Source organism: Rhineura floridana, chromosome 16, assembly GCF_030035675.1.
Source record: "Rhineura floridana isolate rRhiFlo1 chromosome 16, rRhiFlo1.hap2, whole genome shotgun sequence".
NCBI lineage: Eukaryota > Metazoa > Chordata > Lepidosauria > Squamata > Rhineuridae > Rhineura > Rhineura floridana.
Genome location: NC_084495.1, coordinates 11,482,870 through 12,636,302, shown reverse-complemented (window position 1 = coordinate 12,636,302; position 1,153,433 = coordinate 11,482,870). Strand labels below are relative to the sequence as shown.

Below are 1,153,433 nucleotides of genomic sequence, written 5' to 3'. Positions count from 1 at the left end.
GTCTCTACAACGTCACACACTGGCTTTCAGGAACATAGGAAGCTGCCTTAGACTGACTCAGACCATTGCTCCATCTAGCTCAGTATTGTCTGCATTGACTGGCAGCAGCTCTGCAGAGTTTCAGGCTGGTGATATTCCCAGTCCTGCCTGGAAATGGCAGGGATTGAATTTGAGACATTCAGCATGTAAGGCAGATGCTCTACCACTGAGCTGCGGCCCTTACCCTTTACACATAGATGTGTTAGGTATTTATATGTCACTTTTCAGGCAAACCTCACAAAGCACTTTACAGAGAAATAGTAAACCATAATAGTAAAACAGCAAGGGTGGGAGAAGAACCCATTTTGAAAACTATCCTCTTCTCCCTCAGAGAAAGGTGTTTCTTGAGTGGTCCTGCAGTGGCAGCTGAGGGAGGGAGAAGACAGCCGGGGCTTAGAAAGCAAAGCTTCATATGCTTTTTAGAAAAATAAAAATATCTGCTGTGGATTTTACTTTATTTTATTGTGCTAATGAGAATATTTTGGAACGTAGATTATGCCAAGTGGAAATACAGTCAGTCTTCCTCTGCAAAGAGAGCAACCCTGTATCCAAGGCGTAAGGCACATTTAATTCACTGGGATTTTTATTTAGTTATCACAAATATTTATAAGTTCCCTTTATAACTCAAGGCAGCTCACAAAGTAAGAAATAAAAATAACAGATTCCAATAACTGTCGAATTCTGAGTAGCTATTTAATGTGAGACTGTGGCTGTGTGTACACAACATGTTTTTAAAGCACATGACTTCCCCCAAAGAATTCTGGGAACTGTATTCTATACAGGGTGCTGGGAATTATAGCTATGTGAGGAGTAAACTACAGTTACCAGGATTCATGGGGGAAAGTCATGTACTTTAAATGTTTTGAACAGGTATATCTAGCCAGAAGCAAGCCCTGTTGAGTTCAATGGGATTTACTCCCAGGTAAGTACATAGAGCATTTCAGCCGGAGGCTTTTATCTTTAATTCTTTGACATGCACTCAACTCTTTATCATCCATTCCCTTTTGCCATGTTGAAATTGCTTAGTTACTTACTGCATATGTTAATTATCAGCTGTTATTATAATGCATGATCACTGCATAAATGAACCATTGCATAGTGTAAAACATATGTGATAAAAGGTTTTATAACCTCATAAATGTATATGAAAGCATGTCACTAAGCCAAGTTCCAGCAATCAGAAAAAATTTTATAGTTATTTTATCAGCATTACATTCTAATCATTCTTCCACTCTGGAAGCTACTGCCCAAGCAAGCCTGCTCAGACCTTGTGATTTAGAAACCTTGTGATTTAGCAAAACAAAAAGTAGCAAAATTATAACTTACAGCCTACAGGCCAGCTTCATGTTGACCAGCCTAGCCTGAGCATGTAGCATACTCATTTTGGTGCTGCAACTCTCTACCCCAACGGGGCCCACCACTGGTATCTGCTCAGGGGGCCCTCTTAAAGTTCCTGCGCTCCCAGCGCACTGATCAGTCCTATGCAGCCGAGTCTGGGAACTGCCATGATTTCCTACAATGCCCTGGAGGCACGCTACATCAAAGAAAATTAAAATGTGTTCCAGACCCAGCTGCTTAGGCCTGGAGTGGAGCCCCACTGCTGCTGTGACATAAGTCTGCCAGAAGGGGCCCACTTGAGGTCCCCCCTCAAACCTGGAACCAGATCTGTTAAGATCAGCGAGAGTATGCACCATGGAGCAGATAATTGGGATGTGTACACACCATACATTTAAAGCACATCCACCACCACAAAGAATTCTGGGAACTATAGTTTGCCTGACAGAGCTAAATTACCAGCACCCTTGACAAACCTCAATTTCTAGGATTTTTTTTGAGGGGTAAGAGTGCTTTAAATGTATGGGGTTGTATTCAACAAAGTCCTGTTCAGAGCAGACACATTGAAATTAATGAACTGAAAGTTAGTCATGCCTATTAACTTCAATGGGTCTACCCTGAGTAGGACTAGCATTAAATGCCACCCATGGTGTGTCCACAGCTTCAAATACTTAAATCTAATCCACTTCTTATTTTGAGCCAAGGAGGAAGCAGAGGGTGGGGAATGCATCATGTTCAAAAACACATAGTATTAACCAGCTTCTCCCATGTATGAAATCAAGTTCTTCCCTCACACATCCACTCTGGTTGGATAGGAATCTCGAGTACATGATTTGCCTACCATAAATTTGAAGCTAAAAAAATGCTATGAACTTTTACTATTAACAGTTCACAGCTTAGGCCCTGCTCTGGGTGCCCCCACCAAACCACGTGAAGTGAGTAACCACCGCCTTTTCAGTAGCAGTGACATGGAAAATTCTACTGCCATGATGGGCGAAAGCAACCACATGTATAAAGGAGGGTGAAGGAAATGATATGTTTGTCTGGTCCAAGTCCCGCCTTATGTAAACTGACAGAAGGAAAGCAGTAGCTGATTGTGCGCATCTATACCAGCGCATGTCGCAGCTAGAAATTCTGGCATTGGGTGGAAATGATCATGTGTTATAAGGTCTACTGACAATATATAAAGAGGGGTTTGACGGGAAGTAGACATGCTTGTGTGATCGCTGTCTCCTTACGCAAGTAATAAAACTCAGCTTGCTGATTGAGAAGTCTCGTGTGCACTCATTCCTGAGTTGAAACCTAAGTGTTGTGGTAAGAATTCCATGACAGTAGCATCCCAGTTATGGAATAGCCTTCCCAGGAAGGCTTGTATGGCACCATCTTTATGGTCTCTTCAGAAACAGGAAAAGAGCTTTCTAGTTACCCAGAGTTTTTAAAATCATTCAGGTAATCTGAGTCCCTAAATTTTGAATCTTTTGAGGGTGCTAAGAGTTTTGTTTGGTTGTATTTGTTTTGGGCTTTTTTACATGTATTGTTAAGTTGCCCAGAGAACTTTGTTACAGGCAGCAGACAAATAAGATAAAGAAGTTTCTGTGCTGCAAAACTGATTCCCATAGGAATGCAATCATGGAGTACTGCACACTGTACACAAAAACAAGCCAAATAAAAAGATAGTTTTATACCTCATGATGTTTTATTTAGATTGCAATGAGCCATCAAAAAGTGGAAAGGTGCTGTAGATTTTTTAAAAATCTGTGGTTTTTATCACCAAACAAGTGATGGACTGATTAAAACACTTGGCACTTCTGTGTATTTTTCTGCCTAAAGTCTCAATTTGTATATGGATGTATGGTCCTTGAATGAGCTTGAGTATCTTGTAAATAGGTATAGGTTCCAGATGACAAAAGCTAAACTTGTGAACCAAACACTAACATAGTCCTTAAGACAAATTTCCAGGTGGTTCCAATGCAAGTAATGCGGGGATAAACTCTTGTTGCTGTAACGCAGGATTAGGAGACACATCAAGTTGTATGAGCGAGGATGGAAAAATGTAGCCTGGCACTTCAGTGGCGAAGGTGTGTTCACTCACCTGCTTGTGTTGGGAGAGGTGAGACATGAATTTTGGTTCATTATATGCAAAACTTGCAGCAGGGTTTCCTACTTCTCATGCCCTTTTGTAACACAGCCTCAAACTAAGCCTATGTTATCGCAACCCTTTTTACCCTTTTCTCCTGTGACAAATGCTGTCTTGTTAAGCTGCTTGTACTCTGTAAAGCACCACGACCACTGACGAAGCCATATAAATAATAATGAAAAAGGGCAAGGCAGCTTTTAAGTAGAAGAAAAATATGAGGAACTTACCAGAACAGTCAAACATGGACATTAGTTTAGCAACTTAAGTCCAAATATGACAGTACAGTAATACATTGGTTAGGTCCCACTGAAAGGTTACAGAAACCCTCAGCCCACTGACTTCTTTGTGGCCTTTCAACTAGCCCTACTAAAAGACATCAACCCTACTGATGTTTTTTGAATGTTTCTTCTAATGATTCAGCACAGCTACTTGAACTTTTTTTTTTAAAAAAAGTGTCTTCCTTTTCAAAAAGCCCTTCCAAGCTCTGAGAACAAGCTTTTCATCCTTAAATCCACAGTGCCAATGAATAAAACTGTAAATATTTTCAAGTGTTGCTGGTTGACCTGTTTTTAAACACGATTGGCCAAAATTAAACACTGCCTTTTGAACAGATATTAAACACACACCCAGAACACTTTGTGCCAGTTTATTTTCCAAAACCTGTTTCATTAACAAAATGGAGGACTCTCAACCACCTCCCTGGTTTATATACTGTCAAAGATCATTCAAATGTTAACACAGCAAGCCCTGTGCTTCAGCAGAGTAACAATTCTGTTTGGGGGGGGGTGGAGAGATGGGGGGAGGGAAGAGACAGAAATTTGTTTACTGTTTTGATGGCTAGATGCACCATGTTAACATTCTGTAACTTTTTGAAGTAGAAATAAATAAATGTCAATGAAAATAAGCAGAGCTGGGCAACATACAGTTTTTGAATAGCTTAAATTTTAAAGAACACTATACGCTCAAACTATAGTTCAAATATGAAATAAGCATTTGAAATACAAAATATGAGAACATTTGCAGAAATCCATACTGCATTTCCAATATGAAATATTAAATACATTCATTCAATAATGTCTTGTTAATGCTGAGACAACTTGCAACTGTACTTTTTAACAGTTTTACAAAGACTTTAAAACTGAAGTCTAACATTATCTTGGTGCTTTGTAGCCTTCACTGTAACAAAGATCTCAACATTTTTGGTTGATTAATCATAGTGGTTTATCAAAAGAATTTCCCCAAAGGTGCAAAGGCTCAGAAATGTATATTATACTGGCTGAACAAATCTGTGGCTACTAGGTATCCGTGCAGCATTCAAAGATTTTTATTTATTTATTTATTATTTGATTTATATCCCACCCTTCCTCCCAGCAGGAGCCCAGGGCGGCAAACAGAAGCGCTATTTGTCATTCAATTAATGTGGCAGATATTGCTGCCCTCTGAATTTTAAGAACTTAGAACAATTGTTCTCAAAACTGATGAAATCATATTTACAGAAATACTTTCTTTTAAAAAAATCAACTCTGCAGCTACATTCAACATTATTTTTCTCAATACAGTCTGTCTCTACTACAGCTAGGCAGCAGTGATTACAGCTTTAAATGCTGGATGTGATGTGTCAACAAGGCCTTGCTGAACTGAAGATTCAATTCAAAATGTGATGTAATGCTCACAATTAACACTTCCAGAGATTAAGGTGCTGTAGATGTAAAAAATCTAACATCTTGACTTGCAGAGGGAAAAATATTGGCAATACCACATTGGCAACCAAATATTTGTCTCAGGAACTTTATCCTGTTACTTCCACCAATTATCTGGGAATGGCACTAGTGTATACAAAACTCCCTGTGTTTGTTGGAGGGACAGAAAGACTCGCCTTACCTGCTCTAGTACTACTGATGTAGCATAGGTGCTCTCCAACTACAAAGATTGTAGGACTCACTTAGCAGCTCTTTGCCTTCAATTGACCACTTGGGACCAAATTAGACAATGAAAGAAATGGATAATCACATTTCATTTGTCTGTAAACAAAAAAGATATATGAAAGTCTTTGGAAATCAGGATCAGGACCATAGTGTTCAAGAAGTAGGATTTACCCCTTCTCCCAACACTGCAGCATTGATGACCCCACCCAATCTTCTATTTGGTCTGGGCAGGAAACTGTTATTGGCATATGCCCTAGTAACAGTTTTCAGAGGGGGGGTGTCACCGGTGCTGCAAGATGGCACCCCACCTTCCACATGCCACAGTTCTGATTCTGATCTGCCCTTCTGCCACTAATGTTTTTAAAGAAAAACAATACATGTGAAATGTGATGACACCTATTTTTATTTATCATCAAGTTCGGCCCTCTAGCTCTATTCTCACTGATTAGCTGTCTAGCTAGACAGCTCAGCTATATTTAGCTGACTGCCTGTGACCTCTGTTCTGCAGGACAGCAAGGACTGGACTTGTACCAGCCCCCCCACCCAGAAAGTGGAAGATTGTTGGGGGGAAATGAATGGTTACTGTTCTATGAGCTTGGTTGCAAGAGGATTTGCGTAAGTCAACACCATAGGCTGAACCCAGACTAACTTAGTTGCAGTAGGTTGAATCCAACTAAGTTCTGTGCAGAGTAGACCTAATAAAATAAATGGAGCCAAGTCAATCAAGTCCATACATTCGATTGGATATAACCAACTTGGTTTCTATCAAAATTAAATCATGACTAACTTGTCCCATTAATTTCAGGAGGACCTATGTGCTATTGACCACCTGGATCCAAGCCTGTATGTTGTTTAGTGAGCACACGGGGATTAAAATCATCTTGAAAACCAAACTAAACCTCCAGCCTACTATGGCTTGTAGGGTTTCTCCATCAACAAAAAGTTTTTCCTTGCTTGTCTTACCTGCACAATAGAAAAAGGCCAAGTACCGGGGGGGGGGGATCCAATATATTTTCTATTTCAGATACAAGATGCCATTTAAACAATATTTGAAATACAAATTTCAATATATGGATTTTCAATTCTGCTCAGCTCTGAGAACAAGTATACAAGAATTTAAAGAGTTATCCTGCAAGAAGGAAGGGTCTGCCAAATAAATATCTATTAAAAATGGTCCATATCTATTACATTTGGGTGGGGCATGGAAGAAAATATTTGGACCAATTACCAATAAGAACAAACCCAGAGCAACAGATGTGTTTAACAACTCCCCCTGCCACTTCCAGTTCCCAGAGGAAATTCTAGCCAATTATCTGATAAAAGAATACAATTGCATCAAAATATTTACCAATTTGGAGAATACTAAAGAAACGTAGTTAAAAGAGTAGGGTAGGGAGAGCAGAAGAGAGACTACATTAGCGATTACAATCTTTTAAAATAAAGCTGGGGGCTGAGCTACACAATGCATACTAAAGCAGTACACGGACAGTTCAAGAAGTCAAATTACATGTTCAGAGTCGAAAGCAACATTTCTAAGCAATTTCTAGAAACTGTAGTGATAGCATGTACAGTTCTCCATTACTCAAAAATATAATCTGTAAAATGGAAATAAGTGGCCAGTACACAGTGCATTTCAATGTTGTCCTCAAAATGCAGGCTACTTAAAAAGAAAACAAGTTTTCCCTTTTATGTACAAATAAAAGCACTGATCCACAGTGCATTCTATTCTAAAATGTTAGTCCATTTTCTTTACCACACATCAATAAACCCCAAGCAGACCCAGGTACACCCTGTACTTAATTGTAAAGTCAAAGACAACATTTTACAAAAAAACAAAAAGTATACTTGCTTTTTAAAAAAACTCTACACATTCTTATCATATGCAGAGAATGAAAATGTCTTTATTACATTTTTTTAAATGAATGTATAAGTAGAAAAAGGAACAACAGCGTTAGAAGAGACATTTTCAAGTATGACAAATTACCCATTAACATCACATGATTTTTCTTCTCACGGTCAACTAAATGTGACCACTGCAGCCATGTTTGTTTATTCCTGTGTCTCACATAACATGGGAGGGAGCAGAGTCTGATTTTTTAACTGTAAAAGGTTTGCACTAATAAAGTGGACTGAACCTCTGCAGCCTTAACTACATATGGCTCATTGCCCCATCATTTTATTCCCCATCTAGCTCATTTAATTTCCTGGCATGCAGCAGAGCTGGGGAAGGGCGGGGAGACACCCATCTGGGAAATGGACTATGGGGAGGGAACAGGCTCAGCTCCCCATACCTCTGTACACTTTTCAGTATTAAGAACAGACCCCACCACCCATTCTATATGAAAGTGGGGCACATCTAATTTGGCCCATAGAAAGAGCACTCTGTACAACGGAACCTTTCACCTAACTCCAAGGGTTTGGAATCTCGCACCCCTTCCTAGAAGCCATATGATGAAACTGCCACCCCTCTCTTCCTGTTTAAGAATGCACAAAATCATAATGTTAATAATAAAACTTTCATTGTTTCCTAAAGCATTCAAGACAGGATTCTTGTAAATATCCAGCATTTTATCTTTTTTAAAAACAAAAAATCCCAAATCAAAGTCGTAAGAGGGAAATGCAGAAAATGGTGTGGACATAGAAGTATGCGCACGTTTTGTGTGTGTTTTCGTCCTCATAAAATTTCTCTGAATACCTGTGGGAATTGTAACCCATTCCAGTTATATCAAACTATAAAAATATCAAACAGCTAAAGCCAGGACATTCCCATCATAAGGTTTAGGCTACAGTCCTATAAACAGTTACCTGGGAGTAGACCCCATTAAACTAAATGCTAAGTGGGCATGTATAGCATTGCACTTTAGTCTCACTGGAAACAATGGAACTAAAAACAGACAAAATAAATCTGCCTATGTTTTGTGGTTTTTATTATGGCAGCTTTCCAGCGGAGCCCCATGGATAATCTTGTGACAAGGCCACCACAACATTGCTCCACCAGCAAGTATTTCAGGACCACGGACACACATCTGTGGGCAACCTGTTAATGGTCAGAAACCTTACAGCAACCTTCCCCAGCCTAGTGCCCTCCAGATGTGTCGGACTACAACTCCAATCAGACCCAGTCAGCTTGGGAAGGTTGCCCTACAATAATGAAACAGAAATGGCACCAAAGCATCTTAATGTTCCCAGTATGTTCAGAAGGAAAGAGATGTTCAAAAGTTGGTATCTTTGAGAAGGCAGGAGGTCAGTCAGCATCTTTTTCTCAAACAAATTTACTCAGGGATGTCATATGTAGTGCAGTCTTGTCCTGGATTTAGCTGAATTGCTGCTTTTATAGTTTGCCTTAACACGCTAATATATTAAACTGTCAAGTAAGTATTATGGATGCCTTATTGGCTTTTTGTTTAACCTTTAGATACATATAATCTGACATCTCCAGACAGTTCAATTATGAACACCACTAACATCACTGTAAACAACCTTTACCGAACTGGAAGTTGAAAGTAGTACAGCTACCTGTACTTCTAGCTTTTCTGACAAAAAGAATACAAGTGTAATTTTGGCCGCAGCAACTCCAAACGCACATCCACCACCTATCGGCTAGGTTGAACTATAACAATGATGCTTTGCAATCTTGCAACAAGGAAATGTGTGATGCACCCACCTCTGCAGAGATAGGAGAGTTCCAATTCTCCAGATGTTGCACAGAGAGAGAGGTGCTAGCACTTACAAACAAACTGCTCTGGTGGTACAATTCCCTAAGAACAGGCAGCTACCCAGTTTGATCTCAAGAAGCACTAGCAATGACTGGATTCTGCTCTTCCCAACTCTGCTTCTTCCAGTCTCACACCCTGACACTGATCTCTCTTGTACCAGCCTGAATGTGAGGCAAAGGCAGAATTGGAATGAAACTCATAACCATCCCACCCCTCCTACATGAAAGAGTAAATGATAGATGAGTGAGATTTATATATTATTTTGAGAACTACAGACTAAGTACAGGCATATCCCACTTTAACGTTTGCAATGGGACCGGAGAGTATACTTTAAACGAAAATAAACTTTAAGTGAAGCAATTGTCTTCACTTGTACTGCACGCAATCACCACTAGATGGCAGCGGCGTCATGACAATAAAGTGTATGTTATTGCGAAGCGCGCAAACGTTAAGCGGGGTATGGGGACGTATGGAGCATGTACGTTATACCGAGGCAACGTTAAGTGAAGCGACGTTAAGCGGGGTATGCCTGTATTACCTCCAGAGTTTCACTGCTAATATCAACAGCCAGAATACACCTACTGACATAATTATTGTGGACAAGATGCCATTGTTCTATCGAAAAAACAGATAACTGCTTATTGTCTAAAAAGTTCATGTAGTATAAAATCCAACTCCTTGGTTATATGATGAAAACACAACACCCAGATTTAGGCTTTTTAGAGATAAAATGGGACACTGAGGCTGACAGAGAGTTTACACTTTCATGTCTATTTAAGCGGGAAGCTTGTCACACTGTTGAATGGTGTGGAGAGCATGGGGCACATTTCATTCATGTTGTGGGAAAGAAGTTATTGCGGGTTGTGCAAGTATCACTGCTTACAAAGACTGCAAGCTTATGAAAAATACTCCAGAAAATTGTGCATGCTGAATGCAGGCCACTGAGCTGTCAAGTTAAAGGATAGGGGACAGAGAAATTACAATGAAATCTGGTCTACCTTTATGGATTCTATTACATATTAAATAGAAGCAAGAATCTGTAATTATTTGGGGCTTAAGTTACAATGGGAACATTACTATGCTTTGCATCTGATCTTAATGGATACATCAATGATTAATGCATATTGTAGGAAGCACATAAAACAACACACACAAAGTCTTTCATCTGGAGAACTGAAGCTGCCCTCTCTGAGGAGATGGGTACAGCATGACGTTCCCTGCTATAAGATTGTAGCCAGTAAATGTAATAAATTAAACACAGCTAAACTGAATTATTAGAAAACAATCTCTGGGGGTTAAAAAAACTTGCTGCTTATTTTACAGTCCCAAACTTTACATGGTCATAGCCTCTGAAATCAAACATTTCCAGCTAGTTATTATAAAATACATGTTGTATTTAAATACATGTACTGGTCCAAACTGGACTTGAAAGACTGAACATTGGTTGGAAGCATAATCCTAAATGAGGATTAGTTGAATCAACTCATTAGAATATCAACTAAAACAAGGCCCATAAGTAAGCTGCTCCAGCTTACACAGGACTAAAATAAATATTGGTTTTGGACAAACCTGGAGAGTACATTAAAGCCCAAAGCCCTTGAAAATTCACTTTCCACGTTTAATTACTGTACATGCATTCATTTTATGTCTTTGCCAGTACATGTCCAAGATTTGGTCTGAAACATTTTTTCTCACTTGCAACATTTAATCCATACAAAGTTAGTGGTTACAAATTGCAAACACGTATGTAAAAAAAATGTTTCTTCTTTTAAAAAAATCATGTTTAGTTTGACAAAACAAGTATATCCTTTCTGAAGCAAGCAATTTTTTTTTACATTCTTGGCACAATATTAACAAACACAAAAGACACAGAGAAAAGACTGGTTTTCTAGAATTTGACAGCCTGATCCACAAAAGTACTTTCCTCCCCTGCAAATCCCTTCCCAAGGGCCATAACTTTGCAAAAAAACACTTGGAAGGTTGAGCTCAGGTGCTGCATCTCAAAATGTTTTTAACGACAAAAAGGGCATTAATAGACAAACGTTTTTGCTGTTATTGCTACTGTAATGAGCTCAAGACAAGAAAATCATCACAGCAGTGATATAAAGGAAACAACTGGTCTCTGGGCTGTTCTTCATTAAAAAGCTGCTTTTTTAAAAAATAATTTCTCGCCATCTCCCCTCACAGATATGCCCTGAGCTCCACCTGTCAAATTACATAGTAATTTTTAATGTAATCCTTTCATTGTTTTGGGGGGAGGTATTGAAAATCAAGGACCATCAGGCTATATTATCACACATCTTACATTATCCTACTCCGCAATAATATCTTATGTATCTTGAAATAGTCAACTTTTCAATATAAAAGACATTTGAGCTAAATTTCTTAAAGCAGTACAATATTTGCATTTTGAATGTGTTACAAAGAAGAAAAGATTCTGCAGCACTTGAGAAATTTTGTACTTCGAGGTTTACAAATATTTACACTTCCCTCCCCTACCCCCAAAAAAGTTCATTTTATGTAGTGACTGGGCTGTTTTCCTTTTTTATTTCTTACCTGCTCCCTTACCTGAAACAAGGGTCACAAGCTATGCACAAGGGATGGAGGGGCTCAGGAATACAATTTTCCAGTTCTTAAAGTGCAGCACTGTAATTGATGAATGGCTAAGAAAATGCTGGCGCCCTGCATCTTAAATAAAGGGCAAAAAGCTTCCCAGACTCACTGCTGCTGGCTGCCTGTGGACTTGTTCTGGGACATGAAGGCAACTTTAGCTAGAATCCAAAACGATGCTGCTAGCTGTACGTACGAGGCTTTAAGAGGAAGTGCAGCTATTGCAATCAATGCTGGGACTGCACACTCTACACTGTAACATACTACGTTCTTCAGACTAGGTCAAATGGCCAAGTCTCTGCCAAAGCGCAGCTCTATCACTTGGCCGGGCAACACTCTGCTGAAATGCCAATCAGCTAGTTTTCTGTTAATGGCCTACATTTAATTAAAAGTTGATTCACAGCATTTAGAACTCACAGTACAAAATTTGTGAATTAGAAGCTAGTCTAACATGAGAAAAAGCGGTCAGGTTTCACACAATATTGGCATTTATGATAATGCAAGATTCTTATCAGAGTATGTATTGTATCGGGTACTCCTTAAAAGTATCTGAAAGGTTTATTGCTCAACTTCATTAAGTGGTGCCATGATTACAACAGCCAAAGAGTTCAGGGAGAAAATAGACGAATTATGCCCTCCACTAGCTTACCAGAGGCTAGCTGTTGAATGGAAATGTTGCAAAGGATTTCCAAGTAAGCTCTTGTTTAAAAAGGGAAAGTCAGGATTTTCTTTTCATGCTCTGCTGACCTTCAGCTTCAAAATACTTCAGCTTTCCAGTGAAAACATTATCCAAAACCAAACATGATTTCATACCACAGTGACTGTTATAACAAGAATTCAATTCAGCAATTCAATGTAATTTATATTGTATGGGAAGCAAGTATGTGCCCTGGTGAAGACTGCAGCTTAAAAGTTCTGTCTTCTTTCTACCAATATTTGGTTATCAAAGTGTCTTGCTGTTTTGGCAGGTCTACATAAATTGTATCTGTAAGATAAAAAAAAAACGCAGGTTGAATTAAAGCCATTAATACAACAAGTATTTTCTTTCTATTTAAGAATTTCTCAAGAATATCTCTAAAAAAAGTTATCCTGATTGTCTGATCGGCAGTGTGAATGAAGTCCTTAAGCTTTTTGGGACCTTAGGATGAAAGACAGGTAATAAAACAAATTAATCAATCAATCAATCTTTACAGTTGAACTGCAAGCTCTCAAGTCTTAACACCTGAACTTTCATCACAATAAAAATTCCACTGCCCTACTAACGCCAATAAAATACAACTTAAGCACAAACAAAATCAGAAGCTCACATTTAATAAAAGATACAGAGTTAGTTTGTTTGCTACTAGCAACCATCAAGGCACAGTCAGTTGCCTACAGACCTTATCGCCAAAGGGCCAATAACTGCTGTTTTAATAGACATTTTTTAATAAACATATATTCAATTCATTCTGCATATATCTTTCAAACCGTACACAAAAGTATTCCACTGCAAGTTTTGAAAGGCTGGCCTACACCTTTCATGATCTGATGTCCCCCCTTTAGCCTTCAGAATGTCCTTTTACCCCATCTCCTCCCAACTGCTATCTCTTGCACCAAAATTTCTAGTCTCATCAGCCTAATCCTTTCCTCTGGCTCCTTCCTAACACAAATACATCATGATCCCCTCATTCTCAAAAACAGTATCTTATAACCCATCCTGCTTCTCTCCCTACCATGCACGTCCTCTTTGCTTTCAAGCCTTGGAATGTTCTGTTCACTTGGAATGCTCTGTTCACTCAACCTTCCAGCTCCTCTCCATCCAGTGCTATTATATCCCTGCTCATAATCTTCATTCGTCCAGCTCCACCACCCTCCGCTGTCCAACAATCTGGTCTCAAGTTATTCTACCCATTCTCCCTTGATGCTCCGTACGCCTCGAATTCCCTCCAATTCCTACATGGAGTCCCTGGCCTCTCCCCTCCTTCCTTCCAATTCTAAAACCCTTAAAGCCCAACTGAAACATTGCCCAAGTATGTTTAATTGCATTTGCTCACATGCCTTCCTTTTTTTATCCCTCCTGACCCAACTCTACCTTTTCCCTCACTTTATTATCCTTGCTTCTCCATTTCTCCCTGCCCACTTCATTGTGGAAATTTAGACCATCACAGTCTTTCACTGTGGAAATTTAGACTATCAAGCAAATTTAGACTGTCAAGGTCCTTGAGGCATGCACATTGTTTAGGAGTCTGGACCTGGAATAAGGAAGTGAAATTGCTTGATGAGAAACAAACATTTCCTCAGAAAAAAACATTCTCACTTTGCTGCTGATAGGATTAATAAGGACAGTTAGGCAAGATGCTGCCCTCAAATTTTAAACTGGTTTATTTTAAAGATGGTTTGATCAATATCGGGTGTGGACACTTCTTGCTGAAAAGTTTTCTTGACTGCTAACCATTGTTCTCCAGTTTGATAACTGCAAGCTCACACATGCAGTTCCAATATATTACCTGAAAGCTAACTGGTGTACACTAAACCCAGGATATAAGCTGGGACCAGAAATGTGAAAAAATGTGAATTCTCTTTCTCTCCAGTGTAACTGTTCGAATATAGCTGACCAAGCTTTATCTGCAACCAACTGAATAGTCACTGCCTGCCTAACTTTCGTACGGAATGTCTCAATGCTGAGAGACCTTAGGATCCGAGACTGGAAAAGAACTTATCACCATCCTTTCCAGCACTCTAAAGGCAACCCAAAGTGACTTATAACAGTAAAATTAAAACCAATTATAACAAACAAACCCATTAAAACAACAAACACATAATATAAATAGCAATATAAATATAAACACTATATAAATAGTAATGATGATGATGCAATGGACTGGTGCCTCAAGAACTAATCATGGGCAGTATATAAATATTTTAAATAATAAATAAATGAAATCTAAACACATGGAGTCAGCCAACTAAGGAACCAGTTAGAATGGCATTCATAGCTTATGACAAGTGCCGATACCAGTACAGTAGGGCCCCACTCATATGGTGGGTTATGTTCCGGACCCCCGCTGTAAAGCAAAAACTGCTGTAAAGCAGAACCCATTGAATAGAATGGTGCGCAATGCCCGAAAACCATCATAAAAGCAGAACAAGCGCCGTATGAGTGGGGCTTTAGTCTAATTGTGTCTAATTGAGACCACTGTATTAGCGGACCACTGTATTAGCGAATCGCTGTAAAGCGAATTGCTGTAAAACGGCGCCCTACTGTATGCAGAAATTCTAAAGTGTTTCATCTTTACGTTAAAGAAAAACACTAACCTGCGTTCCAGAGATAGGTGCAAAAGGATTTGTTGGCCTTAGACCTGTTTGGGTATATATCATAGGCTGGGGTGCCATAATAGGAGTAGCTCCAATCTGAGTAGGTACCTGAACGTTAGACAAAAATAGGCATGCATAAAATCTTTTCTTGCTCCTCTGAGCTTCAACACAGTGGGTCATATGAACTAGTGGTAAGACGCAGAGTTGAATATAGTATCCTTACTGCTGGATGGTCACTTTCCGCACTCTTCAGATAGTGGTCTGCAGATTACATGAACATATGAAGCTGCTGCCTTATAACCCATCTAGGCCAGTACTTATAGGAAGCAGCTTTCCAAGGACTCAGGCAGAGAAGATAACTTTCCTGCCTGAAACCAGAGAGGCAACGGACTGAACCAGGAACCTTCCGTTTACAAAGCTGGTTCTCTACCCCCGAGTTGGAGTGCCTCAGAAGTGTAGTGGCCACATAAATTCTGCCTCCCCGCTCCCCCGAAGGGGTGTTTATATAATAAAATGCCATTAAGCAACAAGAGCACAATTATGAATACAGCAGCTCAGATACAGCCTAGATATTACACCTCTCTTTGTACATAAATGGTGAGTGTGGATTATGTCACAACTTGAAAGCATTTTTAATTTTCATGTGTATATGCTGCTTTTCAATGGGTGTTTATAAGGTGGTTTACAGTGCATCATCATAAATAATCAACAACACCAAGCCAATGAAATTAGTTGTCAAACATGACTAAAATTCAGTTTTAGCCTCAAACCCCCTACCTCAGTTATTGAGGGCATGATCCTCAAAAGCTTGATGGAGAAAGTATGTTTTTGTCCATTTCCAGAAAGAGAGGAAGTGGCTAACAGAACTTCCTGGGGAAATGCAAACTACTGAAAAGGTTCTGCTCTAAGCAGATGTTAACCTTACTTCCACAAGAGGGTGCAGAGATCCCATTGGGAGACCTTAAAGCTTGGGGAGAGGGGGATCATATGGAAGATGTTTCTTACCACACCCAAGTAGAAAAGTGGACAAAACTTTATTCTTGATGAAAACTTTGGTAAGGCCACGGGGGGGGGCACTAAAAATACTTCAGAGATGGCCCTTGTGCATGTATGTATTGCAATGTCAAGGCACAGCAGAGGCTTTTCAAACCACACTGCAGTGTAACAGAATGACCAAAGAATTAGTGCTGCTTTGAACTTTCAGGCTTATTAGACTTCTGCAAATCAAGACGTATGAAATTCAAAATAGAACATCTTTTCACTGTAATATACAAATATAAACAGTGAATAGTCTTACCATTCCATACACAGGCACTTGAGGTGTATTCACTGGGTAAGTTACTGGAGCAGGTACCTTTGATGGTAGGAAGGGGAAAAAAACTTGCCTATAAAATTTGACTACAAATTCCACTGTTAACACTGAAGAAACTGTATAAAATGTATCTTGTTTTGGTAGACTATAAGATGCCAAGCTTATAGGAAAACAACTTGCATGTCCAGGATAAGGAGACTCTGGCATAGCAAAAGCAGCAGGACAGTAAATTGTTGGGAGTGGCAGGATACCAAAATTAGAATGACTTTAGCCAGAAACTAGAGAGGCTAGTTTTGAAATGCTCAGTCTCACCCACCATGAATAGAATTACACATTCACAAAAAAAAACTAAAGCAATGTGGCTTAATGAAACTATGGGGCAGCTACTGTATATTACTTGACTGCTCTTTTGTAGAGAGAGCATTCTCTTTCCATACCAGGAAGGAATGATGCTGTGCTAAAGAGAACATTTTCATTAATTTGATTCATGCTAAAGCCCTTTTCAGCTCACTTTTGATGCCGCTGGGAAGTATAGGAAGAGTTGTCATTCATACATGTAAGATCAACTGATGCCAAAAGAGTAAAACTGAAATCCTGTGCTATTACACATGTCAGAAGGCATCAGGCACCTGTAACTGGCTGCAGGGATCCAGCCTAAAGCATTCTTGCCCATATTTTTTCTGCCTGGACCCTATTTAAAATGCACACAACACCAATCCACAAAAACTGCATGACTAGTTAGGCTGCAGTCCAGAGGTGCATTTGTACCAGGGTTTAGAAGGCCATTTGTCTTCAGCTGCTTCTCCAAAGGCCTTTTAGGTTTCTTTCTTTCTTTCTTTCTTTGTTTATTAAACAAAAACACTAAAACACACTTTAAAACATAATAAAAACAGACTTTGAAATAGATTAAAATAAAAACATTTAAAAACATTTTTTTAAAAAAGCTTTAAAAATATCTTTAAAAAAAGCATGAAAAAGCAATTTAGTACTTTTGTTAGCCACCATTCAAAATGCATTTTTCTCCACAGCAGCTTCCTATATTAAAACAATTTCATACCATAAAATATGAACAAAAACATCACAATTGTAACAGTAGTAAAAACATTTCAAATCAATTATGTCACAGCCAGCCATACAAACAGAGGCTGTTGAAGCCCCTCATAAAGGCAATCATGAACAAAAATGTTTAGAGAGTCTGCCTAAACACTACCAAGGTAGTGTTTACTCCAAAAACCATTCTATGAAACCAAGTATTAAGGGGAAACACTATGGAAGCCTTGCAAATAAGTTCACATAAGATGCTAGCTTACAAAACATTGTACTAGCCTGCTTCTTGCTCCTAAGAAGGGCTGTCAGAGCAGGGACAAAGCCTCTTGTGACCACATGAGTGGCTAAATACAAACATGCGGTATAATTCAGTTCACACATAGCACCTCCCCTGCTTTCCTCTCTTTGCACACACTCCTTCATGGCAAGCTCTGGTTTGCACTCATCACTCATATCAGACTCACAAACCATATTCTCATTGTCGGTTACAATTATGTTTGGAGAGTATGTGCAAACCACAGTGTGCCAGGTCAGATGCAATGGCAAACTATGCATGACGGGGAGGAGAGTGCCTGTGAACCTGAGCCTCATTCACGGAATGCCAACCATTAATACCAAACCATTAAGAATTAATTAGCCTACAAAACAGGCCACAATGAGAATATTTTTACAGAAAGTTTAATGGAGTTGACCATGACTGAAAGAAACAGAAAAACACAACTGTCAAAAGAAGAGGCTATAAGAACTTGCAGGAAATATACCCATATCCATGAGCTACTTTCTCTTCACAGCAATCATGACAAGCACCTTGAATATGAGATCAAAGTCTATCTATTCTAGAATCCTGTTTCCAGTCATGGCCATTTAGATGCTTTGAGCAGCTCACAAACAGAACACAAAGTCAACAGCCTAATCTCTCTCCCTTGCTTGTCCCAAGCATCTGGTACTCAACAGAATACTGCTTCTGAATAAGGAGGTTTCTTTTTTGCTTGTGGCCCTTGATAGATTCCTGGAGAAGAGAGGTCTAATTTAAAGCCATCTAAGTCAACTGCCATCACAGCAAGTTGTGGCAGAAAATTCAAAAAAATAATTACGCATTGTGTGAAGTGCCCACAGCTTGGAAGTAATTTGTTAAGAAAAAAGAATTACTTGTAATTTATTACTTTTGTGATGAACGAGTGGGTAATTTCTTTACATTTTGATTGTAACAGAACAAGGAGTAATTTCATTGCTTTTAAGCTGTGATTGTAATGTTTCCAGCATTACTTTTGGGCAGTACTTGGGGGGGGGGAGCAGGGGAAACGTTCTGCTCCTCCAATTTGTGGATAAAAATGTGCTTCTGCACAGCGTCAATCTTCTCTTGTCCTCTATGGGTGTTTAGTGCCTGCAAGGGAAGAGGACCATCACTGCCCAGGGAGGGAGAGCCATCTGCCTGCTTTGCTGCTGCTGCTGCTTGGCCAACATCTCTGCTCTCTCCTTCTTGGGCTCCTGCTCTGCACGTGGGCACCTTGCAGGACCAGGCCCCAGGTACTCAGCCAGCTGTGCCTGATACTGTTCCACCTGTCCCTTCTCTAGAGGGGATATATAAGCCGGCTGGCTGAGGGGGCTTGGGAGATCCAGTGCCATGACAACCATGGGGCTGTCTCAATATGTTAGTGGCCCAACACATACATCGGGGCATACTCTTGACCTGGTCTTTGCTACCGGACATGGGGATAGTGATCTGGATGTGGTGAGTTTTACATCTCTCCCGTTGTCATGGACAGATCATTGCTTGCTGAAGTTTAGACTTTCAGTAGCCTTTTCCCTCTGCAAGGGTGGGGGACCTATTAAATTGGTCCGCCCCCAGAGACTAATGAATTCTGAAGGTTTTCAAAAGGCTCTGGGGGGTTTTCCGGCTGATAAGACTGGCGCTCCTGTCGAAGCCCTGGCCGATCTGTGGAATACAGAGATGACCCGGGCTGTTGACACGATCGCTCCTGCGCGCCCTCTCCTATGTAGAGCTCATACAGCTCCTTGGTATACTCCGGAGCTGAGAGCGATGAAACAAGACAGGAGGCGGCTTGAGCGGAGATGGAGACAAACTCCCGACGAATGCAATTATGAGCTGGTTCATGCTTCTACTAAGCTCTATGTAGGAGCGGTGAGGGCGGCAAAAAAACAACATTTCGCCGCCACTATTCAGTCATCTCTCTCACGCCCACGGGAGCTTTTTAAAGTGGTTCGTGGCCTACTTCATCCAGGCCTACAAGATACGGCAGATACATCGGTAGCTCGATGTAATAAATTTGCTGAACACTTCCAGCATAAGATCTCATGCATTCGCCGGGACTTAGACTCCTATTTAATAGCAGTTAATCCTACTGAGGTGTCCGGAGCACAGTCTTGTCATGTTTTGTTGGATGAGTTTCAGTTGGTTCAGTTCGAGGACGTGGACAAGGTGCTTGGACAGGTTCGTGCGACCACTTCGGTACTGGATCCTTGCCCCTCTTGGCTAATTAAAACTAGCAAGGAAGGAACAGTTGGTTGGGCCAAGGAAGTGATTAATGCCTCTTTACGAGAGGGAGTGGTCCCTGGCTGTCTGAAAAAGGCGGCAGTGAGACCACTCCTGAAAAAACCTTCTTTGGACCCAGAGGATGTCAGCAGCTACAGACCAGTAGCCAATGTTCCGTTCCTGGGCAAGATCCTGGAACATGTGGTTGCTGACCAGCTCCAGGCGCTATTGGATGAAACCGATTATCTAGATCCATTTCAATCGGGGTTCAGGCCTGGTTTTGGCACTGAGACAGCCTTGGTCGCCCTGTTTGATGACCTATGTCGGGAGAGAGACAGAGGGAGTGTAACTCTGTTGATTCTCCTTGACCTCTCAGCGGCTTTTGATACCATCGACCATGGTATCCTTCTGGAGAGACTTGCGGAATTGGGAGTTGGAGGCACTGCTTGGCAGTGGTTCCGCTCCTACTTAGCGGGTCGTCTCCAGAAGATAGTGCTTGGGGAACATTGCTCGACACCATGGGTTCTCCAATGTGGGGTCCCGCAGGGTTCGGTTCTGTCTCCCATGCTTTTTAACATTTATATGAAGCCGCTGGGGGCGGTCATCAGGAGTTTTGGAATGCGTTATCATCAGTATGCTGATGACACGCAGCTCTACTTCTCCTTTACATCTTCTTCAGGTGAGGCAGTCGACGAGCTGAACCGTTGCCTGGCTGCGACAATGGACTGGATGAGAACTAACAAACTGAGACTCAATCCTGACAAGACTGAGATGCTGTTGGTGGATGGTTTCTCTGATTGGATGGTGGATATATACCTTGTCCTGGATGGGGTTACACTCCCCCTAAAGGAACAGGTGCGTAGTCTGGGAGTCATCTTAGACTCTTCCCTCACACTTGAGGCTCATGTAGCCTCGGTGGCCCGGAATGCGTTCTACCAACTTCGGTTGGTAGCCCAGCTACATCCCTATCTGAGTAAGGAGGACCTCTCATCAGTGGTACATGCTATGGTAACCTCGCGTCTGGACTACTGCAATGCGCTTTACGTAGGGCTACCTTTGAAGAAGATTCGGAAGCTACAGCTAGTGCAAAATGCAGCGGCCAGACTGCTAACAAGAACTAAGCGGTCTGAGCATATAACACCTGTGCTAGCCCGTTTGCACTAGCTTCCAATATGCTTCCGGGCCAGATTCAAAGTGTTGGTACTTACCTATAAAGCCTTATACGGCGCGGGACCACGGTATCTGTCGGAACGCCTCTCCCGATATGAACCGGCCCGTACACTACGGTCTACTACGAAGGCCCTCCTCCGGGTTCTGACTCATAGGGAAGCCCGGAGAGTGGTGACAAGATCTAGGGCCTTCTCAGTGGTGGCCCCCGAACTATGGAATGGTCTCCCTGAGGAGGTGCGCCTGGCGCCGACACTATCATCTTTTCGGCGCCAGGTTAAAACCTTTCTCTTCTCTGAGGCATTTTAATTCCTGTTAATTCTAAATTATTATATTTTGATTTTAGACTGTACAGTTTTGTGTACAGTTTTGTGTTATTTTTATTGTATTTTTAATGTTCACCGCCCAGAGAGCTGTTGCTAGTCGGGCGGTATATAAGCTTAATTAAATAAATAAATAAATTTAGAAGGTGACAAGGGAGGAGGCGGAGAGCAAGATGGGGTGGAGAAAAATGGTTAAAAAATAGACGGTGGTGAAGAATGGAGGGAGAAAGGAGCTGGAGGGCAAGGAGGCAGCAGCAGAATTGACATGAAGAACCGTGGAGGTGAGAGACAACGGGGTGTGTGTGTTAATACTGTGTTTGCACTTGGTGCAAGAGAGTAGCCCTCTCTTGCTATTTTGCTGTATTTGCAGTGTTTTAACTTTTTTGCACCCCAAGGGAAAATCTTTGCTTTGTGGCAGGGCAGGGTCCGGGAGGTGGTTGAGTGAGAGAGACTATGCTTGCTGGCTGAGAGAGAGTGGGGAGGGGGGGAGGTTGCACATGGTTTGGTGTGTAAAGCTCTGAGCAGTGGCCTCTGCCTCCCTCTCCACCTCCCCTCTCTTACTAGCAGAAAGACAAGAGACCTCCACTGCTAGCTAGCTAGGGCTGCAGAGACAGCAAGGAGCTGCGGCTTCGGGGTGAGTGAGGGGCAGGCAGAAGTTGCAGCAGCGAGCAGCCACAGTTCTAAAGAGCTGCTGCTTCCAGTTTTCTTTCCCGCCCTTCCTTTCTTCCTAACAAGCAGGATGCATCTTCATCTTCTGAGGAAGGTACTCCCTGGAAGTTCTTTTGTGCAAATTAAAAAATCCCCCTCCCCATGGCCAACACAAAGAGTTCCAAACAGGCACTTGTTAAAAATCATTGTATAGCTAACTTACAGTGCAATATATACAAGTCTACTTAGAAGTCTCTTTATGTTTAATGGAGCTTACTCCCAAGTAAATCAAATTGGGTATAGGATAGGCAAGATAAAGACTGGTTGAAGCCTTGATGCTGTACTAATTTGTGGGGGGAGGAGAGAAAAATATGACACTTTATAGTACAAAGATGCATCAATCTGGTTAAGGCAAGTAAAATTTGATGCCTATAATACAAGGACTAACCTGGAATCCAATACATGTCACCTCAGAATTAAGTTCAGCTGGATTTAATGGAACTTACTCCCAGGCAAGCATGTATTGGACACACTTACCTGGGAGTAAGTCCCATTAAACCCAATAGAGCTTACTTCTAAGTAGACATGATTGGATTGCATCCTTAGTTTCCTTTTGCAGCCATTTTAATTCTGCCTTCTGTATCTTCACAGCAGCCACGTGAAGTAGGTTACACTGAGAGTTAGGGACTGGCCCAAGGCAGTAAATAAGCAAAAACAATGATGAGTAAAAATGTAAAATGTGAAAATGCTCGTGCTCAGAGTATTTTTGTTGCTCTTTGTCAAGGGTGTGTGTGAGGTTTTTTTAATGTCTACTGTCTCATAACTTCTGTTTGTCTGCAAACGTCATATTTCATACAGTTACAGATGTTCTTTTCTAAAAAAACAAATCCCCCAAATTCTGTGATTATTTTTTTTTTCTTGAGTTCTTCACATGGTTGAAGGTTGGCATTGCAGGAGATCAGGCTCTTGTGCGTTTAATAGCTGTGGGGCAGGTAAAAATTAAATGGAGTAAGCCTTTTCTACTATGGAAATACAATTACAGTAGGGCCCCGCTTTAAGGCGTTCCGCTGATGAAGTGGCTTTCATTTTTAATTTAAAAGCTATTTTTTTCTCTTTTGCAACATTTTGCACCATTTTCGCACGACGCAGCCCATTAAAGTCAATAGGGTTCCGCTTTACGGCGGAGGTCTGGAACTGAACCCGCCATATAAGCAGGGCCCTACTGTATGGGGAAAGCGTCACCTGTTAACATCCTGTCTCGTAGACATCTTATTATTTGTGTGTGCCTCCCTCCCCAGATTTACTTTTGATTTGTGAATGCCATGACCATTGCCATTTCCTTCCTGCCATTTATCTTTGCAACAACCCTGTGAGGTAGCTTAGGCTGAGACGCTATATACATATAAGCAGCAATTGGTAGCTGTAGTTGGTACAGCATTAATAAAGTATAGCCCCTGAAATGCTGAAATGAATTCTGGTTGAGTCCAGTTCTATATATGTCTGCTCCAAATTAAGCCTCATTGAGTTAAATGGAAGAGTATATACGATCGCAGATTAATTTTTACCTCTGAAAGGAATGTGCTGTCAGACACAGAATTTAAGAGACATACTTTTCTGGACATGTTTGAAACAGGTGGGTAGGTGGGAAGAGAGTTGTGTTAATCTATTTGGGTCATCAACATAGTGCCCTCCAGATGCTGTTGGACTAAAACTCCCATCAGACTCAGACAACATAACCAATTATGATGGAATTATGATGGAAATTGTAGTCCTATAACATCTGGAGGGCACCACATTGTCTATTCCTGGTCTGTAAGGTCCCACAAGTAACTTTTGTTGTTTGTTGCAATACATACAAGAACACAGTAAGAGCCTCCTGGATCCAAGTGGTGGCCCATCTAGTTCAGCATCCTGTTCTCACAGAGGCCAACCAGATGCCCTAAAGGGAAACCCACAAGCAGAACCTGAGTGCACAAGCAGCACTCTCCTCACTTGTATTTCCAGCAACTGATATGCAGAAGCATAATGTCTCTGAAAGTAGAAGCAGAATATAGCCTCCATGAATTTGTCTAATCCTCCATGAATTTGTGTAATCCTTTTTTGAAGCCATCCAAGTTGGTGCTCATCACTGCTTCTTGTGGTAGCAAATTCCATAGTTTCACTATATGCTGTGCACGACTACATTTTTAATTGCAGGAGAAGGGATAACGTTTACTCTGGTGGATTACTTTTGATATGTGCATTTTCTGCTTACCTACGTTATGTCTCTTAAGTTCTACCTCTGAGAGTTCAATCGTGCATACATATCTACTCAATGAGTTCAATGGGACTTACTCCCAGGTAAGTACGTACAGGATTAAGTTACCTCTATATACTGTTGACCAAAAAAAATTACAAAGACAACTAGTAAAGTACTAAAGTTTGCATTTTTCTTTGAAGATAGGGGATAGCCATATTGATAAAAATGTGTTTTAGTTGAAAGGGGTGCTGAGGTGTCTTTTGCAGCACAACACAGGCATGCCTTCAAGCGCCGCAGCAGAACGCCTGTTCAGTATTGGTGACAACGTAATGACTTTAAAAAGACATCTTTGCTCAAAGAGCACAACAGACATGTATTGTAAAAGCAGCATTTCAAGTGTAAAATTTGATTTTGAGTGTAAAAGTATACATATGTTGGCATATCACCGCTGCTGGGGTGGATGTGAGGTTCTATTATGCCATTCTGTTAATCTTATGGATAAAAAAAAATATTCTACTACCCTGTGTGTGTTTATTTTTAATGTTGTTTTAGGCTACTTAGATGTGCAGCAGCCAAGGCCAGCACTTTGTAGGCACTCAATTTTTTTAAAAAAAGTAACTTAAGTATAACTGTAATGATTACTTTTGAGTAATAGTAATCAGTTACTTTCAGAGCAATTGTAATGGTGATGTTTGGGGCCATGTAACAGTAACTTATTACTTTTTAAAAGTAATCTTCCAAGCTCTGGAAGTGGCATCTTATTCTGTCTGTCCCCCAACCTACTGCCAATGAATGTCATGGTTTTAGTATTATGAGAGGGAAAAACCTTCCCCTCCATAATAATAAACTTTAATTTATAGGCCGCCTATCTGGCCAATGGCCACTCTAGGCGGCTTACAGTAAAATATGATAAAATACAATAAATAAGATATAGTCAATACATTACATACAAGTTCAGTATAATAAATTATCAGCATTTCAATACAAGGCTAATTTACCCTAGAAGTCTCAGAGGTTGTAAAGGCCTGGTTAAAGAGCCAAGTCTTCAGGCCCCGGCAAAATATTTCTAGGGAAGGGGCATGTCGAAGATCTATTGGGAGTTCCAGATCGAGGGGGCCGCCACAGAGAAAGCTCTCTCCCGAGTCTTCACCAACCTAGCCACTTTAGTTGGCGGGACTGAGAGCAGGTCCTGTGTGGCAGATCTCGTAGGGCGGCACAATTTATGACGGTAGAGGCGCTCCGTCAGATATGCTGGGCCCAAACCGTATAGGGCTTTAAAGGTTAATACCAACACCTTGAACTGAGCCCGGAAAATAACTGGAAGCCAGTGGAGATTGTAAAGCCCACAACCCACACCACTAATTTAAGGCTCTAATATCCCATTCCCATCATCTTTTTTTCTAAACTAAAAAGCCACCAAAACACTTCATCTGACTTTATAGGTGCTCCAACCCTAAATCATGTCACTTGCTCTTTTCTATAAGTATTCCTCCTCTCCCATAACTTTCACAAAATGGTAACAACATGCAACCAGAACTGGGGCAACAGAACAAGGGCATCACAGATTTATGTAAAATAGTGGTAGGGAACCACCAGCCTACTGGCCCAATTTGGCCCATCAGGCCATTTCCAGTGTACCCCACCCACCCATCATGTGACATTGTTTGATGCCACGTGTCTATGATTTCGATCTGCCCTGCAATTTTTACACCCTATCAAAGTTACAGACTTAAAATGTACATGCTGCTGCTGCTGCTGTACTGCCTTCAAGTCGATCCCGACTTATGGCTACCCTATGAATAGGATTTTCATGGTAAGCGGTATTCAGAGGGGGTTACCATTGCCCCCCTCTGAGGCTGAGAGGCAGTGACTGGCCCAAGGTCACCCAGAAAGCTTCATGACTGTGTGGGGATTCGAACTCTGGTCTCCCAGGTTGTAGTCCAACACCTTAACCACTATACCACATTAAAATATATAAAATATATATAATTATGTTAAAATAAGTAAAAAAATACATTAATGTTTTTAGTTGTTTTCCTTTTGCATTGATGGCCTTTGGCCATGCCCACTTTTTGCTCACCCCTTTTTGCCTCTGTTCCTGCATGCCATCAGAATGGAGCCCCTAGGAAGTTGGCCAGGTTTGAATGCGGCCCTCGGGTTGAAAATAGTTCCCCACTCCTCTTGTAAAGACATTTTCTATCCCTTTCCTAAAAATCACCAGCACAGACTTTTTTTTTCCGCTGCCACTGCACACCAAGCTGATGTTTTCAATGAGATCTCTTTTCCTGGATAGTTACTGAGAGGAGTCTCAAAACTAGTTTATGCACTGCTGTGAGATGCTCAGAGAAAAACAAGTTAACAATTCCACTATGCTTGCATAAACTCCTAGTGTGAAATTAAGCATCCTGGAACCTGGCCAACATTTTTTATCACACAAATGACTTAAAAGTTATACAGTGAATTTCATCCAGAAGGCACTAAAGCAGCTATCCGGAAGTTTATTTTAACTGCTAACTACTAATTATTATACGTTATAACAAGATGCAACATAACTTCCAATGTACTGTGTATCCAATTCCTCTCTTGGGCTTCTGTAATTTCATGCCAAAGCCTTAATTATAAATTCTTTTCTGAAACTGGAATTTTGACAAGAATGTTTTATGAACTACAGCGGAAAAGGCAAACACACACACACACACACACACACGGAGAAAGTCTTAAAACACTGAAGGAGTTACCATCTGTGGAGCAGGAGGAATAGGGACAGTATTCCATGTAGTTGAGGTGCTTGTTTTTGCTTGCCAGTTGGTTCCACCAGTAAGTTTCTTCTCTGTAGGCTGATTCCACTGCATATCAGATCTAAAAGTGAATTGAACAACTGAGCTGCTATGTATGGAGAACAGCTAAAATGGTATTGCAGTACAATGAACTAGTCTGTTAATCACTATTTACTTTTAGCTGCTACTGTAATCACATTTCATGGTCCCAGATCATATCATTTGGCGTATGTAACATGTTTGACACCATGTCTAACTTTATTTAATTCACTAACTGTACCATGCATTACTTCCCCAGTTGTTTCAAGAAGCAGTGCAGTAAATTAACATAATTAAAATGAGCCTGGCAAGCAGGTGAGCCAAACTTCCAGCAAACTTTATGAGTTACACTGGTGCTGTGGTTGCTGCTAAGGCAACAGACAGAGCAGCTGACTTTTCACATCGGAAGCCATTCTCATAAAGCAGCTCTCAGATGGCTCAGGCATCGACCATGCCAGCCAGCCCACCACCTGGTCAAAACAAGGTTTTTATGAGCATGGTTAAAAAATCCCCTGCACCAAAACCCCTCCATGAGTTAAGCAACCACACCTTTTGTTTTCTTAATGGCCACCCTATACCCCAAGTGAGAAGCAGCCCCCGGAACAAGCTGTATCAAGTTTGTTTTAAAGAAAACACGGATGTCACAGTGCTAATAAGCAAATCCTATGTGTGATTTATTCTTAAACACAGATTACATTGTTCATTCAATAAAATTATATTTTAAACATCATTTACTTTGGAGCTTCTTCTATACATCATTTAGTTACTGATTATACCATGAAATACATGCTGATTTTTGAATCTATAGCATTCCAATAGGAACATATGGATTTCCCCCCCCCCTTAATCAAGAGAGACTGGCAGCATGGCAACAGTTTTGCAAACCTTTTTTTTTTCAATACTTGAATGATAATGCTATTCCTGAAATCAGTTGTGTCACATTTTTTGGCAGTGGGATTTGGGCCCTAACCCTGACCTGGAAATGCCTGCCAGAGCAGCCAGATATTATTCTGGGAGATTGGATTTGTTTTTAATCTTTGCTTCATTTTTGTATTTTGAATTGGCTGTTTTGTTATTTTTATTGTGCACTGCCTCAGAACTGGTCGGAAGGCAGGATGTAAGTCTTCCTAACAAAACAATACAATTTTAAACAGCTGTGGCTAAATGTCTGCCCTTTGAAAGTAAATGATGTTATAAGAATTCCCAAGCAAGTTCCTCCCGAGTTGGAATTTTTTAAGATGTGCCATACAGATCTCAGTTAAAAGAACAATATTATTTTTGCTGGTGTGTAAGAAGAGGGTTTGTTACACTATAATCAAGATTCAAGAAACACACAAGTAGGGGGCGTGGCTTGCTAGCAAGCAGAATGGCTGCTTAAACCAGAGTCTCCAAGAACTATGGGACAACTTAAGGCAAGGAGCGACATAAAAGTGTTAATTTTAAGACATCGATCACCACATCTAAGAGGTAATTCTGCAGGGACTGCATGGCCCAAAAACAAAAGTGGCGAGACTAGATCTTAGGAGCGAAATCAAAGCCGGGTTAACAGAGCTGTCAGATGAAGCTGAAACTGACAGTATGGCACAGGGCAGTTCAAAGGCCCTAAAAAGCAGGAAACTCATAGGGGCCTCCCTCCAGGGACATGGGAGACTTTGATGAATTCATTGGTAAGATTAGGAAGGCCCTTACAGCAGATTGGGCATCCGCTTTACAACCACTTGAGACAAAAATAGGAGCCTTATCTGATCAAATCACTCCTATTTCTGAGACAGCTAATACAGCACTGAAGCTAAGTCACGATAACCAGACAGAACTGCAGTTGTTAAAGATGGCGACAGATGATCTAGAATTAAAAATGGAGGAATATTCCAATAGAGAACACTGCAAAGATGTTCGTATCAGAGGGATCCCTGAACAAGGAGTGGGGAGATGCCCCCCCTATTTTTGATAAATTGGTTGAATAACATACAGCTTGATATCATGGTGTCAGCTAACGACATTGAGAGAGCTCATAGGATCCCAAGTTCAGGCTCCAAACCTCGTGACTTTGTTATTCGTTTCAAACATTACTGCATGAAGGAGAAAATCTTTAAAGCACTGAGCTAAAATATGGGGAGCATCCACTTGAAATCTTTCAAAATATAAGTCCTGAAACCCTGCATAGATGCAGGGCTTTTCACCCATTCACTGCAATCTTAAAAAAAGCAGGAATTGCTTGGGCTTCCCCTTTTAAGTAGGTAGTCCAAAGTAATGGCAGGTTTCTAAGCGCTGGAGAAGAACAGCAAGCCAAGAACCTGCTGCAAGAATCGAAATTGATGCTGATGGAAGGAAGCGACGAAGAGCGGGGGGGCTCCCCCAATTGCAGTTCAGAGCAACCACGGATTACAAATCAAAAGAAGGGAAACAAAAGGAAACCACGCACCACCTTGTCATTAGGAACACTGGAAGATAATGAGAGTTTATTGTGATTATAAATCGCTCCACATGAATCTGCTTATAATTTTGCGCTTATACTTTCCGTGGGAAGGAGATGGACATGTGTTCTCGCATTCTATGTGGCCTCCTGCCACCCTGAATGAATCTGAGACATTTTGATGCATGGTCTCAGGCCCTGCTTGCAGGCCATTGGCATCACCTTGGGCTACAGTTACAGTTAGTTTCTGCTACAAATTTCAAATTTGTTTTATGTCGTACTACAGGCTGTCACACCATATACTCTCCAGCAACTCCCCTTCATACCGGGCAACAAATAGTGCTTTCATCAAGGAGGGATAAATGTTGAAAAATGGGTCCTGTATAGGAATCATTTCACTCAATGTGAGAGGACTAGGATCAGTAGTGAAAAGGGCACGAGTGGAATCGGCTTTGAAAAGAGAACATCCAGATATCATCTTTTTACAAGAAAGCACGAAAAGAAAAACCCCAAGTTTCACCGACTAAAAAGTTCTTGGCTGGGTGAGCAATACTGCGCTCAAGGCTCCTCTAAATCATGGGGAGTTGCTAGGCATGCCCGTTTGTTGTAGACGATCATTTATCTGACCCAGAAGGAAGGTATGTATTTGTGAAAGGCTCATTGGGATTGCAGAAACTAACCTTAGGCTGTATCTACGTGCCTAACAAGAGGCAACACAGCTTCCTCAACTCAACACTAACCACTTTCCAACATTTCCGTGAAGGTGAAGCTATAATAGGGGGTGACCTTAATTTATGCTTGGATGCCACACTAGACAGGTCTTCAAATTTTTCCAGTCCTGGGAAGGGGAAAAACAAAAGACCTCATTTACAGACATGGCTTGAGAGAGACATGGAGGGAGAGACATCCCACTGAGAAGAAGCACATATTCCATTCTTCAAGGTTTAACTCTAAGTCACACACAGACTATGCACTGGTGACTGTCTCTCTATGGCAGAGAATAATGAAGGCAGAGATTGGAATTATAACTGTGTCTGATCATGCCCCTGTAGTAATTGAACTAGCTGTAGGAGAGGTTATGCATTAAACTTACCCATGGTTGTTTCGCAATGGATTACTCGCTGATGCAGTGGCCTGATCCCATTTGAAGGAAATGTTAGATTTCTACTTCAAAGAAAATGATACCCTTGATGTTTCTATGCAAATGCTATGGGATGCAATGAAGCCGGTTAGTAGGGGCCATTGCATCAGTGAGATGTGCAGATGTAAAAGGAACGAGAGGCTGTCACTAAAACAATACTGCAGGAAATTGCCTCTCTGCAGCGGGCTTATCAAGATACTGGTTCAATTCACACTTTCAAGGCTTTAACTGCCAAGCGAGTGGAGCTACAGGTGGTAGAAACAGAATCAATAAACATAGCTCTAGCACATATGCAGAGTAAATATTACGAATTTGGCAACAAAGCTTCAAGCCTGTTAGTGCAGGCCCTTAGAAAAAAGAAAACAAGGAACCTAATAGCTAGCCTACAAGATGACAGGGGACTACCGGTTTATGATACCAAGACAATTGGGGATATCTTTGTAAAATTCTTTTCTAACCTGTACTCCTCCGACAGCCCCTCCCAACTTTCCACTGAGGAATATTTAGCCTGGTGGATCTGGATTGACTGTATGATGCATACAGAGACTTTTTGGATAATGCAATAACGGAAAAGGAGGTGGATGAAGCAATTAAAAAAATAAAAAGAGACAAAGCTCCAGGCCCTGATGGTTTTACCAGGGACTTTTATAAAGTATTTAAGGATAGTCTAACACCTCGGATGACTAAACTTTACAATGGGATTCTCCAGGGGAATCCTGTACCTGAGTCCTGGAAACTCTCAAAAATGGTATTAATTCCTAAGCCTGGGAAGGACCCAATACAAGTTGGATCCTACAGGCCAACTGCACAAATTAATGTTGATGCAAAACTATTATCGAGCATCATGGTTGCCAGACTAAACACCTTTATATACAAATACATTGCTTCAGACCAAACTGGCTTCACCCCAAACCGCAGCATTTCTGATTCTATAAGAAGGGTCTTGAATGTCATCCATGAGGTTTGCCATTCTGGATCTCCGGTAGCATTAATGTCCTTGGATGCGTTCAAGGCCTTTGATAGAATTGAATGGGACTTTTTGAAGGCATTGTTGTAAAAAATGAACTTTGGGGGGAAATTTAGATAATTAGCCAGATTTACTCCAAGTCGGTGGCAAAGTTGGTAGTAAATGGAACAGAAACAACAAAGATACACCTTGCCAGAGGCACTAAGCAGGGGTGTCCTTTATCCCCTCTGCTTTTTGCCTTGGTGGTGGATGTGCTGGCGAAACAGTAGACAATTGTGCAATTCAAGGTGTACAGGGTTCGGGGTACTGAACACAAGTTGAATTTGTTTGCTGACGATAATTTACTAATGGTCACAAATCCTAGGGCAGCTCTCTTCCCTTTAAAACAAATCTTATCGCAATTCCATAGTGTGGCTAGATTGAAAATTAATCATACTAAATCAACAATCCTTCCTATTAACTTACCTTTAGAAGAACAGAAATGGGTTTTATCAGCTTCCGGATATGTTCCTTGTTATAATGGGTTTAAATACCTTGCGGTCATTATCCCAAAAGACCTTCAACAATTTAGGAATAGAAATTATGGGCCTATATTTCAGTCGATTCGGAAGGAACTAAATAGCTGGTCATCTAAATCTAACTTGGATAGGAAGAATTCCTCTATCTATTCCAAACCTTACCGGTACATATTCCTGAAAAAAGCCTATCTAAATGGCAGAAATGGTTAAACGACTTTGTGCACAAAGGTAAGCGAAGTAGACTGATACACAACAAGTTATATAGACCTCATCAAATGAGGTCTTGGCATGCCAAATTTAAAATTGTATTATGAAGCTTTTCAATTAAAACAGCTTCTACCCATTATACAAGGGACAGAATCTATCCCATGGGCACGATTGGAACTCACTCCATCTTCTCCAGCCATTAGAGCCATACCTTTTCTGAAGCTCACATGGGAAAGTATTCGCAAACTAACCAATTCATTCCTTAAGGTGACTTTGTCAGTTTGGAAGAGATGGCGTGACAAACTAGCCCCAGAAACATCCTCATTTACCCCCATATTAGACCACCCTGGTTTTTGTCATGAAGGTAAGTATAGCCAATTCAAAGCATGGGAATCCAAAGGAATATATTATATTATGGAAATCATAGTAAGAGGTCACCCCATTACAGGTCAAGAGTTGACTAAAGCCTTGCAAGAAGTTAAAGCCACTTGGTTTCAAACCCTACGAATTCATTCTTTTGCATCTAAATTATTAAAAAAAGGAGACGGACAACAATCTTTAACAATGTTCGAGGCTTTATGCTCCAATCCCACACATCATCAGAAAGGGGTAGCATCTAAACTTTATACAATGCTCATTGACAAAAAAATGGGGAATACCCAAGGTCTGCAAATAATTTGGGAAGAGGAATTGGGAGCTAGTATAGATGAAGGTCGATGGGATGCAATATGGACCAAACCCCCATTTAAAACCATCTCCGCTAAGATTCAGGAGGCATCAATTAAAACAGTACATAGATGGCACTGGACTCCAGTCCGACTATCTAGGATAACTAAATCCTTCCCCCCTACATGTTGGCAAGGTTATGGGGAAATGGGATCCTTTCTACATATGTGGTGGGATTGTAGTGTAGTGAAACAGTTTTGGATAAAAATATTTCATGAATAATCTGCAATAATGAGATAAAACCAGACAATACCTTATTCCTGAGACAGGCTTAGCACTATTAATGCTGGAAAGTGATCAAAATCCTAAACTAAGCCATAAGGAACTACTCTCATTCCTATTAGCTGCAGCCAGACTGATTATAGCAAGGCACTGGAAGTCTTCAAACTGCCCTGCTAGAGCAGAATGGTGGAAAGCAATTTGAGAAATAGCACTGTCTGAACAAGTGACCCAACACAGTAAAGTTCTTAGAGGAGAATCAGAAAACTATCATTTTGATGCAGTATGGTTCCCCTTCTTCAGCTATATGAATGGTTCTCAGAGGTTAGATATCCCCTCTTACTCAGATAACCATTTGGAAAGGCTATGTAAAAGTACCACTGTAGAATGAAATGTGTTACAACGTCGTGAACTAGTATACCCTGTAAGTGGGAAATTAAACAACGTATTTATGTACGACTGGCAGTTAAATAACTGTTAAGTGTTCAATGTTTAATGTATTTGTTGAAAATAATAAAAACATTTTAAAAAAAGAATCACACAAATATTTCTGGATGCTCAAAGAAGCTTTGTGTTCAACAGCCTTCTTTCATTCTACATCACAAGCCACTTCTGAAATGCGGAGGGGGGGGGGAATCTTTCAAAAGCAGTTTTGTGATATGCTACAGAGGGAGATGTACAGTTCAAAGAAAAAAGGTGGCAGGAAAATGGTCATATCCAAGCCCTGGGTGCACTTCTCTTTGGATCTTTATTTTTATAGTTCAGTAATATGAAATATTAGAAAAATTCCTTTATAGCTTAGCAACCAAAATGCAAGTCAAGGACCTTTTTATCAATATATAACTAGTAATTTAAAAAAAACCAATGTCTCTCACTTTTTGGATGGTGTTCCTCCAAAGCCGAGATCTGTAATAAAACACACCAGAAGCATTACATTAATATTTAGAATTCCTCTTATAATAAATATGGGGAAACTTTTTTTTTAATGAAAGCACTGCACTTACTTCCAACTAGATTAGCGAGTGAAGAATCAAGGTCATTGGCCAAAATCTTCCCACTCTGCTGACCAATTAAAGCCACTCTCTGATTTTGTGTTTGTACTGTTGGTTGTAATACATCATCTGCAAAATTAAAGCCTGAGTTCAAAGGAGAGAATAGAAAAATATTTAGAATAGTATTGCTTCTCAACTATTATTTCACCATAATCCAGAAATCACCTACTCTTAATAAAATGCTGCTACCATTCCCGCCTAGATGTATGCGCAGAAACTTGCCTAGATCCATAGATGTAGGTATAAAGCTACATTTACACTGTGATGCTCACTGAAATGTCTGAATGCATCTTTTGTGAAGCTGGAGATATGCATTTCTGCCTAAACCCACTATTGAGAACAATGTACAGTTTCATTCCAAAAGAGATTATGGATTAGACAAGAGACGTTAAACCCCACATTATTCTTGAAAAAAATGTTTCTAGACACTGCTGGAATGCATGATTTCCACTTAACTAGGAATTCTGAAGTTATCTTTAAACCCTTGATTGTTAAACTATCTTAAAGTGTATAGATCTTTTAAAATACACACACACAAATAATTCTCAATTTTTCCTATGCGCATGACAATTTGACAAATGCTCTTCCTTGGAGATATAAAATTAGAAAGCAAAAAACAAAACCCACAGCCAAACGTAAGGGTTCTGGAAGACAGACTTCCTTTACCCCAAGCCAAAAAAGAGGAAATGTACAAACGGGGGGGGGGGAAGAGGGAAGGCCATTTTTCATCAGAATGATCAGTAAAAGGAAATTAAATGGCAATGTTTTATTTCTGACCTTCAGGCTTCTTAATTATTGTATAGCCAGTGTGGTGCAGTGGTCTGAATGCTGGACAATCAGACCCTCAATCACCAAGCTTACTTGTTGATCTTAGGCCAGTCACCATCTCCCAATCCAATCTACCTTACAGGGAGGTTGTGAGGAAAAAGGAAGGGATGCCATGTACATTGACCTGAGCTCTCTGGAACAAGGGCAGTATAAAGATCAATAAAAGTTATTTAAGGTGACAATGATGTTCTCAGTGTTTGGCAAATACAATAGCTATAAACTGCAAGCATGTTAAAACGCCATGATGGCCCTAGAGACCTGCTGCTTGCCTTCTTCTGGAAACGTTTGACTTGGAAGTGGTGGTTCCTATGGAGAAGTACCCAGTGTTGGCAGGCAGTATACCAGTTGCTGGGGATCACAAGTGGGGAGAGTGCTCTTGCACTCAGGTCCTGCTTGCAATCCTTCCAAAGGCATCTGGTTGGCCACTCTGAGAACAGGATGCTAGACTAGATGGGCCTCTGATCTGATCCAGCAGGGCTCATCTAACGTTCCAGTATGTTTCAAGACGATATTCACATGGTCAAAGGAGCTGAGATATGTACTCTACTATCTAATTGGGCTTCCACATCCATTTCAATGGAGGGCTCCAACCTGAGCAGGCATTCTTGTGCACTCAGTCTCTCCTTTTAAATAAATGTACAAGAACACAAGAATGATCACCCAGGAAACTCTGGAAGCAAGCACACACAACAAATATTTTTTACAAATGCTCACTGAGTAACAGCTTCCTGCAGGCAACCTGAAATTGCCCAGCTGGCCTTTTTATGTAAAACTGTTGCCATGAGTAACAAGAACCTTGCCTTTCAAAAAGGAATCTTAGAGCCCTGGGTTTTATCTCCTGGGCTATGGAGCAGGGGTGGGGAACTTTTTCAGCCTAAGGGCCATATTCCCTTGCGGGCAGCCTCCCTGGGACTGCATGCCAGAGGTGAGAAGGACCAGAGGCAAAAGTGGGTGGGAGCAGGGGATGAGACTGTCACCTTTGTACAAAAGGCTACATCAGCCATGCCAAAGCAAAAGGCTTCCACACAAATACATACACACACACACACATATACCTTGTGTCCTCCATTCAACCTAGCAAGAAGCATTATCACAGTTCAAGGACACATTCCAGCCAGGCAAAAGTACCTGAGGAAGTAATGGAGCAGTACTAATGGGGTGTGGAATGGGGAGGGCGCCTGGCAGAACAGAGACCTGATAGCCAAAGAGAGATGCCTGGAGGGCTGCATTCAACCTCTGGGTCCAAGGTCCTCACCAAAATTTACAGGTATATTTTATCATGATAGTATGAGAATGAAATAATGAATGCTATCATATATTACTCAATACAGAATTAATATAGGAATTGCTATAGGGTATAAACAAACAACCCCATAAATTTAAACACAGTTATTGCATTTATTTTTTTCAATGCATCTCCACATTTAAAAGTAAAAACAATTGTGCCTTCAACATTTGCAGAAACTGGCACCACTCCTCTGCCTTCCAACCATTCTCAAGGGATGAAATTAGCCTATATAAAAATAGCTCCACTGCAAATGTTTTGAAATTAGGTTTGCAGGAAATACACACAGTAACTATTTTTCCCAAAGACATGATGCCATTCTAACAAGAAACGTTAGGATTCACATAATCCACAATTATACAATTTACACCACAACCCTATGCATGTTAACTGAGAACTGAATTCCAAGCAATTCAGTGGGGCTTACTCCCAAGTGAGGACGTACAGGATTGCAGCCCTAAGCTTTTTTAAACTTACCCATTGAAATCCATGATCCAGAAGGCCATATTGGAAAATTATACCCAAAAGATAAGAGAGAAGAACAATCATAATGTGTATTAGGTTAATAGGAAATAGAACTAAATCGTTGTTCTTTGGGGTAGGTAACACTTTTTAATCAGATTCATTCTACACAGCTCAGAACATCCAGACTTAAAATTATAAAAATGCATCAGTTTAAAACAGACACACTACATTGAATAAAACCGTTGGACACCTTAACTAAGCAAAATTAAAGTACAACCATCTCCGTGTGTAGACAGCAATTGATGGTGGAGCAACAAGCAAGCAGAAAAGAGACAAGACTGGCCTATTCCATTCTCTACTCCTATTGTGGCTTAGCCTCAATATCTAATACACCAGTGGGAAGCCTGTGACCTCAAGGCTGATGGACTCATCTCCCATCAGCCCCATCCAGAATGGCCAATCTCCAGGGATGGTGGAAGTTGTAGACTACCAATATCTGGAGGGCCACTGGTTCCTTATCCCTAGGCTAATAGATACACTCCCAAGAACATTTAGCAGCCCGGGACACTGATCATACTCATGCCCCGTGATGCTCTGCACATGTGCCTGGATTTATGTCCAAGGGAAGCATGGGGAGAAAAGCCATGGCTGAGCAGCAAATGTCAGAGGGAGGGGGAAATTGGCCAGGCAACCTTATCCTTCTGCTCCCACTCCTCAACTTACTAGATGCCCGTATATGTGGAACAGTGGCACTGTGTCTTCCACGTACAGATAGGAAGGATCATAACTGTAGTTTGTGAAGTAATGAGGGCTAGGCAGCAAGCAAGCTCAAGGACGACTTCTAAGTGCCTGTTTTTTAAAGGCACACAAGCCTGGCTTGCATAAAGTGTAAAAACACAATGCATTTCAAATCATGGCGGAGGGCCATACTGCCTTTAGATTATAGGGAAATAGCAACTCAGTCTCAAGGTCAGTGACAAAAATATTCATTAGGAAACTATTTTTTTGTGCAATAGACGTATAAAGTGCACATATTCCATAAAATTTGTTTTTTCTCTTCCTCTATCAGTGTCTGTGCAGCACAAGTCCAGTAAAGAGACACACTTTAGTTCCTAGACTGGCCTAGGGACTAAAGTGTGTCTCTTTACCGGACTTGTGTTGCACAGGCACTGATAGAGAAAAAAACAAATTTCATGGGATTTCAGGCACTCTTCGTAGTTTCTTTTGGTTTTTGAGTCTTCAGAAGTCATGCTGCTTTAACATTTGAAAATTCTTGCAACAACTCTTCAAGTGCTATAAAATATATTTTCTTTTTAAAGGAAACAGAACAAGAATTCAAAATACTTAGTTCTGAAACAGGCCTACAAAGTTTTAGATAAGTATTCACTTCCACAAGATGGAATAATGACCATTACTTTTAATTAGACACGTTCAGAGAGGATATCACCAACTATCAGAAATGCTATGTTCACAGGCATTGTCCCCCTGTAAGGGACAGTGACAACCTTTATACCTTGCTGGTGAGAATCTGGCTGACTGAGATAGGTCTTTTTCATCCTATGAGGACCAGCGTCAAGGGCCAACATGGTCAGGAATCTGCTAATGGCCCATACTCAAGTAGGGAGCCCACTGACAAGAGCCCCCTGAACCAGTGAGGAGGCCATGGAGGGTGTTTTGCTCAATGGCCTTCCAAATCCCGAAGCTGACACTGCATCCAGTAAAGCAGTGTTTTATAGATTCACAGTATATAAAATTATCTGATAAAAAGGCAAATACTAGATACACTGAACAGTTTACCCGTTGAAGTTCTAAATTCGTGTGCTGCTGACTTTCCACCAAATACAGCATCAAAATCAACATTGATTGTTGAAAAGGCAGTTTTCTGTGGTGCTGAATGAAGAGGATATCCTGCAAAATATTGATAAAAATTATTAGAATTGTCATCATTAAACAATTCTGCAATGATAAGAGATTGATGTTAACGAAAGAATGTATATATATATTGAAAGAAAAATGTATGGCAGCATGTACAGCTTTATGGCCACTAAATAAATCATCAAAGAAACAAACACAGCAAAGACTAGATTTAAAGAGGGGCATCCAGCGTCTAGTGAATTATGGAACTTAAGAAACCCAATCATATGCACCCTACTTCTTTAAAAAATGGTCATAAATATGTCAAATGCAAAGCATGCATTTTTGCATATTTAAAGTACACCACTTTCATTCTGAATTAAAGTTGCCAGTAATCTGCCAAATTAAGAAGGAACTGCAATGTAGTTTCGAGTTGAAACTAAAAAAACTATGGCAGAAATTTAGTATTAGTAAAACTAGAAATATTAGACTCGTCATCAAAGTGTCTATTTGGAAAGAAATTAGAGGAAGTTTTACCACTAAACAGTTCCACTGTTTGTTTGGAGGTAAAGGTGGATGTCACAAAAGGGGTGGTATTTTTTACAGCTTCTTCAACTGGCTTCATATCGAAGAGGTCCAAGTGGGGTGGAGACCCAACACAACCATTTGTGGATGAGAAAGGTCCTTTCAGATACAGCATTAGGTGGTAAGAAAGGGAAAGAAGAAAAACCAGAACACAAGTAATATTCAAGAGAGAAAACAGGCACAATTTAGGAGTTCAAAGAAGCAGGGTTACAAGGATTCAATACACTTTTGTGTAAGGCCGTTTCTCACTGGTCTACTCACCCTAGTTTTACTGAATAAAATTCATACCAGTTCTGTCTTTGTACAAAAGGCACACATTTTTGAAATGGCATGGAGGACACACGGACTTCTAACATCAGAATATATTTCTGGGTCTTTAAACTGAGGCAGTGTCTAGAAAGTGCATATATTTCTGCTTGAGCCTCACTGACTTGCTCACAAAGTGATTATGTCCCCAAGACTTAGAAGGTTTGTTTATGGTATTGATACAGCCTCACCTCAAGGCACAGTAAGATCAGGACAGAGCCTCAGGCTCACAAACTTCCTCCCTCACACATCATATGGGAAAATAAAAGCCGAAACTGAAAATTCTGCATTCAAAAATCAGATTGCGCTTTTAGTTCTGGGATTGAATAATCTGAATCAGAGGTCTTCTCTGTATATCTCAATGTTCAAACAACTTGGGAGGCAGGGAGGAAAATGTAGTGCCTGAACAGCTTGTAGACATGCTGCTTATAAGAACAGTCAAGAAGTGGATATCTTAACCACCTGCCCCTGGAAACTAGGCACATGTCTGCGAGGCAACAATGGCTAGCATTCCAGTGCAGAGCAAGCAAAGGTTCAGATGCAACAGAGAGCTGGGTTTTGAGAATTCCATTCCCACTTTATACCTGAAGAAGGCTCAGATTAGCAGCCACGGATGAATCTGTGTTGGTAGAATGTAAGATGTATTTACTCCTGCACATCTGTATTGATTATATATAGTACCATTATTTAATCACATCACTAACTAGAGTGCTAATGATATGCAGCCATTCAAGTCATAATTACGGGCAGAGGCCAGCTGCTTGTAGACCAAATTTCCTTCCTCAATTAGTTCTGAAGACAATGATGCACTTGAATACAGACCTCAGTAGGAAAGTAGGACAGTTACACATTTACAGACCACACATGACCTCTTACCTTCCCCACTCCCATTTATACAATCTTCATTTGTCATGGAAAATAAGTTTATAACTAACAGTTCAGAATGCACACCAGAAGCTGCAAAGATGTTATGCCCATCTACCTCATGTACCCTCAGCGAACACAATTTACTGACGTTTATACATCTAATCAAACTAGTCAGAAGAATATAAATATTGTACATGTCTGGGGTATATGAACAAACATGGAAGAAAGGAAAGATAATCTGACGTATTACTGGAAAGAAGAACAACTTTGGAGTACATAACTGCTATTATATACTTGAAGGTTCTATTAATAAAGGGAATAGATATCTGGTTTTCATGGCAAGAGAAGATAAGTTGTGCATTCAGTTAAGTATGACAATTTGAAAAGGTAAAGATAATTTCCAGAATTCCAAGGGCTGTAGAAGTTTTGCTTAGCCACAACAGTGAACTTACCTCCCCAGGCATTGCTTGCTGATGTTGCTATGGCTGGAGTACTCTGTACCGTTGGGACAAATGCAGGTTGGAGATCAAACAGATCAGTAGAAAGGTTGGGCATGCTGAAAGTTCCAAGAAGGATGTCAGCTATATAAAGGCATACTTAGGCAAGATGAGGTCTATAATCCTGGTGTGAACATCTGAAGGAGCTGAAGCTCAAACTTAGGCCAACAACTTCTAGAAATGTCTGCATATATATCCACTGACATGAGAAAATAATTTGAACTTTCACTTTAAAACACAAATTTGGTTTGATGAGATCCTCCAAGGATTATATCCGCCCAGATAGATTTTGATCCCAACAATAATTCAAGTATTTAAAACCCAGCTCCACCCCAACAATACTGTTAATGCATTTTGAAGCCCCAACAAACTTTTTAGGAAGGCCTTCAGCATTTGACCATCCATTTTACTGATGCTTTTTTAGTAACTGATTTTATTGGATTGTTTTGCTCTGCGATTAGTTTTAATGTTTGTTCTCTTGCTGCTGTTTTATAGCATTCAAGGTGGATATTTTAATGTAGTTTTTATATTTGTTTTATTTACTGTTTTTAGGCAGAGGTGTGTTCGGGGGTTTTTTTGGATGACTGTCAGCTGCCTGGAACTGCCGGATAAGCAGGATATAAATGTTAAATAAATTGTAAAAAGTTACACAAGCCTAAACTAGCAACCACATGCAAAACACGCACAGCATACACTCCATTATCCAGCTGTTGAATGAGTGGGATTATTATACATGCATGAAGGAATGTCTCCTTAATCTGAGGCTAGAAGGCTGGGCAGTTCCATGTTCAAGCTTTGGTCCCCAATCTCAAATATTCATTTCTCACTGCAATTTCATATTTGAGCAACTTCCTCCTTGTACAATTCTTTCCTGGTGGCATATTCAACGTCTGTGGCGCATACTCTACCTAAAAATGACTATATAGATCTTGACATTTAGTGCTAACTGAATTACAAAGCTGACTGTAAAGGGGATGAGAAAGGATACATTAACTTTTTTTTTTGTAAAGAAACTTGGTCAAGTTTCACTTCAGTACAAGAAGAAGAATCGAGAGGGTAGCACTCTATGCTAGTTCTACTCAGAGGAGACTCATTGACATTTCTAGACTAATTTAGGTTTATTAATTCAATGGGTCTTCTCTGAGTAGGACTTAGTTGGATACAACTCAGAGTCTCCAGTGCTTAAGCAGAGGAAGTGCCTCCTCCGCTCCCCAATTCCCACAAATTGTCCTGAGGTTCCACTGGTAAATCCATAAATCTAGAATGTGTTTCTATTTCACTTTTGCAAACAAACTTCTGTTGAACTTTTGGTCTGAAAAAGCATACTCAGTTGGTAGCTTTTAAACTAGTATGCTTTCCAGCGCCATAAAGTGCAGTATTAAGCTTCTGACCGTAGGTTCTTTGTACCTGCTCTGGTATTGAAATAGCCCTCACCTATTGGTGGTCGGTGCGGGTGTTGCAAAGAGGTCAACAGCAGCAGCATTGGTGTTCACACTCTTCCCTGATAAAGTGCTTGGAGAGGCAGATGTAGAAGTAGAATTTGACACCACAGAAATCTCTCTTAATCGCTGTTCCTACAAAATAGGTGTTCAAGATAGCATTTACCAAGAAATTCAAAGTTTACACTACTTTGCGCTTTTCCGCATGCAGAATGCAAGTACACCAGAAAGGAAACTTAACTATCTTGTGAAATTATGCCTCATGTACATTTTATAGTGTGTTACAGTGTAATTCAACCGAATCTTACTGTCAACGGAATCAGTGGGACTGGGCTGTTCCTGACTTTAGGTCGTGATCCAGCCAAAGCTAATCACTTTCAAGTTCCACTGGTTTCATGAAGAATTTGCTTGGCACTTTCCCCATGAAGAACAGCAAGACATGGAAGTACTCATCTTTGGCTTGACCTGTGAATCCAAGCTTTACAGAATAGGACACAAATTCAATGCTGTGATAGAAATGAAGACTAAGGCTGCACCGTAGGGTCAATGATTTCAGCCATTTTCAAACACACACACACAACTCACCTAAAGAAGATAAAATGCACTTTTAAAAGTTAAAAGGCGAAACCCACACCAGCACAATCAGGCATAAAAGTTAAAGCCAAATTACTTATCACACGGATGTATGAATGGTTGCTGCTAAACCAGCTTCCACGTTTTTAGAACTGCTCATGTCCAAGAAACGCAGCTGCAGTACCTTCAGTGCTTGCAGTCTAGCCTGCTCCTCCTCCAACGCCTGCTGTTTTTCTCTCTCATCCATTCTACTGAAGGACATTCCTGTGTTAGCAAGTGTGGAAACTGCACTGGATAGGGTGCTTGCTCTGAAATTTAAAAGGAAACCCCCCTACACATTTAATATCTTTGACCCTGAAGGAAACCTAGGAATATCCTAACAAAGGGTGTGGGTAGGGAAAGAGGAGAGAATTTGAAACTCCACAACTTTAATCTTGTCCAAATTAACATGGCAAAGAAAGAGATGGAAAGGCAATAAGGCTGCAACCCTATGTACACTCACCTGGGAAGAAGTCCCACTGAACAGAGAGGGACTTCAATCCAAGTAAACATGCATAGGATCGTGTTTTAAGAGTGGGAAACATGGTATCTCAAAGTATCCATGCTTGCAGTGCACATTTTTTTAATGCGCTTAAATTCATAAGCTAAGACAGCCTTTCCCAACCAGTGTGCCTCCAGATGTTGTTGGACCACAACTCCCATCAGCCTCAGCTAGCATTGCCAATGGTCAGGAAGATGGGAGTTGTAGTCCAACAACATCTGGAGGTACACTGGTTGGGAAAGGCTGAGCTAAGACAACCACCACCACCACCAGACAATTATTTGGGGAAAGGGAAAAGAAGGGCATTTTGATACTTCTTGTAACATGAGGCATTGTAGTAAAGAACATGTTTATGACTAGATTTACAGCAAGGGTAGCCAACACGGAGCCCTCCAGATGTTGTAGGACTTCAATTCCCATCATCCCTAACTGTGCTGGCTGGATCTGATGGGAGATGTAGTCCAACAACATCTGGAGGGCACCACATTTAGAACATCTACTCTGGTTTAGAGTATCCACTTTGCAATGCAAAATGATCGACCCACTTTGTCTTGGTTACCCAAAGTTAACCCAAATAAAGATTTTTTTAGAGTGCCTCTAAGAGATAAGACAGATCTCAAAGAGAGGGTAATTCCACACGTGTTGGATAGCTACCAAGATGACCATGTGCATGTAGATAGCATTAAGACATCCCAGCGGGAACCAAGGAATTCACTAGATTTCTGTTTACTGTAGTGGCTTGGATGAAAAGTTCAGACTAAACCCAGACCAGAATCTACTGCCAATGACATGGAGCCACCTGCCGCCACTGCTTGTTTATCTCGTGTGTGTGTGTGTGTGTGTGTGTATGTATGTGTGTGTGTGTCTTTTTCCCACCTCAGTCCATAATTCTACTCCCCCTGCCACTCCTTGATGAGAGATGGTAGCAGCAGATGCTTTGGCCTAATTCTACATTTCAATAAAACTTCTGCGCAACTTTGCATCGCTGCTTGGTGCCATCACCTTCTTTTCCCACATGGAAGGACACAGTTAGGGTTTAGGCTTCTGGGTATAGTCCTTACTATTTGAGAAGAAACAATTCTGCTATGTTACCTCAGCATAACAAAACACAAGCCTATAAAAGAGATGGGAACATCCTATGCCCCAATACTGATTGCAGTCAACCTGCCTATTACCTGCTGGCAGCTGAAACCTCCTTTGTCTTCTTCCCTTCCAGAGAAGCCAGATGCTGCTCCAACGCTTCAAGCAGACTGCTGGGAGCCTAAAGTTAAAATGTATGCTAGATGTATGCTGGATTACATCAAATGTATGCTGGATTACAAACAATTTTTTAAAGAAAAGGTTTTGGTGTTTCCCCCCTCCCCATTTTTCTGCTCCAAATGCCAGCGGCATCACTTCTACATAAAGGATCATAGCAAGATGCCCAGACAGAGAGAGAAGACAATGTCCACAGAGCCTCCACATATCCATCCCATCACAATCTTACAACTGAGTTAAACAAATACTGGCTGCCTTACGTCAGGTCAGACTACTGTGCCTTCCATTCCAATATTGTTTATTCTGACTGGCAGCAGCTTCCCAGCATCTCAGAAATCTTTCCCATCATCTGCTACGTGGTCCTTTAAAATTAGAGGTGCCAGAGACTGCACTTGGGTCATTCTGGATGCAAAGTATTGCTCTACTGCTGAGCTAGCCTCTCTCCCCTAGTTCCTTCTTAATTTAGGCAGTTGACTTGTTAAAACATTTCTATCACCGTCTTCTAGACAAGTTCTTTTCAAGAATTATCCCAGAACACCCTAGGAGTTCATCAGTGAGGTCAGCCCTCCAGGTGAACTTTATTAGCTCTGCCAATCCCACAGTGAAGTTTTCAGGTTGCTATGCTGGTATTTTAGAATCTACACCTCAGTGAAACGTTGCTTACATTTACTTGTAAAAAAAAAAGTCATCAGCTCACAGCTCATTAACTCCTGGCAATAGAGGAAATAACCACAAAAAAGAACACATGACATGCACAGCAGAAGAACGTCAAATTCATTTTTAAAGTGTTTGATTCCCTGACACTATCTGACTGGCATTTCATTTTACTCCCATATCTAAACACAGGTACATGGAATGGATTGCATTACCCCAATATATGGTACATATTTCCAGAGAAGTGTAGCTGCTCTGGCTGGCCAGTTTATATTTTGAGAGAGAGGAATTCTGACGTTTTGCCATGCTTCATGCAAGGGATCAAACTAAGCCTCTGAAAGTCAAAAGAAAAATAAGTACTATGATCTCTAAGCTTTGGTAAGCATTAGAAGTACAGTAGGGCCCCGCTTGTCGGCGTTCCGCTAATACAGCAGCACCAGCGGGGCAATCAGCTGTAGTGTGGGGAGCTGCATCCACCACGCTCCATCTGACAGTGATCATCTGGAGAGCGCAAGCTCCCCACGCGCCAGCTGATCCCTGTCAGCTGGAGTGCGGGGAGCTCACATGCTCCAGCTGATCGCTGTCAGCTGTAACGTGGCAGATGGAGCTCCCCACGCTACAGCTGATTGTGCGCTACAGCTGATCAGCTGTAGCGTGCAGTCAGCTGTAGAGCGGGGAGCTCCTGCACTACAGCTGAGCAGGGCCCCACTTTCCGGCAGTTTTCGCTTTTCGGCAGGGGCCTGGAACGGAACCTGCCATATGAGTGGGTCCCTACTGTAAGATCAAGACAAAACAAGCAACTAAGTTGTCGAGTTCACTCTTACTACTGACAAACATCTCCTTATGTCAGTCTTACTTTTCTTATTGACAATATATGAGGTGGCTAAAAATTGCCTGCCCTACTGAATAGAGCTGGTGTTTGACTTTTCTGCCACCCCTCATAAGACGAAAACTGCTACCCCAGGGCTACCCAACTTCACAAGGTTGTTGCAAGGATAAAATGAGAGAACTCCATGTATGACAGTGTGAGTTTTTTGAAGGAAATGTGGGATAATTGTGTGACTACTGTTTTTGTTACTTCTCAACTCTTTCATTTGAGCACCTTTATTTACCATTAACACTTCCCTCCAACGTAACATATATTCCTGACAAGCTCAGTTAACACAAAGAGAGACGTTTAACTGAGCTTGCCAAGAACATATTAGAAACACTATATCTATAATAGATTATCTAATTAAGACCTCACTGAGGGTTTGATGTCTATAGTACATAGCAATGCCAATACTCCTATGATACTAGACTGTACAAGCAAGGAGGAGAGACTTGAAAGTCGTATTATATAGCTAGCAAAACAGATAAACAATGAAACAGATGAAGATATACATTAGATTCCAATATATAACATAGAGGGGAATCATCTGATGCTCAAGTTATACTTTCTAGGTGGGGAAGCGCTATCAAAACAAAAATCAAGAGACAACCATAGGAAATACATATGTACATTATAAACTCAAAGGAGGATATGCTTGGGTCATACTGATAATGGTTTATACTGATAATGCCAAAGTGTTGGTTCATATCCCACAGAGCTCTAACTTGCAAAACTTGTTCCAAGGGCATTAGATAATTATTAAGAAAGGTTCCTGTAATGTGCACCACTGTAGCCTTGATTCATAAGGGGCAACATGTTTTGGGTGGGTGAACATCTTTTAAAAGGCCCTACTCCCTTGCTATGTGGCCAAAGGACTACCTTGTCTCTACCAGGCACCCTAGTCTGTAGCATGGACAAGGAGCTAGAGGGACTAGCAAGGCAATCTGCAGCTAGTGGGGGCTGCTTGGTCCAATTGGATGACTCAGACAGAGGCAGAAAATGGAGGGAGTTAAGCAATTATAGAGGCTAGGAGCAACAGTGACATCAAGAGGACAGAGAGGTTGACATGGGCAGGTGGTACAAGAGACTAAGCCTATTTAGAAAAGAAACAGAAAAGCTTGGCATGGTGCCAGCATATGGACAGATCCAGAAAAATTAGAGGGATCTATAGAATCATTTGATGTAACATCGCAACACCTGCAACCACCTCTCCTTTCTTTCAGGCATCTCATGAAAACTGAACTTTTTAGACAAGCCTTTGTAACATTAATTTCTCTCCAACTAATGCAGTAATTACTGATGCCTTTATTATTGCTTTTAATGATTTTTTAAAAGTTTTATTGTGCCTTTGTATGTTGTGAGCCACCTTGATGTACTTCTATGAAGAGCGTGGCTTATAAATACTCAGATAAATAAACAAACATGTGAACTATCAGAGTTCTGAGGTGGCTAACAAGAAGAATTTGTTACTCTGTCTGTGGAGCTGTCCTAGATGAATTAGTTCTGTACAACTCTTTATATACACATGTGGAGCTGTCTTATTGAATTAGACCATTGCTTTATTTAGCCCAGTATCATCTACGATAACTGGCAATGGCTTTCCAAGATCTTAAGTTAAGTTCTTATCTAGCTCTGTTAACAAGATCCTGTAACTGGAGGTCCTGCGGATTGAATCTTGGACCTTTTTATGCAAAACGTGTGCTCTGCCCTGAGCGATGGACCATCATCAAGCTTCATGGCTGTGGCTACACTTTTTGCATACTTCAGTAAGCTTCACAGAAGAAGCTGTATACAAATTTCATAAGCAACCATTTACACTTATGTCAGGATGAAAAGGGCAAATTTAGATGTCCCCACTACTTTTCCTTTGAGTAGCTGACCCCCAGCCCCATGAAATTCTGATGAAAAATTCTTCAAAAAGCACAGGAAGCTGCCTTATACCACGTCAGACTATTTATCCACACAGCCCAGTACTGACTACTCTAACAGAGGCGTCCCATGCAGAGAGATCTTTCCCATCACTTGTTACCTGATTCTTTTTTAAAACGAGAGATTGAGACAAGCCATGCTGTACCACTGAGCCATGGTCCCTCCCTGAGCAAGGGGAGGAGAGGGAGTTGCATTACTCCGACTGATTAATTTGTGGAAAATGCTGATTAAAACAAAGCAACAGGACTCTCACTTTCAGGTACACGTTACCCGCCATGCATTCCAGGGAAAGAGTCTGTGGTAGCGGTGGTGATGTTTCTAAAACTAAATTCCCAAAATCTTTAACAATATTATTCTCTAAAACAGCCCAGGGAAAAAATGATTACTTGTTATTGAACACATTATTTAAGTAAACAAAAAACAGGTCACGGAAAAATGATATGTATTTCCATATATAATATATATGGAAGAAAATGAATTCTCAGAATGTATAGAATGGAATACTAACAGTTAATCACAAAAGGACAAAAGACTTGGGTTAAATTAATATGAAATGTACACTGACCTGAGTAAGATCTGGAATGTCACCCTGATCAATTCCAACTTGCTGGGTTCACAAAAAAGGGAAAAAATGTACATTACTACATGCAGTGGCAATGAAAAGAAAGAACTGTGGATTTGAATGTCTACATAAAAGCTAAGGGAACAGGGAGGACATGGAGAGCTTTCTGAACTGGTACAACTCTAAATGCCACTTCTAAACTGAATTTCATATGGAGATCCTAAAAGATATTTATTAAGCATTTATCTATTTCAGATACCAGAAATAGCTTGTTGGAACTTTGGCACTATTTGGAGAAGTAAAATTCAATAGATACTTAAAAAAAAAAAACTTTGCTCAATGTAGACATTTCTTAGTTAATGAAAAATCAATAGAAACTAGACTTTTAAAAATATCCCTTTAAATGTACATAGTTTAGGTGATGTTTACATTCAGCAACTATCACATTAAACCTATGTTTGCATGAAATTATGAGGTGAGAATTGTGATCAAATGCACTTATTACTGTACCAGTACAGAGAGCTGAATGAAATACTATTCATGCTACCAGATTTATTTACCTCTGCCACTTTGAGAAATTCTGACAATTTGGTCATTCTGGCTAAGAATTTTTTGTAAATATCCAGACCTTCTTTGCACTGGTTCTTCTTCATATCGAAATACTTCTCTGAAGCATGAAATTCAAAGAAAAAATAATTTGTAAATAAAAGGACTGTAATATAATATTCATAACATGGCACACTGGAAAGATAATTACAGAAAAGCATTTAAGCATCAAAACTTAATAGGATGAAAAAAATCTACTATTTCTGATATGTTTCACCCCAGGGCTGGCATAGGTCTGTTCCGCTATTTTTTTTTGGGGGGGGGGGAGTGGAGAAACAAATGGATGGGCATTTTCACATCTGCCTCCAATATGCTGTGGTCCCGTCCCCCCCCTTGCTGTGGAACATGTACAGCGGTGGAGCCTTCTACCTACACGGCAGGGGACCTCTGGCAATACACATATCACTGTACTCACAGTCCTTCCTCGCTACTACCAGACGGGCACCTTCCCTGCCTCCTAAGGTCCCTCAACTGGCCTCAAAGTAGAGATATGATTGTCCCCTTAGTTAATTAAGACTTGCTGGATGTCCATACAGCTGGGATTTATTCATAACATTTTAAAGTTTAGTCATCTGCAAATATAGGACTTTTAAAGAAAGCAACTTATAACATTACTTTCAAGAAATAACAGTAACTTGCAGATGAACAAGTATTTTAAAATGCTTGATTATTTCTTCAATAGTGATTATACTTTTCAATAGTGTGCCTATAAAAAGGTATTGTTAAAAGCAATCACCTGCTCCAGCAATTGCAAACTAGGAGATCCAGAGAACATAAACTGGTGTGGGCGCTGCATAACAACCATAAGAACCAGTGCAGATACGGAAGTAGTCTGCTACTAACAGATTATGGCTATCTGCTTCTGGATTTGAAGGCATATCCACATAAACTAACCATGTGTAGTGGTGGTATCTCTGAACGATTCTAAGGAAAATTAAGGTCCAGATTTTCAATAATCCTTTAAACCAGCATTGTCCAACCTGGTACCCTCCAGATGATCCTGGACTACAACTCCATCATTCCCTGGAACAATGGCCATGCTGGCTAGGGATGATGAGAGTTGTAGTCCAAAGCATCTGGAGGCACTAAGCTGGGGAAGGCTACCTTAAACATATCTAACTGAACTCAATTTTCAACTATGTCTGTAGGTTTTTACAGATCAGCTTAAGTTGCTATTATAATGCAAGCCATAAAAGTGGAAACAAGTTCTATTTAAATCCCAAGGATTTCAACATAATGTGTTTAGGGTCAGGGTGACAGCATGGGGGGAAAAATCAGAGCCAAAACCTTCTATTGCCCAATCTGTTTTGATTTGCCATTCCTTTATTATAGGCAGCTACTTGCCTTTTCACCTGATGTGAGTAAAATTGCCTATAGGTTGGAAGCTTTTCAAAGGGTCTGTGTTTTTGGCTACAAATTACTAATAGGGACACCACAAAAGACTAAGAGCTAGTAAGATTGTTGGATTTTATTTGAAAGTCTACTTTTTTATGCTGCTGGTAACTTAAAATTACAACCTACTTTAGGATATTTTACCCCAAAACAGGAGATGTCTATATAGAAATATTAAAGCATCAAAAGTTTAAAAGCTTTTGATTATTTGTAAACCTAAGTATTTAGCAAACTGCTAAAAATAGAATATGATGTTGTTGCTCTCGCTCAACCAGACTGAAACTTGATTCGATTATAGGCAAGTTATCTTCCATTTCCATTAATTCAATCTACCCTTTGAAGATGCCACTAACGGATTTAAACTTTACTTGACAACAGTTTCAGCCAAGACCATGAAATGAATCCACCAAAATAATAGCTCAGTTTATTCTACAAAAGGCCTTCACAGGAACCTCATTGACAGAAGGACTGAATGTCTGAAGAAGCACTGAACGTCAGTTGAAAAGATATACCCCCAGCTATGAATGAACACACAAATCTGTAAGTCTCAGAATACACGATTCTGGTTAACTGAACACACATCAAACAACTGTGAGGTTAGAATATTTTAAAAACCTAAATAGCAAGCCAATCATATATAAACACTGACAAACAAGCTTCCATACGTTCCAAACAATTAGAACCTTAAGCTAGCAAAATCTTAATTTCATTAAAACTACAGTAGGGCCCTGCTTTGCAGCATTCCACCGAAACAGCGGTTGTCAATTGCAGAAAGGCCCCGCTCCTACGGCGCTTGTTCCACTTTTACGGCATTTTTTGGGCATCGGGCACCATTTTAGACAATATTAGTCAATGCGTTCCGGTTTACAGCAGATTTTGCTTTACGGCAGCGGTCCGGAACAGAACCTGCCTTATGAGCGGGGCCCTACTGTAATGAAAACAGATATAAAGCACTTTCTGAGCCCAAGCATATACTCTTGCTGTCATCTCACCCAAGAATTTTGTGAAGTTGAACTTAGTTCAGGATAATCATTTAAATGTTGCTATGGTCATAATTGGAGCATAAAATTAGAGAACAAAAAAACCTTTGTTCTTTTTGCCAATTTATCCCTGCCCCCCTCCAAAATCAGATAAAAAAAAGAAAAGAAAAATGACAGTAGAGAACTTTGCAGCTCTTGACTTTTGCAGATTGAAATGAGTCTTTCCTAGACATTGGCTTAATGTAGAAGAGTTATAGAATGTTTATGAACATTCCAGCTGGCCAGTAGTTTAAAACTAAAATAAACTTCTGGCACAGTAGGGTGAAGGATAGAAAGGGCTGTGTACTGTTGATGGAAAAGAATACAACAGAAGAGATAATAGGCAAGACTATCAAAGTGTTGGTCATCTGTTAAATATGTGCACATGTGTGAGAAGAAATATTTGTGTATGGTACATGTGTGAAAGCAGAGGATGGGCCGGCATGCATGTCAAGGTAAGCCACAGTAAAAAATAAACCGTGGCTAGTACTGTGAATGAACAGCATTGCTAGTACACATTGCTCAACCGCTCCCACTTTGTTACGCCCTGCCTGGAGCCAGGAGAAACAAACAAGGCTTGGCTTACCATGATGTGTGAAACAGCTCAATGAAGGAGTATTACGTGCAACTACTATGAATGGGGGTGGGAGTGTGCGAGGGAGAGAGAGCGCAAGGGAAAGAGAGAAACACCTGGGGGAGACTATTAGAGAGTAAAGGAAGAAATAAACATAGCAGAACCACATATGTATATTTCCACAGGTCTCTGCTTGTAAATGTTTAAACAATTTTCATTTATTGTTTCACATACCTAACAAGTTAATAATCCCCTCATTATAGGCTGCAAAAAGCCTAATGGAATCTTTAAAGAGGAGCATGAAGGCAGCATTTATTACACCATTCGTTAGTTCATTTGGGTTTGCCTGTGTAGAAAGCAAAAAAGATTTTTAAAAGTCAAAGCACCAGAAAGTGAAATCACATTTGTTCTTCCTTAAAAAACATACTATGGATTATAGAAATAAAGAACAAGTTGAGTGCTTACATCAAAATCGAGAAGTGCATCTAGTTGATTCTGAATAATTGGAAGTGTTTTCAGAATTTTTTCAGTATTCATCATTCTCATCACACCATCAATCCTTCAAAACACAATAGAAAATAAACAAGTATACAAGCATAGAACACCTGACTATGGCATGCAATGACAGCACTGCAAATTAGTTCAAACTAAGAGGACTCCATCTCTGCACACTTAAGAGTAGGACCATTGAAACCAGTGGTACTTATGAGTAAATATACACAGAACAGTATTTTTCAAAGTTGCATATCTGATTATTCAATATAAATTCTTTTAAGGAACATTTTAATCTCCTAAAAGGTTCCAACGTCTTATTAATTTTTTATGCAAGGTGTTGCAATAGGAACAGTGCCAATGACCACATTACGTAGTGTCAGCACCACAAAAGTTATATTTTCCAAATTAATGGAACTATATACACCATTCCATACTTCAAATTTCACATCAGAACTTGTGGGGGGGGGCTGCACACAACACAGGAAACAAAACACAGGAAATTCTTACCCTCTTTTCATTTTGGTGAAATCAACTGCTACAAGTCTGTAAGAAAGTGCTTTTTCATTCAAGTATCTGCTATACCGTCTGATGAAGGTAGACATATCATAGCCTGAAAATGAAATATTTTTCAATCTGACTTTTCATTCTTGTATTATCCCTTTTTATTCAGTGTGAATCATGCTCCAAATTAATTTTAGTTCCCTAGGTACCTTCTTCCCACCTTTTCCATTACTACACACATTTGACTCTAATAGTATAGTTCTCATGCTTCTAGGCACCAATACATTTGGTAGAATTTCTTTGAATATTGCCTCATTAAATTAAGAAAAGCCACCACTTTTTGAACCAACAAGGCTCTCTCACAGCCTTTGCTTAAAAATAAGTTTATTTTACACTGGATTTTAAGAAAGCATGTTTTGTAGATTACCAATAAACAAAATTTTAGCAACTGGCACCACCAGAAAGCCATTTTGGAAGGGTTGATAAAATTTCAATAAGATTTTCCTTTTTTTTTTTTAAAGAGAGAGGCACTTACTATTATTGAATTTTTCAGAAACCATATAAAACCAAAAAAACCCACCTTAAAATGAAATCCAAGTTTACTATAAACATGCTTAAACTATACTTATCTCTTTACAATGAATCATGAACATCTTATGCAGCATCTGGGGTCAGGTATTAATTCATCCCATTTCTCTCTTTCAGAGACACAGAAATCACATACTGATCTGATTTAGATGACCATTAGGGGCTTCAAAAACCAAGGGCATAATACTAGAAATGAGCGGCAAGGCCAAGGGCTCTTCCCTCATGCCTGCCCTTCTCTTGTCATGTATCACCTCTGAGGCAAAAGGCTTGCATTAGTCAGAATTTCCCATTACTTCCAAACTAGTGAACTCTAGCTTCACATCGGTTTCCAACCAGGATGTGATCATAGACTGCCTTACCCCATGTGTGCCCACTTGACCGCTTCAGTCTGTGGAACTGGACCTGTAAACAAGTGTCACATAATACTTGTTCCACACTTGTAAGAAATTGATCTTTTAGTGTGGCAGCACCTACACTTTGGAACTCCCTGCCTACTGACATCAGGCAGACACCTTCCCTGAACTCTTTTTGGCCCTTGCTTAAAACATTTTTATTTAGGCAACCCTATCCAGACATGTAGAAGCTGACACATGTTTTAATCTCAGTGTTGATTTCAATTATCTTTTGAATGTTTTAAAATACGTTTTTAACTGTCTTTTATTGATAATTTTAATGGTTTTTTTGTGCAAAGCGCTGAGAGGTTTTACTACAATCAAATGGTATATAAATTTGGTTATATAAATATAAAACAAACCATGGTTTATGAAGCCTCAAACAATTGTCTGAACCAGGTTACTATATTATTGTGGGCTTTCTGCCCCTGGGACTAATAAGTCATCAGAGCTGCTATGATCCAGGAAAGAACCATTCCGTATATCATCAGGATCAACCTCAGAACCCCTATCAGTGATCTTGTACTCTTATGTCATATACTCAAGCTATCCAAGCTCTGCAGTGTGTTCAATTTTTCGGTTATGAATGCTTAGGGATCTAACTAACCAGCCCAAAAAAATGTAGAGGTTTATATTCCATCTAATGGAGAAACACTGGTGAAGTTTGCACTCAACACCAAACTATGGTGTGTGTTTTTAAGCTCAGGAATGGGGAACTGTGGCCCTCCAGATGGTGCAGTTCTCCCATCAACCAAGTCAGCATGGCCAATTGTCAGGGATGATGGGAGTAGTCCAATGACACCTGGAGGGCCACAGGTGTTTAGCTGAAATACGGTTTGCTTCAGTGTACAAACCCACCCTGTGAACTAACAATGTTTTGCTTGTTGCCAACAAGCTGGGATATGAATTCCAGTGTGCATTTAGCAGAGTTGCTGACTGTGTCCAGACCTAGAATCCTGGCTTATTCCCAGTTTGTTTCAGGGCCGCACTTGGCCACTTACCAGGCTACAGAGGCTCAAGGCAAGAGCTTTTCTGCTTTCCCATAACTCGCTCTCTATCTACACTCTGCTTGGCAGGATGTTCCCTTCCCTGCCCAATTTCTCCATGGCAAGTTCCCCCTCTCAAACCAGCCCACTTAGCTTTGCAGCAACTTCAAAATTTCAGTTTCAGGGGACTTCTGGGAAGGGTGACTTCGCTTGTGCCTGCTTTTGAGACGGGCTCCCGCCTCAAAAGAAGCTTATTCAGATATAAATCAGTCAGAACATTTTTTTTTTGACTGATGAAATTTCTCCCGGGCAGGGAGAAACGTAGAGATCAACCTCAAAAGCCTGTTTTTGTTGGGAGGACTGGATTTCATTAATTTATGAGAAAAGGTCCAGCCAGCAATGCCGGACGGACTTCCGAACAAGCTCTATCTGATTAATGCGATACGTTTATCTTTTCTTCAAAGAGAAAATGGACTAACAGGCAAGCACCCTTCTTTCTATTCTTTTTTTTACTTGGTTTAAATTGTTGCAGCAAAAAGAGATTTGTCAAATGAATCAGCTTTAAAGAACTTCTGGGTGAGCTATAACTCTTCTCTGTTATTCACGAAATTAACAGCTTATCTCTGTTTCTATTGCAAAAAGCTGTCCTGGAAGTGCATTCTAAAGATATAAACAGAAGAGGGATTTCTATTCCGAGGAACATTATATTGTCTGGGACTATTCTCTTTTTGGTCTATTTTATTTTGACGAATCTGCTTCTTCACGACGCCACTAACTGTTTTGATGCTGGGAACTAAATTTGTTTTGTATTCTTGAACATAGAGAGATAAGGCAGGCTGCTCTGTTTATACTGTGATGTCATCAAGCCTGGAATATTAACTCAATTGTTGCTGAAATAAGAAGTGGTTCTTCTTTATTTTTGTTTTGTTTTGTTTTCGTGGTTTTAAAAATGGCAATCAAGAAAGTGGCTGAGAATCTGGAAGTAATTATGCTTCAGAAAATAATGGATGAGATTGAGATAACGAAACAAACCCTGCGACAGGGCAGTAAAGAGCTGAAAATTGAACTGAGCAAAATGACGCAGGAGCTTAAAGAAATAGGGGATCCTGTGAGAGAGGAGAATGAGATCAGAGATGAGAAAAGAAAAAATAAAGGGAAGATACAAGCCCTGGAGATTGGAACAAATGTGGAATTGGAAAAAGATCTGGAGTTTATGGATATTAGAAATAAAATCTACTGTTTGGAATTTAACGTTATCTCTGAAGAAATTAATGAAGATATTAGAGATAAAGTTATCAATGGCTTGGATAATCTTCTGGACTGGAATGACGTGATGGAGCTTGATATAGAGAAAATCTATGGAATTAACTGCAGCCATGTGACAATGGAAAAACTCTCAAGAGATGAGCCAGTGCATTTTGTAAAAAAGAAGAACACAGATATGACTTTACAACAATATTTCAGCAACTTATTCAGAATTGATGGCAAGAAAATATTTGGGATAGAGGAAATTCCCATCAGACTCTTATTATATGACTATGGCTATGACAGCAAGATTATTATGGAATACTGATAATGGAAGATTGGACACTGAAATTACTGGACTTAACAGGACTATTGAAGATGGAAGATGGAATTAATAGGGATAATGGAATAATGGCTATTGAAATTATTGGACCTAACAGATTTTGATGAGATGGATTAATCGATATGTTTATTTGGACTATGGTTATGACAATAAGATTATTATAATTATTAACGAGATGGATTAATTGACATGTTTATTTGGAGAAAAATTGATAGATATATTTCTTAAAGAATTGAAACCTCTCTTTGACTTTTTGTGGAAAGAATAAAGTAATGTTTATGAGATTTGATGATTAATTAAGATAACTACTGGAGGAAAGTGATCCTATAATATAATTTAAGAGACAGGATTGTTATATATTGTAGACCTATAACTGATTTGATCTGCGACAAATGGGAAGTCAACATTTTATTTTTTTGTTTAATCATTTTTGTTTTGTTTTGTTTTTTGTCTTTGAATGTTTTATGATTTTGTTTTGTATGTTTTATGAAAATTTGAATAAAAATTATTGTTAAAAAAAAAAAATTCAGTTTCAAACATCTGTCCTTGAGTACATGCTAAAAGCACAACTTAGGAATGGCCGCTAACGTTCATCAATGGCAGATGCCTCCGCCAATTTGTTGTTGTTATGTGCCTTAAAGTCGATTACAACTTATGGCGACCCTATGAATCAGTGACCTCCAAGAGCATCTGTCATGAACCACCCTGTTCAGATCTTGTAAGTTCAGGTCTGTGGCTTCCTTTATAGAATCAACCCATTTCTTGTTTGGCCTTCCTCTTTTTCTACTCCCTTCTGTTTTTCCCAGCATTATGGTCTTTTCTAGTGAATCATGTCTTTCCACTATGTGTCCAAAGTAGGATAACCTCAGTTTCATCATTTTAGCTTCTAGTGATAGTTCTGGTTTAATTTGTTCTAACACCCAATTATTTGTCTTTCTCGCAGTCCATGGTACCCGCAAAGTTCTTCTCCAACACCACATTTCAAACGAGTTGATTTTTCTCTTATCCGCTTTTTTCACTGTCCAACTTTCACATCCATATATAGAGATTGGGAATACTATGGTCTGAATCATCCTGACTTTAATGTTCAGTGATACATCTTTGATTTGAGGACCTTTTCTAGTTCTTTCTTAGCTACCAATTAAAACATTTAAATAGCTATAAAGGTTTGGAAAATGCATTTATTCATGAAGACAATAGAAGAAGTGTTTGGGAAGAAATTCCCTGGAGCAGTTGCTGGGTGGAGTCGATGGGATAAATATCAATGTCCCTTCTCCTCTCATAAGGCATATTTTCAAAGAGCTTATTAAAAAAAATCAAGAGGGGTGGTGGAAGTATGAGTCTTTTGCCCAAACCTTCTTCCCCAGCTTGGATGTGGAAATACACTAATCTAGACAGCTTTGGGTGCACCAATCAAGAAGGGGAAAGTAGGGAATCATGCTTTGCTTATGGTGCACTGGGAGCAGCCCAAGACCTCTGAGTGGAGTCCCCTGCCCTATTGCTGAAGTTGACATGGTGAGGCTATGACACTCCTACAGCACCACAGAGACATTTGGATTATCAACTAAGAGCTTGCAGAGGAGTCGGGGGCAGAGAAAACAAGCTGTGGTTTGACCAGTTGCAAGACAAATCCTGGCTTATTCAATAAAACATGGTTTAGTGTTACATGCAAGTATGGTCAATATTTTACCCAGCAAGTACAATCTCTTGCTTTCTGGAAAACTATGGATGCTTACAAACTGATTTTAGCCATGTTTTTGTTGTTGTTATGTGCCTTCAAGTCGATTACAACTTATGGCGGCCCTATGAATCAGTGACCTCCAAGAGCATCTGTCATGAACCACCCTGTTCAGATCTTGTAAGTTCAGGTCTGTGGCTTCCTTTATGGAATCAATCCATCTCTTGTCTGGCCTTCCTCTCTTTCTACTCCCTGCTGCTTTTCCCAGCATTATTGTCTATGCCATGTTTACTTAGGAACAAGTCCGACTTTGTTCCACAATGGATAGGTTCATAGCCTCAGTCTTCACTTAAGTGATCTTACTTAGTAACCTTGAAGATGTATGCATCTTGTCTCTAACCAGATATAATTGGGCAGTGAATGTCAGCTTCCTAATGAAATGTTACTAGTTTGTATAAAGGCTCCATTACAAACCAAAGTTTTGACTGCTGTAGCAACTAGTTAGGATGCATCCTCAGGAACTAATTCAAAATGAGAAACTTGACTCAAATCAATGATTTAATATCAATCCCCTTTTTACAGGACTCTGTTGTCATCATCACCTGAGAGCAGTTATTGTCATCATTGCCGTATTATTCATCTGATTTATTTGTTGTCTATTACGGAACATATTCCCAATAGTCTAAGGCTACACTCCTCGATACACTTACTTTGGAATAAGGTCCATTGAAGTCAGTGGGCCTTACTACCAAACCTACATATCTTGGACTGGTCTACCAGTCTACTAGATCTAATGAATGAAACTGCAGGGTACACCTGAATGTAAACATAATATTCCCTTAAAACTTCAACAAATAGAAGAGCTTGCCATTTCAATACAATGTGGAGCAGCTTAACAGACACATTTAATAATTCCCAACATTCCCAACATAGCAATTATACAGATTGCAACTGCCTCTTAGCAGAACAGCGAAAAATCCTTACCCTGCATAGCACTTTTATCCAGATAGTTGTTGAGATTAAACAGCGTATTTCGAGATGCCAAGTATTGGATAAAGCGCTATTTGAGAGAGAATTAGATTCCAGATTACTTTAATTATTTTCTTTCCATAGACATAACCATATTAGAGAAGCTAATTTCGAAACAGCTATATAAATGATATCTATCAGATAAAAAAATCTAATATTAAGATAAGCAAATTAGATCTACTATCAGGTATGATTTTGCAGTCACTGCTCAGGAGAGCCAGAATTAGAACTGAGTTAATGTATCAAACAGGCCACAGCTACCGTGTTTTACAAAACGCTGGTGTGAAGAAAGGGAAATGGCAGAACTTGTTACACTTTTGCATAATACTCATTTAGGCATGGCCCCCATCATATAATGGTTGTGAAAAAAATACAAACATGATTCTGAGGCTATTCTCAGCCACATTCAAGCAAGATCTCTACCCACATGGAATAAGGAAACGGAGCTAATATAAACTTCAGGCAAATACATTCTTCCTCATCACCAACACTTCCATTGTTCATCACATGCACAGTAAGGTGACGCAACTATGGAACTATTCACTCTTGGGATTCTTCCAGTAGTGAGATAAAAAATGGTCTTTGAACTTGCATACTCTCTCTACTCCTCCCAGCTCTCTCTTATCACTTATAGAAGTTATCAACTATACTAGGAAGGTTTGTGTTTATTTGACTGCTGCATCTCCCCAATCTCATGAGACTAACTCCACTAGAAAGCAAATTATACCGTGCAATTTCAAGAAAATCCTCTTTTTAAAGTCAAAATGGGATCTACTTATGCACTTCTTTTATTGCACAAAGAAATATAGGGGAGTGGATAGGAGCACATGAGACCAAAGCCTGCTCCTCATCTCCCTATGAGTAGAATCTCAAGGGCTAAATAATGAATGTAACAGCTCCAAGTGTATCCTCTACAAATAGTCCATATATAATTCTGCAAAGAATCATATGTTAGTGGAAAAGCTGATTGTTTAAATTCACCTCCAAGTACATAGGTAACTGTGTGGTTCAAATGGGGTGTGTATTAAGCTCATTTCCAGGGCAGACTCCTGTAAAGTATATTTCTAACTGGGGCAAATGCAATCTGACTACACTGGTACTACAATTATTAGATACAAAACAATGTTCCTGTGCCTTTGAGCATATGTATAAAATTTCTCCTACAAAGTACAGAAGTGAAAAGCTGTACCAGCATCACAGTGTTGACAATTCATTCACTTGATACGCTCACTAATTTGGCAATCTGAAGGTTTTAAAGGGGGGGGACTGCTAAGCTTAGACTTATATTACTTGTTTTCGAACGGGTGAGGGGGCTGAATATTCAATTCCTTTTTTAAATTGTTTTTTACTGCTTCCACCACATCATTGTTTCAGAGATCACCAACACTTCATCTGAATCTTTTCCTACCATTAAATGTTCTATGGCAAATCACTACTGTCTTACCTCATTTCCATACATCATGAGGTGGTGTGTTGTAATTAGAGCTTTGAACACTACAACCCAGCTACTGTTTGCTGTCCTCTCGAAAAGCGTGTCTGCCAGCTGTGGAATATTCACATTCATCTCATTTGTGCACTGAATGAGATCTAAAACACAAGAAAACAACATACTTCAATTAAAACAAATATGGGGAACTGTGATGGAAACAAGGCAAATATTTTTATTTAATTCCTTAAGTATTTTGTAGGCATTACACGTAAGTTGTGAATACACTTATGAAGCCTCTAATTAGGAACCTAGCTTGCAAGCAATCTGGTTCCCAGTCCACTCTTTCAACCCCACTTCCTGCAGGTTTCAGCCATTGCTTCTTTAACAATACCTATGCACTAGGGAGGGGCTCTCTTAAACAAGTCCCATACACTGCTTTCCTATTGCACATCTTTTGCTTTGTTACCTAATTTGTTTGTTTATTTATTGCACTGGTAAAGACAATACTGAAAGCTTGCCAAAACCAGTCTCTAATAAGTTCAACTCTGTACTTTTCTGACATCTATCCTTTGGTTAAAAATAGGCTCGTACAGTCACAGCAAATAATCCTGAGAGAGTCTGAAGCATGCACATAGGTACCTGAAAGAGGGTTAGCAACTTAGGCTGCAATCCAATATACACTTTCCTGGGAGTAAGTCCCAATGAACCCAAGGAAGCTTACTTCTGACTAGGCATGTACTGGACTGTAGCCTTAATAGAGGAAAATAAAGTATATTATCTTGAGAAAAATAAGTGTGCTCCGTGCAATTAAGATGAAGGATGAGAGATGCTCACACCATCTAAAGAAAAGGTAGTCTTGTTTAGCATTGGCAAAGAGCCAATGAGAAACAAGGGGTTTGTCTCTTCCACATCTCAAAGCGAGGATTAAAACTTCAGGCTGTCAGATGTACCTGGAGAACTTGCAACAAGCAGAAAGACGATCAGAGAACTCTTAATATGGGAAACACTTGGCACAGGCTGGAAACAATTGTACAGGGACATGGCATTACACCAAAGCTTTGGCGGTAAGGCCACGAGCAGTACGGAGCTGTTTACATTTATTGACATCATTTTCACCGTTACAAAGTATTATTTATGCTACAGTTAAATCGATTTACTCTGGAGTAATTCTCAGTAGAACACCTCACAGCAAAACAGGAGAAGTGGCCTGGAGGACAACAGAGCATAAGTAGTACGGGGGAAGAAGAGTCTCTGCAAATGCTAGAAGGCCAACTGAGAAAATTAATAGAAAATGAGTTAAGGGCAATTCACAGGGCAAGGATACAACCCTAATGTCCAGAAGGTGCAATTCTATGCAGGCACAGAAACAGAAAAGGTGAAGTAAACATCAGCAGGCAGGAAGTATAGCAGTGGGCAAACTTCCCAGAAGTGGGCACTGAGAGAGATGAGTTTCCGGGGAACCTAGAAACAATTACAGGAAACCCAAAGTCTAGAGTGCATTGGTTTACAACCAATGATTTAAATCAGAAAAAAAAGACTAATATAAGTCAAGTTTCCCACTAATACATCCTCATGGATTCCCTAAGCAATAGTACAAATCATGTTAATTAACAACTAAATATGGGTATTATTTATAGTTCCATTTTTATACATTTTTTAAAAAAATATTCCCACATATAGGGTCTTTCTTATGACCAGTACTTATTGACAGTTTGAGAGACTAACTGTATAATTCAGTACATGTCTACTCAAAAGAAAGTCCCATTGAGTCCCAGGCAGTTGGGTATGGGACTGCAGCCTAATTACGGGAATATAGGAACCTGTACACTGGACAATGTTGTATTTTCTTCTTTCCAATGTTGTTCCTTCACTCTGCCTTGGCACAGCCCATTCTTTCAACAGCAAAGTAACAACACAAAAATAAAATGGACCATTGGTCTCACCTGAAGGGTGATTTTCATAGGAGAATGCCATCATGCTGGATTATAGCTCGTCCTATCGTCCAAAGGCAAGAATGTTTCTGAAGTCAAGACTAGGGCGTCAGGCCCCTCCCACTCTCCAGTTCATTCGCAGCGAGTCCAAAGAGATATATCTAAACATGCAGGAAAAAAGGCCAACGGGCCTAGCAGCAAGAACATAACATAATAATAGTAACATTAATAATATCTGACTCTAACCTAGCGAAAACAGTAATAGAAGTCTTGACTTCACTAGAGAATTAAAATTTAATGTAATATAATATAATATAATGACGAACTGTAATATATAAACCATCCCAAAAATTATGTAGTTATCCTCCAACTGGGAGGGTCATGATGGCATTCTCCTATGAAAATCACCCTTCAGGTGAGACCAATGGTCCATTTTCCATAGGAGGAATGCCATCATGCTGGATGTACCAAAGCAGCCCATAACCGGGAGGGACCACCCACATACTAGTCATCATTAAGAACCTGTTGCAAAACTCGTCTGCCAAATGAGGCATCGGCAGAGGCATAACGATCTATTTTATAATGCCTTATGAACGAGTGTGGAGTAGACCAAACAGCAGCTCTACAAATATCGGCAACAGGAGCGTTAGTAGCAAAAGCAGCCGAAGTGGCTGCTGATCTAGTGGAATGAACTGTTATACTAGGCGGAACCGGAATCTTAAGGGACTCATAGGCTAAGGTAATACATGCACGCAACCAGCGGGATAAGGTGGAATTAGTTACTTTATGCCCCATAGACCTTGGATGAAAGGATACAAACAAAGACTCAGTCTGTCGTATATCCTGGGTCCTGGACAGGTAGGTCTTGAGAGCCCTCCGAACATCCAACGAATGCCAAGCCTTCTTGAGCGGATGAGTAGGATTCGGACAAAATGAAGGTAGAACAATGTCCTGGTTGCAATGGAAAACTGAATTGACCTTGGGACGGAATGAAGGATCAGTTTTCAGCACAACAGAATCCTTGTGAAAGACACAGAGGTGGCGAGCAGAAGACAATGCGCCCAGTTCCGAGACTCTTCTCGCCGATGTAATCACAATCAGGAACAGGACCTTGAAAGACAACAGACGTAAAGGCACAATCCTGAGTGGCTCAAACGGAGGACGTTGTAAGGCCTGTAGAACCTTTGACAAACTCCATGATGGAAAACAGTGAGCTACAGCCGGCGAGCGTAGAGCAGTGCCTCTAAGGAAGCGTTTGATAAACAGATGTGAGGCAATAGGGGTGTCAGTGGAAGATACTGAAAGAATGGACGACAGGGTGGACGCATGTCGACGTAATGTGTTGGGTCTAAGTCCCAACATGAGGCCCCTATGAAGATATTGCAGCACTTGTTGTACTGTAGCCTTGGAAGGATCAATGTGTTGAGACTGACACCACCTGGAGAACGCTACCCAAGTATGCTGATATATACGAGTGGTGGATGGTCTTCTCGAGGCCAAAATAATGTCAATAACAGTGTCTGACAGGCCGGCCGATCTCAAATGTCCCCGTTCAAATGCCACGCTGTTAGGTTGAGCCACTTGGGGTCCTGATGCCATACTGGGCCTTGTGATAAGAGATCTGGCCTGACTGGGAGTGGCCAGGGATCCGTCACCGACAGTGCCAGGAGATCCGAGAACCACGGTCGACGGGGCCAATATGGTGCTATCAGAACCAGCTGTGCCCTCTCGCGACGTACCTTCCGCAAGGTTTTGGCTAATAGTGGTATTGGAGGGAAGGCGTATAATAGTCCCTCCGGCCACAGCAATGACAGAGCATCCACCGCTTCCGCTGTCATGTCCAGGTATCGAGCGAAGTACCTGGGTAGCTGGCAATTGCGACTGGAAGCAAAGAGGTCGACTGAGAAGGGGCCGAATCGACGCTGGAGAAGATGGAACACAGTTGGATGAAGTTTCCATTCTCCCGGAAAGACTTGTTGTCTGCTGAGCCAGTCTGCTGTGAAATTCCAAATTCCTCTGAGATGTTCTGCTTTGAGGGATTGCAGATGTTGTTCTGCCCAGTCGAATATGATGGAAGCTAGGCTCTGTAGAGGTCTGGACCTGGTGCCTCCCTGTCTGTTTAAATGAGATTTGGCACACGTGTTGTCCGTTCGAATGAGAACATGGTCCAAGTGGAAGAGAGACTGAAAATGAAGCAGAGCTAAGTGGACAGCCTTTAGTTCCAGCCAGTTGATGTTTTGAGTTTGTTCTGCTGTGTTCCAAACTCCCTGAACAAACTGGGAGTTGCAGTGGGCTCCCCAACCCAGGAGACTGGCATCGGTGGTAATGACAGTCCGGTGGGGTTCCCTGAACAGAGTGCCTTGGGTGAGATGTTGTACCCTTGTCCACCAGCGGAAAGACAAGCGCAGTGTGGGACTCAGGGGGATTGCTCGATGGTTTGAGTTGGCAATGTCGTGTTGGAATGGCAACAGGGCCCACTGTAGCTGGCGCGTATGTGCCCGAGCCCATGGCACAATATGGATGGTGGATACCAACATTCCGAGAGCCCTGGCTAGAAGCATGACATCTGCAGAAGATTTGTGCATCAGAGACCTTGCGATGTCTGTGATAGCGGTGATGCGATCTGGGGACAGGAATACAGTCGCTTGCAGTGTGTCTAACATTGCCCCTAGATGCTGCAGGCGTTGGGTTGGTTGTAGATGGCTTTTGTCGAAGTTGACTAGCCAGCCGTGGGCCTGTAAGATATGGAGCGTGAGTGTTAGATGACGATGAGTAAGCTCCCTAGACCTTGCGCGTATTAGGAGATCATCCAGATAGGGGTAGATATGGACCCCTTGAAGCCTGAGGTAAGCCACTAGGGTAAGTAGCACCTTGGTAAATACTCTCGGGGCAGACGAGAGTCCGAACGGCATTGCTCGATATTGGAAGTGCTGGGAGCCAAAGGCAAAACGAAGGAATTTCCTGTGGGCTGTGCAAATAGGGACATGGAGATACGCTTCCTTTAGGTCGATAGAGACAAGGAAGTCACCTTCTTGCAGGCTGTCTGTAATGGAGTGGAGGGATTCCATTTTGAACCTGCGATACTTTACGAAACGGTTAATGAACTTGAGATTCAAAACCGCCCTCCATGAGAGATCGCGTTTGGGCACAGCAAATAGGAGGGAGTACACCCCTTCCGACCTCTCTGCATTGGGGACTGGCTCTATCGCCTCTATGTCCAAAAGGTGCTGTATCGCAGTCTGCATGATGCAGCGCCTGTCTAGTGCCCTGCGACAAGGGGAAGGATGAAAATTGTTTGGAGGTATTGCCCAAAACTCAATTGCATATCCATAACAAAAGAGGTCTCTGATCCATGGGACCTGAGTCAGAGGTAGCCAAAGTTCGGCAAATAGAATCAATCTGCCCCCAACGGGTATTGCCTTAGTATTGTCTGCGTTGGCGAGACGCTCCCCTGTATGAGGACGTTGAGTAGCCTCTGCGGCCCCGGTATTGACCTCTACTGGGGAAACGTCTATTCCAGCCTCCTCTGGTGGAGCGGAAGTCAAATGCTGGGAAGTCATGGCCTCGTCCCCCGGGCCGGGTTCCCCGAAAGGGCTGAGACGTGCGATATGAAGCGAAACGCCTAAAGGGTCTGCGCTCGACGTTTTTGACGGTGGCCAAGACAGGCTTTCGAGTGTCCTTAGGGTCGACAAGCACTGCCCTTAATGCCTCTTCCCCGAAAAGTAATGAGCCTGCATAAGGTGCTCGTGAAAGATTAACTCTGGCAGTAGAGTCAGCCTGCCAGTGACGAAGCCAGAGGGTCCGTCTGGCAACGATCTGAGCCACCAGGGCGCGTGCTGCTAGTTGATTCGCGTCCAAGGTGGCGTCGGCCACGAAAGCAGCTGTTTTACGCAGTTTTAGTAGCGATCTGCGCAGGGAGGCAGGATCTGGATTGTGGTCCTCGATGAGGTCGTCTAACCACATCATCGCTGCCCTGGTGAAAATAGAGGCAGATGTGGATGCACGCATGGAAAAGGCGATGGCCTCATGGGTCTTGCGTAAAGCAAAGTCCAGTCTCCGTTCAGTGGCATCCTTTAGATGAGAGTCCCCTTCCCTCGGCAAGAGGGACCTGGAAACTAAACTGGAAATAGGCTCGTCGATGTTAGGGACAGCCAGTCTGGTAGAAAAGTCCGGGGCCAAAGGATAAAGTCTGTCCGCAATGTTATTAAATCGGCGTGCCTGTAAGGGGTGGGACCATTCGTCCTTGGCCAGTTTAGCGATGGGGTCTGGGACAGGGAGGAAGTTTTCAGCTGGCGTAGGGGATTTCAAGACCCTGGCCCCTTTTAAAGCGGGAGTGGAAGCTGCAGTTGGAGTGGATTGAAGACCAAGGGCTTTCAAGACTCTGCGCGCCAGGGGCTGGTAATCTGAAGAGTCGAAGAGGCGATAGGAGGTTTCTGGCTCTGGTTCCGAATGGTCACTCCACTCGTCCGCTTGGTCTTGCAGCGCGAATGCGGACTCTGCATCAAAAGAGGCGTCATCAATGAACCTGCCCCTGGTAACGTCAAATGGGTCTGGAGAACCTGATGGGTTTGTCTCACTGTGGTCATCTGGTTTGTCACAGGCTGTTGTATCGGCTTGGTTGCCTGGGTTGTCTCTGGCTGTTCTGCCATCATATAGATAATAAGGGTAGCTGTACACGGCACACGACTGGGGCAGAATGCACAGTCCCGGGCAGGCACAGTACACGGCACACGACTGGGGCAGAATGCACTGGCAGATGGCAAAGTACACTGCCACAATGGGGCAGAATGTACGCTATGAACAGTCTTAGAACATGCACAGTACACGGCACACGACTGGGGCAGAATGCACTGGCTGATGGTAGGTACACTGTCACGATGGGGCAGAATGTACACTTGGAGGAAAGGTGATATTGCACAACTTGCACAGTATAGTCCAAATAGCTTTGTATATTTTCAATAGTCTTGCGCACTAACAGGTGGCCTGGTGCACTGTTATGGCAGTATTAGTAAATTTGATGAAAAGTCACATGTGCACAGTAGTTGCAGTGATTGTAGAAAGCCACAGTAACCCAGTGGTTGCCAGGGTCAGCCTCAGAGATGGGGTTGGTAAAGGAACTTATGTAGAGGTAAAAATCCTATCTGCAGCACATAAACAGGGAGCAGATCACACAGAGGGAGCTGACAAGAACCTGCGCTCTGCAAACCCCAACCCGTGAAGGAAAAAATCCCCTTTTGTAATACTAGTGGGTTCTCAAAAGGAACGGGAAAAAATGGCCACTAAAATGGCGCGCGTAAAAAGAGCGGGAAAATTCGAACAAAAATGACGGATACTTTGCCCAGCAACAACCGTTGTATGAAGAAATGAGCAAGGTGGGAAAAATGTTTAACTGTAAAAATGGAACCGCCCACGGTAGAAATACAGCCGCGGGACTAAGAAGGTAATCGCGGCTGAAAAAATTAGCCTGGAAAAAGACTTCGTGAAGGAGGCAGGACAGCTAGCGGACTTCCCGAAGCCGAAGAGAATCGGCCAACAGGCAAGCCGCAGCCGCAGGCTGAAGGGACTGACTCCGCGAGGAACCAAGCGCCGCAGATGATCGAGAGAGACAAGGCAGCCCAAACAAGAGAAGTCGCTAAAAAGGGGAAGGCAAAGAGCCGCAGACACCGGCTCCTGACGGGCGAATGAAGCGCCGCCCGTAAAAATGAACGACGAAGGGAGCCGCAGCCACAGGCTCCCGATCGTCAAGGCACAAGGGGAAATGGCAAAAAGGACCGGAGAAAATAAAGTACGAAAGAAGCCGCAGCCGCGGGCTCCTAATTGTCAGGGCACAAAAGGAGGATCGGTAGAACAAAAAAGGGGGGGCGGAGACTGCCGCCGCAGCTCCTGGCCCCGCTGAGGAAAGAGACCGCAGCCGCGGTCTCTGTAGTTTGGGAGTAAAAAACACACCCCCGGGAAAACAAGAAATTGACAAGGAAATTGACACACAACACACAAACCGTGGTAAGGGATGAGACAAAGGGAAGGAACGAGACGAAACAACGTACACAAAACTCCACCCTCTATCACACAAAGACAAAAAACTTATCTAGTCACTAGCTAAAGATCTTGCAGGGACGAAAGGCAAGAATGAACTGGAGAGTGGGAGGGGCCTGACGCCCTAGTCTTGACTTCAGAAACATTCTTGCCTTTGGACGATAGGACGAGCTATAATCCAGCATGATGGCATTCCTCCTATGGAAAATGTCCATGACTGATAGTAACTCTGACCTTGCCACGAGCTGAGTAAACTAGAAAATAAACTGCTCTAGTCTACTCAGGAATTCTCAGACCTTATCACTACCAGGTGACTCTCAAACCTTGAAAATAAACTCTCAGGTGAAAATAAAATGCCTGTTTGGTCGGTAAAGTATAAATATTAATATTTGCAAAATTATCAATCTAGTTCTATATTTACTATGTGAATATACGCTTTACTGTGTAGTGTCCTTTCAATAGTATATCTGGTAGAGGCAATGATTCAATCTGGAGCAGGGCAGGAGAACCACAAGCCCAGGGGACAAATATGGCCCTTCAGGCCTCTCTATCCACCCCTTAGGACTCTGCTCAGGCCTCATCCCACTCTGGGCCCTCCACAGGTGTTTACGTCTGGCTAGAATGTGTTCTTAAATGTGATAGTGCCTCTTGCTTTAAGGGATGGAGAGACGTATGTGGAGAGTTTGTGTAGAAACCTCAGACTTCTGCATGGGTAGAATGTAGCCTTCTGTACACAGGCAAGCATCTCATCCTTCACTCCTCCCACTTTTGCTTCTGGTCCTGCCCACCACAAGCATGCAGTCCCTAGGAGGTTTGCCCATGTGGAAATGTGACCCTTGGGCTGAAAAAGATTCCCCACCACTACCTTAGCAATAAACTGTAGGGCAAATATGTTTATATTTGTGCTTATTTAATATTAACCTACCCATTATTTAAAATAAAATTAATATCTACATTTTTTAAAAAAATTAAGATACTATTAAAAATGGATTTTTCTTCAATCTGGCAGAGTCAGAAGAAACCAATGAGAAGAGCAATGGTGGAGAAGATGGAGCTCAAAGAAGGCAGGTAAAAAGGGGGGAAGAGTATCCTACTGGTCTACTTCTAAGGAGAGACTGTTGTGTGGAAGAAGTGCTCTGACCACAAGCTGCACTGGTCTCCTACTGGGAGGAAGGGTGGGATATAAATCTAATAATAATATAAACAAACAAACTTTAATTTCTATGGCCAAAAGTAGACATTAAAGAAGATGGCTTTTGCATGCGGCACACAGAAAGCCCGTATGTCTCCTTACCTTATCCATCCACAACGTTTAGTAATACAAAATGTGTGACATGGTATTATTGGTGCTGCACTACAGATTTCCCCACCCTGCAAACAAGCACCAATGAGGCAGGGAAGGGGAACTTATAGTATGGTGACAGTAATGATGAATAGCTATTATTTCTACCCTGCTTTTCCGCTGACATACTCAGGGCAACTAGCAGCAAAGTTCAAATAGTAATCATTAAATACAAATAAGCAATTAACTATAACAAGAGTAATCATCAAGATTCATAGAACAGAGTTGCATGGGAAGACTGCAGTTGCATGAAAGACCATGGAGTTTTTAAAGAATAGGGCACATATTATTACTTAGCCTGCTGTAAAATTTACACACACACAAAAAACTTGGTCCAAATGTGGACCACTTTCTTTCAATACAAAATTAACATTTTAAATGGCCTTATTCCAGTCTGCATCTGTGCTGGAATTGCTTTTAAATATATTTTTAAGTTGTTTTTTAAAGATTTTTAAGATGTTTGGTTTTAATAAGTTTTAAAAGATTTTGTTTCAATATGTTTTAAAGTCTTTTGTTTTTAAGATGTTTTAAAGTGCTTTTAGTGTTTTTGTTTGACGCCCTGGGTTCCTTCCAGGAAGAAGGGTGGGATTATATATATATATATATATATATATAAACAAACAAACAAAAACAAACTGTAAATTCATAAGCCACCTGATTTTACCAAAATCCTATCTGCATTGTAATTCATCCAAATTAACCACGATTTTTTTATTTCCAAATACATGGCATTAACTGCCTAGTTACATATTATCCTGATCAACGGCCTTCAAATGATCTGTCTAAGCGTAGAAGTGAGAGCCAGTGTGGCGTAGTGGAAATACTTTTTCAGTTTGTAAAGAAAGGAATCCTGATCTACAACAAAGTAACTCCAAAATCTACAACTGGACAATACCAACAAAAATTTCACAATAATGCTGAGAAGCATTATTTTGCTGCTACTATCAAGTCATCTCTCTGCCGTCCAGCAGAGCTTTTTAAAGTTGTCCGAGGGCTATTACATCTTGGTCCTCGGGACATTATAGAGCCATCGGAAATCCGCTGTAATGAGTTTGCTAGGCACTTCCAGGACAAGATTTTATGCATCCGCCGGGACTTGGACTCCAATATTGTAGCAGATGAACCTAATGAGGCATCCAGAGCACAGTCCTGTCCTCATTTATTGGATGAGTTTCAGTTGGTGCAGCTTGAGGAAGTTGACAAGGTGCTTGGACTGGTGCGTGCGACCACAGCCGGCTGGGCCAGGGAAGTGATAAATGCCTCTTTACGAGAGGGAGTGGTCCCCAGCTGCCTGAAAGAGGCGACGGTGAGACCACTTCTGAAGAAGTCTTCCTTGGACCCGGAAAACTTGAATAACTATAGGCCGGTAGCGAATGTTCCATTCCTGGGCAAGGTCTTAGAGTGGGTGGTTGCTAGCCAGCTCCAAACACTCTTGGATGAAACCGATTATCTAGATCCATTTCAATCCGGTTTCAGGCCCGGTTTTGGTACAGAGACAGCCTTGGTCGCCCTGTATGATGACCTATGTCGGGAGAGGGACAGGGGGAGTGTAACTCTGTTGATTCTCCTTGATCTCTCAGAGGCTTTTGATACCATCAACCATGGTATCCTTCTGGAGAGACTTAGGGAGTTGGGAGTTGGAGGTACTGCTTGGCAGTGGCTTCGCTCCTACTTGGTGGGTCGGCTCCAAAAGGTAGTGCTTGGGGAGCATTGCTCGATTCCATGGGTTCTCCAGTATGGGGTCCCGCAGGGGTCAGTTCTGTCCCCCATGCTTTTTAACATCTACATGAAGCCACTGGGGGCGGTCATCAGGAGTTTTGGAGTGCGTAGTCTTCAGTATGCTGATGACACGCAGCTCTACTTCTCCTTTTCATCTTCTTCAGGTGAGGCTGTCAATGTCCTAAACTGTTGCCTGGCCGCGATAATGGACTGGATGAGAGCTAATAAACTGAGACTCAATCCTGACAAGACTGAGATGCTGTTAGTGAGTGGCTTCTCTGATCAGATGGTGGATACTCAACCTGTTCTGGACGGGGTTACACTTCCCCTGAAGGAGCAGGTTCGTAGTCTGGGAGTTCTTTTAGATCCTTCATTGTCACTTGAGGCCCAGGTAGCCTCGGTGGCACGAAGTGCGTTCTACCAACTTCGGTTGGTAGCCCAGCTACGTCCCTATCTGGGCAGTGACGACCTCGCCTCAGTTATCCATGCTCTGGTAACCTCAAGATTGGACTACTGCAATGCGCTTTACGTGGGGCTGCCTTTGAAGACGGTTCAGAAACTACAACTAGTGCAAAACACAGCGGCTCGACTGTTAACAAGGACCAAACGATCAGAACATATAACACCTGTTCTGGCCCGTTTGCACTGGTTGCCTATACGTTTCCGGGCAAGATTCAAAGTGTTGGTTTTGACCTATAAAGCCTTACACGGCGTGGGTCCGCAATACCTGGTGGAACGCCTCTCCCGATATGAACCTACCCGTACACTACGTGCAACATCGAAGGCTCTCCTCTGGGTACCAACTCATAAAGAGGCCCGGAGGATGACAACAAGAACTAGGGCCTTCTCAGTGGTGGCCCCCGAACTATGGAATAGTCTTCCCGACAAGGTGTGCCTGGCGCCAACATTGTTATCCTTTCGGTGCCAGGTTAAAACCTTCCTCTTTTCCCAGGCATTTTAACATATTTTAGCATATTTAGCACATTCTGGTATTCTAAATTTAAATTGTGTAATATGTTTTTAGCTCTGGGGAATTTTTGTGGTATGTTTGTATTTACTATGTGATTTTATTATATTACTGTATTTTTATATTTATGTTGTACACCGCCCAGAGAGCCATTGGCTGTGGGCGGTACAGAAATTGAATAAAATAAAATAAATAAATAAAATAAATAAAAATTGTGTAAGCTTTCACGTTTTTCACAATTCTTCATCAGGCATGATGTTACACAAAGCAAGTTGGGAGAAGGGGGGAAGAAGAGAAACAGATGAGGAAAAATATGTTGGATTGTTATGAAGACTCATAGTCTTCCTTTCCTTACAATAAAGTTTTAACAGAAATCATAAAGGATATTTTAACCAATTGAACATGAAACAATTAACTTGATAAACACAACCATCTCCTTTGCAAACATTTTTCTGCCTTCTTTTCTTTACAGCTCTTTGGATTTCCTAGTAAATCACACTGATTTGTACACACTCCTTCCATCAACAGCACAAGTTACATTTCAGAAGGAAATACAGTGTTCCTATTGTAATAATGTCCAGAACAATTCAGCTTGTTCACCTCAGATTCCATCATAGTTTTTTCCAAGGATCACAATGATCATTTTATCCAGCCTCATGCACAAAGGCAAGATGCATCAAAACACTGTTCCTTAAGAATAATGTCTCTTCCTAATGGTTTCAAACACACTGAAAAAGAATCCACAACTTTTCTTAGAAAACATACTACTGCCAATAGTGAGGAGTGTGCCTTTATTTTTCTAGTTTTGTTTCCATGGGTGCTTCTCACACACAAGCCTTCTGCAACCACATAATATCTTGCCATGGGAAGGGCCCATAATTACAAGAACCCACATTTTGGATTGAAACTAAAAGGAAACTCCTCTACTACGAGCTAAGACAGCGTGCAGCAGCAAATGTTTAGTAAAGAATGAGCTTTCCTATCCTGATCTGTGAATGTGCTTGCAAAATGGCATGGGATAAAAATGAACAAGATCTAGAAAGCATATTTTCTCATTTCACTCTATTGGCAAGCCGCTCCGAGCAATGCAAATGCAATAGGATATAAATCTTTCAAATAAATGAATAAAATATAGAGATCCATTAGTGGGCAGAGTAATTAATTAAATTGCAAGAGAAGGTGTATACAGATCTGTATCACAAGTTAAATGACAGTGTCCCTTGCACTCATAGATCACATATGGGGTAGTTCACACAAACATTTTCTCTTCCCAACTGCTCACAAACACCCCTTGGGTACGAAATGCAATTATATGAACCTCCACCACTGCTTGCTAGTTCACATGCTGTGTTCTCTATATGATCATATGCACAAGAGCATATTCAGGAGCAATCAAATGAAGAACAGCACCTAGCAGGATACATGCATGAACCAGGTTAGATGCAAATATCTCAACATTTTTCCTGAACCAGCTGGAGAACAGACATTTTCTTAAGTCCAGGATACTGAAACTAGGTGCAAACTCCCATTTATTGATGAATTCAGTCCTGGGGAACAAAATCATTACAACCCAATTCACAGGCTGATTATGAAGGTGACAAAAATAAAATTTATGAAGTAAAGCAAAGGGCACTTGTAACATTCCCTCAAATGCATCAGTGGTACCTAAGTACATATAAGGTATTGCTACAGAAGTTGTGCAGCTGGACAATTGCTCAAATTTTCAGATACACAAGAACAAACAAGACTGAAACCAGCATACAAGATCGCAACACTGAGTTTTAGTGAATGAAGGGAAGGGAAAATTGTGTTCCAGTATCAAACTCCATTATGAAATCTCATTATAGTATAATATTCAATAGTAACAATATCCAAGATAACAAACTCCATACAGAGATGAACATTTGGCTAAATGTGGTCTTAGCAAAGGTTATGTTATTGATTCTGAGAATTTTGACACAATGGCCAAAATCAGAATCAGGTTGTGTGCTGCTCTATTATAACAAAATTTCAGAATTTCACTGACACCAACCTCATGGAGAAAAAGCAGTACAAGTTTTTCCTCCCTCAGTACTGCTTTTCTTTCTCCTGACACATTCCTACCCTGCTCTTTGCAGATGTGCAGACCATGTGCGCAAAAAGCAGGAATTGCTTACATGTATACCCAGTGGCAACTGTGCAGGCAGGCTTAAACTCATCCTTGACGTTTCTCACTCTCTCACTCTCTCTCTCTCTCTCTCTCACAGACACACACACACACACACACCTTATTTTGTTAGGAGTTATTTAATAAAAAATGGCTTCAAAGATAAGCTGCTGCCATTTCTCAGAAATGACCAACTGGAAAGAGACAGGTGGAACAGCCCTGTCCCATTTCTGTGGACTTCAAGGCCACTTGGCTTTGCCGCAATCCTCCTCCTCTGTTGATGGGAAAGGGGTGGGATGCAGTTTCAACCACCAGGCAAACAAGGGCATAAAACCCTTTTGCCTGTTTGAAGAGAAAGAAGCTTTTGCATTACACAACCAAGAAATGAAAGCAATGGGTGATGGCTCACTGGACGAGGTACTAAAAATTGCCTGCCCTATCCCTGCAAATGCCAGTAGATGAGTATGTGAAAAGCTGATGGATGAGTAGATTTTCCAAAGCAGAAAAGCTATGAACCAAGTTTTATTATAATTACTACTACATCATGAATATGCATGGAGTTTTAAAGAAAAGCTTAACAAAAGCACAGGTCTCTCCCTTGAGGAGCTTTCAGTCTATACATTTCTACAAGGGAGAGCAATGCAGAGGAGGAAAGGAAAAGGTCCAGGCAACAGGGAGCGAACAGGAGAAAGGTTAGTTAGAGACCTTCACTTTAAGCTTCATATGTGAATTAGTGGATTCAGCTAAAAAAGGGAAAGGTGGACTCCTGAGGAGGGATCCAAAAGCAGAAAGTAAGGTGGAACCATATGGTCATTCCAGGTAGGAGTTCAGGGCCTAAGAGGCAGTTGAGAATGGGTGGAGTCATTAAAGAGAACTCTTCCAGAAGTATAAAATAATGGAGAATATGTCATCCACACCTTCCTTCACCTATAGAGGTGGCCTTTTAACAAAGGGCACACAACATTCAGAAATCAGAAATGTTAAGTAATTCCACCCAATTAGGTTTCTATCCTCTTGCATGCATGTGTTTTATATAACAATTCTTTTTTATTAATACAAGGAGTGCTATGTTTCTTTTAGCCTATATCTTATTGACAAACTTTGTGAATATACAATATATGCTTAAACATTATAATAAATTTACAACTATTTTCTATATTTTGAACAAGAGCTCCTTACCCTTATGTTCCTTATTCCACCATGTCTCCAAGATTAAGACAGTCCGATTTCCTCCATTACCATACAAGAGCCCAAAATTCAGAACTCTTCTGTGCCATGCAACACTGTAGGGTAGTCTGCTGTAAATCCCTGATCCTGTACCCTGACAAACCCCAGGCATATCTTGTGTTCAGAGTCTGGTTCGGCTGCTGTGCAACACCAAGAAAGATGTTATTGTGAATGATGCCCATTCTGATTAAGAACCCATGAAGAAGCCACAACTCCACTGCGTCCTATCCACAATGGCTAAGAAATGTTGCAACTGTGCCAACCAGCTTCAGTAGGGCAGGTGATCATTTCATAACAGATGGCTTGCGCCATCCCCAACCCCTGGTTCACCTGAGATTTACTAGTCTTGGCTCCTGCACTAGCATAGGAAAGGAAGAGGGTTTTAACAGACAACTGGAAATGTTTGTAGTTCTCACACTCACACCTGAAACAATATGCAGAAAAGGGTTTAAAAACCACATCCTCACCGAGAAACATTTGTTTTCAATTGTTTAAAAATATTACTTGAACATCCACCCTGAGGAAAAAGGTCTGTGTAACTCGAAATGTCTACTGGTTGGTCCAAACAAACTGACCCCCCAATTGTTGTTATACGGACCAGCACAGCTAACTCAGTTTTGATCCATTTGGCTAAACATACCAAACACTGGCTTGGTTTGCATGTAGTAATGCAGGGTTCCTTCAATATAGTCACAGCCACCACCACCCTTTTTTTGCTGCTGGATTGATAATGAGATCCCTGTTAATGCCTTCTCTCATAACAACAGATGTCCCTAGGAGCCAGTATGCATGAAAGGGGAGAGTGTTAGCTACTGAGAAGAGTCTTCTCAGTGGCTGACTCATCTCCTTTCACTCTCATTGGCTCCAATCAGCAGGAAAGGACAAACAAAGCATGTAAGAAGACTCTTCTCCATGGCTGACGCACTCCCCTTCATGCTGATTGGCTCATAGGATGCTAGAAACAAAAGAATCCTGCTGGGATCCTCTTCCAAAAAAAGTAAGAGGTCTAAGACACACACACCCGGACACCCTGGACAATTACACCCGTTTGCATGTCACACTAAACCAGTTATAACAGCTATAGGTTAATGTGAATGAGCACCGTCCTGGTGCACATTACTCAAAAGGTTCCCAGCACACTCCAACTCCTGCTTCACCATGGAAAAAACAAGCCAGCATCTGGCTCATCATGTTGCCTAAACCTGGGCTTGTAGTTTGTTTCCTTCAAACAAACTGCAAGCAATAGCCAAGGTTTGTTGTTGATTTACTGCTCATGGTTTGCCTGGGAGAAACTAACGACGTGACCAGGTTCAGGCAACACAACCAGACTCTGACTTGCTTCATCTTCTCCGCAGCAGCAGCAGCAGCAGAAGAGCATCAGCAAGCTGCTTGTGAACATTAAATCATAAGAACTGAGAATTTTGTGAGTATGAAAACCAAATTATGGTTATTGAGTAGCATTACTTCTAGCAGTTAAGAAAGTGCTAAATAGTTTACCTAGTACTCAGGACTCCAACAGTTGCCTAGGAATGCATTATTTCAACCCTGGGTCAACTATTGTCAGAACTATCATTTTCAGGCAATATTATTATTATTATTATTATTATTATTATTATTATTATTATATTTATACCCCGCCTTTCGGCCAAAGGCCCTCAAGGTGTGTGTGAATTAACTTGAAGAAAATACAGAGTCCCATCTCTACCGCGATGAAATTTTCACCAGCAGGTTCATATGAGGTAGAGGACATTCCCCATTCAGGCATACATAACAGACTTGAATGACTACTTGCACCTTTGAAGCCAAGGCAGCCCACATCTACTGTAGCTCACCATGGCTCAATATACTTCCTGTTCCTGGTGCCAGCCTGGGACTGCACAAAGAAGCAGACTACAAAATGTTTCTGATGGAGAGACAGCGCTTTGGTGGGACAAGTTGTGCAGGCATGATACTGGTATTTATTGAAATTCAGATTATCTGGATATAATTGAGAGCATTCAACATAAAGGCATGCTACACTGCTTTAGTTTTGCTACCAAAAACCCCAAGTATTTGAATTTAAAGGGGGAAACCCACCAAAACAAGAAACCAAACCTTCTTTGACAATTAGATCAAGTCAAGGTAAGAATAACAAGCTGATCTATTCCACATTAACTAAAGGTCTTCACAGGAAAAAACCAAACGTTTTTGAATCTATTATTATGCATTCTGTTATTTAGTCAATATCCAACCATATCTTCATGCATGCTTTTCTAGGTTTTCCTTCCCTGACGTACCTGAATTTCTATGCCATTCATTATGGGGCATCACCACAGACAGGCTTTCCTAACTGCCCTATAAGATTCAGCCATTTCTCAGGGGCAGGCTTCTTGGTTCCATGAAAAAGTGTACATTGATTATTCTGCGCTCAGCTGCTGTGGACTGTCAAGCCCAAACAGGAGTATGAGAACATTTTTCTTCTTAAAAAACGACATGAGATGGGTTTCAAATACCTGCCCCAAACCCATGAGACCTTTCTGTAGTAAAGGAACTTCAGTTGTGACAGCTGGATAAGGGAAGAACAAATCCCATGTTCTCACACACATGCTGTAGCATCACAGTGAAGAAACCAAAGGAATGTTAAATCAAGTAACCTCTTTGGCCTGGAGAGAAGGGTGAACCCACCCTGGTCAAGGAGGGAGCCCCTACAGCAATGACATCAAAGTAAAGACATGAGCATAAGAGCAGCAGTGCTGGATCAGACCAAAGGCTTATATAGTCCAGCATCCTTTTTCCACACAGCAGCCAGCCAGATGCCTAAGGGAAGCCCACAAGTAGGACACTGTGTAAAAGCTGACCACACACTGGGCAGATACTACTTCCTTTGCAAAACTGAGAAAATACCATAATAGTGACCTCTTATATCATGCAGAAAGAGACGCAGCTGCTGGTTCACATGCAATGTGCAAGTCTCAAATGCCGCTTCCAGCTTATTCAGACTTCCCCAACCTGATGCCCTCTCTGTTTTAGAGTGCAACTCCTATCAGCCCCAGCCAATATTGCCAGTGGTTATCCCTAAGGGCTGGACGGAAAGCATTGTGATTCCGATTCACAAAAAGGGTCCCAAAGCTGATCCTAAAAACTATAGACCCGTTAGCCTTATTGATATCGCTGCAAAATTGTATGCTAGATATTTACTAGGGAAACTACAGCATTGGGCCTGTGAAAATAAGAGCATTGCAGAGGAGCAAGCGGGTTTTGAGAAGGGTAAGTCTACTCTAGATCATTGTTTTACTCTTGCTCATTTAGTCCAGAAATATGCTCTCCATAAGAGAAGAGAGCTATTTGTAACGTTTTGAAAAATATTGCCAGTGGTCAGGGATGGCAGTGCTGGCTAGAGCTGATAGGAGTTGTAGTCCAAAACATCAGAAAGGCACCAGGTTGGTAAAGGCTGCATCAAACCCTGCACAAAAAGAGAGGGCACTTCAAAGGCAGAAGCTAAAAATAACATGATGTCGGAAGCGAAAAATGACATGCAAATCTCTTTAAACCAAAAGCAGCATGAGAAGCAAGGAGGGGACGTTGAGCCTGACAGACACTTCTTTCTACACTAACTAAGCACATCCCAAAGATATCTGCAAAGTTAAAAGGAGTGTGTCTAGATGGGAGCAGAGAAAAGGTGTAGGGGCTGAATTTGACCATGAACCACCAATTGGCCATTGCTGGCCTTGATGCAATATTGTAACATCTGATAAAAGATGCGCCTGCTATGCCAGTTTCAATTTGTAAAATATCACAAAGTATTTCCCAAAGGACTACTATAACAGTACAATTTCAACTGTTAACACTAACATGTTAGAAAATGTTGGAATGTGATTGAAACAAACCTTGCCTGAAAGTTACCATTCAATAAAAAGCTCAGAAACAAACCATACTCATAATCTAATTTCACCCTTACATCCCTAGCCTGAATTCTTCATTGTTCCTCTGAAAAGGCTCATTTTTAACAAACATGAAAAAATGATGGCATTTTTTCATAATTTAAACTTAACTGTCAAATTGAAAGCGACTAGCAATAACACACATTGCTCTCCTTCACATCCATCATATGCTTGATCTCAAACAGTTTGAGGGTCACAGATATGTTTAGTAGTACTTCAGTGTACATCATCTTTCTGCCAGACAAAATATAAATAGAACATTGACTGAGAAAACCTTGTAATGTATAATCCCTCCAGTAGCATATATACAGGATCCTTGAATCACCCCAAAATAAAGCATATATACTCAGGAACCCACTGAGTATGTAAGTTCGCACATTAAAAGAAAATATGTATTTTAAAATGAGCAACAAACAAAAATCCTAGAGCAACATCTCATTATTTGGAGCAAGAACTTCCAAGTCCACACTGATCACCATTTTGTGATCTTACGAACATAAGGGAAGCCCAGCTGGATCAAACCAAAGGCCTATCTAGTTTAGCATCCTATTCTCGTAGTGGCTAACCAGATGCCTGTGAGAAGCCAGTATGCAACAGCAGTTCACCAATTATGATTCTTAATAATTGGGCATCAGCATGTCCCCACCCCCAATAAAACGGAATATATAGGAAGAGAGAGAGAATATAAATATAACACTAAATATATATATGTATCATTTATTTAATTTTTTTATTAAATTCATATCCCATCTTTCCTCCCAGAAGGAGCCTAGGGTGACGAACAAAAACACTAAAAGCACTTTAAAGCATCTTAAAACAAAAGACTTTAAAACATATTAAAACATCTTTTTTAAAAAATCATCTTAAAAAGCAATTCCAACACAAATGCAGACTGGGATAAAGTCACTACTTAAAGGGCTTGTTGAAAGAGGAAGATCTTCAGCAGGCGCTGAAAAGACAACAGAGATGGTGCCTGTCTAATATTAAGGGGAGGGAATGCCAAAGTGTTGATGCCACAAAACTAAAGGTCCTCTTCCTATTTTGTGTGGAACAGGCCTCTTGATAAGATAGTATCTGCAGAAGGCCCTCACCTGCAGCACACAGTGATCAACTGGGTATATAAGGAGTAAGACAATCTTTCAAGGATATGTACGTGTGAGTGCGCTGTCAATGCCAGTACAGTGTATTATCTCCATACAGGGATAGCAACAGCTCTGCATTGCAGTGCACTATTTTATTGTAGGTTAGAGACGAGGCCAAGAAGGTATCTAAAGGAACCTAACATCTCTCACAGTTGCTGATCTAACAATGAAGTCCATGGTTAAGGGCAGCTGAGCAATGGGATACTGAATGTGTTAATTTAAGAAAACAAATAGACAGGAAGTGACCTACTTGAAACTTTAACGGTTTATAGTATCCTGAGAGTAAGCATTAGAGTGGGGAGAGGGGGAATTCATACCATGAGGTTAAAAAAATCACATATAACCTTTTCTCCTCATGCAACACTCCACTTCCCCCCAACCCGGGTAGCAATAAAACAGGTTCAAGGCTGGAAGCTAGTCCCAAAACTGGCCCTTTGGCACTATAAAGCTGGGCCCTTTAGCACAAAGTTGGGCCCTTTAGCATTATATGGCACAAGGAGAAAGAAAAATGTGTCCTCTATGAACCCCAGGCAACACTACAAGGCTCCTGTTCTAGACTGGCTGGAGCCCAAGACAAGAACAATTCCATTAGGGTCTGGTACTTAACACTGCAGCAATTTGTTGTGAATCCTCACTCACACCTTCTATTATCCAGTTCAGGAGCAAAACTAGAGATCTCCTAGTATAGCGATTCCAAAAGGACACACTAAAACTGCTCTGTAAGTCCAAATATAGAAACCTGCCTTCTCAAATGGTAATATAATAAAACGGAAGCCTGCCTTCTCAAAAGATAGTAAATTAAAATTGAACACAAGAGGACCCCTAGAACAGGGGTCACCAACCCATCACACACGGGTGACATGGCACCTGCGATGGTCTTCAGTGACACCTCCAGCAGGTAGCCCAGAATCTGAGCTTTCATTTTTTAAAAAAAGTAAGATTTCTGTGAAATGAGCCAGCCTAGCTAGTCCTGCGCATCAGTGTTATTAGTCAACAAGAGAAATCAGAACTGTGATTGGTAAGTGAATTGTTTAGACACCAGGCAAGAGAAATCTCTGGGGTCCTAAGCTGCTGTTTTGCCCTCCCTTTTAGTGCACTTTTCCTGCTTCAGACTTTTTTTCTAGTTCTTGGAATCTCCATAGTTTGCCCTTTCTTTTCCCCTAGCAACCAGGATGCATTTTTTCTGTGCTGAGTTCTCCTGAGGTCAGTTATTTTCTGCAAAAAACTACCACACAACAAGTGTGTGTGAATGTTAAAGAATCATCTTCCCTAAAAGGCAATGTAAAAACTTTGCAAAGAGGTTTAGGCATGTCTCCTGCTTTGCAGGGCCTCATTATGAATTTACTGTTTAGTTAACTTACATTACAATGGTATACATGTCTACTCAGGCGTCATTCTATTTAATGAGGCTTACTTCCAGGTAAGGGCTGGTTTAGGGGTGACATTGGGGGAAAACAGGGTTCTTGTGCCTTTAACAGCTCTATGGCAAAAATTCAACAGGTCAAGTCTTTTCTAGTATGAAAACACAATTATGGAAAAACCTTCACCATGACCTACTGTCTAATATTGTGTTATGCCACACACCCATGGCGGCCTTTTGTGACTGGTACCCCCCCCCCGCACTCACTCAAAATTTGAAATGTGCCCTCTGGTCCAAAAAGGTTGGTGAGCCCTACCCTAGAGTTTCTCCAGTATCACTGCATTGGCCTTCTCTGGACAATTAAGATGAAAGCACATGAACAGGCTAAAGGTTCATTTTTAAAGTGTATAATTGCATATGCAGAATTCACACAAAAAATGACCTGGAAGCACAAGAGTCTCTTAATCATTTTTACCAATTATCTTTAATTCTCAGCCAGCCAGGAGATAGGGCCACTGGGAGACTGCACCCCTCGCTTCCCAGGAATAACATCCAGACAAAGGGGAGACCAACCGGCTCCATTGGCGATCACTTGTGGCCGAGTAAGATTGTCTTCCAGGGTAAGGTCTTTAACAGTGGGTCCATAAGTGACTGTGGAGGCCAATTCTGGATCCACACAGCCTCCCACAGTGAGGACATAGGTTTCCAGATGGAAGATGGTCGCAATGAGGATTTGCCTGATGTGCCTTCCGCTTATCTCGTTTGTCCCTTTCGCCCTGTTCTCATGCTTCTTCAAAGTCCATAGCACCGCACCCCTCGCTTTCCACGAATAACATCCAGGCAAAGAGGAGACCAACTGGCTCCATCATCTCCTAGCAATAGTGCAGTTGCTCCAGTGGTAGCTTCTCTCTCTTCCGGCATTCTTTCATTTTTCTTTTTCTATTGTGCCTGTTAGGCTGTGAAGCTGTGGGCAGGAACTGCCTTATCTTTAATATCTGCAGTGCACTTAGAACATTTTATGTCCTTTTCAAGTGTTCAATTATAATAATAATTTGATAGATACGGGCATTTTTTGGTCTGTTGCTTGTATCACATTACTCTAGGATTTGAGACACTAATATTAGAATCAAAACTGATGACAGAGATTTCACAATGGTCTAGCCATGCACAGTCCATAATGCTACCATATCCTGAAAATGGGCTTTGATTTCATGTTCATACAGATCTTAGTATATTTTCTTAATGCTCATACTATTATCCACTCAAGAACAACACAATGGTAAACCACCTCTGAATGCCTCTTACCATACAAAACCTATGAACGGAGTATCCAAAATGCAACATGAGATAGTGCTGGTCAGAGGGCAGGTCAGATGGCACTCAGCAAGCTACTGGGGAAGAACAATGGACAAGTACGAGTAGCGCTTTGACTAATGCCACCAATGGATCAAAGCTAAATGGAAGCCCAGAGGCTGATGCACACAGATCCAAAAGAGACTCCGGAGTTGTACAACATACATAATAGGAACATGGAATGTGAGAAGCATGAACCAGGGAAAGTTAGAAATTGTCAAGCAAGAAATGGAACACATCAACATTACAATATTTGGCATGACTGAATTAAAATGGATGGGAATGGGACATTATCAATCAGGCAACTACAAAACATTTTATGCAGGAAATGAGAAATTAAGAAGAAATGGGGTTACTTTAAAAGTGAGAAGTGATGTAGCAAAGGCAATTAAGAGCTATAATGCAAGGTCTGAGTGAGTGATATCAATGAGATTAAACAGGAAACCTATTAATATAACCATCATCCAAGTCTACGCTCAAACGGCAAATGCAGAAGAAGAGGAATTGGAGAGATTTTACACAGCAGTACTGGAATTGATTACACACCAAAACAAGATGTTCCGATAATCATGGGGGACTGGAATGCAAAAGTAGGGAACAAAGAACTAGAAATTGTGGAGAAATGGGGCTTAGGAGATAGAAATGAAGCAGGAGAAAGACTTATTGAATTCTGTGAAGCCAATAATAAGTTTCTTGCAAACACATATTTTGAGCAACTGAAAAGATTACTGTACATGTGGACATCACCAAGTGGTCAATATAGGAATCAAATTGATTATATAATTGGTAGCAGAAGATGGAGAAGTTCCATACTTTCTGCGAAAACAAGACCAAGAGCAGGCTGCGGTACAGATCATGAACTGGTCATATCAAAAATCAGAGTAAAGCTAAAGAACAACAACAAAGCAATCATAATGCCAAAATACAATTTAAATAACATCCCAGAAGAATATAAAGATCAAATAAGGAACAGATTTGAGGCTTCAAACTTAGTTGACAGAGAACCAGAAGAACTATGGATTGAAGTCAGAGACATTATCAGGGAAAAATGCAAAAAGACAATACCTTTAGTTAAAAAGAAAGACCTCAGTGGATGACTGAAGAAACTCTTAAAATGGGTAAAAAGAGAAGGAAAGCAAAAGCAAAACGAGAATCACGGTCAAAAATGCAATAATACAGTGACTAGTACGTAGGGACAAAGAGAACTATTACAATAGCTACTGTATAGAAATAGGACAACCAAAAAGGTAGAACTAGAGCCCTATTCCAAAAGATTAGAGAAATTAAAGCAAAATTTAAACCAAGAGTAGGGATGATGAATAATCAACAGGGGAACACACTGACTGACCAAACTGAAATAAAAGGAAGATGGAAGCAATACACTGAAGAGCTCTATAAAAGAGATGCCAGGATGACAGATTCATTCACGGAGGAACCATATGATGAAGAATCAGAAATTTTAGAACGTGAGGTGAAAGCTGCTCTTAAAATACTTGGAAGAAACAAATCACCAGAAACAGATGGCATACTAATAGAGTTGCTACAAGCTACTGAGACTGAAGTTGTCCAAATTTTGACAAAAATCTGTCAGCAAATATGGAAAACTAAACAATGGCCCACAAACCGGAAGCGTTCAATATACATCCCAATTCCAAAGAAAGGGGATCCCAGGGAATGCAGTAATTATTGAACTATTGCCTTAATATCCCAAGTGAAGTAAAGCTCAAGATTCTACAACAAAGGCTCTTACTATATACGGAGTGAGAAATGCCAGATGTCCAAACTGGATTTAGAAAAGGAAGAGGTACCGGAGATCATATCGCAAACATATGTTGGATAATGGAACGGAGCAAGGAATTTCAGAAGAAAATCACCCTGTTCTTTATTAAAAGACTATACCAAAGCCTTTGTCTGTGTCGATCATGAAAAACTACGGAATGCTTTAAAAAAAATGGAGGTGTCACAGCATCTGATTGTCCTCATGCACAACCTATACTCTGGACAAGAGGCTACTGCAAGGACAGAATATGGAAAAACTGATTGGTTCCCAATCGGAAAGGGTGTGAGGCAGGGGTGTATTTTATCACCCTATTTGTTTAACATATCATTTGCAGAACATATCATACAGAAAGCAGGATTGGACCAAGATGGAGGTGTGAAAATTGCAGGGAGAAATAGCAATAATTTAAGATATGCACATGATACCATACTACTAGCAGAAACCAGTGATGATTTACAACGAATGCTGATGAAAGTTAAAGAGGAAAGCACAAAAGTTAGGACTACAGCTGAAAGTCAAAAAGACTAAAGTAATGACAGCAGAAGATTTATGTAACTTTAAAGATTTAAAGATAATGAGGACATTGAACTTGTCAAGGATTATCAATACCTCAGCACAGTCATTAACCAAAATGAAGACAATAGTCAAGAAATCAGAAGAAGGCTAGGACTGGGGAGGGCAGCTATGACAGAACTAGAAAAGGTCCTCAATGCAAAGATGTATCACTGAACACTAAAGTCAGGATCATCTAGACCATGGTATTTCCAATTTCTATGTATGGATGTGACAGTTGGACAGTGAAAAAAGTGGGCAAGAGAAAAGTCAACTCATTTGAAATGTGGTGTTGGAGGAGAGCTTTGCACATACCATTGACTGCAAAAAAGACAAATTTGGGTGTTAGAACAAATTAAACCAGAACTATCATTAAAAGCTAAAATGATGAAACTGAGGTTATCATACTTTGGACACATAATGAGAAGATATGATTCACTAGAAAAGATAATAGTGCTGGGAAAAACAGAAGGGAGTAGAAAAAGAGAAAGACCAAACAAGAGATGGATTGATTCCATAAAGAAAGCCAAAGACTGAATTTACAAGATCTGAACAGGGTGGTTTATAACAGATGCTATTGGAGGCCGCTGATTCATAGGGTCGCCATAAGCCATAATCGACTTGAAAGCACTTAACGACAAATTATCTTATCAAGAAAATATACTACTATATCCTTGCAGGATATAATTCTTTGCAGTTGCATAGCTAGATTAAATAATCTAGCTTTAAGTTAATTCTGCTTCATCTTGAAATGCCTATTATTTGGGTACAATTTAAGGGCCATGCCTGCTTCCTCCAAGGAGCCCAAGGCACTATACATGCAATTATCTAATTCTATAACAACCTTTGACTGAGACAAAGTGGCCTGGTTTACCCATCACTTTAAGCTATAGTCTACTATGGTTTAAAGGTGAACACACAACATGCTGATACACGGGGCTAAAATCGCTGCCACTGTGCTTCTTCCATACTCCTGCTTCCAGGAGCTAAGCCATCATTTGTATTAGTCTTGCATCAAAAGCCAGGCTTGTGGTTTGTCTCTCTCCAAATAGATCACAAGCTGTAAGCCCCATGCACCAGATGCTGCATATTCACCTTTAAACCATAGTAGTTGAGGTTAACTGTGTAAAGTGACATGCAACTGGGCCCAAGGCCTCTCAGTAAATTTTATTATTGTTGTTGTTATTGTTATTTATTACATTTATACCCCACCTTTCTTTTCATGATAGAAACCCAAGGTGACTTACATATGGTTCCCAGGTAGGAATTCAACCCCAAGTTATTTTCAATCCAGGTTCATCATTCTGTCCACTACACCACATTGACAAATAAAATAACACCTCAAAATTATTAATCTCTCTACTACATCTGTAAAGCACCACCATTGCCAATTATCTTTGCTCAGCAAGATGCAAATGCCTAGGCATTTTTCCAAGCATATTCAGAAGTTTAAAAAAATGAGTAAACCATGCTGCCAAGATAGCCTTCTCACAATCAGAAGATAGGTTGCTAGCAAATACCATTTCTGGACATAGGGGGCTATCCACCTTTCCTTATATAGCCAGCATTAACTAAAAGCCGTTTTCCAAACAAGAAGTCACAGCAGCACTTCTGTCTCTCTTGAACTTCATGATGACTAGCAACTAACTAAAAAATGGGTAAGTGGTTGGGAAGAAGAGAACATCAAGCAGCTACAAAGAGGATACCTGCAGCCTCTCACATACGCACATGAACAAACAAGAGCACCTAAGTTTTCTCCAAGATCCTTTGTATTATTTGATTCAGCAGGTGATCTGTTCTTCACATAAATTTAAACTGATTCAGCACAGGCATGCTGTGTAACATTCTACCACACTGGACACAAATGGTGAATCAATCGACACTATTAATGTAGATGCACTTATTTCTGAATATAAAAAAGATAATTGTTATCATTCACATTCCGATTTCATTAACTTTGTGCTCAGCACAGGTAATGGTTGTCAACCGATCACTTCTTTCTGCGTAGAGAAACTTCCCAAAAAATCATTTAAAAGCATACAACCCAGGAATCTTGCCATGTTCAAAGTATCTGTTATAGCACACAGTATGAAGGTTTCATGATATGTCAAACAGAATCTGAGCTGGAAGACTTTGGAAGTTTGGGAAAGACTTCACATCAATTTTTCTGATCAGGCCCTCTCTCTACACACAAATTAGACTACTTTTCACTTATGGCCCAGGTATCAATCTATTTCCTTTTTAATGCAAGTGGTTTACTCCTGCTTTGTAGACATTAAAGAGATGATCACACATTCTAGTCACTGCTATGTACAGGAAATAGACATGGGGAAAGCTCTGAATTAGTGCAATACTAATTATGTACATTAAATATCAGCTGGAAGTTTTTCTTACCCATACCCACCCTGTACTGACAACCCTAAGAAATAGCTAGAGATTGTACAGCTTCTATAGGAGGTTAGTGCTTGCTAACTTCTTTAACACAAAAAAATGTATTTCAGCTTCAGATAATTCCAAACAATTCACCTTTCCTTACATAGCCAGCATTATATAAAAGCCATTTTCCAAACAAGAAATCACAGAAGCACCTCACAGTCCCTCTAGAATTTCATCATGGCATGTTGTAGAAAGAATGCTTAGCACTTGGCTTTCCCAATGCAGTGAAATTAACGTTACAGACTCATTTTAACAGATGCGTGTAAAGTACACTCAATGTTTTTACTACAATTGATGCTTTCAAAACTCTTGAGTAACATCATAGTGCCACCACTTCCCAATTTCCAGACACATTCTCATTTATTGATTTTAAGTTTGCATCTAAACTTCAACCTATCAGAGGCAATAGAAGCCACAAGGGAAAACAATTATTCTGGTGTCACAGATGGAAAATATCTTTGGGCTATGGTTATTTAAGATATAACACCCAAGCAAATCTTAAATACCCAGGCATCAATAAATCTAAGTCCTCCAAGTGCCATAACACTATTTGTCGTTGCTTCAACAGATGCACACACTACCCTTCCGGGATCAAGAAATTCTGATATTCCAATTAACTTACACTTTCTTTCATTCTGAAAATTATTATGACCATCATTTTTCAAAAGCACATGAGAGTAATCTTCCTCTAAGTCATAATGTAGTTTCACAAATACACCAACCGATGATCCAGACAACAGAATGCTGTGGTATTATAAAGGATTCTAAGAGCAATCCCATGCTAGCATATTAGTGATGACTACATAATTCTTCAAACTTAGAATCCTGTTGCTTTTTGGAAATATCCACCTTTTGAACATGAGAAGTGCTAATAATCTGTTGGGGTAGAATGCAGGCTTGTAGCCACAAATACTGGAGCAGGGGACACCAAGGATGCACTATGAGAACTATCACAGGTCAAGCAAAATATAAAAACCCTAAATACAAGTATTTTAAATACATTTTAATAACATGTAAATGCATGCTTTAATTCCTATTGATCCCTACAGTGACTTTGCAATCACTGGACACAGGTAATTCCTATTGTGAAGCTAAGTACAACGCTTCCTGCTTCTTTTTCATATAGCTTTGTACATAAAGCCTAAATACTTGCTTTTTAAATAAAATTTGGAAATACAGAAAGGGCTCTAAGGGGCTATTGCCTTGCAAAACAAAGTTTACACAGTTGCAGAAACAGGATTCAAAGACTACATCACAAACAGAGTAGTCACATAGTAATATTTAACTGCAGAAGAAGACAACATGAGAGTGCATGTTGTCACTGCACTACATAGTAGCTAAGTCCCCTGAAAGCCAGAGGGGTGCAATCCTAATGCTTAGTTGGAGTTTCCCCCAAAAATATCAGGAAACACACACCAGGAAACAGGAAAGAGCCAAAGAGCCAATAAGCATTTTGCAATACAGTATACACCATTTCATGTCAACACAGTTCCTCCATATCAAAAGGCAGTTAGGAGATTCCTAGGTAGTCAATATATTTTATGCATGTTGTTGAATAAATTATGAAATATACTGCATTAATGAAACAGTATTTTTCATTACTTTGAACACCCCAAAGTAGTGTATATATTTTCAACAAATAATGTATTTGTTGAAAATATATACACCACTTTGGGGTGTTCAGAGTTCTTCTGACACATTATCTCAGTAATCCTTGCAACATCTACATAAAGTAGGCTAGTATTAGCACCATACTGCAGATAAAGATTGAGACTAAGAGATAGTGCTTTCTCCAGAGAACTTGTGACTGAGGCGAGACAAACAGGAATTTCTCAACTGAAACGCTACTCCAACTTTGGAATGAAAACTTTCATCTTTCAAGACTGCAGGTTTTAACCATACGTGTAAAACAAGGTTGACTGACCAAGATTATTTTAGCTGCTAAGCTTCGAGTAACCAGACTACAATATCTTATCTGGTCAAAGTGTTAACAGAAGACTTCAGACCTCTGAGGCATCAGGTCAAGAATGTTCTTTATTTGGAGGCAGATTCCATTAGGATGAGAGTCACTTGACAATGCTCATTCACTGACCTCTTAAAGGAAACCTATTTTAATTTCAATTATTTGGAAGAGGCAATTTCAATTTTGTACATCCAAAAGATGGGAAGAAAGGTTCTCAGAGCTACTGACCTTACTAACAAAAGCAACAGCAGCACCATTGCTTTATTTGGGGATTGGGGGGTTAAACAGCACAGCAGCAGGTAGATCCTACTGGAGAACAATAGGCAAATATACTAATCTTGTTTGATAAAAGTGTTTTACCTCTATCCCACCTTTCCTTTAACCTCCTATAAAATATATGCCTTCAACTAGTAGGTCGGGACTCATTTGTTGTTTGTTGTTATGTGCCTTCAAGTCAATTACGACTTATGGCGACCCCATGAATCAGAGACCTCCAAGTGAGTGCTAAACCGGCTTTTTTTGTTTAATCATTAGAAGAAAGAGGAATTACCAAGTCAGAGGACAGGGCTCCTAGTTTTACAGCAAAGGTAGTTTCAGCAGGCTCAGCTTCAATCACCTCTGCACGGCAAGCTGCGTCTCCTGAAAATGGGAAGGCCACAGCTCAGTGGTAGAGCATCTGCCTTGCATGCAGACGGGCCTATGTTCAATCTTCTCCAAGTAGGGCTGGGAGAGACCCCTGCTTGAAACCCTGGAGAGCTGCTGCCAGTCAGTGTAGACAATACTAAGCTAGATGGACCAGTGGTTTGACTCAATGAAAAAGAGCCCTGCTGTTCTCCTTTGCACGTGCTCAAACTATAACAGAAAAAAACCCAGAACATTGGAAGCTGGCTTCTATCACATAATTTCTACTCTGACTGGCAGTGACCCTCCAGGGTCTAGGGCAGAGGTCTTTCCCATCAGTTGATACCTGTTTCCACCCACCACTGCCTTTTTTTAAAAACCTGGACATGCCAGGGATTAAACCTAGGACCTTCTATGTGCAAATAATCCCTACCAATGAACTACGGGTTCCTCCCCAAGCCAGCTCACACACAAGAAATAATTTAAACGGGGTACAGGCTGCAATTACAAAGTGGGTCCTCACTTTGGTAAGGGTCTGAAAAGGCAAGTCCTTGGTCTGCAAAAAAAGTCGGCTATCAACATCTCACTCTGAGTCTCCATCCCATCCCCGCTAATTTTGACAACTGTTGCGATGTTTGCAGTAGAAGCAAGATAACAAACCTGCACCCTCACCAAGAACACCATGGATGGTGGGTAAGCGACTCCACAATCAAGGAGCCAATATGCCACCGCAAATTATCATGGTTTCCAATTCCTGCAACTGCAAAAGGAGGATTTACCAGTGGGGTTAAAAGGGAGGGAGAAAATAAATTTAAGAAAAATAACACTTCACTACTTTCTAATCATGCTTTAACACTCCGTCATTCCACCCACCCATGAATGTATCCTGTCCAGTTTGATAGTTGTGTTTTTACCACAAAATGAATCTATTATGCCCAGTTGGCCTTATGCGTTTCTAGCCCACAACTGAATTTTACCTGCCTGTCTTGCTGTATCAACCCTGCTTTGTTTAGCAGCACACACATTTCTGAACCAGTCACTGCCCAACTTGATAGTTATATTTCAACACCAAAAACTGAAGATATATTCTGCCCAGGAAGCAATGTGTTTTGAGCAGCCCATTCCTAAGTCTGTCAACTGAGAAGAAAGTTAGATGGGACTTCCTTCCAGCTAAGCAAGTACAAAACTGCAGCCTTAAGCACCACAAATAAACCTATCAAACCTGGCTTCCTAGTCATGCTTTAGGCTTCTAGATCGATCCATAGATAGATCAAAGCATCAAACAACACTTCACACAAAGCTTGCTCTAGATTCCTTTCGGTCAAACACCAAAATCATATATACACGCACATTGCTTTGCTTGACAGTGGAGCGCTCAAGCCCTTCAAAACTGAATCGCTGCCTAGCTAGTTTTAGAGTTTTGACCCTCAAACGAGATGAGGTTAGCTTCTACAGTGTGCTTTTTAAGCTGCAATCCTTAAAAACACAGAGAAACCAGGGAGTAACCCCCATTGAACATAGCGGGGCTTCACTTCTAAGTAAACATACATAGGACTGCGCTGCTGGTCAAGCCCAATAACGACCCTTCCCTGCTCGGCTGGTCATTCACCCCCGGGCTGCGGCCAGGCAGGTAGAGCCCGATCCGAGGCAGCCCCTACTCTGCCTGTCTCTCTTTCCAGCCAGGGCTTGTCCCCACCACCCGCACCCAAGCTCTGAAAAGCCCTTCGCCCTCCGGGCCCGGCGGCGGCCCTACTCACAGTCGAGGTGCTTCTTTTTGGGGCCCATGACTTCGTGGGTCGTGGCCTTGCAGACGGCTTTGGCGATGGCCGAGCCGGTGACACTGTGCTGCGCCGCCGTGATCCGGTCCGTGATCGACTGGCCCGACATGTCGACGGCGAGGAGGAGCAGGAGGAGGAGGTGGTGGTCGCGGCGGCCTCGAGCCTTCCCTTTTTCCAGCTCGGCTTTGGCCCCCAAACGAAGAAGCAGCAGTAGCAGCAGGGCGAGGAATCCCCCGACGCCCAAAGCCCCCTTAGCAGTGGCAGCGGCGGCACCAGCCCGGAGGAGGGAGGCGGAGAGGGCAACAGGAGGGCGGGCAGTGGGGAGGGCCGGTCACCGCCCCACCGAGGGGAAGCCCAGCCCAGCTCAGCTCTACCCAGACCCAGCGCACCGCCCTTGCTGGAGCCCGCCGCTGCCGCTGCTTGCTCCTGAGATGGTCAGCCGAGGCCCGGCGGAGGGAAGCTCCCTCCTTCCCTCAGGGGGACCTGCGCGCTCTGGTGGTGGGCAGCGCCGCCACCGCTTCGCTTCCTCGACCAGAGACCGCCCCCTCCTCGTCCGTCTGTCTGTCTGTCTGTGTTCACCCGCCGTCCCGTCCCGGCTCTGTCTCTCTCTGTCCTTCTTCCCTCGCCTGCGGCCTTCCGCTCCCCCCTCCTTCTCCTCTTCCTACACGCCTCCCTCCTCCTCTCGTAGCCGCTCTTTTCCCCCCTTTCGCTTTCCCACTCCCAGACAAAATGGCGGCGGAGCTGCGGTGGCGTCAGGTGACCTGGCGGCTACCACGGCTCGTTCGCTCTCTGCCGCCCCCCGCAGCGCTCGCTCCCCTCGGCGCCGAGGCCCTCCCCGCCCGCCAGTCACGCAAGAACCCGCCCGCCCGTGCGTGCGTGCCTGGAGGTGAACGCTCCAGCTCTCCTTTGCTGGCAGACACTCTCATAAATATACACACGCATTTCTCTCACACATACACACACACCATCTGTCTATCCATCTCTCTCTCACACGTGCACGCTTCATCTCACAGACACACACTCACACCATGTCTCACGCACTCGCTCCATTTCTGTCTGTCATACGCACGCACACACCATCTGTGTATCCATCTCTCTCACACAAGCGCACACTCCCATCTCACAGACAGACTCACTCCAACCATCTCTCACACCCACTCTCACACACACACCATCTGTCTATCCATCTCTGTCACACATGTGCACACTCCATCTCACAGATACACACTCCATCCATCTCTCACACACTCTTGTTTCATTTCTCTCTCTCTCACACACACACAGTCACATACTTTCTCACATACACACACACACCATCTGTCTATCCATCTGTCGCACACGTGCACACTCCATCTCACAGACACTCTTTCTTTCACACACAAATATAAGAAGACCCCTGCTGGACCAGACCAGTGGCCCATCTAGGCCAGCATCCTGTTCTCGCAGTAGCCAACCAGATGCCCACAGTCAGGACCTGAGCACAAGCACACTCTCCCCTCCTGCAGCTTCCGGCAACTGATACCACCTCTGACTATAGCGGCAGAGCATAGTCATCATGGCTAGTAGCCATTGATAGCCGTATCCTCCATGAATTTGGCTAATCCTCTTTTAAAGCCATCCAAGCTGGTGGCCGTCACTACCTCGTGTGGGGGCGAATTCTGTAGTTTAACTATTTATTTATTTTATTCATTTATATCCTGCCTTTTCCCCAGAACTGAGACTCAAGAGGGCTTACAAAAATTAAAACAAATACAGTTAAGAACATATAAAACATACAGAAAGTTATAATTAAAATGTAATTAAACTATAGAATTTAAACAAAATAAATAAAAACCAGTACAACAGCACCCTATTTAATAGCCCTTGCAGTCAGTTCCCAAAAGCCTGTTAGAATAGAAAAGTTTTCCCCTGCCCACAGACGGACAGCAGGGAGGGAGCCAGTGTAACCTCCCTAGGAAGGGAGTTCCAGAGCCTGGGGGCAGCCACTGAGAAGGCCTCCTGTGTTCCCACAACACATGCCTGCGAGGGTGGTGGGACCGAGAGACAGGCCTCCCCCGACAATCTCGGAGCTCGGACAGACTCATATGGGAAGACTGCGCTGTGTGGAGAAGTACCAGCTTCATTGGATGCCCCCAGTTCTAGTGTTATGAGAGAGGGAGAAAAGCGTTTCTCAATCCGCTTTCTCTATGCCGTGCATAATTTTATACACTTCTGTCGTGCCGTACACACACTCTTGCCATCCATCTCTCACACACACTTACTCCATCTCTCAGACATATTCTCAGTCTGTCACACACATTCGGATGCCTCTGGGAAGTTCACAAGCACATCATCATTATTTATATATCACTCTTCCTCTCAATGGAGCCCTTGAGAGCAACAGCAACACTCTTCTGTTTTCTCTTTTACCAGCCAAGCTGCTGCTGCCTCTAAAGATGGAGGCTTCCAACAGAGCCATCACGTCTAGTAGACATTAATAAAACTGATTCTCTATGAATGTAGGGACCTTGTACCAAATTCACTGACTAGCCAGCCCTACCATTAGGCAAAGTGAAGCAGCCACCTCAGGCACCTCCCCTGGTGGGGGGTAGGGTTAAGGGGAGCAGTACTCCCCATTCCCCCAAGACAAACCTAGCCTACCCAGTGCACCCTAAACTGTATGCTGCCCCTGGGATAACTGGAGGATCCTGTTACATCAGCAGTGCTGAAGTAAGATTCAACTGTCAGTCAAGATGGAATCTATACAAAGTGGGATGGCGCCATCTTATCCTTTGCCTCCAGCAGCAAAATGTCTTGGGCCAGCCCTGCAGTGGTTCTCCAGCATTTCAGATAAGGGTCTTTTCCAGCTCTGCCCGAAAATGCTGGGGATTGAACCTGGGATCCCTTGCATGCAAAGCATGTGCCTACCACTAAGCTATGGCCTTCCCATGCAGGAAGCAGCCTTACCAGCTCAGACCATTGGTCCATCTAACCCAATGTTGTCTGCACTGACTGACAGCGGCATTTCAGGGTTAAAGGCAGGGGTCTTTGCCAGAACGACCTAGAGATGCCAGCATTGAACCTGGGACCTTTGGCAGTTAAAGGTGCTGTACCGCTTTTCCCCAAATCTGCCTACTTCCCAAACTATCTAAATTAGTGGCCATAACTACTTCTCTTGATAGCAAATTCCATATATTAATATTATTGCGCTTCCCCAATCTCCGAGTGGTGAGATTTCAGGGATCCCTGCGCTCATCCAGGGTTTGGTTTCCTTTAGGAAGACGGTCAGCAGAGACTGCGGTGTCTTTATGAAAGATGGTTTATTTATTTACACACATTCCAACCTGAGCTTAGGATGGAGAGGTTCAAGGCATCAGCAGTCCAATATCCAGCTTTTCCATCAGGGTTACAGGCGGCACCCCAAATGCCATGGTGCAGAGAGCCAGTCTCTCTGCCTGCCTCCAGTTCCCAGCAATTCTTCCTCACAACTCCACACAAGCCTGTCCTAGCAGCCCGGAGGCGGGGGGGGGAGGCTCTCCTGAAGAGTTTCAATGACAAAAGGGTCTTCCTGGCCCATTTTCCAGTTGCTGGGCAACTGATAGACCCATTATCCTACCTGGCCACTCTATTAGCTTAACAAAAGAGACTCATCTGACCAGCAGAGCGAGTTCCTCATTCCAAGGCACAGGATTCCAAATCAGAGGCTAGGAAAGGGATCCGCAGGAATCATCCATTCCAACCCCCACATTCACAACAATATGTTTTACTTTTGTTTAAACCAGGAGTTCCCAAACTGTAGTCCAAGGACCACCAGTGGTCCACAAGCTTCATTAGGTGGTCCAAGGCATGTCTGTGGATTTGTGGTAGAAGAGAGGAGATGGCACGTCCATCTCATTAAATAGTCATATTAATCAGTTTGCAATTCCACTAAAATTGTGGGAATAAAGTGATGAAATTTGGGATGGTATATTGACATACAGTTCTTTCCCACCATTTTCATGGAGGAATCATGGGGGAACAGAAGTGCACATGTGTGGAAAGGGTGGGGGAGTAGCTGCATGTCCAATGACATGCATTGGGGTTTTTTTCCCTAATTTTATTTTGAAATTACCAAGTGGCAAAAAAAAGGCAATTTCAAAAAGCTATCCTAAGTTTACAAATCATTTTGCTCTAAGAAATATATATACCTACTACAATACACTAGCATAACATATAAAGTGGATAAGCAAAACATATAATACAATTAAAATGTTATGAATGTTATGTTATGAAAAATAAAAATAAAAAATATGTGTTATTAAAAATACATTTTAAAAATGTGGGGAATTGGAGAGTTGATGAGAATAATTAAAGATTTGAAAAGCATAACATCCATTACATATCTAAATAACAGTCGTTTCGCTATCATCTTGAAGTACTATTTTTTTATAGGTGCACATATTAAACCTCATCAAAGTATTTACAGTCAAAGTAGAGGTTTAGAAATTCACTCTTGGTAGAAGAGTTTAGCCATAGCAAATTCAAGAAACTACCAGGAACATCCCTCCATTGTAGTGTTTCACCATGCTCACTGGTGTAAATGAAATTTAGCCCAACATGGCTGTATATTGGTCAAAAAGCCTCAGTTCCATAAGGCAACAGGTGCTGCCGTGTGAAAGGAATGTTAGAAATCAGGACAGAAGTACTTCCATTATAATCAGTAAAACTAATGCAACAAACCCCATGTCTAAATGCAACCTAGTGCAGTCCCTAGAAGGATGTGTGTAGTCTGAAGGCCACCTTGCTGAAGCTAAGCAAGTATGGGTCTGGTCACTGCCTGGATGGGTGACACTTTGGGAACCACACGTATGCTACCTTGGGTTCCATGATAGAAGAAGGGTGGGATATAAATGTAAGAAAATAAATGTGATGCTGTGCATTCGCTCACAAGAGTGCAAGCAAAGAGCAGAGCCGCCCCAACTCCCTGCCAGACAAGTGAATCATCCCTTCTTCTATTCAACACACACTATACCCAAAAAATCTGAAAACCACAGGTTGCTTGCCTCTAGTTGATGAAGCTTGAGGCGCTTGTCATTGCTGATCCATAAGCGTTTGCAGCAGTATGGTGAAATCATTGTCTATTGTAAGTCGGCCAATTGAGTGTTTATTCCAGTCAACTGACCAATAGGCAAAATACAAAAAATAAAATACAAAATAGAACAAATTTTTAAAAATGAGAAGCTGGCAATCACAGCATGTATAAGATACACATTCAGATATTTTGCCTCCTGTTTGATAATTAATTTATTGGTTCTCCCCCCCCCAATTCCCAAGAAATATACTCAGACCAGGGAACCGTCTCAGAAAGATACATTATGCATTCTCTAACCCCTTAAAATAATTTAGTATCTTGCCACCATTATTTGCCTCGGTTCCACAGGATCTGCCCTGCATTCCTGTACTAAAGATAGACGCAAATAATTCATTCAGCTGCTCTGAAATCTCCTTTTCCTCCTTTATGCAGTCTCTTTCTCCTTCAAAGGTCCAACCACCTCCCTAACCTGTTTCCTGCTTCTAATATATTTTATTTATTTTTTAAAAATGTTGATTTTAAATGTGTTTGCAAGAAGACTTCTTGCCTCTAATAACTTCCTTCCTAATGATTGTTAACCATGCTGATATCATCTTGGCCTTGGTGGCATCTGAGTGTATATTGTTGTAGTTTTGAACAACCCTCAAGCATGTTGGAGAGATTTGACCTTCTTAACTTTCCTTTTTACCAATCCTCTCATTTTTTAGAAGTTTATTCTTTTGAATCAAATGTGACTATGTTGAACTGTCTTGGCAATTGTCTATATACATATAAGCTGAACATTCAACTTGATACATATATGTTGAACTATCACTGTTTCTATTTAGTTCAACATTACTTCCATCGCACACCAGGTCCTAGGTGCCATTTAAGATTAAATCCAGGGTTGCCTCCCCTCTGGTTGGTTCCATTACTAATTGGTATTACTATTAGAATTCTTTGAGAGTGTCAACAAGCATATAGATAGAGGTGATCCAGTGGACATAGTGTACTTAGACTTTCAAAAAGCGTTTGACAAGGTACCTCACCAAAGGCTTCTGAGGAAGCTTAGCAGTCATGGAATAAGAGGAGAGGTCCCCTTGTGGATAAGAAATTGGTTAAGAAGCAGAAAGCAGAGAGTAGGAATAAACGAACAGTTCTCCCAATGGAGGGCTGTAGAAAGTGGAGTCCCTCAAGGATCGGTATTGGGACCTGTACTTTTCAACTTGTTCATTAATGACCTAGAATTAGGAGTGAGCAGTGAAGTGGCCAGGTTTGATGATGACACTAAATTGTTCAGGGTTGTTAAAACAAAAAGGGATTGCGAAGAGCTCCAAAAAGACCTCTCCAAACTGAGTGAATGGGCAGAAAAATGGCAAATGCAATTCAATATAAACAAGTGTAAAATTATGCATATTGGAGCAAAAAATCTTAATTTCACATATATGCTCATGGGGTCTGAACTGGCGGTGACCGACCAGGAGAGAGACCTCGGGGTTGTAGTGGACAGCACAATGAAAATGTTGACCCAGTGTGCGGCAGCTGTGAAAAAGGCAAATTCCATGCTAGCGATAATTAGGAAAGGTATTGAAAATAAAACAGCCGATATCATAATGTCATTGTATAAATCTATGGTGCGGCCGCATTTGGAATACTGTGTACAGTTCTGGTCGCCTCATCTCAAAAAGGATATTATAGAGTTGGAAAAGGTTCAGAAGAGGGCAACCAGAATGATCAAGGGGATGGAGCGACTCCCTTACGAGGAAAGGTTGCAGCATTTGGGGCTTTTTAGTTTAGAGAAAAGGCAGGTCAGAGGAGACATGATAGAAGTGTATAAAATTATGCATGGCATTGAGAAAGTGGATAGAGAAAAGTTCTTCTCCCTCTCTCATAATACTAGAACTCGTGGACATTCAAAGAAGCTGAATGTTGGAAGATTCAGGACAGACAAAAGGAAGTACTTCTTTACTCAGCGCATAGTTAAACTATGGAATTTGCTCCCACAAGATGCAGTAATGGCCACCAGCTTGGACGGCTTTAAAAGAAGATTAGACAAATTCATGGAGGACAGGGCTCTCAATGGCTACTAGCCATGATGGCTGTGCTCTGCCACCCTAGTCAGAGGCAGCATGCTTCTGAAAACCAGTTGCCGGAAGCCTCAGGAGGGGAGAGTGTTCTTGCACTCGGGTCCTGCTTGCGGGCTTCCCCCAGGCCCCTGGTTGGCCACTGTGAGAACAGGATGCTGGACTAGATGGGCCACTGGCCTGATCCAGCAGGCTCTTTTTATGTTCTTATGTTCTTATGGTGGCACAGTCATTTAGTGTATCTAGAAACCGTTCATTGTTGTGACCAGAATATGTATTTACCCAAGTCAATAAGTGAGGGTAATTGAAGTCACCTATTACTATCATTTATCTTTCAGATTCCTCCTTGATTTCATTTTCCATGTCAAGATCACCCTGGGCATTTTGGTCAGGGGGTGATAGTATGTTCCTAATACTAAAATTTTGGGGGGGCTGGTGTTATTACAGCGATTCTACAGAGGACAAGTCTGCCCCTTTATGAATTTCAAGCTTGTTTGACTCTGTGGGCCCCTCCAGACATCTTTTTTTATTATGCATTCCTGATTATTTGTGCTCGTGATGGTATTGGGGCAATTGTACACAATCCCACTTTCAGCACTTTGCACCTGAAAAAAAATTGGGGCAGATGTACAGGGGTGTATCTAGGTAAGTCCTACTCAGAATAGACCCATTGAAATTAATAGGCCTAAGGTAGTCATCATGTCCACTAATTTCAGTGGGTCTACTCTAAGTAGTACTAGCACTGGGTACGACCCTTGACTTTGTTTCCAGTTGGTACATGTCCCATAGCTTCCTGCTGAAATCCTGCACCTTTTCATATCACAAATGTTCCCGGGTATCTTTTCTTCTGTTTCTGTTGCACTATATAGCACAAGAGCACCGCTCCAGACAGCAATAATGCAATGACATTAGAGAAGCATGACAAAACAACCAATAAAACAGAATGATGTCCGGATGCGCCAATACAAATACACCGCTAATGCATTATATTGAGTCAATTATGTTACAGAATTCACCTGTCCCCCCAAAAAAACACAATTCTGGAGGGGGCCTTGATCCTTTTCTATGTATAAAGCAATACCAGCTTCAGTATGCCCTTCTGAAAAACAGTGTCCCAGAAGCTTAAGGTGTATAGGGTTGTTTTCATAAGACTTTTCATCCAACATGTCTGAAAAGTCACTGGAAAAGAGGGAGCATATGTTCATATGTGAATTGTTGTGAATCAGCAGGTGTCATTCTCAATCCCTGTAACAATTCTCTTCTCTACCCTTCGATACTCACTGCAAAAAGCATGTGAGGTCCCGCAGGTAACAGGTGATAGATTTCATTCAGTTCTAACAAGGCTATTTCCAGATACAAGATCAGAGAGGAAGAGGATTGAGAGATGCAAATGAGGCATTAAAGGGCCCAGACTGAACAACGTTGCTATAGGATTTCATCTGTGTTTCATTCATTCAGAGCAACCGTTTCCACACTTCTTTTCCCTTTTTGACAGGATGTTTTGTAATTTCCACAAAATATAGCCTTGAAATTGAGGGCTGGTTCTGAAGACAGGTTTTGCTCCCATTTAACCCCATTTGTTGTAATGACTTGTTAATGTGCGTTCAGGTAAGCAAATTTCAGAATTATCCACTAGAAGGGTGGCATAGATTTAGCAACCACTCTTTCTTAAAAGTGTTAAAATCATGTGTCCTCAGATGGCACCTAGCACATACCCTGTAACCACTCTTTCAGATCAACATGAAAGCAAGGAATTACATGTTAAAACATGAGAAATGGAAACCCCTGGTGATTTCTGCTACTCCTACTCCTGTAATCATTCTGCTGGACATGACCAAAAGTGGACACATTGGTGGCAAATCTAAAGCTGAAAAGAAACTGATAATCAGAGACTAGAGTTGGGTGAGAATTTTGATTCCATCCACGTTTTAAAGCTGACTCTATCAAATTCACACTTACCGAAACAATATGAGCACCAAAACGCAGCTATCTTTCAAAATTCCCACTTACTCAAATGTTGTGATACAGTTCACCAACCAACCAATTATTACAAAAATGCACATATTAGAGGAAAGTGTGCGTAAAAAGGAATATATGGGTGAAAATAAAATGAAAAAATGCATTATGTGATGAGAAAGTGGCTTGCAACAATATACACATTTGTCAAAACTGCCATAAAATGTGTTTATTAGGAGAAATTCACACCAAAATGCTGGAGAATTTTCATGAGGACTTTAAAAAAAAAACTTTGCAAATTGCCACAGAAATGTGGTGAAATGAATTTTAGACTGGAAAAAATGAGCAAATGAGGGAACTGAAACTGGCAGATCTTTCCATCCCTGTCAGAAAGAGGTGAGTAGGCTCTTGCTTAACAAAAGATCATGCCACAATGGTTCAATTCCTAAAGTAACATCATACCTTTGGCAGTGGAGGCTGATTCATTAGGGCTGACTAAGGCATTGCCCCACCAGACTCCCTCTGCCCTCAGCCAGCTCCCATTTATCTTCTTATAACCGGTCTAAGGGGCGGCCTTGCCTGTCTCCTTAGCTTCAGTGTAGCCCTGAAGAACTCATCAGAGATGAGGATGGGAACAAAACTAACATGGTTGACTGTGCCTGCCATTGGCTCTGGTCCCACCTACTGAATGGACTCCCCACCTTCTGCCCTACCAGTCACAGTGAGCGCCAGCCAGCACTGACCTTTGGGTCATCTGGCTCCTCCTCTTTGTTATCCTTTACTATGAAGAGAACTCTGACTTAAAACAGCCAGTTCTGTAATTTGCTGAGAAAAGAAAGCAAATAGTTGAATGTATGCCATACAATAAATAGCTGGGGAGGGGGGGGGATACTGAGCTACCCAGAGAGAGAGAACAGTTCCCGTCAAGTGTGATGGTGGTTTTTTGTGATATGGACACCTGTCCATTAGTACCTAGATTGTAACCAGCAGCAGGCCATCAAACAATTGCAAATCTGATGGTAATTATATTTACATAAGAACATAAGAACAGCCTGCTGGATCAGGCCAGTGGCCCATCTAGTCCAGCATCCTGTTCTCACAGTGGCCAACCAGGTGCCCGGGGGAAGCCGGCAAGCAGGACCCGAGTGCAAGAACACTCTCCCCTCCTGAGGCTTCTGGCAACTGGTTTTCGGAAGCATGCTGCCTCTGACTAGGGTGGCAGAGCACAGCCATCATGGCTAGTAGCCATTGATAGCCCTGTCCTCCATGAATTTCTCTAATCCAAGCTGGTGGCCATTACTGCGTCTTGTGGGAGCAATATCTGGGGCAACAAAACTGGATTTCAACAGCTTATCTAGAAATGATAAGCTCTCCAGTGCACAATTGGTCTAGAAACAATAAGGTGTCACACGTTATCGGTTTCTTTGGTAGGCATAAGAGCCTGGATATCAACTAATCAAATTAAATCCTTCCAAAACTCATTTGGAATGTAAAGAATGCAACTTGCAATGGCATCTCATTCCTTCCCTTACCCCTTTCTGTCATCCTTACATTAGCCCACCTCTCCTTAAGTCAGGGATAGCCAACGTGGTATCCTCCAGATGTTGTTGGACTACAACCCCCATAGTCTAGGAGTAGGGTTGGCCTGGAATGACAAAAAATTGAGCTGTATCTCCAGGAGAATTGCCAACCTTCCGGGTATGGCCTGGAGTCCAGGAATTGACCTAGATCTCCAACTCCCTGCCCCCTGGCCATGTTGTCTGGGGCTGATGGAAGTTGGAGTCCAACAACAATGGGGCAAGGAGGGCTTCATGTATACAGCCATCACATCCAAGTTCCCTTCACAACAGATCTGGGACAGCTCCAGATTTGGGGGCCCTCGCAGCAAAGTAGGGACCCCTTTCCTATATTTGTAGTTTGCCCTTGTATGCTTACATGGTGGTGGCAGGCGGCAGCAGCCACGCCCTGATCAGCACCAGGCAGGCTACCATTTGAAATTTCCCACAATGCCCCTGACACAGGGTTGCTCTGGGGCATAGTGGGAAATAAAAATGGTGGATTCCGGACCCAGATGTTTGGCACTGGGAGCACAGCAGTTGCCTGAGGATGTGTCTCATGCTGACACTGGGCCTGAAATAGAGTCTTTTTGTTCTCGATCAATTGTCCTGGGTAACAATTCAGTTAGTGCTTTCTATGGCTGGATGTCATCACCATGATTATTGTCATTTATTTTGTAAAAATACCTACCCTTTGCTAGGCATGATCCAAGCAAAGTTAAGAGCTTTTAAAGCCCCATCACTTTCAGGGGAAGAGCTCAGCACCCGCCTAAATCTCCCCTGTTGAAATCAATGGGATTTTAAAAATGTGTAATATTGGCTGGATTGTGCCCATAGAGGGATTTGCATCTCTACCAGCAGGCTCACAGTCAAAACCATAGCTCAGAAGCATGTGTTTTGCATGCAGAAGGTCCCAGATTCAATCCCAGGATTTCCAGGTAGAGCTGGCAAAACCTCCTGTCTGAAACCCTGGTGAGCTGCTGCTGGTCTGTGTAGGCAATCCTGAACGGGATAGGAGTGGGAATTGGAGCAGCAGTGGGCTGAGGAGTGAGGGAGAAACAGTGGACCAACAGTCCCCTGTGTGAAATTTCACAAACCTTTCCCTAGGAGTATGCCAGCGATGGGAAACCTTTGGCCCTCAAGATTCCCTCCTCAAATCCATCGCTGCCTCTCAAAGCCAAAGCTGATGCTGTTCAAATATTGAAAACGACAATATTTGTGTCACATGGTCCTATGCATATTTACCCAGAAGTAAGTGGCACATTATTCAATGCAACTCATGTCTTGGTACAGGCATTTTTAAAGCAATAGTTGTGTGTCCAAATGGACATCCAGTCCTAGCCTTTGGACATCCAGTGGACCCAACTGGACACCTAAAATTTAATCAATGAACCAAGAACACAAATTCAGATTGAAAGCCATTGAAACACTGGCAACGAGGTATGAAATTTTAGTGAAACTTAATAGAAACAGTAGAACATAGGGGCACATTACAAAATAATTCTTAAGGTTATTACAGACCGTTCTGAACAAAGTCTTTCTGAAGAACTTCTTAACAAAATCTCTCTCCCTGTACACTAATGTCTGGTTCTCTGTGTCTTTTTTCTTCTTCTTCAAAAGACTTCTGCTACAACAAGGAATCCATTTTTAATTTTATTTTGCTTTTTAATTCATGTATTTACTGGTGGGTGGGTGGGCAGGCTAGTAAGGGTTTAGCTAGGCTAGTAACTTGTGTAAATGCATTTGCAAGCTGCATCTATTTGTTGTTGTTCAATTTAAACCACCTTCACGTCAGTCCAAATGTCAGGGCTTCTACATGGTAGAGAGGCGTCCATGTGCAAGCCATTTCAATGAAGAAATGGACACCCAGTAACAATTCCTTTAAAAATGCACCGTCTTGGTGTTATATTGATCAGGATGAGACTGAGGATAAAATAAGAGCTTCTTTATTTAATAATTCTTAAACAGCAAAACATCTTAGCTTGTTCTGTGCTAGGCCTCACCCCGCACACACAACACTGACCAACTCCAGTAACTAAATCAGTCTAGCTCCCCCTAGGGTGTGTAAAGCTCCCCCTAGGCTCTAGAAAAAAAGTAACTCTTTCTTTGCTGTGCATCTAACCTAAAGACACATTTCACTACAGTTAAGTGTGCATAGGATGGTCTTTTCAGCTCCACCGTTGTGTACCAACGAAAGGCTGTTATTGTAGGCCATCAAGATTTTACCCCAGTACAGCTAAGAGGCGTTCTTCTGAATGAAAAGCCACTCCCTGCCTTTATCTCCTTTAAACACTCAAACTCTATCATATGTGCAAGTATAAACCTCCACCCTTCAATGACACCCTTCAATGACAATGAGTTCATCGAACAAAAGTGTTCCTTTCTGTTTAGTTCAACCTTCCTGAATGTAGAAAGGACTACAGGACTACATACTGAGTCAGATCCATTGGTCCATCTAGCTCAGTACTGTCTTCACAGGCAGGCAGTGGCTTTCCCGGGTTTCAGGTCTCCCAGCCCTACGTGAAGGACTGAACTTGGGACCTTCTGCAAGCAAAGGAGATGCTTCACTACTAAGCTATAGCCCTTTCCTGACCTGGTGCCCTCCAGCTAATTTTCACTACAACTCTCATCAGCTCCAGCCCGCACATGCATGTTCAATCAGGAGTAGGGATGGGTGAGAAATTTGATTCAGTTCGCATTTCAAGCCGAATCTATCACATTTGCACTTTCTGAAACAATCTAAGAAGTGAAACACAGCCATCTTTCTAAATTTGCCCTTATTTGAATTTTGCAATGAAGTTCACCAACCAACGTTTACAAAAATGCATACGTTAGCGGAAAGTGTGCATAAAAATGAGTATATGAGTGAGAATAATATACAGAAATGCATTATTTGAGAAATTGCTTGCAATAATGTGTGCATTAGTCAAATCTGCTTGAAAAATGTGTTTATTAGGAGGAATTCACACTAAAATGCTGGAGAATTTTCATGAGGATTTTTTTTTAAATCACAGATATATGGAGAACTGAATTTAAGACTGGAAAAATTAGAAACTGAGAGAACCAAAATTGACAGATCTTTCCATCCCTAACCAGGAGTATCTGCATCTTATTCCATGACACAGAATCTAGGATAAGAGCATCAGAACAGCCCTGCTGGATCAGTGCAAAGATCCATCAGCATCCTGTTCTCACAGTGGCCAGCAAGATGTTCCAATGGGAAATCCACAAGCAGGATCTGAGTGCAAGAGCACTTTCCGCACTTGTGATTCCCAGCAACTATTATTCAGAGGTATATTGCCTCCCTGGAGGCAATATATGGCTGTCTTGGCTAATAGCCATTGATAGCCTCAACCTTCATGAATTTGTCTAAGACTCTTTTAGAGCCATTCAAGTTGGTGGTCATCATTGCATCTTATATAGTGATGGACAGGGGGACTTCACTGAAGTGAAACCAACCTGGTCCAGTTGACTCTGTTTCCAAAGATGTGTAATTGGTGACAACGCTGAAGACTCTCTCTCCCTCTCCCTCTCTCCCTCTCCCTCTCTCTCTCTCCCTCCCTCCCTCCCTCCCTCCCTCCCTCTCTCTCCCTCCCTCCCTCTCTCCCTCTCCCTCTCCCTCTCTCCCTCTCTCCCTCTCTCTCTCTCTGACATGACCATGAAGGCTTTGACAAGGTTTCCAAAGTCAGACTGCATCTTGAACGGGTTTCTTGGCAGAACATCATTACAATGAAAAGAGGATATTTTCCCTTGTCAGATTAGCAGCTGATCAGGATCCTCAGCATTAAAATAAATGAATAAATAACTCAGACGAAAACAGGGAAGAATCTGACAGGTGCCATACTAGAAAAAAATAATGGCTTGAAACACAAATCTTTAAGGGAGGGAGCATTCCATTTAACCAGTAGATTTAGAAACCAAAGTTTTCATTACCAGTCTAAATGTGCTAGTCATTTCTGAATGGATGCCAGCCTATTTCCATTTAGAGATCTACATCGGAAGCCAGCGAGTAGAGAGGCTGGCTCTCATTTCATTTTTTGTTTACATCTCATTGGCAATGACAGCTCTGAGGAAATAAGTCTACACAGTAGGCATGGATGAATCTGTCAGTTTTGCTTTCTCTCAGTTTCTCATTTTTCCAGTCATAAGTTCAGTTCTCCACATGTCTGCATCAGTTGGAGATTTTTTTTAAGAAGTCCACATGAAGATTCACCAGTGTTTTAGTGAGCATTTCTCCTAATACCCATTTTGTATGCAATTATTTCCTATTATACACATTTTTGCAAAGCACTTTTCCCTAATAGAATGCATTATTGTATATTTCCCCTAATATATGCATTTATATGCACATTTTACCCTAGTATGTGCATTTTTGACAACATTACTTGACTGGTAAACTCTACTGCAAAATTTGGAGAAGTGCACATTTCAAAGGATGGGTGTTTCAATTTGTGTATTGCTTCAGAAAGTGAAAATTAACAGTAACTTTGCCTTTAAATGTGAACTGAAACAAATTTCTCCTCCATCTCTACTATAGACAGTTTGTCATTTTGTTAGTTACAGCCCCAAAACTATTATGGAATGCTGAGGGGCTATAGCAGCAACCTCATTTGGGTAAAAAATGAACAAAATATATCTTCCCACACCTTAGTGGCAGGTTACTAGAGCCAGTTGTGGTGAATTGGCTTAGATGGGGAACCTTTGGACTTCCAGATGTTGTCAGACTACAACTTCAATAATTCCAGATCATTGGCTATACTGTTTAGGGCTGATGAATGTTGGATCCAACAACTTCAGGAGAGCCAAAGGTTCCCCATCCCTGGGCTAGAGCGATAGACCAGGACCAGGGAAACCCAGGTGCAAATCTCCTCTCATCTACAAAGCTTCCTGGGTAACTTTGGAACAGTCACTAACTCTCAGTCTAGTGTGACACCTCACTGGAGTGTTGCATGGATGGGGCAGGGAGGGAATACACTACTTTGAGTTCCTTGGAGGAAAGATGGGACCTTATGGTGAAGGGCAAGGAGGTAACAAAAGTAACAAAGATAATAAACAGTTGTTATGCACCTTCTTTTTGCATTCTGTTTCATTTTTGAAGGAAATTATAACTAGCAGCCTGTTACATTTTATGGAAGACAGCCAGGATGGTATAGTGGTTAGGCTGTTGGAACTAGGACTGGAGCATCAAGGGTCCCAATTCCCAATCAGCCATGAACCTCCCTGGGTGGCCTTGAGCCATTCACTAGCTCTCAGCCAAACCTGCCTCACAAGATTGTTGTGAGGATAAAATAGGGGGGGGGAACCATATAAGCCACCTTGAGCTCCTTGGAGGAAAAGTGTGACATGAATGTAGCAAATAAATGAACACTTTGGGATTGGCAGAACGATTGCTGGTAGCAACAGAGACAGAGAAGGAAGGAAAAGAATGAGTTCTTGCAGGGCATGTTACATACAAAGTCTGGAAATGCTCAATTTCCTCTGGAAATGGCCAAATGATAGAGTATTTTGCACAATATGGGACTAGTTGGACGAGGGGGGGAAACCATGGAGGCTGTTCCGTGTTTACATTGTCTACCGAGATCCAGAGTTTGGAAAGTTAACTTTTAAAAGGAAGTTGTTCTAGTTCAAGTTCAACTTGTCCAAAACAGAACTCCTTCCACTTCCTGTTCGTCCCTTTACAAAATGAACCAGTTTGGTTTCCATTCAATTCACAGTTCAGTTCAAGTTCATCCAAATGATCCTCTGCCAATTGTTCCCCAGCATTCAGAGTGTTATAAGCAGCTGTGCGGAAGTGAAAAATATACTTAAGACATCAAAACACACACACACATCACGGAATTTGAATTGTTTAATTTGTTTTCCCCAACACTTACAATCTTGAAGCTTAAAGGCTCAATGGGTCTATAAAGTGTAAAAACACATGTAAGGGAATGAAGCTGAAGATGAACTAGAAATTATTCAAAGTTCAACCCCCAAATAAACTTAATTCACCTTCAGTTCACCCAGCAATTATGGGAGCTACTTTCAGGTGCAGTTCAGGGATTTTTGAACTAATTCGTGGGACTTGGTTAAACCAAACAAGTTCATTCCAAGCACTGCCCAGACCTGGATCAAAAGGCGGGTATGTTAACATGTTTAAACACTGCTTCTCTGACAGTTGCACTCGAAAGGTTAGCTCACATATATATGTACATCACTTGATTTACTCTACTGTATAATGGCTACCTGGCAGCTGACTGTATGAACTGACTAACTCTGTTGAAAGGCATTGTGTTTGAGATGATGCAACATGGTACGGACGTTCCAATTGTGGTGTTAACAACTATGAGGTTCCATCCGTCATAGGTTGTTGGTTTATCCATGTCCTACCCAAAGTCGAGGGATGCAGACTCAGACTCGGCTGTGGCTTTTTCTATTTTTATAAAAGTAATAGATACATCCAATGCAGTTCGCCTCATTAACCTAGCGTCTTTCTAGGAACTCAGCTGTGCTCTAGCACTAAGCATAACTTTGCGACTCTAAGACATTGACTCAGCAACCGGGTCCCCCCCCCTCCGTCAGCTTAAGTAGGCTTGGATCGTGTGCGCAGACAAAGACTCCACCTCAGCTCTGTCTGTTGAACTTCCTGCCTCAAGCACCTCTGAGTGCAGGGCAAAGGTGGTTTGATCTCAGCATCCCCCTCCAATGAGGGGGGGCTGTCAGTTTGGGTGTGGGAAGCTGGGCAGCTCTCAGCTGGGAAATGTCTGATGTGCAAGGCTAAGTCTCTGGCATGGGAGGCAGGGATGTGTCCAACTGAAGAGCATCCGACAGGCCACGTTGTGTTTCTACAGGGGGATCAGGAGCTGAGGGTCTGTAGCCGTCAAAGATGGGGGTTGGGGCACCCTGTGAGTCCACCCCACTGCATGCCCCCTCTCCAGGTTCCCAGTCCAAGTCCTCATCATCTGTTTTGCCCTCATCTGTTTTGCCCTCATCCGCCCCCTCCCTGCATGGCTCACGACAATCCAACAAGTACAATGGATGAGACATGTCAGTTGTCACTTGATTGTGAACTGGGCCAGTCATCACTTGATGTGTGTTTCACTCAGCCAATTGAAATTTAAGCTCCTCTGAGCATTATCTATGGAGGATGTTCAACAGGTGGTATATCAATAGCCCCACAAATTGGCCCTGTTCTGAAGCTGTGTTCAGGGAGATTATGATAGGGGTCTTATCTTTCCAGACTCATGTATACAAGAAAGAAATAAAAAGTTGCTAGTGGAAAGATCTGAGCCAAGTACAGTACACAGTTGCTCCCTCTCCCCAGCAAATGGAGAGACAGCGCTTCAAGGAATACATACAGTACTTGCTAATTTGAGTGTATGATGCACATTTTGCACAGCATTGCCAGATCCTGCTTGTGGGCTTCCCATAGGCATCTGGTTGGCCACTGTGAAAACAGGATGCTGGACTAGATGGGCCACTGGCCTGATCCGGCAGGGGGCTTCTTATGTTATGCTTAAATTGCAGGTTTGAGGAGCCTGGCCCTGGTGTGGTAGGTTGCGGGGCACAACCCTTTGACCCCTGATATAGCCCCAGTCCAGATTGGGAAGTCCTATGTTTGCTATTTCCATTGCTGGGGCTGGTGGAAGTTGTAGTTCAGCAACATTAGAGAGCCAAAGGATCCCCATGCTTGGTCTACACGGACTGGCAGCATCTCTCCAGGGTTGCCAGCAGGGAACACTCTCAACAGGCCCACAGCTGTGGTGGTGGTGAGGGTGAGGGGCCCTAGCCTCCCTATAGGGTTTCTGCCCCCCGTATTTTTTCATAAATAAATATTTAAATTTATTACAGAAACATGCTCTGGCCCGGCTACTTTTTGTGTGTGTTCTCCTGAACTTTTAGGCTGGCTACAGGCCTGATTCTCAGCCCCACATGGAGGTGTCTGTGATCGAACCTGGGACCTTTTGGCTGCAAAACAGATGCGCTACAAGCTGAGGAATGCCATAGCTCAGTGGCAGAGCATCTATTTCACATGCAGAAGGTCCCAGGTTCAATCCGTGGCATCTTCAGGTAGACCAAGGAGTGGCCTCTGTCTGAAACCCTGTATAGCCACTGCCAGTCAGAGTAGACAATACTGAGTTAGATGGACCAATGGTCTGACTCAATGTAAGGCAGCTTCTGATATTCCTTGCCCCGGATTTTAGACAGCCAGTGTGGTGCAGTGGTTAGAGTGTCAGACTGGGATCTGGGAGACCAGGGTCCAAATCCCTGCTCAGCCTTGAAGCTCACTGAGCAATCTTGGGCCAGTCACCATCTCTCAGCCTAACCTACCTCACAGGGTTCTTGTGAGGATAAAATCAGGATGGGGAGAACCATGTTTGGATGTCACCTTGAGCTCCTCAGAGGAAAGGTGGGATAAAAAATATAATAAACAAACCTTGTCTGGGTGTGCTGCCATGAGTTCTATTGATGAAACTGAAGTTTAAATAATTTTATCTTTATTTATTTATTTATTTATTTATTCAATTTATATACCACCCCATAGCTGAAGCTCTCTGGGCGGTTTACAACAAGTAAACATCACATCCTCTTATTCTTAAAAAAAGGCTATAGTCCACAGTTCTTTCTGCCCCCTTTGAATAGTATGCATGATTTGCATGCGGATCTCCTCATTCTCTTCTTGTACCCAATTAGCACCTGCGTAGCAAAATGCATCTCTTTCCTCCAACGTAGAAGTGAAATATATCCCCACCTCCACTCTACATTTTACACTGAAATGCTACACTTAAAATGCTCTCAGTCTCTCTCCTTTTCTGTGGACGCAGCATCTGGAAGAAAAACAGGAAACAAATCAGCAGTTTATATGGAGAGGCAGCGCTAAAAAAGAATCACATTGCTGTAAAGCAGCCTTTCCCAACCAGGTGCCCTTTAGACGTTTTGGACAACAACTCCATCAGCCAGCACCTTCCTACACCTGAGTATGAAAAAAAGATGACCCAATGAAATGTCCAACATTCCCAAACGGAGAGCTGCTCACAGCCTCGAAATGTACAGTACCTGAAACTGCACCATTGTGCCAAATTTCACTTGTTAACAAGTGCAAGCACCAATTCCATCTTTATGCACTGCCATCAGGGATGGGGTCCGTCAGCAATAGCATTGAATCAAAACACAGACTTGGTGTGTGTTTGTCAACCTGGTGGAACTGGGGCCTAGGGCTATGCATCCTAGTAGTTAGATCAGTCCACAATTTTAGGGACAGGCAGACTTCAGAACTGCAGGATCTGTTTTGCTTTTTACTAGAATCCTGAGTTCCATTAACCAGTCAGGTGTAAACAAGCATACACTTAGAACTAAATAATGCTGAACTCAGGATGATGATATTTATTTCCTGCCCTCCACCACAAGGTCCCAGGGCAGGAAAGTAAAAAACAACATTGAAAACAATTTAAAACAAGTTACAATCACAACTAAAGTGAGTTATAAAAATATGTCTCTCAAGTGTCAAATGCGCGAATAAAGAGGTGTGACTTCTGCATACTACAAACCTGCCTGGCATGGAGTATAAGGAAATCCAAGTGGCAAAGGCACCCACATCCCCAAAGCGCTTCATCCTATCCCAGGACAACAAAAGGCACACTCTTACTGTTTATGCCCCCAGTCTGGAGGCTTCATACTGCCTGCCAATCAGATGGGCCGATGCAGCATGCTTTTGCTTCTTCCTGGCCTGGACAACTCCGTCATCCTACCATCCTGTTCTCACAAGGCTGCTGAGGAAGCAAGAGACTTGCCAGCAACAACAACAACATGGGCAGCAACCAAAGCAGTATCCAGGGCCAGTCCAGAGTCAGGGTCCAAATAAGCAGAGTCCATAACAAAGGGCCAAGCAAGAGCAGTCCAAGGTCAGATTCCAGTCAGTCCATGGGCAAAGCAAGGGCAAGTTCAAGACAAGCCCAGGATAATCTGCAGGGGATCTGCTAACAAGTCAAGTACAAGGCTGGGATGCAGATGTTGTTCCAGCAGCTTGTCTCGCCTAGCACTGGTGTTTTTGAGCTGTAGCTGCTGGAACCACACCCTCAACCTCAGCTGACTCCTATCAAGTATTTCAGCCAGAACTTTACTCCCAAGGAGACCTCACCTATAATCCGGCACTTCTCTGGATGGGCTGGGTTTCTAACTGGCATTTAAGGTGATGCCCCTCTCTTGGGCTTGGGACCTGTTTAGCCTCAATGTCAGAGGCCAAACTCACCCTGGGTGCAGACAGCCATTTCTCAGCTTCATTGCAGGAGCCTGGCTCCTCACCCCAACGGAGCCTAACCCAGGGCTGGGTCTAAGGCTGGAGCCTCCTGGTCCTCTTCTGATGAGGGCTTCCGCAATGGGGGCTCTCCAGGCAGAGACCTGACAGCTGCACAAGAACTAGAGAGAGGGCCTCTTCCCATCATATCTGCTAGCCTAGCACCAATCACAAGAGCAAAAAGAGCCCTTTTGCTATTAGCATAGCTCCTGTTAGAATCCACTGACTCACCCCCCTGCACTATTGCAGGCCTTTTCCTACCTGGGAAGGAAGGTCTTAAACTGGACCCTCCATCAGCACCTTCACCTCCTACGCCACCTGCACTCTGGATCTTCCACCAAGCCCTCAGACCAGGCTGTATAGGACAAGAGTACCCTCTAAGCAGCAGTACTGACCTAAGTGCTGTCAGCTGACCTCTATGGTCTGCCTGAAGGTGGTCAGCTGACCTGGAAAACCAATGAGGAGGCACCGGGCCTTATAAAACTCTTCCTTTGGGGCTAGTCTGGATGTGTGAGACACTCATCGTAACAGGTTGTTATGCAGACAAAGGCCATACCCACACAATAAATGTAATGCACATTTAATGTACATGGCCTCTCCCAAGGAATCCTGAGAACTCTAGTTTACCCCTTACAGAGCTACAATTCCCAGCACATTTAACAAACTACAGATTATTTGGGGGAAATATTGTGCTTCAAATGTATGGTGTAGATGTGACCTCGCTCACTCAATTCAGTGGGACTTGCTTTTGAGTAGACATGTATAGGATTGTGCCGTAAGGCATAGAAGTCTAGTCTAAGGAGTTCCAGCAGATTTTTTTTAAAAAAGGTGCTTGCCCTTTCAGAAGCGTTTTGCTGGGCTCTCCAAGTTTAACTCTCATGGACATGCCAAATGTTTTAAGGTTTTTTCCCCCCTGTACTAGGAAAAAAGGAAGTGAATATCAGATCAGGAAGTGGTGAAGCAATTGTATTACTAAACAGCTAACTGGAGCAGAAGTCAACAGAAAACATCTTGGGCTGATGAACTGGCTCCTGTTCTGAAACATTGTTTGCATGAACCAATTTTTATTTTATTTTTTGTCCCAAACTCGGTGCACAGCCAATCTGAGGCATAACATATTTTGCAGCTAACCTGCAGTGAGTGCAGTCCATATTCTCAATCCGTACATATGAGCAAACATCGGTCTGTTTCTTAATTTGGATCAGATCTACACAGAGCAAATAATTTTGGTTCTTCAAAGTGCTGGTTCTGACCTTTAAAGCCCTAAACGGCATTGGACCAATGTACCTGAAGGACCGCTTATACCCATATGTACCTGCCAGGAATTTAAGATCAGAGCTTGGAAAAGTTACTTTTTTGAACTACAACTCCCATCAGCCCAATCCAGTGGCCATGCTGGCTGGGGCTGATGGGAATTGTAGTTTTAAAAAAGTAACTTTTCCAAGCTCTGTTTAAGATCATCTGCCTCTGGTCTCCTCTGCGTGCCTGGAATGAAAGGCTATGGCCTGAAGGCACATAAGAGGTAGGTAGAGAGTGGATGTCATTCAATGAAACAGTTGAAACCCATTTATGTAAATTAAAATTGTAAAAAAAGCCCAACGCGTTTCAGCTAATCTTATATAGCCTTCATCAGGGGATGCTTATTTCAAATTCTTCATTCAAAGTAACGATGGTTCAGATTCTATTCAAAAGATTGTTGATTATCAGCAGCATGTTTGTCAGGCCAAATCTAGTGAGTTTTTTACAATTTTAATTTACATAAATGGAATAAAACTGTGACTTTTTACTTACGCTTTTTCATCATTCTGGGCTACCCCCCTCCATTCAACTGAAGGCACATAAGGCCAGCTCCCTACTGAAGCTAAGCAGGGTCAGGTCTGGATGGGAGACTGTGACGCCCTTCCCTGGCTCTCCCTGTCAGGTTCCTACCTGCTCGTGGTTACTGCCTGTCACTAGGCACCACCAGGGACTCCACCAGTCCAGACTGTCCTTTTTTATGGTTTCTCTCCCCGCTCTAGCATAGACCTCACCAGATCCCCCTGCTAGGCAGCACCACCAGTCACGTCCTATAACCAGTATTCCCAGAGACTCTGCCTGAGTCTCTCTCAATCAGGTTACCTCTGTGACTGCGTGCTTAAGCTATCCCAATCCCTTTGTATCAATGCAGATAATTCTGGTTTGCTCTGAATACTTGTGGTGTTATTCTTCCCTTTCCCGCTGCCACCTTTTGTCACTCTTCAGCCTTGGTATTTACCTTACCCTCTCTTCTGGTCTGTGAAACCCCAGCCAAGGATCAGGCCTTCGGTAAACCAAATATAGTTTTTATTAAATAACAGAGATAACAAGATTATTTTATAAAGGCACATAAGCATATGGTTTCATCTATTTCTGGTACTTGTCTTAGTATTAATCCGAACTCCACACTCTCCTCACATCCACCAACTCTCCACACAATCTCCTCTCAAAAACCCACCAAAACAACCCTCTCACGTCCACCAAGATTTAACTGTCATCCTTCCATTTATACTCTCAGCCATTCTAAACACTCAGCCAATCATCCAGCATTCTACTGCCCATTCACTCCCCCCTCCTCTTTCATTCCACTTACCATGTATCTCCTATACAAACAGCACTTACCATATATACACTAATACAGAAACATCACAGAGACCACTTGGGAAACATATGTAAGCTGCCTTGGGTTTCTGTCTTGAAAAAAAAGGCGTAATAAATAAATAAATAGACTGACAGGGACATGGGAGGGAGCCTTTTCAGCTGTGGCCCCAAGCTTTGGAATACCCTACCCCAAGAAGCCCGCTCTGCTCCCTCCCTGGTGGTTTTCCAGAGACTTCTGAAAACCATCTTGTTCCAGAGAGCCCTTGGGTGGGACTGAAGGTACAACCTGAACTGATTTTAGCCTTCTATTTTAATTTTACCTCTTTAGTCCCTTCAGTACCACTCCCCCCTCTGTCTGTCTGTCTGTCTGTACATGTGTATGTGTGTGTATATGTATATATATATTGTATTTTATGTATTTTAATTTTATTTTATGTATTTTAATTTATTTTAATGTTTTTGTGATCTTTATTGTGTACAATGTTATTATGTATGTGTTCGAGTGCCCTATTATAGGGTAGAAGGGTGGGACAGAAATATTTTAAATAAATAAATAATACAAATAAAAACAATAGAAAAAAAATTCCAGAACCCTTTTGGACTTTTTTTTCTGTCAGTGGTCTCATAATATGTTGAAATTAATTAAAAATCAGTCGTGTTCACAGAATACCTGTAATCCTATTACTAAACTTGCCCCATACTCTGACCTTCATCATCTGCAGTTTAAAAGTTAAAAAAAAATGCCTGGCTGATTTTTAATTAATTTAAGAAATTTAGCATTGAAGTCAATGATAAACCTGGGCATGCTCAGTAAGAACCAACTATCAGTGTTCTAAAAGGCAGACTCACGTCTGCTTGGCTTGGCTAATCAGGGGGCCACACCAGACCTTCATTTCAGTTTAGACAGTCATGGCTTCCCCCAACGCATCCACGGAAGTGTAGTTTGTGAAGGGTGCTAAGAGGAGACTCCTATTCCCCTGACAGAGCTCCAGTGGCCAGAGTGGTTTAACAGTCAGTCGCTCTGACTGAAGGTCTATGAGGGGAACAGGGCATCTCCTAGCAACTCTCAGCACCCTTCACTAACTACACTTCCCAGGATTCTTTGGGAGAAGTCATGACTGTCTAAACTGAAATGAAGGTCTGGTGTGGATGTGGCCAGGAACAGTTTTAGTTTAAATATGGGTGGGAGGCTACATGTGCCTGCTGAAGAATAAAAAGGTGAAGGAAAAACGATGATACTCTTCACAAAAGGGCTTTACCTCTGCCCAGTGCCCACCCACCCAATCTGCTCCCCTCCTTTCACCTCCCCTTCCCCTTCCTCCCTACCCTACCTTTCTTCCCCTTCTCTCCCCCTTCCCCCTCCTCCCTCCTCCCTGCCCCCCCCGGTCAGTTTCACCTATCCTAAGCATGATTGTATGGGACTAAATCCCACTGAACTCAAAAAGCATGCAAATGATCAAGCTACCATTCCCTCCCCCTCCCTCCTGAACTGTCACTCCTGCCCTCCCTTCCCTTCCCTTCCTTGCTCCTGCCCACTCCCCTTCCAATCCCCTCCCCTCACCTTCCCCTTCCTCCTGCTTCCCCTCCCTTCCTCCTTCCTTCTCCTGTCCTCTCCCCCTCCTCCTCCTCCATGGTCAGTTTATCTATTCTAAGCATGATTGTACTGGAGGTAAATCCCATTGAAAATAAGCATGCAAATGATCAGACCTGCTTTTCCTCTTCTCCCTCTCCTCTCCTTCCCCCTCTCTCCTTCCCCTCCCCTGCTTCCTGTCTCATCTCCCTTCCTCCTCCTTTCTCCTTCCCCTCCCCTCTTCCTTCTTCCTCCTCCCATGCCCACTTCTGCCCTCCCTCCCTCTCCATCCATCCCTCGTTGTCACTTTCACCTATCCTAAGCATGATTGCAAAAGAGTAAATCCCATTGAACTCAATAAGCATGAAATGATCATCCATTCTCAGCAAACTTGCACAGGATCCAATTTCTTACCTCCTGGATTAAAAAGCAGAGAAATTCACTAATAGGCAAAAAAAAAAACTCTTGCAGTTTAACAACGTACCTAGGTTGTTATGTGCCTTCAAGTCGATCACAACTTATGGCGACCATATGAATCAGCGACCTCCAAGAGCATCTCTCCTGAACCACCCTGTTCAGATCTTGTAAGTTTAGGTCTGTGGCTTCCTTTATGGAATCAATCCATCTCTTGTTTGGCCTTCCTCTTTTTCTACTCCCCTCTGTTTTTCCTAGCATCACTGTCTTTTCTAGTGAATCATGTCTTCTCATTATGTGTCCAAAGTATGATAACCTCAGTTTCATCATTTTAGCTTCTAGTGGCAGTTCTGGTTTAATTTGTTCTAACACTCAATTATTTGTCTTTTTTGCAGTCCATGGTATCTGTAAAGCTCTCCTCCAACAGTACATTTCAAATGAGTTGATTTTTCTCTTACCTGCTTTTTTCACTGTCCAACTTTCACATCCATACATAGAGATCGGGAATACCATGGTCTGAATGATCCTGACTTTAGTGTTCAGTGATACATCTTTGCATTTGAGGATCTTTCCTAGTTCTCTCATAGCTGCCCTCCCCAGTCCTAGCCTCCTTCTGATTTCTTGACTATTGTCTCCATTTTAGTTAATGACTGTGCCAAGGTATTGGTAATCCTTGACAAGTTCAATGTCCTCGTTGTCAACTTTAAAGTTACTTAAATCTTCTGTTGTCATTACTTTAGTCTTCTTGACGTTCAGCTGTAGTCTGCTTTTGTACTTTCCTCTAACTTTTATCAGCATTCTTTACTGGTTTCTGCTAAGAGTATGGTACTGTCTGCATATCTTAAATTATTGATATTTCTCCCTCCAGTTTCACACCTCCTTCATCTTGGTCCAATCCTGCTTTCCGTATGATATGTTCAGCATATAGATTAAACAAATAGGGTGATAAAATACACCCTTGTCTCACACCCTTTCCAGTTGGGAACCAATCGGTTTCTCCATATTCTGTCCTTACAGTAGCCTCTTGTCCAGAGTATAGGTTGTGCATCAGGACAATCAGATGCTGTGGCACCCCCATTTCTTTTAAAGCATTCCATAGTTTTTCATTATCTACACAATCAAAGGCTTTGCTGTAATCTATAAAGCGCAGGGTGAGTTCCTTCTGAAATTCCTTGGTCTGTTCCATTATCCAACATATGTTTGTGATATGATCTCTAGTACCTCTTCCCTTTCTAAATCCAGCTTGGACGTCTGGCATTTCTTGTTCCATATATGGTAAGAGCCTTTGTTGTAGAATCTTGAGCATTACTTTACTTACATGGGATATTAAGGCAATAGTTTGATAACTACTGCATTCCCTGGGATCCCCTTTCTTTTGAATTGGGATGTATATTGAACGCTTCCAGTCTGAGGGCCATTGTTCAGTTTTCCATTTTTCTTGACAAATGTTTGAAGCTCAGTGTTGGAAGACTCAGGACCGACAAAAGAAAGTCCTTCTTCACACAGCACATAGTTGAACAACGGAATTCGCTCCCACAAGAGGCAGCGAGGGCCAGCAACTTGGAGGGCTTTGAAGAAGACTAGACTAATACATGGAGGATAAGGCTATTAATGACTACTAGCCATGACAGCTATGCTCTGCCTCCATGGAGGTGGTATGCTTCTGAATACCAGCTGCTGGAGGGGAGAGTGCTCTTGCGCTCAGGTCCCGCTTGTGGTCCTCCCATGGGCGCCTGGTTCTATCGCTATGATAGTGAAACAGATAGGCCTTTGGTTTGATCCAGCAGGGCTTGTCTTATGTTCTTAATCAAGAAGCCCTAAATGCAGAGGCAAAAGCACTCACTCAGACTGGCTGTGAGCATATATACACCATACGTTTGAAGCAGAAGGCACATGGCTTCTCCTGATGAATCCTGAGGACTGTGGTTTGCCCCTCACAGAGCAACTTCCCCTAAAGACTCCTGGGAACTGTAGTTTGTTCAGATGTTGCTGAAGTACAACTCCCTTCATGCTTAACTACTAGCCACCCTGCCTGGGGCTACCGGGAGATGTAGTCCTGCAACATCTGGAGAGCTACAGGTTCCCCCACCCTCCCTTCTAGCTATAAAGTTGGGCATATCATCCCTATCTTCTTAAACCTTTATTCTCTCTGAGCCAGGGGTGTACAACTGAAACAGAGCCAGCATGGTGGTATAGTGGTTAGGGTGTAGGGCTAGGACCTGAGAGACATGGGTTCAAATCCCTGCTCAGCAATGAAGCTGCCTGGGTGGCTTTGGGCCTGTCACTGTTTCTCAGCCTAACCTACCTCACAGGGTTATTTGAGGAGCTGAGACAGGGGGGAAGAACTATGTCTGCCACCTTAAGCTCCTTGGAGGAAAGCCCTGAGAACCATGTCTTATGCTGAGTGTCAAAGAGGGACCATTGTTTCTAAGCTCACGGAAAATGTAGAATGCACCTGCAGGAAAAGGTCATAGCTCTGTGGGCAGAACATTTGCTTTGCATGCAGAAGGTGCCAGGTCCAATCCCCAGCATCTCCAGGCGGGGCTGGGAATGTTCCTCTGCCTGAACCCTGGAGAAGTGTAGAACTGTCTTTCCGAACATTTGGGTCTCCCAAATGTTGCTGGACTACAGTTCCCATCATTCCTGACCATTGGCCATGCTGGCTGGAGCTGATGGGAGCTGTAGTCCAACAGCATCTGGCAACCCAAACATTGGGAAAGGCTGGTGTCGCTTATGCGGAGCTAGATAGACCAATGGCCTGATTTAGTATCGGCCAGCTTCCTAGGTTCTTCCTCATGCAAGTGCTATGCTGGGCGCCAAGGAGGATAACCTTCCTCGGAGACCAGCCTGTCGTGCGATGTACTACCTTTTTCCTGCCTCCGGGCTCCATGTTTACGCTTGGCATCAAGAAAAAGAGAGCTGGGCCCGCAGATGCCTCAGGGTTCAGCTGCAACTAGGGTTACCATCATTTTGTCATTTCAAAAAGAGTACATTTGGCTTCAATACGTGAAAAGTAATAGTATGCTGTTGCACCATCTCAAAAAGAGTACATGTACACTCTTAAAAGACTACAGTTGGTAACCCTAGCTGTGACGAGGGATGCACAAAGAGTGCCGCTGGGCCACATGTGGCCTATGCAGTGTGCAGCCCTGTTCTAACGTCAAGTTCAAACGAAGCTGCTGGAGTCACAGAAACCTCACAGCATTTCCCCACTTCTTTTTATCAGCACTTTTACCTCTTACCTCGAGAGAGAGAGAGAGAGAGAGACTCGACCTCTACAGAACATTGTTCAGAACATCAGGACTAGACTTTGCTCCATCAACTGGATGTCAGGCTCTGTTTGCTTGATCTTGCCTGTTTTTCTTTTAAATTGCTCTGACTAGCATTGAATGTCACCCTATGTACCTCGGGTGTGGGAAATGTTCAATGGCAGCTTGCAGTGGTCCACTGTGAGGGCCCCTGGGCAGGCATCAGCACCACAGGGTGTTGCTGGGCCCCAGAAGCTGACCAAGGATGCCAGGGTCTGACAGCAGCCCTGTAGTCAACTCCTAAAGGCAAAAAAGGAGCACAGAAGATTCCCTCAAAGTGTGCGTCAAGAGAACCCTTTCTCAAACAAACAAACCAAGCATTTACTGTGTTGTGCAGAGGAAGACATCTTCTGAAGGCTCCTTTCTTGGTTCGTGATGGGGCGGTGACAGGGAGTTGGGGCATTTTTAAAGCTGGCAATCCTTTTACTTTTTAAAGAAGTCTCTTTCAATCCCCCAACCCCTCCCCCCGAAAGAGCAAGCACAGATGGCAACATTGTACAACAGGAATCATTTGGACTCATTTCCCCAGTTTCTGGTGCCCCCCTTGTTTCCTGGCCAAAGTTTGGACTGCTGTGTAAGAGCTGTCACTGTATCCCCATGGCGAGGAAAACAGCACCTGTGGTATCTCTGGCTTTCGAGCAGCTGATAAACAGAAGCAGACAAGTTCGATGAACAATGGTATCGCTTTATTGTTTTTGTTAGTCAAAGTGATGGGGCTTGCAAGCCTCCAGCCTCGCATGGGCAGATTTGGCGGTCTACACTGGGATAATTATCTGGCAAACAATATGGGACAATAACCATTTAATTGATGCTTATCTCCCTAGAGCTTATAGGTACAATAATTCCTATTGTTAACTGTACTATTTTCTCTCATTGTTGTATAAGTTATATTTGTTTTGTATTCTGTTCTACCCAAAACCAATAAAAACATTATGAAAAAACAGATGGCAACTCTAAGAATGATGTTTAACAAAAGATGCATGGCCAGAGCAATCTTCTGAAAAATGATAAAATGGTAATCCATTTTAAGGTGGAATGCTAAAGATACTTATTAAGGAATAGGGGTGGAAAGGTCTGACAGTTTTGATTCTCTCAGTTTCTCATTTTTCCAGTCTTAAATTCAGTACTCCTGGTTACTGTGTCAATTGCAAGTTAAAAAAAAATACAATCCTCATGAAGATCCTTCAACATTTTAGTGTGAATTTCTCCTAATTATGTTTGTCTGCAGTTTTGACTATTGTACACATTTTTGCAAGCAGTTTTCCCTAATAAAATGCAATTTTGTGTGATTCTCACCATTATATCCATCTTTATGCACATTTTCCTCCTAATAGATGGATTGTTACAGAAATTGTTTAGCTGGAGAACTGCACCCCAAAATTTGGATATGAGTTTCAGTTTTCATACCGTTTTGGAAAGTGCAGGCTTTAGCTGCAAACTGAATTTCTTCTCCATCTCTACTAGGGAGTAAGTTCCATTAAACACAGTAGGACTTCCTTCTGAGTAAACATCAATAGCATTGCACTCTTAAGATGCCAAGAGCCATCTGCAACAATAGTATGCATGACCAGGAATGTTTTTGGACTCCCTTTGCAAAAATAGTTCCAAATTATAGTATTTGATTAGTACAAGTATCATTTTAGTTGACTTCAAAAAACATGCCTTGACACATCCCTTTTAATTATTTATTTAAATGTGTTAACCCCACCTTTGATTATGCACTCAAGCTATTTTACTTGCTTACATTTATATCTTATTTTTCTTCCATCTAGGCACATGGGGTTGCCAGGCAGGCACCCATCCAGATACTAACCAGACCTGATCAGCTTCAGTAGAGTGGTGGCCTCATGTGCCTTGAACACAAACCTGCAGAGTGAGATGATTTGGGACTCAGACTTATTGCTGAGCTGCTAGGCCTGTGTCTAGGGCTAGGGCGGCCAGATGTGAAATAGGAGAGGCCTCTTGAACCTTTCACAGTTGTGTGAAAGAGGGAATTTCAGCAGCTTGCATGACATCAGTATGTCCATGGCTATTCTTAGGAAGGACTTATAGTGTAATTCTTTGCATGTCTGCTCAGAAGTACGTCTCAGCTCAGTGAGAAAGGGTCGCAGCTCAGGGCTTAAGCATCAGTTTTGCATGCAGAAGTTCCCAGGTTCAATCCCCAGCATCTCCAGATAGGGCTGGGAGAGACTCCTTCCTGAAATTGTGGAGAGCTGCTGCCAGTCAGTGTAGACAGTACTAAGCTAGATGGACCAATGGTCTGACTCAGTATAAGGCAGCTTCCTATATTCCTAATGGGACTTACTCCCAGGTAAGAGTGTATCAGACAGCCCAAGTTCACACGCTAGGGCATAAACTCCATTAAACACAGTGGGACTAAATTCTGAATAAATGATTGTGCTGATAGAATACTTTGGTGCCATGCAGTCTGTATGGAGGATCTGTAGCCCTCCAGGTGCTGTTGGCTCTCATCATCCATGACCATTGGCTCTGTCGGTTGGGGCTGATGGGATCTGGAGTCCAACAACATCTAGACGACCACACATCCCCCATCCCTCATAAAAAAATAATTGGCATATCAATGGACTCAGAGCTAGCATGGAAGAGCACGGGTGTAGTCGTCCAGGGGCTTGAGGGGTCTTAGACCCCTTACTTTTTTGGGAGCAGGGTCCCTATGTCTCCAGCATCCTATGAGCCAATCAGCATAAAAGAGGGGAGTGTTAGCCACTGAGAAGAGTCTTCCAACATGCTTCCTTGTCCTTTCCTGCTGATTGGAGCCAATGAGTCAGCCAATGAGAAGATGCTTCACAGTAGCTATCATGCTCCTCTTTCATGCTGATTGGCTCCTAGGGATGTCTGTTGTTGTGGGAGGAGGAGCTCATTCTCCACCCAGCAGCCAAAAAGGGGGCAGGGGATGTGGCTACGACTAACATGAAGGGACCCTGAACTTCTGAATTTGCCACTACACTACTGCGAAGAGACAAATAAACAAGAGCAAGGGCATTGTCTGAGAGTCAAGACATCCTTGCTTGCAAGCCAGTTCCTCAAATTTGAGAAAGAGGAAGATTTACTTTTATCTTGATTCATCGGAAAGAGGAAGATGACTCCAGGGACACACCCTGTGTAATGCACACGCTGCATGATGTTCCAGGAGTGGAGAAATTCTCAGGATTTTTTAGGGAAGCCATGTGCTTAAAAATATATGATGTGTATTAGGGATGGAAAGACTGGACAGTTTTGGTTGTCTCCATTTCTTATTTTTCCAATCTTAAATTTGGTTCTCCACAGTTTTGCAGCAATCTGCAATTTTTTAAAAAAAATTCTCATAAAAATTCTCCAGCATTCTAGTGCGAATTTCTCCTAATAAAATACATTTTTGTATGCCGTTTTGACTAATATACACTTTTTTTTGCAAGCAGTTTCTGATCATATAATGCATTTTTGTATGTTATTTTCATTCATGTATTCATTTTTATGCACACTTTCCCCTAATATATGCCTTTTTGTAAACATTGATTGGCTGGAAAACTGCATCACAAAATTTGAGTAAGTGTGAATTGTGAAGGATGGCTGTGTTTCGATTCACACATTGTTTCAGAAAGTGCAGACTTGATAGAGTTGGCTTGAAATGCAAACTGAATCTAATTTCTCCCCCATCCCTAGTGTGTATGCAGCCCAAATATAACATCATTCTCAGACATTACTGAAAAATAAAAATAGTGGGGTACTGCAAGAATGTTGGTGAATGTTCCCCAGGGGTGTAGTCATCCAGGGTCTTGGGGAGTCTTAGACTCCTTACTTTTTTGGGGAACAGGGTCCTTGCAGGGTCCCTCTGTCTCCAGCATCCTATGAGCCAATCAGCATGAAAGGGGAGTGTGTTAATCACTAAGAAGAATTTTCTAACATGTTTCCTTGCCTTTCCTGCTGTTTGGAGCCAGAGTGAAAGGAGCTGAATCAGCCACTGAGAAGACTCTTCTCAGTAGCTAACACTCTCCCCTTGGATGCTAGGGATGTCTGTTGTTGTGGGAAAAGGCATTAACAAGGATCTCATTCTCAACCCAGCAGCAAAAAAAGGGGGGCTGTGACTATCATGAAGGGACCCTGCACTTCTGAATTTGCCACTACAGTACTGGTGCTGCCCCAGGAAGTTTGAGAAAAGGAATATTTGGCTTTAACTTTTCAAGAGTAATGTTAAAGCCTGCTGAAACAAAGCTCTGGGTCAACACAGTTACCTTACATGATACAGATTCCAAAACACAAGCACAACTTTCTTGTTCTGTCAGTTGCTTTATTGAACTGGTTTAACAGGTATAAAGATGGCGACAACGCAACTACTGTCAATAGCGGCCAAATCAATAGGACATAATACTTTTCCCAAGAGGAGCAGGATCTGTGTGACGTGTATTTTTCAATCAAGGGCAACAGTAGTGGCTAGTCATTAGCAGAGCTAACTCCAAAGAAAAATAGTCTGGTTTTTAGCTTCAGATGGAACTGCACGGATTAGGAGGTGATTTCTTTCATGCCGTGGAAATAAGCAGTGTCACCTGGGGATGAAGGGCAGGAGCTAAAGAGTCAGGATTCTCCAAGTGGAAGACACCTTTCTGTATGTTGTATGTTTTTTGCTGAAATATGTTTGCTGAAATATGTCAAATTGGCTTGTATTTTTCATATGCCTTTGTTGCATTTTGTATTTCTATGTGGGCTGAATCGTGGCAGCCTGTAGCTCTGAGCGATAAAGATTCTGTTTCTCACCATCAGAGCAACATTATACATTTTAATAGCGAACTCAGGTGCTGCAGTGCCTGTGGAAACCCAAGGTTTGCAAAAATAGAAAAAATACAGAGGGGGAGGAGAGGACTTAAGGACTTCAGTTCCCATCAACCCCAGAAGCATGGCCAACAACCAGGGTGAATGGGAGTTGGGCACCAGCAACATACAGCGGGGCGCAGATTTCTAATCCCTGATCTAGTCCATCTAGGCATTAGAAGGGCCCTAGCTCAGTGACAGGACATCTGCTTTGCATACAGAAGGTCCCAGCTTCAACTCCTGGCATCTCCAGACAGGGCTAGGAAAGACCCCTGCCTAAAACCCTGGAGAACCTCAGTGAGATTCCTCTGTTCCCAGCATTCCAGCTCCGTAACGTTCTCCCTGCCTGTCCTCCATGCAGAAAAATCTAGCCGATCAACTGGACATTCTGTTGATGAGCAATCCAATTGCATCGAACTCACACAATATCCTCATTGACGGAAATGACAAAACCCGGCGATCACCTAGATTGAGTAGGGCTGTGCAGCTGCCCCACATGAATCCCGAAATGAACTGGGCCCAGTCTGGAACAGCTCAGAGCAACCCGGAGCTCCTACATCGATAGCTCCTTCTTCATTTGCACAGCGTCTCTTTTGTTCGTCCTTCAGTTCATACCAGTAGCCTTTCTTATACACCTGTTGGTTTTCCAGACCTTTCTCAATCAGTCCCAGTTGTATCTTTAATCTAAAAAAAAGAAATGCTTGCGGTCTGCGTCTTAAGTTACTTAGGCAGTTCTTGTCCTTTATTCCTCTTCCACACACCCAATTTTAGTCCTAGTTTTTTAGGTTAGGCTTGCATTACATGACAGCTGCATTCCGTTTTCTGTGTTTGTCTTGATTAATACTTTGTCTTGTGCCTGTGTCAGTAAGTCTGCAGAGGACATTGTACACAACACAGTCCAGGAGAGGACACTGTGCACATACCATGCACAAGCTGTGCACATACAGCAGGGGTATGGCGCTAGCATGAAGCAGCTGTGGTCCCACCCGAGGCAGAGGTGCTGGCAGGAGCAGCAGCACCACTGGCCAGACTGGTCTACCCCCGAGTCAGATTAGCCCATCCTAGGACTGTGCGTGGTGGACGGTGGCAGCAGCCATACCCATGCAGATGCCTCTCTGTCCCAAGTCTGCTGGTGGAGGGAGAAAGCCTGCTCCCTCTGCCAGGGAGTTATTTGTGGAGGCACTTGCAGGGGCCACTGGGTGGGATAACAGAGGGAGCCCAGCTCATTGGTAGGCATCCGCCATCTCTGAGACAGCGCCTGTGTCTGATGTCCTCAGGTGGGATTTCTTAGCTGGCTCTCTGCTAGGTACCAACACTTCTGTCCAGAGCACTGGGGAGGAGGTGGCACTCTCTACCAGTGCCATCAGGAGATACTTCCTCCTGATGCCCCCATTGCTTCAATGGTGGTGATGGTTGATGCCCCAGACTGAAGGCAGCCAGTCTGATTCACCACAGAAGCAGCAGAGACTTGTGTGGGACCACTTTAAGAACATAAGAACAGCCTGCTGGATTAGGCCCATAGCCAATCTAGTCTGGGATGCTGTTCTTGCAGTGGCCAAGCAGATGCAGATGGGAATCCCAAAAGCAAGACTTGAGCGCAAGGGCACTCTCCTCTCCTGTGCTTTCCAGCAGCTGGTATTCGGAAGCGTACTGCCTCCAACCATGGAAGCAGACCATAGCCATCATGGCTAGTAGCCACTGATACCCTTATCCTCTGTGTATTTGTCTAATCCCCCATTAAAGCTATCCAGGTTGGTGGCCATCATTGTCTCTAGTAGGAAAGAATTTGAATTTAACTATGTGCTATGTGAAGAAGTCCTTTATTTTGTCTGAGTTCTAGTGTTGGAAAATGAAATGGACTGCCTTCAAGTCGATTCCAACTTATGGCAACCCTATGAATGGGTTTTCATGGCAAGCAGTATTCAGAGGGGGTTTACCATTGCCTTCCTCGAGGCTGAGAGGCAGTGACTGGCCCAAGGTCACCCAGTGAGCTTCATGGCTGTGTGGAGATTCGAACCCTGGTCTCCCAGGTCGTAGTCCAACCCTCAAACCACTACGCCACGCTGGCTCTCAGTTCTAATAATAATAATAATACTAATAAAATTTAATTTATGTGTCGCCTATCTGGCCATTGGCCACTCTAGGTGACGTACATGTAAACAATTAAAACACAATACAATAAAATACAATAATACAATGTGAAAACAATACTGCAGCGAGAACAATACTAGTACAGGGTTAGAGGCATTTCAGTCATAACAGTTAACCCTCCCCGGAAATCCCAAAGGCCTGTTGAAAGAGCCAGGTCTTTAAGGCTTTACGGAATACATTTAGGGAAGAGGCGTGCCGTAGATCTTGTGGGAGGGAGTTCCATAAGGCGGGATTGAGAAAAGGCCCTGTGTGGCTGATCATGTCGGGCGGCATAATTGGTGGCGTTGAAGGCGCTCCTTTAGATAAACTGGGCCGATACCGTATAGGGATTTAAAGGTTAATACCAACACCTTGAATTGGGCCCGGAAAGCAATTGGAAGCCAGTGTAGATCGAACAACACTGGTGTGATGTGATGCCGGCGGCGACTATTCGTAAGTAGTTGAGCCGCCGCGTTTTGTATAAGTTGTAATTTCCAGACCGTTTTCAAGGGTAACCCCACATAGAGCGCATTATAGTAATCCAATCGAGAGGTGACCAGGGCGTGTACTACCAGTGGGAGCTGATGAACAGGAAGGTAGGGTTGCAGCCTTTGTATGAGGTGTAGTTGATACCAGGCTGCCCGGCTCACTGCCGAAATCTGAGCCTCCATGGACAGCCTGGAATCAAGTACAACCCCAAGGCTGCGGACCTGTCCTTCAGGGGTAAACTCACCCCATTGAACTTCAGGTCAACATCTCCCAACCTTCTCTTGTCCCCCATGAGTAGCACCTCGGTCTTATCGGGGTTCAACTTCAGCTTGTTCCTTCCCATCCATCCACTCACGGATTCCAGGCACTTGGACAAGGTCTCCACAGCCAACTCGGGTGAAGATTTAAACGAAAGATAGAGCTGAGTGTCATCTGCATATTGGTGACACTGCAGCCCAAATCTCCTAATGATTGTCCCCAGCGGCTTCATATAAATATTAAATAGCATGGGAGAGAGGATAGAACCCTGTGGCACACCACAATTGAGAGGCCAAGGGTCTGAAACCTCCTCCCCCAATGCTACCTGTTGATACCTATCGGAGAGAAAGGAACGGAACCACCGTAATACAGTGCCTCCAATTCCCAATCCCTCCAGGCGATGTAAAAGGATACTGTGGTCGACAGTATCAAAAGCCGCTGAGAGATCGAGGAGGACAAGAAAGGTGAATTCTCCCCTATCTAATGCCCTCCTCATATCATCTACCAGAGCGACCAAGGCTGTTTCAGTTCTGTGACCAGTCCTGAAACCCGATTGGTATGGATCCAAGTAATCCGTTTCATCCAAGTGTGTTGTCAACTGGTTGGCCACCACTCGCTCAATGACCTTGCCCAAGAATGGTAGGTTCGAAATTGGGCGAAAGTTATTAAAAACTTGGGGATCCAAGGAGGGCTTCTTTAAGATGGGCTTTACAATTGCCTCCTTGAAGGCTAATGGCATCACACCCTCTTGCAAGGATGCATTTACCACCGCTTTAATCCCCATGCCCAGTTTCTCTCTGCAGCTCACAAGGAGCCACAATGGGCAAGGGTCAGTTAGGCAAGTGGTAGGCTTCACAGTCGAGAGCACCTTGTCCACATCCTCAGAAGGGAGAAGCCGAAACCGATCCCAACTTACCGGCATGCAAGTGTTACGAGAGACAAAATCTTTTCTCTAGCCACTTTCTCCATGCCATGCATAATTCTGTACACTTCCATCATGTCGCCTCTGACTCGCCTTTAAACTAAAAAGCCCCAAATGCTGCAACCTTTCCTCACAGGCGAGTCGCTCCATCCAACTTGACCATTATGTTGCCCCTTTTTGAACCATTTCAAGCTCTACAATATCCTTTTAGAGGTGAAGCGACAAAAACTGTACACAGTATTCCAAATGTGGCCGCACCATAGATTTGTATAATTGCATTAAGATATCGGCACTTTTCTTTGCAATACGTTTCCTAATGACCCCTACCATGGAATTGCCTTTTGCACAGCTGCCACAGACTCAGTTGCCCTGCACTAAGAGGTGGGAGTGGATCCCAGCATTGCTATTATCATCACTGCGGGCGGGCAATGAACAGGGCAAAAATGGCAGGGCATCATAGACATTACAGAGGCTTTGGCAAGCAACAATGGAGGAGATGGGATGGGGCACGAGATGGTTTCCAACGCCAGACCAGATCACCACATACATTGGTGGGATGGTGGCATTGGACAACCAGCCATCCAGGTCCTCAAGCCATGCCTGGAAGCCAACAAGACTCTCAGCACCAGCACTACACTCCTCGGTCAGGTGAGCCCAATGGTCAGGCATCTCAGGAGACTGATGAGCTTCTGGATGCCTGGGATCCCCAAGTCAGACAGGCACTTCCTGCCAGAAGTCTGGGAAGTTACTGGTAGACTGAGGAATGGCCTTACCATGCAGGTACAGCCATTATGCCAAGACAGGGCAGACATGTTGGCCACCATCCACAGGTGAAGGACAAGCTTTGTGTGGAGAATACCAGGAGGAAATGGCAGGACCTTCGCAAGGCAGGCACAGACCAAGAAATGGGCCAACTGAGGAGGAGGGAGAGGGACCCACCCCTCCTCCCAGCAGAACAGGAGACATCTGGGCTGACCTCTCCACCTGGATTACGCTGCCACAGCAGTGGCATGTGACCTGGTGGAGTCCATGGAAGACATTGCCACTGGCCTCCTGGTCAGCCTGCAGCCAGATTTGGCAGGACCTGGCCTGGGTTGTCGTGGCAAAGACTTGCTTGCCCAGCAACCAGCATCCCAAGGTTTTTTTTCCTATGGTGGGTGACACTGTTACACCCACCGCACCAGCTTGGATGGTAAAATTGGCAGACCAGTTAGTCTTCCTAAAGGTAAACCTCCTCCTGCCGGGATACCCCAACCGACCACTACATGCACGTGGCCGTCTCATGCTGCTGCTTCTGCCTGCCCACCTCTGTTGCCCTTCAGGACAGTACTTGAACTTTGAAATCGGGAGACCTTCCATGCCTCACACAAGCATGGTGTCCCCATCATTAAGGAGACTATTGTGCTTGCCTGACAAGACTGTCTTCCTAGGACTCAGTTGCCTGCTGCTGCTCTGCCTGCCCACCTCGCCATCTTTCAATATAGTAATTCAACTCTGCACTTAAGAAATGCTCTTAACGCCTGCCCGGGTAGTGTGTGTCTGGCTTTCTTTGACTTGGTTTATTTATTTATTTTATTTATTTGGTTGCATTTATATACCGCCCTTAGCAAATAGCTCTCAGTGGTTGCCCACAAGATGGGAGTTTCACCCTTCAGTTGATTTGTTTTTTAAATGTTCAGGCAGCAGGCCAATCGGGAACATCAGAACTGGCAGGATCAAGTATTCAACTGCACAGTCTTAAATTTTTTTATTTTTTTACAAAAGCAAACTTTAAAGGTGGCTAGCAAAAAAAACCCCAAACCCTGGACCTACCTAACCTCTCTAAATGGCTACCATGCCTCCCAGGTTACATGCACTTATGTGAAAACAACAACAAAGTTATGGCCGTTTTACTTGTTTTTAATCTTTTTTTATTTTTTGAAAAAAACTTTAAGGTGGCTATCACAAACAGCTCTGGATCTACCTAGCTAACATCTGGCATGATTAATCCCCTCTTGCAGGTCTACCTTATCTCCAAATTTTGTACATCTATGTGAAAAAAAGATTATGGCCATTTTAGTTTCCCAAGTTGGGCTCCCAATCAACCTGAACTGGGGTCCAATCTGAATCGGCGAATCGGGGCGGGGAGCGAGCTCGCACAGCCCTAATATCAGGGATGGGGAACCTGTGGCCCTCCAGATGTTGTTGGATTCCAACTTCCATCTGTTCCAACCAGCATGGCCAATGGTTAGAGATGATGGACACTGTAGTCCAACAACATCCGGAGTCCCAAAGGTTCCCCACCCCTGGCTCACACCCAATTGACCAATTGAAATGGAACTAGTTTGCAAGACCTCATCACTGGCACCACTACTTGTTTCTTTTCTGGCAGAGCGTTTGTCTATGTAACAACAGTGTGGCATGCCCCCCTCAAAAAAGACATTCAACCAGCACAGCTCTCCGAGGCATGGAGGAGCAGCGATTATGAAAGCTTCATCGGGTCAATTTCAGCCATTCACTAAACTGCGGGGAAGGGCCATAGCTCAGTGGCTGAGCATCTGCTTAGGATGAAGAAGGTCCCAGGTTTAATCTGCGGCACCTCCACGTTGAGCTAAGAGAGACCTCTGCCTGAAACCCTGGAGTGTTGACAATACTGAGCTAGATGGACTGGTTGGTCTGACTCAGTATAAGGCAGCTTCCTATCTGGTTAGAGAGAGACGTGCATGGGGGGCGGGGGAGACGGCACCCAAACTTCAGACCATGGGGGTCAACAGCTCCACTTTGAAAAGGAGGGAGGGGCTGTTGAAGCAAAGCAGTTTGAGAGTCCTGGAGGTGCAGCCCCAACCCTCAAAATAGCCCCAACTGAGCAAACAACTTCCCCTAACCAAAGACTGCAGTGGTTAGATCCTCATTTATGATTATTATTAAAAGAAGGCTAAATGTGACGTTAAAGATCTTAGTGCTATTTCACAGCATCGACCGTTCTGTGCTTCGGAGCAAAATCCTCGTTCTTTCGTCCGGGGCGATCCCACTGGTCAAGATTAAGAAGCCAGGCGACTGTCCCTGTGCATCCCGAGGGCATTTTCTTCATTTGCTGTGCAGGTGATGCTTGGCTATCCATGTGCCAAGGCTTTGCAAAAATAAACTCTGCTGCTTCCCTTCATTTCGTCTGAAAAGACGTGGGGAGGGGGGAGTGAGCGGCTGCATAGGAGGGCTTCCGCTACATTCAAAGCAACTCCTCGCAGCACAGATCATCAAAAACAAAAACCAAACCCCCAGAGGCATCACGAGCACTTTAGGCAGGAAGGTGGCCATTAAAGAAGAGCCACGTAATTGTGATGGACGCCAGTTCGCCACGACAACGATGATGATGAAGGGGAATGATTATTTCCATTCTCAACAGTGCAAAATCCTATTTACACTCTCCAATACGATGAATGACAGCCAAGAATATTATATCAAGGAAAATACTGCCTTCCCACTCCTCCCCAATTTGTTTTTTAAAAAATATTGTTTTCAATATTTAGCCCTTATTCCCAAATACCTGTCAGATACAGCATCTGTTAAATAGGTAGGAATATATACATACATTGGGGGGGGGGGGAACAGTAATAAGTAATTGCAGTGTTTGTTTAATGTGACCTAGCAAGGATTTTATCTCCCGCTAAGTGTTGGAGAGGAACAAGTTTGGATCCTAAAATGGTACCATAGATCCTTATCAGAAGGGGCAACCAAGAACATGAGAGTGACTGTGTAATTTGGATACACGACTACTCAATCCTCCTGCTTGGACACGCACATTCCACACTGAAAAGGCGCTGCTTCCTCCAGAATGTTCAACGCTGCCTGAGGCTTTCAGCTTCTCACCACGGATCATTCAAACAACCTGGATTTTTATGTGCAAATTCAAGCCAGCCAAGGAACCTCTTCAAACTTTGGATTGCCTTTCATCTGTCCATTCCTGTTTAGTGTTCTGGAGAGCCTGAGTTCTCTGCTCATCTACCTGGACATAATCCACTCTTTGTTCTTCAGAGAGGAACGGTTTCTGCCAAGGGGAAGGCGATCAAACCAAAAATCAAAACAGAATCAAATAAAAATTGAGGATATGTGCATAACATTAACAGGGATACATGTCAGTTCCCCTCTCCATTCTTAGCTGGGGTTTCTTTTTTCACCTTGAAGCTGAGGGTGACATCACCAGGCAAGAGTGCCTGTTGCCTTGCTACCAGTTTCAGACATAATTCCCCATCTGTTACCTTGTCACCCAGCCCAGAACAGGCCATGCAGACATAGGCAGCACAGGGATATGTTCGCCTTTAGATGAAGGGAACATGTTTTTCTCTGTGTTGAATCTCTTGATCGGTCAAGACAAGAGTAGCTTTTGACCCCAGGGAGTTTCATTTAAAGCCGGGGGAATCTTTTTTTAGACCAAGGGCTGCATTCCCTTCTGAGCCACTTTCCAGGGGCCACATGCCTGCCGTGGATCAGAAGCAAAAGTGGGCCGAGCAGTATCTTTGTACAGGAGGCCACTTTCTACCCACACTCACACACCCCTCTCTGTCCTCCATCCAGGGGAGCAAGAGGCATTATCAAGTGTTCAAGGGCCCATCCCAGCCAGGCAAACACGCTTGGGGTGCAAAGTGGGGCCAGTGAGGAGTGTGGCCTGGATGGCCGGATAGAGAAGGCTGGAGGGCCACACCCAGCCCCTGGGCCAGAGGTTCCCCACCCCTAATTCTGAGACACCAACAATGCTCTGTCTACATTCAAACGAAATAAAAAAGGTAGCCGCTGGCAGACGTTAGCTATTCAGTGCTACCATCGTTTTAGTGATGACGGAGAGTGGCAGTGGAAGTTGTCAAGAGCAAGGCCTACCTTTTGGACAGGAGATGGAGAAGCAGAATTAAAATCCAGTGCCAAGTAATCAAGGCTAAAGTTCTTTGGCCACTGGAATGCTCCATTGCATGGAGAGGTTGCTTGCTTCTGTTGAGAAATAAGCATAATTGTGACAAGAAGAAGCGGGCAGGTAGAAAGCAAATTTTAAAAGTTGAAACACTTTTCTACAAAAAATGTTTCCCACATCCTCAGCTCTGCAACATAGACCATGCTTTAGCAAGGCAGCTTCCACATCTTCCTGGCTTCATTGTGGTCCCCAACCCTCCTCACCCCTGCTCCTCTCCTGCAAAGCTATTTGAGACCGCCTCTGCTGTACATAGAGGGTGGTATTCAGTGCTAGTCCTACTCAGAGTAGACCCACTGAAGTTAATAGGCATGACTAACTTAGGTTCATTCATTTCAATGGGTCGACTCTGAGCAGGACTTGGCTGAACATAAACCCAGTGCGTTCAGGGGTAGCGTACGCTTCTGATGCAGCCGTTGCCAACCTGATGATTTGCATCACAGCTGTGCCGGCTGGAGCTGGCGGGAGTTGAAGCGCAAAACATCTGGAGGGTGCCAGGCTGGCAAAGGCTGATCTAGCGCAATGCAGGAGCGAGAAGACAACAAAATGTTAGGAACGCAGGAAGGTGCCCAATACTGAGACAGACCATTGGTCCATCTAGTTCACCAGGAATAGCCAATGTGGTGTCCCCCAGCACAAACGCCCGCCAGCTCCAGCCAGCCTGGTCAATGGTCAGGGATGATGGGGGCTGTAGTCCAGCATCACATCGGGTGTCCCTGGTCTACACTGGCAGCAGCTATCTAGAGATTTAGGCCACCTTCATACCATGCATTCCTTCCGCTAAGCAATCATGGCTTCCACCAAAGAATCCTGGGAAGTGTCATTTGTGAAGGGTGCTGAGGGTTGTTAGAAGAGCCCTCTTCCCCTCACAGAGCTACCATTGCAGAGTGGTTTAAGTGTCAGTCTCTCTTCCCAGAGAACACTGGGAATTGTAGCTCTGTGACGACAGGGGTCTCTTAACAACTCTCAGCACTCTTGTCAAACTATAGCACCCAGGATTATTTGGAGGAAGCCATGACTGTTTAAAGTGGAATAATAGAATAAATGTATGGTCTGAATGTGATCTCAGACAGGGGTCTCTGCCAAACCTATCTGAAGATGCCAGGACTTGAATCTGGACCTGCTGCATGCAAAGCAGGTGTTTTGTCACTACCTTACAATCCTTCCCTTGGCTAGGAAGATAACCTTATACAGAGTTAGGCCACTGTCCTATCTAGCTTAGTGTTCTCCACACCAACCTTCCCCAATCTCCAGATGTTGTGGACTACAACTCCCATCATCCCTGACAATTATCCACACAGTAGTCCAAAATATCTGGAGGAGGGCAACAGGGTTGAGGTAGGGTGAGCTACACTTACTGTAGATGCAGGGATTAAACCTGCGGCCTTTTGTACCACCGGGCTGCAATCTTTCTCCCAACACATTTCCCTGTCTTAAGGGATTTCACAGAGGCCCTGCCTAAAAATGGTAGTTGAAAGATTTGAGGTCCTCTCTCTGCTTCCAGCAAATCACCATGTATATCTCTGCCTGACGTTTGTGATCGCTTGGAGGGGCGCCACTAACACTTGTGGGCACAACAAAGATCTGTAGGAACAAGGGAGAAAGGCTCCCCTTATCCCTGTGTCAATCGGCCCTTGTATTTCTGCGCTGAATTTCTTTAGTAGGGCAAAGGGGAACCCCTGACACATGTTTTGCCAAAAAAATGGACTTCTCTGAGCTTTTCCGTTCACGGGATTTGTCAAAGGGGAGTAGAGAAGAGCTGCATGAAAATGATTACCATTTGAATGTAACTGTCTTCTTCCTCTCCGGAAACTGAACTGGGAAAAACTCTCGCTGAATTAATGCAGTCTCTTTCTGGAGAGATAAAACTTGTTCGATTGCTAGTCCGGGGAGGGGGGGGGGAGAGAAACACAAAACACAAACAAAAGAGAAGTCAAGGAAGAGTTTTCACAGATGCTCTGAGACTTAGCCAAAACCTGACGTTGCCCTGTGTGCAGAATTAACCCACCCAAAGCCAACAACATCAGGGAGGTTAAGTTAGCTTACAAAGTAGGTTACAGTCTCATCAATGTCATATTGGTAGATGAAGTCATTTCTGCAACTGAATCTGCCAGTATTTAACAATAGCCAGCCAAGGCATTAGAGGAAAGTGACAGACATCAAAGAAGCTTGCGTCCAGTTCTGCACACCACACCTTAAGAAGGATGCAGATAAACTGGAACAGGTTCAGAGGAGGGCAACAAGGATGATCAGGGGGGTGGAAACAAAGCCATATGAGGAGAGACTGAAAGAACTGGGCTTATGATAGCACTCTTCAAGTACTTGAAAGGCTGCCACACAGAGGAGGGCCAGGATCTCTTCTCGATTGTCCCAGAGTGCAGGACACAGAATAAAGGGCTCAAGTTACAGGGAGCCAGATTTCGGCTGAACATAAGAAAAAAAACTTCCTGTGGTATGACAATGGTACCAATGTCCTAGGGAGGTGGTGGGCTCTCCAACACTGGAGGCATTCAAGAGACAGCTAGACAGCCACCTGTATACTTTAAGTTGGATTCCTGCACTGAGCAGGGGGTTGGACTTGATGGACTTACAGGCCCCTTCCAACTAGTCTATGATTCTAAGTGTCAAGAGTAAGGAGCATAAATAGAGGCAACAGCCCATCACATTTGTGCTTTCCTTGCTGTACTGCCAATGCCATTATTGGTGGCAGGAACAAATTAATCAGCTACTGTAGCTGTATGCAGAGGAACTTCAGTTTGAATGGCCTGCAAAAGATATGTATTTGTGCATGGAAAATGTCTGCCACTCAGCCCTTTAAAAAAGATTTTTTTAAATGCTGCCAAATCCATTGCCTCGTCTGTGTAATGTTTTTTAAACCCGCTCTAACTCCTCAAGACACTGGGTCCAGAAAAAAACTTACTAGCTAGGTATTTCCAATGTTCGTCAGTGACCTTTGCACTCTATTTTTACCGGCTGAAGTAGCCAGTATCCCTGGTTTTTAAAGCAGTAAATCCAAATGGAAGCATCCTCACAATGCTGCTCAAGGGCTCCAATGCAGACCTCTGAGGGTGCAACTGTAGCGCTCATCCGCCTGTGGCTAGGAGTGCCTTTCACCAGCTCTTGCTTGGAGCGCACACCGAAACCTCCCTTGCACACCCAAACTCAGTGCTAAGCATGATTCCGCTCCCCCTTGCATTGACTGGGGCGAACGGAGAGTGATCCAAGCACATGCTGTTTGCAGCAGCCTCCCCCCTTTAAAGATTGATTCATCGGTCTTTAAAGGGGGGAAGAGACCGCTTCGAAGCGTGCTGCAAAACTAGCACCTGTTCCTCCATCGATGCAAGACAGAGCAGTTCCTGCTAGAGCTGATGTCGGCAAGCGGGCATTGGCTCTGTCAGGGACTGCACCAGCCCGCAGCAGTGAAGAACAACCAGGTCTGCTGGCTTTGGAAAGCCTGTTCCGCCCTGCTCCTTTTCGGAGGTTGAAGTCATCCGTGCGGAGCGGGCTTTCTTAGCCTCCCTGCCCCCCCCTTTCAAGCTCTGATTGCCAAGTTTGAAAAGAGGGGTGCAGAACAGGCTTTGCAAGGGCAAGAGATGTTGGCAGATGGGCGGGGCAACCCACCTGTCAATCGCATGGCAGCACAGCGGTGTCATGTGGTTGACAGGAGTGTTGCCCCACCCACTTTTCAAAGTTGGCCTGTGGGGTAGGGCCACATAAAGATCTGGCCCCTAGAGCAAAAAAGGTTCCCTATTCCTGCTCTGTCTAAAGACTCAGGGGTAATCCGTTGCTGAAGCCGGTCTGGGCTCCTGGGAGGAAGGGTGGGATATAATAATAACAATAAATAAAGCAATATTCACAATGAACGCGGAGAGCGCTGCTGTGCTCAGGTCCTGCTTGTGGGCTTCCCTTGGGCATCTGGTGGGCCATGATGAGATCAGGATGTTGGACTAGATGGGCCACTGGCCTGATCCAGCAATGCTCTTCATAAGTTTGCTCTAGCTGGAGCTCCACATGGAGCTGTCCATCCTGAACTTGCCTTGCCTTAATTAGCCCTGTTGGCAGGAATATGAACTCTTGCCATGAGCATCCTGCTTGGGTCAGAAGCCATCTTCCGTTAGACCCATCCCCTTGAACAGAACAGCAGTAAGGTTGGAGCAACTAGATACCCACCTAATCTGGTTTACCAAGGAACTTCCCTGGGGTGCCGGAAGTAGAGGAGAATGGCATGGACTCCCCAAAGCAGGGATTGACAAAGTGGTGCCCTCCAAATGTTAGGAACATAGGAAGCTGCCTTATACTGAGTTGGACCATTGGTCCCTCTAGCACAGCAGTGTCTACACTAACTGGCAGCAGCTCTCTGGAGTTTCAGGCAGTGTTCCCTCCCAGCCCTACCTGGAGATGGCGGGGACTGAACCTGGGACCTTCTGGGTGCAGAGCCCTCAGCTACAGCCCTTTGCCTATTTGGTTGGAATCTCAGTCCCTTTAGCCCAAGTCAGCATGGCCAAAGATCAGGGTTGATGGGAGTCATAGTCCAGCAACTTCTGGAGGGCACCATGTTGGCTACCCCTGCTTCAAAAGACACCAGGGATGTCACTGGAGCCATTTTTGCAACAAATCTCACACTCTGGAAACGTAACTACCATTTGAAAAAACACTTTTAAAAATGGCTTTTCAAGTTGTCAGGTACCTGCCATTTGCAAGACACCTGAAATGAGGAAATTGTGACATACTCTGTCTCAAAGCAAACATGATACTGAATCTCTCTTTAAGGGAAGCCCATTTAATTCTTGGAATATAGGAAACACATTTTCTTGTCTTTTTAAAGGCTGGGATGAGATCCATGGGATTTGTATTGAAAGTTTGTTTGTAGACTTTGCTTACAGACTCCTTGCAGAATGAGAATAGTTATAAATACTTTTCCTGCTAGGAATGCTAATGTTTAAAAAGAATTGTCATCATAACTAAACAAGGTTGGATCCACACTATACATGATGCACAATTTATTTGCCGGTATCTTAAAAAAAATAGTTCAACAGAATCAGTACATCAAATGATGTCTGATGAGTGATGTTTTCTTCACAATTAGAAGGTTACAAAGTCTGAAATGACATCTTCTGGCAATGCTTGTGAGCTTCATAAAAAAAACCCTTGCTATCCTCAGCAGAAATACAAAAAGTGCAAATATTCAGAGCAAGGATTGATTTCCTAAAAACTGAAATTATAAAATGGATTGAAAAATCTAAGTAGGATTTTAAAAATTAAGTTCTAATTAAATGTCAAAAACTAAACTTTAAATAAACCTGGTTTCAAATGATATTTAAATGTAATACAAGCATATTAAAGTTGGCATTCTTAAGTTCTTAATAACAGAATCTATAGCCTTCGATTAAACACAATCTGCTTTTCTAAGCAAACAAATTATATGCAAAAATCAGACTCATGTTCTATGAGCCAGGGGCAAAAATGTGACTTCTGAATTGAGGTCCACCATTAAAAATATGATAAGTAGTCATATGTTGCATTGGTTATTGTGTACATCAGTGGTTCCCAAACTTTTTTCCCCACGGACAATTTGAAATTTGCTGAAGGTCTTGGCAGACCACTTGATGATTTTTCTTCCTGTTGTAATATGCTATGTTAGATTTGTTGTTGTTATGTGCCTTCCAGTCAATTTCGACTTATGGCGACCCTATGAATCAGTGACTTCCAGTAGCATTTGTTGTAAACCACCCTGTTCAGATCTTGTAAGTTCAGGTCTGAGGCTTCCTTTATGGAATCAATCCATCTTGTTTGGTCTTCCTCTTTTTCTACTCCCTTCTGTTTTTCCTAGCATTATTGTCTTTTCTAGTGAATCATGTCTTCTCATTATGTGTCCAAAGTATGATAACCTCAGTTTCATCATTTTAGCTTCTAATGATAGTTCTGGTTTAATTTGTTCTAACACCCAATTATTTGTCTTTTTTTGCGGCCCATGGTATCTGCAAAGCTCTCCTCTAACACCACATTTCAAAGGGGATGATTTTTCTCTTATCCGCTTTTTTCACTGTCCACCTTTCATATCCATACACAGAGATCGGGAATACCATGGTCTGAATGATCCTGACTTTGGTGTTCAGTGATACATCTTTGCATTTGAGGACCTTTTCTAGTTCTCTCACAGCTGCCCTCCCCAGTCCTAGCCTTCTTCTGATTTCTTGACTATTGTCTCCAGTTTGGTTAATGACTGTGCCAAGGTATTGATAATCCTTGACAAGTTCAATGTCCTCAATGTCAACTTTAAAGTTACATAAATCTTCTGCTGTCATTACTTTAGTCTTCTTGACATTCAGCTGTAGTCCTCCTTTTGTGCTTTCCTCTTTAACTTTCATCAACATTCATTTGCTGTATGATTTTTAATTGTATTTTTACTGACAGACCATGGACCACCCAACTGAAGCTCATGGACCAGTAGTGGTCTATGAATCACAGCTTATGAGTATTTGGATTCTGTCCAATAAATGGCATGGACATTCCTTTCCATGTACCGAGGGAACACCATTCTTCCCTGCAATTACTATCCTTTGCTTCTAAAAAAGTTTTATCTTCAAGTGAATGATCTTGCTCAGTCTCCTTACACGTGTATAGAAATGGAAATACTTCATTTCACAGTTGCTCCTCTAACCAGATATTAATTATTTTGTGCCACAGGCATGCAGACTAAGTGATCAAAGTTTTGGATTTATGCCCCCAGACGGTATAAGAACTCTATTTAATTGCAAACAGATGAATTATTTATTTGTTATAGTAGTGAAGCTTGTTCAGGAAATACGTTAGAAAGCTAGAAGATAGCTATAAATTGGCAATTTAAACTTGCCCTCTTTTTCAGTGCTCAAATTACTGTTTGGCTTAAATCAGGGGTGGCTAACCCTTTTCAGCCGGACGGCTGCTTTCTTCTTCAGTCAACCTTCTGGGGACCACATGTCAGTGCACCCAACACTCTCTCACGTACACGCTTGCATGCACAGACACATACAGAGCCCCCCTCAGCTGGTTCGTGCAGATCACTCCATGCCTCCCATCCCAGCACTGTATCTGATTGATTCCCCCCACTGTTTGTGCCACTGTTGCCAAAAGAGGTGGGCTCTTGGAGCACTAGAAAAATGTGCTTGGGGGAGCTGGCTCCCAGGTGGGGATTGTCCACCCCTGATTTAAATTAGTTTCCCTTGAGTGCAAGACACATGTACAAGTTCTTTGCTTTGGTAAGCCTCTCTAAACATTAGTGATATAGCTCAGTAAGATGCTGGCTAAGGACATAAGAACAGCTTGTTGGATCAGGCCAGCAGCCCATCTAGTCCAAGATCCTATTCTCACTATGGCCAACCAGATGCCTCTGGGAATCCCACAAGTAGGACCTGAGCACAACAGCATACCTCCCTCCCACCTGAGGTTTCCAGCGACTGGTATTCATGGCCTCCGACTGTGCAGGTAGACTTATAAAAGTCCTCTGTACTGAGATCCAGTGATGCTCTTGTAACCGTTCCTGCAATCATCTTCCCTTCCCAAGACCAATTTGTCAGGGCAGGTCTCACACCCACTTACTAAGGCACGGTCCACGTCCTGGTTAAGGCAGCATGTTCTCGGATGGTGGAAAGGTTTCGCAGGTCCAGGGGAGGCGGTCGGACTGAAGATCAAAACAGAGAGAATACTTCTGATTGCTACAGAGCTGGCTGAGGAAAGGGGTAAGTGGAAGCTTTTCTGTGTGGGTGGCTGGCTACTTGATGGAGGTAGTTCCAATAAAAGGCAGTTTAAGACATACTGAGGACTCACAGAGCAAAGCCCTGGTGCCACCAAGGCAGGTCACAGGCTGAAGGAGTTACTGGACTGATTTTTCCTGCGCTACCACCCTTAAAATTGCCAGAGAAGGTCCTGCAGCTCATCAGCTCAGACAACTTGAGGGAACCAATGGGGACCTGGTTAGCAATTTTGGGGTAGCCTCAAAGATGGCTGCCTGTGTGTGGACTGCAGAACATGTGGGCGCTGAAGATTCCTTGAGCCTGTCAAGATGTGCCATGGATGTACAGCTTACAGATCTTCACAGGCAAAAACTCAGTGTGACTGCCGCCTGAAGGCTACTTCACTGACTGCAAAACTCCTACACAGAAGGCACTTCTATGCAGGAAATCATGTGAAATCTGCACATAACTCTTGCAATTCTCACGGTTAGTCCATTTCTCACTGAGAAGAGAAACCTGTGTCTGGGATGTACCACTTCAGATTGCACGTGAGGGGAATCACACAGCATAACACGTCTTCATAAAAATAGTCCCTGGACACAGAATACTAAATGTCAGAGGAACAAGTGCTAACTTAGGCTTCTCCTAAAGATGCTAGTTTTCTACACGCAGGGATTTGTTTTGGTACAGAGGACCATTGGGTTATGTGAGCCTCCGCAACACCACCACCTGTGGTTTGAAGTGGTACAATTCAGACAGGGTTTCCCATTTCGGGAAGAACTGGGCCTTAATCAACTAATATGTCAGAAAGAAATGCTTAGCATGACCCTCACCATGATGTGCTAGATGACTATGAGCAGAGGATTCAGTTACATACAGTAGGGCCCCGCTTTACAGTGCTTCGCTTTACGGCTCTTCGCTAATGCAGTGGTCTCAATTAGAAGCAATTAGACTAAAGCCCCACTCATACGGAGCTTGTTCTGCTTTTACGGCGGTTTTCGGGTGTCGCACACCATTCTATTCAATGAGTTCCGCTTTTCAGCGGTTTTTGCTTTGTGGGGCCCTACTGTATATTCAAAACCAAGGGCGCCTTCTCCCCCAGTCTGCAATCTGATTTTGTACAGTCCACAGACACGTTTACAGAATCTGGAAAGTCAGCTGACATCCCTGGCTTCCTGACTGCATTCCTAAGACTGCTGTCCCAAACACATTCACTTCCTGAGTGGCTTCTGAGACAGTGACTAGCAAAAATGTGGCTCAAACCTGTCATTAAAAGACACCCCGCAGCGAGTGTCATTTTTGTTCAGAGGTCATCTGTTTGTTCTGCCCCTTGCAGGGTCTGCTTCATGCCTGAGCAAAGAAGCCTCTGGTGGGGTGCCCTTATACGTCAGTTGGCCCTCAGGCATGGGCTTACCTCAGGGGTGTTGTGCTTGATCCGGTTGGCAGGCCTTATCTCCCCACACTCCCTGAGGGCCAATTTTGACAGGTGGGTGGGGCTGCCCATCTGTCAATCACCTTGTGTCACAGTAACGTCAGGGACTTGCTTCTGCCCGTGCACTTTGAAATCAAATTGTGCAGGCAAAACCACAGCCTACAAAGTGCTGTCAATCAGCTGATTGCTGAGACTTCCGAAGCCCAGGGCACAATGCTTTGCAGACATCCTCAATCAGCTGATCAGCAGCCCCCGTCAGCCCAGTCCTGTCTGTGCCTGCCTCACGCCTGATATCATACGAAGGGCAGGTGGGCATAACTTGGACAAAAGGCCTTGTAACCCTGTTAGGGAGACATGGATGGCCTAATTAGGCCTGTGGGCTACAGGTTTCTCGCCACTAGCTTACTGGGGGTGGCACCATTTAAATTTCCCACAATGCCTAGAAGCAATGCTACAACGGAGGCACTGTGGAAAATTAAAATAGGAGCTGGCAGGCCCAGTCACCAGGTCCAGGATAGGACTCCAGGCTGATGTTGGGCCTGGCCTGTTGCCCTGGAAGGGAAATCTCTTAGCTCCTTTTGCTCGTTGTCCTCAATAAACACTTGCTGGAATCCAAAAAATCAACTCCAACTCTGGGCCAAGTTCAAGGCTCTGGTTTTGGTGTACAAAGCCCTATGCAGCTTAGGACCAGGATACCTGAAAGATGATCTCACCTCTTATATACAGTATCCAGTCAGTCTCTGCGCCCTGCAAGTGAGGGCCTCCTGCAGATACCATCTCATCAGGAGGTTCATTCCGTACAACAAAGGAAGATGACCTTTAGTGTTGTGGCACCAACACTTTGGAATTCCCTCCCCTTAAATTTCAGACAGGCACCATCTGTTCTATTTTTGATGCCTACTGAAGGCCTTCCTCTTTCAACAAGACTTTTAAGTAGGGACCTTATTCCAGTCTGCATCTGTGTTGGAATTGCTTTTTAATATATTTTCAAAGCTTTTTTTGGTTTAAAGATTTTTTAAAGAGGTTTTAATATATTTTAAAGTCTGTTTTTAAGATGTTTTAGAGTTTTTCTTTGCCACCCTGGGCTCCTACTGGGAGGAAGGGTGAGATATAAATAAATAAATAAATAAATAAATAAATAAACTCCCAGAGCTCCCCAGACCTACTCCAGGGGCTGCTCAAAAACAGCTTGCAGGGTGAGGGCTTACATTTCCGACGAGGCTTAAGGTCCCGGTACACCGGAGGTGGTTCCAGGTCTGTGGGGAGCTCGGGCAGTGGGCTGGAGAGCTTTTCAGTGCTGACAGCAGGAAGAGTGAAGGTAGCGGAGCCTGGACTCATGGGAATGTAGCCGTCGGGCATGCAGTCGGATCCCGGGATGGGCGGGGAGGCGCTGGGATGCATTGGCACGTAACTGTCCTCGGAGCTGTTCGATGTGCAAGAGTACAGCGGGCTAAAGCGGCACGGCTTCAGAAACAAGGAGAGGGAATGTTGGTCAACAGGAGGCTCCAGATAGGAAGACAGGGGCCAAGGGCCGGACCTTTCCATGTATTCAGGCCCCCTCCCACTTGTCCCTGCTTTCTCCAAGATTCTCTCAGGCTCAGCCTTCCAACTGGCTTGGAGTCCTGTATCTGGGTGGGGAACCGCACCCATCCAGGCCTCTCTTATGGGACCCTTGGGACTCTGCCCAGGCCGCTCCCCTCACTGGCCTTGTTTCACACTCTCCTTGTTTTTGCCTGGCTGGAATATGTCCTTGTTCAGATTTGGGCTCCTTTGGGAGGAAGGATGGGATATACATTTAATTAATAATACTAGGGGCTTCCACCCCCATCATGTTCTGCGCACCAACCACAGCACCTAACCCCAGGAACCCCAAGCACCCCCTAGCCACCACCCCCTCACCAAACCCCCCAGTGCCTTCAGGCATTGGTGAGCGGCAACCATCGTCAGCACACTAATGCTCCTCAGGCGGTCGCCTCACCTGCCTGCCTGGCCTGTTTCTCCACAGCTCGCCCAGGCCACCACTGCCACCCCATGACCTCACCTAGCCCAGCCCCCCACCGCCTCACCTGTCTGCCTCCCCCACTTGCCGGCCTGCCACTGCCATGACCCCACAGCGTTTAGAAGGCTGTTGTCATGTGAGTACAGCGCAAGGGCAGCCTAAAAAAAAATTACATGTATGGAAATGATAATAATAAAAGCAGATACTCTACCATTGAATTATGGCCCTTTCCCTTATACCTGAAATGTGGAATTATTATTAGTATTATTATAATTATTATTATAATTATAATTATTATCAGCAGCAGCAGCAGCATTGGCTGGTTTTGAATGTGGATTTTCTATTGCATTTCTCATATTGATTCCTTATTGTTGGGTTTTGTAAACCGTTTAGTCATTTCTTTTGAAAGATGGAGTGGAATATAAATTAACTAAGAATGCTAAATATTATGGACAAATGAGACCTGCAACAAAATCTTGCAGCAGTGTGCCAGGCAGGCAGGCTTTCTTTCAGGATACTCCATTCCATTCCTCCTATCACAAAGAGCAGGTGCGGGTCCTATTCAGACTGTGACGAACGCTTAAAGTCCATTCCTCCCCAGGTCACAGTCCCAATCTGTATTCCTCCTGACCTACCGTCGAGATCCTTTTTAAAAAGAGCCAGCTACAAAAGGGCAAGCTATCTGACAAATGCGACTTCTAGGTTGGGCCTTAGAAACACGCAAACAGGCACCAATGGCAAAGGGAGAGAGAGGAGAAAATGGACCCGCCCACTTTGAGCAGTTGCTGTAGAATCAGTGTTGGACTAGGACCTGGGAGCCCCCAATTCAAATACCACTCCTGCCTCCCTGCAGGTCCTTCTTCCTTCTTTGCCGCAGGCAAACACCCGAACAGCTTGTAAAACTTACAGCTCCGGCCTGCTTAGCATCTAGAACAAGTAGGGTGTAGTGGTTAGAGTGTCAGACTAGGACCTGGGAGACCAGGGTTCAAATCCCCACCCCGCCATGAAGCTCCCTCAGCCTAACCTACCTCACAGGGTTGTTGTTAAGGATAAAATGGGGAGGGGAAGGATGCCACATATGTCACCTTAAGCTTCTTGGAGGAAGGGTGGGACAGTAACCTAATAAATAATAATCAGATATTGCTGAATTACAACTTTATGGAAGAAGGACCGTAGCTCAGTGGAAGAGCGTCTGCCTTGCATGCAGAAGGTCCCAGGTTCAATCCCTGGCATCTCCAGGCAGGGCTGGGAGAGAACCCTGACTCAAAATCCTGGAGAGCCGCTGCCAATCAGTGCAGACGGTACTGAGCTAGATCGACCAATGGTCTGACTCAATATAAGGCAGCTTGCTATATAGCGAGAAAAGTGAGTGCTTGTTGTTTTTATTGCTGCACTTTGGATTCATTTTCTCATTTGTATTTGAAGACTCTTTCATAGGGAAGAAAATCTCTTTGAAGGAGGATAAATACAAAGAAAAGAAAGAAAGAATCAGCCTTCCCTTCCTTTATGCATGTATACATGGCCACACCTATATATACACACACTGTTTCCATGCTTTCTCCCTCTCTCGTGACACCAGAACTCATGGGCATCCAAGGAAGCTGAATGTTGGAAGGTTCAGGACAGACAAAAGGAAGTGCTTCTTCAAGCAGGGCATAGTTACACTATGGAATTTGCTCCCACAGGAGGCAGCGATGGCCACCAACTCGGACAGCTTTCAAAAAGGGCAAGACAAATCCATGGAGGATAAGACTATCAGTGGCTGTTAACTAGGGATGGAAAGGTCTGTCAGTTGTGGTTCTCTCAGTTTCTCATTTTTCCGATGTTAAATTGAGTACATTTCTGCAGCAATCTGCGATTTTTTTTTTTAAATCCTCATGAAAATTGTCCACAATTTTAGTGCAAATTTCTCCAAATAAACACATTTTTGTAGGCAGCTGTGACCAAGGTACACATTTTTGCAAGCCATTTCTCATCACATCATGCCTTTTTGCATGTTATTTTGACTCATATATGCATTTTATGCACACTTTCCCCTAATACATGCATTTTTGTAAATGTTGTTTAGTTGGCAAACTGCATCACAAAATTCGGATCCGTTCGAATTTCAAAGGATGGCTGTGTTTCAGCTCTCATATTGTTTTGGAAAGTGCGAATTTGCTAAGCTCTGCTTGGAATGCAAACTGAGTCGAAATTCTCAGTATGCCTCTGGATACCAGTTGCTGGAAACCGCAGGAGGGGAGAGTGCTCTTGAGCTCAGGTGCATCTTGCAGGCTTCCCTTCGGCATCTGGTTGGCCACTGTGAGAACGGGATGCTGGACTATGGCTGCTGGATCAGGCCAGTGGCCCATCTAGTCCAGCATCCTGTTCTCACAGTGGCCAACCAGGTGCCTGGGGGAAGCCCGCAAGCAGGACCCAAGGACAAGAACACTCTCCCCTCCTGCGGCTTCCAGCAACTGGTATTCAGAAACGTACTGCCTCTGACTAGGGTAATGGGAGCTGTCATCCAACTACATCTGGGGATGCAAGGCTGAAGATCACTGCTGCAGATTTCTCTTAGATTTATGCAATAGAGTCTTTCTCTCTGTTATTATCTTTGAGTTGAATTTGGAGCATTCTGACTGTGCCATCCCAGGCAGTAGGATGCAGCCCTTGTGTCCCTTCCTCAGTGTTTCTCTACATGGTCCTCAGTCTCAGCTCCATTGCATCTAAGTCTGCAATGTGAAATGAATCCCTTTCTTTCCCCTGCCCTGCCCCATTTATTCCAGCCCGATCCAAAGTCCCCAGGTCTGCAAATATCCCAAAGTCTACATTTTGCAATTGGTATACATGAGCCAAAACAAGTGTGTTAAGGCAAATGTTTCCAGATTGGGTTTTAGTGTATCTATTAATAGGCGCATTATTGCCATACAGTATTTGAGGATTATTATTTGGCACCATAGTTTAGTGGGCTTTTCTGTTTATATGAAATGTGAGATGGTGAATTAACTTTCATTAACTTGATTTATTAATTTGTTTGTGGTTTGTTTGGGTGTCTTGGTTAAGGATATTCCCTTTTGTATCTCTGTGAGGTTTTCTCTTGGGGAAGAGCCATAATTCAGGGGAAGAGCACCTGCTTTGAAAGGTCAATCCCTGGCATCACCAGATAGTGTTGGGAAAGCCCCCTATACAAAACCGTGGAGACCCATTGTCACTCTACTCAGAAATAAGGCCCATCTGGGTCAAAGGGGCTTACTCCCAGATATGTAGGTACAGAACTACAGACCGAAAGTGTGAAAAAAATGATTATTATTTTTTATTTATTGGGTTGGACAGCCATTTTTTATACTGATTTGCTGATATAGGCTGGTTACTTTCTTTTTAACATTCCCTTCTAAAACGATGCTAAATGATGTGTCTGTGTTTGGGATGTGTGGACAAGATAGCACTTACCAAATTCAAGCTAAGCCTCTTATCCCTGCGCCTTAAGGAATTTCCTTCCATGTCAGCTGCAAAAGAAAAACAAACAAACTCTTAACAGTTTAAGAAATTGTTTAACAAAAAGGCGGAAATTCTTGGAGGACACAATGAGAGCCAGTGTGGTGTTGTGGCTAGAGCGTTGGACTAGTACCTGGAGACCAGGGTTCAAATCCCCACCCAGCCATGAAGCTTGCTAGGTTATCTTGGGCCAGTCACCATCTTTCAACCTAACCTACCTCACAGGGTTGTTGTGATGATAAGGAGAGGGGAAGAGCCATATACAACACCTTCAGCTGCTTAGAGGAAAGGTAAGTGCAATAACAAATAAAAATAAATACAATCCTAGCCTGTCATGCAACTTGCAGGTAATTAATTCTATTTTTGTCAAACATGCCAGAGTTAAGTGGAAACTATGCCAGAAGTGGACACAAAGCTTGATTTCACATTAGCAGTGCAAATCTGATTCAGATATGTTATTGAGCTCATTATTATTATTATTATTATTATTATTATTATTATTATTTGTCATCGTCGTCGTCGTAGTAGTACTAGTATTTGAATAGTTGCTGGCTACACAGAAAAAGGTCTCAAAATTTGATGGAGTTTAAGGCATAACCCATAATCAGCAACAGCCAACAACAAATGTCATCTTAGTCCTTCAAATGCTGTGAAAAGAGGTATGCTTTCATCTGGCACAAAAAAGATGTTAGTGAAAAACCTTCATTTTAGCAGCACCTTGCAAGGTGCTTCGAAGCTGACTTTGGGACCTCAAAGCACCTTCCACCTGATGTTGCGGGCCACTGGCTTGCAAGGCTAATCCTGATAAGGATCTGGTTTGTGGAGCTGAAAAGGTTACCCTCCCTTGTTTGGGAGGCAGGGTCACATGACCCCTTCCGTGTCCTGGAAGAAGATATGGAAGGGCTTATAAGGATGCATGGGCAATTCTCACTCCCTGCCACGGTCCTCCAAAGTGTGTTCAAACTACATGAGAGGAGTTCTACTCACATACCAGCATATGGATGGACAGTTCTTCCATGTGAGAAAGGACCATGGCCGGCTCCAGACATGCCGGGGCCTTTGGGCACACACACACATGCGTGCACGCGCCTACCTGTCTCTTGCAGGGAGGGAGCTTCTTCCTCCCGCCCGTTCGCTGGCTTCGTCTCTCCTGTCCTTTGCGGCTCCGTGGGCTGCTACGCATGTGCATTGCTGTCATTAATCAAGATAGCGCCGGAGGCTTCAGCCCCTTAGGGAAACCTCGGCCACCATCTTGGTTAATGGCAGTCCTGTGCGCGCAAGCCCATGCAGCCTCAAAAGACAGGAGAGGCGGGCGGGCGGAAGAAGCTCCCTCTCACATGCCGCAGACCACAGAAAAGGAGTGCTACTCCTCCCTCGTCCCACTGAGAGGCCCCTCAGGGGCCTCAGGGGCTCCAGGGGCCCTTGGCTAGGGCCCAATCTGGCCGCCCTTTGCGACTGGCCCTGGAAAGGACCCTGGTGCCCTGCACACTGATGGATCCATAGACATTCACTGCAGTAACTGGGGCCAGAGGGTAGCAAGGCTGGGTATTTGCCTAGGCCTGAAGAGCAAGAGGGGCCCCACTGTACTCACAATGCTACCAATTCCACTTTATACAATGTATCCAAGAAGATCATATACAGCCAAGGAAAATTTGGCTACCAGCTACCGGGCTAAGTTCAAGGTTCTAGTTTTGGTGTACAAAGCCCTATACAGCTTGGGACCAGGATACCTGAAAGACCGTCTTACCCCTTATATACCCAGTCGATCAGTGCGCTCTGCAGGGGAGCGCTGTGATGTTCCTGCTTATATTGTAAATATGGTAAGTGCTGGTTAAATAGAAGATATATGGTAAGTGGAGTGAAAGAGGAGGGGGAGTACATGAGTAGTAGAATGCTGGATGATTGGCTGAGCGTTTGAATGGCTGGGAGTATAAATGGAAGAATGACAGTTGAATCTGTGAGGTGGATGGTGAAGGTTTGGTGGTGAATTGAGGTGGTGGCTGTGAGGTGGTGTTTGGAGGTTGGTGTTGTGGTTGAGAGTGAGTCGGAGTTCTGAGGCAATTCATAAGAAGTCAAGTACATAACAGAATATAGATGAAACCATACGCTTGTGAAACATTCCTTAAGTAATCTTGTTATTTCTAATTCTTAATAAATATTTCTTGGTTAAATAAAAGCCTGATTCCTTCAGCTGGGATACACATACCAGGGGGAATAGCAAAGTAACCAAGGCTGAACAGTTTGTATCGAATGGTGGCAGCGGTGGATCGGAAGATATTGTATCCAGTACCACAGAGAAACCCAGGGCTGTAAGCTTCCGTGCAAGAGGCTGCAGGGGGGGGTGGGAATTACCTATACCCATAGACACAAGGTATCGAGATAGCCTGGCAGAGACTAAGGCACAGTCTAAAGGTTATAAGAGATACAGAGTGTTGGGTAGTAAGGCCTAGCAGGGGGATCTTCTGAGAACTGTGCTAGAGCTGTAAAGGGTAAGAAGAAAACCTGACGTTCCTGTCTGCTGGTAGCCACAAGTGAGAGCTTCACAGGTGGTGCCAAGGAAGGACGTCACAAGCGCCTCCTGCAGATACCATCTTATCAGGAGGTTTGGTCTGTCCAATATAGGAAACGGACCTTTAGTGTGGCGGCACCTACCCTGTGGAATTCCCTCCCCTTAAATATTAGGCAGGTGCCATCTCCGCTATCTTTTCGGCACCTTTTGAAGACTTTCCTCTTCCAACAAGCCTTTTAAGTTGAGACCTATCCCAGTCTGCATCTGTTAGAATTGCTTTTCATATATCTTTTATTATCTTCAACCCTTTTTTTAAAAAAAGATGTTTTAAAGTTTTTTTTTAATGTTTTTACCGTTGTTTTGTTTTAATGTATTTTAAGGTCTTTTTATGATGTTTTAAAGTGTTTTTAGTGTTTCTGTTTGCCGCCCTGGGCTCCTGCTGGAAGGAAGGGCAGGGTATAAATAAAATAATAAATAAATAAAATAATTCTCAAGTTTGCATGTCTGGCTGTTCCTGGTTAGAGTGGCCGACTGGGGGATGCTGTGCCTGCAGGACCCTAAAATCCTGGTACCAACCCAATCAGAGTTGTGATGTTTAGTTAACAAATGAGCTGAACAGCAAATAAATTAATTTATCCTCCCTCTCCCATGCACTGAGTTTGGATTGGACTTAGACAAAAATAAACAGTCATGGTTGACCCTTCCTCTCCTCATCTGGAAAAGTGTATGCTGAATGTGTGCATGTTTACGTCTTAAGTAGCCCACACCCTTTGAGCGAGTCTGCTTCCCAGGCAACTCGGGGCTGTTAGTGAGAATAACATTTCCAGGGATGATGGGTGTTTCTCTTAAAAGTTCCAAGAACTGCCCAGGACACTGATAAAAGGAGCTGGTAGAACTATTCTTAAGCATTTGAGAGTCAAGAAAATGATCTGAAGGCGTTACAGAGTGCCTTGATTCAAGACGGAAAGATGAGATACAAATTGGTTAATAACAAATTGGTTAATAAATAAAACAGGTTCAGTATAATGCAAAGTGCTTAGAGAGGTATTAAAAAACAAACAGGAGTTGTAGGCACCCAGTGTGGAGGTCCCCACTTCCTCTAGCTGTCTAAACGCCAATAACAGACACACACTGCTTAAATGCTATTATGGTCCATTGTCTTTTCCAGCGTTTGCAAGCTCAGTGTCCTCTAGATGTTTTGGACTACAGCTCCCATCCATCACCACAGACTCCTCATCCCATCAATTCAGCTCTGGTTGTCTGTTCCTCCCCCCCCTTTTCTCCTCATTAAGCACCACATGTATATTCGTTAAACTGAACATTAATTTCCTGCCGTATTTAAAAGAAAAACACAATCCCATTTTTTAAACAGGTTGAAAACCTGCCCTGGAAAGGGAGTGGGGAGTGGCCTTGTAACATCCCAGGGAGCCAGCCAATCAAGGTGGCGCATGGCCAGCCACAGCTGCCATTTTATTTAATTTCAGCTGAGAGACTGATATCCCATCCTTCTATCAAATCCCCAGGGTACAGGGGTGCCCCCTCCCCACATTCCGCCGCGACCACCACAAGCAGCTGGATTGCTTATGCGGCAGCAGCTCTACCACGCCACAAAGCTCTGTGGGAGGGAAGTGGGGATTAGAATTGCAGCCTTAGGTCCCATCTGCACTATACATTTAAAGCAGTATCATACCACTTCAAACAGCCATGGCGTCCTCCTAAAAGAATCCTGGGAACTGTTGCTTGGTAAGAGTGTTGAGAGTTTTTAGGAGACCTCTATTCCCCCTATTGGGGAAGCTGTGACTGTTTGTAAAGTGGGATCATAGTGCTTTAAATATATAGCACAGATGGGGTCTTATGTCAGTATAGAAACTCCCCAGATTTTCTTTCACCATTCTGTTATATCAGGCAGTTCAGGTTACTTGCAGTGCTGGGCAATGCATAGCCTAGCTGCTATTAACCAATTTGATACTGACTGCCAATCTACCTGTTCTATTTCATTTTCTCTCCCCCTCCATCTCATTTGTATAGTTTCAACAGATTTCAACTTAATTCCGTGTTTACAAAAACACACCACAAAACATTCCCTGCATTTCCAGTGTTGTTAAATTGCTGGGGAGCTTTTTTTGTAGGAGGAGGAAAACAGGTAAGTTTGCCTGCGGAGGTTGATTAATTAATTGGAAAGGCAACGTACCACAGCCCAGTATCGTATTCTAATTGTGTGTAACCTGTGGTTGCTGGGTTTGTTTATAAACAGAGCCAGACTGGTGTAGTGGTCTCCTGTAGTGCAGGGGTTCCCAAACTGTGGCCCACAAGCTTCATTCAGGTGGTTCATTCAGATGGATTTGTGTTTGAAGCAGGGCTGTGGAGTCAGTATGTCAAACCTTCGACTCTGACTCTCCTATTTTTCTACTGTCCGACTCCGACTCCTTCATAAATGGCAAATGTATATTAATTTTTCTACTGTCTGACTCCGACTCTGACTCCTTCATAAATGGCAAATGTATATTAATGTATTAATATTAATACATTAATATTAATATTAATATTAAAATATTAATTTTATTTTGAAGTCGGAGTCAGTACATTTCTACCGACTCCGACTCCACCCAAAATTGCTTCCGGCTCCGACTCCACGACTCCGACTCCACAGCCCTGGTTTGAAGATGGCACATCCATCACACTGAACATTCATATTTATTTTTAATTGTATTTTTGTGGCTTCTTTCATTTCTTATCTATTGAATTGCAGTTTGAAAACATACGGCATCTAGCATGGTGCACTACAGTTGCTACAACAGGCAGAAAAGTTATTATGTGGTCCACCATGACCCTTGGCAATTTTCAAGTGGTCCATGGTGTGTGTGTGTGTGAGCTGGGGAACCACCGGGGCAATGGTTTGGGTGTAGAACAGCCTGACTCCAGGAGCCTCCCAGATGCTGCTAGACTCCAACTCCCCTCAGCCCCAGCCAGCGGCCAATGGTTGAGATGATGGGAATTGTAGACCAATAGCATCTTGTTCAGCTTGGTGCCCACCATGTAGAGACAATTATAATTAAGCAGTATATATATTGTTGAAATAAATATGTAAACAAACACCTGGAGGGTACCTGGTCGAGGGAGCCTGCTGTAGGACCAGGGCTCATGAAACCTGGCTCCAAATCTTCACTCATGAGTTATCTTGGAACAACCAGTATCTTTCAGCCTAGCCTACCTCACAAGGTTGTTATGAGGATAAATTTGGGGTGGGGGAACCATGTATGCTACCCTGAGCCTTGTGGAAGAGTAGTCTTCAACTTTTTCAGATCAGAGATCCACCTGTATACTAAACATGCAAGTGGGGAACCCATTTCCTTTTTTCTTACCATATATTTGTATGAGGTAATGCTGCTATTGTGACCCATCTTCAGCCATGACCTGGGTCCCAACTAGTGATGGGCAAATCTGTCAATTTCAGCTTCTCTCCACGTCTTATTTTGCCAACCTTAAGTTCAGTCTTCCACATTTTTGCATCAGTTCACAATTTTTTTAAAAAAATAAGTGCTTATGAAAATTCATCAGCATTTCAGCGTGAATTCCTCTCATCACACACACACTTGTAAGCAATCTTTCCAAACATGCACATTTCTGCAAAGCAGTTTCCCTAATATAAAGCATATTTTTTGTTATGTACTTTTCATCAACATATGCTTTTTTATGCACACTTGACCTTAGTATATGTACTTTTTGTATACATCACTCGGCTGGAGAAAGGCATTGCAAAATTCAGAGAAGTGCAATTGTTCATAGCGTTTCGGAAAAGAATGAGGTAGATTCAGCCTTTAAATGCCAACTGAATCAAATTTCTCCCTGCAATCCACCAGTTGAAGAACAATGCTATGGAGGAAAGAAATAATAATAAAATAATAATAATGAAATAATAAAAACTAGGAATTTCCAAGCTAGCCCACTGAGGCCAACTCTAACATACAGGGTAAAGGAAAATCCTTACCTCTCCAACTCCTCATGCTGTCCAAGCTAGACAAGGAGATTCTCCTTGGCACCAAGGCACCTTGAGCACAGGAGATCCCAACATGTCCATTCAGAAGGGCCCCACTGGACAGCTCTTCGGTCCGTTTGTCTGAGAAGTGGGTGGGCTTAGGAGGCCTTGGGGGTGGTGTATTGGCCAGAACGTTGTGTTCAGTAACCCCATAGGAAAGAGCGCTTGGGCTTTTATCAACTGCGAAGGTTGGTGTTAAGGGGGGTCCTGACAGCGGAGAGGAAGAGGAGAAATCGCTGGAAGGGGGCCCGCTCGAGTCCGTGTTCCTGAGAAGAACCCCGTAACTTGTTGGCTGGGGCATCTCTTGCAAAAGGCCGCCGGAAGGCTGTAGATAAAGTGAGGGCTGAGACGCCACAAAGTCAACAAAGACATCGTCTGATGATGTGTGCTCCAGGGATCGGTCGGAATTGGACCAGCTGTGGCACCTGGAAGGAAGAACATGAGTGCCATTTTTGTTGTTATTGGGCAGGGGCGGGGAATCTGTGGCCCTCCAGATGCAACTCCCATAGTCCCTGACTCTAAATTTAAAATGCAATCTTTTAACTTTTTAATGTTTGCTGTCCTGGGTTCCTCTGCGAGGAAGGACAGAATAGAAATTTGGCTGGAACTGATGTGAGCCGGGGTCCAACAACATGTGAATGGTCACAGGTTGGGGAAGACTGGCACGGCACTAGAGAGCTCTGACTTGGGGATGACAACCCCAAAACTCAGCATTTTACAATTTCATAGCTAGGTGGGCGATAGGGAGTTCTGGAAAGCGGAAACCCCTCCCTAGAGAGGAGCATCGAGCACCCTCACTATCTACTTTTCATTGTTTATTGAAAACACACCTCTTTACCCTTGGCCTTTGACATTAAGGTTCAAAGAGCAGCACAGGAGGTTTGAAAGCTAACAGCCCTGTGCTGCTGTTTAAACCTCCCCCCCCCAAAAAAAAGTGGCAGTCCAGGGATAGGAAGATAAGGATGTGGCCCACCAGCCAGAAAAGGCTGATGCAAATTATTTTGGGGTAACCCTGTGTCACCCCAAACTGAGATGCACTCAGCAATCCAAATTAGAGCAGCCTTCGTAAACTTAGTGGCTTCCAGATGTTGTGGACTTCAACTCCCATCAGCCCTGCCAGAAGAGGCCACTAGGTTGGGGCAAGGCGGTATTAAGTGCGTTATGATGATACCTGACATGACTGAGCTTCCCGGTCTCACAGTTCGACAAGAAGAGATAATCAGGAAGGAAGACAGACTCTGACTCGCTTGCCGTCTCCTCAGCGGCAGAAGTGTCCGCAGCGGCCTGATCAGCCAAAAAAGAGGGGTCTCCAATCCTCAAGGCATGGGCAGACGCGGCTGGCGAAGGTTGCGGGGAGGCGGTCGTGTGAGAGAGGCTGTCTCCTGAATCTGCAATGAAGCAAAGCAAAGCAAAGTTTATGACTTGACGGTACTCTTTGGGAACTATTTTGGCCCTGATCCTGAAAAGACCCGATTCTTTTGAAGGGATACAGTGGGGATTTGTGGCTTATGTGCGATTCTTCATTGTTTACCATCCATCTGTTTGGAGCTGTTGGAACAAAGAGCAAATCGACAGCACTGAGAAGTATGAGGTCAGCGTTGGAAGGATGCCTATCCGTTCAGGCCAAAAGTGGGTTGAAACAATCAGTACCGGGGTGTATCTGTGTTTGTGTTGTTTTCTTTAGGGCCAACATTGAAAAAGAGTTTATAAATAATCTCCGCTGACTTAAAAAGAAAACTTCTTTAAAGGACATGTTTCAGTGGCATTTGACTCCTTTTACAATCAACCCATGCCCTCTATGGTCATAGCATTTGGAAAACCATGCAGAATCTCTACACATTTTTATTCATTCATTCATACATTATATTTCACCTTTCCACCCAGAGGAGCCCAGGGTGGCAAACACGCAAATGATAAAACAATAAAACATCTAAAAACAATTCCAATACAGATGCAGGCTGGGAAAGATCTGTGCTTAAAAGGCTTTTCTGGGATGTGCCCTATGGTGCTGGACTACGACCTGGGAGGCCAGGGTTTGAATCCCCACATAGCCATGAAGCTCACTGGGTGACCTTGGGCCGGTCACTGCCTCTCAGCCTCATGAAAACCCTATTCATAGGTTGCCATAAGTCGGAATCGACTTGAAGACAGCACATTTACATTTTACTTATAATACAAGCTTTCTGGTGTTTGTTATTATCTCTGGCAATTCTATTATGTTACCTGCAGGACTGTAATGACATGGAGTTTGGACTGATGGGGATTTCATTAATGCCAAAAAGAGATTATAGTGAACAGCTAGAAGAAAAGCAGTGGTCACATCCCTTTTAGGCTAGTGATTAAGAATATGGCATATTGTTAATATATCAATGTTGATCTATTATACGAGGAACAGTACTGAAGGGCACCTGGATAAGTTTAATGAGAAATGGATATTGTTTGCACTGTTTCAGTGGGTATGTTTCAGAACTTCAGCTGAACTGTCAGAGACTCCATTTTGCATTTCATCACGGTGTAAGAACATAAGAAGAACCTGCTGGATCAAGCCAATGGCCCATTGAGTCCAGCATCCTGTTCTCACAGTGGCCAACCACAACAAACAAGCCCACAAACAAGACCTGAGTGCAAGTGCACTCCATCCTCCTGTGGTTTCCAGCCACTGGTATTTCAGAAGCATACTGCCTCCGACAGTGGAGGTAGTTGACTCCATGATACTTTTTTACTACTTCTGCTACTACTACTACGTCTTGTTTTTATGCCTCTGCACCCGTGTCCAGCTTGTCGCAGAGTGGCAAAATTGGGAATGGAGAGTCTTGAGTGAGCTTTTGTGTGTTTGAATCTTTGCTAAAGATTACACTTTCCCTGCAAATTAGTCAGAGAGAAACTTTAAGCTTCAAAATAAGAAACAACTACTTCATTCTGGAAGTACATACTTGATAGGAAAGAGTTCTACATCTAGCTAACTAGCTAAGTTGGAGATGCAAACACTAAGCCTAGTGTTTGCCCTCATGCTTGGAGGACAGGGAGAGACAAAGAGAAGATGTCTGCTCTCACTCTCAAGAGAAAGAAGAAGGAAGGAGACAAAGATGTGGTCAACATCCTAAGCATATCAGTCTAGCAGGAAGGGAGAGCAGGAGCAGGAGATCAAAGGATAGGTATTAGCCTAGTAATCAGGAGGTCTCCTCTCTAGCTACCCTTTTAAACCCCATGCAGCCTCAACCCACAAGTTGGAGCTGAACCACATATTCCAACACAAGTGAGGATAAGACTCCATTTATCTGATGACGTGGATGGTAACCTACAAAAACATTTGCAGTACTAAATCTGTTGAGCAATTGAGGCAGGGATGGGGGCCGAATGCAGCCCTCCAGGCCCTTCTATCTAGTCCTTGGGACTCTTCACAGGCCGCGTCCTTCACCAGCCCTGGTCTATACCCTTGTCAGGTGCTTATGCCTGGCTGGAATGCTTCCTAGAACTCTGCGAAGGCCTCTTGCTTACCCAGATGGAAGATAAAGAGAGAGAGAGAGAGTGTGTGTGTGTGTGCGTGCGTGCGCGCGCGAGCGAGCGAGTGAGCAGGATATTCAGACTTTTGTGTGGCTGGAATGCAGCCTCCTGGGCAGAGTTAAGAGTCGCACCCATTACTCTGCCACTTCTGCCTCTGGCCCCGCCTACCACTGGCATGTGGCCCTTCGAAGGTTCCCCACAAGGGAATGTGGCCCTCGGGCTGAAAAATAGGTTCGTCCTCCCTGCTTTAAAGCACGACAAGACTCTTTTTGCTGCAACAGACTAACATGGCTATCCCTTTGGAAAGGCTTCGGCAGTTCTAAAAATATCAGAAGCCCGATCCGCAGCAACTCCAAACAGGGCTTTCACCGTGGCTGCCCCTGTTCTGTGGAATAGCATCCCTGTTGAGATGCAAGAGGCGCCCACTATCTGTACTTTCCAGAAACAACTGAAGACATTTGTGTTTCGACAGGCTTTTCCAGCTGGATTCAGCCTTAGATGCTCATTTTGCATTGTTTTTAAACTTATCTTGGGGGGGGGGATTGTTCGGATTGATTTAAAAAATGTTTTAGCTGTTTTTGTTACATGCCTGTAAATTGCCTTGAGACATACATATAAACGGCAATTCATAAATTAAACCATCATCATCCCCATCAATTTTTCTCAATGCCATGAATTTGCTCTTTCTAAATACCTTCTGTAACTTGTTTAACTTTTTCTATTTTCCTAACAATTAAAAAAAAGTTATAAAAACGCCGTTCCTCACCTCCACCCGTGCTTACATTGAGAATAAACGGACAAATTCCACCAAGCCCCGATACGATCATTCCACCCCAACCGCTTTAATAGCAATCTGCAACCGTTATTTTTTAAAAAAAATAAATAAATGAATTTAAGAAGTCCCATTTTTGTTATGGACAAGCCACCAGGTGTTTACATTAAAGAGAAGCTCGACTTCCCTAACCCATAAACAATATCTGGGAAAGGAGGCCAAGATATTAAGCCAGATTTCCAAGAAGCAAAGTGTTTATACTGTGGGAAGACAAACTGTAGACTACAAAATGTACAGCCAAACACTTCCCCCCCCCAGGTGTTCTGTAAGGTCCTTTTCAAACCGTCTCAGAAACACTAAGGCTGTAAGATAAGCCAGCCTCTTCCAGTCTCCGTGTAGATAAATGGGCTTTAAAAGTTAAAGCAGGGGGAATGGGATGGGGAAAAAACACCATACTATCAACTCACAGGGAAGAACCATAGCTCAATGGCAGGAGGACCATAGCTCAGTGGTAGAGCAACTGCTTCACATGCAGAAGGTCCCAAATTCAACCCCTGGCATCTCCAGGTAGGGCTGGGAGGGACTCCCTGCCTGAAAATCCTGGAGAGCTACTGCCAGTCAGTGTAAACAATACTGAGCTAGATGGATCAATGGTCTGACTCAGTGTAAGGCAGCTTCCTATGTTTTATAAGGGGGGGGCACACCAACGTTTTGTACTAGGTAGCAAAATCAGATTGTCCTGCTTCAATATGACCAGTAGATGGCAGCATTTTTGTTCCGCAGCCAAATGATTTGGTCAAGACTGTTCTGTTCTCTCCAATATTGCTCTCTCCCAATATCTACTACCCACAAGGTGTGAACTTAAAGCCATTACAATATCTACATCCATTTCAATAAACACACACACACAAAGAAAACCCATGCATGCATTCACATTACTGTTACATTTAAAGCCTACACACTTTAGACAAGCCACTTATATATCTTACTGTTAAATGAGTCATGGACCAATTTGAAACGCAAAAGGCTTTTTAAACTCAGAGTTCAGCTGATGCATGAAAATGGTCCCTGCTGCTGCCGCCAGCAGACCTGCTGATTCCAGAAGGTTGCAACACTGACATTCCAAACTATCAGGGATGCTGCATGGAAGTGCCTCCTAGCCTGGCAATGACACTTAAGCAGTATACAATTTTTCTTTTTGTAAAAGTCAATAATGAGGGTGACAGACACACCTCACTGGGGAGGGCATTCCGTGTAGAGTGAGCCACCACTGAAAAGGCCCTGTCATGGGTGAACACCAACTGGGCAGCCCCCAGTGATGGCATCACCACCACCAAGGCCTCACCGGCCAATCGTAGGGTCCAAGCAGGGTTGAGTATGTGAAAAAATGCATGGCCCCAACTGGGGTGTAAGTCTTAGCCCTCTGGCTAAAATGCCCTCTGTTCTGCAGCAGGCCCCATCTTCCTGCCCTCATCCCAGGCCAAATCTGTCACGAAGGGCCAAATCTTCTGAGACAAGAACTCATACCACCAGACACCGGTGCAGTGAGTTGGACTATGAGCCCCAAGTGCCCCTCTCCCCCAACAGCCAGACGCTAGGGAGCTGGCACAGCAAACGGCAGTGCACTGTACCAGCTGATCCCTTCACTAAGGCTCCAGCTGCCCGCCACTTCAACCTGAATCATTTTCATCCCAGGGCAAGATGGAAGGCAAGCTCAGCCCATCAGACACCGCCTGTGGGGGCACGGGGTCAAGGAGCAAAGTGGAGCCACTAGGGGGCGGAGGGAGTGTCTTAATGCCTCTGTGCTTCTGAAGTGGTTTTTAAAGGAAGTGTGCTCTGCAGCCCCCCCTTTTTTTAATGCCGACAAGCCCATGCAGCTGTTTAAATTTTCTTGATTAGCCAATCATTTTAATGATTATTTTCGTAGAATCATAGAGTTGGAAGGAGCCTGTAAGGCCATCAAGTCCAACCCCCCGCTCAATGTAGGAATCCAGCTTAAAGCATCCCCGACAGGTGGCTGTCCAGCTGCCTCTTATTTCAGCAGCAATTGGGTTAATATTCCAGGCTTGATGACATCACAATATAAACAGAGCAGCCTGCCTTATCTCTCTATGTTCAAGAATACAAAACAAATTTGGTTCCCAGCATCAAAACAGTTAGTGGCGTCGTGAAGAAGCAGATTCGTCAAAATAAAATAGACCAAAAAGAGAATAGTCCCAGACAATATAACATTCCTCGGAATAGAAATCCCTCTTCTGTTTATATCTTTAGAATGCACTTCCAGGACAGCTTTTTGCAACAGAAACAGAGATAAGCTGTTAATTTCGTGAATAACAGAGAAGAGTTATAGCTCACCCAGAAGTACTTCAAAGCCGATCAATCTGACAAATCTCCTTTTGCTGCAACAATTTAAACCAAGTAAGAAAAATAATAGAAAGAAGGGTGCTTGCCTGTTAGTCGGTTTTCTCTTTGAAGAAAAGATAAACGTATCGCATTAAACAGATAGAGCAAAAGTTGGAAGTCCATCCGGCATTGTTGGCTGGACCTTTTCTCATAAATTAATGAAATCCAGTCCTCCCAACAAAAACAGGCTTTTGAGGTTGATCTCTACGTTTCTCCCTGCCCGGGAGAAATTTCATCAGTCAAAAAAAAAATGTTCTGACTGATTTATATCTGAATAAGCTTCTTTTGAGGCGGGAGCCCGTCCCAAAAGCAGGCACAAGCGAAGTCACCCTTCCCGGAAGTCGGCTGTCCAGCTGCCTCTTGAAGGCCTCCGGGGTTGGAGAGTCCACCCACCTGCTGAGGTATTTTGTATTGTTTTTACGGTGCTTTCTGTTTTATCATACCTGTATGCTTTGTTGTACACTGCCTGGATATTTTACACGAATGGTGTGTGTGTATGTGTTATCTGGGCTGCCTCTCTCAGTGACGCTGGAGTCTGATGTGGGCAAGTGGATTTGCTGCTTCTGGAAGTGTGATGCCATCTGTCCTTGCCCAGTAGTGTCTGCCAGTAATGTAGTAGCAAATTCAGAAGTGCAGGGTTCCTTCATGATAAACACACCCCTCCCCCTCCCTTGCTTGCTTGCTCTCCGTCATCATCTCCACTCTCCTTAGTCCTTCCCACTACGACAACCCTATTGCCTCCACTGTCACTACCTATGGTCCCCCATGTGTACCTGTATATTAACCCAAATATTACCAACCACCACCACCACAGGAACATAGGAAATTGCCCTATACTCAGTTAAACCATTGGGCTATGTAGCTTAGTATTGTCTACACTGACTGGCAGCGGCTCTCCTGGGCTTCATACAGGGGTCTCTCCCAGCCCTACCTGGAGATGCCAGGGATTGAACATGGGACCTTTTGCACACAAAGCAGATGCCCTACTACTAAACAACAGCTCATCCCCTGGGAGACCACCAATACATTCCCAGTAAATTTTTATCCAAAGGAAACCAATCCAAGGTAAGCACAACCCCTGGAAAGTCAAGGGGTTGTTCAAGAAAGTGGGGAGCACATAACAGTATGAATGACATCCCACTGCTGGGCATTTTGTGCATTGCAAGCTGGGTTGTTGTTTTTTTAGTGTAATTATGGTAGGGGGGAAAAGGAGAACATCAATTCAACATCTCTCTAATCTGTGGAGTGCTGTCTCCAGGTACTGGCCATTTGTGGAGTGCCAGCGGTAAGACAGATTTCATCCACCTGTCACAACTGTCCTGGAGTCCTCGTTGCTAGTGACAGGGTTTCTAATGGGCGGCCTGATTCTTGAAGAGAACCCACAGTGACATTCAGATGAAACAAGCAAAGCTGGAATCTAAATCTCTGGAGAGAACTTGGACTCAGCGGAATGAAGGTGTCTGCGGAAAGGAATAAACACTAAGCAGAGAACTACTAAGGCATTAGCCGACATCGGAAGCCCCCAATTTCCATAATTTATTGTAAAGCCACTTTGCATCTCTGAGGAAAGCAGGGTAGAAAAACTGAACTCCCCAAACTGAACTCTCCAGGTGCTTGGGATTACAATTCCCATCAGCCATGCTGGCTGGGGATGATGGGAGTTGTAGTCCAAAGGAGGATAGCATGCTGGCTGGGTGAGTTTGTAGCATTCTTACATTTTTTAAAAAAAATGTTACGCCTACTGTGCAATTCCTGTTTTGTTTTCTGCAACCAGCTCTGAACACAGGGGCATTTGTGGAAAACGCGGCATATAAACTGACAATGAAAACGACAAATGCTAGTTTGGGGGTTGCATTTAGAGGGGTGGGGGAGAGGAGATGGTTTGGATTTGCCTTCCTCGACCATTTGATACTTTCCAAATGTTTTAGACTACAACTGTCCCAGACAGATAAGAGTTGCCAGCTTGAGGAAGGCTGACTTGGACTATGATATGAAGGAAAGGGGTCACTGAAGGCACCTTGGGGATAACAGGTAAAAGAGGGTGGTGGCAGAGGGGATTTCCTGGGAGGGTTTAGGACAATATGAGTTCTAATTGCATCAGTTCCAGATTCCAAATAAGCATGGATTCGTGTAAATGGGCCCTCAAATAAACCTTGGATTTATTTAGTATGAGGGCCGTAGCTCAGTGGCAGAGCATCTGTTTTGCGTGCAGAAGGTCCCAGGTACAATCGCTGGCATCTCCAGGTAGGGCTGGGAGAGACCCCTCTGTGAAGCCCTGGAGAGCCGCTGCCAGTCAGTGTAGACAGTACTGCGCTAGACAGATCAATGGTCTGACTTGGGATAAGGCAACTTCCTATGTTCCTAATGCAGTTCAGAAAAAGATGACAAAATGCCCCCAGGATAAAGGGTAAGAGGCTGTGGGAGAAAGTTGATCTCCAAGGCTCAGAACTGTCAAGTCCCGATTTCTCCTGGGGCACCCTCTATGTCATTAGCAAATGCTCTTTGCGAGGGACAGCTAGCGAGAAGGCAAAAGTGTCCCTTTGGGCACTGCCAACATCTGAGGCCAGGCGGCAAGGACAGGAGCTGGTGGCCGCCTGCATATCTTCCTGAGAGCCTCGTAATAGAACTGAGGCCCATTAAAGGCTCAGGGCAGCATCTGCGGACAATAAATTATGTATGTCCATTTTCTGTGGGAGCCAAGAGGTTTCATGTTTGTTTTCTCTCTTTCTCTCTCCCCCCATCCCCTTCCCTCCTCCTCTTCCCAGCTCCCCAGTCATCTGCTTTCCCCATGAGAACAAAGTTTTATTTGAAAAATTAATGCTGTATAAGCTGTATCGCTAATTGGCAAAAGAGAAATCCTTGAAGCTAGGGATGGAAAGATCTGTCAGTTTCGGTTTCCTCCGTTCCTCACTTTTCTAATGGTAAATTCAGTTCTCTACATTTCTGCAGCAATCTGTGATTTTTTTTTTAAATCCTCTTTAAAATTCTCCACCATTTTAGTGCGAATTTCTCCAAATAAACACATTTTTGCAGGCAGTTTTGACAAAGGTACACATTTTTGCAGGCAGTTTTGACAAAGGTACACATTTTTGCAAGCCATTTCTCATCACATCATGCCTTTTTACATGTTATTTTGACTCATATATGCATTTTATGCACACTTTCCCCTAATATATGCATTTTTATAAATATTTAGTTGGTGAACTGCATCCTAAAATTCTGGGACTGCCTTCAAGTCAATTCCGAGTTATGGGCGACCCTATGAATAGGGTTTTCATGGTAAGTGGTATTCAGAGGAGGTTTACCATTGCCTTCCTCTGAGGCTGAAAGGCAATGACTGGCCGAAGGTCACCCAGTGAGCTTCATGGCTGTGTGGGGATTCGAACCCTAGTCTCCCAGGTCCAGCACTCCAACCATTACACCACACTGGCTCTCTAATAAATGCGAATTTCAAAGGATGGTTGTGTTTTGGTTCTCATGTTGTTTCAGAAAGTGTGAATTTGATAAATTCTGCTTGAAATTCGAACGGAATCAACATCCTCACCCATCCCTACTTGAAGCTCACGCCTATGACCAAAGAGCAAGATGGGAGAGGGCATGATCCAGAGACCAGGGGTCCTTCAAACACTTCTGGTTTCATCATGCGTAGGATGATCCTTGGAAGCTAACTGACTCAGACCACTGGTCTATCTCGCTTGTTACTGACTTACAGGGGTTGCCAACCTGGTGCCCACGGGTGCCAGTTCAGCCTCCTGTACCTTCTATGGTTCCTGCAAAAGTTCTCAAACGTATCCCCTCAAAAATCTATAATGCGTGAGATTAGAGTGGGGAGGGGTGGCTGCACCATTTTGTGTCTCTTTTCAACTTTTTCAGATGTGGCAGCCAATTTGTGTTATGTCACACCCACCCACGCACCAGCCATCTTGAGATTGGTGCCCATGGCACTCTCAACATCCCAAAATGTGGTCCAAAAAGGTCAGGGACCCGTGATCTACACTAACTGGCAGCGGCTCTCCAGGGTTTGGGGCAGGAGCCTCTTCCAGCCCTACCTAGAGATGCTGAGGATCACACCTGGCACCTTCTGCATGCAAAGCTTGTGCTCACCACTGAGCTACGACCTGTCTTCCCCTCTCCCAATCCTTTGGCAAAGCCTCGCAATCCCCACACCCAAGGTAACTAAACCTGAGTAAATAACTGCCATAAATGTGTATTCTTTCCAATTTTACTGCAGCCTCCATTTCTCTCCCCTTTTTGTGTTGTATCCTTGGTTTCCAATTTTAGGTTTTAAGTTCCTGAGGGAAGGGACTGATCCTCTTACACTTTGAAAAGAGCCATGGCCGCAATGGCACTACATAAAGAACGAAAGACAATGGAATAAAACTGATGCGCACCTGGACCTTCCAACACTCAGCTTCATTGGATGTCCACGAATTCTAGTGTTGCGAAAAAGGAAGAAAAAGCTTTTCTCTATCCAGTTTCTCCACGCAATGCATAATTTTATACACTTCTATCACGTCACCTCTTACTGAACTAAAACGACCCAAATGCTGCAACCTTTCTTCATAGGAAAGTTGCTTTCTGTCTCTGGCATAGTGTGATCAGAATTGTGCAAAATTGATCTAGAGGCTACTGCTAGATGCGCAAGGCTTCAGGGAAAGTGAAAATCAATGTTTTAAAATTAAAAAGATTGTATTTAAATTTTATTGTTAATGTCAGCTATATAAGTGTCTCTTAAAACACATACAAGAGAGCACACCTGACTTTATATATAAAAAAGTTTGTCAGGTCCCTGCCCCAAGGAGATTCCAATCTAAGAAAAATGTTATGCTCAGTAACATCTGGCCCTTGATCCTTGAAGGTTCCGGTCACAAAAGGCTGGGATTCAGGGTACATCCACGCAATACATTAAACACAGTATTATAGCATTTCAAACTGTCATGGCTTTCTCCAAAGGATCCTGGGAACTGTAGTCTGCTCAGGATGCGGAGAGTTGTTCGGAGACCCCGATTCCCCTCACAGAGCTACAATTCCCAGAGTTTCCTGAGAAGAGGAATTGACTGCTAAACCACTCCTGAGAATTTGTAAGAAACAAAGGTCAAGGACAGGAGAGAACAGGCTTGAAGGGCGGGCACACGTGTTCATGCATCCATGCGCAGAGCCAGTGAGGCATGACTAAGTTGAATTTCATAATCTTCCCAATTATAGCTCATGCTCTCAACCGCCATGGGATGGGGCTGTAGCTGAATGGTAGAGCATCTGCTTTGTATGTAGAAGGTTCTTGGTTCAATCCCTGGCATCTCTAGGTAGGGCTAGGAGAGACCCCTGCTTGGAACTCTAGTTAGCCACTGCCAGCCGTTGTGGACAATGCTGATGAGCTACATGGGCCGTTGGTTTGATTTGTTATCAAGCAGTTTTGTATGTTCCACAACTATATCAGCTTATCACATAAACTTAATACTCTAACAAGCCATCCCCTCAAGAAATAAATACACTAGGCTAAATGCATTTGACATGAAGCTGTGTCCTCAAAATCTAAAAGGAAATTAAAGTGGTATGTAGATTTGGTATGATCTGATGATAATGTCAGAAAATTGGCTTTTAGATTCTTCTTTTTTTTTAGGGCATTGAACCATTTCTCATAACCACAAAGCCATCTGCAAGATGATTCATCCCCAGACATGCGGCATAAAAAAAAAGTGCATGGTGCAAATCTCTTCATTATTTTAATTGGAAAATGTGCCTATTTAAAGCAGTCCTTCCTCGAGCTCGTGCTTTCCAGATGCTTTGAACTGGGGCTGCTGAGAACTGTAGTCCAAAATATCTGGAATGCACCAGGTTAAGGAAGGCTGTTTTAAAACCATACACTCTTTCGAGATTTGGGTGCTTCTCCGCAATGCAGAAAGAATCAGGAGATGTTTTAAAAGTGGCTTTGGTTGAGGAAACTTTTATAAACACGTTCCCCTTCATAATTATGCAAATGTTTCCAAACGGTAACAGACCTTTTCCGATCATACCGTGGTCTGAGCAAGATCTTAACGGTGACACACGTCTTAAAGAATTTGATCCGGCCTTTTCATTCCTACCTGTTCCGTCTTCCAAATGTCCAAAGTTGCAGATCTGGGTGATGTGATGTACCCATGCCTGCATTTCCTCCTCCGATTTGGCCACCAGGTAGAAGCTGCGGTAAGTCGTTTTCACAATGAAGACAAAGTTCTTCTGGAATTCCTTCTTGATGAAGCTTGACCCCGAGTGCTTTACTACCTCGCATTCGTTAAGGTCTATCGCCCGTATGGGCTTCTTGGAGTGGCTGTTTCTGTAGTACTCCAGGACATCAGGGTTTCCACTCATTCGGCCTTGGCGCAACACAAACCATCGCTTTCGCCAAGCCTGAGAAAACAGTGAGAGAAACTTTATCGGTGGTAAACAGTGATGTGGGTTTTTCTGTAAAATTTTAAATGGGAACATTTTCTAGGGAAAACATTCCTATGCAGATTAGGGAAATGTGCAGAAAGCAACTGGGATCAGAAAAGGTTCAGCTGCATTGGAAATGTTTCCGATGTTGTACAGCAGGTGTGGGGAACCTTTGGCCCTCCAGAACTATAACTCCCATCAGCCCCTGCAAGCAGGGCCAGTGGCCTGAGAAGATGGGAGTTGGAGTTCAGCAACATCTGGAGGACCAAAGGTTCCTCCTGTCCTATAGGTGGGGAACCTCAGCGGGCAAGCGTGAAAGAAAATTGCCATTTGGTACCCAGATCCCAAGATAAGCAACAACACTTGGAATTGTCCTTGGAAATGGACCGTCAGTTAAGGACAAAAGAGAAATGCATCTTATGTTGGTCCTGGTTATTTCTTTCTTTCAAACTCATCTACCATGACTTTCCATAAAATGTTCAAAGTAGCTAGTAATATTGAATGAAAAACAATTCACTAATAGGCAAAAAACCTTGCAGTTTAGAATGTACCTATTCCCCCTTCAGGTGTGGCTCACGGAAACGCATTGTTCTGGTGACTAGTGTGTTTACAGCTGAAGAGTCTCCATTGATGATCTTAGTAGGGAGGCTGGCTTGCTGCTTTACAAGTGAGCAGGGAGTTAGCAGCTTAGCTCGCCACCCAAAAATTGAGAGCGGCCTTTGCCAAAGAATCCCTGCTCGATATAGCTAATTGATGTTTCTTATTATGTTATGAATATCTGCATTAATATAGCTAATTGTTGTCTCTCTTATACTATTTAATATGTGCGTAAGGCCTATGGCTAAAAGTCACAATAAAGATACTACTACTACTACTTTGTAAACTTTGTACAAAGAAATCAGGATGAATGATCAATAAACAGGTTGTCTGAAAGTCACCCTTGTTTGCAAAAGCTTCCATTCCCCGTTTGTCAAGGGGTGATCCTCAATCCTTACAGGCGATCAAGAGAAGGGGCTTTCCGCAAGCCTAAATTTATTTATTTATTACGTTTATATCCCCCCTTTCCTCCAAGGAGCTCAAGGAGGCATACATGGTTCTCCTCTCCCCATTTGATCCACACAACCTTGTGAGGTGGGTTAGGCTGAGAGGCCATGACTGGCCCAAGGTCACCCAGTGAGCTCCATGGCTGAGTGCAAATCCAAACCCTGGTCTTCCATGTCATAATGCAACACCTATTACACCAAACTGGCTCTTAATTTAGCAACTAAGCACCTCACCAATAGCATTTCTTAAACAAACAAAAGCAAAGCTAAACAGAGGTAAGGCGCCGCTAAGCACCAAGGCCTCTCTTCTCTCCAGTGACACTATGAAGTTTGAGCAAACGGTAAAGATGGAGATTCTGTCACCTACAGCAGGTGCTTACAGTCATCAATGTGGCCCAGGGGCTAGTACAAGCCCATGAAGTGAAGGGCACCGTGATCATCACTATTGCACAAGTTGCTGAGAGAGATAAGGGGTGCATCTATGTTCTGTATCCAGCCAAAAAAGAGGGATCTTCTCTCTCACTCACCACATGTCCTCTGTGATGTGTGAAAAAACTGAAGGGGTGCTTGAACTTCACAACAGGGTGCCCGGGGAGGCTCAAATATGGACAATCCTGAGCAGGGCCAGTTTTAGGTTTGATGGGGCTCTTAGCAAAAATGGCCTCTGGGTTTGCATCAATGAGCTCGGCCCTATGTGGATTACCATGCAGCAGGGATGCTGTGGTTGGTGCTGGGTGGTAATTTCCCACAATGCCCTGGAGCAAAGTGACATTGGTGGCATCATGGGAAATTTAAATGGTGTTACCTACCTGCTGGATGCTGATCAGAGCACTACAAAAAGCCCACAAACTGAACATCAGCAGTGGGTGACCCACTCAGAGCCCAGGCATCTGCCTGAGGATGCCAAGGGCTGATGCCTGTTCCAAAATGAGAGATCCTATCCCTTTTGCAAATTTCCCTGTGATGAATGGAAAAGTTGGGGAAGAGAGCAAGCCTAGGAAGATTGGATGTATTGGGGGGCTGTAGCTCTTTGCATGCAGAAGGTTCAATCCCCAACATCTTCAGGCAGGGCTGCAAAAGAGCCCTACGTGAAACTCTGGAGAGAATTAGGAACATGGGAATCAGCCTTATACTGAGTTAGACCATTGGTCTATCTAGCTCAGTATTGTGGCTCTCCAGGGTTTCAGGGAGGGGTTCTCTCCCAGCCCTATCTGGAGATGTTGGGGGGTTGAACTAGGGACCTTCTGCACGCAAAGCAGATGTTGCACCACTGAGCCACAGCTGCTGTCAGTCAGTATAGAGACAACACTGAGCTCCATGGACCAATGGTCTGATGAGGCCTAAGGCAGCTTCTTATCTCGACTCAAAACACTTCCAATTTTCTGGGACACCCAGATTGACTCTTTGCTTGTCTTTGTGTATATTGCTCCATTCCTTCCTCTGGTGGGTTAAGGGACCTGCCCAAATCTTGATGGTTGCCCTGAGATCACTTGCTGAGGATCTGGTGGGTGGGAGCAAAAAAGGGGCAGGAGTGAACAAAGCAAATGAATGATTAAGCTTCGGGTTCCTGCCAATCCCTGTCCTGCCAGTCAAAAGAGATTACTAAATTCATAATGCACACTAATGGTGCATTTGCAGTAAATGATGGGAGCAGAAGGCTGCTATTAGGACCTCAAAATGGATTTTCTTCTGCAATCATTTCTGTCTTAGTAAGAAGCCCCATGGATCCAGCTGGTGAATAAATTTAATTTATGTGGTGCACACCCACCCACCCCACACAAAGGCAGATAGCAATGTTATTCCTACCATTGTATCTTTCCAGGCATTTTTTGAAGTGGAAAGTATCATTCAATTCACGCTTCTCCTTCTTGAAGCCTCTCCTTCCAGAATGAAGTGTCAGAATGGGCTGTAAAACTTCAGACTTCAGGTGGTGGTGGTGGGGAATCATATTTTATTTTATATTTGTTTTTTTAAATTTATGATCATATTTATATCCCAACCTTTCTTTTATGGAGCTCAAGGTGGCATACAGGATTATCCCTATCCCCACTTGATCCTCACAACAACTCTGTAAGGTTAGACTGAGAGAGAGAACTCATCCACATGGCCATTTAGTGTGTGTCTGGTGCTACTGGCATCCCTTTGTAATTTGCATGGTTCCCATGACGTTGCAGGCAAGCAGAAGCTAGAACGCAGTTTTCCCCTTTAAATCCATATCAACCCAATCCAATTATAATGCAAAAAGAAAGGGAAAAACCATCTCAGCTTTGCTGTGCTCCTCTGTGTAGGTACTTTGCTTCAATTTTTTTTAGTAGGCAGGCTCTCTTATGCCCCAATGCCCGCTCCCTCTCTCTTTGTCACCAGCAAAAGCTGCTGCAGTCGCTACCTACTTTGCCTTTCACTCACTCCTGCCTCTAATCAGTTTCATAGCTGTGAGAGGCGTGCAATTGACAAGAAACAATGAAACTGACAAAAAAAAACACCTTCCCCTTCTCCATTAGCAATATCAACACTCCAGAGGGAGTAAACAGGTAAAATTGGGGACCTTGACGTGTAAGAACACAGAGGCGGGGAAAGCGGAGGAAGATTTGATTCATCTGATTCAAATCAGGAAGCTAGAATCCATTGGGCAAAATGACAAAGATTTCAAATCTTATCTTCTGTGCAGTGGGGGAAGGGACCTACCCAGTCTTGCCCTTAACAGCATCTTTCTTTTCAAAAGAGTGTGAATCACTGTCAAAGCAGACCTGATAGACATATCAATTTGATCTTTCTTTAGCTGTCTGGGGAGAGAAGCATCACATTTATTTTTGGGTTCCTGGAAATGAGTTCCTTACTGCTCAGAGGCTCTGATGCACATTTTATGTTTATATGCTTTCTGACCCTTGCTTTTATAAGTATGGGAGACCAGACTTTCATAAACGATTGCAGCCTTGATAAAGAGTCACCATAAATCTTTATTAATTTGCATCCTTCACGGATGAAGAAATCCATTGCTAAAGAACCAGTGATTTTATTCCTGGTCTGATGCCCAGGGTGTAACTTGATATCTTGCTGTTTGCTTGTCATCCCCACATTTTTTTTTCATTTATGGGGCCATCTACCATTATCCAAACAAGAGAGTTCTTACTAAAACCACTAAATGATCTCAATATCCACTGAGTAACGATTAATTGTGAGGACGGGGTTGGCAGCTTTTTTGGGGTCACTGGGCACACTTGGAATTTTGAGAAGAGGAAGTGGGTGCATGCCAGATGGCTGCTGTGGGGCGTGGCATAACACAAAATGGCTGCCTTGGGGGAGTGGCATAGCACACAGCGGCTATCGCATTTAAAAGAGCAGAAAGAGAGACAGGATCACAACATGGTGCAGGCATTCCTCCCTCTACCAATCAATGAGAAAAAGGCCTACATTGGCCACTGCCACACTAGTTCACAGAGAGAAGCTCTTTGCACCTTTTCTCTCTTTACAGTGGAAGGGTGTGAGTGGGTATCAATCCTGGTGTCCCATAAAATGTGGATATGTTTAAGGGGGGGTGTTCAATGCTGGAGAGGTAAAGTCTATGTAAATAAGAACTGAGCAGGAAGAACAAATAGTCTTTCTTGCATTGTAGTTTTTTTTGGGGGGAAGGGATATTTACTAAGACCTTTCGCAAGCACCATAGGAGGTACTAGTAGTCACTCTGATACTCATAGACACCCTGCTGGCGACCACTGGAATAGCAAGCCAAGGCTTCCTGGTTTATTATCCCTCTTGTGCCAGGGGAGTAGCAATTAGGCAGAGTAACAAACCAGGATAAGCAGCAAACCCAGGTTGTTGCAATGAATAAACTTGGTCTAGGAATGGGGGAGAAATTTGATTCAGTTTGCATTTTAAAGCCAAATGTATCACTTTCTGAAACAATATGAGAAGCCATCCTTTGAAATTTGTACCTACCCAAATCTTGCAACGCAGTTCTCCAACTAGCCAATGTTTACAAAAATGCATATATTAGGGGAAAGTGTGCACAAAAATGAATATATTAGTGAAAATAATATACATACGTGCATTATATTAGAAAAAATTTCTTGCAAAAATTTGTACATTAGTCAAAACTATATACAATGTTTTTATTAGGAGAAATTTACATTTAAAAGCTTAAGAGTTTTCATGAGGATTTTTTTTTAAAAAAAAATGCAAATTGCTGCAGAAATGTGGAGGAAGTAAGAGAATTGTAATTGACAGATCCTATCCCTAATGAGGCCACTGGCATCTTTCCAGCATCCACACCAAACATTTTAGGCATTATACCACACTGGTCTTGGAAACACTGTCTATCCTCTGTCAGCGACATCATTCGAGGGTGACTATTTCAAACCGGCTAGAAAAGGCATGACTGGTTTTTTTGTTTTGCTTTTCCAAAGGCTTATTGTTGATGGGGATTTTTTTGGGGGGGGTGCTTATAAGCATTTCAGATATATGATTGAAAAAGGAGGAAGTGGAAAATGACATTGTATTTAAAAGCAACTGATATGTCAGCAAAGAAATTAAAAGTCACTCTTTCCCCCCAAGTTTTAATGTTCCAGAACACAACGCTTTTGGAAATAAGGAAACAAGCAATGGGTTTTGCTTCAGGCCACAGAAAACCTCAAAGTTCAAGGCCTATAACAGTGGTAAAGAACACCTCAGGCCTGGGGCCTAGGTGTCGCTACTTGGACCTTGGGATTCTCCCTAAGCCGTACCCTCCTTCAGTGCTTTTGCCTGGCTGGAATAATAATAATAATAATAGTAATAGTAATAATAATAGTAATAATAATAGTAGTAGTAGTAGTAGTAGGTTGCTTTTCTCACCAATGTGACACAAGCAATTTTCATTAGCAAAACCTAAAAACACTTCTGACAATTAAAAACCTGTTAAACACAATCAATACAGGGCAGGTATACAGGTCCTGCTCGACTAGAAAACGTCATCAATAGCCAATAGCTAGCACAAGGGCCAAAGGCCTGGGAAAAATAGGAAGGTCTTTGTCTGGCACCTAAACATGGATCAAAATGGCACCAAGCGTGCCTCCCTGGAATGCGCCCTTCAACTCTGATGGTGGCTTTTGCTTGCCTGGATGGAGGATATAGAAACAGGTGTGCATCGAAATTAAAGGTAAAGGTAACATTTACATTCATAATGTTTTTAATTGTTGTAAACCACCCAGAGAGCTTCGGCTATGGGGCGGTACACAAATGCAATAAATAAATAAATAATAAAACTAATTCAGTGGTCTGCCCACTTTTGCCATTGGCCCTCCCCACCACTGGCATGTGGCCCCTGGAAGGTAGCCCAGAAGGGAACGTGGCCCTTAGCTGCAAAAGGTTCCCGGCCCCTAGCGTATAAGGACGCTATGCCTACATTCGATTCCGATCCCCTATGCCTCTCGAAGTATTTTTACTGTTTTCCTGTCATTTATTATTTTATTTACTTTCTAACATTTATATCCCACCTTTTCCTTCATCCTTGAACCCCAAGTGGCATACAGGTGGCTCCCATTTGTTCACTTTTCCAAATATTGACTAGATCCAATTTCAGCAAGGTGGTGGCCTCATGAGCCTCAGGTCCATATCATGGGACTGTGAAGTTAGTGATGACTAATGTAAGTCCTGTTGATTCCATTGAGTCTACTCTAAGCGTGACTACATCTAGATCCAACCCTCATCAATTAATTTTCTTATGAGGCAGAAAATCTTCTATTTCTCTGGCATCAGAGACATTCCTGGGAAAACACCTCCCTCTTCCATTCAACTGACACCCATCCATTATTAGCTAAGAGCATTGGCCTCGAACAGTCCTGTGATAGTTATGTGATGAATGTTTTGGAAAAAAGCACAGCGAGACCAATATTTTCAAGAACAGCAGGGTAGCTGCTCCCATTTCTCTTTGCACACACACAAAAAGAAAAGATACCATCCATCTGAGGGTGGGGAAGAGGAGGAGGAGGAGGAAAAGAAGAGAAAATGCCACATGCTCGGAATAAAACTGGAGCTGAACGAAATCTGTTTCCCAAAAATGATGCTCCCGTCCCAAATTGCACACCCTTATCTATAGTGTCTATGTATATTTATGCACCCAGGAACAGCTGCAAGCGGGTGAGTCATTGCTGCTATTTAATCAACTTGCAAATTGGCTGTCAGGAGAATGGATTCCTTTCAGCACATCTTAGTCAAATAGGTTTGAAAGCTATGGAGTCTTTGTTTTTTTTTTGAAAAGACTATTTGGAAGGGAAAACACACACACACCAAGCTCCGTCAGTTAAGGAAATGTGTTTGTGTACACACACACACACACACACACACACACACGCACACACACGGGACTGCCACCTCTGATCTCTGCTTCACATATTCGCCCACCCTATCACCTAAACCCTTCACCCAAACCACCTCCATCCCCTTAGAGGTCACCAAAAGCCTTTTACAATTCTTCCCCCTCTTCTCCTTTGCCAACCCCAATGTCGGAGATGCAAAGAAGGGAAAGGAGGATCACTAAAGGCTTAGACCATCTCATTTCCACCTCATGCCGCCACTGCCCCACCAATCAGGATGAAGAGTCTGTCTGGCAGGAGGGAAGAGCATGGCAAGGAGGAAGTTGGCCAGAAACAGTAGTAGCTGCAGCAGATTACCAGGCTGCAGCTTCTGGCTGCCTTCCTTTGCTGCTCCTCCTGCCAGAATGACTCCTCATCCTAATCCGCTGGGCAGTGGCAGGAGAAGCAGTGGATCCCCCAGCTGTCAGGGAAGGAGGAAGATGGTCAGTAATGGTGCCAGCTGGCCTGGGCATTTGGATCATGGAGGCAGGAGCCCAAGTCTGGCAGACTGAGGAGCCAGTTGAGCTAGGGAGCTGCTCCAGCCTGTTCTGGCTGCCCCTCTGCGGCTCGCCCAGGCCATTAATCCTTCTTGTCTTTCTGTAGTTAGCAGTGCCACCTGTCTGTGGCCAAGTGAACTGCAGCGCGATGACATTCTTTGATTTTTATGTAATATGGAATACATACACAGAGGTATGTGCATAGGTACACATTCAAAACATTAATGAATTTGCTTAATTAACTAATCATGATTTTAAAATATAAGTGACAACTGCAACAAAATGTTATAGTGTGGCATAATCCAGTTCACTGTTCCAAGTCAGTCAAGCTATACTTCCTCTATGATATAGCATTCCAATTCCATTCCCATTCCCACTCCCACTTTGCTAGTCAGTCAGCATTCTGTGGCTGCTGAGCACACTTAGTAAACATCAGGCAATTTGGGGGTGAGGGTTGTGAACCCCAAGAACTCCACAACATTTCTCTTTTTTTAAAAAACAATGGCTGCCTATGCTTTTACACTTTGGCCACACAACCAAAGGAAAGGAAAGCATTGTTAATATTATTTTGGGGGGAGGATGGGGAAACGGAACAGTAAAAGCAAAAGATAGTGGAAAAATAACCAGAAATGGAACCGCCTGACAACTGGACAGAATGCAATCGAACAGGAACCAGCAAGTGAATCCCATCCCTGTCCATAGCCAATCACTCTGGCAGAGTGCCCCTGCCTTGGGACTGCCCTCCCAGGGCTGGTCTGCTGGCAGCGATGCACCAACAGCAGTGACCTTCCCCCTGCAACAAGTCTTTTAAGTACAGACCTTATTCCAGTCTGCGTCTCCGTTTGAATTGCTTTTTGAGATTTCTTAAAGCTGGTTTTAAAGAGATGTTTTTAAGATATTTTGTTTTAATAAGTTTTTAAATATGTTTTATTTTAATACGCTTTCAAAGATGTTTTGTTTTAATATGTTTTAAAAATCTTTTGTTTTTAAGATGTTTTAGAGTGCTTTTAGTATTTTTGTTTGCTACCCTGGCCTCCTTCTGGGAGGAATGGTGGGATATTAAATAAATAAACAAATAAAATAGGCTTCCCACCTGGAAACCTGCTTCAGCGGTGCCATAGTTCTTGCTCTTCATGGGCAGAACTAGCTGGCCAAACCTGGCTACTCCAACAGGCTGCTGTTCTCCAGGTGCAGCAAAAAAGAACTGGGGAGGCTAATGATCCACCGCCCATCTAGTTACAAAGTGGAAGTGGGCCTTTCCCACAGTGGCACCAACCATCCAGTGCACCTTCCCCTATGCAGTCCAAGAGGCATCAGCCTGTTTCAGATGCCTTTTAAAATGTATTGATTTGTGGGGGGTTTTAAAATTGCATTTTATTAAGTTTTTAAAGCACACAACAAAAACAGGGCAGAAACCCTTGCCCCTGTAAGGAAACAATAAAGTCACAAGTTGGTCTCTTTGCAATCTGAAGAATGAGTTCTCAAATCGCCATTCAGAAGGAACAACACAAGCTAAACAAAAAAGGAGGGAGGGGGGAGAATTGTCATTGGGATTTGGGTACCACCTCGTGTGTAATTTCTGAGAGGTAATCAAAAACAGCATCCCAGAATCTGTCAATGCATTGGTATTGCCACCACATATGCAAAAAGGTGCCCAATGTCCCACACCCCTTCCAGCAATTGGGAGACACAGATGGATTCATATAGTTCAGCCTGGCCAGTGTTAGGTGCCATCTATGGACCACCTCGAAGGTGGCTTCCCTTACCATTGCTGAAACAGTCTTGAAAGGTTGTCACAACCATAGACCGTCCCAGGATGTCATTGGTATCTTTTCGCCCAGGTCTCTTTCCCATATTGTGCGCAAGCCCTCAAATGATCCAGAAGCAAGTAAAACAGTGAAATAGTTCCCTGACTCTGATAGTTTGAACTTACTGATTTGTTCCAATTTGTTTTCCCAACTGTTAATTTTTAAATTGCACAGCTCAGTATTTTGTTTCAGTATTTTGATTATTCTGGTTGTGGATGTTTATTGTGATATTGACAGTATGTATTTTGTTTTATTTGCATTTTAGCTTTGTGGATGTTATGGGCTTTTACTTTGTAAACTGCTTAGATACATATTTTTATATGAGGCAGTCTAGAGATTAAATAGACATGGTTCATTGTTGTGGGAAACAGGATGCTAGATTGATCAAGCAGTTTTCCTTCACTTCTAATCTTGTGACAAAAGGGTTTGCAATGCTAAGAATTCCCACCTCTCTCTCCCTTCCACATTTTTTTGGAAATAGTAAATATGACTGATACAGAAAATAACGTGAGAACCAGACATTTTTTAAATCAAGGGTGGGGAACCTCAGGACTGGGAGCTGAAAGTGGCCCTTTGGGTCTCTCTATTTGGCCCTCGGACCTTTCCCCAGGCCATGCCCCTCACGAGCCCTGCTTCACATCCTTGAGTCTTTTTGCCCGGCTAGAATGTGTTCTTGAATTCTGATGATACCTCTCGCTTGTCTGGATGGAGGTCGGAGATGGGAGTGCAAGCAAGTGTAGAAACTACCCTACGGTACAAAGGTAACATTCATATTTGCTGCTTCACTTGCTTTTGCTTCCCCTTCTACCACTGGCATAGGGCCCCAGGGAATATGGTCCGCAGGCTGAAAAAGCTCCTCACCTGTTTTAAATCACAGTCTCTGTCTGCAAATTTTTAAGGATTATCCAGATGCAATTTTTAAGGGTTATCCAGATCATAATTCCTACCCTTCGTTTGTCTCGCAGTGTTTGGAACGAACTTTTGTGTGTTTCCTATATACGCATGCTTCAGAAATGTAGGCTTCCATATATATCAGTAACTGCTAAACTTATTGCAGTTATACACCCTGGAAAAATGTGGTTTAACTTGATGTAAATGAGAAGGGAAATCTTGACGCACGATTGTGAGGCAGGCTAATTTAACTTCTGTGAAAAAGGAATTAACAGTCAAACGTTGACATCCAAATAACTACTTTGAAGGCCCCAGGGATCACTGCTGGGATCCTTTTATGGGATCACAGATCCCCCCCTCCCTGAACATCAGGAATGTAGTGGCCAAGGGACTAAGCTCTGAATTGGGAAGCCCCCAGTTCGACTCTTGCTTCAGCTACAAACCCATTAGGAGGCCTTAACCAAGCCAGTCTGTCTCAGCCGAGCCCTAATAACAACTGCCCTACTTAGGGTCATAGGAAGCTGCCTCATACAAAGTCCATCTAGCTCGGTACTGTTGACACTGGCTGGCAGTGGCTCTCCAGGGTTTCAGACAGAAGACATTCCCAGCCCTAACTGAAGATGCTGAGGATTGAATTTGGGACCTTCTGCATGCAAAGCAGATGTTCTACCACTGAGCTACAACACTCTTCCTCCTTAAAAAGGGTACTGTGAACGAATGCCTTCCCTAAAGAGGCAAGTCTGGTGCAAATACTACAAAACCTTTTGGGCCCAGGTACGGCTGGAAGGATCTGTCAATTTCAGTTATCTCAGTTTCTCAATTTTCCACTCTTAATTCTTCAACTTTCTCCAGGAATTTGCAGGTCCTCATGAAAACTCTTCAGCATTTCAGTACAAATTTCTCCTAACACATTTTTGTATGCAGTTTTGACAAATGTACACATTTTTGTATGCAGTTTTTCCTATAATGCATTTTATATATTCATTTTTATGCACACTTTCCCCCCAATATAAGCATTTTTATAAACATTGCTTTGCAATCTGCATTGCAAAATCCGGATAAGTGCCAATTTAAAAGGATGGCTGTGTTTCAGTTCTCTAATTGTTTCGGAAAGTGTGAATTTGATAGATTTGGCTTTAAATGCAAACTGAATCAAATTCTCCCCTCTTCTTAGCCCCAGGTTAGGACCTCCCTACTTGCCCAGGTATTTTAGATGTTCTTCTGTTTGGAATTTTGCTCTTTCATTTTTACAGAGCAATCCAACTCAGGGGAAGCCAGCACAAGCAATGCTGGAGCAAGAGAAGCTGGTGTAAAGTTCTGCTGCATCCAGTTATCATTCAGGAGCCCCTCGGTTGGCTGAATGCCAGCTCAGCTGGGAGCTGCATGCAAGGACAAAAAGTAAAAGCCTGCTCTCCCAAATACCCCTACCAAGGAGTAAGCCCTCTCCATTGACTTCTATTGTAATTATTTTCTGACTTAGGCCAACCTTTTTCCCGGCCTAACTTTTACCTGAATTGGGACCTGCAGGAGCACACCAAACATGAGCTGGATGTGACCTAAGTTCCCTCACCTCAGCCCCTTCCCCTGACACGCCCCCAACATCCCCCCAAAATGCCCCTTTTGGGGGGACTTACAAGGGCTTCACTTATGGCGGTCTCAGCGGAGCCGGCTAAGGAACTTACACTGGCATAGTCCGGCTGAGCTGGAGATCCGTCGCATCCAACTCCCCTCAGCCTGGCATAAATGAGAGTTGGATTGTGCCCTTAGTCTGCACATTGTCCCGCTTAATCGTTGCTTCGTATATCACATTTATATGCTTCATGCAAATAGGGTTATTCACACCTTTGCACAACACTTGCCTTGGAATCTTTTCAGTGAAGGAAGGCTTTGACATAAATAAATAAATAAAATAAGAGATTACAACAAAAGAATGAATGCAATGCCCTTTGAACAGTGAGAGAGCTATATAAATCACTATAATAACAAATGGCTTTCAAAAAAAATTCCAGCTGGGGTGCTGTTTACTTGTTTGTTTCAAATATAACTTTTAACCTCAACGTCCCATATTTACTCAAGGTCAAGACAGATTCCATGCAAATAAAACAACAATGTAAGTGTACAATAAAAGAATCCAGTTGTAGTTGATCAAAGAAATGCAAGAATGCAGTAATCCAGTAACATAGTTCTTTTTCCAAAACATCATGTAGGTCTTATGAAAGTTAGTAAACGCCAATGGATTGGGACATCATTGTGTTCCTCAGGGAGAACATTCCAGATACCACCAAAAGCCAGTGGACTTGTATGGGGAGGGTCATTTTTTAAAACAGCTATAGGGAGCCAGTGGCCTTTCAGATGTTGCTGGATAACAATTCCCATCATCCCTATGCTATCTGGGGCTGATAAGAATTGGAGTCTAACAACATCAGGAGAGACACAGGTTGCCCACCCATGCTTGAAGAGGTATGTTGGTTCTAAACTGTTGGCTTTAAAGATAAGAATGAGCCCTTTACATTTATTGGGCTCAGAAGCTTACCTGCCTACGCACATCAGCAGACAGGTTGCAGCATCAGCTTCCAAACCATCATAGCAGAAGTACCATAGCACAGTGGTAAGAACATAAAACATAAGAAGACCTGCTAGTAGAGTATCTGCTTTGCATGCAGAAGGTCCCAGTTTCAATCCCCAGCACTTTCAGGTAGGGCTGGGAGAGAATCCTGTCAAAACCCTGGAGAGCCACTGCCAGTCAGTGTAGACAATACTGAGTTAGATGGACCAATGGTCTGACTCAGTGTAAGTCAGCTTCATAACTTTCTATGTTCCCAAGTGTAGCTCCGTATAGATCACATTACAGTAGTCAATCCAAGAGGTTACAATGGCATGGTTATCGCTAAAAAGCTCTTTCTGGCAGGAAGGGCAGGATATAAATTTAATAAATAAATAAAGGGACACAGTATCAGCTGAAGTTACCCAGGAAATGCAGTGCATCCAACATGGCAGTACAATCCCCATCAACAAAAGGTAAATCACACTACCTTTGGCTCTCAGCAAACATTGCTTCTATCTTCTCTGGATTCAGCTTCAGCTTGTTAACTCTCATTCAGCTGCCTACAACTTCTAGGAACTGATTAAGAGTTGCGACAGATAGTCCCTAGTTCAGCTGTGGGGAACCTTTGGCTCTCTCCAGATGTTGCTGAACTACAACTTCCATCATCCCTGGCCATTGGCCATGCTTGTTAGGGCTGATGGGAGTTTAAGTTCAGCAACATCTGGAGGGCCAAAGGTTCCCCACCCTTGCCCTAGTTGCTTAAAGGAATAAAGGCGTATGGATGACACCTAGCCCAAGAGTTCCAGATAATCTCTTCCAGTAGCTTCATGTAAATATTGAGTAACATTAAGTGACAGAACCAACTTCTACGGAACACCAAACCAGGTCCCTAAACCACACTGGGATCTTAACCAATGTACAGTGGTACAAAAATTGAACACATTAAATAAATAATCTCCAACACTTTATGAAGCCAAGCAGAACTTTTTTTGCATTTCTTTGAGTCTTTGTATTAGGGAATTGTCTAACAGGTCCAGAGAATCTATGGGTGATCTCCAATTGTTGTGCCTTGCTTGCACAATGAACTTCTGCTTCCACAAACATTGCTTTCCCTTCTTATCCTCCCCCCTCCAGCTCCCAGGGTGCCCTAAAAATCTCTTTCAGAGGGTTGGAGTGATGTTTGCAGAAATTTTTTCTAGAGCTTTATTTTTCCAAAGAAAACTTTCTGTTTGTGAGTTCATTAGTAACAATGAATGGATGCCATTTGCAAATACAGTACTAGACAAACCTGGTAGTTTCAAATTTTTTAGCTTTGTTTACTAAATCCAAGCAAAATAAACATGCTAAATTAGACCACTCCCTAAAGTGTCAGAACATTTCCCAAGGCAAATTACCCTTTGCAAATTTGCATAGGAAAATCTTCCAATTCAAAATTTCCCCTGGGCCACACTGGTTCAACACATATGCCCCCCCAACCCAGGCATGTTAAGCACAACTACACCTATCCAACTCCAAAGTAACTGCAGCTTCAGTAAATTTTTGAAAAGCATTGAGTAGGTTTATTAAACTAATAGCTTATATGGAGAGACTCCAACCAGTTCCTCCACACATACTTTTGCAAAAACAAAACAGTCTATGTGGACTAATCCCTTTTCTTGCAGTTTATGTGTGATCATAAACACAGATGTGGGCTGCATACTAAGAGATTGTGAAGCAATGTAGGTGGTTAAAATATATATATTTCTCCCCTTTGGCTATCTGGTCCCCTGGTTTGAGTTTTACTTCATTCCGACGAAGAGAGCCAATGTGGTGTAGTGGTTAAGGTTTTGGACTGCGACCTGGGAGACCTGGGTTCAAATCCCCACATAGCCATGAAGCTCACTGGGTGACCTTGGGCCAGTCACTGTCTCTCAGCCTCAGAGGGAGGCAATGGTAAACCCCCTCTGAATACCGCTTACCATGAAAACCCTATTTGTAGGGTTGCCCATAAGTCGGAATCGACTTGAAGGCAATACATTTTACATCATTCTGTCTCTCACAACATTCTGTGCAGAGTAGGGATGGGTGAGAATTTCTATTCTGTTCGTATTCCAAGCCCTATCTAGCAAATTTGCACTTTCTGAAACAATATGAGAACCACAACACTGCCATCCTTCAAAACCCACACTTATTCAAATAATGTGATGCAGTTCTCTAACCAACGTTTACAAAAATGCATATAAAGGGAAAGCGTGTGTAAAAATGAATATATGAGTGAAAGTAACGTGCAAATATGTGTACATTAGTCAAAACAGCCTATAAAATGTGTTTATTAAGAGAAATTCACAGCAAAATGCTGGAGAATTTTTAAAAATCCACAAATTGCTGCACAAATATGGAGAACTGAATTTGAGACTGGAAAAATGAGAAACTGAGGAGAGCCGATCTTTCCATCCCTAGTGCAGAGGGTTTTTTGTTTTGTTTTGTTTTTTGCTGTCTCACCTTCTTAACTGAGCGTGCAGCCGTACAACCCATCTTTAACTGTCTAATCTCACATGATGGTAAAGCGCAGAACTAAAAGGAACATAAACAGGAAATTGGGCAAAGAGAATCTGTCCGCGGCAGCCCCCAAAAATACTGTTCTTAATAAAGAAAAACGGTAGTAGAACTGCCGTCTTAATGAAGCCTATGGCACTCCTACTGGCAAATCAATTGCTTATGCCATCGTCCCACCCCCTTCCAGGGTCCTCTGGAGTCCTCTATGGATCCTAGTAAGAGAATGTTTGATTGGTGGCAGTGAGATAATCTTTCCTTCTCCATCCTATGGAACAGCTGCTTGTAAACCCACCACATCAGAACAAGTTTCCTTACTGCAAACAATGGGAACCCGTTGCACTTCTGGTGTAATGGATTCCAACTCCCACCAGCCCCAGCCAGCATAGCCAATGGTCAGGGATGATGTGCATTGGGAGTCCAATAATATCTGGATGGCCGCAGCTTCCCCATCCCTGCCTTATTGGTGACCGCGGTCCAGAAACGTTATTACTAGAGTAGACAAGAGTCCCACTCTGGGAGCATAAGAAGAGCCCTAGTGGATAAGGCCAGTGGCCCATCCAGTCCAGCATCCTGTTCCCACAGTGGCCAACCAGATGCCCCAATAGGAAGCCCACAAGCAGGGCCTGAGCACAAGAGCAACTGGTATTCAGAAGCATGTTGCCTACGGCCATGGAGGCAGAGCATAGCCATCATGACTAGTAGCTATTGATAGTGTTATCTTCCATGAATTTGTCTAATCCTTTTTAAAAATCATCCAAGTTGGTGGCTATCACTGCTTCTTGTGGGAGTGAATTCCATAGTTTAACTATACACATTCTTTAAATCATCTGTAATTTAAAGGGATGCCAGAGGACTATTTAAAGGCATTCTGTACTTGAAGGGCCGGCCGGTTTAAAGATTAAGTACCATTAGGAAAGCAGGAGCCTTGAATCTGCCCATCAACTGTTTGCACCTGGACAGCAGATTGAACAGTCGGGCCAAATGCCACAGTCTCCCCACTGTAGTGAGATGTATTATATTATACCTCTGAGATACAAGTGTCTTAACTAGACTCTAGAATCTAGACTCTACTAACTCTTATTTCAGAGCCAAGCACTCCTTGCAAATCCATACAAAGGAAGTAAACTTCCTTTATCTCTTTATTTAAATACTTTTAAGTAAAGAAATGCTAAAACAAATAGGTCTATAACTGAGCAGCAAAAGCACATAAAAATGAGATCTGACACTGAACATGTAAATGGTTTAGTGTGCTGCAGATTATTTGTTTTTTAATTATTTTACAGTCATTATGACTTCCGATTCTGACAAATAAATTACTTGGGGTGCTATCCAACATTAGCTGTAGTGAGAATATACTCACTGAGATCAATGAACTTAAATAGTTTGCATCCAATGGGTTTATTCTAGAGTTGGATACAACTCTAAATCAATAAAAATATTATTGCATGAAAACAGAATTCAATAGATATACACATACATACATTTTCCAACTGAAACTTTGCTCCCTACTTATAAAAATGTGATTGTTCTCTTGTAAAATGCCTGTGTGAAATATCTTACTCTTTTGTGAAAAATATATACCAGGTGTGAAATTCCATATATATGAGGGCTGCTTATTTCAATGAGGTGCTCCATAAAGTCTTGCTGTTCCTCATGAGAAGCAACACATCACCTGCCAGTTTCTTCAGGCTCTTTCATTAAGTGACACCTATTGAAGACTGCCAAAGAACCTCTGTCCACTCAGGCCCATGCCCATCAGGTATGGCATGCTGCTTTTTATTATGGATGGGAACCAACTTGCTTCCTGTGATGGGAAAGGGATATAGTTCCGTGGTAAAACATCTGCTTTGCATGCAGAAGGTCCCAGGTTCAGTAAAAGCAGTGTATTTATTTGCGGGAGGGCCATAGCTCATTGGTAGAACATCTGCTTTGCATGCAGAAGATCCCAGGTTCAGTCCCTGGCCTCTTTGGTTACAGCTGAGAAAGCCTGAAACCCTAGACTGTGGCTGCCAGTCAGTGTAAACAATACCAAGCTAGACAGACCAATGGTTTGACTTAGAAAAAAGCAGTGTAATAATTTGGGGAAGGACTGCATCTCATTGGTAGAAAATCTGCTTTGCATGCAGAAGGTTCTACATTCAGCCCCCCCGCCTGTTTGGTTAGGGCCGGGAAAGACTCCTGCCTGAAACTCTGGAGTGCTGCGGCCAGTCAGTGTAGACGATACTAAGCTAGACGGGCCAACAGCCTGGCTTGGTATAAGGCAACTTCCTCTGTTTCAATGGCTTGGGAAAGAACTCTGACTGTCATCCCTGCCCCCCGCCCCCCCGGTTGCATCCTTCCCTCCAGCACCAGCAAAACTCAAACCCAAAAGGCTAATATGCAAGTCAGAATTTCATCACTGAGTTACAGAATGAGAGAGATAAAACGGGTGAGATGGCACGCAATTGGACCAGCTAGCTGTTTGAACACATTTCAAGCTCTCAAAATCTGAAATGGAAAATATACTACAGGCTGGTCTGTTCAAGCAGCTTCTTTTTTGCCACACTAGCATAAGTTGAGGCACAGAGCCAAATGGAAACTCTTCAGTGTGAACTGACAGCTGTAACAGTTTCCATGATCACAACTGCCCTTTCCTCAAGTTGAAACATCCACCAAAGTAATGACTGCGGCTGTCCCTGGCCACATCCACACCATACATTTAAAGCACTTTGATACCACTTTAACCGTCATAGTTCCCCCCAAAGAATCCTGGGAAGGGTGGTTTCTTAAGGGTGCTGACTCCTCTTCCCCTCACAGAGCTACAATTCCCAGAATGGCTTAACAATCAGTCCTTCTTACCAGGGAACTCTGGGAACTGGAGCTCTGTGAGGAGAACTGGAGCGTCTCCTAACAACACTCAGCACTCTCCACAAACTACAGTTCCCAGGATTCTTTGGTGGAAGCCATGACTGTTAAAGAGGTATCATAGTGCTTTGAATGTATGGCATGGATGTGGCCACCTGTGAGCACTTCTGGTTGCAGGGACAGCCCATGACATTTCACTGCTTCAAGGGAAAAACAAGATGGTGCCTCCCGCCCATTCCATGTACAAAAGCTGACTAAGCTAGTAGTTGAATCTTACAGCTGAATTTTGTTTCCAACAATGGGGATGACAGAGTCCTGCCACACCTGAGGGCATTAAGATAGCCTCAGAGGCACAGGCCAGGGTGCATGGCACATGGCTCTGTCCACTCTCTGCCCCTCAGCATTTGAGGCCTGAGGAAGATAGCTGCCTCACTCTGCTTAATGGTAGGGCCAGACCTGTCTGGTTGATGCAAACATTTTCCCCCAGGTTTGCAGAACTGACTATTTTCATGGGTTGATGGGTCAGACACACAGTGCACGATGTTCATCTTACACGTTGAGAGAGTGGCGGAATCCTTCTCGTGTGTCAGCATCACACCGGGCCCGTCTTTTTTTTTTCATATATAATTATAGGAAACTGTCTTGCATCAAGTCAGACAATTGGTCAGGGCCGGATTATCCATTAGGCTTAGTAGGCTGAAGCCTAGGGGCCCAGAGCTCTTGGGGGCCCGTGCAAGAGCTTCCAAACTGCCCACCATCCCCCCACTTCACTTACCTTTTTCTCTGCTGTTTTTTGCAGTTTGCCATAAATCAACATGGCGGCCGAGGTTTCCCTAAGGGGCTGAAGCCTCTGCCGCCATCTTGGTTGAAGGCACGCATGCGTGCTACATGCGCGCATTGCTGCCATCAACCAAGATGGCAGCAGAGGCTTCAACCCCTTAGGGAAACCTCGGCTGCCATCTTGATTGATGGCAAACCTGTGCGTGCAGTGCGCACAACCACAAAAAAAGAGGAAAGGTAGGTGAAGCGGGGGGGATGGGATGGGACATGACGGTGGGCGGCTCAGAAGCTCCTGTCGTGCGATCCCTCCTGTGGCTGTTTCCGCGGATCTGCCTAAGAGGAGCAGGGCCCCCCAAACACCAATCAGCCTAGGGGCCCTCCTCAGCTTAATCTGGCCCTGCAATTGGTCCATCTAACTCAGGAAATATTCCAGCCAGTAAACACACCCCTGCAGGGCCTGAGGTTCCCCATCCCTGGTGTAAATCTTCTCTAGCAGAAAGGATGATCTTATCCTCCCAGATCTGTCTTGACGTGGGGTTCTCCCATCACATTCTGTTCTTGATTTTGGGAGAGTTTCCCATGCTTCCACTGAAACTGGAATGCAGGAAGCCTTAGAAGCCAACCTGACCTATAATTCCTGAATTCCTTCCTAGTGCTTAAAAAGGCAATCAGATCCTGAACATTTTGAAACACAACAACAAAACCCTCTCAAGAGATCTTTTCAAGTCAAAATGCATTTTGTTTTGACCACTGGCTGTAACAATAACATCAATACCACACAAGCATCCACAGCAGAACACCATAACACAGCCTATAAAGAAAATTATTTATCTGTATTGTAGTCAACTAATGTTCTCCTCAACAGCTTGCCCTAAAAGCTTTCCTGGAAAAGCACGGCAGAAATAAACAAAATAACAACAAAAAAATAATCTATGACACAAATCAGCCTAAGATAAGCACTTTGGGGTCCCATGTATTTCAATGATAGCAAGAGTTAATCAATGGCAGATGATGCCTTAGTTTTAGCACCCAGGTGAGTATTTTGTTATCGGCTATAACTATCTCTGATATTTTAGAGCAGTGCTTCCCCCATTTTCCCCCATGGACCACTTGAAATCTGCTGATGGTCTTGGCAGACCACTTAATGATTTTTCTGCCCCTTGTAGCAATTGCAATGCACTGTGCTACAAACCAGAACTATCATTAGAAGCTAAAATGATGAAACTGAGGTTATCATACTTTGAATACATCATGAAAAGACAGGATTCACTAGAAAAGACAATAATGCTGGAAAAAAATAGAAGGGAGTAGAAAAAGAGGAAGGCCAAACAAGAGGTGGATTGATTCCATAAAGGAAGCCTCAGACCTGAACTTAGAAGATCTGAACAGGGTGGTTCACGACAGATGCTACTGGAGGTCATTGATTCATAGGGTCGCCATTAGTCATAATCGACTTGAAGGTACATAATAACAAAACATGTAGCACAATCCTTAATTGCATTTCTATTGCTTCTTTTATTTCTTATATTGTATTTTATGGTACTATGATTTGCATTCCATAGAATTAAAACTGTAACACAGTAAAATACAGTACAAGAAATAAGAAACAATAATAATAGAATCAAAAATTGAGGGGAATATTTCACACAGACATGCTGTAGACCACCTGAATGAAGCTCAAGGGCCAATGAAGGTCCATGGACCATAGTTTGTGAACTCCTGTTTTAGAGGAAAGGCAAAGACTTGTGGGACAAAAACCAAATCCTTCCACTCCCCACTAGGCAATTCTTAAAGCACCGGATTAAAATGGTTCATACTGTACTTTTCATACATGCATCCAGAAAAGTCTGGAAACTAAAAAGGTTTGTTATTTCCATCACTGACCTATAATTTCCCCCCTAAGCTAAGCAGAACGCAGAGCTTTCCAGCAGAGGGAAGGAGATATTTTAAGCAATGTTTGAACATTTTGGCAAGATAAGAATGTGCATCCCACATGTCCATCTGGACTTCAAGGATATTTTAAAAACACATAACACAGTCAACAACAGGACCTAATATATATTTTTAATCAATGTCAACAGTGCCTTCCATAATCAATGGCTAAACAAGAATCACAATGAGCACAGAACTTGCTACCTGTGAAGACATGTCAACACCATAATTTTCAATTTGCTTGATGAATTCTCAAAGCAATTCTCTATCTTGTTCATTCCAGAGGGGTCATCATACCTGTCTGTCAGAGCAAAACCACCAAACAGCCTTGTGGCAACTTGAAGATCAACAAATTGTCAGTACAGTCTTGTACATGACTACTCAGAAGTAAGTCGCACTGAATTGCTGATTGGGACTGACAGGAGTCCAAAAACACATGCAATCTGACTTCAAAGAGGCTTTTGCAAAGGCTTTAAAACAGCTCCTGCACTCCCGTTTTTGAAAACAGAAGTACGGGGGCTGTCTTAAGTCTTTTCCAAGTCTCCCTGAACTACCCTCAAGTCTCTGTGATCATGGAGTTAAGGGCAGGGGGAGACTTGCAAAAGCATTTTCCAAGTCTCCCCCCTCATTTCCCTTTTAATTCTCCACGACTGAGGACTTAAAGGGGGAATGGGGGGGGAGATTTGAAAGTGCCTCGTTTGGTAGGTCACAAATCACACAGCCATCCTCAGAGATCAACCATCATAACAACCAATTGTGAGAAAGGAACAGATACCTTATTTTGCGCTGACATTTTTCAGCAACAGAATCACCAGAATTACTTTTTGCTCTCTAGAAGGTACTCCATAGTCCAGGGGACAATACCCTGCAGTGTAGTTGGTATAATGGTTTGCCCCAACATGGGTCAATACCCCATTACCCACAAGACTTTACTAGGGGTCAGAGACAATCCTAGATCAAGCAAAGAGTATTCTTCTGCACTCCCTTAACTGGTTTGATCCTACAAAATTTGCAGGGGCAGAGCTGAGCAGAATCACTCACATGCAGTGTTTGCTGAACACCGATGCTGTAAATTTTCCTGCAGATGATGATGATAATGAATGTCAGTGCAACACTGACTAGTGGTGTCAACTTTATAAGCGAAGATCAACTGCTAGTATATTTGCTTTAGCTACTGAGTAGACAGCCTATGACAGACACTCCAAATTCATGCAGATAAGGCTATCAACAGCTATAAGCCATGACAGTTATATGGAATCTCAGAGCATTGGCATCTGCAGGAATTTTTTTTTTGAGGGGGGAGTAAAACACTGAAGGGGGGGAGCAGTCTAGTTTCTGATTTAAAAAATGAGAATAGTCCCTGAAGAGCTCTGCTGCATCAGGCCAAAGGCCCATCTAGTCCGGCATCCTCACTGTGGCTAACCAGATGCCTATGGGAAGCCCACAAGCAGGACCTGAGCATAACAGCATTCAGGTTCTACAAATACACTTTTAAAAAAATGGAATCTGGGAATTACAGTTCATCCAGAGGAGGAACTGCCCTCCTCTCCTGCCCACCAGTAAAGGACGCCTATTTCTTCGAGACATTATGTCACTGAATGCCAGTTTCTGAGAAGCAAAACTGGAAGAGGTCACGCTTGCTTGTGAGCTTTCTGGAGATATCTGCCTGCGGGAAACGCGACTACCGACTAAACCATGGCTGTGATCCAGCAGGGCTCTTCTTACGTTCTGATGCCTCTCCCAGCCCAGCACTCTGGGCAGTTTCTTCGGTCACCTGCTCCTCAATCTGAACCCACTCAGGGTAATCCAGTTCCAAAATCTAGCCTGAATTATTCATATCTGCCTTTGTTTCCACACACGGATGCTGGAACTCAAGGCGTGTCGATGCGCGAGAGAGCATAACACTGCAGGGAGGGGGCCAGGGAGGGCAGAGAGTTGCTTACCACATACTCTCCCTGTTGAGCTCTGTGTAACTGCCCATGTTGCTATTGCTGGCAAAGTGACAGCCTGCTGTTTTCTGACCTTTTGCTCTTCTAGAGATAGAAATGGGAATTGTCTGAGACGTGGAATAACTTCCTGCCATTGTGTTAGCGAGGGCTGGTCTGACTTGATAGATAGCTGTCTCTGTTAGGCCAGCTTTTGAGAGGAGAAAGTACTTGGTGGTGACTAATTGGGGAAAAAACATTTAGGTGGCCTGCAGAAGACAAAATGTAGCAGAGCCTGTCGATAAAAGTTGCACAGGAGGGGTCTCCATTACGGCCCACGTCTCAAATTAGCTGAAGATACGTCAAGAAATTGGGGCTATGTACACGCAGCATCAGCTGACACTGAACTCCTGAATTTAGAGACCGTAAACTTTTTTTTTTTTTTTGCAGACTGTCTTTTGGCTGTTTCCTAGTAAACCTAAGAGATTGTTCTTTCTTTAAAAAGGCAGGGATAAAGAGAATATCAGAGAACAAATTAAGCAAATGATATTCTACTACTACTCTCTCCTGCAGAGTGGATATGGTTCCTTGTAAACTCTCTGCAGGGACAGCTGCAACCACACTGAGGAGCTGTAGTATGGGCAATCCCAGTGTGGGGCCATGATTCTGGGGAGAGGGTGTGCATTTTGGGGGGTGGGGGAAAATCCTGACAGAGAGTATGGGGAAGGGTGTTTCTGAAACAGAGAGTGTGTTCGGGTGATGATCCTTACAGAGACAGTGGATGTTGTTTTTAGGGGGGGTGATCCTGAGATGATGAGGCAGCCATTTTATGAAAGGCTGTACCCCATGGCAGCCGTTTTGTGGCAGTGCCCTCTTCACTTTTTCAGAACTCCAAATGTCCCCAGGGGCTCCAATAGGTTGGAAGCCCCTGTTAGGTATAGTATGGCTATGTGGTGAGGAATATTTTACCCCAACTCTGCTAACTCTACTATTTCCAGTTTCTCATGGGACATGGTAAAATTCACTGCTCTGAAACCAAGCTCTCGCAGTGGTTGTAGATGCACTGCGATGAGTTTGCAAGTAGCCTCCTTATGGTAAATGGTCCTCTGCATTCACCCAAAATCGCTTCACCATATTCTGTACTTCATAAGCACAATCACAGGCTTAACCTTTGGCCCCAAGTTATTTAGGGCTTTGAGAATTAACACAGTTGCCACCCTGGGCTCCTACTGGAAGGAAGGGCGGGATATAAATCTAATAAATGAACAGAGCTTGGAAAAGTTACTTTTTTGAACTACAACTCCCATCAGCCCCAGCCAGATGCTGGCTGGGGCTGATGGGAGTTGTAGTTCAAAAAAGTAACTTTTCCAAGCTCTGTAAATGAAATAGATAAATACAGGGCAGGCCATGTGGCACACAGCTGTCATTCCCTCAGATCTTTCACCTGGGGCAGCTCCCTCACTATGCCCAACATTAGGGCCAGCCTTGCCTGGAAATGATGCATTATGCCCCAGGAACACAACCAGAGAAGCTAGTTGATTTTTTAAAAACAGAAATAATCTCTCAGCCATCTCATATTTAAGGCAAGATGATTCTCCCATGCACTGAAAGTGGTCAAGTATCATCTCCACTTTTACAGTGGACAAATGGTCCTGAGAGAGAGGGGGGAGGAGGGAGAGAGAGAGAGAGAGAGAGAGAGAGAGAGAGAGATTGGTCCCAGTCCTACTAAGAACATTTTAAAAATGTATGCATGCATTTATAGCCCACATTTCCATCAACCCATCATGCCTAAGGCAGCTTCCATAAAAAAGCAGAACAGTTAAGAATAGGGTTGCCAGATTCAGGGCCAGAGACTGATCCTGTATCTTTAGGAGAAGAGAAAGTCAGCCAGACTTCCCAGGAGGATCCCTCCGCCTGTGCTGCCTCTGAGACGGGCTCCCGTCTTGGATGAAACTTATCCAGTTTTAAATTCAGTCAGAAGGGTTTTTTCTGACTGGGGATGATTTCTTCCGGATAAGGAAGAAGCGTGAGATCTGCCACATAGTTTTGTTTCGATTGTTGGAGCCTGGAATTCATCAGAATTGTCTGTCTTCCAGCAGTTCAGACAGAGCGAGGATTTTATGCTAGCTCAGTTGGATAAGTGACCCGTTTTTTTTTAACGGACTAGCAGGCAAACCTCCTGTCTACATTTATCATTTTCTTATCTATATAGCTAAAGAGATTTGTCAAAGTAACAGCAATTAAGATAACCTAGATGAGGTAAGACTTTCCTTCTTTATTTACGGAACTAAGGGGGAAGAAAATATAAATAGCTTATCTTTTTTTTTTATTGCAAAAAGCTGACATGGAAAATTGCGTTTTAAAGATTACAACGGATGAGAGCTTTCTGATTGGGAGAGATAAGAAATCTTTTTGATTTACAAGACTTTTGTGTAATATATATAAGGGACTATTTTTTCTGATCTACTTTTTTGTTGTTGTTGTTGACGAATCTGCTCATTCTCTCTGCTACTAGTTATTTGAATGCTGTGAACTAAAAGCTGTTTTTGCACTTCTGGACATTTAAGAGATAAGGACTGTCTAGCGTGTGACGTTAGTTGGTTGGAAAGATTAACTCCTTTGTAACTGGATAAAGAAATAAACTGCTCTTTGCTTGGGACATTGAAAATTGAAGGAGTTTTGTTCTTTTGGTTTTAAGAATGGCAATTAAGAAGATCATGGATGTACAAGAAGGGACTTTATTTCTAGACATGCTTCAGAAAATAATGGATGGGATTAACTCAATAAAACAAGAACTGAGAAATAATAGACAAGCGTGGAGAACTGAATTTCATGAAATGAGACAGGAGCTGAAAGAAACTCAGGATTCTATGAGAAAGGAGAATAAAGATAGATCTGGAAAACAAAAAAAGGATGAAAGAGAAATTAAAGGCAAGGTTCAATCTATGGAGATTGGCTTAAATATGGACATGAAAAAAGATTTGGATTTCCTGGTTGTGACGGATCCTGGAGATAAATATTACAGTTTGGAATACATCGCTGTCTCTGAAGGAATTGAAGAGATTGGAGATAAAGATATTATCGGTTCAAAAAAATTCCTGGACTGGAAGGATTTGATGGAACTTGAAATGGAGAAAGTTAATAGAATTAATCCCTGTTTTGTGTCAATGGAAAAACCTTCAAGAAATGTACTAGTGTATCATGTGGAAAAGAGGAGCAGAGATGCGGCTTTGAAACAATACTTCAGTGTTACGTTTGGATTTGATGGTAAGAAAATATCTGTGATGGAGGAAATTCCTATCAGACTTTTATTATATGACTATGACAGCAAGATTTTTGGGTGCGTAAAGATGGAAGATGGACCCAATATGGATAATGACAGAAGAGCAATTTGAAACTACTGGACTCAGTAGATTTGATGAGTTGGATTAATTGACATGTTTATTTAGAAAAAAAATTGATTGACATATATCTCAAGGATTGGAAACTTCTCTGACTTTTTGTGGAAGATTAAAATGGTATGTTGTTAATGAGATTTGAAACCAACTAAGATAACTGCTGGAGGAAGGTGATTTTATAATCTATTAAGAGATAGGTCTGTTATATACTATAGATTTATAGTTGAATTATAGTGTTTTGAAATTACTGGATTTAGTAGATTTGATGAGCTGGATTAATTGGCATGTTTATTTAGAAAAAAAATTGATTGATATATATCTCAAGGATTGGAAACTTCTCTTTGACTTTTTGTGGAATATTAAAATGATATGATGTTAATGAGATTTGAAACCAACTAAGATAACCGCTGGAGGAAGGTGATTTTATAATCTATTAAGAGATAGGTTTGTTATATATTATAGATTTATAGCTGAACTATGACAAATCGGAAGTCAATATTTTTATATATATGTATTTTTTTTGTATTGTATTAGTTATTGATTTGTGTTGTTTTCTTTTTGTATTATTTTGGTTTTGAAAATTAGAATAAAAATTAATTGAAAAAAAAAAAGGAGAAGAGAAAGTCAGCCAAGTGCAGGTGTTCTTGCAACACTATAATGGGAAAACCCACAAGGTGGAATTCTCCCTTCCCCCTCCACAACTTTTAAAGATACAGAAGACCTCTTGGAGGCTGGGCCTGGCAACGAAGAGGTCTTCTGTATCTTTAAAATTGTTCAGGGGGAAGGGAGAATTCCACGTTTTATGATCAATTTCTTCCTGTACTTCTGCATAAAATCTCTCCAATTCCTCTTCTGTGTTTGCCGTTGGAGCATAGATTTGGATGATGGTTATGTTGATAGGTTTCCCGTTTAATCTCATTGATATCACCCGCTCAGACCTTGCGTTGTAGCTCCTAATTACTTTTGCTACATCACTTCTCACTATTAAAGCAACCCCGTTTCTTCTTAATTTCTTATTTCCTGCATAAAATACTTTGTAGTTGCCTGATTGAAAGTGTCTCATTCCCATCCATTTTAATTGACTCACACCAAGTATTGTAACATTGATGCGTTCCATTTCTTGCTTGACAATTTCAAACTTTCCCTGGTTCATGCTTCTCACATTCCATGTTCCTATTGTGTATGTTGCACAACTCTGGACTCTCCTTTCGCATCTGTGCACATCAGCCTCTAGGCTTCCATTTGGCTTTGACCCAGTGACGTCATTAGTCACAGCCCTACTCGTACTTGTCTGTTGTTCTTTCCCAGTAGTTCATTGAGTGCCATCTGACCTGGGGGGTCTCATCTTCCAGCACTATCTCGTGTTGTAATAATAGTGCTTTAAATGGATGGTATGGATGTGATCTATATTTCTCATTCATGTCATTTTGATGATGTAACCCATCTTGTAATCTTAGGGTGATGGACGGGATATAAGTTAAATAAATAAATGCTAATGATTTTAGAAACTAAGATCAGTCACTCAGCCATTATGACCCAGTGTTAATATAACAAAAACTACCATTAGTATCTTTATTTATTTATCATTACCTTTGTACACGGCCCTTCATCCCAAAGGGATCTCAGGGCAATGCAAAACATACCAGTAAAAGCCAGTATTTCAACATAATAACAGCTTTTACAAAACAATAATTTAAAGCTGCTTGCACAAACTAGGCCAACAGGAAAAACAACAACTCATCTTTCTACAGCTGCCTGGCAAAACAAGAATCCCTTTACCTGATGGCAGAATATAGATAACAAGGAAGACAACTGGATTTCTAACAGAAGGGAGTTATACATCCAGGGTGCCACACTAGAGAAGACCCTGTCTTGAGTCACTGTACATCAGAGTTTATTTATTTATTTATTATTTGATTTATATCCTGCCCTTTCTCCTGGCAGGAGCCCAGGGCAGCAAACAAAAGCATTAAAAATTTTAAAACATCATAAAAACAAACTTTAAAAGACATTAAAACAAAACATCTTTAAAAATGTTTCTTAAACAAAGCTTTCAAAACATCATCTAAGTTTAAAAACATTTTTTAAAAGGTTTAAGAACATATTACAAAGCAATTCCAACACAGACACAGACTGGGATAGGACTCAACTTAAAAGGCTTGTTGAAAGAGGAAGAGGTGGGGAACTTTACCAGCCCCAAGGGTTGCATTCTCCTCTGGACAACATTCCAAAGGTCATATGCCAATGGTGTGTGGGCAGAGCCGGCTCCAGGCATGCTGGGGCCCTTGGGCATCAGCTTGCTCTGGGTCCTGGTGTGTGCACACGAGCGCTAACATGTGCGGCTCACACGCAGCCCCCCACGCCCCACCTACCTGTTTCCTGTCTTTTACCATTGCCCTTAATGAAGATGGCGGCCGCGGTTTCCCTAAGGGGATGAAGCCTCCACTGCCATCTTTGTTGATGGCACATGTGTGTGCTACGCGCACGCATCTCTGCCATCAACTAAGATGGCAGCTGCAGCTTCAGTACCTTAGGGAAGCCGCAGCCGCCATCTTCATTAAGGGCAAAGCTAAAAGGCAGGAGACAGGTAGGTGAGGCAAGGGAATGGCGGGCAGGCGGATGGTGCCGCAGATCACAGATCGTGGAAGGGGACTGGAGGGCCCCACAGGGGCTCCTGTAGCTCCGGGGCCCTCAGGCCAGTGCCCCACCTGGCCACCCTTTAGAACCGGCCCGGTGTGTGGGGCAAGAGGTAAAAATGATTAGAGCAATGAATGTACATGTTACCTTTATACCATAGGCTGGTTTCTAAATACACTCACACACCCCTCTCTATCCTGCATCCAGACAAGCAGGACTTCAAGGACACATTCCAGCCAGCAAAACACCAATCGGAGTTTAAAGCAGGGCCAGTGAGGGCTGTGGCCTATGGAGAGTTCTGAGAGCCAGACAGAGCCTGGAGGGCCACATTCACACACACCCTGGGTCTGAAGTCCCCCACCCCTGCTGTACGGCATGCTGTCATTGTCAGGGGGACCACAAACTGGGCCTTCCTGCAGAGCTTGCAGGCCTGGGTGGCAGATAATGGGTGGTTCTGCACAATGACTGATCTTGTGAAGGCTAAATTATGACTCACTCGTCTCAACTCACAGTTCGGAAGATTTTCTAGGAGGTTTTTAACCCTGAACTTGACATGTGTCAGAAACACATAGAAGTGCTCATAAGACAAAGCACCACAAACCAACAGCACCACCATATAATCATGGCAGTCCCATTTTTAGTGCTATCCATAAAATAGGAGGATTCGCTCACTGAAAAATACAGACGATTGTAGTTTCATTCTCTGTAAGGTCTTGGGAATCAGCAACCCCTAAGAACCTCCAACGCAGCCAGCAACAGCCACCCCCACAGAGGAACAAGAAGAACAGACTTTATAAACAAGTAATATTGAATCAAGTGCTGGTTTTCTACAACTAAATCAACAGAAAATGGAAGTAAACAAAGAGGTATTTTGAGTAAAGAATACAATTCAAAAGAGTCTTTGGATCATTAACCTTTAGAACAGTTACTGACATTTAACAGATCCTCTAGCACAGGTTTCAATTCTTTAAAAAGAACATCACAAATTATGCAGTTAAATATCCGCCCACAACTCTAGGTTGAAGCTACTCCATTTCGACAAAAGAAATTCTCCTTCAGCATTAAGGTGACTTTTTAACAAAAGCATCTGGGCAGGCTTTTGCTTATTTGAGCCGCACTTCAAGCCCATAACATCGGTGACACCACAATACAGATTCACTCATGTTACTCACAGCTCACTGACATAGGAAGGAGCCATATGCCATAGGTCCATCTAGTTCAGCATTGCCTGCAGTAGCCTTCCCCAGCTAGGGTCCCCAGATATTGTGACTCACAGCTCCCATCATTCCTGATCACTGGCAGTAGAAGCAGCTGCCCACGAATGGGAATTGTAGTCCGAAATATCTGGAGGGCACCACCTAGAGAAAGCGAACAAATAGACAGTAGCAATGGCAATAAAGAGGAGGTGGATCCACTCAGACAGGGACCCACTAACAGCATCTTGCCCAAGGCCCTGGACCAGGCACTGTAAAGTTCCAATTAAGATGTCAGCCATTAAACTGCGGTTGTATCACTAAGACCAAGTCGCACAGGAGCACCCATTTCAAAATGATACTCTATTATGCTGGGATGAGTAGCTTCCTTGGCACACAATCTTAGCCATGATGACCAACCCTGGCTGCAAATCCCAACACAAAAGTCATCATCATCATCACCACTTTTCCATGATTAACTGCGCCCAGCAGTAAGAGAGAATTGTAAAGACAAGAAAACATAACAACATTACAAAAGTATTCATTCGTTAACAAATTCAAACGTTAACTGTCAGCCAAAATTGAAAAGTGTTAACACTTCAACAGGGCCCATCAGAAGAGCCCACATCCATCCACTAGCAATAAAAAATACTAAGGCGTAATTCAAATGAACAGCAAAATAAATGCGTCCAACCCAGGAAGTCAATGACAGTAAATATGAAACACCAGATAGGCTCAGGCTTCCTAACAATTCATTTCAAAACAAGCCAGCAAAATTTAGTAGCTCTGCAACTGACGTTCCAGCAGACCTGAATTTATGGGTTGAAAACCGCTTCCAAAACGTGTTGTATTTTCCCACTGCCAATTCTTAAAAAACTTTACAGAACTATAAACGAACAGCACCACATTTTTTTTCCTTTCCTTTTTTTCTCTTTTGACAGCAGAAGACCCTTTTTCAGTCCCTCCCTGCCAACACCAAGAATTGCAAATTACAAGATCTGTATGTTTGTTGGAAGTAAAGCTCCAAACTCCAATAAATTTAAGTCTCATCTTCATAATTTCTATTTGTTACCTTGACTGCTATTAATTTCCCCCCCAAACTGGAATGTACTTTTGAGGAGAGTATTTCACTGTATTATTTTCCATAGTATAAGAAGTAAAGTCACCCCAAACAATAAAAAATATTGTGGTTTAGTGGGTCCTTCAATCACACATTATCTGATGAGGAAGCTTCTTTGCAACTGTTATCTTGCAAAACTTACTATACCAGCGATCTATGGACAACTCTATATAAGTTTTCCAATTTTGTCTAACAACAAGTCTAGCTGCAACCAACATAACGCACATAAAGATATCAGAAGTGTGCTGATTTTCAAACAAAGAAAGCAACATTGGTTTTGGAGTTTTCACAATAATTTGCCTTATCATTTAAGACAATTCTTATAGCCATCTATTTCAGAACCTCCCTAACTCCTGACATTCCCCACCAAAAGTTGCATACAAATCCCTTGGGTTAAACCTTGGGTTTCTGAACTGTAGCTTGGTTCTTGAGGGAAAGCTTCAAAGCCTAATCCTGGCAACACTTTTTTCCTCCACCTGAGGCCTGCCTGCCCTCCAAACAGGGCAAACCGAGACCTGTCATCTGGTTTCAGACTGCAGCTGGGGAAGAGGAAAAACTAATTTGACTCAAAGGCTGGCAAAAAGAAGGGTCTTTGGACTAAAATCAAACTGTGTCCATGTTAATTCCAAGTCCACAATGACCTCCTAGCCTCTCCATAAATTGCAATTGTTATAAAATTAGTCCAGGATGCCTCCTGTAATTGAGGGAAAGTCTCCAGAGGAGTTGTTTCTCCACAGTCATTTTACCTCATTTCTAATCTGGGCCCAATCTGCACTATACATTTAAAGCAATATTATACCATTTTAAACATTCATGGATTCCCCCCAAGAGTCCTGGAAAGCATAGTTTGTGCAGGGTACTGAGAGCTGTTAGGAGACTCCTATTCCCCTCGCAGGGCTACAATACCTGAAGTTCCCTGGGAAAAGGGATTGATTGTTAAACGACTCCGGAGACTGTCCCTCTGTGAGGAGAATAACACCAGTTCTCAGGATTCTTTAGGGGAAGCGATGACTGTTTAAAGTGGTATAATGCTGCTATAAATATATAGTGCAGATGGCACTCAAGTTTGCTTCCCAAGAGAACATTAATTCACATAATCAAACAGAGGAGAATCATTCAGCTTCATGGAAAAAGTTCCCAGGATTCTTTGGGGGAAGCCATTACTGTTTAAAGTGGTGGGATACTGCTTTACATGTGTAGCGCACATGAGGCTCTGTTTTTCTACAGAACTGGCCATGGAGTTTACACTTTAATGTGCCTACAATTGCTAAGTGGCTTAAGAGGTAAAAATCTCTAGAAAGCAGGATAGCACTTCTGGCCACTGTTTCTCAAGACTAGCTTACCTCACAGGATTGCTGTGAGGATATACCTCCACCCCTGATACATGTGTGCTTCTCCCCTCCCACCTCAGCCTACCCCCATTGGCCATCGCTTGCGAGCTGTTGTCCAGCCACCTGCATGCCTCAACCTCCATCAGACCACAGAGATCTTCTAGCACCTAACAAGGTTGGGCAACTGGTGTTGAAAGATTAAAGATACACTCTGGAGTGTTGTCATTGCCATCTTCCCACTACTGTCACAGCCACCATGGTTGTGACTCATGTCTAGAGCCAGCAGCTATTAACACTTTGCTCTATCTCGCTATTTCTGGGATTGAGGGGCCTGTATGCGAAAGGCGGCATATTTCTGCCTGGGTAACTATAGAAATGACATCAACAAACAACAGCATGCTGATCTTGAGGGTCAAGGAAATAACAAGCTTGAAATAGCTGATTGTTTTAAAAACAAAAACAAAAAAAACCCTCCTTCATTGCGTGAATGATCTGAGGAAAAAAGAAATCCCACAACACCAGGTACAAGGAAGTTACTTCTACCACCTAAAACGTGTAATATGGTGCAGTCATCGTTTTTGGTCTAGACTTGAGGCCCCCTGCCCACACCCTCCCTTCAGATTCCATGGCCACAAATATCTTTCCTCCTGTGCTTATCCCTGACCAAACTGGGCTCAAGAATCTGCAGGAGGCACCACCATTTGTAACCATCTTTAAACAAACAATGCTAATATGCCATGCATGTGTCACTGATTTCAATCCATAATACTGGCATTTATTTATGTGTTTCATTATTACATTTATAGTCTCACCCTTTTTTTTCCCTCCAAGGAGCTCAAGGTGGCGTACATGCTTCTCCCTGCCTCCGTTTTGTCCTTGCAACAACCCTATGAGGTAGGCTAGGCTTGAGAGACAGTGGCTGGCCTACGGTCACCCAGAGAGCTTCATGGTTGAGTGGGGATTTGAACCCTGGTCTCCCAAGGCCCTAGTCCAAAATTCTAACGACTATCCCACACTGGCTGTGTGGCTAGGATCATACACATTAGTGTTAGTGTTTTTCAAGTCATTTGAAGCAATTCTGTATGTTTCTATAACAGCAGCAGAATGCTTAGTTTGTGGGCTTGTCTCATTACCAGACTTGTGTTCCTGGCTGTCACAACACTGAAGAAAGGAATGGAAATTAAAGGGGAGATTTAGGGCTAGTTTATACAGTAAAAATAGCATGCAGAAGCACAACTGAAACAACTTCAGCGGAACTCCCATAATGTGTGGAGTAGCTTGTCATATAGACTACTACAATGCATGGACAGTTTTCATTCCATTACCATACACTCCTAGCGACAATCCTTCAGGAGTGGCATCAGCACAGGAGACCACAACACTCCAGGAGTGCCCACTTTGATTTGGATTCCTGCACTGAGCAGGGGGTTGGACTTGATGGCCTTATAGGACCCTTCCAACTCTACTATTCTATGATTCTATGACTGCCTGGACCTCCCTTTAAAACCACCACTTTGATCAGCACCTGGGTCTGGGAGCTGCCATTTAAGTTTCCCACAACACCCATGATGTATCAATGCTCCAGAGCATTGTGGGAAGTTAAACTGGCAACTGTCCATTACTGATTGATGTCACTGCAGTTCCTACTACCTGCCACTAGATAAGGCCACTGGAGAACCCCAGACATGGGAGGGGGTAGGGACTAGAGGACATTTTACCAAGGATGCTGAACTCTTGCACCCTTCCCATTCCACCACATGCTTTGCTTAGCTTAGGCTCTGCTTAGGGTTAGGCAAGAAATTAGATTCCATTCTCAATTCAAGCTGAATCTATTATATTCGCACTTTCCAAAACAATATGAGAAACGAAACACAGTCATCCTTCAAAAATCACACTTAATTTAATTTTGCAATGCAGTTTACCAACCAAACAATGTTTACAAAAATGCCTATGTCTGGGGAAAGAGTGCATAAAAATGAATATATCAGTGAAATTAACACTAAAACTGTGTTCTGATGAGAAATTGCTTACAAAAATGTATATGTTGTCAGAACTGCCTAGAAAAATGTGTTTATTCAGAAAAATTCGCACTAAAATGCTGGAGAGAAAAATATTACAAATTGCTGGAGAAATGTGGAGCACTGAATTTAAAATTGGAGAAACGAGAAACTGAAAGAACCGAAATGGACAGATCTTTCCATTCATAGCTCTGCTAGATCCTTGCGGTCGCTGATGAAGAATGCGGACGCCTGATTGCTATAGGAGTGAGATCCTGCCAGCCTATTATACCTCTGCTCAAAGATCTGCAGTGGATGTCGATTTGCTGTTTAGCCAAGTTCAGGATCTTTGTATTAATATGTAAAGCTCTTAACCAGTGTGCTTGAGGGATTGCATTGTTCCCTATATGCCTACTTAACTGCAGAACCTCTTGCAAGGACCATACGATGTTTGCAAGGACCATACGATGTTCGCTCCACACCTCCAAGGAGCGTGGCAGACCCTGACTTCTGGAACTTCCTGCCTACTGACATTAGGCAGGCATCCTCATTGTGCTGTTTTAGATATCCCTAAAACAAAAAAACTTCTTTCAGAAAGCCTATCCAGAAACATAAATAAGTTGTGTACACCTGCTTTGAAATTTTGCTGATCTTATTTGTATATTGATTGATAATTGTTTTGGATTATTCTAGGTACACTACTTAGGTATTATTTTATTAAGTGGTTTATACTTCATTTTAAATGAAATAAAATTAAAACACTGAGCAGTGCAGAGTTGGTTGTTGGAAGTAAACATGTCCCATTTTCAAACTCTTGCAGTAATCGGGGCATTTTGGATTATGCATTTAGCAACTTTAAATGTTCTATCTGTTGTGGAAATAATGCAACAATTTTCATCCCCTCAACAGAGAGTGAGGCTTACACATTTCTGATAGGTTTAAAGCTGTTCTGCAGATATAGGGCTTATCCAAACGGAGCGGGATAATCCACGGTTTCCATATTTGGTTTGTCATCTGATAGTCCTCACTTCGCCTTTTAGTTCGCTCTTTCCCAATTAAAAAAAAAGGTTTTTTGCACACGCACACACAGCGGTAAGACTCCTACATTCTTTTCGCTTTTTCTAAGCTCCGCCTCTAAAACCTCCCCCTATCAACCAATTGGTCAGCAAAAAAATTACATATGCTCCTCTCCCCCTTTGCAACGAAGCACAATACGGCTGTAAAGGAGGTGTTGCCTGGGAAGGAAAGGCTGCTGGTCGGTTTCACGCCTGCCTTCCCAGGAGAATGAAATTGACAAAGCTTTCGGAGCAAGCTTGAAACCACCAGAAGCCCTTTTCTTGTTTGCATTTGCGATATTACACTTAAACGAAGGTATGCTTTTCTGCCTTTATTGATATTTAAGGAGATACACACGCTGGCAATGCACTTATTTCTCCACAAAAGCAAGAAATGTGTCACACACCCCTCCTTCTCCCTTTCCTTCCCACTGAGAATGAAATTGACAAAGCTTTCCCAGCAGGCTTGAAACGGACCAGAAGCCTTTTCTCTTGGATTTGTGATATTACACTTAAACTAATGAATGCTTTTCTGATTTGAAGCAAAACCCCAGCAAGCAGAATGAAATTGACAAAGCTTTCGGAGGCAGGCTGAAACCGACCTCCCCCCCCTCCTTTCTCGCTTGCCGTGCACTGCAGATCTCACCCAGAGCGGCCGCCCAGTTTGCAGGCTGGCAAAAAATAAAATGCATCTGTGCAGTAGTTGCAGACACACCCCCAACACCCCACCATTGCGATGATTGGTTCAATTTCCCCGGGCTTATTCTCGCACATGCGCAAAAGTGCAGATACGTGATTGGCTGGAATGACGAGAAGGGGCAAGGGGAAATGCCCAAGAACTGCCCATCAGCTGTAAAGTCTGCGGTATTGCATCCTAACTCCTGAAGGCACAGCGGATGATTCCCGATTTTAAACAGCAAATCGCATTTTTGCCGGTATTGCAACGAGCGGATTTAACCTGTGAAAATGCATAACAGCACAAGACGTCATTTGGATGATCGAAAAATAATGAACACACATAGCGGGCATGTCACACATTTTGCAGTCGTCTGGATGAGCCCATAGTTAACTGTTTAGAGCAGGGATAGCGAACCATTGGCCCTCCAGATCTGGTTGGACTACAACTCCCATCAGCCTTAGCCGTTTACCATGCTGGCTGGGGCTGATGGGAGTTAAGAGCCCAACAACATCTGGAGGGCCACAGGTTCCCCATTCCTGGTTTAGAGCCTTAAGCATCATATGTGATATAAAGAAAATAAATGTTGCTTTATTTCTGCTTACTCACACTAGGGTCCTATCTATTCTACCACTTTAAGCAGTCATGGCTTCCCCCAAAGAATCCTAGGAATCGTAGTTTGTTAAGGATGCTGAAAGTTGTTAGGAGACCCCTAGTCGTCTCACAGAGCTACAATTTTCAGAGAAGAGGGGTTGATTGTTAAACCACTCTGGGAACTGTAGCTCTGTGAGAGTAACAGAGGCCTCCTTTCAGCGCCCTTAACACATAACAGTTCCCAGAATTCTTTGGGGGAAGGCATGACTGTTTAAAGTGGTATAATGCTACTTTAAATGTATAATGCAGATGGGGCCCAAGTACGCTTCCCAAGAGAACACTAATTCACACAATCATACAGAAAAGAAACATTCAGCTTCATGAAAAATCCCTCCTGTTGCTTTCAAAAAACGTGTCGGGTTACACAGCGGGGGGACGACGACCACGAAGAACCAACTGGTGCAAATGTTAACAGTCAAGACAAACTCTCCATCTCTCATTACTTAAATAATATAAGTATTTGGAATCGAAGCTTAATAATTTTTTTAAAAAGGGGGGGGGGAATGCATAGGTCTGTGAAGAGTTTTGGTATGCAATAGCTTCCTGCTAAGAAACTAGCTATTCGGAAGCTTACTTCACAATATTTCATATTGTAATATCTAGGGTTGTTTATTTTAAAAATGTAAGCTTGTGAAGGGATTGTGTAGCGCGCGCACACACCTTATATAAGTAGAAAACCCACAGGCAAAGCTTCCCTTCCCACCTCTACATCTGAGAAAGAGCTTTGCTTCTTGAGTATCTGTCTCACACACGATTAAAGGGACAGGGGGAGAGTGCTATGAGGGAACACAATGTCTATTGCACCCTGGCCTGCTGTAGGTAGACTAGACTGTGTTCTACACAATCCTAACTGTGATCTGGGCCCGCTGGCTTGGACCCTCCCAACAGCCCCTGCCTCAGGATGCAGGCACGTCAACAAGCACTTCTTGGAACTGTTAACGCCGACTTCCAAGGAAGTGTTTTCACTGCAACAATTGATAAAATGACGCTTAAGAAAAAGGAGAGGTTTGTTTGCTCAAACTCCTCCTTCTAAAGGTCAGTGCTTCCAAATAATTTACTCTTGAAATTGCTGTCTCATTCAGATTTGTTTCTGATAAAACTTTCCTGCAGCCCCCTCAGCAATTCTCCACATCAGCACAGACTGCATTACTCTGCTACAGAATCGCAAAGAGTTCCCTTCTGGACACAGTGATGACTATAAACAGAATATCTGACATCACAGCTTATTTGTTTAAACAAACCTAGCACAACATACTGCATCAGACTGGATTTTAACCAGATCAGTACTATACATTGGGGAAGAGCCGCAGCTTAGTGGCAGAGCACATCCTTTTCATGCAAAAAGGTCCCAGGTAGGCATCTTCAGGTTGGAACCTGGAGAACAGCTGGCAGTCAGTATCAAGAACACTGGGCTAGATGGGCCTAAGGTCTGCCCAACGTCATAGGGCATTTTCCAATGTTCCTAGAAATAAAAAATTAAGAACTAACAGGAAAAGGGAGGACATCCACCACCTAGGCCGCATCTGCACTATATATTTAAAGCAGAATCATACCACTTCAAACAGTCATGGCTTCCTCCAAAGAGTCCTGAGAATTTTGGTTTGAGAGTTGTTAGGAGACGTCCATTTCCCTCACAGAGCTACTATTCCCAGAGTTCCCTGGGAAGAGGGATTGCTTGTTAAATTAGTCTGGTGATTTGTAGCTCTGTGAGGGGAATAGGCATCTCTGAACAACTCTCAGCACCCTCAACCCTCCCAGGCTATGGTCTGAAGGCACATGAGGCCAGCTCCCTGCTGAAGCTAAGCAGGGTCAGGTCTGGTCAGTGCCTGGATGGGAGACCGTCTGGGAACCATATGTAAGCCGCCTTGGGTTTCTATCATGAAAAGAAAGGCGGGGTATAAATGTAATAAATAAATAAAATAAATAAATAAACAAACTACAGTTTCCAGGATTCTTTGGGGGAAGTCATGGCTGAACATCAGGAAAAACCTCCTGTTAGAGCGGTACGACAGTGGGACCCATGACCTAGGGAGGTGGTGGGCTCTATAACACTGGAGGCCTTCAAGAGGCAGCTGGACAGCCACCTGTTGGGGATGCTCTAAGTTGGATTCCTGCACTGAGCAGGGGGTTGGACTCAATGGCCTTGTAGGCCCCTTCCAACTCTACTATTCTATGATGCTCTGGCTGTTTAGTTGTGGCTTCCTCCCAAGACTGGTATAACACTGCTTTAAATGTACAGTGCAGATGGGGTGATACTCTCAGGTTTTAAGCTAATTTGACAATAGACATCACTTTGGCCATGAATGGTTATTTCTGTTATTGGATTTTCCATCCAAGAATCTCTGTTTCTGGATATTATCAAAAGGGATGGAGGGTGGCGGAGGAGAGAAACAATGGCTAATATCCAATATTAGTCATACTCAGAATATACCCAATGGGTCTGTTATAAGTATGACTCAGCTGGCTATCACCCAATGCTCCAGTAATTATTTTGTGGGGTTTAAAAAACAAAACACATAGCATCCTACGCTGGATATGAATTTAGATGTGAACAATGACGCTCTCCTAATTTTATTTTTACATGCATACGTGCTTTCTTGTTATGCAGCTTGGTTTTTCTTTTTTTTCCTTTTGTTAAGCAAATGCCAATGGTGCATGTTGGCAATACCACATTGAAACACAACACCACACCAAACCCACAAGAAGATACTTGTTGTGTGCAAGCAACCACAACCATTAAAAGGAAACAAGCTGCAGTTTTCAACACCTGTGGTTGGAAAACAAAATGACCAGCTGCATTAAAAAATGTTTTTTTAAAAGCATACAGATTTGGGGACGAACTTGAAGTCGGTTGAGTGATGCAGGGAAGGTTTCTCATCACCAAAAAGGAATTGCTTTGGAGATGATGGTAGCGAAAGATTCAGAATAAGAAAACAAGGCACAACTCAGTTTGGTTCTCTTTTCAGTAAATGTGAATGCAAATATCTCAGCTGATTCTAGCTCCTCAGTCTGAGAAAAAACTGAGCAAAGGCTGAGCTGTTCTTGGGAGTGTGAATGCTCAGGAGGAGTGAGAAATTTGATTCAGTTTGCATTTAAAACTAAATTTGTTCCGAAACATGTGAACCGAAACACAGCCACCCTTCAAAATTCACACTTATCCAAATTTTGTGAAGCAGTTCTCCAACTAAGCAATGTTTGCAAAAATGCACATGTTAAAGGAACATGTTCATAAAAATGAATACATTAGTGAAAATAACATACAAAATGGCATTACATTAGGAGAAATTGCTTGCAAAAATGTGTACATCAATTAAAACTGCTTACAAAAATGTGTTTAGTAGGAGAAATTTGTACTAAAATGCTGGAGAGTTTTCGTGATAATTTTTTTTAAAATTGCACATTGCTGCAGAAATGCAGAGAACCAAATTTAAGAAAAATGAGAAACTGAGAGAACCAAACTCACAAATCCTTCCATCCCTACTGAACACTGATCAACAGCCTGACTGTATGCAGTAATTTTTTTCCTATTATTATTTAGCCCTGATGTGGCAACAGGGATCCATGCAGAGAAACAAGCGTTTGCACAAGGATTTTTCTAAAAAAGCAACATATGGACTGCAATAGAAGGAGGGAATCAAGCATCAGAGAGGCTCGCTTGTAGTGCATATATCAATAATGATAGCTCTGACAGTGCTGGTCATGTCAGGACAGGGGTGGGGCACAGTCCACTATTCTTTCTCTGAGTAAGGCCCCATCTGCATCATATATTTAAAGCAGTATGACACCACTTTAAACAGTCACGGTTTTCCCCAAAGAATCCTGAGAACTGTAGTTTGTTATGGCTGCTAACAGTTGTTCGGAGACCCCTGTTCCCTCACAGAGCTATAATTCTCAGAGTTCCCTGGGAAGAGGGACTGAATGTTAAACCAATCTGGGAACTATAGCTCTGTGAGAGGAACAGAGGACTCCTAACAACTCTCAGCATCCTTAACAAACTACAGTTCCTGGGATTCTTTGGGGGAACCCATGACAGGTAAAGTGGTATAATAGTGCTTTAAATGTATAGTGCAGATGGTCAACATCATTACAGCTGACAGTGCTGATGTCTACAGCGGCAGGGAACAGGGTCCAAGACTTCTAGACCCTGGATATGATAAAAACCTAATTAAAATCTTAATATTGAAGATATATGGATTGAGGGCCTTTACAGAGCTGGCATCAGAGGCAGGCATCATTGGGTACCTGTTGAGGTCCAAAACCCATCCAGGAGAGGGCTCCAATCTCAGGGGGGGGAAGCTCTGTTCTCTTCCCCTTTGCCATCACTGCCTCTTCGCTTTGTACTTTCTGATCATGCAAGTGGTTATACAGTTTGGGCAAGTGAAAGGATTGCAGTGATAGGAAGTGGGTTCATTCAGGGAGAGGGCCCAAAAAGTGCACCTTGCCCAAAGGACCCCACAAAACCTGGAGCTGACACTGGGCTCCCCCTCTTCTCCCCTCCCCTCATGTTTGCTCTTTAAATTGACAATCAAAACCAAAGTATTATCACCAAGCTGGGCCAAAAGAAATACGCAAGAACAGCTTGCTGGATCAGGCCAGTGGCCTAGTCTAGTTCTACATCCTGTGCTCACAGTGGCTGGCCAGATGCCCGTGGGAGGCTCGCAAGCAGGACCTGAGGGCTAGAGCACCCTCCCCTCCTGTGGTTTCCAGCAACTGGGATTCAGAGGTTTACAGTGAAGGTGGCCCATAGCCATCATGGCTGGTAGCCATCAACAGACTTATCCTTCATGAGTTTGTCTAATTCCCCCTTAACGCTGTGCAAGTTGGTGGCTGTGATGCCCCTGTATTTATAATACTGTAAATATGGTAAGTGTGGGTTTATTAGAGTAAATGAGGTAAGTGGACTGAGCGAGTGAGTGATACGTGTTGTATGATTGGCTGAGCGCTTGAGAGTCTGAAGGTATAAAAGAGAGGATGACAGTTGAGAGTTGGTTGGTTTTAGTTGGTGGGTTTAGGAGTTCGTTGGCTGGTTCTGGGTTTTGGAGGGTGGATTGAATTAGGCGGGTAGTAAGGCAGGTTATTGATGACTAGAAACATAAAGAGTAATGCATCTTATGAAACCACATGCTTGTTGACTAAACCTTTAAGTAATCTTGTTATTCCGTGTGTACATAAATAAATAGCTCTTGGTTTACCAAAACGCCTGATCCTTGGCTGGGTTTCACAGACCAGAAGGGTGAGCAGGGCATATACCAAGGTTGGGAAACAGTATCAATGGTGCGGTGAAGAGATAGTGTAACATCAGGTGTCCAGAGCAACCCAGGGCTGTATTCTTTATAGGCACAAAGATACAGGGGGGTTGTGGCCTGTAAGTGCACCCAGACACAAAGTAGCAAGAAGCCAGGAGGAGACTAAGGCACAGTCTCAAGGCAATATTGTTTTACAGGGAGTGTCTGGTGGTGCTGTCTAGCAGTGGGATCTTGAGAGATCTGTGCTAGAGCTGGTGAGAGAACTGTTTAAAGACCAGGACCCTGAGGTGGAACCGTGACAAGGCGGTGACCACAGGCGGGATACTAGCAGGTGGCGCCTGAGGTGGGATCCTGACAGGAAGGGTCCTCACAGTGGCTATCACGACATCCTGAGGCAGCAAATTCCATATTATAACTATGCGTTGCATGAAGAAGTACCTCCTTTTGTACTGTACTGAATGTTCCAATATTCAGCTTGATTAGATAGTCCCCAATTCTTGTATTGTATGAGAGAAACTTCTCGATCTTTCTCCACATCATGCACTATTTTCCTGCATTGCTCTGAGTTCTACTCTGAGAACATTTTAGAAAGCTTCATGCTGGTAGAATCACGATCACAGTCTTCTGCTTAGAATTTTACCACATACAATGGTTTCAGTTTGCTCACCACTCACTTTAGGTGACAATATACGTCAGGGCTGGGTATATTAAATGACTGTGGTTGCGTGTGTGGGGGTGTTACTTTCAAAAATGGGAAGCTAGGACTGCTTTCACACTGCACTTTATTCCATTATTCTGATGAGTATTCTGACCTGGTAATTTGCACATTATATTTGATCTTTCACATGACATACAAGCTAGTTCTGAAAATCTTGTGGAATATAGTGCAAGTTTAGCGCTAATTTTTGTGATAAATAATACCAGAAATAATCCATTTGCAAGCCTGGGAACCTGGGAAATCGTAGGAGTTTTTCGCTAGCGGCAGCTGCTCACATGATAGGCATCCAAAAAGCAGTGCATTCCCCACCCTTAAGGTGTACGGGGGGGGGATTGCCTGATGAAAATTGTACTGGTATTCTGGCATAGGCACAGATAGCAGCAGCATTTCCCCCCACACCCATGTCTATACAACTAAAAGAATTTCAAAAGTCGGATGCTAAAGGGAGAGGGCGTGCATGGGGATGGGACCTGTACTTTTCAACTTGTTCATTAATGACCCAGAATTAGGAGTGAGCAGTGAAGTGGCCAAGTTTGCTGACGACACTAAATTGTTCAGGGTTGTTAAAACAAAAAGGGATTGCGAAGAGCTCCAAAAAGACCTCTCCAAACGGAGTGAATGGGTGGAAAAATGGCAAATGCAATTCAATATAAACAAGTGTAAAATTATGCATATTGGAGCAAACAATCTTAATTTCACATATACGTTCATGGGGTCTGAACTGGCGGTGACCGACCAGGAGAGAGACCTCGGGGTTGTAGTGGACAGCACAATGAAAATGTCGACCCAGTGTGCGGCAGCTGTGAAAAAGGCAAATTCCATGCTAGCGATAATTAGGAAAGGTATTGAAAATAAAACAGCCGATATCATAATGCCGTTGTATAAATCTATGGTGCGGCCGCATTTGGAATACTGTGTACAGTTCTGGTCGCCTCCTCTCAAAAAGGATATTCTAGAGTTGGAAAAGGTTCAGAAGAGGGCAACCAGAATGATCAAGGGGATGGAGCGACTCCCTTATCAGGAAAGGTTGCAGCATTTGGGGCTTTTTAGTTTAGAGAAAAGGCGGGTCAGAGGAGACATGATAGAAGTGTATAAAATTATGCATGGCATTGAGAAAGTGGATAGAGAAAAGTTCTTCTCCCTCTCTCATAATACTAGAACTCGTGGACATTCAAAGAAGCTGAATGTTGGAAGATTCAGGACAGACAAAAGGAAGTACTTCTTTACTCAGCGCATAGTTAAACTATGGAATTTGCTCCCACAAGATGCAGTAATGGCCACCAGCTTGGACGGCTTTAAAAGAAGATTAGACAAATTCATGGAGGACAGGGCTATCAGTGGCTACTAGCCGTGATGGCTGTGCTGTGCCACCCTAGTCAGAGGCAGCATGCTTCTGAAAACCAGTTGCCGGAAGCCTCAGGAGGGGAGAGTGTTCTTGCACTCGGGTCCTGCTTGCTGGCTTCCCCCAGGCACCTGGTTGGCCACTGTGAGAACAGGATGCTGGACTAGATGGGCCACTGGCCTGATCCAGCAGGCTCTTCTTATGTTCTTATGTTCTTATGATCTTAGACCTCCTACACAGTGAGGAACAGTGCGCATGTGTCTAATGGGTGAGGGACGAAAACAAGATGTTCATTCCAGCCGTGTGAGAGACAGTTGAGCGAAATGCAGGTATATTGGCTGGAAAAACTACTGTTCCTTAGCACAACCGGCACTGCAGTGTGAAAGGAATTTCAGAAATTGGGACAAAAGCGCTACCATTTAAATCCATTAATTAATACAATAAACTCCATGTCTGAAAGCAGCCTAGGGGAGAAAAATGCTACTTGAGAGTCATTAATGTTAAAGATGAATGTACTTGCGTCTTTCAAAAGGCAACTGTTTTTGTCTCTCACTTTTTACCCAACTAACGGACTGACCTGATAGATGACTCAAGAACACCAAATACTTGGAAATGTTTCCACCCGTCCTATCTGATTTACTAGAAAATGAAAAGCCACGAGATAGTTCATATATTATTATTCACTTGACTGCTTTCAGAGCATCTGGCCTTACTGATACTTTCATCCAAAAGTTTTTCACCCCGGGGGGAAACACCAAATATACCATCCTGTATTACTTACACAGAGGAAAGTAACTGGAATATCTACACCGTCGCCTACTCCAGGAAGATTACATTTGTTTCTTTCTTTGTTTATTAAATTTATATCCCGCCCTTCCTCCCAGAAGGAGCCCAGGGCAGCAACACTAAAAACACTCTAAAACATCTTAAAAACAGACTTTAAAATATATTAAAACGGAACATCTTTTAAAAATATTAAAACAAAACATCTTAAAAGAAAAAGCTTTAAAAACATCTTAAAAAGCAATCCCAACACAGACGCAGACTGGGATAAAACTTTTACTTCAAAGGCTTGTTGAAAAAGGAAGGTCTTCAGTTTTCTCTCTCTCCAAATAGGCTTTCTCTGACCTTCTCTCCTTCGTCCGCAATTATGACAGGCTGCAGGAGGCGGAGAGATGGGAAGGAGGGCCCAGCCCGCAACTCAAGGCCAGCCCTTGTCAGGCTTTCCCTGACCTGGAGCTATTTCCATTCCAGCTGGTCCTTAGAAGAATGACTGTTTAACTGCTGGTATAGCACAGTGGGGAGGAGAGCCTGGCTGGGAGTCCAGAGTCTGTGAGTTCAAATCCCCGCTCGTGTCTCCTGGGTGTGAAGGGCCAGCTAAAGATCACCCTCACAGTGAGTGGCTCAGGGGTTACGTGCCCTGCCACCTGTGCAGCTGTGGGCAAGCTGCATAGTCCCAAGGAGCCCAGTTGCCCCCCAGTTGGCAGTTGCAGACAAGGAAGGGGCTGGCTTGTGCAGCTGTGGCAAGCTGAGCAGGCCCTAGCCAACTGAGGAGGACCAGCCTCAGAGGGAGGCAATGGGAAACCCCCTCTGAATACCGCTTACCATGAACACCCTATTCATAGGGTCACCATAAGTCGGGATCGACTTGAAGGCAGTCCATTTCCATTTTACCCCTGCCCTACACAAACTGGCTGTAGCTCTCCAGATTTCAGACAGAGGACTTTCCTAACGCTACCTGGAGATGCCAAGGATTGAACCTGGAACCTTCTCATTGCACAGCTGATGTCCTGCCTCTGAGCTATGCCCTGTTTCTTTCCCAAAGCCTCATGCATTCAGAACAGAGAACTAATTCAGAGAACTAATCCAATAGAGAACTCGTCTGGCAACCTGCACACCTTAACAGCATGAATTCCTTTGTGCCTCCGTTTCAACAAAGCAGCCTTGCTGATTTATTTCCAGGCATTATCCATGCCTTAATAGTCAAAACAAAGAAATGAGCTAGTAAATATCAAAAGTGGGGATATATAACGTACATGCCAATATGCCTGCATTATATATGCAGTGCCTGCTATTTTTGCAATTATGTAACTTTTAGATAGAGACTGAAAATTTAAATGGTGTAAGTCAATAACAGGGAGAAATCTACAGGACCAAAGAATAGCAGCAGCAACACTAGTCAAAAATATTTTCTTGTTCATGAATAAAATAGTAACATTATGAGAAAGCATGTTTAAAACGATAGTTGCCAATTATCTTGCTCCTAAAGTCTAAAGCTGCATCATCAGATCTGAAGAGAGGACATGAATGCCCTTGTTTACCCAAGATTATCTGGTCCAGGTCTCCATTTCTTTACATCATATATGCCAGAGTAACCTCTTTAAGCCTGCGGGTTGGATTCGAACATGGTCAATTGGGGAGGGGAGTGGGTGGAGCCCAAAAAATGTAAGCAAACAAATTTCCCATCTCTCTGAGGATTTAGTTGTGGCAGAATGGAACAGCAGGCACAGCGCCAGCGGGTGACCAGGTCGGACACTGGCTGATGACTCCTGCTGCTAGCTGAGGACCCCTGCAGCTGGAAGAGTGGGGCTCCCACTCCGCGATCCCCACCAGCATTGAGTCATGGGCCGTGACTGGACGTGACACAGATGGTGGAGCAGGAGCTCCACTCTCCCAGCCAACATCACCCCCTGCACATGTGAGCAGCAGTCGGGCACTTAAGCACCCGATTGTTTCACCTCACATGTCAGCACATCAACGCACATGCCTGCCATCATCCAAGATGGCAGCGGGGGCGTCAATACCCCCCCCACCATCTTAGGTGATGGCAGGCATGTGCAATGACATGAGAGGTGGCACACCCAGGGCGTATTTAGTACTGTGCGCACAAGTATGTGCAAGCACACACACTGAGGGGAGGCAGGGGCCTGTGGCAGGCTGGTCCCGGCCCTGTGGAACAGTCACACACCCAAACTCACAGCTGAGAAGGCAGCACCAGTCCACCTATCGTGAGCCCTGCTGGAGGGGGGTGGACTGACGAGAAAGAAGCGGAGGAGGACGAGGACTTAGAGTGGGATGCTCAAGCCGGGCTAGCAACATCAGTGGGCTTGTTTACAAGGCTGTACTAATGCAACGAGGATTCATTACTCTTTCTCAAGGCAATTCTGGGCATTGATGCTATCACACAGTTTCTGTGCTACAGATGGGGGCAGAGACTGGAACTTTACCAGGGGCCACCCTCAGGCTGAGGTAGGGTAGGGGCTGACCCCCGTTAGGACTGCCTTGCTTTTGAATGCTTGAGTGAAGACAAAATGCCCCTCACATATACCACCAAACTTTCAAAGACCTGCCTGCAAAAGCAATTATTTCTAATGGGTTTGTTTGAAGAACAAAGGAGACTGTAGTTGGTGGGGCAGTGCCCCATTCACCCTGCTGGACCAATCCCCACTGGATCGCTCGGCTCAACCAATCTCCATTGGATCGCACCCACAATGAGAGGCACAAATTGTATTGAGAAGATAGAGCATTTGATCCTTTAACTCCTCTCTGCTGCCACCAGCTCCTGCCTAGCCAATGGAACGATTCTACTAGGAGTAGGTGGAAACATCCTATCCCTTCCATAAGTTTGCAGCATCTTCCAACAGTTTGCCAAAGCTTGCCAACTGGAAATTAATCACAAGCAATGCTGAAAAAGGTGGAAAGCCCCCAATTTCAAGCAGAACTTCTAAGACACAGTTGATACCAGTGATGGGAGTTGTCACATTCATGTGGCAGATTGAAACAATGGCAGAAATCTGTCCCAGCAAGTCCAATGTGATATTCATGATTGACAGATGGGCAGGGCACGTCTGGACAAGCAATTCTCCCTTATCTTTGATGGGCCAAATTGAAAGGCCTGGCTGTCTGGGTTAGGCCCGGAGGCCAGAGGTTCCCCACCACATCTATAAGTTTTAGGAAAAACCCTAAAGGGCAAGAAAAGACACATACAACCCCAACAGTCCAATAAGGACTGAGCATGCTCAGTGGCCATAGAATGCTGGTGGATGCTTCACTCTGCCTAATGGTAGGGCCGGCCCTGGATACAAAGCTATAAATGCCAAGTCATGTTATGAGATTCTGTTTCAGATTAATGGCCCAATCCAGCCCAGGGCTAGGCACACTTTTGCCTGTTGTTTTACCGTGCCTAAGTCTGTACTGCATCAAGGCCTGTGAGTTTACTTCAGAGGAGGAGATATTAATGAGGGGCAGGATTTGCTGACATGTATCAAAGACGCCAGAAGTGGGAACTCACTCAGATGGCCTTTCAGTTGAGGAAAAAAACTCAAATGTTTTAGGAAACATTTGGATAACAGAACTACTGCTTTGACATACTAGCAGGATTTTTCTCCATCCAAAAGAGACTCATTGATATTATCAAATCTGAATCAAGACAAGACAGAGATGATAATCGTTGAGGGTGGCTGTGGTTTACACCAGATTTGCCTGCTTGTGATTTATGAAGTTTGCCACAACCCCTTCTGATCAGGGATCTACAAATATCATCTTGGCTTACTAGCCAAACCTTGCTATCCCCTTGTACCAGTTCATCTGAGGCTCAGTGTTTCTCCTTCTAGTTCACTAGGCAAGGTTGAGAAGGGAGAAGTGGCGCCTTCCCTGACTTGAGTTGAGGCTTGGATAAAGAAAGAAAGAGGGGCAAAAACACATGCTGTCTCTAGCTCAAGGGACAGCCTATCTGAGACTCTCTGATCTGAGACAGGGCAAAAGATACTCGCCCTTGGCGAGCAGGCCAATAGAGCTGCGGATGCTTAGTTAAGACACTTTTTCTCCTAGACCTGGTGCTGCTTTTTGGAGAAGCAGGTCAGAGTTGTTGCCTCGAGTGCCATTTCCCATCATCTGCTCATTAGGAAGCTTGTGCCTCTTCTGGAGAGGTCAGCCTTCACCACACTGATCCATGCTTCGTAAGTCCCAGGCTTCATTATTGCAAAACACTGCTCTTGAAAATGACTCAAAGGCCTCAGCTAGTGGAGAACACACCAGGGCACTGCCTCTTCTGCAGTGGCGTCACTAGGGTTGGTGTCACCTGGTGCGGTAACTCATGGTGTCACCCCCATGGACCTCCTACTGTACCAGACCATACAGAATCCTTAGTAATGTTTTTTGTACTAATGTTACTCGTAAATTGTAATTCCCGTATATCACTGAATGTAATAGCACACACACACGGAGCCAGCTGTGGGATTGTCACACAAACAACCTAGAACATTTTTTCCCTTTCACAAGGACATGCAAAAGATTGAACCCAGGACCTTCTGCATGCAAAGCACATGCTCAGCCTACCACTGAGATATAGGGTAGAAAAGCACTCACTGTTCTACTGGCCTGGGGATAATTCTGAGGGCCAGTGGGAACCACAGATGTGATGGGAGGCAGGGAGAAGTGAGTGAGCAAAGAGTGCAGGTGCAATGCCGAGGTGCCGTCTCAGCAAAACTGACGCCAGTCCTAGTGGGTAAGCCCCATTCAACAGGGTGGGATTTACTTCTGAGTAAACATGCACAGGATTGCAAGGTGGAGGGGAGCAACAAATCCCCCTCCCTCAACCCCAGCTTAGCCCTTCCCTACTTTAAAGTTGACAATGAGGACACTGAATTTATCAAGGATTATCAATACCTTGGCACAGTCATTAACCAAAATGGAGACAATAGTCAAGAAATTAGGCTAGGACTAGGGAGGGCAGCTACTGGAGAACTCACATGCAAATATGTATCACTGAACACTAAAGTCAGGATCATTCAGACCATGGTATTCCCCATCTCTATGTATGGATGTGAAAGTTGAACAGTGAAAAAAGCGGATAAGAGAAAAATCAACTCATTTGAAATGTGGTGTTGGAGGAGAGCTTTGCGCATACCATGGACTGCGAAAAAGACAAATAATTGGGTGGTAGAACAAATAAACCAGAACTATCATTAGAAGCTAAAATGATGAAACTGAGGTTATCATACTTTGGACACATCATGAGAAGACATGATTCATTAGAAAATATAATAATGCTTGGAAAAACAGAAGTAGAAAAAGAGGAAGGCCAAACAAGAGATGGATTGATTCCATCAAGGAAGCCACAGACCTGAACTTACAAGATCTGAACAGGGTGGTTCATGACAGATGCTGTTGGAGGTCACTGATTCATAGGGTCGCCATAAGTCGTAGTCGACTTGGAGGCACATAACAACAACAGCAAAATACTGTGAAATACAATCAAATGAGAGCAGAAGAGTCCCCAGCCCCTTCAAAGGGGGAAAAATGCCATTCTAAATCCCCAGGAGCAACATGTGGCACCCAGGCAGCAAGATACACTGCCCCTGCCGTGGGAAGCTCTCCTAGGCCATGATGAACCTCAATGCCCTTCCTGGGCCTGCCGTGGAGAAGGTTAAGGAAGGGGAGGCAGCATCCCTCTTTCCTTTCTTCCCCCACGCAGGCAGGCAGGCCTTGGATGCCCTCCACCAGCTCTGCCGCCCAGAGCCCCGCGTTCCCACTCCTCCTCACCCATCTCTCCCTTGGCTCAGCAGCGGCGGCGGCAGCGTCTCTGCCTGGGGGCCCCTGTTGCGGCCACTCCCGCCCAGCGGCGCCCACAGCATGAGGGGTGAAGCAGGGCGTCCTTTCCAGAGCAGGGGAACCGGCTCCGGGGCTAAGGAGGAGCCGGCCCGGCCCGGCCCGGCCCGGCCCGGCCTGGCCTCCACCACCACCGCCTCTTCGCAGCTCCTGCTGAGGCTGCCAGGCCACTCGGGCGCCGTCTCCTAGCAACCGCGCCTGGCCCCGCCTGCTCCCGAGACGGCACCCAAGCATCCTGGCAGCCTCAGCAGGAGCTGCGAAGAGCGGTGGTGGTGGAGGCCAGGCCAGGCCAGGCAGGCTCCTCCTTAGCCCCGGACTCCCCTCGGGCCCCAGGAGCTGGAGCACCAACGAGCTAAGCGGCTGGATTGGGGAGGAATCGGCCACTCGGCTGACCCACTTCCCGGTGCCTAGGGGCGGGGCGGCTCTGGGTGTCACCCCTCTCTTGGTGTCACCCGGGTGTGGGCCGCACCGCCCGCACCCCCATAGTGACGGCCCTGCTCTTCTGTCTTCCAGAAAACCCACATCAGTGATGAGTGCGTGCAGTCGAGCAACCCAGCATTAAGCCTAGAAAGTGTCCAAACTATTCAGTGATGGTGGTAGAGATTGCATGGGAAGGGCCATAGCTCAGTGGGAAAGCATCAGCTTTGCATGAAGAAGATCCCAGGTTCAATCCCTGGCATCTGCAAGTAGGGCTGAGAATGTCTTCTGTTTGGAACCCTGGAGTCAATGCCAAGCAACATAGACAATACTGAGTTAGCTGGACCGACAGTCTGACTCCATATAAGGCAGTGTTCTGTGTTCCATCTCCCCATCGGGGACATCACAACTTCTGCCCAATCTCACTAGACCTTCCACAAAGCAATCCAATGGCACTGGGAAAGGGCCGTAGCTCAGTGGGAGAGCATCTGCTTTGCATGCAGAAGGTCCCAGGCTCAATCTCCTGCATCTCCAAGTAGGGCTGGGAGTGACCCCATCTGAACACCTGGAGAGCTGCTGCCAGTCAGCGCAGACAATGCTAAGCTATACGGACCAACGGTATGACTCGGTATAAGGCAGCTCCCTACGTCCCAACGGTGGCATTTGCTGGAGAGAGAGCTGTAGTTCACCAGCAACTTCCAACTGTGATACTAGCACTGGGAAAAACAAAGACAAAGAAGTAGCAACAGAGGTACACTCTGGATGAAAGACCAAAGTGTATCCTGCAATGAAATCTCATTTCTCAAACCGGCAGCACCCTTCCTCCATATCAGCAGAAGTTCCGTGTTCTCACACAAATGCCTGATATATGCCGCTCCTCCTCTGTCAGACCATCTGGCAAGCTGGAGACATTTAAGAAACAGGAGTGCAACATTTCTCTTTCCGATCATGCTACTTTCATTTCTCGCCACTCCTTTAATCCAGCCCCTAAAATGTTAACATTTTTAAAAGATGGGGGGATTGCATGGGAAGGGCCGTAGCTCAGTGGTAGAGCATCTGCCTCGCATGTAGAAGGTCTCAGGTTCAATACCTGACATCTCCAGGTAGGGCTTGGAGAGAAGCCTGCCTGGAACCCTGGAGAGCTGCTACCCGTGTAGGCAATACTGAGCTAGATGGACCAATGCTCTAACTCAGTAGAAGGCAGCTTCCTATGTTCGTAATCTGTCTTTCAGGACACACTGTCCTCACAAGGCAGCTTATGAGACTCTAAAACCCATGAAAACAGAATTACAAACATCAAATGCACAAAAGTTCCCCCCGCCCCAAGAATCACACAATTCAGACAAGACTGAATAAATGTGTCTTCAGAATGGGTTTAAAAAAAAAAAAAAAAGACCACTAGCAACGAGGCCATATGTATCTCCTTACAGAGGAAATTCCAAAGGTGTGGAGCCACCACTGAGAAAGCCCTACTCGTTTCCCACAAACACAGGGTTGGTGAATTCTTTCAGTTTCTTTCTAGGCAACTTTCCAGGGGCCAAATGCCGGTGTTACACAGGGCCAAAAGCAAAAGTGGGCCATGCAGTGAATGTAACTTGTTACCTTTGTATAATAGGCTGGTTTTTCACATTCTCACACACACACTCTATCCTCTATCTAAGCAAGAGGCATACATTCCAGCCAGGCAAAAACACTCAAGGATGGTGCAAAGCCGGGCCAGTGATGGGTGTGGCCTGGAAACAAAGAGTGTGGCTGGGCAGGGTGTGTGGTCTGGCAACACTCCGTAACAGATCTCACCGGTGAGCAGAGAGCAGGACCTCCGACACAGATTCCTCGGGCAAGCTCATATAGGCGGAGGTGGTCTTTCATATAATGCAGTTCCAAACCATTCAGGACTTGTAAACCTTTGTATTTGTACTTTTTTATAGTTGCAAGTTGCTTTGAGTCATTTTAGGTAGTAAGTGATGAATAACGGTAATGAATAACAATAATCCAGAAGCATCCTAGTCCATCTTTGGCCACAGCTCCATGATGTGACCTCTCACCTCAGCATCTCGAATTGAGCCTCCTGAACTCCCTTGCCCAGCCACATTCAGACGCTGCAGATCCACTGTGGTGACTCAGCACACCATCTAGGTCAGCCTTTCAAAACCAGTGTGCCTCCAGATGTTGTTGGACCACAATTCCCATCTTTCCTGACCATTGGCAATGCTGGCTGAGGCTGATGGGAGTTGTGGTCCAACAACATCTGGAGGCACACTGGTTGGGAAAGGCTGATCTAGATCCTGGCACAGCCCTACCATGTCTAGAGCCCCCCAGCTGAGCAACCAAGGAGGAGGATGTATGCAGTTCATCACCGTTCATAGATCCTTTCCCCCGTATCTGACAAACTGCACCTTACCCGATCATCTCATTCATCCAGATTTGGAATGCAACTGCATGCAAAAGGGATTCAGAAGCAGGCCCAGAAGCAATGAAAAGTTCCGCTCCTTCTGGTTCCCCTTTTATCTATTCCGTGCTCACAATTCAAAGTAAAGACATTTCAAAGAAGTTGGAGGTGGAAGTAGCCCATTATGGGGGACTTTGTGGGGAACGTGTGGTGCGATAACCTCGTTCTCTTAAAAGAAGAAAGAGAAATAGCAGCTGTTCCCTGAAGTGCCTTTATAAGTCAAGGGTAAAATTAATCCCTTTGCAAGGCAAGGCAAATTTGTCCTGGATCCTCTTTCATTTCCAGCGGGTGAAGGGGTTGTGCTGGTTTTGTTAAAGTGAACTAAAAACTGTTCTGATTCATGCAATGAGAAAGAAGGAAAATAGAAAAAGAAGTACTACGTTACTTGGGTTTTTTAAAAAAAAAAAATTATGAATCCTGGGCTCCTGCTAGGAGGAAGGATGGGATATAAATCAAAGAATTAGATTAGACTAGATAGACTAGATAGACTAGACAGACAGACAGACAGACAGACAGACAGATAGATAGATACTTCAAAAGTACCTTAAACCTTGCCACAAGCCATTTCTCCTCATAGCCATTAATTTCCAGGGAACCAATGCATCATCTGCTACCCCAGGGATGTGGAGCCTGTGCCCCCCCAACTCCCATCAGCCCCAGCCAGCATGGCTAATGGTCAAGGCCAATGGGAGTTGTAGACTAACAATATTGGGAGGGCTACAGGTTCCCCATCGCTGTACTACAGTATGAACAGGCTTTGTAGTCATTGGCTCTCTTCCAGAGATCCTTGGGAATTGTCAGCCCCTCCCAATACCAGGATAAGAGACAGCTCTACTCCTGGCAGGAACTACCAAAAGTCTGCGTGGAAGCCCCTGACTCTTAAGAGTATTATTGTTAATTTTATTGCCCATCCTTCGCCAGCAGGTCCCAGGGCAGGTGACAACAATTTAAAATCCAGTATTAAAAGCAGTTAAAACCAAGCACACGTGTACAAGTACAAGTACACGCGTTCCTGGACATTACTTCTTTAACAGAAACTTGGATACCAGAGGCAGGAATAACATAGGTTCCTTCACCACAAAAAAGAAGAGCAGTTCAACATATTTCAGCAAACTTTTGATTCAAAATGAACAATATGCATGTCTGAAATGAAACGACCAGGTCAAGAAAGCTTTGCATACAGACCACTTGAAGGCTTCTTCCAAACTGCATCCAGGGATGCCTGCCTTGCCTTTTTTCTTTTATCATGCAGTATCCTGCTACAGCAATCTAAAGCTCTGAGCACAGTTCTCCTCTCTGTACACTCAACAGACAAGGGGCAGCCGCCACCCCCCCTCTCTCTCTCTCTGCCGTCCTCCCCCACACTTCAGCAGACACATCTGCAGTAAACAGTGCTTGTGGGGCACCTACACCACCTGGAAAATTGTTGTGCATCAACCTTCAGAGACAGCAGACTGGCAACTTTGGGGGCATGGCATAAAAGGTAGTGTGGTGCAGTAGTTGGAGACTAGGGCCTTCACTGAGGTGACCTTACACCTGTCACCTTCTTTCAGCCTAACCTACCTCACAGAGTTGTTGTAAAGAGAAAATGAGGAGAGGATAAATACATACACCACCATGAGTAACTTGGAGGAAAGGTGAGATGTAATAATATCTTTAAAATATTATTCATTCATCTCTCTCAGGGCACTAGCTGGATTTAACTGCATTTAACCAGTAATTTACAACTGCGATTATAATACTGGTAAAACAGCAGCAGATGCAGAACCTATAGGAAAGGCCTATGTGGCTCCCTACAACCAAACTTCCATTTCTCAAACAACTAATCAGTCATCTATACGCAGTCATAGCACTGTTTCCTTGTGTCACTGAAAAGAAAAGGGGAGGGGAATTGGCCAGCTTGAGCCTCTAATAGTATTCCAGGAGAAGGCATGGTTGACTGGCTGGCACTCTAAACAGGAGTACTCTTGTTTGGGTGTGTGTGTGTGAAAGATATACCGCAACACTTTGTTGCAGATCCCATTGGTAACTGCACTATTAGCATTTTCCAATGGCAACAGCTCACACCATCATTTTATTACCATGAATCTCACCTGGACTCTCAGCACCGATTATAATAAATAGAATGACACATTAATACATAAATGTCTAAATCAAGAACAGGAAACCTGCTGCCCTCCAAATCAGCCTTTCCCAAGCTTTGGGTCCCCAGATGTTGCTGAACTACAGTTCCCATAATTCCTGACCATTGACCATGCTGGATGGGGCTGATTGGAATTGTAATCCAGCAACATCTGGGGACCCAAAGGTTGGGAAAGGCTGCTCTAGATGTTGCTGGACTCCCATCAGCCCCAGCCAGCAGGGCCAATGTTTAGGAACACAGGAAGCTGCCTTATTCAGAGTCAGACCATTGGTCCAGCTAGCTCCGTACTGTCTACACGGACTGGCAGCGACTCCCCGGCGTTTTCAGGCAGGAGTTTCTCAGCGCCCTCCGTGGAGATGCTGGGGATTGAACTTGGGACCTTCCACATACAAGGCAGATGCTCTAACACTGAGCCACGGCCCTTCCCCAAGGGATGGCTGGCGAGGAAAAGGGCTATGGATCAGTGGCTGAACATCTGCTTTGCATGCAAAAGGTCTCAGATTCAATCTCCAGCACCTCCAGGTGGAGCCGGGAACAGCTGCAAGTCAACGTAGACAATCCTGAGCTAGATGGACCAACGGCCTGACTCAGTGTAAGGCAGCTTTCTATGTAAAGTCTGGAAGATTCCCCACCCCTGGTCTAAGTAAACCTCACTGGTTTTGCTCTGGAATGTATACAGCAGATAGTCACCATCTAAGCACCATCTCACTGACTCTGTGTAACTCCATCAGCTTCTGTTAAACAGAGCTTGGAAAAGTTACTTTTTTGAACTACAACTCCCATCAGCCCAATCCAGTGGCTATGCTGGCTGGGGCTGATGGGAGCTGTAGTTCAAAAAAAGTAACTTTTCCAAGCTCTGCTTCTGTACTATAGGTTAATGTTGCCTACAGGGTTTACAGTTGTAGCTTTTAATATAAGCCCTGCTGTTGAACTTCTCAGCGGATTTTAAGGTTGTGGGAAAAAGAGAGGTTGCAACCCCATCAACTGTCGATTAGCATTTGCCATTGCTGTCATCCTGGCAATAGATCTTCGCAACTGCAAACTCCTCTAAACTCTAGAATTTGCAACAGTTTTTTTGAATGTGCAAACAGCTGTTTTATGAGCCATGTAGATCCTACAGTTTACACTAATTGTGATTCTAGACTGGGTTTGTTTATAACTTCATCTAATCCACAGGAGTTTATATAAGACTCGAGCAATGAAATATGGGTCATTCACACAATTTACATTGTTTGCTGCATATAGAGTTTACTTTAAGAATCACAAGATATGAAAGGCAATTTCCTTACAGCAAAGATTCTCAAGGCACTTTTTATAAGCAAAGGACTGTACATTTTCCCCTGCCTAGCAATCTTGTGTGGTCAGTTGTTTCCATCCTGTTTTTACAGATGCGAAGCTGGAGTCACAGCCAAGCAAGGATTTGAATCCAGCTCCACCAGAACAGCCAATCTTAACATTGATTGGCTATGTAATCACATAAGGAGCACTTGTCTCTTTTTTAATTAATTAATTCTTTTTTAATTAATTAATTAACAAGATGTACATATCGCTTGATTGTAATAAAACCTCTAAGTGCTTTACAAAAAACAAAACATGAAAATGATCAGTGAAAAACAGGTGTTTAAAAACACCCCAAAACTAATTAAAATGAACAATAAGCTAAAAACAGATTTAAACGCATGTAGCTTCTACATATCTGGAAAGGCTTGCCTAAACAAAAATGTTTTAAACAGGTGCTGGAAAGAGTGCAGCATAATCTACCTGATGTCAACAGGCAGGGAGTTCCAAAGCGTAGGTCATTTTGCAAGGAGATTTGAAGTTCACAAACATAAGGTTCCTAAGTAGTAGGTGGGCCTTAGGAATTGTTTAACACTGTATCATACTCTTTCATCGGCTTTAATTTGGAAGCCCAGCTTTCCCTTTAATGTCTGATTGCATTATTAGATTAATTATTAACATATCTACATGTCTTTCTCTGTTTCACCTTCTATGACTAGTGGCTATATCAACTATAGTCCTTCCTGAGTTGATGAATAGACAGAGCTAGTATCTGGTTTTGTTTTCCTTTGAAAAGGGACCAGTAATGAGGTATTCCTGAACACCGAAAACATATTGTCAGCAATTAAACGGGGGCTTCAGGGCTCCTGCAGCACCACCCAAATTAATTGTCCAAGGGAAATGACTTCGCTGAACATTTTTGTACTCAAGATGCCAAGAACAGCAATGTTCTTTACACAAATATTTTCCCCGTTAAAAAAGAAACGTCATCTCAGATTAATAAACACTACAGAACTGTCTTGAGATATAAAATAACTAAAGGTAGCACCTTACAGTGAGTCAGACCATCTAGCTCAGTGTTGTCTTCACTAACCGGCAGAGGCTCTCCAAGTTTCCAAGCAAGAGGCTCTCGTGGAGATGCCAGGGATTGAATTTAGGACCTTCTACATGCAAGGCAGACGCTCTACCACTGAGCTACAGCACCAACTCGCCAACTAAACTGGGCCAGAACTTAGACAAAAAGAGAGCACAATCCACAGTTCCTTATGTCTTAAGGGCTCAAACGGGACCTTGCGTTGGAAAATGCATGGCTCCAACCCGAGATGTGCTGAAATGATGGGGAATGGGGGTGGGGGAAGGAATTCTTAACACATTTTGTACCAATTTTGCCCTGCAAGTGACCCAATGCCATTTTCCTTCAAGACAGACTCATTTTTATGATGTGTATTTGTTTTTAAACTCCTGATTTTATCTATGGGCTTATCCAAACGGAGCAGGATAATCCACGGTTTCCATATTCGGTTTGTCATCTGATAGTCCTCACTTTGCCTTTTAGTTCTCTTTCCCAATTAAAAAAAAAAGCTTTTTTGCACACGCACACGCAGCAGTAAGACTCCTACATTCTTTTCGCTTTTTCCAAGCTCCGCCTCTAAAACCTCCCCCTATCAACCAATTGGTCAGCAAAAAAATTACATATGCTCCTCTCCCCCTTTGCAACGAAGCACAATATGGCTGTAAAGGAGTTCTCGCCTGGGAAGGAAAGGCTGCTGGTCGGTTTCACGCCTGCCTTGTTTGTAATTGCGATATTATGCTTAAATGAATGTATGCTTTTCTGCCTTTATTGATATTTAAGGAGATACACACTCTGGCAATGCACTTATTTCTCCAAAAAAGCAAGAAACGTGTCACACACACCCTCCTTCTCCCTTTCCTTCCCACCAGAATGAAATTGACAAAGCTTTCCAGAGCAGGCTTGAAACCGACCAGAAGCCCTTTTCTGGTTTGTATTGCTATATTACACTTAAACGAATGTATGCTTTCCTGCCTTTATTGATATTTAAGGAGATACACAGGCTGGCAATTGCACTTATTTCTCCAAAGAAGCAAGAAACGTGTTCCCCCCCTTCTCCCTTTCCTTCCCACTGAGAATGAAATTGACAAAGCTTTCCAGAGCAGGCTTGAAACCGACCAGAAGCCCTTTTCTGGTTTGTATTTGCGATATTACACTTAAACTAATGAATGCTTTTCTGATTTGAAGCAAAACCCCAGCAAGCAGAATGAAATTGACAAAGCTTTCGGAGGCAGGCTGAAACCGACCTCCCCCCCTTTCTCACTTGCTGTGCATTGCAGATCTCGCCCAGTTTGCAGGCTGGCAAAAAATAAAATGCATCTGTGCAGTAGTTGCAGACACACCCCCAACACCCCACCATTGCGATGATTGGTTCAATTTTCCCGGGCTTATTCTCGCACATGTGCAAAAGTGCAGATACGTGATTGGCTGGAATGAGGAGAAAGGGCAAGGAGAAACGCCCAAGAACTGCCCATCAGCTGTAAAGTCTGCAGTATTGCATCCTAACTACTGAAGGCACAGCGGATGATTCCCAATTTTAAACAGCAAATCGCATTTTTGCCGGTATTGCAACGAGCGGATTTAACCCGTGAAAATGCATAACAGCACAAGACGTCATTTGGACGACCGAAAAATAATGAACACACATAGCGGGCATGTCACACATTTTGCAGTCGTCTGGATGAGCCCTATATTTTGATAAAGTTTATGTCTCCTTATCCCCTCCCCTCCTTCCCCTTTCCCTATTTGACCCCTTCTCCCTCGATTTATTTATTTATATTTATTCTCTCTTTTACCTTTCTTTTTTTTAAAAAAATAGTCCGATTTTCTTGATGGTATTATGAACTGACATGTTTTGCTGCTGTTTAGTTTTTCCTTCTATTCTTCATGCTGGTTACTTGTATTGCTACAGAAAAAACTGAAAAACAACAATAAGCCATGCATTAAAGAAAGTTCTATTTCATCAATATTTCCTTAGGCATATTTTATATTGTTTTATGTAAACCGCGTAGAGGTTTTTGTCGATTAAAAGGTATATAAATTTTGTCAAATAAACTAAATATTACTTATTTCCCAGCCCACTTCGGGTTTTTTAGTTTGTGCCGAGAGTTGTTAGAAGACTCCTATTCCCCTCAGAGAGCTATAATTGTCAGAGTGGTTTAACAGTCTGCTCCTCTTTCACAGGTCTGTGAGGGGCTCTCCTAAGAACTCTCAGCACCCTTCACAAACTACACTTCCCAGGATTCTTTCAAAGAAGCCATGACTGTTTAAAGTGGAATAAATGTTTGGTGTGGATGTGGCCCTACTCAGAGTACACTCATTTAAGGCAGTAGACATGACTAACTTAGGTTCGTTAATTTAATTGGATCTATTCTGAGTAAGAGTTGGTTGAATACAACCCTAAGCTGTAAGCGCAGTGATGTGCATTAACTGAGGCGGGGTAAGGTCCTTCAAGCTAATTTCAGCCCTGATCTTCCTAAATGCTCATGATCCTCCTGCCTTCTCCTCGTAAAGAATACAGGTTGGTGTCAGTTTTTACAGTGTTTTCATACTGACTTTCTTGTTTACTTTTAGGACTAGATGTGCTCCAGTAGCCAGTAACAATGATCAGCAAATTACAGCAGAAGCACAGAAAGCAGAAGAAGATCAAGTGACCTGAACTTCTGCTTTTGGAACTGCTGCTGCAACGTATGAAGCAAGGACTCAAGTTGATTTAAACATGCAGGTAGAGCAGAGGGTACACCCTTCTTGCAGCTCTGTACCATCTCAGCATCAACTTGTCTAAAAGTTCCCTGATCTCAAAGCCTTCCCATACATTCAAAAGTGTCACCTGCTAGTTTTCCATGAGCAGGGAGATTTTAACATGCTAGTTTTCTACAAGCATGGTGATTTTAGTCTTGGAGTGCTATCAAACTAGCAATCCCCCATATGCACTCTAAGGGGGCACCGTTGCGGGCGTGGAGATCGGTAGTACTTAGGGTTCCAGGTTCAATCCCTGAGACTGCTCCTGTATCTTTAGGAGAAGAGAAAGTCAGCCAAGTGCAGGTGTTCTTGCAACCCTGTAATAGGAAAAACCACAAAGTGGAATTCTCCTTCTCCCCCCACCCTGCACAATTTTTAAAGATACAAAAGACCTCTTGGTTTCCAGGCCCAGCCTCCAAGAGGTCTTTTGTATCTTTAAAAGTTGTGCAGAGGGGAGGGAGAATTCCACCTTGTAGTTTTTCCCATTACAGGGTTGCAAGAACACCTGCACTTGGCTGACTTTCTTTTCTCCTAAAGATACAGGAGCAGTCTCAGGGATTGAACCTGGCAACCCTAGTAGCACTTAAATTCACAGGTATCCCTGTAAGGAAAAGCAGATTCACTCGACTACGGCCTTATCCACACGGGAGCCTAACTTCGTACTAAAGAAGCTACTTTTACCATCGCAATAGCTTTTCAAGGTCCACACTTCTTGCACAATGGTAGCTTCCAATCCACTGTTTTCCTTTCACTCAAGTAGGCATTCCTCTGGAAGGTTTAGTATTGCTTTTTCCTTGTGGTCCCACCCCCAATTTTACATGTTTACTCCCTCCTGAGTATTGATATTGCTAATGGAGAAGGGGAGGGTTTTTTGTCAGTTCCATTGTTTCTTGTCAATTGCACGCCTCTGGCAGCTGAAGCCTGGAGAGCATTGGGTGAAACTATACAAAACTGACTGGGGGGGTGGAGTGAGTGAAAGGCAAAGTAGGCAGCGGCTGCCACAGCTTTTGCAGGCACCAAAGAGAGAGGGAACTGGCGTTGTGGAATAAGAGAGCCTGCCCACTAAACAAAAAAGCAAAGCACCTACATGGAGGAGTGCAGCTAAGCTGAGATGGTTCTTCCCTTTCTTTTCACATTATAATTGGATTGGGTTGATACGGATTTAAAGGGGAAAACTGCATTCTAGCTTCTGCTTGCCTGCAACATCATGGGAAACATGCAAATTACAAAGGGATGCCAGTAGCACCAGACACACACTAAATTGCCATGTGGATGAGCCCTATCTGCCATCACTGGTTCTGTGTAACCAGAACTAAGGACCAATTCCCACTTTGCAAGGAAGTCTGTAACCCATTCTTTTTTTTTGTCTCCCAGGGAATGCTGTTCTGTTTGAAGGGGTGACACAAACCTGTCATCAAGACAAGGGAGCTGCCGGCTACTCCACTGCATGTTTACAAGCAGCTGTCCGCAGAATTAGAGGTACTCACTGGAAGACACAGCAGGCACGTGAGAATATGTTGGCCATGTAGAGTGTAAATAAGCTTTGACTGTTTAACACTTATTAATTAGGTCTTCTTTGTGGTCCTTCTTCAGCTCCAATGACACTAACAATCTGGTAGACAAATCTTGTCAGTTTTACTAATGTCGTTATCAATTTATTTTATCACTGAAGTTTTATTGGGCGCACAAGCGTTTTTGAAGGAGGAGGAAAAAAGTGTTTTAACTATAAGGCCGGAAAGTCCATAATGGATTAGATAGGCTTTACTCATCCCACCACTGCGCCAGTACTGAAAAACTGGTATGGACCAATTCATCCAGTCGGTTAGGCAAAAAAAAAAAAAAAATGCATGGATGGAAAATCCTTTTAAGCATCAATAATTTTGCATGACTTGCCAAGCATTTTACAAGGTACCACAAACTCTCAAAAGAGCCCCATGAAGTAGGATTAAGTAGATCGATCACAACTTATCAAAGCAATAAAACCTCTTTGTAAATTTCGTTTTGCGTTCGGGTATCTCTATAAACAAACCACACCATTTATGAATGTCAGGTACCTGCGTAATTTCTGCTGGGTGGAAAACATTTGGAGTGGAGGCCTGATACTTATGAGGCTACATCCCTTCATATATTTTACCAGCAAAAATGAAATCTGTGTATGTGTGCCCAGTTAATAAATGACATTACTGTGTACTCAGTACCCAGGAAAGGGATCTCACATAACAGTTATATACTGTATTAGAAAGAGCGTAATGCTTTCCTTGAGTGTTCCAAGCCCTTCACATTCATTATCAGCAAAGGTGCAAGAGTATGAATGTATTAACAGCACAAAAGTGAACAGGCTTGCACAGAACTCAACTGCACACCGGTAGTTATGTATCCAAGAGATATGCATAAATGCATCCAGTTGTCATTTCATAGAATCACCGTGGTCCAAAGTGGCTTTGGGACACTACAGCTACACTGACACTCTGGACTAGAATGTGTTTTCACAGAGTTACACGTGAGCAATCTTGTGTGTGCACCCTTCATTTTCTAAGCTAGCTCTCTTTGTTCAAAATTGATAAGATTCTCAGAAACAAACTGCTACAACCATCAGCCTGTTTGGATGTACAGACTGAAAGGAAATGTTCTACCACTGCAATTCTGTTCCCAAAGACTTCTAAATGCAAATATGGAGTTGTAGCCAGCTAAGTCCTACTCAGAGCAGACCCACTGAAATTAATAGATATGACTAAGTCCCATGGATACAGCCCATGAATGTGGTGCTAAATTCAGCCTCTATTTGCACCTCATTGGCTTTTCTAAGATAGAAGTACAATCAAGGGCAAGGAGTTAACTGTGGCAGCATAAAAAAAATTGTGCAACCCCCTTATCTCAGAAGCATTTCTGCTTTCATGGAAGCCACTGAGAATGTCCTCCAATGACTGTTGTTACAAGTTAACCACAAGGGAATGTACATCAGCGCAGAAAATGAACAGATGCCCCATTTTATATTCTAATGTGAGCCAGGAGTAATGGAGCTAGAACCATATACATTCCACTAGTAAAAGCACAAAATCAGGGGTATATTGTGAGATATTTGCAAGAAAATGCATCCAAAATTCCAACCAGGCTCTCATACACAATTCCTAGCAATGCAGGCTTGCATTGCAAGCTTCCTATCTGTTTGCCCCAGAGAAATCTTACAGAAGGTCACTGGACAATATATCATAATTGCTACCACTAAGGAGCCTTAGATATAGGTACTCACCTGGTCACCATAGGCGACAAGGAATTCCATGCAGGTGAGTGAGCAAGCTGGTAGAAGGACTGATTACTCTATCCCTTCCCTGCCAGCCAGTAGCTTCTGTGCTGGCCACAGCACAGAAACATAGCAGGCTGGCAGATGAAGGACCGATTGCTCCATCACTCCTCCACCAGCCCATGTGAAGGAAGGCACTTTTAGTACAGACTTGTCTGCTAAGAGGCTAATGCTGTGCATTTCCATGCTGGTTGTGGATGTGGCAGCTTTCCCTCCTCCGAGTCCAGCATGGCAACACAATGGAGCGGGATCTGCCTCCCCAGCCAACGCTACAGCATTCTCCACCCTTTCCAACACTGTGGAGGTAGTTGGGGGGAACTGGGATTTGGAATAGCCTACACTACCCAGTGGAGCCAGCGGTAAAGTGGGAACATGAGGAAGGGGAAGACATTGAGTCCCAGCCCTCCACTCCCTCACAAGTTCAGAATGCATAACTTCTAGATCCTGGTTCTATATCGAACCGGAACAAAGCAGAGGTTTGCAGGAAAAAGGCAAACAGAAATGGAATTTCATTCCAATTTTACAGAATGCAAGCAGATCAGGCCTGGTAGCAGATCCCAGCCTAGCTGAGAGGCAGTATCACCCCGTGGACTGACTGCAAGCTGGAAGGCAGGCAGGTGGGGGCTGGCTGAGCACAGACTGAGGTTGGTGGGGCAGTGTCCCATTCTCCCTAATAAACCAGCCTCCACCACTCTTAACAGGCTACCAACATTAGTGGGCCTATTTACAAGGCTGCATCCATGCAATTGATTTCATTACTCTTCTTCAAGGCAATCCTGTATATTGATGCTATTACAGTTCCTATTCTACAAATGGGGGTTGAGAGACTGGGGCTGGGAACACACTAGTCACCAGAGCAAAGCATTTCCATGAGCCACACCTGGAGGGGGAATGGGTTGATCTGCCGATCAGTTGCAAAATCTCTTTGAAGCTGAATTGAATTGGGGGGGGGACACACCCAAGATGCTCCCACCAGGTTTTATAGTAAAAAAGGGGGGAGGTTTGATTAGCATTGTGTGCCCCCGTTTTCAGAAGAGAGAGGGGGAGATGCACTGGAATCGGCAAAACAGTGGGGGCAGCATCAGGCTAAGGTGCGTGTAGGGGATAGGAATGGGTGAGAATTTCTATTCAGTTGGCATTTCAAGCAGAATTTATCAAATTCGTACTTTCTGAAACAATACAAGAACAAGAACAATACAAGAACAGAAACGCAGCCATCCTTCGAAATTTGCATTTATTAGAATTTTGGGATGCAGTTCACCAACTAAACAATATTTACAAAAATGCATGTATTAAGGGAAAGTGTGCATAAAAATGAATATATGAGTGAAAATAACAGGCAAAAAGAGATTATGTGATGAGAAATGGGTTGCACAAACGTGTACCTTTGTCAACAGTGCCTACAAAAATGTGTTTATTTGCAGAAATTCACACCAAAATGGTGAATTTTCTTGAGGATTTAAAAAAAAAAATCACAGATTGCTGCAGAAATGTAGAGTACTTAATTTAACATTGGAAAAAGGAGCAACTGAGAGAACCGAAATTGACAGATCTTTCCATCTCTAGTAGGGAGTTGCTTGAATGAAGACAAATGCCCCCAAGGAGCAGCTAAACCTTCCAAGATAAGATCAGTCTGCAAAAGGGATTATTTCGAAAGGGTTTGTTTGCAGAGAAGGAAGCACCACCTCATTCTCCGAAATTTTATTATGAAATTCTGCCCACCCTCTCTCTCTTTTGGGAGGCATTTTCCTGTCACGCCACCCACACTCTCTTAAAGGTCGAGTTGGGAATGACATGTAAAGGTTCAGCACAGCATTATTCAGTACTGAACTATCCCCATAGACCACACACAAAAAAGGACATATTAATCAGGCTTCCTCAAGCTGGTGCCCTCCACATATTTTGCAGAACAAGGCCCATCAGCCCCAGCCAGTGGGAATTAGTTCAACATGGTCTGTTTAGGGCAGCCTTTCCCAACCAGTGTGCCTCCAGATGTTGTTGGACCACAACTCCCATTTTTCCTGACCATTGGCAATGCTGGCTGATGCTGATGGGAGTTGTGGTCCAACAACATCTGGAGCCACACTGGTTGGGAAAAGATGTGTTAGAGTGTCGGACTCTGAGCTAAGAGACCAGGGTTCAAATCCCCACTGAGCCATGAAGCTTGCTAGGTGACCTCAAGCCAGTCACTGTCTCTTAGCCTAACCTACTTCTCAGCGTTGTTGTGAGGGTAAAATGGAGAGGGAGGAGAACATGTACGCCACCTTGAGTTCCTTGGAGGAAAGGTGGGATATAAATGTAATAATACATAAAAAAGGTAAATAAGATTTTGCACTAAGGCAACAAACTTGTTGTATCTGATCACTGCATTTTCATGACACAGCCTTCTGTGGTGTAGCACAGAAATGGACACAAGATAGACCTGAATGTCTAAATTGTAAGGCCCATTGAAGACAATGGTCACAGCCACACCATACCTTTAAAACACATTTTAAACACATTTAAAGCACATAGCTTCCCCCAAAGAACCCTGGGAACCATAGTTTGTTAAGCGTCCTGAGAATAGTAACTCTGTTGATGGATAGACAACAGTTCCCAGGATTCTTGGGGCGGTATGTTGTGGATGTGACCTAGTGTGACTTTCTAAGCATACGTAGGCTTGCGAGTCACCCAAACTGTTTGAGTTTCAAGAGTTGCTAAAGATGTCAGCCAGGAAACTTATACATTTAGCAGATGCATTTATACCTGCCTATATAGATCTGAGAGCCAGTGTGGTATAGTGGTTAAGGTGTTGGACTACGACCTGGGAGACCAGGGTTCGAATCCCCACACAGCCATGAAGCTGACTAGGTGACCTTGGGCCAGCCACTGCCTCTCAGCCTCAGAGGGGGGCAATGGTAAACCCCCTCTGAATACCGCTTACCATGACAACTCTATTCATAGGGTCGCCCATAAGTCGGAATTGACTTGAAGGCAGTCCTTTAATATAGATCTGTATGCTGCTTGTGCTCTTGTTACTCCATTACAGGCCCACAGATGACAATGCCAGCGATGAAACAAAATCCACAGATACTACAGATTTGCTATTTATATGCAAGTCCCTAGAGACTGGCTGCAATGGTTATTTAAAGTTTTTTAGAGGGGAGGGAGGGGGAATTTAACAGAGTAAAAGCAAGGAAATATACAGCCATTGGATCAGATTTTTAAAAGGGGGGGGATGCTTAGAAAGAAATAAGCATTTTTAGATTCTACCCAATTATTTTGCTTTCATTTTCCAGATATGTGGAGAAGAAGAGGGAGGGGAAAAACAAATGCAGAGAAAAGAAGGTGCTTCAGTTCAATGCTTTTGAAGGGCAAGGACCAGGAATCCAGGGAAAAGGAAGGAAACAGAGAAGAAGGGACGCCAGCAGGAGTGTAGTGGCTTTTTTTTTTTTTTTGCTGTTGGGTTGAGAATGAGATTCTTGTTCATGCCTTCTCCCACAACAACAGATGTCCCTAGGAGCCAATAAGCATGAAAGGGGAGAGTATTAGCTACTAAGAAGAGTCTTCTCAGAGGCCAACTCACCTCCTTTCACTCTGATAGGCTCCAATCAGCAGGAATGGGCAAGGGAAGATGTTAGAATACACTCTTCTCAGTTGCTAACACACTCCCCTTTCATGCTGATTGGCTCATAAGATGCTGGAGACATAGGATGCTGGAGACATAGGGACCCTGCTCCCAAAAATATAAGGCATCTAAGACCCCCCTTCCCTGGGATCCCAAATGACTACACCCCTGGCTGCCAGGCTGCCGAAGAGCAAGAGACACATACCAGGGTGCCGTCCTTTCCTCCTCTTGGGACAAGTGGATTCCTTTCTAACCAGTCAACAAACCTGACAGTCACAAAAGGTGGACCAAAACACACACACACACACTGGGAAGAATCAGGAAATGTGTTGTTTTCGTTGCAGTCCAGAGTCATTCTACCTCCCGTGGCATGTCTACTGAGCACTCACGCCAGGTACTTGCTGGGCACTGTGCAAAAAGAAGAAACTGGGTGTGCCAGGGATCTCACCACCCAGCATCAATGAAGATGGACTGGACTAACAGGGGAGGAGGAGGAGGAAAGCAGCAGAGCTCAGATGAAGGGAAGAGGACCAGCTGAGTCATTAAACGGAGGGCGCCAGAGCAGGCAGACAAGGAAGCCAGCGGTGGGTCCACCACCAGGAAGGTCTGCACAGGTTACAGGCCAGCAAAACGGAGGAAAAACACACTATCTTTCTTATGGTTATCCTTTTAACTGTGCGCTATGGTCCTGATCGCTTTGCAAAAGCGCTTTCGAAAAGCAACACCACCACATAGGGTGGTACTGAATGCTAGTCCTACTCAAGAGTAGAGCCACTGAAGGTCACAGACGCGTCTAACTCGGGTTCGTTCATCTGCATGGATCTACTCTGAGTTGGACTTAGTGGAATGCAACCTAGAGAGGCAGACATTCTAGAGCCGGGGAAATGTAAAAGTTGGGGGGTAGGTTGCGAAACGGTTCCTTGCAGTCTGAGTAACACTCCCCGGGAGCACAAAGGGGCTACTCAGAAGCGCTGGAGCCCTTTGAACGGACTAGCCCAGGCTGGCAAAGAGCTCCATCCCTGCCTCTGCCTTCTTCCTGCTCGAACGCCAAGGACTACAAACACCCAACTGGCTCATGCAAATCAATCCGGTCAAGCAGCCATCAGGATCAGTTCCCCCCCCCCAAAAAACAAAACACTCGCAGGGGTAGGATAGGTGCAAATGCGCCGCATCCTTCCAGAATAACCTCATCGGCTGTGTATGCGGACAAGAACTTGTTTGCAAGTCCCCCAAAGTCAAATGAGATGTATTTGAATGTCGGTTGCAAAACAGGCGCACACATTAACTGAAACAGAGAATGTGGTTTCAAAACTAAAACACCCGAACAAACACCCTAACGATAGGTTGCATAACAACCACCCGAGCCCTGAACTCGGGGAGGGGGAGACGAGATGGGGGGGGAGGCGGCGGGTGCAGCTCACACACACACACAGAAAGTCCAAGGATAGATCTCGCAGCCCATTCGACGATGCAAAACAAAAACAAGACGCGAAAGGCCTTCATCGACGCGCATCTCGCCCCGCGCTGCAATCCTAACCCTGCTAACCTGGGAGTAAGACCCGCTGAATCCCAAGAGGCCTTACTCCCGAGGAGACGCGACATGGGAATCGCGCCCGTCTTGCCTCAATTGCCCGAGCCCGCCCCTTGCAAGGTCTCCACAGCTGCGAAGCGCGGAGGAGTTGCCTTGCAAGCAACGATCGCCCTCTCCAAGCTTTGAAGGAAAGAAGGAAAAAGAGAAACCCTGCAAGGGAGGAGGGGAGCGGGCAGGAGCGCTTATTCCTCATTCTTCTTGGGGTTTGTTTTGACTCACGTATCTCTTGAGCTTCTTCTCCGGGGGCGATTTGATGAGCCAGCCCGTGCAGACGACGTGCCCGGCGCTCATCTTCTCCGCCCCCCCCTTGCCGTCCCACTCGGGAGAAGCCCAGCAGGTCGGTCGGGGGCGAGGCGCGCCGGATGGTGCCCTGGGCAGACCCAGCCAGCTGATGCCGTCGGGCGAGCGCTGCGGGTGGGGACCTCGCCACGATCGCCTCCCTTCGGCCGCGTTGCTCCCGAAGCCGACGCCGCAGCTGTGCTGCTGCCGCTGCTGCCGCCTCCGACGCCGACGCCGCTGCAATCAGGAGGAAGTCATGACATTGATCAGTGACACACACAGGCGGCTCCCGACACAATGCGAGCCGTCCAGGAGGCACGTGATGCCGCCGGGGCCGGGCCGAGCCCTATCAACAAAAATAAGCACGTGCAAAAAGGCCAAGAGGCCGCTGCCCCCCCCCCCCGGTTCTCCTCCTCCTCCTCCTTTGCAGGCTCTTTTGCCTTCTGCAGAGATGGGCTGCCTCCTCGCAGGCTTGGTGCGATCGACCTTCTCCTTTGCTAGAATCCCCGTCGGATGCATTTGGAAAACCGGGCTGGGCAGGCGGCAGCTTCAAGCCGGCGGGATCCACTTTGGGGGGGGGGTTCCCCCTCCCCTTCTTGTTTTTTTTCTAGAGCCCGGAGATCCACCAGCCGCAGCCAGCTGCAAAAGAGATCATGCTTCGAGGGAAAGAATGCTGAGCCCAGGGATTTGTTCTGGAGGACTGAAGGAAGCTCACGCACGGTTTTGCTATACAATCACACACACGTAATTAATTCATCGTTAACCCCCCCAGCCAGAAATCCTTGCCGACTGACTGCAAACCATTTATTTTATTGTTGTTTGTTTACATAAAACAATCAAATATTCGTAAGAAACAGACTTTAAGAACGTGGAGTTATAATACAATTCTCAAAATATAGATAAAATCAACATTTTAAAAAATCATACAGAGATCTGCCATTAGTGACAGATCTGCTTTCTGCCCATCCCTGTCTAATACATGGATGTACTATAAATGATGCTGATATGATCTGTAGTTGAGACTGTTAGCCTTGTACATGCCTTCTCCCACAACAACAGACGTCCTTAGGTGCCAAAAAGCATGCAAGGGGAGAGTGTTGGCTACTGAGAAGAGTCTTCTCAGTATTTGACTCCCTTTCACTCTGGTAGGCTCCAATCAGCAGGAAACGACAAGGGAACATGTTAGAAGACTCTTCTCAGTGGCTAACACACTCCCCTTTCATGCTGATTGGCTCATAGGATTCTGGAGACATAGGGACCTTGTTCCCCCAAAAATAAGGGGTCTAAGACCCCCAACAACTACACCCCTGATTATTAATTATTATTAATTTAAAAAGCCAAAGAGCAAAGACTTCAGACTGCAGATACAGGTTTACTTGGGGGGGGAACAGAGGCTTGAGGCACCTTGTATAAGACTGCAGTTCAGCACACCAGCCTTCCTCAACCTGGTGCTGTCCAGAAGTTTTGGGCTACAACCCCCGTTGGCCCATGCATCATACAGATGTGTTGGCTGGGGCTGATGGGAGTTGTAGTCAAAAACATCTTAACAGCCCAGGTTACCTGGGAGTAGGGATGAAAGGATGTGTCAGTTTCAGTTCTCTTCAGTTTCCCTTTCTCTCTTTTTAATTAAATTCAGTTCTCCACATTTCTGCAGCAATTTGCTTTTTTAAATTTTTTTTTCATGAAAATTCATCAGAGTTTTAGTGATAATTTCTCCTGATAAACACATTTGTATGCAGTTTTGGCTAAGGTCTACATTTTTACAAGTAATTTCCTCTGATAGAATGATTTTTTGTATGTTATTTTCACTAATGTATTAATTTTTATGCACATCCCCCCCCCCAATATACGGATTTTGTAAATGTTTAGTTGGAGAACTACATCGCAAAATTCAGAGATGGGCTTTGAAGGGTAGTTTGGTTTTGGTTCTCACGTTGTTTCAGAAAATGCAAACTTGATAGATTCAACTTCAAATGTGAACTGAATTGAACTTCACCCCCATCCCTAAGTGGGAGTAAGTCCCATTTAGGACGGACTTCTAATATAGTCGTGCTTAGGACTGTGCGCTGTTCAAGGCAAACAGATCTATTCTGGCATAAAGCTTTTGTGGACTGGAGTCCAACACTTCATCAGATGCATGAGGTGCATTTGAGCTTGGCGGGTACATATTACATGGCTGTACTCTGGGGTAGGTGGGTAAGTGGTAGGCAGTAAGGTCAGAGGGAAATGCAAAGCGAGAAGTATAAACTGTGACAGTTAAATCAAGCTTGAAATGTATGTAAAATGGTCACAGTGACCATCATTCACAGAGCAGGGTCCACAAACAAGCAGGACATCATTGCTAAGCAACTGAAGATGAACGATCCCTCAGGGAAATGCTTAAATGGGAGTACGTCCCACTGAAATCGGAGGACCTTCCTTCTGAGCAAAGGCGGCTAGCGGTGGAGGCAGATTCATTAGGGCAAATGCCCCAGCCTCAGTTTACCTTTAGCCAGCCCTCATCTGCTCACCTTACTTAACAACTAATCCAGGGCATGGCGCTGGCTACCAGCTTCCTCCTCCTGGGCCTCAGGGTGGAAACACACCTGCTGTTCTGATGGTTCCAGCGCACCTCCACCTCTTCTGAAAACGGGGGTCGCACAGCACTAGTCAAAGCCTGCCCCTTTTTCCTGTAAAACCTGGTCAGATCAGCTTGAGTGGGTTTTTTTTTTAATTGCTTCAAAGAGATTTTGCAACTGATCAGCAGATCAACCTGTTCCCCTTCCAGGTGTGGCTCATGGAAACACTTTGCTCATGCGACTAGCTGTTCACAGCCCTAGTGTTGCCTTTGTAGAACTCAACAGGGAAGAAGATGGGGAAACCGTGTTGCCTCTGGCTCCAACTATTGTTTGGCTCCCTGCTATGTGCCACATCAGTCCCAATGGGGACTAGCGGCCACTGGTGGTTAGAACTGGACTGCAGAGGTCCCTTTAACTGTAAGGTATAGCTAATCCATGTAAACACACAAACGCACACAAAGAGTCTGATGGCATCCTGAAGGCTAACTAATTTATTGTAGCATCTGTTTGGATGGACTAGAACCCACTTCATTATACACATGAACTGCTATCCTCAACTGTCAGGTGCATTTCAATAAAAAGCAAATATAACAGTGGACCCCAAAGCTCCTCCCTGAAATGTGAGAGGTATTGTCTATGACAGAGGTTCCCAAACTGTGGTCCGTGAGCTTGTTACACCCAACTAGGGGCTAGGTTCGTGCTCCCCAAGTTCAAGTCAATTAACTTGGAGACGAGACAAGGATAGAAAATATGCCAGCAGGTTTATTGCACGTTTGCAAACGGAGAGCAGCAAGCACGGGCTAACTCTGACGTTCCTCTTTACATGTCATGCTTTTAAAGGTCTGTATGATACATGTTTATTTGTTTTTCTTCCAGGCGAGGGCTTATCTGTTCCATTTCGGGCATGGAGATTGCCTAAGGTAAGTAATTAACACTGCATATTTGTTCAAGGGCTGTGTCCTTGTTGCAACACTTATGATTGTATCAGCACCTATGATTGTATCACCATCTCTTGATCGTATCAGCCTTTAATATCACATTGTATCAACCTTTAATATCACATTGTATCAACCTTAATATTGCATTGTATCAACCTTAATATCGCATTGTATCAACCTTTAGTATCACAATCCCCTCTCAGAAGCCTCAAAAAGACCTTTGGTCCTTTTTGAGGTCTTCTACCCTGTTTCATATGGTTCGGCATTTTGTATAATACGTTGGTACAGGATCTTTTCATACCTGATTTGTTGTTTTATCAGTATTCGGGAGAATATCTTCATTACATACGAGATAATGCATGGCATGGTAATTAGAATAAGCAAAATAAGCTATGCCCTACTGGAATCGCGGCATTCCCTTCTGATGTCCTTTTCCAACACCAATTGCCCCTTTCTGGAGTGACCGTGAGCGACGTGTTTCTGGCCCAAGTATGGTTGGTGGGGTAATCCACTGCCATTTCCAGGGAAGTCAAGGGGAGCGGTCTTAAAGGGACATGGGCCCTACCCGTCGGTATGCAGACCCAACACTTAGTCAGATTAAATTCCTTGGAAATGTTCCTAAATACGTTGAGCACCTGGTTTTCTCCCCATGGCGTCTGGTCGTTTGTCCATGCGCCTTGGCTCCAGGGGCCGGAGAGGAATAGGAGGGGAAACCACAGGAATGTTTTTGTTCGTGAGGGGAGCATATTGTCCTGTGCCTGCCACTTTTATGGGCTATTTCGCGTGGGTCAATTTCAGCTTCAGGCTGAGACCGGGGACTGCCTCCGACAGCCACTTGTCTTCAGGCTCTTCTGTCCTACCTGCCCCTGCTGTTGGGGAATCCTTGGCTATTCCCGTACCTGGCTCCACGTGAATAGAGGCTGCCGCTCTTTTTACCCTGCTGATGTGGGTCCACTTGGCTTGGCCGAAGACCTTGACCGCAGCCTCAGTAACGATCGCAATCTGGACTGGCGGCCCCCAGGTGGGCTGCAACGCCTCCTTCTTCCAGGTTTTTATCCAGATCCAGTCCCCTGGTTTGAACGGATGGATTGCTGCATTTAGAGGCAACCTTTGGTATTCCCATACATGCCTGTGGATAGAGGAGAGAACAGACTGCAAGGCAACAACATATTCTTTTACAATGACATCTCCTACCACCTGGGTAGGCTCAAGGGGTCCTGTCTGTGGTGTTGTCACAATGGGAGGCCTCCCATACAAGACCTCAAAAGGGGTAAATTTAGTCTTTCCCCGCGGGGTATTCCGGAGTATGGTAAGTGCCAGAGGTAGTGCTTGCACCCAGTTCAGTTTTGTCTCTATGCAAAGTTTGGTTAGCAGGGCTTTGATCAATTTGTTACACCTCTCGACCTGCCTGGAAGATTGCGGTCTCCATGGGGTGTGCAACTGCCATTTGAATCCTAATGGCTCCTGTAGCTGCTGCACCACTTTCGATATGAAATGTGAGCCTTGATCTGATTCTATAACCTCAGGCAGGTAGAATCGGGGAATTATTTCCTTTAGCAGTGTTTTGGCTACCACGTGTGCCGTTGCCTTTCGGGTAGGGTAGGCTTCCACCCACCTGGTCAGCTGATCCACAATTACCAAGAGATATTTAAAAGTCTGGGTTCTCGGAAGCTCAGCAAAGTCTTTTTGTAGCCTCTGAAAGGGGTAATATGCCCAGGGTCGTCCTCCCATCGGTTGTGGCGGAGTGTTACCCTTCTGATTTACTGCCGCGCAGGTTGGGCATTGGAATGCTGCTCGTTGGGTTTCGACATAGAGTCCGGGTGCAATCACCTGTCTGATGAGGAGATCCCCTAGCGCCCTTTCTCCCATGTGCGTCTGTGCGTGTGCCTTCATTACGATATGCCGCAAAAGGGGCCGGGGAACTGCGATCTGCCCCGTGGGTAGCTGGAACCAACCTGATGCCAGCAAAACTCCCTTTTGTTCTAGGAGCTGATTTATTTCAGCGGGTGAATACTGAGGCTCATACGCTGTTAAGGGCATGGTCACAATCGCTTGGAGTGGGAGCTCTTCTCTTTCGTTCCCTATGGCTGCTTCTTTGGCGCATGAGTCTGCTGCCGTATTTCCCTTTCTATGTTCAGGAGATCTTTCCCTTCCATGGGCTAATATATGCATAATAGATACCTCCGCGGGGAGCCCCACCGCTTGCAGTAATTCTTTAATCAAGTCTAAATTCTCTATTGGCTTCCCACTGCTTCCCGTGTATCCCCTTTCCTTCCATATGGTGGCGAAAGCATGCACCGCATTAAATGCATATCGGGAATCGGTATAGATATTCACCCGTTCTCCCTTTGTCATTTTCAGGGTTATTATGAGGGCGGTTATTTCCGCTTGTTGTGCTGAATAATGGTCCGGGAGCCGGCCCTTACTCACGCACTGGCCATCTTCCACTATCGCATATCCTGTACATCTTTTTCCATTCACCACTTTGCTGCTACCATCTATGTATATTTCCCTGGCTTGGGGAAGGGGATTGTCCGTTAAATCTAATCTGGGTTTAGTTTGTATCTGTAGGGCAGCTTCGCAATCGTGCATGAGGTTCCCTGGTTCCGGTAACAGGGTGGCGGGATTCAGGGTGTTACAAGTCCTTAATTTCACTCCCTGCCTTCCCAGGAGTTGCTGCTCGTATTGGGTGAGTCTACTTGGGTTAAGGATTTTGGATGCTTGTGACCCCAGTATTTTTACTAGGTCGTGTGGTCCTGTTATCTCCACGTCCCCCCCATCATGATTTTGTCAGCCTTTTTGAGCAACACCGACACTGCCGCCACTGTCTTCAAGCAGGCCGGCCAACCTTGTGCCACTGGAACTAATTTTGTGGAGTAATAGCCTATTGGGACTTGTTTGAGGCCATATTTCTGGGTCAACACTCCCGCTGCCATCCCTCTGTTTTCCGACACATACAAGCGGTACGGTTTCTTAGGATCGGGGAGGGCCAACGCGGGGGCTTGTTGGAGCGACGCCTTTAATCGGGAGAAGGCGACCTGGCATTCTTTTGTCCATTTCCACCCCTCCTCCATTTGGGCTTTCTCCTTTTGTCTCAGGTTTCTGCTGCTTTTTACACACAGACACCTAGATTACATCATCCTCAGCTGTGGGTGGGAGAAAGGCAGAGTCTTTTGCCAAGCTGAGTCTCAGCTTCCAGAGGGGTCTCCAACTGTTTCCTAGTCAATCTGAGTGTTTTACCTCTATGTTCCCTAACGAAAGAGGTGCTTGCCAGCTTTGTCATGGCCAGTAAAGGAGTCCCCAACAGTTCTCCTGGCTATTAACCCAGTCCTACCCAATACCACCCCCTCATCCCAATCTTGGAACATGCTTTTTTTTGTACTTGGGGTCCTCTTTTGCCCTCTTTCTTTGGCAAGGCATTTATGGTGGTCGCCCTGCAAAAGGTTCAGGCAAACCAGTCTCCCACCATTCTCTTAGAGGCAACGCGCACATATTCAAAATCAAAATAATCAATTGGACATCAGGAAAAACTTCCTAACTGTTAGAGCAGGACAACAATGGAACCAATGACCTAGGGAGGTGGGGGGCTCTCCAACACTGGAGGCCTTCAAGAGGCAGCTGGACAGCCACCTGTCGGGAATGCTTTGATTTGGATTCCTGCACCAAGCGGTGGGTTGGACTCAATGACCTTATAGGCCCCTTGCAACTCTACTCTTCTATGATTCTATGATTCATTTACTCCTGTAACCAAGATCATGCATGGCTTGTTAAATATCTGTCATATTAGGATCTGGCCTTTCCTCTAAGGAGCCCAAAGGAAATTTTTAGCACTTGCATTGGTCCATAGGGAAAAAATATGCATGTGAGGACAGTACTGAGAAAGGCTCTGGGGGTAGAAATGCGTCTCCACCTCTCTCTTCTGAAAACGGGAGCACACGATGCTAGTCAAGCCCCAACCCTTTTTTACTGGGAGCAACTTGAGTGTCCTCCCCCAGTTCAGCTTCAAAGAGATTTTGCAACTGATCAGCAGATCAACCTGTTCCCCCTCCAGGTGTGGCTCATGGAAATGCTTTGCTCTGGCAACAAGAGTGTTCACAGCCTGGATGTGCTGGGGCTTCTGCAATGAATGTCCTCTGAGTCGGAGGACCGGAATGTGACATCTTCCTGCTGGAGGGAGCTTGGCACCATGGGCTTGTCTTGTGAAAGTGGCCTGTGTCCCAGTCTCCTTTTGACTCCAAGCCCTCCACCTCATCCCCTGAAGAAGAGGACTCTGGCCTCAGGGTCATGACAGTGGCCAACGCAGTCACTGCTGCCACCATTTGCAGCAGCTCCATTAAAAAAAAAAATCTTATAAAAAATCTTAGGGAAAAAAGAGAGATGCTGTCCTATAGCCACCTGAGAAACTCTTAGATAATTCGTACTCACTCTCGACAAATTAGTTAAAATTATCTCTCTCCCCCTCACCGCCCACAAATATCTCTGCCCACAAATAGGGTGGTGAATTTCAAGAGCCCGTTTGCAAACCACTAGGGATGAGCAAGAAATTTGCTTCAGTTCACATTTCAAGCCAAATCGATCAAATTCGCACTTTCCAAAACATTATGAGAACTGAAACACAGCCATCCTTTGAAATTTGCACATATTCGTATTTTGCAAAGCAGTTTGCCATCCAAACTATGTTAACAAAAATGCATATGTAAGGGGAAAGTGTGGATAAAAATGGATACATGAATGAAAATAATGTTCAGACCTGCATTCTGTGACCAGAAATTGCTTGCAAATATATATATACATCAGTTAAAACTTCCTACAAAAATGTGTTTATTAGGAGAAATTCGCACTGAAATGCTGGAAATTGTTCATGAGGATTTTTTTAAATTGCAAATTGCTGCAGAAATGTGGAGAACTGAATTTAAGATTGGAAAAATGAGAAACGGACAGAACTGAAATGGACAGATTTTTCCATCCCTACACTTTTGCACACTTTTCCGAATGTTGCAGTACAGTTCTCAAGCCCAGTAATTTGTACTCAGATGCATGCACGAGGGTAAAGTGTGCATAAAAATGCATGTATTAGTGAAAAGAACATACAAGAAGGCATTATATTAGGGAAATTCACTTTGCAAAAAAATGTGTATATTTGGTAAGTGTGCAAAAATTAGGAGAAACTCACACTAAAGTGCTGATCAATTGTCATGATTTTTCTTTTAACTGAGAATTTTTTTAAATTGAGGCCTAAACTGGAAATATGAGAAACCAAAATGGACACATTCGCCTGTCCCTATTCCTGACTTGTGGCTTGGCCCACGGCTCATGGCTCACCTTGGCCACGGACCAGCCCTGACAGCAGGGAAAGTGATCCGCAAACTCATTTGTGTTGGATAGCCCTGCCTTAAACTGACACATCCCTCGCCCCTGGCTTTACTAAGCAGGTTGATCTATGTGTCATGAGGCTTGCTAGGTTGTGAGCAGTATGGTATGATCAGGAGCCTAATGGGCTGGTTTGGGCAGGATCAGAACTGGGGAAATCCAGGGCAGGCAAGGAGGCAAACAGGCATGACCGGCTAGGATAAGGGACTCAAGGGAACAGGGCACGGGGAAGAAGAAGCAAAGGAGGAAAACACAGACTTGTTCTGAGGAATAGGATCAGCCAAATAGTTTGGGAAAAGGATGTTCTTAGTGCTAGAGTATCTGCTTTGCATGCAGAAGATCCCAGAATCAATTCCCGGCATCTCCAGGTTGGGCTGGGAAGGTCCTGTGCGTGAAACCCTGGAGTGATGCTGCCAGTCAGTGCAGACAATACTGAGCTAGATAGACCAACGGTCTGACTCAGCAGAAGGCAGCTTCCAGTGTTCCAAATACAAGCTGTTGACCAGCCTGTCAGCAGCTTCTTCGTCCTTCCTGTTCCAGGGGCTGCTGGGAAACTGGAGCTGGTAAGTGCATTTCAGTGCATGAAGGAGAGGTTGAGGAAAGATTCCTGACATCTTGGGACTTGAAAGGTTGCCACACAGAGGAGAGACAGGATCTCTTCTTGATCGTCCCAGGGTGCAAGGGCACAGCATAATGGGCTCAAGTTACAAGAAGCCAGATTTTGGCTGAACATCAGGAGAAACTTCCTAACCGTTACAGCAGTACGGCAATAGACCCAATGACCTAAGGAGGTGGTGGGCCCTCCAACACTGGAGACCTTCAAGAGGCAGCTGGGCAGCCACCTGTTGGGGATGTTGTAATTTGGATTCCTGCATTGAGCAGGGGGCTGGACTCGATGGCTCTATAGGCCCCTTCCAACTCTACTCTTCTATGATTTTGTGACTGGCCTACTTTGAGGCATTTGATTGCAATGGCAGGTGCCCATGGGGGAGTCATACCCATAGAGCTACACTATTACATGTTTGCAGGCTGCCCCTACCATTAGGCAGAGTGAGGCAGCTTCCTCAAGTGGGAAATGCAAGGGGGCAGCAGCAGGTTTCCCTATGGTTCCCCTTGAATAATCTAGCCCTCTCTGCCCTTCCTAAGCTACCCTCCTCTACCCTTATGCTACCCTTCCACACGATGGAGGATGCTGACCCACCACCATAATTGAGATTAAGAAATTAAGGCACCTTCACTGACATCTTTTCGGCACCAGGTAAAGACCTATCTTTCCCCCCAGGCATTTGATTGACTTAAGATTATATTGTTTGTATTAGAGTGCTGCCAAAGTTTTCTGGGGGTGGGGGTGGTTGTTTTATTATTTTGTTTTATGGTATTATGTATTTATTTTGGTTTTTAACAATGTTGTAAGTCGCTTGGAGACCTTTGAGTAACAAGCGACTAATAAATCTAATAAATGATGATGATGATGATGATAATGCTTACATACCATACATTTAAAGCATGCCCCCCCCAGAATCCTGGGAACTGTAGTTTACCCCTCACAGAGGTATAGTTCCCAGCACCCTTAAAGAACTATAATTCCCAAGATTTTTGAGCAGGGGGAATGTGCTTTAAATGTGTTTTAAATGTACGGTGTGCACACAGCCTTAGATTCAACCGCTAGGAGAGTGAGAATGGGGGACTCCATCTTGTCCCTGGCCTCTGGCCGCAAAATGGCTCAGGCTGGCCCTGGATCACTAAACAACTTTGAAAGCCGTATGACAAAAATAAATAAATAAAACAAACTGTTTTCATTGTCAACAGCTCTTTTTTTTTCATAATGGGACAATAAACAAATAAATAAATAAAAAGGGAGGAAGAGAGGGGGGGGAAACAGAGGCAAGCCATGAGAAAGCAGGATTTCATGCTCGTGCTGTGGCCGTGTGCCACATTTATCCAGCAAAATGCTAATGCACCTCTGCAACATTCTCACAGCAAGAAAAACAACAGTGCGCTATATTTGGGAAGGAGAGGGAAGAACAGCACACGATACATGTTCCAGCTGTCTCTGACACCCACAACTCCATTTCCTCCTACAGACTAAATATTCTCCTGCTTACGGGGGGGGGGCTAAAAATGAAGGAGAATTTTGGCAGGCCCTTTTGTTTCTGCTGTACTGCTAAGTGCACTGCCTCCTCCACTTTTATTATTATTATTATTATTATTATTATTATTAATTATTATTATTTAAAAAGCAGATCTAATGGAGAGAGTGCCTGATTTCCAGAAATGTGGGGCAAGTCTATGAATCCCCCCTTGCAGCATTCTAGGAATCAAAAAGAATGTGCATGTCATGTTTGAACGCCTCCACCACTTAGCTAGGCTTGCTGATACTGTGTGTGTTCCCAGCACGATTGAGTAAGCGTCACTCAATCACTTCAATCACTCAGGCACTCTGTAGAGATAGCAGAGGAGCTGGAATGCTCTCTCTCTCTCTCTCTCTCTCTCTCTCTCTCTGTGTGTGTGTGTGTGTGAGTGTGTGTGAGAGAGACAGAGAGAAAGAGAGAGAGAAAGACGAAGGCACTGCAAACAGTGAGTCAGGAAAGCGGAAAGGTCTGCTTTGGCCACAGCTTTGTCATCAAGACTTGAGTGGTACCCACTGCAGGGAGAACAAAGGTGGGCCAAATGAAAACATGAACGCAGCATTCTTACTGAGTCAGATGAAAGTCAGTATCTTTTTCCTGAGACAGCCGCCAGGGCTGGATGCTACGTAACAATCATAGGGGTAGTAATGCAGGCCTCAGGTTTGGGGGTGATCCTCAATGATCTCACAAGGATCTCCCCCAAGTCTGACTCTAAAAGACCCAGGATTAGCAAGAGCATGGAAATGGGGGATAATATTAATTCATTGAAGATAAGGAGAATAAAGCTGTATCAATGGCCTCCAACCCGGAAAGTGTGTTCTGCCTCCATTGTTGGAGGCAGTATACTGCTGAATACTGCTTCCTAGAAACTGCAGGAGGGGAGAGTGCTGTTGAACCCAGGCCCTGCTTGGGGGATTCCCTTGGGCATCTGGTTGGCCACTGTGAGAACAGGATGCTGGACTAGATGGGCCACTGGCCTAATCCAGCTGGCTCTTCTTACGCTCTTGTGATTTGGTAAGATCTTGCCCAGTCATGTTCTGTGACAGAGCTTGGAAGATTACTTTTAAAAAGTAATAAATTACAGTTACAATTACTTGGCCCAAAAAAGTAGTAATTACCGTTACAACTACAATTGCTTTGAAAGTAACTGATTACTTTACTTTTTCTCAAAAGTAATCACTGCAATTACATTTCAGTTACTTTTTTAAAAAAACTCCTACAAGGTGCTCGCCTTGGCTGCTGCACATCTAAGAAGCCTAAAACAATATTAAAAATAAACACACACACACATGGGGTAGTAGAATAAAAAAAATTATCCATAAGATTAACATAATGGCATAACAGAATCTCACATCCCCCCAAGCAATGAAGATACCCCAACTCTTGAAATCAAATTTTACACTTGAAATGCTTTTATAATATGTTTCTGTTATGTCTCAAAAGAACAAGAAGCTGAAAACAGTATGTGTACCTCTCAGGTTTGTTTTCCAGTCCTTCTAACTTGCGGTCCAGATTGCAGAGCGTTGGTAGCAAATACCCCATGAACATGCCGTTCTCCCATTGCAGGATATCTAGGGACTGGGCTAGTGGCTCCATAATCTCTGTGTATTCCTGTACCACTTCAATCTCAGCAGCTGTGATCCTGGACAAGGAGCAGCGGTCCATTATGGCATGCATTTTTAGTGGCACAGTTGACAGGAGCTCATGTAGTTGCTTCAACGCATCAAAGGTGGAATTCCACCTGGTCTTATTCGGTACCTTCAGATACACACCACATTGCGCATGGATATACTCAGCAATCTGGGCTGAGTGGTTCTGCTTGGACCACAACTTGCTGCACTTTCCCATCAAGGAACGAAACTGTTTCTTGAAAGGACCAAGAAGACTACTTTTGGAGGAGTCAGAAAGCATGGCCTCTATGTCTTGTGTTGCCACAAGGTTGAGGGTGTGGCTAGCACAACTCTAGTGTGGTGGTAAAACAAAATTCTCTCCTGAGTCTGCAGCTTCTTCCTCTGCCTCAGGTCCTGTGTCCAGGATCTCACAGATAGGCACAAACTCGACCTCAGCCTCCTCCTCCTCCTGGTTATCACCATCATCGTCACTGGTGCCTGCAGCTTCCACTGGTTCTTTGGCCATGAAAACACTGAACGCTTTCACAAAGTTGGAGCCATTGTCTGTAGTAGTGCACATAACTTTGTTGTGGATCCTGTACTGCACATGTACATCATGCAGTGCTTTTGAAAGGACATCGTATGTATGGCACCCCTTCAGACGCTTACAAGCCAAGGCCCCGACCTCACGTTTCAGGGTAGTTGGGTTGATCCAGTGGGCTGTTACCCCAAAGTAACTCTTCTTGCCATTGGTCCAACAATCTGCAGTGGTTGCTATATATGCCACAGCACCCATTTGGTTTGCAAGAGTTTCTCTCATGTGGCATGCTCTCTTCTCAATTCTGTCTCTCAGAGTCTTGGCACATATGATGGTGAGATCTTTGGGGAGTCCAATGCGAACCAGATTAATGAATGATGGTTTGTCCACAGTCTGAAGTGGTAATGTCTCCTCTACAATGAAATCAATGATTCTCCTTTCAAGATTGCTCTGGGTGACAGGCTCCCTGCCAGATCCCCACCTCTCAAGGGTTGTCTGCTGCAGCTTCAGCATTTTGGGAGGAGGGGTGTCATGCATTGGTTCAGGAAGGCCACGTCTCCTTGCCTTTATTGCTTCTTCAATTGCTCTCAGCTTCGCAGGGTGTGCCCTCTGAGGAAGAAGAACAAAGCATGAATCCAAGAAAAAATGGAAGAGGAACTTCACAATTTAAACATAAATAGACAATGGACACTCTTTGAGGACCAGCATGACAAAGGCTTACGTCAAAATGTTTCTTCACATTGGATGAGGAGGAAACAGCTGATCTCAGATTTTTGATCCTTGGAAGGCAGTAATTGCATCGTACAACAACATTTTTCCCACTCTGGCTCACAAATGTACAAGCTTTCTCAAAGCCAAACCATGGTACTTGCTGTTCTGCAGATGTGGCTGTGGGCAACTGGCACTGCTTCATGCCCTCCTCCTCCTCGTGCACAGGGCCTCCTTTCTGAACCTCACTTGCTAGTTTTGCCTCCTCAGGATCAACAAGCTGTGACTCAAGTGGCCGCACTAACTGACTGCTGCTCTCAGCAGCAAAACCTGCAACAGGCGTCTCTGTAATAAACAGGAGATAATGCTCCTATATGGGTGAACTTCAGCTGTGATGTGCCCCCATCTCTTCCCCATGCTGCAAGATGCCCCAGTCAGAGTGGAAGTAAGCAGGTCGATAGCACAATTAAAAGAGATCCTATTTGCATCATTTTTGCTCACTAAATAACCCTGCCTGGGCCAGTCTAACCTACTATCTCACAGGGTTGTTGTGAGAACAAAATGAGACTAAGGTTCAAATCCCCACATAGCCATGAAGCTCACTGAGTGACTTTGGGCCAGTCACTGCCTCTCAGCCTCATGAAAACCCTATTCATAGGGTCACCATAAGTTGGAATCAACTTGAAGGCGGTACATATATTTTTTATTTTGAATATGATGATTATGATAATAAATATGCAGCATTTCAAATTAATTCTGTATGAGAAGCATTCCATGCCAAGCTTGGAAAACCAAGGATGAGGTATAAAATGTAGACAAAAATACTTTTGACAAAATGCCGTTTATCTTTTATATTTTATATATATGAGCCTGGGTAGGGAACATTTAATCTAGCCGACTTGCTTTCAGCAAGAAGGGTTAAGTGCCTTCAGGCTAGGGCAGTCACCAGAAGGCCACAGCAGAGACAAAGGAGCCTAGTGTTGTGGAGATGTTAGATGGGAGCTTTGGGGAGTAAAGATGGAGGCTCCTGAAGGCTGCAATTCTAAACACACTTACTAAGGGATTAAGCCCCATAGAACTCAACAGGACTGACTTCTAAGTAGATATAGTTTGGACTGTGCTGTTGGTAAACCTTGACTAGGGTTCTTCTGCAAAGACATCCATATCCAAGCAGGGTTGGCAACCCCCTGCCTGGAATACCCTGCCCTTATCTTTTAATGTGGCTGCTCCAAATGTTTTTACAGATTTGACCCTTTACTTCAGAAAGGGGTCTGAAAAATGAGTAAGAGTAAGAAGTATCTTTTAAAATTGTTCTTTTCAATTCACTCTTGAATGAACATCATACCTAGGGCAGATCCACACCATTCCTTTAAAGCACATTCAACACCCATTTGAAGCACATGAATCCCAGCACAGAATCATGGGAACTGCAGTTTGTTAAGAGTGGTGAGAACTATAACTGTGAGGGGGAAATGACACTTCCCAGAATTCTTTAGGAGAAGTCATGCGCTTTAAATGCGAGTTGGATGTGCTTTACACATATTGTGTGAATCCGCTTAATAAATTTTGCCTGCATGTAAATTGTTTTAATTAATTTTTCAAAATGGAAATAAGCTATAAAGTGTAGTGGGTGACCATGGGCTACTCACCATTTCTCAGCCTATCTGCCCCTCAGGATGAAAACAATGGAGAACCATGACTACCCCAAGGCATACTTAAAATGTAAAGGAAGTATTGTACAACCATAGTATGCAATTGGATACTTATAGGGACACAGCATGACAAAACTGGGTGGAAGTAATGAGTGGGGTACCACAGGGCTCGGTCCTGGGCCCAGTGCTCTTCAACATTTTTATTAACTACTTGGATGAGGAGGTACAGAGCATGCTTATCAAATTTGCAGATGATACAAAATTGGGGGACATAGTTAATACCGTGGAAGACAGAAAGAAAATTCAAAGGGACCTTGATAGGCTGGAGCATTGGGCTGAAAACAACAGAATGAAATTCAACAGGGATAAATGCAAAGTTCTACAGTTAGGAAAAAGAAACCAAATGCACAGTTATAAGATGGGGGATACTTGGCTCAGCAGTACGACATGCAAGAAGGATCTTGGAATTGTTGTTGATCACAAGCTGAATATGAGCCAACAGTGTGATGTGGCTGCAAAAAAGGCAAATGCTATATCAGGCTGCATTAACAGAAGTATAGTTTCAAAATCATGTGAAGTATTAGTTCCCCTCTAATCAGCACTGGTTAGGCCTCATCTTGAGTGCTGTGTCCAGTTCTGGTCTCTGCACTTCAAGAAGGATGCAGACAAACTGGAACAGGTTCAAAAGAGGGCAACAAGGATGATCAGGGGACTGGAAACAACGCCCTATGAGGAGAGACTGAAGGAACTGGGCATATTTAACCTGGAGAAAAGAAGACTGAGGGGAGATATGATAGCACTCTTCAAGTACTTGAAAGGTTGCCACACAGAGGAGGGCCGGGATCTCTTCTCGATGATCCCAGAGTGCAGGACACAGAATAATGGGCTCAAGTTGCAAGAAGCCAGATTTCGACTGGACATCAGGAAAAGCTTCCTAACAGTTAGAGCCATACAGCAATGGAACTAATTACTAGAGAGGTAGTGGGATCTCCGACACTGGAGGCATTCAAGAGGCAGCTGGACAGCCATCTGTCGGGAATGCTTTGATTTGGATTCCTGCATTGAGCAGGGGGTTGGACTTGATGGCCTTATAGGCCCCTTCCAACTCTACTATTCTATGATTCTATGAAAATATTTATATAAGCATGACTATCAAATATGTTTATTTATATAACCTGTAAAGATGTTCACCGCCCAGAGAGCTATTGCTAGTCGGGCGGTATATAAATTTAATAAATAATAATAATAATAATAAATAATAATAATAATAATAAAGATATTTATAGTGCAATCCTATGTTTGTTTACTCAGAAGCAAGTCCCAATGTATTCAATGGGGCTTACTCAACCAGGGAAAACTGCAGCCTCAAGTGATAAGGAACTTGTTCTTTTAACAAGTCCTTTAAGTTGAGAGCTTATCCCAGTCTGCGTCTGTGTTGAAATTGCTTTTTAATATGTTTTTAAACTTTTTCTTAAAAAAAAATGTTTTTAAAGCTTTTAAAATGTTTTTAAAGATGTTTTGTTTTAATATATTTTAAAGACTGTTTTTATTATTTTTAAAGTGTTTTTAGTGCTTTTGTTTGCTGCCCTGGGCTCCTACTGGGAGGAAGGGTGGGATATAAATCAAATAATAAAAATAAATAAATAAATAAACTTCATTCATTTTTAAAAAAAATGAGTATTAGTTTCCTACATAATAAAAACTGTGATAAACCCTGCCTAATTTCTTTAAAAATAGGGTTGGAGGGAGAGAGATTTACAACACAAACACAAGTCTGCACTATGTTTACTCACAAGTCCCATTAATTTACAGCACAATCCTAACCATGTCTACTCAAAAGCAAGTCCTAATGGAGTTCAATGGGGTTTACTCCAGGTACATGCTTTACTCCTAGAAATGGCTTTACTCCCAGAAAAGCAGATATTGGATTAAATACTTTCATATTTCATAGCCCAGGGTCTGACTCTTGGACAGAAGAGGAAAAAAAACATTAAGCCATATTACTTACGCAAACTGCAAAAAACTCAAAGCCACCATATTCTGACGTTCAGCCTAGGCATGCCTGGATCAACAAGTCACAACTCTGGCGTCATTGGCTACAATCATGAAAGGGCGGGGTTACAGCCAGAGCTTTGAAAAGTTACTTTTTAAAACTACAACTCCCATCAGCCCCAGCCAGCATGGCCACTGGATTGGGCTGATGGGAGTTGTAGCTAGAGCATGGATCTGTTTAAAAAAAAGTTGTGCAGGGGGGGTTACGTTTTGGTGTATATCTCGGGAATTAGACCACCTAGAAACTTACTTTTTTTTAAAATTGAAGCGGAGAGTCCGGAGAATAAGGGGTGGTAGCCAGAGAGCCGGAGGACCTCCCCAAAACCAGAGACTCCAGCCGAAAACACACACACCGGGGCACACACACACACACACACACACACACACAAAAATCATCGTCACTCACCTCCACAGCTCTTCGTCATTCTGCTGCTGCCTTCTCCGTTGTCCTTCAACTGGCTTTTTCCTCCGGCGTCCATTTTGTCCTCTCAGACGCTAGCAGCAGGCCCTGCCTATTCACCTCTTCCCTCGTGCCTCCTAACACAGATCATGAGGGAAGAGAGAGTCTGCGCAGAGGTCCAATCAGTGTGAGGCACATGTCTTGTGTTAACCAATCACAGCCAGGAGCTGACTTCCCCTTGTTCCCGCCCCCAAGTAATGTCCAACCTAACATGGAAACGTTAAAGTTGCAGCTGAAAAGTAGGGAAATTACTAGTTGTTCCTTTACTTGTCAAATGTAATGGAATTACCCACTCATTATTTAAAATTGTAACTAATTACAAGTAACTCGTTAAAAATAACGAGTTACTTCCAAGCTCTGTTCTGTGATAAGTGCAGAGCTTGGAAAAGTTACTTTTTTGAACTACAACTCCCATCAGCCCAACCCAGTGGCCATGCTGGCTGGGGCTGATTGGAGTTGTAGTTTTGAAAAAAGTAACTTTTCCAAGCTCTGGATAAGTGATAGTTACAAGCTTAGCTGCTACCTTTATGAGCGGGCAAGAAAAATGGCCTTTGTCCTCCATTTGTGGACAAGGTTAGGCTGGCTGACTTCCTTTTGTCCTTTCGCATAACTGAAAGAGATGGCCAGGTACAGGTAATACGTTGCCACAGAAAGCAAATAGCTGGAGATCTTCTAGATGGGGGAATGTCTTTCAGCCTTCTCCTGCCTGGAGATGATGTCACAGAGACACAGATGTGTCTCTGTGTGAAAAAGAACAAAAAACTGTCTCTCTTGAAACTGGGTGCAAAAGAGACACAGAGACCTCACGTGTTCTCTCTGAGAAACTGTGATTGGGTTGGAGGAACCCAACGGAGGAGCAGAGTCTGTTGGGGTATTAAATGCGACAATCCTGCCATCTCATGCTCAATATATAGATTTTACCTTTTATCACTGAACCCCATCAGTCTCCAATGAACTTAATTCCAGGAAAATCAAACCCAAGGAATATGCTGCAACCCCTGAAACATCTCATAACTCGAAGACTTGGGTATGTGTAACCAGTGGTGGCTGGTGGCTCCATGCTTCAGCACCTTGGACAGCTCCTTGAAAATCTGGACTAAAACCCAGAGCAGATTCCATTGCCCCACTGACATGGAGCCACCAGCCTCCGATGCATGTAACAATATTTTACTGTGCTTCTTCTGTGCCTCAGCGATGGCTCACTAGGATCAGGAAAGCTCATTCCCTCCCTCTGGGACACCATCTGCCCTGTGAGAAGGAACATTTGAGGCTGACTCCTGCTCCAGTGGCCTGGTTATTTTGTTTTGTGAGCATGTGGTTCTTGGTGTAACTGTTCCATTTTATAAATCTTGCTTGCCACTGTGAAGATGCTAGTCAAAAAGCAGGATATAAATATACTAAATAAATAAATAAAACATTCATAATTGGTTTCCCAGCAACACACTTAGGGCCCTTCCAGGCGCCTTGGTATGCTGCAGTGACTCAGCTGGAGTGGAGCAGTCCCACCATGCTGCCTGCTGCTGAAAAAAGGTATATTAGGGGAAGTTTAAAAACTGTTTATATTAGGAGAAATGCAGACAAAACTGCTAAAAAAAAGTGTGAAAACTTTTTGAAATAATAATTATAATTATTGCTAACTGATGCAGAAATGTGCGAATGAGAAACGAAGAGAGATTAACATTGACAGATTGGTTCCTCTCTGTATAATCCACCAAGGATGTTATTTCACCCAGTTCTCCAGGCCCTGGATGCCCCTCTGGCACCTGCACTTCCGGCTCCTCCTCCTCCTGCACAGGAAGACCACCTGGGGTGAAGAAATGGACGGGCGCCAGTTCTTCACCTCCAGGCGGTAGCTTGCTCTTTTCCATCATACTTCCTGCCTCCATCTCTTGACCATTCTTTTCCTAGTCTTGTGGCTTCTCCTTCATTATATTAGGATAAATTCCTTTCAAAACTGTGTACATTAATTAAAACAGCATGCAAAAATGTGTTTATTAGGAGAAATTTGCACTAAAATGCTGAAGAATTTTTATGATCTAAAAAATAATAATAATCGCAAATTGCTGCAGAAATGTGGAGAACCGTATTTGAGATTAGAAAAATGAGGAACTGGCAGAACTGACAGATCATTCTGTCCCTACCAGTGGGTGGCACTGTTGGGCAGCTTCTTCCTCCTTTATCTCCGTGCCGCCCTTGTTCAGCAAGGAGGAGAAGGAGGAGGAGAAAACTAGAATTAATTGTCTCTGCTTCTCATTGGCCCTGGCTCCACCTTCTGTTGTTCTCCTTCCGCCCTATCAGCCCCAATGGGCACCAGTCACTCTGTAGCAAGCGGTGCATTAACTGCCAGGCCAGTCAGTTTCTGTACATGGAAGGGGGAGGCCTCAGGCAGCAAAACATTTTGGCTGTCCGTGGCAGGGGATGCATAAAAAAATTCCCTTCCCCTGCCACTTCTCCACCACTAATCACCCTCTCACTACCATAATTTTTGCAGCAGATCAGCAGGGTGCTTTCAGATAACCTTTTGACTGAGCATTCATCCCGATTTGTTTGCAGGGAGGTTAGACAATGTTGACTATTTATTGAGAGTTCCTCCTTTTTCTTGCAAAGGTCGACAGTATTGGCCATTTATTGAGCATTCATGCTGATTTGTTGGCAGGGTGGTTAAATAATATTGCCTACTTATTGAGAGTTCATTCTGATTTGTTGGCAGGGAGGTTAGGCAACAGTGTATCAAGGGTTAGCAGTCTTTTTTTGGGGGGGAAGCAGGCTTCTTGTACAAGACCTTCATTTCAACTGTAATTGCACAATCTGAATTTCCTGGTATGTGATTGAATCCCACATAAAAATAGCAACTGTGTGGAAGCACCCCTAGCAGGGCTGGTACCAGACTGCCATGGGTCTTTGGCCCCCAGACCATCGTGGGACCCCTTCCTGTGCATTTTAATACACCCGGTAGCACCACCTCTTGTGCCACCAGTGTGCATGCCTAACATCACCCAAGATGGCGGTGGTGGCATTAACAGGTCCTGCTGCCATCTTGGTTGACGGCATGCATGTGCCCTAATGCATTGATGCCTCAGTTGCCATCTTGGGTGATGGTGTGCAATGCATGTGCAGTGCGCTGATGCAGCAATGCAAGAGGTGGTGCAACCGGGCATATTTAAGTGCGTGCCAGCTGCGCATGTATGCAGGGTTGATGTTGCCTCAGAAAGTGTAGTTCCCATTCTGCAATCCGCACCACCATCTGGTAGCGCCCCGTGACCTGATGTTAGAGGAGATCACAGAGTGGGAACTTCACCCACCCTGGCCCAGGGGTTCTCGGCCAGCCGCAAGGGCTCTCAGTCAGTGTCCAACCTGACCCCGCTGGCGCCGGGCCTGACCCCTAGACAATCATGGCTTACTGTGTGTCAGGGTCCTATATGGCAACAGGTTCAAAGCCTGTTTACGACAAAGACAGGTTCACCAGCTTGGCGGTGGCTTTGAGACAAATGGCATCATCTGAAGCAGGCAAATGAATGGTCTGAAGGCACATAAGGCCAGCTCCCTGCTGAAGCTAAGCAGGGTCAGGTCTGGTCAGTGCCTGGATGGGAGACCGCCTGGGAACCATATGTAACCATATTGGGTTTCTATCATGAAAAGAAAGGTGGGGTAGAAATGTAATAAATAAATAAATAAATCTGGTTCCAGAGGCAGCAGTTTGCAAGTAGATGGGCCAAAGTCAAGTGGCATAGCCAAAGAGTAATAAAAATCTCCTTCCAGGGGCAGAGCTATCATTCAAGGCCAAAGTAGGTGAGATGCTATTCCTAAATTTAGCCAAATACCTTAAAAAAAAAACAGATTATCAGGCAGAGAGGGGGTGGAGGGGAGGGGAGCCTTACCTCCCCCCCCCCAATCTTGATCCAGATCCAGGCAACCCTTGTTGGCTTTCAAAGGCACCAGAGAAGATGACTCATCGGGAAGTTTCTGCACAGACGAGAAAGGCGAGTTTGCTCTAAACATTGGAAGCTGCCTTATACAGAGTCTGACCATTGGTCCATCCAGCTCAGTATTGTCTACACCACTGTTCTTCAACCTTGGGTCCCCAGATGTTGCTGGATTACTACTCCCATCATCCTTGGCCATTGGCTAAGCTGGCTGGGGTTGATGGGAGTGGGAGTCTAACAACATCTGGGAACCCAAGGTGGAAGAACAGTGGCCTACACTGACTGGCAGCAGCTCTCTAAGGTTTCAGGCAAAGGACAGTCCCAGTCCTACCTGGAGACGCTGGGGGCTGAACCTGGGACACACAGAGCCGAGGCTCTACCACTATTCTCATTCTACAGTTGTTGCTCCAAAGTTGCATTGGTTTCGTTGGAAAATATGCCAGCGCAAAAGTTTAGGGACCGTGTGCCAGTGAGTTGTATGCCACAGGTCTCTTTGTAATCCACACTGGAAAAGAACATTGCAGGTCTTTTTTGGAGCATTTGACTGGCACGTCAATATTAAACTCTGATTCCATTTGTAAACTTTCACGACCCCCTTTCAAAAGGGGTTCTGGCGCTGACATAATAATAAAATGAAAAGCAAACGAAGGAACTGACTATGATGCCATCCTACTTGATGGGGGGGGGAAGAGCCATTTTACGGAGAAAGGATATTGGAGACATTTGTGGCAATGCTGCTATCTAGTGGTAATCTTCAGAAATAAACCAGGGCAGTTTTCAGCTTTATTGTGCGGGGCCACTGGGAGGGTGAAGCAGCCAATCTCAGTATAGGTCTCTGAGCTGGATTCTTCCAAACAGTGGTTCCCAAACATCTCCCCAAAAGACCACTGGAAAACTGCTGAGGGTCTCAGAGGATCACTTCATGATCTTGTGACGTAATGCTCTGTGCTAGACGCTGTATGATTTTTAACTGTATTGATATCCCTTCTCTTATTTCTTATATATTGTATTTTATTGCATTATAATTTGAATTCCAGAGAATCACCGAAGGGAGGGAGGAACCTTTAGCTGGTCTGATTTTGTATATTTATTTAGAATTCTTATATCCTGCTTTGGAGCCCCAAGAGGCTCTCAAAACAGTTTGTGAAAGATTTGAAAAATACAACCCATATTCAAAAAGATGTACAGACATAACCACGTTTCACGTTTTAGTCCAGTTTATTGTGCAACAACCAACCAGACTTTTTGCATGCACACCAAAAGAAGGAGACACAGGCCACATTCACACCAGACATTTATTCAATTTTTATTCCACTCTAAACAGTCATGGCTTCCCCCAAAGAATCATGGGAAGTGTAGTTTGTGAAGGGTGTTGAGAGTTGTCAGGAGACCCATATTCTCCTTGCAGAGCTACAGTTTGTCAGAGTGGTTTAACGGTCATTTCCTCTTTCCAGAAAACTCTGAGAATTGTAGCTCTATGAGGAGAACAGCTTTCAGCATCCCTCACAAATTAAACTTCCCAGGATTCTTTGAGGGAAGCCATGACTGTTTAAATGGAATAACAGTGGAATAAATGTCTGGTGTGAATGTGGCCATAGGAAAAGCATTAAAACCGTGATTAAAACAAACAAACAAATAAATAATTCAGGAATATAAATACACAACAATACAGGAAAAAATTGATATTTATTCATTTTTATCCCACCCTTCCTCCCAGAAAGAGCCCAGGGCGGCAAACAAAACACTAAAAACTCTCTAAAACATATTTAAAACAGTCTTTAAAATATATTAAAACAAAAAATCATTAAAAACATATTAAAACAAAACATCAGGAGGAATGTGAAAACTGTTTACTCTGTTTACTCTGGCATTTGATGACTGAAGGGACTGCTCCTGGCAACCCAGAGATCACTGGTGAACTGTGTTTTTTAAAATGTTTTTCACTGTGAAAAACATGTTTTAGCATGTTTTAACTTTTTAGAAAGCTTTTTAAAAAAAATTGTGTTGACATGTTTGCCATTCTGGGCTTCTTTGGGAAGAAGGGTGGGATATAAATTCCAACAACAACAACAACATCTTGTCCTTTGCCTTAGGCAGCAAAATGTCTTGGTCAGCTCCTTTTAGAGATGAATTTAAATGGGGAGAGTGAGAAGGTCCAGAATGAGGCAGCCAACTCCCCAAGCATCCGTTCCCTCTTCCCCTGTCATCACCTATTCTCTACCTACATAGCTTGGCTCGAGTGCTTTTGAACTGGGCGTTCATTTCTCCAACAATGAACCTTACATACTTTTGCAGCAAGTGGGCCCTTATCTAAAGATAGGAAGGAAAATGGGAAGGGCCAGGACAACAGAAACTCCCTTTTAGCAGGCTGTGAGTCAGTCTTAACTATGCTGAAAGGCCCATTCATATGTAACTCCTACTCAGAAACATTAGCATTTCACATTTCATTTTCAAAAGGAGACATCATTCCACTCCAACACACTCTCCAACAAATATATATCTATATATAAAAGTACCTCCAAAGGAAAATACACGCTTGCTCGCTCTCACCATATGCTCAGAGGCATATGTGAGCAAATTCTTCCAAGCTACACAGGAAGTTGTGTTTACGTTTTGACAAATTTGTAGGGCAGCACAATATCTCAGAGAGGAGGTCAGGTCTCCTGCTCCCCTGGTGCATTTGCTATAGCTGCCCAATTTCCCTGTTTTATCAACTTTGGTAGAAATATCTGTTGGCTGTAGGTATGTTCTTAAACCACAAAGTTTGGGGATTTTTTTCCTTATTAGTGAATACGTTTAATTAGTTTGTCACTTCCCATAATGACCTACAAAAAAAATAAATACAAAACCCACACATAACCACAGATGAATGTATGGTGCAAAGTAGGAATGGAATATGTCAATTTTGGTTCTTTCAGATTCTCCTATTTCCTATCTTAAATTCAGTTCTCCACATTTCTGCAGCAATCTGCGGATTGTTTAATTCTCGGAACAATTCTTCAGCATTTTCTTCTAGTAAACACTTTTTGTATGCAGTTTTGACAAATGTACATATTTTCACAAGCAATTTCTTCTAATATAATGCATTTTGTAGGTAATTTTCACTAATACATTCATTTTTGTGCACATTTCCCCCTAATATGTGCATATTTGTAAACACTGGTTGGTTGGAGAGCTGCACTGCAAAATTTGCATACGCGTGGATTTCGAAGGACGGCAGTGTTTCAGTTCTATTGTTTTGGAAAGTGCAAATTTGATACAGTAGATTCAGCTTTAAATGTATACAGAGTCAAGTTTCTTGCCCATCCCCAGCGCTGTGTATGCAGCCCATGGTGAGGGTGTCTGTGGTTTTCTACTTTTGCGGAAGACTCCTTATATTTGCATTTCACGTATAAAGGTTGGTGACTAAGTGCTGGGCTTTTCCATTTACTCGATGTTTGCTCACACTATGTGTTAACACACAGTGCCTGGTACTGGACCTAATTTTCCATACTATCTTGAGATAAGTGTTTCCATGCCACCAGCTGCATGTTCTCTAATGAATCTTGCAAGCCTCAGCTAATGATCCCTATTAAGACCTCATGCTAATGGCTGGAGAAAGCCTGGGACGGTGGAGAGTCCGTTTTAGAAAATAAATGATTTGGATCTGTTGAGGGGGCAGTATTATTCCAGTTAGAGATTCCAATTACGCATCTAGGATTCTGGGAAAAGGCTGATATTCCATTCATTAGACATCCTTCCTAACTTTTTTTGGGGGGGAGGAGTTGGGATGCAAATATAGCTGTCTTTCCAGTCTTAAACTATTCCATCCCACCAACTTTACCTCTGTAAGACAAGAACACCAGGTTAGAGATTTTACCAGAGCTTGGAAAAGTTACTTTTTTGAACTACAACTCCTATCAGCCCAATCCAGTGGCTATGCTGGCTGGGGCTGATGGGAATTATAGTTTTAAAAAGTAACTTTTCCAAGCTCTGGATTTTACAGTGCAATCCTATCCAAGCCGACTCAGTAGTAATTTCTATTGAATTCAGAGGGGTTGGATTTTATTGGAATCCAATTGAAAGTGGAGTTAGAATTGCATTGGTAGTGTTTGAATCCACTCAGATATTAATTCTAAAGGTTTGCTTAAAAATTCTGTAAAATGAACATCAAATTTCCATGCTTTTCAGTAAATTTATGTACTCTTTATAAATATGAACCTAGATACTTTGTGCTTAGAGTATTGGCAAATAAACTAATTAGCAGTTAACTAACTTGGGTTGCAATCCTAGGGCATTACAGATGAGTAGTTATGCATAAGTTTCTACAGCTATGCCGCAATCCTAAACACCCTGACTAGGAAGTAAGCCCCATTAAAAACAGCTGGACTTATTCCTGAATAAACACGCATAGGACTGGATGCATAGGACTGGCTAGATAATTCCAGTCTAGAGTGACTCCTTATATCTATCTAGCAGCTCAGTCAGATTGACTAATACTACCTTGGTTAACTTGCAGTGGAACTAGAAATCATAACTTGCTTCATCTCTGCAGTTCCAGGTCAGGTGTTCTTCTCCCTGCCCATTTTCTCACCTGGTTTCCCCCATCCATCTTCCCTCTTCCTCTTTCTGTCATTCCTCTGGGCCAGGAGTAGTCAACATGGTATCTTCCAGAACTCCCATCATCCTTGTCCATTGGCGATGCTGGCTTGGACTGAAGGAGTTTTCTGGACCAGTGATGCTGGCTTTCCCTGCTCTGAACCAGTTGGTCTCCTGGTCTTCCTTCCCTAGATCTCCCTCTTCTCTGGGTCTGCTGCCATTTAAGTCCCTGCACTGCCTTTCCTAGACTGGTGCTTCTTCTACTCCTGTGCCTAATCTGCTTCTTCCTTGGATGAGAGTTCTTCAGCATAAGGGACACTTCTGCCTATACCAGTGGTCTCCAAACCCTCTTTCCCCCCAGAACACTTGAAAATTGCTGAGGATCTTGGTGGACCATGTAATGATTTTTCTGTCTGTTGTTTAGAACTTGTAATTGAGCTGTCTTGTGAATATTTCAATGCAATGGATGTGCCTGTTGTCTTAAATAAAGTTCTTTGATGTTGGATATAATATTTGTCACCTTGTGTCTTAGGACAGATTCAGCATTCACCTAGCTTCTGCCCATGTATTGACTCTCCATACTTTTTAAGTGCCTTGTCAGCCTCTTTTTCCTACTTGGGACCTTCCCCTGTCTTGCCTCCAGCTGGGCTTTATTCCTCTGAGGAAGGTACAGCCTCCTTCCCCTATCATTTCCAGTCTATCCTGCTCATGTCTCGGGAGGATCACTGGGTTTTAAGATGATGGACCAGCTGTTGTGCCCACCATCCTTCACACACACACACTGTTCTTTACACACACATAGCTACACAGCTTCACAGAGTCGCTGCTGTTGACCACCTGAATGAAGATGAATGAACTGGTGGTCCGTGGACCACTCTTTGGGAACCCCTGGCCTATACCAGCCTGGTATTAGTATGATGTTACTTGATTTACTGGTGTTACTTGTAAAGGATCACTTGTTACCACCATCATGGAGGGAGCGTGCAGAGAAGAGCCTCAGGAGAATCTTAGGAGCCCAGGTAGGTTCATATGGCGATAAGGTCAAACCCTGTTGAACCCTTCACTGGAGACTCCACAAAGCTGAACAATACCCCTGCACACACACCAAATCACATTTTGGAGACAACCATCCACGGAGGACTGGAGCTGCTGCACTTGGTGACCATTCGGCCAATTGCTGCAGGAGGCTTTTCCTCTTCTACAAAACTCTTACTGCTTCCTTATAATAGAGACATACCTTCTGTGTACCAATCTTCTTTCCTGTCCTCTTCACAGTGTGACAGTAACCTTTGCAAAGTTTTTGTCAGATGCAGTTCCGATTAGTCCTCTTTTGCCTCAGTTCACTGTCTCCCTTCTCCTTTCCTCAGGCCTCATTCTCAACCTACCATTTCTGTGGGTTCTTCTTTTTAACCTGCTGATTATTTTACATCAGGGGTGGGGGACTGGATCAAGGCAGCGGGCCGGATCTGTAATTCCCCCTGCCCTCATGGGCCTACACCTGACAATTGCTTGACCTCGTAACAATAGCAGGTGATTGACAGCTGTCAACATTCAAAAGGGCTTTGGCCATCCAGATGCTGCTGAACTCCAACTCCCATCAGCTCTAGCAAGCATGGCCATTGAGCAGGGATAATGGGAGTTGTAGCCAATCAGCTGATATCTTCATTTAGTCACCCCAGATGGTAATGACCACCCTTCCAATAGACTGTATTATTCTATTAGAATCTGTGTAAATGTCAGTTGGAATTATGCATCTCAACTCAGATTTAAGCTAGAGTAACCATAGAAATGGTTTCTCATCATGAATAATGATGGTACAATCTAGCCATATATAGACTATAGAATTGTTGGGTTTATTATTAACACATATTCCAATAGAACACACCCCATGAGATGGTTTCAGCTAAACAAATCACACAGCCAGCTACCCTGAGAACAGTCTTATGGATCTGATAAAGCTGAAAAATTTAAAAAAACAACCCTCTGTTGACTCACCAATACATTGAGCTGATAAAGTGAAACTTAGAGCACATTTTTCAGAGCCTCAGTTGAGATTTGCTGTTTCATGAATCTGCACTGCTTTCTCTCTAGGCTTGTGAAAACACCAGCAACCATGTTGAAGACATTTCTAATTCTAGCAGCCATCTCAGGTAAGGCTCACACAATACAGCAGAGGAAATAATTTTTAAAAATTTGATTTCCCCCCCCTTTTTTTGGACTATAGTCAACAAGAGCAATATATTATGGGATAGAGCAAAAATGGAATCTGTGATATAAAAATCAAATTATGTTTTCCCATCACGTACAGTTTTTTTAAACATTTTTCACCCTGTGGTATTTCTTTAAATTGTGGAAATGTGTCTCTAAGACCAGGAGATGACTAATTCAGATATCCAGATATCCAGATTAGTTGTGTAATCCTATGCCTACATACTTGGGAGTAAGACCCATTAAATACAATGGTCCTTCTGAGTAAATACACATAGAATTGCATTGTTAGTCAATATGTATGAACAAATAGTGGACTTATCTGTCTATCAATCTATCTTAAGGATGGGTAAGAATTTCGATTCCGTTCGCATTTCAAACTGAATCTATCAAATTTGCACTTTCCGAAACAGTATAAGAATTGAAACACAACCATCCTTTGAAATTCACACTTATTTGAATGTTGTGATGCAGTTCACCAATCAAAAAATGTTTACAAAAATGTGTATATTAGGGGAAAGTTTTCATAAAAAGGACTATATGAGTGAAAATAACATGCAAAATGCATTACATGATGAGGAAAGGCTTGCAAAAATATGTGCATTAGTCAAAATGCCATAGAAATGTGTTTATTAGGAGAAATTCACATTAAAATGCTGGAAAAATTTCATGGGGATTTAAAAAAAACACCATTGCAAGTTGCTGCAGAAACGTGGAGAACTGAATTTAAGATTGGAAAATTGAGAAAATAAAAGAATGGAAACTGACAGATCTCTCTCTCTCTCTCTCTCTCTCTCTCTCTCTCTGTGTGTGTGTGTGTGTGTGTGTCTGATCAGGATGAAAGACCTATGAAACTAGTTCTGTGAGCCAATTAGTATGGGTGGGTTCAAAACTAGTTTTTCTTGAACCTCATCAACACACATAGGATCCTGAGGTTCAAAAGTAGTTGGTGATATGGCATGGGAGTCAGCAATTAGAAGGGGAACTATTGGGCTAAGACAAACCATCAGGAACACACATGGCCATGTTAACTCCCATTATACAATCCAGAATGTACAAGGAAAAGAAAACTAGTCCTTGGCTCCATGTAATTCAAACTGATTAATAAAAATCTTTCTGCCACCACCTATGTTTTCCATGCAGATTATTCCTCTTTTTGAGAAAAAAATGAATTTCAACTGAGATCCCCATCTCTAGCCAATGGTTCTAGGTTGGAGAAGAAAAATTGTGTAAAAGATCTGTGTTGAGGACAGTCCTGTGTTTGTGTGTGTGCGGAGCAAATAGGGGTGACTGCCCTGGCCCCTGCAATCTTTATTTGGCTGGGCTATCCATCTGGCGATGCTCTTCAACTCCTCTATTCCTAGCCCAAGGGAGGGAGGCAGGAGATGGAGGCAGGGGGTCTTGCCCACACTGTTCCCACTAAGACAGTGGCAAAAGAATAAAAATGTAAGCTGGGAGAGGGCAAGGGCGTCACCACCACTACTGTATTGAAAAGGAGGGATGAGAGCAATTGGAGTACACTGTGTGATTTGCCGTAGGCCCCATGTCTAGTGGATCCAAAGGGTCAGTGCCACAACACTAAAGGTCTACTTCCTATGTTGTGCAGAATGGATCTCCTGATTAGATGGTATCCGCAGGAGGCCCTCACTTGCACAGCGCAGTGATCGCCTGGGTATATAAGGGATAAGATGGTCTTTCAGGTATGCTGGTCCCAAGCTGTATAGGGCTTTTTACACCAAAACCAGAACCTTGAACTTGGCCCAGTAGCTAATGGGCAGCCAGTGCAATACTTTCAGCAGTGGGTTAACATGTTGGTGATACCTTACCCCAGTGAGCAGTCGTGCCACTGCATTTTGCACCAGCTCCAACTTCCAGACCAATCTCAAGCGCAGCCCCACATACAGCGCATTACAGTAATCCAGCCTGGAGGTTACCAGTGCATGGACAACAGTGGTCAGGCTATCCCAGCTAAGCCTTCCAAAATAAATAGAGCAGAGATTGCCAACATGGCACCCATGGGCACCTATGTGCCCGTAGATGTCTTCCCTAGCGCCAACAAGGTCCCATCTCCCTCACCTCCCCCCCCAATGGGTTTGAAATAAGCATTCTGTTGTAGCTAACAGAATAGGCTGCAATGTATGCTTGGTAGCAAAATGTGTGTGGTGCCCACAATAGCTTCTCCAGTTTGCAAATGTACCCACAGGTCCAAAAAGTTTAGATTATCCTGAAACAGAGGAAAAGAAAATTGCTGCTATTTTTTAAGCTGTTCTATTATCTGATACTGATATTTATACTTAAACCTAGTAGTGACATCAGTGGTGTAGTAGTTAGCATGTTGGATTAGGACCTAGAAGAGACTAGGGTTCAAATCCCCACTCCTCTAGGAAGTTCACTGGGTGAACATGGGCCAGTCACAGTCTCTTAGCCTAACCTGCCTCACAGGGTTGTTGTGAGGATAAAATGAAGAAGGGACAGAACCATGAATGCCACCTTGAGCGCCTTGGAGGAAAGGCAGGAGACAAATGTAATAAATAAATAAATGTTATAGTGTTGTGCAAATGGATTGTACTGATATTGAAATGAAGCGTGTTGCATTACCATAAGCAATAAGTTTAGTAATTATTCACTAATAGGCAAAAAACCTTGCAGTTTAAGAACGTACCTATAGCCAACAGATATTTCTATCAAACTTTAAAAAGCAGGGAAATTGGGCAGCTATAGTGAATGTATCAAGGGAGCAGGAGACCTGACCTCCTCTCTGAGATATTGGATTGCCCTACAAATTTGTCAAAATGCAAACACAATTTGGGTTGGGCTTTCACAATCCAATCCACTTCCTGTGTGGCTTAGAAGAATTTGGTAACATGTGCCTCTGAGCAGATGTGAGTGGTGGCAACACCTGCCATCTCCAAAGATGGAGAATTACATTTTTGTATGTTTGCTGGTGTCCTTACTTTGCTTCTTTTATGTGTTACTACTATTTCTACAGAGAATCTAACCTAGATAATTATATTTCTTTCACTATTCATTGTAGAAATCTCTGTCAAATTTATTTTTATTAATTTCAAAGCCTTTTTATTGGTCAATGTGATATGATGGTGAAGACAGCCTTTTGTGTTTCAAACTGGAGGTTATGTTCTGTTTCTATTTTGGGCGCATTAACAATTGAATCAAACTGCAGTTTGATGTAGAATCAGACTGATTACAATATGTTGCTACTTCAGGAATGACTCTAGCTGTTGGAAAAAAGAAACTTAGCCTGCCCAATGTCATCCAGTGAGCTTCATGGCTGTGTGGGGATTTGAACCCTGGTCTCCCAGGTCATAGAATAGTTAAAACTGACCATGGGGGAGGGGGAGGGCGGAGGGGAGGGGAAGGAGGAGGAGGAGGGGAAGGAGGGGATGGGAAGGGAGAGGTGAAGGAAGGGAGAGGGAATGGGCAAGAGGGAGGGGACAGGAGGGAGGAGGAGGGGGAGGGCAGGTTTGATCATTTGCATGCATTTTGAGTTCAGTGGATTTACTCCTGTGCAATCATGCTTAGAATAGGTGAAACTGACCTGGGGGAGGGGAGAGGGAGGAGAAGTGCAGAAAGGGGAGGGGAGGGGAGGGGGAGGAGATTGGGTGGGTGGACACTGGGCAGAGGGGAAGCCCCTTTCTTCTCCAAAAGGAAAACATTGTGAACAGTATCATTGCTTTTCAGCATTTCCCCCACCTTTTTATTCTTCAGCAGGCACATGTAGCCTCCCACCCAAATTTAAACCAAAGCTGTCCCTGGCCACATCAACACCAGACTGTTATTTCACTTTAGACAGTCATGGCTTCTCCCAAAGAATCCTGGGAAGTGTAGTTAGTGAAGGGTGCTGAGAGTTGCTAGGAGACCCCCTGTTCCCCTCACAGAGCTTCAATCAGAGTAGCTGACTGTTAAACCACTCTGGCCACTGGAGTTCTGTCAGTGGAATAGGAGTCTCCTCTCAGCACCCTTCACAAACTCCACTTCCCAGGATTCCCTGGGGGAAACCAGGACTGTCTCAAGTGAAATAAACATCTGGTGTAGGTGTGGCCCCCTGATTAGGCAAGCCCAGAAGCTGGGAGTCTGGCTTTTAGGACACTGACAGTTGGTTCTTACTGAGCATGTGCGGGTTTATCTTAATTTCTTAAATTAATTAAAAATCAGCCAGGCATTTTTTAGACTTTTAAACTGCAGAAGATGAAGGTCAGAGTATGAGGCAAGGTCAGTAATATGATTACAGGTACTCTGTGAACATGGCTGATTTTTAATTAATTTCAACAGATTAATTTCTGACAAAATTTCTGACAGAAAAATTAATTTCTGACAGAATAAAGTCCAAAAGGGTTCTGGTTTCTCTCTCTCTCTTTTTACACTTTGAACTCTCAATTCTCTCTGACTGTTTTGTGTATCGCCAAGAAAATTTAGAGAGTTGTTAAGCAGGCATTTCTGAGTTCAGGACTCTCGTGGCTGTATTATTACCAGGGAATATACATTGCCATAGAAGAACATCAACAGTCAAGACCAGAGGATGCTTATAATTCACAAATGAAGACTCTGAGGTCATCATCAGAGGCCCTTCCCTATGTATCCCCTTGAGTGGTAGGCCAGATGGCAGCAACAAGAGACTTGCCTTTTCAGTAGCAGCTCTTCCCAGAGAGGCTTGCCTGGTGCCACCACTGACATGTTTCCAGTGCCAGGTGAAGACATTTCTTTTCTCCCAGGCATTTAAGGATTAATTTTTGCAGCAGCTGAGAGTATGTTCGGGGGTGTCTACTGGTCAAGCCCATGTTTGACTAACCTAGTATCTTGCATTGGTTTTTAAAATGTTGTATTGTGCATTGGATTTTAAAAAATGTCTCTAAGACAACAATTACACCAGACATTTTTTCCACTATTATTCCACTTCAAATAGTCATGGCTTCCCTCAAAGAATCCTGGGAAATGTAGTTTGTGAAGGGTGCTGAAAGCTGTTACAAGACTCCTGTTCCCCTCACAGAGCTACAATTCTCAAGAGTTTTCTGGAAAAAGAAAATGACTGTTAAACCACTATGATAAACTGTAGCTCTGTGAGGAGAATAGAGGTCTCCTAACAAATCTCAGCACCCTTCACAAACCACACTTCCCATGACTTTTGGGAAGCCATGGCTGTTTAAAGTGGAATAACAGTGGAATAAATGTCTAGTGTGAATGTGAATCTCCCTTTGAGACTTGACTTGTTTGGAAAAGTGAGTAAAAAATAAATAGTGTAAAATTCCTAGTCAAGACAAAGCCCCACTCATTTGTGAACTATAAACATTTTCCAGTCTTTACAGATGATATATATATATATATGCATAGAGGTACATCTGAACCAGTATGTGCAATCCAGGTTTGAAGAGGAGTCACAAACCATGGTTTGGATGTGAAATGCAACTATGGCTTCCCTGAATTAAAAAAAACGCAGAGTGCATGGAGTGAGAAGGAGGGAGGGGAAAGGAAACATAGGACTTCTTCCTTTAGTGCTAAACCAGATTTGCTGGCAAGTGTGAACTGTATACATATGCATACCACATAATGAATCAATAAGATGTTTATTTTTATTTGCTTGTTTGTTTTTATATATACAAATTTTAAGTGAAAAACAACAATAGTGACAAACCAGTAAATACTGGAGCAATTAAATGACTGGTGATTTATCAGTTAAAGCTGTTATGCAATTAGACAGTTAAATAGTTTTTAAAAAACGACAAATGTAACTTAAGTGAAGTAACTGTAGCTATAAGTAGGAGGGAGGTATTTGGATAATCATATTCAGTTTGTATGCTATTTATAATTATAATTTGAAATTTGAGCAAAACTATGACCATATCCTCTCATAAGACTGAAAAAGTATTGTAACTAATCTCCTTCTCATTGCTATTTCAAGGCTGTTGAAACATTGCCCATTCTTATTTAAATCTATTTGTTTTCTTTATCTCTTGTTGGACCCAAAGGATATAGATGTTCTCACTCAGGGTGCCAGTTCCCATAGTCAGTGGAGGTTGGTGCCCATTGGGACTGGTAGGGCAGAAGGCAGGGAGGCCAACAGTAGGTGGCGCCAGAGGCAATCACAGGCTGAGCTACCTCCTGACCAGCTTCATTAGTCTATTGCAACAAAAGGAACAAAGTCATGTGGGCCCTTATAAAAATCTAACCAATTAATTTTGTTATGCCATAACATTGTATGCTCGTGCCATAACATTTTCAGCTTAGGCCATAATAAAATTATTAGTCTTTAAGGCAGCCTTTCCCAACCAGTGTGCCTCCAGATGTTGTTGGACCACAACTCCCATCAGCCTCAGCCAGCATTGTCAATGGTCAGGAAAGATGGGAATTGTGGTCCAACAACATCTGGCGGCACACTGGTTGAGAAAGGCTGCTTTAAGGTGTCACAAGACTTTGTTTCAACATAACATAAGAACATAAGAACATAAGAAGAGCCTGCTGGATCAGGCCAGTGGCCCATCTAGTCCAGCATCCTGTTCTCACAGTGGCCAACCAGGTGCCTGGGGGAAGCCCGCAAGCAGGACCCGAGTGCAAGAACACTCTCCCCTCCTGAGGCTTCCGGCAACTGGTTTTCAGAAGCATGCTGCCTCTGACTAGGGTGGCAGAGCACAGCCATCATGGCTAGTAGCCGTTGATAGCCCTGTCCTCCATGAATTTGTCTAATCTTCTTTTAAAGCCGTCCAAGCTGGTGGCCATTACTGCATCTTGTGGGAGGAAATTCCATAGTTTAACTCTGCGCTGAGTAAAGAAGTACTTCCTTTTGTCTGTCCTGAATCTTCCAACATTCAGCTTCTTTGAATGTCCACGAGTTCTAGTATTATGAGAGAGGGAGAAGAACTTTTCTCTATCCACTTTCTCAATGCCATGCATAATTTTATACACTTCTATCATGTCTCCTCTGACCCGCCTTTTCTCTAAACTAAAAAGCTCCAAATGCTGCAACCTTTCCTCGTAAGGGAGTCGCTCCATCCCCTTGATCATTCTGGTTGCCCTCTTCTGAACCTTTTCCAACTCTAGAATATCCTTTTTGAGATGAGGCGACCAGAACTGTACACAGTATTCCAAATGCGGCCGCACCATAGATTTATACAACGGCATTATGATATCAGCTGTTTTATTTTCAATACCTTTCCTAATTATTGCTAGCATGGAATTTGCCTTTTTCACAGCTGCCGCACACTGGGTCGACATTTTCATCGTGCTGTCCACTACAACCCCGAGGTCTCTCTCCTGGTCGGTCACCGCCAGTTCAGACCCCATGAGCGTATATGTGAAATTAAGATTGTTTGCTCCAATATGCATAATTTTACACTTGTTTATATTGAATTGCATTTGCCATTTTTCTGCCCATTCACTCAGTTTGGAGAGGTCTTTTTGGAGCTCTTCGCAATCCCTTTTTGTTTTAACAACCCTGAACAATTTAGTGTCATCAGCAAACTTGGCCACTTCACTGCTCACTCCTAATTCTAGGTCATTAATGAACAAGTTGAAAAGTACAGGTCCCAATACCGATCCTTGAGGGACTCCACTTTCTACAGCCCTCCATTGGGAGAACTGTCCATTTATTCCTACTCTCTGCTTTCTGCTTCTTAACCAATTCCTTATCCACAAGAGGACCTCTCCTCTTATTCCATGACTGCTAAGCTTCCTCAGAAGTCTTTGGTGAGGTACCTTGTCAAACGCTTTTTGAAAGTCTAAGTACACTATGTCCACTGGATCACCTCTATCTATATGCTTGTTGACACTCTCAAAGAATTCTAATAGGTTACTGAGACAGGACTTTCCCTTGCAGAAGCCATGCTGGCTCTGCTTCAGCAAGGCTTGTTCTTCTATGTGCTTAGTTAATCTAGCTTTAATCATACTTTCTACCAGTTTTCAGGGACAGAAGTTAAGCTAACTGGCCTGTAATTTCCGGGATCCCCTCTGGATCCCTTTTTGAAGATTGGCGTTACATTTGCCACTTTCCAGTCCTCAGGCACGGAGGAGGACCCAAGGGACAAGTTACATATTTTAGTTAGCAGATCAGCAATTTCCCATTTGAGTTCTTTGAGAACTCTCGGGTGGATGCCATCCGGGCCCGGTGATTTGTCAGTTTTTATATTGTCCATTAAGCTTAGAACTTCCTCTCTCGTTACCACTATTTGTCTTAGTTCCTCAGAATCCCTTCCTGCAAATGTTAGTTCAGGGTCAGGGATCTGCCCTATATCTTCCACTGTGAAGACAGATGCAAAGAATTTATTTAGCTTCTTTGCAATCTCCTTATCGTTCTTTAGTACACCTTTGACTCCCTTATCATCCAAGGGTCCAATTGTCTCCCTAGATGGTCTCCTGCTTTGAATGTATTTATAGAATTTTTTGTTGTTGGTTTTTATGTTCTTAGCAATGTGCTCCTCAAATTCTTTTTTAGCATCCCTTATTGTCTTCTTGCATTTCTTTTGCCAGAGTTTGTGTTCTTTTTTATTTTCTTCATTTGGACAAGACTTCCATTTTCTGAAGGAAGACTTTTTGCCTCTAAGAGCTTCCTTGACTTTGCTCATTAACCATGCTGGCATCTTCTTGGCCCTGGCGGTACCTTTTCTGATCTGCGGTATGCACTCCAGTTGAGCTTCTAATATAGTGTTTTTAAACAACTTCCAAGCATTTTCGAGTGATGTGACCCTCTGGACTTTGTTTTTCAGCTTTCTTTTTACCAATCCCCTCATTTTTGTGAAGTTTCCTCTTTTGAAGTCAAATGTGACCGTGTTGGATTTTCTTGGCAATTGGCCAGTTACATGTATGTTTAATTTAATAGCACTGTGGTCACTGCTCCCAATAGGTTCAACAACACTTACATCTCGCACCAGGTCCCGGTCCCCACTGAGGATTAAGTCCAGGGTTGCCGTCCCTCTGGTCGGTTCCATGACCAACTGGTCTAGGGAATAGTCATTTAGAATATCTAGAAACTTTGCTTCTTTGTCATGACTGGAACACATATGCAGCCAGTCTATGTCCGGGTAGTTGAAGTCACCCATTACTACCACATTTCCTAGTTTGGATGCTTCCTCAATTTCATATCTCATCTCAAGGTCTCCCTGAGCATTTTGATCAGGGGGACGATAGATCGTTCCCAGTATTAAGTCCCTCCTGGGGCACGGTATCACCACCCACAACGATTCTGTGGAGGAGTCTGCCTCTTTTGGGGTTTCGAGCTTGCTGGATTCAATGCCTTCTTTCACGTATAGAGCGACTCCGCCACCAATACGTCCTTCCCTGTCCTTCCGATATAGTTTATATCCAGGGATAACCGTATCCCACTGGTTTTCTCCATTCCACCAGGTCTCGGTTATGCTCACTATATCAATGCTCTTCTCTAAGACCAAGCACTCCAGTTCTCGCATCTTGGTTCGCAGGCTCCTAGCATTAGCGTACAGGCACTTGTAAGCAGTGTCTCTCTTCAAGTGTCTTTGGCACTTGTGGTTAGGCCTGTGGTAATTTTGCTCTTCTGAATTTATATCCTGTGCCCCTGCTCTCACAATGCCTACTTCTAGGCCTACCCCTTTTAAAATTTCATCATTTCTTTGGTTTTTATCCCAGGGGGGAGGTTTATTCCGAACCGGACCTTTCTCAGCTCCTGTCGGGTTTCCCCCCTCAGTCAGTTTAAAAGCTGCTCTGCTACCTTTTTAATTTTAAGTGCCAGCAGTCTGGTTCCATTCTGGTTCAAGTGGAGCCCGTCCCTTTTGTACAGGCCTGGCTTGTCCCAGAATGTTCCCCAGTGCCTAACAAATCCGAACCCTTCCACCCGACACCATTGTCTCATCCACGCATTGAGACTGCGAAGCTGGGCCTGTCTGGCTGGTCCTGCGCGTGGAACTGGTAGCATTTCAGAGAAAGCCACCTTGGAGGTCCTGGCTTTCAGCATCCTACCTAGCAACCTAAATTTTGCTTCCAGGACCTCACGGCTGCATTTCCCCATGTCGTTGGTGCCAACGTGCACCACGACCACTGACTCCTTCCCAGCACTGTCTACCAAACTATCTAAACGACGGGCGATATCCGCAACCTTCGCACCAGGCAGGCAAAACACCTTGCGGTCTACACGCCCATCACACACCCCACTGTCTATGTTCCTAATGATCGAATCACCCACTACAAGGATCCCTCCACCCCCTGGAGATATATCCTCGGCACGAGAGGATAGCTGCTCATCCCCCAAGGAATGGGTCCCTTCTAAGGGATCGTTTCCCTCTTCCTCAGCTGGATGCTCTCCTTCCCCGAGACCATCGTTCTCCATGATAGCAGGAGAGCTATCATCGTTGGAGTGGGACACAGCTATAACGTTCCTGAAGGCCTCCTCCACACACATCTCTGCCTCTCTCAGCTTTTCCAGGTCCGCCACCTTGGCCTTAAGGAAATGAAGTCGTTCCCGGAGAGCCAGGAGCTCATTGCACCGAGAGCATACCCACGACTTCTGTCCAACAGGCAGATAGTCGTACATGCTGCAGGCGGTGCAAAACACTGGAAAGCCCCCACACCCCTGCTGGCTTCTTACCTGCATAGTTTTGTTTAAGGTTTATTACGTCAATGGGTTGGAGACTGCGGTTTAGTTGAGGTCAGGGAACAGACGGGCAGAGTGGGGGGCCCTGGCCTCCTCGCCCTGCTGCCGAACTCGCCCTGCTGCCGAACTCGCTCTGCTGCTTAACTCGCCTTGACGCTTTGTCAGCTGGGGCTCCCTCTAGCTCGTGGAGCAGGCTCCCTCGCTAGGGTGCTCTGACTTTATATGTGTGGCTGGTTCCTCCCAGCTACTGCTGCCAGCCAATGATGTGTTACTTGAGGCTGATGGCTATCAGCTGGGGCTTAACTCTTTAGTATTCTCTCAGGCTTCCTTCCTTCCTGAGTGAGGGGCGGGGCTGTTTAAGCTTTTGGCTGCTTTTAATCTAATCAAGGGGCTGCGCCTTCCAGGCAAGTGTTTTGTGTTTGTTGTTTTCCCACCTAGAACAGCCTGACCTTTCTTTAACCTAGGGAAACAGAGCTTGTGGTTGTGTTTCAGGAAGGCTGAAGCTGCCCTTTTTAGCAAGGACTGAGCTGACTCTCTCCCTGTATGTGTCGGTGGAGTTTCCTTTTCCCCCTTCTCTCTGACTGGAATTTAGCCTTATTTACAGTGTCTCCTGAAGCTTTCCTGCTAGGGTGGTGTTGAAAACTAGCTTTCTATGGGCTTCCTTCTCCTAGGATCTGTCTCCTAAGATATAGGTTCTTTCAGGATTTGGCTCCTAGCTCAGGGTGACCTTGGGCTGCCCTTATTACTTATTGCTCTGAGCTGTTTTACTTCAATTTAATAATGGAATAAATGGGAGCTACTTACCCTCTTTTCGCTCTGCTGCTTAACTCGCCTTGACGCTTTGTCAGCTGGGGCCTTGACGCTTCGTCAGCTGGGGCTCCCTCTAGCTCGTGGAGCAGCAAGTCCAGGGTTGCCATCCCTCTGGTCGGTTCCATGACCAACTGGTCTAGGGAATAGTCATTTAGAATATCTAGAAACTTTGCTTCTTTGTCATGACTGGAACACATTTGCAGCCAGTCTATGTCCGGGTAGTTGAAGTCACCCATTACTACCACATTTCCTAGTTTGGATGCTTCCTCAATTTCATATCTCATCTCAAGGTCTCCCTGAGCATTTTGATCAGGGGGACGATAGATCGTTCCCAGTATTAAGTCCCTCCTGGGGCACGGTATCACCACCCACAACGATTCTGTGGAGGAGTCTGCCTCTTTTGGGGTTTCGAGCTTGCTGGATTCAATGCCTTCTTTCACGTATAGAGCGACTCCGCCACCAATACGTCTTTCCCTGTCCTTCCAATATAGTTTATATCCAGGGATAACCGTATCCCACTGGTTTTCTCCATTCCACCAGGTCTCGGTTATGCTCACTATATCAATGCTCTTCTCTAAGACATAAAATAGCAGCAGAAGATGGAGTCTTACATACTACTAGGTCTACACTCTACATTTTCCCAGTCTTAAATTCAGTTCTCCACATTTCTGCAGTAATTTGTGATTATTTTTCAATCCTCATGGAAATTCTTCAGCATTTTAGTGCAAATTTCACCTAATAAACACATTTTGGTATGCAGTTTTGATTAATGGACACATTTTTGCAAGCAATCTCTCCCTAACAGAATGCATTTTTGTTTGTTATTTTTCACTAATATATTACTTTGTTTGCACATTTTCCTTGAGCGTATGCATTTTTGTAAACTTTTTTTGGTCTGAGAACAGTATGGGAACATGCATTACATCCTTGGCATGCCATGGCCTCTGACTGGTCTTTTTCCTGCTTGGCCTTGTATTTCACAGGTCCTGTTGGCTGCCCAACTGTGAGCATTCCAGAGAAGTCTGTGAACACAACAGTTGGTAGAAACATCACTCTTCTTTGCTTATACAGAACGGAGGCGGAAGCATCTAATCTACACATTCAGTGGAGTTTTTACAGTGCCAAACAGAAACTTACAACAATAGTAAGATGTTTTAGCAAATATCTCTCTCTATGTTAAATAATTCTTTATTGTCTGATGCAGATTGCTTTGAATTCATGGAGTGCTGCTACCGGTCAGAGTAGACAAGAGTGGGTTAGATGGAGAAATCATCTCACCTGGCATATGGCAGTTTCTTATGTGTGGATAATTAGACCCCTCTGCTTTTATGTGGATTTGACAGATACAATGTTTTAAAATGGTCATCCTGTGAACACAGCCTAATTTGTGACACCAGGGTTGCATTCTATGCTAGTCCTATTCAGAGTAAACCCACTGAACATACTGGACATGACTAGTTCAGATCTATTAATTTCAGTGGGTCTACTCTAAGTAGAACTCAGTTGGATACAACCCATGGTTGGCTCTGGAACCTCTTTTCCTCTAGTATCAGGACGGACATGGAAAACAATAATCTAGATCAGAAGTTTCCAAACTGGGGTCTTCAAGCTTCATTCAGGTGGTCCATGACATGCCTGCATTACATACTCATATTTATTGCTTTTCTTATATTGTGTTTGATTGTATTACAACGAAAAAATCATACAGCACCATAGCACAATTGTTGCAGCAGGCAGAAAACCATTAAGTGATCCACCAAGAGCATCAGCAATTTTCAGGTAGTCTGTGGGAAAAAAATGTTTGGGAACTGCTGGTCTAGAAGACTTTGATTATATGCACAGGGCCTCATGCCAATGTGTGGTGTGTAGATATGTCTTGTGATGTCAAATGCAAAATTCTGATCTCTAGGCACGGGTTCAGGAAATGGAGCTACAGACCTAAGAGCCCAGGAATAGGGTGAAACAAGAGGGAGGGGGAAACACGGCAGTTTTTTCCCCATTTGGGGAGATTCCCCACTCTCATTTTTTCCACTGGAAAATACAGGCAATGTGGAGGAATGTTATGCGGGGAGACTTCTTTTATTTATTTATTTTTAATAGCGTTTTAAAATAATTCTGCTGCGAAACTCCAAGGCTAAGATCCAAGGGTAGGAATGTGAGAGTAGCAGACAGCCCTGAGATTTGCCACCCTGAGGCTCAGAAAAGGGCTGTAGCTCACAGGCAGACCTCATCCTGTCTAGGCAGAAAGTCCCAAATTCAATCCTAGGCATCTCCAGGTAGGACTAGGAAAAACAACAATCCTGTTTGAAACCCTGGAGCCCTGTGTCAGGTTCCCACCTGCTTGTGGCTACTGCCTTTCAGTAGGCACCATCAGGGACACCACCAGTCAGGACCGTCCTTTTTATGGTTTCTCACTCCGCTCTAGCACAGATCTCACTAGATCCCACTGCTAGGCAGCACCACCAGTCACGTCCTGTAACCAATACTCCCAGAGACTTTGCCTGAGTCTCTCTCATTTACCATACATCACCCAATAGACCCGCACTTACCATATTTACAGATGCTAACTTACAGGAACATCACACCCTGCTTCCAGTTAGCGAATGACCTAGAAGCTCCATAACGAGGTAGACAATAATGAGCTACACAGACCAATGGTCTCACTCGAAATAAGGAGCTTCATATGTTCCTAAATATAACATGCAAAAATAGTGCAATACCATCATCCCACCATGTTCCACGCTCCATAACTAGGACCTCCCAAATTTAGGAGACATATTATGATACCTTCCCTTTCCAATATGATTGGCCAGTTGCTCCCTCTGGGAGGAGGCCCCAGGGATTGGTCTTAAGCAAACAAGCTTTGGTGTCCATCTGATGCTCTGCAAATTAGGAATACCTTCAGACTTGTTTCCTCCTAATGCAAACTACGAATGCTGAGGAAGGGCTGTAGGTCAGCGGGTAGAGCACCTGCTTTGCATGCAAAAGGTCCCAGGTTCAATCCCTGGTGTCACCAGGTAGGACTGGAAACATCCCCTGTCTTAAACCCTGGAGAGCCTCTGCCAGTCAGTGTAGACAATACTGAGCTTGATGGGTCAATGGCCCAACTTTGTAAAAGGCAGCTTCTGCTTTTCCTAGAAAAGGGACCAAGAACCTCAAGCCCAGGGCTGAATGCAGCCTTCCAGGCTTCTCTATATAGTCCGTGGGACTCTTCCCAGGCCACACCCCTTCCCAGGCCACACCTCTCCAAAGCCACTCCCCTTCCCAGGCCACACCTCTCCAAAGCCACTCCCCTTTGCAGGTCACACTCCCCTTTCCCCAGGCTACACCCCCCAGGTGTCCTGCTCTGTGCCTTCCTTGAATGCTTTTGACTGGCTCAAATGTGTCCTTGAGCTGTGATGGTGCCTCTACTTGCCTGGATGGAGGATAGAGAGAGGGGTATATGTTGTTGTTGTTGTTAACAACAACAACATTTATATACCACCTTTCCTCCAAGGAGCTCAAACATGGTTTTCCCCTCTCCATTTTATCCTCATAACAACCCTGTGAGGTTAGGCTGAGAGGCAGTGACTGGCCCAAGGTCACCCAGTGAGCTTCATAGCTGAGTGGGGATTTGAACCCTGGTTTCCCAGCTCCCAGGCCAACTCTCTAACCACTACACCAGTGTATGTAGAAACCACCTTCCAAAGGTAAGCGTCACACTTGTTGTTCTAACTACTTTTGCCTCTGGCCTGTCCACCACTGGCATGTGGCCCCCGGAATGCAGCCCTCCAGCTGAAAAATGTCCCCCCTAACCCTGCCCTAGAAAATGGGGAAGACTCCAATCCCAGGGCTGAACCCAGAGGCCTAGTAACACTAGTCTAAATTAAGCTTGCATCAAAATCCCACCAACTCATTGAGAGCTGCCTCAGTTGAGAGAGGTCTCTGTGTTTTGTATGAAAGCTGGAAGTCACGTTCATCTCTTAGATCAGCACATTTCTACTCAAATGCAGCATTCCCCGTGCCACTATATGGATGAAAAGTCCATCAGTCATTGTCGAAAGACGGTGTACATGACAGATGCACGGGGAAGGTGTAGCTGGAGATACAAGGTAAGACAAAACTTCATCTCACCAAAAGGATTTTGCTTTGGTTCCTAGCATTGCTATTGATGTACTTCTATATCCCCCTTGCAAATTTCTGGAGTGGAATGTCTATCTTGCATACAGAAGGTCCCAGGTTCAGTCCCCGGCACAGTCTGCACTTGTAATTATTAAGGCCTGAGGATGTTGGCAAGGTGTTTGGACAGGTTTGGCACCCCGCATGTGTGCTGGAGCCTGGCCCATCTTGGCTTATTGCATCAAATAAGGTGTCGTAATTGCAAGAGGGAATGGTCCCAGCCTCTTTCAAAGAGGCTGTGATTATGCTGCTCCTGAAAAAACCTAACCTGGATGTGGATCCAGGAGTTTCACAGGGCTCTATTGTGTCCTCTATGCTTTAAAGCTGCTGGGAGAGGTCATTCAGGGATGTGGGTTGAGGCATCACCAGCATGCAGATGACACCCACATTTATATCTCCTTTTCACCTGATTCAGGTGATGCAATAGGTGTTCTGAACTACTGCCTTGTTTTGGTAAGAGACTGGATGAGGGCCAATAAACAGACTCAATCCAGGCAAGATGGAAGTACTGTTAATGGGTAGTTCATCTGTACAGTTAGGAAGGATCTCATGAATGAAATTGCACACCTCCTAAAGTGGCAGGCTCATAGCTTGGAGATGTTCTTGGATCCAGCATTGTCACTTGAGCATCAAATATCCTTGTTGTGACAGAGTGCCCTTTATCAGCTTCATCTGATTCACCAACTATGATCTTATCCAGACAGAGTTAACCTTGAAATAGTTATTCATGTTCTGATAACCTCCCAGTGTCCTGATCCATGGAGATTCCCACCACCATGTATAGGTGATGGCCTATGCAAGAGGGAGGTGAGCAGTCCTGGTTTCCAGGTAGACAAGAAGGTTAAGCAAAGCAGGATCAAAACCTCGGAGAAGGTTCTAGGTATGGGTTTCAGGACCATGGTTAGTGATCCTGCAGCTAAAGTAGACTGTGCAAGTTGTCTCAGCAGTGTCTGAAGCAATTGATGGATCTTTATAGCCTGGGCTAGAATCCCCACCCCTTGAATTCTGCATCTTGCCAGTTTTCTGCAGCAATTGGCTTCTTCTAATCCAGGGATGGGGTACCTCTGGCCCCTCAGATGTGGTTGGATTAGAGCTCTCATTATTCTTGGCCATTGACTATGCCTTTGAAAATGATCTGGAAGTTGGTTCAAAGCAAGTAATATGTGATCGTACAACGCACTATAGATGATAGTGCTGGGAGCTGGGAGTCGGGGGTACTTTTTGGCAGTGGTTCCGCTCCTACTTAGCGGGTCATCTCCAGAGGGTTTTACTTGGGGAACATTGCTTGACACCGTGGGCTCTGCAATGTGGAGTTCCGCAGGGTTCGGTTCTGTCTCCCATGCTTTTCAACATCTATATGAAGCCGTTGAGTGCGGTCATCAGGAGTTATGGAGTGCATTGCCACCAGTACGCTGATGACACGCAGCTCTATTTCTCCTTTTCATCCTCCTCAGATGAGGCTGTTGATGTGCTGAACCGTTGCCTGGCTGTGATAATGGACTGGATGAGAGCTAACAAACTGAAGCTCAATCCAGACAAGACTGAGATGCTGCTGGTGAACGGTTTCCCTGATCGGATGGTGGATATACACCCTGTCCTGGATGGGGTTACACTCCCCCTAAAGGACCAGGTTCGTAGTCTGGGGGTTTTCTTAGATCCTTCCCTGTCACTTGAGGCCCAAGTGGCATTGGTGGCACGGAATGCTTTCTACCAGCTTCGGCTAGTAGCCCAGCTACGTTCCTATCTGAGCAGGGAGGATCTAACATCAGTCGTACATGCTCTGGTAACCTCACGACTCGACTACTGCAATGCGCTGTACATAGGGCTGCCTTTGAAGACAGTTCGGAAGCTACAGCTTGTCCAAAATGCGGCGGCCAGATTAATAACGGGGACCAGGCGGTCGGAACACATAACACCTGTTCTGGCTCGCTTGCACTGGCTGCCAATATGCTTCCGGGCTAGATTCAAAGTGTTGGTTTTAACCTATAAAGCCCTATATGGTGCGGGACCACAATACCTGTCAGAATGCCTCTCCCGATATGAACCTGCCCGTACACTACGCTCTACATCGAAGGCCCTCCTCTGAGTTCCGTCTCATAGGGAGGCTCAGAGGACGGTGACAAGATCTAGGGCCTTCTCAGTGGTGGCCCCCGAATTGTGGAACAGTCTCCCCGAAGAGGTGCATATGGCGCCGACATTGTTGTCCTTTCGGCGCCAGGTTAAGACTTGCCTCTTTGCTATGGCGTTTTAATATGTAACTCATTTTAGTTTTAAATTTTGTTGTAATTGTTTCTGATTTCTTGTTTTTACATATGTTTATGCTGTACTTTTATCTTGAGACTTGAGATGTTTTGTATTTTTATATTCTGTTGTTCACCACCCAGAGAGCTAATGCTAGTCGGGCGGTATATAAATCTAATAAAATAAATAAATAAAATAAATATTTGTGATTTCCATTTATATGCATATACTGTAAAACTCTCACAGCAGTGACCCTAGTTGCTGGATATTTTAAATATTCTATAGGTGGTTTTAGTACCTCTTTTACTGACTGGTTTTAATTCATACTTTGTCTTTTATAATATTATATACTGTTTCTTTTGTCTGGGGGCTGAGAAGCGGCATGCATACTGAAAAAAAGATAAGATACATCCAGTGATGTGAAACTGAAGTAAATTCTGTCCCATTTTAGTAACCTGGGAGAACATCCCAACATTTAATTTTATAGCAGGGATGGGGAACCTGTATCACTCCAGATGTTGCTGGACTACAATTCACATCTTTCATGGCCATTAGCCATGCTGGCTAGGGCTGATGGGAGTTGTAGTCCAACAGGTGGAGAACCACAGTTTCCACATCCGTGTTTTATTGCACAAAAGGTCTCCCCTACCTTCTCTCTCTCTCTCCCCCCCCCACGGTTACTGGAGCTGTCTCTACTACAGAGTAGGGATGTGCTAGAATCCCGCTCAATTCAGATTTGGTACCGAATTTTCCATTAATTTGCTTATTCTCTATCATTGCGGATCAGATTTTTATGTAGTAATTTTCTGCGGCTATTTTCGAAAAAGATTTTGTAAAAAAATATCTGCCTCTAAAATTTTGATATTATGAACAATGTATCAATATTTACTTTCATTTATCTATATTTCCTTTCAAAGTATCTATATTCCCTTAAAAATACTTTCTTTAAAAATATTGATATTAATATCAATATTTTTTGTGAGGAAACAAAAACAGGTCAGTGAAAGCAGCAGCTAGCAGACAAAGAACTAAGTCAAATCATTACAGGCCTCTTAGGTCAATGGGATGCTTTTGAACTGGCAACAGATCCCAACCCTGCTATAGAGACAGCTGTCTTAAGATATTTGACGGAAACCTCCCAAGGACATCCAGTTTAGAACATAGTGGAATGGTTAAGCACCTCAGCCCTTCATAGGATGGGAGGCCACTTGTATTCTAACTACTTTTTAAAAATGGGACATCTGCTTGGCGAAATAGATTTCTTCTGTCTTGTGTTCGCGTTGCCTTTCTGCACTGTGGATAGAACAATGTGCTTCTTTGCTTGCAGGTATCTGAGTACTGATTCACTGGCTCTAATATAAAAATGGATGCATTGAGGGCTGAAATCCTATATATGCGTTCCTAGGAGTAAGCACCATTGCACTCAGTGTGACTTACTTCTGAGCAGACCTGTATAGTTTTCCTTCAGTGAACAAACGGTTAGCAGCCTTTGTTTATCTTTGATACGTGGTTTGGGCTGTGTTCATAGTGAGTTTTAGACAGTATAAACAGAGTCATGTGAACTGCATCTATAGAAGCCGTATATGTGCTATGTGAATGTCCCTTTGCTGGAGTGTCTTGAATCCAAGCTGCAGGCAGCTTGACTTGAGCTACTTCTGTAATTTAGTGCCGAATGTACACCCTGTTTCTGGCAAGGTTCGGCTGCACTTGGGAGCTCTGATCAGGACCTCCCAGGTGGAGCTGATCCCAGCGGGCCTTGCATTTGGTGCCAAATTTCGAAGCTGCCCTACAGCTGACATCAGGTGTGACATCAGGGATGGAGCAGGTAGGTGTGGTTGAGGGGAAATGACCTAGCGTGGGCCAAATTTGCCTGCTGTGTCCCTTATACCAGGGATGAGGAACCAGATGTTGTTAGACTACAGCTCCCATCGTTCCTGACCATTGACTATGCTGGCTGGAGTTGATAGGAGTTGAAGTCCATTATGGAGAGCCAAAGGGTTTCCCATCCCTGCCTTATGCTGTAGTGGCAGGCACTGGTGTAGTGGAGGAGGAACACTATCATAAAGGGACCCCGCACTTCTGAATTTGCCACTACACTACTGGGGGTGTGCCTATGAGATCTGTCATAGAGAGCTCTTTGAAATTCACAACTACACCACTCTCGGCAGAATTTGGCAACTGGCCACAATGGCTATGTTTTACCTCCACTGTCAGAGGCAGTGTGCCTCTGAATGCCAGTTGCTGGGAATCTCAGGTGGAGAGAGCCTGCTGTTGCACTCAGGTCCTGTTTCAGACTGCCCCTGGGCAGAGTGGCTGGACCCAGCAAGGTTTCTTACAGAAGGGAGTTCCCTCCACGTATCTCTGAGGAAAGCGTAGAGTTGGTGGCAGAATTAGCTAGAATTCGAGTTCCCTATGTAGGGGTTAGTCTTTAGTTTTAGAAGGAAATGAGGCCTTTGGAGACGAACTGCCCTAAAATGACTTGCATAGTTTCATTCAGCTAAAGTCCCTCCAGATGACCTATTTAGTGAGCATTTATCCTGATTTGCTTGCACAAAAGTTAGATTATATCTGGTCTTTACTGAGCATTTGTTCTGGCTTGTTTACAGGGAGGTTATATAACAATGAGTATTTGTTCTCCATTTATCCTGATTTGCTTGGGGTGTGTTTACATGTCTTCCCAGTAGCCATTTGTTCACCCCGCACTTTTCAGTGCATTTTCCTGTCACTTTCCAAACTGCAAAAAGTCGTCTTCTTTTTTTTAAAAAAAGCAGATTTCTTGTGCTAGGCCCCCTTGCAGCTTTAATCCACGTGAAATGTGCAAATAAAAGTCCTGGCATGCAACTGAATCACTCCTGCAAAGTACTGACAGTCTGGAAGCGCCCTTATAACATTTCTTAGTCCGCTGTGGTTTTTCCATCTTTCCATATCACTCTTTTTAGCTGGGAAAGAGATGCAGTGATGTGTATAATAGCCCCAAACTGCAGCTTTCAGTTCCATGACCTTTTTATTTTATTTTATTTTATGGTTTCTGATTGCATTGACCAACAGTCCTTGGTGGTTTTAGGGTGTAACCTGCTTTCAGTCAACAGAAGTGTCTAGATAACATTGATTAAAAACATTAGTCAACCCAACATCTACTTGCACGAGTGTTTCTTTGAATACAAATGCAATCAAGCTGATCTGTAAAGTGAATAGAATCATGTTGCTGCCCTGTGGCAGGGATTGATCATTATAACTTAAATGAAGAGACATTTTGATGCATTTTGGTGACAACAGAAAAGCAGGAAACTCCCTTTAGTTTCCACGAAGCTTTGCAGAGCAGCTAACAATGATCAGTGCTTTATTGGCAATGGGCAATACAATGCCACTTTTAGAGAACACACGTAGAGCCCATCTATAAAACTCTTGTGCCAACAACCCATCTGGGGTCTGCAACTTTTATGAACTGCTAACCACATGGATCAATGTGCTCAGGGTTCACATATTAGCATCAGCCACCCCCAGTACCTGCATGTCTCTGGCATGGAGAATCTCTATGCTAGCCTTTGGCAATCCTGTGACCCCCACATGCTTTGGACAATGCTGGCTGGGGCTGATTGATTGACTGAGTTTATTTAAATACCACCTTTCCACAATGAGCTGTGCCCAAAATGGCTTACAGTAAGGACCATCTCATCAGGAGGTCCATTCTGCACAAAATAGGAAGCGGACCTTTAGTGTTGTGGCACCTACCCTTTGGAATTCCCTCCCCTTAAATATTAGACAGGCACCATCTCTGTTATTGTTTTGGTGCCTACTGGTGCCTTCCACTTTCAACAAGCCTTTTAAGTAGAGACCTTATCCCAGTCTGCGTTGTTGGAATTGCTTTTTAAAATGTTTTAAAGTACGTTTTTAAGGTGTTCTGTTTTTAAGATGTTTTAAAGATGTTTCTAGGGAGAAAGGGAAGGATATAAATTTAATAAATCAAATAAATAAATAAATAAAACACAACAAACATTCAAAATGTCAAAACACAAAGCACTGGCGTAGGGGAAGAAGTCAGTTTACAGAACATAATTAATTCAAATAAGGCAAAAACAATTTAGCAAACATAGAATAAATTCAATGTTATAAAAGAAATCACCTAAGCTTAAATACACAAGTAAAAAGCAAAAAGCAAAAAGAAAGCTAACATATAATAGAGATCCAGGTGCTCATCATGCTATACTTCAAGAAGTTGTAGTCCAAAACAACTGGAAGGTGCCAGGCTGGCAAAGGCTAGCCAAATTCAACAAGATTTAGGAAGGGGAATTAAGAGTGTAAATTTGATAAATAGTGACATTGGTCTGTGAATCAATGCATTTAGGTTTAACAGTTTTATAAGTGTTGCAGTGATCCAAAGATGTACAGTGATCATGTGGAGCTCAAGCACATGACCCCGGTCATGTGATAGCAAAGCTTTGTGTGTGTGTTTTTAAAAAGCAGAATCGTTTTACTGTTTATTAACTGCCTTACCAATATTCTTTTGTTGAAAGGTGGCATAGAGATATGGAACATAAAATTCCAAAAGCAGTAAATACAAATGTCATATTCCATTACTATCAATGTGATTAACATTACATTTTGTGCCACAGATTTATTACTGGCAGCAAGGCCAGTCATATTCCTATGGACATTTCAAGGGCCGGATCCAAGGTGCAAGCAGCTCAGGAAATGCATCCATAACAATCTTCAACATGCAGCCATCGGAGACTGGCATTTACACCTGTGAAGTTTTCAATCCTGCAGACACAAATGCCCAGAATGAAAAATCTGTGTCTGTTGGCGTACTAGGTATTTATTTTTCTGTTCTGCTATATACTGTTATGGGTTTCAGGGATGAGATAGATGATTTCTTTTTTTTTTTTTCAATAATTTTTATTCAGATTTTCATAAAACATACAAGACAAAATCATAAAACATTCAAAGACAAAAAACAAAATCAAAAATAGTTAAACAAAAAGAAAAAAAGAAAAAAAAAAAAACAAAAATAAAAAATAAAGAGTAAAATATTGACTTCCCATTTGTCAAAGATCAAATCAGTTATAAGTCTATAATATATAACAATCCTGTCTCTTAAGTCATATTATAAAATCACTTTCCTCCAGTAGTTATCTTACTTAATCATCAAATCTCATAAACATTACTTTATTCTTTCCACAAAAAGTCAAAGAGAGGTTTCAATTCTTTAAGAAATATATCTATCAATTTTTTTTTCCAGATAAGCATATCGATTAATCCATCTCATTACTAATTATGATAATCTTATTGTCATAACCATAGTCAAAATAAACATTTCAATTAATCCATCACATCAGAATCTGTTAGGTTCAATAATTTCAGTAGCCATTGTTCTATTATCTCTATTAGTTCCATTTTCCATCTTCCATCTTCAGTAGTCTTGTTAAGTCCAGTAATTTCAATATCCAATCTTCCATTATCAGTATTCCATAATAATCTTGCTGTCAAAGCCATAGTCATATAGTAAGAGTCTGATGGGGATTACCTCTATCCCAAATATTTTCTTGCCATCCATTCTGAATAAGTTGCTGAAATACTGCTGTAAAATCATATCTCTGTTCTTTTTTTCAAAATACACTGGGTCATCTCTTAAAAGTTTTTCCATTGTCACATGGCTGCAGTTAATTCCATAGATTTTCTCTATATTGGGCTCCATCACATCATTCCAGTCCAGAAGATTATCCATGCCATTGATAACTTTATCTCTAGAATCTTCATTCATTTCTTCAGAGATAACATTGAGTTCCAAACAATAGATTTTATTTCTAAAGTCCATAGACTCCAAATCTTGTTCCTGTTCCACGTTGGTTCCAATCTCCGGGATCTCCTCTCTCACAGGGACCCCTATTCCAGTCTCCAGGGTCACCTCTCTCACAGGGACCCCTGTTCCAATCTCCGGGGTCTCCTCTCTCACAGGGACCCCTTCCAGGGTCACCTCTCTCACAGGGACCCTTATATCTTTAATCTCCTGCTTCATTTTACTCAATTCAATTTTCATTATCTCAATCTCATCCATTATTTTCTGAAACATAGTTATTTCCAGATTTTCAGCCACTTTCTTAATTGCCATTTTAAAAGAAAAATATAGGAAAACCACTTCTTATTTCAGCAACAATTGGGTTAATACTCCAAACTTGGTGACATCACAGTATAAACAGAGCAGACAGCCTTATCTCTCCAATAGTTAAGTAAACAAAATGCAGTTCCCAGGATCGAAACAATTAATGGCAATCGTCAAGAAACAGATTCGTCAAAATAAAATAGACCAAAAAGAGAGTAGTCTCAAAACAGTATAATATTTTTCAAAATAAAAATCTGGAATAGAAATCCCTCTTCTGTGTATATCTTTAGAATGCAAATCCAGGACAGCTTTTTGCAACAAAAACAGAGATAAGCTATTAATTAGTGCGTAGCAGAGAGAAGTTATGGCTCCCCAGTGAGATGTCAAAAACTGATCAATCTGGCAAATCTCTTTTAAACAGCAACAATTTAAGTCAAGTAAAAGAAAAATATAGAAAGAAGGGTGCTTGCCTGTTAGTGCGTTCTCTCTTAGAAGATAAGATGAACGTTCGCTTTAACAGATAGAGCTTGCTGTTGAAAATCCGTCCCACCTTCGTCGGCTGGACCTCGTCCCATAAATTAATGAGATCTGGTCGTCCCAACAAAAATAGGCTTTGAGGTTAATCTCTTCGTTTCTCCCTACCCGGGAGAAGTTTAATCAGTCAAAAAAAAAAGAAAAAACTGACTGATATATCTGAATAAGCTTCTTTTGAGGCAGGAGCCCGTCTCAAAAGCAGGCACAGGCTAAGTCACCCTTCCCGGAAGTCGAGATAGATGATTTCTTTGTGTCCCCTTCAAGCCTGTAATCTTGTATCTGAAGTTGGGATATGCAAGCAAGAAACCTGCTCTACTGGTCAGGCTAGTTTCCTTTGTTAAGCTAGCTTGTGAGTTAATGGAAAAAGCCAAATAATTGGGTACTAGAACAAATTAAACCAGAACTATCACTAGAAGCTAAAATGATTAAACTGAGGTTATCATACTTTGGACACATAACGACAAGACATGATTCACTGGAAAAGACAATAATGCTGGGAAAAACAGAAGGGAGTAGAAAAAGAGGAAGACAAAACGAGAGATGGATTGATTCTGCAAAGGAAGCCACAGACCTGAACTTACAAGATCTGAACAGGGTGGTTCATGACAGATGCTCTTGGAGGTCGCTGATTCATAGGGTCGCCGTAAGTCGTAATCGCCTTGAAGGCACATAACAACAACAACAAGATGGTCAGTCTACATATCCAAAGGAGCTTTTGGAATTCCTTCAGGTGAAGGGCCCTCCTCCCCCCTTCCTGGAGCCAAGGAGAGGCTTTTGTTTTTTTTAGTCTAGGCTGGAGAAGCAGGGAACTGGGGAGACATGCAGAGAGGCCTGCTTCCTGCACGGTGGCTTCAGGATGTCTCCTGTAAGCCTGATGGAAAAGCAAGATCTATTGGACTGCTTATGCTTGGACCCCTCCATCTTATGCTCAGGCTGTGAATATGTGCAAATAAACCACATATCACAAAGCCACCACAGTCTCCGCTGACCTTCATTCCAAGGAAACCAAACCCTGGCTAAGTGCAGGAACCCCTGGAAGCCTTGCACTGCTCGGAGACTGGGGTGGCATGCAACAATACTATTCCTGCTGGTATCTCATACCATGTTGAATTCCGGATTCATTATTAACAAATCAGACCTGCAATGAAATGTTGCAGTGTATCCCTCCTAACAGGAATATACTGTTCAGGGTTGCAGCCAGTCATTCTCTCTAAGTAAGGCATCTCACTCTCCTGGCTTTTCATTTTTCTTTTCCAGCTGCTGCTTAGCATTCCAGTCTAGAGCATGCTTACTTCTGATTGGATTGAGATTTTTTGGGGAGGGGGAAGGATTGCTCCCTTTGGGCGTTCAGTAAATATGTTTTGTAGTTCTGCAAACTTTGGGATAATGATACCTCCCTCTTGTTTTTCAGTAGGGATGGGGAAGAAATTTGATTCAGTTTGCATTTAAAGGTGAACCTACCGAAGTCACACTTTCCGAAACAACAGGTGAACCAAAACACAGCCACCCTTCAAAACTCTCGCTTTGCAGGGCAGTTCTGCAGCAAAGCAATGTGTACAAAAATGCATACATTATGGTAAAATGTGCATACAAATGCATATATTAAGGAAAATAACATACAAAAAGGCATTATGTTAGGCAAAACTGCATACAAAAATGGGTATACTAGAAGAAATACTAAGATGCTGACAAATTTTTATGAGGCCTTTCTCTCTTTTTTTTAATCGCAAACTGATGTAGAGAACTGAACTTAAGATGGGAGAAACGGAGAGAATCTGAAATGGACAGATTTGTCCATCCCTATTGCTCAGTTGCCCTGTTTGGACTCCTATATCATTGGTATAGTTACATATCCCTTGCTGAGAGCCAGTGATTTTACTGTCCGCATACAGTATGCAAAAGTGACACCGTTCAAATGGGTGATCTGTGATTGTTCTGCTTGTGTCTAATTCACATTTTGTACTGAAGTTTTAGAACCTGCTCTGCTGACTCTGACAGTTGCTGCACCTTCAATTTTATGTATGTCTTCTTATTGCTTTAACTGGATGACTTTTACTACAAGCCGCTTTGAATATTTATAATAGAAATGTGGCTTATCATTATATATACAAACAAGAAACTCAGTTCTCTGAGTGGTGGTCCTTATGCTAGGCAAAACAGCACCACAACCTACGCTAGGGAGAAATGTTAGCAGTCTTCAGGGAACCCAAAGGTTTTCAGAAATACCCCCCCCCAAATAAACCCTACCACATTTTGCAGAAACCCTAAAGAAGGTGGTGGTGGGAGCCCCCTGATGACTGAGCATACTCAGTGGCCATAGAATGCTAAAACTGACAGTTGGAGGGGAACTGAGAGGGAGGGGATCAAATGGAGTATCCTGGAAAAAGACATAGCTGGCTGGCTGACTGGAACCCTGGTCAGAAGCATTCCACACAGTAAATAGGGTTGGGTAACTTTTTCAGTCTGAGGGCCACACTCCCTCCTAAGCAACCTTCCAGGGGCCACATACCGCTGGGGAGCGGGACAGGAGACAAAAAGTAGGCAGGTTAGAAGCAAAAAGTGGGGGAAGTGACAGATGCAACTAAGGATGTAAGAAGGGATCGTTTAACCACTCCGCCCTGTATTTGCTGCATGCAGCACTGTTTCCAATCTGCTGCAGTTTGTCTTCCTGCAAAAGCTACATTATTTGTCCCACTGTCCGCTGTGGTGAAATTAAGTAGCTATGTCATTAATTACATAAATTTTGTTGTCATTATGTTATTCCACCCCATTGATTTCAATGAACAGAAATGCAATGGAAATGGGAGAAAGTAATCAGTTATGAATCATTTGCAAAGTGAAAGCAACAATAACAGTGAACACCCATTGCATTCACTGGATTGATATTCGTTCCGGACATGGAACGAATAAGTGAACAATGGCAATTTCTGCTCCCTGTTTCTGTCTTTGTTGAAATTGTCTGACATCCCTAGATCCAACTTTTACCTTTGTACAATAGGTTATGTTCCAGCCATGCAAAAGTCAGAGGTGTCTGTACACACACATGCACACACCTCCATCCTCCATTTGGGCAAGCAAGAGAACATTCCAGCCAGGCAAAAGCACTTGCAGAGGGTGTGCAGCAGGGGCAGTGAGAGGTGTAGCCTGGGGAGAGTCCCAAGGGCCACACAGAGAAGCCGGGGGCACGCACCTTTGGCCTCTGGGCCTGAGGCTCCCCAAACATGCTGTGACATTTTGTTGCAGGTCTCACTGGCAAATGTTTAAAATATTTGGTGTGCACAACATCAGTCTTAGAGGGCTCCTTTGCTGGTGCTGCCCCACAAGAAAAGACACAGCACCAATGACAGAATCCAAACCTGCTGAGAAAGTAGCAGTGCTTCTCCCAAACCGTGGCAACAACACCAGTTTCTGTTGTTCAGAAAGGAGCTCTGCATCCGTGTGTACAGATTCAAAGGTTACTGCACCACCAGGTCACGTGGAAGCCTTTGCATGTGTAATTCCCTGCAGACATTCAGGTTGTATGTGTGGACTAAGGGGGGGGGGAATTGGATTCAGTTCTCATTTGAAACCAAATCTATCAAATTTTGCTCTTTCCAAAACAATATGAGAACTGAAACACAGCCATCCTTTGAAATTTGAACTGATCCGAATTTTGCGATGCTTTTCTCCAACCATGCAATCTTTACAAAAATGCATATGTTAGGGAAACGTGCATGAAATGAATATATCTGTGTAAATAACAGACACAAATGCATTATATTAGGAGGAACTGCTTGAAAAAATGTGTACATCAGCAAACCTGCATACAAAAGTGTTTACTAGGAGAAAAATGCGCTAAAATGCCGGAAAATTTTCATGCGGATTTTTTTTTAAGAATTCACAAATTGCTGTAGAAATGCAGAGAATGGAATTTAAGATTGGGAAAAATGAGAAACTGAGAGAACTGAACCTGACCGATCCTTTCCATCCCTAGCATGGACACCATTGGGCCGTGCATGCAACATCAGAGGTGTGGCTACTTGAGATGGTCCTGTGCTCTGAGCCTGTTTTGCTCTACACCAGACTTTGCCAACCTGGAGCTGATGGGAGTTGTAGTCCAAAACACCTGGAGAGCACCAGGCTGATGAAGGCTACTTTACGCAGAAGCTATTACACCTGAATTGGGCTATAATCAGGACTGGTGCCAGACAGTGGCCAGGTTGGGCCCTGGCCAAGGGCCCCTGCAGCCCAGAGGGGCCCCTGAAGAGGCCCTGGTTTGGATGGGAGGGTGGTGCTCCTGTTCCCTGATCCATGGCAGCATTGGGTCCTTCAGCCCAGCCCTGCCACAGATTGCAGACAGGGAGCTCCCAGGCATGCTCCCCCAGTACAGACAGTGAGGGCTTCAATAAGCACACACGCAAGCCCCACCTACCTCTCCCATCAGTGTGAATGTTGTGTGTGCTGTGCACTCATGCCTGCCATCACCTATGATGGTGGTGGGGGCTTCCTTAAGGGGCTGATGCCCTTGCTGCCTGCGTGCTAGGCGCATGCCATTCACACAACATGAGAGGTAGGTGGGGCATGCAGGTGGACTTATTAGTCCAGTGGGGGGAGGGGTGTTGGGCTACGGCACCACAGGCCCAGGCAGGCTAGTGCCCAAGGGCCCAGTCATGCCTGGCACCAGCTCCGGCTATAATACATTGCCAAGAATGCACACCTTCCCTCGTCTTGTCCCCCTTTTGCTTGTCTTTATTTCCGATGTACATTTAAGTTTTATTTCTGGAGGATATCTAGGATAAGTGAAGAAAGAGCCTTTAAAATAGTGTCATGTGACAGGATTTCATGGAGAGCTTATTACTAATTGACCTGTTTCGATGTTGTTTCCCAGTCCCACCCTCAAAGCCTCTCTGCAGCTTTGGTCAAAACCATCAGATCGAAATGGGCCACCTCATCACGCTCTCCTGCCTTTCTGAGACAGGGTTGCCTAATCCTGCATACTACTGGGACAGAGTATCGGGAGATACGGTCACACCTGTGACAGAACAATATAGTAAGCCATACTTGCCCATTCTTCTGTGTCAGAGATACGAACGGAGGAGAAATTTGATTCGGTTTGCATTTAAAAATGAACTTATATAATTCGTGCTTTCCAAAACATGGACTGAAACATGGCAATTTTTCTAAACTTGCCCTTCTCCGGATTGTGCGATGCAGTTATCCAACCAAGTAATGTGTACAAAAATGCCTATGCTTGGGTTAAGTGTGCATTAAAATGCATATATTAGTGATAATAACCTACAAGGATACATTATATTAGGGAAGATTGCTTTCCAAAAATGTGTACAGTAGGGCCCCACTCATACGACAGGTTACATTCCAGATCTCTGCCCAAAAGGGAAACCTGCCGAAAAGCGGAACTCCGTCAATAAAATGGTGCCTGACGCCTGAAAAACACCGTAAAAGTGGAACAAGCGCCGTATGAGTGGGGCCTTACTCTAATTGAAAGCTGCCGTATTAAAGCGGGGCCCTACTGTATATTAGGAGAAATTCACAATAGAATGCTGCTGCACATTAATAAGAAATGTATATATACTCATGCATATAAATGTATATACTGATGTGAGTGTGGCAAACTAAATGTAAGACAGGAAAAATTAGAAACCAAAATTGACAGATTTGCTCATCCCTTAGTCAGAGATGGGGAACCTGTGGCCTCCAGATGTTATTAGGTTTCAGCTCCCATTATTGGCTATGTGTCTGGGATTGATGGGTGTTGGAGTACAACCACATCTGGAGGGCCACAGGTTCCTCATCTCTGTCCTAGGTGATTTGCACAGCCTGATGGCTCAAAGGTCCTTTGACTAGTACATGTCTCATGCCTTCTGTAACAAGGAAGCTTTTGGTCACCTGGGATGAATGAACTGATGTCCTAAGCAGGGTATCCTATAGTGAAAGTAACCCTAATGATAGTCAGTGTTCAATCTTTCCCTAGAAAACCTCAACAGACAGACATTCCATCATTCCCCTAAGCAGGAAAGTCCACTGTTACCTGTTTCTACCACTAGGAACTCTTGCGTTATGTTTTACTTTTCTATAGTTGAATCCCACCGAATCTAGTCCTGTCCTCAAGAACCCTAAGGAAAAGTGTTGCTTCGTTTCTTCTTGACAACAACTCTTTAAGCCCCTTTGTCATACATCTAAGTATCAGAATCTGCCTCTAAATGAGAGCATACTAGTATGGTGGAGAGAGCCCTTTCTCCCATGTAATAGGAACATAGGAAATTGCCTTATACTGAGGCAGACCCATTGGTCTGTCTAGCTCAGTATTGTCTACACTGGCTGGCAGCGGCTCTTGAGGTTTTCAGACGGGACAATTCCTGGAGATGCCAGGGACTGAACCTGCAACCTCCTGCATGCAAGGCAGGTGTTCTGCCACTGAGCTACGGCCTTTATGATGCACCTATCATGGAGAGGATGGCTGCTTATGCATCACTGAAAAGTAAGATGCATGACCAAAAAGAACAGAAGAGGACACAGATTTGCATAATAAGTGCATATGCTAATTTAGATGTGTAGATGCAAATTTAGAAAGAAGGACTGTAATTTTGAAAGACATGAAATCTAATGGAGAAGATTGTGGTGAGGTTCCTTGTATGCCCAAGTTGTCTGCTTCCTAGATGCTAACTGTTGAGGGCAACTTCAGGGCCCTTGTTCTCACTTTTTAGGGACTGGGCAGCTCTTAAAATAGAGCTGGAGTAGGGAATCTGCGGCCCACAGGCCAATCCTGGTCCACCAGGGCATCTAGTTTGGCCCACAAGGCCATTTCCCACAAACCACTTCCACCTGTCCATCAGCTGACATCACTGGGTGGCATTAGCTGATGGGTGCGGAGGCAAGGTTCAATCCTGCTGGGTGCTGCTTCGACAGTGAAGCAGACTCCTACATCCCACTTGTCAACTTTGGCAGGTGGGTGGGTACACCCACATATCAGTCACCTGATGTCATTGTGATGTCAGATCATTGACAGTTGGGTGACCCTGCCCATGTGGGATGCGAGGAAGACAAAGATCTGGCCTGCTGGGCCAAAAGGTTTCTCACCCCTGAAAGAGAGGATTGTCTTCTCTAAAGTAGGACACGTGGGCACCCTCAATGGAGAACAGGTCTATCAAACTCCATTGGTGCTACTGACAGGGTTTTTGGGGTAGGGTGGGGACTTAAGCACTCGGCACCTCTTCCTGAGGAGTCACTTCTCAGTGGGAGGATGGCTGCTTGCTTTTCCTCTCTTCCCTCCTCCTCCCTTTTTCCTCCTGTGTCATGCCTTTTAGACTGTGAGCCTGAGGGCAGGGACTTAGTATTGATTTCTGTAAGGCACTCTGGGCAAATCATCCCTTATCCTGGCAGCTATTGCAAGCTTGTTTTCCGCCTGTGGGGTCAAGGGAGTACGAATGCCACTGCCTAGCTCAGCAAGGCAAGAGTGACTCAAGGGTGGGGTATAAATGCCTTCAGTAAATAAATAAAAGCTGCACTTCCTTCTCATTTTGTTGCAGATCCCCAGACTGGTCTCTTGGTAATGGGCAATGTGACAAAGTTTGAAGAAGGCTATTACCGATGCACAGCGGTGAACCCTCTTGGGAACAGCACCTGCCACATCGACCTCACTACAAAACGTGAGTTTGCCATAGTGAGCGCAACATTTTCACACTTTATTTTTAGACGGGTTATTCACTGAAATGCCTGAATGTTAGCAGAGGGAGAGCATTCACACATCATTCAGTTTCCCCAGGACACTGGGGGCTGACACTAGAATTAGGAGCGCAAGAGGCTGCTTTATAGCAACTCAGACCATTGGTCCATGCAGGTCAGTAATGTCTACACTGATTGGCGGCAGCGTTTCAGGCAGAGTCTCTCTCAACTCTACCTGTAGATTCTGGGGATTGAACCTGGGACCTTTTGTATGCAAGGCAGATGATCTCCCACTGAGCTGTGACCCTTCCCCAGACCTGGGTAGAGCACCTGCTTTCCATGGCTTCAAGGACAACAGCCACGGGAAAAGGCCATTTAAAAGGATGGAATGTATTTTATTTATTATTTGATTTATATCCCGCCTTTCCTCCCAGCAGAAGCCCAAGGTGATGGTACAATCAGGTGATGGTACAATCAGGGTTGGCATGCTTGGGCATCTGCCAAGAGCCCACATCTTCATTGTGGGGCCCACTGTCAAAAGGCCACTAAACCTGCTGCGTGGAGCAGATGGATTCACTGAGGGAGGGGGTCCATGGAAGGGCTTCTTGTTGCTCAAGGGCCATCCCAAATCTTGAACTGGCACTGGTGATGATCACTGTTTCTCTCGGCTGAGCCACACGAAAAACACACGTTGCTGCAAGGAAATGGGCAGGCAGAATCATTTCCGGCTTTTGTTAACATGCACTGAATATTCAACTGCCTATCAAAAGAACCCTCCCCCCCACACATTCCAGGCGTTGTTCCCGCTATGGCTTGTCACAAACAGAGGGAGTTGTTCAATGCACTCTCCTACCTTCCTGTTGAGTGGCCGGCATCAGAAGGTGGTGAGGTCGGGCATCTGCTCCCCCCCCCATGATCAACATTGCAGGGAGCACACCTAAAGGAAGTGAGCAACAGTTTCTCTCAGTCTGCATTCTCTGCCTCATCCATAAGAAGATTCCTGTAGCTGGATGAGGTCAAAAGCCCATCTAGTCCAGCATTCTGTCCTCACAGTGGCCAGACAGATGCAGCAGTGCTCCATCTGCTGGTAATGTCCAGGAACTGGTGTTCAGAGGCAACTGGTATGCAGAGGTCAGGTTAAAGGGGCTGTTACTCAAGGAGCCTTGCCGTAGGACCTCTGTAAAAGCTAAGAGTCAAATCCATTGCCCTGCCCACTTTTTCTTTTGCCTCTGGCTGGTCCCACCCACCACTGGCATGTAGCCCCTACAAGATTGCCCATGATGGAACGTGGCCCTTGGGCTGATAACCCCTCTAGCGTAACAGCTAGCTCACAGTCTGTCTGTTCAACTATGTCTTAAGCCTTGCATTTCCAGGGTGGTCTGTTGACTGTCCAACATTCATGGGAGATTTCTTTCATCTGTACTGACATTGGAAGAGCTTGTATGATGTAAACATGAGGTGAAGCGTGTGTGTGTGCATGCCTCCACTTTTGGAGGGGGAGGCTACCTGTCTTTAGGAAGCGTTGAGGGATAGTTTATGAGTGTATGTTCTACAATTTTGTGTGTGTGTGTATTCCTGGTACTTGTGTATGTGTTGTTTGTCCAAGGAAGCTGATATTAACACTTGCAGGCGGTATTAAGGGTGCAATGCTTTGCACACTTACATGGGAACTAGGGGCTGCCACCCCTGCACGCTTTCAACACTAACCCTACCACCTAACCCTAAGAACAGCAACCCCAGGTAACTCCACCCCCTCGCCAAACATCCCAGTGCTGCCAGATGTTGCTGTGTGGCCGCCTCCTCACTTGCCTAACACCTGCTTGTGCTCATCAGTTGGTTGGTCACATGCCTGTCTGCCTGGCTTGCTCACTTGTGCATCTCACAGTCACCTCGCTTGCTTATTCTCCTGCCTTATGCCTAGCCTGGCCACGTCCATGGTATGCTGAAGTGCTCATGCTGTAGTTTGCAGCACCACCTGTCTGTGGTGAAGAGAACTGCAGTGTGTGGACCTGCAATGTGATGACTTCTTACATTTTTATGTATTAGGGAAGAAGTCCCATTTACATCCGTATAACCATCCACAGGATTGTGCTACAGGACTCACATTTTGTAGTATAGTCTTGTTTGGGAGCAAGGTAGGGCCCTAATTCAGCCATCACACCTAGAATACTAATTTTATCCTGTCCATGCTATATCCAGTTTCCACTCATTTTGGGATCCATGCAAAGCCGTGCATTGCATGGATGTCACACGATGTTGCCTGCATGTCTTGCACCATTGCAGAGGGCAGGCCTTCTGTCTGCACTGGTGCAAAGTGGAATCTGGCCCTTTGCACTGGTGCAAGGCTATGTAAAACTATTCTGTTCCTCACATTGTTATAGGTTTGCTACTCAGTTCGTTCTGGGCTTACAAAATGAGCAGGGGCATTTCTAACACATGAAATTGAAACTGGTTCTTGCTTCATTCCACTCAGCCTGCATGCTCATATGGACTACAAATGAACCGCTACTGCTGTTGTTTTGTTGTTGTTTATTGATATGTTTTCATAGTGTGTTTTATTTGTTTTTGTGATTTTGTGTAAATCACTTGGGGACCTTCGGGTATCAAGTGACTAATAAATCTAATAAATACTCCTCCTCCTCCTCCTCCTCCTCCTCCTCCTAATAATAATAATAATAATAATAATAATAATAATAATAATAATAATAATAATACTTTATTAAATCTATATCCCACCCTCCTAGAAGGAGCCCAGGGTGGCAAACAAAAACACTAAAAGCACTTTAAAACATCTTAAAAATAAAAGCCTAAACCTTTTCAAACAAAACATCTTTAAAAACATATTCAAACAAAACATATTTAAAAACATATTCAAACAAAACATATTTAAAAACATATTCAAACAAAACATCTTTAAAAACAAAAACAAACAGCTTTAAAACATCTAAAAAAGCAATTCTAGCGCAGACACATAAGGGTAAGGTCTCTACTTAAAAGGCTTGTTGAAAGAGGAAGGGCTTCAGTAGGTGCCGAAAAGATAACAGAGATGGTGCCTGTCTAATATTTAAGGGGAGGGAATTCCAAAGTGTCAGTGCCACAAGACTAAAGGTCCACATCCTATGTTGTGGGGAACGGCCCTCTTGATAAGATGGTATTTGCAGGAGGCCCTCGCCTGCAGAGTGCAGTGATCGACTGGGTATATAAGGGGTAAGACGATCTTTCAGGTATCCTTGTCCCAAGCTGCACAGGGGTTTGTACACCAAAACCAGAACCAAAAACATCTGGAGGGTTTAGGGTTGCCAGGTCAAAAGCATCCCAAAACCTGAGATTTTAGGGGTGCGCCCAAGTGATGTCATGGGGCGGGCCCGAGTGATGTCATGGGGCACACCCAAGTGATGTCACGGTGCGGGCCCAAATGATGTCATTAAGCATGATACATTAAGCATCAATCACAGTTGCTTGGAGCGTACAATTAAAAAAAATATCTGACTGGAAATTAAGCTAGACATCTTAGCTAAAAGATAGAGCCTGGGTAGGGAACATGTAATCTAGCCTACTTGCTTTCGGCAAGAAGGGTTTAAATGCCTTCAGGCCAGGCCAGTCACCAGAAGGTCACTGTAGGAAGAAAGGAGCCTAGTGTTGTGGAGATGTTAGATGAGAGCATTCGGGAGTAAAGATGGATGCCCCTGAAAGCTGCAATTCTAAACACTCTTACTAAGGGACTAAGCCCCATAGAACTCAATAGGACTCAGTAGATGTGGTTTGGATTGGGTTGTTGGTAAACCTTGACTAGGGTTCCTCTTCAAAGACATGCATATCCAAGCCGGGTTGGCAACCCCCTGCCTGAAATGCCCTGCCCTTATATTTTAATGTGGCTGCTCCAAACTTCTTTACAGATTTGACCCTTCACTTCAGAAAGAGGTCTGAGAAATGAGTTAGAGTAAGAAGATTCTCTACCCTTTCTGTCTGCATAGATGCCCTCATCCTTCCCCTGCACCCAGCAGAAGCTCTGGGCCAGGCGGGATGCAGTGGCATCTCATAGAGGACACCCTCCCCTTTCCTGGGGTATATGAATTGTGCTGTCCCAGAGCAGATTTCGGGGTGGGTACCCCCAGTTACTTATTTTTTTTTATGTGTTTTTGTCCATTTTGACTTTGCATTGATACACCCGTGCGTGCCCGGTGCCCAGCAGAAGCTCTGGGTTGGACGGGACGCAGTGGCATCTCGTAGAGGACACCCTCCCCTTTCCTGGGGTATATGATTTGTCCTGTCCCAGAGCAGAGTTTGGGGTGGGCACCCCCAGTTGCTTATTTTTTATGATTTTATGACATCATTATGTATTTATGATAATATGAGAAGCCTGATTTTGATAGCATAAATGTATTGTTATCCTTGACGGGGAGAGTCCCCCGATCACAGTGATATATTGTACAGGGTACCCCAACATATATTTTGAGATTCAGAGACATGTTAAGTTTGGTTTGAAGTTGCTGTAGTTGTCAACTCTTCTTTTTTGGTGTTTTGGACTGTCAAGCAAATAAGGAACTGGGAACTAGGAACCAACTTCACTGTCGTATCAGTTAAATAGATTAAACAGTCGCAGGAAGCGGCTGATGTTTTGGTGTATATCTCGGGAACCAGACCACCTAGAAACTTAGTTTTTTTAAAAATTGAAGCTGAGAGTCCGGAGATTAAGGGGTGCTGGCAGGAGAGCCGAGAGGGCCCCCAAAAACCAGAGACTCCGGCCGAAAACCGGAGACCTGGTAACTCTAGGAGGGTTGGGGTGTGTGTGAATGTTCGTGTGTGCAGTGGAAGGCTGTATTAGTTTAAACCTCCTGTCAATTCGCTCCCTATTCTCAAATGACGTGGCTTCACTACTCTTTCAGATTCGCAAGGTGGCATTATTGTTGGAGCGTTAATTGGAGCAATTCTGGCAGCTGCTCTGATCTGTGTTGTTGTCTGGGTTCTAGCCTCAAAGGAGAAGAAAAAGAAGAGAAAAGAAAAAGCTGCCACCAGTGAAATGCAGTAAGTCAGGGGTGGGGAACCTCAGGCCTGGAGGCCAAATGTGGCCCTCCAGGTGTACCTGGCCCTCTGGAATCACCTCAGGCCTGCCTCCTCCCCACTAGCCCTACACCATACCTTCATTTAGTACTTTTACCTGGCTGGAATGTGCCCTTGAACTGTTTTCTTACTTCTTCTTTGCCTGGATGGAGAGATGCATGTGTAGGAACCTCTACTTTCTGGCTGGCTGGACTTTAGCCCACTGAAAAAAGCCAGAGAGTCGGGGAGAGCTATAGCTCAGTGGCAGAGCATCCGCTTTGCATGCAGGAAGTCCCAAGTTCAATCCCGGCATCTCCAGGTAGGGCTGGCAATGCCCCATGTCTGAAACCCTGGACAGCTGCTGCAGTTAGTGTAGACAGTACTGGGCTAGATGGACAGTGGCCTGATCCTGTCTGTTGCCCTGTCCACCAGTGGCATATGGCCCCTGGAAGGTTGCCTACCAGGAAATGTGGCCTTTGGGCTGAGGAAGGTTCCCCACCCTGGCAGTAACTTTTCAAGGAGCTTTTCCTGAACATGCTTCCCACACTTATTGCCTCCTCTGTTGAGGCTGGATTCTGACATAAGGGCTGGACACATATTTAAAGCAAATTCCACTCCCCCCCCAATAAATTCTGGGAATTGTAGTTTTCTCCTCAGCACCTTTAACAAACTCCTAGGTAGTATTGAATGCTAGTTCTATTCAGAGTAGACCCACTGAAATTTATTATCTCCTACCTTTCCTCTAAGGAGCTCAAAGTGACATACATGGTTCTCCCCCTCTCCATTTTATCCTCACAACAATGCTGTGAGGTAGGGTTAGTCTGAGATATAGTGACTGGCCCAAGATCACCCAGTGAACTTCGTGGCCGAGTGGGGATTCGAACCCCGGTCTCCCAGGTCATAGTACAACACTCTAACCATTACACCACACAACCCACAGTGCTCAAGATTCTTTGGAGGAAGCCATGTGCTCAGTGTGCTTTAGATATATGTTGGGTAGTGCTGAGCCCAAGACATTTTCTTCCTTGAGACGAGGAACGAGATGGCGGCCCTCCCAATGCCACATACAGCAGAGATGGGGAACCTATGGTCACAGCCCCCGACATCCCTGACCAGTGACTGTGCTGTCTGGATCTGATATGAGTCGAAGCCCAACCAGTGGTGGCTGATGCCCATTGGAACTGGTAGGGTGGAAGGCAGAGAGGCCAACAGGAAGTGGAGCCGGAGCCAATGAGAGGCAGAGCCAATGAATTCTAGTTTTGTCCCCCCCATCCTTCTCCCTGCTGAATTCTACAAAAGCAACACTGAGACCCCACAGTGCCAGGTGGGGCCTGACTGAGGGCAGACTGAGGTTGTTGGGACAGTGCCCTGCTCGCTGTAATGGCCAGCCTCCGCTGAGTCTGACAACCTCTGGAGGGCCACAGATTCCCCATCCCTAATGTAATAAATCCAGTCAGACTAGCAGTTGAACCTCAGTTTGACAGTTACAACAGAAGAGCATCCTCCCCTGCACCTGAGGATAGCAAGCTAGCTTAGCAGGCACACACAGCTCTGACCCAGAGCTTGGAAAAGTTACTTTTTTGAACTACAACTCCCATCAGCCCCAGCCAGCGCCGTGCTGGCTGGGGCTGATGGGAGTTGTAGTTCAAAAAAGTAACTTTTCCAAGCTCTGCTCTGACCTCTAATAACTTGACACCCACCCCCAAGCATCTGTCACCTGAAGCATCTGCCTCACATTGTCTAATGGTAAGGCTGGCCCCAAGCGTGAGTGGCAATGGGCAAAAGACATTGATCTAGCATCCAGTTAACACGGGGATGAGGAATCTCTGGCCTTTCAGATTTTGGAATATCAGTCCCATCTTCCCTATTGGGTATCCTGGTTGGGGCTAATGGGAATTGATGACCATCAATGTCTGGAGGGCCACAGGTTTCCCTTCTGTGATTAAATGCATTGCCAAACAAGAGGAAAGCCATCACCAGAAAAGGGCACAGATTTCCATAATATTGGCACGTGGTAATATGCATGCATAGGTGGAAATGTGGAAATAATTACTTGTTTAATGACTGTAACAGGTGGTATAGCACAGTGCGGAGGAGAGCCTGGCTGGAAGTCCAGAGTCTGTGAGTTCAAATCCCCGCTTGTGTCTCCTGGGTGTCAAGGGCCAGCTAAAGATCACCCCCACAGTGAGTTGCTCAGGGGTTACGTGCCCTGCCACCTGTGCAGCCGTGAGCAAACTGCATAGTCCCAAGGAGCCCAGTTGCCCCCCAGCTGGCAGTTGCAGACAAGGAAGGGGCTGGCTTGTGCAGCTGTGGCAAGCTGAGCAGGCCCTAGCCAACTGAGGAGGACTAGCCTCAGAGGGAAGCAATGGTATCTCCTCTCTGAATACTGCTTACCATGAACACCCTATTCAAAGGGTAGCCATAAGTCGGGATTGACTTGAAGGCAGTCCATTTCCATTTTTAATGACTGTAGAAAAACAATAGGTTGCATCCCGTGTTAGTCCTATTCAGAGTAATCCCACTGAAATGAATGAACACAATTAAGTTGAGTTCTTTCAATTGAATGGGTCTACTCAGAGTGATTTAAATGGATTCAAACCAATGCATCTCACTGTAGCAAGTGAGACTGTGACCAGGCGAGCTGCGTGTCTGCTGCATTTGTTGTCGAGGTGCTGACTGTGGATTGACACCTTCAAGGCCCCTGCTGTCCTTATGGTTCTTTGCTTTTAAACCGGGACTTAGACCAGACAGCCCTTCAGACAGAGAACTTCTCCTTCAAACAGAGAAGCCAATGTTGGCTAACCATGTGAAGAAATGTCCTAAATAGTAAGAGGTGCTTGAAAATGAAAGAACATTGGGAGGTGGTCGGCTCTCCTTCACTGGAGGGACTGGAACAGAGGCCAAACAGTCATTGGCTAAGGATGCTGTGTCGAGGGTGAGCAACCTCAGGTTAAGGGCCTAACGGTGTCCCTCTAGGCTTCTCTGTCTCAGGATTCTCCCTAAGCCATGCCACATCCTAAAGACACACTGCTCAGGAACCTCTCTGTACCTTCCTTGTGTGCTTTTGCCTTGGCTGGAATGTGGCTTTGAACTGTGAAAATGCCTCTTGCTTGGCTGAGTGATGTGTTTGTGTGTTAGGGATGTGTGTTAGGGATGGAAGGTTTTGTCAATTTCAGTTCTCTGAGTTTCTAATTTTCCCCATCTTCAATTCAGTTCTCTACATTTCTATAGAAATTTGTGAATTTCTTTTTAAAAAATCCTCATGAAAGTTCTTTAGCGTTTGAGTGCAAATTTCTCCTCAAGCACGTTGTTGTATGCAGTTTTGACTAGTGGACACATTCTGGCAAACAGTTTCTTGTGGTATAATGTGCTTTTGGATGTCATTTTCACTCATACATTCATTTTTATGCACACTTTCCCCTAATATATGCATTTTTGTAAATATTGGTTGGAGAACCACATTGCAAAATTCAGATAAGTGCAAATTTTGAAGGATAATCGGTTCTCATATTTTGGCAATTGAATTTCTCCCACATGCCTAGTGTGTGTGTATACAGAAACCTGTGACCTGCATGTAGCTGGATTGCAGTTTAGTGTACAAAGGTTTTTTAAAAAATCATATCAATTGCCCCACCCACTTTTCTTCTGGCCCTGCCCATCACTGGCATGAAGGTCCCGGAAAGTGACCTATAAGGGAATGTGGCTCTTGGGCTGAAAAGGGTCTCCCACCCCTGCTGTATTTGCAGCCTGCATTGAGTAGGCAATTAGACTAGATGACCTTCAAGGTTGCTTGAAACACTATGGGCTGCATCCTCTGTCTGCTAGCACAGGGCTCTTGCGCTAGCGGATGGGTGAGAAGAATCCAATGCAACAGCTCTGCTAGCAGAAACTTGTGCAACAGATTGCGCTAGTTACCAGCAACCTACTTACGCATTCTCTTGCACAACAGCATTCCACTGGTGCAAAACATTTCACCAGCAGAACGTGTATCATAAAGTGACTTTAACTTAGCACTACATTAAATATGACCTGTGCTTTTATAATCTTGCGACCTGTGTACCTGTGCAACTTGTTGAGCTGATATCTTCAAAGCCATCGACCATCTGAGAAATGGGGAAGGAGCTAAAGGAAGATGGAGATCTATTCTTAGAGTAGGTGTGGGGAACCCTGGGCCCTCCAGATGTTGCTGAACTACAGCTCCAATCATTCCTGGCCATTGGTCATGCTTGCTGGGGATGATGGGAGTTGTAGTTCAGCAACAACTGGAGGGTCAATGGTTCTCCACTCGCAAGCTAGAGGCGCAAGCGGCTTAATGGATTTGACTACTAAGAGATACTTTGCCATTAATACCTCCCGTTGCCTCTCATGAGGTTTCTGAATCTACTCCTGCTGAGATGTGCTGCGGGAGAAAAATGCACTCAGCCTGCTCTTTCTCTGTTGTGTTACAGGGATGTCACTCACAAAGAACCACTTAATACTGAGTATGCTGCCCTGCCAAGCCAAGAAAGCGTTCCAGTGGCAGCTGTTCCACCAAGCAAAGAATCCAATGAATATGTCACCCCGGAGGAGATAGAAGTTGCTGCAATGCCTGAAAATGAGACACAAGAAATGGGGCACCACCCAGTTGCCTAAATTCTCCTCACAGCACCGTTAGAGGGACCCAACAGCAACTCGCCTGCTCATGAATTAGGACAAAGCATAGTCATGTTAACTGTTGCCCCCAAATCCAGCAAGGGCAACCCACACGCCAAAGCAGATTTTCATGGCATGCAGGTCCTCTTTTGGATCAGGACCTGTGAGCACAAAAGGATGCTCAATAGGTGACTCCCACAGCTGGATGTAAACATCCAGGACCCCAAGCTGCATCCATGGTTCTGTCTCCTGGCCTGGGCCTGCATGTACACCCCTGCACAGTGAGAGTCAATATTATGCTACAAGGGTGGAGAACCTTTGGTCCTCTAGATATTCCTGAACTATAACTTCCATCAGCTCCAGCAAGCACAGCCAATGGCCAGGGATGATGGGAGCTGTACTTCAGCAATATCTGGAGGGCCAAAGGGTCCGCATACTTGCTATATCTATGGCACCTGTCCCTCCTCCAGCAAGTGAGCAGCGTGGGCCATCTTGTCAGTGAGTGTGAGGGTCTCTGAACTGGAGGCCCAGGTCATTACAGAGTTACAAACCCTATGCTTTCAAACAGTTCAAGAATAACCATTCCTTGAAACCACAGCTTGCCAGTGTGGCACCCATGCCCTTGAGGTCTTGCCCTGGTGCCCACAAAACTTCTGAACTCCTTGGCTATGAGGTGGTGAGGGTGGTTACTTTTTCTGCCCTTGAAAAGTTCGAGTTGAAAGTTAGTGGGAAAGAGTGACACGCTTTTCCACTTCCTCTTTCAGCTCCGTGTACTTTTTAAGACCCAATTTAAGAATGCCACAATAGGGCTTTTCTTTCCTGTAAGTTTGTGTCAGATCAGAATGTCAAGTACCCACCTAACTGCAATGACCAGTTAAGATCAAAAGTAGTATGCGTCCAGCTCAGTGTTTGCAGTGGGGGCTTCTGGGTCCCACCCTTCCTGAACACAGCTTTCTAGCCCACTCCCAAGCCTCCCACCTTCCCGATTTGAGGGAATTTTGGGAGCTTCCTCCTGTGCAACAGCTTCTTAGGAAAATATCCTTATCCAAACATACATTCAGCTACTGCAGTTCAGCAGTACCTGGACGCGTAGCACAATATATACCTCTGTTTCTGCATGCAGATTTCCTTTGCTGGATGGGGCATGGGAATACAACATTTATGCACTGTGTACACATGTGAGGACTTCTGTACGTTTCTCTGTTCCAATTGAAAATGGGTAAGGTTTCAATCGGTAACATTTGCTGGGAAGTATCCTAGTTTTTCTGTCCAAGATCCTTGAAGAGGAAGTCCTGGAGACCAAAGCTGCCTTCTGATACAGAGAATCAGTGCTGCCATGAAGCCACACACCCTTCCGTCCTGTAGGACAGGGATGGGGAACCTTTGGCCCTTCCAGTCACTGTTGGACCTGAGCTCCCATCAGCCCCAGCCAGCTAGTCAGTGGTCAGGGATGATGGGTACTGTAGTCCAACAACCAGTGGTTCCCCATCACTGCTGCAGGAGAACAAAGCCCTCTTTCAAATTAAGTTAATCAACTGAACTCAGTGTCACTGTTGAATTCTCCCTTGTTAGTCTCTCCTGTCTGAAAAGACATTGATAAATCGCCTAGATAAGGATTGCTGAGGCCTGATTTCTAAATATCACACAGTTTAACACATGAGACCACTGGAACGTCTAGCTCAAGATGCCCAAGAAAGAGCTGTATTTAATTTTCACCCATGCAAATTTTCGAGATCTACAGCAGTGCTTCCCAAACTCTCCCCCACCAAATCAGTTGAAAATTGCCGACAGAGCACTTAATGATTTTTCTGCCTGCTGTAGCAATAGTAATGTGTTGTGCTAGATGCTGCATTATTTTTATTGTATTTTTATGGGCATGCCGTAGACCACCTGAATGAAGCTCATGGACCAGTTTGGGAACCCCTGGCTGTAGCTTCTTAAGCAAGCATGTTTGGCTTCACTGGGATCCTTAATATAGACAGGAGGAGTCGGTGCGTTTTTACATTTCCAACACAAATATAATTTTAGATGAAGTTTAATGGTCATGTTCCAAATTTGCTTCTGTGATGGTTTTCCAACACCGTATTTCTTGTACAGCCGCCTCTGTGCTCAAACAGTTTTTTGTTATTTGCTTTTATATAGTCCATTTGTTACCAACTATATACACATTTGCTTTCATGCTCAGCTGTGATCACTAATAATGGGTTTTATATGCGCAACAGCACAGGGAAAAATTAGGGGACTGCATTGATTCTTTTGTTACTACAAAGTGTAATAAAGTTCTGTTGGAAAGTACCATTTGAAATTTTTTTGGTACTAGTAAAATGCATCAAAAGTTCTGAACACCAAATTCGTAAGACCAAGTGCATGGAGGTGGTTACTCCTTGTAACCCTATTATAAACTAATAAAATTACTTAAATGGTTATTGATATAATGCTGTCACTAACAATTCCAAAATGTTGTCGTAGTGACAAGGCAGTACTTAACAGAAAAAGTGATATATACACCCTATAGCCACAGAACTTTTTTTCCTAAAAAAAAAAAGGTATGGAGAAAGGCAGCCAAAATTACAGCCAATGTGGTGTAGTGGTTAGAGTGTTGGATGAGGACTTGGGAGACCAGAGTTCGAATCCCCACTCAGCCATGAAGCTTACCGGGTGATCTGGGCCAGTCACTGCCTTTCAGCTTAAGCTACTGGACAGGGTTGCCATGGGGATTAAATGAAGAATGGGAGAACCATGGATGCCACCTTGAGCTCCTTGGAGAAAAGGTGGGACATAAATGAAACAATCAAATACTACTAAAAAAAGAGAACAGAGGAAGCTACCTTATACTAGGTCAGCCAATACTATACTAAATAGTATAATTATCTGTGTAGCCCAGTACTGTCTACAGCAGTGATCTTTACCTGGTCAAGCGCTGGAATCTCATCCTGCAACATGGGACCCACACCTAAGAGTCTACGCAACTGGTGGGACCATCAGTTGAGGGGTAGAGCTTATGCCTGGAGCAGCGTCAGTAGTGAAGGGGCAGAGCTCAGAGAACCATCAAGGTACACTGCTCTTCCACATGCTTCCAAGTCACCTACAACTGACATTATATCCATCCATGCTGCTCCCTCCCACTGGCAGCGCTTCTTCAGGGTCAAAGGCAGAGGTCTTTTACAGCACCTTGGAGACACTAGGGACTAAACCAGGGACCTTCTGAATGCAGAGTGTGTGCTCTCCAATGCCTCAGTCCTATTAACAATTTACTGCAGTAATAGTTATGAAACAGTGAGCATAAAACAACTATTTAACCTTTTGTTAGCCTTGGAACTAACAGCTGCAGCAGAACTGTGACCAGTAGTCGTGGCATGCACAGCAGAAAAAAATGTAACTTAGGTTCACACGATTATTATAGAACAGTCCATCAACCAACACTCCAAGGATATGCAACCTTTTGGTAATGGTGTCTCTACTGCTTTAAGATTCCTGCAAGAATACCTTGGGTGTGTATTTTACGCCAAAACCAGTAGCAATTGCCCATTGGTTACAAAAGCCGGCCTTCTACGATACTGACAGGCCGTTTTTGCTCTTTAGGAGAAGCAGCTTTTCAGACAATGAACTGGCTTAAGGAGCAAATAATATTTTATTATAAGTAGCTTAAGGCATAACAAATCACTCTGGTTGTATAAAGCTCTTTGCATTAAGCTGCACAGCTCAAAACCACCATGAGGGAAGAAGGGAAGAAACAGAGAAACAGTCACAACTTGGCCAGCAGATGATCCTAACAAATGTAAGCTCTTACTGGCAAAAACTAGGACTTTTGTTTGTTTGTTTAAAATATTGCTCAACAACATCTAGGAAGAGGTTACAGACAGTCATATTTTGTTTAAGAAACAGTCTATTGAAATTGACAGTTCTCTACGCGAGTTCATGGTATAGCAACCCTGCCAATGTGTTAAGGTGTCGCAGCACTTGATCTTTATTCAGAAGTAGAACTATTTCTGCTTGCAGCCTTCCTAGGTCTACCATTGTTAAGGCTGAATTAAGCCCACTACCTTCTCCTAAAGCTCGATTCCTGTCATTCTCCCCCTATACTGGGAATAAGATGGAACCAACTGATTTCTGCAAATAACAATTCCATTGAGTTTTACACCAAAGTAAACTCCTCCACCACAAAACTTTTACACAGGGTCAGGTACCCTCCAGTTTCTGGGCCTTTGGTGGGCACAGAGCCCCATTCTCTCCCCCCGCATTTCATTTCATACAACCATGATGACATTTGAACTGAAGAAAGAGATCAGATCACTTTCACTGAGAACAAGAATCTGTAGTTCCATGAACTGGCTTGAGGAATACTGATTATTGCCTGGTCTTATAAGCAGATGTATGCAAAAAAGATTGCTACAACCAGGATGAGAAGATGGGTTTCTTCTACAGGAAAAGCAGAGCTTTTTTTTTTTTTAAAAAAAACCCAACGATAAACTTAGTAAGAAGAAATTAAAAGTTTTGTTTGGCCAAGGAAGATGTAGAGAAATGTAGTACAATAAAAATTCAAGTTGTGACAGTTAAAGCCAACTTCAAGACAGTGAACAGTCTTTAGTATGTTCATCAAAAATAGAATAGACTGATACTGCTAGCCTTCAACTAGCCTCCTAAGTATGGATCCCAGGCCACCTTTCGCGACTTGCAGTGGGGTCTTCTCTTCTTTGTTCTCAATATATATACTTGCCCCGTGCGACACCAGTAGTTTAGCTTCATCTACTCTCTCTTCATCACAGGCTAAATGGCTGTAAATAAGATGAAGAATTATCAGCTCTGTCAGAGATACAATACCAAACAATAATGATTTGTCAACCTGATGTCCCTGTATTCCTTTGTACATCCCAATTATTTTAAAAGCAGACTTGAACCAACGTCTCTTCCCCACCCCCCGTGAAATTCCATCATTTACATCCAAGTGTTTAAAGCTCAATTCAGACATCACACTAAACCATCATTTCATTATGGTTTGGTACGATGTCTGAACTGACAAATCACAGTTAACAGCAATTGTTTCACCTCTGGATTCTGCTGCAATATGGGAATGACACTGAACTTATGTGAGAAAACAAAAGCAACTTACAGCACAATCCTAACTATGTCTACTCAGAAGCAAGTCCTACTGATTTCAGTGGAGCTTACTCCCAGGTAACTGGGGTAAGGATTGCAGCCTTAGGTAGCTTTAACATAGTTAACCTGCTGCACACTTAGAAAGTGAAGTCATGGTTTGGATTCTAAATTATTATTAGCGCAACAAGGGTTTGATGCAAAATTTCAACTGAGGCAGGAACTGCAATCTTGTGCACACTTACTTAGGCCCACTGAACTTAGTGGGATAGACATCTTGATAGGCAGTTCATTACAAACCCATACACATTTACTAAGAAGTCAATAGGACTTCTATTGGACTTAATAGGATTTATGCTTAGGATTGTGCTGTATAAAAATTGTGTGGATGTGTCTGCAGCAGATATCCTGGAATACAGCCTCTCTTCTAGAATCCCAAGCTCAGCTTGCATTGGAAAAAAAGCAAGTTCCTGGCCTGGACTAGAGAAAAATCTCAACATGAGTGAAGAGTTTGTGCTAAGGAAGGAACTCTCAGTATTTATCCACGTGGAAGACATTGCTCAAACACGCTAGGACACAATCTATCACAAATATTGGAGTTCTTACAGAGCTGTGTTTCCCTCTGAATCTTGTAGATTGGCAGAAGCTTTGTGCTTCAAAAGGATCTGTATCATTTTCAGGTTTCCTTTGGAGGCTGCTCTGTGTAATGGAGTAGATTCCAAGTGATCCTTTGCATCTGGATTAGCTCCATTCTCCAGCAGCATCACTGCAATCTTAATAGCAGAGAGAGAGAGAGAGAGAGAGAGAGAGAGAGTGTTCCTGAACAGGTTGCTTTGTGCTAAGCAAGGAGAAGGCAAAGAAATGGGTGAAATCTTACCTCCTGCTTATTTTTGGATGCTGCATAATGCAGAGGTGTGCAGCCATTTTGATTGACAGCATTCACCTGAGCAGCTTTCCTAATGAGAGCCTTCACAATTTCATCTCGGCCAGCAGAAGCAGCGATATGCAGAGGACTCCAGCCAGCCTGAAGTGTCAAAGGAAACAGCACATAGTATAAACTTTACAATTCACAGGGGAGACAGAGAGACTTGTATTGCCAAGAAATTGCAAAAGTCCTCTGCACTGTTGATAACATGGGAACCAGCATTGGCTGACAGCTACTCTTCAGCTCCCTCTCTAAAGAGGTTTCCTGGTTCATGCTTTTTAGCCACTGTATGCTAGCTCCATAGATTATATGACATTACACAGTGCCACTCTCAAGGTCTGTTAGGTAGACAATTCAGTACTGCAGTACTATAGTTAAGTGTGACAAAACTGCATCCTTATGAAAACACTGCAAAACAGGGATGGAGCACCTCTGGCCTTCCAGATGTTACTGGACTACAGTTCCCATCATCCCTGACCACAGACTATGCTAGCTGGGGCATGCGGGAGTTGAAGTCCAGCAACATCCGGAGGGCAACAGGTTCCTTGTCCCTGCTGTAAAAGAACTTACGCAAATTCTGTAATAACTTAATAGGTTGCCTGGTTTGGACGCTAACTAGAAGAGACAAATGCCAAATGTGGCCACCCATTCGTTAACATTCAAACAACTGGCATCCCATTATATGAAACAGCCAATAACAACCAGGCTCACTGGACCTGGTTGCTGCACATCTTCCCAAACCATTTCCTGCACATCGCTATGAAGTCCCCATCATGCCCCTGTTTCTCAGCCTCTTCTATTAGGCTTTTCGCAACGATACAGGCACTTTTTCAGATCAGAGAACATCCATGAGAACACTGCAGCCTTCTTTCCAACCAGGCCTGGCCTGCTTTCTTCGGCACTGAAGGGAAGCGACTGCACCTTCCTTCATGAGTAACTGCAGACTGAATCATTCGCCAATTTGAACGTGTCCTTTTGGAAAGCGATATGGTCTTTAGGCAGGAAAGGTGTCCCTTCAATTTTACACAGGACGCTTTTAGAGGTCACCCCCTTACAAAAAGATGCCCCATGTAATACAGCAGAGAAGGGGCTTAGAAACTTGCTTCATACCAAGGCAGCACCAGCTTAAAAAGACCCCAGAATCCCCTCTGGGGAAGCCCATCTCATGTTGAGAACAGGCAGAGACACTACTTACTAAAAGAGAACCAGTGTGGTGTAGTGGTTAGAGTGTTGGACTAGAACCTGGAAGACCAGGGTTTGAATCCCCATTCAACCATGAAGCTCACTAGCTAGTCACTGTCTCTCAGCCTAATCTACCACACAGGGTTGTTATGAGGATGAAATGGAGGGGGAGAGCCATATACAAAACTTTGAGCTCCTTGGAGGAAAGGTGGTATATAAATGCAATAAAACAAAATAATAAAAAAACTCCCAAACCTCCTGTAATGGGCCAGCACAGATATTGGCTTGAAATATGCATAAAATGTGCTGAAATCATTTACATTTATTTATATTTGCTTATAATGGCTTAGCTTATAGCGTAGTACTGCATAGGTGCTATAGAGGATTTTTTTAAAAAATGGGCTTCACCCTCCCTTCTGAACAAAGCTATGTTTTCTTATGAAGCAGAGTACAGTATAAGATAAGACGTCTAGGCAGTCAGCCAACATTCAGGCTGTTTAAGAAGAAGTTCCTTATATGGTATGGTTAACACCACAACATTCAACTAGTTGTTGACACTAGTCATACTTGCCATCTCTAGGAGAAGGCATACGGTGGCAGCTAGAGCTATTTCTAGTAGGCAGAATAACTGATAATGGGCCATGGAAACATGCCCCCTCTTTGATAAAAAGTCTATAAGAGGCCAGGTTTTATGGCACTCATTAGCTCTCAGCTCTGCTGGAGTGGGGGGTAGAAGAAAGCAGGAGAAACCATCCACCTGCTCCATCCTTAACATCTGATGTACATAAGAACATAAGAAGAGCCTGCTGGATCAGGCCAGTGGCCCATCTAGTCCAGCATCCTGTTCTCACAGTGGCCAACCAGGTGCCTGGAGGAAGCCCGCAAGCAGGACCTGAGTGCAAGAACACTCTCCCCTCCTGAGGCTTCCGGCAACTGGTTTTCAGAAGCATGCTGCCTCTGACTAGGGTGGCAGAGCACAGCCATCATGGCTAGTAGCCATTGATAGCCCTGTCCTCCATGAATTTGTCTAATCTTCTTTTAAAGCCATCCACGCTGGTGGCCATTACTGTGTCTTGTGGGAGCAAATTCCATAGTTTGACTATGCACTGAGTAAAGAAGTACTTCCTTTTGTCTGTCCTGAATCTTCCAACGTTCAGCTTCTTTGAATGTCCACAAGTTCTAGTATTATGAGAGAGGGAGAAAAACTTTTCTCTATCCACTTTCTCAATGCCATGCATAATTTTATACACTTCTATCATGTCTCCTCTGACCCGCCTTTTCTCTAAACTAAAAAGCCCTAAATGCTGCAACCTTCCCTCGTAAGCGAGTTGCTCCATCCCCTTGATCATTCTGGTTGCCCTCTTCTGAACCTTTTCCAACTCTAGAATATCCTTTTTGAGAGGAGGCGACCAGAACTGTACACAGTATTCCAAATGCGGCCGCACCATAAATTTATACACTTTATACTTTGTATTTATTTATACTTTATTTATACTATTTATACTTCATAACTTTGGCTCTGTAATATGACTCTGTAATATGACTTAAAAGTTTAACTCAGTCCTTCATCTATTGTAACTTGTTTTAACTAAGATTTGCTTAGATGTGTTCAAAGTTTTATACTTTGATGTTAAATGGATATCCAGCAACTTTTTTCATGCTGATATGTATTTCTATTTTTCTGTTTCTGCAATGGTAGCTAAGGCCACCTAGAATGCATTTTATTAGTTGTAGTGTGCAAGATATGAATACATACCAAATATTATAAAGATTATTCTGCTGTCTGAAGGCTGACTCACAAATAGAAAATTTCTGGTACCTCCCAAGACTCAAGAATGCTTGAGTGGGATCTCCTCTACCCTCCGCCTGCACTGGACGACTCCTCTTGATAACCTGTGAGCTTAGGTGAACTAACGTTTGATATACAAGGACTCCATCTAGATACGTAGGAAGGGAGAAAACAAGAACCGTCAACCCGGTGCATTCACTGACAAGGGGCCAGCCTTGCAGGTATCACTCCTTATATCACAAATGCTTCTGGCCACATCAGAGAAGTTGGCAACAACTCCAGCACTGTAAGGAACTATATACAAAAGGTCCTGCCTATGCAATTTCTGAAAAATTCAAGCCCAGAACTCACATCGTCTTTGTTGTTAACAGGCACTCCCAGGGTTAGTAAGAAGTCAACAATGTCTGTATGTCCAGCTGAACATGCCCAGTGTAGGGGTGTCCTGTTATCCTAAATGCAAAACACAAAGAAGCATTATTAGCACAGCCTTCTATTTAAACACTCACCCTGTATCCACAGGCAAGAAGGAACTGCATGAAGGCAAGCGGGTGGACTGTGGAGAAGGAACAGAGCATTCGTCTCTGTCTCTTCTCTGTGCTCAGCACAGAAATGCAGCAGTGACAGAGATCTCCATTCTACTTCTGCTGATCCCAGCAGGCTACAGTTTTTTTGGGAGGGAGGGCAGGCCACTAATTTAGAAGTATGCCTTAGCACAGAGGTGAGAAGCTTTTTGGCTCTCCGAGCAAGATCCTTATCAGATCTAGCCTTGTGAACCTAATTTGACAAGGGGGTGGGTCAACCCCCCAATCACCTGACCTCAGGTGATTTGGTGCTTGGAAGTAACAGAGTCAGGACTTCAAAGCACCATGCAGTGCTTCCAAAAAGCTCTGCGGGGCACTTTAAACCACCTGGGGGTTCGGCTTTACCACTCAGCTTTCCGCAGGCATCAGCTGCGCGGGGAACTTGCCAGTGCAGCCAATCCAGCAGACTTTGTCTCTGTCACCCATCAACTGGTGGGCAGTAGCGCCAATGCCTGCATTCCCTTGCCAATGCACTATCAGGAGTGCACGTTAAAGCTCCCAATTGTGCATTGTCAGCTGCACCTCTACTTGCCCCACACACTTGATGCCCCATATATGACCCCAGTGTGGGGTAGTTGGTTGTGGTTTGGGGAAACAGCCTCATGGGCCAAATTTGAGCCCCTGGTGGGCCAAGTTTGGCCCATGGGCCAGAACTTTCCTTCCCCTGCATTAGCAGAACATCTGAAACTAACTATGGTGAAGGATAGGAGTATGCTGCTGTATGTGTCCACCAATTCACTTAATGCTAAGAGCAAGGATGGCCACTCTGTATGTTCTCAGAGGTCGTTCCACTCAGTCTCCCAGGCCCTAGAAGCACATTCCGCCACTCAGCCTTTCCCAACCAGTGTGCCTCCAGATGTTGTTGGACCACAAATCCCATCAGCCTCAGCTAGCATTGCCAATGGTCAGGAAAGATGGGAGTTGTGGTCCAACAACATCTGGAGGCACACTGGTTGGGAAAGGCTGCACCACGCAAACCGCCCTGACAATGAGTGATCAGGCTCCATGATTAATTGGCATTATTTAGCAGCGAAGGGTTCAGTTACAGGGCACAAGCCCTCATAGGAGTACAGGAAGCGGTCTTACACCGAGTCAGACCCCAGGTCCATGTATTGTCTACACCAGCCTTTCCCAACCTTCGGGTCCCTAGATGTTGCGGGACTACAATCCCCATCATTCCCGACCATTGACCACGTTGGCTGGAGCTGATGGGAATTGGAGCAACAACTTCTGGGGACCCAAAAGATGGGAAAAGTGGTCTACAATGATTTGGCATCGGGATTTCAGACAAGCTTCTCTCCCGGCCCTACCTGGAGATGACAGGTATTGAACCTGGGACCCTCTCCCCACTGAGCTAGGGCGCTTCGCTGAACATCATCTGTGGGTTTCTCTCTCCCCTTTTAAACTTCACAACAGCCCTGCAAGGTAGGTTAGGCTGGGAGAAAGAGAGAGAATAGCTCACTCACATAGCTGAGTGGGGATTTTAACCCAGGCCTCTCTATTCCCAGTCAGGCACTTTAACCACTATACCGCGCTGTCTCTGAGAGAAATCCCGGGCAGCTCCTCCCCTAATTCTTAGTCACGCCCCCTCCCGCTGCCATGTCAACCTGGTCCGCGCGCGTTGCCAAGGTCCGGTTGGCAGCCAGCCGCTCCTTCAGTTCCCCCAGGCGCCCCGCGTAGGCCAAGTTACAAGCCTCCACGTTGGACACAGACCCGCCCTCCATCCTAGAAACGTCGGATCCCAACCCGCTTCCTTCCCGCAATAGGCAGAGTGGGCGGAGCCTCCTCTCCTCTTCCTCCTCTTCGCGTCAGCCAATCCACAGAGAGGCTCTGAGGCCAGGCGTCCAATCCCCACCCTTGCTCCGCCCCTTCTTCCTCGTTTCCCTCACCCCCCCTAAAACTCCCAGGGTTCGGACGCGCGCCTTCCGCTGTGCGCACGCGTGGTGGAAAGTGTAGAAATTGGGGATGACGGGAGTTGTAGTTGGAGCTGGGAGGCGAAAGGAAACGGGACGGAGACTGGTTCGGCGGCTGTACTACGACTCCCAGCGTGCTCTGCGGCGGCAGTCGTGGTGTTTTCTGAGGGGAGGAGTGAGAGGCTGAGAGCAGCAGGAGGGAGAAGAAAAGAGGAGAGGATGGTGGTGGCTGAAGTAGGAGGCGGCGAAGGATGGAGTCTGGTGAGGGGCTGGCGGTAGAGTGGGGAAGGAGAAGGTGGGGGTGACGTGTCAGGAACCAGGAGGGGAGACGGAACCCTCCGTCCCTCCTAGCTGTGTCTGTGGAGTCCACCCCTCCCATCCTTTTTCTGTGGGTTGTATCCCACAAAGTCCTACTCAGAGTAGACCAATTGAAGTTCATGGGCAAGGCTAACTTGGGTTCATTAATTTCAGTGGGATGTAGTTGAATGCAACCCCTTGGAATCAATAAACTTTGGGATTGGTGTTGATCACAAGGTGAATAAGAGCCAACAGTGCAATGTGGCTGCAAAAAAGACAAATGCTATTTTAAGCTGCATTAACAGAAGTATAGTTTCCAAATTGTGTGAAGTATTGGTTTCCTTATTTTCGGTTAGGCCTTATCTTGAGTACTGCGTCCACTGGTGGATGCCACACTTTAAGAAGGATGCAGACAAACTGGAACAGGTTCAGAGGAGGGAGAAAGGATTATCAGAGAACTGGAAACAAAGCCCCATGAGGAGAGATTGAAAGAATGGGGCAGCCTTGAGGAGGGAAGACTGAGGGGAGATATGACAGCATTGTTCAAATACTTGAGGGGTTCCCACACAGAGGAGGGCTGGGATCTCTTCTTGATCGTCCAAGAGTGCAGGACACAGAATAATGGGCTCAACTTATAGAAAACCAGATTTCAGCTGCACATCAGAAAAAACTTCCCAATTGTTATTTTGGAATGACAATGGTATCAATGACCCAGGGATGTGGTGGGCTCTCCAACACAACTCAAGAGGCGGCCGGGCAGCCACCTGTCGGGTATGCTTGAATTTGGATTCCAGCATTGAGCAGGAGGTTGGACTCGATGGGCTTATAGGCCCCTTCCAACTCCATTCTTCTATGGTTCTATGATAGTCATGTCCATTAATTCCAATGTATTTTGTACTGGATACATCTCTCTGTTCTATGTGTATGTGTTATATGAAGATTTCTTATCCTGCCTTCACCATGAAGGGCCTCAGGGTGGGTTACTGCAAAACAATGAAAATGGGCTGCCTTGAAGTCGATCCCGACTTATGGCTACCCTATGAATAGGGTTTTCACGGTAAGCAGTATTCAGAGGGGGTTTACCATTGCCTCCTTCTGAGGCTAGTCCTCCCCAGCTGGCTAGGGCCTACTCAGCAGCTGCACAAGCCAGCCCCTTCCTTGTCCGCAACTGCCAGATGGCGGGCAACTGGTCTCCTTGGGACTATGCAGCTTGCCCACGGCTGCACAGGTGGCAGGGCACTTAACCCCTGAGCCACTCACTGTGGGGGTGATCTTTAGCTGGCCCTTTACACCCAGGAGACACGAGTGGGGATTTGAACTCACAGACTCTGGACTCCCAGAGTAAAAAACAAGTAGCCTACAGCCATACTACCCAGAACACACCCAGTCTCGTCTGATCTTGGAAGCTAAGCAGAGTCAGGCCTGGTCAGTACTTGGATGGGAGACTTCCTGGGAATACGTGGTGCCGTAGGCTTAGAGCAGTGGTTCTCAAACTTTTTTGGTTCGTGGCACACTGTAAAACATATAAAAAATTTCTGGTGCACTTCGTGTACAAAATTAAAAATATATTAATATATTTTAAACTATGAATAAAAATAAACTATAGCAAACTATTACTTACCCTATACAAATGGGTTTCTTCTCATTTTTAAAATATACTTTCATAATATTTGAGGCACACCTAGCCACCTCTTAGGGCGCGCCAGTGTGCCTGGGCGCACTGAGAATCACTGGCTTAGAGGAAGGCAATGGTAAACCACCTTTGAATACCTCTTATCATGAAAATCCTAGGGATATATATATATATATAAATTCATAGAGTCGACATAAGTCGTAATCAACTTGACAGGATATAACAACAAAAACAAGTAAAACAGTTACAATTATAAATAGCTGCAATTAAACAATAAGTGAAACTGTTAACATCCTTTCCCAGCTCCCTTCAGAAGATATTTGACAGTGTCATTGTATATGTGTCTACTCAGACGTAAGCCCTGTATCAGTGTGTATATAGGATTGAAGCCTTAACCCTTTCACACTATTGTTATGATGGTTATTTTGTCAAAATTGAGTATATATGTATATATTTGGCTGCTCATGAGGAAGCCCTTTTGAACTTCATGTGTGTGTACAGGGTTGAAGCTTTAGCCTTTTAAAATTTTGGGGTTTGGTGCCATCAGTATGCTGATGACACTCAACTCTATTTCTCTTTTCCACCTGAAGCCAAGGAAGCCGTACAGGCCCTAAACCAGTGTCTGGCATCAGTGATGGACTGGATGAGGGCAAACAAGTTGAGATTAAATCCTGACAAAACAGAGGTACTCCTGGTCAGTCGGAGGGCAGATCAGGGAATAGGGATTCAACCGGTGCTGGATGGGGTCGCACTCCCCCTGAAGGCTCAGGTTCGCAGTTTGGGTGTACACCTGGACCCAGCTTTGAATTTGGAGGCCCAGATTGCTGCTGTATCCAGGAGCACATTTGCCCAATTAAAACTGGTGCGCCAGCTGCGCCCGTTCCTGGAGCTACCTGATCTGACTAGGGTGATGCATGCCTTGGTTACATCCCGCTTAGACTACTGTAACACGCTCTACGTGGGGCTGCCTTTGTAGACTGTTCGGAAACTTAAATTGGTACAAAGAGCTGCAGCCAGAGTGCTAACCAGGGCTGGTTACAGGGACCATACAACTCCCCTGTTACAACAGCTCCACTGGCTGCCAATTTGTTTCCGGTCACAATTCAAAGTGCTGGTTTTGACCTACAAAGCCCTATACGGCTCAGGTCCAGACTATTTGACAGATTGTATCTCCCTACATGAACCTGTCCGGGATTTGAGATCTTCAGGTGAGGCCCTTCTTGTGTTCCCCACACCTTCGCAAGCACATATGACGCGGACACGAGATAGGGCCTTTTCGGTGGCCGCCCCTAGGCTGTGGAACTCCCTTCCGAGTGAGGTGCGATCAGCTCCCTCCTTGCCGTCTTTCCGGCGACAAGTAAAGACTGTTTTATTTCAACGGGCATTTGGGATAGAGAACGACCAGGATTAAGTGTCATAGGTTTGGTGATTACATTATATGATTTTATTATTTTAAATTGTCCGCTGTTTTTAACATATATTTTATGGTTTTAATTTTTCTCATAGTTTAATTCTTTTTTAATAATATACTCTGTATGTTTTAATGGTGCTGTTTTTAGTTGTAAGCCGCTCTGAGTCCTATTGGAAAAAGGGCGGGGTAGAAATAAAGTTTATTATTATTATTTATTATTATTAAAATTATCAGTATGATAATTAAATATTTGATACTTGGTCAAAATTGAGGATATGTAATTTGCAATGTGTGTATGTATAACATATACAGTATTAATGATTTTGGTGTTTGTATGCTGCAAAATCATGATTCTGGTCTTTCTAAGATGCTTTGATGTACTGTATTGTTTTTGATGACGGTTGACGATGTATTGTATTTATAGTATGCTTATTTCCTGGAAACTGTTAGAGCAAAACAGCTACAACATTGGGGGTGGGGAGAGAATCATGCCAGAATAGGATGTACAGCTGACTTTAACTCTGTAGTAAGAATAACAGATCTCCTGGCTCTTGCAGGGTAAGGAAAGATGATAGGGGCCCTCACCCCAAACCACAATTGGCTGTATGGGCCCCCTCTTTTTGTGTGCTGCTGTTTGAGTTTGTAAGAGTGGCATTACAAAGTCCAGGTATGTGTGATGAGGTAATCGCCTCTGATGGCACTGGCAGAATTGTAATGTGCTTTTGAGTGTTCAAAGTGCCTCACATGAGTTACCTTGCAGCAGTCATTACAACAAACCTGCAAAGTAGTTCAGTCTATCCCTGCATTGAGAATGGGGCTGAGAGAGAATGACTTGCTAAGCATGCTCCCACCCTGGAGTGGATGGCACAGGTGAGATTCGAACTAAAGACTTTTTGCATTGTAGGTCAGTCTCCTAGCCAGCATGCTGCACCAGACTGCACTTGCCTGCCTGAGTGAACTAATCTAGAAATGGCTGTAATTCTCTCTTCCCCCCGCCCTCTGGTACTTTCTGCTCTCAATGAGATTAACAAATCAATATTTAGCTTTTTTATTTTAAAATATTTGTGTCCTCCAGATATTGCTGGACTCCAGCTCCCATCAGCCCCAGCCAGTATGGCCAATGGTCAGGGGTGATGGGAGGTGTGTATAGTACGAAAAGCAGAAGGAGTTCTCCTTCCCTCACCATCTACTCTTACTGACTACCTGTATGTGTGGATATATGACAGAGGCAACACTTGCATGAAACGGACATGTGTCTAGTTCGATAAGATCTGTATGAACGTGCAAGTCAGAAGGCAGGTGTCTGACTCTGGAAGACTGATTGGGGCTGCTTCCCACCTTGTATTCCTAAAGTAATCTATGTCCTGTACAGCAGCTGTAGAATTACTTTTGTAAGTCTGAAATCTAGATGTGGGAGTCTTAAAAGTAGCTTAAGATCTACATCCTTGTTGGTACTAATGCCATTCCAACCTACTCTGTCTGTATCTGGCTGGGAGTCTCTTGCTACTTTTGTTATCTGAAGCATTAAGTATAATTGTGGGAAATGAACTCTAGTTTTCCCATCATGCCCAGTCCTTGGCTGAGTCCATTTGCAAATCCTGAATCTTTAGTAGAGTAGTGTAGGGTTGGTCATGAATCTAATACAGTGATGTTGCTACTCAGCGATCTTGCTGCATATTATGACGGTGTTACAACTCTATTAGGGTACAGAAAAAAGCATAGTTCTGCAGAACCTGTATTAAACTGGCAGTTCAAATGGTTCTATTTAGTTGATTTGTGTTCTGGGATTTTGAGGTGATTTACTTTAATCTTATGATCACAACTCTGAGATAGTTTGGGTTAAGAATTAGTGCCTTGCCTAAGGGACTCCCTTGTAAGATGTATGGCTAAATGGGGAAGCTTAAAACGAAATCAACAGCCTACCTTTTGCTCTCCACAAGATTGTAAGTTTTAACTAGTCGGGGAATGAGATGAAAGTAAAGCTGCTTGCTTCAGCTTCTACAATGTGGGTGTTGGGATTACTGTGGCTTGGAGAAGGGGGGTCCCTTTCCTTTAAGATTTTGCTGGTAGGCACCCCCACAACACAGTGCTTTCATTGCATCACAACATTCTGTTTCCTGTATTTGAGGAGTGGAAGATGAGATATTTTTTCACAGTGTTGCATTATAGGGTAGCTGGGGCACAAGAAATAAGAAGCCCTGCTGGGCGAGACCAAGGGCCCATCTAGTCCAGGACTGTACTCACAGTGGCAGGGATTGCAAGGGGAGTATTTGTGGGTCACCTACCTTTTTGGGCTCGTGGGCACTTTTACAGATCGAAGAAACCTGTGGGAACCAACACCCCCTGCAGCCTGTTCTATTGGCTCCAGGAGAATGCTTCTTTCTAGCCTAATTTCAGCAGGTGGAGGGGATCCTGTGGATGCCAAGGAAAGTCTCTGTGGGCACATGGCTATGTTGCTGACCCCTGCTTTAGGCAGTGGAGGAAGGTGAACTGATACCTCTCCTCCAGGTTGCAGGCCTCTTCCTTTGGAACAGTGGGAAGTGGATGCCTTTCCCACTTCCATTTTCCATAGGATGCATGTAGCGGTGGGGGGGGGAAGCAGTTAGGAGTGTCTTATTGTCCAAGAGATGAGGAGGCTGCTCCAGTGAAGACCTGGGGGAGACGGAGGGGAAGCCTGCTTCCCTGAGCTGTCAAGAAATTGGACTGGACTATAGGATTGGTAGGGGACATTGTGAAGCAGATATTAATGTGAAGCTTTGCATCAATCCCTAGCTGAGTATTCATTAGATTCTGTGGTTGGATGTAGAATGCAAATCATCCTTGGTACCACAAAAAAGTTCAAAGTGGCTACTTTTGTTTGGAATGGATGTACCTGAGGTTCAGGAGTTGTTGAAATGACATTGGTAGTTGCTTGGTCTGGGAATAGGGACGTCAGATTTATTTATATGGCCATAAACCCATTGTAAAATACAGCTGGAGTAACTGACCCCAGACAACACAGAATAGTACTTATAGCAGCACAGTATAAGCAAGATATATAAAATGTTGGTATCCATCCAAAACTCACTCTGAGATTATCTGAGCTCCTGTTTTGATTTTCAAACTTTTAAACAGTGCTGCCCTTAGAAATGATAGAAGCTAAATCTTGGCAGAGTTTCTTGCATGAAAAATGAATTAAGGAAACCTCCGACTTTTCTTCTAAATGTCACAATACACTTTGTACTAAAATAACTATACAGTCTTAAGTCTGAAGCCTAAATGGTTAAAATCCCCAGTACTTATTGAAAAAATAAACAGGACTTAGGCACTGCATATGAAGGGTGTCATGCAGATGCTTTTATGTGGGAAAGTAAAGTATCAAAGGTTAGTTCACGCATAATATTGTAGCCACAATTGAACTGAGCTGCAGCAGTCAGTACAAATATGTTTTTTATGCACAGGAAACCAGTGTTAAAATGTCTGGTTAACTTTTGCTTTATTTGTTTAATTTTCCACATTTGTTTCCTGTTCATCTTTCAAGGAGGTTAAGCTATTAATTATAAGCTCTCTGTTACCCCTTTCCTGCAGTAAAAAGCAATTCTTGAGACTTTCAGTTCACCGAGAATTATATGTTAGCAAATTTTTTATCTCCTCAGAGATTACTTTTATCAAAATTTTTCATCACTTGGTATAAGGAGGATCTTTTCCAGTTGCTATTCCCCCACATTGAGAACCCACTGGTTTTACTGAGGGCTGAATCAGGTTTTTAAGAATCACACACCGCACACACACACTCATTTCTCTTCTTTTGCTTGAAGAGGAAATACATCCCATGACACTAGGCTTAGCCAAGGAATGTGCTGAAAAGGAAAGATGCAGAGGCCTGCCTTTTTAAAGCATATCGTGATCTGCAGAATTGCTGACAACATTAGGCTGCTTTGATCTTAACATTATTTTGGTACATTTCCTCCACAGCAGCAATTTAGTGTCATCGTTCTTTTCTGTTTTAGTACTGTTAGTTCTACTTGCGGTTGCTGTTAGTTGTAGCAGTACAACATGGTACTGCACACTGCCTTTTGCCAATTGTTATAACACAAAAAAGTATGGAAGTTTTTAAAAAGTATACAAAAAAAGAAATGTGATGCAGAGCCAGAACCCTGTCTTCACTTAAACGATAAAATTATATTTGGTTATATCAAAGTTAGCCATAGTCAGCGAGCGTATGGATTTCAGTAGGTCTGCTTTGAATACTGCTCAGTTGGCTATCACCCATTATTATTAGACAAGCTTTGTCCAACTGTAGCATTTGAATAAGTGGCTACTTTAACAGTTAAATTCTTATTATGTCCGCATCTAAAAAGGACATAGTATTATATTGGATCCAAAATCTCAGCTACTGTTAAGACTGTTTTTGTCTTTGAATGCCTTCAACAATTCTGTAGAGTGGCTACTTTTGTTATGTGCCTTCAAGTCGACTACGACTTATGGCGACCCTATGAATCAGTGATCTCCAACAGCATCTGTCGTGAACCACCCTGTTCAGATCTTGTAAGTTCAGGTCTGTGGCTTCTTTTATGGAATCAATCCATCTCTTGTTTGGCCTTCCTCTTTTTCTACTCCTGTTTTTCCCAGCATTATTGTCTTTTCTAGTGAATCATGTCTTCTCATAGAATCATAGAATAGTAGAGTTGGAAGGGACCTATAAACCCATCGAATCCAACCCCCTGCTCAATGCAGGAATCCAAATCAAAGCATTCCTGACAGATGGCTGTCCAGCTGCCTCTTGAATGCCTCCAGTGTCGGAGAGCCCACTACCTCTCTAGGTAATTGGTTCCATTGTCGTATGGCTCTAACAGGAAGTTTTTCCTGATTCTCATTATGTATCCAAAGTATGATAACCTCAGTTTCATCATTTTAGCTTCTAATGGTAGTTCTGGTTTAGTTTGTTCTAACACCCAATTATTTGTCTCTTTCGAAGTCCGTGGTATGCACAAAGCTCTCCTCCAACACCACATTTCAAATGAGTTGATTTTTCTCTTATCTGCTTTTTTCACTGTCCAACTTTCACATCCATACATAGAGATCGGGAATACCATGGTCTGAATGGTCCTGACTTTAGTGTTCAGTGATACATCTTTGCATTTGAGGACCTTTTCTAATTCTCTCACACCTGCTCTCACCAGTCCTAGCCTTCTGATTTCTTGACTATTGTCTTCAATTTGGTTAATGACTGTGCCAAGGTATTGATAATCCTTGACAAGTTCAATGTCCTCATTGTCAACTTTAAAGTTGCATAAATCTTCTCTTGACATTACTTTAGTCTTCTTGACGTTCAGCTGTAGTCCTGCTTTTGTGCTTTCCTCTTTAACTTTCATCAGCATTCGTTTCAAGTCATTACTGGTTTCTGCTAGTAGTATGGTATCGTCTGCATATCTTAAATTATTGTATTTCTCCCTCCAATTTCCACACCTCCTTCAAGTAACTCTTGAGTTGGAGACAAGGGACTGTTCAAGTCCAATCATGGTGGAAGTGGGAACTCAATCCTCTGTGCCTACAAAGAAATGAGAAGATAGGAAGGTGCTTTGTACCAGGTCAGATGATTGGTCCATCTACTTCAATATTGTCAGCTCTGACTGGCTGTGACTTACTAGGGTCTCTTTCAGTCATCTCTTACCTGCTCCATTAGCTGGAGATGCCAGGAATTGCACTTGGGACTCTCTGCTTGCCAAGTATGTGGACTACCACCGAACGATGGGCCCTCCCCAAAGGCACCTTCCTCATTTTCAAATCTTTTTTAGGGGAATAGTTGTAGCTCAGAAGCAGAGCATCTGCTGTGCATGCAGAAGGTCCTAGGTTCAGTCTTTGGCATCTCCAGGTAGGGCTGGGAGAGACCCCTGCCTGAAACCCTGGACAGCTGCTGCCAGTCAGCGCAGGCAATACTGAGACAGATGGATCAATGGTCTGACTCGGTGTAAGGCAGCCCTGTGTTCCTCACTTTCAGATGTTTTTGTAGCATGTCTGGAAAAGTAACTCTGTTTGGGCAAGGCTATTTTTATATTTTAATAATGAGTTACAGGTTCTGGATGGTATCCAATAGTAGAGTCAATGCTTTTCAGGTATACAGAAAGGAAAGAAGGTTTAATATTGTTATTTGAGATTGTTATTTAAAATGCTATATTTCAGGGGCGAGGAACATATGGCCCTTTAGATATAGTTGGACTACAGCTCCCATCATTCCTGACTATTGACTATGCTGGCTGGGACTGATGGAAGTTGGAGTCCAGCAACATTTGGAGGAACGCAGGTTCACCATCCCTAATGTGCAAGTTTGTGTACATTTAAAGCAGTAATGCTTCTACTTTTCCCACTATTCATTGAGGTAACACAAATAATATACCTTTCTTGGAGTTGCCTTGTTGAATAATGGGGAAAGTGGGTTGTATTCAACTAAGTCCTACGCAGAGTAGGCCCACTGAAATGAATGAACCTCAGTCACATCTGTTAATTTCAGCAGGTCTACTCTGAGAAGGGCTATGATTGAATGCATTGGATGCATTACTTAGGACAGATTTTTTTTCAGGAAGGGCCCTTATAAGCTATTCAAGTTTGTAAATACTCTATACAGTAGAATGCTGTTCTTTTCAACACAAAAGGAGGGGTTTAGAAAACATGTATGAAGAAAATCAGGTAAATTAAGATTTTTACGCTAGTTCCCCACTCCCCAAAAGGACTGTTTTGTGAAAAAAAAAGTTTCCTTGAAAAGAAGCTTATTTTGCTCTCCTATCACTCACTTTTGGAAAACAAGTTCTTTGTTTATTCTGCAGTCTCAGTTTTGCAAAGCTTCTGTTCCTTGTCCTGATAGATTGACACCTGTGACTAACCTTACCTTTGTCACTGTAAGCTCATAATGGACATCTTTTAAAGTCCTGACAGGGACTGAGGCTACTTCTGTATTGTTAAAGTTTTGCATATTGGGACCATTTCTCTGCTGATATAATCGCAGCATGTATGTATCTATGTATGTATTTATTTATACCATTTATATACCACTTATATTTAAATAAAACTCTAAGCGGTGTACAGCAAGTCGAAACATCTTAAAACAGCGATACAAAAAACAATAAAATACAATTAACTGAACAAAACATCCTGTTTAGTATCAACATAATATAAACATTGCATATAAAATTAAGTACATGAAATACAAGAAAAGAAATCGTAATGTACATAATAGACTAAACAGAATATTCTCTAAGCTTCAAAAAATCAGTTAAAACAAGCTTATTTTTAAACATAATAGATTAAACAAATCAGCTCATTTCTTAATCACAGTATAATAAAAGGCAAAACAATTAAAACAGTCGGCCCCTTTTATAACAGAATTTTGTCTAACTACAGTTGAAAAAAAGATATCATTTAGTTTACTCACACACCCTTACAAGATCAGCACATTTGTATTTAAACATATCAGCATTCTAAATGAACACACTCGTGCTTACCTCAAATCACACTCTACAATCACTCACATATTTCAACCTCACATCCTAAAATCAGCACACTCACATATCCATACCATGAGAACCACTCAAATCTACATGCAGCCAAATAATGCACAAACTTATTCTAAGCACCACATTAATGCCAAACACTCCCTTGTCTCTCACTCAAGGGGGCAGAAACTATGCCCACCATGCTCTCACCCTGGGGTATAGAAGCTACTTTTTCCAATGTAGTAGGCAATAACACTTCCCTCATCTCTCAACTGAGGAACAAAAACCATTCAAGTGTCAAATACTCACCCTAAAGAAGGGCAGGCTTTCAATCACAATTTGTTGGTTTGCTTTCTCTCTCCAGCACTTGCAGCAATGATTTTTCTTGGCAGTTGATGGATTCTAGAACCCAAGACGACTCCAAGTGCAACGCTAAATGCGCACTTAGCATCGCACTTTGTGTGATGCCAAGGCACACACTGAGGTGCTGCCTCAGGCAGCCCCTCCCCTTTATATACCTGGAGCAGCAGCAGAAAATATGGCAAAGTTGTGGTCCTTCCAAACATACACCATTTAATGTGAAAATGTGAAAATTAAAACATATGAAGAGTTCTTAAGTAGTAATAGTAGACCACCTCACGTCAAACCGCTACGCCACGCCCCTTTTGAGTTTGATGGGTGACATCAGCGGAAGCCCCCCGGAAGGCCCACCCCGCGATTTCCGTTTCCCCTGGTGACCTCACCGGATATCCTGTCCCCCAGAAGCCCCAGCCCTCGTGCCCCACCCCAGAAACGGTAGCCCTGTGACCCCCCAGGAGCACGTGGTCCTCGCTGGACCATTGGGCATATTTTTACTCAAAATGGGGTCCCGGATTGGTCCCTATAGGGGCATGTGACCACCCTAGGAGCATGTGGTCTCCAGGGGACCAGTCTGAAGTGGTTTAAAACCCCAAAGGTGAAAACAGGGTACCGGAATTGCACCCCAAAGGGGTGCATTTCTGCCCCCTCTCCAGACTGCTCCCTATAGGGGCATGTGACCCCTCTACGAGCACGTGGTCTCCAGGGGACCAATTTGAAGAGGTTTAAAACCCCAAGGTGAAATTAGGGTGCCGGAAATGGACCCCAAAGGGGTCCATTTCCACCCCCTCCTCTCCAGAGCAGCCTAATAGGGATAAGTAACCCCTCTACAGTTACATCACCCAAGGGGGGAGGTTTTGAATCCCCAACCAATCAGGAGAGGGGACGGTGAGACCTGGTACAGAGGTGTATTATGCATGCCCAGACACGCTTTGAGGATCGAACATGGAACCTGCCAGCACCCCTTTGAGTCCTACGGAATTAACTATGCCGCCACCCTCAGAGAGGCCTAACCCTCGAAAGCGCTTTATTAGCACATGTTCTAATGAAGATGAACGTTTTTCACCAACTAAACTGCTAAAAGAGGAAGAGAACAGCCAAATGTGGAACAGCATGTTGGAGGCCATTGCAACAGATAACGCTGTAATGCCGGTAAGATTTAAGTGTAAACTACATGCGTGGAGAACTGCAAAATATAGGAGAGGCAAAAAATGTGAAAACATGTCCTTACTTTTCTAGGGATCTTCAGTAACTGAAAACTCTGCTGAAGCTAGCTCCCTGCCATGTCCAACGCCCCTGTGGAAGACGGTATCAATAGAAAACATTCACATGCTGGTTTGTAGTGGGATTATATGCATGTGTATTATAAAAACAAACAGAGGTATGTGTTTGATTTTTCTAATTTTTTATTTTCTTTTTTAGAACTCTGCAGATCTGCCAAGAAATCATCCCAGATTTTTGTCTAACTACAGTTGAAAAAAAGATATCATTTAGTTTACTCACACACCCTTACAAGATCAGCACATGAAATGTCCCAGAAATGAAATGAAGGAAATTCTTCACAGGGTGGATTTATCTCAGGATGAAAAAGCCAAACGTTATGCTGCCCTGCTTCAGAGATATCTAATTCATGTAAGACATAGGGAGGCAGAGAAAGAAAAACTAAACCTGTTTCTACCACAGCCCCAACAGGCCTCTGCAGAACCACCTATAAATTCTGATGCAATCATTCAAGAAATACTGGACAGTCTGCCTGCTAGATGTAAGAATCATGCTAGGTTGTTGTTAAACAAAATGCTACAGAACAAGAGTGTTTCCACGTGGAACGACAACGGCGTCTTTGTGTATAAGGGCAACGCTATAGATGGATCCAATATATTGGACCTGATTAAAGGAATCACGCAGTCCCGCGCCCTCTCTGTAAAGCACCGACCCATAGGATGGGATGTTTTTATGACAGCCCTAGCTGAACTAAACATTCCTACATTTGTTGTGGGCAATGTTGCCAACAGGGAATCTTTAGACATGTTAAAGAACCCCTCTATCTCTTCTAAAAAACATGTTGCTGCATGGCTTGACCTATAGTATCTCTGCTGAATGTTTTATAAAGAAATAAAACTTTCAAATGTGTGCTTAACCTTATATGCTGACTGTGTCTGATTGTTTTACAGGTATAAAAACCACCACAACAGTATAAATTATTTAAACCCTCAGGGGTGCTTTATTGGGAAACACGGCTATGAAAATCATTGCAGGATATACAGCTCTGGAATGGTTGAAACACAGATGAGGAAGGTCTGGGCATATTTCTCTTGTTTACAATCTGTTCCACCATCTGATCATTTCTCTCTAAATCATAAGAATACAGTTCTTGAACCTGTTTAAATGTTAAACCCTTACAACGCTGTTGTAGAAAAAATACACAGTGGTAGCCACAGGCGACAGAATCTGGGGCTTGTAATTGTCGGGGTTGAAAAGCAATCCTAGAGGTATTTTTCCTTAGAAATTTTATAATGGGCTTGGGAATCAGCGGGTGGTCTGGAGGATGTCCATAGGAATCAAAAAATTCACCACTGTTATCTTCTGTCAGGTAGATGGCCAGCCAATGTTCTCCAGGCATGTTGTTTGGGTGGGTATTGACTACTAGCCCCACAGGTCTTTGTAGTAATCTCTCTTTGGGGAGTCTGTCACAGGGAAACACACCGTAGAAAGGTTTTCGCGTGTAGGGGTTTGAAGAGAGGATGCATGTTAACTGCACGCTGTCCATGTTTACATATAGTCATACAATACATTTCTTCTGTGATTTATCTCTATCACGCTGTCAAAAACTCCATACACTATCATGTTGACTGTAGCTGGGAGAGCCCTAGCAAATCGAACTTCTGCTCTCAGATTCCCTGTTTTGATCAAAGAATAGTGATCCCCGCATTCTTGGTCTGGAGACAGGTCGAAAGCAAAAAGAGTGTAGCCTCTCGCAAACTCCTCGCGGTTAATTAAAAGAGCCCTATCTTTCATATGGTTGCCTGCTGTCTGCACAAGGCTCATGTATTCTCGAACACAGTTTCCGGTTTCAAATTCTGGCTGATGAGGCTTTGTGGGAATTTGGAAACCATCGACGTACAGAGATACAAAACTGATGTCATAATGCTTAAAGTTAAAAGGGTTTTTATTGTATATTCCACTGAAGGAATCATTATCCACCAACCCTATAACTACTAGCTTGGGTAGCTGGCCCAAAAACAGATTCTCCTGATTGCTGACACGGCTTCCTCCTGGGATGCTAAAAACTTTCATGCTGACACGATCCACTGGGTATTTGGCATTGGATGTCAACAATGCCTCTTGCATGTCCTAACCGGACACCTGGTGCCACACTCACCTTCTTTACAAAAAGTGAAGCTGATAAAATTTGCAATTTGTGGCGGCTGTTTGCATCATTTGTCATCAGGCAGAAAGCGTCTTTGTTGCGTGTCAGTTTAATTTTCACATCCACACCGTTTAAAAGCAATTTTTCTTGAAAAAACAGATCAGCATGGAGATGTCCTAGGAGGTCTATTTTCTGGCTTTCACCTGTCATTGCAGCCCTTCTAACAAATCCTAAATTATCCCCATCCCGGGTTGCTGTTTCGTGTTCTCCAGGTGTGTCTTTGTAAAATAGCCCTGCAGAGAATTGTGTGGCTAGTGTATCATCACTGTAGTTCAGCACAGATTCTATGAAGGCTCTATAAGGGTAGCAGTTATTGCTCTGACTGATGAGACGGTCTCCCAGGGTCACATCCAGTTGACTAAAGATGGAGGCCAGCGGATAATTCACTAAACCCACATTAGCATCTCTGGCCAGGTTTGTTCCATCATGGTTCACAATTTTGCAGCACACATATAGCATTGTATTGTTTAAATCCATATAATCTTCGCCATTTCCTGCAATGTAGAATTCTAGTGGTGCAGTTTCCGTTAGCGCTGCCAATGGAGGGACCTCGATAAATAGGCTTCTCTCAATACTGGTCTGGGTAGGCCCAATCTGGAATAGATCTAATTCAGATTTAGTGCATTCCTCAGAACTGCAATGGATGAAAGCCATGCTGATTTAAAATATATCTCTTTTTCGGGCCGGTACTGTTTGCCTCTTCTTTCTTGAAGTTTTCTGCTTCTGAGGCTTTTTCCTCAACGGCGGTGCTCTTTTAAAAGGTCGAGGAGGGCCTGCTAATTGTACCCGTGATGCTTTTCTTTTCAAGACCTTTCTCCTTTTAATATACATCAGCCCTGAGCCCTCTTGTTGGGGTTGTGGATTAACTCTATTCAAAACTGCCTGAGTAACCTGTCCTACCACATCTTTAGCGATATTCCTAGCAGCTGTTTTAGCATGTGGCTTAATAATCTCTAGGCCTCTTCTCAAAAGTGGTACGGCTTTTCGAAAAAGGCTCCTGAATATCCCCCCGATTCCTGCCCCATACATAACAGGCGTACCATGGTACCCCGGAAGAGCATTTCCAGCCTGGGCCCTGTAATAATTCCGGTAAAGGGTTGGGTCACCGTAGGTTTTCAGTATCACCATTTTTAAAACGGCAAACCTCTGCGTGGGCGAAAGTGTACCTTCACAATCACCTTTCCAAAACGAAATGGTACGTTTTTGTTCTGATCCGTCTTTATTTCAACATTGATGGTGTCAATATGATGCTTACTCACAGGAATATAGTGTGGTTTGTCATAAACAATGTTGACACAATCGTTATTCTGTCCACGCACTGGTACAGAGCGCAATAAGGGTACATAGAAGTCCCCAACTATCTGATGCTCTGCGATGTCGGTGTAAATGTATAAAGTGTTGAAGCCTCCTGTAATGTCTGCTGTAAAAGGCAGCTGACGTACATGGATGTTGGGAAACAACCCTAATATGTGGGCTAGTTCTTCGGTGCTTTTAAACGTGCAACCATCATCTGATTTAAGTCTAACCATTCTAGTCACTTGGTCATAGTGTAGGACCATATCGGGGTGCTCGCTGCTCTGGTCTAGTATAAGGCTGTTCATGTTTTCCAGCAGTTCAGGGATGTTTGAGTAATAACCACGTCGCAGACGATAGGACCATGTTTTTTCTCCATTACCAATTTCAAATCGGGAATCAGATGTTAGATTGTTCCAACTGTGTGGGTACTGTATCTCAACCAGACCTACTTCCCATGCCCCTGGTAGATCCAGGGGCCTTGCTAGGCGAATAGTAAAAGCTGAGCTAGTGTTCTGCGGAAAAACAGTTACACAGGCATTGCTAGGCAGAGTAATGTAAAAACCACTATCCCCCATTCTTCTGTGCAGGTTCACAAAGATCAGAAGTAAGTACCCAACTGTTGAACTTACTGGGCCAGCCTAACCATTTCACTAAATGATACTTTTTCCTACCCCTGCCTTTTGTTGATAGAATTGATTCAATCCTATACAATTTGTCCTGTTTGTTATTAACCTTCTGCAACTCTTCAGAATAGAAAGAACCAATTACAGGCTCCCCAGCATAATCTTTTAACAGGAAGACAGGTTTCCTTCCTCTTCTGATGACCTGATCCACTATAAACAGCTCTGTGGTGAAATTTTGTTCATACCCCTTGACAAATGCCCCCTTGCTTTTAGAAATCCTTACGTGGTCTCCTTTCCTGAACAGCGTTGATACCTCTTTTCTGTAAATACAGTCTCCATAAATGGTTTTCCATACCGCCAGGGCGTTAGAATGGTTAATATCAATAGGCCTTGCTCTGATAGTTCTATGAAAACTATGATTATAACTTTTTAAGAGTTGTGGTAGGATATCGATATAACTATAGGTATTGTTAGCTGTAAAATACCTCCACATTTTTGATTTCAGAGTACGGTTAAATCTTTCAACAATAGCAGCTTTTACTTCATTATTGCTGACGAAGTGGTGAACTCCATGCTGCTTTAACAAGGCGTTTATGACTCTGTTTAGAAACTCTTTGCCTCGGGGCTTTCTTCCACTCTGACTGAATATAACGTTAAAAGCTTTAGAGACCTCTTTGCCTGTCTTGTCTTTTAAAGGCAATGCCCATGCATACTTAGACAGAATATCTATGACTGTTAAAATGTACCTATAGTTCTTGTTGTGCTTGGAAAATTGTTGCATATCTACTAAGTCAGCCTGCCATTGGGCATCGATATCAGACACAATAGTCTTGTTTCTTTTAAAATGGATTCTGGCTGGCTTATGCAATGTGTAAGCATCTTGGTCTGAAAGCCATGTCATAACATGTTTCCTTCTTAGTGTTTTACTGTGCTTTTTTGCCTCCTGAAATAGATGGTTCACTCCCCCAAAGCTCCCAGCCTCCTCAGGTGTGTAATATGTGGTTTTTAGAATTTCATCATGCTCTCCCATTTTGCTGGTTGATACAGGTATGGACACCGGTGGTTAAAGTAAACTATTTTTATTGGTACCAAAAAAACTCCTGCTTCAAGCTTTCAGGGTTCAGGCTTGGGACAGACACATGAAATGCAGGAAATATTTAACAGCCTGAGAACTCTCAAGGTGTAGATTTTCCATATCACCTTCATGCGTCACATCTTCCTATAGAAAAAAAAAGAGAGGCACTTTAGCAATGGGGATGCCCCAAACTGGGAAAAACAACACACTAATAAAAATACAGCTCAGAAACACCTACCTGTAGACACTGTTGCTCCATGCCTTCATTTAAATCTTCCAGCCACTCGTTTTCTTCAGCCTCCATTTCCACCATGGGTTTAAAAAGTACACTTCCATCCACAACCTCAGCAGATTTCATAAGTTGTTCTTCCTTCAGGAAATGAGCCTTCAGATCACACCCACAATCACACTCTGTGTCGGACATGGATTCACTAGAATTTGCCTGGAATGAGGTTTCAGGGTCTGGATACTGTCCGGCCGTGAACACCGCTACAGGTAAGTTTGGGGTTGAAACAGACCGTTTTTTTCTAAAATGCTTTGATTCTTCCTTTCCACTGCTAATTTTTATACTCGCTGGTGGAAACGATAATCTCCGAGGCTTTACCCGCCTTTTTGAGCGCATTTTCAAAGGGGCTGGAGGATAGGAAAAACCTACTAGCCCATATACTGATTCGCACGCTGGTTCCATGTTCGATCCTCAGAGCGTGTCTGGGCATGCATAATACACCTCTGTACCAGGTCTCACCGTCCCCTCTCCTGATTGGTTGGGGATTCAAAACCTCCCCCCTTGGGTGACGTAACTGTAGAGGGGTTACTTATCCCTATTGGGCTGCTCTGGAGAGGAGGGGGTGGAAATGGACCCCTTCGGGGTCCATTTCCGGCACCCTAATTTCACCTTGGGGTTTTAAACCTCTTCAGATTGGTCCCCTGGAGACCACGTGCTCGTAGAGGGGTCACATGCCCCTATAGGGAGCAGTCTGGAGAGGGGGCAGAAATGCACCCCTTTGGGGTGCAATTCTGGTACCCTGTTTTCACCTTTGGGGTTTTAAACCTCTTCAGATTGGTCCCCTGGAGACCACATACTCATAGAGGGGTCACATGCCCCTATAGGGACCAATCCGGGACCCCATTTTGAGTAAAAATAAGCCCAATGGTCCAGCGAGGACCACGTGCTCCTGGGGGGTCACAGGGCTACCGTTTCCGGGGTGGGGCATGAGGGCTGGGGCTTCTGGGGGACAGGATATCCGGTGAGGTCACCAGGGGAAACGGAAATCGCGGGGTGGGCCTTCCGGGGTGGGCCTTCCGGGGGGCTTCCGCTGACGTCACCCATCAAACTCAAAAGGGGCGTGGCGTAGCGGTTTGACGTGAGGTGGTCTACTTTTACTACTTTCTTAAATACAGTTCTTCCTACAAGTACTCTAGATATTTTGCATATATGTTGAAAATAGGGGAAGAGGCAGAGTTGACTGTGAAACAATCTATTTTAGTCCATATGTCTTTTTCATCAGTTGAAATAATACATTTGCAAATTATAGGTCATGATGTTTAATCTTGGGCTCCTACCACATGGGATCTGGTTTCAGTGTTGGCTATAATATTGAAGCACAAATAGGAGAGGCCATAGTCTGGCTAAAAGGCCTGCATTCCAATGTCAGAGAGTAAACAGTGTGACAGTGTGATAAGAGAGCCTAAGGGCCAGTGGTTAGGAAAGTACTGTAAGCAGGTACAAAAATAACAAGGGGACCCAGTTAGAGAACAAACGTCCTTCATGTGTGTTTAATTTTTAAAAATAATAAAATCTGATGATTATTTTAGCAGAGTATGTAGAAGAGCTTCCTGAAACAGATGAGCCTACTTGGATCTTAGGCAGGCAGCACCACCTTAAAACAGGTAGGAATGGAAGGAGAGTGTGTTTCTAAGGCCCACAAAGCTTTTATGGATGTTTGTTTATGCATGTCAAGTTTTTCACTTTTATTTATTTATATTTATTTAAATTTATATTTAAATGTATTTATTTATAAAAACATTTATATACCACAAAACATCAGGGTTTTGATGTGCACTACACATCAGGTGTACAGCAAAGGAAAAACATTTAAAAGCAGTAGAAAATGATCGTTAAAATGACTGGCTACTCAAAAGACACTTTAAACAGCTGCAAAGGCCTGTCTGCACAGAAAAAGTCTTCTAGAGATGCCTGAAAGTCAAAAGCAGGATGCCTGCTGAATCTCTACCGGGAGAGTGTTTCACAGCATAGGACTAACCACACCAACTTTTGTATTATGTCCCACTGTATTAATCCGTGTGGAGAGTAGAAATCCTGGAAAATAGATCTACTGTCTATAATGGCAGATGTGCTAATGCTGTAAGCCAAAAGGAAATTTATTCAGGTAGGAGAGGATGCTATCTTGAGACCGTACACAAGATATTTTTTGTCTGGCTTTTTACATGTGACATGAGTTATTTCTAGCAATCAGATGATTAAGGGATAAACAAGAGGGTTTATTTTTAGGAATGCCCAATTGATAGGGTGGTCTTGACGCTTGAGAAAGGGTGTGTTATCACAACTCTTTTCCTGAGTGAAAAAGCAGGTTGGGCGAGGGTGAGTGTGTGCTGAGCAAGGATGGATGGGAAAAGATCTAAGGAGTCTTTCTCCATTCAGGCTTGCCCAAACTGCTACAAATTGAGGAGAGAGAGAGAGAGAAATAAAGCAGAGGGAAAAATCACGGGCCTCCATTCAACATGGAATCAATTAACTAATATAACTTGGAGTTTGAGAGATCTGCAGCTGTTCTAAGTACTGTGCTGCCTTTGGGATACAAAAAGGGGAGTTAGGAAAGAAGTGCAGACTCTCTACAAGAGGAGGGCTCCTTTAACATACATAGATCCTTGTTCATCTCTCAACAGCAGCAACCATGAATACCAAATTTCTGTTAACTTGTAGTTGCTTTTAATGCTTTTTTTAATTCTAGAAAAGTCTAAGCTTCTTTCGGATATAAGTGCTCGTCTTTGGTTTACCTACAGAAGAAAATTTTCACCGATTGGTACGTGTGCTTTCTGGGACGTGTCTGCCCCCTCCCCTTTGTTCTGTTCTTGGAAGCGTGGACTGTGTAAGGGAATGGACAATTTGTTCCAAGCAGCAGCTCTTGCAGCCTTTGATCATGTAGTGGGTGCTTTTTCAAAGGTCAGTGTGCTGCGTCCACTTGCTCTTGGCAGAGAGAATTACTCAATGCAGAGCAGATCTCAACACTCCTAGGCTGATGCCTGGCCCCAGTGAGGCCTTTGCAGTCTAGCAGTTGCCTTGGGTGGTATTGGTAGGAGATACTTTGATCTCCATTGTCCTTCCTGAAGGGCCTCTTGTTGGGCCTCTTCCACCACTTTCCTTCCTTCTCTTGGGGGCCATCTGAACAGGCCCCTGACTTTCAAGGACCTGCTTATCTTCACCCTTTCTTCTGTTGGCTCTTGAGAGACCTCAGATGGTATCAGGTGGGCTATGGGGCTTTGTGCTTACATTACCTGGTGCACTCCATGTGGTTTGGACTACAACTCCCATTGGTCCCAGCCAGCATGGCCATTATGCGGACTGGGATTGATGGGAGTTTTAATCCAAAACATATGGAGGGCAACAGGTTGTGGGAGGTTGAATGATAGCAATCAACCCAGCACATTTCCAGCCTTCCAGAATTTTGGACTTAGGATCCACAGCTTAGGTTAAAGCTGTCTTGTCTTAATTAGTTTGTGAGTACACTCCACTTGATCTTCCTTCATTGCCTTTTGACTCTTCATTGTGCAAAGAATTTTTCCAATAGCAACCTGTGGTGAATACTAAGCATTTTTCTTTTCAATTAACCCCAGGTGGCACAGGCCCTTCCTCAGATGCTGGTTGGGGCTGCATGCTGCGATGCGGACAGATGATGTTAGCCCAGGCTCTGATCTGTTGTCACTTGGGGAGAGGTGAGTGTGTTCTCTTACCAGTAAATTCCCAGAACTGATGGTGGTTGGAGGTCGTTTAATCAATGTGAGAAATGAGTGAGAATGATGGGTGCTAAATATATGTAGAAACGACCTTCAGAATATATCCTCATGCTGCTGATTTTGGAGATGAAGAGTGCTCCCACAGCGGCACATCCAGTTCCCGTAACGCAGGCATGTTAGTTGTAATACTTTGGACATTATAACTGTGGCTCAGTGGGAGCAGAACTAGTACAGAATATGGTATTAGGATCAGATTTTAGCTTCCTAAGAATTCCAACTTTCATTTTCTTTAGAAACAACAGTCTGGGTTTCTAGCCCTTCTGGATGTGAAGACAGCTGCAAAAATCTGTGCACGTTACCTGCTAAAGGCTCAGAAGTTAGAGGGGCGGCTGAATAAGATTTATAGTGTTTGGGGTGGGGTTTCAGTGCGTCATCTAGCTCTTTGCACCTCCCAATTGCTAGCAAGACTTGAATCAATGCTGCAAAGAGAAAATGTGTACAATTTGTATAATTAGATCGTAAAATAGATTTTTCTTGTTAACGGTAATGGAATTACCTCACTGTGCAGTTTTAATTGTTTTAAGCATGAAGTACATGCACCCCAGTTGTAACCATAATTTAAAAAATTATAGTAGCTATTGTAACCAAATGTGTGCACTTATCACCTGTTGTCAATCAGCACTGTACTTTTGTGAGAGTGTGATGTTTTAAAAACTTGGATAATTTTTTCTCTAAGATTGGAGTTGGGAGAAACACAAGAAGCAACCTGAAGAATATCACAAAATCTTACACTGTTTCCTAGACAGAAAAGACTGCTGTTACTCTATCCACCAAATGGGTAAGAGCTGGTTTTGAGAGTTATTCCCCCACCCCTGTGAGTTTGCTTAAATTGCTCAGTATAAATTCTGTGAGGAAAATGTATGCAAAAGAGAATAAGTGTGTGTGTGGGCACACAAATATAGAAACGGTAAACTTCGTAATAATTGGGTAATGAGGCTATAACTTGAGTGATGGTTTCTGAGACACAGTGGCCTGTTTCACACATCATAGCAAACCACAATTTGTCTTTAACCATGGTTTAGTCGTGAACGTGCTTCTCCCCTCCCACATAACTCAAACAAGCCGTACTATGGGTTGTCATGTTGCCTGAACCTGCACTGGGGTTTGTTTGTTCGTGGCTTATTTCTGGCTTACCTCTTGTTGTGTGGGCTGAGACAACACAGTAAGTCAGAGTATGGCTTGTTTGAGCTGGGGGCAGGGAGGTCACGTCAGGGGAGAGGAATGATCATGATTAAAGCATGGCTTAAGACAAACTATCGCTCATCGTAATGTGCAAACCAGATAATTTTTGTTTAAGAATGTGTATCCACATTTTCACTTTAAATGCCCCAGCTACATGTGTATTTTTATTTAAATGGAAATACACACATACGTTTTTAAACAAAAAATATCTGAGAACAAGGTGGCTCATACCTTTCCCACCGTCCTCTGGATGTATGCTCAAGTGGTATTGGTTGCTGTATGACTTAAAGATACCTAACTTTCTCTGCATTGTGCATCTTGTCTCATCTCATATTATACAGCCACGAGAGTGGTTATATACAATAGTCAGCATGGATTTTTTGCATTCCACAATGTTAAATTGAAAATACCCTCCATGCCATTCTGATCGCTTCCCATAAGCTCATTTCAAAATAAAACCTTACAAAACCTATAGTCCTGAACTCAGAAATGCCTGCTTAACAACTCTCTAAATTTTCATGGTGATACACAAAACAGTCAGAGAGAATCGAGAATTCAAAGTGTAAAAAGAGAGAGAGAGAAACCAGACCTCTTTTGGACCTTTTCCTGTCAGAGCTCATAATCTGTTGAAATTAATTAAAAATCAGACATGTTCACAGAGTACCTGTAATCCTATTACTGACCTTGCCCTATACTCTGACCTTCATCTTCTGCAGTTTAAAGGTGTAAAAAATGCCTGGCTGATTTTTAATTAATTTAAGAAATTTTGGCTTGAACTCAATGATAATGTCAGGCATGCTCAATAAGAACCAACTCTAAGTGTTCTAAAAGCCAGACTCCCAGTTTCTGGGCTTGCCTAATCAGGGGGCCACACCTACACCAGACATTTATTTCACTTGAGACAGTCCTGGTTTCCCCCAGGGAATCCTGGGAAGTCGAGTTTGTGAAGGGTGCTGAGAGGAGGCTCCTATTCCCCTGACAGAGCTCCAGTGGCCAGAGTGGTTTAACAGTCAGCCGCTCTGATTGAAGCTCTGTGAGTGGAACAGGGAATCTCCTAGCACCTCTCAGCACCCTTTACTAACTACACTTGCCAGGATTCTTTGGGAGAAGCAATGACTGTCTAAAGTGAAATAAATGCCTGGTGTGGATGTGGCCAGGGACTGACTGCTTTGGTTTAAATTTGGGGTGGGAGGCTACATGTGCCTGCTGTAGAATAAAAACGTGGGGGAAACTCTAAAAAAGAATGATACTGTTCACAATGTTTTCCTTTTGGAAAGGAGAGGGCCTTCCCCTCTGCCCAGTGCCCACCTATCTAATTTCCTCCCCCTCCTCCCTCCCCTTTCTGCCCTCCTCCTCCCCTGCCTGCCCCTCCCCCAGGTCAGTTTCCCCTTCCTAAGCAGCATTGTACAGGAGTAAATCCACTGAACTCAAAATGCATGCAAAGGATCAAACCTGCCCTCCCCTCCTATCCCCTCCCTCTTGCCCCTCCCCTCTCACTTCTTTCACCCCTCTCTTCCCCTCCCCATCCCTTTCCAATCCCCTCCTCCTCTTCCTCCCCTCCCCCATGGTCAGTTTTACCTATCCTAGGACTATGACCTGGGAGACCAGGGTTCAAATCCCCCCACAGCCATGAAGCACGCTGAGTGACCTTGGGCCAGTCATTGCCTCTCAACCTCAGAGGAAGGCAGTGGTAAACCCCCTCTGAATACCATTTACCATGAAAACCCTATTCATAGGCAGTCCATTTCATTTTTTAGAATGATTGCACAGAGTAAATCCTATTGAACTCAATAAGTATGCATATGATCAAATCTGCCCTCCTCCTCCCTCCCATCACCTCCCTTTTGCCCCTTCCCTTGCCCTTCCTTCACCCCTCCCCCTCCCCTTCCAATCCCCTCCCTCCCCCTCCTACTCCTTCTGCTCCCCTCTCCCCCTTCTTCCTTCCCTCTACTCTCCCCTCCTCCTTCTCCATGGTCAGTTTTACGTATCCTAGCCATGATTGCACAGTAGTAAATCCCATTGAACTCATGAAAATAATCAGACCTGCCTTTCCCCTCCTTCCCCTCTCCCCTCTCCTCTCTCTTCCTCCTCCCTTCTTCCTCTCTTTCCCTCTTCCTTCTTTCTCCTCCCCTGCTCACTCCAGACTTTCCTCCCCATGGTCAGTTTTACCTATCCTAAGCATGATTGCACGGGAGTAAACCCCACTGAATTCAATAAACATGCAAATGATCAAACCTTCCCTCCTCCTCCCCCTTCTGCCTGCTCCCATCCCCATCCCCTGTGGTCAGTTTCACCTAAGCATGATTGCAGGGGAGTAAATCACGCTGAACTCAATAAGCATGCAAATGATCAATCCTCAGCAAACTTGCACAGGATCTCATTTCTTACTTCCTGGATTAAAAAGCAGAGAAATTCACTTATAGGCAAAAAACCTTGCAGTTTAAGAATGTACCTATAGCCAACAGATATTTCTATCAAACTTTTAAAAGCAGGGAAATTGGGCAGTTATAGTGAATGCACCAGGGGAGCAGGAGACCTGACCTCCTCTCTGACATATTGGACTGCCCTACAAATTTGTCAAAATGCAAACACAATTTGGGTTGGTCTTTCACAGTCCAATCCACTTGCTGTGGAGCTTTGAAGAATTTGGTAAAATCTGCCTCTGAGCATATGGTGAGTGGTGGCAACACCTGCAGTCAGCCCAAAGAACAGAAACAAGACATGTGCTGTGCTGAACTTGTTTTAAGAGGAAGGAAGCAACTATATTAAAACAGTTGATATCGTTCAGATAGTCACTTTAAATATGTTTGACTAAAATGAAGTGTAAAATAGTACTTTAGCTGAAAATCTCTATGATAACATTCCCGTGTGGCCCTTGATACAGAACAAGCTTCCAGCTCCTTTGTGTGAAGGTAGTCCAGTTTCTAATGGCTTTGGAATGCATGCAATGCAATCTTCAAAGGCTGATACAGGCAGTCTCCTGATGCTTCGTATTTTTCTGTGTCTCTCTTTCTGTTTGTAATCCACACAGCACAGATGGGTGTTGGTGAAGGGAAGTCTATTGGGGAATGGTTTGGACCAAATACTGTTGCCCAAGTGCTCAAGTAAGCAAGCAAGCAAGCGTGTATATGTTGTGTGGAATTTGTACGTGGTCAATTGTAGCGAGGAAGACCTCAGTCTTATGGATAGAAGGGGTGCAAACACAGGTCAGTCTCACCCACTTAGCATTGATTCTCCACTACAGCAGCCCACTTTCACACCATGAAGGTTCTCCGTGGAGATGATGATTGTTATTATCATTATTAATAATGAACCTTGTGACACCTTAAAAATTAACTGAGCTATTGTGGCATGACCTTATGTGGATTAGAGCCCATTTCATCAGATGCTATCTTCAGTTGTGGTGTACGTGGGTGTAGGGAGAAAAAGGTAAATAATGGGCCCCCAAGGCCATAAAGTGCGAAAGAAACCATCTGTGGCCATTCTATGTAACGTTCTAATATATATGAAATAAGCACAGTGATCATTCACTGCAGCAGTTAGTAACTTTCCATTTTTGCAATGTTAACACCTGCGGTGGGATAGAGAACTTTTGATCTTGACTGAGTCTTAAACAATCTTGCTGTCCAGCTACTTCACACTGCAGTCTCCCATTTTTGGGGTCATTTTTGTGTCCATTTAGTCTTTGCATAGAGGCTGACTTGTGGCCCCTTATAGAGGACAGAAAGGCATTGTTAGCAGATGATGGCATATATCAGATTGTGGATGAGCAAACTGAGCCTCTGATGCCCTTCCAGCACAGTCCATAGTTATCCATTTTACCCAAAATATTTTTCTGGGGCAGGTTAGGCTTAGAAACAGCGACTGGCCAAAGGTTACTCAGTGAGCTACATGGCTTAGTGTGATTAGTCCAGGTCTCCCCAGTCCAGTTCTGGTACACAAACCATTGCATGGCATTGGCTGTCCTCCATAGGCTTTTCACCTCTAATCTTTGACCTATCTGATGTGCGAATCAATCAGTAGGTTAGCAAACTGATCCCTGTGGCAGAACAGGGGAGGCATCACACCCCTAGAAAAAATGCTTCTAGTTAGCATCACAACTTACTGTTCTGACCTCTGGCTGGATTTTGAAGCAGTGCCATATTTGGAAATACTGGATCACGCTCCTGTATTGTTCCTGTGTTGTATCATTTATCTGTCATTGCTTGAAGCACTAAATTACATTGCTGCTCTAAAAGTAGGGGGACCTGTTGAGTAAGAACAGTTTCAAATCCAGAGGTTCTAAGCCTGGAGTGAAAATCCTACACTAAGTAATATTGATCTGGAAAAACAGCATCTCTCTTCCACATAAGCCAGGTGTGGGGAACCTCTGGCTGTCCAGATGTTGCTGGACTACAACTAACATCCCTGGCTATTGGCCATGCTTGCTGAGGCTGATGGGGGTTGTAGTTCAGCAGCATCTGGAGGGTCAGAGGTTCCCCACACCTGACATAAGCAATTAACTAACAATATGAAATGTGACCACACCTGGGGAAGGCCAATAGTGGCAGCCGAGTACTGGCAAAGTGGCATAATAACAATACCATATGTAAACTGCCCGTCTCTTAATTTAACATTGCAATTTGCATCTTCACAATATTCTCTGTAAAAAAAACCCCACAAAACCCAACAGCTTAATGATTTGAATCTCAGAAATAAGGGATCCAGATTAGCACATGCAAGAATAAGCTTTCTCTTCTGGTTTTGTCTCCTCCCACCCCCTCGCAGCTTTGGTACAGGCATATTCCTAACAACATTTGTTGGTTATGTTTATAAAGCTTGTGTCCAACTTTATATCCTTGAGAGGCTCTTAAAGTATTCTTAGAATAAAAATCACATTCAAGTCTGGTATCACGCATGGTGTCTTTAGGGTGCCTGAATTATTCAGGTGGCATTTTCTGCCCTCATCCTTGGCCTTCCTTTGTGTTGACTTTTGGACTCTGCCTGCTAAGCCACTAGGGCCCAGGGATGACTTCTCTGGCAAGGGACTTGATGGGAGCAAGCCTTCCGTTGCTGGCAGTTGGCAGTTCCCACTGAGGACCTCTGAGGCACGGGAGTGGGATTGAACATCCTTCTGTGTGTAACCTTATCCATGCGTTTGTAAAATGGGCTCTCTTAAACATAACAATAGGAGTAATATATATAAAAAATGGGTTGGATAAGTGGCGGGATGTAGAAAAGGGAACCTTGCCCCACCCCCAGCTACAGTGGCTTCTTTATTTAAGAGTCCTCTAATCATACTGAAGGCAGAACTTTGGCCTCTGAGTGGCAGGAAATTTGGACTGATGACGGTCTTCTTCCCCCTAGGAAACTTGCACTATTTGATGAATGGAATTCCTTAGCTGTTTATGTGTCTATGGACAACACAGTCGTCATTGAAGATATCAGTAAGTGATAAGCATTAGCTGTTTAACAGAGTTTCTGACCTACCGGGGCCTTAAAGTGAATTGGGATTTAGCTCCAGTCTGATTTTGATTCCTGGGAAAATATGATGATCAATAATAGTGTGTTTGGACAGTTAAAGGACAGCTAGCTTTAGTCTCCCAAGCATACCACATGAGAATTGCCATTTAAGCCTCCGGTAGCTTGTCTCCAGGTGCTGTTCAATTTATCTGGCCGTGCAGGAATGCAGACTAGAATTCCTGATGCTGCCACAACTATGCAGGTAAATGATTTCACCTGGGACTTACTGTTGTCAAAAAGTAGTGCCAGACTGAAGTCTATGTTGTCGTGCCTTTGAGAGCATGTGCACAGTGCCCAGTTTTTGACTGACGTACCACAGCCAGCCTGTGGCAGGAATTCTCAGCAGACTTGGCCCTTGTGTCATTTCTTACAAAGGAAGGACACTGGATGCAGTTCCAGTGCAGAAGCTGGCACACTTTGGGGCTTTAGGGGATTGCCTTTTAACATTACGCAAGAAATATGAGGGATTATTCCAAAGGGCTAAGTTTAAGGTTAAGCCCCCGTGCTGCTTGGTTGCAGCATTCCAGTGGCACTCTGGTCAACAGGTATTTGGTCTGTTGCAGGATGTGGGCAAATTGCATGTCTGGTGTGCCCTTCCTGCATGCTTTGAGAATAACAGGAGAATCTCCTAAGCTATAACAGGGCCTTGATACTCCCCAGACAATTCCCCTGCTTGCCTGCAGTAGAGTTTTCAAAAGTAGGAAGAGCACTGCCCAGAACAGGTTGATTGCTTGTAGGCATAACTGATCCAGGCCAAGGATCCATTTAAGTAGCATATCTGTATGATTTAGTTGGCTTTAATAGCACAAACCCCTCTGGAGTCCATGTCTGATTTGGTAGTTAAGGATAACTGGAGGCATTCACCATTTTTATCCAGTGATGGTGGCATAGATTAACTCTTGGTGGTGCTTCAATTGTTTATTGACATGAAGCTTAATATCTGTAAGGTCATTTTTCAGCATTGACTGAATATGTCTATGCCCAGTGCCTTTTGCAAGCCAGTGAGTGCTTAGGGATGAAATGGACTTGGCACCTAACAACAATTCATTTCAGAACAGATGTTGACATGGATCTGAAGACATCAGTCCTAAGACCACTGTAGTCCATGCACTGGTAACTTCCAGGCTGGATTACACTATGTGGGGCTACCCTTGAGGTTGGTCCGGAACTGCAACTGGTGCAAAATGTACACATGCACGCATATACTCTCTCTCATATTAAGCCAGGGACATATCAGTAAGCGAATGGACAATTAGGTTTTGTTGTTTCTTGTTTCCCAGAGAAGATGTGTCAGTTCCCTTCTCAGACCTGGCCCAGTTCCCACTGCAGCCCACTATCACACAGGAGCGTGCTCAGCCGAAACAAGAGCCCAGCAGGGTTCTGCTGTGGTTGGAAGCCTCTGCTGCTGATCGTACCTCTTCGCTTGGGGATAAACCACATCAATCCGGTTTATGTTGATGCTTTTAAGGTACAGTTCTCTTACAACTACCAGCTGGGGGCAACTGGCTTTAGGTAGCTGTAAGTCGGGATCGTCTTGAAGGCAGTCCATTTCTCTTACAGTTGCTGTGGTTGAGCTGGTCGGCTTGACTGGTGTGTTTGGAAATGTTTTGAATGGTAGTGCAACTTTTTAATAACCAGTGCACATCAGTCCATAAGTATGGTCTGAAGGCACATGATGTAGCTCAAGCTAAAGAGCTCTGGGTCTGGTCAGTGCCTGGAGGCTCCATCTATGCTGCCTTGAGTTCTATCATGGAGAAAGGTGGAATATAAATGCCATAAATCTTTTCTTCTTTCAATATGTAGGAGTGTTTTAAGATGCCGCAATCTTTGGGAGCTTTAGGAGGAAAACCAAATAATGCCTACTACTTTATAGGATTCTTAGGTAAGGAAAATCAATTGGAATACTAAAGAAATAGCTCTGTTTTTGAAGAATTCTGTTAAAGCTGAAATTGTTAAGTAATGTAACTGGACATGAGAATAGGAGGCAAACTGCTTCATAATGCATTGTACACCGCAGTGCTTTGCTGCAGAGTTAAAAGGCTGCAGAGCTAAAAGGTTTCCATCGCTGGCCAGGAGACCAAGGGCCATTGAGAGGTTGCACCCTTTGTCTCACAGGAAGAGCATTATGGCAATGGGGAGACCAACCTGGCTCCATCTGTTGGCCAAAGAAGGAGCAGCTGTGGCAGGAAGCTTGCCTTCCCCGCCCCCCACATCTTGCCTGAAAGAACGCTCAGCTCCCAAGTGTCTGTTGCCCTGGGACCAGAGAATCAAGGGGGCAAGGACCATCCAGCTCATCGATCAGGCAAAGGGACGGGAGCCACCAACTGCTATTCAAGCAAAAACGCCAGCAATGGATGATTAACCTGGCTCAGTCTTACAGCTCAGCACTGAAGGACTGCATCTCCCTCCGCTACCTTGTCCCTCCACTCCTTGTTTGCTTTGTCCGTTTAGTCTGTAAGCGTGATGAGCGTTCTAGCACGCACCCTCTTTAAGGCCCTCTTACTTTCCTTCCTGCCAGCAGTATGCAGCCCCCCCTCCTGTCCTTTGGCCCTGCGTGAGGTTCCCCCCCCCAGCCCATCTTTGGCCACTTTCTTTTCTCTGCTCCTCATTCCTTCCGGCTTCTGGCTCTTTCATCGATCTTGCCTTCAGACTGTTATGCTTGAGCTCAGTGCCATTGCCTTTGGACTCCCTGACTCCTCACCCTCTCCCCGCTTCCCCTTCCATCCCTTGGCTCCCTGCTTCTCCTGTGCGGCTGTCTCATCCCCTCTGCCTTTCACTGATGACAGCATCTCATCTCTCCTGTCTGCAGGCACCTAAGGTCTCCTTGCTCCTTCTGTATTGTTCCCTCCTTTGTGTGGGTGTGAATAGCGTTTTGCTGAGATTTCTAGCAAATGTAACAACAAACAAAACAACCATCAAAGTACAATAAATATGTCACTCTATATAAAACAAAAAGTACATCCAGCAACAGAAGCTTTATATACAAAATAGAAAGAATACCAGAAAGCAGAATAATAGAATTAAAAAGCAGGGTATACATCCCACCAAAAGGAAGTTAATGATGAGGGTGGCCTTGCTTCTGCCCCATCTTCGATAGCATAACATAAAAAGGGACACCATATTGGAGTAAATTTATCGGAGGATGTTCCCCCCCCCAAACTTTTTTTCGCTCTTGAGTTAATTTTTCATCTAGTGCAAGTTGCCAAAGTCTGGAAAACCAATTTTTATCAATAAATGTTCTTCCCCCTTCCAATTTTTGGCTATTTCAAGCCTCGCTGCAAGTAAGAATCTTGATAGGAGAGACAGCTGAGTTTTAGGAACAAAGGAGCCCCTTTTAAAGGAAAAGAAGTGCCAGGGCCAGATCCGGGATAATTGTAGCTTTAAGAACTTTACTAGCAATGTGAAAAACCTAACTCCAGAATGTTCTCACTTTATTACAGTCCCACCATAGATATAGGAAAGAGCCACTGATCGGGCATCCTCTCCAGCACAGAGGGGAGAGGGAGGAGTTGATATAGTTCACTTTGATCGGAGTGAGGTGCCACCGATGTATAACTTTCAAAGCATTTTCTTTGATGAGGGCTGAGGTGGCTTTTGAGTGTGGGCCTACCCATATACTGTATTAGTCCATTCCTCTTCTGTGATTTCCCTCCTCAGATCTTTAGCCTGAGCTTTACTTGCCAGATTTTCTTTTCCATATTTAAATTTGAATAGGAGGCTATAAATTATAGAGACAGCGCCTTTTTGGCTAGAAGTTCCCTGTTTCCACAGGGCTTCATAGGATGTCAGAGAACTTGGCAAACCTTCTCCTTTGTAAATTGTGTTTATAAAGGAGGATACTTGTAGGATTCTATACCAGTTGCCTCTTAACCCAGAGAGACGTTTTTCTAATTAAATTTGTAAAGGATGTCCTCAATCAAACAGATCTCTCATCATTAGCAATCCCCTCTGCTCCCAGCCTTCAAATTACCTATATTTGTCAATTCGATGAAATTTGGGGTGATCTAGGAATAGAAGAAGAGGGGACAGCCAAGACCCGTTGAGTCCAGATTTTCAAGGTGGCGTTCAAGAAAGGGTGTGTGATTGAGGAAAGAACACATTTAGCCAGTGGCGACAAAGGGAGTGATCGTGTTCATGGGCATTTCACTTCTGGAGTAATTTCCATTGAAATCCAAGGTATACTTAGATCAAAACGAATCCTTTGAGCTAGTTGTTTAATCTGCGATGCTTTGTAATATAGTTGCAGATTTGGCATGTCAAACCCTCCCTTATTACTCAAGTGATACAGAGTTACCTCCTTTTCTTGACGGCCTACCTCTTCTTAATGGTCGAGCAGCTGCTTTGCAAGCAGGAAGGTCCCAGATTCAACCCCTGGCATCTCCAGGCAGAGCTGGGAGAGACCCCTGCCTGGAGCCCTAGAGAGCCGCTGCCTGCTAGTGAAAGTGATGGTGAGCTAGCTGGATCAGTGGTGTGATTCAGCAGAAAGTCACTGTAACGTCCCCACCCACCTATCCCTGCCTTCCTGCAGCAGATGAGGGGGATGTCGGCCTCTATACGCTGTAAAATCAACCCTCTACACATGTACAGAGGCTATTCAGCACCTCCCAAGCTTTATGTGCACTATTATTACTCAACCCTGGGCACTCCGTAGTATCCCACCCTTATCTCTGGATGATCCTGGATACCCCAAGCCCACTGTGGTTATATTTATTGCTAGGTTGTATGTGAGCAAGCCTTTTCTTCAAGAGGTGCCCTTATGGTCTAAAGCTGCCACCAGTTTCAGAATGTAACACCTTTAAATTATGCAGTAAGAGACTCTGAAGTTTGTGGGTATTAAATTAAGTACCATTCGTGGTTATACCACCTCCCTGACTGATAGTTATTTGGTAGACACTAACCAAGCTTAGGCATGACTATGGAGCAAGATAAACAAAATGATGCTTCATCATTTACATATGAGTATTTTAAAACATTAAAGATGGAATTAAGCTCTGTATGCAGTATATTACTACATGGCACTATGCTATCTAACTAAATCTCTGTCCTCAGACAAACCTCCACCCTCTACTCAAATTCCTAATCTGTCCAATCCCCATAATAAAACCAAGTAACTTAACTGACACAGCCTCTTGTATATTCAAAATCAAACCCTCCCATTCCCTCCTCCCAGCCAGAGAATCCAACATCCAATCAGAAACATTCATGCCAAACACGCACTCCTTAACATTCCCTTTTACCTCCCCACTTACCAAATAAGGACCTGATGGAACGCCTTTCCCGATACTACGTTCAAGATCAAAGGCCCTCCTCTGGGTGCCTACTCCGAGGGAAGCTCGGAGGATGGCAACAAGGGAGAGGGTCTTCTCAGTGGTGGCCCCCAAATTATGGAATGATCTCCCTGACGAGGTGCACCTGATGCCAACACTGTTATCTTTTTGGCGCCAGGTCAAGACTTTCCTCTTCTCCCAGGCATTTTAGCATATGTTTTAAATTGTTTTTAAAATATGTGTTTTTAAATTTGTATATTTATTTTAATGTTTTTAGTTACTGTAAACCGCCCAGAGAGCTTCGGCTATGGGGCGGTATATAAGTACAATAAATAAATAAATTAACCAATAAACAGCAGCAGAACCTGGATATTATATTTACATAGTCTTGTGATATCACAGTCACTTCCTATATTTCTACGCTCCTGCTTCCTCTACTTGGCCTCTTCTTTTTCTTCTTCTCAGTCCACTGTCTCCTCCACCCTAGTTCAGCCACCTGTGGTTGATCTCCACATGCAGCACCAGACTGAAGGGTTTTCAGTTATACCCGTTTCTAACACGCCACTCCTGTTTTTACCTACCCAGGAAATGAGTTGATCTACTTGGACCCTCACACTACTCAGATTTTTGTAGATTCTGAAGAACACGGCATGGTAGATGACCATAGCTTCCATTGGCAGCAAGCACCGCATCGGATGAAGATAATGAATCTCGATCCTTCTGTAGCCTTAGTAAGTGTTTGCAGGTCTGGATGAGGCCTGTCCCACATCACAGTTGCACCCCTATGATCCTGTCTCTGCACTTTGGTCTCTTCCTTTCTCCGCAGTTGGGGAGTTTGGATACTGCTTTCTTCTCATGCACAGGCAGCTAATCGCACTATACTGGTGTCTGGAGTACAATACATTTTGCATTCTGATTTAGCCTTAAGTATTAATGTGATTTTGGCCTTGTTCTCACTGAGACGGTCAACTGGTGTCTGTGCTGTACCACTTTATGACTGTTAGTGAGGGGCTTGCATGACCAGCCAACTTTATTGTTGGGAAGGAGCAAGGATGATAATCTCCATTCAAGATACCTTGAAAAGCAATATATGGATAGTTGGATTTCACTCTTCCCTGCATCAGTGTTATGAATGGGTAATTTTGGTCCAAAAATTATATCTCACTTAAAATATTCCTGCACCTTCACAGGGGTTCTTTTGTAAAGAAGAAAAGGACTTTGATAATTGGTGTAGCCTTGTGCAAAAGGTAAGCATTAGGAAACCTTGTAATTGGCATACGTGTAAGTTTTCCCTTTAAGATGAACTCCAGAGATACACTAGAAGGGAGTGGGGTACTCAAAATAATATAACCATAGAGAGGCTGTTTTAAATTGCTCACCACTATGGCCTTCCCCACTTAGCAAGGTATTTCTTTGTGCTGGTTCGCTGAACAGACCTGGCTGCAGTGGCATAGATAAAGTATCTCGGTGCATGTGGCAAGCCAGCTCACGCACACATGGCTTGCTGCAAGGGGTATCACCTGGGGTGGCTTTTGTACTATAGCAGTTTTGTGTACCCTGGTCCTAAGTGTATAACTGTGTGGACCTACTGCTCAGGTTATGCTCCGTTTTCATGCACGAAGAGTTTGTGCTTGTGTGCCATGACTTCACCTGTCAGCTCTGGTTTGTGCATGGGCCATGTTGCCAGTTTATATAGGTGCATGTCCCATATAGGTGCAAGGATACTCCTTGAAGCAACCCAGTGGTTTGTAGGTCTGTGACTGTATGGCAGCCCACACTGCTTGTCATAGGGAGAAAAAAATAAATACTTCAAGATACAATGTAAGAGAGTCAGGGCCTCCTTGCTGGATCAGACTGTGGTATAGTAACTTACGAATATTATGTATCATCTGTTTACTAATAATGAACTCCAAGCCAATCTTTGGATAAGTTCTTAAAGCACTTTCTGCAGTCCTAGGACAGAATGTGTGTTCGTGCAAAAGAGAAAGAAAGGGAAAGACATGGAGGCAAACATAAGCTGCACGATACTCGTTTAGCTAGGGAAGCTGCAGCTGCTTTACTGACAGGAAGTGCCTCCTGCAGCCTGCACTTTTGTGATGGCACAAGAGTAGATTAGGCTAAGAAGTAAAGAACTGTGCAAGCGATGGTGGTGATTCTGTGGCCCCTGAGCACAAGCTGTGTGGTGCTTTCAGTTCAGAATTGCTCCAGCTACATTATACACTCATAGGCAAAAAACCTTGCGGTTTAAGAACGTACCTATAGCCATCAGATACTTATTTATTTATTTATTTATTTTATTACATTTTTAAACCACCCTATAGCAATAAGCTCCCAGGGCAGTGTACAGCATAATAAAACAGGTCCCATATTGGTTCTTACTTCTATCAAACTTTAAAAAGCAGGGAAATTGGGCAGTTATAGTGAATGCACCAGGGGAGCAGGGGATCTGACCTCCTGTCTGGGGTATTGGACTGCCCTACAAATTTGTCAAAATGCAAACACAATTTGGGTTGGTCTTTCACGGTCCATTCCACTTCCTGTGTGGCTTGGAAGAATTTGGTAACATGTACCTCTGAGCATATGGAGGGGGAAGGTCAGGTTTGATCATTTGCATGCTTATTGGGTTCAGTGGGATTTACTCCCATGCAGTCATGCTTAGGATAGGTGAAACTGACTTAGGGGAGGGGCAGGAAAGGTATGTGTAGGGAGGAAGAGGGAGGGAGAGAGGGGAGGAGATTGGGTGGCTGGGCAGAGGGAAAGCCCCTTTGCTTTTCAAAAAGAAAACATTGTTAACAGTATCATTATTTTTCAGGGGTTTCCCCACCTTTTTGTTTTGACATGTATAATCTGCCACCCAAATTTAACCCAAAGTTGTCCTTGGCGACCTCTACACCAGACATTTATTCTACTTTAAACAGTCGTGGCTTTCCCCAAAGAATATTGGGTAGTGTTGTTTGTGAATGGTGCTGATAGTTGCTAGGAGATGCCCTATTCCCCTCATAGAGCTACAATCCTCAAAATTCTCTGGGAAGAGGAGTTGACTCTTAAATTATTCTGGCCGCTGGAGCTCTGCCAGGGGAATAGGAGTCTCCTAACAACTCTCAGCACCCTTCACAAACTACATTTCTCAGGATTCTTTGGGGGGGGGGAAATATCTGGTGTGGGTATGGCCCTGATTAGCCAAGCCAAATGGCTGTTAGTCTGGCTTTTAGAACACTGACAGTTGGTTCTTACTGAGCATGCTCGGGCTTATCATTGACTTTAATGTTAAATTTCTTAAATTAATTAAAAATCAGCTAGGCATTTTTTAAACTTTTAAACTGCAGAAGATGAAGATCAGAGTATGGGGCAAGGTCAGTAATAGGATTACAGGTACTCTGTGAACATGGCTGATTTTTAATTAATTTCAACTAATTATGACAGAAAAAAGTCCAGCAGGCATCTGGATTATTTTACACTTTGAACTCTGGATTCTCTGTGACTGTTTTGTGTATTGCCATGAAAATCTAGAGGGTTGTTAAACAAGCGTATCTGAATTCAGGACTATAAGTTTTGTAATATTTTGTTTTGAAATAAGCTTATGGGAAGCATCAGAATGGCATGGGGGGTATTTTCAATTTAACGTGGCGGAATATGAAAAATCCATGCTGGCTATATTATACAGCCACTCTCGTGACTGTAGAATACTGATTTTGTTATTCCAGTGCCCCTTTAAAAATGAAATATTGTTCTCCCCAGGAAATACATAAGCAACAAAGTCTGCGAATGTTTGAGTTGGTTCAAAAGCATCCACCACACTGGCCTCCTTTCATACCTCCTACAAAGCCAGAAGTAACAACAACTGGAGCAGGTAGAGGATTGTGTTCACCCTTTTCCTCCCCCTCAGGAAATCTCGATTTACGAGAAGTAACAAATGTTCTATTTATATATTTATTACATTTATGTCCTGCCATTCCTCCCAGAAGGAGTCCAGGGTGGCAAACAAAAGCACTAAAAGTGTCTGTCTATCCCTTCCCTGCTTTCCTCCCAGAGGCTGCAACTATTTTCATCTGTTGCAGCTAAACCAACAAAGGTTCCATCAGCGTTTTGAAGACTATCAGCTCTATTGTGGCATGAGGTTTTGTGGACCAGAGTTCATTTCATCAATTGGACAAAATATTACCTTCTGTTATGTGACTAAGTGAGCCTCCTAGTGTACGCAAGCGTATGCCACAATCAGTGTTAGATCTGAAAGTACCACAGGGCTTTGTTGTCTTGTGTGTGTGTGTGCTTTCTCTGTGTGTGATACTCTCCTGTATCAGAGAGAGGCTACCGGTTTGCACCAGCAGATTGGCACACACTCATTTGTCATCTCTAGGAATTGAATCTTTTGTCCTTTTGTTATGCAGTGACGCTTTTGATCACCTTGTTGTGAGATCTGCATGGGAAATGGTTGAATGGATTGGTTTTATGTGATGGATTCAAGTAATGTCACAGGTTCAGCAAGACATGTGGCTTGTTAAAATCATGGAGGCATTGGAATCTGTCATGTGCCCTTTGAAGTGGCAGCCTGTTGTAGGAAAGTGGTGTACCTAGTTCTCGTGGTGTTCGAAGCACTCCATATCTTAAGCAAGTACATAGAGTGGCCTGTGCTGCTTGAGAGGTGTTATCGCCGCCTCCCGCCCCCATCAGATGGGATCCATTTGGAGCCTGAATTCCCTGAAACAACCACAACAAACAAGACTGACCTTTGAAGGCAGTATTGTGGAATTGGGAGAGGTAGGGGAAGCAAGCAATTGGTCTTCCTCTCTAATGCTGCCCTGGGCTCCTACTGGGAGGAAGGGTGGAATATAATAATAATAATAATAATAATAATAATAATAATAATAATGGCGCTCAAGAATCGCTTCAGAAAACGCTGGAATAGGGAATGAAGTAGGGAGTGGTGGCAAATCAAATGTCTTGCTTCAGTATGGAAAAGTAGAAAAAAGGGTTGTGCTAAATGCTGATTTGAATGTAGCTAGAAGGCTATAAAGGTCTCCAAATGTGGTGATGGACACAGTGAGAAGATTGCAAAAGGAACAGCAAGCGGTGCTTTGTGGGGGGAAGAGACACAGAGAAATGTACGTGACACAAAAAGCAGCAAAAAATGAATCCTTTCAGAAAGCACAGAAAAGTTTCCTTTTAACCACTGAGTCTTAACCTGTGTGCTAGGAACTTTGTACGCCGCCCAACATACCTCTAGAGAAGAGGAGAAGCCTGTTGCTCCCGCACATTTCATGTGGCAAAAGTTAACAAAAAACTTTTTTTTAAAAAAAATCTTGTTAGATTTGAAGGTACCTTTCTTGAAACATATTACATTTCTAACAAATAGCAAGGCTTCCGTATTTTTGCTGCACTTGGAAAAGCGTGACATTTTAGTGTGTGTTTTTTTAAATTAGGCTTGTCGCGATAGCGATTGTGGATTTCTGCACAAAAGCATGAGATGCATGCTCTTGAGGATAAGTTCTTTTTCCATTTCCCACAGAGCTCATTGAGTCCACCGACAAACTATTTGAATCAGAAGAAGAGTTTGAGATCCTGAGTGTATGAAGGAAGATCCAGTTGACCTTGTGTGTGCCCATGTGTAGCATATGATAGTGACTATGACCACGCCAGCCTTTTCTCATCCAGAAGTGCCTGCGTACAGTGAACAGAGCACAAGAACTGAACATCACCTGGAACGGACAATAACAGTTTGAAAAGAACTTCCAAGGAAAGGAAGTGGACAGACCTTGACCCCATGCGTTTTTTCCAGAGTGTATCTTGTCTGAAGAAAATGAACTTTGGGGGGGATGAAGGCGACAACAGTTTTGAAGCAAAGATGCTGATATATTGCTGGGAATTGCCTTGAAGGCATCAATGCCTAGACGGCTATTATTATTCAGTGTAGTATAATGCAATAGTTCTACTCACACTGAAAGCATGATGTGGAGGTAAAGGTGTGTGTTTTCACCTCTTCTTCCTTCACCTGAACCGTTTCATAGGAATAAATGTCTTGTTTTTTATAAGATCAACTGGATCAGGGGAAAAAACCCACAGTGGTTTTGTTTAAACATTTTAACACTTCTTCAACCACACTTCTAAAACAGACCGACCCCAAATGTTTCTCTGAAAGAAACTAAGATGCAATTGTGCAATTCTAGGAGCTACATAAATGGATGGGGAAGTTAGAGGGCAGCCCTCCAACCTCCCAAACTGCCTCTCCCCACCTACGCTTCTGGAAAGGAAGCGAAGGCTGCACAGTGCCAGGAGCCGCATGTCCCCTGGGTCAATGTAGCTGTCCTCCTCTGTAATTCTCACACTCTATTTCACCTTGACCTTAAGTTCAAATCATTATTAAAACCTTTTACTTTTGCTTCTGAGTAAAATTAAGTAATTTGTTTTAAATTGTATGGTATTTATTTAAAAATATTTACTGTTTCCCCTCCTCTGTGAGAGCACTTTACATGTGCATCTAATAAATTTCTTAAAACAATTTAATAAGTTCCATGCTAGATTTTGTGAGTTGTTTGTATACCTCTGACAACTGAAGGAAGTTCTCTGGCAAAATGAAAATGGCTTCCTCCTCTGACTCATTTGACATGGTCTTGTGGAGGGTATAATTATTTTACATCGCTGTGTTCCTAGCAGTGTGGCTTTTAACTTAAGGCTCTCTTCTCACTAGGATAAAGATAGTGTTAGCTGTACAAAGCACTTCCTGCTGAATGGCAGTTGGTTTTTTGAAGGATATATGGCCAAAGGCCCCTACTGAGCTCTCTGGCAGTCCAGTTCTAAGTAAAGTGGTCACAATTCCAAAAGCCATTCTGAAGATGCACAGCTGTGCATGCGAGAGCTCTCTAGCCCATCTTTTGGTGCAAGTCAAGAAACAAAGCAAGGCAGATGCTGCTAAAGAAAGCTCTGGAGGCATCAGGTGATCTTTTTTCTAGTTGTTACTGGACCTTCTAATCCTAAGTATACCATCTAGGACACGTGTGGGGAACCTTTGGCCTTCCAGGTGTTACTAAACTACAGCGCTCATAATCCTTGGCTATTGGTCATGCTTGTTCGGGCTGCTAGGAGTTGCAGTTCAGCAAACATTTGCAGGGCCTAAGGTTCCCCACATCTGATCTAGGACAAGGCCTAGAGTGGAGTTTATTGTTTTGTACATATAACTGCCCAGTAAAGTCCCATTTGAATCCTCCATGTATTAATGATCTGGGGGAAGACGTTCTGAACCAAAACTGACATCCTGTTCAACCAAGGTTTGAAGTTGACTTTGCATCTACTATGGAATTTACACAGTGGAGCAGTGGGGGCAGTGTTCATTAAGCTGCATGAAGGAAAATGGAACACAACTCACAAAACTGGCATATTTGTGTTTTATGGCTTTTTGGAGGAAATTAACAATGGAAAATACAGTCAGTACCTTAAAGATGCCTTTGGCAATGTATTACAAAACAGTCACACTTCTTCCCCAGACTGGTGAAGTTAAAGGAAAGAAAACCCACCACAGTTTTAGCTGTAGAAAAGGTTTGTCTAATATTCTACTCAGTGTTAAGTGTAAAAAACTGTTTAGTACAATATTACTTAGGCACCAGGAATTCCAAGGCTACCTCTGAAAGATAAAGGCAAACATCTGTAAATGTGAACTAGCAGTTGCAGACGTGTTGAATAAGCAGCACATATAATTTCTCATTTTATGAACAGTGCAGCATAAGAGTCAAAGCTCTGAAACCTCACGTAAATATATTTAGATTCTACAAACAAAGCGGACATTTTCACTCAGGATTCATAGAGCACGAGTGAACAGAGAGTAATCATTAACCCAATGGCTTGCTCAGGCATGTACACCTATTGCAAATAGTGCTAAGTCATAATGGATTTTGGGATGTCATATTAGTGTAAGGGGGTTACTCAAAGTGAAGCTGAATTTTTATTTGCAGCACCAGGTTTGTGCTCAGGGGTTCACAGAGGCCCAGGAAATATTGTGACATTGTCCCAGAAAGCCTGGTACATAGGGTTAAAATCTCAGAAAATGGTCTGTTCATCTCTGACTATTGCCTAGGCTTATAAGTCCTCACCACCACACATAGCAGACTATCACAGATCAACCGTACACAATCAGACCACGTGTGGGCAACCTGTTGTCCTCCAAATGTTACTGAGCTAAACCCCCTACCATCCCTGGTCATTGGCCATGATTGCTGGGGCTGCTGGGAACTGTAGTTCAGCAACATCTGGAGAGCCAGAGGTTCCCCACCCAATCTAGACTATGACTGTGTCACAAGTAGAAAGAAGGAACTTTGTCTAAACATGCATCTACAGCAAAATATTAAGCTATGCAGTTAGAAGACACATAAAAATAAATTGCCCATTTTACATATGGGGATCATATGGAGATGAAGGCAACCTGTAAATTAGGAGTGGGGGAACCTTTGGCTCTCCCGATGTTGTTTGACTACAACTCCCATCACCCTGACCGTTGCCTATTCTGGATGGGACTGATGGGTGTTGGGAGCCCAATGATGTCTGGAAGGCCACCGCTCCCCATTGTTGCTGTAAATGCATGGCAGAGACCATTAAAGCAGCTAACTCAAGAAAGTGAGTCAAGAGAGATTACAAATCAAGTGAATCCATGGCACCTGAGCTCAAAACACATGCAGTGCAGATAGCTCAAGAAAGTGAGCCAAAGCACAGACGAGAGCTTACATCACAAATATACCCACACATGTAATTAATTGAGCCAGTAGGAAACATTTTTTTCAAAAAGTGCATTTTACAGGTATTTACCCTCCTGTTCTATACATCAACACAGATCTGCACTCACGCTCACACAGAGACAGCAGAATCTTGGCTCCATTGCTAGAAGTTGCTTCTCCTCGCCTACAGATGTCTGCAGGCCTGTGCTCCATTTCTGCCACCACAACCTGTCCGTTACTCTGACCTCACCAGTGGCTGATTGTAGGTACCTTGGGACTGGGTGGGAGAGTCAGCTGGCAGAGAAGCAGAGCCAAGTCTGAGACTGTGCATACAGAACCGGGACTGGGTGGGAGAGTCAGTTGGCAGAGAAGCAGAGCCAAGTCTGAGACTGTGCATACAGAACCGGGACTGGGTGGGAGAGTCAGTTGGCAGAGAAGCAGAGCCAAGTCTGAGACTGTGCATACAGAACCACCTACCACTGTTATTTCTACCCACTGATGGGGAGGCAAACCAAGAGGGAAACTGGAAGAGCTCTTGGCTTAGTGAGGCCAAGCCCACAACTCCCGCTCAGCAGAGCTGCTGCCCCAGACAGGCAGCAGAGGGAGGCCAGCAACAGCAGAAGCTGGGTGGCCGCACAACAGTTTTGCTGACTTTTCCTCTAATGAGTTTTTCAGTGGGCTTGGAGGCAGCCTGATAAGGGTCAGAGGGCCAGCAATAAGGCTGTTTGTGCTTTGCATGTCTGGGCATGCCTTGTACCAGTCGCAGCGGACCCACCTCCCACGTCCTCCATTGCTAATGTGCATGCGTTTGCCCACATGCATACATCCAGAAATTTGTAAAATGCAGAACCGCTAGAGGGCTGTGAGTTTGCAAAGGGCTTTTTAGAGACCCAGTTGTATGCAACACAGCAAGTCCTGCAAGAAATTGGTGAATTTACCTACCTCTTTGATACAATCATCTAGAATCCATTAGAGCTTGGCTTGGATGTAAAATGCACAAGACTTCTGCCTCAGCGCTCCATTGTTGCGCCTCTCTTTCCCTCCTAGGTGCACCATGCTTGAAGGCTTCATGTGTTAGCTAATTATAGCTTCCTGTCACATCTGAACCAGAGAACTATGGTTACCAGGGTTGGAAGAAACAATAATAAAAAAACATGGTTTGAAGTTGGGTTTAGATCCTGGTTTGTTCCTACCAAGAAAAACTAGTGACATGTTTTGGACATAACAGGAAACTATGGTGAATTGATACAGGAAGTTTTCAATTGCAGCACTCTTGAGAAGGGAGGGAGTACATGCACGTGGACAAAGTTTGTGCATATCTCGGTTTAATAAGCAGAGACAGGTAATGTCTGAACAGGGTCTATAAATGACATTAGTCTGAATTGCAAAGAAATAAGCTCTAATGTCATACAGGTACAAAAACATGTATCTTTGCAACTTGTCTGCAGCACGTTAAATGCTGAGAAATTGTTCTGAAACATTTATTTATAAACATTAGGCAAGGATGGATATAGTGCAAAAGAGTATCCCTCATCAGTTTCTCCACTGAATGTATACAAAGTACCGGGCTAATTACTCAGGTGGCTGAATGTATAGCTGCGATATCATGTCCCTTCATTTTTAATGTTAATGAAGTTGACCTAAAAGATTCAGTAACCATTTTCCACTTACCGTTTCAGGTACAATTATGCTTGGGTTGTACATAGTTTTGGCCTTGTCTTTTCTAAACTTGATGCTGCCTATGTCACAGGTACAATTTTATTCTTGCATCAGCCTCAGGCCTGCCCCTCCTGTTACAGATTAGGAGTGAAAAATGTGCTTTCCCTCTCTTATTTGAAACAGGGCTTATGTTTCATTTGTTGGATAATACATCAGGCGGCCTTTGACTAAATATGACCTTCTGCTCCAGAGGCCTGAGCAGAACCAACAGGTATGGCTACTTAAAATGTGACAGTGTAGATAGACAGGTAGAGTGTGCATGTGTGTGCGCATATATGCCTGATCAACTGTGGTGAGCAGAATTGCCGCTGGGGGACCAAGCTCCAACAAGCTGGTTCTTTTAGGCCTAAAATAAACCATTAAAAAAGGCCTCATAGAAATGACTAAAATGGTTAAGAGTCAGTGAATGCATGCATGCCATCAGGTAAGCATTTTTTAATGGCCTCGGTAACATCTGAGGAATTCGCTGAAAGTCTTTTAATCCATAACAACATGAAAAGCCGTGTTTAATCCATAATGACATGGAACAGCCAAGGCTCTGAAAGGAGAACTACCTCCAAACACCCACATGGCCTGTTAAAATCACGTTTAGCATGTCAAAGAGAGGACAGACGTGGCACCTGGGATGGCAGAGAAAGACTTTCTGAGGTAGCCATGAATATAAAAACAGTGAGAAATATAGCACCATGTTCTGTGATATAGACAAGAGTGCACCAGGAGGCTTTGAAGTGATCTCAGTGCCTGCGGCAGCTGCGGATGGTTATACATCCCATGGTCTTCAGCACAATAAGACCCCAGGTCCCTTTTGCTGGCTCTTGACTGGCTTTGGCCTTTGCTACAAGTTCTTCATGCAGACTTGGCATCGGCCAACCCGTGTCCGGAGCTGACCCGCTTTCAGAGTTTCAGAGACGGGAAAGTTGGCAAACTGCTGGGTCTGCTCAACCGTCGTCAGCCAAAAGCTGTATTTGTTCGAGAAGTAGTGGCAGGTCCCTCGAGCACCGTTGCATTCAATGAAAGGGGTGGCACGGAAATCTTCCAGGCAAGAGCCAGGGGAGACCAGGGACTGGCCTCCGCCTTCAGCTCCAGCCGCCGTGTGCTAAAACAAAAGAGATTCGATAAAGTAACTCCCGGAGTTGGTGCAGTTGCACAAAACATTCAAAGTTAGGTTTGTAACAGAGAACAAAACTCTTAACACATCTGAGTAGAGACAAAGACTGCATATATACGCCAAACATTTAAAGCACATAACGTTCCCCCAAGGAATCCTGGCAATTTTAGTTTGTTAAGGGTGCTGGGAATTGTAGCTCTGTGAGGGATAAACTACAGTTCCCAGGATTCTTTTTTTTTTGAGGGAGTGCTTTAAATAGTGTGTATGCAGTCTTTACAACATGACCTACAAGAGTGTGTTATAGCTCAGGGATGGGGAGCTTCTAGTCCTCTAAATGTTACTGGACTACAACTGTGACCATTGGTCACAGTGCTTGAGAGCTGGCGTCCAAAAACATTGGGAGGGCGGCAGGTTCCCCATCCTTCCTGTCAGCACAGGGGCTGAACACTTATGCAACAACCTGTTTCAGTTTTTGATGTATCTTGCAAACATTTCCCAACATAAAACCAATACCATCTTACAATGATCGATTTTGAGTGTCAGTGTTTCAAAATAAAATACTATAAAGGACTAAATCACAATGTACCATTTGCAATTCAATAGCATGAGAGCGTTGGTCAGAGGTCTGATTACTTTTGCAAGGCACTGCATTAACTCCATGTCATCGGCACCCCCTGTTGTGCAAGTGTCCTGATTGTGAGGAACATCCACGTGTACAACTCTATGTATACAGACATGCTCAACATGTAAGGGTGCAAAGCCAGCACAGTAATTATTGGGGGTGGGCCTGGCCCACACCATGGGATAACTGATGTACATGTGAAAAGGGGTGTATAGAACCTTTTCAATGGGGGGGATGTGTAGCTACTGGCATCAATCTGGGGTACTGGACAATCCCATAAATCTGCTGTTGCGATCTTTGAGCTACAAAAAGGAATTCGTTGTTTCATTTTGAGCAATTTTGAAAACTGAAGGTTAAAAAAACAAGCTCCTCTCCCTGAATTTCTGAGCTAAGAACCTTGCTGGAGGCACCTCAATCAGGTGGCAAAGGGAGGAGAAGACCAAACCCTTAAACTATATTTTAACAAATGGGGCCCCAGGGGAAGGGCCGTAGCTCAGTGGCAGATCACCTGCTCTGCGTGCAGAAGGTCCCGGGATCAATCCCTAGCGTCTCTAGGTAAGGCGGTAAGCAGGGATGGGGTTCGGTAGCTGGTTCCTATCCGTTTGAATGCCAACAGTCCAGCTTTCAGTACTGATCCGCCGTTTTTTTTTCCTGATTGTTTTCGCAATTGCCGATTTGTGGGGGTTTTTTCCGATGGGAAAAAACTTAATTGCTAATGAAAATGCTAAAGAAAATGCTTATGCTATAGGCACGTGTTCCGCCGGTTTACATCAGCTTAGAGAAAAGCAGATTACGAAGACAATAACGTCAAATTCTAAGCAGATTTTTTATTAAAAAAATGTGCCGATGACAGCCACGACCACAAGAAATCAACGCTGTCTGAAAACAATGTGGATTGTCAGATTATGTCAAAATCTGGCAATAGATCTTACTTATTTCCCGCCCTTCCTCCCAGTAGGAGCCCAGGGCGGCAAGGATATTTAGCAAATTTAGCAAGAAGATTTATATATCTGTTTGTTTATTTATTTAGCGAGAAGATTAGCAAATATTCTCCCCCATCCCTGGCTGCGAGAGACTCTCCCCCCGCCTGAAGCCCTGCAGAACCACTCAGCATAAGCAATACTGAGCCAGATGGCTTGGCGTATGACAGCTTCCTATGTCCCTGTGATACTTCCCAGCAGATAGAGCGGGGAAAGAGGGCAAGGGAGGAGAGAGGGACACTCAGCCCCTCCTTCGGCTCCAGCTTCCACTTAGTCTGCAGGTCACTTCCATGGAAGCAGCAACATGGACTGGCAGGATGAGTGGAAGTGACAACATGGAGGGTAGGACAGGAAAAAGCACCTTCTACCCACCACAGCCACCAACTGAGAAGCACTCACAGAGGATCCCAGATATACACTTGTGCATACAGCCCTCAGGCACACACACGCAAAAACTGACATGAACATAGGCGCACACACACTTGAGTTATGTATACACCATACCTTTAAAACACATTCCACCCCCCCAACCCCCCCGGGAGCTGTAGTTTGTTACGGGTGCTGGGAATTGTAGCTTTGTAAGGGAGAAACTACAATTCCTAGGATTATTTGGAAGGGGGAAATATGCTCTGAATGTGCCTGAAAGGTATAGCGCATACACAGCCTTATTCTCCAGAGCGATAATTTGTTGATCTGGCCCAGTGTCGTCTGCTCTGGTCAGCAGCAGCTCTCCACGGTTACAGGGGGAGAGGGGCCTTCCCCACCCCTTTACCTGGAGATGTCAGGGACTGAACTGAGCGCCATCTGCATACAAAGGACGGGCTCTGGTACCACCGAGCCTCCAAAGGCCCGCCTGCATTGGCTGCCTGTATGTTTCCGAGCTTGATTCAAGGTGCTGGTTTTAACCTATAAAGCCTTACACAGACTGGGACCACAATACCTGATGGAATGCCTCTCCTGATACGAACCCACTCATACACTACCCTCAACATCTAAGGCCCTCCTCCGGGTGCCTACTCCGAGGGCAGGTGGGAGTCTGGCAACAAGGGAGAGGGCCTTCTCAGTGGTGTCCCCCAAATTATGGAACAAGTTTTGTGACGAGGTGTGCCTGGCGCCAACACTGTTATCTTTCCAGTGCCAGGTCAAGACTTTCCTCTTCTCCCAGGCATTTTAGCATGTGTTTTTAAATTGCTTTTTTAAAAAATGTGTTTTTAAATTTGTATATTTGTTTTTAATGTTTTAATTGTTGTAAACTGCCCAGAGAGCTTCGACTATGGGGCGGTATGCAAATGTAATAAATAAATAAATAAATAAATAAATGGATCTCTTACCATGAGGAAGGAATATCCAATCCAGAGGCTGCGCCAGCCTTCCGGGCACTGTGGGATGGTGATGTCCTGGCTGTGAACGGCCACGGCCTGGGAAGGAGCTTCACAGACGGAGCAGCGGCTGATGTACTGCGAGATCTGGAAGCTGCTAACGGGCATCATGGGGATGGGCGCCGTGGTGGAGAGCCAGTAGGATTTGTCGTTGCGGCTGGCGTAGTAGCACACCTCATTGATGTTGCAGTAAATAAAAGGCATTGTGCTGAAGCGAGGCAAGCAGGAGCCAGCAAAGCCTGCAGGGAACAGGCAAGACAAGGAACGCACCGTCAACTCGCACCAGGCCCTTCCATCCTGCTTTGCTTGCACAAAGCTTACCTGGAGATTAGACCAGTGGTCCCCAAACCTATTTTCCTACAGACCACTTGAAATATGCTGTGGTCTTGGAGGACCACTGAATGTTTTTCCTGCCTGTTGTAGCAATTGTAATGCGCTCTGCTGGGTGTACAGGATAGGAGCTGTATGGTTTAAAAAAAAAATACTATTTTCTTAAAACAAAAACAATAATACAGCAGAGTACAGAAAATTGTGATGTGAAATTCCCATCAAAGTGCCATAAGGTAATAGGAAACAGAGTGTAAGGAAAGAGACAAAAATCAGCAAAGCAGAGGTCAGCGTACACTGGAAGATCCGTCCAGAAGGAGAGGTGCACTGCTGGCTGGCAAAGTGGGATGTCACTAGCATTAAGGTAATAAATGGGTATGATTTTAATTGTATTTTTACAGATATGATGCGGACTACCTGAATGAAGCTCACGGACCAATGGTGGTCCATGGACCACAGTTTGCGAACCTCTGGGTTACACTATGGCCCCGTCTGTACTATCCATTTAAAGCAGTATCATACCACTTTAAACATTCATGGTTTCCCCCAAAGAATCCTGGGAACTACAGTTTGTGAAGGGTGCTGAGAATTGTTCCCCTCGCAGATCTACAATTCCCAGAGTTCCCTGGGAAAAGGGATTGATTGCTAAACCACTCTGGAAATTTAACAGCATTCTGATCTAGGAAGTGTAAATCAGTTTGCTTAAAAAAAACACAGGTTCCAGCATCCGTACCCTCAACCAGATAAAATTCTGCAACACAAAGAAGTAAAAAGCAGAGTGAAACATTTTAGGATAAAGTCTGCGTACAAGTAAGTCTGAGAAATAAATAAAAAAAAGTAAGGTGCAGAATATGTCGTGCAAATCTGCTCAGTCTTTTGTGTAGAGAGTTTGCCTTACCCCTTTTTCCTGGCAGATAAGATGGATTGCTAGGCAAAGAATGCTAATTCCCCCTCCTAGGGCAGAGCGCACACAGCATGACTGAGACCATGTAATACCTGAGAAGCATCCCCACATGCATTGTGATCTATGGTCCTTGCTGGGGCCATTTGATGCAGTAAGAAAGACAGCGGGTGCTTCTGAACATATGCAGAGTGCCCTTAGCTCCATCAGCTTAAGCCAACCTCCACAGGTCAGAGGCTGTGGCTCGTTGGGAGGCTTTAACCCTAGTACCACTTTTTTTTTTTTTTAAAGAAATAGCTAATAATATATATGGAATAAACTGGTAAGGTAATTTAGCACAATTGTAATGTTCTAAATGAGTAAGACGAACAAATCTTTTGATTATGTAACACGGAATTATGTTTTTACCCGGTCCTGATTGTAATTTATAGTTTGCAGATTAATTTAACTTAGATCTGTTTGTTCTTTTTCCTTTCCCTTTAAATTGTTTTTCTTTTCCTTTTTTAAAAAAAATTAATTTGTTATGAATTGTAATGTTGAAATAACAAAATAAAAGAACGATTTAAAGGAAAAAAAGAAAAGAAATTGGTAATATCACCATTTAGCAGTTATACACCAAACAATGTTCAAAGGCTCTAGTTCAAGTATCTTGTAACCCTTACGACAGCCCTGTAAGGTAAGCCATTATTATTAATCTCCGTATTACACATGGGTGTCTGAACTAGAGAGAGCGTCTTGCACACGGCCACTTAGTACCTTCATGGCAAGAGGGGAGATTTAAACTTGGGGTCCTCTCTCACCACTGTCCATTATGCATGGGTTTGATTCCCAGTCTCTCACACTGTGCCCATTGCCCTCTTCCACAGAATGCTAAAGAGCTTTGGCCAAACAGGAAACATTCTGGCCTTCTTAATCACCAGAGGAGCCCTCTGTTTCTCATGCTAATAGCTTCCACTTTGCTTCCATCTTCCGAGCCCCACCCGGCAAGGTTGGTATCTGCCTGCTTACCGAGGTCCTGGTTGTGGGCCTTCTCCTGGCCCTCCACGTACAGCAGACTGTAGCCTTCCCAGAGCTTGTTCATCCCTACGGGGCATGGTGGGATCTGCTCCGACTGGCTGTGCTTCACCAAGGTGTAGCCAACACCAATGCTGCGGCCCGGCATTCCGGGCAAACCAGAAGGACCCGGCTTCCCAGATATTCCTGCGGAGGAACAGAAGAGGTTGGATCCTGGCCATTGTCGACATGGTGCCAACGAGACCGAGGTTGGGATGGAGGAGGACCATCTTCTTCCTCTTTTTCCCTGCCCAACTAGGTCCAAGCTGATGGTTCCGAGAGTCAAACGACACGTTACGTTGAATGCTTTTGAGCAGCATTGTCTGTTGTTTTTCTAGACTTAAATTATACAGGCATGTCCTTCGCCCAGTTGTTATCAGGGCTGCAACATGCTTGTGGGGTGCAGACAGGTTTATCCCTTCCCTTCCCAGTCTCACCCGCCCCCAAATCCCCCTGCGCAGGCTCAAGGGTTAGAAAATTAAAAAAAGTGTTCCCATTAATGTCAAGTAGCTGTGGTCCTCCAGAGGTCGTTGGGACTCCAATTCCCATCAGCTCCAGCCAGCACGGCCAATGCTCAGGGATGATGGGAGTTGTAGTCCCATAGAGTGGAGGGCCATTCACGATCCTTTCGAGACAAACAAATAAAAAGCCAGAGGGCAACGGCTGGAAGCTTCAGCCCTCCTCCCCATGGGTAATCTCCATTAAGTCAAGTTCTTTTTTCCAATCCTGTTGTATTCACAAAGCGGGGCACAGGTTTTAACAATATGGATAAAATTGCAGCAGCTTTTTCCTGTCCCGTAAGAATTAATGGAGCTATTTTATCAATAAGTTCTAGTTTTACGTCTCTAGTCACCATCATTTGCTTCAGTTCCTCAGGGTCCCTTTCTGTGAAAGTTAATTCAGACACAGGGGTCCAACCTGTATCTTCCACTATGAATTCATTCAACTTCTCTGCCATTTCCTTATCCTCCTTAGCACAACTTTGATTCCCTTGTCACCCAAAGGTCAAACTGCTCCCTAGATGGTCTCCTGGTACTGATATATTTAAATAATGTTTTCTTGCTGGTGTTCACGTTTTAAGCAATGCGCTCCTCAGGTTTTTTTTAAGCAGCCCTTACTGTCTGCAAGCATTTATTTAGAAAAAGGTTAGTGTTCTTTTTTGTTCTCATTCAGACAAAAACTTCCACTTTCTAAAGGAAGCCTTTTTCCTTTTTCCTATATTGCTTCATAGACCTCTGGTTTGTGCACCTGCCTAAGAGACCCAAAACAGGACATTTATCGAGTTCAGTGGCCTGTGTCACAAGTTGTGAAGACCGGTATAAGTTTAGATCCTGGCACTGAAACTTATCTTTGGAATGCTACATCAGACATTTTTCCTGAGGTGCCATCAGGACAAGACTTTGGCGCAAACTTCTAGAGTCCCACTCAGCAGCAGGAGCACCTTGGACAGCTCCTTGAAAGTTTGGACTAAAATCTGGAGTGGATTCCACTGTCCCACTGACATGGAGCCACTAGCTGCCACTGGGGTGGTCCCTGTAAAACCCATTAAGTCATGACTCTAAAATTATTTAACTGCACCACTGATTTACATGGTGTAGTTCCTGAATTATTAAAGTCAGGCTCTGCAGATAAATACTTATATACAAATATTCAGAAGGGGGAATATGCAAAAAAGAAAAGATAACTGAATCTTAAAAAAAACCCCAGGGAAGATACTTGAGAGATAATATTAAAAACATGTACCTTCATATCCTGGTAGTCCTGGATTACCTGCAGACCCCGGATCTCCGACCACACCTGGTGACCCTGGCAAACCATTGGCTCCCATCTGACCAGGTCTACCTGCCATTCCTTTGGGGCCTGTAATTTTTTAAAAAATAACTTCTTACTTTTCTTTCCTATGCAGCCATTTTCAGTCCATGAAGAAGCGACAAAGAAGTGTAAACCATAATGAACTGGACTGCCTTCAAGATGATCCCGACTTATGGCGACCCTGTGAATAGGGTTTTCATGGTAAGCGGTATTCAGAGGGGGTTTACCATTGCCTCCCTCTGAGGCTAGTCCTCCCCAGTTGGCTAGGGCCTGCTCAGCTTGCCACAGCTGCACAAGCCAGCCCCTTCCTTGTCCGCAATTGCCAGCTGGGGGGCAACTGGGCTCCTTGGGACTACACAGCTTGCCCACGGCTGCACAGGTGGCAGGGCACGTAACCCCTGAGCCACTCACTGTGGGGTGATCTTTAGCTGGCCCTTGGCACCTAGGAGACACGAGCGGGGATTTGAACTCACAGACTCTGGACTCCCAGCCAGGCTCTCCTCCCCACTGTGCTATACCAGCTGTCCGTAAACCATGATAGAAGTGTGTAAGATTATGCATGGCATAGAAAAAGAAGATAGAGAAAGGTTTTTTCTCCTTCTCTCATAATACTGGAACTTGTGGACATCCAATGAAGCAGAATGCCGGAAGTACTTCTTCCCACAGCGCATAGTTAAGCTATGGAATTTATCCCCACAAGAGGCAATGATGGCCACCAAATTGGACGGATTTAAAAGAAGATGAGACAAATTCATGAAGGATAAGGCTATCAAATGGCTAAGCAATGGCTATGATCTCCCTCCATGGTCAGAGGCAGGATGCTTCTGAATACCAGTTGCCGGAAACTGAAGGAGGGGAGACTGCTCTTGCGATCAGGTCCTGCTTGCAGGCTTCCCCTGGGCATCTGGTTGGACACTGTGAGAACAGGTTGCTGGACTAGATGGGCCACTGGCCTGATCCAGCAGGCCCTTCTTATGTCCTTAGTCCAGGAACAACAAGAGATAACTGTAGGGTTGCCAGGTCCATGGCCTGAGACTGATCCTGTATCTTTAGGAGAAGAGAAAGCCAGCCAAGTGCGGGTGTTCTTGCAACCCTGTAATGGGAAAAACTACAAGGTGGAATTCTCCCTTCCGCCTGCACAACTTTTAAAGCTACAGAAGACCTCTTGGAGGCTGGGCCTAGCAACGAAGAGGTCTTCTGTATCTTTAAAGGTTGTGCAGGGGGAAGGGAGAATTCTACCTTGTGGTTTTTCCCATTACAATGTTCCAAGAACACCGGCACTTGGCTGACTTTCTCTTCTCCTAAAGATACAGGATCAGTCTCAGGCCATGAACCTGGCAACCCTAGATAACTGCCATGACTGCAAGCACCGGGATGGGGAACCTGTGGCCCTCCAGAAGTTGTTGGGCTCCCACTTCCATCGGCCCCAGCCAGCATGGCCAGTGCTAGGCATGATGGGTGCTGTAGTCCAGCCTTTCCATTCAACACAGTTTGGGGCAATGATTTCTAAAACGGCCGCTTCATGAGCATCACTGCTGGGCAGAAGCAGTGGTGGCATCCAAAACGCAGAGCATTTATGTGTAACCAGCACAGAATCTAAAAGTAAGTTCTGTTTAGATGTTACCCGTTTTCTCCACAGTACTTTATCTGAATTCTCCAAGTGTAGATAAACGTTATGCCTCAATTTTAATGGCAGATTCTAAACCACAGAAAATATAGCCATGATCCTTTGCTACAGCCTTCCAACCCAGGTCACAATTATTAAAGGGCAGGGGTGTTCTGAGACAAAATTGTCTGCATTTTTAAAAACTATTTTGGCTTGTTTATGGATTTTGCTGTAATATACAGCAGTTTAAAAGACAAAATATGTGAGCATGTACATTGTCTTTTGGGGTGTGTGGTTATTGTGATAACCCTATGCTGTATTTGATGTTTATGGTCTGTAGACCAAATAAACCGCACTGTTATTAACTACTAAACCTCTCAGGATAGCTCACTTTGCAGAGGTGCATACGTGAAGTAAGAATTCCAGCTGGGCTGACTATCCCGCCCTTTCATGGGAAGATCTGTCCCACATGAAAGGCAGAGGGGGGATATCTATCCCAGCATCCCACTTTCCTAGAGCAACCAACCAGAAGCTTCCAGACAGACCATGAGCAGAGAATGAAGGCCACAGATCTCTCCCACAGTTGCCCCGACAAATAAGTATGCAGAGCTATGCTGCCACTGAAGCTGGAGGTTCTATTTAGCTCCTGTGAGCTAACGGCGGTTGACAGACATCTCCTTGAGAAAGTCTGCAGTCAACTTCCTCTAAATACAGAGGCCCAGATTTTCATTTCCCCGTAAGTGAATTGAAGGCATTTGTGCAAGGTGCTCATTTTACCTTGCTGTCCGATTAGTCCCTGGAACCCAGGATCTCCGTTCAAACCAGGGAAGCCATCAATTCCTGGCAGTCCAATTAAGCCTGGAGGAACTTTGACTTCTTCAGGTCTCTGCGTCAGGCCTGCAGCCCCTTGAAGCCCAGGGAACCCTGCATATAACACATAGGAGAGTGACCCGCAATGACTGCATGATATTGACAGGTAGCGGTTAGAAATCCCTCGAGCCCATTACAATCCCAGAATTTTTTTCCTGTATAACAAACAGGAAACAAGGGGGTTGGACTTGATGGCCTTATAGGCCCCTTCCAACTCTACTATTCTATGAAACAGAGAGAAAGCAAAACTAAACAAAATATGAAAACTCAATAAAAAGTCGTAATAATTTCAAAAAGAAATTCAGCTCTTGGGTCATCTTATAATGGGCAGCATGATAGAGAATCTATAACATCATGCCATGTTTTGGTCCATTCCCAAAGTCGTGCATCTCCCATGACCTGCTTGACACTTACCTCGACGGCCTGTTTCACCTTTTGGTCCAGGAAAACCCAGATCTCCTGGAGGTCCATCTTTACCTGGCATTCCCATGAAGCCCGGTTCACCTCTGAAGCCTACGAAGAGACAAAAGTGACAGACTCACTTCTGTGTCGGACCACAGTACTGATACTGGCACAGTATTGATGCTCATGTCAATAGCATGACAGTGGCTGCATATCTCTGCATAGGCACTCAGGCATGATTACATTACTAAATCTGGGCCATTCTTAGAATAGCATATAGCAGCTTGTCCTAACCAGGTGCCCTTCAGATGTTTGGGCTACAACTCCCATCATCCCTCGTCATCATAGCCAATGGTCAGGGATGATGGTAACTGTAGTTCAAAATACCTGGAGGGCACCAGGTTGGTGAACCTGATATACAGTCTTATACCACCTTTGCCATCAATATGATGGAAAAGCAGGATATAAATGTCTTAAACAAACATTTCAGAACATGCCAACTATCTACAGATATTTCAGAAATAATCTGCTTCCTCTCCTCTTATTTTTCTCCATTTTGAAGGTAAAATACAGCAACCATCTAAACAGCAGTGGATTAATAAAAATCTGGAAACTGCAATTATATACAAACTTACTCAGCAAGTGAAGCAAGCAAGGAATTCTCATTTAAAAAAAAGATATGAGGGCAACAGGGTTTCTGTTTCTTTCCAATGTGGAAGCCCATTGAAGTTTCTAATCAAATTCCAGTCAAGTACAGGTGCCTACAGTTTTTTCCCCATTTAGGATGCATACAGCACATGCAAGCTATACATGATATAGTTCATGAGCTAGTTGATTATCTTCACTTCTTTAGCAATCTGGATGGTTTTTTTGTTAAGTTTTTGCCGTTGCTTCTATTTTTAAACTTTGCTTCAAAATAAAAATCTCTGATTGAAAAAAAATAGCTCAGAGGGCAGAGGTGGCTTCAGGCACACTAAAACAGTTGAAGAAGCCCCTCTCCTGCTGTGCCGATCAGGACCGGCTCCAGGAATGTCAGGGCCCTTGGGCATCAGCTTGCCCCGGGCCCTGGTATGTGTGTGCACGTGTGCGAGCCCGCCCGCCCGCCCACAGCCCCCACCTACCTGTCTGCTGTCTTTTACCATTGCCCTTAACAGAGATGGCGGCCGTGGTTTCCCTAAGGGGATGACGCTTCTGCCGCCATCTTTGTTGATGGCACGCGTGCGTGCTGTGCACGCGCATCTCTGCCATCAACTAAGATGGCGGCAGGGGCTTCAGTACCTTAGGGAAACCGCGGCCGCCATCTTCGTTAAGGGCAATGGTAAAAGACAGCAGACAGGTAAGTGGGAGGTGTAGGAGGCCTGCGGATTGTGGAAGGGGAGCGGAGGGGTGGCTGAGGGGCCCCCTGTAGCTCCAGGGGCCATCGGGCCAGTGCTCCACCTGGCTGCACTTTAGAACCGGCCCTGGTGCCGATCCCTCAGGGTGCAAATGGCAATTTTGGTAGCTGCATCGTGTAAAAACAAAATGACGAAGATCCAGAGAAGAACTCTTGAGGGCTTCAGATGCTTGTCTCTCTTCTGAGGTTAGACTTCTCTGTCCCAGAGGCTCATGCCTGCCCCCAAGTGTGGAGTAACTGGCCTGATGTTACCCGGTGAGCTTCATGGCTGAGTCTTCCAGGCTCTAGTCCAGCACACCAGACGCTGGCTCTCCAACAGTGGACCCTGCAGTCACATTAAGGGAGGTCAACCATAGCCGCATGCAAAGTCCAACTGCATGGCCCACCCTCTTTTAGCAAGTGCTTTGAAAAGAGACAAGGGGGGATTCCAGTTGCATCGGGAAATGCAATTTTCGTTTGCTCTAGGTAGCACTGCTCTTTTGGAGATAGTTTCACCTACCCGGTATCGTCAGCGTTGGCTATAAAAAGTGAATATAGAGAACATCTAAGCTCCAGTTCAAAGTACTGTTGTCCTATTTAACACTCAAAAGAAAGAGCAAGAGATGGAAGAATCTATGCATCCACCTGGCACTTGTCTACCTTCCTACTGAATGGTGTGGCAGAACTTTCCATTGACCTTGGCAGATGCAAAGCTGAACTGAATCCATTAACCCTGTGAGCTTCTTAAAAGTGGTGAACTGCAAGGTGGTGAACTGACGCAGGTCCCCATTTGGTCCGCAAGGCCAACAAACCACAGCCATCTGCCCTGTACCAAACATTGTATAATCGGTGCTGACAGGGACCCCCACTGGTGCTGATCAGCAGTTACAGGGAGCCTCTTCAAACTCTGACATCTGTCAATTACCCAGTGTCATTATGACATAGGGTGACTGACAAGTGAAAGGTCCCACCCACCTGTCACCATTCATTGTATATTTATTTTATTAGATTTCCTACCCACCCTTTACCATAAGGCCCTATGGCCAGTTGGCCCACAGGTGGTGGTGGTGGTGGTGGTGGGATTAAGGATCCAACCCGTCAGCCTGATCCAGTTTCCCACCCTTGTTTCATACAGTTTCAACAGGAACACACACAAGGCCCTTTTCCGTTTAATATCCATCACAGCCGATTTGATCACACCAATGGCTGGAAGGAAATTTTATTTTATTTATTTAACCAAATTTATATACCACTTGACAGTAACAGAACCTCTAAGCGGTTTACTAAAATAAAGAGAATTTTATACTACCGGAGGTTCTTTAAAAATAAAAAAATTGAAGGTTAACACCATACCTTTAAACCCTGATGCGCCCGGAACGCCACTTAGCCCAGAGATGCCCATGTCACCTTTGAGGCCTGGTATACCAGGAGGACCAGGGAAGCCAGGGGCACCTGTATCGCCTTGATTGGAGGCTGGGCCTGGTGGTCCGCGTGGCCCAGGAGGACCTTGGAGGCCTAGGGCAAATGGGAGCAAGCAAAAGGCAACTCAGAAGCTGTGCTGATCTTGGGCCTTTGGGCTCCACCAGGTTCCGCACACGGCACCAGGTCACATCCAGGCCTGCATCAACAATACTGCAGGTCACTGCCGATCGTGTAAGAGGCTGTTGTCAAGAGGGTGCAGGATGTTGTGTAACTGAGAGTGCATTCTTGCAGGTAGAATATGTGTTTACAGTTTCTAATATAGTTCTGCTGAATCTGGCATATTTAAGATTATGTTTATCACCCTCACATCCATAGGAGAAAAAGAAAACCCTGCAATACATGCAGGAAACAGCACCTGTAGCATGAGAAGGCCTCCTCTTCGGATACACACCTTAACGTGGTGAGGAGGTTTGAGTGTGTTGAAGAAGCTGAGAGCAAAGCCGTCAGGAGTCTCGACCAAGAGGCTAGACTCCTAGCAGGGGCACCCAAGGCAGAATGGTCAAAGCTGAAACACTAGACTAAGATGCAGCCAAACTCAGAGGAAGGCAATGGTAAACCACCTCTAAATATCTCTTACCACGAAAACCCTATGAACAGAGTATCCAAAATGCAACACAAGATAGTGCTGGAAGATGAGACCCCCAGGTTAGAAGGCACTCACTGAGCTACTGGGGAAGAACAAAGGACAAGTACGAGTAGCGCTGTGACTAATGACGCAGCTGGGTCAAAGCTGAAAGGAAGCCCAGAGGCCGATGCACACAGATGCGAAAGGAGAGTCCGGAGTTGTACAACATACACAATAGGAACATAGAATGTGAGAAGCATGAACCAGGGAAAGTTAGAAATTGTCAAGCAAGAAATGGAACGCATCAACATTACAATACTTGGCGTGAGCGAACTAAAATGGACAGGAATGGGACATTTCCAATCAGGCAACTACAAAATATTTTATGCAGGAAATGAGAAATTAAGAAGAAATGGGGGTGCTTTAATAGTGAGAAGTGATGTAGCAAGAGCAATTAGGAGCTACAACGCAAGGTCTGAGCAAGTTATATCAATGAGATTAAATGGGAAACCTATCAACATAACCATCATCCAAGTCTATGCTCCGACGGCAAATGCAGAAGAGGAGGAATTGGAGAGATTTTACGCAGAAGTACAGGAAGAAATTGAACACACAACAAAACAAGATATGATGATAATCATGGGGGACTGGAATGCCAAAGCAGGGAACAGAGAAGAATTAGGAATTGTGGGGAAATGGGGCCTAGGAGACAGAAATGAAGCAGGAGAAAGACTTATTGAATTCTGTGAAGCCAATAATTTGTTTCCTGTGAATGCATTTTTTGAACAACCGAAAAGACGACTGTACACATGGACATCACCAAATGGTCAATATAGGAATCAAATTGATTATATAATTGGTAGCAGAAGATGGAGAAATTCCATACTTTCTGCAAAAACAAGACCAGGAGCAGACTGCGGTACAGATCATGAACTGGTCGTATCGAAAATCAGAGTAAAGAAGAAGAACAAAGCAAGCATAATGCCAAAATACAATTTAAATAACATCCCAGAAGAATATAAAGATCAAATAAGGAACAGGTTTGAGGCTTTAAACTTAGTTGACAGAGAATCAGAAGAACTATGGAATTAAGTCAGAGACGTTATCAGAGAAGAATGCAAAAAGACAATACCTCTAGCTAAAAAGAGAGAAAGACCCCAATGGATGACTGAAGAAACTCTTCAAATGGTTAAAGAGAGAAGGAAAGCAAAAGCAAAAGGAGATATAAACCCGGTCAGAACCCTAAGTGCAACAATACAGCGACCAGTACGTAGGGACAAAGAGAACTATTACAATAGTTACTGTATAGAAATAGAAGAGGACAACAAAAAGGGTAGAACAAGAGCCCTATTCCAAAAGATTAGAAAAATGAAAGGGAAATTTAAACCAAGAGTAGAGATGTTGAATAATCAACAGGGGAACACATTGACTGATTGAGATGAAATAAAGGGAAGATGGAAGCAATATACTGAATATAAAAGAGATGCCAGGATGGCAGATTCATTCATGGAGGAACCCTATGATGAAGAACCAGAAATTTTAGAATGTGAGGTGAAAGCTGCTCTTAAAATACTTGGAAGAAACAAATCACCAGGAATAGATGGCATACCAATAGAGCTGCTGCAAGCTACTGAGACTGAATCAGTCCAAATTTTGAGTAAAATCTGTCAAGAAATACGGAAAACTAAACAATGGCCCACAGACTGGAAGCGTTCCATATACATCCCAATTCCAAAGAAAGGGGATCCCAGGGAATGCAGTAATTATCGAACTATTGCCTTAATATCCCATGCAAGTAAAGTAATGCTCAAGATTCTACAACAAAGGCTGTTACCATATATGGAGCGAGAAATGCCAGACGTCCAAGCTGGATTTAGAAAGGGAAGAGGTACCAAAGATCATATCGCAAACATACGTTGGATAACGGAACGGAGCAAGGAATTTCAGAAGAAAATCACCCTGTGCTTTATAGATTACAGCAAAGCCTTTGTCTGTGTAGATCATGAAAAACTATGGAATGCTTTAAAAGAAATGGGAGTGCCACAGCATCTGATTGTCCTGATGCACAACCTATACTCTGGACAAGAGGCTACTGTAAGGACAGAATATGGAGAAACCGATTGGTTCCCAATCGGAAAGGGTGTGAGACAGGGGTGTATTTTATCACCCTTATTATTTAATCTGCAGAACATATCATATGGAAAGCGGGACTGGACCAAGATGAAGGAGGTGTGAAAATTGGAGGGAGAAATATCAATAATTTAAGATATGCAGACGATACCATACTACTAGCAGAAACCAGTAATGATTTGAAATGAATGCTGATGAAAGTTAAAGAAGAAAGCACAAAAGCAGGACTACAGCTGAACGTCAAAAAGACTAAAGTAATGACAGCAGAAGATTTATGCAACTTTACAGTTGACAATGAGGACATTGAACTTGTCAAGGATTATCAACGCCTTGGCACAATCATTAACCAAAATGGAGACAATAGTCAAGAAATCAGAAGAAGGCTAGGGCTGGGGAGGGCAGCTGTGAGAGAATTAGAAAAGGTCCTCAAACGTAAAGATGTACCAATGAACACTAAAGTCAGGATCATTCAGACCATGGTATTTCCGATCTCTATGTATGGATGTGAAAGTTGGATAGTGAAAAAAGCTGATAAGAGAAAAATCAACTTGTTTGAAATGTGGTGTTGGAGGAGAGCTTTGCAGATACCATGGACTGCAAAAAAGACCAATAATTGGGTGTTAGAACAAATTAAACCAGAACTGTCACTAGAAGCTAAAATGATGAAACTGAGGTTATCATACTTTGGACACATAATGAGAAGACATGATTCATTAGAAAATATAATAATGCTTGGAAAAACAGAAGGAAGTAGAAAAAGAGGAAGGCCAAACAAGAGATGGATTGATTCCATAAAGGAAGCCACAGACCTGAACTTACAAGATCTGAAGAGAGTGGTTCATGACAGATGCTCTTGGAGGTCACTGATTCATAGGGTCACCATAAGTCGTAGTTGACTTGGAGGCACATAACAACAACAAGAAGTATAAGAAGGCAGAAAAGATGACAGGGGATCCTGGTGCCAGAGAAACACTTTGCACTCCTGTTGTGTGTCCCCCCCCCCGGTTCTTGTCTCCCCTCCAAAATATCCCTGAGGGTAGGTTTGTACTTTACTCCTAATCAGCAACAGTCTATTCCAGTAATAGTGTGAATATATATATATAGAGAGAGAGAGACAGAGAGAGATGTTTATACTGCTGCTTTATTGCAGTGGCCTTGGAAAAGGCTTTTAACGATGCCATGTCCACCAATGAGGGCTGCTAAGAATGAAAAAAGGGGAAAAAAACTTATTAGTTTTTAATTAAACAACAACACCCAAACAGATTTCTGGCTACCAGTGAAAATTCCCCCTTGTTGAAGTGCAGACAGATAAATGGTTCTTTTAAAATAGCAACTGGGCATTTAGCATGGGGAGCACCATCCCTTTGAAAGTCCCTCCCATTATATTTGCCTCCCTGGACTCCTACTGGGAAGAATGCAGGATATAAATCAACTAAATAAATGAGACAAGCACTGGCTCTATTGGCTTTTCAGGTCCGCTTGAAGACTTTACCTTTTAAAAATGGAAATGGACTGCTATGGTAAGCGGTATTCCATTGCCTTCCTCTGAGGCTGAGAGGCAGTGATTGGCCCAACGTCACCCAGTGAGCTTCATGGCTGTGTGAAGATTTTAACCCTGGTCTCCCAGGTCGTAGTCCAACACTCTAACCACTACACCACACTATTTAAGTGGAGATTCTTATCCCAGTCTATGGCCACATCTGCACCATACTCTTAAATTACTGTGATATCATTTTAAACAGTCACAGCTTCCCCCAAAGAATTCTGGGAACTACAGCTTGTAAAGGATGCTGAGAGTTGTTAGGAGACCCTTTATTCCGGGACTTCCGGGAAGGGTGACTTCGCTTGTGCCTGCTTTTGAGACGGGCTCCCGCCTCACAAGAAGCTTATTCAGATATAAATCAGTCAGAACATTCTTTTTGACTGATAAAATTTCTCCCGGGCAGGGAGAAACGTAGAGATCAACCTCAAAAGCCTGTTTTTGTTGGGAGGACTGGATTTCATTAATTTATGAGAGAAGGTTCAGCCAGCAATGCCGGACGGACTTCCGAACAAGCTCTATCTGATAATGCGACACGTTTATCTTTTCTTCAAAGAGAAAACGTACTAACAGGCAAGCACCCTTCTTTCTATTTTTTTTTACTTGGTTTAAATTGTTGCAGCAAAAAGAGATTTGTCAAATGAATCAGCTTTAAAGAACTTCTGGGTGAGCTATAACTCTTCTCTGCTATACATGAAATTAATAGCTTATCTCTGTTTCTATTGCAAAAAGCTGTCCTGGAAGTGCATTCTAAAGATATAAACAGAAGAGGGATTTCTATTCCGAGGAGAAAAAAATAAAAAATATGAACTTTGGAACATTATATTGTCTGGGACTATTCTCTTTTTGGTCTATTTTATTTTGACGAATCTGCTTCTTCACGACACCACTAACTGTTTTGATGCTGGGAACTAAATTTGTTTTGTATTCTTGAACATAGAGAGATAAGGCAGGCTGCTCTGTTTATACTGTGATGTCATCAAGCCTGGAATATTAACTCAATTGTTGCTGAAATAAGAAGTGGTTCTTCTTTATTTTTGTTTTGTTTTGTTTTCGTGGTTTTAAGAATGGCAATCAAGAAAGTGGCTGAGAATCTGGAAGTAATTATGTTTCAGAAAATAATGGATGAGATTGAGATAACGAAACAAACCCTGCGACAGGGCAGTAAAGAGCTGAAAATTGAACTGAGCAAAATGACGCAGGAGCTTAAAGAAATAGGGGATCCTGTGAGAGAGGAGAATGAGATCAGAGATGAGAAAAGAAAAAATAAAGGGAAGATACAAGCCCTGGAGATTGGAACAAATGTGGAATTGGAAAAGGATCTGGAGTTTATGGATATTAGAAATAAAATCTACTGTTTGGAATTTAACGTTGTCTCTGAAGAAATTAATGAAGATATTAGAGATAAAGTTATCAATGGCTTGGATAATTTTCTGGACTGGAATGACGTGATGGAGCTTGATATAGAGAAAATCTATGGAATTAACTGCAGCCATGCGACAATGGAAAAACTCTCAAGAGATGAGCCAGTGCATTTTGTTAAAAAGAAGAACAGAGATATGACTTTACAACAATATTTCAGCAACTTATTCAGAATCGATGGCAAGAAAATATTTGAGATAGAGGATATTCCCATCAGACTCTTATTATATGACTATGGCAATGACAGCAAGATTATTATGGAATACTGATAATGGAAGATTGGATACTGAAATTACTGGACTTAACAGGACTATTGAAGATGGAAGATGGAATTAATATTGATAATGGAATAATGGCTATTGAAATTATTGGACCTAACAGATTTGATGAGATGGGTTAATCGATACGTTTATTTGGACTATGGTTATGACAACAAGATTGTTATTATTATTAACGAGATGGATTAATCGACATGTTTATTTGGAGAAAAATTGATAGATATATTTCTTAAAGAATTGAAACCTCTCTTTGACTTTTTGTGGAAAGAATAAAGTAATGTTTATGAGATTTGATGATTAATTAAGATAACTACTGGAGGAAAGTGATTTTATAATATAATTTAAGAGACAGGATTGTTATATATTGTAGACCTATAACTGATCTGCGACAAATGGGAAGTCAACATTTTATTTTTTTGTTTAATCATTTTTGTTTTGTTTTGTTTTTTGTCTTGGAATGTTTTATGACTTTGTTTTGTTTGTTTTATGAAAATTTGAATAAAAATTATTGTAAAAAAAAAAAAAAGGAGACCCTTTATTCCCCTCATAGAGCTATAATTCCCAGAGAGGTTTAATAGTAAATCCTACTTTCCAGGGAACTCTGGAATTGTAACTCTGTGAGGGGAAGAGGGCTCTTCTAACAACTCTCAGCGCCCTTATCAAACGACACTTCCCAGGATTCTTTGGGGGAAGCCATGACGGTTAAAGTGGTAAAATGTGCAGGTTAAATGTATAGTGCAGACAAGGCCAGTATCTGTATTGGATTTGAAATGGTTTTAATATTCATTATTATTGTTCATATTTTTATTGTTTATTGCTTTGGGATGTTTCATGGGAAGTGATTCTGAAATGAAATGAAGCAAATAGACAAACAAACAAATAAGGTACATTTATCTGTTTATCTACTCCTACCAATTACCAGAGCACTTATGGAAATTCCAGTACTAGTAAACAAAAATGATAAACGATTATATAAGATACCAACACATCCTAAATATATGAATACACAATAAATGTTACTAAGTTATGCATAGAACCTAAACATATTAAATTTTATATAAAGCCTAGACTATTTGCACAAGCAGGCATAAAAATAATAATTACTGATGGAGAACATACATCTAAAAAAAGGGGGGGGAGGAAGAGTGCTATGTATTTAAGTCTTTCCCAAGAATCTTGGAATAATTTCATCTTCTCAAACCACCAGAATGTCCCCCTCTCCCAACATAAGCTGCCTGTAAAAGGGGTGGTGAACTGGTGTGGGGGTGGGACTGTCCAATCTGAAAATGCAGATCGCTTGACCACCCTAATTTACACATTTTGGCTTCTGCACTTGGGAGGTTTTATTCTAGAACGGTAGGCACAGATTTTTCCACGCATCCCGGTTTAATTCTCCCCTTGGGGGTTCACTGGTGCTTGATTAATGTGACTCCCTTTTCCCAATATTACTGTCAAAGCCAAGCAATCAAAACCCCAAACTCATACCTGGTCTACCATCCTCTCCAGGACGTCCAGAGTCACCAGGTCTCCCAGGAATTTTAGAAGGAAGAAAGATGCCTGGGGGCCCTCGCAAACCAGGCAGACCTAAGGCTCCAGGACGACCTAGAGTACATGAAGAAAGATTAATCAGAATAATAGGAATAAATGTTCAGCCAGAGGTGGACCACGTGGAAGACAACTTAACATGGAAAATCATTTACTATAACCAGTTATGACAGTTCTGTAGCCAAAATGGAAATAATGAAAAAATGAGAGGGAAGTATCAGTACCAAGGGAACCCCAAGGTTTGCAGAAGTAGACAAAATCTTTAGAGAAAACACCAAAAAGGAGCAACCTGAGCATGCACAGTGGCCACAAAGTGCTATATATTTTGGGGTGGACGGGAAAGGAATACTCTGGAAGAGGGCATGGCTGGCTGGAACAATCAAATAAGGCCACTCCACACTGTAATATTTTGTTGCAGGTCATCCTTGTCATTGACTAAAGCTCAGTTCAGGCATCAAACCAATTCACCTCCCAATTGCCTGCTAATCTATTATATATTTTGGAAACATTTTCACTATGCATTAGGACAACTCGTAAGATAATGTAACGAAATTTTGCATGATGGTTCCTGAGATCAAGGAACAGGTTTTCATCTATGTTTGGATACAATTGGACACCATTTTGAATCAAGATGGTGAACTGAACCTTTCAAAGCTGCTCTCATTTTTTTGACTTCTTAGAATTTCGGAGCAACGCTCGGTATGAGGCTGCTAGTGTGAGATGTTTGTACACCACCTTGAGCTCCTTGGAGGAAAAGTAGGATATAAATGTGCTAATAAATGAATAAAATAAATAAATATCAAGGGGCAAACCTTTCTAGTCTCAGATACAATATTAATGTAACAGTATGCATATAGCAGGTTGTATTCAACATTAGTCATACCCAGAGCATACTAACTGAAGTTAAAGACATGAATTACTTAGGTTCAGTAATTCCAATGGGTCTACTCTGAGCACTCTGTATACATTATATTTTTGTAACCTTCACAGCAGGGATGGGGCTCTCCTAGCAGCATCAGCTTCCAAGGTGTAATGCAGGTGTAGGGAACCTGTGGCCCTACAGATATTGTTGGATTGCAACTCCTATCATGCCTGACCACTGGCCATGCTACCCGAGGCTGATGAGAGTTGGGCCACAGGTCCTCCATTCCTGCCTTACAACTATCCTGTAAGGTCAGCATTTTTACCCCCATACTGCAGTTGGGGGAGGGACTGAAAGAGGTTTGCTTTCGATCAGGTAGTGAGTTCATGGCAGAGGCAAAATCTGAACCAGCGATTTCCCATAGCCCAGCATTTTAGCCACCCTGCTACACCCAGCTCTCAACACTACTCTTCCAAGGTCATGATCTCTTACAGCTGCTGTTCATGATCTCTCTTGGCTGCTATTTACCCATGTCTCCCGGAGGTCCTTTCTGTCCAGGAAACCCTGGGGGTCCCACTTGAAAACCTGGGACACCAGGATCTCCTTTGGCACCCGGCAGCCCTGCAGTCCCTGGAAGTCCGTTTTCACTCAGACCTAAAATAAACAAATGAATAAATGGATGAAAGTGGAACAAAGAAGCCTGTTAAACACCATTCAAGGCATGCGCGCATATGCAGGGCCATCTGTGACACATGCTCTCCTCTGCTGGGGATTTGAACCATTGAAAATGTCTACGTTACGAATACTTTCCTTCAAAGTATTATTTCTCATAGCAATAACATCAGCTAGACGAGTATCTCAACTTGCAGCTCTCTCGGTGGCAAAACATCTATGTATCATTTTGAGAACAGATTCTACTTTCGTTCCAAAAGTTAATTCAGACTTTCACTGTCAGCAGGAAATAGTATTGCCAACATTTTGTCCTTCGCCAAAGCATCCTCTAGAACACGCTTGGCATTCCTGGATGTGAGGAGAGCACTTAAAGTATATATAAATAGGACTAGCCCAATAAGGCTAACTGATTCTTTGTTTCTTACCACCCAACTACTCTCGGTAAAAAGGTGTCCTCCTCAACTTTGGCGAGATGGATTAAGGGCTGCATTGCCTTGGCATGCAGTTCTCTCAACCTACCATTGCCTTCAGGCATTATGGCTCATTCCACTAGAGCTGCAGCTGCCACTGCAGCTTATTCAACAAATGCATCTCTTCAAGAAATATGTAGGGCGGTCACTTGGGCAAACCCTAATACTTTTACTAAACATTATAAAATAGATATTTATGCTTCAGCTGAAGCAGCCTTTGGGAGGCGAGTTATTCAGCAGGTCCTGCGTGATAATTGAACATTTATGTACCCACCCAATCAATATGTCAGCTCTAGAACATCCCACTTGGGGGTGTCCTGGTGCCCACTGGAGAAGGAACCGTTTTACTCACCAGAAAGGTGTTTCTCAGTGGGCGCCAGGACACCGCCAAGGCCCACCCTGGGATACACACGACAGGAAACATGATAATAAAAAGGGTGGACACTGAGGAGTCAATGATCACTCCTCTCCCGTGTATCATTCAGTGGAGTTGGCAGTCGCTCTGAGTAGAGACTGAACAGTTATTTTTACAACTTACGTGTACAATGTATGTTTTCCTGATAATTACAGTTAATGTTGTCACAGTTTTTTAGATATCTATAAGTTTATATTTTAAGCTTGGCCAGATGGCGAACTAGCACTCCGTGGGAGGGGCCGCATTAACGGTCGTTTTGGAGTGTTAACTCTTTCCTGCCTCAAGCACTGGCGCCTGCTTAAAAACGGTCGGCAGCTATGGCACATGGTCGCAGGGAACAAAATTCCCCAGGGGGGCTAACGTAAAATAAACCTTGTCTTGCTTTGATATTTGGAGATTTGGGTGCAGGGTGGGGAAAAGGCAACGGCTCCTTGAGGAATCAGCAGTCAAAGGAGTTGAAGTGGCTGCAACATGGTTAGGAAGCCTCTTTCAGCCAGAGGGCTGCATTCTCTCATGGACAACGTTCCAGGGGCTGCATGCCAGTGGCAGGCAGGGCCAGAGGCAATAGTGGGCAGGACAACAGACATGACTGTTACGTTTGTACAGTAGGCTACACCGCACCCCACAACAAAAGTCCAGAAGTTTCTGACTGCATGTGCATCTCTCCACCCCGCCCCCTACCCAAACAAGCGAGACAAATGATCACAGTCTAAGGACGCATTCCAGCCAGACGACAGCACTCAAGGAGGATGCGGTGCAGGGGCAGTGAGGATGTGGTCTAAGGAGAGTGCCAAGGGCCATACAGAGACACCTAGAGGGCCGCATTTGGCTCCTGGGCCTGAGGTTTTCCAACTCCTGGGCCTGGTCTTCAACGACCACAGTTGATCTGGGAAATAGCCATCATAAACTGGAACAGCTAACCCAGGCTATTAGGTATTTTCGTTCGCCATTTTGATTTATTTACCTGGTGTTCCAGGTGAGCCCTTTGTGCCTGGTAAACCATTCAGGCCATTCAAACCTGAAAAGCCGGGGAGCCCTGAGGAAACATTTGAGAAGGCAGAGTTGAAAAACAGGTGGCGACTGAGACATCGGAGGCAAGGCGGCATATTAATTCCAAGATCTTTTTTTACCCTGCCTTGTGACCCAATGGGCCTGCAAAGAGGCTTACAAAGTTGTCATTAAAGACACAAATGAAGACAGTCATAAAGCACATACGGTCATAAGAAGAGCAAGTGGCCTATCTAGTCCCACATCTTACAGTTGTCAAACACACCTATGGGAAGCACATAAGCACAGCCTGAGTGCAGGAGCACTCTCTCCATTTGTGATTCCCAGCAACAGGTAGTCAGGGGCATGCTGGCTCCAAGAGTGGAAGCAGAACAACAGCCATCATGACTAGTAGCCGCTGATAGCCTTATCCTCCATGCTTTGGCTAATCCTCTTTAAAAAGCATCCAATACTTCCAGTGATTCTGGACAAACCAACTGCATGTCTTAGGACAAGCTTGCCTGAAAGATCACCCCCTTCCTACCCAAACCTTCAAACCCTGTTTGGAGGCTCGGCTCAGGGCGCCCCGCCACAGGAAGTGAGACCGGTGGCTACAGAGGAAAGATCCTTTTCAGGAGTGGCACCTTAGCGATCAAATGGCCTCCGCAGACAGACTCCCCAGGTGATGAACTTTTTATTCACTATGTTGTAAATCTGAACTGTAAGGGTCTCCTAACAACTCTCAGCAACTGCAACAAACCAAGTTTCTGAGGGATTCTTTGGGAGAAGCCATGACTGTTTGGCAGAATGCTGGACTTTAAATGTATAGTGCAGATGGGGCTTTTGCCTCTCCAGATTTCACTCTGGATTTTTTACAAGCAAAGAGAGAAAGAAAAGTGAAGTCTCACCTTTTGGTCCTGCAATGCCAGGGGGGCCTGGATATCCTGGGGGGCCACGCTGCCCAGGGCTGCCTGGAAAACCTGGGTTGCCTCTTGAAACTCCAATTGCAGGGATACCTGGAGACAGTGGTGATGGAAATCAGCACAATAATGTTAAAACTGAGCTTCTGAAAGCGTGGCTTGTTATTATCGGTTATTGAACTTGTTTGTTGCTTGCGACACAAATATGGTCTCCAAGCAATTTGCAGCATATTTGAGAGCATTAGCACAAGTAAAAATACATTATGATAAAAAGCACATTTACCCCAAAACACATGCAATTCGTTAAAAATGCACAAATCAACCACCAATAACGGCAAGAAAAAGCTCAGCGACACACCTAACACCAAGCTGTAGCTGTAGTCCATATGCCTACCCTGCAAAGTTGCAGCCCTCAGAAGTTGTGAGCACGAGTGCACTGAACTCAGCGGGACAGACTTTTTGAGAAAATAAGTGGAAGATTAGGATGCAGGAACATAGGACGCCACCTTATGCTGCGTCAGATCATTGATCCACCTAGCTGAAGGTTGTCAAGACTGGGTTGTATCCAGCGTTAGCCATTCTCAGAGTAGACCAGCTGAAATGAATGGCCATGACTAATTTAAGCCCTGCTCTGGGTAAAGCTTAGCTGGATACAAGAGACTGACTGGCAGTGGCTGCAAAGCAGATGAGCTACAGCCTTTCTCCAAGAGCAATGCAAAATATGGATTATACTGATATCTGGCTTGTCTTCTATGTTACAACTCAAAGCAAGTGTACAACGGGTGTCTACATGGTCTCCCACCCAGTCACTGAACAAGCCCAAGCTACTTAGTTTCAGCAAGGTGTGCCTTCAGAAGACCAACCATGAAACTGGTTAAGGGTGCTGAGAGGAAACACCTCCTCCCTTCACAGAGCTGTATTTCCAGAATAGTTTAACGATCAACCCCTGGAAATTGTAGCTCTGTGAGAGGAAGAGGAGTCTCCTAAAAACTCTCAGTACCCTTAACAAACTACAGCTCCCAAGAATCTTGGGCAGAAGCTGTGACTGTTTAAAGTGATAGGATACTGCTTAGGTACAAAATAAAAATAGACTGAAATATGTTCACACTTTATCTCACTGTAAATTCTGCAAGGCTGGCTTCTGCTTTTCTGACTCATTTCCACCTACCCTGGGAGGGCAGGACCTTCACAAAGGTTGCTTCTGCTGCTTAGAAGGTCTAGGGACTATTAAGCTGGGGCATTGTTTAGGGGTTGTTGCTGGGGTCATGATTTAATTTTAGAGATGCATTATTTTCTGATATGAATCTGGATTATGTCCTTGTATTTTTACTGTCAGACTTTATGAACGCTCAGTGGATTGTTTAATTTTCTCATATATTTGTTACTATGAGGTGCTTTCATTAATTGTTTATATAACTAATTTTTTGCTATCTCTTGTAACTGTTAGCAAATTATGTAAAGTGTTTTGATATTACGAGACACCTTGTGGTTTACTATGGAAAGCTGGAACACAAATAAACAGTAACAATGATGATTTTACTGTGGGCATGATAGACAAACTGAAATGACTGAAAGTGGATAAATGTACATTTACTTGAGTTAAATAGCTGTCCAATTCAAATCTCAATTGAGCAATTTTTAGATAATAATTTAAATTGTATTTTCTTGATGTATTTGTTTTTTGTGGAAAGCAATGAACAAATGAAATCAACAAACAAATAAATAATTGAGCTGGATGATCCATAAGTCAACTTAAATGTAATTGAAAATGGCTGTTCCTATCCTCTCACATTAAACTGGCCTCCATTGTCATTTTCCAGTAACTTACTTTACTTTTCTAAAATGCATTTGAATTAATGTTTGAAATGTATTTATTTGTATATATGTAAGTATTTATATATTGCCCTTTCACAAAATATCAGCAATATAAAAACATTTTAAAAACCCTTCAAAACCAGTACAGAACTATCACAGAAATTACTGGCTACTCAAGAAAACGTTAAACAACTGTATAGGCCTGTTATAAAAAAAAGTCTTCAAAAGATGCCTGAAAGTTAAAAGAGAGCATGCCTGCTGAATCTCTGCTGGAAGAGTGTTCCACAGCATAGGACTGGCAACCCTAAATGCCTGACTTCTGTCTGAGGCCAGCCGGGCTTCTGTGACACAGGGGAGAAGCTGCAGTGTTTCTCCGGATGATCTCAGTGATCGAGCTGGAATGTAAGGACTCAAGTGGTCCTTAAGATATCCTGGACCCAAGTTCTTTCCATTAAAAACAGTACCAACAGTTCTGGATTAATTCTTTCATTCCACCTACTCTTGAGCGCTGCTTCATGTGCTATCTCAGAAACACCATGAACCCCCCTCCTCCCTTCTTATGAATGTAAAGTTGGCTGAGTTGAGATGATCCCATCTCAGCTTAATAAATTGAAATATTTTGCTCATGGACATATATCCGTCATTCTGTACCAACCAGAAGCAGGCACCAAAGACACAGAATGAAAGAACAGGATGCCTCTGAGCACAATCTGAATGTAGGAATTTGCTTTCAATACCAGAACTGAACTGAGGTCACAGTCTTTTGCACAGAATTCCACACTTGATTAACCTCTTTCATTTCAGCAGCCTAATTTAGGCAGGGACAGTCATTTTCTTGCTGTTGTGAAACAATGGAGAGCCAGAAACTCTTGCTGATTTACTGCATTTCATCCAGAGATCTACCAGGAGATCCTGATCTAGTTTCTGCCCATCAATGCGATAGATGTTCCTTCCCCCAGCTCATTTTGTCCTCACAGCAACCCTGTGAGGTAGAGTAAGCTGAGAGACTGCCCCAGGGTCACCTAGTGAGCTTCATGGACATGTAGGGATTTAAACCTGGGTCTAGGCCATCCTAGTCCCAAACGCTAACCATTATACCACACTGGCTAATAATATAACGACTTGGGGGCGGAGAACAAGACAGGAGATTTTCCATGCCTCTGTTGAATAGAACGAACATCTCACAGGAAACATGCCCTCCCTGGTTAACTACCCTAAAAAGAGCCCAGGTACCTGGTGGTCCTTCTTGGCCAAAGTCACCTGGTGCACCTTTCTGTCCTTTCAGCCCAACACTTCCAGGGTGTCCTGGCTCACCCTTTGGTCCGTCGAAGCCTCGTTCACCTCAAAAGATCACACAGAAGTCATGTTGCTATATTAGATGCTCATTTCTTCCACAAAATTTTATTTATATATAATTGGCAAAATAAACATAATTTTTCACAACGTAGTAAGTACTGAGAAAGATACAATCGAGTTGAAAGAAGAAAAGAAATATACAAATTTGTGTGCAATTAAAAGGAGAAAACAAAAGAATAGAGCATCTAAAATTTATAAAGATTTCCTAATAGGCAAAAACCCTTGCTGTTTAAGAATGTACCTATAGCCAACAGATATTTCTATCAAACTTTAAAAAGCAGGGAAATTGGGCAGCTATAGTGAATGCACCAGGGGAGCTGGAGACCTGGCCTCCTCTCTGACATATTGTACTGCCCTACAAATTGGTCAAAATGCCAACACCATTTGGGTTGGTCTTTCACAGTCCAATCCACTTCCTGTGTAGCTTGGAAGAATTTGGTAACATGTGCCTCTGAGCATATGGTGAGTGGCGGCAACACCTGCCATCTCCAAAGATGGAGAATTATATTTTTGTATGTTTGTTGGTGTTCTTCTTACTTTGCTTCTTTCCTGTGTTACTAATTTTTCTACAGAGAATCTAATCTAGAAAATTTTATTTCCCTCATTATTCATCCTAGAAATCTGTGTCAAATTTATTTTTATTAATTTCAAAGCCTTTTTATTGGTCAATGTCATATGATGGTGAAGACAGCCTTTTGTGTTTCAGATTGGAGGTTATGTTCTATTTCTATTTTGGGTGCATTAACAGTTGAATCTGTAACTGCAGCTTGATGTAAAATCAGACTGATTATAATATGTTGCTACTTCAGCAATGACTAGTTGTTGGAAAAAAGAGGATGCATGTTTTCAGCCTGCTATGTTTAAACCACTTCATTTAAGGCAAGGTGGGCACGGTCAATTAAAAACATAGAGCACACCTAGAATTTTGCTAGAATATATTTCACTTCCCACTGGTTTTTATCTTGCACAAACTGAGACACTCCTGATGTCCACTGGAGACTATTCTGCAGAATAGGCAGTGCCATTATTCCACAATTATGTTTGGAGTTTTTTTTAGTGTAAATTTTGCAAAGTGTTGCTGTACTTCACAAATTCACAGAAACAGAAGCAAAAGAAAATGATTTCCTATAGGAAACTTCACTAAAATTGCAAAGTATATCAGACATATTTAAAGTGACTATCTGAATTATGTCAACTGTCTTAATAATGTTGCTTCCTCCCTGGTGAAACAAGTTTAGCATAGCATTTGTCTTGTTTCTACTATTTGGGCTGATTGCAGGTGTTGCTACCACTCACCATATGCTCAGAGGCACATGTTACCAAATTATTTCAAACTACACAGGAAGTGGATTGGACTGTGAAAGACCAACCCAAACTGTGTTTGCATTTTGACAAATTTGTAGGGCATCTGCTTGTGCAAGGGGCCTTGCTAGTGAGAGGACTGGATAGGACCCAAGGTCCACAACCTCAGGAAACTTGACTACACTTCTGGCAGTGGCAATCTGAAAAATGGTGGCTAATGCCAAGGCCAACTTTTTTCTTAGAACTCAAGGAATGTGAAATCTTGGTCAATTTCTTAACAAGCCCAGAAGTCTTCTCTTCCAGGAACCTTTCAAGGATCACCGTAGGTTGCTTACCTGGAAATCCAGGGTCCCCTCGTTGTCCTTTAGGCCCTATACCACCTGGGATTCCAAACGATTCTCCTCGGTCACCTGGAAGGGGGGAAACAACAACAGCCTCCATTTCCCACCTTTCATCAGTATTTCTGTACAAACACTTGAAAAGGTTCCACTTCCAGAGTTTCACATGTAAGTTGCATGCAGAGCTTGGAAGATTACTCTTAAAAAGGAATAAATTACAATTACTGTTACATGGCCCCCAAAAGGAATAAATTACCATTACAATTGTTCTGAAAAGAATTGATTACTTTACAGTTACCCAAAAGTAATCACTACAATTAGACTTAAGTTACTTAAAAAAAACCCTAGAGTGCCTACAAAGTGCTGGCCTTGGCTGCTGCACACTAAGTCGCCTAAAACAACATTAAAAATAAACACACACACAGAAGTAGTAGAATAATTCCTGTTATCCATAAGATAGCAGTGGTAGTCTCTCCACTGGTAAGGGAGGTGGGGAGGGAGGCAAAGGCCACTACTCAGACCTTTGCCCGTCAAACCAAGTGCAACCCCCCCCAACTAGCAATCATAATCTCTCTCACTTAACTACCACCCGGACCCTGCCCTGCCACCAACTAAGGGACACCTACCCAACCCTGAGATGCAAAAAAGTTAAAACACTGCAAATGCAGCAAAGTAGTCAGGGAGGGCGGTGGAGGCCACTTTGTGTGCCAAGTGCAAGCACAGTATTCTCTCTCTCTCTCTCTCTCTCTCTCTCTCTCTCTCTCTCTCACTCACTCACTCACTCACTCACTCACTCACTCACTCACTCACTCACTCACTCACTCACTCACTCACTCACTCACTCACTCACTCACTCACTCACTCACTCACTCACTCACTCACTCACTCACTCACTCACTCACTCACTCACTCACACCCACCTACACGTGCGTGTCACCTTTCACCTCCACAGGTCTTTATCTCCATTCTGCTGCCTCCTCCTCCTCCTCCTTTATTCATGTACTTGCCCTCCGGCTCCTTCTTCCCTCCACTCCATTCTTCACCACCACCATCCATTTTTTAAAACAATTGTTTTCTCCGCTCCACCCCCGTCTGGCTCTCCCCCTCCTCCCTCGTTGCCCCCTACCCACCCCCTGAGCATGAGGGTAGAGCGACGCTGCACAGAAGCCCAGTTTGAGGCACATGATTTTCATCCACAAATCAGAGGAGCAGAAGACTTCCCCTGCTCCCCCCCCAAGTAGTGCCCCAAAGTAATGCTGGAAACATTACAATTACTCCACAAAAGTAATAAAATTGCTCCTCATTCTATTACAATCAAAATGTAAAGGAATTACCCACTCGTTCCTCAAAAAAGTAGAATAGAATAGAATCATAGAGTTGGAAGGGGCCTTGTAGGCCATCGAGTCCAACCCCCTGCTCACAGCAGGAAATCCACAGCTAGAGCATCTCCCGCAGATAGCTGTCCAGCCTCTGCTTGAAGACATCCAGCGAAGGGGATCCCACCACCTCCCCAGGCAGTCGGTTCCATCGCCGAACTGCCCTTACTGTTCTTTGTAACTAATTACTTCCAAGCTCTGGTTGCATGTCAGTGATGCCTGATGTGCAACCAAGGATACAGGAACACATCAAAGCTTGAGAAGACCTTGTTGCTTAAATAAAGATTGAGTGGAACAGCAAACACCCTTATACCCCTTCGTCAGAGAACATCCAACAGCTAGGCTGGCTAGCTGGCATCACTTCCAGTCCTCAAAAATACTTCATGGAGAAGCTGCCACCTGCCATTCAGTGGCTCATCACATGGGGCAGCTATCTGCAGATCCCAGCAGTTGCTGTTACCATCCAACTAGTGCCCATCACAAAATCATTGTGGCCCTGCACCCCACAAGTGAAATATCTGTTGTGTTACTAGTCCTTATGTCTATCCTGAATCTGCCCATCAATTTCATTAAGCAGCCAAGAGTTCAAGTGTTATGTGAGCAGAACAATGACTTTGTTTTAAATGAAAATGTTGCCCCTTTCTAGGAGCACCAGAAATGGTCACATAAACAAACATTTATTTAATATGTTTCTATACCAATTAATACTAAGAGTATCTAAGCGGTTTACAAAATAACACATTCTCTCTCGTTGCACACATATTTAAAACTAACAATGAAACTGAAAAACTACACGCAACACGATACAATAGAAAAATACAAGGCATGCAATATAAAATAATAAAATCCCACAAAAAGCAAACATTTTGCAAACATCTTAAGAGTCAGGGATCCCTTCCTTCTCCAGCCTCCCTCTTGCCAGGGCACATCCTGACTCACCATATACAACACTCAACCAATACTTACACAGCACACCCAAATTCCATCTTATATCTACACAAATCATGCTGTACTTACTACTCAGTATCACTCATCCCATTCTACTCCCACACCTCCACTAATTCGGGACCGGTGAGAATTTCTATTCCGTTCACATTTCAAGCTGAATCTATCAAATCCACACTTTCCAACGTAATATGAGAACCGAAACACAGATCAAGATCTGCATTTATTCGATTTTGCGATGCAGGTTGCCAGCCAGCCAATGCTTTAAAATGCATATATTGGGGAAAGTGTGCATAAATATGAATATATGAGTGAAAATAACACACAAAAATGTGTTATATGATGAGAAATGGCTTGCAAAAATGTGTATATTAGTCAAATGCCTACAAAAATGGGTTTATTAGGAGAAATTCACACATTGGAGAGCTTTTTTTCTTTTAAAAAATCACAAATTGCTGCAAAAATCTAGAGAACTGAATTTCAGATTAGAAAAATGAGAAAACCAAAATTGACAGAACTTTCCATCCCTACCATCAATACACCATTTTACATTCCCCATTAGAATGTGCTCTCTCTTTCTCTCCTCCCCCCCCCCCCGCACTGTGGCCCTTTTGTGTTTTGCTCTCTGGAAAGGTAGCTGAAAAGATCATGCTAGTGACTTACCCTTTGGACCACGCAGTCCACTAGTTCCTGGTATTCCAGGTGGCCCTGATACACCCTCAGCACCCTGGTGAAGGAAACTGTATATTTATCAGAAGGCTTTCCAACCCACCCTTCATTGAGTAAATGATTCCAGGGTGGGATACATTAAAACTAATAAAACATATTCATTGATAAAATAACATCAGCAAGGCAGATAGAAACAAAAAGCCAAGACAGCAGGGCAAAACAAAGCAAGAATCAAACTAAGCAAGAAAAGCCTGGGCAAGAAAAAAAAGGATCTTCAGTTGCTGCCAAATCCTTACAAAGGCAACTTCCAGAGCATCTATTTATTGAGCATTCATCCTGATTTGTTCGCGAGATTAGATGGCATTGGCTATTTAATGAGCATTCTGATTTGTTTGTGGGGAGGTTAGATGATGTGCATCAAAGCAAGAGTTATCACACATTTTCCAATGCATTTTCTCATCACTTTCCTTATCTCAAAAAGTCTGATCTTTAAGGCAAGCGGGTTGCGCAAGACCTCCCAATCAACTACAGTTGCACAACCTGAATTTGCTGGTATGTGACTGAAACCTGCTCTAACATAGTGACACTCTGGAAGAGACCAAAGTTGGCACCAACCATTCCTGGGAGGGAAGGACATTCCAAAGATAGGTCACCACAACTGAGAAAGCCCTCTTCCGGATTACTGCGTAACAGATGTTATTCACCTGTGGAACAACCAAGAGGCCCTCCCCGCCAGATCTTAACTCATGAGCAGGTTGATATGGGAGGTATTTCGTTATGTATTTTGGCTCCAAGTTGTTTAGGGCTTTAAAAACCAGCCCCCTCGCTGGATGGTCACCTTGTAGTGGTGAGTTGGCTTGCGTATTCCAATGAACCCTATGAGCGATGCCGTCGGGAGTCATGTACTCCCAGCAGGGTCACCCATAGTGGTAAGTCAAAGGAGAGGAACCAGACAAAGAATGATCCAAGAAAGTCCTCAATGGCAGAACAGGCAGAGGATAACAATGTGTACGTTACAATGGATGTGAAGGAGGATGAAGGCTGCAGCAGATAAAAGACTTCCAATTGTTGTGTTATCCCATGCCATTGGATCAAAGCCTTTTTCTGTCAAGATTGTGTGTTGATCGTCGTGGGCCAATCTCCGCATCTTGGAAGACAATCTTAGTCAGCCATGAGCGATCGCCAATGAATGAATAAACCAGCATCAGAACCTTGAATCAGGCAGCCAATGCAACTCCTTTAGGACAGGTATTATATGGTTCCTAAATGATGATGCACTCAATAATCATGTGGACAAAGTTTGCAGACATTGCAGCTTCAGGACCATCTTCAAGGGCTACCACATCTAGCACATTTTAGTAGTCTGGGGAGGGGGGATTTTCAGCACGTGGATCACTGAAGTGAAATGTCATTTAATCTTCATGATTTATATTAACTCCAGCCAGTGCTAAAGATGAAATTCAGAGCGATCAGTGCACCTCAGCTACCATTATTGTGTGACTACCCAGCATCCTGAAGCAACAACTGTCTTGCCCTGCGGGCAGTGAGGAGAAGAAGAAAATGTTTGGTGAGCTACAACCATCCATATCCCAGGCTTTAAAAAAGGGAGGTCCTTTTCTGTCTTATTATAAAACATTCCTTGATTTTTATTGTTTTAATAATCTGATGCAAACAGCTTTTGCGAGAGTCGCTTGAAAAATGATATACAAATATCTTAAACAAACAAGGGCTGGGAACACAGCACAGGAACACAGGATGCTCTTTATAATGAGAAGGACCAGTGATCCATCAAGCTTTCAGCACCTTGGACAGCTCCTTGAAAGTTCAGACTAAACCCCAAGTGCCCCATTGACATTAGAACCACCAGCTTCCACTGTCTATACCAGGAATGGGGAATGTATGGCACTCTAGATGTTCCTGGGACTACAACTCCCATCAACAACTGGAGTCCAACAACATCTGGAGGGCCACAAGACCCTAATTTCTGATGTACACCAACAGTGGATTTCAGGCAGGGGTCTCCTTTCCCAGCCCTAACTGGAGATAGTGGGGATTGAACCTGGGACCTTCTGCATGCAAAGCAGATGCTCTCCCACTGAGCTATTGTTAGGTAAAAATCATTCCCTAGACCCCAAGAGTTGTCAAGAAACCTACATTATTGTCAGAACCAGTGTTGCAGTGATTTATGGGACTCGGAGAGGATGGGAAGGACAACTATTCTAAGCTTCATTTTTCTTCGTGAGAACCAAAAGCCTAAGGCACCTCTCTGTAACATCTCTGTAAAAATGAGATAAAATGTATCCACTCTAGATGTTGTTATTTCTCTCTGTCTTAAAAACACTATACACATCCTGTAATATTGTAGCTACTCCAGCACAAGCAAGAAGCATTCTCAAAATATCTTATTACAATTGTATCCATAAGATTTACATCATACTGCTAAGCTAGTAAATTGTATAGGCACATTAGTAACATTTTATCTCTTTTGGTGTCAATCTGCTCCTTTTGGTGTCAATCTGCTCCTTTTCCTCGCTTCCTTAGCTCTTATCTCAGAACAAGTTTTCTTTAAAGACTGACAAGTGTATGAATTCCTTATCAAAACTCTCGCTTTTTAGAATCAGAAGAAATGCAACAATGATGAACAAAATGCGCTTACTTATCTCTGTATTAATGTATTCCCATCTTATGATTTTTTAATAATATTGTATCTTGTTTTGTTTATAAAAACTATATAAGGGATGCTTTACTTAATAAACGGCGTTCTCTGACCTGACAGACTTCTGTCTGTGTAGAGCAGAGATCCCTCTTGATCAAGCAGTTTCTGTGTTGCTTTACTTGGTATCTGGCTGAACCACTATCAGGTAAACTAAATTGCTAAAGCTTGCACTTCTATTCGGGGCTGAGGTGTGCGCTAGCTCACCCTTCCTGGGAGGGGAGGGGGCTTTAAATTTAAACCCAACACTATGATGCAGTCCTAACTGCAAGGCCAATATCTAACTATAACACTCTTGTACAGCTGGATCCCACAATGAGCACTCAATGTTTCCTAGCCCACTTTCTTAGGTTCTGCCCTAGCATTTTTGGCGACTATGCAACAGCAGCATCCATCACACTGCACAGCTCCTAGATGGGATGGGATGGAGGTCACATGGCTGCTTTTCTTTCAGCTTGTTCTGGCAGTCATTCCATGGTGATGCTCATTGAACTGGGCCTTGTGAAAGATCCAGCACACACCCAGATCTGTGGCTACAAAGGGGTCAGAAAGATTCAGGGCTCCTCCAGACGACCTCACTGAGCATTCATCTTGATTTGCTTGCTCAAAGCTTATGTGGAGGTTAGCCTATGTCTGGTTTTTATTTGAGCATTCATGCTGATTTGCTTGCAGGGCATCCATATGCCTTCCCGCTAATTATTCATCCATCCCACACTTTCCCCATCTCTTTCCTAAGCACAAAAAGTCATTTAAAGTGGGTTTGTTGTGCTAGGGCAAAAGAGCCCTTTAATCCACTTTAACTGTGCAAACCTAAATTTCCAGTATGTGCTGGAATCCCTCCTGCAAAACAGTGACAGTCTGGAGGCACTCTCACAAGTCAAGCCCAATGGTTGCAAGAGACCATCTGGCTCTCCAGAGCAAGACAGGAGCAGTCAAAAGGAACCCAATTTAAGCTCCCATTCAAAAAGAAATAGGCACACTTACACTTTCTCCAGTCATTCCTGGAAAACCCACAATGCCAGCAGCTCCTTTCTGTCCCGGGAAGCCAGGAGAACCGAATGTTCCTGGGAGACCTGGATCACCGATTGGTCCTTTCTCTCTGCCTGGCAACCCGGCTATTCCTGGGAGTCCTGGCTGTCCATGGGGCCCAGGAGGTCCCTTGTTCCCTAAAGTTACATAGGAAAGAAAAACACAGTTGTTATGGCAAAGTATGGTTCGGCAGTTCTCTGAAAGGGGAAGTAACAGATTACACCTGACGTATAAGCGCTACAGCAATTTGAGTTTCACTTAAAGAACACAAGGGCCCCAATGGATTGTCCAGTCCGGCATTCCGTTTCCTAAAGTGGCCAATCGGAAGCTTCAGAGAAGCCCATAAGTAGGGCATGAAGGCAACAGCCCTTTCCTGTTGTTGTTTTCTTGCATCTGTACCGGAATTCTCCTCCCGTAAGATTGAAGCAAGCCCCGACATTGTTCTGTTTTCAATGTTAGCTTGAAAACTTTTCTTTTCTCCCAAGCCTTCTCAAATCAGCCTATTTCATTTCTGCAGTTTTTAATTCTTGGTGATTTTTTAAAATCTCTTAGTGCTGTTTTTAACTATCTGTATTATGTTTTATATCCTATGTTTGTACTCCACTTTGTATGCTGGTTTATTGTTTCAAGTTGCAATGTATTTTGTATCTTTATATTTTGTTTATCAGGTAGAGTTGGTTTTTACTGGAGATTACAAGTGGCTTTGAGGAGGACGTTCCTCAAAAACCTTTTCTTTTTTTAAAATATGTTTTTAAAGCTTTAAAAAAATGTTTTTAAAGATGTTTTGTTTTAATATATTTTCAAGTCTGTTTTTAGGATGTTTTAAAGGGTTTTTAGTGCTTTTGTTTGCCGTCCTGGGCTCCTACCAGGAGGAAGGGCGGGATATAAAGCAAGCAAGCAAACAAACAAACAAACAAATAAATAAAAACCAGGGGATAAATGATTAAATAAATAAATAATACAATGAGGCATGCTGACTCAGAAAGTTCCATTTTAAGCTTCCATAGCTCGTAGCCGCTGATAGACTTCAGGTAAGAATTGACTTGGTGGGTCAGGCCAAAGGTCTGTCTAGTCCACTTTCCTGTTTTCCCCACTGTGACTAGTCAGATGCTTCTGGGAAATGCAGGCCACATTCACACCATACATTTATTCCACTATTATTCCATTTTAAACAGTCATCGCTTCCCCCAAAGAATCCAAAATAAGCTGGAGTAATGTCTGCCTCTGTAGCTCCTAAAAAATCCCCAAGCCCTTACCAGGTGAATGTCAGGTCCTTTTGTGGGAAGGAGGGCATTCAATGTTGGGTTAGGTCCTATTTCTGAGACCAGGAAGTCAAAGATAGTCTCATCCTGATGGACATAATTTACCCACAATGCATCACGAGGGGAAAAATATACTGCACTGTGGACAATGTAGTATGACCTTGAGGCTGCAAGGCCATTAAAAGCATTTTTGGGAGAGGAATGAATTGCCCCTAAAGATTGGTGTGGGTGGGAGAATTTCCCTACAGACTGAAATGAGGGGGTGAGTGGTTTGGCTTACCTTCTTTTTACCAGGGCTTCTTTTCTTTCAATTGGAAACTTTAAGAGTTTTTAAAACCAAAACCAAGACTCCTCAGCATCCTCATAAAAATAAGACAAACCAACCCCATGCCCAAATAAATGTCAGGGAAACTGTCCCTCCCTCTCTGCAAAAGAAAAACAACAACAAAGAACATCAGAAATCCCCCCTTTTCACAGGGGACAAAAGACTTGCAAAAAGGGGAAATGGCAATTTCAACCTGACGTTAGTTAACAGGCCAAAGAACATTGCCTAGGCTGGAGGTGGTGAACCTCAGGCTCAAGGGCCAAATGCGGCCCTCCAGGCTTCTCTACCCAGCCCTCAGAACACTCCCCAGGCCACACTCCCTCTCGTCAAGTCTACTCCTCACGGGTCCTGCTTCACACCTCATGTGTTTTTGCCAGGCTGGAACATGTCTTTGAACTCTGATAATGCCTCTTGCTCATCTGGGTGGAGGATAGAGAGGGTGTGTGTGAATGTGCATAGAAGCTAGTCTACTGAACAAAGGTAAAATTTATGCTTGTTGCACTACCCCATTTAAACCATGTGGCCTCTGAAAGGTTGCCCAGAATGGAATGCACAGCCTATGGGCTGAAAAACATTCCCCAACCCTAGTCATAGAATCATAAAATCATAGAATATTAGAGTTGCAAGGGACCTATACGGCCATCAAGTCCAATCCCCTGCTCAATGCAGTCTAGGGTGTTAATCAGTGAGCAAATGGTTAAGGACAAAGATGGAAACTAGATGTTATCTCGGTGCCAACACAAGTACCTCTAGGTCCTGGAAATCCTTCTTTCCCAGGGAAGCCAGGCTCTCCTTTGCTTCCTTTGAATGTAAGAGCCAGTTCTGGAGGCCTGAGAATGGGGGGTCCGGGAGGACCAGGGTTGCCTCTGTCTCCTGAAAAAGTGGAAAGAGAGATGTGATAGGACAACTCACAGCCACATAGATGGGAAACAACATCCATCATTCCCACTTGGCAGCAAATTGATCTGGAGACAGGATTACTATGATCAGCGGTGTCCAACAGTTATTTCACACTTGAAAAAATTGTGGCGAACATTTTCACCACATGACAGGAAAAAAATTAACTTTGAAGATATAAAAATACACAATAATTAGTGAGAAATCTGACAAATCATTTCATTTAGTGCAGCAAAATCAGGCACAAAATCAGTTGGACTACATCTCAACTCCGCCTTCAAATTTTCATCTAATATCTGCAACCAATATTTTGATTTCACTGTTTTTACCACAGAAAAAGTTGATTTGCAGAGGCACGTTGAACCAAAACCTGAAAACTGTTTTGGAATAACTGTATTTAGAAGTGTGAACTCATTTTGATTTAAAAGACGAGTCCACATTATAACAATTGAACCATCTTTCAGATCTTGAGTGCTTTGAAGTAAAATCACATCTATCTCAAAAAAAGGTGCGTTTCCCAAGAAAGCCCACAAACTCTTGAGATAGTTGAGAATTCTATACGTCAATGTGCATTTTGCAGTGTAGAGGACCCAAGGATGTATCTGTGATTGTTAAGAGCTGAAGGTGCACACCTTTTTTAAACTGGTATAGAATAATTTCATTCAAAAGTTTTGAAAAAATAGGTGGTAGATGTAAAGCACCAATTCACCACAGGTCAATAGCCGTTTTGCCACCTATAGCGAGTGGTGACCACAGCTGCTTCCACACCGATCTTTATTCCATTATTCTGATGATTTCTTAACTGGTCATTTGTACATTATATTTGATATTTCACATGATGTACAAGCTAGTTCTGGAATTCTAGTGGAATATAGTGCAAATTTAGCACAAATCTTCATGATAAATGATACTGGAAATAATGTGTTTGCAAGCTTGGGAACCTGGAAAATCACGGAGATGTTTTGCTAGCTGCAGCTGCTCACGTGACAGGCATCCCAGAATGCAGTGCATTCCTCCTGCCTTTTAGGTGCACTTTGTTGTTTGCCTGACGAAAGTTGTACCAGTGTTCCAGTGTAGGCACAGGTAGTAGCAGCATTTCCCACACACACACACCCGTGTCTATACAACTAAATATACAGTATATAAAGATATGTCAGATACTAAAGGGAGAAGGGTTGCATGGCGACAGGATGAGATCTTAGACCCCCTACACAGTGGGGAACGACAATGTGCATGTGTATAATGTGTGAAGGACAAAAATAAGACGTTCATTACAGCCATGTGAAAGACAGCTGCGTGAAATGTCAGCATATTGGCTGAAAAAGCTACTGTTCCTTAACACAACAGGTGTGAAAGGAATTTTAGAAATTGGGACAGAAGTGTTACCATTTTAATACATTTCAGATGGGAGTTTCAGCAGTTAATTAGATTTGTTAGTCGCTTGTCACCCGAAGGTCTCCAAGGGACTTACAACTGTTAAAATAAAAAATAAATACACGATCCCATAGCAACCAAAACAGTCAAACAACAATGCCCTGCATTCAGCCATGGGAAGCTTTAGCAGCATATTAACAATAAAACATCATCATCTCATGCTATGAAATGCCCGGGGAAAAAGTTAAGACTGGTGCCATAAAGATGTCAATGAAGGCACCAGACAGACCTCACTGGGAAGCAATTTCCACAGACGGGGAGCTGCACGCTTCAAGCTTAATTACAGGCTGAGTTATGCTAGGGCAGCCTTTTTCAACCAGTGTGCCTCCAGATGTTGTTGGACCACAGCTCCCATCAGCCTCAGCCAGCATTGCCAATGGTCAGGAAAGATGGGAGTTGTGGTCCAACAACATCTGGGGGCACACTGGTTGGGAAAGGCTGTGCTAGGGCATGGGAATGCGGGGATTGTGCCTTCACAGGTGCGTCATGAGGAGTAACACGAAGGGAGGAAGCGAAGTGGAATCATACAGGAATCCCCAGGCAAGGGAGAAAGGGCAGAGTTTTTGAGGGAGCAGAACCACAGGTAAACTCATCTGAACCCAAGACAATTGCACAAGGAAAACCATTATTATTATTATTATTATTATTATTATTATTATTATTATTATTATTATTATTATTATTATTATTATCATCATCATCATCATCATCATCATCAATGATGATGATGATGATCAATAATAATAATAATAATAATAATAATAATACATTACAAATAGTGTAAAACAAATTACAACCACAAGAAAAATGTACACCTCACGTGCCAAAGGCCAGGGGAAAGAGGTGTTTCAGCATTCGATGAAAACTGTAGAGTGAACGTGCCCAGTGTACCTTCATGGGAATTCCACAACCTAGGTGCTGCTACAGAGGGTGCCCTCCCCAAGACCGAGGGCAGTGGAACTTCCACAAGGGCCCCCTCTCTTGATCAACACCCAGGTCAGATATTTGGGGCCTAAGCCATTCAGGTCTTTAAACTCTAACACGAGCACCTTGAACTGGGCCCAGAAACGAACTGGCAAACAGTATATCTTTAGGTGCTGACTTCTCCCATCCAGGTTAAGCTTAGCCTAATACCAAGTTTCCAGACTTACCTTTTAGGCCATCGAGCCCAGGAAACCCAATACTTCCATCTCTTCCTGCTGCTCCGGAAGCTCCTTTTGGGCCACTACCCCCCGGGATGCCATGTAGGCCTGTCATGCCGGGGAAGCCAATCAGACCCAGCAAGCCCTTTTGTCCTAGTGTCAAAGAGCAAAGCAAGATTTATATATATACATGTCTACTATATACATGTACTATATACCTTGTCAGATCTGGGACCTATGTTCATCTCAAACAACACATTTGGAGATTGGCTCCCTATTTTTTCACCGTATATTTGTGTGGTGGTGGTGGTGCTGTTGTGAAACATCAAGAACCAGGCTGTGTCTTGCCAGTAGGCCCTGAGTAGGGATGGATAGTCTCAATAATTCATGAAGGAGATGGGACTAAATTTGTCCTGTTTCAAGGTAGATATTTAACAGGAAATTCTCAAAAATCCACCCGGAAACATTTAACGTTAAACCCTCGGACTCTTGTAATGGAATCTGCCGGACTGCATTTGTGAAGTGGACAATTGATCTGATCTGGGTCGTGATCCATGTGGTTTGGATCAGGTGAGTCCACTTTGGAATTTGAATGGGATGAGTTTCTGCTTCATCCCTAGCCCTCCCCCCCACCAGTTAAAGGCTAATGGAAATTACACCTTTGGAAGCAGCCACCCTGAAGAAAGACATATAACATATTTGGCAGATTTGCACCTTAACTGAGCCCTCTGACTTGAACTATCCTCCTAGGCTGAGTGGAGAGGTTGTGGCCATGTTGGCACATATTTAGCCCCTCCCATCAGGAGTCCTTTCTTTTTCTTTTGTTTGGGTGGGTCTGAAGTTTGTGTCCAGGTCCCTTTTAAAAAAAACAGTATTGTTTTCATAATAATATTAGTAATAATACTATACAGAGCAGGAACTGGGAAACTGTGGCCCTCCAGATGTTGCTGAACTACAGCTCCCATAATCTCTGACCATTGGCCATGCTGGCTGGGGCTAGTGGGAGCTGGAGTCCAACAACATCTGGAGGGCCAAAGGTTCCATTCCTGATGGGGGTCCCATCCACACCATACATTTAAAGCACTCCCGCACCACTTTAACTTTCATGGCTTCCCCTCAAAGAATCCTGGGAACTATAGTTTGTTAATTCACTAGAAAAGACAATAATGCTGGGAAAAACAGAAGGGAGTAGAAAAAGAGGAAGGCCAAACAAGCGATGGATTGATTCCATAAAAGAAGCCAAAGACCTGAACTTACAAGATCTGAACAGGGTGGTTTATAACAGATGCTATTGGAGGACGCTGATTCATAGGGTCTCCAAAAGTCAAAATCAACTTGAAGGCACATAACAACAACAACGTAGTTTGTTAAGGGTGCTGGGAACTGTAGCTCTACAAGGGGGTAAACTACAGTTCCTAGGATTCTTCGGGGGAAGCTGTGACTGCTAAAGTGCTATAAATGTCCTTAGAAGTATGGTGTGGATGTGACCGTAAATGAAGTGGAACTGAAGTTGCATTTCCTTGTTACTCCAATCCCTGTTTTAAGACTTTGGAGGGCTCCAGATTGGCAAAGGCTGCTCTATGGCACACAAAGTCACCCCAAAATAGCGTGATGTTTCATCTGACGAAGTACAACAAGACAAAACAATTATCATTAAAATACCTGGTTACACAGCTTGAACACTGACACTTGTTACCTTTGGATCCGGGTAAACCTGGATTTCCATGTAGACCTAAAGGGCCAAGTGATCCGGGCAGCCCTACTTCTCCTGGACGTCCCGGAAGGCCATCAGGACCAGGGGACCCCTTCATTCCAATGGGGCCTGGCCGACCTGCATCACCACTTCTGCCTTTTTCTCCAGGAACTCCTGGATCGAGACAAGCAAGGACTCTTAATTTCACAGTCTCTCTCTTTTGCCCTCTTTTCAAGCCACCTTTGCTCTGAGCATCGCATTGCATAGGAGAGGATGAAACCTCAAATATCATGCAGCCTTTCTAATATGCACAAGTTTAGAAATGCCAAAAATAATAAAAAAGCATTAGTCATCTAAAAATTAAAAGGCCTAGGAAGCTTACTACCTACACCACTACACAACTGCCAATAGTGAAACCCCTTATGCTTTGGATAATTTAGGATTTATCAGCCACCGTTTGGGAAATGTGTCAGTCATATTTGGAAACAACCAGGCCACAAGCTGAGATAGGAAAGTGCTGGAATGTCAAATTCCACTCGCTACCCTCACCATTAGGTTAAACCAAAGAGGGGAACTTGTTTTAAAAAGTATATTTTTAAAAGAGACCCAGTGAAGCAAGGTACATTCTCCATCATTACCTCCATCATTCTGCAGTCCAGATATTATTTCCAAAACCTGTTCAATCCATAGTGCTAGAAATGTCACTCCCTAGGGAGGAGGTCAACAGTAATGGTGTCAGCCATGCTGAATTTAGCCTCTGAAGTCTTTGTTCAGATTGCTTCTGCTGGGAAATGTTGAATCTTTAAAATACTTTGTGGTTTGGTTTGCTGTAGTGAAGACTCATAAGCATTGAAAAAGGAATGCTCAGATAATTTTTTTAAAAAATCAGGTAGTTTCTGGAGAAGTAGGGTCTGAAGCTAGAAAAAAACCATCACCACGCTAACAAGCTTTGCAATATTTCGGCTGCAGCACTTAAAAGTCATGACCTGATTTTTTAAAAATATATATAGGTAATTAAATATGTTTTATTGAATATGGATGGAAGTAGCAGAGGAGAGACGTAATAAAACTGAAGTCCATGTTGGGAGCCCCAGAAAATAAAACCCTCTTCCTAACTGGACTGGTTGCAAAGTCTGAGCGTGCCATCTCAGGACCCAAAAATCTTCTGGAATGCCTCTCCCAATATGAACCTCCCCAGGCCCTTAGATCTTCTTCTGAGGCCCTACTCCAGGTCCCCCCTCTGAGGGAGACTTGGAGGGTGGTGACAAGGGAGAGGGCCTTTTCAGTTTTGGCTCCCCATCTGTGAAATATACTTCCCAGGGAGGTCTACCTCGCACCTTCATTGACATCACTTTGGTGCCAGGCAAAAACTTATTTCCCCCCACAGGCGTTTAATAGACTAAGATAACGTCATTCATATTTATGTGCTGCTAAAGTTTTCTGTGGCTGTATGGGAATGGTTGTGGTTGTTTTATTATTTTATTTTATGATATATTTATTTTGATTTTTAACAATGTTGTAAGTTGCTTGGAGACCTTTGGGTAACAAGCGGCTAATAATAATAATAATAATAATAATAATAATAATAATAATAATAATAATTTCCTTTACTACCAAGCACAATATTGCTGTTGCTGTTTTTGCATGATAAAATAAGGGGTGTCACCTACAGTCAAACCAAGTCTTGTAGCATTAAAAGCTAGATAGCTGTTAGTCTGGGAGCTTTTACGCCATAGTGCATTTTTTCTCACCTTGACAGCCTACGTGGAGAACCCCAGAAATCAATACAGAGTGACATCAGAAATGGAGAGGTTGGTGGTGAATGGAACAGAAACATGGTGAGGACAAACAGACAAAACACGTATGAAAAGGGAGAAAGCACAAGGGCTGTGATCGAAATGCATGACTCAGAAAATGACAGCACTTACCTGTAACCGTTGTTCACTGACAGTGGTCAATGCACAGCCACACATAGTGCTGAGGTGCTTTTAGAGTCATGAAGAGCCCCCTCACCTACCTGTTTGCAGGTTAGTTACAGACCCCATCCACACTGTGCATTTAAAGCAGTATCATACCACTTTAAACAGTCATGGCTCCCCCTTAAAAGAATCCTGGGAATTGTCACTTCTTAAGGGTGCTGAGAGAAGACCCCCCCCATTCGCCTTTGGAATGCTATCAAAAATTATAGAGAGGGAATTGGCATGTAATAATCTAGACCTTTCAGCTGGGTGGAAAATCTTTTATCAGTGGAGGGCTGCATTCTCTTTGGGGTAATCTGTGGGGGGCTGCATCCTAGCAGGGGGTGGGATTGAAATCAGCGTTGGGAGAGTCCAAAGCCTAAGCAGGTAGGGCACCCCTTTTCTCTCTCTTTCTGCCACCTCCTTTTCTCACGGCTATCCAGCCCCCCCCATTTCCCCCTCCTTGCCACCCACATGAAATGAGGCTGAGGGCCACACATGTGGTCATCAGGTCACAGGTTGTCCCCTGCTGCCTTATGGGAGCTGCTCTTTACTGACAGTGTGACAGGCCAACTCCATGCTTTTCATCTTGCGAGCTGCTATGGAAGCCAGAGGCTGTCACAAGCCTATGGCCTCTTTCTTGCAATGTTGTATTTTCACATGGAAGAAAGAAATCTCAGTATCTTAAAGCTATTTTGGCCATGGCAATCCTGCCCCAGTTCCCACCTGGAGGATGTTGGGAAAGGAAAAACATGCTCTCCCCTCACTCAGTAGGGTTGCCAGGTTCAATCCCTGAGACTGATCCTGTATCTTTAGGAGAAAAGAAAGTCAGCCAAGTGCAGGTGTTCTGGCAACCCTGTAATGGCAAAAACCACAAGGTGGAATTCTCCCTTCCAAGGCCCAGCCTCCAAGAGGTCTTCTGTATCTTTAAAAGTTGTGCAGGGGGAAGGGAGAATTCCACCTTGTGGTTTTTCCCATTACAGAGTTGACAGAACACCTGCACTTGGCTGACTTTCTTTTCTCCTAAAGATACAGGATCAGTCTCAGGGACTGAACCTGGCAACCCTACTCAGGAGGATAAAAAGGCACAGCAGCGCTTAGAAAGCAAATGAGACTAGAATGACAAGGATGCAGGTTAAGTTGTCCAATTACTTCTGATGTGATAGCATAAATAGGGAGCATGAAAGTTAGTCATTAAGGATGATCATGAATCACAAATGGCTCATTCAAGACAGAAGCTTCATTTTACTACCCCCCTTTAACTCAGCGGATAAATTACCCTCTCCTTTCCGGGCACGGTCAAGTCGCCTGCCAAATCCAAATGGTATGTGCCATAATCAGTGACTGGAGTTTCTGGTTTGTGATCAACCTCAGGCTTTAATACAGGAAAGGGGAAACCTCAGAGCCAGGGGCCAAGTGTGGCCCTCAAGGCCTCTCTATTTGGCCCCTGGGACTCTCCCCAGGCCACCCCCTCCCCAGTCTTACTTCTCACCCTCGAGTGTTTCTGCCTGACTGGAAAGTGTCCTTGAACTCTGAACGTGGCCTCTCGCTTCCCTGGATGGAGGACAGAGAGAGGTGTGTGTGTGTGCATAGAGACCAGCTTGCTTTACAAAGATAAAAAATAGATAGCCATTGCTCTGCCCACTTTTGCGCTCTGGCTCCTCCCATCATTGGCACGTGGTCCCCAGATGGGAATGGGCTCCAGCTCCGAGGTGCAGGAACAGGGAACTTATGTCATTCTGAGGAACGCATTCACCTCTGGTCATCCTTCCAGTGGCAGGCAGGTCCAGAGGCCAAAGTGAGCAAAGTGAGTCTTGCCTTTGTAGAGCAGGATAGGTTCTTACACACACTCCCACATCCTTCGCTATCCCAGGCAAGCAAGAAACACCATCAGAGTCCAAGGAAACATTACAGCCAGGCAAAGGCACAGAAGGAGGGTTCAGAGCAGGACCAGCGGGCTGGGGAACGAGGATATGGCTGGAGGGGGTGTGGCATGGAGAGAGCTCCCCACCCTTGTCCTGGTGGAAGCACAGTCTGCCCTGCTCCGCTGGAGCGGATGACTGGGAAGTGCTGGGCCTCATTAAATGAGGCAGCTGAGATGGACTGGTGCTGAAACAACATTCAAGCACTGTTCTTATGCAGTCTCCAGCCTGAGCCAGGCTTGGAGCTGTCCAGGGTGCCACTATATCCTGAAACTGTTGCCTCGCCTCGCCTTGCCCAAACCTAAACTTTTGCTTTGGATCAGAACACCCGTGCTGCTTGGAACATGCAGATGCCACACAAGGCTCCCCATGAGTTTGGCCATCACGCCATGCCCAGGTCCATCACTATGAACCTAGTCAGTTGCATGAAAGCAGAGAAAAGGTAGTATCCAAAATTAGTCCGACTGAGAGTAGATCCATGGAAATGGATGGACATGACAAACACCGCAACATTAGTTTCACTGGGTCTACTTTGAGGAGGACTTAGTTGGCAACAACCTGAATTCTGCCCTTGAAGGGGCCAGCTGGAAGGTAACACACATCCTTCCCCTTTGATACATGACCCACCTGGCAATCCCCGGATGCCGACTGCTCCCACTGGACCGGGCTTTCCTTTAATGCCAAATGGGCCTCCAGGTCCTGGCGGTCCTTGAAGTCCATCAATGCCCAGAAGCCCTGGGTCCCCACGACCTCCTTTTATTCCTGGCAGGCCTGGCCTTCCATCTGCACCTGAAAACAGAGAAACAGTGGGATCCTTGAAACCTTTTCTTCCTTTCTTTCATTTCAGATCAACAGGATGAGATGCAAAGAATATGTGCTCAGCAAAATGCATTGAAACACAGGGTGACGCCTATGCCTGAGGACACAGTACGAGAGCGCCTTGGAGCAGAGGCGGGGAACTGAATCCGGCCAGAGAGCAGATCCTTATCTCTACCCAACCCCATGGGCCAAGTTTGATAGGCTGGAGGGATAGAGTGGTGATGTCAGGTGACCTGTTTTTCCTCATGACGTTTCAAATCAAGTCAATCAGGCAAAGGCCCAGCACTTTCGCAAGCCACAATGGTCAAGAACCTGGGTGTTAGAAAAAGACAAGGCGTCACAGGCATAGGGAATTGCAAGCCCCAACGATCAGGCTGGACGTCAGTGCCTGCAAGCCGCCTTTTGACCTGGCTGCACCTTTACCTGAAAAAAGAAAAGAGGGGGGGACCCCAAGATGCTAGAAAAAAATATATTTTATTCAATAGCCCAACGCGTTTCAGCCACTATATACGGGCCTTCATCAGGGGATGATGTGTAATATCTTTCTGTGCACAAAACTGCTATCAATTCAAGGTTTGTGGTGGTTGAACTGATAGCAATTTTGTGTACAGAAAGATATTACACATCATCCCCTGATGATGGCCTGTATATAGTGGCTGAAACGCGTTGGGCTATTGAATAAAATATATTTTTTTCTAGCATCTTGGGATCCCCCCCCTTTTTTTCCCTTTTTTCTGGTTTTGGATGCTATCCACTTTCATCTGTTGGTTTGTGCCTTTACCTGCCCCACATCTGATGTCATAAATGATGTCGGGTATAGGGTAGGTGGGTGTGGCTTTGCTTTCTTGGCCAAACCACCCTCACTGGCCAAATAGGGAAGCCTGGGGAGGTTGATAAGGCCCACGAGCCGGAGGTTCCACAACACAGCCGTAGAGAAATCAGAAAGTAGGTTACAAGTGCCAGATTCCAAGTTTTTCACCTCAGTGGGGCTGCCTTCGAAGACGGTTCAGAAACTGCAGCTCGTGCAAAATGCAGCGGCCAGATTGTTAACAGGGACCAGGCGGTCCGAACATATAACACCGATTCTGGCCCGCTTGCACTGGCTGCCTATATGTTTCCGGGCTCGATTCAAGGTGCTGGTTTTAACCTATAAAGCCTTACACGGCTTGGGACCACAATACCTGTTGGAACACCTCTCCCGATATGAACCTACCCGTACACTTCGTTCAACATCGAAGGCCCTCATCCGGGTGCCTACTCAGAAGGAAGCTCGGAGGATGGCAACAAGAAAAAGGGCCTTCTCAGTGGTGGCCCCCGAACTGTGGAACGATCTCCCTGTTGAGGTACGCCTGGCACCAACATTACTATCTTTTCAGCGCCAGGTTAAAACCTTCCTCTTCTCCCAGGCATTTTAACATTTTAACATCTATGTTTTAACTTTTTAACATTTTAATTCAGCATTTTAGTATACTAGTATTTTCGTAGTTTAGTATGTTTAAATAGTTTTCTTTGTGCTTATTGTATATTGAAGTTTTACTGTTGTGAACCGCCCAGAGAGCTTCGGCTATGGGGCGGTATAGAAATTTAATAAAATAAAATAAAATAAATATATGCATTGATTTCCATCTTGCCTTTTTCCCATTAAAGTGGTGTACCATTTGGGGCCTGAGTGAATCTCCCATCCAGGCAATGACCAGAACCAGATCTGCTTTTCTTAGGTCTGTGGTTCCCAACTTTTTTTCTCCATGGATCACTTGAAAGCTGCTGAGGGTCTTGGCGGACCACTAAAAGATTTTTCTGCCTGTTGTAGCAAATATCATGTACCCTGCTATACATTGTATTTGATGGTATTAGAATGTGAATTCCATTGAATTCAAATTGCAATACAATAAAATACAATCTCAGAAATAAAAGAAGCAATAAAAATGAAATTCAAAATTAATATGACTGTTTAATGAGATGGATGTGCCTTCTCCTCTCTTCAACCACAAATCCACAGCCATGTCGTGGACCACTTGAATGAAGCCTGCAGACCACCCATGGCCCATAGCTTGGGAGCCCCTGGCTTAGGCAAAACGCGCTCTCAGGCCAGACAACTCTAGGAGCAGCACAGCTAACCTTTCTGTCCCGGAAGGCCAGGGTCCCCTAGAATGCCTTTATCTCCTGCTAATCCCGGTCGACCAGGGTCCCCTCGGGCTCCGCTTTCAGCCCCAAACACTTCACCAGGTGGCCCTTTTGCACCTGGCAAACCAGGAGGGCCTGGATTTCCAAGGAACCCATCTGCCCCATCAGGTCCCGGAAGCCCTCGATGCCCTGGATCTCCACCAATGCCTGGAAAGCCTTAAACAAACAAAACAAAGAGCATGGCAACAAAACTGTAATACCAATGACGTTACAAGCTCAGAATTGAAATAAGAAGAACTGGGAATTAAAACAAGAACATCGCAAAGCATTCCTGCCAGTGGCAGCCGGTGGACACCACTGAAATGGGGCACTGCAGGGATGGGGAGGGGTTGAGCCAGTTTGCCCCAGCATCTGCTGATGCTCTATGGACATGCTGCAGTCATGTGACAGCAATGGACTTGGTTTGGCCCTCTTTGCCGCACCAGCCGGGGAGCTGGGGCACAGAAGAGGCATTTTTTTCCTGAGCCTCCCAGGCCTTATGTCCTGGTCAATGCAAACGTTAGGGCTACAGTTGTGCTGCTAGGTGCATTGCTCTATCAAGCCCCACAGTGTCTTCGGGGGGGGGGGACAGGAGGGAAGAGGATCCAGCAGCCTCTTCCCTCATGCTGTTTTTCCTGTCAAAGTAAAATGTCGCCCCATCAACCGATTTAAATGCTAACAGAATGGACACATGATTTGGTTTTGAGCTATAAGAATGTAAAAAGGTCCTTGCTGGACCAGCCAGCAGCCCATCTGCCCAAAATCCTGTTCCCACAATGGCCAACCAGATACCTATGGGAAGCTCATAAACATGACCTGATCCCCAAAGCACTGTCCCCACTTGCCGTTTCCAGCACCTGGGATATGGAGGCATGCTGCTTCCGACAGCAACCATTCATAATTCATCTGATCCTCGTTTACAGCCATCCAAGTTGGTGGCCATCGCTACTTCTTGTGTATCAGGAATTTCTCTGTTCAATCCTTGCCTTTGCCATGAACTCACAAGTTGGCTTTAGACAAGCTGCTCTCAATCAGCCTAACCTGAGAGACGGCGGAACTTTATAGAGACCCACCTTACAGGGTTGTGGTGAAAGTTGCAAAAAATGAATATGAAGTGCTTTGAATGCTCTAAGCAGCCTTCCTAAACTTGATGTCCTACACGTGTTTTGGAAGACAACTCTCGTCAGCCCCAGTCAGCATGGCCAATATCCTCACTCTTTACCTTACTGAAGTCAGGGTCATTTTTGGCTCTTACCTGGTGGTCCTGGGAGCCCTCTTAATCCTGGTGAGCCCAGCTGCCCTTTTAAGCCATTTAACCCTGGTTGTCCTGGTCTGCCTGGAAATCCTTTGCTACCCTTGGAACCTGAAGACGGGGGAGGAACACAATCAGTTTGGCATGAAATTCACATGAAAAGGAGGGGGGGAAATCACCTGTGGATTTTGATCATGCAAGCCATGTTCATGATGAGCAGTTAGGGCTGTTTTGCACATTGCAAGAGATGCAGGAAAAAAGCGAGTGCATGAGTGCCAGCTTTCTACCACTTTTTCTGAAACAAGAGAAGTCATGCACCCACCACTCCCAAACCCTGTGGTATCACATGTGAGATGCAAACACTCCAGATGTGGTGACACCACACATCACTCTCATGTGTGTAACTCAAGCGCTCCCTTGTTATGTGTTCCCCAAAGTAGCAGAACCGTGAGAGCATTTGGACATTTGCTCTCTCCCACTTCCTTCCACGTATAAAGTGGCCCTCAAAGCCTGAGTTAAAGTAATTCTTCAGACCATGCCTTTCTGGAAGTCTAAGATGCAATTAAAAGCAGCAGTGGCAGCAACAACGCGGCACTGGAAACTTCAGTAATTGTGGATATATGGAAGTACCAAGTCACATGTAGCATTGGCCCTTAGAAACAAAGCCTCCACGCAGATGGTCACTAGCAAGAGGCGCAACTATAAAAGCATGTTATATAGTTTTACATGGTACAGTTTTTCATACCTGGAAAACCTGGTGATCCTGGAAGCCCTGGTGGCCCAAACGTTCCAGGAGTTATGCAGGGCAAAGTTATGCCTACAGAAAAAAGAAATGCGTCAAACTTTTCCTTGGCCAATGATGGTTAAATAGGTCCATTGAGAATATCTATCCATGAATCCTCTTGACTCAAGAGGACTTGAGAGTAAAGAGCTTATTTCCAAACCTACCAGAGAAGAATGCCTCTTCACACTTCTGTTTGTTTCATATAACTCTTGTCTGTAGTTAAGGCTGGCAGGAGAAGGGTAGGGAGATTTCTGCTTGAAACAGGAGGGTCCAATGCAGGGGATGGGGAACCTGTGGCTCTCCAGGTGATGCTGGTGGATTCCAACTCCCATCATCCCTGGACTCCAACTCCCATCATCCCTGAGTTCAACATCTGGAGAGCCACCACGTTCTTCCTCCTGGCCCTATGAGAGGGACCAAATGATCCTATGCCCTTGGCCCGAATCTCTTCCCCAAGTTGGTTAATTCCATGCAGAAGCACCCTCAGTTTCACAGAAATACAAGTGTGCAAAATGTTTTAGGATTTTCGGGAACGGGGAGACAAATCTACCTTGCACAATAGATACAACGGGGCTAGCATAAAGAGGATGGACTGGATCCTCCCTCCAAAATGCCTAAAGGTGGCCTGTAGCCAGGGGATAGGCTGCAGTCTATAGAGTAGCTAAGGAGGAAAAATAACTGGGAAGAAGGGCAAATTCAACCAACCATTTTTGAGTGGGAAAAGAATCCATAATTTCCCCATGAAATAAAAAATAATTGTACAAATTAGTTCCAGGGTGCATAGGAACCCAAGAAGCTGTCATTTATTTATTTTATTTATTTAATTTAATTTATATACCGCCCTAAGCCCAAGGGCTCTCTGGGCAGTGTACATAAAATAAAACAGTCAGGAATATATAAATACAATAATACAATAAAATCAAGCCAACAAAGGTAAACAAAAATAATCAAACAGCAGCAAAATACAACAATACATATAATAAAACGCATTAAAATGCCTGGGAATATAAAAAGGTTTTCACCTGGCGCTGAAAAGATAGCAGCGTCGGCGCCAGGAGCACCTCATCAGGGAGACCATTCCATAGTTCGGGAGCCACAACCGAAAAGGCCCTATTTCTAGTCACCACCCTCCAAGCTTCTCGATGGGATGGTACTCGGAGGAGGGCCTTAGATGTTGAGCGCAGTGTACGGGTAGTTTCATATTGGGAGAGGCGCTCCACCAGGTATTGCGGTCCCATGCCGTGTAAGGCTTTATAGGTCAAAACCAGCACTTTGAATTTAGCCCGGAAACAAATAGGAAGCCAGTGCAGACGAGCCAGAACAGGTGTAATATGAGCGGACCTTCTTGTCCACGTCAACAATCTGGCCACTGCATTCTGGACTAACTGTAGTTTCCGAACTGTCTTCAAGGGCAGCCCAATGTAGAGCGCATTGCAGTAGTCCAATCTAGAAGTTACCAGAGCATGAACGACTGAGGCGAGGTCGTCACTGTCCAGATAGGCTGGGCTACCAATCGGACATGGTAGAAAGCATTCCTTGCCACTGAGGCTACCTGAGCCTCAAGAGACAAGGAAAAGTCGATAAGAACTCCCAAGCTACGAACCTGTTCTTTCAAGGGGAGTGTAACCCCATCCAGAACAGGGTGAACATCCACCATCTGGGCAGAGAAGGCACTCACTAACAGCGTCTCGGTCTTGTCTGGATTAAGCTTCAGTCTGTTAGCTCCCATCCAATCCATTATCGCGGCCAGGCAACGGTTTAGTACGTTAACAGCCTCACCTGAAGAAGATGAAAAGTAGAAATAGAGTTGCGTGTCATCAGCGTACTGGTGACAACGCACTCCAAAACTCCTGATGACTGCGCCCAGTGGCTTCATGTAGATGTTGAAAAGCATGGGGGACAGAACCGATCCCTGCGGGACTCCACAATGGAGAGTCCAGGGTATCGAGCAATGTTCCCCAAGCACTACCTTCTGGTGGCGACCCACCAAGTAGGAATGGAGCCACTGCCAAGCAGTACCCCCAACTCCCAACTCCGTGAGTCTTCCCAGAAGGATACCATGGTCGATGGTATCAAAAGCAGCTGAGAGATCAAGGAGAATCAACAGGGTCACACTCCCCCTGTCCCTCTCCCGACAAAGGTCATCATACAGGGCGACCAAGGCTGTTTCGGTACCAAACCCAGGCCTAAAACCGGATTGAAACGGACCGAGATAATCAGTGTCATCCAAGAGCCCCTGGAGCTGGCCGGCCACCACCCGCTCCAGAACCTTGCCCAGGAACGGAACATTCACCACAGGTCTATAGTTGTTCAAGTTATCTGGGTCCAAGGAGGGTTTCTTCAGGAGTGGTCTCACTACCGCCGTTTTTAGGCAGTCAGGGACCACTCCCTCTCGCAAAAAGGCATTGATTACCTCCTTGGCCCAGTCGGCGGTTCCGGTCCTACCAGCTTTCACCAGCCAAGAGGGGCAAGGATCCAGCACCGACGTGGTCGCCCGCACCAGTCCAAGGATCTTGTCAACATCCTCAAGCTGCACAGTCTGAAACTCATCCAATAAATAAGGACAAGACCGTGTTCTGGATGCTTCATTGAATCCAGCTGCTATAATATTGGAGTCTAAGTCCCGACGAATGCTAGCGATCTTGTCTTGGAAGTGTCCAGCGAACTCATCACAGCGGGCTACAGATGAATCTATAGTATCCCGAGGGCCAAGATGTAAAAGCCCTCGTACAGTTTTAAAAAGCTCCGCTGGGCGGGAGAGTGATGCCTTAATACTGGCAGCAAAATATCTTTTTTGCTGCCCTCACCGCTGCTGTATATCGCTTAGAGCAGGCACTTACCAAGGCATAATTGCATTCATCGGGAGTTCGCCTCCATCTGCACTCAAGCCTCCTCCTCTCTTGCTTCATCGCTCTCAGCTCCGGGGTATACCATGGGGCTGTATGAGCTCTACATAGGAGGCGGTGCATGGGAGCGATCGTGTCAACCGCCCGGGTCATCTCCGTATTCCACAGTTCAACCAGGGCTTCAACAGGAGCGCCAGTCTTCTCAGTCAGAAAATCCCCCAGAGCCCTTTGGAAACCCTCAGGATCCATTAGTCTCCGGGGGCGGACCAATTTAATAGGTCCCCCACCCTTGCAGAGGGAAAGGGTTGCCGTAATCGTAATCATAATCATTGGCCTATCTAGATGAACATTATATATCCTACATGGACTGGCAGAAGCCCTCCATGGTTTCAGATGGGGAATGTTCCCATTCTTACTGGGAGATACCAGGGATTGAACCTGGGACCTTCTGCATGCAAACCACGCATACTATCACGGAGCTATGGCTGTTCCCGAAAATTATAGGAACATAACTGTCTTATACAGACTCAGACCATTGGTCCAACCTGTTCAGTCATGCCTACACTGGCTGGAAGCAGCTTCTCAAGCTTCAAGCAGGGGACACACCCAGCTCTCACTGCTGATGCCAAAGACCGAACCTGGGGACCATTTGTAAGCAAAGCGCATGCTTCTTCACTGGGCTACAATCCTTCCCCAATGAGGGAGTGAAACACACCAACTTCAAAGAATCCCTTGATCACTCTTTCTTCCAGTGGCAGTTTTCCTCCGGTGGTGTCCATTGGCCATTGCCAATTGCTGGGTGCGCAAATGCACATCCGATGGGCAAAGATGTCGATCGCTTGCAAGAGTTGCTGTGACTGTGAGACTTTGCATTTAGGGAAGGGATAGGAACACAGGAAGCTGCCTTGTGCCATCAGATCCTTGGTCCATCCAACTCAGCATCATTTACACTGACTGGCAGCAGCTCCCCAGGATTGCAGACAGGGGTCTCTCCCCCAGCCCTGCCTGGAGATGCTGGGGATTGCAACTGGGACCTTCTGCCAAAGCAGATGCTCTACCTCTGAGCTACGGCCCTTCCCTAAACCTTGCTAAGGAGGAAAGGGGTGAGTCAAAATGTATATAGGAAGCTGCCTTACACCAGGCCAGGTCTGTTTATCTTCAGGGCTCAGCGAGAGGTCTCCCTCTCTCTCATCCACTAAGCCCTTTTTTATGAACCAGGGGCCTCCTTCTTGCTGTGCATGTGCTCTGCCACTCAGCTGCAATCCCTCCTCTTCCTGGGCTTAGAAGAATGTTCCTATTGGCTTTCTTGGGGGCAGGCAGGCAGCTCCTCCCAATGCAAGAGAAGGAGGATGTAGGCAGATTTAAGGCCCTCCTTTCTAGAGCTGGGATTCTTAACACACATGGATCCATAACAGCCACTTCCCCGCCTTCCAGTTCCTTCCTTTCTGCTTTAGGTTGCATACACAACATACATTTAAAGTGCATGACTTTCCCTAAAGAACCCTGGGAACTGCAGTTTTACCTCTCACAGGCCTGCAATTCCTGGCACTTTTAACAAACTACAGTTCCCAGGATTCTTTGGGGGAAGTCATGTGCTTTAAATGTATGGTGAATATGCAGTCTTAATCTCATCAGGATGTATGGAAAGTGACACATGTAAAGCCATCTATTTCCACAAAGTACTTTTAAACATGAATATGTTTAAACTATATATATAGTTTCTTTAGTCTTTCTGTCTAAAAAAAAAAGGCCACTGGGCTAATGTCCTGGATCTATTGTCATGCAGCCCCTGGGCCATGCGGATCATGCTGGAAAATTCATGGGTGCCTTTTTGCTTCTACGTGACTCTGCACTCCTCATGCTAGCGCATAAAAAATTGACAGTGACTGCAGCAGGCTCAAAATCCACGGGAAACCCTAAGCAGGGTTTTCTAGTAGTATTGCGAATCAATGAGCTAGGATTTGTAAAACACCTTATTCGCTGAAATAAAAACAGTGTTATAGTAGCAGTTGGAAGGCGCAGTTCATGTGTTGCAAGCAGCCAGACTGCTGTTTCCTGGCCCCCATCAGCCTTTCCAATCTGCATCCCCGCTCCCATCATGTCTTGTGAACTGCCAGGAGTCAGCCAAATGGCCTTTAACACATTTAGATGAAATTATGCGCATCATGTGAATGCATGCAAACGTGCGCATGGATTCAACCAATTATTTTGATTACTGAAATGTGGGTTTCCTAGGTGGTGAAATCTTGACATTTAGGAATTGGGTTTTAGGACACAATTTTGGCTGTCATTTAATATTTGTTTGGTTTTGTTTTGTTCCATGGCCACTGTGAGGCACACATGCAATAAGCAAAGACGTGGAAACATGTAGCCACAAGGAAGCAGAGAGTTAGCGTTGGAGCATATGATCTGGGGGGGAGGGGCAGGAAAAAAGCACATGAAAGCAAGCTGTCTGTTGGCTGTGTTACCTTGGTCTGCTACAACCACAAAAATCCACCCCCTCCTGCAGTGTCATACAACATGCTTTTCAGTGGGTTTCAATGGGAAGGGAGAAGATTCTCCCACCACAAGTCTTATAACTGGACTTGCTCTCACCTCCCTGAGCGTCTAAGACTCCATTACCAACCTCCTCACCGCAGCAGCAATCACCTATACCAGTTAAGCAAAGCAGGAGAGGTTAAAAACAAAGGCAAGAAAAGTAAAAACACAAAACGAAAGGAAAAACCTGCAAGACTGAAAGCGATTTGAACCACGATCCTCCTATATTCACAGGCACTGCGGGTCACAAAAGCAGATGATCAATTTCAGAGGAAATTAATATAGGATTTAACAGCAGATACGAATCAGGCCATTGTGATGGTTGGAAACAACAGTTTTGTTTTTTTAGGGATGTGTATGTGTTTTGGATGGGGAAATATACCAAAGTCTGTTTTACCTGTGAATATATGTAGGCGCATTTGTTTTAAAACCCTGCAAGATTAAATACATCTCTCCATAAACAAAACATTAAATGGGAATAAGGTAGAAATCATATTAAAAACACAACAAAAGCAGCAGCAGAAAAGAAAGGAACACATTGCTGTTGTTAAAATTGTTTTGAAAAGTTGGCATTGGGACCTAGGAACAGGGAGGGTCTTTTTGCTTTTCCCCCCAAAGCTATTCAAGCGAGAATGTGGAAAGTGCTTCTTATCAGGAGAAATGTTAACAAATGCATTTGGGCCCACTTGGGGTTGGAATCAGGGGTCAGAGTCCTTTGGGAAAAGGCCAAAGTCCAGGCACTCTATGAGGGCCCACTAGCACTAACCACTGACCCACCACTGCCAAGGTGGAGCTGCAGTGGCTACTGACACTTGCCCTCTTCCAATGAGCAATGGCAAGGAGGAAAGGGCTGCCCTCCTCTGAGCTGTTTCCCACCACCACCTGGAGTGACAAGACAGGTAGCAGGACTGGCTGGTACTCCTTGTCATGCTGTTGTCTGCCAAGTGAATAAACAGCAGTCACGTTTGTGTTTTCTGACTATCATCTGGGCTGGAACAGCGACAGCTTAGGCAAGTGGCAACTGGAAGATGAGGCCTGAGGAGCTTGTAGGATTTATTTTAAAAATAAATATAATTATTAGATGCTATATGCAAACATACATTCCAAAATGTGTGTTCTTCCCAGTATCTGAAATGAGCTTTATGCCATAATAGTATTACAATAATCAATAAATAATCTTAATAAGTAGTTGATTAAGAACCACATTTTACCTTTCCATTATTATTATTGCATTAGCATCCAATCTACTCCAGGAGTGGCCAAAGGTCCCTTCCAAATTTTGCTCGACTACAACTCCCATCATCCCTGACTACTGGCCATGATACCAGGAGCTGATGGGAGTTAAAGTCCAACAAGATCTGAAATCGAGTCTTTCTTTGTAGTTTCCCTTTAGCATTATCTTCATTTTAACAATTGCTATTTGCTCCCATAACTAACTAATTCTTTCTTATTTGCGTTATGGCTATCCTTCCCAGCTTTGCAAAGAAAATCCTTGCCAAAGTTATATAACATTTGTGTGTGAATATTTTTGATACCCTATGATAGTTCCCATTATTTAGAAGACTTAACAATGGATCATTTGTCAAACGTAACTCAAATGTTTCATTTATCATTGAGATCAACATCCACCAATAATGTCTAGCCTTCCAGCATTTCCACTATATATGTACAAAATCCCTTTGTAAGATTTATTGCAAAAAGGGTTAAAAATCAGAAATCTAGTTCACTTCTTTGAAAACCATGGCATACAGCACTGTAAGTCACATGGGCCTTGTGACCAGATCAAAGACCCTCAGATAACATACCTGGAGGACCTGGGGGACCAGGCTGTCCTGGAAACCCATTGATTCCTGGGTCACCTGGAGGCCCACCAATTCCATTTGAGCCTGGGAAACCAATGCCAGGAAGACCACTCTCTCCGTGCCGGCCCTTCAGACCGGGTGATCCTGGAAAACCTTTGTCCCCTGGAAAGCCCAATCCACCATCACCCTAAGCACATAAAAAAGAAAGTGATTTTAAAAATCCACTACTGAGAGATTAGATATGCCACCAAGTTTTGAATTACTTGACTTGAAAAATCCAAATTTTTCAGGGGCTCATAATTCAAATACAAGGTGAATACAACACCACCTAAATTCTTCTCTGACTCAGATTTTAATCTGATCTGGAGAAGAATTCAGCTCTTTCCTCCCACCTAGCTAGCACCCAAACCCTCATCCTCCAGTGGTCCTATGAATCTCTGACATCTGCAGTAGTCCCTGGGGAAACTATATCTCCCAGGTTTACTTACACCAGGTTTGCTTGTAGGACAAAGAGAGGAGAGAAGGACCTTCCTTTCTTCTTTTTATCTTCCCGTGCCAGGAAGGTTAGGATGGGTGGGAAGGAAGCAAGGAAGAAGGGAGTTTGGAAAATCATTGAAAAGAGGGTGGGTAGCTTTCAAAGGTGGACACTGTGATAAAGATTGGTCTCTTTCGCACCTCCAGCTGGGGGAATGATGGGGTCCAGGTTGATTCCAATTAACTCAGATTCAGCAATGCCAATTTTTTGGGATGTAGCTTGGTTTATTTCAAGCCAATCCTATTCAAGTCTGGGATAGCTCACCCATCACTCATTAAGATGACTGAACTGTGCTGTAGGATACTTTAAAAGCAAAGGGACTTCCTCAACACCATAGCACAGAACCACCCCCACCCCCACAGTTGTCTAGACTAAGAGAACAACTCATACCAAGTACTTTCCCATAGCCCTTCAAGGTCAACATAGACATGAATAAGGATCAAAACTGCAGCCCACATCTGTACAGGATTTGGTCTCCATGCTGCCTACTCAGTTCCTTTAGCAGCTTGCAAAAACCAGAAATGCAGGCTTCTTAGAAACTTTCCTTCATGCAAGCCTCTCCTACCAAGCTTCTGCAGATCCTTTATCCAGGTCTGTCAATCCCTCTTGTCAGGGGCTTCTGTATTGTACATGGTGCATAGCAAACTGACACCAAAGAGACCGCATACTTTAACAGAAACAGGTTCTGATGTCCAGGTAGATGGATGAACTTACTGGAGGGCCGGGTCGACCTGGCAAACCGGAGATGCCATCCCTGCCAGGAATTCCTGGCACACCTGAAGGACCTCTGGGACCCACATTTCCTGGATCTCCCCGGAGGCCTCTGCCTGAGGCCAAAGATGGTTCTCCTTTCATTCCCTTCAGGCCGGGAAGACCAGGTTGACCAAAGGGACCCTGGGATACAAACAAACAAAAACAGAGTCAGCAAGCAGAAGGATGTACAGATGCTGCATCCTAGGAATCCACAACACAAGGAGTGGATAGGAAGGATACAGCAACTGAAAATGGTTTTATGATGTATGTCCCTCAGGTGGCAGATGCTGATGGCCATTGAGTGGACAGAGTTCTCTGTGTGTATATACTAAAAGGCAGGGATGTGAACCTCCAAGCCCGTGGGCCAGTCTTGTTCTACCAGAGGATCCGAGGTGGCCCATGAGGCCATTTCCTCAAATCACACTCACCCGTCCATCAGCTGGCTTCACTGGATGACGTGTGGTGGCGGGGTTCAATCCTGCTGGGTGCTGATTTGTGGCAAAGCAGATCTCTGCAGCCAGCAGGATTGAACCCTCCACTCATCAGCTGGTGAGTGGAGGGATCAAACCTGCTGAATGCTGCTTTGCCAATGCGTTTCCTGTGGGGAATGTGCTGGAGAAGGATATTCTTTTCCCCACCCCTGCAGGTCAATGTTGACAGGTGGGTGGCCTCACCAACCTGTCAAAGTTGACCTGTAGGGGTGAGATAAACATCTGGCCCACCAGGGCAAAAAGGTTCTCCACCTCTCCGATGGTCCTGCCCAGAGCTCAACACAGGAGATGGAGGTGAGACTGGCAATAATTCTTGCTTTATTAGAGTCACGGTTACATCAAAAGCAGTGTGTTTCATAGACCTAACTAGGCTGGCTCACTACTGATGCTAACTATGCCAACTAAGCATTATCTGCGGTGTGTAGAGTAAGTTGACTCAGCACCTCAACCAGGGGGGCGCTGCCTTAAGTAGGAAAGGTCTTTGCTCGTAATCTCTGACTCCTGCATGGTCCCACCCTCTGACTGTCCCGCTTCTCGCGTCATCTCGTGAGGGGCGAGGGGGGGGCGAGCCTCTGCCTGCTCATCGGACAGTACAGGCTCGCTAGCTGCCAGCTCAACTTCAGGAGGTGGGAAGCAAGTTGGCGGGGAAATGTTTGAAGGTCCAGGCGGGGAGTCCTGGGGTGTCGGAGTCGGCATGCGTACGTGATTGCTCCCAAACGGCTCTGGCAGAGCGCTTGCAGGTGGCAAGGCGCCTTCAGGTGGGGTGGGGTCTAGATCACCCGGGGGATTGTCTAGGGAGACTGGACGGCTGCTAATGCTTCCCTCTCCCTCAAAGCTCTCAGAAGTCTCATCCTCCTCTGCCCACTCTCCCTGATGTGCTTGGGGTAGCTGGGGTTCAACACCGATACAGCCTGTCCTGCACCTCCTAAGCCACGGGTGGGCCAGTGCCAGGTTTAGCAACAAGCCAAGGCTTAGGGCCTCACATTATGAGGGGCCTCGAAATATGCTGGAGATAACTAAGAAGTTTCATTATAATTGAAATTGTTTTGGCTTAAATAACCTTTCATATAAAACCCACCACTAAAAATTGGAACCTTGACCTCCCCATCCCAATCCACACCCAATCCCATCAACTTCTCTTCCAGGGCTGCTGGACTACTTGCGTCATCCACAGGCTGCCCAACCTCACCTCAGACCTCACGAGGAGACAATGGGAGCTGGCCTACCAAAACATTCTGAAGTCCTGTCCCACACCAGGCATCATTTATGCTAATCCCCTCCTTGCCACTTTCCCATCACTTTTTTCCTCTTTCTTTTTCATGGTGTGCGGCCTCTGAATCTTGTCATGGCTTAGGCCCTCAGCACATCTTAATCCAGCCCTGGGTGGGGCATTTGTGACCCTTCGGCTGTTGATGAACTACAGTTCTCATCAGCCCCTGCCACCATGGTCAATGGTCAGGGATGATGGGAGCCATATTCCAACAACGTCTGGAGGGCCATAGGTTCAGCACACATGCCCTAGGCTACCTTGCTGTTTTCAGGTGTGGTGGAGTTCCTTGGGAAGAGGAATTGCTTGTTAAATCACTCGGGAAACTGTAGCTGTGTGAGGGGAGTAGGGGGTCTCCTAACAACTCTCAACACCCTTAACAAACTATACTTCCCAGGATTCTTTGGGGGAATCCATGACTGCTTGGTATGAAACTGTTTAAAATGTATAGTACAGATGAGGCCTAAGATTCACCTGCCTGTCTGTACACAGAATAAAGGGACACTCTTATCTTGTCCTCTGTCTCAGGCAGAAGAATATCTTGGACCTGCCCCTATCAATGAGTACTTTTTTCATTTAAACAGTTTGCACCTAAAAACAGTGGCAAATTACCTCAAGATCCTCAGATGTCTTATAACAAGCTTTATATTAAAAAGACAGAGAGACAGAGAAGCTTGCAAATAGCAACCAATAGGCTCACAGTCATCAATAATTATCTTCTATAATTAACATTATGATGTTCTTATTATTTGCATAGCACAGGTGTGGCCAACCTGTGGCCCATCATATGTTGTTGGACATCAACTCCCATCATCCCCAGGCAGTGTGGGTTATGGTCAAAGTTGATGGGAGTTGTAGTCCAGCAACATGTAGAGGAATCCACGTTGGCTACGCCTACCCTATTCACTACCACACACTGGCTTTCTAATTAATGGTTGGATTAATGAGCTGTTCAGTGGCTGGACAAGAATTTCCCAGAGCCATCATCTTTCTTTCTGCTTCTCGCTGTTTCCTCTCATCGTGCAAGCAGTGGCAGCAGGTGGCTCCATGTCAGTGGGCAGTGGAATTCACTCCGGGTTTTAGACTGAACTTTCAAGAAGTTGAAACACCTTGAACAGTTCCTTGACAGCTGGGACTAAAACCCAGCGTGGATTCCACTGCCTCACTCACAGGGAGCCACCAGCCATCACTGCGGGCAAGAAGGTTCTTTTGAACAGATTCTGTGGGTTTCATTTATATAAATAAAGCCGGCATCCTTCCCCCATCATCAGTGAATACGAAAATGTATTCTTATTTATTTTTTATTTTTTTATTGTATTTGTATACTGCCCCATAGCCAAAGCTCTCTTGGTGGTTTACAGCAACTAACTTGACTTACCGGTGGACCTGGAGGCCCTGTTATGCCATCTCCTGGATCTCCCACAGGTCCTTTCGGGCCTGGTTCACCTAGTCTTCCAGGTGGACCGCGGGAGCCTGGCTCCCCTCTCAAACCTGCTCCTGTGATCCCTCCGTCACAAGCACAATCGCCAGCTTCACCTAGGAATACAACGGCCCATGTTGGAAATTAAGCCAACCCATGGTTTGCATTAACCATAGTTTTGAACTCAAACCATGCATAGAGCTTCCAAATATCCAACAAGCAAGCCATCATTAACAGGAGCTGCTTGTTTGCTTTTGTGTTTCCACCTGTTCAGCACACCAGTTTCTAAGTGGTGTGGCCTCTGGATGAAGTGCAATGGTCATAACTTGATATGGTTTGTCAGTTCAGGCATAGCACCAAAACATGGTTAGCACAAACCCTGGTTTGCAAACACACTTCAACTGCGCTTTCTGATTCTAGTTTGCTAGCGGATTTAATTAATAAACCATGGTTAGCAGACAACACATCAAACTATGGTTAAGCTTCCTTAATCATGGCTTGGCCTGATGGCTGAACTGAGCCAATACTTCCTCAACAGGGCTTATTTATGTTTTCCCATGATTTAACTTCCCTCCTGCATGTGAAGTGCCACCTTCTTCACCATAAGCTCAGTGCTAGAGTCTCTGCTTTGCACATATGAGGTTCCCTGCCTAATTCCTCACATCTTTGGGTTATTGGATAGCAATGTTGGGAAAGGCTGTGGACAGCATTCAAAACCCTCTCCATACCAGAGCCAAGGATCTTCCCTGGAGATGTATTTATGGGGAGAATATAATACATCATTCACCTCTTTAAAGTTCCATAAGTGATTCTTATGATTGCAGAGGCTACCCCCACCCCAACAAATGTGCTATTCCAATATCACAGAGACACTTTGTCACATTATAGGCCCATCTACCTCAGTATTGCCTACACTGTCATTTCCTTCCAGTTGTTGTTGGACTCCAACTCCCATCAGCCCTAGCCAGCACAGTCCAGCAACATCTGGAGGATCACAGGTTCCCCATCCCTGATCTACAATGACAGGCCGCAGTTCTCTATGAAAAACACAGGTCTTTCCTGGAAATGCCAAGGATTAAATGTGGGACTTTTTGCATGCAAAACATGTGCTCTACCACCGAGCTACGCTTCTTCTGCAATTTTCTGAATGCATTGTTCCTCTTTCCCCCATAATGCAAGGTCTGTCTGGGATTTGAACCCAGGATCTCTGCCACCCAAAGTGGGAAGTGTGCCATTAGGGCCAAAGCTGGACACAATTTCTTTAGAATAGGCGTGTTTCGGTTTGTGCAGGTAAAAATGCCCAGGTAAAAATGCACAAGTACAATGGAGGATCTACCCACCTTTGTGGCCTTCGACCCCGAACGTTCCTGGTGGCCCTCTCGGTCCGGGTGATCCTGGCTCCCCAGGTTCTCCATCAAGGATTGCTTCTGGTGTAAGTATGGGACCTGCAGATTTGGCACAAAGATGAAAACAACTCGGGGTCTGGTTACCAGAAAGACCACCTCCCCCTGTGTAGACCTGTAAGATCACTTAGATCAGATGTGGGGAAATGTTCCTCATGGCACCCTACAGAATATCACAGAGTGGGGACCCCCAAAAACAGCATTTTTGGCCATTGCCTCTGCACTGTGTGATGCCTTCCCCTCTGCCATACATGAAGCATCATCCATCAGTTAATTCAGATGTCCGGTAAAGACATTATTTTTGCCCAGCCTTTCTTTGACCCATAAGACTGGAGTCTATGATTAATGATAAAGTTTTTGGTGGGTTTTTTTTAAAAAAAATACTGCTTAGAAATGTTTAAATATTAAGCGATTCAGAAATACTTTTAAATAAATAGACAAACAAAAACCCACTCTGGATTTGAGGGGGGAGAAATGAATGACTGGCAAAAACTGCAACATTTCATCAGTACTGTGAGAATTTTACCTTTTCTTCAAGCCTGGCACACACATTTGTGCTTATAATAATTTCATTTCATTGATTACATTTATCTCCCACCTTTCCTCCAAGGCGCTCAAAGTGACATGCGTGGCCCTCCTGCTCCCCATTTTATCATCATAGCAACCCTGTGAGGTAGTTTAAGCTGACAGACATTGACCGGCCCAAGGTCATCCAGTCAGCTTCATGCGGCTGAGTGGGGATTTGAACTCTGGCCTCCTGGTCCTAGTCCAACAATCTAACCACTACACCCTGCTGGTTCAATGTAGTATGAAAGCTGAGCTCGATAATGTACTTACGTGATGGTCCAGGTAACCCTGGAGCTCCTAGCAACCCTGGAGCTCCATCTCTGCCTGGTGGACCAGGTAATCCAATCATTGCTCTGCCTGGCTCTCCTAGGTCACCTTTCACTCCTGGAACACCTGGGAAACCCATCAGACCTGGGGGACCTATGAAAGACAAGACTTGTATCACCTTTCCAGTCATTCATATTTTATAAAATTATCTATTATTATCCTCTCTGTCTTAAATTAAAAAAAAGGGGGGCACTGGCAGGCCATCCCACTTGGCTGCCAGGTACGTTAGCATCTAATGATGCCTTTCTGAAACTGGCAAAAAGGAAATGGGAGGGGTGAACAGCTGAAAGAGATGTTGTGGCACCCACCCTTTGGAATTCCCTCCCCTTAAATATTAGACAGGAGCCATCTCTGTTATCTTTTCGGTGCCTACCGGAGACTTTCCCTTTTCAACAAGCCTTTCAAGCAGAGACTTTATCCCAGTCTGCATCTGTGTTGGAATTGCTTTTTAAGATGATTTTAAAGCTTTTTTTTTTTAAAGATGTTTTGTTCTAGTAAATTTTTAAAGATATTTAGTTTTAGTATGTTTTTAAAGAGGTTTTGTTTTAATATATTTTAAAGTCTGTTTTTAAGATGTTTTAGTGTTTTGTTTGCTACCCTGGGCTCCTTCTGGGAGGAAAGGTGGGATCCATAAATGTTAATAATAATAATAATAATAATAATAATAATAATAATAATAATAAATTTATAACAACAACAATAATAATAATAGCAGAAGAAGATAGAGGGGAAGTACTTTGCCTATTGTACACCAGCCAGACCACTGCAATCATTTGGAGAAGCCCTCCTGACCGTCCTGCAGCTATCACATATTCGGATAGTTTCTACGCAAACTAAGGCTTTCAGTGTAGGGCACCAGCGCTTTGGAACACTGTTGCTACTGAAATCAGATATTCACTTCAATTTTGATATTTCATTGTCTGCTGAAAAGGTTTCCTGTTTTGCCAAGTGTTTTTAGAGAGTAAATTTAATTCAATGTTGGACATTGGTTCTGTATTTTATCATTTTAGAATTTTATGGTGCTTTATTGCATAGCGTCATATTTTTTACACGAGTTGCTGGTTTATAAATATTCTTATAAATAGTATTAACAATAATTCTCAGTTGTTATTTATTGCATTTGTTCATCGCTTTATACAAAAAGAAATGTCTCAAAGCATCTTAACGATAAACAAAATGAACCACAAACTGGTAAAATCAATTAAAAGTGAAATTTAAAGTGATGTACAATGCAAAATTTCTAAAATGCTCATTCATGACTGCAAGCAGTTAAACTACACAGAACAAAGAGAGAAATGGAAAACTAAAGAGAGTTGGGTAGGTGGGCTAGGCTACTAGCCTTCTATAGGCAGGTAGTCATATAGTCAGAACAGATGCTTGAGACGTCATTATTTTGTAAAAAGTTTCAAGGGATGCAGGCAGTTTTCCCACTGTTTTCCAATATCGCTCATATATAGTACACTTTCCCATTGTGAACGCCACGCTGTTAAATCCCACTTATCTTAATTTTATTCAATTTATATCAATTACTTATGCATGGAACAGAAGTTAGATTCACCCACAAAATCCTAAATTATACATTTATAATATCCATCACCAGAATTCCACTTACATATTTTTCTATGTCGCTGCTCGGCTTTGTGAGGGGCAAGCTGAGTCACAATGAATTCTAACTAGTGATGGTCCATTCCCCCCAAATGTGGGACAGGTGTGGGGAATTTTGGCCCTCCAAATATTGGAGTGTAACTCCCATCAGCCCTGACCAATGGCCACCATACTGGCTGTGACTGATGGGAGATAGAGTCCAAGAACATCCGGAAGGACAGATTTTCCATCCCTGATGTAGGGTCTGGATAACATATTTCATGGCTCCACCCCCCAAATCCATAGGACAAAGCCAAATCTCTCCAGAATCCTGGCAAACCTGGGACTGATCTGTTTCTGTGCCCTATAGCCTTCCCATTTTCCCTTCTTACCTGACATATGAAGCTGTTTAGGAACTAGATACCCAAAGGCCACCTTGTTGTATATATATCTGCCTGGATGTTAAGATCTAGTGGGGACGCCCTCTTGACCAGGTCACATCTGCTAGGAATTCAGTATATGGCAACTCAGGACAAGCACTCTTGATATAGGCTGTGGAATTCTCTTCCGCTTCAGATACATTTGGCACAAATTCTTATGAGTTTTTGGTGTCAGTTGAAGACTTGTCGGTTTACCCAGATGTTTGGTTGAAATTGTTTTCCTGGGCTTTGTGAGTTGTTGCTACATGTGATTTTTGCCTGTTCTATCCTAATAATGATTGTAGGGATACAATGGTTTTATTGTGTTTTATTGGTATTGTGCCCTGCTCTGGGATTATATTGTATGGAAGAGTGGGCAAGAAATTTCTTAAAACGAAGATAATAACAACAGCAGAAAGCAACAAAGCAAACATCAGATCCAGCAGTCAAAGCATTACGCAGTAACAGAGACAAAAAGCTTGTTTAAAAGGCAAAGTTTTCACTTGTCAACGGGATGCAAATAAAGAGGAAGATAATTCTGATATCTTGGGGCAAGGAGTTCCACAGATCAAAGGCCACCACAGAAAAATCCCTCTTGCTCGCTAAAAACAACCATACATCAGAAAGCACATGCAAGAGGGGAGCAATAGCTGATCTTAAAGGGATGGACAGATTCACACTTTCAAGTAGCTTGGTCCCAAGCTAATTAGTGCTTTAGAGGGAAGAGCCAGCGGCTTGAATTGCGCTTGAAAACAGACCTGGGGTTTAGGCAATTTGATTGTGGTTGGTATTATGCTTACTCTCTGTGTTGGCTCTGGATTTTAGTCTTAAACTGATTGTTCTGTTATATCTTATGTTTTAGATTTCTTATTGTACATCACCTAGAGAACATATGTTATGAGATAATGTTTATATCAACATCTTATAAGAGAGCATCTAAAGTGTACCTTGTTCAGCTTTTTTAAATAAAGATGTCAAATAACACTGGAATTCTCCATCTCCAGCCTAGATCCTCAACTGGTTTACCTGGCTACTAACCCTGATGGCTATGTTCTACCACCACATTTGGAGGTGGTATGCTTCTGAATATCGATTGCTTGAAACTGCAGGAGGGGAGAGTGCTGCTGCGCTCAGGTCCTGTTTGAGGGCTTCTCACAGGCATCTGGTTGGTCACCATGAGGACAGGATGCTGGACTAGATGGGCATTTGGCCTGATCCAGCAGAATTCTTCTTAATGTTCTCACCTGGAATGGGTGCAGGTAGTCCTCCTATACCAGGAAGACCTGGTAAACCAAGGATCCCTTCATCACCTCTATTGCCGGGGATTCCTGGTGTCCCAGGCTCTCCAAGAGTACCTGGTATTAAACAAAAGAGAAAGACTTCAGAACTCCTTTGCATTCATCTCACCAAAAGCACCATCTTCTCTACCAGTGGCCGACACGAATGCACTTAACCATATTTTATTTTGTTACTAACGTTTTACTGATTTCTTTTAAACATAATTATACACAAACAATTTACAGTTCCTCATTCACCCACCATAAATTATAAATAGGTGTTCTGTACATTTTGGAACTTTCCAGAGTTATACAGAAATTAGGCAAAGAGCAACAGCTCCAGTGGCACCCAACCTTCACCTGAAAACCCACCCCTTTCAACTGATGGCCTTCCCTTGGCTTTACCTATCCATATCATAGTAAGCTATGGTTTGTTAACAAACCAGGGTCAGCTTTGCAGACAAGCAAAGTAATTATGGCTTGTTTCACTTAATGTTGGTTTCATTTTCAAACCACTCTTGCCTCAAAACCTGAATGCTAAAACAAACCAAGATTAAGCCAGGATATGTAGTCAGATGTGACTAGAAACGATGGAAAACACAAGTCAGGATTCAAAAGTCAACTTAAAACCATGGTTTCATATTCTGGTTTTCTTGGCCACGAACACAAAGCATAGTTAGTTGGCAGGAGTGGACTTGGACATACAAACAAACCACATTTAAGTTAAACAAACCATGTTTTAGCATTGCATGCAAATAAGACAATTATTTTTGAAAGCACCTTGGCAGGCCTGTGGGTCAACTATGGCACTCCAGGCCTCTCTATATGGTCCTGGGAAGCTCTCCCCAGGCCACACCCCTCTCTGGCCCTGTTATACACCCCATTTTTATTATGGTTAATTAAAGGGCAAGTCAGTTAAAATATATTTACAACAAAAAAGAAAAAAATGCGTTGATGATTTAAATAATGTATACAGTAAATGAAAAATAAGGATAGCAAATATATTCTAGCAATCCTGTTTACCCAAACAGAACATATATAATTAATTAATTAACTTACAATGTCCCTAAAAGTATATATTCACTAATAGGCAAAAAAACCTTGCTGTTTAAGAACGTACCTATAGCCAACAGATATTTCTATCAAACTTTAAAAAGCAGGGAAATTGGGGAGCTATAGTGAATGTACCAGGGGAGCAGGAGACCTGACCTCCTCTCTGAGATATTGGACTGCCCTACAAATTTGTCAAAATGCAAACACCATTTGGGTTGGTCTTTCACAGTCCAATCCACCTCCTGTGGAGCTTGGAATAATTTTCTCAGCATTAACTGAAAGCATTTGAGGAGGAGTGGGCATGTTAGCTTCATCACTAACATCTCTGTGTATGTTGGCTCCATAGGAACACAGGAAGCTGACTTCAACTGAATCAGACCAGCTAGTTCAGTGATATCTACACTGCCTGGCAATCGCTCTCCAGGATTGCAGGCAGGAGTCTCTCCCAGGCCTACCTGGAGAGCCCAGGGACTGAATCTGATACTTTCTGCATTCAAGGCAGACGCTCTATCACTGAGCTACAGTTGCAGAAATGCCATGGTTGGGGTCTAAAACGAAAAAGTGTTGTTCCTGGCAGTCATCTTTCCAAAGTCTTTGATCAAAAGCTTCCCCATGATCTCTGTGCAGGTTCCATATTGATCCCTGATTCGCAGCAACTCTTCTGAGGACCTGAGAGTGGGTTATCAATGCATGCACTGGTCTGGCACTCACACATCTGTAGGTCTCATGGAACATAATTTGCCATAATTTCAGCACCACTAAAGGTGAACTGTCATGTGTGATCTGGTCTTATCTGATGACCTTTCATGAAAAGCTGTATTCTACAGTAGTGTGGGCCTGTACATATATAAAAGTCTTTGTAAAAGAAGAAATAAAAATGCACCTGAGATCACGGCACCTTCTGTATCGATAATAATTGTAGGACCTGGTGGGCCAATATCACCAAAGTCACCCTGGAAAATGAAACACAAGGATGTATATTCATTGATCACTGTTATCTCTCCCTTCTTTCAGCCATCTTGTGAAAACTATATTGTTTAGACAGGACTTTGTAATTTGATTCCCCCCCTTTTAACCAATCTGTATTTATTGATGCTTGATTAATGCTTTTAATGATGTTTCTATAGTTATTTTTACTGATTTTGTTTTTGCATGCTGTACTCCACCTTGATAGATTTGTATGAAAGTGCAGATTATAAATGCATAAATAAAATATTCATATTGATTTTAATTGTATTTTATTGCTTCTTATACATTGTATTTTATTGTATTACACTTTGAATTTCATAGAATTCAAACTGTAATATAACAAAATACAAGAAATAAAAGAAACAATAAAAATACAGTATTTTTAATGCAATGGATGTGTCATTTCCCATCTTCAGATTCACAGAGATGCTGTGGACCACCTGAATGAAGCTCACGGACTATGGGTGGTCCACAGATTACTGTCTGTGAACCCCTGCTCTATGCTAATTTCTGATCCCATTGAAAGAGAAAGAACCTTTAACAGTTAAAGCTTTTGGGGGACAGAGTGATTTGGAATGAAGAACCCCTTGCTTCTCCATTTCAATAGCTGCTTTTGGGGGAAGCATCAGGGATTCATCACATGAATTTGGCTATGATGTTTAATTCAGAGGGAGGGCAACACTTATGGACATAATCAGTAAATGCTCACTGTGATGTCCCTGTATATATATGACTGTAAATATGGTAAGTGCGGGTTTATTAGAGTGTATATGGTAAGTGGACTTTGTGAGAGGGGGGAGTACATGGGCTGGAATGCTGGAGAATGTTGTATTATGATTGGCTGAGCATTTGAGTGTCTGAAGGTATAAATGAGAGGATGACAGTTGAGAGTTGGTTCTGGTGGTGGGAGTTCTGAGGGAGGCTGTTGGTTGGTTTTGTGGGTTGGATTGGATTAGGCTGGTAGTGACGCAAGTTATTGACTAGTAACATAAAGAGTAACACATCTGATGAAACCATACACTTGTTAAACTATACCTTTAAGTAATCTTGTTATTCCTGTGTATATAAATAAATATTTCTTGGTTTACCTAACGCCTGATCCTTGGCTGGGTTTCACAGACCAGAAGGGTGGGCAGGGCTAATACCAAGGTGGGGAAACATTATTAATGGTGGCAGCGGTGAAGAGATAGTGTAACATTATCAGGTATCCAGAGCAACCCAGGGCTGTATGCAAAGTTTATAGGCACAAAGATACAGGGGGGCTGTGGCCTGCAAGTGCACCCAGACACAATAGGCCTGGAGAAGACTAAGGCACAGTCTCAAGGCAATATTGAATTACTGGGAGTGACTGGTGGTGCTGCCTAGCAGTGGGATCTTGAGAGATCTTTGCTAGAGCCTGTGAGAGAACCATTTAAAAACCAGGACCCTGAGGTGGGATCCTGACAGGAAGGGACCTGACACTCACCATTTGGGAAAACAGGGCGCTGCCCCACCAACCTCAGTCTATCCTCGTCCAGCCCCTACCTGCCTGCCTTCTTACTTATAGCCAGTCCAGGGGGCGGTACGGCCTATCAGCAATTCCTCCTTAGTCTCAAGAGTTGCTCCTCGCAGAACCCAGTAGAGAAAAGGACAGGGACAAAATGGAATTATTTGGCTATGCTTGTCATTGGCTCGTGGTGCACCTGTCATTGGCTCTTGTTCCTCCCAATATTGGTCGCCCTGCTTTCCGCCCTTTTCATCGCAACGGGCAGAAGCCACCACTGGACATAACTCCTTGGAAGTTTACCACTTGATGGAGAAATATTTCCATGTTGGGTTGTTGTAGGATGCATTATTAGAAATGGCAGGCAAGGTCACAATATATAATAATTCCTGCACAAAATAGGATTAGTGGATCAGCTTCCCATTGAATGGTATCTGGAATCATTATAATTTTTTTAAGGTTATTTCATTAGTTAGCAAATGCCCACCCTGTGCTTCAGGGCAGGTTAGAGTCAACAGATACAGTGTACACAAGAAGTGTGCGTATGCATGTATATGTCATGCTTGCAATGCATTAGAGTCACCGACCGTAGAACTTGACAGCATTTTTATGAATACAGAATTTCAAAATGGCTTCTGCTTCTCGCTGCAATTGCCGTTTCTGCATTCAAGATTTGTTTTGTGCGCCTGATTGTAAATCAATGTAGACCTATGCAAGTGGGATCTGCAACAAAATGTTGCACCGTGGAGTGCTCCAGTTGATGGCTGTGGCCGGCTAGTCACACCCTTTTTTAGGATACACCACTCCATTCCTCCTCTCCCCAGTTTCACTTTCTTTCCTCCCCCACCCCACTACAGTTAGTCAGTACTCTGTGACTGCTGAGCATGCTCAGTCCTTATTGGACTGTGTCTGTGTCCCCCAGAGGTTTTAAACTCCCCCCCCCAAACCTGGGGATCACCTAAGATATTAATACCTCCCCCAGTTGGGCACTGATGGTGCCATTTTGACTATATAAGAATTGACACTCATTAATTTGTTGTTATAAATAAATTAGATAGCCTCTTTCTGAATGCCTCCCTTTGTTCTGTATATCTTAAAAGCTTGTACTAGCAGTTCGAGTTTCTATGTGAGAAATTACCTTTCCTCCTGGTGATCCATCCCATCCAGGATCTCCTGGGTCACCTGGTAGGCCCTGCATGACAGTTATGATTAGCTGTTAATAATAATAATAATTGTGATCATTTCTACTTATTCCTATCTCAGCATAAACAGCAGCTTTTAACTGTTTGACTGCACCGGTCCAAAACACTGCACTGCAATAGGTTATGATTTGCCAAAGGCCATCCAGTGAACTGACCTTTGTATACAGATCTGACAGGTCAAAGTCTTACTCTGTAGTCACCAAGCCACTCTGCCATACTTCTTAAATAGCAAAATGAGATTATACAGAAGAGTCCACACAATTTATTATGCATTTTCTTAGAAATGTATAGCCTGCTGTTCAACTACTGTTTTCAGAGTGGGTGACAAATTAAAACAATTAGAAGTGCAAACAAAATAATAAAACAACAGGACATCACAACAAGTGGAGATTACAACAATGAGCTGACAATAAAGACAACACAGAGTCATAAGGTTGGAGGTCTTCGGGGTCATCTACATGAACAACCTACTCGATGCAGGGAATCTAGACCAGGGCATTCCCAACTGCTATTTTATTTATTTATTTATTTATTTAAAAAACTGTCTGGAAAGGAAACCTTTACTGACCCTTTAAAGGTCCAAGGTCCTGGATGTGCGGCACAGAATAGGGCAGGTGATTCCACCACTTAGGAGCCACCACCATTTTGGGAGTGGCTGCCAGCGTAACATAGAGTGGAATTAAAATCACCAGGACAGGCTGGCCTATTTAGGGCAAATGGGGCACTGCCCCACCAACTTCAGTCTGCCCTCAGCCAGCCCTCACCTGCCCGCCTATCATTTCCTCTTCCTTCTCAGTCTCAAGTGTTGCCCCTTGGAGAACTTTGCAGGGACAAAACCAGAATTATTTGGCTGCGCCTGTCATTGGCTCTGGTTCCTCCTAATTTTGATCACTCTGCTTTCCACCCATCCTGTCTTAATGGGCACCAAACATCACTGAAAGTCACTACATACCTTTCTGCCTGGGCTCCCATCAAAGCCCTTCAACCCCATGTCTCCCTAAATAGGAGGAAAGCAAGAGATATTATTACACATTTCTGCAAGACTCCGGGACAGCCCAACTGAAGTTTCACCATTATTACATCAATACCTAGCTAGATGAAGCTAGATGAAGTTCTTGCTCCCCGGCCAAATATTCTTGGGTGTCTTTGGAATTTGCTGGCAGGAGCAAGAAGCTTGGTGGCCAGAGGGGAATTTATTTTCCCCCTGAAGTCCTACAAAACCATTAATTAATTGAAATAGTTCAAGACCTACAAAACCATTAACAACATTGTTTTAACCATGTGCGGCAAACTATATCCAGATTAGCTGTTACGATTTATTTTTTATTTTATTTAACTTGTATATCACTTTATATTTCAAAAAATCTCAAAGTGGTTTACATTTCAACGAAAATCAATATAAATTCTACTTTTAATACAGTTGTTAATAATAAGAACAGCAGTAATCCACATTTTAAGTAATGTAATTGAGCAATACATCTCTAAACAATGTACATAAAATGAAAACAAAGTGAATCATATACAAAACAAAAAAATAACAGTTATAAAATATATCTAAAAATTCACATGAATCTTACAAAAAAGCATCCTGACATCTATAATATAATATAATATAATATAATATAATATAATATAATATAATATAATATGAAGAAAGAATGGTCTGCCTTCAATTCGTTTCCGACTTATGGCGACCCTATGAATAAGGTTTTCATGGTAAGCGGTATTCAGAGGGGGTTTACCATTGTCTCCCTCTGAGGCTGAGAGGCACTGATTGGCCCAAGGTCACCCAGTGAGCTTCATGGCTGTGTGGGGATTCGAACTCTGGTCTCCCAGGTCGTAGTCCATCACTCTAACCACTACACCACACTGGCTCTCCATTATATAACACTGCCAATTAAAAAATAATAATCCAGCACTTCTTAAGGTATCTCCAAATGATTTTTTTTCCACAGTAAAAACTGGCTTCATGAAAGTCCACATGCTAAATGTTCATGGTTGCCACATTGACATGTTATGAACTGAGGTGTGCTGAGAGCAAGAAGCAAGCAGTGCTAGGGCAACGGGGAATCACCCCAAACTGGGTTTGGATCCTAAGAAAAGTTTGCTTAAATTCACAGGAGATGAGGTTCTCATCTGCTTCACCCCATTCGATTATTCAAGAAGGGCCTCTAACCTCGGGGGTCGCAAGCAGCTGCACAGGGGAGGAAACTTTCCTTCCGTGAACGTCCTTAAGTTAACTTTTCTTAGGATCTGAGCCAAAGGAGAAGTTTGTACTGTTTGGGAATCCAACCCGAAGGTAAACATAGACATGGGGTTATTGCTGTTGTAGGGCAGTCAACTTGCCATTTCCTTCTTATGTAAATGGACTGTTTGGCATATAATAATTTCCTTTTTATATTTGTTAATTACTAAAATCATTCATACATGAGAGGTTCCTTTGGGGAAAGGACCCTGAAGAGGTTTACAGAATAAAATTCCAACATGAACAGAGCAGCCCTAACACCCCGCGGTGACTGTTGGGGCTCTGCTGAGCGAACGACATCAGTGCTGGAAGGTGAGGAGGGTGCAGACAGACTGGGCCTTATCACTACGCCAACCCCAGCTCAGCTCTGATGCTGGCTCGCTGTGAGGCTGGCTCAGGATCCAGTGGGTTGTGGGGCAGCTCAGACCCACCACCTTGTCTTTCTTCTAGGTTTGGTTGGCAGGGTCACCACCACCTGGCCTCCGCCTGGTGAGAGGCTAGCTCAGCTGGCAGAAGTGAGCAAAGGGACACCTCCACTGAATCCAAACCGCCTACAGCCTGGAGTTAAGAGAGGTCTAGATTGCAGCCCAATATGTTTAAATCAACATATGTGAGCACTGAAATCTACTTTTAATTAAGCAGTTAAAAGGACAGCTGGTAGTGAAGGCTCAGCAAACTAACGCAAAGCACCAGCATGAACAACGGGCATTCTGAGGGATTTAGGAACATGGGAGCTGCCTTTAGGAAGACTAAAGAGTCAGACCACTAGTCCATTTGGCTCAGTTTTGCCAACACTGACTGGCAGCAGCTCGCTAGGGTTCAGACAGGGGTCTCTCCCTGCCCTCCCTGGAGAGGCCAAGGATTGAGCCAGGGACCTTCTGCATGCAAAGCATGTGATCTAGCACTGTGCCATGGCCCTTTCCTTTCTGCCAGGGCCCATATGCCCCAGAAGGGCCCTCATGCTCTGGCAGGGTTCGCTGGGGCTGATGCATTGCTGCCCCCTCCCAAGTGCCTTCCACCACCTGGTCCCCAAGATGGCAGTGGTGCCACCAGACTCCCAATCTCACTTGGAAGGACGATCTGGTGTCGATGACACTGTAATGGCCCAGAAGCTGAGCAGCTGTTACAATTCTGCTGCCAGGGAAGGCCACAATTCGGCAGCAGGTGCTGGGGAGCATCAAAGGCAACCTGCCCAGGACCCATCACCACCAAAAAATCTAGAGCCCAGCCTGCTAAGCCCAGTGACACCACACTCTCCCACTCCACACAGACATCTCCCAAAACAGCAAAGGATGGGTTTTGTGACTACTTACCCTGGGTCCAGGCAAACCAGGCACACCTTTTTCTCCTTTTTCTCCAACAAACCCAAAGCCCTGAAAGGGTGGGGGGTGGAATGGCCAAAGACACATGCATTAATCCACACCTCAGTGTGAAAAGAAAGTACAATGCAAAAAGGAAAACAGATGGAAACCAACGGTATACTCTCAGGTAAAGGAACAGAGGGAAATCTGTCGGTTTCATATCCATGGTTTGTAATCCTGATTTGCAGTCAGAGATTAAACCACAGTTTCCCAGTTTGGATGTAACTGGAGACTGTGGATGAGCAAACTCTAGGCATTTCCCATTACAGATCTCAAAAGAAGAAAAGTGGGCATTACACTTATTTTTGAAATGGTTACATCTGAGCTGGGCACTGACTGACAACCCTGGTGGCTAGTGTAGTTTCTAATATTATTTTAAAAACAACACATTCTCAATGACAAATCTATCTATCTATCTATCTATCTATCTATCTATCTATCTATCTATCTATCTATCTATCTATCTATCTATCTATCTATCTATCTATCTATCTATCTATCTATCTATCTATGTATCTATCTATCTATCTGTCTGTCTGTCTGTCTGTCTGTCTGTCATCATTAATTTCATTACAAAATAACTATTAGTTATTTCATTACTTATTTCATGTATGAATTGCCTCCCATGAGAATCATATATATAAAAACCGTTTGACATACACACATACATAAAATTAATTCAAGTGCAAGACAGATGTTAACTGAGATCAAGATTTTAGAAGGCTTGTTGAAAGAGAAACATCTTTAGCAGGACAATAAAGACAACAGAGAAAGTGCCTGTCTGATATGCAATGGGAGGGAGTTCCAAATGTGCGTGTGTGTACATGCTATGTGCGCACACGTGCTAACTACTAATTTATTCTGGGTTATTGGCCCCATCTGCACTTTACATTTAAAGCAGTATTACGCCACTTTAAATAGTCATAAATTCCCACAAAGAATACTGGAAATTGTCATTTAAGGGTAATGAGAGTTGTTAGGAGATCCCTATTCCCCTCACAAAGCTGCAATTTCCAGAGTTCCCTGAGAAGAGGGATTTATCACACAGAGGAGGGCCTGGATCTCTTCTCGATCATCCAGACTGCAAGACACAGAATAATGGGCACAAGTTACAGGAAGCCAGATTTTGTCTGAACATCAGGAAAAACTTCCTAACTGTTAAGAGTGGTAAACAATGGAACCAACCAACTAGGGAGGTAGCTGGGCTCTCCAACACTGGAGGCATTCAAGAGGCAGCTGGACAGCCACCTGTCAGGGAAGCTTGAAGTTGGAATCCTGCACTGAGCAGGGGGCTGGACTCGATGGCCTTATAGGCCCCTTCCAACTCTACTATTTTATGACCTTATGAATCTGTTGTTAAACCACACTGGGAACTGTAGCTCTGTGAGGCGACTAGGGGTCTCTTAACAACCCTTAAGAAACTACAGTTCCCAGGATTCTTTGGGAGAAGCCATGGCTGTTTAAAGTTGTATAATACTGCTTTAAATGTATAGTGCAGATACGGCCTCAGTTGAAAGGGTTTTCCAGTGACAGGGAGCTGCAAGGGAAAAGGGATACTGGTGGGAAAGAGAGAGGATACTCTTAGGCTTAACCAGAAAATTAGTACCCGTCGAGTCAAAGCAGCCACTGTGATGCCTTCCAGGAGTTGCTGGACCATAGCTCCCATCATCTCTGACCATAGGTCCTGCTGGCTGGGGCTGATAGGAATTGTAGTCTAGCAACATCTGGAAGGCACCTCCTTGACCAGTCCTGCTGTAGAGCAAGGGATTGGAGAAACAGAGGAATTTCCACTTTTTATATCCTTTATCCAACCTGGCCCCCTGCTACATTCCAAGCCTACAACCAGGCAGCATGGCAAGTGGCTATATTGAAATAAATGGATGATGGTGATCATGACATAAGAACAGCCTGCTGGACCAGGCCAAACACCCATCTATCCAGCACTCTGTTCTCACAGTGGCCAACCAGATGCAGGACCTGAGCACAACAACACTCTCCCCACCTGCGATTCCTAGCAACTGGCAAACCGAGGCATACCGCCTCCCACAGTGGAGGCAGAGCACAGCCATCATGGCTAGTAGCCATTGATAGCCGTACCCGCTATGGAAATGTCTTTTAAAGCCATCCAAGTCTGAGGCCATCTCTACCTCTTGTGGGAGCAAATTGCCTATTTTGCACTGTGTGAAAAATTGCTGTCTTTTGTAGGAATCTTTCAACATTTAGCTTCATTGGATGGCCCCTCATACGATGAGAGAGGAAGAAACAATTTTCTTTGTCCACTTTCTTCAGATCCTCTCTGGGTCAGCTGCAGAGATGGGATCCGTAGGCTGGTGCCAGTTCCAAAGCTTTCCGTCGACCTAACAGGTTGGCATTGATTCGAATTTGTTCTATGTCCCCTAGCTGCTGCTTTTACTGATCTGGGTTTTTTTCTGCTCAGAAAAAAGATCAATATGAATATTGATATTTTTAAAGGAAATATTGATATTTTGGAGGAAATATTGATTTCCTTTAAAATATTGATAGTTTGAAGGAAATAATTGATATTTTAAAGGAAATATCGATAAATTATCATTCTTGAAATCAATGTTTTACAGGCTTTTTAAAGTCTGTTTTCAAAAATAGCCACAGAAATTTGCTACATTAAAATCCGATCCTTAACAATTGAAAATAAGCAAATTAATGGAAAATTTGGTACCAAATCCGAATTGGGCAGAATTCCAGCACATCCCTAGTCAGTTGATTGGCCATCCAAAACTTCTGCTCTATTGCCTCAGACTCCTAGAGCTTAGCTATCCAACTACATCCCAGTATGCAGTGGGGTGCCCCTGTGCATACCTGGAGCAATCCCTGGCTCATACAAAGTGGAGAGCTCCTGCTTGTAGGGAGCTCCACATGTTTTCTGCATGATTCTTTGGCCTACATAAAAAAGGAATGTGTGCAAAAAAAGCATTTCCCTTCCTCACACACCCTCAAACACAGATCATGTTTAATAGCACCAGTACAAAAAACAGTGCAAAGCACCCGAAGACAGGATAGGGGCATGAGAGAGCACACAACATTGATGAAATTCAGATAATTTACCCCATGCTTGAAAAGTTTCCTAAAATATTTATTCTTTAGGCTGTAAAGGGGTTTGTAAAGTTTCCTAAAATATTTATTCCTTAGAATCTATGGAATAACACTGACGAAAGAGTCGTGCCTGCGGAAATTTGTTGCTGCCACCCAAGAAGGTGGGAAAGCAGGGAAGATCCTGCTGACGAGGGCAAGAAAAAGGAATAAAAAACACCCAGTTAGGAGCGCCTGTTTGGACAGGTCCTTGGAAAGGTCAGTGTCTCTCAAAAACCTGGAGTTAAATATGGAAGAAAAATATGCTTTGGAAATGTGGGACAACACACACAAATAAGTGCGGGGATGCCATCCTGCCTCTCCAACAATAAGGAAAAATGAAGTGCTGTTGCTGCCTTCTGCTATGTGAAGCATTTTAGAGGAGATTGGTCCATTAGGGCGAGTGGGGCTCTGCCCCACCACCCTCAGCCTGCCTTCAGCCAACTCCCACCTGCCTGCCTTCCAACTTACAATCAGTCCACCGTGTGGCACCAGCTTCCTCCTCCTCTGTCTCAGTGTTGCCCTTGTAGAACTCAGCAGGCGGGAGGAAGATGGGGACAAAACTAGAATGAGTTGGCTCCGCCTGCCATTGGCTCTGGCGCCACCTACTGTTTGGGCTCCCTTCCTTCCGCCCTACCAGTTCCAACAGGCACTAGCCGCTGCTGATTGTAATTTATTTTCAAGCAAGGCATGGCAGCAGGTTGTAGATAAAAATGTTCTGGCACAAAATCCTGCTACAGAACACCTTCCCCAGGGTCCTCCCTCTGAGGGAGGCTCGGAGGGTAATGACAAGGGAGAAGGACTTTTCTGTTGTGGCTCCCCATCTGCGGCATAAACTTCCCGGCGAGGTCCACCTGGTGCCTGTGTTGACATCTTTTTGGCACCAGGTAAGCCTTATTTCCCCCCCCCCAGGCTTTTGGTGGGATTTTTCTTTTTTTGCTGTCAGTGTGCTGCCAGCGCTGCCTGTTGCTGTTAGGGGGTGTGTGTGGTTGTTCTGTACACATACATTTTAACCAACTGCAGGTGTTTTGCATGAATCTGCTAATGGCACAATGCATTCATGCTTAGTTTTTAAATGTGTTGCACGTTGCTTGGAATCCTTTGGGTGACTAACAATTGTGACTAATAATTCTAACAAATAATAGCAACAGGATATGAAGGGTCACCGGATCCCCATCTCTGGAAGAGGCTTCTTAACCTGTTCCCTTCCGGTGGTTCCCCTCTCCCCGTCAAACTTTCAGCGCTCCAGCTGTTTTCCCTTCCTGGGTAATAGTAGTAGAAGGAATATATAGTATGGGGAAAAAATGCTGAGGAAGGCAATTTTTGCTGGAGGGGGAAAGGATCAAGGAGCCCCCTCCTCTCTTTCGCATGTGGATCTTCTGCTGCAGATTGCACAGGCTGCATGTTGTCCATGTTTGTTTTTAAGGTGGAAAAGTCACATCCACACCTTACATTTAAAGCAAGCTTGTACCATTTTGAACAGAAAGGCCTTTCTCCAAAGAATCCTGGGAATTGTAAGTTGAGAGTTCTTAGGAGACCCCTGTTCCTCTTACAGACCTACAATTCCCAGAGTGGTTTAACAATCAATCCCTCTTCCCAGGGAACTCTGGGAATTGTAGCTCTGTGAGGGGAAAAGCGGTCTCCTAACAACTCTCAGCACTCTTAACACACTACAGCTCCCAAGATGCTTTGGGGGAAGCCATGACTGCTTAAAGTGGTATGACACTGTCTTAAACATATGTAACGGATGTGGCTCAAGAAGTGAGCTCATGTTCTTTGACCCTTTAGAACCTGGTTCAAAACCTAATTCCAACTTTTCACTTAAACCTCTTTCCACACTGTGGCTGTCAGAGGCATGTGCACAAAAACGTCATTCCCAGAAACAAATGCAGATGCAAAGTGAGTCAGGCGAGACTCAGAGTCACCTGCAACAAAAAGGCATGGAACAGAGACTTCTTTCTTTGGCTTTCTCTCTCCGAACCGTGTGGCTGCACTCATACTTCAGAAAGCTAATAAAGGAAAGGAGCTCTTGCACCTCACTTATTTTATACTAGCACTGGAGAACCTGTGGCCCTCCAGCTGTTGTCGGACTGCAACTCCCATCATCCTTGAACCATTGGCCATGCTGGCTGGGGCTGTTGGGAGCTGGAAGCCCCAAAACATCTGGAGGGCTACAGATTCCCCACCACTGCTTTACACAGTCTTTGCATTTGTGAGCCTTTGTGAGAGAAGTGGAAACATCACAGACTTTTGTGCTGTGGCATAAGTCAACTTACCGGAGGACCAGGATACCCATCAGGACCAGGAAAACCTTTGGGGCCAAGAATGCCCTGGAAAAACAACAACCAAGAGGATTTATAGAAAAGGTCAGTTATTCCAAGGAAATGGGAACCAAAGTGCACATTGCAGTACAACTTCTCTCATCATTCTCCTCCAGATCTTCTGTGCACAAGGAGGAAACGAGAATCTTCTGCTTGCATTTTATAGCAACCACAGTTTAGCATTACATCCAAATCCTAAACTGTGGTTAATCTTAATTATGGTTTTTGAAACAAGCTACTATTTTAAACTATGGTTTGTAGCTGGCTGGTTTAAGATTAACTATAGTTTGTCAGGTTTGGATAACACAGTAAGCTGTGGTTATTCTAAAACGGAAGCAAAAGTTTCCAAACGCCTTCGCATAACTGCACCAGAAAGGGAGGGACTGTGTGAACCTGAGGCTCACCCAGGTTTGCACTCATAGCTGGAGATGCCGGAGAATTCCATCACAAATGGTAGCAGAAATTGCCATAATTTGCAAGTTTGTCAGAGGGCAGGAAAGGAAATTGTGCAGGCAAATTTGAGTGTTATCACCACTGTTGTGTTTTTAGACCACATGTAAATAACTGTTATTTTCTCCACTGTTTTTAACATTTTCCTTCCGCTAAAATGGATTATGCTAGCTTCAGCCACAGTGGATAGCAAGAAGAACAACATAGGGTTTAGTGGAGGCTGAACTGCAGCAGAATTGAGAATTGAAACAGTGCTGATTGTGAAGAATACCAGATGGGAGGGAAATCACTGCCTCCTTACATCCCCCCCTTATATAATACTAAACTCTGGTTTAGCATTATGTCCGAACCAGCCCTTTGACAAAGCAAATCAACTGTAATGATCCAGTTTACTCCCAGATAATTTGTAATAATGCTCAAAGTCTCTTCAGCCTAGTTTTCAGCAAATACACATTAATCCAGCTTGGAAATAGAATCTTTGGACAAATCATACATCATAAAAAAGCAAAGCTACCATTTGGCTGTCCTTATTTGTTTCCTTAAGAGATTACATCTTCCACCTGAGTTAACATAGTTTCACGATTCAGAGGTTCCATATGGAAATAGTATGGTATGTCAACATTTCTAAACTAATGATTAAAATCTTGGGAAGCCTTTTGACTGCCTCTCCTCTTGGGAAAGCTCAAATTCCCAGGACAAATAAACTTCAAAAGAGAGGGGGCCAAAAATGCTTAGGGCACCTTGAGGGGGAGGGAAATCGTGTGGGAAATCATTGATCAAGCCTTCTGGAAATCAGATCTCAAGTGAGTTAATTATTTACAGAGTTGAATAAATATCCAAGACCGAGCAATAACTGGCCTCAATTGTCTCTTCTCCTCTGTGCTCCTTGAAATAGAGAATAATCACTTTCAAAGGCTGATAAATATTTTTAATCGCTGTAGGGGTATGAGACACACTGTTATCTTGGCTTTTTCCCTGGGGAACAGAAGGTCAAAAGGATGTTCCTAACCTCTGAGCAAATTCCTGCCAGTTAACACAGAGAGTATGCCAAAAAAGAGAATCTGAACGAAGGATTTCCCAGTTCATCAGTTCTCTCTAATATCAGTTGGATCCAGTGGCCAGCATCAATAAAGAATCAGAGTTGGAAGGAGGTCAATGGATGTTCTCTTCTGAGATTGCACTCTGAAAGACGGCTGTATAGGAAAACCTCCACAATTTCCCCAGGGAATTAATTCCATCACTGAACAGTCTTATTATTAGAAACTACCAAGAGTCTTAGGGTGCAATCCTATATTCACTGTACAGCTGGTTGAGGGGCTTTAGGAGGCCAGCAGGCTGATGTGCCAGACATCCCCTGCTGGAGTAGCAAGGAAAAACCGGGCATGTTGTGGCAAGTGTGGACAGGCCACATCTAAAGTCTCTTCATTTCCTTGATGTGCCCACAAAAATGGCATGGGGCTGGCATAGTTAATCTCCTCCCATTGTCTTTGGGAGGGAGAAAGGAAAAGTGTTCTACCCACAGTAAAATGTCCACAGGGCAAGGGATGTGGCATCCACCAGTGGATCTCTCTCTCACACACATTGTTGTAAATGTGAAGTAGGATTGCTCCACCCTTTATAGCATAAGCTTTCATGGACTTGGGTCCACGTCACCCAATGGAGGTGCAATAGATGAACGGAGCTCTTCCCCTCTGTGATTTGTAACTGCAGCAGTTTCAAACATTACAGAGAAATGGCTAAAGAGAAATGACAAAAGATGAAACCATATGAAACTGCTTCATAACATTGGTCGCTCTAGCCCAGTGCTGCCAACTCTGAACGGCAAGGGCTCTCCAGAGTCTTGGGCTGAAGCCTTTCACAGGTCTCCTACCTGAAATGCTGCCCAACTCCTGGATAGGGAACCTCTGGCATGTTGGCTCACGTAGCCGCTTTTGGCAAGCCATGTCTACCTGTCACTCACCCGATGTCATAGGTGTGGGTCAGGTAAAGCCGTGGTGGCCAAGGAACAATTGGGAGCACACGAGCATGCTGAATGCAAGCCCCGCTGCTTTCAGCAGGGATCAGATCTGCTTGGGAGCTCTGGCAGGGCTGAAAAATATTCCCCACCTCTATTCTAAGCAACTTGAAGTCTTCAAGCTCGGGTTGGCGACTTCTGCCACAACTCGTAGCGTGAACATCATCTGGCCAAGCCAGAGAGCCAGTCTGTGGTAGGGTTGGCATTCCATGATTTCTCTCACTTTTGTATTAAAAACAGGTGGCCCCGGAGCTAATAGGATGGTAAGGACAAACCTTTGCTCCTTGCTGTCCTTTGGGGAATCCCATGAATTCCAGGATCCCGGTGGAAGGTGGAGGACCTGCAGGGCCTGGAAGCCCAACATCTCCCTGTTGGGGAAAAAGATTGTGCATGAAACAGACGCAAAGCATTTTGGACCAACATGGCTATGTTCCGCCTCCACTGTCGGAGGCAGTATACCTCTGAATGCCAGTTGCTGGAAAGCACAGGAGGGAGAGTGCTCTTGTGTTCAGGTCCCGCTTTTGGGCTTCCCATGGGCATCTGAATGGCCACTGTGAGAACAGGATGCTGGACTAGATGGGCCACTGGCCTGATCCAGCAGGCTCTTCTTATATTTTTTAACATAACGCATAGAGGCCTCTATTCCCAGAAGACTATTCAATTTATGCCTTGCTTGGTTCAATCATATTCTAGTGATCTTCAAGCTTGTTGAAAAAGAAACTGGAAACGTGCAGAGTTGTTTGCATTAGCAAATGTTGGGACCTTTCATGGGGAAAGCCAGTTGAAGCAACAGAGTAATGCAGAGAAAATTCGTGCTTTTTCAGTGCCTGTTAAAAACTTTTGTTTATCTTGTATTGCATTTCTAATCCACAAGAAACTTTAGAATAGTTTCTTATCCCGCCAGTAACTCAGTGTGTGGTATTTGCACTGTCACTATTATGAGAGCCATACAGAAGAGCCCTGCTAGATTCCAAAGACTCACCTAGTCAAGCATCCTGGTTCTCACAATAGCCACCCTGAGCACGAAGGCAACAGCCCTTTTCTGCTGCTTGTCCCCCAGCAACTGACATGCAGGGATAGACTGCCTCTGAACATGGAGGTTCCATATAGCCACAATAGCTAGAAACACAGAGTAAGGCTGCTAGTCAATATTTTCTGCACAGATCTCCAGAGTTTCAGGCAGGTCCATCCTACATCTACCTGGAGATGGCAGGGACTGAAACTGGAACCTTCTGCATGCAAAGCATGTGCTGTACTACTGAGCTATGGTCTTTCCCACAAACAGCTGTTGGGAGACCTATCTTCCATGAATGCTCCAACCCCGCTTTTAAAAAGCTACTTCAAAGCCCCATCTATAACTGCTGTTTAGCGATCATGGCTAATAGTCATTGAGAGACCCATTCATAAACTTGTCCCTTTGAAAGCTGTCAAAGCCACTGGTCAGCACCTCATTTCACGGCAGTGTGTGTGTTGTGTGCCTTCAAGTCGATGACGAGTTATGGCGACCCTATGAATCAGCGACCTCCAATAGCAGAGATTCCCATTAATTGAAATATGCACGGTGGGAAGAAGTACATCTGATTGTTTACTGGGAATCTCCTGCCCATCAATTTCCCTGGGTGACTTCAAATTCTAGCATTTTAAGGGGGAGGAGGCCACTTCCTGTATGCTTGAGTGTGGGCTTAGGACAGCAAGGAAGAAGCAATGCATGTGGAACATAATGCTTTAGGAACAGAAGAAGAGCTCTCCTGGATCAGGCCAGTGGCCCATCTAGTCCACCATCTGGTTCTCACAGTGGCCAAACGGAGACCTATTGGAAACCGGAAAGCAAGACCTGAGTGTAAGAGCACCCTCCCCCTCCTCCTGCTGTTTCCAGCATCTGGTATTCTGAAGCATACCGCCTCTCAGACAGAGCATGACCATTGTGGCTACTAGCCACTGATAGCCTTATTTTCCATGAATCTGTCTAACCCTCTTTTGAAGCCATCCAACTTGGTAGCTATCACCACCTCTCGCGGGAGCGAATTCCAGTTTTCACTATGCACTATGTGAAGAAGTACTTTTTTTTGTCTGTCCCAAATCTTCCAACATTCAGTTTCATTGGATGTCCCTGATATCTAGTGTTATAAGAGAGGGAGAAAAATGTTTCTCTCTCCACTCTATGCATAATTTTATACACCTCTATCATATCCTGCCCCCCACAATACTCACATTTTCTCAAAACTGAAAAGCCCCAAACCTTTCCTGATAGTGGAATTGCTCCATTCCCCTGATCATTGTGGTTGCCCTTTTCTAAAATCTTTGCCAGCTCTACAATATCCTTTTTGAGTTGAGGTGACCAGAACTGTACACAGGATTCCAAGTGGGCTTGCACCATAGATTTGTACAACAGCATTATGATATTGGCAGTTTCATTTTCAGTTCCTTGCCTAATGATTCCCTAGCATGGAATTGGTCTTTTTGACAGTTGGGTCGACATTCTTGGCAAGCTATCCACTACAGCCCCAAGGTCAGTCACCGCCAGTACATACCCCATGAGCGTATATGTGAAATCAAGATTTTTTGCCCCAATGTACATCACTTTACACTTGTTTACAATGAATTGCATTTCACATTTTACAGCCCAGTCACTCAGTTTGGAGACATCCTTTTGAAGCTCTTCACAGTCATTTTGTTTTAACCACCCAGAACAATTTGGTGTTATTAGCAAACTCCAGATAACTTCAAATAATTTAATTTATGAACAAGTCAAAAAGCACAGGTCTGAATACTGATCCTTGGGGGACTCCACTTTTAAAATCCCTCTATTGGAAGAACTGTCCGCTTATTCCTACTCTTTGCCTCCCGTTTCTTAACCAAGTCCTGTCCCCTATAGGATCTCTCCTTTTATTCCATGACTGCTAAACTTATTCAGAAGTCTTTCGTCTCACCGCAGATTTGTATAACGGCATTATGATATGCTTTGTTTTGTATACCTAACCTTTGAAATTCCCTCCCCTTAAATATTAGACAGGTGTCATCTCTCACAGCCTTTTAAGTAGAGACCTTATCCCAGTCTGCAGCTGTGTTGGAATTGTTTTTTAATATGTTTTTAAAGATTTTTTTAAAAAAGGTATTTTTAAAGATGTTTTGTTTTAATATGTTTTGAAGGATGTTTTGTTTTTAATATATTTTAAAGTCTGTTTTTATGATGTTTCAAAGTGTTTTTAGCGCTTTTGTTTATCACTCTGGGCTCCTACTGGGAGGAAGGGAGGGATATAAAGATAACAAATAAAGATATTTGCATATTTTAATTTTGCTGCTGCCAGTCAAGGGGAAGGGCAAAGGTTTCTGTGCAAGGCATTCAAAGCCTGCCCACGTGACAGATGGAGCATGAAGGCTGCCTGTCAACAGCTTAAGCGTGGCCAGCTGGAGATTCCGTAACGGAAGCAAACTCCGAAGTGCTACCTCCATGCACTGCACCGCACTGGGTCTAATGAGAAACAGACTAGGGCAGGCTCCTGAGGCAGTAGCCCAATAACAAATGCTTTCCTGTTAACACTTGGCTGACAGCCGCCGAAATCTGGAGAAGCAAATGGTTGCCTGGGAGAACAGATGATGGTTTCATGCCACCTCCAGGTTCAGGAGCGGTGTGCCTCTGACAGAGCAATCCTGCACATGCCTACTCAGAAGCAAGTCCCACTGAATGCAACAGGGCTTCCTTCCAGGTAAGTGGGTACCGGACGGCAGCTTGAATTGGCAGTTCCTGGGAATGACAGCAGGAGAAAGCGGTTGCGCTCAATAGGCATTTGGTTGACCGCTGTGAAAAAGGATGCTGAACTAGACTTCACCTTTGGCCTGATGCAGCTGAACAAATGTAGGAAGCTCCTTCATACCGAGTCAGACCCTTGATCCCTCTAGTTCAGTATCACCTGCTCTGACTGGCAGTGGCTCTCCAGGCCTTCAGGGGATATTCCTATGGAGTGGTCAAGAGCCACCTCCTGTGCCTGTGTGAAGAACAGAGCTTGGAAAAGTTACTTTTTTGAACTACAACTCCCATCAGCCCCAGCCAGCATGGCCACTGGATTGGGCTGATGGGAGTTGTAGTTCAAAAAAGTAACTTTTCCAAGCTCTGGAAAGATGAGCTATAGGGGCCATTGGTCACATATGATACTCTTACCCATGTAAACATCACACACACACACAGACACACAGGAATACACAGTCAACTGAAGGGCCACGGTTCAGTGTCAGAACTTTGCATGCAGAAGGTCTCAGGTTCAGTCCCTGGTATCTCCAGTTACAAAGCATCAAGCAGCATGCGATGGATGGAGAAGACCTCTGGCTGAGCACCTAGAGAGTTGTTACATAGGAGGTTGCCTTACGCTGAGTCAGGGCCCTTGGTCCATCTACAGTGCTATGAAAAAGTATTTGACCCTGTCTGCTTTTCTGCGTTGTTGCATATTTTTGGCACTGAATGTTGTCAGATCTTGAACCAAAGCCTAATATTAGGGAAAAGGGAAGCTGAGTGAACAAAATGTTGATACTTATTTCATTTATTTATTAAAGAAAATTAAGCAACACCCAATGCCCCCATGTAAATAAGTAATTGCCCTCTTAGACTCAAAACCTGGTTACGCCACTTTTAGCAGCAATGACTGCAACTGAACGATTCCTGTAGATCCTGATCAGTCTCTCACAGCGCTGTGGTGGCCTTTTGGCCCACTCCTCCATGCAGAACTGCTTTAACTCAGTGACATTTGTGGGTTTTCGAGCATGAACTGCTCCTTGCAGGTCCTGCCACAACATCTCAATGGGGTTTTGGTCTGGACTTTGACTAGGCCATTCCAAAACTTTACATTTCTGGTTCCTCAACCATTCTGATGTAGACTTGCTTGTGTGTTTTGGATCATTGTCTTGCTGCATGACCCAGCTGCGCTTCAGCTGACGGACAGATGGCCTGACATTTGCCTGTAGAATTCTCTGAGACAAAGCAGAATCCATGGTTCCTTCAATAATGGCAAGTCGTCCAGATCCTGGTACAGCAAAGCATCCCCAAACCATGACTCTGCCACCACCATGCTTGACTGCTGGTATGAGGTTCTTCATGTGGAATGCAGTGTTTGGTTTTCACCAGACATTACGGGGCCCATGTCACCCCAAAATAATAATAATAATAATAATAATAAACTTTAATTTGTTAGTCGCCTATCTGTCCAATTTTTGGACACTCTAGGCGACTTACAGCAGCAACAAATACAATATACAATTCAATAAATACATTGCACACTACAATAAATAACCATATTCATCAATTTAAAACTAGCATCAAAACATCAGTTAAAACATTACAACTAATCTAGCTCGAATTCCTGTAGGCCTGCCTGAAGAGCCAGGTCTTTAATGCTCGTCGAAAGCTCATCAGGGAGGAGGCATGTCGAAGATCGTAAGGGAGGGAATTCCAGAGGGTGGGAGCCACTACTGAGAACGCCCTCTCTCTGGTCCGCACCAGCCGAGCTGTTTTGGCCGGTGGGACCGAGAGGAGATCCTGTGTGGCTGATCTTTGACTCATCTGTCCATGGAACATTGTTCCAGAACTCTTGAGGATCATCTAAGTGCTTTTTGGCAAACTCTAGACGAGCATTCATGTTCTTCTTAGTGAGCAGTGGTTTCCATCTTGCTACTCTGCCATGAATCCCATGTTTGCAGTCTCTTTCAGATGGTGGAGTCATGACCACTGACCTTGGCTGAGGCGAGAGAGGCCTGCAGATCCCTGGATGTTGTTCTGGGGTCCTTCGTGACTTCCTGGATGATGTTACACCTTGCTCTTGGAGTGATTTTGGCAGGACTGCCACTCCTGGGAAGATTCACTACTGTCCCAAACCTTCTCCATTTGGTCAATATTGCTCTGACTGTGGTCAGTGGGACCCCAGGGCCTTAGAAATGGCATTGTAACCCTTTCCAGACTGATATGCATCAACAACTGTTTTCCGAAGGTGTTCAGGAATTTCTTTTGATCGTGGCATGATGTGGCTTTGGAACCTGTGTACTGGCAACTTCAATCTGATGGCAAGGGCCAAAGTTAGTCAGATTTATACTGGGCAGGGCTAGCCCAAAGCAGGCCTGATTGTTTACCAAGATATTCAGGCCCTAACAATCCCTTTCACTGGGTTGCGTTAATAGGGGGGCAATTACTTTTTCACACAGGGGCATTGGGTGTTGCCTAACTTTCTTTAATAAATAAATGAAATAAGAATCAACATTTTGTGTTGTTTGTTCACTCAACTTCCCTTTTCTCTAGTATTAGGTTTTGGTTCAAGATCTGACAACATTCAGTGCCAAAAATATGCAGAAAATCAGACGGAGGCAAATACTTTTTCACAGCACTGTAGCTAAGGATTGTCTACACTGACTAGCAGAAGCTCTCTAGGGTTTCATGCTGGGAGTCTTTCCAAGTCTCATCCTGGAGACACCTACCTGGGATTTTTTGCATCCAAAGGGTGATGGCCCTTTCCACAGCTTTGCCCAGTCCTCCATGCCCCAGCAGGGCCCACACGCTCTGTCCCCAGAGGGCAGTTGCAGTTGCTCCCCAACAACTGGCATTCAGAGACATCCTGCCTCTGATTTATTTATGCATTATTTGATTTATATCCCGCCCTTCCTCCGAGCAGGAGCCCAGGGCAGCAAACAAAAGCACTAAACATCATAAAAACAGACTTTAAAATACATTTAAACAAAACATCTTTAAAAACATTTTTTAAAAGCTTTCAAGACATCTTTAAAAAAAGGTTAAAAACACATTGTTTTTTTAAAAAAGGTTTAAAAACATATTAAAAAGCAATTCCAACACAGACGCAGCCTGGGAGAAGGTCTCAACTGAAAAGGCTTGTTGAAAGAGGAAGGTCTTCAGTAGGTGCCGAAAAGATAACAGAGATGGCGCTTGTCTAATATTTAAGGGGAGGGAATTCTGATCCTGGAGAGAACGTGCCAGCCACCATAAACAAGGAGAGCAGAATTAAACTCAGGTCCTACTACCGGGCTTCCTAGAGGCATCTGGTTGGCCACTGTGTGAACAGGATGCTGGACTAGATGGGCCATTGGCCTTGTGTTCTTATGATCAGTAGCCATTAGAATGAAATTGCTTTATTCATTTTGTATTACATTTTATATTCAGCCTTTCCTCCAAGGCGCTCAGGGAGATGTACAGTGCTCTCTCCCGCCTCCATTTTATCTTCACAATAGTACTACGAGGTAGTAACTGGCCAAAAGTCACTCAGCGAGCTTCCCAGCCGAGAGGGAATTTTAACCCAGGTCTCCTGGTCCAAGTCCATCACTCTAGTCCAGACTTTCCCAACCTTTGGGTCCCCAGATGTTGCTGAACTACAATTCCCATCAACCCTAGCCAGCATGGCCAACGGCCAGGAATGATGGGAATTGTAGTCCAGCAACATCTGCGGATCCAAAGATTGGGAAAGGCTGCTCTAGTCAGTACACTCTGCTGGCTTTCCAACTTTTATTTCAGTCAGGCTATTGGCATTTAAAAAATAAATAAATTATTGCTCTCATTGTATCCCAACTTTTCTTCAAGGGGCTCAGTGCGACACACACAGTTGGTGCTCATTTTATCCTCCCAACAAGCCTATGAGGGAGGCTAGCTGAGAGATAAGATTCATTGGCTGAGCAGAAAATGGCCGTAGCTCAGTGGTCGAACACTTGGTTTGCAAGCAGAAAAGTCCCAGCTTCAAACTTCAGCATCTCCAGATAAGGCTGGCAAAGACAACTTGGAGAGCTGCTGCCAGTCAGTGCAGACAAGACTGGGCTCGATGAACCAATGGTCTGACTCAGCGTCAGGCAGCTTCCTGTGTTCCTATGAGCAGCTACGAAAAATGACTCTTTGTGAGTTGCTGAACACGGACTATCAGTCAAAGGACTTGCGTGTTAGCAAAATCAAAAAGGCAAGCAGTGAAATTCAAAAGTGGAATTAGGAAAAGTTTCTGGGCAGCAGCTTTAGCTCAGACGTATTACTATCATCATCATCATCATCATCATCATCATCATTATTATTATTTATACCCCGCCTTCTGGCCAAAGGCTCTCAAGGCGGCTTACAAAAAACACAAATATAGAAATGCAATATAAAATACATCAATAAAACAATACAATTTACAAAATACAATTTACAGGGACTTCCCAGGAGGATCGCTCCGATTGTGCTTGCCTCTAGGACGAGCTCTCGTCTCAGAGGAAGCTTTTTCAGTTTTTAAAACCAGTCAGAAGTTTTTTTTTGACTGGGAAAATGTTCTCCCAGGCAAGGGAGAAACGTAGAGATTATCCACAGAAGTTCCGTGGTGTTTGTTGGGGGCTGGAATTCATCAGGATCGTCTATGAATGAAGGTCTAGCCAGCAAGCGTCGGACGGAGCTAGGGATTACAACAAGCTCAAACTGATTAAGTGAGACTTTTTTTTCCTTCAAAGAAAAACGTTCTAACAGGCAAGCATTCTTCTGTCTATTATTATCTAGCTTAAATCGTTATAGCAAAAGAGATTTGTCAAGGAATTAGCAACAAGAATTCCTGGGTGAGTTATAACTTTCTCTTCTACACTCGGAACTAGGAGGAAGAAAATCGAAAAAACCTATCTTTGTTTTTATTGCAAAAAGCTGGCATGGAATTGGGCATTATAAAGATATAAACGGATGAGGGGCATCTGATTTGAAGAGAGAAAATTTGATTTATTTGATATTTGAATTTTATATGTCTGGGACTATTTTTTCTGGTCTACTTCTTTTTAATGAATCTGCTTATTCTTTATGCCACTAATTATTTGGATGCTGTGAACTAAATTTGTTTTGCACTTTTGGACACATAAGAGATAAGGCAGTTTGTGCTGTCTAGAGGACTGATGTCATCAGGTTTGGAAGATTAACTCCTTTGTGACTGGAAAAAGAAATAAACTGTTCTTTGCTTGGGAATAGTGGCTATAATTGGAAATTGAAGGTGTTTTGTTCTTTGGGTTTTAAGAATGACAATCAAGAAGGTGGCTGAGACCCTGGATGTACAGGAAGGGATTTCCTCTCTAGATATGTTTCAGAAAATAATGAATGAGATTAAGCTAATCAAACAAGAGATGAGACAGAGCAGACAAGAGATGAAAATTGAATTTGTCAGAATGAGACAGGAGCTGACAGAAATAGAGGATTCTATGAGAATGGAGGTAGATGGGACCAAAGATATAACTGGACAAATAAAAGGAGATGAAAGAAAAATTAAAGGGAAGGTTCAAGCCCTGGAGATTGGAATAGATTTATTAAATATGGACTTGGAAAAAGATTTGGATTTTATGGCTGTGATGGATCCTGGAGACAAATATTACTGTTTGGAACTCAGCGCTGTCCCTGAAGGAATTGGTGAAGAGATTGGAGATAAAGATATCATCGGTTCGAAAAAATTCCTGGACTGGAAGGATTTGATGGAACTTGAAATGGAGAAAGTTTACAGAATTAATTCCAGATTTGTGACAATGGAAAAACTTTCAAGAGATGTGCTAGTGCATTCTGTAAAAAAGAGGAACAGAGATGCGGCTTTGCAACAATATCTCAGTGATATGTTCGGAATTGATGGCAAGGAAATATTTATGATGAAGGAAATTCCTATCAGACTCTTATTATATGACTACGACAGCAAGATTATTGGGTGCGCAAAGATGGAAGATGGAATCAACACGGATAATGGAAGAAGAGCTATTGAAATTACTGGACTTAGTAGATTTGAAGAGATGGATTAATTGACATGCCTATTTGGAGAAAAATTGATGGATATATATCTCAAGGATTGGAAGCTTCTCTTTGACTTTTTGTTGAAAGAATAAAATGATATGATGTTAATGTGATTTGATACCAATTAAGATAACCACTGGAGGAAGGTGATTTTATAATCTATTAAGAGACAGGTTTGTTATATATTATAGACTTATAGCTGATCTATGATAAATCGGAAGTCAATAGTTTTTATTGTATTAGTTATTAATTTGTTCTTTTTCTTTTTCTTTTGTTTTGTTTTTGAAAATTTGAATAAAAATTAATGTTAAAAAAACAAAACAAAATACAATTTACAAAAGTTAAATAACTGCTCTTAGGCTAACAATGTAAGATGCACGACACATGAGGGAAAAGGGACAGGGAAGGACAAGGAGAAAAGCACGCTCAGGCATCAGTTCTTAAAATTACAGTCCTTATCATGACCAGCTGGAATGGAAGCAGGTAACCTGATAGCATGGGAGGGCAAGGACAGCTAGCTGCTCAGCAGAGGCGATGAAACAGCTCACAGATGGATCAGCTTTGGCATGGAAACAAAACACATCTTTGCTGCTGAAGCCATGAGGCATCCTGGCGAGCATCCTGGCGAGGCAGAGCATCTGCTTTGCATGCTGAAAGTCCTAGATTCAATCTAGATTCAATCTCCAGGTAGGGCTGGGAATATTCCCAGCCTGAAACCTCGGAGAGTTACTGTCAATACTGAGCTAGATGAACCGGTGCTCTGGCTTGGTAGAAGGCGGCTTCCTAAGAGCAGTGATTTGAATCCAGGCCTCCCTGGTCCAAGTCCAAAATCTATTCCAGTACTGTCTAATCTGACTTGCAATAGCTCTCTAGGGTTTCCTGGCCAAATGCTAGAAAGGGGAAATGGTTGGGGCTTTTGAATAATTTATTTAACTTGGAAATGCCAAACGAGTTCCCTGACTGGTGATTAAATGGCGTGGATAACAGCTGGTGTGGCCACTGAGGGTATTTCCAAACATTGTCTCATGGCAAAACCAAAATAAATGGAACTTACTTTTGCTCCTTTCTCTCCTTGGAAAACTAGGCCACTGTTACCCTGTTAAAAACCAAAGCCAAATTATCATGATAAATATTATGAAAAAGATATCTGTATGTACAAAGGCATAGATAAACAGAACAATAAGATCACATCAATGAAAAAAAGGTGCCTTAATTATCATTAACTTTATTGTTCCAGAACATTTCATTTCATGTTTGTTTTTCAGAAGATTTCTTACCTGCCCTTCACCACAAGGTTTCCAGTCGAGTAACAACAATATAAAAATACAACATTAATCGTATTTCTGAAAAACCATTGACTATTACTCAACAAAATCATTATCAGTTGCCTGAGCCTTCCCCGGTTCAACTTGGTAAAATCAGTTTAGACATTAATTGATATGACCCTTATCAAAGATACATGCCAGCGTCTTCAAATATCTGAAGGGATGTCGCGTAGAAAAGAGATTGCAGACTTGCTCTCTGTTGTTCCATTGAGCAGGACTAGAACAAAGGGATGGGCATTGCAAGGAAGCAGATTTTGGCTAAACAGCAGGAGAAGCTCCCTAATGGTCAGACTGTTCAATAATGGAACAAAACTGCCCCATGAGGTGGTGGGATCTCCTTCACTAGAGGTGTTTAAGCAGAAACTGTCAGGAATGTGGTATTTGCAAGACTTCTCCACCGAGGAGGGGTTGGGACTGGATGACCTCTATGGTATCTTCCAAATTCTGTGATTATATGAATATTCAGATGTAACAGGTGAAAGCTTTTCCTTTTCAACAAAGGTAATATTGTCAATTCAGCAACAGTTAAAGTTGATTACAAACTCCAAATCAGTGGCTCCCAAACTTTTTTCCCCCTACGGACCACTTGAAAATTGCTGATGATCTTATTGGACCACTTAATGATTTTTCTGCCTGTTGTAGCAATTGTCACGTGCTATTACAACAGTCACTCAGTGAGCTTCCCAGCTGAGAGGGATCCTGTAAGATTTTGAATTGTATTTGTATTGCTTCTTTTGTTGCTTATACTGTATTTTACTGTATTACAATTTGCATTCCATAGAACTCAAATTGTAATGTAACAAAATGCAATATTAGAAATAAAAGAAGCAATCAAGAAACATGAATATTTAACGTGGACATGCTGCGGTACACCTGAATGAAGTTTGCGGAACACAGTTTGGGAACCCTGTTCTAAATCAATCCCCCCCCCAATATTTTGAAGATATAATAATACGAATAGAGAAATAAGCCACGTGGAGGAGGCTGGAGCAGGCAAAGGAGAAAGAGACCATGCCTCGCTCCCGGTGTAATGAAAGATGTCGCCCTGGGTACAGGAAGGTGATTCAAGAGGGAACACCGGTTTGCTGCTATTCTTGTGCTTCATGTGTGGAAGGGACAATCTCCACTCAGGAAGGCCTGGGCTTGGCCGGTGGAGCCTGGAGCCTTTTGCCCGAGGAGTCCTCCACGAGGAGCGGCAGCGGCCATGGCAGTGGCAGAGACCAAGATCATCTACCATCTGGACAACCAGGAGACGCCGGCCAAGCGGGTGATGCTGGGTGACTTCAAGGCGCTCCTCAACCGGTCCAACTATAAGTTCTACTTCAAGTCTATGGACGATGATTTCGGGGAAGAATCCGATGATGTTGGTGAGCGAATCCTTTGCAACAGCTGCTCAGTGTTTGAGGACTAAAATTCTTGAAGTACTACATTTTGGGACAGATCTTTAGGCCTGTAAAGAACCTTTTTGTTGTTGTTGTTGTTTTAACAATGTTAATATTTTGTTATTTAACTTTTTGTGCACTGTATTTTTTTTTTAATGTGTATTTTGTATTTGTGTTTATTTATTTTTTGTGAGCCGCCCTGAGGACCTTTTGGCCAAAAGGCGGCATAGAAATAGAATAAATAAATAAAATAAAATAATGTGAAGGGAGAAAAAGATGAAATTCCACCAGTTTTCCAAGATATTCCAGGACTCCCACCAGAGACTCCGAAAAGCTCCTTTTAAGAATTCAGTCTCACTATATTTCAGGTTCCAGGGTCTAAATTCTTAGGTCAAATTGTTTTGTTAGCAGCTCTAGGACTTCAATAATACTAGTCCCTAAAAAAGCCCACAAAAACTCACCCAAACCCAACAACCAAACTAAAATAAGCAAGAAGTACAAACACAAACCAACAACCTTCTGAAATAATGTATGCACAATGCTGCCATCTTTAATCCAAACGCTTTTTGTTGTGCTTATATGGATGCCACAAAAAATAAACTACAATGCTGTATATCTAATAAAAAGTCTAAAATCCAAGAACCAAGGAAATAACCAAAGATACTTACTACAAGACCTGGGGGGCCGGGTCGACCTGGGGGCCCCTAAATGTGAACAGAAAAAAATTAATTACATGTCACAACTTATTTAAGGCGCTTATTATAAGGGTGCTGAGAGTTGTTAGGAGAGCCCTATTCCCTATCACAGAACTACAGTTCTCAGAGTACCCTGGGAAGAGGGATTGAATGTTAAATTATTCTGGGAACTGTAGCTCTGTGAAGGGAACAGGGTTCTTCTAAGAACTCTCAGCACCCTTTATTTATTTATTTTATTTATTTTATTACATTTTTAGACCGCCCTATAGCAATAAGCTCCCAGGGCGGTGTACAGCATAATAAAACAGGTTAAAATACAAGTGGATGTAGATACACAATAAAACATAATTAAAAATTTTCAATTTTAAATTCAAATTTTAAAATTTTTAAAATTTTTAAAATGCCTGGGCGAAGAGGTAGGTCTTTACCTGGCGCCGAAAAGATAACAAAGAAGGCACCAGGCGTATCTCATCAGGGAGGGCGTTCCATAGTTCGGGGGCCACCACTGAGAAGGCCCTAGCTCTAGTTATCGTTCTCCGTGCCTCCCTATGCGTTGGGACACGGAGAAGGGCCTTCGACGTCGAGCGCAGCGACCGGGTAGGTACATAGCGGGAGAGGCGTTCTGCCAGGTATTGCGGTCCGATGCCGTTAAGGGCTTTATAGGTAAGAACCAACACTTTGAATCTGGCCCGGAAACATATTGGTAGCCAGTGCAGCTGGGCCAGGACAGGTGTTATATGATCAATTTGTTTTGTCCCAGTAAGAACTCTGGCCGCAGCATTCTGCACCAGCTGAAGTTTCCGAACCGTCTTCAGAGGTAACCCTACGTAGAGTGCATTACAGTAGTCCAATCTAGAGGTTACCAGAGCATGGATAACTGTGGCAAGGTTCTCCCTATCCAGGTAGGGTCGTAGTTGGGCTACCAGCCGAAGCTGGTAGAACGCATTCCGTGCCACCAAGGCTACTTGAGCCTCCAGTGACAGGAGCGGATCTAATAAGACCCCCAAACTACGGACCTGTTCCTTTAGGGGGAGTGTAACCCCCAAACTACAGTTCCCAGGATTCTTTGGGGGAGGTATGATACTGCTCTAAATGTATAGACCAGCCTTTCCCAACCAGTGTGCCTCCAGATGTTGTTGGACCACAACTCCCATCTTTCCTGACCATTGGCAATGCTGGCTGAGGCTGATGGGAGTTGTGGTCCAACAACATCTGGAGGCACACTGGTTGGGAAAGGCTGGTATAGACATTCACTGCAGACTATATTGGAGAGATAAGCATAGAAATCACAACTGATAAAGGGTGAGATCAGATAACACGTAGCCAGATCTCTCCCCTAAGTGTGGTGGGAAATGAAACCGAGTCTTTCCTCCCCATCCATCTCAGCCTCACAGATGAATTGCTATATCGCCTTTGGGGAAGGAAGGCAGGGGCTTCAGTTCTGTGATTCATTAACTGCACTGGTGTGTTTCCTTAAAGAAACTGTTTTGACATTATGAACGGCTATTAAAAGGAAACATTAAAAAATGAAGCAATCAATAGCAAAAACAGAACTGTGTGCAACAGATGACAACTATTTAACATACCGTAAAAGTAATGGCAAGGAGAACAAAAAGAAAGGGTGGCTCACCGGAAAGCCAGGTGGCCCAACTGGGCCACTAGGACCTGGTACACCTGGGAAACCTTTAGGGCCCTGAAAAAAGCAACAGAAAGTTGTGGACCAAGGAATTTATGTTGCTGCATCGTAGGATTTTTGGATGGAGAGTCATTGGCTTTGTCTGCAAGTAATGTTAAAACACAGTTAATACTGCCCTGGGTTCCTTTCTGGTAGGAAAGGCAGGATATAAACTGAATAAATAAAATAAAATAATGGTTCACCAAGATTGTGCCTTTCTGGTTTGTTTTGCTCTTACCTGATAATGCAGAGAGGAAATAAACCATGATTCCTGGCTTAACATGATGTTTGAACCTGGGGTCATGGTCTGTTTCCCTCCCAACAAACCATGATCTGTTGCCAAGGTTTGTTTTGGGCTTACTGATTACAGTTTGTTGGAGCCAAACAAACCACAAATCCCTGATTCGGACATAATGCTCAACCAGGGATTATGGTTTGTTTCCTCCACATACTAGTGGGGAAAAGAGAAGAAGCATCTTAAGAAGCATTCATGGTAAACCATTAATTATGGTTCACCATGCCTTGTGAACTGGGTCACTGGCATTCTCTTCATTTATTGCTTGTTGTCTGACTCCAATTTAATTTAAGATTATTTATTTATTTATTAAATTCATATCCTGCCCTTCCTCTCAAAAGGAGCCCAGGGCAGCAAACAAATAAAAGCACTTTAAAACATCTTAAACACAAAAGACTTTGAAACATATTAAAACAGAACATCTTAAAAACATCTTTAAAAAATAACTTTAAAAACATATTGAAAAAGCAATTCCAGCACAGATGCAGACTGGGATAAAGTCTCTACTTAAAAGGCTTGTTGAAAGAGGAAGGTCTTCAGTAGGTGCCAAAAAGATAACAGATGGCACCTGTCTAATATTTAAGGGAAGGGAATTCTCAAGGGTCGGTGCCACACCATTAAAGTTTCGCTTCTTACGTTGTCTGGAATGGACCTCCTGAGTGCAATGATCGACTGGGTATATAAGGGATACCGGTCTTTCAAGTATCCTGGTCCCAAGCTGTATAGGGCTTTATAGACCAAAACTAGAACCTTGAACTTGGCCCGGTAGCAAATGGGCAGCCAGAGCAATTCTTTCAGCAGTGGGGTGACATGTTGGTGATAATCTGTTCCAGTGAGCAGTCTCGCTGCCACATTTTGCTCCAGCTGCAGCTTCTGGACTAACCTCAACAGCCATCCCACATAGAGCACATTACAGTAATTCAGCCTGGAGGTTACCAGTGTATGGACAACAGTGGTCCAGAAATGGCCCCAAGCTGTGTAGGGCTTTGCACACCAATCAACAACACAGCAGATTACTAGGCTAAATCATAACCATGACAAAACTGCATTTCCCACCACTTGAGCTGGCTATTTCTACAGCATGCTCATTGATGAGCATGGAAGATCACTGCTCTTCTGGGTCAATGAGGTTTGAATTTGCCAGCATTTGAAATGTCAAAAGAAGGAGATTTAAGCCTCCTTCTCCATCTCCACTGTACTTGCACAGCCAGGGAAACCCAAGTATAAAGTTTGGCGTTTTAATTCATCCAGATTCCAAAACCCATGATGAAACAAAATAGCTCAAGGCTACACTAGATGTTTGGCACAGACCCAGGCTTAGAGTGGGATTGGGAAACCAGCGCTTTGCCAGTATTCTGTCCTCCAGCTGGCTCAACTCTCCCTCACCTCTCAGTTCTCATCTAGACTTCCTTAGCAGGGGAAGGGCTGCAACTCAGTGTTAGAGTATTTGCCTTGTATGCAGGCCCCACGTTCAATCCCCGGCATCTCCAGGTAGGGCTGGGAGAGGCCCCAGCCTCAAACTCTGGAGAGACGCTGCCAGTCAGTGTAGACAGTACTGAGTTAGATGAACCAATGGTGTGACTCAGTATAAGGCAGCTTCCTGTGTTGGCCCAGTTGCTTTTCTCTCAGCTAAAGCTGGCCCTTTGCACAGGAGAGTGTATTAACTTAAGGGACTGAGAGAGATTTTCTTCTGGATTGTAGCTGGGGGCAGAAAGCTAGCAAGTCATCATTTGGGCTAATTTTTTGACCTTAGAAAATTATTGCTGTCTCTGGGAGTCAAATTCTGTCCTCCAGTAAGCCAGCTGTGTTAAATCTGTGATAGCACGAACAAAGTATCTTGTAACACCTTAAAAGCTGATGCATTTATTGTGGCATAAATCAGAGGTAGCCAACATGGTACCCTCCAGTTGTTGTTGGACTCCAATTCCCATCAGCTGCAGCCAGCCTGGCCAATGGTCAGGGATGGTCAGCATGGCCAATGGTGAGAACTGTAGTCCAAGAACAACAACTGAAGCTTACCACATTGGCTATCTATGGCATCAGATTTCATGGGTGAAAGGCACATATTGGATGAAGTTTGACTCTTTGATATAACAACAGGTTTTTATTTTACTTTATTTTATTTTAGCTAAGATTTTATTGTAATGGGTAAACAGATTTGTATGCAGATAAGCTAGAAAGACTCCGTATTTTAGATTTTATGGTAATGTTTTGCAGTGGAAATTTTATCTGGAATTTATCAAGACCAACAACTAGTATAATAAACTGGATGAGTACAATGACATGGTCCATGGAAAAATAAATGTGTTAGTCTTTTCAGGTGCTACAAGATTCTCCATTGATTGAAAATTCAGCCCTCAGCATTTTGCATGGAATTAATTTTACTGTGGAGTAATTCTACTGTTGTTGAAGGATTAGACCTTGCAGAATAAGATTTGCTTGTGCTGATAGACCACGCACAAGTATAGCCCATTCAAATTCCATCTTCTGGTCCATTCCTGACTAAAGAGGGCTTCCCTTGTGCACAAAATAATGTATGGTGGCTCAGTGTGGAGAATAATTGTTCTCACTTTAAGGAAGGATTCTGACTGTTTTGCTATGGTAGCTGCTCTGCTGGTTCAGAAATAAGGATCTCAGTGTAATCAAGCTTGGTTTATCATACTGAGAATAGAAATAGTGCCAGTGCACCTTCCCCTTGCTCCTTCTTCCTTCATACACCAATTTGGGTGCTTCTAATGTGGTTAGTGCGAATCACAGCTTCACACTGTATACAAATCCAGGAACTGTGGTTGAATCTTCGCATACTAACTAGGATGTGAAACCAGGATCTGGTTTTGTAATAGGATGGAACGTGACACCACATTAGATGTGACAAAGTCAATGTGAGAGGAAAGGAGGGAGCACTTGGGTACGACACTCTCCCTCAATTGAATAACCATGGTTTATTAAGCTGAAATCATTCTGTATAAAGTGGACCACTGGGTACACCAAACTCATCTGCTGTTTTCATGCAGCATGGGAATTATTTGCTGATCAATGGCATACACAGAATTCTGTGAGCATGAAACCCTAGCATGCTCTTTAATGACTGGTCCCAGCAAGCAAACTAACAGTCACAGAAATGCACTAAAACTCATGGCATGCAGAGTTTAGCACATGCCAGCCACCTTCACACAGCCACCTCCGCATGTGGGACCAGCAATGGGAACCAGATGTGGAGTAAGAAATGACCCCTCCCTATCCTGAAATGTTCATGGGGTTGCATCCAATGTGGTGCTAAGTTAAAGGCACTTTGCAGTACAGTTGTTCTGCTGCCAAAATGTTTTTGCACCGCCAGAATGTTGGTATGCAAGGGAAGGCAGAAGCAGGTTGCTGGCAACTGTGTTGCAAAAAGATTGCACAACTAGTCGCACAATGAGTTTCCATTAGCTCGACTGTTGTGTTAAATTCCTCTGCTGCACAACATTAAATTTCACCCTTGTGCTAGTGCAAATGCCCTTAAGTCTAGCACACAGAGAATGTTGGAGACAGATCATAGTCTTTGGGCTGATGATATGCACTTTTCAGAGATGTTCAGAGAAATAGCAGGGCAGCAAACATAAAAAACACAAAGATGCATAAACTTTGGTTCTTTTAATAAATTGAGTCTGACAAAGCGATGTCAAAATACAAAGCTTTTGTCAGAAATGGCAATTTATGGAAAACATACTTACAACATCACCATCCAATCCGGGACGACCACTTCCTCCCTAAAATAACAATAGCCTTTGATGAAGCAGAAATTAAATTTGCAAATACTGTAATGCAGAACAATACTCTTATTATTGAAACAACTGGCTAACAATTAACTGTACGTTAGAATGCAATGCCATTGAGCAAAATACCTGCCTTACTGCCTCAGATAAGCATTCAGGAACAAAACCCCATGATTAACCTACAAGCTCACATGCATTTGCTTCAAAATAAAGGCAAAAGCAGGGAAGTTGAAATGTCAAAGATAAAACCTACATTTTTATTAAATCATGCTCTGCGTGTATCTATGAGAAAAACAAGTATGAAAATGGATACCGTAAACAAATGATTATACTCACTTGCAGAGAGTGGTGTTCAATTCGAGTTCTACTCAAACTAGACCCACTGAAGTTCATAGACATGATTCACTTTGATTTATTCATTTCAGTGAGTCCACTCTGAGCAGGATTTAGTTGAACGCAGCCCAGAAACTGCCGTCCAACCAAAACAACAATAGATAAGCAACAAGCAAATTAAAATGGCTTAGGCCAGCCTTTCCAACCTGATGTGCTCCAGATGTTTTGGACTACAATTCCCATCTGTGCTGGCTAGAGATAATGCAAACTGGTAGTCCAAAACATCTGGAAGGCATGAAGTTGGGAAGTTTGGCTTAGGCATTGAATGGAAATGGAGTGCCTTCAAATCGATCCCAACTTATGGCGACCCTATGAATAGGGTTTTCATGGTAAGCGGTATTCAGAGGTGGTTTACCATTGCTTTCCTCTGAGGCTGAGATGCAGTGACTGGCCCAAGGTCACCCAGTGAGCTTCATGGCTGTGTGGGGATTCGAACCCTGGTCTCCCAGGTCATAGTCCAACACTCTAACTATCACACCACACCTGCTTTAATTTATCCCTTCTCTGAGCATCGCTTACCTTCATTCCTTTAAGTCCTCCTTGGGCAAACGTAGGCTCACCTTTCAGACCCTTTGGACCAGGACGACCCTGCATTAAAAAAAAAACAACACTTGTAAAGCATGCTTCTTTCTCTTAAAAAGAAAGAAGGGGGCTGTGGGGTAGATATGGAGAAAGTAAAAATATGAACTAGCCTGAAAATCAATGCCAAAAACCATACTGATATAAACAAGAAGAGCCTGCTGGATCAGGCCAGTGGCCCCTCTAGTCCAGCATCCTGTTCTCACAGTGGCCAACCAGGTGCCTATGGCAAGCAGGACCCGAGCACAAGAGCACTCTCCCCTCCTGCAGTTTCAAGCAACTGGCATTCAGAAACATACTGCCTCCGACATTGGAAGTAAAACATAGCCCTCACGGCTAGTAGCCTGATCCTCCATGTATTTGTCTAATCCTCCTTTGAAGCCATCCAAGTTGGGGGCCATCACTGCCTCCTCTGGGAGCGAATTCCAGAGTTTAACTAAGCGATGCGTGAAGAAGTCACTTCTTTTGTCTGTCCTGGATCTTCCAATATTCCGCTGGAATGGGACCCAATTGTATCTGTTCTAAGCATTCTGTATCTCTTGGACTGGGGATCTCCCCCAGAAGACTCGCATGGTACTGCCTCCATCTCATCCATCAAATGCCTTCTCAGAACTCATGTCTTTGGTGAAAGTGCTTAACTCTTAGAATCTACTGCTACAACTGTTCCTGTTCCTCCTCTCTTTCACACACACCTCTCCAGTGTTTGTCTCCAACTGCAGTGCAGTTCGAGTGCAGCGCTACATGTTAGCTATGGGAAATACAGTGGTGCAATGGGTTCTGCAGCAAATGCATGGAAGTCAGACATGCGTGCACATCTCTCTTCAAACACCTGTGCACATGGCATGGCATCAGCACCTGAGTGCCTTTGAGCAGCTGCTGGGCTCTAGAACTTGGCTGGGACCCCAGTGCTGATGTCTGGTCTGGAACTGGACCCTGGCTGCCTGCTTGCTCCTGGTCTGGGCTTATCCGGCTGTTGCGGTGGGTACCATTATAAATTTCCCACAGTTCCCCAAGTGATGCTGCATCAGGTCATTGTGGGTAATGTGAACATATGAAGTTGACTTGTAGCAAATCAGACAACTGCTCAATCTAGCCTGGTGTTGTCTACTCTGACTGGCAGCTTTCTCATCCAGAGGTCTTTCCCATCACCCTGATCCTTTTAATCCTGGAAATGCTCACATTAGGGATGAGGAACCTCAGGCCTGGGGGCCAAATGCAGCCCTCCAGGCCTTTGTATTTGACCCTTGGAACACTTCTGAGGCCACACCCCCTCCCACAGGCCACACCCCCTACTGACCCTGATTTGCACCCTTGTTGAGTGCTTTTGCCAGGCTGTGATAATACCTCTTGCTTTCCTAGAAAGAGGATGGAGAGATGTAAACCCCTTACAGCACTGGTTCCCAAACTCCCCTCCCCCTCTGTGGACCACTTGAAAATGGCTGAGGGTCTTGGCAGACCACTTGATGGTTTTTTTGGCCTGTTGTAGTGATTGGAATGCGCTGTTTTAGATGCTGCGTGATTTTTAATTATTGCTTCTTTTACTTCTTATATATTGTATTTTATTTCCCTTTAAGTTCCACAGAATTCAGAATGTAATACAAGAAAATACAGTATCAGAAATAAAAGAAGCAATAAAAATACAATTAAAGTTAATATGAACATTTAATGCAATGGATGTGGCATCTCCAGTCTTCAACCACAAATCCATAGACGTGCTACAGACCAGCTGAATGAAGCTGATGGTCTGCAAACTACAGTTTAGAAACCCCTGGCTTAAGAGGTTTTGACAATTAAGCGGCATACAGATTTTACAAAATAAAAATAAAAATATGAGGTGAGTGAGATTTTAGACACTTTGGAGGCTGAAATGTACTCTAGAGCAGTGGTTCCCAACCTGGGGGTCAGGACCCTCAGGGGGGTCATGAAGTCATCCCATGGGGGTTGCAAAGAGCCAAGAGAATATTTATTTACTCATTGAAAAAAATAATTAATGGCTGCTCTGTGCACCACCAACTTGTGAGCCTGCATGTGTATGCAGTTGGCATTGGGGGAGAGCAGGGCTCTTGTGCCTTCAACAGCTGTTTGGCAGGCAGAAATTAAACAGAAATTAAATTAAGTCATTTCTAGTATGGAATATAATTATGGAGAAAGCTTCACCTGTTGACATTTTGTCTGTAAGACATATTATGATTGATATATGGAGCTTCCTGAGCCGAGTGCTGAAGAGGAGGCGTCGTTGTATACAGGTGGCACACTTAAAACCAGAGTCCAAATGCCCTGACATCAACCAAACTATGTTCACCACTCTGGGTGGTTTGCTTTTATCTCCTTTCATTTCCTTCAAACTTTGTTAAAAGTTTTTTATATTGCTGTAACTTGCCCTGGGACCTTCTGTGAAGGACAGGTAATAAATATCATCATTGTCATATTTGGTTTTGTGATGAATAAAAAGTGACTTTAACAGTTTTTTTTCGGGGGGAAACGGAAATTTTGGGAAAAATTGAAAAAATGCAGTATTAGCACATTTTACAGATTGAAAGTAACTTTGTTCCTTCAGGAACATGAAATGTAATTATGCACAAGTTGGTTTGGCATAAAATTATCATATTTGGTATATTAAAAGTACATTTTATTCAAACAATGATTTATTTTTTAAAATTTTTACCTTTTTTTGTAACAAATGGAGCTACAAGCTCCTGAACTGTAAGGAACCTCTTTCATTTTGCCAATTTATGAGGAGCAGGCAAAAAAACAATTTAAAAAAAACACAGGAGAAACCATCAACATTAATAACAAAGAAAATTATTTGTCTCCACTAGTCCTCCACAGTGTGAAAAACAAAAATCACCCATTCCCATAAAAAGAACTGAGAAAAAAGGGGGACCAAGATTCAGTGAAACATTTTATTCATCATGCTAAAATAAAATATTACATAATCCATTTTATATTCTTTTTTTCATTTTTTCCAATTTTTCAGGAAAAAAAACAACAAAAAAGCTTCGGGGAAAAATTGTTTTTTTCCTGAATTTTTCCATTTTTCCCCCAGGCCTTCACATCTCTAGTTTTGAGGTTACAAAGGGGATCCCATACTCATAAAAGTTGGGAACCAAAATATTAAATATTAGACAGGCACCATCTCTGTTATTTTTCCAGTGCCTACTGAAGACCTTTTTCTTTCAACAAGCCTTTAAAGTAGAGACCTTATCCCGGTCTGCATCTGTGCTGGAAATGTTTTTTAATATATTTTTAAACCTTCTTTCTTTTTAATGTTTTTAAAGATTTTTTAAAAATGTTTTTAAAGATGTTTTGTTTTAATATGTTTTAATGGTTGCTGTTTTTTAATATATTTTAAAGTCTATTTTTATGATGTTTTCAAGTGTTTTTGGTGCTTTTGTTTGCCACCCTGGGCTCCTACTGGGAGAAAGGGCAGCATATAAATGAAATACATAATAAATAAATAAATAGCCACTGCTCTAGAGTACAAAGGCAAGAGTCACATCCATTGCTCTGCTCACTTTTGCATCTCTCCCCCCCCACTGGTATGTGGCCCCCAGAAGGTTGCCCACAAGGAAATGTGGCCCTTGGGCTCCAAAAGATTCCCCACACCTGATTTACATACAAAGCTGCCTGATGCCACACCATTGCTCCATCTAATCCAGCACTGCCTATTCTGACTGACAACGGCTCTCTCTCAGGTTATGGGCAGAAGACCTTCCCTGCCCTTTTTTTACTAGTACAAAGGCTTATCAAGAATTACCGGGGGACCCTGGATGCCAGGGAATCCATCTGGACCTAGGACGCCAGGAGTCCCAATAGTACCATTACAACCATCCAGGCCGGGCAAGCCTCTGGGTCCTGGCTGGCCAGGGTGTCCCTGTGTAAGGGAAAAAAAGAAAAATGTGCATTAAAATTAGCATTTTGCAAGCCTCTTTTAGACTCTTTACAAAATGTACAGTCATGTAAACAGCTACTGTAAGTAGAATCCATTTATTTGAACTAATGAAATCAAAAAGTTTTCCATGACCATGGGTTTTTTCAGAAACAAAAATAAAAAGGTAATCAAAGCATGGTAAATATCAAGACTGATGTGCCCTGATTCAGCATGCAGTGTTGATAGCCTCACAGGTCTCTTGGACATGCACTTAAATAGCAAACACTCTACAGGGTGCAAAGGAACACATGTGCAGATCTGCAATCCCCAGGGAAATGAACATGGCAGCTCTCAAAGTGGGGAATCTTCACCTGTGCATCATCAGAACCTCCAGACCTCTGGATGCTTTAAGGAACACCTTACCCTGTACATCCTAAGTCAATCTCTGCAATAGTCTGGGGGTGCAGCACTATTAATGGTTCCCCATGGACCAGAAGCACAACTAAACGTCAATGAGAAATCATGCCTTCAATGTCATGAGCCCAGTGCTATGGAACTCCCTCCCTCCCATCAGAAATCAGCCAGGCCCCATCCCTGTTACATTTCAGAAGCTTGGTTACAGTGGTTTTGTTTCAAGAAGGCTTTGCTCCATGAATGCTGCTCTAATGTTTTTAACTGCTGATGTTTAATTTATGTTTTAAATTTTGTGTATTGCTTTTATTTTGTAAGCTGCTTTGGGACCCAGATGTGGTGAGAATCAGGGTACAGTTTTTAAAACAAATAAATAGGAACATAGGTAGCTGCTTTCTTCCAGGTTGGGCCATTGATCCATCCAGCTCAGTACTGTCCACTCTGACTGGCAGCAGCTTTCCAGGGTTTCAGGCATCTGATCCTTCTATCTAATGGTTATGAATTGTTTAAATCAGGGGTGTGGATCCTCCGGCCCAGGGGTTGAATGCAGCTCCAAGACCTCTCTATCCGGTCCTCCGAAGTCTCCCAGGCCACACCTCTCACTGGTCCTGCTTCACATTTTTGCCTGGCTGGGACATGTCCTTGAACTCAAATAATGTCTCTTGCTTGTCTGGGAGAGGTGTGTGAATCTGTGTAGAAGCTAGACTACTGTAGTAAGCTCTGCCTACTTTCGCCTCTGGCCAGCCTTCCACTGGCACGTGGCTCTTGGAAGGCTGGCTGGAAGGGAATGTGGCCCTCAGGATGAAAAAGGTTCCCCACCACTGGTTTAAATTATTACTGTTATTGTATTGTATGTTCTTAGCTTCCTTAAGAGCTATTGGGGGTGTAAAAAGGCAAGATGCAATAAATAAAAATAAATTAGTTGACATGTCAGGTAGCATGCTAGGAACTTCTGCCTGCAAAATGTATGCTCTACTCCTGAGCTATAGTCCCTTCTTTACAGCTGTGTTGGGGCATAAGAATGTCAGCCCACCCCTAGTGGCATGCATTTGTGTAGGGAGGATCATCAAGATATTTACAGTCTACATAAATAGGTCTTTCAGCATATCTGTGGATAGTGATGTGCAGTGTCCAAAAATTGCATTCTGATTGCATTGTTGGATCTAGGGCCTTCTCGAGACAACCTGTTCGTTGAGCGTTCATCCTGATTTGCTCACACACTAAGGTTAGATGACATCCTGTCTTTATTGAACACTCATTCCATTTTGCTTGTAGGGAGGTTGTACAACAACGAGCATTCATCCTGATTTGCTTGCATGGTATATATACATATTCCCATTAATCATTCATTCACCCGACACTTTTCAATGCATTTCCTGATCACTTTCGTAACAGTAAAAAGTCTGCTTTTTTTTTTTTTTTAAAGTGGATTTGTTGTGCTAGGGAGACAGAGCGCTTTGATTCACTTTTAAGCGTGAAATCCCAAATTTCCTAGTAAGTGCTCAAATCCCCCCCTCAAAATTCTGACAGTCTGGGGGCACCCTAAGACAAGCCAAATAATTGAAGTCTGACATTTGTACATAGAAAGAGAGCTTATCTCTGTGCTTTCTCTTATGGTCATTCTATAGCGCCTCTGAAAAGACAGTTGCGACACTAGATGGCAGCAGCAATACCTTTACGAGGGCTAGCTGTTACGATACCTGTGCACCCTCACTGCGAAGAGCACGTAATTCTGACCTAAGGCTCAACTGACATATGTCGTTTCCCTGAAGGCACCCAAAGGGCACGACTTATTCTGGGTTACTGGCCACGTCTGCACAGTGCATTTAAAGCAGTATCATAAGCGCTTTAAACAGACATGGCACCGTTGTTTGTGAAGGGTGTGGAGAGTTGTTAGGAGACCCCTATTCCCCTCACCGAGTCACAGTTCCCTGAAAAGAGGGATCCGTTGTTAAACCATTCTGAGAATTGCAACTCTCTTAAGGGAATGGGGGACTCCTAACAGCTCTCAGCAGCCTTCACCAACGATAGTTCCCAGGATTCTTTGGGGAGAAGCCATGACTCTTTTACGTAGCATGATACTGCTTTGAATGCATAGTGCAAATGCGGACACTCATTCCGTATTGTAAAAAAATTAATGACACCATATCGAACTCTGAAGAACTGAAAAGCAGAAAATGTTTAAGGGGGCACTGAGTTCTGTATATCATCACCACCTGTCAGAAGGCCTAAATATACAAAGGGTGAAACGCGTTGGGCTTGGATTACAAATAAATACTTATTTTTCTAGCATTTTGGTGTTCCTTCCAATCATTCCCCTGGTTTTACATGCTAGCCACTTTCTGTTGTTGTTATAGCCCAGAGGTAGCCAACATTGTGTCCTCTAGATTAGGGATGTGATAGAATTCTGCCAATTTGGATTTGGTACTGAATTTTCCAGTAAGTTGTTTATTCGCCATCTTTGCAGATCAGATTTTTATAGTCATTTTCCATTGCTACATTTGGAAACTTTTTAAAAAATCAGTGAAATATGGATATTTTTATCCATATTTCCATCAGTTTATCAATATTTCCTTCAATTTATTGACATTTCTTTTAAAAATATTGATATTTTCTTTAAAAAACTTCATTAATATCAATATTTTTCCAAGGGAAAAAACTGGATCAGGAAAAGCAGCAGCTGGCAGAGAAAGAACAAACTGGACTTGATACCAGCCTGTTAGGTCAACAGAATGCTTCCAAACTGGCACCGGCCAATGGATCCCATCTTCCACATAGCATGGACAAGTTCATTAGGAGGGCTTTAAACTGAATCCTAAGGGGGAGGGAGGCATAAACTTGGTGGTAACGACTGATGAAGGCTTGTGCATAGTAATGGGAAGAGAGAGATAGGCTCTAATAGGGCCCAGTAACAGTCCTCAGAAAAATGTAGTAAGGAAGCCAAGCCATAAATCGCATGGTCTTCGATGTCTATACACTAATGCACAGAGCATGGGAAATGAGAAGGACGAACTTAATACAGGAGAATAATTACGACTTGATAGGTATAACTGAAACTTGGTGGGATGACTCTCATGACTGGAATACAGCAACTGAAGGATATAACTTGTTCAAAAAGAACAGAAGGAACAAAAAGGGAGGTGGAGTTGTGCTATATGTTAAAAATATATTTCCCTGTACAGAAATACAAGAAGATAAGCTCGGTAGCTCCACTGAGAGTATCTGGATTAAAATTAATGGGGCAAGTAATAAAAGGAATGTGGTGCTTGGAGTCTACTACCGACCACCCAATCAAGGAGAAGACAAGAATGTAACTTTTGAAAAGCAAATTGCCAATGTTTCAAGGAGGCATGATGTAGTAGTAATGGGGGACTTCAATTATCCCGTATCTGTTGGGAGACAAACTCTGCCAAACAAGGCCCCTCCAAGAATTTCTGACTTGTGTTGCAGATAACTTTCTCCTACAGAAAGTAGAGGAAGCAACCAGAGGATCAGTTATCCTGGACTTGATTCAAACCAATAGAGATGATTTGGTGGATGAAGTGGCAGTTACGGGAACTCTGGGGGAAAGTGACCACACCATACTTCAATTCTTGATTTTAACAGAAGCAAAAGCTGAGAGTAGCCATATGCGCACCCTGGACTTCAGGAAATCTGATTTTAATAAACTCAGAACAATTTTAAGTATGGTTCCATGGCAAGGGACCCTAATGAGAAAAGGAGTCCAAGATGGGTGGGAGTTTCTAAAAAAGGAAATTTTAAAAGTGCAATGGTAAGCAATTCCAACAAGGAAAAAAGGGAGAAAACAGCAGAAGAAGCCAATGCAGCTTCATAAAAAGCTTAGAGCTGACCTGAAAACAAAAAAGGACCCATACAGGAAGTGGAAAGAAGGCCAGGCCACAAAGGAAGAGTACAGGCAGGTATTACGGAATTGCAGGGATGGTATCAGGAAGGCTAAAGCTGAGAATGAGCTGAGGTTAGCGAGGGATGCTAAAAGCAACAAAAAAGCTTTCTTCAGGTACATCCATAGTAAAAGACAGAGAAAGGAAATGGTGGCACAGCTACTCAGTGAGGATGGCAAAATGATAACAGATGACGAAGAAAAGGCAGAAGTGCTCAATCCCTACTTTGACTCAGTCTTTTCCCAAAAAAGGGTTTATGACTCTCCCAGGAAACATGAAGTAGAAGGGGCAGGATTGGAGCTTGAGATTGATAGACAAATGGTCCATGAATACATAATCACTTTGAACGAGTTCAAATTGCCAGGGCCGGATAAACTGCACGCTAAAGTATTGAAGGAACTGGCTGAAAAACTCTCAGAACCACTGTCTATTATCTTTGTGAAATCATGGAGGACCAGTGAAGTGCCGGATAACTGGAGGAGAGCTAATGTTGTCCCTATCTTCAAAAAGGGCAAAAAGGAGGAACCAGCGAACTACAGACCAGTCAGCCTAACATCAATCCCTGGGAAAACTCTGGAGCAGATTATAAAGCAGTCAATCTGTAAACACCTTGAAAACAATGCAGTGATTACTAGGAGCCAACATGGATTTATGAAGGACAAATCCTGCCAAACTAGTCTTATCTTGTTTTTTGATCAGGTAACCTCCCTTGTAGACTGTGGGAACGCTGTGGACATAACATATCTCGACTTCAGCAAAGCTTTTGACAAAGTGCCCCATGATATTCTGATTAGCAAGATACCTAAATGTGGGCTGGATGGAACAACTATCAGGTGGATCCACAGCTGGCTCCAGAATCGTACTCAAAGAGTGCTTATCAATGGTTCCTTCTCAAACTGGGCGGAAGTAATGAGTGGGGTATCACAGGGCTCAGTCCTAGGCCCCGTGCTCTTCAACATTTTTATTAACGACTTGGATGAGGACGTACAGAACATGCTTATCAAATTTGCAGATGATACAAAATTGGGGGGCAGAACTAATACTGTGGAAGACAGAAACAAAATTCAATGGGACCTTGATAGGCTGGAGCATTGGGCTGAAAACAACAGAATGAAATTCAACAGGGATAAATGCAAAATTTTACACTTAGGAAAAAGAAACCAAATGCACAGTTATAAGATGGGGGATACTTGGCACAGCAATACGACATGTGAGAAGGATCTTGGAATTGTCGTTGATCACAAGCTGAATTATGAGCCAACAGTGCGGTGTGGCTGCAAAAAAGGAAAATGCTATATTAGGCTGCATTAACAGAAGTATAGTTTCCAAATTGCGTGAGGTATTAGTTCCCTCTATTCAGTACTGGTAGGCACATAACAACAAACAAATAGGCCTCATCTTGAGTACTGCATCCAGTGCTGGTCCCTGCATTTCAAGAAGGATGCAGACAAACTGGAACAGGTTCAGAGGAGGGCAACAAGGATGATCAGGGGACTGGAAACAAAGTCCTATAAGGAGAGACTGAAAGAACTGGGCATGTTTAGCCTGGAGAAGAGAAGACTGAGTGGAGATATGATAGCACTCTTCAAGTACATGAAAGGTTGTCACATAGAGGAGGGCCGGGATCTCTTCTCGATCATCCCAGAGTGCAGGACACGGAATAATGGACTGAAGTTATATGAAGCCAGATTTCGACAGAACATCAGGAAAACCTTCCTAACTGTTAGAGCCATAAGACAATGGAACCAATGACCTAGGGATGTGGTGGGCTCTCTGACACTGGAGGCATTCAAGAGGCAGCTGGACAGCCATCTGTCGGAAATGCTTTGATTTGGTTTCCTGCATTGAGCAGGGGGTTGGACTTGATGGCCTTATAGGCCCCTTCCAACTCTACTATTCTATGATCTTATGATTCTATGATTTCCTGACCATAAGCCATGAGAGCTGGGGCCAATGGGAACTGGAGTCCACCATGATGGCCAATGGGGGTGTAGCCTGATCCTGTAGAGCGGTGGTGGGGAGCCTATGGCCCTCCAGAAGCATAGTCAGCTGGCAGGGGTGATGGGAGTTGTAGTTCAATGAAATCTGTAGGGCACCAGGTTTCCCAGCCCGGCTGGAAAGCTGCTTCAACTATGGTATCATAAGGACATGTGATATTTATTCAAATTCAGAGACCACTAGGACTTTGCATTTGTCACGCAAAGAATGTGGCCCTCCAGAAGTTGTCGGGACTCCAACTCCCATCCGCCCCTGGCAGCACAGCACAATAGCCAGGGATGGTAAGACTCATAATCCAGAAACATCTGGAGGGCAACACTTTGGCCACCCCTGTAGGAGATTGCATGCCAGTGTAATATTAGTAATAGAAGAAAAGGTAAATTGCAGTTCTTAATCAACTATTTATTCCCAATCCCTGATCTAAAAACACCTAAGAGAGTTTTCTAAGAGGTACTAGGGTGAAGATAATTTGGAAATAAACTCCGGACACAGGCAAAAAAGAAGTACTTGCCTTTGGGAAGGTGCTGTAACACTGGTAAAGCACATGTTATTTTTATCATCATCATCATCATCATCATTTATTAAATTTGTATCCCGCCCTTCCTCCCAAAGAGGGGCACAGGGATGCATGTTTTGCCTGCAGAAGGTCCAATCCCTGGCATCTCCAGTTAAAACAGTCTCAGGTAGCAGTGTCCAGGCAGACCATTATGCGAGATCTTGGAGAGCCATTGTCAGACAGGAGAATACAGGGTGCCAGAGACCAATAGCAGGTCTCTATACAAATAAGAGAGCTGGTATAGCACAGTGGGGAGGAGAGCCTGGCTGGGAGTCCAGAGTCTGTGAGTTCAAATCCCCACTGGTGTCTCCTGGGTGTCAAGGGCCAGCTAAAGATCACCCCCACACCGAGTGGCTCAGGGGTTACGTCCCCTGCCACCTGTGCAGCCGTGGGCAAGCTGCAGAGTCCCAAGGAGCCCAGTTGCCCCCCCAGCTGGCAGTTGCAGACAAGGAAGGGGCTGGCTTGTGCAGCTGTGGCAAGCTGAGGAGGCCCTAGCCAGCTGGGGGGGGACTAGCCTCAGAGGGAGGCAATTTGAAACCCCCTCTGAATACCGCTTACCATGAACACCCTATTCAAAGGGTAGCCATAAATTGAGATCGACTTAAATGCAGTCCATACAAATAAGGCAATTTCAGGTGTTCAGCGCCGATTTGGGGGTGGGGTGTTTTCAAACTGGGTTGAACTTTCCCCAAGTCTGAATCATCACAGAGATACCTCTGGCTGTGTGTGAAATGCCCACATGTGCAGTACCTTTTGCACCACACTCTCCAGAAGGAGTTAATGTATAATTTGCAGCAATTGACAACAACAGCAAGAACAAAAAAATCAGAGTTGGCAAAAGTCGCACGAAAGGGTTAAAATCAGCTCTTGCTGGTAGAAATTGGGAAAGATCTGCAGACTTCCAGTTCTTGGTATATTTCTTCCCATCTTCCTCTCCCCTCGAAAGCTAATCCTTTAAAGCAGTGGAGCAAGAGGAAACCACCAGATACCATAATCCCTGTACTAACTTGCTTGTCTTTGGTTTGGTAGTAAAGTATCTTATGTCAACAAGCCATCCGGTAACAAAATGTAAACACTGGGCTGTGACTATTCAAAGCAAACATGTGCAATTCTTCATATCTCTATTTATTTATTTAGATTTATAGCCAGAAGGCTGCAGATATTGCCTGGGACAAACTGATTCCATAGAAATGAGAATTACATGTATTTGCAAAGGAAGACCAGCAGCTCCTAACCCTGAGTAGATAATTAGGACAATGGACTTTTTATGGGCTAAACTATCTTCAGCTTTTACAACAGTGTAAACATCCTGGAGTAACTTTCTTAATCTGAGATGGCACTTCTGTACTGATGTTAGCTTTGAGCACAAGAAGTATCAGATGTTGCTACAGATCAATACATACTTTGCTACAGATCAATTCGTACTTTTTAGTAGTCCACTTATCTGGGCATTGAACAGAAGGTGGTAGAATGGTCTACACCACGGTCTGATTTCAGGTGGGGGAAATCACATTCTGAAAGGTCCTCTATGCATATATAGCTGCTCAATAACAAATAAAGTTAAAGCTGAGTTGTGTTCCAAAGTGTGGTCTGTTCCCTAAATGTAGTGTTGTGGTGCTGGTGGTGGTTATTTATACTTATCTGTCACTTACTACATAAAACATCTCAAAGCAAGTTACAATTGTAAAAGAAAAAAAAATACAAAAATACAAGAGGTTTAAAACAAACATCATTTCTACTGAACTGGCTTGTCCCAGGAGATATCTGCAGCCTTCTGGCTATAGACCAGACATCTGATGACTGAAGGGAACTTTTCCTCGTAACCTGGAGATCGCTAAATGGAAGAATGTTTTGTTGTAACTGTGCTTTTAACCTTTTCTAGAATGCTGTTTGCTTTTCGTTGCTGTTAAATTCTTTTTGTCATGCTTGACACCCTGGACTCCTTTAGGAAGGACAAATTCTACCCTCCTCACCTTACGCCCCTCTGCACTATACACTTAAAGCAGTATCATACCACTTTAAACATGCCCCAAGGGATCCTGGGAACTGCAGCTTGTTAAGGATGCTGAGAGTTCTTAGGAGACCCTTTATTCCCGTCACAGAGCTACAATTCCCCGAGAGGTTTAACAGTGAATCCCTCTTCCCAGGGAATGCTGGGAATTGTAGCTCTGTGAGGCTTCCATAGGCAGGGGTACATCAAAAGGCCTGGAGGCTGTGCCCCCAGGCCCTCTCTTCCTGCACACAAATAGCAAAGACCGCAGGATTGTTCAGTTTATCACTGTTTATTAGGGACAGGACGTTACGTCGCACACTCTTCTCCCAGTGAATACCCTCCAGCAGTTCCGTGTTGGGGCACCAATTGGTCTTGGGCACACCTCATGCTGTAGCTAGGCAGGCTCCTTCCCAGCACCTTCTCTCTACTGAGTTATGGCTCAACTGAAACTAAGTTCCTCTTCATCTACCCACCCACGCCCTCAGTTATAAGGAATTCTGAGGCCTCTCTGTCAACAGCCGTTTCCCTCCCCAGCTGCCATTTTTCACCAGCAAGCCCTGCTGACTTGGGACCCAATCTGCATCCACGTAGGAGGGAAGCTCAGGGAGCTGGGGAGGGGGTTCCTCTGGCTCCTTCACAGGAACCCCTCAAGGGCATGAAGGCAAAACCCCTTCCACTTTGTTGCTCCCCATCAGCTGGTATTCCATGCCTCTGAAGGTTCCATTTAGCTATCACGGCTACTGGGAAGTCCAGCCTCCAGAAATTTGTTTTGTAAAGCCGTTGAAACCATTTGCCCTATTATTCTATGGGCTCTCCAATACTGGAGCCGTTCAAGAGGCAGTTGGACCACCACCTGTTGGATTCCTGCATTGAGCAGGGGGTTGGACTCAATGGCTACAACTTGGCGACAGCAAATTCCATACATTAGCTATGCATTATATCGGGGATGGGGAATCTGTGGCTCTCCAGATGCTGAGCTAAAACTCCCATAATCCTTGGCCACTGGCCACACTGGTTGGGGTTGATGGGGAAGGGTCATGACTCAGTGGCAGAGCATCTTCTTTGCATGCAAAAGGTCCCAGGTTCAATCCCTGGCATCTCATAAAAGCATAAGAAGACCCTCTTGGATCAGGCCAGTGGCCCATGTAGTCCAGTATCCTGTTCTCACAGTGGCCAATCAGATACCTATGGGAAGCTTGCAAGCAGGACCTGAGCACAAGAGCACTTTCCCTTCCTCTAGTTTCCAGAAACTGGTATTTGGACAAATACTGCCTCTGACCATGGAGGTAGAGCACAGCCATCATGGCTAGTGGCCACTAGGGATGGAAAGATCTGTCAATTTTAGTTCTCTCCATTTCTCATTTTTCCATTCTTAAATTCAGTTCTCCACATTTCTGCAGCAATTTGCATTTTTTTAAAAAAATCCTCATGAAAATTGACCAGTATTTTGGTGTAAATTTTTCTTAATAAACACTTTTTTTTTGCAATTCTGACTAATGCACACATTTCTGCAAGCCATTTCTCATCAGGCATTGCATTTCTGCATGTTATTTTCTCTCATGTTCATTTTTATGCACACTTTCCTGTAATATATGCATCTTTGTAAAACACTGATTGGCAAACTGCATCGTAAAATTCAAATAAGTGCAAATATTGAAGAATGGCTGTGTTTTAGCTCTCATATTGTTTCGGAAAGTGCAAAATTGATAGGTTTCGCTTGAAAAGTAAACTGAATCGATATTCTCATCCATCCGTAGTGGCCACTGACAGCCTTATCCTCCATGAATTTGTCTCCAGGTAGCGCTGGGAATTATCCCGTCTGAAATCCTGAGCTAGATGGATCAATGGTCTGTCTCACTTTAAAACAGGTTCCTATGATCCGAAGATGAGAGCTGGAGTCCAACAGCATCTGGCCATGGTTTCCCCATCACCGAATTATGTAAATAAATATTTTCATCTGCCTGTTCTGAATCCACTGCCAATCCATTTTACTGGGTGACCCTAAACCAGGGGTGTAATCTTCCAGATGCTGCTGGACCACAGCTCTCAGTCTCCCTGGTGATAGTTCATGCTAATTGGGTCTGACAGGAGTTGGAGTCCAACAGCCTCTGGAGGCCCCCCAAGCTTCAGTTCTAGTATTATGCGAGGGGGAGAAAAACATTGTCTACTTCCTCTGTCCCATGCATAATTTTATGAACATCTACCGTGAACCCCCTGAGATGGGTTTTCCTAAAAAGCCCCAAATGCTTTATCCTCTCTGTGTAGGGAAGGCATTCTACACTGCATAGAATTTCAGGGGTTAGGGTGAAAGTTTCAATGTGGGTGGGCAAATATGATGATTTTTTGCCTTATCTTAACAAAGAGGATGAATTTATATATATATATATATATATATATATATATATATATAACAGAAAAATATGCTTGCTGCCACTTCAGGGAGCAACTCTGGCATAATCTGGGGGGGGAGGGTTAGGGGGCAGGGAATGCCTTTGGGAATGAAGTTGTTAAAAAGAGAAAACCTGGGCTGCATTTTCGCCATAAATTTAAAGCACATTTCCCACTCCCGCCCCCAGGAATCCTGGGAACTGTAGTTTGTTAAGGATGCTGGGAATTGCAGCTCTGTGAGGATTAAACTACAGTTCCCATTATCTTTTTTTTTCTGAAGGGGATGATTTAAATATATGGTGTGTATGTAGCCACTACAGATATTTTATGGAAGGTTTAGATTTAAAGTAAGTATGACCTCATGTGTAAAGGCAAGTCAAAACTTCTACAAAGTCACCCACCCACCAAATATCCTTCCACATTTGCAAGGGAAACGAGATATTCAGCCCAGCACAAGTCCTAACTCCTTCCAATACAAGACTTGGACACAGTATTCAAAATGCACCTGCGCTACAAATATATGTAAAGAGATAAAGATACTGTGTGTCATGAGGCTGGTGAGACCTTTTGTTAATACGGTGCTTGGGAATGGCCTGGTTTTTAAATTGGAGAGATGTAGGCCACATTCACACCATACATTTATTCCACTATTATTCCACTTTAAACAGTCGTGGCTTCTCCCAAAGAATCCTGGGAAGTGTAGTCTGTTAATGGTGCTGGGAGCTTAGGAGATACCTGTTCCTCTCACAGAGCTGCAATTCCCAGAGTTCCCTGGGCAGAGGATTATACAATTTTAAACAGCCATGGCTTCACCCAAATAATCCTGGGAAAGATAGTTTGTTAATGGTGCTATATATAATATATCTATTCCTCTCACAGAGCTACAATCCCCAGAATTCCCTGGGAAGAGGCCCTGACCGTCGAACGACTCTGAAAACTGTAGCTTTGTAAGGACAATAGAGCTGTCAGCACCCTTCACAAACTACAGTTCCCAGGATTCTTTGGGGGAAGCCACGGCTGTTACAGTGGCAAAACAGTGCTTGAAATGTAAGGTGCAGATGGAGCCTAAAAGGAATGATGACTTTTTTCCATCAGAAAAGAAGAAACATTGGAAAAAAAGGAGAGGGGGAAAAGATTATAATCAAGGATGAATGAACACCAGCCTAATTTAATAAGGAGCTTTGTATATTATGAGAGCTAAGGGGGGCCCTCTGGTGAGAGCCAGATCCTGACTTTAAAACAGCCTGAGGTTGCCCCCTCCTCCACTTTTAAACAGAGCTGATAGAAGCCATCCGCGCACTATCTCACTGAAATGTTTCCATTTAGTAAGCCTTGTATATTCAGCAGAAATGGTATAAATTGTACATCTTGCTTTCCAAACTCCCCAACCTTCTTCCATGGGAAAAACTAAACATAGGCGGCAGGGTGGGGGATTGTTAGAGGGCCATTTCTCCTGTACATCTGTGGTTAACAGTTCATAAACACAGGCGGCGTCAGCGGCTGCCAAGAGATTTCATCGGCCCAGCTGCATCAACACGAGAAGCCAGAAACTTACCTGCCCGTCAACATTTCCTACACAGCCTTTGGTGGCCTCTTTCCTTCCGCAAGGACTCCCATTGTGCAAACGCTTTCCAGTCCCCTTTAAAGGACAATCCTATAAGGGTCCCATAGCAATCACACCCAGTCCACACGCACAGGTTGGAATGCGATTACACTCGACACAGGACCACCTTTTCTTAAGCAGTGAGAACTCTTGTCTCCATGGAAAAGAAATCAGGGTGTTTTGGGGTTTTATGCCCAGTTAAACAGAAAGGTCTGTTGTGTGTTTATGGGATGAGACAGCAACAATCCACCGCTCAGGGAGTTAGTGCTTGAGCATCTGGGTGCTTCCTTGCTTGCTCCTCTGGGTTGCTGTCTCTTGATAAGGGTTGCTGGTAAGTGCTGCAAGGACTGGGACCCCCTGCCTGACCGTGACTCCAGAGAGAGTCTGCAGTCAATCTTGCAGCGTCTTGCATCAGTTCCTGGCTGGGTCAGGGACATAAAAGCCCGGCTGCCCTTTGGTGGCGGGGTTGCCACCAAAGGGGTGACACCAAAGGTGGTTGTCACTTGGGGAGTCCCTTAGGGAGTCCCGAGGACAAGGGTGCTACCCCCTTCTATTTTTTTTTTAAACGATCTAGAGGAGACTGGTAGTGGGGAGGACGTAAGGCGATTGTGTAGATCCTGTGCAGGGTATGAGCCTTTGCAGTGAACTGAATGATAGGACAAAGTTGCCAGATGCTTTCAGAGTGCTGGCCCTCCCTGGAAGTGAGACAGGGGGGAGTAGATGTGCCCTGTGTGAAAGATATTGACTGGGTCTGACTGTTCCCAGTTCTCTCAGAGGCCTATTGGGGTAAATGGTTCAGGTAGGTTTTGTTGGTGGGTTCTTGTTGGGTTCATATCAGGTGTTTAGGAGGAGTCTTAGTAGGGAGGGATATGGGTGATGCCATCCCAATTCCAGTGATCATGGCTAGGGGAAGGTATAGCCATGGGGAGGTGGTAAGCTACCATAGTAGTCGAAGGCAAGGCTATCTATGCCTTGTTCCTCATTCCCACTCCTCCCATGGATGGGTTTGTTGTTGCTCATCTGCTGTGCCCACTGGCTGGTGTGTGCTGTTGTTTTAATGCCAGATCAGGGGGAAGGGTTGCTGTGATCTACAGAACTTCCATCTCTATCACCAGGAAACAACTCTGTCTTGGAGCTGGCTATGGGGGCCTGCACTTGGTGTTGTGCCAAGGAGACAGTAAACTTGGGTTGCTGCTGGTGTACCGTCCACCCTGCTGCCCAGCAGCTTCTCTGACTGAGAATTGGAGGAACCCAGACCAATAGTCCTGGGTGATTTCAATGTCCATGATGAGGCTGCCTCTAATGTTCCGGCTTGGGACTTCATGGCCTCCATGATGACAGTGGGGCTGTCTCAAGTTGTCACTGGCCCAACACATAGGGCAGGACACACCCTTAACTTGTTTTTTGCTTCAGATGGAGGAAGGGGTGGTCTGGAGATTGGGGGATGGATGTCACCCCATTGTCATGGTCAGACCACTTCCTGGTGAAGTTAGGCTAACAGCTTCGATCCTCCCCTGCAGAGGTGGTGTACAAATTAAGATGGTCTGGGACTAATGGAATCCACTTGATTCCTAAATGCCCTGCAGGAGTTCCCAGTAGATAGAGCAGGTGGCCCTGTTGTAGCCCTTGTCACGCTGTGGAACAACAAGGCGTGTCAGGCTCTTGACATGGTTGCCTCTGAGTGCCCTCTCTGGCATTGTGGAGCCCAGTTTGCACCTTGGTATACCAGTGAGCTAAGGACAATGAAGCAGACTGGACGATGGCTAGAACGCAAGTGGAAAAAGACGTGCTGTGAGAGGCTGATTGGGCACAAGTAAAACATCATTAACCAGTGTGTGGCAGTGAGGGCAGCAAAGAAAGCCCACTTCTCTGCCACCATCCCATCCTCAAGCAGCCATCCAGTGGAGCTTTTCCATATTATCAGGGGTCTGCTGACATCAACTCCAGGAAAAGGAGTTTTAGACCTTCAGAGGCCCACTGTGAATTGTTTGCAAGGCACTTTGAGGGTAAAGTTGCTTGCCTCCATAGCAATCTTGATGCCCCATCCACATCTACTGTAGTTCCCAGTGAGCTGTCCAGTGCAACATCTGCTGCAACTTCTTGGGAACTATTTCAGTTGATGCGGTCTGATGACATGGACAAGGTGCTTGTGATGATGTAGCCAGCAACATGTTCTCTCGACGCTTGCCCTTCTTGTCTTATTAACACTTGCTAAGGGGGATTGACTGAGTGGATCCAGGGTGTGGTCAATGTGTCATTAAGGGAGGGACTGGTTCCAGCCACCCTGAAAGAGGCGGTGATCCGACTGCTCCTGAAAAAGCCCACCCTGGATCCATTGGCTTGTGACCACTACTGCCTGGTTGCAAGCACACCCTTTTTAGGGCAGGTGATCAAGAGGGCTGTGGTGGAGCAATTGCAAGTACTCTTGGATGAAACAGATTATCTTGACCCATTCCAATCTGGGTTCAGGCCTAGTTATGGGACTGAATCAGCTTTGATCGCCCTGATGGATGACCTTTATTGGAAGAAGGACAGGGGAAGTGTAACCCTGTTATTCTTACTTTATCTCTCAGTGGCTTTTGATACTATTGGCCATGGCATCCTGCTGAATCGATTTTGTGAGATGAGTATTGGAGGCACTGTTTTAGAGTGGTTCCGATCCTACCTCCAGGGTCATTTTCAGAGAATAGCACTGGGTGATTTTCTTTTGGCCCCCTGGCAGTTGCGCTGTGGGGTGCCACAGGGTACTATCTTGTCCCCCATGCTGTTTAACATCCATATGAAGCCCTTGGGAGTGGTCATCAGGAGATTTAGAGACAGGTGTCAGCAGCATGCTGATGATACCCAGCTCTATTTCTCTGTAACATCTGAATTGGGAGAGGCCATGCGAGCCCTGGACCAGTGCCTGGACTTGGTGGTGGGCTGGATAAGAGCCAATAAACTGAGTATGAAACCTAGCAAGACGGAGATACTGTGGGTTGGTGGTTCTGGAGTTTGGATAATTGTTCAGTTGCCTGATTTGGATGGGGTTGTACTCCCTCTGAAAGAGCAGGTTCGTAGTATGGGGGTGCTCCTGGATCCATCTTTGTTACTAGAGGTGACTTCAGTGGCTAGGAATGCCTTTCACCAGCTTCTGCTGGTAAGACAGCTGCAGCCATTTCTGGACCAGGATATCCTGACCACTGTTGTCCATTCACTGATAACCTCCAGGCCGGATTATTATTATTATTATTATTATTATTATTGTTATTATTATTATTATTATTATTTCTATCCTGCCTTTTGCCCAAAAGGCCTTCATGGTGGCTTGCAAAAATAAATACAAATATAGAAATACATATCAATAAAAACCGTACAATTTACAAGAATTAAATTAACAAGGTAATATTATTAAAAAGCAACAATAACAACTTTTAATGAAAATACAAGAAATCACACTTTTCTAATAAATTCCTAAGAATTAGACAATGTCTACTAGTTCTTACATCAATATGTTTACTATAATGTGCTCTATGTGGGGCTGCCCTTGAAGTTGGTCCGGAAGCTGCAGTTGGGCTAAGTTCAAGGTTCTGGTTTTGGTGTACAAAGCTCTATACAGCTTGGGACCAGGATACCTGAAAGATTGTATTACCCCTTATATACCTAGTTGATCACCACACTCTGCAGGTGAGGGCCACTGGAAGATACCAGCTTCTCAGGAGGTCCATTCCGCGCAACGTAGGAAGCTGATCTTTAGTGTAGTGGCACCTACCCTTTGGAATTCTCTCCCCTTAAATATTAGATTGGTGCCATCTGTTATCTTTTCTGTGCCTACTGAAGACTTGCCTTTTTCAACAAACCTTCTAACTACAGACTTTATCCCAGTCTCTGTCTGTGCTGGAATGGCTTTTAAAGATGTTTTTAAAGCATTTTATAAAAAATATCATTTTAAAGATGTTTTGTTTTAATATATTTTAATGTCTGTTTTTATGATGTTTTATAGTGTTTTTGTTTGCTGCCCTGGGCTCCTACTGGGAGGAAGGGCGGGATATACATTTAATCATCATCATCATCATAGTTGGCGAGGCAGCTTTACATCTATACTAGGAGAGGGAACCTCAGGCCCGAGGGGCCAAATGTATCCCCCCATGTCTCTCTGGCTAGCTCTTGGACTCTTCCCCAGGCCACACCTCCTCTCCAGGACACACCTGCCACTGGACTTGCTTCACACAGAGCCCTTGGACTCTGATAGTGCCTCTTGCTTCCTTGGATAGAGGATAGAGGTGTGTAGAAAGTAGCCTGCTGTATAAAGATAAAATTTACATTTGTTGCTTTGCACAGTTTTTCCTTTGCCCGCTACTGGCATGTGATCCTTGGAAGCTTGCCCAGAAGGGAATGATCTACAAAAAGGTTCCCCACCTCCAGTCTATAAACATGTGAAGTTTTCTTCAACTGAGTCACACCACGGGCTCATCTAGCCCATAGCTGGAAGACCTCTGCCTTCCCCTACAGACCTCCTCAGGTGTTAAGATCAACAGTGGAGGCCCTCTTCGTAGTACCTCCACCCTCAGAAGCTTCTCTGTGGCAGCCCCTAAGCTGTGGAACTCCCTCCCAACAGAGGCGTGTCTGGCACCTTCACTATACAGCTTTCATTGTAGGCTGAAGAAGCACCTCTTTCCCCTGGACTTTGACACTGGAGAGATATATTTTTAGGATCCTCTAATTTGTTTAAACCACTTTTCATGTTGTATTTTACATTGTTCAACTCACCCTTGGAACTTCTGGTGAAGGTGGGTAATAAATCTAACAAATTAATGTAGTGGAGGAATGATCCATGAAAACTACAGGAAACATACAACACAAAACTCCCACAATATGCCAGATTTCCAAGGCTGCAAAAGGACTTTTCTGGAAACAACATGGAAATTAGTGCTAAATTTCCACTAGATACCACTAGATCTCCTGAAGTGGCTTTTACAGCATGTAAAAGATCACAAAAAACACAAAAACTGGCAGGTAACAGATAGTTGGGAAGATGGAATAAAATGCCGTCTGAACACAGCATAAGTTCTACCCAGAGTAGACCTACTGAAATGAATGGATCTAAGTCACTGCCCTGGGCTCCTATTAGGAGGAAGGGTGAGATATAAATCTAATAAATAAATAAATAAATAAGCTCCTCATGCCCATTAATTCCAATACAGAGCTGCATTCAATGCTAGTCCTATCCAGAGCATGAAAAATGGACTGCCTTCAAGTCGATCCCGACTTATGGCTACCCTGTGAATAGGGTTTTCATGGTAAGCAGTATTCAGAGGGGGTTTACCATTGCCTCCCTCTGAGGCTAGTCCTCCCCAGCTGGCTAGGGCCTGCTCAGCTTGCCACAGCTGCACAAGCCAGCCACTTCCTTCTCCGCAACTGCCAGTTGGGGGCAACTGGGCTCCTTGGGACTATGCAGTTTGCCCACGGCTGCACAGGTGGCAGGGCACATCACCCAAGCCACTCACTGTGGGGGTGATCTTTAGCTGGCCCTTGACACCCAGGAGACACAAGCAGGGATTTGAACTCACAGACTCTGGACTCCCAGCCAGGCTCTCCTCCCCACTGTGCTATACCAGCTGTCAAAATGGAAATGGACTGTCTTCAGGTCGATTCTGACTTATGGCAACCCTATGAATAGGGTTTTCATGGTAAAACCGATGTACCAGACCATGACTAGGGGCTTCTAGATTTCACAGTCCTGCCCCCGTCTCCATTTGCCAATCGCCATGGGACTTTGTTATGGAAGATGCCTGTGCGTGAATTTGTTTTATGTGGGGAGATTGGTGCACCACGATCAACACACAATCTTGACAGAAAAAGGCTTTGATCCAATGGCATGGGTATCACGGCGATTGGAAGTCTTTTATCTGCTGCAGCCTTCATCCGCCTTCACAGCCGTTGTAACGTACACATTGTTATCCTCTGCCTGTTCTGCCATTGAGGACTTTCTTGGATCGTTCTTTGTCTGGTTCCTCTCCCTTGACCTTACCGCCATGGGTGACCCTGCCAGGAGTACATGACTCCCGACGGCATCGCTCACAGGGTTCATTGGAACACGCAAGCCCACTCACCACTACAAGGTGACGATCCAGTGTACATCTTATGAGAATAACAAAGGTGAGATGCATCTCGCATTTTAACTCAAACAAAGGTCTATGCTTATTCTGAGGCCAGAACAATAAAAAATAAAAACCTAAGCAAGAGCTTTACACCAGCACTTAAATATAAATATTAAAAACACAGACAGACTTACAGGAACTCCATGTATTCCTTGAAATCCAGGAACCCCCATTGGGCCCTAAAAGGATTTTAAAAAGAAAGAACGCAGTTGAGATTTCATCTTATCCATAGATCCCAGTCCTGTTAGGGAGAAATGGTGGTTTAGAATAAAGACGCACTTGTCGCAGGAAATCACATTCATCTATTGCTAAGAGGAGAGGCAGCAAGACTGTGCTTGCCTTCACGGAGCGGCTTATTCCACCTGCCATGCCCATTCTCCTGCCCTAGAAGCCTTCTTAAGGGAGCAGCTGTGAGGGGCTGTCTGACCTTTTCAGTCTAGACATAACCGTGGGGAGATTTGGAGGAGCTGCCATCACCTTTAGGCCTACTTTGGGAGAGCATTAACTGACTTTAATTGTATTTTTATTTCCAGTATATCTGAAGTCTGCATTTTCGCTTACTGGTTCCACTTATTGACAAGCTTTATCCTCTCTTAATTTGAATCGTTAACCAAAATGAATTGTTAGCTGTTGAATGGTTAGCGTCGCAGCGATGTTAATGATTTTCTGTTACTCTGCATACTGGTTCTGGTACTATTGTACTTTGTTTATTGTCTGCAAACTGCTCTGGGCACAAGCAAAACGTGTTTTATATAAATAAGCAGTGGAAAATGTGATATATATATATATATATATATATATATATATATATATATATATATATATATATAAACTGGCTATGACAACTTACTATATTTAGACCCTATTCTTCAGCTACACTTGGCTCCCCAAGCAGCTACAAAACGACAATATAATATCCCAATATAATTTGGGATATGCAGATCGCAGGACGGGCAAGAGAGTCTATTTTGCAGTTCTTGAGCTTCAGACCAAATTCCAGACTCTTCTGTCCAGGGCAGATTTTTCCAACCTGATGCCCTCCAGATGTTTTGTACTACAGCTCCCATGTTGGCTGGGGTTGATGGGAGCCGTTGTCCAAAATATCTGGAAGGCACCAAGTTGGCGATGGTTGGTCCAGAGGGAGAGAGCAGAAGAAGCTGTAACTGGATTTATGGCCTGGCTGATGGGAAGAATACCAATCCATGAAATATGCTCTTCTGTTGAATTACAGAGTCTTCAAGTCTCTGGCCACTGTTCATATAGCCCCAATCTCTTCCTCCTAGAGCAGGAATGAAGAGTTTAGGGATTTGACGGCTGAAGGGGGCTGTTCCTGGTAACCCAGAGATCACTGATGAAATAGTGTTTTTAAGTATATTTTACAATGTTTTTAATTGTGTTTTGGAATATTTTTACTGTTTTTAGTATGCATTTCTTTTTCCTGTTAAGCTGTTTTGTTTTTGGGGCTCCCTCAGGAGGAAGGACAGGATAAAAATTCAAGAAACTACAACTACAGCCTCAGGGCTAGGGGCCAAAGGTGGTCTTCTATGCCTCTGTATCCGGCCCTCGGGACTTTCCCTAGGCTACGCCCCTTCTCCCAAGCCACCTAGTCAATCCTGCTCCATGCTCTCCTTGAGTGCTTTCGCTTGCTGGAATGTGTTAATGCCTCTTGTTTACCTGGGTGGAGAGGTGTGGGTGCGAGTATAACAACCTCTGACATTTGTGGGGCTGGAATTTAGTGTATTGTCCATGTTTTTGCTTCTGGCACTGCCTGCCACTGGACTGCGGCCCTTGAAATGTTCCCTATGAGGCCCTCGGGCTGAAAAAAGTTCCCTAGCCCTGTTATGGAGGAAGAAAGAGCAAAAGGATCAAGAGAACCCTCAGACTGATGGCTGAAGGAGAATTTATTGGTGCAAGTACTCTGCCTGAAGCATTTCAACAAGATGTCTTCCTTAGAGATAGCAATTACACGTTTTCCTGTGTTGAAAGATGCTCTCTCAGAATTCTGGTACACAAAGGACTAGAGCCAGCACCCTTTGTGAGCAGTGTTTTTGAACCAATAAAGCTCTCCTTCAAGCACCCATTTGTGAGCTTTGCTTCTCTTTGGCCTCTGTGCCTAACCTCCATTCTTTCAGATTAAATGATATTACTCTGTAGGGCTGCTTGCCAAATCACTCTCTTGGCCATATTTCCAAATGTATTTTTATAGGCAAATGGAGGCTGGGGAAAAGTTACTTGGTTAGAACGGAGCCAAAATTTCTCAGAATAGGGTCGTCCCCCCCCCCTTCCATCCCCTGAGAACTTTCTTTTCCAACCCCTCCTTGGGAAAAAAGGAATCATTTGTCAGAATGTTCTCTGATTATTCTCTACAATTTTTTTTAACAGTGGAGGCTGCTCCTTTAGGGGAAATGGGGCACTGTCCTCACCAACCTCAGCCCTCAGACATCCCCCACCAGTCCAGGGGCTGGCTGTCAGCTTCCTCCTCCTCAGTCTTAGTGCTGCCGTTGTAGAACTCAACATGGAGGAGGATGGTGACAAAACTAGAATTTGTTGGTTCTGCCTACCACTGGCTCTGGTGCCATCTACTGTTGGGCTCCCTGCCTTCCGCCCTACCAGTCCCAATGGGCACCAGCCACTACAGGTTTTTAATAGTAGCTGTCATTTCCCTCCCTTTCCTAGAACAATGTTAGGTCTGGGGCATTATTGGGGTTTCAAAATGATGGCCAGGCTGCCAAAACAGTTGTCTGCTTGCTGCAGCAACATCAGAGGCTAAATATATATATACATATATATATATATGTATATATTTTAAAAACAGGACAAAAGGAACTGTGCCACAGCCACTGCTGATAGGCACCCTCGCTAGAGTGTTGGGAACATTTCTCCTACCCTCAGAGAATATTTTGCCAAGATGGTACCCCCAACTTTGCTTCCTACAAATGATCCTGGATGGGCATTTATTTTATTTTTTGCTCAGCTCTGTTACTTGCTGAAAGCCTCACAGGTGTTTCAGTTCCGATTCCGATAAAGGCCACGTCCATACCGCACATTTAAAGTGCTATTATATTTCTTTAAACAGTCATGGCTTGAACCACTGAGAGTTGTTAAGAGACCCCTATTCCCCTCACAAAGCTATAATTCCCAGAGTTCCCTGGGAAGAAAAACTGATTGTATCACCACTCTGGGTGTAATATTAGGTGCCAGGGACCCTAGAAAGTGTACTTTCCCAGGGCACCTGAATCTTTAGTATGGCTGAGAAGCACAGAAGGAAAATAACATTTCCAAGGGTCCCTGGCATTTAAGCCATTGCAGCACACAAGCCATCAAGGAGGGGTGGTGCTGACGGGACAAGTGCTCAGAACTCAGTCTAAATTATAGTGCTCAATTTAACAATCCAGTCAGATGAGATAGCCAAATCTGTATTATGTGCTAGGTAATTGTGAACTTCAGTGATAACAACACCCTATATGTTGTTTCATACAGACCCCATACTGCTATGGAACATGTATAGCATACCATTCTGCCACCACAGCAACAAGTAAGTGCAGGGCTGTCTTTATGCATTCAAAAGGAACTAAAGAGGAATGGATGAACTTACCTTATCGCCCTTCAGTCCAGCTGCACCTGGAAAACCTGTTGTCCCTCTCTCTCCCTTTGGCCCCCTCACACCTTCTGGTCCAGTGAACCCTGGAGCACCCATGAGTCCTTGGTTTCCAATGGGTCCCGGCCGACCCTAAGGGGGAAGAATACATCAGTCTTAATACCTTGCCATGCCATTCTCCAAACCACCCTCCGAAAAACATCAGGAAACCACTGAGAAAGGAGTTCTCTTGTGAAGCACAAAGTTCAGCTCTGGGTACCAGGTTTTAAGAAGGATGTAGACAAACTGAAATGGGTTCAGAGGAGGAAAACATAGAAGGACAGGAGTATGGAAAACAAGTCCTATGAGGAGAGGTTGAAGGAACTGGGTATGCTTAAGCCTGGAGAAGAGAAGACTGGGGTAGGATGGAGTGGGCCATGGTAGCACTCTTCAAATATCTAAAGGGCTGACACATAGAACAGAGCAAAGGCATGTTCCATGCTGCTGATCAAGAGGAGGGGACTAAATCTAATGGGCATAAGTGACAGGAAGTTGGATCAGTGCCAGCACCATGGGTCAGCATAATCAGGCATCTGTTGAGGGCCCACGCTGTAGCAGGAGGGCCAATTCCTCTCCCTTACCCCGTGGCAACCTACTTGTTCACCAGCTTCTTGCTCTGGCACAGTCAATGCTGAAGAAGTAGGTAAAAAGAGGATCAGCAAATGCCATTGCCTGCTTGCTCATCAACTCTCTGCTCGGCTGACAAATGGCAGCATTAATATAGAAGAAGAGGAGGAGGAGGAAGATAATGGTGGTGAAGAGCAAGACTTGCTGTGGGATGGGGGTGTTCGGGGGGGTTGTGTCTTGGCCAAGGGCCCTTCAAAATCTGGAGCAGGTGATGGGGTAAATTTTGGATAGATGCTGGAAGAAACTTCTTGACAGTGACAGTGTGTCTCTAAAAGTGGAGAGAGAACACAGCCATCATAGCTAGCAGCCATTAATGGGTTCCTACTGGGAGGAATGGCAGGATACAAATCAAAATGATAAATATATAAATAAAATTAATAGCCACATCCTCCATGAATAAGCAGGCATGGGATCTCCTGTCCAGAATATGTTACTGAACCAGATCACGGCCTCCTGCTGAAAATCACCTCATCCAGGCTGCTATCTGTGCCTGAAGATTTCCTCCCTGCCCCCCAAATCTGCTCTGTCTGGCTCTTTGTTCCCAGAGAAACACCTTTGGGGGCAAGTAGCCATGGGGGTGGATTTTTAACAGGAAGCTGGTGTGGGCCCTGATCCATATCAGGAACACATTCCAGATTTGGGCACCATAGCTTCTTTTTCTTCAAAGCACAAGTGGCCAGTTTAAGCATGTCTTTAAAAAAAGAAAAAGTGTGAGTAACATAAAATGTCGCGAGAGGCTATGCTCGCTTTCTGTCACTTGCAAATATGAATATATATAGTAAGTTTTCCAATCCTCATCGCTTTTTAACAGCTGGGGAAAAACTTGCCTCAAACACTTGTGCTTATACAACAGTTAAATAAATAATGCAAAATGTGCTCAAAATCCTAATCTGCAGAATAAAACAATTGTTTCCAAAGCAAACCTGAAAGGGTTTGCTACTTTGGTTTGTGGTAATGGCAGACCACAATAATTGCTTCAAGAGAAAAAAAGTATGGAAAGGCCAAATGGGGGCAAAGTTGCTTTTTCAAAACATATGAATTACCCTGATTTTGAATTTTCTAGTAATAATACTGCCGCCACCACCATCTGAATTGCATTTCTATCATACACTTCAAGTGTTGGAACCATTTAAATACAATCAATCAATCAATCAATCAACCATCAATCAATAAATAAGACAAAGGTTCGGAGACAAGACCCTACACATTAAACCCCAAACAGCAGGAATGCAAATTAATTCATTCAGGGGGAAACAAAACACAGTTATATAGAAACAATTCATTGCAACAAAAAAGGTTTCATCTGTTTCCTAGTGCAGAAAAGGTAGCCAGCAAAGCTTCCTTAGACAGGGAATTCCAAAGGGCAGGTGCCACAACCAAAAAAGCCATGCCCCACACCCCAGCAGATCATTTCAGTAAAAGAAATACACAGGGGTGACCCATCCTCAGAATCACAGAAAGTGTGCTTTAGTGCTTGCAGTATTTGGCTTAGACTGGGGAAGGCACAGGGAATCTGTGACTCTCCAGATGTTGTTGGATTACAACTCCCATCAGCCCAAGCCCACATGGCCAGTGTGGATGATGGGAGTTGTAGTCCAATAACATCTATAGGGCCACAAGTTCCCCATCCTGGGACCAGAGAGACCAGGATTCAAATCCTCACTTGGCCATGTAGCTCATTGAGCGTTCTTGTGCCAGCCACATTCACTCAGCCTACCCTACCTCCCAGAGTGGTCGTGAAAATAGAAGGGAGGGACAGACACCGTGTATGCCACACTGAGCACCTGGGGAGCTAGGACAGGATGATGGATGATGAAGACCAAAATAACAACCCTAATAGAACAGTGGGAAGTATGTATGGGAGAAAGCACTCCTTATGTTACGCAGGACTCAGGCCATTTAGGACTTCAAGATAATAGCCAGCCCTTGGAAGTGGGTTCAGAAACAAATTCAGGAGACGATGAGGTTGGGATAATATATTTCAAGAACTCAGGGGTATGCAACGTGGTGCTCTCCGGATGCTGTGGACTGCAGTGTCCTGGCTCCCACCCAAACACGGCAGCAGGCGTGCTTATAAATAAGGAGTGTGATACTTGAGTAAATCAGATTATTGGTACAGACTCAGATGCATGGAAGAGCCAGATACGGTCTAGGAGCTCTTACAGGGCAAAAGGCTAGCGGGTCAGTCTGGTCGGGGCGCAGGGGCTAGGGTTCACAAGTGCAAGATCAGTCAAGAGAATTCCAAGGCCGCACGGGAGCTGCAAAGTCGTTCCAGCAAGTAACTCCGCCTACCGGCCAAGCTTTTACATGGAGGGAGAGGTGTCCACCTACTGGCGAGAATCCCCACTCCTGCGGGAATTTCTCGCCTGAAGGCTGGTGCTCTTCCACGGGGGATGAGTCTCCTCTCTTCTCCTGAGGTGCTGCCTCCCCCTGGGAGACATCACCAGGCATGCCTCTTCCTCCTCCTCTTTCACTCTCTCATAGCGCTGAGTCTCCTTATTCCCCCTTGTCCTCCGTAAGCTCAAAAGGGACTCCCTCCTTGGGTCTCCCACCTTGTTGGGGGGGGGCTTCCTCAAGTGGGCTCTGCTGCATAGTCTCACGATGCTCACCTCACTCTTCCTTCTCTCATTCTGGGTCCTTCCAGTGCCTGCCACTCCTGGTCTGAATCAGAGTCCTCCAAAGGAATCGTGATATACAACTCCTATCAGCCCCAGCCAGCATGGTCAACGGACAGAGACGATGGGAGTTGTAGCCCACAACACATTAGCAGAGCTTGGAAAAGTTGCTTTTTTGAACTACAACTCCCATCAGCCCAATCCAGTGGCCATGCTGGCTGGGGCTGATGGCAGTTGTAGTTCAAAACAAAGTAACTTTTCCAAGCTCCGCACATTAGCTATCCCTGCAATACCTCCTGAGAGACTGCAGCCTGTATCAGTTGCAATTTTCAAACTGCTGTCACCAAGCAAGTAGACTGCGTTAGGTACAACTGGATCTGAAACACAGACCTAACCACAAGTTTACTGCTGACTTTTCAGCATGTTATGTTGGGTTGCTCAGCTGGACGTCTGATGAAATTTAGCTTCTGCGGATCACGGCAGAGTAGCTTGCCCTTTTGAAAGCTTCATCATTCAACATCATGCCAGGAGTGTGCACGCTAGATACTAGGGATTCCTCAAATTCCAAGGCTAACAGAATGACCTATTAAATTGTGGGATCTGGTTGGTATTGCATAAGCTCACAGGAACTATGTTGGTATAATAAGGACTGCAGAGTGTTAATAATTTGATGCTAGCTGTGCTCTGACCTCAGAGCTGCAGGCAGCATTCTTCTGAATATCAGTTGCTGGAAACAGCAGGAGGGGAGAGTGCCCTTGCACTCAGGTCCCGCTTGCAGGTTTCCCATAATGGGCATCTGGTTGGCCACTGTGAAAACAGGATGTTGGACTAGATGGGCCTTTGGCCTGATCCAACAGGCTCTTCTTGTGCTCTTAATTTTGAGAGAGGCTGCAAATGTTTTAAAAATGAACTGGAATAACACAGAGGAGTGGTTGGCAATTTAATGTAAATGTACTTGGTAATTTTGGATGGGGAGAAGCAGAAGAGTCCTGTTTGTTTGCTTGTTAATAAAACCAACCAAGAGTCCTGTGATACCTTAAAGCCTTAACAAATTTATTAGGGCATAAGCTTGCATGGACCACAGTCCATGTCACCAAATACATCAAGTATAATCCTAGATTGACGAGCATATATACGTGCATGGTTGAGTGGCGGCAGCAGCAAGGGGTGGGGGTGGAGGGTAGAATTCACAGGACAATGAAATGCAAGCAGCACAGACAGTGCCAACCACCTGACAGCAAAATAGTTAACAATGACGAATTAGCAAGGCAGTACTGATGGTAGCACTAGCTAGTTCATGCATGTAGTCTGACTACACTTAATGGACCTGATGAAGTGAATTGTGGTCCACAAAAGCTTGTGCCATTGTAAGTCCTTAGAGTGCTGCAAGGCTTTTGTGGGTGTTTTTTTTCTAGAACAGACATCAGATGTGGCTCAGAACTGTTGTCGATGATGATGTTTCTGTATTGGTTTTTTGTTGCGTTATGTAATTTTTTTAAAAAAATCAATTTAAATAGTTAAGGGGGAGACTGAAGTGGGAAGAAAGGAAGGCACGGGCAAGGAAGAAACAGGGCGACAATATGCTGTTGTACATCCCTAGGCTCAAATTTCAGTTCTGGTGAGGATTAAGAGGATAAAGCAGAGGTTTTGAGGAAGAAGAGTATGTGCGCAAGGATCCTTGTCCTTCATGGCTGATTAAAAATCGCCAGAGGGTGGGCATGACTGGGGGTGGGGAGTTCAGGGTGTGATGAATGTGTCTTTGCATGAGGGGTAGTTGTGTCTGCCCCCTTGAAGGAGAGATGGTAGTGAGGCTACACCTGAAAAACCCACTCTAGACAGCTCCTGCCCAGTCACATAAGAACATAAGAAGAGCCTGCTGGATCAGGCTAGTGGCCCATCTAGTCCAGCATCCTGTTCTCACAGTGGCCAACCAAGTGCCTGGGGGAAGGCCGCAAGCAGGACCCGAGTGCAAGGACACTCTCCCCTCCTGAGGCTTCCGGCAACTGGTTTTCAGAAGCATGCTGCCTCTGACTAGGGTGGCAAAGCACAGCCATCATGGCTAGTAGCCATTGATAGCCCTGTCCTCCATGAATTTGTCTAATCTTCTTTTAAAGCCATCCAAGCTGGTGGCCATTACTGCATCTTGTGGGAGCAAATTCCATAGTTTAACTATGCGCTGAGTAAAGGAATACTTCCTATTGTCTGTCCTGAATCTTCCAACATTCAGCTTCTTTGAATGTCCACGAGTTCTAGTATTATGAGAGGGAGAAGAACTTTTCTCTATCCACTTTCTCAATGCCATGCATAATTTTATACACTTCTATCATGTCTCCTCTGACCCGCCTTTTCTCTCAACTAAAAAGCCCCAAATGCTGCAACCTTTCCTCGTAAGGGAGTCGCTCCATCCCCTTGATCATTCTGGTTGCCCTCTTCTGAACCTTTTCCAACTCTATAATATCCTTTTTGAGGTGAGGCGACCAGAACTGTACACAGTATTCCAAATGCGGCCGCACCATAGATTTATACAACGGCATTATGATATCGGCTGTTTTATTTTCAATACCTTTCCTAATTATCCCTAGCATGGAATTTGCCTTTTTCACAGCTGCCGCACACTGGGTCGACATTTTCATCGTGCTGTCCACTACAACCCCGAGGTCTCTCTCCTGGTCGGTCACCGCCAGTTCAGACCCCATGAGCGTATATGTGAAATTAAGATTTTTTGCTCCAATATGCATAATTTTACACTTGTTTATATTGAATTGCATTTGCCATTTTTCCGCCCATTCACTCAGTTTGGAAAGGTCTTTTTGGAGCTCTTTGCAATCCCTTTTTGTTTTAACAACCCTGAACAATTTAGTGTCATCAGCAAACTTGGCCACTTCACTGCTCACTCCTAATTCTAGGTCATTAATGAACAAGTTGAAGAGTACAGGTCCCAATACCGATCCTTGAGGGACTCCACTTTCTACAGCCCTCCATCGGGAGAACTGTCCGTTTATTCCTACTCTCTGCTTTCTGCTTCTTAACCAATTCCTTATCCACAAGAGGACCTCTCCTCTTATTCCATGACTGCTAAGCTTCCTCAGAAGTCTTTGGTGAGGTACCTTGTCAAAAGCTTTTTGAAAGTCTAAGTACACTATGTCCACTGGATCACCTCTATCTATATGCTTGTTGATACTCTAATAGGTTACTGAGACAGGACTTTCCCTTGCAGAAGCCATGCTGGCTCTGCTTCAGCAAAGCTTGTTCTTCTATGTGCTTAGTTAATCTAATTAAGCTTTAATAATACTTTCTACCAGTTTTCCAGGGACAGAAGTTAAGCTAACTGGCCTGTAATTTCCGGGATCCCCTCTGGATCCCTTTTTGAAGATTGGCGTTACATTTGCCACTTTCCAGTCCTCAGGCACGGAGGAGGACCCAAGGGACAAGTTACATATTTTAGTTAGCAGATCAGCAATTTCACCTTTGAGTTCTTTGAGAACTCTCGGGTGGATGCCATCCGGGCCCGGTGATTTGTCAGTTTTTATATTGTCCATTAAGCTTAGAACTTCCTCTCTCGTTACCACTATTTGTCTCAGTTCCTCAGAATCCCTTCCTGCAAATGTTAGTTCAGGTTCAGGGATCTGCCCTATATCTTCCACTGTGAAGACAGATGCAAAGAATTCATTTAGCTTCTCTGCAATCTCCTTATCGTTCTTTAGTACACCTTTGACTCCCTTATCATCCAAGGGTCCAATCGTCTCCCTAGATGGTCTGCTTTGAATGTATTTATAGAATTTTTTGTTGTTGGTTTTTATGTTCTTAGCAATGTGCTCCTCAAATTCTTTTTTAGCATCCCTTATTGTCTTCTTGCATTTCTTTTGCCAGAGTTTGTGTTCTTTTTTATTTTCTTCATTCGGACAAGACTTCCATTTTTTGAAGGAAGACTTTTTGCCTCTAAGAGCTTCCTTGACTTTGCTCGTTAAACATGCTGGCATCTTCTTGGCCCTGGCAGTACCTTTTCTGATCTGTGGTACGCACTCCAGTTGAGCTTCTAATATAGTGTTTTTAAACAACTTCCAAGCATTTTCGAGTGATGTGACCCTCTGGACTTTTTTTTCAGCTTTCTTTTTACCAATCCCCTCATTTTTGTGAACTTTCCTCTTTTGAAGTCAAATGTGACGGTGTTGGATTTTCTTGGCAATTGGCCAGTTACATGTATGTTTAATTTAATAGCACTGTGGTCACTGCTCCCAATCGGTTCAACAACACTTACATCTCGCACCAGGTCCCGGTCCCCACTGAGGATTAAGTCCAGGGTTGCCGTCCCTCTGGTCGGTTCCATGACCAACTGGTCTAGGGCATAGTCATTTAGAATATCTAGAAACTTTGCTTCTTTGTCATGACTGGAACACGTATGCAGCCAGTCTATGTCCGGGTAGTTGAAGTCACCCATTACTACCACATTTCCTAGTTTGGATGCTTCCTCAATTTCATATCTCATCTCAAGGTCTCCCTGAGCATTTTGATCAGGGGGACGATAGATCGTTCCCAGTATTAAGTCCCTCCTGGGGCATGGTATCACCACCCACAACGATTCTGTGGAGGAGTCTGCCTCTTTTGGGGTTTCGAGCTTGCTGGATTCAATGCCTTCTTTCACGTATAGAGCGACTCCGCCACCAATACGTCCTTCCCTGTCCTTCCGATATAGTTTATATCCAGGGATAACCGTATCCCACTGGTTTTCTCCATTCCACCAGGTCTCCGTTATGCTCACTATATCAATGCTCTCCTCTAAGACCAAGCACTCCAGTTCTCCCATCTTGGTTCGCAGGCTCCTAGCATTAGCGTACAGGCACTTGTAAGCAGTGTCTCTCTTCAAGTGTCTTTGGCACTTGTGGTTAGGCCTGTGGTAATTTTGCTCTTCTGAATTTATACCCTGTGCCCCTGCTCTCACAATGCGTACTTCTAGGCCTACCCCTTTTAAAATTTCATCATTTCTTTGGTTTTTATCCCAGGGGGGAGGTTTATTCCGAACCGGACCTTTCTCAGCTCCTGTCGGGTTTCCCCCCTCAGTCAGTTTAAAAGCTGCTCTGCCACCTTTTTAATTTTAAGTGCCAGCAGTCTGGTTCCATTCTGGTTCAAGTGGAGCCTGTCCCTTTTGTACAGGCCCGGCTTGTCCCAAAATGTTCCCCAGTGCCTAACAAATCCAAACCCTTCCACCCAACACCATCGTCTCATCCACGCATTGAGACTGCGAAGCTGGGCCTGTCTGGCTGGTCCTGCGCGTGGAACCGGTAGCATTTCAGAGAAAGCCACCTTGGAGGTCCTGGCTTTCAGCATCCTACCTAGCAACCTAAATTTTGCTTCCAGGACCTCACGGCTGCATTTCCCCATGTCGTTGGTGCCAACGTGCACCACGACCACTGACTCCTTCCCAGCACTGTCTACCAAACTACCTAAACGACAGGCGATATCCGCAACCTTCGCACCAGGCAGGCAAAACACCTTGCGGTCTACACGCCCATCACACACCCCACTGTCTATGTTCCTAATGATCGAATCACCCACTACAAGGATCCCTCCACCCCCTGGAGATATATCCTTGGCACGAGAGGATAGCTGCTCATCCCCCAAGGAATGGGTCCCTTCTAAGGGATTGTTTCCCTCTTCCTCAGCTGGATGCTCTCCTTCCCCGAGACCATCGTTCTCCATGATAGCAGGAGAGCTATCATCGTTGGAGTGGGACACAGCTATAACGTCCCTGAAGGCCTCCTCCACACACCTCTCTGCCTCTCTCAGCTTTTCCAGGTCCGCCACCTTGGCCTCAAGGAAATGAAGTCGTTCCCGGACAGCCAGGAGCTCATTGCACCGAGAGCACACCCACGACTTCTGTCCAACAGGCAGATAGTCGTACATGCTGCAGGCGGTGCAAAACACTGGAAAGCCCCCACACCCTTGCTGGCTTCTTACCTGCATAGTTTTGTTTAAGGTTTATTACGTCAATGGGTTGGAGACTGCGGTTTAGTTGAGGTCAGGGAACAGACGGGTAGAGTGGGGGGCCCTGGCCTCCTCGCCCTGCTGCCGAACTCGCTCTGCTGCTTAACTCGCCTTGACGCTTTGTCAGCTGGGGCCTTGACTCCTCGTCAGCTGGGGCTCCCTCTAGCTCGTGGAGCTATATTATACTATATTATATTACACTATATTAGAAGCTCAACTGGAATGCATACTGCAGCTCAGAAAAGGTACCACCAGGGCCAAGAAGATGCCAGCATGGTTAACGAGCAAAGTCAAGGAAGCTCTTAGAGGCAAAAAGTCTTCCTTCAGAAAATGGAAGTCCTGTCTGAATGAAGAAAATAAAAAGGAACACAAACTCTGGCAAAAGAAATGCAAGAAGACAATAAGGGATGCTAAAAAAGAATTTGAGGAGCACATTGCTGAGAACATAAAAATCAACAACAAAAATTCTATAATACATTCAAAACAGGAGACCATCTAGAGAGGCGATCCAGCAGGCTCTTCTTATGTTCTTATGTTCTTATGTTAAACAACTTCCAAGCATTTTCGAGTGATGTGACCCTCTGGACTTTGTTTTTCAGCTTTCTTTTTACCAATCCCCTCATTTTTGTGAACTTTCCTCTTTTGAAGTCAAATGTGACCGTGTTGGATTTTCTTGGCAATTGGCCATTTACATGTATGTTTAATTTAATAGCACTATGGTCACTGCTCCCAATCAGTTCGACAACACTTACATCTCGCACCAGGTCCCGGTCCCCACTGAGGATTAAGTCCAGGGTTGCCATCCCTCTGGTCAGTTCCATGACCAACTGGTCTAGGGCATAGTCATTTAGAATATCTAGAAATTTTGCTTCTTTGTCATGACTGGAACACATATGTGGCCAGTCTATGTCTAGGTAGTTGAAGTCACCCATTACTACTACATTTCCTAGTTTGGATGCTTCCTCAGTTTCATGTCTCATCTCCAGGTCTCCCTGAGCATTTTGATCAGGGGGACGATAGATCATTCCCAGTATTAAATCCCTCCTGGGGCATGGTATCACCACCCACAACGATTCTGTGGAGGAGTCCGCCTCTTTTGGGGTTTCGAGCTTCCTGGATTCAATGCCTTCTTTCATGTACAGAGCAACACCGCCACCAATATGTCCTTCCCTGTCCTTCCGATATAGTTTATATCCAGGGATAACCGTATCCCACTGGTTTTCTCTATTCCACCAGGTCTCCGTTATGCTCACTATATCAATGCTCTCCTCTAAGACCAGTTCTCCCAAATATCCTCTTTTTGGGCAAAGCACTCCAGAGGATTGTAGTGGTGCAAATTGTAGGAATTCTCAGAGGAAACTGATTGTCTAGACCTATTACCATATGGGTTCAGACCCGGGTTCGAGATTGAAACTGCCTTAGTCACCTTGATGGAGGACCTTTTATCAGAAGGACCAGGAGAGCGCAGCCCTTTTGATACCACTGGCCATGGTATCCTCCTGGACCGTCCTCCAGAGATGGGTGTCAAGAGCATTGTTCTGCAGTGGTTCAAATCTCCAGGGGCTGTTTCAGAAGTTAGCATTGGATGAGTGTTTCTCAGCTGCCTGGCTTTTGAGCCATGGAGTGCTGCAGAGCACTATATTGTCTCCAGTGCTATTTAACAACTATGTGAAGCTGTTGGGAGTGGTCATTAGGAGATTGGGAGTGCGGTGTCATCAGTATGCTGAAGATAGCCAACTCTATTTATTTATTTATTGTACTTCTATACCGCCCTATAGCCAAAGCTCTCTGAGTGGTTTACAGTAACGAAAAACATTAAAACAAATATTTCTCTGTAACATCTGAATTGCAGGTGTCTGAGAAGGCCCTGGACCGGTGTCTGGACGCAGTAAGGGGTGGGATGAGGTCTGAATCCTGGCAAGGCGGAGGATGTGAGTGGTTCCTGGGACTGGGAAGTCAGTAAGTTGCCTAGCCTGGATGGGGTTGCATTCTCCCTGAAGGAGCAGGTGCATAGTCTTGGGGTGCTCCTAGATCCAGCTCTGTCCCTGGAGGCGCAGATTTCCTCAGTGGCTAAGAGTGCCTTGTACTGGCTTTGGCCATTCCTGGATCAGGACAGCTTGGTAACCTCAAGGTTGGATTATTGCAATGCACTGTATGTGGAGCTACCATTGATGCTTTTCCAGAGGCTGCAGCTAGTGCAGAAAGAGGAGCAAGGTTGCATGTGAGGGCAAACTGCCATTAGATTATAACACCTTGTTTGCAGGGCTGCCAATCCGCTATGGGGCCAAGTTCAAGATTTTGATGATAATAATATATAAGGCCCTAAACAGCTCAGGACCAGGTTACTTGAGAGACCCCCTTGTCCCTTATACACCCAGTAGATCACTGTATCCTGCAGTAGAGTTTCTCCTAAAAGCCCCTAAAATATCAGAAGCTCACTCCACAGTAATGCAGGGCAGGACTTTCAGTGTGGCTGCCCCTGTTCTGTGGAAAAGCATCCCTGACGAGACGCCCAGGGTTCCAAAACAACAACAACTGAAGACACTTCTGATTCTGCAAGCTTTTCCAGCTGGATGAAAAGGTCTTTTGCCTTCAGTGTTCCTTTTGTATGGTTTTTAAACCTTCAGTTGTTTTTGTTTGCACTGCTTTAAAACTGTTTTGAACTATTATTATGGCATGTTTGTAAATTTCCTTGAAACACACATAAAATGTTGTTCTTTCAGTTTATTATTCACCATGAGGTCCCAGGTCAGGTTACGACAATTTAATGAAAATACTTCCTTAAAAACAATTTAAAACCTCCTCTTCGTCCTCCGTCATCATCATCATCATCATCATCATCTGGTTGGCTACTGTGGGAACAGGATGCTGGACTAGATGGACCTTTGGTCTGATCTAGCAGAGTTTTTCTTATGTTTGCATATAACAATGCAATACTGATGTGCATATGAGAAAATTGCCTGCCTTATGAATCCAAATCTGATTGCCGGCAGTTCCGGGAGCTCTATGATGGGAGGATCAAGAGTAAGATCTGTGTTCTAATCTCAAGAAAGAAAGAAAAATGACTCCAGCATCTGTATTACTTTACTCACTGCAAAGGAGATCCTAATACTGCTTGAAGTTTTAGCCCAGTACCCTGGGGTGTCTCCAACAGCACAAAGGACACTGTGTTGCTAACCTCCCTCATAATGTGATTAAGCCATGATAATCTAATTCTTATGAATTTCATTTAAATCCTTTTGATTTAACCCTAACCCTTTTGAAGTCTATGAGGATGGCTGGAAACAACATTTTCCACACTATAATACAAGGAAACTGTTGCACCGCGGTTAACAAAATCGAAGCCCATCCAAACAGCCAATCCTTTGCATTTTGCATTTGCAACAATCATTTACCTTTATTATGTCAGGAATCCCTAAAAAGACAGGTAAGGACATGGCAAGATTTGCTTCCTTCACTGAATGTGAACCCAGTATGGCTAAGTTTATAATTCTAAGTACTGAGCAGTTCCCAGCGAGGACTCAATGCAGCAGTCATGGGGGCGATTATCTGAGTTTACCTTCAAAACAACCCTGCAAGGTAGATTAGGCTGACAGAGAGCAGAACACTGAAGCAAAGTAGTGTAAATGCAAATAACAACAATAAGCATGGGAAAGTGGACCAGAAGAAGCGTTCCTCCTTCACTCAGAATACTCGAGGAGCATCCAATGAAGCTCAATGGTGAGAGATTAAGAAGAAGCAAAAGGAAGTATTTCCAAGAGCCCAGTTAAACTGTGGAATTCTTTGGTGCAAGAGGCATTGTGGTGCAGCGGTTAGAGTGCGAGACTAGGCCCTGGGAGACCAGGGTTCAAATCCCCACTCAGTCACAAAGCTCACTGGGTGACCTTAGGCCAGTCACTGTCTCTCAGCCTGACCTACTAACTTCACAGAGTTATTGTGAGGACACAGCGGGGAAGGAGAGCACTGTGTACACCACACTGAGTGCCTTAGAGGAAAGGCAGGATAGAAATGTAATAAATACATAAATAAATGTAGCAATGGCAACATCTTCAATAGCGAAGAAACAGTTGGCTCAAGCTATTTTGCTGCCCTACGCAAAAATGAACCCATTGCTATTATTGGGCACTTTTAGCCCATTCTTTAGATAGAAAAGAGCTCTGAACGTGGCTTACAAATGTCAGTGAGAAGACAATCCCTGTTCTCAGGCTTATGATCTAAGAGATGCAACACAAAAGGAAAAGGAAGTGGGAGGGAGGAGGAAAAAAGCAAGCCCAGGCCCTATTTCATAGTGACAGAGATCTCATGGAGAGCAGCAACAATAGGTTTTTGTGTGTGTGAGGATAAAAGTGAAGCAAAAGAGCCATGTATGCCAGCTTGGTCTTGTTGAGAGAAAGGCTGGATATGAATGAAACTTTTTTTTAAATCCAGGAAAAGGTTTGCCTAGTCAGGTAAGGTCCACCGCAAAATAGCTATTTGATTCTAGGACTATCATTTCATTTTTCTGTGCTGAATATCACTGACTGTACTGATCTTATTTTTGTGTTACAAATATTACTGTGTATACTTCAACAAGCAAAGAACAGCTTCTTTTAAAATCTGGTTTTAATGTGCATCGCGGGAGCACAACTTGGAACAGAATTGCAGCATTACAAGTCACATACTGTCATATTTTGATGCCTTGGGTCTGTCAAAATTGCTTGTTTGTAATAAACAAACCTCCAAGGACTTTTTCTTTTGTTGTGCTTTTGTTTATAATAATGTTTGTCTAACTCAAAACTGGAAGTAATACTCCAGTGACCCCCTGGGTTTTTATAATGGAAAAAATGAAATACAATATTTCAGATAAATACAATAAATAAATTTCAGTCCAATTGTTGGCAGAACATTTTCCCAAAGTTCAAAGTATTCCTAGCTGGTGTAATAGTGTTGTAGTTTAACCCAGCAATCCTATGCATGCCTGCTCAGAAATAACAGTCCCAAAATGCTCAAAAAGGCTTTCTCCCAGTAAACGCGCATAGGTTAATTTTTGTACAAAAAGGGATATTTGATAAATATCCCATGGTTGATGGGTCTTTTCACTGTAAACACGTAACTATGCACATTTACTCACAGACACACTGAGCCTTAGCTATGTCATCTGGCCTGCAAGACAAAGAATCTCACAACTGACTTGCAGACTGTTGTGATGTGCATACAACTCCCATTGGCAACATGCAGCCAGTAGCCTGAAATTCCCATAGTGGCCAATAAGATGCTACAGGAAGCGCATAGGCAGGACATGAATGCACTGACACACTGAGGCTCTCTCACTGTCATTCTCCAGTAATTCAAAGTGGAGTATAATATATATATTACCTGTGTACACACACATGCACACAATTATTATATAGCATGCATATGTAGATATATAAAGATACATCCGACCTTGCATGAGTTGATATCCTTTTCCTGTCCCCCCTCCCCCTTTGTAGCCCCTTGGAAACCCATCAGATCTTGCTCCAGATGATCCCCCGACCCTCTGAAGCTGATTTGGTGGGTTTTTGAGGGGCTGCAGAAGAGAGGAGAGGAAAGTCCCATTGTGCAAGCATAAGCCTGTTCTGCTGACAGATATAGTCAGAATTGCAAAAGAGAGCCAGCATGGTGTAGTGGTTAGAGTGGTGGAGTATGACATAGGAGACCAGGGTTCAAATCCCCACTCAGACATGAACTTCACTAGGGAACCTTGGGACAGTTCACTGTCTCTCAGCCTAACCTACCTCGCAGGGTTGTTGTGAAGTTAAAATGGAGAGGGAGGAGAGCTAGGCACGCGACCTTGAGCTCCTTAGGGGAAGGGTGGAATAGAAAAGTAATAAACAAATAAAATAATATTTTATTATATAGCATTGAGGTGGGTGGGGAAGAATTCTGCGTTACAAAATTTGCATTGGAGCACAAACAAAAACAGAAGCAAATATTCAAACTTATACTCCTCTACGGATGCAGGAACACTGAAAGCTGCCTTATTACCAAGTCCATCTAGGTCTGTATTGTCAGCACTGACTGGCAGCGGCTCTCCAGGGCTTCAGGGAGGATTCTCTCCCAGCCCTTCCTGGAGATGTTGGGACTGAACCGGGATCTTCTGCATGCAAAGCGTGTGCCCTGCCCCTGAGCCACAGTCTTTCCCTTAGGTACTTGAGGTCGGAGTGGGGAAACAACCTGCACATGCTCAGGCATTAGCAGTCAGTGTTTCAAATAGGAGTCTTTCCCCATTCTTACTTGGAGATGCTGGGGATTAAACATGGGACCTTCTGCATGCAAAGCGTGTGCTCTACCACTGAGCCACAGCCCCCCCATCTGAGACAAATCTGGAAATGTACCCCAGAGTTATAGGTAATTTCACAAGATGACCCTCTGCCACTTTCAGACAGTGGCGGAGGGGGACAATCAGCTCCTTGCTTTGCTTTTCACTCTGTCAGGAAAAGTGGCATGCAAGTGAAATTCTGCCAGTCACCTCTGCCAAGTTTAACAGCTTGGTTTAGCAGGGGGAAACTACAGGATGATGCACACTCTTCTTCCCTCCCAAGAAATGAGTGGGTGTGGCCACCCCCAAGAATGAGTGGGGCAGGCGCCAAGGTTGTTCTCTGCGGCTGATCCCCACTGCTGGAGCCGGCAGCCCTTGTGCCACCCGCAAGGATCAAACCCAGGCAGGATCACATGGTCTCAGCAACATCAGAGACGGCTCAGGATAGCTCTAGGCCCGCCGGAATGCAGATAACTTGCAATTACATGAGATCTCATTCCTGGATTGTCAGATTAGCAGAGGCTGGCAAGCACTCCTTACCTCTTCTTAATTGGGAGCAAAAATGAGCTCTGGCATAGCACTTTGGAATGAAAAAAGCTAGAGATATGTCAGGAATTTGGCCTTTGTTTTAAGAAGCACAGACAGTTAACGTGGATATCAAAACACACAGCATGTAGAGAAATGCTAGGGAATAAAACAACTTTACACAGGGTTGGGTTCCGTGAAACAGCATTGCTGGAAACCACACTTTAAAAAAAATATTGATCTTATGCATAGGAAAGTTCCCTTCTGATCTGAAATCCATTTCCCTGCAACTAATCTCATCATCATATAAAGCCATTGCAAACATCAGATTACAGCTAAAACCGCATAGGTCATTCCCAGAATAATCACGGAACCAATTTTTACTTATTATTTTTAGATACTCCAGACCACTTAGATCAGATAGATTAACAGCAAATCAGTCTGAGTAGCTGATGCACATTCTATCTTGGAACGTGCCAGGATGGGCGATCAAGTTTATTGGCACTCAATTTCCCTCTCGTATCAGAGATTCCCCAACGATGGACAACGGACCACTGGTGATTCCCGAGCTTCATTCAGGGATCCACGACACGTCTGTGGATTCATGGCTGAAGACGGAAGATAGCACTTCCATTGCATTAATTATATATATTGATAATGAATTGTATCTCTAACGCTTCTTTTATCTCTTATGTATCGCACTTTCTCATACTGCAGTTTGAATCCTGCAGAATGCAAATTGTAATAAATAAGACACAACGTTAAGAAATAAAAGAAAGAGATAAAAATCCAATTCATACAACTAGTGCGGTGCATTACAATTGCTACAACAGGCCAAAAAAATCATGAAGTGATCCACCAAGACCATCAGCAATTCTCAAGCCATCGATGGGATGAAAAGTTTTAGGAATTGTCTCATCTCATATTATTATTATTAGATTTATATCCCGCCCTTCCTCCCGGTAGGACCCCACATGCAGTCATTTGATTTACTCTGTCTTTAAGAAACCTGTTTTGCAGACTTTAATACTGCCACACTACAAGCTTTTGAGACACACTGGCTCTCCCAGCCTTTATGGCAAGCAAGTTTGGTCATGGGAGTGATCAGATCGGATTTGTTTGTTTGTTTCTTGGTGTGCGAATGGGGATTTGGCTGTTGGTTCTACAGGCACGCATACAAAAAATAGTTGTGGCGTACACAAGGGCTGGCAACTTATGTTCTTGTGAAACTCGGGTGTCGTATTCAACTAAATCCTACTCAGAGTAGACCCACTGAAATGAATGAACCCAACTTAATCACCTGCATCTGGACATAAGCTGGACTAGCGCAGAATACTACCCTAGGCAACAAAAATCACACAATGCCATAGCTCAAGGACCCACCCCAACTTTTCAGTCTGCCTTTTTCTTTGGACCTTCGCTGCCTAATCCGGGGTCGCTAACCTGTTGCCCTCCAGATGTTCCTGGACTCCAACTCCCATCAGCACCAGCCAGCATGCCCAATGGTCAGAGATGATGGGTGTTGCGGTCCAGCAACATCTGGAGGCCCACAGCTTCCCCACTAGAGGTGTAGTCATCTGGGCTCCCAGGGGAGTCAGACCTTTTACTTTTTTGGGAGCCGGGTCCCAGCAGGGTCCCGGTGTCTCCAGTGTCCTACAAGCCAATCAGCATGAAAAGGGAGTGTGCTGCCTACTGAGGAGTCCCAATGAGTGTCAATTGCAAGCAAGCCCTTATTAGTTCCTACTTCAAAAAGCCAAAACAACTTGTGGAGAGTGAGAATTCTGTAATTGCTGAAGAAGAGACAGTAAATCCTGATGACAGCACCCCAGCTACAACATCAAGCAGTTTTGTAGCAGCAGGCAATAAATGTGCAGACACCAGCAGTGTAATGGCAAATTCAGAAGTGCAAGGTCCCTTCATGATAATCCCAGCCACGCCATGCCCCCCCCATTTTTGCAGCTGAGTTGAGAATAAGATCCTTGTTAATGCCTTCTCCCACAACAACAGATATTCCTAGGATAAGCATGAAAGGGAAGAGTGTTAGTTACTGAAAAGAGTCTTCTCAGTGGCTGACTCACCTCCTTTCACTCTGATTGGCTCTAATCAGCAGGAACGGACAAGGAACCATGTTAGAAGATACTTCTCAGTGGCCAATACACTCTTCTTTCATGCTGATTGGCTAGTAGGATGCTGGAGACAGAGGGACCCTGCTGGGACCCTGCTCTCCCCAAAATATAGGGCCTAAGACCTCTCCCCAAAACCCTGGACGACTACACCCCTGATAGACACTAAGTTCAGTGATCCAAGCAATATCTCAGACAGTGAGAAAGGGCAGTCAAATGGTGACAGTGACAGAGAAGCAGAAAGCTCTATTCAAGCCTGGCCAGATTATCCTACAATCTTAGAAGGTTGTATAACCTTAGAAGGGGGCATGGCTGTGACCATCATGAGGGGACCCTGCACTTCTGAATTTGCCACTACACTGCTGCTCACCACACCTGACCTTAGAGACCAAGACCTGGAGAAACCAGATGACAGACTGGACAGAACGAATGCTTCAGAAAGGCCATGTAAGCTTTGTGCAAGCAAATCAGGACAAATGCTGGATAGACAAGCCATCCAGCGGAGACTGAACAGTCTAGTCCAGGCTTTCCCAACCTGGTGTCATAGGAAGAGAGGAAGATGTCTTGTACGGAGTCAGATCATTGGTTCACCTAGCTCAGTACTGTCTACACTAAGGCTGCATTCAGACATGGAGCTTACTGTGTCCGTTTTACTGGTTCTAATGCTAGCTGTTCCAATTTGTAACGTGCCTTTAAGCTGCAGTACCTGTCGCATAATGAAACTGTGGCTTTTTTATCGATACACCGCCATGTTGTGCTAAACTTCATTCACACCAGTGGCCATGGTGTGACACAACGACAAACATCACTGGACATGTTGCCACTCCCCTACCCTTTCCGCGCATGTGCCCTTTTGCTCCCCCATGATCCACCACACGGTGTGCCAAAATACAGCCCAAATTTGTGTTACGTGACTGCAAAACTCCCGAGATATTCTGGGTTTCCAAGGTTGCAAACAGACTTTTTTCTGGAAACAATTAACACCAAAATGAGTGCTAAACCTCCGCTAGATTCAGCAAGATTTCCAGTAGTGGATTTAACATCTTGTGAAAGATCACATAATATGTAAAAAATTAACAGGTAAGGAAATGTCAGGAAAATGGAATAAAGTGTCATCTGAATGCAGCCTAACTGGCAGCAGCTGTCCTGGGTATCAGACCGGGGGCATTTCCAGCTCTACCCAGAGATGCTGGGGACTGAAACTGGGACCGTCTGCATGCAAGGCACATACTCTATCATAGAATCGTAGAATAGTAGAGTTGGAAGGGGCCTATGAGGCCATCAAGTCCAACCCCTCTGCTCAATACAGGAATCCAAATCAAAGCATTCCCGACAGATGGCTGTCCAGCTGCCTCTCGAATGCCTCCAGTGTCGGAGAGCCCACTACCTCCCTAGGTCATTGGTTCCATTGTCGTATGGCTCTAAGAGTTAGGAGGTTTTTCCTGATGTCCAGTCGAAATCTGGCTTCCTGCAACTTGAGCCCATTATTCCTTGTCCTGCACTCTGACACGTTATTCCATGTCCTGCACTCTACTACTGAGCTCCTCCAGATACTGTTGAACTACAACTCCCATCAGCCCCAACAGCCAAGGCTGATTGAGTTGTAGTCTAAAACATCTAGCTAGGGAAGGCTAGATTTCCTAATCTCTTTGACCCAATGAAAGCACACATGGGGAGAGGTGTGGGCCTCTGCTTGCAGCTCTTCATGCCTCTCCAGAGAAGGCCCCTCTCCTTTGAAAACCACTGCTTCACAGAGCATCCATGCCATCTCTTTCCACCTCTATCTCTCTCCCCCCGCCCCTGGTATTCGGGCTCACAGTGCCAACTCTGCCTTCCACAGCCCAGCAATGCCTTTTATGGTATGGTTGATTCAGAGTTGTCTGGTGTACTTCAGTTCTGGTGAGAGGTCATCTAAACCCATTTTATCATTCCCAGAGCCAAATTGCTGAGTGGAGTCTGCATTTTAAAAGTATAATTAAAAATGTCTGAGCAGTGAGTAAAACTGACAGAAAAATGGCACCCAGCAAAGCGATGCCAGTTCCACTCCCCTTGCTTTTATTACATTTTACTTTTCACACACACTGCCTTTATTCCTTACTTTTATTTAATGCCCTTTTGGGGGGATCTCTCTCTGACCACATTCACACCATACATTTGTCCCACTATTATTCCACTTTAAACAGTCGTGGCATCCTGCGAAGAATCCTGGGAAGTGTAATTTGTTGAGTGTGCTGAGAGTTCTTAGGACAGCGCTATTCCCCTTGCAGAGCTACCATTCCTAGAGTTCCCTGGAAAGAGGGACTGATTGTTAAGCCACCCTGAGAATTGTTACTCTGTGAGAAGAATAGGGCTGTCTAACAACTCTCAGCACCCTTCACAAAGTACATTCCCCAGGATTCTTTGGCGGAAGCCGTGACTGTTTAAAGTGGAATAATAGTGGAATAAATGTTGGGGGTGAATGTGGCCTCTCTCATTTGCAATCATCACACTATGATATGGGTCAGTTCATCTTGGTGGTGCCAATTATAAAGCAACCCATTATGATAATTTGCAAACAAGACTTAAAAAAAAAGAAAGAAAAAAGGCTTGTCAAGGTAAATCATGATTAAACCATCCAGACCATCATTTGGCTCATGAATTAACTGCAATGTTGCCTTAGGCTCATGAAACCATGAATGAATGAATGAATGAATGGGAAGGAAACAGAAAGGAAAGTACATTAGCCTTGGACTGTCATCTGTTTCATTTGAAGCATTCATAACCAAAGAAATGTAGGAAGCTGCCTTATTTCAGGTTTGACTATTTGTCCACTGAATTTGTCCTACTCTGACTGGCAGCATCTCTCCAAGCCGTCTCAGGCAGAGCCCTTGTAGATCACCTGCTACCTGATCGTTAAATAACAAACAACTCCAGAGATGTCCAGGGATCGAACATGGAACCTTCTGCCTGCAAAGAGGTGCTCTACCACTGAGGTATGGTCCCTCTGGGTTGAACTAAGGCACAAAGTTGGGTATGAAGGAAATATTTATGTCCATTGGGATTAAAATATGTATAAAAATAATCTTTCCAAAATATGAGAGCCAGTGTGGCGTGGCGGTTAAGGTGTTGAGCTATGACCTGGGAGACTAGGGTTCGAATCCCCACATAGCCATGAAGCTCACTGACCTTGGGCCAGTCACTGCCTCTCAACCTCAGAGGAAGGCAATGGTAAACCACCTCTGAATACCACTTACCATGAAAACCTATTCATAAGGTCGCCATAAGTCGGGATCGACTTGAAGGCAGTCCATTTCCTTCTAACATACATGAGATATATGCATATATTACTGAAAATAACATACAAATATGCATTGTATTAGAGAAAATTGTATATTAAGAGAAATTCTCACTAAAATGCTGATGAATTTTCATGAGGATCTTTAAAAAAAAAAAAAGCAATTCCCACTGGCTAAGGTTTATAAAATAATTGATTCATTCCAGTGCTACTTGTCATCACTTGAATTGTATGTTGAAGTCCTTGGCTTGGACCTTTCATTACGGGGCTGTATTAACACACCAAAAAGGGTGTTCATTCCATTCGGTGGTATAAAGTGCACTTCCAGTCTGCTTAATCTTTGATGGGCAGACCCGATTGTTCCCTAAATCCTTGGCTATACAATACAACAAAAGCTTAAAGGGCTCTGTGGACCTGAGCTGCTACCCACAATGCACTCTGCTTCCTGTCCCTGTAAGGCTGGAATTCATGGCCATGCGGAATGCTGAATCGCACACTAGGAAAGGGCTTAAGCTGGGCCCTTTGTAGAGCAGCATCTGAGGTCTGGAAGAAGATTTTACCTGTCAGGGCTTGGTGCTCATTCACCCATTGATGAGAGGGAGAAGAAAATGTGGCCGCACAAGATCACCAGCGGCTGCTGTGCAACTATCAGCCAATCTGGCTCGGATGACAAGAGAGCCTGTTGGGTGCAGCCCGTCTATAGGTCAAGGAAGTTTGATACGGGCGATAATGGGCAGCTTATCTTCCCAAACCCAAACAACAGTGTCTGAGCAGCAAAAGAAATACTTTCTCAACTACTCAGCCACACAAGAGCCCTGGACGCAACTGAAACCTTTAGAAGTTTCAAAATCTACTCTTTGGTTGTGTAGATACTCCACAAAGGAAAGAATGTGAAGCATCTCCATGGAGTGCTTTCATTACTCATCCTAAGAAAAGGTACTTTGGAAGCAAAAGGCGTAGTGTATTGGCCTTCCAGGCTTGCCATCCCAGGAACTGCTGAGTCAGCCCCAGGCTGTGGCAGTTTCTGTTCCAGGCCTGCCTTCCAAGCAGCACCATGCTGTGGGCCTTGTTCTCTGTATATAATTAGTTATAGGAAAGTTCTTGTTATTGTTTGATCCTCTGTGTGGCCCTTCATGATACTTTTCACTGGCAACGAAGGTGGGATACTGAGGCACGCAGAGTGTTTTCTTCATGCATTAGAGGCTGAAAGGGAGAGAACATTTCTCCTTAGACTGGATTAGGACATCAAATTGGGCCTTGTGGAAACCACTGCAAAGCACTCCAGGTCAGTGTGTATCTTGTGGAATATGGCCACCCAAGGGCAGCTTGAAGAATTTAACCCTGCAGGTCCCAGCAAGTGGGAAAGTTATGCAGCCAGCCTGGAGTTTTACTTGGCAGTAAATGGCATTACAGAGTCAGAGAAGAAGCGTGCTGTGTCACTCAGTGTCTGTGGGCCGGACACTTTTGACCTAGCCCAGGCCCTCGTAGCACCAGCAAAACTTGCTAATACATCTCATGAGGATATCCTGAATGCTTTACAAGGACATTTCTCTCCAAAACTGTCTGAAATAGCACAACGTAATTCTTTCTGCAAACAAAATCAGGGCCCAACAGAGAGTGTGTCACTGTATGTTGCTGAAGTTAGACGCATGGCGAAACACTGCAATTTCCCAAACCTTGAGGAGATGCTGCATGAGCGCCTAGTCTGTAGGTTGCATGATGAGGGCCTGCAAAAGTGTCTGTTTGCAAAAGGACAGCTCATGTTCAAGACTGCATTAGAGGAAGCTCTGGCTACAGAAGCAGCAGCAACAAGCACCCGAGAAGTGTGCTTGGCAAGAAACCCACCCTGTTCAGAAACCCAGCTGGCTAAAGATTCAAATCAACAACTTCTAGAGATCCACAGGCTGCAGCGCAAATGCTCATCAACCAGAGTAGGTGCTGCAGGACCTCCGAGATCCAGAGAAGTTTCTCCAGTGAAATCTAAGAGCTGTGGCAGATCCCATGAATGGTGTGCCTGCCGTTTCAGAGGTGCACAGTGTCGGTATTGTCAAAAAGTTGGGCATATTGAGCGAGTATGCCAAGCCAAAGTGGAAGCAGCCGCCCCCTTAAGTGTGGTGGAAAGGAAAACATGATCAAGGACACAAAGGAGTACCACACACACTGTACAGAAGTTTTCCACATATGACAACGCAGAGGAGGTGATTAACCACATCAAGCTAGGGTTGTAGTACTCTGCCAATGTGAGGAAGGTGAAGGTGACAGTCACCATCCAGGGCACTCCATGCACCATATAAGTTGATATGGGCTCAGGTTATACTATCATCTCATTGGAAACCTACCAGCAAATTTTTCCTTGGGGCCCCCCACAAATTGTCCCTTTCCACTCCGGACTTACTGATTACCAGGAAAATCACGTTCCAATAAAGGGTGACTGTGAAGTTGAGGTGCATTACCAAACTTTCCATGGAACTTTACAGTTACTGATTGCTCAAGGGCATTGCACCAGTCTCCTTGGCTTAAACTGGTTTGAGCCATTTGGCATTGGTCTCATGGGGGTCCACCAGATTGGAGAATCATTATGAGATAGCATCCTAAATGATTTCAAAGCTGTTTTTGATAAAGGTCTTGGGAAATATAAGGGGCCTCCTATTATGTTATTCTTGGATCCTACTGTGGCCCCCATCCGTATGAAACCCTCTCATGTTCTGTTTGCACTGCGAGCAAAGATTGATGCTGAACTTGATCGCCTCATCGGGCAAGGCATCTTGGAGCCAGTGACACACCCTACATGGGAGACACCCATTGTCACCCCATTGAAGCCCAATGGCGACATCCGCATTTGTGGTGACTGCAAGTGCACTATCAATAAAGCCCTGCATCAGCATCCATATCCAATCCCAGTGGTGAGTCATCTTTTGGCATCACTTTCACAAGGAAAAGTTTTTGCAAAGTTTGATCTGCAACTGTCTGTGGATGATGCTACTGCCAACGCTCAGACTATCACCACTCATCGTGGAACATTCAGAGTAAAACGCCTCCAGTTTGGTGTTTCCGTGGCCCCTGGAATTTTTCAGAGCTTAATGGAGGGCATTCTCAAAGGAGTACCAGATGCCACACCATATTTTGATGATGTCTTGGTTGCCGGCAACTCCATTGCTGAACTTGCCTCACGGGTGCGGGATGTACTGCACCATTTTGCTGTTGCGGGTCTCTGGGTCAAGCATGAGAATTGTGTATTTGGTGTTTCCCAAATTGAATTCCTTGGCTACAATATTGATGCTGCTGGCGTTCGGCCTACCCCGGAAAAATGTAAAGCAATTCATGAAGCTTCAGTGCCCTGTAATGAACAGGAACTCCAAGCCTTCTTGGGACTCTTGAATTTCCATCACGCCTTCTTGAAACATAAGGCTACAGTGGCAGAACTATTGCATCACCTTCTTGACAAGCATGCTGCAGGGCAATGGACAGCCTGGCATGATAAGGCTTTCCGTGATATAAAACACCTGTTATTGTCTGACAGTGTCTTGGTGCACTATGATGAATGGAAGCCCTTGATTCTCACGTGTGATGCATCTCCATATGGTATTGGAGCTGTCCTGAGCCACCAACTTGAGGACTCTCGGGAGGTGCCTATTGCTTTCTACTCCAGAACAATGTCTTCAGCAGAACAGAATTATGCCCAAATTGATAAGGAGGCCCTGGCTATTGTGGCTAGCGTAAAAAAATTCCATGACTATGTCTATGGTCACTATTGCTACTGACCACAAGCCATTATTGGGATTGTTTGCCCCTAACCAGCAGACACCTCAAATATTATCTCCACACATGTTGCGGTGGGCGATTTTCCTGAACACGTATGATTACACATTGCAACATAGGCCTGTTGTTGATTCATACTCCAAATGGTCAGAAGTGGTTCCGGTATCACCAATGACATCTCATATCAAAAGGAATATAACTCAGTGCCAGTCAGTGTAAATTATACTGAGCTAGAAGGACCAATGATCTAACTCAGCACAAGGCAACTTAGACATCTTCCATGAATTTGTCAAATCCCTGAAAGAACAAAGTCCGGAAAGAGGCCATGAAAGATGCAACAGTTTGCAAGAGCGGCCTAGCCCTGGTCACTTCAAAGTCATGTAGCACCTTTGGTCACGTCCCACAACTTCTTTCAAACCCATCGTTGAATATTAGATTTCAGGTGTCACCAAAGCACTGTGAGCTTAAATGCACTGCATTAGGGTGGAGTAGAAATTCACTGTACCTTATTTAAAACTGGTCTATGCCAAATTAAGCCAAGGGCATCTACAAAGCATGCAGGCGCATGAGAGAGGCAGGCTGCATAAACAACAAACATTTAAACCATATTTTTATTATTATTATTATTATTTAAAAAAATTATACCCCGCCCTATTTTCCAAGGAACTCAGGGCAGCTTACATTAAAAAACAGAGACAGTTAAAAACATCACAGTATTCAAATTGAACAAATTAAATAAATTAAATACAACGTAAGTTAAAATTAACTGCTGTAGTTAAAAGCCCGTCTGAATAAAACAGTCTTCACCTGTGCACGAAAGGCCGATAATGAAGGGGCCAGCCGAACCTCGCTAGGAAGAGAGTTCCACAGATTAGGGGAAGCGATCGAAAAAGCCCTATTCTGTGTCTCTGTAAGAGAGACTTGCGAAAAAGGAGGAGTGAAAAGAAGGATCTCGCTGGAAGATCTTAAAGTCCGGACTGGTTCATAGGGGGAGAGACGCTCCGACAGATAGCTTGGACCCAAGCCATATAGGGCTTTATAGGTCAGAACCAGCACCTTGAATTGTGCCCGGAAACAAATGGGCAACCAGTGGAGCTGATACTGCATAGGGGTTGTATGATCTCTATAACCCGCCCCAGTCAACATTCTAGCTGCAGCTCTTTGTACCAGTTTCAGTTTCCGAGCGGTCTTCAAGGGCAGCCCCACGTAGAGTGCGTTACAGTAGTCTAATCGGGATGTAACTAAGGCATGTGTCACCGTGGTCAAGTCTGATAGATCGAGGAACGGGTGCAGTTGGCGCACCAATCTTAATTGAGCGAAAGCACTCCCGGCCACAGCAGAGACCTGCGCCTCCAGGTTCAAAGCCGAGTCCAGGAGCACTCCCAAACTGCGAACCTGTGATTTCAGGGGGAGTGTAACCCCATCCAGCATAAGTTGGATCCCTATTCCCTGATCCGCTTTCCGACTGACGAGGAGCACCTCTGTCTTGTCAGGATTTAGTCTCAGCTTATGACTTCTCCCAAACAATCCTGGGAACTACAGTCTTCTAAGGGTGCTGGAAATGATAGCTCTGTGTGGGGGTAAACTATAGTTTCCAGGATTCTTTGGGGGAAGTCATGTGCTTTAAACGAATGGTGTGTACACAACCATAGTGTGGTGTAGAGGTTAAGAGTGTTGGACTAGGAGTTCAGATCCACATTTGGCCATGAAGCTCACTAGGTAACCTTGGGCCAGTCATTCACTCTCAGCCCAAGGTCACCCAGTGAGCTTCATGACAGAGTGGTCTCTGGTCTCCCAGGTCCTAGTCCAACATTCTAACCACTACATCATGCTGGCTCTCCACTCTGCAGATTTATGTACATTTATCCATCAGCTAAAACCCATATAGTGAGTCAATGAAGGATTCCTTCACCAGTGGCAGTCTCACTGGTATGTTCTGTAACAGAAAGAGTATTTTGAACACACAAGGATGGTCTCAGGACACACCTTGACTACAGAAACATTCGCGCTAATGGGCCCTGTTTCAGAGAAGGCCTTGCATTCCATGACATGCCAATCACACTCAGTTCAAAAAGCAAACCCGTGCGCAGCCAACGCCTGTGTGTGCTCTAGCTTTGGGAGAAAAAAGGAGGGGGGACCCCAAGATGCCGAAGGAAAGGATTTTTTGAATGGAAAATCCAAATAGATTTTATTAAAAAGGAAGAAGCCCAACGCGTTTCGGCCACTCGAAACTTGCCCTTCGTCAGGGGCTATAAGTAAAATCATACAATATATCTTTTAGTGGCATAATCATATCATACAGTATATGACCATACATTGTTTCTTCCTTTTTAATAAAATCTATTTGGATTTTCCATTCACGAAATCCTTTCCTTCGGCATCTTGGGGTCCCCCCTCCTTTTTTCTCCTGCTGTCTTTGGTTGCCAACTACTCCTGTTGTTTGTTCTCTAGCTTTGCCATGATATTTGAGCAAAACGTTGGGCCTCAAGTCAGCCAGAGGGACTCTCCTGCTCTGGCGATGGAGCCCAAACTGCCGTCAAAGAGATCCCTTTGCAGAAGCGTGCAAGTGAAAGGCCATTCAGACTTCCACATTGTTTTTAATTCAGTTTTTAATCCTCCCCTTCCTGCCCTCCTCCTCCCCCTGCCCCTCCCTCATGGTCAGTTTTACCTTTCCTAAGCATGATTGCACAGGAATAAATCCCACTAAACTCAGGAGAAGTAATGAAAATAAAATTAAAAATCATACAGCATCTAGCATAGTGCAGGACAATTGCTACACCAGGGAGATAAATCATGAAGTGGTCCACCAAGACCATCAGCAATTCTCAAGTGGTCTGTGTGGGGAAAAACACTTGGGAACCACTGTCCTAAGTCAGAGAACAGGAAGCTACCATAGCAAACATTTCTGAGCAATGAGGAGCAGCTCATGATCAAGGAAACAGGAGGCCACTTTCTGTATGTGGTGGGGGTGATCTGCAAATGTTGACTTATGTGGGTATTTGAGGCACACTGGAACAGTGGTGGCTGGTACCCATGAGGACTGGCAGGGCAGAAAGCAGGGAGCCCAACAGTAGGTGGAGCCACAGCCAATGATAGGCAGAGCCAAGTGACTCTAGTGTTGTCGCCATCCTCCTCCCTGCTGAGTTCTATTGAGATAAAGGAGGAGGTTGGTGGGGCAGTGCCCCATTTACCCTAACAGACCAGCTCCCACTGCACTGAAACCTGCAAAAAATCCACAGAGCAACTGGGAATGACAGCAGGGAACAAAATACAGCAAAGGTTTGTTTGTATAAATGCCACTTACGAAGGGGGCCACAAGAGATTACTGGATTGATTGATTGACTGATAGTATTGCATTGACTGACACACACAGTGAGAATGGCCAGAGGGAATTAAAAAGATGGACAAATTTGTTTCCGAATGGTTTGACTGAATTACGAACGTTAACGAAAAGGAAAATTTCAGAACATTGGAACTCTTAATTGCTCGCTCGTCTTGAAATAGCATCAATACATTTGGTCAAGTTACAAATATCTGAAAAGAACTAATAAGAAAAAAAATCCTGTGACTTTATAAAGGACAGAACTGCCAACTAACAATGTACCCAATTGTCTCTGAAATGCTGTGTTAGTAATGTACACACGTTTTTATAACCGTGAAACCACTAAACTTTTTTTTAATTGCTGTTGCCACCATATTTTTTAGGGGGGGCACTTGGGGGCAGATAGTGCCCACATTTGCAAGTTAGCAACTCCTAGGGCAATACAGTTTGGAGTCTGTCTCAGTGCCCTTCCCCTTGGGGGACTTAATCAAAATGGACAAGCAGGATCAGCATGGATGAAACAACAACATCCAATGCTAACCCAGAGTAGACACATTTAAACTAATGGACCTAAGTTAGTAATTTCACTGGGCCTCCTCTGAGTAGCCTAGCACTGAATACAGCCCGCCATACGCAACTTCTAGTACTGGTGTTGCCCTTATTTGTTTAACGCATACGGTAAGCCCCCACCCCACCCTGGGCCAAGGTTGTGTAACGTTTATGTCCTCTTCATTCCTATTTGTCTTGCCCTGTGATAAAATTAGTATTGACAACTCCAGATTCTTCCAAAATATATGTGCAGCCAAAATGCAATCCCCCCCCCCACAAGGAAATATTAACAATTCCTATCATTTTGGGATCCAGATACCCGACAAACAGCACCCATAAATATTTAAAAAGGGAGATTTAAACCAGCTGTGCTTATCTTCTGTACATTGTACAGAATATTTGGATACTGGCTCAGACATGGAAAGCATTTTCATTGCAAGCTTCCTATACTTCTGGCAAATCTGTATCAGTTGCCAGCATATTTCCTCTTTCAAGACGGGACTCCTTTTCCACTGCTTCTAGAAGGCAAATGGGTTCAAAACACCTGGCAAATGAGTTCAAAACTGCATGCAAAACCAGGAGCTTAGGAATAAATCCTCATGGGTTTTGCCAGACTGACTATGCACAGGTTGAAGTTTGTGGAATCTGTCCAAAAGTTTGCAGCATGAATGGGCAGCTTGAAAAGAAACGCCCGGAGGACATTCATGACAGAGTTTTTCTGCACAGTGGTACTTGAACAGACACAGGGACCATTACGTGGTCCTTTGCTGCGTGTTTTTGAGATTCCACTCATTCCATTACGTGGTCCTTTGCTGCGTGTTTTTGAGATTCCACTCATTTTCAAAAACACCAGCCAAACTCTATACATTACCTTGAAGGTGCCTTGCAGACATTCTCTTAGCTGTGAAGGAGCTTTTTTCTGACAATCGATCCCACATGGCTGGCTGTTGCATCTGAATGATGCAGCAAAGCATTCAGACACAGCCCATGGCCACACAGGATCAGCATGCAAATAAGCAGTTCGCACATGCCTAAAAGGCAGGGGAGATTTTAAAAAATGAGTTTTCGAAAATCTAGATTGGATTTTGATTATTTTTAAAAAAGGAAAATACTTAAGTTTCTCTCTTTCAAAGTAACTCGATTCATCTACTACATATTTTGGAAGTAGCTTGTCAATCTCAAGAACAATCATGCCAAATTTGGTGATGATATCCTCAGAGGTGTCAGACAACTGGACAGACAACTTTCCAAAATATATAACGGACTAGCAGCCTTGTACCCAGAGTTGCTCGAGAATTCTGAGAAACAAAAAAATCAGTGCAGTGTTGAAATCAGTGCTTAAAATCAGTGCAGTGTTGAAAGGTTCAGTCCACCATCTTGATTTAAAGTGGTGTCCAGCTGTATCCAAACATAATAAAAAAACCTGTTCCTTGATCTCAGGAACCATCATGCTTAAAACTTACAATATCGTAAGAGGTATCCAGTGCATAGCGAACTGACAAAAAACCTTTCTCCCTCCTTCCCCTGAATCAGTCCCCCTGATATCAAAATAGAGAAAGTGCATGCACGCATGCATCTTGCTTTTCCAAGAGACCTTGGCAAAAGTCTGGTTCTGCAGAATTAATCTGAGCCTTGACAATCACAGTGAACTGAAAGAGGAAGTGAGGAAGATTGTCACTCTTCCAGCTTCATTCTTCAGCTCTATGTCCAGTACATTTCACGGGAGAAAAAAGTAACCACTGTTGCCACCTCATTACCAAGGGGGCAGTGTGGGGTGGGTGAGTTCAGAGGCTTCATGGGGGCCAAGGGAAGACCTCAAGGACACCACAATGCCTGCAGACACCATGTTGACCTCTCCTGCAACAGCAAGTTCTCTTGCATAAGCCAGCGGCGGATGGTGTGCTGCAGATGTGGCGCTCACCTGAACACCATCTGGCAGTGTCACTAGTAATATGCTGGGACAGAGAGGGGAAGGGGGACAGCGGCAAGGCCAGTGTAGTTCAAACATTGCAGTGGAGCCAACCTGGCACTCCTGTGGGCACATTTGCACCACACCACACTCGCAGCTGTGCCCCTCCCCGTCTGTTTGGGTATGCTGCAGTATCTCAGCCTCACAATGCCATCTGCTGCTGGCACAAATCCTACCGAATGAAGGTTTACAAGAGCACTTTTGCATGGCGCCCATTCCTTTCAAGAGGAACATGCTGGGCGATTAAGCCCTAAGATGATTCCTTATATAAGTTTGGAATTTAAATGCAAACCTTCCCCCTAAAGTTCTTCATCCTGAGAATGCATCAGTCTGTTGAGATCCAGAGTAAACAAGCTAGCTCTTTTATAAATATTTAAGAGAATGCTGGCATCGCCAGCAGAACCTCAATTCTCCCCAATGAAGACCAATTCTATGCATGACATACTGTTAGGACAACTCTTCACTGTTCAGCAAATATTTACAAAGTACTTTGCTGATATCCTAATGTACAGAAACCAGCACAGATGGTCTAATGTGCCTGCTCAGACCATGAACAGACGTTGTATTAGTATGTGAGTCAGTGGTGGAAGGTCCTCTTTACCGGAGGTCTTTGAGCCAGAATAAACGTACGTGGCAGTTAATGGTAGTAGTGGCCACAAACGATACACATACAGCTGCTAAATACAGAAACATTTGTGTTTAACTTCGATCTGGAGTGGGGAGCCCTTGTTCAGCCCAAGGGCCACATTCACTTCTGGGCACCCTTCTGCGGACCACATGTTAGTAGTGGGCAGGGCCAGAGATGGAAGTGGGTAGAGAAATGAATGTCAAGTTTACTTTTGTACAAAGGCTAGTTCCTACACACATCCCTCTACATCCTGAGAACATAAGAAGACCCTGTTGGATCGGGCCAGCGTCCCATCTGGTCCTATGCCCAAAGTGCCCAACCAGATGCCTATGGGGAGCCTGCAAGCAGGACATGAATGCAAGAGCATACTCCCCTCCTACGGTTTCCAGCAACTGGTATTCAGAAGCATATTTCCTCCAACAGCTGTGGTAACATCCATGCAGGCAACCAGGGCCAGCACCAAGTGTGACTGGGTCCTTGGGCACCAGCTTGACCCGGCCCCATGGCACCACAGCTCAAGCCCCCCCCCCCAATACAGGTGGTGCAGAGTTACTAAGCTTGCCCTCACACCCCATCTACCTCTTGTGTTGTGTGAATGACATGTGCGCACACAACATTCAGACTGACAGGAGAGGTAGGTGGGGTATGCATACGGGTTTATTGAAGCCCGTGCTGTCTGTATTGGGGGGTGCCTGGGAGCTCCCTCTCTATGATCCATGGATCATGGAATGGGAGCACCACCCTCCCCCCCTAAGGAGGGCCCCTTCAGGGGCCCTCGGCCAGGGCCCGACCTGGCCACCTTCTGGCACCAGCCCTGCAGGCAACACTGGAAGCATTCTCAAACTACAAGGACACATCCTAGCCAGGAAAAAAACATTCCAGGAGGACATGGTGCAGGACAAGTGATGTGTGGATTGGGGAGAGTCCTGAGGGCCAGACAGAGAGGCTCAGAGGTCCACACTGGGTCCGTGGGTCTGGTATCCCCCACCCTTAACTTAGATTATATTAGGCTCCTCTGCTAATTTTTTAATCCATGACCCTTAACATCTGCTGGAAACAATGCCAAGGGGACCAAGTCAGACAGTCTAACACAGTCCTCCCCAGCAAAGGATCTCCAGATGTTGTTGGGCCACAACTTCAATCATCCCCAATTCTTGGCTGTGCTGCCTGGGAATGATGTGCACTGTAGTACAACAACATCTGGAGCCCCATGACTGAGGACTCAGGGCTGTTTCAAATGTGTGGATTCCATCAGATCACAGCTCTCATGTGAACAACAGCACATTAAAGGTTATTCGCATTGCAGTATTTTAAAAGAGGAAAGTATATTTTGAGGAGGGCAGGGGTTGTTCCCATTAGGGAAAAGTATAACAGGACTGGCATCAGCACCCAGAGCTCTCATGCCCTGGCAGGATCCGCTGGCACTGATGCCTTTCCCGTGCCGGGCAACTGCATTGAGGAGCTGCCATTTTAAATTTCCCACAATGCTACAGAGTGATGCTATGGCAGAGGAATTGTGGGAAGCTGAAAATCGAGGCTCACAGCCACCTGCTGCTGCTCCTACCAGGGAAACGTTGGGGCTGGGAGAACAGCAATGTAGGAAGGGCCCCAGCAGATGGCAATTTTGTCAAGGGTTCTCATCAAACCTGAAGGCAGATACTCAAAAGCCTATGTAGGTCTTCTGAAGTTGTACCCCATGGGGTGGCAGTAGGGCTGAAAGGCTATGCATGCCCCCTCACTTCTTGATGACTCTGAATGTGGCGTTTAAGTGCATTCAGCGGAACAGGGTTACAAGGTCAAGAACCTTACCACTGCAGGGTTCCTGATTGTGGGGAGGACTGTACCAGCATGTTCAGCCCAGCACACGTACAATCCCCCTTCAGACCTTCCAGCTCCACGCAGAAAGGTCAGTGGAAGAGGAGGTGAGGCTGGCACATAGCTCTATGGCGTCTTCACAGACACAATTTAAGAATGTCCGAATAGAGCTACATTCGCTGGACAATTAAGGCATAGCTAATCTGTGAAAAGGGGTCTTTGGTTATGAACTCTTGCTTAAGAACTTAAGAAGCTCCTTGGTAGATCTGACCAAGGCCCCATCTGCACTATCACTGTCATACCACTATAAACAGTCAGGGCTTCTCCCAAAGAGTCTTGGGAAGTGTAGTTTCTTAAGGGTGCTGGGAGTTGTTAGGAGACCCCTATTCCTCCACAGAGTTCCCTGGGAAGAGGGATTCCTTGTTAAACCATTCTGGGAATTGTGGGTCTCCGAACATCTCTCAGCACTCTAAACAAATGACCGTTTGTAGGATTCTTTTGGGGAAGCCACGAGTGATACTGCTTTAAATGTATAGTACGTATAATAGTACTTTACTAAAGTGGCATAATACTGCTTTAAATGTATAGTGCGGATGTACGGAGGTCCACTTAATCCAGAATGAAGAAAATAACAACAGTCCTGCTGGTTCAGGCTAAGGGCTGATTTAGTCCAGTACTCTTGTTTTCACAATGGCCAACCAGATTCCTGTCGGAAGCCCGCAGGCAGCATCTGAGCAGTTCCCAACATGTGCTGTTCAGAGGCATACTGCTTCTGCCAATGGAGGAAGAACACAGCCGTTCTAATGAGTAGCAAATGCCATTCTCATGGCGATCATCTCACACCTGCCCACAGCTGAAGGTCTTCAGCTGTGGTTCTTCTCTGGGTGACTCTGCCTCCAGGGTTTGGGGGGTGGTCATCAGGGAAAGGCCTTCCCAGCAGCCTCCTGGGAGGCTCACCTAGTGCCTACTTGGATGTAATTTCATCGACAGACACAGAGCTGTTTGTTTTCCCCGGCTTTTTAATCAGACCTGTTTCATCTCCACAGACTGCATTTCTGCTGCTTTGTATTTTTTATTTTAGCTGCTTTTATGCTGCTCCTTTGGACTTTGCTGATTCTGTCTTTTTATTTTTTCTTAAGTAACTTTGATCCTTTGTAAGCCACCTTTTGAATTTGAGGGGTGAGGTATAAATCCTGAAAATAAACATACGAAATGTTTTCCACTCATCCCTGCTCTAGGACAATAATCTTCAACCTTCTCATACCTGAGACCAACTTTAACTCCAACCATCTACACAAGAGCCACAGGGTTGGTTTGTTTTTAGTACCTGTTCACCTGCCTCCTTTTCTCGCTAGGCTGACGAGATGCAAAAGAAGATGGATCTCCTATATCTTTAACAGCTGAAGGGAAGATGCACAGCTTGTCATTTATCCGCTGTTTTTAAAAATCAGTACATAAATATTGTTCATTATCTTTGTTTGTAGCTCCCGAAGGAGGCTTATTTCATTCAGAAACACGAGGGGCTAAAACAAAAGTCTTATATCAATAAGCACCAGAGCCTGTTCTCTTTTCTGTTTGCATTAGATGCACAGAACAACAAATCTCCCATATCTTTAATAGCTGAAAAGAAGATGCACAGCTTGTCACTTTGGGGGCAAGACAAGCTGCACTTTGGGAAAATAAAAAGCAAACCCAAACTAGCAATCCAACAAAACAGAAACTGGCAGCAGGGCCATTGATGTGATCCACCTTAAGCCAGTGTTATCACCCACTTGTGGGTCCTGGCCCAATGGTTGAAGAGCAATGCCATCAGTCACCGATCACAGGAGGAACACGTTCTCAGGTCATGATCCGCAATCCAGCTCAGGGATGGAAGAAAAGGAGGTAGCACTTGAGAGGGCAGCATCACTCTCGCCCAGACCATCCAGGCCAGATGATGTGGCCTTACCCAGCTCATAAGACACAGCTCCTAGGTAGTCCTCAGCGCTCCCACATTGTTGGAGCTAGCAACTACAGAACAGGGCAATGGCCCTTTAAGCAACAGATAGCTCCTTAGAGGGGATGGGCTAACAGGAGGTATCAGGTCGGCCAGCCCTCATAAGGCTTCAGAATGCTCACCCTTGGAGAGTTCTTGCAACCTTGGCTTCAGGGAGCTCTCCAGGGTCCTGCCTCACTTCCAGATTTCTGGACTGCATTCAGACAGCAGTTTATTCTGTTAAAACATAAGAAGAGCCTGCTGGAACATCTAGTCCAGCATCCTGTTCTCACAGTAGCCAACCAGATGCCCAAGGAAAGCCCGCAAGCAGGACCTGAAAGCAACAGCTTCTTTCCTCCTGAGGTTTCCAGCAAGTCGTATACTGCCTCTGACTGTGGAGACAGAGCATAGCCATCACAGCTAATAGCCTTTGATGCCATTATTCTCCATGATTTTATCAATCCTCTTTTAAAGCTGGCCAAGTTGGTGGCCATCACTGCTTCCTCGAGGAGCGAGTTCCATAGCTTAGCTATGGCCACATCCACACCAGACCTTTATTCCACTTTAAACAGTCATGGCTTCCCCCAAAGAATCCTGGAAAGGGTAGTTTGTGAAGGGTGTTGAATGTTATTAGGAGACTCCTATTCCCCTGCAGAGCTCCAGTGGCTAGAGTGGTTTAACAGTCAGCACCCCTTCCCAGAGAATTCTGGGAACTGGCATTCTGTGATGGGAATAATGGTTCCCTAACGACTCTCCACGCCCTTTACAAACCACCCTTCCCAGGATTCTTTGGGGGAAGCCATGACTATTTAAAATGGAATAAAGGTCTGGTGTAGATGTGGCCTGCATGCTGTGGGAAGAACTTTCATCTGTCCTTAATCTTCCAGCATTCAGCTTCATTGGATGTCCATGAGTTCTAGTGTTATGAGAAACATTTTCTCAAGGGTTCCTTACCTGATAGCTTCTTCATTTCATTTATTTATTTATTTATTTATTTATTTATTTATTTATTTATTTATTTATTTATTTATTTATTTATTTATTTATTTATTTATTTATTTTAATTTAATTTAATTTAATTTAATTTAATTTAATTTAATTTAATTTATATACTGCCCTAAGCCAAAAAAGGCTCTCTGGGCAGTGTACATAGAGGATAAACAAGAAAATATATGAATAGAACAAATATAAGAAAATCAAAAAGCAATACAAACAAAGAACAAAAACCAAACAACATCAGAATATACCAGTAATGAAATACTGTTTTAAAATACACTATAAAACAATTTTTTAAAATAGAATATTTAAAAAATTTTAAATGCCTGGGAGTATAAAAAGGTTTTCACCTGGCGCCGAAAAGATAGCAGCGTCGGCGCCAGGCGTACCTCATCGGGGAGACTATTCCACAATTCGGGGGCCACCACCGAAAAGGCCCTGGATCTAGTCACCGCCCTCCGAGCTTCTCGATGGGATGGCACTCGGAGGAGGGCCTTAGATGTCGAGCGCAGTGTACGGGTAGTTTCATATTGGGAGAGGCGTTCCACCAGGTATTGCGGTCCCATGCCCTGTAGGGCTTTATAGGTCAAAACCAGCACTTTGAATTTAGCCCAGAAACAAATAGGAAGCCAGTGCAGACGGGCCAGAACAGGTGTTATATGAGCGGACCGTCTGGTCCGCGTCAATAGTCTGGCCGCTGCATTCTGGACTAACTGTAGTTTCTGAACTATCTTCAAGGGCAGCCCAACGTAGAGCGCATTGCAGTAGTCCAACCTAGAAGTTACCAGAGTGTGAACAACTGAGGCGAGGTCATCACTGTCCAGATAGGGACGTAGCTGGGCTACCAATCGAAGATGGTAGAAAGCGTTCCGTGCCACCGAGGCCGCCTGGGCCTTGAGAGACAAGGAAGGATCGAAAAGAACTCCCAAACTACGAACCTGTTCCTTCAAAGGGAGTGTAACCCCATCAAGAACAGGATGAACATCCTCCATCTGGGCAGTGAAGGCACTCACCAGCAGCGTCTCGGTCTTGTCTGGATTGAGCTTCAGTTTATTAGCCCCCATCCAGTCCATTATCGCGGTCAGGCAACGGTTTAGTACGTTAACAGCCTCACCTGAAGAGGATGAAAAGGAGAAATAGAGCTGCGTGTCATCAGCATACTGATGACAACGCACCCCAAAACTCCTGATGACCGTACTCAGCGGCTTCATGTAGATGTTGAAAAGCATGGGGGACAGTACCGATCCCTGCGGGACTCCACAACGGAGAGTCCAGGGTGTCGAGCAGTGTTCCCCAAGCACTACCTTCTGGTGACGACCCATCAAGTAGGAGCGGAGCCACTGCCAAGCAGTACCCCCGACTCCCAACTCCAAAAGTCTCCCCAGAAGGATACCATGGTTGATGGTATCAAAAGCAGCTGAGAGATCAAGGAGAATCAACAGAGTCACACTCCCCCTGTCCCTCTCCCGACAGAGGTCATCATACAGGGCGACCAAGGCTGTCTCTGTACCAAAACCGGGCCTAAAACCGGATTGAAATGGATCAAGATAATCAGTGTCATTCAAAAGCCCCTGGAGCTGGCCGGCAACCACCCGTTCCAGGACCTTGCCCAGGATCATTCACATGACATAAAAACCACTTCTGGAAATCTAGTGAAATCTTGCGGAAGTTTAACCCAGAAAAGTGACAAAACTTGGGGACGTTATACTGGCTTTCATTCTTTCCCACCATTTTCATGGAGGGGATCCTGGGGGAACAGACGTGTGCCTTTGCAAAGAGGATGGGAGAGTAGCGAGATGTCCAATGATGTTCATTGTTGTATCACACCACCCCCACTGGGATGAATGAAATTTAGCATGACATGGCGGTATATCAGTCAAAAAGCCACAGTTCCATAATACAACAGGTACTGCAGCGTAAAAGGAAAATTAGAAATCAGGACAGAAGCACTGCCTTTATCATCAGCAAAACTAACACAATAAACCCCATGTCTGAATGCAGCCTATCCATGGCTACTAGCCACGACTGCTACAGTTCCATAATGTAACAGGTACTGCAGTGTTAAAGAAATGTTAGAAATCGGAACAGAAGTTACAATTAGTAAAGCTAACACAATAAATCCCATGCCTGAATGCAGTCTCCCTGCTTTTTAAGGCCTAACAACTCTGCTCAAACCGTCAGTGTCCCAAACTCTCTGACTGCGCCCCCCCCCCCCAGGATGCCAACACATGATAGGGGTAAGCTCTAGAGCCAGCAGTCCATGTCTCAAGGCTCAGCCCTGGAAATATAAAATATGAAATATAAAATAATAAAAAGTGTGACTGAGTATGCACAGAGTGCTTTGTCAATGAGCATCCCAGGATCTGGGATTAAGAGAGTGGAGATTTGTCTCAGAGACTATAACAGCCAAGCAAAGTAGAGGTGGCAACTTTCTCTCTGTCTCTGCTGAAGAAAACTCCCACAAATTTAAGCCCCATGTCTCCAGATTTTCAAGCACACAAGTTTACATTCTCAAAAATGAGTACCTATTTGTGTGGCCTTGCGGCTCAGTTTAGGGTAGAGAATGACAATAATTCTGTCAGCTCCTTCTGCCCTCCAAACTGTGCAATGCCTTTCATAGCCTGATCAGCATCAATTCAGGAAAACCACACCAACCACAGCCCTTGTTAACTAATCAAGCCCTGATGAAAAGCAGCCTCTTCCTTGGCTTTTTTTCCCTCCTGCAAACTCTAAGGAAGTGGGTGCTGGTGAGAAGTGGTTAAAAAGCCATTCTGGGATTCTAAAGCCTTCACTTACACACATCCACCGTGTACTGTACGCCAGTTCTCAGGCCAACTTTTTTTCTTTTGCAAATAAAATAAATACAAAAAAAGAACATTTAAAAAACGTCTTGGCAGAACTGCAGCAGCTGAGAGAACTGAAAATCCCAGGATGAATTATTTCTCATAAGTGATGGCAAAGGGAATGGGGTACAAAGTAAATTATTTATATGGTGGAGTATTTTTTTTTTATCATTAATTTTTATTCAAAGTTTCAAAAAACAAAACAAAACATAAAAAAAACAAATTAATCACTAATACAATAAAATAAAATGTTGACTTCCGATTTGTCGCAGATCAGTTATAGGTCTATAATATATAACAAACCTGTCTCTTAATATATTACAAAATCACTTTCCTCCAGTAGTTATCTTAATTAATCATCAAATCTCATTAACTTCACTTTATTCTTTCCGCAAAAAGTCAAAGAGAGGTTTCCACCCCTTGAGAAATATATCCATCGATTTTTCTCCAAATAAACATGTCGATTAATCCATCTCATCAAGTCTGCTAGGTCCAGTAATTTCAATAGCCATTCTTCCATTATCAATGTTAATTCCATCTTCCATCTTTGCATCCATAATAATCTTGCTGTCATAGTCATAATCATATAATAAGAGTCTGATGGGAATTTCCTTCCTCACAAATATGGTGGAGTATTTTTAATGCAGTTAAGCCGACACACACAGTGGAAAAGCAAGGTCATCTGTACCCCAAATGAATCCAAAGATCCACTGTGGCTTACCAGATCTCACAACCATTTCATAAGGGCAGGCAGCAAAAAAACCCTGGTTCATTGCTGGTTCTACTTAGAATAGATCCACTGAAATCAATGGTCCATTAGTTTCAATGGGGGTTACTCTAAATAGATGCAATCCCTTGTCTGACCATCATATAAGGCAGTTTCCTGTGCTCCAAAACATGGATTCTTAGACCCATCTGCCCCACAGTGTTTGGGAGAACAAGCAAGAGAAGACGAGTAAAGTCTTCCTGTGTAGGTGTCAGAATAATCAAATTATAAAGTTGGAAAAGACTTTGGAAATCATCTAGCCTAACCTGTTGCTCAACGCAGGATCTGAAATGCAGAATGTCACTACTGCAACCCTGACAGAGGGCAGAAGAGTGGTCGAAACTACAATCCAGACCCCAGGAGATGATGCATCATTGCCATAGCTGTGCCTCAATGTCCTGTAAATATGCCACAGAGAATGGCCAACTTCTGAGCTATGTGCCAATGGATCTTCCTTCCACCAGGACTATTTCCATTTGGCAGCACTGCAGGTAACACCCGTGATTTCCAAGAAATGTAGCAAAACCACCAGTGAGAAACTAGTATCTCTGCCCTTGATGAGCAATTGTTTGACACAATGAAGAGTACCACAGATACCTTGATCTCTTTGCAATGGGAGTTTTCAACATTTCAGCAGTGCTCATACCTACAGGGGAGAAGGCAGGAATGGAAGAATGGAAGAGCCTGTCAATTTCGGGTCCTCCCTGTATTTTGTTTTTCCAGTCTTAAGCTCAGTTTAGTAGTGGTTTATTTATTTATTTAAAATCTCCACATTTTTTAAAATGAACTTCTTCTTGCTCATTTCTGCTAATATACACGTTTGTACACAGTTTTGCAAACCATTTTTACTAACATAATGCATATTTCCCCCACATTTCTTTCACTAATGTACACATTTTTGTGCACACATTCCCTTAATACATGCATTGTTGTACTTTTAAAAAGATTTTGGCTTGCAAACTGCATCACAAAATTCAGAGAAATGAATTTTGGTCTGTGTATTGATTCTGGATTCCGGACCTGCATTAAAGTTGAAATTAAACTGAATTGCTCCCCAATCTCTAGTAGGCAGAGGTCTTAATTCAGGTGTGGGGAACCTGTCATCCTTCAGATGTTGCTGAACTACAACTCTCATCAGCCCCATAAAGCATGGCCAATGGCCAGGGATGATGGGAGTTGTAGTTCAGCAACATCTGCCTTAATGAAATACAAATCCTACCCTTCATTTCCCCCCAGTTTCAGGAACCCTGTAGACTTCTAAAAACATAAGCTATGTGGGCTTCCACAAAAGGTACAAAGGCTTCCTCTAGTGTATTTTTTACATTTAAGTTATAGACTGTACTTTTCATACAAATATAACAAGGTGGTTTACAACATACAAAATTACAGTAACTTTGATCAAAGCAACAGCAAAATCATCAAAAGTATTTTAAAAAGCATCAGCAAAAGCTGGTTGGGAGGAAGGATAATGTTTCAAAGGCCTGTCTAAATAACAGTTTTCAACAGATCTCTGAAGGTAGGCAGGGATGATTCCTGTTGAGCCTCTACTGGAAGGGAGTTGCACAGGGCAGGGCCTGACTTACTCAAGGGACAGTTCCTAGTAAAGGCAAACTGAACCTCAGGCGTGTGGGGAACCACCAGAAGTGCCCCATCAGAGGATCTCAGTGGGCAAAGTGGAGCATAAGGAATCAGGTGGTCCTTAGCGTACTTTGCGCCCCAGTTGTTCAGGGCTTTGTGAATTAAAACAAGATGCCTGACCTGGGCCAGTAGCAAACTGGCAACCAACACAGCTCTCTCAGCAGAGGGGTAACAACATGTTGCCAGCAGCCGGCCCTTGGGAGCAATCTGGGAGTTGCATTCTGCACCAGCTGCAGCTTACGGATCCAGCCTTTGATTTCAGGTTATTCAAGTGACATCTGCAACAACCTGATTAACAAATGTTAACATGATGAACTTAGCCTGAGATTCCACTGTACAAATCAAAACAGACAAGAAATGTAAAGGTGGCGGTAGTGGCGGGTGGGTAGGGGACGAAGGACAGGAAAGATGACACGTTCTGGAAGTCAACATTCAACCCACTGCCTTTGCGGTCTCTCTGAATATCTACCCCTATGCAATTCTTAAGAGTTATAAGAACAGATGCATTTCGTGTAGCAGGAAGATGGAAATATCCTGCAAATGAACAGCGGCAGTTCACCACTGAAACGGATAAATTTAAACCAGGAGGCTGATCTAAATTTGTTTTCACTTTGAAGCCAAAACCAATTCCACATGCTGCTCAAGAGAGAAAGTAGAATTTGACTGGAAAGAAAGAAAGAAAGAAAGAAAGAAAGAAAGAAAGAAAGAAAGAAAGAAAGAAAGAAAGAAAGAAAGAAAGAAAGAAAGAAAGAAAGAAAGAAAGAAAGAAAGAAAGAAAGAAAGAAAGAAAGAAAGACATGCTATGGTGACATTGGTAAGATCATAGTTTGCATGTTACATTTTCAGCACCTTGGATAGCTCCTTGAAAGTTCAGAATAAAACCCAGAGTGGATTCACTGCCCCACTGACATCAGAGCCCCTAGCTTCCACTGTACCATACCCAAGCTTTGCTTGCATAGTTAAATTGTATTTGAGCATGAAATTCAGGATATTCCATTCAAAGATTCTTATGGTTTGTCTTTTGCTTGCTGCAACACTGGAAGACTCCTGCCAGAAAAACAGTCAGTATTTGCTCAGAGCAAAGCAATGCTATCAGAGGGTATTGACTGATGACCTGGTGTAGCATGGTGCAAATCAAGAAGTTCCTGGTTTGAATCTTGCCTCTGCCATGGACTCTGGTAAGCATCATTCCCTCTCCCAGCTACATCAATCCCATCTGCATGAGAACATATGAAGAGCCCTGCTGGATCAGGCCAGTGGCCCATCTAGTCCAACATCCTGTTCTCACAGTGGCCAACCAGATGCTCCAATGGGAAGCCCACAGCAGAATGCAAGAGCACTCTCCCCTCCTGCAGTTTCCAGCAACTGGTATACCGCCTCTGTCAGTGGAAGCAGAAGTAAGCCATTGTGGCTGGGAACCACTGATATCCTTATCCTCCATGCAATATTGGGGTGGGGGTTATAATACTGACTTACCTTACAGGTTTGTTGTAAAGATTACAGCTAGATAATGCATGTTGTGTGCTTTGAATACTATACGAGCCCTACGCTTTGTTATTGTTACCCACTACCCACTAATTCTCCCATCTGGGAAGCCTAGATCCTTGGACAGCAACTGGAGTTTGCTGAGGAGTCCCTTTGATGAAGTGGCAGTGGGGAGAAAGAGGATTATTCATTGTTTATTACGTTGTATACTCTGCCTTTCCTTCAGGTTCATAAGGCAGCTTACAACAGGTTGCAATAATATAATACATCTCAACTCGGGCAGTGGGGGAACACACAGGAAGTCCTCCACTGAGGTTATTAATGCATGGGTAGGTAAACATGGAGGCAGGTGTTCCTTCAAGCTCTCAGGTCTTTACACAAGAGTAGGGAGACTTGTAGCCCTTTAGATGTTGTCCAGACTCCATCAGCACCAGCCAGCATGGGCAATCGGTCAAGGATGATGGGAGTTGTAGCCCACGCAACATATGGAGGGCCACAAGATCCCCATCCCTAGGCTACACAAAATGATCACAGCCTAAAACAGCTTGGGACCAGTTACCTGAAGGATCACCTCCTCTTCTCACATGGACTTACCCAGACCATGAGATAATCTTCAGAGGCCCTTCTTCAGGTGCCCCTGGAAGACTCAGGTCTGACAGGTGGTTATTTAAGAAAGCACCTTCTCTCTGATTGCAATCTGGTTATGGAATACTCTCCCCAGAGAGGCTCCCCTGGCACTTCCTTTGTGGTCTTTTTGGTACCTGGTGAAGAGCATTTTATCTTCCCAGGCATTTAAATCCTGAACTTTTGAATACACTGATGTGTTGTATTTCCACAGGCTGTTTCACTCCTTGCTGCCGAATTTTAAGTTGGAATTATTATTTGCTAGTTTTATTCTGTGATTATTACTGGATTTTAATGTTTTATTATTTGTAAATCGCCCAGCAAAAAGTCTTATTGGACAGCATAGAGATGCTATGAATGATAACAGATAAATAACTGGGAGACATCCACAACAAGATCAGAGACGTGAAGACCCAGAAGCTGTGTACAATTACAACAGCCCAAGGACAAAAAAAAATTTGGATAATTAAGGTGATGTCAATAGTCACATCTGTTGTACCTTAAATAAAGCAATGTCAGATATGGTGATAGCAAATGCATCAAAAATAATTAGATGTTCCAGACAGTTATGCCTTCAAGAGCAGATGTTACTAGCTACAGAACGTAAGTAGACAACTATCTCAAAACAAAACCTCACAGACAGCTTTAAAGCATACAGTATTACAACAGCTGACCAGATAATCATAGCCACAATGATGTCTTCCTTGACATGACCACAAGCCCTTGTGGTCATCTCATCTTGAGCCATCTTATTGGCAGTCTAGCTTTGAAGATGGTTTTAAGTAATCACATGGAATTTAAAGAACAAATGGAACTTTTTAAAAAAAGATTTAAATGTAATGTTTGCATCCCATAATATATTATCTGGATGAAAACCAGACCATTAAAGATTGTGTTACTAGTTCTAAGCCTGCTTTGTAAGAACATCTCCGTGTCTCCTGAAAAACAAAACCTTTGCAACTAAATATGTCACTAGCAGGTCACAGTTGGAACACTTATTAAACATTATTTTTCCCCTTCAAATAACTGAGTAAGGGGTTCAAGAACAGCTGTAGGAAACCAATGTCCTACACCTCTCCCCCCATAATATGCATCTGTTAGCACATCTGCTCAAACATGTTTGCCGGTGGGGGAATGTGAAGAAAACCACTTGCTACTTCATACATAAGACATACTGAAATGTACTAAAGGCTTTTAGGAGACATCATTTAATTGCTGCTTTGCTCCCAAAAACAATAAGGATGATATTCTAAAGCCAAGCAAGGTCAAATATTGTTTAGAACAGACATGTTTTAACAGACGTGATCAATAAAATGGCAATTAAAAATGGGAACAATCCTGGTGAAATTGTAGTTCTACCAAAATCAGCTGCTTCATATCAAGTGGGCCCTGACCCATGAAAGATTATGCAACAATTGGTTTACTAATCTTTAAACCAGGTGCCATAAGGCTCTATTATTTTTCTTCCAAGAGACCAAGGTGGTTGTCTTTTTGGAATTTGTGTATTTCGAAGGCTTTTTAAGTCTGAATGTTTTAACAAAACAAGCTCTGCTCACTGGGAATGAGACAAGTGACGGAATTAGGAAATGGATATCATGACAAAGCTGTGAGAATACTGTAGTGTTTTCATTTCTCTATTTCAAAAAGGCATATGTCATACGTCACTGACTCTCAACTTGGAAATCTAACCCGGGTGTGAGGAACTTTTGGCCTTTCAGATGTCGCTGAACTACAACTCCCATCAGCCCCAGCAAGCATGGCCAATGGCCAGGATGATGGGAGTTGTAGTTCAGTAACATCTGATTTGCTACGTGTTCCCCACACCTGATCTAACTTAACCAAAAACTTTTCAAAACTTTAACTGAGGCAACAGTGTACAGCTTGAGACCAAGATACCTAAAAGTCCCCCTACATGAAAGACTGCCAGGAGGGCAGAAGGAAACACAAGGCATCCAGCTGGCTAATGCCAAAGATCAGGGCTGTGTCCTCAGAGACCCCTCAGAAGAAAAACAAGCAGCAGCAAGTCTCCCGCCAGAACAAGGATAGGGAACATGTGGCCCTTCAGATATTGTGGGACTCCAACTCCCATCAGACCCTGCCAGCATGGCCAACGGTCAAGGATAATGGAAGCTGTAGTCCAGCAACATCTGGACAGTCACAGGAGCTCCATCCCTGTAGTAGAAGGAAGGAGAAGGGCCTGATATTGGGTTGTATCCAGATAAGTTTTACTCAAAGTAGACCCATCAAAATTAATGGGCTTAAGATAGTTATGTATATTAATTGCAATGGGTCTACTCTAGAGCAGAACTAACATTGGATACATACAGCTTATAGTTATTTTGGATCATGTGTATAGTCATGAAGGACTAATAGTCAGGATGACTCTTTTCAGAGAAGGGGGGGGACAGTCTTCACATCGATGGAGGTTGAGTCCATGTCATATCAATGTCTCGCATGCCAGAAGTTAAGACAAGCTTCAGGTCCAAAATGGAAATGGCAACCATCAAATCATGCCAAAGAAATGTTGCCAAGTCCAGACAACATTCCCAGAGGCACACAGCCTCTCTTTGTTGACTTATCCTCCTAAATTATTGATTCATTAATTTAAAAAAATGAAACCGTGCAAGAGCGTACATGTTGTTGTTCATGAAACAGTGTATCATTCTGCAATCCAGCTTAACCTGCCTTTTTTCCTCACTGGTATTTCCCTTCAGTATTAAGCAATGTTAGCATATACTTTTACTAAACACACTTATGGGAAGGATCTTTAAGACCTTTCCAGGCATTACTAGCATTATGAAATGCATTGTTTTACCAGGATGGGTTCCAGTCTGCTTCAAATCTAGTGTTTTTTCCCTTCTCCTCCTCTTTGAAGAACACTTTTGCTTTGCATCATGGCTACTAACATTATTTATTTTCTAGGAAGATCCACAGACAGACATCCCCTCTGCTCCAAGCCAGCTGGCACTACAGTGAACTTGTTGAATTAACCATTTGACTGTAAACTTCATTTGGCTGCAAGTTTTTATAGCTGGTGAACTTCCTCGTAGACTAATTAGGCTTGCCGTTTCTGGCACCAACACTTGTTGGCAAGAGGGGGGTTTTTTGGCATTCAGCTTGACTTTTGCCCTCGTGGCTGTCTAAGTGGGTGGTTCTGTGTTTTTACTGCTGTTGATAATCTCTTCTGAAGAGGAAGGGCCTAACTCTGCATTCTTATATACTTCTGCCTAGATTCTAGAGTGAAATTCCATGAATTTATTTCCTTCTGCAACTTCCTCTTACTCATTGGAACATAGGGAGCTGCCTTATATTGGGTCAAGACCACTAGTCCATCTAGCTCAGTATTGACTACACTGACTGGCAGTAGCTCTCCAGGCTTTCAGATAGAAAGTCTCTCCCAGCTGTGCCTGGAGATGACGGGGATTGAACCTGGGACCTTCTGTGTGTAAAGCTGATGCTCAGCCTCTGAGCTACGGCCCTGCCACCATACTCCTATATAGAACAGTGATATAGGCATATATCAGCAAGGAGGAAGACCCAAATGCTATTTCCAGGAAATCCTTCACAGGCTCACAATTAAGTGTCCGTCTCATTTAACATCCTGTTTCCTGTTGACAGAGTTATCTCAGTAAGAAAAAAAATTCCAACTGAAGTAAAAGCTTTTTGACTCTCAAGGCGGGAAAAAACCCTACCATGATGTCCCATAAAGAAAATCATTCAGGGTTATATCAAAGGTGCGAAGTGGGAATCAGAACTGTCCAGTCCCCCAACCTCATTTTTTTAATTGATGGTGTGTACCTACCTGAACACCAAAGTCAGGATCATTCAGACCATTGTATTCCCAATCTCTATGTATGGAGGTGAAAGTTGGACAGTGAAAAAAGCAGATAATAAAATCAACTCATTTGAAATGTGTTGCAGGAGAGCTTTGAGGATACCATGGACAGCGAAAAAGACAAAAGAATTGGGTGTTAGAACAAATTAAACTAGAACTATCACTAGAAGCAAAAATGATGAAACTGAGGTTATAATTTGGACACATAATGAGCAGACATGATTCACTAGAAAAGACAATAATGCTGGGAAAAACAGAAGGGAGTAGAAAAAGAGGAAGGTGAAACAAGAGATGAATTGATTCCATAAAGGAAGCCACAGACCTGGACTTACAAGACCTGAACAGTGTGGTTCATGACAGATGCTATTGGAGGTCGCTGGTTCATAGGGTCGCCATAAGTTGTAATTGCCTTGAAGGCACATAACACACACACACACTCCTACCTGAACCCTCAGATCATAATCTGAAGCCCTTGTTTGAGTACCCCTTCTTAGCCATGTACAGCAGGGGTGACTGTTAGAGAAAGGACCTTTTCAGTAATGGCCCCTTGGCCTGTTCTGGTCTATAGGGCAAAGCAGCAAGGAGAGTTCCTAGAGAGTAATTTGGGCTGCAATCCAAAACATGTCTGTTCAGAAGTAAGCTCTACAGGGTTCAATGAAACTTGCTCCCAGGTAAGGATGTATGGTATTGCAACCTTGCTGACAAGGAGTAGAGATAAGTAGATGCCTTCTGAGCTTCTGTCTCCAGTTCATCTCTCCTATTCTTCACCTTGCTTGTGGGAGGACTACATACTCTTCAAGGGGTGACTCTCTGACCTGACGATGGACATTCTCCTTCCTACTTGGTGTACACTAGAGATGCAGGAGAAATTTGATTCAAACCTATCTAATTTGAACTTTCTGAAGCGCATTTACAAGGGTAAAGTTTGCATAAAAATACACCTCAGTGTAGATAACATACAAAAATGCATTTTTTAGGGGAAATTGTTTTGCCAAAATGTTTATATTAGGGAAAATTGTATACAAATGTATTATTTATTTATTTATTTATTTATTTGGTTTAATTTATATACCGCCCTAAGCCCGAAGGCTCTCTGGGCGGTGTACAAAAAGATAAAAACAAGCACAATATATAAATACAATAAATACAATAAATAATTAAAAAAAAAAAAAACAATAACGAACCAAACAACATCCAAAATACGGAAATGCTGTTTAAAATACACTTTAAAATGCCTGGGAGTATAAAAAGGTTTTCACCTGGCGCCGAAAAGATAGTAGCGTCAGCGCCAGGCGCACCTCATCAGGAAGACTGTTCCACAGTTCGGGGGCCACTACTGAAAAGGCCCTGGTTCTAGTCATCACCCTCCGAGCCTCTCGATGGGATGGTACTCGGAGGAGGGCCTTAGATGTTGAGCGTCGTGTACGGGTAGGTTCATATTGGGAGAGGCGTTCCACCAGGTATTGCGGTCCCATGCCATGTAGGGCTTTATAGGTCAAAACCAGCACTTTGAATCTAGCCCGGAAACAAATAGGAAGCCAGTGCAGACGGGCCAGAACAGGTGTTATATGAGCGGACCTTCTGATCCGCGTCAACAATCTGGCCGCTGCATTCTGGACTAGCTGTAGTTTCCGAACAGTCTTCAAGGGCAGCCCCACGTAGAGCGCGTTGCAGTAGTCCAATCTAGAAGTTACCAGAGCATGAACAACTGAAGCGAGGTCGTCACTGTCCAGATAGGGACGTAGCTGGGCTACCAATCGAAGAAATTAGAAGAAATTCCCATTAAAATCCTGTGGAATTTTCATGTGGACCTTTAAAAAAAATGCAAACTGATGTGGAAATGCGGAGAACAGAATCTAAGATTAGTAAAAAAGTGATAACCTGAGAGACAACAACATTGGGACCAGAATATTTAAAACATCACCTCATCCTCTACATGCCAAACTGCTCACTGAATGTTCTGCAGGATAGGTCATCTGGCAGATACCAGGAGGTCTGTTCCACACAAATGTCGGAATGGGGCCTTTAGTGTGGGGGCACCTGCCCTTTGGAACTCCCTCCCACTATATATTAGATCAGCACCTTCTTGATTGTCTCTTGATTGACATCAGGAAAAACTTCCTAACTGTTAAGAGTCATACGACAATGGAACCAATGACCTAGGGAGATAGTGGGGTCTCCAGCACTGGAGGCCTTCAAGAGGCAGCTGGACAGCCATCTGTTGGAAATGCTCTGTTTGGATTCCAGCATTGAGCAAGGGGTTGGACTCAGTGGCCTTAAAGGCCCCTTCCAACTCTACTATTCTATGATTTTATGATTCTTCAGCACCAAAATGTTCCTCTTCCAACAAGGCTTTTAATTTTTTTCTCCCTAAAATTCTGTATCTGTCTTGGATCTGAACTTATTTATTTATTAGATTTATATCCTGCCCTTCCTCCCAGTAGGAGCTGTTTTAAACTGTTTTTATACTAATAATTGTTTCTCAGAATTGTTTTCACCTATGCAATTTTTAAGCTGTTTTATATATGTAACTGTTGTATACCTGTTATTATATTGTAAATTGCTTCAGATGCCTCATGGGAAGCAATTCATAAATGAAATAAATAATATTAATCAATAACATAACATTTACATTAAAATATCAATGGAAGTGAGAAGTTAAAAACAAGTTGACCTAAAAAAAGTCAAAGCATATATAAAATAAGTAGTTAAAATATGCATTTATTTAAATATATTATTCATTTATTTCATTTACTGAAAAGCATTTATAAACCCCTTAGTATCTTAAAATAGATTTTTTTTAAAAAATTACCTATTAAAATGCACATTAACCTTACATATTCTGGGTAGGTCTGCCTAAACAAAAAGGTTTTTAACAGTACAATGAAGGTGCCTGCCTAATGTCAGTGTTAATTTGTATATTATTGTAAGCTACCTTTTAAGAAAGCTTATTCTAAAAAGGTGGGATATATGTTTAGCAAATAAATACATGCATTTTGAAAGGTTTTTTTTTTAAAAAATGAGTTGATTCCAATGTTAGTTATACTCAGAGCAGAGCCACTGAAATTGATGGTCATGACTGACTTAGGTTCATTGATTTCAATTAATCTACTCTGAGTAGTAGAACTCAGCTGAATACAATCCTAAGGGTATCCAATGTTAGTCTCAGGGTAGAGCTGGGAATGTCCCCTCTCTCGAACCCTGGAGAGCCACTGCCAGCCAGTGTCGACAATAAATTATTATTTATTACATTTATACCCCGCCTTTTTTTCATAATAGAAACCCAAGGCGGCTTACATATGGTTCCCAGGCAGTCTCCCACCCGAGCACTGACCACACCTGACCCTGCTTAGTTTCAGCAGGGTGCTGGTCTCATGTGCCTTCAGACCATAGCCTGGGACCATAAATGGACCAATCTGTCTGGCTTGGTAGAAAGGCAGCTTCCTACGTCTCTATGCCCCTATGCAATTGACCAACTTTCTAAGAATCCTTCATTGGGTTTAGTATTCAGGTTTGAAACAAAATGGTTCCTATTTATGGCACTCGGCTGTAGGATGTACAAATGTCAAGTGTGTGGTTTGTAAAACCATCTTAGCGCCTACCCTTTTCCTCCATCAGAACAACAGACAACATATCTACTGCCGTCAAATGTTTCCATGTCCCTGCTTCTCCTGAGTTCATCTATAGGCACGTACGAAAGGAGCATATGATTCTTTAGCAAGACCGCCATTCACAAGAAACAACAGCACTTGAAGAGCAAGAGATGGATTACCAATGTTCCAGAAACAGTTTGCAAGGCAATCTGGAACTGCTCCAAAAATCACAGTTTGCAAACCAGGCCTTGAGGCCATTTCAAAAGCAAGCACTTGAGATGTCCTCATTTAATATGGGAAAGATTTTAAAATTGGTTTCAGTGCAGATAAGCCATGTGTATGCAGCTGTACGAATAGTAAAGTCCCTTTGGACAAAGCCATGGGTTTTCGTCAGGCTCCCCAATGCAACAGGTTTTCGCAGGGGTGTGTGTTTGCATGTGTGGGAACAGTGAAATCTTACGCATGCTACCATTAGAAAAAGGAGTGCAGCTTGCTGTGCTGGCTGCAAGGCATCCAAAGGTGCCCAGCTTAACATACACAGCTATAGAGTGGGAGCCAGGACGCAAAACAGGAATCAGAATGGACAGTAACAAACTAGAGCTAGGGAGGACTACTGCTGCCTAACAAGAAGATTTGATAGCCCTTCCTATCAAAGAGACCCAATGGTCAGCCTGGGTGGGCAGAATCACGCCAGACCTCAGAGACAAAGGAGATGTTATGACCTGTAGCCTTGGTAGCTCGCTGCACAGGTGCTAGGGGTGCACAGAACATCCATTTCTAACCTGGCAAATCTTGATACCGTCTCACATCTTACGATGTTCACATCTACAACCGTGGCACAGTTGGCTCCCATTTGGGGAACGTCTACATCAGCTGCCTGCAGAGAACAGCACAGCTGTCCACAGAAAAGGCTTCCAAGCCCTCCTCATTTCATTGCAGGCACTGACAGCCGGAAAGATCAACAAACGGCCTGTTTCAAGAGTCATCGTGACCAAATACCCAGATGTTTGAGAGCAAGATAAGACCAGCAGCGCCTACCCCTTGAGACGTCTCGGCAAACATGCTCTCAAGGCTTGTAGGACTCTTGCCACAACCTACAAGTACACAGGTCCTGTCGTGAGTGCACAACTGCATGGTGGTAGAGGGGAGGGTAGCAGCTGTGATGTACAACTTTTATTTCACAACTACAGGCACGCACACGCATCCTAGCTAATGGCTAGGACTCTCTGTACTGAGTGGGAGAAAGGAAATGTACACTAATTGCTTAATGCCCCATTTGGCAGCAGGGTACTTTTTGGAAATTAGAAAAAAAAATAGGCCTTGGTGGTTGTTAATAAGAACAACATTGGCATAGTGAGTTTGTTCGACTATTACCTCATTTTCACCTGAAATTTTGCCAAAGACATGTTGAATAACAGCGAACAGATGGTCAAGACTTCTTAACTTTGAAGATAATTCTAAACCCAAATAAAACAACAGTATCACAACCCACCCCCAATTCTTAAGTATACTGATTGGGAGAAAAATATATCATGATTCATTTACTGGATAGACTCAAATCTCACTGACAAATATTGAAAACACTCACATTTGTTATGTATCAGAAGCCATACATTATCAGAAAAAGTGATCTGATCCGGTCAACAACTGTAGTGGGATTTTTTTTAAGAATTAAAAAAAATGCAGCAACAATGAGCACATTCTGACGATCATATATTAACTCAGTAACCTGAGACATGAACAAGCCTCTTGCCTGCAGACACAGACCCTTCCCTCCTCCCATGGAGGAAAGATTGAAGGGGTTGCATGTTTGGGAATTGTGCCTACTCTGGAGAGGCCCAGGACCTACTCTTGAAAGGCAAAAGAATGGAGGGGGAGGACACATGAAAGATCAAGGAACTTTTAATTGAAAAATAATATTTTCAGACAAGAACTAGAAAAGCAGTCCTGGGAACAGGCGAAGAAACAGGCTCAGGAAGGATTCTGTGAAGAAGAAAAGGGGGGTTACCAAATGAACAAATTACACTGGGAGAAGCAGCTGCAAAGCTGCACAACAGGTGGATTGTAAGTGCCAGGAGACGCAAACTGTGGGCTCTGATAACTGGGCTCAGGCACTAAGATAGCTCTTAGGCAGAGGGAACTATGGGCCTGGTGCTTGCTACACTGCAGTGGTGTAATGGTCAGAGAGGGTACCGCAGTTTATCAGACCAGATGGACTTATTGACTCTATTCAATGATCTAGGCACAATTTGGCCGAGAGGCTTTTTTGCCCAAACCACATCCACCTGCCCTACACCTAATGTTATATATAAGGACATGGTTGCAAAGAAACAATTGGGAGCTTAAACTGAGCTCCTGTTCCTTTGCAAGCAGGGCTTGCTGTCAGTGCTGAAAGCAAGCCCCATTGGGAACTCCCTAGTTCAGCCGAGGGGACTCCCTGTCAGCGTTGACTGGTCTCGAAATCGTGCCTTCAAAGGGGCTCGCTTTCTGCAAGTCCCTTTGAAGTTGTCACATGACATCACAATGGCAGGTAATTAACAAGTGGGGGGCATCACCCAGCTGTCAAAATGGCCTACAGGAAGTGGGGGAGCTTGCCTGTGCACCAGAATAAGTTCTGCACCCTTGCTCTAGGTGTGTGGACATGGTGCACGTTGGTAGTAGAGGCAGGGCCAAACCATGGGGCTCCTGACACCGCTCAGGCATTCTTTCAACACTGGGGGAAGCTCATCTAAATCCCCCTTTATGCCAGCTAAAAACCTGCAAGTGTGTGTTTATGGGGTGAGATCGTTCAAAAGCTACACAGACTCACCCTTTTAGAAGATGTCAGGACATAAGCCACCTTATTACAAATTGCACAACTCCTGGGAAAGTATTGCATGCTTTTTCCATCACAAAAGACTGATTAGACTTAGAAGAAGTGAAACCAAAGTTCACATGACCTGCACTTTTTTTTAAGGGGGGGGGAGAGGGGAACAGTTCAGGAGATGTTTAGAGAAGCTATCTTCCCAGATAAGAGAACAGGCATCACTGGCGATCGGGTATGGGAGAAGGGCAAAGGGTGGGGGGTGCTCGTAAGCTTTGAGAGCCTTTAAAGTGCATGACAGAACACAGAGCAATGTGCAGGATGCATCACCAGCTGTGTGGGCGAGTCTATGCAAGCCCCTTCTGTTCCTTAATGGCCTGAAACAGCAGAGTCAGGAGGAAAAAATTTTCCCACTCTCTCCTCCGCAAGGCTTTTCTGGTCATGTTCTCACCGAATGGGAACTCGCTTGAAGAAGAAGGGGAAGGGAAACAATAGCAACAACTCAGGGGCTAAGCTTGCCAAAGGCTACAGGTCAAGGAGCAAATGATGACCAGGTAGAAAATCTGTAAAATTCCTACGGCAGTTTCTGCTGATTGTCGCTTTCAAGGCATGGCTTTAATTAAGTGATGTGGTGCTCATCTGAAAGGCACTTTTCACACCCAGAGATGAGAAGAGTTTCTGGACATTTCCCACTGCACATAATGTGAAGTCTATCCTTGGCTACAACAGGGATGCATAACCTGTGGCCCTCCATAGAATCAGAGTTAGAAGGGTCCCTGTAAGGACATCAAGTCCAACCTTCTGCTCAATGCAGGAATCCAACTTAAAGCATACCAAACAAATGGTTGGCCAGCTGCCTCTTAAATGCCTCCAGTGTTGGAGAGCTCACCACCTCCCTAGGTCATTGGTTCCATTTTCATTGTCAATGCCCATCATGTTGGAATTGTCATTCCAGATAATGCTGGACTCCTACACCCATCACCCTTGAACATTGGCCACACTGGCTGGGGCTGATGGGAATTGCAGCCTAACAACAACATCTGGAGTGCCACCACTTCCCCACTCCTTTTTTTTTTTTTTTTTTTTTCAATAATTTTTATTCAGATTTTCATAAAACATACAAGACAAAATCATAGAACATTCAAAGACAAAAAACAAAATCAAAAATAGTTAAACAAAAAGAAAAAAAGAAAAAACAAAAAAAACAAAAATAAAAAATAAAGAGTAAAATATTGACTTCCCATTTGTCAAAGATCAAATCAGTTATAAGTCTATAATATATAACAATCCTGTCTCTTAAGTCATATTATAAAATCACTTTCCTCCAGTAGTTATCTTACTTAATCATCAAATCTCATAAACATTACTTTATTCTTTCCACAAAAAGTCAAAGAGAGGTTTCAATTCTTTAAGAAATATATCTATCAATTTTTTTTTCCAGATAAGCATATCGATTAATCCATCTCATTACTAATTATGATAATCTTATTGTCATAACCATAGTCAAAATAAACATTTCAATTAATCCATCACATCAGAATCTGTTAGGTTCAGTAATTTCAGTAGCCATTGTTCTATTATCCCTATTAGTTCCATTTTCCATCTTCCATCTTCAGTAGTCTTGTTAAGTCCAGTAATTTCAGTATCCAATCTTCCATTATCAGTATTCCATAATAATCTTGCTGTCAAAGCCATAGTCATATAGTAAGAGTCTGATGGGAATTACCTCTATCCCAAATATTTTCTTGCCATCCATTCTGAATAGGTTGCTGAAATACTGCTGTAAAATCATATCTCTGTTCTTTTTTTCAAAATACACTGGGTCATCTCTTGAAAGTTTTTCCATTGTCACATGGCTGCAGTTAATTCCATAGATTTTCTCTATATTGGGCTCCATCACATCATTCCAGTCCAGAAGATTATCCATGCCATTGATAACTTTATCTCTAGAATCTTCATTAATTTCTTCAGAGATAACATTGAGTTCCAAACAATAGATTTTATTTCTAAAGTCCATAGACTCCAAATCTTGTTCCTGTTCCACGTTTGTTCCAATCTCCGGGATCTCCTCTCTCACAGGGACCCCTGTTCCAGTCTCCAGGGTCTCCTCTCTCACAGGGACCCCTGTTCCAGTCTCCAGGGTCTCCTCTCTCACAAGGACCCCTATGTCTTTAATCTCCTGTGTCTCCAAACAATAGATTTTGTTTCTAAAGTCCATAGACTCCAAATCTTTTTCCTGTTCCACGTTTGTTCCAATCTCCGGGGTCTCCTCTCTCACAGGGACCCCTTCCAGGGTCACCTCTCTCACAGGGACCCCTATATCTTTAATCTCCTGCTTCATTTTACTCAATTCAATTTTCAACTCCTTACAACCCTGTCGCAGGTTTTGTTTCGTTATCTCAATCTCATCCATTATTTTCTGAAACATAGTTATTTCCAGCTTCTCAGCCACTTTCTTAATTGCCATTTTAAAAGAAAAATATAGGAAAACCACTTCTTATTTCAGCAACAATTGGGTTAATACTCCAAACTTGGTGACATCACAGTATAAACAGAGCAGACAGCCTTATCTCTCCATGCTTAAGTAAACAAAATGCAGTTCCCAGGATCGAAACAATTAATGGCGGTCGTCAGGAAACAGATTCGTCAAAATAAAATAGACCAAAAAGAGAGTAGTCTCAAACAATATAATATTCTTCAAAATAAAAATCTGGAATAGAAATCCCTCTTCTGTGTATATCTTTAGAATGCAAATCCAGGACAGCTTTTTGCAACAAAAACAGAGATAAGCTATTAATTAGTGAGCAGCAGAGAGAAGTTATGGCTCCCCAGTGAGATGTCAAAAACCGATCAATCTGGCAAATCTCTTTTAAACAGCAACAATTTAAGTCAAGTAAAAGAAAAATATAGAAAGAAGGGTGCTTGCCTGTTAGTGCGTTCTCTCTTAGAAGATAAGATGAACGTTCGCTTTATCAGATAGAGCTTGTTGTTGAAAATCCGTCCCACCTTCGTCGGCTGGACCTCGTCCCATAAATTAATGAGATCTGGTCGTCCCAACAAAAATAGGCTTTGAGGTTAATCTCTTCGTTTCTCCCTACCCGGGAGAAGTTTAATCAGTCAAAAAAAAAAAAAAACCTGACTGATATATCTGAATAAGCTTCTTTTGAGGCAGGAGCCCGTCTCAAAAGCAGGCACAGGCTAAGTCACCCTTCCCGGATCCACTTCCCCACTCCTGAACCAACAAGAGGAACCAAATGACCCCATGACCTTTGTTTCCAATCTCTTCACCATAGCCATTCTTTGGCCATTCCACTCACACAAACACATAGTGTGAGGATTGGTAAAAGAGTAGCCTTTCAACATGCACTAATCTCAATTAACGGTTGTATGAAACCAGGGGGTGGCAGTTACATGTATGCAGGGCTAATTGTCTGCATTCATTCAGATGTCACATGAAGCAATCATCTGCATGACGATAACAAGCCACAGTGAACCTCAGGACTGGGTGCTCTCCCTCCCCTGACACAGCCACAAGGAGAAGCTTGGGATTTCTCCATTAATCACAATTCAACATGCTCTCCAACATTAACATTAACAATGGCTTGAGTTTCAAAGCCCATGGTTTGAAGATGGCATGTTTCAAACAAACTTTAGTTGAGACTGACAATTGGTTAGATTTGGACTTTTCTACGTGCCACATAATGTCCATTCTGCACTTGCAAGGAATCAATACTTCAGTGTGGCAGCACCTACACTTTTGAGCCTCCTGCCCATTAATATTAGGCAGGCAGCTTCAATATATTGTTTCTGGTACCTGCTAAAGCCTTTTTCTGTTGTTGAGGCAAGCCTACCCAGAAATGAAATTTTAATACGCAATTTTAACACGTAATTTTGTTATGTATATTTGTTTTTATCTGCTGGTTTTAGATAGATACATAGATTGATGTAAATGTTTATGTCAATTTGCTGTTAAAGTTTGATTTTATTGGTATTTTTAATGAATATTTTATCCTGCTCTTGTAAACTGCAGAGAGGCTTTTGTCAACGAAGCGGGATATAAATCTTGCTGAATACAAATAAAATACATAAAAGTGATAAGTTGTGATTAATCTGAACTAGGAGCAAAAGTTTCTAAACTCCTTGTGGCCACCCTGGAGAAAGAGGGGGCTCATATGAGTCTAAGGCTCGCTGCAGCTTCCTTGTCATGCTAAACTAAGGTTGAGGGTGATGTTTGAACCAGGCTAACTGCATGCTGCCATACAGTTAAGAAAATTCCCTTCTTTCCTTGCTTGGGGGACTTGGAATTTCTAGGGGTGGAGGTTGCTCTCCATGTACAAGCCTATGCAGAGACTATCCTTCCCCCTCCCCCATTTTTAAAGCAGTGACTAGACCTAACAGTTTAGAACATGTAAGAAATAAAGTTAAAGATCATCCAAGTTCCCAGATCAGCAATGCAAACAAATCAAAACCCTTGTGACATCTTCACAAAGGGGAAAATGAAGAGTTTGAATTATGTCAACAGTGGTGCAGCCAGTTCAAACAATCCAGCTGAACCCCGGAAACGAAAAGAGACAGAGGGGTGATGGCCATCAAGGATTATGCCATCTGTCTGACATTTTGTTCAAGGAGGTGGATGTGGGTTTGGCCAAAGCAGAAAAGGTCTATTCTAGCCTTCCTCAGCCTGCTGTTATGGACTACAACACCCACCAGCCCCAGCCAGCACAGACGTATGAGTTGTGGTCAAAAACATATGAGTTGTAGTTTGCTGGGGGTGAAACAAACCATGACCCCTGGTTTGAATGCAACACTAAACTAGGGATTGTGGTTTATTTCCTCCACGAGGAACAAAATAGCCCAGATCAGTGCAAAGTGGGCCAGTCTGATCCTGGTTTGTTCTCTCTAATTAGAGTTTAAACAAACCACAGTTTCCTGAGTATGGATGTCACACAGAACTAGTTTGTATAAAATCCTAAGTAAATGCTTCTAACCTTCTTGCAGGTGTGGAAGAGGAGAAGAGGGCAAGACTGTGAGTCCAAGGCGTGCCAGAACTTATGCTCTTAGCAAGAATATTACATTGAATTTGATACGGGCCAATGCAGCTTGAACAACAGTATGTCAAATGAGAACATGTCAGCCCACACATTGTCTAAAAGCAGGGAGCTGCTGCTATGGTCAATAAAGAAGGATTTGGCCTAGCCTAGCCTTCTCTCCAGCATGCTGTTATTTCTGCATGCAAGGAGCCTTTTGTCACATGGCAGCATTTAAAAAACACAACCCTCCAGCCTGAAGACCAAAGTGGAGAATACAGAAAAAAAACTCACCCACCAGATTCCCCTCCACATATAACCTGAGATTGAGGTAAATGTCAAGGAACATTGAGAGGGGTTGAGAGAGAGAACTAAGAAGAAGGACGCTGACCCTTTAAAGGCTACATTACAGCTGACACGGCCTGGACTTTGAAAGAACACATTTCTTTTGATGTACATATAGAGCAACCAACATTATTTTGTTTTCCAGTCGACTGGCTGGCTCAGGTAAAGCCTCGGCACAGAGATTGTAAATTTTAAGTCTTCCATGTGAGGGTTTCAAAGTTTTGGTCAGGGCGGGTGTTCTGGGGCAGCTGCTCCTCCTCACTTCCCTCGCCTTATGAATCCGCAAGACTGAGCCTTAAGCATATTAGCTCTGTTTTCTTTGAGAGAAAGGACAGCTGAGATAAGAAACCTGGGAACTGTTTCTCTTCACCAAGGAAAAAAGGGGGGGTCCACTTACCCGAGCACCTTTCTCTGGAAAGCATCGACAGTCTGCACTGCAGTCTCGACCCCCACAAGGTCCGTGATAAAATTTCTTCCCACCCTGTTAAAAAAAAAAACGGGGGAGGGAGAGAGAAAGACAAAAAAAATTAGCGAGCAGACACATGTACCCTTCCAAAATCTTCCTCAGTGACATGGCACCTAAGAAATGGTTTATGTTAGTACAATTTTGACAGGTTGCAATGCACATTAAGTCATGAGGGCCTTGTTTGAAAATTTACTGGACAGCAAATCTCAATTTGTTCCTTTTAAAAAGGTGGATCGTACTCTGAGAGACCGAGAGATATAAAAGTCAGGGTTGTTAACTTTAAATAGAAAAAAAATTATACTACATACAAAAGTTTATTCAACCAATACATAAATCGCAGACCTTTCCCCCCCCCCAAAAAAACAAAGTACAACTAGATTCCTGCACATCCTACTGACACAGATGCATAACACCACTCACAGGACATAACACCCTAAAATGGTGAAATCAAAAGCTATAGATTTTGATACACAAATCTGAAAATAAATATTGTAGCAGGCTTGCTAGCAATCTTTCATTATGTGTGAGACCAAACTACACTTGCCTTCAGGGATAGCCAACGTGATGCCCTCCAGATGTTGAACTACGACTCCCATCAGCCCCAGCAAGCACGACCAGCAGGGTGATGAGAGTTGTAGTCCAGCAACATCTGGAGTGCACCATGTTGGCTACTTCTGCTTTACATTATTCACACTTTTAAAAAAAAGTACCCTTAATGTTGCCAGTTTTATTATCAAGGAAAAACAGTCACACGGTTTCCCAATCTTGATCCTGATCGGGCACACACTGGTTTTCTAGTGAAAATCCACATCTCCTTTTTGCCTCCAAAGGTGCTCTTTGTACCTCCGGGGGCCAATAGTAGGTGTTAGCAGTGGGATTTCCATGGGAAGCTGGTGTGGGGGTCACACACTAGGTCACAGAATAGTAGAGTTGGAAGGGGCCTATAAGGCCATCAAGTCCACCCCCCTACTCAATGCAGGAATCAATGCAGGGTCACTGAACAGGGTCAATACAGTTGAACAGTTGTTTTCTTCTTTCAAAATAAAAATGGCAAAATTGAGCCAACACATACACATTGCGCTGTTTGGGTCTCTGAATATAGCCAACACAATACTCTAAAGATACTGAAACAGTAAAATAAGATTGCAATCCTAACTACATTTACCTGGGAGGGCTTACCACTGAATATTGTAGGATTAACATCTGAGTAAACATGCAAAGGGTGGCCCTGTAAAAGTTTCAGATTGCCAGACACGTTTTCATCACACAAGACCTTTTCAGAGACTTAGAAATGGTGGATAATAATCATACTCTTCCTGCAGTGAATAAAGCGCAATCCTATATCCAGTTTGCTGGGAGTGACTGAGCTCTAGGGGATTTACCTTTGAAATTGGAGTGGGTACACTAATATGTTAACTGTTCGTTTGGGGACACAGCACTGGTTTCATTATGAGCATTATACATGAATATTTGGCAACATACGTCTACATCAGTTCTAAAAAGACTGATTGCAGTTATATTGTCTGAATGTGCAATGATTGCATAAATATATTTTTGACAATTCTTTACTCTGCCTTTACAGTTACGAACACCAACTGTTTGTTTGGGGATAGTGTCTCCTTTTCGGAGGTTTGAAGCTTTGTTAGCGAGGCCAGGTCTGGCCCTCATTAGAGAGAGGTATCCCAGGTAGCAACTAAGCATGTGGAAAGGTCTTTATTTCCCCAAGCCATTTATTGAATAGCAAAAATCTGATTTTATCTGCAGAATGTTTCACAGACTGTTTATTTGATGCCATGACCCAACTTTTACCCTTTAACTGTTGCTATGTGATCTGATTTTGCTTCTTGTTTTTTAAATCTTGTTCCTATCTTTAAAGGTTCTTTAGCAAATATTTATTTATTTATTTATTCTATTTGTATGCCGCTTTCCACACAAATGTGCCCAAAGTGGCTCACAACACAAAAGAAAAAAATGCTTTATCAATATAACATTACAATAACGGTCCAACAACTATTCAAACACTATATTATACAGCCAGAAGAATGGCTGTATACAGGGCCGGCCCCAGGAATGTCGGGTCCCTTGGACACCAGACTGCCCTGGGCCCCTCCGCTCCCCTTCCGCGATTCGCGGAAGCAGCCTCAGCTCACCAGATGGGAGCTTCCGAGCCGCCCGCCATGCCCGCTTCACCTACCTTTCTCTCTGCTGTTTTTTGCGGCTGTACGCACTGCGCATGCAGGTTTGCTACCAATCAAGATGGTGGCCAAGGTTTCCCTAAGGGGCTGAAGCTCTGCCACCATCTTGGTTGATGGCAGCAATGTGCACGTGTAGCACACTTGCATGCCATCAACCAAGATGGAGGCAGAGGCTTCAGCCCCTTAGGGAAACCTCGGCCGCCTTCTTGATTAATGGCAAACCTCAAAAAACAGTGGAGAGAAAGGTAGGTGAACCGTGGGGATGGCGGGCGGCTCAGAAGCTCCTGTCCGGCGAGTGGAGGGGCCTCTGTAGCTCCAGGGGCCCCCGGGCCAGTGCCCCACCTAGCTGCCCTTTAGAACCAGCCCTGGCTGTATACTATAACCAGCGTAGATTTTTCACATTCCGCAATGTTAAATTGAAAATACCCCTTCCCATTCTGATGCTTCCCATAAACTCATTTGAAAACAAAACCTACAAAACTTATACTTCTGAACTCAGAAATGCTTGCTTAACAACCCTCTCAATTTTCATGGCAATAAACAAAACAGTCAGAAAGAATTGAGAGTTCAAAGTCTAGAGAGAGAGAGAGAAATGCCAGAGCCCTTCTGGACTTTTTTCTGTCAGAGTTCTCATAATCTGTTGAAATTCATTAAAAATAAGCCATGTTCACAGAGTACCCATAATCCTGTTACTGACCTTGCCCCATACGCTGACTTTCATCTTCTGCAGTTTAAAAGTTAAAAAAATGCCTGGCTGATTTTTAATTAATTTAATAAATTTTGCATTGAACTCAATGATAATGTTGGGCATGCTCAGTAAGAACCAACTGTCAGTGTTCTCAAAGCCAGACTCACAGCTGCTGGGGTTGCCTAATCAGGGGGCCACACCCACACCAGACTTTGATTTCATGTGAGACAGTCATGGCTTCCCTCAGAGAATCCTGGAAAGTGTAGTTTATAAAGGGTGCTGAGAGGGGACTCCTATTCCCCTGAGAGAGCTCCAGTGGCCAGAGTGGTTTAACAGTCAGCAGCTCTGATTGAAGCTCTGTGAGAGGAACAGGGTGTCTTCTAGCAACTCTTAGCACCCTTCACTAACAACACTTCCCAGGATTATTTGAGAGAAGCCATGACTGTCCAAAGTGAAATAAAGGTCTGGTGTAGATGTGGCCTGGGAAAGCTTTAGTTTAAATTTGGGTGGGAGGCTACATATGCCTGCTGTGGAATAAAAAGGTTGGGGAAACCCTTAAAAGCAATGGTGCTGTTCACAATATCTTCCTTTTGGAAAGGAAAGGGGCTTCCCCTCTGCCCAGTGCCCACCCACCCAACCTCCTGCCCTCCCCCTCCCTCTCTTCCTACCCTACAACCAGGGAGACCAGGGTTCAAATTCCCACACAGCCATGAAGCTCACTGGGCAATCTTGCGCCAGTCACTGCATCTTAGGCTCAGATGAAGGCAATGGTAAAACCACCTCTGAATACCGTTTACCATGAAAACCCTATTCATAGGGTCACCATAAGTCGGCATCGACTTGAAGGCAGTCTATTTCCATTTTCAAACATAATTGCACAGAAATAAATCCCATTGGACTCAAAAGGTATGCAACTGATCAAACCCACCCTCCCTTCTTCTTCCTATCCTCTCCCTCTTGCCCTGCCCCTCCCCTCCAATCCCCTCCAATCCCCTCTCCCTCCTCATGGTCAGTTTTACCTAAAGCATGATTGCACAGGAGTAAATACCACTGAACTCAATAAGCATGCAAATGATCAAACCTGCCCTCCCCTTCCCCTCCCCCTCCAATCCCCCTCCCTCTCCTTCCAGTCCCCTCTCCCCTCCCTTTCTCCTCTCCCCTTCCCCTGCTTCTCCCCCATGGTAAGTTTTACCTATCCTAACCATGAAAACATAGGAGTAAATCCTATTTAACTCAATAAACATGTAAATGATCAAACCTGTCCTTCTGCTCCCCTCCCCTCCTTCCTACTCCCATCCCCCTCCTGTCTTCCGCCCTTCCTCCCCTCCCTCCTCCTCCCCCTCCCCTCCCCCTCCCCTGTGGTCAGTTTCACCTATCCTAAGCATCATTGCAGGGGAGTAAATCCCACTGAACAATAAGCATGCAAATGATCAATCCATTCTCAGCAAACTTGCACAGGATCCCATCTCTTACCTCCCGGGTTAAAAAGCAGATAAATTCATTAATAGGCAAAAATCCTTGCAGTTTAAGAACGTACCTATAGCCCACAGATATGTCTATCAAACTTTAAAAAGCAGGGAAATTGGGCAGCTACAGTGAATGCACCAGGGGAGCAGGAGACCTGATCTCCTCTCTGAGATATTGGACTGCCCTACAAATTTGACAAAATGCAAGTACAATTTGGATTGGTCTTTCACAGTCTAATCCACTTCCTGTGTAGCTTGGAAGAATTTGTTAACATGTGCCTTTGACCATGTGGTGAGTGGTGGCAACACCTGCAATCAGCCGAAATAATAGAAACAAGACGTGCTGTGCTGATCTTGTTTTAGCAGGGAAGCAGCAGCAGCATTAAGACAGCTGACATAGTTCAGATTGTCACTTTAAATATGTCTGATTTACTTTGCAATGTCAGTGAAGTTTCCTATAGGGAATCATTTTCTTTTGCTTCTATTTATTTATTTATTTTATTGTTTATTTATTAAACTTTTATACCGCCCGACTAGCCGAAGCTCTCTGGGCGGTGAACAACAAAAATACTAAAATACACAATATAATACAATAAAAATGTATAACAACAAAACAGTCTAAAAACAATACAACAAATGAACAATCAATAGCTTAAGTTAAAATGCATTGGGAAAGAGGAAGGTTTTAACTTGGCGCCGAAAAGATAGCAGTGGATTTCTGTGGATATGTGAAGTACAGCAACACTTTGCAAAATTTACACTAAAAAAACTCCAAAAATAATTGTGGAATAATAGCACTGACTATTTTGCAGAATAGTCTACAGTGCACATCAGGAGTGTCTCAGTTTGCACAAGATAAAACAATGGGAGATGAAATATATTCTAGCAAAATTCTAGGTGTGCTCTATGTTTTTAATTGACTGTGCCCACCTTGCCTTAAGTGAAGTAGTTTAAATAAAGCAGCCTGAAAACATGCATCTTGGGCAGGCTAAGCTTGTTTTTTCCAACAGTAGAGTCATTCCTGAAGTAGCAACATTTTGTAATCAATCTGATTTTACATCAAACTGCAGTTTCAGATTCAACTGTTAATACACCCAAAATAGAAATAGAACATAACCTGCAATTTGAAACACAATAGACTGTTTTCACCATCGTATGACACTGACCAATAAAAAGGCTTTGAAATTAATAAAAATAAATTTGACAGAGGTTCCTAGCAGGGCTGTGGAGTTGGAGTCGTGGAGTCGGAGTCAGGAGCAATTTTGGGTGGATTCGGGAGCAATTTTGGGTGGAGTCGGAGTCAGTGGAAATGTACCGACTCCAACTCCTTCATAAATGTGTTACTATTGCTTCTACAGAAAATGTAATCTAGAAAATTTTATTTCTCTCATTATTCATCCTAGAAACCAGGAATGTGGAGTTGGTACGCCAGACCTTCGACTCAGACTCCTCTATTTTTCTACTGTCCGACTCTGACTCCTTCATAAATGGCAAATGTATATTAACTAGTAATAACAAATTTACTGTAGTAAAATGGTAGCACAAGGCATTTCATCACTACCACATGAATCCAGAGCTTGGAAAAGTTACTTTTTTGAATTACAACTCCCATCAGCCCCAGGGATTGGGCTCGTTGCCACCACTCACCATATGCTCAGAGGCACGTTACCAAATTCTTCCAAGCTACACAGCAAGTGGATTGGACTGTGAAAGACCAACCCAAATGGTGCTTGCATTTTGACAAATTTGTAGGGCAGTCCAATATCTGAGAGGAGGTCAGGTCTCCTGCTCCCCTGGTGCATTCACTATAGCTGCCCAATTTCCCTGCTTTTTAAAGTTTGATAGAAATATCTGTTGGCTATAGATACCTTCTTAAACTGCAAGGTTTCTGCCTATTAGTGAATAACAGTCCATACAAAGAATTCATTTTGATAACAGAAATGTTATAACATTTAAAATACATTATAAAATACACTATCAGAACATATGAACCAGAGCCAGATATATGCAGCAGTTCAGTTCTTCAAAAACGCCAAATGCTGCACACCACAAGCAGATTTCTTCAAGCCTGAAGTAAAATGTTTTCTCTCTTCCCTTGGTGTAAAGACCGGTGTTACCAGACAGAGAGGGAAGGTTCCAGGAGAACAGCAGCATGCGGACAGGGCTGGGTGAACAGGTCACCTGCCCAGTTGAGTGGTCCAACTGCTGCTTCCTGTGTTCAGCACCTGTAAGATCTTGTGATGCCTTCTCCTGAATGGTGCAGGCAAGATGTTCTTCAACATTCTTTTTGATCCAGGGAAGCATTCCTTCCTCCAGCACACTTTGCACACACTCACCCAGAGTTTTCCAGACTCTTTGATATTGCTTTGTCATTTCTGCTTGTAGGCCACTTTGGGGGATGTAGTTTAAAACTTTATTTATTTATTTATTTATTTATTTATTAGATTTATTAGTTGCCCATCTGGCTGGTTGTCCACCCACTCTGGGCAACGTACAGAATAAAAACATACAAATACATTAAGATCACAACAGTAGTAATGAAACCTAACCCCCCAAAAGCCTGTCTGAAGAGCCAGGTTTTCAAGCAGGTTTTCTAAGCAAGTGATAAATATTTATGTATTTTAAAGCAATTTTCCAGTACCTGCTATGGGTAAATAAATTATAAAAAGCAGGTTATAAATCTTTTTGTATTTCAAAGTACGTTTCCAGTACCTGCTGGAAGAAGGTGCCCTACAAATTCCATGCGACTCAAATTGCACGGATTCACTACATTCCCACCTAATTTATTGCTATTCCAGAGCAGCTTATTTAGCATATAATTATTTCATAAATGTCTCCTCCAATCACAACTGTCTTTGTTCAACTGTTTCCACACCGGTGCGGAACAGGCCCGAACCAATCGCTTCCTTGGAAAATAGAGTCATGTTTCCTGTAAAATGTCACCTTCACATTGCACTTCTAAGTTTCTTTTCGCCTCCCCTGCACTAAGCAGTGATTCTGCTCACTTGTGAATGAAAGAAACCCGAGAAGGAGAGGAAGCCTGCTGGAGCCAGTTGGCAGAAGACCAGGTGTTACATGTCACACAAGTATTTTACTTACAGGAAGGAGGCGACATCAGACACTCCCAAATTACTTAAATAGCAAACGGCCGTACGCCTCATATTGATGCATATGGTTTTCAAAGCCTGCTCTTGACTTTCTAGAATGAATCCCAATTTTGGGGGCAGCTAAATACTTGCACGGTAAATCCAGAGATGGCTCAAGGCATCCATGCTCTCCTTAAAACCTTTTTATAAAATGCATTTGGCTCAGAGGCGTCTGTGTTTTGCATGTGCGAATGGGCATGCATCTTTCGGTAGGCGAGACTTCCAACTGTTCAAACCCATTACGTTTCATCATTCGAAACAGACAACAGCTATTCTTAGGGCTTCTAATGTGGCCTGTCCTTTAGCCATGATTAAGGTTGCCATCTGATACATTGCTGTCTAAGTGTAAGCCCCACTGAACTCTATGAGATTTACTGCTGAGTAGAGATGCATATGATGGTACTGTATGGGAATGGGCTGCAGAATTTTAACTCCCTGCCCACAGTGAATCCCCCTAGCTTTCCTTCTGCCTTCTTAACCATGGTTTGAAGCTGGTTAAAAACCCCAAGTAGGAGGGAAACCTGATCTATGCTGACTATATTTAATTAAGGCCAATCCAGTCCCTCCATATAATTTGGACTACAAATCCCATCAGCCCCAGCCTGCATTGGCAGGTGCTGATGAGCTGTAGTCCAAAACTTCTAGAGGACACCAGGCTGCCCTTAGAAAAACCAAATATGATGCTACAGGACAATTAATGACAACATTCACAAAGGTAACCACTACAGGCTACACTCTTGCCAGGATGCAATTTCAAAAATAGTGGACAGTTGAGTCTAGCATATTTTCCTTTTTTTGCATTACTGATACCCAAACATCTAGAAGGAAAAAAACCTCCCCCTCTTTTTGGAGGGGTGGCAGACACCGGTAATAATCTCAGACCTCAGGTCAAAAGACAAGGCTGCCCCACGCAACAACTGGATTATCATCTTAATTAAAGATGTTATGGGACTACGATGAAAACACAGCTCTTGGACTTGGGAAACTTGGTCAGTCATGTATATTCTTTCAACCTTAACTTATAGAGACAAAATTCAAGTGCTACGTCAGGGATAAGTTGCATGAAAAAGTACTTCTGAAATTTTGATTTAGATGCAGCTGTCTCAAATGAGACTATTAAATAAATGTATGCATTTACCATTTCTTGTTTTTCTTTTAGAATAATAGCTGGGTTGTTGGTAATTCAGGATTGGTCTTACTGAGTGTGGAAATGAGGGGAGAGATCCTTCTTCTTGTCCTCCCTTTGGAAGAGGTACATTATATGGTGACATGGGATAACACTTCTCTGTGGTAGCACCTCACTTACGGAATACTTTCTCCCTGGAAGCACGACTGATGCAATCTCTCTGTCACTGCAGTGCCAGGTAAAGACCTACCTGGGCTCTTGTTGGATACTAGCGTTGCCACAGGGCTGGGCAGACTTCAGACTTGTCAGATCTACGTTGCTTTTTACTAGAACCCCACAATCTACCAATGAGCACCAGGCACAGAAGAGACAGAATTAAAGAACTGAGTGTTTCTGGGCACGTTCCACCCCCCACCCCCAAATCTGCTATTCATCCCAGGAGCAAAACCAAAGACAGCTTTCTTCTGTGGAAGGCAAAGCAGCTTCAGGGACAATTTTTACTGGGACCCCGGCGAGAGGAAACGGTTAGGAACATAAACAACTGCCTTATACCAGGCCAGAATGCTGCTCCATCTAGCTCAGCAGTGTTGTTGACAGTCAGGTAGGGCCGGATTAAGCTGAGGAGGGCCCCTAGGCTGATTGGTGTTTGGGGCCCCCTTCTCCTCTGGGCTCCTCTGCTCCCCTTCCACGATCCACGGAAACAGCTGCAGGAGGGATCGCAGGAGAGGAGCTTCTGAGCCGCCCGCCATCCTGTCCCATCCCTTCCCATACCCTCGCTTCACCTACCTTTCTGCTTTTTTGCGGCTGCGCACACTGCACGTGCAGGTTTGCCATCAATCAAGATGGCGGCAGAGGCTTCAGCCCCTTAGGGAAACCTCGGCCGCCATCTTGATTGATGGCAAACCGCAAAAAACAGCAGAGAAAAAGGTAAGCGAAGCGGGGGATGGCGGGCAGTTCGGAAGCTCTATAATTTTTTTTAGCTAATGCATGGGCCCTCAAGAGCTTCGGGCCCCTAGGCTTCAGCCTACTAAGCCTAATGGATAATCCCGCCCTGCTGTCAGGGGCTCTCCAGGATTTCAGACAGACAGCTCTACCCAGACATGGCTGGTCTTTTGCTTTCAAAGCAGATGCTCTACTACTGACAACTCAGCCACGGTCCTTCCCCTCTTCCCTGACCATCACATTCCCAATCCTGATTCTGCCCCGCCCCACATCCATCAGTTCTTACATTACAGTAAAAACTAGGTAGAGATTCTGTAAATAAAATAGATAAAAATAAATGGCCCTAGCCTACAACAGGTCATCAGGTCCATTGTTTGGGGGAGCAGCAGTGTGGCAAGAGCAGCCCTGCCTGCTTTGCACAGATAGTGTTACCTACTCTGTTCCCAGATCTGATGGGGGGGGGACTGCTTCCAGGGAGGGGTGCTCTCCTAGAGACCCAGAATCTCCACAGATAGAATTACATAAATGCATCATAAAAAACTGTACCTTTAAAAACTTGTGCTTGAGCTTGCTTTTTCCCTCCTCCCTCCTCCTCCTTTTTCCTCACATCTCATGTCTTTTTAGATTGAAAACCTAATGTCAGAGACCATTTTCCTTCTGATTTTTGAGCATTTTTAGCTAAAGGATGGGGTATAAATGCCTTAAATAAGTAAATAAATAAATGAGCAGGCTGTAAGCTTTAGCACGAGGATAGGGGTTGTAAAAGTATGCCCCTGTTTTGATCAGGGAAACGTCACAAGGTAGGAAAACAATCCAGACTCTCTTATCTTGGAAATGATACATGGGAACATTCCATGAACAACATGCATTTTTCCACAGAGATCCTTATCAATTGTTACTAGCTATGGTGGCTATCAGCCACTTCCAGATTCTCAGATACCAGTCACTGGAGAACGTGGCCCTCATGTCCTGCTTATGGATTTTCCAGAGGCATCTGCCTGGCCACTGTGAGAGACCAGATGCAGGATTAGATAGTCCTCTGGCCTGATCCATCAGGACTCTTCTTATGTTCTTAGGTCCAAAAAGCACTTCCTAGGATGGAAAAGCATTGTGTTGAAACTGGCCTTGTGACCAATGATACTTCTGCCTCTTCAGGGACAAGCTCATTTAGGACTGGAAGTTCCGCAGCACCTCTGGATGGAAGCCACATTATTAATTTAGCATTAGATACTCCCAGGACTCCAGACCTTTCGCTGAGTCACCATCCCCAGGCAATCTCCGCCTCCATCGCTTGCAAAGGCACAAAGAGACCTGTGAACCCCACCTAGTCTGAATGCATTTACTTGTCTTGCTTGGCCTCCTGTACTTTCGCACGGATTCATTACGGCAGAAAAGCCAAGTTGTGCTGTCTGCTGCACACAACCACTTCCTCTCTCTCTCTCTCTCTCTCTCTCTCTCCTGCCAACTCCCACACATTTTAGACAAACTCACCCCTCTTCCTTTAGATCAGGTGGGGATCTCTTGGAAAAGTATCCAACGACAAAATGTGTTTGGGAAACACTTTTTTAAAAAAAACGTTATTACCAATAAATACTAATCACATTAACAACCCACCCTTCCTCCCCCGAGCCCAGGATGGCAAGTGCGGAAATGCATTACCCCATGTTGTCCTCACAAGAGCCTTGTGAGGTAGATTCGGTTGAGAGTGCCTGACTGGCCCAAAGTTACCCATGGCTAACTGAACTTTTGATTTTCTTAGCTGACACCTCAACCACTATACCACACTGGCTCGCATGATGATGATGAAGATGAGGAATGCAGATGTTTTACACTCAGGAACACAGGAAGATGCCTTGTTCTGAGTCAGACCGTTGGTTCACCCTGCACAGTACTGCCTACACTGACTGGCAGTGGCTCTCCAGGATTTCAGACAGCCCTACCCGGAGATGCCGGGGGATCGAACTTGGGGCCTTCAGCATGGAAAGCATGTGCTCTCTGCCACTGGGCTCGGAATGGGAGAAAAGGGCTTGCCCACCCACACCTTTGCCCACCCACCACCACCAGATTGATGCAATAAGCAGTTTCCTCCATCTCGTCGCAGGAGAACACAAAACAGCACACAACCACAGGAAGCTGCCTTTGACCAAGTCAAATCACTGGCTCATCTAGCCCTGTACTGACAGCAGCTCTCTGGGGTTTCAGGCAGGAGTCACAGAATCATAGAATGGTGGCGTTGGAAGGGTCATCGAGTCCAATCTTCTGCAGGAATCCAACTTAAGAGAGTCTGCCGCAGCTGCACCTGAAGACACCAGGACTGAACCTGGGACCTTTCCCACACAATGCATGAACTTCCGGCCCTTTCCAAGTGAGGCTGGTGGCACAAGAGACAAAACGTATGGCTATTCCCTGGTCTCTTTCTCCCAACCACATGAAAGAAGACCCTCCTTCCTGCAGGCTTCAGCGGGGCCTTAGTGGGCCCACCCCCTCCTCACCGCAGCAGTTGCTGCCCATCTGCTCGCTTCCTTCCCATGGGTCCGATCCGCAGGGCCACCTGGAGCTAGAGGGAAAGGTAGGGGTTGGTTGCTCCTCCTCCTCTTTCTTCCTGTCGTGGCTTGCTCCCTGAAAGAGGGCAAGCAGACTGGCACCAGCAGGACTTGGAGGCTCTGTGGGCCGTCAGCAGAACCCTGGAGAGGCATCGGTCACATCAGGTGCCCAACGTGGTCAACCTCCAATGCCCCACTGTAAGCAAAAATAATCTCTAATGCAGCTGCGTATTAAGGGAAAGGCTCTAGCTCGGTGGTAGAGCCTCTGTTTGGCATGCAGAAGGCCCCCAGCATTCCCAGATAGGGCTGGGAGAGAACCCAGTCCGGAGTCCTGGAGAGCCACTGCCAACCAGTGTCAACGATACTGAGCTAGATGGACCAATGACCAGACTCCGTATGAGTCAGATACCTAGGCTAGCCTTCTCCGAGTTTCCCATTCGGAGGCAGAGATGCATCAATACCATTTTCAGACATCTCTAGTAACCAACATCCCTTGGATGACAGGTGTATCAAACTGTAAGTGTGGAAACAGCCACACAATTGAACACCCTTGCAAATGAATGACTACACTGACCTGGGAGTGCCCCATTGAACACAATGGGGCTTCTTTGTAGACAGGCATAGGACTGTGCTGAGAGTCAGCTGGTCTTTCCTGTGTCCATGTGTGATACATCAAAGTACATAAAGGAATATAGGAATCTGCCTTACACAGAGTCAGACCATTGGTCCATCTAGCTCAGTACTGTTTACACTGACCGGCAGCGGCTCTCTAGGGTTTCAGGCAGGGGGTCTCTCCTTGCCCTACCTGGCTATGCAGAGGGTTGAACCTGGGACCGCCTGCTTGCAAATCCCTGAGTGACAGCCCTTCCCCTATGAATACATGAATATTGCTTTCCAGTAATCTGTGTAGACAGTACTGACCTCGATGGCCAATGGCCTGACGGAATGAGGCAGCTTCTTCCATTTCTATGTGCAGGGAACAAGTGTTGGATGAACAAGCCCAACATGATATTAAACTCCTCTGAAGTCTAAGCTGGCCTCACTCCACCAGTCTTCAAGAGCTGCAAGGATCGGGACAATGCAGCATTTCTTGTAAAAAAAATAACCGGGCCTTAGAAACAAAGACCTCCTCTGTCCCAGGCAATCCACCGTCACCTTTTTAATTAATGTATCGGAATACATTTGGCCGATCACTGCCCTTTCCTTCCCTCTACAGGAGTCACCAATCCCAACATCCCTCAAAGACTCCTGGAAGCCACTTCCATAAGCGAGAGGTTCATCTCGTGTTTTAACTCCTAAAAGGCCAGCCGACTGCTTGCCTTTGCCAAGCCCAGCAGTGCTGTCAAAGGAATTCCAAAAGCTCAGCGAGGCAGAACTGTCCCTTCTTAAAATATGCTGGAAATATCCTGTGTCAAAGAGAACAACTTGTTTTTCCATGTGGTCCTCTACCGGGATGGGACCATAAAATTCACAGCTTCCTCCCACAAAATTCTCAAGCGTTGCCAAAACAATGAACCAATTATCATCTACTGCTAATGCATCTGTTTCCTTTTTACATCCATCCATTGCCTTTTATTGCATTATATTCCGGGGGGGGGGAATAAGAGCATACATGCATACCTGGAAAATTTTATATAGTATATATAAAGGCACTTGGGACTGACTGACTAGCTGGATTATCAAAATGATTCAGCTTATTCCACATAATCTGCAAAACTGAAATCTGGTACATGTGCAACCCAGGATTAGGACTAAGGGAGAAATTCAATTTAGTTCACATTTAAAGCTGAACCTATCAAATTTACACTTTCCGAAAGAATGAGAACAGAAACGCAGCGACTCTTCAAAATTTGCACATATCCCAATTTTGCAATGCAGGTCTCCAACCGCAGTTTACAAAAATGCGTATTTTGGGGGAAAGTGTACATAAAAACAAATATATTAGTGAAAGTAATGTACAAAAACGCATTATATTGGAAAAATGGCTTGCAAAAAATGTAAATGAGTCAAAACTGCCTACGAAAATGTGTTTACTAGAAGAAATTCGCACTACAATGCTTAAGAATTTTCATGAGGATCAAAAAAAAATCACAAATTGCTGCAGAAGTGTGGAGAACTGAATTTAAGACTGGGGAAGTGAGAAATTGAGAGAACTGAAATTGACAGAAGTTTTCATCCCTACCAAGGATACTCTGATCACTAGAACAATCTGAAAACAGACTTCCTGTAAATATTTTCCTCAGGAGGCAGGAAAAGAAACATGTCCCCTAAATCAGGTCTGGGGACCCTTTTTCATCCTGACGGCCGCATTTCTCCGTGGGTAACCTTCCAGGGGCCACATGTCAACTGTGGATGGAACCAGAGGCAGTGGTGGAGCATCTGCCTTGCATGTAGAAGGTCCCAAGTTCAATCCCTGGCATCTGCATGTAGAGTTGGGAGAGACTGCTGCCTGAAACCCTGGAGAGCTGCTGCCAGTCATTGTGGACACTACTGAGCTAGTCGGACCAATGGTCTGACTCCTATGCTCCTATGGATGGGACCAGTGGGTGGGACCAATGGTAGGTTAGGCTGAGAGAGCGTGTCTGACCCAACATCACCATAAGCATGCATGGTGGAGCCAAAGGCAAAAGTGGGTGGGGCAACAAATTCAAGTCTTACCTTTGTACAGTAGACCATACAGTAATGTGTCACTTAACAAATCCTCCAAGAAAGTATTTTTTGGGTGTGGGGGGCATGAGGGGGCACACACTCTGACATAGAATGTGGCGCCTTGTCTATTGGTTTGTGGTTGCTGCAGGCAGGACTCTCACACAGTGGCGCCCCTTGCCAGGTGGCGTAGCTACCTCTGTAGTAAACAGTGCTTTGTGTGCCCTGCAAGCACTGTTTACTGTAGACGCGTCTGCTCAAGTGTAGGGGAGAATGGCAGAAAGAGAGAGAGACAGCAAGCACAGGGTGGTGCTGGTGCTGGCTGCCCCTTGCCTGCCTGCTCAAGTGTATGGAGAGGAGAACTGTGCTCAAAGCTTTAGGTTGCTATAGCAAGATCAGGGCTGTGGAGTCGGAAGCAATTTTGGGTGGAGTCGGAGTCAGTAGAAATGTATCGACTCCGACTCCGGCTTCAAAATAAAAACTTTCATAGGAATTTAGGAAAGTTTTCTTGTTCAGAAATTTTAATCAAATAAATATATTTTATGTTCTATCAATCTAGCCTGATGATTCACGTGGTGATGATGAAATGCCTTGTGCTACCATCTTACTACAGTAAATTTGTTATTACTAGTTAATATACATTTGCCATTTATGAAGGAGTCGGAGTCGAACAGTAGAAATATAGAGGAGTCGGAGTCAAAGGTTTGGTGTACCAACTCCACAGTCCTGAGCAAGATGCTACATGATAAAAGAAAAAAAGGCAAGGCAGGCATCCCTGGATGCAGTTTGGAAGAAGCCTTCAAGTGGTCTGTATCCAAAGCTTTCTTGACCTGGTCGTTTCATTTCAGACATGCATATTGTTCATTTTGAATCAAAAGTTTGCTGAAATATGTTGAACTGCTCTTCTTTTTTGTGGTGAAGGAACCTATGTTATTCCTGCCTCTGGTATCCAAGTTTCTGTTAAAGAAGTAACATCCAGGAATGCATGTACTTCATTAACTGAGGTATTACTGTATGCCACTCATGTAAAAAGGAAAGCTTTCTGGCTTTCTAACTTCCACACACAGAGAGACAGCTTGTGAGAGGCATGGTCTGGTGCGGAGTGTGGCCTAGGGAGACTCAGGAGGGCCAGACAGAGAGGTGGGGGGAGCATTCAACCCCCAGTCCTGAGGTTCCCCACCCCTGCCCAAAATAGTTATTACTATTTATTAAATGTATATCTCACCCTTTCTCAAAAGAAGCCCAGGACAGCAAACATACAAGCGATAAAACAAGTGTGGGGAACTTTGGGCCCTCCAGATGTTGCCACTCTCGCTGTGGCTGATGGGAGTTGTAGTTCAGCAACCTTTTCAGGGCCAAAGGTTTCCCACACCTGCAATAGAACAATTACATCTAAATACAATTCCAAAACAGACACAGACTGGGGAAATAGGTACGATACCCTCTGTGCCATTTACAAACTTAAACGTTCATCTGCCTTGGGCATCCTGATCTGTACAAAGCTCTGGCAAATGGATACTGGTACATCTCTTGCTCTGAATGGGAGATACAAAAGTATACCTCACAATTGTTTTTTATTGTTAAATTTATATTCCACCCTTCCTCCCAGTAGGAGCCCAGGGTGGCAAACAAAAACCCTAAAAACACCCTAAAACATCTTAAAAACAGACTTTAAAATACATTTTAAAAAATCATCCTTAAAAGCATATTAAATCAAAACGTCTTTAAAAAACATCTTTTTAAAAAAGCTTTAAAAACATTTAAAAAAGCAATTCCAACACAGACACAGCCTGGGATAAGGTCTCCACTTAAAAGGCTTGTTGAAAGAGAGAGGTCTTCAGTAGGCACCGAAAAGATAAGAGAGATGGTGCTTGTCTAATATTTAAGGGGAGGGAATTTCAAAGTGTCGGTGCCACAACACTAAAGGTCTGCTTCTGTGTTGTGCAGAATGTACCTGCTGATGAGATGGTATCTGCAGGAGGCCCTCACCTGCAGAATGTAGTGATCAACTGGATATATAAAGAGGCAATATGACCCTTCAGGTAATGTAAGATTGTCATGTACTCGGCACAATCTAGAGAGCTAATAAAAGGGGGAATTAAGATGAAACTCATCCACCCCATGTGTCCAAGGAACACGTGAAGGAGCTGTGGAGCAATGTATGCGTGGAAAAGCAGCCTTTTTAAAAAAACAACAACAACACTAATGCAAATAAATAAATAAATAAATAAAAACCCATACATAATATACAAAATACAAAAGCAGGTTACTGCAGACATACCTTTGCCCTCTCTAACCATCATTAAAGCGGCATAAACAGCTAGCGATTCCAAACATGCCATTCAAGGGCCAAGGCTATTTGATTCCACGCTACAGCTGAGGTTGTGTCATAGGAGGCTTAGAGGATTATAGAATATTTAATTTATTCTTCTTCTTAATTGGAATGCATGCAACTTAGTCTGGAGAGGTTAACGCAAGGCAGGAAAGCGTGTTGCGCAGCTGGAAAAGGCTGCTCCTTTTGAGCGTCTCCAGGGTAGAGATGGAAGGATCTGTCCATTTCAGTTCTCTCGTTTTCTCATTTTTCCAATCTTAAATCTGGTTCTCCACATTTCTGCAGCAATTTGCGATTTTTTTTAAAAAAAACCTCATGAAAATTCTCCACCATTTTAGTGCAAATGTCCCCTAATAAATGCATCTTTGTTTGCAGTTTTGACTCATGTACACATTTTTGCAAGTCATTTCTTGTCATATAATGCATTTTTGTATGTTATTTTCACTCATATACTCATTTTTATGCTCAGTTTCCCCTTACGTATGCACTTTTGTAAAAATCGTTTGCAAAATTGGAGTAAGTGCGAATTTTGAAGGATGGCTGTGCTTCGCTTCTCATATCGTTCTGGAAAGTGTGGATTTCATACATTCGGCCTGAAACGCAAACTGGATCAAATTTCTCGCCCATCACTACCTCAAGGGCACAAGTCACCAAGACGTCATCCACACAAGCCCCACTGAAATGAATTGAAAAAGAGCCAGGGCCGGCCCCATCATTCGGCACTGTGAGGTGGCTGCCTAAGGTAGCAGATGCAAAGGGGTGGGGATCAGACAGAACTGTATTTGTGCCCTGCAGCCTGCCCTGTGCCTGCTAAGCTAGCCTGCTGTACCACTGCCTGGGTTGAAGAAAGTTTCAGCTACCAGACTGATTGACTTCTGTACTTGGAATGGGGGGGAAAGACGCCATCTTGTCTTTTGCCTCAGGCAGCCAAATATCTTGGGCTGGCCTTTGAAAGAGCATAGTGCTCCAAAAAACCCCACCAAACTCCTGCTACCTTTCAACAGGGCTTTAACAAGTAAATTTCATGTTTGGGAAAGAAAGAGGAACTCCCATATAATAGCTTTAATTCAAGGTACATAGATTTTCTAGAGCACATATCGTGTCAAGAACATAAGAAGAGGCTTGCTGGACACAAGCCCATCTAGTCCAGCATCGTGTTCTCACAGTGGCCAACCAGATGCCCATTATGGAAAGCCCACAAACAGGACTTGAACACAACAGCCCACTCTCCCTACGTGCAAATCCTAGCAACTGGTACTCAGAGGCATACTACCTGACATGAGAGGCCAGGCACAGCCATGGTGACGAGTAGCTACTGATAGCCTTCTCCTCCATGAATTTATCTAATCCTCTTTTAAATCCATTCAAACTGGTGGTCATCTCTGCGCACTGTACTTTCTTGTCTGTGTCCTGAATCTTCCAACATTCAGCTTCATTGGCTGTCCACGAGTTGTAGAGTGATGAGGGAGAAAAACTTTTCTCTGTCCACCTCCATACCATGCATAATTTTATCCACTTCTTACTCACCTTTTCTCTAAACTAAAAAGCCCCAAATGTTGTAACCTATCCTCATAGGGGAGTTGCTCCATCTCTGTGATCATTTTGGTTGCCCCTTTCTAAACCTTTTCCAGCTCTACAATATCCCTTTTTCAGGTGAAGTGACCAGAACTATAAACAGTATTCCAAGTGCATGCACACCGTAGATTTGCGCAGTGACATTAGGACATGTGCAGTTTTATTTTCAATCCCATTTGGCTTTTTTGCAGCAGCCGCACACTGGGTTGACATCTTCATCAAACTATCCACTATGGTCTAGTTTCTGATCAATTTCCACCAGTTCATACCCCTTGAGCCTCTCTCAAATTCCTGAACACCATTTCAAAGGGGCTACACACACCAGCTCTTCCATGCCCTGCATATGTTACATATCCATACAAACAAGACTGTCTTCAGCTTTACATAAGAGCTCACAATGGTGGAAGTGAGTTTACTTTACTCTCCTCTTCTGCATGCCAATGGGTGCATCCTAGGTTGGTTCTACTCAGACCCACTGAAATTAATGAGCACAACTAACTTAAGCCCACTGATTTCAATGGGTCTACTCTGAGTAGGAGTTGGATAAAATCCTCTGAACCCAAGTTAAAAAAAAAAAGCAATCCTTAATAAAGGACAGTGATATACTTCCATTTATACGACAACAGCTAAGTGTATCCCTCAACTAGATGGGAGCAGCCTTAGTCTGTTCAAACTACTGTTATAACCCAGCCTTGGATTAAGATTCTAAATTAGGACAGTTATACATGTCAGATATAGACAGGGTGGAGCCAACCCCATGTGAAGGTACAGTTTTGCTTACCAATGAATAACCTCGTGTGTGTGTGTGTGTGTGTGTGTGTCTAAAATCAACCCACGTTTTCAACTGTGCATATGGAATTTAGATTCCATTTTTCTCCTTGAAGGCATATTAGATTAAAACAAGCAGACCTGGCTGAGTCATTTCTTCCTGTTGGCTTCCTGTTATTTTTAAAAGCTCACGTTCTCCATTGAAGCAGATGAAACCAACCAAAGGCAGCTGAAAGGCTGTATTAATTATAGCTTATCTAAATACAAACTTATGCAGTCACCTCCTCAAGCCATCATTGTACTATGAGATGTAGCACTAATTCTGGTTGGCTGAAATAGATGTTTTCAGCAAACAGAATCCCTCCCCTTCATCTCCCCACCCCCACCCCAATAAAATCAGAACCAGAGCCAACAAGTCATAAAAGGTTAATGGCCACAAAGGATGGCTTCAAAGAAATGAACAGAGAATAAAATTTGATCCAGTGTTGGTCATCTCTTGCGTACTATATGATTTTAGAATTTTGTGATGTTTTAATGATTTTATTGTATACAGCAATGTGATTTTTTAAATGGCTTGGCAGTTTATACATACTTTTATAAGTAAACACAAGTTTTTTGAGAGAATTAATTTTATTCAGTCTTGGTCATTTACTCTCTGTATATTATGATTTTCAAACTGTACTATTTTTCATCGTCAGAACATTTTATGAGTCTGGTTTATAAATATTCTTATAAATAAATACAAGTGTTTTTACAATTAATGTGATTCAGTGATGGTCATTTGTTCTGTATTTTATGATTTTAGAACTTTATGATGCTCTAATGATTTTATTGTACCCTGCCATTATATTTTATGAGTTTGCGGTTTATAAATATTCTTATAAATAAATACAAGCGTTTTTACAGAATTAATTTGATCCAGTGATGGTCATTTGTTCTGTATTTTATGACTTTAGAATTTTATGAAGTTCTAATGATTTCATTGTACACTGCCATGATTTTTCTTTCTTTTTTATGAGTTGGGGGTTTATTTAAAAAAGAGTTTAATAAATAAATATAAGCAAACTGTGCAGCTCCTCTGCAGTTTACAATGCCAGGTTCCACAAAGCTGCCTTGGTGTTCGGAGATGCCCTGTTCCCTCACAGAGCTCCAGTGGCCAAAGAGGTTTAACAGTCAGCCCCTCTTCCCAGAGAGTTCTGGGGACTGGAGCTCTATGAGAGAAATAACTGTCTCCTAACCACTCTCAGCACCCTTCACAGACTACACTTCACAGGATTATTTGGGGGAAGCCATGACTGTTTAAAGTGGAATTTATTTATTTATTTTATTTATTTTATTCGATTTCTATACCGCCCACAGCCAAAAGGCTCTCAGGCCGGTGCACAACAGGGAATAAAATACAATAGAATCACAAGAAACAATAAAAACATACATATTAAACAATTAAACAACCTGGTATACAATAAGAGCTAAAAATAGATTAAAATAATAGATTAAAATGCCTGGGAGAATAAAAAGGTTTTAACCTGGCGCCGAAAGGATAGAAGTGTAGGCGCCAGGCGCACCTCATCGAGGAGACTGTTCCATAATTCGGGGGCAGCCACTGAAAAGGCCCTAGATCTTGTAACAACCCTCCGAGCTTCTCTGTGGGTCGGAACTCGGAGGAGGGCCTTTGATGTTGAACGTAGTGACCAGGTAGGTTCATATCGGGAGAGGCGTTCCGCTAGGTATTGTGGTCCCGCGCCGTGTAAGGCTTTATAAGTCAAAACTAGCACTTTGAATTTAGCCCGGAAACAAATAGGTAGCCAGTGCAAACGAGCCAGAACAGGTGTTATATGTGCGGACCGCCTGGTCCTTGTCAACAGTCTAGCTGCTGCATTTTGCACTAGCTGTAGTTTCCGAACTGTCTTCAAAGGCAGCCCCACGTAGAGCGCATTGCAGTAATCCAATCTAGAGGTTACCAGAGCATGCACAACTGAAGCGAGATCGTCGCTTTCCAGATAGGGACGTAGCTGGGCTACCAAACAAAGGTGATAGAACGCATTCCGTGCCATCGAGGCCACCTGAGCCTCGAGAGACAGGAATGGATCGAAAAGAACCCCCAAGCTACGAACCTGTTCCTTCAGGGGGAGTGTAACCCCATCTAGAACAGGTTGAACATCCACCATCTGGGCAGAGAGAAATTTCTGGTATGGATGTGGCCTAACATTCCTTTCACACTGCAATACGGAACTGCAATATAGTTTTGCGTTATGGAACTGTGGCTTTTTAACCAGCAATATTGCCATGTTGCACTAAATTTCATTCACACCCGTTGGTGTAAGGACGGGCAAGAATTTTGACTCAGTTCACATTTAAAACCAATATGATCAAATTTGCACTTCCCAAAAACAGTATGAAAACCAAAACACAGCCATCCTTCAAAATTCACACTTATTCGAATTTTGTGATGCAGTTTGCCTATCCAAACAATGTTTACAAAAATGCATATGTTAGGGGGAAGTGTGCATAAAAATGAATATATGAGTGAAATATGACATGCAAAAATGCATTATATGACAAAAATATAATGCAAAAATATGTACATTCATCAAAACTGCCTATAAAATGTGCTTATTAGGAAAAATGTTCACTAAAATGCTTGGGAATTTTCATGAGGTTTTTTTTAAATGCAAATTGTTCCAGAAATGTGAAGAACTGAATTTAAGATTGGAAAAATGAGAAACTGAGAGAACCAAAATAGACAAATCTTTCCATCCTTAGCATTATGTGACACAACACTGAACATCATTGGACATGTTGCTACTCCCCCACCCTTTCCACACATACGCACTTAGGTTCCCCCATGATTCCCCCATGAAAACGGCAGGAAAGAACTACATGCTGGTAGATTGCCCCAAATTTTGCACTTTACTCCCACCATTTTCTGGGTTAATGGGGTTGCAAACAGATTTTCCTGGAAGCAATTAACTCAGAAGTGAGTGCTAAACTCCCGCTAGAATCCACTAGATTTCCAGAAGTGGCTTTTATGTTGTGTGAAAAATCAAATAAAATGGGGAAATTATCAGGCAAGGAAATGTCGGGGGAAATGGAATAAACTTCTGCCTGAATCCAGCCTTAGTCATCAAGGTGCCACTTCTGGAAATCTGATGGAATCAAGTGGAAGTTTAGCACTCATTTCCATATTAAGTGCTTCCAGAAAAAAACTCCATTTGCAACCCTATTAACTCAGAAAATTGTGGGTGTTTAGCAATTTATTTTCCCCACAGTTTTTTTGGGATGAGGTTGCCACTCACGTAACAAAATTTGGGGTGGTATTCCAGCATACAGAAGCAGGCATACGCATAAAGAGTGGAGCAGGGTGACATGTCGGAAGACGTCCATTGTTATTGTGTCACACCACACCCATTGGTGTGAATAAAATTTAGCGCACATGAATTAATAAAAAACAAACACAATTCCATAATGCAAAAGATACTGCAGTGTAAAAGGAACATTAGAAACTGGGACAGAAGCACTAGTGTTATAATCAGGAGAAATAACACAATAAAGCCCATTTCTGAATGCAGCCTAACAGATTGATTCTGGGATAAGCTTACATGGACTCAAGTCCACGTCATCACATACAGATCTGTCTCCCAGCTCTGCTTCAACCTGACTTTTACACCATCTTTTAATTCTGCTTTGCTTTTGCTTTTAATGCATATGTTGTCCTTTCTTATTGTTTTATATCATATTTTAATATTTCTGCTTTGTGAGCTGCCCAGAGAACCTTTGATATAGGGGTGGGGGAGAGACCTAGAAAAACAGCCAGGATGATATTGTGGTTAGGGTATCAAGACAAGGACCCAAGAAACCAGGATTCAAACCAATGAGGCCCCCTGGATGATCTTGGGCTAACTGCCAACTTTCAGCCTAACCTACCTCACAGGATTGTTGTGAAGATAATAGGGGAAGTGGGAGAGTGAATGCCATGTACAACACCTTGAGCTCCTTGGAGGAAAGGCGGCCTGTAAAGGCAATAAATAAATAAATAAGAACAAACAAAAACTCGACAATGGCAGGGGATGCCAAGGTGGTATAACTTCTTATCATTGTGTTTAATATGTAATCTTGATATCTTGCCTTGTATTTTACATTGTATTCAGTGGCACTGTATTTTTGTTGTGTATTGTAAACTGCTTTGAGTATTTCTGTAACAGAAAAGCAGGGTATAAATATTAAATCTAATCTAATCTAACTGCACCCACTCTATGGAATATTTGTAACCTTCATCTCTATTCTCACTGGCGATGACGCAACGGGGTACAGCAACAGCAGCTAGGGACAGAATCTGCATTTTGGTGCCAGTTTGATTTTTCGCTCTATCAAACTTCCTTCTGGTACCACTTCGTCGGGGATCAATGTTCGCTATTCACGATAAATACCAATTCAGGTTTTTTCCCTGCAAAAATATTGATATTAATATTGGTATTTTTAAAAATATCATTTTTCATATTTTAATTGACATTTCCCTCAAAATATTAATATTGAGGGCATATCAATATTAATATTGATATTTTGAGGAAAATATCAATATTGATATTTTTGGGGTGATTTTTTTTTTTAAAAAAATCTGCTTCAGCTACAGATAACTGCTGGAAGAAAACCTGATCTGCAAGGACAAAAAAGTGAATAAATTGGTAATCTAGTGTCAAATTTGATTTTTGCAAAATTCGAACACATCCCTAACAGCAGCAGCCTACTGAGAACCTCAACCATGCAAAGGGCCCGTCCTAAGAAAAGCAGTAAAGCAGAGCTGGAGTGGAATTTGCTGCTGGCAAGTCACGTACACAAGGCAGAGGGGAAAACATCAGATACAAGATGTCTAGAGAGCGTTCGTTAACTCCTTTACATAATCCCATGTTTATTGAAATACTTGTACCTTGTTTAATTTATTAGGGACACTGAGGGTGGGGCAGATCACTTTTCACTGGATGCGGCTCGCGTCTGCCAAGAGAAGATGGATAGCCCTCGCTAGAGATAATCTTACCTGTCTGGAAGGGGAAAGCTGGAATTCTTTTGCAAGATTTATTTCAGATTAAACAGCACAGAATAGGTGCAGGCTGATGCATTCTTTTGCTTGGATGAGTGCATTTGCCAGAGGAATAATGTACAGATTAAGTCTCCTGCAAGTGACGTCTCAGTTGTAACACCAAGAGAACCAAAAAAGGGCAAAAAAGCAGAACAAAGCTGCAAGTGGCTCACTCGCCTCTTTACAAATAACCTAACGCTCCAGCGTGCGATCCTGCGTTACTATGCAAGTCTGGATGTTCTGGAAAGGGAAAAGGCACAGATCTTTACAGGGAAGGCATAACCAATGATCAATTGCTGGCAGCATGGGAAATGGTTTATTGGGAATATGGCTTAGAAAAAGAACTCTCTCTCTCTCTCTCTCTCACACACACACACACACACACACACACACACAAACTTGCACAGATCCTCAGCTCATGTGTCTGCAGTGGAAGGCAGAGCAATAGCAATGGCCCCTCCAATCAGTCCTTTTTTTAGTGCATGCTTGACGATTTATGCTCATGATGGTATCAGGCTGGATATATGCTTTCAATGGCATCTGCAAAACCTGCGAGGCAGACATAGAATCATGGAACAGCTGAGTTGGAAGGAGCCTCTAAGGCCATCGAGTCCAACCCCTTGCTCAATGCAGGAATCCAAGTTAAAGCATCCCCGACAGGTGTCTGTCCAGCTGCCTCTTGAAGGCCTCCAGGGTTGGAGAGCCCACCACTTCCTTAAGTCATTGGTTCCACTGTTTTTCCACCCACCATGCCGAAGCCGCCACCGCCACCGCCGCTCCCGCTGCGGTCAGCAAACTGTAGCTGCCCCAGGGACAGTGAGCCGGGCCAGCAGTTAAGGCATTTTCCTGAAGTTCTGCTTTGTCTCCAATCAGCGCATGTCCCGTAGCTTCCTGCTGAAATCCTGTAACTTTTCATACTGCCGACATTCCAGGGTTTGTGTGTGGGTTTTTTTGTCCCATTTCTGTCACGCTATGTTGTTAAGTGCCTTCAAGTCAATTATGACTTATGGCGACCCTATGAATCAGCGACCTCCAATAGCATCTGTTATAAACCACCCTGTTCTGATTTTGTAAGTTCAGGTCTGTGGCTTCCTTCATGGAATCATTCCATCTGTTGTTTGGTCTTTCTTTTTTCCTACTCCCTTCTGTTTTTCCCAGCATGATTGTCTTTTCTATTGAATCAAGTCTTCTCATTATGTGTCCAAAGCATGATAACCTCCGTTTTATCCTTTTAGCTTCTAGTGATAGTTCTGGTTTAATTTGTTCTAACACCCAGTTATTTGTCTTTTTCACGGTCCATGGTATGTGCAAAGCTCTCCTCCAACACCACATTTCAAATGAGTTGATTTTTCTCTTATCCACTTTTTTCACTGTCCAACTTTCACATCCATACATAGATATCGGGAATACCATGGTCTGAATGATTCTGACTTTAGCGTTCAGTGATGCATCTTTGCATTTGAGGACCTTTTCTAGTTCTCTCATAGCTGCCCTCCCCGGTCCTTCTGATTTCTTGACTATTGTCTCCATTTTGGTTAATGACTGTGCCAGAGTATTAATAATCCTTGACACTACAGCCCTCTCCAAAAGCCAATAAAGCAACAACATTGGAAAAATATTACAGAACTAATAAAACACAATAAAGCACCAGTGTGGGAGGGCCCTATGATATCACAACATTTTTGCTAGCCAAGAACCTATCTCAGAGGGGGTCTTGAAGGCCCCTGTGCCATCCCCACAATCACATTCCCAGATTTTCTCTTCGCTCTTATGAAAGGGATGTGCAAAACCAGTAGAGCCAAAAGTCCAATTTTGTTTCATTTTTTCTTTCTCCTCACATTAGCTGGTCCCAGGCTATGATTTGAAGGCACATGAGGCCAGCACCCTGCTGAAGCTAAGCAGGATCAGATCTGGTCAGTGTCTGGATGGGAGACCTCCTGGGCACCATACGTATGCCACTTTGGGTTTCTATCATAAAAAGAAAGGCGGGATATAAATGTAATAATAAATAAGTTTATTTAAATAAAGTTTATTTAAATAAAGAAGTTGCATTCTACAACTTCAAATAGTCATGGCTTCCCCCAAAGAATCCTGGGAACCATAGTCTGTGAGAACTACAGCTCCCAGAGTAGTTTAATAATTGTTATTACCCACCCTTCACCCAAAGTGGGTTACAACAAAACTATCAATTCCTCTTCCCAGGGAACTCTGGGAATTATAGCTCTGTAAGGGGAATAGAAGTCTCCCAACAACTCTTAGCACCCTTCACAAACTACACGTCCCAGTATTCTGTGAGGGGAGGCATGACTGTCTAAAGTGGCATAATCCTTTTTTTTTAATGTTCAGGGCAGAACTGGCCTAAGATCCATGTTGGAGGAATCTTGAAAGGGTCCCTTTATCCTGTGCAGTTCTTCTCTTGACTCTCAATAAGGGATGGATGACCAAAAGTACCTCCAGACATTGCTGGACTACAATCCCCATCATCCTGATCATTGGGCTTCGTAGCTGGGGCTGATGGGAGTGGGAGTTCCACAACATGTGGAGGGCTGGAGGTTCCCCAGCCAGACCACACCTGTCTACTCAGATTGGTGGCAGCTCTCTGGGGTCTCATCAGGTTATTCTCACGAACCTTGTTTTAACTGGAGATGCCAAAGGTTGGCTCTGGGACTGTCTATATGCAAACCACAGAGCACCTAGAGGCTATGCTTTATTTTTATTTATTTATTATTTGATTTATATCCCGCCCTTCCTCCCAGCAGGAGCCCAGTCTACAAGTGACCTCCCACCAGAGCTGCCCTAGGCACCGGGAAGCAGGGCAGTTGCCCCAGGCCCCGTGCTTTGCCCCCCCCTGCATTTGGCGATCTGCTCACCAGCCGGCTCGTCCCTCCCTGCCTGCTCGCCTTCGCCACGCCAGGCAGGGCGCAGCGCTCTCTCTCTCTCTTTCTCTCCACCCGGGACAGGGGCTCGCTCGCCTGCCCGCCCACCCACCATGCCGAAGCCGCCACCGCCACCGCCGCTCCTGCTGCGGTCAGCAAACTGTAGCTGCCCCAGGGACAGTGAGCCGGGCCAGCAGTTCCAAGACTGGTGCCTGCGCACCTACGGCAACTTGGCCAAGACCAAGACGGTGACCCGGAGCAAATGTGGGGGGGGGAACTATGCTTTTGCCCTGGGCCCCGCACATGCTAAAGGAGGACCTGCCCCCCACAAATACATTTTACACACTTTAAAGCAGGGATAAGGAACCTGTGGACCTCCAAATGTTGCTAGATTATAACTCTCGTCATCCCTAACCATTTGCCATGCTGGCTGGGGGCTGATGGGAGTTGTCGTTCCAACAACATCTAGAGGGCCATAGGTTGCTTGTACCCATGCTCTGTTTGAAGGAGTCCTTTAATTGAAGGGATGACAGGTCCACATCCTATTCAAAGAAGGGAAAGCAGAGACCATGACGTTTCCCATCCATATTCAGTAGACACACAGGTCACAGTATTTCCTGCTATGCTGAGACACATGTATTGTGTTTCTGTTTAAATGCAGGGTTTGGGACAGATTCCCTTCTTTAAGGTAAGTGATGGACACTGCTATTGGGGGTTTGACAGTCACACAGAGAAAGTTGTATTAAAGGATGACTCACTCTGCCTCACATTGTGGAAGTTCCAAATATTTCACAGAAATGCATACAGTTTTGCTAGCCTATGGATATTACATTATTCTGCCCTGACATGTTTCCAGATGCTGCAGCAATATTCTGTATAATTAAGGCACTTCTGCTCTTTATATTCATAAAAATGCACCTTTCTTCTCCCACCAAAGACAGAATGCTAATCCTCCTGGCAACTTGTATTTGTGAGTTTGTGGTTAGGGGGAAAAGAAAAACCTAACACAAAGAGAGGAGGTAGCAGGCAAGAATCTGGAATCTGTCATCCAAAAAAGGGGATTTGAAAATAAAATTACAACCCTCAAAGTAATGATTTACAAGTCTACAGAAAATCATAACGTAAACAGTTATTTTATTTAGGCTCAAAAACTAAAAAAAGAACCTCATGTTCTTTCACAGTGCTCTTCATTCTAAGGAACATAGGGCGACACTTAATGCTAGCCCTACTCAGAGTAGACCCATTAAATTTAATCGACACAGCAAAGCCTAGCTTTGTTAATCTGAATGGGTCTCCTCTGAGTAGGACTTCATTAAACAACCTACAGGAAGCTACCTTGAACTGACTCAGACCATTGCTCCATCAAGCTCACTATTGTCTACTCTGACTGGCAGAGGCTCTCCAGGGTTTCAGACAAGAGGCATTCCCAAGTCTACCTGGAAATGCCAGGGATTGAACCCAGGACCTTCTGCATGCAAAGCATATGCTGTGCCACTGAGCCCCAGCCCTTGGCAGGTTGAACCCTTTGCTTTGAAAGTGCCGCACAGTGTGTCACAGTGGGTTGCACCCAATGATGGCCCTACTCAAAGCAGACCAGTTAAAGTTAATGGGCATGACAGACTTAGGCCTATCCATTTCAATGGGTCTACTATCGGATACAACCCAACGCTTGCAGAATTTATCCTCTTCAAAATCCCCTCTATTTCCGATGTTGAAAGTGTGAGAGCCAACGCTGATGCATCCAAAATGACACTATCCAGACTTGCACACAAGCATAGCAGCAGACTCTAGAGATGTGCAAAACGTATTTAGGGAAAAAAACCTGAAGGTGGTGGTGGGGAAACACAACCCAGTGAGTGTTGGGCATGCTCTGCAGCCACAGAAAATTGCCTGAATGTTGTGGGGGGGGGGGACGGCAAAAAACGTGGGGGGGAGTGGGAATGGGGCTGCTTTCACACATGGGGCTAACAGCGCTAGTTTAACGGATTAAAAAGGTAGCGCTTCTGTCCCAATTTCTAAAATCCCTTTCACACTGCAGTACCTCTTGCGATAACGAACAGTACTTGTTCAGCCGATATACTGGCATTTTGCGCAACTGTCTTTCACATGGCTTGTTTTCGTCCCTCACCCATGCACACTGTTCCCCACTGTGTAGGAGGTCTAAGATCTTGTCCCGTCACCATGCAAGCCCCTCTCACTTTAGGATCTGACTAGTTGTATCAAGACGTGTGGTGTGTGTATGAAATTCTGTTGCTATCTGCGCCGATGCCGGAATACCGGGACAACGTTCATCAGGCAAAAATTTAAAAAAACTGCACGACTAAAGGGCGGGAACGCACTGCATGCGGGGATGCCTGTCACATGAGCGGCAGCAGCTAGCGAAACACTCCTGCGACCTTCCTGGTTCCCAGCCTTGCTAACGGATTATTTCTGGTATCATTTATTGTGGAAATTAGGGCTACACTTGCACTACATTCCACCAGAATTCCACAGCTACCCGGTATGTCGTGTGAAAGCTCAAATATAATGCGCAAATTACCAGGTAAGAAATCGTCAGAATAACAGAATAAAGTGCAGCGTGGAAGCACCCTGGAACAGAGCAGCTAGGAACCTGGAGAGCAGCAATCTTTTGCTGCAGGTCCCACTTGAAGAGAGCCAGTATTGTGCCATGGTTGGACTAGGACCTGGGAGACCAGGCTTCATCATCATCATTTTAGGTGCTCAAGGTGGCTTAAAACAAGGTGAACAAATTGCAAAAACAATTTCCTAATAACAAAAAATAATAAAACAGTAACATAACAACAAATATAACAAGCAAAAACAACTTTTCAACATTATAAACATAATAAAACAATATTTAAAAACAAATAAAGAAGCAGTAACCACTAACACACACACCCTACTGCTATATCTCCTTCAAAACTTCATTATTCTGAGGGGAGGCTTGTTTTGGAGGGAGTGCTGAGGCCAGGCCTCTTGGTAAGCAGAGGCGTGGACTCCCCTTCCACACAGGTGTAGGCAGGTGCAGGCTTCCCAAGTCACTTTGGGGTAAAAGGATTCAAATCCTCACTCAGCCATGAGCTCACCGGGTGACCTAGGGCTAGTCCCTATATCTCAGCCTCTCAGAACATACTTGGAAGCTCTGTTCAGACCTTCTCACTCAATGCTGAAAGTCTGAGTGTGGGGAAGGAGGGGCCGGCACTTGTAGGAATGATGGCATGGCACTGGTGTACATGACTCCATCCCCCCTCCAACTCATTTTTGAAGTTCTCTGTTTAGGTGCAACACCTGCACTACTGTTGTAGTTCAACAGGCAGTGTGGTATAGTGGTTAGTCTTGGACTTGGAAGACCAGGCTTCAAATTCCCACTCAGCTATGAAGCTCACTGGGTGACCTTAGGTCAGTCACTGTCTCTCAGCCTAACCTACCTCACAGGGTTGTTGTGAGGATAAAATGGAGAGGAGAAGAACCACCTTGAGATCCTTGGAGGAAAGGTGGGAGATAAATGCAATAATAGATAATAGCTTTAAAGTTCTTTAAATTACAGAACAGAGGTCCGTAAATAAAATGAGCATACTCTGGTCCTTGACAGCATTAAACACCTTATTACAGTGTGATTGCCAATGTGACTGTCAGCTCCCCTTAAGCAAGGCTCGAGATTTGGTCAACCTACCCTCCTCCCTCATTGTTACATAACCTTCAAATTCCAAATGGTATCTCCAAACTGGGACTGGTAGGCGTTTCTTTAAAAAAAAAAAAAAAAAACCACACAAGCTCACTGCGGTTAATCTTGACTCATTGCTACATTAAAGCCAGCCAACGTGCGCATTCAAGACCATTAATCTCCTGTGATTAATAAAGAGTGAAGACGTAGAAGTGAAGAGCATTTGTTTTCATGCAATCTCTGCATTTCCAATCAAAACTGAACCCGAGATGTTTCCTATTTCCTCACCTAGTTAATCAAGCAGGCTGCTTGCAGGCCTAAATATACAGCCTGAGGGCTCACAAATCACCTGCACTAATTTGCTAAAGGGAAAAAAATGCCTGAGACATTGCAAGAGAAAATGCCAACACCATAGCAACGGAAAACTTGCAGGCGTCCACCTTGAAATCCGGGAACAATAGCACTATTCACACATAAGAAACCTCCTAGAAAAGGAGATGTCCTTAATAAAATGTTGACTGCTCTGACATTATTTGCCTGTGAATAATTTCTTAAAGCGCAGGATAGTCATGTGCCACTTTCTTCTTCTTCTTCTGTTAACACCTAATTTGTACTTGGAAGTTGGCAAGAAGCTATTCATTAATTCCTCACGCACAACAGAGTGCATCTGAGGTGGTGACTGGGTTACACAGAAGAGGACATTTTGGCAGCTGGGGCTATTGTTATCTTGCACTGTTACAGCATGTCAACTGTTACCTGCCAAAATTCCTTTTTTTTTTTTAAATAAACAGGAGGAGCCTTATCCTTTATTCCTCTTGTTTTCAGAATCCTAGAATCACAGAATTAGAATTGACCTCAAAGGTCAGCTAGGAACATAGGAAGCTGCCTTATACAGAGTTAGACCATTGGTCTTTGTAGCTAAGTATTGTCTACAATGATTGGCAGTGAGTCTCTAGGACAACCTACTTGGAGATGCCGGGGATTGAACCTGGGACCTTCTGCATGCAAAACAGATGCTCTTCCACTGAGCTATGGGCCCGTTTAGTCCAACCCCCTGCCAACACAAGAAGTCCACTACTACAGGATCCCTGATAGGTGACCACCCAGCCTCTGCTCAAAAACCTCTGACTGAGTCCATCAACCTCCAAGGCAGTCTGTTGCACTCGTCAACCAGCACAAACAGTACGATCAGGAGGTTCTTCCTAGTGGTTTTGGTCCAAATCCCCTCTTTCATTAATTGATGAAGGATGGTTGAAAACAATACAGAAGAAATGTTTAACACATGTTCAATGATTCCAAACCCGGAATCATGATTTGTTTCTCCTTTAAACAAACCAGCATTCATAACCCGACAAAACAACACTGGGTTTAAATGCAGCTAGTGATCCTGGCTTGAATGAGAGAAACTGGTCACAATTCCCAGATTTAGATGTCACATGAAGATGGTTTGTTTATCCACTTGTGCCAGGAGAGGAGCAATTGGGCTGTGTGCACACAGCATGGCTTGTTAAGCCAAATTCTTGGCTTTTTGTCATGTGCAATACGACAGCCTGTGTCAATCTCTCTCTCAGTCTCTTGAGGAACCTCATCAACGCTGAAGTTCCGAACAGGAAAAGACAGTTCAGCCAAAGGCTGTGGAATTATTGAATAAATGAATTGTTAATTCACTAAGTTAATTAAAACAAAAACAAAAAAAACACAGCCTTCTCCTACTGAAGCTTCTTGAGGGATAAGGAGCAGTTTCCAACCTAAAAGTATTTGTTCCATGGCTGGGGAACAGATTGCACAACACACACAAACACACACAAAAACCCTTTTGAAATATACACTGAAGCACAAGACTAGCCATCTTTGGAAACTGCTTCTCGAGGGGGATTCCAACATGGAAATCGGACTTTTGATCAAAAGAAACAAGAAAGTAAGGAGATCTGCAATTTACATTTTGTATGCAAAGGAGACTAATTCAGAATGTTGCTTTCTGGTCTGTGCTACCTGGATTCTACACCTCTGTATTATACCAGGTCAGACCATTGCTCCATTTAACCTGCTACTGTCTAGGCCAGTGGTTCTCAAACGTTTTTGCTTCGCGGCGCACTGTAAAATATATAAAAATTTTCTGGCGCACTTCGTGTACAAACTTAAAAATACATTAATATATTTTAAACTATGAATAATAATAACTTAATAATAATATACTTTCATAATATTTGCGGCACACCTAGCCACCTCTTGCAGCGCACCAGTGTGCCCCAGCGCACTGTTTGAGAATCACTGGTCTAGGCTGACAGACAGTGTGGTGTAATAGTTAGGATGTTGGGCTAGGAGCTGGGAGACCCGGGTTCACATCTCCATTCTGCCATGAAGCTCATGAGTGACTTTGGGCCAGACAGCATCTCTCCGACTAACCTACTTCACAGGGTTGTTGTCAGGTTGAAATGGGGATATAGAGTAGGGGAAGGGCCATAGCTCAGTGGTAGAGCATCTGCCTTGCATGTGCAAGGTCCCCGGTTCAATGCCTGGCATCGCCAGGTTGGTCTGGGAATGTGCCCTGTCTGAAGCCCTGGAGAGTTGCTACCTGTCAGTGTGGACATTACTGAGCTAGATGGACCAGTGGGCTTCCTATGTACACTACCTCACGCTCCATGGAGGAAAAGTGGGATATAAATGTAACAATAACTAAAAACAAATACATGAATAAAAGCAATATTCTAAGTGTAAGCAGTTCACCAAGGTTTCAGGCAAATATCATTCCCATCACATTCTACCTGATTCTTGTTCTTTGTTTTTCAAGCCGGAGAGGCCCAGGATTTAACCTGGGATGTTTTTTGTGCAAAGTACGTGCTCTATCACTGAACTACGATCTCCCCACTAAATCCGTTTTGTCACTCTGTTACAAGGCGCAATTTCACCAGGGCAGTTTATAGGGCAGCTTAACACAAGCAGATGGAGATATTGTGCTGGAGTAGAACTGAACAGGCCTTCCGAACATTCAATAAGTAATGATATGTGAATAGAAATGTATTAAATAAATGTATTTATTAAATACATAAAGCACAGATAGGAAACCTCTGGTTCATGGCCCATATGCAGCCCTCTCTACTAGCCTTTGGGAATCTCCACAGGCCATGGTCCTCACTGGCCCTGCTCCTCATGCTTTTCCTCGGCTGAATGTGTCTTTGAACTGTGACAATACGTCTTGCTTGCCTGAATAGACAGGTGTGATGTGTGTGTGTAGAAGCTTTTGTACAAATAAGAGTCATATCCATTGCTCTGTCCTCTTTTGCCTCTGGCCCCGGAGCACCACTGGAATGTGTGTTGGAAGTGCAACAGCGGAGTTTATTCAGTGTGTAACTTAAGGGTTAATTCTGTTATCAATAAGTCAGCTAACCAAGAGGGGAGTGTTGCTTAGAAACCAGGCAGAGTGGCATGATCTTTGCTGAGGTAAAACATGCTTTGCTTTGCTGTGTAGTTGTGAGGAAGTTTTTCTCTTTTATGTTTTGGTTTATATATCTCCCTGATACATACAAGGCCTGAACTAAGAAAGACAAAACCTCTCTGTTTATTTCTCTTCAAATTATACACTGTTTTTGCTTTGGGAAGTCAGTTGGGGGCCACAGCTGATGGTGGGTGGAGCCAAAGTCAAAAGTGGGTGGAGTTTATAGCACTGCAGAGATTGCACAGCTCTGTCTCCTCTCTCTGTGCCACCCCTTCTCTAAGAGAAGTAAGGCCTGATGTGATCCATAAGCTGTGGGTTCTCCACCCCACCTTGAAAGCAACATTTAAGACCTATGGACCATCCTGCTATTATGCCTCAGTGATAGAACTCTAGTGTTGCACATACAAAGCCCCAGAGTAGAGTTGACAGGACTGGGCTAGATGCTCTGACACAGTAGCCTGGATCACATGACACACAGCTAACCCAAACCATGGTTTAGCCTGAATATGTGAGTGTGTGGATTTCCAGAGAGGAGATTATGGCTGCTTCACTCCCCCCCACAGTGTGGCTTAAGAGCGTCATCCAACCCCAGGCTCATATCTCTCTCCAGACTAACCATGAGCTGTAACCTTTGACCCATGGTTTGTATCTAAACCCTGAGCCTGGGTTGGGACAATATGTAAAGCCAAATTATGGCTTATCTCAGTGCAACAGCAAAACAACTAGGAAGGTGCAAAGTGACTGCAATCTCCTCTTCTGGAGCCTGCTGTGACGCCCTTCCCTGGCTCTCCCTGTCAGGTTCCTACCTGCGCGTGGCTACTGCCTGTCACTAGGCACCACCAGGGACTCCACCGGTCCGGACTGTCCTTTTTTATTTTTTCTCTCCCCGCTCTAGCACAGATCTCAACAGATCCCCCTGCTAGGCAACTACCAGTCATGTCCTACTAGTATTCCCAGAGACTCTGAATACTGGTATTGTTATTCTCTTCACCGCTGCCACCATTTGTTACAGTTTCCCTTCAGCCTTGGTCATTACCTTACCCTCCCTTCTGGTCTGTGAAACCCCAGCCAAGGATCAGCCCTTTGGTAAACCAAATTAAGTATTTATTAAAGATAACAAAGCTAACAAGATTAACAAGATTTCTTCTTAAGGCACATAAGCATATGGTTTTACTCAATACTAATCCGAACTCCACCCCCCTCCTTCTCCGCTCTCTCCTGGCAAACCACTCTCTCAAACCCACCAAACAACCCACTCAGTTTCACCACATCCACCCCGATTCCACTCTCACTCTTCCTTTTATACGTTCAGCCATTTTCAACACTCAGCCAATCATCTAGCATTCTACTGCCCATTCACTCCCCCTCCTCTTTCACTCCACTTACCATGTATCTTCTAAACAACCAACACTTACCATATATACATTAATATAGGAACATCACATTCCCCCCCCTTAAAACAACGGCAGAGTATTATTCCTGTTCCAGGATTTATACGTCGCGTTAACAAATAAAAGTCTCTATGGGGAAAATGTCTTTCTTTGTTCCTCCGTCTGGTCACGTCACTGCAGTCCCAGCCACTTGCCTGGAAAGTCCATCGGCCAGTACATTGTCCTTGCCTTTTATGAACTGGAAGTCCACTTGATAGTCCTGTAGGACCCAGGACCACCTCTGCAGCATAGTGTTATGGTTTTTCATAGTCTGCAACCATAACAAGGCCCGATGATCCATAGTCACTGTGAATCTTCGTCCCCACACGTATGGGCGCAACTTGTTCAGTCCCCACACGACCGCTAGGCACTCCTTCTGGACCGACAAATAGTTTTTCTCCCTCGGCGTCAGCTTGCGACTCAGGTACGCCACTGGATGTCTGGTGCCTTCTCTCTCCTGTAGCAAGACGACTCCCAGCGCCAAGTCCGACACATCTGTAGCCACGATGAATGGTTTCTCATAGTATGGTGCTATTAATATGGGTCCTTGGCACAAGGCTTGCTTCAGTAGATCAAAAGCCTTCTGACATTCATCCGTCCATACCACACGCTCAGAACACTTCTTCTTTGTTAATTCATGCAAGGGGGTTGCTATTTCCCCAAAATTTCTCACAAACTTCCTATAAAATCCAGCCACACCCAGAAATGCCCTTACTTGTTTTTTGGTTAAGGGGATCGGCCACGCTTGTATTGCCTCCACCTTGCTCCATAAGGGGGTGATTTTCCCACTCCCCACCTTATGTCCTAAATAGATTACTTCCTTTAGTCCAAACTGGCATTTCTTAGCTTTTATTGTGAGGCCTGCTTTTCTTAAGGCCTCCAATACTGTTGTCAGGTGTTGGACATGCTCAGGCACCGACTTGCTAAAAATGGCCACATCATCGATATAGGCCACTGCAAAATCTGACATGCCTCGCAACACAGTATTGATTAGCCTCTGAAATGAACTTGGTGAGTTCCTTAGTCCCATGGGTAAGGTCACAAACTCATATAACCCATCTGGTGTACTGAAGGCAGTTTTGGCTCTGGATTGCTCGTCTAGTTCCATTTGCCAAAATCCTTTACAGAGATCTAGTGTAGAGATAATGGTTGCTGCCCCCAATAACTCTAACATTGCATCTACCCTAGGCATAGGATACGTATCTGGGACAGTAATTTTATTGATTAGCCGATAATCAATGCAAAACCTTGTCGTTCCATCTTTTTTCGGAACCAGGACAATACTTGAGGCCCAGGGGCTGATGGATTCCCTGATCACTCCTAATTCCAGCATATCTTCCACCTCCTTTTTGATCTCATTCAAAACTTTCCCATTCACACGGTACGGCATAGATCTAATTGGGGCATGATCTCCAGTATCAATGGAATGTATAACTATACTGGTTTGGCCAGGTTTGTTGCTAAAGAGATTCCTATAGGTTTTCAAAACTCTCAGAGTCTCTTTTTTTGGTTCCTCCTTCACCTCCTCTGACCATTCCACTTGATCTACCCCTCCTTTGTCTTTGCTTTCCTGTACCAAATCTGGAAGTTCAGGCCCACTTCCCTCAGGGAATAAGGTAACTTGCAACACCTGTACATCCCTGGTATGGTAAGGCTTCAACATATTTACATGAACCACTTTGCTTTTGTTTAATTGGTCTGTGGTGATTACATACGTCACTGTGTCAAGCCTTTCTCTGATGGTATATGGTCCTTCCCAGTTAGTCTGTAATTTGTCATGTTTCCTGGGTATGAACGCCATAACCATATCTCCCACATTATACACACGTTCCCTGGCTGTTCTGTCATACCAGTAACATTGCTTCTGCTGAGCTTGACTCAAATTCTCTTTCACCACTTCCATCATTTGTTTCACTGGTTCACATTCACCCTTTCTCTCAGCAGGCATCCACAGTCTATATAAAATCCCATTTTCACACACAACTTGATTCCTCAGTTTGTCAGTGAAAGGAATCTGTTGGGTCAGGGCTTGTTCCTTTATCTGCTTCAAACATATCTTTATGCAGCTCTTCCCTGAATTGATCTGCTTCTTCCCCAGAGACCACTTGATACAGTTTGCCTCCTTCAGCAGGCCTGCTAGTGGTTGCTATGGTAACCTGAGGCTGGTTAACAGATTCCACCCTGTTTGTTTCAGCCCCCCTTAATATGGCTTCTTTTTCTCTGCCAATTTGCTGTCTGGTCACTACACATATCTTTCCTTGAGCTCCCATTACATCCCTTCCCAGTATTACTGGTTCTTGTTGCTGGACATTAATGCCTACTTTATATCGGCCCTCTCGGCCTCTCCAAGTCATATCCACCAGGGCCACAGGCAAACTTTCTGGTTGACCCCTCACTCCTTGGATAGTCACAGTTTCCTGAGGTAATATTACCTCAGATTTTATTAAATCTGGCCTCAGTAATGTCTGAGCGGCACCAGTATCAAGCAATGCCCAATAATTTGCCCCTTGTACACTCACTTCCTCTCTCAGACTTGAATCAAGGTCTGTTACTTCTGTCCAGTTTATCTGGCAGAACTGAACCTTTTTCGCTGTTTCTAAAGCCTTGGGCTCTGTTTTCACTGCCCATGTCTGAGCAGGATTACTAATGGGGTTGGCAACCTCACATTGAAAGCGTAGGTGCCCCGGTCTACCACATTTGTAGCATAATTTCTCCTCCCTTTTAGGGTACACAGATCCACTCTGGGGTGTCCTGTGCCCTTCAGATTTTACTGGAGGACTCACTCTCTGTGGTACCACATCCCTTCTGCCAGTGTTATATGGTCTGGGTTTAAAATCTCTTGATGTTTTCCCCACCCAGCCAGTTCTGTTGGAGGCGAAGTGATCCGCCATCTCTGCGGCCTCCTGCACCGATGTAGGAGAACGGTCTTTGACCAGGAGCCTTATTTCTGGTGGTAACTGATGGTATAATTGATCCAATATCATGAGGTTTTTCACCTCCTCCACAGACTGAGCTTTTGCACTTGTCAGCCATTTCCCAAATATGTCCATCAGTTTTGCCCCCAGCTCCATGAAAGACCTCCCTGTCTGTATCTGGCAGTTTCTGAAAAGCTTTCTAAAATAATCAGGCCCCAGTCTGAATCTTTTAAACACTGCTTCTTTGAATTCAGCATAGGTTACTGGCCTGTCTGAGGGGAAGTACTGATACACTTCAGCCAATTCCCCTTTAATCAGATTTGATAAATACTGCATGTATTTATCTTCAGGTAGCCCCCACAACTGAGCTGCCTTTTCAAATTCAAATTTGAAAATTTTGAAATTTGAAAATTTCAAATTCAGCTGAGGTAAATTTGAGGATCTTGACCAGGCTCATAGACAGCAAAGTCCTTTGGAGTAATTTTTATTTTTGCTCCATCTCTGTCCTTTCTTGTTTAATCAGAATGAAACTTCTCTCTTTCAAATTTTAACTTTTCTACTTGTAATTCCGCATCCACTCTCATTCTCTCAAATTCCAACTCCCTCTGCTTGTCTTTCCCATCAGCTTCCATCCTCAACTTCTCAGCTTCCATCCTCAACCTCTCAGCTTCCAACTCCCTCTGCTTGTCTTTTTCCTCAGCCTCCCATCTTAACTTCTCTCTCAAGTACTCTATATAAGCGGGATTGCTTAAGTATCCTTCTGGGGTCTCTTCTCTGACAGGTTGTTTTTGCTGGGCAGTTGCAAATCCTATAAGTGCTACCCTCAATTCATCTACCCCTTTACCCTCGTGAGGTAAATTGAATGTTATGCACTTCTCCACCAGCTCCTCTCTTTTCATTTTTATGTATTCAGCCATGGTGTTTGAGTTCACTCACTCTTTGCCACACACTCTTTGCCAGTCACTCTCACAAGAAATCTTGTTTTGTTATTTCTGTTTGCCACACCACTGTTCTGGTGTTACCGCTATGCCACCACCTGTGACGTAGTCTCCTTTGTCAACACGTGTCTTTGGGACTCTCTTTGGTTCGTATCTGGATTCTGTTGTTCGTATCTGGATTCTCTGTTGTTCGTATCCCACCGCTACTGCCACCACATGTGACACCCTTCCCTGGCTCTCCCTGTCAGGTTCCTACCTGCGCGTGGCTACTGCCTGTCACTAGGCACCACCAGGGACTCCACCGGTCCGGACTGTCCTTTTTTATTTTTTCTCTCCCCGCTCTAGCACAGATCTCAACAGATCCCCCTGCTAGGCAACTACCAGTCACGTCCTAATACTAGTATTCCCAGAGACTCTGAATACTGGTATTGTTATTCTCTTCACCGCTGCCACCATTTGTTACAGTTTCCCTTCAGCCTTGGTCATTACCTTACCCTCCCTTCTGGTCTGTGAAACCCCAGCCAAGGATCAGCCCTTTGGTAAACCAAATTAAGTATTTATTAAAGATAACAAAGCTAACAAGATTAACAAGATTTCTTCTTAAGGCACATAAGCATATGGTTTTACTCAATACTAATCCGAACTCCACCCCCCTCCTTCTCCGCTCTCTCCTGGCAAACCACTCTCTCAAACCCACCAAACAACCCACTCAGTTTCACCTCATCCACCCCGATTCCACTCTCACTCTTCCTTTTATACGTTCAGCCATTTTCAACACTCAGCCAATCATCTAGCATTCTACTGCCCATTCACTCCCCCTCCTCTTTCACTCCACTTACCATGTATCTTCTAAACAACCAACACTTACCATATATACATTAATATAGGAACATCACACCTGCACATTCATGTTAAGCTATGGTTTGGCTTAGGGTGACGTGTGAACCAGACGAAGCCTGGCCAGATCCTTGTTGCCCTTATCACTCACTTCTAATAATATACAGCCTTTTTACAAAACACTTTTACAACCCTCATCCTATTAATCACAGACTTGCTCAAAGCATGTGATCATACCAGGCTATCTTATACTGAGTCAGACTGTGGATCCATCTAGCCTAGCACTGGTTGCACAAGCTGGCAGTGGCTCTATTACCCACAATCCCTTTAAATGGATAATGTCCGGCAGGGAATTGACCCTGGGGCACAGGCTCTGCTACTGAGCTGCAGTCCTCCAGAGCGGCATCCACAAGCAGCCACACTTTGCATTCATTCCCCACAGGCAGTGGAGGCTGGTCCTTTCTAGTGAATGGGGCAGTGCCCCACCAAGCTCAGCCTGCCCTTAGCTGGCCCTCACCTGCCTGCCTGCTTGCCTTATTTACAACAGCCAGAGGGAGGACCTGGCTCTCAGCTCCCTCCTCTTTAGTCTCACTGTTGCTCTTGTAGAACTCAGCAGAAGGGAGAAGGAGGAGGACAAAGCTAGAATTAGTTGGCTCCGCCTGTCATGGGCTCTGGCTCCAACTATTGTTGGCCTCCCTGCCTTCTCCCTAGCAGTCCCAATGGGCACCAGCCATAGCTGCCCATGGGCAATGCTTTTTTTGGGGGGGGGGTAAAACACGAGGTAATGATACTCATACCTTGATGAGTTGGATGTACTTTAGGAGTTGTTTTGGGGGGTCAGGATTCATTTTGGAGATGCATTTTTGCTGTTATTGGGACTACGGCTCTGTATCTTTGTTGTCAGACATTATTGTGAAGTGTGTGGGGATTGCTCAGTTGCATATTGATTGAGATGTTTTCATTAGTTTATTGTTTATGACTATTGTTTGACTATATTGTTTTATTTTGGTAACTGCTAAAATTATGTAGGGGTGTTTTTTTTAATATTGCAAGCCGCCTTGAGCATAGCTGCTATGGAAAGGCGGCATACAAATAAATGATGATGATGATGATGATGAAAGTGCTGTGAATGCCAGCATAAAATGGCTGCCATGGGCAGCAAAAAAAGAGGTGCCAGTAGTGAGTTCCATCACAAAAAAGGCACTGCTTATGGGTGTCTTTTAAATGATTGTTATGAAAGGGCCTGCAGGCCCACAGAGAATCACCAATGTGGCGGGTACCAAAAGGCCCTTTAGTCCAACCCTCTCCAGAGCTTGGAAAAGTTACTTTTTTTAAACTACATCTCCCATCAGCCCCAGCCAGCATGGCCACTGGATTGGGCTGATGGGGTTGTAGTTCAAAAAAAGTAACTTTTCCAAGCTCTGCCTCTAACAAAAGGCAGGGCCATTCCAATAATTGTTCACATCACAGCAATTCAAAAATGACAAGAGGGGGTTTCAGAATAATCCCCGCTTGCTTTAAAATGCATGAGGAAGATGAAGGTCCATTCAGGCAAGCCCTGTCCCAGGGCACCCACTGGCTATGCATTCTACACGCATAGAAAGGGGTCCTGCACACAAACCAACATGTGCAGAGCAGCTTTTCCCAACCATTGGGTCCCCAGATGTTGCTGGACTACCATGCCCATAATTCTTGGCCACTGGCCATGCTGGCTGGGGCTGCTGTGAGTTGTAGTCCAGGAGGGCCAAAGACTGGGAAAGGCTGGAGCTATGTGCATGGGGACCCTTCTCAAAGTCACCAAGCTCAATGGGGAATGTTGCCGGCAGGTGAATCAGCAGTGGGAGAATATGGCCGCCTCATGCATGCTTTTAAAACCTGAACCTCTCAAAAATAAATAAAATCAATCTACTATCAAAGTGTTTCAATAACAGTACTGTAACATTACAAATTCATTGAAAGATAAGCAGTAACTGCACTAAATAAAATTAATACAAATCACATTATAACCATCTCAAATTCATTGCAAAGAACAAAATATTAATCATCATTAGGGATGGGGAAGAAATGTGATTAAGTTTGCATTGAAAGTCAAACCTACCAAATTTGCATTTTCTGAAACAATATGCAGACTCAACACGGCTGTCCTTTAAAATTCACCCTTTTCCAATTGTTGCAATGTGGTTCTCCAGCCAAGTGATATGTTCAAAAATGCACCATACTAGGCTAAAATGTGCATAAAAATGCATACATTAATGAAAAGAACATACAAAAAGGCATTACATTCAGGGCAATTGCTTTGCAAAAGTGTGCAAGTTAAGCAAAATTGCAAAGAAAAATGTGTTTATCAAGAAAAAAATTGCACTGAAATGCTGACAAATTTTCATAAAGATTTTTTTTAAAAAAACTGCCATAGAAATGCAGTGAACTGAATTTAAATGAAGATTAGAAAAATGAAAAACTGAGAACCAGAATTGACATATCCATCCATCCCTAACCATTGCCAAATCTGATGCAATATTAATGTTAATACCAGTTTTAGAACTAGCAAAAAACCCCACACACAGCAACAAAAAAGCATAACAATGTCCAATTGTAATAGGCTAACCAGAGAATACTAACCGATCCCATCAAACGATCGGTTTCTGCATCTGAGCTACCTGCCCCTATCATCTTAGAGAATACAATATAGACACATGTGACCTCTCTGTGCGGGAGTTCTAGCCAATCAGAGACAATCTCTTCAGGCTGCAGCCCTATGCACATTTAAGACCACTGATAGTCAGACTTTGGCACAGGAATGTAGATGCTGCCTAGTACAGAGTCAGATCCTGTAGCTTAGTAGCATCCACACTGACTGGCAGTGACTTTCCAGAGTTTCAGGCAGCAGCTTCACTGGTTCTGTCTGGATATGCCAGGGATTGAACCTGGGACATTTTGCATGCAAAACAGATGCCCTGCCACTGAGCTACAACCCCTCCCAAGTAACAGGCCGGACTGGACCATTACAGATCTAAATAACAAAACCACAACCTGACCTCAGCATAACAACCCACCCACCCCCCACAAAAAACCCTCAGGAACTTGGGGGGGGGAGGGGAGATCCCACAAAATAAAGCAAAGGAGAAGAGAATTTCCCCTTAGCTTGATGCTACTTAAATCTATTCAACAAATGTAACTCTCTAATTCTTCCTCACATTTTTTGGTGGCACATTTTCCTTCTCCATCATCACCAGTGCTTTCCCTCTTACACAAGTGAATCTGCCAAGCCAAACGTCCCCATTTTCATTTGAAAACAGACTAGACACCATACACGTATCTCTCACATGACTTCCTTCCCAAGAGGAGGCAATGGTGAGTGATGGGGGCCAATCAATGAAGCAAGGGGCCTCTGAAATTACATGGGGGGGCACTCTGTCTCCTTCCTATCCTGCATGCAGGGCCCTCGCCCCCAGTTCACTCTCCTCCCCTTATTTTATTTATTTACTTAACCAAATTTATATACCACTTGATTGTTATAAAAACCTCTACATGGTTGACAAAGAAACATTAAAAATGATCAATAAAACAGTTTAAACATTTTTAAAACAGCAGCTAACTAAAAACTTTAAAATGCATCAACATCTATGCATCTGGAGAAGTTTCCCAGCACAGTTTTTCTATCCTGGTGATCCTAGGAGGGTGACGCTGGGATTAGGGAGCTCCCTTGTACATCGCCCCAAATGCATCCCAAGAAGTAGGACACAGATTTGCATAAAATTTGCAGGCACTAACTTGTATATACTGATGCAAATGGAGAAATCATTACTTCAATTTAAACAGAAATACCGTACATCTCACCATTGCGGGGAAGCCTTTGACCAGGTAGGTATGTGCCTGCTCAGTCTGCTATTCAAGGGCTAACTGTTGATGGACAACTTCAAGGCCCCTCCTATTCTCTTTTAGGATTCTTTACCTTTAAACCAGACTAGGAATGGGGGAGAAATTCAATTCAGTTCACATTTAAAGGCAAAACCATCAAATTTGCACTTTCCGAAACAATTCAAAAACCAAAACACAGCCATCCTTTGAAATTCACACTTATTCAAATTTTGCAATGCAGTTTTCCAACAAACTATGTCTACAAAATTGCATCTATTAGGGGAAAGCGTGCCCAAAATGAATGTATTGGTGAAAATAACATATAAAAATATATTATATGATGAGAAATTGCTTGCAAAAATGTATTTATTAGGATAAATTCACACTAAAATGCTGAAGAATTTTCATACAGAAATGTGGAAAAACGAATTTAAGATTAGGAAAACAAGAAACTGAGAGAATGGAAACTGACAGATCATTCCATCCCTAAACCAGACTTGGATCAGACAGATCTTCAAACAGAGGGCTTCTTCAAACAGAGGACTGTCCTGTGACTGCCCTTCAAATAAAGCATTGTCCTCTGTAAACTAGGACACTTGGGCAATGTAGCTAGGACACTAGATGCAGGTTAGGCCATGCCCCATCTTCACGCCTGAGAACAGCCATAACGGCTGCTTTGGCAGATCTGAAGCTGTTGCAAACTCAGCACATATATAGGAGGTTGGTTTTTTCCCTTTCCCCAGCTCCCCCTCCCCCAAACATATGACAATATCCAATTTTAAAAACTAGTACTTAGGCAGGGCCAGGAGAAGGAGCAACGGCGGATCGATATAGAGTCTAGCAGATGCCCATGGGTGAAGGAGCAAGCAACTGAGCAATCTTCAAAACAGTAACGACCCCCCAAGTTACCATACTAGACCCCAAGTCTAGTCTACGGCAACACCCTCAATTTATTTTGGTCTATTATTTTGGCTATACTGGCTCCCTCAGCCTAACAGGAATTTGTAGACGGTGGCCATGGGAGAAGCTACACACATGCATGCTGCAACATAAGGAATGATGCACAGGGACAGGTCCATAGCCAGCAGGAGACGTTGTGGAAATGTCCCATTAAGATGGAGCAGATTCCGTCTCTGTTTGCTCCAGAGGATAGGACTGGAACGAATGTGTGCAGATTGCAGGGAAGCAAATTTCAGCTGATCATTAGGAGAAATTTCCTAACTATTTGAGCTCTTCAACAGTGGAACACATTTCCTTGAAAGATGGTGGACTCTCTTTTGCTGCAGGTACTTAAGCAGAGTCTGGATGGCCCATCTGTCAGCGATGTAGAAATTCTGCTGTTTACCTGCAAAGCCCTAAATAACTCTGGACCAGGTTACCTGATAAACCTTCTCCTCCACTGCCCAGTAAAGGCATCAAAATCAGTAAAAAGAACCCAGTTAGTTTTGCCACAGTCTGATGATTATTGGCTTTTAATAATGTGGGGGCAGGCTTTTTCACTGGTGTTGTGGAATGCCCCCCCGCTGAAATTCAAGAGGCCCCATCCCATCACCTCTTGAAGACTCAATTATTTAGGCAAACACTCCCCTGAACTTGAACTTCTGATCCTTTTGTTTTAAACTGTTTGAATCGTTCTGCTTTTTAACTGGCTGGCTTTCTGGTATGTTTAAATTAAACATATTTTAATGCTTTGATGGAACTGTTTTATTGCGTATTTCAATTATGTATGAATTATATTATTGATTGTATAGTTGCAAACCAATTAGAAGCCATCTTGGCATATGGTATATAAAATAAGGGGTATATAAATAATAGTAAGAATAACAACAAGAGTTGCATCATGCATTGGAGATCCTGCACTGAGCACGTGGCTGGACTACATGAGCAACAAGGTGCCTTCCAACTCCGTGATTTTACCATTTTTAAAAAGTCATTCTCTACCACTTTTTCTTGTGGAAATACAAGGGAAAGCATACAGGGAGGAATTCCACTTAATTGCTCATTAAGAAGAAATACAATTAAACATTTTTAAGCCCCACCAACACAGCAGAATTTCTGGCTTGGAACTCTCAGGAGACAGCATGGTGTGTTGGTTAGTGCATCAGACATGCACATTAAGATGCAATCCTATGCACGCTTACCCGGGAGTAAGCCCCATAGAATGCAATGGGACTCACTTCCAAGGAAAGAGGCATTGGTTTGAACTACACCTCAAAATGCTGCTGTTTACTCTTACTTTTCTAAACGGCTGGATTTATCAAAGGAATGGGGGGGTAATTGGCAGCAGCCCAAATTGCTAGAGTTTATACACATTCTGGCACCTGCCCAGGTCATCCTTCCCTCTTGTTCCCAACACACACTCCTTCTGTTCAGATGAAATCCTAATTAGGTTGGATGCAGAAGTATCAGAAACATCCCCCCCCAAATGTAACCCTGAAAACTGTCCAGGGAATGGGAGAGGGGGGCTCGCTTTCCTTTCCTGAATCCACCCACTAGGCTGTGGTGTTGGTAAACCATTAGACAATGCTTTGTGGCCTGGGGAGTGGTGAAGCTATGCCCTCCCCTCCCCCAAAAAACTGGTTAGTAGCATCCTCTCTTGGACAAGCTCCAAGCATGACAAAGTTGGGAACCAGCTACCCTGTAAGTAAATAAATCTTTTTTTCCTTACTAATGTCCGTGTTCCTTTGTTCAACAGTGAGATGTGCCATGCACTTTGTTGGGCCCAAATCACAGGCAAAGCCTTTGAACATCTGTGAGCAAAACTAATCGCATCTATATTTGGAAGTGGAAAGAGCAGAGCAGAGGAAAATCCTATGTTTTGAAAGGAAAACAAATTAGGTTCCGGCACATGATTGAGAATGGAAACTACAGGCCTCAGTCTTGGCAGGGGTCCCCCTCCCCCCCCAAAAAAAAAACTGGAGGAAAAGAAGGAAACAAAAAAAGCCCATACACCATCCAAGGCATTTGCACATCAGGTTTAGAGCCGAAACACATGGAAAATTGTGTTTTGACAGCATCTGTAGACTGCCTGAACCATGAGACTGCTAGAAACACTTGATGTGCTGGGGACTCAACTCTCCCTCTTCATGTCTGTGCTCTAAATAGTCCTGAGATCCAAAATCAGGCAGGACAAATCCAGCTGTTTGTGGGCTAGTTTTCAAAGGGAAAAAATAAACTTGAAATGTACAGTACTGAAATAAATTAAAGGCTGGGGAGAAAATGTTTTACATGAGAGTTTTCAATCCCTTCAAATATCCAGTATGTTCAGGAACAGTTTGTTCCTTTTCTCGGCAGAGGATAAAAAAGATTTATTTAGATGCTGGGTGCTGGTGTGCCAGGATGCCCAGAATGGGTGATGCAGATTTTGAACGCTATGGTTCAGGCTCTCATTGTAGCTGTCGAGGGGGGGGATCTGTGGCCTCCTACACGTGCTGTTGGCCTCCAACTCCCATCAGCCCCAGAGAGTACAGTTCTACTGGAGAGGGTTGGTCAGAGTTGGAGGCCAACATCATCTGGAGCACACCAGATTGGTGAAGCCTGCCTTAGACTATGCCACTGACCCACTCAACAGATCTTCTGATGATCATTTGGTTCCTCTCTCTTTTCACTCGCCATTGCCTTTCACCACACTCAAACCATGCCTAGCTCATGCGCATTGCCTTTGTCATGCACATCTGTCTTTGGCCACATCGACATCAAACATTTAATGCATGTGGCTTCCCCTAAAGAATCCTGGGAATTGTAGTTTGTCAAGGGTGCTGGGAAGGTGAGCTCTGTGAGGGTAAGCTACAATTCCCAGGATTCTTTGGGGGAAGCCAGGTGTTTTACATGGGCTTTAAATGTATGGTGCGGACTGTGTCTCTTCTACAGCTTCCTACATGCCCCTATGGAAGCCAGCTCCACCTTTTTCAGCCTCAACAGCCAGCAGCAGGAGGAGACAGGGAGAGATATAACCAGGGCCTGCCAGCAACTGCAAATTCGGCGTCTTGACATGCAGTGGTAACCAAATCAAATTAGCATGGAACACGACAGTGAGTTTAAATACAGCTCTTCAAAAATAAGTGCCAAGTATCAAGCACAAATTTAACACAGAGAGACAGAGGAATGACAAGCTGCACTTGTTACCAGGTTGCAAAGTTAAACGGATGACTGATGTATATATTTGTAGAGAATTATGATGGAAGACAGAGGCATGAACCAGTCCCATGATGCATCACCATCTTTTCTACAAATACCCAGCAAAGTAAGCATCAAATGCTCATGCATTCAGGCATTCTGATATATCCAATGATTTTCCTGAAATGAAAACTGCAGGGCATTTTTTTTTTAAAAAAATCCCCTTCCTCACACAAAACAAGCAGAATAAATTGTGTTTATTTGTCTACACGGAGACTGATGGGTGACATTTAATCATCCAAAGGGTTTCAGTTGGGAGTTATTAGCAGTTTTCTAAATTAGCTCAAGGGCAGAGTACTATTTTAAGTACTGAAAGATACTGTAGCTGTGAAGCCTTGGAGTTAACAAGCATATAGATGCCTTGCTGGTTTTAAAGGGTTGAATATCACATGCAGCCTGATGCTATTTTGGATTGTTAGAGTGATATATAAGATAAGGCAACCATCCACCAGACTTTCTCCCTGCATCCCCATCATTTCAGCATGTTTTGCACGCAGGACCAGATCTACCACTGAGCAAGGTGAAACAGGATGCTACTGGTGGCAGAACTAGGGGACAGAATGGGGTGGGGAATCTTTTTCAGTCCAAAGGCCACATTCCCTTCTGGGAAACCTTCCAAGGGCCAGGGATGGCTGGGGCCAGAGGCAAAAGTATGCGGAGCAGCAATGGTAAGTTTTCCTTCTGTATGGTAGGCTAGTTTCTACACACTCATTCCCCCCCCTCCAGCCTCCATTCAGGCATCATCAGACTTCAAGGATACATTCCAGGCAAGTAAAAACACTCAGGGTGCAAAACAGGGCCAGACAGAGAGGACTGCATTCATCTGTGGGCCCAAGGTTCCCCACCCCTGAGACACATGAAGGCAAACCGATATCTGAATGGTGCCTCCATACTTTTTAAAGTGTTGGCCCTAGTAAGGGTGAGGGTACCTTTTGCTGCAGGCAGCACAATGCCTTTAGTGGCGCTCTCTAGATAGACGCAGGAGTTAACGGATCATGTACAAAGGCTGAAATCCAGGGGTGGCTGTTGGTTCCATGTCAGTAGTGCAGTGGGAACCAATCTGGGTTTTAGTCTAAACTTTCAAGGACCTTCTTGAAACTTTGGACTAAAACCCAGAGCGGATTCCACTGCCCCACTGACATGGAGCCACCAGCCGCCACTGCTGAAATCATCGAAATGTAGCCGGATGGCAAATATCCAGACTTGGAGGAGTTGATGAGCCAGAGGGCACAGAATACCAATTCCTAGACAGGCGGGAGTGTGATGGAAAGGCAGTGTGACGAGCCATCTAGGAAGTAACGTTGAAACTATCCAGTCACTTCTCCCGTATAAGCAATCGTCTCACTTTCACTGCTTTCACCAAAAGCCATCATAACAAGCATGCAAACCAAATGCAACCAGAGCCTCAAAGCAGATGCCATATCCATATTTATAACTGATCACTTATCTAGCCTAAGAATTTTCATCTAAATGGCAATGTCCAAACCAGTTATACACAATTTTGAGCAAATCTGGAAAATATTTAGGATATCACCGGTACCTTCCATGAAAACTATGCCCCCTCCTTTTCCTTGTGCATTCATCATTATTTGTGCTCATGATGGTATTGGGCCGGTTATACACAGTCCCACTTTCAACACTGATTGAGCCTGCAAAAGTTTTGGTAAAGACATACTGCTTTAGTTTCCAATCAGTGTGTGTCCCGTAGTTTCCTGCTGAAATCCTGTAACTTTCCAGACCACAAATGCTCCAAAGTTGTTCGTGGGAGGGGGGCGTGTCTCACTTTTGTTGCACTGTAGTGCAAGAGTGCCCTTGCAGACAGCAATGTAACAACACTGGGGGAAGCATCCGAGAAGTAATAAAGCAGAATGATGTGTGGGTGGTCCAGTATAAATCCACCACCTATTGCATTAATGACATGTGGCAGAATGTTGTTGTTATGTGCCTCCAAGTCGACTGCGACTTATGGCGACCCTATGAATCAGCGACCTCCAAGAGCATCTGTCATGAACCACCCTATTCAGATCATGTAAGTTCAGGTCTGTGGTTGCCTTTATGGAATCAATCCATGTCTTGTTTGGCCTTCCTCTTTTTCTACTCCCTTCTGTTTTTCCCAGCATTATTGTTTTTTCTAGTGAATCATGTCTTCTCATGATGTGTCCAAAGTATGATAACCTCAGTTTCATCATTTTAGCTTCTAGTGATAGTTCTGGTTTAATTTGTTCTAACACCCAATTATTTGTCTTTTTTGCGGTCCATGGCATCCGCAAAGCTCTCCTCCAACACCACAAATTTAAATGAGTTGATTTCAAATGAGTGAATATACCTGCTATAAAACCCCAGTCTAAAAGTGGCCAGATAAGAAACTTTTTATTTGCAAGCTGCTTTGAGCGATTCTTCTATGGAGGAGGAAAGTGGAGTGTTAATCTTTTACATAATGAAAGGATAAGACAGGAAACAAAGCATTCCCCAACAAATCTGAAAAGCAGCATAAAATGTCTCCATCGCTCAAAACAGCGCAACCATTTCCCATACCCTCACTTACAATGCCTGTCCTAATCTCAACAGCTTCCTTCTCTGCCTTGCTGAGGCATGTACATTTCCAACGAGCACCCTCCACGCACCGAGCACTGGGATGTATATTCTAGACTTCCGCCCTGTCAAAAAATTGAAAAGGTAAACCAGTGCTCTGATACAGTGGAATAATTTGCTGCTTGTTGGGGGAAATTGGGCTTCTCTCATCGGTTTGCAAAAAAAGGAAATGAACCCTGGGGTTTTGAAAAGGCTCAGCAGATACTGTGCTCATAAAGCAACAAGATAACAAAACCGTTGTGGTGGGAAAAGGTGCTCTTTTGGTGCTTCTCCTTGTCTGTTCGTATGCCAGCAGCATTTCAGACAGCTGCACGGTGAGCTCATCCATACTCCAGCTAAGTTTATCTCAACCTGGGACAGAGAGGCATCTCTAACAAGCTGGCTGGCTCCTTACAGAAACTCCATCAGCCCAACTTCCTCCCTGTAAAGCAACAAACCAGCCAGAGCTGCTCTAGCTTCAGTCCAGACACCTGTCACCCTTTCAGGCTACATCTGTGCCTCACCTGTATTTCAACCGTTTCCCAGGCGAATCTTGCCGTGATCCAGGTGCAAGCTTGGGGCACCTGCAAGTTGGAACACTGCATGCTAACATTAGCCCAATGTTCCTTGGCAAACAGGAGACTGGCAAAAAAATCCAACCCCCCTTGTGCCAGGCTGAGGTGGTGGAGGAGTAGGCATCACTCCTACTCTGCCAGCCTCCCACCAGAATGGCATTAATAGGTGGGCAGAAGTGCCACTTGTGGGGATCTCAAAACAGGGGCTGTCTGAGGGAGGGCTGAGCCAGCCCATGATCTGTTGGATCCCAGTCTGGCTCCATTGCCATCATGTGGTGGCATCAGGTCTGATTTGGACCAGAATGTTGTGGCTGCCCCGACACCCTCCACCCCCCAGCTACCATGCATGGCACGACTATGGATCTGACAGTGGCCTACCAACCCGTAAAGCCTCACTGGGACAGGATGTGGGGGGGAGGAGTTTGGCTTGCTCCCTCAAGCACAATAGTTTTTATTTAGGTATTTCTTTTTATGTTTTATATTTTCTTTTAGTTTACACAAATAAAGTTGCATATTTACAAATAATTAAATTTTAAATTAAATCCAATTTTTTAACCTAATTTACACACACGCATGAAACCCGCTCATAGTTCTTTTCACATTTTCACAAAAGAAAAATGAGGAAAAAATATAAGACAACATAATTCACTCTTTAAAATTAACTGGAAAATGCCTATAAAACAACATGTTTAACAAGATTCTTAAATGGTGTCTAACATTATTCATGATTGTACGTAATCCTGTGCTGTAAAATTTCATTAGATAACAAAATACTCAAATGTTAAAATAGTTGTATTATTAACCTGTCTACCTTTTTTTGATTCTAACGAAATTAAGATAATTTGATCATATACACAATGCGCCAAATTCACAATAGCCACTTTTTCTATTGCCCTCTTTATTCATGATAAACAGACCCCCATTTGCACTATACATTTAAAGCCGTATCACAGCAAACTGAACAGGCATATTTCCCTATATTTTCCCCAAAGAATCTTCAGAACTGTAGTTTGTTAAGGTTGCTGAGAGTTGTTAGAAGACCTCTATTGCCCTCACAGAGTTCCAATTTGCAGAGTTCCCTGGGAAGAGGGACTGATTACTAAACTGCACTGGGAACTATCGCTCTGCGAGGGGAATAGGAGTCCCTGCACCTTTAACCAACTACAGAGCAACGAATGCAAATTCTACCTTTGTACATACACTAGTTTATACACCCATCACTCTATATTCTAAGAACATAAGAAGAGCCTGCTGGATCAGGCCAGTGGCCCATCTGGTCCAGCATCCTGTTCTCACAGTGGCCAACCAGGTGCCCGGGGGAAGCCGGCAAGCAAGAGCATTCTCTCCTCCTGCAGTTTCCACAACTGGGATTGGGAAGCATACTGCCTCTGATAGTGGAGGTAGAACACATCCCTCAGGGTTAGTAGTGACTGATAGCCTTATCCTCCATGTATCTGTCTAATCCAGGAGTTCCCAGACTGTTCTGTGGACCACCAGTGGTCATTCAGGTGGTCCGCGGCTTGTCTGCATTCAGTATTCATATTTATTTTTAATTGCATTTTTACGGCTTCCTGTATTTCTCAAATTGCATTACAATTTGATTTCTATGGAATGCCAATTGTAATACAACAAAATACAATATAAGGAATACAAGAAGCAATAAACATGCAATTAAAAATCAAACAGCATCTCACACAGCACATTTTAATTGCTACATCAGGGAGGCAAATCATGAAGTGCAAAGACCATCAGCAATTCTGAAGTGGTCCATGGGGGAAAAAAAGTTTGGGAACCATTAGTCTCATCCTCTTTTAAAGCCATCCAAGTTGGTGGCCATCATTGCCTCTTGTGGGAGCGAATTCCGTAGTTTAACTATGCGCTGTGGGAAGAACTGCTTTCTTTGGTCTGACCTGAACCTTCCAACATTCAGCTTCTTTGAATGTCCACGAGTTCTAGTATTATGAGAGAGGGAGAAAAACTTTCCTCTATCCACTTTCTCAGTGCCATGCATAATTTAATCCACTTCCATCGTGTCGCCTCTGACTTGCCTTTGCTCTGAATTTAAAATTATGGGATGAAGTCTTGAGAATCATTAATTTAATCGTGGAAACGTCACATTTCAAAGACACACATTTTGCTCAGTTACTTCCCTTCTATTTGGAATTTACCACAAAGCCATGAATTATGGGACCAGGCAGGCACTAAGGCCAGCCAAACACATGGTGCTGCAGCCTGGGATGAAGAAGTCACTGCCTTTTACACAACAATGGATTAACGATCAGCATGCCCTGTCCTTATTTGAACTAGAACATGCTGACATGAGAATAAAGAAGGCAAATATAAGAACATTTGGTCAGCCTTTTTTCATAGTCAACAGCCCAGTTTATTTGTATTTCCAGTTTAGAAGGTCAAAACATATTCACTTTTCCTATTTAAACTTTCTCTGTTTTATTTTTGTTTGAATGTTACATGAGTTATACTGTCTAAAACCTGTATTTTCTTTTTTAAAAACCCACAGTTTTTACCCCAATACCTCCTCTCCCCACACAAACCAATTCCAGGCACCGTGTTCATCATCAGAGCCCCTTCTTTGTGTGCCCTTTATGTGGAGGGTGGCAACACAAGAGCCTTTTCAGTGGTGGCTCTCCATTTGTGGAATGCTCTCCCCAGGGAGGCACACTTGGCGGCGTCACTGCCTGTTTTTAGGTGCCAGGCAAAAACATTCTTATTTACCCAGGATTATGGTATTTTATTGGGATGGTACTTGGATATGTCAGTGGCCTTTGTCATGTTCATCCTTTTAAATGCATTGTCAGATGAGTACTTTAGTTTTTGTTTATTGCTGTTTCTATATGATTTTTAATGTCATTATTTTATTTTTACTCTTTGTCAGTCACTTTCTGGCACTTGAGTGGAACAACGCAATATAATAACAATAATAATATCGAAAACAACAACAACACATGGGAGACTAGTGTAGCCATTTCCTTCCTACGATATAGGATTGCCAGTGCAGAGAACGGTGGAAAAGACCAAAGATTCTGGAGCAGTAAGGACATTTCAAGGGGATAGCTGGGTGCCGGCTCTCCATCTCATTCATCATCACTTTCAGTGGCAGCCTGTGTGTTAACGGTTGAAAAATAATAGTAATCAGAGACGCCGACACTCCCATTGCAAGGACTCATGACCAACCGTTCCCAGTTCTCTGCATTTTATTAAAGAGGCAACATCTCCATCTTCCAGCATTCTGTCCATGTGCCCATACCTGCACTGTACTGCTCTATGGTTTATTACTTACTTCTTCAGATTTCAAGCCAACAAAGAACTCAGATTTCATCGGTATCTTTGCTGATAGACTGTGATAGGTATATTTTTGTTTGTTACTTTATTAGCTTGTGGGTGCGTACCACAAGGCAGCTTAAAATGTAATGGATAGGAATGTAGGAAGCTGCCTTATACTGAGACAAAACATTGGCCTATCCAGCTCAGTACTCTCCAGGGTTTCAGACAGGGGACATTTCTAGTCAAATCTAGTCTAGTCCTTCCCCTCTTCCCCATACATCACGATCCTGATTTCACCCTGCCTCACATCCACCACATGGATGCACCCCACATATGCATATTTTTTGCATCTTCCACATAGAATCATAGAACAGTAGAGTTGGAAGGGCTTGTAAGGCCATTGAGCCCAACCTCCTGCTCAATCCAGGAATCCAACTTAAAGCATCCCCAACAGGTGGCTGTCCACCTCCATAAGTCATCGATTCCATTGTCGTACTGCTCTAACAGTTAGGAAGTTTTTTCTGATGTTCAGCTGAAATGTAACTTGAGCCCATTATGCCAAGTCCTGTACTGCGGGACAACCGAGAAGAGATTCTGGCCCTCCTCTGTGTGACAACCTTTCAAGCAATTGAAGAGTGCTATTACATCTCCTCTCGGTCTTCTCTTCTCAAGGCTAAACCTGACATCATATTTATCCAAGTGACAGCATGCACTTTTGGAAATGGATGGAACACCACTGAACTCACCCAATTTTACTACAGAGCAAGCATGGTTGAACACACAAGTGCTTCTTATGTTTTTCCTTGGCACAGGAGTAAGTCAAGGTCAGGACATAGTTACAGTTGAAGGAAGTTCCAGCCACCAGCTGCCTTCCTACCAATGTTCTCTAGCCTTCGTGCATTCCCAACTCCCTTTTCCATGCTCCAGGCAAAATCCTGGAGAATGTGTTATTGGTAGTAAGCTCCATTGAACACAATGGGTTTTTCTTCCAAGGAAACATACTGTACATGACGACCTGGATCTGGCCATCCGCCTGGGGCTACTTGGTAGGACTATAACTGAATGCTGACAGAAAGACTCTATAACTTTTAAAATCCCTATTGAATTATTTTTACTGGGGACAGCAATGAAGGATTTCAAATATTTTGATTTTTGGTTCAATTTTTGTTGTAGTTCCTGTTGACTTTTTAAAAAATCTGGCACTGCAGCTAAAATGAATTTTACCTCTGTTAGCATAAAGACCAGGGGGGTGGGTATTTGTGTTTTCTATCCATCAAGGAATCTGTGTATTTTGCCTAAGGATGGAGATAACCTAAGGATAGGGGGGGGGTAATTCAATTTGGCTCATATTTTAAAGACGAACCTACCTACTTCACACTTTCCAACACAAACCAAAACACAGCCATTCCTCTAGATTCGCACTTCTCCAAATTTTGCAGTGCAGTTCTCCAGCCAAGTAATTTGTACAGAATTGCACCATGCTAGGGTAAAGAGCGCATACAAATGCACATATTAGTGAAAATAATGTACAAAAATACATTGTATTAGGGAAAATTGCTTTGCAAAAAATGTGCATATTAGGAGAAATTTTCACTAAAATGCTGATGAATTTTCATGAGGGATTTTTTTAAAATAAAAAATCGCAAACTGACTTGGCAGTGTAGAGAACAGAACTTAAGACTGGAAAAACAAGAAACGGAGAAAAATAGAAACTGACAGATTCGCCCACCCTACCCAAGGATGGGAGACACACCTGGGTATTTTTTTTTTGTAATCCCACAGATGGGGAAATCAGCCATCATTCTGCGGCTTCTTCCAGGCTTTGGTGCAACTTGATACTTGCCTGGCACCTAAGAGAGCTTTATTTGGATGTTTGCTATCTCCCTCCCACTGCCTGAAGACTCTTGTGACTCACAGATTTACCAGTAGCCAACTCTCTCTCCGCCCCCCGCCCCCTTGTTCACCATGTAGCCCGATGAAGAGTTCTGGAGAACTCAAAAGCTTACACGGCATTTTGAGAAATGTTTACATGGTCCTAATATGGATTTTGGGTTTTTCTTCCCTGATGGGCAAGCACAGCTATCCTTAGCGTCTGAAGGATTTCAAAGGCTCCCTGGATGAAAGCACACCCCCTCCCTCCCAGCATAGGTGTATGCTATGCTGTTAGCATTGTGTTAGCGCTTCCCAGAACCTCAGAAGCTGCTAGCCTCCTTACCTTCCATGCCTGTCCTCTCCCTGCTTTTTCCTTAGTACTTTGCTAGGCGTACATTGGGTGATCTGGGAGAGATGAATGGCAAGGCCTAATTTATATGTTCTTTCCATGTTCTCCCACCCCAGGGAGCTCTAGCTTAAATACCTCCAATAAAGGAGAACCCACCATTTCCCAAGGCAGCCTGTTCTATTATCAAACAGCCCTTACTGTTAACTTTCCCCTAATGTTTATAGTCAAAATCTGAAGTGAAGGAAGTGGACTGCCTTCAAGTCGATCCCATCTTATGGCAACCCTATGAACAGGATTTTCATGGTAAGCGGTATTCAGAGGGGTTTTACCATTGCCTTCCTCTGAGGCTGAGAGGCAGTGACTGGCCCAAGGTCACCCAGTGAGCTTCGTGGCTGTGTGGAGATTCGAACCCTGGTCTCCCAGGTCATAGTCCAACACTCTAACCACTAAGCCTCACTGGGTCTCAGTCAAAATCTATTTCCATGCAATTTCCACCCGTTAGTTTGAGTCCTGCCCCCCTGGAGCAAGACAGAACAGGCCTGTTCCATCATCTGTGGTCACAGCCCTTCAGATATTTGAAGGCCACTATCATATCTCCCCTTCTCGTCTCCAAATTAAACATAAACATAAGAAGAGCCTTGCTGAATGAGGCCAGTGGCCCATCTAGTCCAGCATCCTGTTCTCACAGCGGCCAACCAGGTGCCTGGGGGAAGAGCGCAATGGGATACCCAGGTCTTCATCCATTCCTCAAAGGATTTGGTTAACACCTACTCCCCTACCTGGCTGCTCTCCTCTGGACATCCTTCAGCTTCCTACATCCTCAATTCTTTTAAAAAATATGTTTATATCCCATCTTTCCTCCAAAAAGCTCAAGGTGACAGCTTGCTTCCTCCCATTTATCCTCATAACAACCCTGTGAGGTAAGCTAGGATCAGAGTAACTGTCTCAAGGTCACCTAGTGAATTTCATAGCCAAGTGGGGATTTGAATATTGGTTTGCCATGTTTTGAGCATAAGGCTCTGACAATCTAATCACTACACCACATGAAACATTACAACAACCATTTCCCACCCTACAGGATCTTTTCTAACAAAGGCAACAAAATTGTTATTTTTTATTATTGTTGTATTATTATTATTATTATTATTATTATTTAGGTTTGTTCACTGCTTGTTAGCTGAGGGTCTCCAAGCAACTTACAACACTGTTAAAACAAATAAATATACCATAAAAACAATGATAATTTTGTTACCCTTCAACAAAAATTTGTTCACCAAACGCTACGCTGCAGAAAACGAAACACCTGGCCGCATGCTTTTGCCCTGAAATTATCATTGCACTTGTAACAAAATGTTCCATTTCAGATTTTCCTAACATAGGTGACTCAACAGATTCCAAAGGGACAGTGAACACAAAGATGTGTTAACAATGCAGAGTTCCAGCCAAACCCAATGAATTGAGAAGGAGTTCAAAAGTTTGCTAGATAAAATGAAAGAGCTTGAGGAGCTTAACAGATGGCAATTAAGGTTTGTAAATATGGCTCGTGAAAAACCAAATTACATGCAGAACACACAACTGGCAAAAGAAAGTTACACCAGGAAACCGCTTGACCTTTAAATTTCACTCCCAGACAGGTGCATCTGCACCAGCGCATGACTCATACGCACTCAGAAAGAGACACAAACGGTTCCTACCAACTCTTGGGCTGCCAAAGTGAAGGGAAGCACACTCTGAGCACATCTGCTGGCCAAAGCATTAAGGACTGTTGGGTTGTGTATATCTGTGGGATGGTTCATGTACGTGCTTGCTGTCTGTTATGTTTTGCATCATTATTCCCATCTGCTCAATGTGATCATTTGACTGAAAGGCAGGTCTAAATATCCATAAATGCATAAAGACAAGGAAAGAATCTTGGTCAGGTAGAACAAGGTTGGCCTGCAGGCTGTTGAGATGGCATCCTCCCTCCCATATTCCACATACAGAAGCCAACTGGGCACACGGTTGAATATTAGGCTGTGTCTTCAAACCACATTCAAAGCACATCCCCATCCTCAAAGAATCCCAGGAACTGTACTTTACCCATCACAGAGTTACAAATTCCCATACTTTACATTCTACCATACTTTATTGGCTCCATACTAAAAGTGAGAGGCTGACTCTCCAAGCCAGTGGTGGACCAAAGGTAGATGAGGATTTATTGGCAAATCTCTGGTGATTTGCAGTAGATTATCAAGGATTTCTGACTCCCAGTTGTTTTATGTACACCGCCCAGAGAGCCTTCGGGCAGTATATAAATTAAATTAAATAAATAATAAATAATAATCAATAGCAGCAACTTCCCCCCCCCCAAATTAGGATGCTGAAACCAAGACAGTATGGTAAACTAGGAACAGACAGTTGTGGGAAAGGATTCTGAGCATAGGATATGGAACAGCAGGTTACAGCAGAAGGGGAAAACTTGAGAGTCCTGCTTGCACCAGAAGGACTGCCTTCTGCTTGCACAAGTTCCCAGTCCTGGCTTCTCCCAATGCAAATGTGTTCAATGCACCCTGGAGCTAATTTGAGGTTCTGGGCTTTTCTTTAGGGAGAAAAATCTACAGGGAGGATGCTGCATTCAAGCAGCACCACACGGAAACACAGAAAACATGCATGCTCCTCAGATAATTTCTGATTAAAGGGTCAGCCCAACATGGGCATGTCCATCCTAAAACCAAAGCCCTTTGACAGGATCATTACAGATGCTTTGGACTACAATGGCCGTGCTTTCTGGGGTTGATGGGAGTTGTAGTCCAGAACACCAGGAGAGCGCTAGGCTGATGAAAGATGGTCTAAGGTCAAAGAGGAGAACAATCATTCACCCTTCACATCACTTGCCCCCCTTTTTTAAACAGCTGCATAACATAATTTTCTGGGAATGTCAGCACTGACCCCTTGCCTCTGCTTTGGGTACCTGTGTACAAGGAAGCCAACACTTTCAAGGAGATCCAGCTTGGTCTCTATGTATCTGAATCTTCTTATACACCAGTGATTGCCCATAACAGAGTATTCTAAAACTTAAAAAAAAAAAATTGTGCATTTGTGCAATTAAAGAGCTAAATTGAGTCCAGGCACCGATTGGCAGTACCTTTATGACACAGTCCACTTCACAATTAAAAATGATGAAAGTTGTATCGCAAGTACACCAAGCCGCCCGGCTCCAGGTTTTGTGGAATACTGGCTTCCTTTGCTGTCCACAGTCTATTTCCTATAGAGCTCAGCAATTCTGCCTTCCTCATATTATGCAAAGCAAAATATCAAAACCTGCAGATTTGATCCAGTTGCTTGCTTTTTCTCCATTGCTACAGGGCTAAAACACAAGAGAGGCCAACAGCTGCATCCTCAAAGAGCTCCACCCTCAAAAGCTCCGTGGCAGGGAATGGGTCTGGTATGAGCAAAGCCCTCAAAGGATAGGAGACCGAATTGGAGAGGTTGATGCAGTTCACACTCACCAGCTGAGATCTATCAAGGGCAGACATTAGAATTTGTCTCATTAGTTATAGTCTAAAGCCCTAGGTCACTGTGATCTCTTCAGCACTTCCCCTAATATTTTATTACAGTAATACCTCAGTTAAGGAATCCTCCAGGAACTAAGCTTCTTTTAACAAAGGCTGTTTTAAAGATGAAACTGACCAAATTTGCTTTGCTATTAATAAACTGACAAACATGTGCCTTTGCTTTAAGGTGAAACTGACTAGCATGAGTCTTTCCTTTGCTAGGGTGAAACTGTCAAGCCTGTGTGGTTGCCTTGCATTAAAGAACTCTCTTGCTTTCTCCAGGGCTGGGGAGGGAAGATCCAATAGGATTCAGAGGAGGTGAAGGAAGGGGAGTGGGTGGGTGGGTGCTGGGTAGGCACCCTTTAAAGCCCCTGTTGAAGGTGCCCCCACCATCTATGAGAGGGTGTAGGAACCTATCCCTATTCTTTCTATCTTATTCCTACCTCTGGTACCAAAGCTTCTGTTAAAGAAGGACTGTCCAGGAACGCATCTACTTTGTTAACTGAAGTATTACTGTATACTTACGTGCACAACTCTTCAAGCAAAACTCAGATCAATGCGTTCACAATTTTCATTGTTATTTGGGGTTGGACTGAACACAGCAGGCTTATGTACCGACTTTTGTCGTCCCTCTAACATCAAACTCAAGTGGTGAGTGCCAATAAGACTGAAGATGAAACGGAGCTGCTGAGAAACAAGAGGAAGATGTTGGCATGCTCTGGGGAAACCTTGGTTTGCAGATGTATAAAAAACATTATTTAAAAACTGGAGGAGGCAAACCTCCCCACCCCCAACAAAATCTAGGCACAGTCTGTGGCCAGGAATACTTAGTGCCAGTTGTACAGTAAAAGAAGATGAGAAAACTGGAGGGCAAGGAATAGAGGGAGCAGATGTCTGGAACCCTGAACAAGAGCACTCCTCTTAGGGGATAAGGAGTCATCGCAACATATTGCTGCAGGTTCCAGTTAAGAACATAAGAACATAGGAACATAAGAACATAAGAACATAGGAAGAGCCTGCTGCATCAGGCCAGTGGTTCATCTAGTCAGCATTCTGTTCTCACAGTGGCCAACCAGATGCCCATGGAAAGCCTACATGCAGGAAAGGTGGGATATAAATTTAATAAATATATAGATAAATAACAGCACTCTCCCAAACTATGGAGGCACAGCTGGCCATCATCATGGCTATGGTTTCCATTAATCCATCTAATCCTCTTTTAAAGCTGGCCAAGTTGGTGGCCATCACTGCCTCTTCTGCGAGGGAATTCCAGAGTTGAACTACGCACTGGATGAAGATATACTTTCTTTTATCTGTCCTGAATCTTCCAACATTCAGCTTCATTGGATGTCCTAGTGTTATGAAAGAGGAAGAAAAACTGTTCTCTGTTCACTTTTTCCATGCCATGCACAATTTTATACACTTCAACTCTTGTTCCCCTTTTTTCTGAAGGAAGAAGCCCCAAATGTTGCAACCAGCATCCCCTTGATCATTCCAGTTGCCCTTTTCTGTAGGTTTACATTTTTCACACACATTTTTTTTGGAATGGTGTTGGCTTCATTATAACTGCATGTACATTAGGGAGGGAATGATCCATTTCTCTTTTTTCCAATCTTAAATTCAGTTCTCCACATTTCTCCATCAATTTGCAATTAAAAAAAAAAACCTGAAATTTTTAGTGTGAATTTCTCCAAATAAACAAATTTTTGTAGGTAGTTTTGACTACTCTACACATTTTTGCAAGCAGCTTCTCCTCAAATAATTAATTTGTACATGTAATTTTCACTCATGTTCATTTTTATGGACATTTTCCCCTAACACATGCATTTTGTAAACATTATTTGGTTGGAGAACTAGATCACAAAATTTGGATATGTGCATTTTTCGAAGGATGCCTGTGTTTCGGTTCTCATATTCTTTTGGAAAGTGCAAATTTGATAGATTCAGCTTGAAATGTGAATTGAATCAAATTGCTCACCCATCCTTAATGTACATAGGATTTTTTCCTTCTGCCTTTCTATAGTTCCTTTTCCTTCTCTCATTTTCCTTTCTAGACACAAAATGAGACAGAAAACATTGAGAAACTATGCAGGACTCTATTATGAGAGGGTAAATAAAGTCTGCTCTTTCGGTCACTGTGACACCTTGTTGGATGCTCCACTCTCTTAATGCTGCTTTACCTTTTATGGCCAACAGTCAGATGGACCGAGGGCTTCAGGTCGTAACCTGATACTGCTACTATTGGCATCTTACTTTCCCCCCAGCAAGAACAGCTTTCTGAGACTAGAAAACCGGCAAGTTCTTACCAACACGGACTTGATCAATATGACCAGCTTCACACATAACCATGTTCCATGGCTTAGCATAAACATGGGACATGCTGGTTCCCAGATATTTTAGCTACTATTTAGCCACTTTGCTGTTCCCCCAGTCCTGATACTGCTGCAACTGTGAACTAAACTATGGTTTGGACTTGGCATACTGTCCGAACCCAGGCTTGTGATTTGTCTGCAGGAGACAAATCTTGAGCCCAGGTTTGGATGACATGCTAACCCAAACCATTGTTTGGATGGCACCAAAGTGGGACGGCAACAAAGCGGCTGTGATCTTCTCTCTGTTTGTGCATTCATGCTAAGCCATGGTTTGCATTACATATGAAATGAACCAATAACAGATAACCTGACTACCTCCATATAAAAAATTTATTTGTTCCAAATGCCTACTGAAACAAGGTAAATAGATCACTTCTGGTCTGCTTTGAACTCCTGCAACACTAATTTCAGGTATCTTCTGAATTTAGAGTTGCCACTGAAAAGTCACTTACAGCAAAATTCAGAACTGAATTGGGAGGGGAGCGGAGGAATGTGTCCTTGGGTAAAATATTCAAGGAATTTCAAGGAAAGGCAAAACAGTTCTGGACAAAAAAACTCTCAAGGAGGTTTTCCATATCCTACATATCTTGAGTAATGATATGCAAATAAAATTTTGTTTTCTAATTTGTTTTCATTTTTTAAAGCTTCGTTAGTTTCATTTCTCATTCATTTTTGGTTCATTCATTTTCTCCCAATATATTTCAATGGCAGACCTGACCAGCCTTCTGCTACCTGTAACTTCAGTGTTTTCCATCCAAATATGAATTTTGCAGGCCCCATTTTATAGACTGGCAGTGGCTAACCTGTGGCTCTCCATGTATTATAGGGTATAACTCCCATTACCCCTGACCACTGGCCATGTTGGCTGGGGCTGATGGGTGTTGTACTCCAAAACATGTGGAAGACTATTCTTTCCCATTGCAGAGATAGACTCTGTCTTCTATCAGTGACTCATGAGGGCTGTATGCAACCTCCATGTTCAGTGCAGGCCACTATGGCACAGCACCACTGAACAGCAGTCTCTGGCAGATAGTACAGTGAAAACATTACCTTTAAGCCAGCAATAGGAAATCCGTGGCCCTCTAGAGGTTGCGGGACTCCATCGCTGGCTTAAAGGGTCTTTTCAGTGGTGGCTCCTTGTTTGTGAAACACCCTCCCCAATGGGATGCATCCATCTCCAACATTATTTTAAAACATTCCTGTTTACCCAGGCATTAGATGGCTGAAGGAGGCTGGCCCTGGCAACCTGGAAAACACTAGGTAAAATAATGTTTTTAACTGTACCTGCTGTTAGAATGTGGGGTGTTTTGTTGTTGTTGTTAAATTGTTTTGTTGATGTGTTTATCACCCTGGGCTCCTTCAGGAGAAAGGATAGGATATAAATTCTATTATCATTATCATCCCTGACCATTGGCCATGCTGGCTGGGGCTGATGGGAGTTGGAGTCCAAGAACATCTAGAGGGCCACAGGCTAACCAACCCTGTTGTAGGCTATTTAAAAAGGCAGACAGACATGACCTAATTTCTCTCTAATCTATATATGGACTGCCTTCAAGTCGATTCTGACTTATGGCGACCCTATGAATAGGGTTTTCATGGTAAGCAGTATTCAGAGGGAGTTTACCATTGCCTTCCTCTGAGGCTGAGAGGCAGTGACTTCATGGCTGTGTGGGGATTCGAACCCTGGTCTCCCAGGTCGTAGTCCAGCACCTTAACCACTACACCACACTGGGTGTCTAACCTAGAGCAATCCAAACTGTCGATTTAACAGATCCTTTGCCTCACAGACCCGTTCTCACGGTCCTCCTATGACCTACAATTTTCCAGCACAGATGAGCAGTAACACTAATGGGGCAGTGAAGGCAGAGTGGCATTGCATGCCTGGCTTCCAGACAATGAAGCCGCTGCTGCTTACCACAAGCGAGAGGGGCCCAGTGTAGGTGCAGCGGCAGAGCCATGCCTTTGTTCCTGCCGCCGCCACTCTGCAAAGAGTTCCCTGTACTTCGCCCCTCCTCCTCTCCTTCTTGGTAAGCGGGAGCGACCCTCACCATCTGAAAGCCAGGTACGCAATGCCACCCCGCTTCACCATCTAACCAGTCACTAGGGTAAACAAGTTAGCCCTGACTTAAATTTATTTATTTATTTATAAATATACTTGTGTACCATTTCATTAAAAACCATCAAAGCAGTTTACAACATGTTACAAAACAAACCACCACCACCACGCAATAAAAACATTAAAAATTCAATAAAAACAAAGGTCAACTATTGCCAAAGGACATTTTCTTAATTGCCTGCATAAGCCTGGAGGAACAGAAAGGTTTTCAGCAGGTGCTTAAAAGTTAATACAGAGGGAAGGGGGAGAATATCTGCTAAATCGGACCTGGCACCAGATTTCAATTGAATTTGCTAGTTTGCCATCCTTTCAGACTGGCATTGATTTCTTGCGGCTGTGGCTGCAAAACAGCAAGATTTTTTTTTAACTTTCCCCCATTTTACTGTGATCATTCACATCAGCTACCCAGAAATTACGAAATGTTTTTCCCACTGCCAAAAACCCATGTCAAATCAATGTCATCATTTACATAAGTATCTACAATGATAACTACAAAACGTTGACCACAAAAAATAACCGCGGGTTGAATCACTCAAAATACTGTGTACAGTTCTGGTCGCCTCATCTCAAAAAGGATATTACAGAGTTGGAAAAGGTTCAGAAGAGGGCAACCAGAATGATCAAGGGGATGGAGCGACTCCCTTACGAGGAAAGGTTGCAGCATTTGGGGCTTTTTAGTTTAGAGAAAAGGCGGGTCAGAGGAGACATGATAGAAGTGTATAAAATTATGCATGGCATTGAGAAAGTGGATAGAGAAAAGTTCTTCTCCCTCTCTCATAATACTAGAACTCGTGGACATTCAAAGAAGCTGAATGTTGGAAGATTCAGGACAGACAAAAGGAAGTACTTCTTTACTCAGCGCAGAGTTAAACTATGGAATTTGCTCCCACAAGACGCAGTGATGGCCACCAGCTTGGATGGCCTTAAAAGAAGATTAGACAAATTCATGGAGGACAGGGCTATCAATGGCTACTAGCCATGATGGCTGTGCTCTGCCACCCTAGTCAGAGGCAGCATGCTTCTGAAAACCAGTTGCCGGAAGCCTCAGGAGGGGAGAGTGTTCTTGCACTCGGGTCCTGCTTGCGGGCTTCCCCCAGGCACCTGGTTGGCCACTGTGAGAACAGGATGCTGGACTAGATGGGCCACTGGCCTGATCCAGCAGGCTCTTCTTATGTTCTTAAAAAGGGCACAGCAGATTAAATTGGTAAGTGCCAGAGCAAGGGGGAACAAAAAAAGGGTGGATCAGGATCAAACAACAGACTATCAGAATGCAAGTGAATCGGAACCATGCAGCGAACCCCATCCCTAGCGCCCGCTGAATCTCTGTTGGCAGAGCATGCCAGAGAACTGAGCCGATGACACTGAAGGCTTGATTTCATGTTGATGTTAAATGAGCCTTCCCAACTCGGGGGATTACCAGAGATGCTCCTGCAGATGATCTCAGTGATCAAGCTGGGATATAAAGCTTCAGGTGGTCCCTAAAATATTCTGGGCCTAAATTACTTCATTGATTTCAACAGGAACTAATTTCAACTAACCTACCTGGGATTAGGGATGGGTGAATCTGTCAGTTTCAGTGTCTCATTTTTCTAGTCCTAAATTCAGTTCTCCACATCAGTTTGCAATTTCTTTATTTTAAAAAGGCCTTGTGAAGATCCATCAGCAGTTTGGTGAAAATTTCTTCTAACATACAAACTTTTCTGTGCAATGTTGCCTTACACACACATTTTTGCAAAGCAATTTCCACTAATAGAATGCACTTTTGTATGTGATTTTCAGGACTATATGCATTTTTGCATACTTTAGTATGCATAATTTAGTATGATTGATTACTTTAGCATGATTGATTACTTAATACCAAATGCGAAAGAGATACAGTCTGCTTCATCCAGAGCAAATTACTTCTTCCGTGTTTTCCTTCTTCCACAGATTCCCCCAAGTTTTGAAAAGGACCTTGTATAAGTTGACACTTGTCTCTTACTCTCCTTGCAACATTTCATTGCATACCAAAGCTACCTATCTATATTTAGCCAGATGCCTGACTCACATACTTCAAGCAAAATTAGAATGAAGACCAACGTGAGCATTCCTTTGGAATACAGACCAATCTAGGCCAATGACGGTAACTAGAAAAGCTTCTACTCTAGGAGAAGCCTTCTGAATCAAGGCCCATGCTACCAGATCCTCAAGGGGAGTTGCCATAACTTCCTAGTAGAACAGAAGCTCTGTATGCAAAAGGTCCCAGGTTATTGGCACCCAGTTCCATCACATCCTCAAAAGTCAGCTCTTTGAGATGTAGCCTCTGAAAATCAACCTACACTTGGAGCAATAAACTATGCAAGAGCCAGCCATGTGACTTGACTGCACCCCATTGTTACTTTCCACTAACAGCAGACGCTGCCTCAGAAGGAAGAATGCTGCTGACATGAAAAGTAGACATGTGGTTTTATTGATCTTGATTGTTGTGTGCTTCCATTTGTTACGCTTTAAATATGTTTTTCCCTTATTTTAAATTGTATTGTTTTAACTTTTTGATGTTTGCCACCCTGGGTTCCTTTGAGAGGAAGGGTTGGATAGAAATGTAATTTAATGTTGTTGTTGTTGATGGTGATGATAATACCTTTACTGTCCAGTATTAAATACAAAAAGCAACATTGTACAAGTCTTGGATCAACAACGCACCATTCAAAAAACTATACTTATGAGGGCATTAATGGAATGTTATGGAAACATGTATTCTAGACATATACCATTTTTTTTTCCATTGGCGATCACTCATGGCCGAGTAAGATTGTCTTCCAGGGTAAGGTCTTTAACGGTGGGTCCGTAAGTGACTGTGGAGGCCAATTCTGGATCCACACAGCCTCCCACAGTGAGGACATAGGTTTCCATATGGAAGATGGTCACGATGAGGATTTGCTTGACGTGCCTTCCGCTTAGCCCATTTGTCCCTTTCGCCCTGTACTCGTGCTTCTTCAAAGTCCACAGCACCTTTGATAATGGCCGACCTCCAATTGGGACTCTCATGGGCCAAGGCTTCCCAGTTCTCGATGCTTATGTTACATTTTTTTAGATTAGCTTTGAGAACATCTTTAAACCTCTTTTGCTGTCCACCGATATCCCATTCATGAGGTTTTATTGATCTTGATTGTTGTGTGCTTCCATTTGTTACGCTTTAAATATGTTTTTCTCTTATTTTAAATTTTATTGCTTTAACTTTTTGATGTTTGCCACCCTGAGCTCCTTTGAGAGGAAGGGTTGGATAGAAATGTAATTTAATGTTGCTGTTGATGATGAACATAATACCTTTATTGTCCAGTATTAAATACAAAAAGCAACATTGTACAAGTCTTGGATCAACAATGCACCATTCAAAAATCTATACTTAAGGCATTAATGGAATGTTATGGAAACGTATATTCTAGACATAAAAACCCCTCTGTCTCTTCTCTTGCAAAATATGCATGTGTTAAAATGGTTGGAAACCTCAAATCCCCTTTCAGAAAATGATGGGATTGTGAATAGGCCCATTTACCAAATATTTCAGGAAGCTAGCCTGTACCTGCATTTCCATTCACATTCCTTTGTCAATGGAATTTCAACCAGAAACCTGTCCCCCCCCCCAATGACTACCACCTCCCAACTTCAGAATGATCTCATTATCCTGGAATGAGGAGGAGGAAAAGTAGCTTGGTTTGCAGATTCCCTCAAATGGAATTCATAGGACCATACTCCTTTGAAAAGTCCTCTAGAGATATTGTTATCTGTTGTTCAGAGAGAGGACAAGCTGTTGTTTTGGAAACTGCCTTATACTGAATCAGAATGTCGCTGTATCTAACTCAGTATTGTCACAAGGGTGGAGAACATTTTTTGCTGAGAGTAAATCACCAATGCACCTTGCAAGTGACCCTCCGCTGATTCCTCCTCTAAAGTATTTGTTATTTTTGCAGGCTTTGCTCCTCCCCTTCCTGTCTTTGTACTCAGTTAGTCAGTAAAGGCTCCCTGAGCGCATGGCTTTATCTCTTTGTAGTAATAAACCTTATTTATTCTTTCAACTACCACTCTTAACAGACCAGTAATTTCCGCTGCAATATATATCTACCAAAAACCAACACTTTTTTTTTCAGCCTAAGGGCCACATTCTCTCATGGTGGACGGGGCTAGAGGAAAAAAGTGGACAGAGCAACAGATGTGAGTGACTTTTATCTTTGCAGAGTGCACTTTATTCCAGCTGTGCAAAAGTCAGAGGTTACTTGTTCTCTATTATTATTGATTGATTTTCATTAGTAACTGTACAACAAAGAAGAGTACACCTAATATATCTGTAGGTTTCCTACATCTGTAAACTCACCACAGAACTAATGGGCAAAATACAGAGCCAACACTCTCCCACCTCCAAAAAGGAAAAAATTACTGAACGGCAGAGTTGTAGACAAAAGCAACAGATACACAATACTACAAAGAAATCATACATCGCAGAAACATGTGACAACATTAGCAGACAAGGAAAATATTACTATACACAGTCTGAAAAACAAACACATCAACGAAGGAATAGGAATTTATGCATTCCATATGCAGGCGTAATGGGAAGGGGGGCTTGGTTATGCTCCTTCTCGTTTACCCACATGCTAAAAGGGCACCAAACCGAGATAAGCTAGTCAGGTTTTGAAATTCCTTGCACGACTTGGAGTTTACCAGTTAAGTTCTATACCAGATTTTAAAAATTTATTATCATCATCGTTTTCACCACCACCCACCCACCCCCGGCTTAACCTGGACTAAAGATAGCAATATTCCATTGGTAGCCCCTTAAGATCCTTCCAGTGTTTTGCCACAATTAAACAAGCTGCCATGAATAAGTGGCCAACCAAGGATTTATCAGTTAGGTCCCTGTCTGTGTCCATAAAAGTCAGAGGGTTCTATACACACACATACCCTCTCCCCATCCTCCATCCAGTTCAAGGACATGTTCCAAAGCGGCAAAAGCACTCAAGCAGAGGGCAGAGGGCGCAGGGCCAGGGAGGTGTGTAGCCTGGGGGGAGTGAACTGCCCAGGCCTGAGGTTCCCCATCCTGGGTCTAAACTTGGCTGGTGTTGGCTCCCAGTGTCTCAGAAGCAAGTCTTTTCCAGCCCTGCCTGGAGGTTGGACCTCGAGCCTTCTGTGTGTAAAGCATCTGTGCTACCGTTCAGCTACAGCTGTTCATAACGGAAGAACCACAGATTTTTCAGGTTTCAATCCTGGAAGATGCGGTGATGGCTATTTGCTTATGCGCATCTCTTTGTGTGTGAGTGTGTGTCAAAAAGAGGATTATAAACCTATTAGTCATGGTGGTTAAATAAAACCCTACAAAGAGCCCTGCAAGTCAGACCAAAGGCCCATCTAGCTCATTATTCTGTTCCCAGTGTGGCCAATTAGATGCCTATGGGCCCTCCAGGGGAAGGGCCGTAGCTCGGTGGTAGAGCATCCGCTCTGCATGCAGAAGGTCCCAGGTTCGATCCCTGGCATCTCCAGGTGGGGCTGGGAGAGAGACTCTGTCTGAAATCCTGGGGAGCCACTGCCCATCGGTGTAGACAATACTGAGCGGAATGGACCAACGCTGCAACTCAGGATGAGGAAGCTTCCTGTGCCGCTAAGGGAGGGCTGGTCCACACTGGGCTTTTCTGTGGGCCTATTTGAGCCCAACATGTCTGGGCACCATCCACCTGGCACCGCCCTCAACTAGAACCCATCCCCCGTGTTCTGTAGAGTGAATTTGGATTTCCCCACTTTTGCCTGGCTGCTGCTGTTTGCCTTCTCTTCAGTTAAGGTGGCTCCAGAGAGACCTTTGCGATCCGAGAGTAGAGGGGGTGGAATCTAGAGTCTGTGTTTGTTTGCTTGCTTGTAAAGGAAAGGGAGGATCTGCTTTCTGCTTCCCCAATTCCAGATGCTCACTGAAGACTGGAGAAGGGGCCCATGTAAGGACGTTTTGGGGGAAGGGGAGATCAGAGCTTTGTTTTTGGAGGAGGATGGAGATTTGTTTGTGGGGCTACCTTACACCTTGCCGGTGTGTTGGACCTCGGAAAGGCCGCATGAAGCAGGGGTCTGGACCTTAAAAGAGCAACATCAAATCCACTCTTTGGAGCCAACTCCATTTGAGAAACTGTGGGTCTAGATTGAACTTGGGATCTTGCCCTGGGACATGAGCACATGCTCCCATTCGTGTTCCTCAGCAACTCATATGCAGAGGCATGCTGACACTGCAGGAAATATGCAGCCATCGTGACTAGTAGCCATAAATAGAACCTTTACGTTCAGAAGCAGTCTACCTTTGACCACCACTTCCTGGGGAACAACAAAGCTAGAGGGGGTGTTGCCTTCATGTCCTCCTTCTGAGTGTCCCAAAAGCATCTGGGTAGCTCCTTTTAAGAAAAGGATGCTGGACTAGATGGAACTTTGATCTGCTTTTATTTGTTTTTATTTAACAAGATTTATATAACACAAAATATGCGTAAGAAATACCAATAAAATGAACAGACCAAAAAAGACATGATAAAATTATCAAAATATAGTCTGAAAAATAAACAATTTAAAAAACTAATGTACATAATAAAATAGCGTGTCCGGAGAGCTTTGCCAAAACAAAGAAAGTTTTTAGCAGGCATGAAACACAGTACAACAAAGGCGCCTGCCAATAGGCAGGCAGTTCCAAAGAGTAGGTGCTGCCATGTTAAAAGACAGACTCCTTGCAAGTATGGAAAGGTTCTGCAGATCAAAATGGTTGAGTGGGCATGTATGGAATAAGACAATCCTGCCTGGCCCAGCCCTTCTTGTGGAGTTCCTAGGAGCATTTGGCTGGCACTATGAGAAACAGGATACTGCTTGGCATGGATGGACCACTGATAGGGCTCTTCCGGTGACTTTACGGACCAACAGTGAAAAGCAAGATAGACAGAACTTATGGATGCTCCAGCTGGGAAACAACAGCCCAAAACTTGGATGCTGTTAATGGGAGAGCCCAACCCACCAATGTCCAGTCTGTTTAAGATTACTGACTGAGGACTCTTTTGCCAAACTGACTAAAAAAGAGGGGGAAAGTCAGAGTCACAGCAGATACAAAATGAATGAATACAGCTGCTCGCTCTCTGTGTGTGTGTGAAAGTTTCATAGGATGGATTATATTAAAAAAAACCCACCTGTCTTAAGTGAGTCTGGAAGCTTGGGGTAAACACAAATTCATGTCAATGAGCAGAGAGCTAGCATAGTGGCGCATGGCATTGATAGTGCTTTAGCTTCTTGCACAACCAACAGAGATTTCAAATCAGACAAATGTACTTTGTGAAAGTTCCAATCAGGAATTTCCCCCCATAAAAATCTGTGATCATATGACAAATGAGAGGTTTCTGCCCCCTTTTCTTCTCAAACACACAAACACAGCACTTGGCTAGATAATAAGAATCTAGAAGATGAAAGCCAGCCCACCCCACCTCCCTTTGCAAACTTCCTGGTCTCAGACTCTCACTGCCCATGAAAGAAATTCCAATGGAATTAAGAGACGTTCACCAAAAGCCACCATTCAGTCCCCTCACTTCAAATGCTCTGTTTGAAACCCAGTGCCTTACGCCTGATCTCAGATGTTAAAGCATAAAAGAGAGTCCAGCCAGATTCATACCAAAGGCTCACATTTCATCCAGGGGTGAGCAGCAGGGAGATCTCTGGGCTATTTGCAGTAGATCAGCAAAGTTTTTTTAAAAAAAAACTCCCAATAGCAATGGCAAAATAATTTCTCTTCCCTCAGTTAAAGGGCTGAAATGAAGAAAGCTTAGGGAAACTAGGAACAAATTAAACTAGAACTATCACTAGAAGCTAAAATGATGAAACTAAGGTTATCATACTTTGGACACATCATGAGAAGACATGATTCACTAGAAAAGACAATAATGCTGGGAAAAACAGAAGGGAGTAGAAAAAGAGGAAGGTGAAACAAGAGATGGATTGATTCCATAAAGGAAGCCACAGACCTGAACTTACAAGACCTGAACAGGGTGGTTTATAACAGATGCTATTGGAAGTCGCAGATTCATAGGGTCCCTATAAGTCATAATTGACTTGAAGGCACATAACAGCAATAATTATTATTATGCGTTTAGGGTTGAGAAGGATGATTTCAAAGAGGCCCCTTCCACCGTCTGATTGGGAACCCAGCACTTGAAAGTGAGAAATCTGCCCTGCTGCCTGGATCTTCCTTTGTTAGTCTAATACTAGAGTGGCCAGGTGAGTTAATGGGCCTATCAAGTGCCCATTAACTGCTGAATGAGCCAGGGAGATCCTATTGTTATTGAAACTCTTCAGCAGAGCCCCCCCCCCTTCTGAGGCCAAGGAGAGGCTTGAGGTTTTTGTAGGCTGGGGACTGAAGGCAGGCAGAGTGGCTGACTCTCTGCATCATGACTCTAGGGTAGGGTTGCCAGGTTCTTGGCCTGAGACTGATCCTGTATCTTTAGGAGAAGACAAAGTCAGCCAAGTGCAGGTGTTCTTGCAACTCTGTAATGGGAAAAACCACAAGGTGGAATTCTCCCTTCTTCCTAAACAATTTTTAAAGAGACAGAAGACCTCTTCATTGCCAGGCCCGGCCTCCAAGAGGTCTTCTGTATTTTTAAAAGTTGTGCAGGGGGAAGGGAGAATTCCACTTTGTGGTTTTTCCCATTACAGAGTTGCAAGAACACCTGCACTTGGGTGACCTTCTCTCCTCCTAAAGATACAGGATCAGTTTCAGGCCATGGACCCTACTCTAGGGTGTCTCCTGTAAGGAAAAATGCAAGATCTGTTGGACTGCTGATGCCTTGAACCCCTCCATCCTAAGCTCAGGTTGGAATGTGTGTAAATAAATAAACCATATTTCATAAAGACACCACAGACTCCACTGACCTTCTTTCCAAGGAAACCAAACCCCTGGAAATTTCTCACTGCTCCGAGATTGGGGTGGCACACAACATTATTTAATAAAAATAATTCCTGACCTCCTTCATTTGCTCCTTCTCTCCTCCTGCTTTTCCACATCAGTGTTCCTTTCTCTATCTCTCCCCCAGCCTGGTGCCCTCCAGATGTTTTGCACAGCAACTCCCATCAGCCCCAGCCACCATGGCCAGTGGTCACAGACGATGGGAGCTGTAGTCCAACAATATCTGGATGGCACCAAGTTGGGGAAGGTTGCTCCATCTCTATAGCAAACTCATTCTCCGAATGTGGGTCCTGAGGTAGCCAAAATGACACCATCCACCCACAAGGAGAGCTATTACCCTTGTAGTCCCCTTTAGTACCACTCCCTATACATATATGTATATATGTGTGTATATATAGTGTACTTTATGTATTTTAATTGTATTTTATGTATTTTAATTTATTTTAATGTTTTTGTGATTTTATTGTTTACAATTTTATCATGTACGTGTTTGATTTTATTTTTGTAAGCCGCCCTGAGTGCCCTATTATAGGGTAGAAGGCCAGGATAGAAATATTTTAAATAAATAAATATTAGCGGGCAGGAGGAAACCGCAAGGGTTGCAGAAGCAAAAGGGGACCCTGGGCAGGTGTAGGCAGTGGGGCATATTTTGCAACATGCAATGAGTATTTGGATGCATGCTGGACACGTTGATCCCAAAAGAATTAAGACATTCACTAACAACGTTCAACTGATTTACTTTTAAATATATATATATATACACACACACTGAATGCATTCCTTCCGGGACAAGAACGATTGCTAATTAAGCATCTGCAGGGGCTACTACCTTTCTTTCTTCTTAAGGCCACATTTTATGCTCCTGCATGCAAAAAGAGTGGGAATAAAGTCACAGCAGAAAAAAGTTGCTCCTTTAAAAAAGGGAAAAAGTTATAAGTTTTGACAATTATGTCAAATTTATGACTAGATTTCCCTTTGCCAAGTACAATTTCCACATGAGTCTCTCATAACTCCTCCAGGCTCATTCTGAACTTCTTTATTAGGCTGAAAAATGTGCTAAAGTTCTCCCCACCCTTTTCTAGCACACCAGGAGAAAACTAAGATGGTTGCAAACTAAAGGGAGATTTAACACAGATAAAGCAAGGTGTCTTTCCATGGGCTCTTTCTGCAATCCAGCAGGTGTAATTCATTAGCCAAATTAGACAGAAATGAAGAGCTTACAGATTTCAACGTATAGACAGAGATCACCTTCTTTTTATCAGTTGACAGTCTTCTGCAAATGCTAGAACAACCCATCCACTGCAAGAAAATGGCAATACTCTCCTCAAGTCAAGGTTATTTTGGCACTTGGGGTACAAAACCCCACACATGCATGTCTTCCTTCCCGGCAGTAACAATGCAACCACACATGACATATCTAACAATCTGCTTCCTTTTCACGACAGGCAGGCCACAGCCGCACCGTGTGTTTCAAGCAGTATCATACCACTTTAAACAGTCATGGTTCCACCTGCCTAAAGAATCCTGGGAACTGTAGTTTGTTAAGGGTGCTGAGAGAGGAGATCTCTCACAAAGATACAGTTCCCAGAGTGGTTTTACAATCAATTCATCTTCTGAGGGAACTCTGGGAATTGCAGTTCTGTGAGAGGAATAGGGGTCTCCAAAGAACTCACAGCACTTTTAAGAAATTACAGTTCCCAGGATTCACTGGGGGAAGCCAAAGTTGTAAAATACTGCCTGCGGTGGCTGCCTCACCCTGCCTAATAGTATGGGCAGCCTTGGCCCACTCATAACCATTAAGTAATAATTCCTAATTTCATATGAGCATAAGCTTGACAATCTATGCATATGACAGCACTGATCTACCCAGCTGCCTTCAGAGCAAGGATCCCCAACTGTGGTCTGTGAACTTTATTCAGGTCGTTCACAGCATATCTGTGGATTTGTGGATGAAGACTGGAGATGGAACATCCATTGCATTCAATATTCACATTGATTTTTAATTGTAATACAAATAAAATACAATACGACAATTGGAATTCCAGAGAATTCACATTGTAATACAATAAAATACAACAGAAGAAATGACAGCAGCAACTAGAATAGAATTGCAAACATATTGTGAGGCCAAGCACATTTATAGTTAGTCAGCGGTCATGGTAATAATTCCTAATTTCATATGAGCATAAGCTTGACAATCTATGCATATGACAGCACTGATCTACCCAGCTGCCTTCAGAGCAAGGATCCCCAACTGTGGTCTGTGAACTTTATTCAGGTCGTTCACAGCATATCTGTGGATTTGTGGATGAAGACTGGAGATGGAACATCCATTGCATTCAATATTCACATTGATTTTTAATTGTAATACAAATAAAATACAATACGACAATTGGAATTCCAGAGAATTCACATTGTAATACAATAAAATACAACAGAAGAAATGACAGCAGCAACTAGAATAGAATTAAGGATCAGACAGCACGTAGCACATCGCACAGAACTGCTACAACAGGTGGGAAAACCATTACGTGCTCCACCAAGACCATCCTCACTTTTCAAGGGAACCGTGGGGGGCGGAGCTTAGGATCCACTGCTGTGGAGGGTCCTGTGATTCCGTCAAGTGTGAGATTTCCCTACAGACGTCTACAGAGGAAAACTTCTACCTTGCCTAGTCAGAGATCAAGCAGCTCCCAACTGGTTATCAAAGGACGAGTTCCTGCATACACTTCCCTTAGAGTTCACAGAGAGGGGGGGGGGGGTCAAGCTAGGACATGATTAGCCTGGAGAAGAGAAGATTAAAGAGCGATAAAAAAATGTAAATGTACTGTCTTCAAGTCGATTCTGAGTTATGGCAACCCTATCAATAGGGTTTTCATGAGGCTGCGAGCAGCCCAAGGTCACCCAGTGAGCTTCATGGCTATGTGGGGATTCAAACCCTGGTCTCCCAGGTCATAGTCCAACACCGTAACCACTATGCTACACTGGCTTAAAGAGAGACAGCTGTCTTCAAATATCTGAAGGGCTGCCATGTGGAAGATGGAGCAAACTTCTCATTTCCTGCAGAGGACAGGACAAAAACCTGATAGAATTTGCAAGGAAGCAAGGTTTTTTGTTTTGCTCAGCGTCAGGAGAAACTTCCTACACTGGTATGAGCTTTTTGACAGTGAAACAGGCTGCCGCCTTGGGAGAGGATGGACTCTCCTTCACTGGAGGTATTTAAGCAGAGGCTGGAAGGTCCATTGGTCAGGGATGCTAAGAACATCAGAAGAGCCCTGCTGGATTAGGCCAATGACCCATCTAGTCCAGCATCCTGTTCTCACAGTGGCCAACCAGATGCCCATGAAAAGCCTGCAAGCAGGACATGAGAGTAATAGTACTCTCACCACTTGCAGTGCCCAGCAACTGGCATTCAGAGGCATACTGCCTCCAATAGCGGTGGTAAAACATGGCTGAACTTGCATCCCGCACTGCAGTTCCTCCCCTGAGCAGAGGGCTGGAGTAGATGACCTCAAAGGTGCCTCCCAACTCTAGGATTCTATGAATCTAAATAATAATAATAAATAATAAATTTAATTTTTGTGTCACCTATCTGGTCGAAGCCACTCTAGGCGACGTACATATTAAAATTCAATAAAATACAATAAGTACAGAATAAAATACAATGTAGTCAACACTAATGCAGGCATAAAACTATGTAGGGCAATCAGTAACAATTTTCACAAAGACAATAAACAATCACAGAAAAATTAGCCCACCCTGAAGGTCCCAAAGGCCTGTCCAAAGAGCCAAGTTTTTAAGGCTCGGCGAAATGTATCCAGGGAAGGGGCATGGCGAAGATCAAACGGGAGGGAGTTCCAGAGAGTGGGGGCCGCCACTGAAAATGCCCTCTCTCTAGTCTCCACCAACCTAGCTGTTTTCGTTGGTGGGACTGAGAGAAGGCCCTGCGTGGCTGATCTAGTCGGGCGGCTTAATTTGTGGTACTGGAGGTGCTCCTTCAGGTAAACTGGGCCGAGACCGTATAGGGATTTAAAGGTTAACACCAACACCTTGAATTGGGCCCGGAAAACAACTGGAAGCCAATGTAGATGAAATAACACTGGTGTGATGTGATCGCGGTGGCGGCTGTTAGTAAGCAACCGAGCCGCCGCATTCTGCACCAATTGTAGTTTCCGGACCGTTTTCAAGGGTAACCCCACGTAGAGCGCATTGCAGTAGTCTAATCAAGAGGTGACCAGGGCATGTACTACTAGTGGGAGCTGGTGAATAGGGAGGTAGGGTTGCAGCCTCCTCTAATACGATTTCTTTTGTGGTGGTGGTAAGGAGGAAATTAAACAACCAGGACCACATCTGCACCATACTTTTAAAGCACTATAATGCCATTTTAACAGTCATGGCTTCCCCCACAGAATGCTGGGAACTGTAGTTTGTTAAGGGTGCTAAGAGTTGTTAGGAGATCCCTATTTCCCTCACAGAGCTACAGTTCTCAGACTGGTGTAATGACCAGATCCCCTTCAGACTCTGAGAATTGTAGCTCTATGAGGAGAATAAAGGTCTCCTAACAACTCTCAGCATCCTTAAACTAGAGTTCCCAGGATGCTTTGGGAGACGCCATGACTGTTAAAGTGGCATACTAGTGCTTGGCATGGATATGGCCCAGGTTTATTTAATAAGTTTTAAGGCCTTTTGGGGGGCTCTCACAAGGCTGCTTCCATCATATCAAAGTACAGAATGCACAAACATCCAAATGTTAACTACAAATAACCATCAAACAGCAGTCACTGCAATAACACCCAGTCCAGCCTGACAGTAAAATCAAATGACAGCTTTTAACTATTTCAGCACCAAATCAAACTAGCACCATATTAGTATATTTTAAAGGGAACAAAATCTCTAAACAGATGTGCCTTTAAAGCCTGTTTGAAGGCCTGTAATGATGGGGCGAGTTGAAAAATGGCATTCTCTCTTCTTCCACACACAAGAGCAAATGTTGCTTCTAACATCCCCACAAACTGGGATACCTCAAACGTCAAATCTTTGTTGCTTGGCAGTTGCCAAACAGTACTTTAAAAAAAAAAAAAAGGGTCCAGCACTCCAAGTATAATGAAAACAAATGGCATACACTATTGCAGCATCCAATCCATTCTAGTATTCAGTATTGGTTGTACAGCAGGGCCCCACTCATATGGCAGGTTAGGTTCCAGACCCCCGTCGAAAAGCAAAAATCGGCGAAAAGTGGATCAGCTGTAGCGCGGGGGTCTGGAACCTAACCCGCTGATCGCACCAGAAGAGGAGGAGATCAAATCTTCCCCTCCTCTGGTGCGATTAGCTGGAATGCGGGAGTCTGACCGCCCCCGAGGAGGAGATCAGCTGTAGCACGCTGATCTTCCCCTCCTCCGGTGCAATCAGCCGGAGTGCGGGGAGCTCCAGCCTCCCCTCCAGCTGATCCGCCCGCTGGTGCCGTATTAGCGGAACGACAAGAAGCAGGGCCCTACTGTACTAAAACATCTAATGCAATAACAGTAACCTACTTTTTTAAAAAAAAGGATCCTACTCATTTACAATTCATCTCAACATTTCAGCAACAGTGGAGGCTCGGAGGGTGGTGACAAGGGAGAGGGCACCTTCAGTTGTGGCCCCCAGATGTGGAATGCTCTCCTCGGTGAGGTCCACCTGGCACCTTCACTAATATCTTTTTGGTGCCAAGTAAAGGCTGACCTGTTTTTCCCAGGTTTTTGATGGACTGAGCTGATTTTGTCCTGCTGTTAGTGAGCTGCCAAAGCTTCCTATAGCTGTTATGTGGGACTTGCTTTTGTGTGTGCGTGTGTACAGAATGTTAATGTTTATATGAATTTTTAATGGCATAATGAATTTATGTTTTTAAATATAAGTCGAAAGACCTTGGTAACCAGCGACTAAGAAATCTAGTTAGAATGAATCTAATATAATAATAAGCACTGTATTTAAACTTTCTTTGCCTAGAGGGAGCTGCAGTTCTCAGGCAAAGAGAGGGACATTCGACATACAGTATAAGGACTTCATGCTATTTTAAGGCACAGTCTTGCCCTGCAAACTCGTAAAACAAGGACAGTTGCCAGATAAACTGGCTGGGTTTCCCCCTCCCTCCCTTTTCTTCATCCCTCCAGGCTATGTTCTTTTAGCAAAGCTCCACCCTGATTGCAGGATAGGGTTAGTAATATTTTTATGGCATAGTGACTCACCCACTTCTTGTTTAATTAAATGCTTTATAGCTTGACCAAGCAGCGAGAACAGATGCTACAATCCCGGAGATCTCACTTTAGATTGCTCCCTGTGGAGCTTCGATGAGGAAGGTCCAGATGCAAGCCTCTGCTCAGCTTTGAAGGTCATGGAGTGGTCTTGGGAGGTTTCATGCTGTCTTAGCCTAACCTAACCTTGCAAGGGTTGTTGTGGAAAGAACACTGATCTGAGCATCAGGTTTAACAGTCAGTCCCTCTTCCCGTGGATCTCTTTGGTAGCTTGAGGGGAAGTAGCAAAATAATAGCGGTTTAAAAATCCCCAAAGTCTCCCCTCAAAAGCAAAAGAGGATCGAAATGGGGATAATAATTTTGCAATGTCCAGATGTCAGCTGGGTTAGTCTGTTGCAGCAAAACTGACAGAGAGTCCCATGGCACCTTGAAACATCAGACACGTTTACAGAGCTATAATGGGCAGAGTTCCCTGGAAGAGGGACTGATTGTTAAACTGCTCTGGGAACTGTAGCCCTAGCAGGAGAATAGGGGTGCCCTAACAACTCTCAGAACCCTTAACAAACGACAGTTCCTAGTATGATGGGGAGCCATCATTGTTTAAAATGGTATGATACTGCTTTAAATATATAGCGCACATAGGGCCTAAATGACTAACTTTACAGCTACACTGGTTACAACCCTAATTCTGGTAGTGCAAGTCAGCAGTATATTATCGCCGGAGTTATAGGATTTTGCAAGCGAGAACAAGCAAGGCAAACAGTTTGCTCAGATGTGGCCAACTTCGGCGTATGGCACAGCAGAGGTGCACCATGCATGCCACAACCCGAAGCGAGCCACAGCAGCCTTTGCAAATATCTGTAGCCCCAAAGTAGCTTTTTCTAACCAACCCCACCAAGTAGTGATTACAGCCGTCTCCTAATTAAAGACATCTCAGGGTATCAATCGCATGCGTTTTAATTAATCTAAACAGACGGGCGGGCGGTATTCAATGGTAGTCCTACTCAGAGTAGACCCACTGAAGTTAAGAGACATGACTAACTTAGGTTCATTCGTTTCAGTGGACCTACTCTGATTAGGACTTAGTTGAACACAACCCTCTATAGGCAAAATTTGCGTATAAGGGGAAAAATAAGAATGTTGAAAGTAAATCCACACAAACATATTTTTTAAAAACAAAACCCCTGCTGCCCAATTATTCAGAATGAAAGGGCTGAAGCTCAGTGGTTAGAGCATCTGCTCTGCATGCAGAAGGTCCCAGGTTCAATCCCTGGCATCTTCAGGTAGGGCTGGGAAAGACCCCTGCCTGAAACCCTGTACAGCCGCTGCCAGTCAGTGTAGACAATACTGAGCTAGGTGGACCAGAGTTAGTCTGACTAGGTATAAGGCAGGTTCCCATCTTAGTCAACCAAAGTGTCTCTTATCAATCACTCCAAAAAGCAATTAAACTGACTAGACATTTTTGCCCTAGCAGAGATGCTGTGCAGCCAAATGGGAAAGCAAGAATTTGTAAACATCAGCAGAAAAGAGAAGCAAAAGGATTCCAGGCTAATTCCCTGGCCTACATTTAACCTACAAGATTAAAGTGTTTCCTACAACTTGTGGTCTGCGGACGTTGAGCACCAGCAACTATAGAACCAGGAGTCCATGGAGCAGCAATTCAAGATGGGTTCATCAAACTAAAGAAAACTCTCAACCCTGCCTCGTATTGCTGGAAGAAATAAGTAAGACGTTGGGAGTTTTGCATCAAGAATACAGCATGGGACGTTCATGATATCCCATGCCACTGTGATGGAACAAGGACATCCTTTATGTTGTATGGCAGTGGCTCCCAGACTCCCTCCCCCTCCATGGACCACTTGAAAATTGCTGAGGGTCTTGGCAGACCACTTAACAATTTCTCTGCCTGCTGTTAGCAATTATAATTCCATAAAATTCAAACTGCAACAAATAAAATACCAGATAAAAATAAAAATAGCAATAAAATACAATTAAAAATCAATAGGAATATTCAGTGTGATGGATGCACCATCTCCCATCTTCAACCACAAATCCGCAGCCATGTTGCGGACCACCTGAAACCACAGTGTTGGAATTCCTGTTCTATGGCATTCCAGGAGGAAGTTCAAGAGCCACTCAGAAGGCCGATCTCTTACAATATATGGGTGGGTGGGGAATCTGTGGCTCAAGGGCCACATGAGACAGTTGGCCTAATTTCATGCATCCCTCCGCATCATCCAGCTCTCTGGATGCTACAGGCACGCTATTAATATCTGTAGCGGTGATCAGTGAGGATTGGGACTGGTAGGGTAGAATGCAGGGAGCCCAGCAGTAGGTGGCGCCAAAGCCAATGATAGGCAGAGGCAACTCATTCTAGTTTTGTCCCCATCCTCCTCCATGTTGAGTTTTCCAGCGGAAGCTGATAGGCACTTCCACGCCTCTAGACTGGTTATAAATAAGAGGTCGAGCGGGTGAGGGCTGGCTGAGGTTGGTGGGGCACTGCCCCAGTTGCCCTTGCGGACCAGCCTCCACTGAGTATCTGGAGTGCCTCTCTGGGAATTGCTTCCTCTTCCACTTTATGTCACGCACAAGAGGCAATGAAAGAACAGGGCAGCACAGATAAAGAGCTATGCAATTCTGCAAGCTCTACCTAGTTTTGTCTGTGGCTCCGCCCACCATCAGCTCGCAACCCTTGATGCATTTTCCTGCAGCTCAACATCCCTTCATAGGAACAAGGTGTCTCACCCCTGGGGGATATCTGGCACACTCCTACCCTTGGCACTGAAGCAATTCAAGAAACAGGCTCCATCAAAGGCTGAGCATGGAGACTCATGGGTAAGGACGAGCAAATCGATCAGTTTTTGGTTCCGTTTCTCATCTTTCCAGTCTTGAGTTCAGCTCTTCACATTTCCACACCAGTTGCATTAAAAAAACAAAAACTCCTCATCAAACTTCATCAGGATTTTGATGTGAATTTCTCCTAATATACACACAAAGTTGCCGGTGACATAGTGAAACTGGCAAATCTGCAATGAAGAGCCAGGAGACATAAACAGATTCCATGTGGTTTGGGCATCAAGCAGCCAGATGCCTATTTGTTTGAAGTGGATCTCACTGGAATTTGGATTTCCTTTCCGCAAGATAAACGATCCCCATGTTTGTTTTGCCGCAGTAATAAAAAGAAGGAAAACAATGAGGAGGATAAGGAGGAATTCTACAGGGGACAATGTTCCAGATATATTTACACTGATGCAATCTACAAATTCCATCCATCATGCCATACATTCATCAATCCTCAGCTACTATCTCCCAGCCACCTCTAGACTTTGGACAAATGACTCTTCCTTATTGACAGGGCAAGCATCTTAATCCCATGCAAATCTCTTCCTGTCCTGTCCTGAAGGATATTTTCAAGACTCAGCTGGACCTCACAGATTTAATGCTGAACTCAGGAGGAGGAAATGCCACATAAGGTGTGCAGACTTCAGTCTGCCTTTGCAAGCTTGCTTAAGGTGACCGACTGTGGCTCCCCTAAACTCATGCTTAAATTGCACACCCGCTCTGTGGCTTCTCGGGAGACAACCAAGCCTCTGAAATCATGGGTATGAAAAGCAGCAAATGTTTGTACTTTCCTTCAGTGATGCAGTATCCCACATTCAGCAAACAGAAGCTCCACGTAGTGGCCTGTCTTGTTCTCCTGTATCCAGAAGGATCCTTTACTTCTAACACTTTGTACATACACAGCCCCAGTCTATGATATAGTCTAGGAATTTGCTTGTCCGTCTGTTTTCTACGCATCTGGACACTTCTGAGGATATCAGACCCAGGAAGAATAAAAATCAACTATTATTTAAAAAAATCTAAGTTGATTTATGCCAGGTAAGAGGCTATAAGTACTCCATAAGGAAAGGCAGTTCTTAGCAGACTTAGAAAGGCAGGAGGGGCTAACAGATACAAGGCAGAAGCCAAAAGCCAGCAGATATTGAAAGTGCAGTAAGAGACAAAGTAGACATCTACATTCTGTTGCAATCCTACTTCCTTCTTTGTTGAACCATGACTTGATTTTCCTCACAGGGAGGGTGGGGGTCGTAAGGACAAAGTGAAGAAAAAGCAGCAGTTTGTAACAAAAAAATAAAAATCAGATCCTCCCCTCCCCCCCCGTCATACTGTGGAAAGTGCATGCTTTTACAAACATCCCAAACTGGTTGCTGCTCATTTTACTTAGGTCGCCTTCGCTAAAGTTCTTTTTATGCATCACTTTATCTAGGCTCTTGTCAGAAGCAATTTTTACTACTCCAAAGAAAAGGAAACAGCCTAACTCTTAAACTCCAGAACTTGACATACAACTGAGAATGCATTAACATGTCTCCAACTCCTGAAATACTAGCCTTAGTTATTAGACCAGGGATGGCTATCTCCTGGCTGGGGGGCCCCATCCAGGCCCACCAGCATTTTTTTCTGTCCCCTCCCACCAATTTTAGTGGCAGTGGCAAACAGAAAAATAGATACGGTAGACACAGCGTCCATCCCAGTGCCCTGATGGGGATTTGAATTGCCCCCACCCCAGTCATCAGATCAATCATGTGATGAGCATTATTCCTTATATACCCAGTTGATCATTTCATTTCATTTTTCATTTTATTAAATTTATATACCGCCCATAGCCGAAGCTCCCTGGGCGGTTCACAACAATCAACATAAAATACAATAAAACACATATTTAAAACAATTTTTAAAAGCTTAAAGTTTAAATTTAAAAACATAAACATTTTTACACATACTAAAATGCCTGGGAAAATAGGAAAGATTTAACCTGGCGCCGAAAAGATAGTAATGTCGGCGCCAGGCGTACCTCGTCAGGAAGACTATTCCATAATTCGGGGGCCGCCACTGAGAAGGCCCTCTTTCTTGTCGCCACCCTCCGAGCCTCCCTCTGAGTAGGCACCCGGAGGAGGGTCTTCGATGCTCAGCGTAGCGTACGGGTAGGTTCATATCGGGAGAGGCGTTCCATCAGGTACTGTGGTCCCGCGCCGTATAAGGCTTTATAGGTTAAAACCAGCACCTTGAACCGGGCCCGGAAACATATAGGCAGCCAATGCAAGCAGGCCAGAATCGGTGTTATATGTTCGGACCGCCTGGTCCCCGTTATCAATCTGGCCGCTGTATTTTGCACGAGCTGCAGTTTCCGAACTGTCTTCAAAGGCAGCCCCACGTAGAGCGCATTGCAGTAATCTAGTTTAGAGGTTACCAGAGCATGGACAACTGAAGCGAGGTCATCCCTATCCAGATAGGGGCGAAGTTGGGCCACCAAACGAAGTTGGTAAAAGGCACTCCATGCCACCAAGGCTACTTGATCCTCAAGTGACAGTGAAGGTTCTAAAAGAACTCCCAAACTACGAACCTGCTCCTTCAGGGGGAGTGTAACCCCATCCAGAACAGGTTGAACATCCACCATCCGGTCGGGAGAACCTCCCACTAACAGCATCTCGGTCTTGTCTGGATTAAGCCTACGTTTATTAGCTCTCATCCAGTCCATTGTCGCAGCCAGGCAACGGTTCAGTACATTGACAGCCTCACCTGAGAAAGATGAAAAGGAGAAGTAGAGCTGCATGTCTGCAGGTGAGGGCCTCCTGTAGATACCATCTTATCAGGAGGTCCGTTCCACACAACATAGGGAACGGACCATTAGTGCCGTGGCACCTACCCTTTGGAATTCCCTCCCCTTAAATATTAGACAGGCGCCATCTCTGTTATCTTTTCTGCGCCTACTAAAGACCTTCCTCTTTCAACAAGCCTTTTAAGTAGAGACCTTATCCCAATCTGCATCTGTGTTGGAATTATTTTTAAAGATGATTTTAAAGCTTTTTAAAAGATTCTTTATTTTAATGTTTTAAAATATGTTTTGTTCCAATATATTTTAAAACCTGTCTTTAAAATGTTTTAGAGTGATTTTTGTTTGCTGCCCTGGGCTCCTTCTGGGAGGAAGAGTGGGATATAAATTTAATAAATAAATAAAGGTGTGTTAATGCCTCTCCTCAGCTAATCTGCACATGCATGTGTCCTGTGTGTGCAAGAGTGTGTGGTGCGCCCACCCACTTCTGTGCACAACCATAGCTGACATACAGCCCCCGTAGGGTTGAATGCAGCTTAAAAAAAGTTTAATCACCCTTGTATAAGACCTACTTGTAAGGTGGCCACTTATGCATTCCCCCTCAAAAAAAGGAAAAAGAAGACAGATCTGCATAAAACTCACAGATGCTAATTTATATGTATAGATGTCCATGACCAATACGGGGTGTGGATGCTGGAGAGGAGAGCCAGGAGGAGCTGGGGATGAATTTGCATCAATGTGGTTAGGCAGCGTGGGTCGTCTCCAGCTAAGTTCTACTCAAGAGTAGACCCACTGAAATTAATATGCCTATGTTAGTCATGTCAATCCATTTCAGTGGGTCTTCTCTAAGTAGGCCTATCATTGGACTCAACCCAGTGAGTTGCTTTTCTTTCACGTAATAGTCCATTCCATTATTTAAAAAGGTGGAGTGCACACTTTAGTTGATCTTCATTTGTAATATTTGACTTCTTGATGTCTTAAAGAGGATATCTCATTTAGACGTTCACTATGAACTTTCCTTGTAGTTTTTTTGTGCCAGGCTTTCATGTGCAACACTTATTTTGAAACTAAGGAGGACGCTTTTATTTAGTTGTTAATTGTGTTCTATAGAACGGAGAAATCCTCTGGTCTGTTTTGTATCTGCAGTTGATTTCAGATGTTTCAACCTATGTTGTAAACTGCTTACAGTTTTGTTCAAATGTAATTGGCAAATAAATAAATAAAGGAGCGGTTACCCTAGCAAAGGTCCAAAGGAAACAGCGGGACTTGTATAGGCACCGCCAGCTCCTCTTCCACCAGGTCTTCTTGCAGCTGGATCTTTTCCCTCCTCCCAAGTAAACCCTTCCTCTCAAGTAGACCCTAGTGACAGCCATCTGGAACCCAAATGGATACTCCTACAGAGACTATGAGCTTCCTGTTGGATCTACTGTTGCTTTTGATACTGAGGCCTAAGGGTGAAAGAATATCAAAGCAGGGTTCATGATGGACTCATGAGGAATTCTTGGTGGGGGAGGAAGGTGAGGCATCCCTGAGAGAAGGCTCTTCAACTTGCCTTTTGAATTACTGCAAGTTCCTCCATGTCTTCATTTGGAGTGGGGTTCTCCATGCCCCCACCCCAAGCCTCTTCCTCCAAAAAGGTCTCTCCAGGCTCTAGGTCTGATGAGATCCTGATACAGGCCTTTGAAGAATGGGTGAAGCTAGAGAAATGAAGGTCACTGATTGGGAAGCACCAGGATACTCAGAGGGGAGATAAGGGAAGGAAAGTTCACAGAGAGTTTTGAAGATAAAGATGTGAAGCACCTATCTGTTAGGTGTGGGGAACCTTTGGCCCTCTAGCTGAACTATGACTTCAATCAGTCCTAGCAAGCATGACCAATGTCCAGGGATGATGAGAGCTGTAGTTCAGCAACATCTGGAGGGTCAAAGGTTCTCAACCCTTGCTACATAAGCATGCACAGAGCTTTTGCCTAGATCGGTGGTGGTGGTGGTGGTGGTGGTGTTGGTGGTGGTGTTGGTGGTGTTGGTGTTGGTGTTGGTGTTGGCGGTGGCGGTGGCGGTGGCGTCGGTGGCGTCGGTGGTGTCGGTGGTGTCGGTGGTGTTGGTGGTGGTGGTGGTGGTGGTGGTGGTGGTGGTGTTGGTGGTGTCGGTGTCGGTGTCGGTGTCGGTGGTGGTGGTGGTGGTGTTGGTGTTGGTGTTGGACTCCCAATTCCCATCACCACCGGGAACATGGCCAATGGTCAGGGATGATGGGAGTTGGGAGTCCAACAACATCTGGAGGGCCATAGATTCCCTGACCTAAATCCAACACTATTTTAAGTGAACTATGTTCATGTCAAGCAATTTACACCACTTAAGAGAGACTAGGGGGTGGGAGATTTCTGTGCCAATGTGACCCCCATGAATGGATTGGTTTAGCCCAGTAGCAGGGAGTCACTCAGTAGAGAGACGGAAGGAAAAAGCTGATGCTTGTTCTGCTTAGAAGCTGAATCATATTTCTGGGTTTTTACACCTTGGATACGGTAAACTGAATTCATGTATATGTATGGCTAATTGGCAAGGGGCTGGGGGATCAGTTTCTGTATATCTGGTATTATTTGTTATAATTGGATTATAGCTATAGGCCTATGTTGCTCAAGCTGCAGACTAGACATCTGCCTTTTGCTGCGGATGTATTGTTTTGGGACGAAAGCCGTCTGCACAATCCTCAAGTATCCAGCACTAGTGCAAATTAGAGGAACATGCGGACTGTCTGACTATAAAGTCCGCAAGCAAGGCTTGTTTAACTGTCTCTTTATACTCTGAGAAGCTATTGCATTAACCACTTGTTAAAGAAATGAGCTATGCATTTAGCTCTTTTTCACCTATTGCTGTATTATTTTGTATAACTACGGTTCCAATCAGAGAAAATTTGTTCACCTTCACCATTTGCAAGCTCTGTTCCACCTAAGACCCACACAGATAGAGGCTACATCAATAAAGGTAAAGGTGTCCCCGCACTTATAGTGCGAGTTGTTTCCCAGTCAGGTACTCCTTGGTCCAAGGAGAGTTTTTGCAAAGATTACAAGCGTGATTATAGGACTGGACCTTATTTCACAATCACTTTCAGCTTCTGAGCATCTCCAGACGTCTTATCAAAAAGCAAACATCAAGTGCCTGCAGCTATCTTGTATTCAAGTTTAAACAGGTCCCCAGTTATGGAGGAGAGGGTGGAGAGACAGATAAGGTCCTAAATTCGGTCAGTTTTCCTTTTACTGGAAAAAAAGAAAAGAAAATCCTCCCGCAACTAGGAAAGTGTGAGACATGAGCTGGACAAGGGTTTCAACTCAGGCCATATTTTTCTTGGCAGTTTAAATGGAAAGCTACCCGAGCAAACATGGATATCTGTCCTTTTCAACAGATAACTTCCACCAAAAGATGCTGAATTTCTGTTTCTGTGGTTCAAGGGGAAAAAATGAGTACGGCACAGAGAGAGAGAGTTTAAAAGCTTGCTCTGGAGCAGCTCCACTGAAACTAATGAATGGGGCTATTTCTATCTACGTGGTTTGGTGGTTTGTAGCCCGGCAGAAGCACTTCCAAGCTTTGGGGGTGCCTTGGGGCACGATGCTTTCGGTATGGCCCCCTCTCCTCCTCATCAGTAGCCTTGCCCCTACAGGGAAGGGTCCCATCATCTGCTTTGTAAACAGAAGGTCCCAGCTTCAATCGCCGATGACATCTTCAGGAAGAGCTGGGAAAGACCCTTCTCTGAAACTCTGGAGAGCTGCTGCCAGTCAGTGTCAACAATACTGCGCTAGATGGACTGATGGCCCAAGCTCCTGACAGAACAGCTTCCCACATAGAAGCGGTATCAGGGACAGGGCTGACTTTCAGAGGTTCAGCATCAGGACATAAGAAGTCCCCACTGGATCAGGCCAATGGCCCATTTAGTCAAGCATCCTGTTCTTACAGTGGCCAACTTGATGCTGTACTTCAATCCCCGGCACCTCCCGGTACGGCTGGGAGAGATCCCTGTCAGGAACCCTGGAGAGCCACTGCCACTCACTCTCAGTGGACAACACTGAGCTAGATGCACCAAGGACCTGACTCAACTTAAGGAAGCCTCCTATGTTCCCATTTGCTTGCTTTCCCCTCTGGGTCCAATCATCACCATCTCCCAGAAAGAGAAAGACACAATAAGGTCACTTCTCCTTCTCCTTGCTCCTCATGTAGACAAGGCAGACGAACAGGCAGGAACAGCAGCAGCAAGGCCAGGAGGACCCAGGGATTGACAGTGGACCCCCAACTTGGGTGTGGACCCTAGCGAATGCCCAGCGATTCCAAATCCTGCTGCTAGCCCTACAGCCAGGACTCCTTTTTTATGACCCATAAAGCAAAGAATCACTGTAACTGCTATGCAAATCCTGCAAGAGAAACCACACTGTGGCACCTTATCCATTCTCTCCCTGTAAATTAAATGGGGCCAGGGGTGCGCGTGAGGTAGACTTCAACTGAAATACATATCAGTGAAGAATGGTTCTTTCCCTTCTATTTCAAGCAATATTTACAAGTCAGTGAAAAATTCCAATCTCAAAAAGAGGTTGTCTGTGAAAATGCCTTGACTGGACTATTGTGGCACAGGAAATAAAGCACTGCATACCTGTGAAAGTTTTTGACATCAAAAAAGTAGGTGCCATAGACCATCTTTTTACATAACACACAGTACTTTCTAATTCTCTAAAAATGCTTTTGCATCATGGTGCCAATTAAATAAAGTTTTTAACCCTGGGTCTTTTGAAATACTTTGAAGGAAGCTCACTGCCCCCAAGGTAGATTCTTTGACTTTTTCTAGAAAGACATTACAATATCAATCTCCTCCTCTGAAATGAAACAGTGCAATCCTATGCAGAGCTAGCCATACCTAAGTAAGCCTACCGAAATCAAAGGATATTGAAATTCAACACAGGGTAGCTGAACAAGAATTAACTGTTCCTCTTTTCTCAGCCCAACAGGGCAAGAGAACACTTTTGTTATCTTGACAACGTGGAGCCTATCTATTCTGAATCACAGTGAAAACCAGAGTAAGCTCTTGACTTCACTGCAGGTTAATTCAGAGTTCCATGGGAAGAGGAATTTAATTTTAAACCACTCTGGAAGGGAAATAGGGGTCTACTGGCAACTTTCAGTACCCTTCACAAACTATAGTTCCCAGGATTCTTTGGGGAAGCCATGGCTGTTTTCAGGGCTAGTGCCAGAGGGTGGCCAGGTTAGGCCCTGGCTGAGGGCCCCCTGAAGGGCCCTTCCTTAGGGTGCGAGGACGGCACTCATGTTCTGTGATCCGTGGTAGCGTTGGCTCTTGCAACCTGATCCTGCCACGGATCACAGAGAGAGAGATCCCAGGCACCCCTTCAATACAGACAGCACAGGCTTCAATAAGCCCACCTGTACGCCCCACCTACCTCTCCGATCAGTGTAATTGCCATGTGCTCCGTACGCACATGCCTGCCATCAACCAATATGGTGGCGGGAGCTTCCCTGAGGGGCAGATGCCCTTGTCACCATCTTGGTTGATGGCAGACATGTGTGCTATGCATGCACATCATTCACACAACACGAGAGGTAGGTGGGGCATGTTGGTGAGCTTATTAGTCCCGTACTGCCTGTATCAAGTGCTGTAGGCCTGGGGCAGGCTGTGCCCAAGGGCTCAGTCATACCTGGTGCCGGTCCTTACTGTTTTCAGTGGTATAGTACTGCTTTAAACATATAGTGCAAATGTGGCCCTGGAGAGCAAAGCATGAGAAAAGCACGTGTATGCCACTCCAAAGTGAAAGATCGAGAAATGTTTGCAAACAAGCAAATAGTCAAAGCACAAAAAATAAAGCGTTAAAAATTAGCAACATCTTGGGATTACCAGATCAAGAACAACATGCATTTTTGAAAAAATGATTCAGTTTCTATCTCTTCTCAGACAGGTCCAGCTGCTACAGGACAGATTCAGAGATCAAGAACTTACCATACTACCTTTTTCTCTAGCCTAGCAAGCCCCCCACATGCTCTCCCCCTTCCCCCCCCAAAAAAGCTGTTACTGCCTTTGAAGTATTGACAAGAATTACCTTCCCCTGTAACCAACCTGCATGCACCCCCAGAATGTTTTCCTTTTAGCAGAAGGCCAACGAAACCCCTGATGATAATGCCCCACTATCCAGGATATGGTACTGACTGATCCGTCTGAGCTAATAATCATAAAATGCAAGATTTTTAGTCAGGAAGCTGCAATTAACCAGGGTTCAGAAGTTATCAGCATTTGCCTAATCTAATGGCTCTTTTCCAACACACACAAGTGCCTTTGGCAGGAGCAAACAGATTTTAGCACTGCAGAGATCTACTCCAGATGGCTTGAACTCCAATAGGGGAGCCTGAGAACAACAGAATTATCTACTTTATTTGTTATATTCATATCCCACACTTTTTCCCCACGGAACTCAAGATGGTGTCTTGAGCAGGAGTGGACAAACCTCCAAGGGCCACATGCCAGGGATGAATGAGGCCAGAGGCAAGAGTGGGTGGATCAATGACTGCAAATGTTACCATTGTACAATAGGCTAGTTTCCACACACAGAGAGACAGAGGGAGAGAGTCTTCCCTACAGCTGAGCAAGAGTAATTCTCAGAGTTCAAGGACATCTTTCAGCCAGGGAAAAACACTCGGTGTGGGGGGGAAAGGCCGGTGAAGGGTGTGGCCTGGAGAGAATTCCAAGGGCCAGCCAGAGACGCCTGGAGGGCCACATTTGGTTTATAGAGTCCCCAGGCAGTTTCCCTATCTAGGCACTGACCAGAGCTAGACTTGTTTAGCTTTAGTGAGGTTGCTCCATCATGTGGCTCCCAACCATACTCTGGGATGTATACAGCTCAAGGATCCATCACAGGCACATTTTAAGCACACCATCATGTCTGAGAAGCATCTGCATGTATCTTCACCTCATGCCATGTCCACACAGAGGCAAACTGTGATCCCTTAGGACAGCCTTTCCCAACTAGTGGGCCACCAGATGTTGCTGGACCACAACTCCCATCAGCCTCAGCCAGCATTGCCAATGGTCAGGAAAGATGGGAGTTGTGGTCCAATAACATCTGGAGGCGCACTAGTTGGGAAAGGCTGCCTTAGGACTTCCAACATGCATTCCATCATGTATGATGAATGCACACACGTGGTCTTCCTACCCCAAAGTGATGTTCATGAATGAAGTAAAAGCAGCCCTTGTATAGACCAAGGATGAAAATAATAAATGAAGCTGTTATTTCCATAATTGGTCTATACAACAGACACACAAACACAAGCTTTGGTTTCAGTTAGAGATGTGACGGACCAGAAAAAATGGAAAACATTTTGGGGAAAATTATTCTGTTTCCCCCCCAATGTTTCAGAACCCCCACACAAAAAAATCAGGTGGGAAAGGGAAAACAACCCCCCCAAAAAAAAGAAAAATCCAGTTTTTGCTTCCCAGGCCTTCACATCTCTAGTTTCAGTTCAATTTTTTGCCACACAGCCAAATCAGACATTGGTCCCAGGCCCTGCCCTATCATCAGGCAGAGTGAGGCAGCTACATGAGGTGGCAGATGCTGAGGGGTGGCAAGGAGGTGTTGGAGGGCAAGCCTGGGTACGCCGCATGCCATGTCTTGCAGTCACTAAAGCTCGCCATCTGCCTCGAGTTAGGAGGAGGACACTGCCTCATCACAGTATGATCCTACTGCCAGTCCATTTGACTTCTATACATGAAATGGGGCCTTTGCCTCAGGTAGCAAAATGTTTTGGGCCGGCCCTGACTGGTCCATTGCAGCTCAGTATTATTGAACTGCCTGGCAATGCCTCTGCAGGGAGAAGGGCTGTAGCTCAGTGGGTAGAGCATCTGCCTTACATGCAGAAGGTCCCAGGTTCAACTCCTGACATCTACAGGTAGGGCTAGGAGAAGCCCCTTCCCAAAACCCTGGAGGGCCTCTGCCAGTCAGCGCAGGCCGCTGTTCTTCCACCTTGGGTCCCCAGATGTTTTTGGACTACAACTCCTGCCATCCCCAGTCACCTCAGCCACTGGGCAAGGGAACATGGGAGTTGTAGTTCAACAACATCTGGGGCCCAAAGTTGAAGCACTGGTGTAGATAAGCCTTTCCCAACCAGTGTGCCTCCAGACGTTGTTGGACCACAACTCCCATCTTTCCTGACCGTTGGCAATGCTGGCTGAGGCTGCTGGGAGTTGTGGTCCAACAACATCTGGAGGCACCCTGGTTGGGAAAGGCTGGTGTAGATAATACTGAGCTAGATGGACCAATGGTCTGACTCGGTAAAAGGCAGCTTCCCATGTAGGGTTCCAGAGGAGTCTCACCCAGCTCTACCTGAAGATGCTGGGGACTGCATTCAAAGCAGATACTTCACTGCTCAGCTCTGGCCTTTCTCCAATGTCAAGAACTGAGCCTGCATGTCAACCATGTGCTCTGCTGCTGAGATACAACGTCTTTTCCCCACCTGTGCAAGGATAAGTCTTTTTTGTAGCTATTGTCAACAATAGCTGCTACTTTATATATATATATATATATATATATATATATATATATATATATATATATATATATATATATATATATATATATATATATAAGTAGCAGCTATTGTTGACAATAGCTACAAAAAAGACTATATATAATATATATATAATATATATAATATGTGCATATTATAGGATACACACATATACAGAAGAACAAGGTTACTTTTTCCACTCAGTAAAGCTCCATTATTCAGAAAACCTCTCTCTTAAAAAAAAAAAAAAAGATTCCTTTAGGGATGAAATTGACTGAACTACCAGCTGCTTAGTCTTGGCATGGTAAATTTCGCACACCATTATTTTACTTATTTATTATATTTATCTCCCGCCTTCACGGAATGCAGTGGCATCCAAACATGGTTCTCCCTATCCCAATTTTATTCCCACAACAACTCTGTGAAGTAGGCTAGACTGAGAGACAGCCCAAGGTCACCCAATGAGCTTCATGGTTGAGCGGGGATTTGAACACTGGTCTCCCACGTCCCAGTCCAACACTCTAACCACTACACCACACTGGCTCTCCATTAGGAGTAAGAGAACATAAGAACCACCTGCTGGATCAGGCCAGTGATCCATCTAGTCTAGCATCCTATTCTCACAGCAATCAACCAGATGCCCCTGAGAAGCGCGCAAGCAGAACCTGAGTGCACAGAGCACTCTCCCCTCCTGTGGTTTCCAGCAAGTGGTATTCAGAAATACCACCTCCAACTATAGAGACAAGAGCATAGCCATCATAACTAGAAGCCAGTGATAGCTTTAACCTCCATGAAATTGTCTACCCCTCTTTTAAAATCATCCAAGTTGCAAGAGTGAATTCCGTAGTTTAACTACATGCTGTGTGAAAAGGGACTTTCTTTTGTCTCTCCTGAATCTTCCAACATCCACCTTCAATAGATGTCCATGAGCCCTAGTGTTATGAGAGGGGAAAAACCTTCTCTACCCAGTTACTCCACACCATGCATAATTTTATGCATTTCTATCATGTCACCTCTTACTCGCCTTTTCTCTAAAGCGAAAAACCCCAAATGCTGCACCGTTTCCTCATAGGAGAGTCGCTCCACCACCTTGATCATTTTGGTTGCCCTTTTCTGAACCTTCCCCAACGCTCACAGCTGCTAGAAAGAGCTGCTGCTACAAGGCCCCAGAAAAGAGAAAAAGACGAGTAGCTCACTGACAGACCATGTGCTTGTATACAGAATGTGCCATGCTCGACATCTCCAGTTAAAGACCAGCTTTCACTTCAGGGCCACTTTCCAGAGGCCACATGGCAGTGGCGAGCAGGACCAGAGGCAAAAGTGGGTGGAGCAACAAGCATACATTTTAACTTTGTCCAATAGGTGAGTTTTGTGGGGGGGGTTTACAAATGTGTACATCCCTCTCTGACTGCCATTCATCCACACAAGCCAGTAAGGATCATCATCAGAGTTCAACACCTTCTATTCAGGCAAAAACACTCAATGTGCAAAGAAGGGCCAGTGAGGGGAGTGGACTCGGGGGCATTTTGAGGGCCAGACAGAGAGGCCTGGAGGACCACATTTGGCCCCCCAGGCCTGAGCTTTATTTTATTTTATTTTAAAAACCGATATACCGCTTATTCATCTGCGTTCCTAAGCCGTGTACAAGCCACACATAAAATAAACATAAACCAAATGATCCCCCATCATTGAGTTAAAATGACCACACTTTGCAAAGATCTCGGAGATTCACTGCCAGTCTGAGGAAACAATACTGGGCTAGATCAAGCCAGTGGGGTGTAGTGATTAGAGTGCCCGACTAGGACCTGGGAGACTAGGGTTCAAATCCCCACTCGGTCACAAGGCTCACTGGGTGACCTTGGGCCAGTCACTATCTTTCAGCCTAATCTACCTCACAGGGTTGTTGTGAGGATAAAATGAGGGGAGTTGGAGTCCAGCAGCATCACACTGGCTACCCCTGAGCTAGATAGATTCAAGGGTCTCTGACTCAATATTTCCTGTTACATTTGTATCACTATGAAGCTACAAATACTGAATCAGTGCTAGCATCACAGTTAAAAGTTGCCAAATGGTCAGGAAAAAACACAGAACAGCCCGGCTGACTCTCATCTTTAACAGAGGTTTGCTCTGCACAAATAGACAGATGGGAGGAAGCTAAATCTGATCATCTGCTAATTGATGCAAATCAAGGCACTTTTTTAAAGGGGGGGAGGGGTGTGTGGAAAATTGAGCAATCCTAGCCACAGAAGCTACACAGGAGAAACTGACTCCAATTGCTCTTCAAAAATGACTGACTGAGTACAGAGTGCCAGTTGGTTTGTCTATGCCTGACAATAAGTGATGACAGAATACTTGATTTAATCCAGTCAAAATACCTGGAAACAAGCTGCACAGAAATCAATGGGATTTACTACCAGGAAAGCAGGGCTTTCAGCAGATGTCTTAGACAGGAATGGAAGCATGCCAGCATTCACAGTCTAGCACGTTTACCCTAAAACACATTAACCTGGAAGCAAGCCCCATTGGTTAAACTCAAAACATCTGGCCTAACTGATGTGTGGATCACTTTGCCTGTAAATGCAAGAGCCGAGCCAACTATCCTAGGTAGAGTACTGGTCCAAGGTAAGTTCATATCCAAGATATTTAGGACATTTTGAAATTGCCCTTTAAGAAACTCACTGGTCCGTGAAAACACATTTCCCCATCATTGTCTTTATTAACAAGGAGAGGATGGAAACACAAGGACTACTAAAAAATGTTAAATGAAGGGTGCCATCTCCATGATTTGAGAGTATTAAGCTTGATGTTCATCCGGAGAGCTTGGTTACTAAGTTTTCTGACCTTAGACCAACTAAAAAGCCATCATTTAAAGGGCAACCCTAAACACATTTACTCAGAAGTAAGACCTATTGAACTCAATGGGGCTTGCTCCTAGGTAAGCGAGGTTAGGATTGCAGCCTTAGCTGTAAGAGCGTTTATGCCAGTAAAGCTTAAAGCTAGGGATGTCAACCTGATTGAAGAAATCAGAGTTGATTTTTCAGCTGAATGTACATACATTTTATTATATATCGCTTATTGAAACAAAAGACCTCTAAGCCGTTTGCAAAATTGTACATTTCATTAATTCATTCCTTAAATTAAATTTATATCCTGCCCTTCCTCCCAAAGGGAGCTCAGGACAGCAAACAAATGACAAAGCACTAAAAAGTCTTAAAAACAAAACATCTTTAAAAGCAGTTCTAATGCAGGTGCACACTGGGATAAGGTACATGAATAAACGATTGTTCTGAAACAAATAAAGAAATCATACTTTATTCTAAAATTATGCAAAAGCACCTTATCAAGCATAATCTTATAAGAAGTATCCCTTCCTGGGCATGGCAGACAGGGAAAGGCCAGAGCTCAGAGGCAGAGCATCTGCTTTGCACGCAGAAGGCCCCAGGTTCAGTCCCTGCATCTCCAGGGAGGGATGGGAGAGAACCCCTGCTTGAAACCCTGGACAGCCACTGCCAGTCAGTGTTGACAATACTGAGCTAGATGGACCGGTGATCTGACTCACTACAAGATTCCCTCCTTCCTTTTCCCCAAAAGTTTTTTGGTTTTTTTAAATAAAGAGGTGTTCCTATGAAATGCCTTTTTCAATACTCGCGTGTCCTTCTGCATCTTTAATAGTAGTTCTACACCTACTAAATTCCCTCATCTGTACAACTATTAAAGGTACAAGAGCCCTCTCCTCTTTTTGCACCTACTTAAGTTCCATTTAAAATTTTGCACCTATTTAAGATGGTGCAGTTTTCATCGGTAATTTACATTAAGAAGTACAAACATTATTTTAAAGCTGCTACCCAACTAATTGGATGCCTTTTGTGGGTGTCCTTAGGATTTTTTTCCAGAGGCGGGTGAGTAAAACACTGAAGATGGAGAACAGGGTAGTTTTTCACACACACAAAAACAGAAAAATTGTGCCTGTATGTTTTTCCTCATATCTTAGGTTCTACACATGCTACAAACTTACTCGTTTTTAATGAAAGCTGGAAAGCTGAGGATTATGGTTCATTGGGGAGGGTGCCCTCCCTATAGATATCCATGGTACCTTTTTACACAATCAAACAAGTGTTAATAAATCAATCTATCAGATTTGATTAAACACGGCTGCATTTGTAGGATGGGACACAGACTAATAAGGAACAGGTTAGACTCGAATATAAAAAAAATATTTGACCAATAGACAGACAGCGGTACAAAACCTATGTCTCAGGTGAGCACAGTCTAGCAAAAGCATCACTTCTACCTTTTTTCCAGCAAATACAGCAAAAAGTCCTGTGGTATCTTAAAACTTTCCCCCCCAAAATGAATTTAGATATTGTGCACTCTGTATATTTTACACACCACCAACAGACAGGGATTAATTTGAGTTGGCGTTTAGCTGAAGAATTGCCCCCAGGCCTTACAATGGAAGCAGGGGTGTCACCTCAACATTGACAAACTGTACATTGTACCTGAGAAGGAAAGGGAGCCTCACATGAACATTTAGCCACCAGGCCCCCGTTTTTTTTAAAAAAAGTCCCAGAATCCTGTCAATGTACATCCAGAACTTGCGTTCAGCACAAGAAGGTTGCCAACTGACAAGGCGGAAGGGGAACAGGTTCAGCCTCCTCCTAGGGTTACCTATACACAATATGTTCAAAGCACATAGCTTCCCCTATAGAATCCTGGGAACTGTAGTGTATCCCCTTACAGAGCTACAATTCCCAGCACCCTTAACAATGACAGTTCCCAGGATTCTTTAGAAGAACCCATGTGCTTTAAATGTATGGTGCGTACACAGCCTCTCTCTTTTTGATAGGAGTTTGATATACAGATATCAGGACATGATCATCTGCACATTGCCCTTAAAGGGACAGTTAGAGGGGTTAACTTTAAACAGTTGGTAACCTCCCTTCAGCAGGAAAGCTCAGTCCAGGGCCTTGCAAAAGAGTGCTTCTGAGTTTGCAGAGAGTGCATCCTAGAAAAGGAGGCTTAAGCACCCCCACCTTTTTCCTCTTAGAAGTAGTAACTGCTACCAAGTCTAAGCGGATGGTAAGTGCAGTCTACCTTAGAAATGGCCCTGGCTTATGTTGTCACAAACTCCACAACCTGAACTTCTGAAGACAGAAATAAGAGACCACCAGGAAAGAAGAGGAGAACATCAAGATGGGCTCAAAAGCTATTCGGTTTTATTTATCATTCCTGTACCTGGCATCTTGCTGTTTGATATATAGCGCAATGTGTTCAAGGACAGGGAAGCATCACTTTAAAGTACTACAAGTAGAAAACAGAAGTGAGGAAAGGGCTGTAGTACCTACGATGCTCACCTGGGAATCAAGCCTTGCTGAACTCAGCAGAGCTTACTTTTGAGTAAATATACAGAGGATGCTGGTAGCATGAGATTTTTCTTGGATGCAGAGTCCCTGTGTTTTGGTCTCAACCAACCCCACGTGCTTCAACCAGAAGAAAGTGTCCAAACCCCAGGCAGGAAGAGAAAAAAGTGTCCAGTCTCCATACACTCAACTATGTACAAAAGGCCTTAACAAAAACACAACAGGGGGATTAATTTACTGAATCTCCCCCCCCAAAAAAATCAAAAACAAGAATACAGCCTCTTTATTATCTTGGGTAGACCATTTAATTCTTCACAGCATCGTGAACACCAAGGCTGCCATCGCCTGTCCTACTCTCAAGCTTGCACTGAGGGTGAATGATTTCCCCAAACAGGGAAATGCTGCCCAAGCTTACTAGCATTCGTGTGGGACTAAATCCCACCAAGCTCACTGGAGGTTACTCCCAAGTAAGGGTGCATAGGATCTCACCCTTTAGCTGCAACCTTGTGCACCCTGACCCGGAAGGAGGCCCCAGCCAGGCCCTTACTTACGAGTAAACATACACAGGATTGTTAGGGGGTCTGTCCGGGATCGGTACGGATTGTGAAAACTTACCGCATTCACTGCAGCTGGAGTCAGACAGAGAGCTATAAGGAACGCAGCCGCCCTGCATGCGGGAAAAGACCAAAAATAAAACCATGTCACACACTAAAACTAAAAGTTGAACAAATCAAAGCAGCAGCAGTGCCCTCGGCCCGCCCTTCCCCAGGACAGAGGAGCTCACCCCGCATGCATGGTGGTGCAGCCTGGCCGGCGGAGAAACTGCTTGGCTCCCGCTGGAGGAGAGCTCCGCTCATCCAAGTCCCTTCCGTGGCTCGACTCTCCTCCCGATCTGTTGGAAAGAAGGCAGAAGGAAGCCAGGTTAGACGGCAAGAGGCAGGGAGGGCAAAGTTTTCGGGGGGGGGGGGAGCGGGCTTGAGAAGCACGATCGTGGAACTGCAAATCACCTGAGACGCGCGAAGCTCCCCCTCCCCGAGAAAGTACCGCGTAAGGTGCACGAATCCGGATCGAGGCACGCGCAGGCGAGAGAGCTCGCCAGCAGAACGGCGAAGAACCGGGCAGCGCCGGAGGAGGAATGGAGGCGGCGAGGGGGCGGGCTCGCGGCCGTCAATCAGGCAAGCACAAAGCAGGCAGCCGCAGATCGCCGTCAATCTGCCGCCCCCGTTACGGGGCTGATTCCCTCCCTCCTTTCCCCCCAAAAGTTCAAAAAAAAAAAAAAGCGAGGCAACGGGCGCTTTTTAAAAAAGTTCAAAGCTGGCAGACTTGTCGCTGGTGGGTCGAGTTGAGGCACGTTTACTGGAGGAGGCGTGCTTAGGCTACACTCCTCCTTACCCGGCTTACTTGAGAGTAAGCCCCGTTGAAGACAATGGGATCTGACTTCTGAGTAAGCCAGGCGGAGGCTCGCCCTGTTGCCCGCGAGTGAGCGGGGTTGCAGGGCCGCGCCCGCGCCCCGATTCTCGGGCGTCAAAGTTGCGCGGGGTTTGCTCGGGGCTACGCACCTGCTGCTCCTTCCAGGGATGTAAGGGCCGGCGGGTCCTTGGGGGGAAAAGATTGCTTGGGGTCCTGAACAAGACGGAAAGGGAGCCGGACGGCAGGCCGTTAAAGAGATATGGGTATTAATAGAGCTATAATTATCATTCAATATATTTAAAATCTCCCCCCACACACACACACACAATTGATAAGGCCGACTTTTGGAGAAACCGCTCAAAAGAATCAGAACTCAAATTCGCTGGTCCTTCGTGTTGCTGCCACATTCTTTATTCTGAAGTCGAGGCAGGCAGCATTCCGCAATAAAGGGTTTTATGCGTGGTAGCCTACCTGACTTTTTTTTTTAGCCTTATTTTTAAAACCAGATTTAATTTCCTGTTCACTTGGAAGCGAGAAGCACTGCGTTCAGGCTGCAATTCTATCCCCACTTATCTGGGAGTAAGCCTCACTGAGTTTAATAGGACTTCTCAGCAGACACGGTTAGGATTGCGCTGTTATTTACTCTCAAGGATTGCAATTATATGTATATCTGCTCAGAAGCCCAACTGAGTTCAACGGGACATACTCTCAGGTAAGCGCGTGGCACAATCTAGCCTGGTGCTAAACTCTTCCGAAGTCCTTGCGTTCAGAGAAATGTAGACTGCAGTCCTGTGCAAGTTTACCCGAGAGTAAGTTCCACAGAACCCATTGGCTTTCTTCTGAGTAGACATACATATGGTAAAATACATGCTCAACTGTGCCATTGACCTCAATGGTGTTTTAAGGCTGCTATCCTATAACCGCTTACCTGGGAGTAAGTTCCATTGAACTCAGTAGGACTTACTTTTGAGCAGAGTCGCATAGGACTGCGCTGTAAAAGTGTTTAATTTTGGTTGGATCGTATCTATCATGTCTCTTGTTTTTAAGAGGGCAGCTGTGCGATCCAGGAACACACTAAAGAGCCATTCTTAAGAGTACACTGAAGAGTAAGGCCCTTCAACATAATCGACCTTACTCATAGGATTGTGCTAGTCTCATCTAGAGGATCGCACCGATTTTAACAGGAGCAGCACAGAACTCCGCAGTTCTTCTGAGGTATCTCCTGGTTGTGAATCTTTCAGAATTATTTTCACTGAAATTGTTCTACACACCGTTGCAAGATTTTGCAGGAACCAGATTGTAAGCATCTTTGGGAGGGGTTATAAATGCTACCGGCTTTTCCCACCTTATCAATGAAAAGTCTCACCGCGCAATCCTATAGCAGGTTGACTCAGCAGAAAGTCCTAGTGGGTTCAATGGGGCCTTACCCTCTAGCCCAGGGACAACTAACGCGGTACCTCCCAGATGTGGGACTCTAACTCTCATCAGTCCCAGCCAGTAGGGCCAATGGCAAGGGACGATGGGAGTTGAAGTCCAGCCAGGAGGATATCACGTTGGCTCTCCCCGCTCCAGCCCGTTTAGGATTGCAGCCTCAGAAAACACCCACGTTCTGCTTTCCATCCTTGGCTAAAGGATGCCAAAAGGCGCAGTCCGGTCATAAGAGTGCGTCAGAAAGAAAACCCCAATAGATTCAACGGGATTTACTCCCCAGTAAGTATGCAAAGGATGCAGCCATGGATGGAGCCCGACCCTACGCAAGTGGATTGGAAAGTGAGAGGCTGCAGTTCTAACCCCACTGACCTGGGGGTGAGCCCCATGGAAGTCAACAGGCTTTACTTTTTAAAATTGTTTTTCAATTGTGTTTTTCAATTGCTTTTGTGTTTTAAAATGTGTATATTTGTTTTTAATGTTTTTAACTGCAGTAAACCGCCCAGAGAGCTTCGGCTATGGGGTGGTATATAAATGTAATAAATAATTCTGGGTTAGCCACGGTTAGGCTTGTTCTGTAAGTGTCCCGAAGAGACTGATCCCCAAGAAAGTATCCATAGGATTGCAAGTGCTGTGGTGGTTACGGATTAGGGCTCAAACAAGAAGTTTGAACTGACCCCTCCCCCAAAAAAAACCTTTATGCATTCTTTCCTCCCTTCCAGAGTATCTTTCCACCTGCTTCCGCCTCTACCCAAACCAACCCTCCAAGGTGCCTCTTCAGCTATGAAAGCGGGGCTCGAAATGCACCTTGCCACTTCCGCCAACCCACACCGACAAACACGGGGCGTGCGCGCGCGTTGGGGAGGGCAATCTCCGGAACCCCTCAGGTGCACCGGCTTTGCTTTCTTCAGGCGTGCCTTTTGGAAAGAACCCTTTCCCCGCAGCCGGGTCCCATCCTAAACAGCCCTCGATCCCCCTGCGCTGCGGACTTCGGCAGGCAGGGCGTGCGGCGGATGAATCCCAGCGTGCCTTATTTGGGGGCAAAGTAGTCCCGGGAGAGCTGCCCTTTCGGGGGGTAGGCAGTCGGCGCCGAGAGCAAGCGGAGCGCTTTTGCCTTGACGGAGAGACACCGAGGGGGAGGGGTCAGGAGCGAGCAGGCAATCGGGCGCGCCGCTCCCCTCCCCTTACCCAGCCCAACCTTCCCTTCTCCCCCCCCCTTTTTTTTTTTGCAAAGACCATGTCAACTCCGGAGACGCAGCCCGGGAGCCTGCGAGGCTGCTGAGGACCGGAGGAGGAGAATGAAGCTGGGCGCGGGGGCCGGCTGCCTACTGCCGCCGCTCTTGCTGCTGGGACTCTGCGGCTGGGACGCCGCCGACGCCGCGGTGGGTGCTCCGCTCGGCTGTGCTCGGGCCGCGGGAATCATGCTGTGCCCGGGAAAGGGGGTGGGGGGGTCGCCTTGCGTTGGCTTCTTCGCGTTCTGAAGACGGGGGGCACTTCGAGGGAGTTTTGTTTTTTTAAAAAAACACGTTTTAAACAGAGGGTCTTGTTTGTTCCTGCTTTGCAAGGGGAGGGAGGAGGGCTGGGGACCGGGGGGAGGAGATCCCGCAAATGGATCTTCGAATGGATCCTGCGGATACGCACCTTGGCCGGTCGAGGGGGCGGGAAAGCTCTTTCTCCCCGTCTCTCTCCTTCCTCCATATCCCGCTCCCCGGCCGAGGAGAAAAGGGGATGGCAAGGGGGAGCCCACGTTGCCTTCAAAGCGACTCCTCGCCCCCTCTCCCTCCGGCTTCGCTTTGCGCTGCGGTTCTTCCCCCCCCCCCTTGCAACTGATGGAACTTTTGCAGCCGCTCAAAAACTTCTTGTGGAGAGCGGAGCCGGGAAGGTGTTTCTTGGACATCGCTGTTTATGTTTGGATTTGGGGGAGAGGAGAATATCCAAGGGGCAGAGTTGCGGTGGGGGGGCGGGCTGTTGTCCTTTCCTTTGGGCTTCAGTGACTCCTTCAGGTGGCTGCAGCGTGGTGTCCTCATCTCCCCCCTCCCTTCCCACTCGAGGGCTCTCTGGCTCTCTCTTGGTGGGGAATGTCTTTATCAGACAAAGGCATGTATAGTTTTGTCTGGCTCTCCCGAGGTTGATTTATGGCTGCCCTCTCGAAGTCCTGCTTTTTTTTTTAAGTATGTGAAAGTGGACTGGTAAGGTGAAGAGAGAAGAGGGATCCAATGTAGAATAACACACACACCCCATGTTGCTGGGTGTGAGGTTTTAGGGCAAAAAAAGAAAACGGTTCAGATTCACCCAGAACTCCTGAATGCTTCCATCGGAAGCCCTCCTGCCCCCAGTCTGGATGTGGTGGAGATCCTGCTCCCTGTCCCCGGGCCTAAGGGTGAGACTCAGCTGGAGAGACCATAGGATCATGGAGTCAGGCCCCCATTGGTCTGTCGAGCTCAGTATTGTCCAGGGCTCTCCAGGGTGTCAAGCAGGAGTCTCTCTCAGCCTACCTGGAGATGCCGGGGTTGAACCTGGCATGCAAGGCCGATGCTCTCTACCACTGAGCTCTGGTCCTTCTCTAAGGACAGCAACTCCTGATGTTTCCCACTTGTCTGTCCTGAGGATGCTTCTGCTGCCTAAGCTGGGAGGGTGCCAAAAGGTGTTGTGGCCTACAGGGTTGTGGAAAGATCTTGGAAGTGTGTGTATGGGGGGACGATGTTAGACCAAAGGATGATTTTAATACCTTTTGCTCCAACTAGTTTATGCTTTTGATATGGTATTCTTTAATTTGCAGCCATGGGGGACTGGTCACTGGGGCAAGGTGGGGTAGAGCCCTGAGCAGTATTTTTTTTTTTTTTTACTATCGCATTGCGTAAGTGTCCACAGTATCTTTGCAAGGGAGGTGGAGGGAGAGAATACAAGAACAAACTGGCCCCATTTCTGCAGATCCCCCTGGATGCCCCACCAGGTCTAGTGGTTGACAGCCGCCATTGTGTGAACCTCACTTTACTCAAGAGAAGATCAGAATTGTGTGCATCTAGTTGAGTTGTACAGCTAGAGAGCTGAAGCCTTACTCCCATCATTTATGTGGTGGTAGACGTGTGTACAGGAGGCCGATTTTGGCACATGGATTTGCAATATATTTCTACACATGCTAGGACTGGGGAGGGCATCTGTGAGAGAACTAGAAAAGGTCCTCAAATGCAAAGATGTATCACCAAACACTAAAGTCAGGATCATTCAGACCATGGTATTCCTGATCTCTATGTATGAAAGTTGGACAGTGAAAAAAGCAAATAAGAGAAAAATCAACTCATTTGAAACGTGGTGTTGGAGGAGAGCTTTGTGCATACTATGGACTGTGGAAAAGACAAATAATTGGGTGTTAGAAGAACAAATTAAACCAGAACTATCAACTAGAAGCTAAAATGATGAAACTGAGGTTATCATACTTTGGATGCATAATGAGAAGACATGATTCACTAGAAAAGACAGTAATGCTGGGAAAAACAGAAGGAAGTAGAAAAAGAGGAAGGCCAAACAAGAGATGAATTGATTCCCTAAAGGAAATCACAGACCTGACCTTACAAGATCTGAACAGGGTGGTCCATGACAGATGCTACTGGAGGTCGCTGATTCATAGGGTCGCCATAAGTCATAATCGGCTTGAAGGCACATAACAACAACAGAACAAATTAAACCAGAATTATCACTAGAAGCTGAAATGATGAAATTGATGTTATCATACTTTGGACATATAATGAGAAGACATGATTCATTAGAAAAGACAATAATGTTGTGAAAAACAGTAGGGAGTAGAAAAAGAGGAAGGCCAAACAAGAGATGTATTGATTCCATAAAGGCAGCCACAGACCTGACCTTACAAGATCTGAACAATGTGGTTCATGACAGATGCTATTGGACGTTGCTGATTCACAGGGTCGCCATAAGTCGTAATCGACTTGAAGGCACACAACAACACGTGCATTTTTTGTGTCGGTGTATATATGTGTGTCTGTCTCATCCGATGTTAAGAAAATACTATGTGAATTGCCTCTTAGTATCACTGCAAGATAGGAAGCTGCTTCATACTGAGTCAGAGTGTTGGCCAATCTAGGTCAGTGTTGTCAACATGGACTGGCAGTGACACTCCTGGGACTTGCACAGGGGTATTTCCTAGCTCTAAATGGAGGCTGCATCTAGGATGTTTTGCATGCAAAGCGTGTACTCTTCTCACCAAGCCCATATCTTTGTAGTAAGACGTACAGTGCAGCTCTCTGGCGCTGCTCTTTCCCCCTCTTTCTCTATGGGAGCAGGAAAGAGAAGCTGTTAAAAGCATCAGATTGCGTCTTCCAATAACAAAATTATTCACACTGTTGCTGAAAGTAGCAAACTCTTTGAAAAGCTACTGTTAGGAAGAAAAGAGTTCTCTGTGTTGCACATTTTTGGTGCAGGGGGAAAAACCTGCAATTATGACATCTTAATATTTCTTCAGAGGCAGAGAAGATGGATTTTAGAGGCAGGGTTGTCAAAAGAACATCCTATCATTTTCAACTGACTAATATATCTTCCTTTTGTAGTAATATGCAATTCCCTGTCCACCATTATAGTCTTGTATTTTTATATATATTTCAAGACAGCGACACTCTCCTGAATTAATGTGCAGTAGTATTAGAGCCAGTGTGGTGTAGTGGTTAAGGTGCTGGACTACGACCTGGGAGACCAGGGTTCAAATCCCCACACAGCCATGAAGCTCACTGGGTGACCTTGGACGAGTCATTGCCTCTCAGCCTCAGAGGAAGGCAATGGTAAAACCACCTCTGAATACCATTTACCATGAAAACCCTATTCAAAGGGTCACCATAAATTGGGATCGACTTGAAGGCAGTCCATCTCTCTCTCTCAGTATTAGAATTATAGCACACATAATAAGGTGGACCAGATGCTTATCGTGCAACTGTCCCCTACGCATTTTATACATGGAAAGAACAAACTTAACATTGATGATATTTCTCTCTTTTACTGGCCAATATATAATGTGATCCTACCTAAAGCAGATTATGACAATACCTTAACATAGATTGGTTACCCCTTTAGAAATTTCTTTGTTCCTCCAGTATGCTTATAGTTGCAAATATACTGTATGTTTGGGCCTATGGTTAGAAAACTAGGGATGATAGTTATTGCAAAATAATTCAGATTCTTATGCATAACCAAAAGTGTGCATAATTCATTAGTTGGATATTGATTATAAAACTCAGTGGCAAACTGACAGCTGATTAGTTTTTTGAAGATGTGATATAATAAAATGATGTGTGTGTCATTGCTATGGTTATGTAAGTCAGTCAACCATGCTTTGATGTTGCATTTTTAAATCAATGAATAACCAAAAATATTCTTAAGGTTTAGAACCTTGAATATTTTTGGACAGTAATGCTTGTATTTTCTGTTCATTGAATATATGCCCATGCAAAACGGGTGCAATTTTAATTTTTTGTTAAACTTAAAAATGTGTGAGGGAGTCTGTGTGCCCAGCTGGCAACCCAGCCCTTACTTTTAAGTTAAATTGGCCATATCCTGGAAAAGACAATTAATGGCCTTTTGTTCAAACTGAGTTCAATGGGGCTTGCTCACAAGTAAATGGCATACAGTCATAGTTGTGCAGTGCAATTGTAGAGGTGTTTACTCAAATAAATTCTTACTTGCAGTCTTGACCTTAATATCCCACCTAACCACAGCTGGCTGTGATAACTTTAATTTACTTAGGGTAATTAATTTCAGTGGGTCTGTTCTGAATAGACCTTAGTTGAATATAACCCTATGATGAGAAAAATCAGCATCGCATAGTGGAAGTGAAATTAGTAATTCAAGAAGAAACCAGAAGTATAGTGGCCAGGAAGCGTGCAACTTATCTTGCAGTTACTAAGGGCTCATCCAAACGGAGTGGGATAATCCACGTTTTCCATATCATGTTCGTCATCTGACAGTCCTCACTTTGCCTGTTTGTTTGCTCTTTCCCAATTAAAAAACCTGCTTTTTTTGCGCCCACACACGCAGCGGGAGGACCTGTACTACTTCTCGCTTTTTCCCAGCTCCGCCCATAACACTTCCCCCTATCAGCCAATTGGTCCGCAAAAATATGATGTATGCTCCTCTCCCCCTTTGCAACAAAGCACAACAAGGCGCATGTGCTTGAACGTATGAGTGCGAAAGTTTGAATTTCCTGATGGTTTGATAGTAGTGGCTGTAATGGAGTTCCTTGTCGCTCACCACTCTGGAGTAGCTCCGGCCAGGGGGCTGTCTCCAGGTGCCCCTGACCATCCAGGGGGATTAAGGGCAGTGCAAGGGATCAGCGCTTGTAATCGCGGGGCAAATCCCCCCATAACCCTTGGGCTCATTCATTGCAGAGTTCAGCCCCTGACCGCTATGCGGCTCGGTGGCAGGAATGCTGCCCCTGAGGGAAGCAGACAGCCCCCCCCCACAGGTGGCCGCTCTTGGCTCGGGCAGTGAATGCGGGCAAACAGCACAGGCTTTGTGGTGTTCCCTCTGATAAAAGAAACATGCAAACCACTTATATGCCTATAATTCCTGTATTTTTGTTTGTTTGTATTTGCAATATTTCACAAAAACGACTGTATGCTTTTCTACCTTTACAAATATTAACGTTTCTGGAGATACACATGATTGCAATTCCACTTATTTCTCCAGAACAGCAAGTAATGATGTGTCATGTCTAGGAAGGTAGACCACCAGTCTCTATGGTTGCAGGTGGCTGAGACGCTCTAGCAAATCACTTATATGCCAATAATTCCTGTGGGTTTTTAGCTTGTATTTGCAATATTTCCTAAAAGTGACTGTATGCTTTTCAGCTCAGCTGGGCTGCAGAGAACCTGCAGGCTGTGGTTGAAATTGACAAGACTGGAAGAGAGTAGCCTTGCAGGCAGGAAAGCGAAATTGACTAAGGGTGTGAGTGTCTGTAATCCAAGAGGAAAGCCTCTATTTCTCTTCTTCCCCCCTCTCCCTCCACTCTGGATGCCTGCAAGCAAAGACCAATATGTTCAAGAAGGGCATTTGATGCTGGGGGTTAGGGGTGGGAGGTGGAGGTTAGGCAAAGATAAATATTTTCTCCCTTGAAAACGTTTACAAACAACCACAATTGCAGATCTCACCCTGAGCGGCTGCCCAGTTTGCAGGCTGGCTAAAAATTAACCGCTGTTGCTGCTTCTGCGCAAATGCGCTTTTTTGCATCTGCACAGTAGAAGTTGCAGGGGCAACAAGGCTTGTTGGAATAGGAAGGTCTTTGCTTGTCGGCGGAAGGACTGCAAGGTGGGGGTCATTCTTACCTCCCTAGGAAGGGAATTCCAAAGCCTAGGGGCAGCCACCGAGAAGGCCCTCCCACTAGTCGTACTTGAGAAGATGTGGGTATTGAGAGAAGGGTCTCTCCTGAGGATCTCAGGGCCTGGTCAGGCTCATACAGGGAGATACGGTCTGACTAGTTGGGGCATCTTTGTATATTTCTTAAGTAGTGTGGAAGCTGTTTTCTTATTTATTTAAAAGAATGTTTTTAACATGCTAGCGCAAAATAAAAATATCATAAGACCCTAAGAAGAGCCTGCTGGATCAGGCCAGTAGCCCATCAGTCCAGCATCCTGTTTTCACAGGGGCCAACCAGTTGCCTATGGAAAGCCCGCAAGCAGGACCTGAGCAAAGTAACACTCTCCCCTCCTGCATTTTCCAGCAACTGGTATTCAGAAGCAGACTCTCGGACCATGGACGCAGACATGGCCATGAGAGCTGGTAGCCATTGGTAGCCTTAACCTCCATGTATTTGTCTAACTCTCTTTTAAAACCATCCAAATTGGTGGCCATCACTGCCTCCTGTGGGAGCAGAGTTTAGCTACGTGCTACGTGAAGAAGTCCTTTCTTTTGTTTGTCCTGAATCTTCCAACATTCAAGGTCCACAAGTTCTAGTGTTGTGAGAGAGGGAGAAAAACCTCTCTGTCCACTTTCTCCCTGCCATGCATCATTTTATACACTTCTGTCAAGTCACCGCTTGCTTGCCTTTTCCCCAAACTCACCTTTTCTCTAATCATAGCGGTGAACAATAAAATAATTAAAATATCATGAGGTTAGAAAACCATAAAATACAGAATAAATGAGCGATGCTGAATCAAATGAATTCTCCAAAGTTACTTGGCAAAACAAACATTTTAAAGCAGGTGGTGAAATATCAGAATTGTAGGTGCTTGTCTGTTTCCATTGAAATTAGTGTTCCAAAACATTGATGCCACTATGCTAAAAGCCTTAATCCACATAGAAATTTTCCTGTGGCTTCCTCCTAGGCATTCACAGTACCTTTTAGAATCATGTTAGTTGGGTCAGTTACATAGAGTTTTCCAATCTGATGGTCATCATAGAAATGTGTATATATAATATTTATTTCAGTCCCGCTAATGAACTCCTTCTGTTACTACATACAAGTAAAAATGCACACCCTTAATTTCACTTTTGTTTAGAGTAGCTTAGTTAATATCTGGTGTAAGACAGAGCTTAAACAAAAACCCAAACAATGTATTTGTCATAGGGATGAATATGTGTTCAAATTCTATTAATTTTAACCATCGAAGGATCACATATTGTTGAAAGATAACATGTTATAACTTTAAAAGTTATGTCCTGTTCAAACTTGATATAGTTACTGGGGAATAGCACCCTTTAAAAAACTACAGTTCCCAGGATGCCTTGTGGGGAAGCCCAGATGGTATAGTGGTTAAAGTGCTGGACTGGGAGAACAGGGTTCAAATTACTACTCAGCTAAGAAGCCCACTGGGGTGATTTTGGGCCAGTCACTATCTCTCAGCCTAACCTACCGCACAGGATTGTTGTGAGGATAAAATGCGGGAGAGGGAGTGTACCACCACCTTGAGCTCCTTGGAGGAAAGGTGGGATATAAATGTAAGAATAAAGTGGCATAATAGAGCTTTAATTGTATAGTACAACTGCGTTCTTCATGTAGAGTGACTCTCGGAACGCCAGGCAGATCGATCCCTTATAATGCCCCTGAGCAGTAAAATTGCCCAGGACATTCATTTTCCTCGCTGCTAATTGCCAAAAGTTGTTCCCTCCTTAGCAACTGTAGCCAAGGCTTCTATTAGCCGTCAAGTACATTGCAACCTTCCTAGAAGTCTCAGGCCTAATTAGTTACACTTTTATCTCCTGTTTCATTTCATGCTGAGGTATTTCAGAGTATGGTACAGCATCCTTCATCATCAGCCTGGGGTCCCCCAGATATTTTGGGCTACAACTTCCATCAACCCTCGGCAGCAGAGCCATGCTGGCTGGGATTGTTGGGAGTTGTTGCCCGAGGGTGGGGAAACTTTTTGGTGGGGTGGGCCAGATGTTTTTCTTCCCACCCACCCCATGGGCCATCTTTGACAGGACCACCCACCCTTCAGTCATCTGATGTCATAATGACCTCAGACGGTTGACATCCTTCAGAGTGCAGTACTGTGTGCAGTGCTTCCCACATGCATGGCAATCAGCTGCTTGGAAAGCCGTGTGGAAGAGGGTTTGCAAGCTCTGTGCGTGGTGCTTCTCAAGCCACCCTGGGCTCCTTTAGGAGGAAAGGTGGGATATAAATTCAATAAATAGATAAGCACGTGGCAATTCCTGCACTCGGAGCTTCCCAAGCACCAAGCACAGGGCTTTCAGTGCATTTTGAGCAGCGCTTCCCAGGCGCCTTTGAATCGTCGGGTGAAGGGCAGGTGGGCCTGGCCAAAATGGCCTCGTGGACCAAAGGCTCCCCGCCCCTGTTGTTCTTCCAAAACATTGGGAGGGTGCCAGGTCAGCAAAGACTGCTATAAGCATAATAACTATTCATAAGCACACTTGTCCTTTTACATTCAATAATAGATGGTTTCTTTAGTCACCCGGCCAAGAGGGCAAGCCACAATTGCGGAAGGAGGCTTTTGCTCATGAGATTCCGATCTTCCAAATGTTAGAGTAGAATGGGAAGAATTCTGTGGCAAAGCAGCTCCTATGCCGACACAGTATGGATACAGGGGGGCCTTTTCCCAGGATTGGGGAAAGGGGCAGAAGTGGATAGAGAGGACCAAGGGGGTAGGTCAGAATAATGCGTTGGGAGCGTGAAATTCTGCTTGCAACAACAGCTGTGAGAAGGCATCTCCAGTGGGGTGTCCATAGAAATCTGAAGCCTAGGAGGGGAAAAAGCAGAAAAATGGGGGGCTGTCTTTTCCTTCCCCCCCATTTTTTCCTGAATGTTTGTTTTTTCTAGAAAAAATGGGGTGAAAGGTGGAAAACATTTTTCTTCTGAGGCCACCCTTTCCAGAGTTCTGAAGGCACGGGGAACTCTGCTTGGTTTAAAAATGGAAGTGTTTCTAGTATTCCTCTAGCACAGGAGTGGGCAACCTTTTCCATTCCTTTGCAGGCAACTTTCCAGGGGCTGCCTACCAGTCATGACTGGCAGGGCCGGCGCCAGGCATGCTGGGGCCCTTGGGCGCCAACCTGCCCCAGGCGTGCAGCTCCTGCAGGTTCCACCTATCTCTCTCCTGCATCCTGTGCGCACAGGGCGACCATCAACCAAAATGACAGCGGAGGCATCTCGAAGGCGCTGATGCCTCTGCCGCCGTATTGGTTGATGGCACGGCGTGTGCGGTGCACTACATGCACATGCGCCTGCCATCAACCACGATGGCGGTAGCTGCATCAGCCCCTTAAAGAAGCCTCTGCCACCATCTTGAAGACAGGAGAGAGAGGTAGGTGGAGCGAGTGAACAGGAGCCAGCCCTGGCGGCTGGGGCCAAATATGAAATGGAGTGTTCTGCAAATGCAGTTACCCACAATTCACGTTTCTCCATCCAGGCAAGCAAGAGGCATGATCCCAGTTCAAGAACATGTCCCAGCCAGGCAAAACCAGCTGAGGAACATGTGGTCTGAGAGGGGGGGTGGTCTGGGGAGAGGGCCGCATTTCTTTTTTCCCCTCATTCTGTGCCTGAGATGGATAATGATAGTGCCAATTGCACCTCCCTGGGTAGAGTGTTCCACAAATGGTGGGCTGCCATTGAGAAGGCCCATTCTTGTTTTGCAACTCTCCACACCTCCTTCGGAGGGGGCAGACGAAGAAGTATAGTCCACTCTGGCTGGCAGCCGCTCTCCAGGACTGCAGGCAGGATTTTCTCTCAGCCCTACCGGGTGATGCTGGGGATTGAACCTGGGATCTTCTGAACAGAAATTCTACCACTGAGCGATGGCCCTTCCCCAAAGGGAGGTTTGTTTGTGTGGATCCCCCTTGCAGTGTGATCATTCCAGCTTGAACCTCCAGCCTCTTCTCCCCTCAGTTGCTCTCTGCTTTTATTGTGAGCGCACTTCTCTGCTTTTCAATTTTTATTATTTATTAACCAAACTTAAACGATCCTTCCCTACATGGTAATCAGAGGACTGTTTCCACCATAATCATCTGAAACACATGACAGACCAAACAAGCCATAGGATACCATTAAGATAATATCCAACATAAAGCTGTTACAGGTCAAACAGACGGAGGGTCCCGCTCTGAGGGATGTCAAGGCTCGACCAAGGTGTAGGAGTAAATGAGGTTCAGGCTGTTCTCTGAGGAACACAGGCCTCCAAAGTTGTTCCAGCAAGGAACAAGCTGAAACGGAGCCCTTATATAGTAATGGCAGCAGGTGCAGCCTGATGTTAGCATGTCCTGTGCTGCAAGGTGCTGCTTGAGTTTAAGGGGTTCAGCCTTCTCTAGTAACTCCCTACTGCATTGGAGTGGGGAAGGCTCAGGCCTTCCGGGGTCTTCTCCAGTGGAGTTACACGATGGCAGTGCTGCATCCTCAAGCCAAGGGGATGGGCACTGGCACCACAGGTTCTTCTTGTAGCTGCATCTTTGGGGCTGGCCCTGCATGCGTTTCCCCTTCAGGCTCAAAGGTCTTGCCTTCATCACCTGATGAAGAAGATTCTGACTCGAGGTCCCCAACGCCGAGACGTTTAAAGATGACCTGGAATCAAAACAGCATAAATTCCTCCTAAGGCCCGAGAGAACACAGTATGTTCCTGTCTCAGAATAGGCCTGCTGGAGAAGTTCATGATGACACTCCTGAGTCTTCAGGGAAAATTTCAGGTTTTCCCCTGGTGATTCAGATGACAGTTTGGAGATGTCACCAAAGCCTTGTCCAGGCAGAATGGCTGGGATTTAGAAAGGGGTGCATACCTCATCTTCCAAGAGAAAACCTAGTCTCCCCCCTTTTTTTGGCCTTGATACCTCAGAGTGTTTGTGGAAGTGGTAATGGTTGCAACTGAAATTGTGTTCATGAGGTAAAATTGAGGTAAATACATCAAAAGTGTCTGCTTCAGGGTTGGGAAACCTGTTCTATCTTGAGAAAAAAGGCCCTTTTAAAAAAAAATGCCCACAACTCTGCATCATGCCAAGAGAATAAACTGGAAGGGAAACCTTCCAGTTGCTTTTGGACCCCCAGCTCCCATCAGCCCCAGCCAGCATAGCCAATGTGTCAGTACACAAAGTCAAACCAGGACATTTTGTATCTTAATGGAGTCCTCTAAAAGGAAAGGGGCACAGGCCACAAGCAAGGGGCAACTCAGGCAAGACTTTTAAGAGCTGATCCTATTTGTAGACACAGATGCACATGTGGATCTCTGTGTACTTGTAATCTCTGCAAAGTTTACATTCAGGGCCAAGACCAACACTTGGGAAAGCTTGGTGGTCTCAAAAACAGTACTTAGAGGGCCTGCCAAAACGCCTGCTTGTCCTCTAGGCCAAGCAGGTCGTGAGAGATGAGAAGATGGAATAATCTAAAATTCTCATCTATAGTCTTTCTCTCCACCCCTGCATTAATTGGGAGATAATCTAATCGTTATAATAATAATAATAATAATAAAATAATAAAATTTTATTTTTAGGCCGCCTATCTGGCCGAATGAACGGCCACCATAATAGGTGGTTATGGGGGTACAGGTCTCCCCACTTCCACATTATTTGGGAGGTGATCTGTAGTTATGGGGGGGGGAGGAAACAGCAGGAGTTCTGTCTCTGGGAGGGAAGCTTTCCAGTTTATTCCCTTGGAATACTGCAGAGTTGTGGGCGTGTTTTTTTTTTAAAGGCATTTTTTCTCAAGATAGAAACTGCTGTAAAATCATGCCAACTTAGGGTAGGAAAAGGTGTTGCGTTATTCCAAGTTTGTTAACAGTAATTTTTAAAAATCATTTTCTTTGTGGTTCACAAGACCTTCTCTTGGCACAGATCTCCCCAAGTTCCATCCTCCGGATAGCGATTTGGCTCTTTTCCACTCCACAACACCCTTCAGGGGGCTCATGTGCATATGCTTACATTATACAACACGCGTAGGCAGATGGAACAATTAAAAAAAAAAAAGGCTTCAGATGCACATGCTCAAACTAGTTGACCCCTTGCTGGTGGTTTCCTCAGAGGCTGCAAAGGTCTAGCGTGTATTCAGTTTTGCCTTTCGTGAATTGCTGGTTTTGTTTGGTTATTCCTGTGGTCAAATTTTAGTGTGCTTTCCAGATTTTGTTGGACTTCAATTCCTATCATCCCAGACTTGCTTCTGGGCTTGATGGGTGTCTGAGTCCAGCAACATATGGAGGGCACCACATTGGCTAACTCTGCCCTATTGAATGCTGCTACAATAAACTGAGCCTGACAGTGGCGGCTGATAGCTACACGTCAGTGGGGCAGTGGAATCTACTCCAAATTGGTTTCAGCATCTTGGACCGCTCCTTGAGAGTTCAAAACCCGGAGCAAATTCCACTGCCCCACTGACATGGAGCCACCAGCCACCACTGGAGGGTTGTGTTGCAGTTTGCCTTTCTTATGCCTTGAGAAGTGTTAATTCTTCATTGCTGTATAGCCAGCTTGCAGCTGTCTTGTTATGGCACTCTGTAATAGAGGGGTCCTGTATTCATAGGCCTGGGATACACTTCAGGGCCAGTGCTGGGAGTCACTATCATCGGGCTTCTGCTAAGGTTCACACTCCAGCAGAGGACTGTTTGTCAACCCTCAAAGACACCTCCCCTGAACCAGAGAAGACCTTTGTTTTGGATATCTGTTTCCACTCTTACAAGAAATACCGCTGCCTTAACTCAGGCTGCCTTGAGATGGCTTGGCTGTTTGCAGTTCCAAGGGCAGAGGTAGCCAATGTGCTACCAGTTGTTGTTGAACTACATCTCCCATCATCCCTGACCGTCAGCCTTGTTCATTGGGGTTCATGAGAGTTGCAACATCTGGAGGCTACCATCTTGGTTACTTCCTGATGATATCCTCTGTCTGCTTGCCATTCACTGCTAGTCAGTCAGCAGCGTTCTGTACCCAGTTGTAGTTTCTGAACTGTCTTCAAGGGCAGCCCCATTTATAGCATGTTAATAGTAGCTTAATCGGCTGTCGTGATATCATCATGTAAGGTCAGAAGTGCCACAAATTGGCACTTCCCAACATTAAAACCAGAGACTTGGTAAGGATTTAAACACTGGAAGGTGACAATGCAGTGTTTGGTGCATGTTTCCAACAGATCCTAATAACCTTAAATGCCGTCTTTGTATGGAGGAGACAAAGTGGATCGTCAACCTGTCAACAGTCTTGCAGTACTGTATAGGAAATGAACTGATATGCGTATAGGCTAGTGTACATTAGCCTTACAACCTTGAATTGATGCATAGCAATGTATTTTAAAAAGCAGTAGTATGAAACCAGCGGTCTAGAACCAAAACAGTGAATTCCTCTGGGAATCGCAAGCGGGTGGAGTGTTGCTGCACTCTGGTCCTCCTTTCATGTTTCAAATGGACTTCTGATTGGCCACTGTGTGAACAGGATGCTGGGCTGGATTGGTCTGATCCTGCAAGAGGGGGTTCTTTTGTGAGGGAGCTCAGCTCAGCTCTGGGACTTTTTTCAGAGTAGGAGCTCTGTAAAGGACCCCCCTTACTCTGGCATGTGAATGAGGCAATAATGAGGCTTTCTAGTTAAATAAATCAAGTAGAAGCTAGATACTTTCCTTATCTTTGGGGTTCCTACTTCAGGCTGGCGCTCTAAATGGTAACCCTTCTTTGCCAGAAGGTTACAGTTCAAGTCTGCATCTGTGTTGGAATTGCTTTTTAATATGTCTTTAAACCTTTTATTTTTTTAAAAATATTTTTAAACCTTGTTAAAGTGTTTAACAATGTTTTGTTTTAATGTTTTTAATTGTTGTTTTGTTTTAATGTATTTTAAAGTCTGTTTTTATGATGTGTTAAAGTGTTTTTAGTGCTTTTGTTTGCTGTCCTGGGCTCCTACTGGAAGAAAGGGGGAGGATATAAATAAAATAAATAAATAAATAAATTATAAGCTAAATGTTGCATGTCAGCTGTCTGAAGATCTTTCGTTAAAGCTCAATGAGTTCTATAACTTGAATTTGTTCTGTAAGCATCTATTCTATGACTGTCAGCTGAGCAAAAAAATTGGATATTATGCTACATACATCATCATCATCATCATCATCATCATTATTATTATTATTATTATCTTTATTATCTTTATTTATACCCCGCCATTTTTCCAAAACTGGAACTCATGGTGGCTTCCAGATAAAAAATACATATAATTAAAAACATACAAAGTCTACATTAAAATAAGATTAAACTATTTCCAATATTAAAACCATACACACATATAGCTAAAAAAGTTCAAACTAGTTTAAAAATGATATAATAGACATTAGCAATGCAGCACCCTTCACGCCCTATCCTTAGCCTTCAATTCCAAAGGCTTGTTGGAATAGGAAGGTCTTTGCTTGTCGGCGGAAGGACTGCAAAGAGGGGGTCATTCTTACCTCCCTAGGAAGGGAATTCCAAAGCCTAGGGGCAGCCACCGAGAAGGCCCTCTCACGCGTCCCCACTAGTCGTATTTGAGAAGATGTGGGTATTGAGAGAAGGGCCTCTCCTGAGGATCTCAGGGCCCGGGCAGGCTCATACAGGGAGATACGGTCTGATAAATAGCCTGGACCCAAGCCGTATAGGGCTTTATAGGTCATCACCAGCACTTTGAATTGTGTCCGGAAACAGACTGGCAACCAGTGGAGCTTTTTTAACAGGGGGGTAGTACAGTCCCTGTAACCAGCCCCAGTTAGCATTCTGGCTGCAGCACATTGCACCAACTGAAGTTTCTGAGCAGTCTTCAGAGGCAGCCCCACGTAGAGCGCGTTACAGTAATCTAAACGGGATGTAACGAAGGCATGTGTCACCGTGGCCAGATCAGACAGCTCAAGGAACGGGCGCAGTTGGCGCACTAATCTTAATTGTGCAAAAGCACTCCTGGCCACTGCAGAAACCTGGGACTCCAAATTTAACGCTGAGTCCAGGAGCACACCCAAACTGCGAACCTGTGTCTTCAGGGGGAGTGTAACCCCATCCAGCACAGGCTGTATCCCTATTCCCTGATTCGCCTTACGACTGACCAAGAGCACCTCTGTCTTGTCTGGATTAAGCTTCAATTTGTTCACCCTCATCCAGTCCACCACTGACGCCAGACTCTGGTTTAAAACCGAGACAGCTTCCTTGGAATTAGGTGGAAAGGAGACATAGAGTTGGGTGTCATCAGCATACTGATGGCACCGAACCCCAAACCCCCGGACAATCTCTCCCAGCAGTTTCATGTAGATGTTAAATAGCATAGGGGATAAAACTGAGCCCTGAGGGACCCCACAGTTCAGTGGCCAAGGGGTCGAACAGGAATCCCCCAGCACCACTTTCTGGGTTCGTTCCTCCAGGAAGTAATGGAGCCACTGCAAAACAGTGCCCCTAAGTCCCATCCCAGCAAGGCGGCCCAGAAGAATATCATGGTTGATGGTATCAAAAGCTGCTGAGAGGTCCAGCAGAACCAACAGGGATACACTCCCTCTGTCCAGTTCTCTGCGTAGGTCGTCCACCAAGGCGACCAAAGCCGTCTCCGTCCCATAACCAGGCCTGAAACCAGATTGAAATGGATCCAGATAATCTGTTTCATCCAAGAATCCCTGGAGCTGGGAGGCCACCACACGCTCTATTACCTTACCCAAAAATGGAATATTGGACACTGGCCGGTAATTATCCATTATGGAGGGATCCAGGGAGGGCTTTTTTAACAAAGGCCTTACAACTGCCTCCTTTAGGCAACCTGGAACTCTGCCTTGGTGTAAGGAGGCATTAACCACTCCCCCCACCCACTCAGCCAGTCCCTCTCTGGCACTTTTTATAAGCCAGGAAGGGCAAGGGTCTAGCAGACATGTGGTGGCTCTCACCTCTCCAAGGATCTTGTCCACATCCTCGGGCCGTACAAATTGAAAGGAATCCATCATTATTGGACAGACAGGAGCCAAAGTTACATCCCCTGAGACTGTATCAATTATAGCGTCTAAGTTGGAACAAATCTGAATGACTTTATCTGCAAAGTGCTGTGCAAACTCTTGACAGCGGGCTGTTGAGTGATCTATATTACCGTCTCGGGGGCCAGAATGTAAAAGACCCCTGACCACTCGAAACAGCTCCATTGGACGGCTCCCTGCAGATGCAATGGTGGCAGAAAAGAATGATTTCTTTGCTGCCCGCACTGCCACGGAGTAGGCCTTCAAGGAGGCTCTAGCCCGTGTTCGGTCAGACTCGCTCCAAGTCTTCCGCCAACGTCACTCTAGTCTCCGTCTCATTCGTTTCATCACCGCCAGCTCCTTGGTAAACCAAGGGGCTGGTTTGGCTCCACTTTGTGAGAGGGGACGCTCAGGAGCGATCATGTCCACCGCCCTGGCCATTTCCCCATTCCAGAGGTCAACCAGAGCTTCGACAGAATCGCCTGCCGAGGTGGCAGGAAAATTCCCAAGAGCCATCAGGAAACCATCCGGATCCATCAGCCTCCTGGGGCACACCATCCTAATCGGTCCCCCACCCCTGCAGAGGTTCTGAGTCCCAGTGAGTCTAAACATCAGTTGCCCCGCATTACTATATGTGTAAATGAATTTATGCAGTTTCCTGTGTTTTTGGACTTTCCCTGAGTGTCCCCAGAGACAACTGGCTATGGGGAGTTGTCAAGTTCTCTTGTGCTTTCAAATTACCACTACACCACTGCATAACACAGCCTTTCCCAACCAGTGTGCCTCCAGATGTTGTTGGACCACAACTCCCATCCTTCCTGACCATTGGCAATGCTGGCTGAGGCTGATGGGAGCTGTGGTTCAACAACATCTGGAGGCACACTGGTTGGGAAAGGCTGGCATAAGACATGACACAAATCATTTTTAGAAAATGATCAGAGTCACGTTACCAAATTCTTCCAAGCTGCACAGGAAGTGGATTGGACTGTGAAAGACCAACCCAAATTGTGTTTGCATTTTGACAAATTTGTAGGGCAGTACAATATCTCAGAGGGGAGGTCAGGTCTCCTGCTCCCCTGATGCATTCACTATAGCTGCCCAATTTCACTGCTTTTTAAAGTTTGATAGAAATATCTGTTGGCTATAGCTATGTTCTTAAACCGCAAGGTTTTTTGTCTATTAGTGAATATATGTGTGGTTCACCTTATTATAGGTAAAAATGTAAATGTACTGCCTTCAAGTCGATTCTGACTTATGGCGACCCTATGAATAGGGTTTTCATGAGGCTGAGAGGCAGTGACTGGCCCAAGGTCACCCAGTGAGCTTCATGGCTATGTGGGGATTCGAACCCTCATCTCCCAGGTTGTAATCCAACACCTTAACCACTACACCACACTGGCTCTCTTAATGTACAGCAGGGCCCCCCTTTTTGGCACCCCGCTTTTCAGTAAGGGGTTCCCAAATTGTTGACCCCCATTGGCCCATGAACTTCATTCAAGTGGTTCATGGCATGTCTGCATTAAATATACTTATTGATTTTTAATTGTATTTTTATTGCTTTGTTTATTTCTTATATTGTGTTTCGGTTTGAATTCTATGGAGTGCAACTGTAATACAGTGAAGTACAACATGAGAAATAAAAGAAGCAATGAAAATACAATTCAAAAACATGTAGCATCTAGGACAGTGCATTATAATTGCTGCAACAGGCAGAGAAATTAAGTGGTCCTCTAAGACCCTCAGCAATTTTCAAGAGGTCTGTGGGGCAGGGGAAAGGTTTGGGAATTTCGGTGTAGGTGGTACATGTGAGCACTTTTAAAAAGATACTCAGGTGCTCTTCCATATTCCACAAATAGTAATGCCTACTGCAAGAGTCATCATTTTTAGACACTCCTGTCTGGAACTAATCCTGGCATTATGACAGCTTTTCTGTGGAATGAACATTGGGTTTCCTTTCCCTGTAGCCACAGAGTTATAACTCCTGTGACATCATTGCAAAGCCACACCTATTCTTACTCAGCATAGTAGCCTTTCTTATTCCTGACAAAGCAATAAGAGTGAACACAGCCTCGGGCGATATGAAGCTGACTCTTCAGCCAAAGCTCTCTGCTGGAGGAATGCTTTTTGCAAGGGAGACAATTAAACTTTGGATGAAATGCCATTTAAGGCCAAGCGGTTTTTCCTAAAGTCTTGCTAGTATTAAAAACTCGTAACCCAACTTAATTTTCGATCACTTTCTGGATATATTGGCACCATCCACAAAGCACCAAAACTGCCAACGTTCTTCTGGAATTAAAGCGCCTAAAACCAAGCAAGACCATTCATGGGATAGAGACATGTTCAGGCATTCTCTGCACTGTCTTCTCGGGGCTTACTGAAGACCTTCTCTTTCAGCAAGCCTTTTAAGTAGAGCTGTTTATCCCAGCTTGTGTGTGTGTATTGGAACCAGTAGTGTAGTGGTAAATTCAGAAGTGCAGGGTCCATTCATGATAGTCACGCCACAGTTCCTCATAGCCATGCCCCCTTTTCCAGTTTCCTTTGTCTCCCTGGCTCTCTCTGTCATCTCACAAGTACATGCACCAATGCAACAGTGGAGTCCTTAGGAACCATTCAGCATGAAAGGGAAGGCTGTGTGTTAGCTACTGAGAAGAGTCTTCTCAGTGATTGACTCACCTCCTTTCACTCTGATTGGCTCCAATCAGCACAAAAGGACAAGGACTCTTCAGTGGCTAACACGTTCCCTGTTTCATGTTAATTGGCTCATACATAGGGACTAGCCAGGACCCTGCTCTTAAAAAAGTAGTGGGTTTTTGCCTCCCCCCCCATGACCCTTAATGACTGCACTCCTGTTTGGAACTGGTTTCGATGTTCTTTATTGTATTGTTTTATCATTGATGTGTTTGCTGCCCTGAGCTCCTTTGAGAGGAAGGGCTGTACATTTAATTAATAAATAAATAGCAACAGACAGGTACATATTCAACATGAAAGGGGGGGAAATTCTAACTCCAATCATTTATCAGTAAAGCCCAATAATGTCCTTTCTGCATCCAGAATAGAAGCTGGAAGCTGTTGCAGAAAGTCTGTCACTTGTAGCAAATTTCAGATTTCTGATGGCTGATGCAGTGATACATTGCATTTTCTCTTCATTTGATGGCATGTAGTTGAGTGCAATGGCTTTAATCTACTATATATTTTGGAAAATCTGTTTGCTATGCATTTCAACACCCTTTAAGAACCAAATTTTGCATTATGGTTCATGGGAGGAGGGAGCAGATTGTTGCCTGTATTTGGGTAGATCTGGATGCCATTTTGAATCAAGATAGCGGACTGAATCTTTCAAAATTGCTCTGGTTTTAACCACTGATTTCAAGACTGCACTGACTTTTTTGTTAGAATTCCTGAGCAGTGCTGAGTACGAGGCTCCTAGTTGAGCGTGATTGTTTTGAAATGGTGAGAAGGGATGTATGGATGCTTGAACAACAGTATTTTAAACTGCGGTAGCCGCTTTACACATTGAAGATGCCACCATCTGATGCCCTAGTCCCTGGGTGAATTTGCCCGGGAATTTGCCCTTAACCACAGGCATAGTTGTGAAAAGACAGTAGGGTCGGGGAACCAGCTGTGCACCATTTTTGGATGTCATTAAACAAGAGATTGTGGTAATCTCTTCTGAGGATGTTGAAATGTGTGGCTTCTTTTCAAACCTTTCAGATCATGACAGCCAAAAGGGTTTTTAAAGAGTTCATACAAATATGAAATGCCTTTTGTTTAAAAAATGGGATTTTATATCGTAAGTGAACCTTAATGAATTAATCTAACTTTGGCACTGGCAATACGACTGAGTGCTGCTGATGTGTTTGGTCATGCCTGCAAAATGTACTGGCATGGAATGTGTTACCAGTATACGTGAACTCTGAAATAAACAGGCTCTTGAGTATTTTTAGATGCTTTTTTTTTTTAAAAAAAGACCACAATCTAGAAGAAAGTAAATTATTAAAACCATAAATTTGTACCAAAGTCCTAATGGCAGATGATAACCTGTGCTGGCTGAAAAGCATCACGAAAAGAGGGATTAACTGCACTGAGGTATGTTTGGCAATGTACTCATTAGTTTGTAAATTCATAAAGCTGTAGGTTTAGCAGTTGCCATCATAAGATATGGCTATCGGTGGCTACTAGCCATGATGGCTGTGCTCTGCCAATATAGTCAGAGACGCTGAAAACCAGTTGTTGGAAGCCACAGGAGGGGAGAGTGCTCTCGCACCCAGGTCCTGCTTGTAGGCTTCCCATGGGCATCTGGTTGGCCACTGTGAGAAAAGGTTGTTGGACTAATGGGTCACTGGCCTGATCCAGCAGGCTCTTTTTATGTTCCTATAAGCAATCTTGTCTAGCAAAAATGCATGCAAGCCCTGGAAGTGCATCTTGATGCCCATATGTGCCTAAGTAAACATTAGAAGGTTTTAAGGAAGGGGAAGGCTGTTTGTGCCATGCTGTGGTGCTAAGACAGAGGCAGGTGAAGCCGTGTGGTAGCACAACAGGAGTGGCCTGACAGGGGCACCTGCCTGGGAATTACTGCAAATGAGCCTGCATGAGCTTTTAGCTCCTGTCTCCCTCTCCTTCATGAAGTAGAAGAGAGGAGTAAGAGCTTCTACTTTCACTTTAGAGCAAACCACAGTTCCTTGTTACATGCAAATGTGGATCTCTGGCTGGTTCTAACTACCATTAGTTTTTTGGTTTTTTTAAAATCAAACTGCAGTTTGATATTTGAGGTTAGAATAAACCATAGTTCCCTGGGTAGATACATACTGTGGAGCTGTCATTTGTTCTAAAGCAGAAGAAGAGAGCCCATGATCTCAAGGGTTGTGTAAGCTCATTAAAACAATAGCTTGGATCAGTGATTCTTAACCTTTCATTCCATTAAGTACACTCAGCATTATCTTTGAATGGCATCCAAGCTTCCGAAAAGAAAAGGAGATAGAGAACTGTGAGGGGTTAGAAGTGTAGTAGTGGTTATTGTGCTCGAACTGGATGGGTAGAATTTGGGAGGGAATTTACACAGGGGCATGGAGGAATGTGTGATGGGAAGTAAGGCTGGGAGAGCGTTCATGTAATTGCTGTTAGGTGTTGCAGTGGAGAGGCAGTAGGGGGGAGGAATGGAATATAAGGTGGCTTTTGGAAGTTCATACAAAGGCAAGAGGTTCTCCAAAAGCGGAGAAAATAAGCTGTTCGTGAACTGACTCAGATAAGTGGCTTTATATACCGAATACACTAAACTTTTGTTATATGTGTTCATGCCAGGGTTTGAATCCCCACACAGCCATGCAGCTCACTGGGTGACCTTGGGCCAGTCACTGCCTCTCAGCCTCAGAGGAAGGCAATGGTAACCCCTCTCTGAATACCGCTTACCATGAAAACCCTATTCATAGGGTCACCATAAGTCGGGATCGACTTGAAGGCACTACATCATCATCATTACTTCCACAAGTGAAAGTGATGGCCACCAACCCGGATGACTAAAATATTAGACCAATATGTGCAGGATAAGGCTATCAATGGCTATATTCTACCTCCACTGTTGGGGGCAGTGTGCCCCTGAATGCTGGGAGTTGTAGAGAGTGGAGAGAGTGCTGTTGCATTCAGGTTCTGCTTGAGGTCTTCCCATGGAGACCTTCTTTTCTCAGGAGGCATCCCAAAGTAATTTAGAATATAATAAAAATCATAAAACAGTTGCATATATAAACAGTTAGAAACAATAACAGAACATACATATAATCAATTCAGATCCAATACAGATATAAAGACCTCTATTTGAAATGCTTGCTTAACAATGGCAGCTGTAGTGGTTAAAATGTAGGAAACCACATTCTCACCATACATCTAAAGCACTATTACACAACTTTAACAGTCCTGTCTTCCCTCAAAGAATCCTGGGAACTGAAGTTTGTTAAGGGTGCTGAGAGTTGTTAGGAGATGCCTCTATTCCCCTCACAGTGCTGTAGTTCTCAGATTGGTTTAACAACCAATCCCTCTTCCCAGAAAACTCTGGGAATTGCAGCCCTGTGAGGGGAATAGAGGTCTCCTTACAACTCTTAGCACCCTTAACAAACTACGGTCCCAGGATTCTTTGGGGGACACCATGATGTCTAAATTGGTATACTGGTGCTGTAGACTATGCTGCAGATGTGGCCAAAGTCTTCTCAAGCCTAAACTTCTAAATGATACCTTTTTTCTGAGAGCTATCAGGCTTGGTACCTTTTCCCTGTGTTGAAGGCTTCTAGATTTCTCTAGAGCAAATTTTGTCTCTGCACTAAACGTTTATATTTAAACATGTTTTCATCACTACATCTGTTCAAGGAAGCTCAAAGATATGTTTTCAAAACCTAACGCTAATCTCTATGTGACCCATCTTGCATGCTCTTGGAAATACCCTTGCTAGTTTTGGCAGGTGTTCGTGTGAAAATGTCATTTTTTATGCCAAACTGTATTTGATTTAAGAGGTGAATACTTCTGTAGAAACAGCAAGGATTGTTGCAGGGACATGCAGCCAAGTATTTTTCTTTTAACATGTTTAATTGCACACACTGAAAATGCTATGCAGATGTCATGACAAACCATAGCTTGCCCTAACCACAGTTTATAATCCAAATCATGGTTTGAATGTCCAAACGGGCAGTAGGCAAATTATTTGAGCAGGCATACTTGACCATGCAAGCACCCGCTTCAAATGATCACTTCAAATTAGCAACAGTTCATTCAGTTTAGTTGACATGCCAAACCATAGTCAGCACAAACCATGGCTTGCAAGCCTCCTTCAAGAGAGGAGCTACTTAAAAAAAAATCTGGTTTACTGCCAGATAACAGATCATGGTTTGTCAGTTGAGACACAGTAAGTTAAGGTTCTTTGACCATGGCATGATTGACATGAGCCTATATATAAAATCAGGAAGAAAAATATATGTGCAAGTGTAGCCAGTGCTCAAATTATGTAGAAAGGATAGGGGGTCCGTTAAAGAATTCCACAATTCCTGATCCCTCCTCATCCCAATAGTCGTCTAAAAATGGTAGAGAAGAGGACATTTCTTCAGAGGGCACCCTGTAATTTGAGCAAAGGAGTACACCATACTCGAACAGCTGTTCCATCTCATCCTGGCAGACATTCCCAGAAAGCACCAGTTTAATTGTTGCATGACAACTTTCATGTGTGCTTCCAGACTTCTGAGGTGAGATTCCACTAGGCTGTTGTCTAAGGTGTTGCAACATGCCTTTTACGTGAGAAACTGGTGAGAGCATCACCTCGCAGGGTTGTGTAGTACAGGGCGTAAGGTTTTTTTGAATATACTGCTTTTCTGATGCCATGCGCTTTGTTGCCATGGGGATTCGGAGACCTTTCAACAATGTCTGTCTTCCTAGAAGGGGCCCTAGAGCCATGGTTGGTGGTTTGAGAATTAAATCAGGAAGGGAGACTACAGGCAGTGTCTTGTAAGGGTGTGATTTTTCTTTTTTCTTTTTGAAAGTAAAACAAGAGATAAAATCTTAAATGCTACCTGCACAGTGAGCATTCTGATTAAAACAATCAGCTGTTTAGTGTTCTCCTAGGCCATGTCTGCATTGCAGGTATCCTAATTATGCTTTTTATAGCTTTAGGTTGCATTGCATACAGCATGTGCCATCTCTTTCCTCTTCTGTCCTACCTAATGCATGTAATCTTTCCCACCACCACCACCTTCAATTTTTGTCTCCATATATTGGGCTTCTGCTGGAGTAATAAATGATGGCTATTTTCTGCCTCCACCATTGGAGGCAGTATGCCTTTGAATGCCAGCTGCTAGGAATTGCAGATGGGGAGGGCTTTGTTGCACCCAGGTCCTTCCTTCGGGCTTCCCATAGGTATCTAGTTGGCCACTGTGAGAGCAGGAGGCTGGAGCTAGACATCCCTTTGGCCTGACGCAGCAGGGCTCTTCTTAGGTTCTTTTAAGGCTGTTAACCTAGGATTATGTATTGATTTCTGCACCCCACCTTTCTACATATGACCTATTCAAGGCAGCTAACTTGAAACCAAAATAAAACCCTTGCTTGTTCTAATGCTCTGCAACTCCCATCAGCCCCAGCCAGCATCGTCAATGGTGAGCAATGATTGGAGTTGCAAACCAAGAACATCTGGAAGGCACCAGGTTGGGGAAAGTTACTATAGACCATCCGGAGCTAGATATCTGACTTGGTCTCAGGTAGCATCCTGTGGCTTAACTGCAAGACTACATATGGTGTCTTACGCACACAAGCAAGATTGACGTGGTATGGAAGTGAGAATGAAAATAATACTGATTTGTCCGTCCCTGTATAAAGGCAAAATAAAAAGTGGGCAGGGCACACACCCTTAAGGAAGAGTCCACAGCCCAGTGGTAGGTTGCATGCACAAGGTTGCAGGTTCAGTCCCCAGCATCTCCAGGTAGGTCTAGGAGAGCCACCTGGAGAGCCGCTGCCAATCAATGTAGACAGTACTAAGCTGGATGAAGCAATGGTCTGACCCTGTATTCGGCAGCTTCCCATGTTGCTATGTGCTATAGACGTTTGTCCATAAGCATTATTTGACCCAGGATATGTGTCTTGAAGACAATTTTACTTCTGTGTTTCGCTCTGGTGTCTTTTTGAAAAACAACCACCAGTAATTCTATATCTTCTTTTGCTGGAAGAGTACAAGGGGCTCTGCAAGCATGCATGAATGTGTGTTTTTAAAACTGCTGTTTTACAGGTGTTCAAATCGGCACCCCCTCCTCCCTGTCTCATGAGATGAACCTCACAGTGACCTCATTGAACTGTGCAGCTTCCCAAAAGCAAAGCTTGTCTCTTAGAATTGGATGCCTTTAGGTTCCTCTGACCCGTTGCATTGCTGCATGTGTTGAGATGAAAGATCGCGAGGCAGAATTGTAGCTATCAGTATTGCTGAGGCTTTTTTTTTTTTTGCAAGTCTCAACAGATCGACCGTTGTGCAGACTTCAAAGAGTCAACGCTTCAAGATGTAAAGGAACCTTTGCTGCGTAATTTAACCTTTTGAAAAATAGCGGCCACAAGAACTTCCACTGACAATACGAGCTTGAGACTTTAAAAAAAACATAAAGTATGAAAGTCTTGTTTGAAGGTTTTGGATAGCAAGATAGTGGTGTGAGGCAGGGTAGAGACAAAACCTCTCTTCACAAAACATTTTGCCCCTGTGTAGGGGTGGAGCCATTGGTCTTATTTCCATTCCACATATTTAAATATATTTTTAAAAATTATTTAAATATGTGTTTTATCACAAAATATGTATTTGAGATGTATTTAGGGAAAGGCCATTGCTGCAGAAGGTCCCAGATTCAATCCCTGGTGTCTCCAGATATAGCTGGAAAGACTCCCGCCTTGAAATCTTGGAAAGTCACTACCAGTCAGTGTAGTCAATACTGGGCTTGATGGTCTGACCACCTAATGGTCTGACTCAGAATAAGAGAGTTTCCTATGTTCCTATTTAATATATGCATTTAAAAATGTATTTCCCCCCCTAAAATTCAATCCTATTTCAATGCATTTTGGTACATTTTCAGAGTGACTGTATCGCAAAATTTGGAGAGGTAAGAAATCCAAAAGATAATTACTTTCTGATCTCTGTGTTAATCCAGGAAGTGAGAATTAAATTAATTCTCACAGATGAGGATGAAGCAATATTCTCCATTCCTTCCCCCGTGTCAAGGGTTGCAACCATTTTAGGGATGTACAAATGGGGTGAAAACGTTTGCTGGCTTTGGACTGGGATCAAGGAAGGAGGCAATCTGCAGCACAATGTCCAGGGTGATTCCTCCTTGTCTCTCTGCCCAAGTTGTTTGCCAAGAAAGGAGAAGGGATTTGGATCATGTAGTGGACGCAGTAGTGACTGCTAGCTCCAATGTTACTCAGGGGGCAGTGGAATAAGCTCCGGATTTTAGTCTGAACTTTCAAGCAGCTGTCCAGGGTCCTGAACCCAGTTTGGGGATAGGTTTTAGCACTTTGAACAGCTCCTGAATGTTCGGACTAAGACCTGGAGTGGATTCCACTGCCCCACTGATATCGGAGCCGCCAATCTCCACTCAGTGGAATGTGGTATTCCTTTATGAGTTCTCCTTTTTTGGAGAGAGCTTCATATGCTCCTGAAATGTCACCTTTTGCTGTGAAAAACAAACCTCATGAAAAATTTGGTGCAGCTGCAAAACAAGGAAATCTGGGGCATCTGGCACTTATTACTACACTTTTCTGGCATGAATCACTTGCTTCACCTCCCTCCCCCCCCAAAAAAAATCCTGAAATGAATAAAGATGTCAAGCACATTTTTTATATAATCTTGAATGAGTTGTGCAGGGCGGAAACACTCTGTTCTTCGCAATAACAAAGCATGGGAGAAATACGGTGTGATGGACGTGAAGGATTACACTTCCCCCCCGTGAATTGTACTGTGCTAAACTGGAGCCTGTCAACATTTTTGCATGTATGCTTCTTGCTAAGGCTGAGCTTTGAGCATATTTGTAACTGTGTGCTTTACTATTTCAGTAGCTCTTTTCTCTCCTTGTCACGACTCCTTTCAACCTTTCAGTTTCCTGATGTTTTCATGTCTGGGCAAGTGGGAAATCCCTTGTAGTGTGCTTATCTGCCTTTTGACCTGGATAAGAGACAAACCCTTAGCCAGGAAGCACTGCAGGTGTTGAGATAAATTTCAGCTTACAGCTTTTTCCTTCCCTTCCCTTTTTATTTATTTTTATTTATTTATTGGTGCTGTGCTATGTCTCAGAATAAAACTAATCCATATCAATCTGTCAGGTGATATAGTCCATATCACCTGTCAGGGATTGTTTTAATTGGATTCCTGCACTGAACAGGGAGTTGGACTTGATGGCCTTGTAGGCCCTGTCCAACTCTACGATTCTGTGATTCTGTATCAACCTGGTTTGGAAATTATGCTAAACCATAGCTTAGTGTTACATAGATGAGCCTGTCTGAGCCTCAGATTTAAACATGCTGTTTCCTCTTCTCCTCTGTGATGGCTGCAAAGAGGCAACTGGAAGCAGTTAACCATAGTTTGTTGCCACATCCAGCAGGGACAAACAGCGGTTAGCTTAAATCTGGAAGTGGGGGCTTCCAGTTGCTTCATTGCAGCAACAGTGTCGGGAGGAATTTCAGAGAGAGAGTGAGCAATATCAGAACTATGAGGGTATGTGGGGCTTGTCGGAGGAGTAGCAATCTGTAATTCTGTGGGTGAAAGATGGAGAAGCAATTGAGAGAGGAGATCTAGGAAAGAGCTGGGAGGGAGAGACGCCACAAGTGAGAGTTGTGGCTACCTTCCAGCGCATGCAAGTTAATTGTGGTGAACTTTTGTGACACTTCCTTTGGAAATAGTGAATTTTGTGTAGTACCATTTTATTTCTCTGTTATGCATTATTTTATCTCCTCCTTAGTTTTAAGCTAAATTAGGTTAATTTAGCTATATTTTTATAGTGTTGTATGGATTTTTTTTCTGTATTTATAACATGCAAAAATGTTCCTATGTTGACATTATGGTTTTTTTAATCTTAATATGGTTACATAGGAACACCGGAGGCTGCCCTACACTGAGTTAGATCATTGGTCCATCTAGCTCAGTACTGTCAACACTGACTGGCAGTGGCTCTCCAAGGTCCCAGACTGGGTTCTCTCCCAGCCGTACCTGGAGATGCCGGGGATTGAACCTGGGATCTTCTGCAGGGAAAGTAGAGACTCTTCCACAGAGCTATGGCCCTTCCCCATTGAATTGACTTTTTCTGTTGTTGTCCATTTGGTATGCTGTGAGCCACTTTGGGTACTATTTTGTGCAAAAGTGGCATACCAATAAAATGATGGTGTTGAGGAGGAGAGGGGGAATGTGCAGGCCTGATGCTCACCCAGGCTAGTTGGTGTAGTGTATGGTTGGGGAGCTGGCAGGCTGTGGGCCACATCCAGCCTTTGGAGCCTCTCCAACTGGCCCCTGGTCTTTTGACCTCTCCTCAACCCCAACACCCCTTTTTAGAAATCTGGTCATGGAGAAAGAGATGGATTTCTTTCTCCATAGGCCAGGGTTGGTTACCATAATGTCTTTCCCAGATATTGGTGAATTACAGCTCCCATTACTCCTGACCGTTGACCATGCTGACTAGGGCTGATGAGAGTGGGGAGTCCAGCAACAATTTGGAGGACCACAGGTTACCCGCCTAGGTTGATGTCTTGCTTCCTGTGCTGCGTGTTTATGAAAGGGGATTTTGCTTTCTTACCACAAGCCCAGAAACACTTCCTCCCCACCCCCAGCCCCTAGCTTTAGCTGTGCATCTGTGTCTGTGAGTGTGAGTCTATGTATGCGTGTGTCCGGTTTTGGGTCTGGCCCAGCCCACTGTGGGAACACAGGCTCCCTACAGCTTTCCTTCAAGGTAGTGCAGCCTTTAGCCTGAAAAGAGTTTCCTGCCCTTGGCACAGAGCTGCACGATTTAGCATTGTGTTCAGCCAGGTAACTGTCTCAAGAGCTTGGAGATAAATTGTAAAGATTCTTCTTTCTGTCCCTTGTGACTAAACAGCATATTAAGGTCTGGAAAGACAATGGCCTCATGTGCACTATACATATAAAGCTGTGTTTTAACACTGTCATGGCTTCCCCCAAAGAATCTTGGGAACTGTAGCTTGTTAAGGGTGCCGAGAGTTGTTAGGAGAGGCCTCTTTCCCCCTCACAGAACTACAATTCCCAGAGTTCCCTGGGAAGAGGGATTGAGTGTTAAACCACTCTGGGAACTGTTGCTCTGCAAGGGAAATAGGGGCGTCTCCTAACAACTCTCGGTGCCCTTAACAACCTACAGTTCCCATGACTTTGGGGGAAGCCACGACTGTTTAAATTGGTATAATGCTGCTTTAAATGTAAGGTGCAGATGGGGCTAATTAAGGGAATGGTGTAAGACTGCTGCAGTTTAGAGGCAGATGTATTTTTCTGGTACTGACAACACTCCCTAAGAAGGTACCAGGTAAAAGAATGTGGCTTTCAGACTTCCTCATTTGAGCTCAGATTAGCTGGCTCCACCACCCCTAACTTCCCACCAATAGTTAACTCAAAGATAAAGACAATCTTGAATGTTTGATGTTGTAAGACTCCAGCAATATGTTCTTCCTAGAGGGCTAAAGAATGTATGGTACTTTAGTCTGGGGGGCTAACTCTTGGGATCTGCTTGCATAGATTGGGAAAGTCCATTCAGTTAATTAACATGGACAATACTTGAAAGCCTGTAATCCTTTGGTCAGACAGACCAGAGAATATTGCATCCTGTTCAGATCCTGCTATCTATCTTACCGCATTACTCATTTCTATCCTTACCTAAAGAAAGATCACTGACAATTACCAGGAAGGGTTGTAGCTTAGTGTTAGAACATCTCCTCTGCATGCAGAAGGTCCCAGGTTCAACCCCTGGCATCTCCAGGTTGGGCTGGGAGAGGTTCCCTGCCTGAAACCCTGGAGAGCCGCTGTCCGTCACTGTAGTCAGTACTGAGCTAGATAGGTCAGTGATCTGACTCAATGTAAGGCAAGTTCCTATGTTCTCTGTATTCTCAATTGTGCATCCCGGTAATCTGCTAAAATACCAAGTGTTGGGATAGATTACAGTAGGGCCCCACTCATACGGCAGGTTATGTTCCAGGCCCCCGCCGAAAAGCAAAAACCCTACTGTATTCCAGCCGCCGCGCTCCAGCTGACAGTGATCAGCTGTAGCGCACAAGCTCCCCATGCTACAACTGATTGCCCCGCTGGCGCTGCCATATAAGTGGAACGCCGAAAAGCGGGGCCCTGCTGTACATTAAGAGAGCCAGTGTGGTGTAGTGGTTAAGGTGCTGGACTATGACCTGGGGGACCAGGGTTCGAATCCCCACACAGCCATGAAGCTGACTGGGTGACCTTGGGCCAGTCACTGCCTCTCAGCCTCAGAGGAAGGCAATGGGAAACCCCCTCTGAATACCGCTTACCATGAAAACCCTATTCATAGCGTCGCCATAAGTCGGGATCAACTTGAAGGCAGTCCATTACCATTTGACTGTACATTAAAAAGGAAAGCTTTGTTTGAAGGGGTGGATGCTGGCAGAACAAAAAAATGGATGTGTAGGATTTGAAGGCGCAGGGGAAAAGATGGGTGCGAAGAGAAGACTAAACCAAGGGGAAGCTGCCTGGACCTTTCCTTGGAGACATGACTCTGTTGAAGAATATCTGGAACAAATGAAATGCAGCTGAAGCTGCAATCTTGTGTTCTCTTATCCGGGGATGACTGCCACAGAATTCAATGGGGCGTGTTCAAGCAGTCACTAAAAGCTTTGGGATGCCATGTTGTGAATGTTGGCAGGCTCCCCTTGTGTGTTGACATAGACATCATTCTCATTTTGCATCATTGCTTGACTTTGAGGTCACAGATCCCCAGGGGAAGCATGACACTGGCGCAGGTGCTGAAAGCATGACTCTAGCGCAGGCTTTCTGGGCATGTGGCCAATTGACTGCCAGCTGCTTCTGACTGCATGTGTGGGATTCAGCCTGTGTATGCTGGCAAATGTTGCTTCTCAGGCCTTTTACCGTGACATGCCAAAATCTGAAATCTCTGCAAGGTGGAGCAAAGCCTCTCTCCCCCCCCCTCTGTGTGTGTTTGTGTGTGTGTGTGTGCTTTCCCTTTGGGTGCCACTTTTGCACAGATGTTTGCGTGCAAAATCTTGCTCCAATACCCCTGTCTGCTTAGAGGGCTATGCAGCACTGTCTTCTCTGGTAGATTCATGGAACTAGCTGGATCCCAAAACACTTGCAGGGATGTATCTTTTGTTCTGGAATTGCTGCTGTGGTTCAAACTAAAGAGCAACAGGCTTGCCTTAAAGAGGAGATGCTTCTAAGGAGCATTTCTTACCACAGATATATTTTTTTTAAAATATCCTTCTCCATTGGTTTTCAACCTGATGTTGGAGAGCGCATTGATGGCTTTAGTAGCACACTATTTGGGAATGATTGGAGATATTTGAACTTTTTAATAAGCCTTTTGAACAAGCTTTGGTTCTGTGCTTGAAGATTTCTTCATGCAGCTCTAGGATCCAATAGTGCTCCCAGGGCTCTCATATGGAGTTCTTCTAGGGTGGTTCCTTGGTGGTCTTCCCTATGGGGGTTGCCTTATGTCCTCCTAATACTAAATATGCCTGAGGGTGATGATGTTGCTATGGAGATGCACAGATAAGCATCATGGCTGGCTGGCGATAAGGCTTGTTTGCCCAGATTTGGAGGTCTAAAACTCAACTCAATGAGAGATGACTACTGCATAGAGTACTTTGTGTAAAATTGGGTACCAATTTCCTTCCTTCCTTTCTTTCACCTGCTTTTTCCCCAAAGAGACTCAGCATCTTTGTAAGCAACAGGATAGAGAGTTACTTAATCATGCCTATAAGAAAAGAAGAGTAAAGTTTTTCAATGGTGTAAATGTGCTACCTTACAAATAAGATTTTGTAAATTATGTACTCCTTTCCCTCTGCCCTTACACACAATGGGCAGAACCATGCACTGAATGTTCCATTTTGTTGCAGCATCTGATCCAGGCTTCTTGATACTACCTCAAAAGCCTCTGTAAGGACAAAAGATGAAGAAAGCTCATCATTGCTAGGAAAGGGATGGAGCTTAGCAATAGAGAGTCTGCTTTGTTGGAAGTGCAACAGCAGGGATCTTTCAGTTTATAACTTAAGGGTTAATTCTGTAAGTGTTACTGTTAAAAGTCAACTAGTCAAGAGGGGGCAGGCAGAGGTGTTGCTTAGCAACCAGGAGAGTGGCATGCTCTTTACTGGGTTAGCATATGCTATGATTTGCAGTGTAGCTCTGAGGGAGATTTCCTCTTTATGTTTGGTTGTGGCCACATTCACACCATCCATTTATTCCACTGCTGTTCTTACAAAGTCATGGCTTCCCCGAAAGAATCCTGGGAAGTGTAGTCTGTGAAGGGTGCTGAGTTGTCAGAAGACCGCTATTCCCCTTGCCCAGCTACAGTTCCCAGAGTTCTCTGGGACAAGGGGCTGACTATTGACCCACTCTGGCAATTGTAGCTCTGTGAGGGGAACAGTGGTCTCCTAACAGCTCTCAGCACTTCTCACAAACTACATTTCCCAGGATTCTTTGAGGGAAGCCATGACTGTTTAAAGTGGGATAACAGTAGAATAGGTTGATGGTGTGAATGCGGCCTGTGTGTCTCCCTGCTATATACAAAGCCTGAATGGAAAAGAGAAAATACGTCCGTTCCTTTCTCCTACAAATTATACACTGTTTCTCTTCAGTTTGCCCAGTAAAGTATTATCAGGACTTTTTTCTCTGGACTCCATTTGGGTTATTTAAGTGACTTTCCCAACATGTTTTGCATGCAGAAGGTCCCAGGTCCAGTTCCCAGCACCTCCACTTAGGCCTGGGAGAGACCCTTGGATCTGAAATCCTGAGGAGCCAGTGCCAATCAGTGTAGACCAGCCTTTCCCAACTAGTGGGCCACCAGATGTTGCTGGACCACAATTCCCGTCTTTCCTGACCATTGGCAATGCTGGCTGAGGCTGATGGGAGTTGTGGTCCAACAACATCTGGTGGCCCACTAGTTGGGAAAGGCTGGTGTAGACACTACTGAGTTAGATGGCCCCAATGGTCTGACTCAGCAAAAGGCAGCTTTTTATGTTCTCACCTGCCACTGAAATAATCAAGTCAATATTTGGAGTGGCTTCCAAGCCCTTGTGTTAGGCTGGACCTGAAATCCCTCCAAGTGTGATGTGATCTTTGACTTCAAGCAAGATACACTTTGCCTCAGTTACTCATCTGAAAAATATACGTTCCAAAACAATGTGGTGATTGTGAAGCTGCTTTAATTGGTAAGATCCTCTTTGATCATTAACATGAACTGGCTGATTTATAAAGCATCTCATAGGTTATAAATGCCATATGTGTTAACTAAATAACTTGATGGCCATGAAGGCTGAGTGTGTGTGTGTGATGGAACTGGCAAAGTCTCTGTGCTTTCAAGAAGCTCTTTCATCTTTTTCATTCATGGAGGAAAATCATTTTACAGCTCTATACAGCCTGTGTGGGTTTTGGCTTAATGTCATCTTGGTCTGAGTAAAATGGCTTTCTTTTGAAGTGAACAGAGTTAATGTGTGTACACAGAGAAGAGCCCTCCAGGGTTCCTTTTGTGAGAGGAGGAGGGAGGGGAATCACTTTTGACTTCTTCAGATACAAACTAATGCCCCAATTCGGCTGTTGAATGGGGAGTCTTCAAATCCCCTTGATCGCACAGCTTTAACGGAGTAGTTGGATAGGATCACAGGAGTAAGGCCTTCTGCAAATATTTGTGGAATACCACAGTGTTGACCATATACCTCAAAAGATTTTATGCTGAGTACGTGCACAGTCTAGTAAGAGTATTCCTCACTTGCGTAACTTAGACCTAGAGCAAAATTTCTCACTTGTTTTATAAGGTGCTTATTGGTGACTTATCCATAGGAAGCAACCAAGCTAAACATGCGTTTTGGTAGTCTTTGTTCATCCTTTTCTGAACTTGCATTATTTTTTATATAAAAGGCAGAGCTGGGGGGAAATACCCTAAGCCAGGAGCGGGGAACCCGAGGCCCAGGGGCCAAATGTGGCCCTCCAGAGCCTCTCTTTCTGCCTTTGGGCCTTTACCCAGCCACGCTCCCTCTTCCCAGGCTATGCCCCTCATTGGCCCTACTCTGCTTTCTCCCTTGAGCAATTTTTTTTGGGGGGAAGTGGAATGTGTCCTTGACCACTGTTAATGCCTCTTGCTTTCTGGGATGAAGGACACAGAGAGGTGTCTGAGTGTGTATAGAAATGTACAAAGGTGAAACTTGCATCCATTTCTCCACCCAGTTTTGCCTCTGACCATGCATTTGGCCCTCAAAAAACTACCCAAAAGAAAATGCAGCCCGTTGGGGTATTCATTGTGGGGGTTTGCTAAGGTTTTTTGGGAGGGGTCCTGATTTTTATTGATTTAACTTGGGATTTACCTGGTTTGAAGTGGGGCGTTCTGGAGCATATGACTGGTTTTCTTCTGCAGCGTGAGTATTTTTGTGGCTCCCAGAGCAGTTTCTTAGACTTACACATATCTCCCTGGGCCCAGAAAGGTTGGGGATCCCTGGCGTCCCTTAAAGTTTGTCTTTAAAGCAGAAGGCAGCTTAGTGGAAGCATAATTTCAAGTAGAGGATTAGTCCCCTTATTAGTCTCTGAGGAGCATGTAGGAGAGGGTTGGGGAACCTATGCCAATCCTGCTGTTGCTGGACTCCACCTCCCATCAGCCCAGCCAGAATGGCCTAGGATCAGGGATGATGGGAACTAGATTCCACAACATGTAGAGGGCCGCAGGTTTCCCATTCCTGATGTAGTGTATCTGCAAAAACAGATTGGGTCATATAGCCCAACATTTCTGAATGTAACCCAAGCTTGATAGATCACGGTTAAACAATGTGCTCCTGCCTAGATGATGTTGGATTCCAGCCCTCCTCAACCCCAGCAAGCATGGGTTAGTGGCAGGGATGCTGTGAGTCTTACTATAGAGAGAGCACCACTTTGGCTAACCCTGTGGGTAAATGGATATCGTCGTTCAAGTGGCCTTTTTTCATCAGGCCACTTACTGCAGTTCATTAAGGGGGGGATTTGATCCATCAGCAATGTAGGTGGCTGTTAAATGTAAACTGTTTACAGGAGGCCAGCTGGAGAAAGACACAGCCTTGCATTCCTTTGCTCATATGTCCTCTCTCCTTCTGTAGGTTTACAAAGTATTGCATGTATGCTTGGATACCACCAAATTCCCAGATGTTCCATAAACCCCTCTTAAATGTTGTCATTCCTTTGCTTTACAAAGGCTTCTCCAGATTAATGTACATCTTGTGGTTTTAATCAAATGAAAAGAACCCCATTGTGTGGTGGTAATGCACAGCCTTTTCCATGCAGACAGTTCCAGATTCAGTTCCCAGCATTTCTGGTTAAGCAGGGCTGGGAAGCACCTCTCGCTGATCCCTTGGAGATGTTTTGACAGTCAGAGTTAATAACAGTGGATGAAGGCCAACGACCTGATGCAGTGTAAGACAGCTTCAATTGATGCACGTGCCACAGAACTAACTTGGACCCTTAGCAATCATCCTTAGAATTTGTTAATGTATTTGCTGAGGTGTAGACTATACTGTATGAGATGGAGGAACATCTTTGTGGATATTCATAAGACTTCACTTGATAGGCTCTGCTTTGCAGGCTATTCTAAAGATAGATGTGGGCTAGCAATCGGCATGGTCCAATCAGGCCAGGGCTGGGGTCCAGAGCTGATGGAACATAGGAGGATGCCATTATGCAGAGTCAAACCACTGGTTCAGCTAGGTCAGAGCTGTCAACACTGACTGGCAGCAGCTCTCCAGAGCAGTGGTGTCAGGAGGGCAGTGGAAACCACTCCAGGTTATAATCTGAACTTTCAGTGAACTGTCCAAGGTGCTGAAACCTATTCCTAAAATCGGTTCAGCATCTTGGGGAGCTTTTTGAATGTTAGGGCTAAAACCTGGACTGGATTCCACTGCCCTACTGACGTGGAGATATCAGCCTCCACTGCTCCAGAGTTTCAGACAAGAGTTTTCCCCAGCCCTATGTGCTGATGCTGGGAAGTGAACCTGGGATCTTTTTGCATGCAAAACATGTTTTCTGACTCTGAAGTCCAATTTTGGAGCAAACGAACAGGAGACAGGGAGGAGGCAAGGCAAGAAGAGTCCTTTTAAATTATTTTTTAGGATCTTCAGTCACAGATGAGTTGCTCAGAGTGAGCAACCAAGACTAGACCAAGTCAGAAAGGCAGTGGTTCCCAAATGTTTTCCTCCATGGACCGCTTGAACATTTCTGAGGGTCCTGGTGGACCACCTACCTGTTGCAACAATTGTAATTCAATAGAATTCAAATTGTAATACAATAAAATACAATATAAGAAATATATTCAACCACAAATCCACAGACATGCTGTGGACCACCTGAATGAAGCTCCCACTTGAATGAAGCTCATGGGCCACTGATGGTCCATGGACCACAATTTGGGAACCCCTGGTATAAGGCAACTGAGGAACCAATAGGAAATCATCTGGTCTGTCTAAGTTGCAGTACCATCTCTAGCCATTTCATGGGTGGTGCTGCAGGACAGTAGAGATTAGGCTGGAAGATGGCACTGCCTGAGAGCTGCCCCAGTGACAGAGGGGGGCGGGGGGCAGGCCCTCCTGCCAGAGTACCTGCTTTGAGACTTCTCTGCTTTGAGACCTTTGGGGCCTCACTTAAGATCTACATCTTATAAATCTGAACAGATATGCCCTGAGATGGTTTCAGCAGAGCTAACTTGAGCCTGGTTCTGAGTGCCACATTTTAAGGAGAGCATTGAAAAACTGGAGTGTGTCTAAAGGAGGATGACCAGGATGGTGAGAAATGACTAAAGAGCCAGGTGTGAGCTTCCTAGAGGCATCTAGTTGGCCACTGTGAGAACAGGATGCTGGACTAGATGGGCCTTTGCTCTGATCCAGCAGCCAGGCTCTTCCTATGTTTAACATGGGGAGAAGATTAAGAGTAAATATGATAATAGTTGAGGAAAGCTATATCATGAAGGTGCCAGACACACCTCTGCAGGAGGGAATTCCACAACTTAGGCTGCCATAGAGAATGCCCCCTCCTGGACCAACACCACCCTGAACCTCTGAGGGTGGTGGAACTACCACAAGGGCCCCCTCTGCTAATCTTAATACCTAAGGGGAAGGAGGCAGTCTTTATGAACTCTCCTGGGCTGGAGGTATTAAAGTAGAGGCTGGGTGGCCATGTTTCAGGGATGCTGTACTTGCATCCTGGATTGAGTCGGGCCTTCAGACTAAATGACCTCCAAGGCCCCTTTCAACTCTACCATTCTTCAATTCTAAAGTGGAAGAGTTTGATGGAGTCTGCGGCAAGGAGGTAGGCTTAATCCCTGAATGACTGTTGGCACTTTCTGCAAATCGGCAACGCTGCAAAAAAGGACCAGTCGCAAGCCTCCCTCCTTCCCTCAAATCCCAGTTTTTTGTGCAAGTGAAGCTGCTTCTTTGTTCCTGGTTAGGGACAAGATGGTTTGCTTAGGCTGGGAGCCAGGGCACTTCCAGTGTCAGCCAGATAGGCAATAGCTCACACCTTTTTAGAATGCATGTGATAAAAGAGGAAACTTATTCAAGCATAGACAGAGTGGAGATATAACAAGCTGGTTTTGCTTGCTTGCTTGGACTGATACTTAATTTAGTACAGAATGTTTTCTTGTTGGGGTTAGCACTCACGCACCTTTTTGAAAAATCCCCTCATGTTTTGTAAACATAACAGTGCTCCTCATCTGTGTGAAGGACATCAAAAAGTTATGCAGGCTGCATAAGTTGGTTGTAATAACATGTTATTTTTTTAAAAAAGAAAATAGCCATTTCAGACCATCAGAAAAAAAATAATCACACAAAATCCTCAGTAGGGTAAGATCTTTATTTATTAGGACCATTAAAATTTTGTGTGTCTTGGAGAATAACAAAATTCACCATCTAGCAGAGGGGCCCTGAAAGTGGAAGAGCATGGTTTGTCTGCTCCCTGATGGAAATTTACTTGGGGGGAGGAGGAGGGAAATACATGCTCCCAAACCACTAGGCAATGCTGCCCAATTAGACTCTTACTGACTTATTGCACCACCTTTAAAAAATGCCATGTTAGTCTTTATTTTTGTTCTCTGCTGAGAACAAGGCTGAGGTGGTGGGGGAGGGGAGGGGAAATCCAAGTAACTGTTCAGTTTTTATATTTCCCAAATGGGGAAACATTTTAACAACCAGTCTCTCACCTCTTAGAGATAAATCTAGTTATGTCTGTGAAACGCCTTCTGCATTTTAGCTGAAGAGTGCTATAAACTGCAGGCAGTAAGAGCAGCTCCTCCACGCCCCCCTCCCCCCCTCCTCACTTTGGTTTTTAACATCCTGCCCTTCTGATTAAGAATTTTGGACAGCTCAAAAGCTTGCTCACTACAGTAATACCTCAGTTAACAAAGTAGATGTATTCCTGGACATTACTTCTTCAACAGAAACTTTGGCACCAAAGGTAGGAATAAGATAAGAATAGGGATAGACTCCTACACCCGCTCGCAGCTTCAACAAGGGCTTTAAAGGGTGCCTACCCAACACCCACCTAACCCTCCCATCCTCTGAATCCTATTGGATCCTTCCCTCTCCAGTCCTGGGAGAAAGCAAGAGATCTCTTTAATGCAAAACAAACACACAGGCCAGTCAATTTCACCCTAGCAAAGCAAAGGCACAGACTAGTTAGTTTCATCTTAAAGCAAAGGCTTAAGCTGGTCAGTTTATTGATAGCAAAGACACAGGCGGGTCAGTTTCACCTTAAAGCAAAAGCACAGGCTTGAAAGCTTATCCATAGCAAAGCAAAGCTGATCAGGCTCACCTTTAAAAAAGCCTTCCTTAAAAGCAGCTTGGTTCCTGGAGGATTGGTTAAGGGAGGTATTACTGTATTTTGTGGTACTTCAATTGGGCCTAAGGTATTCTCTACTGTGGATTTTGCATTTCTTATTTTATGGAGCTGTAAATAGTAATCGCTTTATTATTTATTTCGTTTATGAATTGCTTCTCATGAGGCACCCCAAAGCCATTTACATTATCACATATATAAAACAGTTACATGTATAAAATCAGTTAGACCAGTTTTGTGTGTATGTGTGTGAATATATATATATATATACTCACACAATTAAAAAAAATTACAAATTTAAAAACAGTTTAAAAAAAAGGCATGTACATAAAACCAATTCACATCCAAGATAGATACCATGTGGGATAAATATTTTAGAAGGCTCATTGAAAGAGGCATGTGGCATCATTTTGGGGTAAAGACATTTGATACTACTTTAATGGCAAGTGGGTGCAAGCATGTGATGAAAGTTTTAATCATAGCTTTGAGCTGCTTCTTGCAGACTAATTTACCCTTCGCTGAGTCTTTGGGGAGTGGGTGCCATTTTGGAGGAGAGGGAGAGACTTATAACTAATGATTCAGTTGATAGTTAAAAAGTTAATAATAAAGTTAATAAGCTTTTTGGAAATGGGCATTCTGTTTCACTTATTGCTGCGCTGAGTTGAAATGAAAATGGAAATGGACTGCCTTCAAGTTGATCCCGACTTATGGCTACCCTATGAATAGGGTTTTCATGGTAAGCTGTATTCAGAGGGGGTTTACCATTGCCTCCCTCTGAGCTAGTCTTCCCCAGCTGGCTAGGGCCTGCTCAACTTGCCACAGCTGCACAAGCCAGCCCCTTCCTTGTCTACAACTGCCAGCTGGGGGGCAAGTGGGCTTCTTGGGACTGTGCAGCCTGCCACGGCTGAAAACCTGCAGGTGGCAAGTACTATTTTGAACATTCCTGTTCTTTCCAGCAATTGATGAAATCACTTATCTAAAGTGCCTGCCATGTTGCATAACAGGCATACTCCCCCCCCCAGTATGCTTTTTCTTTCTTTTTTCTGCTCCTGGAAACATAAGCAGATTTAATCAAATTTTAAATATGCATACAATTACTCATGTAAGATTTCTTGATTTGGGCGATAGCCCTATCTACAATCAGAGGCGGAAAACTGACAGAGTAAACAAGTAAACTGCTATAAATATTGTTACATTTGTGCCTTCTGTAGAAATGCACAGTGAGGCTGCTAAATTAATCTTTTATGCATGGACTGTGGCATTTTATGTGTTGTATCTGTGCTGCCATTCATTTGGTGGTTTATGTTTTAGTTTAATGCTTTATTATCATTGGGAGTAGTTTAATTATTTTGCTGGCATTCTAAAGAAATCTTGATCTTGTAATATGTTACATGAAATCGATTGAATGTCATGCTAATTCTAAGTTATGTTTTCATTATTTCTTAATTTCATTCAGTATTATATGATGGGTGTTGTTTTTGCTTTTAGCTTTGGATGGTGAATGTGCTCTTATGGCATGGGTGAACAGGAGGAGGAAGTTAGTTATTCTTGCCCTCAGAACTGGAAGGATTTTGGGAAAAGTGCATCTCTAGACTGTGAGCAGAGAGTCCCACCTATTGGCAGGCGTTCTTACTGCAACAATTACTTGCTGTGGATTGCATGCAGATTTTGAGCCAGTGCAGATTTTAAGCAGCCAGTAATAAGTACAAAGAAGTATCCGTATGAATGGAGCAACGTCAGAGGAAAGGACATGTGGAAAATTGCTGCTTCCTTGCAACTAAGAAATGTGAAATGCATAGGAACACAAATGTTGGGTTTTGTATGTGGGAGACTTTGCTCCAAAGCTCAGCTCAGCTAGCTTGCTGTTTGTTTTTAAGCCTGTTTCAGGCTAACCATGTTTACAGGGCGAGTGTCAGGATAATATGCCTCATTCAGCTCCTTGGAAGGAGGATGTGGAATATGACTACCTTGGAGTTGCAATGTTAGGCTGGCTTAGTTGGTTTTAAAAGGCGTGTCTAACCAGGCAATAGATTTTAAAAGCACATTGAAACGATTTTAATACAAATGCTTGGAACCAGCCACCCACATTTGTGTTTATTTTAGAAGAGGCATTCCTTATTGTGTGGGGGGGGGGAGGGGGGGGAGGGAGAGAAAGAGAGAGGATGGGATGCCTCTTACAAGGTATGAAATGTTGTCACCCTAACAAACCTCCTCTACTGATCTCTGAGCAAGATGCTCCTTCAGAAGCTGATGTGACGGAAGATTGAAGGTGCATATATGTATATACACATATGATGTCTCCTCTTCAGTTTGTTTGGTGCTTTTACAGAGTGCACAAGGACAGGCCCTTGCCCCACACAGCTTACAATTGAAAATTTGACTCAGGGAGAACGGAGGAAAGGGAGGCAAATGTTAAAACAGGGAAACAATATGTGGCTGTTTCACTAATTGATGCTTATTTATTTATTTATTTATTGCACTTGTATACCGCCCCATAGCTGAAGCTCTCTGGGCGGTTTACAGCAATCAAAAACATTAGAACAAATATACATTTTAAAACACATATTTTAAAAACAATTTAAAACACAATTTTAAAATTTAAAACAATATAAAAACAATTTAAAACTTAGTTGTGGTAGGATATGGGAATGAAGGGTTTGTGCCAAAGTGTTCAGAGGAAAGGTAGATTTTGGGGGGGGGGTGAAGGAGAGACAGAATATCATCATTCTGGGAGGCAGTTCCAAACATACAGGGCAGCAAGGATTCATAGGAGCAGACTGTTTGAAAGAACAGGAGACTTTTGCACGGGAAGGGGTGGAGGGCTGAAGATCATGAGCAGGGATGTGAGGAGAAGAGTTGGGGGCAAGGTGATGGGAGAGCTTTGAAGGCAAGGTCAACGAGCATGTGCTAGATCTGGGACTGGACAGGAAGCCAATGTAGGGAATTAAGGAAGGGCACTCTGCATGATCAGAGGGATGAAAGATGAATTATTTGGACACCAGATTTCTGTACAGATGTGTGTGGGACCAAGGTTGACACAGCAGAAGGCCAGAGAGGTGGAGAATTGTAGTCATCATAGGGCACTTCCAGATTGTTGCTATTTTTGGGTGGGATTCAGCCACATAACTGGCAAATTCAGGTTGTGCAATGAAAGCTGATTTGGAGCTCTTGCGCAACAAGCCAGCTTCCCAAAAAGACCAGACTTCTTGTGATAAGGAAAGTGACTGGAAAGTGTGGGGTAATGCTTGCTTTGATGCAAAGCCATCTAACATCCCCGTCTGGAAGTGCCCTTAGGTGAGAAGTGACCAGGATATGAACCAGAGTTTTTGCTTGATGGAAAGACGCTGTTTTTGCATTGTTGTAAAAGGGGAAGTGAAGTGACTTGCATTCTTTCCCCTTTCAGGAGTGAATTTATTCTGAAGGTCGTTTTATGTGAGTTCAGTCAATGTAATTGATTAGAATTCACACGATCCTCTAAAATTTATTTCCTGATTGGTGACTTGAAATAAACACCACTGCTTATGCATACATGTCATCCTTAAACTCTATTCAATATATAATACTTTATTGCAAAGTCTACAGACCATCGCAACCTTAAACTCTATTCATAAAACAAGCAATTGAAACTGTCCTTGGTAGCCCATATTTGTGGGAATAGTTCATCAGCAATGCCGCCCAACAAGATCATCCTCACAAGACCTTCTCTACATCCCACCAGTTAAAACAGCCAAACTGGTGAGGATTAGGGAGAGGGCTTTTTCAATTGTGGCCCCCACCCTGTGAAACTCCCTACCAAATGATCTTCGTCGAACCTGGCTCTTCAGGCAGGCTTTTGGGGTGGGTTAGGTTTTATTATTCTGGTTTGAGATTTTAAATGTTTTAATGTATTTGGATGTTTTATTTTATACGTTGCCCAGAGTGGCTGGATAACCAGCCAGATGGGCAACTAATAATTCAATAAATATAAATAAAATTGTGTGAGCAGAGAACTAATTTTTTTTTTAATTCTCTTGGTCAGGCATGCCATGGATGCTTGTCAGGATCCAAATGTGACTGCAGTGGACAAAAAGGAGAAAAGGTAAGCAGGAGTGTGTGTGGGGGGGGCATGAGCATGTGTGTATCATTCAAAAAAAGGACTATCTCAAAATGCATTCACCTTTTTGATGTCTCCAATAACTTTTGGTGTGTGCAAGTGACCTAGACCAAATTCATGCCATACATTCTAAAGCACTATTATTTCACTTTAAACCATCGTGGCTTCCCCCAGAGAATCCTGGGAAGTGTAATTTGATAAGGGTGCTGAGATTTTCCAGAGTTGCCTCAGGAGAAGGACTGATTGATAAACCACTCTGGGAATTGTAGCTCTGGGAGGGGAATAGAGGACTCCTAAAAATTCATAAGAAGTGGAATAATAGTGCTTTAAATGTATGGTGTGAATGTGGCTCTAGGCCTCATACATTGTCTGATTTTGTACAGTAGGGATATAACGGGGTGTGTGTTTCTGGATCCTAAAGAGTTTTTGCTCTGCTGCACTGAAAGAATTTGACAAGCCACAGAGGTACTAAAACAATTTATATTATGCTCCGTTTTCTCTACAAAAAAGTTACTTTGTTTATAGAGAGGTTGTAATAAACCGTCTTAGGACTGCAGTGTTCGTCATGAATTTAAATACTTGTAACTTGCCTGTTGACTGACTACGTCTCAAAAGGCAGCTAATAAGACTTACAAAGAATTATACTAAAATGAACATTGTATATATTTTATGGCAAACTGTAGTATAAATTTAATTTATTAATCTTTCATATCTTACACAGTGGAGATATTGAGGGAAGAACTCCTTTAAGTGTTTGAGTTGCAGCTTGTATTGAGCCTAGTACACCGGTACGAATACCTTGAGTTGGGCCTGGCGGTTGACTGGCAGGCAGTGCAGAATTCTCAAGATCAGTTTAACATGACTTCTCACTGCCCCAGACAAGAGCCTTGCAGTGGCATTCTACTCTAAGTGCAGCTTCTGGACCGTGTTCAAGGGCAGCCCCATGTAAAGCATGTTGTAGTAGTCCATAAGGGAGGTTATTAGAGTAATGGGAGTCTCAACATGTGGAGAGCCACAGGATCACCATCCCTGCCCTGTACCTGATTTAAGTTGGCTTTTGGCTGCCATCCACACCATTTTTAGATTGTTCTTCCAATATTTTTGATGACGGGTATGCCTGAAAAGCTACACATGGGGACAGGGTGGTGTTCAGCAGTTCCTCATCCATATATCCTGGCTGCTCTAAAAATCAGCTGCCATCCCTCTTTATATGGAACGAAAGCAAACGTATTCTACCAGTAGGACTGCTGCCATTGTGTGATGTTTGAGCCTTGGTGAGGGTGCATGTATAAATGTATGGTCTATATTGGATTGTAAGCCACTAGGGGCAGAGACCTGACCTCTTGATACTCTGAAAGCACCATGCACACTGTTTCTGTAATATACATGACTAGATTGAAATGCTACTCCACCATCACATCCAGTGGTTGTGGGTTTGAATGTGAATTCCCAAATGTCTTGAAAGTACAACTCGGTTTCTTCTAGGTTTCAACATGCAGTTATAGTTTCAATACCAAACCATCCTGGTACAGTAAACTTTTCCCCAATGAGTTGTTCAGGGGTGCCTCATAGAAGCTGTCCAGGGAGGAGGGGGCACACCTTTCTATCCAGGTGGCTCAGTTGAATGAGATCATACCTTGGCAAATCTGCTTGCCAAAGGTTCATTGCATATGTATGTGCACTAAGCCTACGGCTTAGCCTTCTTGGCAGTAACGAAAGGTTAAATGAGGTTGTGCTGCTGCAACTTCACTCTCTTTCTCTCTCTCTCTCTCTCTCTCTCTCTCTCTCTCTCTGTGTGTGTGTGTGTGTGTGTGTGTGTGTGTGTGTGCGTATGTGCAGGCGTGCACAGGCTTAAACAGTACCATACTATTATTCACCTCTGTCATAAGAACAGAGGCTTTTAAAAGTGGTGCATGGTTTAAAGAAAGCAAATAGAACTGTTTATAGGAGGCTGTGAAATTAGACACGAACGCTTGTAGCAAACACATGACTGTTTTGTTATGTGTCCACCCAATTTAAGAATATGGCTAGATCAGGCCAGAAGCCAATCTAGTCCAGCATCCCGCTCTCACAGTGACCGGTCAGATGCCTGTGGGAAGCCCACAAGCAGGATCTGAGTGCACCGTTCTCTCTCCCCACTTGCGATTACCAGCGTACTGCCTCTAGTAGTTGTTGATAGCCTTATTCTCCATGAATTTGTCTAGTCCACTCTTAAAGCTGCCCAAGTTGGTGGCTATTTCATATATGCATGGTTTGAGAAAGCCGATAGAACTCTTTAAAGGAGATGTGGGGGACATTTGACCCTCCAGATGTTGCTGGACTACAACTTCCACCATCCCTGGCCATTAGCCATGCTTGGGGCTGATGGGAGTTGTAGTGCAGCAACATCTGGAGGGCAAAATGCCCCACACCTGGCATACAGGACGTCAAGGGCCAAACTTCATATATGAAGCAGGAGGTGGACAAGGTCTCTAACAGTGAAAGAGTAGGGGGGTGAGTGATGAAACTTTCCTCCCTACTTCCATTCTTTCTCTCCTCCCACCCCCAGTTTGGCTGCTCTAGCCACTCCACCCTATTCTTGCCTTTCTTCCAATGCTGGATCCAAGAGCAAGGGAAAGTGGCTGGTGGAATCGATTGTGGAGAAGGCAGGGAGAGAGTTTAACATCCCTCTCTCGTGGCTTGGCTTTACTGGTAAAGCCTCCAAATCCCTGCTTTATATATGAAGGACATGGGTGTGACAAGGTGGGTGGCTCTGGCACATCTGGCCAGACCTAGGAAAAGTTACTTTTTTGAACTACATCTCCCATCAGCCCCAGCCAGCATGGCCATTGGATTGGGCTGATGGGAGTTGTAGTTCCAAAAAGTAACTTTTCCAAGCTCTGCATCTGGCATAGCCAAAGCGCTATCAGTAGCCCAATTACTCTCTGAATCCACCTTGCAGGTGATGAGCAGAGGGGGTGATGAGTGGCTACTCCTTGGTGCCTGCGAGAGCATTTGTTTTTGCTTCCAGTGCCCCGTTGGAGAAGAGGAAAGAGTGGTTGCATGAAAACTGGATCGGTGCTTGTGAATAAAAAGCCGCAGGAAAGTTGAGTCTGTATTAGTGGAGCTGGAGATTAATCTGGGCCTCAGAAGGCCTGCGAACTAACAGCAATAGATTCATACCAACACTGAGTGCCAGTTGCTCAGCCCTTTGCCTTGCCTTGGAGGATTTTGGTGAGAGCTGCGGCAAAGAACAAGGAGGGCTGTTCACACCCTCTTAAATGATATTCCTCTGGTGTGAGGACCTACAGATGGACAATGCAAGTGGACCCTGTGAGCCCTGACGGTTGCAAAGGCTGGAATGATAAACGCTTGCCACCTGCTATTCATTTGCCAGAAGATCTCACTGCCCTTTCTATGTTTGAATGTGAATAGCTTTTTATTTATTTAATTAATTGTATTTATATACCGCCCCATAACTGAAGCTGTCTGGGTGGTTTACAATAACTTTTGTTTGGATATTTATGCCATGAAGCTCACTGGGTGACCTTCGGCCAGTCACTGCCTCTCAGCCTCAGAGGGAGGCAATGGTAAACCCCCTCTGAATACCGCTTACCATGAAAACCTATTCATAGGGTCGCCATAAGTCAGAATCGACTTGAAAGCAGTCCATTTCCTTTTTTTCATTTGTAAAAAAAAAAATTGTATAGCCACCACTTGTCTGCTCCCTGGTAGTTTCATTTCAGTTTTCCCACATTATTTTCTCCATCCATGTCAGTTCATTTCATCATCAACTCAGGAACTTATTCATAAGAATACAAGCTATCTAGACTAGTTTATTCGGTGTTCAGAAGGTTAACAATAATATTTCTGCTCTGATACATCTCTGTAATATATGGTTACGGAACTTAGTTTTCATAGTAAGTATATGGCTGAATTGGTAAAAACTAAACAAACACCTTTGCTATTAAAGAAACATGCTTCTTACAGCACAATAATGCTTTGGTGTATTGCTAAACATTTGAGATAGTGAATTTGATATACATCTTTTACCATGAAAACCCTATTCATAGGGTCGCCATAAGTCAGGATTGACTTGAAGGCAGTCCATTTCATTTCCATGGGCTGCCTATGTTCGTTTATACATTTAAGTCAGACTCAGTGGAATATTTTTATTGTTAATGTCAGCTGATGTTTCTTCCCCTAACATCCCCCGCCCCAGTTATATTTGCAAAAATAATGTTTTAAAAATAATATAAAGAGCAAGGCAGGAAATATCACCTGGAAAGTCCTGGTTCTGTATGCACACCGTGCAGTTTCTTTTCCTGGGCCAGGTTTTAGTGTCCATTTTTTTTTTAGAATTCCAGAGCCTCTCTGGGCTACAGTAGTGTTCTAGATGGGCTAGTGTGCTCACTGGCCCACACTGACAACCGCCTTCCTGGCTTATCCAGTGTCCAAAAACAGTTTAATTTAATTTATTTATTTGAGGAATTTGTAAACTGCCCACTATGCAAACAATATTGTGGTGGTGTAAAAAAATAAAAACAAAATACAAAGTTAAAGCAATAAGAATAGGAAGCTGCCTTATACTGAGTCGGACCATAGCTCAGTACTGTCTACACTGACTGGCAGTGGCTCTCCAGGATTTTAGGCAGGAGTCTCCCGCCCTCCCTGGAGATGGCAGGGATTGAACTTGGGACCTTCTGCATGCAAGGCAGATGCTGTACCACTGCCCTACCAGCCCTACCCCTATACATTAAATACATCTGTAAAACCAGCAGGGACAATGTCCAGCAAAGCTACCCTCAAAAAGCCTGGCTGAATTAAAGAGGTGTGTAAAATTATTGGAGTTGTGCTAATTTCCATTGGGGAGTGTATTCCAAAGTGTGGTTGCTTGAGGCTGCAGCAAGTGCGGATGGTGGCAGCTAGGTTGCTTGTGGGGGCAAACTGCTGCCAGCATATAACGCCTGCTTGTGCAATTTGTACCGGCTGCTGGTCTGCTACCAGCTAAATTCAAAGTTTTGATACTAACATACAAGGCCAGATTACTTGAGAAGACTGCTGCATCCCGTTATATACCCAAAAAGTCACTACATTCTGCAAGAGTTTCTCCACATCTCTAAAATTTCAGAAGCCCACTCCAAAGTAACTTGGAGCGGGGCTTTCAGTGTGAGTGCCCCTCTTCTGTGGAACAGCTTCCCTGTTGAGATACAACGGGCACTCGCTATTTGTACTAACTGGAAACAATGTGATTTTTTGTTTGTTTTGACAAGATTTTTCTTAGGTGTTCATTTTGTATTTAACACCTTGAGACAAATGCAAAAGGTGATTCATAAATAGATCACTTGAGCACCTGCTTTCAAGCACAACCTTGCTTTATTTCTTTTAGTCATTTATAGAAGCATTTATATACTGTGTTTTGACCTTCCTAACCTGCCCTTCTGGCAGTTCACATCACTAAGAACACAATCCTGATATAGTAAAAAAACTGACAACAGCAAAGCCGTTATAGATCAAAATAAAAACAGCCAGCAAAGTTTAGCATATAGTTAAAACATATTTTAACAGCCTGGTGCAAGAAAAACATCTTGATGCCCCCCGTATCCCATCAGTGAAGGAGCCAGTCAAACATCTCATGAGAGAATAGCACAGCCAGGATGCTTTTACGGAGAATGCTTGTGTTGGCACTTAGCTATACCTCCCTTAGTGGTGGAACACAGAGCAGGGTATCCAGGGATGACCGTAACTCACAGCGGGTTCTGAGACCCTTCAGATCCACTGGTCCGAAGCCCTTTGGGGTCTGCTAAGACGTAATAAAAACAAGTAAGCACCTTAAGCAGGCCTGGAAGCAAACATGAAGCAGTGCAAATGGAACAGGACTGATGTCATATGATCTGAAATGCAGACATCTAAAAGCATTCTAGCAGTACCATTACTCTAAAAAGAATCCATGGACCTGCAGAGCTGGCATGTCAAAGAGAAAGGTCTTAGTGGAGCTTTCTCCCTGGGTTGCTGCTTTTCTATGGCCAAAGCGTTATTTTGTATTGAGGAACATTCAGTCACTTGAATCCCCTACCTACATTAGTCTGAAGTGGAAAAGCTCCAGCTCGGATCGAATACCTCAGTAGTCCCTAAGGCAGAGCCGCATTATGACTTTTATGGGCCCTAGGCACTTTTCCCTTCGTGGGCCCCTCCCACCATAATAATATCAATATTAAAAATTATTTTTGATATAACTTTAAATACTTCAATGTTTTTTTTTCTGTTTTAGGCAAAATTTAATAGATTTTCGTGGGCCCTAAAAGCTTCATTTTTTTCTGATGTGAGAAAAAAATTACAACATTTTCTTCGACCCTAAAAGCTCATTTTCTTTCTTCCGATTTTAAAAGAAATTAAAACATTTTCATGGGCCCCTAAACGTATCGTGGGCCCTAGGCACTGTGCCTACTGTGCCTGCTGGCCCTGCACTAAGGGTGGTATCCATTAAAGTGCTGCCGCTTGCTCAAGGACGTTTGGCTGCATGACAGAACTTCTTCTCCCTCCCCATTCCTTGCATGCCTCCTAAATCTGTTCTGGGCTTCCAACCAACCCTCTGAAGCAGATTGGGGGAGGGGCGCAGGGAGAGGGAGAAACAGGAGTGTAGTCGTCCGGGGTCTTAGACCCCTTACTTTTTGGGGAGCAGGGTCCCAGCAGGATCCCTATGTCTCCAGGATCCTACAAGCCAATCAGCTTGAAAGGGGAGTGTGTTAGCCACTGAGAAGAGTCTCCTAATGTGCTCCTTTGTCCTTTCCTCCTGATTGGAACCAATCAGAGTGAAAGGAAGTGGGTCAGCCACTGAGAAGGCTCTCCCCTTTCATGCTTATTGGCTCCTAGGGATGTCTGTTGTAGGTGAAGGCATTAACAGGGATCTCATTCTCAACCCGGTGGCAAAGTGGGAGGGACATGAAGAGACCCTGCATTTCTGAATTTGCCACCACACTACTGGGGAGAAGCTTCATTGCGCAAGAGGAAATCCTTGCACTAGCAGAAGGACTTTGTTTCTCCCCTCCTCCCATTTCATTCTAGAACAGGATTGGGTGAATCTCCAGCCTATAGGATGAATGCAGCCCTCCCTATTCAGCCCTGGGGACTATCCCTAGCCTCATTCCTCATAGGCTGCTCTCTGCAGCCACCAACTCTACATTTATACAGAATTCGTATACCATTGGGGGTGGGATGTAGGAAAGCATGGATTGACTACTATGTAGTTTGGATTTCTAGACACAGAGATCACCTAAACTGGTCTGTAGTTATTTGAACATTAATTTTAAAAAAAGTTGAAGCTGTCAGGGAAGACATCCCAATTTCTACAAGCTCAAGGGATACTCCAGAGCAAGTTAGGCACATCTAAACAATGGCAGACAGCTGCAGAAAGATACAGTGGGACATTTGTTATGGCATAAAATAATTTTGCACACCATGGAGAGGAGAAGATCAAGGGGTCAGACATACTGATCCCAACCAGAGCTGTTCTCTGCACCACTGGTGGCTGGTGGTCCCATTTTAGTGCAGCAGTGGAATCTGCTCCGGGGTTTGGTTTGAACTTTCAAGGAGCTGTCCAAGGTATGAACGTTTAGGATCCCACTGCCCTGCTAGCATGGAGTCACCAGCTGCCCCCAGTCTGCATCCTCCTCAAGAACTGGAATATGTCATTGAACTGTGATGATACCTCTTGCATACCTGGATATATATTTACGTGTGTGTGTGTACACCTCTGATTTCTTGAATAGCTGGAATGTAGAAAAGGTAAGAGTCCCATCTGTTGCTCCATCCACTTTGGCCTCTGGTCCTGCCCACAGCTGGCATGTTGTGCACAGGGGAATGCGGTCTTTGGGCTGCAAAAGCTTACCCATCCCTGATTTAGAAAATACTTTGATGCTGATGTTGCCAAAACCCCACTGGCTGGAGTGAGTTCTAGAACCTTGACTGTACATCCTGTAAGACACTCTCCCTGCTTTCTGGCCTCTTTCCAACTGGCCTGGGAAGGCAGGGCCCTATCTGACTGCAGCTCTAAAAGGTATTACTACCTGAAGATGCCAGAGACCACCTTGACTGCAAGTCTCTGCCTGCTTGCTGGCCTCTTGCTATCTGGCCTGGCAGGGTGGGGCCCTGACTGATTGCAGCTATAAAAGCTGCTACTACCTGAAGTTTCCAGAGACCATCTTGACGGTGGGGTGTTGTTTAGGAGCTTCTGTCCGGGCCAAAATTTAATTCTGATGGTCAGTTATTTTTGCTGTTATTGGGATTATGTTTTTGGATTTTACTGTTGGACCTTATTAGGAATTATAATGGTATTTCAGTGTATTGTATGTTTCTTCAGATGTTTTCCCTAACTTATTGTTTGACTACTTGAGTTTTGGTCCGTAACAGTAAATTAGGTTAACCTTTTTCATGTTGTGAGCCTTCTTGAGCATCGTTTACTATGGAAAGGCAGCATACAAATAAACCATGCTGAACTAGCCACTTCCCCCAAAGCTCTCTCCATGAGACCAGATCATGGGTGACTGTCACGGTTATCCAGGCATAGATGTCCTAGTCTGATTGTTCTCATCTGAGCCAATCGGTTTCCTCACGTCGGGCAAGTTCTTGGCCTGTTCTCCTTTGGGGCACGGACTGTCATCCCCTCCTCCTTGTTCCGGGTGCTCATTGTACCAAACCCATAAGAAGAAACCAGAAGCACACAATTCTGCATTGCGTTGTTGGGGGGCCTAAAACAAATAATGCCACACGTACGTCTTTTGTTTCCCTAATCCCTGTGCAAATTACCTGTGCTTAATGTTGGAGAACATCTGTCTGACAGAGGCTGCAGTTGTACGTGATGTTGAACAGTCCCACCTAACCTGGCTGAACATTTAGGAAAAAAATTCTCAACCGTCTTTCCCATGATTCACCATGTGCACACATGCATCCACCCCCCCTGGTGTTTCTTGAGAGATAAATCTGTCAAGGCTGATCTGTGCATGCCTATTGCAAGGGAAAACATTACATTGTATGTTAGAAAGGCAGAGAGTTGCTCTAACTGCATCTGGCAAATAGAACTGACACTTTAAGAGGGGAAAATAGGTGGAAACCAGAGCAAGCTTTTTAAAATTTCCAATTCTGTCTTCTTAGCTGTGCACTTTAAAAGTGCATCCAGAAAGGATTCTTTTCATAAAGGCAACTCTGGTTTAAAAACAGCAACACTGCACCACTGCAGTTAACAACTCGGGAAAGCGCATAGTTAAACTATGGAATTTGCTCCCACAAGACGCAGTAATGGCCACCAGCTTGGATGGCTTTAAAAGAAGATTAGACAAATTCATGGAGGACAGGGCTATCAATGGCTACTAGCCAGGATGGCTGGGCTCTGCCACCCTAGTCAGAGGCAGCATGCTTCTGAAAACCAGTTGCTGGAAGCCTCAGGAGGGGAGAGTGTTCTTGCACTCGGCTCCTGCTTGCAGGCTTCCCCCAGGCACCTGGTTGGCCACTGTGAGAACAGGATGCTGGACTAGATGGGCCACTGGCCTGATCCAGCAGGCTCTTCTTATGTTCTTAAAGTGATCTAAGTAACTCCGTCTCTTCTGCTGCGGTGCAACAGCCTTGTCTGTGTTTGTCCCTAATCAAGTGGTATTCAGAGGTATACTGGCTCTGAATGGGATGGTTCCATTTAGTTAGCACCATGGCAGAGTTGCCCAGGCTTTATATTACTACTAAAATTTGCAGACTGCATCACAGCATAAAGCCACTGAAGCCATGTACAAGATTAGAGAACAAAACACAGAAACACAAGCTCTAAAAACAATAAAGTCAATTATTAAAACAATAAAACCATCCACACAAGCTACCAAAATAACAAAAGTTTCATCGGATATAAAATTGCTATTCCATAAATGACTGGGTTACAGCTCAGGGAAAGCCTTCCTAAACAAAATGTCTTCAGTCGGTGACTGAACATCGTGATGCTGAGCACTTACCTGATTTCAGTTGGTAGTCAGTTCCAGAGGGCTGGAGCTGCAACACTAAAAGCTCGGTTTCTAGCACAGGCTAAGTGCGCCTCTGGGGCATATGGTACAGTGGCCCATTTGAGGACCACAGTTGCCGGGTGGGATATACGCTATATGCTGATAGATTATTGGGTGGGGCAGATCCTATATTTTCCAAGACTGTGTATGGCCTGGGTCACATGATGTGGTAAGCTAAACTGTGGCTTACCAGGACGGTGGTGGGCTCCCAGAGAGGATCTCACAGCTGCTTTGCTCCTCCATAGTTCTTTTTCCTTCTGTAGTGAGCTAAGTCTAAGGTTTGGCTTAGTGTGTCACCCAAACTGGGACTCATGGTTAAGCCCTTTCATCACCATGCATGAGTTGTAGTCAAGAACAAACCTTGGTTACAGCTTGTATTTGATGAGGAGAGAGCTTAATCACGAGCTCTAGTTTGGATCACTTGTTAAGCCAAACCTTGGCTTAGCTCAGCCTGGTGTGGCAGCAAAAAGGACCAGTGAGAATCAAAGCAGGTGTAAGCTCCTCTCCGGGAGCCTGTGCAGTCCTAGTAAGCCATTGTTTGGCTTACTGTGTCTTTCTGGAATACCCTCCCTGTGATAATGAGCACTATATTTGAATTCTCTAGTTTTGACCCTACTTCTGATCTTTTTCACCTGCTTTTTTCTCATTGGAAATAACGTTTTGTCTAATTTTAAGATGTTGATATTCATGTGGAGTTGCATTTAGAAGCCATGAATTCTGGGGGAAACATGAGGTGTTTTGTGATTTTCACTTGCAGTTGATGTATGCTGTTTCAAACTGAACCAGTTTTCAATCCTTAAGGGAGTTTTCTTACGCAGATTCCTCACCTTCTGCGAAAGGGCAGTCAACCCCATCCAAGCTTAGGATTTTGGGGTCTGAACTTGTGTATGCGTTATGATTCATCATCAGTTTATTACAGGCAACCAAATACAAGTTTTAGCCAGATAAAATACTAATATACAGAGACAGTATCTGAAAACTTTAACAGTGGTATCTAAAACTGTTAACAAAAGTTATAAACATAACAACATTTAAAAGTAAAACTCAGATCGCGAGGCAAGCTTGGCTAATCTGAGCAGCTCTCACGGCAAATTTGGCTGTGCTGACCATTACAGATCTATCTGGGCTGGTCAACAAATATTTGATCTTCTCTGTATCACTAGAGGAGGAGGAAATTGCCACTAGAAATTTTTCTTAAGTATTTCTTCCTTAATGTCTCATACAATTTACAATGTATGCGTTATGAGCAACCACAAATGGAAGATATGCTTGTACCTTTCCTCTCCTCCAAGGATTCCTGAGAGCAACCAGGCCTTGAGCTCATACCCATTGCTTCTGCTGTTCCTTCACCCTTGTGTTGTCCCACCCACCCACCACCCCCAAGTCAAGGTGGCAGGTGGAGAAAAGTGAACACAAACTGGGAGAGCTTGTAGCCTTGTTCAGACATTTGTTCATTCATTGATGTACAGCTTTTTGGCCAAGGCCCTCAAAGCGGTGAACAGAACAATACAGAAGAAAATATAATAAAGTTGTGATAAACACCATTTCTAAAGTGCAATACAATGAATCAATGAAAATATAAAAGAGCAAAGACCCAGGCACACCATAAATTGCACTTTCTACATTCATGAGTTGCATTTGTGCTCTCTCCACAAACACATCCACAAACCAAAGCCCACACAATAAGTGTCCTCCAGAATGTAGCTGTGGCTGTGGCAAACTTTTTACAGTTGTTCTCCAGGGTGGGCAGGTTCAACCTTGTGGCTCCTCAACAGGCTGCAGTTCTCCAGGTGCAGGAGAAGAGCAGCAAAGAAGGGCTGGGGTGGGATTCACCTCCCAGCCAGCAGTAGTCCTATTGCATGAAGAATGTGTGAAGCCATCAAGCAGGAATGGGGAACCTCTGTCCCTCCAGCTGATGTTGGACTACAACTTGCATTGTCATAAGAACATAAGAAGAGCCTGCTGGATCAGGCCAGTGGCCCATCTAGTCCAGCATCCTGTTCTCACAGTGGCCAACCAGGTGCCTGGGGGAAGCCTGCAAGTAGGAGCCGAGTGCAAGAACACTCTCCCCTCCTGAGGCTTCCGGCAACTGGTTTTCAGAAGCATGCTGCCTCTGACTAGGGTGGCAGAGCACAGCCATCACGGCTAGTAGCCATTGATAGCCCTGTCCTCCATGAATTTGTCTAATCTTCTTTTAAAGCCGTCCAAGCTGGTGGCCATTACTGCGTCTTGTGGGAGCAAATTCCATAGTTTAACTCTGCGCTGAGTAAAGAAGTACTTCCTTTTGTCTGTCCTGAATCTTCCAACATTCAGCTTCTTTGAATGTCCACGAGTTCTAGTATTATGAGAGAGGGTGAAGAACTTTTCTCTATCCACTTTCTCAATGCCATGCATAATTTTATACACTTCTATCATGTCTCCTCTGACCCGCCTTTTCTCTAAACTAAAAAGCCCCAAATGCTGCAACCTTTCCTCGTAAGGGAGTCGCTCCATCCCCTTGATCATTCTGGTTGCCCTCTTCTGAACCTTTTCCAACTCTATAATATCCTTTTTGAGATGAGGCGACCAGAACTGTACACAGTATTCCAAATGCGGCTGCACCATAGATTTATACAATGGCATTATGATATCGGCTGTTTTATTTTCAATACCTTTCCTAATTATTGCTAGCATGGAATTTGCCTTTTTCACAGCTGCCACACACTGGGTCGACATTTTCATCGTGCTGTCCACTACAACCCAGAGGTCTCTCTCCTGGTCGGTCACCGCCAGTTCAGACCCCATGAGCGTATATGTGAAATTCAGATTTTTTGCTCCAATATGCATAATTTTACACTTGTTTATATTGAATTGCATTTGCCATTTTTCCGCCCATTCACTCAGTTTGGAGAGGTCTTTTTGGAGCTCTTCGCAATCCCTTTTTGTTTTAACAACCCTGAACAATTTAGTGTTGTCAGCAAACTTGGCCACTTCACTGCTCACTCCTAATTCTAGGTCATTAATGAACAAGTTGAAAAGTACAGGTCCCAATACCGATCCTTGAGGGACTCCACTTTCTACAGCCCTCCATTGGGAGAACTGTCCGTTTATTCCTACTCTCTGCTTTCTGCTTCTTAACCAATTCCTTATCCACAAGAGGACCTCTCCTCTTATTCCATGACTGCTAAGCTTCCTCAGAAGCCTTTGGTGAGGTACCTTGTCAAACGCTTTTTGAAAGTCTAAGTACACTATGTCCACTGGATCACCTCTATCTATATGCTTGTTGACACTCTCAAAGAATTCTAATAGGTTACTGAGACAGGACTTTCCCTTGCAGAAGCCATGCTGGCTCTGCTTCAGCGAGGCTTGTTCTTCTATGTGCTTGGTTAATCTAGCTTTAATAATACTTTCTACCAGTTTTCCAGGGACAGAAGTTAAGCTAACTGGCCTGTAATTTCCAGGATCCCCTCTGGATCCCTTTTTGAAGATTGGCGTTACATTTGCCACTTTCCAGTCCTCAGGCACGGAGGAGGACCCGAGGGACAAGTTACATATTTTAGTTAGCAGATCAGCAATTTCACCTTTGAGTTCTTTGAGAACTCTCGGGTGGATGCCATCCGGGCCCGGTAATTTGTCAGTTTTTATATTGTCCATTAAGCTTAGAACTTCCTCTCTCGTTACCACTATTTGTCTTAGTTCCTCAGAATCCCTTCCTGCAAATGTTAGTTCAGGTTCAGGGATCTGCCCTATATCTTCCACTGTGAAGACAGATGCAAAGAATTCATTTAGCTTCTCTGCAATCTCCTTATCGTTCTTTAGTACACCTTTGACTCCCTTATCATCCAAGGGTCCAATTGTCTCCCTAGATGGTCTCCTGCTTTGAATGTATTTATAGAATTTTTTGTTGTTGGTTTTTATGTTCTTAGCAATGTGCTCCTCAAATTCTTTTTTAGCATCCCTTATTGTCTTCTTGCATTTCTGACCGTTGGCTTCCTAGCTTGGGCTGATGGACGCTGTAGTCCCAACAACATCCCAAGGGCCACAGGTCCCCCAGCACTACCATATAAAATGGGTAGAGGGTGTGCATGCAGGTAGTGGCCCTTAGTTTTAAGCTTTAATTAAGTTAGCTTATGTGTATGGAGGGGGGTTGTACAATGTTGTATGGGCTGATTTTTTTTGTATTTATTGACATTATGATTATTTCTAACATGTTTTTAATTGTTATACTTATTGTTTATATGGTATCTTGTGAGCCACTTTGGGCATCATTTTGTGGGTAAGTGGCATACAATTAAACAGATAGTGATGATGCCTGGACAGAGTTCTAGACTGGAATGCATCATGGGTCTTGGACTCTACATGAAGGGAGGGGAGGTTTGTTCAGTGGATAGAGCATCTGTTTTGCATGCAGAGGGTCCTAGGTTCAATCCCCAGCATCTCCAGATAGGGCTGGGAGAAACTCCTGCTGAAACCCAGCAGAGCCACTGTCAGTCAGTGAGGCTGTACTGATCTAGATGGACCAAGAGCCTGGCAACTTCCAGTATTCCTAAGGATGACCAGTAGATATTTCAGCTTGTATGTGATCACTAAACTCAAGTAGAAGGATGGAACTGTAATACGACCAACCTGGAGTCATCTTAATGATTAGTTAGAGCAGACCATATACTGCTTTCTGAGTCATAGGCTGCATCCGCACCATACATTTAAAGCACTACTCTATCACTTTAACAGTCAGGTATTCCCCCAAAGAATCCTGGGAACAGTAGTTTGTTAAGGGTCCTGAGAGTTGTTAGGATATCCCTATTCCCTTCATAGAGCCATGATTCCCAGAATTCTCTGGGAAGAGGACTGATAGTTAAACCACTCTGGGAATTGTCACTCTGTGAGCGGAATAGAGGTGTGCTAACAATGCACAGCACTCTTAACAAACTACGGTTCCAAGGATTTGGGGGGAAGCCATGATATAATAGTGCTTTAAATGGTTGGTGCGGAAGTGGCTTTGGAAAACCTTCCAGGTCAGGCTGATTTATTCATCCTGACAATGAGGACTCTGCAAGCTGTTTCCCAGGGATTAGCCTTTTCTTTGTCTCTGTTCACCCACACCTTCACCTGACCACCTAGCACCACCCCACTACTTACTTCCCAGGTGTTGGGTGTGATAGCAGAGCATCTGCCAAAACTACGTATTTAGTCCTTGGAAAAAACAAGCAATCTTTACAGAACTCATTGCAATGCTTGAAGACTTTCCTAGATTCATTGTATTTTTGCCAGTCTGGGAAGGGATTAAAGTAAAAATAAAGGGACCAGGCAGCTATGCAGATAATCTCATCCAGGTATTGCTTCCCAAGCACTTTTCAAACACATTTTAAAACTTAGCTCTTTATCCATGAGATCTTGTTGTTGTGATGTGCCTTCAAGTCGATGACGACTTATGGCGACCCTATGAATAAGTGACCTCCAACAGCATCTGTCATGAATCGCCCTGTTCAGATCTTGTAAATTCAGGTCTGTGGCTTCCTTTATGGAATCAATCCATCTCTTGTTTGGCCTTCTTCTTTTTCTACTCCCTTCTGTTTTTCCCAGCATTATTTTCTAGTGAATCATGTCTTCTCATGATGTGTCCAAAGTATGATAACTTTAGTTTCATCTTTTTAGCTTCTAGTGATAGTTCTGGTTTAATTTGTTCTAACACCCAATTAATTGACTTTTTCGCAGTCTATGATGTGCATAAAGCTCTCCATGAGTTCTAGAAACTTAAAAAAAAAACCCGTAGCTTTTCCAGAATTTAACTTCCATGCTGCACATCAACCAGATTTGCAGAATGTGTATAGCAATGAGACAGACCATTTCTAATGTGATGTGTCCCAAATAAGCCTGCCCTTGGTGTAAGAATGTGTTAAAGAAAATGTGCCTTTTTGTATTTTCACAATGTTTATACTATACCTACTAACCCAGTGCCATGTGGACAACAACTCAATATTTGAGGCATTTGTGAACGTGTTCTGTTCGCTGGGCTTTCTCTTCCGGCGCTGCGGATCTGGTGCAATCAGGTTCTGATGTTGCTTTCAGTTAAGCATGTTGTCTATTCAAAACAGACTTTTCATTACTGTTAATCCCCCAGCAAAAGCAGCTACACTTCTATCACCATTCACCAACCATTTATTATGGTCAGCAGACCAGAAATAACTTCAGAACTGTGAGCCTCAGAGTTCCTTAGTTTCCACTGTGGAAAGAGAGGATGAGCCGGCAGCATATGGAACAGAAAGGAAGACAAGCACCATAACCATTAGGGGCACTGAGATCCAACGGTCAGTGGATACCAGTGCTGCTGATCAGATTTGCAGGCCCCCAGGATGAGTTTGAGTAAACAAGTTCGGCATCTGGGCTGCAGACTGCATTGAAGATTGGACACTGCATCCTGGGGAGAGAGGCATTATCCAATGGGCTTTTCCCAATTGCATATAATATACATATTGGTATGTATATATACACAAACTGCCTGCATGTGTGGGTGTATATTGCACACCCATATGCACATTCACATGCATATATACCATGATATACGCATACATGCCATATTTCCCTGTCTTCTGGCCAGTCCGGCACTTGGGCAATGAAGGAAGTTCAACCAAAGAAGCTCAAGGTCACTAATCAATTGTTTGTACTAGGCCCAGAGGATTAGTGAACTGCAGTACAAATCAGAGCAGACTTCCTGTACTATCAAGGACCTCATTGTAGGGAAGGGTTGGGGAGTGTGCGGACCAGTCATGGCCCCCTAAGGCGTCCAGTTTGGACTACAAGGCCATTTTCCCCAAACCATGCCCACCTACCCTTCAGTTAACATCACTAATAGTCAGGGCTGTGAACATGGTGTTGGCTCCACTGTGATGTGTGCACTCTCTATCTGAGACACACACACACACACACAGAGAGATAATTGCTGTGCTCATAATGCAATCCAGCAGGACTCCCCTTACCAAATACTAGCACCACAGTCTTTGGAGGCTCCCCAGTTTTGCGAACCGCTATGGCAGCAAGGCCTGCGGTGCCAACTCAAAATCATCTTGATTCTGAATGCATAGAGAAGATGGTGCTGTGTTTTCAGGTGGGTGTTGTCTGGAGTGGGCTGTACGCTCCGTTGTGGGCAGACAGGCTCCACCAAGCAGGGAAGGGCAGATGGGAACATAGGAAGCTGCCTTCTGCTGAGTCAGACCATTGATCCATCTAGCTCAGAAATGTCTACACTGACTGGCAGTGGCTCTTCAGGGTTTCAGATGGGATTCTCTCCCAGCCCTACCTGGAGATGCCATTGGGGACTGAACCTGGTACCTTCTGCATGCAAAGCAGGTGCTCTGCCACTGAGTCACAGCCCTTCCCCAATGTGACCTAGCTGCTCCTCTTTTGCATGGTCTCTGGTATCTTGGGTTTTACATCCTTGCAGATGTTGGTTTGGTTGCTTACAAGTATTGTTTTGTTGTACTTGACCATAGAATTGTAGAGCTGGAAGGGGCCTCTAAGGCTATCGGGTCCAACCCCCTGCTCAATGCAGGAATCTTATAGAAGGGCACAGAGAATAAAGTCAATGGGTGAAAAGTAATTTTGTTTTTACTACGGTTTGGATATTCAATGATCTCTACGTTGGTTGATTAACTGTTCATTTTTCTGTATATCCTGAAAAATAAAATAAAAGATAATTATAAACAACTTAAAGCATCCCTGACAGGGGGCTATACAGCTGCCTCTTGAATGCCTCCAGTGTTGGAGGACCCACTTCCTTCCTAGGCAATTGGTTTCATTGTCTTACCACTCGAACAGTTTTTCCTGATGTTCAGCTGAAATCTGGTTTCCTGTAACTTGAGCCTATTATTCTGAGTCCTGCACTCTGGGACGATTGAGAAGAGATCCCGGCCCTTCTCTGTGTGACAGCCTTTCAAGTACTTGAAGCATGCTATCATATCTCCCCTCAGTCTTCTCTTCTCAAGGCTAAACATGCCCAGTTCTTTCAGTCTCCCCTCATAGGGCTTTGTTTCCAGTTCCCTAATCATCCTAATCATGGGGGCAGTGGCAGCTTGATGGCTCCATGTCATTGGGCAGTGGCATTCAGCATCTGGGGCAGCTCAAAAGTTTGGACTAAAACCTGGAGTGGATTTCACTGTCCCACTGACATGGATGGGGATGACATTATTTTATTGTTTGCTGATATTCTGTTGCCGTCATTGTGTAATGCTGTATGTGCAACAGAGTCCTGAATGTTGCTAGGTTTTAGTTATATTTTGAATTGCTATAAAATGGCAGTGTGGTTTTTGTTGTATATTTTGTCATTTCTGTGGGTTGTAAACTGCCTTGAGCACACTAGTTAGGATGGCAGTATGCACATTAAAAATGAAACAAAACAGGGAGGCCTGTTGACTTCATGTCCTGTGGACTTCAGAGGTATCAGGTTGGCCACTGTAGGAAACAGGATGGTAGAGTAGATGAACCTTTTAGTCTGATTCAGCAGGATCTGTTTACTTGGAAACAAGTTGCTTTACTCCTTGTTGCTTTCTTTCTAGTGTCCAACTTTGTTTTAAGACACCTTGGAAGTATGTTTTGTTGGGGGAAAGTGCAATGTAGGTGTTCTAAAATCAATAACTGAACTTCATAAGAAGGCTTGCTGGTTCAAGTCAGAGGCTCGCCTAATCCACACTGTTCACACAGTGCCCAGCCAGATGCCCATGGAAGCTCACAAGCAGAAACTGAGAGCAACATCATGCTCTCTCCACCTGTGATTCCTAGCAATTGGCATTCAGAAGCATGCTGCCTCTGACCGTGGAGGTAGAGCATAGTCATCATGGCAAGTAGCCGTTGATAGCCTTTTTATCTTCCATGGATTTGTCTAATCTTCTTTTAAAGCCATCCAAGTTGGTGGCCATGACTGCCTCTTGTGAAAGCTGTGCAAAGAAGTACTTTCTTTTGTCTGTCCTGAATCTTCCAGCGTTCAGCTTTATTGGATGTCCCTGAGTTCAGGTATTATGAGAAAGGGAGAAAAACTTTTCTCTCTCTACTTTCTCCACATCGTACATAATTTTATAGACTTCAATCATGTTGCTTCTTACTTTTTCTCTAAACTAAATAGCCCCAAATGCTGCAACCTTTCCTCATAGAAGAGTCACATCATCCCCCCGATCATTTTGTTGCCTTTTTCTGAACCTTTTCCAACACTACAATATCTTTTTTTACATGAGACGACCAGAACTGTACCAAATGAAGAACCAAATGGATCCCATGTTGGTGTTCGCTGGAATTTCTGGTGCAGATTTGGCACGCTGGAATTCAACTGAGTTGAACAAACATAATTTCTTTCGGCAAATGGGAACAGTTTTCTTTTTTTTAAAAAAAGCACGAATTATGACACCATGCGTTGTATAGGGAAAATTCTTAATTCCATTTGTTTTATTTTATTGCAGGGTGAGAGAGGATTCCCCGGTTTAGAAGGCCAGCCAGGCTTACCTGGATTTCCTGGACCAGAAGGCCCACCTGGGCACAGAGGTGAAAAAGTGAGTAACTCAACTGAATGGTGCTGGATGCTACATATCGCCATGATCTATAAAACGTCTTATGAGGCTTCAGTCGTCCAGCCATTTAGATGTCATTCACTGTGTCAAAGTAGACATTCTTAATTGAGGAGTTGTTGCTGTGTTGGCCGAGAAATACAAAGTAAGGTAAGAGAAGATTGTTTATTCTACCAGCCAGCTGGTGCAGTTAGAAAATGTTGGACTCTGAACTTGATAATCTTATGGGGAGCTCTTTCCAGCATGAATGCATGTTAATCGGGCCTTTGAGCCTTTTCCACTGTGTCTGTTGTTGTGGCTTATAGATTTATTTGTAAGTCATCTGTCCTGATTTAAGTAAGACTGAGACTGGTAGATCCAGGGCTCTAGAATTACACTAATTAAGAAGCAATGCAGTTTATTATTTATTTATTTATTTATTTTATTACATTTTTAAACCGCCCTATAAGCGATAAGCAGTTGGGGGGAGAGTTCTCCCCACACACACACACTCTGTTTCAGTAGATTCAGGACCATAGTTAGCAATTTCTGCAGCTGATGCAGGAGGAGCAAGTTGTCTCAACACTGGCCAGGAGCAACTGCTACAGTTGAATGGTCTGGGTTAGGTAGTCAGGATTAAAGCCCCCTGCCTCCAAGTGCTGCATCTGGCCAGTTAAAGAGCGAGGGCCACCGTAAGTCATCTTTGGCAGTGGGGTTTCAATCTGCAGGGACTTCTAGGGCTTTAAGCTGTGGGAATTTATTTGGGAGAATCCTTCAGTGGTTTCCTGAATTTTCCGAGGAGGTGTCGTTCAGCCATGGGAGTCTGATATCAGAGGTGCTTCCTTTGGGTTCAGGGCATGAGACGCAGGCTCTGGTGCCAGCAGATCCACATGGGAAGCACCCGGGCATAGATCTGTCCCCTCTTTCAGGCAACTGTTGTACAATGACCCTGTCTCCAAGTATTCCTGGTCCAGGGCCATGATGCTGCCTTGAGTTTGATCACAGGAAATAAAAATGTCCAACCCACATCACTGGTGCCTAATAAACGTAGTCCTAAATTTACTTGAGAGACTGCCTTATCCCTTATGTACCTATCAGGTCACTGTGTTTTGCAGGAAAGTTTCTCATTAAAGTCCCTACAAATAGCAGAAGCCCACAGTAGCTCAGAGCAGGGCATTCAGTGTGGCTGCCCCTGTGTTGTAGAATCAGAGCTTGGAAAAGTTACTTTTTTGAACTACAACTCCCATCAGCCCAATCCAATGGCCATGCTGGCTGGGGCTGATGGGAGTTGTAGTTCAAAAAAGTAACTTTTCCAAGCTCTGTAACAGCACGCCTGCTGAGATATGACAGGCACCCACTGCCTGTACTTTCTGGAAACAATCCAAGACATTTTTATTTTGGCAAACTTTTCCCGCTGGGTGCACGGATGGATCTTTTACTTTAGGTGTTCATTCTTATTGGTTTCAAACCTATTTTGAGTTGGGTGTTGTTGTTTTTAACGTTTAAAAACTATTTTAGCTGTTTTTATAATAAGTCTGTAAATTGCCTTGAGACATATGTGTAAAAAGCAATTCATAAGTAAATAAGTAATATCTATTTGCTTGCAAGTAAGAGGAGCTTTGGGGTGTGTGCATGCACTTAAGGTATTACTGGAAGTCAGGCTCTTCTATCTATCTGATTTTGAGTATATATACTCAGTAGTAAGTTCCACTGATTTCAAAACGATTTGCTTGCAAGTAAGAATGCTTGGGATTACAACATTACTCCCATTGATTTGAGACTTAAACACGCCTCAGTTTCTCTGGGATTTGCCCAATGAATCTGGAAAAACCCTGTGTGATGATTTATTTACTTATTCTACAATTTCCTTTTAGGCAGCAAAGCTGCCTGAAAGAGTACAAGAAGGATGAAGAGTTGTCTTTATGCTAATAGATAAAGTGGACTTCAGTGTCTGTCTTTAAAGGGAGCTTTCCATTCATATTAAATCTGTGATTTATCTCATTCATCACTTTTTTCTTCTCCCCATTTTTTTTTCAGGGGGATGATGGTCTTCCAGGGCCATTTGGCCCCAAAGGAATTCGAGTGAGTGACATTTTAATTTCCTGAACTGCAGTTACTTTCGGGGTGGGGGAATGGGAGCAAAGTAAATGGTTGATTCCTGTGACGAGGCACCTCATCCTTTTAACACACTCAGCACCAAACCTGTAATGCAGGGAGGGGGGAATTATAGTCCTCCAGAAGTTTGTTGGACTACAGCTCCCATCATCCCTGACCATTGACCATGCTGGCTGAGGCTGATGGGAGTTGGAGACCAACAACATCTGGAGGGCTGCGGATTCTCCATCTCTGCTGTAATGTGTGTCTCTGAACTTAGATGTGAGCAACTGTTTTATGGCAAGCCAGATCAGCTGTATCTGTTACTGTCAACCCTGACAGGCAGAGAGGCTCACCAGCGCCTCAGAGATACTTTGCAAACTTTTTTTTATCCCACCACAATATCATGCATATCCATAAAACGCATGCATGCAACTCACACATTTCCTATAGGCAGGGCCAGCGCCAGAGGGTGGCCAGGTCGGGACCTGGCCGAGGGCCTCCACGGCCCAGAGGGGGCCCTGAAGGGCCCCTCCTTAGGGTGGGAAGGTAGCGCTTCCATTCCATGATCCATGGTGTCATCGGCTCCCAACCCTGCCTCAGATCGTGGAGAGGGAGCTCCCAGGCACCCACAGCCCAATTTAGTCAGCGCGGGCTTCAATAAGCATGCACACATAGCCCACCTACCTCTCTCATCCCTGTGAATGATGTGCGTGCTATGCCTGCATGCCTGTCATTAACCAAGATGGTGGCGGGGGCTTCCCTAAGGGGCTGACGCCTCTGCTGCCATCTTGGTTGATGGCAGGCATGTGCACACAGTGTGCATGTCATTCACAGGGATGTGAAAGGTAGGTGGGACGTGAGGGCAGGCTTATTAGCCCCATACCGCCTGTATGGGGGGTTGGACTATGGTGCCATGGGCCCGGGGCAGGCTGGTACCCACGGGCCCAGTCATGCCTGGTGCCGGCCCTGATTATAGGCACGTGCATCTGGGACCCAGAATCATCCTCGGCTTCAGTGCCAGCTTCACATTTTAGGGGGCCCTTCAACATAATGCCTTTAGTCGACTCCCTTCCCAAATGGGCCCACCTGGTGTCACTGCAAGCCGTTCACCTGGAACGTAGGAAGCTGCCTTATGCCAAGTCAGACCATTGGGTTCATTTAGTTCTGTGTTGGCAGTGGCTCTGCAGGGCTTCACCTGGTGGTCTTGCCCAGCTCTACCTGGAGATTCCAGGGATTGAATCTGGGTCCCTCTGCATGCAAAGCAGATGCTCTCACCCTGAGCTACAACCCTTCCTCTAGAATGCACCAAGTCAGACCATTGGTCTGTACTGTTGGCACTGACTTAGCAGAGGCTCTCCAGAGTTTCAGACGGGACATTCCCAGCCCTACCTGTAAAGGCCAGGGATAGAACAAGGGACCTTTTGTGTGCAAAGCAGCTGCTCTGCCCCTGAGCTATAGCCCCCCAATCCATAAAACTGCCCAGAGTGCTAGACAGTTGGAGAATGTTGCTCTCTCTCCTCTCTGCTGTCACTGCTTGCAAGCTCAGAGACAACTAATGGACATGCTCTAGGGCAGGGGTAGCCAACAGATGTTACTGGACTACAACTCCCATCATCCCTCACTGCTGGCCATGCTGGCTGAGGCTTATGGGAGTTGTAATCCAACATCTGGAAGGCCACAGACTCTGCATCCGTGCTCTAAGGACTCCACCCTGAAATGCTATCAGGGCATCAAAATTAGTGATAATTCGTGATTCTTGCGCCTTGGACACCCATCCGTGTGCCTCTTGTGAAGCCTTTACTTCCGGAGTCGGCACAATCTTGAGACTGAGCCGCTAACTCTCTCCTTTCTCTTTCAAAAATAATAATTCCCTCCTCGTCTTTATCTAAACATATGTGTGATTGTTTCTTATCTCCAGGGACCTCCGGGTCTGCCAGGCTTTCCGGGAACGCCAGGACTTCCTGTAAGTAGGCTTTTACTGATGTAACAATGGCAGAATTTGTCCTCTTGCTTTGAAACTTGCATGCCACGTTGCCTGAATGTAACTGTGCTGCTCTTCCTTTTACCTTGCAGGGGCTACCAGGTCAGGATGGGCCTCCAGGACCTGCAGGTATCCCAGGATGCAATGGAACAAAGGTGGGACTGGTTCTCATGGAAATGCATAGCTCTGCTGCACTAGCATGGAAATGGAGCCATTTTGGTCGCCACAGTAGAAGACACACTTGAATAGTTAGTTGCTGCTGATAGTAGCATGCACCATTGCTGGACAGTAAATGCCATAGATGTCAGCTGGATCATGGATAACCAATGTGGTGCCCTTCAGCTGCTGCTGGATTGTAACTCCTGTCATCCTTGGCCATTGGCCATACTGGCTGGGGATGATGGGAGATGGAGTCCAGTAACATCTGTAGAGCCCCATATTGGCTACCCCTGAGCTAGATGTTTTCCATTCTGATTTTTCATTGAGATAGCAGTCACAGGACCCACAACTAGCTGTTAGGAGAAAACTCTTTTCTGTGTCTGGTTCAACTTTGCAGCTACAAAATTAAAACAATCCATGTGTGTGTGCAATGATATGTTGTGGGCCCTTGTGTAAAATACATTTTGCCCCCCTGTTCCTTTCCTGTTTGTTTGTTTGTTTGTTTAATATCCCACCCTTCCTCCCAAAAGATGCCCAGGGCGGCAGATGGGATAAAATGCTAAAAAATCTATAAAGCATCGTAAAAACAAAATTCTTTAAAAAAAATATTAAAAAGAAAAATTTTAAAAAACATATTTGTTTTTTAAAAAACTGTTTTGTTTGATTTTTTTTCACCCATATCGAATTACACACCTCCTCCTCCCACTTCCGGGAAGGGTGACTTAGCCTGTGCCTGCTTTTGGGACGGGCTCCCGCCGCAAAAGAAGCTTATTCAGATATAAATCAGTCAAAACTTTTTTTTTTTGACTGATGAAACTTCTCCCGGGCAGGGAGAAACGAAGAGATTAACCTCAAAGCCTATTTTTGTTGGGAGGACTAGATTTCATTGATTTATGAGACGAGGTCCAGCCGACAAAGAAGGACGGATTTTCAACAAGCTCTATCTGATAAAGCGACACGTTCATCTTTTCTTTAGAGAGAGAACGGACTAACAGGCAAGCACCCTTCTTTCTATATTTTTTTACTTGACTTAAACTGTTGCAGTAAAAGGAGATTTGCCAGATTGATCGGCTTTGGACATCTTTCCGGTGAGCTATAACTCTTCTCTGCTATGCACTAATTAACAGCTTATCTCTGTTTTTGTTGCAAAAAGCTGTCCTGGATTTGCATTCTAAAGATATACACAGAAGAGAGATTTCTATTCCTGATTTCTATTCTGAAGAATATTATATTGTCTGAGATTACTCTCTTTTTGGTTTATTTTACTTTGACGAATCTGTTTCCTGACGACGCCATTAATTGTTTCGATCCTGGGAACTACATTTTGTTTTCCTAAGCATAGTGAGATAAGGCTGGCTGCTCTGTTTATACTGTGATGTCATCAAGTTTGGAGTATTAACCCAATTGTTGCTGAAATAAGAAGTGGTTCTCTTATATTTTTCTTTTAAAATGGCAATCAAGAAAGTGGCTGAGAATCTGAAAGTAACTAGGTTTCAGAAAATAATGGATGAGATTGAGATAACGAAACGAACCCTGCGACAGGGTTGTAAGGAGCTGAAAATTGAATTGTGCAAAATGATCCAGGAGTTTAAAGAAATAGGGGTCCCTGTGAGAGAGGAGACCCTGGAGCCTGGAACAAACGTGGAACAGGAAAAAGATTTGGAATTTATGGATTTTAGAAATAAAATCTACTGTTTGGAATTCAATGTTATCTCTGAAGAAATTAATGAAGATATTAGAGATAAAGTTATCAATGGCATGGACAATCTTCTGGACTGGAATGATGTGATGGAGCCTAATATAGAGAAAACCTATGGAATTAATTGCAGCCATGTGACAAGGGAAAAACTTTCAAGAGATGAGCCAGTACATTTTGTAAAAAAGAACAGAGATATGATTTTACTGCAGTATTCCAGCAACCTATTCAGAATGGATGGCAAGAAAATATTTGGGATAGAGGAAATTCCCATTAGACTCTTATTATATGACTATGGTTATGACAGCAAGATTATTACGGAATACTGATAATGGAAGATTGGACACTGAAATTACTGGAGTTAACAAGACTATTGAAGATGGAAGATGGAAGATGGAACTAATAGGGATAATAGAATAATGGCTATTGAAATTATTGAACCTAACAGATTCTGATGAGATGGATTAATCGAAATGTTTATTTTGACTATGGTTATGACAATAAGATTATTATAATTATTAATGAGATGGATTAATCGACATGCTTATCTGGAGAAAAATTGATAGATATATTTCTTAAAGAATTGAAACCTCTCTTTGACTTTTTGTGGAAAGAATAAAGTAATGTTTATGAGATTTGATGATTAAGTAAGATAACTACTGGAGGAAAGTGATTTTATAATATGATTTAAGAGACAGGATTGTTATACATTGTAGACCTATAACTGATGTGATCTGTGACAAATGGGAAGTTAATATTTCTATGGTTATGACAGCAAGATTATTACGGAATACTGATAATGGAAGATTGGACACTGAAATTACTGGACTTAACAAGACTATTGAAGATGGAAGATGGAAGATGGAACTAATAGGGATAATAGAATAATGGCTATTGAAATTATTGAACCTAACAGATTCTGATGAGATGAATTAATCGAAATGTTTATTTTGACTATGGTTATGACAATAAGATTATTATAATTATTAATGAGATGGATTAATCGACATGCTTTTCTGGAGAAAAATTGATAGATATATTTCTTAAAGAATTGAAACCTCTCTTTGACTTTTTGTGGAAAGAATAAAGTAATGTTTATGAGATTTGATGATTAAGTAAGATAACTACTGGAGGAAAGTGATTTTATAATATGATTTAAGAGACAGGATTGTTATACATTGTAGACCTATAACTGATTTGATCTGTGACAAATGGGAAGTCAATATTTTACTTTTTATTTTTTTTTTTTGTCTAACTATTTTTGATTTTGTTTTTTGTCTTTGAATGTTTTATGGTTTTGTTTTGTATGTTTTATGAAAATCTGAATAAAAATTATTGTAAAAAAAAAAGAATTACACACCTCCTGACTGAAGATGAAACATTAGTATGAAATGTAGGTAAATACAAAATATGTATCTTCAGAACATATATGAATAATAGGTGCGTCTTTAAACATTAATATTAATCGAGACACCAATGTTATATTAGAATGCAGTAAGCAAAAAGTGGGATGGCATAAGACACGCGCACTGATGTTGCTACATCAGTGCATGCCTTAGTCTCCAGGAAATTTCCACTACAGGCTTCCTGGATTGGTAGCAGGGAGCGAGCGTCAGTGTCAGCGTGTTTCTGTTGGAGAAAAAATAAAATAAAGCAAGCCAAAATTATCAAATAACTGCCTCATATGATGAATTATATGATCATTTTTAGTAGTTTTCTGAGTTTGTTGGGTCCCCCTAGCGCAGGAGTTTGCAAAGTGGTCCACAAGCTTCATTCAGGTGGTCAGCAGTGTGTCTGAAAATACAATTAAAAATCATACAGCATCTAGCACAGTGCATTATAATTACTAGGCCCTCGTGCACATCCTAAATGGCTGCCACTGCCGTCCTAACCTGAGCCCTCTTTCACAGGAGTTCCCAAACTGTGGTCCATGCACCACCAGTGGTCCATGAACTTCATTCAGGTGGTCTGCACCATGTCTACATTAAACACTCATATTGGCGTTTCCTTGCTTTTTTATAGCTTCTCTTATTTCCTACCTTGTATTTTATTGTGTTATCATTTGAATTCTATGGAATGCAAACTAATACTATAAAATACAATATAAAAATAAAATAAGCAATTAAAAATACAATTTAAAAAACCGTGCCGCATCTAGCGCAGTGCATTACAAATTGCTACAACAGACAGAAATGATCATCAAGTGGTCCACCAATACTTTCAGCAGTTTTCAAATGGTGTGTGGGGAGAAAACTTTTGGGAACCACTCCTTTAGCGCTATGTAGTGTGGGGGGGAAGTGGAGTTAAAAGATACCCCCTTCCCTCTCTACCCTCTCCCTGCCCAAGAGGTCTGAACAAGACTACAAGGATACTGTTTCAGGCTGGCTGGAACCCTGAACGGGAACATTTCAATTGGAATACACTGCAACATTCTATTGTAGGGCCCACGTGTGTATGTGTGTGTGCCCCAGTCACACAGAAGGTGCATCACTCTGTTGTGGTCATACGTAATTTTCTTTATCCCCATTAGCTTCTATCTTTTCCATGTGCAATAAAGGTGATGCAACAAGAGAATACTGAGGATATAGGGTGGTCTTCCTCACATTTAAATTACTCATGCTTTGGCTTTTTTAAAGATCTGTTTCTGGCCCTAGTCTGTTGCAACACAACTGGCTCCTTTGGTGCTTCGCCATTTTACAGCAGCATGCATTTGGGCTTCCTACTGTCTTTGACAATACATTTAAGTCTTTTCTCTCTCCTCTGCAGGGAGAACATGGCTACCCTGGCAGTCCAGGTTTCCCAGGGTTACAAGGCCCCCCTGTAAGTATTCCTCCTGCAATTGTTCTATTAGCTATAAGCCACAATAGCTACACTCTGCCTCCATGGGAGAAGGCTACATGCTTCTGAATCCTAGTGGCTGGAAACTGCAGGAGGGGAGAGTGCTCTTGTGGTCAGATCCTGCTTACGGGCTTCCCATAGGCATCTGGCTGGCCACTGTGAGAACAGGATGATGGACTCAGTGGGAGTTTCCCATGTTCTCTATGTAGTTGATTTTGAATTGCTGCTTGAAGTTTGAAAGTGATTGTTTAATTGAGCTGCTTCACACATAACCCGAAGTCAAATTATGGCTAAGCATGAATTGTGGTCTCCTGGAGAGATCTCAGCCTCTTGTCCAGCTGCTTCTGTGACTTAAGCCATGGTTTGTCTTAGCATGTGGCCCAAACTATGGCTTGTGGTTTGTTTTGCTCCAGACAAATGATGAGCTGTAGACAAGGTTTGTTCTTGGGTTTATAGCTTGTCGTTTATCTGGAGAAGGCAAACCATGACTCAGGTTTGGATGACACACTAAGCCAAACCACGGCTTATCTCACAACTGAACAGCAGCAGGAGGATCATGGGAGGTGTACATCAGCTGCAATCTCTTATCCAAGTGGCCAATCTCTTATCTAGAACCCCTTATGTTTGCACTAGTTTGATGTAACATGTCCAAACTAGCTCACTGTATTTTACTTCTGTACAATGTTCCTATGGATATTTTATTGTAAGCCTTAGGCTGCAATTCTGTGCCATCTTCCCTGGGAGTAAGCCCCATTGAACTCAGTGGGACTGACTTCTGAGCAGACATGTATCAGATTGTGCTGTTAGTCATCATCATCAAAAAAATGTATTGTACTAGCCATTGGCCCTGACAGTGTTAACATATACTCCATTGTATACAATAGAATAAAAACAGATAATACAATAATGCACTTAAAATACAATATAATTATGTAAACATTTGATACAATACAGCAAATTCGAATTTAAGCTGAAATTAACTGGGAACACTCTTACAACTCTTGAACATTATCTGTTACATTTCACTAGTCCTTTTTGGATTGGCGTTTCCTTGTAGCTAAAGCGCATAGTGCTGTTCTATATTTTCTATATGGGTAAGCTTCTTCTAAGAGAAAACAGATAATTTCATGATCAGAGTAGGTTTTTAGACTAGACAAAATATTTCTCGGAAATTCTTCCCTTGGGCCATTATATAAAGGCCATTCCAGTACAGAGTGGGTTATGTTTTCCACCTGTTTTAAATTACAGATGCAGATCCGTTGAGAAACTGGAATCTTTCTGTATCTACTATCCAGCATAGCTGAAGACATAATCTGTAAGCTTAGTTCTAAAAAAGCCCTGTGGAGGGCAAACACTGTCAGTTATTCTAGGTATCTAGCTTTTTGGTTGTCCTTTTTTAAAAAGGTGATACCATTGGAAAAAATGGATTTTTGTAACAACCTCATGCCCTCTCCAGCTTGCTCTTCGTATATTCTGTCTCCTAGTTCTTTTTTGTCTAAGTGGGCCCAAAATGATTCCAACAGTTTGGATAATGTCATTTTGATTTCCCATATTCCTTGAGAAGTGTTGTTAGTCTTTTTAGAGTGTCTCTATTGGACCATTTTATTTTATTGTTGTTATTTAATGTCTTGTTATAAGTCCCCTCAAGTATTTTATAGAAAAGTGGGGTATAAATTTTGACACATAAAAAACACCCACCCCACTTTATATGTGATTGAGCGGGAGAAGAGTAGACCTTTCTTTGAACATGCTGGTGTGCTCCTTTCATACGTAGTTTTGAGCCGAAGAGTGGATAAAAAAGGAGCTCCACATAGGCAGTGTAAACTCTACAAATGATCTATTAGAATACAGTTTTCATTGTATGTTGAAGCAGAGCTTGGAAAAGTTACTTTTTTGAACTACAACTGCCATCAGCCCAATCCAGTGGCCATGCTGGCTGGGGCTGATGGGAGTTGTAGTTCAAAAAAAGTAACTTTTCCAAGCTCTGAAGACCCTCACACACACTTTACCCTGGCCCTTGAGGTGTATATTCTTAGGACCCTCTCTATTCTTGCGATTGTAGTTTGTTTCAAACCATTTTTATTGTTGTATTTTAAATTGTTATGACGTGCCCTGCAACATTAGAATCAAGAACAGGTAATACATCAAAGTGATGATGATGACAGCTCTGTCGACAACAACAACAACAAACTCTCAAGACAATCAGGACTTTGCTCACTGTTTGCTTCTAAAGAGTACCTGGGCAGTATTCAAACTCTTGACCCTCCGTGCTGAACCTTTTTAAGTGAATTGCAGTAGTGTTTGGAACCAGGGAGAAACTGTATTTGCTTTCTAATGGATTATTCCTTGTTCTTCTCTTCTACGTTTCCCCCCCTCCTTTTTTTTTTAACGCAGGGTCCTCCTGGCCTAGCAGGGATGAAGGTAAGTTGCCCTTTGCATACACAGCTAATTATCAAAGGTTCAGCATAATGTCTACCCTAGTTCTGCATTTTATTGGTAGTTAGCCACTCAGGGGACCAATTTTTGTGATTGAAAAATGCCAGAGGCAGCATGCTTCTAAATACCAGTTGCTGGAAGCCCCAGGAGGGGAGAGTGCTCTTTGTGCTCAGGTCCTGCTTGCGCGCTTCTCAGGGGCATCTGGTTGGCCACTGTGAGAATAGGATGCTGGACTAGACGGGCCACTGGCCTGATCTAGCAGACTCTATTCTTATGTTGTTAAAGGTGGGACAACAAATGGGAGAGGGGGCGTACGTCTGATGTCAGTAACATGTCAGCATCTGCACAGACTCCCTGGCAAGCAGAACTGAACTGGCATTGCCAGGGATGGGGGAGAAATTTGATTCAGTTTGCATTTAAAGGCAGACCTACCTAATTCACACTTTCCAAAACAATCTATGACCAGACACGCAGCCCTCCTTTGAAATGCGTAATTCTCCGAATTTTGCAATGCAGTTCTCCAGCCAAGTAATATGTACAAAAATGCACATACTAGGGTAAAGTACAGAGCTTGGAAAAGTTACTTTTTTTGGACTACAACTCCCATCAGCCCCAGCCAGCATGGCCACTGGATTGGGCTGATGGGAGTTGTAGTTCAAAAAAGTAACTTTTCCAAGCTCTGGTAAAGTAGGCATAAAGATCCCATATGTTAGTGAAATACATTATATTAGGGGAAATTGTTTTTCAAAATGGTGTGAAATGTGTGTATTTTATTTATTTATTTATCATTATTTTTAAATCTATTTATAAACTGCCCACACATGAAATATCAGGGCAGCGTACAGCAATATAAAAACATTTTAAACACATTAGAACCAGTGCAGAGCAATAATTAAAACGACTGGCTGTGCAAGAAATTTTTAAACAACTGCATAGGCCTGTCAGCATAAAAAAAATCTTCAAGAGATGCCTGAAAATCAAAAGCAAGGATGCCTGCCAAATCTCTGATATATTAGGGGAAATCCATGCTAATGTGGAATAACGGACTCGTTGCAGGAAGCCAGATTTCGACTGGACATCAGGAAAAACTTCCTAACTGTTAGAGCCATACGACAATGGAACCAATTACTAGAGAGGTAGTGGGCTCTCCGACACTGGAGGCATTCAAGAGGCAGCTGGACAGCCATCTGTCGGGAATGCTTTGATTTGGATTCCTGCATTGAGCAGGGGGCTGGACTTGATGGCCTTACAGGCCCCTTCCAACTCTACTATTTTATGTTTCTGTGCTGATGAATTTTCTTGGGGGCTTTCAAAAAATCACAAATTGATGTTGATATGTGAAGAAGTTTGGAAAAATGAGAAACTGATACAAACCAAAATTGAGACATGCGCCCATCACTAGCAGATTACTAGTGTGCCAGGTTTCCACAGCTGCGGGAGGTTTTGTTGAATTAAGAACAGTAAGTTTGCTTTTTGCATCAGTCCCTTTGCTCGTGATCTGAATATCTAGAAACAGAAGAAAATGGATTTGTTCTGTTTCTAATTTTGGATGCTGCATAGGTTGTGCTTCCATTGTCCCATTTTCTCAGTACCAGTATCCAAAACAGTGCACTCTGGAGGTAAAAAAAACCCACCCATATCTCAGGCTTGTCAATTCTGACAATGCAGCAGGCCATAATCAACACAAGCTGCACTTTGCAAACCAGCTTCAAACTTTTTTTTTTTAAACTCTGTTGTGCTGGCTAATTTGCAAAGTACAGTCTATCAATACAGGCAACACATCAAAGTGTAGTTAATCTTACCTGGTTTCCCATTTCATTCAGTGAGGTGGGTTTTTTTAGTAAATGGATTGCACAGTGAGCCACTCTGTGGCATTTTCTTAGCAAGAACAACATTATGAAATATGAACTTCCCTTAGCAGGAAGCAAAAAGCCAATATAGTGCGTTAGGCACCTGCACATCTTCTAGTTGCTTTAGAAAGTGCTTTTATCTGGTTCTAAAAATGTATTTAGTTTAAACATAGTCACAAGCCTTAATGTTTTCTAGTCTGATTTTGTTACTCTGATATTCCTGGAAGTTCTCTCCCTGGTTTCCCCTCCTTTTTTCTGAATCATTGAAACTGTTGTGTCAAGACGAGTGTAAAAATGTGCTGTACAAAGCAAATCAATGGCCCAGTTCAGATTGTCATGCTAAAGCAAGAATGAGAAACCTCTGCTCCTTCAGATGAATGGCTACTAGCGACTACCGCTATGTTCTACCTCCTCTGTCGGAGGCAGGATGCCTCTGAATGCCAGTTGCTGGAAATCACAGGTGGGAAGAGTACCGCTGCACTCAGCTTCTACTTTTAGGTTTCTGATGAACTATCTAGTTGGCTGCTATGAGACCAGGATGATGGGCTAGATAGGCCATTGGCCTGATCCAGCAGGCTCGTCTTATGGTCTTATGTTGGATCCCAACTCTTATCAGCCCCACAGCTAGCATGGCCAATGGTCAGCAATGATGAGAGTTGCAGTTCAACAACATATTTTCTGCCACTGCACTAAAACCCTAGTGCCCTCTAGTCAATTTGAACTACAAATCCCATCAGCTCCAGCCAATATGGCCAATGACCAGGGATGGTGGGTGTTGTAATCCAAAACATCTGGAGGAGATTAGGTGTGGGAGGCTGGTTTAATGTGATGAGAATGAGCCACAGCAAGCCTTCGCCTCTTACACTTTCCCTCTCCTGCTCCAGTGCAGTTGCAAGGAGGATTTTGGAAGCTTTTGCTTCTGTTTTAGATTAACTGCAGCTTGTTGTTTTATCTGAGCCCGACAAATTATGGTTAACCTTAATTATGGTTTGTTTGAAACAAGCCAACTTCCAGCTGTCATTCATGAGAGAATTGTCAGAGGCAGTATGCTCCTGGATATCAATTGCTGGAAACCAGAAGAGTGGAGGGTGCTCTTGCGCTCAGGTCTTGCTTGCAGGCTTCCCACAGGCATCTAGTTGCCACTGTGAGGACGGGATATTAGACTAGATGGGCCGTTGGCTTGATCCAGCAGACTCTTATGTTCTTATGAAGCTGTCTTGTTTCAAAAAAGCATTGTTAAGGTTGACCACAAGTTAGGGTTCAAATGTAATGCTAAACTGTGGTTAATTGAAATAGCAAACTAAAGCTTCTGGTGTTCTCCATATGGTCATACGAGTAGGACTGGGGAGGAGAGAGTGTGCAAGGCTGAAGTTTGTTACAGCTTCTTCCTATCACACTAAACCATGGTTTAGCCGTGACATCTGAACACAGCCATTGTGTACTTCAGATCATTGGTCACAGAAATATTATGGATGGTCTCCTGCAAGGAACTTTTTAAATGGTTGGAAGGTTTCTTTTGAACAATTTAGCTCCTGTGAGAGAGAAATGGTTGATTTGAGCCATGAGTGTGTGAATAGTGGTTATAGCTCTCATTTGGCCCAGCTATAGACTGTGTGACTGTTCCCTTCTTAGTCCAAATTTCTTTTTTCCTTTTAGGGTGAGCCAGGTGAAATAATCACATCTACGCTGCCAGGACAAAAAGGTGATCCAGGATATCCAGGTCTGCCAGGAATACCAGTAAGTTGACAAAAATGTTTGTTTACAATGTCTTGTTTGTTTAAAAAAACGAAACAGTATGCCTATGCCTTAGAATATCAGTTGCTGGAAGCCACAAGAGGTAAGAGTGCTCTTGTGCTCAGATCCTGCTTGCGAGCATCCCATAAGTATCTGGCTAGCCACTGTGGGAAGAGAATGCTCTAGATGGGCCATTGGCATGATCCCGCAGGCTTTTCTTATGGGTTTTATCTAGGTTTTACTCAGAGTAGGCCAATTGAAATTCATGGATCTAAGTTCTCAGTTTCAGTGGGTCTATTCTGAGTAGTATTGAATACCACCCAATATTCTTCAGCTCAACAGTGCATGACATATTTTAATGGCAATGCAGTATTAAAAGCTGGAAACTGTTCTGAATTTAAACCTGGACTTCAGGGGCCCCTAGATTTAAATTAATCTATTACGGTTTTGGAGTCCGCTTTCAAGCTGCAGTTGTGCGAAGGAGCCACAAGGGAGCAGCTGAACGCTAGGGGAAAGCAGTTCATGTGGATGTTCGCCAGAAGCTCTGGTCCTTCTTTAGAAAAAAACATGTGGGGTTTCTAGGTATGTTTTGGCCAGGTTGGCCTTTGCTGCTTAGTTCTGCAGCAAATGCTGCTGAGTTCATGGGCAGAAGAGAATGCATATCCAGAGCCTGAGTCCCCAGGCTTCTGTACGGAAACTATGAGATCCAAAGAAGTTTGTTCCGAAAGTTTTTTTTTTTAAGGCCTTGCTTGCCATTTGTGCTAACAATTGCCTCCTGTTTCCTCCTGCCGTTCTGTGGTTTTATGTACACCATCAGTACAGGCACATCAAGAAACTCTTATTTTTTTAAAAAATCTCCCGGATAGCTGGCTGATTTTTAATGGGGCTGTTCTTTGACTAGAGCAAAGAGCAAAAGGCCAGTGCAATTCACTCTGTGTCCAGTGATTCATACCTGTGTGAGCTGAGGGTCTCTTTTTAACCCCTCCCTCTCCAGCATGAACAGCACCAGAGGCTCTCTTCAGAGCATGGTGTAGGGCAGTGTTTCCCAACCTGTGGGTCATGGGCTTTATAAGTAAACCCAAAATAGATTTAAATATTAAATCTATTGTAATTTATTGTAATAAGCATATGAAATAAAGTTTGGAATATATATAAAGAGAAAGGGTTAGTAAACCCAAAACAACAATTGCTTGGAATTCTTAACTTCCTTTTTTGTTGGCATGTTATAAGACTCTAGTCTTTCATTTCTTAATACAGAGAAGACCTTAAGGTCCAAAATCAATGTGACAACAAAATAAATGGATGGGTCCCCTATAAAGTAAACTTGGATTTGTGGGTCACATACCAAAAAAAAAAGGTTAGGAACCATTGCTCTACACCACTCTTCCCACCCAGCCACCCATCCCTGCCACGCAACAGAAACACAAGCAGATGGGGAAGTGTGTAACTGAGTTTCCTAAGGGGGCAAGCTCTGATGGAGTCACCATCACTGGTCATGATGGAGAGGAGGGGATTAAAAATACTCTTCCCAGTGCTCAAGTGGGGGACAGCTGTTGAAGTACATCATATTTATTTAGACTCTTTGGAGGCCCACTGTGAATTGCTTGCCAGGCACTTTGAGGGTAAAGCTGCTTGCCTCCATAGTAATCTTGGTGCCCCATCTACTGTAGTCCCCAGTGAGGTGTCCACTGCAATGTCTGCTGCAACTTCTTGGGAACGGTTTCAGTTGATGCAGCCTGATGATGTGGACAAGGTGCTTGTGACAATGTGGCTAACCACATATCCTCTGAATTCTTGCCTTTCTTGGCTTAGTAAAACTTGCCAAGGGGGTTTGACCAAGTGGATCCAAGGTGTTGTCAACACATTGTTTTGGGAGGGAGTGTTTCCAGTCGCCCCAAGACACAGTGATCTGACTGCTCCTGAAAAGCCCCCCTGGACCCACTGGTTTGTGACAACTACCACCCGGTCGCAAATACCTCCTTTGTAGGCAAAGTGATTGAGAGGTCGGGTGATTGCAGCAACTGCAAGTACCCTTGGATGAAGCAGATTATCTTGACCCATTCCAATCTGGGTTCAGGCCTGGTTATGGGACTGAATCAGCCTAGGTCCCCCAGATGGATGACCTTTATTGGGAGAAGGACAGGGGGAGTGCAACCCTGTTATGCTTACTTGATCTCTCAGTGGCTTTTGATACCATTGACCATGGTATCCTTCTGGGCCGACTTGGTGAGATGGGTATCATAGGCAGTGTTTTACAGTGGTTCCGAGCCTATCTCCAGGGTCATTTCCAGAGAATAGGATTGGGTGATTGTATTTTGGCTCCCTGGCAGTTGTGCTGTGGAGTGCCACAGGAGACCATCTTACCCCCCATGCTGTTTAAGATCTATATGAAGCCCTTGGGAGTGGTCATCAGATTTGGGCGAGGTGTCAGCAGTATGCTGACGATGGAAAATGGAAATGGACTACCTTCAAGTCGATCCCGACTTATGGCAACACTATGAATAGGGTTTTCATGGTAAGTGGTATTCAGAGGGGGTTTACCATTGCCTCCCTCTGAGGCTAGTCCCCAGCTGGCTAGGGCCTACTCAGCTTGCCACAGCTGCACAAGCCAGCCCCTTCCTTGTCCGCATCTCCCAGCTGGGGGGCAACTGGGCTCCTTCGGACTATGCAGTTTGCCCACGGCTGCACAGGTGGCAGGGCATGTAACCCCTGAGCCACTCACTGTGGGGGTGAACTTTAGCTGGCCCTTGACACCCAGAAGACACGAGCGGGGATTTGAACTCACAGACTCTGGACTCCCAGCCAGGCTCTCCTCCCCACTGGGCTATACTATTGCTCCATAACATCTGAATCGGGATAGGCTGTGCAAGCCCTGGACCAGTGCCTGGACTCAGTGGTGGGCTGGATGAGAGCCAATAAACTGAGTCTGAATCCTAGCAAGACAGAGGCACTGTGGGTTGGTGGTTCCCGAGTTCAGATAATTGGTCAGTTGCCTGCTTTGGATGTGGTCGTACTCCCTCTGAAAGAGCAGGTCCGTAGTCTGGGGGTTCTCCTGGATCCATCTTTGTCACTGGAGGCCCAGGTGACTTCAGTGGTTAGGAGTACCTTTTACCAGCTTTGGTTGAAAGACAGCTATGACTGTTTCTGGCCCAGGATATCCTGACCACTGTTGTTCATGCACTGGTAACCTCCAGGCTGGATTACTGTAATGTACTCTACGTGGGATGGTTGTTGAGGTTGGTCCGGAAGCTGCAACTGGTGTAAAATGTGGCACTAGGTCAGGTATCACCAACATGTCACCCTGCTGCTGATAGAATTGCACTGGCTGCCCATTAGCTACCAGGCACAAAGCCCTATACAGCTTGGGACCACCATACCTGAAAGACCGTCTTACCCCTTATATACCCAGTCGATCACTGCGCTCTGCAGGTGAGGGCCTCCTGCAGATACCATCTGATTATCAGGAGGTCCGTTCTGCTCAACGTAGGAAGCAGACCTTTGGTGTAGTGGCACCTCCCCTTTGGAATTCCCTCCCCTTAAATATTAGACAGACACCATCTCTGTTATCTTTTTGGTACCTACTGAAGACCTTCCTCTTTCAACAAGCCTTTTAAATAGAGACCTTATCCCAGTTTGCGTCTATGTTGGAATTGCTTTTTAAGATGTTTTTAAAGTTTTTTTTTAAAAGATGTTTTTTAAGATGTCTTAATATATTTTAAAGTCTTTTATAAAGTTTTAGAGTGTGTTTAGTGTTTTTGTTTGCTGTCCGGGGCTCCTACTGGGAGGAAGGGCAGGATATAAATTTAATAAATAAATAAATATATTAATTAAATATTTATAGACTGCACTTTTATATAAAAATATCACAGTGCGCTACACAAACTAAAAACACAAATAAAACATCAGTAAGAGCTGTTTGGCAAAGAATCTCAGTTTTGAGGCCTGTTTGAATAATAGTTTTTAGAACACATTTGAAAATGAGCAGGGAAGGCTCCTGCCAAACCTCTAGTGGCAAGGAGTTCCACAGGGCAGGGCCTGCTGCACTAAAGGCTCAGCCCCTAGAAAAGCAGGGTTGGAGAACCTGCAGCCCATCAAAAGATGCCAGCAGCTCCCATCATTCCTGACAGTTGGTCAGGCTGGCTGGGGCTGATGGGAGTTGCAGTGCAGCAACAGCTGGAAGGCATCAGGTTCCTTGCATCTGCGGACAAGTTTGCTTAATGTCATGTGGGTTTCCCCATGTCCAGAAATTTGACCCTTTCTCTTCTTCTTGTTCCAGGGCCCCCCTGGTCCTGTTGGAGTACAGGGTCCTTCTGGTCCTCCAGGGCTAACAGGATTGATGGTACGTTTCCTTGATTACCTCCGCCTAGCTTGCAGAATGGATACAAGATGAGAGTTGGAGCTGCTGAACTGGGGTTTCTCCAGTGCTTTCAGAAGTGGTGGGGGAAAGAGGTTGTTGTGATGGGGGCATGTTACTGTGCTGGGCCTATGCACCTTTCTCTTGTCCTATTCACTTTGACAGGACCAGTGTGTGGAAGGATTGTACCGTTTACCCTAGTCCGTATGATTCCCTTTTAAACACGTTCCTGGAGTTGTATGGGGATCACACTTACAGAAAAATGGCTCCCACAACGTTAGGGATAAGTGTAAATGGGACTCAGTTACAGAATTTAAGAGTCCCACTCGACTTGCTTCCATCCAAACCTGGGTAACCAATCATATATATACACATTCCATACAAAACATAGTGATAATAGACATCAAATATCAGTGTCCCATGGTTAGGAGGATAATTTGAAGTGGGCTGCTAATATTTGATCCCTATACCATTACATTTTATATGCAATGTATATATGATCAGGAACAAGCTCTGGGCTCATGTGCTTTCTTCTCTACTCTCATATGCAGCTTGACATTGAGTTCCTTGTTTAGTGCAAACCACAGTTTACCGTAAATTTGCTACCTGTCGTTTGTGCTTGCTGTCCAAAGCAGAATTGGAAATGATAGCTTAAAGTGGTTTTGCATTGTGGTTTGGAGAGCAAGCACAGTGTGGAGATTTGGCCAATGTCCCCACAAGTTCTGGAATCATTCCTCTTCCTCCTTTTCCTGGTGGTGGGTTTTCAGTGCCACCACTTCCTATGCTGAAAAATCGGGGAGGAGAGTTCAGCAGGTGAGGTGATATGCCTTTCTAATCACTACGGGCCAAAGGCTTTCCTCAGTCCCTCTCTTCTCTGCTGTAGTGCATGGGTGAACAGCCAAGCACACGGGGAGATGTTCCTGAGTTGCAGGTTCACAAGGCAAAGCTGATCTTCAAATTTAAGAAGTTTACAAGTGGATCCTGTAACAAAATGTCGCAGCTCCTTTCCAAGGTGCCAGCCAACCAACCAAGTCCCATTCCAGGATGCTCCATTCCATTCCTCCACCCCCTGTGGTCTGCCAGCATTCCATGTCCACTGAGCATACTCAGTCCTAATTGGACTGGTTTGGGGTCATCCTTCCCCCCTAAATATTTTTTGTACTTCTGCAAACCTGGGGCCACCATGGACATAGTTTCACTTGTCATCAAAAGGCATTTGTGGCATCAAAAGCTTGACCGAGAAGGTCAACTGCGTTTCTCAAAATGCTAGCCATGGATTTATTTTGTGTGGTTGCAGAAGTAATCCTGGAGAATTACTGACATGTTTGTCACTTGCAGGGTCCTCCTGGTCCACCAGGACTACCAGGCCCTAAGGTATAGTATATTTTAATAACCTCTGTGTGTGTTTTAGTTCAACCTGTTGTACTTACTGTATTATTAGGGGTTCTGCCCCTGTGCGCTTTGTGTGCCACCCCCTCCCTCGGTCACCAAAAGCACATCTCCCTCTTCCCCCCCCCCCCAGGTTGCCAAGGCACCTCTCCCCACTCTCTGCCTGGTCTCCCTTGCCTTTCTTCCTCCCATGGCCTAGAATGGGAGGCCTCACAGTAGCGATGCCAAGGCGTCCCATGAAGCAGCTTCACAGATCACGCAGGCCACAGCCTGCTCACTGTCTACTCAGCTGCCCACCTTCCTTCTTGTTCTTCTCCTCCCCAGCCTTGAGCCCAATGCAGCTGTAGTTTGCAGCGCCACCTGTCTGTGGCCAAGCAAGCTGCAGCATGACTCTTACAAAAATATTACATACTCAGATAATGAGGATTTTAAACTCCTTTTTAGGGCAATATGGGCTTGAACTTCCAAGGTCCCAAAGGAGAAAAGGTGAGTGTGGAATTTTGAAATGGCACTTCAAGCTCTGATGTTGCTGGTTCTGGGTCATCATATCAGAGTGGTCTAATTAAGTTTACACAACTTGCTGTCTTCTGCGGAAAATAGGGTGAACAGGGACTTCAAGGACCCCCAGGGCCCCCAGGACAAATCAGCGAGCAGAAAAGACCAAATGATGTAGAATTTCAGAAAGGAGATCAGGTGAGTGAGAAGTGATGGTTCCACTCGTGTTCCATCATCAGCCATCTTCACAGGTTGCCCCAACTGCATCAGACCACAGTATGTCACATTGAACCATACTGCTCCCCATCTCATCCAGCCCATCATATGGAGAGTGAAAAGGCATCTACCTTCCCTACTCACCCTGTGCACTTGCCCTGTCCCAACATATTACAGAGGGGCATCACATCTGAATATGGACTAAACACGTGTGCAGCCCAAACGTACATTGTACAACCAAAATGCAGGCCGACTACCTCAGAGGGACATTAACTAGACGGAACGCTTCCTTGCATTTTTAGGACCTATCCCTATATTGCCTCACATTTCCTTTTCCTAGAATTAAGAAGCCTGCATTAGGTGCTTTGGGTCTCTCTCTATCTCCCTCCATCCTGTCAGTAATGTTGAAGTGGTACAGTTGTACCTACCTACACACGCACACACTTGCTGTAGTTGCCATTGGATCTTCTCAAGCATCCTTCTCTTCCTGTTGGGTCCCCAAGAGGAAGTGACCTTCTACCAGGTTGTCCTGCTTAAGTCTTTGACTTCTTCACCTAGCTATTTTAAGAGAGGGACATTAGCCAATAGAACTCTTTATCTCCAAGCCTCTCGATCTGATGCTTTGCACTGCGATGTTCCTTGACAGATGTTTCATGGTGTAGATGTGAAGGAGTGTTGGAGCTAAGAGACAGCTACATAACAAGGCTAACATTACTCTTTAAGTATGTTTTTGATTCTCATATGCGTGCAAAAGGAGGAGGCAAATGCTCAAGTGAGGAAAAATGAGGTGTGGGAGCACCCCCTCTAACTTCCTAGAACAGCTGCGGGGAACTTTTGGCCCTCCCAATGTTGCTGGCCATCTCTCAACAACTCCCATCATCACTGGCCATGCTTGCTAGGGCTGATGAGAGTTGTAGTTCAGCAACATGACCTCTCTGGTGAGGTGTCTGTCTCCATCGTTACTGACTTTTAGGAGGGATTCAAAAACATTCCGGCATTTTATGGCTGCCAGAGACTGTTCCTGGCAACTCGGAGATCGCTGCATGGAGGAGTATTTTTTTTTATCTGCAGCTGTATTTAGCTGAACTGTTTGGGGCATGTTTTAAATTGTTTTTAGAACGCTTTTTAAAAATTGTTTTGTCGATGTATTTGCCGCCCTTTGGGAGAAAGGGTGGGATTTAAAATTAATTGATAACAACAATAATAAATAATATCGGGTCAGAGTTTCCCCTCACCTGTTCTAGAACATGTCAAAGTTCAAAAGGTTGCCTTAGACACCAACCTCTTTACAGTCACGTAGGTCCTGTTTGTCAGGGATTAGGGTAGACAACTGTTGTTCTGCTAATCGGAATTCCTAGTTTAACTTGCAACTTTAGCAGTATCTGTTATTTGACAGGAGGGGGTCTTCCTTCAGGGGTAGGTAATTTTTTAAGTTTCAGCCATTAGTTAACTTTTGTATACTAAATGGTTGATCGGTTTCAGCATCATTGCAACTTGCAGTAACACTGTTCGTGTTCATGTCACGTAGCAAGCTGTAGAGGAAGAAGCCCCAAAGGTAAAGGTAATGGAGGGGTGATTACCCAGCATGACCCAGTGGTTATGCCAACTCCTTAATCCAGTTCTGAACCAAAGTGCAGGTTTTACCATGGGGCAGCCCTTACAACTGTGTCTTCCTTAAAACAGCGCAGTGTGTAGTGTGAGTTGGCAGAACCTGAAATTCTGCCTATCCCAAAAGGAATGAAGGGCTCAAGGGTGCTTTTGTTCTGGTAAGACCCGTTGCTGCCTGCCTTTAATAGCGGAAGCCTCTAAATCCTGTTGCCAATGCATGGAGAGAAGGATTCCACCCAAGGGCAACAAAAATAAGAAGTGCCTCTAGTCCTCATGGAGTATGGTGGCTTAAACGGTAAAGAAATATTAAATCCTAGAGGGTGACAAAATAACAACTATCTCTAGTCCTTATAGCGTACGGTAGTTTAAATGTGAGTGAAGTACTAAGTCCTAGAGGACAATTATTTATTTTTAACAACATCTCTTTTTCTCTTCCCCAATGCTTGACAGGGTGTTCCAGGTGACCAAGGCCCCCCAGGTCTCCCTGGACTACCAGGTCCTCCTGTAAGTCAAATCCTTTGAGTCATTTTTGAAATTGCAATGGAGCACTTTAGAAGTCTCTGTGCACATGGGCTGATCATCTGCTTGTGTTTCTCATTTCCAGGGCCCTTCTGGTGGTGGAAAAGGTGAAAAAGGTGAGCAAGGAGAACCAGGCAAAAGAGTAAGTAACTTCTTTGAACCCAACATTTTATCTTTCCAAACCATGTGTAGATTTGGGAATTCAGGTTGAGTCACCAAGTACTGGGTAAGAAATTTTCCCTTCTATGGTTTGCTAAGATGATGTGGATAAAGCTATTATGGACAATGGTTTTCCCTGGATGAGAAGGGACCATTGATTATACGCATCAGAGTTCACAATTTTTTCATTCTGAATCAATTAATCTAGACCAAGGGATCTCCAGCTGTGGTCCATGAGCTTTATTCAAGTGGTCCACAGTGTGCCTGTGGATTTATGATGAAAATCTGAGACGTTACGTCCATCCTACCAAATATCCATATTTATTTTAATTGCATTCATATTGCTTCTTTTATTTCTTATGTTCTATTTCATTATATGACAATTTGAATTATATGGAAACCATACATCTATTACAATTACATCTAGCTCTTTACAATTGGTACATTTCTGTTTTGGCAAGCCTATCCAAACACATGGATTTTATGTGTTTTAATCCCTTTTTAGTTTACCGATGTTTTAATAGTTTTTTTAAATGTTCAAGTGGTATATAAATTTTGTTACAATAAATAAACAGGCAGAAAAATCAATAAGTGGTCTGTCAAGACCCTCAGCAGTTTTCAAGTGGTCTTTGGGGGTGGGGGAATGTCGGGGAACCAATGATCTAGACCAGCCTTTCCCATCATCCTCAGCCAGCATTGCCAATGGTCAGGAAAGGTGGGAATTGTGGTCCAACAACATCTGGTGGCCCACTAGTTGGGGAAAGGCTGATCTAGACTAATTCCTGCTCCATACTTGGAGTGGACACAGACAACTATATACAGAGGGAAAGCTGATCACCTTAAATGTCCAACCAGATGGACCAAGTGTTATCACGCCCCCAAGAACTGCTCAGAAATTTGGGGAGAGGGGAATGTTAAAACTTGAGTCATGGTATGGAAAAAGGCACTTCCTCAGATGTGGGGATCCCAAGCCATTTAAATAAACATGAGTAACTGTTGACTTCAAGTGTGTTAAGGGGTGTCTCATCTAACAGAGAGCCAGTGTGATGTAGTGGTTAGAATGTTGGACTACAGTCTGGGAGACCAGGGTTCAAATCCCCACACAGCCATGAAGCTCACTGGGTGACCTTGGGCCAGTCACTGCCTCTCAGCCTCAGAGGAAGGCAATGGTAAACCCCCTCTGAATACCACTTACTGTGAAAACCCTATTCATAGGGTCACCATAAGTCGGGATTGACTTGAAGGCAGTCCATATCTAACAAAGCTGTGCTGAAAAAACAATCTTCGTTAAAGGGTTCTCCATCTGCTTTTAGATTGTCATTGTGTTGAGGTAGGAAGACAGTAACATTAACATTTATGTAAAGCCTTTGTGACAGATGTAAATCTCTGCAGGATTTATTTCTGTTCCCATTTTGGTTTGGGGTTGGTTTGTTTTCCGCACACACACCCAACAGAGGCTGCACACGCACCATATATTTAAAGCACATTTAAAAAGTACATGGCTCCCCCCCCCCAGAATTCTGGGAACTGTAGTTTACCCATCACAGAGCTATAATTCCCAGCACCCTTAACAAACTACAGTTCACAGGATTCTTTGGAAGAAGACACGTGTTTTAAATGTAGCCTAAGTTGCCACACAGTTTCTGTGATAGGAATCAATACATGCTTTTCAGCTGGCACTTGTGAACTTGTTCCAGACTGGAAAGGCCATGTGAAAAACCAGACTTTCTTTGGAAGCTGAAAGGATTCTAAGGGCCAAACTAGACAAGGCATGGAAGATCCATCATCTGATTATCTTTATGTTTCTTGTAAAGCGGCAGTTTGAGGGGGGGGAGGCTGAAATGGATGAGGACCATGGTGCTGTAGGAGCAGAAATGTACCCATAAATCCTGGAGATTTATATCAAGAAAATGGCCCAGAGGAGGAAGAGTTACTCTCCACCAGCACTGTGGTCCCAAACCAAGCTGTCCCCCACTCTCCCCAAACCCTTTTTTGATTGCCTCTTTTCTAGATTGACTGCACAATCCTATAGGCGTTTAAGCCAGGGAGTTGGAATATGGCAGATCTCCAGTTGAGCTGGCTACATCCCATCTCAACGAGGCTACACCAGGGTAGCCCCCCATCCTGGCTGAGCTTTGGCTCAGCCAGCAAAGCCGCACCCTCCTGACTCAGCTGGCTCAGCCAAGACCAGCATAAGTTAAGCTGATGTAAATCTCAAAACAGGAATGTTCCAGGGGTGTGGTGGGGGTGAAACTGAGGGGAGGGGACTGACAACATATCCTGCTTCTGTTTGGCTTGGTCCTGTGACTTGCAGTCCAGCGAAAGTTAAGCTGGAGAAAAGGGTAGGCTAAGTAAATACATACATTAGCTCTGTTTTTTTTTTTTTTTTGACTGCTTTTATTTTCTTCCCACTGGGCTCTGCTGGCTGAGCCAGCATTCTCCCCTCGCAAGGGCTCCTGAATGGAATTAGGATCTGGCGTACTTTAAGCCAGCGTAACTTCAGACTACTTATGTTACACTGGCTTCCTCGATATAGGATTGTTCTGTAAGTTATACATTGAGGACCCTTGAACACCAGATTCTCATTCAGTATTCTGCATTCTGTTTCCCATATTGGAGCAGACCATTTCATGTGGAAATGGAACGGAATGAAGTTCTGGTTTTCATTCCTATTTTATTTTGATGCAGCCAGATTGCTGGAATAGCAAGCAGCAGTCGCAAAGCCGACACAGTAGTTTCCATGCCTTGAAAAGTTATTCCCATTATTTTTATGTGTTTTTTTTAATAACTGAAGCACATTAATCAGCAATATTTTAACACAGGGGTTGCCAAACGATGGTCTGTGGGCCACCTGTTGTCCACAAGCTTCATTCATATGATCCATGGCATGCCTGACTTAAACATTCATATTGATTTTTAGGTACATTTTTATTGCTTCTTTTGTTTCTCGTATTGCATTGCATTACAGTTTGAATTCTATGGAATGCAAATTATGGTGCAATGCAATACAATATAAGCAAAAAAGGAAGCAATAGAAATGCATTTAAAAATCACACAGCGTCTAGCACTGCACATTGCAATTGCTACGACAGGCAGAAAAATCATTATGTGGTCCATCAAGACCATCAGTGGTTAGTTCTCCATGGGGAAAAAAGTTTGGAAACCATAGTTTTAATCCATATTCAGGCAATTGCCTTCAGACACTGATCATTTATTTTCTTCTCAGACCCATGGCAATAAGAATTGTTCTTAAAAAATCCCATAACTGCCATATTTGTGGATTTTGTCAGCAATCAAGAATGATCTGTAAATTTAGCACAGTTTAGGAACACAAGTGATTTATTGCCCACAATTTCCACCCCAAACATGCCTGACAATGCTAATCCCTTTGGGGTGAGGAAAGTGACTAATGTTGTGGGCCCCTATGGGATAGGGCTAGCAACATTAGAGAAAAGTATCTCTCAATTTTTTCTCCCATCTCATATGTCATGTTGAAAGCCAAGCTGCGTTCACATTTCTTTTCCCATGTTTTGAAGAATCCAGGGTTTTTGAGAATGTATGCTCGCCTTGTCCAGCATTTAAAAACAAACACCCTGTTTGTACGTGGGCCTCTGCTTGGGGAAAGGCAAAAATACCAGCTATTTATCTTTGAATGTGTGTCAGTCTTTTTAAAAAGTCTTCAGCCGAACTTCCCAGGAGGATCCCTCCGCCTGTGCTGCCTCTGAGACGGGCTCCCGTCTTGGATGAAACTTATCCAGTTTTAAATTCAGTCAGAAGGGTTTTTTCTGACTGGGGATGATTTCTTCCGGATAAGGAAGAAGCGTGAGATCTGCCACATAGTTTTGTTTCGATTGTTGGAGCCTGGAATTCGTCAGAATTGTCTGTCTTCCAGCAGTTCAGACAGAGCGAGGATTTTATGCTAGCTCAGTTGGATAAGTGACCCGTTTTTTTTAACGGACTAGCAGGCAAACCTCCTGTCTACATTTATCATTTTCTTATCTATATAGCTAAAGAGATTTGTCAAAGTAACAGCAATTAAGATAACCTAGATGAGGTAAGACTTTCCTTCTTTATTTACGGAACTAAGGGGGAAGAAAATATAAATAGCTTATCTTTTTTTTTTATTGCAAAAAGCTGACATGGAAAATTGCGTTTTAAAGATTACAACGGATGAGAGCTTTCTGATTGGGAGAGATAAGAAATCTTTTTGATTTACAAGACTTTTGTGTAATATATATAAGGGACTATTTTTTCTGATCTACTTTTTTGTTGTTGTTGTTGACGAATCTGCTCATTCTCTCTGCTACTAGTTATTTGAACGCTGTGAACTAAAAGCTGTTTTTGCACTTCTGGACATTTAAGAGATAAGGACTGTCTAGCGTGTGACGTTAGTTGGTTGGAAAGATTAACTCCTTTGTAACTGGATAAAGAAATAAACTGCTCTTTGCTTGGGACATTGAAAATTGAAGGAGTTTTGTTCTTTTGGTTTTAAGAATGGCAATTAAGAAGATCATGGATGTACAAGAAGGGACTTTATTTCTAGACATGCTTCAGAAAATAATGGATGGGATTAACTCAATAAAACAAGAACTGAGAAATAATAGACAAGCGTGGAGAACTGAATTTCATGAAATGAGACAGGAGCTGAAAGAAACTCAGGATTCTATGAGAAAGGAGAATAAAGATAGATCTGGAAAACAAAAAAAGGATGAAAGAGAAATTAAAGGCAAGGTTCAATCTATGGAGATTGGCTTAAATATGGACATGAAAAAAGATTTGGATTTCCTGGTTGTGACGGATCCTGGAGATAAATATTACAGTTTGGAATACAGCGCTGTCTCTGAAGGAATTGAAGAGATTGGAGATAAAGATATTATCGGTTCAAAAAAATTCCTGGACTGGAAGGATTTGATGGAACTTGAAATGGAGAAAGTTAATAGAATTAATCCCTGTTTTGTGTCAATGGAAAAACCTTCAAGAAATGTACTAGTGTATCATGTGGAAAAGAGGAGCAGAGATGCGGCTTTGAAACAATACTTCAGTGTTACATTTGGATTTGATGGTAAGAAAATATCTGTGATGGAGGAAATTCCTATCAGACTTTTATTATATGACTATGACAGCAAGATTTTTGGGTGCGTAAAGATGGAAGATGGACCCAATATGGATAATGACAGAAGAGCGATTTGAAACTACTGGACTCAGTAGATTTGATGAGTTGGATTAATTGACATGTTTATTTAGAAAAAAAAATTGATTGACATATATCTCAAGGATTGGAAACTTCTCTTTGACTTTTTGTGGAAGATTAAAATGATATGATGTTAATGAGATTTGAAACCAACTAAGATAACTGCTGGAGGAAGGTGATTTTATAATCTATTAAGAGATAGGTCTGTTATATATTATAGATTTATAGTTGAATTATAGTGTTTTGAAATTACTGGATTTAGTAGATTTGATGAGCTGGATTAATTGGCATGTTTATTTAGAAAAAAAATTGATTGATATATATCTCAAGGATTGGAAACTTCTCTTTGACTTTTTGTGGAATATTAAAATGATATGATGTTAATGAGATTTGAAACCAACTAAGATAACCGCTGGAGGAAGGTGATTTTATAATCTATTAAGAGATAGGTTTGTTACATATTATAGATTTATAGCTGAACTATGACAAATCGGAACTCAATATTTTTATATACATGTATTTTTTTTGTATTGTATTAGTTATTGATTTGTGTTGTTTTCTTTTTGTATTATTTTGGTTTTGAAAATTAGAATAAAAATTAATTGAAAAAAAAAAAAGTCTTCAGCCACACTATGCTTTCTTCTTTCCAAAAGGCACTTTGGGAACTCCTCTTTTCCCCTCAAGTTGCATTCCCCTGTAACTTGCATAATGGAAAGGGTGGTCAAGATTTCAGAATCATCACCGGCTCGGCCCAAGTTTGTTTTTCTGTTACATTGTCATATGGATCCATGCCACCATTTGTTGGTTGTCCTTCAGCGGAGGCTGGTAGCTCCGATGTCATTGGGGCAAGTAATCTGCCCAGTCCAAGGTGGACAGCTCCTTGAAAGTTCAGACTAAAAGCCAGAGCTCCACTGACATTGGAGGCACCATCCTCCACTGGCCTTTTCCTCTCCCACACGCCACCTCTGTCTTTGTCAGCCTTGGCTCTTGTTTAATTAACCTTGCTAACTATGGAGGGGAGCCACCTGCCTGCTGATATTTATCTTAAAAGTTGTGCTGAACAGAGACATGTTTTATTCAGTCTTAGGAAGCAGCATCTTCAGTTCAGTGCCAGTAGCATCTCTGTACTACTCAGTTGCTTGATTGCTTTTCAATACTCATTTGTATTTTAAAGGGAAAACCTGGCAAGGATGGAGAATTTGGGCAGCCTGGCTTGTCTGTGAGTCTATTACATTTTTCTTTTTTCTATAATGATCTTACCCCATTGAAATATTTTGAGGATTGATTCTCTCTCTGTCCTTCCTTCCCTCCCTCCTTCACAGGGTTTGCCCGGTGGTCGTGGTGTACCAGGCCTTCCAGGAAGAGATGGGGGAAAAGTGAGTGTGTTTTGTAACTTAAATATATCATGTTATTTATTCATTTGAGCCATTTTACCCCACTGTTCATCCAAGAAAGGCTCCCAGAGCAGCCTACAATGACTGATAGTTAAACAGTCCTTAGCCTTGGCTTACAATCTAAAAGGCATGACCAACAAAAATCAAAAGGGATTTGTAGGGAGGAGGAACAAAGGAAACTCATGTTTAGTTCTTTGTTGCAAGGTTTTTATAGCACAGGAAACAGCTCGAGGAGAGGAAGAGTCCATAGTTGCTGGTTTCTTAGCAGAGCCGATGGAGTGGCGCTGCTTCCCTACTCTCCTTCTGCTTTAGCCTGATGGAATAGTGACATTTAAGGGAAGGAGGAACCTGTCGGAGCTGGAGTAGACCTGCTTCCCTTCTGTCCCTCTACTGTATCGTCATATGTATGTATATGTACACTCTGATCAGTGTCACCATTAATATTAAACTTGTTGAAATTTTGTTGGCAGGGCCAAAAAGGTGAAGTTGGTCTTCCTGGTCCTCCTGGACTTGTAAGTTTCCACCATTCCTTCACCATTCCTTCTATTTCCCCCTCCCTTAAGTTCCACTGTGGCATAATTTCTCCCATTGATTATGATCATTTACCTGATTTATTTTTAATCTTTTGATCTTATAATTGTAAAAAGTTTAAAGGTGATATCATACATTACATATGCTACAAAAATCAGTTTACAAATATTTACCAATGTATCTTGTTCATAACTTTTTTTGCAAATAAGCATGGTCTTGAGATTACAATATTTATTGATATTTTGAATATAATATCATTATCTCTGTAAGGACCGCCTGACTGTAAATATCTTTTTCTCGATGCTAAAAGTTGATTCCAGTTTTCATAATACACCTTGATCTTAACTGGTTTGTTTCCAACCTTCATTGAAACTTAACCAAATAATCCTTGTATATGTGCCTAAGTGGAAGCTGGGATAATCACGTAAAAATAATGCAATGAAATCGTATTAGAACCATTTCATATTCAACCGTTGTTGAATGAATCAGACCACAATGTAGCAAAGATCTAAAATCAGTGGGCTCACATCTTCTATCCAATTCTGTGTTGGATTGCAATTTTGGTGTGAAAGTCTGAGAATTTTTGTGGATGGGAAAACTGACACATCAGTTGAGACTTTCAGAAGATCAAGGCAGTTAAAAGATTTTGAAACAAAGATGTTTTTGACTTGTACAAAAAATGAGGGACGTAATTTGACAAGCGTCACATAAATATTTGTTAAGAGTTTCTTTAATCACTGCCATTTGATTTTATTTCTAAGATGTTTTATATTACTTAGTAAATGTCTTTTAATACTTTTCAGTGCCATATTTGTGTTTCCCATGTTTCTGCTTTTGTCAATAGATGTTGTGTTACTGGTATTTTTCCACTGCATTATGTATTGAAGAATAAAAAGAAAAGCTTAAGGGCCCCTCCAAACTGGTGATTTTTTGCAGGTGTATCCAGCAACTTGTCATTGAGGCATTAATAGTGTATTAGTGGTAGATTTATACTGAACTATCTACACATTATTCCATTTTATTAAGGTTGCATTCAGACAGCAGTTTTTTCTGTTTTCCTAATGTTTTCTTACCTGATAATTTCCAAATTTTTAAAATTTATTATTCAAGGCATTTACATACTGCTTTTCGGGCAGACCTCACAAAGCAGTTTACATTTATTTATTTATAAAAATATTTATATACCGCTTTTCATTTTTAAAAAAATCAAAGCAGTTTGCACAGAATAAAACCTTACAAGATTTAAAATCAGAAATCAATTAACTATTGCGGAAAGATATCATCTCAGTTGTGTACATAAGCCTGGTGAAATAGGAAAATCTTCAGCAGGCATTTAAAAATCAGAATAGAAGGTGCCGGCAGAACCTCTGTTGGCAGAGCATTCCACAATACCCTCCGTGGCGCAGAGTGGTAAGCAGCGGTAATGCAGCCGAAGCTCTGCTCACGGCCGGAGTTCGATTCCAACGGAAGGAGGAAGTCGAATCTCCAGTAAAAGGGGTCAAGGTCCATTCAGCCTTCCATCCATCCGTGGTCGGTAAAATGAGTACCCAGGGGTAAAGAAAGGCCGGGGAAGGAACTGGCAGTCCCACCCCATATATACGGTCTGCCTAGTAAACGTCGCAAGATGTCACCCTAAGAGTCGGAAACGACTCGCACTACTAGTGCAGGGACACCTTTACCTTTAGACTGATGACACTAAAGGCTCGATTTCTTGTTGTCAGATGAGCCTCGCCAACTCAGGGTTTTACTGTTGATGTTCCAGCAGATGGTCTCAGTGATGGAGCTGGGATATAAGGATTCAGGTGGCCTCCAAGGTTCCTTGGACCTAAGTTGTTCAGAGCTTTGTAAATTAATACAAGGGCTCTGAACGTGGCTCAGCAGTGGATGGGTAGCCAGTGCAGATGTTTTAACAATGTTGTCACATGTTGTCAGCCTTGTGCCCCCATCAGTAGCCTGCCCACTGCTTTCTGCACCAGCTGGAGCTTCTGAACCAGGCCCAAAGGCAGCCCCACATACAGCACATAGCAATAATCCAGCTTCAAGTTACTAATGCACGGACTACAGTGGTCAGACTGTCCCTGTACAGGAATGGCCATAGCTGGTGAATCAGACAAAGCCAGTAAAAAGCACTTCTAGCCACAGAGGACACTTGCATCTTTGGTGACAGAGGTGTATCCAGGAGCATCCCCAAGGTACACACCCGCCCCTTCAGAAGGAGTGCACCCCCATCCAGAACAGGTAACTTGCCTATCTCCCAGTCATGGGAACCACCAACCCAAAGAGCCTCTGTTTTCCCAGGATTGAAGCACAGTTTATTGGCCCTCATTAGGTAATTTAATCTTTCAGGCCACTTCTGGAAATCTAGCAGAATATAGTGGAAGGTTTAATACTCATTTCCATGTTAATTGCTTCCAGGAAAAAAATCAATTTGCAACCCCATTAACCCAGAAAATTGTGGGAGTAAAGTAAGAAATCTGGGGCTGTGTACTGGCATACAGTTCTTTCCCGTCATATTCAGGGAGGAATCATGAGGGAACAGAAGCTTGCATGCAGAGAAAGGGGGAATAGCGTCATGTCCAATGATGTTCACTTTTGTATCACATCACGCCCACTGGTGTGAATGAAATTTAGTACGACATGGTGAAAAAGCCATAATGCAACAGGTGTGAAAGGAAAGTTAGAAATAGTGACGGAAGCACTACCATTATAATCAGTAAAACTAACATAATAAACCCCATGTCTGAAAGCAGCCTAATTGTTCAGTGATGCTTCCCCGACATTACTACATGGTTGCTATTTGGAGGAGTGCTGTAGTGCAACAAAAGTGAGACAAAAAACAGCAACCCAGAACATTTGTGACGTAAAAATCACAGGATTTCAGCTGGAAGCAATGGGATGTGCACAGATTGGAAACAAAGCCATATGCCTGCCCAGAAACCTTTGCAAGTGCAAACAGTATTGAAAGCAGGATTTTTGTGTGAATGCCTTATTACCATCATGAGCAGAAATAATAATGAATGCACGATGAAAAGGGTATCTGGAGGGAGCTGTTCTGTCATCCCCTTGACGTTTGCTGGGGGGACAGATGTTCATCTAGATGAGTTTAGATAACCAATACAAATTTATTAGTTGAATGCTAGCAGATTATGATTCTTCAAAGCAGATGATACTTTATCATGCAGTTACTTGGGGAGGCCCCCCTCCTCTAGTATTACAAGGAAGGGGGCCTTCTGTGGGTCAGTTCATCAGTCCTCCCTAGGCCTCCTCTGATCTGTGCTATTGATGTTCAGTGGTTGAAGTCTGCTGTTGATGTGCCATGCACGGTTCACTGAGCTCTTTATAGGCAGAGAAGTGACTGTAATAAGTCACTTCTGGTACTGTAAGTGGATAATAGATGGCACTGCCTCATCAAGGGACATACTTGCTGGATGTTTATTCTGTTACCACACAGTTGCCCTGATCTCATCCTGTGTAGTCATAACATACTGATAAGACACCTGCTGTCCCTTAGCTCATCCACTTCAAAGGAGACTCATGAGAAACTTGCCCAGGCATCTCACAGTCCATTCTAGTTAGACTGCTTTCATTCTTACATAGGCCCAAGCCCCCACTCTCTGCTGTGGCATACAAGCATATCAAGAAGATTTCAGACCCCAAAATAGGCTATAGAGGAGGGGATTGAGCAATTGGTCGATTCCACATATTAACAGACAAGAAAATATCCTTTTACGATGTAGGGCCATAAAAAACACTAAAAAAGGAGAGCAATAGAAAGAGAAGAGAAACACACAGAGAATCGGAGGTGTTGGGATTCCTTTGTTCTTCCCAAAGTTGGTGGCAGTGTTTAACGTCTGATTACAGTATTTTGAGTTTTGTGGGGCCCCTTATAATAATAGCCCTAGCAATTGCACTGGTTTGTTTATTTATAAATATATATTTATATACCTCTAACTCATATAAAATATCAAGATGCTGTACATTATTAATATATTAATATTTCCATTAACAATACAAAATAATCATTAAAATGACTGGCTAATCATGAAAGTTTAAACAGCTGCATAGGCCTGTCTGCACAAAAAAAGTCTTCAAGAGACACCTGAAAATAGCAAAGATGCCTGCCAAATCTCTGCTGGAAGAATGTTCCTTAGCATGGGACTGGCAACACTAAATGCCCAACTCTAGTTGAAGGCACCTGGACCTCTGTAACACAGGGGACAACTAACAGCACTCTTCTGGGTGATCTTAGTGACTGAGTGGGAATATAAGAGCTCAAGCAGTCCTTAAATTATCCTGAACTCAACTTGATTCAGCAATATGGAGGGCAGGGGAACTCTTGCCCCCCCTCCATGTTTATGTGATAGGCTGGGAAGAACTATTATCTGATCTGACCACTTGTATTTATAGCATTGAACTAGGACTGGGAAGACACTAATTCAAAATCCCCATTCAGCTATGAAACTCACTGGATGACCTTGCACCACTATATTTCAGCCTAAACTGCCTTACAGGGGTTTTGTGAGGCTGAAATGGAAAGACCTGAATGCTGCCTAGATTTTTAATCTATCGCATTATTTTGAATTGCTGCCACAGTTGCAACCTACTCAGTCTTTTAGTTATTGTTTATCAGTAGTCATTTTATTGAAATTAGTATAATAAAACTATTTCAGGCAAGCTTTTAATTTAGCTTGGTAGAATCTTTATCCTTCTCTGTTTGTGTAACTTCTTTTTTCCCCTTTATTCATGGAATATACCAGGTTGTTCCAAGGCCAGGTACTGGTACAATCGTGGGACCAAAAGGTAGCAAAGGTTTGCCGGGATTTCCTGGAGAAAAAGGAGAGCGTGGCTATCCTGGCCTACAGGGGCCCCCTGGTCTGCCAGGTCCACCAGGTGAGAGAAGAAGACCCTTCGTCATCTGGAGCATTAGGGCCAAACACATGTGATATGTTTTATCCTTGAAGTCACTATAGGAACTCGGGCTGTGCAAGGACCTCCCTCCCCCGGATTTGGTTCAGACCTGATTTGGCAATTCAGATTTGGGCCCTGATTTTGTTCAGGATTCAGTTGTATCGGTTGCACAGCCCTAGTAGGAATTTTATTTTATGTTTGAGATACTTTATAATGTAACACCAACACTCTCCATCAGGTATCCTACTTCTGTGCTTCAGGGTGAAAACCTGTAGTACATTGGCACCTTCCCACTATCTGAACCAAGCAGTTATAGATCAGACAAGATTTTATAGTTGTGTTAAGCTACTGCTACAGCAGAACTGATAGAAAAAAGGATAAGAAATAGTGCATAAAAGAATAAACATGTACAAAGATTCGTAAGACCAGGCCTTCTTGCTTAGTTACACTCTAGCTAGTCCATTCTTTCCAAATCTTACTACTCTCCCTGCTTCTTGTTTGTATCCGACCCACATCCTTTTATCCTCTTGTCCTATCTCCATCCAATGGGGCATGTCGCTTTCTGATTGGCTCTCCAGATCTTTGTTTTCTCCTTGATGATAACTTCTCCCCCAGTTCCTTGTCATGCTATCCCAGACCGGATAAGCAGATTTGCCCCCCTAATACAGCGCACCATGTCCCGCACCTACAATCTTTTTAGACATTTGTCAAAACTTTTGCCCAAGCTTGCTCCATGTGACTTGCTTGACTTCTGCTTATGTTGCAAGTTCTCAGTTGTTTTATCTGTGATATGGCATTAGTCCCATGATTCCATGTCTCATAATCTTGAGTTTCCTTGTCAGGGACCACCAAGTGATGCAATTTGCACTTTTAAAAATGCTACACTGTTGTTGTTGTTATTATTTGATCACTTTTATTCCAGAAAAGTGAAACTCAAAGCAACTTACAAAAAAAATGCAATTTGCTGGAGCTTCCTCATGCAAGTCAATCTTCTTAATGTCTTTTTATTTAGTTAGTTAGCTAGCTAGTTAGTTTCCCTTCTGCCTTTCCTCCCAAAGGGAGCTCAGGCCAGCAAACAAGTGATAAAACACTAAAAAAACATTTTTTTAAAGAATCTTAAAAACAAAACTACTTTTAAAGCATCTTTAAAACGAGACATCGCAAAAAACATCTTAAAAACAGCTACAATACAGATGCAGACTGGGATGAGGTATCTTTATGTTTACATCCATTTCCTTCGTTGTTATTGTTTACATTTGCTTTATATAAAAGAAAAAAGTCTCATAGTAGCTTAACAAGTTAAAAGACAATAAATAAAAGCAATTTAAAACCAGGAAAAATGAAAAATGCGTAAAATGCTTTGCCAATAACACATTAATAAGGACAAGTCCTACCCACCCCATTAAAAGGACACCACCGTAGGAGGCAGCAAAATTACCAAAGGCCTGCATGAAGGTCTTAGCCTGACACCTCAAGGCTGGCTATGATGGTGCCAGGCCCATCATTCCCAGCTTGTATTCCTTGCTTTTAGCCATGAGATTCCACATCTGAAATGCTTTATGCCTGAAACTCCATTTGCCAGCAGTTGTTGGCCCATTTTAAATAGCTGTCCCCTTGATAGAACCATCTGCAGAAAAGGATACTGCCCTTTGTCACCTGGTTCTTTGGCTTCGTTCTAATTTTAAGTTACAGAGACACTGAGATCTTTTCCTGTTGCAGGAATTCCAAGTGTCGGCCCTTCTGGCGCTCCTGGTTTCCCTGGCGAGAGAGGACATAAAGGGGATCAGGGTCTTCCTGGAATTTCAATACCGGGGCAGCCTGGAATTGATGGGCGACCAGGAACCCCCGGACCACCTGGCCCGCCTGGCCCACCAGGAACGACTGTTCCACCCAGTGAGTAATGTTTTTGACCATCAGTCAGCAGTGTGTATGCACATGGGCATGTGTATGTGTGTGTGAGAGAGAGAGACTATTCATACACTTCTGTATGATGAGGGCCAGGATCCAATGTGGAATAAATTTGTGAAATTGCATTTCATGTTAGAAATAAAATGGATTAGTTGCATCTCAAAAATATAAACATAATTTGCATTTGCTTTTTCTTTCAGGTGACAGACTGTGTGAGCGAGGGCCCCCTGGCCTCCGAGGCCTCCCAGGAGAAAAAGGATTTATGGGGGAGAGAGGCCAGAAAGGTAGACTCCCACAATGTCATTCATTTTTGCTTGCCTTTTATAGTTGGGGTCCAGAGAACACTTTAGGTTTGTTTAATGAATTTGCACTTGCCCCACCAAGCTACAATTCTCAGAGTGGTTTAACAGTCAATCCCTCTTCCCAGGAAACTCTGTAAATTGCTATTTTATGGGGGCAACAGAGGTCTCCTAACAATGCTCAGCACCCTTAATCTACAGTTCCCAGTATTTCCAGGTGGGGTTTTTTGGGGGGGGAGAATTAGGGGTCTCCTGACAACACTCAGCACCCTTAGCAAACTACAGTTCCCAGAATTCTTTGGGGGAAGCCATGACAGTTTAAAGTGGCATAACACTGCTTTAAATGTTAAGTGCAGATATGGCCTTAAAAAATACCATCAAAGTACATTTAAAAAAGGGTATGTTAACAGAAAATACAGTTTAAAATGCAATTTTTCATGGCAATTTTTTTAAAAAATCACAGATTTATGCAGAAAGAGGATGGAATGTACACAAATGTGATACAGACCAAAATATATGGATTCGTCCATCCCCACTTTCATAGTTGATTCCTGTCCATTGTTTTTAGAGCTTACTCCACCAACAAAAGCTTGTTGTGTGGGCAGATGTGATGCCTGAACAAAGAAGAATTGATCTTCTATTGGTTAAAAAAGAGAATGTGATGGATCTGGAGGAAGAGAATATATGTGGCAGGCTGCATCCATCAGGAGTAAAGCTTTGGTTATTTCATGCTGAAATCTTGCCCAATATCTCAGTTTCTCCATAAGCACCTAGAGTGCTGTTAGTTGAAACTTGACTGGTAATTCAGGCTTCATAAAGTTATTAAACAGAATTATTGAGAGCTCTCTTGCAGGGCCCTTAAGTCAGACCTGCAGCAGAGCTTCTCCTATTCCTAGGGAACAGAGGAAGCAGGGAAGGTGGAGCCTGGAGGCAAAGTTGTACTTAAGGAGACAGTGTGCAGCTAATTCACTGTGCCTGAATACAGTGCATCTACTGTTTTTTCATGGGGACATAGATTGCTACTCCAGTTCTCCTCTAGTACTTAGGAGCACATGGCAGATTTCTACAAGAAGGCGGCATTTGAACACTTACAATACATGTGCCCACATAACAGTATTTCTTATATGCAATGATACTCACCTGTTTGCTTCTCTTTGTTTCCAGGTGATAAAGGAGACACGTGTTTTAACTGCATTGGAACTGGCTTTATTGGCCCTCCAGGGGAGAAGGGAATGCCAGGTTTACCTGGAAGTCCAGGTATACAGTGACTGCTTTCATCCCCCTCTCTGTAATGCAAATTAGGGTCATATTTTATTATATTTGGGGGGGGATAGAGTTCATTATTTCCAAATCCAGGGTTTGGATTCAGAACCCAAGCCAAATCGGAGAGCCTCCAAAGCACTTTAGACTGAACCTTGCTCTTTTCTGAAGTGGGATCTGAACCACATCTTGTGTTTGGTGCGCATGCCTAGAAAACATGCACTGGGCTATGCAAGATCCCTTTCCCCTGTGGTTTAATGTATATAGGTCACCTATTAAAAAGAAAAGATGCCAACTGAAAACTGACAAACTGTGCCAATTCTAAACACAGCCTTCAAAAGCCGCCAAATTTAACCAGAAGACAGGTGAAGTCGATCATGGGGCAAAGCAAACCCACAGCATGAGGAATGGTGATGGTGGTGGTGGGGAGATGAGCATCTGCTCATCCTTACCTAGCACTGGCCTTAACTTATCCACCAGACTAAACCTAGGAGACAGTTTATAAAGCCTTTGTCATTGCTACAATGAGCACAGCACCATTTTCCTGTGGGTTTAGAGAAATCTGCAAGCAAACTACCCACTGTCATCCTAAACATTTGCATTGGCCAAATCATAGGCAGGCTATTTTCCAGCTGCTATCACTGATTTTTTCCTGTCTGTCATCAGGTTCTCCCGGTTTTCCTGGGCCAAAAGGTGATAAAGGAGTTTCTGGCCTAGTTGGTACTGTTGGGCCACCAGTAAGTATCATTCACTTTTGTTTGTGGGAGCATGGGGTTGAAGGGAGAGTGTAGGGAAAAATACACATGCAATCCTAATTACTGAAATAGTTACTATTCTTTACCTAGGGTCTTCCCGGCCGCCTAGGCCCTCCTGGACATCCTGGTGCAAAAGGTGATCCAGGCGACATCCTTGCATTCCCTGGAATGAAAGGCGAGAAAGGAGACCCTGGCTTCCCAGGCCCTCCGGGTCTGCCTGGGTTAGATGGATCGCCTGGGCAAGATGGACTACCGGGTCTTCCGGGTTCCAAGGGGGAGCCAGTAAGTAACCGTGAAAGCACTGCCCGTCCGTTTTGATGAGTGTACATTGGGAGCTTGCCGAGCTAATTTCCATTAAATGGAAATAAAATAAGATGGACACTGTGTACCTACCTAGTGTACAGCTGGCTCCCAATGTTGGTAGCCCCTTCTTACGTTGCAGAAGCATTGTGGTTTGTAATACAGAGCAGCTAAGGAGGACAGATGCCAAGTAGGAAAGAACTATGCTTTCTAATGCTGGGTAGAAGAAAGAAGCAGTGGGGGTGGGTGCCCATTGGGACTGGTGGTATTATTATTATTGTTGTTGTTGAAATTTGTATGCTGCTTTTCCCCATTTTTTCCATATAAATAAGCTCAAAGTGGCTCACAAAAATGCAAATTTCTACATCCGTAACTATCGAGTACCAAAACATCTCAAAGCATAACAATCCAACAAATAACTCATCATAAAACGAACTGTCCGTCAGTGCATGACAACCATAATAAACACTGCAATATAAAAATACAAGGAAACAGTCTGCCAGCTCAGATGTTACAGCCTCTGCCAGCTGCTGCCATTGTTGCTGGCAGGAAAGAGCTCACGCCTGGACCTCCTTTTGTCCTTGTGCCAAACACCAGCCAGAGCCCTCCCAAGGAAGTGCCCAGAGGAGTCATGTGCTTGAACCTCTGACTCCAAACCTCAGAAGTGTGGTTCAACACAAAGGTTTGACTGTTCATGGCTTTTAGCCAAAGAGGGGCGATGGAGAGTGTGTCACCTGACTCTTTAAGAGACATGCCTTACCAGTAGGGGAAACTCCCCTTTTTTGGCACTGGCTAGAACCAGCTGGAAGTTTTTCCTTAGTCTTATCTTAGTCTTAGTCTTTGTCTGTTTGGTAGGTCCCAGGCCTAGCTACTATGCTATGCAGAGATGCTGTTCTGTTTGCTATGAATAAATACAACCATTTAAGTTCTCCTGACTCCTGCTGCTTCCTGGTATTAGGGCAGACCCATTGTGAGGTTTCTTCACACAGTGGGTACCTCACTGTGATGATGCTCAGGATTAGCGTCATCTCCCTTCAACTGCACTCTTGAGCTACACAGAAAAGAGTATTTTTCCTTCCTGCGCTTTCCAGCAACTGGAATCGTATGGCCTCCAGCCATGGAGGCATAGCATAGCCATCATGGCTAGTAGCCATTAATAGCCTTATCCTCCATGAATTTGTCTTTTGAAGCCATCCAAGTTGGTGGCCATCATCACTGCCTCCTGTGGGAGCGAATTCCCATAGTTTAACTCTGCTCTGCGTGAAGAAGGACTGTCTTTTGTCTGTCCTGGATGTTCCAACATTCAGCTTTGTTGAATGTAAAGATTGCTCACTACCATCATGCATGCCTTGTCAAGCTGCCTATGGGCATACGCCTGGCCCAAGTCAAGGACCAAATAAGCTTTGGCCAATGCTCAGTGCAGGATGTTCTTATGACCTGATATTTTGGGATAAAATCGGCTACAAATTGATGTTACCAAGTCTGCTTTGATAAGAACTATTTTCTTTCTGTCTTTCCTTGTCCTTTTAGGGTGGCATCGCTTTCAAAGGGGAGCGAGGGCCTCCTGGTGATCCAGGGATTCCTGGAATCCCTGGTGATCGAGGTCCTCCTGGGCCTCCTGGATTTGGCCCACAAGGTCCCCCAGGCGCAAAGGGCATTCAAGGTGTTTCGGGACGCTCAGGGGCCCCTGGCGTTCCAGGTCAGTTTCTGTACCTTATTTGATCAAACCATAAAAAGGAATGTTGGCATCATTGAGTCTAATGTTTGACCATCTTTGCTTACAGTCAAAAAATGTTCTGTAAATGCTCAATTTAAAGAGGAGAGTGGGGTAACTGGTCACCTGCAATCCATGATCTGCAAATATCCCTGCTCTTCTGGCCAATGGATATCAGGAACTGTGAAGCCTTTTGCTCCTCAGACCACTTGTCTGCCTCAGGGCCTGCAAAAATCAGTCCCATAAGGCCCCGCCATTGTGACCAATTTTTTGTCATGTTCAAGAATTGAAAATCAAGGCCTGTACTTGCCTTGTGGTTGAGTCCATTCTTTCAGATGGTTCTGCTGAGTCCTGATCCCTCTTCTGACACCATGTAATGTACTGTTGTGGGTGTTCTCTATGAAGGAGCAGACACGCACTCAGATTGCTGGGTAACAAAGGGCACTTGACTTTGTACATCTCATATAGCTCTATTATTACTAGTGACATTACTGTAACTTCACTTAAAACCACCAGATCCCGCAATCTTCTTTATTATGTTTTGTTGTCGTCGTTTTTGCAAAACTATGTTTGTAACCCATCATCCAGCTTGTTTAAACCTTAGAAACTAGTTTTAGCTTCTGTAGCTGAGCTATTTTTAAAATGATGTAATGATGCTGCCTGCCACCAAGGAACAAAAAGATCGAAGTTATCCTCTAAAAGAATGATATAAACACTAGCAGCTTCATGCCCAGTCTTGCTTGGGAGTTCTAAGAAATCAGAAATATCAATGCAGTTTTGAAATCAGTGGTTAAAATCAGTGCAGTTTTGAAAAGTTCAGTCCGCCTTCTTGATTCAGAATGGCGTCCAACTGTATCCAAACAAATTAAACCCTGCTCCTTGGTCTCAGGAACCATCATGCAAAATTTGGTTACACTATCTTAAGAGGCGTCCAAATATACAGTGAACAGAAAACAACTTTCCAAAATATAGATGATGATTTTACATTGATATACTGCCCATTAATTTAGTCCTCTGAGTAGTTTACAACATTATTAAAAAGCAGTAAACAAAAACCTTATAAAAACAATTATAAACAATACAAATTAGTTTGGGGGGGGTTTCCTTAACATTGTGCCTTCTAGTAGACCTCCTTCTATGCTCACATGTCAAATTTGGCCCACGGGGCTGACCACAGTAAGATCTAGCCTGTGGAGCCAAAAACATTCCCCACCCCTCCACTAGATGGATAATTGCCAGATCATAAGTGTGAAACTGACAACATCAGGAATCTACTCCCTTTTGATTGCCAAGGAGTTATTTGGCTTGGTTTGGTTTCGAATCATGGAACCTGTACTGTGAATTGTGCGTGAGCTGCTTGGAGATTTTTTTTTAATTGTATGTCTACTTTCAGGACCCAAAGGAGAGCCTGGTCAAACTATCACAGAAGCAGGATCTCCAGGTAAACCTGGTCCCCCAGGCAGAAATGGCGAAGTTGGCCTTGCAGGTAAAGATATTTGCTGTGCTTCCTGGTGAAAGTATTATTATTTACATTTTTGGCAGTGTGGTTTTGCTAATTAAATTATACTTCTTTGCAGGAGATCCTGGTCCGCCAGGGCAACCTGGATTGCCAGGGATCCCCGGTGCAAAAGGGGCTCCAGGATTACCTGGCATCGGATTTCCAGGTCCACCAGGACCCAAAGGTTTGTTTTGATAGTAGTATTCTATAATGCCAGTGTAGTGTAACGGTTAGATGGCTATACTTAAGTGTGTGGAAACCTGGGTTCAAATCCTTGTTTAACCACAAAGTTTACTGGGTGACCTTGGACTGCTTGCTATCTCTCAGCATAACCTACCTCACAGGATTATTGTGAGGATGAAAGATGTAGGGCTACGTAGACCTCCCTGAGCTCTTCAAAGGAAGGGTGAGACAAAAGTTGCCTTTGGGACATCGGCACAAGAAAAGTCTACTTCTCCCTTGTACTATCTGCCTCGTATCTGCTGCAACAGTCATGTGTTTCTTTTTAATTAATGCGTTTGCATACTTGTGGAAATTCTGGCCTTTCAGCAATGCAATGAGGAATTGAGGGGGTTAACAATAGTTGTTATTTATCGTTCCCTGCCCCCCAGAAGCACGCCTGAATCCTACGTTTTAGATATAAATAACTGGTTAATCATATCTGATTGGATCCTTTTGGGGATAGGAGATGAATCAGAATCTGGGAGAGAAACCCATCGTAGGGAAGGACAGAGCAGGAAGATCTTAAGAACCTAAGAAGAGTCCTGTAGCTGGATCAGACCAAAGACCTATCTAGTCCACCATGGTGCTTTCCACAGTGACCTGCAAGATGCCTGCTGGACGCCCACAAGCAGGACATGAGGACAATGGTCTTCTCTAGCTGTTATTCCCCTGAAGCTGGTCCTTAGACACATCTTGCCCATCTGTGGTCACTCAGGCTGTGTACACATAACCAACTTGAAATGCAGCTAGACAATGCTATTCGCAATTCAGATCAAAGCTAGTTTGGGTGGGGGGAAACCCACCAGAACACATCATTTCATAAGAAATGACAGGGTGGATATGGATTGTGGCGAATGCCGTGTGCACACCCTTTCACACACCAGCAGTGGGAGTGCACTGGATGCAGAGTAAATGGGTGTGTGTTGTGTACACAGCCTCAGTCTGCGAAGTTGGAGCTTTAACAGTCAGCTTGATGTGAAAGTGGGGCAAAATGGAAGCTTGCCAAACGCCTTTTGAAGCAATGGCATGATGTCTTGGGGTAGTGTGTTCCAAACCCTTTTTCATTGCGTTTTAGGTTTTCCTGGGTTGCAAGGCCACCTTGGAGCACCAGGAACCCCTGGAAGAGCAGGTCTAGATGGACCTCCTGGGCCACCTGGATTACCAGGACAGAAGGTCTGTAAAGAGGGTTCTCTTTGTTTGCTTGGGATGTTGTGAACAACTGTTGCATGCATTAATGTCATAGCGTTGGATCTTTCCAACAGGGCAAGCATGGTCAAACTTCCTTTGTCCTATAGGTGGCATTTGTAATCTTCATATAGCCAAGAATGGTATATATTAAGGGAACTAGTGAGTAAAGTGTTCAGCAGGGCTGTGGAGTCGGTACACCAAACCTTTGACTCCAACTCTGACTCCTCTATTTTTCTACTGTCCGACTCCTACTCCACCCAAAATTGCTTCCAACTCCACAGACCTGGAAAGGGCTGTAAATGTCTTTTTAAAGTGGAAGCTCTTATAGGAGCATTTTTATCGCTGCCTGAATATGCGCTGATCTTGGCATCGCAGCATTTGTCTTCATCTGGGTCCTGTGTCTTACACTGACACACAAAATGTTTTCCATCTTGAGTTATGGTGAAATGCTCAACTACAGCTGACTTCATGGGAAGCTTCTTTGACATTTTGAATTTATATTTTAAAAAAATTGTCAATCAAAATTTATTTTGAAGTCGGAGTCGGTACATTTCTACCGACTCCGACTCCACCCAAAATTGCTTCCAACTCCACGACTCCGACTCCGCAGCCCTGGTGTTCAGCATTGCCTCTTGTATGTGGGGCTTTGAAATTCACTGACAGGTACTGAGGCACCAAGGAGATGGTTTAGCCCTCAGTAGTTCAGCATATTCGTTGCATACAGAACAGTAAATCTTTGGCATCTCTGTTTAAAAGGCTCAGGTAGGAGATTGTGAGAAAACCCTTTTCTAATGGAAACCCTGGAGAGCCCAGTTGCCAGAATCGATAATAGTAGACTAGATAGAATAGTGTGACCTGGTATAGGACAACTTTTTATGGGTTGTGTCCAATGTTGTGCTAAGTTAAAAGTTAGTTAGCAGTATACTTGGTCCTCTGGCAGAATGTTTTGTGCCAGCATTGTGCAAGTGAAGACATACTTAGGTTGCTGGTAACTGTGTTGCGTGACAGATTGCAAATCTGTTCAAGAAGTTTCCTCTAGTGCAATTGTTTCATTGGATTCCTCTATTGTGCAATATTAAAATTCACCCATCTAGTAGCACAAGAATCCTTTCTGTTGTGCAGGTGGCTATGGAGGTTAAGCAATAACCATTAACATCATTTATTAATTCAGACATAACAAAAACCATAATTACAAAAAATGATGGTTTGGAACCATGATTTCTGATTTTTTTTCAGCAATTGCAAACCATAGTTTGCCAATTCAGACATTATGCCAGAGTGTAGTTAAGCTACATTACTGTTTGAATAGTGAAACCCAATTTATGTTTATACTCCATTCCTGAAGTTACTGTAGTCAAGGTGAGTTCACAATAAAAACAAAAACAGCTGGGACAAAGCAAGAATGTTCTGAACTATTGTATGTCTCTGTTTTTTACATTGTGTTGCAGGGGGACCGTGGATTTGGTGTCCCAGGACCTGCTGGGCCACCTGGGCCACCAGGTTTTAAAGGAGCACAAGGCCACAAAGGTGATCCTGGCTTTCCAGGAGCTCCTGGTATTCCTGGACGTGGAGGTTTTGATGGAACTCCAGGGCCTAAAGGTACAGGCATTGCTAACTTGTTAACTTGATGCTACCAGTCCATGTAGACAGTACTTAGCTAGGTGGACCAATGGTCAGACTTCGTATCAAGCAGCTCCCTGTGTTTGGATGCTTATGGAACATTGTGCTTATAAGTGCTTATTATGGCTATGTGTGATGCTTTTTTTGGTACTCATTATCTTGATAAATGTGCTGTGGGTGCCCTCACAAAATAGCTGCCATGGGCAGCAAAACAGAAAGAAATGATGTTACTCCATACCGGAAGTACTGTCACAAAAAAGCCCTGGCTCTGTTTTAAGGCAGATTGACTCAGTACAAACTGTGGTTAAGTAAGCTTTACTGATGTTGTAATAATATTACCTGGTTTTATCTGATGATTCAATGGTCTGTTGACTGTAATAAAAATAGATGATGATAGATGATGCTGATGAACTGTGGGTTGATGTGATAGGTAGCCTGATAAACTTTGGTTTGCAATTGGCTAGCTTACCAGTATTGGAAACGATGGCTTGAAGTGGCTTTGGACACCATAGTTATCTAGTACCTGGCATAAAATCTAAATTAAGATCTAAAGATCTGTGGTAAACTTTAATTAATGGCCATTGCTCTGTGTCCAAGGTAGAACACGCTTCTTGAGACAGGTCAAAATTACTTCTTGAAATATATATAACCTTCTAAAGATTTGTTTTATTGGTTTTTTCCCCCTTTTCAGGTGACCCTGGGCCACGTGGCCAGCCTGGGTTAACAGGACCTCCAGGGATTCCAGGAATTGGTGGCCAAGGCCCACCTGGGCCTCCAGGACCTCTAGGACCTGTGGGTCCATCCGGTAAGTCTCACAATATCTGATCTGTAAATGGCAGGATCCCATATTAGACCCTTCAGTAGAGCAACTTAGGAAATTCAGACTGAGCATCAATGTTCCTTTCTTTCTAATAGAACGTGTCTTATATATCCTAGACTAAAATGACCATGTTAGGCTTCAGGTTTAATTTCTGTTGTGCTGAATAAACTGAAATGAGCTAAAGTAGTTAAAAGTGTTTATTGTCATTTAGCCTGTTCTAGAATAGCTGGTCCACAGTTCCACAAAGCAAAACCATCCCACAGAACATTAATAGTTCCTCATTGGACTCAAGAAAGGATTACTCTCTTAATTATAGCAATGTAGATCTAAAAATAATTGCTACATTGGATTGTAGTCCTCTGCTTTCTCACTTGCAGTTGTGGACTTTGTTCAACAAGGCTCTTTGTATTTTATGATTGAATGAAAAAGATTCTCTGGATCCCGATTCAGGCCAATTCTCAATGAGCTGGTAAACCTGAGTTTGGGCTGGGTCATTTCAAACTGCAGGCAAGCGGCTCAAGTGATGGAGTACCCTTACATACAAAAAAAATCCCTGTACATAGAAATCTAGCATGTCAAGGAAAGGAGCTTGGCCTTCTCCCTGAAATACTAGATTTCTATGCAAACTTTTTTTAAAAAGAGCACTAAATCCTCTAAGACTTGACCTACAGTTTGAAATAGCACAGCCTAGGCACAGGCTGAACCACACTGAGGCTTAAATTATATGGGCAAATTAAAGTGCTTAAAAGATGATAAACTTTACCCCTTCTGCTTGGAGGGGAATTCACTGGATTGCTCAAGGGGATTTTAAATCCCAGTGTATGGAGTGTCATCTCAAGGATGTTGGGTTGTATCCAACTAAGCGCTAAGAGTAGACCTATTGAGATTAATGGGTCTAAGAAGAGTCATGGCCATTAATTTCTAGGGATCTGCTCAGAGTAGGACTCCAACTGATACAGCTCATTGATACTGTGGCACAAAATCAGGCTGCAAACTCTGTTCCTTAGGTGTAAGCCCCATTGAACTCAGTGGGACTTACTTCTGACTAGGCATACCTTCAAGCAGAGGCTAAACAGCCATGCTGGTCATGCTTTTGTTCTGAATTTCCTGCTTTGAGCAGGAAGTTGAGCTAGACATCCTAAAAGCCCTTGCCAACTCCATGATTCTATGTATAGGATTCTGCCATTGGTCTCCATTGAGCCAGGCAAAATGATCAGTCGTCTTTGCTGTGCGCACCTTCCTTGCTGTGTTGCATGACTGCAAGCCACCATGTATTTCTTTTAGAGGTTGTGTTACACCAACGCCATGCAAAAATGTCAGCTGGCAGCTGGTATACTGAATGCATTTCAAGAAAATCCATGCCTCGGGGTCTGGGCTTACTGCATGACCACATCCTTATGGCAAAAGGCATCCAAAGCCCAGGCATCTATTTCAATAGCCATTAAACCATCACATTCCTAATTGCTTTCATTAAAAAGAACCCCTGAAAATTCCTAGCATTCATGGAGGAGCCCGGCCATAGCTCAGTGGGAGAGCGTCTGCCTTGCATGCAGAAGGCCCCAGATCCAATCCCCAGCCTCTCCAGGTAGGGCTCGGAGAGAATCCTGCCTGAAATCCAAGAGAGCTGCTGCCAGTCAGTGTAAACAACACTGAGCTAAATGGACCAATGGATCTGATCTACAGGTTCCCATGTTCCTATGGAGAGATGAGATTAAAAGGCATTAGGTGGCATCTGCAAAAGGCTCAGTGACTGGGAAGATCTCTTAGGAACATACAGCAGTAGACTCACTTTCACTCTTCAGAGGTTCAGGTAGCTGGGCTGTTGGCAGTCTTGCTTGGGCACTAGGCCCTGTAGGCCAAAGGTAAAAGTATTCTGATTTGGGGCCAGACATCAATTTTGCCTGAATTAAGACCAAATACAAGGCATCCTAGAGACACCACACTCTCACAGTCTAGGTGAGGGGTGTGGAACCCTTGACCCGTGAGCCAGATTTGCCCCACTAGGCCTCCTCATTTGGCCCCCAAGACCTTTTCCCCCAAACCACACCCACCTGTCCCACACCCACCTGTCCCACACCCACCTGTCCCACACCCACCTGTCCCACACGTGACATCAGGTGTGGGGCAGGTGGAGACATGGTGGGATCAGCTTGACCACACAGCCAATCCCTGCAGAGAGTAGGACTGAACTTCCCACGCATCAGGGTGATGAATGGGGAGTTTAATCCTGCTCGGTTGCTATCTCCCCCCACCCCTTGTGGGCCAACTTTGATGGGGGGTGGGATCACCCACATGTCAGTCACCTGATGGCATTATGCCAACAGATTATAGACATGCAGGTGGTCCCACCCACCTACCATAATGGGCCTGTGGAGTGAGAGGAGATAAATACCTGGCTCACCAGGTCAAAATGGCTCCCCATCCCCAGTCTAGGCGGTGGTTGAATCGTGGGGTGAAGCAGAACGTTTGGGAAGGATCCAGCCAGAAGCAGCCACTGAGGAAGGCAGATGGGAACTAGCAAGTAGTGAGCAGAAGGCATGGGGTAGCAAGAAGGCCAGAGCGATCCAGTCAGGAGAGTGGAACTAAGGTGCAGGCGGGCAGCAGAGACCGAGATCATCTGTGGAAGCCAGATGTCGGGCGATGAGAGCTGCTGTGTGGGTGCCTGGCACACTCAGGGTCCACTGTTCAGCCCCCCTTGCCAGAGCCGCATTATGACTTTCGTGGGCCCTAGGCACTTTTGCCTTCGTGGGCCCCTTCCTCCATAATAATATCAATATTAAAAATTATTTTTGATATAACTTTAAATACTTCAACAGTTTATTTTATTTTCTGTTTTAGGCAAAATTTAATAGATTTTTGTGGGCCCTAAAAATTTCAATTTTTTTCTGATGTGAGAAAAAAATTAAAAGATTTTCTTCGACCCTAAAAGTTCATTTTTTTCTTCTGATTTTAAAAGAAAATTTCGTGGGTCCCTAAAAGTATTGTGGGCCCTAGGCACTGCGCCTACTGTGCCTAATGGATAAGTCTGCCTTGCCCCTTGCTATTGGGGAGAATGGAAAACTGTGCCATATGGGGAAAATATGGGAGAGGCCATAACTGGGTGGTAGAACACAGGCTTTGCATGCAGGAGGTTCAGTCCTTGGCATAGCTGCTTTAAGGCTTTAGGAGCAGATGATGTGAAAGACCTCTTTGCCTGAGACCCCGGGGAGCTGTGTCCAGACAGAGGAGACTGCATTGGGCTTGATGGGCCAAGGATCTAACTTGATACAAGGCAGCTCCTTTCATTCATGTGCCCCTTTTCAGGTTAAATTCAGTTCCACAGCCATCCCCGCTGTGAACAAAGCAGAAGCAGAAACAGCAAATGTGACTGTCTAGTTTGGCCCGTGGCCTAGGATAGGCACAGGGCCAATCTGCTCTTTACATTTAAAGCACTATGAAACCACTTTAAAAAGTCATAGCATCACCCAAAGAATCCTGGGAACTGTAGTTTGTTAAGGGCGGTGAGAGGAGACTATTCCGCTCCTCTCCGTCCGGCACCGAAAGGGGTCCGGGCAGGAGCGCTTTTGCGCAGGGAGTGGGAAGCAGGGCAAGAAGCTACTTCTGCTTCTTTGGTGCCAAATGCGCCAATATGGGGGGAGGAGCATGGGAGGCTATTTAGGGCCATGCCCCTGCTGACCTCCTTCCTAGTTTACCCCATACATTGTCTGCCTCATTTATTTCCCACTTCTTTGTGCAATTATTCCCCCTCACAGAGCTACAATTCCCAGAGTTCCCTGGGAAGAGGGATTGATTGTTAAACCACTCCAGAAACTGCAGTTCTGTGAGGGGAATAGGGGGTCTCCTAACAACTCTCAGGACCCTTCACAAACACTTTCCAGGATGCTTTGGGGGAAGCAATTACTGTGTAAAGTGACACAATTTTACTTTAAATGTAAGGTGTGGATGTGGCCCTGGTAACTAGCCCACACCTCCCTCTTTGAGAAGTTGAATCAGTGACTAGTTCCATTGAGTGTAATATTTAGAACACCTTCCCGAATCATGGCCTTGAGCGACTGAGCCATTCTAGCAGCCCTCCGGTGTTTTGTCTCAGGGCTGGGAATGGATCGCTCAGGAGTAGTTTGGGTTTCCGGTCTCATTTTAATGCCCTCTGCACATGAAATGTTGCAGCTTCTCCAGTGAATCTCTGCATGTAACACTGCTTTTCAACAACCTGAATCCACCCGCACCTTGGACTCTCACCCCACCTGTTTGGCAATTGCTGGAAACTGCCATCATGTAATTTGAGGATGGGAGAATCTGCGGCCCTCCAGGTTGTATTCAGCTACAGCCCCCAGCCAGCCGCAGTCAGCATGGCCAGTGGCCGGGGCTGATAGGAGTTGTAGTCCCACAGCATCTGGAGGGCCACAGGTTCTCCCATACCTGATGTACTTGCTGATGAGATTTTACAAGCATTTCTTTACCCCTTCATATGACCATCCTACCTGCCTTTTCAAACGATCGTTATGAATCATTTTTCATTCCCCCAGTGCCACTGTTCTTTCTAGCCTGATGGAATGCTGTGCATGACTGGCCCTTGTATTAACAAATCCACATTTAACTATCTTGGTACGTTATGCTCACTTTGCTATGAGGTCGTGTCTGTTCGTTCTTCTTCCCTTGTTTCTCTCCATAAGCTTTGTCTTTTGCCTTATTGTGAGCTTGGGATAACATTAAAGCAACCTTTGTTATAGTGCAACTTGGAATAGTCTCCTTGGTTCACGTTTTCCTTTGCGTGCATCGTATTCATTCAGATATTTTCCGTCTCTGTAGCAGAACAAAATCACTCTTGTAAATCAGCACATTGTCAGAGTTTATTCTAAGCTTTTTTCCCTACTGCATAAGAAGCCAGCACACTGCCCACCCCCAAACTGGTCAAGTAGTTGACTATAACATACTATAAAATATACTATAATATACTGTAAGCAGGGCTTGTTTGTGGCAGCACTCACTCACTGCCTGCACCTCTCTTTTTTTTGCTGCCTATGCCAGCCATTTTGTGCTGCCACCCACAGTACTTTTATCAATATATTTGTACTTGCACCTCATTTTTTATCGAAAAAGCACAGACTAGTAGTATAAGGTTATGAAGATTTGAAAGGAACCAGTATTTATCTTCATTTTCTATTTCTTTGTTAATCTTTTCTCATCTGTTTCTTTTCTAGAAACTACCTACCTCCTTATTAAATAAGACCCTCCGTGGCGCAGAGTGGTAAGCGGCGGTAACGCAGCCGAAAGCTCTGCTCACGGCCGGAGTTCGATTCCAACGGAAGGAGGAAGTCGAATCTCCGGTAAAAGGTCGAGGTCCACTCAGCCTTCCATCCATCCGTGGTCGGTAAAATGAGTACCCGGCATACGCTGGGGGGTAAAGGCCGGGGAAGGAACTGGCAATCTCACCCCATATATATGGTCTGCCTAGTAAACGTCGCAAGACGTCACCCTAAGAGTCGGAAACACCTTTACCTTTTACCTTATTAAATCCCATATGTTCAACTGCCCAAAAACCTATTTCACACGGCACAGATTTTTTTGACACTGCACAAAATGTGTCTAGCTGCATATTAGAATAAACCGTGCACATTGTAATAGCTATGGCATGGCTGAACTGTTTGGAAAGCAGAAAAGCCAGAGCGGATAGATGTTATTTCATTCCATTAGAGAAATGCATCAAAAAGGTTCTCTTCTCATTGTAATTCCTGTATATAAAAATCTGTTGTCTTTCCCTAAATATGATAGTTGACTGAAAGGGTTCAGTCAAGTCTGCTCAAAGTCTAGTCTTTTTGGTGTTCATGTTGCATATCCTGGGACTGTGCCTGGGTTAGGGGACAGCCCACAACCTATTTACTCAGTGGTTGTTCCATCCAGTTGGCGAGTTGTGGGTTGCAACTTTGGTATAGATTTTTTTTTATCTAACACCAATGTGCTTACTTTTGTATCCTAATCCTAATGGCATTTTCGCAACTCCTTACTGCTTCGTGTGTCTCAACTTCCTGATGAGTTCTTACTGTGCTGGGTTTGCAACTTCTCAGGTCCATCAGGTACTGTGGTTTCCTTCATCCAAGCTTTTTTCTTCCCTTAAATATATTTATTTTCTTATCTTTTTGTTTGAAAAATGCAGTTCTTTAGGTCTACTTGAGGCTTTCTCCAAGTAGGGAGGTGTACCTTGTTGCACAATCATCTATGCACCACATTATCATTAACATACATGGCATTGTACAGAGGACATAAGGAAACACGTAGCACTATCTTGGTTCACCCATAGCACGGAACTATAGCTTGTTTAGCCATAAGTGTCATTTGTTTGAATATCTAAGACCAGACCAGCAGACTTGGCATGGTTTGTTTTCCACCAACAAAACAAAATGTGAAGCATGGCTTGTTGTTGGTTTATGAACCATAGCTTGTTTTAACTATGATTTGGTGTTATGTCTGAACCCAACAGCCTTGCTTAATCAGGGTTCATTTGACCACCCCACTCCAGATACTCAATCAGTTACGGAGGCAAGAGCAGCTGGAAAACAAGCCAAGCTTTGGAGAAACAAGTCACGGTTTGTTCTTCTGTGAGATGACTCATGGTTTGTTGAACTAACCATGATTAAAAGAAATCACAGCTTATCATTATGCTCAAATGTAGCCACAAAGATATTGTTTGTGGTAATAATAGTACTATTGGGTATAGTGACCTGCCAGTCCATCCCAGTGAGAACAGCTCTGTAGAAGAGTTTCAGACATTCTAAAAAAAAAAGGAGAGAGCCAGTGTGGTGTAGTGGTTAAGGTGCTGGACTACGACCTGGGAGACCAGGGTTCGAATCCCCACACAGCCATGGAGCTCACTGGGTGACCTTGGGCCAGTCACTGCCTCTCAGCCTCAGAGGAAAGCAATGGTAAACCACCTCTGAATACCGCTTACCATGAAAACATTCATAGGGTCACCATAAGTCAGGATCAACTTGAAGGCAGTCCATTTCCATTTTGTATGACCATCTTATAAGAAATAGGAGAGTTAAAACAATAACAGTGTGTTTCCTAGTTTTTCAGTGTGTAGTCATGGGCGAGGTGAGAATTCTAAGGATACTGAACAAAATTAGGGAGTTTGGGAGGAAGTGACAAATGCTCTGGATTAATTAACACAGCGCACAAGGTTGTGACCTTTGTGTAGCATAGAAACGCTGTGCAAGTGCCATGTTACCCCTACATACAGCATGTCTCGCTCAGCATTTTCTTTTCAACAGGGCCCCCAGAAGAGAGCCCTATTTTCTTTCCTATAAATTGCTTTCCTCGTCCTAGCTAGTTTATGTGTGCATGTGCAATGTACATACATACGTATATTGGTTGTTCAAATTTATACCCCACCTTTCTGAACTAAAGAGAGCCAGTGTGGTGTAGTGGTTAAGGTGCTGGACTATGACCTGGGAGACCAGGGTTTGATTCCCCACACAGCCATGAAGCTCCCTGGGTGACCTTGGGCCACTCGCTGCCTCTCAGCCTCAGAGGGAGGCAATGGTAAACCCCCTCTGAATACGTCTTACCATGAAAACCCTGTTCATAGGGTCGCCATAAGTGGGAATCGACTTGAAAGCAGTCCATTTAGCACTTTAGCAAACAAAAAGGAGCCATTGTCAGAAAAAAGCACATTTCCTTAAAGGTCTAGGGCTGTCTAATGTAGCACTACATTTCTCTTTTATACCACTGTGGCACAGTGATAGAATGTCGGGCTAGGACTAGGTAGACCCTACTTCTTTTGTTATTTCTTTCATTTATGGATTGCTTTCTATGCAGCAATTTCACAATAAAATAAAAACCATATACAAAACAATTCCATAGACAAAATAATTAAAACAATGGCATATATAATAACAATTGCATATATATATAAATTAAAATAAATCCAGATACCAGACTGGGATAAAAATCTCCAGTTAGAAGGCTTGTTGGAAGAGAAAAGTCTTCCAACGGGCACCGAAAAGACTATAAAGAAGGCACCTGTCTGATGCATAATGGAATGGAGTTCCAAAGGGTAGGTGCCGCCACACTAAAGGCCCTGTTCTGACACTTTGTGGAACAGACCTTCTGATAAGATGGTATCTGCAATTTACCTTATCCTACAGAGCGCAATTATTGGTTGAGTTATAAAAGATGGGACAAACGTTTAGGTATCCTGTTCCCAAGCTGCATGGGAATTTGTACACCAGACAAAGGGCAAGATGTTAATTTTACAAATACCTAAATAAATGTAGAATACTGTCTGTTCACCTGGAGCAAGCTTGCAGTGGTTTGTGCAGACCTGGTGTCTCCAATTCCAGATTCCTAAATTCATGATTGTAATGTATATTTGTAACTGTCGATTTTATTTATACTTTGATTTTTTTTGTTTTGAACTTTGTCTTTTATTGACAGTTTTAGTGTATATTGACGGTTTTCATGTATATATAGTGTTTGTATTTCTTTGTAGATCACTTTGTGGTTTTGTTTACAGTTAAGCAATATGCATCTGTTAAATAAAATAAACAAAAATTATTCCTAGAGTCCTTATCAAATTCCTAGCCTTTTATTGATCTGATCATCTGCAGGCTATGTTGACTGAAGGACAGTTAGGCAACAAGTCAGTCTTATATTGCAATATAAAGAACCATTTATGACACAGTTTGAGACCATTTCCCCTCTGCTCTTCTTGCCTATCTGAGTTGGATCTGCAGCCCCTTTTGGAAATTCCCTCTTGTTGAAGGATTGTATTCTAATGATGTTTGTCTAGGATTGCAAGGCATACCAGGTGAGAAGGGAAATCCTGGCCCACCAGGATTCGACACCCCCGGTCCTCCAGGGCAGAGAGGCAGCCCAGGATTCCCTGGATCACCTGGTCTCCCAGGGTCCCCAGGTGCACCTGGGCTACCCGGAAGAGATGGAAATCCAGGATTTTCAGGTAAATTCCTTGTATGCTGTCACCTGTGTAATGTCTCGTGTAGATATGAAAAGCCTTGTCTGTAGAAATGGATAATTCCATATGAGTCAGTGTGCCAGGATCTCTTCTCGATCATCCCAGAGTGCAGGACACGGAATAATGGGGTCAAGTTACAGGAAGCCAGATTTCAACTGAACATCAGGAAAAACTTCCTGTTAGAGTGGTATGACAATGGAACCAATGACCTAGGGAAGTGGTGGACTCTCCAACACTGGAGGCCTTCAAGAGGCAGCTGGACAGCCACCTGCCAGGTGTGCTTTAATTTGGATTCCTGCATTGTAGGCCCCTTCCAACTCCATGATTGTATGCTCGAAAGAGACAACTTGAGGCTTAGGAAACAGGTGGATGCTTAGGTGAAGCCAGGCTATCAAAATCCTCACTCGGTTCAGTAATGGAGAACTGGGAATCTTAACACCTTGCATAGTCTGAGAGCCTAAGCCAGAGATGCATTCAGAACTTGCAGGCAGATTTCAGGTCCCCATGATGATGAAAGTCATGCATCACCATGCACACCTAGCCTAGCTCACAGATGAACAGTTGGGAATTAAGAGAACTGCCCATCTGTGAGCTGGGAAAGCCAACTGGCTGCTCAGTTAAAATCTTTTGATGATTAAAATAGTATAACCAGTTAAGTGGGCAGCAGATACACACACGCATAATAGTGATTAACAAAACAGGGTTTTATTTACTAGCAAAGCAATTTGCCTTCCACCTTCATCAGCTGCTAACATACAAGTGTTGCTCCAAGCTGGGAATATTACTGGGGAAACCATGTCTGTAGGCTTTTATGGACCTCTGAAAATCGTTGCACATTTAGGAACCAAGTGCCAGACTTCACCTAAAAAGCAGTTAAGATTTAGCCTTCTAGAGTTACTCTGTAGCTTGAGACTGTGAATGTTTGTAGGAGTGAATGGCTTTTTTGACTGCAGATAATTGCTTCAGTGCTATGGTTATAGAGGGTTTCAATTTGCTAGTTTAATCCTATAGGAGAGAAGTATTTTAAAGCGAGGGGCTGGTTTTGTTGTTGTTACCACATTTAAATTCCATGCATACAGGTGGCAAAGGCGAAATGGGAGTGATGGGGGCACCCGGTCCCCAAGGTTCCTCTGGAATTCCTGGCAGAAGTGGCCTTCCTGGTCCGAAAGGTAAGATCTCCGTTACTTTACAATTTTACAGCTATGGCTGTAATGCATCATTGGAATATGAAAATGGTCATTTAAAGATTCTAAAACTTCAAGTGTACTTTCTGTTTATCACATGTAAATAAAAGAGGTAGACTTTTCTGCCTCATTCTGCACATTCTGTGGTTATAGTGTTGGATACTGTTGGTCTGTCCAACCTGCCCGTCCATTCATCTTAGCACGTCATGATCTGTATTTTTTTCCCTGTTGGAGTATTAGACTAAGACTAGAGCAGACCTGAGTTCAAATCCCCACTGGGCCATGAAGCTCACTGGGTGATTTTGACCCAGTCACTAGCTCTCCAACGTGCCTAGCTCACATGGTTATGGGAAGAACAAAATTGGAAGGGTGGCAGCGAACATTTACACCGGGGTGGGGAACTTCCAGCCCACAAGACCATTTTGGGGCAATCCAAGCCCAGCTATCAGTCACTAAGTACTAAGATAAGCCTCTGCTGCCTTTTAAAGAGCAAGCAGAGACTTATCCTTAATCTTAGTGTTGTGGGATTACAGCATTAAGATCAGAGATAAACCTGTGGATGCTCTTCACTTGAAGTTTTAATAACCTGACATCAGATTATGCCAGATGATTGACAGCTGGGTGGCTCTGCCCACTTGTCAAAAATGGTCCATGGAAGGTGAGCCAGTTCTGGATCTGGCCTTCAAGCTGACAAAGGCTCTCTGGCCCTGATTTACACCACTCTTGAGCATGCTGGAGGAAGGCCAGGATCATAAATAGCATTTTAGTTATTGTGTCTTTTGGATGCTTGGAGTTATACCAAATGCTTTGGCAATGCAAAGGATGTCAGGGGAGACTGTTCAGTGTTTCCCTAGGGATTGCAAGGTATCTGCAATGTCAGCTGAGTTGATGACAAATTCTCTGTTGTTTGGGTATTGCTTAGGCAACGATGGCTTACCAGGCCAGCCAGGTCTTCCGGGATCCGCAGGGCAAAAAGGCAGCAAAGGTGAGACAGGCTTGCCTGGACTTCCAGGAACATTTGATCCAGGACAGTTGGGCTCTAAAGGAGACAAAGGAGAACCAGGAACTCCAGGTGAGTAAACCTTGTCTCTTCTGTTCCTTCCCTACATAATGTGGATCAGTAATGTTCAGTCCTTTTCAGACCCACCCAACCCTGCTTGCAACACGGGACTCAGTTTAATTGTTGGATGCATATGTGCCTTTTCTTTCTTTCTTTCTTTCTTTCTTTCTTTCTTTCTTTCTTTCTTTCTTTCTTTCTTTCTTTCTTTCTTTCTTTCTTTCTTTCTTTCTTTCTTTCTTTCTTTCTTTCTTTCTTTCTTTCTTTCTTTCTTTCTTTCTTTCTTTCACAACCTCTGTCTTTCTCAGGGTGCATCTACATTGGAGTTATACTGATTTAACAGTTATTATTGCTCCCTGGAGAATCCTGGGAATTGTAGTTTTGGGCAGGGCAAGTTGAGGATCTTATACTTTGCACCTCCACCAAGCTACAATTCTGATGGTTTGGAAGGGTGTGTGAGCTACCTGCCTTTCCAATGACAGATCCAGACATCTGCCCCAGCTAGCATGGCCAATGGTCAGGAATGATGGGAGTTGTAGTCTAGTTACGTCTGGAGGCAGGAGCAGCTGCTGAGTGGAGCTGCAGTAATAGCCTCCCAAGCAGTGGAATCACCGCTGCTTACCAGGAGGGAGAAGGACAAGGTGATGGCAAGGTTGGGGTTGCACGGATGCAGTGGCAAAGCCAATCTGGTAATCAGTATGCCTGCACAGACCCAACGTTGCTACCTCACCCCTCCCAGTGAGCAGCAGCACCTGTACTGCCGGGAGGCTATTTCTGTGACTCCACCCCACCAGATGTGCTGCTGCTGTCTGGAGAGCACTATGTAGGCTACCTTCTTTGTAGACTAGTTCACACTGGCATCCTTGACAACTTCGCCATTAAATGACGACTTTTGTGCGCAGACGTTGGCCTTACCTTGCAATCCTTTCCAATGGAAACGCACATTCACAAGTTCAGCTGTGGGGATAATCAGATGATGTGTATATACACTACTGCATTTGCAACCTGTATGCAGTGGCCCTTAGCGTGGTTAACAGGAAGATGCTGTTGGAGCCTGATAGCCAGCCGTCCTCGTTACACACTTCTGTTCGGCTTTGCACCTAAATATAAATGCAACTCATTCTGTCTCTTTCTGTGAAGGTATTCCTGGTATAACAGGGCAGAAGGGCTACGAAGGTCTCCAAGGTGACCCAGGGCCTCCTGGACTAGTTGGATCGCCAGGCATATCTGGACTGCCAGGTGAGAAAGGATGGGCTAGCTGGCATGCGTAAACGTGCACATGCTGTATGAACACAAGGCCATCAACGAAAGATGATGTGCTGCACCGAAATACCATCTTGGCTTTGAACCATTTTAAGGGTGTTGGCTTGATGTACTCCTGCCTATGGTTCTTGCTGAAGGTTGAGTTCTGTTCTCCTCCTCTGTTAACACACACCAACTCAGAATGTGCTCTGGCCTTAACTGTGGTGTTAAACCCATGTCTGGGCTATACTGCTTCAGTGCAGAGGGCAGCTGCTACCATTGACTGTGAGAATCCACTCACTGCCTCAGTGAGAACTAGCCTGCTGATGAAAGAACTGGAAGTGTTGCCAGCATCATGTATGGATTCATGGGGACCTACTGAGGGTGTTGGTTATTTATCATTAATCAGGGAATATGATGAAAGCAGAACAGACAGCAATTTTTAATTTAAATATCCTGTGCATCACTAGGAGCAGCATACATGAGTACCCAACCCTAAACCCATAATAATCATGACCCATCCTAAATCCATCCTCATCATTATTCCAAGGAGCTCCAAGTGGCGTTCATGGTGGTTCCTCCCCTCCTCATTTTATCTTCACAGCAACCCTGTGAAGAAGGTTCATGGCTGAGAACCTAGGTCTCCCAGGTCCAAGTACAGCACTCTAACCACTACACCCAGGGCCGGATTATCCATTAGGCTTAGTAGGCTGAAGCCTAGGGGCCTGGAGCTCTTGGGGGCCCATGGGGCACTGGACCAAGGGCCCCTGGAGCTACAGAGGGCCCTCCGCTCTCCTTCTGCAATCCGCGGAAGCAGGACAGGAGCCGTGGATCGCGGGACAAGAGCTTCTGAACTGCCAGCCATCCCCCCGCTTCACTTACCTTTTTCTCCGCTGTTTTTGTGGTTTGCCATCAAGATGGCGGCCAAGGTTTCCCTAAGGGGCTGAAGCCTCTGCTACCATCTTGGTTGATGGCACGTATGCGTGCCTAAGAGGAGAAGGGGGGCCCTAACACCAATCAGCCTAGGGGCCCTCCTCAGCTTAATCCGGCCCTGACTACACCATGCTGGCTCCTGCACTGAGCAGGGGGCTGGACTCGATGGCCTTATAGGCCCCTTCCAACTCTACTATTCTATGATGTCTAATAATCATGACATCCCACCATTCCTAGTTTTAAGTTCTAACTAGTGCCTTTTGTGGACACACCAAAGCCTCCAGCTTCTTGCAGATGAAAACAGTGCTATGCTTCACTTCCTTAACACCTTTGGTCTTATATTGTGTATCATTGCCTGAATTGCTTGCATAAGGCCTCAGGTTCAGTCCCCAGTCTCTCTAGGGATGGCTGGGAAAAGAGTGGCTTCCATTCAGTGTAGCCAACACAGGACTAGATAGATCAACAGTCTAACGCCGTATAAAGCAGATTCCTATTTTCCTTTTAAAGAAAAGAAGGGCAAGCTCCCTATTATTACACATTGCTGATGGTTCTGCCACATAGCAGTTTGCTATATTTAGTTAAGATTGTGTCTTCTCTAGGCCCCAAGGGAGACGCAGGATTTCCTGGGCCACCCGGACCAACTGGCCCCCCCGGACACAAAGGTGCCAGTGGCGAAATGGGAATTCCAGGTAGTTATTTAAAGCATTTTTCTTCCAAGTTTGTTTAGCTGATGTCCGCTTGTTTGCTGGGAGGAGAGGTTGGGGGAAAATTAGGCTATATTTCTAAAACACGCCCAGGGACCAAGCCTCATTGGATACATGATTTGCTTCTGAGTGAACTCACATAGGACCATGCTGTTAAAATGGGAAGTGAGAGAGGGATGCGGTACTCTTGCTTGTTATTTAAGAAGAATGGCTGTCGAAAACGGAAATCTGACTAGGTAAACTCATGGCCACAAGATGTGGTGAGGCCACTAGCCTAGATGCCTTTAAAAGGGATAATCATGGAGGAGAAAGGTTATCAATGGCTAATAGTCCAGATGTTTCTGTGGGACCTCTATGTTCAGTGGCAGTCTACCTCTGCTGGGGAACAACAGCAGGAGAGTGCTTTAGGGCTCAAGTCCTGCTTGAGAACTTCCCAGAAGCGCCTGATTTGCCACTCTGGGTAACAGGATGCTAGACAAGATAGGACTTTGATCTGATCCAGCACTGCTCTTCTTATGTATTGGCGTACAGAATCCCACCCTCCGCAATTGTATCCCTTGAAAACCTTTAATAAAAACCTTTAAAAAATAACAGTTACAGCCTGTTTATTTCATTAAACTCTGTGATACTGAGGTGCAAGACTCTAACTGTTTTTACCTCTTGCTTAGAATTTCACTTTGATTCAGTGATGGCAGATTCAGCTATTCCAGCGGAGAGGAGATGTCCATACAGGCCCTGTGTTTTATGGATGAGCAGTGGGGGTATGAATGCTAGATCCCAGCCTTGACTAGTTCATGTGTGATTCTTGGATCTTTATTATCGCAATTCAAGGCTGTAGATCAAGAGGTAGCCAACATGGTGCCCTCTGGATGTTGTTGGATTCCAATTCCCATCATTCCCAGCCCACACAGCCAATGGTCAGGGGTAATAGAAGATGTCATCCAGCAACATCCGGAGGGCACCATGTTGGCTACCCCTGCTGTAGATGGAGCCTGCCATGTGTTTTTGCATTCAGAACAAACAACTACTTCTGCTCAGGAGCTAAACATCAAAATATATCTAGATTGTGTTGGGCACATAATGATGCGTGGAAGAAGATGAACACAGGAGGATTGGGAGGGTTGCATGCTGTAGCAGAGCCCTCTTGAAGCATCAAAAAGTCATGTGGGCATTTCCTCATAGTCAGGGCCAGCTCTACCGTTCAGTAGAATGAGGCAGCCGCCTTAGGCAGTTGGTTTTGGGTGCCTTGAAAGGGCAAGGCATTTTTTTACTTTCATGAAGGGTAGGAGACACTTGTGGTATTTTCTGTCTCAGATTCCAAAGTTACTTGGCAGGCCTTGAGGGCTGTGCACCTTGGATGAGGGGGATACTATTTACTGTTGTGCCTCAGGCATCAAAATGTCTTGGGTCGGCCTAATTTAGTGATAAAGTTTCAAAAATGAATTCATTTTTCTTAGGGTCAGCAGAGAAATGAAGGATTAATATGCATAGCAGTCCCTGATGAGCTTTGGTCAGTTTGCCTGCTGTAACTCCCGCCATGGATGGATCCATCTGCACAGTGGCTCAGTTCACATATCATGCCACACCAAACTGTGATTAGAAAAGCTTCACTATGGTTTGGCATGCAACAAAAAACAGCTCTACACAGTCATCTGCCTGTTGTACATCTGAAAGCTCAAAGCCATGGTTTGGGTTTTAACTCTGGCTAGCACCATAGCTTGGTATTATGCCTGAATTGAGCCAATGCCTGTGTGTTGCATACGCTTGGCTTTCCCACAGTTCTCCATAAATTGTTTCCATCCATCTAGCCATTCAAGAAAAAAAAATGTCACTCCCCTTGGTCACCCTGATGGTTGACCTGTGCTGGGAAAAGGACAAGGATGTGCTGCCCAACCCTATTACATCTGGGACCTCTTGGTGGCTTTTGATTCCATGGTATCCTTCTGGACCAGTTGCCTGGGATGGGAATTGGGGCACTGTGCTTCCACTTCTATCTTGAGAGACGTTCTCAGTCAGTGGTGCTGAGAGGCTAATGCTCTGCCCTGTGGCAGCTATGCCACAGTGTGTCGCAGGGCTCTGTTTTCCTCCCCATGCTTCTCAACATTTGCATGAAACTGCCGAGTGAGGCCACCGGGACACTTGGGGCGAGGTTTCAGAAACATGAGGGTGGCACCCAACTGCCATCAGATTCAGGAGAAGCTGCTAAGCAGCCTGGAATCAATAATGGACCGAATGACAGCCAATAAACTGAACCTCAATCCAGACAAGAGGGGAGGCCTTGGTGGTGGTGGTGGTTGGTGTGATTCAGGAGGTGTTCAGTCTTTCCAGGGCAGGGTTATACACACACACACACACACACACACACACACACACACACACACACACCCCTTGAAGCCACTTGGAAGTGCTTTTAGATCCAGTCTTTGGAGGCTCAGATGGCCGGTACGCCATGAAACCACATTCAGCAGCTACATCGGTGCTCTGGCTGCGTCCTATCCTAGAGAGAGATAGGCTGGCCAAGGCTGCCTGTGTCTTAGTAGCATCTTATTTGGACTAATGTGCTATCTGTGGGACTGTCTCTGAAGAAAATGTGAAGGGAAATAATGGATACAAAGCATAGCAGCTAGATTCTAAAGTGGCATCAGTTGAATGGGATCTGTATCTGAAGGACCATAGACATCTTTGGAGGCCCTTCTCTAAGTCTGGGGCTGAGGCAGGTGGAGACTGGGGACAAGGCCTTCTAGGCAATGGATTATGGAATTACCATGGAATTATGGAATACCATCCCCAAGATGGCTTACTTGGTGCCAAGTTTGCTGTTGTCTTGGTGGTAAATGAAAAAAAGATTTTATTTGCCCAGGCCTTTTTAGATCTTTTGAGTATTTTTATTTGTTGAGGCTGCTGTTGAGATCACTGGATTTTATTGCTACAGTTGTGTTTTTATGACTGTCCGCCGCTGCCTTTAACTAAGAGTAGAGTAGCAAACCCTTTTTAGTTAACTGTTTGATTGATTAATTAAAGGCCATATTCTAAGGGAGCTACTTTGGATAATACTGGCGAAGTTTAGAACAAATATTTAATGTCTAGGCTACCTTGTTTGTGCGAGTTTTAAAAGAATGGAGATGTTGTCTTTGGTTGCAAACCTCCATTTATAACACTTTCCTTTAATTTCAAAGACAGATACTGATCCTGGATAGTCAGTTTGGCTATCCAGTTTGTGGATTTCAGAAACAGAAGAAAAACAGGTTCAACAAGTTGTGTTGCTTGCTACTGTCTTGTGCTGTGTTTGAAACAAACTGAGCCTTTGGAAGACACTGCAGAACTCTCTTTCTACTATTTTGGGCAGGTCTTCCAGGCATTAAAGGTTTGCAAGGCATAGTGGGACGTCCTGGCCAACCTGGTTCTCCTGGATTTCATGGGCTGAAGGGAGACAAGGGTGATCCAGGCCTTTCAGATGTCGGCATTCCAGGGCCCCCTGGCCCTAAGGTATGTTGTCGAAATGTTCTATCAAGTTCAGAGCAGCATTTCTGCTGGGCAAAGGTGGGAGTGGACCAAACGTGACTCGCCAGTCCCCATTTGGCCTGCAAGGGAGCCACACCCTCCCACCCTGCCCCGATATCGTATGTCTTCAATCAGAAGCTGATGGGTGGGAGGTGCACGCCTTCCTCAAAGAGCGGGAAGCAGTTTGCATTCAAGGGCTGCTCTTTGAAGTCCTTTGCGAGTGTCAAAGCCCTGCTGGAAAGAAGAAATGTGGGGAGGCCTGCAAAGCTTAGGGCTGGCTGCACCCTTAGCACTGTGGTTCCCAAGCTTTGGGATTTTGACAGGTGGGTGGAACAGCCACCTGCTGGGGGGGTAACTGCTTGCTTTCATAAAGGATGCTGGTTGTAGGGCTTTTCGTGGGCATAATCCAGCACCCATTGGTTTGTATCCTGTGTTCGTCCTACTCAGAGCAGACCCACTGAAATCAGTTGACATGACAAATTTAAGTTCATTAATTTCAGTGGGTCTTCTGTGATTAGGACTTAGCTGGATAAAACCCACTGAAATTGGTGTAACTTAAGCATACCCACCAGTGCTCTGATTTGTACTTACTCGTCTCAGAATGTTTAAGAGCATAAGAGCTCAGCTGGATAAGGCCAATGGCCCATCTAGTACAGCATCCTGTTCTCCCAGTAGCCAACCAGATGCCCATGAGAAGCCCGCAAGCACTCTCCCCTCCTGTACTTTCCGGCAACTGGTATTCAGAAGCATGCTGCCTCTGACCATGAAAGCAGAGATGGCCATCATGGCTAGTAGCCATTGAGAGCCTTATTCTCCATGAAGTTGTCTAACCCTCTTTTAAAGCCATCCAAGTTGGTGGCCATCGCTGCCTCGTGTGGGAGCGAATCCCATGGTTTAACTGCGCTTGTGTCTGTCCTGAATCTTCTAACATTCTACTTCACTTGGATGTCCACGAATTCTAGTGTTACAAGAGAGGGAGAAAAACTTTTCTCTATCCACATTCTCCATCATGCATAATTTTATACACTTCTACCGTGTCGCCTCTTACTTGCCTTTTCACTAAACGAAAGAGCCCCCGAATGCTGCAACTTTTCCTGATTGTACTACACAAAGTGCTGTTGTTCTTAAACTGTATTGAAACTGAGACAGGTTGCTTTTGAGTCCTGCATTAAGACATGGCAGCGTGGAGGGTTCCAGCCAGCTATCCGTTGCCCCACTTTTCCATTTTCCCCTCTTCTAAAAGTCAGTGTTCCGTGGCCGCTAAGCATGCACAGGCCTTATTCGTATTTCTGTAAACGTTTGGGTTCCTGCAAGCCTGCTTATGCTTCCTTCTTGTGCAGCCTTCGGCAGCCTGTTGCCCTCCAGATGTTTTTGAGTAGCTCCCATCATCCTTGATGGGAGTTGTAGCCCAGAAACATCTGGAGGAGACTGCTCTGATGCTTTGGCCACATAGGAATCCACACTCGGAGGATGGGTTCGCTTTTAGGATGCGGAGAAAAGCACTGAGAGCAGGAAAGTATTGAATTCTCCGATCGAATCGCCTCCTGGCTCTGTCCTTCACAGGGATGGCAAAGGGAGGCCTGGGGAGAGTGCAGGGGTGGCAGCATTCCAAGTCCTCACTCCAAGTCTCCTGGTATTCCATCTGTTCCAAGTCCTGAAATTTTCATAATACTCTTACAGAGCAATCTACACCCAAGGTTGCTGGGATGAGAGAGTTTGGATTCAGCAGATCTTGGGCTTTTCTAAGCTCCTCACCCTGGCGCAGCTGGGGCTTAGCTGGCAGAATTTAAGCTGGTGGAACTTAAACTGGCATAAATTCCCAAAATAGGTAGTTCCAGGGTGTGGCAGGGGCAGGACAGGGCATGGAGAAACTTATACCTATTCCAAGACTCTTTCAGCTTGATCACATGACCTATCAACCTGGCAGAATTTAGCCAGCAAAAAGGTTGGTGTAAATCAAATTCCTTCTGAACAAAGTTGGAATAAGAGTAATTTAAGCCAGTGTAATTTATGCCACTGTATGTCACACTGGCTTTCTGTAGTTAAGATTGCTCTGTTTGTTGTGTTTGTCCTGTTCAGACATAAACCCTTTCCTGTTTTTTTTCCAGGGTGATGCAGGTTTGCCTGGATATCCAGGTAGTCCTGGCATCAAAGGTTCTCCTGGCAATTCTGGGTTGCCTGGGTTGCCCGGCAGTCCAGGTACAAAAGGTGAACCCGGCCACCCTGGGTTCCCAGGTAATTAATTTCCCATTGAATTTGACTGCCATTTCTTCTGTTTTTCTCCCTTTAGCTTCTGGAGCAGGCAGTTCCTGAGACCCGTAAGGCTAACAGAAGGGAAGGCCTTAAGTAGTATATACTACATATTAAAATAAAATGAAAAAATCATAAAGTCATCCATTTATCTAAAATTGGCTGCAAAAGATGGGGAAAAGAGAACATCACAAGTTTCAGAACAGAATTGAAAGAATTTGCAATACTGTAACATTATCAAAAGTTGTTTGTTTATTTGTTTATATCCCACCCTTCCTCACGGAAGGAGTCCGGGGTGGCAAACAAAAACACTAAAAGCACTTGAAAACATCTTCAAAACCAACAACTTTAAAACATATTAATTATGCCTTGGTGAGTGCCTGCTCTAAGCGATATACAGCAGCGGTGAGGGCAGCAAAAAAGAGATATTTTGCTGCCAGTATTAAGGCATCACTCTCCCGCCCAGCGGAGCTTTTTAAAACTGTACGAGGGCTTTTACATCTTGGCCCTCGGGATACTATAGATTCATCTGTAGCCCACTGTGATGAGTTCGCTGGACACTTCCAGGACAAGATCGCTAGCATTCGTCGGGACTTAGACTCCAATATTATAGCAGCTGGATTCAATGAAGCATCCAGAACACGGTCTTGTCCTTATTTATTGGATGAGTTTCAGTCTGTGCAGCTTGAGGATGTTGACAAGATCCTTGGACTGGTGCGGGCGACCACGTCGGTGCTGGATCCTTGCCCCTCTTGGCTGGTGAAAGCTGGTAGGACCGGAACCGCCGACTGGGCCAAGGAGGTAATCAATGCCTTTTTGCGAGAGGGAGTGGTCCCTGACTGCCTAAAAACGGCGGTAGTGAGACCACTCCTGAAGAAACCCTCCTTGGACCCAGATAACTTGAACAACTATAGACCTGTGGTGAATGTTCCGTTCCTGGGCAAGGTTCTGGAGCGGGTGGTGGCCGGCCAGCTCCAGGGGCTCTTGGATGACACTGATTATGTCGGTCCGTTTCAATCCGGTTTTAGGCCTGGGTTTGGTACCGAAACAGCCTTGGTCGCCCTGTATGATGACCTTTGTCGGGAGAGGGACAGGGGGAGTGTGACCCTGTTGATTCTCCTTGATCTCTCAGCTGCTTTTGATACCATCGACCATGGTATCCTTCTGGGAAGACTCACGGAGTTGGGAGTTGGGGGTACTGCTTGGCAGTGGCTCCGCTCCTACTTGGTGGGTCGCCACCAGAAGGTAGTGCTTGGGGAACATTGCTCGATACCCTGGACTCTCCATTGTGGAGTCCCGCAGGGATCGGTTCTGTCCCCCATGCTTTTCAACATCTACATGAAGCCGCTGGGTGCAGTCATCAGGAGTTTTGGAGTGCGTTGTCACCAGTACGCTGATGACACGCAACTCTATTTCTCCTTTTCATCTTCTTCAGGTGAGGCTGTTAACGTACTAAACCGTTGCCTGGCCACGATAATGGATTGGATGGGAGCTAACAGACTGAAGCTTAATCCAGACAAGACCGAGACGCTGTTAGTGAGTGCCTTCTCTGCCCAGATGGTGGATGTTCACCCTGTTCTGGATGGGGTTACACTCCCCTTGAAAGAACAGGTTCGTAGCTTGGGAGTTCTTACCGACTTTTCCTTGTCTCTTGAGGCTCAGGTAGCCTCAGTGGCAAGGAATGCTTTCTACCATCTCCGATTGGTAGCCCAGCCTATCTGGACAGTGACGACCTCGCCTCAGTCGTTCATGCTCTGGTAACTTCTAGATTGGACTACTGCAATGTGCTCTACGTTGGGCTGCCCTTGAAGACAGTTCGGAAACTACAGTTAGTCCAGAATGCAGCAGCCAGATTGTTGACGCGGACAAGAAGGTCCGCTCATATTACACCTGTTCTGGCTCGTCTGCACTGGCTTCCTATTTGTTTCCGGGCTAAATTCAAAGTGCTGGTTTTGACCTATAAAGCCTTACACGGCATGGGACCGCAATACCTGGTGGAGCGCCTCTCCCAATATGAAACTACCCGTACACTGCACTCAACGTCTAAGGCCCTCCTCCGAGTACCATCCCATCGAGAAGCTCGGAGGGTGGTGACTAGAAATAGGGCCTTTTCGGTTGTGGCTCCCAAAGTATGGAATGGTCTTCCTGATGAGGTGCGCCTGGTGCCGACGCTGCTATCTTTTCGGCGCCAGGTGAAAACCTTTTTGTATTCCCAGGCATTTTAATGCGTTTTATTATATGTATTGTTGTATTTTGCTGCTGTTTGATTATTTTTGTTTACCTTTGTTGGCTTGATTTTATTGTATTATTGTATTTATATATTCCTGACTGTTTTATGTACACTGCCCAGAGAGCCCTTGGGCTTAGGGCGGTATATAAATTAAATTAAATAAATAATAAATAAATAAATAAAACATCTTTTTAAAAAAACTTTAAAAAATCTTCAAAAGCAATTCTAGTACAGATGCAGACTGGGTTAAGGCCTCTACTTAAAAGGCTTGTTGAAAGAGGAAGGTCTTCAATGGTGCCGAAAAGATAACAGAGATGGCACCTGTCGAATATTTAAGGGGAGGGAATTCCAAAGTGCCAGTGCACAACACTAAAGGTCAGTTTTCTATGTTGTGTGGAACGGACCTCCTGATAAGATGGTATCTGCAGGAGGCCATCACCTGCAGTGCACAGTGATCAACTGGGTATATAAAGGGAAAGACAATATTTTGGGTATCCTGGTCCCAAGCTGTGTAAGGCTTTGTACCCCAAAACTAGGACCTTGAATTTGTCCTGGAAGCTGATGAGCAGCCAGTGCAATTCTTTCAGCGGCATAGTGACATGTTGGTGATACCCTGCCCCAGTGGGCAGTCACAATGCCGCGTTTTGCACCAGCTTCTGGACCAACCTCAAGGGCAGCCCCCCATACAGCACATTATAGTAATCCTGCCTATATATTATAGAAGAGAAAATAACAGAGTAATAAACAACACTGTAAGGAAGATCAGACTAAAAGAGAATGACTGGCCAAAGGTAACCTAGTGAACTTTGTTGCTGAGATGGGGAAACTGAAGGCCTAAAAAATATGAAAGCCTAAGGCTATAGCTTTATTAGCCTACTAGTTAATCTGGCCCTGTTTATGCTTCTGTTTCTTTGGCATACATACTGTGGATATCATAAAGCAAATAGGAGTGGCATTAAATCAAAGCTGAGGGGAAATTATTTGTCCTATCCTTTTAAGGGCAAATAATTCTCTTCTCTCTCCTCTCCTCTTTTTTTTTTAAGCTGATGCTCTTGCCTTCCAAAATGCTCAGCTTTTCTTCTGATTATCACTGAGCTGAAAATATTGTTAAATTTTACACATTTTCCTCTCTTTGAAAGCATTATTGGAGGGAGTTGAGGGGTCAGCACATGGTGGAGACAAGCACCCACATATGCCATCTTTCTTTGAGTCCTGCTCTGCTAACTGAATGTCCAGATCTTGTAGCTAAGATGGTGAACTAGGAATAGGGTCATGATCCATGTTTCCAAAAATGATTCATTTTCAGTTGTCCTCTACATGTTGGTCTACAAGGAAAGTGAAGAAGCTGATTTTCTCATCAGTGTATTCAGAGTAGTATTTATTTATTTATTTGATTGATTGATTGATTGATTTATATCCTGCCCTTCCTCCCGGCAGGAGCCCAGGGCAGCAAACAAAAGCACTAAAAACACTCTAAAACATCACAAAAACAGACTTTAAAATATATTACGACACATCCTTAAAAACTTATTAAAACAAAACAACTTTAAAAACATCTTTCTTTTTAAAAAAGCTTTAAAAACATCTTTTTTAAAAAAGCTTTAAAAACATCTTTTTTAAAAAAGCTTTAAAAACGTATTAAAAAGCAGTTCCAACACGGACTGGGATATGGTCTCTACTTAAAAGGCTTGTTGAAAGAGGAAGGTCTTCGGGAGGCACCAAAAAGATATCGGAGATAGCACCTGTCTAATATTTAAGGGGAGGGAATTCCAAAGGGTAGGTGCCACTACACTAAAGGTCCGCTTCTTATGTTGTATGGAATGGACCTCCTGATAAGATGATATCTGCAGGAGCCCCTAACCTGCAGAGTGCAGCTATCGACTGGGTATATAAGGGATAAGGTATGCTGGTCCCAAGCTGTGTAGGGCTTTGTACACCAAACCAGAACCTTGAACTTAGCCCGGTAGCTAATAGGTAGCCAATGCAATTCTTTCAGCAGCAGGGTGACATGTTGGTGATACCTTGCCCCAGTGATCAGTCTCGCCGCCACATTTTGCACCAGCTGCAGCTTCCAGACCAACCTCAAGGCCAGCCCCACATAGAGCGCATTACAGTAATCCAGCCTGGAGGTTACCAGTGCATGAACAACAGTGGTCAGGCTATCCTAGTACCCAGAGAGTACCAAAATCTCTGCATTCCTCATAATCCCTGTGCAGTCAAACAAATGAGATTCTGCACCTGTGCAGAGCTAAATTCAAAAAAATTCTAGCACTATCTTTTGACCCCTAGATAGGTCCCATCCAGTAAGTATACCCCAATAATCAAAACTGCCTTTTCCTTTATATTTGCTCTTGCATTCACATTTTTGTAAAGAAAAATATGTATGATCAAAAGCACGTGATTTTCATGGTCATTCCTTGACTTTAAATACTGTTCTACTGACTGTGCAGCTTTTCCAAATCTCATAGCATGCAAAGTGATGTGGGTGTATGTGAATGGGTTGTATGCAGTGCTGGTCCTACTCAGAGTAGACTCATTGAAATTAACATACATAATTAACATTGGTTTGTTAATTTCAGTGGGTCTACCCTGAGTAAGACTAGCATTGGCTACAGACCTGCGTGTAGATTGATTGACTTCACCTCGTTTTGCCTTTCCGCTTTTTCTATGTCTGAACTGAAAATAATAAAAAACCCTCTGCTTTCACAGGCACACCAGGTATTTCTGGACCAAAGGGTATTGATGGACCCCCAGGTAATCCAGGTGTTCCAGGATCACCTGGGTCTCCAGGTATGTGTTAAAAGGTGTAACATCTGTTCAGTTTCTTTCTCTTTTTTTGGTTTTCATCCCACTTTAGCCATCTTGAAGGTGAACCTTTGATCTAGTGCAGGGGCAGCCAGCATAGTTCCCTCCAGATGTTGTTAGACTACGCTCCCATCAGCCACAGCCAACATGTCCAATGGTCACAGATGAGGGGAGTTGCAGTCTAGCAACCTCTGGAAGACACCATATTGGCTACTCCCAGTCAAGTGTGTTTCTATTAGTTATAAGGAAAAGTACAGTTACATACCGCTCACTTCCCTGAGTGCTGAGAAGTTCCAGAGTAGCGCTTACCTGGGCAGTATCCAATGCATTCATTCTCTTAGCGCAAGGATGTACAATGGTACCTTTCACCACGTGGGCCCCATGCCCTTCCCAAATCTGCTCTGGAGGGTTGAGGGGAAACCCAGAACAGATTTAGGAGGCACGTGGGTGGAGGGGAAGGGGAGTCCCACTGCACAAGTGTAAATCCTTGCAGTAGTAGAATGAATTATTTAGTGCTACACTGGATCCAAGCCCTTTACTTGGCCCCAAACTGTGGCCCAGCATTGCTTGAAAGCTACACTCATATAGCAATTTTTAAACATCCTGAATTTCAGAAGGGAAAGTTGGTGGATCAGTAATGCATAGGTGCCACACCGGAAACAAGATTTAGAACCCTCAAATCCAGGAAGAAATTCAAATGGGGCAAATTTTCATACGTTTTCTGGAAGCAGATCACTTGGCTCTTACAAAGCACTGTTAATAAAAGTGATGGATGAAACTGAATGTTTCTACCCCTCAAGTAAGGCTTTTACAGTTGTGTGTATACAGAAGCAAAGGGATGCTTTGGTCATAGCCTCAAATGGCCTTAGAACAAAGATTACTGTTCACAACGCACCCACAGGTCATACATTTGGGGACAGTCAGCAAATCCAATGTTTGTAACATGTCATCTGTTATCTTTAGGTGACCCTGGCCGCCCTGGACCTGCTGGCCTTCCAGGGGGAAAAGGACAGCCTGGCCAGGATGGTATTCCTGGGCCAGCAGGACAGAAGGGTCAACCAGGTCAGCACTTTCTCTCTCTGTTATGTTTTCCTTATATGAACACTTGGGATGGCAGGTCTACCAGAGATGAACTTGTCGGTTAAAACGTTTGCCTCTGTCAGCAAGTATTGTGTTCACGGACCTATAACTAACCCATCTGTGGTGATTGTGCATTTTAGGTCAACCAGGTTTTGGGCGCCCCGGACCTCCAGGACCCCCTGGACTCTCAGGCAAAGTTGATTTTTCTTTCTTCATGGAAGGGAGCAATTGTAGTTCAATGGGTAGAGCACGTGCTTTGCATGCAGACGGTCCCAGGTTCACTTGTGGATTTCTCCAGTTAAAAAAGGATGAGGTTGCTGGAAAAGACCAGTTGCTGGAAATTGCAGGAGGGGAGAGTTGCTGTTGCCCTCAGGTCCTGCTTGTGGGCTTCCCATAATGGGCATCTGGTTGGCCACTGTGAGAACAGGAGGTTGGACTAGATGGGCCACTGGCCTGATCCAACAGGCTGTTCTTATATTCTTGCTCTTAGGTAGGAGGGTCTGCGTGAGATCCTGGGGAGCCATTGTCTGTCAAAACAGACGAATCTGGGTTACGTGGACACATAGTTTGACTTGGTATAAGCAGTGGGTGCTGGTGTCCATCAAGATGGGTGGGACAGAAAGCAGGGTGGGCAGAGGCAGAGCCAGTCCCAGGCAGACCACCCTGATTGGTTCTATGCTGTGAAGCGGTCTATAAATTTGCACAAATAAATAAATGGAGTGATTGAAGGGGTGTACAAGATAAACAGAGCAAAGCACACGAACACAAGCTCTAAAACCAATAACACCAGTTCAACCAATTCTATAAACAGTTGTGTGCAACCAGTGCAGGATTTAACTCTGCCCCCCTATCTATTAGCTGATATCACAAGTGACATCAGCTGATGGGCAGGTGAGCATAGTTTAGGGGAAATGGCCTTGTGGGCCACATTGGGCCCTCTCCGGGCTGGATGTTCCCTACCCCTGATATAAGGCAACCTCCTATGAATGTAAAGTCCCTAAAGTTTAATAGATAAATAAAGTTGTAGAGATGGAACTGCTATTGACCTTAGAATGAGAGATCTCAAGTTGTATCACAGTGATCCTCCTCAAGCACAATGGAATTAGATTAAGCATGTCTAAGCATAATGCTATAAGCTCTGTGGTCAGCTTATCAAATAACAAACATGGACATTTCACCAAGACATTTAAATAATGATCTGGTGGAGGGTTTGTGCATTCTTAATTCCATAGTTCACAAAGCAAAGTGGCCTTGCCACACGTATGGTAAGGTGGCCAGATGTCAGGCACTATTAGAGCAGATTAAGCAATTGATATATCTTGACTACTCATGGAAACAATTCATCCAGTACAAGTATATATTCTGTATACGGCAGGAGTGGTCAGAAGGTTGAGCAGGACCTGCTTGATAGACTCTGGGTGATTTTCAGTAAATAACAAAGATTTCTGACTCTCATTTGTTGAGTTATAAGAATGTCTTTTCACCCCAGATTAGGCTGCTGAGATGAGTTTGCAGTGGAGTGGGGGGCAGGAATGTGTGAAAGGACTCTGAGCTGAGTTCCAGCAACCAAAACAGATCCCTGAGCTGAGATGGGCACCCTCTTCCTTCATTTTGTGGTCCACACACACATCCTTTCTAAGCCACCATTTTGCCCTTGGCCCCCACCTGATACCTCAGGCTCCACAAAGAAACAAAGCAGATCCACAAGCTTGATGAATGCCTGGTCCTAATATACAGGATTGAGGCTTGGAACATTACAGTGCATCAGTAATCGTGCTTCTCTCTGTCTGTCTGTCTCTCCTTTTAAACAGGTCAAAAGGGTGATTCAGGCTTACCTGGACTCCCAGGACCTCCAGGATTCCCTGGCCTGAAGGGAGAGACAGGTCTCCCAGGATCCCCTGGCCTTCAAGGTTCACCAGGCCCTCCAGGACTGCCTGGGCCACCTTCAGAAGGGCCTAAGGGTAGCCCTGGGCCACCAGGCATACCAGGGAGGCCAGGTAAGAAATAGAAAGGTTGATACACTGAATGTTTTGCTGACAGGTTATTGGTCTGTTGGACTAGACTGAATTTCTGATCGGTCCTTTCAGTACTTAATATATTGCTTGGCTGAGAATGCAAGACGCTAACCCAGTGTCTTCAGGGTATCCTTAATTTAGCACCAAAGGTTACCTGAAAGTAGCGCTATCAAGAGCAAACTCAAAAGAGCACTTACTGATAACCTGGCATCAAACTTTTTGCCACCTTGAAATTGCCTCCGCATGTCATCATCACGGCAATCATCCGGCCAAGCACCCAATCAACTTTAATTGCATCTGCCAATTATTGCCTGCGCCATGGCGCCACATGATAAACAAAATCCACCTTGCACACCACTATGTAATAATACGCACTGCCCACAGGACCTACGGAAATCAAATTCATGTTAGCAGCACAGCATGATCAGGTTGTATCACGGTTTCATTCTCATCTTCACATCACGTATGCTCATCCTTGCTCTATCACGTCCCACAACTCCCAATGGACTCGGTGCACCACCATCTTCATCTTCATCCTTCCATCCCTTGTCTTGTTTGCTGTTCCGCCATGTACTAATCCTGGAATGGATAATTCCCATTTTGTGGGTGAAATGCCACTGAGCTGATATTGGGTATCTGACAAAATTTGCAGAATGACTGGAACATTTCTTGGGTGGGGGGAACCCAGAAAAGCTGGTTTATTTTTCATGCTACTTCCTATGTCCTCAAATACTACACTACAATCGTAACGTGAGGCTGCCAAACCATGACCAAGGGTTGTATTCCATGTTTGTCCAACTCCCAGTAGACCCATTAAAATGAATGGACATGGCTAACTTAGGTCCATTCATTTCATTGGGCCTGCTCTGAGTAGAACTTGGTTCAGTATGACGCCAAGGTGTTACTGGAGTCATTGCCTATGGTACAGTTTTTATTTATATGGGCTCCTGATTTGCAGGTGTGTGTGTATTCTGTGACTTATTAAATAAACATTACTGATTAATCTATATCCCGCCTTTCTTCCAAGGGGCTCAAGGTGGCGTATATGGTTCTCCCCCTCCCGTTTTATCTTCACAGCAACCCAGTGAGGTGGATCAGACTGAAAGGCAGGGACTGGCCCAAGCGAAGCTCACTGTCACCCAGTGAGCTTCACAGATGATGTTTTAATGTAGAGAATCCAGGACAACTTTTAGCCCCTGGGGCTCAAAAAGGTCTGGGCAAAACTAAATGGAATCCCAGGAAACAAAAGTGGGCACAGCAGGGATGCACAGCAGTTAGGAGGGGTCAGACTTTGGTGCAAATTCTTCGTCCTTCCGTAACAGAATTTATTTGTTTGTTTATTTAAAATATTTCTCATCTTCCTTTCATCAATACAGACATCAGAACACAAAATAAGAGCAACCAACCCAGTCGTAAAATGACAGCCTTCAAATAAAGCATCTGAAAACAGAGCACGTTTAACATTATTAATCTTAGCAAAACTCAGTGATAAGTCTTAATCTGGCAGCAAAAGTATAACCATGTGGGTATACAGTCGTACCTGCAAGGGGAATCGCTGCAGAATACAAGCCCCTATCTGCATGCTGCCTTAAATTTTTTAAGAAATGTACATCGTTCCTTTTCTCTGTAAAATCTCTGAAGGTGGCTTACCAATACAGCTAAAAGTTATTGGAGTTTGGTATACATTGCAGCGGAGTGCAGAAATAAATAGTCTGGTAAGACTGTTGGTTGAAAGAATAAACTAATGTCAGTCAGTCCGTTTTATTGCCTAGCCGTAGGCCATTGCAACATACAGAATCGCTGATCATTATATAAAACTACAGTTAAAACATTCTTTGGTAAATTTCAAGAGGTGTACAGGGCAAAACTTATCCCCTATGAATTACTTGACAATTGAGCCAGCTGTGCCGCACGGATCTTATGTGCAGCACAGGCAAAGTGTGTAACCGCAGGATTTTTGTCGGCTAAAAGGAAGATGATGGTATCCTGCACAGACCTCCCCCATATTAGAAATTCACCCAGAATTCTGGACCTCGGATGTGCATAAAGGGGGCATTCTAGTAAGTAATGCCAGAGATCCTCAACTGCCTTGGTCCCACAAATGCAAAATCGCTGGGTCCATGGGGTCTGGTTATAACGGCCCACCAGTACAGTGTTCGGCATTGACTGGAACCGGAGTGCAGTGAAAGCTTGAATAAAGAAATGTAAGGTTTATTACTACCGGGAAACCACTGTAGAGCCGTGAGGCTCGCCCTCACAGATACTATCTGTGACTGACTAGAAAGGAAGAGGAAAGAAGTAAAGCCTGAGGAAAAGCAAACAAATGGTTACTAAAAAGGGTATCAGCAATGGAAGATTAGGCTGTCTTTGTCTGTCATCCCCCACCAGTTCACGTTACTTGTTACAAGTGCTGGTGCTTTACTCCCAACAAAAATGACAACATAAACACTCAGCAAAAGGCGTTAATGCAAATTAAGTAGATACACATACAGCTGTAAAAATACAAATTAAAGCCATTAAAGCTCATAACTCCTAATTGCTGTTAGAAGTTCAAGTAAACTGGAAGGTAGCAGCCTAAGGGGACACAAGGAAGGTGCCAAGCAGATCTCCCTGGGTAGGAGCTCTGCAGCCATGGAAAAGGACCTCCCATCAATGGCCACCTGACTGGGCAACTTCATATGGATGCAATAAGATTTGATTTACCTTGGCGCAAAGCTTTGATTTTCCTCCACCTCCCCCAAAAGAATATGCATAGTCCTATGTTCCAGTAAAGCAGAGAGAAGCCTAAAGTAGTCTCATACTTAGAAAGAGAATACTTTAGGCTGTGGCTAACAGGAAATTACCAGTAATGGCTCAGTGGTTCTGTTCCCATCAACTTGGTTTGCATTGCATGTGTACCATGTGGAGCCTTCATCTCACTCCACTGCGCGTGTCCCAATGTGGGTAGACCAAACTGTTATTACCAGTCAAGTCAATCCACATTCTAGGCCTCCGAAATGGGCCAGAATGGGTTAAATGCTGTCTCTGTAACCCAGGAGTGTGGAACCTTTGGCCCTCTAGATGTTACTGAACTGCAACTCCCATCAGCCTTAGTGAACATGGCCACTGACCAGGGGTGATGGGAATTGTAGTTCAGCAACATCTGGAGGCCCAGAGGTTCTCCACACATGCTGTATCATAACACCACAGTGCAATTGGCCACCAGAAGCATATGTTTCTTGGACAAAGAATAATGGACCCTTTGGATACCTATGGAGCTGGGGTAAAAGGTAAAGGTGTCCCCACACTTATAGTGCGAGTCATTTCCGACTCTTAGGGTGACGTCTTGCGACGTTTACTAGGCAGACCGTATATATGGGGTGGGATTGCCAGTTCCTTCCCCGGCCTTTCTTTACCCCCCAGCATATGCCGGGTACTCACTTTACCGACCACGGATGGATGGAAGGCTGAGTGGACCTCGACCCCTTTTACCGGAGATTCGACTTCCTCCTTCCGTTGGAATTGAACTCTGGTCGTGAGCAGAGCTTCGGCTGCGTTACCGCCGCTTACCACTCTGCACCACGGAGGGCCTTGCTGGGGTATCATTGCTGATAATTTGATGCATTCTTGCATCAATCCAGTAGGGGAGTTCCTCAACACTGACATGGGTTTGCTTTTTGATGTGAGGACTCTGTAAATACCACTTCACCCCAAGATGCAAAATTAGACTATTTTTGTTCAATTGGGCTGAAGAAGAAAAAACTGTCTGTGGATTATAATAGTTTGGTCTATGCATAATGTCCAAAAGAATTTTAGATGGACTGCTGTGAAAATGTTTAGCTTATTGACATATCTAACCATATTGATGTTTTCCCCTCCTATTGATGGTCTTGGTGAACTTTTGATCCCCCTCTTCCAGGTGCCACAGGTTAGCTCATTAACTTTAGTGTGGTAACTTTGCATGACCTTGAATGTACTTCTGTGATGAAAACAAATGTCTCAGTCTGTAGGATGGGTATGCCAAGTCATTCATTAATCTTACATAGCTGTAATGCAATCAGTAACAAGGGGGGAGGGGGAGCCCAGCACAAGGAGTTGTGTTGGGAGCCCTGCAGCCCCTGGAGATCATTGTCAGGGCATGGGAAATGGCTTGCAAAGTTGGTACCAACAACTCAAAAAGTATCTTCAATGGGATGCCATGTAACGATGTTCCAGATGCTTTCAACGGCTTGCAGGATGGGAAGCAAAACAGCACCATTTGTCAAACATTTACCAACATCATACTCATGACAGAACTGCCATTAGGAACATGGCACTGTGTGTGTTCTGCACTGAGTGTGAGAAATTTGTTTGAAAGGATGTGTCTGGTGCCACACATGTATATTGAACTCACAACTGTTTGGTTTAATAGATTATGTGTGGTTGATACCTGACATGAGTCATATTTGGAGCAGACCCATTGAAATCAATGGACCTAACGCTGGATACCACCCTATTTTTGTCATGTAAAGAAAGTGTTTTTGTGGGTCTTTATCCTATTTTTTTTCTATATACATACTTTCTGATTGTTGGCTAGGAACCCACCCCTATTTTATGTTATTTTGACTGTTAGTTCAGATTATATTTTATTTATTTATTATTTAAGACATTTATATAACCCTTAATCATTAGGATTTCTAAGTGCTTTTGCATAAGTTGGCCTCTACAGTTTTGTCAAAACCACACCGCTGATGGATAGAATTGAGTCTAAACTTACCTGCCCATTCACCCAGTTTGAAAAGATGGGATTTCACCTGGAGTAATTTGATATCATCCACAAACTTTACTGCCTCAGTTGTCAGTTCTGGCTGCAGATTGTTTACAAATAGATGAAGTAACACTGGTCCCTGTGTGGATCGCTGAGACTTGGCTTGTTTGTAATAGCGTAAAGCTGCAGTCTTATAAGCACTTACCTAGGAGTAAATCCTGTTGAACTCTTTAGGACTTACTTCTGAGTAGACTTGCAAAGGATTGCAATGTTTTCCCTTAACTGTTTCTGTTCTGATTTTGGTGAATATTTTTCCTGTTCTATCCTAATGTAATGTTAGTCAGACCCAGGGCCGGTGTAACACAGTAAGCAAGGTAAGCATGGCAGGAGGGCGCAAAAACTTTTTAAAAACACCTGGAAAAATCAATAATAAATTACTAACATTTGAATTGAAAAATGAACACAAAAAGGTAAGGGCGCCAATTTATAATTTGCAGGGGGGCGCCAAACATGCCAGCCCCGGCCCTGGTAAGACCTAATTATTGTGGGTGGCATTCAATGGTAGTCCAATCCAGAGTAGACCCATTGAAGTTAATAAACATGACTAACATAGGTTCATGAATTTCATTGGGTCTACTCTGAGTAGGACTTAGTTAAATACAACCTAATACATTTCCATAGTATAGAAATGACTTGGCATACGCATAGGTATTAGATTTAGATGAGGTCTTGAAAGTTTTGCTATGATGGCTTTTAAGAAGCAAATCCTCATAACTGGTCACAGAAGCATAGTTTTAATTCTATGCATTGAATTAATGTAACACTCACCTCTGGCTCACTAAATCCGCAGATTAGTTTTAGGATCAATCTGTGCTAATATATTTAAAGCTATATCATGCCACTTTAAACAGTCATAACTTCCCCCAAAGAATCCTGGGAATTCTAGTTTGTTAAGGTACTGAGAGGAAGTAGGAAACTCCTATTCCCCTCACAGAGCTGCAATTCCCAGAATGGTTTAACCAGTGCCAGTGCCAGAGGGTAGCCAGGTTGGACCCTGGCCAAGGGACCCTGCAGCTCAGAGAGGCCCCTGAAGGGCCCCTTCTTATGGTGGTAGGGTGATGCTCTCTTTCTGTGATCTGCAGCAGCATCAGGCTCGCGGAGAGGGAGCTCCCAGGCACCCCCCAATACAGATAGCACAGGCTTCAATAAGCCCACACGCATACCCCACCTACCACACCTATCAGTGTGAGTGCCATGTGCTCTGTGCATGCATGCCTGCCGTTACCCAAGATTGCAGTGGGGGCAGGGGTGTAGTTGTCCAGGGTCCTGGGGGGGCTTAGACCCTTTACTTTTAGGAGAGACAGGGCCCCTATGTCTCCAGGATCCCATGAGCCAATCAGCATAAAAGTGTGTTAGTCACTGAGAAGAGTCTTCTAACATGTCTCCTTGTCCTTTCCTGCTGATTAAAGCCAATCAGAGTGAAGACTCTTTTCAGTAGCTAACACACTCCCCTTTCATGCTGATTAGCTCCTCGGAACGTCTGTTTTTGTGGGAGAAGGCATTAATAAGGAAAAAGAAGCAGAAGGCAGTATTGAAACCTGTCCAGATTATTCTTTCATCTTAGAAGGTTGTATACTCTTAGAGGGGGGCGCGGCTATGGCCATCATGAAGGGACCCTGCGCTTCTGAATTTTTGCCACTACCCTACTGGGCCAGGGCTTCCCTAAGGGGCTGGCACCTCTGCCACCATCTTGGTTGATGGGGGCATGCATGTCTTTCACACAACACAAGAGGTAGGTGGGGAATGTGAGCAGACTTTCCCTGGGCCACCCGTATAGGCGGTTGAACTATGGTGCTGTGGGGCTGGGGCAGGCTGATCCCGAAGAGCCCAGTCATGCCTGGTGCTGGCCCTGGGTTTAACAGTCAATCCCTCTTCTCAGAGGACTCTGGAAATTGTAGCTCTGTGAGGGGAATAGGGGCCTCCTAACAACTCTCAGCGCCCTTCACAAACATCCCCAGGATTCTTGGGGGAAAGCCGTGACTGTTTTAAAGTGTATAATTAATACTGCTTTAAATGTATATGGGCCTAAAAGATGAAAGACGAGAAGCCATGCCCAGCACTGCGCTGCCCTGGTAGGGCAACGTGGACCAGCCATTGGATTTTTCTGTATTTAAAGTCATAGCAAAACTTGCATTCTGTTTATACTAGAATTTTTGCATTAGCCTCATCTTTTGTTTAGTATTAATATAATATGATTTGCAAAGGATAGAGAGACTGAGAGAGCAAGCGAGATAAAACTTAACATGTACACAGTATATATAAACCTTGGTTTATAATTGAACGTTGCATGGAAAATGTATTTTAAAAAAAACATTTCACTGACATGTTCTGTTTGGGGGGCATGAGCTCTCTGCTGCCTTTGCCCTGGAGAAGTCAATGCACGAGGGACTGTACCAAATAATAATAGTAATGTATTTCAGCAGGATCAACTGGAAATTATAATTGAAATATTAACAGAGGTTCGCAGTATATATGCCTCTTTCATTAATTATTATTACTACTACTACTACTACTATCTAAATAAAATTAATACTAGTGCTTATGGGTAGCTGGGTGCCATAGAGGTATATTCAGACGTAACATAGCTCAGTGTTAGAGCATCTCTTTTGCATGCGGAAGGTCCCCGGCATCTCCAGGTAGGGCTGGGAGAAAACCCAGTCTGGAACCCTAGAGAACCACTGCCAATCAGTGTAGACAGTACTGAGATAGATGGACCAGTGGTCTGACTCAGTCTAAGGTAGTTTCTTATGTTCTCCTTGGACCGTTTTCCCACTCAAAGTAACTCTCCAGCTGCCTCCCGTAGGGGGAAAGATGCAGGGGTCTGTATCTTTTCCCTTTGGAAGAAAAATCAGCTTGTGGAAAGGATTGGGAGGAAAAGTGGATGGCAGGGAAAATATAAAGTTCCTCCTCTCTACCTCCTTGGCCTTCCTGTGTCCCTGATTGCAGCTCCCTGTCGACGGTTCCATTTTTAGAAAATGTTTTAAAAGGTTTATATATAATGTGTACTTTGGCTTGAGACAAGCTCCTATTATCTAGCCTCCAACCTAAATCTAAAAATAGTGACCTGACTTCACAGCATTCTGTGTTAAGCAGGAGCAAGAAAACTTTTTCAGCCCAAGGGCCACGTTCCTTCCAGGCAGCCTTTCGAGGGCCACATGCTAATGGTGGGCAGGGCAGAGGCAAAAGTGGGCAGAGCAATAAATGTTATTTTTGCCTTCATTTAGAAGACTAGTTTCTACACGCATTCATACACACTGCTCCCTATCCTCCATCTAGGCAAGCAAGAGGCATTGTCAGAATTCGAGGACACATTCAAGCCAGGCAAACGCAAGAATGTGCAAAGTAGGCCCAGCAGGGGATAGGGCCTGGAGAGAGTCTTGAGGGCCAGAAAGAAAGGCTTGGAGGGCCACAATTGATCTCTGGGCCAAAGGCTTCCACCCTCGTTGTAAAGAGAGCTGAAGCTGTATGGCCTTGTACCCATTTACCTGGGAGTAAGTCCCATTGAACTCAATAGAATTTATTTCTGAGTGGACATGCTCAGATGTTGCGAGATACCTGTGAAGAGCTCTGAATATATACAAATTGTTGTAGTTGTTGTTGTTTGTAATAAACCAGTTTTCTGCTTATGAATGGGATAGTGCTAATACTTAGGTTCTCCGTTTTACTTTATATTAAAGTTCTGCATTGCTTGGCTTTTCTCCTCGAATTCCTAAATCATTTTGCTGTCCAAAGGCCCTTTGGTGGTCCTTCAGCAAAGACTGCCGCTCTTTACTTTGCAAGTGCAATAATCTCAGGCCACCTTTGTCCCCCATGCAGCACCATCAGTGAAATGATCACAATAGTACATTGTCTTTGTTTATGTGGAACTAATGTACAGCAAGCCTCAAGCTGCAATATTAAAACCAGAACTCCAACCAAGATTTGGATTTAGTGGATTGCCTCACATTGGGTCATAGCAGCCTAATCACCAGAATAAGTTGTATACATAAATTCTGCTAAGTGTATATATATATGTGTGTGTGTATGCACACACATCTTTGTGTATATCAATATGGGGGGGTGTTCTCGTGTGCATGTTTTCTGCGCTGTAAATACAAAATATGCTGGTGAAATGGGTTTCACTGTTTAGTATCAATATCTCTTCTGTACTACTTCTAACTAGTAATCTTATTTTGCACTGTGTGGTGTCTGATATCCCCCCCTAACATCGATCATTGGGCTTTGGTGTGAACTCTGACCCTTCCAGGTCCTCCAGGTTAGATTCTTACCTTGGTCAGTTTGCTTTACGTTGCATTGGTTGTTTAAAATGTGATTTTGACTGTAAATCATGTAGTGGTTTATCATTTTGTGAATGAGCCTTGGGGCTCACAAACTCCCCATCCGCCCCAGCCCCTGGCTTTGTCGTGAAAATGAAATTGGAAACTTTTACTTCCATTTTTAACTAACTGCAGTTTAATAATGATATCCAAAACCAGACAAGCTGTGATTAGACTTAACTATGGTTTCCTGGGGGGGGGGGGGACAGAAGACAACTTCAAACTGTGGTTTATTGTATCAATAAGCCATAGTTAGGATTTAACCACAGTTTAGGGTTTGTAAATAATGCTAAACTGTGATTAATTGAAAATGGAAGTGAAAGCTTTCAATCTCCTCTGTCAAAGGGGGAGAGAAATGCTAATGCATGTAATGCTAATCGTTGTGTTTAAGAACTGGGATTAGCCCTCCGTAGCTGCACTTGATCATACTGAAGAGCAGCTAATTTTGTCCCTTATTATTTCACGTTTTTAATATACTGGCAATATTTATATTCTATATTTTATGTTCTCCTACATGTTTAAGCAATGACAAGCATCGGCTACTTTTGTATAACTTTCCTTTAAGATACAAACTACATTTTATACTTGTGTCTGTTACCATCTAATGATGACTTTGTATTTATCAGTGCGGCTAAAGAAATAAATGGGCACAAGCCTTTGAGAATCTCATTCCCACAACTTGCAGCCCAACAGAAGGGCATGAGTTGTCCAAACATAGGAAATGTGTCCAAGGGAATGTGCCCCTTTCTCTCATTGTGGGCCTGTTTCTCTTTGCTGCTGAAGGTGCCATGTTACCTTTACTGTGGCATTGTTCAATTCCCATTCCTTTCAATTGAGCCTAAGAAAGGACAACCCACTAGTGTTTTGTGCCCGGTATAGGTTGTGTGAGTCCCCCAAACGTTGTAAAGGTTGCTTGTATAAATATGAACGTTATCAGCAGGAGCACCAGGGTCAAGTCCCAGTTCCTTCCACTCCCCCAATCTGTAAGACAGGAATAGAGAACCTGTGGCCCTCCAGATGTTGTTGGACTTACAACATCCATCACCCCTGACCTTTAACCATTCTAGCTGGGGCTGATAGGAGTTGTGGTCCAATAACATCTGGAAGTCGCCAGGTTCTTCATCCCTCCTGTAAGGCTATATACATTGTCAGTATGCTTTGTTTTAAGTGGATTATATAGAGTAAAAATGATTTGAATTTAGATGAGTGGATGTGATTATTAGTGGTGAGGCTAGTAATCTGAAATGGCTTCCTTTGGGAGGCTCAGGCTCGCAAGCCCAGATAGTACATTGCAAGAGATGGCTACAGAATCCCCAGACCCAACATCCAGGTCCTTCCTGGCTCAAATCGGCTCCACTTTGAGCATGAAAACACATCTCCCCACAACCCCAAAGGGGGCAGCTTCACTTTAGCATAAACCCTTACTGATGGCAGAGGTGAACCTCAAGGGAACCAAGTCATTCTGACCCATAAACTTCTGTTTGGCAATACCAAGGTTTGCCTGGTCCAGAAGGAGCCCGTGGACCCCCTGGAACTGGAGGAGTTAAAGGAGAAAAGGGAAACGCTGGCCAGCTAGGACAGCCCGGACTGCCCGGTTTAAAAGGAGACCAAGGGTTACCTGGACGCTCGGTGAGTGCTCAGGAGGGGAGAAATGTTCATTTCTAAAGTTGTGTTTGGTTTCAAATTCAAGAGATTTGGGCTGCAGTCATGTGCACGCTTTTCGCTTTGGTGCTTTTTGATCATGAAAGTGATAACCATACTTGTGTTGTCTTAGGGTGATCCTGGTCATCCGGGTCTGAATGGAATGAAAGGCGATCCTGGTGTCCCAGGAGTCCCAGGGTTCTCAGGTACATAAAAAGGAATTCTGTAGAACCTCGTGCACATAAAGGCCCATTAGGCCAGGTCTATCTAGCCCAGTGTTCTCTAGACTTTTCCCACCGCCTAAGGCCCCACCTGCATTTATTTGGGTTATACCATGAAAGAAGCATTATTTCATTTTCGACAGTCGTGGCTTCCCCCAACGAATCCTGAGAACTACAGTTTGTTAAGGGTGCTGAGAGTTGTTAGGAAGACCCCCCATTTCCCCACAGAGCAAAAATTTCCAGAGTTCCCTGGGAAGAGGGATTGACTGTTAAACCACCCCAGGAATTGCAGCTCTTTGAGGGGAAGAGGGGTCTCCAAACAACTCTCAGCACCCTTCACAAATTACAGTTCCCAGGACTCTTTGGGGGAGGCCGTCGCTGTTAATGTGGCATAATACTACTTTAAATGTGTAGTGCAGATGGGGCCTAAGGTTCTTTTAACTGGAGGTTTTATTTATTTATCTTAGGACTGAGATAAAATGATGGCAAATTTGGGGGGCACCATTTTGGTTATTTTAGAAGTTGGGTCCAAAGCAGTTCATCACTTTTCGGAGGGGGGGTAGCTACACGTGCAGTAGCTTAATTCCCACTTTCCATTTACAGTTTAAAAGCCACCATCTGTGACAGTGACAGGCTTCCTCTCTTCCCCCACCCCACCTCCAGTCTTTAGACAGTGTTTAAACTGCCATGATTCCCAGCCCTCTGTTTCCACACACACACCCTGGAAGAGGCATGTCCAGCATTCTAGCACACCTTCCAGCCAGGCAAAAGCACTCAAGGAGGCTGAGAAGCAGGGTCAGCAGGGGGTGTGACTGGTGAGAGTTCCAGACGCCCAACAGAGAGGCCTCAAGGACAGTGGCGGCTGGTGACCCCATCAGTGGGTCAGTGGAATCCGCTCTGGGTTTTAGTTTGAACTTTCAAGCAGCTGTCCAATGTGCTGAACTTATAGGTTTCAAAATAAAATATCATACCGAATGAAATTACAATGTACCATTTGTAATTCAGTAACATGAGAGCATTGGTCAGGGTCTGATTACTTCTGCAAGGCACTGTATCTCGTGCTGGAGAGAGTGAAAGAGTGGCTTCATGCACTAATACTGCTGCTAAGTCAGCAGTTCCCAAACTGTTGTCTGGGGACCACCAGCGGTCCATGAGCTTCATTCAGGGGGTCTGTGCCACGTCTGTGTATTTGCGGTTGAAGACAGGAAATGACACTTCCATTGCATTAAATATACAGATTGGGTTTTGTTTTTTTTAAAATTGTATGTTAATTGCTTCTTTATTTCTTACATTGCCTTCTATTGCATTGGAGTTTGAATTTTATGGAACGCAGCATATAAAATAAAAGAAGCAGTTAGAAAACACAGAAATCACGCATCTAGCACAGCACATTACAGCTGCTACAACAGGCAGAGAAATACCATTCAGTGGTCTGCCAAGACCCTCAGCCATTTTGAAGTGGTCCGTGGGGAAAGAAGCTTGGGGACCACTGTGCTAAGTCCAAGGCACAGGCCTTTCATTCCTACCGTGTTATTAACTGCAAGACTTCCACTTTTCAGGTATGCAGGGACCTCTCGGACCTCCAGGACCAGCAGGCCTGGGAGGAGACCCCGGACCCCCTGGATCTCCAGGTAGGAAATGTGGTTTCTGTGTGACTGAACCAAAATAGAAAAGGAGGTGTGTGGGCCCACCTGGCTGTTGCTCTTTTTGACCAGGGTAGCTGGTGAATGTGTAAGTAGTGGCAGCGGCAGTGATGGCGGTGATGTGTCTCAAAGAATTTGCCTGTTGGGTTTCTTTTCCTTTAAAGAGCCGCCATTGTGGGCCCTCAAAGCCCCCCATATGGTTTTTCTATGCTAGCATTTTTAAAACTCATACAGAGAAACTGACCCTCTCAGAAAGGAGAGAACGGTTAGAAAAGGCCAGGCTGCAAATCATAGTTTGTTAGGAGTGAAACAAACCAAAATAACTGGTTTGGGTGTAAAGTTTGAATCAAGGATCATGGTTTATTCCTCCCAGCATGAGTTGGAAGAAACAAAGCGGACACGATTCGTTTGTGCATGGTAAACCATGCCTTATGGCTTGCTCTGACGTGGGGACATGAGCATAGATTCATAAGGGGAAGGGGGGAGCTTTTGGTTCATGGAGACCAGCTCCCTGTTGGCTGCAGAAACTCCAGGGCTAGAGCATCTCCAAGAGAAGGCTGTCTGGCCTCTACTTGAAAACCTCCACTGAGGGACAGCCCACCACCTCCCTAGGCCATGGTTCCTTGGTCAAAGTACTCGTCCCATCAAGGCATTGCTCTTAATCTTCCACCAAACTCTGCCTTCTGGCAACATGAGTCCATTAGCTCTAGTCCTATCCTAGGGGCAGCAGAGAGCAAGACCTTGATCTCTCCTCTGCGACAGGCCTTCAGCTATTTGAGTGTTTGGACAGTGCTATCACGTCCCCTCTCTCAGCGTTCTCCAGGCTAAACCTACCTGGTTCCTTCAACCCGTCCTCACGGGACTTGTTTTTCATACACCTGACCATCTTCGTTGCTCTCCTCTGTTCTGACCTCGTTCCAATTTGATTACATCAAATTGTAAACTGCCCAGAGAGCTTCGGCTATGGGGTGGTATATAAATACAATAAATAAATAAATAATACTTCCACCTTAAAGTGAGGATGTTGCCCTTTTAATGAAGTTCACTTGCCTTGTGCTTTTGGGTTACAGCAGAATTGGGAACCCGTAGCCCTGAAGGTGTTGTTGGACTCCAGCTCCCATCAGCCCACACCAGGATGGTGAATGGTCAGGGATGATGGGACTTGGAAACCAGCAACATTTCCTCTTGCTGGGAGGAAGGGCAGGATATAAATCAAATAATAAATAAATAAATAAATAAATAAATAAATAAATGTCTAGAGGGCCACAGGTTTCTCATCCTTCTATTACGGAGATGCATGTCTTGAGCCATATTCAAAATACAAATGAAGAAATCTGTAGGCAACAGGTGTTAAAACTGTTCACACACACACACACCCGTTGCAACAGCAAAGGCTGGTATATTTGAGTTCCCAACAAGAAGGAAGGATTTATGGCAGGTTGATTCTACTCCCATTACTTCACCCACTGGCGCACCTGCATTTTAACATTTAGCACCACTTATTACAAAATATTTCCATGTGACTGTTACTGCCAGGGTAACCACAACAGTTTATTTTGAACCACCTTTGCTTGGGACCTAGCTGTAGGTAATGCAAAGGATGTTATCTGGTAAACTGCTCTTTTTCACAAAAATCATTTCTAGCATCTGCCAAAAAGTGTCCTGACTGACAAACAGGGAGTTGATAGGTCTTCATAGAATCATAGAGTTGGAAGGGGACTACAAGGCCATCGAGTCCAACTCCCTGCTCTATGTGGGAATCCAAATTAAAGCATAATTCCTTTGCTTTCTGACATACCATCTCAGCTCCACTAATGCAGAATCTTGTCACATAGGCCAAATAATAGTGTCCTTCCAAGACACAGGGCACAGTCTAGAAACCACATGCTGTTGACATGCTTTCCCAAATGACCGTTCATCAAGAAGAGAAAAAATTTCCATGTTATGTGAAATCTTAACATAATGATGCTGAGGGAGGAAAGGGAAAATTTTGGACCAGATCCAGATCAGGCTGGATTTCAGTGTCATTAGTTCAGTGTCATTAGTTGGGTCAACGATATGTCTCTGTCTTTTGTTCTGAATGTCATTTGCGTTCAAGGCTGTCTTGTTTGCTGTAAAACGTTTTTAAAAACCCTTTTTATTTGTGCCACAAATCAAAAGTTTTCCATGGAGTCTCATTGACTTGTCTCCTCTGGGAGGCATGTCTTGGGATGACTTTGGTCACTGTTGGAATTATTGGTGGAGTTGACAGAAGGTTCTTCAGTCTGATCGAGCAGAAAGATGGCGACCCTGATGGAGCTAATCTGTTTTCTTTGGGTGGGATGTGGCTTGGCAAATGTTTGCCCTTGTCTGGTGCAGCCCCCTCCCAATGTTGTCGTTATGTGCCTTCAAATCGATCATGACTTATGGCGACCCTATGAATCAGTGACCTCCAATAGCATCTGTCATGAACCACCCTGTTCAGATCTTGTAAGTTCAGGTCTGTGGCTTCCTTTATGGAATCAATCCATCTCTTGTTTGGCCTTCCTCTTTTTCTACTCCCTACTGTTTTTCACAGCATTATTGTCTTTTCTAATGAATCATGTCTTCTCATTATATGTCCAAAGTATGATAACATCAATTTCATCATTTCAGCTTCTAGTGATAGTTCTGGTTTAATTTGTTCTGTTGTTGTTATGTGCCTTCAAGTCGATTACGACTTATGGCGACCCTATGAATCAGCAACCTCCAATAGCATCTGTCATGAACCACCCTGTTCAGATCTTGTAAGTTCAAGTCTGTGGCTTCTTTTATGGAACCAATCCATCTCTTGTTTGGCCTTCCTCTTTTTCTACTCCCTTCTGTTTTCCCAGCATTATGGTCTTTTCTAGTGAATTCTGTCTTCTCATTATGTGTCCAAAGTATGATAACCTCAGTTTCATCATTTTAGCTTCCAGTGATAGTTCTGGTTTAATTTGTTCTAACACCCAATTATTTGTCTTTTTCGCAGCTCATGGTATGCACAAAGCTCTCCTCCAACACCACATTTCAAATGAGTTGATTTTTCTCTTATCCACTTTTTTCACTGTCCAACTTTCACATCCATACATAGAGATAGGGAATACCATGGTCTGAATGATCCTGACTTTAGTGTTCAGTGATACATCTTTGCATTTGAGGACCTTTTCTAGTTCTCTCATAGCTGTCCTCCCCATTCCTTGCCTCCTTCTGATTTCTTGGCTATTGTCTCCATTTTGGTTAATGACTGTGCCAAAGTATTGATAATCATTGACAAGTTCAATGTCCTCATTGTCAATTTTAAAGTTACATAAATCTGTTGTCATGTCTTCAGTCTTCTTGACATTCAGCTGTAGTCCTGCTTTTGTGCTTTCCTCTTTAACTTTCATCAGCATTCATTGCAGATCATTACTGGTTTCTGCTATTAGTATCGTATCGTGTGCATGTCTTAAATTATTGCCATTTCTCCCTCCAATTTTCACACCTTCTTCATCTTGGTCCAATCCCACTTTCTGCGTATAGATTATGTTCTGTGTATAGGTTAAACAAATAGGGTGATAAAATACACCCGTCTCACACCCTTTCCTATTTGGAACCAATCGGTTTCTCCATATTCTGTCCTTACAGTAGCCTCTTGTCCAGAGTATAGGTTGTGCATCAGGACAATCAGATCCTGTGGCATCCCCATTTCTTTTAAAGCATTCCAGTTTTTCATGATCTACAAAATCAAAGGCTTTGCTGTAATTAATATAGCACAGGGTGATTTCCTTCTGAAATTCCTTAGTCCGTTCCATTATCCAACGTATGGTTGCAATATGATCTCTGGTGCCTCTTCCCTTTCTAAATCCAGTTTGGATGTCTGGCATTTCTCACGCCGTAAGAACCTTTGTTGTAGAATCTTGAGCATTACTTTACTTGCATGGGATATTAAGACAATAGTTCGATAGCTACTGCATTTCCTGGGATCCCCTTTCTTTGGAATTGAGATGTATATTGAACGCTTCCAGTCCGTGGGCCATTGTTTTCTTTTCCATATTTGTTGACAATTTTTTGTCAAAATTTGGACAGATTCAGTCTCAGTAGCTTGTAGCAACTCTATTGGTATGCCATCAGTTCCTGGTGATTTGTTTCTTCCAAGTATTTTAAGAGCAGCTTTCACCTTACATTCTAAAATTTCTGGTTCTTCATCTTACAGTTCCTCCGTGAATGAATCTGTCAACCTGTGTCATCTCTTTTATAGAGTTCTTCAGTGTATTGCTTCCATCTTCCTTTTATTTCAACTCGGTCAGTCAGTGTGTTCCTCTGTTGATTATTCAGCATCCCTACTCTTGGTTTAAATTTCCCTTTAATTTCTCTAATCTTTTGGAAAAGAGTTCTTTCTACCTTTTTAGTCCTCTTCTATTCCTATACAATAACTATTGTAATAGTTATCTTTGTCCCTGCGTACTCGTCGCTGTATAGTTGCATTTAGAGTTCTAACCGTATTTCTGTCTCCTTTTGCTTTTGTTCCTTCTCTCTTTAACCATTTTAATCCATTGAGGTCTTTCTCTCTTTTTAACAAGAGATATTGTCTTTTTGCATTCTTCCCTGATAATGTCTCTGACTTCACTCCATACTTCTTCTGGTTCTCTGTAAACTAAGTTAAAAACTCAAATCTGTTCCTTATTTGGTCTTTATATTCTTCTGGGATGTTGTTTAATTTGTATTTTGGCATTATGATTGCTTTGTTCTTCTTCTTTAGCTTTACTCTAATTTTCAATATTACCAGTTCATGATCTGTACCGCAGTCTGCTCCTGGGCTTGTTTTCGCAGAAAGTATGGAACTTCTCCACCTTCTGCTACCAATTATATAATCAATTTGATTCCTATATTGACCATTTGGTGATGTCCACGTGTACAGTCATCTTTTCGGTTGCTCAAAAAATGTGTTTTCAAGAAACAAATTCACAGAATTCAGTAAGTCTTTCTTCTGCTTCATTTCTATCTCCTGAGCCCCATTTTCCCACAATTCCTATTTCTCTGTTCCCTACTTTTGCATTCCAGTCCCCCATCATTATCAGAACATCTTGTTTTGGTGTGTGATCAATTTCAACTTGTACTTCTGCGTAAAATCTTAACAATTCCTCTTCTTTTGCATTTGCCATTGGAGCATAGACTTGGATGATGGTTATGTTAATAGGTTTCCTGTTAAATCTCATTGATATCAGTTGCTCAGACCTTGCATTATAGCTCTTAATTGCCTTTGCTACATCACTTCTCACTATTAAAGCAACCTCATTTCTTCTTAATTTCTCATTTCCTGCATAAAATATTTTGTAGCTTAATTGAAAATGTCCCATTCCGTCCATTTTAACTCACTCACTCCAAGTATTGTAATGTTGATACGTTCCATTTCTTGCCTGACAATTTCACTTTCCCTAGTTCATGCTTCTCACATTCTATGTTCCTATTGTGTATGTTGTACAGCTCTGGACTCTCCTTTCGCATCTGTGCACATCAACCTCTGGGCTTCCTCTCGGCTTTGACCCAGCTGCGTCATTAGTCACGGTGCTACTCATACTTGTCCTTTGTTCTTCCCTAGTAGCTTGCTGAGTGCCTTCTGACCTGGGGGTCTCATCTTCCAGCACTATCTTGTACTGAATTTTGGATACTCTGTTCATAGGGTTTTCGTGGTAAGAGGTATTCAGAGGTGGTTTACCATTGCCTTCCTCTGAGTCTGGATGGATCTTAGTCTGGTGTCTCAACTTTGACCATTCCACTTTGGGTGCCCCTGCTAGGAATCTAGCTTGTTGGTCTAGACTCCTGATGGCATTGCTCTCAGCTTCTTCAACACTGTCAAACCCCCTCACCATGTTAAGGTGTGCATCCTAGAGGGGGTCCCCTCTCCTAATGAATCATTAAGAGGACCAACTAGTGCTCTCAGAACTTCAAACTTGCCTTTGCTTTGTCCTAGGTCCTCCAGGGATCCCTGGTCCAGCCGGACAAACAATTGTGGTTAAAGGTGATCCAGGTCCACCAGGTCCTCCAGGGCAGCCTGGATTGAAAGGTGTACCTGGACTGCCAGGCCCACCAGGATTGCCAGGTAAATTTCTCATTGGAGTTATTAGAAACTTGGTAAAAAAAAAAAAAAAACCGTCATTGCATATCTAACATTTGGATAGCTCCCTGGATTAAATAAGCTGTGGACCTATAATTGCTGAGAACTGAGGTATTCTGTTCAAGTTTGTTTGTGTCTATCCATATCTAGGCCCAATCGGTCTTCCTGGTGATACTGGGCGAGATGGGCTTCCTGGATTTGACGGACCAGGAGGGCGTAAAGGGGAGAGAGGACTTCCAGGTCAAGCAGGTATGGTAAGCGCTCCATCTCTGTAGAGGAGAACTTCAGGGACAGGGAACATAGGAAGCTGCCTGTGAATCAGACCAGTGGTCCATGCAGCTCAGTAATGTCTACACTGACTGACAGCGGTTCGTCAGGGTTTCTGGCAGGGAGCTCTGTCAGCCCTACTTGGAGATAGCAGCGATTTAACCAGGGACCTTCTGCATGCAAAGCAGATGCCCTACCACTGAGCAATGGCCCTTCCCCTGTGGTGCATGGAAACACAGAGGCACATGGTCTGTTTGTGGAGCAAACTGATTGGCCAGAGTATCAATTACCGTACAGTTGTGTTTTAATAAATAAATAACAGGATATTTTGAAGGGTTTTTTTAGATAGGTTTGTTTGTTGCATCATGCCTTTCCTCCAAGGATACATGATTTCCCTCCCTACGTCTTGTCTTCACAAACAACCCTGTGAGGGAAGCTATGCTGACAAGCCCAAGGTCCCCCAGTGATCTTCATGGCTGAGTGGGGTAACCTGTGTCTGAATGTAGTAAATATATTCATACAGGTAAATTTAAGCAGGTGCTCTCTAGAGGCTTTCTGATGCAGCCCTCTGTTATCTGCAGAGTAGAAAGAGCCATCTCTAAGGGGAAGGTTATATGTGCATGAACTGGAGGTATTATCTTACTGATTTATTTAACAACATTTGATTGTAATAAAACACCTAAGTGGCTTGCAAAAAAAAAAAAAAGTTAGGAAAATGTGGTTTAATATGTGAAGCAACATGTTTTAACCAAAGTACCAGACTGTGAAAGTACGTGAACTCTAAAATAGAGGAATGCAAATTTAACTGATTTTTTTTCAGTTGAAATGCACAAGGGTATGAGAGCAAATTCTCATTAGGACTGGGGAGCATTTTCAACTTCTTCTAAGTCAGGGTGTGTGCACGTGCGTCTATTTGTTTTTTATTTCAGAGAATGTTTATCTCACCTTTCCACTCTTGACACAGTGCTCAGAGCAGTTTACAATAGTTTTAAAAGACAAAACACAATGCAAGAACAACAACTTTTTAAAAGCAGAGACACATACTGTAAACCAGAAGCAAGGAGCCTCCAGTCTGCAGGCCAATCTTGGCCCATGAGGCCGTTTTACCAAAACCATACCCATTTGTCAATCATCTGGCATCACTGGGTGACATCAGATGATGGGTGGAGTTCAGTCATGCCGGGTGCTGCTTTGCTTGCTGGGGAACGTGCTGCTGAAGTAGACCCTTGCAGAGAGCAGGATTGAACCCTCTGCTCATTGGCAGGTGAGCTGAGAGCTGAATCCTGTTGGTGAAACAGACCCCTGCAGAGAGCAGGATTGGAACCCTCTGCTCACCAGCTGTTCCCGACAGCGACTGCACTGGCAAAGCAGACACCTCACCTCACCTCATGGGTCAACTTTTAAAGGGTGGACAGAACCGCCCACCTATCTGTCACCTGACATGGCCTCAGATAATTGACAAGTGGGTCACCCACCCACCTATTAAAGTTGGTACGCAGACTGGGAGGTGATAAAGATCTGACCCACTGGGCCAAAAGGGTTCCCCACCTTTGCAGTAGATGAACCAGTCTAAGAACAAAGATATCAACCACTAAAAAACACAGCCTAGCATGTAAAATGCTTGCCTAAATCAATTATTGGTTAGGCAGAGGAAAGCAAAGAGAGAAGGTGGGGAGCTTCATAGCTTAGCGCAGACACAGAGACCATGGCCCAGCTAGTCTTGCTTCGCCCACCATCAGGACATTTTAAAAAGCCACCTTGGCAGATCTTAGGGACTCTGCCCATATATTTAAAGCCCTGTGATGCCACTTTCACAGTCAAGGCTTCCCCCAAAGAGTCTTGGGAATTGTAGTTTTTTAAGGGTGCTGAGAGTTGGTAGGAAAACTCCTATTCTATGTGGGGGTGCTCCTGGATCCATCTTTGTCACTAGAGGCCCAGGTGACCTCCGTGGCTAGGAGTGCCTTTCACCAGCTTCAGCTGGTAAGACAGCTGTGGCTGTTTCTGGACCAGGATAGCCTGACCACTGTTGGCCACGCACTGGTAACCTCCAGGTAATGCGCTCTATGTGGGGCTGCCCTTGAGGTTGGTCCAGAAGTTGCAGCTGGTGCAAAATGCGGCAGCAGGACTGCTCACTGGGGCAGGGTATCGCCAACATGTCACCCTGCTGCTGAAAGAATTGCACTGGCTGCCCATTTGCTACCGGGCCAAGTTCAAGGTTCTAGTTTTGGTGTACAGCTTGGGACCAGAATGCCTGAAAGACAGTCTTACCCCTTATATACCCAGTGAATCACTGTGCTCTGCAGGTGAGGGCCTCCTGCAGATACCTTCTTATCAGGAGGTCTGTTCCTCACAACATAGGAAATGGACCTTTAGTGTGGCAGCACCTACCCTGTGGAATTTCCTCCCCTTAAATATTAGGCAGGCACCATCTTTGTTATCTTTTTGGCGCCTATTGGAGACTTTCCTCTTTCAACAAGTCTTTTAAGTTGAGACCTTATCCCAGTCTGCGTCTGTGTTGGAATTGCATTTTAATATGTTCTTAAACTTTCTTTTTTTAAATGTTTTTAATTTTAAAAGAAGTTTTGATAGTTTTTTTTAAGTAAACGTTTTTGAAGATGTTTTGTTTTGATGTGTTTTAAAGTTTGTTTTTATGATGTTTTAATATTTTTAGTGCTTTTATTTGCTGCCCTGGCCTCCTGCTGGGAGGAAGGGTGGGATATAAATCAAATAATAATAATATTCCCATCACAGAGCTACAATTACAGAATGGTTTAACGTTCAATCCCTCTTCCCAGGGAACACTGGGAATTGCAGCTCTGTGACGGAAATAGGGGGTCTCTTAACAACTCTTCACAAAGGATACTGCTCAGGGTTCTTTGGGGGGAAGCCATTACTGCTGAAGTGTTATAATGGTGGTTTAAAGGTGAAGTGCAGATGTGACTTACACAGTTTGGCAAAGCCACACCTACTTTCAGCTAGCTTAGCCCACCAAGTGTGGTGTCTCTTTGCTTCAGAACCTTTTGATTCATGCATCTTTACTCTGGATCAGAGGAATTATCCGCTTTGTTTATCCTGCACAAACAGGTCTCCGGGGTTCTCAGGGCCCCCCTGGTCCAGACGGATTGCAAGGACCACCTGGTCTCCCTGGGGCAGCTTCCGTTGCTCATGGATTCCTCATAACTCGCCACAGCCAAACAACAGACACCCCACTCTGCCCACAAGGAACCAGTCGGATTTACGATGGATTTTCTCTTCTCTACGTGCAGGGGAACGAGAGAGCCCATGGGCAGGACTTGGGTGAGACGTAGTCTTTGCTGTGAATGTGGGAGGTGCTTGTGGCAATGGAAAAGTAGAGAATTGTTTTTACAAGCTTGGTGCACTAATAAACAATAACAGCAATTTGTAATTATCATGGTCCAACCAGGGTTCAGTGGCTAGCTGCCTGGGGTTCCCATTCCCTGTGCTCATCATGTTTTATTGCATGACATGTGCCATTAGCACATAACGAACTGATCGAGCTTAAATTGCCCGGTTAACTTATGGAACTGCTGGGAAGGTTTGGTGACAAATGCTACATTTGGTGACTTTCAAAGAGTCAGATCAGGGCTGGCCAACATGCTGCCCTCCACGTGTTATTGGGACGCCCAACTCCCATCTCCTCTGTTGGTCATACTTGGTGGGAATGATGGAAGTCGGCATCCAACAGCGTCAGGAGAGCACCTTGTTGGCTACCCCTGGGTTGTCTGGGTTAGACAGATTCACGGAGGAAAGCAGCCAGAGGAGAGAATATGAAGGCAGGAAGAGATAAAAGGCCGAGTCAGCCCCGGTGGTGAGCTGAAGCCTCACTGCCTCTTAAAGGCTAGTCTAGTAATGTGAGTGTGCTGGACAGCAGGAAAGAATGGCAGAAAGACTGCAAGAAGCATGTATGCTGGAGGACACACCTAAATTAAAATGCTTGGGCTAATAGAAACATGTTTATGTGGCACCTAAAACTCATAACTAAGTTTACCACCCTGGGCTTCTGCTGGGAGGAAGGACAGGATATAAATCAAATAATAAATAAATAAAAATAAATAACTAAACTCCAGGTGTTCAGATCTATGGTGGCTGGTCCGGGGTGGGGGGGGTTACCACCACCACAAAGCCCTTCAGTGGTGGAGATTACCAGCGTTTTGAATTATGTCTGGAACTGTCAAGGAGGGGTTGGAGTTGGTGTACTGAGCTAAGTTGTTGAAATGTGCTTTCTGTTACTTGCACCACTTGGGTGTTGAAATACTTCTGCTACTCCCACCTATAATCTAGTAGAATTTTTTTAATTTGCGAGATAAATTTGTGACAACACCTAGCCCTTATTAGGAATGGATCTAATGATGTCACTTTACTGTTGTGGTTATAAAACACCATCCGTGCTCCCACCCACCCACACAACTTGGCATTTATCCAAGGACCACAATTCCCTGAACTAAAAAGAGTAGTTAACCAGAGGTACTGATTTGTAGCTGGTCTTTGCCTGCGCAACAGCTGTGAGACATAGGGTGCTATGAATCCCATTCTGCAGATGGTGAACTGAGGCTGGGGTTTGCCTAGAGCCCCAAAATGAATCTATGGCAGAGGAGGGGATTAGAACCCAGGGTCTCCTTCACAAATGCCTGGGACACATCATCTGGCCCAGTGGTTGGGAAGACTCTTCTGCAGGGATCATGGAAAGCCTTTTCCAACCTTGGTTACCCAGACGTCACTGGACTGCAAATCCCATCAGCCCCAGCCAGCATGGCCAATAGTGGGGATTGATAGGAGGTGTAGTCCAGCAGCATTGAGGGACCCAAAGGATGGAAGCAGCTAGGTTAGGGATTATATCAAGATCCTCTACTGTCATGAAAAGCCAAAAAAAAAGTAGTAGTCTCACGCCTATAAAATTGTGTCTTTCTTTTGCCAGGCACTGCTGGTAGCTGCCTCCGCCGTTTCAGCACCATGCCGTTCATGTTCTGCAACATCAACAATGTCTGTAATTTTGCATCTCGGAACGACTATTCCTATTGGCTCTCCACCCCTGAGCCAATGCCAATGAGCATGGAGCCTTTAACCGGAAAGAGCATCCAACCCTTTATTAGCCGGTGAGGATTGGGATCTGAACAGAGACAGAGAGAGAGAATGCACGTCTCTGTGATTTGATTTTTCTCTAAATGGCTGTTGGGATGAGTTGAAGATGGAAAGGCTTATCATAAGATAGAACCTCTCAAAGCCATAGAAACCCTTAAGGAGCTATCCATTTATGGATAAGGCTTTGTAACTGGGTGGGGAAGCAGACTGCTGGGCAGGTGATTCAAGACAGATTAAAGAAAAGTCTTCCTCGCACAGCATGTAATTAACAGGGGGGGAGTCCATAAAATGTGGCTTAGAGCAGGGGTCCCCAAACTGTGGTCCATGGACCACCAGTGCTCCATTCAGGTGGTCCGCAGGGTGTCTGTAAAAATACACTTAGAAGTCATATAGCTTCTAACAAAGCACATTTTTAAAATAAGTTTTAAATGTATTTTTTAAAAGATGCGTCGTTTTTAAGAATTTTTAAAATATGTTTTATACAGTAGGGCCCTGCTTTTCAGTGTTCCGCTATTACGGCTGCATTCAGTTCGAGTAATTAGAGTAAGGCCCCACTCATACAGCGCTTGTTCTGCTATTATGGCTTTTTTCAGGCATCGGGCACCATTTTATTGACAGAGTTCCGCTTTTCAGTGGGTTTCACTTTTCAGCGGGGGTCTGGAACGTAACCCACCGTATGAGTGGGGCCCTACTGTAGATGTTTTTAGTGTTTTGGCTTTGTTTGCTGCACTGGGCTCCTTCTGGGAGGAAGGGCGGGATATAAATTTAATTAAATTATTATTAACAATAGCAACAATATTTATTTCAATGGCTACAAAGGGCAGAAAAATAATTAAGTGGTCTGCCAAGACCCTCTGCAGTTTTCTAGCATTCCATCAGGAAAAAAGTTTGGGACCCACTGGTTTAGAGATTAAAGGCACAATCCAACTCGCATTTACACCAGGCTGAGGGGAAATTGGATGCAGTAGATCTGCAGCTGAACTGACTGGATCCCAGCTGAGCTGGGACCTAGCCTGCTCAGCCAAGACCAGCGCAAGTGGAGTCGGCATAAGGTGACGCAAGGCCTGAAAAGGGTGTGTGTTGAGGGCATGTCAGGGGAGGGGCCAAGGTCAGAGGACTTAGGCGACATCTAACATGATTGGAGCGCTCCTGCAGGTCCCAATTCAGGCAGAAGTTACGCTGGGAAAAAGGTCAGTCTAAATTGCAATAGAAGTTAATGGAGAGGGCTTACTCCCCGTTAGGGATATTTAAAAGAAGAGGCTTCTGATTTCTGGCCCCTGCATGCAGCTCCTGGACGAGCTGGTGTTCAGCAAACCCAAAGGCTCCTGAATGGCAATTGGATGTGGCAGAACTTTACACCAACTTCTCTTGCTCCAGCACAACTTATGCCAGCTTCCTTTGAGTTGGATTGCTCTGTATGGTTGTAGCCAATGTTAGTCTTGCTCTGAGTAGACCCACTGAATGAATGAACTTTAATCATGTCCATTAACTTCAGTGGGCCTACTCTGAGTAGGACTAGCATTGAATACAACCGTAAGGGTTGTATTCAATCTTAGTCCTACTCAAAGCAGACCCATTGAAATGAAAGAACATGACTGACTTGGGTCCATTAATTTCAGTTTGCCTACTCTGAGTAGGACTTAGTCATTAATTTAGTTAGGGTATTAATGCACCGCCCATTAATCAAGCCCTCTGAGCAGATCCAAATTAAAATCAATAAAAGACAATCAACAGTCAGCTAGAACAATCCAGAAGCTGGACTATCACTAAACATTCGCGTAAAGCCATAGGAGGCAGCATAAGATCAATAAAACTGCAAGTGAGCCGGGGGGGGGGGCACATAATTAATCTAATAAAAGGGCCTGGAAGGATGACCACAAAAAGAGTCTTCACCTCATGTTGAAAACATGGTATTGTAGGTGCCAGGCAAGCCTGTCTGGGGAGGGCATTCTGTCAACAGGGTGTCACCACTGAAAAGTCCCTCTCCCTAGTGACCACCCACTCAGTGGGGGAAGCTGTAGATTTCAAGGGGAGTTGGACACATTCATGGAGGAGACATCTACAAATAGCTGTTAGCCACGATGTAGACCAAGGATGGGGAACCTCTGGCCCTCCAGATGTGGGTGGACTGCCATCCCTGACCATTGACTTTGCTGGCTGGGGCTGCTGGGAGCTAGAGTCCAACAATGTCCAGAGAGCCAGAGGTTCCCCATCCCTGATGTAGAACCTCCATGTTCAGTGGCAGTCTGTCAGCTGCTGGCGAGCAACAGTGGGAGAAAGCGATTGCCATCATTCCCTCCTTGTAGGTTTCCTAGCTGGCCACTGGGAAGCAAGATGCTGAACTAGATGGAACTTTAATCTGATCTAGCTGGTCTTTTAACACAGTTTCTTTCCAAATCTTTTTGCTTCCCCCTTCAGCTGTACAGTCTGTGAAGCTCCTGCCATGGTTATAGCAGTCCACAGCCAGACCATTCAAATCCCATCATGTCCACAAGGTTGGAACTCACTATGGATTGGTTATTCTTTTATGATGGTATGTACCTTCACTAATACTTTCATTAATATTATTCCAAGCTCTCTTCAGGAGTTCAGGGCAAATGCATGTCAGTTTAATGAGGGGAGGATGCAGGGAACATGCTCAAGCCTCACCCCTCCCCAACATCCCTGCACACTCCAGACAAACCACAGGCTGTAGCTATGGTTTGTTCTTGGCTTACTCCTCATGGTTTGGGGAAAACAAACCATGAGATTGCGTTTAGAGGTAATACTAAGCCAAAACCATAGATTAGCTTCCAGTGGTGGAGAGGAACAAAGTGGCTGCAATTTGCCCCTGTGCACCAGAATACTTGCTTGTTCATGGTAAACCATAGTTTGGCTTAGCTTTATCAGCAAACAAGGCCAGTAACATTGATCCAGCTGTTTTATTTCTTAGCACACCAGTGCCGGTGCAGAGGGATCTGGGCAGGCATTGGCTTCTCCTGGTTCCTGCCTGGAAGAGTTCCGCTCAGCTCCCTTCATTGAATGTCACGGTCGAGGGACCTGCAACTATTATGCTAATTCATACAGTTTCTGGCTGGCAACTGTGGAGATGGCAGAAATGTTTAGGTAAGTGTACCTTAAGTCCACTATATTTTTTTGGAAAGTTGTTTGTCTGTTCACTGTGCGTTTGGGCACCTCTTAAAATATCTTAAAATATCAAATTTTGTGCAATGGTTCCTGAGACCAAGAAGCAGATTTTCATCCATTTTAGATATAATTGGATCCATGTTGAATCAAGATGGCAGGCTGAGCCTCTCAAAACAGCATTGATTTTAGCCACTGATTTCAAAACTGCACTGATGTTTTGGTTTCTTAGAACTCCTGAGCGATGCTGGGTACAGGGCTATATATATATAATCGTTTCCCATGTGTGCACGAGACCTGCATGTACAGGGATCCCGTGAGGTCAAGGCTGGCCAATCTGGTGCCCTCCAGCTGTTACTGGATTCCAGTTCCCATTAGCCCTGGTCAGCATGGCCAGGAACGATGGAAAACCACTAATGTAGCTGGAGGTCCACTTCTGATGAAGAAGCTTGGTACACCTGTCAAAGCGAAATCCCATGCTGCACAACCATAACTTGCTTTTAGGATAAGGAAGCCATCTAAACCTATGTCAGGGGTGGGGAACTTGTTGCCCTCCAGATGTTGTTGGACTACAAATCCCCTCAGCCCCAGCAAGCATGGCCAGTGGTTAAGGATGGTGGGAGCTGCAGTCCTACATCCTCTGGAGGACACTGCATTGACTACCCCTGCACAGGACATAATAACCCTGCCAGAATATTAAAATAATCCTTGAAGGCCCTACTCTTGAGTTGCTCCACCAACAGAGATGAGGTGTATATATGTCCTGACACAGGGCCTTTTCTGTGGTGGTGCCTGTGAGGCGTCCTTCCCTGGCTCTCCCTGTCAGGTTCCTACCTGCTCGTGGTTACTGCCTGTTTCTAGGCACCACCAGGGACTCCACCAGTCCGGACCACTCTCTCTTATGGTTACTCTCCCCGCTCTAGCACAGATCTCAACAGATCCCCCTGTTGCCATGAAAACCCTATTCGTAGGGTCACCATAAGTCGGGATCTACTTGAAGGCAGTCCATTTCCATTTCATAGGAATAAAAAAATGAAATCGACTGCCTTCAAGTGGTAAGCGGTATTCAGAGGGGGTTTACCATTGCCTCCCTCTGAGGCTGAGAGGCAGTGACTGGCCCAAGATCACCTAGTGAGCTTCATGGCTGTGTGGGGATTCGAACCCTGGTCTCCCAGGTCGTAGTCCAACACTAACCACTACGCCACACTGGCTCTCATAGGAATAAAGGAGGCTGCCTTATGCTGAGTCAGATCCATTGGTCCATCTAGCTCAGTATTGTCGACACTGGCTGGTAGTAGCTCTTCTCGGGATTCCAGGCGGGGGTCTCTCCTAGCCCTCCCTAGAGATTCTAGGGATTGAACCTGGGGCCTTCTACATGCAAAGGAAATGCTCTTCCACTGAGCTACAGCCATTTCCAGAGCACATTCTCAATCTAGCCTACCTCACAGGGCTGTTGTGAGGATAACATAGCAAGTAGGGAAGAACCTTGAATGCTTCTTGGTGGAAGGATGTGTGCTTTTATCTGGAAGCCGCTGTGAGTTCCAGTTTTGGAAAAAGGGTGGGGTAAAAATAATGATAATAAATAAATAAAATAAGGATGGTAGAATCCTGATACAATATTGGGCTAGAAGATCTGACTCAGTTGAAGCTAGGTGGTGTTCTTAAACTGACTTTCATGTGTCCTCCTTTGCATTTCTGTCGACCAGTAAACCTCAGTCGGAGACCCTGAAGGCTGGAGACCTAAGGACGCGTATTAGTCGATGCCAAGTTTGCATGAAGAGGACGTAATGCCTTGGGGACTTTTTTAAAGAACAACTCAAAAATCTTATGGTGCACTGTCCTTCAGCTATAACAATGGTGCTATTGTGCAGAAGAGAGAGAGAACGTTTTCAAAAGAAAATGATAAAAAAATCTGACAATGCAGATTCCGGTGTGCTTCTCCTCAAGTGCCATCCCAAAGGTGGTCTTCTGGTGCATTTTTTTTTTTGCATGTGTGGATCAAGGGAACTGACCTCTTGCAAAATATTGGAGACACCTGAGGGTCACTAAGGATCAGAAGGTGACATTAACACTTCTCCCCATCCACCCCCAAAGGCTGAGGGGGCACTCTTTGAAAAAAGGCCCCAGAGAAAAAGGAAAAACTACAGAAACTGCAACCTTGCAATGCACTGGGGTGGTTCAAATGAGTAAACTCTTCCGAGAAGCCCAACTTCATGGTGCTACTAACCCTGCTGTATCCCAGGTTTTTAATATGAAATGTGTAAGCTTATTTTTTTTCCTGTGTAAGTAATGAAATGTGTATATTGTGTAAACACATTTTTTTTAGTTTTCAACTTCTCAATCCTTTAGACACAAACCAGCCTAAAATCACTGATTTCACCAAAATAAACCAAAACCTATATATAAATATATATATATAAATACCCACTTAAAGCAGGAAGCAATGTTGTATAGTCAATAAGTGGCAATGAGAGGTCTGTTTTTCTCTTGCACCTAACTACTACTGAGTTTTAAAAGTTTATTTTCTTCCCTGAGTTCTGTTCATATTTTATTTGGAAAAGGTATAATAACTCTGTAGCCATTTTTTTTTAAACGAGGCTGTTAATGTCAATATTGTATGCCACACTATTGATGATTATATTTGTCCTTAAGAAGCAAAAAAAACCCACATAAATATTTTAAAGGATTTTTTAACTTTTGCATATTCTGTGAAATATTTGAAATGTTCAGTCATGTCCTACATTCCAGCCTGCCCCCAAGCTGGTGCCATCCAGATATTTTGGACTACAGCTCCCATCATCCCTAACAAATGACCATGCTGGCTGGGGCTGATGGGAGTTGTAGTCCAAAACATCTGGATGGCACCAGACTGGGGAAGGCTGCAAAAGTTCTTCTATAAGACCGGTAAAAATGTTGTATTCATTGATACAGTAATAGCTAACTACCCCATGGAAAATATGCAAGTAACATAAGTTTATAAATATTATTCATACACACATTCACACACACACAACCACTTTTTCAGTAGTGATGCCTAGTATTTAACCAGAGTAACTGTATACTTTGAAAATCCTTTTGAACGAAATAAAGTGAAAATTGATAAAAATTGACCCTTTAATACCTGCATGTCACTTATTCAAGGAGTCTCTTTATGTAGCGGATCCCTACAAGTCTGCCATTCCTTTCATGGTAGTAGATAAACATCACACTTCTTATATGGTTAGGTTTATTAAATTTATATATCGCTTCCTACTATTATCTATTCCTGTTTCTGCAATTTATATCCTGCCGTTCCTCCCAAAGAAACTCAGGGCAGCAAACACATCAAAACATCCTAAAAACAATCTTAAAACATTCTAAAAACAGTTTAAAACAATCACATTCTCTCTGCCACTGATTTTGGGGTTCCCAGGAATAGCCTCTTTCAGCTGTCAAATGCCTGGGTAAACAGGAATATTTTTAAGTTCCTTCTGAAAGTAAGTAATGAGGGAGACAGAAAAGTCCAAAAGCAATTTACAAGCAGAGTAAAAGTACAATAATAAAAATATATAAAGCTTAGGATATGATAATGGAAGGGAATTTTTTGTACATGTGTAAGAGCTGGGATCAAATAGATCCATGTTTCACCGGCACCAGACACTTCCAGTCTTGAGTAAATATGTAAATATTTGTCCAGTTTTCATTTACAGGAGAAGGGTTTCCCTTTTTTAAAAAATCCTTGTCTTGATTTCTCACCCCTCTGTTCAAGCACAGCGGTCCAACTGGATGAAGTTTTCAAACTAGAGAAACTTTTAAGGACCCGTGATACCTGACTGGAAAACCTACCTACCAGAGAGAGCTTCCAAACAGTCAGGCTCTCCCCCTGGAAGGATCAGAATTAAAACTCCTATGAAAGACTGGGCAGCATGCAGGGGCTTAGGGGAGAAATCTGTGTTGGTCTAAAGCAGTGTCGGGGAACCTGTGAACCTTCAGGTGTTGCTGGCTGCAACTCCAGTCATCCCTGATCATTGGCCATGCAGGCTAAGGCTCACGGGAGTTGGAATCCAACATCAGGAGGGCCACAGGTTTCCCATCCCTCTTCCTAAAGGAATGTCCATAAATGTGCCATCTCTGATTGCTGTTTCCTTAGCCAGATCAGTCCAGGAAAATATCAGAAGTTGGTGGACTTCTGTCAAGCCAGGTCTGCAGCTAGAATAAGATGATATTTGGCACCGTGTCATTTCCTTGTTTAAGCAGAAGCTGACGATTTAACCTTGTGTGTGAATTCTCCTCACAACCAGAACAAAAAGGAAAGGCATTGCGGTGAAGTGAGAATTCACTTGCACGTAACCCCAAAAAGAGAACGGCATCCTGAAAAAGACTGCACAGCCTAGTGTCAATTTGCATATGCTAATTTATATACATACATGCAAATCTAGAAATTTCTAAAAATAGATATACAATGCATCTCACCACATTGGGGAAGACCGGGACCAGATGCCTGGTGTGCTCAGTCTGCTGTGCAGATGCTGCTAACTGTTGATGGCCAAATTCAAGGCTGAGGGGCTCTTCCTTCTTAGGGTTCTTGGACCAGACAGTCCTTCAGAGAGAAAGCTCCTTCAGATAGAGGACTGAAGGAGGGGACAAGGCAACTCTAAAGTGTGCCCCTTTACTGCCACAGCAGTAAGTCAAAAGAATTGAAGGCCAAATCCACTTACGAACTGTGAAGCATTTTGAGAGGCCAAGTGGAGTGCTTTTATTTTAGATTTCAGAGTCAGAATCCTTGCAGTCAAAACAGAGTCTTGTCATGTCAGACGCATGTCTTCCAGACCCTAACCCGTTCCCTATGATCTGGAGGTGGCAAATAACAGATCTTTAACTGGCCTGAAGAGCTCTGATAGTTTCAAATACGTCTTGAGTGATCCCATAACATTCGGAGGAAAGAAGATCCTATTCTACTCTGTTAAAAGGAGCAAAATTTACAATCTAAAATGATTGTAAAACGAGTTTAGGCATGTCACTCAGAAGAAAAATAGAGCTGGCCTAATTTTGTTTATTTTGGAGTGGGGAAGGGGGAGAAATTCAATTCAGTTCTTATTTAAAGCTTAATTAATCAAATTAGCACTTTCCAAAACAATACGGGAACCGAAACGCAGCTGTCCTTTGAAAGTCGCACTTATCTGAATTTTGCAAAGCAGTTCTCCAACCAAGCAATGTTTACAAAAATGCATATGTTAGGGGAGCATGTGCACAAATGAATAGACGGGTGAAAATAACATCCAAAAATATTAGGGATAAATGGCTTGCAAAAATGTGTACATTAGTCAAAACTGCATACAAAAATGTGTTTATTAAGAGAACACACTAAAAAGCTGGAGAATTTTCATGAGGGTTTTTTCCTGCAAATTGCTGCAGAAAATCTGGAAAACTGAATTTAAGACTGAATTGATAGATCACTCCATCCCTATTTTGGAGCATCCCTCAGGGATGGAGGGTGGTGATCTGGCTTTGGTGTAGAATCTAAGATCAGCAAGTTGTGAGTATGAAGCCTGGAGGTTTATGAGCGAGGGAGAAAGTCCCAACTCCATGGCTTGGAGAAAACAGAGAAAGTTCTTGGAGAATAAGGCTATCAGTATCTTACTCATCATGGTGGCTTTGAGCTACCTCTAGGATCAGAGGCAAGATGCCTCTGAATAGCAGTGGCTGGGGAACATGAAAGGTAGAGCACAGCTGCCCCCATGCCCTGCTTGCCAGCTTCCCATAAGCATCTGTTTGGCCACTGTGAGAAACAGGATACTGGCCCTTTGCTCTGATCCAGCAAGACTCTACATTATTGATTTTTTCCCTCTCCCATAACGGTAGGGGTCAACCACTGACTTTCATTGGCAGTAGATTCAGGGCAGATGCAGAAAAGGACTTCTTCACCAACAGTTCACTGAAGATGTGGTGATAGGGAAGGGAAGAGAGGACAGAACAACGGTGCATCTCCTGTATGCCTGGCCTTCTGTTAGTTAACTGACAGCCATGATGATAGCTGCCACCTTAGGGATCAGTCCAAAGCTCCTTGTGTTGGGTGGCATAGGAGGCAGAGTTGGATAACTCCACCCAGTGACCAGCTAAGCTGGTCTGCTGCCAACTGCCCCCAATTGAGTGATGCAAGCATCATTCCACCCACCAAATATGCAGGCAAGCAGAATTGCCACCGTAAGGTCCTGAAATGGGACAGTCCAGTCGTGAGGAGGAGCTGACCCAGGCTGGGATCCATTGGATCCTGACCTGCTCTCATGTCATCAGATGATCACTTTGGACTCGATCCCTGCACCAGCTCCAGGCTGGCACAGCGATCCTCCTGCCCTCTCACTACCACCACCTTCCACCCCAGCAGCATCCATCGCAGGGCTGAGAGGTGGTGGTCGGCTCACCGCTTTTTAAAGCCCTGCTGGTCACCAGCCAAGATGCGGTTCCCCCTTAAGATGGCTTTAAAAGAGGGTTGGACAAATTTGTGGAGGATAAGGCTACCAATGTGGCTACTAAGTATGCTATTCACAGTCTCCAGGACCAAAGGCAGTGTTCCAAAGAATGCCAGTTGCTGGAGAACTGCAACCAGTGAAGGCCTCCCAAGTCCTGCTTGTGGACTTCCTGGAGGCACCTGGTTGGCCAGTGCAGGAAGCGGGATTCTACGCTACTGTAGATGGACATTCAGCAGACCTCTTCTTATGTACTCTTCTTACACTGTCCAATACTGGAACCCAGAAGGCAGGAATGGGGAACCTGTGGTGCTCCAGATAATCGTCAGACTCCAACTCCCGCCAGCCCCAGCCAGCATGGCGAATAGCCAGGTTGATGGGAGTTGTAGTCCAGCAACATCTGGAGGGCCACAACTACGCCATCCCTGATAGAAGTGATGCTTACCTGTTACGTCCAATGAGTATGCCATCTGGGTACACAAGAAGTGGGGCTGTACGCTCACATAGTTCTTCACATGTGACGTTCAACAAGGGTATAGTCTGCACACCTGTGTACACAATAGTTGAGTTGTACAAAACGGCGAGTGTATACTGTTTCACACAACCACTTGTACATGTGTAGAGACAGCTGCTACATGTCCAATATAACGTGTGAACAAGCCTATAAAGGAAATGTGTAATGGTTTTATTTTCCTAGGCGAGTTTGAGTTGTGAGAAGCATTCAGTGAAAGATCACAACCTGCATTTTATTTGCAACTAATCTTGACTACAGATCATGGTTTGTTGGCAGCAAAACAATTCATGATTCCCTCATTCAGATGTAATGCTAAGCCAGCAGTCATGGTTTGTTTCCTCTGAGCATGAACCAGGGAGAGAGGAGCAAAATGGGAGTGGTACACCCCTGCATGTAGCGTATGGGTTAGGTCTTGCCAAGATTGTATGAACATGATCTACATCACTATTCTGGCCCTAGGTGAACAGTGATGAAAACATCCTCTCTTCAGAACACTTGTTGCTGCTGTTACCTCACTGGGCCTATAGTGGACACAGGAGAAATAATTCTTCCTTCCTCTGAAGTGTGTTACTGAGCACCACGCGCCGGGAAATGCAAGATGTTTAGTGGGCAATGGGGACAGTGGCTTCTCCACAACCATCCAGGTCTTATTACTGCTTCTGGCTTCCTCATCCTGAAAAATAGACCCTTTTTTCTAGTTTTTTTCTGCTGTCTCTCTTGAATGGGTCATTCCTTAAAAACAAGAAGATGATCACCAGTTGGACCAAAGGCCCACCCTACAGTGGCCAGCAGATGCCTATGGGAAGCCCACAGGCAGAACCTGAACGTAACAGCACTCTTCCCTCCTGCAGTTCCCAGCAACTGCTATTCAGAGGCATACAGCCTCCAACAGTGGAGGTAGAACATGGCCATCATCAGGGTTAGTAGCCACTGGTAGTCATTTCCTGCATGAACTTGTCTAATCCCCTTTTAAAGCTGTCCAAACTAGTGGTCCTCACTACATTTCACGGTAGCTTATAGTTTATGCTGTGTCAACAGGTATGGTCCTGAATTTTCCAACCTTCCACATCACAGGATGACTCCAGGTTCTTCAGTCTTGTAGGCCTCATCTGATGGTATTACTGTCCATTGGCTCTGTTGGCTTGGGAAATTTTATTAAAAAGAAGTGACATGCTTAGCAGATGCTCAGACTTGTGCAATACAGGGCCACATTCACACCATACATTTATTCCACAGTTATACCAATTTAACACATTCCCCCAAAGAATCCTGGGAAGTGTAGTCTGTGAAGAGCGCTGAGAGCTGTTAGGTGACCCCTATTCTCCTCACAGAGCTACAAATCATCAGAGTGGTTTAACAATCCCTCTTCCCAAGGAATTCTGGGGACACCATGACTGTTTAAAGTAGAATAATAGTGGAATAAAGGTATAGTATGAATATGACCTTGGTTACATTATCTTAATGACTACAAAGATTCCTGTGGCATCTTAAAAAAAACCTAAAGATTATTGTAGCATATGTTTTGTGGACTCACGGTCCTTAGAAGCTCATAATAAATGTGTTAGGGTAGTATTCAATACTCAATAGACCCATGTATGTTAATAGACATGACTAACTTGGGTTCATGAATTTCAATAGGTCTACTCTGAATAGGATATAGTTGAACACAACCCCTCATCTTTTAAGGCACTACAAGATTCTCTGGTTGTTTTTGCTGCAACCAACTTAACAGTGCTATCCCACTGGAAGAGGTTTCACTGGAAGCTAAGGAGGCATGAAGACCTCTTGACTTGACAGGAGAAAGGAATCTGAAGTCCCAACAGCTTTGCCATGTAGACATAATAAAAGGGAGATAATAGAAAATGAAGGCATTTTTCCCCCCAGAGATGTCTGCCCGGAAGGGAGGAAGGAGCCGTTTTGAGTGGCATATTTACTATTTCTCCCCCCTCTCTCTGTTTTTACCTATTCTCTTTTCGAATAAATTGCTTAACTGGATTTCTCGGCTGGGCTGGTTCCTGAACACCCTCAAGGACTGGTTAACCTCCCATGCAGCTGAGGCGGCAGCTGGTTGTGAAAAATGCCTGAAAAAGCAGAGGGGAGCAAGGCTGACGTTGCCAAGCATGAGACTTGCAATTCAGCTGGCTCTTCCCACCGTGAGGCAGTGGGAATCCTGCACCTTGTCCTAGGTGGCCCATGAGTGGGTGGTGGAAGCACAGAGAAAGGACTAGGTTGCCAGGGCAACCCCATTACATGGTGGCCAGCGGTGGGACACAAATTAGGTGCGTAAGCCAGCCCCCCCCAAAAACAAGTGGAGAAGTACAACAAACGGGGAGGCGGGAGGGAGAGGAAAGGGGTCGACTTGGTAAACTTCCAGTCATAGCCAAGAAAGGCTTGAAGGAATAAACCCTCATCTCTTTAGCAGAGATGACTCAAGTGATAGGAATGATGTTTTCTTCATCTTAGCCACCAGCACAGAAAATGCACTAACAACTGTTTGAAGCCCAAAGGTCTGATGGGCGAATGGAGTCACCTCAGATAAGCGTAAGGTTGTTATTATCAGTTTGTTTCAGGGCTTTGTGAAATTCCATTCATTCTCAGCCTCTGGTGCTATTCGATGGACAAGCGTGAGGAAGGGAATCCTTCACAATCATCTTGGTTTAATCTTCTAAGGATGGACAGACTCAGGCTTCTCAGATCTACTGAGTGTTTTTCACTAGACCCTCAAGATGCACCGACAAGAGCCAGTGTAATTTTTTTACCCGCCCCTCACCAGTAGGTCTCAGGGTGGGTCACACAACAGTATAAAATAATTGTTAAAAACAGTTTGAAACAAATTACATTCACAGCTAGAGGAAGTCCTGAAAATATCTCAGGTGTCAAAAGCCAGGGTGAAGAGAGAGACAGCAAATGAAAGAACAGGGCACCTTTGAGCATATTCTGGACCCGGGGATTTGTTGTCAGTGGCAGAACTGAACTGAGCTCCCAGTCCTTTCACATGAGTCCATTCCTAACTACATTTCAGCAGCCTAATTTGGGTGGGGAAAAGTCATCTTCTTGTTGCTATTGTTAAACAATTGGAGATCAGAAACCTTTGACGACCTATTGCAAATCACCCAGAGATCTACCATTGGTTCCCAGTCTATTTCTATCCATCCCTGTTCCAGATCACTCGGATTAAACAATTGCACCCATACAACTGATAACCCACATCATAGGGACATATACTGAGTCAAACCACTGGTCCATCTAGTTCAGCCTGCAATTTCTGCACTGGCTGGCAGCATCTCTCCAGGGTTTCAGAAAGAGGCCTCTCTCCCAGCCCTGGCAGGGGATGCCGGGGATTGAACCTGGGACCTTCTGCAGGCAAGGCAGATGCTCTGCCACTGAGCTACAGCCCTTCCCCACTGAACCCTGTTTGTATATTGGGCATGATAGTTGCCCAAGACTGCTGACAATGCAATGAAGGTGCATGTTGGCCTACAAGATGCATGTGTCTGTATATATGCAGGCTTTGGCAGGTGCCTAGTGATGCTAACCCCCAGCGCCATCCCTACTCAAGAACGTCACAACTCCAAGGCTAGGAAGCTCCTCCTGCTGCCCAAAGCCTAAATAATATTCATTTCCCCTTCTCCTGACCCCTAATTGGTTGTTCACTTTTTCAAATGAAGGGTTCTATATTTAACAGGAGAATTTAATTTTGATGTGAAAATCAGAACCCACAAAGATTTGACTTAGCCCTAGTGTGTAATAATCTCTTTAATTGCTGGTAGTGGTTCAGCTAAGGCCCCGTAACCCAGAGGGTCCCCCAAATCACCACCCAGAGAGTCGCAGATGATGGTAGCAGTACCAAACAGGCCCAGCAATGACATTTAGGCTGACACTGACGTACTGGGAACTGGCAGGGCTCACACTGGTCACTACAACCTTCTGAGTTTTGAAAGGCATGTTATAGTCAGGGGGCATCTGGCCGGGTAAGTACATAGTTACAATCCCTCATGTTGTTATTTTATTCTGTGATCATTTTTTTTACAACAAAAGGAGGTGGTGCTTGTTTTCATATAAATGTGTTTAGAATCTTGGCAGCAGAAGCAAATCCCTGCAACATTTTGGGGGTAGGGGCTTGAGTTTTGTAGTAACGTATCAGGAATGTAGTTAATGTGTGCTTCGCAACTAAAGTAATACATGTGGCTATCTAAAGACACACACTGCAGGTGAAACCATTAAGTCCAGGGTCAAAACTACCTAACTGCAACAGTGATTACTCGTTAATGGATAGTTAATTGTCTCTTTTCTCCCAGGTGATTTAGAACACCATCAAAAACAACCTGTTTCAGTTTCAACACAGTTTAAAATCAACAGCACTTTGTGTACTACGGTGAGGAAAAGTTACAGCATTTGGGGCTATTTAGTTTAGAGAAAAGGCGAGTAAAAGGCAACACAGTTGAAGTGTATAAAATTGTGCATAGCATGGAGAAAGTGGACAGAGAAAAGTTTTTCTCCCTCTCTCATAACACTAGAATTCATGGACATCCAGTGAAGGAGAATGTTAGAAGATTCAGGACAGACAAAAGAAAGCCCTTCTTCACACAGCACACAGTTATGCTATGGAATTCGCTCCTACAAGAGGCAGTGGAGGCGACCAACTTGGATGGCTTTAAAAGAGGATTAGACCAATACATGGAGGATAAGACCATCAATGGCTGCTAGGCATGATGGCCGTGTGCTGCCTCTCTGTTTACCAGTCGCTGGAAACTGCAGGACAGGAGCGTGCTGTTGCACTCAGCTCAGGTCCTACTTGAGGGCTTCCCATGGGGACCTGGTTGGCCCCTGTGAGAACAGGATGCTGGACTAGATGGGCCACCGGCCTGCTCAAGCTGCAGGGCTCTTCTTAAATTCTTATGTTCGAATGTTATGTATTCTAATCTGTGCATTACACCAGACGTGCCTTACTTTGGATGTCATCAGCTGAACTTTTTTTAAGTGACAAGATACAGTCTCTCCTGTTCTCAGATTGCTTATACGGTGTTACTTGTTTTTGTTCATGTGTTTGTTTTTTGAGAGAGACTTAGGCCTGGAAGAGCTCTGAATTCCAAGTCCTCACACACTGCACCTGGGCAAATCAGGCCTTTTGGACTCAGTTTGCCATCTATGATAGTGAAAACAAGATGAACACAATAAGAACGGTAAAAAGCATCCTGAACATTAAAACTGTTATTAAACAAGGGGTGGTTAAACCCCAGCCTGAGGGTGCAATTTGGCCCCAAGACCCCCTCCAAGTCCCCACTGATGTTGCCAGCAGTGGCAAAATAGAAAAAAAAGTAAAGTGGACACTACTGAAGTAACCAAACTGGTTTAGAGCTCTCCACCTAGGGTGGGGAACCTATGTCAACCCAAGGGCCACATTCCCTTCTGAGAAAGCTTCTGAGGGCCACAAGCCAGTGGTGGGCAAGGGCAGAGGTAAAAGTGGTTGGAGCAACATGTGTAAAGTTTACCTTTGTACAATACCTTTGTACCGGTTTCTGCACACACTCACACACCCCTCTGTCCTCCACCCACACAAACAGAAGGCATCATCAGAGTTTAAAGACACATGACAGCTGGATAAAAACACTTGGGGTGTGAAACAGGGCTAGTGAGGGGTGCGGTCTGGGGAGAGCTCCGAGGGCCAGGCAGAGAGGACTGGAGGGCCATATTTAGCCCCTGGCCCCGAGGTTCCCCAGCCCTTCTGCGCACCGAGGACACTGCTGGGGATGCAAATCATTCCCCTACTTGGCCATCAGCTCAGTCATTTGATGAACAGGCAGGGGGTGTGAGCTCCCTAGATCAGAACAGCTAAGGAAGGGACCTATGTACCTGGGTTCACCTGTAAGAGACAGAGATGACCACGCCTACTTTTTGGCCACACCCACCGATGGTCTGCAGTCCCCGGTGGGTGGTCAAAGGAAGAATGCAGACCTTAAGTTAGCCACGTCTGGTTTAAATCCATGAGATGAGCTATTTTTAACCACCAGATGGCAGCATCTGCCAACGAAGCATGGAAGACAAGCCATGCTGAATGGGTACGGGCTCTGTCGCTCTCACCCCTAAGCATTTGTTTTGCAAGGCTGTTTACCAGATGGATGGACGAACAGACTTAGGAGGCCAACAGGTCCAAGGACTGCCTCAAAACCAAATTTCGCTGGATTTCTTAAAGCTGTGCTGAGCCTTTCCTTGCCCTCCTCAGCCCATCTGCCCCCATCTTCACAAGGGAAACTCAAGAGTTCCAAAAGGACAGCATTTCATCAAGTCAGCCTGTGCTAGAATTAGAGCCCTTGTTTTTTTTTTTAAAAAAAATCCCTTTGCAAATCTCCAGGAAATGACTTGTTATATTTAATGTTATAGAATACAGTCCATCTGGTAAACCATTGTATTCTACTCAGAGCAGCCCTGTTGAAATGAATGAATTTAAGCTAGTCATGTCCAATGAACCTCTGAGTAGGGATGCCACTCTTATAAAACAAATTTAAGAACATAAGAAGAGCCTACTGGATCAGGCCAGTGGCCCATCTAGTCCAGCATCCTGTTCTCACAGTGGCCAACCAGGTACCTGGGGGAAGCCCGCAAGCAGGACCCGAGTGCAAGAACACTCTCCCCTCCTGAGGCTTCTGGCAACTGGTTTTTAGAAGCATGCTGCCTCTGACTAGGGTGGCAGAGCACAGCCATCATGGCTAGTAGCCATTGATAGCCCTGTCCTCCATGAATTTGTCTAATCTTCTTTTAAAGCCATCCAAGCTGGTGGCCATTACTGCATCTTGTGGGAGCAAATTCCATAGTTTAACTATGCGCTGAGTAAAGAAGTACTTCCTTTTGTCTGTCCTGAATCTTCCAACATTCAGCTTCTTTGAATGTCCACGAGTTCTAGTATTATGAGAGAGAAGAACTTTTCTCTATCCACTTTCTCAATGCCATGCATAATTTTATACACTTCTATCATGTCTCCTCTGACCCGCCTTTTCTCTAAACTAAAAAGCCCCAAATGCTGCAACCTTTCCTCGTAAGGGAGTCGCTCCATCCCCTTGATCATTCTGGTTGTCCTCTTCTGAACCTTTTCCAACTCTATAATATCCTTTTTGAGATGAGGCGACCAGAACTGTACACAGTATTCCAAATGCGGCCGCATCATAGATTTATACAACGGCATTATGATATCGGCTGTTTTATTTTCAATACCTTTCCTAATTATAGCTAGCATGGAATTTGCCTTTTTCACAGCTGCTGCACACTGGGTCAACATTTTCATCGTGCTGTCCACTACAACCCCGAGGTCTCTCTCCTGGTTGGTCACCGCCAGTTCAGACCCCATGAGCGTATATGTGAAATTCAGATTTTTTGCTCCAATATGCATAATTTTACACTTGTTTATATTGAATTGCATTTGCCATTTTTCTGCCCATTCACTCAGTTTGGAGAGGTCTTTTTGGAGCTCTTCGCAATCCCTTTTTGTTTTAACAACCCTGAACAATTTAGTGTCGTCAGCAAACTTGGCCACTTCACTGCTCACTCCTAATTCTATATCATTAATGAACAAGTTGAAAAGTACAGGTCCCAATACCGATCCTTGAGGGACTCCACTTTCTACAGCCCTCCATTGGGAGAACTGTCCGTTTATTCCTACTCTCTGCTTTCTGCTTCTTAACCAATTCCTTATCCACAAGAGGACCTCTCCTCTTATTCCATGACTGCTAAGCTTCCTCAGAAGTCTTTGGTGAGGTACCTTGTCAAATGCTTTTTGAAAGTCTAAGTACACTATGTCCACTGGATCACCTCTATCTATATGCTTGTTGACACTCTCAAAGAATTCTAATAGGTTACTGAGACAGGACTTTCCCTTGCAGAAGCCATGCTGGCTCTGCTTCAGCAAGGCTTGTTCTTCTATGTGCTTAGTTAATCTAGCTTTAATAATACTTTCTACCAGTTTTCCAGGGACAGAAGTTAAGCTAACTGGCCTGTAATTTCCGGGATCCCCTCTGGATCCCTTTTTGAAGATTGGCGTTACATTTGCCACTTTCCAGTCCTCAGGCACGGAGGAGGACCCGAGGGACAAGTTACATATTTTAGTTAGCAGATCAGCAATTTCACCTTTGAGTTCTTTGAGAACTCTCGGGTGGATGCCATCCGGGCCCGGTGATTTGTCAGTTTTTATATTGTCCATTAAGCTTAGAATTTCCTCTCTCGTTACCACTATTTGTCTCAGTTCCTCAGAATCCCTTCCTGCAAATGTTAGTTCAGGTTCAGGGATCTGCCCTATATCTTCCACTGTGAAGACAGATGCAAAGAATTCATTTAGCTTCTCTGCAATCTCCTTATCGTTCTTTAGTACACCTTTGACTCCCTTATCATCCAAGGGTTCAATTGTCTCCCTAGATGGTCTCCTGCTTTGAATGTATTTATAGAATTTTTTGTTGTTGGTTTTTATGTTCTTAGCAATGTGCTCCTCAAATTCTTTTTTAGCATCCCTTATTGTCTTCTTGCATTTATTTTGCCAGAGTTTGTGTTCTTTTTTATTTTCTTCATTCGGACAAGACTTCCATTTTCTGAAGGAAGACTTTTTGCCTCTAAGAGCTTCCTTGACTTTTGTATACATATATATATATATATATTAAAAAGTTTCATACATAAAAATAATTAAAGCAATTTCACATAGAAAAAAACATTTCAGATCTAACACAGGTACAGACTGGGATAAAAAAAAACTCCACCTAAAAGGCTTGTTGACAAAAGGAAGGTCTTCAATAGGCATCAAAAAGGCTATAGTAGAGGCAATGCTTCTTAATGGCCTTTTAGGCCATTTCCTTGAGGGGAGTTTCCAACACCTTGAGCAGGGGTGTAGTTGTGTGGGATCTCATACCCCTTCCTTTCTTGGGAGCAGCGTCCCAGCAGGGTCCCTATGTGCCCAGCATCCTACAACCCAATCAGCATGAGAGGGAAATCTGTTAGCCACTGAGAAGTGTCTTCTAATATGCTTTCTTGTCCTGCTGGTTTCTTGTCCTGCTGGTTGGAGCCAATCAGAATGAAAAGAGGTGAGCCACTGAGAAGACACTTGTCAGTAGCTAACATCCTCACCTTTCATGCTGATTGGCTCCTAGGGATGTCTGTTGTTGTGGGAGAAGGCATTAACAAGGATCTTATTCTCAACCCAGCAGCAAACAACAACAACAATAATAATAAGGGAGAGGGCATAGCTGTAACTAACAGCCTCATCTGTCTCCCACCCACCCCCACCCAACCTGGCCGTCCACTGCTCAGATCAGACCACCAGTAAAAGAGGAGCCTGCAACAGGCCCTGTGGTTCCCTGTAGCTGCCTGAGGATACAACAACAGGGTCAAAGCAAAGGCTTAGGAGTGGGTTGTGAGGGTGCAGGAAGCAAGGTGAGGGTGCTCCAGACAGGTGCTATATTGGGGGATCAGCACTCCTCACGCTTGCAAGCTTTAATAGAGTGCACATGATGTCATCGGCATCAAAACACCAGCCTGCATTTTCCCCATATTTCATCCAGATCTTCCCTTTCTGGAGGATACATTTAAAGAAAAATACTGTTGCCTGTGTCTCATTTGCAATATCTCAATGCCCTGATTCAAACTTCAGCTCCAGTCTGGCAGCACTCAGAGAGAGAAAGCTGGTGGACTGGGCCGGCCCAACCCTTGGGCAGAGGGAAGCAGCAGATCCTGGCCGGCCAGAAGCCCAGGGCCAGCAGTTGGAAGGGGGAGCTGTGTGCCTTGCAGCCTGCCATGCGTGAGGAACCCAGGGAGCTACTTTATACTGAGTCAGGCCATCTAGCTCAGTATTGCCAGACCGACTGATAGCAGCTCCCGAGGGTTTCAAGCAGGGAGTATTTTCCAGCCCTGCCTGGAGAGGCCATTGGGGATTGGACCTGCAGCCTTCTGCATGCCAAGCAGATGCTCTGGCAGGGACTGACGGCCCTTCCCCCAAGCTGCCCCCTAAGCAGGCCTGCTGCTCACAGGTACGGTGGAGAAGATCTACCTGCCTACCCAGTCAGGTTCTCTGTGTGGAAATGAAAAGGAGGAGTTTTGCCTCCTTCGGCTTCAGATGTGTTCCTTTTAATTCAATTGCAAGAGCTCTGGCTCAAGATTTCTGCGTCAATGTCTGCAAAGGTGTTCCACATTGTAGAAGGCAGCGGGAAGAGGTTCTTTTGGTTTTTGTTTCATTCTTATACATCTGTGTTGCTTCGACAAATATTAAAAAATACCTACTCCTTGCCCTGCTAACTAGGAGAAAAGAACATGTTTCCTTTAAAAACAAGCCACTGGTATTGGGGGGGGGGAGCGACCCCACAGATTAGTCCAACCTGAAAAAGTTTCCATCTCTTTTCCCCTTGCAAATGTCAGTGTGTTTGTGGTAGTGGAGTTCACAAAGAACTGCAGATAATAAAAGTGTGTATCTTTCCTTTTGGGAGTCCTGCATTTCTATATGTGCATAGAGATCCACTTTGTTATGTAAAGTGTATGGTATTTCCTAGTAGGCATACTAACAGCATGAGTCAGAGAACCACATGAGTTGTAAAGATCCAGCTTTCGAGAGGAGCCATTTGGGGGAAGCTTGTTCCATTCGGTCTGAAATGTTTTTTTCCCTTCTGTTTGGTGGAACACATATTCCCCATTCACAGCACAGCCACGCCTTGAAATCACGAATGAGCCATAAGGCTCTGAAACTGTAATCTATATATACACAAAGAAGATCCAAAATGTCAAAGTCGTGTTTTAAAAATAAATGTAATTATTTTAACAATTTAACATTCAGTGCAACGATTATAATTGATTGGGGTTCAAAGTTCCTAGTCCAAGCCTGACTTCTGCCACAAATTCAGCAGGTGGTCTTTGATGAACTCCTCTCTCTCTCTCTCTCTCTCTCCCTCATTTCCCCCATTAGTACCAATACTGACCTACCTTGCAAGTTGTTGGTCTCAGTGACATACTGTGTGCAATGCACATGGAACCCTTGGAAAGTGTACTATAGCAGGGGTTCTCAAACTATGGTCTGTGGATCACCAGTGGTCCACAAGCTTCATCCAGGTGTTCCGTGGCATGTCCATATTAAATATTCATATTGATTTTTAATTGCATTTTATTGCTTCTTTTATTTCTTACATTGTATTTTATTGTATTACAATTTGAATACTATTTTTTTCAAAATGAAACCTAAAATCTAAACTGTTCTCTGCATGAAAAGGCCATGAGGTTGCCTTTCACTCTGGGGACCGCTCTTTTATATACAGATACATGATTTTAATGGTTTAACATGATGTGCGTTCACGTCCCATCGTTTTTATGAGCAAAACTGATGTGCTTCTAAGTGTCTGGGATCCTAGGGAGAAACCTTGAACACTGAGGCCCATCAGCAGAAGTACAGCGCTGAAAACATGTTTTTGCGTGCAGATGAGTGTGCACATTGCTGATGAATTGAACATTGGCTGTTGTTTTTCAGCCAGCAAAAAGGAAAAATGAGTGTGCTCTGACACACATGCAATGTGTTGAACCAATCAGAAGATCCAAAGGATAGGAACAGGAATCTGCACATGCACCGCCAGGTCTTTTTGCATTCACCTTTCCCAAAACAGACCCTTCTACAAGTTTCCCACACCTGGCAAAATTGCTCCTGGCAGTGAAAGCGAGACAGTCTCCAGGCTCAAGCACAGCACAGCAAGTTGCTGTCTGATCTGTCTAGTTCAGGATCACATACATTAGGGGTGGGCAACCTTTTTTCATCCCAAGGGCTGCATCAGGTGTGAGGAGGAGGGTGTTGTATCCTAGTAGACATGGCCGCAGGCAGCCACAAAGAGATTTAATTATTTATTTAGCAAGGTTTATTTACTGCTTAAAAAAAACCAAACCTCTAAGCACTTTACATAGAACGATATAAAATATTCATTAAAATAGCAATAAAGATAGGCTTTTTATCAAAGTCAGTTTGTCGAAATATAGATAGAATCCACAGAGTGTGGATGAGATGCAGTGCAGGGAGGAACCATGGGGGGGGGGGAGAAGCCCAGCTCCTATTCTGGGCATCTCCAGTTCTGAAAGAATCTGTTAACATTAGATGAGGAAGGCCTTTTTCTGCCTGGGGCCCAAGAGTAAAATCTCCCAACGTGCTGCTCTCTGGATATTTTGGACTACAACTCTCAGCTTGCCTGACTAGTGGCCATCAGCTGGGGCCACCTCACCCCTTATATACCCACTACAGGGCCTCCTGCGGATGCCATCTCATCAGGAAGTTCGTTCCATACAACATAGGAAGCGGACCTAGGGTAGGAACAGAGGAGGCTGCCTTCTATGGAGTCAGACCATTGGTCCATCCATCTCAGTATTGTCAACACTGACTGGCAGCAGCTCTCCAGGATTTCCAGCAGGGATTCTCTCTCAGCCCTACCTGGAGATGCCAGGGATTGAACCTGGGACCTTCTGCATGCAAGGCATCTGCTCTACCACTGAGCTACAGCACCTTCCTTAAAAGGATTGTGGCACATAGCCTTTGGAATTCCCTCCCCTTCAATCTTAGACAGGCGCCCTCTCTGTTCTCTTTTTGGCGCCTACTGAAGACCTTCCTCTTTCAACAAGCATTTTAAGTAGAGACCTTATCCCAGTTCTGCATCTGTGTTGGAATTGCTTTTTTTTAAAAAAAAATTAAGACGTTTTCAGTGCTTTATCATCCATTTGCCACTCTTTGGGAAGAAGGATGGGATATAACTTAATTGTAAAAATCAATTAATTAAAACAGTCGAGGGCGGCAGGTTGGGGAAGGCTGCAGTAAGGCCAGTGGAGCTTTGACAGTTTGGGCAAATGGGACACTGCCCCACCAACCTCCGTCTGTTCACAGCCACCCCCACCTGCCTCTCTTCCTACTGACCACCTGCAGGGGTTGGACTCGATGGCCTCGTAGGCCCCTTCCAACTCCACTATTCTATCATTCTATGGAGTGTCCCTGAGCGGTACATCCATATTGCCAGGGGTGGGGGCAGTGTGGTTGAGAAAGTCCCTCAAAGGAGCCCTGTGCAGCTGCTCCTATACTGTGGGGAGGTGAGTGTGCGTACAGGGTACAAGTCTTCAGTGTAGTCCACAGTTCCTACCTTGACTGTTGGTGTGTGGGTTTTGATTTGAATGTAGCAGCAACGTATTTGGGAGGGGGAGGAAAGGTGGGATAGGGGGACTTGGGTTGGCGCTATGGGTATAAACAGTAATACGTTCATTTCAAAGGCTCAAGCCCTTTTCCTTCAACGAAAAAGAAAAGTGACTGTTTAATCCGTGCTGGTAACACTGCTACAGTTATAATGAATAAATAAAAGGCTACAGCAAATGCTCTTAGGATAATACCCCACTTGCTTTTTCACTGTTTAGTCTTGAATTCATCCAAGCATGGAATCTGAACTTCCATTGCTGCAAATCTGACATCTATTAATTTAATTAATTAATTAATTAAATTTATATCCCATACTTCCTCCCACAAAGAGCCCCCCTCCCTCCAGCCTGAAATAACATCCCTAGTCTTGCACTACATGCAGTATTGACCGTCTAAGGTGATGAAAGACTTACAGTAACATGACTGGTTTACATAAAAAACAAAAACACCTACGTTCTTTGCATGGTAGAGTTAGCAGTGAGGGGAGAGTAGGGCTCTTGTACAGCAGACAGAAATTCAATAGGTTAAGCCTTTTCTACTACGGAAATAACAATTACAGGAAAACCTGCTGATATTCTGTCTGCCAAAGATCTTATTACTTATGTATGTCCCCTGAGTTTTTTGGGGGGTAGGTGAGATTGCATATGTTGCAAGATGTATGTAAACTTGTGTCCTCCTGAGTGGGACAGAGGACCCAGTTATATCCAACACTTATCCTACTCAAAGTAGATTCATTGAAAGTAATGGGCATGATTAACTTGGGTCCACCAATTTTGGTGGGCCTATTCTGAATAAAACTGTTGGATATAACTCCTAGCTTACTGAGTTTGGAAAATCCCGATAGCACCCGTGTGCCCTCCAGCTGCCCATGCCAGGCGTGCCTTTTCTTTTCTGAAAGACAGGTACCCATAGCATGTAAAAAGAAAAAAGAGCCACCAGTTTCATTTTCATCCCATGTAGCAGCTAGACCTGTTGGTCATAGTATTAGAAAAAGCATATAGGAAAATGGCAGCGCCTGCACAGGATGCTGGGCAAACTTGCCTAACAACCTATGCACATTGTTATAGAACAATCGTTTCCAGGTCTTTTTCCTTCAAGGAAAACTTTCCAAGTTGGCTTGCCTGCCATAGAAGCCCAGATCATCTGCCAGAGACTCATTGCCATTGCATTTTGCTAAAGTGCAAACGTCACTGGCAAAGCACGTCCTTTGCATGCAGAAAGCCCCAGGTTCAGTTCCTCGCAGCTCCAGTTGCAAGGACCAGGTAGCGATGTCCGAGATGCTACCAAGTCGCTGCCAGAGAAGATAGTATCTGTCTAGGTCCATGTTCTTCAACCTCGGATCTCCAGCTGTTGTTAGACTAGTTCCTGTAAACCCTGACCATTGGCTAAGATGCCTGGGGATGATGGGAGTTGCAGTGCAGCAACTTTGGGCACACTTAGTTCCACACGCTTCTCCAATACCATTTCCATCCAAAATGAGGTATGTTACATAGTCAAGGAAAGTGCTTTTTTCCAGAGTGGTGCCCCCAACTATAGCCAGGCAAAATATGTATTTTAAAAGTCACCACGTTATTTAACATATTTTTACTGTCCTGACTTCTAAAACTCAAGACTTTTTAATAGCACTTTCATCTGTGCTTTTTGTTTGCATTTATTGTTGCTTTATTTAAGACTTTTTTGTACACCAGCCTGAAATTGCTGCTAAAGAGGCAGTATGGAATTTTTTATTAAAATCTACATGGTCTATACTCACAGGCCTAAGCCAGGTATGGGGAACCTTTGGCCCTCCAGATGCTGAACTCCAACTCCCATCATCCTTGACTATTGACCATACTTGCTGGGGCTGATGGGAGTTGTAGTTCAGCAACGTCTGTAGAGCTAAAGGTTTCCCACACCTGGCCTAAGATAACCTTTGCAAACGTACATCTGAAACACCACACGAGGGAGGTGGTGGTGGGGAATAGCAGCCATGGGGAGGGAGGAGAAGGATTAAGCTAGGGGTGGGGTGGCCAACCTATTTTGGATCAAGAGCCATTCGCCTTTGGCTAACTTTCTAACTTCCATCAGCCTCCCATTGGCAATGCTGGCTGAAGCTGATGGGAGTTGTGGTCCAACAACATCTGGAGGCACACTGGTTGCGAAAGGCTGTTCTAGGGGCTACATACCAGCAGTGGGCATAGCCACCCCTCCTCACATGCAAACAGACAGGACCCAAACACAGCTTCCCAAGGAGGGGGCCTCCTCTCCACTCAGATCAGGGATGGGGAATCTTTTTCAGGCCAGGGGCCACATTCCCTTTGGGGCAACCTGGCAGAGGCCACATGGCAGTGATGTGCAGGTCCAGATGCAAAAGCTGGTGGAACAACTGATGCAAGTTTTAACCCTTGTGCATTACAAGGGTGTGTGCTTGTTTTTACATACACCCCTCTCTCATCTTCTATCCAGGCTAGCAAGCACCAAAGGTCAAGGACACATTCTAGCCAGGTAAAAACACTCGTAAGCGGTGTGCAAAGCCGGAGCAGTGAAGGATGTGGCCTTGATAAGAGTGTGGTCTGGAGAGAGTTCCCAGGGCTATATAAGATAAGCCTCGAAGGGCACATTTGGCCCTGGGCCTGAGGTCCCCCATTCCCAACACAAATGATCAATCTTATGGGAAAGGGGGCAATTTCTATTCCTATCAGGGCACTGGGCTCCACCCACCACAGTGCAGTGACTGTTTTTATTTTTCGCTGCCACAATTATAGTAAAGTGGGGGCCTTGGAAGCCCAGAAAAAATTGCTTGGGAGGCTGGGTGAGGCAGGCCCCCCAAACTGGGGGATATCCACCCCTGGGTTAAACATTCAGTTCACTGTTGCAGCTTTTCTGTGGCAACTTGTTTCCTCTCAATTCAGTTTTGCCTACCAGCACCCATGAGGATTTTACGATCCATGCTAGCACTATGCTATGTAGTTCTCATCTCAAGATATTTTAACTTCTAGAGACCTAGATGAGAGGATTGACACCTAAAGTACTCTAGTACGGCAGTATGCATGCTAATATTTTTAAATGCACACCCCCATTCTCCTTACAAAACAGAAAACAGGGGCAGTGACTGAGCAGGCCCAGGTACCAAAAAGTCAGGGATTGGCCCCAATTTCAGAATACTGACCAGGCTTCACTGTTATGCTGTGTAAAGATAGGTGTGTAACATAAGAATAAACACAACACTGTTCTGCAGCTGCAAGACTGGCACAAGTGGGAAAGCAAAGTGTTTCCTTTGTATTGGCTATTCCTGACACAATCCTTGCTAAGGATGCCCAGGTTTCTCCAGAACACAGGTTGAACCCCACTGCTGGAAAACATCGCAAGTTTAAAAACCACCTGCTTTAAACTCAAAATGCAAATTAACCTCTTATTTCTTTCTAATGAGCAGCTAAATTCAAACCTCCCTGCTATTCAGAACAAACTCCAAAAAAGGGAGGGGGAAGGAGTTTTCCCAGTCTGCAAGCAGCTGAAGTGCCCTGCAGCTTTAGCCAAGTTGTTGATCAGCCCTGAAAGACAGAGGGCCTTGTGGGCGTTCTCAGTACCGATGGGTTGGCCTACTGGCTCGGTCAGAGACATTCATCTCTGAGCCAAGCTACAGACGTAAGCATTTACCATAGTTCAGGTCCAATGAGCCCTTTCACAGCAGAGGCCTCTTTAGGCAGTTATTTTGTTCAAAACTGTTGCAACAGCCCTGACTGTGTTTGGATAATGCGCCTTGTTTATTTACTGCTGGTATGACTTGCTGCCATGTAGCAGGGAGCTCTGTTTTCTTTTCTTCTTAACATATGCTGCCTGCTATAACATGAGGCCCACGGAAAGGGGAGCTGGCTGGGGCAATCTGTTTCATCCCCAAAGCATGCAGAACATGGAGTGACTTTGCTGCTGGTTACGATTTTAATCTCAAGAAGAGACTAGGAAGGCTCGTGCATTTGATCAAGGGAGAACATTCTCACTCTCTCTTTAAAGTTACCTATTTAAAAAACCCTGGATTTTAATTTCAGTAGCGCCTTAAATCAAACTTGTGCCTCAGTGACAGATTGTTAATTTATTTTAAAAAAACTGGTTTTTATATGCCAGACTATAAGCTTGGGAGATTCTGCTAGTCACTTCTGTGAATCAGGGATAGTAGTGGGGGGGAAATGCAAAAACATTTAAGACAACAGCACGTATATTTAAGACAAGCAGCCTTGGTTTTGGTTATTTTAACGAGAGCTGCAGTCTGCTCCTGCCAAATGTGCTGAGAGTATAAGCAGCAAAACAAGGCTCCCTTGCTCAATACTCACCTCAAGGCTGGCCAGAGGGAAGAAAAGTGAGAGGCGCCTTCCACTTGTGCTAGAAAACAGAAGGTTAAAATGCACTCCAAGTATTACAGGTATTTAAACCCTAGCCCATTCTAAGGAGCAGCTTCTAGATTAAGAATCTAGTGGTTAATGAGCTTCACAGCAAGGCTGTGGAACAGTCATTTGGATTACTTTTCTAGTGATTTGAGATCCTGAAACCCATCAACAGTCTTCTACAGTCTTTCCACACACCTCTTCCTTCCCCATTTAACGCCTCATGTAATAATAACTGGGGGATTTATGTAGCCCATTAATTGTAACCAGCAATGATTAGGTTGTCTGGTGCCATCTATTTGCTTAATCATATCTGTTTACTCTATACACCAAGGAGAAACAAGGTGCTGAGAAATTAACAGCGTGATCCTCCCTATGTAGAGTTTGGCACACAAAAGCTCATTGATTTTCATGGCCTTTAGATGCACTAACTCCGCATGGGATCAGGTTGAAAGCCTAGAAGATGACCTACACTGACACACTAGGACATATCTAGTGAAAGAATGAAGTATCCTTGGTCCATCAGTGATTTTGTACTTCTAGCCATTTAACTGTATCACAATCCTAAATGTTTTCAACCAACTAAAAAAATAAGGATCTCGGTCTATTTCTAAATTATATGTTTTATAAAAATTAAAGGTTTGAGTCAACTCCTGCTTTTGCTCGATATTAATATTCTAGTGTTTCTACACTGGCAGTAAATCTGTAGAAAAATTACTTTTCTTACTGGAGGATAAGCTTAGATGTTTCTTTAAAAGCAGTTTCCATCAAAAGAGTGGTCCATTTTGTGACTAAGGGCACTAATGATGGGAACTTTAGGATCATAGCTATGGAACAATTCAGAAACGTGTCTGAGATTAGAGAATTGGCTACAATACAATCATGAGCCTCTGGCTCATATATTATATTGTCGACATGAAAAGGCTGCTCCTGTGAATGAAGTAAGTGATGAACACTAATGGCTTACGACATTACTATCAGCTATAAACAGCCTTTCACATGCTCCATTTAAAAATCAGATTAAAAATCCACAACTACAATGAACTGATCACTACCATTGGCTAATGAATGCTTTAAGCCACACTAAGTATTCTTGCAGCATTTAAAATGGGCCATAATAGCTTTTTGGCAGAAGGGATCTAGGTGATTTGCATGCAGAGCATGCTAAAACTTAAATCCACGCTTAAAAGTCCAGGGAATGTATTAAAAAAAGGCACTACTTTAGCAAGCAACCAGTTTTAAATAATGACTCAACCGCATCAACACTACCATGAACACATTTACTGCAAGTAGCTCTATGGAAAGCCAATTCAGATAAATATAAACACTATACAGAGCTTCAAGCCAGTCTCCCAAAATTGCAAATGTGCTGCATTTTACCATGAAAAACAATGTAACAATATTTACAATGGAAGACACAGCCGGATCAATCAGCTCAAACAGATCAGTGAAGCAGAAATAGCAAATATAATGAACAGTTTTAACCATATATGTTTTAGTTTGTACAGACAATAACTGTCAATATCAAATTAAAATTTACAGGACAAACATTGTTCCATCATTGGTTTTTCTGTACTATACAGCAGCATAAAACGGGTGGCTGGAAGGTTGTCCACATAGTGATATGTTTTACATAGTTGGAAAATGGTCTTCCAGCACAATACTGAATAAGTTAGTTGCTGTAAACTAAGACAAAAAAGATTGCATATTTATTATGCTGTACCTGTTAGTATTTGTACCAGTAGAGTTGAGGTTTGCTTATTTATTCAGCATTTGTAAAATCAGTGCTGCATATTGTACCATGGTAGCCTCAGGATCTCATATGTAAAGAACGTAACATCTTTTAAACCTTTTTCACTATTCATCTTTTGAATTATCACCCAAATTTCATTTTTTAAATAAAAAGATGTAAAGCTTTTTTAAAAAAAGTCAGTACCTATTGCATTGTTAATTTACAGAGTCCAAACAAAATGTACATGGCAAGACAGTATTGTGGTCTAGAAAAGTGGTCATGTTTTTAAGTTAAAATCTGTTTAGCAGCAACTAGTGAAGTGTACTCTTAAGAACCTTGCTTTTCTAGATTCAGAAACTCATCTGTGCTTTTAAACTCTGCAGCATATATTTTTCCTTCCAATTACTGGGTTCTGCATGAACTCATGGATACCAACTATATTTGCCAAAAGTTACTTATATCATTTTGTGACATGTATATTAAGACTAACCAAAAATAGATTCCAGTACACAGTAATGAACATCAAAACTGACAGCAGGGTCTAATTTGTTATACAAACTGGTCTAGTACTTTGAAAAGGTCAGATGTCAAAAGGTGAGGCAACCCTTACTCAATACTTGTACAATATACAACGTAGAGGAATACCAGCTGTGTGGTGCCTGAGGATTTGTTTACTGCTTTCAACCCTTTCAGTTATCAGTGCTTCTAATTATTAGGATATACTACAGGTACCAATAACTAGTGCCAGTACCAATAACTAGTGTCATGCTCTTTAATGACTTAAGCCTATTAAGTGAGGCACCGGACTTCTGACTATAATTTTCAATTCCCCATTTTAAACATACTCCTAGTAAGAACATGTCTTCCTTTCCCCACATTAGGCATATTTTTTTCTAATTCTGGAAGAAAAAAGAAGCTCCAAATAAAAAGGTCGTTTCAAAGTTTAAAGTGGTCTCTCTCTAAAAGCTCTACAGCACATCAACATTGTAATGCAGGGGTAATATACAGGTGCAGAGTTTGCATTTTTTTCCATTTGAACTTATAAAGAAATCAACTCCCTGCTAATCCAAAATGTATAATTAATAGCAAAAACTATACAGGGAGATAAGATAAATTTTTAACTATAATCAAGATACAACCAATTATTCAGTTCTACCTTTACATTTGAGATATTCTTAACAATTTTCAATTGAAGAGGATACAGGAGTATTAAAAAAATAAAGAGACAAGAGAATTCACAAACCTCTCGTATCATAAAGTGAAATTTAACAACAAAAAAATTAGTTCTCAGATAGGTACCATTTCTCTCCCTTATAGGATATCACTCTTGTGGCTGTGAAGTCTCACATCAACCCACACATGTGCCTCCCTCTCAAGAAGGGAGCCAGAGACAAACAGTATGTGAGAAAGACAGACACTTGGTTACAGACTGGTCCTATGCATGTTGACCTGTCAGTAAGTCCCATTGATTTTAGTGGTGCTTACTTCATGTAACTGTGTAAGGGATTAAGATAGGATTTACCTGCCTTGTTCACTCTCTGGAAAGGGAGGAAGAGCCATGCTGTGTACACACACACACTCTCAATCCACTCAGTCCTCAAAAATTGCAAATTATCTTTATGGTATGCTCTAGCAGCAGCTGTTCTCAAAGTGGGCACTGACAGAGCAAACAATAAATGACTTCTTTGCAAATGCTGCCACAAATGCTAAGGGCCAGGGTGAGTGGCAGAGAAGTGGTACGTTCTCTGACTTTTCTGTCCCGGCCACAGCATGAAGTGGGTGAAGGTAAACAAGCTCCTCTTACGGTGCATGGAAGAGAAACAGACAGGCAGCAGAAAGTGCATGCATGGGGGAGAGGTTCTCTGGTAGTGGGGTGGGAAAGGTTGCGTTTATTGGCATTTTACTCTCCAGAAAAATTGGCCACAGGCCTCCAGTCCCAAATATATATATATATATATTTCAATGAGACTTACAAATAAGCATGCTTAGGATCGTAGCCTTAGTCTGTTGTTCCCATCCCCTCAAAATAGTTTATAACTGCCAAAGGAAAAAAAAAATCTAAACCATCACTTCAAGTACTAGGAGAGCAAAACCCTTATTAGGCAGATTCTCAGACAGCAAGTGACTTCTCAAAACAAAAACTTAGGGGGGGACAGTGTGGAAGGAGCACAAGAACTTGTCATTTCAATTCCAGCATTCACCTTGTCTCCCAGACAGTTATGCTAAGGGGAGGAAAGAAGCTCCATCATCAAAACTCATCTATGACCAAAGTTCATTCGGATAAGCACAACTGCAGACTCAACCAACACTTGATGAAAAATCATTGCCAATATGTCCATGTCTGTGCTGGTGGAAGTGAACAGAGTTGGCTGGAGATGGGCTCTGCTTCCAAAAGCACCACACAGTTATGGAGAAACCAGCTGGAAAGCCTGCTCTTCTCACAATGGTTTCCATGGTAATGCCATCAGTCTAGGGGAAGAACAAAATATTTTAGTGCAAGCGAAACAGGAAAAAGACCAGTTTGGTTTACTGTACATGGTATACACAGCACAACTGACATTTGAGGAAGTTACTAGGACATTTAAGGAATTCATCAATGCATTTGCAACCTTGATGTCCAAATTTTGATCCCAAGAAGAAACCTCATTTTTCTTTCTGCAGGATTTATTGCAGCCTATCAAAACTTACAATGCCTTGGAGCATTTATGTCACATGAACTTTTTATTTCAGCTCAAAGCTCACACAACCAGTTTGTACAGCCAATCTGAGACGACAAAATAAGGAACTGAGGAATTATGAAGCACCTGCCAAATCACGATATAGAACTGGTATGGGGCACAGAGTCTTTATTCATTCCACACTTTGTCCCACGTGCTTCACCTTTAAAATTGTTTCAAGGAGAATCTCAGCCTAGCTTTGGTGCATTCACATATCCCCAAGAACATTTTATGAATCATGAAACCTCACAAGGGGAAGAATTTAAAATGGAGCAATCTGAAACTTTAGTCATCAAGTGTTCTGAGGGATTTCTTCAACTAATGTACCATGTGTTAACTGTACAACCTCAGCTACACAGAAGCAGGTCATGGGGTTGCTTTGAAAGTATTGGTTTCCTGAAGGTATCCCACAAGAAAGTTCACCACACCCAGTAGATGGTGGTCAAGACTGAGAAGTTGGACTCCTCTGTGGAAAAATATGTTTTCTCCAAAATACTGCCCATTCTTATCAAGAATGCTTAGGATCACAGCAGTTTTCACAGTCTGTTATGTTATACCAGCAGGTTTTATATGTATGTCCAGAAAAGGCAGCCCAAACGTCAATAGGCTTCCTCATCTCCCCAATATAGATAGTTGTGACACCTTTCTTATAAGGTTTGTAACAACCATAAAAACCAGCAGTAAAATTCAGTTACTAGAACTACTGTCTCAGAAGAACAATTCAGATCCCCCCCCCAAAAAAATTTACTTGGATCATGAAAAAAACAAAGAATTCAAGCAATTCTGAGCACACCATGCTGAGGCAACAAACCAAGTGACATTTTGAAGGCTTTTTTTTTTTAATTACATTTTAAAGGACAAACAACACTACAAGTTGGACCGTGTGGCAAGCTGTTTGCATTCAGCAGCTCACCCTGAAGAGTGAGCGATTCTCTTCATCACAAACAGACAAAGATCGTGGCACAGAGAAGACTGCCTATACTGTTTCCAGGGCAGCTGCTCACCAACAACATGTGAGATGAACCACCACATGGAGTTAAAATGGCCTCCAGGAGATGTGCTAGCCCCTGCCCCCCCAATGCCATTAGTCACAATACTAGCCCACTGCTTCAGCTTGCTCCTTAATTAATACAGCAGTGAACGTTGTGCACTCAAAACCCAAAACTTTGTGAAACTGGGGAGGAACAGCTAAGACAGCACTACAGATTCCTCACTGAAGTTATGTGAATTAAGGCAAAATGATCTCTGTAGTTAAAGTGTTCAGGTTTTGTGTTGTTGTTCTGTCTAAGTGTGCCTCAAACTCTCTTCAGCTCTCTGAAAACTAGATTTTGGCCACAGACTTAAGCAAGCACACACAAATACTAAAGATTTGTTGCCTCATACCTCAGAGATGTTTCTTCCTTACATGCAACAAAGAGTGGTACATCTCAGAAATTAACAGATCAAAGTAAAGTAGTTAACACTGAGTGGGAAAGGACACACTGGATTCCTCCCCTCTTTAGATCTTCCCCACCAACATGTTTAATATTTAAATTGAGCATTACCTGAACTCAGCAACTGTCTGTCTCCAGTATTTTTCCACAGAACTCTTCAAAGCATTCATTATACTCCTGACTTACTGGACTTAGCATCCATTCTTTAACTGTGTGAGTACTTTGGAAAAAAGGACTATAAACAACCCATATGGGCAGAAGATAGCAAAACACGCTGGCCTAGATTGCATAACACACTCAGGCAAACTATGGATTAACAAGACTGAACTATGGATTACGAGGACTATGCAAATGTGTGGGCTCCTTAGTGCTGCTTTGCTCCTCAGTCTTAGCTTGCTGTCTAAACCCAGATTCATGGTTAAGCTCTCTCCTCACTAACCATGAGCTGCAGCCAAGATTTGTTCTTGGTCAGAGTATTCAGTGAATACTAAAGCTGGGCACAGAAAAATAAATACCACTTCACTGATTTGGATAGGAGGCTGCCTAGGCTTGGAATGCCATCATGCTTTGCTTCCAAAATGAGACAGAAGCTTGTTTCCCAAACCCTCTGATGTCTTCCTCATGGACTATAATAAAATAATAAACAAATGCCTATAACTTTATTTTTTGGCAGAACTGGATGAAATTTGAAGGCATAAAAAAGCCTCTTCTGAAAGGATGATGCCTCCCAAAATTTCAGGTTGGGCATCCAGAGAAAAAGTACAGAAGGAGCTGTGGAGGGCAGAGCTTGATTCAGGACATGGGAACTTGGTGGACCTCCACATACCTGATTCTCAAAAGACTGACTAAGCTACAGAGAGTCTTGATGAAGTGGTCAGGATCTCCCTGTTAGTTGTGCTTCTCAAGCCGTTCTTGGAAGCCCTAGAGACTCCAGCTGCCATACCTGCTGCCAAAATAGTCAAACTAACAAAGAGAAGAGCTTCTGATATGTTACTTCAATGTTCCTCCTAAAAGTACTTTGATTGGAAATAAAAAAGAGAGTCCTGGCAGAAATTAGAAGCTAGAGCTGTCAGTCACAAACTATACCCCCTCCAATCTGCCTAGCATTCTCCATTTATGACGAGCTTAGAGACACTTGGGAGAGGTTCAAAAATGTATCAAATTGGGCAGAAAAGTAGCACACCCTTGTGAGGGGGTTCCAGAGTGTTGGGATCAGCCGACTTTGTCTCAGACCCAAATTACCTCAGATTCAGAGGTGGTCTGAATATTTCCAAAGCAGGAGTAGTCATCTCGGACTCATGCCTCATCCAAGACCAATGCCACAGTCCTAATGTATGAGTGAATAAAAGTATCCCTCACTTTTCCCAACATTTCTAGTGTGACTTTGAAACAAATCCCAGGAGGCCGTGCAGGCAGAGATAGGAGTCACTGGGGAGCAGACTTAGCGGTGTCCTACTCCAGTGTTGTCCCCAGATGTACTACTTTACTTTCTCCCCAATAAGAGAATGCTGGCCATATACTCCCTATGATTTAAAGCATAGCATGCAGGGGCACTGTAAGAAGAAGGGCAAAACCTGCCCTCCATCACAGACTCCATACAGCCCATCCCTCACTGACAAAGCTCACACAGGGTCATACTACACTCCCTACAGGGCCTACACAGGCATCCCATCCACCACCATGAGCACTTAGGTGGTAAAGAAAAGCAAAATTCCATTAGCATGCTAGTTACTAAAATTTTGTTCCTAAGCAGACTTATCCAAGAGAAAGTCCCAACAGAACTTACCACAAAGAAAACAAGCTTAGAAATGGAAAGAAAAATCTGGCTTTATTATTTAAACATTCCATTTATTTTGAACTTTGTATCATTCGCCTATAAGTTTGTTTTGCTACACTTTTACTCCTACCCCAGCTTCTAATTGTTTTAGTTTTTCATTACCTATATATAAAATTTTCACTGCAACGTTCACTTCTTTAATAAGAGACACACACAGTCAAAATGTACTTAGTTTGGGAAGTTACATGATTTGTCAGGATGAGTCTGTAGTGGGTCTTGAACTAATGAACTGATGTAAGACAGAGGTTGGCCCTGTGTGCCACCACACCTAGTGACAGACAGGCAAATACTCTCTGACAGAAGTTTTTAGGTCAAACTTGCTTGCTTGACAGAGCAACTGGGAGACCTGTTCCTGCTGATGTCGGTCCACCTTTGCTTTTCCTCATCATACGCTCAGTTTCTGATGTTACTCATTTCCTGTGGGATACACTCAGGTTTGCCGATTCCAACCCACTCTCCCCACCTGCAGTTACCAGCAACTGGTACCTCTGACCATGGAGGCAGAGCATAGCCATAATGTCTAGTAGCCATTGATAGCCTTATGCTCCATGAGCCTGTCTAATCCTCTTTTAAAGCCATCCAAGTTGGTGGCCAGCACTGCCTCTTGCGGGAGTGAATTCCATAGGTCAACTATGTGCTGTGTTAAGAAATACTTTCTTTTCTCTGCCCTGAATCTTCCAACATTCAGCTTCATTGGATGCCCATGAGTTCTAGTGTTGGGGGAGGGGGACTGCTTTATTCACTTTCTCCACATCATGCATAATTTCATACACTTCTATCACATCACCTCTTACTCACCTATTCTCTAAACTAAAAAGCCCAAAATGCTGCAACCTTTCCTCATAAGGGAGTTGCTCCATCCCCTTGATCATTTTGGTTGCCCTTTTCTGAACCTTGATCTACAATATATTTTTGTGGTGAGGTGACCAGAACTGTACACAGTATTCCAAATGCGGTCGCACCATATGTTTGTATAACAGCATTATCTCAACAGTTTTATTTTAAACTCCTTTTCTAATGATCTATAGCATTGAGTTTGCCTTTTTCACAGCTGATGCAGACTGGGTTGACATCTTCATTTCACTATCCATAATGACCCCAAGGTCTATACAGGTTTTTTGCTCCTCCGGTATCTTGCAGAAGCACAGTGGATTATGCATAATCACTTTTTAAAAGGCGATCTGTGCAAAGTTTTAATAACTGTGTAAATCTCCTTGCAGAATTTAGCTTTGGATGTTTGCACCCAATCTTAAGGAGCCTCCACACCCTATCGCTATCTCGTGCTATCTTCTGCCTAGGAAGGGGCTCTCTCCTCGTGTTGAGTGACAGAGTAGAGAGACCTCAGCTTGTCCTACAAAACTTGCTGCTGGAGCAAAAGCCTCTGGCTCTGCTACAAAATCTACAACCAGGTGTAGGATCCAGTTGGGGAGAGTGGGAGGGCAGAGGGACTTGTGCAGTCACCACCTCCATTCAAAATTGTAAAAGAAGTATCTTACGGTATCTAGCCCAAGACCCCTGTGAGACTATCACAGGTCTCCCTGAACTAGCTTAGCATGAGATCTGGGATTCAAGCAGCTATAATGCCTTTGTTTTTACTTGCAAAGAGCAAGATGAAACTATACTTATTGCAGTTTACAGCTACAGGAAATCCTAGTCCAATTAGCCACTCCCTTAGTTCTTTGTGTGCGCCTCCCCTCAGACAAACAATGCACACAAAACTGAAGATCCAGCAAAATGCCAGCTGCTCCTCCACTCAAGACCCTGGTATTGGTATGCAAAAACAACCAGCAGACACACTTGCATCTGCATGCAAAAGCACACAAGACATAAACATAGTTCTGAGGATACCTGGTTCTATGAGAGGTACGTGCCAATGTGTGAGGACATGCATATTTATTTAGAATTTTATCTTTCCCTTCCTTCCAAAGCAGCCCAGGGTGGCAAACAATCAAATCAATACAATTAAAAACATTGAAAAACAAACCAAATATTATCACAACTAATATTTCAAGGTTGCTACAAACAATATTTTTCAGTATGTGGAAATTGCATTGGCACATCCATCTAGGGAAAGATTACACTGATCGATATTAGACAATTAGTCAAACATTTAAACAGAAGGACTGGCTACTAAGCTATAGGTGTTTTTATAACAAATCAAAGCTAATAATGAATAGTCATGTTCTTCAAGGTACAGCTAACAGTTTTAGAGAGCCCACTAATTTGGTCACACACACGTGTTATTTTTGATGGCATGCCACTGGGATTGATATGATGCAATAGGAAGCATACATGCCAATGGAATAAGAGAACGTCCTTCTTGTCTGCATTCTGCTTTGCTGCCTGGAAGTCAATGAACTCCCAGAGAGGCAAGAAGCACCATGCTACCACTTCCCATTGAATATGGATTCCTGTGCAATAGGGTGGCTGAGAGCAGAAAGGCACATTGCATGACATCTCTGTTCAATGCAGGAAGTAGGTAATCTTGCAATCACCGCCTGTTCTCATCTTCATCCTAATTTATGAGAGCTGGTTCACTTTTGACTGCAGTGGGCTGTGGAGCCGGAGCCGGAGTCGTGGAGCAATTTTGGGTGGAGTCGGAGTCAGTAGAAATGTACCGACTCTGACTCCTTCATAAATGGCAAATGTATATTAACTAGTAATAACAAATTTACTGTAGTAAAATGGTAGCACAAGGCATTTCATCACTACCACATGAATCCAGAGCTTGGAAAAGTTACTTTTTTGAACTACAACTCCCACGAGCCCAATCCCAACCAATCGATCGATCGATCGATCAGTCAGTCAGTCAGTCAGTCAGTCAGTCAGTCAGTCAGTCAGTCAGTCAGTCAGTCAGTCAGTCAGTCAGTCAGTCAGTCAGTCAGTCAGTCAGTCAGTCAGTCAGTCAGTCAGTCAGTCAGTCAGTATGTATTTAACCCTGGCACCTAGAAACCAGCCCCAAATAGAAAGAACTTACAGGAGCACAGGCTCAGTCTTTGCCAAGTCATTAGGGAAAGGGGAATGAGTGTCTCTCTATTTGTGTTTTTTGGGGATAGTGCTGGGATAACTGATCATAAGCCAATATTCCAGGTATATGGGACCTAAGCCATTTAGGACCGTCAAGATCAAATCTGCACTACCAAAAAGACCACCAGGAAACTTTAAAACTCTGACATGTTTCAGCCAACCAATCCCCTTAAAAGGAGACCTATCTTGCATTACAATCAAGGGTTAACAAAAGCATAAGTGATTTTCAGAAAGAGACAGATAGATAGACAGGGCTGAAGTCTAAGTATTTGGAGTTTGTGGAAAGTGTTCCAATTACCAGTTCATGCTAAAGACCGGCACAAACCTTGATTGCACCAAAATTACCTAAATGTTGGACATCATGCCAATCTCAGAAGCATGCTCTCCCCTCTCCCATTCACACAGGCAGTTATTGAGGTGAATGCCCATCCTAATGCAATTCAGTTTGTCTAATCTCCATGATTCCTATCGCTCTTCAAAGAAACGAAATCAGTATTAAGGAATCACATAAACATGTCACAGCATTTTGCTGTATAGATTCCTATTTTACTGTACTGATGCAGGACCTTCCAATGGCTTTCACCCGACAGCATGAGTAAGGGTGCATTTTCTAGCTGTTTGCTCACCAATCTCCCAAGAACCTCTCTTCAGAATCAACAGAAACACACCCAAACACGTAGGAAAGCACCTCCAGTCCTCAAAGAGAACTAGGCAACAGGATGTATTCTGGTATTTCAAAACGATATGGCAAATTCAAAACAGGCAAGCAGAAATCAGGCTGCCTCTGGCTAGAGGCTGAACAAAACACTCCAAGCTATAATTTTCACCCATACTAGCTCTAATGAACATAAGCTCATAGTTGCTACCACAACAGATGACACACACACTTCTGCCACACTAGAGTCCTCTAAAAATGTTAGAATTTGTTACTAATCATTTACCAGTGCATTTTATCTGCCTCAGGATGGTTTAAACAAAGGAGACCTGTGTTGAAATGAAATGGTAGCTTAGGAACCATCATGCCAATGGTCAAGGTAAAAGTACTGTGCCACAGTTCAACTAGACTGCTGATGGGGCAGCCATCAAGACCAATTCCTACTGGTATCCGGTATTTTGGTATCTAAATGTCTCCACTGGCAGTAAATATTCATTTTCATATGAAAACTCTTACATAAAACCACAAGAATTGCTCTGACATTATAACTCCTCCTTAGTTAAATAAGACCTAACTTGCTTATATTTACTACCATCAATCATTTTCTGTCAAAATGATGCTGTATTAACAGTTCCACTGAAGCTGCTAAGGTGGTCCGGCAAAAAGAACACAGACTTCAATGAGCTAAAATTTGTAACCATAGGTTTTAACAGAGTAGTCTTACAGTTGGAACTACACATTCCACCTCCACTGCACATCTTCCCAACCCAGCCACTGCTTCCCCTGAGGGAAAGCAGGGCCAGGGGAGTGAACTTTCCCGGAGGGAGGTAGTGGTCAGGATGACATGTGACCATTTCCCCATCTTCAGGTTCCAGATCTCTGGTTTGCAAAGGAAACACAAGTCTCAAATTGGGCCTGGAAGAAAGGTGGACAGGTGAGGGGAGGTTGAGAGGGAAAGCAGCAAGCAAGGGAAGCATTCACCCAAACCGCACACACCCTTCTCATCTAGAAATTGGACTCTCCTGGCTCTGCTTTGTCTTGGAGAACAGAAGCTGGGGTTTGAATAATAATAATAATAATAATAATAATAATAAATAAAAATTTATTTTTATGCTGCCTATCTGGCCGAATGAACGGCCACTCTAGGCGGCGCACATAAATTAAAATAAGATACAGCATATAAATACAATATAAATACGACATATAAATACAGTCTTCAACTAATCAACCCACCCACATCTGTACGTTATATACTAAAATTTGCTAGGGATCCTGTATGCCCGCTGAAATAGCCACGTCTTTAATCCTTGGCGAAAGTCTACCAAGGAGGGGGCATGGTGAAGATCATAAGGGAGAGAGTTCCAGAGGGTGGGGGCCACAATTGAGAATGCCCTCTCTCTAGTCCGCACCAGCCTGGTTGTTTTCACTGGCGGGACCAAGAGAAGGTCTTGTGAGGCTGATTTTGTAAGGCGGCACATTTGGTGATGCTGGAGGCGCTCCTTTAGATAAACTGGACCGAAACCGTGTAGGGCTTTAAAGGTTAACACCAACACCTTGAATTGGGCTCGGTAGACAACTGGTAACCAGTGTAGGTCTTCTAACACTGGAGTGATGTGATCCCGGCGGCGGCCATTCTTAATCAGCCATGCCACTGCATTTTGTACCAGTTGTTAATTTCCGAACCGTCTTCATGGGTAGCCCAACGTAGAGCACATTACAGTAGTCTAAGCGAGAGGAGACCAGGGCATGCACTACTCGCAGGAGCAGATGAACCGGAAGATAGGGTCACAGCCTCTGTATCAGGTGTAACTGATACCAAGCTGCCCGGCTCACTGCTAACACCTGAGCCTCCATGGACAGCTTGGAGTCAAGAACGACCCCGAGGCTGCAGACCTGGTCCTTTAGGGGCAATCTTATCCCATTCAACACCAGGTCGATATCTCCCAATCTTCTCTTGTCTCCCACAAGCAGTATCTCGGTCTTGTTGGGGTTCAGTTTCAGCCTGTTTCCTCCTATCCATTCACTTACGGACTCCAGGCACTTGGAAATGGTATCCACAGCCAACTCCGGTGAGGACTTAAACGAGAGATAGAGCTGAGTGTCATCCGCATATTGGTGGCACTGCAACCCAAATCTCCTGATAGCTCCCAGCGGCTTTACATAGATGTTAAATAGCATGGGAGAGAGGATAGAGCCCTGTGGCACACCACAATTAAGAGGCCAAGGGTCCGAAACCTCCTCTCCCAATGCCACCCGTTGGTGCCTGTCAGAGAGATAGGAAAGGAACCACCGTAGAACAGTGCCTCCAATTCCCGAGGTCGACGGTATCAAAAGCCGCTGAGAGATCAAGGAGGAAGAGGAATGAGCATTCACCCCTATCCAACGCCCTCCTCAAATCAAGACATGAATGAGAGGCAGCATGAATAATTCCACCCTTAGGGATTTCCACTCCATATTTTATATGCAGCTATGGCTATAAGCAGGGCTGTGGAGTCGGAGTCGTGGAGTCGGAAGTAATTTTGGGTGGAGTCGGAGTCAGAGTCGGTAGAAATGTACCAACTCCGACTTCCAAATAAATTCTGATTGACAAGAAGCAATTTTGGGTGGAGCCGGACAGTAGAAAAATAGAGGAGTTGGAGTTGGCGTTGGACCATAGAAAAATAGAGGAGTCAGAGTCGAAGGTTTGTCGTACTGACTCCACAGCCCTGGCTATAAGTACAAAATACGCAAGAGATGTGTCAGGTTTGAAGGGCATACACATGGAAAGTTTGCCAAGTGTGCATTTAAAACACTAAGAAAAAGTAGCCTGATCCTTTCTTAATCACCATGTCACAGTACTCTAGACAGGAAGTGCATGGCTCCTTCAAACCTGACCTTCTACATCCACTTCAGAATTTTTACCTGGGTATCTACAGCCCAGCAAGTGAGAATCAAGCTTTGGCTAAATCTCTCATTCAACTACAATTCCTCATCTATAAAATGGGAAGAATGGCAACAGGGTTGTTGTTAGGATGAATCAAGAAAAGGACTCTGCACATATATAGAGTCTCAGGAAAAGAGCACAAGGTGCTCATTCAAATATTCCATTGTCACAGGCTAAGTTATGGAGCATTGACAGGATCATCCTAACTTAATTATGACTGTTTTCTCAGATTTGCTTAAATGCATCCACAGGATTTACTCAAATATGTATGCACATTTATAAACACAAAGGGCATAATCTAGCTTATGTATGTATTCAACACAGGGCTGCACTCACAAAGCTTTTCCATTGTGCTTGGCTAAGATATGGATTCTTAGCCTAACTGAACCATTCTTTGTTCAAATCAATGGTGCTGCTAGAGCTGGACCTTAGGGCTGAAGTCCAAAACCCTGCAGCTCAGGAGGACCCTAAATCACACACTCCCAAGAGTGGTGGATGGTGTGGGCAGCAACAAACACGCCTAGCATCAGAAATTGGGGCTGCTGTGTGCTTGGCAACACCGGCAGTAGTTGTTGCCATCACCGCAAGCATCTGTTCCTTATTTTTAAAAACATTTTATACTCAGGGGGTAGACAGCTGGGCATATACATGGTTACAGGTGCTCATTTTATTTTTTACTTTAAAAAAATGTTATCCTGTTTAATGAAATGGTGCTTATTCCCAAGTAAATGAGTTAAGCATAGGGCAGCAGAAGCAAACCTAATCTTATTCCTGTAGTCATGATGGAGCTATGATTTCATGAGTTTAAAATGTGAAATTGCACATGTGTTGAGTGTTTCTTTTTAAAATCAGGGTTGGCAAATTTATTTTTTGCCCTTAACATACCACTACTGCAGAAGCAGTTGTAGAGTATGAATGATGGAAGGAAAAAAATGCTAACGGTGTGCTTCACAACTGAAGTAATGCGCATAGCCATCTAAAGGGGGCCTCCATAAGACCATTTAAGTCCAGGGTCTAAAATTACATAGCAGTACCACTGATTCTGATTTTCCATAGTTTTATAATATAACAACTGAGGCACAGATATGCACAGCTGCACACTCTTTTTAGGTAACTAGCATTAGTGACTATAGATACACTATATATTTATTTATATACATGTTTGGAAGAACCCAGGAAAAAAATCCATCTGATTTTCATAGTTGCAGTTTTCAGAGCATGCTCTCCTAAGCAATGTTTTGTAAAAGTAGCTAGAAAATATCCCAACAACCTAGCTTGCAGTATTCTTTTCTGTGTGTGTGAATAATTTTAATTCTTTTAATGTCACAAAACATTTCATTTACATGCTTGCAATATTCTTGAAGGACTTTTTTCAGGCAACAGAAAGAAGCAACAAGACAAGGACCAAGAACTGCAATGCTTGAAAAATATGATAAAAAGCAGAGTGTGGGGGATGATAGGATTCAATGGGCACTTAAACCAGGCGCAGACTCCTGATTTTTTGGGATCTACTTTTTTTAAAAAAACAAGACCCCTAAGATCTAACTGGAGTCAAGCGCAAAATGGGTCTGGAGCAGCAGTGTACCATTATAACAGAAGAACAAGGTGTTGCTCTTGTAAAACAATTTGTACTCAGAATCCCAGCTGATTATGCAAATCACTCAGATACGCAAATAGATCCTGATCTCTCATCTGCCCACCCCAACTTAAAACAGCAGAGTTACAATGTAAGGGAAAGACTTTAAAAACAAAAATCACGTTGGAAAGGGTAAAAAGGCAAAAGAAAATGCTAACATAGCTCCTGAGTCAGACCATATCTTTCCCAGCTCTACCTTGAAATGCTAAGGGATGAACGTGGGCCCTTCAGCAAACAAAGCATGTGCTTTCCTAAATAAGAGTTTATTGTGTACTACTCCAAACTAAATATGTGCAGGGTCAATAAACCAAGAACAAGAACCAAGATGAAATCTTGAAGTAGGTACATACAGCTGTATGTGTGATCACCTTTAAGCATGGGAACCTCCTTTTCTGCAGAAGCAAACACACACATACCCCAACCCAAAATTCATAACAGAGTAAATCTGAATTCTGCAATCTGTATGAGACAGGCAAGTTAAGCAGTTTTGCAAACTTAACCTTTGTTTGCATAATTATTCTGCTTTTGTTTGTGAGGTGAATGAATGAAAGCAATTCACTGAAACTTTACTTTTCTGGAAATTTTACTGAGACTCCTTTCTATTTTAGAGATTTCATTACCACACATCAAAGCATGTCATAAGGATTAGGGCTATGTAGTCATAAGGACTAGAAACCAATTTGTTTTTACTATGCTAAGACATTTCTGCAGTGCACTTCTAATAACTGCAGAAAAATGCTCTACCTTTAGCTTCCACTAAATTGAATTGCTTAAAACAAACCCCATATACTTCTCTGCATGACAGCCAGTGTGGTATAATGGTTAAGGTGTTGGATTACAACCTGGGAGACCAGGGTTCGAATCCCCACATAGCCATGAAGCTCACTGGGTGACCTTGGGCCAGTCACTGCCTCTCAGACTCATGAAAACCCTATTCATAGGGTCGCCATAAGTCGGAATCGACTTGAGGACAGTACGTTTACATTTTATACTTCTCTGTATGTTCAGTAAGACTACAAGTTTCCTTTCTGTACCACAAAGTCCACTGTGTACCCCCATTCCTCTCACCTCACTAAAGTACTGAAAGGCATATTAAGAAATATCCTGTAGGACAGTCCTTTCAACAAGTAGGCATTATGCCTAAATGTTGCCTGAGATCAAGCACTTTTCACTGTAAAAGCCAGCATATCAGGATACGTATCACGATAAGTAGTTCTAGCTTAGCTTAAAATCTATATGCAAGGTGTACATGTGTGTGTGTACGTGAGTGTACATACAGAGTCCAAAAAGGTAAGAGTGTCAATGTTACCATATTGCTGAATAAATAATCTCCCACAGATACATCTCCCACTTCAACCGTTCCAACCATAGAACATCTGGTTCTGGTTTAGGTTCCTTGGTATTTGTACACTGCCCAAAAATCCAAGTAGAAAGAAGGATGGCATTTAATTCTTTTTTTAAAAAATGCATATCTACAACTGGGTCAGATATAAGGCAAGCAGCTACTCTGCCTCCTTGTTACTATTTTTATTCTGAAAGGACTCCTGTGCCTTCAACAGAAAAAGCTTTTCCCAGCATGCAGGAATGGAACAAACTCCAGCTATTGAAATTCTTCTTGCCTGGAAGATGTTGAAGGCACAGGAGCCCCACCAGGAAAAAGATGAACACCCTAATCATTGTCCTACAATCTGATGCTAGTGTATTCAGTCTCCTTCAATCCAGTAAATGCCAATTTGCTCCTCAAAAACATGAATGTTTTTGTTCCGACATGTATAGTATGAAGGTGATCATTAGGTTGCCTTTAAGATGCCTAATAAAGCTACATGTGACTAAAGTTAAAAAACAAACAGCAATTTGCAGGGTGGGCCAAGGCGGTGGCACTCTGGGTCATGCAGACCATTTAAAGATGAGTCACAGTTTTAGGAACAACAGTGGTAAAGATTTATCCTTCCCTTTGTCTTCCTTCTCCTCCCCACACCTCTGCCACAAAGATTGTGCAACTCTTTTTTTAAACTGCAGCCTACTTTTAACAGAAGCTTAGCTAATACCTTCCTATTTCTTATCAAGAATATTGAATATTTTTAATTGCAAATCTTCTCTCTTAAATCTCTTAAAAACATTTCTGTTCAGAAAACTGGGCCTGACTTTTATACTGCAAGCAAACTAAGAATTTGGGGCCGGGGTGGGAACCTGATCCTGAATATCTAATTATAATAAATAAATGATACCAGCAAGGATGTCAAGCTCTGGTTCATCCATTATCTGCTTAAAAAGCAGTTTCCTGCCATACCGTCCATCCCTTTGGCCAATCAAAAATTCTTCCTAAATTCATGCAGAAACAATGCTTTTGTCATTTCAGGATGAAGAACACTTTTGCCTGCACAAAAATTTTATGTTCACCGCCCAGAGAGCTATTGCTAGTCGGGCGGTATATAAATTTAATAAATAAATAAATAAATAAATAAATTATAAACAAAATATCTAGCATTTACAGTTCCTATGTAAAAGAGTTCCTGTTAACAGTTAGTTACCTTTTTTTCTCATTTTGATTTGTTCCTTCAGTCACTCAAATCTCCTGTCTGAAAAGTGTCCTGGCAATAAACAGGCCAAATGCTTTTCACTACCTCCACAGTTAAGCTCTCATCAAAAGCCAAAAGCCAGTGCTCAGTTATGCCCACATTGAAGTTCTAATCATTTTAAGGAGACAAGTATACACCAGGATATAAAGGTGCAGTTTTAAACACGTGAGTTTCCTATTTAACAAGTTATAATGAACCCCTAATGTAGATAAACAATTTGTGTTTATTTATTATTTTATTTATTTATTAAATTTACAGCCCGCCCTTCCTCTTAAGCAGAAAAGAGAACATCAACTAAGCATACAATGATGAAGCATCCCTTCTAGCAATGTGCAACATCTTCCAACATCTTACCAGGCTGGGGTGCAGAATTTAAATACATATATGTATGTATGCTGCCCTGGAGAGAAGGAAAAGTTGGACAGTGAAAAAAGCAGATAAGAGAAAAATCAACTCATTTGAAATGTGGTGTTGGAGGAGAGCTTTGCACATACCATGGACTGTGAAAAAGACAAACACTTGGGTGTTAGAACAAATTAAACCAGAACTGTCACTAGAAGCTAAAATGATGAAACTGAGGTTATCATCCTTTGGACACATCATGTGAAGACATGATTCACTAGAAAAGACAATAATGCTGGGAAAAACAGAAGGGAGTAGAAAAAGAGGAAGGCCAAACAAGAGATGGACTGATTCCATAAAGGAAGCCACAGACCTGAACTTGCAAGATCTGAACAGGGTGGTTCATGACAGAAGCTCTTGGAGGTCACTGATTCATAGGGTCACCATAAGTCATAATTGACTTGAAGGCATATAACGACATTGACATGCCACCCTGGGCTCCTACTGGGAGGAAGGACGGGATATAAATTTTATTATTATCATAATCATCAATCATTTCTCCAACATTAATTAATAAAAGTGTTAATAAAAGTTAACAAATTCTGTTCTGTGCTTTAGTAAGGGAGATACACAGAAGAGGTACAATCAGTTTAAAGGAACAAAAGTACGAGCTCGATTCAAGGTGCTGGTTTTAACCTATAAAGCCTTACACGGCTTAGGATGGAACGTCTGATGGAACGTCTCTCCCGACATGAACCCACCCATACACTAAGCTCAACGTCCAAGGCCCTCCTCCGGGTGCCTAATCCAAGGGAAGCTGGGAGTCTGGCAACAAGGGAGAGGGCATTCTCAGTGGTGGCCCCCAAATTATTGAATGATCTCCCTAACGAGGTGCGCCTGGTGCCAACCCTGTTATCTTTTCGGCACCAGGTCAAGATTTTGCTCTTCTCCCAGGCATTTCAGCATGTGTTTTAAATTGTTTAAAAAAAATTTAAATTGTGTTTTTAAATTGTTTTTTGTCTTTTAAAATTTGTATATTTGTTTTTAATTGCTGTAAACCGGCCAGAGAGCTTTGGCTATGGGGCGGTATATAAATGTAATAAATAAATAAACAAACAAACATGCTTGAACACCAACTAGAAGAGTATCGTAACCACTACACAACCGTTAAATACAGTTACAGGTTTTTCTGCTATGTTCCATATATGGAACATTTTTTTAAAAATCAAGAATCAATTCATTTTCAGAACAATAGTGAACAAACCTGTTCTGTTTCACACGCTGGTGCTCAAATTGCAGATAAAGAGATATACTGTGTTTGCAGGCACAGTTTCAAGTCAGGTATTCACATACTTCATTAAAAGTCCTCCAATCCATAGAATGTAACATTTATCTAAACATTTTTACCCCACTCTGCAGCAAAAACAAACAAAAAGGCTCCCAGAATAACTAAGAGAGCACTAAAAGTAATACAGTCCCTGCTGTCAGGCTTAGAATCTAAAAATACATGACACAAAAGGAAAATTGTTTGGGCTAAGAGGAAATAAGCAAACTCAGTTACAAGATCTTCTGATTACCAGTGGAGGATAAAAAGTTCAAGAGGAGGCAGCAAAAGTTGCTGGTCTCCCAGCTATGCAGTTGGAATGGCCCTACTCACCCACCCCCTTTCTCTAAGAAAGCATGATATAATGGCTGCACCAGGTCCTCCTCCCCTCCTGTACTCAGTTTAACAGATCATTTCCCAGTTCTGAAAATCACTGTGTGCTGTAGTGTCAAAACAGCAAACAGAATGTTAGTGGATTCCTACCGGCCAATATTGCAAACCATGATTGAACAGTAGCTTGGCAAACCAGAAAGTGATCTGTTAAGCTGAGCCCAGGGGGAGGGGATCCTGCACACACACATAGCTCATTCACAGTCCTCCAAATCATATTTTGAAGAATATGATGCCTGAAAGCAGCCAGTGACAGTTAATGCTTATACAGAAGAAGGTCCTTTGACATGGAATCATCCAAAGGAAAAATAAGCAGCGTAATGCCAAAGGTAGAAATGTATTTACAAATGCTATCCTTCATTTAAAAACCTCTCCAACATTCCATGCACTCTCTAAGCACACACAAATGTATATCAGATTCTTCCCAGGTGCAAACAGTGATGCTGAAATTAAAATATTCAGAATACATTACTTTCCATCTCCAAATGGTGTGCCTTGCAACATATACAAAATTGCACATTATGGTGCAAGGGAAAATACTTTAGATGAATTGTTATCTTACTAGTACATTCAAATGAATTTGTTTGGCCTCCATTCTTCAAATATTTCCCAATCTTTTAGTATTCCCCTCTTTTTAGATTTCTTAAGTGACATAATTAGAATGTTAACTCTCAGTTTCATACAGATGATCTTTATTTACATTTGTAATCAGAGCTTAGATGTTTGAAATATGTACTTACAAATGGAGAAGGAAGAAATATATAAACTGTTTTTGCAAGCTCATTAGCTAAGAAAATGATCTAGACCAAAATCAAACTTTCTGAGGAGCTCCTATGTTTGAAAACTTTACATCAACGATGAGTAAAATAAAACCAAAACACTTCAGCTTGGACCCAAGAGTCTGAGGACCTCAACTCCAGCAGCTGCTTGTATTACAGAAAACATGCTTTCAGAGGGGACAATTTGGAGCAGAGAAATATTACATCAAGGAGAGGGTCCCTAACCTTTTCCGTGCCTGATGCTTTTCCAGCTCCACCCAGTGGAGTTCCAAAAACATGCATAGATGGATAAACATGTTAGAGCTCTGAGTGTGGTGGGAATTAAGCAGGCAGGAAGGATTAGATACCCCCCCACTCCTCTGCTCCAAATTACTCTTCCTACAATGGATTTTCTGGAGCCAAAAGTGGTTGGTGTCTTTGTTACACTCACTTGTGAATAATGCTTAGTTAAGTCTACAGGTCACCTTCGATATACCACAAAGATTATATGGTACTGCCTCCCTAGTTTCAGTCATTCAGAGATGTGGAGCAACCTTTTCAACTTTTCCCATTCACAAACTTGACAGAGGAGGGGCAGAGTAATAACCTCAGCAGAAGAGGAAGTGCTTTCAAGCTTTTTTTTAAATGCGGATCAAGGTAAAATGGGAACTTGAGGCTTTTGCAATCACTGTTAAGTAGAGGGGCCCTGGCCTCTAACAATGAAACTTCAAGAATTCAACAGTTCTTGCGTTAACAGTTTTACAGTGATGAAATATAATCACTTTCAACTTTTATTTCAGCAAATCTTATGAAACCTTTCAAGCTGTACTGTAAGAGTAGTAATTAGTTTCAAGAGGGAAATAAAAATGTATATGCTATTACGAGACCTTACACACAGTGAGAAAAAATGGAGTGAGTTCAACAATAGTGACATGAAGCTCAAGCCTTGCTGCAGAGCTTTAAACAGAAATGTGGACACATTAAGCTACCTGTCTCAACAAGAGCAGTTTGATGCTTCAGAGTGTGAGGTCACTCTTCCCCACCCTCTCTCATACTTGAGACGCTACTTGTATTTTACCTGCAAATCGAATATCTTTAAAATAATTGAATACTGTCACATAAGAGGAATCAATCAGGAAAATAAAATCACACTTATTTCATGGTTAGCTTTTATCAGTGTACTGAAATTAATTCTACACCTCCAAGGTCAAACTGGGATCATTAGTAAGCTACAGAATACATAAACAAATTGTGCACCTGCCTCACCCTTGAAGTAACCCAAACAAAGTTGTGTACGAGACAAGCATGCTGTTGAGTGCTGCCTTTTCTGCTCTCACTGATGAAGTGAGAGAATGTAGGCAGAAGCCACTTATTCTAGCACTATATTTCTTTTCTCTTTTTTTGCTTTGCCACACCACCCCCTCTGCTGTTCTCTTGGTACAGCCACTATAAAGAGAGACTTTAAATATCTACTTGTAGGAGTTCAAAAGCTCCTTGCTATTTTCAACTAGCAAAGCACTTTTTTAACTCTGGGAGAAGAGCTTTATTTGAATATACTGATCAGCTGTATGACAAATGGAAACAAACACTTTGGCCACAATTCAGCACAGTGTCAATAAGCTTTAAGCTTGAACACTTAGTTCTGTGCTGGATTGTAGCCACTGCCTACAGTAAAATCTCTTCCATATATACACTTTCAAAGAGCTTTTCAACAAAGAAATCACCAACCTGAATCTATCTAACAAATAGTTACCAATGTCTGAATTTTGACTGCTTTTGTATTTTAAACATTCTCAGGGATGAATATTGACATAAAGGAGTGAATGTGCACACAGGATTAGCCATATGCAAAATGCTGTGAAGCTTTTTTTAAGCTTACAATCATCCTTGCTTTGCTTCAGCTAATAGGCAAAGTTTTTCAACAGATGTTGAAAAACTGATGAAAGTGTCCAAGGTTTAAAATTAGTAGTATAGTCAGAGCTAGAGAGCAAGTCCTCCCCCCACCTCCTGTTTGTGTTCTATTGTAATTATATTGAGCAAAGTACAAACCAAGTGTGAAAAACTGCAAAGACGAGACCAAAATCAGTACTGTTCTTCACCACTTTTGATTCTAGTAAATGAAGTTCAATGTACAACAGAAAGACACTCCAAATATGTTGTCATTCACTAGCTAAGAGCAGCTAAACAACTTTGATTTAGCCACAGAAAAAAGGCAAGGAAAGGCAAGTACACCAAAGCAAATAACATGCGTTTCAAAACCCCAAGCAATGCTCACAGATTGATTCATCTTTTATATAATGTTTTCCCAATGCGAGACACTCTGAATGATCTAAACTCATGCAATCCCTTAAAGTTTCTGAATATATTCAGATTAAGGTACACCTAGAAGTCCTGATCCAGCATTTCAGGCAGCTTATCAGAGTCCAGTACATGTTTCACATGTCTATGTATGATGTGATGCAGATATAATTTTCTAAGTAACAAGAGCAGGATACCCTTTACTCAATTGTTTTATGTTGAATTTTTAAAAAACAATTTGCACAAGTACATACTAATTAGCAACAATGACTGAATATCTAATCTTCATTAAAACAGTAATTAGAATAAGATTTATAATGAAACACAACTGACTTCTATTTTTTCCTCCAGAATAAGCACAGAAAACAAGTGACTATAAACTAAGACCAAGACATGTGATTAGGTTTTAAAAGAAAGGGCTTGATATAAAATGCTAACAAGACAAAAGACACCATGAACACTATTGCAGCTATAAAATTCTAGTAGAAGTATTCTAAAATGTTTGTGAGTGCCAGAATACGAAAAGCCTTCTCATGTCTTCCATTCTGCTTCACTGCATTCTATTACCCAGGTACCCAGCAGAAGTGTGTGAGTTATGCACAACTAAGCTAAACCTTCTCAAACTTTTCCCATCAAACTCACAAGACAAATGAGAAAGCCACTGGGAATAAGCCCCACTGAACTAAATTTACTTCTCAGTAAAACGTGTGTAGGATTGTGCTGCATGCCTTTCAAAGTAGCATCTACATTATAAGTGTATGTCAGTTTAACTGTCAGTTACCCCCCAAAAATAAATATTTGGAAAGGGGGAGGAAGAGAGATTTTGCCAATTGCTAATATTATGTTGCAAGACCTGCAGCCTCCTCATAGAACTACAGTCCCCAGAAATCTTTGCTGGGGAAATCACAACTATTACCCCATTGTTAACAATCATATTTCTAATGCAGATATGAAAACAGTAACTTTTTTTAAAAGTATGTAACAATGCTATATACGAATAGAATATATCCTGTTGTTCTGATCATCTCAAGGTAAACTACACACAGCCTTGATGTGGCTCTACTGGAGAAACAGCAGGGGGATTGTAACTGTGGAAGTAACTGGTTTTGTTCCCCAGAACCTCAGAAGAGATTCCTTCTGAAAAAGGTACCTAAAACAATGCATCAGGGGACAAATGCCTATCCATTCATGAAATCTAAATAGCCAGATTCAAAATAAAATGATTGACTGTTCTTTAGATGAATTTATGCAGCTATTGCTTTTATTAGAATACTGAAAAGAAGTGTGACAGTGACTTCAAAGTTGGTAATCAAGGTATGAATATGATTTACAACTGCTCAGGTGTTTTGTGATTATGATATTACCCCAGACTCATAATGACAATTTAACAAAAATACCAATCACGACAAATACTCAAATTAAAGGATAGGGAATTAACTACAGCCAAGCTCTTGGGTCTGACTTGTACAACCCTTCTTATGCGATATTGCTCAATAAAAATAAGAGTACTAAATAGAAAGTGGAGCATTTTTAAGAAAGCTGTGATTCACAGTAATATATTGAAATTACACATACATTAAAAGTTTTGTAGGTGCTTGAAAAAATTACAAACCTTTCCTTGCAGAGTTGTACTTCAAACCATCTGATCTGAAGTCTATGCTTACATACACTCCACTTTCCAGATTCAAAGTACCATTTGAGAGGTGGCAATTTGGTGAACTAGGGCTTTCCTCACAGTTTAAAGAATTATCTCGTAAATTTAGAGCTATATAGTTTAAGCCATTCTGAAATCCAGTTGAAGTGTCTCTAGACATCTTGCTTTCATGGCCATCTGAAATGTGTTCTTCAGGTTTCAACCACACATTGTCAAAAGAGGCAGAGCTGTGCCTTTTACTACTGTCAGTAAAGAAAGAGGAGGAAGTGGTAACAGTGCCAGCAGAAGAAAATGTTTCAGAGCTATGCCGCCTCCTTCCCTGCGGATCAGCACGAATAACTTTAGGTACTACTGGAGGATCAGGACTAGGAACAGAGAAGTCATTGCTACTAGTATATTGGTCAACAATACATAGTCTATTAACAATGGAAGGAGGACTATCAATCTTTAAGCCATTTTTACTTTCAGTGGTAAATGTTCCAGGTGGTGTTGCTGCCATGTTGAATGTCATCTCAGTGTAGTCATCAATCCTACCACTTCCTGTGCTAACACAAGCAGTACCAAACAAGAGCCTAGCATAATCAGCATCAGGTGGATTTCTGGGTATACTAGAACTTGCATAAATTGAAATATCTGTCAAGGAGTTGGATAGTTCTTTAGCAGCCTTTGGTGACTGAACATCAAGATCAACACTCATGTAGTCAGAAAGCGGTGACTGCCTATGATCACTGCTGGAGCCAAGAGATGATGGAGATCCTTCTGCAGATAAAGAATAAGGTGTATTACTTGCTTTTTCACCAAAGTCAATATTTATATATTCACCAGGGCTAGATGGCTCAAGTGGAATTGTACGATCATACATTCTTGGTATAGTGTTACTTCCTCTAGTACTTAGTGGAAGTCTTGTAGGCCTGGTAACTCTGTTCTGTGTAAGGCCTTCATCTGAAGCTTTCAGGATAGATTTGGAATGGCCATTAGCCAGAACTTCATTACTGACATTGTCATTTTCAGCTCCACCATACAGTAATTTTCCAGGTGATGACATTGGAACATACTCATCAAGGTCACCGTTTTCCCCTGAGAGAGTCTTAAAGCTTCGTGGGAGAGAGAAGTAAGAGCCAAAGTTTTTGGAACCAGAGTTGGTATGCATATAATTTGAATCACCAGGTTGCTTTGGAGCAGCGGAGTTTCCAGGTGACATATCCATATACTCACTATTTGCCAGTTTCTCATTTGCACTTTTAGAATTATATCCAGTTAAAGGACTACGTACAGGTGAAGAGATGGCTCTAGGAAACATCATCATATATCCTTTGGAGTCAGCCTGAGGTGATGGCCAAGAGCTGTTTATCTGTTTTGGAACAGCCACACTTTTAGGCATCATTGGCAGATAATTGTTGTTTGCAAGAGTAGATGCAACTCCTGACATCATTGGCATGTATCCATCATCTCTGGCTTTATTCCTGGTTTGATTGCATACAGAATCAAGGGCAGAGTCCCCATACAGTTCAGGGTTATTTTTGAATTTTGGCGATTCAGAACAAGGCAAACGTCCATGGCTTCCTGCAGAATCCTCATCTAATGAAACTGCAGTTTGGGTTGTTTTCTGCTGAACTGGAACAGAAGCAGGCTTAGTTAAAGAGTAAGTTCTTTTTCTGAAACATTTTTCAGCCTCCCGGTAATCATCTCTTGAACTATTATTATCCATTTGCTGCTTGCTCATAGACATGTATTCACTTAAACAATTTTCTTCTCTTATTGGTGGTGTATTGCCCAAAGAATCTGGGGTATTACTCCTCACACGGAAGTACCTGAAGTCTCCAGGGCTGGAACCGTATTCATCTGAAGAAATAAAACCTCCATCACTCGGGGACCCACAGACAGATGAACTGGAAGGCCTTACAAAGGTATCTGAAGTTGATCCATGGCCACTACTTGAAGAAACACTGATGGGACTAGTAGTAGAAGGGAAATGAGATACTGGCAGAGAGGCAGACCTGGTGTGATAAGACGAGCTAAATGCTGCTCTAACATATCTCCCACTTCCTTCTTGACGCCCCAAATTCATCCTTGCTGTATTCAGATGAATCAGGCTTCCAGTAACTGACCTAAATGGTCTGGTCATTGTCCCCTCCCCTTCACTGGAAGTTCTGAAGCGGTAAGAACTACTACTCTTAGTGGTGGGAGGGGTCCCCCCAGTAACACTTTCAGTTCTGGATCGTCTCTGTAAGCCAGTCTGGCTAGGTGGCAGGTTGCCAAGGTGCCTCCTGGTAGTGATAAAGGAAATGGGGTTGGTGCTGCTACCACCACCAGAAGACTGGCTCTTGCTGCGAGGTCTGAACTCAGAGAAAGCTTTCAAAGCTTTCATAGTTTCTAGAAAGGTTTCATGCATGTTCTGGGCAACCACTGAATCATCCACCTGCATCCAAAGCTCACCTGGCCCAATGGAGGCAGACCTGCCCACCTCAATGAAAAAGAAGTTTTCTGAATGCCCACACCGACGAATGTTCATTAGCTGCAAATGGACAGAGGGTACCTCAGTGTTCAATTTGACAAGGTGGATGGCCTTGCTAGAGAGGCACAACCTATACACTCCAGTCAAGTTCTTTGTCTGCCCCAATCCCTTGGGCTTCACATTGACTTGCCAAACTTCCTTGAACACAGTCCCCGGCCTAAGAGCAGCCCCATAATGTTCATCGTCATCATCCAGTTGCGGATCGGCCTGGTCTTCCTGCTCCAAGAACCCCCTCTTGCTCTGACTCATGAGCTCACTGATCGCCTGGTACCACCCCTCCTGTTCCACCTCACTCTCAGCCACCATGGCAAAATACTCATCCTTGGTATACAGGGCAATGATGTGTTTGTGCTTGGCATCTGCCCTCCGGCTCACGGTGAAGCACTGGTAGAGAGGAATGACCCGCTTGGGAGGCGGGCAACAGAGGGCCACATTTCCCCCAGCCGCTGCAGCTGCCCTCATGCTACTCTTGAACTTCTTCTCGCTGTCGTAGTATTCCAGCCGGGCCGGGGCCAGGTGGCTCTCCGCCCGCAGCACGAAGTACCGCTTGTGGCCATGCTTCTGCTTCCTCAGGTAGCCGCATTTCCTCACGTCGTCCCCAAAGGGAGTTGCGGCCGCCCGGCTGGAGGGCGCCGAGGGGCCGCCTCGCCCCACGCAAGTAGCAGAAGCAGCGGTAGCGGCGCCCCCTCCTCCTCGCCCCGCGGCCGCGTTCCCCCCAGGTAGCGAGGCATCTTCTTCCTGTACCAGGCAGAGGGAGCTGCTGGGGGATCTCCTCAGCAGAAGCATCAGATGATGCGGGGGCTGAGCAGGGGGCGGGCAAGGCGCGCTCTCCTCCACCAGCTCCTGGTCCTCCTCAACTGCAACACCAGCAGTAGTAGTAGTAAGCCTGGACGCGTTGGCCCCCTGGCTGTGGTTGAAGCCGCCGCCGCCGCCTCCTGGTGCTCCGGTGGTGATGCCCGCCGCCTCGTCTTTCCCCTCCAACGCGGTGCAGCCGCCTTCCCCGCCGCCGCCAAGCATCCCGCTCGCCATCTTAAGGGGCCAGGGGCAGGGTCCAAATTGCTGAGCGAGGCGACGTGTGTTTGTGTAGTGAGGGAAAAGGGGGGGAAGAAGAGGGGGAAGCCGCCCTCACAAGAGAAGGGTCTCCCAGGCCCGGCTGGACATGGGGGTCCTCCACGCCGGCAGTTCTCCGCAGAGGCTAGGCAGGCAGACAGGCCGTGAGGGAGACTCCCGGCACCGACGACCGACCACCCACTCACTCACTCCCAGCCGGTCGGAACGCGCCGCCGGTTTCTCCTCACTCCTCGCTCGCTCTCACACTCCAAACAGGCAGCCTTGGCGGCACCACGGCGAAAACATCACGTGACCTCCTCCTCCTGTTGCGGGAGGGAGGGGGGCAAAGAGGGGGGAAAGCGAGAGGTGCGAGGCGGCGCTTCGTCCAGCGCGGGGGCGGGGCTCTGTGTATATCTGTGTTTTGTGTGTGTGGAGAGTAAAGTTCTGAGAATGGAGGAGCCGGCGGAAGAGGAACCAATCGCAGTCGAAGGCTGCTTCTCCAGGTGGCCCAATCCACAGCCTTGTCCGCGGCTGGCGGGGACGGGGGTGGGTTGGTACGTGCGTGGCGCGGGTCTTTCAGAGTGATAGGCAGGAGGCGGAGCCAATGGGAGGCGGAGTAATTAATAGCTGTCAGGAGCGAGCCGTGAGCCGTTAGAGGGGTATGTGTGTTTGTGTGTGAGAGGGAGAGCGGAGCGGGAGAAGTGGAAGGCGGGTCTTGGGCGTCTTCCAATCACCGCTTCACACACTGAAACATACTCCAAGCGGAGGCGGGAACTTTCCATGTGTGCGTGTAGAGATCAGTGAGTAAAAAAACAACACATACACAGAAAGGCCAAGGGATGTGTATGAGTCGCATTGCATTCTACCAATCAGCACGCAAGACTCCTCCGAGGCGACCAATCAGCGTGAAAAAAAGATTTTGAGGGTGGTTCTTTTCCTCCTTCGTCTGCTACCTTTTTTAAAAAAAGAACTTAAACTAACCTACCTTCCTCCTTCCTCCTCCCCTTCTCCCCACGCCTGCACTCTCCCCCTTTCCTCCCAGATTTCAGGCGCCGTGATTGGCCAAAGGAAGAGCCAACCGCCGAGCGCGAGAGCCGAAGGGAGGTGGAGGGGTGGAGCTGCCGAGGAAGTAAACAACTCGTCAGCGCCCGGGCGACCGTTGGAGGAGGCAGGGCTGTTGCAAAACTAACCGTCCCAGCTGCCGCTTTTCTGGAAAGCGCGGGTGGGTGGCGGGGAGGCGCGTCCACGTTGCCTGTGGCGCCGCAGCGTTCCCGAACCGCCACAGACACGCCCCTCAGGCTATAGTTTTGCGGGGTTCTCCTCACCCGAAATCATGGCCGGTACTCGGCATTTATTTTGATGGTGTTCCCTCCTATAAACAGAAAAAAACAGGACGCTTTATTTATTAAATTTCTATCCCCGCTCTTTTTCCTAAAACAACCCAGGGCGGCAAACATAAAAAAATGTTTAAACAATGCAACTCAGAATAATATATATGTATATTTAAAATAGATTATCTCAAGCAGTTGATAGATGGAAGGAAATTTTACCTGGGGGGGGGGAGAAATGAAGGGAATTCTCAGGAAAGAAAGAATGAGCAAGAAGAAAAGCTTAATTGTTCTCTTGGGTTAAAACGTAAAAATAGTCTTAAAATAAAAAAGAATTATGGGCGGTATTTAAGTGCTGGCCCTATTCAGAGTAGACCCATTGACAACACATGACTAACACTGCTTAGAGATATTTTAATCTATTGTGGTATAGAAAATGCCTAAATAAGAAAGAATAACTTATGTTCATTAATTTCAATGGGTCTACACTGAGCAGGCCTTAGTTGAATACAACCAATGTTTCTTGAACTTCTAGTCCAGACTTTGCCAACCTAGCTGCAGATGAGAGCTGTAGTCCAAAACTTTTGGAGGCACCCAGGTGACAAAGGCTGACATAGACTTGCGTTCTTTGCATAGACCAGGACTGGGGAGCCTGTGGCCCTCCAGGTGTTGGACTACAGCTCCCATCATGCCTAACCACAGACTTTGCTGGCTGAAGCTGATGGGAGTTGAAGTCCAACCACATACGGAGGGCCACAAGAGTCCCCATCCCTAGCATAGATCAAATATCTGACAGCAATGACATTTTAAAGATTAGGAACTTTTTTTTCCAGATGATTTTATTAGCCACCAAAAATATAGTGTGTTTGCTTTTCAGGATTTCAACGGTTCTTCCCCCCCCCAAGTTATTTATTTCTCACTTAAAAAACACACCCCTCAAAATTAAAATTCCATTCAAAATTAATTGGAAAATTGAAAACAATAATATCTGAGAAGCTGCACATTTGTTCAAGACAGTCAGTGAGGGATCTTTCTACTCCAGCCATTTTTTCCAGATTGCCCTTCCCAAGCTGCTTTTTGCATTTGTGCTATAAAATGTGAAGGGTGGTTTTAATGAGGAAAAGAACATCACAGGGAAAAGGCTGAGCTGAGGATATCAGTTTGAGAAAAGTATGTGGGAAGACATATTTAGGCAGCAATCGTAACACCTATTTCCTGGAAATAAATCCCACTGAATTCAATACAACTTATTTGTAAGTAGACATGTTTAGGATTGCACTGTGAGTCCTCTTATACAATCCATTATAGGAAGCCATTTTATAATTCAAGTTCAAAACACTACCCCAACACTCATTTCCAAGGGGCTGAGGAAAAATGCAATGTAAGTGCAGAGATGCATCAGAGATTAAAATGATTAAAAATGTAAGCACCCTGCTGGATTGACCAAAGGCCCATCTAGTCCAGTATGCTGTTTCGCACAGTAGCCCAACCAAATCCCTCTGGAAAGCCCACAAACACTATAGGAAGGAAGTAACCTACCATGGTTGCTCCCCAGCAGCTGATAATCGCATAGTCTTCCTGAACCTGGAAGTTGCATACAGGCATTATCCTCCATGAATTTGTCCAACCCCATTTAAAAGCCATCTAAAATCATACATATCACCACATCTTATGGCACTGAATTTTACAAGTGGTAGGAGGGAGGTGCCCAGAATGACAAAACAATATGATAAAAAGTCACAATTTTATTCCGTTTTTATGAATAAAAATTATATAAAAAGCCCAACGCGTTTCGGCTAATCACATATAGCCTTCATCAGGGGATGCTTGTTTAAATTCTTCCTTCAAAGTGGTGGTATTGTTGATGTTATTCAAAAGATTACAAATTGTCAATAACACGTTCTGGGCACCTCCCTCCTACCACTTGTTATATTGAATAACATCCACTTTTTTCTACCGCTGACTTTTACAAATCAGTTCTGTGCAAGCAGAACTTCCTTTGTTTGACCTGAATTTTTGGCCAATCACTTTCATTGGAAGACCCAAAGTTCTGTTAGTAAATAAGAGGAAGAAAGCTTCTATCCCCTTTCTTCACGCCATGATTGAGAGATCACAGTGGAACATTAGTACGTTCATAGCATAATTCACCATTTGAAAATGAGAATGCTTGCTTGATCCTCACACCTGTTTTCAAACTAAGGAAGAAAAATGCAAAAGATAATGTGTTATGTGCCTTTGAGACTCATACGGGATTGAAAGTTGGTGTGGACATTCAGGAATCTATTGCAAATAACATCTTCAGACCCAAACTTGACACTCATGCCCAGTTTCAATATTACCAGGAGCAAGTTAGAATTCTTGAACACTACCCTTTAGAATTGCAGTGTCGAGTTATCGTAGGTAATCTGGAAATGAATTTATTAACTGAAAGCAGGATGTTCAGATATTTATTTTTGTATCCCAACTTGCCACCCTGGGCTCCTGCTGGAAGGAAGGGCGGGATATAAATCAAATAATAAATAAAATAAATAACTTTCCCTTGAGGAGCTTGGTGTTGTTTACAAGACTCTTCCCCATCCATTTATCCTCACAACAACTCTGAGATAGGTTAGGCAGAGAGGGAGTGACTGCCCAAGGTCACGCTTTAAGCTTCATGGCTGAAGGGGGATTTGAACCTGGATCTTCTTGGTCTTTGCCTGGCATTCAAACCACTGTGCCACACAGGCTTCCAGATATGAGTACATCATGTTCTGTGTCATGACTGCCTACAAAAGGAGAAGGCCTGTCCATGTTACCTACCTACAATGGATAGATCCATATTTTCTTTTCTAACCGGAACCCAACTTCCAAACACATGCAGATGTTTTCCTGACTGTGTGATGTCTCTCCTTCTGGCACAACCACTGCAACTGACCATTTGCTACAGACAGTGCTGGGACAAAATCTTCCAGGCTTTGTTACCCCATAGCTCTTATTGCACTTATCTACAGGTGAAGCTGAAGAACCAGAGTTGTATCCACGAGGGAAAACTGAGGTGTCTCTGCAGATGGCAGCAAAACGTTATACCAGAGGAACCTCTCCAAGCCTTAAACGAGAATAGCTCTCTGACTCTTTTAGGGGAATTTCAGGCATGCTTAGACATAGCCTTCTGTAGCTTTTCTTTTGATGTTGAGCTAATGTACTAATGGTAACACACTATGCAATATTTATTCTGTGCCACCATTTTGAACAATAGCATTAAAAAGATGTGATGGGTCCATTTTGAAGGATTTTGAATTTGTGCAGTGTGCTAGTCATTTCTAGTTGGCAGAAGCATAGTTGGCTTCCATCAGCTTTATAACAGAATGACAATGAAGTGCTTCACATGAGAACATGAATACTGCTTCCTGTGGAGGATTCTCTTATCAGCAGGCTACTATGTTTTACAGTCAAGTGATGACAGATGTTTGCATTACTTAAATTCCAGTTCCATTGCATACTTGCTGTCTCCTATATAATATACAAGTCTATTTACAGCACAGCCCTAAGCATGTTTACTCAGAAGTAAGTCCCACTGAGTTTATTGGGACTTTGTAATGCGTGCAAAAGATTGCAGTTTTAAAAGAGTTTTAAACGTTGTAAAAGGCCTAAATTCTTCCCTGTGTAATATACAATCTATATGATATCTGACACAAAAAGGATGTATTGTGGACAGAACTGCATACCCTTTTCTAGCGACTTCCTTTATTCAGTCAACACACCCTCTGTGGCAGGATTGGGAGCATATATATCTCTGAATCATTTAAGAGATGCAAAATCACATCCACAGTATAAAGCTGAATTCAGAGATTTCCTTCTTTTTTGGTGCTTCACTTCACCATGGCGTTTAGCTAGTACGTTCTTAGGTACTAATAATATTAAATGCATCCCAAATAAAAGCATCTTGAAAATTTAGAATTTATGATTTTAAAATGTGTTCGACATTTAATTTTCAGCACTAACTTAGATACATAAATAGGATACCTTCACAAAACTCAGATTATATAAAATTTATAAACACAAGAAATTATACGAAAATTTGGAAGTAAACCACCCAAAATTGTTACCAAATTGCAGAGCAAGTAAGTTGGAAACACTTACCTGGAAAGAAACAAGGATCATATTGGGCTGCAAAATATCAAAATAATCTTAGCATTACACTGGGGATTTACTATACTATAACCATGAATAAAAAGTTTTATTCACAAAAACCAGTCTCCCTGAAAACTATTAGGAATAAAACTTATTTTGCCTTTGTCACCTTCTGTTTCTACAAGGCAGGGCTAGGCCTTATTCATCTTCTTGAACTATGCATTTCTGCTGCAGGCAATAAGGAAGAAATTTCCCAGAAAATACTTGTTTACTTGCTCTTTCATCTTAGTCCACTGGCTTGTTTTGACAGTCGCTATGACAAAGCTGTTTTTACCTATAAAGAAGATAAGTGCTTTATTAGCATTTCCTGTTTACAGTCACAGGGATTACACAAATCATACTTTTATCAAGCAATTCTGTAAGCTTACATAATTATTTCAGTTTTTTAAATTAAAAAATCAACAGGGATACAGTTATCCACCTGTTTGTTTATGTAATCAAGGTATTGTAAAGGGTGGATGTTTCTCACATCCGAAGAGGAGCTAAAATGGACAGTGCAAAGGGTCATGTTGGGGAAGAAGTAGGCTTAGTCCAAACTCCTTCAAACCCCAGGCCATCTTGAAAACTGGGGTAGGGAAAAGACATTTCTCCAAAACATTTGGGAGGGGGTTGTCAGTTACCTTATTTAGCCCTATGAGGGGCTAAGGAGTTTCCATTTTTTTCTTGCTTCTTACCTTTAAAAAACACTCACATTGCTCACAGCAGCACAAGGCTCTCTCCATAGCTGTCCATCAGCTGCACAATGCTTTGGAAGTAATGCCATGTTGCACTCCATTTCTCCTAAGGCATTCTGGCAAGTGTGTCTGGCAGGAAGCGGCTCAAGATTCCACAGCATCCCCCCAGCCATAACAGGGGAAGGGATTTTGGCTCAGTGTTAATTTGAACCCGTGTGTGGAGAGATCTCTGGACCCTTAGCTCGCATCCACACCATACATTTAACACACGTTTATACTGTAGTACATGGCTTCCCCCAAAGAATTCTTGGAACTAATGTTTGTTATGAGTGCTGGGAATTGTAGCTCTGTAAGGAGTAAACAACAGTCCCCTTGATTCTTTGGGGGAACCTTGTGCTTTAAATGTATAGTGTGGACGTGACCGTACTTTTTGGGTTCTCTCTCCTTGTCCACAGTGGAATATATTTGTGAAAGGTGATGTGGGGCAGAATGGGAGTGTTTCCCTGTTGCCATGCGTGGATTGGTTCTTTCCATGCTTGGTTAATGTGTGAATGTTATTGACATGCTGCTCTGTGCTTGGTGGGCATCAATGGTGTTGCCATGATTGCTCAGGAAGTGGCTGATGAGGTTGCTATGTTCTCTGTACTGCTATTGTTTTAATGTCAACTTTGCTGCTATAGAATATTTATTTATTTATTTATTTATTACATTTATACCCCGCCTTTCTTTTCATGATAGAAACCCAAGGCGGCTTACATATGGTTCCCATGCGGTCTCCCATCCAGGCACTGACCAGACCTGACCCTGCTTAGCTTCAGCAGGGAGCTGGCCTTATGTGCCTTCAGACCATAGCCTGGGACTGTTAGGCACCAGCATGGTGGGACCATAGGATTGCCATGCCCCAGGTCATTCTGAATATACCAGGCACAGTGCTTCATCCCAGGTTGTGGGGGTGGGGGGAAACTATAATATTGCCAAGTAAGGAAAATGAGAAATTAGGAAAAAACTGAAAGAAGTGTCAAAAGGATGGTAGACTGAACAGCCAGACTTCGGGCTGGTTCACACGGAGGTTTAGTGTGAGTCTGGTGCTAGTTACACCCCCGTTAAATTTGCATGGTTCACATGACGTTGCAAGCAAAGAAAAGGTATGACACAGTTTTTCCCTTTAAATCTGCATTAAACCAATCTGGGGATAATGCGAAAAGTGAAGGAAGAACCTCTCCGCTTTGCTGCATTCCTGCATGTATGTGCTTTGCTTCAATGTTTTTTGCTGGGTGGGTGAATCCTAGCTTTCAGATACTCCCCTTTCTCCTCCCACTAAACTCTCCACGAGTTCCATATTGCTTCCGGTGGCTTAACCAGCCAGTTTTGGCTTCGCTCTGTCCTCCTGCATTTGCTATAGCCTTCCATCCCCCCCCCGTTCCCCCCACTAAGTTCCTTCCCTCCCTCGCTCCTTGAAACCAGCGATGAACTCCATTTCCCAATATCGTTGTATCCCCCAATTACAAGCTGCTGAACAGCAATTGGATGCAGCAGAACTTTACGCCTGCTTCCCCTGAGTTGGATTGCTCTGCCCGGCATTAACAGGAACAGGAACCATAGGGTCACATGATTACACCTCACATGCAATGCCTATCAGTGAGGGTTGGGTTGGACTGAGGAGGATCAGGTTCTCATCTCAACGGTGCTCCCATATGAGTGAATAATAGCAGCCATTCACTTACATGGGAGAAAGTAAATGAATGTACTCAGAGACCTAATCCCACTTCCTGCCTCCCCCAAATTATGGAATGATCTCCCTGATGAGGTGCGCCTGGCACCAACACTGTTATCTTTTCGGCGCCAGGTCAAGACTTTCCTCTTCTCCCGGGCATTTTAGAATGTGCTTTTAAATTTTTTTTTTTAAGTGTTTTTAAATTTGTATATTTGTTTTTAATGTTTTTAATTGCTGTAAACCTCCCAGAGAGCTTCGGCTATGGGGCGGTATAGAAATGTAATAAATAAATAATAATAATAATAATAAAATAGAGTTTTACTTACACCACCCTTTTTGCTGGCGTAAGTTTCACCTGGCTGCCAGATCAGATGACTGAGCTGAAAGAGATTTGGAATAGGTGTCAGTCTCTCCTTGCCCCATCCCGCCCTTGCCACTCCCCCAGAACACTCTTTTTGGGGGACTTACACCAGCATAAGTTCCACCGGCTGAGCCAGCATAGACCTGGCTCAGCCAGGTTGAAGGAGTCATGCTGGCATAACCCAGCCCAACCAGGACAGCCCAAGATCCTCAGATTCCAAACTTGCTCATCCCAATGGAGCTTGGCTTTAGATTGTGCTGTAAGATAGAATGTTGAAAACTGGCTTTTGTACAGGTAGATAATTCCAATTATTTATCAAGCTCAGGCTGCATTCCTGGGCACACATTTACCTGGAAGTAAGCCTCAGAGAATACAATCAGATGTATTTCTGAGTAGAAATGGAAAGATCTGTCAGTTTTGGTTCTCTCAGTTTCTAATTTTTCCAACCTTAAATTCAGTTCTCCACATTTCTGCAGCAATTTGTGATTTTTAAAAAAATCCTCATAAAAATTCTCCATCATTTTAGTGCAAATGTCTCCTAATAAACAGATTTTTGTGGGCAGTTTTGACTGATGTACACATTTTTGCAAGCAATTTCTCATCATATCATGATTTTTAATGTTATTTTCACTCATATATTCATTTTTATGCACACTTTCCCCTAATATATCCATTTTCATAAACATTGATTGGTTGGGGAACTGTATTGCAAAATTTGAGTAAGTGCGAATTTCGAAGGACGGCTGTGTTTTGGTTCTCATATTGTTTCGGAAAGTGAGAATTTGGTAAATTTGGCTTGAAATGCAAACAGAATCGAATTGCTCACCCATCCCTATTTCTGAGTCAATAATATACATTGGATTGTGCTGTAATTCATGTTTGCATTGTACAGGGAATATATTGCACTAGAAACAAAATCCCACATGCTAGTGGTGTTAGCAGGGAGTTGTCTTGGACCTCACTCCCATCCATGACAAAATGTGTGTGAAAATATATAATTAATTATTAAGATATGAATTTCCAGTAATTTGGGAGATACTTTACAATAATATGCTTTATGAAATGTGTCCCCACCACAATCTAGGATCTTTTCAGATATTCTACACTATATATAAATGTTCAGGATGAGGTGCAATGATATGTATTGGCATAATATCACCTACAGAGTTGTTTTTGTGTCTGCCCTGGGATGTTATACAGCCAAGGAACCGGGATCAGGTCAGCATTGCTGCACCAACAACACTCACATGCAATGATGGAGCATTGGGTAAAACTATTGTAAGAAGGGGGGGAGGTTATTGCAAAGGGTGGGGCTGAAAGAACTCACCCACACAGCATTTGTAACAGCTTTTTGGCTTCCAAGAACCATATCTGTTTGTTCAACTTCCTCTTTCTTGTATTCAAGGGCAATCCTTTCTAATGGGATTGTGAGAGGCAGCATAACTGAAGTTTTGGAGATTCTGAAGCCTCCTCCATACCTTAAAAGTGAACCAAGATAGTGAGCTCAAACTCAGTTGGATTTCCTTCCTAGATCGATGAACCTCAAGCGAAGTTGCTAATTCGGGGCAAATAACGAGGAGTTCGCTTAATTAAACTGCAACCCCAGTGTACCCTTGTAAATAAATAACAAATGTTCTTTATTGTTTGCCAAGGTATAAAGAACACAGAATGATTGTGTACTGAGAGTTTTGCATGTGCCAAATTGTCAGAAAGATACATCACCCCACGCTTTGAAGTTGTTTACGCATTTCAAGCTCTTATGACTACAGTGGGATGATCCCTTGTAGCCCTGAATGTTGGGCAGAGCTTACCTACATATGGTAACCTCGGGAGCGGCTCGGATAAACAGTTGTTACTTAAAGGCTCTCTGAGTCATCGTTCCCCATTCTGCATTGCATAAATGAACATGCTATGTTGGCTCACCGCCAGGCATAGTGTACTCTTTCCCTTGTGGCCAGCAGGAAGCCTGTTTTCGTAAGCTAGCATATAGGGGAATGGGTCTGCCTCTCCAGTTTACTTGCAAATAGAATAAACAGCCCTGTGGAGCATCTCTTTATGCTCATACATAGACTTCTGTGAAATCTGTATTAATGGAGGGTTGAACTGTGAAATGAGAGCAGGGGAGGGCTTTGGGCAGCCATCTCAGAATGAAGACTTAGAAAAAGTTCATACTTCTATGAGTGATCAGCAAAAATTGCAGCTGAAAGGATATGACTGCATTCTATAAACATATCAGAGCAGGTGACACTATTAGAACGTTTTGGGGGGGTTTAAGCTTGTTTTTAAAATGTTTTCAGAAGTTTTAATTATACACCCACAAGAGTGGCTGTATACTATAGTCGGCGTGGATTTTTTGTATTCCTCAATGTCAACTTGAAAATACCCCCATGCCATTCTGCTGCTTCCCATAAGCTCATTTCAAAACAAAACCTTACAAAACTTATACTCGTGAACTAAGAAGTACTTGCTTAACAACCCTCTAAATTTTCATGGTGATACACAAAACAGTCAGAGAGAATTGAGAGTTCAAAGTGTAAAAAGAGAGAGAGAAAACAGACCCCTTTTGGACTTTTTCTGTCAGAGTTCTCATAATCTGTTGAAATTAATTAAAAATCAGCCATGTTCACAGAGTACCTGCAATCCTATTACTGACCTTGGCCCATACTCTGACCTTCATCTTCTGCAGTTTAGAAGTTTAAAAAATGCCTGGCTGATTTTTAATTAATTTAAGAAATTTAGCATTAACTCAATGATAAGGTTGGGCATGCTCAGTAAGAACCAACTGTCAGTGTTCCAAAAGCCAGACTCACAGCTGCTGGGCTTGTTTAATCATGGGGCAACACCCACACCAGACCTTTATTCCACTTTAAACAGTCATGGCTTCCCCCTAAGAATCCTGGGAAGTGTAGTTTGTGAAGGGTGCTGAGAGGAGACTCCTAATCCCGTGACAGAGCTCCAGTGGCCAGAGTGGTTTAACAGTCAGCCGCTCTGATTGAAGTTCTGTGAGGGGAACAGGGCATCTCCTAGCAACTCTCAGCACCCTTCACTAACTACACTTCCCAGGATTCTTTGCGAGAAGCCATGACTGTATAAAGTGAAATACCAGTCTGGTGTGGATGTGGCCAGGGACAGCTTTGGTTTAAATTTGGGTGGGAGGCTACATGTGCCTGCTGTAGAATAAAAAGGTGGGGGAAACCCTGAACAAGAATGATACTGTTCACAATGTTTTCCTTTTAGAAAGGGGCTTCCCCTCTGCCCAGTGCCCACCCACCTAATTTCCTCCCCTTTCCTCCCTCCCCTCCCTGCCTTCCTCCTCTCCTCTCTCCCCTCCCCCAGGTCAGGTTCACCTATCCTAAGCGTGATTGCACAGGAGTAAATCCCACTGAACTCAAAAAGCATGCAAATGATCAAACCTGCCCTCTCCTCCTCCCCCCTATCCCTTCTCTCTTGCCCCTTCCCCCCTTCCTTCCCCCCTCCCTTCCCCTCCCCCATCCCCTTCCAATTCCCTCCTTCCCCCTATAATAGTTAGCTGATGATCTCTGGTTCTAAATTTTCACGTGCTTTATGTTGTACTATAAGTGTCATGAAACACTTCAATTTTTTTTAATGAAATGGCAGTATACAAATATTTTTTACACATAAATAAATCAGTCTAGCTTTGTGAGTTGAAGTGAAAGTCTTTGGCAGGGGGCAGGGGAATCTCACACAATTGCTGGGAACGGATGCATTCTTTCCATGTGTTTTGCTCCAGGATACTAAGCACTTTCTCTTTCCCCCTTTCTTCAGGTTACATATCCAATTTTTATCATCTACTCTGTATTCCAGATTACTACAAGTGGGAAGGAATTGCCAGATAAGCCCCCACAGAGTTTACTGTAATGTCCGAGTGGCAGTCTTGTGAAGGTTCTAGTTAGAGGACTTGGACAGTTTTCAACAGGGGTGGGAAACCTTTCTAGCCCAGACTGTTGTTCCCCTTCACCCCTTGAGGACCAGGTTTGACAGGTAGGCACAGCTTCCCTGATAGTTTTGCTAAACAGTATATGAATCAATTCCCAAGATTTTAGGAGGGCATATGTAGTGGTAGAGTTAGGGCAAGTGACTACCCCCCCCAAGTTGTTGGACCCTGGAGCTCCTTGAAGGAAAGGTACTTTTCATACAAAAACATAAATAAACTAGACATTAAAATAAGGTTCTGACTCTAAATGCATGCTCTTGAGAGTTAGCTTCATCAAAGCCAGTATGTCTTACATCAGAGACAATAGGTTTAGGATGGGAGTATTATTTATTTTTTCAGAAATTGGATAAAGCTTGCTCCCTCCCCATGAAATTTGTTTCTCCTTCATCACCCACCCTCAATATTTTTTATGGTGCAGCCACTGTGCCTAATAGGTTTTTGTAGCCACTGAAATGTGTAGAAGGAATTACATTTATTTCCTATCATTCAGCTCTAATAGGCTGTTAGAGGTGGTATATCCTATCAATGTGAGAACTTTGAGCAAACCTCCTTCAGATTTTTAGTGTGAAAGAAAAAAACCTGACATGTTGCCTTAACAGCCACAGTTCTCAAAGAGAGTTTTCACAGATCTACACATTATTTTCACAGGGGAAAAAAAAATAAACTGTTACAGCAGTAATATGATACCAAGTGCAGGAAAAATAATATTTTGCAATGAGTTGAAAGAACAGGGAAACTGTGCACCATTCAATATTTACAGTAACTGTAGCTTGGGATTCTGTTGTCAGGGACAACATTTGTTTACTCTTGTTAATAATTTATTCTTGTCAAGATGCACTTTTTTCCAGCTCCAAAAAAAATGAAGACCAGATTATATAATAATAGGTTGTAGCTGTAATTATCAAAGCAATCAAATGCATATTTTAAAAAATATCTGTTATGATAGGGAAACATGTCCTGTTATCTAATGATTACAGCATTGTACCATAGGGCAAACACACCTGGGCCAACTGAGTGCACTGTTACGGACAATTCCAATGCATGTGCAGTTGTGAGTTGAACTTCAGCCTGGAGCTGCTTTCCTTGTGTGAGTTACACACACAAACAAGTCCCTTTCATATCAATAGGATTTATATGAGCAAAATATTGTACAGGATTGCAGTCTTGGACTCATTGTCCTCTCACTATTTATTTATTTATTTTTTAAAACTTATATACCGCCCGACTAGCAATAGCTCTCTGGGCGGTGAACTAGCATGTAATGTAGTGTGTAGGAAGCTTGACTGTGCTAACTGAATAAGGTGTTTTTAGTGTACAGCCATACAGCTGCCCTGGGCTCGTACTGGGAGGAAGGGTGGGATATAAATCGACTAAATAAATAAATAAATAGATAAATAGATAAATAAATAAATAAAATATGTACACTAGGTGGTATTCAATGCTACTCCTACTCAGAATAGACTCGCTGAAGTTAATAGGCATGACTAAATTAGATTTATTAACTTTTGATGAGTCTTCTCTGAGTAGGACTTAGTGGAATACAAACCCACTATTTAAAATAGAGTTTAGAATGGAATTAACTCACTTTTCCATTCCCCACTAATGAGGAAGTCTGTAGAGTGTGTAGGATGTGGGTAGGTGCTGATCTTGCCATGTTAACAGTTTCCAGAGGGGTAGCCATGTTATCGCCATATTAATTTACTTTTCTCTTTTGTTCTCAGCAAAACATTAACAACATTATCAGGTTTGGAAGGAAAGAGCTTCTCTTAAATTTTGGGACAAACTATATGTAAACATGGCTGTTACCAATGCTAGCAGCTTTTCTGTACCATCTAGAATACGGGCAGCCAACATGGTGCCCTCCAGATGCTGTTGGACTCCAACTCCCATCAGCCCCAGTTAACAAGGCCTGTAGTCAGGGATGATGGGAGTTGGAGTCCAGCAACATCTGGAAGGCACCACATTGGCTCATTTGAACAAGATTTCCATTTTCTGAAGGAAGTCCTTTTACAGGGCTGGTACCAGATGATGGCCAGGTTGAGCCTTGGCCGAGGGCCCATGCAGCCTAGATGGTCCCCCGAAGGGCCCCTCAGGGTGGGAGGGTAGCGCTCCCGATCCGCAATCCGCAGCATTGTTGGCTCCCAACCCTGCCGCCGATAGCGAAGAGGGAGTTGCCAGGCACCCCACCATACAGTCAACACAGGCTTCAATAAGCCTGTACGCACATCCCACCTACCTCTCCCATCCATGATGTGCTCACTGGGCGCACATGCCTGCCATCAACCAAGATGGCAGCGGGAGCTTCTGTAAGGGGCTGATGCCCCCACCGCCATCTTGGCTGATGGCACACATGCGTGCTACACGAGTGTGTTGCTGCCATCAACAAAGATGGTGGCAGAGGCTTCAGCTCCTTAGGGAAACCTCTGCCGCCATCTTGATTGATGGTAAACCTGCGTGCGCCGCAAAAAACAGAAAGGTAGGTGAAGCATGGGGATAGGGGGGGGCCAAACACCAATCAGCCTAGGGACCCTCCTCAGCTTAATCCGGCCCTGGACAGGAGTAGGTGGGAAGTGCAGGTGGGCTTATTAGCCCTGTGCTGCGCTGCGCCACCTATAGGGGGGTTGTGCCATGGCACTATGGGCCTAGGGCAGGCTGATGTCCAAGGACCCAGTCATGCCTGTTGCTGGCCCTGCCTTCTTGCCTCTAATAGCTTCTTTGACTCTGCTTATTAACCATGCTGCTATCCTCTTAGCTCTGGTGGTACCTTTCTTGATCTGTGGTATACATTCTACCTGGGGAGAAACCAAGAGGTCTGCAGTCCTTGTTGTTGCTTGTTTGCCTTCAAACTCTATGACCAAATAGTTTATACTTACCTTGAAAACAACAACAAGCCAAGGCAGCCTATAAAATACAATCATGAAAGCAACCTAATGGCAAATCAGTCCAAGCACAAAACAAAGCTGAAAACAGCGGGAGGGGGGGGGAGCACAAAGGTAGGCCACCAAAAAACCCCCAGCAACAACAGAAAGCGCCATGGCTCAGTGGTAGAGCACCTGGTTTGCATGCAAAGGGTACCAAGCTCAGTCCCCAGCATCTCCAAGTAGGGCTGGGAATGTCCTCGTGAAATCTGGGAGAGCCATTGCCAGCCAGTGTAGACGGTCCTGAGCTAGATGGGTCTTGGTTTGAGACAGCTTCCTATGAATGAATAATGAAAGATGAAAATCCAAAACACCCACAAAAAGAAAAAAGAAAAACAATGTCAATGTAACCCAACATCCATCTGAAAGAGTCAAGATTTACAGCACAATCCAAACCCAAGATCTGCTGGGATGGGTGAGTTTTGGAATAGGTGGATCTTGGGCTGTCCTGGGTGAGCCAGGGGACAGACAGGGCTATGCCAGCATAACGTCCTCATCCTTCCTCAGCCAGGGACATGCTGGCATAAACCCTTCAGCAGAACTTAAACCAGAATAAGTCCACAAAAAGGTGTGGCAGGGTTGGGAGGGGGCAAAGAGAGACTTACACCTATTCCAAACCCCTTTTAGCTCAGGCAAAAAGGGCAGTGTAAGTCAAACTATTTTAAAGGCTTGTTTTCCCCCTCCCAGCCTTGGACTGGCTCAGCCAGCAGTAGCCTGGTACTGGAGTTTGGAACAGGAGTGACTTACGGCAACTTAACTTCAGCCGGCGTAAATTCCACTGGCTTCCTATACTTAGGATTGTGCTGTTAGTCTGGCACCTGAAGCTCTGTAGTGCTGGAGTGTGGCAGGCTTCCCTGGGAAGACATAGCAAAAGGCTGCTGCTGAGAAGGGACCTGGACCTGAAGTTGAATGCAGTGCAGGGCCAGCACATATGAAGAAAGTACTCAAGTCCCCAGCCATTTGGGGCTTAAGATTATAGCACCCGATTGGCCCTCCAGCATCATTTGAACCAACCAAGAAGAACACAGGCTGCTTTGGCAAACTCCTGGCTGGACTTACCTATAAACCCCACTCCAGCCAGTAGCCCCGGAGGTGCTGACAGCTAGTACTGCAGTTCAGCAGAGCATTGCATAGTCCTTTTTAAACTAACAGGGGAATATAAGCCAAACTAAACAAGACATGAGAAGACTGAGCTGGTATTTAATGCGTCTAGGTATTTTCTTCTTCTAAGTAAGATCCTGTGCATGTAGCAAACAAAGAAGGAGAGTATAGCCCTTTCTCCATGCTGTGGTCCTGATGAAATTCATCTGCCTGGCCTGAAACTCCTGTTGGAATCAGTGGAAGCTTCCCTCTCTGGGCTGAGAGCAGCTGGGAGGGTGCAATTTTCATCAGGATTATATTTGGGGAAGGTTTAACGGCCCCTGCCTGTGTCACAGTCCTAATCTTGACCCTGCAGCTGTTGTGCAGAAGAAACAAACACAGCATATTACGTGTAGTTAGGCCATTAGGGATGGGAGAGAAATTCAGTTTGCATTTAAACCTGAATTTATCAAATTCACACTTTCCGAAACAATATGAGAACCAAAACACAGCTGTCCGTCGAAATTCACATTTATTAGAATTTTGGGATGCAGTTCTCCAACCAACTAATGTCTACAAAAATGCATATATTAGGGGGAAATGTATATAAAAATGAATATATTAGGGAAAATATCATAAAAAGCATTAGGAGAAACTGCTTGCAAAAATGTGAACATAAAACTGCATACAAAAACTGGGTTTCTTAGGAAAATTCGCACTAAAACTATTAATTTTCATGAGGATATTTTGAAAGACAGTAAATTGCTACAGGAATGTGGAGAAATGAATTTCAGATTTAAATATGAGAAGCTAAGAGAACTGAAACTGACAGATCCTTCCAACACACATGCCATTAACACCCGCTTTGGTCTTGCCCTAACCTGCTGCCCTTTGAAAAAGTCAGTATGAATGCAAGTAGACAGCCCCCTGCTTATCCCATAGTACATCTTTAAATCTGAATTGAGCCCCTCCCTTAGGAAATATAGACTAATGTTAGCAGAACTCCAGGAGGATCTACTCAGCTATTCTGTGCCTGATGACTTGAAACTGAGTCAGAGTAGCTTGTACAGAAAAACAAAGCAATCTCACCTTGCTGCTGGAGCTTTTCAACTTTGTTCTGAGTCATCATGACAAGAGTGAGCAGCAGGCTAGACCGTATGCAGAAATTAAATATATATAAAGTATGGGCTTTGAACAAGCAGCCAGCTTTGATACAAGGTATAACCTTGAACATTATGTCAAAATGACCTTGGGTAGCACCATGTCACATCAAAGTGATGCTGATTAAATGCAAACATTTACACGGTGATTACTTGGCACCAAAAAGGAAGAAAAAAACCCTTACTTTTAAAAGGAAAACAGATTCTCACACATGGCCAGACAAAGTTAGTTGTGGTAACTAAGTTCCATTAAACAAGTTAATTGTCCATGGCTTCAATGGGATGTGTAGTCCAATCCTATGGATGTTTACTCAAAAGTAAGTACTCCTGCTTTCGATAAGCTTGCTCCCAAATAAGCATGCCAAAAATCACAACTAACTTCTACTGACTTGGGGCCATAGTGGCCCTACAATATTGTTGCATGCACCCCAATCTCCAAGCAGTGAAGGACTTCAGGGGTTCCAGCACTTACTCAGGGTCCGCTTTCCTTGGAACGAAGGTCACTGGTGTCTATAGCAGATATGGTTTTATTCACGCATATATACAACCTGAGCATAAGATAGAAGGGCTCACAGCATTAGCATCCCAACAGATCTTGCTTCCCCATTAGGTTCTCAGGGAGGCCTCCCAAAGCCATAGCTTTGGATTTAGCACAGAGAGGAAGTCAAGCCTCTGAGTCTTTTCCATTTCTAGATCAAACTAAACAAGGCTAGCTTCTGGGCTATTGTTCCGCCTACAAGATTACCTCTGGCCAGGTAAGGGCAGGGAGGTCTACCCTCTCCTGAAAGAGCATCACCAGCTAGTTCCCCATGCAGCATAGCCAATTATTTTGTCATGCCGATAGGGTACTTTACATTCTTAGCCAGAGCCATTACCTGTACACAGGAACTGGCTTGACCAGTTCAGTGGTCCCTTCTGCTACACATCCCAACCTACAGAATCACAGGCTTGAAGGGAAGCTAAAGACATCATCCAGACCAACCCTCAAATCCTATAACAATATGTAAAAACATATGGAAGAATATTGGAAAGGTATTTACAGAGCTATTCTGGCTGGAATAAGGACTGTTAGCATAGTTACTGGAACAAAGCAGAATCCAAAGAGAAAGGAAACGGAAAGTACTTGACTGAGATAAGCTGAACAAGAACAGAGTATATAAAATGAGGAGCAATAAATAGAGAGGTTTGTCTTTCTTAGGTCAGGCCTACACAGGGGAAAAGCTTCTTCAGAACTACTTTTCCCTCCAATTACTCCAACTGTCCAAGCTCAACCATATTCCTCACTGACAGCTTACTCCCAACTGACTAGAACCTCTAGCCAATCCGAGTCTGCTGTCAGCCAGACTAATAACAAAGTCACACACTGCATGGTCCCTGCTGTTGTACTTCCAACAAGAACATATGAAGAATCCTGCTGGATGAGACCAAAGGCCCATCAAGTCTGGCTTCTGTTTCCCACAATGGCCAACAAAATGTATCTGGGAAGCCCATAAGTAGGACATGAAAGCCTGCAGCTCCCCATCCCCACTGTCCCCTTCTGCTACCTCTGAACATAGACATTCCGTTTAAGTACTAAGGCTAACAGCCATTCATCTCTCTCTCCTCCATTACTTTGACTAATCCCCGTGTGGGTGGGTGCATGAGTTTTGAAAGGCATCACCAATTCAGAAACATTGCCCTCATCTGAACTGTCTTCCTTCATCCTTAGTGCTCAAGTCTGATTGGCTGTGTCAGTCTTCCCCAACCTAGTGCCCCCAGTGTTGCAGTAGGCAATTTTAGACTCTGAACTTAATCATCTTATTGGGGGTGGGAAGCAGGGGATTAGACAGCTACATGCATTATTTCAGCTGAGAAGCATATGCAATTAGCATTGCTCTTCTCTTCCACAACCCTACTGTCCCATCATGTGTTATATCTGCTGCTTCATTTCTGACATTAGAGCAAAACACAAACCAAGAAGAAGAAGAAAGAAGCACCGGCAGTTTCACATTTTAAATGCACTTCACTTATAACTCCCATCATGTCTACAGGTGTTTGCTTCTGCTGCTCTGATGTTACATTTATTTATTTAATTAGATTTAAACACCAAAATGGAGACAATAGTCGAGAAATCAGAAGGCAGCTAGGACTGGGGAGGGCAGCTGTGAGAGAACTAGAAAAGGTCCTTAAATGCAAAGATGCATCACTGAACACTAAAGTCAGGATCATTCAGACCATGGTATTCCCGATCTCTATGTATGAAAGTTGGACAGCGAAAAAGAGGATAAGAGAAAAATCAACTCATTTGAAATGTGGTGTTGGAGGAGAGCTTTGCAGATACCATGGACTGCGAAATAGACAAATAATTGGGTGTTAGGACAAATTAAACCAGTAGAAGCTAAAATGATGAAACTGAGGTTATCATACTTTGGACACATCATGAGAAGACATGATTCACTAGAAAAGACAATAATGCTGGGGAAAACAGAAGGGAGTAGAAAAAGAGGAAGGCCAAACAAGAGATGGATTGATTCCATAAAGGAAGCCACAGACCTGAACTTACAAGATCTGAACAGGGTGGTTCACGACAGATGTTCTTGGAGGTCGCTGATTCATAGGGTCGCCATAAGTCATCGTCGACTTGGAGGCACATGACAACAACAAAACCACTTTTTCTCCAAGGAGCTCAAAGTGGTCTCCACGGCTCTCCCCCTCTCCATTTCATCCTTACAAGAAGCCTGTGAGGTAAGGTAGGCTGAGAGACAGTGCCTGGCCCAAGGGGGCCCAGTGAGCTTTATGACTGAGTGGGGATGTCTCCCAGGATCTAGCCCAACACTAACCACGACACCATACTAGCTCTTACATTTATTAATAATAAATAAACGCATTTATTTGGAAATAAGCACCATCTCCTTTTGCTGTAGAAAATAATGATATATTGTTAAAGTACAAATAATAACATGAGGATCTATAATGATGTACATGCCCGGCCAGCCGCCCCCTGACTATATATTTTTTTAAATTGCACGATGCTGCAATGATCAGCATCCACCCTGGCAGGCGCAGCTGTTGATGCCAGCTCTGTTTGCTGCAACCCCCATCATCTGCCACCCACTCTGGGTGGTGGTGAGATCATCAGGGATTCTGGGAGTTGTCATTCAAAACACCTAGTGGGTACCAGGGAAGTCTGGGCTACATGATGTCATGACAGCATCCAAGCCACTTTGTGGTTCCCTGATAGCCTGCAATTGCCCAGCTAACTTTGCCTAGGAAGAAGACCCAGTAATGTGTGAGAAAAAGAAAAATGCCATCACAGCTGTTGTAGCAACAGATGGCAATGAAGAGGATTTTTAAAAAGCGAACATTGCACCATTTACAAAATTACTACGTTTGGGAATATTTTCAGAAACATTCCTCCCTTCCCCTCCCTTCCCCTTGACTACTTTTGACTGGAAAATTTGAATGGGCAAACAGTTCGTACCTTTTTCAAATAAATAAATGGAGGGGCAAAAGAGATGAGACACCGGAAACGCTGGAACAGGCTACCGACAGGTTTTTTTAATGTGTGTGTTTAGTGGAAAGGCAGCCACAGGGGCTATGAATTTTATCAGTGGTGCTTAAATCCTGTGGGGCATCCCCCCCCTCCGCTGAACAAAATCTGCTTCCCCTCTCTGCTTTCCTATCAATGAGTGAAAACCTTTTGGTTGGAAAAATGGGCCATCAGAGATCAAGCTCCTCTGACAGAATTTGAAGGCCTCCACAGCTCAGTTCCAGCTTTTTAAAAAGTCAAGATATTGCTTTATTCCGTATCTCCCACGTCATCCAGTTTGGTTCTTACAGTGGAGGCTGGTCGATTAGAATGCACAGAGCATTCCCCACCAACCTCAGTCTGCCCTTAGCCATCTCACACCTACCTGCATTCTTATTCCCAGCCAGCCCAGGGGATGGCACCAGCGAAAGCTGGTGGCTCCATGACAGTGGGGCAGTGGGATCCGCTCCAGGTTTTAGTCTGAGCTTTCAAGGAGCTGTCCAGGTTGCCGCCATTGGATGACTCTAGCTCTTACCTTCTTCTTCATTTGCCTCGCTGTTGCCCTTGTAGAACTCAGCAGGGAGGAGGAATATGGGGGCAAAACTGGAATTTGTCAGCTGCACCTGTCATTGGCTGTGGCTCCACCTACTGTTTGGGGTCCCCGCTTTCCACCCTATCAGTTCCAGTGGGCACTAACCACCACTAGGCCCTTATGAGCAAGGCCAAAGTCTTAAAAGCCATGCTGTTGTGAGGGACAAAAGTTCCAGTTTTCCTCTTTGAAATGAAAAGATCAGAATACTTTACAGGGAATGATGAACAGCAACCTCATTTGTACGTGTGTAGAATTTGTTTGTCTGCTCAAGAAAACAGGTATATCAAGAATGACAAAAAACAGCTATAATTTTGTGAACTGTGAAACCTATTTCGTGTACTCTTAAAAAACAAGATTGCAATGAATTTGCAGTCATAACCAATGTTGGGATTTGGTACTGCATGAGTACTCGGTACATGGAGTGCCTTTTATCAGCTGAATCTAATATACCAACTGTGACCCTATCTGGACAGAAAGAGTCTTGCTACAGTTATCCATGCTTTGGTAAGCTCCTGTTTGGATTGCTGCAAGGTGTTATATGTGGAGTTTCCTCTGAAAACTGTCCTGAAACTGTCCAGAACGGGGCACCAAAGTTACTAACCGGAACTGGCTGTTCTGGTCATGTCATGCCAGTACTTTACCATCTGTAGTGGCTGCCTGCCTGTCTATTTCCCAGCCCAATTCAAAGTGTTGAGAGCTGCCTTAAACTGAGTCGAACCATTGCTCCATCTAGGTCAGTACTCTCTACACTGACTTGCAGCGGCTCTTTCCAGGGTTTCAGGCAGGAGTCGCTCCCAGTCTTAGCTGGAGAGGCTGGGGATTGAAGCTGGTACCCTTTGTATGCAAAGAAGATGCTCTACCACTGAGCTATGGCCTAAACTTCAATGCTCTAAACAGCTTGGAGCCAGGCAACCTGAAGAATCACCAGACCAGAAAAAGGGCCTTTTCAACACGGGCATCGGGAATATGGAATTTCCTCCACAGGAAGGTTTGCCTAGCATTTAGCCCTTTCAGTGGCAGGTGAAGACCTTTTTATTTCCCCAGGTGTTTATCATTGTAAGATCTTCAGTGTGTTAATATATGTTAATATGTGTTTGCTGTTGCTGGTTTTAGTTCTGTTAGTTTTAGTTGGGCTGTGGTTGTTTTACTCTTGTTTGTTTTTATGTATTTTTTTTTCAATAGCTTTTATTGTAAAAAGCCCAGAGGATCTTCTTTAATTGGGCGTCATGCAAATGATGCAAGTAAATAAATAAAATAAAAAAATAATGCAGCCACCCTTCATGGAGACTAAAGCTGCAATCCAGTGCACACTTCCCTGGGAGTAAGCCCCATTAAACTCAATCCAGCTTACTTCTGAGTAGACACACATTGGATTGCAGCCCAGGGTTTCATATGCACCATACATTTAAAGCACGACTTCCCCCAAAGAATCCTGAGATCTGTAGTTTGTTAAGGGTGCCGTAGCTGTGGTAAACCACATTTCCCAGCATTCTCTTGGGGGAAGCCATGTGCTTTAAATCAGTGGTACCAAAACTTTTCCTCCCATGGACCACTTGAAAACTGCTAAGGGTCTTGGTGGCCCACTTAATTATTTTTCTGCCTGTTGTAGCAATCGTAATGCACTGTGTGAGATGCTGTATGATTTTGAATTGCATTTTTTTTGCTGCTTTTATTGCTCATGCTCTATCTTCTTGTATTACAATTTGCATTCCATAGAATTCAGATTGTAGTACAATAAAATGGAATATAAGAAATAAAAGAAGCAATAAAAATGCAACTAAAAGCCAGCATGAATATTCATTGTGGACATGGTGCAGACCACCTGAATGAAGCTTGTGGACCACTGGTGGTCCATGGACCACAGTTTGGGGACTCCTGCTTTAAATGTATGGCGTGTGCACAGGTTAAAGTCATGTTCAAGAAGGAGGCTTTCCCGATTATAGATAGATAGATAGATGATGATGTAGTGCCTTCAAGTCGATCCTGACTTATGGCGACCCTATGAATAGGGTTTTCATGGTAAGCGGTATTCAGAGGGGGCTTACCATTACCTTCCTCTGAGTCTGAGAGGCAGTGACTGGCCCAAGATCACCCAGTGAGACGGATGGACGTACGTACGTACGTTTGTAGGAGACTCTAAAAGACACTAATGTTATATCTGTATTTCAATATTGCTTATACTCACATCACAGATACATCACATTTCAGATAAATATGAATTGATTGATGTTGCTGATTCTGCCTTCGTCACTGCTGGAGTTGTGAGAATGAATGGTACTTTGGTGGCAATTATCTTAAACATGCTTAACTAGAAAATGTCCCATTGAATTTTAGTGAGGCTTCTGGGTAAACATATTTAGGATTGGGCTGTTCATGTTTCTAAATGGAAGTCTCTTCTTCTTATATAGTATTGAGAAAATCCACTTCTTTTCCTCCATCGTCTTGGCTGTAACTCTGGTTTTGTTGCTGGTCACCTCTTCTACAGTAGCACCAATAGTGCGGGAGATGTGGGCAGGCCCCCTGCACAGCAAAATGAATGTGCCACTGGCAGTGAAGACTGGTGGCTCCAATGTCAGTGGGGCAGTGAATCCGCTTTGGGTTTTAGTCCGAACTTTCATAGAGCTGTCCAAGGTGCTTTCAGCCACCAGTCTACACTGGGGAATGGGGAGAAATCAGAACTTCTTTAAAAAAGTGGAAGGGGTAGTGACAAAAAAGGACCCCAGTGATACTCTGTTGCCCAAAGGCCTGGACATCCCTGGGCCCAGACCTGCATATTACCATCTAAAGCAGTGGTTCCCAACCGGGGGCTGCGAAGTAATCCAGAGGGGGCCGTGAACAGTAAAGAAATGAATTATTTACTAATTTTTTAAAAAAGTCTTCACTCCTTCTACACTGTCTGCTTGCCACTGCCACTGCAGATAATGCCTCCCCCTTGCTCCAAACAAGAGGGGAGGCCTTTTCTGAAGCTCCAGAGCATCTTTCAGGCACACTAAGGGCAGGCATCTGCCTACAAAATACATGGCAGATGCCAAAGGAGGCTGAGGGTGGAGCTACCAGGAAGAAGAGGGGATTACTATCACTGATTCTCGTCTCCTTGCACTGCCGCTACTGGCAACGCCCTTGCTTAGAATGAGAGGTCTTTTTGTGAAGCAACAAGAAGCAAGCCTGCAAAGAAAGGCTGCTTTCCCCCTTCCTTCCTGGCAGCCAGCCTGCCTCCCTGGGGGGAGGGGGTCACAAAAAATTTTCAGCTTATAAAGGGGGTCCCGTGCTCATAAAGGTTGGGAACCACTGATCTAAAGTGATGGTGGTGCTATAAGACTATTAAGCCCAGAGTCTAACAGTACATAACTTTACCACTGTTCTCCTTCCTTGATTACTGACTGCAGCTGTCTTCCCTTGTGCCTTCCCTCATCGTACCTTGTCTGCTCACCTCCTTCCAGAGCTCCCCAGCACAGATCATTAGAAGATAAGAGAAGCCCTGCCGGATCCAGCCAAAGGCCCATCTAGTCCAGCACTCTGTTCTTGCAATGGCCAACCTGATGTCCACGAGAAGCCTGAAGGCAGGACCCAAGCACAACAGCCCTCTCCCCTCTCGCCTTTCCCAACCACTGGTATATAGAGGCCATGGCTGCAGGGGAACATTTTAGTCTTCCTGGCCATTCACTTGCAGGAGTCTTATTTCTCCTTCATTCAGAAGGGTGACTTGACAATATGAAATTGGTGAAATTATAGCATCACGGGGGCCTTGGTTTTAGTCTCTGAGCCAGTGCAGAGTGCAAAACGGTTGCTGTGCACTAACTCAGTTTCTGAGTGACGTACAAAGTTCAAAGTATTGGCAATCTTCTTCTTTGCACTTCAGACTCTTAACCAAGTATCCTATAAGAGGGGAAGCACATTTTGAGGCAATTCCTAACAATTGTGAAGTGCATCTGCATCATGACTGTCCCCATAGCCATGCCCCTAAGGAAATTGTTTATATTGGGATTTTTTATATCTTGCTTTTCTAACACACTGCTTAACAACATCACCTTAAAAACACAGACATTCAAAACAAAGAAACAAACCTACTAATAAAATCTCATAATTCAGTTTATGCATGACTGCAATCCTGGGCATAGTTACCTGGGCGTAAGCACCATCGAATTCAGTACAGGTTCAACTTGTAAAACACATTTGTGTTTTACAAATGGTCATTTGCTGCTGATTAATGGATGTCACAATACACTCTGTAACCAAATCATAAGAAAACCACTCATAGATTCTTTTCCAAGTATCTTGGTACCGTCATCCTGGCTTTCCCTTCTCATTAGGAGCTCTCATCTTTGAAGACTCTCCCTCCTCCTTTGCTAATTTTCCTGCCAAGGAATAAGTAGCAGAGATTCCACCTAGACATTGCTTCTTTTTGCCTAAATTGCATAAAAAAGTAGGAGAGGGATAGCCGTGTTAGTCCATAGTATCAGGGGGAAAAACACCCCAAAATCTATGACACTTTATAGACTAACTGTAATTAAGCTTTCTAGCATAAGCTTTCTTAGGCCAGTGCCTACTTCCTCAGATGCATGAGTGAAGAATCAAACAGGGTGGATATATTGTGTTGCACACACACAAATCACCAAGCAGTGCGAGACTTCCAGGGAGTCTTGTGCTTACTCAAAGTTTGGTTTCCTTGGAAAGAAGGTCAGCAAAGATTGTGGTGTATTTATGATATATGGTTTATTTACACACATATATAACCTGATCTTAAGATGGAGGGGCTCACAACATTAACACTCCAACAGATCTTGCTTGCCCATTAGGTTTCTAGGGAAGTCCCCAAATCATAGCTTGGGATTCAGCACAAAGAGCAAGCCTCTCTCTGCCCGTCCAGCTTCCAGATCCAAATCAGACTAACACACACAGACCACTTCCTGCCCCAGCCAGCTGAGGGGGGGAAGGTTATCCCTGTTCCTATGGCAACACATTTTTTCTTGACCAAATCATTACACATGTTAACGCAGCACTTGATAGACCTGGCTGGACCCATTAACTTATTAAAGGAGCTGGTTTGACTAGATTGGCAGGTTTCTCTGCAAACTCCATCTATACACATTCATAATCAGAGGCGGGAAAGAGGATCCAAGGCATCATCCAGACCAACCCTGCCAACCTATAACAACAGTGAGCTTCCTGGCCATTCAGTTACAGATCTGAACACAGGTCAGGAACACAAAAGCTTAGCTTCAAAACCATCTCAAGTTGCCACATCACTCCACATAGACTAAAACAAAACTGAACATGATTGTTTCTTTATTGTAAAATTTGATGTTATTATAAGAAGTATATGAAGTAGACTCTGGCCTCCAAAAGCTTATGCCATAATAAAAACAGCCATTAAAGTCCCACAGATTACGTGTTGTTGTTTTTCATGATGACTGAGAGACACCCTCCCCCAACTGTGACGAAATTGTTATTGTCCCTATAAAATATGTTGAAGATTTTATTTATATTTAATATTATGGAGGCTCTTGACTTACCTAGTTCAGTCATTTTTACAGATTTGCAGTCTGCTGGGACCAACTGAGACCTTGTAATCTGTTGCTCCAAAGAAAATGGGTGGAGCCAGGCTTAAGGTTTCAGGATGCAAGATAATACATGTCTATTCAGAAGTAAGATCCACTGGGTTCAGTGGGACGTACTCCCAGATAAGTGTGTATTGGATTGCAGCCTAAGTCACCTTGTGAGGACCACAGGCCCTTGAAGACAGGATCTAAATCCTTCATAAACAAACACATGAACAAACAAAGCACCAAGCAACCATGGAAACTGAAGTTTGGCACGCAAGAGATTAAGCAGTCCTTTGTTGCAGCTGCTGTTGTAACAGAGTCCATCATATGAGCCTGTCAATAATGCCTGGGACTGGCTGACCAGGACAGGTGCTGAGCCCCCTAGGGAAATCTGGGGGGGCTTGAGTCCCACAGCCCCCCTAAAGTTTATACCTATGAAAGTACCTGACTATAAGAAGGATTTTACGTTTTAAAAAATACATAATGGAGAAGAAACAGCAAAAAAGTCTTGTGGCCCCTTAAAGAAACAACTTTAATAGATTAAGCAATGGTTAAGCAGATAGCTAGATAATGCTCAACAGCTTAGATTAATTGAAAGGATCTAGTCCCTTGTACTTTAAAAAAAAATACTTGCAGAAACATTACTTATTGTCGTCACTTATCAGAGGATGTGTGTTTAGGCATGTCCTATAATCCTGTCAAACAAAAACAACAAACTTTGATGTTTTTCCTTTTCCTTACAGCCAGTTCATAGGAACCAGCTGATGTATGGAAAAAACCTCTCACACAAGTGGTGTTTTACGTAAGCTGTGTGTCACGTCAAAGGAGGTACTCGCAGAAAATCAGAATGGCTACTTGAGTGAGCAAGGAGCCAGAGGTCATCAGAAATCCACACCTCCCTATTCTTTTGGAGGACATTTGAATCGATGTCACAGTGCATTTGGCTTGGGTATTCCTCCACCCTCCCCCTCATTTATTCCTGCATTCCAAATTTTATACCATGCTTTTCAGCAGTACCCCCAAAGCAGCTTATGGCAGGGATAAAATACTGTGATTCCAAAAGCAAAGATGAAGAAGAAATGGTTGGAAATGCCAGTAGCAAAGTGCTGGTCTTGTGCTCCAGTCAACTAGGATCTTCGCTCTGCTTGTCCATTTTTCCTCCACTTAGATTGAAGCTTCTTCTCTAAGACCACAAAGAAAACATGCTTTGGTTAAGAGCTCAGCTGCTCGCCCAGACATGTTAATTACTCATTTGGGTTACTGATGAGGAACATATTCTACTGGGCTTTGTTCCTTTGAGCTTTTTTATTTTTATTTTTAAAGACATATTGGTGTTTTATCTTCCCTAAGAAAGCATCTTTCACAATTCCAGGGTTACCTCGCTCTCTGCCGCCTTTTTGTTTCTTTTCCAGTTCAGTCCAACGATAGTTGCTTTGTAAGAATGGTCCTTTTGAAGTCTGGGTAATTGATTGATAGAATAAAGCTGTAAAAACATACCAGGATGTCTTTTAAACATTCTCCCACCTTGAATTTTATTTTTAAAAATTAGGAAAGGGGCAATTTAACAGTAATTGATTTTAAACTATTTTAATGTTATATTTTTAAATTGTTATATCCCACCCAGGGACCTTATGGTGAAGGGAAGGTAATAATAATAATAATAATAATAACAACAATATTATTATTATGACAGCCAGTGTGGCATAGTGGTTAGAGTGTTGGACTACGACCTGGGAGACCAGGGTTCGAATCCCCACCCAGCCATGAAGCTCACTGGGTGGCCTCGGGCCAGTCACTGCCTCTTAGCCTCAGAGGAAGGCAATGGTAAACCCCCTCTGAATACTGCTTACCATGAAAACCCTATATATATATATATATAAATAAAATAAATAAATAAATAATGCCAACAAAAATAGTGGAAATATTAATGTAAATGTTTTCTGTTGCTCAAGTTTCTTTGACAGCCTTTGCCACACCTTACAGTGAGTCTGTGAGGTTGATGTGAAGTGGGTGGTTACTTCACAACATTTTGAATTAGCAGCATGGAATGCCCACTGTCTTCTAGCCAGTTAGATGAACATATTAAATTCTAAACATGGAAAGAGGGGGAAAGGAAGGGATTAGTTTCCTGCCTGCTAATGTCCCAAAGGCCCTGAAATTTATTTATTCAACCTGTTTGCAGTTTGCCCCACTGTAGGGTGAGATGGCATTTGGTGCTTTCCCAGAGGTGAACTGTTAGAGAGTCTCCCAAGGTGGCCTTATACTGAGTCAGACCATTGGTCCTTATGGCCTTTGCCCATAGAAGGGTTACTCTAGACCCTGTGTCATTTTTGTTGCTTTTGGATGTGGTGATGCTGTTCTTAGATGGGGCATTTTCTAGGGTTTAAGCTAGTATGACAGACACAGTCTCAAGTGCCATTCACCTGCAATATTGGAATGAAAGGCTATCTTAGGTGTTCACCCGAGAGCCAAATGGCTTGGTGTTCCTGTTTCCTGCCCTGGCCGTCCCTCAACTTGACACGTGCTGCTCATAAAATAAAATAAATCAATCCCAAGCCTCATGTTCTCTTCAGACAGCAGGCTGGTGTTCAACGGGACATGAGTGAGTGCATGTGCAGGGGAAAGGGAGTTGGTTTGGTGTTACCGTCTCCCTTTATCCCACCTGCTTATTTGCCAGGAACAGCCCCGGCCCTGACATGTTCCATCTTTTTCTTTCTCATCACATTTGTGGGCAAGAGCCCTGTTGCATTTTGAGGAAGCTCTGGAGTCCCGCGGGAGAAGGATCACTCAAGCGGCATGGCAGGCGGCCAAGTACAACTTGTTCTGAAATGCACTCTCTCTGAAAAGTTGCACTGTCAACCGACACACAAAGTCCGTTTAAGGGCAGTCGTTTGGACTGTTGATTAGCTGAGTTGTTACTTAGCAGCATATCCTCTGGGGCACACGATTTCTCTCCTGCCAGATTCTGCTGCTCTCTCCCTTTGTCTTTAGGTTCTCAAACTGTGGGGCAGACCAGCCAAGGGGGCACAGGACACCTGGAAAGTGATGGCTTTGTGCCTGCCTGCTATAGGGTTGAGCAGATCTCTCCTGTAACTGTCCTTACCAGTTTATCATTCCACGGGTTCCCTCTGCCTTGCATTCCGCTCCTCTGGAATGCCAGTGTCGTTATTTGCAACGTTTAAATCCCACCCATCTTCCATAGAGTTCAGGGCAATATACATGGATCTTCCTCGCTCTCTGTCCCGCCTCCTTTATTCTTACAACAACCTTGGACCTCTGCAAATGTCCTGTTTATTGTTCATTCATGAGTTGTACTCATGACGGATTATATGTGATTCCACTTTGAACACTGTTTGCGCCTGCAAACGTTTCATGGCGGACATACTGCTTCCTTTGCAACAGATGCGTGCCCCATAGCTTTCTGCTGAAATCCTATAACTTTTGATACCGCAAATGTTCCTTTTTGTTGTTCTCGTAGTCCTGCTTTTGTTGCGCTATAGAGCAAGAGTGCCCCTCCAGACAGAATAATGCAGTAACGTTGGGGAAGCATCGCAGAACAACTAATAAGGCAGAATGATGTGCGGATGGTCCAGTATAAATCCACCACTAGTGTACTATCATTGCCTCAACAGCATATTGCAAAATATACTTGCCCGTCCCCCCAAAAACCCACATCTATATGGAGGGGCCCTTTGTGAGATAGGTTAAGCTGAGAAACGGTGAGTGGCCCAAGGTCCCCCAGTGGGCTGCATGACTGCGTGCAGATTTGAACCTGCGTCTCCCCAGTCCTCATCCAGCGTCCTTGCTGCTGCAACATGGGGAACGGCTGTTACTCAGTGGTAGAGCTTCTGCCTTATATGCAAAAGTTCCTAAATTCAATCCCTGGCATCTCCAGGTTGGACTTGGAGAGAATCTTCCCTGAAACCCTGGAGAGCCATTGCCAGTCTGTGTGAACAATATTGAGCTACATGGGCCAATGGTCTACTCTGTATAAGGCAGCTTCCTATCTTCCTAACATGCAGGTCAGGGGTGTAGTGGTCCAGGGTCTCGGGGGGTCTTAGACCCCTTACTTTTGGGGGAGCAGGGTCTCTATGGCTCCAGCATCCCATGAGCCAATCAGCATGAATGGGGAGTGTGTTAGCCACTGACAAAAATCTTTTTACATGGTTCCTTGTACTTTCCTGCTGATTGCAGCCAATCGGAGTGAAAGGAGGTGAGTCAGCCACTGAGAAGACTCTTCTCAGTAGCTAACACACTCCTCTTGCATGCTGATTGGCTCCTATGGACACCTGTTGTTCTGGGAGAAGGTGCATGTGGAAAGGACTGAGGAGTGTGGAGATGGACAGCAAGCAAGTGAATGATGGGATGAGGCTCTGAGGGAGCATGGCATGACTATCATGAAGGGACCCTGCACTTCTGACCTTGTCACTATACTATTGATGATGGTGTAACTGGAAGAATTTCTAAAACTAATTCTGGAATCAGAGGACTCGTAGCTTGCCAGTGCTCTCAGTTCATTGGTATCTTTTCTGTGTTACCACAATGCACACGGCAGACGCTTTGATGAAGCCCTGCAAAAAAAAGAGAAGAAGCTATTTTGATGTGATTATATGCATATGATGGCATCAAAATTATTTTGGGACTGTGTTTTAATGAGGTGCACATCATGCACATTGTCTGTGTGTGGCATTTTACCAATCTTGGTAAACTTTAGCTGCAATTATATCAAGATTTTTTTGGGGGGGGAACCTCCAAAGTTTTACCAGTTTGGTAACCTGGGTAGAAAGACTGTATGTCAATTAGCCTAAGGAGCTGCAACAAACGATGCCTGCATAGTACTCCCTATGTGCAAGATTCAGAAATAAAAAACAGAGCAGGGAAAGAATTCCTAACTAACACATCTGTTCCATTTTGGAAACCAAGTAATTTGGAACTCTGAAATCCAGGGAGAAATTTGGATGAGGAGAATTTTGGAAGTCCCCCTGCCTAAAGGCAAGCAGAGCCTTCTTGTACTCTCCAGCCAAATTTGGTTGTTCGTTCTGGGGGGGGAAATCCTCACTAATTCACATTGGATTTATGGACATGACTGACTGTCCCCCCGCTTGCTATTTCACCCCAACTTGATTGGGAAAGAACTGCTACATTCTTCTAACTGCATTTCCCTGTGTGTGAGTTTAGGGGTTCATGTATCAGAGATGTCTTTTATTCCTCTTTCTAATGCTAGTGATGGAGTATCCCCTCTTAGACACACACACACTCCTTTGATCATTGTGCATGGCAGCAGGGTACCTGCATACCATCAGGTTGGATGCAGATTTCCATCATACTTAGAAAAGACCTTACCTCAAAACGGAGATTGTAGAGTTGGAAAAGGTTCACAAAAAGGCAACCAGAATGATCAAGGGGATGGGGAAAGGTTGCAGCATTTGGGGCTTTTTAGATTAGAGAAAAGGGAGTCAGAGGAGACATGACAGGAGTGTATTAAATTATGCACGGCATGGAAAAAGTAGATAGAAAAAAGTTTTTCTTTGTCTCTCAACAATAGCGCTCGTGGACATTCAATTAAGCTGAATGTTGGAAGATTCAGGACAGAGGAAAGAAAGGATTCTTCACACAGCATGCAATTAAACTATGGAGTTCCCTTCCACAAGAAGCACTGATGGCCACCTACTTGGATGGCTTTAAAAGAGGATTAGACAAATCCATGGAGGATCAGGCTATCGATGGCTACTGGCCATGATGGCTGTGCTCTTCCAGCATAGTCAGATGCTGTACACTTCTGAATGCCAGTTTCTGGAAACCGCAGAGAGGGAGAGTGCTCTTGTGCTCAGGTCTTGCTTGCGGCCTTCCCATGGGCATCAGGCTGACCACTGTGAGAACAGGATGCTGGATTAGATGGGCCACTAGCCTGATCCAGCAGGCTCTTTTTATGTTCTTAAGACCCCACACTGCCTGGGTGTTAAGGTCAGCAGGGGAGGCTCTGTTGGCCGTGGTTCAAGGGGCGGTGTTTGGGACAGGGCCTTCTCTGTGGTGCCTCAGTCCTAGCTGTGGAATGACCCACTCTCTGAGGTGTAAATTGTGCCATCGCTGTATACGTATAGCACAGTGGGGAGGAGAGCCTGGCTGGGAGTCCAGAGTCTGTGAGTTCAAATCCCTGCTCGTGTCTCCTGGGTGTCAAGGGCCAGCTAAAGACCACCCCTCAGTGAGTGGCTCAGGGGTTACGTGCCCTGCCACCTGTGCAGCCGTGGGCAAGCTGCATAGTCCCAAGGAGCCCAGTTGCCCCCCAGCTGGCAGTTGCGGACAAGGAAGGGGCTGGCTTGTGCAGCTGTGGCAAGCTGAGCAGGCCCTAGCCAGCTGGGGACGACTAGCTCAGAGGGAGGCAATGGTAAACCCCCTCTGAATACCGCTTACCATGAAAACTCTACTCATAGGGTAGCCATAATCTGGATCGACTTGAAGGCAGTCCATTTGATGGATGGTCAGGACTCACCTTTACACCCAGGGCTTCGGCTGAATGGGTGCTTCCCCCAGGCCCAATGCTGTTCTGTGCTGCTGTGGGTTTTTAAAACCTTTTTTAAAAATGGTAAATGTTTGTTTTACAAAGGAAAGAATAGAAACAATACGAAGAGTCTGCAGTAAGTTGTACAAAGTAGATTATTCATCAGACAAAAAATAAGACCAGCACTTACGCATTAACCAAAATGAACAGCTTTCACAATATCAGTGTTTGAACAACTAAAAATACGCAAGAAAAACTGGGGGGGGGAATACTGTTGATACTATATCAGTTCCTCCCGCTCTCAGCTAAGACCCTTCTCTCAGTCCCAACACCTTCGCAAGCGCGATTGGTGGGGACGCGAGATAGGGCCTTCTCGGTGGCTGCCTCCAGGTTCTGGAACTCTCTTCCTAGGGAAGCACGAATGGCCCCTTCCTTGCTATTCTTCTGTCAGCAGGCAAAGACTTTTTTATTCCGACAGGCTTTTGGACTAGAAGATGTTTAAGATAGGACCTCATAAGGTCTGTTGTATTGTTCTATGGTCCTATTCTTAATGTTTTAAATTGTCTTAGTATCTTACATTGCTTGTTTTTTATCTTTTTGTACACCGCCCAGAGAGCCTTCGGGCTTAGGGCGGTATATAAATTAAATTAAACAAATAAATAAATAAATAAGTGTATGTTTCATGGTTTTAATGTTACGAATAGTTTAATTCTATTTTAATTGTATATTTTTGTATGTTTTTTACCTACGTGTAGTTTTTATTTGTAAGCCGCCCTGAGTTCCAGTTTTGGGAAAAGGGCGGGGTAAAAGTAAAGAGTAATAATACCACTGCTGTGAATATGGATTGATACTTGTGTGCTGCTGTTTTGTTAACTTTGTTTTTGGTTACTTTTGGGGCCTGATTTTGTGATTTTAATATATTTTGTACTATTTTAGATTGTGATATTTTGTAACTTTCACCATTTGTTGAAAGGTAAAGTATAAATAATAAATAAAACAAATTAAGTTAGTGGTGACTATCTTAGACGTCATTGATTTAAATGGACTAGATGGGCCCCTGGCCTGATCCAGCAGGCTCCTCATGTTCTTATGTTGACCATTATGAGTTCTATGTACATGATGCTGGATCCAGATTTACTCATATTTAGTCTAGCACAGTATCGCTGTCTACACTGACCGGCAGTGACTCTCCAGAATTTCAGACAGGATTCTCTTCCGGCCCTACCTGAAGATGCTGAAGATTGAACCTGGGGCCTACAACTGAGCTACAGCCCTTTCCTTAACATACCATACTGCAACATTTGGTTGCAGGTCTCATTTCTAAACTATAATCTCCATCTAGGGAAAACATCATTTGTGAAGCAGTCACGTTCTGGTATTGTGTGCATGCTAACTGATCTTGGACCAAGCTGATCTGCAGTTCTTTACTATCAATATAGAGAAACCCAAATAAACGATACACTTTACAGTGCAAAGAACAAACTTTGATGGGGGCTAGCTATTAAAATTCTGATCTAGATTCAAGTTTCACTAGCAACATTACCACCATAAAGTCAGGAGAACATGTTCTGCTATAGTATCTGAATGTGGCCCATTTTTTAGCGGAGAAGGTAGAACATAATGTACCAGAAGGTATTTTAAAGGATCTAGTTGGCATGGAAACTGAATTTTTCCTTCACAACCTCTTCCTGAACTATCCAATGTAACATTAAGTTTTGATTTGAAATGGCCCTGTGAGTAATCCAGCTAGAGAGGTGGAAGTAAGAAGTGGTTATAATATATATATATATTAAAAACAAACCTGCTTTGTTTGTTCTCAGACTATCTCCCAATCACAAACAATTGCCATTATTGTGCCAGTTTATAAACATGTTTTACTAGTCTTGAGAGGATTATGGAGTCTATTAATCTGTGAAAGACCGGCATGCAGTTTCTCCTAGTTCATGTGTCAATTCTTCATTTAATTAAGTTCTGACTACATAATATAAATTCCTGATTAAAACTTTTTTAAAAAACCCAATAGAGGTAGATAATGTATGTGAATGCTGGGCCTACATAGGTAAAAGGTAAAGGTGTCCCCGCACTTATAGTGCAAGTCGTTTCCGACTCTTAGGGTGACGTCTTGCAACGTTTACTAGGCAGACCGTATATATGGGGTGGGATTGCCAGTTCCTTCCCCGGCCTTTCTTTACCCCCCAGCATATGCCGGGTACTCATTTTACCGACCATGGATAGATGGAAGGCTGAGTGGACCTCGACCCCTTTTACTGGAGATTTGACTTCCTCCTTCCGTTGGAATCGAACTCCAGCCGTGAGCAGAGCTTCGGCTGCGTTACTGCCGCTTACCACTCTGCGCCACGGAGGATCTTACATCTACATTGGTACCACTAATATATTTCCCTCACAGTAGTTTATCTATATCAGCCTTCCCCAAGCTGGTGCCCTCCAGATGTTTTGGACTACAACTCCCATCAGCCCCAGCTCAGTAGCAGAGCACCTGCTTTGCATGCAGAAGGTCTCAGGTTCAGCCCCCGGCATCTTCTGGTAGGACTGAGAATGTCCCCCTGAAACCTTGGAAAGCCACTGCCAGTCACTGTAGACACAAGATGGACCAATATTCATCCTGACTCAGGAGACAGGTAGCTCCTATGTTCCACAGTCCTTGTGCGCATAGACAATTATGGGGAAGGTCCGTAGTTCATTAGCAGAGCATCTGTCTTGCACGGAGAAGGGCTCGGATTCAACCCTCAGCACCTCCAGGTAGGGCTGGGAAGGACTGCTGTTTGAAATTATGGACAGGGGCTGCCCCAGGGCTGCCCCTCAGTGCAGACAATATTGAGCTAGATGGACCAATGGTTCGACTCTATGTTCTTGGGTGGAGCTGGCGACTGACATCTTGCTAGCCAAGGAGAGGAGAGCCCTTACAGGGCTGAGTCTTTTCCCCCAGCTGTGTCATGGTTTGCTTGCTTGAGAAGCGAGCCTCTGTTTCTGCACCACCCACAGCATGAGGTATCTCACAAAAGTGTATAGGGCAGCCACGATTCCACCTCAGCACAAATGCATTTATAACATGGAAGTGCAAATGCTAAGCTGCTGGTGGTGGTGGTGGTGATGATAGTGTGAATAGGTCTGTGGGAAGAGGCACATCAAAATAGACATTATCCACCATCAACGTCTGTATGGTATATTATTCAAGGTAGACTGGGAGGTTTTGCATCGCTCACAAGCCCAGGCTTTCTTTGACCCACAAGACTGGACCCTGTTTTACTTGTTTGAAGCTTTGGGTTTCTATTTTATTCACTTTTATGTGTTTTTATAATGCTCTTTTACTGGTTTTAAGTTGCGCTTTTAATGTTTTGATGATATATTTGCTTTTTTAAATGCCACTTAGAGATGCTTGAAATATTAAGTGGTATGGAAATGCTTTTAAATATATAAATGCAGGTCCCTTGGGACAGTAAGGAAGCTCGCCTCGAGGTACAGTCCAAGAAACTCTGTTCACAGTCATCTGCAGGGCCAGCCCCAGGCATGCCGGGGCCCTTGGGCACCAGCCTGCCCTGGGCCCTGGCACACTCATGCATGCCCCACCTACCTACCTACCAGGCAGGAGGAGCAGGAGGTCGGGTGGAAGGGCGAGTGAGGGAGCTGGCGGGGGCGGAGGGCAAACGAGGGAGCGAGTAAGCAAGCAGGTGGGCCGACGGGCTGGAGGGCAGCTCCCTACCTGTGATCCATGGCAGCCTGACGCGGAAGGTGAGTGTTACCTCACACACACCATAACGAGGGGCCCATGGGATGGAGGGCTAGCAGGCAGGCGAGCGGGAGTCTGGCCAGTGAGCGAGCAAGTGGGTGGGGGGAGGTTGAGCGGGCAGGGGGGGTGAGCGAGGAAGCCATCAGGAGTGGAGGGTGGACAAGTGAGCGGGCAGGGATGGGCCGGCGAGTAGGCGGGCAGCTCCCTCCCTGTGATCCACGGCAGCCTGCCATGGAAGGGGAATGCTACTCCCTCACCATAACGAGGGGCCCTCAGGATGGAGGGCGAGTGGGGCAGGGGAGGTGAGGGTGAGCGGGGCAGGGGGAGGGTGAGCAGGGTGGGTGGAGGGTGAGTGGGGCGGGGGAGGGCAAGCTAGTGGGTGCGGGTGGGTGAGCAGGCGGGCAGCTCCCTCCCTGCGATCCGTGGCAGGGAGCCTGCCATGGTAGTGGAGTGCTATTCCCTCACCATAATGAGGGCCGCACGGGGCCCTCAGCCAGGGCCCCACCTGGCCGCCCTTTAGAGCCTCATTTTTGGAGTCAAAACAGCTTTGCCTGTGTTTGCCGAGACCAGAGAAGCTGGTCTGGAAGCCATCATTGGCCTGTGTGCGATGGGCAGTTCCTCTTCCTGCTGAACTCTTATGGCATGCTGCCCTCTCCTCACTCTCTCCAGGCACCGGCTGTATGGCTGTATTTCTAATAGGTGAAGACAAGCCACAAGGGGGGCCTTGATGGGGCCTCTCACTGCCTCCCTGCTCTCCCCCTTGTCCTTCCACTCCCTATCTCTTGTATCCTTCTGCTGTACGACTGACGGCAGAGGGACTCAAAGAAGGGCCTCAGGCAGTGGAGGCCGATCTATTAGGGTCAATGGGGCACTGTCCCCCAAACTGTCTTGATTTCTCCAAGCCCACCTGTGCTCCTACTTACCGCCAATGGCTTGTCAGCTCCCTCCTCCTCTTTAGTCTCAGTGTTGCCCTTGTAGAACTCAGCAGGAAAGAAGAGGGTGGGGACAAAACTAGAATGAGTTGGCTCCGCCTGTCATTGGCTCTGGTGCCACGTACTGTTTGGCCTCCTTGCCTTCCGCCCCACCAGTCCCAATGGGCACCAGCCACCACCGGCCTCAGAAGTGTGTAAGTAGATTCACACTGGGGGGAGGAAGCAAGGGATGCATGTGAGCAGCTGACAAAGTTTGCACATACTGAGGCTAGGTTGAGAATAAGGACTAAAAAGTTCAGCCAAAGGCTTCATGGAAGCATAGGTTGCAGTCCATTGTGCACTTAAGTGAGAGTGGGCTCCCTTGGGCGCACGAAACTTATTTCTGAGTAAACATGTATAGGATTGCACCACATAACTCATCTCAACAGGAAACCTTATTGCTAGATGAGTCTTTTGGTGAAAGCCTTATTATTTGCACAATAATGGTACTGACCTGCGTTGACTGCGGCTGCCATTTTATTCTTCATGCATTGTGTAGGCAAGATGATTTTTGACACGTTCTCTGTTGGGGACCAACCGTAAGACAGAATCAGGCGAAATTGTTTTAAGAATAGCAAATATAATTTCTGACAGTATTCTGGAACTGTTGCAGCTTGCTTTACAAAACTCGGTTAGAGCCACCATCACCACCCACCACCCCACTTGATGTTTCCAAAATACTAAAGGAGAGTCTTCATGAAGCAGAAGGAGGGGAAGGAATGACACGGGGGCACGGATTGTAGCGCAGTTGTAGAGCATTTACAACTTTGCATGCAGAAGGTCCCAGGTTCAATCCCTGGCATGTCCAGGTAGGGCTGGGAGATAACCTTGCCTGAAACTCTTGAGAGCTGCTGACAGTCAGTGTAGAACAGTGGTTCCCAACCTGGGGGCCGGGACCCCCAGGGGGGCCACGTAGTAATCCAGAGGGAGGCGTGAACAGTAAAGAAATGAATTATTTATTATTATTTTTTAAAAAAGTCTTCACTCCCTCTACACTGTCTGCTTCCCGCTGCCGCTGCAGATGACACCTCCCCCTTGCTCCAAACGAGAGGGGAGGCCTTTTCCTGAAGCACCAGAGCATCTTTCAGATGCACTAAGGGCAGGCATCTGCCTACAAAATACATGGCAGATGCCAAAGGAGGCTGAGGGTGGAGCTACCAGGAAGAAGAGGGGATTACTATCACTGATTCCCGTCTCCTTGCACTGCCGCTACTGGCAACGCCCTTGCTTAGAATGAGAGGAGAGGGCTTTTTGTGAAGCAACAAGAAGCAAGCCTGCAAAGAAAGGCTGCTTTCCCCCTTCCTTCCTGGCAGCCAGCCTGCCTCCCTGGAGGGAGGGGGTCACAAATATTTTGGGTCCCGTGCTCATAAAGGTTGGGAACCACTGGTGTAGAGTATAGAACATACTGAACTAGATGGACCATGGTCTGACTCACTCTAAGATGGCTTCCTATGTGCCACTCAACTTAAAAGAAGTAGATCCTACTGTTGGTTGAGCTTGTCGGTTAACAGCAGGAAGATAAACACATGAGGCATGGCCAAGAAGTTATCTTCCTGTGCCTTCTGACTTATTATACAGGTTATACAGGACTATTATTTCGCAGCCAAAGCTATTGAAAGCAGTTTTATACAGCATGTTGTAAACAGGTTGATCTTTGATTTTTCATTAGCCGTGTGGTTATATATCACTTTAAAGTCTACAGCAAAGGCTGTGCCTTCCGAAATCATAAAAACATGATATACAGAGAGCCTTTAATGCAGTGGTCTATCTTGTCCGGCTTCTGAAGCTAGGAAATCTCTTTGGTTGCCTCCAGACTGTCGGTATTTTGCAGGAGGGATTTGGGTTTGCTCATTTAAAAGTGGACAGAAGCATTTAAATCCACTTTTAGAAAGAAAGAGTTTTCCTTGTGGTTAGGAAAGTGATAAGAAGATGCACTGAAAAATGTGAAATGACCTAATAATTAACAGGAAGTTGTATAAATATCATGCAAGCAAATGAGGCTGAATGCTCAATAAACAGGTCATCTGCAGGAACCCTTTGTGGCACCACTGGTATGTTTTGCATCTGTGCTACTAGGCTCTGAGTAAGATGATCAGGACTGACCCCGCCTTAGAAGGAAGCCAATTAATAGACAATGCCACCTAGTGGTAAGCAAGAAGAATTGTAGTTCCTGTTTGCCTTATCTCCATAGAACTGAGAGGGGTGGGGCTGACAAAGGAAGGGGTGGAGCCTACAGGCACATGGAACAGGCTACATCTGATTAGTTGAGGTAGAGACTATCTATGCCTGGTGCCTCAAGGTTGTTTCTGATGGTAGCAGAAGCAGAGCTAATGGGTGGATTTTCATTAAAGCTAGGAACAGTCTGGTCCTTAGCTTCTCACCCTAAGATATTAGAGTAGACCTTCCCTTGGAGACCCTGAAAAGGAGACTTAAAAATCCTGAATGTTTAAATCAGACCCTGAGACCCGGCAATCTTATTTGTATAGCCTTAGCTCCTTATTTGAATGAATCAGGGGGTGCTTTGGGCACCTCTTCCTTTGGGGGGGCATTGCTACAATAGTGTAATTCAGGGGTCCCTACTCTTTTTGGGTCTGGGGGTACATTTCAAAATCTAAGAAACTCTTGTGGGTACCAGAACAATACCCATTTCACAGAAGAAAACCTGGTGATGCACAGATCCCCTGCCATGAAAAGAGACAAAACACCAGTACCCACACCAAATAAAACGCAGACAGAAAGAATCAGGCATTTCTCCCCAAAATACACTCACTTGGAGAAGTTAAAAATTAGACGGATAACTGTGATTCAGTTTATAAATTGTTTCGTGAAATTCATAGCGGATTGTTTTTTGTTTAAATGCAAACTGAATTGAATTTTGCCACCATCACAGTTGGTGGGGCAGTGCTCCACTTGCCCTAACAGATTACCCTCCACCACCAGAGGGACCAGAAAAAATTAAGTTGACATCTTAGTGAAGTCACTGAAGAAAGCAAAACCTAGTTCCCAAATGTTTGTGTTTATGTCCTGTTAGTGGGTTTTCATGTGGGTGGAGCTCTACATTGCTCTATGCATCATGCTTGCATGTGGGTGTGCCTTTTTGTTCAGCAAAGATAGGTGGGTATCCTCCCTAGGAAAAGAGTATTCATTATAAGGATCTGCCTGTCCAAGAGGCTCATGTTATGCAGAGCTGTGTGTGCATCTCCTGATTAACGGAAAAGAGTCATCGTTGAAAAACACTGAGAACTGTTTTTCTGGAATAGCCAATTCTGCTGAGCCATCAAGACCCATTTTGCTAAAGCCCATAGTCCTCAGTTAAATCAAGCCAACGCAAGTTATGCCACCCCTTGGTGTTTAATGAATATGGCAATATGATGGCCTTCTGACTTGGGAGTTGAGCAGGAGAGGGTCAATGGGGTCAGAAGGATGACTTCAGGTTCCTTAATAGTCAGAGGCCAAGCATGCTCAATATATCTTTCATTAGGGCAATTACAGAGAGATGAACCACAACCAGTAGGAAGTCGATGGCAGCCATTTGTATCGACACCCATGGCACTTTTATCAAGGTATGAGTACCAGTGTCCAGCACTGGGCAAAGCCATACCTGCCTCCCCCACACAGCTTCCTTGTGAAGACAACAACCCATTCAGGCATGAAAGATAATTCCTCCACCTGAGAGACAGAAATACCCTCCTTTTGCTGCAACACAAATATATATAAATACAAACAGAATGGCATTCAATAAATACAATACAAAATGGCATTTTAGTCTAAAATCAGGCTGCCCAGGCTTCGCTTCAGGCCCCCAAACGTCAGCATACTCAGATCCATCAGCATAAGAAATTCAGCAAAATTGGATAGTTATGCAAACACTTAGCCCAGGTGTGGGGAACCTTTGCAATGCTATAGCTAAGATAGTGTTAGTATTTCTTTGCAATATCTCTCCTCAGTCACCATCCCCTTTCCTCCCTTTTTTTTCCTTTGCAAAAGGTGTATATGAGGTCTGGGGAACCTTTGGCCTCTCCAGATGTTGCTGAACTACAAATCCCATTAGCCCCAGCAAGCACAGCCAATAATCAAGGACGATGGGAGTTGTAGATGAGCAACATCTGGAAGGCCAAAGGTTTCCCACACTTGGGCTATACTATACTATCCATAAACAGAAAGAAAACAAGATCGCTGACCACCAGTAATTTATACCAGCTGCACAGAGCAATCTCTTGTTCTCCAGGCTTTAACGGTAAACTCAAACTAGCTGCTAATTTCCAATCTCCCTGCTCTTTGAGAATGCAAGCATCTTACAATTCTATTTTGCTTCACACACATGCACTCAGTCAGTCTCAGGGGGAAAAAACATTCATTCGGACTCTTAAGTTATCAGCAATATAAAGACAAAGCAACTGGCCTCACTCTGGTGTCAAGGAGTGTGAGAAACTTAGGATGCACTATATGGGCACAAACTGAAAAGCAAGAAACAACTGGATTGGCTGGGGGCATCCCTCACAATTGCCCTATTAACAAACAACAGCTATGTCCTGATTGGCTTAGGGGAACCATTCATTCACAGGAAAACTGAGCAATAAAGCAGAGCAATCCTCCTTACTGCCCTGCCTGGAGTGCCTGTTACACACAAGGACATCTCCCCCCCCCCCATAGAGCCTGCATACAGGAGACGACATCTCCCCCCCCCCATAGAGCCTGCATACAGGAGACTAGGACAGGTGGAGTGAGAGGGAGACGGTCAACAGGAAGAAACTACAGATTAGAATGGAACTCAAGCGAGTGCAAGTAAGTTCTGACTTGTACATGGTGGTAGTGGGGATATGTGGGATGATAGAGAGTATGTCGGCTCTGTCAGGCAAGCCACTGCCCCACTTTGCCTTAATGAGAAGTTCCACATTTGGGGGGCTGCTACAACAGAGAATGCCCTATCTTGCATTGCAACACAGTTTCTCCCCTTGGCAAGACCAGCCTTGCCAGCTGATCTCAACAATAAGGTCAGCAAATATAGGAAGAGGTTCTCCTTCAGGTATTTGAGTTCCAAGGTGTTCAGGACTTTATACGTTAACGTCAACACCTTGAATTGGGCCCATTAGCAAACAGACTGCCGGTGTAGATTCTGAAGAATCAATATAATGTGACTCTGTCGTTTTGCATGACTCAGAACTCTTGTGGCAGTGTTTGGCCCAAGCTGTAGCTTCCAAACCATCTTCAAGGGAAGCCCCACATGGAGCACATTACAGTAATCTAACTGAGAGGTTACTCCAGTTGACCCCAGCCTTTTAAAGTATTTCTTTTTTTATAATCTGGGTCTCTTAGTTTTAAATTGTGTTTGAACTATATGCCAGCTTTTAAAAAAAAAAAAAAAAGTTCGTTATATTTTTATAGTTTCATTACTGTATTTTAATGTCATTGCTTTTGCTTTCTGAGTTGCCAAGATAACTTCTTGTTATGGGACAGCTATATAAATGTAGTAAGTAATTAAATTAGAAATGTGTACGCATAACCTCTGCCACATAACACCAGCAGCAGTTATTATTTTGTCCCTGCGGGGCCCTTTAAATCAACTCCCATCAGCCCCAACCAGCATGGCCACTGATCAGGGAAGAAGGGAGTTATAGGCCAACAGCATCTGGTAGGCCATAGGTTCCCCTTCACTACTTTACATGGATCTCATGTCTCCATCCACAGACTCCAAAACCATTAAACCGATTCACACCAATAAGTCATTCACAAGCCCAGGGTTTTGGGGGAGGGGGCAATATTTATGTGATTTGATAGAAGCTGCTTGTCAGCTCTGTTGCTGTTGTGTTACATGTTAAATCAAGCTCCCTCCCATTCTAGCACAACTACTTGGCCCAAAGCTCATCTGACCTCTCTGTGACATCACAGCAATAGAGCCAATAGGAGCTAAATGAGCCGTGGCAATTTTGCCAAAAAAAGCAGTGGGGCAACAAATTCAATGGGACTAGGTCATGAAATAAACTTCCATTTGAAACACTGCAAAATGTTAACTTGAATCTCGACCACCCCCTTTTCAAAATTCTAGCAAAACATGCATAAATATGAATAATCAGGCAGTAGCTGGAATATTAGTCAGGTCAATTTCCCTTCTCATTATTATCATTGGTAATGTTTAGTCATTCTCTCTTGTGTCACAGTGACATTTTAGTTTTCTCGGCTCTGTAGAGACAACCGGTGTCAAATCGTTCTGTCAAGCATTTAAGAGTTTAGAACAGCCTTTGCCAAACCGCTAGATGCTTTTGGACTACAGCCCCCATCAATGCCAGCCAGCATGGCTGGATGATAGTGGGTGTTATGGCAGCATAGCCATACTGGCTGGGGCTGATAAGAGTTGTAGTCCAAAAGCATCTAGAGGGCACCAGGTTGGCAAAGTCTGGTTTAGAGAACTATAAAACTGAGGCTGAAAGGATAGAAAGAGAGCTAGATATGTGAATGTCTTGGATGCCTTCAAGGTTCAATTACAACAACCAAAAACAAGACAACCACAGTATATTTCTTGTGATTAACTTTTATACGCCAGAATATCTATAGCAGTATTATCAGTGGACGACTACCAGGCACTTTTGCTTCTCTGTTCAGACTATTAAGCCACATAGTGCTTTGTAATGGAAAATCATTACATTATCCCCAACTCTGGCTTTAAAACTCAGCTCTTACCGTCAATCATGAGCAAAATAACAGCTGAAAAACAAATACAATTGAAGGGTAATAGCTTTAACACCCTGATAATTTAGATTCCTGTCAGGTTAATGAGCCCTTGAGGTAGGACGGCATTGTTTTCGCCTAGCTGTGACTAGTCCACATTATGACTTCACCTCTTAAACTTCCTAAGGAGGATAGTTTTCAATGAAGAGAGAGTTTTTCTAAGCCATTTTCAGCTTAGCCAAATCATAAGTGAGGAATGTGGTTGGTTCCATGTTGTTATAGCCACAATTGAGTTGGCTGGATTAATGTCACATACATTTCATTCTTTGAAAGCCTTGGGGGGGGGGTTGAGGGGGATCTGGATTAAGCTCTTAAAAACCTCTGGACATTTTATTTATTTATTTATTTATATCCCGCCCTTCCTCCCAGTCGGAGCCCAGGGCGGCAAACAAAAGCACTAAAAACACTTTAAAACATCATATAAACAGACTTTAAAATATATTAAAACAAAACATATTTAAAGCTTTAAAAACATCTTTAGAAAAAGAAAAGGTTTTAAAACATTAAAAAGCAAACACACGCTGACTGGGATAAGGTCTCAACTGAAAAGGCTTGTTGAAAGAGGAAGGTCTTCAGTAGGTGCCAAAAAGATAACAGATGGCGCCTGTCTAATATTTAAGGGGAGGGAATTATTTATTTATTTATGTATTGCATTTGTATACCGCCCCATAGCCGAAGCTCTCTGGGCAGTTTACAACAATTAAAAACATTAAAAGCAAATATACAAATTTAAAAAGACATTTTTAAAAAGCAATTTAAAAACACATGCTAAAATGCCTGGGAGAAGAGGAAAGTCTTGACCTGGTGCCGAAAAGATAACAGTGTTGGCGCCAGGCACACCTCGTCAGGGAGATCATTCCATAATTTGGGGGCCACCACTGAGAAGGCCCTATCCCTTGTTGCCATTCTACAAGCTTCCCTCAGAGTAGGCACCGGGAGGAGGGCCTTGGATGTTGAGCGTAGTGTACAGGTGGGTTCTTGTCGGGAGAGGCGTTCCATCAGGTATTGTGGTCCTAAGCCTTGTAAGGCTTTATAGGTTAAAACCAGCACCTTGAATCAAGCTCGGAAACATACAGGCAGCCAATGCAAGCGGGCCAGAATTGGTTTTATAGGTTCGAACCGTCTAGCCCTGTTACCAATCTGGCCGCTGCAATTTGCACAAGATGTAGCTTCCGAAATGTCTTCAAAGGCAGCCCCGCATAGAGCGCATTGCAGTAATCTGACTTGGAGGTTACCAGAGCATGGACAACTGAAGCCAGGCTATCCCTGTCCAGATAGGGGCGTAGCTGGGCCACCAACTGAAGTTGGTAGAAGGCACTCCGTGCCACCGAGGCTACCTGAGCCTCAAGTGACAGAGATGGTTCTAGGAGGACCCCCAAGCTACGAACCTGCTCCTTCAGGGGGAGTGCAACCCCATCCAGGACAAGTTGGACATCCACCATCCGGTCAGAAGAACCACCCACTAGCAGCATCTCAGTCTTGTCTGGATTGAGCCTCAGTTTATTAGCCTTCATGCAGTCCATTGTCACAGGCAGGCACTGGTTCAGCACATTGACAGCCTCATCTGAAGAAGATGAAAAGGAGAAATGGCAATGCACTGATGGCAATGCACTCCAAAGGTCCAGATGACTGCACCCAATGGTTTCATGTAGATGTTGAACAGCATGGGGGACAGAACTGATCCCTGTGGAACCCCATACTGGACAGGCCAGGGTGCCGAGCAATGTTCCCCAAGAACCACCTTCTGGAGCCAACCCGGCAAGTAAGAGCGGAACCACTGCCATGCAGTCCCTCCCACTCCCAACTCAGCCAGTCTTCCCAGAAGGATACCATGGTCAATGGTATCGAAAGCCACTGAGAGATCAAGGAGAGTCAACAGAGTCACACTCCCCCTGTCTCTCTCCTGACAGAGGTCATCATACAGGGCGACCAAGGCTGTTTTCTGTGCCAAAACCAGGCCTGAAACCTGACTGAAATGGATCCAGATAATTGGTCCCATCCAAGAGTGTCTGGAGCTGGCCTGCCACCACTCATTCAAGGACCTTGCCCAGGAATGGAACATTTGCTACTGGCCTATAGTTATTAAGATTTTCCGGGTTCAAGGAGGATCTCTTCAAGAGTGGTCTCACTACCACCTCTGGAATTCCAAATGGTAGGTGCCACTACACTAAAGGTCACCTTCCTATGTTGTGCGGAATAGACCTCCTGATAAGATGGTATCTGCAGGAGGCCCTCAGCTGCAGAGCACCGTGATTGACTGGGTATATAAGGGATAAGACTGTCTTTCAGGTATCCTGGTCCCAAGCTGTATAGGGCTGTATAGAACCTTGAACTTAGCCCGGTAGCTAATAAGTAGCCAGTGCAATTCTTTCAGCAGTGAGGTGTAATGTTGGTGATACCCTGCCCCAGTGAGCAGTCTCACCACCGCATTTTAGGGAAACAAGTTGATACAATCTGTTAATCTTTCCATGAGCTGGTAAATTATGTAAATCACATGTTAGAAGTACATGATCCTGAACTAGGGATGGACAAGAAATTTGATTCAGTTCACATTTCAAGGTGAATCTATCAAATTCACATTTTCCGAAACAATATGAGAACCAAAACATAACCATCCTTTGCACTTATCCATATTTTGTGATGCAGTTCTCCAAGTAAACAGTGTTCACAGAAATGCCTATATTAGGGGAAAGTGTGCATGAAAATGAATATATTAATGAAAATAACATACAAAAATGCCACGGGAAAACTGCTTGCAAATTGTGTACGTTAGTCAAAACTGCATGCAAAAATGTATTAGGAAAAATCCATACTGAAATGAATTTTCATGAGGATTGTTTTTAAATGCAGAAATGTGGAGAACCAAATTTAAGGTTAGAAAACTGAGAAACAGAGAGAACCAAAATTAACAGATTCTTCCATCCCCACCATGAAGTTTAAGGCGCAAAACTAGCCTTCTGCAAGCAGGGACCCCTCCCCCTTTGTTTCAGGAGTTGGAGTTCAAAAACATCTAGAGGGCTACAAGAACCTAGGAGGCTGCCTTATACCGAGTCATACCTTACTCATACCAGCTGAATACATTCTACACCAATTGGCAGCACCAGGGTTCCAGGCAGGAGACTTTCCCAGCCCTGTCTGGAGATGCCGGAGACTGAACTTGGGACCTTCTGCATGCTGAGCAGAGACCATGGCCCTTCCCCAAGGTTCCCCACCCCTGATTTAGAGGTGAGGACCATGCACTTTTAACACAAGTTGAATTCTCACTGCTCCTGTGTGTGTGTGTGTGTGTGTGTGTGTGTGTGTGTGTGTGTGTGTGTTTAAAGGATGTATTGGTTGTGTCATAGTCAGTTGTGAATTTCACAATTGTGAAATTGTGCTTTTAGTAAGATAGTAAATTACTAATTTCGGATATATAGCTGTCGCTGAATGTTTGTCGTTTTTGTTTGCCACTTTGTGTATAATTGTATAGAAAGACAGGATGCAAATATTAAAAGTGAAGAAACCAAAATATACATTGATCACACAAAAAAGAATCTAACTCCAGCCTGATGAAGAGATTTGAAGAACTTGAAAGCTTGCCTCTATGCAGAAGTGGGTTGCTGGATGGAGGGGAGCTCCTGTGCTACTTTCCCAGGAGGTGGGTCACTACTGTGTACTGAGAGGGAGAGAGAAGAGGCGGCAAGGAGATTGGCAGGGTGCAAATGAATCGGCGGAGCCAATTCAGCCGTGGAGGCTGGTGGCTCCGCTGTCAGTGGGGCAGTGAATCCACTCAGGGTTTTATTCCAAACATTCAAAGAGATGGCTGTAATCAAACAGTCAGAAATATAAGGCATTTGAACAAAGGGAACGACAACCTTACTAAATAAATAAATATTCCCTCACATGTAATTTTATTAGTGATTTATTTATTTATTTATTATACTTGTATAACGCCCCATAGCAAAAGCTACTTAATTTTATTACAGTATATTGACTGTTTTTAAAGTCTGTTTGTATTGCTATTTTTAAAAAATGAATACTTAATATGACATTTTATGTGAACCACTTAGGCGTATTACGTGGTACATAAATCTTGCTAAATAAATAAATAAAAGAAGCCAACTAATTACCAACTAATCCTCCGGTTTTTCAATATAGACAAGGGATCGTGGCTTGAACGAAGGCTGCGTTTTGCAACTTTGTACCAAACCCAGAGAAACTATCCTCGGGCGCTGGGACTATCATTGGGACCTCAAAACAATGGCCCATTCCTACTTGCCCCATTCCTTCTCTAATCCTGCACAAGGCACCAGCCGTAGCTTTGCATGCAGGTCTCTGGTTCAGTCCTCAGCATCTCCAGGCAGGCTGGCCTAGCACAGACCCTTGTCTGAAATTCTGGAGAGCCACTGCCAGTCTACAAGGCGGACCAGGGGTCTGGCTCGATATAAAGCAGCTTCCTGTGTTCCTAACTACCACGAAACCTTATCACACACAGGAAGTTGAGGACACTGCCAGGGCCCGGACAGATAACACGAAGAGATCAAGCCTCCCTTTCTTCATTCTTAATATACGGAGGGCATGATCTGTTATCTCCCTGGAAGACCCACTGTGCTAGAGCAAAATGCGGTGAGAAAATGGGGTGGGTGGGTTACCCAAACACCGTTTGCCTCCCCAAGATACCGTAGGAGATTTTTGTAAGAGGCAGGAGGGATTTTCTGATGCAAATCTGTTTCCGCTTGTTCAACATTTCTGGCTGCTTTTTGTGAATGAAGCTACTTAAATTGCCTTCCACTGCATTTAGCTTCGACTCAAGACAGGAAGGCAAATATATTACTTTTCAACATGGATGGCAGAAGTCCAAAAGCATCTAGCAGAGGAAGGAAGCAATCTTATCAGTCCTTCTGGTCCATTGATAAAACCACAGAAGGAAATCATTCAGCTTTCAATGAGGAAAGGGAAGTCTTAAATGAAAATTAGGAATTGCCTGGGGAGCTTTCAAGTCAACAGAAATTACACATGCAAAGCTGAAGGCTTTCAGCTCTGTGTGATGTGAAATCAGAGCAGCACTATCTGCTGTGTTCTGTGCAGTCTATAAAGACAGTGAAGATTTTATTTCTTCCTTGTATACTAACTTAAATCACATGAGTTTAATCTTCCAAACTGGGTGTCCTCATACACATGTAGGAGGTGTTTACAAAATAACTTCAGATGATTATCAATATGCCTACTCAGATGTAAGTCTTATTGAGTTCAATGAGGCTTATTTCCCCAGCCAGGTAAGCGGGTATAGGACTGCAGCAATGGACTCACTGAATATTAGGGGAGGAAATGGGAAACTGGAGGGAGAGGGGATGGAACAGAATATCCCAGATAAGGCCCTCGGTGGGTGGGTGGAATCCTGAACAGGAGTCTCACAATCTGCAATGTTTTGTTGCAGGTCTTGCTGGTGTTCTTAATATTGTTATCCTGCTGGTCTGAGAGAGTAACTAAGGCAAGAGAAATGCCTTCTTTAAGTTTTCTTGTCTTCAGAATAGAGGTGGTGCAGGCTGTTCTTATGTCCATCCATCACCACAGTTGAGGGCAGCAGGTTAGCCCTATACAGTTGTGCCTCCCCCCTCTAGGATGCACACCTTAACGTGGTGAGAGGGTTTGAGAGTGTTGAAGAAGCTGAGAGCAATGCCGTTGGGAGTCTCGACCAAGAGGCTAGACTCCTAGCAGGGGCACCCAAGGCGGAATGGTCAAAGCTGAAACACCAGACTAAGGTGCAGCCAAACTCAGAGGAAGGCAATGGTAAACCGCCTCTCAATACCTCTTACCACGAAAACCCTGTGAACAGAGTATCCAAAATGCAACATGAGATAGTGCTGGAAGATGAGACCACCAAGTCAGAAGGCACTCACTGAGCTACTGGGGAAGAACAAAGGACAAATACGAGTAGCGCTGTGACTAATGACGCAGCTGGGTCAAAGCTGAAAGGAAGCCCAGAGGCTGATGTGCACAGATGCGAAAGGAGAGTCCAGTTGTATGACGCACACAATAGGAACATGGAATGTGAGAAGCATGAACCAGGGAAAGTTAGAAATTGTCAAGCAAGAAATGGAACGTATCAACATTAAAAACAAAAAGGAGTAGAAAAAGAGGAAGGCCAAACAAGAGATGGGCTGATTCCATCAAGGAAGCCACAGACCTGAATTTACAAGATCTGAACAGGGTGGTTCACGACAGATGCTATTGCAGGTAGCTGATTCATAGGGTCACCATAAGTCGTAATCAACTTGAAGGCACATAACAACAAAGTTGTGCCTCCTAACTTTGCCTAATGGTAGGGCTGGCCATAACTTATTTATTTAAGGCATTTACATACTACTGAATCACTAGCATTTCTAAGTGGTGTACATAAAAATAAACCATACAGCGAATAAAACAATAAAAGTCATCCTGCTGGGAGGAAGGGCAGGATATCAATCAATCAATCAATCAATCAATCATAAAACTGAATACTACCTTAAAATGCCTGCTGGAATAAGATAGTCTTTGTCATGCTCCTTTGTCAGCAAGGAGGGAACCTGTCTAACTGCTTGGAGTCATTATGAGCCATGCATCAGAGCCATGGGGGATTGCTAGCAACAGAGCCCGCGCCCCCCCAAATTTCAATGATCAGGCAGGGTCAGGCGGTCCTTAGGGCATCCTGGCCCCAAATTGTTAAGAGCCTAAGAAATTAATACAAGAACCTTGAACCTGGCCCAGTAGCATATGAGCAGTCAGTGCAAGCATGTTAAATGTGCTGCAGATTCATTAATCCACATTAGATTAATGACAACACATGGTGATTCAAATGATAGTAATGGTAAGAATTGAAGGAGAGGAAGATGGGGCGCTGCATTCCCCCTTTGAGGCAGTGATAATTAGAAAACTGATATGGGATCTTAGGTATCGCTAAGGCACGTGTAGGGAGCCTTTGGCCCTCCAGATGTTGCTGAACTATAACTCCCAACAGCCACAACAAGCATGGCCAATAGCCAGGGATGATGGGAGTTGTACTTCAGCAACCTCTGGAGGGCCAAAGGTCCCCTGCGCCTGCTCCAAAGGCCTTCATTTTCTGGAACTGTTTGTATTCTGAACTACAGTGGGATCTTCCAGCATGCTCAACCCTAGCATAAGATTAACTAAAAGCATGAAATTGCATCTGGATACATCAGTGCCCAAGTACAATCACTTCCAGCCTGCAGTCATTCCCATTGTAATAAAGAAGTGATTATCAGGAAGGTCTCTGTATAACACAGCTCCAAATTGCCCCATCATGTTGAGATTGCAATGTCCCCAAAAATAATTTCAGTTTTGCAAGAAAATACTATGGCTTTATGACTGTTAACAGATAACTAGGAAGATAGGCTTGTGGGAATAACTGGTAATGCTCATGATTATTTGAGAGAGCCAGATCCTGCACTATGGATGAAATGAGTGTGACCCAGGGACTCAAATTCTGAGACCCTGAGAAAAACGATAAATGGTAATAGCAGGCCTACAGACTGGCAACTCCTAGTCCAGGGGTTGACAACTCTTGGGGCCAGTGGGCACATTTGGAATTTTGAGAAAGTGCTGTGGGCGCCAGCCGCAAGATGGCTGCCGTGGGAGTGTCACATCTAAATGAGCAGCAAGATGGCTGTCACATCTAAATGAGCAGAAAAGAGACATGGCCCTAAGCTGGTGGAGGGAAGAAGGCACCTACGTCAGTCACTGCTGTGCTCACTCATGGAGATAAGCGATTTGCACCTCTCTTCTGTTCAGAACAGATAGGAGCATGGGCATCCAATCCTGGCATCCAAAGAAATGTAGCCATGTTTAAGGGGGGGGGGTTCTATATAAGAGAGGCTGAGCCAGTGCAAATAGAAACTGAGCAGGAAGAGCAAACAGTCTCTTGGGCATTGCGGATTTTTGAAGGGATATTTATTTATTTATTTTATTTATATCCTGCTCCTCCTCCCAGTAGGAACCCAGGACGGCAAACAAAAGCACTAAGAACACTTTAAAACATCATAGCCATCTGTCAGGAATGCTTTGATTTGGATTCCTGCATGGCGCAGGGGGTTGGACTTGATGGCTTTATAGGCCCCAACTCTACTATTCTATGATTGTATGAAAACAGACTTTAAAATATATTAAAACAAGACATCTTTAAAAACATTTTTTTAAAAGCTTTTAGAACAACTTTTTTTTTAAAAAAAGGAAAAGGTTTAAAAACATCTTAAAAAGCAATTCCAGCTAAGGCACAGGTCTCAACCTAAAAGGCTTGTTGAAAGAGGAAGGTCTTCAGGAGGCGCCGAAAAGATAACAGAGATGGTGCCTGTCTAATATTTAAGGGGAGGGAATTCCAAAGTGACAGTGCCACAAGACTAAGGGTCTACTTCCTATCTTGTATCTGCAGGAGGCCCTCACCTGCAGAGCACAGTAACCAACTGGGTATATAAAGGACAAGATGGTTGTTCAAGTATCCTGGTCCCAAGCTGTATCGGGCCTTCTACACCAAAACCAGAACCTTGAACTTAGCCTGGTAGCTAATAGGCAGCCAGTGCAATTCTTTCAGCAGCGGGGTGACATGTTGGTGATACCCTGCCCCACTGAACAGTCTTACCACCGCAGTTTGCACCAGCTGCAGCTTCCAGACCAACCTCAAGGGCAGCCCCACATAGAGCGCATTACAGTAATCCAGCCTGGAGGTGATCAGTGCATGGACAACAGTGGTCAGGCTATCCTGGTCTAGAAACAGATGCAGCTGTCTATTTACTGAGACCTTTCATGGGTGACATAGGGCAGGGCTTCCCAAACTGTTGTCTGTGGACCACCTCCACGAGCTTCTTTCAGGTGGCCATGTTTCTGAAGAACACTTACAATATGAATTTTGTAGACTACTGTGAGGACAGGATGCTGGCTTAAATGGACGTTGGGCCTGATCTAGAACGGCTTTTCTTATGTGGGCCCATGAACAAGGTCTTTGAGGCAGATCTTAGGGTGCAGGAAAGTTCTTATGGATGATGGCAGCCCTTCAACCTGCCATCAGGACCAGACAGTAACTCTTGATGCCACATCTGATTTTCAAAGCATTTCCCCCAACCTTTCTCCCATCAGCTGACCCATCTAGCATAATCTAGAACTCTAGTTATTCCTACTTCTCTGCTTCACTATTTACTCATTTCAAAGCATCATATTGTTATCATTGACTCACTGTGTGGTTGTCAAACCTGATTTATCAGAGTCCTGTTCACTATGACCTTTAAAACAGCATGTTGCAGCAGTGAAGTCTCTTTTCTCCGCCCCTCCAGTAACAGAGAAATGAATCAGTTGACACAGCCGGCCATGCCCTTTTACACCTTGCTAAATTTGTGAGGCGACAGGAATACCTCTGTACAATTCTATTAGTCTGTAGGTGAGTCACACGCAAGCTCAGTTTATCACACCTAGAAAGATTTTTCTCTCCTTCCACATCTTGGAGGAGCAGACTTCAAAACTGTGCATTGAACTTCTTGACAGTGAGCAAAACAACCACCACCACAACAAATCAGGTCTGTATATTAATAGCTAAATATGTGAGCCCTGATTTCATGCATATTTACTTGGAGGGACATCCTACTGTATTCAGTGAGGCTTAAACACGGATGCTTAAGCTATCAATGGCTACTAGCCATGTTGGCTATCCACCATGGCTGAGGCAGTATGGTTCTGAATACCAGTTGCTGAAAACCACAGGAGGGGAGAGTGCTGATGTGCGCAGATCCTGCTTGCGGTCTTCCCGTGGGCATCTTGTTGGCCACTCTGAGAACAGGATGTTAGACTAGATGGACCATTGGCCTGATTGAGTATGCTCTTCTTATGTGTTTAATTTATGGATTTCACATGTAGCAGGATAGGTCTATTGGCTTCATGCCCAGCCCGGCACTCAACATGGCTACTAGGCATGCTCAGTATTGACTGGGCTCTTTTGGGGGGGGCAGTTGTGCCTTAAAAAAAAGTATTTCTGCAAACCTAAGGGTACTCTTGAGCTTGATTTGACTTCCTGTTACACTACGCTGAAGGCTCTGTTGCAATCTCCTGCATTCATTTTTTTCTGCGATAGTGTTGCCCCCTTTGATACAAAAATCAGATGGTGAGTTCCAACTGAAATGCCCACGGGCTTCTCAGAAGCATCTGAGCAGCCACTGTTGGAAACATTAATGGTGGACTAGTTGGACTCAGGGTTCTTTATATGATCTTATAAATGAAAGAGTATGCGTAAAATCTAATCTCTAGGTTAGATTATTGAAAGGAGTAATATGTGGGGCTGCCTCTGAAGACAGTTCAGAAAGTTCAGCTGGTGCCGACCTCAGCAGCCAGGTTGCTGCCTGGGGCAAGATGGACTGAGCATATAACACCTCTCCTGGGTTGATTGCAATGGCTACCAATTATTTATTTATTTATTTTATTTTATTTATATACCGCCCTAAGCCCGAAGGCTCTCTGGGCGGTGTACAAAAAGATAAAAAACAAGCAATATATAAATACAATAAATACAATAAATCAAAAACAAAACAAACAACAATAAAAGAACCAAACAACATCCAAAAATACAAATAATGATAAAAATACCATTAAAACACACTTTAAAATGTCTGGGAGTATAAAAAGGTTTTCACCTGGCGCCGAAAAGATAGTAGCGTCAGCGCCAGGCGCACCTCATCGGGCAGGCTGTTCCACAGTTCGGGGGCCACCACAGAAAAGGCCCTGGTTCTAGTCACCACCCTCCGAGCTTCTCGATGGGATGGCACTCGGAGGAGGGCCTTAGATGTTGAGCGCAGTGTCCGGGTAGGTTCATATTGGGAGAGGCGGTCCACCAGGTATTGCGGTCCCATGCCGTGTAGGGCTTTATAGGTCAAAACCAGCACTTTGAATCTAGCCCGGAAACAAACAGGAAGCCAGTGCAGACGGGCCAGAGCAGGTGTTATATGAGCGGACCTTCTGGTCCGCGTCAGCAATCTGGCCGCTGCATTCTGGACTAGTTGTAGTTTCCGAACAGTCTTCAAGGGCAGCCCAACGTACAGCGCATTGCAGTAGTCCAGTCTAGAAGTTACCAGAGCATGAACAACTGAGGTGAGGTCGTCACTGTCCAGATAGGGACGTAGCTGGGCTACCAGGCGAAGATGGTAGAAAGCATTCCGTGCCACTGAGGCCACCTGGGCCTCAAGTGACAAGGAAGGATCAAAAAGAACCCCCAAGCTACGCACCTGTTCCTTCAAGGGGAGTGTAACCCCATCAAGAACAGGATGAACATCCTCCATCTGGGCAGAGAAGGCACTCACCAACAGCGATTAGTTTCCAGGTTCTATTCAAAGTGCTAGTTCTGCATCTCAGAATCCCAAAACTGTAAGGGCCACTTCTTCCCATATGAACCAACCCGGACCCTGTGTTCATCATCTGAGGCCCTTCTCCGTGTGGCCCCTCCGAGGGAGAGGTGGAGGGTGGCGACATGACAATGGGCCTCTTCAGTGTTGGCTCACTCTTTGTGCAACGCTCTCCCCAGGGAAGCACACCAGGCTCCATCACGGTATGTTTTTAGACACCAGGCAAAAACATTCTTATCATAGAATCATAGAATAGTAGAGTTACTACCCAGGCTTATGGTATTCTATTAGGAGGGTAGTTAGATATGTCAGGGGCCATAGTTGTGCTCCTCCTTTAGGTGTGGTGGGTAGGACTTGTTCCGTTTAAATTCATGGTCAGAGGAGGACTTTCTGATTTGAGTGTCTTCATGATTATATATTCACTGCATAAGTCACTTTGAGGCACTTCACTGCAAAAATGTGACTAAGAAATATAAAGTACAACAATAATAAATAATAAACATTGTGTACACATTAGACACCAGCAGGGATATGAGAGCAATGGCAAGCTCACCGAGTAAAAAAAAATGCCAGCCAACACAATGCTAGCCCAGGATGCCCAGAAGGCAGGGCTGGACCCGATGAACACACCCAACTGCCTCTCCTCTGAACTTCTCGGTAGTATCATCATCAGCTAGAGAATTCTGGCTGGGGTGAGACGGAGTACCTGGGAACAAGCAAGGACATGCTGTGTGATCCAAAGGAACCTGATGTGTTGATTCACAGCTCTCCACAGGAAAGCAGAGGATTATCCCCAAGAAAATAGACTCTAACTTCCTGTTGAGAAGATCCAGGAAATGCTCCCTCCACTGAAGAACAAACATGGTGGGAGCCTTCTATGCACAAGCTTCAGCCTCGCATGCTCCAATGATCCCAATTTACCAGGGGCTAGAGATGGAGGAGGAATTTTAAATGGATTTATTCAGAGAATTTGGCAGCTCCATCCTGATCAAGCCATGCCCACATCGGATCATCTCTTGCATTGAACGTACATCTGAGCCATTAGTGAATTGTTAGGTTTGCCCAACTGATTATATGGAAAATTCTGCACAAAATTTTATGCTAACAATATGTATATTATATGTATAATAAGTATATTATATATGCATACCTACTTATAATGTGCTGCCCAGTTGGTATTAACCCATGACAGGGCCTTCTTGGTGGTACCCCATTTGTGGAATTTCCTCGCTGATGAGGTGTGACTGTCACCCTCACTATCGACTTCCAGCAGGAGTTTAAAAACATTCCTGTTTACCTGGGCATTTGATTGACTGAAAGATACCGTTCCTGGCAACCCTGAAATCATTGGCTGGAAAAAATGTGATTTTATCAAGGCTGTTTTTTGAATGTTTTTAAACTCTTTTATATTTTTAGAACGTTTTGAATTGTTTTTAAATATTTTAAATATGTGTTTGTTTCATTTTGAATTGTACTGTTTTATCACTGACGGGTTTGCCGTTCGGAGCTCCTTTGGGAGGGAGGGAGGGGTTTAAATCAGAGCTTGGAAAAGTTACTTTTTTGAACTACAACTCCCATCAGCTCAATCCAGTGGCCATGCTGGCTGGGGCTGATGGGAGTTGTAGTTCAAAAAAGTAACTTTTCCAAGCTCTGGTTTAAATTTAATAAACAAACCATAGGTAAATCATAAACGAAGCAAGTCCTACGTGGCACTATATTTTTGCAGCAAACCTTTGAAAGTATGACTACGTAAGTACTTTTATGCAGTTATATGTACTGTTGTCATGTATCTGTTTATATGATGGTTACTACAAGAAACCTGGAGTGGCTATATATGTATTACTAGGAGGGCTCTGGCCCCCCCCGCTCACTCCACTTGCCAACACCTCACTTGCTCCGCTTGCTAGCCAGGGACTCCCAATCATACACACACAGACAACTCTCAAAAACCCCTACCCACCCCCGTCAACTCCCCAAAGCCTCCCCTGCCCCTAGGCAACTCCCAAAATGGCCCCCCACGCACTCACCGGCACCACCTCCCATCTGCTCAGGCTGCTGCCGCCACCCCCCCACCTCAGAAACTTAACTGTTTCCCACATTGTTGTTGCTTGCCCACCTCGTTCACTCACCCACTTCCCACTCACTGGCCTGCTGCTGCCTTCTGCTCGCTCCCCCCGCTCCCCCCACTGCCAACCCACTTGCTTGCCCCTGCTACTGTCCGCTCGCCCACCCCCCTTCGCCCACCTGCCCCTGCCCTCCTGCCTGCCATCTTTATCTATTTATCATTTATGATATTTATTAGTCACATTTCCCTCCAGAATGAAACTCAAAGCGACATACAAGGGGGGGGGGGAAATCTCAAAAAAGTATTCAAAATGAAGATCACAGTACAAAAAGAAAAATCAAAATGATACGCCAAGCAAAACTTCAACAAAAACAAATAAATCACAAAACAGGCTTTTTAGTTTAAATGCTTTTAAAGTTCTCTGCACAATTTTCTGTTCAAATTATTTGAAGATATTGTACCTATAGTCTCCTTTTTATATACTACTTTGTGGTCTGAACTTTTATTTATTTATTTCAAATGCTTATATCCCACATTCTAGCTTCGAAAGCCTCTCAAAGCAGTTTAACCAATAATAATAATAATAAACATTCAGGCCTGGTCCTATGAAAAGGGCTATAGCTCAGTAGTAGCGCATCTGCTTTGCTGGCTCAGTCCCCAACATCTCCAGGTAGCACAGTGAAATTCTAGACAACTGGTGCCAATCAGTGTGGACAATACTGCAGTGGTCACTGGAGGCTCCAGGTCAGTGGGGAAGTGGAATCCGCTCCAGATTTTAGTCCAAACTTTAAAGGAGCCACCACCTGTCACTACAATACCAAGCTAGATAGGCCCATGATCTGATTCAGGATAAGGCAGCTTCCTCTGCTCCTATCACCCATACACCCACACTCACAGTCCCAGGTGCAAATTCTGACCCCTGATTCCTGGCTCAGCTCTGATGCATGTACAGTGTGCAGCAGTTGTTCCGGCTGGGGCAATGCTAGTTTTATTCTTTAATTAAGTCCTATGACAATTAGCTTTGACCCAGGAAATAGGCTAATTGCTTTAGGCCCAATTTAACAAGAAATAAGCCCTTATGTATAAAGTCTTCCCCTTAACAGAGGACAGTTCCTCATAGCTTAGCTTCTGTGAATGAAGCCCCTCTGAGCATCCCAGCTTCAAACCCAGAGCTTAGAAAAGTTACTTTTTTTGAACTACAACTCCCATCAGCCCAATCCAGTGGCCATGCTGGCTGGGGCTGATGGGAGTTGTAGTTCAAAAAAATTAACTTTTCCAAGCTCTGTTCAAACCTCTGTAACTGCCACCTTGGTAACAGCATCATTACAGTTATATGTTAGCAGCTGATGAAGGTGGAAGCCGAAACGTTCTGGTAGCTAAATAAAAACCTCTGTTTTGTTAATCACAGCTCCGTGTGTATTTATCTGTACATATAATAAAGATGTAAGAAATGTTAGCGTCATGCTGCCACCTGTCTGTGGCTCTGCACACTGCAGCATAAATGCTTCCACGCCTCTCTCACCTGCACCCCACTCGCTCCACCCACCACCACCCACCTCAGTAAACAGGCAAGACGGCAGCAACAGCCTGGGTGGGCAAGAGGGTGGTAAGCAGCCTAGGCAGGTGAGTGAAAGGCTGGTAAATGGCCTAGGCATACTGCACGGTGGTGGCATTTGTCCAGAGGTACAATGTCACAGGGCAGCGGTGGTGGAGGAACAGGCAAGGCAAGCAGCTGAAGACCACGAGTGCACCAACGCTTGGAGGCACTGGGGTGTGTGGCAAGGGGAGTGGGGGTGCCTGTGGGGGTTAGAGTTTGGCAGAGGGTGGGGGTTGGTGAGGGGAGTGGAGGCCAGGGGGTGGGGCACCTGGGGTGTGGGGTGCCTGGGGGTTGGCACACGAAGCACACGGGCAAAGCTCCTAGTATGTGTGTGTAAGATTAACTTTATATCCTTTTTTGATCAGGTAACCTCCCTGGTAGACTGTGGGAATGTCGTGGACATAATATATCTCAGCCTCACCAAAGCTTTTGACAAGTGTCCCATGATAATCTGATTATCAAGCTAGCTAAATGTGGTCTGTATGGAACAACTATTAGGTGGATCCGCAGTTGGCTACAGAATCATAGTCAAAGAGTGCTTATTAATTATTCCTTCTCAAAGTGGAGGAGGTAACCAGTGGCTTACCACAGGTCTCAGTCGGGCCCAGTGCTGTTCAACATTTTCATGACTGACTTATTTATTTATTTAATTTATTTATTGTTTGATTTATATCTTGCCCTTCCTCCCAGTAGGAGCTCACTTAGATAAGGAGGTGCAGGGAATGCTTATCACATTTACAGATGATACAAAATTGGGAGGGATAGTTAATACCCTGGAAGACAGAAACAAAATTCAAAGTGACCTTGATAGGCTGGAGCATTGGGCTGAAAACAACAGAATGAAATTTAACATGGATAAGTGCTATACCTAGGAAAAAGGAAGGGGACATTTGGCTCAGCAGTCGATAAGACCAATTATCTGGATCCATTTCAGTCGGGTTTCAGGCCTGGTTTTGGCACAGAAACAGCCTTGGTCACCCTGTATGATGATGTCTGTCGGGAGAGAGATAGGGGGACTGTGACTCTGTTGATTCTCCTTGATCTCTCAGTGGCTTTCGATTCCGTCGACCATGGTATCCTTCTGGGAAGACTGGCTGAGTTGGGAGTGGGAGGGACTGCATGGCAGTGGTTCTGCTCCTACTTGGCGGGTCGGCTCCAGAAGGTGGTGCTTGGGGAACATTGCTTGGCACTGTGGATTCTCCAGTATGGGGTGCTGCAGGGGTCAGTTCTGTCCCCCATGCTGTTCAACATCTACATGAAACCATTGGGTGCAGTCATCTGGATCTTTGGAGTGTGTTGCCATCAGTGTGCTGATGACACGCAGCTCTATTTCTCCTTTTCATCTTCTTCAGGTGAGGCTGTCAATGTGCTGAACCAGTGCCTGGCTGCGACAATGGACGGGATGAGGGCTAATAAACTGAGGCTCAATCTAGACAAGACTGAGATGCTGCTAGTGGGTGGTTCTTCTGACCGGATGGTGGATGTCCAACTTGTCCTGGATGGGGTTGCACTCCCCCTGAAGGAGCAGGTTCGTAGCTTGAGGGTTCTCCTAGAACCATCTCTGTCACTTGAGGCTCAGGTAGCCTCAATGCCACGGAGCGCCTTCTATCAACTTTCGTTGGTGGCCCAGCTATGCCCCTATCCAGACAGGGATAACCTGGGTTCAGTTGTCCATGCTTTGGTAACCCCCTAAGTTAGATTACTGCAATGCACTCTATGTGGGGCTGCCTTTGAAGATGGTTCGGAAACTGCAGCTTGTGCAAAATGCAGTGGCCAGATTGGTAACAGGGCTAGACGGTTCGAACCTATAAAACCGATTCTGGCCCACTTGCATTGGCTGCCTGTATGTTTCCGAGCTCGATTCAAGGTGCTTGTTTTAACCTATAAAGCCTTACACAGCTTAGGACCACAATACCTGATGGAACGCCTCTCCTGATATGAACCCACCCGTATACTACGCTCAACATCCAAGGCCCTCCTCCAGGTGCCTACTTAGAGGGAAGCTGGGAATGTGGCAACAAGGGAGAGGACCTTCTCAGTGGTGGCCCTCAAATTATGGAATGATCTTTCTGAAGAGGTGTGCCTGGCGCCAACACTGTTATCTTTTTGGCACCAGGTCAAGACTTTCCTCTTCTCCTAGGCATTTTAGCATATGTTTTTAAATAATTTTTTAAAAAATGTCTTTTTAAAATTTGTATATTTGGTTTTAATGTTTTTAATTGTTGTAAACCGCCCAGAGAGCTTCGGCTACGGGGCGGTATATAAATGCAATAAATAATAATAATAATAATGATGATGATGATGATGATGATGTATGTTTGTATGCATATATTCAAAAATTGCTTAAAGAAAAATAAGGACTTGTAACTGGATGCAAAAGACACATAATATCAGTGCCATCTCCAGGGTTTTTTTTGGGGGGGGAGCACTTCAGCAAGATAGTGGGCACCTTCCCTGATGGAGGCACTGTCCTCCTTGCCACTGTAACAGCTGCCATTCTCTTGTCCTCACCCTCATCAACTGTGCCCAGTCCTCCCAACCACCCAAAGGGAGAAATAGAGGATACCATTCAATCTCCTGATGCTCCTTTGTACTCAGTTGCATGCTCTGGAAAGGGGTGGGCAGGTGAACAGATAACAACAGCAGCAGTATCACGGCCAGGACACAATGGGCCCCCTGCAGGAGAGTGCACCTTGGTAAGTGCCCAACAATGCTCACACCTGGCACCAGTTCCAAACTGTGTCAACTAAGAAAGTAAGAAGAGCTCTGCTGGATCAGGCCAGTGGCCCAGCATCCTGTTTTCACAGTGGCCAGCTATGGGAAGGCCACAAGCAGGACCTGAATGCACAAGCACTCTCCCCTCCTGCAGTTTCCAACAACTGGTATTCAGAAGCATGCTGCCTCTGGCAGTGAAGCATGAACATAGGTGCCAGGGTTAGTGACCACTGACATGCCTCTCTGTTATCAAACGTCAGGTCTATTAATGAAACTCTAATTGTTAGGAGCCCTAGGAAACTTCCTAATGAAAGTTCACACACGCATACACACACCCCAGCTGTGATTTATTCTGGGTGGGATGGAGGGAACTTATTGATATCATACAGGTATGTAATTCCCCATTGGGCCCGGCAAACAGCTGCTTCAGGAGGGAGTATGTTCCATTGTGAAAATGTTATAAGGGACAGGGTTATTCCCTCCTCTGGAAATAAAGGAATCAGCTCTGTTTCCAGCCTGCCCACCTCCAAAAGGAGACAAACCACAAATTATCTTTTTAAAATAAAACAAAATAACCTTTAATCTGCCTCTGAATAAACTTTCTTCAGCAGTTCCAATCCAAAAACACTCCCTGCAGCTGCTATTGACACCCACAATAGAGCCTATTAGTGGATCTACTGCTGAGGTGGGGATCCCTTTTCATTTATTTAAAAATGTATAAACTGCACGTTTGTAAAAACAAAAAAACACAAGAAAGTGATGTACACCATACCAAAGTTGCAACAATAAAAACATCAGAAAAAACATCCATGAATACCGGTTAGTTAAAAGAGAACCCACATTTCAAAGTCCTGTCTAAATAACAATATTTTAAGGTGACAGCTGAAAGAAGGTAGGGATGATTCCTGCCGAACTTCTACTGGCAGAGAGTTCCACAGGGCAGGCCCCGCCACACTAAAGGCTCAGTCCCTACCCTAGTGAAGGCCGACAGAACCTCAGGCTTCTCAGGAACCACCACAAGTGTCCCATCAGAAGATCTCCATGATTGTGATGGGGAGCAGAAGGATTCAGGCGGCCCTTAAGGTTTTCAGCCAGAGGGCCACATTCGCTTCTGGAATTCCCTCCGGGGGCCACATTCCAGTGGTGGGCGGAAATGGAGGCAAAAGCAGGCAGGACAATGAATGGAAATGTTACCTTTATTCACTAGCCTACTTTCTACACACACCTCTCTTTACCCTCCTTCCACGGAAGCGAGAGGCAAGATCAGAATTCAAGGATGCATTCCGACCAGGCAAAAAACATTCGAGGACCAGTGAGAGAGGCCCAGAGAGCCACTTTTGGCTCACAGGCCGGAGGTTCCCCACCCCTGATCTTTCCTGTTAGGTTTGGCCCTCTCTACAACATCTTGCAATTCCTGCTCTGCTTGGGTGCAGTGTAAAAAAAAGAAAATATACTGCCTTCAAGTCGATTCCAACTTATGGCGTCCCTATGAATAGGGTTTTCATGAGGCTGAGAGGCAGTGACTGGCCCATGGTCACCCAGTGAGCTTCATGGCTATGTGGGGATTTGAACCCTGGTCTCCCAGGTTGCAGTCCAACACCTTAACCACTACACCACACTGGCTCTCTCCTTGGGTGCCATGGGGCTCTCAAAAAGAGAGAACTGAAAGGTTTGATGGCCTCATAAACCCATCCCACATCACAGGGACACTGACTGATTGTTGTGTTCCTTTCATGAAGCAACAAGGAGGTGCACGCAGCTCTGCTCTTGGTTGGTTGTTGGGGAAGAAGCTGGAATGTGGGCTTGCACACCCTCTCAGCACAAGAACTGGCTGCTGGATTTGCATGTAAAAGCCTTTACCACACGTCTTTCCCAATTTACTACTTCCTTGTGGTGATTCCTGGAACAGCTCTGTCAAAACAAAGGCAGCTATGTTACGGAATATTTGTGGCATAAACTTTTGAAATGTCCCCGCAAGAGAGAGAGAGGCTTTCTTGGCTGTCGATATATTCCTGTTGTTCTGTACAGTATCCTTCTTCCATATGAGGATGAGCCAAGGATCTATCAGTTTATAAGTGTTGCAACTTAGCTCTTACTAGAGTGAAAGGGAAGGGCTCACTACATGCTCACTAGGATGGGGGGGGGAATCATTTCTGTTTGCTATTATTATTAGTATAATAATAATAATAAATATTATTAATAATAAAATATATAGTTGGAGCCCAGGGTGGCAAATAAAACACTAAAATACTCTAGAAACATTTTGAAAACAGACTTTAAAATATATTAAAACAAAACATATTTAAAAACATATTTTTAAAAAAGCATTAAAAACATCTTAGAAAGCAATTCCAACACAGACGCAGATTGGGATAAGGCAAATTTAACTAACCTAGCTAATTCACACTTTCCAAAATGATATGGAAACCGAAACACAGCCATCCTTGAAAATGTGCACATCTCCAAATTTTGCAGTGTCATTCTCGAGCCAAATTGTGCGTACAAAAATGCATATACTAGGGTAAAGTGCGCATGGAAATGTATATATTAATGAAAATAACAAAGAAAACTGCATTAGATGAAACTGCATACAAAAATATGTATGCTAGTCAAAATTGCATATAAAATGTATTTATTAGGGGAACTTTGCACTCTTAAGGACATTTTTAAATTAAAGAAAATCACAACCTGATGTGGAAATGTGGAGAACAAAACGTCATATGGCAAACTAAGAGAAAACAAAATTGACAGATTCATCCATCCCCGTGCCCACACATTTAAAGCACCTTAAATGGGCTGTGAGCAGAACAGCAGCACTGCATACAGCCCATGGATTCTGAAGCTGGCTTGTTCAACTAACCAGAGTTTGCCACCAGCCGTGGTCCCTGGTTTGCATAATACAACAAACTGAGATTCAGGGAAAGTGAAACTAAAAACCCTCCAAGTCTTCCCTTTGAGGAGAGGAGCAGGGAAGTATGTAAGCCGGAGGCTCACAGTGGCCCCTTACTGCTTGTGAACACTGTGGTTTAGTGCAGTGTGCAAGGTAGCCCACGCGCACATGTATAAATTGTTGGACTCTAAGCAGGAGCAGTGTAAAATACAATTTGTTGCCTCTGTCACATCTTATATTGAGGAAGTAGGGATGCATATTCAGACTTGCATTTGAAAAACAGCCTATGGGATGCCTTGCAAGAGGTCATTGCTGTTTTTTCTCCCTGTTTTGTCCCTTGCAGAGAAGGATGTGTTGTTGCAAGTTATGCAGTGGGAGTGCCAACAGTGCCAGCATTTTTTTTTTAAATCAAATGGTATTTTAGGTTGCTGCCTATAATTTCTAAATTGCAGTGAAGTCATAAATTCTGGTAACCTGTGAAAACCTTCACTAAATCACCAGCACTGCACCCCTCAAAAAAAAAAAAAAAGACCATCCAGTCCGTGTAGATAAAATGATAACACCGCATCATTCAGTTTGTTTGCACAATGCTGAACTGAAGCCAGAAGCCTTCTTATATGCTTTCGTCTCCAGGGAAGATCCGATGGCCAGCCTGGGTGGGTGGAGTCGGCCCATGGTCTAAGGGTACTTCTCTGAGAAGCTGCAATTCGGTGACTCACCACATGGGGCAGCTGTCCACAGATCCTAGCAGCTCCTGACAGGAGGAGAAGGTGTAGGTCCAATGTGGTAGTGCTTGCTCCCTACCTCTTTGCAGCTGTAAGGGGCTCCAAACTTGATTTGAGCAACGGTGAAGGGAGAGGGACACTTAATTCTTTTGACTGCAGGATGGTTTTTTTCTGGAAGCTGCTGTTCTACCCATAATGAGGGGGAAATACTGGGTCCTTGTATCTTTTCTTCTGCTAGGAGAAAAGCACCTGGGAAGGATGCTTTTTCAGGAAAGGGGCAGGTGTGGAAAAGGTTAAGTCCCTCTGCTAATGCTCTGATCAAACTGGGAGCCCCTTGCAGCTGGAGACAGTTCACATCGCTCTCTGGTCACGTCTTGTGTGGTCCATTACGAGGTCTATTTTTGTTTTAATTTGCCAAAGAACTCAAGTTTGGGGTTACCTAAACTTTGCCTTGCATTTTGGGATTTATTTATTTTTGTAAAAGATTCTTGAAAATCTAACTGGAAAGGGGAAGAGGAAAGGAGTTTTGCTTTGAGGATGAGAGGAATGTTAACAATTTCCTGTGTGAAGCCTGAGGGTCCTCTTTGGTCTGTCAGGAATGACAATGTGTAAATAGCTGCCACGTATTTATGAAAGGCTGGAGTGAACTCCTTTAAAAATGAGGAAGAAAGCAGGGGACGGGTGCTCCTATGGACCACACTACAATTAAAAAAATTTTTAGATATTAGACAGCTAAAAAGAAAGAAAGATCTAAACTAGATCCCATTTCAGTAATAATGCTGAACACTACTATAGCAAAATAGGAATCTGCCTTATACCAAGTCAGGCCATTGGTCCATCTAGGTGTCAGTAGTGATGTCATCACAGTGTCCAAATGCATAGTAAACAAATCACTTTCCAAAATATATAGTAGATTATTACATTTATATCCCACCTTTCCTCCAAGGACGTCAAGGTGGTGTGTACGCTTCACCCCCTCTCTCCACTTTATCCTCACAGCAACCCTGTGAGGTAGGTTAGGCTGAGAGATAATGACTGGCCCAAGGTCATTCAGTGGGCTTCATGGCTGAATGGGGCTTTGAACCCTCGTCTCCCAATTCCTAGTCTAACACTTTTACTGGAGTTTGGTATATTTAGCAGCAGAGAGCCAGTGTGGTGTAGTGGTTACCGTGTCAGGAAGACCAGAGTTTAAATCTCTGCTCAGCCATCAAACTCACTGGGTGACCTTGGACCAGTCAATGTCTCCCAGTCTAACCTACCTCACAAGGTTGTTGTGAGAATAAAAACTGGGGGGGGATAATCATGTCTGTATGCCACCTTGAGCTCCCTAAATAATTATAATAATTATAATTATTATTTAGTAGTAGTAGTCTGGAAAAACTGGCAGTTGAAACAATGAAGAAATGTAAGTTTTATTACTACCAGGAAATAAAGCCATTCCCAGTACAGACATACATGTGGCTATTATAGTCATGAGGCTAGCACTCACACACAGTACCACTAGCTAGCTTTGAAAAGGAAGGAAGGAAGTAAAGCCTGAGAAAAACAAACAAGTAGTTTCTCAAAAAGGAATCAGCAAAGGAAGAATAGGTTGCCTCTCTGTCTGTCCCCCGCCCCCTGCCACCACTGGTTCTGGTTGCTTGTTACAAGCATTGGTGCTTTACTCCCAGCAGCTCTAACCACTACACCATGCTGGCTTTTGTAATATGTAGTTCTGCCTTGAGCCTCCTAGGTCAGTACAGGTTGACCAGTGTGGAAAAGTACCTGGGGCTATGCATGACTGATAAAGCCAGTTCGACCCCGAACCCCCCCCCCCCACAAAGCGTACACACACACCCCAAACCTGTTTGGCAAAAACTTCCTTTTGGTGCAGAGAGCAGAACACACGATGTGTTCAGAACTCAACAGCTGAGAGGGAATGGATGAGGCCATTTTTATTGTCTCCTTTTTGCTCTCTGGATGAAAGGCACCACGGGTAGGAGAGAGAAGCAATGTTTTAGTGCAGGGGTTTCCAAGCTGTGGTCCACAGACCACCAGCGGTCTACAAGCTTCATTCAGGTGCTCCATGACGTCTCTGTATTAAATATTCATGTCTATTTTTCTTTGTATTTTCTTCCTTATTTTATTTCTTGTATTTTATTGTATTACAGTTTGGATTCTGTGGAATGCAAATTGTAGTACAATAAAAGAAGTAAATGCAGCAATAAAAATACAATTCCAAATCATGTAGCACCGTGCATGGCAATTGCTGCAACAGGCAGACAAACTATTAAGTGGTCCCCAAGACCCTCAGCCATTTTTAAGTGGTCCATGGGAGGAAATGTTTGGAAACCCCTCTTTTAGTGGGCTTGCTTAATGCGTCTTACTCCACTGGCAATGTGCCTTTTTTAAAAGGCAATGTTTCCATTTCAGAAGTGCCACCAAAGGACCCTCCAAAGTTGTTTAAAGTCAGAAGGCTATCCTCTCTTGTGTTCCCCTTTTCCATGGCTGAAGTATAGGTCACATCTGCACTGTACATTTAAAACAGTATCATACCACTTTAAACAGTAATGGCTTCCCCCCGAGAATCCTGGGAACCGTAGTTTGTGAAGGTTGATGAGAATTGCTAGGAGGCTCTTATTCCCCTCATAAAGCTAGAATCCCCAGAGTTCCCTGGGAAGAGGGATGGGTTGTTAAATTACTCTGAGAATTGTAGCTCTGTGAGGGGAATGGGGTCTCCTAGAAACTCTCACAAACTACAGTTCCCAGGATTCTTGGGGGGAAATCAGGACTGTTTAAAGTGATATTGCTTTAAATGTATGACGTGGTATTCAGTGCTAGCGCTACTCACAGTAAACCCATTAAAGTTTATTTATTTATTTATTTTATTTTATTTATTTCATTTTTAAACCGCCCATAGCGAATAGCTCTCTGGGCGATGAACAAAACAAGAGTTTTGTTAATGACCAACTTATTTATTTCAATAGGTCTACTCTGAGTAGGACTTATTTGAATACAACCCATGGTATGGTATCCTGTTTGGACCATGGTGGGGGTGATCTCAAAGCACTGATGTCAATTAAATATATAATTGTTTCTTTATTTCAAGTTGCTTTAAAATATATCAGCAAATGTGGGCCAATGATAATAAACAGTTCATTAATGCTGTGTTTTCAATGTACTATATTCATGTGGGTATTTTTAGATATAATTACACTAATAATTATACAGTCAATCACAATCATCATCTCTACAATCTATTATTTTATGTATTTCCTCCAAGGAGCTCAAACTGAGATACGTCTCTCCCCATCTCTAAATGATCCTCTCAACAAGCCTGTGAGGTAGATTAGGCTGAAAGTTAGCAATTGGCCAAAAGTTACCCAGTACGCTTTATGTTCAGATGGGGATTTGAACCCTAATCTCAGATCCTAATCCTAGTTCAACACTCTAACCACTTTAACAGACTGAATTGAGAATTATTATTCACAATTTCTGTATTTTCTGGATGTTGCACTTGATTATGTTTTTATGATGCTTTTATTCATTTTGTGCTATGTTTTCAATTGTATATTTGTACATCACATAGAAATGTTTCTCCTATTTAGAAGTCTAGACATTTTGTCAAATAAAAATGAGTAACAGAAATAAATTTGTGATCAAAGCACTGATAATTCTCTCAAGATGCATACAGACATTCCCAGTCATAGGAATGGCTGCAGATCTTTCAGCCATGGAGCAAACTTCACAAATAAAGGTGGTGGCAGGATAGTAGCTCCCTCCACCCCACTCCAACATTGTGGATATCTATTTGCTTAAACAACTGTGTGGTGCTTTATTTAATTTAAATTTTATTTTATTTTTAAAATGCCTGGAAGGGCCCCTTGACTCTGCTATTCTACCTCCTTGGTGTCTGTCAGTGGAGGCTGGCCCAAAAGGGCGAATGGGACTCTGCCTCACCAACCTCACTCTGCCTTCTTACTTATAACCAATCAGCGGTGGTGCTGATTGTCATTGGCTCTGGCTCTACCTGTGCCTGACTCTGGCTTCCCCTACTGTTGATCTCCTTGCCTTCCGTCCCACCAGTCCCAGTGGGCATCAGCCACCTCTGGTGTCTCTGACGGTTCACCTGCCCTCTCCAAGTGAATGAGCAGCAACAAAAGCAAGCTGACTAAACTGGGCTCAGAAGAAGTGGGTGCATGAATGGGGCAGTGGTGAAACAGAGGAGGAGCTGAGGCTACTTAGATGGGGGAAGCGTCTTGGCAAAGGCCTCTAGAATCTCAAGTCAGTCCCAGAATCACAGGTCCTGCTTGTGGGCTTCCCCTGGGCATCTGGCTGGCCACTGTGAGAACAGTGCCCTAAATGAGCCTGTGGCTCATGTTCTTAATCTGGTTCCCTCCAGCTGAAGCACTGATTCCCTCTCCTACCAATGAAGAGGATTTTATTTATTTATTTATTTATTTATTTATTTATTTATTAGATTTATATCCTGCCCTTTCTCCCAATAGGAGCTCAGGGCAACATAACGCTGTCATCATGGATAATGCTTTCAGTGGTAGGGGAAGGGCCATAGCTTAGTGGTATATCGTCTGCTTTGCATGAATAAGGCCCCAGGTTCAGTCCCTGGCATCTCTTGATAGGGATGGGAATGTCCCCTGCCTGAAACCCTGGAGAACTGCTGCCAGCTTGGGTAGACAATGCTGAGTTAGATGGCCCAGTGGTCTGACTTGGTATAAGGCAGCTCCCCATGTTCTGATGTTCTACCTTCAGTGTACTTCTGACCAGAGCTTGGAAACATTACTTTTTTGAACTTCAACTCCCATCAACCCAATCCAGTGGTCATGCTAGCTGGGGCTGATGGGAGTTGTAGTTCAAAAAATTAACTTTTCCAAGCTCTGCTTCTGACTAAGTGGCACTTGGTGGCTCCATGTCAGTGGAGCAGTGGAATTCACTCTGATTTTTAGTCCAAAGGCACATTACCAAATTCTTCCAAGCTACACAGGAAATGGATTGGACTGTGAAAGACCAACCCAAATTGTGTTTGCATTTTGACAAATTTGTAGAGCAGTACAATATCTCAGAGAGGAGGCCAGGTCTCCTGCTCCCCTGGTGCATTCGCTATAGCTGCCCAATTTTCCTGCTTTCAAAAGTTTGGTAGAAATATCTGCGGGCCATAGGTATGTTCTTAAACCTCAAGGTTTTTTGCCTATTAGTGAATAATCTATTTCATCCAAAGGTGCTTAAGAGCTGAACTGCACCATCCTGTCAATAATCTTGTCCAAAAAGGGGATATTAGTGACCAGGCATATTGTTATTTCAGTGTTCTGAGTGTGGCCACACAACTGCCTCCTTGACTAAGGCTCCATCTGTTCTATACATATGAAACAGTACCATACTACTTTAATCACTGTTGGCTTCCCCCAAAGAATCCTGGGAACTGGAGTTTGTTAAGGGTTGTTAGGAGACCCCCAGTCTCCTTGCAGAACTACAGTTCCCAGAATGGTTGAACAGTCAGTCCCTCTTCCCAGGGAACACTGGGAATTTAGCTCTGCGCTGGTTGCCATTTGAATAGCACTGCATCCCAGCATGTTAGAGCTAGTAGCAATAAGTTTGCATTTGTTATAGTATTATCATAGAATCATAGAATCGGAAGGAGCCAAAAAGGCCATTGACCAATCCCCTGTTCAATGCAGGATTAACATTATTATTAATAATAATGTTAATATTATTACAAGGGTTTCTTTTTAATCTATTTAGCAGAAGAATCTAGTGACACTCAGAATAAGACAAAAAGGAAACACACTATCTGGGGACCCAATATTGAAGAACACAGATTTAGATAATCTGCTTCATCCAACTGCTTCATTGGCAAATATGTTCTGTTATACTCCAGAGGACAATGTTTCATTGAAGCTATTGTACTTTGTTACTGGAAGTGTCAGAGTCCCATTCAGCCCCATGAATTGGTAATTAGCTTCCTTTTCAGGCTGCATAAAGGAGTTGTTAAATGAGAAAGGACTTCCCTAAACAATCAGAGCGCTCCAGCTCCATTTGGCCTGTGTGCGCAAGGCAAGTGTTCTGAAGAAGAGTAACAGCTTCCTCCTCGATTGATGGATTCATTCTCAAAGAGAAGGAAGAATCAACAGGGAAGTTGGGTGGTTGTTTTTTACTCAGCTGCAGCCAGGCAGAGCATCTCAGTACGTGCCAAGCAATGAAGAAGAAAAATGGATACATGTGTTGTAAACTAAGTTAGAGTAGGTCCATTAATTTCATTTATTTATTAAAATATCTGCATGCCACAATTTCATACAAAATATCCAAGGATTTACAACAATTGCAATATAATTTAAAAAAACCCACAAAAATTAAAACAATTATGAAAAAACTACACAAAAATTAAAACAAATCACCAGCTGACTATTACAGAAAATGTTCGTTTGAACTGGCTGCATAAGCCTGGCAGCAAAAAAAAGTTTTCAGCAAGCTTTGAAAGTTAAAGGCGCCAGCTAAATCTTGGAAGAGCTGCCACGGGAGTGGATTAATAACACTGAAGGCTTGGTTTCGTGTCGATGCCAAATGAGCCTCACCAACTCAGGGAACAACCAGCACAGTGGCGGCTGGTGGCTTCATGTCAGTGGGGCAGTGGAATCCGCGCCAGATTTTAGTCTGAACTTTTAAGGAGCAGCTCAAGGTGCTGAAACTAATGGGACAGCTCACTGAAAGCTGGGACTGAAGCCCGGAGAGGATTCCACTGCCCTATTGACATGGAACCACCAGCCACCACCGAACCAGTGACACTCCTGCAGATGATCTCAGTGACTGAGCTGGGATATCAGGGTTCAGGCGGTCATACTTTGGGCAGGACTAATGATGCAGACAGCCCTATGTGCATAAATATGTAAAGCTGAACCTTTAAATCAAGACTTGGAAACCTCAGGGTTGAGGGCCAAATGTGACCCTCCAAGCTTCGATATCTGGCCCTCAGGACTCTCCCTAGCACATGGGCCCTATCTTGGCCACACCCTTCTCCCCAGGCCACACCCCTCACTGATCCTGCTTCATGTCCTCCTGAAGTGCCTTTTTCTGGCTCTTCTTGGACTGTAATAATTCACCTTGCTTGTTTGGATGGGGTGGTGGTGGAGAGGTGTGTGTGTGTGAACAGAAAGCATTAGACTTCTGCGTGACGGGGATGTAGCCTAAGCATCCTGTGCAAAGATAAAAGTGAGATCTGTTGCTCTACCCACTTTTGCCTCTGGCTCTGCCCACCACTGGCAAGCTGGCCTTGGAAGATTCTCCATGACGGAATGTGGCCTTCAGGCTGGAAAAAGTTCCCCACCCCTGTTTAAATCATACTCAGCAGTTGCTTATGACTTGGTAAAATAAAATTATTGTATTTTTGTGCTTTTAATCTGGAGAACCCCTTGGGGAACTGGCTATTTCAGGCTGATAAGCCAGGTACAAATGTTCTTTTCTTTCATTTTTGGTATACAAATATCAGCACGTTATCAACGGTACGTAACAAATAAACAAGCCAACAAGGCATTGGTCATATTGTAATATCAAAAGGAGTCAATTTTTTGTTGATTGTCCTTATTTAGTAAGTGTTCTTTTCCCTTTGAAGCAGAAGTTCCCAAACGGTGGGGCATGGACCACCAGCGGTCTGCGAGCTTCGTTTAGGTGATCCACGGCATGTCTATGGATATGTGGTTGAAGACTGGAGTCAGCACATCCACTGCATTAATAATCATATTGCTTTTTAATTGTATTTTTATTGCTTCTCTTCTTTCTCACATTGTATTCCATTCTACGGAATTCAAATTATAATACAATAAAATACAATATATAAGAAATAAAAGAAGAAACAAAAATAGAATTAAAGATCACAGAGCATCTATCACAGCACATTACAATTGCTACAACAGGAAGAAAAATCACTACGTGGTCTGCCAAGATCCTCAGCAATTTTCAAGTAGTTCATGGGAAAAAAAGGTTTTGGGCACCACTGCTTTAGAGTTATGCTTTAGAAAGACTGTATAACTCTAAAGCAGCGGTGCCCAAAACCTTCTTTAGAAGTCTGTGTGTGGAGGGTGGTTGCCAGTTAGGTTCTTTTTGTGCCGCGTATGCAGAAAAGCTAAACCAAGTTGCTTGATGTTTGTCTGCTGTGTTTCTAGAATTATTTCTGACTTCTTTTTTGGTCAAATCTTTCCATTAATGCGATAGACCAAATGTGTTGAGACCATTCTGATGGGAAATTATCATCTAGTTTCTGCCATCTCCTGGTTAATAAAAATGTTAAGTGTTCTTCGTGCAAGACAACCTGCCCCTTCTCATCAAATACAGAAAGAAGTGCCCTTCTAGGATCTCTTTATTTTATTTATTATCTGGTTTATATCCCGTTCTTCCTCCCAGCAGGAGCCCAGGGCAGCAAACAAAAGCACTAAAAACACTTTAAAACATCACAAAAACAGACTTCAAAATATATTAAAACAAAACATATTTAAAAACATTTTTAAAAAAGCTTTTAAAATCTTGTCATAGCCATAAAACATAAAAAATAAGCCACACACACACTTGACTCAATGACAACACACGATTTAAAATATTTAAAATATTTTTCAGACTTTCAATATATGCCAATATTCTCAAGTAACTCCTCAGCATTACCAAATATTTCCAGTGAGTTCATAGGTCACATCTGCACCTTGCAATTAAAGCAGTATCATATCACTTTAAACTGTCATTTCTTAAATAGTCATGTCTTCCCCCAAAGTATCCTGGGAACTGTAGTTTGTTCAGAGTGCTGCTAGCTGTTAGGAGATCTCAGGAGCAGCTGCTCTCAGCATCATCTCCCTCTCTCCCTGCTCCCTCCCTCTCCCAGCTGAAGGGACCCATCTGAGACCCGACATCCAAAACAGGACGACAACCCGCCGCGACCCAGGGCCAGTACACCACTGGCAGAGCCTGATGGAATGACTGATGAAGACAGTAAAACAAAGCTCCCAGAACCCACCACCTAAACTTCTATCTTCATCCACTCCTTCCATCACCAACATCTCTCTAACAGGGAACTTAGATGATGAGTGCCAACAGATATGAAGACAAAATAGGACTACGGAGAAACAAGAGGGAGCTATTCGCATCTTCAGGAGAACACTGAGATTCTCTGTCCTGTTTTCTGATGAGGAAGATTGAGCATGCTCAATACTAAGGCGCTGGGGAAGATCTTGTTCCAAGATGACTTCCTAAAGAGCAGGAATACATTTAGGGGCTAGAGATACAAACAGCAATGATGTGACAATTATTTCTTTTGTAATACTGAATGTTTGCTAAATTGTTTTTGTCCTTTTTTGAATGCATTGGTTGTTTTGTAAACGGACGTCTTTCCCCGACTTCAATGTTTTGTGTTTTGATATTTTGAATGTTTGTTGTAAGACTGTTTGGGCACCGCTCACTGTGGAAAGGCGGCACATAAATAAACTCAATCAATCAATTACTTCCCCCTGCAGAGCTACAGTTCCCAGAGTTCCCTGGGAAGAGGGATTGATAGTTACACCATTCTGGGAAATGTAGTTCCCAGGAACTCTCACCAGAGCATTTCCCTTACTGGCCCAGCTGTGCACCCCAAGTGTTTTTGCCTGGCTGGAATGTATCCTTGAATTCTACTAAATTCCTCTTGCTTCCCTGCAAGGGTGTAGTGGTCCAGGGTCTTGGGGGGGTCTAAGACCTCTTACTGTTTTGGGAGTAGGGTCCCAGCAGGGTCCCTATTGCTCCAGGGTCCTATGAGCCAATCAGCATAAAAGGGGAGTGTGTTGGCCACTGAGAATAATTTTACGTGGTTCTTTGTCCTTTCCTGCTCATTGGAGCCGATCAGAGTGAAAGGAGGTGAGCCAGCCACTGAGAAGACTCTTCTCAGTAGCTAACACACTCCTCTTGCATGCTGGTTGGCTCCTATGGATATCTGTTCTGGGAGAAGGTGCATGTGGAAAGGACTGAGGAGTGTGGAGGTGATGATGGAGAGCAAATAAGTGAATGACAGGATGAAGCTGTGAGGGGACATGGTGTATGACTATCTTGAAGGGACCCTGCACTTCTGAACTTGTCACTACACTACTGCTTCCCTGGATGGAGGATAGAGAGAGTGTAAGGAGTGTATGAAGAAACTAACGTACTGTACAAAGGGAAAATTTACATGTGTTGCTCTGCCAACTTCTACCTCTAGTCCTGCCCACAACTGGCATGTGGCCCCCAGAAGGTGACTCAGAATAGGAATGTGGCCCTTGGACTGAAGAAGTTTTCCCATTCCTGACATACATGGTAACTGAAGTCCCTGGTAAGTGCTGCAAGGACTAGGACCTCCTGCCTCACCCTGACTCCAGAGAGAGGCTTCAGTCAATCTTGCAGCCTCTTGCATCAGCTCCTGCCTGGGTCAGGGCCAGGGGCATAAGAGCCCAGCTGCCCTTGGGTCTGCTGCTGGCGGGGTCGCCACCAAAGGGGCAACACCAAAGGGAGTCCCAAGGGCGAGTGTGCTACCCCTTCCATTTAAAAAAAAAAAACTGATCTGGAGATTGGTAGCAGGGAGGGTGTATGGTGCATGTGTAGTTCCGGTGCAGGGTGAGAGCCTGTGCAGTGAACTGAACGATAGGAAAAGTCACCAGATGCCTTCAGAGTGAGACTCTGTAACTGGCAGAAGGCTGGCCCTCCCTGGGTGTGAGATGGGGGGGGCGGGAATAGATATGCCCTGTGTGAAAAATATTTAGTGGGTCTGACTGTTCCCAATTTTCTCAGAGGCCTACTGGGATAATTGGCTCAGGTAGGTTTTGTTGGTGGGCTCTTGTTGGGTTCATATCAGGTATTTAGGAGGAGTCATAGTAAGGAGGAACTTGGGTGATGCCACCCCAATTTCAGTGATCATGCGTAGAGGGAGGTATAGCCATGGGGGGTGAGCTACCCCAGAAGACGAGGGGAAGGCTATCTATGCCTTGTTCCTCGCTCCCACTCCTCTCATGGATGGGTTCCTTGTTGCTCATCTGCTGTGCCCACTGGCCTGTATGTGATGTTTAACGCCAGATCGGTACACAATAAGACCACACTCATCCATGATTTGATCATGGATGAAGGTGCCAATTTGGTGTGCATTACCAAGAACTGGGTGGGTGAGCTGGGGGAAGTTGATCTGACCCAGCTTTGCCCACCTGGCTACTCAGTGGAACACCAGCACAGGCTGCAAGGACAGGAGGGAGGAGTTGCTGTGGTCTACAGAACTTCCATCTCTGTCACCAGGAAACCACTCTGTCTTGGTGCTGGTTGCGAGGGCCTACACCTGGTGTTGAGCCAAGGAGACAGTAAACTAGGGTTGCTGCTGGCATACCATCCACCCTGCTGCCCAGCAGCTTCTCTGACCAAGCTGGTGGAGGCAATCTTGGCTATGGTATTAGAGGAGCCCGGAACGATAGTCCTGGGTGATTTCAAAGTCCAGGCTGAGGCTGCCTCTAGTGTTCTGGCTCAGGACTTCATGGCCTCCATGACGACTGTGAGGCTGTCTCAAGTTGTCACAGGCCCAATGCATAGGGCAAGGCACACCCTCGACTTGTTTTTTGCTGCAGATGTGGGAAGGGGTGGGCTGTAGATAGGGGGTGGATGTCACCCCATTGTCATGGTCAGACCACTTCCTGGTGAAGTTTAGACTTACGGTTCCAATCCTCCCCTGCGGGGGTGGGGGACAGATTACGATGGTCTGCCCCTGGAGACTATTGGAATGCCCTTGATTCCTGAATGCCCTGCGGGAGTTCCCAGTAGATAGAGCACGTGACCTTGTTGAAGCCCTTGTCACACTGTGTAACAGCAAGGCGTGTCAGGCTCTTGACATGGTTGCCCCCAAGCGCCCTCTTCGGCATTGTGGAGCCCGGTTTGCACCCTGGTACACCAGTGAGCTAAGGGCAACGAAACAGGCTGGACGACAACTAGAGAGCAAGTGGCGAAAGACGTGCTGTGAGGCTGATTGGGCATGAGTAAAACATCATAACCATGCCTACTGTGCAGCGGTGAGGGGGGCAAAGAAGGCCCACTTCTCTGCCACCATCGCATCCTCAAGTAGCCATCCGGTGGAGCTTTTCCGTATTGTCAGGTGTCTGTTGACCTCAGCTCCAGGAAATTGAATTTTAGACCCTTCGGAGGCCCACTGTGAATAGTTTGCAAGGCACTTTGAGGGTAAAGTTGCTTGCCTCCATAGCAATCTTGATGCCCCATCTACATCTACTGTAGTCCCCAGTGAGGTGTCCAGTGCAATGTCTGCTGCAACTTCTTGGGAACGGTTTCAGTTATGCGGCCTGATGACATCGACAAGGTGCTTGTGATGATGTAGCCAGCAACATGTTCTCTCGACCCTTGCCCTTCTTGGCTAATTAAAGCTTGCCGAGGGGGTTGACCAAGTGGATCCAGGGTGTGGTCAATGCATCATTGCGGGAGGGAGTGGTTCCAGCCACCCTGAAAGAGGCGATGATCTGACAGCTCCTGAAGAAGCCCACTCTAGACCCATTGGTTTGCAAATACCCCCTTCTTGGGGAAGGTGATTGAGAGGGTTGTGGTGCAGCAACTGCAAGTACTCTTGCATGAAACAGATTACCTTGACCTATTCCAGTCTGGGTTCAGGCCTAGTTATGGGACTAAATTGGCCTTGGTTGCCCTGACGGATGACTTTTTTCAGGAGAAGGACAGGGGGAGTGAGACCCTGTTACTCTTATGTGATCTCTTTGCGACTTTTGATACCATTAACCATGGTATCCTTCTGGGCCGACTTGGTGAGATGGGTATTGGAGGAACTGTTTTACAGTGGATCTGATCCTATATCTAGGGTCATTTTCAGAGAATAGCATTGGGAGATTGTCTTTTGGGGCCCTGGCAGTTGTGCTGTGGGGTGCCGCAGGGTATCATCTTGTCTCCCATGCTGTTTAACATCTATATGAAGCCCTTGGGAGCGGTCATCAGGAGATTTGGGGCAAGGTGTCAGCAGTATGCTGATGATACCCAGCTCTATTTCACTGTAACATCTGAACCAGGAGAGGCTGTGCAAGCCCTGGACTGCTGCCTGGACTCTGTGGTGGGCTGGTTGAGGGCCAATAAACTGACTCTCAATCCTAGCAAGATGGAGACACTGTGGGTTGGTGGTTCCCGAGTTCGGATAATTGGTCAGTTGCCTGCTTTGGATGGGGTTGTACTCCTTCTGAAAGAGCAGGTCCATAGTCTGGGGGTGCTCCTGGATCTATCTTTGTCGCTAGAGGCCCAGGTGACCTCCGTGGCTAGGAGTGCCTTTCACCAGCTTCAGATGGTAAGACAGCTGCAGCTGTTTCTGGACAGGGATAGCCTGACCACTGTTGTCCATGCACTGGTAACCTCCAGATTGGATTACTGTAACGCACTCTATGTGGGGTTACTGTTGGGGTTGGTCCAGAAGCTGCAACTGGTGCAAAATGCGGCAGTGAGACTGCTCACTGGAGCAGGTTATTGCCAACATGTCACTGCACTGCTGAAGGAATTGCACTCACTACCTATTAGCTACTGGGACAAGTTCAAGGTGCAATAAGTTCAAGGTGTTTTGTTGTATAAAGCCCTATACAGCTTGGGACCAGGATACCTGAAAGATGGTCTTATCACTCATATACCCAGTCGATCACTGCACTCTGCAGGTGAGGGCCTGCTGCAGATACCATCTCCATTCCACACAACATAGGAAGTGGACCTTTAGTGTTGCGGCACCTACCCTTTGGAATTCCGTCCCCTTAAATATTAGATATTATCTTTTCAGTGCCTGCTGAAGATCTTCCTTTTTCAACAAGCCTTTGAAGTAGAGACCTTATCCCAGTCTGCATCTGTGTTGGAGTTGCTTTTTAATATATTTTTAAACCTTCTTTTAAAAATGTTTTTAAGGCTTTTAAAAAATGTTTTTAAAGATGTTTTGTTTTAATATGTTTTTAATAGTTATTGTGTTTTAATATATTTGAAGTCTGTTTTTATGATGCTTTAAAGTGATTTTAGTGCTTTTGTTTGCCGCCCTGGGCTCCTACTGGGAGAAAGGGCAGGATATGAATAAAATAAATAAATAATAAACTTGTCTGGTGAACATCTCTGTCTCTCTCTTAAAGTTACAGTGAGTATTAACCTATGATATTGAATCCTATTCTTATTCAGAGTTGAAAATCCTTTGAAGTTAATAGACATGATTAACTTAGGTTCATTAATTTCAGTGGGTTTACTCTAAGTAGGACTAGTATTGAAAACAACCCTAGGTCTACATAGAATTAAATGAATGTCATGGAAATATGTAGTCAGCCATGCATGACAGGTCAGACTCAGTGACTACTCAGCCTCAACAATCATAACAGAAAGGGTGTTTATAATGAGATGGTAACTGGTATATCAGCAGAATATATATACATATTTTCCTCCTCCAGGAGGGTGCCCTGGAATGACTCCACCTGTGGAGAGCATTACATCAGAATGGAAAAGCCACTTGGATTACGCAGGAAAGATCCACAAGCATCACATGCCTGGTAAGTGTCAACAGAAGGAAAAAAATGCAGGGATTTTCCACTGTAAGGTCATATTTTCCGTGTGCACCCTAGATAAATCTTTCCAAAGTTCTCCAGAGAAAGAAACAAAAATAAGATGTCACAACCAGTTTCAAGATAGTGTAGGGAGAAAATATACTGGAGAGTCAAAAATAATCAGAGTAACCTTCGTGGAAATATCACCTTCAGAGGAGCAGGCTATTAAAATGTGGAGAGAAAATACAGTACTGAAAACATCTGGGCTATTGCAGAGGGAGAAATCACGACAACCTAGAGCTGCAAGTGTCACCAAGCCAAACACTCCAGGAACCTTGGATCCCCCCATCCAATGTGATTCAGTTCACATTTAAAGGCAAATCTACAAAATTTACACTTTCCAAAACAATATGTAAACTGAAACACAGCTATCCTTCAAAATTTGCACTTATCTGAATTTTATGATGCAGTTTTCCAACCAATGTTTCAAAAAATGTATATATTAGGGAACAGCGTGCGTAAAAATGAATAAAAATCACATACAGAATGTGTTATATTAGGGAAAACTGCTTGCAAAAATGTGTATATTAGTCAAAACTGCATACAAAAATATGCTTATTGGGAAAAATTCACTATAAAATGATGACTTTTCATGAGGGTTTTTTTAAAATAACAAATTTCTGCAGAAATGTGGAAAACTGGATTTAAAGTTGGAAGAATGAGAAACTCAGAGAACAGAAATGGACAGATGCTTCCATCCCTAGAGAAGGTCCACTATTGTTGGCTGGGGGTGGTTGTCCACCTAATAGTAGTGCAGCCTCTTACACATTGCCGCAAAATAGGAAATGCATTGCCAACAAAAAGGGGGAAAGGACCCAGATTTACAAAAGCTAATTTATATGCATAAACGTATGTTTAGAAATACAGTAATACCTCAGTTAACAAAATAGATGCATTCCTGGACATTACTTCTTTAACAGAAAGTTTGGTACCAGAGGCAGGAATAGGATGGAAAGGATAGGGGTAGGTTTCTACACCCGTTCATAGATGGTGGAGGCAGTTTCAACAGGGGCTTTAAAGGGTGGCTACCTGACACCCACCTCCCCCCTCTCCCCTCCTCTCCTCTGAATCCTATTGGATCATCCCCCCCCCCCCCCGCCTGGGAGGAAGCAAGAGATCTCTTTAATGCAAAATGAACACAGGTTCATCAATTTCACTCTAGCAAAGCAAATGCACAGGCTTTATTGATAGCAAAGCAAAGACACATTCTAGTCAGTTTCACCTTAAAACAAAGGCACAGGCTTTAAAGTTTATCCATAGCAAAGCAAAGACACAGGTTGGTCAGTTTCGCCTTAAAGCAAAGGCTTAAGCTGGTCAGTTTATTGATAGCAAAGCAAAGACACAGGGTTGTCAGTTTTGCCTTAAAGCAAAGGCACAAGGCTTGAAAGTTTATCCATAGCAAAGCAAAGCTGGTCAGTTTCACCTAAAAGGAGCTTTGTTCCTGGAGGATTTCTTTTACCTGAGGTATTACTATAGTTACTATAATTTAAACAAAAATATAATGCGCGTCACTGTAGTAGGGAAGACTGTGACCAGGTGACCTGTGTGACTGCTCAGTCTGATGTCCAGAAGAAAACTCTTGATGGGCAATTTCAAGGTTCCAGCTGCTTCTTAATGTTCTTTACCTTTAAATAAGACATAAGAACATAAGAAGAGCCTGCTGGATCAAGCCAGTGGCCCACCTAGTCCAGCATCCTGTTCTCACAGTGGCCAGCCAGATGCCTCAACAGGAAGGCCTCAAGCAGGACCTAAGCACAAGTTCATTCTTCCTCTCTGTAGTTTCCAGCAATCGGCATTCAGAAGCATGCTGCCTCTGACTGTGGACTGGACTGGACTGGATGCCCTTAAACAGAGGACTCCTTAAAATGGAGCACTGTCCTCTGTAAAGTAGGACACAGGGCCCCCTCTACCCTGGACCCAGCCAGCCGCCCAAGCAAATCAGACTAACGAGGTTTTAGCAAGGTATTCCCCAACAGCAGAACTCGGAATAAACATTGGGGCAGGTAGGGACAAAGGTTTGCCCCTGGTTTATAGAGATAGTTGCAGGGTCTGCAGACACAACATTGTAGCCTGCGGTTCTGGCTCCCATATTTCTGCAAAATAAATGCCTTGGCTTCATTCATACCAAGCAACATCTTGTTCCTCTTATCTGGATACATGAATGTGTTTCAAGGCAAAAGGTGACGCAGTGTGCGGCACTCTTGTTCCCATTAGCTCTCAGCATGTCATACTCCAGTTAGCAATAATCCCTCAAAGCTTCCCACCAATTCAAATTGCATTGCTGTCCACCCTTCTCTGTCCACTCCTCCCTGCAAGTGAAACTCATGACAAATGGGAGATGGGCAAAGCACAGACCTTACCATCTCCTGGCCTTGTTTATTTATATTTATTGTTTTATTTATTTATTGCATTTGTATACCGCCCCGTAGCCTAAGCTCTCTTCATTCAGCCAATGTGTTCCATTAGAAAGACTCTTCACACTCCTGCAAGGACCAAATCATGAGCTTGGCTCCTCTGGTCACTGGAGCTCTGTCAGGGGAATAGGAGTCTCCTAACAACTCTTAGCCCCCTTCACAAACTACACTTCCCAGGATTCTTTGGGGGAAGCCAAAAGGGGAAGTGGAATAAATGTCTGGAGTGGATGTGGCCCCCGATTAGCCAAGCCAAACAGCTATTAGTCTGGCTTTTAGAATACTGACGGTTGGTTCTTACTGAGCATGCCTGTGCTGATCATAGACTCCAATGTTAATATTCACAAATTAATTAAAAATCAGCCATGCACTTTTTTTACTCTTAATCTGCAGAAGATGAAGGTCATAGTCTGGGGCAAGGTCAGTAACAGCATTACAGGTACTCTGTGAACCTGGCTGATTTTTAAATAATTTCAAACAAATTATGAGAGCACAGATAGAGAAAACATCCAACATGGGTCTGGATTTTTTTACTCTTTTTTAAGACTTTGAACTCTGGATTCTCTCTGAGTGTTTTGTGTATCGCCCTGAAAACTTAGAGTGTCATTAAGCAAGCGTATCTGAGTTCACGAGTATAAGTTTTGTACGATTTTGTTTTGAAATGAACTTTTGGGAAGCAGCAGGATGGCTTGGGGGGTATTTTCAATTTAACATTGCGGAATGCGAAAAATCCATGCTGGCTTTAGTATACACAGCCACTCTCGTGGCTGTATAAAGAAGAGCCTGCTGGATCAGGCCAATGGCCCATCTAGCCCAGCATTCTGTTCTCACAGTGGCCAATGAGTTGCCCATCATGGGAAGCCTGCAAGCAGGACCTGAGCTCAAAAGCACTCTCTCCTCCTGAGATTTGCAGCAACTGGTATTCAGAAGCTATGGAGGCAGAGCACAGCCATTGTGGCCAGTAGCCACTGATAGCCCTGTCCTCCATGAATTTGTCTAATCCTCTTTTAAAGTGATCCAAACTGGTGTCCATCACTGCCTCTTGTGGAAGCAAATTCTATAGTTTAACTATGCGCTGAGTAAAGAAGTACTTCCTTTTGTCTGTCCTGAATCTTCCAACATTCAGCTTCACTGAACGTCCCCCAAGTTCAAGTGAGAGAGGGAGAAAACCTCTCCTCTATCCACTTTCTCCACACCATGCATAATTTCACACATTTCTGTCGCGTCACCTCTTACTCGTCTTTTCTCTAAACTAAAAAGCCCCAAATGCTGCAACCTTTCCTCATAGGGGAGTCACTCCACAACCTTGATCATTTTGGTTGCCTTTTTGTGAACCTTTTCCAACTCTATAATATCCTTTTTGAGGTGAGATGACCAGAAATGTACACAGTATTCCAAGTGCAGCCGTACCATAGATTGTATAGTGGCATTATGATTCAGGATTATAATTTTAGCTATTTCAGGAACACTTAGCATTCACCTTTATTTCAATTTTAGCTCTTTTATTATTATTAAAAACTGCCATCAAAAACACCATATGCCCACCCATGAACTGTCTTTGTGACTGATCCAAGACTTTTTCAAGACATTCATTCTCATACTTATGTTGCATTTTCTGTAACATTTCTCCTCACCCCACCTCCTTTTTACAAGATGAAACCAAAGTTCTGCTGTGAGTGGAAAGTAAATATATCACACTGAATGTTGGCCTTTAGACTCTGGTTGGACACATGATGACTAAGTGTTACATAGATGTTTGACCTCAAACTTAAAACCATATATTGTTTGGTAGTCTAAGAATGTTCAGCCTGGGTCTGACCTTACACAGAAATCGTTACAGGGGTGTAGCCATACACAATGCTGTCATCCGGACGGAATGTGTGAGAGTGAATCCACAAGTGTTGCTTATGCGCCACCTGTTGGTGAGAGTTAGAAGTGTTTCAAAATTGCCCATATCTATGGACAGAAAGATCTGTCCATTCCTGTTCTCTCCATTTCTCATTTTCCCAATCTTAACTTAGGTTCTCTGCATTTCTGCCACATTTTGCAATTAAAAAACCCCCATGAAAATTCTTCACCATTTTAGTGCAAATTTCTCCTAATGAACACATTTTTGTATGCAGTTTTGACTAATGTATACATCTTTGCAAACTATTTCTCCTAACGTAATATGTTTTGGTATGTTCACTCATATATTCATTTTTATGCACACTTTCCCCTAATATATGTATTTTTGTAAACATTGGTAGGTTGGAGAACTGCACTGCAAGATCTGGATAAGTGCAAATATCAGAGGATGGCTGTGTTTCGGCACTCATGTCGTTTTGTAAAATGTGAATTTGATCTAGCTTTAAATGCGAACTGAATCAAATTTCTCCCCCAATCCTACCCATATCTAATACACAGCCTGAAATTAATCTCCAGCTTTTCAAAAAAAAAAGGACACCTGTCTTCTTTCTTTAATACTGCTCTCTGCCTTAAAAGGGACCCATGTGTTCTAATTAACACCAGAGGCAGGTTCAAATTACTTTTATTTTCACAGAGGAAATGCCTTTCCTTTTCTGTCCCAGTGGCCCTTGGGTGTAACTTGTTTTGCATTTAGCACAGCTTTTCCCAATCTTTGGGTTTCCAGATGTTGCTGGACTACAAGTCCCATCATTCCTGACCGTTGGCCATGCTGGCTGGGGCTGATAGGAATTGTAGTCCAACAACATCTGGGGACCCAAAGATTGGGAAAGGATGACCTAGCACAATCTAGCCCAGGGGTAACCAACATGATGCTCTCTAGATGTTGTTGAACTTCAACTTCCATTGGCCCCAGCCAGCATGGCCACGAGTCAGGGAACTAGGTTGACTATCCCTGATCTAACCTAATGAACAAGGCAACACTATGGCTGTTTACGTAGAAGTACTTTCCACAAAGTTCAATCATGTTTACTTCCAAGTAAGTAGGGACAGGATTGCATAATAAAGCAGCAGAACTATGTTAGTTGGGAGAGAGCTCATTGTACATGCATTGGATCATGCTGCACGTCTGCAGAGCATCTCTTCTATACCATCTTTGTAGGACAATTCTAAACATAGTGATGAGCCCATCTTGTCCAGCATTCTGTTCTCACAGTGGCTGACCAGATGACCATGGGAAGCCCATAGGCAGGACCTGAGCACAAGAGCACTTTCCCACTTGTGATTCTCAACATCTTGTATTCAGAATATAACCATCTTGACTAGTAGCCATCAATAACCTTACTCCATAAATTTGTCTAATCCTCTTTTAAAGCTGTCCAAGTTGGCAGACATCATCACTACATCTAGTGGTGGTAAATTTCAGTTTAACTATGTGTTGTCTGAAGAAGTACTTCCTTTTATCTGTGTTGAATCTTCCAAAATTCAGGACAGGCACCAATATCCAGGCACCAATATTCATTGGATGACCCTGGGTTCTTGTATGATGAGAGAGGCAGACAAAGTTTTCTCTATCCACTTTCTCCACACCATCCATAATTTTTCACTTCTTTAATCTTACCTCCCCTTTTTTTGTCTAATCTTAAAAGTCCCAGACTTTGTAACCTTTCCTCACAAGAGAGTTGCGCCATCCCCTTGGTCATTTTGGTTGCTCTTGTCTGCACATTTTCTAGCTCTACAATATCCTTTATCTTGCTCCCAGGTAAGTGGATCTAGCAGGGGTAACTAACCTATGCCCCTCCAGATGTTATTGGAGTCCAGCTCCCATCAGCCCCAGCCAGCATGGCCAATGGTTATGGGATGACCCAATGTGATTGTAGGAGTTGTAGTCCAAAAACATCTTGAAGGCTGCAGGTTAGCCACCCCTGGGGTATTGGGACTGCAGCTTAATAGCACATTCTTATTCTCAGAACAAAAGTAAGTCTCAAACAATTCAAAGCGGGTTACTCCCAAGTGACCTTCCCCAACCTGGCACCACACAGACTACAACTCCCATGCTGGCTGGGGCTGATGGGAGTTGTAGTCCAAACACCTGGAGGGCACCAGATTGGGAAAGGCAAAGAATGCTATAAACTGCAGACCATGCGGTTTCTCCATCTTGCCTTTTTGCCATTTTTTTATTGAATAATTCATCCTGAAGAAGAGTTCTGAGGAACGCAAAAATTTGTGCACTATTTAATTGATAAAGTTTTACTTGGTCATAACAAAAAGTATTCAACCATTGTTGTTTCAGGAATAAGGGAGTTATACTCCAACAGATTGATTGTGACAGAAGGTCTCATAGACAAGAGCCAACTTTCTCAGATGTATTAAGAGTTAGACACGTCACCATCTGACAGAGTGGGCTTTGGTCCACAAAAGCTTATGCCACAATGATTTGTTCATTTTTAAGATGCCATTAGTGCCTTGGGTGATTTGATTCAACAGATCCATGTGGCTACACCTTTGGGAGTTCTCAGTGAGGACTTGACCATTTGGCCAAACATCACACAGGCTTCTTTCCTTAGCTCAAAAGCATTTCCTCTAACAGAAAATGGTTTAATGCAATGGTTCCAGAACTTTCATCTCCCACAGACCACTTGAAAATTTCTGAGGTGGTTTTTTTTTTGCCTTTTATTTCTCATATCTGTTCTATGAAATTCAAATGATAATGACAATAAAATACAATGTAAGAAATAAAAGCCATAAAAATACAATTAAAACCAATAGGAGTATTTAATGTGAAGGACGTGGCATCTCCTATCTTCAACCATAAATCTACAGACACACTGTGGACTACTAGAATGAAGCTTGTGGAACACTGGTGGTCCATGGACCACAAGTTGGGAACTTCTGGTCTTATGAAGAGTAGTGCAATAAACATTCTGTGGTTGCTTCTAGATGACCTGTTTATTGAGCATTCCTCCTCGTTTGTTTGCACAATATTTGTGGGGGGCTTAGACAACAGTGGCTGTTTACTGAGCATCCATTCTAATTTGTTTGTGGGAAGGTTAGACCATCTTGAATCAAGCAAATATTATCCTGCACTTTCCAGTGCACTGTTTTCATCATTTCTCTTATTGCAAAAAGTCCCAGTGGGGAGTGGGAGTGAGTTTACTGCACAAGATCTCCAAATCAATTTAGTTGCACAACCTGAATTTGCTGGTACATTATTGAATCCCACCTGAAAATAGCAACAGTCTGGAAGCACCCTGTGTAACTCATTCAGTAGGACCAAAATGGAAACAAAGCCTCTTTGCTTTATTTCAAGGACTTCATTTTAAAAACAAAAGCCCATGGTGTGAGTTCCAAGATGCTGGGATATTCTATAAGAAGAAACCCATTTCAGCATCTTAATCCTTTCTTTTTAGAACATAAATAAAACACAATTGATACAGAAATATAAATGTTCCCTCGGTGCTGTGACTAGTCTTTTCTTTGCCCACGGTGCAAGTTGCTATTTCTATGCACTTATACAATCCAGGATCCAAAAATCACATATTTTAAAAATCATGTGTTAAAAAAATCTAGTAAATCAAGTGAAGAGCAGAAGACATGAGATTCCCAGGATGATCTGTGGTATATGTGATTGCAGATCTTGAAGGGTACTGCTTCTCACTGCTGAGATAGACTGCTCCTGTTACTTGCTGCTTACAATTGACTCAGTCAGGAGGAGCTGTGTTGCAAAACAAATATAAACCCTGCTCACTGCCATTGTTCAGTCTTCAGACTCTGCTTCCGATGTTCTCCTCTAGCAATATTCAGTGGATGAATGTGGTTTGCTGTATTAGGTTGACTGGCTGCAGGCACAGAGACAACACATTGCCAACAGTAACCTTCTGACCAAGCTAAACCAGCTAGAAACATGCATCAAGTTTTTACAAATCAAAATGAAATAATACCTCCTTATCCGGGCAATCCTATGCATACTTCTTCAGAAGTAAATCCTAATATGTTCAGTGAGGTTTACTCTCAGAGTCCTAGGTCCCAGAGCGCATAGGATTATAGCAGCCTCAGTTTTGATGGCCATTTTGCAACCATCTTCATATGGATTGTTATGAAGATATATTTTGGGTTGGTTCCAAAAATACTATGTTTTTTGTGATAATTCAGTTTGGGTCTAAACAACTGGATTGGAATAGGAGATTTACAGTAAAATAAAATAAAATAATGCCATGTATAAAAGAAATAAATCATTTTTTAAAAAAAATCCTATATAGATGCAGCCTGGAGTAAAATGCCTTTCAAAACATTCTACAGGCAGAGCGAGAGTCTTCCAGATCCAAGTAAAATGTGGCATTTCCCAATATTTCAACCCAAGTACTGACTGCCTGACTACAAATTGAGCAAGCAATTGTTTGTGTACGAACACTACTGAGCAAACAGCTGTTGCTACAGATGGAACATGTTTGAGCAGTTGCAAGTCCCAGGTGCGTGGCTCTGGAATCAAACAATGCTGAAAGGGATAGATTCTTTCTTGTTGCAATGGCAGTTTTGGAGATTCTTTCTTTTAGCATCTCTGCATGCAACTCTTAAGATCAGTGGAGGCCAGTCCATCAGGGCAAATGGGACATTGTCCCACCAACCACAGTCTTGATTTCTCTAAGCCCACCAGTCTTCCTACTTACAACCACTGGCACTGTCTATCACCTCCCTCCTCCTCAGTCTCAGTGTTGCCCTTGTAGAGTTCAGCAGGGAGGAAAAGCAGAAATAGTGGACTCAGCCTGTCATTGGCTCTGGCTTCATCCACTTTCTGCCCCACTATTCCCCGTGGGCACCAGCCACCATGGTTTAAGACTTGGCTACATCAGACACCAAAAGTCAAATGTACATAGAAGGGCTATGATGTGACATGCCCACAAGCTCAAAACTTTTGGACTCTGGTTTTCCAGGAATTAAAAGATATAACTAGCCAACACACAGAGACCCACAATTAGCACTTCTGATCCCCCCCCCTGAAAACAATACAGATCTAAAAAGTAGGAAGAAAGGGACATAGGAAGCTGCCTTATACTGAATCAGACCCCTGGTCCATCTAGCTTGGTAGATGGACTAACTGGCAGCAGCTCTTCAGGGTTTCAGGCAGGGGCTCTGTCCCAGCCTTACTCGGAGATTGAACCTGGGACCTTTGGCATGTAAAGCACATGCTCTACCACTGATCCACAGCCCTTTCACAAAGTGAAGCTCTGATCAGCTTATTAGTGGCAGTCAGACTGATGGTCACATGGTTCTGGAAAGATATGAAAGGGGTTCCAAGACATTAACAAAATGGGGTATTGTGCTAGTGGAGAAACTAACACAAAAATTAAGAATGTCCAAGGGCAATCAAAATACGGACAAATTTATTTTGAATGGTTTGATTTTATTTTGTATGCTCTCCTACATTTGCCTAAGAATGTCATCACACAGCAGTTCACTTGGATGCTGACAGGTGGCACTGTGAACTACAGCATGATGACAGACTTCTGAGAGCTGCTGGGCCAGCAGAGGTGGGAGACAGAAATGGAGGCATGCAGATGTAAAGGGAATGGAGTAGGCAGCTTTGGTGAGGGCTAAAGGGAGGGGATGGCTTTGGCATCCTGTAATGGAAAGGGTGGGTGGCTTTGGCAAGGGGTAAAAGGAGGGTGGCTTTGGAGACCCATAAAGGGAAGGGGAGTTGGTGGGGGGGGTGATGGGGGGTGAGGTTGGCAAATGAAGCAGGAGCGCAGCCCCTAGTAAATAAAAAGGACAAGGATAGAGCACCACCGTCTTAGTATGCTCTTGTCTGAAGAGCTTAACTTCTTTATCATTCTGAAACAAGAGCACTACATTGGCAGATCAAGGTGAACTATAGGAAGCCAGTGTAATTTCATTTAAGGCAGAATAAGTTATCCCTGTTTCACACTAATTTCAGTACCCTCTCCGAGCCTGTCAGAGGAAACCAAGCCTTTCAAATAGAGTTTGACTTACACCACCCTTTTTGCCAATGGGAATAGAGGATATTGAGGTCTCCTAACAGCTCTCAGCACCCTTAACCAGGGCCGGTTCTAAAGGGCGGCCACGTTGGGCACTGGCCCGAGGGCCCTGGAGCTACAGGAGCTCCTGAGGGGCCCTCTGTTCCCCTTCCACGATCCACGGCAGGAGCCGTGGATTGCAGGATAGGAGCCGCCTGCCGAGCCGCCCGCCATGCCCGCCATCCCCCCGCTTCACCTACCATGCTCTGCTGTTCTTTGCAGCTGCGAGCGTTGCACGCGCAGGGTTGCCATCAATTAAGATGGCAGCTGAGGTTTCAGTAAAGGACTGAAGCCTCTGCCGCCATCTTGGTTGATGGCAGCAATGAGCACGCTGCGTGCCATCAACCAAGATGGCAGTAGAGGCTTCAGTCCCTTACGAAAACCTCGGCCACCATCTTGTTTGATGGCAATCCTGCGCGCACAGCGCACGCAGCCACACAGAACAACGGAGCAAGGTAGGTGAAGGGGGGGATGGCGGGCATGGCGGGGGCTCGGCGGGTGGCTCGAAAGCTCTGCACTGCCTTGCAATCTGTAGTACGGCTCCTGCCATGGATCACAGAAGGGGAGCAGAGGGGCCTGGGGCAGGCTGATGCCCAAGGGCCCCGGCATTCCTGGAGCCGGCCCTGCACTTAACAAACTACATTTCCCAGGATTCTTTGGGGGAAGCCATGACTCTTTAAAGAGGTATAATACTGCTTTAAATGTATAGTGCAGATGGGGCTCAAAGGAAGGGAGAGTAGGAGGGGCCTTGAAGTTGCCCATCAGCAGTGAGCAGGCTCACAGGTCACCTGATCATAGTCTCCTCCCCATAGATGCCTTTCTATTTAAATTATTGTAATTCTTTCAAAGTCTTCATCTATACTTATGGGAACACAGAAAGCTGTTTTATACCGAGTCAAATCCTTGGCCTATCTAGCTTAGTACTGTCTGCACTTACTGGCTGTGGCTTTCCTGGGTTTCAGACAGGGGTCCATCCAGCCCTACCTCAAGATGCCAGGGAATTGAACCTGGGACCTTCTGCATGCAAAGCAGATGCTCTGCCACTAAGCTATGGCCCAACACATCTGATAGGCAGTAGAAAGCTGCCTTATACTGCATCTGACCATTGGTCCATCTGAGCTTAGTATTGTCTACACTGACTGGTAGCAGCTCTCTAGGGTTTCAGGCAGAGGACATTCCCAGCCCTACCTGGGGATGCCGGAGACTGAACCCGAAACTTTCAGCATGCAAAGCAGATGCTCTACCTCCACCTTTTAGGCAAATCTGTCTCTTTTGTCTTGTTTCTTGGCAATGCGTAAGTGGCCACCTAGCCCAAACACTGCCCATTATAGACCTTTATAGCTATTCTGTTACAGTTTTCATGAAAAAGTCTGTGGGCCAAAACAAATGTGACATTAACCCATATATGAAAGTATATGTGCCTGTTTCTCTCTCTCTTTAACAATGGTAGCTGTAAGGAAAGGAGCACAATTGGGATCATGATGCTCTGGAAGGGAAGTTAACCCTGATGTCCCACATTTCTGTCAAAAATCCCCCCTCCTCTATGAAGATGTTACCAGCCCCAGAAGGGAAGCTTCGTGGCCCTCACCAAAGATACTACTTTGATGCTACTGACCTTAATGTATATCTATTTGCGAGGACTTCCCAGGAGGATCCCTCCGCCTGTGCTGCCTCTGAGACGGGCTTCCGTCTTGGATGAAACTTTTTCAGTTTTAAATCCAGTCAAAAGGGCTTTTTTGACCGGGGATAATTTCTTCCGGATAAGGAAGGAACGTGAGATTTCCCACACAGCTTTGTTGTGTTTGTTGGACACTGGAATTCATTAGAATTGTCTGTGAAAGAAGGTCTTCCAACAGCTCGGACGGAGCTAGGATTTCTAACTAGCTCAGCTGAATAAGTGAGCCGTTTTTTTTTCTTCAAAGAAAAACGGATTAACAGGCAAGCATCCTCCTGTCTATGCTCATTATTTTGTTATCTATACAGTTAAAGAGATTTGTCAAGGAACCAGCAATTAAGAAAACCTGGGTGAGTCAAAACCTTCTCTTTTACTCACAGAACTAAGGGGGAAGAAAATAAAAATAGCCTATCTTTTTTTATTGCAAAAAGCTGGCATATAAATCAGCATTATAAAGATTACAACGGATGAGGAGTTTCTGATTGGGTAACTTTTTGATTTATAAGACTTCTGTGTAATATATGTCTGGGACTATTTTTTCCGGTCTTTTTTTTTTTTGACGAATCTGCTCATTCCTTCTGCAACTAGTTATTTGGATGCTGTGAACTAAAGCTGTTTTTGCACTTCTGGTCATATAAGAGATAAGGAAATCCGTACTGTCTAGAGTGTGACGTCAGTTGGTTTGAAAGATTAACTCCTTTGTAACTGGATAAAGAAATAAACTGCTCTTTGCTTGGGACATTGAAAATTGAAGGAGTTTTGTTCCTTTGGTTTTAAGAATGACAATTAAGAAGATCATGGATGTACAAGAAGGGACTTTATCTTTAGATATGTTTCAGAAAATAATGAATGGGATTAAGTCAATAAAACAAGAACTGAGAAATAATAGACAAGCGTTGAGAATTGAATTTGACAAAATGAGACAGGAGCTGAAAGAAATTCAGGATTCTATGAGAAAGGAGAATAAAGATAGACCTGGAAAACCAAAAAAGGATGAAAGAAAAATTAAAGGCAAGGTTCAAACTATGGAGATTGGATTAAATATGGACTTGGAAAAAGATTTGGATTTCCTGGCTGTGATAGATCCTGAAGACAAATATTATGGTTTGGAACTCAGCGCTGTCCCTGAAGGAATTGATGAAGAGATTGGAGATAAAGATATTATCGGTTTGAAAAAATTCCTGGACTGGAAGGATTTGATGGAACTTGAAATGGAGAGAGTTAACAGAATTAATTCCTGTTTTGTGTCAATGGAAAAACCTTCAAGAGATGTGCTAGTGTATTCTGTAAAAAAGAGGAACAGAGATGCGGCTTTGCAACAATATTTCAGTGATACGTTCGGAATTGATGGCAAGGAAATATCTGTGATAAAGGAAATTCCTATCAGACTCTTATTATATGACTATGACAGCAAGATTATTGGGTGCATAAAGATGGAAGATGGAAGATGGAACGGATAATGGAAGAAGAGCGATTTGAAATTACTGGACTTAATAGACTTGATCAGTTGGATTAATTGACATGTTTATCTAGAAAAAAATTGATGGACATATATCTCAAGGATTGGAAACTTCTCTTTGACTTTTTGTGGAAGAATAAAATGATATGATGTTAATGAGATTTGATACCAACTAAGATAACCGCTAGAGGAAGGTGATTTTATAATCTATTAAGAGACAGGCTTGTTATATATTATAGACTTATAGCTGAACTACGACAAATCGGAAGTCAATAGTTTTTATTCTTTTTTTTTGCTTTTTTTATTGTATTGATCTGTGTGTTGTTTTTTTTTGTATTGTTCTGGTTTTGAAAATCTGAATAAAAATTAATTGAAAAAAAATGTATATCTATTTGCATAAGTGTTCCATGAAGGCCCCTCCAAGCTGGCGTATTATTGCGGTTGTGTTCTGCAACATGGTACATTCATGGTGGATTTATTCTGCTTTCTTAGTTTTTCTGTGATGCTTCCCCAATACTATCGCTGTCTGGACGGGCCATAGCGCAATCAAAGTGGGACAAAAATAAACCAGAACATTTGTGGCATTAAAAAGTACAGGAGTTCAGCAGGAAGTTGCAGGATAAGGACAGAATGGAAATGAAGCAGTGTGACCACCCCAAGACATTGGCAGGAGTAAAGAGAGACGAAAGCAGGGTCACATATGACTAGGGATAGGGGAGACATTTGACTCAGTGTGCATTTAAAGATGAATCTATAAAATTTGCACATTCTGAAACAATATGGAAGCGAACAAGAGCGTAGGCAGGAAGCTGAACAACAGCAGAAATCACCTTATTGCAGCCAGGGCAACTGAAACTCATCCAAAATAACTGAAGACAAGGAAGGGACAGTCATCTCTTGCACAGGTACTATATTCAAAGTGGTATCTAAGTTGAAGCACATCTAACCAATTTTACCAGCCAAGTATTTTACAAACAGGCATTGGTTTCTATCTAATGCAGTGGTTCCCCAACTTTTTTTCTCCACGGACCACTTCAAAATTGCTGAGGGTCCTCCTGGCAGAGCACTGAATGATTTTCCTACCTGCTGTAGCCACTGAAACACACTGCGCTAGAAGCTGTATGATTTTCAGTTGCATTCCAGTTGCTTCTTGTATTGCTTATGCGGTATTTTATTGTATTACAATCTGCATTCCGTAGAATTCAAATTGTAAAACAATTAAATACAATATAGGAATAACAGAAGCAATAAAATGCAATTAAAAATCAATATGAATATTTAATGTGGACACCTGAATGAAGCTCATGGACCACCGTTTGGGAACCTCTGGTTGAATGCATTCGTCCATGGACATAGCAAAATAAAAGAAGATACCAAACATTTAGAACTTTCATAAAAAGCAAAGGTTGCAATTAAAATAAATGCATCATATATATATATATTTGGAGCTTATGTATATATATTTATACACATTGATATATATTTATACTTTGAGTCACCATGACAATTTACAGCAATAGTGTCCAAGGACTTTTCATTGTGTCTGGCAACCTTTACAATATGGGAACTGAAGCACAGCCATCCTTCAAAATTCATACTTGTCCCTATTTTGCAAAGCAATTCTCCAAACAATCTGTTTACAAAAATGCTTATATTAGGGGAAAGTGTGCATACAACTGAAAAAAACAGTGGAAATAACTTATATTAGGAGAAATTGTTTGCAAAAATGTCTACATTTGTCAAAACTGCACAGACACATGTATGTGAGAAATGTGCGCTAAAATGCTGAAGAATTTTAATGAGGATTTATTTATTTTTTTAATTGCATACTGCTGCAGAAATGCGGAGAACTGAATTTAGGATTAGGAACACGAGAAATGGAGAGAACCGAAACTGGCAGATCTTTCCATCTCTACATATGACTGCCTGATAGCATCCTGAGCACAAATTATCATGGATGAGAAATCAAAAGGATATCTGGAGGGGGCAGAAATCAAACAAAAAGTAGACTAGGAAGCATATACAGGCAGCAACATATGTAGATCAAACAATACCCCTGTGCCAAAGGTCTTTGTGCATTTCAGGGTAGCATCTTTTCTGGAACAAACAGCCGTTATAGAAATTTGTGGTGAGCAAGAAACTGTAAATGGAGACATTTATGAGTTACTGCTCCAGGGAGAACAGGCTCGACCTTGCTCTGCGTATCACTTGGTGGATTTTCTATTTCAGACGTGATTTGTCTGTTCCAAGTAGCTCTGCTCCCGTCTTGGCACCGAAATTCTTCTCCCAGACTGTTTCACTTTTGGCTTTTATTCTACTCCAAAAGCTTTCTGGCTTTAACTACATGTACACAGGGAGTCACACAAGATGAAATAGTGAAGCTGTTCAGCCAATGCTTTTCCCATTCCCCCCCCCGCGCCCATCCCGCATAACTCAGTAAGACAGCTGCTCCTTGCCTATGTTGAATGAGGTGTGACTTTCCAAGCATTAAAAACATGAAGAAAACACTGGGAGGGATGTGGAGCCAGCCCTAACATTAGGGAGAGTGTGTTGACCGGCACAAGCAGATGATTTTGGATGTCATGAAAGGGCAGCAAATAGCTTGTTTAATTTATTATGACTATATTTTTACTGCCAGAATAAGGGAAGGCCTGTGGGATTTTCTGCAGATCATGATGGGAACATAGGAATAGAGGACGTTGCCTTAAACCAAGTCAGACTACTGGTCCATCTAGCTCAATATTGTTGACACTAACTGGCCGCAGGTCTCTGGGGTTCAGACAGCGGACATTCCCGAGGGGTTGAATTGGGGTCTTCAATATGCAAAGCAGATACTCCACCACTGAGCTACAGCCCTACCCATGATGGTGACCCCAGACCGAAGAACTCTTATAAGCAGGTATTGTAGTGCGCCTCCCCAATCTCCGAGCGGTGAGATCTCAGGGGTCCCTGCGCTCATCCAGGGTTTGTTTTCCTTTGGGAAGAAGGTCAGCGGAGACTGCGGTGTCTTTATGAAATATGGTTTATTTATTTACACACATTCCAACCTGAGCTTAGGATGGAGGGGTTCAAGGCATCAGCAGTCCAATATCCAGCTTTCCCCTCTGGGTTGCAGGTGGCATCCTAAAGCCATGGTGGATAGCCTCTCTGCCTGCCTCCAGTTCCCAGCCTTTCTCCTGACAACACTCCAAGAACAAACCTCTGCTAGCTGCAGGGGGGGGGGAAGGCTCTCCTGCAGAGTTTAAATGACAAAAGGATCTTCCTGGCCCATTCACCAGTTGCTGGGCACCTGAAAGACCCATTAGCAACCTGGCCGTGCTATTAGCTTAACAAAAGAAATTCATCTGGCCAGCTGAGCCAGCCCCACGGCACAGGATTCCAAATCAGAGGCTGGAAGGGGACTCACAGGGATCGTCCATTCCAACCCCCATGCTCATAACAATATTTTGTCTTCCATCAGTTTTGCCACTGGCACACGGGATGATAAACGAGGGGCGCAAACGTTTCCAAAAAACATAGGAGCCCGACAGATTTCCTAAGAAGCAACTTGGGGGAAGAGAAAACTCCGTGTATCGGGAATCCTGCTCTCAATGGCTCCCTTTACGAAGGGAGAGGCCATGGCTCAGCGGCAGAGCAGCTGCTTTGCATGCCAAAGTCCTAGGTTCAAGCCCTAGTATCTCCAGGTAGGGCTGGGAATATCCCCTACCTAAAACCCTGGAGGGCTGCTGGCAGCCAGTGTTGACGATACTGAGCTAGACAGATAAATGGTCTGGCTTCCTAGGCTCCTATGTGGAGTTCATTCAGGGAGGGCTGAAGGTCGGTAGCGGAGCATCTGCTTTGGTTGCAGACAGTCCCGGCTTCAGCCGCCAGCATCTTCACCAGAACTGGGAAAGATTCCTTGTCTGAAACTCTGGACAGCCACTGCCAGTCAGTGTCGACAACACTGAAGTAAATGCAGAGCTTGGAAAAGTTACTTTTTTGAACTACAACTCCCATCAGCCCCAGCCAGCATGGCCACTGGATTGGGGTGATGGAAGTTGTAGTTCAAAAAAGTAACTTTTCCAAGCTCTGAATGGATCTATGATCTGGCTTGGTTTAAGGCACCTCCCTATGCTCCTGCATCCTCATTTCTGTTCCCTTCAAGGAATTCATTCCCTACACCCAGAGATGAACTAATCTGACGTACCATTGCAATTTTCTTGTTGGGGAAAAAAACACACGTTTTGACCTGATCTTGGTGCTGTGTTGTGCCTCTTGGAATAAATGGGATAGAGAATTCAGTTCTCGCTATCTCCAAACATAACAATTCCAATTCAGGGTCCTTTTTCTGCATATAATGTTATGTTCTGAAAGAAGCCGTGTTCTGCATAATCATGTGAATGAACTAACAAGCATTGAACTTGTCAAGGATTATCGATACCTCGGCACAGTCCTTAACCAAAATGGAGACAATAGTCAAGAAATCAGAAGAAGGCTAGGACTGGGGAAGGCAGCTATGAGAGAACTAGGAAAGGTCCTCAAATGCAAAGATGTATCACTGAACACTAAAGTCAGGATCATTCAAACCAAAGTGGAAGACTGATCTGGAGGGAGTGGGATGCCCTGCTTGAGCTCCTTACAACTTATAGTATCTTGGAGCCCTGAACCACAAGGAGCACTCCCATTAGAAAGTGAGGAGGATACAACTGCAACATCACCCAGTACAGGAATGGGTGAGAAAATTGATTCAATTCACATTTCAAGCTAGATCTATCAAATTCAAACTTTCCGAGACAATCTGAGAACTGAAACACAACCATCCTTTGTAATCTGCACTTATTAAGATTTTGCAATGCTGTTCGCCAACCAAACAACGTTTACAAAAATGCATGTTAGGGGAAAGTGCGCATAAAAATGAATATATGAGTGAAAATAACATACAAAAATGCATTCTATGACAAAAAATTGCTTGCAAAAATGTGTACATTGGCCAAAACTGCCTGCAAAAATGTGTTTATTAGGAGAAATACGCGCTAAAATTCTGGAGGATTTTCATGAGGATTTAAAAATAAATAAATCACAAATTGCTGCAGAAATGTGGAAAATTGAATTTAAGATTGGAAAAATGAGAAACTGGGAGAACCAAAATGGACAGAAGCCCACCCTACCCCAGTATAACTGAAGTATCATTGAGCCTTTCCAGATGACCTGTTTATTGAGCATTCATACTGATTTGCTTCCACCGAGCCGGCAGGTAGGTTATGTCCTGTCTTCATGGAGCATTTGTTCTGATTTATTTGTGGGGAGGTTGCATGGCAATGAACATTAACCTTGATTTGCTTATGCGGCGTTTATACACCTTCCCGTTATCATTTGGTCATTCCACATTACTCAATGCACTTCCTCGTCACTTTCTTAACCGCAAAAAAGTCTGTGTTTTTTAAGTGGATTCGTTCTGCCAGGTGGCAGAGTGTTCTTTTTGATTTTGCTTGCACAAAGCTTGTGCAGAGGTTGTACGGTTCCTGCTTTTCACTGAGCAGTCGTCCTGATCTCTCTGTGTGTGTGCAAAGGTTATATGTCTTCCCAACGATCGATCATTATCCCCCATTTTGGGTGCATCTCTCCCCATCATTTTCCTAACTACAAAACCTCAGGTTTCTTTTTTCCAAAAAGTGCATTTGTTGCAACAGACCCCCTTCATCCACTTAAGTGATGAATCCCCCATGCAAAATACTGACAGCCTGGAGGTGCCAATTCACTGGGCCCTCTAGCGTCCAGATACTTTCTGCGGTCTTGTTTTCCTTCCGGAGAAGCTGTTTATTGAATGCTGTTGCGTTCCTGTACCTCTGGAATGACAGGAATTTGAGGTGGAACAGTGCAAAGGTCAGAGTCCCTGTAGGACAATATACACTCAGGGCTGCAGTAAACAGGTTGATGGCGCAAGAGGACACTTCCAGATAGTCACTTACTTTGAATTCATATAGAATAATGAAGCCTGAAACTGTGAGCCTCCGTCTTCCACACTTCACAACCTCCACTATAGGAATGACCCTCTTCGGCACATAACTAGATTGGAGACAACCCATGTCTTCACCTTGACATTTTGCTCTCCTTTCCAAACATCTCGGCCCTGTTTAGGGATGGAAAGATCTGTCAGCTTGGGCTCTCTGTTTTTCATTTTTCCCATAATAAAATTAGTTCTTCTCATTTCTGTAGCAATTTGTGATTTTTAAAAAAATCCTCATGAGAATTATTCAGCATTTTAGTGAGCATTTCTCTTAATAAACACATTTTTGGCAGGCAGTTTTGACAAATGGATACATTTTTGCAAACAGGTTCTCATCGTATAATGCATTGTTGTATATTATTTTCACTCAGATGTTCATTTTTATGCACACTTTCCCCCAATGTATGCATTTTTGTAAACATTGCTTGGTTGGTGAACTGCATTGCAAATTGTAAATTTCGAAGGATGGCTGTGTTTTGGTTCTGAGATTGTTTCGGAGAGTGTAAATTTGATAGATTTGGCTTGAAATGCTTTAAAAGAAGATTAGACAAATTCATGGAGGACAGGGCTATCAGTGGCTACTAGCCATGATGGCTGTGCTCTGCCACCCTAGACAGAGGCAGCATGCTTCTGAAAACCAGTTGCCGGAAGCCTCAGGAGGGGAGAGTGTTCTTGCACTTGGGTCCTGGTTGCGGGCTTCCCCCGGGCACCTGGTTGGCCACTGTGAGAACAGGATGCTGGACTAGATGGGCCACTGGCCTGATCCAGCAGGCTCTTCTTATGTTCTTAATTTCTTGCCCATCCATAGTTCTGTTTAAAGGAAGCACTGGGAGCAAGTAGAGATGGGGGAGAGATTTGATTCAGTTTGCACTGAGAAAGGCAAACCTACCTGATTTGCACTTTCTGAAACATTACATGAGTGGGGGGGAAAAGCCATCCTATAAAATTTGTACTTCTTTGAATTTTGCAGCGCTGTTCTACTTCCAAGTAACATGAACAAAAATGGTTTTGTGTGTGCGCGCATGTGTGTGTATGTATGTGTATGTATATATATATATATATATATATATATATATATATAGTGCACTCCATTAGGGAAAATTGCTTTGCAAAATGTATATATTATTAAACAGAAAGGAATACAAATTGTGTATATGAGGAGAAATTTGCACTAAACTGATGGATTTTCATTAGGACTTTTTAAAAAAATCACAAACTGATATGGAAAGGTGGATAATGGAACTTCAGACTGAAAAAAATGAGAAACTGATGAAAACTTGAAATTGACAGGTTTGCCCATCCTCAATAACGGGATACGGAACATCCTGGGGTAAAAATTGCACCTGCTCTCTCTCTCTCTCTTACACAAACACACACACTCAATGTATAGTCTCCTTGATGTTCCAGAACTCCCCTCAAATTTCATATGACAAACCTTGAGGAACTCATTTTGGGGACAAACCAGACGTGATAGGTTTGTAAATACCCTCCCTGCTCACATATAAGCAGGAATAGGATCTCACAAGGAATACAAGGAGTGTGTGTGCATGCGTGTGTGTGTGTGCGCGCATGTGCAGAAGGCTCTAGTTATCCCAACCATTAGCCATGGTGGTTGGGGCTGATGGCACTTAGCGTCCGGCAGCGTCCTGGGGGGCCAGAGGTTCTTCACCTCTGCTCTAAACCCTCTGGACATCTGGAGATGCCTTTCTGAACTGACAGTAGTTCCAAGATTCTCTCTCTTTCCCATCCCCACCCCCTGCTTTCTGGCTCTGTGATGTAAATCTTATGCCTGCTCGCGCTTGGGGCAGTATTCATCAAACACGTCCCGTCGATGCCAGGATTGCCACTAGTGCAATCAGACTTTCCCCCCTCTCCTCCCCCCAAGCACCCTGGGCCAGCGGAGGCTGCTCCATTAGGGCGAAGGGGGCACTGCCCTACCAAACTCAGGCTGCCCTTCCCAGCCCCCACCCACTTACCTTCTTACATGCAGGCAGTAGAAACAGTGACATTGCCTCTCAACTGCCTCCTCCTCGGACTCAGTGTTGCCCTCACAGAACTTGGCAGAGAGGAGGAAGAGGGTGCATGCAGTCAAAACTAGGATGAGTTGGCTCTGCCTGTCATTGGTGCTGGCTCTGACTACTGTTGGGTGCTCTGCCTTCTGCCCTGTCAGTCTCAACAGGCACCAGGTAGGGATGGAAAGTTCTGTCCATTTTTGTTCTCTCATTTTCTTATCTTTCTGATCTTAAATTCAGTTCTCTGAATTTCTGCAGCAATTTGCGAATTTTTTTTTAAAAAAAACTCCCGATGAAAATTCTCCAGCATTTTAGTGCTAATTTCTCCTAATTAACCCATTTTTTAAAGTTTTGACCAATGTTACACATTTTTTGCAAGCAATTTCTCATCACCTAATGCATTTTTGCATGTTCTTTTCAGGCATATATTCATATTTTTATGCACACTTTCCCCTAACATGCACTTTTGTAAACGTTGCTTGGTTGGCAAACTGCATAAAAAAAATCTGAATTAAGTGCAAATTTTGAAGGATGGCTGTGATTTGGTTCTCATGTTGTTTTGGAAAGTGCGAATTTGATAGATTCACCTTTACATGCAAACTGAATACAAATACTCGCCCTTCCCTAGCATAGCCACCACCATCCTGTGTCCTCCTCAAATCTGCTCCAAAGAGTTGGGGGAACTCCTAGAACAGATTTAGGGGGCAAACGGGGGGGAAGGCAGGGGGAGGCATCCCATTGTGTGCTAAAAATAATCCTTGTGCTGCCGGGACACTATGTTGGATACAAGCATTGTTATTTCTTCTCCACTAGCAGAGAATCCCAGCAGGGACACATGACTTTGTACCACTCTTCAGAGACGTTTATCTTTAACATTTTATGTACTTAAAACTGGAGCATGTATCGTTTGTGGGGCTATGAATCCTTTGCCACTCATGCATATGATGGAAAGTCCAGTTATAAACATAAAACACCAACAAAGACAAGATTTATATATTGCTTAATCAGAAATATCTCATTTATGTAATAGTGGAAAATGATCAATTTAAACATAGTGATAAAATCAGACTTTAAAAACAGCGGGCAATAAAATTATCAAAAAGTAAATAAAATCAACACTTTAAAAAACAAACATAACATAATAAATTATAGACAATCATAGAACTGGAAGTGATATTAAAGGTCATCAAGTCCAACCCGCCTGCTGATAATAGCATCCCTGATATGTGGTCATCCAGCCTCTGCTGAAAAATATCTTGTGAAGGATAGAAAACCACCTTCCAGGGCAGAGGATCTCCAGTTTTCATACAGGAGTCTGTTCCCAGCTCAACCTGGAGACACGCAGGATTGAACCTGGGACCTTGAGCAGCAGATGCTCTGCCATTGAGTTGCAGCCCTTCTCCAAACTCTCAAGTTTAGTCAAGATACATCATCTAAAAATAAAAATGTGCTTCATACTTTGGAAAGATCCCTGGTAGACAAGAAAAAATTGGTGTGTGTGTGTGTTAGGTCTGCTCCCCAACTTCTTGCAGACTCAGAGGAAAGAAACACAGACGCAGGGAGAAGCAGAGCTTGGAAAAGTTACTTTTTTGAACTACAACTCCCATCAGCCCTAGCCAGCATGGCCACTGGATTGGGCTGATGGGAGTTGTAGTTCAAAAAAAGTAACTTTTCCAAGCTCTGGAGAAGATAGAACCTCTCCTAGCAACCAGGAGAAGGGATCTGCAGGATTTATTTTTAAGGAACAGCATTCTGTTGATAATACAAAAAAAGTCAGAATGACAACATTCTCACTTTCTACAAGAATAGCAAGCAAAAGAAAGGATCATCTGTTTGCTTGCAACACTTGTTGGTGGATGGTACTATTAATCTGTTGTCAGGAACAATCCTGCCCTGCTGGGCGGGAGACAGGCTATGATCTAATAAGTTGTCTTCCAGTTTCTATGAGATTCTATGATTCCTTTGTGTAGAGAGATGGCTCTTTTTGTTGCAGAGACCATTGATAAATGGGGTAAATAAAGTTTTGTTTTTTTAAAAAACTCCTTGTTTTTCTAATTCTTCTTTTGCTGTACAGGGAACAGAAATATCTCAATATGCACGATCACAGCCAGCAACAAGAAAGGGCATTTTAATTTCTGCATCCCTACCCTGAGTTTTCAGTTTGGGCAAATTCTGAGCGAAGAGGGGAAAGTGGTTTTCTCCCCCACCCAGTGCCATCACGCTTGGCCTGGCTTTGCCCTGCGTAAAAACCTTGTATTCTGCAAAGCAGGGATAGGGAACCTGAGGCTCTCCAGACGTCCTTGGACCGCGAATCCCACCATCCCCGACTGTTGGCCACATTGGCTGGGGCTGAGGTGAAGTGGAGTGCACATGGAGGGCACTGAGTTCCCCATCACCCTGCTGTAAAGCGAGCTGCTCTGCTAATAAGATGTTTTAAAAATGCTTTGTTTTGAAGTTTTTTGTGTGTTTTATCGCTTGTTTGCTGCCCCAGGTTCCTTCTGGGAGGAAGGGCGGGATACAGATTTCATAAATAAATAAATAATAACTAACCAAAAGTCTCATGATCAGGAATGGGTTGCCAACTTTTCAACCCAGCCTTGCTCCTCTGTCTTGGTGCACACGTCCATCCTGCTCTTCCTTGCTGCTGCCGTTCTCCCTTCCCAGCAGTGCAGACAGGTAATTTAAGACCCTGAACTTACAGGTGGGCCCCTTTTAGACAGCCACGTGTATTATTTCAACTGTGAAGCACAACATTCATATTTCTCTTCTCCCCAACACCTCCAGCCAGCGCTTTACAAATGCTTCTGCATTCCTGATAGGTTAGAATAAAATAAAAACAAAAGACAGCTTGCCAATCCTGATTTTTTAACATAATAAATACTCTAAGGATGTGCAGTTTTGCATTTGACTCACAGCACCATCACTACAGGAATAAAATGGGCTTTGCTTCTGTTGGCCTGATGCTAAACATATTTATTTGGGGGTAAGCACCATTTTGATTTGGAAAAGGATCATTTATGAGAGGGAAAGAGCTACAGTTGAGTGGTAGAGTGTCTGCCTTACATGCAGAAGGTCCCGGGTTCAATCCCCGGCAACTCCAGGTGTGGCTGGGAAAGACTTCCTGTCTGAAACCATGGAGAAGCCACTGCCAGTCAGTGTAGACAATGCTGAGCTAGATGGACTAATGGCCTGGCTCAGTATAAGGCAGCTCTCGATGTTCCCATTAAAGAAAAAAATAATAAGATGTGCATCTGTAAGTGTGCACATGCCTGGCCAGTCACCACAACTATAAAACATTTTATTAAAATAAGATGCTGCGGCAACCAGCATCGAGCCTGGTGGATCCCCGGATTGACCCTATTGACCTAGGAGTCAACACCAGGCCTGTTTGCTGCTGCCTCTATAATCTGCCACTTTCTAGATTGTCATTTGGGGGCTGCCTGTGATGTGGGGTCCTAGTCTTTCACTCCGAGGCTACGCTCCATCTGTACCATTCTCCTACCCTCTCACTGTCTTATCTCCCCCCCCCAGTCAAAGTTTAGACTGAAAACTCCAACTGAATGAAAGTGACGTTGTGTTTGTTTTTATGCCCCTCCGTAAAGTGTTCTGTACCTTTGTGGTGTAAGAAAGAAGAACAATTAATCATCATCATTTGAGCAGTACACAAAAGTAGAAAATTTAAGAATTAGGAATTAGAGTCCAGGAAAACATGGATAAACATATACGTCTTAATTAGGGTTGCAAGGTCAGAAGCATCCCAAACCCTAAGATTTCAGGGGCGGGCCCTAGTGATATCACAGGGGCATGCCCTAGTGATGTCATTAAGCACAATACTCTAAGTATCAATCACAGTTGCTTGGAGCATTCAATTAAAACATTTTTTCTCTGATTGGAAATTAAGATAGAAATCTTAGCTAAAAGATGGAGCCTGGGTAGGGTACATTTAATCTAGTCTACTTGCTTTTGGCAAGAAAGGTTTAAGTCCCTTCAGGCCAGGCCAGTCACCAGAAGGCCACTGTAGGAAAAAAGGAGCCTAGCGTTGTAGAGATGTTAGATGGGAGCACTTGGGAGTAAAGATTGATGCCCCTGAAGGCTACAATTCTAAACACACTTACTAAGGGATGAAGGCCCTTAGAACTCAACAGGACTTACTTCTGACTAGATATAGTTTGGATTGTGCTGCTGGTAAAGGTCGACTAGGGATCCTCTTCAAAAACATCCATATCCAAGCAGGGTTGGCAACCCCTGCCTGGAATGTCCTGCCCCATCTTTTAACGTGGCTGCTCCAAATTTCTTTACAGATTGACCCTTCACTTCAGAAAGAGGTCTGAGAAATGAGTAAGAGTAAGAAGATTCTCTACACTTTCTATCTACCCTGTGGGCTGCTATAAACTCACTCACAGCAGCTTGGGAACAACAATTGCAGCCACACTTCCAAATATGTAAATTCTATTTTACCACTACTGAGCAAGAAACAGTCATTCATCCAACAAGGTGCATCATCAATGGGTTTTAGGGGGTTGAGCTGAGTGCATGGAACCACTGCTGTTGCTTCTATGAATGTAAGGGAGTGAGGTGAAAGTTAAGTGAAATGCAAACAGAAAAGAAAAACAAAAGATGGGGATGCTTTCCTAAATGCAATACCATAACAACGACAACAAGATTCCTATGAGTCTGGCAGACAAGTCAGCATCCCACAACCAGTCAGGATTCATAACCAAAAACCAAAGCTAAAAAAATCCTGGCAGCCAGTCAGCCAAGGTCACAGAAATCCACATGCAGCACAACCTGACCTGGGGGCTACAGTTAATGCTGACATGAGTGAGATCCTATTAGCACATAATACTTCTGCTCTGAAATCTGCATTGGTTGCTGATTTGCTACCAGGCCAAGTTCAAGGTGTGATTTCCATATTATGGGTGCCACATAGTACTTGTTCTGCTCTTGTAAGAAATCAGTCCTTGAATGTGGCAGCACCTACACTTTGGAACTCCTTGCCTATTGACATTAGGCAGATGTCTCTTTCAGCACCTACTAAAACCATTTTTGTTTAGGCAAACCTATCCAGGCATATATAAGCTATTGTGTTTTACCTGTTTCATGGTTATTGGATTTTAAAGGGATTTATTTCTTAGTGTGAACTGCCTTGGTTTCCAGTCACCAACCCTACCTCACACAGTTGTTGGAAAGACTCCATATATACACACACACTGCAGATGTAAAAATACATACATCCCATATAATAGTTTGTTGTCAAACCAGTTGGTCATTGCAGAACATTTTTTTAAAATCAGTATTAGTTTCCTACATAATAAAAACTGTGATATCTAAGTAAGCCCTGCCTAATTGCTTTAAAAAATAGGATTGGAGAGGAAGAGAAAGATTTACAACACAAACACAATTCTTGGCTATGCTCACTCAAAAGTCCCATTAATTTACAACACAATCCTAACCATGTCTACTCAAAAGTAAGTCCTATTGAATTCAGTGGAGTTTACTCCAGGTATGTGGGATTAGCTTTGCAGCTTTACTCCCAGAAAAGCGAGTATTGGATTAAAGCTTCATATTGGAAAGGTTTTGAAAACACTGCCCTCTTCAACAGCCAGGGTTTGACTCCTGCACACAAGAGGGGAAAAACCTGACAGCTATATACTTACTCAATTTATCAGATTTTCAGATAAACAGGAAAAAACAACCATTTTCTGGCTTTGCAGTGAGGTCTAGGCTCCGCCTGGAGGTCAACAAATCACAACCCTGACTTCACTTATTGACTACAAACCTGAAAGGGAGGGGTTAGAGCAGTCAGCTAAGAGATCATTTCACGGAAGTTGGGGGGGCGGCTGACGTTTTGGTGTATATCTTGAGAACCAGACCACCTAGAAACTTAATTTTTTAAAATTAAAGCTAAGAGTCTTGAGATTAAGGTGACTCGCCCAGAAATCCAGAGAGGACCCCCAAAAGCTAGAGTATCAGCCCAAAAACTGGACGCCTGGTATCCCTAGCATAATAACAACAATAATAATCCTGTGAGAAGCTGTATTTGTTGCTGCAGATCAAAAAGTAGTGTGAGCACATATGCGTCATCAAAAAAGAGGAAATGCATCATAAACAAAGGGGACAAAAAAGGATGCCTAAAAACGTGTATATGCTAATTTATAGGTATAGATGCAAATTTCAGTTACTGCCACTTAAACAGAAACGCAACACATCTCACCATACATTTCATCTGTGACCAGGTGTCCTGTGCACCTGCTCAGTCTGCTGTCTGGGTGCTGATGGGCAACTTTAAGACCCCCTTCTTAGGATTCTTAACCTTTAAACCGGGCTCGGTCTGGACAATTCTTCAAACAGAGCCCTGATAGCCCTTCCTATTGGAGGAGTGTGCTCTATAAAGTAAGACACACTTTAGTTAAAGAGCACAGCATTGGTGGCCAGTTGAAAAGCTGGCAATTCTGGTAACCAATACTGGAGCTAGAAAAACAGAACCTCTTAGAAATTACTCCGCTCGATCTCTAAGTCATCCAGACCCTTGTGGTTCATTTTCTTCCCACTTATTTTTATTAGCCAGCTTGGACCATCAACATATCATATTCAGATAACTTCAGTTTCACCAGAGCTCCATTCTCTACAATAATTATTTTCCCTCAGGCAAAAGCATTCGATTCTCTGCAGTTCATATCACAGTTTCTAGCAATACAAAGCGAAACTATGCCCTCTACTGGTTCCTACAAGGCAGTTAGAAAAAGGAAAAGGTGGAAAATTGAATAAGGAAATGTACATTAAAAATGTTTAATTTTTAGTATTCTTGCTAACTGGACAAATGAAAGTCTATTTATTTAATTTATATCCCACCCTTCCTCCCAGAAGGAGTTGATGTTATTCACATCATTTGGTCTTGCATGGTTGTTCCCCACACCCTTTCCTTTGTTTGCAGAGCAATCCTCACTACAGAAAACTGGTGTAACTTGGGCCAGCGTACTGTATTTAGACTGGGTGTAAATTACCCTCGCTGGATCGTCACTTTGCAGTGGTGAGTGGGCTTGCGTGTTTCAGTGAACCCTGTGAGCGATGCCATTGGGAGTCATGTACTCCCAGCAGGGTCACCCATGGGGGTAAGGTCAAGGGAGAGGAACCAGACAAAGAACGATCCAAGAAAGTCCTCAATGGCAGAACAGGCGGAGGATAACAATGTGTACGTTACAACGGCTATGAAGGCAGATGAAGGCTGCAGGAGATAAAAGACTTTCAATCGTCGTGGTATCCATGCCATTGGATCAAAGCCTTTTTCTGTCAAGATTGTGTGTTAATCATCGTGCACCAATCTCCCCACATAAAACAAATTCACGTACAGGCATCTTCCAACTTGGAAGACAATCTTACTCGGTCATGAGTGATCGCCAACCAAATTACCCTTAATCCAAATTCCATTCAGGGGCCTCTGGGAGGGGCTACTCTGGCTCAGCCAGCAGGTCAGTGTGGACCAGTGTTTTGAGGATAGTTGCCTAACCAAGGTAAACAGGGTTTGGAATAGGGTTGCTGGTATCCGATTTTCAGCCGAGACTCCGGTTTTTGGGGGTCCTCTCCGGGTCTCCAGGTGACTCACCTTAATCTCTAGACTCTTAGCTTTCATTTTACAAGTAAAGTTTCGAGGTGGTCTGGTTCAAAAGATATAAACCAAAATGTCAGGCTCCCCCCCCCATTTCTCTTAGTACCGACTGCACTAATCCCTGTCCTTTCAGGTTTTTAGCCAATACGTGAAGTCAGGGTTGTGATTGACAAGACTTGTTGACCCCCAGACAATACCTAAATCCACAGTTTCCTTTTCCTGCTTGTCTCACATCAGGAATTTAGTAAAAATATAGCTTTCAGCAGCATAAAGAGTACTTTCTCTGTACAGGATTGGGACTTGCTTCTGAGTAAACATGCATAGGATTACACTACAACAGAAGATCACAGTAGGATCTTGGTAGATATAAAAGTGTACATGTAAGGTTTTTTTAATTACTTGCAAAAATGGTATAGTATACTTTTTATTTTTCAAATAATTTTTGAACAGAAGTTTTAAAAAGTGTACTTGCTGCAGTGTTATACTTTTTCTAATTAAGGAGTCAAACGAGTTTAAATTTTACTGGAATGTGCAAGAGGGCAGCTTATTTGTCTTATTCATAACCTGTCTTATTCATAACCTGCTTTCCAATATGAATTTTTTCTGGGAGTAAACCTGCAAAGCTAATTCCACATACCTGGGAGTTAACCCCACTGAATTCAATAGGACTTACTTTTGAGTAGACATGGTTAGGATTGTGCTGAAAATCAATGGGACTTTTGAGTAAACATAGAAAAGGATTGTGTTGTAAATATTTCTCTGCCCCTCCGATCCTTTTATTTTTTTAAAGCAGTTAGGCATGGCTTACTTAGGGTTCACTGCTTTTATTTGGCAGAAAACTAATACTTATTCAAAAAAAATTCTGCAGTGGCCAACTGGTTTTGACAATAAACTATTATATGGCTTGTATCTATTTTTACATCTCCAGTGTGTGTGTATATAGAATATTTCCAACAACCCTGTGAGGTAGGGATGGAAACGAAGGCAGCTCACAACAAGAAATTAAATCATTTCAAATCCAATAACAGTAAAACAAATATAAAATAGTTGCAAAACAGCTTAAAGTGGCCTGATTCTGAATTTTGGATTGGTTGAGTGAAGTTCCTTATCATTGAATTGCAGTCCTGTGCGTGCTTCCCTGTCTGAGTAAGCCCCATTGAATACATTGGAACTTGCTTCTGAGTAAATATGCATAGGATTGCACTATAAATATATTTACAGGTTGTGTAAATAATAAACATCTTTGACATTCATGCTTATATAAATATTTCTTCATACTATGTCTTGATATGTATCTGATTTCACACTATGGTTGTAAATTATTATTTACAAATTATTATTTCATCTACATTTTAAGTGTGTCCTTCCTTGGGGTGGTCATGGTCCCCCTCTGTTGTTTTCACCCTGAGGGGCAGATAAGGCTGACAGATGGTGCATAGCCCATGGTCAACCAGTATACTTTGTAGCTTATTTCCATTTTAAAATGTAATTAAAATGATTTATACATGGGCAAAGTTTATGAAGTAATGCAGATCCACATAATACATTTAAAGCACATACAACTCGCATTTAAAGCACATGACTTCCCCTAAAGAATCCTGGGAAGTGAAGTTTCCCCCTCACAATTGAATGTGCTTTAAATGCATAGTGTGGATCCACCCCAGTATGCTGTGCATTCATTAGTGAATTGAAAAGAACAATTTTAAAAGATACTTTTTTAAACAGGGCTGTAGCTCAGTGGTAGGGCACATGCTTTGCATGCAAAGGTCCAAAATCTCTGGAAGAGACTATTGCCCGGAATCCTGGAGAGCCAATGCTAGTCCATGTCATCAGTACAGAGCTAGAAGGTACCAAATGGCCTGACTTGGTACAAAAGAGGGAAGCGACCCAAGGGCCACAGTGACTCCTACATTTATTTATTTATTTTATTTACAACATTTATATACTGCTTTATTGTAAAAAACCTCAAATCAGCAACAAGTACAGATTTCAGAGCAGAGATGTTGTGTGCTGATAGGATCTCACTCATGTCAGCAATCGTGCCACAGCATTCTGCACTAACTTCAGCCCCTGGGTCAGGTTGTGCTGCATGGGGATTTCTGTGACCTTGGTTGACTGGCTGCCAGGATTTTTTTAGTTTTGGTTTTGGGTTATGAATCCTGACTGGTTGTGGGATGCTGAGTTGTCTGCCTGACCCATAGGAATCTTGTTGTGGCTGGTATGGTGTTGCATTTAGGAAATCTTCACTGTCTTGTTTTTCTTTTTCTCTTTGCATTTCAGTTACCTCTGACCTTATTGCCTTACATCCATAGAAGGAACAACAGTGGTTCCATGCACTCAGCTCAACCCCCTTGAAATGGAAATGGACTGCCTTCAAGTCGATTCCGACTTGTGGCGACCCTATGAATAGGGTTTTCATGGTAAGCGGCCTTCAGAGGTGGTTTACCATTGCCTTCCTCTGAGGCTAAGAGGCAGTGACTGGCCCAAGGTCACCCAGTGAGCTTCATGGCTGTATGTGGATTCAAATCTTGGTCTCCCAGGTCACAGTCCAACACCTTAACCGCTATACCACACTGGCTTAACTCCCTTAAACCCACTGAAGATGCACCTTGTTATTTGCATGATGGTTTGTTTCTTGCCCAATCGTGCTAAAAGAACATGCACATACTGGGAAGTGTGGCTTCAACTGCTGTTGTTCCCAATCTACTGCCTGTGAAAGTAGACCAAACCATGTGTGTTTTCTCTCTGTTAGTTATTACTCACTGGAATTGGCTTGGCTGTCAAAGTGAGTTTCTAGTAGCACACAGAGTAGGCAGGAAAGAGTAAAGAATCTTCTTAATTCTTACTCATTTCTCAGACCTCTCTCTGCAGTGAAGGGTCAAGTCTGTAAAGAAGTTTGGAGCAGCCATGTTAAAAGGCAGGCAGGCATTCCAGGCAGGGGGTTGCCAACCCTGCTTTGATATGCGTTGCAGATGATCTCTAGTCAAGCCTTACCAACAGCACAATCCTGACAATATCTAGTCAGAAGTAAGTCCTGTTGAGTTCTATGGGGCTTCATCCCTTAGTAAGTGTGTTTAGAATTGCAACCTTCAGGGGCATCCTAAAATAGTTTTGTGCCCCAAAATGCACCACAGGACATGGCCAGTAATGGCACATGTGGTGGGGCAGAGCCATCCTTCCAGCACCGCTGTCGCTTCTATTTAGCTACGCAGGGTGTGTTGGGAGTAAAGCCTCAATGCCTGTTACAAGTGATCTGTACCAGTTGGAGGAGGCAGAAAGGCAATCAGTTCTTCCCTCTGCTGAATCCTCCTCCTGTTTTTGCAGGCTTAGCTCCTCCCCTTCCTCCCTTCTCTTCCTGTCTTTGTAATGGCTCCCTGAGTACAAGCCACATGGCTGCTTCAGCATGTATGACTTCACCTCTTTGCAGTAACAATCCTTAAGTTTCTTTATTCTTTCAACTACCAGACTTTAACCAACCAATTATTTCTGCACTCTGCTGCAATATAGATCTATATCTATAGATAGATAGAGGAGGCAGAAAGGCAATCAGTTCTTCCCTTTGCTGTGTCATGGCCCCATCGGAGGACTCATCAGTCAAGGATGACTCGGGAGTAACAGCAGCAGACCCAGGAGCAGCAGACCCAGAAGGAGAAACAGAGGAAACTCCTGAGAACCCAGCTCCTTCTCCCCCTCAGCTGCAGAGCACCCCAGGGACAGCAGAGGCCCTGCAGCCAGACGCAGACAGTGAACAGGATACTCCCCCCTCACCTGCAGAACGTAGACAGCAGAAGGTCAGGCAGAAGAGAGGCAGGCCTGTCCACTTAAGGCCAAAACGCTAATGGCTCACACCTGCTGACAAACCTGCTCCTTAAAAGACAAACCTTGGCTGCAGCTTGTTGCTGACTACAACATCAGGCGTGGCTTTATGTGTTTCCAGATTCCCTGAACCTTATCTTGGACTGACCCCTTGGCAATTGAACCCGGACCTCTACTGGCCTCGCTTCTGGCTTGGCACGTAAGCTTCGAAAGGGCCTTGCCCTTATCATTCTTCATCCTCGTTAGCCTGGCAGATTTACAACCAAGCTGCCGGCTAAGGACTTTCCCGCCCTAGTAAATACCCAGGAATTCCCAGCCCCCGCCTGCACTGCTGTCTCGGTGCAGAGCTGACATGCTGATTCCTCCTCCAAATTTGGTTGTTTTTGCAGGCTTAGCTCCTCCCCTTCCTCCCTTCTCTTCCTGTCTTTCTTCTCAGTAATGGCTCCCTGAGTACAAGCCACATGGCTGCTTCAGCGTGTATGACTTCACCTCTTTGCAGTAATAATCCTTAAGTTTCTTTATTCTTTCAACTACCAGACTTTAACCAACCAATTATTTCTGCACTCTGCTGCAATATAGATCTATATTGGAAACTCCAAGAGGGTGGAGGCAAGGCTGGATGTACAGTTGTACCAGCAGGACTACTGTCACCATCTGGCACTCCTTCCAGCGCATCCACAGATCCCTGGCTTTACCGCTGCCCTGCCCCAACCCCATCCAGGGAAGCAACAGCAACACCCGTGTCAGAAGGGCGGCTCCACCCCACCACACATGCGGCTACTCGATGGTGCCCCATTGCCAGTGTCGAAGGAAGATTCACCTGCCAGTTAGTAGAGATGGGCAAATCGGTCAGTGTTGGTTTTTGCCTGTTTCTCATTTTTCCTACTTTAAGTTCAGTTCTCCACATTTCCATATCAGTTGGCAATTAAAAAAGAAAAAGTCACGATGAAAATTCATCTCCTAATGCACACCAGTTTGTATGGAATTCCCTGACATGCACATTTTTGCAAAGCAATTTTCTTTTACATTTTTATGTGTTATTTTCACCAATAGATGCATTTTTACGCACTTTCCCAGACTATATGCATTTTAGTACACATGACTTAGATGGAGAACTGAATTGCAACATTCAGAGAAGCGGAGATTCCAACGGATGGCAGCGTTTCAGGTTGTGTATTGGTTTGGAAAGTGTGGATGAGGTAGGTTCGCTTTTAAATGCAAAGTGAATCAGATTTCTCCCCTAACCTTAGCAGTTGCTCAGCTCTTGCACATGGCTTGGGGGGGGCTCTTGTCCTTTGCGTTAAGCAGCAAAATGCCTTGGGCGATCCTGCCGATTGGCCAGAAAGAGGGTGGCGGAAGCACACACACCTCCTGTGCTCTTAACAGAAGTTTAATCTACAGAAATCAGTCGGTGAAGCTGTTCACAGAATGAAGCTAAATGTCCTGGCCAACTCCATTGGATTCAGACTCAGACTCAGTGGTGTGTTTTGCTCCGTTGTGCTTAATCTGGAATTTCTGCTTGGAGCGTTGCATAGATCAGTTTACAGATTAATAGGATTCTGCATCTCTAAACAGCATAACTAGGCATGACTATTATTATTTATTTATTTCATTTATACTCCGCCTTTCTTTTCATGATAGAAACCCAAGGCGGCTTATATATGGTTCCCAGGCAGTCTCCCATCCAGGCACTGACCAGACCTGACCCTGCTTAGCTTCAGCAGGGAGCTGGCCACATGTGCCTTCGGACCATAGCCTGGGACCTCCTCAAAGTTAAGAAGTTTTTGCAGCAACTAGAAACACACCTTGAGACCTTTTAAGTCTTCCTCCTTGTGCGGGGAAGGTTTCACTGAACGGGATTGCGTGAGCAAGCGGGCATTCCTCCTAAATGCAAAAACTGGAGCTACCAGTGCACACCTGCGTATCTGTCGGCGTGTCCTGGGTGATGGTGGTGGTGGCATTCCATCAAGATCCATCTCAGTAACTCATGTTGAGCATCGGATTCCTCCTCCTCTGGCGGCAGCGCGTGGTGGCGGCTTGGCCGAAGAGAGGGGTGGTCAGACAGTGTTCCATCTCTTTAACTGGAGCTAAGATGTTGGAACTGTCACTGTCAAAAGCGTTGAAGCCTTCTGCTTCAGCATCCCACTATTGCAAGCCCCTGGGCCCCATTCTATCTCTTCCTACTCTTGACCACTCAGGAACGCTCCATGGGATCATGACACTAAACCTAATTACCTGCTAACACAGATCAACCTGCTCGTAAAAGAACCGCTTCAAAAGCTATGTATCCTGAGTTCCTCAGCGCCAACCTGTGACATTTTGCTGCCTGAAATGGAGCCCAGATACCAAAAACAAAAATAAAAACCTTGCTTGAAAGGGAGCTCAAATGGTGCCCCCTCCCTGGCTAAGACTAGGGATGGGCAAGAAATTCAATTTAGTTTGCGTTTCAAGCTCAATCTATCGAGTTCGCACTTTCCGAAACAATATGAGAACCGAAACATAGGCATCCTTCAAAATTCAGTTATTTGAATTTTGCAATGCAGTTCGTCAACCAAACAATGTTTACAAAGGTGCATACAGGAATACCCCGCTAAACGGACCTTCACCTTACGGACACTCGAGAGTACGGACATATTTACAGTAGCGCCATTCCCCTGTTTACGTACGCTCGCTTCGCAAGAACGGACACTTAACGGCATGACGCCACTGCCCGACCAGTTTCCAACTACAAACTTGCATACAGTACGTACTGTTAAAATAAGGCCTACTGTCTTTATTTGAGTTACAAATGCGTTCTTTACATCAGTTGTGCCCGTATATGACGATTGCAGTGCAGTACATGCATCGATAAGTGAAAAAAGGTAGTGCTTCAGTTTAAGTACATTTTCGGTTCACGTACTCGCTCTGGACCCATTGCGTACGTTAATGCGGGGTATTCCTGTAATTAAGCCATGACGGGCTGCTCCTTAGGGAGGTAGCTTGAGCGCTGGGAGTGGTATACAACTCTTTCATTCGAAACCCTTTCCTTGATCTAAATCACCCTCAGACGTTCCTAGTACCTGCTTTCTTTCTCTTCCCCATAACCCTCCCAAACCACAGTTGTGGGGTGCAAGTCATTTGGTAACACACATATCATAAGCACAAAATGCCAACTCAGTTAAAACTGGTTTTATTTAGAAATTTATCTATGAAAAATGCATGATATTATTATTATTATTGTTATTTTTAAATTATTATTAAATATTATTTATACCACGCCTTTCAGCCAAAGGCCCTCAAGGCGGCTTACAAAGAAAAATAAACACAGGTATAAAAATACAATATAAAAATATAATAAAAATACAATAAAAGCAATAGAGGATGTGACCACAGGATGTCCCACATAGGCCCGTATGCAGGTGGTTCCTTGAACCGATCTAATTTTCTGAAGTCATCTAAAGTGTTGATCTCTGGAGACGGGCCACCATGCACGCACAGGAATTGTTGGTTCATCAGAGCAGCCAAGGGAAGGCAGTCAGTGAGGCTTTGCTATGGAATTGGCTCAAGAGCAATTCTTGCTTTGTTTTAGTCCATCGCTCCTCCCCAAGTGCTTTTAAGTTCATTCCATCCTAGTGTGAAACGGTACTCATAATTTTGCACGTCTCTCACGTTTCGTGCTGCTGACTTGTTGAAGCCCTGACATCCAAAGGCACTCAGTGTTGAGGACATTCCATAGAATTGATGCCATTACTAGAAAGAGCCACATTCTCCTAAACCGTGGCCACATCCATTGTTTCGAGTACGTTTGCCTCTGACCCTGTGGTCTTCAAGTCATTCATCTCAACTCGAGTTACATAGTTAACTTAGGGCTATTTCTAGGACTGATGCATGTCCTGCTTGACAGTAGACAGTCCTCTGTTTGACAAGCTGTCTGGTCTAAGTCCAGTTTAAAGATATTGATATATAATGATAATTAGATAATTCATGATATATAAGAACAACCACAAAAACACATACAAAAAGCACACAAACAAAGGTCCCTCCACCGCTGTCCACTCTCTCGATCTATTCTAGATCTTCCATTTGAAGTTCTTCTGGATAGAAAAGAAAGGAACAGGAGTGAGACTTAATTACAGCCATCTGCTATGACTTTGCCAAGTCCAGACTCAACACCCGGCATACTGAGGCAGCTGATGGGGATCCCATCCCCTGTCGGGGCCCAATGGGTCTGCCTGCCACCCACCTTGTCACACCCTTTGGGCCCCCTCCTGCTGCAGTCATCAGTCTCCAGGGCTTGGGGCCACTCAGCTGTCACTAACTCCCCACCTCGCCCCACTTTTGTGGCCTCACCGCAGGAGTGCTGGGATTTCAAGACCCCAAAACCTGAGACCTCAGCCTGAGGCAGGGATGTTACAGCTAAGAGGTGGGGCCCCCTCCGGCCCCAGGGAGGCTACAGGCGATGGCTTTAGTGCAGCAAGGGAGTCCTCTGGGTTGGTCCTCTGCTTCCAGGGTGGAGATCTTACCTTCCTTGGCTCTCGGGCACATCCAGGACAGCTCCGGAGGGACTAACCGTTTAACAGACTCCAGCTGTAGAGAGAGGCCAGAAAATGCTTGAGCAGGTCCTGTTTTGGAACAAGAGAGTCCCAAAGCAGGACTAAGTGAGCTTCAGCTGCTCCTCCCCACTCCCTTGCCTGAGAGGATCCCTGTGGGCCCTGCCGCCTAGTGGGCGGAGGCCAAAGCACAGCACCAAAGAAGTGGGCAACAAATGCCGCCTTCTTAATAATCTGACCCCTAGTGAGATGCTTGAGAGCAGACTGGAATGTGAGCACCTTTTTGAAGCTGCTTGGAGAGCCTCTTGGGGCCATGAAGCGGAGATATCAGTAGTCTAAATCAATGAATAAAGGTGAGATACTTACGTTCAGACTTGGCAGTGTCACTGAATGGGCCAGCAACCACTGGAGGCTGCTGTCCGCCAGGTCGTTTTCCTCCCCATTCTCTCTTGCAGACACGTAAAAGCTGAGGTCCTGTGGGAGGAAAGAGCACTTCAGGATCAGGGGACCGGTCCAGGCTATCAAGACAGGCTGCCCCCACCCCCCCAAGGGTCTCTCCCTCTAGGAGAGGGGGATCCCTAGCTTGCTTTCCCAAACCATTTGACCATACTGCCTTCTCTTGTGTGACCCAGCTCCAAATCTGCATCAGTGCCCTCCCCTAGCTGCCCCACCCTGATGTGGACTGAAGACAGGGCCTTGGGAAAGGTGGCCCCTTGCCTGCATGGAGAGCCCTTCCCCAGCAGGTAGGGGAGACACAAACAGTTTGGGTTTGGGACTCTGCTTGGTCAAAGAGAGCCAATGTGGTGTAGTGATTAGACCATACTGCCTTCTCTCGTGTGACCCAGCCCAAATCTGCATCGGTACCCTTCAGGATCAGCTTGTGCAGCTTGCCTGCCAAGAGGGAAGGGCCCAAGGGGTGCCTGAGGGGAGATTGTGATGAGAAAACCTGTGCCCAGGGAGGGGGGATTTGGGGTCTGGCTCTGCTTACATGAAACATCCCCTCAGCCCACTTACTTCAACAATGCTGCAAAGAGTTCCCACGGTTGGGGCCTCTTCTAGGAGGCCCTTCAACATTAACAGAAACATCTCCTGATGGAGAAGACCATTTTCATGGAGGTAGATCCGTAGATTCAGGGCCAGAAATGAGGTGGAAAGGGGGGAAAATAGACAGCAGAGTTTTAGGAATGGAAGTTTGACAATGAAGCAAATTGCCAGAACAGAGAGAGAGTCCAGACCATTAAATGGTTTTAATTCCTTGTTTAAACTGTTTTTATTGATAATCCTGATGCTTCTTGTAAACCGCTTAGAGATTGATTTCTTTACAATCAAGGGGTCTATAAATTCTGCTCAATTATTCTTCATTTATTATTAATTTATTTTTTTTTTTTCAATAATTTTTATTCAGATTTTCATAAAACATACAAGACAAAATCATAAAACATTCAAAGACAAAAAACAAAATCAAAAATAGTTAAACAAAAAGAAAAAAAAAGAAAAAAAAGAAAAAAAAAATAAAGAATAAAATATTGACTTCCCATTTGTCAAAGATCAAATCAGTTATAAGTCTATAATATATAACAATCCTGTCTCTTAAGTCATATTATAAAATCACTTTCCTCCAGTAGTTATCTTACTTAATCATCAAATCTCATAAACATTACTTTATTCTTTCCACAAAAAGTCAAAGAGAGGTTTCAATTCTTTAAGAAATATATCTATCAATTTTTTTTTCCAGATAAGCATATCGATTAATCCATCTCATTACTAATTATGATAATCTTATTGTCATAACCATAGTCAAAATAAACATTTCAATTAATCCATCACATCAGAATCTGTTAGGTTCAATAATTTCAGTAGCCATTGTTCTATTATCTCTATTAGTTCCATTTTCCATCTTCCATCTTCAGTAGTCTTGTTAAGTCCAGTAATTTCAATATCCAATCTTCCATTATCAGTATTCCATAATAATCTTGCTGTCAAAGCCATAGTCATATAGTAAGAGTCTGATGGGGATTACCTCTATCCCAAATATTTTCTTGCCATCCATTCTGAATAGGTTGCTGAAATACTGCTGTAAAATCATATCTCTGTTCTTTTTTTCAAAATACACTGGGTCATCTCTTAAAAGTTTTTCCATTGTCACATGGCTGCAGTTAATTCCATAGATTTTCTCTATATTGGGCTCCATCACATCATTCCAGTCCAGAAGATTATCCATGCCATTGATAACTTTATCTCTAGAATCTTCATTCATTTCTTCAGAGATAACATTGAGTTCCAAACAATAGATTTTATTTCTAAAGTCCATAGACTCCAAATCTTGTTCCTGTTCCACGTTGGTTCCAATCTCCGGGATCTCCTCTCTCACAGGGACCCCTATTCCAGTCTCCAGGGTCACCTCTCTCACAGGGACCCCTGTTCCAATCTCCGGGGTCTCCTCTCTCACAGGGACCCCTTCCAGGGTCACCTCTCTCACAGGGACCCTTATATCTTTAATCTCCTGCTTCATTTTACTCAATTCAATTTTCATTATCTCAATCTCATCCATTATTTTCTGAAACATAGTTATTTCCAGATTTTCAGCCACTTTCTTAATTGCCATTTTAAAAGAAAAATATAGGAAAACCACTTCTTATTTCAGCAACAATTGGGTTAATACTCCAAACTTGGTGACATCACAGTATAAACAGAGCAGACAGCCTTATCTCTCCAATAGTTAAGTAAACAAAATGCAGTTCCCAGGATCGAAACAATTAATGGCAATCGTCAAGAAACAGATTCGTCAAAATAAAATAGACCAAAAAGAGAGTAGTCTCAAAACAGTATAATATTTTTCAAAATAAAAATCTGGAATAGAAATCCCTCTTCTGTGTATATCTTTAGAATGCAAATCCAGGACAGCTTTTTGCAACAAAAACAGAGATAAGCTATTAATTAGTGCGTAGCAGAGAGAAGTTATGGCTCCCCAGTGAGATGTCAAAAACCGATCAATCTGGCAAATCTCTTTTAAACAGCAACAATTTAAGTCAAGTAAAAGAAAAATATAGAAAGAAGGGTGCTTGCCTGTTAGTGCGTTCTCTCTTAGAAGATAAGATGAACTTTCGCTTTAACAGATAGAGCTTGCTGTTGAAAATCCGTCCCACCTTCGTCGGCTGGACCTCGTCCCATAAATTAATGAGATCTGGTCGTCCCAACAAAAATAGGCTTTGAGGTTAATCTCTTCGTTTCTCCCTACCCGGGAGAAGTTTAATCAGTCAAAAAAAAAAGAAAAAACTGACTGATATATCTGAATAAGCTTCTTTTGAGGCAGGAGCCCGTCTCAAAAGCAGGCACAGGCTAAGTCACCCTTCCCGGAAGTCCCCATTTATTATTAATTTATGAAACAGAAGTCAAAACACGAGAATGACAATCAAAGCAACAAAGAATTTACCTCCATGCCATCCTCGCCACGCTCTGTCATCTTGTATGTTGCATAAAATGCAATGTTGATGATCAGAGATCTGTTCTCTGTCCGCAAGGGCGGCTTCATGAAGCTGGTAGGATAGAGCACAAAGGATGAGATGGAGTTTGCCAAAGACCCGTGGGCAGTCGCGAGGGTGCGTTGGGAGTTTGAGCCCCCCTGTTGACTCTCTCACACCTTTGTCACCTGAGATATTGTGCCCCTCGCCCCAAAAGAAGCCTGGGATGAGACACAGATGGAGATGTTGAGGGGCCAGCTGGGTCCTGGCGTGGTGTCTGCTCCCTCTGCCTCCAGGGCTAGTCCCCTGTGGGATCTGGAAGCAGGCCCCAGCTCAGGCCCCAGCATCAGGAGCAGGCCTGACCCCCACCCAAGTCCATCAGGTCCAGGGCTCTTCAGACAGAGCCCCCTTTGCTGGGATCTCCAGAATGTGGGTCCTCAGAGCCTCCACGTCTCCCTGAGGAACTGACCCCCTCCCAGCTAGCCATCCCCCTTTAGAGCCACCAAGTTCTAGTTACAAGGCAAAGACCTGCTCTGCGTTGAAGGCATTCCTGTCCACAAGGAAGAGGCAGGTGGGCTGATCTGACCCTAGAACCGTAAAAGGCATCCAGTCCCTTGCCCCATCCTGCCTCCGTGTGGCTCCTTCTCCAGCTCAAGACGGGACAACAGGCCTGTTTGTCCACTCGCTGCCCCTTCCCTTCGTTTCTGTTCTTCCCTTGACTTCCCTGTCAACCTACATTTCCAGCCACTGACTGCCTTGCCACACACAACTCCCACCCCTACCCCACCTATAACATACCTGAGGTTGTAAATGGCTTCCATTGCCAGTGTCAGTGTCGGGGGGAAGATGTCCCACTTCTCTATGATGGGCTGAGATCAAGGAGCAGAGGAGAAACGTCAGTACCCCATGGATTGAAGAGGGCTGCTCCAGCCACAACCTCAGGGGGTGACTTCACCCGCACTTGGGATTTCTCTTCCAAATGCCCACAAAGTCCAACCCCTTGCAAGATCCACAAGGCTGCCTGACTCAGCACATGACCCACGCCCCACGCCCAGGCCTTCCGCCCACCTCCCCACTGGATTGCTCACCCTGCATCTCACTCACCACAATGGCCTGAGCCACGCCATTCTTGTTGTAGGGCATGGTGTCCTGCCCCCTGGCCTAGGCCTCTCCACAGGTAGCGGAAACACACATCATAAAGCGTTCATCCCGTATCAGTTCAGGCTGTTCAACAGGGAAGAACGTTTTGGTTTGCAAGAGAGCAGAAGGGCAAAAGGGGTGCTCCTGGATCCCGGGGGCAAACCTCTAGCATGGACATTTTCCTGGGCCTGGGCTTGGGCAGGGGGGCACAAGAGGTTTTGTACCCGGCCTCCCCTTCCGCTTGTTCAGATACTCACATCAGGCGAGGGGATGAACTCCTCAGATGGCGGTTCTGCAGTGGGAAGAGGAGGAAAGGAGATGCAGAAAGGTCCAATTCTCACATGGATTGTTCTACCATCTTTGTCCTGATCTTCCTGCTTCTCCACTCTGTCCTCAGCCCTTTCAAACCTCTCTGTGGCTCCCACCCCCTCGCTCATTCTCCTCCTCAGAACCTTCACTGCGTCAAGAGGACCATGCCATCTTCTGGCTAAGCTTCTGAGGGTCTCCTCTGCTCCCAGCCGCCAAACCTCCACTGACATCTCTCTCTGGATGGGAGATTCAGGACACACCCCAGGAAGGGCTTCTTCCTCACACAGCATTGCATTGCTCACGGAAGGAACTCCCTGCCACTAGATGTGGTGACAGTGGCTGCCATATTGGGCAGCCGGAGAAGGGGACTTCCAACATTCGTGGAGAAGACAGCCATTGTTGGCTCCCAGTGAAGATGCCTATATTTTACCCTGAGGTGGTGAGTCAGTGTGCCTGTAAATAGTACCAGGTGCTGGGATCAGAAGTGTGAGAGGGCTCCAGCGGATGGGTCCCGTTGTGGGCTTTGTCCCTGCAGCACCTGGTTGGCCACTGTGGCAACTCATTGCTGTTTTAGATGGGCCTTTGGTCTGATCTCACAGGGCTCCTCTTGTGTGGGAAACCCAAGCACCAGGTCACCATCCTCACAGACTCTGCAGGGCCATCCTAACCTTCCCCCTTCCTCAAAACTGGACACCCGCTCACACCGGCAGCCTCACCTGGCTTGGCTTCACTGTCTGGCGTGACTTTCTGGCTCCTCCACCTGAAGCAGGGGCACTTCCACAAAGCTTTGGAAGGACCCCCTAAAGAGGTGACCTTGGCGGTCCTGCCGCCAAGCAGGCCCCGCAGGCGCTTGAGCCTAGAAGGGATGGGGGAGAGGTCAGGCTGAGGCCCATTGCCAGAAAGGTCATGGTTACGGGGTGGCTCTGGGGAGAGAGGGGAATCTTTGCCCAGCAGCCAAACCAGACTGAAGGGTTGCCTTCTGTTTCCAGCTTTTGAATTGCCAGCATCTCCTCTACCTTTTCAGGTGCATCGGGATCACTGGGGGTGGGTGGGGCTTTGAGATGATGCCTCCGCTCTCCCCTGATCCCTCTGAAGTCCAGATGACTGTCCCCGCATTGCAAAGAGCAGCTTGGAGGCAGCAATCTTTGGTCCAGCAGGGCAAGTGCAAGAGAAGAATGAGCAGAAGAAGGTTGGGAAGCAGAGGAGTGTGGTGGAGCCTCGGCTGGAGCCAGAGTGAGTGGCTGGCAGGTGGAGAGTGTCTGCTGGGAGCCTGACTGATGGAGAGGTGAGCACGAGCAGAATGAGGTGGGAGGGGGAGGGGAAGCTCAGAGAAAGAGTCAGGGAGGTTTGGTCAGGGTCTAAGAATGCTACCTTCAGTATTCTACATGGAAGAAGTACGTGTTCTGAGCACTATCCTGTTTCCATCAATGCATGCCAGCGTTTCAGCTGTGTGTGTCCTCATTTGGATGTCTCGTGAGGGTTGTGTGTCCCACTCCAGCTGCCTTGTGCAGAGAAGAGTTCCGAGGAGAGTCCTCCTGGTCTCTGCAGCTCAGGAGGGGGCAGGGGCAGGCCTTGTGTGGCCCATGAAGGGCAGTCTGGATGGAGCAGAAGGGCAGGGCAACTGGCCCTGCACCTTCCCGGGACGAAGGCCGTGTATGGGAGCCCGGGCCCTCCTCCCAGGATAGAAAGGAAAACAGAAGAAATCTTACTTACATTGCTCTCGAAGAGCAACAGCCTCTCAGAAGACCCCTAACCCTAATCTACCCTGACCCTGACCATAACTCTGACCCTGACCCTAAACCCCACCCCCAAGCCCACCCCACCCCATCCCCACCCCTAAATAAACAAAAAGAGAAATCAACAAAATAGAAACAGAAAATAAAACAGAAAAATTATAATCAACAAAATAAACAAAACTTAAAAGAAAGGAAACAAAAATAAACAAAAATAAACAGAGAAAATAAACAAAAGGAAAAACAAACAAAATTGAAATGAAAAGGAAAGAAAAAGAAAAGAAAAATGAAATCCAAACCAAACGCCTCTCCTTCTCTTGACTCACTAACTGCACCAACGCCCGCCTCTCTCTCCTCCTCTCCTCTCCCTCTCCTCCACTACAACCCACGCTGGACCCCTCTGCTTGGGGCCTTTTAAAGCAGCAGCAAGAGATGTCACAAGGGAGGGGGGTCACTGTGACCTTGACAACTCCCCCACCCTGGCAGGGGGCAGGGCCCCTCCTGAGCCTGGATGTTTCTTCAGAACTTGGAGGCACCTTCCTTCACCATCTCTCTTTGTTTTCATAATTCCAGTTCTGTAAGAATCCATCAGGTTATTGTCCATTAAGCAACATTTCGAATCCCCACCTTGCCATGAAGCTCACTGGGTGACCTTGGGCCGGTCACTGCCCTCGGCCTCGTGAAAACCCTGTTCGTAGGGTCGCTATAAGTCGGAATCGACTTGAAGGCAGTACATTGACATTTAATAATACATCAGGTTATTGTCCATTGAGCAACATGTGTAAATGGAGACCGCCCCAAAGACCCTTTTTCTGGAGTAGAAAACTCATACCTTTTGAGGGCTGTAGCTCAGTGGCAGAGCGGCTGTTTGGCATGCAAAAGCCCCTGGGTTAAACCCCCGGCATCTCCGGATAGGGCTGGAATAGAAAGAGTCTGCCTGAAACCCTGGAGAGCTGCTGCCAGTCAGTGTGGACAATGCTGGCTCACCGTAAGGGAGCTTCCTCCTTATGTTCCTATTTTGTCATTTACCCTAATTGCAAGCCACCATCTCCACAACCGATGTCTGCTGCAACTTCTTGAGAATGGTTTCAGTTGATGCGGCCTGATGACTAGACAAGGTGCTTGCGATGATGCAGCCAGCAATGTGTCCTTTCGACCCTTGCCCTTCTTGGCTTATTAAAGCTTGCCCAGGGGGGTTGACCAAGTGGATCCAGGGTGTGGTCAATGCATCATTGCCTTGAAAGAGGAGGTGATCTGACCTCTCCTGAAAAAGCCCGCCATGGACCCATTGGTCTTCATCAATTACCGACCGGTCGCAAATACCCCCTTCTTAGGGAAGGTGATTGAGAGCGTTTTGGCACAGCAATTGCAAGTACTCTTGGATGAAACAGATTATCTTGACCCATTCCAGTCTGGGTTCAGGCCTGGTTATGGGACTGAATTGGCCTTGGTCGCCCTGATGGATGACCTTTATCGGGAGAAGGACAGGGAGAGTGCAACCCTGTTACTCTTCCTTGATCTCTTAGCGGCTTTTGATACCATTGACCATGGTATCCTTCTGGGCCGACTTGGTGAGATGGGTATTGGACTGTTTTACAGTGGTTCCAATCCTATCTCCAAGGTCATTTTCAGATAACAGCATTGGGTGATTTCTTTCAGCCCCCTGACAGTTGTGCTGTGGGGTGCCGCAGGATACCATCTTGTCCCCCATGGTGTTTAACATCTATATGAAGCCCTTTGGAGCTGTCATCAGGAGATCTGGGGCAAGGTGTCAGCAGTGTGCTGATGCTACCCAGCTCTATTTCTCTGTAATATCTGAATCGGCTGTGCAAGCTGTGGACCGCTACCTGGACTGGTTGGTGGGCTGGATGAGGGCCAATAAACTGAGTCTGAATCCTAGCAAGACAGAGGCACTGTGGGTTGGTGGTTCCCGAGTTCAGATAATTGGTCAGTTGCCTCCTTTGGATGGGGTCGTACTCCCTCTGAAAGAGCAGGTCCATAGTCTGGGGGTGCTCCTGGATCCATCTTTGTCACCAGAGGCCCAGGTGACCTCAGTGGCTAGGAGTGCCTTTTACCAGCTTTGGGTGATAAGACAGCTGCAACCGTTTCTGGACCGGGTTAGCCTGACCACTGATGTCCACGCACTGCTAACCTCTAGGCTCAATTACTGTAATGTGCTCTATGTTGGGGTGCCCTTGAGGTTGGTCCAGAAGCTGCAGCTGGTGCAAAATGAGGCGGCGAGACTGCTCACTGGGGCAGGGTATTGCCAACATGTCACCCCGCTGCTGAAAGAACTGCACTTGCTGCCCATTTGCTACCAGGTCACGTTCAAGGTTCTAGTTTTGGTGTACCAAGCGCTATACAGCTTGGGACCAGAATATCTGAAAAACCGTCTTACCCCTTATATACCCAGCCGGTCACCACGCTCTGCAGGTGAGGGCCTCCCGCAGATAACACCTTATCAGGAGGTCCGTTCTGCACAACACAGGAAACGGACCTTTAGTGTGGCAGCACCTACCTTGTGGATTTCGCTCCCCTTAAATATTAGACAGGTGCGATCTCTGTTATCTTTTCAGCGCCTATTGAAGACCTTCCTCTTTCAACAAGCCTTTTGAGACCTTATCACAGTCTGCGTCTGTATGAATTGCTTTTTAATATGTTTTTTAAACTCTTTTAAAAAAACTATGTTTTTAACCTTTTTCTTTAAGAAGTATTGAAAGCTTTAAAAAAATGTTTTTAAATATGTTCTAATGTATTTTAAAGTCTGTTTTTATGATGTTTTAAAGTGTTTTTAGTGCTTTTGTTTGCCGCCCTGGACTACTGCCGGGAGGAAGGGCGGGATATAAATGAAATCATAAATAAATAAAAATGTTCTTCCCTGATTATCAGCCTGAACTCACATGGGATGAACTAGTTATGTCATGCCTTTCCTCCACCTTTGGAGAGGCCTGGGCCAGGAGGCAGGACACCTTGCCCTAAGACAGCCTTTCCCAACTAGTGGGCCACCAGATGTTGTTGGACCACAACTCCCATCAGCCTCAGCCAGCATTGCCAATGGTCAGGAAAGATGGGAATTGTGGTCCAGCAACATCTGGTGGCCCACTAGTTGGGAAACGCTGCCCTAGGACAAGAACGCCCAGCACAGGCTGTTTGAGGTGAGTCAGATGCAGGGTGCCACAATCCAGCAGGGTAGGATGACTGGGGATGGGATAATGTGGATCATGTTCTAAGACAGGGAGCCTGGTAGGCAGGACAGAGGGGAGGACTTTGCAAGCATTTGGAAGAGAAATTCCAACTGCAGATGAAGTCAACCCCTGACTTTGGGGCTGGAGCAGCCCTCCTGAATCCACAGTCCTGACTTTTCTGCTGCTTGATCTTTTCTCAGGGAGTCATTGACAAATGGGACATTTCCCCCAACGTACAGTAATACCTCAGTTAACAAATCCCCTAGGAAAGAAACTCCTTTTAACAAAGTCTTTTTTGGGTGGGGAGGCACACACTCTGACATACTCAGAATGTGGCTCCTTGTCTACTGGATTGCGGCTGCTGCAGGCAGCTTTCTCACATGTGGCTGGAATGGTGCCCCATGCCAGGTGGCGTAGATGTCTCCGCAGTGCGGGTGCCCTGCAAGCACTGTTTCCTGCAGACGCATCTGCTCGAGTGTAGGGGAGGATGGCAGAAAGAGAGAGCGAGAGGGCAAGCACAGGGTGGTGATGGTGGTGGCTGCCCCTTGTCTGTCGAGTGTGCAGAGAGGGGAACTGTGCTCAGAGCTTCAGATTGCTATAGCAAGATGCTACATGATTTGCTACCGGGCCAAGTTCAAGGTTCTAGTTTTGGTGTACAAAGCCCTATACAGCTTGGGACCAGGATACCTGAAAGACCGTCTTACCCCTTATATACCTAGTCAATCACTGCGCTCTGGAGATGAAGGCCTCCTGCAGATACCTTCTTATCAGGAGGTTCGTTCTGCACAATATAGGAAACGGACCTTTACTGTGGCGGCACCTACTCTGTGGAATTCCCTCCCCTTGAATATTAGGCGCCATCTCTGCTATCTTTTCGCCGCCTTTTGAAGACTTTCCTCTTTCAACAAGCCTTTTAAGTTGACACCTATCCCAGTCTGTGTCTGTGTTAGAATTGCTCTTAAAATGTTTTCTTTAATAATATGTTTTTAGCCCTTTTAAAAAGTTTTTTAAGCTTTTTAAAAAAATGTTTTTAATGTTGTTTTGTTTTAATGTATTTTAAGGTCTTTTTATGATGTTTTTAAAGTGTTTTTAGCATTTCTGTTTGCCACCTTGGGTTCCTGCTGGGAGGAAGGGCAGGATATAAATCAAAGAATGAAGAATGAATGAAAAAGAAAAAGGCAAGGCAGGCATCCCTGGATGCAGTTTGGAAGAAGCCTTCAAGTGGTCTGTCTGCAAGACTTTCTTGACCTGGTTGTTTCATTTCAGACAAGTATATTGTTAGTTTTGAATCAAAGGTTTGCTGAAATATGTTGAACTGCTCTTCTTTTTTGTGGTGAAGGAACCTATGTTCTTTCCATGTTATTCCTGCCTCTGGTATCCAAGTTTCTGTTAAAGAAGTAATGTCCAGGAACACATTCACTTCATTAACTGAGGTATTACTGTACTGAGAATGGCAATGGAAGCCATCTATAATCTCAGGTACGTTACTGGGGTTGGGTGGGGCGGTGGAGAGGATATTTGTTCACAGTAATTGGGACTTAGCTATGGGGGGGCAAGCTGTATGAGGGACGGGCAGTCATTGGCTGGATATTTAGACTGACAGGGAAGTCAAGGCAAGAATGGACACAAAGAGGCCGATTTGTCCCATCTTGAGCTTGCAAAGGAGCCAAAAGGGGGGCAGGATGAGGCAAGGGACCGGGTGGCTTTTATGCTTCTGGGGCCAGATCAGCCCTCCTATTTATTGTCCCTTCCTTGTGGCCAGGAATGCCTTAAAGGGTCAGCAGGCCTCTGACTTGGAAGCTAGAATCTGGTGGCTCTAAAGGGGGATGGCTAGCTGGGAGGCGGTCAGTTCCTCGGGGGAACGTTGGGGCTTTGAGGACTCAGATTCTGGAGGTCCCAGCTTGGGGGTCTCTGTCTCAAGAGCCCAAGATCTGATCAGCTTGGGCTGTGGGTCAGGCCTGATCCTGATTGTGGGGCCCTGACCGGTGTCTGTTCCCACTGCCTCCAGTGCTAGTCCTCTGTGATCCCTCAGGTAGAGGGACCACTCCAGGCCCCAGCTGGCTTCTCCTCATCTGAGTTTGAGACACAGCCCAGGCTTCTTCTGGGGGTGGGGTGGGGGAATATCTCAGTAGACAAAGTTGTAAGAGAGGCATGGGTGGGGGCCTTGGGGCTCCCATCACCCACAGCGACTGTCCACAGACCTTTGGATAACTCCATCTCATCCTTTATCCTGTCAGCTTCACGAAGCCTCCCTTTTCAATGCAGAAGAAATCAACCGTTCTTTGTTTAACTTTTTGATGCCATTTTCAAAACGACAGGACTTGGTGAGGATGACAATGAGGTAAATTCTTTGTTGCTTTGATCATTATTCTTGTGCTTTGACTTCTATTCAATTTGTCTCTTGAAACTGTCACTTAGCTTTTCATTTCTTGCTGATATGGCAGTAAGAGAGTAAGCACAGTGATAATGGTTTTGGTTTCCAGCTCCTAAATACAATTATTTTTAAAGTGTTTTCCAGGCTGTAATTTGATTTTAATTTAGCAAAATTTATATACCACTTGATTGTGAAAAAAACCCCACACCTCTATCAATAAAAACAGCTACCAAGTAATTAAAAACATGTACAAGACAATTAAAACAGCAGTAAACTAAAAAGAGATCAAAACGCATCAACATTTAAGAGAGCAATTTCTTACAAGTACAGAACGAATATTATGCAGTTGCGTGGGCACTGTGAGGTTTGCCTCATTATTTGTTCATCCATGCACACCCAAGATTCCCAGTCTGGCCCCTCTCTCTGTTCCCCCAGTTTGCTTCAGTGTGACACTTCCTCTTATCCATTGCTAAAAATCTCTTGTCTGTTTTTTCCCCTTTCTATGTCATCTCCTGCCTTGAATCTACAGATCCACCTTGACGAAAATGGTCTTCGCCATCAGCAACTCAAGGAAATTTTTAATTTAATGTTGCGGATCCTTTTATCGGAGGCCCCAACCATGCCAACGCTGTCATTCATGTTTGAATTAAGTGTGGTGTGGGCTGAGTCTGAGGTTATGTTTCATTCAAGGAGAGCCTGGCAGGGAGGCCTCCCCCAACCTGGGCACACATTTTGTCAGTAAAATCACCCATTAGGCACCCCTCAGGCCGTTCTCCTCTTAGCAGGCAAGCTGAACACCCTGCAACACCATCCCATATGTCTGGCAATATGCTGCTGAGTAGCCTTGAGCATAATGTACAAATCTAGGCATCAAAGCTTACAGTACGGCCCCACTCATACAGCGGGTTATGTTCCAGACCCCCACTGTAAAGCAAAAACTGCTATAAAGCAGAACTCATTGAATAGAATGGTGTGTGATGCCCAAAAACCGCCGTAAAAGCAGAACAAGCGCCACATGAGAGGGGCTTTAGTCTAATTGCGTTTAATTGAGACTGCTGCATTAGCGAAGCACCTTAAAGCGAAGTGCCGTAAAGCGGGGCCCTACTGTACTTTCTTTCCTTGTATTTCATTATTGCATTTATACCCCACTTTTCCTCCATGGAGCGCAAGGTGTCGTATACCATTCTCTCCCCATTTTATCCTCACAGCAACCCTGTAAGTAGGTTAGGCTGAGAGAGACGGTGACTGGCCAGAGGTCACCCAGGGGCTGAGTGGAGATTTGAACCCTGGTCCTCCAGGTTCTAATCTGACACACTAACCACTGTATAACACTGGCTTTCTTGACCAATCAAAATGTTGGTGTCTCCCTTTCCTGCTGTGAAAAGGCACTCCATACAGACAAGGGGCCACCTTTCCCAAGGCCCTATCTTCAGTACCCACTGGGTGGGTCAGCCAGGAGGGGGTCCCGATGGAGATTTGGGGCTGGGTCTGAAACAGTTTGGGAGAGCAAGCTAGGGATTCCCCTCTACTAGTGGAAGAGACTTCTTGATGGGTGACTGTGGCGGCTTGCCTCCATAGCCCAGGCCAGTCCCCTGATTTTGAGATGCTGTTTCCTCCTTTATTCATTGATTTAGAATACTTATTATCTCCCAAAGTGGCTTACGAAAGATTCCAGTCTGCTCAGGGACAAAAGTAACAGGGTAACTGAGATGAAACAGTTAGGCTGAGAGAGGGAGCAACTGGCTCAAAGTCCTGCAACTAAAGCTTCATATCATGTGACTGCACGTGCCCCACTCTTAGGCTGCCTAGACACCATATTTATTCAAACTATATTTTCCACCACACATTCAAACCATATTTCCCCCCAAAGAATCATGAGATCTGTAGTTTGTTAAGGATATTGTAGCTATATAAGGGGTAAGCTACAGTCAGCAGGATTATTAGGCGGGGGGATGTGCGTTGAATGTGTTTTAAAGGTTCACAGCTTTAGTCCAACGATCTAACCCAGGGACAGGGAACGTGGAGCTCTCCAAGTGTTGCTGGACTCCAGTTCCCATCATCCCCAGCTAGCATATTCTGATCCAACAATAAGTGGGTGGGATCATAGCCTCCCTTATCCTTGCCCTAACCACTGTGTCAGACTGTCTTTCTAAAGTTAATCTTTACTTCAGTACAGCAGCTTTCCCTGCACCTGGTGCCCTCCAGCTGTTTTGGACTACAAGCATGACTGGGGCAGATGGGAGTTGTAGGTTTGGGACTGGGTCTCAAACAGTTTGTGAGAGCCCTCTGCTAGTTGGAGAGACTAGTTGGTGGGTGACAGTGTCAGCCTGCCTCTATAGCCCAGACCAGTCCCCTGATTCTGAGGTGCTGTTTCCTCCCACAGGACTTCAGCTTGTACAGTAGGGCCCCGCTTTACAGTCTTCTAAGTGATTTAGATCAAGGAAAGGGTTTGAGAGAAAAAAATTGAATACACCTCCCACCATTGAAGCTCCCCAACAACAAAATTAGCAGTGCTTCAGGTGGTGCCACCTGCATTGGACTTCGGGGCAGAGGGGGCAGAATGAGCGAAAGGGTCCCCTGAAAGCAGGTGGGCAGGTGGCTTAGCACATTTTGAAGCAATACATATTACCATATGAGGAGGGGGAACCCCAAATATTTTTATGTCCAGAGACTTAAATTACCTGACTACATCAGTGGCAGCTGTTGATGGGCTGAATAAGAAATGACTGGGTGTGGGGAACCTGTGACCCTTCAGATGTTGCTGGACTAAAGCTCCCATCATCCCTGATCATCTCCCTGTCTGGAGCTGATGGCAAACATCTGGAGGGCCACAAGTTACCCAGTCCTGACCTACAGTTCCAGAGCATTCAGTTTAGTCCCAATGCAGGATTGTATCCATGAATTTTGTGGTGGCAGTGAATGGGCAGCAGGGGCATCATTTTGTATCTATTTGGTACATTTGTACTCCACCTTTCCTCTGAGAAGTGGAAGATGGTGTACACTGTCCCTTACCTTTTATCCTCACAACAACCCTGTGAGATAGTTAGGCTGAGAGAGGGAACAACTGGCTCAAAGTCCTGCAATTAAGTTTCATATGCTTTGACTCCAGGTCCCCCACTCCTCAGCTGCCTAGACACCATACCTTTATATCACATTCAAACCGTATTTTTCCCCAAAAGAACCGTAGGAACTGTATGTATCTGTTAAGGGTATTGTAGCTCTATAAAGGATAGGCTACAGTCTGCAGGATTAATGGGGGGGGGTGCTTTGAATGTTGGAATATATAGGGTTCAACTCCAACTTGTGGGTTGAGGCTGCATGGGGCTAAAGGCGTAGCTAGAGAGGAGACCTCTCGGTTGCTAGGCTATACCTGTCCTTTGATCTCCTGCTGTCTCTTCCTTCCTGCTAGACTGATATGCAAGGGATGTTGATCCCAGTTCCTTAGCAGTCTCTTTCTTCTTTCTCGAGAGGGGAGCAGACATCTTTCCTTTGTCTCTCCTCTCAACCAGCATGAGAGCTAGCACTGGGACCAGTGCAGACTGCTCCAACATAGCTAGTTAGCTAGATATAGAACTCTTTCCTATCAAGCATGTACTTCCAGAATAAAGTAGTTCTTTCTTATTTTAAAGCTTAATTCTGTCTGATTTGCAGGGAAGGTAGAATCTTAGCAGAGATTTAAACGCACACACATAAGCTCGCTCAAAACTCTCTGTTCGGCTACGCAACTCTGCAGGGTCCTACAGGACATTGGGCCCAACGTCCTATATTGAATGTGTTTTAAAGGTATGGTGTGTTCAACTTCACAGCTTTAGTCCAACGGAGTAACCCAGGACAGGGAACGTGGGGCTCTCCAGATGTTGCTGGACTCCAGTCCAGTTCCCATCATCTCCACTCAGCATAGGCAGAGAAGATGGAAGTTGTAGTCCATCAATAACTGGGTGGGATCATAGCCTCCCCTATCCTTGCCCTAACCACTATGTCAGACTATCTTTCTACAGTTTATCTTTACTTCAGTACAGCAGCTTTCCCCCCACCTGGTGCCCTCCAGCTGTTTTGGACTACAAGCATGACTGGGGCTGATGGGAGTTTGTAGTTCAAAACAGCTGGAGGGCACCAGGTGCGCGGGAAGCTGTGAGGCAAAACACTGCCCCCGCGCGCGCGCCCCTGTCTCCATAGCGACGGACAGCCCGCGCTTCCGACTGAAGCAGGAAGTCGTCTGACGGGGTTTAAAGCGGCGACGCTCTAGGCCTCAGCATTTCCATAGCGGAAGCTCCTCTCTTTTTCTGCCTTGGGGACCGGATACCGCCGCGGACGGGTACATCCGTCTCTGTCTTGGCTCGTCTTTTCGCTTCTCTCCTGAGGAGCTGTTTTACCCCTGTGATCGCCTTTGTTGCTTCTTCGCCGGGCTGGGCCCCCGAGAAACGCAGCCTGCATGGCCGCCTCTGTGGTGAGGAGGGAGCGTGGGGTAGTGGTTAGAGTGTTGGCCTAGGAGCCGGGAGACGTAGGTTTAAATGGCCCCCTTCGCTCTATCCTGAAGCTCTCTGGGCGGCCTTGGGCCTTACTAGCATAGACTCTCCTTCTGCTTAGACTACCTTACAGGGTTGTTGTGGGGATAAAACAGAGAGGGACACGTGCGAGCAGTCTGCCTTGAATTGCTAAATGTAACAAACAATAAAATGGAGAAATAAGTAAAGCAGCTGTATAGATGCCTTTATTTATTTCACCGAAAGGAGAAGGTAGATAGCCCCATTTTTAACGAAGAGGGTTGGGTGGTTTTTTGGGGGGGCGGAGGTGAGTGGGGAGATGGTTCTGTTTTTGGAATTTTTGGGCCACGTCACCATATGTTTTATGTTCACCGCCCAGAGAGCTATTGCTAGTTGGGCGGTATATGTTTTAAAAATAATAATAATAATAATAATAATGTTTATGGCCTCCTTATCCCACTTTAAACATCCCTGGATATTAACCGAGTTGGCCCCCCCAACTACTTTCTTCAAACCCATACAACTCCATATAAGTAATTGGCAGAAATACAGCTGTTTTTTCTGCCCATAACTAAAAGGAACGGTCCTAAGTAATATCAGCATAGACAGAGAAGAAGAAAAAGCAGCCAAGTTATGCACTAGGAGGAAAGATGCAAAGGACTGGTCATGGCTTCCCCCCAAAGAATCCTGGGACTAGTAGTTTAAGAGTGCAGAGAGTTGTTAGGAGTAAGAACCAGAATTCCCATCTTTCCTGACCATTGGCAATGCTGGCTGAAGCTGATGGGAGTTGTGGTCCAGCAACACCTGGTGGCCCACTAGTTGGGAAAGGCTGCCTTATTCCCTGCACAGAGTTACAATTCCAAGAGTGTTTTAAAATTCAATTCCTCTTCCCAGGGAACTCTGGAATTGTAGCTCCATGAAGGGAATAGGAGTCACCTAACAACTCAGCGTCCTTAACAAACTACAGTCCCCAGGATTCTTTGGGAGATGCTATGATTGTTACAATGGTGTAAAAGTGCTTTAAATGTATGGTGTGGATGTGGTGTTTGTTTAGTTACAGGTATTGAAGAGGCTTCACCTATAACTTGGCTTCAAATCCTGGCTCAGCTCTGAGTCTGTTGGATGATTTTAGGCCTGTTGCCTGTTCTCTTTCTCACCTTCATCTACAATGCAGGCCTGTTATGAGAATATAATGGGGAAAGACGAAGAAACATGTATCTGGTCCTAGGTGAGCTTCATAGCAGAAGGGCCTAATAAAAATTTTTAAAGTTCATGATGCAGGAGTACATCTCTGCTAAGACCCGGTCCTTTGCTGCTAGTGAATAGATGAGTGCATCATGTGGTTTCTTTTTTCTTCTTTGTCTGATAGTATTTAGGACCATTCCATCTAATTATAGACAGAAAAATCAGTCATAAGTCCTTTCTGTCAGTCGCTTACATAAATTTGTATGCCTTGGGTAGGGGAGGGAAAACCCAAGAAAGTATTTGGATGGGAAGCAACTGTGTTAACATCCAGGGATCCTGTTTTATTCTGCATCAGACTTTAAGTCATTTTTGATGTCCCTTGAAATGGTTTCACTGAACAGTGTGTTTTTGTTTAGGACTTCAAAACCTATGTGGATCAAGCTTGTAGAGCTGCTGAAGAATTTGCAAACATTTATTATGAAACCATGGATAAAAGAAGGCGGGTACGTAGGTTGCCAACAGCCATTGTGCTCAGTGTGTTTTTAAGAGGAGTTAGGTAGTGCTTTTCTCAAAGCACATATCTGAGTTCATAACTTGGCTTCTCTGCTTTTTTTATATACATGCTGATTTTGTTTAGGCCAGTGGTTCCCCATGGACTACTTGAAAATTGCTGAGTGTTTGGCAGAACTCTTAACGATTTTTCTGCTTATCATAGCAATTGCAGTGCGCTGTGAAAGATGCTGCATTATTTTCAATTTTAGCTTCGTTGCTGCTTTATTTATTGGATATCATATTTTATGTGTTCTATAGAATTCACATTGTAATACCCTATATGAAGTAAAAGAAACAATACAATTTAAAAAGAACATTTAATGCAATGGATGTGCCATCTCCCGTCTTCAACCACAAATGCAAACATGGAGCAGACCACCTGAATGAAGCTTGTGGACCATAGTTTGGAAACCCCTGATTTAGGCCACTCCATGCAACAATGGAGACAGCCCTCAAATGCATATCACTTACGTCTACCTCTTAACAACTTGATCCCATGCATGTCTATCCAGAAATGCATTTCACCGTATTCAGTGGAGGATTTACTTCTAGGAAAATCTGCATAGGAGTACAGTCTAAGGCTACGATCTTATAGCACTTAACCTGTAAGTCTCATTGAACTCAGTGGTGCTTAGACCTGTATAGGGTTGTGTTATTATACAGCCACTATTGGATGGATTTTTTGCATTCTGCAGTGTTAATGCTTTGATGGAATAGAGTGGCTGTATACTATAGCCAGTGTGGATTTTTCACATTCCGCAATGTTAAATTGAAAATACCATCCCATGCCATTCTGATGGTTCCCATAAGCTCATTTCAAACCCAAACCTTACAAAACGTACAGGCATACCCCGCTTAACGTCGCTTCACTTGCCTCGCTATAACGTACATGCTCCATACGTCCCCATACCCCTCTTAACATCCGCGCGCTTTGTAATAACGTACACTTTATTGGCATGACGCCGCTGCCATCTAGTGGTGATTGCGTGCAGTACAAGTGAAGACAATTGCTTCACTTAAAGTTTATTTTCGCTTAAAGTATACTCTCCGGTCCCATTGCGAACATTGAAGCGGGGTATGCCTGTATAGTCCTGAACTCAGAAATGCTTGCTTAACAACACTCTAAATTTTCATGGTGATACACAAAACAGTCAGAGATAATAGAGAGTTCAAAGTGTAAAAAAGGGGGGGGGACCCAGAGCTCTTTTGGACTTTTTCCTGTCAGAGTTCTCATAATCTGTTGACATTCATTAAAAATCAGCCATGTTCACAGAGTACCTGTAATCCTGTTACTGACCTTGCCCCATACTCTTACCTTCATTTTCTGCAGTTTAAAAGTTAAAAAAAATGCCTGGCTGATTTTTAATTAATTTAAGAAATTTAACATTAAAGTGAATGATAAGCCTGTGCATGCTCAGTAAGAACCAACTGTTAGTGTTGTAAACGTCAGGCTCACAGCTGCTTGGCTTGGCTTGGCTAATTGGGGCCATACCAGATCTTTATTTCACTTTAGACAGTCATGGTTTCCCCCAAAGAATCCTGGAAAGTGTAGTTTGTGAAGGATGCTTAGAGAAGACTCCTATTCCCCTGACAGAGCTCCAGTGCCAGAGTGGTTTAATAGTTAGCTGCTCTGTTTGAAGCTCTGTGAGGGGAGCAGGGTCTCTCCTAGCAACTCTCAGCACCCTTCACAAACTACACTTCCCAAGATTCTTTGGGAGAAGCCATGACTGTCTAAAGTGAAATAACAGTCTGGTGTGGATATGGCCAGTGACAACTTTTGTTTCAATTTGGGTGGGAGACTACATGCACCTGTTGTAGAATTAAAAAGGTGGGGGAAACACTGAAAAAGAATGATACTGTTCAATATTTCCTTTTGGAAAGGAAAGGGGCTTTCCCTCTGCCCAGTGCCCACCTACCCAATCTCTACCCCTCCCCCTTCCTCCCCCTTCCTCCCTCCCCCCTTTGTGCCCTCCTCCTTCCCCCCCCATGGTCAGTTTCACCTATCCTAAGCATGATTGCACAGGAGTTAATTCCACTGAACTCAAAAAGCATACAAATGATCAAACCTATCTTCCCCTCTTCTTCCCCACTATCCCCTCCCTCTTACCCTTTCCCTTCCCTCCCCCCTCCTTCCCCTCTCCCCTCTCTCATGGTCAGTTTTACTTATTCTAAGCATTATTGCACGGGAGTAAATCCCATTGAACTCAGTACAAATGATCAAACCTGCCCTCCCCTCCTCTCTCCCATCACTTCCTTTTTACACCTGCCCTCCCCCTTTCTTCACTGCTGCCCCCTTCCCTTCTAATTCCCTCTTTCCCCCTCTTTTCCTCTTGCCACTCCCCTCTCCCCTCCCTTCCTCCTCCCGAACCCTCCCCCATGGTCAGTTTTACCTATCCTAACCATGATTGCAGAGGAGTAAATCCCATTGAACTCAATAAGCATGCAAATGATTAGACCTGCCTTTCCCCTCCTTCCCTTCTCTTCTTCCCCTCCCCTCTTCCTCCTCCCCTGCCCACTCCAGCCCCCCTCTTTTCCTCCCCCCTATGGTCAATTTTACATATGCCAAGCATGATTGCAGGGAACTAAATCCCACCTCCCCTCCTCCTCTCTCCCTTCTGCCTGCTCCCATCCCCCTCCTCCCCTCTGCCCTTCCTCCTCCTCTCCTTCCCATCCCATGTGGTCAGTTTCACCTATCCTAAGCATGATTGCTTGGGAATAAATTCCATTGAACTCAGTTGGCATGCAAATGATTAATCCATTCTCAGCAAACTTGCACAGGATCCCATTTCTTACCTCTTAGATTGAAAAGCAGAGAAATTCACTCAGAGGCACATGCGACCAAATTCTTCCAAGCTACACAGGAAGTGAATTGGACTGTGAAAGACCAACCCAAATGGTGTTTACATTTTGACAAATGTGTAGGGCAGGCCAATATCTCAGAGAGGAGGTCAGGTCTCCTGCTCCCCTGGTGCATTCACTATAACTGCCCAATTTCCCTGCTTTTTAAAGTTTGATAGAAATATCTGTTGGCTATAGGTACCTTCTTAAATCGCAAGGGTTTTTGTCTTATTAGTGAATAAATAAAGTAAGACAAGGGTACACAGGAGTGTGGGAGTAGTGGCTGAGCAAATCCAGTTGGTTGACATACGACAGCCACTTACCTGGGAGTATGTCCCTTTTAACTCAGTGGGATTTACTTTGGGTAGACATGGAACCATACAGGTAGAAGGCATCTTGGAAATCCAACCCCCTGCTCAGCGCAGGATGTGCAATGCAAAGTGTAGCCTATAGCATCCGTGACAAATGACTGCCAACCTCTGCTTAAATGCCTCCAGTGAGGGAGAGCTCACCACGTCCCAAAGCAGTTCCTTCCGCTGTCAAACAGGTATTACTGTTAGGAGGTTTCTCATAATGCTTTCCTGAAATATTCCTCGCAGTTTCCAGGGTTCTAGTTGTGCCCCTTAGAGCAACGGAGAACAAGCCTGCTCCATCTTCTGCATTAGTGGTCTTCAGATATTCAAAGACAGCTATCATGTCTTCCCTTAATCTCTCTTCTTCAGGCTCAACATACCAAGCACTTCCAGCCATTCCGCACAGGACTTGGTTTCCAGACCCCTCACATCCTGGTGACCCTCCTCTGGACATGCTCCAGTTTGTCAATGCCCTTCTTAAAATGTGGATGCAGGACTCTGGATGCCCAAAATAGAGTGGAACTTCATTATCTGGATGCAGTGCTTCTATTAACGCAGCCTAAGCTTGCATTAGCTGTTTTAGCAGCTGTATCACACTGCTGGGTCATATTCAGTTTGTAATCATCTAAGACTCCCAGCTCCGTTTTGCATGTACAGCACCCAAACACTTTCTCCCCCCACCTTTACTTGGGGTCTTTGATATTTTTGTATACCTGACAGCAGGATTTTACATTTATCTCCATTGAATTTTATTTGGGGTTTTTTTTGGGGGGGGGGGAGGCTTCTGTAAAAAGATTTTCAGTGTTTCCTAAAGGAAAGGAGGGAGGGAGTTCAATATCTGCATATAGCAGGTTGCACAGGAGGGGGCGCTGTAGCAAAAGTACAGATGCTCCTTGTAATGCTTCCTAATGTTTCTCAGGTGTTGACCAAACTCTACCTGGACAAAGCGACCCTAGTTTGGAATGGGAATGCAGTATCTGGGCAAGACGCACTTGCTGAATTCTTTGAAATGTTGCCTTCTAGTGAGTTTCAAGTTACCACATTTGATTGCCAGCCCGTTCATGGTAAGATGCCTTGTCAGTTCACAAGTCAAGGAAGATAACTTGATTCTAGAGATGTGAATAGAACTGTTTAGCTCTTCATGATGCGTGAAGTGCAACAATCCCACTTTGCTTTAGCTGCAGGTCTTTAGGCTTTTGTGGCTAATAAGTATATGGCTGTGTTTTGTGTACCCCATCTGTTCTTGCAGTGGTGTTCTCAAATATTATTCCATAAACTATTGTAGATTGCACCACATCTTGATCATTCTCCACTTGTCCATTTCTTACTAATGGAATGAGTGTCTCACCAAAGAAGTATAAACTCTCCCATAGTTGACAGTCTTTGGAAAAAACATTATGAAGAATAGCCTTTCCTCCTAGGTGTGTTGACCTTTGTAGTTCAGGTAGCAAACTCTTCTAAATTTACTTGAGATAAAGTGCGACAGTGTGCATCTTAAAACATTGGTTCCTGTGCCACCTCTCAAGGATGGAGGAGAGAACAAATGCCAAGCACTGCAGCATGAGAGTTCTGGCATGGATGTACCCTAAATGCATTTGTTTTTAGACACCTTGAGCCAGTGTGGTGTAGTGGTTAAGGTGTTGGACTACGACCTGGGAGACCAGGGTTCAAATCCCCACACAGCCATGAAGCTCACTGGGTGACCTTGGACCAGTCACTGCCTCTCAGCCTCAGAGAAAGGCAACGGTAAACCCCCTCTGAATACCGCTTACCATGAAAACCCTGTTCATAAGGTTGCCGTAAGTCGGAATCGACTTGAAGGCAGTACATTTACATTTTAATGTTTCATTTGAGTTAGCTATAGGTAGCGTACCTGAACAGTTTTCTGCCCAGCTTAGTCAATACAACAAGCGACAGTACTGAAATACTCATAGAACATTACAGTGTAACACCTTGGTCTAAACCACAGATGGGCAACCTGGAGCCCAGATTGTTGGACTACAGCTCTCATCATCCCTGACTTTGAGCCATGATGACTGAGGCTGGAGGGAGTTGGGAGTCCAACAACAAGTGGAGTGCCACAGGTTAGACATCGCTGGACTAAACAGTATAATAACGGAATGGACTTACCAGGGCTGTGGAGTCGAAGTCAGAGTCGGAAGCAATTTTGGGCAGAGTCGGAGTCGGTAGAAATGTACCGACTCCGGCTTCAAAATAAAATTAATATTAATGTATTAATATTAATAAATTAATATACATTTGCCATTTATGAAAGAGTCGGAGTCGGACAGTAGAAAAATAGAGGAGTCGGAGTCGAAGGTTTGACATACCAACTCCACAGCCCTGGGACTTACTGATACTTAGTCAGATTTCTCTCTTTCTGTCTATATACACTCATGCCTGCTTCACAATTGCACTGTAAGTTTTCTCTAATACTGGTTGCGTTGTTGGTTGCATTGTACAGATGTGTTAATATTAAAAGGGGACGGAAAGCAATAGCGCTGAAACGCTTCTTAGCAATTCTATATAAAAGTAGAGTTGCAAGGAGCTAGCATGTCTTAACATCTTTTTTTCTGTCTCTCTCTCTCTAAAGAGCAAGCCACTCAAAATCATACCACCATCCTTGTTGTGACATGTGGGTCTGTCAAATTTGATGGGAGCAAGCAACAGTACTTCAACCAGAACTTCTTGCTAACGGCACAAACCACAAACAACAACACTGTGTGGAAGATAGCCAGCGACTGCTTCCGCTTCCAGGATTGGCCTAGTTAGAGGGTAGCAAGGGATGGACATAATTCCCTTTGGACAAGGTGTCTGGCGTTTAGGATGGTTGTACTCCAGATGTGGGAAAGACCCTTCTCTTTGGAGGAACTGCATCTTGCCAGGGACTACCAACTTCATGACAAAAATAAATAAAACCTGTTTAAAATGGAAGAACTTCTGTGCCTTCAAGATTTTAAGTTGCATCAGAAGGAAAAGCCTGTTGTGGTTTTATTTGACTCTTTTTTAGATGACATTGGAATCATTCCTGTAAATGTCTTTATGTGCTGCAGGATACTTTTTTCCTCTCATAAACATTTTGTACAAGCGCTATCGGTCACAAGTTGTATTTGCTTTGGTGAGAAATTAAAATGGTTGTAATGATAAGGTATGCATGACAGTTCTTGACTAATTTCTGAAGTCTATCCTAGAATTTAAGGATCTGCTTGCTGAAAATAAGTAAAGTAACTTGGGAGAAGGTTGTGTGAAGGATAAGCATATATCACTGGACAGGACAACCCATTAGCTGGTATAATTGTCTCTGGCCTGTCATGCATTTATGTGAGCAGGAAACAACATTTTGGGGTTTTAAACATGGGGTGCATCTAGCATCAATCATACTTGGAGCAGACCCAATGAAATTGATGGACTGGTCTGATTTAGGTCCCCTGATTTCAGTGGGTCTGCTTTAACTTGAATACAACCCACCATACTTTGGCAATAGTTGCTTTGGTTATTCCTGATTTTAAATGAGAGGCAGCTTTTGTTGTGCAGCCAGTAACAGTCAGTCAGGCAGTTCATAGTTGCTGTCTTGGTTTCTGGAGGGGGGGGGTCACTGCTGCTGACCAAGAGGGGCGGGGAGCTCAGGATGGTCAGTGCATGACAGCAGGGTTATTGGACTGGCTCTACCACCACACACTACACCATGCTGAGCTCCTGTGCCTCACCACTTCCGCTCAGTCGGCGGCAGCCACCCGGCATGTTCAGCAGCTGTGAGAGCTACTACAGTGTGTAGCCTTCTTACAAGAAAAGAGAAATATCTAATAGTGAAAACTGCCCTGCAGGTTGAATCCTCTGCTAGCCAGCCGGTACTTGATTCATTTTAGGTAATCATTTCACGTGAAAGGTCATCATAACCTGGAGCAACTGCAGAGATGATACTAGGTCAGGAGCAGCAAGGGGTACTAATATCCTGCCACTCATCCCTCTATGCCACTCTCACATCTGTAAATGAATGCTTATATCTCCTTGGAAACAGGAAGCAGCCAAAGTATTACTGTTTTCTTTTTTCCTTCCCCACCCTGCCTTATTGTTGCAGCCAAAACGACTCTATTAAGGGTCTTTCATTTACATATTAATTCTCAAACGTGGGTTCCTCCCCTGCCCCGCTCTAGTTGTAAGAAACACTGGAGACAGAAAATTACTTTTGAAGTAGTGGCATTTATTCTGGCCAAAAGCTTTCCCATGCAGTAGTTAAAGTACTAACGTGTGGCTATTCATCTGATCTCCCTAGTATTCACCTTCATAAGCAGTAAAAGGAATTTTTATGGTGAAGGGTAGAAAGAATAGATAAGCCTTGCCTCGTGTTGCTGCCATGCCTATGCTGTGTGGTTAATTAACATACATCATGGGTGGGTGGGTGGGTGTGTTGGGTGTGATGATTTGATCTCACGCATTGACAGCAAGGGTGGGTGGTGACAGAGTCGCTGGGTAACCAGCTAGCCCTGCTCGATGCTGCACATGCTAGCCAGCACCACCTGGTGGCTTGTGTGAAGGAGCCCTGCATGGCTACTAGCACACAAAGGTAGGGCTCCACATGAGATGGAATCCTGGGCCAATCAGGATTCTATCTCATATATATGACAGTAATGTGTGGAGCCCTTTCACACAGCCTCTGAATGAACAGCCACTAGCAGTGTGCGGTTGGCACAAGTATCATTGGCAGGAGGGTTGGACTCGCTGGAATGACCTGGCAGCCCCCTTGTGCATGCTTTCAATGTACAAACAGCGCCATGGATGAGATGAGTTCGTGGATATGGGCGGAGTTGTTACAAGAGCCAGACATGTTTCCTGAAAGGGAGTACGCTTCTGTTCCTAGGCAAAGTGACAGCATCACTATGTTGTATATAGTAAGTTGTGCTGGCCCCTGCCCTCAAGTGCCTTATGCCATGTATAACAGGGAGAACATTTTCCTTGTCTTACGTCATCTGTAGGACATAATTTCCTCTGATGAATGAATATTGCCAGGTTGTTTTTGTAGTGTACAGAAAAATGTTGGTAGATAGAATGGGCTGTTTTGCTCAAGATAGATGAGTGGTACCTCAGGCAGTTGTGAAACTATCTAGTTCTTAAGAGTATAGTAATACCCAGATCTCAGGATTATAACCTTATTTTTCCAGTTTGAATTTTTTTCACAGTTAAAAAAAGGAATATGTTGTTTAAGCTTCATTGCTAACTCAAAGACATTTGACAGCAACATGTAGATTTGCACTTAATTTATTCATCTTGATGTTTTATTGTGCAGGCCTTCGTACTACCAGGAGTCCTGTGTGACAGAGTGTAATGCCCCTGTGTAGTCTTTAAACTTCTTTTTTTAAAAAGTGAATAAACCTTATTTCAAATAAAATATGCATGCTTTCAGCGCAAGTGTTTGATGTTGGGATTAAATTATTTTTACATTACAGCAATTTTGAAGAAGTGTATGCTTCTGAAGGCTCATCACCGGACTTTATTTCACCTTGACCTCTGTACCATGTGCTGGTCATTTTGTTTCGCCCAAAGCACTGCAATAGAGCTTCAAGCTAGGAACATGGATGAATATTGCTGGGATGCTCTGAGGGTTGTCTCTCTCTCTCTCTCTCCCCCCCCCCGTTACTCTATCTCCCAGAACTCTGCTACTCAAATCCCGTCTGTTACTTCACCATGTGTTAAATAGGCTTAGTTGGTTGCAGGACATCATGGTACTTGTCAAATCAGTGTTCCTAGATAGAATTCCTGCAGATATCTATGGAAAGAGGAATGGGGTTGGTTGCGCTAGGGATGTTCCTTTTATTGAAAACAATATAAATACAGGGTTTGGGTTTTTTAAATCACCCTTCACCGCCCAGAGGTGGCTTCTGCCTTTGCCTGAGAAACTGCATTGGACAGTAGTGGGGAACCTTCGACCCTCAAATATTGCTAAGCAACACCTCCCATCAGCCCTAGCAAGCATGGCCAATGGCCAGGGGTGATGGGAGTTCTGGCTCAGCAACATCTAGAAGGCTGAAGGTTCCCCACACCTGGCATGTTGAAGATGTGATCCCACATGAAGGGGCTGCAGACTCCCCAAACACTTAAGAGTACTTTGTGGCTCTCAATTGTTGCTTCTGCCCATGCTGGCAAAGCAGTTCTTGAACCGGTGGATAGCCCCCGCTGCAGATTGTGTGATGTTATGATATCAAACTGGATAGATGTATTTTTAAACGGTTCACATTAAAATAGTGTTAATGCAGATCTTATAACTGCAGAAGTGACTGGTCTCTGTAGTATTAACCTTAAATGCACAACTGTACAAAACTGATTATAATCCTACTAACACCCCATGAAATGATTGTGCCAACAGGCATACCAGCTCACCTGTGTGTGTTGGCGATAGCGGGGAACGCTGTACTAGGAAAAAGTGAACTGTAACAAGATCCTCCGTGGTGCAGAGTGGTAAGCAGTGGTAACGCAGCCGAAGCTCTGCTCACGGCCGGAGTTTGATTCCAACGGAAGAAGGAAGTCAAATCTCCGGCAAAAGGGGTCGAGGTCTGTGATGTTCCTGTATTAATGTATATATGGTAAGTGTTGTTGTTTTAGAAGATACATGGTAAGAGTGAAAGAGGAGGGGGAGTGAATGGGCAGTAGAATGCGAGATGATTGGCTGAGTGTTTAAAATGGCTGAATGTATAAAAGGAAGAGTGAGAGTGGAATCTGGGGGAGAGAAGAGAACTGAGTGGGTTGCTTGGTGGGGTTTAGAGAGTTGTTTGACAGGAGAGAGTGGAGAAGGAGGGAGGTGGAGTTCGGATTAGTATTGAGTAAAACCATATGTTCATGTGCTTTAAGAAGAAATCTTGTTAATCTTGTTAGCTCTGTTATCTTTAATAAATACTTAATTTAGTTTACCAAAGGCCTGATCCTTGACTGGGGTTTCACAGACCAGAAGGGAGGGTAAGGTAATGACCAAGGCTGAAGGGGAACTGTAACAAATGGTGGCAGCGGTGAAGAGAATAACAATACCAGTATTCAGAGTCTCTGGGAATACTAGTATTAGGACGTGACTGGTGGTTGCCTAGCAGGGGGATCTGTTGAGATCTGTGCTAGAGCGGGGAGAGAAAAAATAAAATAAAGGACAGTCCGGACTGGTGGAGTCCCTGGTGGTGCCTAGAGACAGGCAGTAACCACGAGCAGGTAGGAACCTGACAGGGAGAGCCAGGGAAGGAAGCCTCACAATGTCCACTTAGCCTTCCATCCATCCGTGGTCGGTAAAATGAGTACCCAGGATACGCTGGGGGGTAAAGAAAGGCTTGGGAAGGAACTGGCAATCCCACCCCATATATATATATGGTCTGCCTAGTAAACTTCGCAAGACGTCACCCTAAGAGTCGGAAACGACTCACACTATAAGTGCGGGGACACCTTTACCTTTAACAAGATTAGAGGCACTCAGTCAGCTCCTCAAAAATGTACCAGAAAGCTAATCATTGCAGTAATTTGTCACAATTTAGAAAAAGCACACTAAAATGATATGTGACTCTACTGCTAAGTACAAAAGGTAAAATCCTGAAAATACCAAAGCCTAAAAATACATGGCAGTGCGTAGGTAGGAAGATGTATCCAGGTCTACACATGGGTGTAAAATTGCTCCAAAGTCCATGAATGCAACAGACAAGATGTTTCTTAATATTCAGAAAAAGTCTTGATGGAAAGCTGGTCTATTAATCCATTTCAGATTATTATTCTATCAGCGGGAAGTAACAACCACCCGTTTATTTGTAATTGAATGGCAATGTTTGACATGCAGCAGATCTTCATAAAAGGAATGGAAAATTCCCTGTTACTGAAAGTTATCTTTTAGAAGGGTAATAAATACCATAGTAATTTATTGTTGCTGTGAAGCTGCAAAATTCTGTTGACAGTGGATTTGTGCTGAAGTCTGAGATCAGCAAGTAAAATATCTATAGCATGAGCCTGCTATCAGCAGAATTGTGTTGCTTCCCAGTAACCACAAATGATAACTGTATTTATTATCATTGGATTGGCACCAGACTAAGTTATCGGTGCTTAAGTCTTATTGAAATAAATGTGAAAAGTCATTATTGATTTCAATGGGACCTCAGTGCAACTAATCTATAGTGCAATCCTACACGTTTACTCAGAAACAAGTCTCAATGAGATTTACTTACGATTTACTCCTTAGTAAATGTATTTAGGATTGCAGCCTGATTACACTGGAGATCTGGACCTAATTCGTTGTTAGGACAGTGGATTTTTTTGTGCATTTGTATTTTCAGTAAATATCAGCATTTGCAGTATGTTTTAAAATTATACTTGTGATAATACATTACTGGTCTGTTAGTACCCTAGGGGGTTTTTTTATGTATGTTGATGGTGGATATCTTGTGCCTCTCGTTTAACACAGTGTCCTACATGTATAAGCCTTCTTAAGTGTCCTAAATGTATAGGCCTTATTAACCCATTTCTTTATCTGGAAAAATTGGGATAGGGTGGTGGGAGGTCATGTTCATATATCACAGTAAACCAGGAGTTCCCAACCTGTGGTCTGTAGACTGCCAGTGGTCTGCAACCTTCATTCAGGTGGTCTGTGGCATGTCTGTATTAAATATTCATATTGATTTTTAATTGTATTGCTTTTATTTCTTTTATTGCATTTTATTATATTACAATCTGTACACAATGTAAGAAATAAAAAAGCAATAAAATACAATTTAAAATCATACAAGTGGTCTGTGGGGAAATAAGGTTGGGGACCAATGAATTAAACCATGGTTTAGTGTGATGTGCACAAGCAGGAATAAGTCGCAGCAAGCCTGAGGCTCCACTCCTGAGCCTCTCTCCTCCTCCTCTACAGGCAAAAGGTCTATTTTCCCTTAAACTCAGCTTATTGTTGCATCCAAACCATAGATCATAGGTTACACAACCTATCATCAGTTTAAACAAGTTAGCTTCATAGCCCATAGCTTCTTGTTTTGAAACTGACCAGTTAGCAATGAACCACAATCCCCAGTTTAGACACAGCAACAAGATGAATTGAAGGGAAGCCAAAAGTAAAAGCTTCCAAAGTCATTCTCCTGGTTGCACAAGAGGAGGTGGGGCAGAATATAATAGCCCAGGGCTCACTGTGGCTGGTTTCTGCTCTTTTATGTAACAGGAAACCGTGATTTAGCATGATATTTGAATGTAGGTGTTAAGTGTAAGCATATGTTAATTTTTTTAATGTTCTTGTGAAAATATGAATAGATCTCTATTTTTAATATGTGTATTATTTCATGTTGTTAAAAGCTGAGATTAATACATGTGGTCTGGCTACCACCTTGCTGAACCTAAGCAGGTCTGGGTGTGGCCTGGATGAGAAACCGCCCAGGAACCACATGTACACCATCTTCAATTCCATAATGGAAAGGGGGATATAAATGTAAGTAAATAAATGAAATGAATACTACAAGAGTAGTGTTTGCCACCCTGGGCTCTTTCTGGGTGGAATGGCGGGATATAAATCAAATAATAAATAAATAAGAGGGGAAATGTAGAATATTGCTTATTCTATGTCATTATTTGATGTCAGCTTGTGATTTAATAAGCTCTGTTTCTTTTCCTAGCATTATACTTAAATCCTTTACTTGCATTAGCTACAAGCCATTGCAATTGAGATGTATACAATAAAAACAATGGAAAGCACGTATACAACTTAGTCAGCTTTCCTGCTAAGATTCTAACATTTCTATAAAATGCCAATCAATAGAATTAGTGTATCCACGGTCCCACATAAGAGACATGGATAAGTAAAACTAACAATAAAAAAGAATTGTATCAGAATAAAACTCAAAGAACCGTTGTAGATTTCATTCTAATGGCACCTGCTAAAAATTTTGCAGACATTTCTGTCACGCTCTGTTCTTGATCTGCAAGAAGAAAAGCCACATAAAAGTTGGTTGGATGCCCTGGAAAAGATGACAACAGTAGGATAATTAGCTCATTCCTCAAGTCTCTATAAAAAGAGCGGAATAGCAGTACATGGGCTACTGTTTCAACATTACCATCTCCGCATGGGCATAAACGATTTTGCAATGGAATTCTTTTGAGATGCTCTTCTAAATCAGCTGATGGTATGTTCAGTCTTGCTCTTGTAAAAGCTCTTCTATATTTAGGCATTGCTAGATTTTGTAGATAAGGAGCAGAGGTGTTAAGATAACTAAATTGGAAGCTGTTGTACCACGGGCAAAATTTTCTTGCTGCAGCCAAATTGCTGTGTTGTTCGATATCGTAAAAGTGCTGTTTAATTAGAGCTCTTGCTTTACTTGCCCCTAGGGTTAATAATTGGTGTGGGGATAAACCATAGGAGCAAAGCCTTAACATGACGGCCTTCATCCACCTGCTCTCATGAGAGTCAGACAGGACTCGAGAGGTCAGACAGGTAGGAGATAGATTTAGCCGCAGCCAGTAATTGAATGTCCTCAGCCAGGCCTGCAAAGTAACAGAGGGAAGGCCAGCTTCTGTTCGCAATAAAACATTAGGAGCACAGCAGGGAGCAGAAAAGATTTGTCTAAGGAATTTGGACTGAACCACTTCCAGTGCTTAGCTGAGTATTGGCCCAGATTTGAATCCCATACAGTAATTGTGCTAAAGGTTTAGCCTTAAAGACCTCAAGTGCTAGAAGCATAAAGTTGTCCCCTTTTGTGTAAAAAAACACACATTAAGACTTTGCAGCTTTCTCAGCTGCATATTTTTGTTGGGCTAACCATGCCTCTGTTGATTGGAAGACTACGCCCAAATATTGAAAAACTCTGACTTGTTCGATCGACTGCTTGTCCAAAACCCATCTATGAGGCCTGTGACGTTTAGAGAATACCATAACCTTAGTTTTGTTATAATTAACCTAGCATTATTATTAACCTAATTAAAAAACATCCCCTGAATATATTCAGTCCTTGGTTCATTTTACATATCAGCGTTCAACATACCTGACGGGGAACTATTAATGCCTTTCTAGATTAGAAAGGCCTTGCAGCATTTCCCGGCAAATTTTTGCATCTAGTCCTGGGCTGTGTACACACCGTACATTTAAAGCATATTTAAAGCACATTTAAAGCACGTTCCCCCAAATAATGCTGGGAGCTGTTGCTTGCTAACTGTAGCTCCGTGAGGAGTAAACTATAGTTCCCAGGATTTTTTTCAGGGAAGCTGGGTGCTCTAAACATATGATGTTTAGGTAGCCATAGTCTTGGGCAGTTCTTCCCACTGCTCCAGAAGTAGCTTGAGCTCTTGTGATTCCGTATTTTTTTTACTTAGCTCAGCAGTGGAGAACCTTTGGCCCTCCAGAGGTTGCTGAACTACAACTTTCATCAGCCTTAGCAAACATGGCCAATGGCCAGGGATGATGAGAGTTGCAGTTTAAAAACATTTGAAGGGACGAAGATTCCCCACACCGGACTTAGCAGAACTAGAAAGTGCTCCTTACCAACATTTGCGCTGTAGTGCTATATCTCAGCCTGTTACACAGGTGTCAATAAAGAGACAACTGTCCTTGGGAACAGCTAATATTATCCTTGTACTCACATCAAAGAAAAGACTTACATCACTTTTTGTGTATCATGTATGCATTTTCATGTATTTTTGTGTATCATGTATGCATTTTCTTTGAGAATTGGAAGGGAACTCAGAGGTCATCTATTTCAACCTCCACTGAACGCAAGAATTCCAGTTAGCTGGGCATCCAACCTTCACATAAAAGCCTCTAATGAAAGAGAGTCTTCCACCTTCCAAGGCAGTCTGTTCCGCTGCAGAACTCAAACCATCAGGAAGTTCATCCTACTGTTCAGCATCACTTTTTTCTAAGAAAAACTGCACAATAATAGGAAACAGACCTTTAGTGTGGCGGCACCTTGTTGCGCCACGCCAGCAGACCAGAGCTACCAATAGTCCAGTAGCTTGTTAACTTGTCTTGTTTTGCCAGCAGCTAAATGAAATAAACAGACCGACAGCCAAGGCTTCTGGAAGAGGAAACTTTACTGTTCCAATAAAGTAGTTTATTACACCGTGCTCCGTCTCTCTCCAACAACACCATATTCTAACTACCCCCCACACCATTGTGTGCTTACCCAAGCCTGTTATAGCTGAGCCTCTGATCTGCTGCAGCTGCACACTGACCTTGGGTGTTCCCTTCAATTAAACACTTTAACTCTTGCACTGTCTGTTCTGGAACTGGCTGTGTTGCTCACCGAAGCCTGACACACCTACCCTGTGGAATTCCCTCCCCTTGAATATTAGGGAGGCGCCATCTCTGCTATCTTTTCGGAGCTATCTTTTCGGAGCCTATTGAAGACTTTCCTCTTTCAACAAGCCTTTTAAGTTGAGACCTATCCCAGTCTGCATCTGTGTTAGAATTGCTTGTTAATGCTTTTTTAATAATGTTTTTAACCCTTTTAAAGATTTTTTTTAAATGTTTTAATGTATTTTAATATCTGTTTTATGATGTTTTAAAGTGTTTTTAGCACTTCTGTTTGCCGCCCTGGGCTCCTACTGGGAGGAAGGGTGGGATATAAATCAAATAATCAAATAAATAAATAATAAATTCCAGCCCAGTAGTTTGGGTCTTGTCCTCTTCAGCAAGGGTGGCCAACATGGCACCCTCCAGAAGTTTTAGACTGGTACAGCCAGTGGTCAGGGGTTATGTGAGTTGTCGTCCACAACATGTGGAGTCCACATTGGCTACCCGTTCTGGAGCAACAGAAAACAAATATGGTCCATTGGCCAAATGTGACCTTCAAATACAGGGCTTAACCAACTCTTCTCCAGACTAAACATACCAAACTCTTTCAACCTTTCCTCATAGGACTTGGGTCTCCAGGTCACTCATCATCTTTGTTGCCCTCCTCTGGACATGTTGATTTGTTGAAATCCTTTAAACTGTGGTGCCCAGAACTGGGCAAAGTACTCCCGGTAAGGCCTGACCAAAGCAGAATAGAGTGGTACCATTACAGCAAGGATGGGGAACCTGCGGCCCTCCAGGTGTTGTTGAGCTCCAACTCCCATCATCCTGGACTGTTGGTCGTGCTGGCTGGGGCTGACAGGAGTTGGGAGTCCAGTAATATCTGAGGAACACATAGGGTCTTCACCCCAGCATCATAGTGTGCTGGACACCATACTTCTATTGATGCAGCCTAGAATTGCATTAGCCCAGCTTTCCCTGAACTGGTGCTGGCTGCATTAGCCTCAATAACTGCATTTTAACACTGAATCTTGATTGCCATGTTCCCCTTAACCTGCGTACATCAGTGTACAATTCCTCAATTAACAAATACTCCAAGAAGCTCCTTTTAACAAAGTCTTTCTTAGGTGCGGGGATCCTCGTCTACCGGATTTTGGCTGCTGCAGGCAGCTCTCTCTCGCGTGGCTGGAATGGCGCTCCTTGCCAGGTGGCACAGGCACCTCCACGGTAAACAGTGCTTCAGGTGCCCTGGAAAACTGTTTAGGATGGCAGAGAGAGAGAGCAAGCACAGGGTGGTGGTGGTGGCTGCCCCTTGCCTGCCTGCTCAAGTGTACAGAGAGACTGTGCTCAGAGCTTTCGGTTGCTATAGCAAGATGCTACATGATAAAAAAGGCAAGGCAGACATCCCTGGATGCATTTTGGAAGAAGCCTTCAAGTGGCCTGTATGCAAAGCTTTCTTGACCTGGTTGTTTCAGGCATACGTATTGTTCATTTTGAATCAAGTTTGCTGAAATACATTGAACTGCTTTTCTTTTTTGTGGTGAAGGAACCTATCCCTGTTCTTTCCATGTTATTCCTACCTCTGGTACCAAAGTTCCTGTTAAAGAAGTAATGTCGAGGAACGCATATTCTTCATTAACTGAGGTATTACTGTATATAGAGCAGATGTGGGGAACCTTTGGCCCCCCCAGATGTTACTGAGCGTGTACCCTGTGGCTCTCCCATTGTTGCTGTACTCCAACTCCCATCATCCTTGGCCATTGGCCATGCTGGCTGTGGCTGATGGGAGTTGCAGTTCAGCAACATCCAGAGGGCCAAAGGTTCCCCATGCCCAATAAACAGAGCTGCAAAACAATGGTTAGCATAGCCCAAATGTATCTAGGCCGATCAGTGTGTGGGGAAGCAGCAAGGAAGCTTATTCTCCCTTTCCCAAAATATGAGTGTTTGGGGGGGAAAGCGGAAGAGATGGGAGGATGATTAGGCAGTAGGATATGAAGCCTGTATGATGTTCCAACCCCACACCTCTTGAGGCATTTCAAACTCTATTGTGTATGCCAGCCTTCCTCAACAGGCTGGACTGTGACTCCCATCATCCCTGATCACTGGCCATGCTGGCTGGGACTGAGGGGGACTGTAGTCCCAAAGATACAGGAAGGCACAAGGTAGAAAAAGTCTGATGAAGGTCTGATCTGGTGGATGCTGGAGAAAGTGAAGCATTATTCAGCATCTGAACAGGTGTATGCTCTCTCTGCTGGGACATTATATGGTTGCACAGTTTAGTTTTGAAGGCTGCAATCCTATATACACTTCCCTGGGAGGAAGTCCCTTTGAACTCAGCGAGTACATGTCCTGGCATTCTCATGAATTGTATTTATTTTATGCAATTTATGAGTTGTCTCCTAAAACATATTCCCTAGACAACCGTTGCGCTGCGTATTTCAGTATATTTGAATTGCATTGTATATGTCAGGATATTTATGTGAACATGATTTTATTATGACATTTTAAACCCTGCTCCTTTTTTAAAAAAAATGCACAGACTATTTGAAAATGTTTAATTCTGGTTTCTGGCTAAGGAAGTCATGGCGGTCAACAGAAGACACTCATGTCAATTTGCACTGATTCTCTACCTCAGTTCCTTGAAGGCAATTCCATTCGTTTAAAAATATTTATTAAAAACACTGTAAAAACGTAAGAAAAACAGTGGGAACCAGCATTAAAAACAATCAAGGTGAGGTATATCGGAGGTTAAAAGTCTTGGAAAATAAAAAGGTCTTTGCCTGGTATCTAAATGCAGAGCTTGGAAGTTACTTTTTAAAACTACAATTCCCATCAGCCCCAGCCAGCACGGCCAATGGATTGGGCTGATGGGAGTTGTAGTTCAAAAAAGTAACTTTTCCAAGCTCTGTCTAAATGATATCACTGTAGGCCAGCCGTTCCTAGCCAGGTGTCCTCTAGCTGTTTTGGATTAGAACTTCCATCAGTCCCAGCCAGGGGACTGATGGGAGTTGTAGTCCAAAACAGCTAGCAGACACCAGGTTGGGGAAGGCTGGCAAAGGCACTAAGTGAAACTCCCTGGGTACAGAGTTCTACAAGAGGGGTGCCACAACTGAAAAGGCCCCGTTCCCCCATTTCCACCCACTTCAGAAGGTGGGAGCACCCAGAAGAAAGCCATTGGTGAAGATTGATCTTGCACATGTGGGCAAGGTGATCTCTTAGGTTTCCAGGTCCCACTCCACATAGGGCCTTACCGGCAAGCATCAGCACGTTGGACTGTGCTCAGAAAGGGGACCGGAAACCAGCAGAGTTCTTTCTGTACCACACAACCTTATAATGTAAAGGAGCTTTATGCTTTTCCAGCAGTAGTTCCCTCCAACTGGCTTTGCATGAATTTTCCAGCTATTTTTGCAGAAGGAAACGCTGAAGACAATGGTGCCTCCAAAACATTTCTTCTGCTTGCATCACTGCCCAGAGGTGGCTCGGTGCTGTGAGATCAAGTCTTTGGAATCTAATTCGGAGGAGGAATTCTTATAATGCAGATCAGCTGTGAGAAGGACGGCGGCTGGGGCTTTTCTCTGGGGTGAAGCCAAGGCTGTCGGGTGGAGGACGATAATGGTTGAGGGGCCCATAGGCGCCTAGTCATTCAGGCTCCCAAGTGGAGCCTCAAAAGCACAGGGAGGGCAACGAAAGGGAAATGCTGCCATCATCGATCTGCTCTCTTCATCCCCCGCCATCTTTCTCTCCTCCTCTGGTTGCTCCAGCTGAACACAGCAGAAGAGGCACAAGTCCTGCTGGGCTGCATAAAATGCCAGTGGCTCAGGGGAGAGGCTATTCCTGCATACTGAGCATCCAGGCCAGAATACGGGTCAGCAGCTGAAGATCTAGTCCAGGTGCAGGGAGCCTTTGGCCCTCCAGGTGTTGCTGAAGCACAACTTGCACCAGCCCCTGCAAGCATCGCCAAGGACTAGAGGGATGATGGGAGTGACAGTTGAGCAGCGTCTGGAGGGCCATAGGTTCCCTACACCGGATCTAGCCAGACAAAAGCCAAACTGGTGGCAGCTGGATGCTGGAATGGGCAGCCAGATGAGCCTCAGTTGATCCCACTTTTATGCTCATAAGCCAGAGTGGACGACTCAAAATGACTTTGCCCAGCTCAGTTCTGTCTCAACGGTTAAGACCAGGCTATGTCCAGAGACCCAGAACACACCACCACTTTGAGCTTTATGAATTTATAGCCTATTCAGCTGAGTGGGCAGGTGGGCAAGGGGTCTAGTAAAGAAAACCGCAGAGCATGCAGAACTTGAGTCGCCTACTTAACATGAGAGATCTCAGGGTTCATTTCTGGGGCAAGCGAGTTTTCTCTTCATCTGGGGCAATAAAAAGTGAGGAAACAGCAAACCTCCGAAAGTCATCTTTCAAGCGTGCGCTGCAAAGCCGAAAGTGGTATCAGGCCAGGCCTTCAGCCTCACCCCCACCCCGGCACCATCTGGCTTGCTCCCATTGTCTTCAGCAGCTGCAACCGGGGCCCCTCCTCTTTGGACAATAAATGGAGCTGGACAGCTGCCGGGGGTGGGGCTTGGAACTTGTGGGCCCCAGAGAAGTCTTTGCTTGAATGGCAAGTGTTTGTGCTTCCACAGCCAAAGGTCATCACAAAAGTTCTTCCCCTCCCCTTTCCCCTTCAATTGAAACCTATTGCCAAAAAGAAAATCTGGCCGGTCACCAGGAAGGTGGCTACAGAACCTTCCATGAAATGCTCCCCAGCATGAGAGTGCGAGAGTGTTTTTATCCCGAGAGCTGCCAAAGCAACCCATAAATCTGCCTTCCAAAGGAACCGCGATCTTCTGGACTGAGCCAGAGACGGATCCCACCAAAACTGCTAGACTTGTGCTTTCCAAGGAAGAGCATCCCATTTTCCTCACATGTTCGAGCACCGATTTGTTTTGCGCCCAGCACAGTCTAACCCAGGGATGGAAAAGGGGGTGCCCTCCAGATGTTGGACTCCCAACTCCCCTCGTCTCTGATCACTGGCCATGCTGGCTGCTGGGAGTTACAGCTGTTTACACACCCTACATTTAGAGCACAGGACTCCCCCCAAAGGATCCTGGGAACTGTAGTTTGTTCAGGGTGCTGGGAATTGTATCTGTGTGTGTAAACTACAGTCCCCAGGATTCTTTGGGGGAAGCCTTATCCTTTACATGAATGGCACGTATGCAGCAGCAACAATTCTAAGGCTGCATAAAAGGCATACATTTTAAGCACATTATTCCCCGCCCCACCCAAACCTTGGGAACTGTAGTTTAAGTGTACTGGGAATTGTAGCTTGAAAGGGGTAAACTATAGTTGCCAGGATTCTTTGGGCAAAGGCATGTCCTTTAAATGTATGGCGTGTAGGCAGCAGCAGCAAGTCTAACAGTAACACCTGGAGGCTGACAGATTCCCCGCTGCTGGTCCAACCTAAAACTACCCGCACAACGCTCCCTCCGCTTAAGACTATTCCAATGCAGACCAGCAAAGGCGGATGGGGGGGCGTTTCCATCCTGCCACCCTCTTTCTCTCCCTCCCCTCTCCGGATTCAGCCTGAAGAAGAGCTCTGGCTGAACCCCGAAGCTTGCACGTCGCTTTTTCGGGACGCTTCCGTGGGGTCCCAATAAATAAACCGATGGGAGGAACTGGATTGGGGTCCCCCCCCTTTGCAAACCATGCCTAGCGGAGAGAGAGAGAAGCTCAGGTTCAGGAGTTCAGCTCTGGACCGGGACCGGAGCTCTTCTTCCAGCCGGGCTGCTTTCGGTTGGACGGCGGGATCATCCTCTCCGGACTCTTCCTCTCTCACAGGTGCTCGCTGTCGTCGCCGCTGCTCCTCCTCTCCCCATGGTGGGCGGCCGCCGCCGACGTCCCTTCGTCCAGGCTGAGCTCCGTGGCTGCCGCCGCGGCTTCGATGCTTCCTCCTCCTCCCCCCGTCCCCAGGATGCCCCCTCTGGCCGTCCAGTCCCGCTCGATGTACAAGTGGTAAGGGTCGTGCTTGGACTCCAGCTTCCTGGAGCGCGTGTAGGCAAGGATCAGGCCCCCAGCCAAGCAGCCGTAAAAGATCATGATAAGCAGGATGTAGAGGTAGGCGTCGTCCGCCGCCGCCGCCGCGCCCTCCGCCGCCTGCCTCGGCACCGAGAGCGAGCCGTCGAGGCTGCTGCTAGCATTCGAAGCCGCCGCCCCGCCGCCGCCGCCGCCGCGCAGCTCCTGCCACAGCCGGCTCAGGAGCAGCTGGAGCCGCTGGCTTTCGCTGCAGTTCATCGCTCTGCTCTGGCCTCGCCTTTGGCCTTCTCTCTCTCCTTGCAGGGCCGCACCGTCCAGCCACAGCCCGGCGCGCTGGTCTCTCTCGCCTTCTTGGCGGGGACAAAGGCAACCGCAGCCTCCCTCCACCGCTGGCTTCCCAGTCCTTGCGGGAGTGGCGGGGGGCGGCTGCCTCCCCCTTTCTCCTCCGTCTACCAACAGCATCTCTCCATAGGGGACGCGAGTGGGTGGGTGGGTGGCAGACAGTCTCTCCGCCTCTTAAAGGCTTCTTTGTTCCTGAACTGGAAATCCCGGAGCGTGGCTGGCCTTGCTGAGGGTATCATCAGCGCTTTCCTTCCAGGCACTGAAACCTGCGAGAGGTGGTTTGGATTTTTGGAGGCGGGAGGGTCGAGGGGTGAGCAGTAGCGTGGTGGCAAATTCAGAAGTGCAGGGTCCCTTCGTGATAGTCATAGCCACCCGTTTTTGTTGCTGGGTTGAGAATGAGAGCCTTGTTAATGCTTTCGCCCACCAACGACAGACATCTCTAGGAGCCAATTAGCATGAAAGAGGGGGGTATGTTAGCTACTGAAAAATGTCTTCTCAGTGGCTGACTCACTTCCTTTCACCCTGATTGGCTCCAATCAGCAGGAAAGGACAAGGAAGCATGATAGAAGACTCTTCTCAGTGAGTAACACACTTCCCTTTCACACTGATTGACTTGTAGGATGCTGGAGACATAGTGACCCTGCTGGGACCCTGCTCCTAAAAAGGTAGGAGGACTAAGCCCCCCCCGACCCTGGATGTCTACACCCCTGGGGGTGAGACCCCCTCCTTGGCTTGAGGGAGGGTGGGGTACCTGACTGTATGGTTTAAAAATGGTTTGCAATCATCACACCTTTTGTTAAATGTAAAACTTTGCACAGGTGCCCCCTGCGTCCTTACTGGGTCTTGTGTCGTCATTTTGCATGCACATTCATCATGATCCTTGAGATGTGTTTAGTGCAGAGATCGCTGCCTGAAACCCATGAACTCCATGGGCCAATGGTCTGACGCAGTATAAGGCAGCTTCCTAAGATCCATCAAGCCTAGCATTGGCTGCACTAGGCATGGAGAATCTGCAACCCTCCAGATGTTGTTGGATTCCAGCTCCCAGCAACCCCAGCCGCAGTCATAGCCAATGGACAGGGATGATGGGAGTTGTAGGCCTGCATCAACATCTGGAGGGCTTGGGGCTCCCTGTCCCTAGTCCCCACTGACTGTCAATGGATCTGCAGTATCTCAGGCAGAGAGGCCTTTCACGTCTCCTGTTTCCAATCTGTGTTTTTTTTAAAAAAGTGGAGATATTTGTGGTTCACACGCAAAGTATGTGCTCTGCCACTGAGCTATGGACCATTCCACTGGTTGGCAGAGCAACTTAGCTCTTGGTACATGTCCAAGGCAAACCTGAAGCATCATGCATTCAAGCTCCAAGCAGGTCTATAGGAGGCTCTTTGGATCTCAGGGCTTTTTGGGAAGTGGGGAAGGGTAGCTTTACAGTCCCACCCACCCCAAGGACTCTGGGTTTGCTTGGATCAGTACTGTGGATCATCACTTTGCACAGTCTAAATCTCCCTTTCCACACAAGTTGCTATTAGCCATGATAGTGGGAAAATGGGAGCACACTGTTTTGTGATATGTTGGTTGGCTTAATAAAGATACTGTCCTAATGTGGATTTTGGAATTTTACTTAGAGACAAACACAGCTACCTTTTTTTTTAGGCATGAATCTCTCTCCTCTCACTCCCCCCCCCCATCTAATAGGGCTGTCAGGTGAAATAGTCCAACATAAGAGATATGTAGAGTTCTAAAGAGCTGTAGCATTCTCTCTTTTGGAGTTGCATTTCTCAAAATAAGGTTTAACAACTTTTAGTATTTTATAGTTAACATTGTTTCTCAGCTGGTAGCTAAATATTGTTTTGGGGGGTTGTTAGACCTTTGAATGGGGCTTCTGCACTTTATCCAGAATTTGTTGTTGGATGCTTGTGAATTTAAAAAAAATTCATTGCAATATTGTATGTTTAGCTTTTAATTTTTAAGTCACCTAGAGACTCTTGCATTGGCTGTGCATAAATTCAATAAATAATAATAAAGATTATGTAAGATTATGTAAGATTAGGGCATTCTTAAACCCTTCACTTGCTTTCAAACTTGTTTGCACAAACATGCTGTCTGTTTGTACTCTGTGCTAATTCATCTGGAATGTTTCAGACTCGCAATCAGCAAGCTGGATCGAATCCTCATTTCCCCCATAAACTTTTGCCTTGTAAGGCCTTAGGAAAAACCTCCTCCAAATTACTCTCTGTAGCTGCTGGACAGACAAAAGAAAGTATGTCTTCATGTTACCTGGTAAATATAGGATAGGTTGTCAATGGCTATTAGTTAGGGATAGAGATCTGAAATGGACTGCTTCCAAGTCGATTTCGACTTATGGTGACCCTATGAATAGGGTTATCGTGGTAAGCGGTATTGAGGTGGTTTAGGGTCACAAGTCAGAATCGACTTGAAGGCAGTACGCATAGAGATCTGAAAAATTCAGGAGAAAAACATGTCCCCCCATTTTCCCAGCTTTTTTCCGGGCCTTCACATCATTAGTTACAGAAGCTCCATGTTAGCAGCTCGCCATTGTAGCATAGCATCACTGAATACCGGTTTCTGGCAGATACATAGTGGGTGAGGGCTATTGCCTTCAAGCCAGCAATGGAGAACCCTGTAACAGCACATGCCCGTGGCAGACCAGCATTTTAAGCCAGAGATTTGGCAAAGACTACTCCCCCCCCCCGTTTTCCTGACCTGTTCAGCCTTACTGAAAGACATGGACACAGGCATCTCTTGCAACAATCCTCAAATTAATTTGGCATTTGGCAGTTTCAGAGGCATGTGCAGATCCTGAATAAAATGTTATCTTATTCCTTGACAGATTTTCTTTTTGCCTAGCAGAGCAATCCCACTGTTTAAAAGATAGCATTATCAGCTTTTCAGAGTCTCAGCAAGAAAAACATTTCATGGCAAAGAGCCTGGTTTATCTCTAGGTTTGCACATGAGGAGTCCCAATCGACAATGTGGCCCTTCTACCGTCCCCTTGCCCATGGCCAGGGTGATGGGATTTGTAGTCCAACAATAACTAGAGAGCCACAGGTCCCCTGTTCCTGCGTGTGGGTTTCCTGATGACATTTGATGAGCCACTGTAGGAAAGAAGGTGGACCAGCTCAGTGGTGGGGAGCCTGTGGCCCTCTAGATGTTGCTCGACTCCCATCACCTCCAGACAGCATAGATGGGAGATGCAATCCAGCAACATCTAGAGGGCCACAGATTCCCCCATCCCTGGTTTGGACAATGGGGAGCTAGGTGGGCTAATGGTACGAGGCAGCTCCTTGTGTTCCTAATGATAAACTAGTAGGTGTCGTCTAACTTTGGAAAGTGCTTCACAGTCCCCACAACACCTCGGCAGAGTAGTGCTGCAGTCTTGGAGACACTGACTTGCGAGTAAGCCTATCTGGATTCAGTATGGGTTGCACGTCACACTTGTTCCCATTTTATCAGTCAAATCAGACAATAAAGACCTTCACTGCATGTTCAGACATGTGTAGATGAATGGATACCCCAACTTGGTGCCCTCCAGACGCTATGGTCTAAAGCTCCCATTGTGCTAGCTGAGGCTGATGGGAGCTGTAGTCAAAAACATCTGGAGTGTACTACATTGTGTAAGGATAGGGTAAAGTATTGCTATTTTGATTTATTAACCACTCTGATCCAAGGCGGGTTACAACAATCTAAAATCCATCCTTAAAAACAATTTAAAATCACAAAAACAGGGTAGGTCCTGAAATATACATCTCAGGGGTCACAGGCCAGGGGAAAGAGGTGTCTTCAGCAATTGCCAAAAACCTTATGGTGAAGTTGCCAGATGCACCTCTTTACCCTTTTAAGAGCCACCAAAGCACGTGAAGACATTAACTAGCCCTTAACAGAAATCTGTGACCTGCATCTTACATTCTAGATAGATCTTGCTTTCTCTTGCCTTTTATTGCTCTTTTGTTAATACATGGGAGAGGTGTGAAGTTTGGAACTTGTTAAGTATCTGATCTGGGAAGGTGAAAGCAGCTGCTCTCCATCAGCCAGCTCATAGTTCCTCCATGCACAGAGCAATGTGGAATTACCAAAAAAGGCTCAAACCAAGACTGCGCTGGAGCCTGTTATTACAAGGAGCAATTTGTAGAGCTATATAATCCTTTGGGCCAAAAGGGTGGCTCGGTTTAATGGCTTCCATCTAACAACTGTGCAATCCTATACATGTCTAGTGAAAAATAAGCCCAGTTAAACATGAATGGGGCTTACCCACAGGTAGGGATGGACAAACCTGTCAATTTCTCACTTTCCCAGTCCTTCACACTTCCATACCAATTTGCAATTTTTAAAAATAAATTAAAAAGTCCTCATGAAAATTCATCAGAATTTTAGTGCATATTTCTTTATATCCATTTTGCAAACCAATTTTCTGTAATGCATTTTTGTAGGTTTGACTAACAGACACACTTTTATGCTCACTTTACCCTGAAAATGGTAATGGACTGCCTTCAAGTTGATCCCAACTTATGGCGACCCTAGGAATAGGGACTTCATGGTAAGCAGTATTCAGAGGGGATTTACCATGGCCTCCCTCTAAGCTAGTCCTCCCCAGCTGGCTAGGGCCTGTTCAGCTTGACACAGCTGCACAAGCCAGCCCCTACCTTGTCCACAACTGCCAGCTGGGGGGCAACTGGGCTCCTTGGGACTCTGCAGTTTGCCCACGGCTGCACAGGTGGCAGGGCACGTAACCCCTGAGCCACTCACTGAGGGGGTGATCTTTAGCTGGCCCTTGGCACCCAGGAGACATGAGCGGGGATTTGAACTCACAGACTCTGGACTCCCAGCCATGCTCTCCTCCCCACTGTGCTGTATCTGCTAATATATGCATCTTTGGACACACTGGCTGGAGAACTGCACTGCAAAATATCAGAAGTGCAAATGTGAAGGATGGCTGTATTTCAATCCACATAGCGTTTTGTAAAGTGCCAATTAAGTAGATTCACTTTTAAATGCGAACTTAATCAAACTGCTCCCACGGTGACTAGCATGAGGCTCTATAAAGCCTGACATACACTGGCCCAGGTGCTAAAGTGCTGCCCCTCACTTCTGCCACTGTCGAGGGAGTCATGAGGGGGACAGACTGTGGTACCCTGCACTTGGCTGAGAGGTCTAGCTGTTACTGCTCCACTGCCTGTGTCCCCATCCCAGGCTGTTCAACACTTCAGAGAGGCGTTTAGGAGGGGTTGCAGGTGGCTGCAAATATCGGCTGCTAGACGGGGAGGGAAGTCAGGATTAGGACTGCAGAATGCAGCCAGGAGTTAACTGTTCCTTCACAACGTTGGAAACAAATACCCCCGTTGGCACAGTATTTTTCATTTCCAAAGCCACCCAATTTCTTTCTGTTCGGAACTTCTTCTCTGCAAGTACTCAACTGTCACTAGAAGCTAAAATGATGAAACTGAGGCTATCACACTTTGGACACATAATGAGAAGACATGATTCACTAGAAAAGACCATAATGCTGGGGAAAACAGAAGGGAGTAGAAAAAGAGGAAGGCCAAACAAGAGATGGACTGATTCCATAAAGGAAGCCACAGCCCTGAACTTACAAGATCTGAACAGGGTGGTTCATGACAGATGCTCTTGGAGGTCACTGATTCATAGGGTCGCCATAAGTCGTAATCGACTTGAAGGCACATAACAACAACAAGGGAGCAAGGCCCTTGTAAAGGCCTGAATAATCCCAGTAACACCAAGAATTCAGATCTGGGCTTAAATGCTATCACGTCAATGGGTACACTAAGTCACTTTGGATGTGTGAGATTGTCAACTTCAGTTCCATGAACATTAGCTTCTTGTAATCCTTGTAGTAATTCTGTAAGGCAGGTATTATGCCCCTGTTGCAGACCTGGGGCTAGGAGGCAGCCACTTGCCTGTGATCTCCCAGTTTGTAAAACTTCAGCTAAGGACTTTGTTCATTCATGGGTCAGTGTCTTGGCTCCAATGCTCACACCTTAACAAGGTGATCACCATGCCACAGAGGCAGATGCATGCCACCACACTTCCAGTTGCTGCTTGTAGTCATATAACTACACACACCAATTTTGTGGCTCAGAAAATAAGGGTTCTAAAATGCACAGAGTGTCTCCATGAGTACATCAAGACTTCCAGCTTCAGAATAGGGCTGGTGCTAATACAGCCCCTGCAGAAGCTGACAGGTATGTCGTTGATTAGATAGCATTGGCAAACCCAACTAATCCTCTAGTGCCACAAACTGGGCCATTCACGAGTGCTGGATCTGAATTTGGGGGGGGGGGAGTTCCTTAGTGGAACTCCTCCTCCTCCTCGCTGTTGTCACTGCCCATTTGCTTGTTTCTCTGGGTCCAATCAACATTACCTGCCAGAGAACAGCCAAGGCATACAGAAGTTGCCGCATCTCATCCTCTAAGTGAGCAAGCGGTCAGAGAATGTACCAAATCTGTTGATTAGTAGTGGAGTCTTACAGACATGTGGGCCTCCACAGGTGTCTAATGATGCTAACTCCAGCCTCCACCCTTGCCACCCTCAGATGCCCTGGTTTAGATTCTGGTCCACTTCTTGCAGTACACTGTGACGCAAGTAGATACCATTTCCCTTCAGCAGCATCGGAGAACTCAAGAGTAAGTTTTACACCATTTTGTCAATGTATGTGCTTTTCTTCACAGTAGGCAGAAACTACCCACAAAAGTTTGGCTTGAGCCTTTCAGAAGATCAGCTAACATATCTTAATAACTCAAATGTCTATAAACAGAATAAGGTGTTTTCAGACAATGCCAAGCAGTTTCAGATTTCCTTTTGCATTTGTTTGGCAAATCTTTGCATATATAAGCCGTTTTACTTTGGTTCTTGTCCAAGCACAGGGACAGTGCATATTACATTTTTATAAGGTACACAATGAAGCTGTTGAAGCTTCATATTTCTGTCAATTAAATTAAAGGCAAGCAAAGCTTTATGATTATGTTACCTCTTTCCAGATCCCTTTTCAAAGGCAGCCCTAGCTTTAAACATTTTAATTAAAGCTGAGCTATTTCACTGACTCATCTAAGAGGAAATGTCTGGTTTCCACAGACCTGAGCTATGAAACAAGCGTGCTCTGGATCATCAGCACTTGGGTATTTCACTTATATTCTCTTATACAGAAAGAAAATTGATGAGGCAGATTAGGTAAATACTTTATGACTCTATCCATACTGTGCCCCTTTCTGAAAAGCTAGAATTGTGACTTTGTGCCAACGCCTTGTGTGGACACACAGTGGAAAAAACTAGTGTTACTTTTCGTTGGAGGCACTGAGTATAGGTGGGCAAAGCATTTGGAGTACCGGCGCCAAGTCTCCTCCTGCTTCAGCTTTCCTAAAAGGCCAGTCTCTAGGTGAACCCCTAGAATACTTTCATTCCAAGACAAAATTATTGCCGTGGGAATGTGAAGATGCAGGGAGCATCTACAAAAATAACAGAACAGATATTTCCAACATTGTTGCTGTTGGAAAAAATGTATTGGTATGCAGGGATTCAAATTATGGAGGTCAGAAACATATAAACAAATGGGTTCCAGAGTATGTTTTCCCCAACCATTGCAAATTTGTCCGTAGTAATTACATAGGAAGTATGTAGCAGGGACTGTATAACCCAGTGAAAGCTGTAATCTTTTACTCAATTTCTCGGGAAATTGAACTCAAGCGCCACTGAACTCAGTAGGATTTAGGCCCCATCTGCAGTACACATTTAAAGTAGCATAATACCAGTTTAAACAGTCATGGCCTCCCCCAAGAATCCTGGGCACTGTAGTTTGTGAAGGGTGCTGAGGGTTGTTAGGAGACCCTTATTCCCCTCACAGTCACAAATCTCAGGAGTTTCCTGGGAAGAAGGATTGACTGTTAAACTACTCTGGGAACTATGCCTCTGTGAGGGGAATAGGGGCCTCCTAAAAACTTTTAGCACCCTTAACTCCAGTTCCCAGGATTCTTGGGGGGAAGCCATGACTGTTTAAAGTGGTATACTAAAGCATTAAATTGATAGTGCATAGCGGGGCTTACTTCTAAGTACAGGATTGTGCTGTAACTGTATTTGATGAAATAGCAAAGTGATGTGTTATATGGACTTGAATTTTTTTAAAAAAAGCTATGACAACACTGAGACTACGCTATGAAAGAACATCTCTTGAACATTGAGACTTTCACAGTTGAAAGTTTTTTTAAAAAAACCTTCATGCATACAAAAAACCAAGGTTAGCCAATCAAAGCATCCATGGAGCAAAGAGACTATGCAGGCCAAATTCATTCTAAAATAAACTTCACAAGCTGCTGTTAGATTTAGAAGCACACAATGGCTATTTACTCCACATATTTGTTTTTTTCCACAATTTTTGTCATGAATGACATTCAAAATAGCAAATTTGTGTCTAAGAGCAATTTTTATCACATACTGAATGTAACAGACCTCAACAAGTTCACTTGAGAAAAACATCCACTAATTGACAGGGTAAGCATTTCCTGTATATGTAAACAAGTGTATGTGTTTGGTTAGTAACTACCAAGAGGCATTTTCCTGGTCCCATTAGCAGTCGTCAGATTGGAGTTGACAAGCTCAGTTGGCAGTGTGCTGGTTTGGCAGGAGAAGTACAGTGAAAAAATTATCTAAACTATCCCTTGTAGCTTCAAAATTAAAATTGGTCCTTAAGGACAGGATAACCAGTTGCAGCCAGAACAATGGCACAACGGGCTTAATGAAAACTGGAATTAGTAATTTGTTGTCATTTTGAAGGTTGACTGATCCACACATACACTTCATAGAAGGAAAAACTTGCCCAAGCTGTATTTAAAACTGCTGTGTGCAGGAACAACATTTCATACAAAAATCTCTTCATTTTTTAGAAACAATACCGGATTGTTTTCTTTTGACCATAATATACACACTTAAATATTATGAATAAAAGAAATCTATTTTATAAATACTTTTTAGCGCCAAGTCAAAGTATAACACATTGCAATCAAGGGTCACAGCTGTACAAAACTGGAAGCAACATATATAAAAGGATTAAGAGAAAAGTGCAAAGTAGAACAGCATCAAGAATTGCCACATCTTACAGTATTTCTAGTTCAAGTGTGACCTGCTTGCAGGGATATAAAAGTCCAGAGCATGAACTAAAGGAAAACAAAAAAGAGAGACACTCTGTTGAATGCAGCACACAAAAACAGCAAACTACAGGAGAGTCTTTGCCTGACTCTCCCCTCAGCACAGCAAGAAATTCCAGTTTTTAAACAAACATTTTCACAAACGGAAAGAAGACAAGATTTAAATACAGTATTTTCCTTTTGAACAAGTTCCTTTAACAAAAACTTCCAAAGATCAAGTTCATTGCTCACAAGTAAGAAATTCAGTTTTTACATATGACTTGTTGTGCGATGTATTAAAAGATAAATAGAAATGCCTTTTCAAAGTTAAAAAAAAAAAGCAACATAAAAAAACCAACGACTGAATTCTTGGTCTGGATGTGCTTGGGAGAACAGGCACAGACATCCCAAATCACCATTCTTGATAAGTACAAGTGTACAGTTAAGAAGACAGAGACAAAGTTTAGCCATCAAACTTGTTTAGTCCCACTGATTTCCAAGGAAGTGTCCTAATGTACTAAATAAATTATCTGAAAACTTAATGGATGCGGGTGTTACCGTTAGAAGCTGGCGTAGTGTTAGAGATGGCAAAGATCACTAACTTGCCATCATTTAAAAGAAGGTTTTTAGATGTTTGGGTTTGAATAGGAAATGACTCCTTGTAGTAGTATTAGAAGTGCAGGATGCAACCCTTAGGGAACAGAGAGGATGCATTTCAATGTGGATTACAGTCCACCTCTGAAGTGTACTTGTCTCCCTTTTAGGCACTATAAATACTCTGAATACTGGCATGCAGAAGATCCCACCAGTATTATATGTCTTGCCTCTCCCATATTAAATTCATGAACTATTAAAATCAAGGGAATCATGTGGTCTGTGGTTTATAAAGGCAGAAGACACTGAAGAGAAATATTGGTTTTAAAGCTGCATTTACAGCTCTTCACTGTAGAGTAAAATGCTACTGGGCCCTTAATACTCTCAAAAAAGTACCACAGATGTCTCTTCCTCCTCAGTATTTCCACACAGCCAAAGTGCTTTCTTTAGCAGCCTGAACTATAGCTAACTGCACTCAGTGTGTATTCAGTTAACTAGCAAACTAGCATAAGCATATAGAACTCAGTGGTAATATTTCTGCTGCAAAAATTTGATCAGTGACGCTTTAATGAACTAAACGTGTTTGCTGAATATACACACTGTGCAAAACCCCATTCCAAAGCAGTTGTGTGTTAGGAGCATTGTGGATCTGTCTATTTTTGGCTGTGTGAAAGTACCATTCAAAAGACAAACTTATCTCCTCTCTGTCTCTTAGCTCTGCATAATGACAGTCAAGTTAAAAGAAACTACTTTATCTACCAAAGGACCTGAGATTACAGATTTATGAGCAGCACTCTGGAAACTATAAGCTTGATTCTGCCTATTCTTTCTTCACTTTTTCCATATACAGTGCATAAATTAAATACAAGCTCATTTTCCTCCATTTTTAAAATCATCATATTGGAAACTTCAAAGATGATTTAATTCCTTATGAGTAAGAGAAGCCAGAATATAAAAAGGAAGAAACAATGGTTTACCCAATGAGGGAGTTTCATATGAACACAACCATTCTGTACTGGGAGTGATCAAATGAAACAATGGCAGTGGGTCAGTCATTTTAACAGCATCTTGAAAGTATAGTTCAGGAAGCCAGTGCCGTTCCTTCTTTAAAATGAAGTGTAGCTTTCATCCTTTTCACAAAATGCCACCTCTCCATTTATAATTATAGCCAATGTTTGGGGAGTTACATTTGTTGCTCAGTCCTAGAAGGAATCCTGCACAACTTCTCGACTCATGATGTTTGGAGGTTATTTACCGCCATACATTCGCTCAATGTCGTTGAGGTAATGGTTCTTCAGCTCTTTCCTTTTCAACTTGAAAGCATCTGTAACTAGGCCAGTCTCTGGAGTCCAGGGCTCTGGGCTTAACCGCACTTTGACAGGTATTTCAAACCTCTCGAGTTTCACTGCAAGACCAATTTGGGAGGATGAAAAATTGATGTTAGAAAAGAAATGACAATTTAATATTCAACTAATGTGCACATACGAAAACATCCTGAACAAAATATTCAGTTATGTGTGATGCAGAGCTGGGTTAATTGGGTCAACCAGAGAACAGCGATTTTCAAGATACCAGGAACTTTTACCGTAGGCATCCATCCGTCGTGGAATTCCTGAATGTCTGTGATTGAAACCCCATGCACTGCAGCAGATTCGGAGGGTGCATACTCAGAACAAGCCTGATGGGCCTCACTCACATGTGACTAAGAACATGCTCAACACCCTCCTGCAGCTTCACACTGCAAGAAGTATTTTAGGGAACCTTGCTCATTTAATCTTCTCAATGAGGAACCTATCCCTCCAATAAGCTTATAAGGAAACCCAGGGATCCCTGGAACACAGTTTGCGACCCATTAGGCTACAGGATTTTATTAAAAATACCGTTGTATACCACTTCATAAAAAAACTTATTTTTAAAAAAACTTAAGTTTAGTTCTAGGGTTTTGTCCAGGGCCAGCCAATCAATTATTATTATTATTATTATTATTATTATTATTATTATTAATTACATTTCTAAACCGCCCTATAGCAACAGCTCTCAGGGCGGTGTACAACAAGATAAAACCACATATTTAAAATACGAGCAGGTGTGGATTGCGCCATACAATAAAAAACATATTTAAAACAAACTAAAATAAAAATAAAATAAAAATTACAAATTACAATTAAATTAAAATTAAAATTAAAATAGCTTAAAATGCCTGGGCAAAGAGGTGGGTTTTTACCTGGCGCCGAAAAGATGACAAAGAAGGCGCCAGGCGTATCTCATCTGGGAGGGCATTCCATAGTTCGGGGGCCACCACTGAAAAGGCCCTAGATCTAATTACTGTTCTCTGGGCCTCCCTATAAGTTGGGACCCGGAGAAAGGCCCTAGACGTCGAGCGGAGTGAATGGGTAGGTATATAGCGAGAGAGGTGTTCCATCAGATATTGCGGTCCAATGCCATTAAGGGCTTTATAGGTAAGAACCAACACTTTGAATCTGGCCCGGAAACATATTGGAAGCCAGTGCAGTTGGGCCAGAATAGGTGTTATGTGGTCAAATTTCTTCGTCCCAGTAAGAACTCTGGCCGCAGCATTCTGCACTAGCTGAAGTTTCTGAATCGTCTTCAAAGGTAACCCTACGTAGAGAGCATTACAGTAGTCCAATCTAGAGGTTACCAGAGCGTGAATAACTGAGGCGAGGTTCTCCCTGTCCAGATAGGGTCGTAGTTGGGCTACCAGCCAAAGCTGGTAGAACGCATTCCGTGCCACCGAGGCTACCTGGGCCTCAAGTGACAGGAGCGGATCTAATAAGACCCCCAAACTATGGACCTGCTCCTTTAGGGGGAGTGTAACCCCATCTAGGGCAGGTCTGACATCAACCATCTGGGCAGAGGGTCCCTCTACCAACAGCATCTCAGTCTTGTCAGAATTGAGTTTCAGTTTGTTAGCTCTCATCCAGTCCATTATCGCGGACAGGCAGTGGTTTAGTACATTAACAGCCTCACCTGAAGAAGATGAAAAGGAGAAATAGAGCTGCGTATCATCAGCATATTGCTGGAAACGCACTCCAAAACTCCTGATGACCTCACCCAGCGGCTTCATATAGATATTAAAGAGCATGGGGGACAGAACTGAGCCCTGCGGGACCCCATATTGGAGCACCCAGGGACTTGAGTAATGCTCCCCAAGCATCACCTTCTGGAGACGATTCCCAAGATAGGAGCGCAGCCACCGCCAAGCAGTGCCTCCAACTCCTAAATCCGCAAGTCGCCCCAGAAGGATATCATGGTCGATGGTATCAAAAGCCGCCGAGAGATCAAGGAGAACCAACAGAGTTACACTCCCTCTGTCTTTCTCCCGACAGAGGTCATCATACAGGGCGACCAAGGCCGTTTCTGTACCAAACCCTGTCCGAAAGCCGGATTGAAATGGATCCAGATAATCAGTTTCATCCAAAAGGGCCTGGAGTTGGTGAGCGACCACGCGCTCTAGAACCTTGCCCAGAAATGGAACATTTGCTACCGGCCTATAGTTGTTAAAATTGTCAGGGTCCAAGGAGGGCTTTTTTAGGAGCGGTCTCACCACCGCCTGTTTCAGGCAGAGTGGGACCACTCCCTCTCGTAAGGAGGCATTAATCACCTCCTTGGCCCAGCTGGCTGTTCCATTTCTGCTAGCTTTTATTAGCCACGAGGGACAAGGGTCCAGAGCAGAAGTGGTCGCCCGCACCTGTCCAAGCACCTTGTCCACATCCTCGAGCTGTACCAACTGAAACTCATCCAATAAAACAGGACAAGACTGTGTTCTGGACACCTCATTAGGTTCAACTGTTACAATATTGGAGTCAAGGTCCCGACGGATGTTCATGATCTTATCTTGGAAGTGCCTCGCAAACTCATTGCAGCAGGCCGTTGATGGTAATATTGCATCCGGAGGACCAGAATGTAAAAGTCCCTGGACAACTTTATAAAGTTCCGCTGGGCGGTTACAAGATGACTGGATGGAGGCAGCCAAGTACTGCTTCTTTGCTGCCCTCACCGCCCTCACATAACGTTTGGTAGAGGCCTTCACAAGTGCATAATTACATTCGTCGGGAGTTCGCCTCCATTTGCCCTCCAGCCGTCTCCTTTCTTGCTTCATCACTCTTAGCTCCGCGGTAAACCAAGGAGCTAATTGAGCTCTGCAAAGGAGAGGGCGCACCGGGGCGATTGTGTCAACTGCCCGGGTCATTTCCGTATTCCACAGAGTGACCAGGGTTTCGACAGAATCGTCAGTTTTGTCAGCCGGAAAATTCCCTAGAGCCCTCTGAAATCCCTCAGGATTCATTAGTCTCCGGGGACGGACCATCTTAATTGGTCCTCCACCCTTGCAGAGGGGAGAAGACAATGTGAGTCTAAATCTCAAGAGGCGGTGATCTGTCCATGACAAAGGAATAGATGTAAAATTCCTCACTCCCAGATCACCATCCCCTAACCCAGTGGCAAAAATCAAGTCTAGAGTATGTCCTGACACATGTGTAGGGCCAGTAACAAATTGAGACAGCCCCATGGCTGTCATGGAGGTCATGAAGTCCTGAGCCGCTCCAGACAAGGCGGCCTCGGCATGAATGTTGAGATCCCCCAATACCAAAAGTTTGGGAGATCGCAACACCAAGTCTGAGACCACCTCTGTCAGCTCAGTTAGGGAAGCTGTTGGGCAGCAGGGTGGACGGTACACCAACAGTATTCCCAGTCTGTCTCGCTGACCCAACGTAATGTGCAGACACTCCAGGCCATTAGCCACCTGGATGGGGTGCCTAACGAGAGATGGAACTTCTATAGACCACAGCGATTCCCCCTCCCCGACCCTCGGATCTACCCAGATGCTGAACCGAATACCCAGGTGGGCACAACTGGGAGAGGTTAATACCTCCCAGATCGCTCACCCAGGTTTCGGTAATACATGCCAGATCGGCCGCCTCATCCACAATTAAATCATAGATGAGGGAGGTTTTATTATTTACCGATCTGGCATTAAAAAGCAGCAACTGGAGATCCGAGAGTTGGCTGATAGAACTACCAGCAATCCTGTGGATGTGAGGAGGACCAGAACACGGCACAGCCACCAATTGTCTGGGCCGAGTTCCCCTTAACTGGCATGTCCTCCTCACAGCGCCATACCTCCCATTACCCGTCACTGCACTGATTGGGGCCCCCTCTGGTCCTCCCTCCCAACACCCTATCTTCTCGCCCAGGAACATAATAAAAATAAAATAAATAACAAAGCTCATACTCTATACACAATCACACACTCACTCATACAACCACTCATACATCCAAATAGCACAGCAGCAACAACGACGTCCCAGCAGCCAATGGGTCGCCACAACGGCAGCTGTAACGGCAAGGGCTCAAAAGCGATGGAACGGCAATGCCCCCCAACCAAGCAACAGCGACGATAGGAGCGACCACAAAGGCAATGGCAGTAGCGGTCAACAACAGTGACAACGGTCTCCAAAACAGTCCGAGGCAGTCAGGACGAAGCAACAGTAGAGCGGCAGCCGGACCCGCGGGAGCCGTAGTAACGACGATGGTGACTCGGGCGTACAGTCGTAATAGCAGCCGTAGCAAGCGCCCAGTGCTCAAGACCGCAGCAGCAGCAGCGAGGCAGCATCCACATCCACGGCGGTCGCACAACGATGACGATGAGTGATGGTGACCCGGGTCACAAAGTTGCGGCAACAACAGCAGCAGAACGTCAGCCAAGCCCACAACAGTCGCAACGGCAATCCAGGGCGCCAAACCGCAGCAGCGAGGACAACACAACAGCCCAGGGCCACTCTGATAACGAGCCCACACAATGGAGCCGACCCGGGAGGCGACAGCGACACGACAACAACGGCTGAGAGCAGCGCAGCCGTGGCACCGGGAGAGCCGGCACAAGCCGATACAAGCCGGGGAGGGGTAAGGGGCAAAACACTCCCACCACAGCACTGGCCGCATATGTCATATTATGACAACCCTCAGTCATCTTCACTGGCTGCCAATTTGTTTCCAGGATGAATTCAAGGTTTTTGAGGGTTTTTTAAATTCTCAAAGTCCTAAATGGGCTGATACCAGTCTCTCAGGATGTATCTCTTTCCATATAAACCTGCCTAAGAACTTTAGTCTATTTTCAAGGCCCTTCTCTCTGTTCCTTGACTATCCAAAGTTCAGTAGTTGAGTATGAGTGATGGGGCCCCTTGCGCTGTGGTACCCAGAGCGTGGAACGACCTTCCAAAAAGAGGTATGCTTCAACCTTTCATTATTCATTTTTAGAAGAATGCTGAAAACAGACCCTGCAACATTCTTAAAGCTCTGTCTCTAATACTGCTTTAAACAGCAGTTTAATGTATATCTACCTTTTCTTTAAAAAGTTATTTTGAGCACAGTGATGTAGGAAAATAGGGAATCAATTAACTAATACAAGGAAATGGTGCTTCACGTGCCAGTTTTCTGTCTTAATCGAAGTATCAACACAGGAATGTAATTCAACAAGAACATTTAATTTTAAATTCTCATAATCACGAATAGATTATTAAGACTTTGTCAACTGTAACGAACAGTAATTGCAGTGAATTTTGCTTTCTCCGCTAAGATTTCAGGGTTTGGCTTACAATGAATGAAGTTATGACTTCAGGAAAGCAGTAGGTTGACAACATGTTTCTACTTCTGTCAGAACATCCCCCAGGCACCTGGTTGGCCACTGTGAGAACAGGATGCTGGACTAGATGGGCCACTGGCCTGATCCAGCAGGCTCTTCTTATGTTCTTATGTTCTAACATGGAAGCAGGGATTGCAACCTCAGTGCTTTAACTGTCAAGGTAGAAGAAATTTGGGGCAACTTTTCTTTCCCATAAAAGAAATGAGCTGTCTTTCACTCAGAAAGTACTTATGAAAACACTGCGGGTTCCCATATGAACCTGCTAGTCATTGGGGAAAAAAACTTTTCAGAAGACTTTCTCTAGGTGCCCCCATTTTGGTGTTAAGTGAGTAGCTGGGATAGAACATAACAGCAGCCCTGGTGAATCAGGCCAAAGGCCCATCTAGTCCAGCATCCTGTTCTCACAGTGGCCAACCAGATGCCCGTACAAGAAGTCTGCAAGCGGGGCCTGAGTGCAAGAGGACTCTCCCCTCCTACGGTTTCCAGCAACTGGCATTCATAAGCATACTGCCCCCAACAGTGGACGTGGAACAAGGCCTTTGGGCTTTTTCTATGGTGGCACCCCAGTTATAGAATGCTCTCCCCAGGAGTGGTTTGCCTAGTCACAATCATTTTAAGTTTCAGATGCCAGGTTAAGACTATTTTAGTTGCCCATGTTTTGAATGGTTAATACAGCTGACTTCATTGAAGCCTTTAATTTTATTGATATATAGATAATGGATTGTTTATACTGTTCTTTTGTTGGTTTTATTGTGCTTTTTTTCCAATCTGTTATTGCTTTTATTGGTGTTTTATAATGTTTTCTCTGCTATTTATAGTATGCTAATACATCACTTACTTGAACTGGAAACTGCTGTGAGAACTTTGCTAAAATTAGGAGGCAGGGTAAAAATATCCAAAATAAATGAATTAAATTAAATACCAATTTTTCTAAATTCAGTGTATCACAAAGTTTAGCCAGTAGATGGCAATAGAGTAATGAACTATGATTTGCTACATAATCAAAGGACTGTCCATTTTCCATGTGAAGCTACTTGGCCATGCAGCACTTCTTACCCAACTTTATCTACATTTGTATAGCCCAGCTAACTTTAAATCACACTTCCCCCGCCAAAAAAGAGAAAGATATTCCCCTCTATTTAAGTCTCTTGAAGAATTATAGCATTATCTGTATTGCGAGGGGGAAATATGGTCAAGATCCATTCTTGCATTTATTCCTCAAACCTTTGCTTTTCATTAAAGTCCATAAAACTTTTCTTAAATGTAATTCTCTTAGCAGTAATGGATGTTCTTGATACATGTATGACACATCCAGCTTAAAAGAGTCTTGCTAATATATGCTGCAGTGCTAGGAACACACAGTTCATAGTGTTAAGTACCACCCAGCAAGTCCCAAGTAACAGGAAGCACAACAATGTTGCAAGCAAGCTGCGTACTCAGTATGGGTTCTACACACACAGGAAATCCAATCCAGAAGGTGGAATTTTGGGAACAGAGAAGAAAACAGCTCTGGGCAGCTGACTACCAAACTCACATGTGCTATTCCAGCACACCTTATTTTAAAATGAAAAAAGGCAGGGCGGAGGGGAAAACTGGATCCCTGGAAGGCTGTGTTTTAGGCCATAGAGTTCCACTATATCCTCCACATTCTATGGGAAATAACCAAAAAGTGGTGTTTGTCAGGCCTTGTCCTTAACATCCTCCAGTAGCAAACTTAGTGCTTCCTTTCTGGCAGGAATAAACCCAAAACGGGGTCACCAAGGAACAAAAGGAAGGTGTCACTATCCTTGGGAGAACCTGTTGTTTGCAACAGTATTTAAAAAAAAAAAAAACTCAAAAGGAACAAAAGGAAGAAGCCCCTCCTGAACTGAACATGCTTAGTGGATACCAAGAGCCACTGAATGTAAAGGATTAGTTTGAAAAGAAAAAAATGCAAGAACTGGGGAGCAGCAAGGAGACTAAACTGGCTTGCTTAAGCCCTTATAGTATGCTGGACTATGGTTGGCACCCTCAATATGAGTACTCCTGTTAGGTGATAAGGCTAGTATATGGCCTGGGAAGTCCTGAGGGCCAGTTAAAGAGGCTTGGAAGGGTCCATTTGGCCCTCAGGCTGGAGGTTTGCCACTCCTGCTATTAGTCTCATGTTTTGCTGCAGGCCTCATTTGTGTATCATTATAACAGTACCATGAAAACACAGAAACAGCTGTTTGCTTACTTTTGTTAGCCATCTGCTTAATCTCTTTCAGGACTTCAGATTCCATAATAGGATTGTTACAGATGTCCACCCAGTTGCCAACTGCACCCTTCTGTTCAGCAAGAGCAGTTAACTTCTTCTGATTGGGAACCACAAAACTGATGACATAAGACTGATCACTAGAACAGAATGCAGGATAACATAGTTCAGGACCTAGATCATACTCATTTGTTTGCAGTAATATTTCTATGTGCTTTAGCTAGAAGCTTACTCCAGTCCTAAAGATTTGTAGAGACTGGATTCAATTCTCATTTATCATCATAATATTTGCTTCATAGTCTGCACAGAAAAAAAAAGGGGTGCGAGTAAGGTATTTTTCTGGAACACAGTTCCAACCCACAAGTGTTAGTAAGAATGCAAAGGTAAATATAGTTTCATGTTTTTCTACTGCTTGCAGACAAAAAGCATGTTACTGTAAATTATCTTGTTTCTACACAGAGGCTAAAGATGAAGAAACTGAACTAGGATATTGCTAATTTGTATGTAAAATGCTGGGGACATTCAGATGATGCTTATTTCAAACAGATACAGTAACTACTTTCAGGACTATGACACAGTTAACAGCTGCTATCTCTCTGTGTCAACTTACTGGGTGCTCTAACCAGAGATAGGGACAAGGCATGTGTGTCAGCTCCACACCTGTTGGAGAGACCCTGTATCTATTTCTACTCATACAATAAGGCCTTTGGATAGTGAAGAACAAGACTCACTCTTACTAAACACACTACCTTACTTGTTCAAAATATATTTTTTTAAAAGCCTCACATAAGATGACCAGCACAGCAAAATTATGAACACGCTAATAAATGCAAACCTACCTTTTGGCATAAGCACAGATATTGTCAATAAGTGGACAGTTTTTCAGGGCTGCCTCAACTTTGCCCAGCGATACATATTCTCCTGCCTGTAACTTCACCAAATCTTTTTTGCGATCTGTGGGCATAATTAAGTGAAACAGTGCTTTAAAGAGCATGCAGTCTGACCCTATACATCTTTACTCAGAACCACAACCCGCTGTGTTTGTGGAGCAAACTCCCAGGTATGAGTTTCTACTTATACTTTGTATACTGAGCTTTTTCCTGTATACAGTCAAAACATGTCATGTTATAATTTAGACCAACATGGGAAAAGTAGTCCAAAATCCAATTCCTGAGGAAGTGTCTGTTTTGCCTTTGCAACTAGGAATCTGCTATAACTATGAAACCAAAGTAAAAAAAAATGTATTCATAAAATTGCAAGGCTAAATTTACAAGACTGGATTCAGATAACAGAGTTCCATCTCGCAGCACATCTTAATACTGCAATTTAGCACACTCCTGTACAACTGGAAGAGATAATATACATTTGGCGACACCCAATCAGGTCATGCTCTCAGAAGGCTGCTGAAAGAAATTGAAGTTACTTAAGCCAATGATTTCCATGGACTAACGCTGGCTATCCCTCATTGCAGTATTAAGTGTTCTTTATCAAACTGTAACTGAGTCAGAAGAAAGGAGGAGCCACCTATGATCTGCAGACAGCCATCAGAATGAAACTCTCCAATATCTCCAGTGCAAAACCATCGCTGGCCATTTTCATCAATGATAAAATCTTCTGCTGTCTTCTCTTCATTTCGGAAGTATCCCATTGAGACATTAGGCCCACCAATTATAATCTCTCCCCTAGGGTTTGGCTGGTCTCTGGTAGTGTAGCCTCCTGAAAAAGTTACATAAAATAATTAGCAAAAATGATTATAGCTCTCATCTTCCAGAAGTCATTGAGAAATGAATCAAAGCTGCCATAAAGCAGGCAATAAAGCAATATAAAAATATAATGCTCTACCTAAGAAGTGACAATCACTGATTAACTATACCAAGATATGAAATTCACAGGGACGATAAAATACCATCTTTTATTATGAACGACCAGTGTCCACAAAGTTTTTCACATCAAGCTAATTGAGCCTGTCACATGCTGGACATGAGGATCTGGCCTATGCATGTTTACTCAGAAGTGAGTCTCACCAAGTTTATGGGGCTTACTCCCACGTAAGTGAGCACACCATTACAGCCTAACACAACTATCTTTTACATGGTTACTAAGTAGGCCCTATTAAAATGAACTGCAATCTCCTGAACAAACATGCGTAGGACTGGTCTGTAAGCTTGACTGATACTACATATCTACAGCAATAAGCTTACTGTATCTGAACCTGGAAGATTGCAAGACTTGCAGTCTTAATATATTTCTTTCAAGGGCTTTTCTGGAAAGGACTCCTCCCACCACATCACTAAAGAGAGAGGACAGCACATGAACTAAAAGTTCCTGCATTCAAATAAACAATCAGGTGTTTACTTTCTCCACAGAAAAGAACCAGAGGCGGTAAGTGCACAAACCTGAGATCCACCCCCAGTCTCTTCTAAGGGAAAATCTAGGGGAGAAGCTATTTTTCAAACAGGCTCCTGGGCATTTTTTTTCCAGGTCTGTAAGTACATTTTATGAGTTATTCACACATGGAAAGTGCTGCTCTAATTTTTACTAGAAATACAGTGTTCTCTCACCTTCTTGCCAGTCTCTCAGTTTAATCTCACAGCAGATTAGAGGAGCCCCTACTCTGCCAGTGCTGTAGTCAGAAACTAGAGGGAGGGAAAAATCAGGTAAGATTAAGATGACAACCAAAAGGGTTTTTATTATTTTAAATTATGGGCACTCCCAGACTGTTGCTATTTTGTGGGTGGATTCAAGTGCATACTGGCCAGTTGAGGTTGTGCAATTAAAGTGGATTTGGCACTCTTGCACAACAAACCTACTTCCAAATGAAAGAAAACCAGATTTTTTTGTGATAAAGTAATAGGAAAATGCACTGGAAAGTGTGAGGTAACAATTGCCTGATTCCACACAATATAGCCTACTCACAAACTTTGAACAAACAAATCAGGATGAATGCTCAACAAACAAGTCTTTTGGAAGCATCCCAAGTTAAACTGCAGATGCTAGATAAGAGAACAGCCAGTGCCAGTTAATTTGCAGGTCAGTGATTTAGGAAAAATATACAGACCTCCTAGAAATGAAGATAATGGAACCCTCAATCTTTACCTTCAGTAATTGTCCCTGCTCCACAAGTTTCTGTTAAGCCATATCCTTGGCCAACAGGACAGCAGAAACAAATGTTCATGAATCGTTGTGTCTGAGGTGAAAGGGGTGCTCCTCCTGAAAGCATCATACGTACATTCCCTCCTAGCAATGCTTTCACTTTTTTAAACAAAAGTCTTAAAGAAAAAGAAATTGGCGTTAACATAAAAAAGTACATGCCACCTAGGTTAATCAAATGACAAGAAAACATCCATGCTTCAGGCCAGCACTAGATTGTGCAGTTCAAATGTGCATGTGCACATTTTGACTGGAACATGTTCAACCAAAGCCCAGTGAAAGTCAGGGAAAAAATTCTCAAATGTTTTACTTCCACCCTTTGGTCTAAGTTGAGTTCTAGCACTATTTTTTTTTCCTGGTAGACACTCCTTGTTGGTAAAATTCAAAACGTTTCCTAACCTAAATGATCTCATAATGGTACAATCCATTAAACCCCTGCATAAGCACTACTCAAAGTAGTAGAGAACGTATAACAGTGCAGCCATATTTAGGATTTTTGCTGTGCTGGGCCTTCAGGACACAAAAAAATAGTGCAAATACATTTACTCAAATGAGTCCCAAAGTTCTGCTTCCTATCATACAGGGGTTCTTGAACTGTGATCCGTGGGTCACCAGGGGCCCCTAAGTTTCATTCAGGTGGCTTGCTGCATATCGCTGGATTTGTGGTTGAAGATGGGAGACAGCACATCCTTCGCATTAAATAGCCGTACTGATTTTTAACTAAACCTTTATTGCTTCTTTTATTTATATTTTATTGTATTACAATTTGAATTCTATGGAATTACCACTGCTACAATAGACATAAAAATCATTAAATGGTCCACCAAGAACCTCAGCAATTTTCAAGTGGCCCATTGGGGGGGGGGGGAGTTGAGAACCACTACAATACTACTATACTGACCAGCACATATATGAAATGTACTTACAAATTACATAGGGGTGCATCATAGCCCCTTTTGATTTGTTCTAATTTATAGTCATATCCAATCTTGAATAATGTCTTCTGGATATAGTTCATTTCTTGAACTTTGCTCATAACATTCTTATAAATTCGATCCATGATTTCCTGTGAAGATTAAAAAAGGGGGAGGGGGAGTGTTGAGAAATATTACCATTCCTGATCCTGTTTATTCTAGTATAGCCTGGCAATCTAAGGGGAGTGGGAAGGAGAACCTCATTCATTTTTAACAGCTTAGTTTTTCCTTAGTTGCGCAACACTTAATGTACAGTCTAGCTAATCTATTTGTGGTCAATCTCAGCTGGGGGCCATATTGCGTAGGCACAAGCTGAAATGCGCAATGGAAAAATTGAGCTTTCCTCCCTGGTAAACTTCCCTCTCCCTCTGAGGCTATGTTATTTCAAGGACTACACTCTAATATAGTTTTAAATCTTTTAAGACATATCTTCAGCTTAATTGTATCACAATAGTATTTGACGACAAACCTCAAGGTCTGCAATTCTGACTGTGCCATTCTCATGGGTTTTTTGTCACCAGTGTTGTTTTTTATTGTCAAAATATGGGAAATGGGACACTCATGAAACTGTTATTGTACGAAACAAGTTGTCTATAATCATAGCACTGACTATGATCATAGCACTGACTATTTGTACTCAAGCCTTGCAGATGCAGGGACCAAATGTAATTCTAAAGCATATAATATTGAGATCTAAGACTGAAATCCTACGCACACTTATTTGGGAAAATACATTACTGCACCTTTTAAATTTTAAATAAAACAAAAATTTACCATACAATCAGATTCACTTTATTTCTTAATGTTAACGCTATTGGAATGATTTACATGAAAAAATGAACATATTCCAGTAGCCACTCACCCCTACCAATACTTACAGGTACAGCTGCCATCAGTGTGGGTTTCAGAACAGAACAATCTCCTTTGCTTCCCTTTTTAATTTTACTTGACTGCAAGAAAAAGAGTGAGAGAATCCTAGTTCAAGTGCAAGTAGGTCCACAGATCTTTAAATTGCAAAGCAAAATAGTTTATTCCATGCAGTGAACAGGTATGAACCTCAAAAATACAAGGAAGCCCTCTTATAATATTATTTTCTTTATTAAAAAGAGCAGTGGCGTCCATTGTTATCTGCAGACCTTTGATATAACAAAATAACTAGCCATAACATTGGGGAGTGCTGCTGTTTGAATCCTAGTTTCTACTGGGGGAAAAAGGTGGGGGGGGAGCTGTGAAACTTTTTGCAGAGCTTTGCATGCTGAAACCATTCAGTTAGTGAGCAAGAAAAATACGATGCTTGTTCCATTTCAACATATTACAGTGCTTCAGGATCAGCAACTGAGGGCTTGCCTGCTCAAGACACTCTACTATATATAGATATGCGTGGGCAGGCTGGCAAAATTGGTGTGGACTGGTAGACTTTTTTTGGACTTGCTTGCAAAGCTGATTCTAAAGATAACTTTAGTGGGGGGAATCATGTGGTTTAGCTAGATTTTTCTAAAGTCAGTCTCTAGGGCAATGCTTCAGGGGCGCATCTTTAGATGTTACTTGCTTCAGTTATAACTTTCGTGCACTCGCCACTCCTAAGCTTAGCACATTTTAGCGTGGTGAGCTGGAATCGCTTATTACTTTAACTCACTATCAAGTCTTTAGCGTTCACTGTGCTGAACGTAAAAGCATTTCTTTCTTGGTCAACAACCGATAGGAGAGCTCAGTGTATTCTCTTACCTGGTCTGATAGCGTGAGTGGAGAGGAATATCCAATCCTGCAGCCATATGTAATACAGGAAATTTCTGCTGTCAGTTCTAATACATGAGCCAAAGGCAGATAACCAATGTATGTGTCCTTGGGTCTAAAGGAGAAATATTATGTGCTTCAATATAGCAAGCAGGATATATCTTGGTACATCGTTCTGAACATAAGAGCTCTACTGGATCAGGTCAAAGGCCCATCTGGTCCAGCACTATGTTCTTACAGTGGCCAAATGCCCATGGGAAGCCCTCAAGCAGAACCTGAGCACAACAGTGATCTCCCCACCTGCATTTCCTGCCACTGCTATTCAGATGCATACTGCCTCCGACAGCGTAGACTGAACACAACTGTCATGGCAAGTAGCCACTGATAGCCTTGTCCTCCATAAATGGTCTAATCTTTTAAGCAAGCACATCAAAATGTTTTGATTCTACATTCTTCTCTCATAACTGAAGGATGCTTGGATCTATGCTCTGCAACATACAGCCAGGCTGATTAGGTAACTCAACAAAGCAAGCTTTAAAATCTTGGCAGTAATGGAAAGCATCTTGTACCTCCTGCTTCAGCTCCCTAGACTTGTTTTGGTTAATTAATATTCTCTCCAGCTTGGAGACTTCAAGACAAAACAGGTTTCCATTTCAAGCTTGCTTCTGTTCTCCCCCTTCCTCATCAACAGTCTTCCAAGCAATAAAAGAGGAAAGGGACTTTCCATTTGGTGCATTCATGTAATTCCCAGGATGCACCCAATTTCCAAATACTGTCAAAGTAGCAGCTACCAGAACTGATGTTTCTTTCACCTGGCCTTTTTACCACACACCTTATACAGGAGGAGTTCCCAAGTTGTGGTCCACAACCTTCATTTAGGTGGCCCATGGTACGTCCACAGTAAATATTCATATTGATTTTTAATTGTATTTTTATGGCTTCTTTTCTTTCTTATATTGTATTTTATTGTATTACAATCTGAATTCTGCGGATTTCTATAGACTATTTCTTATATTGTATTTTATTTCTATGGAGTCTCAATGGTTTATATTTCTGATATTGTATTTTATTGCATTACACTTTGAATTCTATGGAATTCAAACTGCAGTGCAATAAAATACAATATAAGGAATAATAGAAGCAATACAAATACAATTACACATCCTCACAGCATCTCGCAGTGCGAATTACAGTTGCTACAGCAAGCAGAAAAATCATTCAGCAATTCATCAAGACCCTGAGCAATTTTCAAGTGGTATGTGGGGAAAAGGTTTGGGAACCACACACAGTTTTGATAGGGCCCATATATGATACCCTGTGAGTCCAAATCCCCACTCGTGTCTCCTGGGTGCCAAGGGCCAGCTAAAGATCACCCCCACAGTGAGTGGCTCAGGGGTTACGTGCCCTGCCACCTGTGCAGCCGTGGGCAAGCTGCATAGTCCCAAGGAGCCCAGTTGCCCCCCAGCTGGCAGTTGAGGAGAAGGAAGGGGCTGGCTTGTGCAGCTGTGGCAAGCTGAGCAGGCCCTAGTCAGCTGAGGAGGACTAGCCTCAGAGGGAGGCAATGGGAAACCCCCTCTGAATACCGCTTACCATGAAATCCCTATTCCTAGGGTTGCCATAAGTCAGGATCGACTTGAAGGCAGTCCATTTTCAGAAGTCCATTACAGAATCCTCAGAGACTGTGTAATTGGAACAGTCTCAGACCTCTGCTTTATAAAAGGAGTTTTTGTTTGTTTTCCATTCCTTGGCAATTGCATGTCTCTCCCTCAACTTTAGCAGTAGTAGAGTTAACTACTGTATCACTATTGTTGCTGTAGTAAAGCCTTAGAATTATCTTGTCCAAGGTGCAAGGTTCTAATTCAGTAAGAAGCAAGTAAATAGCCAAAGTATTAGCTCAGGATCTGTAAGTAACACATCCTAGGCAAGGCACGTGACTTTTACATCTCTTATACAGACTAATTTGTCTGTTGTCTTGAACACTCTTCTTTAACACTTCCTAGTCAGTTAAGGCTCATGTTCATTATAAAGCCACAGAGCACAATCCTCCTGTCTACCTGCTGAAAACAGGATGCAAAAACACATGGAGGCAGGAATGGCAAGTACTGGGAGCGGAGAAGAGTGTTTAGACTGGGCCACGTTAATCCTCTCTGCCCTCTTCACTTGCTTGCCAATCAGTGGCCGCAGCAGACAGCAAGATGCCCCCACCCACTCACATGGATTGTTGTCATTGCTGAGTGAGGGGAAGCACCAAGGAAGAGCAAGCTGGCCCAGTTCCCCCCCCCTCCCTCTCCCTCTCCCTCCCTCCCCCTCCCCCTCCCTCCCCCTCCCCCTCCCCCTCCCCCCCTCCCTCCCTCTCCCTCCCTCCCTCCCTCTCTCTCCCCCTCCCCCCCTCTCTCCCCCCTCCCCCCCTCCCTCCCCCTCCCCCCCTCTCTCCCCCTCCCCCCCCTCCCTCCCCCTCCCCCCCTCTCTCCCCCCCTCCCCCCCTCCCTCCCCCTCTCCCCCTCTCTCCCTCTCCCCCCCTCTCTCTCTCCCCCTCTCTCTCTCTCCCCCCCCCCTCTCTCTCTCTCTCTCTCTCTCTCTCTCTCTCTGACATTTTTTTCCTCCCTAGCAGCCTCTAATCCTCTTCACAAGGCTCCAAACAGCCCTGGCAGATAAAATGTATAAAAGCAGGGCATGGTTGCCAGATTCACCAGTCAGACAGTGGAGGACCCCTGGTGGCCATGCTGTGGGCTGTCATGTTGCTGTGCACCCAAGAACGCCGGAACGTCTGTACCCTGTCCTCCAAGGGGAGACGCAGGATTGCACCATAAGCAATTGCAGAAAGGCAAGATTTTTTTTTTAAAGTTTTTAACATACATATTTGACAAACAGGAAGTTCTTACCCCAGCCCAGGTATTCGCTCACACTGTCCTGTCATTCCAGCTATCAAGTTTTTATGCATCATCATCACTCCTTTAGGCCTCCCAGTGGAGCCACTGGTGTACATTACTAAGGCCATATCTGTAGGATTAGGTCGACTTGGAGGGATGTTTACTAGGGGAAAAAGTTACAGATCAGGACATCACAGAAAATAAACAGTATTTTATATCACAAGCCAATCTTGGCTGAAAATGAGTCTTCTAGCAATGGAAGACCTGCTTCCAAAGCAAGTTTAATTCTCACTGGGCAGAAAATAGTGAAAACATACAATTATTATACTTATGTGCCATATCTACATGTCACTTTCTATGTCAATGTTCAGTCAGAAGGAAGAAGCTTGGGAAGGGCTTAAAACAGCTCTCAGATATGTGTTCCATACCCTACTGTGGTCATTATCCCTTCCCCTCTGCCTTGCCATTCCAACGGCACAAGTAGTACTCAAGATAGGAGCCCATGGAGCACAAGAGAAGTACTTGACTTGAAGCCAGAGAGTTGTCCCTTAAGAGGCTCTAGTTCTCCAAAAGGGAAGAATTGAAATGTGGACTAGAGGCAGAGGCTCAAGAGACTTCAGTTCACTTCCAACCCTTGTCAGAAGTTGCTCACTATGAATTCTCCTTGGTGCTGTGACAACCAACCTGCTTCAACTTGTGCACTCATCCGCAGGACCAGAGCAGGGCAAGTACGGAATATAGCATCAAAATTTGAATGGTCTGCCTACTGGATTCAGAGCAACTGGTCCAGATTCTCTATGGAGTGCCCTCCTTTTAGCAGTGCAACTAGTGGTGACATTATCATTTCAGCAGCAGGTCAAACCTTATTCGTTTGATCTGGCATTTACTGCTTCACCCAGCCTGCTACTGTCGTTCTAATTTTAGCTGCTTCTGTTTATTTGGATATGGAGTTTTGTAAATGTTTATTGTATGGTTTGCTTCTATTAAGTATTGCACATTACATATTATATCCCACCATCTTGTATATATCAGGGGTGGGGAACCTCGGGTCTGGGGGCCAAATGCAGCTCTCTAGAGCTCTCTATCTGGCCCTTGGGATGCTCCCCAAGCCATAGCCATTTCACAGGACAAACCTTCCTCCTGGCTGAAATGTGCCCTTGAACGATGATAATGCCTCTTCCTTGCCAGGAAGGAGAGATGTGTAGTGCTTATAGAAGCCTCTGGCTTTTGCATGATTGAAATGTACAGTAGAGCCCTGCTTCTCGGTGCCCTGCTTTTTGGCGTTGCGCTAATACGGTGCCAGTGGGGTGATCAGTGGAGGGGAGCTGGAGCTCCCCACGCTCTAGCTGATCTCGCCAGAGGAGGGGAAGATCAGCTGTACAGCGCTACAGTTGATCTCCTCCTCTTCTGGCGTGATCAGACTCCCGTGCTCGAGCTGATCTGATTTTCAGCAGGGGTCTGGAACCTAACCTAACCTGTTGTATGAGTGGGGCCCTACTGTAACCTCCTGTGCAAAGATGTAAGTTACACCACTGCTCCATCCAATTTGGTGTATGGTCCCACCCATATGTATGTGCCCCCCTCCAAAGGTTATCCATAAGGGAATGTGGCCCTTGGGCTGAAAAAGGTTCCTCACCCCTGATACAGATGAAGAAAATACAATTTTTTTTTTAAAAAAATGCACATCTACATACAACCTTAAGAGAGAAACTTGCATTTTAAACAGCTTGCTGCTTCATTCTGATTTACAACCTTGTTACTACAGTGAGCAAAGTGCTTTATCATTTCACTTAAAGCAGCTGTGCTAGCCTATCAGTTTGTCCACTTACAGTTTTCTGGTCTGGCTCCCAGTTCTTCTACTGCTTGCATGCTATGGATCTCCAGTGTTTCAGGATAGTCTGACTTATTGATAGTCTTCTTGTCCACATAAATGATATGTCTGAGGCAGGGGATTTCTGACAATACATTCTGATGAAGAAATAGTGGAGGGTTGACTACACAGAGTACTGAATGGGTTCTCAGCCTGTAGCCCATTTATTTGGATACCTCTATTGCTGTCATGATGGCTTTGGCTAATATCAGTGCTTTAAAAATATACCGTCCTAAGCCATCAGACACCCTCCCCAAATGGAAAGATCTTATGTATGGGTTCATGCTAGAATTGTGACAACCTTCAGGGGAAAGTGTTCCACAAGGTAGAGGCAAAGGTATCAAGAATGCTTTATTTGTGCCTTGATGCTGCCATCAAGGATTCCAGGATTTTCAAACATTTTCAATAAAGGTAATTTATTGAGAGTGCCACTGAATTATGACACAAGGCCATACTTTGTAGCCTCAGTGCAAAATACACGTAACTGCAAGTCAGTCACCATCTCAGGAATTTCAGCCTAATGCTGAAGTAGTTTCCTACACAATGTGAAGTACTGTCACACAGAGGTCTAAAAGTAACCCAACCCTGATCTTCTGCAAGATTACTATTATGTTTACTACATGAAGGCATCTGATAAGACTTACCTTAAGTTTGCTTTCTAAAAGGTCTGTGCTAGTGATTAGATATGATGCTCCAGATTCATTCAGTCCATAGGCTACTGCGTCTTCTCCAAGGGTTGCGTATAAAGTAACCACTATTTAATAGAAAGGAGGAAAGCAGCTTAAGCTTAAAATAAAAGTTGAAACCCAAACTGCATTTGTTTCCATCATCAACTATTTTGCACTGAGGAATAAGGAAAAGCACTTTGGTTTTCCATGATCATTTTTTGTTTCACATCTGCTGCAAGACAAGAGTAACAGTGCAGTCCTACCCTTAAGTAGAATACGTCTTGCATGCCTATGCAAAGCTCACACACAGTGACTAAATATAATTATTCACACTAATTATGGCTGTTCTGAATTATCACTGTGCTTACTCTTGTGTACATTTGAGTTTTACATAGAAACATTACAGACAGAAAACTCTGGCACTGCATGTTATAGTTACATATTCATTCTGATAACTTGGGAGACAACATTGCAGTAAGAACAAAAAATATGGGTCAGGAGAAGAAGGAAACAAACTGCTTGGGAACATAATCCTGTGTTTTGTTAAATTTGCTTGTTGTTGTCAAATACAGCATCATTAATACTCACAAGGAAAGTTGTATCGGAAACATGTTTGTGCTGCGATCATCCATTCGGCTCGAGTTTCACAGAATATAGCAACTGTGCTCTTTGGCTTTAGCCCAAGTGCAGCTAGTCCATTCCCAAAGTGGTTCAGTTTCTGGTTAACTTCCTCATAGTTCAGCCATCTATAATTTCCTAGGATCAGCTGGTTAAAGTAAAAATGCTTGTATAATATATTATTTATTTATTTGATTTATATCCCGCCCTTCCTCCCAGCAGGAGCCCAGGGCGGCAAACAGAAGCGCTAAAAACACTATAAAAACAGACCTTAAAATACATTAAGACAAAACAAGGTTAAAAACATTTTTTAAAAAGCTTTACAAACATCTTTTTTAAAAGGGTTAAAAATATTGTTAAAAATATTATTAAAAAAACATATTAATAAGCAATTCTAACACAGACGCAGACTGGGATAGGTCTCAAAAGGCTTGTTGAAAGAGGAAAGTCTTCAAAAGGCGCCAAAAAGATAGCACAGATGGCGCCTAATATTCAAGGAGAGGGAATTCCACAGAGTAGGTGCCGCCACAGTAAAGGTCCATTTCCTATATTGTGCAGAACGAACCTCCTGATAAGATGGTATCTGCAGGAGGCCTTCACTTGCAGAGCGCAGTAGTCGACTGGGTATATAAGGCTAAGACAGGCTTTCAGGTATCCTGGTCCTGAGCCCTATGGCTTTGTACACCAAAACTAGAACCTTGAACTTGGCCTGGTAGCAAACTATTGAATGACTTGATCAATATAATGAGGCTGTATGCCCCAGAACAATTGTTTCTAAAATCTAAACCTTTTAATCATCATTAAGAAAACTACCCATGAAGTTGGTCTCAAAGAAATGCATATAACTTATAAAATGGGCAAGCTGTATTTTTAGTTTAAGAAACCTGCCCAATAAGGAGTCTATGCTAATACTACTTTTCCTTGCTGTAGTGATAAACACAGATTAGATTTTTTTCTCTGAAGTATTTTAGAATCTATCCCACTGAATAACAACCCATTTCTAACGTACATGGCAACAGAAATCCAACAGAAAAACATAACAAAGTTTATTTCTTCAGCACATATTGCAAATACCTGAAGTGTTAACCTCATATCCATGCTTGCATGACAAAGTAATAAACAGCAGACATGCCATTTGAAATGAGCATTGATTTATTGCTAATTTGAAAGAAAGAATATTTTTAAAAAACTAAACATACAATCTGAATAATGTAACAGTGATAAGGTGCATATAATTAAAAAATCTCTAAACAATACTATATTCAGTGCTTTTTACTACTGATCCCAGCTCATTGGAAGTCATATACTTAAGAGCCATACTTTCAACCTTCTTAAAATACCTTATGCATAGTGTTCACACATTTATAGAATTTCTTACCTTTTTAAAAACTTTTCCACTGGGCTGCATTTCATTCTCTTCACTCAGGATCTCTCTTATTCCAAGACAATCCTTTTTCCCAAACTGTGCTACAGCGTGATCAAACAGTTTGTCCAAAGTATCTGCTCCAGAAAAGTCTATGGTAGCTAATGACTCAAGATGCGAAATGGATCGGTATGGACTTCCAGGGCTGTTAAAGATGGGCTTAGCTTTTAAGCGCTTTGCCATAGCTTTTTTCTTCTTAGCATTTGTAAGAAAATACCATGGAATGAATATAAGGGCACTGTACAGATTTATCAACAAGTACACAGGGAGCAAGAGAAAGAAGCGTAGTCCTAGCTTAAGCCTCATAATGGCCAGCTTTCTTTTTCTTTTAAAGTCTATTATCCTTCTCCTGTCCTTTGGGGATTCCAAGTGTCTTAGTTTTTGCAAGGCAAAAGTGGAAGCAGCAGCAGCAGCACACAAAAGCAAAATGAAGGCTTAAGGTGGCTCAGTTTCATAGTAATCACTGAAATGTTAGAAATATTTGGAAGCCAGCAGCAGCAGATTATTGGTGGTTGAAGATCACAGGTAATCAGACAGCAGGGAGGAAAATTAGTAACAGTTTGTTAGCTTCAATCCGTTACTGGTTTCATCTGAAAATGTAGCAAGATACTAGAGGTTGAAGGAACTGATTTGATACTTATACACAAAGTATAACTGATTTTAAAGAAGTTTAAATGGAAATAAATATTTGTTTCAAGTCCATCTACCCCAATTCAAGTATTTTAGAGATTTTGAGAAGTACTCTGCCCTTAAAATGTTATACTTTTAATCCAGTTTAGCAAAATAAGCATTGCATCACTGCGGTCAAAAGTCCATAGCTTTTTCTTTAAATATTTGTGTTAGAGCTAGGAAGGATTTAGCAATGCTGGTTATGACTTCAGAAATGACATCAATTCACTGTTTACTGGACATGCTGACATTCAGAATCTTTGGCAATCTTAAACAATGCACTGTTGCAATGCCTATTGCAAAATGCCCTCCCTTTTGACTTCACCTTGGAATGACAACCAATTTGATGGAAACAAGGCCTTGATCATATCCAAGCATGAATCAGACGTATGATTTTGGGTTCTTATGCAGAAGGATTTTTTTCTGTTCAAACAATATTGTCGTTTAGTCATGGTTTCACAAAGCTAGTTCTTGTATGCTTTAGGTTTTTTACTTTTTTAAAAGAACAGGTCAGCCTCAATGGTCCTGTGCTAGTATATAGTACTGACATATTTATTACATTTCTACCCCGCCTTTCTTTTCATGATTGAAATCCAAGGCAGCTTACATATGGTTCCCAGGCAGTATCCCATCCAGGCACTGACCAGACCCGACCCTGCTTAGCTTCAGCAGGGAGCTGGCCTTACGTGCCAGACCATAGCCTGGGACCATACGGGAAGTAGGAATTACTTTTTCAAACAGGGTAATCTAGAGAAGGCAGAGGGTGATGGATAGAGTAATGACAGGCACTGACAATACAGCATTCACTCACATTTCATTGGGGCTTGCTCAAATCTCTCCCACAAGATCCAATGAAAACACTGGAAGCTGTAGAGAACATTGTTTGGGCCCAAAATATTTTGTTATGAGGGCGGAAGAAGAGAAGAACATTTCAAGATGCATCTCTTTCCAGATTTAATGGTAAGGTGCTTCAGAATTAGGACTATTCTGGACGGACTGAAGCATAATGCAGAGGCAGCCATACGGCAGGAACTAGGAATTCAGACAGCTACACTCCAGTATTAAAAATGATGTATAAACATATTTAATGTTTCAGGATGAAACATACTGTGGTTTAAAAATAGATTTTAAATGATTGACTAGGGTGTCAATAATTAAGAATTTGCAGAAGCTATTATTTAATCATGATAATTTAATTTGCTTTAAGGCATAGCAACAGCTACAGACTGGTAATATGTATTATGCAGCTGATTAGGATTATTTAATTATATAGCACAACATGATGGGTTTCTGATTCAAAGGTATAATCACAGTAAAATTCTATTTAACAAGCCAATGTCAAATTTGAACAAGGTTAGTGAAGTAGTAAGCGGTATATACTTTAAAAAAAAGTGCTTGAGATGCAATAATTTATTCCATTATATGACTTCTGTTAGAAATCCACTAGTTTCCATTTTCTAAATATAAGATTCATATCCATGGATGTGCTTTACATTACCAATATTCCAAAAACGACCAATTTTCTATGAATTTATTATATGTTTGTCTGCTCCTTTAAACCTAATATAGTTAAAATCCGAAAGCAACTGTAGTGTAATACCTTTTGTTAGGTTCAACTAAAACATCACAGGGAAGTGAGAAAGCTTTCACATATCTCAGAACTTTACTTTAAGATATTATATGTTTGGGGGGGGGAAAGGCTAGAGAGTGGGGAGAAAGAAAAAGATGTTGAAGGTAGTGGTTCTCAAAACATTTTGGGGGTGTGCCACTTATTATTGTTTATTTATACAGCGCCATCAATGCACATGACACTGTACAGAAAAATAAATGAATAAAACCAATAGAAACACGTCCTAACCACAAAGGTGCACAATCTAACTAAAAATAAAAGGGGAACATAGGGGACTAAAACAGGTAAGGCACATACTCTGGGTATGAAGTATTATAAAGGTGAAACCTAACCTACCACTTGAAAATAGTTTGGGGTCTCATAACACTTAAACATTTTTCTTCTTTCACATTGACACTGTCAATACCAGTGCCATATTATGAAAATCATAGACTGTATGCCACGACCTGTTTTATAAATCCAGACTGCTCAAAACGGAATGTATTGCTTTGTGTCAGAAAAATAAATCAAGCGCAAGGCCAACTTTTCTGAAATCTTTGCATGAATCACCTGGTAGCTTCTGGAGCAAAATTTGAGAGCCTCTATACTAGGATATGATTAAAAAGCCCACAAAATCTGCATGCTGTCTTAAGATGGAACGAACACAGAGCATGTTTTGAAGATTTTAAGCATGATCTAATGTAAGTTTACCCCTTGCATCTTGACTGTTAAAGGCTCTTGATTTTTTTCTGCCAGGAGTTGTTTTTTCCCCTCCCCTATCCTTTTTTTCTAAACTGAACATGTAGCTCAGGGGTGGGAAACCTCCAGCCTGCAGACCAATGCACACACACCCCCAGGCCTCCCCATTTGGCCTGCAAGGCTGGGTTGGGGAAGTCAGGTGTGGGGTCGGTAAGGGAGGACTTCAAAGGAACAATCCGGAGTTTAAAGTGGGCTCCTGATTGCTCAAGGGGGTGGACAGATTCCATTCAATAGAAACCTGTTCTCCTTCCCACCACACTAACTCCAGCAGCAATGCCAGGGGGTGAAGGGGAGAAAGAGTTCACCGAGTCATCTTTGCCCCACCCCCGCTTCTGGGGTAAGCAAGGAAAGAAACCCTGCAATTTAAATTGCAGACTTTCTTCTGTCAGTTACTCCAGCTTCATCAGCAGTTGCAAGGGAGACAAAGGGAATAATTCCTTCTCCTCTTTGTCCCTCTGCTGCCTCTGGGAAGCAAGAGGGAAAAGGCTGCGTTTTAAATTGCAGGCTTTTTTCTCCAGCTTCCCTCAGCAGCAGCAGGCACTTGTGAACCCCTGCAAGGGATTTTGACAGGTGGGCAGGTCGCAGGCTATGGTCTGAAGGCACATGAAGCCAGCCCCCTGCTGAAGCTAAGCAGGGTCAGGTCTGGTCAGTGCCCGGATGGGAGACTGCCTGGGAACCATATATAAGCCGCCTTGGGTTTCTATCATGAAAAGAAAGGCGGAGTATAAATGAAATAAATAAATAAATAAGTCTGTCAATCATGTGATGTCATAATGATGTGGTGTGATTGACATGTGAATGGCCCCACTCACCTGTCAAATTTGGCCCACAAAGCCAATCCTGATAAGGTTCTGGCCCATGGTGCCAAAGGATCTCCCACCCCTGATCTAGCTGAAAGTGAGTTTGGAAAAGCTGAAAGTTTGTTCTCTTATTTGTGATATTTTAGTTTTTCCTAACAACAGGTAGTGTACTGCTTTTGGATTTTTTCTGAACAGCCAGCATGGCTAACTGCAGTTTTTGCCATAATGGCACATTCATATATTTTGTTTTCCCATTATAGATGGAGCTGTCATGGCTCTATAACTAAGTATCTTTTGACAATTCCAAACAGGACTTTTTAAAAAAAATGTTATTGCTAATTACAAAAGGCTAGTCCCAATACTTGCAAGTAAATGGGATTAGTTTACATTAGCCTTTTCCTTAAGAATATGTTGATAATTTTTCCAGTTAATTAAGCACTCCAACAGAAGTAAATTGCATATAACACAGAGACAGAAATGTTAATACTATAGTTAAAGCTCTAGTGAAGAACAGTGATGCAATATGACATAACATAAAACTAGATCTGAAGCATTCGAAATCTCACAGAAGGTAAAAGCATGCAACACCAATTCAGAGCCTAACTATACACTTACACACAAATGTATGCATTGGAACTCTCCCCTGCATCCATCCAGAAATGGGGAAATTTTGATTGGAGAAAGTGTGTGCACGTGTATGCATGCAGTAGGGATGTGCTATAATTCCACCCAATTCAGATTTGGTACTGAATTTTCCATTAATATGCTTATTCTCTATTGTTACAGATTGGATTTTTATGTATCAATTTTCTGCAGCTATTTTCAAAAATTGATTTTTAAAATCCACCTCTAAAATACCAGTATTAAGAATGATATTTTTATCAATATTTCCTTCAATTTATTGGTATTTCCTTTCAAAATATCTACATTTCCTTTCAAAATATAGATATTAATATTAATTTTGGGGGGAGGGGAAAACTGATCAGTAAAAGCAGCAGAGAGCAGACAAAGAGCATACTTGAATCAATACTGGCCTGTTAGGTCAACTAAATGCTTTCAAACTGGTACTGGCAAATAGATTCCACCCCTAGTGCGCACACACTTCTTTAGCTGTTTCTGCAGTTCCTAGCCATTCCCCCTTACTTGGATTCTAAAATGCAAACATGCACTTTGAATCCATAGAGGAGGGAGATGTGGAATGCAAAAGCAGCAGACAGGTTAGTCACCCCATCTCATCTACTGTTTCTCCAGTCCCAATCACCTTGTTCTAAAGTGGCTTTTTTTTTAAAGGGGGGAGGTTCCCTCACAGTTCAATTAATATTCAATACATTTTAAATGCACAGAACTGGCTAAAGCAGGCCAATTTAGGGTCACCAAGGGCTCAGAGATGTCACTACTATTCAGAATGAATGCACAGCATCAAATGTACAATAAAAGATCTGAAATTAACATAGGCTACCTAAGCAGCATAAATAATCATTCAATACTAAGGCTGCAGCAAAACTGCACCCTGAAGCGTTTGACAAGAAGCAGCTCACTGACAGACTGAAAAGCTATCCATACTTTTCCTCACCATTTCTAAAAATCGTAAATGAAACATAAAAGTACATTTCAGCAGTGGTATATTGAAAATGTTTTATTTGTTTCCATATTATTTAAAGTCAAACCAATGGCATCAAGGAAAATGCACTTCTAGCTTTTAAACACATGAATTCATTAGAAGTTTGTGCATTTCAGGATTATCTGCCTATTTACAAAACTCAATGCACTATAAAAATATTATATCCGATCTATTGTGTTGATGTCACCTAGAATTAACCACACTTTTAATAGGTTAACTGATCCTAAAAATATCTTAGTTAAAAAATTTTCAGAGCAGTGCCAGTGCCCTGTGCTACCATGCAAGCTTCACATTGAAACACTTAAAACATTTCAACATGAAAGTTTCTGAAAGGTATGTTTTGAAAAAGAGGTGTTGAGCAGCTGCTAGTCATCCCAATTCAAAGGCTAATAGTAATCCCATATACACAGTCATATTTACATTAAATTTTGCCATTAGAAAGACATAAGTTACATTTAGGATACATTTCGATTCAGGATTTTACTTCAATCAACACACTTCAAAAATAGTCTGCATTTCTACATTAAAAACGCAGAAGCCTTAATGAAACACATATTTAATAATAAGCACTGGTAAGGTAAAATGCAAATACTTACAGTATATCCAGAAAAAAAGTGGTTTCTTCACAAGTAGTTCAATCCACAGTAAGTTGGGGAAGACTGTTTAAGATCTAGATTTAAAGTTATGCAGAACTTTAGTTATGACTGTTATGCAGCTACTTATAAAGTTTTGCTGTTCAACAAATAGTGTTGTTTTAAAAAAGGGAGGCAAGTATCACAACAGGCTTCATGGAACAGAAGAACTGAGAATATACAGGAAGACTGTGGTGCCAAGAATGAGGACACATTCACACAATAAAAATAGTTGACTTCTCAAGCCTGGCTTGTTTGGAGCCTACGAACCATAGTGCCTGGTTACATGTGCCGCCCTGGCCTCCTCCTGGGCAGGATATATATAAATAAATAAATAAATAAATAATCTCCTACCCAGGAGGAGCCCAGGGCAGCACATGTAACCAGGCACTAGAGAGAGAGGGAGGGAGGGAGGGAGGGAAGGAAGCTAGCTATAGTAAACTGCAGCTTTTGTTTCCTTGCTCATAGAAAGCAAGCTTTTGTTTCCTTGCTCATAGAAAGTAAGGATCAAGGGCAATGTGTGTGAGTGCATAAAGATTGTGCAAAATGGACCACTACCCTTCCAGAAAAATTGAAATTTCAGGGGGGTTTTAAACTATGAAGACCCTGAATGAGTGTGCAGTTAAGCTTGAATATGCTGTGTAAATGCTATAAAGCACTTGGAAAGCACACCAGCAAGGGTACTATGAAGCCTGAAGAATGCTCAGTGGCAACATTTACCTTTTTAAAAAAAATTTGTAAAGAGAGACAACTTTACCCAAGCCCACACATTCAGCCTCTACAGAATAAACAGTCATCTTGCAATTGCATAATTAGAAATGAAGGCCGCTTGTATTAAAGCACTAGCCTGGTCGCCATAGGCAAGAAGGAACAGCATGTAATTCCAATAGCAAAGTGGCAGAGCGCTTCATCCCTCCCAACCCCAGCACAGAAAAGCAGCAGGCCACAGCATGAGGAATGGAGCTCTCCTGCCAGCCCCCACCAAGCTAGTATCATTTTATTTATTTATTTTAAAAAATGGTTGGCTAATACCTTTCGTGGACTTACTTATAATGGTGAAATAAAATATTTCCCCCCAGCATATACAGCTGTAGCTTTTTTGATTTGCAAAACACACATAGGGCTCATCCAGACGACTGCAAAATGTGTGACATGCCCGCTATGTGTGTTCATTATTTTTCGGTCGTCCAAATGACGTTTCGCGCTGTTACGCATTTTCACGGGTTAAATCCACTCCTTGCAATACCGGCAAAAATGTGATTTGCTGTTTAAAATTGGGAATCATCCGCTGTGCCTTCAGGAGTTAGGATCCAATACCGTGGACTTTACAGCTGATGGGCGGTTCTTGGGCGTTTCCCTTTGCCCCTTCTCCTCATTCCAGCCAATCACGTATTTGCACTTTTGCGCATGTGCGAGAATAAGCCCGGGAAAATTGAACCAATCATCGCAATGGTGGGGTGCTGGGGGGGGGGTCTGCAACTACTGCGCAGATGCATTTTATTTTTTGCCAGCCTGCAAACTGGGCGGCCACTCTGGGTGAGATCTGCAATGCACAGCAAGCGAGAAAGGGGGAGGTGGTCGGTTTCAGCCTGACTCCGGAAAGCTTTGTCAATTTCATTCTACTTGCTGGGGGTTTTGCTTCAAATCAGAAAAGCATACATTCCTTCAAGTGTAATACTGCAAATACTGCAAATACAAACAAGAAAAGGTTTGCTGGTCGGTTTCAAGCCTGCTCTGGAAAACTTTGTCAATTTCATTCTCCATGGGAAGGAAAGGGAGAAAGGGGTGTGTGACAGTTTCTTGCTTTTTTGGAGAAATAAGTGCAATTGCCAGCACGTGTATCTCCTTAAATATCAATCAAGGCAGAAAAGCATATATTCATTTAAGTGTAATATCGCAAATACAAACAAGAAATGGTTTGCTGGTCCGTTTTAAGCCTGCTCTGGAAAGCTTTGTCAATTTCATTCTCCATGGGAAGGAAAGGGAGAAAGGGGGGGGGGTGACACGTTTCTTGCTTTTTTGGAGAAATAAGTGCAATTGCCAGCACGTGTATCTCCTTAAATATCAATAAAGGCAGAAAAGCATACATTCATTTAAGCATAATATGGCAAATACAAACAAGGCAGGCGTGAAACCGACCAGCAGCCTTTCCTTCCCAGGCGAGAACTCTTTTACAGCCATATTGTGCTTCCTTGCAAAGGGGGAGAGGAGCATACATAATTTTTTTGCTGACCAATTGGTTGATAAGGGGAGGTTTTAGAGGCGGAGCTTGGAAAAAGCGAAAAGAATGTAGGAGTCTTGCGGGTGCAAAAAAAGCGTTATTTTTAATTGGGAAAGAGCGAACTAAAAGGCAAAGTGAGGACTAAGATGACAAACCGTGGATTATCCCACTCCGTTTGGATAAGCCCATACACATTAAATGCTCAAGCCTCAAAAGACAACCATCACTTCAGTAAGAAAGAACAGTAATAGCCCTCAAAGAAAACTACAGTTGTGCTTTCTTCAGGTGATTTACAATGCATGTTATAAATACATCAGGGATAAAAATGAGAGCATTTCTGTTTCATTTCGGATGCAATCCTATGCGCAATTAATTAGGAGTAAGCACCACTGAACGTAGTACAGTACTATACTATGGCAACGGGCAAATGTGTGTTTCTTTTACAGCAGTTATGGGGAACCTCAGGCCAGAGGGGCTGAAAGCAGGGCACCTTAGCAAGTGGAGTAGGCAGTACATCAACAAATTCCTAATTTCTCTTTTATCCCCAACACAAGAAAACAGTATCACCACCTCCCTCTCTCCCTATCCTAGGTTGACACTGTGCTGGGGTTCAATTTTGCTTCAGAACTACCAAGCTAATTCGAAAGACATTGTAATAAGAGTGCAACAAAGGTAGGTACAGCTATCCAGTGCCATGTTCTTAAACATTTATCCTGTTGCTTCTGCCTGCAATAGGAAACCTAGAACCATCAATGCACATGAAAAACATTATTGGTTTTTCATGAGGCAGTTCAATAGTTGGTATGCAGTATTACATATATATACACACACACACTCCCCCCTCTCTACTTTCTGGACTGTTAAACCAAGGCTTGTTTTTTAAATAGCTATATATCAGAAACCAAAAATACAGTTCCTTACTAGTATAAGCACACTTGAAATAGGATAATGGGAGAAGAATTTTATTTATTTGCAGATCATAAAATAATTGACTCTTCCAACTATTATAATATACCATCTCTAGCAGCAGATGCTAAGGTATTGTAATGATAGTTAAGTGGGCAAAATAACAACCCAACCTTTGTTAAGTCTATCGTGGAATGACAAAGTCCAATTCACAAATTATTATGTAGCAATTGGGAGTGCTTCAAGGACTCACACACGTCACCTCCTCTCCCCCCCCTCCAGTACCTATGGTATAGCATTAAGTCTGCACTGGCACCACTGACCACAGTAGATCTACAAGCTTATACCCACTTACTTGGAAGTAAGCCCCACTGAACTAAATGGAACTTTTTCCTGAGCGGCCACGTATATGATTGGGCTGTTGAAACTGCTCTAATCCTTGTTCAATCTTCGGTATCACTTTGTAAACAATAGTGGGTCAAAATCATACACCCTGGGTATACTTTTCAGTCCAGAATTTACGTCCAGAATTTACATGATGTAGACCTACAACTCAGTTATTCTACGACAATGGTTCTACTTTACTAAACCATGATAATTTACAATTAAGTAGAGTATTAGGGTAGAAACACACTCACCGTTCTGACGGTTCCAGTGCATCTCCACTTCTCTTCTGAAAATGGGGGCTCATGACACTCGTCAAGCCCTGCCCCTTTTTGCTGTAAAACCTAGCGTGAGCAGTTTGAGTGTGGTTTTTAAAAAATTCAGCTTCAAAGGGATTTCACAACTGATCGGCAGATCAACCCATTCCCCCTCCAGGTGTGGCTAATGGAAATACTTTTATCTGGCGACTAGTGTGTTCACAGCATTATTTACATCAGGGATAGGGAAGCTTATTTTTATGTCAAGAGCCACTTTCCTCCCTCAGGTGAAATCTCAGGGTAGGATGCATACCAGGGGTCGGCAGGGCAAAAGCTCAAAGTGAGTGGGCCAGAACTGGCAGCAGGAAACCCGCATGGCAATTAGGCTTAGAAGAAGGTTCCATTCACACAAAATCCATTCTGTGTCTGATCCACAGGATGGTAGTTCTCCACCTTGATTTATACTATTTCATTCTCACAACCAGGGTTTACATCTCTTTATTTACATTTTGATTTTCTCCCATCCCCTGGGAGGGAATATCTAAAATATTCCCATATTTGGTCTCTTATAGGACCGTTCTCCTGTTACACGATGTTTATAAATAATCTAACTTCTCAAGAGTTTAACAAGGACGTAGGGGCGGAATAAGTAGGACAGCAGGAGAAAATGGACAGAGAGGTTAATGCCATCAGGAGGGAAGGTATACTGCAGAGAAGTAGGCATTATCAGTGCAGTGTGCACATGCTTTATGTGCATAAAAGTAGCATATGTGAGCAGTGCGTATGAATATTGTGTGTAATGTAGACAGGCTGTACGCACGTGTATGGAGAGAGAGAGAGAGAAACAAAGGTATGCAAAAGAGAATGAAGGAAGAAAATAGACAGAGAGGTTATTACTACATACATGAACTTTACACAGGTCTTCATTTGTGGTGTAGTGGTTAAGGACTACGACCTGGGAGACCAGGGTTTGAATCCCCACACAACCATGAAGCTCACTGGGTGATCTTGGGCCAGTCACTGTCTCTCAGCCTCAGAAGGAGGCAATGGTAAACCCCCTCTGAATGCCGCTTACCATAAAAACCCTATCCATAGGGTCGCCATAAGTCAGAATCGACTTGAAAGCAGTCCATTTCCTTTTTTTCATTTGTAAAAAAAAAAAAATTGTATAGCCACCACTTGTCTGCTCCCTGGTAGTTTCATTTCAGTCTTCCCACATTATTTTCTCCATCCAAGTCAGTTCATTTCATCATCAACTCAGGAACTTATTCATAAGAATACAAGCTATCTAGACTAGTTTATTCGGTGTTCAGAAGGTTAACAATAATATTTCTGCTCTGATACAACTCTGTAATATATGGTTACGGAACTTAGTTTTCATAGTAAGTATATGGCTCAATTGGTAAAAACTAAACAAACACCTTTGCTATTAAAGAAACATGCTTCTTACAGCACAATAATGCTTTAGTGTTTTGCTAAGTATTTGAGATAGTGAATTTGATATACTTCTCTTCCCAGCACTTGAAATAAAATCTAAAATAGGTCATGGCTACTAGAACAATGAGAAGGACCTCATGTTACAGTGTCATTAATTTTTTAAATGGCCCACATTGAATAAGCAGAGAGCAAGATGGCATTTTCAGTAATTGCCTTCCCTGCCCCCAAGATAAAATGAATGTGAAGAAAGCTACCAGGTTACAAAACTCATACAAAAGGTACTTGTTATTCACTGCATCTTAATGAGACAGAAGAAAATATGATACCACAAGGCTGCATTAATTAAACACTGCATTAATTAAAAGTTTTTGTTCAAAGCTATGAAACACTTATGTCCGCTACAAAATAATTGTAAAATTAGCAAAAACAGGTTAAAGTCTAAGATTTGATATTATAAGCATTGTTCTGTCTGGAACTGGATAGCAGCTTTAAAAAAATAAGTAGAGTAAGATCAGAAGACTTAAAGGTATTGAACTGTTACTGGAAAAAAAGAGGTGCTTGCACATCCAAGCCAAACTACATATATGCACCCAAACCCCAGCCACTCACCAATGAAGCCTTCCAAGTTTGTGCTGCAAGCAAGTCTGTATGTGCAGTAGGGAACTTATAAGGCAAGAAGAACACGCCTACTAACATAAGAAGATTTTTTTAAAAGTTTCATGACTTACTACTTCCACTTCTAGAGAAATGATTCAAGAATAGCCATGACAACGCTAATATTTCTGAGAGGTCAAACTGAGTTGACCTTTTTTCACAACTTACGTTTTGCTAGAAGATACATATTCTGCATATGGTTAAGCACTTTTGTACTCAGCCCTATAAATCCCCAAGAGCTTATCTGGAACGAGTAGTCATCCCTTTTGGAGCAGGAACCATGAAGCATGGTTGACCTTTGGGCTGATAGCCCTCTTAGCTGTCTAATGTTTGAACCGGAAAGGATGTGATAAAATATTATAGTTACTGTTAATGAAGACTGAAACGTAGCTCCTTCTCTTTCAGGCAGGTGCTTAAGTAGTATTTTTCCAGCAGGCTTTTAATGCATCTTAATTTTGCTAACTACAGTATCATTTTACTTGTTTATTTTCTTGCTTTTAATGCTCCCTAGTTTTAATTGTATTGAAATGTAATGGTCATACGTGACCATGGGCCTTTTTTAAAAAAGAGAGAGTCAAAAAGTGGTATTAAAATGTTTGCTTCATTTATAAAAAATACATTCTCATTTATTTTTAAGAAAATAAGTTTCCTGCACAAAACTATAATTAGCAGTATAAAAGGAAGACAGTTCTTTTGTAGCTTCTCCATCCACTATAACTCTGTCCATTAAACCTGAGGGGGGCATTTAGAGAATGTGATAGAGACTGAAGGCAAAGGAATTACTACAGCAAAGTAATTTTGTTGATCCACTGCTTCCCCAAAATTGTAGTCAGAAAGATCAGCTTCCCTCCCCCACCTCATCCTCCTGCAAGCCCTACGTCACAGATGTCAACAGCCATACAGAAGATTGAGTACCCAAACTCCTACGCATAGCAGCACCTTCAGTGTGCTCACAAAGCCCTGAATTGCCGATCAAACCAGCTATGATGCATGCAAACTTTCATAAGACAGGATCAGTTTACAACTGAGAACAAACAAACAAAAGCCTCAAAAGTTTTGAAATGCTTTTAATAGTGCTGAGATGTATTTTTAGGACCCACCCTATTTTTGTAACTGCAAATTGTTTTAAATAGTTTTTAAGGATGCATTTTAAACTGTTGTAACCCACTCAGAGACCTCAGGGTGAAGGGCAGGTAATCAATTAAAATAGTAATAGTAACTATTAATATTTGGAGATCAAATAGTTAAGATCAATTCCCTCTTCTCTCCCCAAGAGACACAATATCCCTTTCAGGATGTCCTACATAAACACAAGGCTCCTGTATACATAGTGAGACAAATTAAAAGGTCTAGGTTGCAATCTTACAGGAGAGAAAGATTAGCAGTAATGGGACCTGCACTGAAGTCAGCCATAATTTTCTTTCATAATTTCCCTAATTTTCTTTCTTTGTGGACAGCAATTATTTTGGCAAAAAACATATCCTCCTTGAGATTTGTTTGGATCCTTGGACTCAAACAGGATAAAGTTGGGGATTTTCGAGACAGGAAAATATTTGTAAAAAGTAACTTGTTTTAGCTGCACCAAGTTTAGTCAAGCTTAGCAAGGTTTTCAACAGCTGTCTGTCTAAGCTCTCGCCTGGTAGCTATCGGTGACAACCAATTCCACACAGGTGAGTGAGCAGGAGGACAGAGGAGCAATTGAGTGCTCGGCTCCTTCTCCACACCCTGCATTGAAACCAAGTCAGCTACCATAGGGGAGGGAAGCCCTCTCTTCTGCACCCAGTGTAGAAATGTAATATGCTGCAGGAGGGATACAGGTCTCTCTTTTGCTCCTGCCCCAAGCAGGCTAATGAACATTTTTGCAGCATAGCAACTTTTTTACAAGGCTAGTCTTAAGAGTCATGTTTTTACAGTGCTGCAACCTATAACAACAGACTGACTAATGATCATTCCAGCCAACTGTCACCGCACATTCCTCCTTGCGTAAAGGAAACAAGTGGTATGCACCTTCTTACTTCATTGATGCAAGCTGCCCATTTACGTAAATGGTAGCAAAGGGCAATTGGCAAATGTCCCCAAGTACTTTTTCAACTATTCTGCCTTTTGGTTTTATTTTCATAAACATAAACTACGTTATGCTGCATTTGTTAATTATGGCTAAATCAGGATTTGGGATAGTAGAATGAGAAGTTCTACTAGGAGCCATGCAGCTGCCCCAACGTCCAACAGCTGGAAACTAGTCCTTGTCCAAAAAGTGATCTTTACACAGTCTGATCATTAAAACCAACAAACCCACTTCTCCATGGGAACCAGAAATGCGCTTACAATAAAATAAAGCTACTTTCTGAACATTCATTCATGAAATACACACAGTTCTAAATCTAGATAGATATTTATTTATTTATAAATGTATTTCTATACCACCCTCTCACAAAACATCAGGGTGGTGTACATCAACATAAAACAACTAAATAAGCAACATTAAAGGTTTTAGGAGGGTGTGAGCATGAAAAGAAAAATATAATGCTAATGCTGTTTGGAAAATGAAGGGTTAAAGGATCAAGCTGATTCCTAGAAAGCAGAGAAGGAACCACAAGAAGGAAATGACTACAGCCACCTCTACCGGCCATATCCAACCAATATACTGTACAGTAGGGCCCCACTTATATGGCGGGTTAGGGACCAGGACCCAGCCATAAAGCGGAATCCATTGACTTTAATGGGTTGTGTCGCGCAAAAATGCCGCAAAATGGCAAAATCGGCTTTAAAACAGGGAATTTCCCCTGTTTGAAAGCCGCCACATCAGCGGAATGCTGGAAAGCGGAATGCCGGAAAGCGGGGCCCTACTGCATGCATTTGGGGCACATATATATTTGTGGCTTTGAAAATTTGAAGCTAAAGGAAAATATGAGCAGGCACCTAAATGTATGATTACATGGTAGACTACTAACAGTGTGTTTGCACAGCCTGGCAGTTCTCCTGGCTGGAGGAGGGGGTGTCTGACCATGCTTTCCATGCAAAACCTGTGATTAACAGGTGGGACAAATCTCAGCAGGTCAAGAGGCCATGTCAGCCCAAGGATCAACCATACTACATAATTCCTGCTCCAATAAATATTATCCCTTTTCCAAAAACATATTTAGACTGAGATTTACTGCTCATATTGAAATGCTACATCATATCACATTCCATGGTGAAAACCAGAAGTTTAACACACAAAGATATTTATTACAATATACAGCATGCATCCTAAGATTCTATGCAAATACTTGAATGTTCTGTGCCTTCGTAGTAAGATAACACTTTAAAAAAAGAGCCAAGGCATTAGAACTTTATCAAACACCACTAATACAGGCTAGGTGTTTACAAGAAGTCACAGAATACTAGGAAGTAATCCGTAACTGCTTGCCAATATCCAGCAAAGTATTAAGTGCTTTCTCTGTAAAAGGCAGTGCATACCCTGCCCTCAACCAAAGAACTACCTATTTAGAAGGGCTGAGACGGAACAAAGAGACAGCTATGTTTTATTTCAAATTTTAAATGACCCTTGTACCCTTAAAGTTTCCAGGATCAGAGTAAAAGGCTATAAGCAGTAATTGCTGACTTTAACCATAAAAGAGCTATCACCTTCTGGAACTTAATCAAGGTTTATGAATGTAAGTCACAAATTAGGAGGATACTTCATACATAGGGATTTAGTATTCCCAGACATAACAATGAGTTGGCATTCCAGTGAATGAAATAATCACTCTTATTCAAAACAAAATGCTTACTGTCTCATGTGCAAAGCTACAGATGTGAATATATCTAAACTGTTTAAGTTTTATTTGGGTTAGCAATAATTTATTTATTTATTTTTATTTCTTTATTAGATTTATATTGACTGGGAGGAAGAGTGGAGTATAAATTGAATAAATAAAAGTAGTGCTTTTCAAATTATAATTTTCTGGATAAAATCATTTTCTGCATAAAAAAATCTGTTTGTACTGTGATGCTTATGAAGAGAGTCCATCCCACAAAATTATAATTATGAAATGTAATTGTAGCCTGACCCTATGCATGTTTACTCAGAAGTAAGCCTCACTGAGTCCAACAGGGCTTATTCCCAACTTGGACGTCAAGACTAAAATCATGCTCAGCATCACATTACAGCAATATGACTCATGTTACAATAGATCATGCTAAACTTGTATAAAGTAGGGGTAATGTCATGCACTGTTCTTCCCCTCACCTCCCTAGTCACTTTTCATCCATTGGAGCTTAGCTCCAGTTTCTGACCTAGCTGGGGAAAAGATTCAGCACTGCCTCCTGCCCTTTCCTCACATGAAGTCCTACCTACCTGCTTTATATTCATTTGGCAGCAACATGAGTTCTAAAAGACATGGGTCTGCTGCCATCATATCTAGTTTGGACATACAGATGAAATGTCTAAAAACAACTCTATTGAAATAGAATTTCTATTAAAAGTTGTCATTACACCAGCAGCCAAAACAATTATTTGTGAAGCTTAAATACAATGCATGAAATAATTTACTGAAGTCCTTATGTATAACTCCAGTCCTTGCTAACATGCACATAAAATAGTCATATGAATACATTTTGATTTTGATCTGAATTTATATAGATTGCTGATATGCTGCCCTGCCTCACATAAACCCAGCCCTCAAATTTCACCTTGTTTTAAGCCAGCCAGGCTAGCTTAAAACCAAATTTAGGTGAAACTGACAAGGGATTTCCTCAGGTGCCTCTCCCAGTTGCTTTCTTATCTCCATTGTGGGTAGCAGCTAGGGTCCTAAGCTAAAAACTTTTTAAAAAATGTTTCAGATACATTCAAAGTACCCTTGGATGACAAGGGAATCAAAGGTTGCTAAAGCAGGATAAGGAGATTGCAGAAAAGCTAAATGAATTCCTTACATTTGTCTTCACAGTGGAGGATATGGGGCAGATCACTGTGCCTAAATTAACTTTTCCAGGAAGGGAATCTCAGGAACTGAGGCAAATAAGAGATGAAGTTCTAGGTTTAACTGACAAAATAAGAACCGACAAATTGCTGGGTTCAGATGGCATTCGCCTGAGAATTCTCAAAGAATTCAAATGTGAGAAGGCTGATCTTCTAACAAAAATATGCAGCTTTTCCATCAGATCTGCCTCTATACCCAAGGTCTGGAAAATGGCCAATGTAACACCAATCTTTAAAAAGGGATCCAGGAGGGATCCCCGAAATAACAGGCTGGTTTTCTAAAATATATCCTGGGAAAACTGGTAGAAAGTATTGTTAAAGATAAAATAACCAATCATATAGAAGAACAAGCATTGCTGAAACAGAATCGCTTCTGCAAGGGCACGTCCTGTCTCCCTACTCTATTAGAGTTCTTTGAGAGTGTCAACAAGCACATAGGTAGGGGTGAACCAGTAGCTATAGTACACTTGGATTTTCAACAAGCTTTTGATGAGGTACTTCACAAAAGACTTCTGAATAAGCTTAACAGTCATGGAATCTTGTGGAACTGGCTAGGAAACAAAAAGCAGAGAGTAGGAACAAATGGATAGTAGTCCCAATGGAGGGATGCAGGAAGTGGAGTCCCTCAAGGATCAGTATTGGAATCTGGGCTTTTTAACTTGTTCATAAATGATCTAGAGTTAGGGGTGAACAGCATGTTGGCCAATTTTGCTGATGATACTAAATTGTTCAGGGTTGTTAAAACAAAAAGGGATTGCCAAGAGCTCCAAAAGGACCTCTCCAAACTGAATGGGTGGTAAAATGGCAAATATAATTCAATGTAAACAAGTGTAAAGTAAAACTTAAAAGTAAAAGTAAGGTTATGCATATTGGAGCAAAAAAATCTTCACATATACACTTATGGGGCCTGAATTGGCAATGACTGACCAGGAATGGAATCTTGGGGTCATAGTGGATAGCTTGATGAAGATGTCAACCCAGTGTGTGGCAGCTGTGAAAAAGGCAACTTCCATGCTAGGGATCACTACGAAAGGTATTGAAAATAAAACTGCCCATATAATAATGCCATTATATAAATCTACAGTGCGTCCCCATTTGGAATACTGTGTACTGTTCACTAGCATTTGGGCCATTTTTGTTTGGAGAAAAGGCGAGTAAGAGGTGACATGATAGAGGCATATAAAATTATGCATGGCATGGAGAAAGTGGATAGAGAAAAGTTTTTCTCCCTATCTCATAACAATACAATTTGTGGGCATCCAATGAAGTGGAAAGTTAGAAGATTCAGGGCAGACAAAAGAAAGTACTTCTTCACAAAGCACATAGTTAAACTATGGAATTTGCTCCCACAAGAGGCAGTGATAGCCACTAATTTGGTTGGTTTTAATAGAGGGTCAGACAAATTCATCAAGGATAAGACTCTCAATGGCTACTAGTAATGATGGATATGCTCTGCCTCCACAGTTGGAGGCAGTATGCTTCTGAATACCAGTAACTGGAAACCACACAAGGGCAAAGTGCTCTTGCACTCAGGTCCTGCTTGCAGGCTTCCCTTGGCCATCTGGTTGGCTACCGTATGAACAAGACTCCGGACTGGATGGACCACTGGCCTGATCCAGCAGACTCTTCTTATATTCTTAAGGTACAGATTTGAAATATTTGCTGGAGAGCAGATGTTAATGTTGATCAACATTATGAACAGAATTTGGCATACACCCTGTACTCCAGAATTAGGGAATCTTTTTCAGCCTAAGGGCTGCATTCCCTTGTGGGCCTATTCCAGTGGTGGTGGAGCTAGAGGAAAAGTGAACAGAACAACAGATATGACTCTGTACAACAGGCTACATTCCAGATACACAGAAGCCAGAAGTTAAACACACGCTTGGCGCCGATGCTGTTTTCTTTTCGGCGCCAAGTGAAAATCTTTCTTTTCACTGAAGCATTTTAATTTAGTTTAATTTAAATTTATACAAATTGTTGTAATTGATTTTTGATTGTTTTTATGTCCTGTGGTATTGTATTATGATTTTACTGTACTTTGTTCACCGCCCAGAGAGCTATTGCTAGTTGGGCTGTTTATAAGCTTAATAAATAAATAAATAAATAAATATTTCCCCATCCAGACAAGCAAGAAGCATTATCACATTTCAAGGGCACATTCCAGCCAGACAAAAGCACTAGAGAATGGAAGAGTGCACAGCCAGTAAGGGGTGTGGCCGACGGAGAGTTCTGAAAGCTGGATAGATGAATACCAACACAACACAATTTTAATCATACCCCTCAGTTAAATCAAATTCTTTATTATTCCTTAGATTTATTCACACACACACACCAGCTATAGTTTTAAACAGGTGTAAATTCATTTCGGACATTACAAGTGCATAGTATGTTTTGATGCTTTCCTTATCTTAACTCTCTATGCTTGGCATAAAATATATTCCTTGTACAGTATGAGACAACTAAAGCATGGTCTGTACATGATGCTCTTGTTTTTGTGAGAGGGCTACTTAAGAACATCCAGTTCTATAACCTAATTCTGTAGCTTGTCTAAGGATTATGAGGCTAGCCTTCAATATGGCTGGCTAATGAGGTATTTGGGAGGGAGAATGGGAAAGTAATCCTTGTCACTTTTGCCCCTCCCAGAGCCTTCTTCCTGGTCAGTGCTAAAGCATTCAGGGTCAGAACAAACCACAACATTAGTTCCGAATGAACCACTAGGCTAAGCTGGCTTGACATTTAGTTGTGGGTAACGGCTTGTATACTTTAAAATTGCTATTACTGGGAAATACCAAAGATAAGTTTGTGTGTGCAGAATAAAGTCATAATCGTAGATCAACAGTATCACCTGAAATGATAAGGTTGCAAAATCATTAGCTTTGGCAGAAATGGTGCAAAGGCAGACTTCCTGCAGAAAGGCATGCTACACATAGTAATTTTAAGTTGCAAAGTATTAGAAAGCAGCTTTCACAGGACTTGCTCAGCAGCCATGTACTTCCTGTAAGCACACAAGTTCACCAGCAATGTCCTTTAATAACCTCTCGACTAGGGAAATGAGCAAGCAAATTATTGTGTGTGTGTGTGTTAACCACATTACGTAGGCTATGATAAAGGAAAGTTTCCAACAACTCAATTGAGAGACTAAAGGTTACTAACCCAGTTACTTTACCCTTTCCCCCTCCCATATACTAAGTGTCTCAGATTTTAGACCTATTGTTTTATAATCAATATATAGTTATACAGTTTAGTAATGTAATGGCTTTACCTTGAACTATTAAATAAACCATACAGGGAAAAACATATGGCCACTTATTTATTTAAACATTACATTTTATACAATACTAGTGAATGGCACGCATTTCTGAATTGTGCTCAGAATCCAAAGTACTGTGAAACTAGTTGTGCGAGTTCAAAATGAATTAAAAATCAGCTATGTTCACAGAGTACATGTAATTCTATTACTGACCTTGCCCCAGACTATGACCTTTACCTTCTGCAGTTTAGAAAAAGCATGGCTGATTTTTAATTAAAGAAAATTAACCTTGGTGTCTATGATAGCACAGCCATGCTCAGTAAGAACCAACTGTCTGTCTGGGTTTTAGAACACTAACAGCTGTTTGGCCTGGCTAATCAGGGGGCCACACCCATGCCAGACATTTATTGTACTTTAAATGGTTATGAAGGGTGCTCAGAGTTGTTAGGAGACTCCTATTCCCCTGACAGGGCTCCAGTGGCCAGAATGGTTTAACAGTCAGCCCTTTTCCAAGAAAATTCTGTTGATTATAGCTCTGTGAGAAGAACAGGATGCCTAACAACTCTCAGAACCTTTCACAAACTATACTTCCCAGGATTCTTTGGGGGAAGCCATGAATGAACAGTAAGTGGAATATGAGTTTGGTTTGGATCTGTCCAGACAGCTCTGGTTTAAATTTGGGTGGGAGACTACATGTGTCTACTGTAGAATAAAAAGGTGGAGGAAACCCTGAAAAAATAATGGTACTGTTAACAATGTTGTCCTTTTGGAAAGGAAAGGGGCTTTCGCTCTGCCAAATGCCCACTCATCAAATCTCTTCCCCTCCCCCCATGCTCAGTTTCACCCATCCTAAGCATGATTGCACAGGAGTAGATCCCTTTTAACTCAATAAGCATGCAAATGATCACACCTGCCTTCCCCTCCCCCCCTCCCCTCCCTCCTTCCTTCTCCTCACTCCAGCCCTCTCTCCCTTCTCCTCCCCCTTGGTGAGTTTCATCTATCCTAAGCATGATTGCATGAGAGTAAATCCCATTGAATTCAATAAGCATGCAAATAATCAAACCTGCCTTTCCCCTCCCTCCCTCTCCCCTCCACTCAGAGGCACATGTTACTAAATTCTTCCAAGCTACACAGGAAGTGGCTTGGACTGTGAAACACCAACCGAAATTGTGTTTGCATTTTGACAAATCCATGGGGAGCACAATATCTCAGAGAGGAGGTCAAACCTCCTCCCCCCCTGGTGCATTCACTATAGGTCTCCAATTTCCCCACTTTTTAAAGTAAGATAGAAATATCTGTTGTCTATAGGTACATTCTTAAACTGCAAGTTTTTTTTTTTGCCTATTAGTGAATTGTTACTAAATTTATTACTCACCCTTCACCAGCAGGTCCCAGGCCAGGTTACAACAGTTTAAAATTCAACATTAAAAGCAGTTAAAACCAATTACAGTCATAGGAATAGGGTGGGTCCTGAAAACACTCATCTTAAGTGTCAAAGACCAGGGGAAAGATGTGCATTTTCAGCATTCACCAAAAAGAGTACAGTGAAGGTGCCAAATGTACCTCTAGGGCTTTACACACTAGCATAGCACCTTAAATTGGGTCCAGAAACCAACTGGCAACCAATGCAACAGTTTAGAACAGGGGTTATGAAAGTTCTAGGAGTAACTGCAGCCACTTAATCGGGCCTCTGCATTTTGGACCCCGCTGAACCTAAAAATTATGGTTCAATTAATATTTACACTTGCTTTTTTTTCTGAAGGCAACAGAAAGCTGTTAACAGAAAAATCAGTACAACAATAACAGAACTACCACCGTAATTCAATAACAATACCGAATTGGCAGGACATTTTAATGGTGGCACAAGCAATAACTTTTAGAAAGGTTTTAGAAGGGGTTAAGGTTAGTTGCAATTATTACTGGCAAATCAATTCCAGCTTCAACATGTCTATAATTCCTTGTTTAATGTTTGCAAAAGGGGGCATATGGTAAGCTTAAAGTAATACTTTGAAAAAGAGAAAGAATGTAGCTACTGAGAGAGATACAGGATTGGAAAATATTTATTTTAATGGTTTCTTAACAAGAGAAAAAACAGATTATCTTGTCAGACCCTGACAATAGCATCAACAGCATTGTTTTCCCTAGGATTTATCCTGTTATGTTTTAGAGCCAAGTTACTCTTTTCTAAGAGGATTTCACATAAACTGCCATTTCATATAAAACAGAGCAGCATTTATTTGTTTCATCCATCGAATCATTGCTAGAGAAACTGCTGCTTTATTACTTTATTTATACTTTATTTTTAAACTACCCTTCATCACATGAGATTCCAGAGCAGTTTACACATATGGATAATTAAAATAGGATGTTTGACTATTTTGCCCTCGGTCATTGTTTTATGCACTACTGCCCTTTTCACTAAAGGATATTGCTCAACGACCAGCAAAGCTGCGCTATACTCAGGTGAAAGCCATGCCCAGACCTGCTTTTTTCTCAGCTCTCTTTGACATGTCAGCTGCACTCTCCTGGAAGAAGGAGACAACCTTCATCATACATGTCCTAGTAACTCTAAGATTAGATTGCTGCAATGCACTTTATGTGGACTACATTTGAAAACTGTCCAGAACTCCAACTGGGTCTTGAATGGAGCAGCCAGGCTGCTAATAAGAACAGGCCATAGGCACCATATTACCCATGTTCTCAGGAAGTTGCACAGGATACCAGTTTGAGCCAAACTAGAAGTGCTGGAACTAACCTACGGTTTAAGTTCTACACGACCTGGGTATCTGAATGCAAACCTTTTCCCACATATTCAACCCTGTGATTGAAGATTATCTAAGAAGGGACTGTTGGGAGACCTTACATCACTGAAGTAGTTATGGATGGCCATCAGGGCCACACCTGTCTCCATATATTGTCAGCTTTTTGGAACTAACTGTCCAGAAAAGTTCACCTTTCAGGAGGAAGATGAAGACAAGTTTTAGGAAGACCTTTCACTTCCGTATGAAATGCCCTAGACGTGGAAACTTAAATTTGTATCTGTTTTCTTATTATTTCTCTATTCTTTGATAGGCATCAACACCTTACTATTCTATATGAAATTCTTTAAGAAGCTTCAGAAGCTATTCTAAGAAGCAGGAGACATATATAAAAACAAACTTCATATGTTTCCTTTTTGCTGGGACTTACCGGTTTGTATAATGTGCAGATGGACTATATGGTGATTTGCATATCTGAATGAATGTTTTTTAAAGTTGTATGTACTGGGGATAGAGAAAGAAACAATACACTTTACGTTTCCACTTTTTAAAACAGCTTCTCTGAAGGTATAGGATTCTACCACCTCAGATTTTCAAATCTATACATTTTGAGATATATTTAGATGCTTCTGGTACCTAGTAAACAGCTATAGTCATTACAGTGATGGAATAAAATTAGGCAAATTAGAACTACTTGATGACAAGAATAAATTCTTTTAATTTTGTTATGGTAAACATGACAACTTGGCAATCATATTAAAGAGGGCAACTTGTCTTCCTGTTATAAAGATTATGTTTGTGTATATTCATTTAAGGATTTTTTATGCCTCCTTTCAAAAGGAAAGTTCTCTTAAGGCAGCTTACCATTAATATTATAAAAACATTTTAAGTAAACCAATATCTAAACAAAAAGTAAACTAAAAGAGCAGCATAAGACACTTCATAACCTAGACCAATGATCCAAATAAAATAATATTGGAACTAAGACAAGAAGTGGTAACAATTTAGAACCCCACTGCATGTTATACAATTAGGTTTCTTGATTAGCTACCATTACATTGAATAAGGTGACAGTCTTCTACTTCCAGAAAGAAACTTTAACTTTCAAGTAGATGTATTTATGCAAGCAGTAAGGCTACAAGATTGTTAAACACTGAATTCTCAGTCTCTGCAAGCAACAATAACCTGATTTCCAGAGTCAAGCATATCTGCAAGACAAAAACAATAATTGTTTCTTTACAAAATTATCATCTAGTTCTCTCATCTGATTTAGAGTGCAATAGATCACCATGTGCCAACCTGCTAAGACAACATAACACATTACGAGAAACTGAAGTGCAGTTGTCCTGAAAGGGGAAAAAAGGTGCATTACCCATTATATGAGACTATTCCCCTAGTACAAGGGAGCTAAATCAGCTCATTCCAAGCCCATTTAAGACTACTTTAGAAATGTCTTGTAGTACTGTTCTTAATTGGCTTACCCGACTAATTCATTCCATTGGTTACCCTTGAAGTTGGTACAGAAGCTGCAGCTTGTACAAAATGCAGCAGCATGACTGCTTACTGGGGCAGGATATCACCGATACCCTAGTCCTGAAATAATGGTACTGGCTGCCCATTAGCTACCGGGCTAGGTTCAAGGTGCTGGTTCAGTATAGAAAGCCCTATACAGCTTGGGACCAGGATATCTGAAAGATCATCTTACTCCTTATATACCCTGTTGAACACCGCATTCTGCAGGTGAGGCCCTCACCTGCAGATGCCCTCTCATCAGGAGGTCTGTTCTGCACAACACAGGAAATAGACCTTTAGTGTTGTAGCACTTATCCTTTGGAATTCACTCCTCATAAATATTAGACAGACACTGTCTGTTGTCTTTTCAGCACCTATTAAAGACCTTCCTCTTTCAACAAGCCTTTTAAGTAAAGACCTTATCTTTTTAAAAAAGATGTTTTATAGATTTATTTTTAAATATGATTTGCTTTTAAGATGTTTTAAAGATGTTTTGAATGTTTCTGTTTCCCACCTTAAGCTCCTTCTGGGAGGAAGAGTGGAATATAATTTTTCTAATTTTGCCTGGAGTTTATACAATCCACACATGCCCAGAACAACCTCACAGCCAGGGCTGTGGAGTTGGAGTCGGAAGCAATTTTGGGTGGAGTCAGCAGAAATGTACCAACTCCAACTTCAAGATAAAAACTTTCATAGGAATTTAGGAAAGTTTTCTTGTTCAGAAATTTTAATCAAATAAATATATTTTATGTTCTATCAATCTAGCCTGATGATTCACGTGGTGATGAAATGCCTTGTGCTACCATCTTACTACAGTAAATTTGTTATTACTAGTTAATATACATTTGCCATTTATGAAGAAGTTGGAGTAGGAGTCAGACAGCAAAAAAATAGAAGAGTCGGAGTCGAAGGTTTGGTGTACCGACTCCACAGCCCTGCTCACAGCAGTCCCAAAGGGCTTCTTGCCAATCCCCCTCTTCAATTAACAACACCTCTACAGTTGCTTCCTGTCCCTTGTTCTTAAGTTTTATTGCTTCTTATACAGTATACCTCAGCTACCTGATAGTCTGACCTCCATCGCCACCCCGTCATGTGCCCCTGTTTCTAATAGAAAAACATCATATTCTGGGCAAATGTGTATCATAACCTTTTGGTTCTTTATTGTAGTGACCAAAAAAAAGTGACTTTTTTTTGTGTAGGGGGGATTGCCTGGTTCTTATTCTACCTTGTTAGAATGGCTATGACACTAAGTGGGTTTTCTCTGCTTTTTAATCTTATCAACTGTCTCCAAGTATAATTTTGTTCCATTCAGATATTTCAAGTGATATAAAGTGTTTGTTTCTTTACTGTGCCTTCTAAATGGAGTTACTGACAATTAACAGTTTGTAATAATTCTCTTGAATGTTAAAAATTCTCTTAATAGTTAAAAGCATATAAACTTTTGAACTATGTAGAAAGCAAACCTATAATCCCATTCAGCAGAACTCTTTATATTACCTTGAAACCAACATAAAGTCTTCAAATTGTGTAGCTGGAAGATAGTTAAGGTTAGAATAAAGTCTCAGAGTAGATGGGCATGTGGAATGTCTTTTTTTTTTTTTTGCTATGATAGTCTATGTGCCAGGAGGGATGCAAGTATTGGAACATTTCTTGAAAAACGTATTACTAGCAAAACATGAAATATCCATTAAATTAATGACAATTGAACAACCACTGGAATATTAGAAATCAAACAGCAATAGTAAGAACACAAACATACTGAAAATAAAAGTAATTCAACGTATACTTACGATACAAAATTACACATTTTCACTATACGGTAAAAATATCCTAAAAAATGAAAATTCTTTTGTAGATTTTAAATAACATCCACACCATATATTTAAAGCGCATAGCTTCCCCCAAGGAATCCTGTGAACTATAGTTTGCAAAGGATGGTGGGAACTGTAGCTCCGTGAAGAATAAACTATAGTTCATATGATTCTTGGGGGGAACCCATGCACTTTAAAAATATACTGTGGATGTGACCTGAAAAGCTCATAAAAGCTCTATTCTTCTAGCAGCAAATTGAGAGGGAATTCCTCAAAACAGAGGTTGAAGTATGCTATTATGTTAGCTTTAAACAGCAGGGAGAACCATCTTATACCCAAATCATGGTGGATGGCTTCTCAGTGTTGCTGCACTGGGGAATGGATAAGCCAGCATAGTGCTGCACCAATGTTACCACCAGTAGAGATGTAGTGAGGCTTGTGGCATATTCTACTGCCCAGGGGTGGGGAACCTTTATGAGCCCAAAGGCTTCATTCCCTTGTGGCCGACCTTCCTGGAGCTGCATACCAGTTGTGAGCAGGGACAGATGTAAGAAGTGGTCAGAGCAATGGATATAACTATCTACACTTGTACAGTAAATACACTTCCCATTATGCAAAAGTCAGAGATTTCTACACAGACTTTCTCTCCCCATCCTCCCTGCAGGCAAGCAAGAGTCATTATCACAGTTCAATGACACATTCCACATATGTAAAAAGTCAAAGGAGGGTATGTGCCCTGGAGGGAGTCTCAACAGCTAAACAGAGACACCTGGAAGGCTGCATGTAACCACTGTGCCCAAGGTTCCTCATCCCTGTTACAGCCACTGAGCTATAATGTATCTATAGTAAATACAGGTATCTGCAGTTTATGGTTGGGCCCCTAATCCTTAGTCATTTACAACACAAATACAGATTGCATCCATGCTCCAGAAATCACAACTATGCTACATTTCTTTTTTTTTTTTTCAATAATTTTTATTCAGATTTTCATAAAACATACAAGACAAAATCATAAAACATTCAAAGACAAAAAACAAAATCAAAAATAGTTAAACAAAAAGAAAAAAAGAAAAAAAAAACAAAAATAAAAAATAAAGAGTAAAATATTGACTTCCCATTTGTCAAAGATCAAATCAGTTATAAGTCTATAATATATAACAATCCTGTCTCTTAAGTCATATTATAAAATCACTTTCCTCCAGTAGTTATCTTACTTAATCATCAAATCTCATAAACATTACTTTATTCTTTCCACAAAAAGTCAAAGAGAGGTTTCAATTCTTTAAGAAATATATCTATCAATTTTTTTTTTCCAGATAAGCATATCGATTAATCCATCTCATTACTAATTATGATAATCTTGTTGTCATAACCATAGTCAAAATAAACATTTCAATTAATCCATCACATCAGAATCTGTTAGGTTCAGTAATTTCAGTAGCCATTGTTCTATTATCCCTATTAGTTCCATTTTCCATCTTCCATCTTCAGTAGTCTTGTTAAGTCCAGTAATTTCAGTATCCAATCTTCCATTATCAGTATTCCATAATAATCTTGCTGTCAAAGCCATAGTCATATAGTAAGAGTCTGATGGGAATTACCTCTATCCCAAATATTTTCTTGCCATCCATTCTGAATAGGTTGCTGAAATACTGCTGTAAAATCATATCTCTGTTCTTTTTTTCAAAATACACTGGGTCATCTCTTGAAAGTTTTTCCATTGTCACATGGCTGCAGTTAATTCCATAGATTTTCTCTATATTGGGCTCCATCACATCATTCCAGTCCAGAAGATTATCCATGCCATTGATAACTTTATCTCTAGAATCTTCATTAATTTCTTCAGAGATAACATTGAGTTCCAAACAATAGATTTTATTTCTAAAGTCCATAGACTCCAAATCTTGTTCCTGTTCCACGTTTGTTCCAATCTCCGGGATCTCCTCTCTCACAGGGACCCCTGTTCCAGTCTCCAGGGTCTCCTCTCTCACAGGGACCCCTGTTCCAGTCTCCAGGGTCTCCTCTCTCACAAGGACCCCTATGTCTTTAATCTCCTGTGTCTCCAAACAATAAATTTTGTTTCTAAAGTCCATAGACTCCAAATCTTTTTCTTGTTCCACGTTTGTTCCAATCTCCGGGGTCTCCTCTCTCACAGGGACCCCTTCCAGGGTCACCTCTCTCACAGGGACCCCTATATCTTTAATCTCCTGCTTCATTTTACTCAATTCAATTTTCAGCTCCTTACAACCCTGTCGCAGGTTTTGTTTCGTTATCTCAATCTCATCCATTATTTTCTGAAACATAGTTATTTCCAGCTTCTCAGCCACTTTCTTAATTGCCATTTTAAAAGAAAAATATAGGAAAACCACTTCTTATTTCAGCAACAATTGGGTTAATACTCCAAACTTGGTGACATCACAGTATAAACAGAGCAGACAGCCTTATCTCTCCATGCTTAAATAAACAAAATGCAGTTCCCAGGATCGAAACAATTAATGGCGGTCGTCAGAAAACAGATTCGTCAAAATAAAATAGACCAAAAAGAGAGTAGTCTCAGACAATATAATATTCTTCAAAATAAAAATCTGGAATAGAAATCCCTCTTCTGTGTATATCTTTAGAATGCAAATCCAGGACAGCTTTTTGCAACAAAAACAGAGATAAGCTATTAATTAGTGAGTAGCAGAGAGAAGTTATGGCTCCCCAGTGAGATGTCAAAAACCGATCAATCTGGCAAATCTCTTTTAAACAGCAACAATTTAAGTCAAGTAAAAGAAAAATATAGAAAGAAGGGTGCTTGCCTGTTAGTGCGTTCTCTCTTAGAAGATAAGATGAACGTTCGCTTTTCCAGATAGAGCTTGTTGTTAAAAATCCGTCCCACCTTCGTCGGCTGGACCTCGTCCCATAAATTAATGAGATCTGGTCGTCCCAACAAAAATAGGCTTTGAGGTTAATCTCTTCGTTTCTCCCTACCCGGGAGAAGTTTAATCAGTCAAAAAAAGAAAAAATCTGACTGATATATCTGAATAAGCTTCTTTTGAGGCAGGAGCCCGTCTCAAAAGCAGGCACAGGCTAAGTCACCCTTCCCGGAAGTCCACAACTATGCTACATTTCAATGGAACTAACAACTCATTTCAGAAACCAGCTAAAACAAAGTAGTGATCTAGATCCTATTTCGATTTACTTGGATAGTGGGTCAAATTATAAACCAGTTAAAGAGAAAATAGTAATTCTTAAATAGCAGTAATTACAGAGGCTTTATCCTGGTCCATGTACAAGCAATTGGAATGAAAAGTGGAAGACATTTTAATTCCATGTACACATCTTCTGCACATGGAAGAGAATGCTGCATTGGGGCATCAGAATACAATTATGAGAATCTCCTATTCTGACTGAATTTCCTATTCTGACTCGATCACCTTCAGTCCATCTTCCGAAAAGATTGTTGCTTAAGGATAAAATAGCAATTGCACAACACTTCCTGTTCCTGAACAGATACGTGGCTTATTTATTAAGAAATTGTCCCACTGAGCAAGGAACCATAAAAAGACAAAATTATTTCTGTTCAATCCTAGACCTCCACTCTGTCCCAACTCTAAAAATGTGTGACAATTAACCTCAGCATAAAAGGGCAACCGTATATGGACAAATCCAAAAGGCTAGGAGTGGTGACATGCCTGTCAAAAACTCTGCCCTTTCAAGTTTTATGGTCTAGAACTGTGAATGGCTGGGATACCAAAAGAGAAGGAAAGAAAAAAAAGAGAAAAATCTTGGAAGATAACATTTTGCTGTTTGCGTTTCATATTAGCAGGATCAGTATGTCCCTGAGAAAAGCAGAAGAAAACCTAATTAGTCACTTCACCAGACTAGGAACAAGAATGCCTGTACAGCTACAAAATAGTTATGATCACCTAGAAGCAAATCACCTCCACTTTTTTAGATTTCAAGGGCACGATGAAACCATTGTTAATCCAGTACCCTTGTAGGAACCGACTCCTACGCTCAAATTTCCTTTCCATAAGACTTGAAACAAAATCCTGAGTCTAAATAAACAAATAAATATCCCATGGAAAGTTACACAAATACTTCAAACACTGAAGCTGCAATCCTATTCCCACATATGTAGGAGTAAGCCCCACTGCACTCAATGATTGTTACTTCTGAGTAGGCGTGCATAGGATTGCACGTTTAGAGTACAGCTTTTAAAATGTTGAAGAATATGTCCTGCATGCTCTCCTACAAAACCTAGTTGCCTTCAACTAGCCATTAATATTATATCTTTATTTTCATATTATCCGGCTCAAACCAATAGCAAATGCTAATACTTTATAATATTCAACAGAACATATATTTTGATCCTAAATACATTTCATTAAGTGGCTTGCCTAGATTCCTATTCTTCAGTAGAAAAGAATCACCTTTTAGTGTTTTAACAGCTAATGCTGTTAACATTAACTGTTAACAGTTTTGTAGTTCAATGGTTACTTCGCAGACTTGGGGAGATCTAGATGAGAAGTCAGTATAGCATTCCACTGATATCAATGAAAGCATTCCCATCAAGGGTTCAATCAACAGTTAAGGACTTTAGAGCTATACTCAAAACATTTCTTCACCCAGCCTAAATTCAGCTAGCCTAGCTTAAATCAGTAGACAGTCTAATAATTTGGCTTTTTATTTGACAGTTCAGCAAAGATGCAAAAGATGTATAGATTGTAAAAGACAGGAGTCTGAAAGACAAACAGAGTTTCTTATGTTAAAAATCCTTTGGCTAGAGGCAAATATAATTTGGTAATTTTTAACACAAAAGACTCCATTTATTGAAAGTCCCCCATCCCAAAGAAAGAAAGCTCTGTAATTTTTCATTTTTCTAGTTACCCAAGCCACAAAGTTGCATTTGAATGAATGTCTGGGACAGGAAAGCAGAACTGGCTATATTCGAAGCTTAAAACATATATGCAAGTAACACTGACGAAAAAAGAAGTCAAATTACTATTTATATTCTGCAGTCGTTACTGTTTGCTGGAATATTGCAAATCTTCATATACTAAAGTGCCCATTTTGGAGGATGCTTCTTAAAAACACAGATGACAAAAACAGCACTAGCAATTGCTTTATATCTACAAATTGGCTAATTGCTGTCCTATCAATGGCCACTTTTCAAGGATACAGTGTATATATTAAATAGAAAGGTTACTTTTTACCAGATCAAGAAAAGCCACATGCATCAATTGGTTTCTAAGAGAACACAAAACGCAGCCGATTATCTTTTACTTCCAGAGAAAGAGAACACTTGTTCGGTTTGCTTTAGTGTCCACTCTTACCATTATAAACAAGATGAAATACACAACCTTGGACGCTAAGCAGTGAATCAAATTTCCTGGTCTTCTCTCTCTCTCTCCCCCCCCCTTTGTTACATCAGCATCAGGCCACATCCGAGCCCAGCCTCCTGAACTGCGTCTAGGAAGGGGGTGTGAGTGGGAGGAGATTACACTGCTGAGCACCAAGGACCAAAGGGAGCCATCTGGTCTGAATCCAGGAAGATGCTACTGATTCAGAGAAAGAATCACAAAGAACCACTTACTCAGTCCCTGGGAAGGAGATGGACAAAGGCCAGAATCAGTTCACAGAGAGTGGCTTGCAACTCAGAATGTAACTCTTTAAAGTACATCACAGACAACAAATATAGTGCCCCTGCTTCAAAAAGGACAAAACTAAACATCTGGCAATGCAATAGGTTGCTTGAACAACAACAACAAAACCAAATGGGGAAGGGAAGTGAAATGAGAATTTCAGCATTGTGGTAATAGCAATGAGCTTGGGCTGTAATAAGCCACCTAGTTTGCATCCTTCATCCAGTGCACCTGAGGCAAAATGCCAAATGCTTTCCAAGTCAAAGTTTTCCCCACAATGTCATACACAAAACATATTGACAGTTAAAGGTTTTTTTGGTGGGACAATTCTTTTCACTGTTGTTCACATCAACTTCATCCCAGATTACCACCTCATACTCTGTTGCAGTATTTTTTCAGAACCATACAGCTATGTCCTCCTCTCTTCTTGTAATTTTTGTTCTCTTGTCCAGTTCTTTAAATCTTTAGTTTAATTTTTGCTTTTCTTTCCATCCCACTCTTCTTCTCCATTCCACACCTTCCCCTTCCTAACATTTTGTCCAAACTCTACTCTCCTGACAAGTCCATAAACAAAATGATCTTCATAACATGATTACCAATTTCTAAGAAAGGAAAGTCATGCATAGTTTACCAAGGGAAAACACATACTATCAAACAGTTTCCCAGCTTAAATTACCAAATAGCTTGGGACTCATATCACTAACCAGGACAGGGAGAAGAATGAGACCTTCTCATTCAAGCTAAATTGCTTTTAATGCCAAGTACTACCCTATTGTTCTGAATTTATCCCATTTAGTTTTTCCTTCTTTTAATCCATAGTAAAAGATGTATAGATTGACTGTAAAATAAGATCTCTTACAGCACAATCCTATGAATGCCTATTTGAAGATAAACCCTATTCTGTTCATTAGGTCTTACTCCTAGGTAAGTGTAAATAGGATTGCAGCATGTGTGTCTAGATTTACACCCTTGTTTGGCAGTAAGTCTCATTGAATTCAATGGATTTACTTCCAAGTAGAGATATATAGAATAGCATTGTCTCTTTATTTAAAAGTAACTTAAAGTGATATACAATATACAAAATCAATAAAAAGGCAATTAAAAAGATTAAAGCAGTCATTTATCTCCCCCCTGGATACTTAAGTACTGCACACTGTTGAGATAAGTATCTGTGCTACCGAAAGGTAAAAAATCCGATGAAAACCCTCAAACAGCTCCCCCAGGTACACATACACCATCCTTTTAGATGCAATACAAAGAGAGTACAAAGATCAGCCCATCATCAGCTGATATGATACAGGTAACTGATTCCTCTTCCTAGCAAGATTATCAGAATGGAGGGGATATCATTTTACTACCTTATCTGCTGCACTTGAGAAATAATTCCTGGATTATATGATTCTTGGTTTATTTGGGGGTGAGGAGGAGATTCCATGGCAGAGAAACTACCACTTCCTAAACCCTGATGGCTTGCTTCAGCCAGAGAGGAAGGTGCATGTGTGGAGGTGGCTTTTCCCAGTTCTCCCCTCCTCCTCTTGATACTTAATAGGAGAGGAAATAACTACACCAACTCCAGGGCTGACATAGTTTTTAGGCCTTTGTGGAGGGGTCTCAGAGGAATAAGGGAGACTTGGGTCTGGTAGGTTCAAGACCTCCAGTACACACCTGGAATGCACTGGCAGCAATACAGAGAGTCCTTCAGCTGCCCTTCCCCAAGGACTGCACCCTGAGTCAATTAATGGGTTACATTAAGTAAAGCTGCAAGCTGCAAACATTTACATGGGATGTACCTACATGCAGTGCAACCCTAACCACAGTAGAGTTTATTTCCAAGTAAGCATGCACAGGACTGTAATACACAAAGCACTATGATTCTAAAGGTGCTCCCAGGAACCAGATGTTTTAAAGAAACATTTTAACACAAGTACTGCAAATGGCAATACCATTTTAGAACAACAAGAAGTGAGTCTTGTGACACTGTAATAACCCTCACAAATACTGTCACATAAACTTTCATAAACTACAGTACATGGAAACTTATACCACAAGAGGTCATCTTTAAGGTATCTGAAGACTGTTGTTTTTGCTTCAACAAACTACTATGGCTACACTTCTAGAAGTTATCTCAGAAATAACATATCCAGTACAAAAGACAACAGAATGCCTCTTCTAGGATGTCTGACCCCTGATGTGACCCAGGAATGCAGCATCTAAATGAAAAAATAAGAGAACCCATTGCTTTTTCCTCATATGCAATTATATGCAGATTTAAGAGATTAATTTGCAAGCACAATCCATATGTGTCTGCTCAGAATCAAGTCTCTCTCAGTTCAGTGGGGTCTCCTAGGTTAAATGGGTAGGGCATTGTAGTCTATATCAGTTAAAAAGCATGTAAACAAATAGCAAAGGCTGCACTTATCTGAGACTAAGCCCCAATTAACTTTGTGAGACTTGCGTCCAATACAGAATTGTTCTGTATGGCATTTAAAAATTAGGTGACAGTCCATCTCTCTCTCTATGTAGAGATAGGCTGTTACCCTACTAATGAAATCAGAGTGCAATCCTCTACCCACCTAAAAGTAGGAACATGGAAATGGACTGCCTTCAAGTCGATTCTGATTTATGGCAACCCTACAAATAGGGTTTTCATGGTAAGCAGTATTCAGAGGTGGTTTACCATTGCCTCCCTCTGAGGTTGAGAGGCAGTGACTGGCCCAAGGTCACCCAGTGAGCTTCATGGCTGTGTGGGGATTCAAACCCTGGACTCCCAGGTCATAGTCCAACACGCCACATTGGCTCTTGACCTAAAAGTAAGCCCCACTGAAATAAATGACTCTTGCTTCTGAGAAGACATATACAAGATTGTACAGTTAGTTGATTATATGTATGAATTTTAACTGATTTAATTAATCTGTGAAATCTGCATAGCATATGTGTGTATGCACACAAATATACTCAAGCGTGAGGGCCGCTATGTATATTTAATATTTATAATTTTTATTGATTTCATTGTATTTGTATATTTTACTAATCCTTTTTAAACCAAAGGGTCATTGGGCAGTCTGAATATGGCACTCGCAACAGCAACATATATTTGTAGAAGTTTTGATGAGTAAGCAGTACATAAATCCTGTTAAATAAATATAAATCCAGGCTATGGTCTGAAGGCACATGAGGCCAGCCCGTCAGGTCTGGTCAGTGCCTGGATGGGAGACTGCCTGGGAACCATATGTAAGCCGCCTTGAAAAGCCTATCATGAAAAGAAAGGCGGGGTATAAATGAAATAAATAAATAAATAAGCACATGCACACAAATGCTAGGGCTCTCACTTGATAAAAAAAAATAAAACCCTAGCTTGCGATGGGAGAAGACAGAGATCTGTTTCAGCCAGTGGGCCACATTCCCTCTCACAGGCAACCTGCTGGGGCCATGTGCTATTGATGGGCATGGCCAGAAGCAAAAGCAGTAGAGCAGTGAATGCAACTCTTACTTTTCTAGGCTACATTCCAGCCATGCAAAACGCAGAGATTGCTACACAAACACATATATACACACACACTCCTCTCTCTCTATCCTTCAGTTAAGTAAGAGGCATTATCACCGTTCAAGGAGGCATGATGCCTGCCAGCCATAAGCCCTCTGAGGAAGATGTGGCCCGAGGTGGAGGCGTGCCCTGAAGAGAGTTCCAGGGGCCAGACAGAGAGGTCTAGGGGGCCACATACACCCACAAGACATGAGGCTCCCCATCCCTGCCCTATACAATTAACCAGATGACCTTTGGCCGATGAATCTATAAAGCGTCCCTTATTAAGGGGCGAGATCCGCGCAACGCTAAAACGGGAAGCTGCTATGGCAGGTTAGGGGTGGAAAGAGGAAGGCGGCCAGCAAGTAGAATGTGGAAGAAGGGGAAGGGAGGTCCCGTTTCCTGCTTCTCTACACGCCTCGACCGGGGAAAAGTGGACAATCTGCCCGGCTGTCATCCCCTTCGGCGGAGCCTGGAAGAGTGGAGGGCAACCTGCCCTCCTTGCTTTCGCCCATGGGGCATCCCACACTTCACGGGGGGGAAGGAAGGCGGTCCCCTTTGCCCCTCCATACTCGCCCCCTCACGCCCCCAGAGATATGACGTAGGACCTTAACGAAAACTCCTCCCCAGCCTCCCCCCCAAAAGAGCGGAAAGAGACCTCCTCCTTCCCCTCATGAGGAGGATCTACTAAGACGAAGCTCACCGTGAGGGGACTGGCTGTGCCTCGCCTCGGCCGCTGTAACCGAATTTCTCCCTCACCCGGCTCCGGCTCCGCTGCCCGCCTCACGCAGTTTAAAAATGGCTGAGAGACGTCAAGAAAGCGAGCGAGACCGCGGGAGGGACGGGGGCGCCGTCTGAGGGAGACGGGGAGGGGAGCCCACCGGCGTGGGCCAATCCGAATCCCCGATCTGCTGATTGACGCGGAGAGTAGCCTCACAGGGAAGAGGAGGAGGCGGGAGAGAGGGAGGGTTGGGGCTGGCGGTGACATTGGAGGAGCGGGCGGGGGTGTAGGGAGCGGCGACGACGTTGTCGCTGACGGCGCTTGCGAGGGGTGGCGGGGAGGCGATGGGCTGGAGGCAGATGAGGCGACCGTGGCGGTGTTCAGAGATGACGTGGGCGAATGAGAGGTCTGACAGGAATTCAGTTGTACTTAGCCCAGACGTTTTGGGGAATGGGGGAGGGGGAAGAGCTGCGTGAGGGGAGAAAACGGACGGATGTGGCCTTGTTCCAAGATTTTTAAATGCCCACACAAAGATACGATCGGCTAAGGCTGCAATGGCACCAGTCCCATTGAACCCAATGGAGCGTTCTTCTGAGTCGACACGTGTTGGATTGCAGCCTGCAACTCCCACGTGTAACTGACTTCGCCTGCAAGTCTCTGTGAACGCTTTCCTTGAGTGTAAATGAAATAAAAGCAAATCAGAGTGTGAGTGTAAGTTCGCCCCGGTTAATCAACAATGATAATGATATAGGGACGCAATAAAATCATGGTGAAGAGAAAGACAAATCAAAGTGGCTGCCCCCAGTCAAGGGCACAATAAAATCATGAAAACAAAGATTAATCAAACTGTAGAAACCCCCAGTTAAGTTAAACTAAGGGCACAAGAAAAGAAATCGGACTGTGGCTACCTCTGGTTAATTTAAGGACACAAAATAATAAAGACATATCAGACTGTGGCTACCGCAAGTCTAAGTTAAATCATTATCAATTAACAATGCTACTAACAATGTAATAGTATCAGAAAATAATCCTGCAAGCCTTAATAACCCCTCCCCAACAATACATTGAAAAGCATGGGAAACTGTGTGAAATCTCGACCGATCGAACAAAACAATGTCATGTTATTAAATATTATAATGAAAACACAAAGGCTGGGATCCTAAGATACAGCTAACTTGGGCAGCAATCCTATGTTCACCCTCCTGGGAATAAGTCCGATCTAACTCAGTGGGGCATATGGCTGAGTAGACATGGATAGCATTGCACTATTAAGTAAGTTTAAGGACAGAAAGTTTCCTGTCCCATCTCCCCCAGCAGTCCCCTGTGGTTCACCCCGCATTGTTCAAGGGACCCTTACCACTTCCAAGAGGCTTTTGGGGGTTACCGGGGGAAGGAGGGGAAACTTTCCTTCCGTGACCATCCTTAAGTTACTTTATCTTAGGATCCAAGCTTTTAATAATAATATTGCTTTTTAAAATTTTCTGTATCCTTTCAGATGGGCCTTTGCTATATACACACACATACATATTGTTAAAACAACACCAACTACTAAAATGCCCCCCCTCCCCAAGAAAAAAGGTTTCTGAAAAAGAGCACTTGGGGTAAACCAGAAATGGATGTTTGTGTGAAAGGACTTGTGGTTTTGTTTCTGGTACCGAATCAAGTGCCAGAACTGAGGATTCAACCAGGTTAGAAACAGCTTAGCAGATCAAGTGCACCTGCAACAGTGAACATTCACATGGAGAATGCATATAAATAAATAAATGGTGACCTTGCAACTTGTCCTATTAACCTAGATGATCAAATGGGTGTGAACTGATGAGAGGTATTCCATATATTGTCCACGTAATTGGCACGGTCCCCAAATGGAGAATATATAAATGGACCAGCCAGTCAACAGCCAGCATTGCTCATATACGGGTACATCAGCACTGCATAGGTGGTGGCTACACATCAAGCAGACACTGCGCACAGATAGACTGCCGAATGGGGTAAGAGCCTTACAGAGCAATCCTGTTCTTGTTTACTCAGACGTTTCACTGCATCAGTGGAGCTTATTTCTTAGAACGGGGGAGGTGGCAAATTTCAGGCTTATGGGGTGTACTTTTCTTACCTCTGAAATTCACCCGAAGATGCAAAATAGTGGCTCAGCAGAGGATATACACTAAGAATTAAGGAACAAAGTGCTTTTGAACACGTTAAACCCAGAAATTTGTGATCAGTACCAGAACCGAGCTCACAAGGATCTTAGACCATTACTTTTTTGGGAGCAGGGTCCCTATGTCTCCAGCATCCTACAAGTCAATCAGCATGAAAGGGAGTGTGTTAGCTACGGAGAAGAATCTTATAACATGCTTCTTTCCTGCTGATTGGAGCCAGTCCAAGCGGAAGGAGGCAAGTCAGCCACTGAGAAGACACTTCTCAGTACTAACACTCTCCTCTTTCACGTGTATTGGTTCCTAGGCATTAACAAGGATCTCATTCTCAACTCCACAGCAAAAGAAGCAGGAAGGGGGCATGGCTGTGATCAACATGAAGGGACCCTGCACATCTGAATTTGCCACTACACCACTGCCCCCAAGTGTACTTTTTCAGCAACCTACATTTGGGAGGGGGATTTTTAATTGTTGCTGTTCTTAGACAATTGGAAACTCTTGTTATCACCTGAAGATCTACCAATTGATCCTCATCTTCACTTGTTCTGTTTCTCATAATAAACTCAAAGCCCACAGATATCTTATTTGTATGATTACAGCTCAATGCATTTTTTAAAAGACAGATTCATTACATAATCATACAATAGCTTATCTTGTGGGTTGTTTAAAAGTGCGTGAAATGCAAACTGGAAAAAAAACCCTTTTGCTTCTCTTTAAGATTAATCTTTTGAGCTAATTGAAAAGTCACGTAATGAAATGGGCTGTGGAACTTTTTAGTAGCTTCAGTAACTTGAGACTCATGAGAAAATCATGAGAAATGGAAACTCTGAAGTGGTAAGTGTGGCTATAAAGGGGAACTAGAAATGCAGCTAGAACAGATTCCTTTCTGCCTAGATGCACAATGTAAAAAAGAAATCATTTATTTCAAAGTGTTTATGCATGCCCAGAAATGTTTTCAAGTTCTAGTTTAGTATACTCAAAATGGCTCTGTACATATTAGTATGAAATATTACGTACTTACAGCGTAGTCTGGCACGCAAATAACTGAAACATGTAGTGTTCCCATGATTTCATCCCTTCCACTTCCAGTTTGAACACATAACCATATTTAGTGTCGGACTTCAGAACTGACTCTTTGGAGCTGAACTCACGTACAAGATATTATCAAATGTAGAGAAAGAACACAGTCAACAAGCTGTTGTTTTTCTCCTGTATACAGCATAGAGAAGAAATCTCTCTCTACCCCCACCTCATTCATGCTAAGATCACAAGTCACAGTTCCTGTTCTGACATAGTAAAAAGCCTGCAGCAAGGTTATAGTGGAATCCAGTGACTCATCCAAAATTAGAATGAAGTTCCATTGAAATCAGCAGGATGTACTTCTAAATGTTTTGGATTGGTGTGCCAAATCCTTAGAAATGTTTTAGAAAATACCAGACCCAAATTCCCTTGGTTCCTATTGTCTTAACATACATTCCTTAGCTAACGCCTGAATGAAAACTTCACTTTCCACAGCCTCTCCCCCTTCTTTTGTAACAATAGATAGATGTGCAATCACAATCAGCTTAAATCCTTCCTTAATATTTCTGATGTAAAATGTAAATCCAGTCTTAGTTTGCAAAGTGCAGTTGCATATAACATTAACATGAGTGGGAATGGTTGACAGATACTGGATGTTCATGAGAAGACCTCTGGTGGATCAGGTAAAGGGCCCGTCTAATCCAGCACTCTGTTCACACAGTGACCAACCAGATGCCTATGGGAAACCCGCTAGGAGCCTCCGAACCAAGATGGGAGAACTGGAGTGCTTGGTCTTAGAGATATAGTGAGCATAACGGAGACCTGGTGGAATGGAGAAAACCAGTGGGATACGGTTATCCCTGGATATAAACTATATCAGAAGGACAGGGAAGGACGTATTGGTGGCGGAGTCGCTCTATACATGAAAGAAGGCATTGAATCCAGCAAGCTTGAAACCCCAAAAGAGGCGGACTCCTCCACAGAATCGTTGTGGGTGGTGATACCATGCCCCAGGAGGGATTTAATACTGGGAACGATCTATCATCCCCCTGATCAAAATGCTCAGGGAGACCTTGAGATGAGATATGAAACTGAGAAAGCATCCAAACTAGGAAATGTGGTAGTAATGGGTGACTTCAACTACCCAGACATAGACTGGCCGCATATGTGTTCCAGTCATGGCAAAGAAGCAAAATTTCTAGATATTCTAAATGACTATTCCCTAGACCAGTTGGTCATGGAACCGACCAGAGGGACAGCAACCCTGGACTTAATCCTCAGTGGGGACCAGGATCTGGTGCGAGATGTAAGTGTTGTCGAACCAGTTGGGAGCAGTGACCATAGTGCTATTAAATTAAACATACGCGTAAATGGCCAATTGCCTAGAAAATCCAACACAGTCACATTTGACTTCAAAAGAGGAAACTTCACAAAAATGAGGGGATTGGTAAAAAGAAAGCTGAAAAACAAAGTCCAGAGGGTCACATCACTCGAAAATGCTTGGAAGTTGTTTAAAAACACTATATTAGAAGCTCAGCTGGAGTGCATACTGCAGATCAGAAAAGGTACCACCAGGGCCAAGAAGACGCCAGCATGGTTAACGAGCAAAGTCAAGGAAGCTCTTAGAGGCAAAAAGTCTTCCTTCAGAAAATGGAAGTCTTGTCCGAATGAAGAAAATAAAAAAGAACACAAACTCTGGCAAAAGAAATGCAAGAAGACAATAAGGGATGCCAAAAAAGAATTTGAGGAGCACATTGCTAAGAACATAAAAACCAACAACAAAAAATTCTATAAATACATTGAAAGCAGGAGACCATCTAGGGAGGCGATTGGACCCTTACGATAAGGGAGCCAAAGGTGTACTAAAGAATGATAAGGAGATTGCAGAGAAGCTAAATGAATTCTTTGCATCTGTCTTCACAGTGGAAGATATAGGGCAGATCCCAGACCTGAACTAACATTTGCAGGAAGGGTTTCTGAGGAACTGAGACAAATAGTGGTAACGAGAGAGGAAGTTCTAGGCTTAATGGACAATATAAAAACTGACAAATCACCAGGCCCGGATGGCATCCGCCCAAGAGTTCTCAAAGAACTCAAATGTGAAATTGCTGATCTGCTAACTAAAATATGTAACTTGTCCCTCGGGTCCTCCTCCGTGCCTGAGGACTGGAAAGTGGCAAATGTAACGCCAATCTTCAAAAAGGGATCCAGAGGGGATCCCGGAAATTACAGGCCAGTTAGCTTAACTTCTGTCCCTGGAAAACTGGTAGAAAGTATTATTAAAGCTAGATTAACTAAGCACATAGAAGAACAAGCTTTGCTGAAGCAGAGCCAACATGGCTTCTGCAAGGGAAAGTCCTGTCTCAGTAACCTATTAGAATTCTTTGAGAGTGTCAACAAGCATATAGATATTTATTTATTTATTTAGTTATTTCATTTTTAAACCGCCCATAGCGAATAGCTCTCTGGGCGGTGAACAAAAGATAGAGGTGATCCAGTGGACATAGTGTACTTAGACTTTCAAAAAGCGTTTGACAAGGTACCTCACCAAAGACTTCTGAGGAAACTTAGCAGTCATGGAATAAGAGGAGAGGTCCTCTTGTGGATAAGGAATTGGTTAAGAAGCAGAAAGCAGAGAGTAGGAATAAACGGACAGTTCTCCCAATGGAGGGCTGTAGAAAGTGGAGTCCCTCAAGGATCGGTATTGGGACCTGTACTTTTCAACCTGTTCATTAATGACCTAGAATTAGGAGTGAGCAGTGAAGTGGCCAAGTTTGCTGACGACACTAAATTGTTCAGGGTTGTTAAAACAAAAAGGGATTGCGAAGAGCTCCAAAAAGACCTCTCCAAACTGAGTGAATGGGCGGAAAAATGGCAAATGCAATTCAATATAAACAAGTGTAAAATTATGCATATTGGAGCAAAAAATCTTAATTTCACATATATGCTCATGGGGTCTGAACTGGCGGTAACCGACTGGGAGAGAGACCTTGGGGTTGTAGTGGACAGCACGATGAAAATGTCGACCCAGTGTGCGGCAGCTGTGAAAAAGGCAAATTCCATGCTAGGGATAATTAGGAAAGGTATTGAAAATAAAACAGCCGATATCATAATGCCGTTGTATAAATCTCTGGTGCGGCCGCATTTGGAATACTGTGTGCAGTTCTGGTCGCCTCATCTCAAAAAGGATATTATAGAGTTGGAAAAGGTTCAGAAGAGGGCAACCAGAATGATCAAGGGGATGGAGCGACTCCCTTACGAGGGAAGGTTGCAGCATTTGGGGCTTTTTAGTTTAGAGAAAAGGCGGGTCAGAGGAGACATGATAGAAGTGTATAAAATTATGCATGGCATTGAGGAAGTGGATAGAGAAAAGTTCTTCTCCCTCTCTCATAATACTAGAACTCGTGGACATTCAAAGAAGCTGAATGTTGGAAGATTCAGGACAGACACAAGGAAGTACTTCTTTACTCAGCGCATAGTCAAACTATGGAATTTGCTCCCACAAGACGCAGTAATGGCCACCAGCTTGGATGGCTTTAAAGGAAGATTAGACAAATTCATGGAGGACAGGGCTATCAATGGCTACTAGCCATGATAGCTGTGCTGTGCTACCCTAGTCAGAGGCAGCATGCTTCTGAAAACCAGTTGCCGGAAGCCTCAGGAGGGGAGAGTGTTCTTGCACTCGGCTCCTGCTTGCGGGCTTCCCTCAGGCACCTGGTTGGCCACTGTGAGAACAGGATGCTGGACTAGATTGGCCACTGGCCTGATCCAGCAGGCTCTTCTTATGTTCTTAGGTTTCTTAAAGGCAATTGGGCTTTCCTATTGCTTTCAATGGAAAGATGGAATGTACTGTTTGTTTGTTTGATTGATTGATATCCCGCCCTTCCTCCCAGCAGGAGCCCACTGTTACTGAACAGTGAGACTTTTTCCTGCTTTCTGAGGGCCAAAACAGATAAGCTGCAAGAAAACTATAATCAGATCTCCAAGTGTTTTCTTTTTTCTTTAAAACAGCCCCACCAGATTCCAAACTGGATCCAGACTGCAGCACTAGGAGATACAAACTTTCCCTTATGCTGTTTTCTCAGTCTAAATTGCATGTGCACAGAAGCTGCTGTTTGTTCTGCTGGAGAAAACATTCCCAGATGGGCACATGACAGCTGCTGTGGGGAAGGAAGAGGAGATTCAGATCAGAAAATGGCATTGGAGGAAAAATTAAGCCCCCTCGTCCAGCAGGCCTCAGTGCCAAGAGGGGAGTATAGGCCATTTCATTACTCACTATATAGTTGTCTAAAATCTATGTAATTTTTTAGCATTGTATCTATGTTTTCCATCAGCTCTTTCATTCATCTACCATGTTTTTTGTTTTAATTCTGTTCCTTTATACAGCCAACATTGCTGGCTTTTATTTATGATTCTGTCTTTTCATTCCTGCCCCCAGCAATTCGGTCCCCCCCCCCGCTATAACACCTGTTTCTGAGTATGATAAAAATGGAAATACCATATAAGTCGTTTCAAATGCTACACTATTCTGACCCCCATGCAGTAGTTTTTTTTATAGCATTGTGGCTACATTTTAAAGCAGATGCATTCAGCCAATAAAGGTAACTGTCAAAACAGGGAAAGCCATAACATGGATTATTTAAACTGTTAAAAGTTTTGCAGATCTCATGGATTTCTGTGAAATCCAACCAAAGCTGCAGTCCACATCCCTCAGAAGTCAAAATTCCCTTTTATTTTAATGGTGGGTGATTGTATCCCAAAGCTATCCGAATACTTTCTGTCACGATAAATATTGTATGATGAATTGTGGAATTTCTTTTTTGAGGACAGGACAGTGTAACATGCAGTTTTCAGAATTTCACAAATAATTGTGCAAATGTTCATATGATAAACCATAAGGAATATTCAGGAATATTATAGTCCACTTACTGCTATTTTAATGCTTCTGTTTCTGGTAATGACCCCCATCTCTGTTGTTAATGGCATGTTTCTCTTTCCCAGCAGCCCGGGTTGCAACCTGAAATCCACAAAGTGTCCAATATGTCCTTGTTTGAATGTGTGCTACGACCTCCTGCGTTCCATCTTAAGACTGTAGATGTCTGCCCTGTTTTGGTTTCATCTTAGAGTGAGCAGGGTGGTTATGATGGGGATGAACCCTTTTATGATATTGTATTCTTTCTGACTATATTTTTAACACGCGTATGTTATTTTTATTATTGTAGTTTCCTCAGTTTCCATAAAGCAGTTTTCCAGTCATGTACCCTTGAAGTCTAGCGGACATATTTAATCTGACTTGGCATGAGCTCCATTTCTGAGTGCTTATATGTTTACAAGCATGGCGTATCATACATTTATTTATTTATTTATTTATTTAAAATATTTCTATCCCGCCCTTCTACGCTATGATAGGGCACTCAGGGCTGTTTACAATAAAATTGAACACATACATAATAAAATTGTACACAAAAACATTAAAATAAATTAAAATATATAAAATACAACACACACACATATAGGGGAGTGGTATTGAAGGGACTAAAGTGGTAAAATTAAAATAGACGGCTAAAATCAGTTCAGGCTCTACCTTCAGTCCCTCCCAAAGCACATGCAAACCACATACATACAATGGAAGTGCATATACTTGTATATAACTACAAACCCAATGTGAAGCCCTACGATGCCAATGGCCTGCAGTAACCTTCAGCCTAGTGGGAATGAAGAGCTAGCAACAAACGTGATACACTGGGCTGCTAACGCCAAAGCATGTGTTAGGACTTTCCCCATTCTAGATGTCTACAACATTTCACAGAAACAATGAATGACTGAGTTCAGCAGAGCAGGCAGCAACAGCATGCCAGTAAATTCTTTTCATACATTTCCTCATATTTCATCTTCACATTGCTTTCTAGCTAAAGATAGTGGCTTGATTGTGCAACTTCCCAGAACTTCCTGTTGAAGTCATTGGTTCAGTATACCGCCGTACGTGTTTGCTAGTGCATGTTCTTAAGGAGTGTTTAATTTCATTAAAATAATTAACATGAATTTAATCAATAAGAACCAACAGGGACCCTGGTGGTTAGAGTGTTGGATCAGGCCCAGGGAGATCTAGGTTTAAATCTCTACTCAACCTTGGGCCAGTCACTATCTCTGCGCCTAACTTACCTACCAGGGGTTGTTGTGAGGATAAAGGTGTGTGTGTGAGAGAGAACCATATACACCAGTGGTTCCCAAACCTTTCCTCCCACAGACCACTTGGAAAATTACAGTAGGTCTTAAGGATTTTTTGCTTGCTGTAGCAATTTTAATGTGCTGTGCTAAATGCCGTAAGATTTTTAATTGTAATTTTATTGCTTATTTTATTTCTTATACTGTATTTTATTGTGTTACGATTTGCATTCTCTAGCGCTATCCCCAAGGCCCTAGATTATGCTGGTAAATTCTTTTCCTGCACCAGTGATCCCTCACTGAAATGCTGGATTCAGGTTGGTTGTGAAACTCCAGGCCTCTCCCTCCCCCTCCTGTTTTCAGATCTTTTGCAGGAAGTGATCCAGCAAGAAGAAAAGGTGTGTGAGAAAAAAACAAAAACAAAGATGAAGCCTCATTTCATCTTTTGCTGCTCTAGGCAAATTAAAATCCTGAGTCAACTCAAAGGGATACTTCATAACCTCCCTATGTTTGCTTACTAACTTGCAAGCCTGGGGATCCTGATCTGGTTCTGTGTACTTTTTCTTCAGTTGTCACCTGGCCTAAAACAGGCATTTTTATTTTCTATTTCCTATAACAGTGAGAGCCCAGCTGGCAGGTTCCAGTTTGTGCAACTTATACAGAATGCAGCGGCGCGCTTACTTACCAACAGCCGCTGCCGTGATCACATTACGCCGGTGTTATTTGATCTACACTGGCTGCCGGTTGTTTTCCGGGCCTGATTCAAGATGTTGGTATTAACCTTTAAAACCCTGTACGGCTTCGGCCCAGTTTACCTGAAAGAGCGCCTCCACCGCCACCAATTATGCCGCCCGACCAGATCAGCCACACAAGGCCTTCTCTCAATCCCACCAACCAAAACAGCTAGGTTGGTGGGTACTAGGGAGAGGGCTTTTTCTGTGGTGGCCCCCACTCTCTGGAACTCCCTCCCATTTGATCTTCGACACGCCCCTTCCCTGGATGTATTCCGCAAGGCCCTGAAGACATGGCTATTTCAACAGGCCTTTGAGATCCTTGGGATGGGTTAATCTCCATGATTTTGTCATCTATTATATGCTGTAAATGTAAATGTTTTATAAATGTATTGATGACTGTCCAGTATTTTATCTATTGAGACTAATGTGACTGCATTTGATATTATTGTATTTTATCCCATTTTAATGTACGTCGCCTAGAGTGGCTATCTGCCAGATAGGCGACACACAAATTAAATATTATTATTATTATTATTATTATTGTAATCAAAGATTCATTTCAGACTTTGATCTCTTACATCTGTTAACAGCTTGCCAACTGAAACAAAGGTTGAGAGCTATAGAATTCATAGTATTTCATGTTTAGTGTAATTATCCACTGACCATGGCAGCTCTATAGGAATAAAATGGCAAGAGCTTGAATGTGCACATGTTCTGTTGTAAAATAAAATGCGTGCAGCTGGTGGCTCGATATTCTGTAAAATAAAAATAACTCCAATCAAAACTGCTCATATAGTTATTTGTTGTGACTGAAAATGCACTACTCTACAGCAATATGCAAGTAGCCGGACTTCCATTGACTTTGGGTTTAAGCTCCTATGAAGCTACAATATGGTGTGCTCACAGGTGCACCAGTGGACTGAGGCATGGCTCAGGTTGCATAAACATCATATGATCTGGTTACCCCAAAGAATCCCAGGAACTCTCTCCCAGAGCTCCAGTTCCCAGCACCCTTAACAAACAACAGTTCTCAGGGTTCTTTGGGTGAAGACATATGCTTCACATGTGTGTTGAGCAGGCAGCCCAGCACTTCATAGGATTCAATTGCATGGGTGTTCCCAGATAAAGGCTTTCTTGCGCGACAGTCATGCTGAATCAGCATGTGCAATCACTGCCATCTGGAGTGGGTGGCACAAAAACAACATCACAAATTCAAGCACTGGTGGCCCCAACAGTCCACGGTAGTTGGTGGCAATTGCACCAGTGTCAGGAGGGCAGCTCTGCCCCACCCCATCAGCCACTACCACCCTGAATAAGCCCACAGTCTCACCTATGTGGGACAATAAGCAGGTAGAATATGAAGGGTAAGCTTCTTATGTTTCTTGTCTTTTCCTGTTTGTCCACAAGTCAATCATAGCATATTGTACTTGCCATCTGTCTCCACCGAGTGGCACCTGGGTGGGGGACGTTTGCACAGCGCAAGTCCTACAAAACTATTTCTGCACCTGGGCCTACCTCAGCCTCTGCAGGCTGATGTTACCTGCCCTGTTACTGTAAAGGTTAAACATGTTATGCCTCTGTGCCATTGCAGTATTGCAGCTTCTGTACTTTGTGAACTGGTGTCTTCACTTTGGTCAGTACCTTTGTGGACCTTCCACCATCTTAAGCTTCATCTCAGCAGTGGCTGAAGGGAAATGTAGCATTCACACCCCGCTCTTCCAGGTCACAATAGTCACAGTCACTTTTTCCCCCTTTCTTTGGTTTTCTTGACCCATTTTCAGTCACATATAGGTAGAAACATGGTCATACCTAAAACGATGTTGCTAGGTTTTGACTCCAAGGCATGGATGAGGAACCTGTGGCCCTTCAGATGCAGTTGGACTACAACGTCCATAAGCCCCATGGCCAGTGGTCATTGATGAGTACAAAAACACCTGCAGGGCTGCGGGTTCCCCATCCCTGCTCTAGGGCATGGGTAGCCACAAGAGGCATGAGTTGCCGTGTTTTGAACTGTAGCATCATCTAGACAGGAGAAGAAACTCTTGCCTGATCCCTGGCTCAAGAGACCAGAGCCAAACTCACACCCATGCACATGGGACAGAGTATGATCCACAGGATGCAATACATGAATGGCACTATCTCACATGTGGGACCTGATTTGTGGCACCCTTAGGTACAAAGATGGCCACCACTCAGATTTATGCCAGCCCCTTGAAGAATGCATTAAGAACATGCCAGGCCATTGCCAAGCTCAGGATGATACATTTTGCATTTGCTGTCATCACAGGTACTGGAGTGTTTGCACTCCCATGTACATTGCCATTATTTATTTTTTGGAGGTTTATAAACAAACAAACCATGTAGAGCAGGATGGCGAACCACTAGCCCTCCAGATGTTGCTGCATCACAACTTCCATCATCCCTGCTGGCTGATGGGTGCTGGAATCCAACCATATCTGGAAGGCCACAGGTTTCCTGCTCCTTGTAGAGAAGTACCAATTTGCACAAATGGAGAGCCTACGTAAGCCGAGCCCAGCCACAATCTGGCAGCAGTCTCCCATACTCGCAAGGCACCTGAATGGAGCTAAAGTTTGTCTGAACTCAGCCTGACAGAGCACAGCTTTTCATTCCCCCTCCCCATTTCCCACTGTTTAAATGCTAACACTTATTCAAGGCATATGACAGCTTTTCACTGTCTCAGTCACAAGTTGCTATCTTTAGTGCGCTTAATTGGAAGTAAGTTCTATTTATATGAGGGATCCTCCAGACAGCCTATTTATTAAGGATTCATCCTGTTTTCTTGCACGAAGCTTACACAGAGGTTAGATTTATTGAGCACTTGTTTTGTTTCCTTTGTGGGGCAGTTATAGAACAAACAACATTCATTCTTAGGCTGCAATCCAGTACGTAAGCCCCATTGGGTTCAATGGGACTTACTCTCAGGTAAGTGTGTATTGGATTGCAGCCTTGGTCATTTGTTTATCCCACACTTTTTGATGCATTTCCTAGCCACAAAAAGTCCATTTCTTTCTCTCCCTCTTTTTTTTTTAAAGTGGATTAGTTGTGCCAGGTTAACAGAGCCCTTTAATCCACTCTGATTGTGCAAACCTTAACTTCTGGCATGTGCTTGAATCCTTCCCACAAAAATTCTGGAGGTTTGTATTGAAGTACTGGCATTTAGGGAATAGGCATCTCTGTTTGATTTATGATGGCAGCTTTGGTAAGAAGCGACCAAGGTTTCTTAGCAATTTCAGCACAATTTTCCTTCCCACTCATCACGTATAAATTGGCCTCGAGTTCACTGCTGTTTCCACAGTTCAAAGCCAACCCTATATTTGCTTCACCCATTGGATTTCTCAGAAAACAGTCATAGAATTTTTTCTTTTTCTATCATGTTGTTGCCCTGGGAAGCTCTCTTACTAACCTTTTAAAGATGTTTCTCAGCAGGATCTTCCTCATAGGCAGACCAAATATCCTCTGGCTTTTGTTTTACCTTAGCCTGAAGGAACACTCTATGTTCTGTACAGTCATACAGGATTAAAAGTACACCTTATTCAGCAGATAATCACTACTTTCTGTTTACGTATGTCATTAAAGTGGCAATCATGCCAAATTTCCTTGTACTTATTCCAGGAAAACGATTGTCCCTATTTTGACTTTTGGGCATGCTTTATTATAATTTTGTTTGTGCATGCACACATCTGATAAGATATTGCTTTCCAGGTTTCAGACCCCTCCTCTGGGTCTCTCTAAGTTTAAGGGCCAAGGTACATGTGCTGCTCAATCATGAGTCTTTCCCCTTCACCGGCTTTTTTTGTTTAAATTCAGCTCTGGAGGCTGTAGTCCACAGCGGAAGAGAGAGAGAGAGAGAGAGAGAGAGAGAACCTTTTTCTCTCCATCATTTTTTCTACCAAAAATGGGCTTCTACCCACCTCCGTGGCGCAGAGTGGTAAGTGGCGGTAACACAGCCGAAGCTCTGCTCATGGCCGGAGTTCGATTCCAACGGAAGGAGGAAGTTGAATCTCCCGTAAAAGGGGTCGAGGTCCACTCAGCCTTCCATCCATCCGTGGTCAGTAAAATGAGTACCCGGCATACGCTGGGGGGTAAAGAAAGGCCGCGGACGGAACTGGCAATCCCACCCCATATATATGGTCTGCCTAGTAAACATCGCAAGACGTCACCCTAAGAGTCGGAAATGACTCACACTACGAGTGCGGGGACACCTTTACCTTTACCTTTACCACTTTTCAAATAGGACAAGGAAGAGAATTCTCCCATCTTCAAGGGAGCTCTCTGCCATCTGTTACCTTGGTTCTGGCTCCCAAGCTGAGTTCTTTGCCCCCTTGGGAGACAGGGATGGGTTGGAGGATGGTGAACTGAAGTGATCCAAATAGAGGCAGGTACCTGCTTAGGGTGGCATCTGCCATTCTTCTCTTTTGAAGCTGAGCAGGAGTGCTTGCATTTGTGAACACCTTCACTGTGAATGCTTAATCCATCCCTATCTTCACTTGCTTCCAAAAAACTGTAGGTGGCTGGCAAGCCCTCATTGGAGAGAATGCCCCTCTCCTTTCTCTTGCACAACTCTAGGGTGCCTCTTCCCACTGACCTCATCGCTGAAGGCAGGGGCGTCTGGAGGGGAGGGTGCTCTCATACACTGGCAGGTAGGTTTAGAAAGAGGTCCCAGCACTTTGAACTGTGTTCTGAAATTAACTAGTCACCAAAAGGTTAAGAATAAGTGAGATGGGATCCCACCAAGTGGTCCTAATTAAAAGTCTAGCAGCAGTATTTTGAACTAGCTGAGGTTTCTAGATGGTCTTGAAAGATGTCTCCAACATGCATCCAGCCTGCAGCCCTCCCCTCTTGGCTTTGCCCTCACCCTTGTGCAGCAATAGGTGCCAGTGAGACCTGTTTTAAAAGCCTAACTGCTGCTGGAAGGGAATGGGGAGGAGAACAAACAGAGGAAAAGGGGCAGAGAAAAGTGAATGGATGGATGGGAAGAGTGAATGGGTTTGGGGAAGAGAAAGGGACTGTCATGTGACTCTTGGCTGCCCACACTTGGTACTGGTCGACCATCCCCTGGCATGTGGCCCCCATAACGTTTCCCATGGAGAGTGTGGCCCTCAGGCTGAAAAAGGTTCCTCATCATTGCAGTAGTCTACAATGGAGGTTACCAGTGCATGGCCAGGATATTTCAATCCAGGAGGGGGGCGCAGCTCATGCACCAGCCTCAGCTCATGGAATGTGCTCCAGGTCACCGGTGCCATTTAGGCCTTCAGTGACAAAGCTGGATCTGGGAACACCCCCAGGCTGTGAACCTGATATTTTTGGGGAATTTGCAATCCCACCTAGAACAAGTTGAATTCCACCACTCTAGATCGACAAACTACTAACAATTTCCTTTATCTTTTCTGGATTCAACTTCAGTTTATTGGCTCTTGTCGTGTCTGTTACCGAATCCTGGTATCAGTTCAGTACATTTGCTGCCTCACCTGCTCAGAGGAGAAACGAAGCTGGTTGTCATGTGCATAATGATGACACCTGACTCGAAATCCAAACATGATTCCCCAACAGTTTCATATGGGTATAATGGGAGACAAGAGAGAACCCTGCAAAATGACCCCGTAGTACATATGCCACAGGGCTGAACAGAAGTCTTCCAGCACCAGCACCTTGAAATGGCCCTCTGTAGCACAGTGCCCCGATCCCCAATATATAATTATTACATAATTACAAACAAAATGTATAGCTTGCTTAATAAAAACAAATAATTTTGAAGTGGTTTACATAAAATAGTATAAAAAACTTATAAGAAAATACTGATAACATCAACAAACTTTAAAAACAAGTAGGAAATATATAAACACACAGAGAGAGAGTTTTGAAAGCAACAAACAGAACTTCACCCAAGCTTACTCAGGATCCCTATAAGGATTCTGTTAATCACATAAAAATAGATACACGTGTGAGTAACAAAACAGAGGTTTCATTGTACTACCAAAATGTTTAGGCTTCCGCCTTCATCAGCTGCTAACATACAAATGCTGTTACCAAGGTGACAGTTATAGAGCTTTGAGGATGGAATGCTCAGAGGGGCTTCCTTTGCAGAAGCTAAGTAGTGGTGGTACTGTCCTCCAGGTTCAGGCCATGTGGTGCCAATGTGTCCAGAGAGTAGATCCAAAAGTTCTCCCTTTTAGTCAATGCTGCTGGATCTGTTGGCATCTCTATAGGTGTTATAGAAAAGTCCAATAGGCTGTGGCCCTCGGTACTGAAATGTTTTGCAACTGGTTGCTCCACTTTTTTGTCAAGATTGCTGATTTCTGAAGCGTGTGTGTCCTACGTACTGGGTATGACATCCTGCTCTTTTGCATTCGATGACATAAATTATATTACAGGACCTGCAGGTGATGTTCTGTTTGATATAATATGTTCTGCCTGTCCCAGTGCTTTTGAAAGTAGCTGTACACACAGGTGATGCAGCGTTTGGCATGACAAGGATGAGACCCAGGATTTCTGATAGGTGGCTTCAGCACAGCTCTCACCAACAGTCTGCGTAAATTAGGAGGCTGGCAAAATGCTACAACAGGAGGCTTGTTGATGGCTCTAGCAAGATGTTCAGAGTTTGCTAGCAATGGATAGCCCTTCCTGATTGCTCGGTGATATGCTTTATATATATATATATATATACATAAAATATAAAGATAATGAGCCTAACCTGAAGGACACCATATTTGATGACACTGAATGCTGCTGAGAGGTCTAGAAGAATGTAGAAGAGTGACGCAGGCAGTTTCTGTGCCATAACCAGGCCTGAATCCAGTTTGAAATTAATCCAAATACAGTCTCATCCATTAGCTTTCTTGCCTCCAGGGATTTCTTATTAACCCTACCTAGCTAGGTTACACAGCTCCTTGTACCCTTTAAGCTAGCATGACTAGAATTACAGAGATTGACTGACTGTTCCATTATGCCCTTTTCATTCTCTCAGAATATGAACGTTAATAGGCCATAGATGATCCTCTTATCTCTCCCATTTGAGTACCAGCCAGACCCAAACCTACTTAATTTCAGAGATGGGCACTGGCACCTTCCAGCCATTCCCTGGGCCCAGCAGAGCTATGGCTGATGTGTTCCAGTGGGCACAGTATTGGTTATATCAAGAATGTACTAGTACAAACTAATTGTCATACATACTAATAGCTATCTCCCAAGGAGTGCTGGTCTTTATATAGCATGAGAGAGGTAGCAGTAGCCTTAGGTTTGCAGAAGTACCAAAAACCTTTAGGGGAAAAACTTTAATGGTGAACCTCTCCCAAAACAGACCAATGAGGACTGAACATGCCCAGTGGCCATGGAATTCTGATGGAGAGGTTGGGACAGAAACCCAGGGCGTGTGTAATGGAATGGAGTGTTCTTGAAGAGGGCTGAGTTCCGGCCACCTAGCTATGAACAAGAGCATACCATGCTGCAAAACTTTGTTGCAGCTCTCACTTGTAATATTTTTCCTCATATTGAAATACATTGTAAATGTCACAATTTTAGAGCCTGGAGGAATAAACATCAATCAAAATATAAAATACAATAGCAGAAGAACTATGGATTCAACGTAATTTCTTCAGTATTTGAGAAGTATTACAAAATAGAAATAGTGAAAGCCTCTCAGCCAGATTCATATTGTTTCCACTATCTTCGCAGAGGAAGTTCATGATCAGGCTACCTATTTTCATATCTGTGATGGCAGCGTATTTCGGAACAGTTGGTTCTTCTTGCTGCAGGCAAATATTCCGGATGGGAGGGGCACATCTGCTCCTCCTGAGAGGTTCAGACCATCCTCCCTTCATGAAATCCATTATCCTTGAGTCCGCACTCCCTTCCCATAGGAGAGTTTCTCCCCCACCGCCTCCCAGACAACTAGCTCCTGTCCCAGATGGGACATCATAATCCATCTTTCATTGTCTTGTTGGGAAAAGCTAACAAAGGGGCTGCCTTGAATCCATGCAACTGGAGCATTACGCATTCCTGTGCCTTTAAGATAAAAGGGGTTGCTATGGCTGCAGTGACTGTGGTGCCACTGATGGAAGGCAACCTATGAGTGTGTGTGTTGTCTTTGACAATTCACATGAGCATTGCTAGTTAATTTACCGGGAGAAAACAATGGGGGCTGTATCATTACACCGTGGAGCCGGCCATTCAGATAAACCTTTCTTTGGCCTGTGAGAGAGTCCTCTTTTTTTGGGAACGGTGGGAAGCCTACCAAACAAAAGTTTTATCCTCCAATATTTCACAAGTGAAAATAGGGACAACCTTGAAACAACCACTAGCGATTACTGCCCAAGGCCTCCAACCAGCACCATTAAAACGTTGCTGAAGGATAATGCTCTGGCTGTTGCTTGCTGCGTTCATTTACAATGCAAGAGCCTGACCTGGACTCAGAGGTACAGCTAGGTAATTTTAGACCCTGCACTTACAGCCCCTGCATTAGATGACCATATATATTCATTCAGTTTCGAGGCAGGCAATTGACATTTATCTTCTCCTCTCCCCTCTCCCCGCTCTGAGCAGCCAGTCTATGCTTTATCACCACTTCTACATTCCTGATATGTTGGGGGGGAGGGGAAGCCAACCCTGTTTTAAAAAAAGAGAAACAGAGCATGTGCATTTTTAAACTCATTTAAATCACAGCACCATCACAACTACAGGACGTTTGCTTCAGTTGCTCTGATGTGAAACAGATTTACTCGGGAATAAGCACCATTTTGTTGTAGAACAGAACAAGCATCTGTAATTGTATGTCTAGCCGGCAGGCCGCTCACTGACTACAAAATGTTTTTTTTAAAATGAGAATGAATGGGTGCTACAGTGACCAGCCCCGGTGAGCCCTAGCCTGTTTGCTGAAGCAAGGCCTATTTGCCACTGCCCCCATCATCTGTCACTGGGTAGTACTTTGCAGGGCCCCAGACCTGTGGGGCCCTGGACCTGGGCCCTAAGGTGCCACTCTAGCTGCACCACAGCCTCATTTGATTGAAAAGCCAAGAGGCTATTTGTTTCATGGCTTAAAGATATTCTTTTTTTTAAAAGTAAAGAGAGCTGTGTTGGCCCATAAGTAAATTCCAAAATGCGCATTATTAGGCCAACCAAAATGTTACACAATAGTGCGCAAACTTTAAAGTTCTCCAGAATACTTCATCAGGCTAAATGGTAAACGGCGGGGGGGGGGAGGTTTGACTGGCGGTGACACCATCCAGTCTGCATCTGGTGAGAGTCTTAAGGTGGACCGTGAGAGGAGGTAGCAGCAGACATGGAACTGTGGCACTACTAGGTGCTGCTATGCAGTTTTCAGGTTGCGTATAATGGCTAATTCCCCATCTCTGGGAATACAAAATCCAGCTGTCCAGGTCTGTCTACATCCTTAGGCTACATCCTTAGGGCAGAGACACCGTTCTGCCGTTTCCAGTGCTTTCCACCTCTCTTTTCTGAAAATTGGGGCACAAAACGCTAGTCAAACCCCACCCCCTTTTACTGTAAAACCTGGTGGGATCAGCTTGAGTGTGTTTTTAAAACATTCAGCTTCAAACCGATTTCGCAACTGATCGGCTGATCATCCCATTGCCTCTCCAGGTGTGGCCAATGGAAACGCTGTGCTGTAGCCCACTAGCGTGCTCACAGCCTTAGCTGGCTGCATTAGAGGTATGATCCTAATACAGAGTTTACCTACAAATCAGCAGTTCAGCCACGGCAGCGTATAAAACGGCTGTCTGTACACTGCAGGGTGCCTTACTGTTCATGCGCCTGCACTTGCTAATGTGCTCTAGAGCAGGGGTTGACAGCAGAACGCACATTGGGCCTGCTGGTAGATCCCTGGGTGATTTGCCCTACGATGGTGTTCCTCTATGGCATCCTGTGGACAAGCTTGCCTCCCACCTCCCTTCTAGCGTCTCCGAATGTGAACCGTGGTGAGCCCAAGGAACATAAAGTCTCACACCTGCTGCTTCCCCATTCCCCGCCCCCACAAGCAAGCAGGCGCTGTTTTGCTCCCACTAGCCAGAGGCTCTGGCTACAGCTCTCTGTAGGTCATTAAACATTAACTTTTAATGAGAAGCTAGTGCTTTTTATGTAAAATTGCAGGGGTTGAGAAAAGCAAATGAGGCTTGCAAATACCGAGCTGGTGCCCTGATGTCCCTTGTTCCTCAGCCTGTCCCCTTTTCCTTCTCTCCGCTGCTGCCTGTGTCTCTTGCCTTTGGCTTCCCTCTCTCTATTGACTGTAAGGGCTTTGGGGCAGGGAGTTGTTCTTTGCCTCCTCTCTGGAAGAGCCCAGAGCAGACATGATGTTAAATGTGGGAATGCATTTAACAGCTCTGGTTCCCCCCCCCTCCTCTGTAACAGTGGCAGCCAAAGGGGAACCCAAGTAGGATCAACACTGCAAGAAGCAAGGGTTTAACCCTTTCCACCTCCACCCTGGCCTCTTGGAAAATCTGTTCCGCTACCGCTGTGCCCCCTCCCCCGCAAACATTTGAAGCTGCTATAAACCTGAGGAGGGAAACACCAATGGAAGTTTTCCTTCTGGGCTCATAGCAGCTTCAGGGGGGCAATTTTCAGTGGAACTGCAGCACGTGGGGGGCTTGACACCCACCCCACGCTCCCATGCTACAGTTTCAGCTCCGCTCACTTCCCCAGCTGCTGTTGGTAAAGTATTAGCAAACCACCCGCATTACAAGCAGCCACACAACTAACATCTACACCGAAGAGCCTCTGCACACATGCACAAGGAAAGCATCGGGCTCGCATGCTTCCCCCTGCCCTCTGCTCCCATGCAGTTAATTTCTAAACAAGCCAACTTCAAATCACGAATAGCCCCCTCCTTGCCATCCTTCCGTCGGCAAGTCAATACTTTTTTATTCCGACAGGCTTTTGGGATAGAAGGTGTTTAGGATTGGGCTTTACAAGGCTTGTTTTATCGTTTTATATATTTGTATTATTTTAAATTGTTTTTAGATTTTTAAGTGCCTTTTAAGGTTTTAAGGTTGTGCATAGTTTAATTGTATTTTAATTGTATGTTTTTCTATGTTTTTAATTACATGTAGTTCTATTTGTAAGCCGCCCTGAGTTCCAGTTTGGAAAAAGGGCAGGGTAAAAATAAAGTTTCAAACAATCAATCAATCAAATCATGAATTATAAAGTTGTTAAACTAACTCCTTTTGTACTCTGCAGTTTTAATAAGGATATTCCCCCATTTCTACCCAGATCCAATGCTTTATGAGTTCCTTGTTCAATGGGCCCAGTTTTTTGGGTTTTTTGGGTGGTGGGGAGGTTGTCACAAAAGGAATATAATGCCAGATCTTAAAGAGTAGAAGAAGACACTGTATGGATTAGAGAGCTGGTCCTCTTGATTCACCTTAAGTATGAGATCCCCTCCAATTTGATGTCCAGAATGAGCCTGATCTATGCATATAGCAAAGTGAGAGAGAAATGTGGTGGTAGAATGAGGTAGGAATGAGATGACTATATTTCAGTGGTTCCCAACCTTTTTTTCCCATGGACAGTAGAGTAGTGGCAAATTCAGAAGTGCAGGGTCCCTTCATGAGAGTCACAGCCACCACCATCTCTTCTTTTGCTGCTGGGTTGAGAATGAGATTCTTCTTAAGGCCTTCTCCCACAACAACAGATGTCCCTAGAAGCCAATAAACATGAAAGGGGGAGAGAGAGTTAGCTACTGAAAAGAGTCTTCTCAGTGGCTGACTCACCTCATTTCACTCTGATTGGTTCCAATCAGCAGGAAAGGATGAGGAAGCATGTTAGAAGACTCTTCTCAGTGGCTAACACACATCTCTTTCATGCTGATTGGCTCATCGGGTGCTGGAGACACAGGGACCCTGCAAGGACCCTGCTTCCAAAAACGTCTAAGCCCCGCCCGAGACCCTGGACGACTACACCCCTTGCCCATGGACCACTTGACAACTATTGAGGGTCTTGGCAGACCACTTAATGATTTTTCTGCCTGTTGGAGCAACTGCAGTATGCTGTTCTAGGTGTTGTATGATTTTCAGTTGTATTTTTACCGCTTCTTTTCTTTTTTACATTGTATTTTACTGTATTACAATTTGCGCTCCATACAGCGCAAACTGTAATACAATAAAATGCAATGTTAGAAATAAAAGAAGCAATAAAAATATGAATATTTAACGTGGGCATGCCATGGACCACCTGAATGAAGCTCGCAGACCACTTTGGGAACCTCTGCTATATTAGGTCTGCAAACAGGAGGCATGTTTAAATGTCCCCTTACATTAATAAACAAAAACTCTCTGCAAGTAGAAAACTAGCATTCAGGGGCTTGTGTGGACTAAAAACTTTCTCCCTCATGTGCTAGGCTTTTTCTTGCAAGGAGATGTTTGTAAAAAACATAGAGGAGCATTCAATACTGGTATCCCCCATCTGCTGTCTGAAGGGAATAGTTCATTCTCCAGAATGTGTAGACCAGATCATGGACTTGCACTGAATATGTGCTGCAGCTAAAGTAATTATTTGCATGGATAAAACAATCTTAAGCTTAGAATTTAATATATTTCTACTTCCCATTCTGCTGAAAAGCTCTAAGAGTCTCAAAAGCTTCCTGGCTTTTTCTCCCTGAGTCATTCTACTTACTTTGTGTTAAACATTAAGCAACACAAAGTAGGCAAAGTGATGAAAGAAGCGCTGGTGAAGTAGGGCACACTTGACAGCGTGACACACACACACCTTGCATCAGAAGAGCTGCTTCGTTGTGGTATGATTCATGCTGTTCACGGCAGGGGAGTGTGTGTGTGAATTAATCATGCAGGCAGATCCAGTTGCATTGGTCTTTCAAACTCAGGTCACTTTCTCCCAGGGAGGTGCTCATCAGGTGAGGAGCACCTTCCTCTCGCATGACATTGTCACGACACCGATTAGCAGGCATGCACTGCCAAACCAGAGCTTAACTTGCATCAGAGCTGTGTGACGCTGAGGTTGAGGCAGATGTAAGCCGCTGCCTTGGGAATTCTGCAAACAGGCCATAGCTGAGTGGCAGCAGCAGAGTACATGTTGTGCAAGCAGAAGGTCTCAAGTTCAGTCCTTGACATCTCTACCTAGCGGAGGGGAGGGGGGAACCTGCCTGAGACCCTAGAGAGCCACTTCCAGTCAGAACAGGCAGTGCTGGACTATTTTTATTTATTTTTATTTATTATTTGATTTATATCCTGCCCTTCCTCCCAGCTGGAGCCCAGAACTAGATGGACAAATAATTTAACTTCACTTCAGGCAACTTCCTGTGTTCCTGGGCAAGAGTGTAGTGCCACACTCAAAAGTGCAGGGTCCCTTCCTGATAATCACAACCAACCAACCCCTTCTTTTTTCCTGCTGGGTTGAGAATGAGATCCTTGTTCATGCCTTCTCCCACAACAACAGACGACCCTAAAAGCCAATACCATAAGCATAAAAGGGGAGAGTGTTAGCTACTGAAGAGAGTCTTCTCAGTGGCTGACTCACTTCCTTTCACTCTGATTGGTTCCAATCAGCAGGAAAGGACAAGGGAGCATGTTAGAAGACTCTTCTCGGTGGCTAACACACTCCTCTTTCACGTCGATTGGCCCATAAGATGCTGGAGACACAAGGACTCTGCTGGGATCCTGCTCCCAAAAAGGTAAGGGGTCTAAGACAACTACACCCCTGTTCCTGGTCTAAGCCCCATGTAGGTCTAAGTAAAATGACAACAAGGCCTAATGGATGAAGGGAGAAAAGGGATCTATGCATGCAGTGGAGTCTGGTCCATTAGGGCAAATGAAGGCACTGCCCCACCAACCTCAGTTTGCTCAGCCCCCACCTGCCTGCCTTCTCACCTGTATGCAGGAAGGGAGGGTGGCACAGCCTTCCCTCCTTAGTCTCAGTGCTGGCTTTGTAGAACTCAACAGGGAGGAGGCTCAGGCCAAAACTAGAATTAGTTGGCTCTGCCTCTAATTGGCTCTGCCTCTGCCTACCATTGGCTGTGGCTCCACTTACTCTCTTGGCTCCTCTGACTTTCACTCTGCCAGTCCAAACAGTCTCTCTCTCTCTCTCTCTCTTTGTCTGTGTGTCTGGGTATTGGATGTTGGTTTCAGTGTGACGTCGCTATTACAGGCCAGCAGTACTTAACGTTTCAGAGTAATTATTTAATGGGCATCCTGCTTTGCTAAATAGTCTTTACCACTCCTCAGCTCAGGAAGGAGATACTCTTAATGTGCTAATCGCAAGTGCAGGGCTACCATGGCTCAGGTTGAGGCCTGAAGGCAGAAAACCCAGTTTCAAATCTCTGCTTAGACATGACGCACCTTAGATAGCCTCCGGCAAGCCTTCCTCTCTCACTTTAATTGACCTCACAATCAGTGGGGCAGTCATCCAAGGTCTCAGGGGGTCTCAGACCCCTTACTTTTTTGAGAGCAGGCTCCCTCTGTCTCCAGCATCCTAGGAGCCAATCAACATGAAAGGAGAGTGTATTGGCCACTGAGAAGAGTCTCCTGACATGCTTTCTTGTCCTTTCCTGCTGATTGGAGCCAATCAGAGTGAAAGGAGGTGAGTCAGCCTCTGAGAAGACTCTTTTCAGTAGCTAACACACTATTTCGTGCTTACTGGCTCCTGTTGTTGTTAGAGAAGGCATTAACAACGATCTCATTCTCAACCCAGCAGCAAAAAGAGAGAGGGGTGTGCTGTGACTCTCATGAAGGGACCCTGCACTTCTGAATTTGCCACTACACTACTGCTCACAAGCATAGAATCCACAAAACTACATCATCACCGCACGCAAATACCGCAAAGAAACACACACGCACCCTGCAAAGCCGACATCACCCCAGAGCTTGGAAAAGTTACTTTTTTGAACTACAACTCCCATCAGCCCCAGCCAGCATGGCCACTGGATTGGGCTGGTGGGAGTTGTAGTTCAAAAAAGTAACTTTTCCAAGCTCTGCCCCAGATGCATCTCCCCCAGATGCCAAGTGCCTGTTTGGCTCGCCATCCCGGGCAGGAATGGCAGAGGCAGGCAGCAGCACTTGGCAACAAGCAGATGTAGCAGCAGGTCAAAGGAGGAGGTTTCCAGGTAGTGCCAGAGGTGAGCCGCAGCGTGGCTGGGCAGGCAGCAGCACCAGCAGAGGCTGAAGGCCCCTGGCCGGGTTCTGGCCTCTGACTGCAATGGGACTTGCCAGTCTCACTTGGAGAGCAGCAGGCAGCTAACTGGCAGCACTAAACTCACTGTGGCAGCCTCCGGCCATTCAAACTGCATGGGCGGAGGGTGCATTCATGCTGGTGCCCTGCAGACCGAAAAGATATTTTGCAAACAAACAAAAGAGCTGCAAGGGAAAAGTAAGACCAATGGCCTTGACTTTTCCTTCTCTGGAAAGAAGCCAGAAAGCTAAGTAATAAAAATAGACAAAAACTTTCAGACCAGTAATTGTGGTTTCCCCTGTGATTATGCTCTCCCCATTTCCCCGAGCAGCTTAGCTCCTGCTTGGTTGGTAATTGCACTCACAGTGTTGTCCGGAAGCTAGAAGGCTAAAGGGTGTTAACTAAAGTTGCCACCTCTACCCCAGGGGTTCCCAAACTGTGGTCCCCAAGCTTCATTCAGGTGGTCTGTGGCGTCTGTGGTTGGAGACGGGAGACGGTACAATCCATCACGTTAAATATTTGTATTGATTTTTAAGTCTGTTTTTATTGCTTCTTTGGTTTCTTATATGTTGCGTTCATTGTATTACAGTTTTGAGTGCTATGCCGTTCAAAGTGCAACACAATAAAATGCAGTATGTGAGAAATAACTGAAGCAATGAAAATACATGCAGCGTCTAACACAGCACCGTTGCTGTTGCTACAACAGGCAGAGGAATAATTACGTGGTCTACCAAAACAATCAGCAATCTTCAAGTGGTCAGTGGGGGTGGGGGAGTTTGGGAGTCACTCAGCTACCCACTTCCCTGCAAGTAAGCCCACTGAATGCAATGAGACTTACATCTGCCTAGGCAGATGTAGGGCTGTGCTGTAAATTGCAAAGCGGGCCCGAGTCTGATGGGGAACTTTTGGTGGCTCCCCATGCCCGGAGATTCAGCGGGCCTCCAGACCAAGCCTTTAGCGTAGCAGGCCCTGCCCTGTGGAACTCCCTATCAACAGAGGTTTGGCAGCAACCATCCCTTCTTTCCTTCAGGCCTCTCTTGAAAACTGAACTTTTTAGACAAGCCTTTTAACATGATTTCCCCCCCCCTTTCAACCAGTGCAGTATTTGTTGACCCTTTTATTATTGTTTTTAATGATGTTTTTATTGGTTTTTAATTGTATAATGTTTTTGTACGTTGCATGCCTCCTTGATGGACTTATAAGTGTGGCTTACAAATACTTTAATATAAATAAATAAATAAGTTGTTTTGCTGCCTGAGACTAAGGGGAAAAAATCACGCAACTGTCCATTCTTCATACAGAAGCCAAACTGGACTGGCACTTGAATCTCACTTCAACGCTGAGACAGCATCGTGAGGGCAACCGGCTCACTTGTGGGAGGCAGGGGTCACAAGGTACATTGCATGTGCTGCCTGAGGCAGTCATCTCACTTTGCCTAATGATAGGGCTAGCTCTCTGTAAATGTAGTAACCAGCTAGAACAACTAAAGTTTATCTTGTCCAGACCTCCTTAGAATTTGGAACAATACCTAGGATTTCCTTTTCAGAAATATCCAGAGAGGCTGGATTGCCTTGAATGAAACAGAAATTTCAAAACACAGTGCATCAGCATTTTTATATGTTTGTCTGCACTTTGCTCATAAGCATTGAATCTGTTACGTTACGTTAATTCGTTAATCTGTTACGTTAATTCGTTCAGTCTCCCATCTAAGCATTGTCCACACCTATGCTAGCTCAGCTTCAGCAAGGTTGCTGCAGATGGAGTAGTAAGCCTGTGTCTGGGTTGTACCACTTCAGACTTTCATGGGGGCTGTAATGGTTGAATGTTCTTCCATTTAAAAAAAAAAAACTGCACAAAGAATATGAGAAGCCACAGAGAACCTGAAATACTACTGTTCTTCTCTATGCAGATCTTTTTTGTAGAAGAGAGTTCCATCGTGTAAGCCCACACTTTGTCTGAAGTGGTTCAGTCTAGACACAGGTTTACCACTTTATCTTCTGTTTCTGAGAACTAGGCTGCAAGCAGGGCCGGTTCTAAAGGGCGGCCAGGTGGGGCACTGGCCCAAGGGCCCCGGAACTACAGGAGCCCCTGAGGGGCCCCTGAGTGGCCCTCTGTTCCCCTTCCGCGATCCGCGATCTGCGGTACCATCCGCCTGCCCGCCATTCCATTGCCTCACCTACCTGTCTCCTGTCTTTTACCATTGCCCTTAATGAAGATGGCGGTCGTGGTTTCCCTAAGGCAGCCTTTCCCAACCAGTGTGCCTCCAGATGTTGTTGGACCACAACTCCCATCAGCCTCAGCCAGCACTGCCAATGGCCAGGAAAGATGGGAGTTGTGGTCCAACAACATCTGGAGGCACACTGGTTGGGAAAGGGTGCCCTAAGGTACTGAAGCCGCGGCTGCCATCTTAGTTGATGGCAGAGATGCGCGCGCATAGCACGCACATGTGCCATCAACAAAGATGGCGGCGGAGGCTTCATCCCCTTAGGGAAACCGTGGCCACCATCTTCATTAAGGGCAATGGTAAAAGACAGGAGAAAGGTAGGTGGGGGCGTGGGGGCGCATGTGAGCCGCTCACGCTCTCACGCACACACCAGGGCCCAGGGCAACCTGATGTCCAAGGGCCCTGGCATGCCTGGAGCCGGCCCTGGCTGCAGGCGTGTGCAGAAACTTGTTAGTTATCTTTTGGTAGAGCTATCTACAGATCCATGGGAAGAATCATCACACGTTTTCATGTTTGGCAACCATCCCTTCTTCTTTCATTGTCTCTGCAAACTTCCAGTGGGCCTTTGCTAAACGGAAATACTGTGCCTAAGATATTCCTCCTAACATGAAAGCACACATTTGACAAAGGGTTAACATGCATTATCAGTATGATAGTACCGCTCTTGATAAGGCACATTTGCTTGTGATCGCTGATTAGAGTCATTTTGTGCAATCAGGCTAGGTTATCTTTGGATAAACATGCTTGGGTGAATTAGAAAGTGGCACCTCTGCCTCTTGATATGAGGGGCGTCTGCTCTGTAAGAATGATCTCTGATTGTGTTTGTCTTCCTAGCTCCTGTTTCCTTCTTCGACTAAGAGCATCATGAGCAGTTTGAATCAGGAACTGAACTTTGTATGCCCAGGCAACCCAAGATAAGCTTTAAGCGAGTGGTTGTTGTGATGGATGCCCTCCTGATGCTGGTGTTACTGCGGATCACTGCGGCCACCACACCAGGACATAGGAAGCTGCCTTATACAGAGTCAGTCCATCTACCTCAGTACTGTCTGCACTGACCAGCAGTGGCTCTCTAGGTTTTCAGTCAGGAGACATTCCCAGCCTTATCTAGCAATGCCAGGGGTTATACCTGGGACCTTCTGCATGCAAAGCAGATGCTCTACCAGTAGGGTTGCCAGGTCCATGGCCTGAGACTGATCCTGTATCTTTAGGAGAAGAGAAAGTCAGCCATGTACAGGTGTTCTTGCAACCCTGTAATGGGAAAAACCACAAGGTGGAATTCTCCCTTCTCCCTCCACAACTTTGAAAGATACAGAAGACCTCTTGGTTGCCAGGCCCAGCCTCCAAGAGGTCTTCTGTATCTTTAAAAGTAGTGCAGGGGAAAGGGAGAATTCCACCTTGTGGTTTTTCCCATTACAGCATTGCAAGAACACCTGCACTTGGCTGACTTTCTCTTCTCCTAAAGATACAGGATCAGTCTCAGGCCCTGAGCCTGGCAACCCTAGGAGGAGGGACATGCCCCTGCAAACAGCACCCTCCTATTTTGGGGGTGGGAGAAGGGAGGAAGTTAACAGACCCCAAAAAGGGGAGGGATCAGCATCCTGGGACAGTGATGGCTGAAAAGACTGTGGTCTCCTTTGTCAGTGTGGGAGAAATAAAATAAGTTGAAAGAAATAAGAAGCACGTCACCTGGCCATGGGCCTCTCAGTGGCTGCAGGTGTGGAATGTGCTAGGCTGAAATCTACTCCAAAGTCCTAATGAGAACTGGAGGCAGGGGAGGGAGATGCTGCTCCCAAGGAACATTAAGCATCAGTGGAGGTAGAAGCATCAATAATGCAATTATATTTTATTAATTTTGTAAGCTGCCTGGAGGATCCTTCTGGATCAAAAGGCAGGACAGAAATAAAGGTAAATAATATCTTCAGGCATATTTACTACATTAACAGCAGTAAATCATCCTGGGAAGCATTCTCTGGGGGCTCCTGAATCACAGTAAAAACAGACGCATAGCACAGCACCACGTCAGTACTAAAGGAAAGTACCATTTGAAAATGTAGGAATTAGAATAATCACTTTGCTATTGGCGTCTCTCAAAAAAACTTACTCATTACTTAATTAGCAAAAATGGCTTTGAAATTATCTGCTCCTGAGGCCTTTGGAGTAATTATCAAGGCATTGGAAATTACGCTGGATTTGGCACCCTGTTTGATGTTCATAGGAGATAGATGCATTACTTTTAGTGCTACAAATCAAACGGATAACAAGCATTTACACAGTCATAAAAACAGAAGAGGAGCCTGCTGGATCAGGCCAATGGCCCATCTAGTCCAACATCCTGTTCTGACACTGGCCAGCCGGAAGCCCCAATGGAAAGCACCCAAGCAGGACATGAGCACAGGAGCATTCACTCCTGCAGTTCCATCAACTGGTATTTGGAAGCATACTGCCTCCGACTGTGGAGGGTGAGCATAGCCATCATGGCTAGTAGCCACTGACAGCTTTATCCATGAATTTGTCTAATCCTATTTTAAAGCCATCCAAGTTGGTGGGATGCCCTTTGGAAAACAGTTAAAAGATACACCCAAGCCTAAAGGGGCTGAAATAACAACTACAACAATAATAATAGATGGCAAGATCTGAACCTAAGGGTATGTTGACTCTGTCACTTCTTTGTTTTCCAGTTTGGAAAGCTGCCCAGCTGAATGCTTGGACAAAGCCCCCAGAGTCTCAATGTGCCATGGGATAGCCCAGGGGTGAGGAACCTTTGGCTCTGCAGATGTTGTTGGAGTCCAATTACCATCAGTCCCAGGTGACACAGCCAATTATTAGGGAAGATGGGAGTTGTAGTGCAGCAACATCTGGAAGGCCAAAAGTTCCCCAACCCTTGTACAGCCTCTTGCCAACATCACCTCTTGTGTTATGAGGACCACTCAGCCCCTGTTGGTCCTGCCAACCCTCCCATCAGCTGAACAAACAGGCAGGGGAGTGATGTGCACTGGTCACAACCAGTGGCTCCCAGTGCTTTTCTGGACACAAATCATGGTACTGGGTGATCACTTGGTCACTCCCTCACTGGCGTCCTCTAATTAGCCAGGTTGGGCAAGAGTCAAGAGGGGAGGAAGCCAGATGGATAGCCACAAGCACCCTGTCCACATCCACAGGCCTCAAAAGCTGAAACTGATCCCATGTAGGGTTACGTAGGAAACTGATCTGGAGAAAAACTCACAGCATTAGCTTACAAGGTAGAGAATATTGGCAGCACAGCAGAGTGGTTTAGGAAGCACGTGGAGAGATTTGGGATAAATCGCTAGAGTCTTGCCTTGAAACTAATTATTGTTTCATAATGTAATTTTAAAAGCCATTCTTCCTAATGCCAGATTAAAAAGTTTAGCACAAGAAAGCTATACTGAGCACCTTAGGAGAGCGACACTAATGCTAATTAAGCTTGATAATATTGTAAATCTCGCCTGCTAGTGTTGAAGGATTTGTTCGTTTCACACTATCCCTTTTCCTGAATCACTTTGGTTCAGAAAGAGAGAGAAAACATGCTAAAATCATTTCAAGCATTACATTTGGGGGAGAACTTTTATTTATTTATTTATTATTTTATTTTATTAAGCTTATATACCGCCCGACTAGCAACAGCTCTCTGGGCGGTGAACATTAAAAATACAATAAAAATAACACAATACAGTATATCACAATACAAAACTGTACAAAAAACTGTACAGTCTAAAATCAAAATATAATAATTTAGAATTAACAGGAATTAAAATGCCTCAGAGAAGAGAAAGGTTTTAACCTGGCGCTGAAAAGATGATAGTGTCGGCGCCAGGCGCACCTCCTCGGGGAGACCATTCCATAGTTCGGGGGCCACCACTGAGAAGGCCCTAGATCTTGTCACCACTCTCCGGATCTAGCGCACATGCATATCCCTTCCCTTTCTTGTGAGAAGATGTCAACTGCCATGGGTCTGAAACCAGCAGCCCTGGGAATCAGGGCCCAGATTCATGGTGCCACTAGGACTGCTGGCCAAAGTGAGAAACGATGCCATTTAAGCCAGCTGGCAGAAATCTCTGAGCAGAACTATCTTAGCCAGGAGTTCAGGTGATCAGGAGGAACCAATCATCTCCTGCTTCCTCCTATATAAACTCTGCGAAGAGTACGAAACCAGCTGAGATGAAGACAAGAGTTGACTAACCTTTGTAGGTCTGTGGATTTTTCAGTGAGTGCCATTGGCATCACTCTCTCTGGCCACTTCTTTCTCTTTCCCCCTGGATCATATGTCTTCCCCCTCCCCAAACAGAAAGAGATTCCATACACTTTGGGATCTGGGTAAGTTGGACCAGTAGAATTAATCTGAGCCTTAGAAAAGCATATAGAACTGAAAGAAGAAAATTATTGAAATTATGCCATGGCATGGAGAATGTGCATAGAGAAGACTTTCTCTTCTCACACTAGAATTTGTGGACATCCAATGAAGCTGCATGTTGGCAAATTCAGAATAGAAGAAATAACTTCTTCACACAATGCATAGTTAAACTATGGAATTTGCTCTCACAAGAAGCACTGATGGCCACCAACTTGGAGGACTTTAAAAGAGGAGTAGATAAATTCATGGAGGATAAGGCAATAAATGGATACTAGCCACATTAGCTATGCTCTGTCTCCATGGTCAGAGGCAGTATGCTTCTGAAAACCAGTTGTCAGAAGCCGCAGGGAGGGAAGAGTGCTCTTGCACTCAGGTCCTGCTTGTGGGCTTCCCTTGGGCATCTGGTTGGCTGCTGTGAGAACAGGATGCTGGACTAGATGGGCTTGATCCAGCAGGACTCTTCTTATGTTCTTACATTCACCTTGAACACCTCCATCTGTCAGAAAAGCCTGGTGTGGAACAAATGTGTATTTGAATGATGCCAAAGACTCAGTACTGAGGATGACAATCTCACCTCTTGGAAGAGGGAATTGTCCAGGTAGGATGCTACCATTGAGAAGGCTGTGTCCTATGTCACTGTATAACCCGTTGGTGGAATCACAAGAAGGCCCTCCCCAGGAGATCTGGCAGATATCGTAGAATGCAATGCCTGTAAATTCAACCTGGAGTTCTCATGAACCAGAAGTCATCAGAAAGTCAGTGAGTTCGTTCTGGGATGCAGGTAATGTTGCACATAGCTCTTTCAACAAAGAACACCTTTAGAGTAAAGTGGTGCCCTTCTTTTTAAGGTCAGCACCCAGTGTGTAGCAACAGAATACTCTCATCGATTCCAGCTTCTGGCAGCCTAACATTTAGGACAGCTTTTCATCAGGAAGGCTGCTGTTATTCCATTGCTGTTGTGGGCAATAATTGTTACCAGGTTTTGTTCAGTGGAGTCCATCTTTCAGCAAATACATGTAGACCCTGTGATGTGGCATGGCTAATGTGAACATGCTGTGTTTGTATTTTGTATTTGTTTTTAATGTTTTAATTGTTGTAAACCGCCCAGAGAGCTTCGGCTATGGGGTGGTATACAAATGTAGTAGTAGTAGTAGTAATAATAATAATAATAATAATAATGTTATGTTAATGTTTATTTGTACCCCGCCTTTCGGCCAAAAGGCCCTCAAGGCGGCTTACAGAAAAAGTAAACACAAATATAAAAATACATCCACAAGGCAATACATCAATAAAGCAATACATCAATAAGCAATACATTGTACAAACAATTAAATTAAATAGCAAATAACATTATATTAAGAAACAAAAATATCCAGGAAAGGCATTCTGTCTCGCCTGAACTTACACCTATTTCAAGGGGCGGTACACCAAATGAGCAAATTTGATCACATGTCTTAATGTCTAAAAGCTGTTTGGCCCTCACTTTCACAGATATGCCACCACAAGACTGAAAGACAATAATTTGTACAACACCACACAGTGAGTCTGCAGACACAGTGGTTGATCTGAATGGACAAACCCACCTTTTTTTTCCAAATTGGTGGAGAAACTGTGTAAATGAGACTCAAAATCCCAGAGATCACAGACAGGACAGCCAAACCTTGCTTTGCTTATCTTTTGATTCATAGTTCCATTGTCCCAAGACAAAAGCATGACCTCTGAGCATGTACTGAGCACCCTTCTTTTGCCATTTTGTCACCACATGTGGCCGTAACACCTCTGGGCTGTTGAGTAAAAGCTTCCAGGTAGATCTGAGCCTTAGCACCTTTCCTCCCCCTCGATCAGCTTAACCGGGGGGGGGGGGGGAGACACTAATTTCCATCTTAACTTTTGGTCAATTTTCAGACTCCACAGCAGTGAGGCATTCTCCCAATCATGCTGTAAAACCAGGAATGTGAGAACAGCCAGGCCTTCACTGACAAAACAGTGATTAGCCATGATGAGTAATATGTGAAAGAAAATGGAGAATGTAATCGGTGAACCCATCCACCCACGGCTATAGCTGGGTTTCTGGGTTTGGCGTAGCTGGAAAAAAAACATGAGTGCAGAAACTGCTGCTGGGTCACTGCAGGTGTGTCCATGGATGGGCCAGTCCACACATTATATTCCCACATAATTGCAGGCACAACCATGACCACAGATGCTTCTGGATGTATTTCATAGAGCCAGTTTTGAACAGCTCTTCCATTCTTGTCTGTGGATTTGTGTTCTGACCGCTGGATCGCTTCCTTTCTACTTGAATGTACTGATAAAGTCCCAAAGACAATAAGTAATTGGACTCCAGTGTCAAAAATGGACCACTGAAGAAGTGATCTATAGCACAGATGTAATCGGAGGAGTCCTGGCAAGTTAGAAAGCTCCTTTTGGGACACAGGACAGCTTTCACTACCCTGATGCCCTCCATATGTTTTGTGCTACAACTCCCATCAGCCCTAGCCAGCAACTGGGGATGATAGGAATTATAGTGCAAAACATCTGAAGGACACCAGGTTTATGAACGCTGACACAGGATAAGAGATTAATTATCAGATATCGTGATTTTTAAAAACGTTTAAACAGCTATAGGAGGCTCTGAATGTGAAGTGGCACTGGAAGGCAGGACTTTCAACTCTTCCCACTCCGCTTAGTCTTCCCAGTCTAATCTCCCCCACCCAACCCTTAAGCTATTTGTCTCATTTCAGGAAAATACAGGTACAGTACCTGTATTTCCTACTATAACAGATGTTGGTGCATTGAGTCGATCACTGCCCTCTGCAGGTGACGGCCTCATGAAGATGCTATCTTATCAGGAGGTCCATTCTGCACAACATAGGGAGCGGACCACTAGTGTTGTGACATCTATCCTGTGGCATTCCCTCCCCTTAAATGCTAGAGAGGCGCCATCTCTGTTCTCTTTTCGGCGCCTACTGAAGACCTTCCTCTTTCAACACGCCTTTTAAGTAGAGACCTTATCCCAGTCTGCATCTGTGCTGGAATTGATTTTTAAGATGGTTTTAAAGTTATTGTTTGTTTAAAGATGTTTTGTTTTAATATGTTGTAGAATCTTTTGTTTTTAAGATGTTTTAAAGTTCTTTTAGTGTTTTTGTTTGCCTCCCTGGACTCTTTCTGGGGGGAAAGGTGGGATATAAATTAAATAAATAAAAATAAAATGTGTGCGTGACGTGGACAAGTGATGTGGGAACGCCTCAACCTCTAGCCTCTTGGCTCCAATTAAATCCAGAACCCTGGTGCCTATTTTAATAGGTGATTGGAGATACAATCCTTTACACACTTACCTGTGAGTAAGGCCCATTGAAATCAACATTAAGTAGACATGTATGGGCTAGCACAGTGGATCTCCTGCATCCCTCTTACTTGGCCCTTGCCTCAACGTGCAGAGTGTTAGAAGGTGAAAATGACAGATTTGCCTTGTTGCTGGACCACATTGTTGTGGTTGGATAAGTCAAAGAGAGGACAACAGCTGATATTTGCTGGTGCATAGACCCTCCATGGCGCAGAGTGGTAAGCGGCGGTAATGCAGCCGAAGCTCTGCTCACGGCCGGAGTTCGATTCCAACGGAAGGAGGAAGTCGAATCTCCGGTACAAGGGGTCGAGGTCCACTCAGCCTTCCATCCATCCATAAAATGAGTGCCCGGCATACGCTGGGGGGTAAAGAAAGGCCAGGGAAGGAACTGGCAATCCCACCCCATATATACGGTCTGCCTAGTAAACATCGCAAGACGTCACCCTAAGAGTCAGAAACGACTCGCACTGTAAGTGCAGGGATACCTTTACCTTTACCTTTTACATCCAGCAGTTGGGATGATGTGTGTGTGAGAAGGAAGAATAGATGTAGAAAAAGAAGCTGACATTATAGGAGAAACTTTAAGAGAACAGGGAGATTTTTTTTGGGGGGGGAGGAAATGTCTCCTAAGAACAAGGCAAGCCACTGCTTTTGGAAGGCTGGGGTGAGGGACATGATCTGTCCAAAATTGGGAAGAGTTAAGATAGGGCTTGTGGACTTCATTTAGGATCCCCCTCCCTTCCCCCCATAATCTGAGTACTAATATGGATATCCATCCCCATCTCCCCCTACCACCATTGTAGGTCCTATTTGTCAGCACCTCTTTTTGCAACCAAATACTGGCATAGCAGGAATTCAGGTAAAGTATTTGCCTTGCACTTCCGGCATTAGCTTATATTGTTGTTGTTGTTATGTGCCTTCAAGTCGATTACGAATTATGGTGACCCTATGAATCGGTGACCTCCAAGAGCATCTAGCTTATATACAGCAGAATAATAGAATAGTAGAGTTGGAAGGGGCATATAAGGCCATCGAGTCCAACTCCCTGCCCAATGCAGGAATACAAATTAAAGCAACAGATGACTATCCAGCTGCCTCTTGAAGCCCTCCAGTATTGGAGAGCCCACCACCTCCCTAGGTCATTGGTTCCATTGCTGAACTGCTCTAACAGTCAGGAAGTTTTTTCTGAAGTTCAGCCAAAATCTGGCTTCCTGCAACTTGAGCCCATTGTTCTGTGTCCTGCACTCTGGGATGATCGAGAAGAGATCCTGGCCCTCCTCTGTGTGACAAACTTTCAAATACTTGAAGAGTGCTGTCATATCTCCCCTCAGTCTTCTCTTCTCCAGGCTAAACGTGCCCGGTTCTTTCCATCTCTCCTCACAGGGCTTTGTTTCCAGTCCATAATAGAGAAGAGAGGGGAAATCTGTGGCCCCCAGGTGTTGTTGGACTCCCAACTCCCATCAGTCCCAGCCAGCATAGTGAATGATGGGAGTTGTGGTCCAGCAACATCTTGAAGGCCACAAACTCTCTACCCAAGCTACAGATATAGAGCAGCCTTCCCAAACTTGGTGACCTTCTGGATGTTTTAGATGAAAACTCCCATCATCCCTGACCATTGGGTGATGGAATTTGTAGTCCAAAACACTTGGAGGGCAGCAGTTTGGGGAAGGCTGCTGTAGAGGCTCTGGGCTGGTGTCCCATTTCTTGGTGGACATCAGTGGAGTGTGCCTCTCACAATTGTTTTACCCTCTTCTAGGTGTCACCTGGAGGGCTACAAACGAGCGTAAGAGACAGGTGCCTCCACTGCTGCTGAACCCACCAGAACATGGGAGATCACCCCAGAGGTCCAGTGGGGTGGACGGCAGGGAGCTCAAAAGTAGGTGGCGCCAGAGCCAATGACAGGCAGAGCCAACTAATTCTAAATTTTGTCCCCATCCCTTTCTCCCTGCTGAGCTCTACAAGGGCCACACGGAGACTAAGGAGGAGGAAGCTGATAGGAAGCACCACCCCTTGGAGTGGATGTAAGAGAGAAGACAGGCAGGCAGGCGGGGACTGGCTGAAGGCAGACCGAGTTTGGTGGGGCAGCGCCCTGTGTGCCCTAGTGGACCATCCTCCCCATCAGAGGTTCCCATGTTCAACTCCCTTGCATTTAGCAACCTTCACTGCTACCAAGCAGCTTTCCCAGTGGGAAATTAGAGACGCCCCAGTGACTTCAGGCAGCTGTGCTAGGTCTGGGCCTGAGCAGATGCCCAGCCATGAGAATTTGTGACACCAGTCCTATCAAGTGCTGCTCATTCATTCATATCACATGACTCACTGTTCCATCAAGATCCCCCGTAACAGGTTACCTAAAGGCATTGACTTATACTGACTCATACCAGTGTATACCATTATACCATCGGTCTGTCCAGCCCTACCTGGAGATTTAACCTGCATGCAAAGAAGGTGCTCTTGCCAGTCAGCTATGGCCCTTCCCCTAAAAGCGAAGCAAGATTCTAGTCCTCATACTTCTGAATAAAGGACTGCCTTAAATAGGTAGGTAGTTGCAGTATACCGAGGCAGTCCACTGGTCCATTTTGCTCAGTATTGTGTTCACCAACTGGCAGTCTCTCTCCAGGGTCTGAGGCAGGGAATATTTCACAGATCTACCTGTGAGATGCTAGCAGAGGTTGAAATGGGGACCTTCTGCATGCAGTGTCACTGAGCTATGGCTTTTCCTTAGCCATGGCCCTCTCTTGAAAGATTCACAACTGCTTTAAGGCCAGAAGAAAGCCATTTTACATTTTATTCCCATCATGATATCTTCCATTGTGGATCCCAAGGCAGCATTCATGTGTTTGGCCAGACTCAATCCTGCAGAGCTTGGAAAAGTTACTTTTTTGAACTACAACTGCCATCAGCCCAATCCAGTGGTCATGCTGGCTGGGGCTGATGGGAGTTGTAGTTTTAAAAAAGTAACTTTTCCAAGCTCTGCGCCTCCTTAGCTTCAGCAAGGTGGTAGCCTCATGTGCCTTCAGACCACACACAGCATCTTTTATGTAGTGAAGTGACTTGCGGGTGGCCACCACATGTCTGGGGGTGGCTCTAGATAGTAAAATCTGAAAGGGGAGTGATCACAACCCTCAAAGCCTGCCTGTGCAATCAGAACACCACCAGCTTCAGACTGTATCTCCTGATAGCATGACTAATTGAAATACCTTTGCCACTCTCAGCAGAGGTCAGGTCACACCCCCTCACCTTGGCTAAATGAGCCCTGATTTTCTCATGACTGCATGCCAGTGGTTCAAACCCTGACATGATTACCATGTAATTAAGGGCAGGAAAACACGTGGGTGTTGAGGAAGGGCTGTAGTTCAGTGGCAGAGCATCCGCTTTGCATGCAGAGGGTCGCAGGTTCAATCACTGGCATCTCCAGGTAAGTCTGGGAGAGACCCCCGTCTGAAACCCTGCAGAGCTGCTGCCAGTCAGTGTAGAAAATACTGAGCTAGTTAGCCAATGGTCTGGCTTGGTATAAGGCAGTTTCCTATGTGCCTATGTCTCCCAAGAACACAAGCAGCAGTGGCCACAGTCTTGCTCTCAGCTTACACAGTAGTAACTTCCAGGAAGGATATAATTGTTCCTAAATTTGCCCTGCCTGTTTCAACCCTCAAATGTTTGCCAGCCCATATGAATCACTTGTCTCCTGAATCTCTGATCCTCCTATATACATAAAACTGTAAAAAGTCATCATGCTGCAGTTTGCTTGGTCACAGACAGGTGGCGCTGCAAATTAAAGCATGACAAGAAGCGGTGGTGCTGGGCAGACAAGGCACGAAGCGAGTGAGTGAGGATGGTGTATGGCAAGCGAGTGTGTGAGTGAAGGGGGCAGGCGACTGACTGACCAGCGTGAGTGGCAGTGAGGTAGGCCGGCATCAGATGAGTGTGGTGGTGGCGGCCTTGTGGCAATGCCTGGAGGGTACGGGTACCTGGGAATGCCATTCCTGGGGTTAGGTGGTGAGGTCGATGTGCAAAGTGCACAGGGGCGGTAGCCCCTAGTAATATGTGCAAATGCCAATTTACTGGTGTATGGTTGGATACATGGGGCTTTGGATGTAGGGCACAGCGCTCTCCTGTCTGTTTAGGAGCATTCACAGACTGGAAGACCAGCATGACAAGAAATTGGTGATGTGGAAGGGTGGAGAGCAATGGCAGCCAATGGTTCTCTTGGAGACACTGCCAGTGGCCACTGCATTACAATACAGGGCAGGCGAAGGAAATTCTGGCTGATTCTCAGTGGGACTGGTAGGGAGAAAGGCAAGGAGATCCACAATAGGTGGAGCCAAAGCCAATGATAGGCAGAGCCTGACTGGTTGGAAGCAAGGAGGTAATCAGGTGGGAGGTGGCTGATGGCAGACTGAGGTTGGTGGGGGACTACGCTGCTCGCCCTAATGAACCAGCCCCCAGTGGGAATTCCGGTCCCTACTGTTGAGCACCAGGACATAGGAGAGGCAGGAAATGCAGCAGAGCTAAACTAATAAAACGTCATTCACAAAACACCCAGCATGGTGTAGTGGTTAGAGTGCTCGACCAGGACTTGGGAGACCAGGGTTTGAATCCCCAACTCAGGCATGAAACTCACTGGGTGATCTTGGGCCAGTCACTGCCTCTCAGCCTAACCTACCTCACAGGGTTGTTATGGGGATTAAATGAGGAGGGGGAGAACAACGTACGCTGCCTTGAGCTCCTTGGAGAAAATAATCATAATAATAGCAAAGGTTTTTAAAGGATAAATAGTATGTGTGGGAGGCCCACATGGAGATTGGGACCCTGGTGTGGTGGACAGGGAGGCAGGATTTAACCTTTTGTCTCCTTTGCTGTGATCCCCATTTGGACTGAGCTCACCGTTCCTGCCATTTGCATTTGAAGGAACTCTTCCTCTTCGCTCATAAGAACATAAGAAGAGCCTGCTGGATCAGGCCAGTGGCCCATCTAGTCCAGCATCCTGTTCTCACAGCGGCCAACCAGGTGCCTGGGGGAAGCCCGCAAGCAGGAGCCGAGTGCAAGAACACTCTCCCCTCCTAAGGCTTCCAGCAACTGGTTTTCAGAAGCATGCTGCCTCTGACTAGGGTGGCAGAGCACAGCCATCACGGCTAGTAGCCATTGATAGCCCTGTCCTCCATGAATTTGTCTAATCTTCTTTTAAAGCCATCCAAGCTGGTGGCCATTACTGCGTCTTGTGGGAGCAAATTCCATAGTTTGACTATGCGCTGAGTAAAGAAGTACTTCCTTTTGTCTGTCCTGAATCTTCCAACATTCAGCTTGCCAACATCACCTCTTGTGTTATGAGGACCACTCAGCCCCTGTTGGTCCTGCCAACCCTCCCATCAGCTGAACAAACAGGCAGGGGAGTGATGCACACTGGCCACAACCAGAGGCTCCCAGTGCTTTTCTGGACACAAATCATGGTACTGGGTGATCACTTGGTCACTCCCTCACTGGCGTCCTCTAATTAGCCAGGTTGGGCAAGAGTCAAGAGGGGAGGAAGCCAGATGGATAGCCACAAGCACCCTGTCCACATCCACAGGCCTCAAAAGCTGAAACTGATCCCATGTAGGGTCACGTAGGAAACTGATCTGGAGAAAAACTCACAGCATTAGCTTACAAGGTAGAGAATATTGGCAGCACAGCAGAGTGGTTTAGGAAGCACGTGGAGAGATTTGGGATAAAGTAAAGAAGTACTTCCTTTTGTCTGTCCTGAATCTTCCAACATTCAGCTTCTTTGATTGTCCACGAGTTCTAGTATTATGAGAGAGGGAGAAGAACTTTTCTCTATCCACTTTCTCAATGCCATGCATAATTTTATACACTTTCAAGGCAGATAGCAGGTGCAACATTTTGTACGTGGGACAACGGCATTAGAGATGGAAAGATCTGTCAATTTCAGTTCTCTCTATTTCTCATTTTTCCAGTCCGCGTCTCCACATTTCTGCAACAATTTATGATTTTTTTTAAAAAAAATGAAATTTCACCAGCATTTTAGTGCAAATTTCTCCTAATACATTTTTGTAGGCAGTTTTGACTAATGTACACATTTGTGAAAGCCATTCCTTGTCATATAATACACTTTTGCATGTTATTTTAACTCATGGATTCTTTTTTATGCACACTTTCCCTTAATATATGCATTTTTGTCAACATTTTGATTGCCGAACATTTTGGTTGCAAAATTCAAATAAGCGTGAATGCTGAAGGACGACTGCATTCGGTTCTCATGCTGTTTCAGAAAGTACAGATTTGATAAGTTCAGCTTTAAATGCAAGCTGAACTGAAATTCTCACCCATCCCTAAGTGGGATGTCTATGAAGGCAAATTGGTCAGAGAACTTTAACCCCATTAGTATTGAATAGACATCATGTGGAGGACAGCCTTCCAGGCTACATGGATCAGTGTCAGGATTAGTCAAATGACTTCTGGTCTGCACATTGGGGTCCCTTGAAGATCAAAGGAAGAAGGAGAAATGTTGCATTTCCATGACCGAACATGGCTTCATTCTCAAGGCAACCAAATTGTTCCTTCTGTGACATTGCTGCAAATGCTTCCAGATCAGGCCTGGATCTTGACCTAGGGACCTTGTCTTCCACATGTCTCCATCCTCTTGTAAAAGATACCTCTGCCTACCTTTTCATCCTGATATCGCTAATCTTAAGGACATAATAAGAGCCCCACAAGGTCAGGCTACATCTGCAGCATGCTGCTTCCCACAGAGACTAGCCAGATACCTCTGGGAAGCCCACAAGCAGGGCTTCAAGTCAATAGTCATGCTCTGCTATTGTGTTCAGTGGTAAACTGCCTTGGAATGTGGAGGCTCCATTTAGCTGCCAAGGCTTGCAGCCCCCGAAAGACCCACCCCTCTCCATGCTTTTGCCCAATCCCCTTTTAAAGCCATTTACAGCCAGTGGCCATCACTGCAAATTCAACACATTACCAACAGCGTTCACAATCTGCTAAATTTCTTATATACTCATGTGCTTGTCTGTCTGTTGCTTGCCTGTACTGATGTTCCACCTCCCCTTTGGATGGATGTCTTAGCATAGCCTCTCGTTAATTGACTCTCCTGTGGAACTAACCCAATGCAAGATGTGCAGACCCAGGGGGAAAACACCAGGAAAAGTCATTAAAAATATATTTTTTTAATTTTCTCCATCTCTACAACCAAGCTTTCACCTCTCTACCTGGTGCTTCATTCCAATCTGGTCTCAATCCTGCCAGGACCTAAACTTCAGCTTCCCATATGCCCAGCTGCCTGTCGCCCAGGGATAGGGAAGCAGTGACCCTCCAGATGCTGCTGGACTCAAGTTCCCATCAGCCCCGGCCAGCATGTCCAATGCTGAGGGATGATGAGAGTGGCAGTAGAACAACACCTGAAAGGCTATAGGTTCCCCAACCCTGCTGTACCCCAGTAGTAGCCCAATGGTGGCAGCTATTGACATTTAAAAAAATACATTCACAACTCTGTTTTTATATATTTGACTTAGACTGTCTGCAGTTCCACAACAGCCAAGGTTAAAAAGGTCAGGTAGGTACTTTTTGCAAACCACTCCTTGTCATCTCCCCTTGGATGAAATTCTTAGTGATTTCAAAGGAATGCGCCTCCATGTTTAGGGCTCCGCGCTTAGTCTTCCCCACAACCAAAGACACCGAAAGAGCTCAGATCCTGGTCAAGATGTGCTATTGACTTCTCACCGATAGTGGTACCTACTGACACACCAAACTCATCTGCCTCCACCTGCTTTCTTTCCTCACCTTCAGCATGGGAAAAAGGCTTCCTGCCTTTGCTCACCTCTCTTCTGATGTTGTGGAACTGCTTCCCTGGCTCTCCATACCCAGACTTCAGATGCCGAAGATTCTGCCTCCATCCGTACCTGCAGTTTCTCAGTATCCACCCAGCCTTGGCTTTCTTTCAAGGACTTCACCCAGCTAGTCACTCAGTTCCTCCTTGCGCTGCTTAATTTTAGAGCAACTCCCATTTGGTCCTCTGTGCATGGGGAGAGAGATAGTCCTCCTAGCTGGCTAGGCTGACACTGACCTGTGCTCACCTTTTCAGTCTGTCTTCCTTCCTTGTAAACTGATATGTCTCAGGGAGCTGTTCTCATCTCTGACTCACTGTCCTGTTTACCTTTTCTCTGCTCTCCATTGAAGGAGAAGGAGCCATCTTCTTTTTGTTTCCTCTCCTCTAGGATGGGGGGCAATGTCCAGGCATGGTCACTGCAGCCTCCAACTTAGCTATACAGAGATAGTACCTTTCCTATCCAGTATGCATTTCTATTAATAAAGTAGTCTTTTCTTATTTTGAAAACAAGTCTAAGTATGAGTGATTTAAAACAAAGCAAAAGCTTGCTTTGTCTCAGGTAAAATCACACCCATGCAGCACAGAGAGATGAGCAAGCTACACTAAGCTAAACTCTGCTAATTTACTAAAATTTTATCGTATTTTAAATGTGTTTTATCCTGTTGTACACTGCCCTGAGAGCTCAATGCTATAGGGCGGTCTAAAAATGTAATTAAATAAATAAAATAAATAAAAATAAAACCTTAATTGATATACTAGCTATTAGAGCCATCATTTAATACTTCTGAGAAGTCCCAGCCTGTCCTGCAAGGAGTCTTTCCTGCTCAGCAACCACAGCATCAATGGAAGCGAGGTCAGCTCCGTGAGAGTATCATTATACAACAGAAGGAAGACAGGTAGAGGAACAAGGAGAAGGACAGGCAGCCTAGCCAGCTGGAGGACCCTGTCGCTATCTTCCCTTGGCAATGCAAAGAGAAACTAAAAGGAGTTGCTCTTGTGACACTTCCAAAACAATCCTTCCAAGCCACCGCAGAGGCCAATACTCCTGAAGCTTCTTGGGAAGCAATAGCAAATGTTGCATCCCCAGGAGTTGGAAACCTCAGGCCCAGGGGCCGAATGCAGCCCTCCAGGCCTCTCTGTCTGGCCCCCAGAAGTCTCCCAAGGCCACGCCCCTCACCAGCCCTGCTCTGAGTGCTTTTTTTTGCCTGCGTTGGATGTGTTCTCAAACTGTGATAATGCCTCTTGCTTGCCCTGACGGAGGATGGGGAGGTGTAGGAGAGTGTATAGAAACCTCTGAGTTTGGCATGCCTGGAATGTAGCCTACAAAGATAAGCGGCAAATCCATTACTCCGCCCACTTTTGCTTCTGGCTACGCCCACTATTGACATGTAGAATTCCACCCTCTCCGAGGATGCCCACATAGGAATGTAGCCCTTGGGCTGAAAAAGACTCCCCACCCCCAAAACAGAACCATACGGGTTTTCTTTCTTGAAGGTATCAACAGGTGTCAGGTCCCAGTTGGCAGAGTCATCGTGGGGGAGGGGGGAGTCCTCCCCAGAGGAAGACCAGGCAGCTTCCGGTCTTGGACCGAGCCCTGGGTCAGCCTCCATCTGAGAGTGAGGAGCCAGGGTCTTGTGATGAAGCTGAGAAAAGGCCATCTGCACCCAGGGCAAGTTCGGCTTCTGACATCGAGGTTGAACGGGTCCCAAGCCCGAGGGAGAGATGCCACCTCAAATGCCAGCTGGAGACCCAGCTCATCGGGAGGAGTGCCCTACTGCAGGCCCAGACTCCTCAGGAGTAAAGGTCTGGCTGAAAGGGATTAATAGGCGTCAGCTGAGGGTTAGAGTGTGGTTCCAGCAGCTTCAGATCAAAACCCCAATTTCCAGGCTGGACGAGCTGCTGGAGCAATGTATATGCATCAGCTCTGTATCTGACATGTCTATTGAGCTCCTGTTGACCACAGACTAGCCCTGACTTGCCTCTTTCCTTGTCCTTCTTGCTTTGCCCCAGACTGCTTGGATCGTGACCTTAGACCGCTCTGACCTTGCTGCTTGCCTGACCCTTTTGTCGTTGTTGTGGACTGGCTCTGGATAATGCCTTGGTTACTGTGTGATTGCTGAGAAATCTCCTGCCTCTTTAGAAGCCTGGTGAGAACAGGATGTCAGGGGCTCTCTGAGGCTGAGCAGTTAAAACATCCAGCAATCAGCCATGCCCAGCCTGCTCTAACTGGGGTGCATACTGCTATTCATGTGCTGTCTCTGAATGCACAGCTGGGTGCCAAAGCATATCTGGAAACAACAAAGTGCACAGACTTAGCCAACAAGTCATATCTAAGGATCACTCAGAATGTCACTGCATGTGCAAGCAGCAAACGTAATCTGTCTATTTTAATTAGAAGTTTGCCAAACGTATTTTGAGGGTGGTGGCATTAATATTTCAGTTGGGCAGAGGGCAAGATGCTCAGCAAAAGCTACCAGGGGCATTGTATGGGGGAAAAATATAAGCTGGCCCCATACATATCCTGTGCCCCCAAACAGCATTGGGCCAGATGCAATTCAATGCCATCTCAGAGAGGTTTGGATTTATTACTTGGGGAGGTCCAGAGATTACTGTGGGTTGTTCAGCCTCAGTTCCTTATTCTGTTCTACATACTTTGGTTATTATTGGCATGGGGTCACCAGGCTTGACAGTGGCAGTGTACAGCATCCAAAAGAAGTATTGGGACAGATGTGATTCAATGTCATCTCACAGAGCTGCATTTCTAACTGTAACCAAGGCCAAATAAACATATAGGTTGTTACAACATAAGCTGAGTATGGCTGTGCTTGCGTGACTCATTGGAAAAAGAATGGAGCCATATGATGCAGAGTTGCCCCCATCCAACCCTGACTTGGCTTGACCTAATGCTTAGTGTGGAAGCACCCTCAGACAAGCAGCAAGATGCCCGGTACTCTTCAGCTCAGTAGATGGACAAAGGATCTCAGCAGAATAATAACTTCAAGAAGCTCTCTAGTGGCAAGGTGACAGCAGGAAAGAATGGCAGAAAGACCGCAAGAAGCGTGTATGCTGGAGGACACTCCTAAATTAAAATTCTTGGGCTAATAGAAGCATGTTTATCTGGCACCTAAAACTCATAACCAAGTTTACGACTCTGGGCTTCTGCTGGGAGGAAGGGCGGGTAATAAATCAAATAATAAATAAATAAAAATAAATAAATAAGTAAACTCCAGGTGTTCCGATCTATGGTGGCTGGTCCATGGCACAAAGCCCTTCAGTGGTGGAGATTACCAGCGTTTTGAATTATGTCTGGAACTTAGCTCAGTACACCAAGTTGTTGAAATGTGCTTTCTGTTACTTGCACCACTTGGGTGTTGAAATACTTCTGCTACTCCCACCTATAATTTAG

At 43.7% G+C, this 1,153,433-nt stretch overlaps 12 protein-coding genes, 2 long non-coding RNA genes, 2 other non-coding genes and 1 pseudogene across 48 annotated transcripts; 8 read left to right on the top strand and 9 right to left on the bottom strand.

The window, feature by feature from the left end:
* Positions 1 to 4,150: 4,150 nt before the first annotated feature.
* Positions 4,151 to 94,136, bottom strand: LOC133371458 (phosphatidylinositol-binding clathrin assembly protein-like). 5 transcript variants are annotated; one of them, XM_061598911.1, is made up of 20 exons: positions 93,385 to 94,135; positions 61,151 to 61,293; positions 59,662 to 59,737; positions 53,452 to 53,554; positions 52,915 to 53,008; positions 52,684 to 52,795; positions 49,419 to 49,525; positions 48,862 to 48,903; positions 44,761 to 44,846; positions 43,229 to 43,352; positions 42,467 to 42,606; positions 40,988 to 41,091; positions 39,315 to 39,461; positions 38,721 to 38,831; positions 34,298 to 34,393; positions 34,169 to 34,199; positions 27,025 to 27,145; positions 16,354 to 16,410; positions 15,057 to 15,164; positions 4,151 to 12,747 (listed from the first exon to the last, which is right to left on the bottom strand). In XM_061598911.1, exons 1-20 carry the CDS (start codon positions 93,512 to 93,514, stop codon positions 12,733 to 12,735), a joined length of 1,947 nt encoding a protein of 648 aa, XP_061454895.1. In that variant the 5' UTR covers positions 93,515 to 94,135; the 3' UTR covers positions 4,151 to 12,732. The 5 variants fall into 5 exon arrangements, with proteins under 5 accessions (XP_061454895.1, XP_061454894.1, XP_061454898.1 ...); XM_061598910.1 differs by having other exon boundaries at positions 34,298 to 34,414; positions 93,385 to 94,128; XM_061598914.1 differs by lacking the exon at positions 39,315 to 39,461 and having other exon boundaries at positions 93,385 to 94,136.
* An 18,457-nt stretch (positions 94,137 to 112,593) lies between these two features.
* Positions 112,594 to 240,620, bottom strand: GAB3 (GRB2 associated binding protein 3). Of its 13 annotated transcripts, XM_061599088.1 has the most exons (12): positions 239,929 to 239,996; positions 200,344 to 200,529; positions 182,258 to 182,460; positions 169,680 to 169,983; positions 158,089 to 158,305; positions 156,870 to 157,342; positions 150,328 to 150,383; positions 146,105 to 146,360; positions 143,331 to 143,412; positions 137,530 to 137,632; positions 135,668 to 135,775; positions 129,092 to 134,840 (listed from the first exon to the last, which is right to left on the bottom strand). In XM_061599088.1, the coding sequence occupies exons 4-12, from the start codon at positions 169,942 to 169,944 to the stop codon at positions 134,724 to 134,726; spliced, it is 1,677 nt and encodes a 558-aa protein (XP_061455072.1). In that variant the 5' UTR covers positions 169,945 to 169,983; positions 182,258 to 182,460; positions 200,344 to 200,529; positions 239,929 to 239,996; the 3' UTR covers positions 129,092 to 134,723. The 13 variants fall into 13 exon arrangements, 12 of the variants coding, with proteins under 12 accessions (XP_061455072.1, XP_061455068.1, XP_061455066.1 ...); XR_009759334.1 differs by lacking the exons at positions 182,258 to 182,460; positions 200,344 to 200,529 and adding an exon at positions 112,594 to 112,837 and having other exon boundaries at positions 134,595 to 134,840; positions 239,929 to 240,620; XM_061599084.1 differs by lacking the exons at positions 182,258 to 182,460; positions 200,344 to 200,529; positions 239,929 to 239,996 and adding exons at positions 205,736 to 206,825; positions 230,265 to 230,386.
* Positions 222,563 to 222,631, top strand: TRNAA-CGC (transfer RNA alanine (anticodon CGC)). The gene has a single exon. It is a non-coding gene; the product is annotated as a tRNA-Ala (tRNA).
* LOC133371535 (uncharacterized) lies at positions 239,933 to 243,486 on the top strand. The gene is made up of 2 exons (XM_061599094.1): positions 239,933 to 240,732; positions 243,423 to 243,486. The coding sequence occupies exons 1-2, from the start codon at positions 239,963 to 239,965 to the stop codon at positions 243,463 to 243,465; spliced, it is 813 nt and encodes a 270-aa protein (XP_061455078.1). The 5' UTR covers positions 239,933 to 239,962; the 3' UTR covers positions 243,466 to 243,486.
* A 37,540-nt stretch (positions 243,487 to 281,026) lies between these two features.
* VSIG1 (V-set and immunoglobulin domain containing 1) lies at positions 281,027 to 312,687 on the top strand. Its single transcript, XM_061599044.1, has 7 exons — positions 281,027 to 281,233; positions 284,082 to 284,180; positions 291,102 to 291,300; positions 297,990 to 298,151; positions 300,649 to 300,768; positions 305,671 to 305,809; positions 310,273 to 312,687. Exons 1-7 carry the CDS (start codon positions 281,027 to 281,029, stop codon positions 310,454 to 310,456), a joined length of 1,110 nt encoding a protein of 369 aa, XP_061455028.1. The 3' UTR covers positions 310,457 to 312,687.
* Positions 312,688 to 314,068: 1,381 nt separating this feature from the next.
* On the bottom strand, positions 314,069 to 321,841 carry PSMD10 (proteasome 26S subunit, non-ATPase 10). Its single transcript, XM_061599009.1, has 5 exons — positions 321,635 to 321,841; positions 319,798 to 319,896; positions 316,428 to 316,574; positions 316,157 to 316,323; positions 314,069 to 315,231 (listed from the first exon to the last, which is right to left on the bottom strand). The coding sequence occupies exons 1-5, from the start codon at positions 321,749 to 321,751 to the stop codon at positions 315,078 to 315,080; spliced, it is 684 nt and encodes a 227-aa protein (XP_061454993.1). The 5' UTR covers positions 321,752 to 321,841; the 3' UTR covers positions 314,069 to 315,077.
* A 169-nt stretch (positions 321,842 to 322,010) lies between these two features.
* Positions 322,011 to 362,010, top strand: ATG4A (autophagy related 4A cysteine peptidase). Of its 5 annotated transcripts, none has more exons than XM_061599005.1 (13): positions 322,012 to 322,201; positions 341,347 to 341,418; positions 342,501 to 342,572; positions 343,384 to 343,482; positions 344,240 to 344,341; positions 347,777 to 347,849; positions 350,092 to 350,171; positions 351,528 to 351,715; positions 352,051 to 352,129; positions 356,100 to 356,245; positions 356,705 to 356,761; positions 359,253 to 359,364; positions 361,021 to 362,010. In XM_061599005.1, the coding sequence occupies exons 1-13, from the start codon at positions 322,192 to 322,194 to the stop codon at positions 361,083 to 361,085; spliced, it is 1,155 nt and encodes a 384-aa protein (XP_061454989.1). In that variant the 5' UTR covers positions 322,012 to 322,191; the 3' UTR covers positions 361,086 to 362,010. The 5 variants fall into 5 exon arrangements, with proteins under 5 accessions (XP_061454990.1, XP_061454989.1, XP_061454988.1 ...); XM_061599004.1 differs by having other exon boundaries at positions 341,344 to 341,418; XM_061599007.1 differs by lacking the exon at positions 322,012 to 322,201 and adding an exon at positions 326,012 to 326,151 and having other exon boundaries at positions 341,344 to 341,418; positions 342,553 to 342,572.
* LOC133371563 (5S ribosomal RNA) lies at positions 323,593 to 323,711 on the top strand (annotated as a pseudogene).
* Positions 362,011 to 366,352: 4,342 nt separating the features above from the next.
* LOC133371487 (collagen alpha-6(IV) chain-like) lies at positions 366,353 to 661,288 on the bottom strand. 3 transcript variants are annotated; one of them, XM_061598999.1, is made up of 48 exons: positions 661,252 to 661,288; positions 660,035 to 660,098; positions 659,260 to 659,367; positions 659,091 to 659,142; positions 558,426 to 558,509; positions 498,589 to 498,723; positions 495,128 to 495,172; positions 475,889 to 476,005; positions 472,072 to 472,140; positions 471,118 to 471,153; positions 467,065 to 467,127; positions 465,408 to 465,443; positions 463,087 to 463,128; positions 452,554 to 452,646; positions 449,770 to 449,823; positions 444,341 to 444,400; positions 441,735 to 441,779; positions 440,719 to 440,772; positions 438,012 to 438,081; positions 436,043 to 436,153; positions 432,739 to 432,888; positions 431,839 to 431,943; positions 430,457 to 430,614; positions 427,282 to 427,461; positions 426,036 to 426,219; positions 424,288 to 424,341; positions 418,808 to 418,879; positions 418,066 to 418,173; positions 416,766 to 416,987; positions 414,456 to 414,617; positions 409,952 to 410,122; positions 408,265 to 408,408; positions 405,530 to 405,655; positions 403,151 to 403,332; positions 399,448 to 399,511; positions 396,461 to 396,535; positions 394,701 to 394,808; positions 391,641 to 391,748; positions 390,710 to 390,781; positions 388,717 to 388,842; positions 387,267 to 387,383; positions 379,718 to 379,879; positions 377,005 to 377,103; positions 376,498 to 376,644; positions 374,046 to 374,162; positions 372,258 to 372,449; positions 369,974 to 370,260; positions 366,353 to 367,028 (listed from the first exon to the last, which is right to left on the bottom strand). In XM_061598999.1, exons 3-48 carry the CDS (start codon positions 659,268 to 659,270, stop codon positions 366,768 to 366,770), a joined length of 5,130 nt encoding a protein of 1,709 aa, XP_061454983.1. In that variant the 5' UTR covers positions 659,271 to 659,367; positions 660,035 to 660,098; positions 661,252 to 661,288; the 3' UTR covers positions 366,353 to 366,767. The 3 variants fall into 3 exon arrangements, with proteins under 3 accessions (XP_061454983.1, XP_061454981.1, XP_061454982.1); XM_061598997.1 differs by lacking the exons at positions 660,035 to 660,098; positions 661,252 to 661,288 and adding an exon at positions 659,483 to 659,995; XM_061598998.1 differs by lacking the exons at positions 424,288 to 424,341; positions 660,035 to 660,098; positions 661,252 to 661,288 and adding an exon at positions 659,483 to 659,995.
* TRNAV-UAC (transfer RNA valine (anticodon UAC)) lies at positions 652,427 to 652,496 on the top strand. The gene has a single exon. It is a non-coding gene; the product is annotated as a tRNA-Val (tRNA).
* On the top strand, positions 659,531 to 830,219 carry COL4A5 (collagen type IV alpha 5 chain). 3 transcript variants are annotated; one of them, XM_061599001.1, is made up of 52 exons: positions 659,531 to 660,148; positions 662,036 to 662,695; positions 705,210 to 705,269; positions 724,729 to 724,818; positions 726,850 to 726,894; positions 728,828 to 728,872; positions 728,983 to 729,045; positions 733,512 to 733,565; positions 735,978 to 736,004; positions 739,526 to 739,606; positions 743,880 to 743,942; positions 745,296 to 745,331; positions 745,791 to 745,832; positions 745,947 to 746,039; positions 748,116 to 748,169; positions 748,270 to 748,326; positions 754,709 to 754,753; positions 754,857 to 754,910; positions 755,399 to 755,440; positions 760,217 to 760,349; positions 762,087 to 762,260; positions 762,476 to 762,559; positions 763,739 to 763,831; positions 764,501 to 764,571; positions 764,680 to 764,871; positions 766,420 to 766,588; positions 767,997 to 768,089; positions 768,181 to 768,285; positions 769,399 to 769,496; positions 770,960 to 771,110; positions 771,823 to 771,936; positions 780,740 to 780,907; positions 782,002 to 782,091; positions 783,029 to 783,178; positions 784,304 to 784,402; positions 785,938 to 786,027; positions 789,389 to 789,528; positions 791,652 to 791,778; positions 796,733 to 796,813; positions 797,792 to 797,890; positions 798,049 to 798,099; positions 799,720 to 799,905; positions 810,521 to 810,654; positions 810,800 to 810,872; positions 812,447 to 812,518; positions 818,481 to 818,609; positions 818,775 to 818,873; positions 821,976 to 822,188; positions 823,828 to 824,005; positions 826,410 to 826,524; positions 826,924 to 827,096; positions 828,821 to 830,219. In XM_061599001.1, the coding sequence occupies exons 2-52, from the start codon at positions 662,612 to 662,614 to the stop codon at positions 828,900 to 828,902; spliced, it is 5,061 nt and encodes a 1,686-aa protein (XP_061454985.1). In that variant the 5' UTR covers positions 659,531 to 660,148; positions 662,036 to 662,611; the 3' UTR covers positions 828,903 to 830,219. The 3 variants fall into 3 exon arrangements, with proteins under 3 accessions (XP_061454985.1, XP_061454986.1, XP_061454984.1); XM_061599000.1 differs by lacking the exon at positions 659,531 to 660,148 and adding an exon at positions 661,354 to 661,595; XM_061599002.1 differs by lacking the exons at positions 659,531 to 660,148; positions 810,521 to 810,654; positions 810,800 to 810,872; ... (6 more) ...; positions 826,924 to 827,096; positions 828,821 to 830,219 and adding exons at positions 661,352 to 661,595; positions 803,822 to 803,864.
* Positions 830,220 to 852,869: 22,650 nt separating this feature from the next.
* IRS4 (insulin receptor substrate 4) lies at positions 852,870 to 881,489 on the bottom strand. Its single transcript, XM_061598221.1, has 2 exons — positions 876,867 to 881,489; positions 852,870 to 855,804 (listed from the first exon to the last, which is right to left on the bottom strand). Exons 1-2 carry the CDS (start codon positions 880,450 to 880,452, stop codon positions 855,800 to 855,802), a joined length of 3,591 nt encoding a protein of 1,196 aa, XP_061454205.1. The 5' UTR covers positions 880,453 to 881,489; the 3' UTR covers positions 852,870 to 855,799.
* A 25,471-nt stretch (positions 881,490 to 906,960) lies between these two features.
* On the bottom strand, positions 906,961 to 913,311 carry LOC133371455 (uncharacterized). Of its 2 annotated transcripts, none has more exons than XR_009759323.1 (4): positions 913,148 to 913,311; positions 911,898 to 912,047; positions 908,855 to 908,959; positions 906,961 to 908,659 (listed from the first exon to the last, which is right to left on the bottom strand). It is a non-coding gene; the product is annotated as an uncharacterized LOC133371455 (long non-coding RNA). The 2 variants fall into 2 exon arrangements; XR_009759322.1 differs by having other exon boundaries at positions 908,855 to 908,933.
* A 66,548-nt stretch (positions 913,312 to 979,859) lies between these two features.
* LOC133371454 (uncharacterized) lies at positions 979,860 to 994,388 on the bottom strand. Its single transcript, XR_009759321.1, has 3 exons — positions 994,197 to 994,388; positions 985,373 to 985,634; positions 979,860 to 980,933 (listed from the first exon to the last, which is right to left on the bottom strand). It is a non-coding gene; the product is annotated as an uncharacterized LOC133371454 (long non-coding RNA).
* Positions 994,389 to 1,015,188: 20,800 nt separating this feature from the next.
* Positions 1,015,189 to 1,023,534, top strand: NXT2 (nuclear transport factor 2 like export factor 2). 2 transcript variants are annotated; one of them, XM_061598802.1, is made up of 5 exons: positions 1,015,189 to 1,015,422; positions 1,016,514 to 1,016,687; positions 1,017,061 to 1,017,147; positions 1,021,307 to 1,021,451; positions 1,022,981 to 1,023,534. In XM_061598802.1, the coding sequence occupies exons 3-5, from the start codon at positions 1,017,130 to 1,017,132 to the stop codon at positions 1,023,157 to 1,023,159; spliced, it is 342 nt and encodes a 113-aa protein (XP_061454786.1). In that variant the 5' UTR covers positions 1,015,189 to 1,015,422; positions 1,016,514 to 1,016,687; positions 1,017,061 to 1,017,129; the 3' UTR covers positions 1,023,160 to 1,023,534. The 2 variants fall into 2 exon arrangements, with proteins under 2 accessions (XP_061454786.1, XP_061454785.1); XM_061598801.1 differs by lacking the exon at positions 1,016,514 to 1,016,687.
* An 11,656-nt stretch (positions 1,023,535 to 1,035,190) lies between these two features.
* On the bottom strand, positions 1,035,191 to 1,039,397 carry KCNE5 (potassium voltage-gated channel subfamily E regulatory subunit 5). Its single transcript, XM_061598875.1, has one exon. The coding sequence runs from the start codon at positions 1,039,100 to 1,039,102 to the stop codon at positions 1,038,440 to 1,038,442; it is 663 nt and encodes a 220-aa protein (XP_061454859.1). The 5' UTR covers positions 1,039,103 to 1,039,397; the 3' UTR covers positions 1,035,191 to 1,038,439.
* Positions 1,039,398 to 1,047,324: 7,927 nt separating this feature from the next.
* On the bottom strand, positions 1,047,325 to 1,150,107 carry ACSL4 (acyl-CoA synthetase long chain family member 4). 7 transcript variants are annotated; one of them, XM_061598142.1, is made up of 16 exons: positions 1,150,019 to 1,150,107; positions 1,076,981 to 1,077,054; positions 1,070,882 to 1,071,516; positions 1,069,474 to 1,069,651; positions 1,068,862 to 1,068,971; positions 1,068,177 to 1,068,315; positions 1,066,360 to 1,066,510; positions 1,063,469 to 1,063,592; positions 1,062,622 to 1,062,693; positions 1,061,696 to 1,061,835; positions 1,060,716 to 1,060,888; positions 1,060,181 to 1,060,255; positions 1,059,144 to 1,059,335; positions 1,058,459 to 1,058,573; positions 1,057,602 to 1,057,759; positions 1,047,325 to 1,050,130 (listed from the first exon to the last, which is right to left on the bottom strand). In XM_061598142.1, the coding sequence occupies exons 3-16, from the start codon at positions 1,071,230 to 1,071,232 to the stop codon at positions 1,049,973 to 1,049,975; spliced, it is 2,136 nt and encodes a 711-aa protein (XP_061454126.1). In that variant the 5' UTR covers positions 1,071,233 to 1,071,516; positions 1,076,981 to 1,077,054; positions 1,150,019 to 1,150,107; the 3' UTR covers positions 1,047,325 to 1,049,972. The 7 variants fall into 7 exon arrangements, with proteins under 7 accessions (XP_061454126.1, XP_061454124.1, XP_061454125.1 ...); XM_061598140.1 differs by lacking the exon at positions 1,150,019 to 1,150,107 and adding an exon at positions 1,107,024 to 1,107,192; XM_061598141.1 differs by lacking the exon at positions 1,150,019 to 1,150,107 and adding an exon at positions 1,107,024 to 1,107,192 and having other exon boundaries at positions 1,070,882 to 1,071,389.
* Between the last annotated feature and the right edge of the window lie 3,326 nt (positions 1,150,108 to 1,153,433).

What these genes read in the sequence shown, in the direction of transcription:
- LOC133371535 (XM_061599094.1), top strand. Translation starts at nt 239,963, where the DNA reads ATGAGCCAGCCCGTGCAGACGACGTGCCCGGCGCTCATCTTCTCCGCC. An exon ending in TGCTATACAATCACACACAC is followed by an intron (nt 240,733 to 243,422) that starts GTAATTAATTCA and finishes TTTTTCTTCCAG; the next exon opens with GCGAGGGCTTATCTGTTCCA.
- PSMD10 (XM_061599009.1), bottom strand. Translation starts at nt 321,751, where the DNA reads ATGGAGGGCGGGTCTGTGTCCAACGTGGAGGCTTGTAACTTGGCCTAC. An exon ending in CTGTTAACAACAAAGACGAT is followed by an intron (nt 316,575 to 319,797) that starts GTGAGTTCTGGG and finishes TTGACACTTCAG; the next exon opens with GCTGGCTGGAGTCCTCTGCA. An exon ending in CATCCAAAAATAAGCAGGAG is followed by an intron (nt 316,324 to 316,427) that starts GTAAGATTTCAC and finishes TCTGCTATTAAG; the next exon opens with ATTGCAGTGATGCTGCTGGA.
- ACSL4 (XM_061598142.1), bottom strand. Translation starts at nt 1,071,232, where the DNA reads ATGAGGCTTAAGCTAGGACTACGCTTCTTTCTCTTGCTCCCTGTGTAC. An exon ending in GATGCACCCCTATGTAATTT is followed by an intron (nt 1,060,889 to 1,061,695) that starts GTAAGTACATTT and finishes TTTTTCTTTAAG; the next exon opens with ACTTTTGTTTAAAAAAGTGA. An exon ending in ATCTGTGCTTATGCCAAAAG is followed by an intron (nt 1,057,760 to 1,058,458) that starts GTAGGTTTGCAT and finishes ATTCTGTTCTAG; the next exon opens with TGATCAGTCTTATGTCATCA.
- IRS4 (XM_061598221.1), bottom strand. Translation starts at nt 880,452, where the DNA reads ATGGCGAGCGGGATGCTTGGCGGCGGCGGGGAAGGCGGCTGCACCGCG.
- KCNE5 (XM_061598875.1), bottom strand. Translation starts at nt 1,039,102, where the DNA reads ATGCTGTTGGTAGACGGAGGAGAAAGGGGGAGGCAGCCGCCCCCCGCC.
- COL4A5 (XM_061599001.1), top strand. Translation starts at nt 662,612, where the DNA reads ATGAAGCTGGGCGCGGGGGCCGGCTGCCTACTGCCGCCGCTCTTGCTG. An exon ending in GGGACGCCGCCGACGCCGCG is followed by an intron (nt 662,696 to 705,209) that starts GTGGGTGCTCCG and finishes TCTCTTGGTCAG; the next exon opens with GCATGCCATGGATGCTTGTC. An exon ending in AGGTCCACCAGGACCCAAAG is followed by an intron (nt 768,286 to 769,398) that starts GTTTGTTTTGAT and finishes ATTGCGTTTTAG; the next exon opens with GTTTTCCTGGGTTGCAAGGC.
- NXT2 (XM_061598801.1), top strand. An exon ending in CCATGGATAAAAGAAGGCGG is followed by an intron (nt 1,017,148 to 1,021,306) that starts GTACGTAGGTTG and finishes AATGTTTCTCAG; the next exon opens with GTGTTGACCAAACTCTACCT. An exon ending in TGATTGCCAGCCCGTTCATG is followed by an intron (nt 1,021,452 to 1,022,980) that starts GTAAGATGCCTT and finishes CTCTCTCTAAAG; the next exon opens with AGCAAGCCACTCAAAATCAT.
- VSIG1 (XM_061599044.1), top strand. Translation starts at nt 281,027, where the DNA reads ATGGCCTCTGACTGGTCTTTTTCCTGCTTGGCCTTGTATTTCACAGGT. An exon ending in GGTGTAGCTGGAGATACAAG is followed by an intron (nt 284,181 to 291,101) that starts GTAAGACAAAAC and finishes TTTGTGCCACAG; the next exon opens with ATTTATTACTGGCAGCAAGG. An exon ending in CATCGACCTCACTACAAAAC is followed by an intron (nt 300,769 to 305,670) that starts GTGAGTTTGCCA and finishes CTACTCTTTCAG; the next exon opens with ATTCGCAAGGTGGCATTATT.
- LOC133371458 (XM_061598910.1), bottom strand. Translation starts at nt 93,514, where the DNA reads ATGTCGGGCCAGTCGATCACGGACCGGATCACGGCGGCGCAGCACAGT. An exon ending in TCATGATGTATGGAAATGAG is followed by an intron (nt 59,738 to 61,150) that starts GTAAGACAGTAG and finishes TCTCTCAAATAG; the next exon opens with CGCTTTATCCAATACTTGGC. An exon ending in CCCGCACCGACCACCAATAG is followed by an intron (nt 41,092 to 42,466) that starts GTGAGGGCTATT and finishes TGGAACTTTCAG; the next exon opens with CATGCCCAACCTTTCTACTG.
- GAB3 (XM_061599081.1), bottom strand. Translation starts at nt 240,000, where the DNA reads ATGAGCGCCGGGCACGTCGTCTGCACGGGCTGGCTCATCAAATCGCCC. An exon ending in ACATTTGGAAGACGGAACAG is followed by an intron (nt 158,306 to 169,679) that starts GTAGGAATGAAA and finishes GCTTCATTGCAG; the next exon opens with ATTCAGGAGACAGCCTCTCT. An exon ending in AGGACGTGGACCGTGCCTTA is followed by an intron (nt 137,633 to 143,330) that starts GTAAGTGGGTGT and finishes TCCCCGGACTAG; the next exon opens with CAATCGAACAAGTTTTATCT.
- LOC133371487 (XM_061598999.1), bottom strand. An exon ending in ATGGGAGCCCAGGCAGAAAG is followed by an intron (nt 440,773 to 441,734) that starts GTATGTAGTGAC and finishes ACTGTCATGCAG; the next exon opens with GGCCTACCAGGTGACCCAGG. An exon ending in AGAAGGTGCCGTGATCTCAG is followed by an intron (nt 436,154 to 438,011) that starts GTGCATTTTTAT and finishes GTTTAATACCAG; the next exon opens with GTACTCTTGGAGAGCCTGGG.
- ATG4A (XM_061599004.1), top strand. An exon ending in ACTGTTGCCCAAGTGCTCAA is followed by an intron (nt 347,850 to 350,091) that starts GTAAGCAAGCAA and finishes TCTTCCCCCTAG; the next exon opens with GAAACTTGCACTATTTGATG. An exon ending in AGTCGTCATTGAAGATATCA is followed by an intron (nt 350,172 to 351,527) that starts GTAAGTGATAAG and finishes CTTGTTTCCCAG; the next exon opens with AGAAGATGTGTCAGTTCCCT.